This window comes from Suillus plorans, assembly GCF_016647745.1.
Source record: "Suillus plorans strain S12 chromosome Unknown HD556scaffold_1, whole genome shotgun sequence".
In the NCBI taxonomy this organism is placed as follows: Eukaryota; Fungi; Basidiomycota; class Agaricomycetes; order Boletales; family Suillaceae; genus Suillus; species Suillus plorans.
Window position 1 is genome coordinate 781804 of NW_024537385.1, and position 1024716 is coordinate 1806519.

General features: G+C 47.6%; 342 protein-coding genes and 4 non-coding genes across 346 annotated transcripts; 185 read left to right on the plus strand and 161 right to left on the minus strand.

Moving 5' to 3' along the window:
- Window positions 1-2213: 2213 nt before the first annotated feature.
- On the minus strand, window positions 2214-2468 carry HD556DRAFT_1435708 (uncharacterized protein; the record flags this gene model as incomplete). The annotated part of the gene is made up of 2 exons (XM_041305470.1): window positions 2214-2353; window positions 2408-2468. 2 exons carry the CDS (start codon window positions 2466-2468, stop codon window positions 2214-2216), a joined length of 201 nt encoding a protein of 66 aa, XP_041167645.1.
- Window positions 2469-3833: 1365 nt separating this feature from the next.
- Window positions 3834-6161, plus strand: HD556DRAFT_18687 (multi-copper oxidase laccase-like protein). Its single transcript, XM_041309835.1, has 7 exons — window positions 3834-4043; window positions 4100-4354; window positions 4409-4588; window positions 4636-4702; window positions 4760-4854; window positions 4908-5700; window positions 5758-6161. The coding sequence occupies exons 1-7, from the start codon at window positions 3947-3949 to the stop codon at window positions 6071-6073; spliced, it is 1803 nt and encodes a 600-aa protein (XP_041167646.1). The 5' UTR covers window positions 3834-3946; the 3' UTR covers window positions 6074-6161.
- A 107-nt stretch (window positions 6162-6268) lies between these two features.
- HD556DRAFT_1516096 (NAD(P)-binding protein) lies at window positions 6269-7339 on the minus strand (the record flags this gene model as incomplete). Its single annotated transcript, XM_041309073.1, has 5 exons — window positions 6269-6588; window positions 6640-6754; window positions 6810-6850; window positions 6905-7217; window positions 7274-7339. 5 exons carry the CDS (start codon window positions 7337-7339, stop codon window positions 6269-6271), a joined length of 855 nt encoding a protein of 284 aa, XP_041167647.1.
- Window positions 7340-9094: 1755 nt separating this feature from the next.
- Window positions 9095-11048, plus strand: HD556DRAFT_1317117 (uncharacterized protein). The gene is made up of 4 exons (XM_041301180.1): window positions 9095-9118; window positions 9186-9929; window positions 9978-10414; window positions 10482-11048. Exons 2-4 carry the CDS (start codon window positions 9259-9261, stop codon window positions 10724-10726), a joined length of 1353 nt encoding a protein of 450 aa, XP_041167648.1. The 5' UTR covers window positions 9095-9118; window positions 9186-9258; the 3' UTR covers window positions 10727-11048.
- HD556DRAFT_19150 (uncharacterized protein) lies at window positions 10834-12058 on the minus strand. Its single transcript, XM_041309852.1, has 3 exons — window positions 11907-12058; window positions 11608-11854; window positions 10834-11538 (listed from the first exon to the last, which is right to left on the minus strand). The coding sequence occupies exons 2-3, from the start codon at window positions 11836-11838 to the stop codon at window positions 11164-11166; spliced, it is 606 nt and encodes a 201-aa protein (XP_041167649.1). The 5' UTR covers window positions 11839-11854; window positions 11907-12058; the 3' UTR covers window positions 10834-11163.
- A 1361-nt stretch (window positions 12059-13419) lies between these two features.
- On the minus strand, window positions 13420-15298 carry HD556DRAFT_1522404 (uncharacterized protein). Its single transcript, XM_041309194.1, has 13 exons — window positions 15071-15298; window positions 14983-15015; window positions 14913-14932; window positions 14843-14857; window positions 14755-14793; window positions 14664-14692; window positions 14591-14604; window positions 14506-14541; window positions 14289-14348; window positions 14098-14235; window positions 13809-14046; window positions 13700-13751; window positions 13420-13644 (listed from the first exon to the last, which is right to left on the minus strand). The coding sequence occupies exons 1-13, from the start codon at window positions 15141-15143 to the stop codon at window positions 13441-13443; spliced, it is 951 nt and encodes a 316-aa protein (XP_041167650.1). The 5' UTR covers window positions 15144-15298; the 3' UTR covers window positions 13420-13440.
- A 1170-nt stretch (window positions 15299-16468) lies between these two features.
- HD556DRAFT_19063 (uncharacterized protein) lies at window positions 16469-18620 on the minus strand. The gene is made up of 13 exons (XM_041309849.1): window positions 18420-18620; window positions 18325-18357; window positions 18255-18274; window positions 18188-18202; window positions 18099-18137; window positions 18008-18036; window positions 17936-17949; window positions 17800-17886; window positions 17633-17692; window positions 17437-17574; window positions 17142-17385; window positions 17033-17084; window positions 16469-16977 (listed from the first exon to the last, which is right to left on the minus strand). The coding sequence occupies exons 1-13, from the start codon at window positions 18490-18492 to the stop codon at window positions 16774-16776; spliced, it is 1008 nt and encodes a 335-aa protein (XP_041167651.1). The 5' UTR covers window positions 18493-18620; the 3' UTR covers window positions 16469-16773.
- Window positions 18621-20030: 1410 nt separating this feature from the next.
- Window positions 20031-21893, plus strand: HD556DRAFT_1522406 (uncharacterized protein). Its single transcript, XM_041309195.1, has 6 exons — window positions 20031-20136; window positions 20201-20514; window positions 20571-20779; window positions 20828-21273; window positions 21335-21650; window positions 21705-21893. The coding sequence occupies exons 1-5, from the start codon at window positions 20100-20102 to the stop codon at window positions 21583-21585; spliced, it is 1257 nt and encodes a 418-aa protein (XP_041167652.1). The 5' UTR covers window positions 20031-20099; the 3' UTR covers window positions 21586-21650; window positions 21705-21893.
- Window positions 21894-22268: 375 nt separating this feature from the next.
- HD556DRAFT_19336 (uncharacterized protein) lies at window positions 22269-23908 on the minus strand. Its single transcript, XM_041309857.1, has 10 exons — window positions 23705-23908; window positions 23564-23653; window positions 23438-23515; window positions 23232-23381; window positions 23137-23181; window positions 23048-23080; window positions 22880-22988; window positions 22643-22825; window positions 22548-22593; window positions 22269-22497 (listed from the first exon to the last, which is right to left on the minus strand). The coding sequence occupies exons 1-10, from the start codon at window positions 23816-23818 to the stop codon at window positions 22353-22355; spliced, it is 993 nt and encodes a 330-aa protein (XP_041167653.1). The 5' UTR covers window positions 23819-23908; the 3' UTR covers window positions 22269-22352.
- A 3009-nt stretch (window positions 23909-26917) lies between these two features.
- Window positions 26918-28218, plus strand: HD556DRAFT_1223049 (uncharacterized protein; the record flags this gene model as incomplete). Its single annotated transcript, XM_041296853.1, has 2 exons — window positions 26918-27453; window positions 27504-28218. 2 exons carry the CDS (start codon window positions 26918-26920, stop codon window positions 28216-28218), a joined length of 1251 nt encoding a protein of 416 aa, XP_041167654.1.
- Window positions 28219-28297: 79 nt separating this feature from the next.
- Window positions 28298-30172, minus strand: HD556DRAFT_19352 (phosphoesterase family-domain-containing protein). Its single transcript, XM_041309858.1, has 7 exons — window positions 29891-30172; window positions 29335-29839; window positions 29228-29280; window positions 29055-29174; window positions 28888-28998; window positions 28767-28837; window positions 28298-28715 (listed from the first exon to the last, which is right to left on the minus strand). The coding sequence occupies exons 1-7, from the start codon at window positions 29977-29979 to the stop codon at window positions 28378-28380; spliced, it is 1287 nt and encodes a 428-aa protein (XP_041167655.1). The 5' UTR covers window positions 29980-30172; the 3' UTR covers window positions 28298-28377.
- Window positions 30173-32988: 2816 nt separating this feature from the next.
- HD556DRAFT_1452832 (uncharacterized protein) lies at window positions 32989-35780 on the minus strand (the record flags this gene model as incomplete). The annotated part of the gene is made up of 12 exons (XM_041308079.1): window positions 32989-33691; window positions 33741-33780; window positions 33838-33859; window positions 33920-34017; window positions 34425-34579; window positions 34626-34705; window positions 34769-34817; window positions 34866-35004; window positions 35052-35242; window positions 35290-35398; window positions 35447-35581; window positions 35629-35780. 12 exons carry the CDS (start codon window positions 35778-35780, stop codon window positions 33224-33226), a joined length of 1638 nt encoding a protein of 545 aa, XP_041167656.1. The 3' UTR covers window positions 32989-33223.
- Window positions 35781-37354: 1574 nt separating this feature from the next.
- On the minus strand, window positions 37355-38626 carry HD556DRAFT_1302393 (uncharacterized protein; the record flags this gene model as incomplete). Its single annotated transcript, XM_041299492.1, has 3 exons — window positions 37355-37954; window positions 38002-38294; window positions 38350-38626. 3 exons carry the CDS (start codon window positions 38624-38626, stop codon window positions 37355-37357), a joined length of 1170 nt encoding a protein of 389 aa, XP_041167657.1.
- A 521-nt stretch (window positions 38627-39147) lies between these two features.
- On the plus strand, window positions 39148-39747 carry HD556DRAFT_1302394 (uncharacterized protein; the record flags this gene model as incomplete). Its single annotated transcript, XM_041299493.1, has 3 exons — window positions 39148-39337; window positions 39443-39528; window positions 39652-39747. 3 exons carry the CDS (start codon window positions 39148-39150, stop codon window positions 39745-39747), a joined length of 372 nt encoding a protein of 123 aa, XP_041167658.1.
- Window positions 39748-41538: 1791 nt separating this feature from the next.
- On the plus strand, window positions 41539-43080 carry HD556DRAFT_1435720 (uncharacterized protein; the record flags this gene model as incomplete). Its single annotated transcript, XM_041305471.1, has 4 exons — window positions 41539-41688; window positions 41739-41861; window positions 41911-42714; window positions 42772-43080. 4 exons carry the CDS (start codon window positions 41539-41541, stop codon window positions 43078-43080), a joined length of 1386 nt encoding a protein of 461 aa, XP_041167659.1.
- A 330-nt stretch (window positions 43081-43410) lies between these two features.
- HD556DRAFT_1302396 (uncharacterized protein) lies at window positions 43411-44307 on the plus strand (the record flags this gene model as incomplete). Its single annotated transcript, XM_041299494.1, has 2 exons — window positions 43411-43806; window positions 43867-44307. 2 exons carry the CDS (start codon window positions 43411-43413, stop codon window positions 44305-44307), a joined length of 837 nt encoding a protein of 278 aa, XP_041167660.1.
- Window positions 44308-44911: 604 nt separating this feature from the next.
- HD556DRAFT_1223248 (uncharacterized protein) lies at window positions 44912-45524 on the minus strand (the record flags this gene model as incomplete). Its single annotated transcript, XM_041296870.1, has 2 exons — window positions 44912-45409; window positions 45459-45524. 2 exons carry the CDS (start codon window positions 45522-45524, stop codon window positions 44912-44914), a joined length of 564 nt encoding a protein of 187 aa, XP_041167661.1.
- Window positions 45525-50262: 4738 nt separating this feature from the next.
- HD556DRAFT_1435724 (coatomer WD associated region-domain-containing protein) lies at window positions 50263-51175 on the plus strand (the record flags this gene model as incomplete). Its single annotated transcript, XM_041305472.1, has 3 exons — window positions 50263-50446; window positions 50503-50917; window positions 50968-51175. 3 exons carry the CDS (start codon window positions 50263-50265, stop codon window positions 51173-51175), a joined length of 807 nt encoding a protein of 268 aa, XP_041167662.1.
- Window positions 51176-52656: 1481 nt separating this feature from the next.
- On the plus strand, window positions 52657-54946 carry HD556DRAFT_1435725 (uncharacterized protein; the record flags this gene model as incomplete). The annotated part of the gene is made up of 16 exons (XM_041305473.1): window positions 52657-52714; window positions 52766-52906; window positions 52955-53035; window positions 53107-53241; window positions 53295-53405; window positions 53456-53596; window positions 53649-53734; window positions 53791-53848; window positions 53906-54031; window positions 54081-54206; window positions 54255-54293; window positions 54350-54370; window positions 54422-54547; window positions 54598-54693; window positions 54751-54857; window positions 54911-54946. 16 exons carry the CDS (start codon window positions 52657-52659, stop codon window positions 54944-54946), a joined length of 1488 nt encoding a protein of 495 aa, XP_041167663.1.
- Window positions 54947-59790: 4844 nt separating this feature from the next.
- HD556DRAFT_1317247 (uncharacterized protein) lies at window positions 59791-60839 on the minus strand. The gene is made up of 3 exons (XM_041301181.1): window positions 60478-60839; window positions 60301-60420; window positions 59791-60252 (listed from the first exon to the last, which is right to left on the minus strand). Exons 1-3 carry the CDS (start codon window positions 60647-60649, stop codon window positions 59972-59974), a joined length of 573 nt encoding a protein of 190 aa, XP_041167664.1. The 5' UTR covers window positions 60650-60839; the 3' UTR covers window positions 59791-59971.
- Window positions 60840-62856: 2017 nt separating this feature from the next.
- HD556DRAFT_1317256 (copper fist DNA binding domain-containing protein) lies at window positions 62857-64732 on the plus strand. Its single transcript, XM_041301182.1, has 6 exons — window positions 62857-62994; window positions 63055-63083; window positions 63138-63346; window positions 63405-63503; window positions 63558-64433; window positions 64498-64732. The coding sequence occupies exons 1-5, from the start codon at window positions 62992-62994 to the stop codon at window positions 64397-64399; spliced, it is 1182 nt and encodes a 393-aa protein (XP_041167665.1). The 5' UTR covers window positions 62857-62991; the 3' UTR covers window positions 64400-64433; window positions 64498-64732.
- A 1872-nt stretch (window positions 64733-66604) lies between these two features.
- Window positions 66605-72266, minus strand: HD556DRAFT_1224172 (uncharacterized protein; the record flags this gene model as incomplete). Its single annotated transcript, XM_041296939.1, has 11 exons — window positions 66605-66956; window positions 67098-67308; window positions 67720-67862; window positions 67956-68276; window positions 68448-68747; window positions 68820-69048; window positions 69160-69575; window positions 69633-69759; window positions 70507-70559; window positions 70936-71012; window positions 71115-72266. The coding sequence occupies 11 exons, from the start codon at window positions 72264-72266 to the stop codon at window positions 66605-66607; spliced, it is 3381 nt and encodes a 1126-aa protein (XP_041167666.1).
- A 991-nt stretch (window positions 72267-73257) lies between these two features.
- On the plus strand, window positions 73258-75805 carry HD556DRAFT_19711 (peptidase S28). The gene is made up of 12 exons (XM_041309869.1): window positions 73258-73907; window positions 73969-74011; window positions 74058-74172; window positions 74225-74303; window positions 74358-74560; window positions 74616-74825; window positions 74877-74912; window positions 74962-75063; window positions 75127-75207; window positions 75261-75375; window positions 75434-75520; window positions 75578-75805. The coding sequence occupies exons 1-12, from the start codon at window positions 73457-73459 to the stop codon at window positions 75712-75714; spliced, it is 1659 nt and encodes a 552-aa protein (XP_041167667.1). The 5' UTR covers window positions 73258-73456; the 3' UTR covers window positions 75715-75805.
- A 516-nt stretch (window positions 75806-76321) lies between these two features.
- Window positions 76322-77048, minus strand: HD556DRAFT_19901 (uncharacterized protein). The gene is made up of 4 exons (XM_041309877.1): window positions 76986-77048; window positions 76711-76897; window positions 76599-76646; window positions 76322-76551 (listed from the first exon to the last, which is right to left on the minus strand). Exons 2-4 carry the CDS (start codon window positions 76830-76832, stop codon window positions 76356-76358), a joined length of 366 nt encoding a protein of 121 aa, XP_041167668.1. The 5' UTR covers window positions 76833-76897; window positions 76986-77048; the 3' UTR covers window positions 76322-76355.
- A 1328-nt stretch (window positions 77049-78376) lies between these two features.
- On the plus strand, window positions 78377-80999 carry HD556DRAFT_19766 (cytochrome P450). The gene is made up of 6 exons (XM_041309871.1): window positions 78377-78587; window positions 78652-79136; window positions 79187-79375; window positions 79430-80093; window positions 80146-80465; window positions 80516-80999. Exons 2-6 carry the CDS (start codon window positions 78811-78813, stop codon window positions 80580-80582), a joined length of 1566 nt encoding a protein of 521 aa, XP_041167669.1. The 5' UTR covers window positions 78377-78587; window positions 78652-78810; the 3' UTR covers window positions 80583-80999.
- A 2382-nt stretch (window positions 81000-83381) lies between these two features.
- HD556DRAFT_20055 (heterokaryon incompatibility protein-domain-containing protein) lies at window positions 83382-86175 on the minus strand. The gene is made up of 3 exons (XM_041309888.1): window positions 85926-86175; window positions 85684-85868; window positions 83382-85619 (listed from the first exon to the last, which is right to left on the minus strand). The coding sequence occupies exons 1-3, from the start codon at window positions 85957-85959 to the stop codon at window positions 83460-83462; spliced, it is 2379 nt and encodes a 792-aa protein (XP_041167670.1). The 5' UTR covers window positions 85960-86175; the 3' UTR covers window positions 83382-83459.
- A 100-nt stretch (window positions 86176-86275) lies between these two features.
- Window positions 86276-88348, minus strand: HD556DRAFT_20080 (uncharacterized protein). The gene is made up of 5 exons (XM_041309889.1): window positions 88057-88348; window positions 87592-88007; window positions 87298-87544; window positions 86498-87244; window positions 86276-86446 (listed from the first exon to the last, which is right to left on the minus strand). Exons 1-5 carry the CDS (start codon window positions 88162-88164, stop codon window positions 86393-86395), a joined length of 1572 nt encoding a protein of 523 aa, XP_041167671.1. The 5' UTR covers window positions 88165-88348; the 3' UTR covers window positions 86276-86392.
- A 133-nt stretch (window positions 88349-88481) lies between these two features.
- Window positions 88482-90602, plus strand: HD556DRAFT_1522416 (uncharacterized protein). Its single transcript, XM_041309196.1, has 14 exons — window positions 88482-88668; window positions 88715-88890; window positions 88946-88978; window positions 89030-89049; window positions 89102-89116; window positions 89166-89204; window positions 89267-89295; window positions 89354-89367; window positions 89417-89452; window positions 89612-89671; window positions 89730-89867; window positions 89919-90153; window positions 90211-90262; window positions 90318-90602. The coding sequence occupies exons 2-14, from the start codon at window positions 88818-88820 to the stop codon at window positions 90519-90521; spliced, it is 948 nt and encodes a 315-aa protein (XP_041167672.1). The 5' UTR covers window positions 88482-88668; window positions 88715-88817; the 3' UTR covers window positions 90522-90602.
- A 1099-nt stretch (window positions 90603-91701) lies between these two features.
- On the plus strand, window positions 91702-93863 carry HD556DRAFT_20695 (uncharacterized protein). Its single transcript, XM_041309901.1, has 13 exons — window positions 91702-92028; window positions 92097-92129; window positions 92180-92199; window positions 92261-92275; window positions 92325-92363; window positions 92426-92454; window positions 92514-92527; window positions 92577-92612; window positions 92791-92829; window positions 92888-93025; window positions 93077-93314; window positions 93372-93426; window positions 93482-93863. Exons 1-13 carry the CDS (start codon window positions 91956-91958, stop codon window positions 93683-93685), a joined length of 933 nt encoding a protein of 310 aa, XP_041167673.1. The 5' UTR covers window positions 91702-91955; the 3' UTR covers window positions 93686-93863.
- Window positions 93864-95074: 1211 nt separating this feature from the next.
- Window positions 95075-95586, minus strand: HD556DRAFT_1435734 (uncharacterized protein; the record flags this gene model as incomplete). The annotated part of the gene is made up of 3 exons (XM_041305474.1): window positions 95075-95104; window positions 95158-95384; window positions 95445-95586. The coding sequence occupies 3 exons, from the start codon at window positions 95584-95586 to the stop codon at window positions 95075-95077; spliced, it is 399 nt and encodes a 132-aa protein (XP_041167674.1).
- A 1386-nt stretch (window positions 95587-96972) lies between these two features.
- HD556DRAFT_1452872 (uncharacterized protein) lies at window positions 96973-98918 on the plus strand (the record flags this gene model as incomplete). Its single annotated transcript, XM_041308080.1, has 14 exons — window positions 96973-97045; window positions 97101-97133; window positions 97187-97206; window positions 97262-97276; window positions 97326-97364; window positions 97427-97455; window positions 97519-97532; window positions 97582-97613; window positions 97698-97719; window positions 97777-97836; window positions 97895-98032; window positions 98084-98321; window positions 98379-98430; window positions 98486-98918. 14 exons carry the CDS (start codon window positions 96973-96975, stop codon window positions 98687-98689), a joined length of 969 nt encoding a protein of 322 aa, XP_041167675.1. The 3' UTR covers window positions 98690-98918.
- A 1025-nt stretch (window positions 98919-99943) lies between these two features.
- On the minus strand, window positions 99944-100862 carry HD556DRAFT_1223805 (HSP20-like chaperone; the record flags this gene model as incomplete). Its single annotated transcript, XM_041296914.1, has 5 exons — window positions 99944-100060; window positions 100112-100462; window positions 100514-100568; window positions 100630-100730; window positions 100803-100862. 5 exons carry the CDS (start codon window positions 100860-100862, stop codon window positions 99944-99946), a joined length of 684 nt encoding a protein of 227 aa, XP_041167676.1.
- A 1533-nt stretch (window positions 100863-102395) lies between these two features.
- On the plus strand, window positions 102396-103420 carry HD556DRAFT_1317407 (uncharacterized protein). Its single transcript, XM_041301183.1, has 3 exons — window positions 102396-102434; window positions 102493-102597; window positions 102648-103420. Exons 1-3 carry the CDS (start codon window positions 102430-102432, stop codon window positions 103300-103302), a joined length of 765 nt encoding a protein of 254 aa, XP_041167677.1. The 5' UTR covers window positions 102396-102429; the 3' UTR covers window positions 103303-103420.
- A 28-nt stretch (window positions 103421-103448) lies between these two features.
- On the plus strand, window positions 103449-106375 carry HD556DRAFT_1280869 (WD40-repeat-containing domain protein). Its single transcript, XM_041299295.1, has 10 exons — window positions 103449-103732; window positions 103785-104362; window positions 104408-104531; window positions 104582-104689; window positions 104740-104795; window positions 104848-105297; window positions 105349-105643; window positions 105697-105806; window positions 105858-105974; window positions 106029-106375. The coding sequence occupies exons 1-10, from the start codon at window positions 103567-103569 to the stop codon at window positions 106164-106166; spliced, it is 2142 nt and encodes a 713-aa protein (XP_041167678.1). The 5' UTR covers window positions 103449-103566; the 3' UTR covers window positions 106167-106375.
- A 1796-nt stretch (window positions 106376-108171) lies between these two features.
- Window positions 108172-110225, minus strand: HD556DRAFT_20969 (uncharacterized protein). Its single transcript, XM_041309909.1, has 8 exons — window positions 109835-110225; window positions 109468-109568; window positions 109393-109411; window positions 109169-109338; window positions 109098-109118; window positions 108602-109051; window positions 108476-108553; window positions 108172-108425 (listed from the first exon to the last, which is right to left on the minus strand). Exons 1-8 carry the CDS (start codon window positions 110132-110134, stop codon window positions 108266-108268), a joined length of 1299 nt encoding a protein of 432 aa, XP_041167679.1. The 5' UTR covers window positions 110135-110225; the 3' UTR covers window positions 108172-108265.
- HD556DRAFT_1280871 (carbohydrate-binding module family 43 protein/Glycoside hydrolase family 72 protein) lies at window positions 110112-112413 on the minus strand. Its single transcript, XM_041299296.1, has 6 exons — window positions 112141-112413; window positions 111857-112058; window positions 111590-111805; window positions 111382-111531; window positions 110717-111327; window positions 110112-110661 (listed from the first exon to the last, which is right to left on the minus strand). The coding sequence occupies exons 1-6, from the start codon at window positions 112298-112300 to the stop codon at window positions 110318-110320; spliced, it is 1683 nt and encodes a 560-aa protein (XP_041167680.1). The 5' UTR covers window positions 112301-112413; the 3' UTR covers window positions 110112-110317.
- Window positions 112414-112517: 104 nt separating this feature from the next.
- HD556DRAFT_1522425 (uncharacterized protein) lies at window positions 112518-116133 on the minus strand. The gene is made up of 3 exons (XM_041309197.1): window positions 116001-116133; window positions 112985-115950; window positions 112518-112935 (listed from the first exon to the last, which is right to left on the minus strand). The coding sequence occupies exons 1-3, from the start codon at window positions 116011-116013 to the stop codon at window positions 112891-112893; spliced, it is 3024 nt and encodes a 1007-aa protein (XP_041167681.1). The 5' UTR covers window positions 116014-116133; the 3' UTR covers window positions 112518-112890.
- Window positions 116134-116135: 2 nt separating this feature from the next.
- Window positions 116136-117321, plus strand: HD556DRAFT_1452884 (uncharacterized protein; the record flags this gene model as incomplete). The annotated part of the gene is made up of 2 exons (XM_041308081.1): window positions 116136-117277; window positions 117307-117321. The coding sequence occupies exons 1-2, from the start codon at window positions 116408-116410 to the stop codon at window positions 117319-117321; spliced, it is 885 nt and encodes a 294-aa protein (XP_041167682.1). The 5' UTR covers window positions 116136-116407.
- Window positions 117322-121962: 4641 nt separating this feature from the next.
- On the minus strand, window positions 121963-124594 carry HD556DRAFT_1302416 (uncharacterized protein; the record flags this gene model as incomplete). Its single annotated transcript, XM_041299495.1, is given in 7 exon segments — window positions 121963-122170; window positions 122207-122294; window positions 122314-123057; window positions 123122-123362; window positions 123477-123803; window positions 123862-124208; window positions 124273-124594. The coding sequence occupies 7 exon segments, from the start codon at window positions 124592-124594 to the stop codon at window positions 121963-121965; spliced, it is 2277 nt and encodes a 758-aa protein (XP_041167683.1).
- Window positions 124595-125067: 473 nt separating this feature from the next.
- HD556DRAFT_1302417 (uncharacterized protein) lies at window positions 125068-126289 on the plus strand (the record flags this gene model as incomplete). The annotated part of the gene is made up of 6 exons (XM_041299496.1): window positions 125068-125135; window positions 125224-125269; window positions 125359-125409; window positions 125602-125670; window positions 125739-126081; window positions 126132-126289. The coding sequence occupies 6 exons, from the start codon at window positions 125068-125070 to the stop codon at window positions 126287-126289; spliced, it is 735 nt and encodes a 244-aa protein (XP_041167684.1).
- A 3820-nt stretch (window positions 126290-130109) lies between these two features.
- Window positions 130110-131812, minus strand: HD556DRAFT_1317439 (uncharacterized protein). The gene is made up of 4 exons (XM_041301184.1): window positions 131124-131812; window positions 130850-131075; window positions 130676-130798; window positions 130110-130612 (listed from the first exon to the last, which is right to left on the minus strand). The coding sequence occupies exons 1-4, from the start codon at window positions 131757-131759 to the stop codon at window positions 130518-130520; spliced, it is 1080 nt and encodes a 359-aa protein (XP_041167685.1). The 5' UTR covers window positions 131760-131812; the 3' UTR covers window positions 130110-130517.
- HD556DRAFT_1532188 (uncharacterized protein) lies at window positions 131813-132647 on the plus strand (the record flags this gene model as incomplete). Its single annotated transcript, XM_041309525.1, has 2 exons — window positions 131813-132388; window positions 132414-132647. Coding segments are annotated over exons 1-2 (375 nt in total), but the record flags the coding sequence as incomplete, so codon positions are not given.
- Window positions 132648-133933: 1286 nt separating this feature from the next.
- On the minus strand, window positions 133934-135433 carry HD556DRAFT_21273 (P-loop containing nucleoside triphosphate hydrolase protein). The gene is made up of 5 exons (XM_041309916.1): window positions 135317-135433; window positions 134993-135265; window positions 134877-134941; window positions 134063-134822; window positions 133934-134005 (listed from the first exon to the last, which is right to left on the minus strand). The coding sequence occupies exons 1-4, from the start codon at window positions 135336-135338 to the stop codon at window positions 134157-134159; spliced, it is 1026 nt and encodes a 341-aa protein (XP_041167687.1). The 5' UTR covers window positions 135339-135433; the 3' UTR covers window positions 133934-134005; window positions 134063-134156.
- An 820-nt stretch (window positions 135434-136253) lies between these two features.
- Window positions 136254-136346, minus strand: HD556DRAFT_t5. The gene has a single exon. It is a non-coding gene; the product is annotated as a tRNA-Lys (tRNA).
- A 396-nt stretch (window positions 136347-136742) lies between these two features.
- Window positions 136743-136832, minus strand: HD556DRAFT_t4. Its single transcript has one exon. It is a non-coding gene; the product is annotated as a tRNA-Lys (tRNA).
- HD556DRAFT_1317455 (ribosomal protein S14) lies at window positions 136813-137662 on the plus strand. Its single transcript, XM_041301185.1, has 5 exons — window positions 136813-136845; window positions 136903-137004; window positions 137055-137136; window positions 137200-137299; window positions 137352-137662. Exons 3-5 carry the CDS (start codon window positions 137075-137077, stop codon window positions 137358-137360), a joined length of 171 nt encoding a protein of 56 aa, XP_041167688.1. The 5' UTR covers window positions 136813-136845; window positions 136903-137004; window positions 137055-137074; the 3' UTR covers window positions 137361-137662.
- HD556DRAFT_1317465 (ARM repeat-containing protein) lies at window positions 137663-142037 on the minus strand. Its single transcript, XM_041301186.1, has 13 exons — window positions 141935-142037; window positions 141819-141876; window positions 141548-141755; window positions 141447-141485; window positions 140772-141384; window positions 140669-140727; window positions 139830-140619; window positions 139439-139776; window positions 139250-139363; window positions 139025-139195; window positions 138854-138973; window positions 138694-138804; window positions 137663-138643 (listed from the first exon to the last, which is right to left on the minus strand). The coding sequence occupies exons 3-13, from the start codon at window positions 141641-141643 to the stop codon at window positions 138086-138088; spliced, it is 3009 nt and encodes a 1002-aa protein (XP_041167689.1). The 5' UTR covers window positions 141644-141755; window positions 141819-141876; window positions 141935-142037; the 3' UTR covers window positions 137663-138085.
- Window positions 142038-142474: 437 nt separating this feature from the next.
- Window positions 142475-146193, minus strand: HD556DRAFT_1317469 (uncharacterized protein). The gene is made up of 10 exons (XM_041301187.1): window positions 146063-146193; window positions 144725-146011; window positions 144377-144675; window positions 144221-144323; window positions 144082-144163; window positions 143902-144031; window positions 143499-143849; window positions 143367-143445; window positions 143208-143311; window positions 142475-143156 (listed from the first exon to the last, which is right to left on the minus strand). The coding sequence occupies exons 1-10, from the start codon at window positions 146126-146128 to the stop codon at window positions 142589-142591; spliced, it is 3069 nt and encodes a 1022-aa protein (XP_041167690.1). The 5' UTR covers window positions 146129-146193; the 3' UTR covers window positions 142475-142588.
- A 46-nt stretch (window positions 146194-146239) lies between these two features.
- On the plus strand, window positions 146240-148231 carry HD556DRAFT_1317471 (uncharacterized protein). Its single transcript, XM_041301188.1, has 4 exons — window positions 146240-146459; window positions 146509-146564; window positions 146615-146720; window positions 146773-148231. Exons 1-4 carry the CDS (start codon window positions 146277-146279, stop codon window positions 147841-147843), a joined length of 1416 nt encoding a protein of 471 aa, XP_041167691.1. The 5' UTR covers window positions 146240-146276; the 3' UTR covers window positions 147844-148231.
- Window positions 148232-151589, plus strand: HD556DRAFT_1317476 (polysaccharide lyase family 8 protein). Its single transcript, XM_041301189.1, has 12 exons — window positions 148232-148498; window positions 148551-148826; window positions 148880-148992; window positions 149053-149255; window positions 149308-149586; window positions 149642-149709; window positions 149758-149890; window positions 149941-149958; window positions 150006-150049; window positions 150103-150268; window positions 150320-150403; window positions 150456-151589. The coding sequence occupies exons 1-12, from the start codon at window positions 148335-148337 to the stop codon at window positions 151470-151472; spliced, it is 2565 nt and encodes an 854-aa protein (XP_041167692.1). The 5' UTR covers window positions 148232-148334; the 3' UTR covers window positions 151473-151589.
- On the minus strand, window positions 151590-152777 carry HD556DRAFT_1317479 (uncharacterized protein). Its single transcript, XM_041301190.1, has one exon. It carries the CDS (start codon window positions 152650-152652, stop codon window positions 151657-151659), a length of 996 nt encoding a protein of 331 aa, XP_041167693.1. The 5' UTR covers window positions 152653-152777; the 3' UTR covers window positions 151590-151656.
- On the minus strand, window positions 152778-155966 carry HD556DRAFT_1317482 (poly polymerase catalytic domain-containing protein). The gene is made up of 21 exons (XM_041301191.1): window positions 155494-155966; window positions 155381-155435; window positions 155244-155325; window positions 155091-155193; window positions 154942-155044; window positions 154871-154888; window positions 154717-154817; window positions 154632-154660; window positions 154529-154584; window positions 154432-154478; window positions 154281-154378; window positions 154161-154227; window positions 154081-154113; window positions 153707-154028; window positions 153603-153653; window positions 153515-153549; window positions 153456-153467; window positions 153378-153400; window positions 153214-153327; window positions 153008-153155; window positions 152778-152959 (listed from the first exon to the last, which is right to left on the minus strand). Exons 1-21 carry the CDS (start codon window positions 155776-155778, stop codon window positions 152897-152899), a joined length of 1845 nt encoding a protein of 614 aa, XP_041167694.1. The 5' UTR covers window positions 155779-155966; the 3' UTR covers window positions 152778-152896.
- Window positions 155967-156826: 860 nt separating this feature from the next.
- Window positions 156827-157828, plus strand: HD556DRAFT_1302426 (uncharacterized protein; the record flags this gene model as incomplete). Its single annotated transcript, XM_041299497.1, has 2 exons — window positions 156827-157435; window positions 157487-157828. 2 exons carry the CDS (start codon window positions 156827-156829, stop codon window positions 157826-157828), a joined length of 951 nt encoding a protein of 316 aa, XP_041167695.1.
- Window positions 157829-158698: 870 nt separating this feature from the next.
- Window positions 158699-159682, minus strand: HD556DRAFT_1223565 (scaffold protein Nfu/NifU N terminal-domain-containing protein; the record flags this gene model as incomplete). Its single annotated transcript, XM_041296894.1, has 3 exons — window positions 158699-158791; window positions 158842-159413; window positions 159472-159682. 3 exons carry the CDS (start codon window positions 159680-159682, stop codon window positions 158699-158701), a joined length of 876 nt encoding a protein of 291 aa, XP_041167696.1.
- Window positions 159683-159881: 199 nt separating this feature from the next.
- HD556DRAFT_1224113 (glycosyltransferase family 33 protein) lies at window positions 159882-161891 on the plus strand (the record flags this gene model as incomplete). The annotated part of the gene is made up of 9 exons (XM_041296933.1): window positions 159882-160116; window positions 160167-160357; window positions 160409-160557; window positions 160607-160696; window positions 160747-160819; window positions 160869-161340; window positions 161389-161503; window positions 161555-161630; window positions 161682-161891. 9 exons carry the CDS (start codon window positions 159882-159884, stop codon window positions 161889-161891), a joined length of 1611 nt encoding a protein of 536 aa, XP_041167697.1.
- Window positions 161892-162381: 490 nt separating this feature from the next.
- On the minus strand, window positions 162382-163421 carry HD556DRAFT_1224135 (uncharacterized protein; the record flags this gene model as incomplete). The annotated part of the gene is made up of 2 exons (XM_041296934.1): window positions 162382-163191; window positions 163254-163421. The coding sequence occupies 2 exons, from the start codon at window positions 163419-163421 to the stop codon at window positions 162382-162384; spliced, it is 978 nt and encodes a 325-aa protein (XP_041167698.1).
- Window positions 163422-164138: 717 nt separating this feature from the next.
- HD556DRAFT_1428214 (NO signaling/Golgi transport ligand-binding domain-containing protein) lies at window positions 164139-165013 on the minus strand (the record flags this gene model as incomplete). The annotated part of the gene is made up of 4 exons (XM_041304692.1): window positions 164139-164249; window positions 164298-164422; window positions 164475-164671; window positions 164727-165013. The coding sequence occupies 4 exons, from the start codon at window positions 165011-165013 to the stop codon at window positions 164139-164141; spliced, it is 720 nt and encodes a 239-aa protein (XP_041167699.1).
- A 55-nt stretch (window positions 165014-165068) lies between these two features.
- On the plus strand, window positions 165069-168088 carry HD556DRAFT_1317505 (uncharacterized protein). Its single transcript, XM_041301192.1, has 5 exons — window positions 165069-165405; window positions 165464-165584; window positions 165633-165639; window positions 165688-166651; window positions 166702-168088. The coding sequence occupies exons 1-5, from the start codon at window positions 165121-165123 to the stop codon at window positions 167905-167907; spliced, it is 2583 nt and encodes an 860-aa protein (XP_041167700.1). The 5' UTR covers window positions 165069-165120; the 3' UTR covers window positions 167908-168088.
- A 209-nt stretch (window positions 168089-168297) lies between these two features.
- HD556DRAFT_1428216 (uncharacterized protein) lies at window positions 168298-169012 on the minus strand (the record flags this gene model as incomplete). The annotated part of the gene is made up of 6 exons (XM_041304693.1): window positions 168298-168413; window positions 168468-168471; window positions 168575-168665; window positions 168724-168808; window positions 168844-168912; window positions 168946-169012. 6 exons carry the CDS (start codon window positions 169010-169012, stop codon window positions 168298-168300), a joined length of 432 nt encoding a protein of 143 aa, XP_041167701.1.
- A 389-nt stretch (window positions 169013-169401) lies between these two features.
- HD556DRAFT_1435762 (microfibrillar-associated protein MFAP1, Zn finger, CCHC type protein) lies at window positions 169402-170972 on the plus strand (the record flags this gene model as incomplete). Its single annotated transcript, XM_041305475.1, has 5 exons — window positions 169402-169788; window positions 169835-169893; window positions 169944-170089; window positions 170138-170421; window positions 170478-170972. The coding sequence occupies 5 exons, from the start codon at window positions 169402-169404 to the stop codon at window positions 170970-170972; spliced, it is 1371 nt and encodes a 456-aa protein (XP_041167702.1).
- On the plus strand, window positions 170876-175294 carry HD556DRAFT_22418 (RdRP-domain-containing protein). The gene is made up of 7 exons (XM_041309944.1): window positions 170876-171218; window positions 171277-172848; window positions 172897-173867; window positions 173919-173991; window positions 174041-174154; window positions 174206-174805; window positions 174862-175294. The coding sequence occupies exons 2-7, from the start codon at window positions 171277-171279 to the stop codon at window positions 175153-175155; spliced, it is 3624 nt and encodes a 1207-aa protein (XP_041167703.1). The 5' UTR covers window positions 170876-171218; the 3' UTR covers window positions 175156-175294.
- A 176-nt stretch (window positions 175295-175470) lies between these two features.
- On the minus strand, window positions 175471-177888 carry HD556DRAFT_1223419 (uncharacterized protein; the record flags this gene model as incomplete). The annotated part of the gene is made up of 6 exons (XM_041296885.1): window positions 175471-175607; window positions 175657-176739; window positions 176788-176862; window positions 176916-177046; window positions 177170-177290; window positions 177342-177888. 6 exons carry the CDS (start codon window positions 177886-177888, stop codon window positions 175471-175473), a joined length of 2094 nt encoding a protein of 697 aa, XP_041167704.1.
- Window positions 177889-178449: 561 nt separating this feature from the next.
- HD556DRAFT_1428220 (proteasome maturation factor UMP1-domain-containing protein) lies at window positions 178450-179070 on the plus strand (the record flags this gene model as incomplete). Its single annotated transcript, XM_041304694.1, has 5 exons — window positions 178450-178452; window positions 178504-178659; window positions 178711-178812; window positions 178862-178955; window positions 179009-179070. 5 exons carry the CDS (start codon window positions 178450-178452, stop codon window positions 179068-179070), a joined length of 417 nt encoding a protein of 138 aa, XP_041167705.1.
- Window positions 179071-179322: 252 nt separating this feature from the next.
- HD556DRAFT_1223939 (uncharacterized protein) lies at window positions 179323-180062 on the minus strand (the record flags this gene model as incomplete). The annotated part of the gene is made up of 3 exons (XM_041296923.1): window positions 179323-179395; window positions 179458-179693; window positions 179751-180062. The coding sequence occupies 3 exons, from the start codon at window positions 180060-180062 to the stop codon at window positions 179323-179325; spliced, it is 621 nt and encodes a 206-aa protein (XP_041167706.1).
- A 557-nt stretch (window positions 180063-180619) lies between these two features.
- HD556DRAFT_22901 (uncharacterized protein) lies at window positions 180620-181551 on the plus strand. Its single transcript, XM_041309957.1, has 3 exons — window positions 180620-180857; window positions 180911-181195; window positions 181247-181551. Exons 1-3 carry the CDS (start codon window positions 180840-180842, stop codon window positions 181451-181453), a joined length of 510 nt encoding a protein of 169 aa, XP_041167707.1. The 5' UTR covers window positions 180620-180839; the 3' UTR covers window positions 181454-181551.
- Window positions 181551-181930, plus strand: HD556DRAFT_22737 (uncharacterized protein). Its single transcript, XM_041309953.1, has one exon. It carries the CDS (start codon window positions 181649-181651, stop codon window positions 181892-181894), a length of 246 nt encoding a protein of 81 aa, XP_041167708.1. The 5' UTR covers window positions 181551-181648; the 3' UTR covers window positions 181895-181930.
- Window positions 181931-182106: 176 nt separating this feature from the next.
- HD556DRAFT_1223202 (Shwachman-Bodian-diamond syndrome protein) lies at window positions 182107-183162 on the minus strand (the record flags this gene model as incomplete). Its single annotated transcript, XM_041296864.1, has 7 exons — window positions 182107-182220; window positions 182270-182440; window positions 182494-182694; window positions 182742-182871; window positions 182927-182970; window positions 183022-183073; window positions 183131-183162. 7 exons carry the CDS (start codon window positions 183160-183162, stop codon window positions 182107-182109), a joined length of 744 nt encoding a protein of 247 aa, XP_041167709.1.
- Window positions 183113-185213, plus strand: HD556DRAFT_1452968 (uncharacterized protein; the record flags this gene model as incomplete). The annotated part of the gene is made up of 7 exons (XM_041308082.1): window positions 183113-183503; window positions 183607-183647; window positions 183703-184220; window positions 184275-184408; window positions 184465-184634; window positions 184688-185028; window positions 185082-185213. The coding sequence occupies exons 1-7, from the start codon at window positions 183475-183477 to the stop codon at window positions 185211-185213; spliced, it is 1365 nt and encodes a 454-aa protein (XP_041167710.1). The 5' UTR covers window positions 183113-183474.
- Window positions 185214-185908: 695 nt separating this feature from the next.
- HD556DRAFT_22997 (uncharacterized protein) lies at window positions 185909-186924 on the plus strand. The gene is made up of 3 exons (XM_041309960.1): window positions 185909-186202; window positions 186258-186339; window positions 186397-186924. The coding sequence occupies exons 1-3, from the start codon at window positions 186083-186085 to the stop codon at window positions 186600-186602; spliced, it is 408 nt and encodes a 135-aa protein (XP_041167711.1). The 5' UTR covers window positions 185909-186082; the 3' UTR covers window positions 186603-186924.
- Window positions 186925-193315: 6391 nt separating this feature from the next.
- Window positions 193316-194503, plus strand: HD556DRAFT_1428224 (lipoyltransferase; the record flags this gene model as incomplete). The annotated part of the gene is made up of 2 exons (XM_041304695.1): window positions 193316-194077; window positions 194486-194503. The coding sequence occupies 2 exons, from the start codon at window positions 193316-193318 to the stop codon at window positions 194501-194503; spliced, it is 780 nt and encodes a 259-aa protein (XP_041167712.1).
- Window positions 194504-196400: 1897 nt separating this feature from the next.
- On the minus strand, window positions 196401-197773 carry HD556DRAFT_1302439 (uncharacterized protein; the record flags this gene model as incomplete). Its single annotated transcript, XM_041299498.1, has 7 exons — window positions 196401-196443; window positions 196477-196497; window positions 196550-196635; window positions 197053-197066; window positions 197205-197412; window positions 197539-197559; window positions 197612-197773. The coding sequence occupies 7 exons, from the start codon at window positions 197771-197773 to the stop codon at window positions 196401-196403; spliced, it is 555 nt and encodes a 184-aa protein (XP_041167713.1).
- A 946-nt stretch (window positions 197774-198719) lies between these two features.
- On the plus strand, window positions 198720-199382 carry HD556DRAFT_1223216 (NAD-P-binding protein; the record flags this gene model as incomplete). The annotated part of the gene is made up of 1 exon (XM_041296866.1): window positions 198720-199382. One exon carries the CDS (start codon window positions 198720-198722, stop codon window positions 199380-199382), a length of 663 nt encoding a protein of 220 aa, XP_041167714.1.
- Window positions 199383-199524: 142 nt separating this feature from the next.
- Window positions 199525-200835, minus strand: HD556DRAFT_1223496 (ATP11-domain-containing protein; the record flags this gene model as incomplete). The annotated part of the gene is made up of 3 exons (XM_041296889.1): window positions 199525-200274; window positions 200332-200521; window positions 200672-200835. 3 exons carry the CDS (start codon window positions 200833-200835, stop codon window positions 199525-199527), a joined length of 1104 nt encoding a protein of 367 aa, XP_041167715.1.
- A 342-nt stretch (window positions 200836-201177) lies between these two features.
- On the plus strand, window positions 201178-202554 carry HD556DRAFT_23162 (uncharacterized protein). Its single transcript, XM_041309961.1, has 4 exons — window positions 201178-201311; window positions 201368-202018; window positions 202066-202230; window positions 202280-202554. Exons 1-4 carry the CDS (start codon window positions 201309-201311, stop codon window positions 202325-202327), a joined length of 867 nt encoding a protein of 288 aa, XP_041167716.1. The 5' UTR covers window positions 201178-201308; the 3' UTR covers window positions 202328-202554.
- A 346-nt stretch (window positions 202555-202900) lies between these two features.
- HD556DRAFT_1317594 (HAD-like domain-containing protein) lies at window positions 202901-204841 on the plus strand. The gene is made up of 8 exons (XM_041301193.1): window positions 202901-203305; window positions 203356-203421; window positions 203483-203599; window positions 203653-203757; window positions 203806-203907; window positions 203983-204139; window positions 204196-204386; window positions 204443-204841. Exons 1-8 carry the CDS (start codon window positions 202976-202978, stop codon window positions 204713-204715), a joined length of 1341 nt encoding a protein of 446 aa, XP_041167717.1. The 5' UTR covers window positions 202901-202975; the 3' UTR covers window positions 204716-204841.
- A 3206-nt stretch (window positions 204842-208047) lies between these two features.
- On the plus strand, window positions 208048-210296 carry HD556DRAFT_23373 (ammonium transporter). Its single transcript, XM_041309967.1, has 7 exons — window positions 208048-208196; window positions 208266-208281; window positions 208344-208414; window positions 208470-208886; window positions 208945-209358; window positions 209408-209724; window positions 209777-210296. Exons 1-7 carry the CDS (start codon window positions 208148-208150, stop codon window positions 210044-210046), a joined length of 1554 nt encoding a protein of 517 aa, XP_041167718.1. The 5' UTR covers window positions 208048-208147; the 3' UTR covers window positions 210047-210296.
- A 243-nt stretch (window positions 210297-210539) lies between these two features.
- On the minus strand, window positions 210540-212670 carry HD556DRAFT_23261 (FAD/NAD(P)-binding domain-containing protein). Its single transcript, XM_041309963.1, has 8 exons — window positions 212367-212670; window positions 212119-212303; window positions 211975-212066; window positions 211719-211920; window positions 211524-211661; window positions 211009-211473; window positions 210868-210956; window positions 210540-210810 (listed from the first exon to the last, which is right to left on the minus strand). Exons 1-8 carry the CDS (start codon window positions 212614-212616, stop codon window positions 210645-210647), a joined length of 1587 nt encoding a protein of 528 aa, XP_041167719.1. The 5' UTR covers window positions 212617-212670; the 3' UTR covers window positions 210540-210644.
- Window positions 212671-212683: 13 nt separating this feature from the next.
- Window positions 212684-214970, plus strand: HD556DRAFT_1317615 (uncharacterized protein). Its single transcript, XM_041301194.1, has 8 exons — window positions 212684-213909; window positions 213969-213979; window positions 214030-214037; window positions 214085-214354; window positions 214419-214450; window positions 214504-214583; window positions 214640-214651; window positions 214710-214970. The coding sequence occupies exons 1-8, from the start codon at window positions 213047-213049 to the stop codon at window positions 214775-214777; spliced, it is 1344 nt and encodes a 447-aa protein (XP_041167720.1). The 5' UTR covers window positions 212684-213046; the 3' UTR covers window positions 214778-214970.
- An 807-nt stretch (window positions 214971-215777) lies between these two features.
- HD556DRAFT_24004 (uncharacterized protein) lies at window positions 215778-217319 on the minus strand. The gene is made up of 5 exons (XM_041309988.1): window positions 216936-217319; window positions 216744-216885; window positions 216450-216690; window positions 216047-216391; window positions 215778-215990 (listed from the first exon to the last, which is right to left on the minus strand). The coding sequence occupies exons 1-4, from the start codon at window positions 217066-217068 to the stop codon at window positions 216098-216100; spliced, it is 810 nt and encodes a 269-aa protein (XP_041167721.1). The 5' UTR covers window positions 217069-217319; the 3' UTR covers window positions 215778-215990; window positions 216047-216097.
- Window positions 217320-218065: 746 nt separating this feature from the next.
- HD556DRAFT_1317626 (Las1-like-domain-containing protein) lies at window positions 218066-219959 on the plus strand. Its single transcript, XM_041301195.1, has 6 exons — window positions 218066-218251; window positions 218303-218617; window positions 218687-219054; window positions 219103-219471; window positions 219526-219622; window positions 219671-219959. Exons 1-6 carry the CDS (start codon window positions 218138-218140, stop codon window positions 219896-219898), a joined length of 1491 nt encoding a protein of 496 aa, XP_041167722.1. The 5' UTR covers window positions 218066-218137; the 3' UTR covers window positions 219899-219959.
- HD556DRAFT_1317633 (uncharacterized protein) lies at window positions 219960-222118 on the plus strand. Its single transcript, XM_041301196.1, has 9 exons — window positions 219960-220137; window positions 220192-220232; window positions 220284-220407; window positions 220468-220568; window positions 220624-220629; window positions 220693-220814; window positions 220874-221720; window positions 221776-221846; window positions 221900-222118. Exons 1-9 carry the CDS (start codon window positions 220074-220076, stop codon window positions 221961-221963), a joined length of 1440 nt encoding a protein of 479 aa, XP_041167723.1. The 5' UTR covers window positions 219960-220073; the 3' UTR covers window positions 221964-222118.
- Window positions 222119-222708: 590 nt separating this feature from the next.
- On the minus strand, window positions 222709-222960 carry HD556DRAFT_1222863 (uncharacterized protein; the record flags this gene model as incomplete). Its single annotated transcript, XM_041296840.1, has 2 exons — window positions 222709-222749; window positions 222795-222960. Coding segments are annotated over 2 exons (207 nt in total), but the record flags the coding sequence as incomplete, so codon positions are not given.
- Window positions 222961-223306: 346 nt separating this feature from the next.
- Window positions 223307-224602, plus strand: HD556DRAFT_24170 (uncharacterized protein). The gene is made up of 5 exons (XM_041309993.1): window positions 223307-223484; window positions 223533-223650; window positions 223702-223885; window positions 223934-223960; window positions 224014-224602. Exons 2-5 carry the CDS (start codon window positions 223544-223546, stop codon window positions 224302-224304), a joined length of 609 nt encoding a protein of 202 aa, XP_041167725.1. The 5' UTR covers window positions 223307-223484; window positions 223533-223543; the 3' UTR covers window positions 224305-224602.
- An 828-nt stretch (window positions 224603-225430) lies between these two features.
- HD556DRAFT_24542 (PIF1-like helicase-domain-containing protein) lies at window positions 225431-226792 on the plus strand. Its single transcript, XM_041310000.1, has 6 exons — window positions 225431-225633; window positions 225693-225704; window positions 225760-225880; window positions 225942-226259; window positions 226313-226731; window positions 226790-226792. The coding sequence occupies exons 1-5, from the start codon at window positions 225565-225567 to the stop codon at window positions 226567-226569; spliced, it is 777 nt and encodes a 258-aa protein (XP_041167726.1). The 5' UTR covers window positions 225431-225564; the 3' UTR covers window positions 226570-226731; window positions 226790-226792.
- Window positions 226793-228424: 1632 nt separating this feature from the next.
- Window positions 228425-231346, minus strand: HD556DRAFT_1435784 (uncharacterized protein; the record flags this gene model as incomplete). Its single annotated transcript, XM_041305476.1, has 15 exons — window positions 228425-228868; window positions 228921-229139; window positions 229191-229280; window positions 229337-229423; window positions 229475-229504; window positions 229555-229858; window positions 229913-229986; window positions 230047-230126; window positions 230178-230306; window positions 230358-230601; window positions 230653-230784; window positions 230840-230910; window positions 230960-231081; window positions 231134-231154; window positions 231210-231346. The coding sequence occupies 15 exons, from the start codon at window positions 231344-231346 to the stop codon at window positions 228425-228427; spliced, it is 2184 nt and encodes a 727-aa protein (XP_041167727.1).
- A 987-nt stretch (window positions 231347-232333) lies between these two features.
- On the minus strand, window positions 232334-233194 carry HD556DRAFT_1317682 (uncharacterized protein). The gene has a single exon (XM_041301197.1). It carries the CDS (start codon window positions 233115-233117, stop codon window positions 232782-232784), a length of 336 nt encoding a protein of 111 aa, XP_041167728.1. The 5' UTR covers window positions 233118-233194; the 3' UTR covers window positions 232334-232781.
- Window positions 233195-233241: 47 nt separating this feature from the next.
- On the plus strand, window positions 233242-240576 carry HD556DRAFT_1317694 (uncharacterized protein). Its single transcript, XM_041301198.1, has 40 exons — window positions 233242-233499; window positions 233555-233987; window positions 234036-234299; window positions 234352-234528; window positions 234579-234683; window positions 234734-234780; window positions 234833-234947; window positions 234997-235393; window positions 235450-235513; window positions 235571-235667; window positions 235716-235746; window positions 235794-235929; window positions 235978-236023; window positions 236075-236102; window positions 236152-236178; window positions 236236-236298; window positions 236347-236646; window positions 236697-236806; window positions 236856-236904; window positions 236955-237042; window positions 237098-237110; window positions 237159-237218; window positions 237269-237361; window positions 237411-237669; window positions 237722-237890; window positions 237939-238082; window positions 238131-238192; window positions 238242-238481; window positions 238531-238633; window positions 238684-238805; window positions 238860-238919; window positions 238967-238973; window positions 239021-239150; window positions 239199-239262; window positions 239319-239341; window positions 239392-239517; window positions 239574-239835; window positions 239886-239995; window positions 240051-240074; window positions 240124-240576. The coding sequence occupies exons 1-40, from the start codon at window positions 233390-233392 to the stop codon at window positions 240259-240261; spliced, it is 4896 nt and encodes a 1631-aa protein (XP_041167729.1). The 5' UTR covers window positions 233242-233389; the 3' UTR covers window positions 240262-240576.
- Window positions 240577-241784: 1208 nt separating this feature from the next.
- On the plus strand, window positions 241785-243491 carry HD556DRAFT_1435786 (uncharacterized protein; the record flags this gene model as incomplete). The annotated part of the gene is made up of 13 exons (XM_041305477.1): window positions 241785-241857; window positions 241915-241947; window positions 241997-242016; window positions 242073-242087; window positions 242146-242184; window positions 242245-242273; window positions 242328-242425; window positions 242481-242534; window positions 242593-242652; window positions 242713-242847; window positions 242901-243126; window positions 243186-243240; window positions 243288-243491. The coding sequence occupies 13 exons, from the start codon at window positions 241785-241787 to the stop codon at window positions 243489-243491; spliced, it is 1041 nt and encodes a 346-aa protein (XP_041167730.1).
- A 772-nt stretch (window positions 243492-244263) lies between these two features.
- Window positions 244264-245894, minus strand: HD556DRAFT_1317706 (HAD-like domain-containing protein). Its single transcript, XM_041301199.1, has 8 exons — window positions 245794-245894; window positions 245699-245718; window positions 245476-245644; window positions 245346-245426; window positions 245237-245285; window positions 245030-245182; window positions 244830-244983; window positions 244264-244774 (listed from the first exon to the last, which is right to left on the minus strand). The coding sequence occupies exons 1-8, from the start codon at window positions 245827-245829 to the stop codon at window positions 244702-244704; spliced, it is 735 nt and encodes a 244-aa protein (XP_041167731.1). The 5' UTR covers window positions 245830-245894; the 3' UTR covers window positions 244264-244701.
- A 316-nt stretch (window positions 245895-246210) lies between these two features.
- On the minus strand, window positions 246211-246363 carry HD556DRAFT_1222787 (uncharacterized protein; the record flags this gene model as incomplete). The annotated part of the gene is made up of 1 exon (XM_041296837.1): window positions 246211-246363. A coding segment is annotated over one exon (153 nt), but the record flags the coding sequence as incomplete, so codon positions are not given.
- A 154-nt stretch (window positions 246364-246517) lies between these two features.
- HD556DRAFT_1207763 (P-loop containing nucleoside triphosphate hydrolase protein) lies at window positions 246518-248447 on the plus strand (the record flags this gene model as incomplete). Its single annotated transcript, XM_041296501.1, has 9 exons — window positions 246518-246625; window positions 246681-246991; window positions 247046-247257; window positions 247308-247814; window positions 247865-247907; window positions 247958-248005; window positions 248059-248181; window positions 248236-248363; window positions 248416-248447. Coding segments are annotated over 9 exons (1512 nt in total), but the record flags the coding sequence as incomplete, so codon positions are not given.
- A 471-nt stretch (window positions 248448-248918) lies between these two features.
- HD556DRAFT_24957 (uncharacterized protein) lies at window positions 248919-250945 on the plus strand. Its single transcript, XM_041310015.1, has 4 exons — window positions 248919-249211; window positions 249265-249387; window positions 249447-250296; window positions 250348-250945. The coding sequence occupies exons 1-4, from the start codon at window positions 249093-249095 to the stop codon at window positions 250492-250494; spliced, it is 1239 nt and encodes a 412-aa protein (XP_041167734.1). The 5' UTR covers window positions 248919-249092; the 3' UTR covers window positions 250495-250945.
- HD556DRAFT_25117 (ribosomal protein S5 domain 2-type protein) lies at window positions 250915-252518 on the plus strand. The gene is made up of 4 exons (XM_041310024.1): window positions 250915-251755; window positions 251809-251928; window positions 251979-252222; window positions 252277-252518. The coding sequence occupies exons 1-3, from the start codon at window positions 251051-251053 to the stop codon at window positions 252195-252197; spliced, it is 1044 nt and encodes a 347-aa protein (XP_041167735.1). The 5' UTR covers window positions 250915-251050; the 3' UTR covers window positions 252198-252222; window positions 252277-252518.
- HD556DRAFT_24959 (aspartic peptidase domain-containing protein) lies at window positions 252519-254687 on the plus strand. Its single transcript, XM_041310016.1, has 8 exons — window positions 252519-252856; window positions 252959-253162; window positions 253217-253247; window positions 253299-253336; window positions 253391-253526; window positions 253573-254116; window positions 254169-254339; window positions 254393-254687. Exons 1-8 carry the CDS (start codon window positions 252785-252787, stop codon window positions 254595-254597), a joined length of 1401 nt encoding a protein of 466 aa, XP_041167736.1. The 5' UTR covers window positions 252519-252784; the 3' UTR covers window positions 254598-254687.
- A 1744-nt stretch (window positions 254688-256431) lies between these two features.
- On the plus strand, window positions 256432-258471 carry HD556DRAFT_1522466 (uncharacterized protein). The gene is made up of 13 exons (XM_041309198.1): window positions 256432-256616; window positions 256672-256704; window positions 256755-256774; window positions 256830-256844; window positions 256894-256932; window positions 256989-257017; window positions 257077-257090; window positions 257140-257226; window positions 257333-257392; window positions 257442-257579; window positions 257631-257868; window positions 257926-257977; window positions 258035-258471. The coding sequence occupies exons 1-13, from the start codon at window positions 256544-256546 to the stop codon at window positions 258236-258238; spliced, it is 1002 nt and encodes a 333-aa protein (XP_041167737.1). The 5' UTR covers window positions 256432-256543; the 3' UTR covers window positions 258239-258471.
- A 688-nt stretch (window positions 258472-259159) lies between these two features.
- HD556DRAFT_25943 (dynein heavy chain and region D6 of dynein motor-domain-containing protein) lies at window positions 259160-270789 on the minus strand. Its single transcript, XM_041310051.1, has 20 exons — window positions 270689-270789; window positions 270389-270635; window positions 269764-270328; window positions 269625-269709; window positions 269480-269574; window positions 269349-269428; window positions 269242-269301; window positions 268078-269190; window positions 267742-268029; window positions 267614-267689; window positions 267209-267556; window positions 266707-267162; window positions 264768-266658; window positions 264013-264719; window positions 261556-263963; window positions 260457-261506; window positions 260245-260405; window positions 259999-260191; window positions 259664-259948; window positions 259160-259611 (listed from the first exon to the last, which is right to left on the minus strand). The coding sequence occupies exons 1-20, from the start codon at window positions 270692-270694 to the stop codon at window positions 259349-259351; spliced, it is 10377 nt and encodes a 3458-aa protein (XP_041167738.1). The 5' UTR covers window positions 270695-270789; the 3' UTR covers window positions 259160-259348.
- Window positions 270790-270860: 71 nt separating this feature from the next.
- Window positions 270861-271449, plus strand: HD556DRAFT_1428245 (Sm-like ribonucleoprotein; the record flags this gene model as incomplete). The annotated part of the gene is made up of 5 exons (XM_041304696.1): window positions 270861-270899; window positions 270956-270982; window positions 271032-271094; window positions 271262-271343; window positions 271397-271449. The coding sequence occupies 5 exons, from the start codon at window positions 270861-270863 to the stop codon at window positions 271447-271449; spliced, it is 264 nt and encodes an 87-aa protein (XP_041167739.1).
- Window positions 271450-271624: 175 nt separating this feature from the next.
- On the minus strand, window positions 271625-272798 carry HD556DRAFT_1223293 (Pex12 amino terminal region-domain-containing protein; the record flags this gene model as incomplete). The annotated part of the gene is made up of 5 exons (XM_041296877.1): window positions 271625-272092; window positions 272151-272434; window positions 272482-272562; window positions 272614-272691; window positions 272741-272798. The coding sequence occupies 5 exons, from the start codon at window positions 272796-272798 to the stop codon at window positions 271625-271627; spliced, it is 969 nt and encodes a 322-aa protein (XP_041167740.1).
- Window positions 272799-272819: 21 nt separating this feature from the next.
- HD556DRAFT_1317801 (reactive mitochondrial oxygen species modulator 1-domain-containing protein) lies at window positions 272820-273584 on the plus strand. Its single transcript, XM_041301200.1, has 4 exons — window positions 272820-272975; window positions 273032-273168; window positions 273218-273311; window positions 273383-273584. Exons 2-4 carry the CDS (start codon window positions 273098-273100, stop codon window positions 273527-273529), a joined length of 312 nt encoding a protein of 103 aa, XP_041167741.1. The 5' UTR covers window positions 272820-272975; window positions 273032-273097; the 3' UTR covers window positions 273530-273584.
- Window positions 273585-274202: 618 nt separating this feature from the next.
- On the minus strand, window positions 274203-275300 carry HD556DRAFT_25749 (uncharacterized protein). The gene is made up of 4 exons (XM_041310046.1): window positions 274906-275300; window positions 274756-274838; window positions 274655-274699; window positions 274203-274605 (listed from the first exon to the last, which is right to left on the minus strand). The coding sequence occupies exons 1-4, from the start codon at window positions 275177-275179 to the stop codon at window positions 274462-274464; spliced, it is 546 nt and encodes a 181-aa protein (XP_041167742.1). The 5' UTR covers window positions 275180-275300; the 3' UTR covers window positions 274203-274461.
- Window positions 275292-276571, minus strand: HD556DRAFT_26049 (trimeric LpxA-like protein). Its single transcript, XM_041310057.1, has 5 exons — window position 276571; window positions 276102-276519; window positions 275813-276045; window positions 275363-275763; window position 275292 (listed from the first exon to the last, which is right to left on the minus strand). Exons 2-4 carry the CDS (start codon window positions 276110-276112, stop codon window positions 275474-275476), a joined length of 534 nt encoding a protein of 177 aa, XP_041167743.1. The 5' UTR covers window positions 276113-276519; window position 276571; the 3' UTR covers window position 275292; window positions 275363-275473.
- Window positions 276513-277527, minus strand: HD556DRAFT_25911 (thioredoxin-like protein). Its single transcript, XM_041310048.1, has 4 exons — window positions 277225-277527; window positions 276969-277173; window positions 276571-276909; window positions 276513-276519 (listed from the first exon to the last, which is right to left on the minus strand). Exons 1-2 carry the CDS (start codon window positions 277460-277462, stop codon window positions 276980-276982), a joined length of 432 nt encoding a protein of 143 aa, XP_041167744.1. The 5' UTR covers window positions 277463-277527; the 3' UTR covers window positions 276513-276519; window positions 276571-276909; window positions 276969-276979.
- A 16-nt stretch (window positions 277528-277543) lies between these two features.
- HD556DRAFT_1317822 (uncharacterized protein) lies at window positions 277544-280448 on the plus strand. Its single transcript, XM_041301201.1, has 4 exons — window positions 277544-277972; window positions 278025-278172; window positions 278224-279208; window positions 279259-280448. The coding sequence occupies exons 1-4, from the start codon at window positions 277692-277694 to the stop codon at window positions 280161-280163; spliced, it is 2319 nt and encodes a 772-aa protein (XP_041167745.1). The 5' UTR covers window positions 277544-277691; the 3' UTR covers window positions 280164-280448.
- Window positions 280449-282569: 2121 nt separating this feature from the next.
- HD556DRAFT_1532226 (uncharacterized protein) lies at window positions 282570-284781 on the minus strand (the record flags this gene model as incomplete). The annotated part of the gene is made up of 8 exons (XM_041309526.1): window positions 282570-283049; window positions 283105-283280; window positions 283333-283485; window positions 283542-283703; window positions 283763-284184; window positions 284246-284369; window positions 284432-284595; window positions 284649-284781. 8 exons carry the CDS (start codon window positions 284779-284781, stop codon window positions 282920-282922), a joined length of 1464 nt encoding a protein of 487 aa, XP_041167746.1. The 3' UTR covers window positions 282570-282919.
- A 196-nt stretch (window positions 284782-284977) lies between these two features.
- Window positions 284978-285651, plus strand: HD556DRAFT_1302463 (uncharacterized protein; the record flags this gene model as incomplete). Its single annotated transcript, XM_041299499.1, has 5 exons — window positions 284978-284980; window positions 285009-285028; window positions 285052-285117; window positions 285165-285460; window positions 285530-285651. 5 exons carry the CDS (start codon window positions 284978-284980, stop codon window positions 285649-285651), a joined length of 507 nt encoding a protein of 168 aa, XP_041167747.1.
- An 812-nt stretch (window positions 285652-286463) lies between these two features.
- HD556DRAFT_1453102 (uncharacterized protein) lies at window positions 286464-290902 on the plus strand (the record flags this gene model as incomplete). The annotated part of the gene is made up of 8 exons (XM_041308083.1): window positions 286464-286837; window positions 286882-286968; window positions 287024-287341; window positions 287394-287718; window positions 288879-289343; window positions 289417-290082; window positions 290116-290292; window positions 290355-290902. Coding segments are annotated over 8 exons (2756 nt in total), but the record flags the coding sequence as incomplete, so codon positions are not given.
- Window positions 290903-292335: 1433 nt separating this feature from the next.
- On the minus strand, window positions 292336-292923 carry HD556DRAFT_1302466 (uncharacterized protein; the record flags this gene model as incomplete). The annotated part of the gene is made up of 1 exon (XM_041299500.1): window positions 292336-292923. One exon carries the CDS (start codon window positions 292921-292923, stop codon window positions 292336-292338), a length of 588 nt encoding a protein of 195 aa, XP_041167749.1.
- A 4482-nt stretch (window positions 292924-297405) lies between these two features.
- Window positions 297406-297744, minus strand: HD556DRAFT_1204116 (uncharacterized protein; the record flags this gene model as incomplete). The annotated part of the gene is made up of 1 exon (XM_041296431.1): window positions 297406-297744. A coding segment is annotated over one exon (339 nt), but the record flags the coding sequence as incomplete, so codon positions are not given.
- Window positions 297745-301598: 3854 nt separating this feature from the next.
- HD556DRAFT_26119 (uncharacterized protein) lies at window positions 301599-303498 on the minus strand. Its single transcript, XM_041310059.1, has 2 exons — window positions 302099-303498; window positions 301599-302050 (listed from the first exon to the last, which is right to left on the minus strand). Exons 1-2 carry the CDS (start codon window positions 303333-303335, stop codon window positions 301647-301649), a joined length of 1641 nt encoding a protein of 546 aa, XP_041167751.1. The 5' UTR covers window positions 303336-303498; the 3' UTR covers window positions 301599-301646.
- Window positions 303499-303504: 6 nt separating this feature from the next.
- HD556DRAFT_1317840 (major facilitator superfamily domain-containing protein) lies at window positions 303505-306050 on the minus strand. The gene is made up of 14 exons (XM_041301202.1): window positions 305857-306050; window positions 305788-305799; window positions 305623-305738; window positions 305557-305575; window positions 305317-305506; window positions 305234-305265; window positions 305145-305181; window positions 304648-305100; window positions 304484-304599; window positions 304289-304432; window positions 304162-304239; window positions 304062-304112; window positions 303993-304015; window positions 303505-303934 (listed from the first exon to the last, which is right to left on the minus strand). The coding sequence occupies exons 1-14, from the start codon at window positions 305936-305938 to the stop codon at window positions 303704-303706; spliced, it is 1584 nt and encodes a 527-aa protein (XP_041167752.1). The 5' UTR covers window positions 305939-306050; the 3' UTR covers window positions 303505-303703.
- Window positions 306051-309564: 3514 nt separating this feature from the next.
- On the minus strand, window positions 309565-312182 carry HD556DRAFT_1317847 (P-loop containing nucleoside triphosphate hydrolase protein). The gene is made up of 8 exons (XM_041301203.1): window positions 311846-312182; window positions 311702-311769; window positions 311235-311645; window positions 310782-310900; window positions 310599-310730; window positions 310443-310552; window positions 310096-310388; window positions 309565-310038 (listed from the first exon to the last, which is right to left on the minus strand). Exons 1-8 carry the CDS (start codon window positions 312013-312015, stop codon window positions 310028-310030), a joined length of 1314 nt encoding a protein of 437 aa, XP_041167753.1. The 5' UTR covers window positions 312016-312182; the 3' UTR covers window positions 309565-310027.
- Window positions 312183-313056: 874 nt separating this feature from the next.
- Window positions 313057-314704, plus strand: HD556DRAFT_1317866 (mitochondrial carrier domain-containing protein). The gene is made up of 9 exons (XM_041301204.1): window positions 313057-313096; window positions 313151-313419; window positions 313478-313620; window positions 313674-313694; window positions 313750-313766; window positions 313820-313938; window positions 313998-314044; window positions 314101-314235; window positions 314291-314704. Exons 2-9 carry the CDS (start codon window positions 313155-313157, stop codon window positions 314327-314329), a joined length of 786 nt encoding a protein of 261 aa, XP_041167754.1. The 5' UTR covers window positions 313057-313096; window positions 313151-313154; the 3' UTR covers window positions 314330-314704.
- Window positions 314705-314854: 150 nt separating this feature from the next.
- Window positions 314855-317004, plus strand: HD556DRAFT_1223098 (P-loop containing nucleoside triphosphate hydrolase protein; the record flags this gene model as incomplete). The annotated part of the gene is made up of 9 exons (XM_041296856.1): window positions 314855-314935; window positions 314984-315394; window positions 315454-315727; window positions 315780-315846; window positions 315900-316094; window positions 316147-316514; window positions 316564-316639; window positions 316694-316855; window positions 316908-317004. The coding sequence occupies 9 exons, from the start codon at window positions 314855-314857 to the stop codon at window positions 317002-317004; spliced, it is 1731 nt and encodes a 576-aa protein (XP_041167755.1).
- Window positions 317005-317835: 831 nt separating this feature from the next.
- On the plus strand, window positions 317836-319338 carry HD556DRAFT_26580 (uncharacterized protein). The gene is made up of 3 exons (XM_041310069.1): window positions 317836-317978; window positions 318051-318973; window positions 319036-319338. The coding sequence occupies exons 1-3, from the start codon at window positions 317915-317917 to the stop codon at window positions 319225-319227; spliced, it is 1179 nt and encodes a 392-aa protein (XP_041167756.1). The 5' UTR covers window positions 317836-317914; the 3' UTR covers window positions 319228-319338.
- A 345-nt stretch (window positions 319339-319683) lies between these two features.
- On the minus strand, window positions 319684-321852 carry HD556DRAFT_1317887 (uncharacterized protein). Its single transcript, XM_041301205.1, has 7 exons — window positions 321571-321852; window positions 321253-321507; window positions 321097-321198; window positions 320812-321040; window positions 320293-320754; window positions 320028-320233; window positions 319684-319977 (listed from the first exon to the last, which is right to left on the minus strand). The coding sequence occupies exons 1-7, from the start codon at window positions 321823-321825 to the stop codon at window positions 319738-319740; spliced, it is 1749 nt and encodes a 582-aa protein (XP_041167757.1). The 5' UTR covers window positions 321826-321852; the 3' UTR covers window positions 319684-319737.
- An 88-nt stretch (window positions 321853-321940) lies between these two features.
- On the plus strand, window positions 321941-323097 carry HD556DRAFT_1259487 (small GTPase superfamily). Its single transcript, XM_041299030.1, has 7 exons — window positions 321941-322044; window positions 322109-322131; window positions 322202-322282; window positions 322340-322385; window positions 322439-322663; window positions 322718-322863; window positions 322913-323097. Exons 1-7 carry the CDS (start codon window positions 322024-322026, stop codon window positions 322980-322982), a joined length of 612 nt encoding a protein of 203 aa, XP_041167758.1. The 5' UTR covers window positions 321941-322023; the 3' UTR covers window positions 322983-323097.
- HD556DRAFT_1317901 (uncharacterized protein) lies at window positions 323098-324098 on the minus strand. The gene is made up of 2 exons (XM_041301206.1): window positions 323873-324098; window positions 323098-323820 (listed from the first exon to the last, which is right to left on the minus strand). The coding sequence occupies exons 1-2, from the start codon at window positions 324082-324084 to the stop codon at window positions 323250-323252; spliced, it is 783 nt and encodes a 260-aa protein (XP_041167759.1). The 5' UTR covers window positions 324085-324098; the 3' UTR covers window positions 323098-323249.
- On the minus strand, window positions 324099-326027 carry HD556DRAFT_1317903 (PXA domain-containing protein). The gene is made up of 3 exons (XM_041301207.1): window positions 325257-326027; window positions 324729-325204; window positions 324099-324676 (listed from the first exon to the last, which is right to left on the minus strand). Exons 1-3 carry the CDS (start codon window positions 325971-325973, stop codon window positions 324229-324231), a joined length of 1641 nt encoding a protein of 546 aa, XP_041167760.1. The 5' UTR covers window positions 325974-326027; the 3' UTR covers window positions 324099-324228.
- Window positions 326028-326232: 205 nt separating this feature from the next.
- Window positions 326233-327573, plus strand: HD556DRAFT_1317909 (uncharacterized protein). The gene has a single exon (XM_041301208.1). It carries the CDS (start codon window positions 326297-326299, stop codon window positions 327341-327343), a length of 1047 nt encoding a protein of 348 aa, XP_041167761.1. The 5' UTR covers window positions 326233-326296; the 3' UTR covers window positions 327344-327573.
- Window positions 327574-328049: 476 nt separating this feature from the next.
- HD556DRAFT_26835 (uncharacterized protein) lies at window positions 328050-330400 on the plus strand. The gene is made up of 4 exons (XM_041310077.1): window positions 328050-328387; window positions 328444-328526; window positions 328586-329856; window positions 329906-330400. The coding sequence occupies exons 2-4, from the start codon at window positions 328496-328498 to the stop codon at window positions 330332-330334; spliced, it is 1731 nt and encodes a 576-aa protein (XP_041167762.1). The 5' UTR covers window positions 328050-328387; window positions 328444-328495; the 3' UTR covers window positions 330335-330400.
- Window positions 330401-330766: 366 nt separating this feature from the next.
- Window positions 330767-331542, minus strand: HD556DRAFT_1435816 (uncharacterized protein; the record flags this gene model as incomplete). Its single annotated transcript, XM_041305478.1, has 4 exons — window positions 330767-330883; window positions 330937-331247; window positions 331307-331362; window positions 331427-331542. The coding sequence occupies 4 exons, from the start codon at window positions 331540-331542 to the stop codon at window positions 330767-330769; spliced, it is 600 nt and encodes a 199-aa protein (XP_041167763.1).
- Window positions 331543-333598: 2056 nt separating this feature from the next.
- Window positions 333599-335232, plus strand: HD556DRAFT_1302478 (aminotransferase; the record flags this gene model as incomplete). Its single annotated transcript, XM_041299501.1, has 8 exons — window positions 333599-333745; window positions 333796-333876; window positions 333928-333994; window positions 334052-334215; window positions 334267-334375; window positions 334426-334572; window positions 334626-334793; window positions 334850-335232. 8 exons carry the CDS (start codon window positions 333599-333601, stop codon window positions 335230-335232), a joined length of 1266 nt encoding a protein of 421 aa, XP_041167764.1.
- A 1316-nt stretch (window positions 335233-336548) lies between these two features.
- On the plus strand, window positions 336549-339284 carry HD556DRAFT_1223021 (uncharacterized protein; the record flags this gene model as incomplete). The annotated part of the gene is made up of 6 exons (XM_041296851.1): window positions 336549-336613; window positions 336671-336789; window positions 336843-337301; window positions 337357-338840; window positions 338891-338974; window positions 339027-339284. 6 exons carry the CDS (start codon window positions 336549-336551, stop codon window positions 339282-339284), a joined length of 2469 nt encoding a protein of 822 aa, XP_041167765.1.
- A 335-nt stretch (window positions 339285-339619) lies between these two features.
- On the minus strand, window positions 339620-341534 carry HD556DRAFT_1302480 (uncharacterized protein; the record flags this gene model as incomplete). Its single annotated transcript, XM_041299502.1, has 2 exons — window positions 339620-341302; window positions 341358-341534. 2 exons carry the CDS (start codon window positions 341532-341534, stop codon window positions 339620-339622), a joined length of 1860 nt encoding a protein of 619 aa, XP_041167766.1.
- A 999-nt stretch (window positions 341535-342533) lies between these two features.
- On the plus strand, window positions 342534-343845 carry HD556DRAFT_26962 (uncharacterized protein). Its single transcript, XM_041310088.1, has 4 exons — window positions 342534-342996; window positions 343048-343299; window positions 343349-343462; window positions 343516-343845. Exons 1-4 carry the CDS (start codon window positions 342853-342855, stop codon window positions 343669-343671), a joined length of 666 nt encoding a protein of 221 aa, XP_041167767.1. The 5' UTR covers window positions 342534-342852; the 3' UTR covers window positions 343672-343845.
- Window positions 343846-344065: 220 nt separating this feature from the next.
- Window positions 344066-351313, minus strand: HD556DRAFT_1428263 (uncharacterized protein; the record flags this gene model as incomplete). Its single annotated transcript, XM_041304697.1, has 17 exons — window positions 344066-344272; window positions 344321-344590; window positions 344647-344990; window positions 345039-345111; window positions 345167-345326; window positions 345375-345556; window positions 345614-345863; window positions 345914-346270; window positions 346358-348324; window positions 348456-348802; window positions 349067-349703; window positions 349753-349844; window positions 349891-350125; window positions 350174-350486; window positions 350536-350690; window positions 350740-351110; window positions 351259-351313. The coding sequence occupies 17 exons, from the start codon at window positions 351311-351313 to the stop codon at window positions 344066-344068; spliced, it is 6015 nt and encodes a 2004-aa protein (XP_041167768.1).
- Window positions 351314-352075: 762 nt separating this feature from the next.
- Window positions 352076-356680, minus strand: HD556DRAFT_1453148 (uncharacterized protein; the record flags this gene model as incomplete). Its single annotated transcript, XM_041308084.1, has 10 exons — window positions 356058-356680; window positions 355701-355881; window positions 355497-355654; window positions 355345-355444; window positions 355084-355295; window positions 354947-355021; window positions 354715-354894; window positions 354252-354656; window positions 354071-354199; window positions 352076-354007 (listed from the first exon to the last, which is right to left on the minus strand). The coding sequence occupies exons 1-10, from the start codon at window positions 356631-356633 to the stop codon at window positions 352076-352078; spliced, it is 3948 nt and encodes a 1315-aa protein (XP_041167769.1). The 5' UTR covers window positions 356634-356680.
- A 5193-nt stretch (window positions 356681-361873) lies between these two features.
- Window positions 361874-363573, plus strand: HD556DRAFT_1317944 (uncharacterized protein). Its single transcript, XM_041301209.1, has 3 exons — window positions 361874-362148; window positions 362205-363308; window positions 363360-363573. Exons 1-3 carry the CDS (start codon window positions 362044-362046, stop codon window positions 363489-363491), a joined length of 1341 nt encoding a protein of 446 aa, XP_041167770.1. The 5' UTR covers window positions 361874-362043; the 3' UTR covers window positions 363492-363573.
- Window positions 363574-363583: 10 nt separating this feature from the next.
- HD556DRAFT_27689 (cytoplasmic protein) lies at window positions 363584-367296 on the plus strand. The gene is made up of 9 exons (XM_041310115.1): window positions 363584-364060; window positions 364116-364409; window positions 364469-364741; window positions 364787-364996; window positions 365042-365266; window positions 365312-365770; window positions 365877-366077; window positions 366124-366535; window positions 366593-367296. Exons 1-9 carry the CDS (start codon window positions 363800-363802, stop codon window positions 367213-367215), a joined length of 2958 nt encoding a protein of 985 aa, XP_041167771.1. The 5' UTR covers window positions 363584-363799; the 3' UTR covers window positions 367216-367296.
- Window positions 367297-367629: 333 nt separating this feature from the next.
- On the minus strand, window positions 367630-369206 carry HD556DRAFT_1428267 (ATPase V1 complex subunit C; the record flags this gene model as incomplete). The annotated part of the gene is made up of 9 exons (XM_041304698.1): window positions 367630-367818; window positions 367870-368007; window positions 368061-368154; window positions 368201-368293; window positions 368343-368411; window positions 368467-368565; window positions 368624-368715; window positions 368766-369017; window positions 369075-369206. The coding sequence occupies 9 exons, from the start codon at window positions 369204-369206 to the stop codon at window positions 367630-367632; spliced, it is 1158 nt and encodes a 385-aa protein (XP_041167772.1).
- Window positions 369207-369423: 217 nt separating this feature from the next.
- HD556DRAFT_1428268 (Rhodanese-like domain-containing protein) lies at window positions 369424-370656 on the plus strand (the record flags this gene model as incomplete). Its single annotated transcript, XM_041304699.1, has 6 exons — window positions 369424-369685; window positions 369749-369785; window positions 369842-370038; window positions 370098-370185; window positions 370243-370549; window positions 370600-370656. 6 exons carry the CDS (start codon window positions 369424-369426, stop codon window positions 370654-370656), a joined length of 948 nt encoding a protein of 315 aa, XP_041167773.1.
- Window positions 370657-370914: 258 nt separating this feature from the next.
- On the minus strand, window positions 370915-371499 carry HD556DRAFT_1223742 (uncharacterized protein; the record flags this gene model as incomplete). Its single annotated transcript, XM_041296909.1, has 3 exons — window positions 370915-371037; window positions 371089-371146; window positions 371198-371499. The coding sequence occupies 3 exons, from the start codon at window positions 371497-371499 to the stop codon at window positions 370915-370917; spliced, it is 483 nt and encodes a 160-aa protein (XP_041167774.1).
- A 486-nt stretch (window positions 371500-371985) lies between these two features.
- On the minus strand, window positions 371986-374399 carry HD556DRAFT_1428269 (uncharacterized protein; the record flags this gene model as incomplete). The annotated part of the gene is made up of 6 exons (XM_041304700.1): window positions 371986-372133; window positions 372193-372361; window positions 372422-372491; window positions 373479-373491; window positions 373901-373969; window positions 374368-374399. 6 exons carry the CDS (start codon window positions 374397-374399, stop codon window positions 371986-371988), a joined length of 501 nt encoding a protein of 166 aa, XP_041167775.1.
- Window positions 374400-374453: 54 nt separating this feature from the next.
- Window positions 374454-376304, minus strand: HD556DRAFT_28177 (uncharacterized protein). Its single transcript, XM_041310127.1, has 3 exons — window positions 375667-376304; window positions 375459-375615; window positions 374454-375403 (listed from the first exon to the last, which is right to left on the minus strand). Exons 1-3 carry the CDS (start codon window positions 376234-376236, stop codon window positions 374823-374825), a joined length of 1308 nt encoding a protein of 435 aa, XP_041167776.1. The 5' UTR covers window positions 376237-376304; the 3' UTR covers window positions 374454-374822.
- Window positions 376305-376322: 18 nt separating this feature from the next.
- HD556DRAFT_1318007 (uncharacterized protein) lies at window positions 376323-380179 on the minus strand. The gene is made up of 10 exons (XM_041301210.1): window positions 379914-380179; window positions 379765-379864; window positions 379462-379709; window positions 378405-379409; window positions 378256-378353; window positions 378013-378202; window positions 377572-377960; window positions 377100-377520; window positions 376882-377050; window positions 376323-376832 (listed from the first exon to the last, which is right to left on the minus strand). Exons 1-10 carry the CDS (start codon window positions 380130-380132, stop codon window positions 376444-376446), a joined length of 3228 nt encoding a protein of 1075 aa, XP_041167777.1. The 5' UTR covers window positions 380133-380179; the 3' UTR covers window positions 376323-376443.
- A 309-nt stretch (window positions 380180-380488) lies between these two features.
- Window positions 380489-381170, minus strand: HD556DRAFT_1219046 (uncharacterized protein; the record flags this gene model as incomplete). The annotated part of the gene is made up of 4 exons (XM_041296755.1): window positions 380489-380593; window positions 380658-380881; window positions 380937-381026; window positions 381083-381170. Coding segments are annotated over 4 exons (507 nt in total), but the record flags the coding sequence as incomplete, so codon positions are not given.
- Window positions 381171-382822: 1652 nt separating this feature from the next.
- Window positions 382823-383652, minus strand: HD556DRAFT_1453200 (Ctr copper transporter; the record flags this gene model as incomplete). The annotated part of the gene is made up of 3 exons (XM_041308085.1): window positions 382823-383127; window positions 383179-383427; window positions 383486-383652. 3 exons carry the CDS (start codon window positions 383650-383652, stop codon window positions 383028-383030), a joined length of 516 nt encoding a protein of 171 aa, XP_041167779.1. The 3' UTR covers window positions 382823-383027.
- A 1125-nt stretch (window positions 383653-384777) lies between these two features.
- HD556DRAFT_1318028 (Rhodanese-like domain-containing protein) lies at window positions 384778-385589 on the plus strand. The gene is made up of 3 exons (XM_041301211.1): window positions 384778-385046; window positions 385105-385340; window positions 385406-385589. The coding sequence occupies exons 1-3, from the start codon at window positions 384819-384821 to the stop codon at window positions 385479-385481; spliced, it is 540 nt and encodes a 179-aa protein (XP_041167780.1). The 5' UTR covers window positions 384778-384818; the 3' UTR covers window positions 385482-385589.
- On the plus strand, window positions 385590-386657 carry HD556DRAFT_1318030 (Frataxin). The gene is made up of 4 exons (XM_041301212.1): window positions 385590-385909; window positions 385984-386101; window positions 386177-386271; window positions 386379-386657. Exons 1-4 carry the CDS (start codon window positions 385725-385727, stop codon window positions 386536-386538), a joined length of 558 nt encoding a protein of 185 aa, XP_041167781.1. The 5' UTR covers window positions 385590-385724; the 3' UTR covers window positions 386539-386657.
- HD556DRAFT_1318034 (uncharacterized protein) lies at window positions 386658-387922 on the minus strand. Its single transcript, XM_041301213.1, has 2 exons — window positions 387146-387922; window positions 386658-387090 (listed from the first exon to the last, which is right to left on the minus strand). The coding sequence occupies exons 1-2, from the start codon at window positions 387811-387813 to the stop codon at window positions 386979-386981; spliced, it is 780 nt and encodes a 259-aa protein (XP_041167782.1). The 5' UTR covers window positions 387814-387922; the 3' UTR covers window positions 386658-386978.
- Window positions 387923-388006: 84 nt separating this feature from the next.
- On the plus strand, window positions 388007-393440 carry HD556DRAFT_1428276 (uncharacterized protein; the record flags this gene model as incomplete). Its single annotated transcript, XM_041304701.1, is given in 18 exon segments — window positions 388007-388120; window positions 388179-388604; window positions 388657-388751; window positions 388802-388852; window positions 388910-388996; window positions 389047-389171; window positions 389220-389384; window positions 389434-390032; window positions 390203-390263; window positions 390401-390426; window positions 390446-390515; window positions 390713-390784; window positions 391008-391387; window positions 391452-391928; window positions 391976-392315; window positions 392372-392674; window positions 392728-393062; window positions 393114-393440. The coding sequence occupies 18 exon segments, from the start codon at window positions 388007-388009 to the stop codon at window positions 393438-393440; spliced, it is 4053 nt and encodes a 1350-aa protein (XP_041167783.1).
- A 1092-nt stretch (window positions 393441-394532) lies between these two features.
- Window positions 394533-395781, plus strand: HD556DRAFT_1318075 (Alpha/Beta hydrolase protein). The gene is made up of 7 exons (XM_041301214.1): window positions 394533-394849; window positions 394899-394954; window positions 395021-395067; window positions 395114-395171; window positions 395225-395244; window positions 395302-395449; window positions 395507-395781. The coding sequence occupies exons 1-7, from the start codon at window positions 394622-394624 to the stop codon at window positions 395631-395633; spliced, it is 684 nt and encodes a 227-aa protein (XP_041167784.1). The 5' UTR covers window positions 394533-394621; the 3' UTR covers window positions 395634-395781.
- A 571-nt stretch (window positions 395782-396352) lies between these two features.
- Window positions 396353-397355, plus strand: HD556DRAFT_28707 (Alpha/Beta hydrolase protein). Its single transcript, XM_041310149.1, has 6 exons — window positions 396353-396559; window positions 396616-396681; window positions 396739-396758; window positions 396818-396833; window positions 396887-397014; window positions 397076-397355. Exons 1-6 carry the CDS (start codon window positions 396407-396409, stop codon window positions 397125-397127), a joined length of 435 nt encoding a protein of 144 aa, XP_041167785.1. The 5' UTR covers window positions 396353-396406; the 3' UTR covers window positions 397128-397355.
- Window positions 397356-398323: 968 nt separating this feature from the next.
- HD556DRAFT_1435835 (uncharacterized protein) lies at window positions 398324-402394 on the plus strand (the record flags this gene model as incomplete). The annotated part of the gene is made up of 9 exons (XM_041305479.1): window positions 398324-399173; window positions 399307-399476; window positions 399536-399691; window positions 399738-399845; window positions 399898-400038; window positions 400093-400264; window positions 400305-400501; window positions 400554-400698; window positions 400752-402394. The coding sequence occupies 9 exons, from the start codon at window positions 398324-398326 to the stop codon at window positions 402392-402394; spliced, it is 3582 nt and encodes a 1193-aa protein (XP_041167786.1).
- A 424-nt stretch (window positions 402395-402818) lies between these two features.
- HD556DRAFT_1318125 (uncharacterized protein) lies at window positions 402819-404865 on the minus strand. Its single transcript, XM_041301215.1, has 2 exons — window positions 404794-404865; window positions 402819-404739 (listed from the first exon to the last, which is right to left on the minus strand). The coding sequence occupies exon 2, from the start codon at window positions 404673-404675 to the stop codon at window positions 403101-403103; it is 1575 nt and encodes a 524-aa protein (XP_041167787.1). The 5' UTR covers window positions 404676-404739; window positions 404794-404865; the 3' UTR covers window positions 402819-403100.
- A 362-nt stretch (window positions 404866-405227) lies between these two features.
- Window positions 405228-406907, minus strand: HD556DRAFT_1223299 (uncharacterized protein; the record flags this gene model as incomplete). The annotated part of the gene is made up of 3 exons (XM_041296879.1): window positions 405228-406450; window positions 406503-406734; window positions 406800-406907. The coding sequence occupies 3 exons, from the start codon at window positions 406905-406907 to the stop codon at window positions 405228-405230; spliced, it is 1563 nt and encodes a 520-aa protein (XP_041167788.1).
- A 279-nt stretch (window positions 406908-407186) lies between these two features.
- Window positions 407187-412158, plus strand: HD556DRAFT_1318132 (Urb2/Npa2 family-domain-containing protein). The gene is made up of 14 exons (XM_041301216.1): window positions 407187-407428; window positions 407482-407878; window positions 407933-408556; window positions 408631-409380; window positions 409430-409587; window positions 409651-409811; window positions 409879-410207; window positions 410256-410353; window positions 410401-410562; window positions 410620-410771; window positions 410826-411008; window positions 411066-411242; window positions 411295-411428; window positions 411481-412158. The coding sequence occupies exons 1-14, from the start codon at window positions 407226-407228 to the stop codon at window positions 412135-412137; spliced, it is 4185 nt and encodes a 1394-aa protein (XP_041167789.1). The 5' UTR covers window positions 407187-407225; the 3' UTR covers window positions 412138-412158.
- On the minus strand, window positions 412159-413871 carry HD556DRAFT_1318137 (pyridoxal phosphate-dependent transferase). Its single transcript, XM_041301217.1, has 8 exons — window positions 413652-413871; window positions 413585-413599; window positions 413308-413533; window positions 413197-413261; window positions 413081-413141; window positions 412810-413027; window positions 412521-412756; window positions 412159-412461 (listed from the first exon to the last, which is right to left on the minus strand). Exons 1-8 carry the CDS (start codon window positions 413773-413775, stop codon window positions 412198-412200), a joined length of 1209 nt encoding a protein of 402 aa, XP_041167790.1. The 5' UTR covers window positions 413776-413871; the 3' UTR covers window positions 412159-412197.
- On the minus strand, window positions 413813-415988 carry HD556DRAFT_1318150 (pyridoxal phosphate-dependent transferase; the record flags this gene model as incomplete). The annotated part of the gene is made up of 8 exons (XM_041301218.1): window positions 415659-415988; window positions 415595-415609; window positions 415315-415540; window positions 415200-415264; window positions 415089-415149; window positions 414827-415044; window positions 414544-414779; window positions 413813-414482 (listed from the first exon to the last, which is right to left on the minus strand). Coding segments are annotated over exons 1-8 (1196 nt in total), but the record flags the coding sequence as incomplete, so codon positions are not given.
- Window positions 415989-416047: 59 nt separating this feature from the next.
- On the plus strand, window positions 416048-416756 carry HD556DRAFT_1318155 (At2g23090 like protein). Its single transcript, XM_041301219.1, has 4 exons — window positions 416048-416190; window positions 416249-416374; window positions 416432-416454; window positions 416531-416756. Exons 1-4 carry the CDS (start codon window positions 416182-416184, stop codon window positions 416598-416600), a joined length of 228 nt encoding a protein of 75 aa, XP_041167792.1. The 5' UTR covers window positions 416048-416181; the 3' UTR covers window positions 416601-416756.
- Window positions 416734-417294, minus strand: HD556DRAFT_1318157 (Tim10/DDP family zinc finger-domain-containing protein). Its single transcript, XM_041301220.1, has 3 exons — window positions 417101-417294; window positions 417009-417047; window positions 416734-416950 (listed from the first exon to the last, which is right to left on the minus strand). Exons 1-3 carry the CDS (start codon window positions 417175-417177, stop codon window positions 416770-416772), a joined length of 297 nt encoding a protein of 98 aa, XP_041167793.1. The 5' UTR covers window positions 417178-417294; the 3' UTR covers window positions 416734-416769.
- A 49-nt stretch (window positions 417295-417343) lies between these two features.
- On the plus strand, window positions 417344-420360 carry HD556DRAFT_1318159 (WD40 repeat-like protein). Its single transcript, XM_041301221.1, has 7 exons — window positions 417344-417624; window positions 417674-417841; window positions 417894-418309; window positions 418363-418486; window positions 418538-419212; window positions 419269-419688; window positions 419738-420360. The coding sequence occupies exons 1-7, from the start codon at window positions 417382-417384 to the stop codon at window positions 420290-420292; spliced, it is 2601 nt and encodes an 866-aa protein (XP_041167794.1). The 5' UTR covers window positions 417344-417381; the 3' UTR covers window positions 420293-420360.
- Window positions 420361-421595, minus strand: HD556DRAFT_1318163 (uncharacterized protein). Its single transcript, XM_041301222.1, has 7 exons — window positions 421343-421595; window positions 421212-421290; window positions 421036-421156; window positions 420972-420984; window positions 420792-420917; window positions 420639-420736; window positions 420361-420580 (listed from the first exon to the last, which is right to left on the minus strand). The coding sequence occupies exons 1-7, from the start codon at window positions 421469-421471 to the stop codon at window positions 420529-420531; spliced, it is 618 nt and encodes a 205-aa protein (XP_041167795.1). The 5' UTR covers window positions 421472-421595; the 3' UTR covers window positions 420361-420528.
- A 256-nt stretch (window positions 421596-421851) lies between these two features.
- On the plus strand, window positions 421852-422438 carry HD556DRAFT_1435845 (uncharacterized protein; the record flags this gene model as incomplete). The annotated part of the gene is made up of 3 exons (XM_041305480.1): window positions 421852-422086; window positions 422136-422330; window positions 422392-422438. 3 exons carry the CDS (start codon window positions 421852-421854, stop codon window positions 422436-422438), a joined length of 477 nt encoding a protein of 158 aa, XP_041167796.1.
- Window positions 422439-422633: 195 nt separating this feature from the next.
- On the minus strand, window positions 422634-423641 carry HD556DRAFT_1435846 (peptidyl-tRNA hydrolase PTH2-domain-containing protein; the record flags this gene model as incomplete). The annotated part of the gene is made up of 8 exons (XM_041305481.1): window positions 422634-422683; window positions 422731-422783; window positions 422844-422945; window positions 422999-423024; window positions 423075-423123; window positions 423236-423288; window positions 423341-423573; window positions 423629-423641. The coding sequence occupies 8 exons, from the start codon at window positions 423639-423641 to the stop codon at window positions 422634-422636; spliced, it is 579 nt and encodes a 192-aa protein (XP_041167797.1).
- A 25-nt stretch (window positions 423642-423666) lies between these two features.
- Window positions 423667-425866, plus strand: HD556DRAFT_1318188 (P-loop containing nucleoside triphosphate hydrolase protein). The gene is made up of 6 exons (XM_041301223.1): window positions 423667-424084; window positions 424140-424339; window positions 424394-424511; window positions 424565-424866; window positions 424922-425242; window positions 425296-425866. The coding sequence occupies exons 1-6, from the start codon at window positions 423811-423813 to the stop codon at window positions 425749-425751; spliced, it is 1671 nt and encodes a 556-aa protein (XP_041167798.1). The 5' UTR covers window positions 423667-423810; the 3' UTR covers window positions 425752-425866.
- Window positions 425867-426042: 176 nt separating this feature from the next.
- HD556DRAFT_1453294 (uncharacterized protein) lies at window positions 426043-427492 on the plus strand (the record flags this gene model as incomplete). Its single annotated transcript, XM_041308086.1, has 7 exons — window positions 426043-426057; window positions 426149-426251; window positions 426316-426350; window positions 426491-426538; window positions 426592-426646; window positions 426692-426850; window positions 426901-427492. The coding sequence occupies 7 exons, from the start codon at window positions 426043-426045 to the stop codon at window positions 427212-427214; spliced, it is 729 nt and encodes a 242-aa protein (XP_041167799.1). The 3' UTR covers window positions 427215-427492.
- HD556DRAFT_29755 (uncharacterized protein) lies at window positions 427176-427939 on the plus strand. Its single transcript, XM_041310177.1, has 2 exons — window positions 427176-427664; window positions 427729-427939. Exons 1-2 carry the CDS (start codon window positions 427463-427465, stop codon window positions 427824-427826), a joined length of 300 nt encoding a protein of 99 aa, XP_041167800.1. The 5' UTR covers window positions 427176-427462; the 3' UTR covers window positions 427827-427939.
- Window positions 427940-428573: 634 nt separating this feature from the next.
- On the plus strand, window positions 428574-431093 carry HD556DRAFT_29878 (CBS-domain-containing protein). Its single transcript, XM_041310184.1, has 6 exons — window positions 428574-429044; window positions 429095-429229; window positions 429282-429810; window positions 429858-429952; window positions 430000-430893; window positions 430946-431093. Exons 1-5 carry the CDS (start codon window positions 428658-428660, stop codon window positions 430888-430890), a joined length of 2037 nt encoding a protein of 678 aa, XP_041167801.1. The 5' UTR covers window positions 428574-428657; the 3' UTR covers window positions 430891-430893; window positions 430946-431093.
- A 27-nt stretch (window positions 431094-431120) lies between these two features.
- On the minus strand, window positions 431121-434628 carry HD556DRAFT_29898 (glycoside hydrolase family 92 protein). The gene is made up of 22 exons (XM_041310185.1): window positions 434556-434628; window positions 434422-434496; window positions 434251-434362; window positions 434143-434189; window positions 433925-434096; window positions 433711-433875; window positions 433405-433661; window positions 433326-433356; window positions 433213-433274; window positions 433061-433160; window positions 432957-433013; window positions 432873-432906; window positions 432692-432822; window positions 432575-432642; window positions 432458-432526; window positions 432318-432404; window positions 432132-432260; window positions 432066-432074; window positions 431927-432013; window positions 431725-431878; window positions 431481-431677; window positions 431121-431420 (listed from the first exon to the last, which is right to left on the minus strand). The coding sequence occupies exons 1-22, from the start codon at window positions 434592-434594 to the stop codon at window positions 431244-431246; spliced, it is 2259 nt and encodes a 752-aa protein (XP_041167802.1). The 5' UTR covers window positions 434595-434628; the 3' UTR covers window positions 431121-431243.
- A 794-nt stretch (window positions 434629-435422) lies between these two features.
- On the plus strand, window positions 435423-437267 carry HD556DRAFT_1318201 (uncharacterized protein). The gene is made up of 12 exons (XM_041301224.1): window positions 435423-435561; window positions 435625-435734; window positions 435785-435795; window positions 435861-436018; window positions 436071-436168; window positions 436219-436334; window positions 436391-436422; window positions 436476-436533; window positions 436586-436644; window positions 436694-437039; window positions 437099-437172; window positions 437222-437267. Exons 1-11 carry the CDS (start codon window positions 435523-435525, stop codon window positions 437143-437145), a joined length of 1074 nt encoding a protein of 357 aa, XP_041167803.1. The 5' UTR covers window positions 435423-435522; the 3' UTR covers window positions 437146-437172; window positions 437222-437267.
- A 1977-nt stretch (window positions 437268-439244) lies between these two features.
- Window positions 439245-441278, minus strand: HD556DRAFT_30025 (uncharacterized protein). The gene is made up of 15 exons (XM_041310190.1): window positions 441207-441278; window positions 440951-441157; window positions 440855-440887; window positions 440777-440796; window positions 440710-440724; window positions 440618-440656; window positions 440528-440556; window positions 440456-440469; window positions 440368-440403; window positions 440142-440201; window positions 440077-440092; window positions 439958-440028; window positions 439656-439896; window positions 439549-439603; window positions 439245-439493 (listed from the first exon to the last, which is right to left on the minus strand). The coding sequence occupies exons 2-15, from the start codon at window positions 441021-441023 to the stop codon at window positions 439290-439292; spliced, it is 906 nt and encodes a 301-aa protein (XP_041167804.1). The 5' UTR covers window positions 441024-441157; window positions 441207-441278; the 3' UTR covers window positions 439245-439289.
- Window positions 441279-442028: 750 nt separating this feature from the next.
- Window positions 442029-443682, plus strand: HD556DRAFT_1223522 (chaperonin 10-like protein; the record flags this gene model as incomplete). The annotated part of the gene is given in 12 exon segments (XM_041296891.1): window positions 442029-442101; window positions 442158-442196; window positions 442259-442275; window positions 442328-442381; window positions 442434-442470; window positions 442524-442633; window positions 442672-442797; window positions 442847-443245; window positions 443297-443375; window positions 443389-443396; window positions 443436-443509; window positions 443562-443682. The coding sequence occupies 12 exon segments, from the start codon at window positions 442029-442031 to the stop codon at window positions 443680-443682; spliced, it is 1137 nt and encodes a 378-aa protein (XP_041167805.1).
- A 224-nt stretch (window positions 443683-443906) lies between these two features.
- Window positions 443907-446428, minus strand: HD556DRAFT_1223006 (major facilitator superfamily domain-containing protein; the record flags this gene model as incomplete). Its single annotated transcript, XM_041296850.1, has 12 exons — window positions 443907-444055; window positions 444108-444133; window positions 444189-444357; window positions 444440-444510; window positions 444564-444655; window positions 444707-444733; window positions 444790-444881; window positions 444931-445227; window positions 445276-445334; window positions 445426-445737; window positions 445789-445869; window positions 445974-446428. The coding sequence occupies 12 exons, from the start codon at window positions 446426-446428 to the stop codon at window positions 443907-443909; spliced, it is 1830 nt and encodes a 609-aa protein (XP_041167806.1).
- Window positions 446429-448089: 1661 nt separating this feature from the next.
- Window positions 448090-450058, plus strand: HD556DRAFT_1453404 (uncharacterized protein; the record flags this gene model as incomplete). The annotated part of the gene is made up of 7 exons (XM_041308087.1): window positions 448090-448449; window positions 448502-448653; window positions 448708-448776; window positions 448835-449318; window positions 449374-449440; window positions 449490-449576; window positions 449630-450058. The coding sequence occupies 7 exons, from the start codon at window positions 448090-448092 to the stop codon at window positions 449722-449724; spliced, it is 1314 nt and encodes a 437-aa protein (XP_041167807.1). The 3' UTR covers window positions 449725-450058.
- On the plus strand, window positions 449940-450913 carry HD556DRAFT_30428 (uncharacterized protein). Its single transcript, XM_041310210.1, has 4 exons — window positions 449940-450279; window positions 450331-450523; window positions 450579-450635; window positions 450695-450913. The coding sequence occupies exons 1-4, from the start codon at window positions 450269-450271 to the stop codon at window positions 450848-450850; spliced, it is 417 nt and encodes a 138-aa protein (XP_041167808.1). The 5' UTR covers window positions 449940-450268; the 3' UTR covers window positions 450851-450913.
- A 94-nt stretch (window positions 450914-451007) lies between these two features.
- Window positions 451008-453148, minus strand: HD556DRAFT_1435858 (cysteine proteinase; the record flags this gene model as incomplete). The annotated part of the gene is made up of 10 exons (XM_041305482.1): window positions 451008-451265; window positions 451319-451459; window positions 451510-451912; window positions 451963-452021; window positions 452068-452141; window positions 452193-452246; window positions 452299-452328; window positions 452378-452459; window positions 452518-452921; window positions 452977-453148. 10 exons carry the CDS (start codon window positions 453146-453148, stop codon window positions 451008-451010), a joined length of 1677 nt encoding a protein of 558 aa, XP_041167809.1.
- Window positions 453149-453403: 255 nt separating this feature from the next.
- HD556DRAFT_t1 lies at window positions 453404-453506 on the plus strand. The gene has a single exon. It is a non-coding gene; the product is annotated as a tRNA-Met (tRNA).
- A 2310-nt stretch (window positions 453507-455816) lies between these two features.
- On the plus strand, window positions 455817-457696 carry HD556DRAFT_1453417 (uncharacterized protein; the record flags this gene model as incomplete). The annotated part of the gene is made up of 6 exons (XM_041308088.1): window positions 455817-456116; window positions 456178-456237; window positions 456289-456654; window positions 456711-456784; window positions 456836-457514; window positions 457586-457696. 6 exons carry the CDS (start codon window positions 455817-455819, stop codon window positions 457694-457696), a joined length of 1590 nt encoding a protein of 529 aa, XP_041167810.1.
- A 1602-nt stretch (window positions 457697-459298) lies between these two features.
- Window positions 459299-460970, minus strand: HD556DRAFT_1259592 (uncharacterized protein; the record flags this gene model as incomplete). Its single annotated transcript, XM_041299031.1, has 2 exons — window positions 459299-459927; window positions 460013-460970. The coding sequence occupies 2 exons, from the start codon at window positions 460968-460970 to the stop codon at window positions 459299-459301; spliced, it is 1587 nt and encodes a 528-aa protein (XP_041167811.1).
- A 261-nt stretch (window positions 460971-461231) lies between these two features.
- HD556DRAFT_1318306 (mitochondrial carrier domain-containing protein) lies at window positions 461232-463051 on the plus strand. The gene is made up of 3 exons (XM_041301225.1): window positions 461232-461737; window positions 461790-462024; window positions 462080-463051. The coding sequence occupies exons 1-3, from the start codon at window positions 461357-461359 to the stop codon at window positions 462928-462930; spliced, it is 1467 nt and encodes a 488-aa protein (XP_041167812.1). The 5' UTR covers window positions 461232-461356; the 3' UTR covers window positions 462931-463051.
- A 213-nt stretch (window positions 463052-463264) lies between these two features.
- On the plus strand, window positions 463265-464051 carry HD556DRAFT_1428297 (20S proteasome subunit beta 3; the record flags this gene model as incomplete). The annotated part of the gene is made up of 4 exons (XM_041304702.1): window positions 463265-463378; window positions 463437-463501; window positions 463556-463945; window positions 464003-464051. 4 exons carry the CDS (start codon window positions 463265-463267, stop codon window positions 464049-464051), a joined length of 618 nt encoding a protein of 205 aa, XP_041167813.1.
- A 297-nt stretch (window positions 464052-464348) lies between these two features.
- HD556DRAFT_1224142 (uncharacterized protein) lies at window positions 464349-466209 on the plus strand (the record flags this gene model as incomplete). The annotated part of the gene is made up of 6 exons (XM_041296937.1): window positions 464349-464720; window positions 464774-464896; window positions 464957-465340; window positions 465404-465743; window positions 465795-465949; window positions 466006-466209. The coding sequence occupies 6 exons, from the start codon at window positions 464349-464351 to the stop codon at window positions 466207-466209; spliced, it is 1578 nt and encodes a 525-aa protein (XP_041167814.1).
- A 190-nt stretch (window positions 466210-466399) lies between these two features.
- Window positions 466400-467935, plus strand: HD556DRAFT_1318341 (NIPSNAP-domain-containing protein). The gene is made up of 8 exons (XM_041301226.1): window positions 466400-466508; window positions 466565-466667; window positions 466721-466766; window positions 466827-466921; window positions 466980-467047; window positions 467099-467268; window positions 467318-467545; window positions 467600-467935. The coding sequence occupies exons 1-7, from the start codon at window positions 466440-466442 to the stop codon at window positions 467433-467435; spliced, it is 669 nt and encodes a 222-aa protein (XP_041167815.1). The 5' UTR covers window positions 466400-466439; the 3' UTR covers window positions 467436-467545; window positions 467600-467935.
- Window positions 467936-470053, minus strand: HD556DRAFT_1318351 (RNA polymerase Rpc34 subunit-domain-containing protein). The gene is made up of 8 exons (XM_041301227.1): window positions 469939-470053; window positions 469794-469874; window positions 469666-469739; window positions 469543-469607; window positions 469371-469483; window positions 469164-469307; window positions 468917-469108; window positions 467936-468853 (listed from the first exon to the last, which is right to left on the minus strand). The coding sequence occupies exons 1-8, from the start codon at window positions 470005-470007 to the stop codon at window positions 468062-468064; spliced, it is 1530 nt and encodes a 509-aa protein (XP_041167816.1). The 5' UTR covers window positions 470008-470053; the 3' UTR covers window positions 467936-468061.
- A 3336-nt stretch (window positions 470054-473389) lies between these two features.
- HD556DRAFT_1318369 (fungal-specific transcription factor domain-containing protein) lies at window positions 473390-477639 on the plus strand. Its single transcript, XM_041301228.1, has 26 exons — window positions 473390-473453; window positions 473518-473634; window positions 473683-473769; window positions 473826-473840; window positions 473891-474078; window positions 474139-474289; window positions 474344-474556; window positions 474609-474682; window positions 474737-474819; window positions 474872-475063; window positions 475115-475123; window positions 475175-475374; window positions 475422-475496; window positions 475549-475578; window positions 475634-475650; window positions 475698-475819; window positions 475870-475889; window positions 475939-475997; window positions 476051-476141; window positions 476191-476419; window positions 476469-476486; window positions 476545-476645; window positions 476695-476767; window positions 476829-476848; window positions 476904-476977; window positions 477025-477639. The coding sequence occupies exons 2-26, from the start codon at window positions 473547-473549 to the stop codon at window positions 477502-477504; spliced, it is 2709 nt and encodes a 902-aa protein (XP_041167817.1). The 5' UTR covers window positions 473390-473453; window positions 473518-473546; the 3' UTR covers window positions 477505-477639.
- HD556DRAFT_1318405 (uncharacterized protein) lies at window positions 477640-479340 on the plus strand. The gene is made up of 3 exons (XM_041301229.1): window positions 477640-477751; window positions 477832-478132; window positions 478188-479340. The coding sequence occupies exons 1-3, from the start codon at window positions 477696-477698 to the stop codon at window positions 478983-478985; spliced, it is 1155 nt and encodes a 384-aa protein (XP_041167818.1). The 5' UTR covers window positions 477640-477695; the 3' UTR covers window positions 478986-479340.
- Window positions 479330-482699, plus strand: HD556DRAFT_31102 (U3 small nucleolar RNA-associated protein). The gene is made up of 6 exons (XM_041310235.1): window positions 479330-479401; window positions 479456-479603; window positions 479665-480512; window positions 480565-481579; window positions 481628-481764; window positions 481814-482699. Exons 1-6 carry the CDS (start codon window positions 479364-479366, stop codon window positions 482394-482396), a joined length of 2769 nt encoding a protein of 922 aa, XP_041167819.1. The 5' UTR covers window positions 479330-479363; the 3' UTR covers window positions 482397-482699.
- Window positions 482419-483280, minus strand: HD556DRAFT_1223269 (aminotransferase; the record flags this gene model as incomplete). Its single annotated transcript, XM_041296874.1, has 2 exons — window positions 482419-482985; window positions 483038-483280. 2 exons carry the CDS (start codon window positions 483278-483280, stop codon window positions 482419-482421), a joined length of 810 nt encoding a protein of 269 aa, XP_041167820.1.
- A 4870-nt stretch (window positions 483281-488150) lies between these two features.
- On the minus strand, window positions 488151-489433 carry HD556DRAFT_1435872 (uncharacterized protein; the record flags this gene model as incomplete). Its single annotated transcript, XM_041305483.1, has 5 exons — window positions 488151-488664; window positions 488704-488934; window positions 488985-489053; window positions 489109-489203; window positions 489260-489433. The coding sequence occupies 5 exons, from the start codon at window positions 489431-489433 to the stop codon at window positions 488151-488153; spliced, it is 1083 nt and encodes a 360-aa protein (XP_041167821.1).
- A 182-nt stretch (window positions 489434-489615) lies between these two features.
- Window positions 489616-491801, plus strand: HD556DRAFT_1302521 (uncharacterized protein; the record flags this gene model as incomplete). The annotated part of the gene is made up of 8 exons (XM_041299503.1): window positions 489616-489683; window positions 489834-490034; window positions 490086-490209; window positions 490261-490475; window positions 490527-490671; window positions 490718-490849; window positions 490901-491046; window positions 491096-491801. The coding sequence occupies 8 exons, from the start codon at window positions 489616-489618 to the stop codon at window positions 491799-491801; spliced, it is 1737 nt and encodes a 578-aa protein (XP_041167822.1).
- Window positions 491802-492826: 1025 nt separating this feature from the next.
- Window positions 492827-493989, minus strand: HD556DRAFT_1224183 (mitochondrial carrier protein; the record flags this gene model as incomplete). Its single annotated transcript, XM_041296940.1, has 5 exons — window positions 492827-492894; window positions 492948-493254; window positions 493309-493716; window positions 493774-493897; window positions 493952-493989. The coding sequence occupies 5 exons, from the start codon at window positions 493987-493989 to the stop codon at window positions 492827-492829; spliced, it is 945 nt and encodes a 314-aa protein (XP_041167823.1).
- A 174-nt stretch (window positions 493990-494163) lies between these two features.
- HD556DRAFT_1318417 (uncharacterized protein) lies at window positions 494164-495231 on the plus strand. The gene is made up of 2 exons (XM_041301230.1): window positions 494164-494624; window positions 494672-495231. The coding sequence occupies exons 1-2, from the start codon at window positions 494505-494507 to the stop codon at window positions 494837-494839; spliced, it is 288 nt and encodes a 95-aa protein (XP_041167824.1). The 5' UTR covers window positions 494164-494504; the 3' UTR covers window positions 494840-495231.
- Window positions 495232-495974: 743 nt separating this feature from the next.
- On the plus strand, window positions 495975-499963 carry HD556DRAFT_1224046 (uncharacterized protein; the record flags this gene model as incomplete). Its single annotated transcript, XM_041296931.1, has 11 exons — window positions 495975-496070; window positions 496132-496989; window positions 497041-497302; window positions 497360-497681; window positions 497795-497888; window positions 497938-497986; window positions 498039-498073; window positions 498130-498603; window positions 498690-499442; window positions 499498-499583; window positions 499633-499963. 11 exons carry the CDS (start codon window positions 495975-495977, stop codon window positions 499961-499963), a joined length of 3360 nt encoding a protein of 1119 aa, XP_041167825.1.
- A 1020-nt stretch (window positions 499964-500983) lies between these two features.
- HD556DRAFT_31810 (uncharacterized protein) lies at window positions 500984-504299 on the plus strand. The gene is made up of 4 exons (XM_041310257.1): window positions 500984-502578; window positions 502632-503258; window positions 503315-503855; window positions 503908-504299. Exons 1-4 carry the CDS (start codon window positions 501376-501378, stop codon window positions 504033-504035), a joined length of 2499 nt encoding a protein of 832 aa, XP_041167826.1. The 5' UTR covers window positions 500984-501375; the 3' UTR covers window positions 504036-504299.
- On the minus strand, window positions 504224-505218 carry HD556DRAFT_1224139 (dihydrofolate reductase; the record flags this gene model as incomplete). Its single annotated transcript, XM_041296936.1, has 5 exons — window positions 504224-504295; window positions 504353-504585; window positions 504617-504841; window positions 504891-504961; window positions 505019-505218. The coding sequence occupies 5 exons, from the start codon at window positions 505216-505218 to the stop codon at window positions 504224-504226; spliced, it is 801 nt and encodes a 266-aa protein (XP_041167827.1).
- Window positions 505219-505332: 114 nt separating this feature from the next.
- HD556DRAFT_31906 (histone-fold-containing protein) lies at window positions 505333-506067 on the plus strand. Its single transcript, XM_041310264.1, has 4 exons — window positions 505333-505493; window positions 505556-505627; window positions 505682-505818; window positions 505880-506067. Exons 1-4 carry the CDS (start codon window positions 505467-505469, stop codon window positions 505953-505955), a joined length of 312 nt encoding a protein of 103 aa, XP_041167828.1. The 5' UTR covers window positions 505333-505466; the 3' UTR covers window positions 505956-506067.
- A 183-nt stretch (window positions 506068-506250) lies between these two features.
- Window positions 506251-507985, plus strand: HD556DRAFT_1223668 (methionine aminopeptidase 2-like protein; the record flags this gene model as incomplete). Its single annotated transcript, XM_041296904.1, has 9 exons — window positions 506251-506549; window positions 506604-506902; window positions 506950-507095; window positions 507151-507247; window positions 507296-507462; window positions 507515-507567; window positions 507623-507731; window positions 507788-507868; window positions 507923-507985. 9 exons carry the CDS (start codon window positions 506251-506253, stop codon window positions 507983-507985), a joined length of 1314 nt encoding a protein of 437 aa, XP_041167829.1.
- Window positions 507986-508172: 187 nt separating this feature from the next.
- HD556DRAFT_31899 (Alpha/Beta hydrolase protein) lies at window positions 508173-510749 on the plus strand. Its single transcript, XM_041310263.1, has 7 exons — window positions 508173-508697; window positions 508762-508892; window positions 508943-509252; window positions 509303-509383; window positions 509438-509659; window positions 509712-509998; window positions 510054-510749. Exons 1-7 carry the CDS (start codon window positions 508481-508483, stop codon window positions 510690-510692), a joined length of 1887 nt encoding a protein of 628 aa, XP_041167830.1. The 5' UTR covers window positions 508173-508480; the 3' UTR covers window positions 510693-510749.
- Window positions 510750-510805: 56 nt separating this feature from the next.
- Window positions 510806-512331, minus strand: HD556DRAFT_1223236 (Endonuclease/exonuclease/phosphatase; the record flags this gene model as incomplete). Its single annotated transcript, XM_041296867.1, has 5 exons — window positions 510806-511606; window positions 511655-511774; window positions 511827-512013; window positions 512063-512236; window positions 512294-512331. 5 exons carry the CDS (start codon window positions 512329-512331, stop codon window positions 510806-510808), a joined length of 1320 nt encoding a protein of 439 aa, XP_041167831.1.
- An 827-nt stretch (window positions 512332-513158) lies between these two features.
- HD556DRAFT_31841 (uncharacterized protein) lies at window positions 513159-514030 on the plus strand. Its single transcript, XM_041310259.1, has 4 exons — window positions 513159-513259; window positions 513313-513536; window positions 513599-513845; window positions 513899-514030. Exons 1-3 carry the CDS (start codon window positions 513228-513230, stop codon window positions 513820-513822), a joined length of 480 nt encoding a protein of 159 aa, XP_041167832.1. The 5' UTR covers window positions 513159-513227; the 3' UTR covers window positions 513823-513845; window positions 513899-514030.
- On the minus strand, window positions 513890-517973 carry HD556DRAFT_31844 (P-loop containing nucleoside triphosphate hydrolase protein). Its single transcript, XM_041310260.1, has 7 exons — window positions 517229-517973; window positions 516322-517178; window positions 515904-516270; window positions 514699-515854; window positions 514299-514647; window positions 514193-514246; window positions 513890-514141 (listed from the first exon to the last, which is right to left on the minus strand). The coding sequence occupies exons 1-7, from the start codon at window positions 517905-517907 to the stop codon at window positions 514124-514126; spliced, it is 3480 nt and encodes a 1159-aa protein (XP_041167833.1). The 5' UTR covers window positions 517908-517973; the 3' UTR covers window positions 513890-514123.
- Window positions 517974-518109: 136 nt separating this feature from the next.
- Window positions 518110-523145, plus strand: HD556DRAFT_1435884 (P-loop containing nucleoside triphosphate hydrolase protein; the record flags this gene model as incomplete). Its single annotated transcript, XM_041305484.1, has 18 exons — window positions 518110-518264; window positions 518406-518445; window positions 518495-518653; window positions 518714-519004; window positions 519055-520168; window positions 520221-520241; window positions 520299-520570; window positions 520624-520805; window positions 520880-521057; window positions 521110-521340; window positions 521387-521680; window positions 521731-521853; window positions 521918-521950; window positions 522004-522119; window positions 522170-522293; window positions 522345-522755; window positions 522815-522954; window positions 523022-523145. The coding sequence occupies 18 exons, from the start codon at window positions 518110-518112 to the stop codon at window positions 523143-523145; spliced, it is 4008 nt and encodes a 1335-aa protein (XP_041167834.1).
- A 314-nt stretch (window positions 523146-523459) lies between these two features.
- Window positions 523460-525435, minus strand: HD556DRAFT_1435885 (uncharacterized protein; the record flags this gene model as incomplete). Its single annotated transcript, XM_041305485.1, has 4 exons — window positions 523460-524043; window positions 524101-524217; window positions 524271-525159; window positions 525214-525435. 4 exons carry the CDS (start codon window positions 525433-525435, stop codon window positions 523460-523462), a joined length of 1812 nt encoding a protein of 603 aa, XP_041167835.1.
- A 1453-nt stretch (window positions 525436-526888) lies between these two features.
- On the minus strand, window positions 526889-528173 carry HD556DRAFT_32494 (uncharacterized protein). Its single transcript, XM_041310280.1, has 2 exons — window positions 527536-528173; window positions 526889-527477 (listed from the first exon to the last, which is right to left on the minus strand). Exons 1-2 carry the CDS (start codon window positions 528072-528074, stop codon window positions 527351-527353), a joined length of 666 nt encoding a protein of 221 aa, XP_041167836.1. The 5' UTR covers window positions 528075-528173; the 3' UTR covers window positions 526889-527350.
- A 480-nt stretch (window positions 528174-528653) lies between these two features.
- On the plus strand, window positions 528654-531087 carry HD556DRAFT_1435887 (exonuclease V a 5' deoxyribonuclease-domain-containing protein; the record flags this gene model as incomplete). Its single annotated transcript, XM_041305486.1, has 8 exons — window positions 528654-529072; window positions 529123-529273; window positions 529326-529411; window positions 529464-529515; window positions 529570-529623; window positions 529680-530670; window positions 530718-530946; window positions 530997-531087. The coding sequence occupies 8 exons, from the start codon at window positions 528654-528656 to the stop codon at window positions 531085-531087; spliced, it is 2073 nt and encodes a 690-aa protein (XP_041167837.1).
- Window positions 531088-532009: 922 nt separating this feature from the next.
- On the plus strand, window positions 532010-533148 carry HD556DRAFT_1318506 (uncharacterized protein). The gene is made up of 6 exons (XM_041301231.1): window positions 532010-532246; window positions 532300-532413; window positions 532473-532508; window positions 532566-532581; window positions 532634-532701; window positions 532759-533148. The coding sequence occupies exons 1-6, from the start codon at window positions 532041-532043 to the stop codon at window positions 533102-533104; spliced, it is 786 nt and encodes a 261-aa protein (XP_041167838.1). The 5' UTR covers window positions 532010-532040; the 3' UTR covers window positions 533105-533148.
- On the minus strand, window positions 533149-537594 carry HD556DRAFT_1318509 (uncharacterized protein). The gene is made up of 5 exons (XM_041301232.1): window positions 537354-537594; window positions 537168-537298; window positions 537012-537117; window positions 536471-536959; window positions 533149-536418 (listed from the first exon to the last, which is right to left on the minus strand). The coding sequence occupies exons 1-5, from the start codon at window positions 537469-537471 to the stop codon at window positions 533234-533236; spliced, it is 4029 nt and encodes a 1342-aa protein (XP_041167839.1). The 5' UTR covers window positions 537472-537594; the 3' UTR covers window positions 533149-533233.
- Window positions 537595-538450: 856 nt separating this feature from the next.
- HD556DRAFT_1318534 (NAD(P)-binding protein) lies at window positions 538451-540587 on the plus strand. Its single transcript, XM_041301233.1, has 12 exons — window positions 538451-538937; window positions 538993-539037; window positions 539086-539104; window positions 539158-539358; window positions 539414-539536; window positions 539597-539615; window positions 539663-539749; window positions 539807-539853; window positions 539904-540055; window positions 540111-540174; window positions 540238-540316; window positions 540363-540587. Exons 1-10 carry the CDS (start codon window positions 538590-538592, stop codon window positions 540138-540140), a joined length of 1071 nt encoding a protein of 356 aa, XP_041167840.1. The 5' UTR covers window positions 538451-538589; the 3' UTR covers window positions 540141-540174; window positions 540238-540316; window positions 540363-540587.
- Window positions 540588-541206: 619 nt separating this feature from the next.
- On the plus strand, window positions 541207-542818 carry HD556DRAFT_1453571 (NAD(P)-binding protein; the record flags this gene model as incomplete). Its single annotated transcript, XM_041308089.1, has 9 exons — window positions 541207-541617; window positions 541673-541717; window positions 541764-541782; window positions 541835-542035; window positions 542096-542294; window positions 542344-542430; window positions 542490-542536; window positions 542589-542740; window positions 542792-542818. Exons 1-9 carry the CDS (start codon window positions 541270-541272, stop codon window positions 542816-542818), a joined length of 1125 nt encoding a protein of 374 aa, XP_041167841.1. The 5' UTR covers window positions 541207-541269.
- A 2118-nt stretch (window positions 542819-544936) lies between these two features.
- Window positions 544937-546273, plus strand: HD556DRAFT_33219 (uncharacterized protein). The gene is made up of 3 exons (XM_041310301.1): window positions 544937-545142; window positions 545211-545248; window positions 545297-546273. The coding sequence occupies exons 1-3, from the start codon at window positions 545135-545137 to the stop codon at window positions 546238-546240; spliced, it is 990 nt and encodes a 329-aa protein (XP_041167842.1). The 5' UTR covers window positions 544937-545134; the 3' UTR covers window positions 546241-546273.
- A 32-nt stretch (window positions 546274-546305) lies between these two features.
- On the minus strand, window positions 546306-548855 carry HD556DRAFT_1223150 (ARM repeat-containing protein; the record flags this gene model as incomplete). Its single annotated transcript, XM_041296859.1, has 11 exons — window positions 546306-546608; window positions 546657-546788; window positions 546839-547272; window positions 547322-547538; window positions 547593-547747; window positions 547793-547960; window positions 548017-548129; window positions 548182-548294; window positions 548351-548438; window positions 548494-548669; window positions 548718-548855. The coding sequence occupies 11 exons, from the start codon at window positions 548853-548855 to the stop codon at window positions 546306-546308; spliced, it is 2037 nt and encodes a 678-aa protein (XP_041167843.1).
- A 238-nt stretch (window positions 548856-549093) lies between these two features.
- On the minus strand, window positions 549094-551225 carry HD556DRAFT_1318609 (uncharacterized protein). Its single transcript, XM_041301234.1, has 3 exons — window positions 551203-551225; window positions 550700-551153; window positions 549094-550647 (listed from the first exon to the last, which is right to left on the minus strand). Exons 2-3 carry the CDS (start codon window positions 551066-551068, stop codon window positions 549301-549303), a joined length of 1716 nt encoding a protein of 571 aa, XP_041167844.1. The 5' UTR covers window positions 551069-551153; window positions 551203-551225; the 3' UTR covers window positions 549094-549300.
- A 75-nt stretch (window positions 551226-551300) lies between these two features.
- HD556DRAFT_1318620 (uncharacterized protein) lies at window positions 551301-556155 on the minus strand. The gene is made up of 9 exons (XM_041301235.1): window positions 555613-556155; window positions 554827-555397; window positions 554507-554776; window positions 553956-554453; window positions 552643-553899; window positions 552303-552590; window positions 552199-552249; window positions 551965-552123; window positions 551301-551907 (listed from the first exon to the last, which is right to left on the minus strand). The coding sequence occupies exons 1-9, from the start codon at window positions 556083-556085 to the stop codon at window positions 551692-551694; spliced, it is 3783 nt and encodes a 1260-aa protein (XP_041167845.1). The 5' UTR covers window positions 556086-556155; the 3' UTR covers window positions 551301-551691.
- HD556DRAFT_1318628 (uncharacterized protein) lies at window positions 556156-557309 on the minus strand. The gene is made up of 3 exons (XM_041301236.1): window positions 556964-557309; window positions 556466-556901; window positions 556156-556407 (listed from the first exon to the last, which is right to left on the minus strand). The coding sequence occupies exons 1-3, from the start codon at window positions 557027-557029 to the stop codon at window positions 556235-556237; spliced, it is 675 nt and encodes a 224-aa protein (XP_041167846.1). The 5' UTR covers window positions 557030-557309; the 3' UTR covers window positions 556156-556234.
- On the plus strand, window positions 557310-559169 carry HD556DRAFT_1318637 (uncharacterized protein). Its single transcript, XM_041301237.1, has 5 exons — window positions 557310-557590; window positions 557647-557695; window positions 557750-558499; window positions 558550-558666; window positions 558726-559169. Exons 1-5 carry the CDS (start codon window positions 557507-557509, stop codon window positions 558755-558757), a joined length of 1032 nt encoding a protein of 343 aa, XP_041167847.1. The 5' UTR covers window positions 557310-557506; the 3' UTR covers window positions 558758-559169.
- Window positions 559170-559244: 75 nt separating this feature from the next.
- Window positions 559245-561243, plus strand: HD556DRAFT_1318639 (uncharacterized protein). Its single transcript, XM_041301238.1, has 2 exons — window positions 559245-560833; window positions 560884-561243. The coding sequence occupies exon 1, from the start codon at window positions 559626-559628 to the stop codon at window positions 560829-560831; it is 1206 nt and encodes a 401-aa protein (XP_041167848.1). The 5' UTR covers window positions 559245-559625; the 3' UTR covers window positions 560832-560833; window positions 560884-561243.
- A 421-nt stretch (window positions 561244-561664) lies between these two features.
- HD556DRAFT_1435899 (uncharacterized protein) lies at window positions 561665-562357 on the minus strand (the record flags this gene model as incomplete). The annotated part of the gene is made up of 4 exons (XM_041305487.1): window positions 561665-561748; window positions 561896-561923; window positions 561975-562207; window positions 562268-562357. 4 exons carry the CDS (start codon window positions 562355-562357, stop codon window positions 561665-561667), a joined length of 435 nt encoding a protein of 144 aa, XP_041167849.1.
- Window positions 562358-562561: 204 nt separating this feature from the next.
- On the plus strand, window positions 562562-564268 carry HD556DRAFT_1318644 (uncharacterized protein). Its single transcript, XM_041301239.1, has 2 exons — window positions 562562-562833; window positions 562981-564268. Exons 1-2 carry the CDS (start codon window positions 562600-562602, stop codon window positions 564145-564147), a joined length of 1401 nt encoding a protein of 466 aa, XP_041167850.1. The 5' UTR covers window positions 562562-562599; the 3' UTR covers window positions 564148-564268.
- On the minus strand, window positions 564242-566191 carry HD556DRAFT_1318647 (WW domain binding protein 11-domain-containing protein). Its single transcript, XM_041301240.1, has 7 exons — window positions 566052-566191; window positions 565965-565996; window positions 565839-565896; window positions 565459-565785; window positions 565359-565403; window positions 565183-565296; window positions 564242-565129 (listed from the first exon to the last, which is right to left on the minus strand). Exons 1-7 carry the CDS (start codon window positions 566089-566091, stop codon window positions 564372-564374), a joined length of 1374 nt encoding a protein of 457 aa, XP_041167851.1. The 5' UTR covers window positions 566092-566191; the 3' UTR covers window positions 564242-564371.
- On the plus strand, window positions 566192-568658 carry HD556DRAFT_1318651 (uncharacterized protein). The gene is made up of 4 exons (XM_041301241.1): window positions 566192-566485; window positions 566535-566610; window positions 566663-566828; window positions 566878-568658. The coding sequence occupies exons 1-4, from the start codon at window positions 566311-566313 to the stop codon at window positions 568423-568425; spliced, it is 1965 nt and encodes a 654-aa protein (XP_041167852.1). The 5' UTR covers window positions 566192-566310; the 3' UTR covers window positions 568426-568658.
- Window positions 568659-568758: 100 nt separating this feature from the next.
- Window positions 568759-571892, minus strand: HD556DRAFT_1428325 (uncharacterized protein; the record flags this gene model as incomplete). Its single annotated transcript, XM_041304703.1, has 8 exons — window positions 568759-568918; window positions 568952-569114; window positions 569171-569974; window positions 570023-570777; window positions 570815-570867; window positions 570917-571207; window positions 571259-571369; window positions 571593-571892. 8 exons carry the CDS (start codon window positions 571890-571892, stop codon window positions 568759-568761), a joined length of 2637 nt encoding a protein of 878 aa, XP_041167853.1.
- Window positions 571893-572608: 716 nt separating this feature from the next.
- Window positions 572609-575371, plus strand: HD556DRAFT_1302543 (uncharacterized protein; the record flags this gene model as incomplete). Its single annotated transcript, XM_041299504.1, has 12 exons — window positions 572609-572672; window positions 572728-572826; window positions 572982-573089; window positions 573147-573334; window positions 573389-573484; window positions 573539-573934; window positions 573994-574140; window positions 574274-574468; window positions 574518-574687; window positions 574746-574835; window positions 575033-575058; window positions 575304-575371. 12 exons carry the CDS (start codon window positions 572609-572611, stop codon window positions 575369-575371), a joined length of 1647 nt encoding a protein of 548 aa, XP_041167854.1.
- Window positions 575372-586561: 11190 nt separating this feature from the next.
- On the plus strand, window positions 586562-587981 carry HD556DRAFT_1302544 (uncharacterized protein; the record flags this gene model as incomplete). The annotated part of the gene is made up of 7 exons (XM_041299505.1): window positions 586562-586657; window positions 586701-586788; window positions 587060-587225; window positions 587272-587303; window positions 587570-587604; window positions 587685-587791; window positions 587867-587981. 7 exons carry the CDS (start codon window positions 586562-586564, stop codon window positions 587979-587981), a joined length of 639 nt encoding a protein of 212 aa, XP_041167855.1.
- A 2477-nt stretch (window positions 587982-590458) lies between these two features.
- Window positions 590459-591109, plus strand: HD556DRAFT_1302545 (uncharacterized protein; the record flags this gene model as incomplete). Its single annotated transcript, XM_041299506.1, has 6 exons — window positions 590459-590486; window positions 590630-590646; window positions 590697-590760; window positions 590844-590909; window positions 590953-590985; window positions 591012-591109. 6 exons carry the CDS (start codon window positions 590459-590461, stop codon window positions 591107-591109), a joined length of 306 nt encoding a protein of 101 aa, XP_041167856.1.
- A 2935-nt stretch (window positions 591110-594044) lies between these two features.
- Window positions 594045-594758, minus strand: HD556DRAFT_1302546 (uncharacterized protein; the record flags this gene model as incomplete). The annotated part of the gene is made up of 3 exons (XM_041299507.1): window positions 594045-594435; window positions 594488-594591; window positions 594729-594758. The coding sequence occupies 3 exons, from the start codon at window positions 594756-594758 to the stop codon at window positions 594045-594047; spliced, it is 525 nt and encodes a 174-aa protein (XP_041167857.1).
- Window positions 594759-596608: 1850 nt separating this feature from the next.
- Window positions 596609-596794, plus strand: HD556DRAFT_1210234 (uncharacterized protein; the record flags this gene model as incomplete). The annotated part of the gene is made up of 1 exon (XM_041296548.1): window positions 596609-596794. A coding segment is annotated over one exon (186 nt), but the record flags the coding sequence as incomplete, so codon positions are not given.
- Window positions 596795-601633: 4839 nt separating this feature from the next.
- Window positions 601634-601852, minus strand: HD556DRAFT_1223266 (uncharacterized protein; the record flags this gene model as incomplete). The annotated part of the gene is made up of 1 exon (XM_041296872.1): window positions 601634-601852. A coding segment is annotated over one exon (219 nt), but the record flags the coding sequence as incomplete, so codon positions are not given.
- Window positions 601853-603018: 1166 nt separating this feature from the next.
- Window positions 603019-607097, minus strand: HD556DRAFT_1223796 (uncharacterized protein; the record flags this gene model as incomplete). Its single annotated transcript, XM_041296912.1, has 10 exons — window positions 603019-603320; window positions 603371-603823; window positions 603876-604013; window positions 604065-604388; window positions 604445-604615; window positions 604671-605625; window positions 605679-605883; window positions 605940-606704; window positions 606752-606822; window positions 606879-607097. 10 exons carry the CDS (start codon window positions 607095-607097, stop codon window positions 603019-603021), a joined length of 3603 nt encoding a protein of 1200 aa, XP_041167860.1.
- A 1650-nt stretch (window positions 607098-608747) lies between these two features.
- Window positions 608748-611578, plus strand: HD556DRAFT_34155 (Sec1-like protein). Its single transcript, XM_041310322.1, has 9 exons — window positions 608748-608860; window positions 608918-609174; window positions 609225-609438; window positions 609493-609709; window positions 609767-609934; window positions 609984-610278; window positions 610328-610502; window positions 610555-610866; window positions 610919-611578. Exons 1-9 carry the CDS (start codon window positions 608837-608839, stop codon window positions 611354-611356), a joined length of 2100 nt encoding a protein of 699 aa, XP_041167861.1. The 5' UTR covers window positions 608748-608836; the 3' UTR covers window positions 611357-611578.
- On the minus strand, window positions 611420-613254 carry HD556DRAFT_34093 (Bax inhibitor family protein). Its single transcript, XM_041310319.1, has 8 exons — window positions 613224-613254; window positions 612544-613172; window positions 612287-612482; window positions 612134-612234; window positions 611957-612084; window positions 611739-611909; window positions 611585-611689; window positions 611420-611531 (listed from the first exon to the last, which is right to left on the minus strand). The coding sequence occupies exons 2-8, from the start codon at window positions 612802-612804 to the stop codon at window positions 611483-611485; spliced, it is 1011 nt and encodes a 336-aa protein (XP_041167862.1). The 5' UTR covers window positions 612805-613172; window positions 613224-613254; the 3' UTR covers window positions 611420-611482.
- HD556DRAFT_1259688 (WD40 repeat-like protein) lies at window positions 613011-615208 on the minus strand (the record flags this gene model as incomplete). Its single annotated transcript, XM_041299032.1, has 10 exons — window positions 615067-615208; window positions 614641-615012; window positions 614442-614593; window positions 614342-614391; window positions 614051-614285; window positions 613877-614003; window positions 613712-613826; window positions 613443-613661; window positions 613220-613389; window positions 613011-613180 (listed from the first exon to the last, which is right to left on the minus strand). The coding sequence occupies exons 1-10, from the start codon at window positions 615134-615136 to the stop codon at window positions 613011-613013; spliced, it is 1680 nt and encodes a 559-aa protein (XP_041167863.1). The 5' UTR covers window positions 615137-615208.
- Window positions 615209-615523: 315 nt separating this feature from the next.
- On the plus strand, window positions 615524-618314 carry HD556DRAFT_1318713 (WD40-repeat-containing domain protein). Its single transcript, XM_041301242.1, has 12 exons — window positions 615524-615843; window positions 615896-616269; window positions 616317-616392; window positions 616445-616474; window positions 616524-616725; window positions 616772-616790; window positions 616838-617033; window positions 617087-617222; window positions 617274-617492; window positions 617549-617717; window positions 617773-617916; window positions 617970-618314. Exons 1-12 carry the CDS (start codon window positions 615654-615656, stop codon window positions 618177-618179), a joined length of 1965 nt encoding a protein of 654 aa, XP_041167864.1. The 5' UTR covers window positions 615524-615653; the 3' UTR covers window positions 618180-618314.
- Window positions 618315-618919: 605 nt separating this feature from the next.
- Window positions 618920-619087, minus strand: HD556DRAFT_1223255 (uncharacterized protein; the record flags this gene model as incomplete). Its single annotated transcript, XM_041296871.1, has 1 exon — window positions 618920-619087. One exon carries the CDS (start codon window positions 619085-619087, stop codon window positions 618920-618922), a length of 168 nt encoding a protein of 55 aa, XP_041167865.1.
- A 1075-nt stretch (window positions 619088-620162) lies between these two features.
- HD556DRAFT_1435917 (uncharacterized protein) lies at window positions 620163-621113 on the plus strand (the record flags this gene model as incomplete). Its single annotated transcript, XM_041305488.1, has 4 exons — window positions 620163-620316; window positions 620366-620394; window positions 620458-620524; window positions 620575-621113. The coding sequence occupies 4 exons, from the start codon at window positions 620163-620165 to the stop codon at window positions 621111-621113; spliced, it is 789 nt and encodes a 262-aa protein (XP_041167866.1).
- A 497-nt stretch (window positions 621114-621610) lies between these two features.
- On the plus strand, window positions 621611-623213 carry HD556DRAFT_1428332 (arginase family-domain-containing protein; the record flags this gene model as incomplete). Its single annotated transcript, XM_041304704.1, has 9 exons — window positions 621611-621997; window positions 622051-622205; window positions 622255-622483; window positions 622538-622671; window positions 622720-622739; window positions 622790-622810; window positions 622863-622941; window positions 622999-623039; window positions 623095-623213. The coding sequence occupies 9 exons, from the start codon at window positions 621611-621613 to the stop codon at window positions 623211-623213; spliced, it is 1185 nt and encodes a 394-aa protein (XP_041167867.1).
- HD556DRAFT_34544 (arginase family-domain-containing protein) lies at window positions 623207-625145 on the plus strand. Its single transcript, XM_041310334.1, has 10 exons — window positions 623207-623769; window positions 623824-623977; window positions 624034-624050; window positions 624108-624311; window positions 624369-624502; window positions 624563-624582; window positions 624639-624659; window positions 624711-624789; window positions 624847-624887; window positions 624938-625145. The coding sequence occupies exons 1-10, from the start codon at window positions 623413-623415 to the stop codon at window positions 625057-625059; spliced, it is 1149 nt and encodes a 382-aa protein (XP_041167868.1). The 5' UTR covers window positions 623207-623412; the 3' UTR covers window positions 625060-625145.
- Window positions 625146-625249: 104 nt separating this feature from the next.
- Window positions 625250-626928, minus strand: HD556DRAFT_1435920 (pali-domain-containing protein; the record flags this gene model as incomplete). The annotated part of the gene is made up of 3 exons (XM_041305489.1): window positions 625250-625641; window positions 625689-626636; window positions 626700-626928. 3 exons carry the CDS (start codon window positions 626926-626928, stop codon window positions 625250-625252), a joined length of 1569 nt encoding a protein of 522 aa, XP_041167869.1.
- A 182-nt stretch (window positions 626929-627110) lies between these two features.
- Window positions 627111-630702, minus strand: HD556DRAFT_1259703 (tRNA synthetases class II (A)-domain-containing protein). Its single transcript, XM_041299033.1, has 10 exons — window positions 630435-630702; window positions 630281-630386; window positions 630145-630227; window positions 629904-630093; window positions 629259-629848; window positions 628800-629202; window positions 627861-628750; window positions 627689-627808; window positions 627553-627639; window positions 627111-627499 (listed from the first exon to the last, which is right to left on the minus strand). Exons 1-10 carry the CDS (start codon window positions 630669-630671, stop codon window positions 627218-627220), a joined length of 2988 nt encoding a protein of 995 aa, XP_041167870.1. The 5' UTR covers window positions 630672-630702; the 3' UTR covers window positions 627111-627217.
- A 684-nt stretch (window positions 630703-631386) lies between these two features.
- On the plus strand, window positions 631387-634236 carry HD556DRAFT_1435922 (P-loop containing nucleoside triphosphate hydrolase protein; the record flags this gene model as incomplete). The annotated part of the gene is made up of 8 exons (XM_041305490.1): window positions 631387-631432; window positions 631484-631684; window positions 631738-633083; window positions 633132-633578; window positions 633632-633746; window positions 633796-634023; window positions 634077-634144; window positions 634195-634236. The coding sequence occupies 8 exons, from the start codon at window positions 631387-631389 to the stop codon at window positions 634234-634236; spliced, it is 2493 nt and encodes an 830-aa protein (XP_041167871.1).
- A 1359-nt stretch (window positions 634237-635595) lies between these two features.
- Window positions 635596-636914, plus strand: HD556DRAFT_1302556 (uncharacterized protein; the record flags this gene model as incomplete). Its single annotated transcript, XM_041299508.1, has 6 exons — window positions 635596-635892; window positions 635921-636027; window positions 636082-636169; window positions 636222-636590; window positions 636644-636723; window positions 636779-636914. The coding sequence occupies 6 exons, from the start codon at window positions 635596-635598 to the stop codon at window positions 636912-636914; spliced, it is 1077 nt and encodes a 358-aa protein (XP_041167872.1).
- Window positions 636915-637464: 550 nt separating this feature from the next.
- HD556DRAFT_1223657 (kinase-like domain-containing protein) lies at window positions 637465-638640 on the plus strand (the record flags this gene model as incomplete). The annotated part of the gene is made up of 2 exons (XM_041296902.1): window positions 637465-637686; window positions 637744-638640. 2 exons carry the CDS (start codon window positions 637465-637467, stop codon window positions 638638-638640), a joined length of 1119 nt encoding a protein of 372 aa, XP_041167873.1.
- A 468-nt stretch (window positions 638641-639108) lies between these two features.
- On the plus strand, window positions 639109-640682 carry HD556DRAFT_1223563 (uncharacterized protein; the record flags this gene model as incomplete). Its single annotated transcript, XM_041296893.1, has 3 exons — window positions 639109-639515; window positions 639572-639605; window positions 639657-640682. 3 exons carry the CDS (start codon window positions 639109-639111, stop codon window positions 640680-640682), a joined length of 1467 nt encoding a protein of 488 aa, XP_041167874.1.
- Window positions 640683-640733: 51 nt separating this feature from the next.
- Window positions 640734-641919, minus strand: HD556DRAFT_35518 (HIT-like domain-containing protein). Its single transcript, XM_041310364.1, has 3 exons — window positions 641318-641919; window positions 641115-641260; window positions 640734-641061 (listed from the first exon to the last, which is right to left on the minus strand). The coding sequence occupies exons 1-3, from the start codon at window positions 641421-641423 to the stop codon at window positions 640786-640788; spliced, it is 528 nt and encodes a 175-aa protein (XP_041167875.1). The 5' UTR covers window positions 641424-641919; the 3' UTR covers window positions 640734-640785.
- On the plus strand, window positions 641579-644609 carry HD556DRAFT_1223930 (uncharacterized protein; the record flags this gene model as incomplete). The annotated part of the gene is made up of 10 exons (XM_041296921.1): window positions 641579-641919; window positions 641966-642442; window positions 642494-642651; window positions 642700-642816; window positions 642877-642987; window positions 643022-643353; window positions 643404-643517; window positions 643565-643741; window positions 643798-644204; window positions 644255-644609. The coding sequence occupies 10 exons, from the start codon at window positions 641579-641581 to the stop codon at window positions 644607-644609; spliced, it is 2589 nt and encodes an 862-aa protein (XP_041167876.1).
- A 783-nt stretch (window positions 644610-645392) lies between these two features.
- Window positions 645393-647293, plus strand: HD556DRAFT_1435928 (malate synthase; the record flags this gene model as incomplete). Its single annotated transcript, XM_041305491.1, has 6 exons — window positions 645393-645738; window positions 645790-645925; window positions 645979-646308; window positions 646371-646505; window positions 646554-646758; window positions 646823-647293. The coding sequence occupies 6 exons, from the start codon at window positions 645393-645395 to the stop codon at window positions 647291-647293; spliced, it is 1623 nt and encodes a 540-aa protein (XP_041167877.1).
- A 1241-nt stretch (window positions 647294-648534) lies between these two features.
- Window positions 648535-649263, minus strand: HD556DRAFT_1302560 (uncharacterized protein; the record flags this gene model as incomplete). Its single annotated transcript, XM_041299509.1, has 1 exon — window positions 648535-649263. One exon carries the CDS (start codon window positions 649261-649263, stop codon window positions 648535-648537), a length of 729 nt encoding a protein of 242 aa, XP_041167878.1.
- Window positions 649264-649422: 159 nt separating this feature from the next.
- On the plus strand, window positions 649423-650528 carry HD556DRAFT_1318832 (uncharacterized protein). Its single transcript, XM_041301243.1, has 4 exons — window positions 649423-649654; window positions 649713-649792; window positions 649857-649932; window positions 649992-650528. The coding sequence occupies exons 1-4, from the start codon at window positions 649486-649488 to the stop codon at window positions 650297-650299; spliced, it is 633 nt and encodes a 210-aa protein (XP_041167879.1). The 5' UTR covers window positions 649423-649485; the 3' UTR covers window positions 650300-650528.
- Window positions 650516-650619, minus strand: HD556DRAFT_t3. Its single transcript has one exon. It is a non-coding gene; the product is annotated as a tRNA-Leu (tRNA).
- A 41-nt stretch (window positions 650620-650660) lies between these two features.
- Window positions 650661-652583, plus strand: HD556DRAFT_1318838 (PLC-like phosphodiesterase). Its single transcript, XM_041301244.1, has 8 exons — window positions 650661-650977; window positions 651032-651055; window positions 651103-651191; window positions 651245-651287; window positions 651340-651372; window positions 651432-651653; window positions 651707-651969; window positions 652017-652583. Exons 1-8 carry the CDS (start codon window positions 650767-650769, stop codon window positions 652224-652226), a joined length of 1095 nt encoding a protein of 364 aa, XP_041167880.1. The 5' UTR covers window positions 650661-650766; the 3' UTR covers window positions 652227-652583.
- Window positions 652017-653587, minus strand: HD556DRAFT_1318851 (small-subunit processome). The gene is made up of 4 exons (XM_041301245.1): window positions 653148-653587; window positions 652898-653096; window positions 652646-652842; window positions 652017-652594 (listed from the first exon to the last, which is right to left on the minus strand). Exons 1-4 carry the CDS (start codon window positions 653526-653528, stop codon window positions 652328-652330), a joined length of 1044 nt encoding a protein of 347 aa, XP_041167881.1. The 5' UTR covers window positions 653529-653587; the 3' UTR covers window positions 652017-652327.
- HD556DRAFT_1318855 (uncharacterized protein) lies at window positions 653575-655016 on the plus strand. Its single transcript, XM_041301246.1, has 3 exons — window positions 653575-654044; window positions 654097-654169; window positions 654223-655016. Exons 1-3 carry the CDS (start codon window positions 653613-653615, stop codon window positions 654843-654845), a joined length of 1128 nt encoding a protein of 375 aa, XP_041167882.1. The 5' UTR covers window positions 653575-653612; the 3' UTR covers window positions 654846-655016.
- HD556DRAFT_1318864 (uncharacterized protein) lies at window positions 655017-657074 on the minus strand. Its single transcript, XM_041301247.1, has 9 exons — window positions 656916-657074; window positions 656799-656863; window positions 656704-656745; window positions 656551-656626; window positions 656459-656501; window positions 656017-656411; window positions 655787-655960; window positions 655654-655734; window positions 655017-655602 (listed from the first exon to the last, which is right to left on the minus strand). Exons 1-9 carry the CDS (start codon window positions 656964-656966, stop codon window positions 655147-655149), a joined length of 1383 nt encoding a protein of 460 aa, XP_041167883.1. The 5' UTR covers window positions 656967-657074; the 3' UTR covers window positions 655017-655146.
- HD556DRAFT_1318872 (uncharacterized protein) lies at window positions 657075-658767 on the plus strand. The gene is made up of 4 exons (XM_041301248.1): window positions 657075-657492; window positions 657544-657945; window positions 657993-658430; window positions 658480-658767. The coding sequence occupies exons 1-4, from the start codon at window positions 657285-657287 to the stop codon at window positions 658593-658595; spliced, it is 1164 nt and encodes a 387-aa protein (XP_041167884.1). The 5' UTR covers window positions 657075-657284; the 3' UTR covers window positions 658596-658767.
- HD556DRAFT_36009 (uncharacterized protein) lies at window positions 658597-659551 on the minus strand. The gene is made up of 4 exons (XM_041310373.1): window positions 659277-659551; window positions 658931-659226; window positions 658713-658874; window positions 658597-658646 (listed from the first exon to the last, which is right to left on the minus strand). Exons 1-3 carry the CDS (start codon window positions 659488-659490, stop codon window positions 658755-658757), a joined length of 630 nt encoding a protein of 209 aa, XP_041167885.1. The 5' UTR covers window positions 659491-659551; the 3' UTR covers window positions 658597-658646; window positions 658713-658754.
- A 2585-nt stretch (window positions 659552-662136) lies between these two features.
- HD556DRAFT_1318888 (uncharacterized protein) lies at window positions 662137-664808 on the plus strand. Its single transcript, XM_041301249.1, has 5 exons — window positions 662137-662596; window positions 662652-662683; window positions 662740-663007; window positions 663056-663283; window positions 663340-664808. Exons 1-5 carry the CDS (start codon window positions 662236-662238, stop codon window positions 664668-664670), a joined length of 2220 nt encoding a protein of 739 aa, XP_041167886.1. The 5' UTR covers window positions 662137-662235; the 3' UTR covers window positions 664671-664808.
- Window positions 664809-668846, minus strand: HD556DRAFT_1318893 (TAF1 transcription initiation factor TFIID subunit TAF1). Its single transcript, XM_041301250.1, has 14 exons — window positions 668672-668846; window positions 668186-668621; window positions 667990-668138; window positions 667665-667941; window positions 667418-667599; window positions 667134-667358; window positions 666982-667077; window positions 666765-666928; window positions 666061-666713; window positions 665652-666004; window positions 665448-665599; window positions 665254-665380; window positions 665163-665199; window positions 664809-665108 (listed from the first exon to the last, which is right to left on the minus strand). Exons 1-14 carry the CDS (start codon window positions 668681-668683, stop codon window positions 664834-664836), a joined length of 3138 nt encoding a protein of 1045 aa, XP_041167887.1. The 5' UTR covers window positions 668684-668846; the 3' UTR covers window positions 664809-664833.
- Window positions 668847-669205: 359 nt separating this feature from the next.
- HD556DRAFT_1318900 (proteasome activator pa28 REG alpha beta subunit) lies at window positions 669206-670290 on the plus strand. The gene is made up of 8 exons (XM_041301251.1): window positions 669206-669491; window positions 669542-669579; window positions 669629-669637; window positions 669691-669704; window positions 669764-669781; window positions 669832-669962; window positions 670017-670130; window positions 670181-670290. The coding sequence occupies exons 1-8, from the start codon at window positions 669231-669233 to the stop codon at window positions 670220-670222; spliced, it is 627 nt and encodes a 208-aa protein (XP_041167888.1). The 5' UTR covers window positions 669206-669230; the 3' UTR covers window positions 670223-670290.
- On the minus strand, window positions 670291-672192 carry HD556DRAFT_1318907 (WD40-repeat-containing domain protein). The gene is made up of 4 exons (XM_041301252.1): window positions 671941-672192; window positions 671558-671881; window positions 670809-671502; window positions 670291-670758 (listed from the first exon to the last, which is right to left on the minus strand). The coding sequence occupies exons 1-4, from the start codon at window positions 672122-672124 to the stop codon at window positions 670422-670424; spliced, it is 1539 nt and encodes a 512-aa protein (XP_041167889.1). The 5' UTR covers window positions 672125-672192; the 3' UTR covers window positions 670291-670421.
- Window positions 672193-672705: 513 nt separating this feature from the next.
- On the plus strand, window positions 672706-673469 carry HD556DRAFT_1302572 (uncharacterized protein; the record flags this gene model as incomplete). The annotated part of the gene is made up of 7 exons (XM_041299510.1): window positions 672706-672722; window positions 672780-672886; window positions 672942-673004; window positions 673059-673104; window positions 673160-673271; window positions 673327-673366; window positions 673417-673469. The coding sequence occupies 7 exons, from the start codon at window positions 672706-672708 to the stop codon at window positions 673467-673469; spliced, it is 438 nt and encodes a 145-aa protein (XP_041167890.1).
- A 523-nt stretch (window positions 673470-673992) lies between these two features.
- On the plus strand, window positions 673993-675488 carry HD556DRAFT_1223379 (uncharacterized protein; the record flags this gene model as incomplete). Its single annotated transcript, XM_041296883.1, has 4 exons — window positions 673993-674469; window positions 674526-674885; window positions 674934-675033; window positions 675085-675488. The coding sequence occupies 4 exons, from the start codon at window positions 673993-673995 to the stop codon at window positions 675486-675488; spliced, it is 1341 nt and encodes a 446-aa protein (XP_041167891.1).
- A 393-nt stretch (window positions 675489-675881) lies between these two features.
- On the plus strand, window positions 675882-677055 carry HD556DRAFT_1302574 (uncharacterized protein; the record flags this gene model as incomplete). The annotated part of the gene is made up of 2 exons (XM_041299511.1): window positions 675882-676440; window positions 676496-677055. 2 exons carry the CDS (start codon window positions 675882-675884, stop codon window positions 677053-677055), a joined length of 1119 nt encoding a protein of 372 aa, XP_041167892.1.
- A 110-nt stretch (window positions 677056-677165) lies between these two features.
- On the minus strand, window positions 677166-678479 carry HD556DRAFT_1428357 (t-SNARE; the record flags this gene model as incomplete). Its single annotated transcript, XM_041304705.1, has 7 exons — window positions 677166-677192; window positions 677249-677500; window positions 677552-677733; window positions 677786-677861; window positions 677911-678123; window positions 678174-678220; window positions 678269-678479. The coding sequence occupies 7 exons, from the start codon at window positions 678477-678479 to the stop codon at window positions 677166-677168; spliced, it is 1008 nt and encodes a 335-aa protein (XP_041167893.1).
- A 393-nt stretch (window positions 678480-678872) lies between these two features.
- On the plus strand, window positions 678873-680358 carry HD556DRAFT_1223168 (6-phosphogluconate dehydrogenase; the record flags this gene model as incomplete). The annotated part of the gene is made up of 8 exons (XM_041296860.1): window positions 678873-679165; window positions 679225-679381; window positions 679429-679453; window positions 679506-679602; window positions 679655-679767; window positions 679821-680098; window positions 680165-680186; window positions 680234-680358. The coding sequence occupies 8 exons, from the start codon at window positions 678873-678875 to the stop codon at window positions 680356-680358; spliced, it is 1110 nt and encodes a 369-aa protein (XP_041167894.1).
- Window positions 680359-680766: 408 nt separating this feature from the next.
- HD556DRAFT_36896 (uncharacterized protein) lies at window positions 680767-683540 on the plus strand. The gene is made up of 6 exons (XM_041310398.1): window positions 680767-681011; window positions 681101-681178; window positions 681231-682299; window positions 682354-682510; window positions 682565-682882; window positions 682932-683540. The coding sequence occupies exons 1-6, from the start codon at window positions 680915-680917 to the stop codon at window positions 683076-683078; spliced, it is 1866 nt and encodes a 621-aa protein (XP_041167895.1). The 5' UTR covers window positions 680767-680914; the 3' UTR covers window positions 683079-683540.
- On the minus strand, window positions 683254-686530 carry HD556DRAFT_1318947 (phosphoribosylglycinamide synthetase). Its single transcript, XM_041301253.1, has 10 exons — window positions 686276-686530; window positions 686162-686228; window positions 685821-686108; window positions 685524-685769; window positions 685325-685476; window positions 685130-685268; window positions 684895-685075; window positions 684576-684847; window positions 684320-684523; window positions 683254-684263 (listed from the first exon to the last, which is right to left on the minus strand). The coding sequence occupies exons 1-10, from the start codon at window positions 686474-686476 to the stop codon at window positions 683656-683658; spliced, it is 2358 nt and encodes a 785-aa protein (XP_041167896.1). The 5' UTR covers window positions 686477-686530; the 3' UTR covers window positions 683254-683655.
- A 234-nt stretch (window positions 686531-686764) lies between these two features.
- HD556DRAFT_1207920 (uncharacterized protein) lies at window positions 686765-687487 on the plus strand (the record flags this gene model as incomplete). Its single annotated transcript, XM_041296506.1, has 1 exon — window positions 686765-687487. A coding segment is annotated over one exon (723 nt), but the record flags the coding sequence as incomplete, so codon positions are not given.
- On the plus strand, window positions 687251-690018 carry HD556DRAFT_36977 (uncharacterized protein). The gene is made up of 2 exons (XM_041310403.1): window positions 687251-687481; window positions 687532-690018. Exon 2 carries the CDS (start codon window positions 687559-687561, stop codon window positions 689881-689883), a length of 2325 nt encoding a protein of 774 aa, XP_041167898.1. The 5' UTR covers window positions 687251-687481; window positions 687532-687558; the 3' UTR covers window positions 689884-690018.
- Window positions 690019-690388: 370 nt separating this feature from the next.
- HD556DRAFT_1223123 (uncharacterized protein) lies at window positions 690389-691002 on the minus strand (the record flags this gene model as incomplete). Its single annotated transcript, XM_041296857.1, has 3 exons — window positions 690389-690673; window positions 690726-690848; window positions 690904-691002. The coding sequence occupies 3 exons, from the start codon at window positions 691000-691002 to the stop codon at window positions 690389-690391; spliced, it is 507 nt and encodes a 168-aa protein (XP_041167899.1).
- A 3858-nt stretch (window positions 691003-694860) lies between these two features.
- Window positions 694861-697201, minus strand: HD556DRAFT_36917 (uncharacterized protein). Its single transcript, XM_041310401.1, has 2 exons — window positions 695661-697201; window positions 694861-695608 (listed from the first exon to the last, which is right to left on the minus strand). The coding sequence occupies exons 1-2, from the start codon at window positions 696766-696768 to the stop codon at window positions 694968-694970; spliced, it is 1749 nt and encodes a 582-aa protein (XP_041167900.1). The 5' UTR covers window positions 696769-697201; the 3' UTR covers window positions 694861-694967.
- Window positions 697202-697634: 433 nt separating this feature from the next.
- HD556DRAFT_1302581 (uncharacterized protein) lies at window positions 697635-699969 on the minus strand (the record flags this gene model as incomplete). Its single annotated transcript, XM_041299512.1, has 8 exons — window positions 697635-697895; window positions 697928-698112; window positions 698179-698285; window positions 698363-698377; window positions 698479-698511; window positions 698824-698851; window positions 699121-699640; window positions 699673-699969. The coding sequence occupies 8 exons, from the start codon at window positions 699967-699969 to the stop codon at window positions 697635-697637; spliced, it is 1446 nt and encodes a 481-aa protein (XP_041167901.1).
- A 1415-nt stretch (window positions 699970-701384) lies between these two features.
- Window positions 701385-702819, minus strand: HD556DRAFT_1318996 (uncharacterized protein). Its single transcript, XM_041301254.1, has 3 exons — window positions 702462-702819; window positions 701855-702406; window positions 701385-701800 (listed from the first exon to the last, which is right to left on the minus strand). Exons 1-2 carry the CDS (start codon window positions 702627-702629, stop codon window positions 701876-701878), a joined length of 699 nt encoding a protein of 232 aa, XP_041167902.1. The 5' UTR covers window positions 702630-702819; the 3' UTR covers window positions 701385-701800; window positions 701855-701875.
- A 988-nt stretch (window positions 702820-703807) lies between these two features.
- HD556DRAFT_37393 (MED7 protein-domain-containing protein) lies at window positions 703808-705109 on the minus strand. Its single transcript, XM_041310415.1, has 7 exons — window positions 704741-705109; window positions 704619-704688; window positions 704374-704564; window positions 704251-704324; window positions 704099-704201; window positions 703918-704047; window positions 703808-703868 (listed from the first exon to the last, which is right to left on the minus strand). The coding sequence occupies exons 1-6, from the start codon at window positions 705005-705007 to the stop codon at window positions 703988-703990; spliced, it is 765 nt and encodes a 254-aa protein (XP_041167903.1). The 5' UTR covers window positions 705008-705109; the 3' UTR covers window positions 703808-703868; window positions 703918-703987.
- Window positions 705101-706116, plus strand: HD556DRAFT_1319005 (mitochondrial ribosomal protein S25-domain-containing protein). The gene is made up of 2 exons (XM_041301255.1): window positions 705101-705552; window positions 705611-706116. Exons 1-2 carry the CDS (start codon window positions 705179-705181, stop codon window positions 706080-706082), a joined length of 846 nt encoding a protein of 281 aa, XP_041167904.1. The 5' UTR covers window positions 705101-705178; the 3' UTR covers window positions 706083-706116.
- On the minus strand, window positions 706117-708135 carry HD556DRAFT_1319008 (uncharacterized protein). Its single transcript, XM_041301256.1, has 8 exons — window positions 707892-708135; window positions 707772-707837; window positions 707475-707720; window positions 707068-707421; window positions 706879-707013; window positions 706710-706822; window positions 706522-706663; window positions 706117-706465 (listed from the first exon to the last, which is right to left on the minus strand). Exons 1-8 carry the CDS (start codon window positions 708114-708116, stop codon window positions 706172-706174), a joined length of 1575 nt encoding a protein of 524 aa, XP_041167905.1. The 5' UTR covers window positions 708117-708135; the 3' UTR covers window positions 706117-706171.
- Window positions 708136-708264: 129 nt separating this feature from the next.
- On the minus strand, window positions 708265-710608 carry HD556DRAFT_1223080 (uncharacterized protein; the record flags this gene model as incomplete). Its single annotated transcript, XM_041296854.1, has 2 exons — window positions 708265-710325; window positions 710381-710608. The coding sequence occupies 2 exons, from the start codon at window positions 710606-710608 to the stop codon at window positions 708265-708267; spliced, it is 2289 nt and encodes a 762-aa protein (XP_041167906.1).
- Window positions 710609-711248: 640 nt separating this feature from the next.
- On the minus strand, window positions 711249-712985 carry HD556DRAFT_1223754 (uncharacterized protein; the record flags this gene model as incomplete). The annotated part of the gene is made up of 2 exons (XM_041296910.1): window positions 711249-712822; window positions 712874-712985. The coding sequence occupies 2 exons, from the start codon at window positions 712983-712985 to the stop codon at window positions 711249-711251; spliced, it is 1686 nt and encodes a 561-aa protein (XP_041167907.1).
- Window positions 712986-713248: 263 nt separating this feature from the next.
- On the plus strand, window positions 713249-715408 carry HD556DRAFT_1302587 (uncharacterized protein; the record flags this gene model as incomplete). The annotated part of the gene is made up of 3 exons (XM_041299513.1): window positions 713249-714286; window positions 714355-714369; window positions 714425-715408. 3 exons carry the CDS (start codon window positions 713249-713251, stop codon window positions 715406-715408), a joined length of 2037 nt encoding a protein of 678 aa, XP_041167908.1.
- Window positions 715409-716508: 1100 nt separating this feature from the next.
- HD556DRAFT_1319020 (cytochrome P450) lies at window positions 716509-718791 on the plus strand. Its single transcript, XM_041301257.1, has 11 exons — window positions 716509-716761; window positions 716810-716917; window positions 716968-717096; window positions 717156-717318; window positions 717371-717454; window positions 717504-717600; window positions 717652-717769; window positions 717823-717936; window positions 717990-718164; window positions 718211-718454; window positions 718511-718791. The coding sequence occupies exons 1-11, from the start codon at window positions 716672-716674 to the stop codon at window positions 718680-718682; spliced, it is 1494 nt and encodes a 497-aa protein (XP_041167909.1). The 5' UTR covers window positions 716509-716671; the 3' UTR covers window positions 718683-718791.
- Window positions 718792-721797: 3006 nt separating this feature from the next.
- Window positions 721798-725952, minus strand: HD556DRAFT_37789 (RNA dependent RNA polymerase-domain-containing protein). The gene is made up of 12 exons (XM_041310428.1): window positions 725864-725952; window positions 725411-725806; window positions 725055-725362; window positions 724543-725005; window positions 724386-724485; window positions 723497-724333; window positions 723342-723448; window positions 723253-723294; window positions 723100-723199; window positions 723029-723040; window positions 722681-722969; window positions 721798-722629 (listed from the first exon to the last, which is right to left on the minus strand). The coding sequence occupies exons 2-12, from the start codon at window positions 725561-725563 to the stop codon at window positions 721882-721884; spliced, it is 3159 nt and encodes a 1052-aa protein (XP_041167910.1). The 5' UTR covers window positions 725564-725806; window positions 725864-725952; the 3' UTR covers window positions 721798-721881.
- A 7-nt stretch (window positions 725953-725959) lies between these two features.
- HD556DRAFT_1319035 (uncharacterized protein) lies at window positions 725960-728579 on the plus strand. Its single transcript, XM_041301258.1, has 8 exons — window positions 725960-726053; window positions 726107-726202; window positions 726248-726356; window positions 726406-726625; window positions 726678-726938; window positions 727003-727379; window positions 727437-727856; window positions 727907-728579. Exons 1-8 carry the CDS (start codon window positions 726051-726053, stop codon window positions 728443-728445), a joined length of 2025 nt encoding a protein of 674 aa, XP_041167911.1. The 5' UTR covers window positions 725960-726050; the 3' UTR covers window positions 728446-728579.
- A 14-nt stretch (window positions 728580-728593) lies between these two features.
- Window positions 728594-730272, plus strand: HD556DRAFT_1222894 (kinase-like protein; the record flags this gene model as incomplete). The annotated part of the gene is made up of 9 exons (XM_041296843.1): window positions 728594-728735; window positions 728797-728851; window positions 729015-729054; window positions 729106-729205; window positions 729260-729351; window positions 729402-729581; window positions 729638-729684; window positions 729738-729897; window positions 730000-730272. The coding sequence occupies 9 exons, from the start codon at window positions 728594-728596 to the stop codon at window positions 730270-730272; spliced, it is 1089 nt and encodes a 362-aa protein (XP_041167912.1).
- Window positions 730273-730959: 687 nt separating this feature from the next.
- On the minus strand, window positions 730960-731351 carry HD556DRAFT_1223667 (uncharacterized protein; the record flags this gene model as incomplete). Its single annotated transcript, XM_041296903.1, has 4 exons — window positions 730960-731060; window positions 731108-731136; window positions 731186-731243; window positions 731297-731351. The coding sequence occupies 4 exons, from the start codon at window positions 731349-731351 to the stop codon at window positions 730960-730962; spliced, it is 243 nt and encodes an 80-aa protein (XP_041167913.1).
- A 416-nt stretch (window positions 731352-731767) lies between these two features.
- HD556DRAFT_1224153 (alpha beta-hydrolase) lies at window positions 731768-733576 on the plus strand (the record flags this gene model as incomplete). The annotated part of the gene is made up of 4 exons (XM_041296938.1): window positions 731768-732272; window positions 732321-732577; window positions 732626-733012; window positions 733067-733576. 4 exons carry the CDS (start codon window positions 731768-731770, stop codon window positions 733574-733576), a joined length of 1659 nt encoding a protein of 552 aa, XP_041167914.1.
- A 379-nt stretch (window positions 733577-733955) lies between these two features.
- HD556DRAFT_1319103 (Alpha/Beta hydrolase protein) lies at window positions 733956-735536 on the plus strand. Its single transcript, XM_041301259.1, has 7 exons — window positions 733956-733978; window positions 734031-734339; window positions 734396-734508; window positions 734562-734825; window positions 734885-735013; window positions 735073-735103; window positions 735160-735536. The coding sequence occupies exons 2-7, from the start codon at window positions 734237-734239 to the stop codon at window positions 735183-735185; spliced, it is 666 nt and encodes a 221-aa protein (XP_041167915.1). The 5' UTR covers window positions 733956-733978; window positions 734031-734236; the 3' UTR covers window positions 735186-735536.
- Window positions 735507-740641, plus strand: HD556DRAFT_38374 (uncharacterized protein). The gene is made up of 9 exons (XM_041310444.1): window positions 735507-735817; window positions 735885-736408; window positions 736459-736614; window positions 736674-736776; window positions 736824-737035; window positions 737089-737247; window positions 737297-738183; window positions 738234-739705; window positions 739760-740641. Exons 1-9 carry the CDS (start codon window positions 735669-735671, stop codon window positions 740424-740426), a joined length of 4329 nt encoding a protein of 1442 aa, XP_041167916.1. The 5' UTR covers window positions 735507-735668; the 3' UTR covers window positions 740427-740641.
- HD556DRAFT_1302596 (uncharacterized protein) lies at window positions 740628-744449 on the minus strand (the record flags this gene model as incomplete). Its single annotated transcript, XM_041299514.1, has 12 exons — window positions 740628-740745; window positions 740796-740846; window positions 740896-741061; window positions 741112-741265; window positions 741316-742162; window positions 742216-742421; window positions 742471-742812; window positions 742860-743261; window positions 743316-743540; window positions 743592-744005; window positions 744059-744163; window positions 744219-744449. 12 exons carry the CDS (start codon window positions 744447-744449, stop codon window positions 740628-740630), a joined length of 3261 nt encoding a protein of 1086 aa, XP_041167917.1.
- Window positions 744450-744618: 169 nt separating this feature from the next.
- HD556DRAFT_37602 (uncharacterized protein) lies at window positions 744619-745688 on the plus strand. The gene is made up of 5 exons (XM_041310421.1): window positions 744619-744683; window positions 744736-744743; window positions 744793-744906; window positions 744958-745341; window positions 745389-745688. The coding sequence occupies exons 1-5, from the start codon at window positions 744680-744682 to the stop codon at window positions 745539-745541; spliced, it is 663 nt and encodes a 220-aa protein (XP_041167918.1). The 5' UTR covers window positions 744619-744679; the 3' UTR covers window positions 745542-745688.
- Window positions 745689-746560: 872 nt separating this feature from the next.
- HD556DRAFT_1302598 (uncharacterized protein) lies at window positions 746561-748969 on the plus strand (the record flags this gene model as incomplete). Its single annotated transcript, XM_041299515.1, has 22 exons — window positions 746561-746596; window positions 746651-746736; window positions 746814-746927; window positions 746977-747055; window positions 747103-747116; window positions 747166-747264; window positions 747319-747328; window positions 747384-747401; window positions 747439-747479; window positions 747528-747553; window positions 747609-747643; window positions 747699-747723; window positions 747779-747790; window positions 747857-747872; window positions 747926-747974; window positions 748029-748129; window positions 748177-748236; window positions 748349-748428; window positions 748471-748513; window positions 748573-748705; window positions 748767-748820; window positions 748877-748969. The coding sequence occupies 22 exons, from the start codon at window positions 746561-746563 to the stop codon at window positions 748967-748969; spliced, it is 1224 nt and encodes a 407-aa protein (XP_041167919.1).
- An 806-nt stretch (window positions 748970-749775) lies between these two features.
- On the minus strand, window positions 749776-751614 carry HD556DRAFT_1319148 (uncharacterized protein). The gene is made up of 5 exons (XM_041301260.1): window positions 751176-751614; window positions 750864-751126; window positions 750716-750811; window positions 750289-750661; window positions 749776-750233 (listed from the first exon to the last, which is right to left on the minus strand). The coding sequence occupies exons 1-5, from the start codon at window positions 751354-751356 to the stop codon at window positions 750172-750174; spliced, it is 975 nt and encodes a 324-aa protein (XP_041167920.1). The 5' UTR covers window positions 751357-751614; the 3' UTR covers window positions 749776-750171.
- A 29-nt stretch (window positions 751615-751643) lies between these two features.
- Window positions 751644-756459, plus strand: HD556DRAFT_1453832 (Sec8 exocyst complex component-specific domain-containing protein; the record flags this gene model as incomplete). Its single annotated transcript, XM_041308090.1, has 18 exons — window positions 751644-752280; window positions 752357-752406; window positions 752468-752585; window positions 752637-752838; window positions 752894-753062; window positions 753112-753214; window positions 753263-754011; window positions 754066-754149; window positions 754197-754319; window positions 754369-754765; window positions 754815-754876; window positions 754935-755186; window positions 755237-755383; window positions 755436-755627; window positions 755666-755788; window positions 755836-755954; window positions 756005-756215; window positions 756268-756459. The coding sequence occupies 18 exons, from the start codon at window positions 751644-751646 to the stop codon at window positions 756457-756459; spliced, it is 3930 nt and encodes a 1309-aa protein (XP_041167921.1).
- Window positions 756460-756673: 214 nt separating this feature from the next.
- Window positions 756674-757826, minus strand: HD556DRAFT_1259828 (uncharacterized protein; the record flags this gene model as incomplete). The annotated part of the gene is made up of 4 exons (XM_041299034.1): window positions 757692-757826; window positions 757529-757644; window positions 757392-757477; window positions 756674-757333 (listed from the first exon to the last, which is right to left on the minus strand). The coding sequence occupies exons 1-4, from the start codon at window positions 757769-757771 to the stop codon at window positions 756674-756676; spliced, it is 942 nt and encodes a 313-aa protein (XP_041167922.1). The 5' UTR covers window positions 757772-757826.
- A 70-nt stretch (window positions 757827-757896) lies between these two features.
- Window positions 757897-764899, plus strand: HD556DRAFT_1319164 (uncharacterized protein). The gene is made up of 21 exons (XM_041301261.1): window positions 757897-758302; window positions 758358-758409; window positions 758466-759312; window positions 759366-760636; window positions 760686-760909; window positions 760960-761034; window positions 761088-761433; window positions 761483-761556; window positions 761607-761801; window positions 761847-761910; window positions 761963-762071; window positions 762123-762288; window positions 762339-762404; window positions 762457-762624; window positions 762682-762690; window positions 762742-762820; window positions 762873-763052; window positions 763107-763384; window positions 763437-763838; window positions 763890-764389; window positions 764444-764899. The coding sequence occupies exons 1-21, from the start codon at window positions 757988-757990 to the stop codon at window positions 764595-764597; spliced, it is 5574 nt and encodes a 1857-aa protein (XP_041167923.1). The 5' UTR covers window positions 757897-757987; the 3' UTR covers window positions 764598-764899.
- Window positions 764900-764976: 77 nt separating this feature from the next.
- Window positions 764977-766750, plus strand: HD556DRAFT_1319169 (uncharacterized protein). The gene is made up of 6 exons (XM_041301262.1): window positions 764977-765399; window positions 765450-765566; window positions 765616-766204; window positions 766268-766366; window positions 766425-766608; window positions 766666-766750. The coding sequence occupies exons 1-5, from the start codon at window positions 765070-765072 to the stop codon at window positions 766430-766432; spliced, it is 1143 nt and encodes a 380-aa protein (XP_041167924.1). The 5' UTR covers window positions 764977-765069; the 3' UTR covers window positions 766433-766608; window positions 766666-766750.
- Window positions 766751-766864: 114 nt separating this feature from the next.
- On the plus strand, window positions 766865-771557 carry HD556DRAFT_1319175 (SNF2 family N-terminal domain-containing protein). Its single transcript, XM_041301263.1, has 9 exons — window positions 766865-767849; window positions 767908-768250; window positions 768307-768527; window positions 768593-769428; window positions 769482-770675; window positions 770729-770755; window positions 770806-771003; window positions 771058-771094; window positions 771142-771557. Exons 1-9 carry the CDS (start codon window positions 766938-766940, stop codon window positions 771328-771330), a joined length of 3957 nt encoding a protein of 1318 aa, XP_041167925.1. The 5' UTR covers window positions 766865-766937; the 3' UTR covers window positions 771331-771557.
- Window positions 771545-773945, minus strand: HD556DRAFT_1516273 (uncharacterized protein; the record flags this gene model as incomplete). Its single annotated transcript, XM_041309074.1, has 7 exons — window positions 773284-773945; window positions 772728-773232; window positions 772551-772675; window positions 772412-772497; window positions 772163-772355; window positions 771789-772111; window positions 771545-771736 (listed from the first exon to the last, which is right to left on the minus strand). The coding sequence occupies exons 1-7, from the start codon at window positions 773807-773809 to the stop codon at window positions 771545-771547; spliced, it is 1950 nt and encodes a 649-aa protein (XP_041167926.1). The 5' UTR covers window positions 773810-773945.
- HD556DRAFT_1319185 (uncharacterized protein) lies at window positions 773946-777748 on the minus strand. Its single transcript, XM_041301264.1, has 16 exons — window positions 777447-777748; window positions 777386-777393; window positions 777187-777323; window positions 776376-777132; window positions 776197-776323; window positions 776092-776143; window positions 775903-776036; window positions 775749-775853; window positions 775630-775701; window positions 775443-775575; window positions 775107-775387; window positions 774844-775050; window positions 774725-774791; window positions 774607-774674; window positions 774063-774552; window positions 773946-774007 (listed from the first exon to the last, which is right to left on the minus strand). The coding sequence occupies exons 1-15, from the start codon at window positions 777562-777564 to the stop codon at window positions 774143-774145; spliced, it is 2676 nt and encodes an 891-aa protein (XP_041167927.1). The 5' UTR covers window positions 777565-777748; the 3' UTR covers window positions 773946-774007; window positions 774063-774142.
- An 817-nt stretch (window positions 777749-778565) lies between these two features.
- Window positions 778566-779550, minus strand: HD556DRAFT_39290 (uncharacterized protein). The gene is made up of 2 exons (XM_041310477.1): window positions 779106-779550; window positions 778566-779048 (listed from the first exon to the last, which is right to left on the minus strand). Exons 1-2 carry the CDS (start codon window positions 779429-779431, stop codon window positions 778652-778654), a joined length of 723 nt encoding a protein of 240 aa, XP_041167928.1. The 5' UTR covers window positions 779432-779550; the 3' UTR covers window positions 778566-778651.
- A 116-nt stretch (window positions 779551-779666) lies between these two features.
- Window positions 779667-780772, plus strand: HD556DRAFT_1319193 (TB2/DP1, HVA22 family-domain-containing protein). Its single transcript, XM_041301265.1, has 4 exons — window positions 779667-779839; window positions 779898-780047; window positions 780099-780162; window positions 780213-780772. The coding sequence occupies exons 1-4, from the start codon at window positions 779808-779810 to the stop codon at window positions 780612-780614; spliced, it is 648 nt and encodes a 215-aa protein (XP_041167929.1). The 5' UTR covers window positions 779667-779807; the 3' UTR covers window positions 780615-780772.
- Window positions 780773-784987, minus strand: HD556DRAFT_1319201 (exocyst complex component Sec3-domain-containing protein). Its single transcript, XM_041301266.1, has 16 exons — window positions 784766-784987; window positions 784605-784717; window positions 784389-784554; window positions 783452-784338; window positions 783271-783396; window positions 783115-783216; window positions 782933-783065; window positions 782783-782883; window positions 782570-782731; window positions 782415-782520; window positions 782229-782365; window positions 781916-782181; window positions 781734-781863; window positions 781418-781682; window positions 781223-781368; window positions 780773-781166 (listed from the first exon to the last, which is right to left on the minus strand). Exons 1-16 carry the CDS (start codon window positions 784923-784925, stop codon window positions 780780-780782), a joined length of 3387 nt encoding a protein of 1128 aa, XP_041167930.1. The 5' UTR covers window positions 784926-784987; the 3' UTR covers window positions 780773-780779.
- A 72-nt stretch (window positions 784988-785059) lies between these two features.
- Window positions 785060-786479, plus strand: HD556DRAFT_1319202 (uncharacterized protein). The gene is made up of 3 exons (XM_041301267.1): window positions 785060-785293; window positions 785398-785953; window positions 786007-786479. The coding sequence occupies exons 2-3, from the start codon at window positions 785553-785555 to the stop codon at window positions 786314-786316; spliced, it is 711 nt and encodes a 236-aa protein (XP_041167931.1). The 5' UTR covers window positions 785060-785293; window positions 785398-785552; the 3' UTR covers window positions 786317-786479.
- On the minus strand, window positions 786480-788038 carry HD556DRAFT_1319205 (glycosyltransferase family 21 protein). Its single transcript, XM_041301268.1, has 3 exons — window positions 787882-788038; window positions 787573-787826; window positions 786480-787521 (listed from the first exon to the last, which is right to left on the minus strand). Exons 1-3 carry the CDS (start codon window positions 787998-788000, stop codon window positions 786503-786505), a joined length of 1392 nt encoding a protein of 463 aa, XP_041167932.1. The 5' UTR covers window positions 788001-788038; the 3' UTR covers window positions 786480-786502.
- Window positions 788039-789688, minus strand: HD556DRAFT_1319207 (uncharacterized protein). Its single transcript, XM_041301269.1, has 10 exons — window positions 789565-789688; window positions 789497-789505; window positions 789376-789432; window positions 789212-789325; window positions 788985-789140; window positions 788877-788927; window positions 788632-788801; window positions 788559-788581; window positions 788423-788505; window positions 788039-788366 (listed from the first exon to the last, which is right to left on the minus strand). Exons 1-10 carry the CDS (start codon window positions 789629-789631, stop codon window positions 788092-788094), a joined length of 1005 nt encoding a protein of 334 aa, XP_041167933.1. The 5' UTR covers window positions 789632-789688; the 3' UTR covers window positions 788039-788091.
- A 1104-nt stretch (window positions 789689-790792) lies between these two features.
- Window positions 790793-791514, plus strand: HD556DRAFT_1223733 (uncharacterized protein; the record flags this gene model as incomplete). The annotated part of the gene is made up of 2 exons (XM_041296907.1): window positions 790793-791108; window positions 791171-791514. Coding segments are annotated over 2 exons (660 nt in total), but the record flags the coding sequence as incomplete, so codon positions are not given.
- Window positions 791515-791798: 284 nt separating this feature from the next.
- Window positions 791799-794612, minus strand: HD556DRAFT_39611 (Sodium:solute symporter family-domain-containing protein). The gene is made up of 9 exons (XM_041310488.1): window positions 793937-794612; window positions 793703-793882; window positions 793588-793649; window positions 793401-793536; window positions 793241-793350; window positions 793083-793187; window positions 792738-793032; window positions 792325-792686; window positions 791799-792277 (listed from the first exon to the last, which is right to left on the minus strand). The coding sequence occupies exons 1-9, from the start codon at window positions 794520-794522 to the stop codon at window positions 792047-792049; spliced, it is 2067 nt and encodes a 688-aa protein (XP_041167935.1). The 5' UTR covers window positions 794523-794612; the 3' UTR covers window positions 791799-792046.
- A 1650-nt stretch (window positions 794613-796262) lies between these two features.
- HD556DRAFT_1302609 (uncharacterized protein) lies at window positions 796263-797919 on the plus strand (the record flags this gene model as incomplete). Its single annotated transcript, XM_041299516.1, has 4 exons — window positions 796263-796757; window positions 796819-796878; window positions 796940-797859; window positions 797895-797919. 4 exons carry the CDS (start codon window positions 796263-796265, stop codon window positions 797917-797919), a joined length of 1500 nt encoding a protein of 499 aa, XP_041167936.1.
- Window positions 797920-801227: 3308 nt separating this feature from the next.
- On the minus strand, window positions 801228-801858 carry HD556DRAFT_1192554 (uncharacterized protein; the record flags this gene model as incomplete). The annotated part of the gene is made up of 2 exons (XM_041296209.1): window positions 801228-801523; window positions 801576-801858. Coding segments are annotated over 2 exons (579 nt in total), but the record flags the coding sequence as incomplete, so codon positions are not given.
- A 2458-nt stretch (window positions 801859-804316) lies between these two features.
- HD556DRAFT_1435985 (uncharacterized protein) lies at window positions 804317-805961 on the plus strand (the record flags this gene model as incomplete). The annotated part of the gene is made up of 8 exons (XM_041305492.1): window positions 804317-804555; window positions 804613-804753; window positions 804833-804941; window positions 804990-805172; window positions 805196-805363; window positions 805401-805532; window positions 805597-805745; window positions 805793-805961. The coding sequence occupies 8 exons, from the start codon at window positions 804317-804319 to the stop codon at window positions 805959-805961; spliced, it is 1290 nt and encodes a 429-aa protein (XP_041167938.1).
- A 1186-nt stretch (window positions 805962-807147) lies between these two features.
- On the plus strand, window positions 807148-808218 carry HD556DRAFT_1223371 (uncharacterized protein; the record flags this gene model as incomplete). Its single annotated transcript, XM_041296882.1, has 5 exons — window positions 807148-807211; window positions 807268-807551; window positions 807604-807690; window positions 807711-808022; window positions 808075-808218. 5 exons carry the CDS (start codon window positions 807148-807150, stop codon window positions 808216-808218), a joined length of 891 nt encoding a protein of 296 aa, XP_041167939.1.
- A 1190-nt stretch (window positions 808219-809408) lies between these two features.
- HD556DRAFT_1453915 (uncharacterized protein) lies at window positions 809409-811922 on the plus strand (the record flags this gene model as incomplete). The annotated part of the gene is made up of 3 exons (XM_041308091.1): window positions 809409-810663; window positions 810727-811308; window positions 811432-811922. Coding segments are annotated over 3 exons (2328 nt in total), but the record flags the coding sequence as incomplete, so codon positions are not given.
- Window positions 811923-812836: 914 nt separating this feature from the next.
- HD556DRAFT_1435988 (amidohydrolase family-domain-containing protein) lies at window positions 812837-815565 on the minus strand (the record flags this gene model as incomplete). Its single annotated transcript, XM_041305493.1, has 15 exons — window positions 812837-813062; window positions 813127-813258; window positions 813415-813444; window positions 813500-813535; window positions 813591-813742; window positions 813813-813908; window positions 813967-814004; window positions 814058-814181; window positions 814232-814256; window positions 814305-814467; window positions 814541-814706; window positions 814756-814880; window positions 814937-815008; window positions 815063-815212; window positions 815274-815565. 15 exons carry the CDS (start codon window positions 815563-815565, stop codon window positions 812837-812839), a joined length of 1827 nt encoding a protein of 608 aa, XP_041167941.1.
- A 666-nt stretch (window positions 815566-816231) lies between these two features.
- HD556DRAFT_1319297 (uncharacterized protein) lies at window positions 816232-816642 on the plus strand. The gene has a single exon (XM_041301270.1). The coding sequence runs from the start codon at window positions 816352-816354 to the stop codon at window positions 816589-816591; it is 240 nt and encodes a 79-aa protein (XP_041167942.1). The 5' UTR covers window positions 816232-816351; the 3' UTR covers window positions 816592-816642.
- An 868-nt stretch (window positions 816643-817510) lies between these two features.
- Window positions 817511-819036, minus strand: HD556DRAFT_1319304 (uncharacterized protein). The gene is made up of 6 exons (XM_041301271.1): window positions 818897-819036; window positions 818349-818842; window positions 818277-818301; window positions 818105-818227; window positions 817885-818054; window positions 817511-817833 (listed from the first exon to the last, which is right to left on the minus strand). The coding sequence occupies exons 1-6, from the start codon at window positions 818995-818997 to the stop codon at window positions 817673-817675; spliced, it is 1074 nt and encodes a 357-aa protein (XP_041167943.1). The 5' UTR covers window positions 818998-819036; the 3' UTR covers window positions 817511-817672.
- A 165-nt stretch (window positions 819037-819201) lies between these two features.
- HD556DRAFT_1223002 (heat shock protein 70 family) lies at window positions 819202-821573 on the plus strand (the record flags this gene model as incomplete). The annotated part of the gene is made up of 8 exons (XM_041296849.1): window positions 819202-819346; window positions 819402-819522; window positions 819574-819766; window positions 819818-819920; window positions 819977-820527; window positions 820577-820848; window positions 820901-821104; window positions 821156-821573. The coding sequence occupies 8 exons, from the start codon at window positions 819202-819204 to the stop codon at window positions 821571-821573; spliced, it is 2007 nt and encodes a 668-aa protein (XP_041167944.1).
- A 368-nt stretch (window positions 821574-821941) lies between these two features.
- Window positions 821942-825737, minus strand: HD556DRAFT_1453936 (uncharacterized protein; the record flags this gene model as incomplete). Its single annotated transcript, XM_041308092.1, has 11 exons — window positions 821942-822172; window positions 822225-822792; window positions 822846-822961; window positions 823011-823495; window positions 823545-823744; window positions 823866-824263; window positions 824315-824570; window positions 824620-824957; window positions 825011-825292; window positions 825349-825651; window positions 825711-825737. 11 exons carry the CDS (start codon window positions 825735-825737, stop codon window positions 821942-821944), a joined length of 3204 nt encoding a protein of 1067 aa, XP_041167945.1.
- Window positions 825738-825915: 178 nt separating this feature from the next.
- On the minus strand, window positions 825916-829373 carry HD556DRAFT_1319309 (uncharacterized protein). Its single transcript, XM_041301272.1, has 7 exons — window positions 829200-829373; window positions 829083-829148; window positions 828496-829018; window positions 827888-828436; window positions 827074-827833; window positions 826043-827021; window positions 825916-825980 (listed from the first exon to the last, which is right to left on the minus strand). Exons 1-6 carry the CDS (start codon window positions 829315-829317, stop codon window positions 826344-826346), a joined length of 2694 nt encoding a protein of 897 aa, XP_041167946.1. The 5' UTR covers window positions 829318-829373; the 3' UTR covers window positions 825916-825980; window positions 826043-826343.
- A 1068-nt stretch (window positions 829374-830441) lies between these two features.
- Window positions 830442-832047, plus strand: HD556DRAFT_1435993 (uncharacterized protein; the record flags this gene model as incomplete). The annotated part of the gene is made up of 6 exons (XM_041305494.1): window positions 830442-830577; window positions 830652-830859; window positions 830910-831004; window positions 831064-831397; window positions 831429-831631; window positions 831671-832047. The coding sequence occupies 6 exons, from the start codon at window positions 830442-830444 to the stop codon at window positions 832045-832047; spliced, it is 1353 nt and encodes a 450-aa protein (XP_041167947.1).
- Window positions 832048-836053: 4006 nt separating this feature from the next.
- Window positions 836054-836362, minus strand: HD556DRAFT_1224041 (putative heat shock cognate protein; the record flags this gene model as incomplete). The annotated part of the gene is made up of 1 exon (XM_041296929.1): window positions 836054-836362. A coding segment is annotated over one exon (309 nt), but the record flags the coding sequence as incomplete, so codon positions are not given.
- Window positions 836363-839995: 3633 nt separating this feature from the next.
- On the minus strand, window positions 839996-841691 carry HD556DRAFT_1435996 (uncharacterized protein; the record flags this gene model as incomplete). The annotated part of the gene is made up of 4 exons (XM_041305495.1): window positions 839996-840875; window positions 840931-841015; window positions 841062-841156; window positions 841216-841691. 4 exons carry the CDS (start codon window positions 841689-841691, stop codon window positions 839996-839998), a joined length of 1536 nt encoding a protein of 511 aa, XP_041167949.1.
- Window positions 841692-847678: 5987 nt separating this feature from the next.
- On the minus strand, window positions 847679-848416 carry HD556DRAFT_1223174 (uncharacterized protein; the record flags this gene model as incomplete). The annotated part of the gene is made up of 1 exon (XM_041296861.1): window positions 847679-848416. The coding sequence occupies one exon, from the start codon at window positions 848414-848416 to the stop codon at window positions 847679-847681; it is 738 nt and encodes a 245-aa protein (XP_041167950.1).
- A 4163-nt stretch (window positions 848417-852579) lies between these two features.
- HD556DRAFT_1302623 (uncharacterized protein) lies at window positions 852580-853694 on the plus strand (the record flags this gene model as incomplete). The annotated part of the gene is made up of 8 exons (XM_041299517.1): window positions 852580-852650; window positions 852728-852780; window positions 852833-852867; window positions 853122-853179; window positions 853228-853231; window positions 853294-853380; window positions 853425-853552; window positions 853603-853694. The coding sequence occupies 8 exons, from the start codon at window positions 852580-852582 to the stop codon at window positions 853692-853694; spliced, it is 528 nt and encodes a 175-aa protein (XP_041167951.1).
- Window positions 853695-855140: 1446 nt separating this feature from the next.
- HD556DRAFT_1436001 (uncharacterized protein) lies at window positions 855141-855554 on the minus strand (the record flags this gene model as incomplete). Its single annotated transcript, XM_041305496.1, has 1 exon — window positions 855141-855554. The coding sequence occupies one exon, from the start codon at window positions 855552-855554 to the stop codon at window positions 855141-855143; it is 414 nt and encodes a 137-aa protein (XP_041167952.1).
- Window positions 855555-863855: 8301 nt separating this feature from the next.
- Window positions 863856-864484, plus strand: HD556DRAFT_1436004 (uncharacterized protein; the record flags this gene model as incomplete). Its single annotated transcript, XM_041305497.1, has 3 exons — window positions 863856-863927; window positions 863975-864253; window positions 864305-864484. 3 exons carry the CDS (start codon window positions 863856-863858, stop codon window positions 864482-864484), a joined length of 531 nt encoding a protein of 176 aa, XP_041167953.1.
- Window positions 864485-865139: 655 nt separating this feature from the next.
- Window positions 865140-866296, plus strand: HD556DRAFT_1302625 (uncharacterized protein; the record flags this gene model as incomplete). The annotated part of the gene is made up of 7 exons (XM_041299518.1): window positions 865140-865340; window positions 865395-865529; window positions 865564-865600; window positions 865715-865894; window positions 865949-866017; window positions 866068-866183; window positions 866255-866296. 7 exons carry the CDS (start codon window positions 865140-865142, stop codon window positions 866294-866296), a joined length of 780 nt encoding a protein of 259 aa, XP_041167954.1.
- Window positions 866297-876227: 9931 nt separating this feature from the next.
- Window positions 876228-876794, plus strand: HD556DRAFT_1210808 (uncharacterized protein; the record flags this gene model as incomplete). Its single annotated transcript, XM_041296566.1, has 2 exons — window positions 876228-876435; window positions 876499-876794. Coding segments are annotated over 2 exons (504 nt in total), but the record flags the coding sequence as incomplete, so codon positions are not given.
- Window positions 876795-878035: 1241 nt separating this feature from the next.
- Window positions 878036-879988, minus strand: HD556DRAFT_1436009 (uncharacterized protein; the record flags this gene model as incomplete). Its single annotated transcript, XM_041305498.1, has 3 exons — window positions 878036-878183; window positions 878233-878914; window positions 878971-879988. 3 exons carry the CDS (start codon window positions 879986-879988, stop codon window positions 878036-878038), a joined length of 1848 nt encoding a protein of 615 aa, XP_041167956.1.
- An 820-nt stretch (window positions 879989-880808) lies between these two features.
- On the plus strand, window positions 880809-882229 carry HD556DRAFT_1223274 (uncharacterized protein; the record flags this gene model as incomplete). Its single annotated transcript, XM_041296875.1, has 5 exons — window positions 880809-880911; window positions 880967-881061; window positions 881116-881229; window positions 881275-881592; window positions 881975-882229. Coding segments are annotated over 5 exons (885 nt in total), but the record flags the coding sequence as incomplete, so codon positions are not given.
- Window positions 882230-883154: 925 nt separating this feature from the next.
- On the minus strand, window positions 883155-885032 carry HD556DRAFT_1436011 (uncharacterized protein; the record flags this gene model as incomplete). The annotated part of the gene is made up of 7 exons (XM_041305499.1): window positions 883155-883535; window positions 883593-883802; window positions 883853-884041; window positions 884092-884325; window positions 884381-884548; window positions 884600-884875; window positions 884928-885032. 7 exons carry the CDS (start codon window positions 885030-885032, stop codon window positions 883155-883157), a joined length of 1563 nt encoding a protein of 520 aa, XP_041167958.1.
- A 13159-nt stretch (window positions 885033-898191) lies between these two features.
- On the minus strand, window positions 898192-899198 carry HD556DRAFT_1436017 (uncharacterized protein; the record flags this gene model as incomplete). The annotated part of the gene is made up of 3 exons (XM_041305500.1): window positions 898192-898259; window positions 898314-898857; window positions 898920-899198. The coding sequence occupies 3 exons, from the start codon at window positions 899196-899198 to the stop codon at window positions 898192-898194; spliced, it is 891 nt and encodes a 296-aa protein (XP_041167959.1).
- A 191-nt stretch (window positions 899199-899389) lies between these two features.
- Window positions 899390-901643, minus strand: HD556DRAFT_1436018 (uncharacterized protein; the record flags this gene model as incomplete). Its single annotated transcript, XM_041305501.1, has 5 exons — window positions 899390-899763; window positions 900659-900824; window positions 901106-901192; window positions 901245-901465; window positions 901520-901643. 5 exons carry the CDS (start codon window positions 901641-901643, stop codon window positions 899390-899392), a joined length of 972 nt encoding a protein of 323 aa, XP_041167960.1.
- Window positions 901644-902218: 575 nt separating this feature from the next.
- On the plus strand, window positions 902219-905276 carry HD556DRAFT_1428407 (uncharacterized protein; the record flags this gene model as incomplete). Its single annotated transcript, XM_041304706.1, has 9 exons — window positions 902219-902449; window positions 902511-902798; window positions 902855-902956; window positions 903002-903548; window positions 903871-903999; window positions 904067-904182; window positions 904222-904412; window positions 904512-904864; window positions 904921-905276. The coding sequence occupies 9 exons, from the start codon at window positions 902219-902221 to the stop codon at window positions 905274-905276; spliced, it is 2313 nt and encodes a 770-aa protein (XP_041167961.1).
- Window positions 905277-905450: 174 nt separating this feature from the next.
- On the minus strand, window positions 905451-908727 carry HD556DRAFT_1522633 (phosphoinositide polyphosphatase; the record flags this gene model as incomplete). Its single annotated transcript, XM_041309199.1, has 14 exons — window positions 908296-908727; window positions 908042-908249; window positions 907787-907983; window positions 907632-907732; window positions 907446-907583; window positions 907317-907386; window positions 907036-907267; window positions 906869-906985; window positions 906592-906815; window positions 906410-906541; window positions 906091-906358; window positions 905965-906033; window positions 905719-905916; window positions 905451-905670 (listed from the first exon to the last, which is right to left on the minus strand). The coding sequence occupies exons 1-14, from the start codon at window positions 908672-908674 to the stop codon at window positions 905451-905453; spliced, it is 2553 nt and encodes an 850-aa protein (XP_041167962.1). The 5' UTR covers window positions 908675-908727.
- On the plus strand, window positions 908620-910080 carry HD556DRAFT_1319318 (uncharacterized protein). Its single transcript, XM_041301273.1, has 6 exons — window positions 908620-908687; window positions 908741-908961; window positions 909020-909243; window positions 909307-909407; window positions 909465-909654; window positions 909707-910080. Exons 3-6 carry the CDS (start codon window positions 909095-909097, stop codon window positions 909951-909953), a joined length of 687 nt encoding a protein of 228 aa, XP_041167963.1. The 5' UTR covers window positions 908620-908687; window positions 908741-908961; window positions 909020-909094; the 3' UTR covers window positions 909954-910080.
- Window positions 910081-912861, plus strand: HD556DRAFT_1319328 (uncharacterized protein). The gene is made up of 16 exons (XM_041301274.1): window positions 910081-910249; window positions 910304-910343; window positions 910393-910438; window positions 910489-910508; window positions 910561-910692; window positions 910738-910852; window positions 910903-910977; window positions 911033-911312; window positions 911359-911475; window positions 911526-911763; window positions 911811-912048; window positions 912097-912164; window positions 912215-912313; window positions 912363-912501; window positions 912549-912655; window positions 912707-912861. The coding sequence occupies exons 1-16, from the start codon at window positions 910147-910149 to the stop codon at window positions 912729-912731; spliced, it is 1842 nt and encodes a 613-aa protein (XP_041167964.1). The 5' UTR covers window positions 910081-910146; the 3' UTR covers window positions 912732-912861.
- On the plus strand, window positions 912862-914610 carry HD556DRAFT_1319334 (uncharacterized protein). Its single transcript, XM_041301275.1, has 6 exons — window positions 912862-913488; window positions 913548-913637; window positions 913695-913762; window positions 913810-913930; window positions 913978-914229; window positions 914283-914610. The coding sequence occupies exons 1-6, from the start codon at window positions 912946-912948 to the stop codon at window positions 914427-914429; spliced, it is 1221 nt and encodes a 406-aa protein (XP_041167965.1). The 5' UTR covers window positions 912862-912945; the 3' UTR covers window positions 914430-914610.
- An 11-nt stretch (window positions 914611-914621) lies between these two features.
- Window positions 914622-917795, plus strand: HD556DRAFT_1319336 (uncharacterized protein). The gene is made up of 11 exons (XM_041301276.1): window positions 914622-915024; window positions 915077-915163; window positions 915214-915411; window positions 915468-915489; window positions 915543-915681; window positions 915731-915762; window positions 915817-915885; window positions 915941-916049; window positions 916101-916154; window positions 916209-916268; window positions 916318-917795. Exons 1-11 carry the CDS (start codon window positions 914766-914768, stop codon window positions 917689-917691), a joined length of 2403 nt encoding a protein of 800 aa, XP_041167966.1. The 5' UTR covers window positions 914622-914765; the 3' UTR covers window positions 917692-917795.
- HD556DRAFT_1319340 (U6 snRNA-associated Sm-like protein LSm7) lies at window positions 917796-918555 on the minus strand. Its single transcript, XM_041301277.1, has 5 exons — window positions 918442-918555; window positions 918319-918395; window positions 918181-918263; window positions 918050-918121; window positions 917796-917995 (listed from the first exon to the last, which is right to left on the minus strand). The coding sequence occupies exons 1-5, from the start codon at window positions 918451-918453 to the stop codon at window positions 917877-917879; spliced, it is 363 nt and encodes a 120-aa protein (XP_041167967.1). The 5' UTR covers window positions 918454-918555; the 3' UTR covers window positions 917796-917876.
- On the plus strand, window positions 918556-922404 carry HD556DRAFT_1319341 (karyopherin Kap95). Its single transcript, XM_041301278.1, has 15 exons — window positions 918556-918758; window positions 918818-918876; window positions 918933-919037; window positions 919092-919370; window positions 919422-919574; window positions 919622-919771; window positions 919823-919933; window positions 919982-920625; window positions 920684-920828; window positions 920880-920951; window positions 921000-921141; window positions 921193-921527; window positions 921578-921674; window positions 921724-921962; window positions 922020-922404. Exons 1-15 carry the CDS (start codon window positions 918719-918721, stop codon window positions 922041-922043), a joined length of 2595 nt encoding a protein of 864 aa, XP_041167968.1. The 5' UTR covers window positions 918556-918718; the 3' UTR covers window positions 922044-922404.
- Window positions 922405-925789, minus strand: HD556DRAFT_1319346 (Lon protease C-terminal proteolytic domain-containing protein). The gene is made up of 11 exons (XM_041301279.1): window positions 925169-925789; window positions 924713-925122; window positions 924575-924666; window positions 924329-924529; window positions 924163-924279; window positions 924024-924113; window positions 923872-923968; window positions 923686-923803; window positions 922930-923630; window positions 922812-922877; window positions 922405-922757 (listed from the first exon to the last, which is right to left on the minus strand). The coding sequence occupies exons 1-11, from the start codon at window positions 925740-925742 to the stop codon at window positions 922503-922505; spliced, it is 2721 nt and encodes a 906-aa protein (XP_041167969.1). The 5' UTR covers window positions 925743-925789; the 3' UTR covers window positions 922405-922502.
- Window positions 925790-925934: 145 nt separating this feature from the next.
- On the plus strand, window positions 925935-928946 carry HD556DRAFT_1302637 (uncharacterized protein; the record flags this gene model as incomplete). Its single annotated transcript, XM_041299519.1, has 4 exons — window positions 925935-926112; window positions 926160-927790; window positions 927837-928331; window positions 928380-928946. The coding sequence occupies 4 exons, from the start codon at window positions 925935-925937 to the stop codon at window positions 928944-928946; spliced, it is 2871 nt and encodes a 956-aa protein (XP_041167970.1).
- A 1641-nt stretch (window positions 928947-930587) lies between these two features.
- Window positions 930588-931974, plus strand: HD556DRAFT_1259893 (uncharacterized protein; the record flags this gene model as incomplete). The annotated part of the gene is made up of 6 exons (XM_041299035.1): window positions 930588-930869; window positions 930922-931028; window positions 931088-931175; window positions 931228-931611; window positions 931662-931741; window positions 931797-931974. 6 exons carry the CDS (start codon window positions 930588-930590, stop codon window positions 931930-931932), a joined length of 1077 nt encoding a protein of 358 aa, XP_041167971.1. The 3' UTR covers window positions 931933-931974.
- A 30626-nt stretch (window positions 931975-962600) lies between these two features.
- HD556DRAFT_1453977 (uncharacterized protein) lies at window positions 962601-963756 on the plus strand (the record flags this gene model as incomplete). The annotated part of the gene is made up of 2 exons (XM_041308093.1): window positions 962601-963330; window positions 963382-963756. Exons 1-2 carry the CDS (start codon window positions 962887-962889, stop codon window positions 963754-963756), a joined length of 819 nt encoding a protein of 272 aa, XP_041167972.1. The 5' UTR covers window positions 962601-962886.
- A 2317-nt stretch (window positions 963757-966073) lies between these two features.
- HD556DRAFT_1319362 (uncharacterized protein) lies at window positions 966074-966563 on the plus strand. The gene is made up of 2 exons (XM_041301280.1): window positions 966074-966384; window positions 966507-966563. The coding sequence occupies exons 1-2, from the start codon at window positions 966083-966085 to the stop codon at window positions 966523-966525; spliced, it is 321 nt and encodes a 106-aa protein (XP_041167973.1). The 5' UTR covers window positions 966074-966082; the 3' UTR covers window positions 966526-966563.
- Window positions 966564-975220: 8657 nt separating this feature from the next.
- HD556DRAFT_1436037 (uncharacterized protein) lies at window positions 975221-975697 on the plus strand (the record flags this gene model as incomplete). The annotated part of the gene is made up of 2 exons (XM_041305502.1): window positions 975221-975275; window positions 975360-975697. 2 exons carry the CDS (start codon window positions 975221-975223, stop codon window positions 975695-975697), a joined length of 393 nt encoding a protein of 130 aa, XP_041167974.1.
- Window positions 975698-980283: 4586 nt separating this feature from the next.
- HD556DRAFT_1453981 (uncharacterized protein) lies at window positions 980284-980969 on the minus strand (the record flags this gene model as incomplete). The annotated part of the gene is made up of 3 exons (XM_041308094.1): window positions 980284-980556; window positions 980598-980736; window positions 980827-980969. 3 exons carry the CDS (start codon window positions 980967-980969, stop codon window positions 980308-980310), a joined length of 531 nt encoding a protein of 176 aa, XP_041167975.1. The 3' UTR covers window positions 980284-980307.
- Window positions 980970-985189: 4220 nt separating this feature from the next.
- Window positions 985190-986918, plus strand: HD556DRAFT_1319374 (uncharacterized protein). Its single transcript, XM_041301281.1, has 6 exons — window positions 985190-985672; window positions 985725-985831; window positions 985886-985973; window positions 986026-986394; window positions 986448-986527; window positions 986583-986918. The coding sequence occupies exons 1-6, from the start codon at window positions 985397-985399 to the stop codon at window positions 986716-986718; spliced, it is 1056 nt and encodes a 351-aa protein (XP_041167976.1). The 5' UTR covers window positions 985190-985396; the 3' UTR covers window positions 986719-986918.
- A 503-nt stretch (window positions 986919-987421) lies between these two features.
- HD556DRAFT_1319381 (lactate/malate dehydrogenase) lies at window positions 987422-989139 on the minus strand. Its single transcript, XM_041301282.1, is given in 10 exon segments — window positions 987422-987554; window positions 987608-987709; window positions 987759-988076; window positions 988127-988250; window positions 988301-988449; window positions 988502-988518; window positions 988618-988620; window positions 988637-988808; window positions 988865-988920; window positions 988976-989139. 10 exon segments carry the CDS (start codon window positions 989001-989003, stop codon window positions 987522-987524), a joined length of 1002 nt encoding a protein of 333 aa, XP_041167977.1. The 5' UTR covers window positions 989004-989139; the 3' UTR covers window positions 987422-987521.
- A 66-nt stretch (window positions 989140-989205) lies between these two features.
- Window positions 989206-990537, minus strand: HD556DRAFT_1319387 (phosphoglycerate mutase-like protein). The gene is made up of 3 exons (XM_041301283.1): window positions 990117-990537; window positions 989988-990056; window positions 989206-989918 (listed from the first exon to the last, which is right to left on the minus strand). The coding sequence occupies exons 1-3, from the start codon at window positions 990306-990308 to the stop codon at window positions 989493-989495; spliced, it is 687 nt and encodes a 228-aa protein (XP_041167978.1). The 5' UTR covers window positions 990309-990537; the 3' UTR covers window positions 989206-989492.
- HD556DRAFT_1319390 (uncharacterized protein) lies at window positions 990536-992969 on the minus strand. Its single transcript, XM_041301284.1, has 6 exons — window positions 991791-992969; window positions 991528-991739; window positions 991334-991480; window positions 991158-991282; window positions 990987-991108; window positions 990536-990938 (listed from the first exon to the last, which is right to left on the minus strand). Exons 1-6 carry the CDS (start codon window positions 992553-992555, stop codon window positions 990684-990686), a joined length of 1626 nt encoding a protein of 541 aa, XP_041167979.1. The 5' UTR covers window positions 992556-992969; the 3' UTR covers window positions 990536-990683.
- Window positions 992970-993007: 38 nt separating this feature from the next.
- On the minus strand, window positions 993008-994483 carry HD556DRAFT_1319394 (uncharacterized protein). The gene is made up of 2 exons (XM_041301285.1): window positions 994368-994483; window positions 993008-994305 (listed from the first exon to the last, which is right to left on the minus strand). The coding sequence occupies exons 1-2, from the start codon at window positions 994389-994391 to the stop codon at window positions 993067-993069; spliced, it is 1263 nt and encodes a 420-aa protein (XP_041167980.1). The 5' UTR covers window positions 994392-994483; the 3' UTR covers window positions 993008-993066.
- Window positions 994484-995256: 773 nt separating this feature from the next.
- Window positions 995257-996957, plus strand: HD556DRAFT_1302646 (uncharacterized protein; the record flags this gene model as incomplete). The annotated part of the gene is made up of 9 exons (XM_041299520.1): window positions 995257-995337; window positions 995405-995430; window positions 995479-995560; window positions 995670-995740; window positions 995842-995967; window positions 996145-996217; window positions 996582-996610; window positions 996660-996810; window positions 996862-996957. 9 exons carry the CDS (start codon window positions 995257-995259, stop codon window positions 996955-996957), a joined length of 735 nt encoding a protein of 244 aa, XP_041167981.1.
- A 4625-nt stretch (window positions 996958-1001582) lies between these two features.
- On the plus strand, window positions 1001583-1003347 carry HD556DRAFT_1428420 (uncharacterized protein; the record flags this gene model as incomplete). Its single annotated transcript, XM_041304707.1, has 8 exons — window positions 1001583-1001613; window positions 1001671-1001785; window positions 1001845-1002021; window positions 1002078-1002349; window positions 1002408-1002566; window positions 1002594-1002660; window positions 1002718-1002886; window positions 1002958-1003347. The coding sequence occupies 8 exons, from the start codon at window positions 1001583-1001585 to the stop codon at window positions 1003345-1003347; spliced, it is 1380 nt and encodes a 459-aa protein (XP_041167982.1).
- A 2980-nt stretch (window positions 1003348-1006327) lies between these two features.
- On the plus strand, window positions 1006328-1006734 carry HD556DRAFT_1207050 (uncharacterized protein; the record flags this gene model as incomplete). Its single annotated transcript, XM_041296492.1, has 2 exons — window positions 1006328-1006381; window positions 1006438-1006734. Coding segments are annotated over 2 exons (351 nt in total), but the record flags the coding sequence as incomplete, so codon positions are not given.
- Window positions 1006735-1008331: 1597 nt separating this feature from the next.
- HD556DRAFT_1428421 (uncharacterized protein) lies at window positions 1008332-1009397 on the plus strand (the record flags this gene model as incomplete). The annotated part of the gene is made up of 4 exons (XM_041304708.1): window positions 1008332-1008950; window positions 1009000-1009042; window positions 1009090-1009214; window positions 1009357-1009397. 4 exons carry the CDS (start codon window positions 1008332-1008334, stop codon window positions 1009395-1009397), a joined length of 828 nt encoding a protein of 275 aa, XP_041167984.1.
- A 1102-nt stretch (window positions 1009398-1010499) lies between these two features.
- On the minus strand, window positions 1010500-1011312 carry HD556DRAFT_1302649 (uncharacterized protein; the record flags this gene model as incomplete). Its single annotated transcript, XM_041299521.1, has 4 exons — window positions 1010500-1010693; window positions 1010749-1010753; window positions 1010822-1011085; window positions 1011221-1011312. The coding sequence occupies 4 exons, from the start codon at window positions 1011310-1011312 to the stop codon at window positions 1010500-1010502; spliced, it is 555 nt and encodes a 184-aa protein (XP_041167985.1).
- Window positions 1011313-1015798: 4486 nt separating this feature from the next.
- Window positions 1015799-1016080, minus strand: HD556DRAFT_1222940 (uncharacterized protein; the record flags this gene model as incomplete). The annotated part of the gene is made up of 2 exons (XM_041296847.1): window positions 1015799-1015857; window positions 1015903-1016080. Coding segments are annotated over 2 exons (237 nt in total), but the record flags the coding sequence as incomplete, so codon positions are not given.
- Between the last annotated feature and the right edge of the window lie 8636 nt (window positions 1016081-1024716).

The following is a 1024716-nucleotide window of genomic DNA, read 5'->3' on the forward strand; positions in this document are numbered from 1 at the left end:
AGGATCGTTTCTCCGTTCTCCACGCCCCACTGCCTTGCAGTCCCATCATAGGATCCGCTCACCATTCTCCGACCATCTTGACTCCAGCACACAGACCACACCGCCTTTGTATGTCCCATCCATTTCGCGACGACTTTACCTGTGTCGATATCCCACAACTTCACTGCGCCATCTACACTCCCGCCGCTAACCACTCTCATCCCATCCGGAGACAACGCTATCGTTCGCACTTCACTATCTCCGTCCCGCCAGTCGTCTCCTATCTGTTTCCCACTCTTCAAGTTCCATACCCGCAGCGAGCCGTCGCTTGAACAAGTCAGCATCCGCTGTCCGTCTGGTAGATGTATGGCCCCAGTCACCCAACCCGTGTGTCCTTCGAATTTCTGGCTGGGCGTCATGTTCGATGCATCCTGTATCCTAATGATGGATGAAGACATGATCTTCAGTGTCAACTACCGAGTGCATCGCTATGTCAGCTTTCATTCTACAAAGTCCAAAATCACCACTTACTATGATATGTTTGGACACCAAGACACGATGGGAGTTTGGGTCAAGTCAGCTGGTACATTCACATGTGACATCCCTGTGATTATTTCACAGCTAGTATTATAGGCTGTGCGGCTGAAGCGCCCAAGCCCCATTTATGACCCTGACTCTTATTTAGGCTTTTCACTCAAACTCGGTTTTACCTTCACTAAGCGGTCCTGCGTAACGTCTTCCACTAATCTTCCTTGTACCTTTGCGACATCTCGCCCTTCGTACGACGCTAGACGATTTCACAGTCTCTGTTTACCGAGCTGATTGTAGTGTTCATATTTCACAACTGCTATATCTGTGTCCTCGATGAGTGGGTTTAACTTTCACAAAGCCTTCATCACTAAACCCTCGGTATTCTACATCACCACCGTCCTCCATAATCGCTAGACGGATACGAGTCTCAAGCAGCTCTTTGATCATTGCTACCGTCTCAGAGTCTATGTCAAGAATCCGAGTATGTCCTCAGGGCAGCAGCTTGTTTGTCCTCTTCCGACCGGAAAAGCGGCAAACTGACAGAGAAATGCTCCATAAGTATTGAAAAGATCTCTGGCTTGAGGATTGCCCATGGGTTTTCGCTGTCCTTCGACACAGTAACGAAATCTGGTCCATAAAAATAGCTTTGACACCTTCAATGCTCATAAGATGGATGGCAAGTAGAGATTTCGCTCGGACGCGCTGTAAGAGTCGGAGAGCACCTTCGCCAATCACATGAGGTGGCGATTCACGACGATATTTAACTCTGCGGGATCGAACGGCGAGTGATGGGTATGGAACAACAAACAGGATTTGGAGACCGCTTCGTTGGTGATCTCTTGCAGGCTCGCGGTTATGTAGACCAACATAGGCAGCTCGTAATCAGATTCATTCAGTATGGATGACGCAATGTAGGAAGAGTATATCCATTTCGGTTACCTTCGCCTTTGAAGGGCTTCCGTTCGAACTGTTCTAACAAGTAAAGATATAAGTTAGCCATCCGAGTCAGTAGTATATGACACGGATAAGTAGAATGAAAATTTGTGCGAAAGAGGAGTTGGTGGCTTGGTGCGTGAGCGCCGTTACGATTGTCGAGGAAAGACAAATCTACAACATCAACCTAAGTAGAACTAAGTTAATGACATATAAGGCCTAGTCTTGAATGAGTGCACGACATCACTTACCTTTCACGTATCATGTAAAACTGCTGTTTGGCGTTGCAATGTAATAGGTCAGGAAGTTTATTGTTTCATTCTTATCGTTCCTGATACAATTGTCCAACGGGAAGGTCGAATTGAACTATTCGCAGAGAACGCGCGGTGTTGTAAGTTTCAGGCTGATTGTTGAATATGACCAGTGACACCATACGACAGTGCATCTCGCGCGGGACATCACAGGCCACAACTAAATACATCGTAGAGTCGCAGTCATTGAAAGCCCCCCTCCAAACATAGCCAAGCTTGGCCGAAAGTTCTGAAGAGTCTGGAATTTAGATAGGAAGCGAAGCGCAAAGAAATTATTCTGTAAACAAAAGCTGTAGTCGGTAACCGACGGCGCTGTAACACCCCCTACGGTCCACCTTTATCGTACAGCTGAAAAGTGATAAATCACGTATCAGAAAAAGGTAGAAAGAAACAACGATACCTTTCTTCTACATTCCTCACACTTCTAGATTCAACGTGCTCACTGCTCATTGCCACTCATCAGTCGAAGTAATTAGGTTCGTCAGGGTCGTCAGGATCGTCAGGACCTTTGAACTTAGGAGGGTTACTAATGTCGTCAGGCGTCCTAGCGTTCAAATAGTGAGTGAGGTCAAAGTCAAGCCCCTCGCGTCTAGCCAAAGCTGCCAAGCATATCAGTATCACTCTCACTAACTAGATTGACGCATGAATCTCACAAGTACGTTTCGTGCCCAAGTTTGGTGTGGGATATGCTGCAACAATAGCGACAAAGGACATCAGTGTCGTGAAAATAAATGAGAGCTGCATGATCGTAATCGAGGGGGGTGACCACCTGTCGCTGTGTCAAATTCGCGAGGCTTTTTATACTTGCGCAGCCCTCGAACCATCTGATGAAATAATGGGGCCAGCGCAGTTTAATTGAGAATATAATACGGACATACCGTAAGAACTTTAGTAAGTCAGGGTATCTGAGGCCATAATCATGGCTCCTAACGGGTACAGCATGTCCCTTTCTTGTCATAATTTCGGATACATCTGACAACTGGTACGAAGTTGAAGTACCTTCTCATGCTGTAACAACTGCTTCTACTCACTAAATCCTCATGGGACAACTCGACCTAATCGGATCTCCCCAAAGATGTCTAGCAAGTAGACTGTGGCGGCATCCGCTACGAGTAACTGACATGCCCCAACACAGCTCGGTTGTAAGGCACCCCTACATAGTATTCTATTAGAATCTCAGGTCCATTGCAACGGAGTGATGTGCTAACAGAACGCATGATTACTCACCAACTTCCGGAAACCTTTGTTGAATAATTCAGCTTCTAGGTCGCAATTAGGTGGAGACAGCGACTCTCGTCATCGAAGGTGGTTTGTTTCCAGAACAAATATCAAATAATGGGGCGCTTGAAGTCAGAATCTTAGTGTTGGGCCATGTTTCATTCAACGCGAAAACACCTGTAACAATTCCAAGATGAGTCACACATGCGTCAAAAGCGTTGGAAAGATATAGACCTTGAAAGAGGTACTCTGGTATTACGAGAGGTGACGTGACCATGTGGATGACTCTGGGACGTGTTCGACGAGAGCACTAGTAGATAAACTGACCAGCAAGTGTCCGCCCGTTCCATGGGCCACTGTGCATGATAAAAACGCAGACCTGACGGGGGATTGAGAAGACACAAGGGGTGCCAGTGAGACACATGAGCGGACGTAATCAAACCTGCTCAGGTGTATCTCTGTGACCTCGCCAGTCGAAGATAATACTAGGTAAGAGGAACAGATAAATTGATGCTGGCACTGTGCAGTGATGTACATATATTTCAATTGAGGGTGCATTCGTATTAGAAACTAGTGGTAGAGTTGAAGCAAACTTGAAGTTGAAGCGAATCCGGTAATTTGCGCGATTTCACGTGTTTGCAGGTGCGTTGACTAGGAAGGGCAAACTTTCTATTATGCCACGAAAGCGAGCAGAAAGCATGCCGGCGGCCACCTTTCTCCAAGGTAATTCAAAGTCAAGCGGACACATTGGATTTTCCTACTTGCTTCCCACCGTGGCAGATGGACTATGCGCATGGACGTGCGAACGTTATAAATTGGGTCATCGGCCATCCTTCATAATCCCACAGATGGATATCTTTACCATCAATTCATGCCTGTCAAATTCATATCAATAATCCGTACGAACGTGCATCGATGAATCTCTAGCCCATATAGAGCGAATTAGCGCCTTAGGGACAACATCTTTTTTCACGATGTCTACCCTGTTGTCGCTCTCCAAGGAGGGTAGCTCGGGCGACCATGAGGGTCTGACTTTAAAAGAGACCCGTATCACACCCATCAGGCGAAGTGGTTCGTGGACTTGCGTCACACCTGTTTGATTTGAATTCAACTAGAGTTTTCAATAGGTCGTCGAAAGTTGTTCGTAATCACTGGCATAGCTGGCGCCATTGTGGTCGTGCTCGCTTTGGCTCTTGGTTTAGGGCTCGGATTGGGACTGAAGAAGACGTCGAATATGAGCTACGTCACGACAAACTCTTCATTTCTCCTGGATCAGAATTTTGTTGTCACGAATACAACGACAACCAGATACTACGAATTCGTCATATCTGAAGCAACAGGTTCACCCGATGGTTTCGAGAGAACTATGTTAGTGGTGAACAGTACGCCGCGTTACTCCATACATGATGATGATCCCACTGACTTCGGAATTTCAGACCAATTCCCTGGCCCTCTTGTTGAGGTGAATAGCGGTGATGAGCTTGTGGTTAACGTTTTCAATCAATTACCCAACGGCACCACTATTCATTGGCATGGTCAACTTCAAAACGGAACCAACTACATGGATGGCACCAACGGTATTACTCAGTGCCCTATTCCTCCGGGAATGAATTTCAGTAGGTTTGCTTCTTGTGACCACGTTCCATGAGTCTAACTTATTTAGCCTATCGTTTCACCATTAATCCGAGCCAGTACGGCACGTTCTGGTATCATGCTCATGCGTCTACACAGTAAGCATCTGCAGCACATGGCGATTTCTGTCTTGAGACTAACGCAAATAAAACAAGGTACACAGACGGCATTTACGGACCGCTTGTAATTCACTCTCCCAGTGAGCCTATTTTTGGCCAATATGATCGCGACGTGCTTGTCATACTTTCGGGTTCGTATCATTATTTTGTTTTTGTCTGTATTCTCAGGGAAGCTCTCTTTTAGATTGGTATGATGTAATGTCTTCCGGATTGCTCACTCAGTACTTGAGCTCCGCTGGGATTGATGGCTCTAACTATGGTGGAGTCAATCCTGGAGCAGAACCTCCTCCGGACAGCGGTCTTATCAACGGCAAGATGAACGGTTCCTCATTTGATCTTGAACCAAATTTGAGCTATCGGCTCCGTATCATCAATATGGGCACGCTGACAGAGTTCATGTTTAGCGTAGATTCGCACGTGCTGAGCGTTGTTGAAGCAGATGGGATATCTATTGAACCTGTGAACGTGCACCGCGTCCCTATACACGTCGCACAGCGCTACTCTGTTATCCTGACGACAAATCAAACGGCAGGATCGTACAATGTACGTGGAGAGATGCAGAGTTCTTGCTACAAACTCAGCAATCCCAACCTCAACACGATGGTGCTGGCTACGATGACATACGGTGCCTCGCCAACGACACCGAACACCCAGGATTGGTCGGACGCAATCCCCGCCCTTTGTCTCGACCTCAACAGCACAATGATCGTACCCCAAATTGCCATGGACCCACCCAACAGCACAGATGTTGTTCAAATCTTCATGTCTTTTCAGCAAACAACTCAATCTGGCGGGACGCAAACACTGGCATTCATGAACAGCACGAGTTGGCTGTCTGATACTACAAATCCTACCTTGCTGCAGATGTCAAAGGCCGGGATTCAGACTACCTTCGACTCAAACCAACTCGTCGTCGTCAACGATAATATCACTGTCTTTGACTTAATCCTGAACAACTACGATGATGCTAGCCACCCGTATGTGCCATTGGTTATGCACTAGTCCTAGTCTCTTTTGACTGACACCCTGTGTAGATTCCATCTTCATGGGCACGTATTTTGGATTCTCGGTGAAGGTGATGGCAGCTACACATCTGGGGTGTCACAACTCAATACAACCAACCCGCCGAGACGCGACACATTGACTCTTCCCGGCTACGGCTGGGTCGCCATCCGCTTCATCACTGACAACCCAGGGCTCTGGGCGTTCCACTGTCACATTGGCTGGCACATGGCTGCAGGGCTGCTGATGCAGTTTGCGGATCTGCCGAGCCAAATCCAGCAGTTACAGATACCATCTTATTTGAGTGACCAATGCGCACAGCAGGGTGGGGGTGTGGTGGCCAACTAGTCTTTAGGCATACTCATATCTTCTTGCAAGTCATGCGCACTGGATAATTATTATGTAGAGAGTGGATGTACGTCGAACGGTTGAACGTAAGGACGACTGAACGTAGAGACGGTTGAGCGCAACCTGGACTAGAGAGAGGACTCGTGATAGATACAACGACTTAGAATGCAGATGAACTACCAGCTGCTGTGAGGCCTACAACTCCAACACCTCCTTGACAGTCTTCCACTGGTGCCCAGGCCAGGCTGCATTACCGCTATTAGCGTTCTCCGGGACGTCCTTGTCGGCGTAGTTGTCCCAACCGGAGCTGCCCCGGCCCTGCTCAAATAAGCCTTGCAAAAGAGTCTGTTTGACGTATCCTTCGGGAAGAGAAGTGACATGCTCTACTGTAATGTTCTTGGATGCAGTATACAGGGCGCCAACTTTATTGAAGGATGTGCGTTCTCCCTCGACGCGGAACGAAGTATCATGGAGTTTGGCCGGCGGAAGTGTTGTAAGAACGTGAGCGGTAAAACCTAGATTGCCTCATATGTTACTATGATCACTAAAAAGGAGTATCACAATACCTGCAACGTCGTCCAAGGCAGTGGTAGAAAATGATGCATCACCCTTGCCCAGGACCAAGAACTTCCCAATGTCAACACCAGTGAACTGTGGAATGAACTCCATGAACATCCCGGTCTATGTCAAAAGGTGTTACTAGCTCTGCCAGATATATAGGATAACGAGCATTTACATATATTCGCAATGAAGGGATGCCCGATGACTTCAAATAGTCTACAATATCGTGAGCGTTCAACAACTGACAAACCAAGCACCAAAAAGTCTCACCAGCAAATTGTGATTTGGTGACCGTGTGAGCAGCCTTCCCTCCCTCTGTAGGCATACCGAATTCAGAGGGAACGAAAAGTTTGACACCGGCTTCCTTGGCAGCATCTGCGAGAGTAGACTGCGAAGACAACGCGCCATATGCCAATGCAGAAATGACGACCTGCGTTTTATTCTCGCGGAGAATGGAGGCGACTGCTTTGACGTCAGCATAGTCAGCCGTGGCAATCTTGGCGCCCTCGAGAAGTGGGCTCGATATCGATGCACTCGACGGTCGAAGAAGAGCAACTACTGAAGCGCCTTGCTCAACCAAAGCCTATCAAACAGTCAGATAAAACTGAGGAAGTATCAATCAATATGGTTGAATCTTGCCTTCACGATACGGCCACCGATTGTGGGGCCTGCGCCTGCGACTGCGAAGGAGGTGTAGGGAGACATGGATGGTGTAGGGAGGAACCAGTGGGAAATGGGCTAGTACGGACCTCATTGAGCTGCGGTGCCATGTTCCTGAGAGGATGAGAAAGCTGTAAGTTTATTTTTACTTCAAACGGTACTAGAATGCTGTCATGGTCCAGTCGCGTCGCGTCAACGTTTGAAAAAGCGATGAATGAACTGACGTAATACTATTATCATCGACGTCATTCTAAACTCAGCATCAATGTACACTCCACGGTACCACATCATAAAAAACACAACAACCGTACATCCCATGTGACAGCCAGTAACTGGCCAGTACAAGGTACACAATTGCTACCATCCCCACAAACACATGACAGATGTGTGTTGAGTTTGTCAGTCTCCATACAAGTCCGTGCCACTGCATGCAGCGAGGTTTTATACATACTATTACCAGCCTTGTTATATTTGTATCACTCGGTAGATCCTTGTTTAGGTGATGAAATTCGATACATGCCAGTGACTACAATTCTTGTGACAATTGTGCTTCCTGGCAGTCCCTTGTACAGGTAATGAACTTATACACATACTCCAACTAGTCTTGTCACTGTATTGTGCAATAATTATAGGCTCTGTTTGATCACAATAACGGCCACATCAAATTGCACTGCAGTAGCTACAGTACACTGGGCTATAGGCAATGAGCATGGAAGCAAAATAGTAAGTAGAGATACAAATATGCGAAGGGAAAGTACTGAATATGAAAGTGACGATGCGAAGGTAGTCAGGTGTATGATGTGAGCCAGCAGAGACAAGGGAAAAAGTGAAAGTGAAAGGCACACTATACAGAGACAACAATAATGCGCGACAGCGCTAGACAGTATGAGAGCACGCGAGAGGGATCAAGAACGTGCAAGAGCATGCAGGGATGGTGCGAGATGGTGCAAAAGGGTAGAGGAAGGTTTCAGAGGATGCGGGGGATGCTGAAGGCTACCAAAGTTAGAAGACAAAAAGAAAAGATAGAACTTACATGTGTATGAGCTTTGGTTAGCTTAGGGAGTGAACAAAAATTGAAAAAAAAAACTTACCGTAGAGTTGAGTGCGGGAGATGCTAGCTAGCAGGTAAATGTGGGAATTTCAATAAACTCACTCGAATAACGCAAGAGGGTGCAAGAGATGCAGTGAGGGGCGACAAAATGCAAGAGGTGGCAGCGGCAGGGCGTAGGCTGTCATAGTAGGGCGTGGTAGGCAGCACAATCCACCGTGTGCCGTGTGGGTGGTACTTATGTGAGAAAAATCTTAGAGACGGACGGATCTCGAAGTCGGAAAAGCTTCGAGTTCGGGGTCTTAGGTAAATGACTTAGCAAAAATTATAACATACGTGTCAAGTTGCTGTCGGCCGAATTCGAGCTGTGGCACGTCTTGGATCGGTACATGATGCATGCATATGCATGAGACCAATGTATATAAGACCTATAGCTAGTATATATACATGCAATCTTGATGATGCATACTTCTGCACTTCTGTTAATCACTGTACAAGCTTCGCACATTTATGTACAAGCTTTACATTTCGCCCATATCTGCTATGACTTGCATACATGCTGCGATCTCATGCATACCTCCGCACTTCTGTTAGTTACTTTACAAGCTTCGCACACTTCCGGTACAAGTTTTACATCTTACACGTGTCTGTTACTACTTGCATATGTACTACAATCTCATACAACCATCTACCAGGGTTTGTAAGCCATAAAAGGCATACTGTAACCAGCCATACACGCAAACTGTTCTTTTGTTGATGCAACTGCACAGCATATAGTAAGTACTAGTTTTGAATTCTGCTCGTAAGTTGCATTTAATATTTTTTTCACTAAATATTTAAAAGTCTCAAATAGAGCTACTGGTCATGGCCGAGGCTCTTCTCTCAATCCAGTGACAGTGTCAATGAAGATGGTACTATGTTCGGCAAACCCCTCGATTCAAGAGGTGTACAATCCCTTCTAAAGGCAGATATCGTCCACCCATTCTCCACTCTTCATAGCACCGAGCTACCTGAATCGACACGGGTTTGTGTAGTTTCGCATGAAAGCACAGGTAAAATCAAAGAAGCTGAATCTCCTATTCGACTGGATCAGGAGATAAGCCTATCCGGTCCTTCAAGCTCCAAACCACCACTGTTAAGCTCGCAGATAAACAGCATTGGCGTGGAACAGGCGTCAACAGTTTCTCAGAAAACTTCCCCATGCGTAGACAAGGACGATGCGAAGAGCTATGATAAGGTTAAGGAAAAGAGGGAGCCCCCCGGAACGACCGGCAACGATACTGATCAAGGACGTCCTCTCAAGCGGGCTAGATCTGAATGTGCTAGTCCCAAAAAACACGAGGATTTTTACATCTTGGATGCCAATACTGTCATCGAGGTTGATGGGGTGCTGTTCAAGCTTCATCGTTCGAGGCTAGTCACCAAGTCATCATTCTTCGCGCAGCTTCTTCAATATGACCTCAAAGATGATTTCCTCGACTATGGTGTGCGGGTGGAAAATGATGGCAAAGCGACGGTGTACCATCTCGGTAATATTACTACGGCGGACGACCTCGTGGCTCTCTTGAAATTTGATGATAACCCAACGTAACACCCATTATTGTCTTTTGCATGAATCAGTCTGACTATCTTTAGCGAGTATCACTTTCAACCTCCCCCATTCTCAGTTGTCGCCCCTATTCTCCGTGCTGCGACTGCCTTGCGCTTTGAAGCATATCGTGTCTGGGCAGCTCGAGTTCTTGGGCAAACATGTCCATCCTCCCTGGCGGATTTGACCCCCGAGCCGATGCAAAATGCTGTGGAAATTGTTGCCCTTCCACGCTCATGTGACGTAAATAGCGTTGTGAAGTGTGCTTTGTACGAACTTGCCAGGACTCGTCGGATTGGTCTGCCGGGGCTCGAACAGATTGGTCATGCAGACCAGAAATGTGTGGAGCTCATGAGAGAACTGTTGGTTACCACCTGGTCAGAGATCGCTGTGCGAATTGGCACGTCGTCTTGCCAGCACGATTGTGCGTCAAAGGCCGACATGTTTTCCCCCAAGAAAAAGAAGAAGTCTTTTGCACCGCAAGGTACTGCTGTATTCCTTCCCATTCAGTTAAAACTTCTGACTCGTATTCTTTTCTTGATCTGTATCAGAAACACATTCATGTTCCTTTAAATCCGGCAAGCAACAGGCTACTTGGGATAAATGTGTCCATAACTCTGGGCTGTACACAAAATTTCTGTTCGATTCAGTGTGCGGTGCCCAGGCATTGATCGACATTCCGTGGGGGGAGGAAGGCTGGTGCTCGGATTGCATCCAGTCAAAACGAGCTACGTGGAGAAAGATACAACAAAAAGTTTGGAGTGACATGGACAATTGGATCCCTGGTAATGTTTGATTCTGGAGTAAGATGGCTTTACACCATTCCCGAACAGACAAGACTGTCTGAGATGCGGTGTGCGTGAACACTTCCCAGTATACTACCTGCTAACTTTGGCTCTTCGCCATTATATACTCTTGTTTGATGTTCCGAACCTAGTCACATCTATTCTGACTCATCAGTAAAGGGTTTCACGAACAATTTTAGGCCTCCTCTGCAACGATCATTTGCACGATTTTACAGTAATATACTTCATTGTTCCAGTTTAGCCTTGGTTGCTCGCTTCCACGTACACAAATGTCACGATGTAGTAGTATAGGTCATGAGAAAATAGCAGTTAACTGGCAGAAAGTCAAGGCATAAGCTCGAGCTGTAAGTGGGGTCAGGTTAACCTGCTCCGCAGCGCCGGGGTGAATGTGGTTTCAAAACTGTGCATGTGTAGTAGGCCCCTTTTATTACACCGTGATCTCGTCTTCGCTTGGGAACTGATGATGATTGAGAGCCGGCCGACTGTAGAAACAAAAGGCGTTCTTGAATGTAAGCACCAATCTGGCATTACCAGTCTTAGTATGAGAATGAGAATGGACGACAGGATGACATTGGCCGCAGCCACTTGTGCTGGCAAACGTTTGATAATATGTCAATAGAAGAGCCACGCGGGCGGCGAACCAAGGCACGAAGACTAGGAGTTGACTACAGAATTTCGCTATCCATACATGGAAGAGGGACATAGGGCAGCCGAGCGAGCAGACGGAGGGCCACTTCAATATCACAAACGTCAGCAAGATGCGCACACAATAGCGACAACAGGCTACGCACACCGTGACAGTCTGGGGGCACACGAACATTAGCCAACTGTTTCAAAACAGCATCAACGGGTAAACCGCCAAACCGCCTACGTTCGAGAAAAATAACACCAACGTTAGGGTCTTTCGTGCGACGAACACTACTGCCAGAGAGGGAGCCAGAAGGGGAGCCCTCAAACTGCTCGAATGTTTTGCGATTATGGTAGGGCTGTGCCGGAAACGAGCAGGAAAGTGATCCATGAATGCAATAACAGATGACCGGCTGTTAGGCTTAGACCCCCCAGCAGATAACCACGTGAAGCGATGCATTGTCTTTGTGACCATCGATCATCCACTCGCCCTAAGGCCTAAGGTTGGTGTCAATGATGAATATATGTACGGTGCTCACGCACCAAGTCCCCGGCTCCGCTGAGTGTTTATCATTGGTAGATAAGTATCTCAGTACCGGACCCCGGTTCCAGGGTTCCTGCAGCCTGCGGAAGGAACCGGCACCTAGTTTGCACAGCCACAGCCATTTTCTTCTCTCGTTCCACACTCGTGTCTCTCCTAGAGCTAACGCTGTAGGCACAGCCCAACCTCTTCAGTCGCACCACATAAACTCGAGAGATGAAGCTAGACATAAAGATAAGAATCATTTCTTGCCAACCTTGCCGTTACAAAAAATGATTCTTATCTTCATGTATCATATGGAATGATAGTAGCCCAATGTCATTTACAAATCCGTTGTTGAGAACCGTATACTTGATTCTGATATTACGCGGCTGAATCCCTCCTCTATGGGAGCAAGTGGAGCGAATTCATAGAAGTTTGGCAGATACAGTGCGCCTGCTGTCTGGTGCAAAAGTTCATCTGGTATGTCACCAGCGTTGTACAGGTTCATTACTGTCCTAGAGTGGCCTTTTTCAGCTTCCAGTCATGCACCCCTGCCACCGATTTCAGTTTAGCCCAGTGTCTGTACAGAGTCCTTACCTTTCAACTCAGGCCCGGTAGATGACGTGCTCCCACCCTTCGTCGGTGCTGGTGAGAAGTGTTCCTAGTTTGGAGTGTTCAGAGGCGAAGTGATTGAAAATCGGAATCACGCTTCTTAAGGCCTGGTCTGCGGTTGCTGTATCATGAGCGCAATGTCAGTGTTCATTGCAAGATTCTCGCCCCCGCGTCTCTTATCTATTTGTTCAAACAGACGCTAGTTCAGGAGAAGGCAAGAGTCATTACGCCGCAGAGCCATTATGCTATCAGCTATCTGAGCTCAGACACGCTACTTCGACTTTCCATTCCGCCTTCCATTCGTCCGGTCGAGATGACTGATAATGCCATAGTTCTGAAGAAACGTTTTCCAACAAGGCCATGTTATCTGGCCTCGCACAACCACTCTCGTTTCTCCATATATTTCCCTGGACAGATGATTGCAAAGTATTTCGCAGGCTCGCAGACATTTTGGTCTATCAGCTGTCTAGGTTTAGACTCACGTACTTGGGTTAGCAGATAATCATACGAAGTGATACATGCTCTTTTTGATCATCCATCATCTGCTGGCCCTAAGGTCGGCGTTAATAATGAATGTATGTATGTATCTCGTTCGGTGCTTTACTCGTGCTTAGCCGTATGGGCTCCAACAGATCTTGCAAAAATGCAAATTCGACGCACGATTTGCAGTCGCATGCGCGCCACGTTGCGATGGTGCAACTAAGTGTGGTCGATGCCTCATTGATAGTTTGACAGATGTACTCGAGGCTTTCATCTTCATCTTCTTGCCATCTTGCTACTTGGTGCAAGTCTGGATTACCGACTTCCAGTAGCGATACAACAAGAAATGGGTTTGTCTACATCAATCTCATCTAAATATACTTTGAGACACCATAACTGAAATAAATACGACGGATCCTCGACCAAATATCTTCTCCATGCGGAGCACTCGACAACCATTTCCTACACAGTACTGCTAGTTGTTACATGCACACGCTCCTGGAAGACGATCGAATTCATGCTAGTTTCTGCGTCGGATTCGGCCACGAGTTTAGCGTGATATTGTCGAACACTAAGGATGAGGCGTGGTCCCAGCACAAACACCTGCACGGACAATAAGATTTCCGTAGCACCACCGAGTATCTCAACTGCTACAGAATTCAAATTCTACAGGAATGATGAGCGGTGGTCACATGTAGATGTCAGTGACATGTTGGCGCACCTCGACTTTTGGAGAGATGATAACAAGCTGGAGGCAAGAGACACCGGCAAAGCTAGCACATGCGGAACTTGAGCAGAAAACGATAAGCACATTCGCATCACAAGCTCACCTTGCAAAATAAAGCACGTGGGATTCCATCAGCACTCTGAAACAGTCCCCAATGGTCGATCCCGTCAATGGGCCGAGTCGTCGCAGGTCACGGAAGTGCTTCGCAGCAATCCAGACCGAAAGACACAGTGCGAGGACCTCCCAAACAGTGTTGAGCATCCAGATCATTGAGATCAGAAGCTGTGAATCCCCCTCAAATCCGTCAGAGCACATGTGGATCCCAGAGAGTATCAGTTCCTCTGGTATTTGTCCGATGAGCTGTGTTAATCCATTCAACAACTAAAACTTACTCGATACAACATCATACTTGAGTGCTATGGTCGCGATTACTCCGCAGGCGATGTTTACAGCTAGGAAGATAATAACAAGGAAAATAAGCATCTTCCTAGATCTCTGATACATGGCATGCAACCGAGCAATCATGATGACTTGGATCATATTTCAGTCAATATCACTGAGGTATCGCAGCTGCGCAACTCACCGCCCAACATGGCAGTTACGACCACACCTGTCCCATTTATTGCATAGATTATGATATTGCCTGAAACACCCGATTAGCGATCACCCTCGTACTAGTATCAAACGCTCCGACTCACACCTATTGACTCATTATGTCGAGCCAAATCCAATGGTCAAATCGCACTCACCCCTACAAATGAATGTATTCATTGGATAGGAATGAAATGATTGCGGAATACTCACTGCATCTGTCAACGAGACAATTGTCATATTTCCTGTGTGCCGCCGGTCAGAAGAATCGAACACGGTGAATATGAGACATACCCAGAATGCTGGCACTGATAATGAGAGATTGGCTATCAGTACAGCAACTACTTTTTGGCCTCGATTAACATACACAGAATATGGTATTCCAACATAGCGTATCTAGAACATTTTGGAATCAGCACGACCACCAACCAAGCTATGGTATAACACGAGGTACGAACGACTAGGTACAGCACGGTCATGAGAGACCAGCGTTGGGTCTGTCACAAATTCATTGTTTTTGCTCTGATATGGGACTCTGCAACTCACCCAAATGAGGTCAATCTATGACACCATTGTGAGCAAGTTGGGTGCTCCAGAGGCAATAGCATCAACGTACCTCTTGTGCGAGTGTTAATACTGGAAGTATCATGAGGATATCAGCAGTTTTAGAACACTTTGCTGCTCACCCCAATCGTATACCACCACGAGGCCTGCGGCAACTGCGAAGCCACAAGTGAATATCAGATCACGACATAACCAACTGATATGGCGAACCCATCCAATAGCTGTAAAAAATACTTGAATTGATGAGGGGCCACCAACTGGGATCGTTTGAGACTACGGTCATATTCGAGCATGGGGGATGTTGGGAGTTTATGACGATCTAGCATTCATGCTAGATATACCAGGATTCAGCGCTTGTATCGCCAAAATCGGCATGATGGTGATTCGGACATTTGTCTATGCATGCTCAAGGGAGGCCCTTGCAATTGGTTGGAGTAGTGACAATGAAGGTCACCGAATTTGATTTGCACTACCCGAATTGGAAATCGGCTTCTCACGCGACTCAACGGTCTAAGCTTGACTTGCATCATGATGTGCTGCACTCTTCCTCCGATTACTCTTATGGAACAAGGGCCATTCGAACTGCGGTGACAAGTTCATTAATTAACCTCCTCCATGCGGGTACATGTCAACGTTCACATCTTCCAATATCCAGAACGTTCTCTAATCGGTACCCGGTCTTGCCAAATATCAAGAATACCACTCATCCAAATTAATATAATTCTCTCTTTGCAACGACCCGGCCTCATCAGATTCAAATCTACATGTCAGTATCATACGTTCTGAACGTTAGAGGCTGGCATAGCTCCAACTCAATTTCCGATCTGATAGTCCATTGTAAGACCTGATTTAGACCTTTAGAGCGTCTTTTTTACAATGTCGACAGCAACGCTGCCGCCTTCACCTTGTAAATATTTGCTTACTTTCTGCACAATCAATCCTTGCGCGAAACGAGTTTACGTGGGACGATCATGATGGTCCCATAATGTCATCTTCATCGCGTTCTTCATTCACGCGTGCCTTGAGACTGGACAATGTTCATTGCAAGATTCTCGCCTCCACGTCTCTTATTCCTCCTTCATCTATGTGTTCAAACAGAAGACGAGATTCATTACGCTTCGGAGCCATTATGCGCGATTAGCTGCCTGAGCTCAGACACGCTACTTCTACTTTCTATTCCACTTGCTTTCCGTTCGTTCGGTCGAGATGACTGATAATTCCATGGTTCTGAATAAACGTGTTTTAACAAGGCCATGGCAGCATCACCAGTCATCTGGCCTCGCACAACCACTCGTTTCTCCATATATTTTCTTGGACAGATGATTGCAAAGTATTTCGCGGGCTCGCAGACATTCTGGTCTATCAGCTGCCAGTACCTGGGCTTAGACTCACGTACTTGGGCTAGCAGATGATCACATGAAGTGATACACTGTCTTTTTGATCACCCATCATCCGCTGGCCCTAAAATCGGTGTCGATGATGAATATATGGATGTATGTTTCTCGTTCGGTGCTTTACTCGTGCTTAGCAGGATGGACTCTGACAGATCCTGCAAGGACGCAAACCCGACGCACAATCTGCAGACTGTTACATGTGCGCAATGCAGGCTATGGCGCAACTCCGTGAAAATTGAGATGTAGTCAATGCCTCATTATAAAAGTAATAGTTTGACAGGCGTACTCGAGACCTTCTAGATTGAAGCTAGGATTCTCGAGTTCTCTGCTCCCCGCTCAGCTTGCCATTTGGTGCAAGGTTGGGCGGGTGGTTCACCGACTTCCAGTAGTGACACAGCAAGAAATGCCTACATAAACCTCTTAAATATACTTTGAAACATCATAAAATAAAGTAAATAAATACTACGACATATCCTCAACCAAATATCTCCTCCATGCGGAACACTCGGCAACTATCTCCTACACAGTACTGCTGGTTGGTACATGTACGCGCTCCTGGAAGACAATCGAATTCATGCTAGTTTCTGCGTCGGATTCGGCCACGAGTTTAGCGTGATATTGTCGAACGCTAAGGATGAGGCGTGGTCCTAGCACAAACATCTGCACGGACAATAAAATGTCAATAGTACCATTGAGTATCACGGCTCCAGCAGAACTCGGATTCTACAGAAATGATGAGCAGTGGTTACAAGCAGATGTCAGTGACAGGTCAGCGCACCTCGATCTCTGAAGAGAGAGCAACAAGCTGAAGAGAAGAGACACCGGCAAAGCTAGCACATGCGGAACTTGAGCAAAAAAATATAAACACATTCACATTACAAGCTCACCTAACAAAATAAAGCACATGAGATTCCATGAGCACTCTGAAACAGTCCCCGATGGTCGATCGGGATCCCGTCAATGGGCCGAGTCGTCGCAGATCATGGAAGTGCTTCACAGCGATCCAGACTGTAAGACACAGTGCGAGGGCCTCCCAAATAGTGTTGAGCATCCAAATCATTGATACCAGAAGTTGGGAGTCCCCTCCAAATTCAACATAGCATATATGAATGCCAGAGAGTACTACCTCCTCTGGTGTTTTTCCAATGAGCTGTGTTTTTCGATTCAACAAGAAAACTTTACCTGCTACACCATCATACTTAAGTACTATTATTGTGATTACTCCGCAGGCGACGTTTACAGCCAAGAAGATGATAACAAGGAAGATGAGCATCTTCCTAGATCTCTGATACATGGCATGCAATCGAGCAATCATGATGACTTGCATCGTGTTTCAGTCGAGTCAATGTCACTGAGATATTGCAGCTGGGTAACTCACCGCCCAACATGACAGTTACGACCACACTTGTCCCATTTATTGCGCAATATATAATGATACCTGAAACACCCGATTAGCGATTACCCTCGTACTAGGATCAAACACTCCGACTCACACCTATGGAGTTATTATGTCGAGCCAAGTTCAATGGCCTGAATTACACTCACCCCTGCATATGAATATATTCATTGGATGGGAATGAGATGATTGCGGAGTACTCACTTCATCTGTCAGCGAGACCAATGGCATAATTTCTGTGCACCACTGGTCAGAAGATTCGAACACGGTGCATACGAGACATACGCAGAACGTCGAAACTGATAATGACAAATGGGCTATTAGCACAGCACCAACTTGTTGGCTTCGATAACATACACACAATATGGTATTCCAATATAGCGTATCTAGAACATTTTGGATTCAGCACAACTACCAATTGCGGCATAGTATAACATAAGGTACGAACAATGAGGTACAGCATAGTCATGAGAGACCAGCGTTGCGCCTGTCACGAATTCATTGTTTTTTCTTCTGATATGGGACCCAATGACTCACCCAGATCAATTCAATCTATGACACCATTATTAGCAAATTGGCTGCTCTGGCAATATCACCGACCTACCTCTTCTCCGAGTGTCAGCACTGTAAATATCATGAGAATATTAGCAGTTTTCGAACAGTGTCCTGCTCACCCCAATCGTATACCACCACGATGCCTGCGGCAACTGCGAAACCGCAAGTCGATGTCAAATCAATACATTATAAGTTACTAACTTGTATGACAAACCTGTCCAATAGCTGTCAAAACGAGCCGAATTGATGTACGGCCACCAACTGGGCTCATTTGAGACTACGGTCATATTCGAGGGATGAGGGATGTTGAGAGTGTATAACGATTATTGTCCTAACGTTCATGCTAGATATACCAGCGGTCGACCGGTCAGCGCTTGTATCGCCAAAATCGGCATGATGGTGATTCGAATACCTGTTCTGCCCTTGAGCGAGTTGGCCCAGTTATTTCGAGTCACGTGACTATACTTGGATACCGGCGCGGTAATCTTCAGCTTGCAAAAATTGAGGAGTTCCTATGTAGTATGTATGCACTAGTCATTGATTTAACACAGCATTTGAACTACTCTTATGATGATAGGTACTAGGCTACTACACATGCTATTTATTACCCTCCGGGCATATCGCGTTACCCGGTCTTATGTAATATCAGCCATCCCCTAGCTATCTCTGCACCGACCCCGGTCTTGCAATACCTGCGGCCTGCATTTGATTCAAATCCGCATGTGAGTTACAGATCTGTTTCATTAGCTGTCATAGTTTCATCTCAATTTCCGATTTGATAGCGATCTCCATTTCTGCACAATCGATTTAGCGTGCTACCGTGCATATCATTTTCAGAGTCCACTGCCATACTTACTGTTGTATTTACCAAGAGCACACCAAATGTCCCGGTCACTACAAACATGCGGTGTTTGGCAGCGCTGAGTATACAATCTTCATATCCAATTGAGAGTTTTCAAATAACGGTTCTGCCGCTGTTTGCAGAGCCCCCTAGAGTCGGCCATTTCCCGGACGTTCTCAGGCAATCAGACCGCTCAAATGTCTTGCGATTACGGCGGGACTGTGCCGGAAACAAGCAGGGAAACGACCCATGGATGTAATAACAGATGTCACCACATCAGAACATATGATCAGAAGCCAACCAATGCAGCGCAGCGCAGCGAGTATAGTTGGATGCCCGAAAGACAAGAGACCATGACACAAACGCGTTGTTGTGATTCAGTGCACGAACGACAACGACCACGGTGCTCAACGAAAGATCACAAAAGCCATGAACATAAGTTTTCAAGGGGTTCGAAACACGACGGATGATAATCAAGTGCATCATAGTAAATGAGGTAATATGGGCAACCGCATGCAGTGGAAAATAACGCTCGTCAAGCACGCGTGTGATGCGGCACGGGACTTTGCAGGCGGACACTGCGGGAGGGGGTGGGCTAATGCAGACAGAAGAACAGAACAGAGAGCTTACGAGTAAGCAGTGTAAAATACAACAGCGACAATGGAGAAAGGCCCCGCAGTTTGATGATCATTGGCAACATCAAGCATCGAGGACTCGGAACGAATAACGGGAGGTTCAAAGGCAGACCGTACATAGTTGTTGAAAGGAATTGGCGTCACAGTCAGGTGCACGAGTGGAACCTTTTTACACAGTAGGAGATCTCTGTGCGATGAGTTAGCTCTAGTTAGGACAGCAGGTCATACTGAAAATCGAGCGCAAACGAGTGTTGAAATTAGCGTTGAAAAAGGAAAAGACCCGGGAACTAGCGCGCTTACGATGCATGAATTGAGCGGAGTTCATGTATAAATTATATAAGCTAAATTTCAACAAACCATTATTTCAGAACGTTCAGAATTTTGTTTTGAAAACCCCCTTCGAAGTTTAAATAATTATATGGCTCTATCGCTCGAGGCAGAAGGAACATCTCTTGGTCAGTTAGTCTTGCTTGGCAAGTGCTCACTGTCTGAAGTGTTGCACCAAAACAATTCCCGTAGCACCAGATGCAAGTGCAATTAAATTCGAAGCTGCTGAATCTCACATTCACCAGGATCAGGGGACAGACGTATTGGAACGCAGTCCTTCGAGGTCCCAGCCACCATCGTCAACCTCGCAGATCAACGTTGGTGAAATGGAACAGAACCTAACAGCTCTTCAGAAGGTCTCAGATGACTCCACAACGCCTGTATGCGCCAACAAGGATGATGCGAAGACACGTTGTAAGACCAAGGGAAAGAGGAAAGCCACCGATGGAACGATCGGCAAGGAGCCCGGCAAAGGACACTCTCGCAAGCGGGCTAAATCCAACTATGTTACCCTCGAAAACACGAAGATTTTTATATCTCGGATGCCAATACTGTTATTGAGGTTGATGGAGTACTGTTCAAGCTTCATCGCTCGAGGCTCGTTTCCAAGTCATTATTCTTCGCGCAGCTGCTTGAAAATCATGACAAAGATAACTTTCCGAACGACGACGTGCGGGTAGAAATCGATGACAAAGGGACGGTATACCACCTCGGCAACACTACTACGGCGGACGACTTTGCGGCTCTCTTGAAGTTTGATGATAACCCAACGTAATCCTCGTCATTTGTGTTTGCATGGATCGGTCTGATTATGTTTAGCGAATATTACTTCCAACCTCCCTCATTCTTAACTCTTGCCCCCATTATCTGCGCGGCGACTGCCTTGCGCTTCGAAACATATCGTACCTGGGCAGCTCGAGTTCTTGAACAGACATGGTCATCGTCCCTGGAGGATTTAACCCCTGAGCCCAAGGAAGACGCTGCGGGTGTCATTATTCTTGCACGTTCATGTGGTTTGAATGGTGTTGTGAAGCGTGCTTTGTACGAACTTGCTAGGACCCGGCGGATTAGTCTGTATGATTATAATGATGTTCCTGGGCAGTCAGTGCTCCCGCAGATTGGACGTGCAGACGAAAGGTGCGTGGGGCTCATGAAAGAGCTCTTGGTCACCACTTGGTCAGAGGTCGCTGTGCGAATCGATACGTTTCCTTGCCGTGACCAACCCTTCTCGAACAAAATTAGGAGGGTGTCACTTGTAGAACGAGGTACTGTCTCATTGCTTCGTGGTTATCCAATCCCTCTTAGCTTTTTTTTCATTTGCGTCAGACTGGGACTCTCCAGACAAGTGTCCACCTCAAACCACCCAACAGGTTACCTGGAACGAACGTGTACATGATTCTGGGCTGTACACAAAATACCTGTTCGACCCAGTGTGCGGTGCTCAGGAGTTGATCAACATCCCGTGGAAGGAGGAAAGCTGGTGCGCAGATTGTATCCGATCAAGACGAGCTGCTTGGAGAAAGATGCAACAAGACTTATGGACGGAAATGGACAAGTTGATCCCTGATATTGAGTAATTTTCGAGCAAGATGCCTCCGCTGCATATACCATCACAGATGGACGGATAAGTCTAAGACATGGTGTATGTGACTACTTCTCGTGTGTACCGGCTGCTGATTAGACTCCACCATTATAGATTTCTGTCTAATTTGTCGTCCTTACCTGGCTTACTTTACCGACTCGCCAATCAATTATTTCATGAACATTGTTAAGCCTCTACGTATACCTACCAGTTTGCTTCAGTTTAGCTTTGGTCGCATATAAATGTTATAATGATGAATCAGTACTAAGTAGCACAATGGTCATGTTCAAACTCATCCATAACGCTGTGAACCTGGGTGAGTATAAGTCGGGACTTGAGGTTTATTTTCATTCGTTGGATCTCTGTATCAAGATTAGTAATGAAGAAACCAATAGGCCATCGACGATTAATATTAATGTTGTTCGCAGATCCTGTTGATTGGTGATTCAGGTATTTTAGCTATTAGAGGCATACAAAATCGTGGTTGATGCAGATTCGGTGATATGACGAGAATTACTGATTACGATGATGCAGGGTTTAGTTTGGAGCTTATGTATGAGACCTAGTGCCCTCCCAAACCGTGTTGCATGCAAGAAGCAATAAGCTAACGATCACGAGCCTCAGGTCCTCCGTCTCTTTCGTGACATGGGTATTTCATATACATAATGATAAGTAAGTGACTGCCAGTGGAGTATCGTGAGCCATAAACACATATATAGAGTACAAAATAGCAAGCCAATCTTTCAAACAGGCACAACATCTTCACCGTGTTCTCAATAAACTGGGTTCCTCACGTAGATACATCTCACGAAGTGCTAAAAACCGCACTACCTTGCTCCGTGCAGAAAGGGGCACGTCCCACAATCTGAGACACTCCCTTACGTGCTGAGGGGTTGGATCTTGTTCCCTGTGCGGCAATGATTAATTGTTAGGAACAACTTATATCAACCAACTTACCCAGCCAATCTTCGTGCCATATTCATGAAGTCTTGGATGTCCGATCCTATTAGCGTCATCAGCACCGCCTCACGTTATCCAGACATGACAATTACCATCGAGTTCGTACCAAGAGATTTTCTCAATCTCTCGAAGGAAGGTACACACCTCCGTGTCCCTCACAGTAGGGACGGATGCGCGTTTGGTGCTAAAGATAGTTGCCACCAGGTCGTCTCGGCCAAAGAGTTCTAGCCAACGTTGGCGACGGGCTGCTAGATCGAGATCGGGGAATTCGATGGCTGTAACGGGCAAAAGTCAGTGATACACTTGGGTCAGTTAGCTAAGGCACGCACCAGCAGAGAACGGCCTGAGTAGTGCCTGCTGCTCGTCCGTCAACACCGAGGGCCACAGACAGATACATCCGGGTGACTCAAATGCTCGAATCATCAAGTTGATGCGTTCCTGACGGAAGAGTTAGCTATACTAGTACAGCATTCACGAGACAAAAGTCAAGGACATACTCGATTGTTTGCACATTCAGACCTCATGATATTCTGTGCGACGTGTGTTCAGAAGGAATATAATGGACGCTGTGAGAAACTATACTTACATCCCCGCGGTCTATGACTACCAAGGCATTCCACTTGATCGCAAGCTAAATCACATCACGTCAGAGATGCATCACGGCCTGCGGATGGTACATACCGATGCTAGTTTGGCGGCCCACAGTTCCACATCGGCAAGGTATGGGATGTCATTCACCCGAATGTCAAGCATCGGGCGCTTGAGCATATTGCAGACTGCATGAGCAACTGTCTTTTTGCCCGTCCCTAAGGCCCCTCTCAGGACGACATTCTGCAAATGGTAAAGGTAAACGAGAGTGATGCAGGAGCATCGCTTTCAAAACATACCATGCCTTCGAGAACTCTCTCTGACTGTGGAATATCAGGTGAACATCCAATGGTATCTAATAAGGATTGCATGCGTTCCTGCAACAAATACGTTAGTAAGGATCCCAGAGTTACTCCCGCCCATACCATAGTCTGTTGGTCCTTGACCAGCTTTCTCCACGCACGGTTATCGTAAGAAGATTCATCGCAATCTAGACCCTGGAATGTGACCCATTCCTGGACACCAAGGTTAGTTTGAAGATCAGTAAAAACGTGCAACGTGCCTACGTGTTTTTCGATGTCATATCCTGCAATCCAGGTCAGGCGATTGACTGCGTGTGCCTCCATGTTTTCCAAAGGCAGCTTTGGAAGGTCAGCTGTGAAGGGGGGAAGGAAGAACATTTTTGATTAAAGTAGATGGGGAAAGTTTGATTTCGGCAGATGGAAAAGGTCTGATGTCGGTATCAGGGAATCCATGAGGGTTATATATGAGAAACGGAAGTGTGGAGGTGTGGAAATGTGGAATGTGGAACTGTGGAACAAGGTCCGTGCAATAATGAGCAAAGCAAAAGTGGCTCGAGTATGAGCCAAGGGACAGACAGCGGACAACATATTGTGGGACGTCAGAAATTACCGATGGACAATGAAGATGGAATGCGAAAGCATACGATTGTTCCATGGACCAAGGAGTCGCATGCGAGTGGCAAAATGCCGAATGTGGTGTCAATGTGCTTGTTCGTACATCTAAATCATATTCAGCAGGCTTCGTATGACGTTGGGAATTCCAATGCATATGGCTTGAGCTTTGCATTCGATTTTATGTTTTCTCTGTAACTAGGTCTCTTGTGTTTGAGTCATAATCATGCGTATGGGCTAGACTGACAAACAACTTGTCTGTGGTAGTATACGTCAACCTGACCACGAACCCACACGTCATCTGTGATTTCATTTAAGTACATTTCAATGTGATGTAAATTAAAAGCACAGACGTTCAATGGCCCTTCAATATAGAAGATTCGACTCGTAATGGTGACCGTGCGATTGTAGGGCACAAGTATACTCTAGCACAAATACCTTGGTCAGAACGCCTGGTTTGCAGATTAGTACTCGGTTCTGAAACGGATGCAAGCACTGACAGATCCATCCGAAAGTACCCGTGGACATTACAGAGTCACTATCTCATTCCACCCTAGTGATATATTCGTAGATGACAGACTCTAGTAGCTGGCCTCCAGCGTTTCCTCGAGTCGAGACTGATGTATAGGCAACTGCTAGCGGACATGCGCCAGGAGGGGGCATTGGCAGGTATTTTTTTTGCGTTGCTCTGAGTCGAGCGCGAGGATCATGAAACGGATACGAGGATAATATGCAGACTCACAACTCAAGTCACCAAACATGCTGGTGTGGTGAAAAAACGAGGAGGATCGAGGATATGCTTAATGGTTGGAGTGAGTAGTAAGAAAAGACGGGGGAATGAGAAAAGGTTGATGATCCAGGCCTTGTTACACATGTATTTCCATGGTATTTGTTTGTTTGAACAATAAACGCTTGTGCGATTACACAAAGCGCTGAGAAATATAGCCGATACATAGTGTTAGCGGGAGTACCTGTGCATGCTAAAGAAATAGGTAATGTCAAGGTCAGAGACATCAGTGAGAGTGGCACGTTAAGGGTAGAAGGGACATGCGCATCCTGTGATACTTGCTACTCCTGGACTTTAATCACCGAGTCGTACCACTCACTTAGCACACAGTAAGGAAAAACGCCAAATCCAGTGTATTCATAGTAGAATCAATATAAATTGCTGAAAGGATGCGCTAAAAAGTGGAAGCACCAGGGAGGGTTTGCGAGAGCATTATAGATGGGATGGCTGACCGCAGTAGATCATATAATGAGTGAACAAGAGCGTGTTTTTAACCCGGAACAATAGTGAGTATGAGAAAGACTCGAGCTTGAAGTTGCCACACACCTACTGTACACATGCTGCTGTTGTTAACAATGCAGTTTTGTTACGCAAAACCAACATAGACAGGCTCAAAATCCCTCGCACAAGATTCAACCTCAAAAAAGAAGACATACCAAAAGTGCCCTTAGTAGCCACGGAATTCCACGAGGTGCAGCGCCCAGGAGCATGAAGGGGCGTACTAAATCTCGTTGACGAAGTTGAGTCGTTTACACTGGACAGTTGCATCACATGAGCAACACGGTCACGTGTCGGTTAAACACCAATTAAGGTTATTGGGCGATTAAGCTTTAAGAGGCTTTAAGCGCGCTCGCAATATTGAATTGCATCATTAAGAACGTTTTCGAACAATCACAGAAGCGTACTACCGCAGGATCAATGGCATTGTGATGGTTGATACAATATACCTCCTGCCCGATGCCACATAACTTGAAGGTCTTCCAGACTTATTAGGACGAGGTACGACTGCTTCTTGGTTATTTACTATGATGTCACGGTTGTAATTAAGATAAAATCACGTTTTTTTATTTTGGAATTCCGCGCAAAACAGGCTTGGTTCATCTTCTGACCAGCACACAAAAATGGCTACAGATGAATCGCTGTCGCTGTCTGGCCACATTGGCCATGCTTCATCCGCGTCAGTACTAGCTCATGTGCCGTCGCCATCCTATCAAAGCAAAAAATATGCAGGCGTTCACAACAGCGCTAAATTTCGAGAGCCACAGACATCCGACCTTTTAATGGGACCCGAAGATGATGGCGATGATGAAGACGATGAAGACGACGAAAATTATGAGCCTAAAGATGAAGACGACGACAAGACTTACACTGAAACAGACTACTCCGTACGCGAAGGCGACTTTGATCTTAGTGAAGACGAAGAAATGGAAGATGAGGAAGGTCGAGGTGAAGACGAAGAAGAAGGTGAAGATGAAGATGAAGATGAAGAAGAAGGTGAAGACGAAGATGAGGCCGAAGAAGGTGAAGACGAAGCTGAAGATGAAGACGAAGCTGAAAACAAAGCCGTCAAACTTGAAGGCAGCGACGAAAAGGTTGGAAACAACCGTGAAGGCCACGCTACAGTTCATACTTCTCTGAGAGACAACGTCGAAGCAGCAAACACTAATTCTGCAAGGTCGTTACCAGTGTCTCCTAGGCCTGGCTACAGCAGCAATGCGCCTCAAGCTAAGTCAAAAGGAAGGTTACCAACTAGCTCCACTAGGGGTACTCCATCTTCTTTACCACCTCCCTGCGCGCCTTCTCGGTCACAACCTTTTCCCCTACCATCGTATAACCCTATGACTCCTTTAGACCCGAGCATTGATCTTTCCTTGAAGGGCGATTTACCACCAAAGGCAGAACTAGAATCCTCTCCCGAGCCCGACTTTCCTTCCGTGTCACAAATGCTCGCAAAGACGCGTCCTTCAGCATCGCAGCCTACAAAATCCACTTTTGAAAGTGGTGGTGTGGAAGGTTCTGCTTATGTTTCTGCTATCCGTTCTCAGGACGTTATCTCTTCGAACATATCAAAGTCGCCGATGGCGATTGATAGTGTCGCAGCTTCTTCCTCACAGCCAGCACCAAAGCGTCCACGTCCTGTGGCTTGCAAGGCGAAGCCCCGGGCTCTCCCGATTGAGCCTCAGAGCTCTTCGACTCTATCCCATCCCGCTACTTCTGACGGTGAAGATAGGGAAAAGAACAAGAATAATGGCAAGGGGAAGAGAAGGGCTTCGATCGAATCTTCTCACAGCTGTAAAGAGGATATCTCAAGGAATAACCTCCGTCCCACAAAGCGCTCAAAGTTGGAACTAGCCGTACCTGTAGCGCATAAACACGAACAATTCTGGGTCCTTGATGGGAACACGGTCCTCGAGGTTGGAGGCGTGCTCTTCAAACTCCACCGTTCTAGGCTCATTGATCAGTCAACCTTTTTTGCTGGCCTCTTGGATGAACAAGATGTGTTTATGGACGACAGTGTCGTAGTCGAAAGCGACGAGCATGGCTTGGTATACCACCTGTCGAATACCACACCGACAGATCTCGAGGCATTACTACAGCTCGATAGGAACCCAATGTAAGTAATCCGTCTCTCCATTTTTGTTTGATACTTACTACTTTTTACAGGGCTTATTATTTCAGCCCTCCTACATTCCAGGTCTTGGCTGCTATCCTTCGCGCAGCAACTAGATTAGAGTTCGACACGTATCGAGCCTTTGCCGTGAAACTCTTAGAGAATGCTTGGTCCTCATCTCTCATGGATATCACTACGGAAACTAAAACTAATGCAGTAGAAGTCGTGATTCTTGCGCGGACCTGTGGCATCGAAAGCGTCTTAAAGAGGGCTTTCTATGAAATGGTTCGGGTAACAGGCTATGGTCTTGGTGACGGCGAGTTGAACGGCGACAACGGAGAAGAGTCTCAGGAAATCAGCCGCGCAGACGAAAGGCGTTTGGAACGCATGAGAGAGCATCTCATTTCGGCCTGGTCACAGGTTGCAGTGCGCGTGGATCGTTCCTTCAAATGCCCCAACCAGTCAAAAGAAACGACGACCGCCGGGAGAGCCCACATCCTTGGGTCGTCCTCTGCTTCACCGCGTCTCCCCGGATGTCCATCTCTGTCTTTGAAGCAAGACGCTTGGGAGAGGCGCGTGCACGACTCTGGGCTCTACGACGAGTATCAGTTTGACCCTTTGTGCGGACTTCAAGCCCTCATCGACATCAAATGGGACGAGGAAGAAGGCTGGTGCTCAGACTGTGTGCGGGCAAGAAGGGAAGCCTGGACGAGAATGCGTCAGAAAACTTGGGAACGCATTGGAGTGTGGATGGGTCTTGACAACTGAACGAAGGTTGGCATTCGGACCTCTGATGGTAACTGGCACATATCTTGTACAACGACACCTCAATTCTTGTTCGCACATTAGCAAATGTCATTGTCCGACGCAATAAAAATAATGTGGGATAAACTTTACTGCAATACTACATACTAGTAGCTACATCAACTAGAACAGCATTGCTGCGACTGCAACAACAGCGATTGCAGTAATCATGCTGCCTGCATTGTTTGTCAGACCAGCAGCAGAGCTGGTGGTTGTGGCAGCAGTTATATTGATTGGTGCGGGAGCATCGCTCGCGTTCAGGCTCATGTTGACGTTAGAAGCAAAGAAGGTCGGTCCACTACCACCACCAGTACCGTTTGTGGGTGCTAGATAGGGGACGTAGTAGTCAGGGTTCAACGGTCCTGGGATGGTCCCGGTGATGTTGAGCTGGGGAAGGGTAGAAGAAGCTGTGAGGTTGTTGTTCTTGTATGATGTGTGCGAAGCAACGATGTCGAAAACATCTGGATGACACAATCAGAATGCAATGCAAAAAATGCGCAAAGCGTACGCACTAGACACCGTCTTGTTAGTGTCCTGACGACCAAGGTTACCGAGGTCCCAGTTGTTCTGGACAGTTGTAAGTCTGTTCGTAGATCTGTTAGTCTGACACCTACATTAAATTTCAATACTTACGTCGAGTAATGTGTATAGAACGTTGCATCAGTGGTATTCTTTTGGGCCTGGGGAATGATTCCACCCAAGAGGAGACTGAATACATTGTTACCAATCGTATAGGTCTCGTTTCTTTGCAAACAAGGAATTAGAATTCAACGAGCATGATACAATGGGAAGAAACGCACTCGTCAAATGTAAGTAAGATGAGCGTACTCTCGGTGTTGAAGTTCGTATCGTTGAGCAAGGGCAGGAGCCAATAGGTAAGCCAGGAAGCAGCATATCCAACACTGGTATCGTGAGCGTCACTGCATGACCTTATTAAGATAATCCAAAGGTAGTGATTTGAAAATGCACGTACTCGCGCAGGTTCGGGGTGATAAAAATCCACTGAGAAAGCGAATTGTTGCCAACCTATTCCAGGGTGAATATATTAGCTTTGAGACCACAAGTTAAATGAGCGCATACATCGACAGCAAAGTCGTTGAAGTTTCTAATGCGTGCCGATCTGGTACTGATGTTCGCTACGGATTCGTAGATGACCAATGGGTTGTGCTTGCGCACGTAGTAGGTATAATTGTCAGAATTCGTATAGTTGTATCCTTCATAGCCATCAGTGGGCATATTTTCCTGATAAGTAGCCCAGCTGATGTTCTTCTGGTCGAGCAAGTCCGCAATAGTGGATATGTTGGTGGGAATGTACTCCAAGGCGTCAGCAGCCAGACCGAAGAAGTCACCACCAACCGCGGCGAGGTAGTTTGGTTCACTTGGGTGGGTTACACCGTAGTACCCGGACAAGGTAATACCCTGCTCAGCGAGGGCCCGGAAGACTGGGTCAGAGGCTGCAGAGGCGAAGTCCGTGTTCTCCAACCAGATCTGAATGAAGCGGTCAAACACCAGTCCGGGAACGATGGGCGAGTTGGTGATGGTGGTGTTTGCAGCACCGACATAGAATGATGATTCAGAAGTCGGTCTACATGACTGAAGTCAGAAGTGTCTCATGAACAAGGTTTACAACTCTTACGCAGGAGCTGGGGTAGTGAAGGTCGATGCGATTGCTGCTGATGCAGTCCTGGCAAGGACAGCAAGGGCGAAGATGGATGGCGCAATCATGCTTGAAACTTGTCACGTCGAGATGGAAGCACGGGAGGGCAAGTTCAATATTGCGGTCGCACCAGGATACTTATAGGCTGTCAAAATCCATGAAGTGATCATGATGCGCCTGTGAACGCTTTGATATTTGTTGCGTGGGAGCTTGGTTTGTCCGACTCTGAATCAAAAGCGCTCGAAGACTATACCAAAGGACCGAGGTCATAAGGAGGAATGAAGGTCAGAAACGAACGTGGTAATATCGATTATAGGCCACCATCACCGGCACCAATTGTAAACGGTCGCGGTATTACTACTTGTGCACCGCCCCAGTCATCCAGTCATGTGGTCCCTTTGCACGTTCCTTCGTCTCTCTCTATAGGACTAGCACTATAACACAAATCTCAGGCTCATGCCTGGTACTGTGTTACTTTGTGCGTGCGCCTAATCTCGAGTTTACCGTGCCTTGGCACGTGAAAGGGAGGTGCGACAAAGCCGTACAATCGACGAAAGGCCGCCTCGAACGTGCGTCTTAGTTCCTGTGCAGCAGTCCTCACGCCAACGCAGTTGTGAAACTCGAATAGGCGTTGATTTCCCTTACTGTTTCCAATTAGATCACCGTTTAGGTCACAATGTCGCGCTGGATCTTCCACGCGGGGATGCGCCATATGCTTCGCGGAATCACGGATGCCTTATCCCGCGCTTGGTTTTAGTCAATGACAGGTCCTCAATGCTGAAGACGATATGTAATTGTGCGTCTTACAATTTTTTATTGAAGCCATATATTTCTTGAGAGAAAAAAACTCTCCGGGCCGAACCATGTTGAAATTGTGACATGTCCCTAATGTTTTGTTGACATTCCATGACCCGCCATTTAGTTCATCGCCAGACTGTTGCGGACACTAATATTTAAGGTCTTTGAAGCCTGTAACTTCGAGATGGAGTCCAGGAAGTGCATGGGAGCAAGTCGTTATTTCATGTGCTTTCACTCAAAGATCCGACCTTTGACATCAGAGAACCGGTGAACAGATGAGAAAGTTATGTAAAGTGATATATAGTAAAGCATCGCAACAATCTTCGTATATCTGCTGACCGGTTTCACATAAGAATATTTGGCCTTATCGAGGAAAGACGGATGCACAAGCATGCCAGCCTAATAGCATTATCTACTTCGGAATCTTTTTGAGTTTGGATGGATGTAAGAAAAAAAGAGCGAGTACAGGTTCATAAACTTTAATACAGATTGATACTAACAGGGTCAAGGAAGGAGGTTGCAATGTGCTAAAGTGAAATACACTTTGGAAATGTCCCCAGCGGTGCGGATACACATGATTTGGCTTTCACTGAATGTTTTTTTACTAGCTCAGGGTGATGATACCATTGATGTAACTCCCTCGAGGGCAAATGATAGCAGTCTATGTTACGGTCAGACCGTAACAATAGTGTTGTACGTGTTGCACATGTATTGGTCGAATGTCACTCAAAGAAATATATTTCATGCAGCACGGATGCATGCTCTGGTATATTTTAGAGCAGAACGTACTCCTCTTGTATGTCGGAGTATGTATTACCTCTCAATGAAAATATCGCCAGTCTTGACTAGTTAATGATTGCCCGTCACTCGAAGCGGTACATTCCATGAAGGGCCAACAATGTTCCAATATGTGCCACAAGAGATATCACTACTCGAAGGAATCTGCTTTGCAAACAAAGAGTAATACCAGAGTGGTGCGTATCAAAATTTTCTTCAACACATTGCTTCATCCGATTATTTCTTCGTGCAAGATCAAAAGCATACAATTTTGATTAAGTTCAAAGTGTTCGCGGTCACGACAATATTCGTAAATGATTCGAAATTCGGTGTAGCGCTGTAAGCATACGTGGCGATAGTGCTAAATTGTAATCTCACGCCATCATTGTCATCTTTACAAGTTGAAGCCTTTTGGCCTTTCAAGACCGAAACATCTGAAGACCTTGTAGACTACTCAGTCACCCCACAGGTGCCTGTCATTCGGTTTTATTCAGAAACTAACTTACAGTAGAATTTAATGCACTGCTGCTTCATTGTCGCAATAAAAACCCGGTTGTTTTCGTCAAGAAAATCGGTTTCCTGGATCTCCGAGAGTAAGCTAAGTCTGGGTTCTCTGACCTCCCGTTTGAGCTCGGGAATATTTGTATTCGACGATTGATGCACTGCTACTTCATCGTCGCAATAAAGACATGGTTGTTTTCGCGAAGACGATCGTGCTCCTGGATCTCCGAGGGTGAGCTATGTCAGGGTTCTCTGACTTCCCATCTGAGCTTAGGAATATCTGTATTCGACAATTGACCCACTGCTTCTTTATTGTCGCAACAAAGACATAGTTGTTTCCGTGAAAACACTCATACTCTTGGATCTCTGAGAATAAGCTAAGTCGGGGTTTGCTAACCTCCCATTTGAGCTCGGGAATATTTGTATTCGACGATTGGCGCACTGCTACTTCATCGTCGCAATAAAGACATGATTTTTTTCGTGAAGAAGATCGAGCTCCTGGATCTCCGAGAATAAGCTAAGTCTGTGTTCTCTAACCTTCTACCTGAGGTCGGGGATACTTGTATTCGACGATTGGTACACTGCTACTTCGTCGTCACAATAAAGTCACGACTTTTTTCGTGAAGAAGATCGAGCTCCTGGATCTCCGAGAATAAGCTAAGTCTGCGTTCTCTAACCTTCTACCTGAGGTCGGGGATACTTGTATTCGACGATTGGTACACTGCTACTTCGTCGTCACAATAAAGTCACGACTTGTTTCGTGAAGAAGATCGAGCTCCTGGATCTCCGAGAATAAGCTTAGTCTGTGTTCTCTAACCTTCCACCTGAGGTCGGGAATATTTGTATTTGACAATTGACGCACTGCTGCTTCATCGATCCGCGAATCGGGTTATTTAGAGCAATATTTCATAGAGCATCACAGCAATCTTCGTATATCTGACTTCAGAAAGTGGGCATATTTTCATTCCATATACACATTTTAAGTATCTTAGTAACATATAGTTAGTGATGTTCCGGCCCGGCTTGGGCTCAAAGCCCCGGCTTAGGCTCGGCCTGGGGGGGGCTTAGGCTCACCAGATTTCAAGCCTGAGCCGTGAGCCCAAGCCGGCCCAAAGCCGGGGCTTAGGCCCATGCAAGCCGCGGCCCAAACCGATGTCCGAGCTCCACCATGCTGTTCCCAACACCACGAACACCATGCGCAAACGCCCAGCACACGTCAGCAACTGCTGACGTGGCTCAGACGAATACGGACGATGGACGAGAGCAGGTGAAGGGAAGAAGACAAGGAGGAGAACGTTCGGACAGGGATGGAAGGGTGTGTGGAGGAGTGGCGTAAGAAGTGATATAGGCCGGAAGACAGCTGTTGAACTCGGAAGGTTGTCCGACCCAGTCGAGGATGGTGATGTCTGTAGGTGGACATGGACACTGAAGATACCAAATAATGAATATGCGACGACTTCTTGCAATGTGGTGACGCGAGATGACGCCCATTGAAGTCTCCGTCGAGCGTCGCTCATCCCAGGACGAAAGGAGATCAGACGTGCGTATGTAGTTGAAGTTGAGAGGAATCGCTGTCGACGTCCAAACCCTCCGAGTCGAACGTTGCCGATGAGACCGAAGGCGAGGAACGACATGGTGAATAGATCGTCCGAGCGCAAGGGAAAAGAGGCGCAGGGACGAGAGATGTGACGTTGGGGCCAAAATCTTCCAAGTATCAATGTTTCGTTTCAATATAGATTAGAAAAGGACTTACCGTATAAAAGGCAGCATCCAGCCACCCGAGCGTCTCAGTTCTGACCAAGATACTGAGACGTGAGTTAGCTTTTACTTTACACTTCGAGTAGCCGTACTGATGCGACGTAGGAGACTTACCTGTTAGGTACATACGTCGTCAATAAAGAGTTCTGACCAAGATACTGAGATGAGACTTACCTGTTAGATCCTGCTGCACCTTTACAAGTTCTAGAATCGCGTCATAGTAAGAGTCAGTAATGAGAACATGCCAAACACATACTTGTGGGGCGTGACCACTGACGTGACAAGGTGTCATATACTCTATGTACCAAAGCCGCGGCTTGGGCCGCCGGCTTAGGCTTTTCTAAATTCAAGCCCAGGCCTAAGCCCTGCTCAGGCCGTGACTTAGGCCTGGGCTAGGCCCGGCCTATTTGGGCCCGGCTTGGGCCGGCCCAGGGCTTCAAGCCGGGCCTTGCACATCACTACATATAGTAATGTAGATGAGACGGGCAGGCAAAATTTACCAAACAACTAGTCCGAGTCGAATGCAGCGTCCTCCATCCGCAGTCTCTGGGCAGCGAGAGCGCTCACAGACATCTGGGTAATAACGTCCTGTGTCAAGTCTTGACGATGATTCCTTCCAAAAACTTTTCTGCGCAGGGAGTTGGGAATCAGGGCGAGTCACTAATGGTTGATGACTTACCTTGTCCACCACTCGAGTAGCTCATTCACCCTAGTTCGTGCAGCGGGACCCGGGGCGTCCTCAAAAAAATCAACGATGTTGTTCCAGAAGATTTGATAGTCAAAGTCACCGTCTACGGTGCGCCAGGAGTTGATACTGGAAAGTGCGAATCGAATCTATAGAATTTAATGCTAGCTTTGTAGTTAGAAGGAAGCTGCTTACCTGGCAAGCTGCATATGCGATCGCGCGAGGTGTTACTTTCCTCATGCCTATAATGGAGGCCACACATGTCTTGACTTTAGCTTGATCCGATCGCTTCCGGGCACGTCAGTTATTTTCAATGATATCAGCACCATTACCTTCACCGTCCACTTCATTAGCGGAAGAGGGCGAAGTAAAGATGGCCTTGAATCCCTGTTATGCGTTGAGCCACGAATCAGTTGAAATAACGGGGCTGTTCACCATGACCAACAACCGCGACTTCATAAGACCGCACTCTAGATTATTAGCATCAGCTTTGTAGTTTTCGTACATGAATGACGGCCAAGAATTTTCAGAGACAATGAAGGCGATTGTGCGGTCACGAATGCCGGTCCTGACGCTGAAAAAAATATCAGTAACATGTAAGCAACGATGATCACCACTTACGCCGGGTCCTCCCAACACCATTCGGCTGGGCAGAGCAGTCTGCCACACGGATCGCTCACAAAACCCCGATGATGCTTGTTGTTGGTCCTGATGAGTGTGGTCGGATGGCACTCGATATTCACCCATGAAGCAACAAGCTCCTTAAGGGTTCCCGTGTCGTCGCCACGAGCAGAGTCTGCACCTCGCTTGAGCTATATCAAGAATGAGCCAAAAGTGTGATAAAGACGTTGGGAAAAACCTTTCTGAGCATGTCCTCTGACTCCTCGTGATCAAGGCATGCTAGCTTATCGTGAAGCCACGGTAGTGCCTTGGCAAGCTCGATGTAACCGCGTTGGAGACGGTCTTGCCTGTTCGATTTTATAATTAAGCACGGTGATATAAACATGAATAGTTACTCCGTAGTGGGGCTGCTGCTAGGCTCGCAGTCTTCACACCGCCTGTCGTTTTCGGTGATCAAATCCTCTATAGGGGTGTAAAGGGCAACAATACGACGGATGGCCCGTCCCTGTGAAACGTAATAGGTTGTCTTCCTGTAGCAAGGTATTAATACTGCTGTGAGCGAGAACGTGCCTCGCACCTTTGCTTTATTGCCTTGTCCTGCTTCAAGATTTCAATTTCATCCGTCAGAGCAGCAATCTTTCGCTTCGCCCTAGCATGCGGAGAAGTTTGAACACACAGTGAGACGTCCGGAGTAGGGCTCTGTCCCGAGTTGATATCAGATGTCGGCATATCGGCCTAAAGATGAGGTAGAAGTGCAAAAAAGTGGAGGAGAGCACGAGGCTTACGAGGTCGTCTTATATATAATGTCTAACCCGAGTATGGCCGAAAGTTAGTTGTTGACGTGGTTCGGGTCAACATGGTTAACACCAGCACGCGAAACGAGCAGCTCCCGAGCCTTTTTGGCGCTTGTTCGCTAGTTGCAAACCGATCCCGGTGACCCTGAAGCGAGCATTTCCCGGTCGCTTTGAGTTGGGATTACTATTACAGTCCAAAGACTCGATAGCGAAGGGGTCGCACGCCAGCGCTTCAAGTTGTGACCCGAGTTATATGTGCTAGGTCCATTAGCGATCGAAATTCAGCCGAGTTCAAACTTAGTACTTACAACGTCGAAAGCCGCCGTGCATGTAATTTATTGCAGGCCCCTGGGCTCGATACTATCGGACAGAAATGCGGCGATGCATCAGACGATAAAACCATCCAGTTGATTTGCAAGCAGAGTCACCCAGTGGGATGAAGACTAACTCGAGACTAATGTATAAGTACTCCCGGGTCTTGACGAAGTCCTTGTAAGGCTTGACGATCATATTAGGGTGTTACGCATACGCTTCATAAAGGAAGGGTGACTGACGACAACGCTGATATACGAGTCATAGATAAATGCATCTGATAGCCGATGTGAGTGGCTTAACGCCTCAGAAAGAACAAGATATCTCACTTTAACTCCGAACGGGAGTCCGCGCCCAATCAACGCTCATATCATATACTCGTCTACTGTGCCATTGACTATCCATGGACTTAAGACATACCTGATCGAATGACATGGTAAGAGGAGTGAGCAATGCAAATAAAGCTATCGTAAAAGACATACAGATACGTCGAAACCAGAGGGAATGAGGAAATCAAAACTGAAGCATCGAAGATAGAATAAGATAAGTACTGCTCACACCAAATTATCAAAAGTGAAATCAAACAAGCTGAAACGTACTGTCAAGTGCAACCATCCCACTCTCGCCAGACTCGGACTAGATAGAACTCGTAGCCCTCAAACTCCCAAACGAGATCCTACATGTGGCACGGCGAAGCGTGGTTGGATGCGTCTGGGCTTAGCAGGTGTACTTTGGGATTGACTCGCCAGAGTAGGTTGGTTTTTAGTAGCGCGTGTCCAAGGCATGGTTAGTGGTAAGTAGGGGTTTATTTACGCGTTGTTTGCATATTGACAACAAGCCGATGTTTGGCTGTGTTAGGTATCACGTGAATTTGGTCTGTTCATCTTTCGATGACAAAGTCCCTGCCAATTCTCCTCCTTACGACTGTGCTGATCGACCGTCTCCAATGTAAGATGTGACCGTTTGTTATTCTCATTATTCTGATTCAAAAACCTTTGAATTCTACACGTGAATTCAACTCGTCCTCCTGTACTAGTTGTAAGTCAACGTGTGTGATGGAATGTTGCGCCTCCGCTGAATTCCTCAAGTTGGGGGCCTGCTGACGATTGGTGGTCAGATGTGTCCAGTGTCGATCGCTTGCCGTCCCCAGACATTGCTCACCGAATACTGGAAGATGCTTTAGCGAGTCCAGCCTCTTTACTCATCCTCTGAGCCGTCATCATGTGGCTGGGCTCGTGCCTTCTTTTTCCCTTTAGTCTTCCTTCTTCCCTTCGCACGTTCCGCCCTCATGTAAGCTCTGTAGACACAGCTATGAAAGGTAAGTGCAGTGCCCTCTGGCATACCGACCTTGTTCTGGTAGAATCCAATATCAAACCCAGCTGCGGTTGGCAAATACAATATACCACGATCCTTCAGTTTACCGGCGTAACGTAAGAAGTCCATTGCAGGATAGCGAGAATGGACACTGGTAAGGAAGTCCTCGATGATTTGCAGTGGTTCGTCGTCGCTAGAGTCTTCGTCACTTTCCATGTAAAGGGCATATGTCCTTTTGAGTGGCTGGGGCCTCATTATCGGGTGTTCTCCTTGTTGTCTTCCTTCAGAGGTCACCGTGTCGCTGATGGCGGGTGAAACGTGGATGTGATTGTGGATGATAGGAGAGATAATTTCGGTGGGGGCCCTCTGGAGCGGCAAGAGAGTTTGTCCCTGGACACGTGTCCGATCTGACGACAGGCTCTGCTCGTCTGCCACAAAAGATTCGGAGCTGCGTTTGACCGGCCTTTCTTTCAGTGCAGGCATCTACAAATTAATTCGTACAAATCACTTGCAAATATTACAACACATACGGTGTTGATAATTTCAAGCACAACTCTCTTCTTCCGCCTGCCAGAGCCCTGTTCTGTTCGCACCGCTTTGAACGCATCATCAATATCATATGATGTCAGGAGGCGATGGGGTGGGTCCTTGCGGCGGGCAACAGATAAGCGCCAGGCTAAGTGCTCATACGTAGTTGGAACATCCATCATAGCCTTGATGCGGTCGAAGATGTCTAGGCGACAATCCGATTCAGAGTATGACTGGTCCACACAGGTCACACTTTGGTTGATATCCATGGTGTGTAGTGGTATCCTGAACTTGACTAGCACGACATAAGTATCCTCACCGACCCAGTTGGAGACAAACTTTCAAATTACCTTTCTCGAGCTCCTGGAACCGCTGCGGTTGTGCGGAGAACCCTTCGATCGTCTGGGAGTCTGCCATGCCATCATAGAAACATTCAACCCCCCGCATGCCGTTCAACATCTCCAAGTCCTGGTCATCGACATCAGGGAGCTCCGAGCGCACTCCGAGTAGAAAGGCTGCATTTTGCACTCGCCGAGCCTGAGAGCGCTGCTTTGCACGAGTTCTTGAAGATATGTTCGGAGAGACATTTTCAAGAACTTGACTCCTAGGGGACCGTAGTTCGGACATGGCGGGAAATTTGATCAATGTTACAACGCACTCTGCTCACCTATTTAAGTCGTGAGTCGCGACAAACGCTGACCCACCGTGACTGCTAGTCACATGTTGATGATATTCCAAAAGTCAACTGATTCGTCCGGACATATCCCAGCAGAGAAAGAACTCACCGTGACTGTCTCGGAGGCGAATATACCAGGGCAAATGATGTTCGCATCCCCCGGCCATCGGGACCAACTCGGGTCAGCGTCCGACTTGACATAGTAAGGAACGATCAGGAATTCGAAGTTACAAGTGTAACTCTAATAGCATAACACCGCCAGAATTCCCTGAGAGATTTGGCCTGTCTGAGAAAACCTGAACGTCTGAGTCAAGTGCAGGCCAAAAAGTTTGGGACACGACACAACACTCCCAGTGGAGTTTAAATCCTGCTTGATCAGTTTCAACTTTCGAACGGCCATGCCAATCATCCTGCCAACGCACCCACCACCCAACATACTACCGTGACCATATGATTGGTTAATGCTCGCGGTATGTTCGAGCTCATGCTCTCCCTCAACTCCGAGTCCGAGTCTGCCCACCCATCAACCTTGCTCGCCCAGCACCTGGAATTCCTGCAGCATCCTGCAATTCCTGCCTCTCACCTTTCCCGCCACTGCTGGCAGCTGCCATTTTCTTTCGTGCCCGCCAGGAATCCTCTATCCTTTGCCCGCTACCTGCCTAGTAATAACAACCACTGTGATGTCTTCGTGCAATAAGCAGATGTTGCCTTTCTTACCAGCTTCTCTCTGTGTTCATCGCCAATTAGCATCGTTCTTGATTGTGCAGGCTGCGGCACTGCCATTCACCTTTTGAAACGATTCTGTCGCAGCGACCGTGACCTTAACGGGAACTCGGGCGAGCTGATGGCAAAGGTACTTGTTACGGTGGTTGTTTGATGTTTATTAGATCAATAGTCTATAAATCAAAAGGATAAATGCATCAAGTATAAATGAATCACAAATGTAACTCAACTAATTTTGTGTAATCGATCATAGATATACGATCGCGCGAGTAGGAAACAGGTGGAGAAGTACGGTACAGGGGTGCCCGGAGGGCCACGAATGGCCAAGATGCACTTCAAGTTCATATAAAAGGATGCAGACATAGACATACAGTTGCGTAACGCTTTTCATGTACGGATGAGTGACTCGGTTGGATGTAGGATACGGATAGATAGCATACCAGTTTTTGTTTGAAGGAAATTAATGAACTCGTGGTCTTTTCTTGGGGTTAGGCCTGGTTCGGTCTGTATCACGAACACGTGCCCATTCATTAGTCGAAGACCTGCGTTAGTCGAGATGAGCTCACTATATCGCTCTGCAATTAGCCAAAGTTACCACAGCTACCACCAAGCGATGATTTTTGTGCTCTGCTACAGACGATATACCCAGATGTGGCAGCAGCTCCAAATCTAATGGTAAACTTATATTCTCCCTTTCATGCAAATTGAATTAACCATCACCAATAGGTACAGCAATAGAAGCGCGGCCTCACATGCACGCGATTCTTCACTCTCGACCCGAGGGTTTCGATAGCGTTGGAGAAGCAATCAAATGGCAGTAAGTGTTTGACGCTGTCCTTCGTAAATGCTACATTCACGTTTGCTCATACAGCGTCTTATCCACAACCCCACTTCTACCCGTGTTTCGATCCCATCTATCGTCGATCCTGCAGATTCTCCTCTTACGCCCAGCACGCGTGCAAATATTGGATTCAAATAAATACAAGTGACATACACCACTCCGGTCGACGGCGCCATACTGGGACAGTAAACCTACGCTCGCTCCCTTGACTTGCACCACCTGCTCATATTCCAGGCTGGTTCCCGTCACTTTCGTCTCTATTCCTCGGATTTCGCTCCGCATGGCTCTTAGTGTTAGCAGGTGCAGAGCGCCTTGATACGACGCTCATGGTTGGTCAAATGAAGGGCAAATTCTGGCTCGAAGTCATGGCTGGTTCGGGTGTGGGACATCTCGTGCACGAGGTTCGTCACTTACTTGCGATAGTTTACTCATTTGTATTGACGTGATGCAACTTCGTATGCATTACTGACGGTGCCCTGCGTTAAATCAACTGGTCCAGGGCCAATAAGTCCATCCAGGCCTTCCATCCCCGATAATTGAGATGCCACGCCAATAGATTGGTTATCAATGACCAGGTCAGAGTTGAGCGTTACGGTGTTTGTATATTCCTCTCCATCGACGTAACTATTATTGCCATATGCAACATACTGAAAACGGTTTGACGAAATGTACGTGCTGCACGTAGAAACAAACACTCACAAATTTAATGTGCGACGTAGTACCATAGTGTGGCTGTGATTTATTTGGTTGTTTCCCACGGGGTCAATGTTTGGGCACGCTTCAGCGGGGTGAGAGTGTCTGATAATCGCCGATGGCTTGCCTCATAGACGGGCTGGTCACGAGTCTAATATTTTGATCCCTCAGCAGATATAAGATTGTTGCGGCGATGCCGCTCTCAGATAATATCATATTAATGTTGCTTTAAATAACTTCATCGTCTGTTCTAACCTGCTTACTGATGCTGACATATCATGTACTAGGAATCTGCGGCCTTGGAGGAGAGTCGGAGCGAGTCCGAGTCGAGGCTCTGAACTTCAAAAGCTGACTAGTCAAGTCAAATTTCGGACTTACTACGGCCCAAGTTAGCATCGACTCAATTGACTCGGAGTCAATCCTTATCGATTGCAAGAAGTTATATCAGATGCTTTCAGTTGAGTCTGGGCTCACGCCGAGTCAGCCTCAATGATCAATTGAAAGGTTGATCAGTGCGCGGCCACCTCACTGTAGGCTGCTCACTCTTAGGCTCACTTCAAAGCTGAGTACACGAACGGGCCGTTCCGAATTTCTCGATCAGGTACAATGTCACGCTTTCAACCGGACGACTCAGAACGCCATGGCAATCATGAAGCTGGTGTGATCTACCCTTTTCAACCACCTTCATTCGGATCTCATCCACAGACTCTGAATCGGGAGGTTGAGCAGGCCCGAAACACTCTCCAGGCGGTCACGGTGAGGCTCGTCTCAAATTTTCTCAGAGTCGCTTTAGTGATCCAACATAGCAGCAGCAGCTGCTCAACTCGGAGAGTGTTGACAATACTAATAACCTGGACTCCCTGATTCGTACCTTCTCCAACGATGTTGAGTCCTGTAGAGTGCATCAGAACGTCACGGTAGTCCACCCGGTAAGTCGTGATAATCGATCGTTGTACTACAATGTTCGAATATTTGCAGATCAAACGTGATTTAATGACCCACGGAATTTTCGCCTCCCTCGGACGATCCAGTCACAACGACTCGCAGCCTGCCCCGGCGGACCAGGAATCCCCTCTCTACGATATCAACCCTTGGCCCGGTCCGCACACAGGTGACCCCAATCCTAATCCACATGCTGATTCCTTCTACTCTGAACCACTACCACCCCTCCGATTTGATCAGGCCAACCTCCCTGCAAATTCAGTCCCAGCGGTCAACTGGGTAGAAGGTCTATTTGACCATCTCCCGTCCGAACCACAGGCCAGCTACCAGGAGGCGGGACCCTCCCGCAGCGTGCCGAATCCCAATATCCCACAACGACTCACATTCGATGATGAGATAGCACACACGCGCTTATTGATTACCCGCGCCTCCTCACGTCTCGTTCAACGTAATAAGCCTTACGAAAAAACTCGGCCTTTGATGGGTCCTCCACGCCGTAACCCCAACCACTGGGAAAGTGACGTATTGGAAGTCATGAAATACTCCATATTCAATGGGGTGTTTTTGCCCAAGCCGCACGAACTTGTTGAGATGGCGCGACAAAGTCTAGATTTGTCATCCGATAACGGCGTCCAATGGGCTATGACAGAAGAAGGGCATGCGGGGGTAATGAAGATTTCGGAGGTCCTTGGAAATATAAGAGATAGTATAAAGGAGCTCACGCGAGCTTGGGTGATACCGGGATACCAAATTCCCCTCTACACCCAGACTGCGCCGATGATTCAGCTGTTCGTCGAGGAGCTCGTCAAAGAGTATAAGTATCTTAAAGGAGCTATTAACGTGAGTCTTTAGACCCCCTTCATTTTATTTCCATATCTCACAGTGGTACATTACTAGGTGCAGGGAACGATGGTTATCCTACCATTCGGGCATCAAGCGATCATAAGTTTTATCAAGCATTTGTTGTTTCATGACCGCCAATACTGGCGATACATCAGCCCAACCAAAAATCTTGGGCCCCTTCTCGCGTACACGAGCACACTCCATACTTGGGCATTGGACGAAATATCTACTGGACGTTTCTTTCCCATCGAATTCGATGTCATTGCGAAGCAGTCTACCTACAACGCATTTGTCCAGCTCTTCGAAACATTAACTGACGAGGAACGTCATGCGCTCAACACATATATCATGGCACAGGCTTGACCAGCTAGTGAGTTAGTAGTACAGACATCGAAATGGATCAAGTTCACAATGTCACAACTAGTAGGAACGTATCTTCACTACTAACATTGCTCATTCAAAAGGGGCGATCGAAAGTCCATGTCTACTAGACCCGCGTCTACTTGGTCAGCGATGTACATGATAATAATAAGAGACACCCCCATGTAAATCTGCGAATTGTGAATCGTACAAATTCGTGCACCCGTTGGGTGCCATGGTACACCGGCCCAGACTTTGACCTGACTGAATTACTACGCGGTGTCAATTTTAGACTCCGATGGCCTATAGTTCATGATCCACGACCACTAAACAATGCAAACACATACTCCTCCAAGCTCTATCGGCCACGCCCGTCAGAGTAGTGATGAATCTTGTCGAAGTTCACAACAGCTCCAGGATTCATGCAGCTCACGCCTCGGACGGAAGCACAGCAGAGTCTCACCATCTGACTCGATGACATCCGACTCGTCATCCAAACATCGACGATTATCATCGTCCAAAGACATATCAGACATCATCACCGCAATACCCAAACCTCCTGCAATTACCAAGCAGCTATCTCGATATGTCCTTCGTGCACAACAGAAGTTCACGCCGTATGAGAAGCTGCATGGTCGCTTGCCCAGTGCACTAGAGCTTCGCTATGCTGATAGGTTTTGCGGGAGGTACCCTGGCGAGACCGATATGAGTCTAGCAGATGTCCAAGTGGTGTGTTAGCTTAATTTTAGTTAAATGCGCAGTACTTATTGACAAGCAATCATATGCCAGGGCAAAGACGTCCTCGAGCGCGGTATTGCGCTCCTATCTGAGGAGACTATTGCTCAAATCATCGTCGCCAAGCGGGCTGCTTGTGAATCTATGCGCTTGCGCGCTATGACAATGGCTTGGGAAATACAGGCCTCATCGGAACACTCCAAGCTTCTTGAATTGATTTTCAAGGACGAAGCCAAAAAGTTTGCCGATCGTGCTGCGGCAGTTTCCTTTATGGAAACACTTGTTCCACAGGACAAGCAAGAGCTTGAGTCTACTGTAGACTTCCACGTCGGTGCATACAGTCATGACCTCACGTCACTTGCTGTTGGTGACCTACAACTTGAACAAATTGAGGACCTTGCACGCAACTTGCCCGAGAACCACAAGTCGCGTCATCATCATGATGCGGGAAGGAAATTTTCGGAGTCTGAGTCAGAGTCCGAATGGGATGGTTGAGGTTAGGCAATTATCATCCTGTGTCTACGAATACTGATCACGATAAAGTAGAAGGTGTTCTGTAAATACTCGCACTACCTACACATGACTGCATGCACAATATCCCGAAGAAGATTATAGCCTTAGCCAATGAAGTTAGAAATGCATGTATCTTGTGACTGTAATGTGGCGACTTCACCGACTGAAAATGATTTGATTGGCTGCATCAAGATAAGAATCATACATACGGGAATTCTATGTACGCCTTTGGCTCGCATATTTCTCTAATCGATTACACACATCCTCCATCTCAATGTCTATTCCCATGGGGAGTGTCTACCTTCAGGATACGGGGCGCCTGCGGTGGAGCCTCCGCCTCACCAGGTGATTGTGGATTGAGTTCTGGGTCGAGTTGTCTACGGGATATCAATCAGTTTGATGATTGTTTGAATGGAGGGAACTCACCCAAGCCTCCGTTTCAGGTTGCGCATAAATATTTCATCCTGCATTACTTCATGGTCTTCTGTTTGATGTCCTTTCAGCTCAATCGTGTGGGGTTCAAGGAATATAACGCCTCTGTGAATCTGTACGTCCTTCAAGAGGATCTAACGGCCGGACCATGACTCTATTCAAACAACACGCAAAGTGACTGACCAACACGTACCTTGTACCCCAGCGGTGTGACGCCAAGTTCAAGCTGCGGTATAGCACGATATTCCACAGCCTCGACAGTTGTGAAACCATCGCTTAACTCGAGACGCAGCATGCCTCTCGGATACTTTGGGATTGGGTCCTCGTCCTCTTCTGCGTCCTCTTTATCTTCGCTAACAAGGCCAGCCATGTCCCCTCCATCCATGCGTTTTTGCCTCACAGTCATCAAGCTAAACGCACTAATGCCAATGTCGCTGATGGCACGAATTTCTACGAGACATGGAAGGCCTGTAAGACGACCGTTTTGGATGGTACGGATATTTTGTGGGAGACCAGTGTTCGGCAGGGTGGAGTCTGAAAGATCGGACTGCAAAAGTTGAGAAGTTACATGGGAACTAAACTGTGGAAAATGATCAGTTGGAGAAAGGGTGTAAGAGGACGCGATCCATGAGCAACATTCACGAAGCCAGACCTGGGGATGAATAAATATCAAAAATGCGAACCAACAATTGGAATTTTACTGGATCTAAAGCTGGACAGGGATATTGTTCGTTGACCCATTTAACGAGTGCAGCGGGTTCAGTCATCGCCAACATTCTAGCTTGACACGGGAAGTCCCGGCGGACAAAAGTATCCCCGACTCGAAGCCCACGTGATTACTTCCGTGGAAAATTGAATGTGCTTCGGCGCTCACAAGCGCGGCGGGCACTGGCACTATCTGGCAAGTCCGAGTCGAATGCGCATTGGCACAGCACGAGTCATATGGCTCGTTCTTTTTTTACTCTTCGTTTATTTAATGATATCCTGCAATGCCCCAGGTTGTTCATGGGAGAAAGCAACCAATGGGACTAGTACTAGTGGTCGAGGACTCAACAGGCATCGTGCAACGTGCAAGCTTTACCAGCGGTCTAGCCTTCTAGCTAGCCAGAAAAGACAAGAGAGGGCCAGAGAGGCAGCCGCCAGGCTCACTCTGACACAATCTACGACCGTCAAATCAGGCTCAACCAACTCTTTGGTAAGTCTTTTCTACATATTCGGAAGCACAAACATATCTGACCGGTCACGGCCTTTAGAAAGTATCTCCCATTCACCGGCCCCGTGCGCTGGCAGAGCGTGACCGCTCAAAGCCCATTATTCCATGCAAATCATCAAGCACTGGCAGGGACCGGACGAGCCAAGCTGGCATGTCTACCGGGATAGCGGCGGGTTTGGGTCATAGTATGACACAGCAGTTTGAATCTCATAGTTCTGACGACACAGCACTGTTTGAGGCTGATGCTTTGGGTATGTCTTCGTCGACGAATCACCTAGCAAGTCAACTGATACCCGAGTTACTGTTTTGCGCTTCACTTGTCAGGAGAACCTTCGCACACTTCGATGGGACGCATACCGAGACATTTTGAGGATCTTCCTCTTTCTGACGAGGACACAAACGACTTTGATATAGCTGGTGTTTTGCCCACTCGAAATCCAGCCCCGCCTCAATCTGGAATACGCAGAGTTATATTAACGTTACGAGACACACTGCAGACTACTTTCAATTCTCTTGGACTTTCCCGATTGTACCCTCGTCGCCCATCCTTTGAACCAGATAAATTTATCATGTCCTCGCTACTTTCGACCACGTGTCCGACAGTCACGCAAAACACCTATTCAGACATCCTCCCGCCTCCATACCCTTTTCCTAACATGACGGTCTATAGACTCATGTCTTGGATGAATTCTGGCAGCAACCAGAAATCCGAGACTGAGGTCGCCCGTCTCGTTAAGGAAGTGATCATGGCAGAGGATTTCGACATAAGTCACCTGGAGGACTTCTCGGTGAAGAGGAGTTTATGTTAATTAGATAACGATCCCAGTGGGAAGAACATAGAGTTTCCGGACGACTGGACCCAGGCCAGCGTCACCATCGAGATTCCGACGAAATCGAAGGAGGAGGATGCGAGACCATTTTCCGTTCCCGGATTCCATTTTCGTCCCCTTGTCGAAGTAATTCGGTCAGCTTTCGCGGATATCCAAGCAAATGCGTTTCACCTTTCACCATTCAAGCGTCTGTGGAAGGATCCGTTGGACAGCCACGAAGAGCGCATATTCGATGAGTTGTATACATCTGACTCGTGGCTGGATGCCCAAGACGAGGTGCAGAAGCTCCCGAGGGAACCCGGATGTACACTAGAACGGGTAGTTGCTTCTCTCATGTTTTTTTCGGATGCCACGCACCTTGCAAACTTCGGAACGGCAAAGGCGTGGCCCCTGTACATGTACTTCGGAAACCTGACCAAGTATGCACGTTCTGCACCAAAGTCTGGCGCGTGTCACCTTGTCGGATTTTTACCATCGGTGAGTTGCCATATGTGTACAGTTTAAACATTATTTCATATTCCGTGTTAGCTGCCTGATAAAATCAAGGACGTTCTGAACGACTTGCCTCGAATATCAAAAAGCGGCATGGCTGCCCTTCACACGCACTGTCGACACGAATTATTCCACGGATGCTGGGATATCTTACTAGACAAAGAATTTCTTCACGCATATCGCCATGGCATTATATTAAGATGTGCCGATGGTGTCTTACGCAGGATATACCCTCGTATATTCACATACTCAGCCGATTATCCCGAAAAGTGCGTTTAGTCGTTGAAATTTGAAGGATTACTCAAAGATTTTCAGGGCCTTGATTGCCACCATTAAGGACATGGGCTTATGCCCATGTCCCCGTTGTCTCATTCCGAAAAGTATGTTTTCTTCTCTAGGCCTTGTTAACGACATGAAGAACCGTATGAATCATCTTCGGGTCTACGTCGAAACCAACATTGTTAAAGCCCGAGGGTTCATCTATACGTGGGGAAACACTGTTGACGGTGCGAAGGTTGAAGAGACGCTTGGAGAAGGCTCGTGGGTACCTGTATTAGTAAGTACAAGCCGTCTGCCGCTTTGTTGTACTGGCTTAGAAAGTAACTCACAGAACAAATTCGTCGAGAGGCTGGGCACGCTGGGCCTTAACCCATTTCAGATGCTCGTTGTAGACTTTATGCATGAATGCGAGCTCGGTACTTGGAAGGCATTATTTACTCACCTCGTCAGGATTCTTTATGCACTTCCCGGGGGGAATCAGCTGGTTTCGACTTTAGACTCGAGGTAAGTGGCGTTTGCATACCACTTCTGTCGTGTAACAACTCTATCCCACCATAGATTTCGTCAGGTTCCGATGTTCGGTAATGGGGTAATTCGAACATTTACGAACGACACGTCCGAGATGAAGAGACTTGCGGCACGAGACTTTGAAGACATCTTGCAGGTTGTTCTCGCTTTACTTACTATTCTCTACTTAGCTGATGGCGGCCTCTCTAGTGTGCGATACCTGTATTCGAGGGGTTGTTTCCACCTCGCCATGATGTGATCGTGCAGTCTCTTTTATATAGATTTTGCCAGTGGCACGCACTTGCCAAGCTAAGGATCCATTCAGAGTCGACGCTGGGTCTTTTCGAGAACACATTCAAGATTCTCTCTAAACAGTTACGGAAGTTCCATAACTTTACTTGCGCTGCCTTTACCACTGTGGAATTACCGAAGGAGAAGGCAGCTCGCCAACGACGGCTTGCCCAGCATGCTCCCAATAATACTCCTTCAGAACCTGCCGGACCAAAGGTGAAAAGGTTCAATTTGAACACCTACAAGTTTCATGCAATGGGTGATTATGTGCGAACCATCAAACTCTTCGGTACGACAGATTCTTTTACCACTCAGATTGTAAGCATTGTCTCTTCTCTTCCAAGGGCGTTTCTGAAATCATGTTATTGGCTAGGGGGAGCTGGCGCACAGAGCCTTGAAAGCATTCTATCCGCTAACTAGCAAGTTAGACACTCCGGCACAGCTAGCGAAACACGAACGCAGGCGCCGTGTACTACGGCGAGTCGCGGAGGCAGCTGGTATCTCCTCCTCGAGCAACCAATCACCGACCGACTCTCCTGCCTCGTCATTGTCCAAAGACCATCATTTTATCGCAACAAGTCGAAACGCTCCAGTTTCTTTGTTCCATTTCCTCAAAGAACACGACGATGATCCAGCTACTGAGGTGAAATTATTTTTTCAGCCCATTTAACCACCAGTTCGCTTATGACTACTGCAGAACTTCATTCCCAAGCTAAAGGATCATATTTTGTATAGGCTGAGGAAGCTGGACGTTACTCATTGCGACCATACATTCACAGATGAGGAACGTAATTCGGTTATCATTCCCAACAATACGGTTTACTCGGTACAAACGATGAGGGTACACTATACTACCTACGACATGAGGCGCGAATACGATACCGTCAATCCCAGGACACATGCAGATATTATGGTACTTTCAGGAGAAACCTCACCTAGCCACCCATACTGGTACGCTCGTGTACTGGGCATTTATCATATGGACACGTGGCTTCAAGATGTCGCTGGTCGAACCGAGACACGGCACCTCGAGGTCCTCTATGTCAGGTGGCTTGCACCATTAGTATCGTCAGGCTACCAGTCAGGCATGCAACACGCTCGCCTTCCCAAGGTAGCATTTGTCGAAGAGTCGGACCGTGACGCGTTCGGATTTCTTGATCCGGGGCAAGTCATTCGAGGAGCCCATTTAATTCCCGCATTCGCTTCAAGGCGCGGTGTTAGTTCACTTCGCCACGGAAAATCGTTAGCACGTGCCGAGGAGGAGCTAGATGACTGGGAAGCATATTACGTTGGAATGTGAGTCCAGCGCGTCTTCTTCTGGCTTCAATAGCGACTCAAGCTATCTGTTGGACTTAGTTTTGTCGATCGTGATATGTTTCTGCGTTATACTCACTTAGGGGTAGGACACCCAGCAAGTCTGCGGAGGGTGGTGAGACACTGTTCTGGCTTCGATTCATCGGCACCGGTGGAAGCTATGGATGTTGATGAAGGCCAAATCAATGAGGGCCGAAACGAAAAAGATGACAATGAAGAGCAGATGGATGATGATCCGGCTGAGGAAGAGGAAGGTGAACGTGACGAGGAAGAGGAGGACGAGGACGAGGAAGCATCTGATCATGAGTGTGATGATACTGGAGAGGAAGTGGACAATGACCTCTCCTTTTGATGTAAATCCTGTACGCGTGCCACTCTCATAACTGTGACTTAAGGTTGACTTGACTGGCGTTAGTAGGGCTAATGATGCGTATGATAGTAATCTCCAAGTCACTCAAAATGTTTCGAAATTCGTCACCTGCAAGTCCACGGACCCGTCTACATCACGTGCGTATTTTACAAGTGTCACTTGTACTGAACGACGCCGACGCCATATTATTATTACAGTCTACATATCTCATGCCTCTCAAGCTTGGCTTGGATGAGTCTACATACAGCATGGACCTTGGGCATTCGTTGTCCTCTAGCGTTGTTGAATACCAGACAGCCGTCCTCCATGGTGACATGGACTCGGCGGCCGAAATTTTACCCACTTTGCCCGAGGAACAGCTAAACAAAGTTGCTCTGTTTCTGGAGGGTCGAGGTATGTATGGTTCTAATTACTTATTAGGGCCCAGGATTCAGTCTCTCTTTCCTTAGACCTCAAGGAGCTTGCTCTGCAGGTCACCACAGACCCCGATCACAAGTTCGACCTCTCACTGCAGCTCGATGACCTAGACACGGCGGTCAGGATCGCGCGCTCCGTCTCAGAGCCAGAATCGGAGACGAAGTGGAAAGCAATCGGCGATCGTGCCCTTATGGTATGGCGATTTGACCTGGCTCGGGAGGCGTTCGAAAAGGCGGGTGATTTGAGTACGCTGATGCTTCTTCTGCTTTCGATGGGCGATCGAGAGGGACTGCACAAGCTTGCAGCGACGGCTGAAGAGAAGGGTGCAGAAAATTTGGCGTTTGCGACGCTGTTTCAACTGGGCGAGGCCAAACCGTGTGTGGATCTACTTCTGAAAACGAATCGTGCACCAGAAGCTGCGCTCTTTGCACGAACATATGCACCAAGGTATGTGTGATTCAGCCGTGAATGTAATTTTAAAACTGATTTCGGCACAGCGAAGTACCTAACGTGGTCGACGTATGGCGAGACGAGCTGCGGACTAAAAATCAAGGCAAGATCGCAGGAAGCGTCGTGCACCCATCTGAGCATGCAGAACTATTTGAGGAAGGGTGGGAAGAGGCTCTTGCACGCGAGGCTGGTCTCTGTACAAATTCTCGTGACGTTGCCAAGCAAACGTCGTTTGCAGTTAACAGAACTACTTAAGCACAGAGTATATGTCGAAACCCTCGCTGATATAAAGCCGAAGTCGCCCGCAGTTGAATGATCCCAGTAAGAACTGGTTGAAACAGCCGAGGTGTGCCAGGATATGCTTATGATAGTAGTTGAGTCGATTAGCACATTTACAATTCAGACGGGGGAAGTAAAACACGCCTGTAGCACTAGCATAGCTCAAAAACACTACAGACAACGAAAACGCGAAACAAGGTGTTGATCGCAGCATCGAAAGTGTAGTACGGGGTGAGTATCGAAACAGTGTTAAAAGTGTCCGTAATGCGACAGGTAGGATGGAAAATGGCATTGAATGTGTAACGCGAAGGAGTGGAGATCTACTAGTACATCTTGCCTGTATTGACACTGGACAGTCTTGTCCTATTTGTTTCCAGTAGCCTAGAAACAATCCGTCAGAATAGATAGTGACGGCAACAATATCACTCACAAGCGTGTTCGGTTCATTGTCATATTCCGAGATTAAGATGAGTGGATATCTGTACACAGGGAATCAAGTCACATACCTTCCTCTGCTCTTCCGAATCGTTGAGACTGCCATAGTAGACACGTAAGGCGAGAATGGATGTAGCCGCTGATGTGCGTGTAGAGCCGTTTAGCGTCGCCGGCAGTGGATAAAGTCACGAGAGGATGGTCTGTCCCTTGAGTACCTTCGGGAACCTAGAAACAATTAGTTAGAACGGCAACAACAACTATTGTACTTACTAGTTTCCTTGCTTTAGCCGCGTCAAACATCCAGAATAAGTTAGTGAATATGTGCACACAAGGCAACCGAGACTAGTACTCGAAGCTTCAGATCATCGTACTGCGTGCTTGTAGAGAAACCGTGATTGCGGAGGAGCTGCAGGCGCGCCTCTGCAATTGTGGCGTCGAGAGCTTCCAAATGATACGGAGGAAAGTAAATATTCAAACTTCCGTTGGAATGAGTGTTGTGAGTAGCGAAAGAAAGATGATAACAAAATTAACTCAATAAAAGAATTGGAAGTGTGGGGAAAGAAATCAAAAGAACTCGTCAGATGAAGCAAATAAAACTATCGTAAAAGACATACAGATACGTCGAAACCAGAGGGAATGAGGAAATCAAAACTGAAGCATCGAAGATAGAATAAGATAAGTACTGCTCACACCAAATTATCAAAAGTGAAATCAAACAAGCTGAAACGTACTGTCAAGTGCAACCATCCCACTCTCGCCAGACTCGGACTAGATAGAACTCGTAGCCCTCAAACTCCCAAACGAGATCCTACATGCGGCACGGCGAAGCGTGGTTGGATGCGTCTGGGCTTAGCAGGTGTACTTTGGGATTGACTCGCCAGAGTAGGTTGGTTTTTAGTAGCGCGTGTCCGAGGCATGGTTAGTGGTAAGTAGGGGTTTATTTACGCGTTGTTTGCATATTGACAACAAGCCGATGTTTGGCTGTGTTAGGTATCACGTGAATTTGGTCTGTTCGTCTTTCGATGACAAAGTCCCTGCCAATTCTCCTCCTTACGACTGTGCTGATCGACCGTCTCCAATGTAAGATGTGACCGTTTGTTATTCTCATTAGATGCTCAGCCCGAACAATAGATCCTGCAGTTTACCCTCATTTTAACTTATATCCTTCGATTGCATGCTCAGTTATCACTTCTGCTGAAAAGACGGCCGCCTCTCAGCCAAAAAAATCTGTCATTGTGGAACTTGCTCCAGCTTACCCCCTATTTAATCTTTGTGAGTGGTCCTTGGCGTCACACTTTTTTCTGGGCTGATTGTTTTTAGACCCGCCGCTTTACCTGTATAACCTCAATTCGATTTATCCGGCACCGGCCATCGAATTATCTTCATCTGTAGTGCTCCCCAGTAGCTATCCGTGGTTGATTATATGTGAGTTATCTTGCGCCCTTTCTTGAACGAGGTCTAACGCGCGCTAGAATCTCCTGTTTACCCTCATGTGAACCTGTATCCACAAGCCAGTACTGAGGTGGCTGGACCCCGGAGAGCAAAAGACGAGATTGCGCAGCCCGTTCAAGTAAAACCTCGGCCACAATATCCTGTTTTCGATATCTGTATGTGGAACAAGCGCGCATTGATTACTGGTTTGTATCTCATTGTCTCCTAGATCCTGCAGGCTATCCGTGGAGCCTGAAAACAGTATATCCCCCAACCGAAGTCGAAGATGCCTCTGAAATCACTATCCGCTTGTCATCATGCTATCTATGGCTGGACATCTGTGAGTCACCCAGTATTTTTCATAACGAGTCACCCTGACTGGCGCGTTAGATCCCTCGGTTTACCCTTTTGTTGAGCCATACCCGACGTTAAATAAGACGTGCGAGAGCCCTATGAGCATATCTCAGACTCACTACAAGTCGGAATGTGTGAAAGTCACCTTAGCTAGGTATTACCCGTCATTCGATTTATGTAAGACCTCACCTTCACCCTCGAGTCTGATGTACTGAACCTTTCATTCTAGATCCTGCGGCATATCCACACTTTGGCCTGTATCCTACCTTACCAAAAATTGGGTCCGGAGGTTCGCAACAAGAGGCGTCTGCCAAGGTAAAGCAGGAGACTCAATTCGGTGAATAGTGATTCAGAATCTTTACTCCTTTCAGGACATTGTCGATAGCGTATCAGGTGACCTTGCGGGCACTTACCCATACATTTGCCCTTGTGAGTTGGCTCAAGTGAAAGTGAGCAATTGCCCGATACTTAATTTGCTTCATGTAGATCCTCCCGCTTATCCTCACTTTGACCTGTATCCACGTGTTCAGATACATGTGTCCAGTGATGACAAGGATCTGACGACCAGCAAGTTCATCGCTGCGAGTAGCACGTATCCCTTTTTGGTCATTTGTAAGCTCTACATTATGTCCTACTACTCGCTTTCTCACAAAGTACGCAGATCCTGCTGTGTATCCGCACTTCGATCTGTATCCCGCCCGTGCGGCAGAATTAGCAAGTCGGGAGGAGGACATTACCAACAATCAGCTTTTCATTTCGAGCAGCACGTACCCCTTATTGGTCATTTGTGAGTTTTACATTATGTCCTCTTACTTACTTCTCACGGAGTACCTAGATCCTGCTGTGTACCCCCACTTCGATCTGTATCCCGCCCGTGCAGCAGAATTGACGAGTCAGAGGATATGACCAATGGCAAGTTCTCTGTTCCAGTGTATCCCTTCCTTGTCGTTTGTGAGTTCCGCATTCAGTTTTTTCTTAGCCATCTTCTCATAGTGTATGTAGATCCTGCCGTGTATCCGCACTTCGATCTGTATCCTGCCCGCGCGGCAGAATTAGCGAGTGGGGAGGCGGACATAACTAACAGCAAGCCTTCCGTTTCGAGTAGCACATACCCCTTCTTGGTAATTTGTGAGTTCTACATCACATTTTTCTCCCTTTTCTTCTCACAGAGCATGTAGATCCTCATGTATATCCTCACTTCAATCTGTATCCCACTTGCGCTGCAGAGCTAGTGACCCGGGAAGAGTCCAACATTCTGTTAGAATGGACCACGGGTACCCAGTCTTGAATATCTGTGAGTATGCGTGCCCACTCTCTTCTTTCTCAAGTAGGCGCTGGGCCAACAGGTCTAGTAGCAGCGTTGACGACCTGCATCTCAGTTCGTATCATCGATAAAGACCCCAATCCTCGCATCGGACAGCGTAGTCCTGGCATAATGGTTCGTCATACAGACACTTGTCACATCACCCGTAGTCTGACTTATAGTCGCAGGCGTCGTACGCAAGTAGCTTCAGTTCACATTTTTAGGCGAGACTAGAGATGATGTCCGAATAATCACGGGATGTATGTGTTCAAAGGGCGTTGGTTTTGATACAGTGGTGCATCCGATTTCTGCTTACTAATGAAGGAGCGCTCCTAATACTGTCGTGAAAGTATCGGCACCAAATTGGAAACTTTAAAACGAGGGTATGTTCAGTCTCTGCTTTCGAGGCTTGGGAATGTATATATTGACTCTATGCAGCACCTCATTGCGTCCAACAGACAAAATTGGCGAGGATGGCTGGCAATTCATCATCATTTTGAGCTTCCTGACTTTGTGGAACCGTCTGGCTTGGCAGAACTGTCTAACGTTCTTTTCGACACGCAGGGCGAGGAAGGTCATGGTCTGCGCCCGGGTCTCCACTACAGGATTCGCCTGGCGGGTTCCACGAGGCATTGGAGTTGGTTCATTCAGAACTGAGCGATCAAGCGTTGCGATTGACTGCCCGCCTCGAGCAGACTTTTGGCGCCTTTTTGCTAGTACAGCAGCGCGGTGGAGAATACAAGAGAAATGCGTCAGATCATGATATTATTGCACAAGTCAAAGAACTTTCTTCTATTCCAGACCTAGAGATATCGTGGTGGCATGCATTTTCGTATTACTCAGTACATTCATAATCTAAGAGTGCCAAGCAATAACACTTCCATGCTCTCCAGTCATGAGCTACCCCATGGCTGACGGTTGCGAATTGGATGGACGAGGAATATAATCATCATGAGTTAAGTCATCGTCAGCATCATTGTGCTGTAAATGGATGTGAAGCTTGGACTAGTACAGCGAGTTAAACACTGCGGCCGCTGCCAGCTGTACTAGAGACGCTTTCGCATCGGAAACCTATATATCGTGTTACAGTGTGGTAGCAATATTACGCACATTATATAGCTATCTCTTGCCAGGTAAATCAAACCACAGAAGACGGAAAGCACGAATGCTCAACAGCCCAGACACAATTGCCTACCATCAATTTTTTAGGTTGTGATGGTACAATATCATTGCATCGTCATAGCCTGCAATATTAATATATATATGACAACTAGTGCTAGTGCTACTTTTCACGATAAAGGCATGAATAGCTTTGACATTGAAAAATTAAATTGCGACAAATAAACATGTTTAACAACTTGTACATGATTAGGGTACGATCCCTTGTTGGCCGCGATGTCGCAATGTCGCAATGTCGTCAGTAACTCCTCATTGTAATCAAAATTTGCATCCATCCATGGCTATGTACCAACAACTCGAATTTTTCGCGGTGTAGATAGCTATGTTTAGCCGGAGCAGAATTACATACTTCTATAGTTCTCACGACTACAATATCACGGACTCATGAATTTACTGATGGACAGGAGCTATGATCAACGGACGTTTTGGCCCTTTTTATTGCAAGGCACTACATACGGAGCTGTCTTGCAGATCAATATCCCGCAGTGCTCATGATACATTGTACAGCCATATGTCTTGTTTTAACTTCATAATCTGAGGTAAAGAAAATACACGTACTTCGTAACCAAAGGCTCTCTTTTACAGTAGGAATACACGAGGGCAGGCTGTAGTTACGGCCATTCAACCGAATGAAAGAATACCGAATTAGCGTCAGAATTCCTTGCGGTGCTCTAGGAGGACCATACACTCAACCCCAGTCTGAGCAGAGCAGACTGTCAAGAATGGAAAGGTACACCAAACTCTCCTTACGGTTTTTGTTTCATACCAAGAACGTTTAGCAGATATACAGGGTGAATCAATAGCATCATTAGAAACAAGCATCGGAAGCACGCAAATACTAAGGCTCGACTGTGACATTGACTACTTCAAAGCGTGTCTCGAAGACAACGACACGCGAGAACTTGGAGTGCGTTCGGACTTATGACAGTATGAAAGTCTGAATAATTGAGGATTAAAAACACACTGCGGTAACGATGCAGCCAGGTACTGTATCGAAGTCGGTAATCTTCAGGGGGATGCAGGAACAACGAGATGAAGGGGAAGGGACAGGTGCTGGGACATATGATACGAATATTGCAAGGATGCTGTAGAAAAACATCAGTTAATGAGTGTAGTTAGAGGTTGGACGAGAGAACGGAGAACGGATATGACAAAGGTTTATTGGATGGGGACTGTTCAATTCGACAGCATCACCGTTACATTGACCTTACGTAGGACGATGCAGGCTTCCCGATGTTCTAAGGCGTACATTTGTCTTACCCAGTGGAGCGGGGCGTCCCATCAGACCTAGGCAGGTCCGGGCGCGGTGGCAAATGTCCTGGCTCGTAGTCGGTAGTCCTCGCGCGTGTCGTAGACTCGTAGTCTGTCCTCAATAGATAGAGCCGTAGCCTCCTGCTATAGAGGTTTGGCCTTGGTCCCCTTTGCAGTCCGTCCCGTTGCACCAGGAGTCCAGGACAGGAAAATTCGGTTTCCAAGCAAATCTGCTGTTTCCTCTGATGTGTTGATGTGTGAGACTGAGACACCTCCCGAGTCCCGATTCTCTTCCAGATAATGATCCTGGTTTACTATAAGAAACCCTCAAGTCTGTTCTGGAGAGAAACATGGGAATGGAGAGGGAGTATGCATTTGTATACGTGCTTCACTGCTTCTGCAGCTGGTACGCGTAATGTCTGACTGCCAGGATAAACGAAGTTTTTATTGGATGACCAATGGGAGCCGCGGCGCCGGTGGCTGATCCGGCTGAGTCTAGTTACATAAGCTCCTCGTCGAACGACCTCGAAACGGATCGATACCTAGGTTTTCTCGACTTCTATCTATACACGTACATGTCCAATACATGTCTACCTCTTACTCGTCGATTTTCACTGGGAGCTTAAGTTAAACTTTAACTTTTACATCCCCTGCTTTTTGATTCTGATAATTACTACATTCTTAGGCTCCAGGAAATACAAACGCAATGGTATTTTCTACACAGCCCAGCGATCGTGCATGTGTAGTAACGACTCGGAGGGCACGTTCTGTCCGAATAAATACAAAGGTAAGGAGACAATACAAGGGTACCCCCTTTAGCGACTGGAACGTTCTTCAATCATACTGTGCCTCAACTTTTCATAAAAGTAAGGTTTACAACTAGTGTATGATATCTCGGGACAAAGATGATGGGCGTCCAGGCGATGCCCAACGATGTCAGAAATTTGCTCATACCAGGATGCAGGCGCAGTAGTTTCTTGGCAGTGACTCGGATGGAGCATCACGAACGCCGGATCCAACTGGATCTTTCCGCGGGGCCAAGTGGAATTCGTGAGTTTTTCCTTTTCATCAGAATGCCAGTATCACATAACGGATTCTTAGTACGTTCCTCCATGATAGTTGAACAAATTTTCAGTGCCATCAATCAATACCGGGTAATTAACAATGAAATCTGGATCAGAGCGAACGTTATCAGTAGATGAAAGGACGCCGTCAGGTGTGCCACGATGGGGAGTAGGTGCGGCGGCACCATCTCTTTACGTTTAGGCAAACATTCAAGACAGCGTGCTTGCATTCGCATCCTCGTCGCCAAAAAGCAATTTCACACCCGCAACCGATGAGATTGTTCTGTAGGTGCATTCACTCTGATTGCGACTCGGCAGGTTGTAAATCGAACAACGTTCAAGACTTTTGTGATGCTGAGGCAACAGTTACCCACACGATGCAAGTCCAAATCCGCGGTGACTCAATGTTGCTACTTACCCTAATTACAGAGCCGATCAATTCGCTATCCTATTCGATCTACATACAGCAAAACTGGAAGTTTAAGACTGCCACGATACAGCATTGAGCTGAGTAAACCTTGTTGCACTATTGTAACAGATTTATTCTGTAGTAATCAAAGAAATCTGGTATATTGTCAAATTAAGCCGCCCTTTGATGCTACTACTATTACTCAACAGCATCAGTGAAGCGCTTTCAACTTTTTCGCACCGGTTCTTTAAGCGCGCGCTTAATCCCCATTCTCTCCGGATCAGCTTCCAGTGCGCCGGCAGTCTGATCCACCGTTAGGCCACACTCCGACTCTTGAAAAAACCTTGTGCTTGATCGGCCCGCTGGAAATGGGTATGGCCGCCCAGCCTCTCGAAGGCATGCAAACCAACTTGTTGATGGTTTCCTAAGGCCAAATGAAGTCCCGTCATCGCAGATTTGATCACAAGTCGCCGTTCCCAGTATTACACTACCATCATGATAGGGCCCCGAGGTGACACCCATGTCAAAGTGGTCGATTGCTGCTCGATCCATCTCTGCCATTCTTCGTGTGGTTGACATATCTGCAGTTCGCGGCTCAACCACGCATCTTACGAAATGATCCTTGCGATGGGTTGACGGCAATAGGTATCGACGCATCTCACCCCAGCACAACCCGCAGTTTGCCGTGCACTGTGTTGCACTCATCTTACATTACCGCAACCTCGGATACCGTAGAGGCGTCTTATTTTACCAGTTGCAAATAAATTGTGCTCATTTGCCGCTATGTGTATCTTATGATCGCAACAGCAGCTGCGCGCTTGCATTTCAGGACGTATTCTTTGATGATCGTTGCAATTGCGTCAAGTACACCGCAGTGATTTCATTCCGTTCTTTGCGAATCAGAGTCAACTACAATCTTACCTATGTCATTTTTACCAGACTTCCTCCGGTAAGGACGTGCGTACAAACTCTCACATATCGTGCGCAGTTATTATTGCACATGCAGACTTTTTCGGGCTGCTCATACAAGGCTTTGTGCATTCCCCTATATTTTTTGTGCGCCCCGAAATGATATGGGCAAATATATCTGACACACTTGAAATACTATTATAGTATGAATTACTCTTGCTGCAGCCGGATATTGTGACTGACGCGAATATAGTGAACATAGAACACCCAGGATGTCGAACGGTATATAGGTCTGATAAATACGCTAAATGATACAACTAAAAGCTACAAGGTATGTGAATCCGAAAAAAAAGTAATAAGTTATAGATGCTACATGTATTTAGATATTCAGGGATACTCGAATTCCGACGTGTAATCTAATTTACTCCTACCCTTTCTCAGTAGTATGGAGCTTGATTTATGTTAGAGTGAAGAAATGACGGGTCATTCTGCTGCGCCAAAAAATTGGAGGTATGTTGAAATTGCGAAGGGGTTGGTTGAAGTAAATTCCAGCCCAAGTCGCCCCCACCACCGACAACATAGTGGATCTCTGTCTGAGGATGGCCTTGATACTCTAGCATCGAGCTCGTCACCGATGTATCTGACATTGGACTATTGTTCCTTGTCCCTGGTGCAATAGTGTTTGTCCATGTCTCGTTGTTGTGGATTAAAGGGGGTTCTATGAATGTCTATGAGAACCCGTCGCTGACGATCCCAAAGTGCGTACCATAAGACGTGTGAGACCCCTGGTTAACTTCATAGGTCGATGCCGACAATAACTCCGAGAGTGGCTCATGCCTAGAATTTTCCCCAAGTTCTCTCGATAACTGCCGCAACAATTCTGCAGCTGTGAAGGGGTGATTTATAAATGATCATGCAAGCACGTATTTCAGAATAAGCATACCTTTCTTCAAGGTATCGCTCCTGGTCTGGGGTAGTTTTCCTGTCACCGAGCGAATCACTGCTCTGAGTTCCTGAAACCCATCCCCCTCTTTGACTCGATACTGCCTCTGCGATGCAATTTTGCTTTGCCTCGGGGGATGCTGGTGGCTTTGCGTATCGCGGTAGAGCTGCATATTTGCAATCGTGCAGTAGTGAGTCTACAGGTGGAGTTAGATGCCTGCTTTTATAACATCCTCTGCCCCGCCACGCATATTTCGTAAACTTTGTTTTTTTTGGACTGCCTACTGAACGTTTAACGCCCCAACTCGGAACATTATCAACATTACAGCGCTATTTTCTTTATTCGGGCAGACTACCGATTTTACTGCCACTAACCTTATGTGATCAATGATTTGGTCAATACCATCAAATGTGAACTCCGACTGTTGTTCCACATGCAAAAGGTTTGGCTATGCGCATTCATTTTCATTTTCAAGATACGCAAAAGTTTTGCTTGCTCCAAATCGCTCCGAGTCATTCGGATTATGATAAATCTGTGATGCTATGCTCATGTCTTTCAACACGTAAATCTTTGATAATTGATCCCCAGCACATGGTCGAAAACAGAACGAAGCACACTGAAATACTAGTAGGCGGCACGTATGGATGGTTGACTGACGGCGCTACTGCTGAGTTGATGACGAGCGAAGCTTGTCCCACCAACCGAAGACATGGTGGTTGGTATTAGTTATTGCAAAAGTTCCGAAAAGTTTCCCGTGTAGTGAGAGACACGGTAAAATATACGCCTTGCGCACGACATGTGTCGAGCATTGACGACTTGGAGATGACCGTTGAGCGCGTTCGAGGAGTTGGCTGGGGAAATATGGATGTATGATCTGAGGCGTTATGATTATGACTGTCTAAGAGGTAGAACCGGGGATCAAGATTGTGAATGATGGAATGCGAATCATGATCACAAATGAGGCTTGCAAGTCTCCGCACAAAAAAACAAAAAAAACATAACCGCACGAAACACACAGTCATTAGCAGTTTCTCATATCTACCCAACCCCCAAGCGAGATGCGCGTCTAAAACGGCCTGCGGGAATGGCGGACTGATGAGGGTGCGCCTCACACCAGGGCATTCGCAATTTCTGGGAAAAAACGACACATGGTGGTCCAGTAGATTAACAAGTATTGTCCCACGTAGGATAACCTCCTCAATGGACAAAAGTCGAAAAAAGAAGCTGGGCGCTTCTGCCATACACAGCATATACCGTAAGCTGTGAAGTGAACACGAGGATAATGCTTGGAAAACGTACCAGCTCAGGCTTCCAGTGCACTCTTTAACTGTATGCCCATTGTGTCCTGGTGTCGAGGCATCGAGACCTGCTAAGAACCGTCATCATAAGTGATAGTTTGGACTTTGCTGGATAAAAGCTGTGAAGATTGTGTTATTTTTCATTTATGGTTTAGTGCTAATGGAGTTGTCGGATGACCTGGTTTTTTCATCTAGGACCCTAGGCACCTCACCGATACTTCACCACTTTCTTCTTGTTCGGAGACAACGCGATGGTCCACACTCCGCTGTCTCCATCTCGCCAGTCCTCTCCTATCTTTTTCCCACTCTTCAAGCTCAATCTTCAAGTTCCATACCTGTAGCGAGCCATCAATCGAACAAGTCATCATCCGCTGTCCGGCTGGCAGATGTATGGCCCCAGTGACCCAATCGGTATGTCCTTCAAATTTCTGGCGGGATGTTATCATCGTTGTCTCCTGCCTTCCAACGATGAGTGAAGACATCGCCAAGGTATTCTTGACTCTGAGGTGTGTTCAGGAGAAACACCAAACGTGATATAAATACTCAGTGGGGTGGATTGAGCAAATAACCATGATTTCCCTTTTCACAGAGCCTAACTATATCGTGGTCCACGATAGGTGTGACCAAGGCCTGATAGGGCTGGAGAATAGCGTGGTTATTGCCCACTTTGATGTCCCTGGAGTACTGATGTCACGAGTGACAAAGTAAGTCCACTTATGTCAAGTCTGGGAGAGTTGGGGCTAGGCACGAAATCAAAGAGAGGACTTGATCGATTTCAGGCTGGGCGGGAGCCTGGTAGTAGTCACTGGCCAGGACGGGTCAGTAGTGGAGTATGATGTGAAATTTTGAACGCCGCACATATGCTATGAATCGGACAGTTCTGCCACAGCGTGACGCGGCCATCATGAGCTGTCAGAAACTCCATAGTGGCGCCAGACGATACGTACCGAATGTATACATTTGCTTTGAATGAAGTGAACCACTATGCATCGTGCAAAAACAGCTCAAGCTAATTATCGCGTGGGGCCCGTTCAACCGATCCGGTATTCCCAGGGACACCAAACATTACGTAACTGTTTGACCATGATGGTCCTCTAATTTTATCGTACTACATATATCCTCGCACCGTCCCCCAGTGGCAATTCACTGAGTTACTGTGTCCACTCTCAGCTGTATGGAAGGGTTGTCCTAGCCGCAAATATTGGTATTGGTTGCGATGGTGAATACCCTATCATGATTTTCGAAAGCCTTTTGACCGACTCACAGCGCCTTTGTGTAGGTCCACATCAATGACAAGAAGTTTGCCTGGTACCCACATTCCTCTGGTCTGTACCTTCGTTCGTGTTGACTTTGACATCACAGCGAGTCCTGCATCAAAGGACATCGATCCTCTTCTTGTCATCACTCTGAACGACCGTTATTTGAAGTAAAGAAGAAAGGCCGCCCAGTATCCCAGTGTAAAACATGCCGCGAACTGCGGAACTCAAAGCGAGTCCACTCAAAGTGCACCTGTAACCCCAGGGAGGTAGTCGACAAAATCCCTATACCAGCAGCTCGCCCTGACAGGAAACGTATGTCACAATATTGATATACTACTACCACCATCATTTCTAAATCAGTGTCTCGCAGCGAAACGCTTCATGCCCACGGTACCTACACTGCCGAATGGAATATCAGATGCCTTGTCAGCCTCGTCTTCCTCGCAGCCTGCGAATACAAGACAGACAGGTAATGATAAACATCCTCAAACTTGCTCGCACGCGATGACTTACAGGGCTCTAGTTGATTCATTGCTCAACCCTTGCCATTGTGAGGATGTTCGGCAGTGCCTGGGACGCTGTCGATCTATACCTATTAGAGGTTTTCCAGCATCTGCAACTGAATCATCTCCAAACGGTTTAGCCATGCTCGCCAACGCGGCTGCACTAATCTGTGGGGATATCGTATCGTGTCCAACGACCCAACGCTCCGAGAAATCTTCTGTATCATCGAAGTCGTGCTGTACTAAAGACGCCCAAACAGCAGTCATTCCCTCAGTCCGTTCTGACCTCCCCCCCGTCCACATTCACACTCTCACGTCGTCGCCACCTTCGTCTTCGATGATAGTACCTGAGTTCCCCACAATCCCTCCATTCAGCGCTTTTAACTCAATCGCCGGGTCTGGGTGCACCTGCGGACTTCGGTGCGCTTGTCCAGGTTGCGTGGAGCATCGTGGGCCTATCCATGCTTTGAAGGAGCACAAAGATTGTACTGAAGGGTGTACCCACTGCGTCGACCACTCAGCAGGCATTGAGCTTCCAACTTTAGGGCAAGGTGCTAGTGGAAACAGCATGATCGACCAATTTTTCGCGCGGGCCGCGTCCCTACCCATTCCTCCTGTGAATCGTAAAGTCGGGGTTGAGATCGATCCAACGGACATTACAGTCTATCCTGCCGACCTTTTTTCAAAGTCAATCAAAGAATACGAGGACCGAGGTGCAGTATTCGGACTAGTGACCGTGCCGAAGCTTGCGTGTTGTGGAGGACGGTGTGGTTGTCCATCCGACGGCTGTGGATGTGGACAATCTTGTGATGGTTGTCTTGATGTCGAACAAGTTCACAACCGGTCAGAGTCTGTTAGCTAATGGGAATTTTTATGCATTGAATTTTGGGCGTATGGTAATAGTCAGGCTCATACTTTAAGTTTTGATCTCTTTCTTAGTGCTTAATTCCTTCGTACCAGGATCCCGGATAACGCTCATGGAAGCTTTTACAATGTCGTATCAAAATATATCAAATGATTCCAAGCTACGACGTATGGCAGGATGCTATTGGCATTCGGGAGGCATTTGTTTGGCCCATGATTTTTATTTCGTTCAGTATCGGGTTATTGATCCGGAAAGGAACAAACGGTGTGACAAAAAATTATACCACTCGAAGCCGTTCTCAATGTGCCCGACATGCGTTTCACAACAGACGTGAGTATTCATATTGTTCTTGGTGACTGACTGTCTCAAGTTGTTAATGTCTTCCTCCTTCTGGCACTTCTCCCCTTCCGATACCCTCCCCATCTGCCATCACTATTGACACGGAACACCGTTGTAATGCAAAATCAACTCACAGCGACCTCCCTCTTACCCCGTCGACAAGGCTAATACCGCCACGAAACAGGAAGGAGGTCATCATCACTGGCTAGGCAGGTGCATTATCCATTTCAACCAGTGAAAGGGTAACGGGGTGAAATATGGATGATGGCAACTGGTACCTTGTAAGCTCGTTACTACTTTGTAAGCAGCAGGCGATCCAGCTGGTGAACCTCGATTTCTCCATAGCGGATCCCAAGTCCATTCAATAAAGCTTCAGTTATCGAGATTCCAACTACAGTGACCTATTGCCATTCAACGGTCTTTTGAACCTAGACTAAATGCTTTCCCCTTTCCTTGCGGGAAAACGAAACAGATTCACAGTGTATTTTTGTGGTCTGTGGGATGCACTATCCTCAGCAGTAATATCAACACCGTCTGCAGGGTAAGCTAGCCGTGGGAAAAAAAGTACCCGCACCAGACAATTTTTTTTTGGCGACCTACATTGTGCATTAGTCGCAGCCGGATAAATTGCAAACGACCCTCTGAAAATTTAAATCGGCAAACCTACGCTTAGTACATCGCGACGGGCGTCCGCTGACACCTCTCGCCTCCGAATTGTATACAAATAACTTACTACTACATAGCATCCCCTCTGTCTCGTGTACCCGGTCAGGAGTGCGCGCCAGGAGGTCGGGTTTCTTCGAATTCCCAGTAAATTTATAACCTTAAGCTTGTTTGATGGGCCTGGGTTTTTCGAATTCGGTTACATTCCTTCAAAGTCCTTGCTTGTTCATGTCTACTCACCCCCGTTTCTTTGGCGGCTAGGATCCTTCAAATCTGAATTTGTAGGTCCTGCGCGGACGCTGCGGTTGTGCTTATAATCAAAGTTGACGCGCTCATGTTACGCCATTAATACTCCTGCCTGTCTACTGCCGCAATTAAAGTTCTTGGGGAGGGGGATCGCGGTATAACTCCCGGAGTTCTTGGATCAGAGCTCGTTGATGGTCGCTACAGCTTACGGATAATACCAGTGCCCAAGACCCACGGCGGTCCAAATTCAGGTGTAGAACTTCGGTTTTGAAAAAAAAAACACTTGCTATATTAATGCTACTAACTAGTGAGCTCCACCCTGCTCCACAATTGAATATACAAGGCAGGTGTTATGAATGAAGAAGAGTGGAGCTTGGTTGTGTCACGTCAGTGCTTGAGCTTAAAAGCGAGGTTTTATTGGGGATTCTCAGCACCTGCAACACACAAACTATGTAGTACGTCTAACACAACCGTTCGTTGACTATGAGGATTACATGGAAGACTGGTGGGGCATGGATACAAGGGGTGGATATTTAGATGGATATTAGCGGTGCATGATGGTGAGTGATGTACATCTATGTGATAGAGATGAGGTCGTATTAATTTATAACTACAAACAGAAAAAAAAACAGAGACAGGATGTCTGCCCGAGGGATCACATGGTGGGTAGCGTTGTGAGTGATGTTTTGTTCCTTCCTTCGTATCGTTTTTGCATCATAGAGATTTGGTGCAAGTTCAAGCTAGCCTGCTAGCCAGATGCAGATGACGTCAGAGGAGATAGGCATCACAGACATGGGATGGGTGGAGCACGATGGTTAGTGGGTAGCGGGAGTGGGAGCAGATAGGAAGGGTCATGGCCGTATCAAAATCAGAAAACTGAAGTCATTCATGAACAAATCACGGGTAAAGCAGTTATGCGAACTCACTTCTAGTGGCTCTCGGCAATCACGATCGTTACCTCGCGGTGGCAGATGGTCCACTCCACTCTGGTGTCATATGTCCCATACCTGTGCTCCCACTTTCAACTTTCGACACTCCACCAGTTCCACCTGGCAAAACTTGTGGAGCGCCAGCGGCTAACTCGAAACCGGTAAGGACTTTTTCATCGCTAAATGTCCTGGGTTTGATACTGGGGCGCTTCGCGAAGGATATGGTACCAGATTTATCTTCCCTAAGCAATTCGGTGGGGCTGGGGCCACGTTTCCACTTCGACGGCGACGAGGACGTGTGGTGCATCTGGCTGCCACTAGCCGAGCTCGGAATGTCCACCACAGGGAACGAGCGCGTCCGGGAACCTTGAGTGCGCCTTATGCTAAGGATCATGTTATCGGGGTTCCTGGAGGGCGTCTTGCAGATATGGTTATCATCCAATCTACCCTTTCCCTCGCTGATAATCGACACACTCACCGATTCTGGACTCCCCTCGCTTCCAGTACATTCCCCCCACAACCCTCTCTCCTCGTCCATAATCATAAGGGCACCCTCGATAACCGCTGCATGCACGAACACATACTGTCGCAAGCTCTGGCAAAGACTCATCCTCTGCTCGCGCATATCTTGAACGACCGTCCAGATAGGGTTGGTATGGGACATTAATGGTGCGGGTGACAAATCCTGATGCAGCTGTCGTGGAAGCTTATAGTCGATCACGGCGCAACCTGCCGTACGTTGGTCCAGCTCAGATGATGCCTGCTCGGCGTCAGGGATCTTCTCCTCGACGAACTGAGGTACAGGTGGCATTGACGACGGCGCAACAGCAACTGGCGCTGCAGTGGTCTTGTTGATAGGCTTATGTTGCATAGGCGTACTGGTAGGCTTGATCATTGTTTCCTGGTCTGGTGCAGCACTATTCGCAGAGGTCGTTTCGACCGCTTTTAAGCTGCTCTTCGTCTTCCTTGACGACACCACATCCTCCGACTCATCCGACGACAAAAGGCTGCTCTTACCGCTGGCAGCTTCCAAATCTCCGTTCCCCCTGCTTTCAAAACTTCTCGGGAGGCTCAACAGTTCGTCTGAGCTAGGGTTCGAGCTCGTGCGCGAAACAGGGTCCTCACCCTCGAGAAGAGGACCACTACCAATCTCACTCGTCGTAGGAAGTGCGGAAGTGGAGCAACTCGCCATAGGAGACGAACCGATGATCTGTCGTACCCAGGGACGTAAATTGGAATTGTCGGCCTGGGGGGCATCGGACTCGTTCGAAACAACACCACCACTGTTGACCAGTTGCAGCGGCGTAGATGAAGAACGCGGAGGCCTATCAACGTCCATGGCATCTTCCTCTTCGGTGCCAATATGCACTGCCGACGGCTGGGCCAGTGATCTTGAAAGTTTTTCGCTCGAAAAATCAGAACTCAAATTCGAAAGCGAGGTCACTGAGCTGTCTCTCAGACGAGCGCGCATGAGGCCCACTAACCCTGAATCTGCGCCAGTGCTACCCCAAAAGCCAGAGTTGGATGTGTTCGCCCCAGAGCCTGAGTTGGAGGCGGAGATCGAGTCAGGAACTGAATTGGATTGAGAACTGGAGTGAGAGATGGAGACACAGGAGGAGGGTGGGAAGGGCCCACCGCTACCACTTCCCGAGATGCTGCTACTACCACTGCTTCCAGAGCCGGAGCCGGACCGCCCGCTCCCTGCCTTGACGTCCACACCAATGCCGCTGCCACTATTACTCCCCACAGAATCGTCAGCGGAGTTCAGCGCAGACGGTTCACTACTATTCGACGCGCTCCCGGGCGAGCCTTGGCGACTAGGGGTGGGCAAGCTCAAAGACATCGAGAGGGGCAAAGGTGGAGGCAACTCGGTCTCCTGTTCTTCTTCGCCAGGGTGCGTTTGGTCCAGCACTTTCTCAGCCCATTCCCTCGTCGACGAGCTCGTGTTCTGCCATCTCGTATCTAGATCCGCAGTATCTCCTGTAAAAGGCACGTGCACGACAAGCGACTCTGAAGGGCTCGTCTCGCCTTCTTTGGCTGTAGCTTTGTGTGGGTAATGACGACGAGATTTCTTGCGGTCGCCCATGACGAGAGGGACAGTCCCGATAATCTTCTCCTTCGACATCTCCTTCTCTTTCACCTGATTCGCAACCACATCTATCCCACCGCTCTCCGTCCCACTTCCGCTCTCCACAACCACACTTTCGCCCTTTTGCCTATCAGCGCCAACAGCAACGCACACACGAGCCTGAGCTCGAGCCCTGAGTTCCCTCCTCTGCTTCAACTCCCTCTTAATCGCATCTAACACAGCATCCACAGCAATGAACCCACCTGTCCTGCCCACACCCGCCGAGCAATGCAACAGCACAGGCGGGGTGGACCCAAGCGCAAACGCAGCAATGCCAGTCTTCGAGTCAAGATCAGGATGCCGCCACCCCTTGCGTCCATGCTTCTTCCTAGAAAATGCATCTCCAAGCGGCGGGGACGAGAAAAAGTCCCCTCCTCGCGACATAAAGTCAAAGCTCCGCCCTGGGGACCCAGAGGATGGTGAGAGGGAGGAGCCGGAGTTTGATTGATAACCAGAAGGGGATGGACCTGGAGTGCTTTCTTGGACAGCTCGCTCGACGCGCTTCATGAGCTCTAGCACGCCGCGAGGATCGTCAGGTACATTCATGTCGGGCCAATCCAGATATTGCAGATGTGTCACTTTTCTAGGCGGAACGCCTGGATAACCGCGATGGCTGAGCGCAAAGGTCCTCACAATCATAGTTGGCTGCGTCGAGCCCTTATCACGCTCGCGCGGGGACATGAAGAACCCAATGTCAGCGGAGCTGTTGAAGGAAATAGAAGGTGAGATGGGCGGGGAGGTGTCGAGGAGCTGTAACTGAAGAGGTCCATAGGATGACTCTACCCAGTACGTCCCACATTTGACCATGGCATTCTCAATCTCGCGCGTGAGCATGACGATTACATGAACGTTCTGTTCCCAGACGAGACTAATGTTTCATTAGCATTCACGAAGACAAAGAAGGTTGATAGTAAATAGGACTCACGTCCAAAAATCAATGAATGTCGCAGGTAACGGGCCTTGCGTAGCTATGTAACGTTTACGCGTGCCCAAGGGCTGCACATATGACGCGTTGACGTAATCATCTACGGGTGAGGGGTCGCGTGGTGTATCTTTCGGAGAGACCACCGTCATGTTGAATTGTGGCAAAATCGTGCTCGTGGCAGAAGTCGGTCTTTGGCTGATAGGTCCACAGGGCAACGTCAAGTTGAACATCTCCCGTTGATACCCAAGGGGTGTGTAAGAGGGTATGACCAATGGTGAGACGGTTTTGGGCCCTGCACTCTGAGGCGATCTTGGCAGAGTACTCAAACTAGACGGTGACAGAAAACCTCCCGATCGTTGTTGCGCGCGCGCGTCCAGCCGAGGCGGAGATAGCAGTGCATCTTCTGGAATCGGAGGGATCTGCGAAGTTTCTGAAGAAGGGAAGGCTGGGAAGTAGGCGTCACGTCCGCCACCACTACTGCGTGGAAATGAATGGAAGGATGTCATAGATATACCCCCGCGCGTCAGAGTAGACGAGGGAGGGCCAAAAGGTGTCACAGGCATGGAGAGCGGTGTGTGGAAAGCGGATTGCGAATAGAACGGCGTCATCGGCACAAAAGACGGAGGCGGCATACCTGACGATGACGACGTACATGGGGGATTTATATCGATGCTCATAAGCATATTCCGGTCATCTTCCGGTACGTTTGGCGATGGAGCTGCTGAAAGTAAGGCGAATTGGGATTCTGGCGAAGATGGAAACGTGGTACTCGATTCGGAGCCGGTCGTCCCAATAGCTGCACGGACGGAAGCGACTTTTTTCTTGTCGTCCTTGTCTCGCTTGGGGCTATACCCTGGATGTGACCCTCGGTGACGGACATCATGAAGACGAACACGAGCATGCTCGAAGGGCCATATATGGTTGTACCTGAAGAAACGGAATGAGTTTGGGTTGGGGTTTTGATAGGACGTGCGGAGGAAAGACGTCGTGTTAATGTAAGTAAAATTTTAAATACAAAAAAAATGCACGATGACTACGATGACAGGCGCAAAATCACCAGTACCATCAAGAAAACCCATCCAGGATCGTCGGATCATAAATTAGCAGGAGCTTGGTGGGGCGGCTTTGACACACGAAAGAGTCGTTTAAGACATCAAGTGACGACGTGTGGAGCCCCATATTGGTCAGGTGTGCCATGTCACACCAGTGACGCAATGAGGGGTCAAAACATCGGGGGGTATACAATCATGAAGAAGCCAAACGACATCGAAACAAACATGACAATAAGAATAAAAAGGCTCACCTGTTCTTGGCTCCTTTCTCGACGCCTGCCGTAATACTAAATGGAAATGCACCTTGCACGGGGGTGGAAGGAAGGGTCTTTGCGCCTGCTGCAGTAGCAGAACGTGCACCGACACCGATGATACCCTGCCCGGCCTCACCCACTGTATAGGCTTGACCAGCAGCAGCATACGCGCTGACCTCGCTTTCCCGTGCATGGTGCTCCATGACGCTTCTCAGACGCCTTTGCTCTGCCAATTCTATGCGGTAAAACTGCATGGCAAGAGTCTCAGCGCCTTCCTCGACGTCAGGGTCATTCGAGTCTGGATCAGATTCATGTGGATCGTCAGAGCTCTCGCTGCCGCTCTCTACACTGGTTTCCCCTGGAAATGGAGAAGAGTGAGAGGGACGGATGGCAGAACGACCAGCGATATCTTGAAGCCAACGAAATGGGAGGTCTTTGATGCGTCTCCGCACACGCCTGGGAAGACGGAGGGGGATACGTTCCGTTATTCCCTGACTGAGTTCCAAGTTCTGGCGGATGGTATCGAAGAAAGGGTTAGCAGCATTTGCGATTGCCGGTGTACCCGACGCTGCGTTTGCAGCTGTTGTCGTTGAAAGCGAAAAGGCGGCTTTGGGGAGATGTTTTGTGCGCAATGCTCCAGAGGAAGGAGTGCCTTCTGGATCGTCCTCGTCCGGACTAGGGTGATCGGTTGTGGCGCAGTGACGTGCATCTCGCCACACAGCCTGAAAACCGCCTTTCACCCAGGCGAGTTCGCCTGTAAAACCCTCTGCGCGAAATTTTCTGAACAGACCAGCAATATTACTGGTGTCAGGAACGAGGACAGAATCAGCGTCATATACCAATATATGGTTTGCGGTTGGCCATGCTGCGAATCTTGCACGCGCAGATGAGGAAGGGAGCATTTGAATGAGTTTGGAGAGACCAAAGAGAGGGCGCTTGATGAGAGTACTTGGTATGCTAAGGGATAGGGCTCGGTGAATACGGGCGGCGGTATGAGCGGCATGTGGGCGGATATCGAGGATGAGAATGGAGGGGTCTGCGAGGTAAGCTGCGAGGTCGGAGGGGTTAACTGGTATGAAGGTGGATGATGACGACGACGACGATACAGGTTTCGAGGGGGGTGGAAGAATTGGTTTAGGTGGTAAAATGAAATTTTGTGGAGGTGATTGGTGTTCGTCGGGGAGAATACGTGCGGTGAGAAGATCAGCGGATCCGAAGCGTGCTGCGATAGCATGAGCAAATGAAGCGACATTCTCTTGATCTGTTGGATGTCCTCTTCCCTGTTGACCAGAGAACGGTACGCTGGTGAAGAAATCCTTGTTGCTCATCGCAGACAACAGTAACAAAGGGCCTGGCCTCAGTGACCGTGAGGCTGCAATTACGTTCTTACTTGAATTTTTGGCTCGGACTCGATACAGAATCAAGCTTATCCTTTGTCACGGGGTCTGATGTCATAAGGGCCAGATCATGCTCTAGACCATGACGCAATTCTTCCTGCTATCGCTTACTAATACTTATTAAATTTTAACTCTCAAGTACGCATTTCAAATTTTAAAGACTGCTGAGGAGCACAGTTAAACTCGATTAAATGACCTTTTAAATAGAAGAGTCGTCCACAGAAATGTGGGGCATATGGCAATTATTGCTGATATATTTATTAAAAAATTGTAAGAATATATACCTCCAATTTTAGACACACTTACTCCACATCTTGTTGGAACACCGCTTCTTGGCTTTATACCTCCCGTGCACTGAAACGGCCGTGTAAATGTGTACGCGTGCGTAATCAATTCTACCGTCTCCGAGCAACTGAATACTGATCGCACTTGCGGTCCGATGGCATCGATCCAAATCAGAGTCTGTTCGAAGTTTATGCACTGATACACAGTCAACACGAATTTTCGGGTCTATCACTGTCTGGCAAGTGAACGAAAGAAATCTGCCAGGGAAAAGCTGATAAATTGTTCGAGTAACGACATCATATGTGCAGCTAGTACGTCACAGTATGAGACCTAGCCTTTGTGATGAGCCAACCTTCTGGGCCTGGCACGCCAGATAGGCTGCGCGGGTATATTTATCCCCGAGTCGAACGGCTCTGCACTAGTACTGTGGTGACGATAGGTGACGCGGTGACAACTCTCTAAGTTAGTACGGGCTACGTGGGCGTCGATGTGTATTGGTAATTGAATTCGAGACCGCAGACTATCATTGTCCTTCAAATTTCATGTATGACTTTGACGCTGAGTCTGTTTACCTTTCGTTGATGTTGCCAGTGGCAATCTTTGCTAGCCGTTTGCAACGATGTTGAACGTTGATGAGTCTGTCGATCCCAAAGATAAAGTCGGGGGTTCCGCGCCCGCGGCGGCCCGTCCGCTAAGATGCGTCATTTCTCACCAACGCACTGTGTTGAACGTCGAACGTCGAACCGAATTTACTCACACAACTCAGCAGTCATCCACTCTAGTTATAACTTGGTAGTAACTAACCAACCAAGTTTTGTTCGACACCAAAGGCCACAATGAGGCTGGCCATCGCTCTGTTCTCCTCAACCCTCTTGCTCACAGCTAATGCAGCATCTGCAAGCGGAGCAGATTACATTCGTGCTTATGGTGCTCAAGGAGTCAACCTCTGGAGGCTCGCCAACCAAGGAAGAGAAAAGGATAGCCATGTCAGCCAAAGACCAGTTCTAGTCGTCCAAGATAACAGCAACATCGAAGAACCCAACGAGTTCCCGGACCAATGGTTCACGCAACCCATAGATCATTTTGCAAACTCGTCAGACACGTTCAAGCAGCGGTACTGGATCAATACCCGACATTATACCCCAGGTTCGGGTGGCCCAGTGATCGTTTTGGATGGCGGTGAGACCAGTGGCGAGGACCGTATTCCCTTCTTGGATACTGGTATCGTCGAAATATTAGCCAGGGCGACAGGAGGAATCGGAATTGTACTCGAGCACCGTTATTATGGTGAGCTCCCGAGGATCCTCAGATAACTTTACTCGCATTTGACGTATTCATGATCGCGCAGGAAAGTCTATACCTGTCTCAGACTTCTCCACTGACAACCTGAGGTGAACTACCTGCATGCACGTATCACACGCATTTGACAGTGTATAGATGGTTGAACAACGATCAAGCTGCCGCTGACTCGGCTCGTTTCATGGCGAAAGTGACGTTTCCTGGCATTGATGAGGATCTGACAGCTCCGAATACTCCGTGGATATACTATGGCGTAGGGCACTATAATCACTGAACAAAACAACGTTCCTCACCAGCACTAACAGGGTTCCTATGCCGGCGCTCGAGCAGCTCATATGAAAGTTCTATACCCCGATCTCGTCTACGGCGCAATTGCTTCCAGCGGTAAGTTATAAGAACGATACACACAAGTCCATCTGTGAATTGACTCGCCAACAGGCGTGACGCACGCCACACTATCAAACTGGGAATATTACGAGATCATTCGAAACGCTGCAGACCCCACATGCGCTAGGAAACTCGAGCACACCACCCTAGCAATCGATGCCCTCCTGGGCGTGCCTTTTGCGAAGCGCTTTATCAAGTCATTGTTTGGTCTCGAGGATCTCGCGCACGACGATGATTTCATTTCCGTTTTGGAGGTACGCCTCCAACCCGTTGTGAATCGTCCGCGCGTGCTGACGGTGCAAAAACCAGTCTCCTCTTGGTTATTGGCAAGCTAAAGTCTGGGACCCTGCTGTAGGGAGCACCAAATTTGACCAATTCTGTGCTTTCTTGGATAAGCCTATCCTTGGAAATGGTAGTGTTTCGTCGTTACCCGTCGGCCATGAAGATCGCCTCGTTCATCTTCCTGGTGACATCAAGCTCGACTTCTCAATCCTAAACTACGCCCAATACATCAAAGAGGTAAGGACCACTGAATCTGGCTAGTATGGCGCAATCTCTGAGCACCAGTAGAACTATGTCTCACAATGCAAAACGTCTGTCGAGGATGTGAGCCCCATCGTCGCATGTCGAACATTTTCTGACGAGAGAAAAACAGTGTTTCGGTACCTACAACGATAGCAGTTTTCTTGCCACTGGTTTGGACCAAGAATGGCGGTTGTGGTTATTCCAGGTCTGCACAGAATGGGGTTTCTTCTCGGTGAGTTGTCAAACACGCGCTTTCCTCGGGCGGTTCATGAATGCATGCATACCTTCATTGTAGACCGCCCCTCCCGACCCAGCCCACCCACGAATCGTCTCCAAGTTATTGACACTAGAATACTCGTCGAAGATCTGCAGACAGGTGCGTTGGAGTTGGTTCGCGCAAGCAGCGGGACTCACGTGGACATCGACTAGGCTTACCCAGCTGGGAAGTACTTTATTGTACCGCCCATGCCCAATATCACTGCTGTGAACGCACTGGGTGATTTCGCGATTTCTGCCGACAGGCTAGCCATCATCGATGGCGAGGGTGAGTTTTCTTCATCGTGCTGTTCACTTAGGCGCAACATGCTAATCCTCGTGTCAAGTCGACCCTTGGAGGCCTTGTACGCCCCACAGCGATTACGCAGCTGACCGCGAAGATACGATCCTCCAACCTTTTAAGCTCATTCCAAGTACGTATTGACAGTCTGACTGCTATATGTGTATGCATCTGACGGCGGTCGATTCAGACGGTGTTCATCATTATGATGAGTACGGATTGAAGAATATCAGCGATGAGCCTGTGGAAATTAGAAAGATTCATGGGGAGATGATTGTGTTCGTCATGGAGTGGTTGAAGGCGTTCAAAGCACCAGGTTCGCGATGATTTCTCGTTATCAGAGCGTACGCTCGAAGATATATGAGCAATCTTCCGTGTTCGACGGTTGTGGGTTCATTGAACAAGCGGGACAGGTTGCTTCCGATTGTCTGACTTTGTGACCGAAAAATGCAATGCGATGCGCGAAGGTCATTATGTCCCTGCAAGTCAGAACGCACGTTTGACAGGGTCACGACTGCGTGGGTTTGTTGAGTTCAGGGGAAAATATGTTATTATATTCCCATCCACCAACGACAGCCGACGTACGTCCATGCAGGATAGGAATCGACTTATTTTTCTCACTGCTTGCACCACAGCTACGGTCATTGTAATTGCCTATCGTAGTCGATTGGGCTATGATGCACTCCATTTCAGACTGAATCTAGAACGTGAACCAAATTTGTATGTTTGTAGATCTGGGATGCTCGTCATGACTCATCAATCATCTCTGAATGTTGGAGTTGCCACCCCAGTCCGGGCCGAACAAGAGGATCTGGAACTTCCGGAAGAGTGCACCGAACATGCGTCGAAGCTAGCTGTGGTGGCCCCCCCTTTGTTGTTTGTCATCAGGATCATTTGGTAGATGTAGAAAGACAAATCAAAAGCTTGTCGCCCATCATTCTCCTAGCCTCCTCATACACGCTCTCGTCCTATACATCATCGCCAGTTGACATACCTACATGCATCTGAAATTCAATAGTAGAACTCATCCCACCTTCATCGTAGTCATCCAAATGCTGAACATTAAGCTCTCTAACGCTAAGGATAAGGCGCGGTCCCAGCGCAAACAGTTGCACGAGCCCCAAAAATGCGAGAATAAACCTGATTTCCCACAGTGAACAATTCCTACGGAAATAATGAACAGGTGCCATATACGACGACAGACGGCTTACCTTTTTGGAGCGAAATTACCCAGGTGGAAGCAAGAACCAGCGACAAAGCTAACGCACCCAGAATGTCAGCCCAAAACTTATGATGAAAACCAAATTCAAATCATAAGTTCACCTTGCGAAATAAAGCATGTGAGTTTTCATCAACACCGCGAAACAGTCCCCCATGTTTGATCCTGTTGATAGAAATGTTTCAAAGCAACCCAGACTGCAAGACACAGTGTGATGGCCTCCCATACGGTACCGAGTATCTAAGTCTTAGGGCTCAGAAGTTGGTCATCTCCCTGAAAGTCAAAAGTGCACTGATAGTTGCCAGAGAAACCGAGTTCCTCTGGAATGCGCCTGATGAGTTTCATGCCCTTGAATCTTTCGACCATAGCTGAAGCTTACCTCTTGAAGTATTTTTATCTGATATTACGACCATCACTGCGCCGGCGATCGAGACGGCCGAGAAGATGACAACGGGGAAGATCAGCACCCTCTTAGATTACTGGTACATGGCATGTAACCGAGTGATCATGATGACTCCCATGATGACTCAGTTGAGTCGATATCACCGAGGTATCGAACTCACTGCCCAGCATGGTATACTATTTAGAAAACATGAAAAGCACGCATGATAAAACATACAGTATGTTAACGCTGATTGCGAGACGGTTTACCAGCGCAGCGCTGACTTGTAGGCTTGTACACATACACAACGTATGGTGCCACAATGTAGCCCACCTAGTAGAATATTTCGAACTTAGCACAACTTGCAAATCGTATCGATAACACGAGCTACTCACACTGAGATACTCATTTGACCAACGTTGGTTCTGCCTCAAAACAATTGTATCATGATGTCGTTCTTCTGATGTGGGACCCTGCTCACCCCGATCAAATTAATCTGTGAAACGATTCTGAGTGAAGTTCTTGTAATGATGTCAACTTGGCTCCTGTTCGAATGACAAGGCTGGAGATACGATGTGATGACGGAAATAGTTCTTCGATGTTATCTTGCTCACTCCAATCGTATATCATAGCGACAGAGGAGGCAACTGCGAAATGGGGCCGTGATCAAACTTAGATGAAAAATCACCACCATCATTCGAGTGAGTCCACGCACCCATTAAATAGTCGAAAAAACGATATGCATTAAGGTACGGCCACAGACTGGGGTCATATTTGAGGATGTGTGCCAGTGAGAGGTGAATGTGGTGGACGTACTGTAACGCTGGCATTATTCAAACTGATTCAGCGCTTCTCGTCAAAATAGGCGGCTTGAATAGCTGTTTAATGAAAAAAAGTAAAACGTGGAAATCTCGGGACACAAGGACTTCGTCAGCAGAAACTTGGCTTGCCATAACAGCAAGAAGGAACGACTTCCTTCTTGTATACGGTTGAGACCATCTTTGCAGCCCCCCGAAGGATGCAGCAATTCAAAAAGCTGTCTCTACCGTTTAACGGGGACGACCTTGGCGTAGCTCGCATAGTGGTATGCATTTTCGTTGCTCAGCTGTACATCTGAGATGTGTTTGTGTGTGGACGTGCACAGTAGTGATTCCTTTGGACAGACGTTTAGAAATGAAGGAAGAAGGATGATTTTCAGTAAGAGCAAAGCAGTTCACGCGCAGATAACTTGGAGATGACATTCGCGTTGGTTCCAGGAGCACCATTAATATGATGTCTAGTCACGCAGACCTCGTGCTGTGTCTCAATATGGAGAAGATATGCTCCACTTGTCTAGGCAGCGTAAGCTATAAGTAGCCACATCAACTATCAACAAAAGTGGGGCGCAGAAAACTCACCTTTCCTACCAACGTCCTCACATCATTCTATTGAATTCACCATGACGATTAAAGTCGCATCAATTTGGACAGCCAGGCGACTGGCCTGGTGAATGACATCCTGGCTCAAATGGAAATTCAGGAGATGTAGTATCGCAACGGGATACCTAGGGAGTTTGATGGCTTCCGTTGGCGACATTCTTACACAGGAAGAACATCTTTGGTACGTTGTCCATGCCTTGCGGCTATTTACGGACCGCACTCGTGACTCTGACGCCCATTCCCAGGCCCATCGACTGATTTTGTAGTCCAGCCAATCAAAATCATCCAATGTTTTGTTTTCCTTAAAGCCTTTGAGTTTGTTCTCGGCGACCCTCGTTACGCTTATTCCTTCTACAGTCAAAATTACGAACAGTACTTCTGGTCACCTCTTCGCTTGATTGGCTATGGCATCATTTATCCGCCAATTCACCTCTTCCGCGGTACTGCCTATAGCATCTTCCACCTCCAACTCATTCGTTGATATTCCCATCCCATCATTCATTATTTCTAATTCAAAGTCTGCAACCTGGTTGTATACAACCGTTGCCATCGTCGGTGCTCTCCTCTTGCTTGAACAGTCGGTTTACAGATCCAAGAAGAAGCACTTACCTGGCGACTCATGGACAATCCCAATTATTGGAAAGTTTGCAGACTCCATGAAACCAACCATGGAGGGCTACATGAAACAGTGGAACTCTGGCGCCTTGAGTGCTATAAGCGTGTTTAACATGTTGGTTCGACTTTAGTTATGATTGACTCCTCTTCTGAACGTGCTCTCAGTTTCATTGTCATGGCTTCATCTAATGAGTATTCGCGGAAAATCCTGAATTCTCCAGCTCACGCTGAGCCTTGCCTGGTGCACTCAGCAAAGCAAATTCTCATGCCTGACAATTGGGTATTCCTAAATGGGAAATCTCATGTCGAGTACCGCAAAGTCCTGAACACTTTGTTTACCCGTAAAGCTCTTAGGTCAGTACTTTTAATATTTCCCGTCACATCGTTTTTCCTAATTTCCCACTCTAGTATCTACATTGGTATTCAGGATGCGATTGCTCGCAAACACTTCAGTCAATGGCTTGCTGATGCGCAGAAAGATCCTTCACCACAGTCTATTATGATGACCGCGCGTCACCTCAATATGATCACTTCCCTTCGTGTTTTCTGCGGCAATCACATTCCCGAGCATGGCGCTATTGAGATAAGCGAGAAGTACTGGGACATCACGCAAGCCCTCGAACTCGTCAACTTCCCTTTGGCCGTCCCTGGTACAAAAGTATACAGAGCCATACAAGCCCGCAAGGTCGCCATCAAGTGGTTGGAACTTGCCGCATCCAAGGCCAAAACCTCCGTCGCCGATGGCTGCGAGCCTGAATGCATGTTGGACGAATGGGTCAAAGAATTGGAGGCCCCAGGATACAAGGGCCGTAAGGATTTCAGCGACCGCGAGATGGCTATGGTTGTGTTCTCATTCTTGTTTGCGTCGCAGGATGCTATGAGTAGTGGGTTGATTTACGGGTTCCAGCACTTGGCAGACAATCCCGACATTTTGGCCAAAATCAGGGAAGAACAGTACCGTGTTCGTGCCGGAGATGTCGACAAACCATTCACCCTTGAAATGCTCGAGCAAATGCCATACCTGAAGGCGTTTGTCAAGGAGAGCATGCGTGTCAAGCCTCCCGTAACCATGGTTTGTGCTTCGTGTGAACTTGACGGTGTCTTACTGAAACACCTTCACTTAGGTTCCTTACAGGACAACAAAGGCTTTCCCTATCTCTAACGATTATACTGTTCCCGCAAATAGCATGGTGATACCCTCATTCTACAACTCCCTGCATGATCCCTCTGTTTTCCCCGAGCACGATAAGCTCATCCCTGACCGTTGGCTCGATCCCAACAGCTCCGCTAACACGAACCCGAGGAACTACTTGGTCTTTGGTAGCGGACCCCACAAATGCGTTGGTATAGAGTACGCGACGATGAACATTGGACTAGTTCTTGCCACCGCGAGCGTGTTGATGGACTGGGAGCACCATGTTACACCCGAAAGCGATCAGGTCCAGTGAGTATCATGACGCGCCCGCGTTAATTGCACGCTAACAAGTTTTGCAGAATCATCGCAACTTTGTTCCCTAAAGACGGATGCCTCATGAAGTTTACCTCCCGTCCACGACCCTGATTTGTTTTAGCATATGGCTTTTGTTTATACCCCCCATTAGGATTTGCATTTAATTTTCTTAGATACATTCATCATCATTCTTGGGCTGGAATCATAGGTTCTACATATTTTTGGACAGACGCGGATCGTGGCAGCCAGCATATCGGGAGTGATTGCGACCCTATATTATGCATCGCGACGTGGCTTTCGCTGCGGCAGAGAGTACACTCCCCGGATTAAGCAAGAGGTTTTTCGCAAAACCTCCTTGATCATTTTTCCAAAGTTACGGGGCAGGCCGACATACGTTCACAAGTAAATACTAGTTTATCTACAGCACACATATTTACAAGCTTCAACAGCTGTTGTGAATCAATTCATCGTGTTTGAAAACTTTGACAAATACTCGGTACGGCGAGTCAACATCTTTAGTTACAGTTGGGAACAGCGAAGCCCCTACCCGGCGGCCGAGGCCTCGAGGTTTGGCACGTTCCCTGTATCCGCGGACCACCCCACACCATCGTTAAACGTTAATCCATTGAGACCTTCATCACTGAAAATCAAGATGTGCTATAAACCATTATATTTGCCTTATAATGGTCATAATACCCGCAATCTGGTAAAATATGGCAAGCGGTTAGATAATGTCATATATACCTTTAAACACCTAGCCTCCTTGATCAATTTAAATAATGATCATACATATTTGTCGGACTACCAAGTATGGCTTGTAAGTGAAGAGATTAACATCCTTTTTGCCCAATACACTACCTTATAAATGCACAACGGGGAGTCAGACGTTAAGCAACAGCAACTGAAATATGCAGAAGGTGATTATCTAGCTAATGCTAGCTAATATTGGTAATATATATAACGGAATGTTTGATTCTGCGGAACCAATTCGCGTCTACCCCACATGCATGCTCATCATATATAGCTTTAAATACATAGCATTTGTGGCCGTCAGCCGATCTACATAATTATTACATGTATATACCAGGACTCCGAGTATGGTACTCTACACATGTATCCCATAGCTCAATGGTATCTTGGCACTAGCCTCTATCCCGGTAGCTCATTTGCAATGCGACAGTAACAAATGGTTGGCCATGAAAAGTACTGCGAGCATCTTGAAGTTCGACACGAGCAAGATGCAGGTGTTATTTGGTACTACTGATTTCGTATGCAGGATTTGCAGGGCATAGACTCGTGCGCCAGCAGAGCATCGAGCGCAGTAGCAGAGCATGGTAGTAGAGCATCGAGAGCGGTAGTAGAGCATCGAGAGCAATACTAGAACATCGAGCACAGCAGTAGATGATCAAGTCCAATGATAGGATGCAGTTCGGCAATGGGAGTTAGCCATGGGATCAAGGGCTGGCCATCCAATCGAATTTCTACCGTCGAGCGCCCCGAGTTTCCTGTGGGGTTGTTCCTAGCCATAACCAAGTTTCCTAGACAGACAAACTTTACAAATCCGAGGGAAATGCGGACCAGGAGGGGATTTTCTGGAGCAGGACTTGTCGAGAAAGTAGTATTAATGAGTGAGTAAAGGTAAAGCAGGCGATTGTGTGGGTACAGAGCATCGCCGGGGCGCAAAGAAGGTCCGATAGAGTCTGATAACGAGTAACGAACTATTTCTTATAAATGACTAGAAAATATACTTGGTGAGCGGTGATTGAGGTCTTGACTTGCTCTGCCGACACATACCTCGTTTACTTTCAGATCCGGGAACCGAACTGTTTCAGAATAGGAAGAATTGCATTATTAAAGTTAGGAATGGAGCAGGGTTGCAGGGCTGCGAGCTTCGGTGTCAATAGCGGACAACAAAAACGAACGGAGAACCGAACCGCTTTGCTTTGCTTGAAGGGGAATTCGGTTCTCGAGTACTTACATACTTGAACATGAGACCAAACTTGCCTGCCAAACTAGTGTCTAGTAGTTCGACTCGGAACATCAAGACAAATGACTAAAATAACGAACCTTTACCATGGTAGAGAACTTGAACATCAACTCGGAAGGGAAAAGAGGCTGAAGAGCGGCTATATCGCAGTATGCATAATCAAACAGCGAGTCAGTGGTCTCTTGCGGGGAATTGACAGGACATGCACAGACTGGCAATGCGGTGAGGCCAGATGCTCGACCGCTTCCGTGTCCTTGATGGAACACCAGTACTAAAAGCGAGAAATCTGACATGAGGTGGTAATGGTTGAGTCATCACAAAGAAAATAAAAGAGAAAACAGACCGAAAACCAATAGTTTGATTTGTGTCTTAAATGTGCAATGTAGAGCACTCGGAACTTGATAAGCTGTTGCCAGTGGGATATAATGGCATGTCCAATGGGTTCCGATGAGACCGAGAGTTGCAAAAATCCTGGCATTCGTCTGTCGCCCGATATACCATTATATTGGCATATCAAGCGCTGCATGGATGGAGAATATGGTCCAAAAACGATATTCTCACGTGCACTTGATAATCCAATACACCGGTATGTCAGGGTATATCATGGCCAAACAAAATTAGCTGAAAGGGTAATATAACTCGACTCATATCAGGCTGAGTGAATTTCAGTGATGTTTCGGTATCTCTAAGATACACTTCGTTTGGCATGCAAGTATGCGACGAGGTAGGACCAAATCTGCTAGCTTGTAAAGAAGGTGAAGACGCTGATGAGGCAGTGAGTCCGACTTGGAAGAGAAGCGAGGGTATTGTTGACCCGTCCACAACATTGTCGTGTCTGGATTTCCTGCATCGTCAGACGGTATGGGGATCCTGTAACTCAGTTCCCTGCCTTGTCACGCATACCCTTCAGCTAACGTCGTGACTATACGACAAGCCGGGGCCTCCCGAAGAACAATGAATGTGAAATTTTTTCATTCAAACAACTATCATCACCGCCAACGTTATCGAAGAAACACTATCTTCTCTTCCGCTCCAGAAGCAATCCAGGCTGTTTCATGAATGACGCCCAATCCAACACGTTCCATCAAATTCCCATTCTGACTAACCGCCATCACATGTAGCAGGCATTCTTGGTAATACTCAATCCTCTCTTTGTCGTACGCGCCGAGTATACCGGTACGGGAAAGGACGATGAATTCGAGGGAAGTCGGCAGGGCAACGTCCAATGGGAGGACGGCAGTGCCTACCCAAGTGGGAGGGGAGGAGGCGGAGAGAATGTCGAAAAGACCGTGATGAATAGATGGATGGGATTCTTCACCACGTCGCCGCGCAATGGCAAAGTGGCTAGAAGTCGTGCGGAAAATGAGAGTGCCTGGGTCGAGCACTCGATGAATGTCTGGGGTTATCTCCGTTGGGTCTATAATCCCTCCCGGAGAAGAATATGTGGATCCCTCTCCCTCTGTCTCGCGAATCAAAACGACCCGTCGAGAACCCCTGCGTACATCAAGCTGCAGTATAATGCCACTATGGTCCACGATGTACCATGGATCAACAAACATTTCTACCACCGAAGGCTTGGCGAAGTAGTCCACGAGCCATGCATCCTCAGGATAGGTCAACAAATACCGATGCTCCGACATGTAGTCAACAGCACCACACCACGTAGCCCATGCCCAAGAAGGCCAGGGTAAACTGCATCCATCAGGAAGCGAACGACGAGTACGAGGTATGTGTGGATTGTGTTGCCAGAGAAGCGCGTGATGTAGGTCCGTCAACATCATTCCATAGCGAAAAGCTCTGTCTGGGTCACCGAGCCCAAAAGCTTTTGCTAAAGCATTTGTCACTCCCGTGAGAGCATCAACAATGTCCGATTCCACGGTTAGATTGCGCCGTGCACACTGTTTCACGGCCATCATGTAACTCGCGAAGGGGTCCAATGACTGAGGGAAGTTTTCTGCCCGTGAATACTTGAGAAAGTTGGTGGAGTCACACTTGCTTTCAGCAATGACATCTTCACACAAGACATCGAACTGGCACTCGAAGTAGACTTGGTGCTCAGTGAAGTAGATCCTTCGGCGGGAAAGCGCGCATTCTTGATAGGTCCAACAACGTGTATTCCATGCGGACAAAGCAAGAGCCTCCTTAAGTCTTGGAGGTGCCGCGTAGACATGAAGTCCTTGAACGACTTCGATATGCTGTTGCGTTCTAGTTTGTGGGCGGCACCCTGGGAGAGGGTCTCGAGCCGTAGTGCCACCGGCAGCGATTACTGTGAGATAAGAGAGACCGTAAACCAGATCCATATCGTGTATCTGAGCGAACTTGTCCTGCGAGTCGTCTTGAATAATGCACAAAGCATCAATCCATATGTAACGTTCACCAAGTTGTCGAACGAATAGAATCGAATCAGTGATGGTATCAGGGAGCTTTGCCGTGCTCAACCCGCCAGGCTTGCCGCGCTCTGCTATATTGTCCTTCGTCGTCCAATACTCTGCGCCGATGCCTCCCCATATGTAACTGAGGGCGACGTAACGACAACCAGAAGGCGCGGGAACCACGGCCATCAATACTACGTCCACCACTCTCACAAACCCCGGCAGTTTCCTTTTGTCGTGTTCGCCTATTCTTGAAAGACTTTTACATATATCTCCGTGGCTCGCATGGCACAGTTTGATCCACTTCTTCACCATGTTGATATCCACAGTGTTTTTCACCCTGCGACAATGAAGGTCGGTCGGTCTTCCAAACTTGAAAGCGTCTTCTTGCATAATGTGAATGTTGAGCGCACCTGCTATCCTGAAAGCTGGATATCTCTTCCAGATGTCCTCTAGACCTTCCATCGTGACGTAGAGGCGGTAGCAACGGAATTTGGATGGGGGATAAGAGGCCAATTGAAGACAACCACAACCTTTCGTGAACATCCTACATTCGATCCCTGAGATATCGACGTGAGGAAACTTGTCCAACATCCATGTTCGGCGAACATGAAAGGATACAAGGCGGCAGAAATTGCATTGATAGGATTTTCGTAAGATGGACGAGAGATTGTCGAGCGGGATGTCCTCCGTCTCTGGGATGCCATTGAGGAAGATCTGATAGAAATCGAGATTTGCACAGATGGAACAGAGTAATGCCTTGTTGTCTGACGTGGTGGCATGATCCCTCTGTTCACCCTCTTCGATCAGTCCTGCGACGCTGGGTAAACATGAATGGCAACAAATTCCTCACCTGGAGGTCAGTTCGTAGGAGAGGGGAAGATTCATCGAATGTGACGTTTGACTTGAGTTTGTACGTGCGGACCAACCAAAGAACCCAAACTCCAAGAGCAACCCCTCCAGTAATTCCAGCAAGGGCCAAACTATATGCGGAGACCGGACTGAGAATAAGACTTCTGGTTACACTGCCATGGTAACCTGGGCCGAGAGTCAGTTAAATGGTAAAAAAAAACATAAATGGTGAAGGACACCCACATGGTTGAGTTGCACTAAAGCTGGGATGAACCATACAAGTACTCTGAGAGCGCGAACAACTTCCGAAATGCACCACGAGAACTCTGGTTTAACTTGGCTCCTTGAAAGTGCAAGTAGGCAGTGTGAGGCAATGCATTTGGGACCAGATAACGTTACCATGAGCGGCCGCGGCGGTGCCAGATGACAAACATGCCGCAAGCCACCTTCCCTTGACTCCCCTTGGTACACTCCTCATCTGGACAAGTCCAAAGCTGTGACTCCTGCGTATAAGTACCAGTTGGAGTGACCAAAAACACGTACTTGTCAGGTCAAACCGTTCAATGTTGAGACGGTCTGCGAGGACCAGGATGATGAGAGAATGTTGATGTGATAGCAACACAATGCGCATCTCACAGTCCATTGAGTATGAATCAATCAAATATATTGAGATACTGAAGTATCTTGAACAGTTTCGGTGTAGTAAATGATTATTCGAAATCAAGCATTTCGATGCTCTGTGAAATATCATACATACTATTTCCCTGCGTTATTATAAGTGCCATGTCCACAATCAGTATTCGATGATGACTCACGACTTTGAGGGATAACAACGTTATCCTGTTTGCTTCCATGGTCATATCATTGGCAAGGAACTTTTCTTGAGAAATCGTCTCGATATACGGGAGACCAGGTCCTAGTGGATCCAAGAAAAGGGTCGAATTTGGTGATTCCCCTTCGACAAGTCGTTGATGAGATGTAGATATGTTGCCAGCCTTGAAGTCTGTCACCCTATGAGGGTTAAAGTCGCGGATGCGCAATGGTCGCGGCTGAAACACCCCATCACGAGAGAGAAGGTCGCCAATCAACTCCGCACTACGGAATCCGAAAATGCGGTGTGTGCAGGAGCTGTAGGAATTTTCGAAGAATCGAGTGTACTTTGGGCCCCAGGCGGACCAAGGCAGACTAGGAGAATCCTGGCTTGCTTCTCCATAACGGCTGATGTAGGTGGATTCGAGCTCCAAGAGGGTGTTCCGCTCGATATAGAAGGTGAAATACGGAGATTTGTCGGTCGTGGGCGCCGACATGCACATATTGATAGCGATGAGTTGATTATGAGCGCTGGCGTGGAATGGAATAGGACTGAAGGTGATGAAGTGAAAGATGAAGGGGTCCTTCAATGCAGGGAAGGAGAATCTGGCAACGAGCCGGATTGCATTGACCGAATTGATAGTGTCGAGGGAGAACAACTTTAGTTCCCTCGCGCTGGCGACGAGGAATCTATCGTTCGTCAGAAAGCTGAAATTCGTCGTTCCGCAATCCGTGTCAAAAATTTGGAGGCACTGAAAAGCCAAGTTGGTCGTAAGTCATAGCAAAACAGGGGACTTTGACTCACCTGAGAAACTTCCTTGGACTTCCAGTTCCAAATTTGCAAAAAATCGACCAGCTCATCGTCTGCTTTGTGAGCATATTTGCAGAACAAGCCATAATAGTCTCCGAAGATCATAGATTGCGTGTAGGGGGAGTCGAAGAGCTGTGGATGGATTTGATTGTCCAGTGCTTTCACGAGGGGGGATCCGGCATCAGGATGAGGTTTGTCCTCAGACAATGATCTGAAAGTGACGTCATATGCATGACTCTCTCTGTTGCCGTCAATATAGCCCATGGTCATACGCAAGAAGACACTCACCCACGGATTGTTTTGGAAAGGATAGCCACAAGATCCTGTGCGGGCGAAAAACTATAGCCCTCGAATGCTGTGCTGTCGATTTTGCAGATGCGTTGTTGCAGGTCGATGGTGTGGGTGTCGCCATCTGACAGTGAGGGCTGGACGAACTTGAGTTGTTGGAGAGATTTCGCTGGGATTCCAAGAATGCCGCACGACCAACGGTAGTTGTCGGGAGAGTAAGACATCGGAATGGAATTTCTTTGAGAGTATTCGGCTCTCTGCCACGCAGTTTCGCTTTTTTGAAGCAATTGGCGACGTGTTGCAACGGCGATGTCGCTGCCAGGCAACGAGGCTGGAATCGCATTGAAGTATCGGACATCAATCAAGTATTGAAGTTCCGAGGAAGAGTCGATGAGTTGTCGAATATCACTGCATACCTGGAGATTCTGCATTAGTAGCGATTTGGGCAAAAAAGACTCTGCGTACTTTGCGTGCTCGGACCAGATCGTATACGTCTAGGTGACCAAAAATATCCAACAGTAATTCGGCAGGGACATCCATAAATTTTATGGTGATGTTGTTAACTTGATTCATTGTTGACTTTGGAGGTGAGATTTGTAGAAGAAAGCTTGTTGCAAGGGTTGTAATGAAGATTTCGAGTGAGCAGTGATAACCAGCTTGCCAAGTTTCGTTTTATACGATGTTGATGCCAATATAATTGCGGATGTTGTGGAACGGAATGACTATGACGTCATTGTTGTTCCGACCCATAACGGAGGTCTCGGAGATAATATCATCCGAGAGCCCCTGTGGCGTTAGGGTCCTATTCCAATTATATCCAACTGTTGTTTACATAATCAACAACTTGGCCAAATAAACTATCCGTTGACTGATCATGGGTCTCTTGGACAGCATAAATTAATACAACCGCATCAGCCAAGTAAGCTGTTAAGCGTCCTTGCTCGAACCTGGAACCAGCTGTCTGCTGCTAGTGCCGAGGCGCCCAGGCAACCTGGTACACCAACCTCTAATCATAAGGGCTACGTGGGTGTACCGTGTCACAGTTGAAATGTAGAGTTGTTGTATCAAGGGCCTCAAGTAAGAACAAATGACCATCGTCATCGTACCGATTTTGATGATACAGCCTTTCACTTGAAGCGCTGAACGGTGGTATATCTAGCACGAACACTAGATTGTTATAACCCAAGGGCTAACATCCTCTACTCGTTCACGCTCAACTCTCAAACATGACTGTAGTCTCGAATGATCCTAGTTGGTGGCCGTTCATCAATTCGTATCTTTTTCTCAGCTACTGGATAGGTTCGTTATATCGTCTGGTGATGTCTCGATCTAACATCAACTTGTGGCTTTGCAGTTGCCGCAGGCCTCGTGGTGGTATACGATTGGGGTGAGCAAGGACACTGTTCGAAAATTGCTGATATTCTCATGATATTTACAGTACTAACACTCGGAGAAGAGGTAGGTCGGTGATATCGCCTGGGCAGCTAACTCGCTAACAATGGTGTCATAGATTGAACTGATCTGGGTGAGTCACAGAGTCCCATATCAGAACAAAAACAATGAATTCGCGACAGACGCAACGTTGGTCTCTTATGACTGTGCTGTACCTGGTTGTTCGTACCTCATGTTATACTTTAGCATGATTGGCAGTCGTGCTGACTCCAAAATAATCTAGATACGTTATGTTGGAATACCATATTCTGTGTATGTTCACGAGAGCAACAAGCTGGTGCTGTACTAATAGCTCGTCTCTCATCATCAGTGTCAACGTTCTGGGTATGTATCATATGCACCGTGTTCCATTCTTCTGATCGGCGGCACACAGCAAATATGACAATTGTCTCGCTGACAGATGCAGTGAGTATTCCGCAACCATTTCATTTCCATCCAATGAATGTACTCATTTGTAGGGGTGAGTAAGATTCTCAACTTCGAACTTAGTTCAACATAATGACTCAATAAGGTGTAAGTCGGAGCGTTTAATCCTAGTACGAGGGTGATCATTAATTGGGTGTTTCAGGCAATATCATGTACATCACAATAAATGTGATAAATTTGGTCGTAACCGCCATGTTGGGCGGTGAGTTACCCAGCTGCAATACCTCAGTGATGTTGACTCGACTGAAATACGATGCAAGTCATCATGATCGCTCGGTTGTATGCCATGTACCAGGGATCTGGGAAGATGCTTATCCTTCTTGTCATTGTTTTCCTGGCTGTGAACATCGCCTGCGGAGTAATCGCGATAATAGGACTCAAGTATGATTTCGTATCGGGTGAGCTTTACTTGTTGAATCGAATAACACAGCTCATTGTACAAACACCAGAGAAGCTAATACTCTCTGGCATTCAGATATGCGGTGGATATGATGGGGATGCTCAGCTTCTGGTGTCAATGGTCTGGATCCTCAACACTGTTTGGGAGGTCTTCGCACTGTGTCTTTCGGTCTGGATCGCTACTAAGCACTTCCGTGACCTGCGACGACTCGGCCCATTGACGGGATCTACCATCGGGGATTGTTTCAGAGTGCTCATAGGATCTCACGTGCTTTATTTTGCAAGGTGAGCTTGTGATGTGAATGTGCTTATCTTTTTCTGCTCAAGTTCCGCACGTGCTAGCTTTGCTGGTGTCTCTTGCTTCCAGCTTGTTATTCTCTCTCCAGAGCTTGAGGTGCGCTGACCTGTCGCTGACATCTGCCTGTAACCACTGCTCATCATTTTTGTAGAATTCAAATTCCATTGGAGTTGAGATACTCGGTGGTGCTATTCAAATTTTATTGTCCGTGCAGATGTTTGTGCTGGGACCACGCCTCATCCTTAGCGTTCGACAATATCACGCCAAACTCGTGGCCGTATCCGACGCAGAAACTAGCATGAATTCGATCGTCTTCCAGGAGCGTGTACATGTACCAACTAGCAGTACTGTGTAGGAAGTGGTTGCGGAGTGTTCCGCATGGAGGAGATATTTGGTCGAGGATCCATCGCAATATTTATTCTAGTTAGTTATGGTGTTTCAAAGTATATTTAGGATGAGGTTTATGTAGACAAACCCATTTCTTGTTGTACTACTACTTGAAGTCGGTGAACCGCGCGCCCACACTGGCACCAAATGGCAAGTTGAAAAGCATGGCAATGAACACTGCCATCGTGGTCATAATACAGCAACTGCCGGCTGCTGACGGTAGAAACAGTGTATCGATGTCCTGGACACCACCCACTAGTCAACTGATTGGCAGTCGATCATCTGACTAAACCAACCCATCGCTGACCACTGTCAGATAGGTCATGTCTTCGACAGCAACGAGCACGATTCAACGATATAGAGCATGATGGTTTTAGAAGGCTTACGGCTCGAGTATATTCACGGATGCGCATGGCAAGGGGATGTGATGAGCTGAGCGGAGAGTCAAGCACACCCAACAAAGTATCACTAATGCACCAGTTGTCTGAGAACAAAAAAAAAACGTGTGCAATCATTCATAAAAGATGATCAACCTTGCCAGTGCGTTGATGGTCTAGATCCAGTCTCGAGACACATGTGAATGATGAATGCAAAGTGGGGCAGTGACAGAAGACGATACTCAGGCTATGGGACCATTGTCCCAAGTAAGCTCATTTTGTGCAAGTATTGATTACGGCGGAGAATGGGCCCAAGTTTGATTGTGCAGATGTAAGTAAGATGATGAAGGCGCGAGCGGCGTTGCTATCGACGTTGTGCTCTGGAAGGCTCTAAATCAGTCTTATAATGGACTGTCAGATCGGAAATCGAGTCGAAGCAATGCCAGCTAACATAACGTATGATACTTACATGTGGATTGAGGCTGGGTCGGTCTGCAAAGGGTAAGTTGGATGAGTGGGTATTGTGATCTTGATATCAAGACCGGGTACCAGTTAGAAAATATTGGAAGATGTGAACATTAATAGACATGTACCCGCATGGAGGAGGGTAAATCAAGTAGTTGAACTGGTATCATGCTGTAGTTCTTGTTCCAACGGAGGAAGAGTGCACATGCTGTGAACCTGTGTCAGATTCATGAGTAATATAGTATGCATGGGAACAATTGCTGAAAATGGTGGAACTCGTGACCAGTCTGACGTATGTCGCGTCAGCGACTCAGTCCCGAGCCTGGTTGCCGACATCACCAACGAATAGAAACGTTTTCAATCTCCAATTCACCTGGGTAGTGGACTGACGGTTTGAAAATCTCAATCGAGGTACATACTTCAATCAATCAAGGGCCTCGAGCATGAACAAATGTCCCAATCACCATCATGCCGATTTTGGTGATACAAGCGTTGAGCGCTGAACGCTGGTATATGAACACTAGATCGTTATACACTCCCAACATTCCCCATCTTCAGATATGACCGTAATCTTAAATGATCCCAGTTGGTGGCCCTTCATCAATTCGAGTATTTTGTATAGCTATTGGATTGGTTCGTCATATTCTTCAATGGTGATGTCTCGATCTATCTAACATCCACTTGTCATGGTGGTTTTGCAGTTGCTGCAGGCTTCGTGGTGGTATATGATTGGGGTGAGCAGCAAAGTGTTCTGAAATTGCTGATATTCTCATGATATTTCTAGTGATAACACTCGGACAAGAGGTAGGTTGATCCTATTGCCGCCGGAGCAGTCAACTTGCTCACAACTTGAATGGTGTCATAGATTGACCTCATTTGGGTGAGTCACAGAGTCCCATATCAGAAGAAAAACAATGAATGTGCGACAGACACAACGCTGGTCTCTGATGACTGTGCTGTACCTAGTTGTTCGTACCTTGTGTTGTACCATAGCATGGTCGGTGGTTGTGCTGACTCCAACTTGTTCTAGATACGCTATGCTGGAATACCATATTCTGTGTATGTTAATCGAGGCCAAAATGTAGTTGCTGTACTGATGGCCCATCTCTCATTATCAGTGCTACCATTCTGGGTATGTCTTATATTCACCGTGTTCGATTCTTCTGACCGGTGGCACACAGAAAACATTGTGTTTCTCTCGTTGACAGATGCAGTGAGTATTCCGCAATCATTTCAGTCCTATTCAATGAATACATTCATTTGTAGGGGTGAGTGCGATTTGACCATTGGACTTGGCTCGACATAATGATTCAATAGGTGTGAGTCGGAGCGTTTGATCCTAGCACGAGGGTGACCGCTAATCGGGTGTTTTAGGCAATATCATAAACCATGCAGTAAGTGGGACAAATGTGGTCGTAACTGCCATGTTGGGCGGTGAGTTGCCCAGCTGCGATACCTCAGTGATATTGACTCGACTGAAATATGATCCAAGTCATCATGATTGCTCGGTTGCATGCCATGTATCAGGGATCTAGGAGGATGCTTATCTTCCTTGTTATCATCTTCCTGGCCGTAAACATCGCCTGCACAGTAATCGCGATCATAGTACTCAAGTATGATGTTGTATTGGGTAAGCTTTACTTGTTGAATTGAAGAAAACGGCTCATTTGACAAATACCAGCGGAACTCATACTCTCTGGTATTCATATGTGCAGTCAGGAATTCGAGGGGGATACCCAGCTTCTGATGTCAATGGTCTGGATCCTCAACACTGTTTGGGAGGTCTTCGCACTGTGTCTTTCAGTCTGGATCGCTGCGAAGCACTTCCGTGACCTGCGACGACTCGGCCCATTGACGGGATCGACCATCGGGGACTGTTTCAGAGTGCTCCTAGAATCTCACGTGCTTTATTTTGCGAGGTGAGCTTGTAATGCGAATGTGCTTATCGCTTTCTGCTCAAGTTCTGCATGTGCTAGCTTTGCTGGTGTCTCTTGCCTTGAGCTTGTCAATATCTCTCCTCCAGAAGTCCAGGTGCGCCAACATGTCACTGACATCTACATGTAGCCACTGCTCATCATTTCTGTAGCATTCGAATTCTGCAGCAGCAGAGATACTCAGTGGTGTTATGCAAATTTTATCGTCCGTGCAGATGTTTGTGCTGGGACCACGCCTCATCCTTAGCGTTCGACAATATCACGCTAAACTCGTGGCCAAATCCGACGCAGAAACTAGCATGAATTCAATTGTCTTCCAGGAGCGCGTACATGTATCGACTAGTAGTACTGTGTAGGAAACGGATGGTTGCCAAGCGTTCCGCATGGGGGAGATATTTGGTCGAGGATTCGTCGTATTTATTTCAGTTATGGTGTCTCAAAGTATATTGTAGACGAGGTTTATGTAGACAAACTCATTTCTTGTTGTATCGCTACTGGGAGTCGGTAATCCAGACTTGCACCAAGCAGCAAGCTAAAAAGCATGGCAAGAAGATGAAAGCATCGAGTACATCTTTCAAATTATTGTATCGACCACACTTAGTCGCACCATCGTGGTGTGGCGCGCCCGGTAGTACAATGGTAAGCTTTACCGTTGGGACAGATGGTTCACCGAGTCACTTGTCCACATTGGCGATGTTTAGCGTTCAAGATCTTAGGATCAGGTTGGTGTCGTGCCTCGTGATCCGATGATAGTCATGATGGAACCTTTCTTGTAGGCGGCTAGTTTTGCTGTCATCCTTTTGTCCAGTATCTTTACTATATGCAGTGATTATAATTCATATCAATTATCTACCAGTGCACGCCGCCGCTCTAATCCCAATTCTCCTCGCAAATCAATGGGTTATGTGACATGTCGCGTCATTAATGATGCGCGCATGCATTGAGATTAATCCAGTAGGGCTCTCCGGTTTACACCACATAAGATGCAGCATTTCTTGTAAGATGTCTGCACAGGAGTGATGGTTCTGGAAGCTGATGGCCTCATTGTACTTCCTCCAGCTTATCTACTTGCCATCTCAATCATGAGCGTTCGAACTTTGCAGGAGAAGGCAGCCCTAGTATCATCACAGGAACAGACTTGAGACGAGCGCTTAATGTTCTCGCAGCTCTCCCAGATTTCCAGCCATTCCACCATATACAATACCTGTTGGCCGTGACAAGTGCGATCGATTGTTGCGTATCATTGAAGCACCTGAAAAACTAGATACTCAACCGCTTGCAAGTCATAATTTATGGTCAAAATTCACATGGCACTACTCCAAAACAACCAAACTGCATCTCTATGTAGAGCGCTGTATTTGCTAAACAATAAGTACTCGGAACACCCAAAACTTAGATAAAAATAAACCCTCCCGCTTCCTGCAGAATAGCCCACGAGTACAAATCATATCGAGTATCTCCCGTGCTACACACCACCGCCAGTTGATATATGCGCGCGCTCCTCGAAAGACATTAGAATCATGCTGGGACCTGCATCCGAATGGGTCATGAGCCTAGTATGATATTCTCGAACACTAAGGATCAGGTGTGGTCCTAGCACAAACATCTGAGCGAGCGTGAAAATTTGAAGAAAACTCCGAGTTTCCGGTGAGTATTTTTCCTACAGAAATGATGAAACGTGGTCACATGCAGAGATCAGGGATAGATCGACATGCCGCTGAGATCATTGGACATATAACCGAGCTTCAAGCAAACAGCAGGAAGCATGCTAACACCTGCAGAACCTCAGCGGGAAAAGTTGATCACGTTCATATCATGATGAACTCACCTCGTAAAGTATCCCACGTGAGTTTTCAACAATACCGTAGTCCTTTATAATTTGGCCTGCCGAATGTCTTTGTAGTTCACGGATGTGCTTTACAGCGATCTGGACAGCGAGACACAGCGTGAGGACCTCCCATGTAGTGCCAAGTATCCAAGATATGGAACCCGGAAGGACCACATCTCCCTCGAATTTAATCGTGCACTGATAGGTCCCAGAGAGAACAAGCTCCTCTGGAATTCATCAATGAGCCGGATGCACTTTGAAAATCTGTCATCCATAAGTAAACTTACCCCCTGAAAAATGCTTCATCATCATTGCGGCTACCACTATATTGACAACAGCAACAGCCAGGAAGGCGATAAGGAGAATCATCAGCACCTTTCTGGAATGCTGATACATGGCATGCAACCGAGCAATCATGATGACTAGCATGATGTTCAGCCAAGTCAATATCACTGAGGAATTGCAGCGAACCTGGAAAAGTATTAGTAAGGCGCTGATTACGATGTTCTAATATACGGACTTTTGATCAGATCGCAGTGGCCCAATCATGCACCTGAGCGAATGGAAGAAGGAGTGATAGTGAGTCGTGAAACCTTAGATGGCTGATACTATGTCAGCTAAGCGAGAACGTCTGGCCACCTTCATGATCCATCTGGGCCGCAGAGAAGGAGTGCCAAATCGTGCATGTGCATGAATGGTAGAAGCAGGGTGTCAATGTCCTGGAGACCACTAGTCAATTGATCATCTGATTGAACCAACCAATCGCTGGCCACTGTCAGATATGTTACGTGTTCGACAACAATCATCTGGTTTCAAGCACGATTCAACGATATGGAGTATGATGGTTCTAATAAACTTACGGGTAGAGCATACAATTCGATCATGGATGTGCACGGCATTGGAATGTGATGTGATCCATTGAGCAGGGAGTAAAGCACGCCTGACAAGATATCATTAATGTTGCGTTGTCTGAGGACAAAAGACGTGTGCGATCATTCACAGAAGATGGTTACCTTGTATCTAGATACAGTTTCGAGGCATGTGCGAATGATGAATGCAAAGTAGGGCAGTGACAGAAGACGATACTATGGGAACATTGTCCCAAGCGAACTCGTTTTGTGCCGCAAGGATTGATTACGACGGAGAATAGGCCCAAGTTTGATTGTGCAGATGTAAGTAAATATTTACAAGATGATGAAGGCAGGAGCGGCGTTGTGCTCTGAAAGGCTCTAAATCAGTCTTATAATGGACCATCAGATCGGAAGCTATGCCAGCTAACAGAACGTATGAGATTGAGGCTGGGTCGGTCTGCAAAGGGTAAGTTGGATGAGTGGGTATTGTGATCTTGATATCAAGACCGGGTACCAGTTAGAAAATATTGGAAGATGTGAACATTAATAGACATGTACCCGCATGGAGGAGGGTAAATCAAGTAGTTGAGCTGGTATCATGCTGTAGTTCTTGTTCCATCGGAGGAAAAGTGCACATGCAAATCACCTTGAACCTGTGGTCAGATTCATGAGTCTATATATAGTACGGTCTGTGTCAGCGACTCGGTCCCGAGCCTAGTAGTTGCCGACATCACCAACGAATAGAAACGTTTTTAATTTCCAATTCACCTGGGTCGGTTTGAAAATCTATTTTCATTCAATCGAGGACTATGCCATACTTCAATCAATCAAGGGCCTCGAGAATGTCCAAATCACCATCCTGCCCATTTTGGTGATACAAGCGCTGAGCGCTGAACGTTGAACGCTGGTATATGTATATGAACACTAGACCGTTATACACTCCTAACATCTCCCATCCTCGAATATGACCGTAGTCTCAAATGATCCCAGTTGGTGGCCAACCATCAATTTCGATATTTTGATCAGCTATTGGCTTGGTTCGCCATATTAGTTGGTTACGTCTTTATCTGATATTGACTTGTGGCTTCGCAGTTGCCACAGCCTTCGTGGTGGTATACGATTGGAGTGAGCAGCACAGTGTCCTGAAATTGCTGATACTATTCTCATGATATTTCCAGTATTAACACTCCCACAAGAGGTAGGTTGATGCTATCGCCGCCGGAGCACCCAACTTGCTAACAATGCTGTCATAGATTGACCTCATTTGGGTGAGTCACAGAGTCCCATATCAGAACAAAAACAATGAATTTTCGACAGACTCAACGCTGGTCTCTCATGACTGTGCTGTACCTAGTCGTTCGTACTTCATGTTATACCATGGCATGGTTCGCAGTTGTGCTGACTCCAAAATCTTCTAGATACACTATGTTGGAATACCATTTTCTATGTATGTATGTTAATCGAGGCCAAAAAGTAGTTGCTGTACTGATCGCCCATCTCTCATTATCAGTGCTAGCATTCTGGGTATGTCTCATACGCACCGTGTTCGACTCTTCTGACCGGCGGCACACAGAAATCACTACGTTTGCCTCGTTGACAGATGCAGTGAGTATCCCGCAATCATTTCATTCTATCCAATGAATACATTCATTTGTAGGGGTGAGTGCGATTTGACCATCGGACTTCAAGGCTCCACATAATGACTCAATAGGTGTGAGTCGAAGCGTTTCATCCTAGTACGAGGGTGACCGCTAATCGGGTGTTTCAGGCAATATCATAATCTATGCAGTAAATGGGACAAATGTGATCGTAACTGCCATGTTGGGAGGTGAGTTGCCCAGCTGCGATACCTCAGTGGTGTTGACTTGACTGAAACATGATCCAAGTCATCATGATTGCTCGGTTGCATGCCATGTATCAGAGATCTAGGAGGATGCTTATCTTCCTTGTTATTATCTTCCTGGCCGTAAACATCACCTGCGGAGTAATCACGATCATAGGACTCAAGCATGATTCCGTATCGGGTGAGCTTAACTTGTTGAATTGAAGAACACAGCTCATTGGACTAATACCAGAAGAATTCATACTCTCTGGTATTCATATGTGCGGTGACGGATATGAGGGGGATACCCAGCTTCTGATATCAATGGTTTGGATGCTCAACACTGTTTGGGAGGTCCTTGCACTGTGTCTTTCGATATGGATCGCTGCGAAGCACTTCCGTGACCTGCGACGACTCGGCCCATTGACGGGATCGACCATCGGGGACTGTTTCAAAGTGCTCCTGGAATCTCACGTGCTTTATTTTGCAAGGTGAGCTTGTAATGCGAATGTGCTTATCGTTTTCTGCTCAAGTTCCGCATGTGCTAGCTTTGCCGGTGTCTCTTGCCTCCAGCTTGTGAATCTCTCTCCAGAAGTCCAGGTGCGCCAACATGTCACTGACATCTACATGTAGCCACTGCTCATCATTTCTGTAGAGTTCGAATTCTGCAGCAGCAGAGATACTCGATGGTGTGATGGAAATCTTATGGTCCGTGCAGATGTTTGTGGTGGGACCACGCCTCATCCTTAGCGTTCGACAATATCACGCTAAACTCGTGGCCGGATCCGACGCAGAAACTAGCATGAATTCGATTGTCTTCCAGGAGCGTGTGCATGTACAAACTAGCAGTACTGTCTAGGAAATGGTTGTCGAGTGTTCTGCATGGAGGAGATATTTGGTCGAGGATCCGTCGTATTTATTTTAGTTATGGTGGTCTCCAAGTATATTTTAGACGAGGTTTATGTAGACAAACCCATCTCTTGTTGTATCGCTACTGGAAGTCGGTGATCTGCCCGCCCACACTCGTACCGAGTGGCAAGCTGCAATTACCCGGTACATCTAGCAATGAATCCGGCCCTTGATGCCCAGACAGTTTATTCTACGTGTTTGCGGAATCCCTTTGTCTGAGATGACTGTAACAATTCATCGTTGCTCAGATGCGCTTTCATCCATCCGGGCCACTGAAGGAACAGGAATAAATTGCGCGGACTCGTGGTTCCTTTATCGCGAATGAACATAGCAAAAAGATGAGGTGTGCTGAGCAGGGACTCGGAGCAGAGAATTAAAGATTCGGAGCTGACTGTTAATGCTATGAACCACGACATTCTGATATTACATCCATACACACGTTGATCGGAGCCGCGCCATCGCCCATGTGAGTGCAAATCGTGCAACGGGTTTGCGTCCTGACTCCTTGCGATGATCTGTTTGAGCCCATCATGCGACGCACGGATAGCAGAGTAAAGTACCGATCGAGATACATACATACGTATATCCACCATCTGGACCGAGCGAACGGAAAGCGAGAGAACTGTAAAGTAGAAGTAGCGTGTTTGAGCTCAGACTGTAGACAACTGATAAGCCAAGGGTTCCGCAGCATGATTGGACTCTCGCCTTCAATCGCAGACTGTCCAGGAAGAGTGCCCTTTCTACTTCAAGGGTAATACGGAAGTACTTAGCTGTAAGCTTTCAAGTAGAACTCTTGAAGGGTTCGAGATGTGTTCTTTGAAAAGCCACAGAATCACGTGACGGTCGCGTTATTTGACCTGTCCCATCGCCACTAAGAAATACGGACGGTCTTGTGGGGTATATCAAGGGCTATGTCACTGAAACACCCATAGCACGAGTATAAGCCAGGCTGATCTCGAGCTTGATACGATAGTCGACAGTGTGCGGAAACGAATCCTTCACCCATCGTGCTCAGCCTAAAATTGACATTGCAAAGTGGGATGTGTCTGGTACACAACGTCCTTCCCGTGTACACGTTCACCTACTTATTCCTGCTGGATTTTGCGAGAATGATAGTGCAATAAGCAGATTCATTGGTAATGACAAACAACGGAATCGCATCTACAGCGTACAGTTTTTCCGATTTTAGGGGCTACTCCATCGGTCACGCACTGGGTTCAACATCCTCAAGAGGGGGTGGGCCGCCATCGGAATCAGAATCAGATTCAGCGGTCTCATCTGATGGGCCGGCACCACCAGCCCCGCCCATGGAAGCCATCATCTGGTTATTGTTGCGATCAGTACGATGTAGAGCTTTCCAGAAGTGACCTACCTTGCTGAAGTCCATGCCACCCATGCCTCCCATGCCGCCCATACCACCCATGCCCATGTCTCCCATACCACCCATGCCTCCCATACCTCCCATGCCACCCATGCCTCCCATACCGCCCATACCTCCCATACCGCCCATACCTCCCATACCGCCCATGTCTCCCATGCCGCCGAGATCGTCTTCTAAAGGGGCACCGTCTTGCTCGTCTTCATCAACCCATTTGCTGAAATCGGTCTTGACAAACGGCAGCTTCGTCTTTTCCTTCGTTAGTCGTGGCCAGTACTCAGCCTTGAGGGCCTTCTTTCGTAGTACCGCCGTGAAAGAGCGCGAGCTCAATTTGCTCAGAGACGCCTAAGAGATTATGAGTGGCGCATACTTGGACAATATGATAAAGAAACATACTTCTGTGTCTACTTCATCGAATAGCGGGAGCGAGAATGCATATGCTCTCTTGTCGCTGATGTCGGTAGATGATGTTGGAGCCACAAATTCAAAGGGTTGATAGAGCGCTGACTTACGTTTTTGACGCTGCTTTGAAAGAAATTTCGGTAGACGTCAATTCATATTGGAGACTTGTTTCGTCAATGTCTGGCACGTTCACAGTCAACCAAACGATGTTCTGGCGAGCAATCGCGGAGTGGATCATCAGCACAGGAATGATCAAAGATGGAATTTGAAAGTCAAGACATACCTTGTCAGCAACAGAATCACTGCTACGTTGAGCCCATAGAACTTCAGGATGTGTTGTCATCGCGTCTGGGGTGATTGTAAATTTGAGAAAGAGATTATAAACGTTTTCTTCGAATCACGCAGAAAGACGAAGAAACGTCCAGTTTTTCTGAAGCTAGATCGGCAAACGTAGCCACACAAGATCACGTGAAGTCGCCTTCCCCTAGTCCAGACTCCACAACATCATGATGAACGTCGAAGACGATGGGCATTTGAGGCCTGGGCAGGTTAACCAATGTCTTCATTAGATGGCGAAGAGAAGGCAGCGGAGGAAGTCATGATGACGATGGATGAAAGAAAAGCAAAATTGGAGCAGCTGAGAGCCAAGATGGTGCGTGGTCCTACCTACCTCGTACTTATCGTTCACTCTACGTACACAGCGTTCATCTACGAAAGCCAATCGTGCTTCCCTCATTGAGGAGTCTGCCAGAGCAAAGATAACACTGAGGGATGCTGCACGACTAGAACGTCAGTGAAAACTTGCGGAGGTGTTGCGCACGCAAGCTGAGGCCGAGGATCGGGGGGAGGACGTGGAACGGCAGAAGAATTGGGAATGGACAATAGAAGAGAACGATAATTGGGAAAAGAAGAAAGCACGAAGAGCAGACTACGAGTTTCATGGTGCGGCCTTCTTTGCATGATTTCACTCTTGCTCAAGTCTTGTGTAGTCTATAGACGATGCACATTGCACACGCGGCTCGACGACGCTATAAGAAGGATCTTGACCTAATTAAATCAGACATCACTGCATACAGCCGACAGAAAGAAGTTGTACTGGGGTTGGCGCCTGGTTTGCTTGCCAATTCTGGGAGCAGTTCATCTGCTCTCATAGCCTTTGATCCGTCAGGTGGACAAGTCAATTCTGCCGACCCCTTCGTTCTATCATATCACTGAATTGTATATTTTTAGATTGTCCCGTCTGCTGAACAACGGATGGCCGCAGAAAGCTTCTACCGAGATGCCAATACTTTATGCTGACAACAAGCCTACTGAAGATGCCATTGATAGAGTGGTTACTAAGATGAATAGAGAGTGAGTTCTTAGTACATTTCCTGGTCCTTGCGGTACTGACAATATCATCGCACCGTAGCATCGACAAGAAAGGCAAATTCTCCCGAAAGAGACTCGATGAGGATGAAGGGGACATTACTTATATCAATGAACGGAATCGGGTGTTCAACAAAAAGGTGCGTCATTGTATCTGTTTATGTCCTTGAAAATATGAGCTGACGAGTAACAGATTGCACGACACTACGATAAATATACCCCAGAGATTCGGGCCAGTTTCGAGCGGGGAACAGCATTATGATCCCCACATCTCGAGCCAGGTCTTGACAAGTAATGACTGACTTCCTTCTTTCAAGCTCTGACTACGGGAGAGTCTTGCACTTAGAGTACCCACATTTACTCACTGTAATCTAATTATTTTATGATTTTATATTTATGTCGATGCCCTGTACATTATTTTGAGATCTGGATTGAGACCAGTTGTGATAAGTTGTGACATCCTAAGATCCCGTCACCAGTCACACATTTGCATATTGCGGCGTTTGTACTTACATAAAGGACAAAGTCAGAAATCATCATTCATGTGGTGAGTGACTGAAGCAAAGGCAAAACGACTTATTAATTGTGATTTCTGTATCAACCAGGTGCACAAGGTGGTTCCTACCGCTGTTACTTTTGCCTCTCCCAACTGCTCAGCCATACTTTTTGGTGCTGTTCCTGTTTTCATTAGCTTTGCACGCGAAACCATGGTGAGGTACTGTGCTATGGGTGCGTTGAGGTGATACTGATATGTTCATAGCTTCTACTGCATTGTACTTCTCGGAGCTCTCTTTCTGTCATCATGTTATTGGCAGTCATTCCCATTGGAGACGCGTCTCTCGATTCCATGGTCCTCCACTATCACCACCTTTTATGACGCATTAAATGTAACCTTGCCACCCAATTTCGACCTGCGCGAACACACTCCACCCATAATTCGCGTCAATGACAGATGTTGGTGCGATTTTACTTCGGGGGTTTTCGAATCATATGATACGCAGAAATGGGAGAGGGAAAGTGTGGAGAGACTGGCTGCAGATATGGTGCAGCAGATGAAGGATCGTGCAGAGAAGCTCACCGCAGTGGAGGAGCTACCAAACGCCGAGGAAGAAACATCATCACCTGAGGAGACGCATTTTTCGGCAATTCATCATACCGTACACGTCATATCCACCCAGAAGTCCACGTTATCAGCGCTCCGTTCGATGTTCGGCCAAACAGAGGCCCAAGCCTCACCATCCATCACAGATACGGAACCATCCACGACAACGATACTGACACCGACACCGACAACAACGTTAGTTTCTAGCTCCAAGCCATCCCTGATGTCGTCGCCGCTACTCCCTCGTCGACCACTTGAATATGACCTCAATCCGTACGGTTTTGATCTCATTCTTGACTTTCATTGGTCTTGAGGTCGATAGGAAAATTAGTGTAGGACGCATACTGCTTGTATCAATATTTTAATTATAGATTACAAGCACTACTTTTGTAACCTGTTGTATACTTTTAAGTTCGTGTGCCTTCTGTGAATGCTCGAGCGTGTGAATTTCAGCCATGGTGTTCCGGCAGAGACATTCAGAACCAGAAAACTTGCGTTTACTCTCCTTCGCATAAGTATATCTTGCATCAGCCTACTCAGTTCCCCATTCTTTTGTGTTCGTGCGGAATGCGATCAGATGTCCTCAAAGTTTAAGGGAAAGTCAGCCAACCGGCCAGACATTACCCGTGCAGCGTTGGACCCGGAACAGTCCACAGTCCACAGTAAGATGGACTTGGTGTCCAAAACCCTATTTGCGCCCTTCAATAACAAGAAGAAAGACTCCTCGCGCATTCTTACAGACCGTGAGCAACATGCGGTACCATTCATCACAGTCATCTAATATACTCTTTCCAGTTGCTCCGGTAATAATGACTCCCCGTATGATTAACGCAGCGGCGACCGTGTCTTCACGTTCGCGAAGTTCTCTTGGTGCTTCAGCTCCCGGAGGATCCCGGCTGGACTTTGCAACCCTCGGACGCGCCCCAATGCGTCTAACCCTCGGTACGCGCCGCATCACGTCGCGAGATCTTCAGATCATCGAGGCAACGGATGAGCTCTTGGACGCTGAGATTCCAGAAGCGGGGGGTATTGCGTCTGACGTGAGCCTACTTCGCGGGTTTAATGCCACTGTTCCGAGTTCGGAGAAAAACCGGACACGTCGCAAACAGATGCGGAATGTCGAGACTCCGAGGATTGGACTAAAAAAGCTAGGGATGAGTGCGAGAGGGATGATGATTGAAGATGAAGAGGAGAGAAGCATTGCAAGTGAAGAAGATGTGGTGGTGGTTTCACGTCTTGATGAACGAGGGAAACGAAAGGGGAAGAGACGAGGCAGGGAGAGCCTTAGTTCAGCAAAGGCACTTGGCAAGGATGAACTTCGACGACAGACTCAGGAGATAATACTTGACAAGGAGAATCTTCATGTTCGACGGGTATGTTTCTCTGTCTCACATCCCGACTTTTCTAATGTGGTGCAGAGTCTAATTAACAGTGAAATTGCGGAAATCAACAATAAAATCAAAGCGTTGGACTCAATAAGAGGGAGTCTGGAACAAGACCTCTTGAAATTGCACGAGGATGAGCTGGAATTGGATGATGAGCGTAAGGGTCAATTGAATTGTGCATACGAAACTTCGCTGATCTGTGGACAGTTGAGGGTGTGCAGGAACGAATAGAATTCGAGGAAGCTGCCTTCCGCCAGAGTGGCAACACCAAAACCGCACCGGTACCTCATGTTGCCCCTTCACGGCGGCGGAGAGGTACGCCTGTTACGAATTTGTCTATTGCATATATTTATCATGGCTTGAAGGTCCCGTATTCTTACCGTCAGAACATGACGAGCTCCCACCAGGGGTCGCATTCATGGTGAGTTTAGCATCCAAACTCATCCTTCCAAATCCCATTCAATTGGTTGCAGACCCTAGAAAGTCACCTAACACCAATTGCCGCCCTCGACTTCTCCGAACCTTATGGAACGCTTGTGAGCGCATCGCAAGCAGACTCCCAACCACGGCTTTGGGACTTGATGACAGGCTCTGAAATCGGACGTCTACGTGGGCATCGCGGTCCCGTCAAGTGCATACAAGTTGAGGATAACCTTTGCTTGACTGGTGCAGAGGATGGCAGCGTGCGCCTTTGGGACCTTCGACTAGTAGACGAAGAAGAGTGGGAGAGAGATGGTCTTGCCGATGTTGCAGAAGAGGACGAGGGTACCGCTTATGATGGGGAACTGGTCGAAAAACCAAATGGAATTCGGTCAAATGAACCTAGTGAAGCAGGCACGGCTGACCAGGCTGGACCGTGCATCAGGTTGTTTGAAGGGCACAGTAAGGCTGTCACTGCACTTTACTTTGAAGATGAGTGTTTGGTAAATCTTTCATTTGTTCTCCAGCTCCATGTCGTCTCACCTCGCATGCAGGTCACTGGTGCTTCGGACAAGACACTTCGTCAATGGGACCTTGCGACTGGACAGTGTGTCATGACAATGGATATCCTATGGGCTATCTCCCATCCACAGCCCACTATAACAGGCACTGGCATACCAAATCACACCTTCCCAAGTGCCGCTGCCTCTGCGGGGCACTTCGCCGTTCCTACACCTCCTTCTGCAGACGGTAGTTGGGACATGTACGAAGATTTCGTGGGTGGGGTCCAGTTCTGGGGTTATGGACTCGTGAGCGGTAGCGGGGACGGGGCAGTACGAATGTGGGACAGTAAGTTGTTCTGTTCATTTCTGCCACATTTGACATGAAAGTTCTATCTCTAGTGCGGACGGGACAGGCCCACCGAACGTTAATGGGGCATACCGGCCCAGTGACCTGTCTACAGTTCGATGAGATGCATATCGTCAGCGGCAGTCTCGACAAGTCAATACGGGTATGCACGTTGATTTCTTTTACCAGTAATATTCTGAAATATGTTTTTAAGATATGGGACGTTAGGACAGGCGGCACATTCGAAACCCTCAAGTATGATCATGCTGTAACCGCGTTGCAGTTCGATACCCGCAAAGTTATTGCTGCTACTGGTGAAAATGGCGTGAAGGTGGACTTTTTGGCTGTGTGAGTATTACTGGATACTAATTCCCTATATCCACAGATCTATAATCGCACGAGTATGCAACACTCGTCTCTTTCCACGAACGGCCATACGCAACCCGTCGAGCGCCTACGATACATGGACCGGTACCTCGTGTCGGGCGGACGTGACGCTGCGGTAAAGATATGGACTCTATAATTCTCGACTGGAGAGGTCCTAAGGACCTTTACTGTCGAGAATGTTGGCGCATTAGAATCTATATATACCTCTACTTAGTGCAGACAGGTCCGGTTGGTTATAACTTAGCACCAACACACCGGATAGATGTAATAGCATACACGAAGATGCATACATCTGCAAGTTTTGTTCGCGGCTTGAATTCAGGTTTATCACATACAAGAAATGCCAACAGATTCTTGCTAGTTCTCAGTGTGTGCATCCCCGGACAAAAAGGCCGAAGGATCTACTTACGTGCCAAGTATCAGATATCAGATATCAGATTTGCAAGGACCGCACGATACTTTAATTGAGGGGACCTTGCACGGTGCACACGAAATGCATGAGCGTTGTGTCATCGTGCAAGATCTAATATGGGTGACGTTAGTGCTAGCCTACGCGATTTCAGTATTCGTTGTATGTACGCGACACTTCAGTACTTCTCGTTCACGAATGATCTTTGTGTGGAAGAGCAACTTGCAGAAAAGGAGCTGGAGGGCACGTGCAAATAGCACAGCATGAGATGGACCGCTGCTAGCAACTTGCTTGATTCCGGCGGCGCCCGTCCATCCTATGATTCAAGCAAGGCCTTTATAAATTACTGATATTCTGCAATCTTACAACGAGACGTAAAACAACGCGTCGTGAGTACGTCAGTCACATCTCATGCAGCTAACGGTGTTCGAGATGTTCCTTTAATTTACAACCTTCGATATTCAAGCAAGGTGAACTTATTTGTTCACCGCGACAACTTCGTGACCGCGCGCTCAGCAACGAAGTACTCGAGAACTACTTACGCGTCATGGCGTCGACCACACTACACTGATGTGAAAGCAGAAATACGAACCGCTGTCACGATTGCTCTGGCTTACACTCAAATACGACATCGCCCTACCAGGCCGGTGAGTCACATGGTTATGAAGATGAAAACAACTCATACTCGCTTCGCTGTCATATACTATTGGCACACAATCATAGCCAGAGCAGCAATGATTATGGACGTTGACGTTTGCCACTGCATTGCCAGCAGACCTCAGATTCGACTTCTTCTGTCTCCGACATTCTCTTGCCATTGAAACACTAGGAAATGCTGGCAATGTGTAATTCAAACCCGTTATTGCATCCGGCCCACGATAGATGACACGACGATCCCTGCTCAGAAGTCTCGTGGATACTAGAAGAAATTTCATCATGGGGAAACGCAAAACCGGATACCGGGATACCGGGAGATAAGTACTGATCCTTTTGCTCATGGTCAACTATATATACTACATTCATCGCGGACACGAGAATTTGACCAGACCCTAATCAGAGGAAAACAACATGCATAACACGACAGTAAACGGATCTGCCCTGCAACCAGACGCCAATCCGATGTGTGACAAGTCATAACACCACCCTCAAGGGTAAGTACAATAAGCAGAGTCTTTTCCGACTTATTAACTATCCTATCAATACCATCGCACATCCTCTGGAAAACACTCGCTCATCATTTTGGACGGACGAGTGTGATTCAGCAAGGAAAGCATTTTAGAAGTAGCTCTCATCGATGTCTACCTAGAGTATAACCAGACCTCCTTTTGTTTGAATCCTGACGGAAAACGGATGTGAGGATTCAGGAATTCCAACTTGATTCCGTATCAGATTTGGCACCGAGGGAACAAACCAGGCCCTTCGAAACTCATAGAAAGATTATGCAAATAGTGTTCAAATATCTGCTTTGGTAGTGGAATGATATGAGTGTGTCAATAAAAAGTAACGACTGGAGGTCACCACTTGTATATGTAACATCTTGGACCTTAGCGCTCGTCGACGGAAGTAGAGGCAGGGGTGCGCCTCTGGTCCTCCCACTGCAACGAGCAATGTCCAATAGCAGAGCAACGATGGGCCCATCACTATTAGAATCCAAGCCAATATGAGTTTGTATCTGCTAATGTGCAAACAAAGCAGGCGTAGTGGCGAATGGAAAGAGACAAACAAGAAAGAAAGCTACATGTAAGCATATAGAAGATATACAAAACAAGAAATGATATAGATAACTTTCAACGACAGACGAAGTTGCTGAGCAAGAAAAAAAAATGTTAGGCTCTCCTATAGGCAATTTCCGGGTCACGGCGAGGGGGGTAGTCTCTGACACGCTTGTCGTCCCTCGGAGGACCAGACCTGTCGCCAGAATATCCATTGCCGCCAGGGTAGGCATCGTAATGCGCAGAGCGGGGCGGAGGACTCAATGAGCGGCGACTTCCAGTTGCATGAGGAATCATGAAAGCATGATGTAATAAAGGACTCACCGATAGCGAGGCGGCTCAGGAGAACGAGGGTAGTCCGATTGGCGTAAGGGCGGTGTAAGTGGCCTAGGAATGTAATCCCTTGGAGATAATGAGACTTCAACCACAATACAAGAAGTCGCGCCATACCGGAGTGGTCTATCGTAGTCATCGCGGCGAGGAGGGGGACCAGGAGGTGTCCTAGGCCTGGAATTCGTGGGAGGGTACCTATCATCTGGTGGGGGACGCCTTTCATACCGATCAAAGTCCCTTGGTGGAGGATAGCCTCTCGGTGGTAAATCTCTGTCATATGGGCGATCATACCGGGCAGGAGGTGGCGGCGGAGGTCCCCTCATTCTATAATCATCATAATCGCGCGGACGTGGAGACGGCCCCGTAAGAAAATCTCTCTGATCCCTTATAGGCGAGACAGGACGTCGAAAATCTCTGCTAGGAGGTGGCGGCGGATAATCATAATACCTCGCATCCTGTGGAGGTGGATACCGCGCCGGGGGACCAAAATCTCTAGGAGGTAAGTAATCCCTAGGTGGTAATCGTTCAATCAACCCCACTTCGTGAGAAGAACCCCTAGGAGGACGCCTGGCAAAGAGTGAGTAGTCTTGACAGCAGTGTTAAGATAACTTACGATTGTAAACGAGGGCATTCCCTATTTGCAAAGCGGTCAGTAACAAATGACCGTGATCGTCAACTACGCACCTGGCCCAATGGCCAGTTTCACCGCATCTGAAGCAAGCGCCGGGATCATCAGAGCGCCTAGTAGCGCGCCCGCGACCGTGGGAAAGTTCCACTCGTATTTTGTTGCCCATAAAGTACCCTTCGTTGTACTTGGCAACACTTTCTTCGGCAGCCTCGCGGCTGTCGAATTCCTATAACGAACCTCCATGAGGTCACTCATGCGAATAGAGGCAGTGATAACTCACGACAAAACCATATCCGATTCTACATGACAGACGTTAAATAAAAACCAACTCCCCAAGCAAAATTAAAGAACGTACTTCAACTCGATGTGTGTGATCCTTCCGATCTTTCCAAAACAACTTTGGAGGTCCTCTTGGCGTGTATGGTCTGGTAAACCGCCAATGTATACTTTGTTCGGCTGTGCAGCACAATGTGTTCAACATGAGGCCAGACAATGAAGCGAATCAGAACAGCGAGAAGACAAGGGCAAGACCAGTGAACAGAGGAATTTGCACGCAAAATTTCGACGTGAGGGTTTAGCGACCAGGGACAGGTGTAGCAAATCGCTTAGTCGCAGAATCAACTAATCGCCCAGTATCATAGTCAGGATACAAGATCTTTGCGCAGGCGGTAGAGATCCAAGCTAGCGGAGGATTCAACAAGAATAAGAGGAGACCTAAGCACCTTGGATAACTTTTCGCGACCGGAGTCGGTTTTGCTGCCAGAAACGCCGTTGTCACCGCTGGAGGTACGTTTATGACCAGAGCCGCTGGCCATTTGCCCGGAAGTCGTTTCGTCTGCTGCCAGAGGCGCGTCGTCGACGAGGGGGTCGGCGCTGGACATAGGTCCCATGTTATCTGGGTCTTCACCGAAACCCCATTTGTCATTGGTGTCTTGCGCTGCTAGCGGTGATGCAGCCATCTTGGAGGTATTGGTGCAAAAATATTCTGAAAAAGATTTCAGGGGATCAACAGAGCATGTCATAAACAAACTTGCCACAACTTATAAACAAAACATGTTCAAACAGACTTGGGACGATAAGTCTACAAATATTAAAGATAGTATTGTGGCAGTAACAGTAAACCAATGGATATACGATACTCTGTAAAAAAAATCCATTTATACAAAAGTTCATCGCGTCAAATAATTTCGAGAAAGGTCCTTAAGCTATGCTATGGTCCAGAGTCCACTCGCGATACCAGCTGCAACAAGAACTCCCATGCCCATCAGGGTCCTAGCATCAGCGAAAACAATTGATGCGGCATTATGTGAACTACCACTTCCGCCACCCGAACTTGATGATGATCCAGAGGGACTCGGGGCTCCCGCAGGGAGAGTGGGGACGGACGTGCCCGAAGCACTCGCGAGACAAGACGATGCCGCGCTATCTGCAGCGGTGGCACTGGATGGTGCCTTGCTATTGACGGTCCCGTTCCCACCGAAGCTACATGATTGAGCGTTGGCCCCGGTGGCTATATAATAGTCGCTCATCACGTAGGACAACATTATAGCTATGAGAAATGATTAGGGCTTGCACTGTGCAACGTTCTTACATCATGAACTTACTAGGGTCGCACTCAGACACCGCGCCGTATTGTCCTGTTGTCCCGTTGGAAGAAATCGCGCTGCAAGATCCACCAGACTGTCCAATAAGGCTGCACGCGTAATCTAGTAACGATCCAACGATTGCTGTGTAGTTACTGGTCGAAGGCGTAAATTGGCAGCTGAGATTGTTTTCGAGGCACTGGCAAGCAGCCAAATTAGGTGTGGGAGGAAGAGTGTTGGAAGCAAGCCAAGTTGAGTTCTGTTGAGGGCACGATGGATAGCTGGCAGCACCAGCAGCGCTCTGCGAAGGCGTATTAGGCGGCGACGCAGCGGCGTACTGGCTCTGTAGGTTGGTGAAATCGCTGCTTGTAGTGACAGTACTTCCATCAGGTGAGATCGTAACCATACCGAACTGTCCCTGAGCGCTCGCAGCTGGGAAGTAAGAGAATGCGACACCACCAGACCAGACAGGAGACATCTCCGAACTCAAAAGCGCCCCGACTTCTGTCCACAGACGAGGGGGAGAAGTAATGCACCCGAATTCGCTGAAGTAGGCTGCAACATTGTAACCCGCAAATTGACCCTCTACACCAGCATAAGAAGTCTCAAAGGTTGAATTTCCGCACCATTCACTGCAACACGATGTCAATGATTAACAAATGAAAATATCAACAATTCGAACTGACTAGTTATTCAACCCGAATAGATCGATGGCAGCTGCACCGGAGTTTGATCCAGAGGGATCACAGGACAAGTAGTTAGCCAAAGGGTCAAGCCATGTAGCATCTGCATCGATGGACGCATAGCCAACGAGTGCGCCAGAATTGATAGAATTACTGGAAGAAAGACATTTAGCCTCATAGGAGCCGATCTAGAAATTCAAATTCAGCCTACAGGTATGCTTTCACATCACGAGCAGCTGCCTTGACAAAAGTAGCAGCAGCGGTGCCATTAGCTGCGATGACGACTTCATTTCCAACGTTGTAAGCCAAAACGTTATTGTACTTTGAGAAGACGTTGATGGTCTCGATGTACAAATCAAGTAGATTGGTGGTCCAGGATGGCGCGTCGCGGTCCATCGAACCATTCCCAGGCAGGGAAAGATCGATGCTAGACAATATCAATGGACTGGTGGGCTGGGAATGCTTCACGGATACTCACATAGTATAAATACCAGCATTACTGAACGTTTGCATGCAAGAGTCGTGGTTCAACGATGAGTTAACGCTATATGCACGGATGGCATTGACACCAAGCTGCTGCAGGTAGGGAAGATCACGGGTGCAGGCAGTGCCATTGGCCAAGGGATCAATGAAAGTGGATGGCTCGAGAAAGGTATTGCTTGCGCTCGCGACCACGGCACCTACATCCCATTGTGAGCAATGACGTGACATTTGACGGTAGCAAACATCAAGTCGACTTGATGTTTACCGATGTGTGCTTACCTTGTTCCTGGTAAGCTACACCTTTGATATAAAACCTATTCCCGTCCGCGGTATAGAGGTATCTTCCATTGCGAGTTACCGTCTGAATAGCAGCGTCAACGCCAGTCAGAAAAGCGCCTGCTAGAGCAAGGCCAGCTACAAAGCGTGAGCTCGCTCGCATGATATCTCGCTCGGAGATTTTGGGAACGGGATGGAGAAGTGATGTGGACGGCTGTGACCTTTTAAAGTAGGGAACGTGTGGTTGGTGGTATGTACTGCAGTGCAAGATAATTTTGACTGGCGGGGTTAAACCTTTTGACCTGGCCTATGGGAAGAGTCTAGCTTAGTCATGTCCATATATGACAGAGCCCCGGTGTCATGGCCGGCCTCACTGCTTGGAGCTGTTCGTCATGCATACGTCAGGACCTCGCCGCATCATATCAAGTCAACCGGGAAGACTGCATGATCATCAAGCATCTATTTGACAACCTTTGCGTGCGGGGTACGCGTATCTGATCTTACATGACGTCTTACGGTGGTTCAGTTGCAAGAATGACTTCGAGCTGCTCGTCCTGGCATGCTGCTCCTCTCAAGTTGGAGGAAATGATGAAAGCAACATCATCATTTTGTTTAGTCGTTAATCCGTAATCGCTGAATACTTGCGCTGGAACCAGAGGATTAAATACCTATGTGTATAAATGCTATAATAACTTCAGGAACAGAGATATCAAGTATAGGCGATGGCAAGAGACCGTGATCGAATCGACAGCTTTAGGCTCGTGGATGAGATGACCCTGGAGTTTGGAGGAGATGTTCCTGGAGCAGGGTCAGGTTTAAGTCGCGAAAATCGATGAAATATACATACCTTTGCAAGTCTCTGCCCTTCGGACAAAACAACGAGGTAAGACGGTAGATCCGTCAAGCACCACTGCCTTTCGAGCCAGGACAGGAGATGACGATTCCAGAAAGACTTGAACAGATGGTTGAGCATGTTGTCCCATGGATGAGGTGCCTGTGAGAGATGGAAAGCCCAGTTTTGACATGCGTACTTGAGAGCATTGGAAGCTAACCGACTTCTTCCCCGTGCTTCGTCTGCGAAACTGGCAAATGCCATCATAGCATGGATGATCTCTACGTCTGGTGTAAAATGAGCTGCAGATGTGGAGCAGTTTTGTTGTCTCAGCGCGAGAAACGCTGGAAACATCAAAAAATCTGGCAAGTTCTTGAAATGCTGGATGACTTGAAATGCTGGCAGCAAAGGCATCTCCGGGTCGATAATGTAATCGCTTATTGCTTTGAACATGCTCGAGAACTCTTCCATCGCTACCCAGACAGATGCTGCAGGAGTCGACCGCCATGCTTGACCATCGAGTGTCTGCAGCCAGTCTCGCCCACTACTAGTCTGAAGCCAGTCTCTCCCAGCTTGAATGTGCAGCCAGTTTTGCCCAGCCTCTGTCGGGAGCCAATATCGCCCTTTCCTGCTCTGCAGCCAGCATCTTCCACCCCTTGCCTGCAGCCAGTCACATCCATTCCTTGTCTGCAACCAGTCCTGGCCTCCCCTCATCTGCAGCCAGTCCCCTCCCCCTTCAGTCCGCAGCCAATCTTGTCCACCGCGTGACTGTAGCCAGCTTGCGCCGCGTGAAGTCTGCAGCCAGTGTCGTCCACTTTGAGTTTGCAGCCAATGTCGCCCACTATGGGTTTGCAGCCAGTCTGGGCGAGTCGGTGCCAGCAGCCAGTCTTGACCGCTGCTGGTCCGGAGCCAATTTCGGCCATTCTGGGTCTGGAGCCAGTCTCGTCCGCCTTGCTTTTGTAGCCATTCGCGCCCACTCTGAGTCTGCAACCAGGCACACCCGCCTCTTGTCTGCAACCAGCCCCTCCCACTTCTTGTTTGCAGCCAATTTTGTCCACTCCCTGTCAACCAGTCCCGCCCGTCCCTTGTCTGCAGCCAGCTTCGCACACGAGGGGTCTGCAGCCAGTCTCGCCCACCCTGAGTCTGCAACCAGCATCGCCCGCTCCTAGTCTTGATCCAATCTCGTCCACTCCTGGTCTGCAGCCAGTCTCGCCCGCTTCGGGTCTGCAGCCATTCTCGACCGGCACTGGCATTTAGCCAATCTCGCCCACCCGGGCTCCGTAACCAATCTCGTCCACTAACAGTCTGCAGCCACTCCCGCCCATTCGGGGTATGCAGCCAGTCTCGCCCACCTTGGGTATACAACCAGCCTTCCCTGCCATGGGTGTGCAGCCAGTCTCTCCCTCCTTGAGTTTGCAGCCAGGCCCGTCCATCCAGGGTCTCGAGCCAGGGCTGTAGGTCTGAACTGCGATATCCCCGAAGCCATAACATACCACTGAGAATGTGCAGTGGCTCCGGCGGTTCGACGATGAAGGCTAGCGAGTTTTTTAAGCTGCGTGGGTCATCAGATGACATCGCTCGGCTGTGCCTCTTCAATCCCGAGAGTGCATCGAGCAGGGCATTGCTTTCTGGAATATCTTGCATCATCAAGCGGAAAGAGGAATGAGCGAGCAGGGTATGGGGTGGGCTGATGGGTTGCACTTGAGGAAGGCTGCAGTTTGAGGGATCTGAAACATAGTCACGGATGGACGAGTGGTGTATATTTATGGGGAGGTTGCTGTCAGTCGGAATATCCATAACAGATCGTAGCTGTGCTAATGTTGTTTCGACATCCCTCCCCTGAGTAGGGCCAAGAAGTTTCGAGATCTGTGAAATTGGCAGAGGATCCACAAGGGTAGCGACAATAGATAAATGTATGTATGCCCGCTTGGGGTCAGCACATGTGGAGAGGATCTGGTCATATAACTTGTATACCTCCGTTCCTGGCAGCAGGTCACTCGTCAGCTCGAGCATAAGCTGCAGTCGGTCGCGGGGATCATAATCTTCATCATTGATGAATTTCATCATCGTATAGGCCACGATGAAACGTCTACCCGCTCGGCTTGCCAACCGCGCAAGTTGATGCCTTGGCGGCTGCGGGAAATCGGGATGGCGACCTTGCAGCTGCCTGAAGGAATGTTCCAGGTAGATATGGATGTCATTGTCAACATTCGCATCGCCCACCGAGATGGTGGCAGCCACACCAGTTCCAGAAGTGTTCACTGGTATCTCGCAGACCAGCACGTGCACGTCTTCATTCTGGATGGCTTTATGGATGTGCTCTTCCGAGCGACTCGTGAACAGAATGTGGATGACTGGCAGACCAGGTTCACGAAGAGCTTGGCCGAGCAGGGAGATAAGGTCGGCAACCTCAGTCGCAATGCATTCATCAAGGGCGTCAACAACAAACACCGAAGGCGAACACTGGCACAATCTGTAACGTAGCCTCCGGAGAGGTTGAAGAAAAAGCTCTTCCATCTGGTCACGAAGAGACTTGTCAGGGTCAAGAAGCGCAGGATTGTCGCGGATAGCTTTGTTCACATCCTCCCGAATATTAGGAAAATTGATTGCAAGCTGATAGGCGAGTGTCGCGAAAAAGTAACCCGTTGTGCAGCGCTTCCCATGCTTGCGGGAGAAAAAGAATGATCCTAGGAGCCGCTTTTCACTGGTCACTTGCTCTTGCACTCGCAGCGCTCTCATCCTTTCAGCTATACTGAATGCGATAGCCGACTTTCCAACGCCTGCCATGCCATGCAGCCAAATGAGCTGATTCTGCTCTCGGCTGTCTAGTAATCTGTGGATTTGATCAAGAAGGGTAACTCGAGTCCCTTGCAAACACTTCGGATGGGGCTGGCGTTCACGAGAGTCATACTCTGCACCCTTGACAGCAACCTGCGACAGCTTCTCCCAAGTTCCTTCATATGATCGGGGGCCACCAAGGGCTGTTGATGAGGTCAGAGTGCGATAGGGAATACTGGATGGACATACTGACAATTCTGACTCATTGAAGGTCAAAAATCAGATGGCAACAAAAATTGCGCTAGTTTGGTTTGACTGCGTAATTAGAAATCACAAGAACGATGGTTAGGACAGACGACATACGATGGTGTTTAACCGAAGAATTAAATCCTAAACTGTAACTGGATCGTTGTGAGATATTGCCACTCTATTACGTAGTGAGGCACGAACGTAGGATTAGAGTATAGTCTTTGGGCGAGCGGATAACGCCGGTACCGTCTCTTGTTTCCGCTCTCCCATATTGCTCGTAAGACTTGAGTCTCACCGAGCTCTTTCTTTTCTTCTCTTATTTTCGTACCTACCGCAATAATCTCTCGTTATAAGTTTCATCCCTCTGGTCACCCAACATCCACTATCATAAAAACACTTCTATTTCGAACCATGGCCCGCATCGCTTCGGACCCGGCATTCGACATTCAACCCGATTTTTCCTCACCCACCTTCGAAGGTCTCAGGGTTCGAATCATCGGAGGAACCCAGACAACCCACGAAGAAGTCGCTACGGAGTTAATCACTGCTTGGCAGTTAGACCGCGACCTCAGAGTAACAGCGTGGAAAAGGCAAGTAGACGAAGATGCAGAACTGGCAGCCGATGCAGCCAGAGTCGCACGAGAACAAGCAAACCAAGAACGTTTACGCCTAGAACACGAAGCAGAAATGGAGCTTCGCGAAGCTGAGAAAAAGAAGCCGAAAATCAACGACTTCCAGACAGGCACAGCTGTAGGTGACACGCTCACCCCTCGCCCATCTCAGTACGCCATCCATAAGCTGAAATCGTTCGAATACGTCGAGCTATGGTACTTCAGCCCAGATGGGTGTAAGACAACTGCAGACGACGCCAAAACTAGCGCCGAAGATACATTTGGTCTAGCCAAGGTCGACGACTTCGTAGCGCTCAAGCCAGTTGCATCCTTCAAAGCATCCCGCAAAGCGGTGCAGGACCACAACCTCGAGTGGCGCCAGTTCGACCTTGCCAAGAACAGCTTTCTCTTACATATCAACAAGCTGAAATGGCCGGAGAAACATCAGCGAGCCCTAACCATGTTCTTCATGAACATCGTAGCCCACCCGTATCGTTCAGAACACTTTGGCGAGCAAGCGCTGCTGCTCTATGCGGCCCGCGTCCGTCGTGACTGGCACGACACCCTAGTCCTCAATAATGCGTTCGACATTAGCATCTTCAACCTCACCCTACTGAAGAACATGAGCGAAGAAGTTTGGAACAGAGCGCGGCATGAATCTCTCACAGAGGTCAGTTCATCTAAGATTGTCGCTCTCAGCAATTCAGCATCTGACTGTACTCCCCATCACACTTCCACCTGCTTCCAATGACCCCATAATGCTACCGCTACAAATGCTTCCACAAAAATTCGCTTCCACTACAATCGCTCCCGTTCCCACTGCTTCCACCACTCCCGCTCCGCTTCCAAAATGCTCCTGCTCCCACTGTGAACTCCTCGATCCTTCGCGGGATTCCAACATGCCTCAGTTTCAGACGGCGCAACACCAGCGTGTCCCCAGCCGAGACAGTGCCCCCTCGCACCGCAACCAAACAAAAGAAGGGCATCGCAGGGCCAACTCCCGTTCACGCTCCCCACCTCGTAACCCAGCTCCTCGCCCTCCTCCCCGGGTCACATCTCCTAACCACCAGCGTCCTCGCCAGGAGCGGAAGCGTCCTGCCCAAGAAAAGCAGTCTTTTCAGAGCAGCGCGGCACCAAACGGCCTATTTGCCTGCGCTCTATGCCTCGGCCGCTTCGCCCACAATGTGCACAAATGCAAGAGCGAGTTCCTCTGGGACGGCAAGACTCCCACCTCCTGCCGGCGAAATGCAGAAGGTCGCCTTGTCAATGCCCAAGGCCTGCAGCTTTGCTACGACTGGCAACGCCCAAATGGCTGTTCGAATACCAGCAAGGAACACATTCATCAATGTTCCGGATGTGGGAGTGCGGATCATGGGGCTCAGAGCTGTTCTCGAGGGCAGGAAGCTTAAGGCGCTTACCCCCTACAACCCCAATGCTTGGCTACTCGCTCTCACTAAATCGCGACTCATACTTAATTACGCACATATACCACATTCATTACAACACGGCTTCCTCGGTAGTATTCCCACAATCAAAACTACTTATACCCCCCCTAATAACCCCTCCATCGATGAACATGCCGAGGCATTTGCTTCGATTCTCGCTCGTGAATACGAAACAGGCCGCTATCTCGGTCCGCTATCCACTGCTGACATGGAAACCCTCATCGGTCCCTTTCAGACAGCCCCCTTGTCGCTCATCCCAAAGCCCGGAAAGCCAGGAAAGTATCGCCTCATCCAGAACTTGTCACATAGATCGAACTCCCTCCCTCGTCCCATTGATTCCATCAATTCCGCTATCGACTCCAATCTCTACCCTTGTACCTATGGCACATTTGCCACCATTTGCACCTTGGTGTGGCGCCTCCCTCCTGGTTCAGAAGGAGCAACACGGGATGTCGCCGAAGCTTACAGGACCATTCCGCTACACCCCTCCCAATACCCAGGTGTTGTCGTCCGTACAGGAGAAGATAAGTTTGCCATTGATACTAGTTTTTGTTTTGGCTGCTCGTCCGCAGCCGGCACTTATGGGGGACTCGCTGACGCTGGTGCAGACTTGCTACGGAGCGAAGGTGTCGGCCCACTCTCGAAGTGGGTTGATGATCACCTTTTCTTTCGCGTTCTCCTACAGTACCTTGCCGAATACAACGTGCAAAGGGCAATTTGGGCCAAGAATATCCAAGATAATGGCGGCCTTCGCATCAATGGAGGTAGAAAATGGTACCGAGGCGCTACCCTGCTGGATGACACCTTTGAGGAATTCGACGAAGATTGTTGTTTCCCCATCCGTGATCTTTCCAAATGTTCCCCCCGTTCCAAACACGATGCATCCTTCTCGTACTGTATGGACGATATCAATTTCTTCTCCGCCGAAACAGGGACACCTTGGGAACTTTCAAAGGACACTCCCTTCTGCACTACTCCGCCGTTCACTGGCATCACCTGGGACCTCGGAGCTCGAACAGTGGAAATCCCGGCAGCCAAGAAACAGAAATACTTGGCGGCCATATCGACCTGGGAATCCCAACCGCGCCATACGCTCAGTGAGACCCAGAAACTCTTCGGCAAACTCCTGTATGCGTCGCTCATTGTTCCCGCTGGTCGAGCCTACCTCACAGAACTGGAGACCATGCTCTCTATCTTCAGTGACCGCCCTTACGTGCCACATACCCCTCCTCGAAACTGTGCTGCTGACCTCAGATGGTGGTCTGCAATCCTACAGCAACCGTCAGTCAGTAGGCTCATCCCAGGCCCTTGCGAAGTCTTCGACCCCAACGCCTTCTCAGATGCTAGCTCAGGCGTGGGCATTGCAATTTGGATCAATGGATGGTGGCGCGCATGGCGGCTCATTCCTGGCTGGAAAGCTGACGGACGCGACATTGGATGGGCGGAAGCCATCGGCTTCGAGTTCCTCGCCCTTACCATCACACAAACCTCCAGATCCAGCCCAGTACCTTGCATTAAGATTTTCGGAGACAACCGCGGAGTCGTTGAGGGTTGGTGGAAAGGTCGCAGCCGAAACCGCGCTACAAACGGAGTCTTCAAGCGGATACACAGCATCGCCGAAGCCATACCTTGTACCTTCCTCACTCGCTACATTCCCAGTGCGCTCAACCCAGCAGATGACCCCTCACGCGGAAAGTACCCTCCTCGCTCCCTACTTCTGCCCCCCATTCCTTTGCATTCCTCTCTCAGGAACTTCATCGTCGACTTCGACGCCCCTCTACTACCAAGCGAGACCCACCGTCACCTCAAGTGCATCCCGCTTCATGCTCCCACCAGAACCCATCAGCGGACAGATTATGCAGAACGAGCCCTTGCAAACCGGCAACTCGAGCAACAAGGAGAGGAACTCTACAAAGCGTCGCAAGCTTAGTAGGTCTCTTTCCTACTAAATACCCAGCTACCTTGCGCAACCACCATCTAACCTACCCCCCACCTAGCTTATAAAGTCGACTTGACCCCGGTTACCTCGGCCTTACGGCCCCACTGTGCGGCAAAAGATAGACTACGCTTGTGGATTCCGTTCGCCCCCAGACTCACTCCCAACACCCTTGGAGTGGGGGACATAGCCAGAATTCAAGACGTAATGCTACATGCATGGGCAGAGAGCACACGTGAATCATACGGCTCTGGACTGCTAGTATTTCACATTTTCTGCGACTCACGATCAATTCCTGAACGAGACCGCGCCCCAGCGGATTCTATCTTAATATCAACCTTCATAGCAGCAGCAGCAGGTTTATATTCCGGGAAAACAATAGCGAACTACGTCTTCAGAGTCCGCGCTTGGCACATCCTTCACGGCTTACGCTGGAGCCTCAACGACGAGGAAATCGACGCTCTCCTCAAAGCTTCCGAGAACTTAACACCCCCTTCCTCGAAACGTAAGAAGAGACGCCCTTATACGATCGAATTCATTTGCACACTCCAGAGTCATCTCAATCCTGAGTGCCCGTTAGACGTGGCCGTTTTCAGTTGCCTAATGTCCACATTTTATTGTACAGCAAGAGTCGGAGAATTTACCATCCCCACCCTCACATCCTTTAACCCAAATCGTCACGTCAAACCTTCAGACGTACGCATGGAGCAGGACCGAAACAACTTCTCAATGAGGGTCTTTCACTTACCTCAGACCAAGACCTCATTAGCAGACGGAGAAGATGTATTGTTCGCAAGGCAAAACGGCCCATCAGACCCAGAGAGAGCCTTTCTGCAGCATATAGCCATCAATAACCCTCCAGCTGGAGCCGCGCTCTTTGCATACCGCTACAAGAATGGTCATCGCCCTTTGACGAAACAAAAATTCATCACACGTCTAGCCAAAGCGGCCAGGGCTGCAGGTATGGACCCTCTGCAAGGTCATGGCATCCGCATAGGATCTACCCTCGAGTATTTACTCCGAAACGTTCCTTTCGAAGTCGTCAAAACAAAGGGTAGATGGGCTAGCGACGCATTCCAAACTTACCTTCGGAAACACGCCCAGATCCTAGCACCCTTCATGCAAGCCACGCCGGCTCTCCACGACGAATTCGTTCGTTTCTCAATGCCGAGAAACCGCTAAAAAAGATGAAAACCACATAGACGTGAGTAGTCTTTAACTCCTACCTCGTTGGGATATCTGCGGCCACGCTGCGACACGTCGTTTCAGACTCCTAACACCATGGGGATTCGCAGCTCACCTTCTTTCTCTTCAGACAGATCCCCGATCGGGGCCGGAAGCGCTTCGCGCCTTCGCCCACACACTTAGTAGCAGTTAGCCTTCACTCCCCACTCCTTCATAGCTCTCGCTTGAATAACATTGACCTTTGGACAATTCTCTCTATCTACGAGCGTCTTGAGTGACACCCCAAGAAGTTGTGGGAAGCTGATTCGGAAGTCACGCAACAATCATTTGGCGCCAGGCTCACATCATGCATCATGGGGTGCATTTGGACCGTATTGAATACCATGAGCCTGCAGCCGGTAGGTAAGTAATTAAACTGTAGAGGAGCTTTATATGTAGAGCTGATGGAATCAACATCGATGAGCACAGATTTCAGTATCTGTATACTGATAGTAGTGCAGTATACAATGTGATTGTTCATAATTGTTACTATATGTTAGACAGTTCCTCACATCATGTGTAGACTCGGCGTCGGGCGAGCCAGCTGCCGGAACAAATGGCGGAGAGAAGCAAAGACAAAGAAAGAAGCCGGCGGCTCCTTCCGAGCACTGATGTATGGAAAGCAGGACCACCGCGCTCTATTTGTCAGCCAAAATCGTACTATATAAGGCAGGAGCTTCTCGAGTACCCCGTACACCGTAAGAAGTTTGTTTTGTTGTACAGTCCAAGAAATACCGTTCAGATAATATTCTAAGAAGCAATTGGACCATCTTCCCTACATCCGACTTCTCCAGCTTCCGTCTCCTCTGTGCTTTCGTCTTCTGTTGTCGTGGCGAAGGGCACCAATCCAAACCCTGGCCACTCACAAAACTCATTGCATTTGTGCTGTTTCTCAAACATGCTAACCGTGCATTCCATATTCCCCTCGCCAAAAAGATCCTTCCCTTGGCCAACCGACCTAATCAAAAAATTATATAAGCAAGCATGGAATGACATATTGATGCATGGGTCTGTTAGGATCTGCGGGTCTGTCAGCAGCTCTGTGCTTCCTATCAGGATATCTGAGTCAGTAGTGTATCGAGCTGCAAAGCAATGAATTACCTTGATAGTCTGAGATGAAGGCCAAGCCACCCGTCTTTACATACTGCACATGTTGCGTGAAAGAAAAGAACAAAGCTACTTCATAGCCATAATCATCTTGATCGAGCAGAGGATTAGAGTCCATGTTGTGAATGAACTTCACAAAAATGTCTGGCCCGCCTTCAATAAGCTCCTCTACAAGATATCCCACACACGGTGAGCCTGTTTTTGAGCCTGCCTTCATAGGTTTGGAATCACGTTGAGAGTAAGAGATTGCCAAGCCAGCATCAACGAAGCGCACACAAGGGATGTTAAATGGTGGAGGTTCCTCAGAGGAGGCAATACAGTGATTGATGAAGGCGTATGTGAGCTGTAGGAGAGAATGAGCCCAATATAAAACATTTGCTTCCTTGCCAAGCTTGGCTATTTCGTCGATTGAAGAAAAACGACCTATTTTGTACATAAGGGTTGAGGCAGATGGAAACACCTTATGAAATGGTCGCTTTACTGCAACGTTTTGACCAGGAACCGATCCTAGCCCACTTTTAACAAGAGGAGTGAGAGAAAGCCAACCAGGATGAGCAGTCTTGAATCCACCAGCTCCCAGCATGCTGCGCATAGATGAATTGACTGTCAGCTGTCCGATTATCGCCTGCACCGGTTCTACCTTAAAAGAACGATAATTGAGATTCTTACTAAGGATATCTGCAAGCGGACGAGTGGGGATCCCATAGAAATGAATGTTCTCAGTGTATGTGCCAAGCACTGCAAGAAAAACAGTAGAAAAACAGTTAACAGTGCATCACTGTGAACAGGACGCCAAACTCACCTTGTGCAACATCAAAGTTTGTTGCACTGCCTCCACTCCACAGTGCTTCCTTTAGGTCGCTGCGATCAGGCGAGCTAAACAGCGCTTTGGGTGGTGCAACTGCAAGCTTTTTGTGAGGTGGTGATGAAGATGTGGTGGCGGTGCTCAGATTGTTCCTGTGGGACCGTTTGGTAGACTCAAAGGCACTTGACGATGTAAGATTTTGAGTGGATGCGGAGGCGCTTTGCAATACAGTAGAGACCTGTAGCATAGATATGAATCATCTGAACTGCTGCCAGGTGTAAAACAAACTTGCGTTCTCCATTGTTTCTACCCGATGTTGAACTTGAACTTGACGAGTGGTGACCTGTCTTACCTCCTCCGCTTTTTCTACCCATTCCTCATACTCATTCCATTGAGCCTCCAGAACGACGACCATCAGCGCAAATTGCTTGGTCTTGAATGTGGGTGCCTTCGATCCTTTCTTGCTTGGGACCATGCATTGTGAGATGAAATATGGGACTGAGGCCTTGTGCGTAAAGAGGTCAACCCATACTGCATCTCGGACAACAAACTCCTCAATACGCCATGGGAATCCTGCACCAAAAGTCAAAATCTTAGGAAGGATAGTGTCGAATGCAATATCCATGAGCCCAGGAGCATCAATGCGTGCGTCAACATCTTTTTTGCCTTCTTGGATATTCTATGATGATTGATGAGTGAGTGACATGCTGGTTGAACAAGTGATGCTGAAAACAAACCCCAATCACAACCCAATGTCCTTTCCTCCGTGCACCGACCTCATGGACTGCCGAAATGTCGAGTGTGATGGTTTCCATTGGTGGAAGTGCATATGAGAGTTTCGACCAACGCTCACGCTCGGTGCCATACTGCACATGATTTACCAAATAGCCTGAGCCTGAGGAGCGACTTGGCTGCCCACGCTCGGTGCCATACTGTGCATGATTTACCGAATAGCCTGAGCCTGAGGAGCGACCCGGCTGCCCCCATGATGATGGGATAGTGATGTCTGGCCCAGTGGAATGGGTCATTGATGGTGGACGAATGCCACGACCAAATGCAATAACAGGAGGGGGGTTAACTGTTGCTGTGTGTATGAGTCTCGGTCAGATCTAGTGCACTACACAAACAGTAATCAACGACAAATGTACATTTCCTCTGTGCAGCATTGACAGTTTGCCGGATCGTGCGTGGGTCAGGGAAGGTATGGGAGAGCTGCGGCTGCGGAACAGATCTACCAGTGGGTCTCACAGATGTGGCTGGCATGGTTAGATAGTGGGAATGGCATGGACCGCAGACATAGCGGCCAGGTTTGCCTGGGTTGACGGTACCAACATAGAAGCAAGGATCACCTTTTGCAATCCTTGCTCGACAAACAGGGTGTTCACAAACACGATCTTCTGCAGCAAATGCATCTTCTGTGAATTGAGAAATGAGCTCAAACTCAGGCATGGTAGAGACACAGTGAGACATGGTGAAGGAAAAGCAATGGTAGAGACACAGTGAGACACAGTGAAGGAAAAGCAGTTTGAAATTACTAGCCTAAGTAGACAGATTATATATCTGATGCCATGTGGCCAACACCATGCGGCCATTCAACCACATGACTGTGAACAACCAAGGGCCTCGTAGATAGAGCCTCCTCCGAGTCGGAGGGCGCTTGGGCTACAGTGCTAATTGATTAGTTGCGATTGACATCATTAGACCGCGGATCAAAGCTTTCCATTATGTAGGTGGCTCAAAGTAGCCGCCTAACTTCGCCTGTGCCTAACTCTGCCTAACCTAGGCATATGAGATAAGCAAGCAGTGGAAAGCTTTGATCCACGGTCCTTGGCAGCACGGATGATGGGTAAGGCGGCTGCAGCATCATCTACATTAGCTTCGCACCTTACCTCTCCTCATGCTCCCTTATCTTCATTCTGCTGATTCAAGCCAAAGATACCAGCATGTTCATGCAACTCTATTCTTGCCGTTGGGGTGCAGGTTCTGCCGATTCAAGGCATAGGAGCGGCGGGTAGGTTGTACACCGGTTGGAATCCTGTATGCAGGTCAGTGCTCTCCTGTTGTCATCATCATTCTTCCTGAAAATCTGTTCAATGCAGCAAGTCTTTAACCTCTTTGACTACCACGTCTCAATATGGTGTCACAGTGCGGTAGAACGTTCTGATTGTCCACCTGGCATGGTACTTGGTGAGCTCCATCCTGATTGCCATGTACTTACTGATGTAGTACCATAGCTTAAAGTGTCACTGAAGCAACTCATGGATTCGACCTCCACTGGGTTAGAGGTGTATATGTAGCTTGCGTCAAATTGCTTAATATTTCGATGGGTGTTTATTCCATGGCTGCAACGTGAGCTTGATGGGTACAAGGACCGTATAAACAACACTGCGAAGCGACATGATCGCAACAAGGTTGATAAAGTTCTCATACCAGTTTTCCCTCACTCTCGCTGACATGGCCTACTATCTACTTTCAAGGTGCTCCCTCATGGGGTCCCAAACCTCATTTATGATTCACCAGGTGACTTTGGCGCACTTGATTTCAAAGTGTGTGATACGTCTCCTGTTATTTTCATTTGCATGTGCTAAGTACAAGTATTCTGATTTCTATCTAGATCGTTCTCGAACCAGGCGCTATAGACCACGTTCATAATCTCTATGTTGATCTTAATCACGCTGTCTTTGAGCTTGTCCCTCGAGACTTTGGTGATTTCATACATCAGTGCTATAATGAGCTTGGCCGCCCCGTTGTCGATCGCCGCTCAGCATGGAACATCTATTTGGACTTACACCAGATCATCTCTTGGCTTTATGAGCAGTTGCCACCAGTGGTGCTCCCCAATGACAATCTGAACAATGATTTCTTACCGCTCTTGGAAAACCACGAGGACTTGCCATTTCACGACGGGAATGATGGGGCTTATTATATGGGTGGTGTAGGAGGGGGATTGGGCCTTCGTGTGTTTTCTCCGTGGATGCAACATTAAAAAGACCTGACTTCGTTGTAGATGAATCTCATTCACGACAATTGGACATACTTGCAGAGGATGATGAACCGGATGTATCTCTCCTTGAAGACACCAACATTGACGAGTCTGGTCACACTGGTCTAGTGGTCTGGGAGTTTTCCGATGACGAAGATGGACATGTGGTTGACGAATGGTAGTCGGATTGACAATAAGACTTATTATGTAGTGCGCTGTAGAGACTCATGCCTCTCATGGCATGATATGGCAGTATCCACTAGGGAGTACACAGCACGACTTGCAGCAATCACTCTGTATGCTACCTGCAGCTATTCCTATATGAGGCGCAGCTTTCCCGCACAACGCGCGCCATGCGCGCACCATTCCCGCGCTTTGCGATGTATACACGCGCGCGCTTTCCCGCGCTTGAGCGCCCTATAGCGCCAGCCATCCAGAAGCATCCATCCACTGTCCACCAAGCTCTCTAGTGCGTATATTCCCATTTCTCTTATTTACATATCGTTCCACCTCTATTTTTACCATGGACCCTTACTTACATATATCTTTACATACCTTACTCGGTAGCGAGTCGGCTCCGCATGACAGCGCTTAGGCGCCATATAAGCGCCAGCATCACGGACCACGAGGATACTTACTTTACCTCCCACTTACCCACTTACCACCTAGAGAATATAGTTGCAATCTATTCTTTGACACCTCGCGCTCGTATCTCTTGTTATTCATCTAATCACCACTTAAGCAAACTCACACTTACTCTCACTTGTCTCCGCTCATGCGTGCGCGCTTCCCGCGCCTCGCGCGTACCTTCGCTTTCCCGCGCCTCGCGTGTACCTGCGCGCTTTCTCGCGCTTCGCATTGGCCGACCAGTAGCGCCTTCAGCGCCTACTTCTAGAACCTTGCTGCACTCGCTTCCCCTTTAGGGTCGAACGCACTTGTCTTCTCAAGAATAGCAGACTAGGCAACGCGCGACCTCACAACATTATAGATACAGTTTGGAGCATTTGTTCGCTCCTCGCAGTATAGTTGTTTCTACAGCGCTCTTGATGTCCACTTGGTGGATCTGCCAGTCACGCTCCGTGGCCATGGCTAGGACGGTCCTGATGGTCGACATGTTGGAGGTAGGCGCGAACGTGTCGAAATAATCGACACCTTCTTGCTGACGTTGGCCGTTAGCCATGAGGTGAGCACGGAGTTTGAGTTTCTGTCCATCCGGACCGCGTTTGGTGGCAAGGACGAAATGGCATGGGATAATGTTGACATTTCCAAACAGGACTTGGCAGCCAGACTTACGCTCTCTCCCTCATGTAGGTAGCGGAGAGGATGGATGGGATACCTACCAACCCACCATAAAACCCACACCCACCATGTGGGTGTGGGTATACCTGTGGGTACGGGTGCGGGTGATACTGGCGACACCCGCGGGTATACCTGTGTCATTGCCTAGTCATCGGTGGTATCATGCCGAATGACATCAAGTTTTTCGTTGGGCATCGTGTTGAAAGTATGTCAAAGATCTCGCTGGCTGGCTGTGCAGTCATTGGGTTGATGTTGTTTCACCCAATAATTGACGGTATAGGTCATCCCGTGTTGGAAATCGTACGGGAAGGAAACAAGAAGCATGCGTTTGGGAGTCAGGGATCCCTTGTGCGCAACATTCCAATATCACACGCTGTAGAAACAACTATACTGCGAGGAGCAAACAAATGCTCCAAACTGTATCTATAATGTTGTGAGGTCGCGCGTTGCCTAGTCTGCTATTCTTGAGAAGACAAGTGCGTTCGACCCTAAAGGGGAAGCGAGTGCAGCAAGGTTCTAGAAGTAGGCGCTGAAGGCGCTACTGGTCGGCCAATGCGAAGCGCGAGAAAGCGCGCAGGTACACGCGAGGCGCGGGAAAGCGAAGGTACGCGCGAGGCGCGGGAAGCGCGCACGCATGAGCGGAGACAAGTGAGAGTAAGTGTGAGTTTGCTTAAGTGGTGATTAGATGAATAACAAGAGATACGAGCGCGAGGTGTCAAAGAATAGATTGCAACTATATTCTCTAGGTGGTAAGTGGGTAAGTGGGAGGTAAAGTAAGTATCCTCGTGGTCCGTGATGCTGGCGCTTATATGGCGCCTAAGCGCTGTCATGCGGAGCCGACTCGCTACCGAGTAAGGTATGTAAAGATATATGTAAGTAAGGGTCCATGGTAAAAATAGAGGTGGAACGATATGTAAATAAGAGAAATGGGAATATACGCACTAGAGAGCTTGGTGGACAGTGGATGGATGCTTCTGGATGGCTGGCGCTATAGGGCGCTCAAGCGCGGGAAAGCGCGCGCGTGTATACATCGCAAAGCGCGGGAATGGTGCGCGCATGGCGCGCGTTGTGCGGGAAAGCTGCGCCTCATATAGGAATAGCTGCAGGTAGCATACAGAGTGATTGCTGCAAGTCGTGCTGTGTACTCCCTAGTGGATACTGCCATATCATGCCATGAGAGGCATGAGTCTCTACAGCGCCTACTTGTACGCGGAGCTGAAGGAGGAGGTGTACATGCGTGCACCCCCAGGGTACCTAAAAGAAGGTGATGAGGGAAAGATTTTGAGGTTGAGGAGAAGTCTGCCGGGGCTGAAGCAAGCAGGGTACGAGTGGGCCGAAGAACTTGCTGGTGTGTTCCGAAAAATTGGCTTCATGCACTCACAGGTTGATCAAGCCGTCTTTTACAAATGGGACCACGACGAACACATGGTTGTCACCGTGTCCGTCGACGATATGGCAGTTACCTCAAAGCACCTCACTCATATCACACATTTCAAAGCTGACCTGCGCAAGTATTTCGAAATCATGGACTTAGGCGAACTCAACTGGCTACTCGGATTAAAGGTAGAACAGGACCGCATCGCACGCACCATCACCTTCTCCCAAAACACCTATGTCAACACTGTCCTCGAAAGATTCAACCTATCCAACTGCAAATTGTCCCAAACGCCCATGGATACCAGCGCCGTATTGACCATTGACCAATCTCCCTCGACCCCAGCCGAGCACCACACGATGCGCGATGTCCCGTACCAGCGCGCCATAGGTTCGCTTATGTATGCAGCGACTAGTACACAGCCAGACATCGCGTTTTCGGTAGCCACTCTCTCCCAATTTATGAGGAACCCCGGGCACGCGCATTGGGAAGCAACCAAGCGCGTGATGCGCTACTTGAAGGGGACAGCAGACTATACACTCACCCTAGGCACGACAGATGGAGGGTTAGAGGCGTACGTTGATGCAGACTGGGCGTCCCAGCTGCATCATCACTCAATTTCCAGGTACGTCATCTTGCTGAATGGTGGACCTATTGCGTGGAGTGCCCACAAGCAACCACTCATAGCACTGTCCACCGCCGAGGCAGAGTACATAGTGTTGACTATGGTCACGCGCGAATTGCTGTACCTGCAGCTTCTGATCGAGGAGCTCTACGACGTGCCCCGTACCCCTACTCCCATTTACTGCGACAATCAGGCTGCTATAGCCCTTGCTTCCAAGCCGAAGTTCCACGCCCGTACCAAACACATCGACATTCGTTTCCATTTCGTACGCCAGCACATCAAAAACGGCACGTTCTCGTTGCTCTATTGCCCAACAGAGAACAACGTAGCCGATGCCTTTACGAAACCCCTCCCGCGTCCTCGCCTCCAGAAGCTGAGAGCATCGATGGCGCTAGGTTCTGCTCGAGGGGGAGTGTTGGGATCCGAAACGGCCGATCAAGAAGAGGAATGAGTATAGGCGAGCGCAACGTACTAGCGAGTCGAGCGAGTGACGCATATGACGTCGGCCGATATCTTTTTCATTATATTCCACTATATTCCTATGATACTGAAATTTTCTGTTCCTATGCACACTAGTATAAAGGTTCGAGTACGAACGACACGACATCTCAGTTCTATCAAAGATACTGAGATGTACGTATATCTGATTCTATCTACCTTACGACGAACTCACAAAAGACTTAGTATCATCATTGTTTAGGTACTTGTCATGTAGCACACAGAGTTCTATCAAAGATACTGAGATTATCATCGTTGTTTAGCGTCCCGCGTGTCCCCCGCTCGTCTCAACTCTCTACAGTCATACATTCGTACATGGACATATGTAGCTGGTACTAAGTCATGAGGTTACATTTCAATGGCTGGTTGTGACAGCCACAGAGACAGTCGGGAAAACCAGGATTCGAAGCCGGGGAAAATAAGGACAGTTGAAAAACATCTATATTAGGTACGTAGCAGGACTTACTCTATTATATTTTAGCTCTGTCTCTGCGGTTTCCGGAGTCCTGCACCAGAAATGCTGACAAATAGAGCGCGGTGGTCCTGCTTTCCATACTGATGGATCCCGGCACACGCGTTGACATGCATCATGCTCATTTGTGTAGTGATCTGATCACTGGGTTTTTGCAGAGCATCCAAAGGAGGTTGTCTTTTGAATCGAAGTCACACCGTTTTGGAGTCTTGGACATGGGCATTTGAGTTTTGGTACTAGTAAGTGCACAAAACGAACGGTTGATAAGCATGTTTTAAATTTTTGCCTTTGACACTCACTCGCAGTATCAAAATAAACGGTGCCGATTGTCCTCTCCTTGATCTCCTTCGTGGTAGAGTAGCGGTACGCCCATGGCCTATCTCCCCTTTGCCAGCACTCATTATAAAATTGCTCGTTCAACGCTAGAGTTTGTGGTGAACAACAGTGTTTGCTCACATTGAGGACTAGCTTACTGCTGAAAGGAATATCCCGATCTCCCCAATCTCCCTCTTCCGGCAGCTCTTCGTCATCCGACAGTTCCATCTGTCTTGAGATGCTGCTTTCAACAGAACTCGCCACTCGCAAAATGCCGTCAGCCCACGGATTCTCTGTCTTGAATGAACTAGCAGCATCCGAGTACCGTTCCGCACTCCACGGGCAAACACCTTCTCTTGTGGCAGATTTGTCGAGTTTATCTTCCTGTAAAATTTAGGTTACTCACTTCATTCTTAGGAGAAATCAACTCACCTCGATCTTTTGGATTCCTCGACATTTCTCTCTGTGTTTGGTCCAAAGTCCAGGATAGTATCTGGAGCGCTTGTCCAAACTGATCTCCTTCTCGTATCCGCGGCACCTGACGGATGTAGGGCATACACTGTAGGTGTACTCGTCGTCTTCGAGCTCCTGTTTCCGCTGACCCTCGCTTTTCCTCTGCCGCTTGTGACAGCCCGCGATGAATCGATTATCGTGCTTGCTGTCATTTGGATCCATTTTCCCAACAAAGTTATGACTCGGCGTGTTCTGTGTGTCATATGTTTCGGAAGGGGGGTGAGATGGGGCGGGCCCATGGAAGTTGAGTTTGGCTGGACAGATGCCCAAGTGCTCGTTGACAAGGAGGCTGACCGTGGGCCAGTCAGTCTGAGTGTCATACTCGATAACAGTCTGACACCTGCCACACTGTATCATGTAGGCGTGGTTCACGACCGTTAGAGTATTGTCCTCGGACTGAGTGGTGGTACGGTTCGTGTCTGTCTGATGCATGGGGGTGAGGCACTGGGACTTGATTTTTCGCTTTTTTGTACTCGGAGACAACACCCTTTCAGATATGGATGTTACCATTTTATTTTCAGTGGCGCAAATTTTGGGCCTGCCTCGGAGTTGCATTGTTCACCCGAATACACATGGTTTTTTCATTCCAATATTTGTCCATTGGGGCAACGTGTGCGTATGTCGGACAACTTGTACTAACCAGTTAAAGGTGCTCCTGCTATACCTCTGCACTCGCGAATGCCATAGCCTTAGGGAATCCCCCGCTGGTCGTTTCATACGCAGTCCATCGAAGATGGGTAACTGGTTCCCCAGTAATGGGAGTGTAAGTGTCTATGTCATAAGGTACAATTGGTATTCCAAGGCGGACAATCAATGTATTAGATGTTGATGGTTTCAATGCGGCTTTCCAAGTTGTAGGGTGCATCTCTACAAAATTTTCTCCTCGTGAAAGCGAACCTTGTCTGACATGGTCATTCCAGAAAAATAAATCACCATAGAAGTCAAGAAAGTCCATGTGTATCCGCTCTGGCTCCCTCCTCAATTTTCCCACCTGTCAGGATCTTCTTCAGGCCTACAATAGGGATGGTGAGGACACTTAGTCATGATGGTACCTTTCTTGCAGGAGTTTGGTTCTGCTGTCGTCTTCTTCTCCAGTGTTATCTTATGCACAATGCAAGATTCCGCACACGGAGTTCCCCCAACTGGCGGGCAGGGCTCGAATTCAGGCGTACAATATGCAATCGGTATGTATTGAATTACCCTTTGCAGAGCGCGCGTTGTTCTCGGAGATCTCGCAGTTAACTCAGGAACATTCTGATCGAGAAGAACCCCCACCATTTTTTGAAGGAATACAAACAGATCTTTCCCCTCCTGTCTTTGTTCTCCGGTTAAGCTTCACCCTTCAAGTGGCATCGTCCGAGATGGGTTCGAAGAACAAAAGCCAGGTGCCACGTCTGCCAATTCTACCAACGGATCCTATTTCACGCCACCTTTCGTTGTTTGGTGAGCAAAAGAAGGTATCCAACTCCTCAATGGTTCTTCAGGTCATACCGGTTTTGCTGATGACTCCAACAGAGGAAAATTCAGTCAGCACTAGGGTTCTTAACTCTCCTTGTCTTTGAGACGTCCCGGTAACAAGCTGGTCCCACTCAACTGACAATCGGAAGGGCCCACCACCGTCTACTCTTCCGAACTTCATTTTTCCCCTGCATGTCAATTTACGCACCATTTTCACTCATGATGGTTCCAGTCTTACCATGTGGACTTTCCCCGCAACTATCCATTGACTCCAGTAAACCAACTCCTTCGCACTCCTTTGCAGCCTCCACAGATCACACGTCTCGAAAAACGACGAATCGTTCTGGAGAACATCGTCGGACGCTGGAACTGGGTCAATGCCCATATAGCTAGCTCACCTCTGGACTCAGACTCGTATGTGCTCCATGCGCACACTGCAAAACTTTTGTCATCACTTTCAGATAATCGTAGCGAGCCTTCCTTCAATATGAACTTCATGAGCAACTTTCACCGGAGCGCGAGGACCGGCGGCACCATGCTCGGAGGTTGTCCTACTCTCATGCCTACAATACTTTCTCCTCGCATGCTCAGGATTTTTTTTCACAAGGGTTTCTTCACGCTTGACCAAACTGTATTGGCGACCAAAATTGCGCACACGTGGTATATGCGAGTATTTGTTTTTCAGGACAAATCTGGGCAACTTACAAGTGTACTGTCGATCTAGCGATCGGAAAAGTTTAGCGTGTATTTGATCTACCTACACATCTTGATCCATGCTCATAGTTGTTGGTATGCCTTTCGTCTGCTCGATGAGCTGATGAGGTGTGTGGCACCTGAGCTGCGTGCTCAGCCAATGAAAACTATTTATCTTTTATTAGTGAAATCCAAAGTAAGTTGTTCTCAGTCGAGAAAGACGGAGATGGACTTGTACCAGCTGGACTTTCTTTAGTGAGCAGCATAGGAATAAAAAAAGAGATACTTCCCGAATCCAACAGGGACTTTTGGCTCCTTCAATGATGGCGTGATTGGCATCCAGAATGGCAGCATATAACATGATGATCATATTGACAGGAAGGTCCCCATTCCCGATTATGGTGACCTTCATGTCACTGTTTGCATACTCATAATAGTCTATCTATATACATACGTGTTCACTGCCGACAAGAACGTGATTAGGAGAGAACATGAATAAAAGGAGGGAGAACGAATATAAAACATAACAAGGAGGGGATTAATCATAAAAATGATGTGCACAGGGAAGACGTCAGAATAAAATAATAATAAAATTGACCGTTCACAACGAATACATTATATACCAAAGTCTTGCGAAGCTTAAGATCGCCCTTGTTTATTTTCAGTTAGAAAGGTGCGTCCCATAAGATCGTGCAAGTCCTGCTCACCTATCCAAGGTCTCCAGCAGGATCAAATAGGCGTCCCGTGCCAGCGTGAATAATATTTTGCTCGATACTGATGGACAGCGCTACCCACAACCATTCAGTTCATCGAGCACAACGGCAAGTAGCACCACGTTCCCACGGGCAAGTTGTCATCGACCATCGGAGCCGAGCATGTGTTCATGATAAGGTCGCGCAGAATCTCGCTCGACTGTGCAACTCGACGAGTAAGGTCTGCCGGAATGCCTAGATATTCCTGAGTGGTTGTGACACATGCATGGCCTGCGGGATGCATGCTATTGAATGTCTCCATGTGAGCATCCCACCAGCTCTCCGTGTGAGTCTCAGACTCAAATCCTGTGACGACAACGACGATTGGGACTTTCTTCTTCAGGCAGGTCCCAGAGTAAACAGTGTTGTAGGCGTCAAGGATGGTGGGAGGGGAAATCGTGTTGCGCCGCCGCACGCAGTACACTAGAAGGTCGATACCATCCGACTCTGGTGACTTGTGCCTCATGCGCTCTTTCAACAATCCCTTCAGCTGTTTCTTCGCCTGCTTGTCCGGCACCCTGCCTTCACTACCCTCGTTCAGACCCGCGGTATCAAACAGGGCGAATTTATGGCCGGAAATGTCTACTGTGTAGCGTTTAGGTTTGAAGGTACATCCCACTGCATCATTTGATGTTTCTGCGACCTGCTTTTGGGCGATGGTATTGATGATTGAGCTTTTCCCTGAGCCGGCTTCGCCGAATACGACGACATTTTTCTGGAAAGTGGACTAAATTAGCGGTGATCACAAGGCCTTGAATCATTTTTGTACCTCATTAGTACCGCCCGCTTTCAATTCGAGGGATACGCGCCTATCACCAACATCCGAATGTAATGCTTCGGAATCGCCATCAGCAGACAATGACATTGCTGAAATTGAGAACTCACTAGGCGGTCCGTCTTCTGCCAGCAATTGTTTGAAGGTTGTGTCAAACGCACACACTATCTCGTATTGATTGAGCGTTGGTTTAGGCTCATATGAGGCACAAATTTCGAAGCGGACTGCTTCAGATTTGAAGATGGACATGAGCCGCTTGAAAAGCGTCTGAGGGCGTTCATGTATGGTGAGGGTTTCGTGCCAAGAAACACTGCAGTCGTCCATTGCCGGCACCTCGAAGGTGTTATACTGGCCATAGGGAGTAGAGATATAGACATAATAGCCTGTGGGCATGCGATCAGGCTGCGGTATGGGAACTTTGGGAAGGCCCGTGCTAGCGACAAATGTAAGCCGCATGATTATTGATCCAATATCAATATATATGTGGGTTTTTAGAGAGTGACGAGTGCCAACCTGAGTTGGCGAAAGAAAGAAAGTGGGGTATTGAAGTATGTCACTTGTAGGGATTAGAATGGAGGTTTATAAAGCCAGGGTTGCGTCCATTCAAGTTCGGGTGTTTGTACGCGGCAGTGCGCGAAGCTGGCCGCTAAAGAACGGTAACGCTCGGTCGCCATGACCCGCGACGCCGGTATGTCGATACAACCGTGGTTTGAATTCTGAGCAGTGCTTGAAAGAGCGGCGCTAGCACTGCCCAAGTGTCATCGAGCGGAATTTGAATACCGCGACTTCTGGACTTGCTCTGGACTTTTACTACATTAGTATTAGAGTTCGATCAATTCAGTTATTTGCCCATGGACTCTCACCACCTTTCATCATCTCATTTGGCGTCACTTGCTCTTTTGCAAGCTGCAGGAGACGGTCGACGACGGTCAAATGCTTGGAAATACTGGCTAGGAAATACTTCAGCATCGAATATGGGCTCAAGATAACGTCCGTGACCCTGACTTCATTTTTCCTGTGCTACCCCATTTCGTCATTTGTGTACATATCGTTGGCAATCATTAATCGCCTCTCCCCATATAGTCGTTGCGGCGGTACCGTTGGTGTGATACACTTGTATGTATCACAGATAAGAATATTTTTTTTTCTATGTGGAAGGAGTGATCTTCGGCCGGGGCATCAGCGAATAGCAATTCATATGAGCAAGGACGAATCGTAACAGGTTATTTTGACGCTATGCGGTTCAAACTTTAGGCAGTCCAAAATAAATATGCTGTAGCCGTAATTTTATCGGCAGCGAGCTACATGAGACTGGGTACGGTGTCGAACGAGCCTCTGAGACCACCGTGCGGCGGCCTACACAAAAACCATAGCCCACCGCGAGGGTCGAACTCGCAGCCTTCAGATCACAATCGCCTAGCAGTAGTAAGAGTCTGACGCTCTATCCGATTGAGCTAGGCGGGCGGTATAGCGATTCCCATTTTGAACGTTTCCTGTGACCAACGTGTCGTAGAAAGCGATCTGGACGATGGGAGAGATGGTGGAGTCTAAGAATGAATGTGCATGTGAGGCACTTAGCTGCAAGTGGCAGAACGCTGTGATACGATACTAGCAATCATGGCGGCATGGACGCCTGTCTCCTCCATAGTTGCAGCTTGAGGATGCGGTTGCATAACACTGGTTGCACGAGGATAGTGTGGGCATCAGAATCACATTCTGACCATGATGACTACACTAACCTAGTGCTAGTGCTACTGGTATGTCTGTTACGATAGCTGCACCGAGTCTACACAATCAACATCGGCACACCGTGCGAACAGGAAATCGCATAGGGTAGTACAATGAAAAAGCAAAAATAGTAGCCCACCGCGAGGGTCGAACTCGCAGCCTTCAGATCACCGTAGCCTAGCAGTAAGAGTCTGACGCTCTATCCGATTGAGCTAGGCGGGCGATATCAAGGCGTCTATTCAAACCATTAAAAGCGCCACCTTAGCTAATACGCGAGCGTAGGAAACCGAACCTTATCTCAGCCACTGTACAGTTCTTCCAAACACGGCAACTGTGCTATGAGTGGGTGATTCCTGATCAGCAAAGCCTTCAACGCAAGCAACAGCCCGGCAAGGTAAGCCAAAGCCTACGTCTCCTCGCTACACAGTCCAACCTTCGTTTTAGCCTCAAGCAAAAAGTTCAAAATGACCCACGACGCCGTTTGGTTCTCTCGTCCTAGAAAGTACGGAAAGGGTGCCCGCCAGTGGTGAGTTGCGCAGCCATCGTTTGCCATTATGGGTCGTTAAAGTGATGGTCTGGGGGTATCTAGCCGCCTCTGTGCCCACCAGGCTGGTCTCATCCGCAAGTACGGCCTTGACTTGTGCCGTCAATGCTTCCGTGAAAAGTCAGCTGCCATCGGTTTCGTGAAGGTGGGTGTCGTAGCATTCCAGCGTGTTGCAGGAACTCATGTTCAACGAATAGAACCGGTGAAATGTACCCTGTCGCGCACCTGCATCTTATATCATCATTCTCTCGTCACACTTCTTTTTCTTGCCAGATCATTTGGTCGTCTTGTATGCCACTATGATAATATGTCAACAAGACTAGCATGAAATGCACATACTATCCAATGCGAAAACATCGCCTCATACCACTGAGGTGCAAATTCGATGCTTGTTGTACCACACAAGTCATCCTACTGGTTTGAACAAGCAACGCTGCATTGAGCGGTTCAATGCTTGACGAGAGGTATTATAAGAATCGTAATGCCTGAATATACTAGATTCAGACCATCAGCTTGAGCATAAGACCCGAGAAGCGACGTCATAGATTGGACAATAAGTACAGAAGGTAGTGCTGCGACGGTTTAACCATTAAACAGACATTGCTTTAGATGACGGGAAGATTAGGGCTATACAAATGGGGTGTGGCAGATAAGAAAGATGTATCAGAAAGCAACTAATAGCAATGGGGGGTTTGGAATATGCCGGTGCGGAAGTACAAATGCGCAGTGGTATGATAAAAGTCGGCCCTTGCTCATGATTGAAAAATCTCCTGGAAGATGGCGAGATCGAGCCGACGTGCTTGTGAGGTATCGAGCGTCGAACGCAAGAACATAGAATATACATTGAAACCATTAAAAGAGTGACTGCGCAGGTGCGCAAAGAACGAAAGTGTAGAAACGTCCAAAGCAGCATGTAATGTGCCCGTCCGCTCTACATGCCATAGCCATAGCTCTGGTAAGGATCATTCAACGACCCGGCAACACCGACCGTGCCAAAAGGGCTCACGTTAGCATATCCAGCAACACCCGTGTAGCCAGAGGCGTGGGTATGAGGGGGTGTCAGACTCGCGCTATGAGGAGAGGTGCCTTGTAGGACATATCCATCGATCGAACGCGCCTGGAGGCCATGCATTTGAGGGCCGAGATGAGAGTGGGCGTAGGAGCCTTGGCCTTGCATACCATACAAGCCTCCCTGGGCATAGACATCAGCCACGCTAGTAGGGTGCATTCCTTGAGGGATGTGCCGGCCTGCAGAGTGGTGACCGTGACCATGATGGCCGCCGGGGTTACCACCATGATGGCCTTGGTTACCCATGGGCATCATGCCTTGAGGAGCATGGTAGCCAAAGTTCTCAGCGTTGGCCTGTTCCCGCTGCAACTTGTTTTGGATCCGCTTGCCGTAAGGAGTGTTGCGAATTAAAGGAAGAACTGGGCGAATGCCTTCAACGAGGAGCATACGCTGTGCAGGCTCGGCATAGTCTAGCGCAGTCTACAAGAATGTCCAGTCCAAATCCCAAATGCTTGAAAGAAAAATAGTACCTGCACGCAATAGTTGCCATATGAGTCACGAAGAAGTTTCTCCAAGCGGGAGCGGTTGAGTAGCTCTTCAATCAAAATTTTCCTGGTGCTATGTTCGGCCACACGGATGCACTAGTCCCAGTCGGCATGAGAATGACCATCGAGATGTAAAGATACTCACTTTCTCGATGACATTGGAGCTAAACTTCTGGACAGAAAGTGCACAAACGTTCCCTGTGAATTGCCGAATGACAGCATCGCTAAAACGATTGTCGTTAAGATCCAAGATATATTGCACAACCTGGTAACGTAACTGTCAGATATTAAAATGAATGAGCAACGGGGTACCAACGTAGTTGCCGTAAGGGTCTTGAACGAGCGTCAACGCGTTGTAAGTGATTTCATTCACAAGTTGGACCCGCTGGTGATCCGAAGCATGATCAATACAACGCTGCAGCACGCAGCATCCGTGGCGGTGGGTAGCGACCTCTACGCAGTTGGCAGCGACTGCGTTGTATATGAACTGCCACAAAGTCAGTTTACCAACACCACGGTGCAACACCGCCACACTCCTCACCTGGTTATCTTCCGGTGCAAGCTTGTTGAGACATTTTTGAATAACGTGGTTTCCGTTGAGATCCTTGATGAGCACAACAACATGAAGGCTGAGCGCAAGAATAATAGAATGAATCTGAGTGTTGTATCTATGATCAGTCTGCGCTCTACTGTAAGTCTGCAAGATAAAAATCCGCTAAAAGCGACTTGCCTGGCGTCTGGTGGACAAGAAATCAATCATTTTCTGTACGGCGCGCGTACCGTGCATGTTCAACGAGATGTTAACGAGATCCTGAGCGACAGACTCGCAAATGACGTTTCGCTGATCATCTGTAGAGAACTCGAGAAGCTTTTGGCACAGGTAGTTGCCGAAGGGGTCGGTCATGAGGTCCGCAAAATGACCAAATGTTTCGCGGAATATCATGTCCCGATGTTCAGGAACACCTTCTTCTAGCTTCTTCTGCAGATAGCGGCAGCCGTGCTGGTCTTTGCAAAGTGTGGGTATTTCGCCCTGAAGGTCTTCAAGGCGTGTGCCAGCAAAACGGTTCACTACATAAAAGGTAAGTGAAAAAGAACTAGCTTGAGAACACAAATGGGCTCACTATCCATGTCACCCCTCTTGTGCTTTGGACCGTGTAAACCGTTCATCTTGCCATCAGCGCCATTGCCACGGCCAATATGCAGTCCGTATCGGGTGCCATTGTGGTGGTAAAGGGCGGTCGAACCGCTCGCGCCATTGACACTGTTACCTGACCGGGTGCTCGAGTCGAGGTCATACGAACTAAACCGACCGCTGTCCATCTGACCGTTCAACCCATAAACATCTTCGACGCCGTATTGTTCGAATCCCATTGAAACACTGTCGTACTGGCCGGATGACATGCGAGAGAGAGATGGTTGAATGTCACTCTTGCCAGAGTCCTCCATTATTGGGTAACTACCTTGCGAAGAAAGTCGTCCGCTTAAAGCCTGAGAGTCAGGAGTATGAGGAGTGCCAGGAGTCTGCAGAAGATGCGAGTTGCCACCGTTCGCCATAGACAAAGGCGTAGCTGGCACTGAACGCGTCGTGCTCATGGCAGGGGAGCCCCGCCTAGATCCAGGTACTTGCCCAGTTGAACCCAGAGACGCTTGGGCATGTTGCCCTGCATGTGGGGTCGCAGCGCCACCGCCAAGGGTAGTAGTAGCAGACAAATCAATAGGCGAAGACGTCAGCGTCAAAGTTGGGTTGGTGACAGTGCGGCGATCGTTACGGGAGCTCAAGCCATCAGGTACACGTGGGTTGTTAGAAAATTGAGGCCACTCAGAGTGCTTGTCACCTCTTGCAGAGAATGAGTTCCGTGGGGATGTCTGGGAGCGATGAGCGAGATCCAGAGCAGCAGACGAGGTAGTAATCTTGCGTTTGGATGTCAGTTTAGAACAGCACAAAACGCAGATCAAGTACCCTGTTGGCATAGGATGCAAATTTGTCCTCGTCGGAGGTTGGAAGATGTCTCATTGCGTCTAGGAAAGATGAGAAAAGCAAACCAGGTATAGACATCACTTACTGTGCATTTCCTGATCCAATTGCTCGTCGAGCATCATTCCCACATTATACTGCTGGCCGCGAGGGCGCTCCTCGTCATTGTATCTCCCGCGAGTCAAAAGCGAATGAGCCACGGCGCCAGGACTAGGTGTCGCTCGAGATGGACGCTCTCCAACTAAGGAGAGACCTTGCAAATGACTAGCAAGTTCATCATCATGACTGCTAGCTGAAGTGCGACGGCTGGCTGGCATGCTTTTGGCTCCAGCAGGTCGTCCATAGTGGCCATTCATTCCATGACTAGACCCAAGCTCTGGGGACCGATGAACGGAAGGAGCATAAGTGACCGACTTCCTTTTGTCCGCAACCGCAGAACCAACAGCCTTAGAAAGCGTCTCCGCATCCACAGAAGAGTGAGAGAGAGCCGCCCTAACGAGATTGTCACCATTCAAAACCGCGTTCACTCTTGGGGGGGTAGTGGGCGCCGAGACTGCGAGATGGGCCGAGGCAGTCGGATCATAAGGAATGCTAAGCAACTCCTGCGCCTGCTGTTGTTCGAGTGCGCGCATTTGATCCTCAAACATTTTCCGTTGCAATAACCTTTGACGCTCGTGCTCCAAGCGCTTCAGCTCGATGCGCTTCGGAACGGAATGTCAATTAAGAGGAAAAACCAAGAGTGGCGATTATGAATGAGACTCACAGCCGACATATCAGGCATGTTAGTACCCAGTCTCGCAGCCTAGAGAACACGATGACGTATTGTGAAAAGTGAGACAGCATAAGGAAGAAAAATGGACTTACCGAGTCTGCGAGATCGAGGAAAGCAGGAGGACTCTGCTTTCTCCCGTCTGAGGAACGATTATCGGTGGAAGCATTAGTGTTTTCAGCGGTAATCATTGCGAATAACAAAAAAGGTCGACAGCTTTTCTTCCAAAGGTGTGAACGACAGAAAACAGATCGAGGAAAGCGACGAAGGATTAAAAAATAAGCCTAATTGCACACAAAGATCCTGCATGAAGAAAATATAAGTCAGACAAACCTAGTCAAAGCAAAGCGCGTCGTAAACACCGACCTGCAAGCCAATTTTGAGCCTGTCTATTAGGATTGATGGTACAAAGCTGCTTAGTGGGCTGAATGATTCAAAAGTTAGAGAGCGAGTGGAACGTGGTGCGGGATGAAGACACACACCTTTTTTTCAATTCTCCAGTTTTTTAACGACTAAAACTCGAAAGGGAGAACGTTTGAATTTGAGTAGTTATGAGCAGCGTATTTAAGGCACTTCGCTAGCCGGCGTGGGTGAATTGACAGAGCAAAAATCCCGGAAGGACCCCGTTTTTTTTAAAGTCCGCTGGAACCGCGAGTTCAGGGAGACTTACGGTACTGGCACCCAATCTTGCGTAATCGCCGATCCTCCAAAAGTTATTCAAGAGTCCTTTCAAGCATGTCTTCTTCAAGTCTTCTTCTATTCATGTATGTATGAATTCATAGTAGTACAATCCACACGTAGTATACCACACATCCTTGCTTTTTCATTTTTTGTTTGACTTCTACTAGAAGCACGACTTCCATTCTATACTAGCCTAGACCCTTCACAACGATCGAAATTATTATACGCTTTTGCTACACCAAACGTAACTTTTTATCCCGGTTGCAGCTTATGCCGTTGCAGAAGCTCATAACCTTGCTTGCCGCCCGCGGTCGTTTTGCGGAACTCGGACCAGCGTCTGCTGTCAAACTTTTGAAAACAGCGCGCTTAACAAAACGAAATCAGCCCATTGCTCGCCTTCATTAAGATGCTGTCGCAATTTATATAACACGTCGCAGCATATCCGTAAGGTCCAATCATAAAGCCCGCGAATCAACAGTGCAAGGCCCATTGACAACAGCAGAAGCACCTTCCACAGTTTTCTCCATCGGCTCCTTTGCCCCTTCACCAACCTTCACTTCCCCTGGCTTACCCTCTTCGCAATCTACCACAACACCCCGAATAGTCCCTCGATCCTCATCCTCCCCAATCCTCAAATTCGGGGCCGGCAACCCTGATGTAGCACCCTGGACCCCATCTTCCGCCTCCCAGCCGGTCTCAGGGTCCAATTTCACCGACACCCGACCGACAGCAGAAGCGTGTCGCGAACGTAAAAATCCCGGCAGGGGCGGGAAGCCAATTGACAGTTTCGAATACCGAGAAAACGTACTAGTACCCTCAGTAAATGGTGTAGTTGCCGTAGGCGTAGTCGAGCCGCTCTCGGTTGGTGTAGTGTTCTCGGCCTCTACATCTGCAGGCAACTCGCTCGAACAATGGTTAGCTTTTGGACTGTCTGGCGTAAGCACCAGGGTAGGAGGTAGCGAGTGTGCCCGTAGGGGTGTTACAAGGCCAGAAGAAGCTGGCGAATCGAAAACTCGAGAGTTGCTTCAATACACAGATTAGGTAGTGTGAACAGGTTGCAAAGCCTTGACTCACTGAACACTAGCACATTCACCGTCAGTAAGTGTCAGGAGCAAGTTTTTCAAGTTAGGTAGCGTGTGTCGCATATCCAGCGCTCGTAAATCGCGATCTGCCATGAGCTGCCACCGTCGGCAGGGTCAGATGTTGACGGACATGGCCCACAACTGAGCTTACCATTTCGATATCCTTGTTAAGCAGGAACACACCATACTCGAATCGATATGTGTCAACGCCCTTTGAGAATAGAGGAAACCTAATTCATCTGGTCAGCTGATAAAAATGTAATGCACGAGGCATGAAGTTTACATTCTTGGACCAATCATGGCCGAGATGTCATCTCTAATCAGACTCCGACTCCCTATGCAGGTGATAGGATACGTCAGGCCTTTGCCCATATATATGGCAAGGAGCTGTACTAGCTGTGCAGCAAAACCTAGCGCGGTGGCCACTGCATCTTCAGTCACTTCCTTGTGGGAGGCCAGTGACAATGGTGGGGCAGGCTCTGTAGTGTTGAACGGAATAGGCAACGGAACGGTAAGGATCGTAAAGAGTAGCTCTGAGGAAGAAAACAGTTCAATAGGATATAACCATGACAGCGTTGAGATCAAGGACGTTCGTATAACCGCAAGACGCGCCCGAAGGACATCAAGACACCGCCTATACATTTGCCAATCAGCTTCTACTAACGTTAGTACGAAGGAGGACAAACTTCTGCTCAGCAACCTCCACGGCAGTCTGCCGGAGGTTGGCCTGGTCTTCAGCATACATTGACCCAGCAGTCGCAAGTATGTCTCTCCGATGTTTTAGCCTCTTTCGGCGAGAAGCAATATCTCCGCGTACTATAAAGTAATAAGCACGGGATACATATCGGCAAGCGTAAGGGTCTCACACAGACATGCCCGTTCCAAGATCTCTTTCGCTTCAGATTGTCGATCTTCGATACGCGCTTCACGTTCCGAAGCCTCCCGGTTCTATTGAATCTCATTTAGAACCGTTCGCGGGAAACAATTCGATCATAATGCACGTACCAATATCGCGACAACATCATTGTCCAATGTTGTATCTATTTGCCGGATTACGTCCGCAAGCGACTCCTCGTGGTCGATGATACATGACTGAAGCGTGACGAGCCTAAACGGCGATGTTAAAAGAAGCATAATATTTCCATCATAAGCCACACTGACTGAAGTAAATCTTGCGAACTTGCGGTTCTGGTATTTGTCTTGCGTGATCTGCGCGATTTGTTGGGCTGTTCAGAAGGCGTCTGGGTGAGATGAAAATGTGCTGGTGTAGTCGGGTTGGCGGAGTGTCCGAACTTCCGAATTCCTGTCTCTGGTTCAGAGTTGTACGCAGTCGGAGAAGGAGAGCGTGAATGCGAATGGACTCCTGAAACTGAACGAGTTGGCAAATAGAATGTTTCTGCACGAGTGGAGAATGATATGAAAAGGGTATTGGACGGGAGGCGTGACGGATGGGCCTCGAGCTGATAGAACATTTAGAATCTATGAGTGGACAGGTTCAATTACGCATACCTCAGGCTTCAATGGGACAAGGTCTGCAAGGGTGACATTCCATTGCTCTAGGACGGTCCACTCGGGTCCTTCTCTAGTAGGATCAGTCACCAACATCTCCTTTTGTTTTCCTTTGCTCTCGAGTGAAGCTCCGGCTCTACTAGTAAGATGCCGACAAGTCTTCGCCCATAATTCAATCTTCACCGTATCGGCACCTAAATCTGTCCAAGGTGCAAACTCGAATTCTGAACGTGCATCAATCACGAAAGAAGGGTTCGTCGAGGGCTGGTGGATAGGTGATATATAGTTCGGCACGGTGTGAAGCAGAGGTGGTTCTGGAGATGCTGGGGAAGCTGGAGGTGATGGTAGCTGGCTCGCTGTGAAGTTGCGTGGGACAGAAGTCGAGGACTTATGTGTTTTAGGGACGACTCGTGTCGTAAGGGACGCTCCTGTTGTCCTGACTGGCGGTGTACCTTTTCTGAGGGTGGTGGAAGAGCGAATTGAGGAAGGTTCCGGTCGGAATAAGGGTGCAGCCTTGGAGGACTCCGCGCTGTTCGGACGTGATGTTTTCGAAGCTTTGCGCACACTTGCCACCGAATTGGGAACAACAAAGTCATTGGAGGTGAAAGAACGTGCGCGTGGAGCACTTTCAGCACGAGTTCGTTGTGTGTTGGGTAATGAAGACGGGAGCGGAAAAACATCCGGAGTGTCTGGAACAGTGATTGAAATGAAAGTCTCCACGAGGCGGGATTGAATGACTTTCTCCAAGGTCCTCTGCGAGTAATCGAAGAATAACGAAGAAGATAAAACGGTAGACAAGGTCGAAGGCGCCTGCGTATTCGAGGTCGAGGAGTGCACATTAATATTAGCCGTAGATACGCTCATGGACGAGACCATGGAATTGGTGCGCGTCCGATTACTTGGTTTTATCGTAGGTGTGGTAGTACTGGTTGAAATGGTGCGGGAGATGGCGTTGCTCCTTTGCGTGGGCTCTGCGCTCCCTCCTCCTGAGAAACTTACTTTAGAGTGGGTTCTCCGACGACCTCTCCCATCACCATTGTCCAATATTGGAGCATGATCATCTACGCGAGCACTTTGAAGGGTATTGACAGAGTTTGTGGAGATCCGGCGTGAGCGTTTTCGTGAAAGCGTTATATCAAGGTCGTCAGAGAGGTTTCCCAGAGGCGTGAATTGGGAGTGCTCAGCTGGGCGAGCGAGAGCAGAAGCAAATGCATCTCGGACAGGAAAAGGTGTTAGATTGCGAACTTGGATGGAACTTATATGACGCAAACGTCTTTGGAAACATTCCTAGTTGTGCGGCGTTTAGGGAACAAGGGCAGGGAATATCTATAAACGTACCTCGTGCTCGAGGTTGACGCTGTCTAAGCTCGTCGTTGGGGTTATATCATGGACGCTGTGTGACATATCCCGTCGGTATATAAGGTCGATGAGAACGCTGTGATGAGTCGGGTGTCGGAGTACTTGCTACTAGGCAGACTTTCTAAATTGGGTGTGACATATCTTTGACCCGTTTCACTGTCCTCAGAATCAGAAATAGCACAGGGCGCTTCTCATGCCGCCGAAACCAAAACCACGTAAAGTCGTAAAGGCGCCAAAGAGCGTGTCTTCCCAGATCAAGTCCGCAGAGTCAAAAGACGCCCTATCACCAGACTCTATCATGCCTCCTCCACCCGTACCACCCAAAGCTATGGCTATACTAGAGCCTGAAATGAATGCGCTCATGGATTGCTTCAAGGTAAGTTATAATCCTGACCATCGAACACTATCTTGAGTCCTTTTGATAGAACGCGGTAGTAAAAACCGGTCAAATATATTCCTTTCATGCTGATTCCCGAAGACTGTCCGTGGCTTTATAGTAGTTCACTATCACAGTATACTAACTATCGGCAGTGGTATTAACAAATATGCTCCATATCCACCTCGTTTTTTGACAGATTCCCTCGGACGAGAGGTCGAAAAATTCGATCAACTTTACGATGCGATGGAATCGCGTTTGGTGAGCTATCACCTTCTTCAAATCGTGGTGCGTCTTCCAATAATGCCAAAAGCTTCGAGCTATCGCTGTGCTAGAACGAGACCTAGCTCGCGAGCAGCATCGTGCTCGCGAAGCCGAGAATGCCGCGATCGCTACCCGCACTCGTTCCAAATCCACATCGGAGTCTCCAACCACACGCAAAGTTCCTTTACCTCCACTGGAGGTCAACACAGATGTCGTCATGGGTCCACCAGCTCTTCCGTCTCAAGCATCTCCTCCCCAAGGTCTTGCGAATCCCACTCGCCGCGGATCAACCATTTCCCTATCATCCTTGCACCGCCCCCCATTCCCTCTCAAATTAGACCTCTCATCATCCTCCCTCCGAATGTCCGCAGAAGAAGCCGCTTTATTTTCCCAAAGTTTGCCTTCTCCGGTATCCCTTGCGCCCAAATCAGCTCGTCCCTCAGCTCAAACGGAGTTAGACCTTATGGCTGCATTTGCGTCTTCACAACACGTTGACATTGACTTAACTGTCGAAGATGATTCCCCCTTGCCTCCAATCGATGCGTCCTTAGGAAATTCGGCAGACAAGCCAATTGAGCTCGATCTTGACTCCATCGACATGGAAATGTCAACCATGACAGACCTTTTTGGAGATGGAACTGAAACAGGTTCGGGAGAGAACAGTGGGGTAGAAGGCATATTTTCCCCCATTGTTCCTGATTCTGGGGCTTCAAACCCCGCAAAAGAGTCCCAAGAAGGCGGTCTTGACATGGAAATGCTTGGCGCATTATCAGCAGTGGATAACAGCAACCACGGCAGTGACATTTTTGGACCACCAGAATCTGATGGACTGCAATCTGGACAGCATTCTACGCTTGGCGTCCAGAGTGCTCATCCTGGAAATGTGGCACCTTCCCCCAGTGCGATTCTCGCAAGTTTCGCTACTTCTCAATCAGATGGGACCGGTCACCAGCCTCCAAGTGGGGACAGCAATTTCGATTTGTCTACTCTTGATCTTGCCAACTTCGACCATACCTTCTTCCACCGGCCCTCAGATATGAACTTAATGGATATGGAGGCGTTGCTGGATTCCATGGGTCAGGGCGGGGGCAACTCTGATGGGTCAAAACCAGCATCATGAACTCACTTGCAGTTAACAGCTTACCCAAACCTTCCAAGTTAATGATGTGACATAAGACGGCAAGCTATCGAAATGGTCGAAGACGGGCTTCAATTTTTTTTCATATCGCTGGCCACCGCTTATCAATATCCTAATGAGTGACCTTATCAGTTAGCCGTACCTGTGACCTGCCATCTGCATCCTCCTATCAGTCTTGTCGGACATGTGGTGAACACAGTCCTCCCAAAAGCACCTAAACGGCGATTCGCATGCTGACTTCTGAGCTTCGTGATTGCAGCCATGAATCTGTACGTTGACGCTGAGTACTGAGCGCTCCGATTGGTGGAAATTGGCACGCACCCACGCCAACTTTATTCCAAAAGAAGTTATGCATCTAATACACACCCGCGCGTCGATTCACGCATCAGTGTGTCGCCGCGCTGTAGAACTCGTAAGTATAAAATACTCGATGTTACAGCAGCAGTAGAAGCAAAGCAAGTTTCTGCGCGCCTATGGTCATGGTGGTCCTTCGTCCATTCATTTACACTTCTCTACTGTGTGTAGCAAATCTCGCGGAGGCAGAATGGTTTCATGGCCTTCTTGGGTCCTCTCATCGACGCGTAGCTCGTCATCCAGGAAACCCAAGGCAATCCAGTCAGCCTCCAGAGGTAGTGAGGTCAGCCTAGTGCCGCGTCTTCTTTCAGTGGTGTTTAACGCTGGAAGCGAAGATATGCACCTGAATCTTCTGCTTCTCAAGCATCCAGTGGCAGCGGAACGTCGACGTCGGGATCTCAAACGGTTGAGACACCTTCGGCTTCTCTCGTCTCTACCTCAGGTGTTCAATTTACGACTTCTTTCACGTCCACTGGCACGAGTGCACATGCTAGTAATCCAACCCAAGCACTAAATTCAAGCGCCTTACAAGATATCAACACTATCCACTCTCGAAGATTGGACACGATCATAGACAGCATCACAGGTGACCCGAGTAATATATCAACTTGGTTCGTTGCTCTCGCTAAGCTACACGACTACGTTGAAGGCAACCGCGTTTCAGGCTCACAGATCTTCAGGGAGATGGTAAATGGCCCGACACTGATGTCGACTATACAGCTGGCTGTGATGGTCGAAAAGCAAGCTGGCCAGCTGCAGCTCATTGGGTTCGCATAAGTTAGTTGCCCAACGCTTAACTCCATGTGATTCACACTCAGTGTACGCGCTTCTCCACAGGCACGATGGCTGCTGCTTGGCATGGGGGACTCCAAGGCTACGATCAATACGTTAACAGTTCGACAATATTCACTGCCATAGGCAATGCTATGAACTACTGGTTTAATAACGACTTTACGAACGTCAGCTGTCTCGTTGAAGGAGGCACCGACAGCTGTCCTTGCGGCACACCTGGTTTCTGGAACACGAACTGGTATGCTAACGTACGTCTAAATGTTGGTGCCACTTTCCCGAAGCCTGACAATATTGCCACAGGTCATCTTCATCCCCGGTCTCGTTGCAGAGTCATGTCTGCTCCTCAACGACACCCTGACACATACACAATTAAGCAACTGCAGTAATATCTCCCTACGTGCGTATGGTGTGTTCGATCATGGATACAGCTTTGAGGCTGGAGCAAACATCCTGGACATGGCCAAAACCGGTCTAGATCAAAGTCTTCTTGTGTCCAATGTCTCTTTGCTCTCAGACGCGTACAGGAGAGTCCATGACACCATCGTCATACAGGAAAATATTAGCATAGCAGCTGATGGGGTGGGTATCCCTGAATTCCTGGTATACTCAATTTCTCAACGAGTCTCTTTGATAGATCCAGTCGGACGGCTCCTTCGGTCAGCACCTCGGGTTGCTTTATAATGGAAACTACGGGAAGGACTTGTACGCACGCATTTTTTTTCGTGTGCATGTTCTGAATTTGCTGGATAGCTTTAATGGTGTCCTCGTTTTCGAGACCGCAGCAGCCGGAACTTCATTCGCGGCTGACAGTAAGGCAAGGGCTGCTCTCGAGACGTTGGTCGACGGAAACCGATGGATGATAAATCTTAACGTCGAAACACAGGTTCGTGCGTGAATTTCCTGCCCCAGCAAAAGCTCAATGGTTATCTTAAGGTGTTGCACTGGGATCTTGTAAGTTTCAGCTACAATTACTGATCATCTCTTATGAATACATGTAGAGCCCAGTGGGTCGCTTCATAAGCTCACCGGTGGCCGCTGGCCAGTAGGTACTCATCTTTTGATGCAGTCCAACTGCAATGACCTACTTTGACATAGAGCAAGTTCTGGCATCCTAACAAACCTCTCAAAGGTGGAAGAACTTGGTGAGAATTGGAATTCGGACGTTCTCGTTGACTTCGCAAGAAGTCTTTCGTCCAATATAACCCATGCAAATGTGGGAGGAATACTTGGAAACCGTATGTTCTATAAGAATGATTATATGGTAGGCCGACCAGTACCTACGCACCCCAAATTCAAATTCAAAAACTCCCAGGTCACTCGGGGTCCTGGCTATGTTACGTCTCTCAAGATGTACTCAACAAGAACCCGGAATACAGAGTGTACGAACTCGCAAAACGTGGGTCCTTTTCCCCCTCCCCCATTAAAATCACTACACTTATCCCATACAGCTTCTTGGTTTCCATCTCGCGGACGGTGTTGTTTACACATACCTCCAAGGCAATGAGTATGAAGATATAGCCGCTGTTTGGGACTGGAACCTCGTCCCTGGTATCACCGTCGACTACAATGCCACGGTCCTCGACTGTAGACACACCAAATATATCGGAAAGGAAGCATTTGTCGGTGGCGTCAGCGACGGACATGTCGGCGTCGCAGCGATGCGTTATGCCAACCCCGTGACCGGGTCCTTGTCATGGCAAAAGACATGGTTCTTCCTCGAGCACGACGTTCAGTATGTGATGATCGCCAACATCTCCTCGAAGACGGATGCCCCTGTGTTTTCTGTTCTTGACCAACGACGTTTCAGCGGGCCTGACGTATTTGTCAATGATATGAGAGCTTTCGGAGGGAACTTCACAGATCCCCGCTCGTTATGGCACGGTGACGTCGGGTACGAGTTCCGGGGAGTCAATGGAACTTATGAACTGTCCCTCGAATGGAGCAACAAGACAGGTGACTGGTCCAGCACAGGTATATTTTCTGGTCAAGAAACAGTAGAATTATTCGCTGCTTGGTTGCACCACAAGGACCGCAGCGCCCCCATCTCCTATACTGTATACCCTGCAGTTGACTACGACACATTCGTTCTCAAACGCGCATATACTCACTTGACGGAGATACAGAACGACGCCTCTGTGAGCGCTCTTTTGGATGAAGACCACTACACTGTCTTCGGTGTCTTCTGGGACGCAGCGGGCGGTTCGTTCACATTCACCGACGAGGTTTACGGTTCTATGAAAATCGAATCAAGTGCTCATGCTGTTTTCATCTATTGCATAGACACGGGCAGCATCACTGTGACTGATCCGTCACAAAGTTCGTCGAATTTGACCCTCACAATTTCCGTGGAAGACGGACTGGAAGGACCTTGTGAATGGGGAGGAGAGAACAGTGTTACCGCGCATTTTGACATGACTAGCAGTGTTTTGGCAGGCAGTAGCGTCAGCCAGAACCTGAATTACTGATAAGAACTCTCTATATACATATTTGTATCATCAACATATGCTTACCCTCACGCACATTTATAGATATTTCTGGTCGTACAATCATTAGCGCACAGGCCTGGATACTCATCATGACATACTCCAATCATACCATGTTGTGTTTCGAGTCCAATTGTTCGAGATCAAACTACAGTGGATAATAAATCTATACAGTCCCCGTTGATAAATACTTATCCAGCCTCTTCCGTAGAGGATGTCCGTCGCGTACGCCAGTAACGCGCATTGCGTTTGCAAGTTCTGTAACTAGTCTCTTCCTCTCCTCCACATCCACATCTTGCTTTTCTAGCAACTCCCTGACAGCTCTCGCAAGGCGCCCTTTTGGTAAATTGGGAGCGTTCCCATTATGAGTCCCTGCCTTTCTCCTTTTATTCCCTTTCAATTTGGGAACAGCCAGCAAAGGTTCCAAAAGTTCCGTTCTAAACCGTCGAAGCGCCAGCGCAGACAGTGGTACGACACGGTCAACAGGACTTGCCGCCTCCGCGCACGACTCAGCGTGCGCAAGCTGCTCGCTCGTCCCCCCTTCATCCCACCCCCACTTCTTCAATTCCTCCGTCCGCCTCTCCTTCAACTTATTTGTAATTTTATCTTTTGTGTCCCCGTCCTGTATAGCCTTCGCAACAGCATCAAAGATATCGCTCAGAGTGAGCCAGCCTCTGTCTTCGTCGACAGCGCGTTTCACATAGTGTCGGTTCACATAATTGAGGAGACGGTTCACGGAGTGTGCGCCAGCGGCGTAGCGGTTGAAACACGGGACGATGTAATGGATCAAAGATGAATCATCCTCTGGAGCACCGAGTAACAGTTCCCGAGCGACTTCCGCATAGTACTTGTCGATATGCTCATACAAATCCGTTCCGCTTGGTGTAAGTCTTTCGCGCTCCTTGCTAGTGCTGACAGTCTCAACTTGCATAGTGAAATAGTTATAGGTTGCTGTGTGTATCCCCATGTGATATGAAATGTCGATAACGGGCGCCTTTTCAGTTGAGTTTGTGGGCGAGCGGACGATATGATTTAGTGCTGGGAGTAAATATCCCCAGAGGGAGGATAGAGATGCAGAGGGGTTGGCGCTGCCTGCAGACGGGTTAGGCATTGGCGGCAGGAGCACCATAGGCTCAACTTGCTTGCCTTTGCCTTTGGTCATGGTCGGAGTGATCTAAAAACTTGAGAGTTGACATCCAGCTGTCAGCCGGGAGCCGCCCTCGCCTCTGATGTCTGAAATCACGTGATATTCACTGAACATCAAATGAGTATCTTCCTTCGATAATAGCGCTGAACTCTTGTTAGGAGAGATCAATGAATTCATATCTAATGGAAGCCATCAAGTAGTATAGTAGTTCCCGACAGAAGAAAAGTGAGGCTACATATATTTCCCAACTCAATCATACTCAATCCATCTTTACCATGAGCAGGTACCGCAAGCGGATCTGGGATGGGTCATAGACGATGTACTAGCGGAATATGAGCTGACGCAGGAACGGTTTATCATGATCACGAACCTCGTTGTACATAAGAAAGGCACCAGGGGGGTTGACCTGCGATGCCTCTCCCTTGGGCATGTAAACGCCCTCAAGTTCTTTGTGGTCAAGCGCCATACCAGCATCTTGCCAATTGGTAGGTTGTACCATTCCTACCCCTTTCGTTGCCCTGGCAGTACGAGCAGCATGAGAAGCCTGCATGCGGAACAGGTAGAGATTGCACTTACAATGTCTCGCTTTTTTTGCAATCTTCATCGGCATTGTAATTTGCATTGTTCATCTCGAGGAACGGTTTTACAGCTACCTCACAGAGGAGTAACACGCCTATTTTGTTACTCAAGCTATCCATCAAGGTTAGTGAGGCGCCCTTCGAGAATGTTGCATTACTCACCTGGCGTAGCAGTAGCCTGCAGACTGGAATGAGACAGATATCAACCATCGATGCTCGCAAATGTCCTTCCGCACTTACTTTTGACATCATCTAAGGAACAGGTTAGTTGATGGTATGGGACAAGAACACAAACTCACATCTGCAAAGTAGACACCTTTGCCAAACATGTAGCCTGAATTGTACGTCAGTACGTTGTACGTGTATAAACAATCTTCAGTGACATACCCGTAACAGGCGCCTCCGGAGGGGCGATCCGAAGACCCTGTTTGAGGATACCTAAAGTAAAGCTATGAGTCTATGACCTTTGGTATATTTCGCACATTTCTTACCAGCGAAGTTGGTCGTCCTAGAACCGTGCCACAAGAGCATCCGATCACCAGCAGGAAGCTTATCGTAACCCTTCGCGAGCCATGCAGAAGTCTCTGCCCCTCTCTCCACCCTAAATGCATGTAGAACTGCCGACCTGAAGTGATGCGTCTGTCCATGCGTGTCGGAGATGTAACGTGTGAGAGCATTGAATTCCGAGCTGTCTCGAGCGACAGGATCCATCGAATTGAGACCCAGCGAGCGGAAGTGCGCGTCCAGCGGGTTAAGTGGCTTCCCGTCGTCATCAACATTGATGGTACTATTTATGAGTTTATGGGCGATTTCCTGAGATGACACGTGGTGAGCAGATGAATATGCACGAATACGGTTCCCATACCATGTCGCCCAGAGCGTCGACGAGATTCAGTTCCTGTGGAAATGTAAGCATGAGAATTGTGACGAAGCCCAGTGTATTACCCTTTTCAAAAGATCTTGGTCTCTGATTACAGTGGGTCTCGTGCGCCCGAATACATGAGGGATGATGCTGCCAAAAAGTCACATCAGAGCAATAAACAATTAAATTTCCACTTGACACACGAATAGTATTCCGAAGTAAGCGTTTCACAGGCAGTTTGGAAGCCACCTAGAGACTTCGCCATGTCGCCATCCGGATACTCGACCACTTCCGCGAGTTTCTGAAATCGTTAAATCGATATTTCAGACAAATATTTCGTGGTGATGAGCGAACCTTCAATGCCGCGAACCCATTGAGAATCGTTGACTTCGCGAGTTTGCCTGCAAGACTGTAAATCGTCGAACAACTCCCATCAAAGGATGTGATATACCAAGTGGAAGCTTATTGGCGTCATAATTCATCGACGACAAGTGAGCATCAATAAGTCTACATTGATCAGTTGACGCTATGAGAGTTCAGGCTACGACACGTACTTGGATGAGAAGATAAGGTTGCAGAATGCCTGCCGCGACCATTGATTGCATTAGCGCAGGCGAGGAAGTTGTTTTCTCTAATTACCTGCAACTCGGGTAGCAACTTGGATTCCGGAACAGGTTCATCTTCTTTGGAGTTGCTGCCACTGCTTTCCGCCTTTTTATCTTCATCCTCGAATACACGCTCTGGAGAAGATATCAGGTTACTCCTTCGCGTTTGAACCTAATAATGTGTTTACCTAACCATGTATATTTTCCTGATTATCTGGTGTTCATGTGAGGGTTGGACTTCCAGAAAATATCCACGTACCCTTCGCAGCCACCATGCCAAAGCGTTGGGGCCACGCAACGCCAGATTTCGACCTGAACTGCTTCTTAAACTCGCCAATGGCAGAAGCAGATGGCCATGGTCCCTAACATGATCAGTTTCTAGTGTAGAATTCAAATGGTGTGACCAACCTTGATTTGGCTTGCACCGTTCTCACCGACGCGGCCCCAACGCGTATAGAGGGAGCATTGGGCGTCATTTCCAATAGGATGCAGCAGTTGTATGACATAAAATCTATGTGCCTGGATGAGAATAAAAAATTATTCATGCGCGCGTGTGCTCACTTGTTCTTGTTAGAGCCAACCTCAGTTTGGTTGAGCATTGCATCCCAAACACTTTCAGCATTCGAGTAGACTTGATGTGTAACTAGACATGCACGCCGGTCATTTCCACGCTCTTAACGCATGATTACAACACTTACAAATGAGACCGGATGTTGGGTCTACCGGAGCAGCACCTCGTTTCACAACAGTAACCTGGAAGTTGAGAGGGTAAGCATCTGACTGTATGGCTTATGGGGCATCCAGTACTCACCATCTTCTTCGCTTCCGAGTCGTTGTCCGCCTTGTTGTCACTAGTGTCATCGTCCTTGTTCAGCTTGGCAATTTTAGAAGGGACGACATCTGCTTCATCATCGTCGCGGACGCGCTTCTTGGATGATTTTGGTTTTGAGACGGGTTTTGCAGGTTGGGATACGGGTTTTGCAGTGGAAGCAGGTGCGGTGTTTATCTGCCTCGTGGCAGCCCTGGTGGAACGCGATGACACTGGTATCGGAACGCCAGCGGCGTCAGTGGAGGAGACGGCTTTTTTGCGAGGCATGGAAAAGTTGAGAAGAGATGAGAGTAGAACGGAGGGGATTAAATAGTGTGCCCCTGTCACTGACTCGGTGATGTGTGGTGTCCATGACCACCACGCTCTGCACCGCCCTCCCGACACCCGCCCTATCACGTGAGATAGGGGAGTTCTTATTCTAGAAGCACGGTTCGGTTAAATTATTTCGGTAGCGAGGCCGAGGGTGTTGTATGTACGTGACTCCTTATCTTCCATCGAAACAAATCACACAAGTTCCCCCAGAGAAACGGCATTCTCCGGACCACACGGTTCAAACGTGCTACAATGGCTTTGCTAGAGAGAGTAAAGAGATCTGATCAACTTCACCGGCCCCATTCCCGAACTTCTTCAATGTGGAGCGGAAATTTTCACCAAATGTGATGACCCTTACACTCGATACGCAACGTGTCCCCGGCATTCAGCGGACACTGCCTTTACTCGATATCACATATTCCATATACAGACACTAATTGTGATCATAGCGAGGGATGCCAGTTTAAATGGAGACTCGGATATCACGATGTGACTTTGTGAAAGTGTAAGCATTAATTTTACCTCCAAGTTCCGCCACCTCCATATTATAGTCCTGATTATAAAGGGCAGATGTCGATAGTATGCTTTCAGAACTTCTTAGCACCCCACTTGCATTCCACCATCTCAGATGGCAGTTCCTGACGCCCATATCAATATTCAGTTCAATTTGAACTCTATCTCATCTTATGGTGCGTACAATAAACCCTCTCCTCGTTTTTCTCTCTCTCCAACCAACATTTTAGCATATGCATCAGATCTCCTGGATCATATCAGTGATCCACCCTATGATTTCTTATCGCCTCCCCAATTCGAGGCTCCTCTAGTCCCCCCTGATTTTCAATGGCACCACGTTGAGTCGGTATCAACGTGCATCCCTTCCCCTCAAGAATCAGTGTCTTCTTCATATGCTTCCACTTCCTCCACATCAAGTATAAATTCCCCAAAATCGAGTTCCGAACTTCCCTTTCCATCGTCCTTTCCTTCCTCCGCAGCTCTTGCAAGCATGCCTATACCATGCTCTCGTGGCTACTCGCGTAGCAAAGACCCAGATCACGTCCCACGTCCACGAAATGCTTTCATGCTCTTCCGCTCAGCCTTTGCAGCCGCACAGAAAATCGGAACGAATATTGAGCGTGACAATAGACACATCACCCGCATAATCGCGCACTGCTGGAATCGCCTCTCTGAGTCAGAGAAACAGGTTTGGCGTAACAAGGCTGCAACAGAGAAGGCCGTTCATGCCATAAAGTACCCAAATTACAGGTTTCATCCTGTCCTACGCGCCAAAAAGCCTACCAAACGAAAAGTTCAGAGGAACGGTACAGAAGACAAGAAACGCTGCGAGCAAGTCGCCGAACTGCTTCTTGCAGGCAAGCATGGCGAAGAACTCGAGGTCGCAGTCAAGGAAATCGATGACACTATGAAAGTAACGACTTTCATATCATCCCCTGGTTCAAGAAGTGGGTTAGCATCCAAGGGCATAGAACCTTGTGAAGGTGACTTTGACGGATGCGAGATACAACCATTCCGCAGTCCTCTTCTGCCACCTACTACCAAGTCTACTGGTCCTTCGATCTACGACATTGCAGGTGCCACTCAATTTTCTCCACCGGTGCGCATATTATCTCTCGACATTTGACATCCTCTCATCGTTTCTATCCAGCTTGCTACTATTAAGACCATACCAAAATCCTACGATTGTAGCGAGCAGCTTTACCAAGCGCCGTATGACACCAATCAACCAACATCGAGTACTTCGCCGGCACATCCATTGCTCCTTACCCAGCCTGATTTTCATCCTCTGCACCAAAGCTCCAGGCTCTCGCCACTGCCTGTGCCACTTTATAGCGAACCCTCAACCTTGTTCATAAACTATGACGACGATAATATCTCCGCATTCACACCCTCCCCTCCAGACTTCTCTGACTTCCCATGGGACACGTTTTCAACCTCGTGCTATAGTACTCATTCGTCTCACTCGTACGCAACTTTTCCATCCTACTGAACGATTTTTTCGATGCAATACTATCACTTCGCTTAACCCCGGGTCAGCAAACGCCTGAGACCCCTAATCACGCTCACATTCACATTCACCTGTAGCCTTTTAGCTTTACTCTGCGATCAGTGTATACATACTTATTAAACCACTGTTGAAGGACATAAGGACGTTGGAATGTAACCTTTGCCAGCAGCAAACCCATTCACAAATTTCCAGACAAGATCTCAAAGGTTCTGACGCCTTCTTTACCCAACAACGTTGCACAACCTACGATCTTCTCACCGGCACGATTTATCCGTCGAACAGCTTCTGGGGATGTCACGCCCCCAGCGCCAATGATGACATCTGACACCACAAGAAGTCGCGAAAAGGTGTACACATTCCATAAGGAGAGAGCATGAATGGCCTCGCCTGTGAGGCCACACACCTGGAGGCACGGCAAACGGGGATATGTCCGTCTTTGCATCTGGGGTGGCCCAGGGTCTGATCAGCAAAGACGAGGCTGTTCCCGAGGGTGTCTGTGCACGTGACGTAGGCGATTAGGTTTGTGGAGTTACCAGAATCGGTGCGGGTGTATGATGTACGCGGAGGGCTCGAGCCCGATCGTAAGCGTAGAGTCTTCCAATTGAGGGATGGAATGGAATCCTTCGTGGACGCTACCTGAGCTATCAACCTCGTCGGACATATAGAAGATTTGATATCCTCTTACTAAGGCCTGAAGGTAGACGTCGAGGGTTCTGCCACCATTCAGAGACAGCAAACAGTATGCAGTCATATTCAGTAGTGTAAAGTAAGGTAACAGGCTCTCATACGGACATATACGGCGCCATCCTGTGCGAGTAAACTCGTTAATCCACCACTGATATCATAAGCAACTCACTTGGAATCTTTATTCTTTCCATTCTTCGCCAGCCGTTCCTCGAGTTTAGCAAACTCATCCAATGCAATAACCTCATCTTCATCCAAGATCTGGTTCGTCGTCAACTAAAGGCAAACACCGCAGGAAGGTTTGAACATACCTGCTCTACACCCTTCACCTCCGGGATATAATGCATCAACATCCTCTCAATTCCGGACTTCAATGTTACAGCGCTAGATGAGCACCCTCTGCAGCTTCCCTTCAATTTAACTTTTACAAAGCCTTCATCATTAAATCCTCGGTATTCTATATCACCACCATCCTCCATAATCGCTGGACGGACACGAGTTTCGAGCAGCTCTTTGATCATTGCTACCGTCTCAGAATCTGTGTCAAGAATCCGCGTGTCCTGAGGGCCAGCAGCTTCTTTATCCTCTTCCGACCGGAAAAGGGGCAAACCGGCAGAAAAATGCTCCATAAGTATCGAGTATATCTCTGGCTTGAGGATTGCCCATGGGTTTTCGCTGTCCTTTGACACAGTAACGAAATCTGGTCCATAAAAAATAGCTTTCACACCCTCAATGCCCATAAGACGGATAGCAAGTGGAGATTTTAACGCTGATCGCGTGTCAAGAAACTCGGCTGTTCCTTCGCCCATGACACTTACACCAGGTATGAATTTAAGGGAATCGTCGTTTGGTGTGACCTCTGTCTGTATGAACATGGATCGACCTGGACGCACAACAATAGTTCACAGGAGCATGTCAGAGACAAAAAAAATGAGACATACATTGTGGGGGTGCTACGCCAAATGATGGTGCAGCTTTTGGGGCGTGAATGCCTGAGGCAGTTACAAGAGTGGGTCCGCGGTGTACTGCTGCACGTACAGGCGTGGATGAAATTGATCTTGTCCAGGACCGAACTGCAGACTCGATAGTGCGGTTCGAGGCAGAGCGTGCGCTTGACAGGGCTCTAATAGATCTGGAGGCAAGCCTAGACATGACGGTCGTAAGTACTAAGCACTAGTATATGCGTCAGTGTGCTCGCTGCTTATTCACCTGCATGCTGGTTCAAAATATGAACAAACACAAATGCGGCCGGCGACCGGCAATCAGAGCGTGCCGCACGCGGCTGATCGTGTATGGTGGTGGCTATGTTGTCCATACTTACCCTTCTGCCAACTCTGAGGTTTCCGATGCGATGATAGCAAATGAGAATCACGGTTTTCACGACTTCTTTATATTCGCAACATTATCTTTCTTTGCGCTCCTGCTGTTTATTGTTGTGAATGTCTCCCAGAAGGTGCAACAAACCCCGAAATTGCGCTCAGTCGCCATTCTCGTACTAGGCGATGTGGGACGCAGCCCGCGAATGATGTATCATGCAGAGAGCTTTGCGAAGCTGGGATTTGACACCTATCTCATTGGATACAAAGGTAAGAACTGCTCGTATCGCGTTTGTTCAGACTGACGTTCGACACGTCAGGCTCCAAGCCGATAGTTTCGCTAACCACCCTCTCCAATATCAGGTTGTCATACTTGTCAGAATCACCGCCACTCGTTACGCGGATTCCTTTTGTTCTAGCCGCTCCGATCAAAATTATGTACCAGATAGCCACCATTCTATACACGCTAGTCTATGACATACCCCGGCCGCCCGAGTTTATCATGGTGCAGGTATGGATGTCAATGTGGTTCTAGCCTTCAACACTCAAATAAATTTTGCAGAATCCTCCAAGTATTCCCACTCTCGCTTTAGTGTGGCTTGTCGGAGGGATAACGGGAAGTAAAGTAATCATCGACTGGCATAACCTCGGGTATAGCATTCTCGCATTGAAGTTGGGAAAAACACATCTGCTCGTCAACATTGCAAAACGGTATGTTCATCATCCTTTGTACCAAGCGTTCTTTACCATCCTCCTTTAGCTTTGAGATCAGGTTCGGCCGTTCTGCGTACGCTCACCTGTTCGTTACAAATGCTATGCGAAACAATCTGGAGCAGGAATGGGGCCTGATGTTTGTCTAATTGCCTACAGTATCGACTTGCGATTAATTACTGGTTCCAGAGGGCACAAGGTGGTCTTACATGATCGTCCACCCAGCCACTTTCACAAGTGTCCACCTCTAGAAGTCCATGAGGTACAAAAGTGACTTTTATATCCAATAATATCTGACGCCTTTGATGTAGTTATTCATACGACTGGGACGTTCGATATCGCCATCACTTGCAGATTTTCTCCCCAGTGCTTCGCTGCCTTACACGACCCAACTTACTGAAATACGTGGACTTCCACCGTATTCCGCTTCTCCCACATCCGCTTTTAGCTCTCTCAGTACGCCCACTCTTCGAAAAGATCGTCCAGCGCTGCTGGTGAGTAGTACATCATGGACACCAGACGAAGACTTTGGCATTCTCTTGGAGGCATTGAAACTCTACGAGTCTCGTGCTCGTGAAGCAAACCTTACAAATTGTGAGAACTCGCAATCAAAGCACAATTCAAAAGAACGACAAGTCTTGCCTCGCATATGGATGGTCATCACAGGCAAAGGGCCGCTTAAAGACCGATACATGACAGAAGTGGAGCTCTTGCAAAAAAACTGGCAGTATGTCAGGTGCACGAGTTTATGGCTTGAAGCAGAAGACTATCCCCTTTTGCTGGGTAAGTCGTTCGTGCATGGTCACAGGTTCATTCACTGACCTCATCTAGGCTCTGCTGACTTGGGCGTCTCATTGCACTCAAGTTCCTCCGCGCTCGATTTACCAATGAAAATTGTTGATATGTTCGGATGCGGACTCCCCGTTTGTGCCCTCGATTTTGCATGGTGAGGACTTGTGTGCTTGGACCTTTGCCATATTGATACCTGCGTTCATAGTCTTCCAGAGCTTGTCAAAGACGGTATTAATGGCTTGGTTTTCAAGAATGCGTCTCAGCTTGCAGAGCATCTGGAGGTGGGACTCGTCCTCCATATGATATTGATGGAGACTGACTATATATCATAGACCCTCCTCACTTCTTTTCCTTCCTCATCTGCACTTGATTCTTTACGGACAAATTTGCAGCGGGCATTACAGGTACCGCTCAGTGTCGAGCGTTATGTCCATAATCACCAACACCAAGAAGGTGCTGACTGGGAGTGGGGTTCTTGGTCAGAGAATTGGGACCGTGTTGTTAAACCTCTAGTGTTGAGAGATTCAGAACGATTTGGTTGAATCGTGGGTCTACTTTTAGGGCGTTGCATGGAGTTTTGATTATAACTGCTATTTATCTGGACCTAATACAATTATTTGCAAATAACACTATCGTATACAAGGCGCGATTATCGTAGGGAGTTAAAACGCCAATGTCGGTATGTACAGCCATTGAATATACGCTGGCTGTAACATGCAGGCTGTTCTGGTTCATAACTCTGTCGAAAGTTACTGCATCTCCTAGTCAAGAATTGTGAGTCATGTATTTTTGCACACATTATGTAATTTAGATATCATTTTCTGACGGGAACAAAATATGAAGACACATCTTGCACAACCTACAATCCTCGCAACGGCACGATTAATATTCATCCGAACAGCGAGCTCTGGGGATGTCACGCCCCCAGCGCCAATGATGACAATTTCCCAAATCGCCGGGTCATCTAACTCAAACCATCTTTGAAGGACATACGGACGTCAGAATGTAACCTTTTGCCAACAACAAACCCATTCACAAGTTTCCAGACAAGATCTCAAAGGCTCTAACGCCCTCTTTACCCAACAACGTTGCACAACCTACGATCTTTGCACCGGCACGATTCATCCGTCGAACAGCTTCTGGGGATGTCACGCCCCCAGCGCCAATGATGACAATTTCCCGCATCGCCGGGTCATCTGACTCCGCGAGAAGTCGCGAAAAGGTGTACACATTCCCTAAGGAGAGAGCATGAATAGCCTCGCCTGCAAGGCCACCCAAACCTGGAGGCACGGCAAACGGGGACATGTCCGTCTTTGCATCTAGGGTGGGGGTCTGATCAGCAAAGACAAGGCTGTTCCCGAGGGTGTTTATGCACGTGAAGTAGACGATTGGGTTTGTGGGGTTGCCAGAATCGGTGCGGGTGTAAGACGATATGCATTCGATAAGATCATGAAATTGGGTTGTTATGATGTACGGCGGGAGCTTGAGCCCGATCGTAAGCGTTGAGTCATCTTGGAAAGCCTTTGCGAAGACGTCGAGATATGGCTTGAGGGAAGGAAGGTGGTATGAGGGCGGAGGATGACCTTTGATATTTGGGCAGCTAGAGTTAAACTCGACAGCGATGCGAGAGCGCCATGTAGAATTTGACGCGCGGAACTGTTGTATCGTGACTAACATTTCGGAAAGCCTCTCGGCGCTAGACTCTGTGATGCTGATTATGAATGGTTTGGGAGACAATCCTTTTTCTAAGAACTCCTGAATCCATCCGAGATATGCATACAATGGATGGGGAGAATATCCGTACGAATTAAGAGACGAAAGGGAGTCCTTCATGAACGCTACCTGAGCGATCAACCTCGTCAGACATATAGAAGATTTTTGGAAACTGAACTTGTCTTGCGTACTGTATGGCTTTCATCTTCTTCAAAACCGTCCAAAGTAGCTGTTCTCGTGATCACAGCGCCTGTATGAGGGCAGTGGTACAGTCCACTGAGCTGTTGATAGTCTGATGCCCATGCACATGAGCAGTTCACCATGGAAGGTGACACATCAATGCTGCGAATTAAAACCATCGAGGATTTTATCAGGATCAGGAAACGTCTTATGGATCCTGTAGAATGAGCCGCTGAGCGTATTGATACGGGCCTTTCTTCCGTGTTATCAGTTGAGAAGACCGCGAGTGTGCCTATTATTACGGACGTGCCTCAAGCGGTCAACTTGGCTTGAGATAGCTCGATAAGACTTTACCGGTACCAATCGAACAGAGACATACCGCATGTGCAAGTACATAGCTATGAAAAGAAACAATCATTAATGAGCTGATCAGTCAGGAACACAGTCCATTTGGCTCCCCGAAAACACTGGTAGCCTCTTCTCCTCTCAGTGTGCCCGTTCACAACCGCCTCTTGCTCAGTCGTCTCTCGATTATCTCCCTCACCTTCTCCCACAACGGCTTGATAACTGTCCTAAAGCATCAAAGGGATGCCACCATGGATATTGCTCCATTGTCTATGAGTCAATTTCGAGGATACAAGACCATAATTGGGTCCAAGATTACCCCGAGCCAAGCCCGAAACGAAGCTGTCTACACCTGTACCTGACGCTCTACTTGTAATCAAACTCGATATGGTGCGTTTGGTGGACACGGACCATCGGAGCGATCCTGGAACGATGGTTCTGTTGATGATATGGTTCCTGTCACCTCCAGCGGACATGAATGTGGTACTGACCGAAAGGGAGTGAAATGCAGCCTCAAGACCATCCCTGAAGGGGCAGACTGTAGTACATGTTTACTTGAGGATTTCTTCCCTTTCTAGTACAGACTTGTCAAGTTTAATGAGTATGGTCGTACGCGATGGAAACTGTTGAGTAGGGGTATGATGAGCCGTCACTCGTGCAGGCTTTGCGCACATATCAGTACAGAATTTGTCCGAGAATGATATACTGACCAATCCTAGTCCATCCAGGACAGCTTCTACGATCCCAGCAGTGAAAGAAGAACAGCTGAGTTGGTTCATATCTTTTGGGACAGATATATGACGTTCGATAGGAGGATCATTGTCGATGATCATATCTTCAGATGGAAATCGCTCAGCGGTCAAATAACATGAATGGAGTGATCATACATTCATCTTCATTCTCAACACTCTTCTCTATTGCATCTGCAGGGCGTCCAAAGACTGCTCTCCACACTTGGGTGTGGATGGACATGAGAGCAGGTAGAAAACGAATTTCTCGTTTTGGAGCTTTGGACGACGACTCTGCCCGCCAGACCATGAGTTCGAGGACACGGGTTCCGGCGCGATAACCGAGGGTGTTCAATCTGAGTGACGCCACGTTAAGCGAACATAATAGAAGTGCATGCAGGGTAAACGCACCGCCGTTCGAGATCATTGATTCCGCTTACGCGTTTCTGGGTATATTGAACGACCTCAGAAAAAAGGAAGGCGAAAGCGGAAGCGGACACTTCTGATGTCCGTGTTTTATTAAGATTCCTGTCATAGATATTAGGTCGAAGGCCTGGTTTTGGCGTGCCGAGAGCAGTGTTTATGGATGTCGCAGAAGGTAAAGAGAAACGTGTCGAGCTTGCAGTTGGTGAAAGATGTTCTGTAGAAGAGAGCGAAGAACCGGATAGAACAGAAAAACGAGGATGAGGCTGTTGCATGGTGGAATGAGGTCAACTTACAGTTTTCGGCTGCAATTTAGTAATTTGTGGGTCTCTAAGCAGCTTGCCAGTGCACGACGGCGTGTGTCCTGATATACTTAATCATCATGACACTCCTAACCACTTCAGCAGCAGAGGCTAATTTTCCGTCTTCAGCTCGTGTATTGCACGTTTCTCCTTCTCTCCCAGACCTTTATTCATCCACCTATAACATCCATAGACTGAGACGCAGCAGCCCGCCTATGAACACTGCCGCAGCGCTCTCCTCTGTCGATTTACAGCAACACATCTATAACTCCTTGCTAGAGTCTCGCACTGCAGATGTCTCTTTGCATGTCTATGGCACATGGGAGGCAATCTACAAGTTGCACAGAGTAATCCTCATACAGTCGGTTCGTAAAGTTCTCGTTTCTCGGCTCCCTACCAAGTTACTTACTAGACTACTTGCAGGGGTTCTTCAGCTCGCTATTCACAGCGGGCTTCCTCGAGTCCTCACCCAAACTACGTAGCCATCTACAAGGACCTGAGGAAATTGACGTCATTTTCGATGACCGCAACATCACTCGTGCAGGTATGTTCTAGCCCCGATGACGATAGCTCCACGCTGATGACTTTTCAGCTTTTGAGTAGGTTGTTCAGGACTAACCTTGTGACCTTGGATTGACATTTTCCAGGATATGCATCGCACGACTATATGGTGGTGGTCCACCCCTATATGTCCCACCATCCATCATCCCAACCGCATCCCAACCACTTACTCCTTCCTTTTCTAGCCCCTCTTTATCTTTCGACACACCCAAGGGGCATCACACCGCCACTCCTCAGTTGTTGCTCTCACTTCTAGCCACAGCAGTCTACCTCTCCATACCCTCCATGGCATCGCAGGCTGTCAACTGCATCATGAACACAGTCGGACCGTACACCGTTATTCCTTACCTCAATTTTGCTATTGGTAAAGCTATCGAAGCTGATCCTGACCGCAAAGCTGAAGCAGCAGTGGGCTTGGAGAACATTGCACAGTTAGTTACCGAGAATTGCGCATCTAGTACATCGCGTTCTCCTTTGCGCACATCAAGCACCAAGCTGGATCCTGCCGATGATTTGTCCGATAAATTATTGGATCTAGATGTACAGAAAGAGGATCCTGCTGAATCGAATGAGGTAGAATCTGAGCCAGACGATGGGCCAATCCGCGAACCTTATTTCCATTATGGACTGTTATCAGACAAGATTGGCGAAGCCGCGGCGTGCTGGATCGCCCGATGGGGTGCGGATATGCTTATCCACGAAGAGAAAGCATCTCGTGGTCCAGAACTCCCCGTCACCCCAGTTCCTGTCCTTGCGCAAAACGTGTCGTCGCGCAAGAGAGCTGATACGATGCCTGTCAAACCCTCAACTTCTAGTGAGCCTATCATACCAGAGCCACATGTGACTCCTGTCATCTGGGCAAGGGGTGGCTTAAACTCGAAGTGGGTGCGACAGATTTTAGGCTCCAATTTGTTTTTTGTGAGAGGGGAGAAAGAACGATACGATATGGCCTGCACCATCGTCGAGCTTAGAAGACGGCAGGGTACTGATGAAGAAGAGGAGAAAGACTGGGCAATATTGTTCCGTGAAGGCATTTACTATGCCAATTTGGTAAGTAAAGATATCTCCTCTAAGAACTTTTTATTAATAACGGCTTAAAGCTTGTGGATGATATCATGACGATATCGCAGCATATCTCTCCTAGCACTGGTCGACCATTTGTTCCCCTTTCTGTGTTACAGGAAGCTCATTGGGACCAGTCGTTACTGCGATGTCAAATTACAAGCAAACCCAACCCAACCTCTTCTCCTTCATCCCCATCCTTGAGCCCTCCACCTTCGCGAGAGAAGGAACTTGGGTTGTCCATCACGACTGCCGAGATTCTTGCTCGATTGCCGACTTCGAACTCTTCACCAAACACAGTAGACGACAGAGATAAGCCATATTATCCCGTCGGACACGATTCATCTGTACGCATTGGTGATAGCGGGGGCATCGAAGGTGCTTCTATGGACCAACTCTTCGAGTCACCTCCATCATTGTCCAGTCCAACCACGGACAGCAAGGCGCCTGTTCGTGCAACAACTACTGAGGCTGATTTCTTTGGTCTGAAGCCAGAACGACAAACCGCGTCAGGTTGTATAGCATCTGACGCAACGGGTAAAGCGCGATGGTCACCCTACCCTCCGTTCAGATTTGCAGTGGAGTTCTGGGATATCGACGCACTGAAGGAGAAGTCCCGCCTGCACTCACAGACGATCTGGTACGCAGGAAGCTTGTTCAACGTATACGTGCAAGTTATCAGGAAGAAGGGCATTCAGCTTGGAGTCTATCTTCACCGACAATCGAACATTGATCCTATCCCTGCCCCTTCGGCGCCATTGTCACTCAATCGCACGGGACACGCACCCGCCAACAGAGTGCCGTCATTACCACAACTTTCTACGTCGCAGTCCTCACCCTCTGTAGCTACGCACTATTCCCCTTCCGTTCGCCCTCTATCACGAAGCACGACGCCCAATTCATCCCCACCGACATCATCCGGCCTTGCTACGTCCTTTACCTCTTTACCGAGCACCATTCCAGCCACATCGCCTGCCGTTGCTCCATCGCAGCCATATCGCGATCCCCGGCCTGCTATCGCAGCTTACTTTACTATCTCTTGTGCCAGCTCTACTGGTTCATCTATTACGCGATTCACGAGCGTTCCGGATGTGTTCTCAGTCAGTCAAAGTTGGGGTTGGAAGTCGAGCTCCTTGCGAACTGAGCACCTAGAGGTTGGCCCTGACGGGCAACCTGCCGAACCTACAATTCCAGCCCCAAGATTAAGCAGCCTTCGCGCTACCATTGTTCTGGGCATAGTCTAGGTTCAAGTCGTCCCTGGGTTTATGAACTGTTTTATGTACATCGCTATATTTGCTATCAATTCGTATATTCACTTCTGATATATCACACACCATTTATGTATTAAGTTAGAAGCACGTTCTATCATCGTTCCGGTATAGAATCGTGCATAGCAGTACATCCACTTATTCAATATTCATGCTAATCATCTCTGTTTCTGGTCACGGTAGTCCTCGCGCCCCCGTCAAGGTACAATGTCGCACTAAACAACACAAAACATGCACGTGATTTTATAGCACAGCATCCGAACATATAAGCAATGGATTCTTTCGACGATTAATGGATATCCGGATAAACATTCGTTTGCAACGTTTCCCTGGTAGATGGCATGAGGGAAAACATTATTCGATACACTAGTTTCGTACCTCTTCATTGACACCACGGGTCAAATATCGAGCTCCAGCATAATGGCGCGACCGACGGGCAATAACTTGCGTTACAAAGACTACACGCCCAAGTACAGTAAGTTCTGGTAGCGCACTGAGCATCATGATGCAGGAGCGCAAACTGCCGATGCACTTACTGGCCTGGTCCACATGTCCATGTATGAGTGGCAGTTAGCCATGGACGACGGACACCAGTGGCGGGGGAATCCTTAAGAGGTACAGCGATCATGTGAAAATTCTAAACGTATCGATCATTGAAGGGCCATCTGGTACCATTGAAACGTTTTGGCTTGGTGAGGTTATTTTGAAGCGTAGAGGTGATATCGCATGAGTAACTAGATTGAGGCATAGTGGAACCAATTAGGAGAGCTCACACACTTGAATATTGCCCACCTCAAGTAAAAGTTTTTCGACATGTCAACTTGATTGAACATATTCACAAGGCGCTGCTCCTCGGCGGGACGGTCAATCTTGTGATCTCCGTGTTCTCGCAATGGTATAAATAGTGGCCACCAAGAAGTGCCACAACAGAACGCTTTGATACAACGATCATGTACCACCCAGCGGTGAACTTCACGAATCCTTGGTCTGGTCAGTGACCTACGATAAACGTACCTGCAATACCAAAGATTATGTGTGCCTTACCAAGCCCGCCAGATCCCTTGTTACCATCCTCCAGCATCTTGAGCATGTTGCTCATTTGCTTGCCGCTATAGTCGGTGTTATCCTCTACAATGGCGGTGTCGGTTTGTGAGGTGCGGTCAATCTTGACAATCCGGTGCCGCGAGTCAAAGGCATTAGAGGTGACGATATAGAAGCGCAGTTTGTTCTCGTATAAAACATGTTGAACGCAGAGAACGTGTGTACCAAATTACAATTGGCAGGGGGCTGTATTGACTTGTCTGACGACTCCGCAGCTTTACCCTGAAACCAAGCAGCGGGTAAAGGAGGCGAAGAAAACAAACGACACGAGTCCGCCTTGATGCGCTTCCTCGATTAGTAAGCACTCGTTTGAGCACACTTGCGACTAACCGGCTCAACGCAGTGATTACCCGTGCCTATTTACGCATCATGTCAACGGTTCTCGCGACTCAAGTTCGCAAACACACATCAAAGCCAACGCGAGCGGCAGGCAGATATTGGAAGGGTAAAGCGCCGAAAGGAACTGAATATGCATCCGTTTCAGATGAAGACGACGAGGAGCAACTCGAGGTTCAGGAAGGAGATGTGCTTATTGGTGGGGAGCAAGACATCGTCGAGGAGGATGACGAGGAAACGTCGATTCCAGTGAAGACGATGAATCTCGCTTTGAAGGATGTCAATATCTCGAAGGACGGCAAGGTTATTGTTGCGGGACGAGAAGAGTCTGGACGGACCAAACTGGAGGAGGATGCTATAGATGTTGTGTCGGAAGAGGAGTCGGAGGAAGCACAGGATGAAGAAGAGGATGAGAGCGAGGTACGTTTAATTAACGCATGTACTATGTTTTTTAAATCATCTCTAGTCTAGCGAATCTGAGGAAGAAGCCTCAAAGACGTTATACCGACCTGTTTTTATTCCGAAGTACGTTCTAAACACACTTTTGTTGAGTCATTTATATACCGTTCCTACAGACGAGGTCGGGAGACGATTGCTGAACGCGACGCAATAACTCTAGAAGCCGAGGAAGCCGAGAAACGGAAACAAGAAATCGCTGAAGAACGGAAGAAGCAGAGTCATCACCTCGTCGCAGAAAGTATACGACGGGAACTATTAGAAAGTGCGTTCTCATGCGTCCGTCGTGATTGTTATACTCACGTACTTGAAGAGGAGAAGGAGGAGGTGATACCTGATGTAGATGATACAGACGGCGCAGATCCAGCTGGGGAATTTGAGGCTTGGCGGTTGCGAGAGCTGGGACGAATCAAAACGGAAAAGGAAGAAGAACTTAGACGCGACGAGGAAAGAGAAGAGATCGAGCGGAGACGTGCCCTTCCAGAAGAGCAACGTTTAAAGGAAGATCTCGAACGGGCTAACAAGTTACGGGAGGAGAAACCCAAAGGTCAGCAGAAGTTCCTTCAAAAGTATTGGCATAAGGGTGCTTTCCACCAGGTTAGTCACACTTATTTCATCTGTGTCGTTCGTTCTTCATTTTACACGGTATTCAGGACGAGGAAATCCTCAAACGACACGACTTCACGGAGGCTACCGAGTCTACGGTAGATATCTCGATGCTGCCCGAAGTCATGCGAGTCAAGAACTTCGGTAAACGCAGTAGAACGAAGTATACCCACCTTATGGATCAGGACACGACGCACGGGACCGGAGGTTTTGGAGGCGCCGGTTCAGTAAAAACAGGGGGTCGATCCACAGAAGGGGGTGGCTGCTTCTTATGTGGCGGTCCGCATCTCAAGAAGGGTGAGGACATGCGTCTTAAGGGACCCTCCTATCAAACTCAATTTTTTCTAGACTGTCCTCAAAATAATCAACTGCCTCCAGGAGCCCGCAGTTCCTTAGCGTCTGGCGCTAACGCAGCCACTGGCACATCACGCGCATGGGGTGAGCGATCATCATGGCGAGACCGGCCCGACCATGATAACAGACGGAGAGCGCCGGATAGAGACGATGATGGTTTTAGGGAGAAGAAGCGACGTCTGGACTAAGCGCACCTGATAGCTCCGCACATTACCCTTGCATTGCCTTGATCATACGTTATATATTGAGTGATTGGTAGGAAAGGGTCTGACAAGGTTCCACAGCATTTCACGTGTTTATATGATGTGATTTATTAATATCCTTGATCATTGAGTCACAGCACCAGTACTTATATACTAGTACTCGATGCGGATGGCCAGCTGATAGCAATCATCTTATCCCAATCATATCCCCCTTGATACCAATCGCACAAGGTGAGTGCTGGCCAGTGAGCTAGTAAATCGCACTCCGTATTAACTCGGATTATACTAGATGGAGATTTTTTTGAGAAATATCGCCTTTGCAGTTACCCAAGAAGATTTGACGCTCGAATTCGCCAAGATACTTCACAAGCCCCCGTTTCCAACCAGTCCTCCTCTTAATTTTGAATGCCAACTCTTCTACAAGTCACACCCGAATGGCAAGCGAGGCATCCTTGCTCTCCCCACAGAGGATTCCGGCATCACTCTCTTGCGTGCTTATGGTGACGTAGGGATTGCCGTCAAAGGCCGCCAAATCCTCCTCAGCAAGAGCACGCAATCGATCAATAATGCCCGTATCATGAGATTGAATACTGTTCCATGGGTCGACCCAGTGAAGCTGCGAGAGGAGAAGGAAAGGCTTCTCCAGCAATCGAGGCCTTTCCCGCTCCTTTGTTACTCATTTGGGCGCTTCAATCGGGATGGTTCATTTTCTTCGGAATTTGCCCTTCCTGGGGTTGCCAATGTCTCCTGTGATCTGGAGCGTCGGCAGGTACGCTTCACTGTGACGCCCCATGATGACAGTGACGACCTCTTTTGGACCTCGACGTCTATTGCGTCTTATGCGCAACTAAAGATTGCAGCGTTAGTGGGTAACCAAGACGATGATACCCACATTCTTTTCATTCGTGCCGATGCGCCCCCAGTGTTCTCCGTGGAGAATGACATCGGTGGACTTGGACTTTCAAATTCAAGCCCTCAACGTCTGGCGGGCTTGACACGTTATCATCCCATGCCTCCAGGCAGCTATAGCCTGATGCTGGCGTTCAGCAACCAGCCAGATGCGGAAACATTCATGTACGCATGTCGCAATCGCCTTCATCTGCGGTACTCCCCAGTGCCCCATGTTCGGATCCACGACCACACTTCTAATAGCAACCCTGTCGAGGAACTACACGAGTTTCTTTCCGAGATACCATACGAGCTTGCGTTCCAGGTGGAAAAGACCGTTACGACATTTGTTTTCACTCCGATGGAAATATTTTCGCTGAAAGAGGCAATTATCTCGTTGTACACTGAACATGGCCCTGATGCATCAGAAATTTTCCAATCCTTTGCATCCGAGCACGAAGGACACAACGCGAAGCGTAAACCACGCCGCAAACGCCGGGCGCAATGGCATGCTAGCCAGGAAGATTTAACTTCTCTTCTTGGCCAAGTAATCCATGAGTTCACAAGAGAGCATCAAAAGCCCCTCCGTCTTCTAGCTCCGCCACCACAGAGTGGTGTATACCAGTCTTACCATATGATCCTAACGCCGACACGGCACATCTTAGAGGGTCCTCTTCCAGATCAATCCAATAGTGTCTTGCGCAAATACAATAATCACGAATGCTTCCTACGCGTTACTTTTCAGGACGAGAATCGATCAAAGCTTCGTCGGGACTTCGAATCTTCCATTACCGACCTTCTGAAGGAGCGGTATCGCCCAATTCTGCTCAGAGGCTATCGCGTTGCTGGACGCCAATTCCAGTTCTTGGGATATTCGATGAGCGGCCTGCGAGATCATTCAGTGTGGTTTATGACACCATTCATGGATGACAGCGGGACACTGCTGGATGCAGAATCAATCCGGGGCAGCCTGGTGAGTCGCTAATGGTCCTGATTGATTTTGACCGAACGCAATTGCTAGGGCGATTTCTCTCAACTTGTGCACCAACCTGCTCGCTTGGCTGCAAGGTGGTCTCAAGCCTTTTCTGGCACCGATCCGTCGATAACACTTCTTCCCGAAGAAATCGATTATGACTATCCCGACAGAAAATCGCCCTCTGGCAACGTTATGACAGATGGGTGTAGCCCCATATCGGTGGGGCTTGCAAAGGACATATGGAGGTCTTTGCAGAAAGGCAAGAAGCGACCTGCCAAGCTACGCAATATTCCATCCGCTTTCCAATTTCGTCTCGGTGGTGCTAAAGGCATGGTCGTCCAGGATCCGACAATCGAAGGCAAACTTGTTCGCCTTCGTCCATCGCAGATTAAATTTGACGGACAGGAGAACCTCACTTTTGATGTCCAATCGACATCAGCGAAACCAAAAGCGATGTTCCTCAATCGTCCGCTCATTGTACTTATGGAGTTCTTGGGAGTGGACACCAGTCGAATCGTTGACTTGCAGGACGATGCAATCACTAAAGCTCAATCCGTCCGATCATCATCCCTCGATGCCTCGAAAGTTATCCAGCAACACGGACTGGGAGCATCGTTTCATCTACCATCTCTCTTCAGAAACTTGTCGTCCATTTTGCAGCTGGATGTTGGAAATACGGAGGAAGAAACGTCTCAGTCACGATGGACAAGCGAGCTCATAGAAAGTACCCTGCATTGCGTCGAAACGCACATCTTGCGGGAGTTGAAGTATCGCGCGCACATAGAAGTGCCGGGTTCGTATACCTTGCTTGGTGTGTCCGATGAATGGGGCTGCCTCAGGGAAGGAGAGGTGTACGCAGCTGTGTATGATGAAAGGACAGGATTGAACAAGCAAATCCTGGGCGAGGCCGCCATAACGCGCAGCCCGCAGATTCATCCAGGCGATCTGCAAGTCGTGACGGCTGTAGACCGCCCAGAGTTGGCGCACCTGAAGAATGTCGTTGTGTTCTCTTGCGAGTGAGTTCTGTTTGATGGCTTACGACAAATGCATGCTCATATTGTCGACAGGGGTCAGCGAGCACTTGCGTCGTGTCTGGGTGGGGGTGATCTTGATGGTGACGACTTCAACCTAATCCTTGACGTAAGCCCGAATTTCTTGATACATTCTGCATGTTCTGAACATTCTGCAGCGGAAGCTGCTGCCAACGCATTACGGCGAACCCGGAGAGTATCAGGCATTACCTATTAAAAGAACAGAAGCCCCATGCGACATCTCCGATGTCGTAGATTTCGTATTTGACTATGTGAAGCTCATTCAGACTTTTATTACATGCAAAATTAATTATGAAATGTAGATCGAGGCGGACCTTGTCGGTCTCATCGCCATAAACCATCTCAGGTTTTCTGACCTGGAGGATCCAGGTTGCGCGGAGTGCATGGAACTCGCGAAATTGGCCTCTCACGCAGTTGATTTCCCGAAGAGTGGCACTCCTGTCAACTTTACCCAACTTCCGAGGTTCAAGTCGAGGAATCAGCCAAGGCCTGATTTTCTTGCCAAAGAAGGCGCCGATCTTCACGGTGACCAGTACTACAACAGTGAAAAGCTGCTCGGACAACTCTACCGTCGGGTACCAGTGAAGAGGTGGATTCCTCAAGAATGGAACGAGGACCACTCTCCATCTGATGGAGCCTCTGTGGAAGACGCGCTCTCTCGCGTGGGCCTCCGTAACCTTGGTCTCTCGGGATTGACTCCTCCAACTCAAGAGTTAATCGAGGAGATGACATACCTACTCGAAGCATATTGTGAACAGCTGTTGGTGATCGGGCAATCGCATACCATTTTGAAAAACAAGGACAGCCACGTTTCTGAAGCAGAATTGCTGAGCGGGACTATCATGGCAAATTGGTCCGACCATCATCGTCGGCGAGACGCAGTCACTGCAATGAACTTGCAGGTAAGCTTAGTGCTCAAACGTGACATGTGCCACAAGTTCCTAAACGATAATTTCAGACGCGTGAGCTCGTCCGTGCGGTCAGGGCAGAGCTCCTGGTTAAAGATTTGGCGGTGTCGGAGGCAGAGATGTATGATGATGAAGAGGATGATTATGATGATTGGACCTTCCGCGAAGAATTTGATGATACGGAACAGCGAAGTATGGCGGAAACGTTCAAACGCTCTTGGGCAGCGTGGTGCGTCGCGGAAGATACGCTTAAGGAAGAATCGAGGATGTTTGGAGCTCAGAGCTTTGGTTTAATCGCTCTGGGCAGGATGCTCGAGATTGTGAAGGAGTCTCTTATGATGTAAAGGATCGAGCGCCAGAAGTTGGCCTTCATACTAGTGCACTGTAACGAAATTGTATACCATAGGAACTCAGAGGAACTCATGAAATGATAAAAGTTGTGTGAAATTGAAAGTGTCAGAGTGGGGGATTGTAACGAGATTCTGAGCGCGGTCGTGCGTGTTTGAATTCATGGTATACCAAAGAACGCAATTAGAAGGACTTCAATTTTCAAGGACACATTACAACTTGAGATATGCATGACCTGATTTCGAAATATGTAACCTACAATAGCAAGAAAAATTACTCGGCGAAGCGAAATAATGAGTGGCAAGATATGATCACGCGTCCAAGAGCTCCCTGGGCATGTCCACGAGAGCAGCAGCCCCATTTCCGATCAGTGCAAGCTGCGTGAGAGACGCTGCAGTATGGCGGTATATCCTCTCCAAGGCCGGATGAGCAGGACGCCCTTGCGACACTACGGGAAAAGTGAGAATATAATCGAATCAACTTGAGAACAAACTCACGCAAAATAGCCTGGTTCACTTCCGTTGCAAGACTGACTCTTGCTCCCTGCCCCGCCACGTCCGCTGCATCCCCGCCGGCCTCAAGCGGATCCTCGAAAGCCACGATCACGCTTGTACGCTTAAAGATGGCACGCATCTCCGGGCGGTCTTTGTACTCTGACTGCAACTCCTGTCCGTACGCAACCGCATGTTCGAGAGCGGTCCCGTACTTGGCAGCAATCACACCTAACAAACCTGAATGCGAATAATAGGCGAACGATGCCTTACGCTTGCCTTTGATGGGGATTGCGCTACTGCCGCCGCCGAAACCGTTCGTCACTCCAGTACTGGAGATATCCGCCTCATCGTCGACGTCCATCCCCATCCCTTCCGAAATCCCTTTGTCTTCTCCATCAGCCTCTACGTTCATCTCTGCATCCTCCGCGCACATCCGCTTCTTCAATTCTGCCGCTTCCAGTACAAGCTCCACAAATTTACGGCATCGTAGTTTAAAGAGCACCAGTCCTGCATCCGCATCAAGCGCTCGAGGGAAGTGTGTTCGTGTGTCGGACAGCGCAGTATCGACATCACCAGTGAGCACGGCATGCACGATACGGGTACGGATCTCAATATCATCCATAGGCGCAGGTGCGATCGTAGGTGTTTGGGGCACGTCGTCCATATCCATGATCTGATCATGGTCAGACACGCGACTCGTGGAAGATGAAGGGAACGTCTTCGACAATCTCAATGTTGACATTCCTCCTCGAGCGGAACACTGCGCCTCAAAAGCTCGTGCTGTACGTGCGTATCCGTGATGTGACAGGTACGAAAGAACGAGATCATTGATCTGGGACTTCGCGCGGGTTTCTGCGGTGGATGTCGATGCTGGAGTAAGATCTTTATCACCGTCAGCTACTGGCCACGTCCAAGGCGCAGTCTGAATGCGCGACCATGTGGTGTTTCGTTGTTGAAGTACGTGGTCCTCGATGTCAAACTTGAATGGGTCCTGGCCGAAGTTAGCCCGCACAGATTCTCCGAGATGGCAAAGCCCGACTGCTGGATAAATATCACAATCCTTGCCGATATTATCGAAAACAGAGCCTGTGAGAATTCAGAATAAAAGAAGTCCTCGGAGGGAAGAGTGCGCACCAAGTAAAGCACCGTTCTTTGTGTAGAACGCGCGGTTCTGGCTAAAATCGATACCACAGCCGATAACATCTCCAGCTAATTTATACAAAGTGAGTTAGGTATTCAAGTGTATCGTGAAATAGACGGACCTCCGAACTGGGGACCATATGGTGTGCCCGTCTTCTCCGTCGCGAACGACGACCCGTCATCACCGTGATATCCCCACGAGTTCTTCTCCCACCCCGGTAGGCGAGTCAATTTAAAATCGCGGCTCACAAGACTACAAAGGGATGTGAGCAAAATTAATTTTAGATTATCGAATTTTAATCGGACCCAACACTAATATGCCTGAATTTGCGTTTAAGTACATAGATATCACAGATTCCGTACACAAGGCACTCACCCCTTGTTGTTATTCGTCTTGCTGGTCACCTCGACCTCGTAGTAGTATATGCCGCAGGCAGGAGGAATAGGGAAGATCGTACGCGCAGCTGCGGCATCTTTATCAGAGTTGCTTGGAGAACCTGTTTTAATCAATGTATGTTTGGTAATTCTACTACTTCAGGATGACTGACCTTGATAGGTGAGATCCCTTCCATCTGCAGAAACGCTTAACATAGGACTTCGATATTCCTCACTCCACCTTGTTGGGAGGCGCAAGAGGGCGGATGACATTAAGGGATTGTTTTCTTGATGCCGGGAGGATATTTCGCCAGGAGTAATACTGTCTTCTTCGTCGCTATCAAAGCTGGGAGATCTCTGCACCCTCCTCCTTCCGCCAGCATACTCAGTGCGGACGACCGCAAGATCAGGCTTCGGTGACGAGGAAAGTTGAGAAGGAGTGTCTGTCTGCAAAAGGTGCCGCAGTGCAGAATGGTCAAGATACGCCGGGCGAGGAAAGGGTACTGAGTCGGCAGGGGACGGACCTGCACTCGTGTGTGCCATAGCTGGTCTCTGAGCGCTGGGCGCACCGGGCCGACGAGGAGGAGAAGGTAAAGAGGTTGGGCAAGTGGTGTCGACTCTAATTACGCGCGGTTCATAGTATATGTGCGCTGGTGTAGCTCCTGTGCCTGAAAGGAGTGCAGGGCTTGGCTGTGGGAATGATCGAGCTGTCGAACGCATTGGAGCGCTGGACGCCACAGCCATAGAGCTGGATCCACGGATACTACTAATACCTGTAGTAGGACTACGTTGCGGCCATCCCGGGTTCACAAGGCGAGGTCGGGACTGTGGGGAAGGTGCAAAGGGGATTGAGATGACTGACTCGATATTTCGAACGGGTGAAATGCCTCCCCGTGGTGGAACGGGAATACTAGATGACCTTGATGGTCTACTGCTCATCTTGGAGTGTAGATAACGTTCCTAACACAAATGCAGGAACTAAGTACGTGACCGGGCCTGGGCTATGCTAGAGTTTTGTATTTGATGACTGTATCAGCAACGCAGTAACAAGTGAATTGAAGAAACACACATATGGCGAGCGTTGAAAGCGTAATGATTCGTTCACAAGCTGGCCTACTTATAGGCACTCAAGACCATCGTCACCGACTCGTGCTACAGCGTCAAAGGTCACGTTGTGGGGAGCGTCACGAGGGCGTGACATGTGGTCACCCTCGTGACCACCTCCATGTCACATGTCTACGCGTCCTTGTACTGGTACCCGCTTGCTTTCAGACCACTACTATGGTGCGCATTCATATCGTTCGGTTGGTGGATCAAGCTAATCTAGTTATATAGGAACCTTCATACCGCATCGTTCCGCCTTCACAAATCAAAACTGCGTCCATAAGTGATACTGCAGGCAGCCTAGGCCTCCATGACACCCTCCATTATGGAATCCGTAGCATTGCAACTGAGATGAGAGGGGGCCAGTTCGAGAACCGTATCGCAAAGGTGTGCTCGCAGTCCATTATAAAATGCGTCTCTTTCTGACAACATTCATAGTGGGAAGAGACGCAGGACAACGCGAGGCTACACATGTTAGCCAATCTCTACGGCCCCAGTGCACCTATGAGGTTGCTTATGGAACGCCAGATTGTATCCGCCGTGAGTATGGACGCGTGTGCTAAATATATGCAAATTGAATTCCTTTCAGAGCCCTCATATGCCCGGCATGCCACAATCAAACATACATCTCGACATCCTGATGGGTCGAGATGAGACTCTAGACCCGACCGACTTCTTCCTCGGTACGTAATCGTCCAGATAGTCAAGTGATGCGATCTGACCGACTGTTCCATAGGCTTGGAGAGCGGTCCACCGTTGAGCATTCACAACGAGATGGAAAAGAAACTCCGACTGTGATCTTAAACTGTTGTAATACTTGCTATCCCGTAATGTCATAACTTCAATAACTTGCAAGGACAGCGCGCGGGTGATGTCATTATGAAAGGTGAGTGAGGAGCTTAGACGAATGCTGTCATCTATGCATTGAATATATGTGAGGTACGTATGATAGGGATACACTGAATGTGGTGTGTAAATAATAGTAATACTAACAAATGTAAAGCACAAAAGAGTACATCTGGTAGTGATAGATGTGCTCCGTATGCAGTACTATGCAACAGTGAATGACTCTCCGCATCCACATGCGTCCTTGATATTAGGATTGTTGAAAACGAATTTGGAGCTACAGGAATTGATCATGTAAGTTCCGCGGTGAAGCATCGCCTAAAACAGCGAATGACACACCTTAGCGCACTCTCCTTCCAGTCCATCTCACTGCCTATTATTGAAAAAAGTGCCTTGCTGTCTATGAGGACCTTAACCCCATCTTGTTGTACTACCTCGTCGAACTTTTCCGGCTTCTCCACATAGTCAAGGTGGTAAGACAGACCAGCACAACCCTTGTTTCGCACACTTATGCGAATTAATTGTGGTGTCGGACTATTAAGCAAGCCACGCAGCCGCTGTATCGCAGTCGGTGTCTGGAACGAGGGATGAGTCTTATTGATACAGATAGAATCCATCATATCAACACATACCATACTTAATACCGCCTTCGTGGACCGAATAGTTGGCCGCGGTCGCTCTGCCTTTGGTATAGGTGGTGGGCGAGCAGCTACTTGCGGAGAAGCTGGTTCGGATGATAGCGACTTTGCAGTTGGCACGACAACAGGCGGTGAATCTTTCAGAGGCTGCTTTGCATTAGAGCTGGAATGCGCTTCCGGTGGTCTCTGAGGTTGAGAGCTCAAGGTGGACATCATCGCACGACGATGAGTGGAGTAGATGGCGGATACACGTATTGAGTGGACGACATTGTGTGCTGAACACGAACGACCTAGTGAGAACAGCATCATGGACGGGTAGGAAGAAGGGCAGTCACCAAGATCTTCCACGAAACAAGATGTGCTTGGTCATCTTACATATGTCCAATCACCACAACCCGATTGTACTTTTGTCACGTGTCACTGGCACTTCAAGTTGCAAGTTATCCGACTGGTGGATCAAATTCAACGTTAACGCCGAATTCTCTGCCTCGTTCCCCCATCTTCCGTACCCTCACAATCACGCTTCTCGTCGCTATATGAAAAACTATCACACGTTTACTATGACTTGTGGTTAAATAATGTGTCATAGTTATCATCAAAGTACGGTCTGGGATGCTGCAGTTTTTTTCAAGATTGGCAGGTGCCACGGACGAGAAGCAGGACCGACTCGGCGCGGATGCAAGACTGACGCCTCAATATGAGGTGTGGTAGCATATTCCAACAAACAGGCAGACATTCAACGCCGGCTTAGTACGTCGCGCTTTAGACTGCTGTGAGCCACTTAACTTCCCCAGCAGCCCCCTGCGCGGAGAATAGAACTTTGTATGCGGACAACCAGTGTATTCGGGAGCATAGCCTACTAGGGAGGCAGTTCTGTTGATGAACTTGATGCGTTACGGACAGGCTAACAACACTGTTAACATGACGCAGTCGTGTCGTATATAACGGACTAAATGCATTGCGGTCTTCAAGTTGTGGGGTTGTGCTCATTACCATGCCTGCTCAAAACACACTGTTTGCGATGGCTTACGCTGCTCAACATAGCAACACCGAGCTTGTGGTTTATTCTCGTGACGCCGGCCGATGTGTCACGATTGCATAGTATGTGTTTTGTCTCTGTTTCTCTGTATGGATGCCCACTCGTAGTCGTCTAGTCCAGTCTCCAGAGGCTTCCGCATCGTACCAAGTGGAATCGCAACATACTTAATGCGGCGACGCTGTTTTTGGGAGTGTTTTTGTGGCCTCCTTCCCTAATTGAAGGAGGCGGGCCTAATCTTACTGCATTTCGAGCTATCATTGCCAGTTTACCATCTGGCCATGCTGAGATCGCGCCATACTTCGTCAATTATCTTGGCTCACACTCGTCGATACACCCGCGACCATCTGTCATAAATCACCTTCCTTCATCTGTGAAGTGGCGGGAAACCACCGTCGTTCTGGTACGAAACCTCTACGTGTTTTGAGTTTCACGCTCAAAGTAAAATATACAGTATTTATCCCAAGACCAAAAGATACCCTACTTGATCATGCCAGACACGACACCGATGCGCTGCCGGACATGTTTTTCTTCGTCTCGAGAATCGAGCAAGGACGTATGCATGCGCTCACAGCTGGCATGGGTATTAGTCGTTATGATGCGATGGAACTTATTGAAGAATGTGACAGTTGTGGTAGGTGGTTTATGGCGAGCGCTTTGAGAGGGCACATTGTGTGGGGGTGTGGCGAGAGGTATACCACAAAGTTTGGAACTGAGGGTTATGTTTATCGCGGTCCTTTGTGAAGTACGGGATTGTTCGAGGTTTGTGTTGGTGTCCGAACACCTCGGCTTTTCCAGCAGTTAAAGGAACCGAGCCAGCTCAGAGTCACAAAGGGGTGCTCGACACTCCCGCCTGATGTTGCGTGCGGGGCTGCTGGTGTTGACATTTTTACTGTATCAGTATGTATCATATCATTGGAATTTGGCTTTATCCATATTCATACCTTCGAAGAACACCGTTATAAATATACTATGTCGCTGTATTTGCCCAACGGAACCGATAAGCCTAACTTTAGTCTTGCGTACTTCCCTTACATACGTGTATGATGCCAACACACCCAATGGACATGGCGAACCAAGTAATAATTTTGGATACTATTAATGCCGGATGATTGTGCTCATACCTGTCCTCATGATGTTGCCTAGAACAGTAAAGACTTCATCGGTTGTTTTGAAATTAGAATCACCAATAAGTTCTGCTGAGGACAAATTCACCCATGGATGTGAGATAATAACACAATATTGACAACAACAACTTATTCCGGTCGGCATAATTGAACATCGGGAGGATACACCGATGAGTTAATTAATAATTCAATTGTCAGCGGTTGCGGCAAATGTAAGTGTCTCAACGCGCCCCTTTCCCTTGCACTCCTTCTGCAACAGTTCGTTGATCGTGCGGATTTGCGAGGGCTCAATAAGCATAACCTAAACAATCTCGTCAAAGTCTTTCGACGAGACAATGAAAAATGCATACAGTTTCCCAAGATTCCCCCTTGTCTTCCTTCTCGACCGTCTCGGCCAACGCGCGAAGTTGTTCCTGCAGACGCTCTCCTTCAGCAGCCGGGAGAACGACACGTACTCGCATCCTCGCACGTTGAATCGGTAGTGTTGAGTGACCCTGGATGAGTCGCAGTGTTTCCGCTACCTGTCACCCCTTGATGAGAACCTGGCGCGCGATGTCAACGAACGATCACCCACTTGACTCTTAGCATTCTTCCCCGCTTTCACGCTCACACCCGCTTCAGCCATAGCCTTTTCAATCATCCCGACAGGATAGGGACGTTGAGTGGCCGGATCGACACATTTCTCAGCGACTATTGTAGCAATCTCTTTACGGAGGGAAGCGAGATCATGATCACGTTCTTTCTCTGCCACTTGAACTTCTCCTTTTTTCAAAATCTACAGCACAGATAAGGAAGGGAGCGAGGATGCTGGAAAGGACAGACCTCCTTCACAACATCATCTACTGTCGATGTACCAAATGCTTTTTGGAGATCGTTAGACTTGGCAACCTCGCCTTTGGATACATTCATGAAGACATTCGAAATTTGGAGGACATCATCTAAACTCGTCTCACTGTGCAAGGATCTTGCGTTAGCCACGGAGCTAACATATGGATGTGATCACATACACTCCATTTCTCCATTCCTGCACCTTATTCTTGTAGCAGGCAATCTAAAGCTAGGCTGTTATATGATGTTATTATAGGGGATATCCACACTATACCTCAAACCGTTTGCCACCCTTCTTCAAGCGTACGATAGATACATTTGTGAGCCTGTGCTTCACCTTGCGTCAGCGCAAAACCTCAAGACATTGTCAGCTCAACACTGACTTGATTTGATTTGATGGTTGCTGGATAGGCATCTTGATTCAAGTAAACGCAGTTAATAGATCGATGATCAGTGTTTAAGTTGTTTAAGTGCTAGGAGGCAGACTCGTGAATTGAATGACACATTGTACTCGTTTGTTTGTTCGCGAGCCAGCTTAGGGTGTTGTGAGTCACGTTACAAGTGTCAGCTGCGGTGAGACAAGTTGTTGGGCGGTGCACCACACCACAACCAACCGCGTAGTACTTCAAACCGCTCTCGAAGATTCTTCGTTTATCCGAAAACTCGAACTTCTTAGCCGCATCAGGACAATTCACGAGCCTGATCATAGTGATATCATTACCACAAGATGAAAGGGTTCACCAAAGCAATCAAGCGGTGAGCTCGTCTTTTTTCAGTTTGATGCTAACAATTAGTGGCATTTGTCACATCTTTCTGCCTGAGCATTAGCGTGGAGGAGATTACTCACGATCGTCTACAGAACACCTCACCTTGTCACATCTAAAGTTGGCTTTGCGAAGAGTGAGATCTAATCTTTGCGATCAACCACTCACTCAAACTATCTGCTATTTGTTAGAGTCCTCTGACCCCGAATTCGACGACTACAATCGCCATTTCATCAGCCTCGAGCAAGCCACAGAAAAGTTGCTAAAAGATACCAGGATATTTTCCGAAGCTGTTTTAAGTGTGTCGATAACGTCCGTCTTATCTATTCCTGCATCCTTACACATACTCTCAGCCCTCTTCACTTCTTCCGTTGGTTTCGCCAACCATTTCAATTTTATATTCTCTCCGCTGGGTGGCGAGTATAACTTGCAAGGCAAGCATCCCTCCTGTGAGGCAACCGTCGCAAACACTCCTCCGTACTCAACTTCTCTCGACGAACTTCGTTCTGCGATCTCCCCTGAACTCGAGCTCATCGAATCACGAATTGTTGCACCCGTGAAAGAGTTCCAGGGAGTCCTCAAGCTGATCAGGAAGAGCATCACCAAACGCGATCATAAGCTGGTCGATTATGATCGATTCAATAATTCACTTACTAAATTGAGGGACAAGAAAGAGAAGAGTTTGAGTGATGAGAAGAATTTGTTCAAGGTAGGTGCCGGAGTGTCTTCCTGTCAGCGACACGTTTAACATTTGTATGATCAGCTTGAGCAAGACTTCGAGATTGCCACAAATGAGTATGATTACATTAACAACGCACTCAAGACAGATCTCCCGCACTTCATGCAGCTTTCGACTCATTTCATCGAGCCTCTTTTCCATTCATTCTATTACATGCAGTATGTCCTTGGTTGTTGGAACCACCATTCTTTGCAATCGTTTTACAATTCAACAGGCTCAACATTTATTATCTTTTCCTTGAGAAAATGAATTCATTCGCGGAGGGTCGATACGACGTTACCAACGCCCCTGGCGCTCAAATCCAGGCTGACTATGAAGAGAAGCGAACGGATGCATGGAGTCAAATTGAGGATCTTAACGTTACCAAGCGCTTCATATCGACTTGTACGCTCAACTCTCACCTGTCAGCTTCTTCACTTATGATTTTTCACTACCAGCGAAATTCGTGCAAGCTAATCGTGCCCCTGGCAGCAATTCGTTGACTGTCGGTCCTTCCATCGGTCGCTCACCCAGCGTTACAAGTGCTGGTAGTGGGAGCAGCCGCTCAATGCCACCATCCCGAGCAGCGCCTACATCTTCCTTTATCAAGAAGCCACCTCCAGCGCCGCCAGGTCAGACACCTGCTCCTCCTCCCCCGTACTCCGCCGCTTCAAATGATTCGGGAGCTGGAACTACAGCTGCAATAAAGAGGCCGCCTCCACCCCCACCGGTGAAACCCAAACCAAAGCCAGAGCCAGCCGTAGAGTATGTCACAGCCTTATATGATTTCGATGCTCAGGTATGTATCCATCTGATCTCTTGAATGGATGGTTACACGCCTCTTCATTTTAGGCTGAAGGAGATCTTTCTTTTAAAACCGGTGACCGCATCGAAATTGTAACCAAGACAGAGAGTCAGGAAGATTGGTGGACAGGTCGTCTTAACGGGGACCAGGGTGTATTCCCAGGCAACTATGTACAGTGATGTGACGACGGACAGTTGAGTATTAATTGAGTAGTAGCTTACATTTTTGGGACATTATATTTTCCTGCTAGGGATAGCCGCATCAGGCATCTTGCCTATCGTCGCACAGTCATCGGGAGCGTCACAGATTGCATCAGAACTTGATCAGACCTACTGTCTCCTTCACACTAAGTGGATAACAGTCTTTCCTGTTACCCCAGGTGGCCCTTCCCAGAACTTGTACTTCTAGCAGTCTTCTCCTTTAAGCAACCGCGCTCCGAGTCCAGCTAACTGTTGCTCAGATATTTCTGGCTGCTAGATGAGCTGTATTGCTAAGAATGCTTAAAAAAAACTATCGTTCCTTGTCCTGCGGATCCGACATGTCATTGCGGACGGAACTCGAACGTTACCACTGCATTGGGGAGATTCAGAGACTGCACATGCCAACGCTTGACCGGGCTGTGAACTGCGTTAATGAGGCCCATCACTGTCGCCGTGGCCGAGTATTGCCGGTACTTGCGACAAACGGAGGACGACGGTAGCCGTTCTACGTGTCGATTACTAGTGATGAATGAGAGTGAGGCAACGACGCAGTGATCCAGTTGGTGTCAGACTTGGATACAGGATTTAGAACAACGATATTATTAATCTGATCTGTCCCTCCGTCACGCGTCATGAGCCGCTCACCATGTGGACAGTGGCGCTGGCGATATTTTAGCAGTAGTGCCGTTGCATAATGTTGGGTGACCATACGCACAAGTACTGTCGGCGTGGAGCACTCGGAGAGCTGGCACGTGCGATGACATCAATGCCCTACCGACGTCATAACCTCGTTGGTGTGGTGTATAACAAAGCAAATACTGCACGGACGCTTCGTTCACCAGATCATCATGTTTCGCAACGCTATCACCTCCAACGCGCGCATTTGTACTGCATCATATACCCGTTCTATTCATGCCACGCCCGCTGCTAGCACGGTCACCGAGAAAGTGTCCGAGATGGCTGACAAGGTATACATCACCGCACGCCTCAGATTGGTTGTCCTTACAAGCTTGTTTGTTTAAGGTGAATAAGAAAGTTGGCCAAGGTCTGGCGTCGGCCATTGAGACAGGCGAGAAAGCGGCGGGGAAAACCAAGGAGACACTCGGTAAGCAAATGTTCAAGTTGGTTCAACGGCGCAGAATCATTGATGGTCATATACTAGGTTCAACAACGGCTTCGGCAAAGCAGAAAACAGAAGACGCAAAGCAAACTACCCAGGAAACCACGGAGCAGGCCAAACAAAAGGTTAATCAGGTGAATTATCCCTGGCGTGCAAACAGGTTGAGTTGTCAGTTGCTGATATCTGTTCAGGCTGCTGCTGGCGCGCGAGAAACTAAAGACGACGTGAAGGGTAGGATGTCGAAGTAACCACCTCGCCGCTGCCCATCGTTCTTCTGCATGCATGGTCAGCACGTAGTGGCCAAGTTAGGTTAAACTTTTTTCACACCTTAATCACATTCATCCACACCGAAGAGCACACGTCCACCAGAGTTGTCGTCCACCCCCACCTAGCATTAGTATAATTGAATATAATGAATTATGGATTAACGACTCGGGTCTGAAAACACAATAGAAGGGTTTCAAGCTTCAACGGCAGAAGAAACGTTAGTTCACATGCATCGTGAAAGCATTAACATTTGGGCACCCGCTGTTCTAGAATTCTAGTGTGACTAGTAGTCCTTCGCATCTGGCATCCATCAAATTGCAGCGGTCTTCTGAACAAACCCGAAGTTCGCCGCGGCTAGTCGGTCAATGTCAGCGATAGCCTCGGGAAGTGTTAAGTTTCAGATTCAAAAGCTTCAAGTGTGACGTGTCGCATAACTTGAGCAGAAGCGACCAGTTCAAGTTCACAGTATCATGCGAAAGCAACCGCAAGGCGCACTGCAATAGAGCCAGCCTGGAGGTGTAAGGAGTCGGTGACTAGGCCAGTCCGAGGGTGAAAAGATTGGAATGAACTTCGACTAAGGGATAAGCGTGACGGCTCGCCGACCCACGTTCTGACAAACGGTGTTTTAATGGTGTTCGCGCCTCTGACATGTCACCGCGACTCGGACGCGCAAGGATTCGAACTCCGACTTGTGCACCTTGTATGCTACGTGGCATAGACGTCGCCTAGTATTTTTTGTTGACCGGTCAACCGTGACGTTGCGGTCAATATCAAGTTCATTTTCCATTTGTTGATCAAGTCCATATTCGTCATAAACATTTTCAGCGGATTGACCTCTTCCAATCACACCACAGTGGGATTTACTGCATATTCCTCGCAAACTTGCCCAAAAATACCAGCAGCCCATTCCGGTTGGAAGTGAGTGCTTACATTCATCGTCACTTTCAAGGTTGGTTCTAAGAAAACTGCAGAACCCGAAGTTCGGCCGACAGAATTACGTTCGTTGTGTCGGTAAAACACCGGGGACAAGTGAATACCAGTCGCAGATGAGTACTACATGGTTCCCTCGGATTTAATCATTCCAAAGAAAAAGTCCATAATTTTCCTATGACTCTCAGGTACTTCAAGTTAATAGTATAATTAGCTCAAAGGCCGGTCGCACCCCAACTAAAAACCTTCGAACCTTGGACTTCACTTTAACCAAACACAGCTCGTCCTACTCACGGAAAATTGAACTAGCAAGGAGTTCCGCGAGCCGCGAGTGCAACCACTGAGGGTCAGAGAGATCTCATTCATAGCAAGAATCCCGTTCAATGCAGCAAGAATACAACAACCTGACTTCATGAAGAAAGGACTGTCTTTTTCTGTGGTCTCTGCGGCAATCTAGGATCCCTAAATCCATCGGTCATTAGAATCAAGAGAACTATTTAGATCGGTTCGCAAGAGCCAGACTCTCATTCCATCAGGAACAGTGCATGCCACACAATATGCTCACGGTCGCTTGCCCCCGCTGAGCTACATTGCTTTAGAACTCAGGCTGATACCGATATGATCTTCCTGTAGTGACACCTTGATCCTCCCGTGCTTTAATAACGAATCGTCAAATACCGGACATATATGTTCTCAACGGTGTTATTGCCCTGAAGATAGTACTGACTTCCTTTCAGCCTGTTTTGTCTGGTAAACAGAATCGCCTGTCGCATCACCAGTCGAGGGTCTGACCTAATACAGAGACATAGTCGATATGCTTCAGGGGCAGCTAACGGAGCAATCCTAGGTGCCAGTTGTCCAGGCAACCTCGAGAGATGAAAAGGGCCCAGGGCCTGCAAGGGCCCCGTCCGTAGGTGGCAAATCTATCCAGGTCCTCTGACGATACCGCCTTTTAGAGTCCAGAGCTCTGGTACGACACGCAAAAATAAACAAAGAGTCCGGGGAAGTGATATCTATCTTATTACGGTAAGCTATACTCAAGCCAACGGGGACAGACGATGTATGTATTTATTTCTCGGTGCCGATAGTGAGCTTGCTGATAACTGAATGCATAGTTTTGCGCACTTCAGTGAACCGGAAGTATGGGTTGCGGGGAAGCTTGAGAGAAGTATATCAAAAGCCGCCCTCCCTGGTAACCTTGGTTGATTCGGCTCGGCTCCTCCCTTGGTGATGGCTTGTGGTGGCTTGGCGGGAGCACTAAAGCGGTGGAAGCAACTCTGGTAATTCTTGGTCGTCGTGATGCCAAGGCTAGGCAGACAAAGAAGCACTTGTAAGAAGCATGGCATCCCGAAGCACAGTACACGCCGAAATACAATCCAATACACTGAACACCATTAACAGCTCCATGAGCCGAGTCGCGGGCCAATTGAACTTTGCTGAATTGCTCAATTTCTTACCCCACTATGATCTGCTGGGCAACGCTAACAAACAGCCCTCGCTCACCACGGTTTGGTATTGTCCTGTCGGTCCCGAATTCTAATCAGGTGGGTAGGCTTGACAGCGGTGAAAACACTCATGTCACACGCACAAATATATTATATTCACAGAGACAGCTGGGAGGTTCATCGGCAAAACCACGGCATTAATGTAGTGTGGGGAAATAGGGTTTGATATACCAATATTATGTAATGCAAATTCATTTTGAAGTTTTGCTGCGGCGGGATGGCGATATTGACACGCTGGGCCAGAAATTATTTGACTCTCGGGTCGGGTCAGCGCTGCGAACCGATTGCGGTAGCAATATCATATCCACTGCAACTTGGTCGCAGCTCTACTGGAGTCGTGGTATGGGTCCTGCGCCAGTTAGTACGTCTGAGTACGTACTTCGGTGAAATAAAAATTATAGTCGGGACGAAGTCAAAAACCGTGGCGAATAAGTGACCTAAAAGTATTTATGAGAGAGTATGGGAGGCGAAATTCTAATTGACACCATATTGGCGCTTGGCTGAACAAGTTGAGGCCCTGAGCCGCCTGACCATCGGCGACCCGGGTGTATATCATTAGACAGTGAATCATTCGAGTGCCTTGCAAATTGCCGTCACTGGGTCAGAGGACCCTCAGGATAATCCCTATTAAGGATTCCATGCCCTTGCCTCACGGTGAATTTCGTTCCTGTGGTGTTCATTAGGAGGCCCTCCCCCCTGACATACAGCAATGACGGCCGAGTGTAGTCTAGTAACTAGATAGTAATAATTATCGTAAAATATATCAGAATTAGCCCTGAATATGTATCTTGCATAAATTCAACTTTATATCAAAATTTGTTGTTGCCAAGTACAACTCGTTACCATTAGGTACCTCGGTTCACCATGGATCAAACTTCTCGAGCGCTCAATGATTGACATCACCCCTAGTAGTTAACCCTGCATCCCGCAGCTTCGTGGATTAATCGTGAAAGACCTTTTCAAGCGACCCACTACGTGTTTCTAACGAACGGATCAGCTTGTTCTTGAACCACCCTCGGAGGATATTGGAGCAGTCAAAGCCGTGAATGCTCGCCCGCGACAAAATAGAGCAACAGGGATGATGGAAGCCGACGAAGACGGGTAGCTACAGTACAATCAGTTGCTAGTGTGCATCGTCAGCTTCGCAGAGTGCGTGTAGTAAGAGGGTGATTGAAATTTTCCATTTTTTTTCGAGGCCTTCCTCTCCGGAGGGGTGTCACGGATGGCTATGTCTCCACATGTACCCACTGTGACGTCCGGACCACCCCGAACCTGTGCATCTAGATCTTCCGGTGCAGACTTTAGTACTAGTAGGAACCATCAGGGGTCCTGCGGTCAGGTGGTTGACGTCGACGAGAACAAAAAAAGTACATACCATTCTGATTGGGCAGGTGCTTGGCACCAGATATCAAAAAATAGTGTATGATGTCTTAGATATGGAGTACTGCTAATATTAATGCAGGTGTAAGCGGTGAGAAGGTGCTGGCAGCTAAACTTGAACACGAACGTGACTTGTTATTATGCTACGAATGGTAATTATATGCAAGTAGGACTAGTCAGCCTCCTCGGAATGTGTGATTCTGGACACGGTCTGTCCAATGTCCATCTAGGCCATGGAGATACGGTTATTCCCCGCGCTATGGGGATGGGATGGGCTTGACTACGATCGCCGCGCTCCGGGCTAATGCGGAGCATGAACCCAAATGTTACTACCTCGCCACTGCCAGATCTTTGCGAGGGCTCTTAGATCCGAACGAAGCATGACATGATGGGACTTAATGCGGAAGTGACTCCGTTCATTAACGTGGTGCCAGCTGCCAGTTTTCAGTATAAAAGCATGCTGCCAAATCCCTGTCAGTCTAACAAGCCTCATCCGCTAAACACTCCAATCACTCCAAACACTTCTCTGTTCTACATCTCCCCTCAAACATGTCGCCTTTCGAATCCTTGAAGAGACTGTCCATCAGCAGCAAGGTATGTGGTTTTAGCAAATCGACAAAGTACGGCCCGCCAATGACATTCCGCCCATTTGCCAGCTCTCTCGTCGTAGCTCCCACAGTTCCAAGTCCACTCGCGACTCAATTCAGGGACATCCATCACCCATGGACATCACATACGCTGTCGTACGTTTTGTAGTCGCTCTTCACTTTTCATTTCTGACGAGCGCATCAGGCGTTTTCTCCTTCGATGCCGCCTTCTTACCCAACTGCTGACAGAATCGCTGCTGAGGGCGGTTATGTAAGATCTATATCTAGCTCCTTCAAGAAAGTAACTCATCGATTTTGTCATTAGGCCGAAATGCTCGACGACGATAACATGTCATGGGGCACACGCTCGTCAGGGCGCCGGTCTCTTTTTTAAAGGGACACAGCATTTTGTTTGATGCATACCCAACCGAACCTAACTTAACGGTATCTTATGTACACTAATGACGGAAAAAAAATGTTGTACGATCAAACATGCAGTGGAAAACAATAAATTTTTTTATTGCTATACAATAGACAACTGTTGTGAGATACTTGGTGGAGAATGACGTTCCGTGAGGCAAGAATGGGGATAGCACCATTCCCGCTGACATACGCATCTGAGGGAAATCATGGGTCACACCTACAAAGATTAGGCTAGTCGAATTGCCGGTGTTGACCGGTCATGCATGTTCAAAATAAGAGGACCCAAGTTGAGAATGTTCAATTCTGAAAAAAAAACTCCAGGTCTATAATGACTTTGGAAATATCAATTTCGTTTGCAATTTCAGTTCCCAGATGATTCAAATGAGTGGGATCGTTTCCTAAAGAGTTTTACTCGATGAGACCGAAACTCCGTAAGCACACAAGACAGTCTAGCGGAGAATTGCACAGTAGTCCAGAAATACATACCATTTTGCGAGAATCCCCCGAAGCGGGCAAGCATATGGGATTCTGCCTCGCATATGTATGGTGTCCAAGAGATTGTTGTCAGCGTGGCTCGCGACTCTGAGACATGTGCACGAACTCGCATAACTGAGCTTGTGAGGGAAAGAGACCACCTTGCAAACTCGCTGCATGTCACATATCTGGCAGATTGCCACGAGGCACCGAGGAAGAATACAATGGGCCCATCAGCAGAACGCGATGGGAAAAAAGCGGGGACAATGCTGTAGCCCTGAGACAGCGCAGTTGCTTGCTGAATACTCACTCGTCTATTATGAGCCACAGACGCCTAAGGATTCCGGCATTCAGGTTTCTGATAGGATATAAGGTGACACCCCTTTGAGCCTAGATGGTACAGATCAAAATTCTCTTCACGAACCGAGTTGAGAGTGCAACTTACTTGCACTCACACTCCACGCCGTCAGCTTACGTCTAACTTACGCATCTGTTTGATCCATTGTCAAGTTTTACACTGCACCGACTCTCATGCAACGTAAAGATGTGCGCAGCAGCCTGAGCTTGCCGATAGTGGTGTGGCAGCTAATTATCGACAGAATAACGATTTCCATGCCAGCCTTGCTGAACATGGAGTGAAAACGAAAGAGCCCCGCCTCTTCAAAAAAATTACCCGAGCCTTCAAGTCTTGTTTTGGACAGGGCTTTGATAGCGCCTATGCTGTTTGTCCAAGCCCGTATTATACAGCTAGTGAGTTTACTGACATGGACCATGCTCCCAGCCTTCCAGAAAAGACTACGTCAGAAGTAAAGATGCTGCAACTGGATTTGAAGGCAATGACGTTTATGGCGTGCGCTGCATGTTATGATTGTATGACTTACCTCAACTGACTGTCCATTAGGTCGAAGCAGAATATCTTGACGAGGATGACATGGGTTGGGGAGGCACCAGCCGCAAAAAAACGCCCAAACAACAGAAGATAGGCTAGGCTAGGCAATTCTATGCGGACAATGTAAAAAAACTCGTTCCTTTCATGTTATGTTATGCAGCGATTTGAGGTGGGGCCTGGTCCGCCTGGACATTTGATGGACACGCCAATTAGCATTAATGATTGAATATTATACTCATGACCACCATAGTTTAGTACCAATACGTTACCAGTCATGGACGTTTGAACATCATGGCACCGAAGGGCTAGACACGCCTCCACGTAAACAGTAGTGTTGGATACCCGTTGGCAGGGTGGAAAATTTGAGACAACTTCTTCGTGGGTGATTGGGTGAGGCGCTTGTGCATGTGGCTCGAGTACGTGAGTATTTACCCATGTTTTGATCTGTCACGTGTGTGTTAACAACTTAGATCCAATAGAGTTGAGGTTCTATCGAATCGAATTCAATGCCCTTACCACCCGTCTTTTATCACTACTTCCGCACACCGCTACCATATACACGGACTCTCCTTCTCCAAGAAAAGATACATCAGCTTCAGCTTGCTGCTCGCCGTTCATCATCTCATCATGACATTCTGCTTCTACTCGAGCACCGCCCAGTGTACACATCTGGACGCCGGCAAACCGAACAAGAACTGCACGCGGAACGTGCACGTCTGACATCGATTGGCGCAGAATTTTCCATAGCAGCGCGCGGTGGACAATTGACATATCATGGACCCGGCCAGCTCGTTGGTTACCCACTTCTAGACCTTGCTCGCACCTCTCCGCCAATTGGCATCCGTGATTACATTTGCATAATGCAAAAGATGATTCAATCTTATTTGCTGCGGACCCACGAGATTACCCATGTACCCTCAGACAATACTGGCGTATTTTTGGACCCTGTGACAAAGATAGCAAGTATTGGCGTCCAAGTACGCCACCGACTCACGACGCACGGGTTTGCTATGAACGTCACAAAGGAGCCTTTGGAATGGTTTGCACAAGTTGTGGCGTGTGGGTTAGTTGACGTCAAGGCTGGGTGCATAGCGGAAGCGAAAGGAAAGAATGTACGGGTGGAGGATGTTGTGCCAGGTATCGTTGATGCGTTTGGTACCTCATACGGGAGAGATATGGTGAAATTATGCCCCCAGAACGCTGGTGAGCTTGGAGAGGCTATTCTTGCACTAGAGGAAGATGCACTAGCTGCTGGGGGATGGCTGAAGGCACCTTCCCCGACCTAATAGAAGCAGCAATTTTCATGCAGACAACCGGGGGCTCTGTTGATCGTTTCCATTCACTGTGCACTATGACATCTGCAGGTGTGATAAAGTCTACGTATGCTGCCAAGCAGCCTACAAGCTGAAAGTACATTGTGAGTATTGAATGCTAGAGCTCGCATACGTCAGTCAGGCTGGCAGGATACTTGGCACTTGTGGCGCACATTTGTACGTACCAGCTGCTTGCGAGTATCGACTCAGCACTGAGATCTCATATCTCGAGTCTCAGCAGTACTGTGCTCCACCCAATGACGGTGGATGAATTGGCTTCGAAATTCATCCAGCAAGCATTAATTAACTATATGACGGTATCATGAGGTGCATCTAAGCAGTATCAAATAGGTGCGGCCTCAGGAACCGTTGTTGAGATAGAAGTCGAATATTTATTTGCGAATTCCTGTATCCAATGCCAGGTAACAGCGCCTTGATAGCAATCTTCGTGCATCGTATCTTAGTCTAACATCCCTATATTTCACAATTTCACGCTAATTCCAATATGCGGATCAACTGTACAAATCACTAGTAACTCGCGCGTCAATGTCAACGGCCATACTACACCAATGTGAAAGCAAAATACGACTCACTATGCAGAAAAACAAAATGGTCTGCCATGTAGGTGAGTCGTGTTATCGAGTTCAGGAAAATGTTGATACTCACGCATTGATTATAAGAGCAGTCTGGACTGCGGCATTGTGAGTCAGAAACGCAAGGCTTGACACATTGGTTGGCGCCAGCTGCGTAACCTTCAGTGGGCATGGCAGAGATCGATGATGCTAAAGCAACAATGACGGTGAGGGCAATTGCAGAGGAGAAACGCATTGTTTGTGACTCGTGTGTATGGGATCAGGTAATTCTGAAGGCGATAGTAGGAAGACAGCTGACTTTTATATCGTTCTTTGGAATTCTTGTAGCGTGGATGTGTCTCCAAATGGATGCATATCTACAATTAATGCCAGCACCGCGTGAAACTGCATACATGTTGCCAGCACTTGAAGCTTGAAACTTTGCAGCACAAGCCAAATAGACAGAGATAATCACAGCTGGCTCCATTTGATCTATAGACTATCTCCGAGCTCAAGAGTGCGTCACAACGATAGGTGGTCATGGTATTATCGTTTGCTCAGTCACCTCCATTTTGTTGCGAACATACTTTTTTTTTCTAAAAAAATCCGTGGTTATTGTCCGTTGGGGCGAGGCCCTATGTTGGACAGTACGTACAGTATTTACTCTAATGTTTGATCTATGTGGGTGGCGAAGAGACTATGTTATTGGTCCTGGCGGGGCGAGGACGGAGTCGCCGACTGAAGGCGAGAATGAGGGTGGTTTGGGTGTCGAAGCTGTGCTGTGCTCGGTGGGATTATCCTATTCTTTGTCTTTGGGTGGCGGGGGCGTGACGTCCCTGAACGCTTGCTCTAGCCTCCTTGTTCGTGCAATGTAGCGTAACAGTGGTCTGATGTTGTTCACGTTGTTGAGGAGTTGTTGGAGCTGGTTCGCGCGTAGTGCTGCTCTTTGATGGGAGTACTTCGGGCATTCTAGTGCGAACATCTTTCAGAACTACAGTTGACGTCGGGATACATGTGACACAAAACCCAGAGACGCTTATGCATGTGGCTCGAGCACGTGAGTATTTACCCATGTTTTGATCTGTCACGTGTGTGTTAACAACTTAGATCTAATAGAAGTTGAGGTTCTATCGAATCGAATTCAATGCCCTTACCACCCGTCTTTTATCACTACTTCCGCACACCGCTACCATATACACGGACTCTCCTCCTCAAATAAAAGATACATCAGCTTCAGCTTGCTGCTCGCCGTTCATCATCTCATCATGACATCGGCCGCTGCTTCTACTCGAGCACCGCCCCTCTCATCTTGCCAAGGAATTAATAGTTGATTCAAGGTGCTCACGATGTGATTAGAAAATTTGGCTTGAAGTAGCTTTTCTGTTCAATGCCTATCTGGATCTTGTTGCAAGCGTTGGAGTTAGTTTTTTTTTCTTTTTTTTCGCTCTTTTTACGAAAAACAGAAAAAAAACAATGCTATGCAGGACCTAGGTGCGTTTTTGTTGGGTCTATCATACGCATACATACTTATATTTGATCTTCAACTTGAAGCCCGTCTATATGTTCCACCGTCAGTGTGAGGCTGTGCTGTGGACTGATCAGCACGCCCTTTCATAGCAATCTTCGCCCGTCTCATCTTAGTCTAACATTCCCTATATTTCACAATTTCACGCTAATTCCAATATGCGGGTGTGTATTGATCAACTCTACAAATCACTAGTTCCTCGCGCATCGATGTCAACGGCCATACTACATCAATATGAAAGCAAAAATACGACTCACTAGGCAGAAAAACATAATAGTCTGCCATGTAGGTGAGTCGTGTTATCGAGTTCAGGAAAATGTTGATACTCACGCATTCACTATAAATGCAGCCTTTATTGACGCATTGTGAGTTGTGAGCGCAAAACCTGACACATTGGTTGGCGCCAGTTGTGTAACCTTCAGTGGGCATGGCAGAGATCAATGATGCTAAAGTAACAAAGACGGTGAGGGCAATTGCAGAGGAGAAACGCATTGTTTGTGACTCGTGTGTGTGTGGGATCAGGTAATTCTGAAGCATTATAGGAAGACAGCTGGTGTTTATATCGTTCTTTGGCGTGGATGTGTCTCCAAATGGATGCATATTTACAATCAATGCCAGCACCGCGCGAAACTGCATACATGTTGCCAGCACTTGAAGCTTGAAGGTTTGCAGCACAAGCCAAATAGAGTTAATAGACAGACATAATCACAGCTGGCTCCATTTGATCTATAAGGGGGGGCGCTCCGAACCCAAGAGTGTGTCACAACGATAGGTCGATAGGTGGTCATGGTATTATTGTTTGCTCGGTCACCTCCATTTTGTTGCGAACATACTACATCTTTCAGAACTACAGTTGACGTCGGGATACATGTTACACAAAACCGTCAGCCATTTTGACGACAAGTGATACTCAGGGCTGGATACAACGATACTTGAGTTAAAGATAAAACTACCCTTTTCTTTTTAGTGTCGTCTTCATTCACACCTTGAAAGAACTTAGCACATGTGTTAGAAAACACCCTCGCCTGTGGTTCATCGGCCGAATCGAAAGCATTGAGGAGGAAACAGTAGCACATGCATCGGAGCAAGTGCCAGTGAAAGTCGGCAACGCCAAACCCTAGTAGCTCAGTAATATAGGATCCGGACTGATCAGCACGCCCCTTGATAGCAATCTTCGTGCGTCTTATCTTAGCCTAACATTCCAATTTCACGCTAATTCCAATATGCAGGTGTGTTGATCAACTCTACAAATCACTAGTAACTCGCGCATCAATGTCAACGGCCATACTACACCAATGTGAAAGCAAAATACGACTCACTATGCAGAAAAACAAAATGGTCTGCCATGTAGGTGAGTCGTGTTATCGAGTTCAGGAAAATGTCGATACTCACGCATTGATTATAAGAGCAGTCTTTGCTGCGACAATGTGAGTCATAAATGCAAGGCTTGACACAATGGTTGGCGTCAGCTGTGTAACCTTCAGTGGGCATGGCAGAGATCGATGATGCTAAAGCAACAATGACAGTGAGGGCAATTGCAGAGGAGAAACGCATTGTTTGTGACTCGTGTGTATGGGATCAGGTAATTCTGAAGGCGATAGTAGGAAGACAGCTGGCTTTTATATCGTTCTTTGGAATTCTTGTAGTAGCGTGGATGTGCCTCCAAATGGATGTATATCTACAATTAATACCAGCACCGCATAAAACTACATGCATATTGCCAGCACTGGAAGCTTGAAGGTATATTGGCGGGTGAGGAACTGCTGAATATTCGTATTTCCAACTTGCCAGTCGTTGTCAGTTGACTACTGCACGTTGTGATCAGAAAAATGGACATAATTGTTCCTTATGCAGAGTGAGCCCTGTCGGCTACTTCTTTCATCGAATTCCGGTGTAAACCGGTTTCCTTTCGACTGTCGATGTGTGCAGCCAGCTGTGTGCAAGCATGAAATCCGAGTCAAAATAGGTATTAGCGGAGAGTAGTGTATCATGATGCAAGTTACACAAGCCAAATAGACATAATCACAACTGGCTCCATTTGGTCCAAGGCGTCACAACGATAGGTCTAGAGGTGGTCATGTTATTATTATTTGCTCAGTCTTGTTGCGAACATACTGTGCACTAATAGCTCAGTAATATAGGATCCTGCGCTGAAGAGAACGGGTAGAATCGGCAGAGATTTTAGGAGATGAAACACGTTTGAGTTCGACAAGAGCCCTCTCCACTAACGTGGGAGTCGGGGATGGGTTAATTCTCGTCTTGAAAAGGAAGGCAGATGTCGATGATGAGATGAAGTTGCGGTGACGATACTCCCACTCCGCAGTGGTCTCCTAGGCAGACCTACGAAGAATCGTCGAAGATAGCCGTTCTTACCCACTTTTACAACTATCCCGACCAGTGAACCTTCCTGCCGAAAGGTACGTTAATTGGAGAACTGTGATGCTTGATAGTAACTTGAGCGCTCAGTTTACCCCAAATCAGATCATTGAAGTAGCCTATCATGCGCGTCTTAATTCTGGGAGCAACAGGTGCTGCAGGTGTGCTTCTTATCCAGGAAGCACTCGCAGCATCGCACACCGTGGTTGTATATGCGCGCTCGCCAAATAAACTCGCTGAGGAAATCAGACATGATCCCCGCGTCACAGTCCACAAGGGGGAGCTCGATGACAGAGAAGCGCTTTCATCCGCCATAATGGGCGTTGACGCCGTGCTTTCTGCTCTGGGGCCATCGGTCTCGCGCGGACCTATGCACCCGAAGGGCACACCTCTTGCACGGGCATATTCTCTGATCATTGAACTTATGATAGGCCACCGTGTGCGTCGGCTACTGGCCCTTGGGACACCAAGCATAACAGACCCGAACGACAAATTCAGTCTGCGGATGTCTATAATAGTTAACGGCGTAGCCACCCTGGCACGTACGGCATACGAAGATGTTGTAGCCATTGGCGAAACTATTCGGACCCAAGGAAATGACCTGGATTGGACGATTGTCCGTGTACCCCTGCTAAGCGGAGCAAATGACAAGAATCTTGTTGTAGGTTATGTGGGAGACGGGAAAACAGGGATATGGGTAACAAGGGCAGGGTTCGCATCATTCGTTGTGCAAGAATTGGAGAAAAACGAGTGGGTGAAGAAGGCACCGTTGATCACATTGCCTTGACCCTATGAATCTTCAATCTTTGCATAATCAACGTAGGACTATGCCAATGATAGCGTAACTTTGTAAATCCATTGTCCAGATGTAACATCGCACTATCATGATCCGAATCCCCGCGCGACAATGTTAGCAAAGACGAACATTTCTAGGAGGTAAGACGTGCATGTTCAAGCAGATCTGCCCAATTAAACTCCTCGGGCTGTTCGTGGAACTGCCTGAGTAGCTTTTCAGCCTTCTGATCCCCCTTCTGACTACTATCTTCACTCTCATTGCCCCACAAATAAAACTTTTGCACGCCCATTGCAAGCAGCTGAGCATCAATCTGACTCAAAAAGAAACGGGCGGCTGGCGTGCCTGGACTTGGACTAGCGGCCGCCGTAGCTGCTGATGGCGTGATCTCGCCGCGAAGTAGCACTATTCCGTGCGTCTGAGCAAAGTCGGGGTAGAATGTTAGAATGAGATACGGGGTCGCGAACGACTGCCGAAGCTTGTACTCCTGGAGCGGTGTAAACAAGACCGTCGCTGTCTGGGGCAGGGTAGTTGCGTTACTAGGAGGGGCGCGAGAGAATAGGTCGGGACCGGTGGCAGATGGAGGCAATGGGGGAGCGTGAAAATCCCATTGTAGAAAATAGAATTCGTGGGCGACCGCACTTTCTTGGCCTTCAGGTGATACGGCTGAAGAGCCCTCCCGAGGGACAGGCATGACAAACATGGGATATTGTTTTCCTATAGCAAGCATTTTGTTGTAGAGTTTGATCGGTACCGCTGCACAGATAAATCCCCTTCCCGTGCCTCCTGTGCGAGAGGCATGATAAGTAGTCCATAAGGCCGAAATTTGCTCCGCGGTATGAGGAGTTGACATCAGCATTTGAACGTTTATGATCGATTCTAGTGCCTGAAAGCAGCGATAAATCAGTCCCGCATAGGAAATTATGGCACAGGTAACACTTACTTTCACCGGAGAGCTATCTTTGCGGACGCTCGAAGTTCCTGATACCTTGCTTTGAACCAATTCTGAAGGTGACTTGTTCAACCTTTGCGGATGCGCCTGCGACAGTCGCGCTGACTTGACATTGGCCACTTCCTTACGACGAGCTGCTTCTTTTGCTCGCGTTCTCAGTTCAGATAATTCTAATCCCTGCCTGGTGATGCCAACGAGTGGTGACAATGACAATATTCCCAGAGTCAGAAGGTCATGTCCAGGTAGGCACAAGGGAAGAACAAGAAGGAACAGTCGGATAAGTTGTCAGTACATTGTCACGAAATTGGGCACAAAGGAGGACACATCTCACTCTTGTGCTTTTTGCTGAAGCCTCTCTGCATATTTAGATTCGTATAATGGAGTTGACGGTCCTGCATGAATCCATCTAGCCACAGCAAAATACCTGCTAGCTGATCGACGACAAACAATGGCGTGAAGGTGCAAGGTGGCCGGAGAACTCTGGAGCCATAGCATGGTGTATTGTAAACGGACCGTAAAGTTTTATGGTGAAAAGACGCCCACTAATACCGACGCAATTGCCAGATGGGGATCAGGCACAATAGGAATGCAACCACTACCTGCAACCACATATGGGACAAATAATTGCAATAGGCGTGCGCATTGTCTGGTAACTGGGCGTTACAACCAACTCCACATCTTTTGTTTTCTTACTATCATCATCTAACGATACCAGCTCATCCACAAGATACCCCACTCATTCAATCTACACTAACAGACCAGCACCATGAACACCTCTCCCGCACACATATGCAAAGGCAGCTTCCTCACTCAACTTTTTGCGCCGCGCCGCAGGAATCAAAACACACATGTCGAGCCCTATATTGCTCATGGTCACGCCGATGATGCACCACCGCCGCCACCTCCTCCCAAAGATTACAAGTGGGCATCAGCGTCTACGCGGCGCACTTTCCTAGGAGAAGAATACAATGGCAAGAAGTCCCTCCTGTTCGATGTCGATCTTGACGTCCAAGCGCGACCACCGCAGCCTGCTTCACAGCCAATCCACATCATCCAGCAAACGCCGCCACGAATCCCTGTCAAGGTGAATTCACCTCCTACCATGCCATTAACGCCCGAAGAGAAAGAGCGTCGTAGATGGGCTGCGCAACGCCAATCCCAACTGGAAAAAGCAGCCATGCTGAGGGAAGAACATGAACGCCAAGAGACGAAACGGCGTGAGAAAGTAGAGCAAGAACGCCTACAGCGTGAGGAGGAAGAGGAAAGGAAAGCAATACTGCAAGAGGAGTTGCGGTCTGCAGCGCTCAGAAAAGCGAGACTGGAGAGAGAGAGAAGAGAGGAAGAACAACAACAATTACAAGAGCTACGAGAAAGGAGACGGCTAGAGAAAGAGCGGAGGCTGCAACACACGAAGGAAATAGAGCGGTGGCGAGCAGAGCAGATGCAGCGCGCCGAGTCCCAGTACAGTGAGAAGGAAGAAGAGCGTAGAAGGTCAGAAGAAGGGAGGCGCATGAGAATTGCTCGCATGAACGAGGAATTATTCTCCACCAGCAGGACAGACAAGATGACAGGTTGGGTCACGGTACAACCGCCCAACGCGCTGGCGTGGAAGAGGCGATATTATACATTTGAACTGGGCCATGCAGAATCCAAGATGTTGCTATACGGAAATCCAGGGGTGAGCTTAATTCATTTCCATTTCATTCGAGTTTCATAAATGTTTAGGAGGTCGTCAAACCCCTCGACATCCTCCCTCTGTACGGACGGATCGATTCACTTGCAGAATGGTACGAGGGCTTCGAGGAACTAGAAGCGATCTCCCACTCGTTTGCTCTGCGCTTCGTCGACGGCGTCGAATGGCGGATGTTCGCAGATTCAGCAGAAGAGAAGGTACTAATCCATCCTATTCGAGCTCGATTTTGGCTTACATGATGGTTAGGATCGACTGCTGGTGCTGCTGAGTGAGGCGGCGGACATAACCTTGTGAATTATCTGTGAAGTTTTTATTTGTTAACTTACAAGACATGACAAGGGATGATATAAAATGTGTATTCCTAGTAGCAGAGTCCATATGTAGTTTTTCTAGTCCTTCAGCTGGATATGGAGGTCAAACGATACATTCAATATGAGCGCGAGCGAGCACTGACATACCGATTGCCGCTAGTAAATTGTACAAGTAATACTTACGGCGAGTTTGCAAGTGTATGCGGGGATTGATGCCTAGGTATTAAACCTTCTAGTCTTAACTTGCACGCAGAGCCTCGTCAATGGTATAGTACTGGTGTTCTTCGAGGCATTCTAGGCTCAGCGACAGACACAAGAGCTCTGGCGTTTAATCGTCAAAACATGACTTTGCTCAAAGGAACATACATACTGAAAAAAGCTTTCGTGAAAGTGACGCTTCACAGTCGACGCCAAGCCTCCAACGTGCAAAGATCATTCAGTCAATCACTTTCATGCTCTTGAAGCTGGACATGGTTGACACACAGTTCAATATTAATGATGGTAGGCTGCAATGTACTGAAACAAATAACGAGCGTCTACCAAACATAGCCAAACAGTGACATTCATTTCTTTCTACAGTTGTTCTACAATACTTGCCAGCTGAAAAGTACCTCACGTCCTCGTTAGTGGAATGTTTTCAGTGATCGTGCGCAGCGCAGCTCAACGACGCGCCCTTCCTGCACTCCGTCACTTTTCAACACCACCTCCATCACCTCCTCAAAACCCGCCCTCTTCACCTCCGACGTCACTCCCAAGCCTTGACTTCCAACCCGTGGAACCAGAACCAGAAAAGACTCAGCGCACCGGTGCAAAATCATCCAAGGACTCGCTCTCGAGTATAGAGCGAAAAAGACGATTTTTAGGACGTCTGTCTCTTGGTGTACTCGCAGTTGCTCTCGGTGTGCAAGTCGTGTATCTCGGTAGAGATTGGGAGACGGATGAGTTGAAGGAACGGAAACAGGTGCGTCTATAGTTGGAACGCTCGCTCCGCGCTTATTCATTTTCGAACAGACTGTGGAGGAGGCTCCGTCAGGAAGGTGGGAACGAACGAAGTCGAGGTTTTGGGAGCTGTTTGATGTACGTGACACCATTAATACCATGACACATAAGCTCATAAATTTATTGATCGCGTTGACAGTACCTCAACAAACCCCAATGGCCAGAACTACTCCCGCCACCTCTCCCAGCTCCTCATCAAAAACCGTACACCCTCCTGCTGTCCATGGATGATCTTATTATTACCTCAACTTGGGATGTAGGTTGGTTCGTCCAAGTTTAAAACGTCGCTGATGATATCTCTATCCTCAGCGACAGCAAGGATGGCGGACAGCCAAACGCCCTGGCGTTGATTATTTCCTTGCCTACCTGTCCCAGTTCTACGAAATTGTGATATTTACAACCCAGCACCATTATGTACGTATTATCCCCATTATCCCCGAAGTCGACGCTCAAAACCAACAGACCGCTATGCCCATAATTGAGAAACTTGACCCATATAATTTCTTTATCACCTATAAGCTTTTCCGCGAAGCCACACGATCAGTGGACGGCAAAATTGTCAAGGTAACTCTCATCATCTGTTAATCTTCCACTTTACTTTCTTCGTTGACTATGCGTTAAAACCTTGTTTTCTCCTAGGATCTTTCTTATCTCAATCGTGACCTGTCGAAAGTTATCCTCCTTGATACGCACCCGGAGCATGTAAGCTCACATCCCGAAAACGCCGTCATCATCCCCAAATGGACCGGTGCGCCCGGAGACAAGGGCTTGATTGCCATGATCCCCTTCTTGGAGTGTATGTTCACACCTTTGATCCTTCTCAGCTAACCTTAATCGAAATTTCTTGTATAGCCATCGCGATTTACAAGTCCCCTGATGTGCGCCCCATCCTCCAAGCGTATGCTGGAAAAGATGTTGCTATCGAATACGCGGAGAAGGAGGCAGAGGCAAAGCAAAAGCATATCGAGGAGTGGAAAAGTAAGGCGCGTGGATTATCCAAAGGCGGGTTTACGCTGAGCGGCATGTTCGGCGGCCCAACTGAAGTCAGTTTGTTCTTACCCCCTTCGCGTGCGACGACTGACTTTTTACCATTCTGCAGTCTTCGCGCTCGCCTATCCCTTTGACATACCTTGAGCAGAAACGCCTTGAGGCGCAGCGGCAGTATAAAGAGGAGCAGTCGTACATCGCGACGCACAAGGACGAGTTTGAACGGCTGTTGGAGGAAGATAGGAAGGCGATGGCGCGAGAGATGAGTGGGAGTTTGTGGAGCGTGTTGGATACGATGGCGGGGAAGAAGGCGGATACAGCGAAGGGTGACGAGGATACAGCAGTGAAGACGAATGCGGAGGGAACGAAAGTGCAGGTACAATAGACAGATTGTGATGCACGCGACTAGACTGGAGTTATTTACATCTAGGCATACATATTGTCATTATTGCTCTCCACTCTTGCACTGCCCTGGTCACCAGAGCACTATCTTCTCCAGCCAGTAAGTCTCATTGGTTTTTTTTCCATATTTTTCTTTCTTTCTGAGACTGTTACATACTGAAAAAATTACAAATGCACATTGCCATACAGCGACTTGGGGGTCCAGCCTACAGGGAAGCCACCCCATGTTGCCCCATGCACTGAGCTATATGGATGTGATGTGTCATGCTGTGCAGTTGGCCATTGGTTACTAAGTATGGTACAGCCAACACCCTTGGCATTGACTGTGATGCAAGACGCGATTCCTACAGGTCAAAGAACAGAGCTACATCTTAATGATGCTGCTGTGATCATGATGGGAGGCAGAGCCATTGCATTATAGGTGCAAGTTCAATATATTTCACTTATGACCGGAGCCTCTGATGGGTGTGACTTCGTGATGACACGGACACATTATTGTGAGTCACCACAATCGACTCGCCGTCAAACTACACACAAACAACTCAGTGCACGGTCAACAATGACCACGTTGCTCAACGAAAGATCACAAAAGCCAAGAATATCATGGTACATGGGGTATTCTGTGGTGGTATGGGCAACGGCATGCAGTACACAACGCTCGTCAAGTACGCATGCGATGCGGCACCAGACTTTGCAGACGATCATCGCACACTGCGGGAAAGTATAAGCCAATGCACAGAGAAAAACAAAACAGAGAGCCTAAGAGTAAGCTGTGTAAAGTACAACAGCGACAACACTCAACAGCGTGCAGAAAAGATAAAGACCCTGCAGCTTGATGATCGTTGGCAGCATCAAGCATCAAGGAACAAATAACGGGAGGTTCAAAAGGCGGATCGTACATAATTGGGGACAACTGGCGTCACGAACAACCTGAGAGAGAAGAAGTGGGACCTTTTCACAGAGCAGGAAATTGAATTCGGCGGACCATCACAGGAAGGGGAGAAATGCAAGTCCTCACTTTTTCCCCTGTGAAATATATCAATGAAAGTTACTCGATGTCAATGGTGTACATACCTATTCACCATAGCCTGTTTGTGTGCCAGCTCCTTGTCAGTAATAGCTTTGCTGTCTCCGTTAACCTCTCGGGCTAAACGTTTTCTACCGTCTTGCCACTCTTGTTTTTGCTGACGGTCAACACAGCATGAATACCCGCCCTTATGCGCTGCTTTTGTGTAAGCGCGGCGGGTCTCGCGACACTCTTTCCTGAGCGCTTCTGTTATATGCACTTGACAGCGGGGGAAGCAGTGATGAGAGCAATACAGAGGATAGGTAGCGGCGGTGTGCGGGTAAGAATGTGAATATAAAGGGGAACGGGAGATGATGCCCTCGACCGTTACACGTTTTCCATGATGAAGCAGCAAAGATGCGAGGAAATGAAGAAGTCGGATGGTGGCGGAATGAGCATTTGTGGAGCATCTGGAGTTGAATTCTTGGTTGAAGGCGTGGGAGGAGACAATATGTCTGATAGTGATGAAGTCTTCAAGTCGAGGCTTGATGAAGACCCCATTAGAATCAAGTAACGCTACACTCTGGTTGACTATTTGTTCATCGGTAGAACTGTTGGCACGGGAAGCAAGTACTGGAAGCGCGCGTGTTAGCCCAACAGAGAATGGAGGTATGCATTGAACATGATCGATACAAGTGCCTTAACGCGTTAAACGTTGCTAGGCACATTGCCAGTCACGAACAAGTCAACGGCCCTGACAAGCTTACTTGAGCATTCCCAAAAGCGGAGAGGGCGCGTCTGGCAGGCAAGGTGATCAAAGAGTCCAGTGCGGGGTAGGACGCAGACAGAAAATTCCTGGGAGGTCGGAGTAGATAGAGCAGTTGATGATATGGCTTTGTTGAGCTGCCGAAGCTTTCTGGGCGATGCGAGAATGCTGCAGAGAGCTCAGAGGACTTCTCGCTGCCATGCGGAGTGCTACTTGAGTGTTGCCGAGCCCTTAGGACGTCGGTTGTAGATGTATTTGTTGTTTGAACAAGCGAAGAAAAATAAACTGTCAGAGTTATTGAGTGGCAGTTTACGTTGTTGGCAGGATGTCAGAGAAAAATGTGTGCCTCCTGCAAATGGTCATTGGTCACCTATGTGACCACTGCGAGATCTGTCTCCTCGTGGGCTGTTCAATTGGGCCCCCACTGCAGCCAATGCGAGTGAAACTAGTAGCTTAATGAGCTGATCCCGAGAGTCTTTCGCCTTGACGAGGAGCGCAAGTGCGAGAGTTTCCAAGAGGTTTGTGTGACATTGTCGATGTATCGAATATTATACTGGGTCGAAGTAGTCTCTCGACAAGTCGGTCGGCTGCTCGTGTTTCACTCTATGTACGTTGATACTAGGAACACTTATTCCTTGACAGTTAACTTTATTTCGCCCTCCAAAAATAAATTGGCTTCAGTAGGGTTAACGTTCTCACATCACAGCAACTCGTCCTCGTCCTCATCCTCATCCTCATCCCCATCGTAGTATACTTCATCCTCCAGATCATCGTGCTGAATTTGTGATTCGTCCATGTATGTAGTCCGTATCGTGTTTCAAATGATGAATTTCTCTTCCTATTTCAGACTTAGCCGAAACTCCGCCAATATCACTCACCTCCTACGGAAAGTTGTCTACTATGTAGTTGGCTTTTACTATTAGACTGTCTTCTCCCGAGCTGCCACAGTTCAGATGTCCATCTCTGTTGCCGTGGTGCCAACGAATGGTAACAATGGCAACACTCCCAATTCATCCATGTCCACTGGCAGGTGGACTCATTAAACGACTAGTCGGTACATTCTACATTGCCGCGAAATCAGACACTAATATCACTTTTAAGTTTTCAGTTTTCCTGAAGCTTCTCTACATGCTTAAGCATTCATACGCCCTCTGCATAGCTCCGTCAGACTACAGCAAGAATGTACCAGGTGATAATAGCATAAAGGTATGAGCTGGCTGGAGAAGTCTGACAGCCCTGACACCACAATCATTTAACGGATAGATCTCACTTTTATGTATGCTGCCACATGCATGCCACGACACTGTTTCGTGTATTGCTACAAATCGCAATCACGTCGTGACACGTACCTTGATTGTCTCCGGCAGTGGCATGCCACAGTGTGGTGTGACCAGATGTGATCATAACTCATCAACTGCGACCTGCCACGTCGGATGTCAATAACCCATCCCCGCATTCCCTTGACTGGAGATCGTGACCACAGCTGTTCACACGCTGCGTCATCCATCATTTTTCTCGGCAATGAAATTCAGACTAGATATATACATACAAGATTACGCTCCGACTATAAATTGATTCTAGTTGTGGAAGAATTGGTGACCCACCCGTAGCTCTCCAGACAGCGTCTCCCATCATTCGGCGCGATGGTACTAACGAGCATAATCAATGCGTCAAATGCTATCCTGAAAAAGAGTGCGTCCACAACGGCAAATACTTAGCAGAGCCGCTGATACAGAACTCGACATCTCGCGCTACCTATAGGACAGGGTGACACACCGTGAGGCAATAGCGATTCTGCCAACAGGTCTTCGAACCCAATATTTCTCTCATATCTCACAGGTTCAACGGTGGAGACGTCTCTTTCATTATTGTGGCATCTGCCATGGTATTTTTCATGATACCTGGTCTCTGTTCGTATATTTTCTCTCTCTTATATCTGCTTACTTATGCTCACGTTATTTCCAGCTTTTCTATATTCTGGATTATCCAGAAGAAAGTCCGCATTGTCGCTTATCTGGGTAGTTTCTGCTAGCAATGCAGTCTGTATCTTTCAGTGGTACTTCTGGGGTTATTCCTTGGCATTTTCGCCAACCGCAAACAACGGGTTCATAGGAAACTTGGCGAACTTTGGCCTGATAAACGTCCTCAACGAACCTTCCCCAGGTTCCCCTCTAATTCCTGCGCTATTGTACGCATTATACCAAATGGAATTCGCATGCGTCACAGTAGGAATACTGGTGGGCGGGATCGCCGAGCGAGGTCGGGTACTCCCAGCGATGGTCATCACATTCTTTTGGTTGACCTTAGTTTATTGCCCCATTGCTTGTTGGGCGTGGAACATAAACGGCTGGGGTTTTAAATTTGGTGTTCTTGACTTTGCAGGTTAATTAATCCTGCTTCATTGCCGTCCACATTTTCTAATATTCTTTGATTTACAAAGGTGGAGGTCCCGTGGAAATCGGAAGCGGGGTAGGAGGTCTTGCCTATGCCTGGGTGCTTGGCCGCAGACAGGACAAGGAGCTCCAGAACTTCAGACCACACAATGTATCTATGGTCAACCTGGGCACCTTTATCCTCTGGTTTGGTTGGCTAGGTTTTAATGGTGGGAGCGCTTTTGGTGCAAACCTGCGTGCCGTCATGGCCATGTGGAACTCTATGATCGCTGCTACGTTTGGCGGTATCGTTTGGTGTCTCATCGACTACCGCATAGAACGGAAGTATAGTATGGTCGGATTCTGTTCAGGAACCATCGCTGGTCTCGTTGCGGCCACGCCTACTGCAGGATTCATCAAGCCCTGGGCAGCAGTCATTATGGGCATTTTCACCGGCGCTATATGTAACTACGCAACTAAATGTGAGACTTCTGAATCAGTCTGGAGTGCGGATGTTGACGCATCCCTTAGTGAAGTTCCTTCTCGCAATAGATGATTCACTTGATCTTTTTGCCGAGCACGCTATCGGCGGGGTCTTGGGTCTCATGACCAACGCATTTTTTGCTACTGAAACCGTTATTGGCCTAGATGGCGTCAACACGAATGTCATTGGCGGCTGGGTCGACCATAATTGGAAGCAGCTTTACATTCAGTTCGCCTATGTCATCGTGACATGTTTATATACATTCGTCGTCACTGCTCTGATTGTCCATTATGTCGACACAATCCCTGGTCTCAGTATACGCGTACCAGCTGGGAGCGAAGCACTCGGTCTTGACGAGGTCGAGGTAGGCGTGAATATACTCTTGAATGTTCCCCCAGCCTAACAAGATAATCCAGATCGGTGAATACGCGAATGACTATATCGAAGTATGGCGTGACGTTATGGAGCCGAACCTCACGACCACTGCCTTAGATCCACGTGAATCAACGCTCGACACGATCACCTGTGCTGTCGGACGCAGCCAACCAGTTTCGCAAGAACTTTCAGCGTGCAATTTCCAAGTTCACGACAATTTGCACGCTCGTGAATCGAATGCGGATGAGAAGCCCGTTGAGCTGGAAGTACTGCAAGGGCGGCGCGGGGCCAGAATATCCGTGATTGCATGATGGTATGGGCTTGTTCACTGAGTGAGCATATCCCTGGTTTCCCTTGGCCTATCGTTTTTATCACAAGCATTGTATGCACTCGCTTTGTCTCCTTTGCCATAGCCGGGGTCGGTGACCCTATGACGAATGTATCTCGTGCCTCACGTCACTCTAAAATAATTCTGTACACATCGTACACACTAGCAAAAACTTCAAATAGTATCTTTATCTTTATCATACGCGTCTGCGAGGTCGAATGTCCCGTTTTCTCAAGGTTCTTTGAAACCTCGAGGCTTAAAGTCACGCAGGCGACAGCCAAAGGGACGGCTTGTCAGGGCTAATAACCTGGCTCAATAAGATAGCCATCATCCCAAGCCTGATCCTATTGCATCCGTCACGCGGTGGTGGGGGATTTAGTTAAGATATTGCTAACTTCCCCTTCTGTACTCACTTGGCTATGGCACACCGTACCCACAAGGAGAGGGAGAGTAGTGTACAATTCCCTATAAATCTATTATGAAACAAGTTCTGTACATCGGCTAGCAGTTCACACAACACTGGTGGATAAAAATGTGGATATATCTCAACTTGGTAATATATTCATCAACGCTCGGACAGTCTAACAATCCCAGCCGAGCACAAAGTCAACTGGCGTTGTGGTTTGGGTTGTGTTCTCGGTTCCCGAGAGCAGAGCGCCACAAATACCACTCCCAAATTCTTCATGCAAGAGTAGATCGACAACGTTACGCGAGGCTATGGTCTCTGTTTCCATAGTCGAGATGAACCTAAGCCGAGGCTGACGTCAGTATGAAAGCAGAAAGAAACAGCGTCATGTAACGTACGGCTCAAAAGCATTCACATAATAAAAGCCTTGATCGAGCTTGACAGGAGGAAACTCTGTTGTAGGGAGCAACACAGGGTATGCCTGCCACTGATCACATCATTAGTATCCCAGCTTGCTCATATGGACGGTAATGATTTACCAATTTTCTATATACCCAACTGACATTGCCAAATACTGTCTCGAGCCATTCATCGGGGACACGCTCTTTAGAGAAGATTTTCACGGTCGACTCGGGGTCTGTTACTGCGTCTTCTGCTGCTCCGTCCACCTTACGAACCTTCCCGTGGTAAGAAATTGAGTTAAACTCGGGCTCCACTCCGCCCGCTCGAGCACCCTCGTAGGTGGTCAAAATTGTTGCTGGTACCTGAGCGTTGGAGGTGAGGCCAAAGTACTCGGGTCTGGAGTGTTCGGAACGTGTCGTTAATAACGTGACGTGCAAATCCACATATGGCTGCGGAGGGATGAGCTCGGCCAGATCAGACGGCATGGTAATATCAGTCTGGTGGAAAGGCGCGGCAAGGATAACTCCTTGGTATGTCTGGGAACCAGCCGATGTGTAGACCGTCCACAAAGAAGTGCCAGGTTTCCGTTGGATCTCCTTGACCTGGAATATTGTCAGTGGTCAAACACAATCTAAAAAAAAAAGACCCCAACATTCGTGTTCAAAAAGACGTTTGCTGTCGAGTTCTGGAGAAAATGCTCAAATATTAAGAAATTTCCTGCTACAACACCAGATGCACCAGTTGCTGCCATTGAAGCGGCACCTCCGAGGGCGTGGATCTCGTCCACGTTCTGATGCAGTATCAGTTGGATAATATTGCAGTAAACTGTTTGGAAAGGATGACACACCTGCCCGTAGTTGACGCGCGTCGCTGCCTCAACAAGCTCTCGTGCAAAGAGCGGAGAAACTTTATTGCCTTCCAAAAAATCCGAGGCGGTTTGGTTGGTCAGGGAAGCCCACTGGAACCTCTCTGTGAACACTGATAGATCATCCCAGCGAGGAGAGTCGGGGGTGTAGAAGCCGAGGAAACGGTCTATCACTGACTGAACACTGTAGTTCTTAATGAGTCCTGCGGTGAATATTGAACGAGTGAAAGAACCTTACATAGTTTTTGTTCTAGTAGGTGCAGTATAGCCATACCTCCATAACACCTTCAAGGTTGCCCACCAACTTTTCAGATAGCTACCGCTTTCTATCTTCGATGCCGTATAAATTTGTGTGGGCAAATTTGTATCAAAAGCAGCTCACCACAAGCACGAATTCCTGGCCATCCCAAATACCAGTGTTTGAATCATCATCTTCGAAGGCTGTCAGAGTCAAGTTGAATTCCTTGGAAGCTCTCATTAGATTCTTGTTTGCGTCGACAAATATAGAAGCCCCTAGTTCCAATGGAGCAAACGTAGGATCATCATAAGGGTATACTACGGTGCTGCCTACGGGTCGAATTGGTCAATAAGGATAAGCACTGCTCGACAGACAGAAAGCTAGAGACTTACGACCTCCGATATAATCTGAACGCTCATACACGTCGATTTCAACGTCAATTCCAAACCTTTCCTTCGCTTTAGATATCCAGAATGCAGCTGAGGAGCCCCCCGCGCCTGCACCGATGATGGCTATTCTTGGAGAAACGTGAGCCTGTTCTATGTGGGCAGAGTCTTTTGATTTGAAAATAGGAATACTGAAGGGGAATTGGAAAGCAAGGCTGGTGCAGACGAAAAGCGAGCATATGAGGAGACGGTGCATGACTTACGATCTGAGTAGAAGGTACAAACCAAGGAGGTATATACAAGAGGTCCTCGCAAATATGTACAAACACAGTTTCGTGTTTTCATATAAGAAGTTTCATCCGCGCGTATTTTCACTTAATTTACGATCGAGTAACTCTAGTAGTAGTACGCGACCAGGTACAAGGTGACCACTAGTACGTATACGACACGGAGGAGATAACAAAGAGTGTATGGACCCAGTTATTACTGCATACCTATTCGCAGAGTCGGAAGTTCTCCTGGTACTATGTATTATTATCATTGTAGTGTAACAGAGGAAGGTACGAGGCTACCGCAAGCTGGGCTTAGTACGGCCGAAACTATGCAATAAGTAAGCGTATATATAGACAAGTACATGTTCCCACTGGACCCTTCACCATCGTATCAGTAACCAATTCGTGTCGACAATGGCAGCGACGCCGACAACCCTAAGTTGCGTTTTCCAGATACCACCAGAGTTAACCGAACACACTCTCACCCTTTGCCACCCTCGCGATGTTGAGTCGTTCTCGCAGACCTGCCGGAAAGCACGCCGCCTGGTTTATGGCAGCCCAGATCAATATCTTTGGCGCCAATTATTCCTTCTGTTCCCCTTCGATGATCCTCGGCTGATCTCATCCCCATTTCAGGAAGACGGTCAATTCAACTGGAGGAAGGAGCTACATCGGCGAATGGAGGCGCAATTAATCGCCTGTCGCACAAGTTCAACCCTTGAAGACCTCTTGAAGGCCATCGAAACCTTTATTTCTGTGGTGCAAAGCGCAGCCCCCGTTACATGGGGACATGAACGCGTTCCATCCCCCAATTTATTGTGGGTTGTTGAAGTGTTGCAATCCACAAATATGCTTCGCTACTTGCCATTACTCTTCTCAGAAGAGGGCAACCAATCGTTGGCTCGCCTGCGAGCATACCTTGCACTGACATTGGACGAGTACGATGATGACGACGTCGAAGGAAAGGAAAGGTTGAAATCAATACGGACGAGGAGTCGCTGTCAGGTTTATGACCTACGGAATTACCATCAAGACAACGACTGGGGCCCATTCAACATCATAGCAGGAGAAGTGGATTGGACTCACATAGAATCGATTATCAACGTTGTATCTATGAACCTTTCTGACCGTCTAAATGATTGGCCGGATACAAGGCCGCGTTATGGGCTCGAAGCTACTCGAGCATATTCAGCACCTGGCACCACATCACTAGCAACAGGTGATTGGGCTGGTATTGAAGGTCACTGGAGGAGATATGTCTGTTTCATGGATTATCGGTATGACTTTTGTTTACCATCTATTCGTCCAACACTCAATTGTCTCGCCGTACCACCAGAGATTTATTTGGTGAGTATATTTGTAATCCGAGTCCTTACATTCGTTGACATGTTCATCAGCATTCAATGTAATTATTTTCTTTGAGGCTTACCCTGATATTCAAACATTCCGCAGTATGGCAACAGAGGCCACGGACAACGAGATGGCACCTATTTTGACACTCCACATTTTGAAGAGGCTATGCGCCTTATTGAGCTCAAGCTGACGCTCATAGACTCTCAGACAATACCTGAAGTCTACACACTCGACCGCTTCCCTGATTCCCCGTATACGCACTACCCCACCCTGTACTTCACTGGATCATCTTGGGGCATAAAGGGTAACGAGGCGACTGTTGTTGGCTCTGTAACCATGTCGGAAGGTGGCGTAGTACGATGGCGATTTGTGAGCCTTGTTATTATTACTGATTCCACAAGATACGAAACCGAAATGGCATGAGTTACTCCAGGCATCTATTGCCGATTCGCATATTCAATGGAGGTAAGTTGTACGGTGTTACAACGTCAAAAATGCTTATAATGCACAATATTCAGCTCCGAAGGGGTGCAAATTGGCGGCATCGCCAGTGCGTTTGGAGTAATAGGAACATGGACAGGGGTTCATCATGACCATGGTAAGTACCCATTAGTTAGCTTTTGATCTGGTTCTGCACAAGTTCTACTTTTGCAGGCGATCCTGTCGGTATGCAAGCATCTGTCCACCATGTACTCTTATACTCATAAGCTCTTTCGCATCATAGGTCCTTTTTGGCTTTACAAAGTAGAAGATGATCATCCCATTTATATGCGAACTCTCGTGAACAATTGAGTCGATACTGGAACCACTTCATAATTGTGACGTCGATCACATAGATACTATTTTCTTGAATATCGCTTTCGTTGTATGGGTAATCGGTCGGACTTTGTACATACCCCGTACCTAGGCATCATCCAATCACGATCGCTTATGTCATCAATACACGAGACATTAGCGAACGCGTTTTCTTTTTCTTCTTTTTCATACTTAACAACCTTCAGCTAGCTTTGCCCTGGCAAAGTAACTCTTAGCCAGCCAGCCTCGGCTCTGGGTATTCGGCTGGATGGGAGAAGAAAAGGCATACCAGGAGTTCAATTAAGCCGGAGCGCCTCCCAGACTCTGCCACTGCCTTTCGAGGCAGCATGGGAAGTGCTTGACTATGCAACTCTGACATCTTCGAGTGTAGCCACTAGAGTTTAGTAGTGACAGAATCGCTTCATTCAATCATTTCCAAGGACTGTACTTCTGGATGACTCAGATCGCTGGTCAAGGTATACTTATGTTGCGGAGGATCCAACGACCTGATCCGTTCGAGTTTCGTGTCGTGACCAGTTGTCGTCTGTCCGTCAGTAGCAAACATCTGAAACCGGTTCTCTTGATAGTTACAGCATTGTACACAATCGATTCGAACGACTGCATCGCAAGGCCTATCAATCCTCAGTGCCTCAAAATTCCGAAGATTTCCTACGACCATCAACGTGGCGTTGCGAGCAAGGCAACTCTTGCGTAGATGATGAGATCTAGACATTAATGTATCACCTTTGAACGCCTCGTCGTCCAGAAGTATAAGCCAATTTAGCTGGAGATGTATTCGAGAGAGAGACTATAGAGGTATATCCAACCTGGAACTTTGGAGATCAGACCTGGTAGATTCTACATAAGTACGAGAATGCATGGTATATCATGAACTGACGAGAATGAAAGGCGAATGAAGAGAAAATGACAATGGAATGTACTTTGAAAAGTATGAGACAAAGGCTGAAGTAATGACTGATAAGACGTGGTCTGCATGGGGCGAGATTATGTGAAAAAGTGAAGCATGGCGTCGTAAAGTCCAGAAATGAGTCCAAGTCGCTTCAGATGTGGAGTGATGGTTGCATTGACGAGACACGAGGGCGACCCGCGCCTTGTTCTAATACGTTAGTCATACTGATCCATAATCGTGAATGATATGTTTCTTTGTGATTTTGTACAATAAATAAACTCCTGATACACCTTGATTGCACTAAAAAATAGATGTTTCATCAGGATGGTACCATCATATTCATGAAACCAACTTACTGTTTCGCAATTGGACACGACCCTAATACGCCGGCGCTTCGATGGTCACCATTAAGGCCCATTCAAGGGAAACTCATCTTCAATAAAGTCTGGGGCTTTGAAATCTTGGTCGAGAGGCAATACGAAGGCCGAAATAGTGTAGAAGATCACAATCGCATACTCCGTGATCATGTCCATTACGAGGAAGATTTCCCAGTTGCCCGTGACCAAGTCGAATTCTGCCAGGCTGCTAGTATTGGATGAGGTTGTCGAACCGGTAAATGTATCCGTAGTGATTGTGGATAGTGCACCGTACACCGTCCGAACGGCCAGGAATGGAAGTGCGAAGGATATCACCTTCAGGAGCTGAAAATGAAGCGTAACAACATTAGTCAGATATATAATTGTGCTCTGGAAAGCTCACCCGCTTGCGGTATTTCATGATAAGGCGCACTTTGGTCCACAGAAAGATGCAGATGCCGACAAGGGCAATGTAGTGGATAGAGAAAAGGATGAAACCTGACTTGCGCAAGGTGCTCGCACCCGAGCTGGAACGTGATACAGTGAAGAAACCGATGAGGGTTAGGAGTACACCTGCTGCGTTGAAGGTTCGAAGAGAGTGGAAAATAGATTCATCTGTTGGTTCGCCATCAGGCCCATCAAATCTATGAGGGTATCAGCTCATCCTATCCAGAAAAATAGCAACGTGATGGCCCACATCAAGCGCAACAGACTAAGCGTGGAAAGCAACAGTGGAGCTAGGCCAACTACTTCTAGCACGTAACCCGCGGTGTACAGTCCATTGTTCGCAGGCGTAATCTTTTCTGCTGCGACAAGGAAAGCTCCGCCCAATACTCGTACTAAAGAAATGACAGAGTTGAAGCTATGACTAGAATATCAAACGACTTACTGATGCAGAATACAAGTAACGAGGTCCACCGGCCTTGCCATATGCCGCACTTGGACGCCACCTTAAACGAAGTAAACAGAAAGGGGATATACATCACAATCGTTATCGCCGCAAGAATTCCTTGGGTATTCATGTTTTCTCAAGAACTGGAGGGGGAAAGAAGTATCAAACTGAGGGAGGTCATACGAGGATTGCATGAATTTATATGAACCACAGTGGGGAAGAGGCAGTGAGGGCTGCTTCGCCATATCTATCATCCCCTCTGATCCGCTTTGACAACCGCAAGGTGCTGTGAGATGCTGTGATACTGTGAATGTAGAATTGATGGTACCGCACGGTTACACGAATCGCGGGTTTGTAGACGTGTTTCAGGTTGTACAATTGTATGACCAATGTGGGTCCTGATAGCATTACTGCACGGACCGCCGAACCTCCTTGAAACACGTCGGTAAAAACACCCATAGGACCCTGAGGCACACCCTACACAACTTACATGCGTTCCATATAGCACGGTCCTCGTCTATCGCCGACCACTATATATTATATACTATAGCCAAGTCAATACCACGTGCATTGTGCGAACAACAGGGTAGGGCGCGTGTTGGTACTTTCACACCTGCTCGGGGATGCTGGAAATGTGAATAATCTCCGCAGTCGAGCTTGAGCTGGAACCCGACGCAAGGGAGAGAGCAGCCATGCGGCCCATGCCGAGGAGTTGGAGAAAATGGAATATTGATGGAATAGGTTGTTATATATCACGATTGACCATCGGGCGTCTGGAATCTGTAGCAGTATTCAGCTCATCCCATGGCAACTTGATGGACGCTCACTGGGTGCAACAAACCCAGCGTGCAAATCAGCAGTGGGATATAGGCCAGATGCTTGTAGGGCGAAATCACTGGTGTATAATCCGGTGCTGCGACAAGGAAAGCGCCATCCAATACTCGGGCTAGAAGGTTCAAGCTATGACTGGTAGAATATAAAACTTACTGATGCAAAACACCAGCAACATCCACCCATCGCCTCGTGATACGCCGTACTTCTGAGACAGGAAACCCGATTATTATTGTGCAGATTCATTTACACTTGAAGAAATTTGATCGGCGCCAGCCCGCCAAATTCGCACCGCCACTTGGCCTCTTTCGGGCTGCTGCAGAAGACAAATCGTCCACAAGTTTTTATTTTTCGGGTCGGCACTACAAATGAAACTGCCACGACGTGTGCCATGGGCCCATATTAATGAGCTCGATCAGCTCTGTTCGTGGGTCTTCATGGACGAGGGCGATCTCGAGGCGAAACGGTTCGCAATCAACAGAGTGAGCTTCACTCGAATCAAATATTCTCGACGGTCGTCTGACAGAGTCTAGTTGTCGGCATGGAGAGCTGTGACTGCATTGCCTCATGCGCTGGAGTCCACTCTATCAATCCTAACGGCCCGCTTGATTGATACTTCTGAAACGCAACAGAGCCCCTCCTGGTTGAGTCTAAGGCAGAACTATGCTGCTGCGATCATCCGAATGGTAAATGGTCTCGTGGATCCTTTACAAGCGGGAGCATATGCGAGATCTATAGCGTCTATCGCCGCCCAACTAGGTTTACCTTCTTGGTTAGTGGAATTGAGGCATTCAGCCACGCACGAAGATCTTCCCAGCCTTGAAGTGCTCAGGGAAGCAGCACGGGAGGTGAGCTTCTCTGAGAAATGGACAAAATTCTTATTCTTATCGTGCTTCATATTTGGTGGGTGCGGTCAGTCACTGACATGGTTATTGCACAATTACTTTCTTCCCACTATAAATCCTTCAGCTCCTAGACCGAGTACGGCGCCACCTTTACGACCAGTCACTCCACTTTTAAAGCAATACAAGACACTGCTGAAGATCGTCACGCGTGATGCTTCCCTCCGCAAACAAAATCAACCTGATATCGATGCTATCATGCGAGATATAGAGCGATGGCTCGCGGAAGCCAAGCTGGCTGCAGATTTTGCGGCTGATGCATACGGGTGGGAAACCATTGATGGCAATGACGTCGAACAAGAGGATTCTAGAGAAAAGTGGGCTCTAGAAAGACTTTGTGATGCCTTGATTGAGAAAGGTGCTCTCGTATCTCTCTCACAAAAGTACGTGTTTTCGCAGATTCAGGGCTTCCCGTTGACTAGAATACTTAGGAGGAGAAACTTTCCGTCTGACGAATTTGTACCTCCTCACTCGTCGCTTGTGTTATGGACTCCGTTGTTGGCACACACACACACATATCATCCTACCTTCCCATCTGTTCTAACCACTCGGATTGTGGAAAATCTTCTTTATGAGCAGCCAAACTCAGGATTTGACATGGATATCGTTTCGTTAGATGCAGACGAATCGCAAAATGACCCATCGTATCATCTGGCTCTCGCGAAATGGGCTGTGTGGGTTATCAAGGCATATGACAATGGTCAAGAAAACGGGGAGTTGAGCCTCAGAAAGAATGTAATTGTTCAACTAGCTTCTACCCTTGCTCCGGGTAAGACAGAAGGGGCAAAGAAGATCGATGTGTGAGTACAAATTTGATATTCGGCTATTTCATTGATGCGAACAGTATGCAACAGGTTGGCTGCTCTCCTCGGGGCGGTGAGCTCGGGCTTCACGGAACTGCAGACAGCATCCGACATACTTCTCTCTGCCACGCATCCGTTACAACCGCAGGTGAGTAAATTGAAGGCCCATCTCACCTCCTTTCTTGATGGATTACAGCATTGGGATGCGGGTGATCTGACGGTGATGAATGAGCGGCTTCATTCTCTGATGTCTCTTGATGGTGAATGTCAAAAAAGCACAAATGATCCAGATTCAGCGCCCACTACATTATTACCGGTGCAAGGTGCAAATATAGGCGGGTGGAGATTGCTGGACCATCACAGCGGCTGGAAGTCGTGTCCTATAGGCATTTACTATTCAAATCATGCAATGTCAATAGTGTAGACAATTAAATGTTCCTTGCGTAACTATCGTCACATGGCCCGTCCGAGTCACAGTCACGCCACACTGCGTATTATCATTACTCAGTTTCCTCGTTCCCAGCATTGCATGATTGGAGTTGCACTGGAGCATAGGCGCTCCAAGTCCTTACCTCTCTCCTCTGTTTCAGTAGTGAACTATGAAGTTCAATACACCGCTACCACAGACGCTACCTAAAGAATGCACTAAGGCAGCAAAGATTTGTGGGCATTTGCCGGCTTCTTTGTGGGTCACGGTGGCGCTGATACTTTGCACAGTTTCTTCATTCGTGGATAACAAGAACAATGGCCTTGACGGTGTGAGTATAGCTGTTAGCAGCACAGGGGTGAAATCTCAATTGACATACCAGGTCATTCCTCGGAGCGTGTTAGAGAACGCCAAGGGATTCGCCATCTTCACTGTTTTCAAAGCAGGCTTCCTCTTCTCGGCAAGAGCGGGAACGGGGATTGTCATAGCGAAGCTTGATGACGGATGTGGGCACTTCGCATATTACGTATGCACCAGTACCGCTCACAGGACTTATTAATGCTTAGCATGGTCTGCTCCAAGTGCTATAGGCTCAGGTGGCATAGGCGTTGGTGGACAGCTTGGTGCGGAAATGACGGATTTCTTGATTATCCTTAATTCCACTTCGGTCGGTCTGCATGTTTCCTGAATCGCTGCATTTCTTCGCTGACATGTCATTCTAGGCTGTTGTATGTCGATATTTATTTCATTTCAGTACTCATTAAGCGCTTATTCTTGTTCTTATGGCTTAGAGATCCTTTATGTCTGCTGGTAACCTCACTTTGGGAGGCAACATGAGTGTCGCGGTGGGCCCTCTCGGGCGGAATGGTGAAGCGATCGGATCCCTGAATTCAAGCGGCAAGGTTGCTGCCATGTACGCCCGCCTCCTGCCATCCACTATACCAATCAATAACTCAGACTTGAATCATACAGGTACAGCTATTCTAAAACACGAGGCTTATTTGGTGGAGTTTCCATAGAGGGCTCCGTCATCGTTGAACGTCAAGATGCAAATACGTTGGCATACAAACAAGATGTTTCTGCGAAAATGCTTCTCAGCGGCGCAGTCCCTTGTCCGGAGTGGGCTTCGCCTCTTGTGAAGACACTCGAATCATGCACCGGATTGCCAGGAACTCGGAAGTGGGTCGACGAAGGAGCACGGGAACAGTCTGGTTACGCATTTGCGAGCCCAAAGAGTGAAGGCAGCACTCCTTCCTTCTTGAGCAGGAAGAAGAAAGGAGTCGATTTCCCCCCGGAGCACTGGGGAAAGAGAAGTGAATCTGGATCGTATTTTACTAGCGGGGGAGCGGACGTTGATGTTGGCCCTACTCCGTGGGATGACCGCGCCCCACAGTCAGGGTCTGATTTTCATACAAAGTTCGAATCTAACCCTGCGCCTCCTTCGCAAAGTCACCACCGGTCTTTTAACAGTGTCTCTGCGTTACCAGGTGTAAAGGACCAATATGACCCCGCATCACCATTCAACTCTCTGCCACCATTTAGCTCTGCACACTCGGGCTTGAGCGACAACAATAGTGCTCATTCGCGCTCAATGAGCATACCATCTGTCAAACAATCTCCTAATCAGCATTCCTTCGCGGCTTATACAGACCCTTTTGCGTCCAGCTCACCCCCGGGCGATAATTTCTTCGAATCAGACAATCGGTCGAGCTATCGCGCGCCGCCATACATAAAAACTAAAGCAGAATTGGCGTCGTCTGTTGCTCTTGGTGAAGGTGTCAGTCGTGCGATAGCACTCTACGATTTCAACGCGGTTGAAGTATGATTTTTTCTCTTTCATCATGATGAGCAACTGTTTACCGGACCATATGTAGGCTGGTGACCTTTCTTTCTCTAAAGGGGATGTAATTCTTGTAACAAAGAAGAGTGATAGTACTGATGATTGGTGAGTTTCTCTACTTCCACGTCGATATTAGATGATTTCATGACTTGAATCAGGTGGACCGGAAAGATCGGTGGCAAAGAGGGAATATTTCCGGCTAATTTTGTGGAAACTGTATAAGTACGATGGCAGCGCATCCCCATTGATCAAGCTATGTATTGAGTATCTCAAGAGCATCTCGTTGTACCCTTAGACCATAGTCAGCTGTATTTGTTGTATTAGCGATATGTACGTGTATTTGGGTCGACAAACATGGGCAACTACCTCTTCTCCTATCCACAAGTTCGAACTAAGGATCGCTCTCGAGACAATGAAAGATTCAATGCCAAAGGCAGCAAAAAAGTATTACGCTGTGAGAGTTGGTCGCGAAGGACCACGAATATACGACTCCTGGGCTGAGGTGAGTTTTCTCTTAGGTTCAGTCGAAACGCGTCCCCTTTCTTAATGTCTGTTTCAGTGCAATGCAAACGTGAGCGTAAAGTAGACCATGACTGATAGATGCAAACCTATAGTATGACAACAGGTTTCGCGTTGGCCTGGTGCCGTTCACAAGAGCTTCCGGTCTCACACTGAGGCTGAGGAGTGGCTTGCGTTAACTGGACCAAGTGAGTAATTCAACGACTAATGGCCCGTGATGCTACTAAGTCTTGGAAGTCATATTACCAGCTTCGAGTATGGAATCTATATCATCTAGTGGACCCAGCGTGTCGTGGACCTTTAAGCCGAGAGTGGCAAGATCCAATCAAGAAAAAGCAGAGAGGCAACCACCAACCCTTGAAGGACGCGATCAGACTCCCATCGAGACACATACACCTGGACCTTCATCAGAGAGTATCATTCTTTCAGAGGAGCAAAAAAATGTGCTTCAGAGGGTCGAGCGCGGCGAGAATGTGTTTTTTACCGGGTCTGCGGGTGCGTAATTCAAGCTGACCTACCTGCATTATTGATGACTCTGTCCAGGCACCGGTAAATCTGTTCTCTTACGGGAAATAATTCGAGTGCGTGGTGGGAGAGGCCACTCAGGTCTCGCTATAACGGCCTCAACGGGAATAGCATCAGTTAACATTGGCGGAACTACCGTACATTCATGGGCGGGTATCGGGCTTGGTCTAGAAGACGCAAAGAAGCTTGGGGGTAAATTTCTTGGTCAGCCTAAGTTTGAACGGGTCAAGCAACGGTGGCAATGCGTTCAAACTCTCATAATAGATGAAGGTTTGCGGCATACGATTTTTTATTATTGTCTTATGAGGAGGCTGATTGTATTATTACACAGTATCCATGATCGACGGAAAGCTCTTTGATAAACTGGTATGGTGCTACCGAAGCATTGTAATCTCATGCTGAAGTTGACACTACCTCTGAACAATAGGATGCCATTGCTCGCATTGTAAGGCGATCAGACAAACCTTTTGGTGGAATACAAGTACGATCCAAACCCTTTCTTCTTAACTTATGGTTTCTGATGTGTTTGCAACCTGTAGTTGATACTTTCGGGAGACTTCTGCCAACTTCCTCCAGTGCCGGAACGTGGTAAAGACGGAATTCAAATACCATCTACGTTCGCCTTTGAGGCGGAAAGTTGGAGTCGTTGCATCAAACAGCCTATAGTGCTAACGCGAGTTTTTCGGCAAAAAGAGCAAAGTGAGCGATACTTCGTGATTCCGCCTTCACTCGCCTACATAAATTTAGAATTTGTCGACATGCTCAACGCGATGCGTTTTGGAAAGTTGGACAAAGCTTCTGTTCAAGCTTTTTTCAGTCTTTCGCGCCCAGTCGTGTATGAGGATGGCATCGGGCCAACACAGCTGTACGGGATTCTCGTATGTTTGCGTTATTTTAGTTTCAAAACTTCCCATAGGTACCCCATTCGCTCAGAGGTTGATTCAGCAAATCAAAGAAAGCTTGCTTCACTGTCTGGCGATGGAATTAAATACCCGGCAACCGACTCACCTGGACGCGATTCGAATGACAATCTTGTTTCACTCGAACAGATGGGACGCTTGTTGGAAAGGCTTGTGGCACAACGAGTGATCCATCTAAAAGTGAGTCGTGCTCCTTTTGTTTGCATGTCTCGATCTCACACGCTGCAGGTCGGCGCACAAGTCATGCTTATCAAGGTAATGTCAGCTGCTTCCAATACGAGCTCTTGAGTCAACACACAACTCCATAGAACATGGTGCAGGGGCAGCTGGTAAACGGGTCTGTGGGGCAAGTGATCAGATTTAGTACTTCTGAGGAGGCTATGCAGACCGCTACTCCAATTGCCACGGAGGAGGGTCTCAAGGGTGGCCCCTCCACGAAGTCCGAGCTCCCTGTCAACTACGACAATTCCCAATGGCCCGTTGTCCGATTCACGTGTGGCAAAGAAATACTGTGTGTGCCAACCGACTTTACCGTCGATAATGCAGATGGTGGTGTAGAGGCGAGAAGACGACAAGTGAGCCCTCTGACTTTCGCTTAAATTCGGTGAATGAACAAGATTAGGTTCCCTTGATATTGGCTTGGGCACTGAGTGTCCATAAGTCTCAGGGGCAAACTCTTGAAAGGGTGAAAGTGGACCTTGGGCGAACTTTTGAGAAAGGCCAAGGTAATTCTTTCCTGAAGACTCATCACACGTGTTCATGACGCGTCCTCAGCATATGTTGCACTTTCTCGTGCTACTAGCATGAGCACCTTGGAAGTATTGAATTTTCATCCAAATAGGTAAGCTTCCCATTCAAAATCTGCTTTGCCATGTTTGAACTAACCACGCCTTGTTGTGGCTGCAAGAGTAATGGTGCACCCTCGCGTATTGGAGTGGCATAACAATATGGAATGTGAAATGCTGAGTGACCAGATGTGCGTGGATGACGAGTCCGAGGCCATGGACAGAGACGAATCCCGGGAAGCCTATTGGACTTGATATCTACGTCATTGATAATAGGATTGGTGTTTTTTCTAATAAGTGATCAATATCAGGCTGAACATGCACTTCAGAATGACAAGTAGTAAATGGATCGTCGTATTCTTTTGTGGAAGGAATCACATTTCCCCACAGCGCTGGCATCCTCTGCTTTGGACGTCGGCCTTGGTACACTGGCACTCTCGGTGGGCGCGTTTGCAAACATATCTTTCCCCAGCCTGCTCTTGAACATCTTTGGATAGCTGAATTACATTCTCCCACTATGACGGCTTGATACGTGACCAGGAAAAGGCATCAAAGGGAGCCGGCAGCCAATGTCCAATGTTGCTCCATTGTCTCTTGCCGTCCATGCATTTGGGGTGCCAATTTCGAGTGATCAACAGCATGAGGTCCAAGAATACTCCGACGCGTGAGAGGGCTTGATGCTGGCTGGTTCTAGATACTTAGTTTATAATGGAATGGATTGATACGGCTGTTCGAGGAACGAGTGCCAAAGAAGGGCGACTCGTGCGCGTGGGCCAATGGCGGTTCGCGAACCGCTATTGTGCCCAAAGCAGATCTGGGGCTTTGGATCCACGTTTTCTGAAAGAAGGTGACCCTCGGGAAAGCACCTCTTTGGGGAAATTGATCCGCTGATGCTTATACCACGTGACATAGAGTTGCGCGTAGCGCGTTCCGAACACGACTCGGACGCAACGTTGTAACCCAGCAGCCTACTTGAGTTTGATTTACGTATCCAATAATTTGTAACCTGCTTGGTTCAAATAGTGTTCGCAGTTAAAACGTTCTCCGAAACTCTCGAACAGTCTGTTGGTGGCCATGCCAGCGCGATACTATGCCGTGCGCATTGGCCGCGAAGGCCCAAAAATTTATTCAGATTTCAACGATGTAAGTCCCTTGAAGTTGTCGACGTGTAACTTAGGTCGAGTATTGACGTGTCACAATAGTTCCAGGCTGCAGTAAGTGTGCCCTTGCCGACTCAGCACAATCACCGTTGTTTGATTATTGTTTGAGACCTTTGGTCTTAGCGGTACTAGCGGCAAGGGGTTCGACACATTGGAGGAAGCGAAATCTTGGCTTTTGGCAGGCCTACCCACATCTGTCAGTGTATCTGTGACGCAAACAACTACCAGTAGTAGGTGTATATTCTTAGTTCTGGTCCTTTGGATGTGGTAACATGCTGTTCTGTTCAACAGCTACACTTACGTGGGATGTAAGATCTGAAGACCATCAATCAGCCCTGACATCCATGGGCACGGTTCCTTGTGAGTCCGCGAGACGGTATCCAGAACCTCAACCGGGCCGTCATTGGATAGAGTACGAAGTGCCCTCGAATACGCTACAGACGATACCAAATAGTAACAGACTTACGCCTCCTCCACCCTACATTCCTTTGCAAGAAGCCGAACTTCCCATTCTTCCCCCTCCACCAGTGATTGAGCTATCTGAAGAGCAGCGACGGGTCCTTCGACTCGTTGAAAGTGGCAAAAACATATTTTTCACAGGTCCAGCAGGTAAGCTTGCATGTCCGCTTTTTAAGATAAGGAATGAATGTATAACTTTCCAGGAACCGGAAAATCAGTTCTATTGAGAGCAATAATAAAATTGTTGCGACGTGAGGCTGGCGGGGTTGCCATCACCGCACCCACAGGCATAGCAGGCATGAACATCGGTGGTTCAACCATTCATTCCTGGGCAGGTATAGGTTTGGGCAAGGAATCTGTCAAGGAGTTGGTGGATGTTCTAAGTCCAAGGGCGATCAAACGATGGACACATACTCGTGCCCTCATAATCGATGAAAGTACGTTTGACCTAGAGTGTTAGACAACTGTGCTAACATCCGGTAGTTTCGATGCTGGACGGCCGTTTATTTGACAAGCTCGTATGATTTCATGCCAGTACCACATTTCATCTGCCTAACTTATTGGGTAGGAAGAGATTGGTCAGACTGTTCGGGGAAGCTGCCTCCCATTTGGAGGTATACAGGTGAATAGTTGCTATTCTGGCCCTTATATTACCCTCTGGTTTCTGACAGGTTAAATAGCTTATCCTGTCAGGTGATTTCTTCCAGCTTCCACCTGTTCCCGAGCAAGATTCCACAACAATAATACCACCTACTTTTACTTTTGATGCGCTATCTTGGTCTCGATGCGTCGACGAGCCAGTTCTGCTCACAAAAGTTTTCCGCCAGAAGGATAGTAGTAGGTACTTCGGATTCCATACAGCTCTCCGGACATCTTACAGAACTGTAGAGTTCATTGATATGCTCTCTGCGACGAGGTCAGGGCAATTGGAAGATTGGCACGTTCAAGAGTTCTTCAAGTTGAGCCGCGTGGTCGAATACTCCGATGGCATAAGTCCAACTCAATTGTACGTTTTTAGCATTCCTCGCTCCGTGTGGTGTATCATTAGTCACTGTCGTCCACAGGTTTCCACTGAAGAGCCAGGTGGAGTTGTGCAATAAAACACATCTCGACGTATTATCGGGGGGAATATTGACTTATACCGCCATGGAGTCTAGGGGTTTTAACATGTATGGAAAGCGAATATCAGCTGATGCTGCAGAGCGGCTATTAGAAAGACTAGTTGCTCCGCGGGAGATATCTCTAAAGGTTTGTTGCGACTTGCTGTATGTCTAAATATGTTACCTAATTCACTACACATTCAGGTTGACGCACAGGTAATGCTACTTAGAGTGAGTGTCCTGAAATGACTGTATTGGCTGAGCCTGAACATACCTTCAAAGAACCTTTTGGAAGGCAGGCTGGTCAATGGCTCACTCGGCAAAGTGGTTGACTTCATCACCACGCATGAGGCGATTAAGCGCCACATCGACATTGCCAAACTTGAGGCAGAACCTCTGCGTTCCCAAAATGGCGACTTTCTTCCTACCATTGATGCGGAGGCTGATGGCGAAAATACAGAAGCCCAGTACCAAGGCCTATTAGCTCTCAATAAACACGCATTTGGGAAGCACGACAAATTCCCGCTCGTCAAATTCACAAACGGGACACACCTTCTCTGTGCGCCCTTACCATTCGACGTCCAGGGCCTGAAAGGCAACTGCGAAGCACAACGAGTACAAGTGCCTCTCGTGCTTTCCTGGGCAATGTCCATTCACAAGGCTCAGGGCCAAACTATGAGTCGAGTAAAGGTTGATCTGAGGAGGATCTTTGAGAAGGGGCAAGGTGAACGATTGAACCTATGTCTTGTTGTCTATGGAAGCTGATTTGCCTTTGGGAAGCATATGTCGCGCTCTCGAGAGCCACAAGCTTGGAAGGACTGGAGATCGTCGGTTTTGACCCTTCAAGGTTTGGGATTAATTTGGATTTTTTGGGGCGTATTGACTGACGTGATAATGTCCTTTCAGAGTATTGGCTCACCCACGTGTCATAGAGTGGCAGTCCTCCTGGCAAGCCCAGCGAGCTCGAGAGGAGGAAATGGATATGGACTGGGTGATTGAGCAATATCACTCATCAACAGATATATCCTTGTAATATTTAGCTGCACAATGTGGATCATGGATATGTGGATCACAAGTAACAACATGTATGTTTCAATCTCAACACTTCGTCCTAATATAATGTAAACGTCAATTATCCAGAGAAACAATTACCCTGAGCCAAAGTGTTTGTTAAAAGTTCCATCTTAAAACTCGATGCACAACAAAGAGATAACCTTATTGTATTGGTTCGCTTGCCACTTCGCCCGCAGGAGAGATGGGAGGCGATGGGAACGGCGATATGTCTATCTCCGATTCCGTGCGCTTTGACGCAGAACCAGTAGGCGACGGCGATGACTCATCGTTTCCGCCCCGAGCAGTTCGTAATGACACCGAAGGAATCTCCATGGTGATACGTGTCGGCGAAGCCGGGTTTGCACGGAGCGAAGGATGTATGCTGCCTGTCGGTCGTATGGGGAGACGGGGAGTGAAGTCTTCTGGGCTTCTGGGGGATTGAGGCCTCGGAGAAACACTGCCAATCTTCGTGTGCGATGAACCATACGTGTACACAGGTATGGGTTCACCGAGTGGTGCAGCAGGCAAAGGAGGGGAGTTACCGGCAGGCGGAAGGTCCTCGAAAATATCTCTAGCATTGTTAATCATGTCCTCCATCAGCGTATCCTGAATTCCGAAAGATTAGCTCTGGCAATTCAAGTAATATAGAATGACTAACCTTCCATGACTGAACACTCAAAAGGTCACCGCCCTTTGGAATTTCATCTTCACCAAAGATGACGGCACCGAATACAATTGCAAGGTTTTTTGCGTCCATCTTGTTCTTATCTGCATTGGATGCTACCCGGGTTAGATGCTCAACCAGGGCACGCAGAGTCGCACGATGGACGGCAGGTAGCCGCCGTATCTTCGAACGCAGTAGGGCAAAGTGATTCGACTGGTGTTCGGCTTAACATAAAGTCAGATAATTTTCGGGATGGTTTATAACTCCCGAGTGCTTGCCTCGGTCTCCCGTATGCTCTATACGATCCTGCAGTGGAAATCTAAACAACGGTTCCGGAAGCTCGCGCAAATACAACTGGAAATGAGACATCAATGTCGTAACAGCACATAGTTGCCGGAAGAATACAATACCTTTAATAGTGAGGATACGGCATAAATATCCTCAGTAAGCGCGTTAAACTTGAAACTGGCTTCGTTTCGCTCTATCTTACGTTGTAGCTGCAGAATACTGATGAAAAGCATATGACCTGTAAAAGCTGGTAGACTTACATCCTGTACGATAGCATGCCTGCCAGATATCTTGTTATGACTATCAACATCTGAAGCCAGAAAATTGTATCGGAGCTTACCCTGTAAATGCCCTCGGCGTCTAGTCCCCTTTGATCTACTTCTTCTACACAGATACGCATAATTTTTGGAATATCATATTCCCCAAGGCCCTGAGCAGTGGCATAATCCACCAGGCTAAAGCCGAAGATGAGGTCGTTGCATTCGCCAACATTGTAGTTATAGTAAAGTATTGGCTTGGCTATTGCCGATGCCAGTGAACGAGGAATGAAGGTCGTTACAAGCGATACATCTTTTTCTGGGGAGATCTTGTCGACCACGGAACGTCCATGTGATGATAGCTGTGTCTGTGTTGTAGTAGTTGCACTAGTGACAAACTCAGAACTACGAATGCAAGTAATGCAATCAAAATACACGCACGTCATGTTATCGAGATATTTCTCCAACACATTCTTGACTGTATTCGAATATTCATACACAAAGGTCTCCAGACTCTGAACGGTGCTTACTGGTCAGCTGCCAGTGGATGATGCAGGCTGGTTAAAAAAAATTACCTTGTAACCACTTGCAAGAATCTTAGTGCGCCTGAGTCTAAGGGTCTCTAGCCAATGAACGCCTTTTCGGTATTCCCTATCTGTGCTGAAATTAGCTTCGCACAGCTTGCGCACACCAACGCATGACTTACCAGCATCATCAGCTTCTCGTTTCGCACGGACAGCACGGAGCGCGCTATTTTCGGAGCGTACGCCCAGACTCTCTTTCACGGTACCGCTCTTATCTAAGAATGTGATGAGTTGGTTAAGTTGTTTCTTTCCTAATTGGTTGAGTCAAGTCGGAATCAGTATGTGCCATATTTATATCATACCATGCTGAGCAAAATCAGAAAATGTGCCCGAAGTAGACGGTGAGCGATTACGTGGTCCAGGCGCGCTTCCAGAGGGCCGTCTATCAAGAGGACGTAAAGGCTGAGGGGCAGTAACAACAGGCCGGGATGGCAAACTGGGATTGGATCGCGAAGTACTCAAAGTAGTTCCGCTTTGTTCTGGATACGGCGTAGTACTAGTAGATATTGGATGCGGCGGCGCGGCGGCCGCGGCAGCTTTGTGATCCTTGAAAACACATAGTAGGCGACTGCAAAAAATTACTACCTCAGTACTGACCTCGACTTCTTGGCATTTTTTCAGGTATGTGCGCTTCAGCTTTGGTAATGTATTCTCAGCATAGTCAGTGTAGGCACTGCCAGATTCTTTCAAATCTTCTTTGATACGTTTGCGCGTACGCTCCTGCGTCTCCTAAAATTCAGCGATTAGAGATTCGACAAGACGCCGAGAAATGAGGTAAACGCACCTTGAGTGATGTCAAGGCATTAACAACATCTACCGTAAGCGTTGCGAGAAATGCTTGTCTGGTTTGTGCTTCTGTATCGCCTATAAGGGATCATAGGTCTGGGATTGAAGTAGAACCAACCTCTCTCAACGTTATCCCGAACCTCATTCCATGCTCTCCTGGAAGTGCTAATTTCTGTCCGATCGTCTAAATAGTTGTCGATGGATTTCACTTTGCGGTGAAGTTTGAGCAAGGATTCGATGCTGAATGAGTGTCAAAGCGTGTCCTGGAATACTATATGTAAATGCTACTCACTATACTTCTTCGATACGCTTTCTGCGGGAATCGTGCCACTGTTAGATGGTGTATTGGAATGACTGAGTGGACGAACCTTTCTTGGAAGAAGCTTAAATATGAGTCTGTCAAGACCTTGAGATGATGTTCAAACAGGGGAATTGGTCCATATTGCAAAAATGGTTCTGAATAGGATGGCCTAGGTGCAAAGGACTCCGCGATTGGAGCAGCCATGATAGTACTAGTCGAGCAAGTTGTTTATTAAACATGCTCCTGATTTCCCCACAACATCCAAACAGGGATACACAAGGACCCTCGATACTGCCAATACCTGGCGTGTATTGATAAATTGAAATACAACAGCCCTCCGGGTATCACAGGACCCTTCTGACGAAGGAATTCTTCCGTTGTCTTGCGCAAGTATATACATGACCAACCGAGCTGCAAGTCATTGCGTTGTGATAAGTGGTATTGTTCATTTGGACTGCCATTTTCGTTATGGGCATGTTCATCAGAGAACCGGTGAACAGATGAGAAAGTTATTTAAAGTAATATACAAAGTTCTGGAGTCTGCCAGCTGGCACCGCACTGCGCGTGAACTCACTGGACTAAACTTACTGGAATTTGGTCACACATGTGCACTGACGGTTGCATGCACACGCAAATAGTGGCGAGGGTGCAGCGCATATGTTAATGAGGCAACGAATTATACATAGGCAGTGATTTATTGCCAGGTCAGGGCCTTTGGGGTACATAGTAGCCTCGGCTTCAGTCATAGGGTATTATGTAGGAGACATATGTTTCGACAAGATAGTCATCGTGTTAGAGAGAAGAATCTTCCCAGTATTGTACTTCAACTCGTCGAGTTCATTCTTCAGGAATAGGCCAGTCCCGAGTTTCATCATCTATTCAAGTTTGCGGTGCACCTTCCAGACTCGCACATAGTAGAGACAGAAAATGTTAATTTGCTCGCAAAAAAAACCGCTGAGCAAGGTCCATGTCGGCAACACCGACCCCTAGTGGGGACTGCCGAAGCAGGACTTCAATTAACATTGCCCCGACCTCTGGAAGTTCAAGGAGAAGTCAGGCAGGGTACAGGGGACGAGGGATCGCGCGGTGATATAGTTCATCACCAATGCAGTGTGGAATTGGAGAATGGCGCAGGTCCAATGACTCATCTGTCTTTTTCTCGAACTTGAAGATTTTGGAGATTGCATTGCTGTCGTATCCTGTTTTGCGCATCATGTCCTGGATATAGAATAGCAATTCAAGACCATCAATCATAGCTAGAAGGCAATGCAAGCAATCATTAATCAACGCGCAGCAAATGCAAAGGAAACTTCCTTAGATCCACATGCTTGAGTTCGCTGGCACACACACTATCATAGGCACAATACTCGAGGCTTTGCGTTGAACATCCCGACTCATGTTGTGTTGGCATTCCTTAATAATTTCCAGCTCTTCAGACGTTCGAATGGTCTCTGGCTCTTCATGAACAACAGCATCAGGGGAGCGCTGATGATAATTCACAAAATGCTGTTTAGCATCGAGAGTCTGCCTTTACAAACGTTCAATGCCATCAGTATGAGAATGCTCGGCCCGCTGAGAGCGATATCAATTGCAAAAGGGACAGGCAAGATAAGACGAGACAAATCACACCTAGCAACCCTCAAATGCTTGAAAACGATGAGATTAGGTGCACAATCATGATTACAGACATGCACACACGACAAATCCATCCTTGCGACCCACCGACACGACACAGACGTTGTTCCTGAGTAAAAATCGAGGAATGGTCAATGATGTAGCCAAGACTAAGAACAGTGACTGGCAAAAGATAGCCCGACGGAAACTGGTTCACAAATTGCAAACGAACCCAAAATACTGGCGTAAGACGCACGTTGACACTTCCATCATCAGGAAGTTTTAGATCCGAAACTACCAGAGCGATAGGACAAGACAAAGCATCGCCAACAGAATGAGACGATGAAGAACTAGTAGCCATAACGCAAGGGACCAAAACTACAGACTGATAACTGAGCGAGTCAGACTAATTGTAAGCCACTTTAGCAAGCAGATATCAACAAACAACTATATATAAAAGGTCCGGGGTGATAATCGGTGTTACAGAAACTCAATTCACACACGCACCCATATGGACTCGATATCCGATATCTAATTACGTGCAATTACGTACCCTATTATAAAGTTGTTGATTTCAGAACCGCGCACTCTTTTCACTGCGCAACTTGATCAGACCAACTTGTCTCTCAGGAAATGTCGCTCTGGAGTCGGTATACCGATCCTATACCATGGCAGGTCGTCTTGAGGTCTGACGCTTTTCAGTCTCTCGAGCGGGAACTCATAAGCCATGGCAACTCGAATGCGTGAGTATTGTGCTCCAAGCTCATGCCTGAAGTTTCTAACACCCTCAATTCTCAGAGTCTGGTACAGCACACTCATGATTCCAGCATATTTTGCCGCTGCATCCGCCTTTCTTCTCTTGCTACATCTAATAATGCTATCTAAGCCGGTCAAAAAGCTTTGGTCGTATCTCCTGCCTCATAAGACCGAGGAAGAGCCCACCGTTTTTTTCGATGAACCTATCACAGCCGACGGATTTTTCTCCGAGGCTCGAGTATTTATCTCTCACCATGGTGGTTGGGTCATTTTTGCATACAAGTTTGCAAGATTTATCGGTTGTCTTACGTTTCTGGGACTGTCATTGGCTACTTTCATATTGGATGAACGTGGAGAGCACGTAACAGGAGCCAACAAACTGTCCAAAGGAAAGCATCGCAGGCCCCGTCCCTCTGATGGCTACATTCCGTTCTCTCCCGCTGAGTGGTTGCAATTCGCCATGTGCATGACTGCTGTTGGTGATTCGTGGTTATCCATCTCGATATTCGCTTATTCTTTCCAGGCTTATGCATCTATCCTCGGGCTCGTTTCGGTTACAACGAAACCCCGATGGAGCAGGCTGGTGTCCAATCACCTGGCTACTCTTCTCTTTGCAGTCTTTGCGGTATTTACGTATCGGGATCTGTGGCCCCTTGTTACATTCCATAAACAACCCAAGGATATTGAAGAAGGGGGTTTATTGTGGGCGAAAGTGACTATTCTTTTTTTGTCGAGCATCGTGTTTCCTCTCGTGAGCCCGAGACAATATGTTCCAGTCGACCCTGCGGTATGTCATAGTATTCAATAGATTTCTCATCACCAATGCTCACATTTTAAAGAACCCTGCTGACAGTCCTCACCCCGAGCAAACCTCTTCTTGGTTGTCTATGGTTCTATATATCTGGCTGGACCCCATCGTCTTCAAGGCGTATCGAGTTCCCCACCTGTCGCACGAAGAACTTCCCCCGCTGGCTGACCATGACTATTCCAGGAACCTCAAAAAGAAGAGTTTCCCTGTAAGTATATGACATTACTGTCATAGGGGGCGAACTGATAATTGTTGCAGCATCTTGACCCCTTCTTTGGGAGCCGGAGGCGACATATCTTCTTCGGCCTCATGAAGACTTTTTGTGTCGAGTATATAGTTTTGTCTATTATGATTGTTCTCCAGGTATGCAATTTCTCTTACCCGTACCTATGTCTGACAGTTCCCTATGACAGGTGCTGGCAAGACTCGCCGCTCCTGTTGGAATCAATCAACTTTTGCTGTAAGTACTCTGGTTATCACATCTCCTGACATCTCTCATGCGATTTTCTTAGTTATGTGGAAACAAAAGGCGAGCATGCTGTTGTCCGTCCATGGGTCTGGATATCCTGGCTGTTCTTAGGACCATTTGCGGGTGCCTTGGCATGGCAATGGTATATTTTCATCGCGGTGGGTGCGATCGTTCGATAACTAGTAAACACACTCATGAGGTTCCTAGACACGCGTACTCGTGCAGACGGAGGGTATTATCACACAACTGGTCTTCGAGCATGCACTCCGAATTCGAATGAAAGCTGAGCTCCCCGATGACGGCAAGAAGTCTGGGGAATCCACGCCATCATCTACGCCAGATAGTGCATCTGTAGCTGGATCTAGCACTGCTGCTGCAGACGAAAGTACGGATGGCAGTGGCGACGAGACACTGCAGGCCAATACCGAGACCACATCAACATCTTCCACGAAAAAGAACAAACAAAAGTCCCAGGATGTCAAAGAAGAAATGGACAAATCGCCGAAACAGCATTCGAGTGCTGACAACCTTGTTGGGAAGATTAATAATCTTGTCACAACTGACTTGAGCAATCTTACCGATGGACGAGATTTCATCATGATCGGCAAGTCACACTTTAGCTCTGATGGACGCGTGCTTTCTTATGTGTGTTTCGTTCAGTGTTGTATATGCCACTTCAAGTAGGCATGTGTATCTGGTTCTTGTACGAAATTCTTGGCTGGAGGTGGGTATCGTCAAACTGCTGTCTAACTTGACACTTGACTGATGACCGTTTACTAAGTGCCTTTGCCGGCTTAATTGTTATGTTCATCTTGTTCCCTCTCCCTGGGTACGTTGCCCAGAGGATTCAAAAAGTACAAGCAGAGAAAATGCGCAAGGTTGGACCTTTTGTTCATTGGTCAGTCGATACTTATTGAAAATCCCAGACGGATGCCCGGGTGCAAACCGTGACCGAAAGTAAGTCGAGCACAATAGGCGTAGAACTGGTGCTTATGGGTCGCTAGCCATGAATGTTCTGCGTATGATCAAGCTCTTCGGATGGGAAGAGAAATTGGACTCGAGGATCAGCGATAAAAGAGAAGTAGAACTTGTCTGGACATGGAAGACGAAGATCTTAGAACTGGCAAACAACAACTTGAAGTACGTCTTTCGTGTCACCTCTGATAACTAAAACTGACTCATGCATAGCTACGTAATTCCTCTGTTTACCATGATGGCTTCTTACATGACATTCGTACGTTGCATTCGATTACATACAAAACAAGTTTGTTAACTTCTCTCTTAGACTCTGATTATGGGACAAACCCTAACTGGTCAGTGTATAGGCTGTGTTGTGATTTGTTGACCTGAGAATTATTCCAGCTTCCAAGGTTTTTTCGTCGATGACAAGTAAGCTTCACAATATTATTCACTTGTTTAGAATAACTGGTGTTGCTCCTCTGACAGTTTTTGACATCCTGAGAGACCAGTTGAACATGGTGTTCTTCTCCATTCCAAGATTTACTCAAGGTAATTATTTTGTTTGCTCCGAAATCACTAACAAACGACGCTTTCCAGCCAAAGTATCACTGGACCGTGTCAACAGTTTCCTGAGCGATACAGAACTATTGGATGCCCACGCACAACAGGACGATGACAGAGTCCAGCTCTTTGTCCAGTCAGAAGGAGAATCTGACCTCATCGGCTTCAGAGATGCTGTCTTTGCATGGTCTAATGACTCCCGTGGGTCGTTGACACCATCGAAGCGCAAGTTCAGGCTTCGCATCGATGGTGAAATGTACTTCCAACGCGGTTGTATCAACCTTGTCGTCGGATCGACAGGTTCTGGGAAGACATCATTGCTTATGGCTTTGCTCGGTGGGTAATCGTCGAACCTTCTATTTAGATGCCTCTTATCTATTGGTCAGGCGAGATGCACTTCACGCCCTCTGGTCCAACATCTTGGTTCAACCTCCCTCGCAAAGGTGGTGTGGCCTATGCTGCGCAAGAATCCTGGGTCCAAAATGAAACCATTCGGGTACGTAGCATCGCAAAAGTAGTTATTCGTATGCTGAAGTAGTTCTCAGGCCAACATTCTTTTTGGCGCACCCTATGATGAGATTCGATACAAGAAAGGTGAATATTCAGTTGCCCCTGTGAACGTTTATTGAAATGTTTGAGTGCAGTCTTGTACCAGTGTGCTCTGGAGCGTGACCTGACTTTGTTCGAAGCGGGCGACCAAACGGAAGTTGGAGAAAAAGGTCTTACGCTAAGGTAAGCTCCATGGACTGAGCTTTCGTTTGTTATAAGTCTGACTTCGTATTCAAAGTGGCGGTCAGAAGGTAATAACATTCTTCATGAGTGGGCACGCGGCCGCTGAAACATGCTAGGCACGAATTACTCTTGCAAGAGCTATCTATTCTTCGGCGAACACACTGTTGCTTGATGATGTTGGTCATTCCATCTCTATTCTGAGCTATTAGTGAGTAGACACAAACAGGTTTTGGCCGCTCTGGATGTCCATACGTCCAAGTGGATTGTAGATAAGTGTTTCGCAGGAGATCTCGTCCAAGATCGAACAATTATCCTTGTGGTACGTGCAGTAGGTTAAATTTGACTACCCCTTTTCTAAGGCGGTGCAGACACATAATGTCGCTATGGCGAGTTCTATAGCGCAATTCGTTGTGTCTATGGGTTCCAACGGACGGATTGTCAGCCATGGATCGATATCGGAGGCCATTGCAAAGGACGACAAGCTTGCAGCGGAAATGGCTAAAGAACAGGAAATCCTCGCTAAAGATGCCCAGCTTGTAGACACTCCAGAAGAACCGAAGGCCAAGTCCGATGGCAAGTTAGTGATGTCTGAGGAAATTGCGGAGGGCCATGTCTCCTGGCCAGCTTGTTGGTTCCTCCCTCCATACATCCTTGGTACCTTGCTGATATCGCGCTACAGTCAAGCTCTACTTGACCGGCTTGGGGGGGAACTATCCTATAACGTTCTGGGTCCTGTTCATGGCTCTGGTGGGGTTGACGGACTTCGTCAACACTGTGCAAACCTGGTTCCTTGGGTACTGGGCATCTCAATATGAACGTCATCTACCGTCAGAGGTCGATGTCAAATTGTAAGAATACTTGTTGTTCGTGAATTAGTTGCTTACCTTTATTGTAAGCTATCTCTCTGTATATGCCTTACTCATGCTCTCTGGCTGTCTCATGTATTCGGTTGGGTATTACCTGTACTATCGGGGTTCAATGCGGGCGTCACGAACCATTCACAAGAAACTCGTCCAATCTGTACTTGGAACAACGCTAAGGTGTGTTCCCTGAATTTTACAGTCACGCATACATTCATTATTGGACAGATGGTTAGACACGACACCTACATCTCGAGTCATCACCCGGTGCACACAGGACATAAGAGCCAGTCAGTCGCTTGCTTCTAGATGGTCAACATTCGCTGATAGGTTATCTAGTTGATGGTCCGTTTGCGCAGGGAATTGGTTGGGTCGTCGAGCTTTCTTTGACTATGGTCGTGAAACTCGGAGCCGTTGTGGTCATGACTCCTGTCTTCTTGCTGCCCGGTCTCTTTATCGGCTTGCTAGGTGGATGGGTCGGCCGTATCTACATGAAAGCTCAGCTATCAGTCAAGCGAGAGATGAGCAACGCGAAAGCACCGGTCCTTGGTCACTTCGGAGCTGCTATTGCAGGACTTAGTAAGTGATTGCCGGGCTTCTATGATATGCGAGCTCATTCATTAAACAGCGTCGATCCGCGCGTATGGTGCAGAGGAGGCATTTAAAGATGAATCTCTTGATCGCATTGACCGCTACACTAAATCAGCGCGCATGTTCTATAACTTAAATCGGTTCGTTTGTGTTGGTTGCGGAGCGACTGATCGTTAACGGATGTTCTCAGTTGGGTTTGTATCCGCATTGATGTTATCGGCGGTGGATTCTCGGCTGCTCTTGCCGCTTATCTAGTGTACGGTCGCGGAGCCCACGAGGCATCAAATATTGGATTCTCTCTAAACATGGCAGGTAAATTTTATCTACAAGGTGTGCCCATTGCGGATTTTCGCTCACACCTTACAGTCGGTTTCAGTTCTATGATCCTTTGGTGGATTCGTATCCTCAACGAAGTGGAAGTTAACGGTGAGCTACTTTCTTGCATAACTCCTGTGTCTAACTGATTTTTGTAGGCAACAGGTGAGTACGGACACGCAATGTCTCCGACTGCGGCTTACGTGAAGTAGTCTGGAACGGATCGATAGTTATATCAAGATCGAACAGGAGGCTAAGCCTACCGAAGGCGGCCAGCCACCTGCGTACTGGCCTGCAAGCGGCGATCTCCGCGTAGAAAATCTGTCGGCCCGCTACTCATCGGTGAGTGTTAGATCATGTCTTCGCGTTCTACCTAACCATCGCTTGCAGGACGGACCTAAAGTTTTGCAGGACCTGTCTTTCCACATCAAATCAGGTGAACGCGTTGGTATCGGTATGTCACGAGCTTGCTTGTTTCCACTTCCAATTCGATCGTTAATCCGAATTTAGTGGGGCGAACCGGAAGCGGAAAGGTGATGTTTGTTTGCGTTATCTACCTTGACTTATATTGACTGTCCCGAAGAGTTCCTTGACCCTTTCGCTCCTTCGCTGCATTTTCACAGAAGGCGATGTTTATTATGACGGGATTCCGACAAGTGGGATCAATTTGAATGCCCTGCGGTCGAACGTGACCATCATACCTCAAATCGTACGCTCCTTGTGCCGTTGCTCGTTCACATTACTGACATGTTTCATCCCGTGTAGCCCGAGCTCCTGAGCGGAACGCTCCGTCAGAATTTGGATCTCTTCGATCAGCACGATGATGCGGTGCTTTACGATGCTTTACGCGCTGCCGGACTCTTTTCCGTCCAAGACGAGTCCGAGGAGGGGAGGTTAACATTGGACAGTGTGATCGCAAGCGGAGGAACGAATCTATCAGTTGGTCAACGCCAAATCTTAGCTCTAGCTAGAGCTATGGTTCGCGGAAGCAAATTGCTTATACTAGATGAGGCAACCTCCGCTATTGGTGTGTACCTCACGTGTTGTGAATTTTTACCACGTTATAATCCTTTGCAGATTATAAGACCGATTCTGCCATCCAATCTTCTCTTCGCAATGAGCTGAATAACGTGACCCAGATTATCGTTGCACATCGGCTGCAGACGATCATCGATGCTGACAAAATCGTGCGTGTTCGAAATTGGGTTATTGTGTACTGATGACTCATGATCCGTTCAATAGATGGTACTCGATGCCGGTAAACTTGTGAGTATCTCATCTTGTATTATGTTTCCGTACCAACCAAGTTGTACAGGTTGAATTTGGCAGCCCATGGGAGCTATTGCGAAATGAACACGGTATGTTGCGTGCTCTAGTGGACGAGTCTGGGGACAAAGAAGCATTATACGCGGCGGCTCACGGCAAGCTACTGGAAGAAGTAGAGAGACCGTAGTCGGTCGATCGTTTATGATCTATTACACTTGCTAAAGTGGAAATCACCAAAACCCCCGGCACCAGCAGAAGGTTCTGAATAAATTGTGTACAAAATAAATATCATGCCGTCTGTCATTTGATGCGTGCAAAACGCTTTCCGGTTGTCGATGATATACTATGAATCGGACTTTCTCGACTCTACCAGTAATATAATCTGTCTAGTCACACATATACATGACCTCGCCATGGAAGGCTGCAGGCTCGAGCTCAAATTCCAAGAGCATTGTATTGCAACGGATGTCTTGTGTAATTACCGTTATGCACAAACTCCTACAGAAGTTGTCCTGTTCCCGAGATGTAACTTGAAGGGGCACATAGCACCTTCTCGGTCACCTCTGTCGCTACCAGTGAGTCTTCACGTCACGTGACATGTCGGGGTGGGCACTGGGCGCCAAATATAAAAATTCAAAATTCAAAATCCAACTTAGTCACCTACCGTATAAGCTTCTAATCCATAATCCAGTGCACGGTACTACGCCGCATCACCCGTAAGTTGTGTCAGGGGTCAACCATTGTTCATCATGATGCTGCGCCAAGCCTCATTCATATGTGCTAACGAAGTCCACTGGTAGGGCCAAGCTCATGCCGCATCAACTTGGCCCTCAGGCTGCGCATCAGAGCACTGCAGCTGAACAACACTTACATTTTTTTCTGTCTTATCATTCCAAGCTAACAGGATACATGTGACAGTGATATGTGTCTAGATATCAGCTCCATGATGGGATTGGCGATGTTCGACAGAAAAACTTGACACTGTCCACAATCTAGCAAATACTTCATCGCACAGGTTATTCGAGGAAGAAAGTCAGTGTCTCATTACCAACAATCTCAATATGATGTTTAATTGCTGTGCTATGGACCGCTCGAGAAGCGAAAGAACGGAGCATCCACGTGAAAAACGTGAATTGACATGGAGGTTGTGAGGGTATAAATCTATTGTCCGCCATCATCATGCTAGTGCACTACCAACAGTAGGCACATCTATAAGTTTGATTGTGGCTGCGGCCCGTCAGACTCTTTGATGCGCTGGTCTTTAATCAAGAAGGAGCACATGGTGGTCTTCCACGTTCTCTCTATCTGGTCATGGAAAATTAAGTTTCTCCACCATCAGCCACTCATGAGATTCGGATTCAGGCAAACCAATGCCAACGCCATGATGATCATTATATCTGAATCGCTTCATGGATCCAGGAGATATTTCAAAGGTCTGATTTGATCACGAGCAACGGACCAGTGTTCAGCATCTTCCAGAGGTGTATCTGGTGTGTTTCACGTTACATTAATGGGTCATAACGACAGCGAATATCATCCCTTCATGCTCGTTTGGGCTTAGTCTTCCCCCGCTGCCACAGCCCTTTATGGACGAAGGAAGATAGTTGTTCCTGTTGGTTTAGGCCGTACAATCGGATGGTAGTACATAAACGCCATCGTCAAGCGTCTACCAAGTTCGCAAGCTCACTCATATCCATTCTCGAAAATACTATGACCCTAGTCTCATATGATCCCAGTTGGTGGCCGTCCATCTATTCGTATCGTATTTCCAGCTATTTTGTAGGTTCGTGGATGACCACTCGGATGATTTCCTGATCCAATATAAACTATGGTTTTGCAGTTGCCGGCTCCGCTGGGGTGATGTATGATTGGGGTGAGCAAGCTAGTAATAAAAAATGCTCATGTACTTATGGTATTTCTAGTCCTAACGTTCGGGCAAGAGGTACGTTCATGTCATGACCGGAGCAAGAATAAAAAACTAACCTACTGGTTCCATAGGTTGAACTGGTCTGGGTGAGCAGATTCCCGCACTAGTAGAAGAACAGCTTGAAATAGAATTGGTTCGCGCCAGAGACAACCCTGGTCCCTTTTCACCGTCTTGTATCTCAGTGTATGTAGCCTGTGTCATAAGTCTGGTCGGCAAGTTTTATTGACATGGAAAATATTCTAGGTGCGCTATCTTGGAATATCATATGCCGTGTATGTCTGAAATGCTGAGTTATTGGCACTGTGCTAATCATGTCTCACAATCAGCATAAATATGCTGAGTACTTGTGTCTCCTCATATACACTGCGTTTTTTTATATTAGCGATATGTAGTTTGGGTTCCAACGATCTCAATGACAGATGCAGTGAGTATTCCACACCGATGTTTATGGCCGTCTAATGAACTGCACTCCCATGTAGGGGTGAGTGGGATTCTCGGCCATATTGTTGGTCTAATTAATGACTGCCACAGCTGTGAGCTGGTTTTGAGTATGCGAGCCTCAGAGGCTGACCACTAACATTACTTTTTCAGGCTTTATTCTGAACTTCGCAGAAAATTGGATAGGTGTCGTTATATATGGAGCATTGGGTGGTGAGCTACGCAGCTGCGCAACACCTCCATGATATCGAGTTGACTAAAACATCATGCAAGTCATCCTGATTGCTCGATTACACGCTATGTATCAACGATCTAGAAAGGTGCTGATATTTCTCATCGTCATCCTCCTTGCTGTCAACATTTTCGACGGAGTGGTTGTTGCGATATCAGTGAGGAAGAATTCATGGGGTACGCTTAATCATGGTTCGAATATTCAAGCGTGTCAGGCTCATGACTACCAGAGGAACTGATTCTCTCCGGCACCTCTCAATGTACTGTTGGCTTCGATGATTTATTCCTGCATTCCATGACTTGGATATTCACCGCTATATGGGAGGTGCTCGCATTGATTTTCGCAGTGTGGGTCGCTGTAAAACACTTCTATGAATTGCGACAACATTCGGCGAGAGGACTTATCAAGGACACCTTCACGGTGTTGATGAAAACTCACATGGTTTACTTCACAAGGTGAGCTCATAAGTCATTGTGGGTCGCTTAGTCCGCTGATGAGGTTCCGCATACGCTAGCGTTGTTATTGTTTCGTGCTTCGATCTCGGTTATTTTTTTTCGACGATGTCAGCGGTATGCTGATTTGCCACGCATGCGACCACCATTCATCATTTCTACAGGATACGACTGCCCTGGGAACTCAAATTTACTTTGGTTTGCTTGACATCTTCCAACTTGTGCGGATGTTTGTACTAGGACCACGTTTGATTCTTGGCGTTCGAGAATATAAGGCTAAGCTCGTGGCCGGCTCCCATGTGGTAACCGGCATGACTTCAATTGCTTTCGAGGAGCGCGTGCATGTGTCGACTAGCAGTAGTGTGTAGCAGGCGATGTTTAATGTGGTTAACACTTATATAGAAAGGGCGAGAGAATTTACTTTTTGTTCGAAGTTTCGTCGTAGTATTCAGTCGGTGTTTTGAAGGAGATTCAAAAGTGGGGCAACTTATCATGAGTGACGTCCAGAACTCGCACAGCACCATTGAGATCAAGCAAATGATTCCATGTCGACAGTGATACTAGGATAAAATAACAGGTCTTCCGCATCGTCAAGCTCGCGCGAGGAGTCTTGGGACCACCCAAGACTACGGAATGGATGGGGAATGCCAGAAGGAGGGGCATCCCCGCAGGACGCATGTCTACAAAGAAATGTCAAAAAAGGCTAAATCCCAAAACAACCTATAGAGGCAGGCACACAAAAAGGAGGCGAAAGGAAAACAATGGAAGAGTTGAGTTGTATCGGGCAAGAGAAAACTGACTTCCCGCGCGCGCACGAGAACAAAAGCAGTAACGCACGGCAACAGAAAATGTCATAGCCCACACGCCTGTAAGGTGACCGGGATGGAAAAGAAGGACAGGTTTCTAAAGGTGGATAAACGTTAAAGTTGTACCATACAAAGCTGAGCCGAGGAGGTATAGAGATGAGTGCAAATATGACACAAGGAGGGCAGCAAGCCTGGCTGCACTTAGTAAACTGGCACGGATAAAGAACGCGATGGATATTCTCAGCTGCTGCTTATAACTCGAAGTTCAGGGTAGGGGTCTAAAACACTAATTCTCAAGATCATTCGGGCGCGGCGACGCAATATCAACAAGACCAAACAAAGAAGGTCGAGCCCAAGTCTCATGCTAGTGGCTTTGATCTTGCTTCATATACTCTCTGAAACGAGCTCATAGCTTAAATATTATTTCTTGCAGCCATACTCAAGCTAATTCGATATCTGTCAATTGCCGATTCCCCGTGCACCCGATATCGTCATAGGCTAGTGAGTACCTGGATTAATTATGAAGCATCAGCAGAAGAAGAGCCTGTAAGCTGTAAGTGCCATTGCAGCTTGAAGCGGTGGCAGCTTAAATATACCGGGTATTTCTTTTACCAGAGTCAACTCTGTGAAAGCCAACCGCTTGTTCGTTACGATGAGGCAGCTTTTGACATTGGTGAGTACCCTCCTGTTTTGAATTTTATCATGCCTCAGAGCCTAAGGAATCCTGAAACCACCACTGCGTGGGAGTTGTGGATTTCTGACTATAAAATTGTTAATCCGAATCAGGTCCTCTACGGGTATCGATCGTAAGCCGAATCTTGCTGTTCTCCCAATTCACGCGTACTCTACGAATAGTTTCTTTTGAGTGTGGTGAATGCTTCTGAGTGCATCGCGACTCACCTAGTCAGATCATCAATGATATACGTGGGGCGCTTGATTTCCTCCGAACAGTTCTCAAAGTCTTCACGTTTGTGGGAGGTACAAACTGCGAGCGTCTTTGCACCGGCACTATTTCCTGCTTGCACCCCGGACGGTGCATCCTCAATAACAAGACCTGGGCAAATAAGGCGCTACAAAGAAACAGGTATCGTCTGACTCACACTTAGTCACATCAATCCCAAGTTTCTTTGCTCCTTCAAGATACGGTGCGGGCTTTGGCTTTCCTTCGCTAACATCATCTGCCGTCACAAACCCTGACGCAGGCACCGGAATTTCGCACTTCGGTATGCACTGAGTTGCATAGTACCTCGAAGCTATGGTTCAGGGAGCTCCGGTGCACCATTAACAAGACAAGATTGCCACGCTACCTGATGTGACAATTGTCCACCTAGTGCGCATGTCATGGTGTGAGTCCAGCTTCGAGCGATGTAATAGTCAGCCTATTGTGCAATATGTATGTGACTTCGAAAGTTTTACCTGAGCCAAGAACTCGATAGCTCCTTCAAGAGCCACTGGGCTACCCTGGATCACCAAGTCCTCGAAGCGCACAATTTCGCTCTGCAGAATTAGCGGGGTCACTACAAGCATCGAACGAGGTCGCGCCCACATCCAAAAGTTTTGTGTCCTGGATATTGCATATAGTCTCGTCCCTCAGGGTATCAGCAAGTCTCCGTCCATGAGTTTTCTGTACGATAGGAAGATGCGATCCAAGTTTGTATTCATCCGCGAATGTTTTCCAGGCTGAAATGACGCCAGGAGTGGAATCTATGAGGGTCCTGGCGTACAGCGATCAGACATGGCAGATTAAGAAGACTAATAGTGACAACTACCCATCCAGATCGAAAAGGATCTAAGTACGAGGGTTTTAAATCCGCAGTAGTCATTGTCATTGCCCAACTTTTCCGTTGACGAAATAGACACGTACAGCATCGACAGTAACGATCTGCTCAGGCAACGCCATGGTAGTCTGAGTCGACAGCTGGGACGAGTATGGTAGATACTAGACACGAAGATAAGATAATTAGATAACCAGCAAAAAGTTTTTATAAATCATTTATGTAAATAAACATGCTCATCGTAGCCAATCAACTTCGTTGTATCACCTACATACTACTGCCGATCCGTCATCACTGCAAGCAAAGAATCAGATCCAAGAGCCAACCGCCGTCTCTAGCCTGCAACGATGGCTGATAAAATCACCCGTATCGCCATCGTGGACGCAAATCGCTGCAAGCCAAAGCGATGTGCCCAGGAATGCAAGAAGGTGATGCACCACTCCCTCTCGAGCAGTCACTGCGTCAGATCAGTCACTCATCAGTTTGCGAGCAGTCATGTCCTGTGGTCAAAATGGGTGCGCCTCCACCCGAAGCACTGGCGGAGTGCTCATGCTAATTGACCTTCCAGGCAAACTTTGCATAGAAGTAAAATCGACCGATAAGATAGCGTTCATCTCAGAGTTTTTATGCATCGGTTGTGGTATCTGCGTAAAGAAGTGAGTGGATCATTTTGCGAAGGTCGACTAAATGATTGAGCAAATTCTTAGATGCCCATTTGAAGCTATCGCCATCATTAACTTACCTACTAACTTGGAATCTCAAGTGACGCATCGTTATACCGCCAACGCCTTCAAGCTCCATCGACTACCCACCCCAAGACCTGGCCAGGTTCTCGGACTCGTTGGAACCAATGGAATTGGTAAAAGCACAGCACTAAAGATTCTTGCTGGAAAACAGAAGCCGAATCTTGGCCGCTATGATGTGAGTGGTATGCCAGTGGGACTGTTCAAGGACAGCATTGATTTTTACCTGGTAGGATCCTCCCGACTGGCAAGAAATATTGCGTTACTTCCGTGGATCCGAGCTGCAAAACTATTTCACCAAGGTCCTCGAGGACAATTTGAAAGCACTTATCAAGCCACAATATGTTGACCACATTCCTCGGGCGATTAAAGGCAACCTGACCGTCTCACAAATGTTGGACTCGAAACTCGAGCTTGACAACAAGCAAACAATGTGCGATGAGCTAGAGCTGAACAACGTTCTTGATCGTGAAGTTTCGGCACTCTCTGGTGGAGAACTGCAGAGATTCGCGATCGCCATGTCATGTATCCAGAAGGCCGATGTGTGCGTATGTTCCAATTCAGTTATAAACCACGCTTTAAACTCGGTCTTGTGTAGATATATGTTCGACGAGCCTTCGAGTTATCTCGATATAAAACAACGGTTGAAGGCTGCTGAGGTCATCCGGTCCCTACTCACCCCAGACTGCTATGTCATCGCTGTCGAGCACGATCTGTCAGTACTGGATTATCTTTCAGATTTTATCTGTTGTCTTTACGGAAAGCCATCGATGTATGGTGTTGTAACTATGCCTTATTCTGTCCGTGAAGGTGAAAGCTTACCCAATAACTCGCTGTGAAATGGCTCACTCTTTCACAAGGTATCAACATCTTCCTGGATGGTTTTATTCCCACCGAGAATTTGCGTTTCCGCGAGGAGTCTCTGAGCTTCAAGATGATGGAGACTGCTGAGGAGCTCATCATTGACAAGACCCGTCATTACTCTTATCCCTCTATGACGAAGACGATGGGCAACTTCAAGCTCACTGTTGAGTCCGGTAGTTTCACTGATTCGGAAATTATTGTCATGCTTGGCGAAAACGGGACAGGCAAGACAACCTTTGTCCGTCTGCTTGCTGGCGTGACGACGCCGGACGACGAGGCAGACAAAATGGAGTTAGCGGTGTCCTTGAAGCCGCAGACGATATCACCAAAGTTCCCAGGAACTGTCCGCATGCTTCTGCTGAAGCAAATTAAAGCAGCCTTCATGCACCCACAATTCCAAACGGACGTGGTCAAACCAATGACGTTGGATAATATTATGGATCAGGATGTGAAGACGCTCTCTGGAGGTGAGCTGCAACGTGTGGCTATTGTCCTTGCACTCGGTGAGTACTTTCTTTGATTTCGTTTCGTATTGGCTGACATCTGACTGAAGGCAAACCCAATGTCTCCGTGTATTTGCTTGACGAACCAAGCAGGTGCGCCAATATTGTTCTCCCTATATGAATATGCTAATACAGAATTAAAGTTTCCTCGACTCCGAGCAACGTATTATCGCAAGCAAGGTCATCAAGCGGTAAGCAACCGATCTAGTCGTCTACATTTCGATTTGATCGATACTTTCATCAGCTTTATCCTTCATGCCAAGAAGACCGCTTTTGTCATCGAACACGACTTCATCATGGCAACCTATCTGGCTGACCGCGTCGTCGTCTTTGAGGGGGAGCCTTCCCTTCGAGCAACTTCTACGCCGTAAGAAATTTGGGTTACACTATGCTCACACACATTAATTAATTCGCTTTGCAGACCACAGTCCCTCCTCACTGGAATGAACCACTTCTTGGCATCGCTTGAGGTTACATTCAGACGTGATCCCACGAACTTCAGGCCAAGAGTTAACAAGCTTAACAGTGTAAAGGACAAAGAGCAGAAGGGTATGTATTTGGTCTTTTGAGTCATTCAAAGTCTTTAATATTGTTTTGGCAGTCGCGGGTAACTACTTCTTCCTTGAGGAGTAATTGATATCCTTGTTCTGCCAAATGAGGGTCATTCTCAGAGCTGATTCAGATATTACGAACAGAATCATAGTACATCTTGTTTCGCGATCTCTATTAGCTTTGATCATCCTCTGCGCTGGCTGGCGATACTTGGGAAGATCAACCAGCCGGGAGTTTGCAAAACCGATCAAAATGCCTCGCGTGACGTGTGGCCAGCTGGTTGATAAGATGTTACAGAAGTCCAAGTTTGGTAGTCATTAGTGATGAACAATAAGAACTCTTCTTGTGGACAACAACCAAGTACCGTCGAATAACAACGAGTGTCCCAGCAAAACACAACACATGCTCGCGTTGGCAATGACCGAGGTGCTTCTTTATTGTGCAGGAGAGGCATGATCCCATTATATCTTGTTCCATTGTTCCTGATACTAATACTTTGCGTCAAGTATAAAGACCATGCCACGGCATGCATTTCGTACTCGCCCTGTTCATCATACCCTCGTCAGTGACGAAGTAGACTGTGTCTGCTACCTTCTTTTGCTTCACCTTCTTTGCTTCTAACTTACGACCCGGCATTGACTGCCATCTTCCACAAGCTGGTCTTAAACAAACCTTTGAAACACTTCTTCGCCGCTGAAGTCGACAACATACCATTGTATATACGCCATGAAGCTTTCCGTTTTTGTAACTCTCGTGCTCTCTTCCTTCGCCACTGCTCTTCCGAGCCTCAAGCGTCGTGGGGGAAGCTTTGTGCTGCAGAATGGTATCGACGCGATCAATTTGAAGTACGTCGCGTCGGCTCCATGCAGTCCTTTAACAATCTAACTCTTGCTTTCAGCAACCAATTCCAGTCACTGACTGCATCCTCACCTTGTACATCTGGCAATGCTTGTGTCAATGGGGAGTTTGCTCAGTGCGTCAACGGGCAATACGTCCTCACTTCATGTGGATCAGGTTTAACGTAAGTTTGTTTTGTCTGACTATGTTCCAATGTCAGTACTTAGTCGACCTTCAAATTAGATGTGCTGCACTTCCTCTTGTCAACTCTGCTGGAACTAGCATCACTTGCACCACTCAGGCAGACCTGAACTCTCGTATTGCTGCCACCGGTGCCACTGCCAACGGAACAAGTACGACAGGCAGCCCCTCCAATGCGACTACTACATCCAGCTCAGCTCTTGCAGCCACTTCCGCGACAGGCTCTGGGTCAAATTCCAACTCGAATGCCCAGACCTCCCTAACTCTACTGTCAAGCCTTGTCGCTCCTAATTTTGCTCAGAACGGTCAGAACACAAACACCTCCGAGGCTGGCCAAGTTCCTTCTTTAACATCCACCAACAACTTTATCAACTACTGTGCCACGTTGTCCAATCTCCCTATAACGAACGGCCAACAGATTCAAGGTGGTTCCTGCAACCCCGCTCCCATGGGTGCCATCCCTTCCACCTCGAACATGCCCAGTGCTAAGTTCGTCAGTCCTAACAACTTGGCTGTTCTTCCAGCGAAAACCACTTTCCAGGTGACGCTGGCGATTAGAGGAATCGAGACTGGGTTCTTTGTTAATCCAGATACCAACTACTTTTCTGCTCCCCAGCAAATTGATCCTGCATCTGGGCAAATCCAGGGTCACGCCCACATCGTTATCGAGGCGCTTCAGTCCCTTACGCAGACTACCCCAACCGACCCCAGCAAGTTCGCATTCTTCGTTGGTTTGAACAGCAAGGCAGATGCGAGTGGTCAACTTCATGCCAGCATCACTAATGGTTTGCCTGAGGGGACGTACAAGATGTCTACCATTGTCACCGCAATGAACCACCAACCAGTTCTTGTCGCTGTGGCGCAGCACGGATCATTAGATGATCAAATCTACGTGAGTTGCAAGTTGCAGCAATATTTATCTTGTCGCTGACAACTCTATCAGTTCACTGTCGTTGCCCCTGGCCAGAACGGCACAACCACGACAACCACCTCCATTGGTGACTCGCCGCTTCCCTCGACTACCTCGAGTTTCTCTTCCGTACCTACGGATTCTGGCACTCGACCCTCACAAGTGCGCTCGCAACCATGAGCGCTACAGCCACCACAGACTGCACATTATTAACAATTCCCGTGTTGTGATGGCGCATACAGTAAACTATCTCATAATGCGCAAATCTCGTAATACACAACCTTCAGGATGTCCCCACTGAGAAATTATGCTATAATGCATCATGAGACGGTACTTTTGGCTGGTTGGGACAGCCTCTCATCCAGAGTCGTGTGGGATTCAATAAAGATTTTGCTGTCCCTACATTTGTACTTTGGATATTGGATTTTCCGTAAAGGCTAAAGTAGGCGCTTATTTGGCAAAAGCCTTTAAGCTTTAAGAGGTCCGAACAGGGTGATCCTCTGATGTTGGTTCTCCTATCAGTGAGCGAGCGAAGGACTGAGAAGTCGTAGTGCAGATCTTATATACATTTGACGCGACGCGTCGCGTCATCAAACAATAATTTTAGTATTCGCGTTAAAATTGTTAGTTTTCTCATTGGCTAAAGATCGCGTCATTGCTCCAAAGCGCGCATTATCCAAATTTACCAGGCCGTCTCGCCTCATATCGGACAGACTGGTCAATCTGATTGTTGGACATGACCAACTCGTTTACAATACGAGTTCCAGCAACCTCGGCCAATATTGGTCCTGGCTTCGATGTCGTTGGCTTGTCACTTTCACTCTATCTTACTCTCACTGTCACCACCGGAGAGACCTCTACCTTACCAGTGATCACATATTCGGGTGAAGGAGCTGATGAAGTCCCGCTGGACCCGTACCGCAACCTCATGACTCGCGTAGCACTCTACGTGCTACGTTGCAATGGCCATAGGACATTCCCTCCCGCCCTTAGTATTCACTGCCACAACCAAATACCTTTTGGACGCGGACTCGGCTCGTCCGGCGCAGCGGTCATTGCAGGCGTTCTTCTCGGAGACAGTCTCGGGAAACTCAACCTCTCCCGAGAGCGAATGTTAGACTACGCGCTCATGGTCGAGCGCCACCCCGACAACGTGACAGCCGCGCTTGTTGGAGGATTTGTTGGATCATACCTTAGAGAGCTAGACCCACAAGCTACTGAGGCAGCACAAGTACCCCTCTCAGAAGTCCTCCCAGAATACCCCCCTGATGCTGGAGAAAATTGGGGTCTTTCCCCACCTGTTCCGCCATTGGGTATCGGTCACTACGTCCGATTCAAATGGAACAGTAGCATCAAAGCTGTTGCCATCATACCCCGATTTGAACTCAGTACTGCAAAAGCACGAGCTGTTCTGCCAGAGAGTTACTCAAGGAAGGATCTGGTATGTGCTCTCGTATACATATAAGTATAATGTCTTGAATAAAACCCTCACAGGTTTTTAATATGCAACGATTAGCCGTCCTCACCACAGCTCTCGGTCAGACACCACCAGACCCAGAATTAATTTTCGAGGCTATGAAAGATCGTGTGCATCAGCCGTATCGAAAAACTCTTGTAAGTAGTTTTCATTCTGTGTAGATCGCACTTCTTGACCACCATTTCAGATACCTGGCCTGCCAGCGGTCACTTCCTTGATCACCCCTGCTTCACATCCTGGCCTGCTTGGCATCTGCCTCTCTGGTGCAGGGCCGACCATCCTTGCGCTTGCAACTCATAATTTTGATAGCATCGCTGGGAAAATACAGGAAATATTTCAGCAGGAGCAGATCGAAGTAGATTGGAAGATACTGGAAGTGGCGGGAGGGAGTACTGTTGACTCTTAAGCTGTGTCTCGGCTCAGCCTCAATGGTATGTCATCTGCCCTTCTACCGATTGCACACCAGTTCTCACTGCGACGCAAAGAATGTTGTTTCTTCCAATGATTTTTGGCGATATCGAATAGACGTAGAGGATTGCTGATAAGACCCTTAGGAAAAAATAATCTTGTATGTGTGAATGGTCTTGCTGTGAAGGCGCTTGCTTTCATCACAGGGGATTTAATCGATGAAGTGGAATATTCAAACTCCTTCGTTCGCTTTCGTCGGCGTGGATATAAAGGGCAGATGGCATCAGTCTGCAGGGCGGATTATGCGTGAATTGTCCAATGCTTGCTCCTTAATATTATTCCGTAGACTCATATTTTGATTGTATAGAATGTTGCACAAACTATCAGGACTTTTGGTCTCGCCTTTTCTGTCACCTGTGATGCTCCAGTCCGAATTGTAATTCTCGCTAAACACCTTCTCTACCACTTGTATCGACTTTTTGGGCGTGCCATATTCCTCAGGCTGTCGTGGATTGAATAGTTCAATGCTTCTTGCGATCGCCAAGAAAGAAAACTCTCAAAGTGCCACTATCTCGCTCATTTTTGATGATTCCGCGGCTACACTCTCAATGTCTCAGAAGTTCTCAAATATCACGACGTCATGCGCCGTCATTGAAGGTTAGTTCATCTGAACTGAAATCAATTTAGTGGAATGTTTATAATCCGATAAATAAATATCTGTCATTCATCCACTTTTCAACATTAATTCTTTCAACACAGCCAACTATGTCCTCAACGCCATTCGCCACTTTCGCCTTCGCTCTCGTCGTCTGCGGCAAGCTTCTGGAAAGCAATGCCCTCGCCATCATCAGGGACGACCATTCGATTGGGTTTTATTTTAATGCTCATTATAAACCGACAAACGACGCTACGAACACAACTTTTGGGTCACTCGTTTCAGTCACTAGTGAATCAGACTTGGAGGTGAGTATACGCATTGCGAACTCGGTCGCAAACGTGTGTTTAATCTTCGTCTAGTACCTCGGGCAGGTCAACGTAGGAGGACATGGTAAGTAGTGCATCTTATTAGGGGCTACATCCACTGACCTTTCCGACCCAGATTTTAACCTAGTGCTCGATACCGGGTCCAGCGATTTGGTGAGCAGTGGTCTGTTTGCAGTTCATGTTAGAAACTAATTGTATCGACGCAAGTGGGTCACTGGTCAACAAATCAAGATCAACAGCGAGACATCCGACAATCTCAACCTCACATATGGAATTGGTTCCGCCTCGGGAAACATCGCTTACACCACTGTTCAACTTGGGACTTATCAAGTGCAAAATCAAGGTGACCCTTATCAAAGCTTCTTCCGACCTTTCCTTATGATTTTCAGCGTTTTTAAATGTTGACAAAACGTACCAGCAAGGGGCCGATGGAATTCTCGGTCTTGGCTTTATATCACTATCCATGATCGAGAAAAAAATCAAGAAAAAAGCCGCCCGCCCTATAATGGCAAACCTTTTTGAACAAAATCCGACAACACCGAATTTTATGGCTTTAGCGCTCGAGCGCACGACTGATAATGAAAATACGTCTGGAGGCGCTATCACGATTGGAGAATACGACCCACAATTCAAGGATGTCTCCGGGACACCTAAATACCCCCTTGCGCCTTCGACGTCGTCGCGCTGGACTATTGCGCTATCGGGCATGCAGGTCAATGGCCACGACGTGACACTCAAGTCGGTAGTCAAGGGAGCAAATAAAGGGACTGCTATTTCTCTCATCGACAGCGGAACCAGTTTGGCGTACATTCCCTCCAACGCTGTGGATGCGATATATGGTGCTATCAGCGGATCGATTCATATACAAACCAATGGGCAAAATTTCTGGATTGTGCCGTGTTTAAGCCAGGCAAATTTGTCTTTCTCATTCGGGTTCGTGATTCCAGTGCTTCTAATCTTGAATATCTACTGACCAAACTTTCAGCCACGATTATTTGCCCATTAACCCTCTCGAATTGACGAGGCTGGCAACTTTTACTGACGGCAACACTCAATACACTGTTTGCACTTCCGCATTCCGTCCGCAACTGTCGAGTACAGGCTCGGATATGGATTTTTTGCTTGGCGATATATTCATGCGCAACGTCTACTCTGTGTAAGTTTTTTTCTTTTGGCATATATCCACCCTGGCACTGACGACGAATTTAGCTTCAACTTTGGTAATTCCACATCTAATAACGACGACGACAAGGGTGCCTCGATTCAATTCCTTTCGAGGTCAAACAAGGATCAGGTTTACCAGGATTTTCAACAACAACGCACTCAGAACTTGAAGAACCTTCCGCCGTTGTATGATTTGTCCAAAATTCATTCCGACGGAACATCTTCGGATGGTGGACGTGTCAATTCTTAGTTAGCGTACGTATACACGACGAGGAGGATCTTGTTGACGAGTAAAAGTAAAAATATTATGTAGAGTTGCAATATAATGACAGCAAACATATCTTACACGCGCTCAAGTTGTGTGCACGAAATGTCCAGTCAACAACAAAAGAAATCCAAATTTATGTTTGCGTCGGACTATACCCCATCTTACATGTTGGCACACATAAGCCCATCGTGACGAGCGGTATCTCTTGAGTTACAATCGATTTGTGTCTCAACGTGTTGTCAGTCCGGGCCATACCAATTCACCGCCTGCATCCTCGACCAAGGCGCGACTCTGCATATGATTGCGTCCGCTCAGGATTTTCAGGGGAGTCGGATTTCCGTAGGGAGAGAGTCGAGCCCACAGTAGGACTGGGTGGTTGTTAGTCATTAGAGGATGAATATGTTTTGCTGCTCTAAATACTGTCATGACCGGTAATTGACCGGGGCTCAAGTTGTAGAATAAAACGAAGAACTGGTTCAACAAGATATGGCCTGCAGTAGACATTTCTCAAGTGACCCGGGAGAATGCCATAGCAGCGACAGCCTGAGGCTTCCAAATGGTGGCAGTTTGCCATTAGGCTATCGAGGAATGGCGGAGACCGTGACAAGGTTCCTTTCATCTAACGTCCATGCCAAGCCCATTGGGGTAAGCCGTGTCCGTACCAGGTCTACTATAGCTCTCCGATGTCGCTGTTGAACTTGAGAGCACGAGCTGTCAAGTTCCCGAGTCTAGGGTTCGGGGAATCAGGGTTCCCGCTCTAATTGACCAGCAAATTAGCATGACCCTCTACGAAGGCCAGGTGTAAATTACACCTAATTGACCCATGGCTTTTTGACACTGATTTGCGCTAATTTACGCCACCTATGTCCATTCCTCGTTGAGGATGAAGTTGTACCTTGTTCAGCCGCCACCTTTGCTGTCGACGGACCTGTCACCTCCGCGAGTAGCCATGGGTTGTATGGGGTGGTCTGACAGGATATCGAGGAGGTACGTGGATGATATGACAATATGTTTACCCGCATCAAACTCATTTCTTTTTGCGCCAACTAGATCCACATGGTCCGTGATATTACCATCATCAAGCCAAATCGCATCTTCATCATCCGAGTCTGGACATATACCTTGACATTCATCATTCGAGCTCGAAATAAGGTCTGCGGTTGTGGTAGGTGGTCGAGCAGGCAGCGGGACAACAGTTGGTGGCTCGTGTGATTGGGCGTCACACCAGATCATCGGATATCCAGGTCCATTCCGTTTTGGGTGCTACTGGCACAATATCGCTGATCGACGTCTATTCAAGCATGATTCGACGATATCGAGCGTGACAATTTAGAACAGACTTACGAGGTGAGTATATGCCTCTGTCAAGAAGAAATGCGCATGGCAAGGAGATGAAAATGAAGGCGCGGGAGGCGTTGCTATCGATGTTCGCTCTAAAAGGCTCTGAATCAGGTCTTGACTCTTGTGATGAACTATCAGATCGGAAATTGAGTTGGAGCTATGTCAGCTGACGTTTAGAACATATGATACTTACATGTAGATAAGGCCGGGTCGGTGCAAACTTGCGAAGGAAGATTAATTTCTTGACATTAAGACCGGGTACCGGTTAGAGAACGTTCTGGATATTGGAAGATGTGAACGTTGACATGCACCCGCATGGAGGAGGTCAATTAATGAACTTGTCGCCGCAGTTCGAATGGCCTTGTTCCATAAGAGTAATCGGAGGAAGAGTGCACATGCTTAGTCGCGTGAGAAGCCGATTTCCAATTCGGGTAGTGCAAATCAAATTCTACGTCCATGGCCAAGGGCCTCCCATAGACGAAACCATCATGTCGATTTTGGCGATACAAGCGCTGAGCGCTGAATGCTGGTATATATAGCATGAACGCTAGACCATCATACACTCCTAACATCTCCCATCCTCGAATATGACCGTAATCTCAAATGATCCCAGTTGGTGGCCTTCAATCAATTTGAGTATTTTTTACAGTTATTGGACGGGTTCGCCATATCAGTTAGTCATGTCTTGATTTGATATTGACTTGTTGCTTCGCAGTTGCCGCAGGCCTCGTGGTGGTATACGATTGGGGTGAGCAGCACAGTATTCTGAAGTTGCTGATATTCTCATCATATTTCTAGTATTAACACTCATACAAGAGGTAGGTTGATGCTATTGCCGCAGGAGCACCCAACTTGCTAACAATGGTATCATAGATTGATCTGATTTGGGTGAGTCACAGAGTCCCATATCAGGACAAAAACAATGAATTTGTGACAGACCCAACGCTGGTCTCTCATGACCGTACTGTACCTAGTCGTTCGTACCTCATGTTATACCAGGTTGGTGGTTGTGTTGACTCCAAAATGTTCTAGATACGCTACGTTGGAATACCATATTCTGTGTATGTTAATCGAGGCCAAAATGTAGTTGCTGTACTGATAGCCCATCTCTCATCATCAGTGCTAGCATTCTGGGTATGTCTCATATGCACCGTGTTCGATTCTTCTGACCGGTGGCACACAGGAATCATTACGTTTGTCTCGTTGACAGATGCAGTGAGTATTCCGCAATCATTTCATTCCTATCCAATGAATACATTCATTTGTAGGGGTGAGTGCGATTTGACCATTGGACTTGGCTCGACATAATGACTCAATAGGTGTGAGTCGGAGTGTTTGATCCTGGTACGAGGGTAACCACTAATCGGGTGTTTCAGGCAATATCGCAAACTATGGAGTAAATGGGACAAATGTGGTCGTAACTGCCATGTTGGGCGGTGAGTTATTCGACTGCGATACCTCAGTGATATTGACACGTGATCCAAGTCATCATGATTGCCCGGTTGCATGCCATGTACCAGAGATCTAGGAGGATGCTTATCTTCCTTGTTATCATCTGCCTGGCCGTAAACATCGCCTGCGGAGTAATCACGATAATAGTACTCAAGTATTATTTCGTATCGGGTAAGCTTTACTTGTTGAATCGAATAACACAGCTCATTGTACAAACACCAGAGGAGCTGATACTCTCTGGTATTCATATATGCAGTGAGGAATTCGAGGGGGATACCCAGCTTCTGTTCTCAATGGTCTGGATGCTCAACACTGTTTGGGAGGTCCTCGCACTGTGTCTTTCAGTCTGGATTGCTGCGAAGCACTTCCGTGACCTGCGACGACTCGGCCCATGGACGGGGTCGACCATCGGGGACTGTTTCAGAGTGCTCATGGAATCTCACGTGCTTTATTTTGCAAGGTGAGCTTGTAATGCGAATGTGCTGATTGTTTTCTGCTCAAGTTCCGCATGTGCTAGCTTTGCCGGTGTCTCTTGCCTCCAGCTTGTTAATCTCTCTCCAGAAGTCAAGGTGCGCCAATATGTCACTGACATCTACATGTAACCCCACTGCTCATCATTTCTGTAGAATTCGAATTCTGTAGCAGTTGTGATACTCAGTGGTGCTATGGAAATTTTATTGTCCGTGCAGATGTTTGTGCTGGGACCACGCCTCATTCTTAGCGTTCGACAATATCACGCTAAACTCGTGGCCGAATCCGACGCAGAAACTAGCATGAATTCGATCGTCTTCCAGGAGCGTGTGCATGTACCGACTAGCAGTACTGTGTAGGAAATGGTTGTCGAGGGTTCCGCATGGAGGAGATGTTTGGTTGAGGATCCGTCGTAGTATTTATTTTGGTTATAGTATGTTTAAGACGGAGTTTATGCAGACATTTGTTGTTGTATCACTACTATCCCTCCTGGCTGAGTCGTCACCCCCACAAATCGTCACGACCTAAATATCTCACTCAATTCTTACTTACACACATAATTTACAACTTCAATCAGTATCTCTAACATGTACTATTTATTGCGAGGTTGAACGACTGATTTTTGATTTTTACGAGGAAAAATGGTGAAGTTCTTCGAAAGCAGCCCAAGTCACGCAAGACTGACGCTGGTGACAGCCAGCCGAATGTTGCCGTGGCGGATACTACGACTGGCTGTGACGACTTGTCAGACTCAGAGATAGCCGCTCGAAAGGTAAATCACGAGCATGATTATCTGCATATGAGCAGTGATTCCAGGCAGCTTTGCAGGGTGTCACAAACAAGATCTGCAAGATCATTGAAGAAGCTGCGTTGGCTCACAATGCTTAAGCTAGTATTTTATTTCACCCTCACATAATTTTTCGCTCTAACTTAAGACGACTTGTGGGGGTGACGACTCAGCCGGGAGGGATAGTACTGGAAGTTGGTGATCCGCCCGCCCACACTCGTACCGAGTGACAAGCTGAAATTACTATCCGGCGTATCTAGCAACGAACCAGCCCTTGATACCCAGATAGCTGATTCTACTCAGACTGGTCACGAGTCTAACCAGGTCTACTACAGCTCTCGGATATATGTCGCCGTTGAACTTGACAGCTCGTGCTGTCAAGTTCAACGCTGACTCCGAGTCATGAATGTTTCCATCAAAGTTTCACTGGGCCCGTGCTGAGCAAGGCAGATCAATAGAAGCCTTTTATTGTAAAAGCCCTGCTCATACAAATCCCAAGATATTCCAAATCTTTATTCAGTTTATAGGGGAGCATGCGGTGAAGACGCAGCATACATCGCAAGAGATCATCATATGTTAGTCCATGATTGTTATAAAATACAGAAATGCAAACGAAGGAAGTGGTATCGCGATATAGGTATAGTATGTCAATAGTTAGAGATCTAGGTCACTGCTCAAACGCTCAGCCCCTTGCGGTGAGACAAACAGCTCTCATTGCTACTAGCGACGCTGAATGTTTATCGAATGGCAGATCCACCGTAAACATCACATCACTGCGGTCGTTGTTGAGGTAAACTGGCAGCGTGACTAGATCGGCAGGCTGTTCCTCGCTGGAGTCGTCTTGGACCCAGCGAATTTGAGAAGCATTGAGTCGGACAGCCTGCCCGTCATTGAGGACCAACTTTTCATTCTCGGCGTCCCAAGCAGCGCCCTCCAGAATAAGACCTACAGACGTTGTTTGAATTTGGCGAAAAGGGAAGGGAAAGAAACAACGTACCATCAACAATGAATGCACCAGGATCGTTCATCTGATCGATGTCGAGGCGCAGGTGAAGCGTCTCAAGACTCCATCGTTTGCGATGCGCCACAGCTTGACGAGTCGCTGTGATATATGCTTCGGGGAAGAACAGTCCACCAAGCCACACCTCCACGTTGGAAAGATTTTGTTGCACACTCGTTATGCCATCGAGCTGAGATAATCGACGAGCTAGATCTGGAATCCACTCTGACACAGACATGGCCTTTGGCACCTTGTATCTCCTCCAGTGGGAAGGAATAGTCCCTAAGATACATTAGTATTCGATGCGGAAGAGAAGGGCAGCGACAAAGAACCTTTTGTCAGGGAGCTCATCAAAGTTCGCAGGTGATTTGTCTGCTTCAGTTCCCCATCGCACACCTTCACCACATCCGCTAGGTCCTTGCAAACCTGATCGAGAAGTTTGCGTCCGATCAAGGCTTCCCGGAAGAACAAACGATAAAGAGGATCAGGATTGTCATTGGATTGCTTTGGCAGAGTATTTAGTGTCTGAAATAGAACGGTGAGCAACATGCGGACAATAAATCCATCAAGAGACTCACCGAAGGCAGTTGCGTAAGCCACTCACGGCATCGCTCGTGAAGGTTGCGCATCCATACAGGTTGCTGCGAGGTCTGGCTTTTCGAGGGACTAGCGGCACTCCCGAGCTCGTCATCATCTGCTAGAGTCCGCATCTTGCGCAATTTACTAAGCAGCTCATTACCTTCAGAACGAAGCAATCAGAGAGGTAGTGGTGTAGGTATATATTGTATACCTTGCGCTACAGCAATAACACGCTCTGCGGTTGGAGGAAGGCTTAGCCATGCAGGTGGTTCGCGATCAGGTAAGCGTTGAACCCAGGACAGGAAATGCTCTAGTTTGGTACCATCAGGAGCTTCAAGCGCATGGTTTCCACCGATGGTTGGAACGAGGTCGAAGTCGACGTTGTATGCAGCAGGCGTAAAGAGCTTGTCGACAAAGGCGTCCAAAATGCGCTGATCAAAATCACTGTCAACTCTTCCGCCATAGACGGATTGCTTGATCAGCGTTCTAAGAGCATCCCAAGGAATGTTCGCTGGGTCCACGTTTGCACGTCCTTTAGCAACTGCATTGAGCCAGGTGTCAATAGTTCCAAAAGCTGAGGCCATATCAGAGTCGTTAAAGTCATAAGCCTTGCTCCAGCCTAATGGGACATAGCGGAGACGCTCTTGGACAACAGCATGGAACCATGCTAATAGGAAGTACAAACGTATCTTCTCTGATGGACCTTGCGCCAGTCGCTGTGGCGTTATGGATCCAAGTGAGTCCAAGAGGTTCGCTTTGATTCCCGGCAGAGGCTCATTCATGATGATGCGTGACTGACGTAAGATGTTTACAGGAATGGAAGGATTCGCTTCTAAGGTCAGGAAAAGGCGGAAGTTTCGGTGAGGATTCAACGTCTGGAGCTTCTTCTCCAACTGTCCTAGCCACGTAGGAGCGAGATGCACGTTCTTCAACAGCACCCATGTCCCTTGACGGGATGCTGCTGCGATTGCTTGGTCTGCCAACGTGAAACCTTCTTGAGAGCCCATAGCTACTGAGGAGGATCGTGCACCGGTAGATTGTATGAGGTTCTCTACACGGTAACTGGCGTCATAACCCGTAACTGATACAAGGGCCAAAGGAGTCGCCGCCGGCACTTCATTCGCGACCATGACGCCCAGGTCTAAATCGGATGAGAGGTCGCTCTGGAACACATTTCGAACGAATAGGGCCGTGGACTGCAATAGTCTGTCGGGCCGAAGGCACTTGACAATCAGCATTGAACGTAGTGCTTCGACGGCAGCTGCAATCTGATCAGTGGTTGCCCACAATGAAAGTATGTGGTCACTCACGCGTATCGGGTTTCCAGGGTGTTGGAACGATAGATTCAGGACTACTCGATTGCAGGAAAGGAATCCAATCATCTGGATGCTCTAATATGTTGTTGAGAACTGGCTTGAATAGGGACTGTTTAGCATAGCTCTCCAAGTGCATCATCTGATCTGGCGTCAATATCGAAGGGGTAGGATGCTCTGTTGAGGGAGATGTAGAAACTGCAACGTCTTGCCCGCTCTCCAGTAGGAACTCTAGCCCATCGCTAATCTCTTCCATTCCGCGGAGCTTGACTTGAGCCAGAAGAACGGCAAGCATCACATGATCACGATGAAGAAGAGCTCTAGAAGTCCGCTTGTAGACGATTAAGAACAGGTCATTGAGGAGGATCTCGCGCCGGCGATGATGGTCGGATACGTTCTTGAGATTAGGATTGTGATGTAAAACGTAGTCGAATATGTCCAAGAAGAACCGCAGCGAGAATTGATAGAAGTGGTTGACCAGGTTAAGTTGCTCGAGAATGAAAAAGACGGAACTGCATGCCTGTGCCAGTGGCAGGTACTCCGCAGTCACTTGCTCAACCTCCTTCATAACGATATCCGTTTCTTCAACCTTGTGAGTAATGTCCGCAGCCTCTCGTTTGAGGGTCTCTAAGGTGCTGATGACTTTGTCATCGTCAAGAATGTTACCCGTTGATTCATTGAGAGCTTGTAGCAGTAACTTTTCCAGTGTGCGAAGGCGAAGACGAAACTCTCCTTGAGCCTTCATCAGATCAGTTCTCTTGCGTTCAGTGTCCGGACGTTCGACTTTGAGAACTTGGTCTAGTGACTGACTCTGGAGACTACTCCTCGTCATGGTGAAGTTGACAAACGTTACCCTGCTGCAAATATCTGGAGAGAACTCGACGGATGGGTCGCGAGTGGACAAAAACATGGTAAACGAAGGAGAAAAGTCGATGTCCTGGCTGCCGAGGCGGATGAGAACACGACCACCTGTTCTCCGTATTTCCCTGTTCAGCACAGCATTCAGAATAGGATCGAGATGTTCGACATCTTGAATAAGTAAAGGGTTGCCGAAACGAAGAGCGCTCTCAAGGACTTTGAGGAATGCCTCATCCAAGAAGCTGGTGACAGTGATCTTGCGGTCCTTGTATTCGTTGAGAAGGAATGTAGTGGCTTGTCCTGTGGGATCGATGATGAGAGGGTAACGGTTGAATCGTTTCAACATGATTGCGTTCTCCGTGGTCAGATTGTCCGATGGGAGTGACTTCGATTGCCAGCTCAGGCGATCATCAGCAGTCGATAGATACTCTGTGAGCGAAAGCTCTGGCTTGAACTTGATGTTTGCTTCGTGAAGATGGCTCGACCATTCTTGCCACATGACCTCGCGATAATGTTGATCGAAGAAGCCGCCATAAGCTAAAAAGGCAGCTGAAAGCAGGACATCACCAACGATGGTGCTCATCTCCGCGTCGAATGTGCGACTCCCCAACTCCCAACGGCCTTTCTCTGATGACAAACTTTCAAGAAGTTTCATACTCCTGTCCACTTTGCTTTGCACACGCTCCATCTCCGATTTAATAGCCTGAGTCTCGCTGATCAGCAATGCATACTCCTCTTTATAGGTTGCGATTTTCGACTCCAATTCGGCGACAATAGTGATGATCTGGGAGGCCTGTTTCTTTGTCATATCTGCCTGCGACTCCAGTGATTGGACCTCATTGCGCAAAGGTTCCACCTTGTCGAGAATCTCAGAGAAACGTACTTGTGCGAGAACCCATTTCACCAGGGGACCGCAAGCTTTACTTGCACGCTGCACTGTTTCGAAGTTGAACGAAGGTCGGCTCAAGAAGTCCCTTTTCATCAGCTCGCGAAGGGGCTTCGTCATTTGACTATTGGTGTCAAAATTGACGATCCTCTGAATGAAGTCATCCCGACGAATGATACCTTGAACAGTACGCCAGTTGTCAATTTTGTGTCCCAGCAGGGTACACACGGACTCCATGGCAAGCTTCACTGCTTCAGGAGGGTTCGCCATAGTTCTGACCTCTTGGAGATGCTGCCTCTTGATACTGCTAACGGCAGACTGGGCATCCAGAACAGCCGGTTCTGCGTCAGCCAAGTCCGCCATTACAACGGAGCGACGTTGCGCAATGTTTTTATCTTGTTCGACAAGGGCCGCTTGGATCTCTATTGAAGCAGTTTTCTTCTGTTCGGCTTCCTGTTGATCTGCAACCATGCGCCTGAGCTTCTCGTTGGCTTCAGCATCTTTCGCTTGTAGTTGAGATCGCTTGATGGCCAAACTCTTGCGCAGCTCCTCGACTTGAGTGACAGTATCCTTTAGCTTGTCGAGACCAACATGCAGATGGCGCTGTTGTTCCTCCAATTCATCACGTTTCTCATTGAAGAGACGAACATATTGATTAATGCTGCACAAAATGTTCAATACCATCCCAAAATGAGGATGATGAAACTCACAAGTCCAGATAGTGACGCGGTGTGACATAATTATAGCGACCCTGCCGGCGGCTCAGACGTTGGTTGATCTGGTGCAATGACGAGTGAATGTAAACCAGTGCGTTCACCACTGCTGTGCGATGAACTGGTGGCATGGACAACTCGCGGTATGCGATGGGGAAGAGCGCGGGAGGGGTGTAGGAAGGCAGATCAAGGTCAATCGTATGCGTGAACTCCATTCCGACTTGATAGAATGCCTGGTCAGACCAGTCACCGAACCAGTCAAGAACACAACGATTGAACAACGCAGGAGAAGTAGCAGCACGAGAAGCAAGGCCGTTCTCAGGCGGGTTCATAGTGAACACGACATGAAGATTTTTAGCAACCTGCTGAGTGAACCATCGATAAAGCTCCTCGTGAGAGTCAAGCATCACGCCATCTCTTTGAGAACCTTCTTTGCAAGCTGTCATGAGCGCAGCATGTTCATCTCCTTCAAAGAGACCAGGAACTTCAGCATTGGCGAGGAGCGTGTTCATCCGTTCCAAGAAACCAGAATCAAGGACATTGGACTCATCCATAATGAAGCAAATCTTCTCGCCCTTGCAACCAGATCGGCGCAATACTGTCCGTAAATCGTCGTCAAAGTCATCACCGGTGTACTTATTGGAGACCTTGATCTGGAAGATGCTGAGCCCATTAAGCCATGCAACAAAACGTGAGAGTGTGGTCTGTTTAGAAGTCAGATGTAGGTTGGCTCATGAGAACGTAGTACTTACCTTGCCGCTACCGCTGACACCAATAAGAAGTAGATGTCCTTGCACTTGGCGGAATACCCGGTCAATCCGAAGGACATGGTCGAGAACATCGTTGAAAAGAACAAGTGGCACGTCCAGTTCTTCCTCATAGAAGACTCGGAGGCGAGCTTTCGTGTACTCACGAAGCTCCTCACGTTCAACAGGAATATAGTACTTGGAGGTCCAGTTGGAAAAGAGGATCGGTCTGTGGAGGGCCTCATCCTGGTTGATCGTGGGGAAGTGCTCCATAGCTGCATTATCGATGTGTTCGTCTGTCCAATTTTTCTCATCCTCCGTGACAAGACGGTCTTGGAACAGGCGCAGGGCCTCATGCGCCCAGACACGTACAAGACCTTCGACAGACAACGTTTCCAAAGGCCGGATAGCCTCGTAGATACCACGAACCCATCTTGTCAGCTCACGAGGACTATAGACGTAATGCGCTTGGATATCGGTCGTGAAGCGTTTCTGAGATGAGAGGTAGAAAGCGACCATGGCATCCGTCAGTGGCTCTGCATATGCCCGAAGGGTCGGAACCACTTTCAACAGTGCTCTGTTGTACGTGCCATAGATCTGTTTCAAGGAAACCTCTCCAGGGTAATCCACCATGACGAGGGGAGCGTGACGAAGGAAACGATGGCTAAGAGGTACACGTCCAGGATCAGTGGGAGGATTGCAAGCACCCACAAACTGGATGCGCTCTAACTTGACCCAGGCCATGTCCTTCGCACGCCAGTAACCTCCGCATTCGACAAGCTGACGCAAGAAAGAGATGACTCGCTGGGTGCCGTATTTATCTTGAGCGGGTAGATTGATTTCGTCGCAAAAGACAACCAACCACCGACCTATCTGCACTGGGGCCAGAATGACGCCGTTAGGAGTCTTGCGATACTCGCAATATTGCTCAAAGGTCTTCAAGATGAGCTCTGGCGTGGTGGCGCTGGAGAAGTTCAGACCAACGACTTCCATATCGGGAAGCTTGCGCAATGCACTGAATAGGGTCATGGTCTTTCCAGAACCCGGAGGACCACAAAGCATCAAAGGCTTGTGCTCTGATAGCCATGAGTACAAAACTTCTTCGTGGCGCACAGTATCCATTGTAGGCACAACGGTGTCTGAAGATGTGATTTTATGGGCGTCGATCTCAATGGAGGGCACCTTGGACTGCCAAGCAATCCAGTCACCAGTGGCGATTTGGACGTCGAAGTCGATGAGGGAACTGTCGGAACCCATCGTTGGGAGGTCGATGCCGGTTTGCTTGCGCAAGAAGTAGCCCATCTCAGCCCGAAGGTCGAGTTTGGCATCACCGGAAAATGCCCAAATGATGCTCACAAGCAATCGTTTGGTGACATACTGCTCTACCTTTTCAGGTGCAAGAGGGAAATCGGAGTGTTGCAGGTTGTACTCGATGACGTTTCGCGCTGTCTTGTTCAGCAGCGAGAAAAGTGTGTGTAACGCACGTGTCGAGGTGAAGTCCATGATATGATCTATAGACTCGGCGAATGTCAGGGCAGAGTCAACAAGATCTCCGTCGCTGAAATAGCGCTCCAGAATGGACGCGATCTGTACTTGCGTGGCAAGATTGGCAGACTTAGATGCGTCTGTGGCCAGTGCATCAGTACGACGGCCAGGCATATCGACAGCATCTTCATCATCCGCATCCAAAGGCACGGTCGACAGAGCGTTGAGGTAGTGACGGTAGACCATCGATGGCTCGATGACGTCTTCACTGAACCAGATCATACCGCAACGACTAACGGTGGCCAAGGTGGCATAGCGAAGATGCTCGACCTCGAACATGATGCGAACATTAGACGGGAGGTTCAGACGTTCACCATTGGGCAGCGTGAGCAGTTTGTTATCATCCAGCACACTGCAATCACGTTAGACAGTTGCGAAACTATCCAGTCCTGATACGCACCTATTCAAGTTCTCGACCCACTCAGGATCGACATCACCATCAAAGATGATCCAGTGTCTCTTACTGCTTTCACCACGAACATCGTCAACAATCTTGCGCAAGATGTGAGTGAACAGCCCGTCGTTCCATTCACGTGTGGTAGGATCGAGTGTGCCGTACAGTGCATCCTTGTGCATTGCCTTAGGGTCAATGACATAGGGAATTCCTTCAATGCCATCGAGCCTCTCAAGCGCCGCAAGTAGAACCTGCCAAGCATTGGTCTTCCCAGTACCTGAAGGTCCCACCATCATGAGACCATGTTGAATCTTCTGAATCTGATAAAGCTGAAGAATCTTGGCAACCCATCGATCACCGTCGACAAGGCGGCGTTCCGCGCAAACCTTAAGAATTTGCTCGCGCAAAGCATCGAGGTCAACCGGAACGTAGTCGGTACCGGGGAAAACATCGGCAAGCAAGCTGTCCAGGGTAAGCCATTTGTCTTTATAGAACAAACAAAACTTACCTCGTAAGCAGAGGAACATCATCAGCAACCAACTTCGGCACAATTGTCTCCGTGACACTCTGGATGAGAATGATCTGCTCCGAAATGTTATCGGAAAGGACCACTACACCATCCGCATCTTCGGATCTCGCACTCTGCAGACGCTCACGCTTCAAGATACCAGCACTTGCTAGGACAGCCTTCAAAGCACGAAGACCGAAATCATAATGTGGCTGAGGGGAGAGTTGTTCGTCACAAAGATTGAAGAACGGTACAATCTTTGAAGCGAGTGATTCCGCTGTACGGAAACCCTGTGAGAAGAGCATGACCTGGGCAATCAGCTCGCGATCGGGTCTCGTCATGGCCATCCTGAATGAGCAACAATGGATTCAGAATGGGACGCATAAGTGTCAGGATAGAACATACGGCCTGAACAATTTCGTCAAGTTAGGCGGGAGCTGAGATCGACCAGCGTAGTTGGGGTTAGTCGTGATGAAAATTCCTTTTACATATATTAGCCAATATCACCGCGTATCGTATTATAAGATTGTTACCGATATTCTTACTGATCTTGAGGCTTTTGCCAACAAGCTCAATTTCGATGTTAGGGTTCTTCGCCAATGCAACAAGACCTTGCTGAATGCTTTGTACTTGCTGAGACACAGCACTGAGAATACGCTCCTCAAGTCGATTGAACTCGTCAAAACATCCCCATGCACCAACTTGACAAAGCCCGACGAAGATGCGACCCATGGCTTGAAAATCAAAAGTCTCGTCGCAACAGAAGACCAAAACGAAACGCCCCAGTTGAACACCAAGAGCTTTGACAGACTCCGTTTTGCCTGAATTTACGTTAGTTTGACATCGGAAGATAAAGACGACATTCTTACCTGTACCAGCAGGTCCGAAAGGTGAGCCTCCCAACTGGTTGTCGAGCGCTTGAGTCAATGTTAAGTACACTCGGTCTGTCAATGGTGTCTGGACAAGACGATCTGGGACACCGAGATACTCCCATCCGTAAGGGAACGATGCATCAGCGACGCAGATGGCAAGCCTGTCTAGTGGGTTGTCCACAGAGCGATCCAGATAGAAACGCATTTGTGCTAGCCACGTAAATGCCTTGGTGTCTGTGACACGCTGCTGGATGAGGGTACGCGTAACATCTCTTTGGTGGACCAGTTCGGTAATGAGGTGCTCGCACTTGCGGCGGGTGACGGGACTCAGTTCCTGTAACACAATGTCCGCAAGAAGGTCGAGTGCCTGACTGACTGTTTCAAGTGGTACTTCTGGGAGATTCCCAGACTCAAGAGTGGCATCAACTGCAGTAGTCCATGCAACTTGAACAGCTAGAGTGACCAATTGTGCAGGATATTTCTCCATCCATGTCATGAGCTGGTCCATTTCCAAGGGAGAACCAGTGCCATAGAAGGACTGTAGCTCGGTGACAGCATCGCATAAAAGATCCGCAAGGGACAATCGCATCGTGGATTCGAGCTTGGCGAGCCAGTCGTTGATCTTGGGGAAGTCCTTGAGTAAAATAGGCTCAGTGAATTTAACCTCCTCCCCCTCGCGTGAGGCCATGCCCTGGATCTGAGTGAGGTCCTCATCAAGCTTGATGGTTGAAATACCAGCAAACATCTTTTTGAGGTGCTTCATAATGCGCACGATATCCTTGCTGTTGCCGATGATCTCCAGCAGGTCTTCATCACCAACAAAGTAGAACCGAGGGAACGAAGACCGCTCGCGTTCGAGGTATTCACCCAGCGCCTTTTGGATCTTGTTCAAGAGGTCTGCCAAACGTTCCAAGCTCTTCTGGATGCCCTGAATGTTCATGACATCTATGACAAATGGCGACTTGTACACTTTTTTCATCACGGTAAGGAACTCTGCATTAATGTTTTGGAAGCGGGAGCTTTCCACCGGAAGGAGGTGCTTGATGTCCGCACTGCCTGAGAAGATGCCCTCTAGATATACCCATTGACGCTGTACGTCAACCCAGATATCTAGACCAACATTCAGTGGATTTCACAGAGGAGAATAACCAACAATCATACCAAAGAGTACATGAATCCTGTTGAGTTTATCTTCCCATGACCCTGCTTCTTCTTCGAAGACTGGAAAGCAAGTTAAAACGGCGTCGATGTAAAATCATGTCGCATACCCTTGTAATAAGGCGACAATTTCATTGCAGTCAAGGAGTTCAAGTTCTCACTGCACTTGTTAAAGAGGTCATCCCATCCTCTGGAAGTAGTATGGTGAGCATTCTACATGGCCTTGCTGAAGATAGCTTACTTGATCAGACGACACTTGTTCTGATAGTTGATAAGATCGAGCGTGTAGTTCGTCCATATCTCCTTCACTTGCTTGATATACTCTTCGAGGGCCATCTTCAAGAGAGCGTTAAGCATATTGAAAGAAAGATCACGATGCCACCTGCCTCCCCCTGCGCTTGGATGATAACCTCGCGTATGGGAGTATCATTCTTCTTCAGGTCCAAATCGTAAACATGGCCAAGAGTCATACTGTACTACAATCAGCACGTATAACCGATGAGTAATGGTATAGAACCAGCTCACAGGGTTAAACTGATCTGGGATGGCAGTCTCAAAACCTTGAAGAGCTGCTTCCAGTGTCTATCCTTTAGCGCCTCCGACTTCAAGTCCGAAATGAGTGAGTTCGACTTCAAAAGTCCACGCAGTACATCCTGGACGTATTCGAACGCTGCATATTGCCTCATACGTGTGGGCATGTCCCTTGTCGACGTCAAGAGGCCATCGAGCTGCTGCCTCAACTTCCTCGGTTGGACTACAGACCACGACATCTCCCTCAGGTCGCTGATCTGGCTCCATATACCAGAAAGCGCCGTCCACACTGCTTTGAGGTCACGTAGCTCCTCGAAGACTGGTTCAAGGCGCGTATGACGCGTTAGCTCGAGGTCTAGAGCCTCCTTCGCCCTGCAAACGAGGTCGTACTCTTCCTGCACGCGAGTGAGCTTCCCCTCGAACACGTTAATAGTGTTCATAGCCGTATCTGCACGAAGGCTGCCTTGTACGGGACGTGTCTGTTCCCATTCCGACAGGATATCGTTGATCTTGTTCTCTACGATCTTGTCTTCTGCAACTATTTTGAGTTGAAGGCCCGCTACACGAACAGATCATGAGTCACAGGTGATAACGCAAGTTCAAGAGAATAACCCCGTACCCAACTGCTCTTGAATGGAATCATTCTTTCTCTTGAGAATCTCGTTATATGCGCTCCACTCTCCTCTAAGTTGATCGCTGTATAGCCAGTCATCTGGGAATTGGTACCGAAAACGCTCTAGTGTCTTCTCGCCGTTGGCACATAGGTCTATCATAGGACCCCATGTCTTGGTCTTGCGCTTGAGGTCCTGTACGAATGTAATGAAGGTCACCGCTGCCGCGGTTGATGAGTTGGAGGGACTGAATGCCTAGAGAACTGTCAGGGCTACGATAACCTCAACGCTTAGCTTCTTGTGCTCACCTCCATGATTACTTCTGAAAGAAGCTTTGACGCGTCTGCGAAACTTCAATGTCAAAACACTCGTGGGAAAATATACCGTAAGCAGACCCCTGCAATTGTTTTGCCAACGACACGGCAAGCAAGCTAGCAATACGCCTCATCACATCATCGCTCGTGAAAATATCCGCTTATCATGTCTGGACGCCAACAAAGAGTGTTGGTGCAACCCATTGTATGTTCCATCATCCAAAGTCATTTTCTATTCACCGATGATCTTTATTTGCACAGAATGTGATCTTCAAAAACCTGCAGCAGGTCTGTTCCAGTATGAATGTTCTCCCTTGACACTGACATATGCGTATAGCGAACAAAAGTCGTCATATGGTTGTATGACAACATCGAGATGCGGATCGAAGGGCGTATCATTGTACGTGCACTTTCTCAGTTTCGAACATTTTTGGGCGTTGAAGCGCGTCTTTGGCAAGGCCATGGCACTCTGTGTTTGCGTGATGCGCGGCGATCTTTCTTATTTTTCTCCTTTTGCTTGAATTATCTTGAGGTCCGTTGAACTGACGCAATGCATCTGTTCTTCAGGGATTTGACGAATTCATGAATGTCGTGGTCGACGAGGCTGCAGAAGTGTACGTCAAAGACGCCAAACCACGACGAGAGCTTGGTGAGATCCCTTATCTGATGGATTCCATGCATGGATCGCTGATATAGCTCCAGGTCGTATACTACTAAAAGGCGATAACATTACCCTCATCCAACAGGTGGTATGATATATTGGCTCTGTTCATGTAAAACCTTGTCTTTCTGCACACACCGGTATATGATGTGCTCTTACAATGTATCATAATAATTTTGTGCTGCTACTGACGTACCTCAGCAAACGTTCGTGCTACGCATGAGGACAACCTGATAATACAACAGAACAAAACAAAATACGACATCAAACTATAGATTGTAAATCGGCAATAACCTCGTAAAACTAAGTGCTTGTCTACACAAAGGACACTCTGCCTTCTCCCGTCCCCATCCTACGATGCACCCCCAACAAAACAAGTGCCCACACTCGGTTGCACAGCTATCAGTTCGTTCTTCTAGACAGAGTGTGCACGTCCTCCCTGCCCGCTGACGCGAAGGTATCGATGCGATATCTAAGATTGTGTTCTCGTCCTCTTCCGCTGGTTTCACATCAGACTCGGAGGCAGAGACGCTGAGTAAGGTTGAAACAGGCCGATCGTCAATGAACATCTCATTTGTCGAGTCCAGCGAACGCTTCCCTGAGGACTTCTCCGAAGCAGCTTGAGATCTACTGCGCAAAAATGTAACAAGTCGGTGGAGAAGGCGTATCGCAATGAGTATTCCAAGCAATGAATATGACGGCGGGCGAGCATGAGGGTTCTCTGGGATGGAAGACACCTGTCACCAAATATCTAGATCGGTTTCTTGTGCATCGAAAGGAAGAGACACGACCTACATGTCGAATCCTTAACACCCTCTTCACTAGATCATAGTACGTGCCCCGCAGATAAAACAACGCTAGGTTGATTTCCGTCCCTACTTCCAAACACACCTGTAGCGCCTTGAGCAACTCGCCCATTCTCGGGCTCAGGGCACCAATGTGGGAACCCCAACGCGCCAGAGCATACGAAGGAAGCGTAGGGAGGAGGATAAGCGCAGCTCGGAGAGAACGCGATGGTGTTCTTCCATCAAAGGAGTATTCCCAGATATCTGTGTATTCCTCTCCGAGAGTCTGGACAGCTAACATGTGGTTAGCAAAGGGTTAACCCTCGCAGAAGACATAGTACCTCGACCAACGGATAGTCCGTAGTACATGAGTTTCACACCTAGCTCGACCTCCTTGTCCCATCGCGTGAGCCACCGTGTACCTTTCCATTCCCCATCAGCACCAGCGGTAAGGAAAGGATATGAGAACGCACCAAGCCACGATCGAAGTACTGACTCTGCTTGTTCCCTCAACGATGCAACATGGAATAAATCTCTCTGGTTCGCCCTTACTGCATAATTATCAGCATTCCTTGATGCAAGAAAAATGAGACAACGCACTAATTTGAGCCTGCTGAGCGTCGGGAAACGTAGGCAGGCGTGATGAAGATGCAGACATGTTTTCGGTAACCTCGGCCTCAATTGCGGCCGCTCTTTTCTGCTACACACGAGTACTTGGTACTTACTCACTTGGTACTCATTACATATTTCACTTTCACTCATCACCGCGAGTTTACTACAATGCCGCCCATGCCCGCAGCAAACAGAGCACAAGAACCTTCCACATGGCAAAAACGTACGTCCAACCATACATGTCACATCCAAGAATAATTTCTTATGACCGATTGACAGTGAAGTAGGTCCTAGCTATAGCTACCCCATAGCATAACCCTTTTCAAATATACCCTTTATTTCAGAATGGGCGCGATGATGGGCGGAGGCGTCGGTCTGACGATCGGTTTCATTTTTGGATCATACAGCATCCTTCGGTAAGAAGCCAACCCATCTTCGTTTTCACTCACCAAACATATTGCACAGAAATGGTTCCGGTCCTCGAGGGTTGCTAGCTACGCTTTCGCAGTACATGCTTAGCAGCGCCGCGACTTTCTCTTTCTTCCTTGCTATCGGTTCCGTAAGTATTTTTTCTCTCCGTGGAGTATGAGCTGTCCTCGAAGTGGGCCTCTGACATCATCATGTACGCAGGTCATCCGTAATGACGCGCTCCTACCACCACACATCGAAGCCGCCCGTCTCCAACTCCTTCCTCCACTCGTGCGCTCTAAGGCTGAAGGCGCTATGCTAGTGCGTGCACGCTGGGACGCAGAAAGGGCGCGAAGAACAACTGCGTAGTGCATGTATTAAGACCTATATGCGTTGATACATGGTTCAGATAAGAATATGAATGATCTAGCTAAGAGCATTGCGTGTGTCGGGTGGGCAGTGAGTGGGGGTATAACAAAACATGACATGCAAGCGCGCTCTGCGGCTCTTGTCCAGTATACGTATGGGTGGACATGGCTAATACCTTAAGCATCAAATTCATATCTTTTCTAATCATCCTCTTTAGAACCACAAGTCCGAGGCAGAAGTCCACTCCCGTATGAGGTGAGAAGTGATGGTGTCATGTAAGGCAAGAACCTGGAGGTACGCAGTCTGCAATCACCGCCATAACTCGATGGAAATTGACTTACGCGGTGTAGGCGGAGTTAGACGCTATCGAACCACGCTCGTTACACGTACCCAGAACCGCTTCAGTCTCCCGCATTGAGTTGGTTTGGAACGTTGGCTATACACATCAACCAGTGATGCGGTATGGGCTAGGCTATATGGGCCAGATATAGTTGGTCTTGGAGGTGGAGTGGGTTTCCACCACCGTGCGAACCATCGACTTGGTTTGCTTTTGCTCTGACCTGACGGAGTTGCCAAGGGGGAATGAGGAGGTGAAGGAATTGGTGAATAGGCATGATGGCTATGATACACCGTTGGTGCTTCAACAAACTTCACCGACGGAGCAGACCGCTTTTTCCTGCGAGATGTCTTTGTTGTCGTCGCAAGGGAGATTCCTGAGTCATGTCGAGTGAGGATAGATTTTACAGGAGCGGGAGCTGATTTTGTGTACACTGTCGAAGAAGAGGCGATGGATGAAACGCTCTGGCGTGCACGATGCATTGGAGGCCGGATGTACTCCGAGCGGTATCGCGAATAAGAGGGCATTCCTGGGTTTGCAGGCATGGAGGACTCGAATAGTATGCTTCTGCGTCTGCCTGAGGATTCATCGCACTCTAAAGGTGGGGTCTATATAAGAAGGGTGGGTTATGGGTTACAGTATCTTTCATGGAGATAAGACGCACCAGAACTCTTCGAAGGCTGTGGGGCATTGAAGAGTAATTACCCTCGAATTCCTCTTCTTCTTCAGGTATTATGTCCTGACTTTGTGTTAGGGATGCCACGTGTCGCGTTGATTTGACGACTCACCGCTAGATCACTCAAAGTGTTAACTGGAGAAAGATCAGTGATAGACTGCATGAACGGTCCATGAGAGACTGGTAGCACTACAGCAAGATGGATGAGCTCACGTTGACTATAGTATCGGTATCTAGCCAATCTCTCAGAATCTCGTCGTCGGGTGCGGAAAAGTAGGTGGGCTGCTCGAACTTTTCTGAATGCTTTCAGAGTTGCTATATGGTCAGTCTAAAATGACATAAGAGATCCGCAAGGGCGCTTACGCTGAACCTGTGAGTTTGAGTGACGGACATGGTAGTTGCAGAGAGTGAGAGAGCCAGCGTGCATTCTGAAAGGGCGATTCGAATATGTTCCGAGTGCACGTTGCAGGGCCGGGGCTATGAGAGTTAGGAAATGGATCAAGAACGCATGAAGATAACGCTCGGAATACCGGATGTGAGTCATCTTGCAAGGTGGCAAAGGCGTGTTCGGGTAATGATTACGGGTACCTAAGGCACATTCCAGCATGCATGCAATATAGATCATGATTAAGCCCATCGTGTGCAGCACACGAATATTGCTTCCACATAAAGGCCATCATGGGAAGCAAGTCATGCAAAATGACAGCGGGGATCTCTGTCGCTTACAGTCATTCTCCATGTACATGCCATCTTACATGTCATTCCAACGTAGGTTATTACCTTGGAGATGACAGGCGATTATGTGTATTGATCCACCCACCGATGTCGTTGATGCCCGTACAATAACGAATGTACCCGATGATACTCCAACATGCACAACTAGTGCTCCTGTCAATCCGAGGCAGAGGCAATAAGAACGTGCACAAAGACGTTAAGCGCCATCTCCCCTTCGTAGTCGATTGAACTTTGGTAGCATCTCACGAAGATACTCTGCATGTTTCAATCTCAAATCAGCCTCTTGAATCCGCCCCCTTCCACTCCAAATCCTTCTTTCTGCAGCGGGTCCGAATATGGACGTGTAGTCGTCGAGGGTCTCGTCGTCTGTAGGAACTACGAGGCATGCAGCACCAATGACGCAGTAATTTGATATTCGAACAGTATGGTGGACGCGTGCACGCGTAGATATAGTGTTGAAGTTACCAACGGATGGACATTCGACGCCTGTGGAAGAAGTTCGTGACTGAAGGTATGGATGGGGGAAAGGACATACGACAGCCAATCTCGAACAAATTGTTGTCACCAACTCTCATCACTTCTTTGCGGCGATTGACTATTATAGCGGCCTCTTCTATGATACAACCTGAACCAATTACGATGGGACCAGCTATTGCGAAGATGGTGGCTTTGGGGTGTACGACTGTGCCTGGCCCGATGGTGATGTCTCCCTTTAACTCCACATCTTGGCAGACCACCGCTCTTGAATGGATTGTGAACTTATCGCGGCTGCAAACCACAGCGTCACCACTGGACGCAGGTAATTATGAATACAGCTAACTTACATAGGTGGCATGAGTTCAAGAGCAGCAACCCTAACCCTATCAGAACGTGTCTAACATGGTTATTACTTTTAGATCTACTATGGGACCCTACGACTGTATTTTTCATCGTCTGCGTGTCTCATCTGTTCGTTATCTGGTCCGCTTGCCATTGGCAAAATTGAACTGTCAAAAAATAAAACCAAAGATACATCTATAGTGTCCTCCCTTTATCTGTTCTGGTTGCCTCACACGTTCCGTCCTCGGTGGCTGGTAGTTGACGATGTGTTCTGTGAGTTTCTCCGAGGCCGCTGTCAAAATATACGCGGGTCTGAGCTGGGGGTTCCGGCTTGCCCTAAACGCTGCCTGTCGCTTGTGCAAGTCGGTTCAATAATTTTAGCCCGTCATGCAAGAAGTGCCACTCCACCGACGACGGAATCTCCTTTGTACCGTTTTGATGAGCCACTCGCTCAGATATAAAGCGTGTGCTCACTTTCCGTACCATTAGTGAATCAATTCCACTTACTCATCTCTCGTGATCCATCATTCTACATCGAACTTATTGCTTACACCCCTGTGCTTGTCAACGTTCACTCATTGATGCAGCATATCGTGGAGTTTGGTGTCCCTCTCCTTGCGATCAACGAAGCGGAGATTGATGCCAAATTGATGCAGTTGCGGAACCATGCGGCAGCCCATGCCACATAGCGGGGAATGGTGAAATGAACCAAAATCCGCGGACTCACCAAAAAGATGTCTCATCCGGCCGAGCATCAGAACTTCAGTCTAGCTGAAACCAGGCAATTGACGAAATCCGGTTTTATCGCAAGAGCTGCAGAATTCCATTAGACGCGGAGTGAGAAAAGGTACGATATGGATATGATAACTAACTATAACCCCGTCTATATTTTGAACGGCGTGTCAACATGCAACCCACTCCAAATGCCTCTTGCAGCCTCTGTCGTACTCTCCACAATACGGCCTCTTTTCAGCTGCTTTATCTTCGCGCCCGAGGAGTCGAGGAGTAATTGAACTTTTTTCTCCACACCATTAACTTCGAACTCCTGCAGTGGAATGACCTTGTCACGACCGTTGACTACGATCAGGTCAGATGAGTGTTCGGTATCACAAAAAGAAGCCACACAACCATAAAATCCCCTTGCTATTGGTTCATGACCGTTACGCTGCTTGACCACGAATTCAACGTGTGGATTCTGCCATGCAACACGCTGCAGGTCATTTGAGATGAAAGTACGGGTATTGGTGGATGAAGGAAGATTCTGGCAAAATTCTAATACTATTTTCCTGGCCTGTGGGAGGTATGCAGAGTGCCCATTTGCAGGATACGAGCGTAGCTGAGCTCTAAGGATTTGTTTTGTGGCCATGGACTGGAGAAGGAGGGGTATCGGAGTATGAACTTGTTTGCGGGTGAGACTGATCGGAGTATGAAAAGAACGAGGAGAGAAGACTTGGTTTACATCGACTAAGTTGTCTGCGTGAGGATTAATATTCTAATTCGACCATCGACGCGTTGAGCCCTGAACGCGTTCATCCCCTAATCTTTCCTCGCCACATTCAAAATCTATAAGAACTACGAAATCGGACAATTCTATCATGGCTAGAGCCACTCGTTCAGCGACACAGCAGAATGAAAAAGATAAACAGCCAGACCCAGGAGTTTCACAGCGCGCAAAGCAATCCACAAAGAAACGCAAGCGCGTTTCACTCCCAGATGATGACCAGCCTGCACAAAAGCAGCACCGTGCAGAGAATGGCATAAAGGAGGAATCAACAGACGACAAGTTGTCCAAGGGAAAGATGCCCGAGCTCGACCATGTAGCCGATGTCCCTCTAGACACTCCAATCGCGCAAAAGGTCCTCGAAATCCTTGAAATGTGAGTCGAATACTGTTATTAATTCATCTTCATATTCTAATCACCCCTACAGGGTCGACTCTCAAGGTCTTCTCGACCGTGTCTTTCCTCTGCCTGCCATAAATCCATCCCAACCCTCCACTTCAAAATCGCAAACGGGAACGTGTTCTCTACGTACCCTCCTTAGCGATTCATCACAGCACCCGCTCAGGGTGCTGCATGTAAGTTTCCTGCATTCTCTGACATTGGATTGACTCATGAATGGCTTCTAGTCCGCAGTCCAGAATCTATTTCCAGAGGTGCATCACGCGAGGTCTCGTCCATCCTCTGCTGCTGCACTGCAACTGCGCTTTTGTAATCTTGCTATCTCCCTCCTCAACCAAGCATCCTTCCACTCCGTTCCGCTGCCGCTTGACATCGAATCCATAATTCCAGTCAATCCAGAGCCGTGTGTTGCAGATGCACCACCTCTCAACCTGAGCCTTCCTGATAAAATATCTCATACCGGACAGGGTAAGAAATATGCCCTTATGCAACGCCTCCCATCCGGCACCTGGTGGTCATCCCTTGGCTCAGACCTCTTAACCGACTCAAAAGAGTTCAAAGACCTCCAAACTGCCAACGCAGAACTTGTTGCCATCCTCCCATCACCTTCGTCTCTTGCACACTCTGATGCCACCTCCAAGTCGACCATCACTCTCACAGACACGCAGGCTCCAATGACGCTAGGTGCCTATGTACCGAAGAAGCCTCCAGGACATCGGTCGAAGCTTCTCGGCCCTCGGCACGTGAGCTGCGGGTCATTTTTGGACTATGGTCCCTATGCAAGCTTCGCTCCGACCTTTGATCAGGAAGGAGTGGAGATTGGAAGAGAGGCGCTTGGGGAGGTCTTGTGGAGATGGGAGGATAGGAAGAAGCGTTGGGCTACTGAGAAAGCGCGTGCTGCCGAGGAGGCTGCACAGTGTTCGCCTATGGCGGGGTTGGAGGAAGACAAGGAAGAGCAGAATAACGTCATCGACCCGTCACTTGAGGAGAGTCTTAATGATGACGAAGAGGCTTTGGAGGGCTTGCTTTCGAAAGAGCAGATTGCCTCACTGAAATCTGTCCTCAAGAGCTTAGAGTTAGAGAATGCCATTCAGGAGCTGTTAGATCGGAATACGAAAGCTCTTAGGCGGTTGGAAGAGCTTCAGAGACAACGGCTGATGAAAGATGGGGGATTTCATCCAGTCGAAGAAGGATCAGAAGAGTGGGATACTGGTAAGGGCATCCTGGAGAAATTCTGCTGCCAGACTTAGGTTTTCTTACAGCTCAAAGCATTCTCGAGTCACTCACCTTGCTGGCATCGCTACGACCTCGACAGTCGGGAAGTGCTGATGTACCACTCATTCCCTCCACAGCCACACTTCACAAACTACATCGCACGCTCCCTGTTGCACCCTCACAAGGCTGGCATGGTACCCTACCTACAGGTCGTACAACAGCTCTTCGCGACAACTCAACACTGTACATCAAGTCCACCGCCACCGCAGTGCCCTCTCTACCATCAGCCACGCCTACGCCTGTCCCTGCGACACCCGCTACTGCTACACCAGCTGCCACAACAGCTGCAGTTGCACAGAACTACCAGTACTCGTACAACTATGCAGCGGCAGGCTACCGCGGGAGTTATCAGTACAAGCCAGGGCAGACACCCTCCTACTACCCCGCTTCGTATGGCACACAAGGACAGACCCAAGCTGCCACGCAATATTATGCTAATCAGCAATACGCAACATCAGGGCAACAGCAATATGCCTACTCTTCCTGGTATCAGTATCAACCTCCAACCCAAGCTGCTGCCGCCAGCACTAGTACAACAACTGCTCCGGGAACACCTCAGGCGGGTGCAGTTGCAGCAGCAACTGCACCTGCAACCCCATCTGCAACGATTCCAACGAGTTATGCAGGGTTTTTCAGTAATACTGCACAGGCTGGACAGCGCGCAGTAGCGAATACTGTCACCGCAAAACCACTCCAGGCTGCTGCAGGCACAATTTGGGGCACAGGAACAGCCGGCGCGAGTGGTTACGTTCCTCCGACGCTCCCTCCACATATGCGAACCGCTGCTGCAGGCGGTACCGCACAGCAAGGGGGGTATACTTACCAGCCTAATTATTATGGGGCGTATCAGCCTCAACCCCAGGTTTCGACTGCTGCGTCTCCTGCCCAATGATAGCAGTGATGGGTGTTTTGATCTTTTGTTTTATGTCGTAGTTTCAAAATTATATTTCTTTCCGTTTGCTGTGTGCCCCGCTTGGTGTGATTTAAACTGGGTGGGGGATACAATATGAGCTATGCCATGGTAGTAGATTGTTGTGATAATTAATAATGATTAATTGGAGCTTGGAGGTTTGCAACAAGTGACTGGAAACTTGACCAGAACATCATAACATGCTCACTTCAAGCTCAAGCTTCAAGACTCTGTTCAGTTGGAAAACAGCCCCAAGGTGTGGTGCTCGTATGTACCTGCAGGCAGGCTGGCACTGCACAAAATTTTGACTTTTGAATTTTGAATTTTGAATTTTTATATTTGGCCACGACGACACGTGACCTCGCTGACGTGATGAGGAACTTGGTTCGCGCATCTGCAGCTCCCATTCCGTTGCCGAGTAAGTACTCAGTACTGAGTACTGAGTCTTCACACTGCAGGACACATCATGTACTATCCCATGTCCGAGATGTGATTATCATGATCTGATATCATACAGTATAGCACGTTCAAAATTCGCTGAGCAAGAGCCTTCAATACCGCGGCTACTAGTTCTTACTAAGCGATGCTAGTACTACAGTCGATTGGAAGTGAACACTGTGCTACAATCACTTTTGCTTGGCTGTGTGTTTTAATCCTGATGCGGCCTGCTACATTGATCAACTCCTGACACATACAACAAGGTCCTGATACAACACCGGTTATTTGTGTGGTTATATTCAGGATGCAAGCTACTTACGCATTTTGGTGTTTTACAGGTGGTGCAGTCACTATCATGTTTGCAACCGAAAGGACAGCCCTCAGCTTCAGCGTCACTGGCATATACTGATGCTGTTAAAGCAGCGACAAGAGCGAGGACAAGGGATAAACACATCATATGAGATGTGATACGGTATCAAATAAATCTGAAGAACTTCGACTTGGATATGCAGTAGGACTTGAAGATATTTTGCTTTTATATGCTGAATATTGTTCTTTATGACGGTAGTAGGAAGAACCGCTCTGCGATGCCAGCAGGCCTGAATTCTAAAGGGGATGTTAGACTCGGTGGCTTGCGGTCGGTTGACACCTTACCGTTGCCCTTGCATGAGTTGCCTATATGGACCTTGACTTTTACCTACTTGTGACTGCAGTGCCGTTGGCTTGGACCTTTGCAGGGGACCTACCTGTCATATCCCACATTCTGGACCAACATCTGACGACGTTCCCACGCCTCATCCGGACCTCCGGACCTCCTGTCCATGTCTCCAGACCCAATCCTCTATCCGTCCGGATCCCTGTACTCCTGCATCTGATATCTGGACGCCAGATCTGATATCCACATCTCCGGATCTCCGGATCCGACCTAGCTGTCATGTCCGAACTCAAACCTTAAATCAGCGCCCATCCCCTTATGGTAATCACCTGTCTCCGGACTTCCGAACATCCGGATCTGACCCACCTCTATCTTCCGGATCCGACCCGTGTCTATCTTCCGTGCCTTATCCCTTTGTATGTTCCTTCTTGAGTTAGACTTCCTCATTTTCTGTACCTCGTTTCATTTCCAGCTTTATTTTCCTATGTCTTCATCTCCGTCTTCATTTACTATTTTCCGATAGACTAGTGTTTGACTTTTCTACATCCTCCGTCCACAGCCTCGCATAGCTTCGGACTGCACTGACTGACTCTCCATTAAATCCTCTGTAGTATATAAACTCTGTAGAATCTTTGTACTTCCTCAGTCTGAATATCATACACATATTAGTCCTCGCACTAGTCTTCACACTAAGTCCTCGTAACAGTTCTAGTCCTCCGACTTAGTCATTATCCATCTCAGGCCTAGGGAGGAATTCCCTAGGCCGGAGCTCCGCTCCTCCGCTCCTCCGCTCCTCCGCTCCTCTGATCCACCATTCCTCCAAGTTTCCGGAAGTTCCTCCGGAACTTTCCCGCGGTCCTCCGGACCTATTCTGCTTCGGACTTTGTCCTTGCAGCCTTTCCTCTGTTTGCTTCTACTCAGGACAAGTCCTGAGTAGCCATTACACATATCCCCGTCAGGACGAAACTCCATCGTAATTTCCGGAAGTTCCTCCGGAACTTTCCCGCACTCATCCGGAAGTTTCTCGCACTCGTCCGGAAAGTCCTTCCGAAGTTTTCCACGCTCCTCCGGAAGTCCTTCAGACTTCACTGGACTTTCTCCGGACTTCATTCTGAAGTTAAGGGCACATACTTGGGTAAGGGGCGCAGCGCACGAGCTGAAGCCAAGCCCCTTGGAATCAGTCCTACCCTTTGTGCATGGTCTTAACACTACCATTGAACCTTGCGAACTCGTCGCAGCCTAGAGCAAGTATTATTAAATATCAAATATCCATTTGGCCCACCACTGGCACAGCAGTCATCAGGAAAAAACAAGGTGACTATATAGTACTATATAGCCAGGGTAGACCGTATAGCCAAATAGCTATCCCCCCTCTATATAGCATGTGAGGCAACTATGTAGTACTACGTAGTACTATATAGTGCTATGTAGAACCAGGTAGCGCTACTATGTACTACCATAGTTCCCTTAAGTTCTACTACAGGCAGCTACATAGCACTACATAGTTCATGTAGTGCTACTACTGCCGGCTTCAAGCAGCTATATAGTCACACATATCACATATTAGTAGTAGTAGTAGTAGTAGCACGCGGAATCGCGAAAACAATTGAATTTGAATGCCTAATAATGAACCAGTCAACCTATTTTACGACTCGCTAGCCTCCGCATCATCCTGCTCCTCAAGTCGGTACTCTCGGATGGCATCTTCGAATGCCGCGTCACTGATCCGGGATGCAGACGACGAGATAGTGAGGGTGTCAACACCTGCATGGAAACTTCAAAGCACAAAAGTAAGAATATCATTTTGAAAAAGAACACTGTTCAACGTACCAAGCCACGTCGTGCAGATTGACACGAATTTTGTCGAGGAGTTTGTAAGGCGCCATCCGCTCGTCGAAGCGCTGCAACGAGCAGAAATGTCCATGGTAGACAGTTCCATAAGTAGCTGACGTGAATTTTATATCTTCCTTCAGACCTTGTAACCATTCGTCGATACAACATTCGATCTACCAGTGATTCATCAGCGCCATCAAATTGAATATAGAATAAGAGACTCACAGTTGTAAGCACAAGAGCGATAACTTCGACGGGCATAGGATCAAAATATTTATGGTGGATGACGCCTTTGTCGTGTCGATTCGCGAACCACATGATGTTGATGCCCAGTTGCAGTAACTCCGTCTTGTAGATTCCCTTCTTCGACTCCCAATCCTATTAGTCCAAAGAGTTAGTACTTGAAATACCATGTAGATCATCAAAATATGTACCTTGAAAGCAAATACAGAACCGTCTTTCAAAGACTCTGCTAGATCCCTATTCTGTTGTATCACATTGTTGGAATTGCTCGACCGAAAACCGAAAAAAGATGCTGTCAGTGAACGCATTTTCGTTTTGAGTTCCCCGCGAACTTGTGATGTGCGGGTCAATAGCTTCGCAAAGTATGATATAGTAAATCAGTTGAAGAACACATGGAGATCAGACGACTCACCATTTTGACACCTGAAGGCGTCAATTTGACATTGATGCCTTTGATTTGACATGCCTCATGCCAGGCTGCTTTTGCCAACTGCGTCTCGACAGCAATGTTCTCGGGAAATGGCGCCTGGGAGACTATCAGACACCGGAAAATAGAGGCTGCTGTCCCCAAAATCTCTTTGGACACATCATCGAAGTCGCTGACTTTCATGCGATGGCGTGAACCATCTGAATTTTTCTTGATCTTCGGCAGTGCCATGCCATCGTCCAAAGTCTCTGAGTCGTCAAGTGGACGCTTGGACCCTCGAGCTATCGGCGACAGTTCTTCGGCGATGTAGTTGTTGTCCTCGTCGTCAATGCGGTCTTCAGGTTGGCGAGACTCACGGTCTGTTGACTCATCCGACTCAGAGTCATCGGATGGACTCGAAGTCGGAGCTGCTCGATAGTAGCAGAGGCGGATTGGTCTTAGTATACAATCAAAAGACTAGACACATACCTGTAGTAGTAGCCTTGCGCATGGCACTGGTGTTGCGCGACACTGGGGGTATTTTACCAGCACTGAATGTCAGTACCTTTGATTTGGACCGGGACAGCTTGGACACCATGTCGCAATCTGAGAACTAAATAAAAAATTTAATCAGTGATTATGCTGAGTTGCATCAAAGAAAACGGGTGAACGTACCATATTTTCTTCTTCCCTATCAATGTCACTACGCAGCTCAGACAGCTCTTCCTCGAAGCCGTTGGGATCAGCATTGTAAGCAGCCCTCAGTGCTTTTTTCTTCTGTTTTTCTATCTTCTTTTCCTTGGTTTCTTGGCGATAGGTGACGTGCTGAGACTCAGAGACTGTAGAGTCGCTAGTGAGTGAGACGTTCTCGCTCAATATTGTCAGGGCTTACCACGGTAGTTTTCTTTTTCAGTCAGGCGTCGCTGTCGACCACTTGCGGTGCGTGTAGGTGGTGGTACTCGTTGCGCTGGTTGCGCGTCCTTCGATTTTGCGTGCTTCGAGGCGACCTTGCGACTGGTAGCCATGGTTGTCTGCAAGGGAACATTAGCTCACGGTAAGCTGATTTTATAGCACTATGAAAGACATAAACAAAGACATCTAAACCTTGAATTTTTTGTTGATTTCAGGGCGTGTAAAGTTCAGAGCTAAAGCTGTGATCAACAGACGGAAAATGATAAAAGCAGCGAGCGTACCGTTACTGCAGTGCAACATTTCCCTACCATGGTTATCTCAGTCTACTAGCGGTATGTAGTCTGCATCAAATACTCACCGGTGTGCTCTGACAAATTGTATAGTCCAGTGTCCCCAGCCATAGGCGACAAAACCGCTACCAGTAAAAATGGAAATATTATTGTCAAAAGGTTAGTTGCATGTCTTCATCACAGCCCCAATGCTCACCGGCTTGCAGGCCAAAGCTCGATGAGCCTATGTATCCACTTCCTCCGCCGTTTTGCCAAACACCCAGCCCTGTCATGGTTAGTCAGTCCTACTTGCAAAAACTAATTATGGAGCGTTGGGAGGCGGAATTGAAGAATTGCGAGCATGCAAAAAAGTTGCAGCTCTTGGAAATGGTGCCGGGTCCAGCTCTTACCTTACTGCAAGCAAACTTGCGAAGACTCATTGTAGAGCGCTGGGAGGCAGAAGTGAGGCGCTGTGAGGAGGCCAAATGGGCACAACTGTTCGAGTTAGTGCTTGCCGCCCATGGTATATTGAGACTAGTGTAGTGTGGCGCAGTAACCAGGGCAGGGCCTGCATTTTAAAATCACTTATTAGTAATCAGTAGAGAAAGCAACCTCGGAAACACTCACCATAGAGCAATCTTCGCTGTTCTCGAGTCGTACGACCTCGATGTCATCCGTTGGATCCACCGTGACAGGCCTGAAGTGCGCAAATGAAAGTCGTCTCCAAGGGTAGTGTAGTGTGCTGGCAGGGCCTGCCTTTAAAAAAAACCATCAAAAAATGTTTTGAAGTTAGCAAGCAACCCACTCACCATGCCTCACTGCGATTTCTGTGCCAAGGAGATGGTGTCATATCCCGCGTTCTGGGTCCGGACCTATCACACTCATCACTTCCGGATTTCTGGATCCGGCCGACTTCTATGTATCGTCCGGATCCGACCCGTGTCTAACTTCCGTGCCTTATCCCTTTGGTATTTCCCTTATCAGTTAGTACACTTTATTTTCCATCCCTTATTCATTTCCGTCTTCATTTTACTAAGTTCTGATAGACTAGTGATAGTCGTCCCATATGTTTTCTCCATAGCTTTACATAGCCTCGCACTGCACTTACTGTTCTCTGTTATGTCCTCAGTAGTATATAAACCCTGTACAGTCTCTGTAGTTTCCTCAGTTCGAATATCATCTTAGACTCTGCTCATTCTCTCCTCCGTCCGACTTGAGTTTCTCTCTCGTCGACCTCCGCTCGTCTTAGGATCGATTCCTATAGACTTGTCACCTCCGCCTCTACCTCTGGTAGTCCTCTGCTGTTTCCTTTCTAGTTCGGACTTCGTCCGGATTAGTCTTATCTCTTGTTTCCGAACGTCTGCCGGAACTCCCGCGCATCGGACATCAGACTCCGGACATCGCCCGACGCCCTCCGGACATCGTTCGACAGCCCTCAGAAGTTAGGGGCACGTACTCGGGTAAGGGGCGCAGCGCACAAGCTGAAGCCAAGCCCTTCGGATCTGACCCTTGAGCACGTTCTTAACAGATGGGCTCAAAGGGAGGTGTCAGGAGACATATCAATAATCAACCTGACTGTAGAAGGCAGTGGGAGCTGCTGGTTGAAACTCAAAAAGACATCGGCGCACCTCAGGCTCGTTTTGACTCGTATTCCTCGTATTCCCCCCATCACTGCTCACGCTCTGAGTCTTCCAATCCCGATCATCCAGACAACCCAGCAGTGCCAAAACATCAGAGGGTGACCATTGAGGAGGTTGAAGACGAGGACCACGCGCGATATTTTGAACAATGTGTTGGCGCCAGCCAAACACTGCGTGAAGGAAAAACCGGCTTTGAGAGGTTTCAGGAGTATAAGGAGTGTATGGGCGAAGACAAATGGGCTCCCTTCGATGATGGGTACGTACCAATCATTGCCTGTCACATCTGCAAGGCAATTAACTTCAGGTCGCAAGGGAGGAATGGGGACTCGCCGAATGGCTTGTTAAAAACCTCGGCCAGACTCGAACAGATGAGTTTCTGAAATTACCGATAGTAAGTTCAAGTTTAGTGTTGAATTTTGAAGGATTTGTACTCACCATGGCGATAGACACAAAACCGAATGAAACCTTCTTTTCACAATAACAGATCTTTCCTCCAGAAAGTCGACGAGCTTCCACACGCGACAGCCTGGAGTTGCAAAAAGGTTAAGGTCCAGGGAAATAAAACAGATGAGAAGGGCCAGACGCTGCATGAAGAAGTCGAAGTCTGGATGCGAGATCCTGTCGAGTGCGTCAAAGACCTCATTGGAAATCCATTGTTCCGCGATCACATGGTGTACGCACCTGCGCGAGCATACAGAGACCCAGCAGGACTTCACCGAGTAATTGATGACATGTGGACAGCTGACTGGTGGTGCGACAAGCAAGTAAGTACACCCGGAAAAGCGAAAATGATAAGTACTTACCTATGGCATCTAGAAACTGTTGCCGAAAGGTGCAACAATCGCACCCATAACTCTTGCTTCTGACAAAACTTGTCTGTCGCAATTTCGAGGCGATAAATCGGTGTGGCCCGTGTACCTAACCATTGGAAACATTGCGAAAGAGAAGAGGCGGCAAACATCAGCGCGAGCAACGGTCCTTATAGGATACTTACCTGCTGGAAAACTTGATTGCTTTACTTCTGACGTGTGCTCCCTTGCTGGTTACAGGCTTTTCCACCACTGCATGTCCTTGCTCCTCGAACCCCTCATTGCTGCCGGTCGAAATGGTGTTGAGATGGTCTGCGCGGACTCGTTAATCTGTCAAGTCTTCCCCATTGTTAAGACCATGCACAAAGGGTAGGACTGATTCCAAGGGGCTTGGCTTCAGCTCGTGCGCTGCGCCCCTTACCCAAGTATGTGCCCTTAACTTCAGAATGAAGTCCGGAGAAAGTCCAGTGAAGTCCGAAGGACTTCCAGAGAAGCGTGGAAAACTTCGGAAGGACTTTCCGGACGAGTGCGAGAAACTTCCGGATGAGTGCGGGAAAGTTCCAGAGGAACTTCCGGAAATTACGATGGAGTTTTGTCCTGATGGGGATATGTGTAATGGCTACTCAGGACAAGTCCTGAGTGGAAGCAAACAGAGGAAAGGCTGCAAGGACAAAGTCCGAAGCAGAATAGGTCCGGAGGACCGCGGGAAAGTTCCGGAGGAACTTCCAGAAACTCGGAGGAATGGAGGATTGGATGAGTGGATGAGTGGATGAGCGGAGGAGCGGAGGAGTGGAGGAGCGGAGGAGTGGAGGAGCGGAGGAGCGGAGCTCCGGCCTAGGGAATTTCTCCCTAGGCCTGAGATGGATAATGACTAAGTCGGAGGACTAGAACTGTTACGAGGACTTAGGGTGAAGGCTAGTGTGAGGACTAATATGTGTAATATTCAGACTGAGGAAGTACAAAGATTCTACAGAGTTTATATACTACAGAGGACTTAACGGAGAGTCAGTCAGCGCAGTCCAAAGCTATGCGAGGCTGTGGACGGAGGATGTAGAAAAGTCAAACACTAGTCTATCGGAAAATAGTAAATGAAGACGGAGATGAAGACATAGGAAAATAAAGCTGGAAATGAAACGAGGTACAGAAAATGAGGAAGTCTAACTCAAGAAGGAACATACAAAGGGATAAGGCACAGAAGATAGACGTGGGTCAGATCCGGATGTTCGGAAGTCCGGAGACAGGTGATTACCATAAGGGGATGGGCGCTGATTTAAGGTTTGGGTTCGGACATGACAGATAGGTCGGATCCGGAGATCCGGAGATGTGGATATCAGATCTGGCGTCTGGATATCAGATGCAGGAGTACAGGGATCCGGACGGATAGAGGATTGGGTCTGGAGACATGGACAGGAGGTCCGCATGAGGCGTGGGAACGTCGTCGGATGTTGGTCCGGAATGCGGGATATGACACCCATCCTTGCTGCTTATGTAGCCGATTTCCCAGAACAATGTCTTGTTGCATGCTGTAAAGAAAATCGGTGTCCGAAGTGTTTGGTCACTGCCGATGAACGAGGGGATCCGTTAACTTCGCAGATGCAGGACCCTGAGGTGACAAAAGATATATTAGAGAAGCGGAAGAATGGTCAGCATCCAATTCAATTCAACGACAACGGGCTACACGCCGTCTTCAACCCATTCTGGGCAAATCTCCCTCACGCCAACATCTTTCTTGCCTTCACGCCTGACCTCCTCCACCAGGTCCATAAAGGTGTCTTCAAAGACCACCTAGTTAAATGGTGTCTTGAGATTGTCAGTGAAGATGAAATGGACTCACACTTCAAAGCAATGCCAGATTACCCTGGACTTCGGCACTTCAAGAAGGGTATCTCGACTGTGAAACAGTGGATGGGTACAGAGCATAAAGAAATGCAGCGTGTCTTTGTTGGTCTGCTCGCTGGTGCTGTCCCAAGGTAAGCATTAGTAAGCCGTGCTCAAAAAAGGCTGTACTGACACAATTAATGCTAGTTGAGTCTTAGTGGTTGCACGAGCCATTCTAGACTTTTCATATTACGCACAGCTTCGAATGCACACTGCTGAATCCCTCGATGGTCTGGAGAGTGCGCTTGCGGTGTTTCACGCCAACAAAGACATCCTGCAAGAGCTTGAAGTTCGCGAACACTTCAACATTCCTAAATTACATCGAATCTCACACTTTGTTAAGTCCATCACTCTATTTGGTTCCACCGACGGTTTCAACACTGAGCTTCCAGAACGACTACACATTGATTTCGCAAAAGAAGACGCCTATCGTGCCAGCAACAAACGCGACCACGAGGAGCAAATAGCCTTATGGCTTCAACGGCAGGAAGCCGTATTCCTACGTAGTTCTTACTTTGATTGGTTGTTGGAACGATCTCAGTCAGCCACAGCGTCCAGTCACACAGATCCCAACCGCAGAAATGACTTGGATTCAGACTCGGATGCCGAGATTGAAGAGTTTGCTGCCCCCACAAATGCCATTCCGTCATCCCCCACTGTGTCATCCCCCACTGATGTGGTCCGTATTCTCGCCAAGCATCCTCCACACCCTCGGCAGTCTGTTGATCGCCTCATCACTGCACATGGCGCCACCATGTTTCTCCCCGCCCTCAAATCTTTCATGCACAAGCACATGCCACACAATAACATCATCCCTGGTCCACATGACCGGTTTGATGTTTATTGACAAGTCATCATAGTTACCCCGCCTGATCCACACACCAGTGACTCACCAAAGCGGTGGCGCATTAGAGCGACACCTGAAGTGCAGCCTGGTCCTGCCAGCCAAAAACCTTGGTCCCCCGCTAGATTCGATATGGTGCTGATAAGTGATGGTGCTCAGACGACGAATTTGCGGACACTCGAAGGTAAGCATTGGTTACTATTCAACGCTTCAATGTCACACTGACTGAAATGGATACTGTACTAGGTGTGCGAGTTGCACAAGTTCATATCATCTTTATCCTCCCTCGTCAGTTTCTAGTTGGAACGAACTCCCGAGCGCTAGCTTACGTCGAGTGGTTCATGCCGCTTCAGGAGCCAGATCCCTCCTCTGGCCTGCATCAAGTGTCGCATTCGACTCGTCAGCTGCATCGGAATGCAGCCGTGATCCATCTTGACGAAATGGTTCGTCCGTGTCACCTCATTCCAAAAATGGGACCATCTGTTGACCCTGGGTGGACGAGCGCAAACGTCTATGAGACGGCACATGATTTTTATTTTAATACTTTTATTGACCTTGAAACATTTTGTATTTCCACTCGTAGTGACTAGAACTAGCTACTGCTGCTACTGTGCTACAATGACTACAGATTGCTACTACCGTCACCTGAAGCTCTACATAGTCCTGGTTTCGGCTACACCAGTTATGTAGTACTATATAGTAGCCTGGATGTCTACATAGTACTACACCACCTATGTAGCGCTATATAGCTGCCACTATGACTATGAGGATTTGGTGTTTTTCCTGATGTCTGCCTACTTTGATTAATTCTATGGAGATCCCGTAGCAACTTGAACTAGGCGGTTTGGCTCTGGATGTACAAACAAATTCCACAGAAACCTTCGACCCAGAAACCCCTACTGCAGACACTATCTGGCATTTCCATCCGCTTGTCGATGCCTTGGTGGCGTGTGCAAATGCACTCAACGCTGCCAGCACCCAGCGTCTGGCTGCACTGGCCCACACAAGCAACCCTCGGTTTTGGGACTCCAAATTCTGAAGCGAACAATCGATACACCTCACGAGGGATGTGAAGACAAGCGCGAGGTGATTCAATTCATGTGAAATAGCGGCAGCTCCAGTGCTGCAGTGCTGATCTACTGCATTTCGCGGTGCATAGTGAACCCCTGTTTCCCGAAGCAGCGGAGCCAAAACGGGGGATTGCCCCGGAGTTCTCCTTGGAGGATTTCGAAAATGAGCATTCAGTACATAGGCACGTTCTGGAAGGAGACAACGTCAGCCAGCGCCTCGACAGACAGAAAAGGCAAGTGCAACATCGGGACACGAGATTGAATGCTGATATTGAAAGCAGAGGTCCATGTAGTTCATTACTTATGTTTCATCTAACACTGTCAGATGTAGGCATGGATAAACAGCCCGCATCCACCCAACATTCAACTGCTTGAGATCTTTCTTTTTTGCCAGTATTCTAGTATGATCATGTCTGTCTATTTGGCCTGTGTAACTCACGGCGTCGAGAGTAAAGCTTCAGTACCCTGTCAAATTAATATCATAGGTATAGGATCAGTTCATTTATATGGTGTGAACCCTGGTGGTGCCATACCTATTATGTTCCCATTTGAAAGGACAGCAGCGTCGCCTGTCAAAGCAGCAAAGACGGCGAGGACAAGGGATAAGCGCATCATCTGTGATATGGTATCAAATAAATCTGAGAAGTTGAAGATGTCTTGCTTTATACGCTAAATATCGTTCTTTATGACGATGGTCGGAAGGACCGCTCTGCAATGCCAACAGACCTGAATTTCAAAGAGGGTGTTAGATTAGGTCAAGATTAGGTGGCTTATTGTGACGTTGACTGTTTAGCGTGTTAGGCTCGACGACAACGGCACAATAGAGAAGAGTGCGTTCAAACGAAATGACAGGATCAAAGTCTGAATTCTGGGGGTTCAAACGACACTAGTCTAACTCTACGACTATGGACAGTATTTAAGATAACGATACGTCCGATGTTGGGTGGCTTCGGAAGAGTAAAAGCTACTATGGGCTAGAGACTCAGCCGAAGCGTCTACGAACGACTGTATGAGTAAATAAGCGTAGTTAGGAAACTGACAGAGGCAAATGAAAGAGAAACAGGGCAAATTGGACGTGGGCCGTTTGGACGGCCCAACCGTTACATCTCCCCCTCCAGGGAGAACACCATCTCCCTTCACCCACACCTTCTTTCGTCCTACTCGTTCATGGCTTCTTCGGCAGGGGTATGAGGGGCGGAAGGCCCGGCGACAACGTTCGCCGGAGTCATGGTGGTTATCTTTCGGATCTTCCCCAACCCCTTCTTGGTGAGCTTCTGGTCCTGCTTGTGACCATAGTTCTTTTCCTTCCTCTGACTTGCGCGTCTAGCCTCCATCTTCTCGTGTTGGTAGGATGCGCTGAGGGCCGTGTGCCATACCATTTTATCGAGCTGCTCCATTCGCGACGACGTGACGGTAATCTCAATGTCATCTTCCTCTTCCATGATGTCAGTGAGGACCAGGGCAGCCCCGGTGCTGACTACAACTCCGTTCTCGTTGACATAGGATGCCGTGGAGGATAAACCTTCATTATTGAAGGCATGCACGAAGAACTCATACCCCAATGGACTAGGGGGGCAATCGTCGAGGGATTTGTTGCGCAGGGCATGGGAGTACGTGACGAACAGTTTTAGCTGGTCACGGGTGATCAGGTGAGAGTCCTCGGGGTTCTCAGGGTTTCCGACGAGCACGTCTTGCCCGTACGTGTCGAAGTAGAGGAGTTGGTGGTCGTTGGAGGAAGGAGTCATCGCGAACAAGTGGCAGTGGTTGACTGGTGATGGGGACTCAGGTGGGTCATGTAGTGAGTCGGTTGAGTGGGAGGAGGGAAGAGTGGTGATGGGATCAGACGGGGTACTTATACCATTGATTCCTCCTAGCGACACGAGTCCGAGGTAATATTCCGGGTCATCTCTGGGGGGCGTTCCTTGCCCTGCTGTTAACTCAGAAATGTTAGTGAAACCGAGTAAATCCAGGTACTCGCTTAGCGCATCAAGATGGGACACTTGCTCATATGAGAGCCAGGTGATGTCACCTGCTCGCCATTTCACCTCAAAGTAGGTGTTTTCGCGGGCGCCGTGGTGGGACAGTATCTGGTCGACCAGCCACTCCGAGTCTCGACCGTTGCCGAAGTCAACGATCTGGGTGTCCATCCTTCCTGGGAACAGCCTGTCGTCATTCGGGACGTGGATGCGGAGAAGGGATGAATGGAACACCAGGTGAACCCCTCGTTGACGTAGCCGACTGGGCAAGTCAACGAGGAACGAGTTATTACCGTAGTCCCTTAATAGTCGGTAGGGCCCCATGTACTTGGGGGTAAGCTTACGTGCCAATCCTTTGGGGAGAGATAGGTTCTTGGTCGACACGTAAGCCAGGTCGTTTTCCTTGAAGGGACAAGGCTGACGTCTTTTGTTTGCATGGTGTGTTTGTTTCACACGGGCCTGAAGTATTGAGTCATGTGCCATTATGGCCGCTTGCTTCATCTTCTGCAAGTACACCCGCACACTAGGGTACTCATCTTTCGTAGGATTATTCCATACCATGGCCCGAGGTTCCCGGCCATAGTTGGCCTTGAATGGCGACAACAGCGTGGATTCCGAACTCGCCGAGTTGATTGCAAACTCAATGGCAGGGAGCTTTGTTACCCAGTCCGTCTGACTGGGTCCGATGATGGACCTGAGCATTTGCCCTAACGTTCTGTTTGCACGCTCGGTGGCTCCATCCGACTCGGGGTGATAAGCACTCGACATCTGCTGGTTCACCCCTAGCAGTCTGTTAGAGTCAGTCCAAAACGCGCTAGTAAATAATACGTCTCGGTCGCTGATTATTGACTTAGGCAGTCCGTGCAACTTGTACACCTCCGCGAATATCAATTCTGCAACCTCCTGGGCCTTGTAATTCACTCGGCTGGGCACTAGGTGCACCATCGATGTGAGTCTGTCAATAATGACGGTTATTGCATCATACTCACCATCCCTATCCTTTGACATAGGCAATGGTCCTACGAAATCAATCCCAACGGATTCCCAAGGCCGTGAGGGGACTGGTAAGGGGTTCAGCAGCCCATAAGGCTTTTGATTCGAGGGTTTACTCCTTTTGCAGGTCATACACGAGGCGCAGTACACGTTCACATCCGCGACCATGGACTTCCACCAAACGTGGTCTCTCAGGTAAGTGAGCGTCTTCTGTGCTCCTAGGTGTGCTAACAGGGAATGAGCCTGCGATATCACGATCTCGCGGGCATTTCGGTCGTTTATCCTTACGTTCGGGACGCACAGGAGTGTTCTATCCTTGAGCCGGATTCGTAGCATCCCGTTGGATACCTCGAAGTTCCGGTATTCAGCAGGTGAGTCCAGGATTCCCTTGAAGAACGGGTCCTGATCATAATTATTCTGTATCCCTTTGATCAGCTCATCCTCCACAGGATACCAGGCTGGGATTGGAGTTGGTTCTGCCGTTGCTCCCTCCATTTGGAGGTCTGGAGCCGGCTCTACAGATGGCTGTGTGGTTATTCCGCCAGGGTCCTCCCCCTCCTTTCGCTCCCGTGGGCCACGAAGGACGAAATGACCTGCCACGCGCCTGGCAAATTCAGCTGTGGTCTCGGGTCGTCCGGACTCTGCCGGCACGACCGGTCCCCGGCGTCGACGCCCACTGGACTTCGCCACGTTGGCGTCTGTCCCGACCGGGGCAGACTGACTTGGTGGTGCCATAGGACCAGGGTCCTCAACTTCAGGTGGGGACATTCTACTCCCTGCGGTGCGCTGGCCCGCAACGACACGGCCAGCTAATCTTGTGCTACGCCTTGTCGCCAACAGGGCAGGTGAAGCCGCCAATGCTTCAGACCCTACCAGGACCGGCATCGATATGATGGCTCACAGGCCTGGCCTGCGAGCATCTCTGTCCACATCATCGTGCACCGTGAACTCGCTGTCCGCGCGCACGGTCCCAGGAGCATCAAATGAGTACATGCGAGATAGAGCGTCCGGTAAGACATTCTCTTCTCCTGGGATGTATCTGACTTCGAAGTCAAACTCCCCTAGTTTCTCGAACCAGCGCGCTTGTCGTCCAGAGACTTCGCGCTGGTTCATCAGATGCACCAATCCCTTGTGGTCCGTCAGCCACACGAATCGCGCGCCCTGCAGGATGTCCCAGTGCTGTAGCATCCCCTCTAACCCGGCCAGCATCTCTTGCTCGTGGACCGCATAATTCTGCTGTGCCGGATTAAGCTTGGCGCTGTACAGCGCCGCCACCCTGGACGACTTCCAGTCCGTACCCTGAGCCACGACAGCTGCGATGCCCTTGGCACTCGCGTCTGTCATTAGCCAAATCGTAGGTGCATCCTTACCATAGTCCAAAGGGACCCGATGATGATCTTTGCAATTAGCCACATACTGCTTGATCTCGTCGAAGGCCCGCTGGTGGGTGTATTCCCACCGGAATGGTACAGTGTCGCCAGTAACCTCTGACAACACGCCCATAGGCACGTGGACCTTGTGTATGTCGTCCGCCAGGAAACCTACAGCCCCCAGGAAGCTCCTGAGAGCATCTCTGTTCACTGGAGCCTTCCAGTGGAGGATTCGGTTGACTTTGTCGGGATCCATGCGGATCCCGTCATCATCGACTACTCGCCCAAGGATTTTCAGATCCCTACAGAGAAACTGCAACTTCCCTTCGCTCAGATACAACTTCTCACGTTCCAAGATCCGGAGCACAGTCTTGACATGGTCGACGTGTTCAGCCAGTGAGTCAGAATAGATTATAATATCGTCTAGATACACATCTAACCAATTCCCGATGTACTCACCAAATAGGTGGTTCATCAGAGCCTGATAGGTCGCTGGTGCGTTACAATCACCCTGCTGCAGAACCTCACTGACCATGTTCCCATCTGGCGTCGTCACAGTCGACCTGTCCACATGTTCCGGGACGATACGAATTTGTTCGTAGGCGTCCTGGCCATCAATAATCGACCGGTACCTCTTTCGAGCCACCCGTCTCAGGATGCCATCAATGTCCGGGAGGGGTGATGACAATTTCTTCGTGTTGGTGTTTCGCTCCCGCAGATCCACCACTGTCCGCAACTTCTCGGTTCCAGGTTTTCGGATGAAGAGCATCGGCACAGTATTGCCGGCGCTGGTCATTCGCCAGCGCCCGGATGCCAGGTAAGCCTGCCGTTTCTCTCCCCATTGAGGACGCAACAGCTCAGGGCATCTTGAAGGTCGCCACTTGTATACCTTGTTAGGGTCGATGAGGGGGATCGTATGGTTGATCGCCCGCAAGGGAGGCAACCCTGTTTCACTGGCCTTCGCACACAATGGTCGCGCCAGACGATGTAACTCTTCCCTGGTACGTTCCAAGTTCTCTTCGTAGGCCTCGGCCATTCGAGATTCTAACACTGACACTTGCTCACCCTTGATAGGTAATGCAGTCCCACTGCCCACCACAACGCGAGGTGGGTTAAGACCCACCATTACCTGGTGCTGGAACAAGAACGGTGTTCCCAGCACCAGGTCGTAGTTCTGGAGGTTGATGATGTCAAAGAACCTCTCCTCCTGGATCTTTTGATACGCGAACTGCACCTTGGTGCCAAAATTTACTTTGGATCTGGACCCCTGGACCGCTAACTGTATCGTAAGTGGCTTTTCCAGCTCGATCTTCTTCACCCGCAACTGATCTGCGAGAGATGAAGACATGAAATCTGCCAAGGACCCAGTGTCCACCAGAGCTCGAGCCGGTCGTCCGTTTACGTGTACCACTATGACCACCGGTTTAGGTATCAGTCGCTTAAAGTCTCGAGTCGTCGCCGAGTTACGTTGGATCGCTGGGTAAGCTCCCAGGGCAACCTGTTGCCCATTCAATTCTACTAAGTGATACTTATCCCTAGTTTCAGCGAACCAAATGTCCGGCATCGCGAATAGATGATGTGCCACATCTTCCAGTGCGCACGTCATAGGGCTTTGTGGTCCCGTCTCCTCCAGCAGCCTCAACGGGTCGATTTCCCCGTCAATCTCCTTTTCTAGCATGATACCATGCAACTTACGGTAAGCCTTCATCAACTGCTTGGCGTACCAACGTGTAACGTTTAACTTTGGGTTGTTCAGGCATCTGTCATCCATCCAAGTCCTAAACCGCAGGTCTCGGTCATGGACCTCAAACGTTTTTTCCTTACCAAATGCAGTTCTCATGCAGGTAAATCATTTTTGTGACTGTGCGCCAGGAAAGTGGGGCTCATCGTTCAGGATATCGCAGATTCGCCCAAGGGCTGGGTCGCCCATCGGTATCCTGGCGTGCATCAGCCATGCCATGGACTTGTTCATTCCGAAATGCTTGGCCAGGTGAGTGCAGTACCAGTCACTTAGACAGAACTTCTCATTCTGAATTAGGGTTATCGGTACCACAAGGTCCTCCTCCAGTCTGCGAGCTCCGTCCATGACAACATAGTGAGTGTCGGACGTCCTGTAGATCACGAAACGCTGACCAGAGAATGAGGTCTCATTCTCCAGATCATCCCCGGGGTAGGGTGCGTACAGGGCCAAGAGTTGCTCCGCCCTTTCAGCAATAGGATCCCCAAGTGGTACGTCTGTGATGTTCCATTCTTGGTCCGGATCACAAACTGTTTCGTCGCTGATGCTCATACTCCCAACAGATATTTCAGGGATGGTCTCTGTACTGTCTGCTAGGTTGCGGAGGTGTTCAACGTCATCGAACTCCACCGCCATAGAGTAGCTAGGGACGCCGGGTGGCCTGTCCCTTTTATTGGAGGCCACAGCACTCCGTTTAGGGCACTGACGGGACATGTGCCCCGTCTCTTTGCACACGAAACACCGTCCCTCTGACATCAGTTTGTCGTGCTCCTCCTTACTGAGCTTATTGTCCTTAGGTTGCTCGTCCCGACGGTTTTGGTGCCCCGAACGATCTGGTCGTCCCTGTCCCTTGGCGGGACGTTGATGGCTGTTCTGTCGCCGGTCTCCATTCCGATCCTTGGAGGGACCAGAGTGGCTATTTTGGTGCGTAGCACCTTCCGTTCCCTTGGGTTGTTTGTCTGATCTATCCCTTCCAGGTTTCTTGTTACTCTTAGGTCCCTCCTCGCGGGTTCAAGACCCAGAGGCCGAATTGGCCAACTCTATTATCTCCGCCGTTTTCTGTACCTTCGACAACGAAGATACTTCCGGGTTCAGACGCATCTTATATAGTTCATTCTGAATGCTTGGGTTCAGTCCGAACCAGAACTTTACGACCTTATCTTGATCCGGTACGTTTCCTATCATCATCCACAGCTCATTGAGCTCTGATAGGTAATCCCGGACGTGTTTGTCCCCTTGGTAGCACCTATAGAGCTTCTTTCATTGCTTAGTGCTATAGTCCAACGGAAAACAATAGTTGAATAGTTCGGTAAAGAATTCATCTAATCTCCAGTGACTTGGATTATCTGACACTTGTCTTAGGTAGAATTCGTGCGCCTTGCCTTTAAGGAATCGCGACAATGTGAACACTCGACGTCCTCGAGCCACGTTCCCATCCTCCAGATACGCTGTACCTTCGGTAATGAACCGATGGAACGCCCTGGAGTCCTCCACACCATCATACTCGGTGGGAGGGATTGGTTTCAAGGTACTTTTCCTAGATGACTTCTTCTTTTTGCGGCTCTTACGCTTCTTGGAACGTTTCTTCTGTTTTTTAGCTGTAGAGTCCGAACTCTCAGACGAGTCACTGGATTCGCTCGACGAGGAGCTTTCAGTTGCTTCACTGGACGACGAACTTGAACTCTCCGGCGGTTCGGATTCTGAAGAGCTCAATGACGAAGAGCTCGTTGACTCTTCACTCGGTGAGTCCTCAGTGTCTCGTTTGTTTCGTTTCTTACTGTTCTTCTTTTTAGGTTGTATGCGCGTAAATGTGCGCCCCAGATAGCTCTTGGGGGCAATCTGGGCTACTGCATCCATGGCAGGTGGGGTGGATCTCTCCCCATGTTTAGATGGCTTACTCCCCGTCTTCTCCATCATTTCTTTAACAGGATTGGTGCTTTGCGGCTCCCTTCCTGTCCTTTTCACCTTCTCCTTTCTGGGAGGCTTAATTTTAACCTTTTTGGTGGGTGGGTCTTCCCTCTTTTCGAGCTTCTGTTGCAACCATTGAATTTGTTTTTCAAACAGCTTCATCATTCGCTCTTCGGTGGCCCTCACGGCCTCCGTTATAGGATCACTAACATTAGTGTCATTCTCCTTATCGGAGTCCTCGACCGGTTCCTCCCGTGGAACTCCCTTAGCCCACTCATGGGTCTCAGCCCACGTCGAGAGGGCCTCCTCTCTTTGGGCCTCGATGTCTATTTCAGACTCCTCAAGGTTCGCGTTCCCCCAGTTCTGGGGATCAACGGATTTTCCCTTGAGGTTGGAAGGCCCTTCCTCGCGTGACGACATCGTCTGTTCGCGCGAGTCAGCATTCATTTCGGCATGTTTCCTTTCGAGGATACGTTGTTTCTCTTCTGTGGTAAGGAGCTTTTCGGCTTCCTTCACCAGGTCAACCTTAGACGGTTGTTTGTCTACAGCTGCTGGCTGAACTGCCTTCTTAGATCTTCTGTGGCTGCGTTCAACAGTCTTCCAAGGTGCGTCCACCTCGGACTCATCCGACGATTCACTCGAACTAACGAAGGGGTTATCCAAAACTTTCGTAGCTGAATTCGGAGCTAACGATGTTTTATAGCAACTAGGGGTATCCTCGGTGCTTAGAGCACCAGGAGACACAACCTCAGCACCAGGCTGAGGCGTGTCTGCTCTCGTCCGTACCACGTCGCTGAAGGAGCGGCTGGGTCTGAGGACGGATCCATCGACATGAGAGTCAAGTGACTTCTCCACTGTCGAGGTATGGTGATTAGTTGGTACTGTTGTTAACGAAGACTCACTACGGGTATCAGGGGCGTCTTCGACGCTGGCAGTTGGCGCGGAGCGCTGAGAACGCAATTGGTAACGAGGAGGCATGATGTCTAATTGTCGAGCGGTACGTTCGGTGGGCCTAACCGATTGTTGCCGGGGTCGATGATGAGATGGGGTTTAAAGGTTTAAATGATACATCAGGAAAACCTTAGCTTACTTAATCTTACTTAATCTTACTTATTTCAGCCTTTTTACTCCTTTTCCCACTTATTTCAAATGGACCTCCTTATTTTTTTAAAATCACCACCTTGTCAAAAGTTGACCAACAGGGTTTGTTGACAATCATCATATATGTGTGCTATCAAATTTTTGGATTTTTAATTTGCAAGATGGTGCCTCAAGAGAGCATTTAAGGAAGAAAATCATTAGTATTAATGTGCCATTCACACTTCATACTGGTAAACAAGTGTTGGTTTTATGCTATGAAATATATCTCTTAAGTACAATAAACATATTGGAATACTCAAATTTGGAGCAGTTGTTGATTTAAAAGAAATAAGTAGGTCCATTTGAGATAAGTAGGAAAAGGAGTAAAAAGGTCGAAATAAGTAAGATTAAGTAAGCTAACGTTTTCCTGATGTAGTAGACTTTAGGATGTCAAAAAAGATGTGACGTTGACTGTTTAGCGTGTTAGGCTCGACGACAACGGCACAATAGAGAAGAGTGCGTTCAAACGAAATGACAGGATCAAAGTCTGAATTCTGGGGGTTCAAACGACACTAGTCTAACTCTACGACTATGGACAGTATTTAAGATAACGATACGTCCGATGTCGGGTGGCTTCGGAAGAGTAAAAGCTACTATGGGCTAGAGACTCGGCCGAAGCGTCTACGAACGACTGTATGAGTAAATAAGCGTAGTTAGGAAACTGACAGAGGCAAATGAAAGAGAAACAGGGCAAATTGGACGTGGGCCGTTTGGAGAACTTTGGACGGCCCAACCGTTACACTTATTGTCGCCTGAAGTTATCGTTGCCCTTGCGTGAGTTACCTACGACTTTTGCCTATTAGTGCCGTTGCCTTAAACCTCTGCAGAGGACGTACTATTAAACTCGCGAGCTCGTTGCAAGCTATTATTTGTTATCAAACGTTCATTTGGCCCACCATAGCAGTGGAACAACCATGATTTCGGTGTTTCGGCACATGTAGTGCGCGATTATCCTGATAATTCAGAAGGACTCAGACATGTGGAAGATAACATCATGCGCTACTCCTCATCATTCCATTTTCAGCAGTCAGCCAGGTTGTTCACAAATTTCGAAAGGGGCTGAGGTTAATTATTTCAATCGCTGTTGGTACAATGATGTCCTAGAGAAAAATCAGCTGGAACGAAAGATGCCTCGTGAAAAGATTGGCTTGCCGGAATCACCCGGCACCATGCTTCATAATTGTACCGTCAGCCAGAATATCTTTTCCATCCCCATCTCGCAGCGTTTGTTTCGGATTATGGGGATGATATCCGTAATGACAGACCAAAATATGTATGTATGTTGTCATAAAAAGAGAGCATCGAGATATGGATAAAAAGAAGGGTAGAGTGGTAAAAATTTGTCACCGTCCGGCAAGACTCGCATGTTTAGACACTGGTATAAACTGCGGAACCTGTGCGGGAACAGTTGGATGACGAAGCATATCTGAGAGGGGCGCCGGTAAAGGGTCAACATGTTGTGAGTAAGTACGTGAAAAGAAATTATGAGAAAAAAGATCTTCTTTGGATTGCTGGTGGGAGTTGAGACGCACGCGTATAGCCTCTCCCGGATCATCGTCCAGGGAATGCATGATGGAGGCAGATGTGTATGGGAGGGAGTAGTCTTCCTCGGATCTAGGTGATGTAGATGAAATAGTAGCATCTGGTAGCGCATACATCAAACGCATCTGCGAGCGGTGATTGCGTTCCACTCCATCATCATCATCATCCGAAATGACCTCATCCCCATCCGCATCAAGAAGAGGCGCTGAAATTGAGTTTCAGAAAAGTACACCTAATAATTAGACCCACATACCCCATCCCCTGCGACGTCTGACAGGGCCTGAAGACGTCGAAGCCTCACCTGCAGCGTTTGCAGTTACTTCTCTAGGCCACGACCTAGCATTCATAAAATGAGGTAGTGGTCTCTCCGGCACGGTAGGGGGGGCTTGGCTCCGCTCATCTCTAAGTGGTGTTTGGTCGGCGTGATCACTAGTCCACCGCCTACTCGTACCACTCGATGGTTGAGAAGGACGCATTGATGAGTCGGGCACAGCCGCAACATCAAGCACCAAAGTCAAGAGTGGATCATCGTTTGATTGTGGTACGGTAGGTTCCCAGTCCATCTCAGTCCCCGAAGGAGTTGGAACTACTCCTCGTCCCTGCAAACTGGATCTACTGTTCAGGCTTGGTTGCTCAGATCCAGACTCCGCTTGCCGAGCAGCTTCCATGCGACGCATGACCAGCCGCTCAGTCAAGCTCGCTAGATCCCGCACAATGACAGAAGTCTGAATCAGATTATCTTGCCGTTGTTCGAGAGGGGGGGCAGCGTTGCTCTGGCGGTTTAAGGCAGTACGTGCTGCAACTTGTCGCCCGATCATAGTGTTAGGATCCTCGGGATTTATGATTCCAAGTTCGTTGCGGAGGGCAGAACGCTCTTCCAGACTGCCTGAAAGAGTTCTGTTGTTTGAAGGAAAAATCAGATCTGGTAGCGGAGGGGAACGGGGGCGAGGCGGGAGTATCCGAGAGGGTATATCAGCAGGTGTATCCCACCACTGGGACCTATGGCGAGACACTTCTGATGGACGCTCTGAAGTGGAGCCTCTCGTTTGTCTTGACATGCTTTCAAAATCTTCAAGGCGTTGCCTTGTCGAGGGATTGATAATGGTTCTCAACCGCTGAACGCGGGTATTGAAGTCCATATCGGACTCTGGAGCGTCGGACCCGGTCAGGACCAAGGCAGCGTGCTGGGGTGCGATACTGGACTCTGCAGTCCTGTCGCGTGTGGATGGGGGTCCTTCTGCGATTTCCGGTGGCATCCGGTTGAGCAAATTGTTGATGTTCTGTCTGAGTTGTGTGACACGCGCATATGCAGCATCTAGCGCTACAGAGGCTTGTCTCAGGCTGTTGTGAGTCTCCTGTCGGCGACTGATGCTGACGGAGTTGTCTACTGGAACAGATTGTGCATTGAGTTGGTCAGAACCCGGCATGAGGTTTGATTGGTTCGGGACGGGAGACGGAGGATGTGAGATATTATCTCGGAGAGGGTTCATCAGGTATCAACTTTTTGAAGCCCCCGCTAACGCCTAGACGCTAGTATAAAGATATAGATACAGTATAAAGGAGTGAATGATGACTGTGGGTCTTGGGAAGTCAAAGAATCAGACAAAGCGTTTCTAAGTTGATAGTCACTGTGACAAGCAGGTACAAATTGATTGCAACCACTAGTCTGGACTCTGAAACGAAGCAGGCCCGATAAGTCACAATTGCAATGTAAATATTTCGCTATGATTAGAATATGCAGTGCTCCCTATTGTCCACTGGCCCTATGCTACGGTATGGTGCTACTACACATGAACGTTTGAACTTCCAGGTGAATAGGGATATCTATAATGTAAAAAAATGTCCACGTGATGCAAAGTCAGGCAGATTCAGCTCTGCTGACAATATGAGTCCGGCTGGTGTTATGAGTGCTATTGGATTCTTCGTCTGAGTGCTTTCGTATCGAATCAATTGGGTAATAGTGACGCAGGACTTTGGCAAGTAAAGGATCATCACCAGTGTAGCAGAACGCTAGGGTAACGCAGACGAGGATAAGCGCCGAGGTGATGCAACAAAGCGCAGTCCACCCATGTCTCGCATGATCGTATATCTAGAAATCAACATCCAATCAAAAACGTAGCTTTGCATTTGTTAGCATGTATGCTGACCTGTCCTCCTATCACAGGCCCCACTGGGAAAAGTCAGAGGTGAAGGGAAAAGAAAATTATGGTTCTCACCTGCTGTACCAATCCCGAACGCAAGATTAAATGCGCCATAGATATGAGCATCTGTGTGATATTAGGAGATGAAACATTGCATTCCGTTTGGAATACTCACATCCGACACCTTGCATTTTTCGAGAGACAGACGCAAGTTCGGTCGTCACTGGCGCGACGACACCAGAGACGAAGAAACCTAAGCAAGAAAGGTCAACTCGACACATGTAGCCATGGTGTAAACATACATTGAGCGGCAAGAGCAAAAATGAATAGCGGTAAAGAGTGCCGTAGGGTCAAGATAATCCACCACGGTAGTGCAAGGAGCAGACATATAAATGTTATATAGTTGGGGCCCACTCGATCGACGTAAAAACCTGCTAACGGTGATGCTGCAACTCTCGTTAAGACGAGATGACGTTTTGTCAGACTATGAGACTTACAGATCAAGGCTGGGACGACTGCTGCCAGGTAGGCAAGACCCACCCGATCCGAATTAAATTCCCAGATAGATTGGAGATGAAGCGGAAGAGAAGGCTCCTGCATGCTTTGTACAAGTCTGCAGAAACGGTGAACACTCGCCTCGGCAACATTGAATGATACTTACCCATATACGAGCGACATGCTTAGAGCGACCAATGCGCGAGGTGACTGCGATAACTTGATAATCACTGAGAGTAATGGTATTGGCCTCCGAACGAGTGTCGGGTCCATGATTGGTTTGCGGGCTATGGACAATTTTCGTGCGTTGGGTAGTCTAGACTTGTCTGGAACCATCGGATCTTCTACTTCGTTAATTTCTGTAGTGCTTCCATGCACCTGAGCTGTTGGGATAGAGGAGAGTTGTATATCAGATGTAGAAGAAGCGTCCAGCGCCCCCTTCATTATTACGGCCGTGGGTTCCGAGGGGTCATGGCCCCATTTCAATGCAACGTCCCTTTCAATGATAAGAAGACGGAGGCCTAGATCAACAACTGCACAGATCTCTCCGAAGATGAATGGGGCGCGGAATCCGAAGCGAGTATACAAGGCACCGCCTGCGGGTGAGCCAACCAGAAGACTTCTGGGAGTGAGACAATGCAGACATGGTGACGAAGCACTCACCCGATGGATAGGCCGGTCATCGCAATGCCCAATTGTTCTGAAAAAAGTTCATCGGTGAGTGTCATATTAATGTTTTTAGAGTAACTCACTGCCGACATTTTTCTCCGGCGTGGTATCACACCTACAACAGGTATTAGTTTGCATGTGATGGTGCCCACAGATATATTCTCACAAAAGTGCCAGGCCTACGATCCACACCATAGAGGAACTGATTCCTTGCAAGACGCGAGCGACGGCCATGACTGCATAATTAGGGGCCTCCATGAACATGACCTGAGAGGCAATGAGCGCAATGAGACCGAGGATCAATGGCATTCGTCTCATTGAATATCGCTCCGAGTGCATGGCAATAGGGATCGTGGCTGTGGGAATTATAAACGCACTTGAAGTGATGTAGAAGGAGCCAACTTACAAAAGACCAGCCCGGCGGACTAGAGGATATGAGTGAGGTAGTTTACGAAATGATGATTCAGCTCACATATGCACATAACAGCCACCCTGCGAGTGACGAAACCTTACGGTATGACAAACGCTCCAACTGGAATGGCAAGACAGGGATGACGATGGAGTAAACCAACAGGTCTGTAGTTATGCCTGAAATACGCATGAATACGGATAGTATGTGACATGTAGGCTTACTGACCGAATCCAACAACTGGCGGGCGTGAAATGATTTGAGTTGATGAATTAAGTGATTGGAAGGAAAACGTACCTGTAGTGATGAACCAAACTGATGACCGCCAGCGAAGCCCCCATGGTTTTCGATTTGAAGAGAAGGGCATCCAACGACCCATATTGCAGCTTGTGCAAGGGGATTAACACTGACCGAAGAAGATGAGTTGTCTGTGCGCGGAGGGAGAGGAGTTCTTTTATTATATATATACTTTTGGCAATCAAAACTTGCTCAATGGGCGACTATTTAATATATATATTATCCGCTGAAATACTGCGGATTCCGGGATGACCAAAAAAGATTGGTTACGGAAGTAGAGCCGCAATGCCGTTGTTGATTTGAATTTGGATTTGTAAATCATTAATGTTGCCTTGACCCCTCCAGAGCTATAACCTCCAACTCACTTGGCTCTCCCAATACGTTAGTCTGCTCTAGTCAGACCATGTAGATGGAAGACAGCCGTCCTTAATATACACAGGAACAAGTGCCCTAGCCAAGCTACCAGCTGGTGAAATTAGACCAACTACTAGTTACGAACTGCGACCGGTCAGGGTACGAGTTACACAGTGCCAACCCCAATTTCTCTCTATATGATCTGCCAGGGTTCCGGGTCTCGATACGATCGAGTCGAGCTTGCTCTACTCCACCAACCAGCGTGACTGCTAACATTTTCGTGTCTTCTTCGTCATCATGCCTTCTCCGTGGTTCACTGTAGGTAGTAGACAAAATCCGGTTGCTTATCTTTTGCAAATATTTTCAATGTCCGTAATAATCTATTGTGCATTTTTTTCCCGTTAATATTCAATATCTATTAATATACCGGTTGTGCCCAGTGCTTAGACGCTTACCCGTGGCCCGGTGCATCGGGAAATTAGCTGGTTTATTCTAGGTGTACGTGAAGATTTGGACAGTGCGACCCCCTGTGCGTCCCCATACATACACGAAGCACAGGCATCCGCATGGTAGTAGTAGGATTGTATGAGCGTCCCGGCGCATCCCTGCGGTTGATCCATAGTACCAGATGAAGACTCGGAATCAAAGTGTCATACGGAAGCAAATTTTGTCCGTCTGCCAATTGCCGAACGAGTGAATGGGAAAATCAACAAAAGGACTTGCTCAAGTTACCCACTCGTCATATCGTTGCCGCCTGAGACTCTAGGTCTTTGTGAGCTGTCACGCAGTCATGCCTGTAGGTCCTTGCCAAGCTCGTGGCCTGAAGTAAGTATTAATAGCCCAAGTTATGCCCTGGTTCACTCACCCCGTTGCCGCATTAGCCTCATGCAGCAACCCTCCTCTGGTCAAAGGAAACATAACCATTTGGGTTGAAACCTCCGAGGACAACCACGTCTTCCAAGGCGATTGTCTCACGAGGACTTTGAGTGTCTTTCACGGGTTAGTAATAGTTCCGATGGGATGACTGAGGGTATACGTCTATTTCTTCCACTGTACTAGTACATAGGGAAATCACTGGTCGCGTTGTGAAAGATATTGGCACGCTTGGCAGAGCTACCGTGCTCTGAGCTCTTTTATAATAGCTACCGTCGGGACTCTTGGGAAGGAAGATATTTCTGCATCGAGCTCGATGCCCGAATGACTGGGATCCTAGACGTCGTCTTCCGTGCATGCTTCGATCATTTTTTTCAGGGTGAGAAGCCGGTCTACCCTCCGTGAGAGTCCTGAAGGCCTGACATATGGACAAGCACTTTTGCCAATGACTAATCCAGTTTTGCCAAAGCTATATCGGTGACCTTTGGGTCTGCTACTTGCCACTCAACTCCCAGCTTTGACAGTCCATCGACACCAGACACTGCAATTGCATTGGCTTTTTCCGGCGCACGTCGCCTGGGGCGCCGGTACATCTGTCCTGCCATCCAACCCCAGAGAAGAACCGCCTATATCTGAACTAGGCCTCGATTCAATTTTATCCACGTCTCCGCTGTGGGAATCCCAAGCCCTCGTCCTGAAAAGATCGTGGCCAATTAAGGCTTTACTATTAGACCAATCCTTCAATGCAGGCCCGTCGGGAAACTACCTTGGCTAGTGAGGGATCTTACTGTCTTAATGTTTCAGCCAATGGAATCTGTCATAATTATATCAAGCAAGGGTCCATCCTGTACAATCATGATGGTGAGGCACTCTGCAACAAGCTCAGGTCCAAACTTTGGCTGATGTTTATCGAATAGCTATACAAATCGACAAATACCCCATTGGATATTCAAATATCGCCCCACCTCCGTCAGATGATTTACTGATCACCAAAGCCTCAAAAAGGGGAAAGGTAAGAAAGCGAAGCAATATATGATGCTGGTATCTTTGTTTCCTCGGCTCTGCTTGCACAATCAGGCGTTTTGAGCCTTCGGGGGGAATCTGCAACTGTCAAGTGGATCACTATTGGCTGTCACCTCTGCTTTTGTGGCCGAAGTCTAATGCGTTTATAAGCAAAGAGCAGCGATGGCCGAGGTATATTTTCAGTTCTCCAACTTCATACTACGCTCACTCCCTTGAAACTTCGCAGACCACCAGCAGCGCAAACAAATTTTTGACACTCAATTGCATTGTCTATAGTGTTGAAGCACCAATAACCGCCGGGTTCAGGTACTATTGCGCCCATCAGTCATGCTTCTGTCTCCAAGTCCTATTTACGGTCTTTTCCTCACTACTATGGCGACCTTTGCTTCATTTCGCGGTGTTGTTGAGCCTTCAAATCGAAGCAGTCATCAAACTGACAAAAATATTTTTTGGTGTTACGATGGATTCATCGGATATTTGTGTAAATGGACAACTATTAATGGTCCTATCGATATCATCGACCTTCTCTTCGCCTTCGTATTTTTGCTCATGCATCTATCTATATATAACCTCTTCTCGACGACACTTGCGTCTTTTCAACATAGCAGGTACCGGTAATGTCTCGCCCAGTACCTAAAGGATTCCTCCGCGTTTCACCGTGGCCCGCTACTACTAATCACATCATCGTCCAGGGCACCATGCATAGCCGCATCACTGCGTAGTAAATGTGAAAGACATCGCTTTTGTGTTCCATCCAAACCGTTCGTCGTGGATGGTGGTGACTCGAGGATGGTTTCCTCTGCGACCCGCGCGCGTATGTAACTACATTTAATGGTTGTCAAGGATTGTTGCTAGCATGGACCGTGCTCTACTTTCCAACGGATCTCTTTCCTTACGGCCAATTGCACACAGCGTCGTCAAGGACGAGGAGATGCAATGTATCTATTTGCAGAGACGAAACCAAGGATGAGATTATACTAATATCATATCTCCTGCGTTGCTGCTGTAAACATAATATATTGTCCAATGGCCGACCGAAGGGGTGTTCACAGGTTAAATGATTTAAAATTCAAGACCATCAAAAGAAAGAGCACAGATTCAGGAGAGCTCGAGAAGCGCCCTCGCCTCAAAAGGCACTGATGTACACCTTCAGCTACAGTTTCACCCCATGTGTTCATAAACTCAATTGTCATCCTCTATTGTTTTGGATTACACAATACTCTTTCTCTCGCTTTGTGTGAAATGAGCTGCTGCATCGGGTCTCATGGCACCATACAGAAGTCTGTTGTGCCAGTAGTAGAAAGCACGTGCGCGGCAGGGTACTATAATCCCTGGGGAGCCGCTGAAGATTTGAAATGGTGACACTAACAACATTTCGTCGCTGATTACGGACAAATATCGATGGGCCCATCTACCCTTACGCAGCTGAGGTACCTATGATGATTTGAATGAGTGTCGGTCCGACTCCACGAAACACGTCATAGACATTCAGATGATCTACGCTGCTGGCAAGAAAAAGTTATTGGTCTAGTAACTCCAGTGTGAACCCGGTTGGCCGCAGGAGCTGATGGATATACGTGTCACGACTCGCAACTCAAATCAAACATGATGCATGACTGATGTCATCAACAAGTGGCATAGCAGATATCAACGCTCTTTTGCTCCTGCTCCTGAAATGTCAACGCTTCACTCGAACGCTCAAGCTCAAGTTTTGTTGAAACGTATAATCGATCTGCAGTACTTGCAACCTGAACGACATACTGAGAACTTACATCGAACTTGGATTTCATCAGGAGACAGAAAGCATGACGATGAATTCGGCGACCCACTAAAATAACATTACATATGCTCAAACAAGCGAGGAGTGTTTGGGAGGAAGACTACGAGAAAACAACAAATTCGAAAAGAGGTGTAAATGAAATTAAGATGTCACTAGATGAGAGACGAGAACATAAGTTCGAGGTCAAAGACACAACAGCAGACACTTACTGTAAGTAGCGGGATCAATGTGGTCGGGAAGCTCAGGTACAGCGACCTCAAATCGTTGTTGGATTGCAGACATGACTTGTTGGTCCGCCTCACTCGATTGGAACGTGATCGCTAGACCCTTCGTTCCGAAACGACCTGCACGACCGACGCGGTGAAGGTAACTGTCCGCATCTGGTGGACAGTCGTAGTTGATCACGATATTGACCCGTTCAACATCAATGCCGCGACCGAAAATGTCGGTTGCGACAAGGATGCGCTTTTCAAAGGCCTTGAACGCAGTGTACCGATTTATACTATTGGGCACTTAGTAAGAGTATTCAAGAGATCCACTGATGGTTGTTACTCACCGTTCCTCTTGAGCCAAGCCTGAATGGATGCTGATACTAGGGAAATTACAAGAGACTAAAAGCTTGTCCAGCTCCACAGCTCTTGCGACCGATTTGACAAAGATCACGACCTGGTAAATCATAAATAAATGTCTTGAGAACAAGGTGATGTGGTACCTGGTTGAATTCTAGGGTGTCTAGTAGCTCGTTCAACTTCCTGTTCTTCGCGTTCTCGTCGAGCTTCACGTAGTGTTGCTGTAAACCGTGTAGTGTCAACTTCGCCTCGTCATCAACAAAGATCTCCAAAGGCTGCAGCAACCGTATCAGCAGGATATCCATAAGCAAAAGTGCATCACATACATTTGCCATGAATTTCTTGCACGTGGCCCTAATTTCTTTCGCTAGCGTGGCGCTGAACATCATCACCTGCTTGTGGTGAGGTGTTGCACGGAAGATTTCTTGGACGTCTCGGCGCATGTCTGCGAATCAAACAAAAGAACAACGAGGAGATGCGGTTAGACTATTGTCGACATTTCGAGAGGGGAATGGACTCAAAAACCGTCAGAAGACGATATGACAAGTGTGGGGGATGTGCAGAAGAGATACGATGATATATCTTATGTATATAATCTCATCAACCCAACAAAGTTCCCAAGACCCTGCATCTACAGCGCGTTTCAGGGCGCACAAGGCGCCTGCGCCCTCGGCGGAGGGAGGGGACGTTGACGAGACAAGTGCCTCTTGCGGCGGCGGCAACCGGTACCAAGATACCGCACAATCGTAGCCGAAATCGAATCGCAGGATGAGACTAACCGAGCTGTTCTAGCATTTTATCGCACTCATCCAAAATAAAGTGCTTGACATTCTTTGCGTCCAAAACTTTGTCTCTTGTCAGGGCATTGAGTCGTCCGGGAGTAGCCACGACGATGTGGGGACAGCGCGTCTTGTCACGAAGAGTCTCCGCATCCTTTTGAACGGGGGTGCCGCCGTAGAACGTGCCAACCCGCACGTCTGGCATATACTTAGCGAAACGTGTGTACTCATTCTTTATCTGGAAAGCGAGCTCGCGGGTGTGACAGAGGACAATGACGGAAACTTCTCCATTGACTGGCTCCAGTTGCTGCAAAGTCGCGAGCACGAAGACTGCCGTCTTACCATGCCCAGACTTTGCTTGGCAAAGGACATCCATTCCCAGAACAGCCTGAGGAATGCATTCTTGTTGAACTGTTGAACGAGTGCCGTGAGTTGAGAATAACATTTTAACCATAACCGAAACATACCTTCTGAGGGGTGCTCAAAACCTAAATCACTGATGGCTCTCAGAAGCTCAGGTTTTAACAAGAAGTCTCTGTAAAAATAAAAATAAAAAAGGAGACAAATTGTCAAACGGTCGTTGTTTGTAACAATATAGAGGCAAAACCAACCTGAAGCCCGTCGAATGTATTCCAGAGAAGTTCTTCTTGTCTTTGTAGACCTCACCATCCACTGCTGACGCCGCCGTCCCATTGGCAGGAGCTGCGGAAGCTGTGCCGTTGGGGATAACGTCGTGCTCATCCTCGTAGTCGATAAGTTCTTCGTTGTCGTGGGAGCTCATTGTGCTGCAGAAAGAGAGTAGGTTGACGAAGGGGTTGTCGACAGAAAAGGAGAAAAAATAAGCAAGAAGAGGAGAAGGTTGAGATTAAAGAGCAACACAAAAATGCGTGCGCTGTTCAAAACGCGGCGCGCTTACTAAGTTGGAATCACGTGCGCACGGACCCTGCCTTAGTCCATTAGTGCCTACTGGTTGGCGAGCAACTTGAAGTAGTAGTAGAACTTGAAGTCATCGGACATGCACAGTGAATATTTGTGTCACTGCCGCATATTTTTAATCATTAAGGAATTGGCAGGTCAGGCTGCCCATCATTGCAATTGCAATAATAGTAACCCAATAGTATGACATGCAAACCTGCAGTGAGGTATTTCTCTACAAATACTACCTGGAGGGAAGCATATGCATCAGTGCCTACAGTTTAAATCTGTCTGACAGAAGATCCCATCGATATCGCATTGTATCCCAGATATTTCGCTTAGCCCTCCGAGTCAACTTTTGGCACTGGGAGCGTGACTAAACCGCCCCTTGCCCGGTCTTATCAATTGTCGAGGAGAGACATGCAGGTGTTCCAGTCTAATATATGGTCCGGCTAGTGCAGACCAAACGCAGACGATACGTGTAACAGATCGAGCGGCCTCCCGCATCCCGACACTTCTGATTTTTCTTTATTTGTCTGTGTATTTGATAAATTTGTAGCCTATACAACCCTAAATTTTCAGCATACCACGATATCACACGGCGCACATATGTCTCGGTTTTAATCGGTACAGCACTGACACAGGCGGGTACGCGTTTATAAGGGGAGGCGGGTGTCATGTATCTGAAGCAACGAAATAAGATGCCCAACTATCCGTTTTGGTGAGTCTCATGGCAGTTGAATAAATCCCCCCTCCACAATGTACTAAAGTACTCTGATTTCAAAGGCTCGGAGGTAAGATAAGTTATTACTCGTATTATCACGCACTGCTCATCATCATGACCAGGCGTCGCGGCATCCAGTAAGCAACTGTGTACATCTTCAATACTGAAATTGACGTCTTGCAGTGGCCGCATGCTTTACACATCCCCTTGACCTGGCCAAAGTGTAAGCGTGGTTCATGCAACCCTCGTGATGGGCTTGCTCATACTCGCTCAACAGGCGCATGCAGAGTCTTGGTCCTACTGTACCAAGTCCATCTATGCTCAAAATTCTGCGCCACTCGATATCCAACTATGGACTTCGTAGTGTTTATACCGGTCTCTCCGCCTCGCTTATGCGTCAAATGACCTACTCGCTCGTGCGTTTAGGCAGCTATGAAGAAATGAAAAGATTCATATCTGAGAATGGTCATCCCCCATCTACTGGGAAGCTTCTTCTGGCCGCTGGCGTGGCTGGTGGTTTAGGAGGAATAGCAGGAAATCCAGCAGGTCCGTCCATGTCAGGCTGTGATATCACTGTTATGCATAATAAATAAATTGTTTGCAGATGTTCTACTGGTTCGGATGACCAGTGACTCCATTCGTCCGCCAGAGAAGCGCTATAATTACCGTAACGCTATCACTGGACTTATCTCTTTGGTAAAAGAGGATGGCCAGAAGGGTCTTGCACGCGGCCTCGGGACAAATACAGTTTGTGCATTTGATATCACACCTAGCTTTCACTGACTATGAGCACCTCAAAGACCCGAGCAGTCTTGATGAATGTAAATTAATTTGCTATTTTCCATCAGTGTAATGCTCACACGACATACTATACAGACATCACAGGTTGGATCGTGAGTATGGCGTTGTTATCTCTTTGCCGTTTCAGTTTATCAGGTCTCGACAGCTATGACTTTTTCAAAACCACTCTCTTGCAATACCCTATACCCTTGGTCAACTATCAATTCCATGATGGCTTCTTCTTGCATGTAGTTGCAAGTCTTGCAGCCGGAACATGCGGCACGAGTTAGTTTATCCATTCCTATGAAGTTACCAGAATGCCACTGACTGTTGCACGATTCAAGCCGTGTGCTCTCCTGCTGATGTCATAAGAACAAGGATCATGGGCTCTGTACGTACTTCTTCAGATATCGAATGCCCGTGATGGAGTTTGACAGTCGCTTCCAGTCTGGAAATGCTAGTCCAATAGAGGTCCTAGTCCGTTCCCTGCGCGAGGAAGGTCCCGCATTCATGTTCAAAGGCTGGACGCCCGCTTGGATGCGTCTTGGTCCCAACACCGTCCTGATGTTCGTCTTTTTCGAGGTAAGTTCAGAAAACTTATCCCATGGCTGCACATCGACATATTCGTTCCCAACAGCAACTGAAACGTGGCTGGTCCTCCTTGGTCCCCTCATAATCTATATTCAATTCTGCTGCACATCGTCGGGCACACAATACCTCATGTCTTCAAGTTGTCGGATTGACGCTTGGACATTCACATGAATGCCATTAAGACGCTATATGATATATCCTAGACATATAACCTTGGATTCATATCACTTTCACACTCTATTCACTGATAAGTATATCATCTACTGAGGTGGATGCTTACTCGAACTCACAATAGCTAACCTGGCGGAAAGGTAGAATAGCTACATACTTGGGACAAGCTTAGGATTTGCGAATTTTCTCAACCAACAGCTACTTATTATAGTACTTGTCGCGCACGCAATTAAGAGACCTATGTATTAATTCTTTGCAGCGCCGTTATTTCGCGGTTAGCGTCCAGATTGCTCCAAGTTCATAAGTTCCAATCAAATCGGGAAGTGTGGTCTATTACTGTCACCCACGTGACTACTAACCATCTCGGCGTCCGGTCGTACTCTTCCACTAATTCAGCAGGTCCTCATCGACCGTTCGCTAGCTGCGCGCTACAGACATTATGGAAGCATTTCAGCTTCTTTCTCGAGGAGGTGCACGATTTAACAAACAAAGATTCAAGTCTGATGTCCAAATATTCAATGTAAGAAAATGTATCCGTCAGCTGTTTTGGTGGCTCATGTCTTTTCAGAAGGCTGCACCACCAAAAGATGTCAAAGGAAAGGGGGTCCTGACGCAGTTACCTCCAGAACTAGACTTTTTTAAATATGCCAAAGCTTCTTCCGGGAAGCGGAAAGCTGAGGACAAAGAGGGGGGTGTTCATGCCGAAGGCAAGCATGAAAAGGTGGAACGCAAGCGTCGGAAGATAGAGGACGAATCAGCGGACTCCGACGATAATCACATTGGCACAGAGGAAGAGGCACCGACCATGCAGAAACACCGCGTGACTGCCAAAGGATCAGATGTGCCTAAACCAATCGCGTCCTTCGAGGACCTGCGCGAACGATATAACGTCCCTCCACGTCTACTATCAAATCTTTCTGAAAACAGTTACAAACATCCTACTGGAATCCAGGCTCATGGAATTCCAATTCTACTCGAGGTGAGCCCGCCAAACGTTCTTTCTTATCGTTCTGAGGATGCTGATGACTCTTACTACAGCACCGTGACCTCGCTGCCATCTCGCCGACTGGTACGGGTAAAACTCTAGCATATCTGACGCCCATCATATCCGCCCTGGGTTCCCCGATATCTAGTATGAAGAACGACGGAGGTCGTGGGGTTAGAGCTGTGATTCTTGCACCGACTCGGGAATTAGCACACCAGATACACAATGAGTGCCTGAAACTCGCCGCTGGGCGTAAATGGCGCACGGTCCTGTTTAGCAAAGCTACAGCTAGTACCCTGAGCGACAAGAACGTGAGAGACAAAGTAGGTACGCTACATCCACACGTCACACACACTCTATCCAGACTAATGCTACACAGACATCATCATCAGCACGCCCCTTCGGCTAGTGGTCTCCATTCAGGAAGGAAACCTGGAATTGAATAAGTACGTCATGACCCGCTTGTCTTACTGTGCACGTGGCTGACTCTTATCACCAGCGTGCAGCATCTTGTATTAGATGAAGCCGACCGAATGCTTGACCCTGAATTCTTGTCTCAAGTTCAAGAAGTTATCGCAGCATGTACTCATCCGAACATACAAAAAGCGGTCTTTTCCGCTACTTTACCTGCTGGCTCAGAGAAACTTGCGATGGGTGTCCTCAGGAACCCTATACGAATTATTGTTGGTCTTAAGTACTGACCGATCACCCAATATTTGTGTACAGCCGCTAACTTCCTTCTTTAGAGACACACCGCTCCCTTTGATCGCACAAACTCTTACATATGTGGCCGATGATGCCTCTAAGCTCCCAAGTTTGTTAACGTATCTTTCTCAACCATACAATCCACCTCTCCTCATCTTCACATCTACTCAACCAAGAACAACGTCGCTTGCAGAAGAGTTGATAATGAACGGCATTTCAAATGTGGATTGTCTTCACGCCGGGATGACAAAAAAACAGCGTGATGACGCGGTGAGCAGGATGCGCCGTGGCGAAAGCTGGGTCATGGTGACCACAGAAGTCATGGCTCGTGGCATGGACTTCAAAGGCATCCGGGAGGTGATCAATTACGATTTTCCAACCAGTGTCCAGAGTTACGTCCATCGAATAGGTACGCCCCCCTTTTGTGATCAACTTGTCTCGGAACTTAATCTTCGTAGGCCGTACAGGTCGCGCCGGGCGGGAAGGGAAAGCCGTGACTTATTTCACAGATGAAGATGGACCCTTCTTGAAAGCGTACGTGAAACTCGGCCATCTTGACCGACATCTAACTGATGTCCCCTTACCTAGCATTGCCAACGTGCTGTTACAGTCCGGCTCTTCTGTCCCAGAATGGATTCTTAAACTTCCGAAACCGTCAAAAATGAAGCGAAGACAGATGGGCAAGGTGAAGCGAGCAAATACCGTGAACGCGGCCCGCAAAATAGGTCGCAATGATGCAATTAAGAAGAGGTTGGTTCATTTAAAGCTTCGGGCACTACTTCTAGCTCATGTCGATGTAAAGGGACATGATTGCGGGCTCGAAGAGGCGGAAGGAGAAAGAGCTTCGTGAGACCGATAAAAACAACGGCGTCGGGGAAGGGGATAGATCAGATAAATGATTCTTCTTTGGAAAATTTAAAAAGCACGTCGTTTTTACTGTCAGTGTTAGAAGGCTTCGAGTATTGATGAAAATGTCATGACGGCATTAGCAGCACTAGTGTTCTGAGATTCTTTAAGCTCTTGGAAGCTTGAAAATGCTATGTATTTCCTTGCAAGGAACTATCCCTGGTCAAGATAACGACTTATTCGATCGGAACGTACATAATGATAATCGATGGTGAGCTGACGAAGTCTGACGATGAGCAAATCCTTTAATGTGATAATGTGAAAGGTGAAGGGAGGGCGAGGGTGATGATGATGTGAAGATGTGACAAAGATGCGATCTATCATGGATTTCGGAGCCCTGAAGGTTTGCTTCCGAAGCGCATTGTGTCAAGGTAAAACGCCGTGCCGCTGGGATGAAGTCTCTCCACGAGGCTATTCCTGGGAATCTTTGTATAGGTGAGTCCCACTCAAATCAGGCTACAAAGTGAGTTCAAGCCTCAAGGTCGCTGTTTTCGGCTGACTTTGGGGCAGGAATTCCAGTGCCGCACGTTTTGCAGCACGTTTCACTGGTAGGTCGTAGACTTCGATACTGCCCTGCATTGAAGCCTATTGATTCTTGAAGCTTATTCGTATCTTGATTCCGCTCCTTTCACAGAACAACGGTCGCAAGGCGGAAATCTAGTAGACTCGACGGATATGGAAGGGCTCAAGGGCCTTGTGACCTCAAGGCAGCCTCGAGGTGACGGGGCAGAATGGTCGTACTAGCTCTCCCCCATACAAGGCTTTTGGCCTTAACACTCTTAAGCGCTCCATTATGTGGGTGAACCGGGATCCTTAATCGACTGTGATCTTCCTCTACGCCTCTGCGCCTCTCCCTCAGCTTTATCTCTGATACTACATATATCTTCAAAAAGCCTTGTTATCATGCCCAACGTTCGCAACGTCGTTCGTCGATCTCGTCGATTATCACATCAGTCACCGATTGCAGGTACGACGATCATTTCCTTGTTTGACCTTATGGGTCCACACGTTTTCGAATGATCGCTAAATTTTTCCGCAGCTGAAGATTATGTTTATGAAGAGCCATACTTCGCTCGCTCGGGCTATTCAAGCGTTAGGACCGTTGGCATCCCTTCCATTCATACCACTCCCCCATCTCCTGTTGGAACTACGATCTCTTCTCCCCAGATCTCTTCGTCGCTATCCCCTGTCCTATCCCACTTGTTATCGTTCCCCAATCGTTCATCGCACTCCCGTAAAAAAGAAGAAGGTCACATACCCCGCCCTCCCAACGCCTTCATCGTCTTCCGCTCTTGCCTCTGGAGTAATGAGGATTTCAGAAGCCTAGAATCTGATCATCGCAACGTTTCACGCATAGCCGGCGAGAGATGGCGTAACTTGTCTGACGACGAGAAGGAACCTTTTGTGCAGATGGCGAAAGAAGCCAAGGCACTGCACGCGAAGATGTATCCCAACTACAAATACTCTCCCTCTCATCGCACCAACGCGGGACCGAAGCGAAAGGGGAGACGCAACAGCGATGAGGAGAGAACCAAGTGCGACATGATCGCTACCCTCCTGCAGAAAGGAGTCGAGGGCTCTGCATTGGCGCACGCGATGGCACACGTCAAATCTGAAGATGAAGACGAGATCGTACCGACACCCATCATCCCTCCAAAAGCACCCATAGTCGCCCCCAGGGCTCTGCCTCCTGTCCAATTGCGCGAACATCGCAGAAAGAAGGTCGCTGCTCGTCCTCGAGTCTCGCGCTCAACCATCACTCAACATCGCACCGCAGGCCCTGACCTTGCCGCCACGAGTGCTTGTTCGTTCCCACTTAGTTCTACTTCCCGGGAGGCCGCACCTACTTCGGAGCAATTCAGCGGTACCCCTGAACTACTGTATCCAAGCGACATGTTGGACGAATTCGTTCCTACTGATGAAATACCGCCTCTAAGTCTCGATGCTCTATATGATATGAAGGTGTGCTATTTCCCATACACCATCGATTTAACGTCACTCATCATTGGTCGGGAAGGTTGCAGAACAGGAAACATCTGACATCTTCTACTCAGGCACCAAGCCAGCTGCAGGGCTTCCTTACTTCGGTGCTGAGCTCGAGGTCATGCCTTTCAATGACTACTTCCTTGACGCCGCCCTGCAGCTGCCCCCGACTCCTCCCCTTATCGAAAACAACGACTCTCCCCTGTCGAGTGACTACGCGTCTCCTCTTTTGACACCTCCTCGGTCTCCAATTGTCTTCACCAACCCTTGGACTGCTTTCCTCACGCCTTGTTCACCGGATAACGAGCTCGATGAGTTCTTCGTCCCGTCGATGGACTCCATGCCATCTTTTTTCCCGTCCCCACACAGCCCTTCCAAGGACGACGACATAGCCAGCTTCACGCCTGAAAAATTTGACTCTATTACCAAAGACATGCAACCCGAGGTCAACCTCGATGACTGGATCCACTTCAACTAAAAACCGCAGATACACTCGCTCTATGCTCATACACTTGCATCATTCAAGGAATATACCACTCACGCTCACGTCATTGACGATCTCTTTTCCACTTTACCCCCATCTCACATTTCTGCATACCCAGCAAGCACGGATTTCCAACACAACCCTTGTCGTGTACCATGTAAATTCCTCTGTATTCTTAGAAAACCCTGTTGTTACAACTAGCACATGTATGCCATTAGATGTCCATATATACCATCCGATTAGTACATATTTGAATCGCTCATCGTTTGACTTTCTTTGAAGACGCCACTTTACCTGGATTCGCTCTCTTGTTGCCCATGGTTGCAGCCTTTAGCTCTTCCAGGTCAATGCGTCCTGCACTTTTGTCTTCCTTCAACCATGCAAGGCAGTCATCTTGAGTACCTTCGGGATGTCCGAGCTGCCATTCAAGCACCCTGTTGACCATTGCCTTCATCCACGGACCAGGCTTTTCATCCATGGCGTGGGCAATTGCTTGGCCCTGTGATAATTCAACCCCAAGCCAAGCGTAGTAAAATCAAAAATTCTCACATCTAGTATCGGCTTAGCATCCACTGCTTTGTCCAACCCAAGCTCTTCGACCCGGCGCGTCAATGCGTTGTAACGCTGGACGCACTCTGCTGCTTCTTCACGGCCAGACGCTGAGACAAGCTCGCACACGAGAGAGAACACAAGGGAGCTAGCCCACTGAGAACCTGTGTTTATATTATGGACACTTTCTTGCCGTAGCAAAAGTCCTGGACGAAAGACAGACACCCATCATCAATCAAATAGATCGTACGATTATCAAGCATACCTATAGCACCTCTTTCCGAAGGCAGTTTTAGCCTGTCCTGTCCCAGTGAAACACCATTCAAGAGGTCGGAAGCGGAATACAGGGCAGGTATGCCATCCAGATAATGATTTTGTCTACCCAGTTTTAGCCCATCCTGGATTGCGCACTTGACGAGAGTTTGTTCCTTGCCTTTTGAATCCGGGTACGTGATTCCATGATACGAATAGAGACTGGCTGCAAGGAACAGGCGTGCCTTGCACCCGGGCTCTTGCAGAACGTAGGACCGGAGAGTGGGATGCAAAGACATCGAATCCTCGCTGGTGGACGAAAGGAGGCCATTCAAAATAGTAGCGGCACGCAAAGAAAGCTCGTGTGGTTTCGGAGTAGACGAGGCGATGTTGGTGATTTGTGGTGGGACGTGATATATACTTTTGTAGAGTTTGAGATCATTAATAATACGTATCGAGCGGAGAGGATCCTGCCCTGAACGTTACGAGAAATCTGTCAGAGATTCTTTCTCGCGGGATAGTTCACACTGACCTTTCATCATTTTATCAATTTCCTCCCCCACTCGTTCTCGGCTGATTTTTTGTGCAAGGCTATCTTGAATTATCTCAAGCTGGGCAGCTTGCTGCAGATCAGACTCTATTTCAAAACCGAAACGGCTTGCGAAGCGAACGCATCGTATCACGCGCAGGGGATCGTCCAGGAAAGTTTCACGTGGCGGCAATGGGGTCCGAATGATACCATTTTGTAGATCATCGAGACCCTATCCATATTGTGTCAGTACCATCAATGTCAGTGATATCTGTTTCATGAATTCACCTTTTCAGTGAAATCCTCAACTGAACGAGTATGAACGTTATAGAACAGTGCGTTAATAGTAAGGTCCCTCCGTAGAGCATCTTCCAGTGGTGTACCAAATTTCTGTATACGATCTGGTCAAGTACTGCATGTTCTTCAAAGAGACCTTGGACACACAATTTCAGTTGGTATGCGACTGTCTTCTGCATACTCCTCGCTTCTTAGATTTACGAAATCGAGGTCTATGTCAAAGAGAGTAGTCCGCGCAGTTTCCAAGTGTTTGGATTGATCAGGATTGCTCTCAATTTTCGAGATTTTGTGCACATGAAGATCTTTCTGCTCAGACAGAAACGCTATGAAACCTTCAGCAAAAGTCACACCCATCATATCGGCGAGACAGATGTCCATATCATTGCTCTGCATGCCCAGTAACTGTAACACATGAATGAAATAACATGAGAGCTTGCCCCAAACGATGACAGAGGCCGGATTGACCTTGTCCCTAACCCATCCCCCGTTGATCCTGCACGCTGTTATGATATTTTTGTCCTCCTGGAGATGGCGCGTAAATTCGTCAAGTAAAGTGCACAGATGATCCTCGGCGTCGGTCAGTTGGATCACTTTCCTGACAGCAGGCGCGATACGAGTTGTCATGTTTCTGCAGTGGATATGGCCCGATAAACGTCGCGAACGGTGATATCTGGTGAAAGAAGCAAGTTCTAGGATATTACAAGTGACTCGACGAAGCATGCAGCTGAGTCTTGCCGTCGATTGCCCGTTTCAATCGGAACAAGTAACACAGTTGAAGCGGAGATGAAACACCTTCCGTATGGGGCGGCGCTGGCATCCGGTGCCGGCGCTCCACCGACCATCGTCCATTTCGAGCCCTGTGCAGCACGACAACCTCCTCCCATTCCTCGCACATAACTTTCTTGTTAAATTTCATAAATGGGTCGTGTATTGCTCAAGGTCCGTTTTCTATACTGCTTGTGCAAATCTGTCTTATTACTGTGTAGCTGACTCGTTTGGTTAGGTTATTATCTTAGGCGACAGTGGGTACGTGCTGCAAAGTGTTTAGCCTTGACCCATAGAATTGAAACTTATCATTCTGTTCTCGTTTGTGTAGTGTCGGAAAGACGTCACTCATGAACCAATATGTGAACAAGCGGTTCAGCAACCAGTACAAGGCCACCATTGGTGCCGACTTGTAAGTGCCCTTTCACGTTCGTGGCTCCGTTCGAGGCTGAGACTCACCCATTCTCAGCCTTACAAAAGAAGTTATGGTGGATGACCGTCTTGTCACAATGCAGGTACGTATTATAGTAGGGTAAATGCGTCATCCCCTACTGATTAGGATACTCAGCTCTGGGATACCGCCGGACAGGAGCGCTTCCAATCTCTAGGTGTGGCCTACTACCGCGGTGCAGACTGCTGTGTGCTTGTATATGACGTGAACAGCGCTAAGTCGTTCGAGACGCTCGACAGCTGGCGTGATGAGTTCCTTATCCAGGCGAGCCCGCACGACCCGGAGAATTTTCCCTTTGTCGTGTTGGGGAATAAGATCGATGTGGAGGAGAACAAGCGACAGGTCCGTCGAAGGCAGCGTCATAACATATGTTTCCTTCGCTCACGTGCTTTCTAGGTAACGCAGAAGCGTGCTATGACGTGGTGTCAATCAAAGGGCAATATCCCTTACTTCGAGACTTCTGCTAAGGAGGCTATCAATGTGGAGCAGGCATTCCAGACCGTCTCGAAGAATGCGCTGCAACAAGAAGCAGAAGAACAACTGTACGTTTGTTCAATCATGCTTGGCCATCTTGCTTACAACAAGTGATAGGTATGTTGATTACCCGGATCCAATCCAGATTGACCGGGAGAGCACACAAAACTATGGGTGCAACTGTTAATGGATAATCTATGGACTGGGATTTTCTTCTGTTGGTCATGCTGTCTACGGCATATTTGCCGTTTGTTACCCCTTGCAATTACGTCGAGTAATACTTGTTCTCTATCGCGTACATCATGAACGCTGTTGATCTCATCTATTCACGACGCAGGCTATGGCGGATGTAATGGGCACAAGTGAGATAAAACCAAAGTGAAGATGCGGCATTGAAGGTTGGTACAAGTACAAGACACATTCTTTCCGCAATTCCTTCCTTCCTTCCAAAAACTTATAGCTTGAACTCCGACCTCTGATACTTGACCTTGGCTGAGGCAGCATTGTCAACATACCAATACACCTGGCCTGGGTGCGATGGTCTGACGCGAGAAGCAGGCAAGCCCGCTTCTGGGTTATCAATTATAGTGCTGAGAACATCAGCTTTTCCCTCGCCCGCTGCAACGAACACGACGCGTAGAGCATGGTTAAGAACCGGGAATGTCAAGGTGATGCGTTTTGGTGGAGGCTTCGGTGAGTCCTCGATGTACGCGACCCACCTGTCCTCTTCCGTCAACAGAGGATGTTCCGGGAAGAGGGAGCAGGTGTGTCCGTCTGGACCGATGCCGAGAAGGATGAGGTCGAAGACGGGAAAACGAGCAGAGTCTTTTTGAGCGAACTCGTTAATAAGCGCTTTCTCGTACGCGTCTGCGAGCTCTTCGAGATCGTCCAAGAGGGCGACATCCAGGTGGTGAATGTTTTTGGGTGGTATGGGTACTTTGCTGAATAGCTCTTTCCGGCAAAGATTGTAGTTAGAGTCTTCGTGATCCAGCGGAACGCAGCGCTCATCGGCGAAGAAGACCTGCCTTTAGTATCTCTGAGAAGGATGTTTATTGCGATCTTTGAATCGATCCTCACCATTTGTCCCATTTCACAGCTGGGTTATCAATGAGCTTATTCAGCTGCTTTGGCAGGGAGCCGCCTGAGAGAGCAACAGTGAACCTGCCCTTTTTATCGATAGCTTCTTTCTGTGCTTTAGCGATGAAGGCTGCGAGCTTCTCGCTCAACTCATTCGGGGACTCAAACGAATAGAGAACGGGAGGGCTTGGAGGTTGGTGAATGGAAGACATGATTAGGGGGACAAACGCTGGGAATACGCTGATTTCTTCCTTGACCATATATACCGTACCGTGTGACGTCAATAAATATAGACAAATACGCGATGTGGTTCCGAATCGGAAACTCAGGAAAATCGCACAGAAATTGTGACATCGCTATAGAGTCATCGCCGACGTTGAAGTTCGACTTAGCCTTGGCGCCCAGTCCTGAATTCCGTCGTCATCTAACCTTTCTGCTACATCCACGTCGGCATTCCCAGCACTCCCTTCAACTCCCATCTCTGGGAAAATGGACAATAATAACGCGTCCATGATAAAGACTGCAAGGTGTGCATTACACGCAGCGTCGCCAAGGGGCCTGATCATTTCCTCAACAGTGCGTTCTGGCGATGATCCAAGAAGGACAGGAGCCAGAAATGCTGGCACCTGTTCGCGCAGTCGCCGAACCAGCTGCTGGTGAATAATAATTTGTTCTTCTGGAGTGGGATCGATCGGAGGCGGGCCTGGGTATCCATTTGGGAATAAAGTATGCTTGGACAGTCGTAGTACAAATAATATAGAAGACGCGCACAGAATCCGAGTATACAGTAAGTGGGTTAAAAGTCTCGAGGAACAAGAATTAGAAAGCGCGTCGTTAGAGATAGTAACTGCCTTACCGGTCCATGAGTGGAGTCGTGGCCGCACAGATCATACACAACGTATGCATTGCTGCGCTTGTAGCAAAGCGCTCGTGCATTGTAAACAGCTCGGATATCATCGTGAGAGGCTCTCGAGCATAGTGACTGGATGAACGCTGAGGGTTGGGTTGAGGAATATCTGCATGCAGGGAAAGAGTAGACGATGCGGCTGAAGCATATGGTGACAAAGGTGGTGAGATTGATCTTGCATTTCTCATAGGCGATATAGGAGCTGGACGAGCTTTCCTCCATGGCTCACTTGCTCGTCGTTGATTAACTGTTGGGCGCGTGGAGTGATTAACGAGTTTGATGGTACTAAGCGTCTGCTTATATGTTTGAACAAGGGCTAGGCCTATCCCAGAGATGGACTGCACAGCAGAGAGGAAGAACACAAGGAGGGAATGAAAAGAAAAATGAGCGTGATGAGTATGTGACGGTGGCGATACGTTTGGAGGCTATAATGACATTTGTTCAGAGTTTGATACAACAACATATGAAGCAGCAAACCTTATCAGACTCTGCGTCAAGTGATGGACCGAGTAAGTCCAAGATTGTTCTCTGAATAAACCAAGGCTGGGTGACTCGCGAAATAACATCCTTGACTAGTACCTTGAGGATGATTTCACGCACAATGTATCGCTCAGCCTCTGGAGTATAATTTTGAGGAGGTAGACATGATCTAAGTACATGGTCGAATGCCTGGCGAAAGTATTCTTCGTCAATTTTACCCTCGGGAGAAATTGCCACGTGAGGCTGCAGTTGGTGAAAGAGGTGTGGAAGTGGAATAGCACCACCCATTGCATACGAAGTAGACGCCTTGGACGCGGCATGTCGGTAGTCACGATAGTGTTGCGTTATTAGAGCGGGGGCGACTGAAAACATGAATAATGAAAAGTCAGTGGATAGCAGGCGTGTTTCGAGTGTCCGAAGGACGGTCGTGAGGACAATCGTGATTTCTGGAAGTAATTCCTTGTCATAGCGAGTAATCTTGGTCCACCATGTATTGACGAAGGCGCGCAAAGCAAGCGCAAGAAAATCATAGGCCTCCGCGTTAAGTTCGGGTGAGCATGTTGGTGAAGCAAACAACGGCGGCAAGTCTGAGCCTGGTGACAAGTGCGGAAAGAGCAGGCGCTTAGCAAGTGTTGCTGGCTGCTGCTGCTGCTTTGTGGTGTTGGACGTGATACTGTTAGAATGCGTTGAACGAGTGCGGAGGTTGCCCGCCATAAGTTACAAGTGCGCAGCCGAAATTCTTATTGGTAAATCCATCATAATTACGTAAATGTTACCGCATCAATGAATTTCCCGTCCGTCCCTTGGACTCCTGTGGGATGCACGTTCACAAGTATCTCCTTCACCATCACCGACATCAAACAGGTAGACGGTTCAGTCCACTCGTGCTGTCCGTTTGACCTAGCATCCATCCGTGCGTTATAGATTCATATCCTTCTATTCCTATGAAGCTGACATACATACATGACAGCAGTGCCATCTACTAGTACCCACCCTGTCATTCGTTTATAATCCGACGCTCTTTACTGCCTTTCAACATGGAACAGAAATATGACTATAGTTCAGCACGTAGCACCTTCGCCATGAAGATATTTAGCGGCACCGATGTCAACCACACAACTACCGTCATTATCGTGGTTCTTTGTGTCGTCGCGGGCATGTTGACCTTGTTCGGTCTTTTTCGGTTCCTACGCCATCGATTGGCTCGACGTTCAACTCCCCTACCACCTGTGCAACCTATTGCTCACCATCGTAAGCAGCGGCTGACAGAGTTTGCTGAACGGCCCACCATGTCGTCAACATACTCCTTGTCCTCACGCCTTTCCCCGTCAATTGAATTATCGCCCGCCGCGAGCGATCCTTCCTTCACTTCAAAGTATGACCAGACTTTTCATTCGCAATCAAGTCTGTATCTTGCGGATAAAAGCTACGGCCAAGCCGCGCCGCCGTCTCCAGCGAATGACGAAGAAGTTCTACCAATGCCAAATCCCGCATTTAATCATGCCAGGCGTTTTAGTAGCAGCTCTTTGGGCTCTGCTTCTTCCACTCCCCCCTCAGCTTCTGTTTCATCACATTCGCCATCGCAGGCTACGCTTATCCATTCGTATTCTCGTCATATTGGTCCTGCGTTAGCAGCGTCCAGCACCTCCATCCGAAGTAGGAGTTCTGGAAGGAACACTATCGTAGGCGCTCCGCATGGACCCCTTAGCCAGGTCAGACTCGTACTACCTGCCCCTCTCGCTCCTTCTCTACATCCATATCTTTCTGGTTCAGACGCAAGTAGATTAGGCGTGAATGCTGAGACGTCAATGCGCCCAACCATGGTCGATATGTGGGCACCCCCGCTTCACAGGTCGGTGAGCTCTGAACATATCCGTAAGTTGCCACTATGCTTGTTTTCCGTGAGCTTATTGTGTGGTCAGGATCAAATTCGCCCGCAATCCCTGCTACATACCGGCACGGATCTTCACCCTCTAGACCTCGACAGAGGACCTCCTCCTGCCATACACCGTCTTTGTCATCTTATTCCTCTGCGGTTGGTTCCCCTCCTGTTCCCCCAATCCCTTCCCAGTATAGGCAACTGAATGGTGCATCTGACACCATCCAACATCAGCAAGACCTTTCTACGAGAAGCCCCATACTTGCACAATCCTCTTTCGAAGGGTCATATACCACACAGCACGAGGACCGAGAAGAGAATAGTCGCGAGTCCTCGACCGCATCCCGACCGAGTAATAGATGACAGGTTGCTGTGGTATTTTGACTCTGTGACGACCCTTGATGAGTTGATCGATATCATTATTATTTTTTATGTGTACGTGTTTCCGCACGCCAAGTCATCGCACTGCCGGATTCATTTGACGTGTACTTTTAAGACATCGCACTGCCAGATTCCTTTGACGTGTACTTTTAAATCACACGAGGAACTTGTCAGGACTACAGTCTACAGGAACTTTTTTACCCATTGTCAAATTGAGGGCCGAAATGCAGGCTTGATGGTTAGCTAGACCTGAAAGCACCGGCCCCGTTTCTTCTCCCGCATTTTGATCAGAATCAACATGCACGAGTTATGATGGACCACGGCGCTTCAAGATATTGAGCGCAGCGACTCGAATCATTGCACGAGATTGTGCATAGTTTGATGCCTTCCGTAATTCGTTTGTGACAGTGTCCCATGAGTTTTGTGTTATGGGCAGTCGATATTGATATATTAGACTAGGTGGTGGGCTCTGCAGTGGCACTGCAGCTAAGCGTTAGGGGACGATCTAGCAGTGCGGCGTTTAACCGTTTGACATATTTCCTCCGTTCCCACTTCGAGGCTCATATCTGCGCGTTCGTCTCACGATGTGGCGATTTATTACACTTTTCTGGGAGTGCGTCGAAGATGACATTTACAAAGTTGAATGCGAAAACTCTAATCACTTCTTATTGACGAGGAATCTTGCCAGGGCCAAGTCATCCACTACTTGCATTCAGGGTCGGTTCACGTCATGTTCCTGGGCAGACACAGGAGTTCATCGCAGGTAGCCATGATGAGCTGGACCTTAAGTCAGAGGCTCGCCACTTTGCAAACGTATATAAGACCCCTAGATGCCTTGACAGTGCCCGTTCCTTTTTACAGCAATCTGGTGAGAGGTTTTCTATATAATACTGGCGCCACTAATGGCTGTAGTCTGGTTTTTAGTACGCCAAAGACATTCATACGCTTTACATCTACCTTGCGTAGCTGATAACGAATGCGTTTTCACATAGTAAAGTCTCAGGAATGTAGGTGCAATGAGTTGCCTATGGTTCTCTGGTTTCTTACCCTTCCTTCTGCCTACTAGTATTTCTCCTACTACTGGCGCATTCTGTCAAAAAAGTCGCTGGACTCGACTGGACGCAGTGTTTGACCAACATCAAGGCGAATGCAAATGCCACCCAGAGTTTAGCTGGTCTCCTCAATAGTAACGGAGATCCTGTGTCGAATGTTGCTGATGCGACAACGATAAGCTACTCTCTGTGTACCTCCTCCTGCGAAACCTTGAAGGGGTGGGAATCCGGAAGTTTTGATGTGTCTATATTTGCACAAGATTTCAGCTCATGGCTACTGCCATACCTTGCGCTGATCTCGCAGCTCCCCTTTGGAGCACAGTATAGACTTGATAATCTCATGGCTGCTGTATTAACCGTCGGGTCACCGGCACTAGCTGGTTACTCTCTGTTCATCACCCTCCTCAATTCTCGATGGATCAACCGCCAATTTAGTCGATCGGTGGACTATTCAAATTCACGATCAGCAGTCTCTATCATCAGTAGCCTCCAGCAATCACCACTAAGACTGCATCCCGATCGCGCATGCTTCGCATCTCTCGTTGTGCTTCCGGAAAACGACTTATGGTGGCAATATTTCTCTGAATTAGTGGACTACACTCATACGTGGTCCATTGCATCTGCGACCTCCATCGCCTGGGTTGTCGTTGCCTATATTCTGTCTATCGTCAACTCACCATCAGATTCTTATGTAAACGCTCAAGCCGGCGCCGAATCCACCAGTTCAATGTGGTTGTGGTTGATTCCAATAGTCATGGGATGGTTGCAACTCTCCCCAAAATGCGATTTCAACCGCTTACAAGCAGCTTATGATCGTGCCGACCGACACGCGCGCGCAGCAATGACAGATAGACTTATTGTAACACCACCTGCATTCGCCCAAAGAGCTTTAACAATAACTGCTCAGGAGGAGGATGTCATGTCTCCAGACGAACTCCTCACACCTCCGGTGTTCAATTACTCGCGTTCGCTGGAATGGGCTCATACAGCACAGAATATTTTCCTGATGTACAAAGCGGCATCAGAGAAGGCCCGAGACCGTATTCCTGTCGTCGTCGAGAGTGGGTGGGTCGAGTCTGACGATCTTAAATCTATCCACCCTCGCAATCGATGTGGGTCCCCTCAGGAAATTGCCACGTACTGCGTGCAACCCGGCCATGCTCGGCGAAGCCACTGGGCACCTGGCATGTTTACAAGAATGGTTATCGCGTCATGTGCTTCGCTTGCATTGCAATGTGGAACAATCGGAGGAGCCTTTATGACCGAGTGGTTTATTCCAACAATAGTAGGTTTCTCCTGATATATATGATATCATGTCGGCTAACTTCAGACAGGGCTTGGGGTGTCGATCTCTGAGTTACCTCATTTACGGAGCCCTATCGATTGTCATTTGGATGATGCTCCTGACATCCAGTATTCTCGCTCACTATTCTGCAGCTTATTCTTGTCGAGCATCGCTGTCTGCACGTGTTGCTCTGGCGTTCTCACACTTGCTGCGAAGGATGGGAAAACTGTTGGCCATTGCAAATTCCCTCTGGGTGGTCTTGACGTGTATTTTCGCGTATTCCGACTTCTACGATACATGCTTCTGCAATTCCAATATCATCAGGGGAAATGTCGATGCATACGTTACTATCATTGAAACTACAACCCAGGCTACACTGGCCAAGGCGGCCTGGATCGGCGGCCTCTTCCTAGCGTGTACTTCGGCGTCGGCTTTCGTCGCCCTAGTGAGTCTTTTATTGGATACTCTCTCGACATAACCCTTGTCGCGAGTAAACATATTGTGCAGTTATTCTGACTACTATGTACTTGGAAGATATCCAGCTCACTTGATCGATATTCAAATTACATCCGAGTCACACATTAACTTCTTTCTGAAAATTAAAACATATTTACAACTTATTACATTTATTCATTTTATACCTTAGCTGGTTGTTTTGACAAGTCGAAAAGAAGCGCGTGACAAATTCAGGTGCCGAGGTCGACTGGGAAAAGCAGAAAAGTGATTTCATGTGATATCGATCCTGGTACTTCCTTCTGATCTGGATTTTCCCCCATACCCTACCTTGAGTCTGGGCATGCTTTCCAAGTCGTTGTTTTGCCTCACAGCATTCCGTCACATATGAATACCTTGTAGTACAAAAACTTTAACGTACAATTGCGTGCTTTGAATTCGACTTAACAGACAGCTGCTACTCCCCCATGAAAGGGGTCAAGGTGCTGTGAAATAGATGGTCTTTGTTAGCAAGAGTGTACAACCGTTCAAGCGCAGCTTTCGGCTCAGGATTAGCGACCATCTGCCAATGAGCCTAGCAATCAACAGTATCAGTACGTCCAAAATTGCGATAATCTCCACACATACCTCAACGCTCTGCCAACCACCAACAACAATAATCACAGTCTCATCTTCAAGCGTAGGACCAAACACGAGCATCTTCTCAGTCGAGTCCGAGATCTTGGTAAGGATGTCAAACACCTCTGTGCGATGATCGGGGTTCTCGATGGTGAGGAGGAGAACTTCCGTGACAGGCTGCTGGAATGCGATGGGATGGGCATTGAAAGTCGCATGGTACATCTTCGACCAGCCTCCATATGCGGGTTTCAGAGCTTCAAGCAGAGTCGCGTACGAGGGGGACTCCAGCATCGCCTGATGGTGCGCTAAGCTATCCCAGTCTGAAGCCAGAGAGTTGTTACCTGCCCCTTTGGAGACTAGCGAAATATGTAATACATACTCATGAAGACATAACCTCTAGCGGGATTCTCAATCTGCGTTCCAACGTAGGCAGGCCTGTTGCAATAATAATATGATTAGGGAGCCCTGTATTATATACTAGCAGGGGAACGATACGCACTTCTGGATACCATCAGACTTTGAAATTATCTCGAATGCAGGGCTCAAAATTGAGCAGTCATTACGAACCTCCTCCGTAGTGTCGAAAATGACGAGTTCAGTCGTTGGGATAGACATAAGTGTGGGCGAAGCTTTGGGAATAGATGCTCTTTACAGCAGCACCCACGTATAATATCATGGTCGACGAATTTCACCACCCGGTACTTTCGTTCCGGCCAGAGATCTGCTCGGCTGAAGTCATACAGATGTGAATCACACAAACCTGGCACCAGTCTGAAAAGCCGAAACATTTGTTGGTTCAACAGCATTATGCAAAGCTTCAAAACTTCATTGACTAGATGGAGATTCTGTGTGCGATCACCGGCATCCGTGACGGTTGACCTACAAGAGCGCTGTTAGTAAGTATATCAATAAGGATGTCCGCAGGTGACGAACTAACTAAGACCCGTAAGGGTAGCCGACAACCTTGGGGTCAGGCTCTGAGAATCGAATGTTGAGATTGTGGATCATCTCGTCGACCTGCGTGGCGACAAAAGCCAAGCCATGATTGATGCTTGCATCGACACCTCTTGTTGTTGCACTGGCATACAGTTCTTTCCATGATAGCAGCACGCCACTCTCGAAGAAGGACAATATTGGGGGTATCATGTCATGTTCTATAGAGTCAGACGTGTAAAACCCTATAAATGATAAATGATCAATAAAATAAGATCCGATGTTAACAGCATCAAGACTAGTGTACCTTTTGCCTGAAAGATGGTTGAATACATTCCTTGAAAGGAGTGAAGTGTCACAATTGATATCCGGTGGAACGGTCTTCCCAAGACCTATGCGAGACTTGTCTGTGCGCTATTGGACAGTTACGCTCCTGGCATATAAGGCGCACACAAGAGTATTTGTCATTGACGTCCTTACTCTTCTGCGGTGCGGTGTAAACAGCGCCAGGGGAAGCACCTATTGAAAATTTGTCTCCTTGAGTCTGCTGCATCTGCAGTGGCGCACAAACGCACGAATGGGAGAGATTCCACGAGTCTGCGTTTAACTGGTCGAGCCCATAAGGGTCCGCAATCAGTTGTGCGCTAATAAAGTCAGAGGAGAATCGGGGATGGCAGAGTAACTTATCATGCTCTGATGAGGAAGCCGTGGTACTTTGATGCATCAAGAGGGGTAGTGGTTGGATTGTATGGCCATGACACAGATATGAGCATTTCCAGATGTACAGCGCTGAATATAGATCCTTGATGTGTTGATTGTACTTATGGATGACGCCAATCTCGACGCCTCCCTGTGGAACCCGCTTCAATCTGCCACTCGTAAACGCCAACTTATGCATTCATCTGAACCAACGTCCAAAGCTTCGACATTACTACGTAAACCAGCGAGCTCGTCTACATCTGTTTGGTCGTCGTCATGTAACTTGCAAGCCACTGATAGCTCTGCCAGGACCAACACTAGCAGGAGGGCTTGTCTGTAGCAACGAGGAATGCTGATGCAGAAGTATTAATCAACGGAGATCAGAAAGAAAAGATACTAACCGAGAAATTACATCTATTAATTGCAGCTATTCTTACCCAGTTGTTCTTTCGTTGTGGCTGGAGCCCTTTGCCAGGCGGCGTCTTTGAATGCTTCGGCTGCAATTCTTTAGGTGTTCCTTCATTCGCAAGATACACGACATTATGGACAGGAAGAATGTCTGATTTGTGTATTTGAATAGGAGAATAGAGTCGGGTTGTGGCTTCTTGGTCGAATCAGATGTGCGACTAGATCTGATAATAGCTCGGTATGCAACTACGGAAGATGAGTTGGGAGCGGAAAGTGGGATGGCAGTTGGGTGGCAGTGAGAACTGCATCTGAATCATGCAAGAGTGATTAAATGGCGTCAGACTGGTGGGAAGCGTAATTCAAGCAGTGATAAGTAAAATTAATGGATGAGAACTGGAAGTTCCTGATCCTATCAATGCCGTCGTCGAGACAGTGACCGGTGCGCTTCAAAGTTTCAATTTTGTAACGGAGTGCGGAAGTAAGTTAGATCCGTGTTGAAGGCTGGTAGACCACGTGCCACGCTAGGCTGCCTGCAGGTCAAGCGTTCACGTTACTGTATAAAATTGACCTCGTTAGATATATCTCAGCATACCCTTAATCCGCAGTATTATTCATACCCACGAGCTCAGCAATGTCGTCCGTGCGGCTATCATTCCACCTTACTAGGCTTACGCAGTCTGCAACACGCTCATCATGGCGAGCTACTGCCATTGGGAGCCGGTACATGTCCCAAAATATCTCTACGACGGAGGAAGCTGCTGTTTCGCTCGATATCGAGGTATGGACAATGTTTCTGTTTTTTCTCTCTCGTTTTAACAATCTATGAAGCCCTCCCGGCTCACTGTCACCAAAACAATGAGCCCCAAGGAACTCCCTGCTTCTAAGAACCTTATGTTCGGGCGGACATTCGTGAGTCATTTTCTCAGGTTCTTCATGTGTCGTACCTCATTGTCAGTCCAGTCAGATCACATGCTGAAGATCCGCTGGACTGAAGCTACTGGCTGGGAAGCTCCCAGTATTGAACCTTGTAAGGCTTACCGTTTTCGTCATAGCTTTTATCGTTATCTTTGCTCTTATGTTCTAGTCGACACCATCAATCTATCCCCTGGTGCTACCGTGCTTCATTATGCCCAATCACTATTCGAGGGCATGAAAGCCTACAGACACGAAGATGGCACTGTGACGATGTTCCGACCTGACATGAATATGAAACGTATGAACAACAGCGCAGAGCGGCTAGCGCTTCCCGTACGCTCTATTATTTTATTCTGAGCAGATGTTCATGCCTATCTCCAACAGGCATTCGATGGAAATGCATTTCTCGAATGCATAAAGGAGTTGATTTCTCTTGACCGTCAATGGATACCTAAGGAGCCCGGACACAGTCTTTACATCCGACCTACATTAAGTGAGTAGTGCAACCCTCGGTTTTGACACTGATACTAAGAAACACTGCAGTTGGCACTAATGGCACGTTAGGTGTTGCACCCCCCACCGAAGCACTACTCTTCGTGATTACCAGCCCTGTGGGACCATACTACCCTCATGGGTTCAAGCCTGTACCTTTACACGGTACAACAGAGTATATTCGCGCCGCGCCTGGAGGTACGTCAAGTTCTTAGCTCACCTTTCAGATATTGTAATCACTACACCTAAAGGTACCGGTGCATATAAGCTTGCCGCGAACTATGCTCCAGGTGTTGTGGCACAAAAAAGTGCAGCAAAACAGGGTTACGCGCAGAACTTGTGGTTACATGGTCCCGAGCACTGGCTCACAGAGGTAGGCACCATGAACTTGTTCGCCGTTATTAAGGACAAGGACGGCAGTAAGCATTCATCTCAGCGGTGTCTCAAACCCATGTTGAATTCGTTGCCTTCGTAGTTACTGAACTCATTACTCCCCCTCTCGACGGAATGATTCTTCCAGGTGTCACACGCGACTCTGTGTTAGCCCTTGCCCGTAACCATGCCTCAGGGGTCAAGCGTCTCGGAGGTCTTCCTGATGTTATCAAGGTTTCCGAACGCCCAATTAACATGGGCGAGATTATCCAATCCTCAAAGGAGGGTCGACTTATCGAGTTATTTGGTACCGGCACGGCTGCTGTTGTCACACCCGTGGACAGAATTGGGTACAACGGTGGTGATGTCACGATTCCTACTGGTAAGGACGGTATGGGTCCCATCTCGGAACCTCTTTGGGCGGAGCTGGTGGGTATCCAGACGGGGGCTATCAAGAGCAACTGGAACTACGTGGTGGCGCAGTAGTGCAGCTACCATTCATCTACAACAGGAGATCTATTTGTGCATTTCAATAGAATCTAGAATTCTCTGGTGGCCGATCGTAAGATGGCAGTTTCAGTTAGTTGTAACGCCGAAGGTTTTATGACATCCTTACGTGCTAGCTAGCCCTCTGATTTTTCTTGTCCAGGTATCTGGTTCTTTTTTCTGTTACTGTATTAGTAAGCGCTGGCCCACCGACACACCATCTGTATCGGGACCGTGGTTCTCAGTTCTTCAGCCTTCATGCTCTACCAGTTTTGATGACCTGATTGACCATCACGCACGAATAATTATGCTCGCGGTGCCACGTTGACCGACCTGATCAGACAACGCGGTGAGTGCGCTGCTTACGTTCTTGATGGGCATCTCGGATATAGATACAATTGGGGCTAGCAGCGGTAATCAGGCGGGTATAGCTTGTGAAGCAGTGTTACTCCTAGTCATGCATGCCGTAACAGTCGGGGAGACTAAATTTTTGACACTCGGCACTGGATTTGTTGTTGACGACAATGACAGAACAGGAAGTTATTGGGACTGCACATGCTCTACCGGAGGTCTCTGCGCCTCAGTCGTAGGATTCGGCCAAACATGCCTGCAGCTCGTATCATCTGTGCTGAGCGGATCTCCTTCGGCTGTTGACGGATAACCTGAACTAGTATGGCAGGTGGCCTCCAGAAAGGGGAGCTCCTGCGGAGATGATACACGAGGTATACTAATTACACAGATTGTCAAGGCCAGAGTCCACTTATGTTCACTTCCAGCCGGGCTTTGACTGCGTGCGTGATTTGGGTTTGAAGACATCATCATGGGTATATCTCGCAGGACTGTGTGACAATACTGTCTTTTTGATGTCAATGCATATCCGTTCATTCCAGCCCATGGACACGAATGCTATTCGGATGCTCAGGCCGAGAAGCAATCGTTGGCACGCCATGTAGTGATTCGACGTGACTTGTTTGAGTGTCTTGATGAAAATCGTAGTACGAAGTGTAGCTATCGTATCGGCGACCAGCAGCGATCGATTAAGATCAAGCACACCACTTGCCAAAGAACGGTTATACTTGTCGTTAGTAGAGGGGCTGACTAAGAAGACATGCCCTTATAGCTTAGTCATCAAGGGCAAACTAATCATCATCCTTTGGCAGTTGCCTCAAGCAGAGCATCCACCTGAGCATTGACTTGCATCGGTCTGGCAGTCCATTATACTTCTTTACATCTGTATTTTTTTTTGCGTCCTCGATAACCCAAGATACACAGGCTAGTTGTATAACTCTTCTTTTCTCTCTTTTTCTCTGGCGAAAATGCTTTACGACCCGACCACTGTAACTCACCTGAAGCCGTGGTTGGTCCGAACTCTGGAGCCAATGTGCGTATCACCGGATGCTCTGTCTTCATCGCCTCTGACAATGATGGGAATATTCAGATGTGACGCGGAGCCTGGGGCACTTGCTGAATACGTTCTCGCTTTGCTGAAGCACAATGTCCCAGAAAATGAGATGAGAAAGGAGCTCAGCTCCCAGCTGGAAGAGTTTTTAGAGAAAGGTGCGCATGATCCTGGTGCAACATTTGCGTCTCATTCTCAATTCGGTTCCCAGAGGGACCCTCATTTATAGATACATTATTCACTGTTCTCAGAACTAAGACGTATCTCCCGTATACGGCTAGCGACCCAACAAGTTCTTTCCCGCTGGCCTCACATTCACAATCTGCAGATACTGGGATTCCTATACCTCTGGATGGTCTCCTATCTAATCACTCGCCGACGGAAAGAGGGCAGAAACGATCGCTGGAACACGATGAACGTGACGGGCGCCCACCCACCAAAGGTGCTCGGTTAAGTGCAGAAGGCCAATTTTCACGGTATCCCAACGGTCGTGATTCTCGTTCCACCGGTGCATGGAGTGGTAGCCAAAATAGGCCTGGTGGACAAGGGATGATAATGAATAGTCCAGTGGGTAGCGGCATGAATGGGAGCAATCAAAGTGTGGGCACCCGACGACCACAAAATTATCAGCCGCCAGACCAAAGAAAAGGAATATGTCGTGATTATCATAGTGCGCTTGCTCTTTCGTAATAATTTAAAGAAGCTGCTCACGTGTATCCCTACAGATAATGGATATTGTGCTCGTGGTGCATTATGCAAGTATAGTCATGGCGAAGATGCTTTCGTCCCATCGCAAATGTTTTCTATGAATGGTGCTGTACCATTTTTACCAATGTTTGGTGGAATGCCTTTCGGTATGGCTCAAGGTGCCCCCTATGATCCTCACGAGGCACGCATGGATATGCGTCCGAATGGGGTCGGCATCGGCTTGGGTCGTGGAACGCAACGTGCTCCTCTACTCTCCAGGGCTCAGCAAGATGACAGTAGTCAAGTCTCTCACATAGTGGACAGGTCTGGCGAACTTCCGGTCATACAGGACCTAACTCCCCAGCCGCCTCAAGAATCCGCACCGCCGGCATTACCAGCAGCGGATTCCATCCCGCAGAGTTCCACACCCATGCAGCAGCAACCAGTTCAACATATGGACGTGGAGATGGGTGTTCCGAGTGTACCAGGGCCATCGACGTACCACACACGTGGTGGGTTCGGAGCCGGGGTGAGGGGTGCGCCTCGTGGACGAGGCATATTTGGTGGTGACGCGCAGACCTTCCGTCCAGAACGACGGCAAGATAAAACACTTGTGGTGGAAAAGATTCCAGAGGACAAGCTCAGCCTTGACGCTGTCAATGGTTGGTTCAAGCGCTTCGGGACAGTCACCAACGTTGCGATCGATGCTCGCAGTGCCAAGGCCCTCGTGAGTTTCGCTGAACACACCGAGGCTCATGCTGCATGGAAGTCGGAAGATGCCGTGTTTGGGAATCGGTTTGTGAAGGTCTTTTGGCATCGGCCAATGGAAGGACATGGGCAAACAGGATCGCGAATGTTAGCGGCCTCTGCACCACTACTGGCCAACCTGGCTGCACGTGAGACCCCCATGCCTTCTGCACCAACCCAGCCTCCTGTACCGCCCGTCACGACTCCCGCCCGTAAACCGCCCCTTCATTCTCCCGCCGTATCAGAGCTTGCAGCGAAGCAGAAGCTGCTGGAGCAACAGATAGCGGAGCAGAAGTCTTTAATGACCTCATTAGAGACCTCTTCTCCCGAGGAGAAGAAAGGGATTCTAGCAAGATTACGGAAATTGGGAGAGGAGATGACAGTACCGTCACCATCGTCAACTATCCCCGCCAAGGTCCATTCCCCTGCCTTGACTACTCAGAATGATCACGAGAAAAAGGAGAAAGAACGGTTGGATAAGGAGCTTGAGTTGCATGCCGTTGGGGAGTCTACAGAGGAACTCAAGGCTAAACTCGCAAAATTAAGGGAGGAGGCAGCAAGTCTTGGAATACCGGAGACCACTCCTGAAGTCTCGTATGGTGCACCGTATCGTGGATACAGAGGCCGCGGTCGCGGGGCACGTGGAGCCTTTTACCGCGGAGCACCGCGAGGTGGTCCTCCTAGGGCAAGTATGAAGCTCGACAACCGCCCAAGGAAGTTGTTGGTGAAGGGTGTTCGTGAAGATAGCCTGCAAGCATTGCGGGACTGGTATGAAGTACGTCGAGATTCTTCATTTTTGGACGCATAGCTCATTGATAATCATAGACCACCGGTCAGCTCGACTCAACGGAGACCATCGGCGATGATGAAGTTCTCGTTAATTTCAAGACGAGAGCAGCTGCTGAGCAGGTTGGTCAAGAGATGATTTATCGTATCTGATTTGTACTCACAATTCGGTCAGGGTTTTGCCAAAGGATCAACCATCGCTGCAGTAGGTCCAGTGAAGATTTCATGGTACAGTGCCCAGCCATCGCAAGCAAAACCGCAAGGCATCGCCGCGCCCATATCGCAACCTGCTATCACAAAAGACATTCATCCAAATGATACGCGGAATACTTCACCATCTCCGGGACGCCGTCCCTCCCCCCGTCCACAAGACGAAGAAGTCATTGCCAGTGGGTGGGGCGATGGTGATGAGGATGGTATGGGCATGTTTTGATCGTACAGATTTTGCGATCCTTGGAATTGTCTTGATATTGTACTCGGTGCCGGTATATCTTAGTCCTGCTGGCGGCTCGAAAAATTTTCCTGCAGTCTCAACGTCTAAATCCCTAAGTTACACCCCGCTCGTCACTCGATTTTGTCTGTCAATCAGTCAATCATTAATTCGTGGTCTACGTCTATCGTATGGCGTAGAAGTGCGTTTGTGAAGTTCGTTAAGACTTGTGATTCGTAACGTTTAAATTTTACATCTGTGCGCAAGTACTATGAGTTCGTATAGATTCATGTATCATATCTTCGTCGACTATCTCCACCCGCGATGGGAGCTATAAACTATAATGATTTAGGGAGTCGAGGTATGACCACTCCGTTGGCATTGAAGGCATCCACAGTCCTGCGTCGGCGAAACGGGGGAGCAGCTAAGCTCACGACATCTCCCATGTATATATCGACTTCACTCTGAACCTGTGTGACTGCGCCAAGATCAGCAGTCCTACGAACGGGTGGCGATCTGCTTTGGTTCATGGGAGGCTCGTTGATTCTTGGGAGAGACAAGGAAAGATAGGGTACTTCGCCCGAAAGGAGCCCATCACTGGCATCCCCTCCCAATGCCGTTGGAGAATCGCACAGCGCAAGCTTCGTCCACGTTTGAGCGATATTGTCAATATCCTTCTCAATGGTCCGTAGTTGAGATCGGGATGTATCTGTGGTTTCCAGTGGGTCGTAACGCTCTAAAGACCTCAGGTAGTCCGGAACTCCTGAAAAAGGCTCCGAGTTGGTGTTCGTGCGTGCACCTTTATGCTTTCGATGGTCCTTATGATAAAGCACAATTTCCTCCTTGATTTCGTCTACAGCCCCACCGATGATAGCTTTGAATTTCCTGAACCTGGCTTTCAGCTGTGACTCGTGGGCCATTTCCAGTTGCTTCTCCATAGGCGGGAGCCAAGCCTCATTGATAGGGGAGAGCGGATGAGGCGATTGTGGAGACGTGTTGCATGTTGAATGAGAATCAATGAAGAGAAGGGCAATAGGCTGGCTATCTTGTCTGATACAACGACGCTTGTAACTGGCGTTGTCCCCTGAGGATGATCTCCGTGCACGAACACGACTCCTACTGGTAGGGTACTGACGCTGAACAGCATCTAGATTCGTGGGAGGCGATCTATTCCCCTCCCCTAAAACCAGAGTCCCGTGTTTTGTGGAGAATATTCCGGGAGGTGCAGCTGGTGAGAATTCTGAGCGACCCCAAGGGTGTGAAAGGGAGCTGGCGATCAGGCTAGGAGGCGGCGGTGATGTGCGTGGGCAAGGAGGGGATCTTGTTGGGGGAAGGACTTGACTTTCCTTGTCACGCCCATGTTGCATGGATAATGATCGCGACGGAGGCACCGACGCCGAATTCGCTTCTCCGTAAGGGGAGCCTCTACCGTGCGATAAAGATATATGTCGTGATGAAAAGGATGTGGGTGGCCAAACACTCGACGCGAGGGTATGTTCTCGTGGGGAATGTACCGAAGTATTGCGAGAACATGGCGAGACAGTCGGGCGAGCAATAAATGAGAGAGCACAGTGACTGTACACTTTCTGTGGGAGATTCTGTGTAGGATAGCGGTGCTGGATCTCGTCGATCACCATCCGGTCTGATGACCATTTGATCTGACAGGCAGAAGGAACATCAACCGACATACGGGATGAAGCCCTATGCTGGGCGCTTTGATCAACATTCGGAGAAAATGAATCAACCGATATCTGAGACGAAACGTTGCGATAGGTGCCTGTCAATGGGGAAGGTTCAAGAGACATTTTAGAGCTCCTTTTCCGAAACCGCGTAGAATATAGAGGGGCATCGTCAATGGACATGGGCTTTATATCGGACCCAGGGGAAGATCCCGAGATGGACACAGTCGCTAAGATTGCATATGCATGGTTGTTCCGTTCCTGTGTGACTGTATCTGGTGCAAAAGTCGTAGGTTGGCGAGTAGCAGGTACACGATCGATGAAGGAAGAGTCCGGCAGATGCTACACCGAAGATTCAATGAAATTGATTTTTTCCCTACAATCAAAGTCCCACTACCTGCTTGGCTTGAGGATGACGACCAGCGTGACCTGTTGTTCCCTTATAATTGTCTCCCAGAGGTCTGAGACGAGTCTCTTCTCTTTGTTTAAAATAGTGTGAATGAGGACGGTCATCGATACGAGCCCCTATTCGAGAGAGGATAGAAGGTTTTCGCAGGGGCTGTGAGTTTGGCATTGACGCGTGTGTCGGGAATTAGCTGTGAGGGATGCAATACTATCAGTCTGCTCAGTCTTATACCTTGCCCAATCCTTGTTCTCGACACGGTCGCCACACTGGCACGTGTTCGTGAAAATACAAAAACACGCGTCTCTTTGATACAGTGTGGGTCCAGAGAGGCGCTCATGGATAATCTTCTCAACCTAAAAGGTACTAGGTACAACCCAAGTCGAAGCGTGACCACGAAAGGTCCCGCCAGGCGAGAGCGAGTACAATAAATGAATATCCGGCCCCGAGGAAACCTCACTGGGCAAGTTATCGACCCTGCTTTAATTTGTTATCATACAAATTGTGGACAAAAGTAGGTCGGTTTCCATGGGTATTTGAGTCGTTGAAACGATCATGAAATGTTCCCAGTACCACGTCGTCAACAGGTCAGAGTTCGAGTCCAGCAAGCTACGGCGTCAACCGGACCGAGAGCACAAATTCAATTTCCGCAACTTTTTGTCAGCGTCCTTGCAAAATGCATATTATCATAAAGCTTTTTTTAATCTGTCTCAATTACGAGGTGTTCACATGGCAGATCTGAACTCAAGACTGCAACGTGCAGCATAGGTCCGAAAGATCCAGGTAGCTTCAAGTTGATGAGCGAGCGTGCTGGCCTTGGGACGCTACCTGAATACATGACGGGCGAGTCCTGACTCAGAGATTCCATGTGTCGGAAGTTCGAGCTGCTTGATTTTATTCGTAAGTATCTGTTCTTCAGTTTTGTTTCACCCGGTAATAAGATTGTCTTCCCAGTCAAGTCACGTCTTCAAGAGTATCTAGGTGAGCCTTTAGCTGCCAGTATTGTACTGGGAACTGGGTGCTTATATCTGCAAGTTCCCTCGATAACTAAAATCCCGTGTCTCGGAGTGAGACAGTTCTCTTGAGTGTTTGGATCTTGAGTGTTTGGACAAAGCCTGAGTCCATGTACAAGGTCAAGACACTTCATGACGTTCTTTGTGTATCAGTTGACGGGACCGGCTTTGTAGAGTCATCGAGCTCTAACAGGATTCCCACATGCCTGTGGTGGTCTAGCTTCCTGTTCAATGACATTCTGCCTTATCCGTCTCCGAGGAACAAGAAGTGGGCCTGGAGTACAATGGACCCTCATCCTCATTTTCAGCCTAAACGTCCTGGCTCGGAGCTGCATGGATTCAGTTCAGACCATTGGCGTTGGGGACTATGGGCAAGTAGCTTTCTGAGAGCTCTTTGACCTGTGTCTGTAAAGTTATAGGTAGCTCGTACGCTGGTAACTCACTCCCAGCTCGACGATCAATCCAGATCTACCAATATGTCCTACCCACAGCAGAATAGTGGCCATGAACGTTTTTCCTACGCCATGTATAACAACACGTTGGGTATACACGAAGTTGTGCATCCCCACCAAATAAGCAAACATCCGTCGTTTATTAATATGCCCATCTCTTCAGCATCGGTGAGTTTGATCTGCACAGTTAATTTTGTCACTATGATTAACGGGGACTAGAATCCCGCCATCCAGTATTCTGGTAGTACCTCTCACAGCGCAGGGAATTTTGTCCCAATGAACATTCCGCAGTATAACAAAGACGGCTCTTCGACTGTTATGTTCCAGGTGAATACAGAAAGGAACAGTCTGAGCATTCCTTTGGAGAAGTGTCTTCAGCCCAACGGTGGAGCGCACTTGAAAGACGCCCAAGAAATTATGTTCCCGACAGTCGACCGTACTCAGGTCCAGACTTTCAAGCTCGTCATCGCTGTAAGTGCTCGCACCCTCGATCGATTGCGAGACCTAAGTTCAGTGTTAGTGGCCCGGATACGACACAGTGGAGTTCCCTATCGACATCGGGACGAATGAAATGCCCATCACAAGGGCTGATCTCGCGCGTCAAATTGCGTATCACTTCTTTGGATTTTTCATCGTATGTGTGCACGTTCTTCTCTTGTAATTTGTCGTTAATACACTGTCAACCAGCAATGCGATAACGGTCATTTAACTCAGAGGTCGGATGTTCAGTGGAAAGTCGGAGGGCAAGACGGTTGTAAGTTTCATCAGATCCGCCTCTCAACATTCTGGAATATCGAAGGGACCTCTTGGGCTGCCTCTGTCAGAGTCCTGGGAAATGCATAGTGCCTGCTGTACATCTTAACTCCTCCCGGCAAATTCTATATACCCTCATTGCATCTAGATACCATGACATATGACCACTATTTAGTGTATATATATATTGTACTCCGAGCACTATACATGAGAGCCGAACTGAAACACTTTTACATGTCACTGCTGACTCTCCTCTCTGAAGGTCATGGTCGCCATTAATGTGAGAGCTCATAGCGAGTAGGAATAGTCCTCTGAGACTCCAGACCTTGGTCACGGATAACGAGACTGGTGCGTGGATGAGCTCTGTGACATGTATGCAGTAAAAAAACCCATCACGGTAGAATATCTTTGAACTACATTTCATAACACTTTCATCAGCATGGCATTATGGTTATCGCAGCGTCCGATGAACATGATTGTGGATTTAGACTTGATACCAATACTTGTTCTTGCCAATGAACCAGAAAACCTGCTGTTCCTCCCCATCATCTAATGTTGCCGGCCAGACAGTGCCAGGTGGACATGCTGTACCAACTTGTGCGTAAATGGCCTCTTCACGATACAAGAAGCATAGGATGTCTATGAATTCCTGTCGGTCACATACTGCCCTAAGCCTCCACCGCAGCTCGGTCTATCGGATTGAGATTAAGCACACGAACAAATTTGTCAAAACACTCACCTGAGAAATTCCTGGATGGAAAAAAACGATGCCCACCACAGCGTGTAAGATAGCGTTCCAGGTCTCTCGTATTGTACCACCACGGATATCTAGCCAACGTCGAGGTAAGGCAAGAGTTTTTGGTTCCTTCATAATCTCCACTGTCCAAGGACGAGCATGAAGGCAGGAAATGATGACTGGCGCAGAGTATCCAGCCCACAGAATTAGGGGTGGGGATGTTTGGGACATTCGTTGTAACAGGTCCATGACCACATCACCAGCACCAAAAGCCTCAAAGTATAAAATGATCAGCAAGTTGGCAAATGATGCCCGAATAGAAAACATACTAGGTAGTGCGACTTTGATGAACCTGATTCTGGTGACGCATTAGCTCGATCAAAAATGTTTCGAGCCAGTATTCGTTGTTCGCCATCCAGACCAGCGACAAACTTGGAAAATGTCGACTCAGTGCATAGCACGCAATCTACAATTCTTGATTGTGTCTTCTCAGCACAAGCAGCGTCAGCTCCGGTGACCGTTGTTCCGTGTTGCTTGATCTCGTCGAGTGGTGTGTTCGTAGGGCCCAAGCTTGACTCATATGAAGGTAATATTGCGTTTCCACTGCCTTCGTTATCGTCTCCATCGAGTGGATTCAAGCGGACTTGGATGCTAGTCTCGATATCATTATCATCTATTCTCTGTGAGAGGGAAGAAACTGTAACTGAGGCACCGCACATACCTGCTTTTTTGCTGTTCCAGTCAAGCTTTGTTCGAGCGTTTCGCGACTGTGCTGTATCTATGATGAAATTGACCTGTGTGTTCTTGTCCATGCGGCACTTCTACTATACAGCCTAGTCATCGACGTACCTGCTCCTCTGACACTAGCTGGAGTAGTGCTGCGATGTCACCATCAGAAGCCAACAAGGGCCATTCCAGGCTGTCAACTTGCTCTGCAAATACCTCATCCAGAGCGACAGCGTCTTGAAATAAGTCTCCATGTATCGAGCCTCCGATGGCGTTTAGGTTGCTACAATCGTGTTAATCAGCAGAATTGTCAATCAATGACTTTGCTCACACTTCTGATATTTTCAATGTACGTCCCGGCTTCATCTTTTTGGGATCACGAACCACCTTTGACAGGACTCCACGGCGCAAAAGGTTGGAGGTTGCGAGGGATACAGACTGATCACCTACACTGTGGAGCATTTCCGCTGCCAAATCAGCGTCGTAATGTTCGCTAGACATGCCAAAAACCATCTGTAGAACGGTGCAAAGGTAAGAAGCGAGTGGACAGGCCAAACGAACAACCGCCACCTTTAGCGCAGCTTCCGCGACTTGAACTACATCATCACTCGTGTTAGTGACATATGGAACATCGTCTGGTGCATGAGTGAAAGACTGTCGGAGAAACTGTTTTTCTCGACCTTCTTCGACGGCAGCTTGCCACACAAATTCCCAAGCAGGAGAAATAGGTGCGTTGCAAAGCACATCGAAATGTTGTATGATGTCATCCACTGATGCTGGTAGCTTCGTTCGCGTTGTATGCTCAACATAACCAACTCTCCTAATTGCGGTCAGCATCCATATGAATTAGACAGTCGAAAGTAAACTTACAGGGCATTCTTATCAACATGTTTCCGAAGAAACTCTATGTGATTTACTATGTCAAAGTTCGACGGGCTTTGAGGATCTTCGTCGGGAAGGTGCTCGGTACCCCTATGCTGAACCCAAAGGTCATGCCATCGGTCCTCGAGGCGCGCCATATACACTTCTTCACCAGTATTCTCTCGGAGATGTGAGAGGCGGAGGCGGACAGAATTACGCGGCACAGCAGGAAACACTTGGTCGAGAGCTGAAAGATCGATCTTGACCCCACTGCGACATCGAGCACGAATTACAGCAGATGCATCACGGGCGAGCTCATCGTATTCTCGAGTCCAGTGGAATCTAGAGCGCCTCTGGTGTGGCGTCCTATTCTCTGATTGGTCTACAAAAGGCGGTTACGTCTGAATGCGCAGAAAGGCAAATAAATAGAACTAGCCTTCCTTGGTCTTGGACTTTCCTCTCGACTTGTCTATTTGTTGCGCGAGAATAGGTGGTCCTTGCTGAGCTATGAGAAAATGCACTGATTTCTCAGGAGGATTGGCTGCAACAGGAGGTAAAGCCGCGAGACGCGTGGCCGCAAGTGCCTTCGGCCTTGCGATAACCTTGTTTGAAGCCAGTCGAGCCTCCCGGATGGCGTTTTCAATTTCACTTTGCCATCGATCTTTGTCTCTGATCGAGCTAGATTGTATGAAGCGACTGTGAACAGCTCGAATCCGGATACCAATGGTCCCCTTAAGAGGTCCAGGATGCACGCGCTGAAGCAGAGCTTCCCAGTCGCTTTCCCTTTGAAGCTTTGCTTCTTCGGCCTTCTTCTGAAGCATGGTTTTGGCTTCAACGTTTTGCATTGCACCATGCACTTCCCCGTCTCGTTTCTGCCTCGCTCGTGCTTTCTTCATTTCACGTAGAACCTTTTCAGTAGCTTCTTTGAGGTAGGCAACAACAGGCGCACGTGGAGCGCTAAGAACATGGCAAATCTGCTGCAGCTGTGAGTCAATATCCTCGTCGTCAAGTGGACTGCGGGCCGTGGTGCGGTCTACAGATTGGTCTAGATAACGCTTCTGGTGCCAGGTAAGGCGGTATTCCAAGTCCCAGGATGCTCTCCGGCGAAGGAACCGCAGAAGAGATGTGTTTGTTGGAGGTCCCGAAGTGCCGTGCGTTGGACAAACAGCGCTTCGTGCGTAAGCGACATCTCGACAAACTTTATGCAGCTCATCCCAAAAAGCTACACCATTACAACGAGATTTCACAGAGACATGCCTCCAGTAGGACGGAGAAGAATCTGAAAGAGCCCAGAGATGTAACGGTGCTGTTTCATTGAAGCGCCAATATTGGGGCGCGGCAGATGGTGCGGATACTCGCCACCCGTCAAAAGCGGCTGCCTTGAGTGGAACTGTCCGGCCATCAGAGAGTGTGCATGTGAAATCCGCATTGTCATCCGTGGATGGTTCGTAAGGAGTCACAAGTCCAAGAAGTCGAAGGGCATCTAAGAGTTCTAGAACGCGAGATTTGGAATGCAACTTTCCCACCTGCAGCTTTGCTGATATATGGTTCGGTAGGTCTCCGATTAGTGTTTCTTTACCCTCCACGGAGGCTATGAGCTTTGATAGCTCTTCCTCGTAACTGAGAACGGCAATGAACGAGCAATAAGTAGCAATGGGAACGTCGAACTGGTACAAGGAGATGTCGATCATGGAATGCTCGCGAGATGCAATACGGGGCGAAGAATGTTGTTCGAGCAACCCAAGGGTAAAGACGTGAAAGTCCCGCAACCGAGCCGCTTTGCCAACTCTGAAGCCATATAACTGCGCTACCGTAGTTCTCTCCGTAAGTAGTACGTCACGGATCGTTTCAGGGTCATATGAGAAAAGTTCCTCCGCCTTGGCAGTGTCAAGGACCTGATGTCCAGCATCATCTTGCCCGGATTTCTCCATCTGCAGTAGATGAAGCGGTAGAGTGGTGCTGTGCGAAACGCTGCTCGAAGCTCCAAAATCCACAGGCTCCTCAAATGTCTTGACAGGCCGAACACTGGGAACTGGGGTAGTGTGGCTCAGATGATGTAAAAACGCGTTGATTTTCTCTTGAGGCGTGTCTGGGAGATATACAAGGGAGGCAGGCCGAGTACTTCCGGTGACAGAGAATACAGTGGTTTTGAGGACTTTGACGCGGCCACGGCTTTCCATGTTCTTTATGGTAGCGTCTGCGGTTCTCTTGTCAATACGAGTTCCTGAGGGTGCACTCGCAGGTTCTCCGCGGTGAGCTATGTCATTGAGCAGAGCGATATGAGCATCAAAAAAATGTTTTGTGTGCAGATTTACAATGCCGCCAAAGTCTTGGATTACCCGAAAAAATTCGTTCTCGCGGCGTAAATGGGATATGTTCGTATTTGTTTTGAGCTTGTCACTAGGCTTAATCCGCGAGCGCTTGGGTTGGGACGGCGTTACTGAAAGTGGGGATCCCTTTCGTTTCTCTCCTATTGCAGCGGATATTACGTCCGCCTCCATCAACCGTCACATTAATCGAGTGATGTGAAATAAACATGAGGTTCACTTACAGAGGACGTCCTCAGCAGCGCAGGATCGATAATCATAGGTTCAGAAGGGCGCTTATCCATGACGAATAATCTATCGGTCCTTGAACCATCCACTACTTGCGGTGGGATACGAACGACCTCCGATTCATCGATTCGATCATTAGAACTTCCACCAGGTAGTCCTTCTACCACACTCGGGCTAGAGGAAGCACCGTTCTCGCGAATTGTGGGTTTGGGTTTTCTACAAGATTGCTGGGATTTTGGTCCCTCTGCCACAAGCCCGTCGTGATATTCCATCAGGTCACCAGTGTCGGTTGTAAGCGCAACGCCATCAGACAGACGCGATACCGCGGCTTGCACATTGGCGCCTACCACAGCTTGACGATTACGGTGTTGCTCGTCACCGGGACCCTCATGTACCGCCGATAAGGACAAGTCAAATGGTCCCTGAAACGAACGATTTCCTTCCTTTGGGCTTGATGTCGAAGGAACAACATGAGATGTGGCTGAAGTCATTCCTTGCCGAGAACTAGCTACGCCGGTCATACTCGCCCCCTCCAGAGTCTCTGATGGAGGCGCTGACGGGACTTGTGCGGCAAAAACAATGTCATTAACACCCTCCCTCGATTCACTCCTTGGAACTTCGGTATGGCAAACGGCTGGTTCAGCATCGGGCTTCTGTCGGGGTGGACGGCCTCGTCTTTTGGGAACCTTAGGTACCGTCGAAGTCCCATCACCCTCCTCAGCAATTGGATTTTTGCGAGGTTGAGCACGCTTTTTCGGAGGGATAGAGATGCCATCCTCCTCACCACGTGGCTTTTTCCGTGGGCGGCCCCTTTTGGGTTTTGGGACAGGTTCTGGCGTACCCTCAACCGCTTCGTCATCTCCTGGATCTTCTGTTTCTGGCCTTTTACGCTTCTTAGCTCCTGTCTTCACTCTGCCCTCCTTGCCTTTGAACATGTCTTCATAGTGGTGGAGAGTTTCATCGTCATCATAAAACATCGCCTCATGGAACATGGCAAAATCACCGGCTTTTGAGAGATCAATGTTAGCATATGATGTTGTCGTATCATCAAGCTTTTCGCTGGCCATGATAGTTGTATATGCCGCAACAGTGTAATATCGATGTCGTCTTTCCCGCCCAAACGACTCCATGAAGTCCGCTGTCCCGAGATCGCTGAGGTGAGCGGGAGGGCGACTCTTGACTGCTCTAGTTAGCAGAAGTTCGATAGTGCGTCTATCGAAATTTCCAAGAGCGCTGCAAATTTCCTGTGGACAGAGTCAAATTGTTGCCCTAGTGCGCCGTGTGGAGACTTACACGGAGAGTTCTACCGGAAGGTCCTGCTTCTTCAAGCACATCTGACACTTGTTTCTGGATTGTGCGGTTTGCCCTGACCTCAGTGTAACCAGCTGTGAGGCTAATTAGATTAGTCTACACATGAATGATGTGTCACACCAGATGTATCCTCAAGCACGATTTCCTTGTCATCCTCCTCGCCTTCCTGAGGGGCAAGAATAACACCACCCTCTGAGAGCTGACTGTCTGGAGCAACAAGCCGTATGCACTTGACATGCCTGTCTTTGACTTTGAAGCTCGGAACCAACACACGTTCTATCACTCCTTGCGCAATCAGCTCTCGCAGACGAGTTTCAAAGAAGCGACGGTCGGTTTTGGTTGGATCCATAAAGCCCTGCAGCGATTCAATAAAACCTCCACACCATAACTGAACATGACCTACGATGGTGATAATTAAGTTATTTGACGCATGAATATTGTTCGGCGACGCCTTCAGCAACTTGACGATTCGGTTTTTGATTAGTGGAAGACTAGACAGATGTCTGGCATCCACAGGCTCAAATTCGAGTTCTGATGCAGCAAAGGGAGTCCCATCTTCAACAGAAGTTGCGTCCTGCGGATGACACTCTCCAATAACAATAGGTTCGTCATCTTTGGCTTCCTCTTGCTGAATCTGTTGCCAGAACGCGCTACGCTCCACAAAATATCTGTGAATGCAGGAGTGATTGCCAACACCTCCTCGCCGTGCTTTGATACTATCCTTGCATCATTATGTGCTTTGTAGAGAGAAAGAACAAAACACACATTAAGCCAAGCTCCAGCAGTTGTTTGATGACATAAAAGCACGTTTTCTGGTCGTACTTTGTCTTACGTCCGAGCTCGACAGTTGATACACCTTCTTCGCGACCTCTTGTGATGAATTGCAAAGCACTGTAAACCATTGGACTGAGTTTCGAGGACTGCGAAATGATGAGCTCAGATTGAGTTAGATGACGGATTGCTACATACTCTGATATGAGATCCTGTGATTGCAGCAAAAGAAGTCTCTGGATCAACAGCAATCCTAAGATCCTCGCCATATTCTGCCTTTAAGTCCTCCAATGACCTATCGCGTGCATTCTCAACGAGGGTGAGTGACGGTGGGGCTTCTTCGACAAGCACCTCGCCCTTAGCTGCCGCCTTACGCTTTGCGCTCGTCTGAGGAGCGACGTGCACTTCAGATGATACGCCCGGAGGAACTGTACCAACGCGAACAGTGGGCTGCTGGACGACTATGGACCAGACAAACGCGCAAAAAGCATCGTCGACGACTTGTGGGTGGGTGGCGTCGTGACTATGGAATCCTACGATGAAATCTCGCAAGCGGGAAACATTACAACCTGCAGGAACGATGGGAAATAAGAAAAATCAGATGCTGTTCGAGAAAATCGATATTGAAGAGTTGTTATTATGGGGATTCGAACGATGCTCTTCGCGATTAGACTCCAAAAGAAGCCGACAGGATAAGAATACATAGTGCTGACGTACCAAGATCGCCGTCGAACGAAAGCTCTCGGAGACAATGATGCACGAGCTCATCCATGATCAGGAGGATTAAGAGTCCTAACAGGTCCTAACCAGTTAAAGCAGTAACACTCCCTTTCAATTGGAGTCTGGACGCCACCTGACTCCAGACGGTGTGGGATTACTCGATATCGGTGGCTGTCACTATATTTAGTGGGCTAGCGTCGATGAGGAAAGGCGTTAGTGTGTGTGACAATGCAATGTGACGGTGACAGTTGAACGCCTGAAATTTTTTATTCTGAGCTGGCCGTCTTGAAGTTATGATTTGCACAAAAGACTGAACGTTCCACTGGTACTGTAGCTGAGCGCTGACCGGTGACCCCTAGTATCTATGTATGCCATCACTCAGTTGCAGTTCCGAAACTTCCGAATCTAAGATCAGATTAACTCGGAGTAACCGGCCGACCGTGACTCATCGGCCGGCTATTCCATTCTCGTTACAATAATATCCCCTAACATACTCCATAGGGTACCGCGTCTGCTCTACTCCGTTTGCTTCTCTCTCTTTCTAAACGAACAACAGCGCTAGCTGACTGTCCAAAGGTTCTAGGATTCGAAACGTACGTTACTAATACTGATAGCCACTGCATTGTCTCTATATATTAAGCACGGATTACCGATGTAATGTATCAGACTCGAAGAATGAGAAATATTATAATTCGCTGGTTCTCCATCTATATGCTCCAAGTCAGTGCACGAAATACTAAAAGCTCGTCATACAAGACCATGCCTAGTCTCGACTGCAGAACCAACATAGGTTATTCCGGATGATATCCTTCAATTAGATGATGTCCTCATCATCATCTACGACAAAGCTGCCGATGGCATACTCGTCTGGCAAATCGTCCTCGCGTACGGGAGAGCTTGATACACCGGCGCGGCGCTTTGCGCTCTCACCTCGGGCGTATGCTTCTCTCCTCACCAGTTTGGTGGCAAACGCAGGACCTCCCGGCGGGACTTGTGTGAATAAACCCCGTCGATAAGCGAGTGATTGATCATAAGAAGGGGAGACCTGAGTGTTTGCGATGTCCTTGATGAATTGGCGATCGGAATCACTTTCAACATCATCTTCCGAGTGCGACGATCCCTCACTTGCTTCGTCACCAGAGTGGGCTGCTTCTCCATCTAGCCATGGGTTATGTCGCATAGATATTAAAGGCTTTCGCTTGCTACGCTTTGGAGGCGGACTTGATCCCCAAGAAATAATATCTGTATCCTTTCGTTTCAAACGCCGTTGGGAAAGAGGTGGCATATCCAATACCGGTGAGTCAAGCTCTGCGGCTGCTGCACGCGGCTTGAAAAAACGTCCAGCGGGTCGCACAGCGAATGAGGCATTGGGAATGTCGTGATCAGAAGAGTATGCGGGTGACTGGACAATACCTCGGCATGGTAGAGGAGGTGGTCGCATTAAAAGTGCCCCAGGCGAAAGATGTCTTGCGTCTGCAACACTTTCATCCTCAAACAGGCGATCCGCGCGAGGACTGCGCTCCTGCGGTGGTGTCATGGGCGGAGAAGACAGAATTTGAATGTCAGGCTCATCATCTGATCCTAGTAGCCATGCCATGCTTTGTGTATTACCCGCCACACCGTCTGAAGATGAGAGCAGTGATGGCAAACGATTCGGGGATCCTTCTCGACTTCTCCCAAGATCGGTTGGAGAATTTCTTGGACCACACGACATTGATGAAGATTCTGCGGCTTGATCAGGGTCAGTTTGGGGTGGCGGCGGGGAAGATGATAATTCTATCACGTCGTCCGCATCACAAATCATCGGCGACGAAGATAACATGCTTGGCGCTGAAGGATTCTCCGCCTCTGAGGAGCTTAAAAGTAGCACATCGTCTCCGGTAGGACGACAGGAAAGACTTTGGACTGCAGATGGTCTGGCAGGACTATTCGAACGATCTCGAGCCAAAACCGGAACCTCGTCAGGTGAAGACGAGTGATACCTGGTCAAAGCTGGCCGTTTTTTCTTGGGGGAAGGGGTTTTACGAACGATAGCCTCGCGAGCAGCTAGTGAGATGCCCTGCTCGATTTCAACATCATCGTCATCGTCATCACCTTTCCTGGAGAATTGGCTTGTGGTCAATGGCTCTTTCTCCTTCACCTTCCTGCGCGATGTTGCCGGCTGTCGTTTCTTGGATGGATCCATTGTACGTGCAGTGCGCAACTTGTCCTTCTTTGTACTGACACCAGCAGGCGTCGAAGCAGTACGGCGTATATCCATGAGATTAGCCTCTAATTCCATATCTGTCGAGTCATCTTCTGCAGCCGTGGGATCAAAGCCTTTCGTCTTTGCCTTCCTCCTCTTCTTCGTGACTGCTCCCTTGATAAGCAGGTCTTTGACACTGACAAAGCCCGTGCTTGCGCCTTGAGGTATATTCCTAGCAAAATCATCATTCCGCTTGCGTTTCTTGCCCTTCGGAGACAAATTCTCGTCATTGACAACTGCGCTCTTCTTTCGCGAGGCATGTTCTTGGCGTACGTACTCCTCAATCTCCATTTTCTTCTCGAGTACTTGGGGCTTTGCGTGTTCAGGGAGGAGTCGTGGGACGTCGCCATAAAGTTCTAGCTGATCACCGCGGACGATACATCTCTGCAACTCGCCGTATGTGTCCTTCGCTTTATCCCAATTTAACTCCTCGCGGATCTCGGAGAGGAGGACGTGGACATAGCCGTCCCGTTTACGGCCCGTGCGTCCAACGCGCTGAAGCTGCACATTACGACGGAAGAGCAGTTATATACATGCAATAGGGATGACTTAAACGATACATACCATGCGAATTGGTGTCTTCTGTGCGTCATAACACACAATCATGTCAACTTCCCCAATATCGAGACCCTCTTCGCCAATAGAAGTAGAGACAAGCACATTGAATTCGCCAGCTTTGAACTTTTTGATGATCTATTTCGACAACTCTATAAGCGCACATCCAGAAACGGAGCTCTAGACCCACCTCAAGTTGCTCCTTCTGCGCAAATCCCTTCCGGCCTTGTTTATCTGTGCCCTGCCCGATGAACCTCGTCACCTTCAGAAGGGGTTTCTCCTCATTGAGGATATGTACAATCTCATCTACACACTCCCGATATGTCACAAACACCATAGCTCTCGTCTCCTCCCCCTCACCCATCCGTGCCCCGAAGTGCTGCAACAGCAGCATCTTGAGCGTCTCCATCTTCGGGTGCATGCCGTACCCACCCGGACGGACTTTCTGCACCTCAAGCTCACTAAGAAGAGCCATAAAATTCTTGTCCTTGCGCAAGCCACTCGTTGCAGAACCTCTCTTTTTCCCTGAATCGTCCTCTTTTTCAGCTGAAATCTCCAGCAGGCAGTTGTGACACATGCCGATGCTGGCTTCCATCTAGCCGTGCGCACGACTTGTTAGGTAAGACCAGACGTACGTCGTAGGGAATACTCACCAGGTACCCCATAGCACGCGCTAATGCACCGAGCTTAGACAGCGAGGGAAATGCCCATTTGTGAGGACTGTTCCGCTGGGCTCCAATTTGTTGCATGGTAGCCTGGGCACGATAAGGGTGCATCTTGACCGGATCCACCACTTCTATAACACCTCTGTTAGAGAGTGGTTTAAGGATGGTCTATCAATAGGCCCTCGTCAAATAAGAGTGACTAAAAGGAAGGATAACTGACTATCATCACCTCCTTCAGGAGTTCCTGAACTTTTAGAACATCGTCAGTCATCCGGATGATGTGTTGTTTAATTTCCTAGATACAAGTCGATGTCCTCGCGTCAGACGTGTAACTCGAAGCTCGCGTTTAACCCTGACCTTCTTGTGCATATACTCACGGAGATCAATACTATTTTCATCACGAATCTCAATGCGACTAATGTGCAGTGAATCAACGATGCTCTGAATAGCTTCAGGCGTACTTCCGGGCGTTGCTGTTAGTGCCAGTACGCGATGATGGGGATTCTTAGCCATCAAGAAACGAATGACCTGTGCATAGGCATAGTCTCCTGTTCCCTTATGCGCCTCGTCTGTACGTTTCCCTTAGCAAGCCAACATAATTAACTGCAGATAACGGACCAATGACAATGAGGACGATATCCCGCGCATCGCAGTTTTCCGTACTCAGATCATTGATGAGGGTCTGTGGTGTCATGTAAAATATCCGTTTCTCCTCCCACTACAAAAATCCGAATCAGCTTAAACATCGGCCGAGTAGAACTAATACAGACCATCCTACACCTATAAGCTCGAGGGTTGTTTCCAGTAAGCTCGACTGCGTCACAACCAGGAATGCCGCACGTGCGGTGGCACGCGTCAATTTGTTGCGCGACGAGAGGTTTTGTTGGGGCAACAAATACAACTTTTCCCTTCGGAAACCAACGATAGTCTGGGAGATGTTAGATTTTTATTGACAAGATCCGCGAGAAATTCACAGTTAAGCATCACGACGCCTGCAATGAATGTTTTTCCCAATCCGGTAGGTAATGCGACGAGGGTGTTGTCAAATAAGCAGTGCCTAACGATGTTGAACTGATAGTCACGCTTTGGTTGATTTAGGGGATATATCCAATGTTTAGCTTCGAGCATGTCAACCTTGAGTTTCATAAGAGGTGGCTGTAGGAACGTCAGTAAATAGGGCACATGCCGTGGCAAAATACACACAGGTCTGAGGAAATAACGAAGCATTTGCGCGATATAAGAATTGTACGACAATGTTCAAGAAACACGCTTACCCAACTAATGACGCGTAGAGTCAGTGTCGTTCCATAAGTTGTAACAAACCAAAAGACCCCAGACATACCTGACACGAATGGAGCAGGGAATTGCTCAAACTCGACGTGCTCCTCCTCATCGTCTCCGTCATCTTTTCCCTTGCCTTTGGCAGTCTTTGGTTTTTTCCAGCCTGACTTTGCAAACACAGTATGGTCCCACTGTTTCGTCTGAGGCGCCTGTTGGCCAAAAGGTTTGCGGGGACTCGACTTTGTCCGCTGAAGCGAGGAACGTTTAGTGGGACTTTGCCTACTGGAAGACACAGTCGGTTGCGCAATATCTCCGAACAGGGTTCGTTGCACAGTATTCTTGGAAGGAGGCCGTGCATGATTGCTTGGGCCTGCCACTGGTTGTGCATTTCCCTTATACACCGCATCAATGAAAGTATCTATGCGCTGAAGCTCCGCATCATCTATTTCGAGAGAAAGATCGAGAAACGAATCCTCTTCGTCCAGAGGTTTGGGTGCTTTGGCTGCAGGCGGGGGTGGCTTAGGAGAGTTTCGAAGTGGAGGACGATGAGCTGCCTCGATGACGTCCAGTTCGTTCAGGATGGCTGAGTCAAATTCATCGTCAAATCCATAATCGGACGAGCTCATTGTGAGGATGGGAGGAAGAACAAGAAACGAACGACCACTAAAGCTCAAGGAAGGTTGAACGCGTGACAGTTTACTCCAATTTTGAATTTACGCGACGGTCACATGACCCAGCGAATCAAATTCTCGTGATAAATACATGCAAGTGCTTAGAAACCAAATTTGTAATAAGCACCTTTGTGATGCGACTACATTGTAGTAAGAAAAATAAGTACATTGCATTCTACGTATGAATCGAAAAATTCGGCTCCGAGGACAGTCTGTGGTGATGAATCGACCAGTATTCGTTCCTCGTTTTTGACGCGTCCTCGTCACCCACCAGCGAGTGCTCGCACAGTAGCCAGCTTGATTATGATTGACTCATTACTGTTTTGTAGATTAGCCTTAATTTTCGGAGATCATGCAGGTCGAGCATTCAGATACTCACAACCTCCAGATCCCACTATTTTTTGTGTATATTTCATCTTCCTTCTAACTTCAAGTTTTTTGATCTTCAATGTTATGTATATATACTTCGAAGTCGGCTAAACGCGTTAGTTTGATTTACTTTCATTCGAAATGTACGTAAGTCGAATCACACGAGGCCTGAGTCTTTTATCAACACTACAATAATTTAATCAAGAGCCTGATATCGATCGAGGCAGGAGGAAAGTTTGCACAGGAGTAAGCATATTGATCAACTCCGCAACGAACTGCATGTCGTACGATCAACCACTGTACCAACGCGAAAGAAACACCACTCACTGTCTTCATGCTTAGTCCATTGGAAGAGGGTTAATGGCAGTACGTGATCGTGCCATAAGCCTATTGGTACAAGGCGCAAAGGTGAGTCGCGGGGTGGATGTAAAGCAAACGACTCATACTCACACCCGTCGAACAAGCAAGGCCTTGACAGCATGTGTCGCCGGACGTGCTGCTCGAGCCACAAACTCCGTTTAAACTTGCACATGCGCTGACAGACATAGATGATGCTAAAGCCGCAACGACTGCGAGGAGAAATGAGAAACGCATAGCTCGTGCTAGGTTATATGGGATGTGTCAATAGGAACAGTAGCTCTGATTCTGCCAGTGACAGTCAGTATCAGGAAGACTTGCTTTTATAACTTAGTAGAAAGTGTTTTAAGAAAGTACTCGGCACTTGTATCAAAATGATTCAAGCGCTTGCCAGCAGACTTCATGAAGACTTCAGGTTGAACGTATAGGCAGATTTGAAGGTTGGCGGATAAGACAATTCAGACTCCAGAGCATGTGAACTGTAATTGGAGATGAACTTAACACAACCGCCAGTATTAGGCTACGTAGCGGGTTGGAGACGCACCTTATAGTAGGCACAAGTCCAAAATAGTGTCGAACTTGGTTACGGTCGACGTGTAAATCACAATTGAATGCATATAGGTGCACAAGCCACAGATGGAATCCGAGTCCTGCTAGCGCTTTAGTGGCATCTGGTCCAGGAAAGTCTTACATACCGATACAGAGTTCACCGTACGGCCAAGCAACGTGGGCCCTCCATAAAACCAGTAAGCGTTCGCTACTACTGACACACATAACGTAGATGCCAAGAACCTCACGTGTGGACCAGACCTGTCACTGGAATCACACGATCATCATCATACACAGCTGTGGAGTGATCTCAATATTTGCCCCAACCACGATAGGCTGAACTTTGAGTGCTGAATCCGACCGTACGGAGTGGTACCTACTACTTGATGGTTGTCCCACTGCGCTGGAGGCTAGTCACATAAGTTGAATTTAGAGAGTAGCCTGAGAGAGAGAGTAAAGGTCAGAAACGCACTTTCCGAAAGACGGGCTGATCCAAAGGGAGGTACTCATTCTGGTGAGCCCGTAAGCTTACGGTTGCAAATTTGTCAAGGCAGTTGTAGCGTGGTGGGCCCTGTGGACTACTAGCGTGGTGTTGCAGATTAAGTATCATTGTCCTCCCAATAGTCGATCGGATCGGGGTTTCAAATTATGATTTTAAGACGCAAGTTACTAATTGGTTGCCTTCGCATGAGGATACCTTGAGGTCTTCTATTGATCAATTGACCGCACGCACTATTACCTACTATTACTGTGCTGTGTTAGATCAGTCTAGGTTGAAAGGGACCAGATGAAAATGCCGCGGTCGTGAAGCGGTATCACAAACCTCATCCTCTACTGCCCACAAACAAATAATAATCACTACGGGTTTAAACTGTATGAACCTAACTTGTGCTATACCACTTGAACGAGCTGCCGTGACTGCGTTTCGCGTGAATATTCGTGCACCCGGACCAAACCCGGAACCCAGCTGAAGTTCACCCTCTACCTCCCATGATCTCGGGGACAATATCAGATCTCATAAATCACTCACAGAGTTACAACCCCTGGTGAGCTTAGGTTTAAGCAAGTGATTTCAGGGACTTGTGCGTGCTCGCCACGATATCAGCGCTTTCTTTTATTTTTGTCGTTTTGTTTCCTTCCATCGTGCTTTCGTTATGTTTCGTTGCAAAGGGTTTGATCTGCAACAGATCATAGATAGATTGTTCAATGCATGTTTACAACTAGACATGGAATTCGAATGCATACCTATCTCAAACTTAATACCGTCGTGTACATGAGGCTCATAAAGCCACCTTTCCCGCAGTTGTAAGATGAGGAGATCACCAGATTCGTGAACTCACTTCGATGTATATGAAGTAATATCATCAAGATGACCGCGACAATAAATGGCGCAGCAGACACAAAGATAGACTACAATACACAATACTTCATTAGCATTACAAACACGTGAGACGCGATCACAAGTACCCATTTGCCGTGACTGCTGATGTGCTACCACCGACCGGTGTTGTGGAAATCTTGATAAGAAAGCGCTTCACCTGTACCACGGTGAGGTGTTGGGAAGACCTCATATAACATTCCATACATCTAAAGAAGAAGAATCAGTGCATGATACTCAGCTCAATAAATCACCCGCACTGCATTCCTGTATGTATTGGGTCAGCATGTGCGTTTTGTGAGGTCAGAATCAAGTGCGCACTGTGTAAGACTGGAGGTATGGAATATCCGAGCACCGCAGATGTCGTTCTTTTCGTTGTGAACAAGAAGAGGAAGAGTCTAATCATCATAGTCGACACAGCCAATGCAAGTTTCCGTCTCCCTATGAGCTACCGACCAGTGCCACGGTGTAATTGACTACCGCACAGGCCCGGAGATCTCAAGGACGGATCCGATCGTGAAATTGCGATATGTCTTGCTCACGCTTGACTAACCAGATGCTGCACCTGTGCTGAAAGATAAAGGGCATTGAGGAGTGGGTGTGCAATGCCAATTAAACTGAACATCCGCAAGTCAACAAGCGCACCCTCTTTGGTGTAGATAAGGGTCACGTTAATTGCCAGGCGCATGCTGGAGAAGAGCGGACAGCCCATGCATGCCACAAGGGAAACTTTTTTGATGCACCTTCTGCTGCCAGTCCAAAAAGACCACTGAGGAAAGTTCAGCCACCTATCAAAACAATCTTTCGCGCAGCTTTGGATGCTGTGATATAGGACGGCGTGCTCGCCTCGGGCCAGATTAAACTCCTGGCCAATAAAAATTGACAAACCATACATTTAGAAATCAAGTGACTGATTAGATGAAACCCGTGTTAAATCATGCGCAAATGCTTATCTCACCATCTACAAGCCAGGCCAGTAATCACAAAGAGCTACCATTGATAGCGACCAAAGCGAAATCCTGCTCAGTGGGATAAACATGAGATATCTACCACAGGATCACAATCGTGCTCCACGCAGTCTTCTTGAAAATAACTATTTAACTGATTAAATGAGCAAAAGTCGCCAAATAGCCCATGAGAGAATGCTCCTTGCTTACTGAAATGACACTTGAGCTTGTAGTCCCTCCCGAGCCATCAGCACGACTGATTTGAGACAATATTGCTGAGAACGACTTGCTTCTTTTCTGTTGCATCGTCAGATTCCTCGTGAGCGACGGATATGATTCAAAGGATGGTGCTTAGCAACAAGAATGTTAGACGAGATTCAAATGCGAGAAATAGAAGCGAGGCCACTCTATGTCGGACCCAAGACATCATCGATTCCTCAATGTGCAGATAAGAATTCAGTTGTTTAGTTACTCAGCGCTCATCAGCAACATGATTCCACCGAAAAAAAACTGTTTGATGTCCTCGGCGTTTCAAAATGGATGAACGTGTCATCTTTTGCGACAAGTGAGTACCTGGAGCATGAAATCAAAGATCGCATGTAGTTACCAACTACCTCAAGTCAACGATGAGCTTCCAGTTCTGTTGGTGAAGTTGTGTTAACAGCAGCTAAAATGAAGATTAACACACCTTCTCGAATACCTTTCACCAAAAAAGGATCAAATAAGTGATGCTCTAGAAAAATAACAAGGCGAAAGTAGATACGCAGAAGCTGTTACAGACCAGCACTGCATACTGAGCGATCGTCTAGCTCCAATAAATGTATGTTTAATATGATCGCAAAAACGCCCGACTGCAAACAAGGTGCAACTATGCGGAATAATTGTTGTCGTACAGTGAGATGAAAGACCTTGTGGCATATACTCTTCGTGGAAACTAAAACGGAGGAGTTTCAGCACGAGTTCGCAGCAGCGGGAAAACACGCTGATCAAGTCGTTTCGTGAAAGTGTGGCGCGTTGTATGGCGTGACAAAAAGATCGTCAGGATCTTTTTACTTCCATATACGACGGGCCCGACTGTCCATCCCGAAGTCCGCAGCTATTAGATTCATGGCGTCGTTCTTCACGGGGTGCAAAAGACTAGTTTCAGCGCGGGTCCGTGGCAGAAAATAAAACGAGGCTGAAAAGACATTCCAAAAAGTGTGGCGCGTTATATCCATGAAACGACAAAAAGATCGCGTGAGTCTTTTCAGAACCATACGACATCGATGGACCCGTGCACTGCCCATATATAATGTAAACGAAATATTAAAATAGTGGGCAACTTACTTGAGCCCTTGGACCGGCCACCATCAATCATTCCGCATAGAAATTTCATGATGATGGTGATGAGTCATTGCCATTACCTTTGACCAACTTTAAGGTATCTGACCCTTGTAATTGCAAGGTGATCAAAGCCGAGTGGGATAGCCTGGAGGGGCAGCTAGTGAGGCAGACTTTCATGTGATAAAATTTAGAAAGAAGGAAGACAAGTTCGTTTTCAAATTCAAAAGGCAGCACAAAGGTTAAATGCTGACTAATATTAGTAGGCGGTCTGGTAGGAATTGTCTGCCAACTTATAACTATGTATGCTACAGGATTGCAATTTGCAGACTCCGAGGTGTCATGGCAAGGCGAGAAACGGATTGATACGGATGCACGTGACTCAGACCATCACTATTACACCCTTCGTGGAAAGTTCCTTAGGTTCCCTTGAACGTCCTCTTTGATGCTATCAGGCCCTTGGGAAAGTATCGCAAGTGATGATGATGAAGGGTGTATTGCCGATAAAGAGTGCATTATGATGCAAGAGGAGGAGTGGGAGGTGCTAAAGGTGCGTTCTGAGTCAGAGTTGAAGTACGGAATCAAGAATTGATTGGTAAAGAGCAGTCAATTTTTCCAGACGTATGTATATCTAACGATGCTGGGCCGTTTGGACGTGCGATCAAGCTAGAGATCCCGGTAGAACTGTCACCCGCACGGAGTGTAACCATCGTTCCTTCTACACCACCTCAAAGTCACTCTCACACTACGGGCCTGCTTACTGCGCTCCCGCCTTTCTTGCTCGCGTTGATTCTTCCTCCGGAATATCCGTTATGTGCATCACCCCGTATTACGTCGCTGACGTGCGCACATGGTTGGTATCCGAGCAGTGACCTGCAGACTCAGCTCGCTGGAATGTGGACGCATGATTCGCAAGGGGTTCTCTATACTTGGGTAGCATTCATCAGTGGAGGAGAGTTCCTGGAATCCGGTGACATCACAATAACCAACTCCTCCCCTTTGGCGCTCCTTCCGCTGCTTGAATCGTACGATACACGTGCCCAAGATACTGCATTTGCTGAAACAACGTTTCCCTGCGCGATCTGTCTGTCTTCACACAAAGGAAGGCATTGCGTGCGACTTGCGTGCGGTCATGTATTCTGCCGTTCGTGTCTAACAGATTTCTGGAGTTCGTGTATAAGGGAGGGCGATATTGGACGGGTCGGGTGTCCTGATGCTGTATGTGTGAAAGCAGGACAAGAAGCTGGTGAGGAAGATATAGTAAGAGTCGTTGAAGAAGAAGAGGTGGAGAGGTGGAAGTGGCTTAGAGAAAAGAGGGTGTTAGAGCGGGATCCTGGAATGGTGCATTGTCCTGCGTGCCAGACGGCTGTGCCGAGTCCAGAAGAGTCAAACGAAGAGAGTGGATGGGCACGGTTACGTACGTGTGCGAGGTGCGAGTTTGTGTTTTGTGCGTTCTGTAGACGAACGTGGCATGGGCCGATCAGCGAGTGTCCGTTGGCGGTGACGGAGTCGTTTGTGATGGAGTATATGGGGTTAGAAGAGGGCGATGCTAGACGCTATGAGATTGAGAGAAGGTGGGGTAAAAGGAATGTTTTGAGACTTGTTTTAAAGTATGAGGAAGAGAGAATGAACCGTGAGTGGATATCGAGATGTTGTACGAGTTGTCCTGGATGCGGGGTTCGAGTGGAGAAGAGTGCGGGGTGTAATCATGTGAGTGGATTCGAAAGTTCTTGTGAATCCCCCTTACCCCGCAATATGCAGATGACTTGCATCAAGTGTAAACAACATTTTTGTTATTTATGCGGTGAAAAGTTACCAGGTTCTGAGCCATACAAGCATTTTAATACCATAGGAAAGAATTGTTTTGAACAGTTATTTGATGTAGTGGTGTAGACTAGTCTAGTACCCTAGCTAGTCTTCCGTTGGTCTGTGCAGTCCAAGTGACTCTTTGTAATTTTATAAAATTGAAACCCAGCGTGCATTTTTGTCCTCAACGTCGTCAACGTCGTGCAAGCACTCGTCGTCGTCTTCCTCGTCTTCGTTAACGTCCTGTTTAGTTTCTTTTTCCTTTTCCTTCTTTATTTCAGTTCATACCAGTTTAAATCAATATAACAAACAAGTCAACTTGGTAATTCTTTACCCCTCCTATTAAATTTCAGAAACATACATACCCCTCTTACTCCTCTTCCTCTCCCTACACAATGGACATCTACTCAACTTCCTTCACTCATCCACGTCGCACACGCCATATTCACCCAGAGTTTCAAAATTCACTCCCACCAGACCCTGCACCTCCCGAAGATGTAGACAAACTCGCTATACACGCAATGTCAACCCACAACCTACACATTTCTTACCTACCAGCAGACCACGCTCACCGAGCTTCAAATTTTTACATCTCAGGACCCTACCAACAGGTCATGGCTGCTCGTGGTATGCTACTTAAAGACTGTCCAGTCCAAGTCAGTCCTCCTTTTTTATTATTTCTCTCTCATCCTCATCTTATCTTCCCAATAGCATCGCACAGCTATCAAAGTCGCTCGCGCTGACATCCTAGACGCTCCTTCCTCAAAACCAACCCTCAAACCAGACGTCCGTCGTAAACTGGACGACATCGCAGGCGCTACTCTAGCTCACATCGCAGTAGTAAACTCCCCTCTCACCCTAAGCAGTCGGACTCCCCCAGACGGCGTTAATAGTGCAGGTTGGAGCGGTCTCGAAACAGAACGCGTCTGCGAACTCGTCATCACTGGTCAGGGCGATGCTACGGAATTAGCAAGGGTCCGCTTATTGGTCATGCTAGACGAACTCGTCCGTTAATCCCATTTCTTCAACTTATTCACCTTTACCTGACCTATTAATGCACTTAGAGCGGTCTTCATTCCGAAATGTGCGAGATCGACCAGAAGCTCCACGCGATCGTCGCAGGTCGGAAGAGGCACGTTCTCCAGAGCATCCAGGAGGAGACCGCCACAAACATTTACTTCCCCTCGCCATTGCAGGCATTGGTCGGTCCTGATATCATTCCAAATACGACATCTACACCTGCAGCCCGTCATCCTCAGAACATCATATGGATCACAGGCGAGTTCTTTGGAGTACAAAGGGCGAGGGATATGTTGTATCAGTTGTCAGTCAACAAGGTCCGTCTCTCATCCAATCCTTGTATCTCTCTGACTTGTCTACAGAGGAAATCTGTCATCTCCCGTGACACCGTTATTGTCCCTCGTAAACTCGACTGGATGGTCCTCGACCGAGCCGAAGACCTCAAGTCTATCATGAGTGACAATGCCACATTTGTCCAATTCCCGTCTATTGGCAGTTCAGCCAGCCTCATCACCGTCTTCGGAGACCACCGTGTGAACGTACAGCGTACAATTCGATCTATAATGCAACTCGTGCGTCCTCTTCTCTTCTTATTTCATATCATTGAGTACCTCTAGGCCTGCCAATACTACGTCGCCTCCTTCTGGCTCCTACCAATCCAATTCAACGTCCTCCTCCCACCTACGACCCTCAACTCCTCCCAAGTGACCACGCTCCTGAAACAAATCTCACTTACAACTGGTGCGGAAGTTGTGTTCAAGAGCATGTGCTTCGAGATGCATGGCCTAGAGTATGAGGTACGCGCTGCGGTGAACATGATTCTAGAATTGGACATCGTCAAGGTACGCTTTATTTCCCTATTTTGTGCATGTACTCACACAGTGCAGGCATTCCATCACGAGATTCGTTTCCAAGTCGAGCTAGCCAATGAGCACCGAGAATTCATCTCAGGGAAGAAGAACGGCAAGATCAACAAAATCATGCAGACAACGAATGTCAAGATCAAATTTGAGACATTCAACGATCATAACTTCCTCATTGATGTTTCTGGCAACGATGCTTCCGTACTCACTGGTCTCACTCTCTTGCAAGAAGAGCTTCCGGCAGAGATATCCTTCCATGTACCCGAAGCGTATCACAAGCGCATCATCGGCATTGGCGGGCGGAATATCCAGCGGATAATGAAAAAGTATGGGGTGTATGTCAAGTTTAGCAACGCAGAAGAGTTTGCTGCTCTGGGAGGGTACAATGACAATGAGGATAATGTCGTGGCGAGGACGCCCTCGAAGAACGCTATTAACTTGGAGAACTTGAAGCAGTCGGTGATGGAGATCGTGAATCCAAAGGTGCGTCCGGCTTTATCCATCACCCGTTTGTCCCCTCTTTTCCTTCTTTATCTATTTTCCATCCCTTCTATATGGCATCTGGGAGGTGGGTGCTGACGAGGCGCAGGACAAGGACTATGTGAACGAGACGCTATCGATTCCCCGGCGATACCACCGCGCGCTACTTGGCGAGAAGGCGATATTCATACACGACATCGAGACCAAGACCAACTCGCGTGTACGATTCCCTGATAAGGAGACGGCTTCAGATGTAGTGACGATTTTTGGTCCCGAGAGTCAGGTGCAGATTGCTGCTGCGATGTTGCTCGTGCGTGTTCTTTGCTATGCTGAATTTGGTGCTGACGTCAAAGCAGGAACACGTCCCCTTCGAAGCAGACATGGCAGTCCCGCCCAACGCTGATCTTCCCAAAGTCTGCGCATCCGCCGACTTTATAACCTTTGTGGAGCGCATCAAGCGCGAGTTCCAAGTGGTCATCACCCCGAACGTCAAAGCACCTACGCCGAGCCCCACCAATGGCACCTCCGCATCGTCCTCCAGCGCGGTCGCGGTCGCGGACGTGGGCGAGTACTCGTTCAAGTTCCATTGTCAGAGGAGCAATTCGGATTTCTTGCTCGCGGCAAGGGAGCTGTTGGAGCAGTTCTTACTGAACCACAATGTACATGTGTACCCGTCGCCTACGGCACATACGCATAAACGGGGTGATTCGTTTGCGGAGGCGTTCCCGCACTTTGATAGCAAGGTGTTGTCGACTGCGAGGAGGCATGGTGAGCGTCTTTCGCCGTTGTTTTTATCATTATTTAGATCCTGACAATTATCTTTAGAATCCGTTGAACTTACCCGTTCGGAGATACTAGGTGATCGGAGGTTGAGGATGGCAAATTCATCGCCGGACGTAAAAGCATTGTTTAATGCTCCTGCATACATATACGATCTAGAGGAGCATGAGGACTCTCAATCAGCATATGGTCCGCCAGGAACGGGCCTTGACTACTGGACACCGCTACCCCCGATCGTAGGTCCCCTATCTCCGATCCCCACACCCTTAATGACACAGACCCAGGGCACGGGGATTGGTACACGACGAAATACCGAAGATGCGCTCAAGCGCGGGTCGGACTCGCTGCTCGAGTCAAAAATTAAGGAACAGATCAGCAAGCCCCGATCGTTGCAGAATCGGGCACAGTCGCTCGACCTCACATATTCGCTCTCGCGCATCACAGAGGCGAGTAATAGGCTGCCGCAGCCTGAGTCGCCTACGACGTCGACGGGTGGAGGCACGGGTGGGGATTCTAGTCCGACGAGTGCTACGGCGCCGTCGTTCCCGAGCGTGTATGGTCCGCGGTCGTCGGCTGTCATTGGCTCGTCGTCGCAGCGTGCTGCGATGAGGAGTGATGCTGATGTTGTTGATGAGGTTTCGAGGGTGATGTCGAACCTCGGGTTGTAACTGCTGCATCTGTATCGTTTCTTTCTTTCTTTTTTGTTTTCTTCTGCTCTCGCTCGCACGCGATCGCAAAATCAGCGTCGGTCTCTCAGGGACTATCCAGGATCTATTCAAAATGTACCAGGAGATCTTCTCTACGTTCCCTTCCCACATCTCGCACTCATCATGACTGATATCACACAACCGAACCCACATTCAATGATGTTGTTTTTTTTCCTTGTCCTTTCGTACCTACAATCATCGATCTACTTGTTTATCGGTTCCGCTGCTCTGTGTCATATACGTGGTTGCTGCTCGCTCGCTCCCGGTTCTTTGTACATTATATCGAATGATATTTCTACAGTAGTGGGCTGGTCATATTGTTATCCTTCCACTAATAGAACTATTTAACTTGGTTCTCGGGGGGAACATTGATTATTAGAGCACGATCCATGGTACCTCGTACAAGACGAAATCAAAGAATTCCTGTTCCATCAAGGACTGGTACTCTCCTGCGAACTCGTCGGCTGTGCCGTGTTTCTGGGCACGGCCCGAGGAGCGGGGACTGAGGTAGCTGAGGTGGTTCGTGAGTACTGAAAGGGTCTTCTTGGTGTACTTTGGTTCGGGCTGTGATTTATTGTAAATGGAAGTGAAGCGAGTCCGAGATACACAACGCACTCTGATAGCGAAGCCAACGTAATTCGCGGGTAGACCGTACCGAAGCACGCTCTCCACAAATAACCGAAGGATCTTTAGATGCAAGAAGATCTGGAAAGACTCAGAGAAATACGTCCGAGATAATCTTAAAAGTTCGGTCTGTGGAGGCGGTGAGAACAAGGGGGTTGCTGATGGTGATGGTGGGCTCTTACCCAGAGCTCTTTCTCCGTTGTGTCCGCTACCTCTAGGTCTTCTCCTTCTTTGGCTATTTGTTCTTCTGAGTAAATAAATTCGCGGACGATGAACCTGGTGGGATGTTATTGCGGGTGTGAGTGCGGTGGGGTAGACGTACTTGTTTTCACGACATTTCTGGACGAACTGGTCGTGTACGCGTTTGAAGATGACTACGCCGAAGAGGGTGTATTCGCTGTCTGATTCTATGAGTCTTTTAGAAGGTATGTGAGCCTTTGCGCAGAGGTATTGATGGTACATACGATGACGAACGGGGAACGACCATGTTAGTCAGTCGCTCGTACTTCAAGTTCCATTCCTTTACGAGGAGTCTGGGGTGAATATTTTATTGCTCAAGTCAACAAGCGTTCATGTAGGAGTACTCACTTTGGTACGGCAACTAGGCATGTTTCCAGGTATTCGGAGTCCTGGATGATGTCCTCTTTGGATACTAGGCCGACGAGGGATCGTATAGAGAGGTTCCCGCTGTGTTGAGGAGTGGTTAGCGCTGCTTGGAGGGCTATGTGTTAGAGTTCATGCTCACGTTTTCTTGCGCTGCATCTGAACTAGAGAGCCCTTCACGAGATTGTAGTTGTTTAGTTTGGCCTTCATCACATTGTCTATGGACGCCATTTCCTTGGGCGTAAATGAGTACCTCCCCTGCAGGAACGATGCACGGCAAGTACCTTGTTCAGGACATCAACCATCTCCCGCAGACTTCGTTGTACCCCGTATCGACTGTCGTTCCATTTCCAACCCCCAAGTACGTAGTAGTCGACGGTGCGCTCATTTACAAGGACATGTTGGGCAAGCTTGGCCGGGTCGTTGTTCAGCAAGTTGCGGAGTGTATCCACAATCTTTGCGACTGTGGCCGTAAAGAACGCGTCTTGTTTTGGCAGCTCCTCTGACAAGGCGATCAGGGAGTCTAATGTCCCTGTCTACACGACGATTCATGAGATGCCTGGTCCTTGCCCCGATGAGTACGAAATGAAGACCTTGAATGAGGGAATGCCAAGTTCTGCTACTCTCGTAGGCTGAGGGAGCTTGTTTGTGATTTCTGGTAGGAGACCCTCGGAATCGCCGTCCTGCGGTACTGCGATCAACCAAGTGCTTTGGTCGGATGGCATGTCGTGCTTTTGGTGAACCGACGGACAACAGTCAGCACCTAACGAGTACCGCCCAATATGGACTTACATGGTGAAATCAAGTGTGGAAATTCAAAAAATTATTCTTTAAATTTCAACTGCCATGTTGCTGGCCTTGCTGACACGGAATGGCGTGAATGCAGCTGGGAAACGCTTTCCGATAGCTTCCTTGACGGTGAAGAGGGCCTTTTCAAGATCAATGTCGACGCCATTGTTGTTATCACCATCGCAGCTGCAGCAACTGCTTCTTTCTGAATCTCCTACTGATAGTGCCACCAAACAGGTATCGATCCTGGACTCTAGCTGGTTCATGCCCAATTCGCCGCGGAAGGCCAACGAAGAATTTCAAGAGAAGCGCATCCCTGGTGCACAGTTTTTAGACCTGGATGAGGTGTCCTCTCCCCATGAACTCGGCCTTAAACATATGATTCCGAGTGAACGTCACTTTACCGATGCCTGCGGTATGACCAACTGCCTTGGAGACTGGAATGATATTGCCTAATCCTCTTTCTTTTCCACAACAGAGGAATTCGGAATCGACCCCACTTCTCATGTAATTTTGTGCGGTTTCACACTTCTCCCATCAAAGCATACTTTTGAACCATATTATTGCGCAGATACGATACGCATGGAGTATTTTCATCACCACGTGCACTCTTCATGTTTAGAGCGTTTGGCCACGAGAAATCTAGTGTCCTCGACGGAGGTCTGCCACGTTGGGAGGCAGAGGGTTTTCCAATTGAGGCTAAGCCGCCGGTTCGTGCAAGGAAATCCGTTTATCCCACTCCTGTCTTCGATAAGGGAATGATACGGTGTGAGTTGACTTCATGTTCGCTATCCTCCAATGTCGTCCAAGCTTGCGGCCTCCAACAGCCTACGATCAAATGGTGTCAAACTCATTTACGGATCTTCACTCGGACTCAGCCGTCGAGCTTGTTGTTGACGCTCGTTCCCGTGGTCGGTGAGCAGACTAATAGCGAACTTCACGGACGAAGCTTACGGCTCCTTACGCTCGTAGGTTTCTAGGCACAGAGTCAGAACCGCGGGCTGGCTTATCATCCGGTCACATTCCTCATTCGTTTTCCCTGCCATTCACTGCATTCCTGCAAACTCGTACTATCCCTAATTCTTCCGTGCAGTACTCCACCTTCCTATCCCTTCCCGAATTACGGAATGCATTAGTGAGCCACGTAGGCGATCACGCGGAAGCCGTCATCCAAGGTAAACGACCAATCACCACGTCTTGTGGAAGTGGTATGACTGCGGGGGTCCTCTGGTTGGGACTGAAGTTATTGGGTGTCCAAAATGTGGCATTGTATGATGAGGTGAGCCATGATCTACCCGAGATTTTTTGCAGGTTATTAATATTTGCCAGTCTTGGACCGGATATGCGAGCCGGGCATCTAGCAAGATCGAGAAGGCGGCAAACTGAATTTTTCCATTTTTGATCCATGCCACAAATATCGAAGACCTTGAAATGTGTTCGCATCGAAATCAAGTATATGCCATTGTGCTGGTACGTCATATACATGAACTACTAATGTGGTGCTACATAACTATCTTCTATCCCCATGTTTCCCTGCTATTAGTGTTGACCTAAGGTATACAGTAATTTGCCGAATCCTCTCGGCTAAGAATACATTATTCAATGATGACCCATGCTGTCCGTGGATTAACAACAAAAAATTTCTCAAAATTCCGGATGACGATCTATAACAGTCATTAATCCCTTGATACCTTTGGCTGCTTCAATTTCAACAGGTCTCTGTGCATCAGGCCAGCATGATCGAGCCACCGTGGCTGAATAATGAATCTATAGAAAGGATCGATCTTGTTACTAATTGACACGGAACGGAACACTCACTGTGACCTTGAATTGGTCGCGGCGCTGGTATCTAGGATGCCGAATCTCGCAGTCCCATCTAATGGCGTAGGTTAGCAGCGAATGGAACAAAGATAGAGGATGTGCTGACTTTTCTTCCAGGAGAACATTACCACCCATCTCCTTTGCTGTCGAATACAAACCCTTACGAGCTAGATTGACGAGTCTTCCAGCATCAACACCTCCTTTGCAGGTGAACTCGTCCTTGTGTTCTACCCTGGGACCAACGATTGTTGGTTTCAAATCTGCTAAACATGGGTGTGTGCGCGCTGGCCCGGACGAGCTCTCGACGCATTCTGTCTCCACTGCATGACTTTTGGGGCCGTGATGTATCTGTATACCAAAATGATTATGACAGAAGTCGGTTAAGGCGCGGTTGCAGACTCGGACCATGAGAGTTGGTGGAGAAAAGATGTTCTTGATAGTCATAAAGACTGAGAGAAGTAGGAGAGCAGTTATTTGAGTGTTGATAGTTACGGCGCCATTCTGTGACGCGGTTGGATTATATACGTGCCAGTGGCCGAACTGAATTATGGCTGGTTTGGGCCTTTCCGCTTTCCGAGGTGTCCCACTGATGGCAAGAACCCTACCACGAGGGGCCACCAAAATTAAGAGTTTACATTTGCAAATTGCTTGAGGTAATGCACGATGAATCTGCTGATACCCCTTAGTCCTCTGGGATCGTCACATCTTGCGAAGACCTTCATTTCTGGATATGGTGCGTCATGTTCCTTACGACCAGCAGGCGTGTAGAGCAAGGATGTACGAATTGGGATGTCAAAGATGTGGTAGGACAGCATGAGGCAGAAAAAAATACACGATGGGATAAATATATGATGGCCTGGACTCTCGGCGGCAGATACAGTTGTGGACAATAAATTACGAAAAAAGATGCTGCGACTCCAAGACGGCCATGAATGGTGGAGGGTGGAACGGTGGCGCTTTGCCTGACACGTATGCTGGTCGTCCTGCATATTGTACCTCTATACGATGCGACTTTCCCTTGCGATAAAGAGTTAGCGTCCAGCTATCATTGAAGGTGTAATCAGGCGACTTCTTAATGCCGTATACACTGGAATCACTCACCCTTCCAACAATAACATGTTGTAACCGTTCTTCACAATCTCTTGAAACAACTGTTGCCTGGCGAAAAGCACCGCCCTACAGTAATCAGAACCTTGGGGTGAACGCTTCCCGAGGTCAAAGATGTATGTGCCACACGTGTCCGTATCTGTGACACGCAAGATATCGAGCTCTGGGATGGGGAGTAGCTTGATGGGAAATGATTCACAGGCCCAGAACCAAACCAACGCACCATCGCCATCATCGATCATTGGCACAGGATCGATACACTCGCAACCGACAACCTCCCAAGATTGCTCGTTCTTTCGACAGAACCACTTCATGGCTGCGGCGAAGAAGGTCAACGTAACCCCGATGCCTTTGACAGACGGGCTAACATGAGGAAAACGCTGTTCGGATTGATATAAGACCTTGCTCGGCACTGCCACTCGGTCGGTAAGGGCGCTGACTGCGCGACAGACGGCTAAGCATGAATAAGTCTAGCTGATTTTGTCACGGCTCAGATAAGATCAAATGAGGCCGAGACAAGGCGCTCGAAGCATGATGTGGGCTGTCATCACGAGATAGGAACCTTCACTGCATCTAACGGCCCGTTTCTTGCGAGTAATTCTTCGAAAATGTCATGCTGATGAGTGATACTGATATCGGATCCCCGTGCACGAACGTTTGAAGCGTCATTCGAATTTGAATGCGTAGCCGAGGACGGGTGCCCAGTGAATATCCGACCATGCCGCAGGGTTGCGCAAGATCTTCTCGGGCAGTGCTCGGGCATGTGATTCTCATACGAATGAAGCCAGAATTATCCAGGGATTACTTTCGACGAGATTGCTTCGATATGAAAATTTTTCGCATACAGCCGGGAATGAGAGGCACGATAGGGTGATCATGATTATACACCCTGGACTGACACTGGTTTACAGAGAAGAGCACTGGATCCACTTGTCCAGATTGTAGAATCAAACCGCGGAGCTTGGATAAAGGGCTTTTATATAAAGCCTGAGAGTCTGCGAATCCCAAGTCATAGCAATGAGCTCGCCCGGGACGTTGTTTATATCTGTTAGGTTCGGAGGGTGCAGTGGGAGCTTCAAAATGACCGAGACTTTAAGTACCGCGGTGCTACAGGGTATTACGGTACTTACTTACTTACTATCCACCAACAGGGCCTCGTGCATTAAAAATTGCTTCAGAACAGACTCATCTACCTTATCTATTCTCCGATTCCTAGTACCGACTCATACATGAGGCACACCGACAGAGAAGGCGATCAGGGCACAGCGGCAATTTCGTGCTGTTTGACGTTTTCTTCGATAAAACTTATCAGAACCGACATGCTGCACCAGAACGCGGCGACAGGCAAGACATCCTCGTTCTACATTATGCATTTTTGCTGAGGTATTCTTACACGTTCTACGCACCTCGGCCTCACTTTTTACGCGGTAAAATCGAGGGAATGATACAGTCATTCGGTATCATGGGCCGGAAGTTCCTGGACCTGTAATCTCAGTGGTCAGTGCTTATATGTGTGATATTCCGATGGTACTAATCAACGGCAACTTCAATATCTATCGCTTGTCGGGAAAATGCAGGACATGCATGCTTATGATCTACAGTGACTTTACGCTAGTGAGCTCTTTGCCGCGGCTCCCGGAACGGGAAATGGCTCCACCATTTGTTTTTGTTCATGGCTCTGCAGCGGTTCAACGATTTACACTCTTTCGCGTAAGGCAAGTACGGCGGTATGCCATCCTGATTAAACGTGGCATATCGGTAATCCTCCATGCTCCACTTCGCCAATCATGCACGCCATCGTGTTGGCACAATCTGCAATACCCGAGGCACACAAAGTAGCCTTATCTTTGCCGAGGTCCACCTGGACATTTTTTTCCGGTCAGTCGATAAGCCCACAGATACACCACTTGCAACAGCCTTCCTGCAAATTTATGCTCCAATCCGTGTCTACTCGCAGCGGTTGGTGCGGTGCTGACCTCTCTGCCTGACCAACTTGATCGCTGTAAATTCCCCGACATCAAGTGTATTCACTCGCATTTGGTTATATTCACCGTGACATTTGAAATATCGTTCTAAGCTCCAGCTTTACATCATCGCCTTCAGCGTCGCATCCGCGCTGCAACTATGATCACTGTCACCGCATGCCAAGGCAGGCCCCTTATCGCTCACCTTGGTGTCAAGTAAAGTCGGCGGGATGACATGTGGATGATCGTTTACGTCCTTGAACTCGTACTATGATGTGTGCCACAACGTGGTCCGTTCATTGGAGTTCTGACTATTGGAGGAGAATACAGAACCATGAATATGTTAGCAAATCTAATCTTGCAGTTCAGAATGAATACTCCCCCTAATCAAGCAGACTGTTCTCGAGTGCCTCTGCCCAGCAATTTTCACGCGGTTCGAAAATTGAGTTGTCTCCAGATCGCGCACTGAATCGCTGAACCCCCTCTGAATCGCGCTGATTTGTCTCTGAATCGTGCACTCCAACTACCACTAATAGATGCGCAGTAAGTAAGTAATAGTGAAATGAACCGGATATTACGATTTAACGCAAATATGTGTACGAGAATCAAGCGAACGCACGCTCCTCACGACAAACTAACTGCCTTCTGAAATGCCGTCCCTCATCGTATCATCATCCCGATCCCAATTCCCAAACACAAACTGCCCACCATTGCTATCCTGACCTGGCTATCTGCCAACTTATCGACAAAGGTAGAAACGCTCCTGCTGAGCAATCTCGTCGCAGGATCAAGGAGGCACAGAGAAAACGAAATTAATGATGATAAGTGCAGTGGATCAAAGCACTGCTGCTCTGGAACCCTCACGGGGTCTTCGCGCTCGCAGGAGATAGCGACATCCTGGGACAATCGAGATTCCCATTCTGCTTCCCATTTCGCCTTGTTCCATAAAGGTGCGTTGGAAGACAGGGAAACCATTTCTCGATGGGAGGCGTTTATTCTCTCTACGGCGCACTCGACTTCACGCCAGCGAAGGAAGCGCTCTGCTGCCTCAAATCGTAGTGAAGAAAGCGTCTCTGGTGAGCGAAAAAGGCCGTTTCGAAGAGCAGCTGTTGAACGTGGCCTGAATGAAGACATGTGGGGGCGCGAAGGGAACTGTGTATGATCTGGACCACGACGCATGAGTATGACAGGGATATGTGGAGTAAGTAAGTCGATGGGGCCGTCCTCAGAAGTAGACGGGCCTGTATAATGCAAAAGTCAGAAGTAGCAACCACAGTGCATGGAACTGATATTCACCTGAGCTGGATAGGATAATGAGCGCGGTATGCAATGGCGACCACGGTGATGCAATTAAGTTAGCCAGAGCAGCGGATGCCTGACATCGGGGATCAATTAATTCAGATACTGAGTGAAATGGCGACTGGATAACAGGTAATATGGAAGATTTCGTTAACTGGGGGGGGAGGTTAACTTGAATCGAGTCACCGTGCATATTATGACGTACATTATCATCGAACTCGTGTCGTGCGATAGATATTATCTCAACATTCTTTGCAGGTTCGAACTTCTCAAGTCCGTGGGCATCTCGATGCTCGATCCAATCTGTGGATGCTCTTAAAATCGAACCGTATTCGAAATCTTCCCATCCACTAATATCCACAACATCTTCGTTGTCGTCCAAGAGTATATTGGATACCAGCTCACGGTCATCGGCACCATTCCCTACGACTAGCAACCTCAGGTCTCCAAGGGTTTTTCCAAAAGGAGTGGGACAACGCAATGGAGCTGGTAGGGTCAGAGACGGTATGATAAGCCCCTGTGTACTAGAATCCCGTGTATAGTGATTAGACTGAGGCTGGAAGCGCGGTGGACTGGCAGCTGCGGAAGAAAAGAAGAATGAAGAGCCGACGGAAGGTAATGAGGATACCGACTCAGAAGGGCTGTTTGGGGAAGTCGCCAGGGCGCTTGACCGTGGTGATGACGGCTGGGAATGTCCTGGGATATTCTCCAATACTTCTTGAGGAACGTGCAAAGTTCGTATTGTCGATATGCTAATTGATGGGTTGGATTCCATGGCTAGTGACTAGAGCCAGAGCTCAGGCTGTAGAAGTACTAGTAATGTTCTCAAGCACTGCTGCTGACGCCACTCCATTAGAGTACACGTGTTTGGTCTATTTATTACTAGATCACTCATTTTTATTGTCTGAGACAAAAATGGAATTATACAAGATGGAACCAGTGGAACAGCAAAACAGCTAGAGTGAAAACAACATATCCTCAATCAAACGTGGTAAAGTTTCACCAATAACTCCTCGTCAATTGAGAATGCCTCCGGGTCCTGGAACTGCGACACCTTCCAAACTCCATGTCCTGCACTTTCTCTTAAGACAACATGCTTGCCTTTGTGAATTCCGCGCAAAACGAGAGCATGATCTTCTACCTCCTCTGGCTGGACAGGTTGAAGGTAGATCGTCGGTACGTGAACCGGAGGGCCCCCTGGCGAATCCAGAGGGTGGAACAATGCTGTGATCTCAGACAATGAAGCAAAGGCTGAGGAGACATAACCCCTCTTGAGCTCCAAATCTCCGTCGAGCCATCCTGCATCTTCCGAGCCTCGGATCTCCACCACCACTTTTTTGTTCGCGATCAAAGGGTCACGTAACACCAAACCTATTCCTTGTGTAAATAGAAGGCATTCAATTGTTTTGATCATGCGTACCGAAGTCCGAGTCATGGTCATCTTCATTACCCGAAACACCTGGAGTAGGTGCAGACATTGAACCAGGGTCATTCATAATGCCTGCTGGTGTAGGTGCACCTGTGTAGGCAGCAGGGGTCGGTGCAGATAAGAACCCAGGGGTTGCCGCAGCAGCTGGCGTTGGTGCGTTCTGATTGCTCATAAGTCCGAAATCAGATTGAAGCTCAAGAGGAACTCACCCAAGACGACCAGCTCGAGTCTGCTGGACGTGCAGGTGATGCACTACCACCCCAGCCGCCTGATCCCCACGATGGCTCACTATAGGGATTCGGTGTCCGCGAGGACGCATTCCATGCCGGAGTTTTACCACCATCACCACCACCAGCGTATGGATTCGGCGTCCGTGACGAGGCATTCCATGCGGGGGTTTTGCCGCCATCAGTAACATATGGATTTGGCGTTCGTGACGCGGCGTTCCATGCAGGTGTCTTGCCATCCCCACTGGGAAATGGGTTTGGAGTCCGACCCCCCCAACCAGGGGTACGGCTAGCAGTATATGGATTCGGAGTCCGACTGGGCACTCCGGCTGGGGGACCCATATTTCGTTGTTGGCCTTGTTGATGGTAGGGCGCACTAAGTGGCTGAAGTTTGCCATCCGGACTGTAATTAGAGGTAAGCAGAAGAAACACCGACAGACAGCAAATGTCTCACAGTCTCCGATACAGCTTTTGTTTTTCGATGGTAATAACTTTATTGCCAGTATTTAGCTCTACGCGCGCCAGGGTACCGTTAATGTCTTTGATGATACCGTTGTAACCCTTGTGATTGCCTTTGACGACTGTTATGACTGCGCCAATGTCACGGTCTCGTGGCCCACGTCCCATTGCACCAGAGCCAACCATGCCGCCTTGAGCACCACCAGCAGCGGTGGGATTCATCTTGCCTAAGTCCATCCCTGGCTTGACGAGGTTACCCTTTGGAGCGAGCGATGATAGGGAGCGACACCGGGTTACGAATACGCCGCCATTTTCGATGATGTCCCTGTTGTGTAGGAAGGCGAAGAATGACTGGTGAATGTGCAACACTCGGCCTTTACGAGTCTGTAAAACATTAAAACCGCGGGATTGTTAGATGCTACGAGAAGGGACTGACCTCTCCTTCAATCTCCTTGACATTGTCTTGTACGCGAAGTTCGTGACCTTCAGAGTCCGTGGCAATGGCACGGTCAGAGTTCCGCCGCATCGAGATTTGGTGAGGTTGCACCAATCGTACTTGACCATTCTGGTCAAGAACACGGAAGGAGTCTCGCTCGGTTTTGAAAATGACACCGACAGTTTGCAAGCTGTACACCAATAATCAGATAAATACATACAGGAATGCCGGTGATCGGCTTACTCGAGCTGGACCAAGTCGTGCAATTCGTAGTTGCCAACAACGTTGGTTCCAGAACCGACTTCGGCGGCCTCACGCAGATCTTTGGAGAATACGGAAACCTGCGAGGATATTAATATCAATCAAATAAGAGTTAACGAAACCTCAATTACTTCTTGCATTGACATATCTGATAGGAAAGTCACCACGTTGTCTGTTACCGAGATGACAAGCCCCGTCTCGTCTGCGTTCTGACCAGTCATTACCTTGACATGGTCACCTGGTTTGAAGCGTTTCCGCACGCTGCGCGCAGGGACATCCACCTTCTGACCATCGATATCAACGCCAATAGCTGTGACGGTCACGACATCTTGATTGATCGAATCGACGACACCGTAGACACCAGATTGCTCGCCCTCGAACACCTCGACATGATCACCGGGCTGCAGCACGGCAATGGCAGCTTTCCGTGACGCCTCCGCAATGATCGACAGATCCACCGGATTTTCGTTATCGGCACCATCCTGCCCTCGGCTGAACTTCGTAATCTCGTCCAGTGTCGGGTTGACGTTATCTAGCTGCAGAGCATTAAGCTTGAAGTCCTTCTCGATGAACCCATCTTTGTATGTATCATTCTGGAAGACGTAAACCTGGTTCCGCTTTGAGACCTGTTTGCGCCCGTAAACCTTGACGACCTCCTCGTAGTTGAAGAACCGCTGTGGCGGTCGCATCGTCGTCAACCCAGTACTAGCCTTCTTGCGCTTCCGACCATCAACGTTGGCTTCGTCCCGTGGGTTCAGGTCGATACGCGGAATGAATTTGAGTCCAACATCCTCGCCGTTCTCTGTGATGTCCATGACCTGTGCAAGATCACCTTGGTACTTGCCACGCTTGATGCGCACCCAGCTTCCGGGAGTCACGGTAAGGTCTTGCTTCTTTATTTGCAGTAAGCTAGCCATTTCCTCGATGGGGACCAGCACAATGCCGCGACTCGGATACACGCCGACAAGACCCTTGCAAGCCTGGTTGACCTGCTGGGCACTCCGAGCTTCGACGTATACCATACCGGGAAGCGAGTCACGTTGGAATGCAGATAGGATCGAGAGAGGCTGAGCGGTGTACTCGAGATCAATTGCTTTCCTCATGAGACTAAAGACAATGTCGCGTTCGCGACCAGGCTGCCATGTAATTCAAGCCTCAGTAATCAGGAAGAATCCCCGAGAAACTCACCTTGACTCGAACTTGCCATAAGCTTGCATCATGCACGGATGGCATCAGCAGGCGCTGCGGTACTTCATTCATGTCTCCCGTGTACCGCACTGCTGCTCGACCATAGCGCTCGTGAAGATTCTGGGCAATTTTAGCCAGATCTTGATCATTCAGCTCCCTTTCTCGCCTGTCCAACCGCGCATTGACCGCTGCGCGTCTATTCACGTCATCTTCATCGCCCTCTGGCCCAATATCTGCAATAAACTCATCTAGGATAATGAGTTGTTTATGGGAGCATGAACGAGTTAGTAAAATGGCTCATACCTCCACCTGCCTCATCTTCCTCCTCCTCTTCCTCCTCCTCGGTATCGACTTCGGCCTCGACATCAAGGAAACGATTCACAGCACTACGTCTGTGCCGGTGCTGCGATAGATTAATACACACAGCGGCGCAGGTCAACAAGGGCACGGACCTTGGCGCGCTTTCGCCCACGGTCCCTTCCAGGTTCCTCATCTTCCTCATCCTCATCATCCTCGTCTTCCTCTTCTTCGTCCTCGTCATCTAATGCGTCATAAATGGATCCTCGAGACTTCTCATTCGCCCTCGGTTGTGACTGCTGCTCATTATCCTCCTCATCGTTTTCCTGTTGAATTGTATCCTGTATGTCGTAGTCATCATCCAGACCGGACATGATGTTGTGGTGAGACACAAGAGGGAAGTTGCTGGTCTAGGTTTGCTGGAGTTGCGCTCAAAACATATCTTTCAATGGACATGGATTAGTCATCCGATATAAATTACATAAGCACAAGCCGCCAGGATGTCAGAAGGTTGAGTTGAGTTTATGTAAACTTGAATTCAATTGAAATTACGTGGGCCATGCCATTGGGATCTGGCCAAGTTCGTCAGACGGATACATAAAAGCAGTGCTGAAGCATCCTGCTCGAGAAGATGCCGTTTACTACCCTTTCACAGAGCAGAAAGTATCATCATCGCCATGCTAAGCACTCCTGCAACGATGATTCCTGCTCCACCTTCTACCCCTTTACCAGCACTGCTCTTAGTAGAAGTCGTAGAAGATGATACGTTCGTGCAACCGGACGAGGCGTTAGCCGGCGGAACCGTCAAGTTAGCAGATAAAGTTAAGTCTGCACACTGTCACAATGTTCGTTTCAATAATCATATTCATAAAAAAAATAAGTGGAAAAAGACTGCCTACCTGGTAGAGATTACCGTCACCGCCATTGAAGAGAACCTGGATGGTAACATTCGCGCCATCTTGAATTCCGGACACATTCACTGCTGCAGCAGCGATATCGATAGGGAAACAGTACAATCCCTCCCCGCTTTGCTGGAAGAATGGAACTACAACCTGATAACCAGAGCTAGAATTGAAATAGCTAAAGTTATTAGGGTCTTGATATGTCGAGATGAGGACCTCCGCTGTATTTGTAAATGATCAACTTCTGCAAGGAAAGAGCAGCTTCCCTTTACCTACCTGTCCACAACGGATGTTCGCTGTTCATGTTGATGATCCCGTTACTAAAGGGGAATACGGTACGGTTATTTACAGCATCGTTGTAACCGTCTACGGAAAATCAGATGAAGCAATGTACACAGACGCCTAGACTATGTTACACTCACCGCAGAACGTTGGTTCTGAGTCTTCGACGAAAGGACCTCGTGGAATAGGATATTGCATCTGAAAGTGGGCTTGCACAGCTGTGGCAAGGACGGCGGCGGCAGCAATGAAGGGGAGAATCATTTTTACGATGATTGAAGAGACTAGACTCCCAAGAAAGAATTCAAAGCTTGCTTCCAGTTTATTCAGTCTGCTCCGCTTCTCGTATTTAAGGTTGAGGTACGAAAAAGTTTTTCACACTTATTTGCTCTTGTTTCCGAACCGGTTCCTATGCTTTTCGACCCGGTAGCCATGCATGGCAGCCCAACATTATGATAGCTGGTTCAGATTTAAATTTGCCGGGCATCCCAGGACCTTTCTGGTCTAAACAATGCTCCATTAGTGATGTCTCCCACTTGAGCTTGTGTTCACTCGCATTTCAGAGTTTACATTTCCAGCGACTTAATGTAGGCACTGATACTCAGGCTGCCAGCATTAATGTAAGCAGGGTTCCTTTCGCCTCCATTTTCCTCGCCGCGGGTCTTCTCCGAGACAGTACATGTCATCGTATGCCACCGTGGTCATGCACGCTGTCTTTAACAGGCTGAAATCCCAACGCAGGGTCTATCGTGTTCCTGGTCCAGGACAATAATATGCGCCCAGTCATCGGAACGGCTCTGCACAGGACCCCTGATAATCCATACTAAGTACTGTCCTCAATTCACCTCAGGAGAGGGCGAAATTCGTCGCTAGGGCCGCTCCCAGGCCACTTATAAATTGGGGGGTCTTGGAGGCTTGTCCCAGGTCCACCCCTCCGGCGTAGAATTTTTTCGTCACATGTTGGAAATATTGTCGGCCGAACGGAAATCTAGCAGAACATTTATTGTAGACTCGTTAAATCACATTCAAATTACATTGGCTTTCAATCTTTGACTTTGTCTCGATCGAAAGACAGGAAGTGACTATCATCATTGAATTTGTTGCTATCACCCGGATTTAAGCAACTCAATACTCAGTGGAATCCGACCATGAAGACTTTGAAAAGCTAGTAGTTCTTGATTCTACCGAAGAAAATTAACCTCCGGAGGCGGTCCTTAACAAGGATTATCGGGGGTCCTCTCTGCACTCACGCAAAATCCGCTATCACTGTGCAGATTGGTTGCGTCATCCAGATATGCATCAAATTCTCCTTCTCTCTTGTCCACTTGGGGGTAGAGACAAACGCGGGTACGTGCAATCACTGCGGTGATGTAGTTCACGACTGGTAACGAAGATCCCGCAGGATACTGTCTCGACGCTGATAACCGCACCCATGAAACCAAAATACTTGTGAACGACGCATGATGACACTGTAGAAGTCCTGTCGTCAGGCAGCTATTGATCCGATAATACTATAAGCCAGGCGGGAGGAACGTATGATAAGGGACCTGAAAAAGAGGTCTGTTTGTAGAACCCAGGCAGTGTCACAATGAGACCGGGTCTGTATGATTGAGCAGACAAAATAAATTTTGCTAAACCAGTACCTGCTTCTGAGATGCCATCCCACTGGAAGTCCGACTGCCTGTGGGCGACGAACACATGATCATATAGGATCATAAGTTGATGGATCGGGTTCCCACTGTAACAAATTAGGGAGAGTCAGAGTTGGCGATTTTGACACGATTCAGCGTTGGTTCCAAAAGACGATCCAGCATCAAGTTTTTTCACGGATGAATCGTGTGAAACATGAATCAGAGGTGAATCGCTGGAACACCTCCGGAGGTGTTCCACCTCTTGAATCACAGGTTTCGACCTTGATAAAAGATGTATTTTATTCGAGTAATAATTGCATAGTTGACTGTCCGATTACAAGACAGATATTGGGAGGTGTCCAAAATTAACATAAAACTAGCAACCATAAAGCTACCCTCACACGAAAGCGACTGATAGCAAAGACCCAGCAAGAAAATCATCAAAACAGTGTTTGCTTTAAACTCGACCTCCATTCAGGCGACCAATTCGCCCGAACAGAACTTCACCTATGGCAAGACCCACAACGATGGATATAATATATGAAGCATTGAACGTCCTGATATTGGCTAAGTTCAACTCTTTGGATGGCATACGTTGCGGGACTTACATGACGGCCAACATCAGGGCATACGAAAAGAGTGATTGAACAGCCTGGAATATCCCCCGCGTGATATCGTGCCTGGGAATGAAGGGAGGTACAAGCCTCTGGCGACTGCGGACTCTCGCTGGGGTGATTGGAAGAGAGGAAGATCCTTCCTCAATCGCATCTATCACATCAGAGGGGTCTTTGGCTTTATCGTCGACATGTTGAACATCAGTTGAAGTACGCTGCGTTTGCAAGATTAGCGCAAGGGCCCTAATCAAAGCGAATCAGCATTAATCATGCCGTGTATATGAGCATGGCTAACCTTGACCCCCATTGGATTTCCATTTGACGCCGGAATGCTGAAATCCAACGTTCAAGAATACAGAATGCGACTAGCGCAATGCAAGCACCGGCGATTGCACCTTTCGACTCAGGCATCCAAGTCTCAAAAATCAAGTAGTCACCGCCACTGAAATGTAACCAAGGCGTCATCATCATAGTCGTCGTAGTAGTAGTAGTAGAGTTCATATCCATGATGAATTCAAGAGTTTAAGGTGACTATACGAAGTGGGAAGCGAAGAGGTAAATGGTAAGAAGACCAGGTCCTCGGGGAAAACCGAGATTAGGTTCTCAGGCTCGGGGCCCGCTAAATTTGGAGAGCAACCCAACGCCAGATTCCATTTTTTTCGATGCCTGTCATGAATCCCGGAAGCTGAGAGGTTGGACGGACAATATAAGAGATCAAGCAATGACAGTGCCACGTCAACAGGTAGGTCGGATTCGGAGAACAACGCTCACACGTCACGGCCATGGCATTCATGTTACCGCGTGGAACGTACTCGGAGAAATGGATGAGCTGGCGCGAATTGGTCTGCGTATGGTTCGTCCGATCGGTACGACGTCGGCCGTACAGTCGTGCTCGGCATGTGCGGGGGAAATGATAACTAACCCGACTGGCGTTGTCCGTGACTACAAAGTGCTAACAACAATGAGCACTGAACGCTGAGAATGGAAACATATTCTCACAGTATCGGTACTATGTACAGAGTGACCAAGACCCAGGACCTCGAGAGCAATATCGAAAGAGATGACAACAGGCATATAGATCCTTTTCGCAGGTAACCTGAACCATAGAGACGCGGGGACAAGGATAACTGAGACAAATCCCCCAAAAAAACATTGAACCCGCAAGATAACAGATAGAACGAGTTGTAAGGCAATGGCACGTCACAGTACAAGCTTGTTGAGGATGACACTCCCACTTGTACTGCGACGTGTCAAGGAAAAAAACCACAACGCTGGTGGTTCCTTTGAGGTAGCTCGCTCCTGAGACCCTACAGGCTCCAAAACTGCTAAAACATAAATATTCATAGCATGGAGATGGAATTCTGAAGCCCACGGCGCACAGACAGGTATGAGCGATGAATGCAAGGTGGAGGATGAAGCTTAAGGAGCGAAGGAGTGAAGGATAAAGTGAAGTGCTGGCAAAGATTGAAAGAAGGGATACGGGAAGACTGCGGCATTTCTGCGACAACCAATAGCAAAAAGAGCGGATTGATCACGTGAATATTTTTCTATTCATAATAGCGCTTACGTAGGTTGGTATGATAGACTTTATGAGCTTAGCGCCTGGTATTACTCACACCATATAGGAATCAAGGATGCTGCGAACTGCACTTTTCAACACCACCCGCCGTGCAGCACGCCCTACGCTACTCGCGCGTCAGGCTGCGAGACCAACCTATCAGATCTTCGCGCGCTACGAGTCGAGCAAAGCTAATGACGCTCTGAAAGCTGCTCGCAAGGCCAAAGACAAGCTCCAGAAGGATTGGCAGGGGCCTGTGCTCACATACGAGCAAGTTAAACCTAGGACCCTCAGTCCCAGTGCAGTACGTCACACTCTCATATCGTGCTTGTGCCTACCCACTTTCCCACTATCTTTCATAGGACGCCTACCTGATTGACGTGCGTGAGCCCGATGAAGTTATGCAGGGCTCTATTCCGTCCTCTGTGAATCTACCACTCTCGGTACTTGCCAACTCGTTCCACCTCTCGCCTCAGGCTTTTAAGGCGCAGCATGGTTTCGAGAAGCCAGGAAAGCAACAAGAAGTCGTGTTCTACTGTCGTAGTGGAATGAGGAGTGCTAGTGCATGTGATATTGCGAAGAGGAATGGATATGAGAAGTGAGTGATCGCAGACCGGCCATCTTTACTGTGCTTTGATACAACGTGCACTCATGTTTCTTTAGCATTTTAAATTATGAAGGTTCATGGCTAGACTGGACGTCACGAGAAGGAGGCAAGGGGTCTACTACTTCAAGTTGATGTACTTCCCCACATTTTAATAATGCAACATGCACAATACAGCCCTCGAGAATATTTTTTCTTCCATAGCGAATGAAATGAATTTAAATTGACCTTCCAATTCTCAACCCTGGATGAATTTTGAGAGCGTGGTCGACGTTTCAAGAAGTTCGAACACTTCATTTTTTATTGCTCGTGGCTGTCTAGTGATCCGACCTTCTTGATCGAAGTTGTTCTCACGGTTAGTCCGACCCGTGCTGCTTCATGTTTCCCCGCAACCTGCTTCGACGCATTCCAAAAAGCACGAGCTTGCATTGGCAGAATGCAGCTGCGAATAGGATATCATTGCTAGTAAGACATGTCCCATTGACAACGCGGGTTCCGGTGGCGACGCACTTTTACGTGTGCAGACGGACATTGAGCACGCCTGCCCCCATGGTCAATGTCAGGTCCGCTCCCTCCTCCTGCCTCCGTTTCTCCATCCTGCTCAAGATGGTCAATCATTTTCCTATACTGCATGCAGTGACCTATCCATAGAGCGGTATCATGCACTTTCCGACGCGACCATGACAACCTTACTCGAGCGGCTCGAGGATTTGCTGGACACAGTAGGAAATGACGCCTATGAAGTAGATTATCATGTAAGTACGCTCTAAGATACCAGAATTCTGGTCCTGTGGTTGTGCCCTTGACTCACTATCTTTCTTCTGCTGCAGAGCGGCGTCCTGACACTCAACTTAGGTACCTATGGGACATACGTGATCAATAAGCAACCACCAAACAAGCAAATATGGCTGTCTTCCCCACGCAGGTGGGTCGAATCGTCTGATTGATGATGTTTCACACTGACGCACTTCTTGCTTGGCATGCCTGATTTCGCCGATTTGAACGTCCACTTATGAAACGCGAATTTGTTAGTGGTCCCAAGCGCTATGATTACGTACCGGAATCAGACGACTGGCGATATGCGCGAGATGGAATAGGGCTTGGCGAGCTGCTGGGTGAGGAGATAACGGATATGCTCCGAACTAAAGTCTCCCTGCATCTAGAGGATGTGTCTACGCAGATACGGGAGTAGACTTGTTACGGATATAGATTGTCATTACGATCTCTTAGTTGCCTACGCATAACGGGTAGGACTTCCTCCACTCATGCAGATACAAGATCTGGATGCTTCCATGGATTGACAATGTGATTCCATTGATACTTCATTGCCTACACATAACGGGTAGGAATTGCTCCATCTTTTAAAAGCTGCGGTTTAATTGCGATCTCGGATATCCTGTATTTGCGATGCACGATAGTACAGTATGTGATAGTGGTGTAAAAAAAATGCGCCCAAGAATGCTCATGTAGATGAAAGTATGTGAACATGCCAAATAAAATAGGATGTGAGGACGAGAGTGATGAAGACATCTATGATGACAGACTAAACGATGATGGGATCAAAGGTGCCGGTCACGACGGACGGGTGTATGATATGTCTTTGTCCACAGCACCTGATCTGAAGGCTCGATCTTATAGTAAGTTCCGGTGTTGGTTACTGTGGCCTCGCTCCGTGACAGGAGTACTGTAATTAGGGCCTTCTTGAAGTTCCCGTCTCCGCGAGAGGAATACTGATCCCAGTAATCTGTTCGGTATAGTTAGCAACGCCACATGAAAAGAAGAGAAGGCACGATTCGCACTTATTGGTATCCTCGTAGCGTTCTCTCACAGACTTGACTTCGTGAAAATCCAATGGGGTGTGCGCAGCCGATTCAGTATGAGCTTGGGCCGCATGTGGAAGATGGGAATAGAACTCAGGCAAAGGGCATTCCGGCAGCGTTGGTATAAATACTTTGCCGTTGGAGGAAATAGAAGGAGGATGGCGAAGTCCATGAGTAGATTGCCAAAGATTATGTGGATAGGTGGCCATAGGCGGTGGAGGGGCTGAGAAGCCTGCATGCGGAGGCAAATATAGATGTGACGGTGGTTGCGAGTTCGGTTGGATAAACATAAGCCTGTGCTGGTGAAGAGCATGCATCTCGTGTAGCATAGTATTGGCCTGCTTGTAGTCTGTATAGTCCGGTGATTCCGCGAAGTGACCAGGTTCCGCGTCATCCTCCCCATCTATCCAATCTTCTTCGCCATCGCTATCATCTGCGTGAGGCACTGACAAAGGTGGTTTACCCCAGCCTCTCTGTGCACCGTCTAGTACTGGAGGGAGTATTCTGCGTCTTTTAGCACGCGATTCATGTGAAAATATGTCTGGAGGAATTTCACGGTGTGGTATGGGTCTGATAGGTCGATCGGGAAACGATGGAATCTCGTCCAGCGATGGCGGAGGCGTTGCAGGACGTTGCCGTTTGAGCATACTAAGTTATTTTGGCTGCAGGTCAGAATATGGTTGGTTGAAGGACAAGTGTAGCGTTCTTAAAGCCTCAAGACAACAGTTAGGCGGGGTTTCCATTTCAGGCTGTTTGTGGGAGTAAGTAATTTAGGTTGTGGTTGCAAATCTTTGCTGACTCCACTTCCACAGATCAACACCAACAGCCAGCTCTGACACAATGGCCGACATGGACGTATTTTCTGCGATGGGCATTGTTGGTTTCGGCAAGGCTGCCAAAAAGCGAGAGCTTGATCCCAACAGGTTCGACAAAACGAAACGTGAGGAGCTCGTGGTCAGAGTCTCATCGTTTTTCGGTTGCCATTGTCCTCTAATACATTTTATCCGCTCAGCAGCCCAAAGTGGAGGCGAAATCCTTGATCCCTGTTTCAGGGCCTTCCACAGTATCTATCCGGGCACAATATCAATCTGACGAAGACTCGGACGACCCCGGGCCTTCCCTTCCGCAACCAAGCCTTTTCAAACAGGATACTGATGGCGTAGGCAATGAAGACAACGAAGATGATGATGCTGTCTCTACTGACGACGAGCCTGAATACGACCCCAGCGCTCCCTCGCTATCGGCCCCCGATTTTCCGATCACCCACGAGGCAACGCTCAAAGAGCACACCAAGGTGATTTCCGCGCTTACAGTGGATCCAAGCGGTGCACGTGTTTTGAGCGGCTCGCATGACTATGATTGTAAGTTGTGGGATTTTGGTGGAATGACGACGCAAACGAGGTCCTTCAAGACATGGGAGCCTGCAGGCAGTTACTATGTACGTGCGTTGGTTTTGCGACGGGAAGGATGTATTTGACATTCGAAGAAAGGTTAATGACCTCAAGTACTCTAACGATGGCCAGCAGTTCCTCGTAATTTCAGGGACAATTCAGGCTAAGCTGTTTGATCGGGAGGGCGAGGAGAAGTAAGTTTAATCTATCTTGTTGCAGAACAGAATAGCTTGAATGACCTCAGAGCAACGTTCGTCAAGGGTGATATGTATATCAGAGACATGAAGCACACTGCGTACGCCCCATCCCATATCACTCGTTAGCATGCCTACTTACGCTACATATTTTGTAGTGGACATGTCGGGGAACTTTCAAGCTGCATGTGGCATCCGAAGGACAAGCAGTATTTTATCACTAGTTCGGCAGACTCGACCATTAGGCAAGCTCTCACGCCGCTATCAACGAACAACTTCTGACATTACGGAATAGAATATGGGATGTCGAGAACAAACGAAAGCAGAAATCTGTTATTGTTGTCAAATCAAAAGAACGTGGTGCACGGACCAAAGTGACGACGTGCGCTTACTCTACCGACGGAACGATGATTGGAGGCGGTATGTCCGTTTTGATCGCGAAGTGAAGTAATCATTGATGGTTCTCAGCCTGTCTCGATGGCGCACTGCATATGTGGCAGGCATCATCAAATTTTGTGAGACCAAACATGACGATCGAAGGCGCACACACGAAAGGCACGGATGTTGGATCTCTGGTTTTTTCCGTTGATGGGAGAACAGTGCTGACGAGAGGAGGGGACGACACCGTCAAGCGTACGTACGAATGCAGGCTTGTTGACATGCTTGGCTGACGTGGGCACAGTGTGGGATTTACGAGCCTTTAAACGACCGCTCGCGTCACATTCGGGGGCTACTACATTGTATCCTGGCACTAATGCTACGTTCAGCCCTGATGAAAAGTATATCCTAACAGGCACTGGAGCCCCCTCAAAGGGAGGACGAGGTAAATTAACGTTACTCAGCCGAGAGAATCTCAGTGTCGTAAAGGAGATCGACATGGACACGACACCTGTCAAAGTGGTCTGGCACTCCAAGATAAATCAAATTATTACAGGTCTTGCGAATGGTACCATTTCAGTTCTGTATTCGCCGGAGACGTCGTTGAATGGTGCAAAACTGTTGCTGTCAAAGGGAGCCCCAAAAAGACCGACGATCGAGGACTTGTCGGACGCACTCGCTGCACCAACGATCTTGACGCCACATGCCTTGCCAATGTTCAAAGATGGGGAGGGATTGGTGAAGGGAATGAAGAGGAAGCGGGAAAAGGACCGGATGGACCCGAGGAAGAGCAGGAGGCCGGAGTTGCCGGTTACAGGACCGGGTCGGGGAGGACGGGTCGGTGCGAGTGCGACGCAGCACGTTGTGCAGAACTTGGTGCGGGATACAACACGCGACGAAGATGTGAGTGCTCTTAGTTTTCTTTATGTCGCTCCACAGCATGAAGTTCTCGCGGATTATTGTGCACTGCTGCGGTGTCATAATCACGTGCTTCCTATCTTCTTTTGTTTGATGGTTTCCAAGGTGGCTGACCATACGTTTCTTTCTTTCATACTTCTTTTTAACGACTGTAGCCACGGGAGGCATTACTCAAGTATGCGAAGATGGCAGACGAAGACCCTCAATGGACTTCAGGTAAGCAGCATGTTTCAATAGCCTGGGCTGCGGGGTTGCGGCAAGTGGGAGGGGCCGTAGCGGAGTGTGAAAATAATTGTTTTGGGTTATTTGTTTTGATCGGTCGGCTGACGTGGCGTTACTTTGGATTTAACCAGCATGGCGACAAAACCAGCCCAAACCCGTATTTGCGAACGTCTCAGAGGACGAGGAGGAAGAGGAGGAAGGATGAGCACCAGACTTATGAAGTTGTGGATATTAGAGCAGGAATTAGTTTCAATTTTATGCTCTATGTGAGATTTGAGGTGTGAGTAATTTTTAGTGGCCCCTGCGCAGGTCAAACCTTAATTCCGTTCGCCTATAAAGACCCAATGGCTGCCTTCCGATTCCCCCAAATCCAAAATCTCCTCTCCTCTGAAAACGTCACGCTGTGTGACGCATTAGTCACGCGCCACCCATGAACGCGACAGAGCACAGCGCGACCAACACCGAACAACGATCGATTCTTTCTATCGCCGTCAACGGTGACAATGTTGTCAATGGTGCACGCGATCCCTAACTTAATTACTTATCTCCAGCTAACTTGAAAATGTATAACAAATTCTGTAGACCTGAAACTTGACCAAATGACTTCAGACTCTAATAATCCTTCTCTAAAGTCTGAAATCATCGACACGCTCTCAACTTGTGTAGAAATTTCAACTCCACTTGATCCAGGTTAGTTCTTTTCCCTATTGTCTGTTTTCTTTGTTCTTATCAGAACAGCTTCCATCCCCATTCACCCTCCGAGCGGAACACCAAGACCAATGGAGGGCCAGTTGTTGGATGATGTAAAGATGGCAGAGGAGACAATAGTTGATGATTCGGATGAAGTCCCTACAACTAATGGCGTACACACCGCTGACGCCGATGGAGATGTCCACATGGACCAGTCTCCCCCTACCACCAACGGTCACTCCAATGGTACACCATCCCATTTCTCACCAGCTCCTGTGGACTCTGCTGGCCCACCGACATCGCGTGCTACTTCCAATTTCGATTCTCCTCAGCAGCGCTCGGACGCCGTCGATGATGATGAAGCCAAACCACCTCCAGCTAAGCGCGCGCGTAAATATTCAGACGCCGATCAGGCATCCATTGCCAATGTAAGCATTCTTTTGTTGTGCGCCGCACAGGCGTGCTAATCCCTTTCTTTTCCCGACCCTGAAGACCGGTTCTCCCCCTCCTATTACAGCATCCTCTGTACAAACAAATGGTGACACCGTTGTATCAAGTCCAATCCCAGCGTCTACGCCAACGGGAAACGGCATATCGACCCTCAGTCCCGTGCAACACAGATTTTGTCTGTCCACGATACGTTCGCTTAAGAAGCTCAAAGATGCTTCTGCATTTGTGCATCCCGTGGACTCCGTCGCCCTTAATATTCCCCATTACCCGACCATAATTAAGACCCCAATGGACCTGAGCACCATCGAGCGCAAGCTCATGTCATCTAATCCCGCTAAGCCAGAGACCAATCCCAACATTCCACGCTATTACAGCGCGGAGGAGTTCGTCTCTGACGTGCGGCTGGTGTTCAGCAATTGCATCACGTTTAATGGCCCGGACCATGTGATTGCTCAGGCAGGCAAACACGTCGAGGCTGTCTTTGATAAGCAGATCAAGCAGCTTCCACCTCCAGCCGAGGTATGTCATTTGTTGATGTATGCTGCGTGCGCGACTTATTGTTGCAGCCGAAGCCTCCTATTGTCAAGAAAGTTGCCACGCCTCCACCCCCGCCTCCACCAGCTCCCCCCAAGAAAGCCGCGGCAGCACCCGTTCGTCGTCCTTCAACCTCCGTTCCTGTCATTCGGCGCAACGAGGCCGAACAGGCATCTGCACGGCCGAAACGTGAAATCCATCCTCCTCCTCCCAAAGACCTACCATATGCCGATGTGCCAAAAAAGATGCGCAAGGTCAAGGTGCCTAAGGACGATGGCACAGGGGAACAGCTCAAATATTGTGGAAGGATCTTGAGTGACCTGCAACGAAAGCAGCATCAAACGATTGCCGCTCCGTTCTATGAGCCTGTTGGTATGTCCAAAGTCAGTTTCATACCTTGCGATGAGATCACTCATGAAATTGTACAGATGCTGTAAAGCTTGATATTCCGACATATTATAGAGTCATCAAGAAACCCATGGACATGTCAACCATGCGGAAGAAGCTAGAGGCCGGGGAGTATCCCAATGCCTCGAAGTTCTTTGATGACTTCAAACTCATGATCCGCAACTGTTTCTTGTTCAACCCCGCCGGAACACCTGTCAATCAAGCAGGGATCGAGTTGCAGCGGTTGTTTGACGAGAAGTGGAAGAATCTACCGCCCCTTCGGGATGCAAGTGATGATGAAGAGGAGGAGGAAGAAGATGAGGAGTCGGAGGAAGAACGTAATCGTGGGTGGACCTCACATGCAGCATGTTCATCCGCTAATGTACTCTATGCACAGGCAGGATCGCCAACATAGAGGCTCAAATTGAGTCGATGCGCGGTAATCTCATGGCTCTGAAGGCCAAGCCGGCTAAGGAGAAGAAGAAAAAGGAGAAGAAAGAGAAGGCTCCTGTCGCTTCTACCTCAAAGGCCGCTGCTTCGCGCGCACCCAAGGCAGCACCTGCGACCAACGGGAACAAGCGTAAGACCACGACAAAGAAACCTATGGCCGAGGACGATGCGCTGTCGTTTGAGCAGAAGAAGGACTTGAGTGAGGCTATTACCAGTCTCGATGGAGTCAAGCTTGAGAAGGTCATCCAAATCATTCATGAGGGTGTTCCCGAAATTCGTGATGTGAGTCAATCGGGAGATATGTACTATCATATTGATAAACAACTCAAGCAGAGTACCGAGGAGATCGAACTTGAAATCGATATACTACCACCACATGTTCTCACAAAGTTATACAACTTTGTGCTTCGACCTCTGCGGCAACCAACGCAGAAACGGAATCGAACTGGCAAGGGCACGGGTACTGGTGGCCTTAAACGGAAGAGCATGGACGAGACTGCTGAAGCTGAAAAGATTCGCAAGCTGGAGGAGCGGATGCGACTCTTCGACGATAACAACTTTGCCACACCCAACGCTACACCTGCGCTAGCTCATCAGAACGATAGCGATCATTCATCGGACTCTTCTTCAGACGACAGCTCGGGCAGCGAGTCGGAGTAACTCGTCTTCCCTACCTTGCGACGTCGTTCATCGTATGCGGTTGATATTTTTTGCGCGGCTTTGTCGGGTTGTTGGTAGAGTTTTCTTCTTCACCCCCCGCTTATTGTTCTCCTTTAATTGCGACTGTCGTCTTGATCTTTATAACATTCAGAATTTGTGCTACACTCCATCTCTTCGCTCTCTCGCAAGCAAACGTACATACATACACCACCAAAATTAAAGAACAGCAATGTAGTTAGTTAATTCTAGTCGTGACTGATGGTCGTCACAATTACAGACCGTGCCTGCTCGATGCCTTCACCTGGTTTGATTCCACGTACTCAAGATGACTCCAATGCCATTGGAGCATACATGCAGTCTTCCCATGGCGTAAAATAGATCTCGTTCAGTTCCGCACTCTGCGCTTCGCTGGCTAGGTTCGAAGTCCTCCTTGCCGGTGACCGAGGCTCATCACCGCAGCGAATAGCCGCCAATGTTGATTCCTCTTACCCACGCAGCCGCTCGGGCCCGCAGCTGCTGATAACAAACTAACTTGGCAATACTAAGCGGTCGCATGTCTCTTGCAGACCACTGAATTGAAGGTGCATCCTGGTGATTTCATTCCCGTCAAAGTTTCAAGTTAATCTCTTCCCGATGTCTCATATTTGAGAGTTGTGTCAGTGCTTGCAGTTGCACCGGCGCTTTCAGTACTTCAAACGTGACGCTCGCGAGCTCCAACTCATCCGCGTCACGTTGGAAATGCCAGTGCAACCTGCGATGAAACGGAGCGAGAATGATGTATCGATGTACGAGCAACAGGGACGCCATCATCTGGCCGATATGCCGCGGCCATCGCAGCAGGAGTCAGCATCCGACGTTCAAGGCTTGATCAATCGTCATCGAACAGTGTCTCAACTCGACTTAAACCAGCTACCAAGACCCTAGCTCATAGACTAGGGCTAGACTCCCAAGAAGTTCATCGTGGATCCAGAGTGGACATATTCTAAATGTTCTTTAACTTAAGTACTCAAAGCTCATGCTAAAGAGCGCTAACGTACGGCATCAGAACTTCAGCCATATATCGTTTTCCCGCCGCCATGTGGGCACCTGTTCTTGATCGCCGGATATCTTTGCTAGAGTATCTTTTACTCTATAAGTACCTTGAGTTGACAACTTTAGACCTCCCTACCAGCGCGCCTGCCATGTTTCTGAGAACGCTTATCCCAGTCGGAATTGCATTATTAGCTGGCGTATGCATTGCTCACACTGTGTCTGTTAATCTCGACACTACAGAAGCAGGGTTCATCGACACTCAGTCCAAGGCTAATCCATCTGTGATTCGCTATGTTAAAAACTCGGAAATCTGCGAAACAGTTCCAAACGTTACGCGGATTTCAGGGTACGTCGACGTTGGGACGAACATGTCCATGGTATGTTTTCGTGCACCGTGCTCTAGATGTAGACTGACTCAAAAAGCAGTGGTTCTGGTTCTTTGAGTCTAGAAACTCACTCGAAACAGCCCCATTTACTCTATGGTAGGTTGTCTGGAAGCTGGATTAAAAGTACCTGAGTTTAGGCGCACCATTAACCTGCATTCGCAGGTTGAATGGTGGTCCTGGATGTTCTTCTATGATCGGATTGTTTCAAGGTTGATTGCTTTGATTTCTTTTTAATCTGATTCCCATCTTCCATAGAGAACGGGCCATGTTTAGTGAATGCCGACCGCAATTCGACCACTCTAAACCCCTACAGGTACGTAGGGATTATAGACCTTTTCATATACTGCCTAACACGAGATCCTACAGTTGGAATAATCTCAGCAACAGTATGTAACACGTAGTAGCTCTCCGATTATGTCACAAGAACTGTCTTCCTCACCCAGTGATCTATATCGACCAGCCAATTGGGACCGGATTCTCCTATGGTAATACTGATACGGTGAATAGCACCGAAACCGCTGCATCCTATGTATGGACTGCATTCCAGGTTTTATTTGAGAGCCAGCTATTTTCGAAGTATGCCAGTCGAGAGTCAGTCGTTTAACTCATTAATTTGGTCGCATGGACGATTGCTTATGTCGTACTCAGATTCATCTTTGCCACAGAAAGCTACGGCGGTCACTATGGACCCAGTTTTGTGACCTACTTCGAAGAGCAAAATAGGTTAATCGCTAGTGGGGGATCGATGCCATTCCAATTGTGGTTAAAGCTCTGATGATTAACAAGTATGTTGCTCTCGTGATTTTTCGGGTGTTGAATGAACACTCGCAGTGGCTGGTTTGATCCGCTCATTCAGAACATCGCATGGCTGAACTTTGCGACCCATGCTCTGTTGGAGTCCGAGGCCGAAAGATCCGAGTCGAGGGAAGCCGAAGGATCCGAGATAGGTACGAGGGGGAGATGATAGGTACGAGCTCAAGCCGAAACGGACATAGGCGAGCGATGCATGACATCGGCTCGCGTCCTAGAATATTTTCAGTCTCTCTTTTATATATTCAAGTTCCTGACGCACTCACTATAAGACCAGTAGCAGTATCGTATACGCATCTCAGTTTCGTCCAAGACACTGAGATGTACGTTCTAAAAAGTCACCTAGAGTTTTATCATGTCTAACGTTAGCTGTAACTTTTGTCGTTCTAGGTAGACGCACCGTTAATAGAGTTTCGTCCAAGACACTGAGATCTTTTGTCGTTCTAGACTCCTCGTTGTTCCCGCGCTCGTTATAAACGCCTTTATGCTCCAGGTTATGGGCAACTCCAGCCAGATGAAGTACTCAAGGACATGTCAAATGCTCTTTATGGCTCTAACGGTTGCGTAGCACGAGAGAAAGCCTGCTACGCTGCTGGAAATTCCACCAGTTCAAACAGGATTTGTCAGGATGCTGATGATTACTGCGTGAGTGACATTTGAGTAGTATCTCTGGGGGCGTCGCCTAACTCATTCAGATTGATAATCTTTACTATCCTGCTGTGGAGGGTTACGACCAGCATGATTTGCGTCAAAATTTATCTATTTTATCCCCCCCCTGAATATCATGTGGATTATTTACGTGAGAAGCATGTCACGGAGAAGATTGGTGCTGAGGTTAAATATGAGGAATGCGCAAATGCACCTATGGAGCAGTTTGCAAAGACAGGCGATGCAAGTTTTTGTCCAACTTTTCCCCCTTGAATGTTGAATTTACTATCCTGTTAAAGGACGCTAGGACTTGGCTGCCCCAGCTGTCGGCTCTGGCCAACTCTGGGATGAAGATTTTGATTTGGGTGCGTACATCAGTGTCTACTTCATTGTTTGCTACCTAATTTACCTGGGAATCATAGGCTGGAGATGCTGATATTAAGTGCGATTTCCTGCTGTCGTGATATCTCGCGTGATCTTGACGCTTCTCAATGGCTTTAGCTGCAACTGGCTTGGGGTAGGTTGATGCATATTTTGTCTCTAACATTGCTGAATTCTGTCGTTTAAAAGAGTCACGCGTCAGTCCTAGCAATGGATTGGTATGGCAATGAGACGCTCCATAACACCCCATTCACCAATATGACAATCAACGGCATACCTGTTGCAGCCGTGCAGAATGTTGACAACTTCTCCTTTGCGTAAGTGTTTTTCTTTCAACTTGCTTTCAAGATATATGCATATCATTATTTTATCTTTTAGGCGGGTGTACGCTGCGGGACACCTAGTGGTTAGTCGACTCGCCCCAAGATGACAATACCTACTGATGCCACTTATGTGATTATCAGCCTGCTTTCCAGCCCCAAGTAGCATTGGAGATTTTCTCGCAGGTTATTCAAAAGGAACAACTTCACTCAGTCTAAAGAGTGAACTCAAGTAACAGCCTGAGACACCGGCATCGTGCTGATGTATCCTTGGCGTGTTGTAGGGGGGGATGCTCCTCCTCACTGGCAGGCCCTCGAACTTCCCGCCCGATCTACGTCAAGGATGCGGCATGCCCATCACAAGCAGCCGCTTCCTGAGACGCGCCGAAGTCGCCGAGACCATATGATACAATGATTGGTATGACTATTTTGACGTCGAGACAAAGTTATTTACTTTGTATCGTGTAATCACAATTCTAGTACTCTGCAGTCCCCGAGTAGTGTCAATGCAGTCATATCCATTTCACTTCTCGACGCAAGCATGTTGGATGAAATACTCTTCCAGCTTTGGCCATGTCGAGTTTTCACTTGGGAGCTTGGCTACTTACTTAAGAGGAGTCAGGACCTTCTAGCATTTGTGGTAGGGGACTGTTAAGCCTGAGACACGTGTGCAGACTGGATGTTCATGGTACCCACATTTGCTCGTGCCATGTAAGTGAAGACATGCTCTCCTACCAGCCTGGCGTCTTGTGGCATACGGTAGACCTTGTGAACCCATATATAAGATAGGCGCTGTTTTGTTCATGCTAAATTATTGGAGATGTTGATGAAGCTTATGTAAGACGCATGCGATTTCCAGTGACTTCCTTTTTGGTCTCACACCAAATCGCCAATGACATTAGTTTCTCAAACGGCTGTAATGCATGGTTCGGTAGCATCCGCGGTGAGAGCTCGTATAGGTTAGCGAACATGTTGCACCTGTACTTGTGGTACGGGATTCCAATGATGGTGGATTGGCAGATAAGAGGAGTTGGACCGGCAGTGAGTCTAAGGGAAGCTCAAAGTAGAGATGAACGTTAACCACGAGCCTAGAGCACTGGAGGTAGGGCGCTCCTCTTGTGACAAATTTGATGACAAGTTTGATACGTAGTAAGAACAGAGAACTTCGGCTGCATCCGCCGGTACCTGCAGCACTTGGCCCAAGGGAACAGCCTCGGGCGTCTACTACTCTGCAGCTCAGAGCAAGAGACCTACGATCCCTCCAAGCTCACCTCGACTACGTTCAACGCCATCAACCTCCAGTAAAATGTCGAAGCCCATTCCAATCACTACACCCCTGCGAGAGTTAAAAGGTCATGAACATTGTATAATGGCAGCCGCAGTGTTCCCCGATAAACGATTGGTTACGGGCTCACACGACAAGACGGTTCGTCTGTGGGACTTGGAGACTGGCGTTGCATTGAAGAAGATGGAGCTGCATCGCGGGGGGGTATCGAGATTAGCGGTCTCACAAGATGAGCAATTGATAGCAAGCGGTGATCTGAATGGGGAGGTCATGATCTGGCACGGAGAAACTGGAGAATTGCTCTCCCAGCCCATCAAAGCTCACACCGAGTGGGTCAGCTCGCTGGATTTTTCTCCTGATGGGACAGTGCTGGCCACTTGTTCAAACGACGGAATGACAAAATTATGGAGCACCAAAACCTGGTCGGAGCTGCAAGGAAGACCGATTAAATGTGGTGGTGGTACTGGTTGTGTTCGGTATTCGCCATCTGGAGAATTTATTGCCATCGCAACATCGAGCATCGACATTTATAATTCAGGCACGAGGGAACTTGTCGCATCCTTCAAGGGTCACAAATCGCACAACTTCTCACTCGTATGGACGGCCGACGGCACACGCCTTCTTACAGGCGGCGATGGGGTCGATCCTACCATACGCGAATGGGATACAACAACCTGGCAGCAGGTTGGCGATCCTTGGACGGGCCACTCCAATTATATCAATGTCATGGTCATTAATCCTGCTGGCACACTCGTCGCATCGGTATCTCCACATGAGGGTCATGTTCGTCTTTGGCGGGTCTCAGATCGACGAACCGTTGCCATCTTCAAGCACTCATCTGGGCCAGAATGGGTCGCTTTCTCCGTGGATGGTAAGCACATCCTCAGCGGAGGCAACGATAGGATGATTTCAGAGTGGGCAATACCGAACAACATCAATTCAAAGGCACGTTTCCTGCCTTGCCTCATAAATCAAAATTTGAGCATGTTTCGTGCAGATCCTAGGCATCATGACAGCTCGCATTGCATGCATAGATGGAGACTTGTCACTCGCCGAAGAACTACTCACACAAGATATCAGCACCGATGGGAACAACCATACTTCCTACGCTCATCGCTCATTTGTTATGGCGCGAAAACACGACTGGGACCACGCCGTTCAGGATGCAATCACGGTGAGATATACTCACTGATCATGGTTCTCTTATGAAAGACTAACTCGATGGTGACATAGTCCATTAGCATTCAGCCATCGTTGATAGGCTTTATCTCCAAGGGTATTGCCCTCTGCGGAAAAGGCCACATCCGCGATGCAAGGGCAGCATTTGATGTTGCATCCATGTACACAGACCAAGATTCAGAAATCGTTCATTTTCTGCTCTTGATCAAGGTATGTTACAGTTGCCTTGCATAGTCTGTCTCATTCCATATTTCAGGCCATCACACTGTTCAATGCAGGTAAACATGACGAAGCAAGCCTACTCCTCAAAGAACTCGCTGCGGGTTGTCCGAATGCCGATACTCGCGCATGTCGTATCGTGGAAGTAAGTAGCATGCAGCTACACTTGGTCATCAATCCCAACCTTTGCACATTAGGCATATCTGCGTGTTCAACTCGAAAAAGCCTTGGATGGCGCACGTCACGCCGAAGCCGCTGACCATTTCACTTCCGCTGTCAACTCCAGCAATTCATCACCAAAATTAAACATTCATGAGATATATGAGGACCTGGTGGTGGTGCGTTAAGACGATGTGTACATAGTGCTTCTCCTAACTATGTATTTTGTCCAGCTCTTCGGCTGGGATCTGAAATGTTTGTGGCTGACTACACACCAGAAACGGTGTAATGCACTCCTTCAGGCAGGTGAATTTCAAGATGCCGTGAAATTATACCGGTATATGGTGGATTCAAGTAACAAAAACACCATGGTCGACTACCTCGACTGGTCCAATGGCAAGTCTAGTTTGTAATGTCATGCAGGCTACAATCCTCACCTGCACAGCTTTCAGGGAAGAATGCAACACGCTTTGTATTGCCAACGGAGATGTTGCCCTCGCTGCAAGCGAGTATGACAGGGCTATCGACCTGTACTCGGCGGCGATCGCCCTGGGTTCTGCATCCGATGTCGTCTTTGCAAATCGCAGCAAGGCAATGTTGGGGAAAATGCTATGGGAGGATGCAGTTCTCGACGCGCAAAAGGTGCGCTGGCATCTATGTTTTTGTACCCCATGTTGACTTCGGCAATGCATAGGTCACCGAACTTAATCCTTCATCTCACGTTGGATACCAGTTAACACATACAGCGCTGCGTGGCGCGGAACGTTACGACGAAGCCATCGAGGCGTTCACAATCATGTTGTCCAAGTTGGACGATGCTCCCGAAGCGCAGATACGCAGTAAGCCATGGAACACTCCTGCATAATCTCGAAATGCCTATCTCATTCTACAGGTTTGCGTCAGCAGTATGTCTGTCCATCCCAAGCAGAAGACGCTATTCGAAGAGCAGTTTGGATCGAACTCGAAAATGCCCCCCTTCGTCTGCTCAACACCTCTACGGGTCTTTTGTGCGACCGAGCAGCACAGCTAAACTCCTTCAAAATGAGTCCGGTGTACAATGAGCTTATCGCGTTTCCAACGAAAGATTCAAACCTCCGAACGGAGCGCATCAAAGACGTAGTGGCAACGTACTTCCGTTGCGTCCTGCTATCACACAGGTGGGAAGAGACGGAGGTGTTGCTGCACGACATTCAGGACAAAGTCGTGTACGAGTTGAATGGACTTGGTGGCATTGCGAAACTGCAGTCGTTCTGCAAAATCGTTCGTGATGCTGGGTATAACTGGGCATGGATGGACACATGCTGTATCGACAAGAAGAGCAATATTACGGAGCTTCAAGAATCGATCAACTCCATGTTCGTCTGGTACCGCAACTCAGCGCTTACGATCGTCTACCTATCCGATGTCCCTCCTTCATCCCAGCCCGGTGCACTGGCGGGGAGTGTTTGGAACGAGCGAGGATGGACCTTCCAAGAATTAGTTGCTCCGCAAGTTGTTATATTTTATCAGAAAGATTGGTCGTTATATCTCGGCGACCGCTCTCCCAACCACAAAGAGTCCCCTGCAATCATGAAGGAGTTGGAGGATGCGACTGGCATAGATGCACGGGCCTTGGTGAACTTCAGTCCAGGTATGAGGGGTGCCCGAGAGAAACTGCAATGGGCGTCGAAGCGCGTCACCACTCTGCAGGAGGACGTTGCGTACTCATTATTTGGCATCTTCGGTATCACTCTACCTGTCATTTATGGCGAGAAGAAGCAGAACGCGCTCGGACGGCTCCTACAGGAGATCGTGGCTCGGTCGGGGGACATCACTGTCCTCGACTGGATTGGACAACCTTCCGAGTTCAATAGCTGTCTTCCAGCCCATATTACCTCTTACACCACTCCTCCATGTGCCCTTTCATCTTTGTCTGAAGATGATATTCACACACAGCTCTCTTCGCTGCGAAAAAATCTCGATGTGGAACTGGCTTTGGAACTTTACGACCGGCTTGATTACACAAGCGCTGCTCGTTTCGCGAACTGCAGGCTGCATCTGCCTTGCATAGCATTCCGTGTCACAGAAGTCAGTCTGAGCTACGGTCCATCCCAGGAGACTCGATATAAAGTCAAGGCAGACGGGCTTCGTGACCTGCTGATCACTACCAAAGAGCTGAATATTCACTCGCGGACAAGACCCATCAAGCAAACCTTCCTGCTTGTCCGTCCCTGGGATCGGTCTCTCCTCGAGCTACCAGACTTTGCAAATCTGCTAGACGATACGGAGAGCGAGGGGGATTATCGGACACCGCCTTTTTCTACGTCAGTCGACTCACCTAGCCATTCTCCTGTAAAACAGGATGGGGTTGATCTAGAATCGCGAGCATTGCGGTTACTCGTTCGCCTTGGGCAGCCTTTTGGCGCCTTTTTGCTAGCGCGGCAGCGCGGTGGAGAATACAAGAGGGTCGCGTCGGATCGTAATATCATTGCGCAGGTCAAAGATGTGTCTTCTGTTCAAGACTTGATGGACATTAAGACGGTAGAAATATTGTAGATGCATATTTTCCCCGGACATGAGGGATCTGAGCGGTGTTCATTGGTACTTTGTATATGTGATACCACATGTATGTGTATTGGACTATAGTTTCTCTTCGAAGAAGACCATGGAAACCTATCTGCGGCAAGCTGGCATCTGCCAGAAATGCGAGCGAACACACTATGGTGTCCGTGGCTATCAAGTAAATGCGAGGCGACGCAACCTACGACTAATCAGCAGAGAAGGACGTACAAGCATTCGATATCTTATTCCTCTCCAGGATCGACGTCCGACTCATCGATATTACTAAGGGAAGGATGAGTTGTGCTCGATTCAGAGTCTCGCTGCTCACTGGACAGTAATCAGACCGAGCCCCACATCATTCACGCAGCGTGGTCTACAGAGTAGACAAGTGGTACACGCACGCTACTGCAACGATCATCGGACGTGTCAACTAGTAGCCATACGGTAAACCTGGGTCTGCTAAGCGCACCAGTACTAGTGCAAGTCCCACGTTTTACGCAAATGGCACTTGCGAGCGCAGGACATAACAAAAAGAAATGACATTGCGAACTTGACTTCAAGTGATAAAAATTGTTGTTGGAATCTTGCTCGTCTAATTCGTAGTCGAGCCTATGATACATCAACTATACAAAAGTTAAGGAACCTACGTGCGCTCCCGGATTGAAGACATTAGGCGACAATATTGGGGTCCCTAGTCGTGTTAAACGCTACGAGGGATTTCGATATACTTCTCCAACGAACTTTTCAGCTGCGGGGAGTAGGAAGTAGCTGAAAAGAGCACCCAGAGAGATTCACCTCCAACATCGAGCGGAGTTATCAGTCTCGTTGGTGGCTTATTTTCAATCTGCAATCCAACTACCACAGTAGCAAGAATGCCAGCTCGCACAGCAGAAAAAGTTGCAGCACTCAGCGAGAGGGGTTCATCGATTATTCTCCCTCTGGGATCAGCGACTAGGCGATATCCACAGATGTGGGGATAGCGGAGTATCATCGAAGCTACTTCACGGAATAGTTTCGAGACTAATCCGAAGGGGATGAGGTCAGAAAAATCGAGATAAAGTGCGATCTCTTTCCAAAGCTCAAGAGGCAGTGGTGAACGTGTGATGTTGGGTGGCACATCATTACTGCCATCAACTCCCCGAGCGAGCGACTTCTCTGTTTTATTCCGTACATAGTAGCAAATATCCACAACACGCTCAAAGAGTGCGGGGTCGATGCGAAAGCCAAGACGAGCGAGAGCAGTGATGCCTGGTGTAGAAGGTGAATGTGCATAGAATGATGGTAAAAACTGGAGGGCGCTCGTATGGCTGAATTTCATCGTGTGCACATCTTTGACAACTTTGACGACTGCACAATGGTAGACGGAAAACGCGACTCCAAAGTATTCACCAGGATTATCCTTCTGCTCCATGATCGCGTTGATCAGGCGTGACACAGAAGCTTGTAGGCATCGCTCTTCATCTAGATGCGTTGCGATGCAAACAACAATGTCTTCGCGAACCCATGTAAACTCTTTTCTTTCCAGCCTGGGATGGAATGCATTCTTGATTTTGTCGAATATTTGAGGAACAAACGTGATGTTGGCCATGAAGCATGCAATTGACCACTGATCGTCCGTGAATTGATTGTGATCAGATACAAGCTCGATATTGTATATGCCCTTGCCAATGGTTTGGTTAACCATGCACTGCCCAATCATGACCTCTAGCAATAAGACTCGAATGTGCTCGTCTGGAGATAAGAAATCATTAATGGCGAGCAGATCGCTCAAAGCCACGTGAGATCCAGTGCACATGGAAGATTGGTACGTTGCGAGGTCAGAATTATTGACGGTCGGTGGTGCTGGCCTCTTGTACCTGTGCTCAGGGGGGCATCGCGATGCGCAAGCTAAGTTGCCGTAATGATCTTTGGAGATATATTGGATAAAAGCACCACTGTCTGGAAGGCATTCCAAGGAGAAAAAAGGCGTTCCATTTATGTGGAAGATATTGCGATCAAGATCTATCTCGTAGATCCATTCGATAAAGATGTCGTTTTCTGGCCGCCGCCAGGATGGGGGCGAGAAATCATCACCGCGTTCTATGAATATTTCAGATAGACTTCTCAGCCCATCTAGTATCTCTCCCAACATCTGTCGATAGGTCGCGATGGCATTGAGAAATTGCATAGATTGAAGCACCTTTACGCCAAGCCCATCTGGATAGCTGTCATAGCTGTGGTATTGAGCGAAATAAATGTTCCGATAGCGGAGCACGTAGTACCCGCGAGTTCCCATGCCTGTACGCAGAGCAAAGAGACCTGGATGAGTCTCCTGATCGATTGATAAGTGCACGTAGAACCTAAAAGACGAATCTCAGCGTTGGTGAAAGAATCGCTATGAACATTGACAGTACCTAAGAGACAGGTCTAGAGACAAATACAACCTGTAAGAGCCAGCGTGCAAACTGAAGAAAAAACATACCTCAGTCTTGCCAGTGAAAGGACCCCTGAGGTACAAATAGTGCAATACAACCAAAGGTCAGTATAATAAAGTTTACTGGCGATACTAGAAACCCTGATGACAAACGAAGAAAAGGAATACAGGTTGAACGTTGCAACGTTGAACATTTAACACAGTCGGTGTACGGGAATAAAATTGAAATCATTTGACTGTATCTGGCAAGAAGACTGAGTCATCGGCAAGATTAAGTTGGCAACGAAGTTCAAGTGATGGTCGAGCGTCACGTCGCGATCGCTAAACGAGTACCAGTACCTTCGCAGAACCAAAAGTTGAGCAACAGAACACATAATCAGCATTATAAACGACACAGAGATGCATGTATGTACTCTATCTCCGCTTCGACCCAGAGCCTTGCTTCCACTGCTGCCAGCCTGATCTTGCTTGAGGAGCAGCAGGCGGTGGAACCGCGGCCTTTAGACTGGTTGATGTAGGCGGGGCAGCTACTGCTGGAGGCGCCGGTTGGGAGAACGTCGGCGCAGGAGGAAAACTCTGGTCTCGTCTCTTAGAATCTGAGACGAGCGCAGTAGGTGCCCTGCTGCTTATCGTGGGAGGGAGGGGGGGTGGCCCACTGGTTGGGGGCATGCAGGGAGGGGGTGGTACGCTAGGTGGACGCATATTTTCTGGCGGGAATGGAGGCCGACAGCCTGGAGGGGGTGCATTTATAGGAGTGACTGGAGGAGGAGGCGGAGCTACATTGGGTGGCGGAGGTGGTGGCGCTGCAGTGTTGTCGGGAGGAGGTGGGTTGACCGGTTGAGAGCTGCCGGTGTCAAGAGATGTCCAGCCACCAGTGCGAAACATTGGTGTACCTGCACTGTAAGAAGCTGGAGGCAGGCTAACCACTGGCGGTGGCGGAAGTGGTGCGGAAGGCGCAGAGGAGGACGCATTGGAATCCAAAGATCCCCAACCCGACCGCTTGAAACCAGTCGCAGGCTCAACTGGTGCTGAAACGGTTGCCCAGCCAGCTTTCTTGAAGTTGCTTGATTGAGCTTCAGAGGGAAGCGACGCCTCTGCAGCAGCAGGTGCATGTGCAGGAGGTACAATAGCTGATGTAGCTGTAGGTTTGGCCATCTTTATCCCAGCAGCCTTTGCAATTTTGCGAAGCTCCTTTTCTTCTCGCTTGCGCTCTTTCTCCTTACGCTTATCGACATCTTCTTGGGTGGTGATGCGTGTGTTGGCTTGCATATCCCGGAGGCGTGCCTTGTGGTGATGCGCGTACGAGTTTGTATGTTCATCATACTGTGCGACATTCTGGAATTGCTTCTCACAAAGCGAACAGTAGAACGGTTTGAGGGTATCTGAAATTTCCGACTTGAGTGCAGCCCGACGGGCGGCATCGTCCTGAAACAAGATCAGTATGCTCTGTGATATTGTTAGTACTGTTGGGCTCGCCTCTCGTGCTTTTCGTTGATATTCGGTTTCTTTTCGTTGTCTCTCAGAGTCCAACTTGCGCCTTTCGGCAACTGTTGTCTCGATCATTCGAAAATCTTGAGTCGTTTTTCCTAGACCAGTCAAATCATTTTTCACATGAAATGGTATAGGATCGACGCGCGCTGCAGTAGAAGGATTAGTGATATAGTTCACGATAGGAATGATCAAACATACCGTCTGCCGATAGTCCCAATGGCTGACCCTCTGACCAACCAAGTTTTGCGAGTATTGCAAAGCCCTTGTTGGTGCTTTTGATCTTGGTCTCAACGGTGATGACCTCCCTTTCTGGACCGCGGACATATTCGTCATATTTTTCAATGTCCATTGCATCGGGTGTAGGTGATGGTGACCTTGAGACTAGCGAGACGCCGTCGTCATCGTCATCATCAACATCTTGGTGAGAACGCTGGGATGGATGCACGGAAGGGCAGTAGGGGTGTTTTATTCGTGCCAGAAAATATGGCAGAGTACCTTCATAGAATTAGTTTGGTTTTGTACAGATTGTGCTTGTTCTTGAGTGTCTGTATCAGGTCGAGACATGGGAATTGCATTCCAGCGAGCTATGCTCTGAGCAGACATGGTGAGAGAAGTAGCAGACAACAATGAACTCGGACCAAAAATAAAATGTGCCATCAACCGTGTTTCAACAAAATTTTGACCCCTCCATGGGGGGTACATGGAGTCCAAACCACGAGTGCGACACCTTGACACGCTTTCTATGTTAAATTCATGTTCGCGATCTAATTATCAATCTCTAAGTACTCTACTTGCAAGACGTGCATTTCGGAGCAATGAGTTGAATTCAAGAGTTGAACACTGAAAAGTCATATGAATGATGGCGTCACGTGAGAGCTATAACTTTTCATCATACCGGATGGCAGAGTTCATGGCCTTTCAATGACATTGGCAACACCCTTGTCCGCCCAGTCTTTCGTTAGGCTCCTCAAAGCCCCCACAGATCCACCTAATCCAGAGAGCCCACTAAAAATCCAAATCGCTTGGGCAGTATGGGATGATACTACTATTCACATTCCAAATAAGCACGAGCTCATCGCCGAGTTCATACTCACCCGACTACTCAAAGACAAGTCAAAAACTAGGTGCGTCAGCTTATGCGGAGTACATTCATTGCTCATGACAACTGATGAATCAGCGACAATCCGGTAATCGATGCGCGGTACTGGTCCCTTCTTCGCAAGGTTTTGGTTTTAGATGGCAGCGTAGGGGCAGGTGTACGTGGCCTCAAGGTCTGGCTTGGTTCTCTTCTCAATCGCACACCGCTCGCACCGATAATCATCTCGATCCTTACTCTCCTAAGGGATCTGCCAGTTACAAAAGCGAAAGAGCTCCTTGTGCCCGTACACCCGTGCTTCTCTGTCTTGTGGCCATTAAGTGTCCACAAAATTGGCGTGGAGACATTATTAGAGTGCCTTGGCGCTGTACTGAATGTCTCTACTGAGCTGTTTGACGATGTTATTTTGGATGGTATCTGTGAGACAATCGTATTTTCATATAGAGAAGCACTAGGAAATGCGGGGAACAAGAAGAAGGTGCGCAGTGCTATTGTTTTTACGTGGCAAGAGAAACCTAAGACGTTTGTGTAGCTACCTGTGACCTTCCTTCAATCTCACCTCTCACCCTGGATTCATGCAATCTCATCATCATCCCATTTGTCTCCACAGTTGAATAAAGCAGTATACGCCGCAGGAACAGAGACCTTGTTCTCTCTCGATACGCTTCGTGCATCCCCGTCGTCTGAGAGCTTATTCACCGCCCTATCTTCTTTGCCGAACTCACCAACCACAATAAATCTCGCGATCCCGCTCCTACCCCGCCTCTTCAGTACCCATACGCACTCCCTACGGCGATACCGCACCAGTTTGTTTCCCGCTTCCCAGAATAACATACAAAACCGTGAAAACGACATGAGAATGACATCCATGGCATTCTTCGCGTCGTGCCTCAAGTTATTGGCCGGGAACGATCTGAGCTGGGACGCAAGAGTGGGTTTGGTCAGCATCATTGAGAGCGAGCGCATTTACGCAAGTCAATGTGTGGGAGAGATGGAGGTGGAAACAATCAGAGAGGATGCGGTCCGGGTATTGGAGGAAGAAAAAGCGGAGCAAAAGGTGGTAGGTTTGGCTTTGGACGTGCTGGCTGCGCTCGCGACGGTGGACTATGATGTGATTGAACCTGTGGTAGGAAGAATACTTCCTCGGCTGATCTTGGTAAGCTTGACCTCTTCGTTCGTCTTTTTCTGTGAAATCAATGCGTCTGCCATTCTTGGTGTCTTTTCCTCTAGACTCGCCCATCTCCCTCCATACAAAAATCAGCCAACGTACTTCTTAACATCCTCCTCGACTTTCACTCCAAGACGCGCACGTTACACGCATACACTCATGCACTCTTTGATGCCTGCACCTCTCTTCCTTCCATCAGATCCCTTGCGTCACCACAAGAATTTTACGACCGCGGACGCACCTCTATTATCCTAGCGCACACCCATCTTTCCTCGCTCGCTCAAGCGTTCCGCACATTCCTCACACCCACTCAAGTAAAAGAGGCAGCTCAGATTACCCCGACTCTCAAAAATACTTTTAATACCTACCAAAACCTTTCCTTGCGGATAAAAACTAATGAGATGGAAGACAGACCGCGTAAAAAGCGACGGAAAAGTGAACCTGCTCCGCCATCTGCGAGTCCAGCGCCCATACAGGTCATGCAGGAAGTAGACGCTTATGCACTTTCACTTTCCCTCACTCTCAAGTTCGCGGCTCTATTCCTGTCGAACCTCCCATCTTCCTTCGTTACCCCCGGGGTTCGCGAGGCTGTGCTTGAGGCAAGCGTATGGGCCATCGAGGCCGCTCGCTCACTTCTTTGTAACAAGACTTCGAAAATATCCTGGGCAGACCAAGTGACAAGTGCTGCACTTCTTCGTTTTGCGTATCATCTACTGGCTTGGAAGTGCGGTGGAGAACTAGGAGACATGGGAGGACTATTGGAGGTTGCCAAAACAGAAGATGGTGCGGAGGGGGAGCTAGTGCTTGAAATTGTGCGTCTTCCTCCTCTCTTTGTTGGAAGGACCTGATTGATTTTTTTAGCTGCGATTTCTCTTTGCGTGGTCTTCTAGATCGGACACCGATGTAGCAGTGGAAACTGTATTGGACTTTGCCCTGGCGTATATCGAGGCGCAAGCGGAGAACACGGACGGATTGATGGTACTCTACCTAATCGTTGAGCGGTGGTTAGATCTTGTAGAGTATGTCATCTCTTTGATCCCTCCTTGTGGTTCTATTGATCGATGTACACCTCAACCGCGCAGTGCCCGAGGATCTAAATCTTCCCTTGATCGCCTGATCAAACTTATATTCTCTATTTCGCCCACGTCTACTCGTCGCGTAGACCTGCAGGGCTTGCAGCCAAAAGATGTTCTCTGGGGTGTTTTGCACAATGCGCAGTTCTGGGAGATGGGGAATATACGAAGTAAGATTATTCGTTTCTCTGATTCCTTCATTTTGTCATACTGATATTTACCACTTAATTACGACAGTCTCCGTTCTTGCATACCTCACGCCCCCGCCTAACTCTATGAAAGTTCCTGCGTTGGATCAGCTCAGCAACACTTACTACCTCCTCTTATATGTTCCCCCCGAGTACCTCACTAAACAGGCTCGCGCGGAGCTTGTGCACCGGGCAATGGAGGGGGATGTCACTCTTTCGTCGTTGCTGCATGTGACCACCGGAGAGAAGACGGCGAAGGGCAAACGTAAGCGTGACGAAGGAAGGGACCTAGAAGATGTGAGGCAAACGCTCATGCACATACGTGTATTCCTTCAACGGATGGGGAGACTCGGGCATCTGAACACATCTGATCGCGAAGTATGTTTACATGGGCTTTCTTTAGTTCTGGCTGATGTGCGCTTGTAGAGCACCAGGGACTACGTGAAGCACCTCATGAGCATGGAGGTTTCAGACAATGCGGTGTTGAGAGAGGCCACGATAAATATTGCGGAACTTTATATTGTGTATGTCTCCCCTCTGTTCTTCTGCAGGGTTACTGACCCCTGAGCAGTGCGCTCCTGCGAGCATCAGATCAAGACCCTTCTACCTCAGCCGCGTGTGCTTCTATTTTCTGCTCTCTCGCGCAGTCTGGTTCTCTTGATGAAGAGAGCGTTACCCAGTTGTGTGTCCTCCAGCTTGTTGAGCGTCTCAGACAGGATTTTTCTGTTTTCAGGTGCGTCCATTCTTCATTCCATATAAGCGTAAATTCCTCTTCTAATAATGTTGATAGTCTTCCTGGCTTGATAGTTGCATCAATAAAAGAAGTGCATGCTGCACTAACTCCAGTTTCACACCCCAACGTCATTGACACGCTCCCCGCGAGCGGGACTATTAAAGCATGGGCGCGCCACCTTTCATTTAGCCATTGGTTAGGCGTTGCCGGTGAGCATTCAAGCGTCCTTCATTTCGGTAGTGCTCACTCGTTTTTTTTCTCAGCTACTTCAACTTCTGAGTACGGCCAACATATCGCAGCCGCCCTTTTGCGAAACAGAGAAAAATGCAAGTCTTCTGCAGACACCTTGGGACTTCTCTTTGAGGAACTGCGTTGCTTGCCCAACGTCGACCGCAAGATGCATCTTGGTCTAGCAGTAGGGGTGTTTATATTTTCTACGGAAGCTGGTATGTTGTTTTTGTTACTTTGTGTCCATTGGTCGAATTAAGTTGAGGTGAACTTAGGAGACATCAAATCCTTGGATGAAGTCGTCTCAAGCGGATCCAAGCATCTTTCAGTCGATGACTTCTCACATCTACTAAACACAGTATATGAAGCACTTGAAAGCACGCGATTTCCTCCGGTTCAATGCGTGCGTCTAGTGCATGCGGCCACTGTTCTGTTGCGTGATGCACCTCAAGGTAGATGAGATGGCTTCAAATACTTCTGAACACCATCCTTATTCTGTCGTAGGGACTTTGAAGGTCGTTCAGTGTTTGTTCAGTCAGTGTCTGAATCTCTTTATCGGACACACACAGTTCTTTGCGGGTCCTGTGGACTTGAAGTTAGCTTGCCTCGAGTTTGTGGCTCGGCAATGTTCAGATAGGGTATGTCGTAAGTATATTCTATCATTAATACTAACTTGACGCTTCATCCCAGCCTGCAGCTCTTCGCCCTGTCGACCCGGGTCCCATCCATGTCCTGCTGTCTAAGATCCTTTCCGGGTCTCCAACACATGACAGTACCACCACGCCCGCGGTCTTCCACGCCTCTACCACAATCCTAAACGCACTCGTTCGACTGCGGCGCGATCTTGTCGTCCACGTTTTGCCACATCTGGGGATGGTTCTCCGCCAACTAGTCTCATGCACTCGCAGCCTACGGCCCCAGCTAGCCGCGAAGCAGAGCCGCATCGTCACCGACACCCTCCCATCGTGGATAGCACCATCTGAGCCACTAGGTGTGTCAGAAGCTCGTGCACTTGCACGGCTCTTCACCTCCTTGACGACAAAGAGTGTCCCCCGCGTGCACATGCAGCCCAGTGCAGAGCAGAAAGCGGAGAGCCTGTCCAAACCGTTCGCCAAGCATGCTGCTTATGTGCTTACTGCGCACATTGACGCTGTGAACGACCCGTTGTGTGTCACACGGGCAGATGTGAGGCGTGAGCTTGAGCCGGGTCTGTTCTCACTGTGCGAGATGATGGGTACGCACAGTCGTGATGCTGTTATGGTCAGTGCATTGGATGCAGGTGGGAAGAGCGTGATGAAGGCACTCTGGAAGGAGTATGAAAAACAGCGGTATATTGGGAAGGGGTAGAGCTCCACATGCATATATACATATTGTCGATCTATCTACTTGCATCGATTCTCTTCACATCTACGTTGGTCTAACGGCCTTGACGTACACATCTCTGAACAAGGTCTTCTTCTTGGGCGGTGCATTCTCGGGTCTCCATCCCGCAGCAGCCTTCTCTTCTTTGAGCGCGCGCAGGAGCTCTAGGAAGTCTTCTATCGCTTGAGGCGATGTCTGAATGTGCATCAGAAGGCGAGACCCATTCAGCTTAATGGGATCAGGAAGTTGTGCAGCCCGCTCGACTACTTCCCAGTATTCAACCCCGATAGGCGAAGGGTCATAGAACAACTGATAGAAGGTCACTATCGTTTTCATGTAGCATCTAACTTTGTCAGGGTACCACCCACCATGCAAGTTTCAGCGGGACTCAAGATACCAACGCCAAGCTCTTCTAAGCCCTGCTGCATCCGCTTTGCAAGGGCGTGCACGTGAGGGAGCATAGGGAAATTGTAAGTGAGTGCGTAGGCAGCGCAGCCAGCCATGTACCCGGTCTGGCGCATACCCCCACCAAAGAGCTTTCGGAACCATCGCGCCTTGGTTATGAATGGCGTTGAGCCAACTAGGATAGTTCCGATGGGAGCACCTATGCGATTGGTGAGCATCGTCAACGATAAATTGTTGTCGAGCGTGTCTTACCAAGTCCTTTGCTGAGACATAAGCTCACAGATTCAAATGGGTCACAGAGATCTTTCATGGATAATCCGGTCTCTGCTGCAACATGCCAGATGCGGGCACCGTCGAGGTGCATGATGATACCCCGACTACGTGCGTTCTTCGAAATTTCAATCACGTCGTCCTGTGGAATGATGGTCCCGTTCAAAGTATTCTCGAGTGCTATGATACGCGTTGGGGCACTTCAGGGGCGATGTCACTGGAGTAGTCAAGCAATATTTACTTTGGTACTTACACATGGACATCTGTACCAGAGACGATACGAGGTTCAATGTCCTCCCAGGTAAGATGATGTTCTAGTGATGAGCATAAAATAATTTAAAATGTAGGTTCTAATTGGAAAGAGCATACCATTGGCGGGAATGATTGGGATACTGTTGGCACCTGAGTGAAATGCGGCGCCGCCAGCTTCCATGCTAACAAGCGTTGGAAATATATTCCTCGAGCGACGAGCAAACTTACCGGTATATGTGGGCCCGTGCATCTGTGATGACTGAATATGGAGGCTGCTGTAAGTGAGTCCTGATGGCAACTTGATTCGACATCGTGCCCGTGGGTAGAAAGAGGCCTGCTTCTTTTCCGGTGATTTTTGCGACGTGAGTTTCAAGAAAGGCGGTGGATGGCTCGAAATATACATCGTCCCCGAGGGACGCACCGAGAGCATAGGCATTCATCTCCTTGGTCGGCACTAATGACGTGCCATTAGCGTGAATCCGTGCTCCATATCGAGATAGAATACCTGTGATAGTATCCGCTGTAGATACTCTGTGAGACTGATCTCCCATGCAATGGTGCAAACCACTCACACACAAATGTCCTCGAAATTTCCTGGACCTTGAGGATGTTGTCATCATCTTGAGTCTCGGAATGCACATCGCAAGCGATTTCCTGCGCGAGTTCAGCGAAACGGATGTTTGTCAGGGAAGACATGGGTCGATGAGATATTGGATGATTGTGCTGGCATATTTCTGGTACTTATCTACATATTGTAAGGACGGAGCGTTTGGTCCCGCGAAACCAATTCGTTGGAGTGGAGTAAGCACGTGGTGTCAACGCGAATTGGTTCCGCGGGATCAAACGCTCCGTAGAAATATATATAGATGGGCTCGGAGTAAAGATGAAACCATAATAGCCAGCAAATGAGGGACACCATAAGGAAAACGTCGAGAAGTGCCTTATTTACGAAAATATGAAACTAATTTGGGTGGACTTTAATCCAGCTTCGTCTATCACTTGAGCAGTGGGACCAAGCGTTAGCTCGGATCAAGCGCAGGCTTACATCACATATACTGCAATTGTACCTAGGCATTCAAATTGCTAGTATGCTGGTGATTGTCGAGGACAGTAGGTATCACAATAAATGCATTGAATCATCTAGTGGGTGTGGAGGACCTCGTGGCCCTGATGTACACGTTCCTCATCCCGTTTGAGTTCACTGCTAAAGGAACAATACCCGCCTGGACCTTCTCCTCCTTCAGGGTTTTGATCAATGACAAGAAGTCTTCCACTGCCTCGGGCGATGTTTGGATATGTACTACGAGACGAGAACCGGTAAGACCAATGGGGTTCGGCAATGCAGCCGCACGATCTATGATTTCCCAGTACTCGATACCGATTGTGGAGGGATCATAAAAAACCTATTTCGCGTCGTAAGTTCGTTGGCAATTTCGAGATCGAGAAACAACCTATGGGACTTACCATGCAAGTCTCTGCGGGACTCAATATGCCGACCTGAAGCTCTTCTAAACCAGCTTGCAGGCGTTTTGCTAGAGCGTGAACCCTAGGAAGGAGAGAGAAATTATGGGTGAGTGCGTAAGCGACCGACCCAGCAAGAACACCAGTCTGCCGCATCCCTCCGCCAAAAATCTTCCGGAACCAGCGCGCTTTCTGTATAAATTCCTTGGGACCGACGAGACAAGTCCCCACAGGGGCGCCTGCAGCGAGTCAGTTTCTACTCGTAGGTACTGATGGCGATACTGACCGAGACCCTTGCTGAAGCACAAACTGACTGAGTCAAATGGTGCGCAGAGTTCATCGATCGGTGTCTGAGTTTCAGCGGCGACGTGCCACAGACGTGCACCATCAAGATGCATCAGTATGCCATTCTTGAGGGCAAAATCAGCTATCTCAATTATGTCGCTCTGCGGCATGATCGTGCCATCCAGCGTGTTTTCCAGGCAAATGATTCGCGTCGGTGCGCTGATAAACATTAAAAGAATCCTTGACATGTGAAACCTCCATACCTGTGTATGTCAGTGCCGAACACTACATGAGGTTCGATATCTTTCAGAGTTAAATGGTGTCCTGTGTAGATGTTAATAATAGAGTGTGTGACCCCATAATCATGTGCATGCCATTTTTAGGTGTCAAAGCGTTCTGGAGAGCACCTGAGTGTATTGCTGCGCCACCAGCCTCGTACCTAGGGCAAGTCAGCCGCCAGGTTACGATGAATGGAGCAACAGCCTGAACTTATTGATGTGCGCCCGAATATCACAAATGATGGAATTGGGAGGCTGCTGGAGATGCGTGCGGATAGCAAGCTGGTTGCCCATAGTCCCGCTGCTTACAAAGAGAGCAGCCTCCTTCCCTGTGAGCTTAGCAATGTGTGCCTCGAGTGCAATAGTAGATGGCTCGTTGTAGACGTCATCGCCGAGTGAAGTCTGTACGGCGTACGCGAACATCTCCTTCGTGGGCACTGAACGATGTCCCATTCATCGGAAGCGATTTGCAATAAAAGTGGGGAACACACCTGTGATAGTATCGGCTACCATTTCTTCAGCCAAACAAAATCCTCACTGTCTATTCGAGCTCACATATAAAACTCCTGGAAACTTCTTCCAGTTGTCTCGCATTGTCGCGCTGTTGAGTAGGAGTGATGATGTCTACTTTCACCTGCTCGATGATCGACGCCAGTTTAGGATCCATGTTGAAGAGAGGAGATTGTGGTATGCGAAAAGAGAAGTGGCGGTTATGATTGTAAGAAAGCCGCACTGAGCTGGACAGTATTGTGATGCCAGGTTTGAGCAAGAATGACTCGAGTCTGGTTGCAATGACTCCGCTTGGTCAAAAACTTGTTATCTGCATATATATATGTCTGTCGGGACTCCGCTTACCAACACTGGTACGCCATGGCCAGTTGATGACTGTGATGATTCCAAATAAGGTACACGATAAACGAGATAACGAAATAAGACGGCTTACGTAAAACACGTGTTCGTCCTGTGCAACGTTGTCGAGCTCCACTCGCAAAGTTATACCAGTTCTATTTCGCTTTTCTTTCCTGACTTTCTGTACTAGCTCTCGGTCTCCGGTTTTTTTCAGTATTTTAGCTTAATCATGGGGAACGTGGGTTATCTTCAGTTCGCAGGAATGAGTGATCTTGGTTCACTAACAAGCCTTCCAGGGCGCTAAAGCTGCACAAAAGCGTGAACGCAATGCTGGAAAAAATGCAGACAAAGGGCCTACAAGTAAGACCAAGGTTAATGAAGCGGCGAAGAACATTGTTTGCCAGACTTGCAGACAGACCTTCGTGAGTCGTTAGTCATAGATTCTGTCTATATCACTCTAATCGATTCCATCATCTCAGCTGCTCACCACCCGTGCACCAGCGTAAGTGTCCTTTTTCATCAAATGAGAATATCGGGAAAAGCGCTTTGTACTGATGGTGTGCATGCATGCATTTCAGACTAGAGGAGCACGCCCAGAACAAGCACTCAAAAACACTGGCAGAATGTTTCCCGAACTTTACCAAGTAGGATGCGTCCGATACATGTTTGTCTAATGTGTGGGTGAATGGATGTGCACCAATGCATTACGTTGTAGAACAAGTCGAAACTCTGAAAAAAAGTAAGCGAGGTGAGAAAGAAGAAGTCAAGTGACTGACGCACATCATAACTATCCATAAATGACCTTGCACGGTAATTCTCATAGCGAGAAGCTCGTTGACCCCGTGGCCTGTGCACTCGCTCCCGCGCTCTGCATTTTTTCTCCGACCTTCTTGTTAACTTCGAAAAACTTTGCCACACATCTGTCAATGCAGACACTCTCGCCCTTGTTGAGGTCTCCTTCGGCATAGCGAGGACTGATGCACTTGGCATGACATGAACTACACCACAAGTGAAATAAGTCAAGGCCACCGGAATTGTAAAAAAACTGTCACGCACGAAACAATTCGGTTAAATACGTCTGAAACCATGTCAATTCTATGGCCTGAGAGTTAGCTGCAACGGTTTGGGTGAAATGGGAGCCAACGCACTCGTTTATGGCCATTTCAATGCGCTCATGGTTGACACCACCGGCTGGTGAAGGACCACCACGTCCAAGGAAAGACATATTAGCAAAGAACGAGAAAGCCAAGTGAAATCGAATGCAAGAAGTTTGGAGGCCTCAGAAGTTCAAGTAAGTCGCGAAGTTGTATAAGGAGCAAAATATGAAGCGTGACCACGTGGTTTTCGAAAGGATGCCATCCAAGAAAGGCAATGAAGAAAAATGTACGAGCCAAGAGCCAGACCTTGAAGGAAGACAGAGGCTTGCGCCATGTCAAGACCTCTCGCTGTCCACCGTTGTAGGTTTGTTGACTATGCACCATCACCGATCACGGCTCTTGCATTTCCTCCGCTACCGCTACCATCTCTCAAAGGTAAGAAACGGGAAAGAGATTTAAAAGATAATAAGTTCGGCACACTTGGTGTCGGCCATGCCAATGGCAACATCGACCTTCTTGAATGGACTGCAGAGGAGGGAGAAATACAAGCACCCCAAGCTTGGCAAGTGCGCAAGGTGAGCACTCTGCGTTGTTATTTAATACAGCAATTGAAGTCGCATTTAGACTCTTCCAGGTCCATGCCCATCAAAAGTAGATTCGCTAGCTTTTACTCTACGCTATCCAGACATATTTCCGTCAGAAGCCATACCTTCGTGCTCTGATCTTCGTCTCTTTAGCTCAGGTGGTGGGTCTGAATTGCTGGAATGGAACATATCTCACAGCTGCGTTCGCGTACGATGCTCTTACTCTGTATAGTCAGCATCAAACTCACATTGGACTATAGAGAACTATTAGCTCCCAAGGAGGTGCCATCTGGAGCATTGCAGCCAATCCTGCCTCGACACTACTTGCCCTGGGTTGCGAAGATGGGTCTGTTCGCTTGCTATCCCTAGCTGCGGATACTTTGCAGCATCACAGGCGATTCGATCGCATAAAAAGTCGCATATTGAGCATTGCTTGGGGCCCGCCAGCACCTCGACCGCCAAAACAGCGGACGGCGAAGAAGACTAACAGTGGAATGGATAGTGATGAAGACAGCGATGACGATGAAGACGAATGGACAGACACATGGCTCGTCACGGGTGGCTCAGATAGCAGCTTGCGGAAGTGGGATGTCGCTACTGGCAGATCGACTGACCGTATGGGGACAGACAAGATGAAAGGTGAACGGACACTTGTCTGGACAGTTGGCGTGCTTGCGTGAGTGCACGCGCAAAATACTTCAGTTTTTCAACCTAACCAATTTGACATAGCGATGGGACCATTGTTTCTGGGGATTCTTTAGGTACAGTGAAGTTCTGGGACTCCATGACTTGCACGCAAACCTGCAGTTATCTGGCGCACGGAGCTGACGTGCTTTGTCTTGCAATTGGTCCCGTAAGTCGTCCAATGTGATATTCTTCTGTGGCTGAACTTACCGTATTCCAGGAAGGCACATCCGTATTCAGCTCGGGTGTCGACCAAAAAATTGTGTTGTTCTCATATGTTCCCACTGCTCCAGAAAATTCTTCTTCTGTATTGTCCTCCTCCCCAGCACGATGGATTCAGTCTGGCTCACGTCGTGTGCACTCACACGACGTCCGGTGTCTTGCGGTCTGGCCACCTCACTCCCCCATACCCCCAACTTACAAGCGAAAGCCCACTGCAAATGCAACATACATCGCACCAGTCCTAGCTTCTGGAGGGCTGGACATGTCTATTGCCCTCACTCCTGCGCTGCCAGCCAGCACGACTTCATCTTCCATTGCCCCTCGCGTTGTCAACCCTCTCACAACAAGAGTCACCACGACTTTCGAGGATTCATACTATCGTCGCATCGCATACACCGCAGCAATGTGTGTTTCTCGCGGAGCACGCCTTGTGGCAAGCATCCATGAGACAGGCGTCAATATATGGCGAGTTCTATGCATTCCAGACTCGGATGTAATCGTGGATGGCGTCGATCCTTCGACTGATCCTGAAACGCGGACTTCTTGGGAAAAAGTACTCGAGATGGATCTCAACGTACGCACGAATCTTATCGCCAGTGCGTTGTCCGATGATGGGCGTTGGCTTGTCGTGTCCGACCTGTACGAGGCCAAGCTTTTCCAGCTCAGCTTCAATGTGAGTAGTGCAGAAATTAAACCTGTAGATGTTTTGCCTGATTTATCTTACTTCAGCCTGCTGGTGTCCTCAAATCGAGCCGGGTGCGGACATTTGCATCAATATTGGAGAATCGAATCACTGCCCAGAGCTCTCAGAATCCTGTCTCAACTGGTGGATCATCATTTACATTCACCCCAGACTCTTCAAAATTGATCATGGCCTCTGCAATAACGTCGCTCATTCTCGTTATCGATCTCAGCTCGGAAGCGCCCACCATACTTCGGACATTCAACCAACATTGCAACGCTGGGTCGATCACAAGCGGTAGAGTGGTGCGAGGAATTAACAGAGGGACCTCAGACGAGGACGAACAGTCGGTTGGTGGTATAGATTCCGTCGCTATCATGAAGATAGCAGTGAGTCCCGACGGCCAATGGTTGGCCACATCCGACGACCTTTGCCGAATATTCATCTTCAATCTCGATTCCATACAAGTGAGTTTGATTCATCACCAAGATGTAGTGCGGAGCTAATTTGTGCTAGTACCATACTACTTTGCCGTCACTTCCTCTCCCACCCAGCGTCCTAGTTTTCCTCCCCGACAATCCGCAAATTCTCCTTGCCGTTCTTCCCAACAACACAATCCACATCTTCCACGTAGAACACGGTGAAGTGCCAACATGGGGACGGGAGTTCAACTCTCGTCTTCCAAAGCAGTTCCTCAGCGCCCCAGATCCAGTCATTGGGGTCGCATTTGAACCCCTTCCTTTGTCGGATGGGGAGATGACGGGTATCGCACCTCCCTCAACCAAGCCAAAAGAGGCTATCTTTTGGGGGTCCTCGTGGCTTTGCAAGCTCGAATTAGATTGGGAAGGCAAGTACACTGGCCAGTCACGGAAACGCCGCAGGCAGACCGGCCCGGTGGCAGTAGGAGAGATGGCTAGTGAAAGGAAGTTGCGGATGGTGACGAATTATCGCCCCATCTTGGCACTCGATTTCCTTGGGCCTGGGGAACTGGTGTTGGTGGAACGGCCGCTGGCAGATGTGCTGTCAAAATTGCCCCCTGCATTCTTCAAGCCAAAATATGGGCAGACTTAAAATCCAGTACATCTGGCGATGCTTGTACCCTAAAATTTCCCCTAAGCGGGATATGATGCAATGGATAGCATTGGAACGTGTGCAACTACATGTAAAAGCATCTCTGAAATATAACAAGGAGCAGGTAAAGACAACACTGGGTTAGATATGAAGATGGTAAAGAGATCTATGAGCTACAACGTGAATGTGATATTACCCGGGGTTTACCGATAACCAGATAAAGAAAAATTGGTCGTCTAGCAGACTGTTGCTTGCAGTGCTGCCTCTCTATCTTGCCTTTCGTCTTCCCTGTGAAGTTGAAGTTACCAATCGAATCATCGGACGTGCATAGATGGTGGCTACTCACTTGGCATTCAACATGGACAAGTACAATGTCCAGAAAACACCGCAGGTGGACTGGAAAGGTATTCTATATGGCAGTGGCATGTATCGGAAATTAATCATCTATGAGAAACCAAGTTCAACATCAACGAACAGTTACTAGTGTCCTTGAACTTACTTGTGCTATAGGCCAAATCTTCCAGTTGGTTAGAAGAGCGGGAGCAAAGATGTCAGTATATTTTTGGTGTATTTGCCTGGGACTTCGACATTCCATTACACCCATAGAGCCTATAAACATCACGAGCTAGAACACGTATAAGCCCACGTTCGAGGTAGTGATCAAGAATCTGATTCTTACCCCAATCGGTGCCCTAGCGACCGAGGCATCAGTCTACGACAGTATTAAATAATGAAAGTCTCACATTATTAGTTGGTCGGCAGCTACACGTTTTGAAAGAGCTCTGAAACTGATGGGCTGAATTCTCCATGCTCGGAGAGGAAATCGTCTCTCTAGGAACAAATTCCACCTCCCGAGTAGAGGGCCTCGCAAGCAGATGATTCAAGGTTTACTCCGAAAATCAAGTTGCACATGACTTACTCATACCGCTTCCAAGACAAAAGAAACGCAGTGTACGTGCGGGATCCCAGCCGGGTCTGGGTTCATGATCTTTAACGAGCTAGGGGTTTATGAGTTGCGGGAAAATGAGGTAGAAAAATGAGTATACCCACAATATTTTGCGAAATCTGAGCAACGATGTCACCGAGAGCATTCAAGGTTCCACCGGTGACAGCGAGAGTGTAATTCGGGTAAGTGTGGTATGCATACTGATAGGCACGTGCGATAGTGAGAGTGGCCATACAAGAAAATAGAAGGGAGCGTGACTGGGAAGAACAAGAATTTGGATGGTAGTGGTTATGAGACAAGCTCTAAGTAAGGTCGACGATGGTGCTCTCTCCACTCATTTTCGTTCCACAACGGTGACGCAAATCAAATTGTGTTCCAGAAGTTTCCCTTTTCTTGACAGATGAGCGGGTGGCTGTGACACTTTTTAGCAGAAAATCAAATCACGTGACCTAGTCGCGTCTGTTATACACTTGTTTGTTTGGGTCAACCACCCGTCCAGACGCATAAATACCCGCCCGTATACATTCCATCTCGCCAATCCCCTCTTGACCGCCAACCTCCACCACCTTTTTCCGTTCATCGTCGTACATTCTACCCGCTTCCCCTAACCATCATGCATTTCTACATTACCATTATCGCTCTCACCGCTCTTGCTGCCAACGTCAGAGCCCTACCACCTCGCAGAGTCACGTCGCGCAATGCAATCGGTAACGTCATGACAGGTACAGGCGGACTAGCACCTGGCGGGTCGATCAACGGTGCAAGCAAAAACTGCACAGACCCCTTAAGCTTGTCGTTGGGGTTGGGGTGTTTACTAGGTGGTGGCAGTGTCGTAAACATCGGATCAAGTAAGGGAGGCGCTCACCATAGTATCCCGCCATCTGACCCACTATCTAGACAACGCCGGAGCAGGAGGGATAGGAAGTTCAGGTTCAGCAGCCATCCAAAGGGTTGGGTCAAAAAAATTTAGAACATCAAAGTTCAAGAGCATGAAGGGCGCCCCCACAGGGAACGTGTCCACCGGAAATGGTGGATTAGCACCAGGTGGATCAGTCAACGGTGTCCCCGACGGTCTCATCAACATTGGCTCAAGTAAGGTCCACTGCATCTTGGTCGGCGGCATTGAGATCTGACACGGTTTGTGCCTTTATAGATAATGCAGGAAATGGCGGGACGGGAACGAGCGGTGACGTACTGTGAGCGGTGAAAAGTGGGAAGGAAATCTCCACAACCTAGACTTACGAAGCATAGACAGCATGCACACGGACTACTCATTTGTACTATATCGCACTATACTATCCTCACATTGAAACGGACACCTGGTTGACTGGGCGATACAGGCGTACAATTTGCATGGGCGTCTTGTACAGCTTGTAAATAAGAAGCCCGCCGGAACTACAAGAGCTTCAGGTGGCCTGTCACCTGATTGATGAGATCTATGGGCGCTGTAAAGAATCTCAGTATGATTACCATGACCAGCAACTTATCCTACCAGGACCAATACCAAGAACAGTGCGGGAACCTGCCGCGATCTGTGTACGACCACTGTATAAAAAAAGGGTCAGCGAACACGCATGGTGATGTATATTTGAAAGCAATACTTACGCGTCCAGTATTGATCGAGCGCAGAGATTGAGACTCTTGGAAACTGCTTCGAGTTCAAGGAGCTCATCCTCCGACGAACACTTGAGAGCAATTTTAGCTTGACTGGGTTACAGTGTTCAACAAGTGAAAGGCAAGTGAGTTTTTCCAACACATACCCAGTCTTCTCCCAATGTTGTACGAGCTATAGATAACTCAATGACCAGGTTGAAAGAATAATCATTTGAAGCATACCGCAGTATTTGTCCTCGATAATGCCTTGTAGCATGCTAGTGTTGCGTGTCTGAAAGTCGTCGCGCCATCCAATATAGTCTGTCCCCCGTCAGATCATAAGCACTCACCCACACCTAAACAGTCTTTCTTAATTTATCCGAGGACAAACGTGTGGTACTTACTGTGCAGCTATTTTCCCAGTGGTCATTTTGAGATCCGTTCGCACGACTAAGACCTGCAGAGGTTGAAGTCAGCAAGTGAAGTCTCAATTGGATGCCAGCTCATACCAATTTGCAAGGTTGCATAAAGCCTGCTTTAACCGCACTAAGATCTCCGTCTGCAAGCGCATCATTCTCTTCTTCACTATCTACCTCCGGTTCGACCTTGGGTGGTTCCTTATCCTCTAGCTCCGACGGTGGTATAGGTTGAGCGGCAGGTGCGGAGTTTTGGGTGCCTATTCGTGACCCAAGATAGTAGCCCAACCCTAGGGCAGCTCCTGCGACCACCACATGTGATAGTGCTATAATGATGCGGTTACAGTATAAGTTTCTAATGTCTTATGTCCAATTACTTACCTGACGGAGACATTGATATCACAGAGAGATGTCGGAGTTTGCCGAGAATAGCTTTTTTGAAATCTTTGATCGACTACACATATCTCGCTTAGGTTTTAGGTCTCTTCCCGTTTTTATATCCAACAAAACTATCACACTCAAACTTTTGAACGTCTACTCATTGACATCAGTGAATTACAGATATGGCAGGGGACTCTACCGCACCATCTGCGGACCCTCAGCAAGATGTCTCTGGCCGCGAACCGTTCTCATCACTTGAGCTCTCAGAGCCAACAAACAAAGCCCTCGCAGATATGGGCTTTACCACAATGACTCCCGTACAAGCCAAAGCTATACCCCCACTCCTTGCAGGAAAAGATGTTCTAGGTGCTGCTCGTACAGGATCAGGAAAGACACTCGCATTCCTCATACCTGCGGTTGAGCTCCTGCATCGGATGAAGTTCAAACCTAGAAATGGTGCGCCCTGCTTTCACTTTATCCTATCAGGAAGCCGAATAATTATGTATGATAGGTACTGGAATTATCATCGTTTCTCCCACACGAGAACTGGCGCTGCAAATTTTCGGGGTTGCAAAAGATCTCATGGCACATCATTCGCAGACCTTTGGTATTGTTATCGGCGGTGCAAATAGGAGGGCCGAGGCGGAGAAGTTGGAGAAAGGTGTTAATTTGATTGTTGCAACCCCTGGTCGGCTGTTGGATCACCTCGAGGTACGTCTTCAAAAACTCGCAGACACCACTGATGTATTGACTTTGTTTCTGTAGAATACAAAAGGGTTCGTTTTCCGAAATCTTAAAGCCTTGGTGATAGATGAGGCGGATCGAATATTGGAGATCGGTTTCGAAGAGGAAATGAAGAAGATAATAAAGATTCTTCCAAATGGTTTGGTCATTTAACACCCTACCCCTTTGGCAAGGAACTGAATTGCAGTATAGACGACCGACAGTCCATGCTCTTCTCGGCCACTCAGACCACAAAAGTCCAAGACCTCGCACGAATATCTCTTCGACCCGGGCCTCTGCACGTCGATGTAGACAAAGAAGAGGCAACAAGCACTGTCTCAACACTTTCACAAGGATATGTTGTTTGTCCCTCTGACCGCCGCTTCCTCCTTCTCTTTACTTTCCTCAAAAAGAACCTGAAGAAGAAAGTCATTGTGTTCTTCTCGAGTTGCAATTCCGTCAAATATCACGGCGAGCTGCTAAATTACATTGATGTGCCTGTGCTCGATTTACATGTATACTCTAAGCCATCTATATTTTCCTGTCATAAGCTGACGCAGTACATCACAGGGCAAGCAAAAACAACAAAAACGGACAAACACATTCTTCGAGTTCATAAATGCTGAGTCTGGAATTTTACTATGCACGGACGTCGCAGCCCGCGGCCTCGATATTCCACGGGTAGACTGGATCGTCCAATTTGATCCCCCAGACGACCCGCGGGACTACATTCACCGTGTGGGCCGAACTGCGCGTGCTGGCAAGGTTGGGAAGAGCTTGATGTTCCTGCTAGAGAGTGAACTTGGTTTCCTGCGGTACCTCAAGGAAGCAAAGGTTCCGCTGAATGAATTTACGTTCCCCGCGGACCGGGTTGCGAACGTACAGAGTCAGGTGGGTGCTCATAGGCATTGCGATATGAATGAATTGATCATGTTTGTATATAGCTGGAGAAACTTCTGCAAAACAACTACTTTTTGCACCAATCGGCAAGGGACGGTTTCCGGTCGTATCTGCAAGCATATGCATCGTATTCACTGAAGAAGATATTTGACATTAATGCACTGGACCTTGCAAAAGTGGGGAAAGCGTTCGGGTTCGCTGTTCCACCACGCGTGAATGTCAATATTGGTGGGGGGAAACCTACTACTACTGGTAAAAAGCGGCAGAGAAATGAGGTGGATGCGGATGATGAGGAGTGGGAGGACATGCCATTGGGTGGTGGTGCAGAAAGCGCAGATGAGGTTATGGAAGAGGCGGAGTCCCAGCGAAACAAGGCGCGGAGAAAGGGGAAAGAATGGCGGGTGGAGACTTTAGGCAAGAAAGCAGTCGAAAAGGAGATGTATCGGAAAGGAAAGGAACGGAAGAGAGCAAAAGCGTCTGGACAACAGTGGAGCGGGTGATTTTTGAGAGGGTTCTTGACCGTCACGCTACTATATGTCTACTACTCCTGTTTATTTGTTTGTTGGCCCATCGGCGTGATATTCTAGCCATCGGGATGCTAACTTGAAGTACTGGACCGGAAACCGGAAGCACCATAAGCGCCTACATTGCGTAAAGAAGCATGTTTGCGCCTGCCCTAAATTGAACACCAGGCGTAAGCCTGACATCTCCAACCACACTCATCTGCTGCCAGCTCAAAATTTCTTCTTCAACCACTCCTTTCACTCACTCAGTGATCTACCTCAAGTATAATGGCAACTACGCAGGTCAGTCTTCTCATTTGACGAAAAACTGTTCTGACGACGTCGGCTTGTCGCACTCCGCTTCCGTCGTTTAACTCACATACAAACTCAATAGCACTATCTCTGGGCGGGTGGACACTTCTTGCTCCTTCTCTCAGGGTTTCGTTATCTTTTAGCATGGATCATGTTCAAGAGCGTCTCGTCCTGGTGGTACAAGGGTGCGCAGCTCATTCCTCAATTCTCAAAGGCTTATTCTTACCAACCCCTCTGTGATTCTTACAGCTAGCTTCCTTGGCGCCCTAATGTCCTATTTCATTGTTTGCCAGTGAGTGCTTTCCGCGTGCCAACCAACGTGATGATCGCGTGTTGATGTGGATGCTGCGTGTCCAGGAAGGCGCTTGGTGTGAGTTTATGACGTAACACATGTAAAGCGTGTTTTTCTGAGACATGTTTGTAGACTCCCCAGCCGAGCATGGCGTATGTCAGACGGGCCCTCGCGGATGAGGTAGGTTATCTGATGTCTCCTTTTGACCTCTTGAGAATAACCGGTGGACACAGAACGTGCAATACTTTTTGTTGGCTATCTTCTGGTGGACTTCCAGGCCGGTCACCTGTAGGTTTTATCGTTGGAGTCAGCACAGGTACTGATGTAACGCAGTCGCATTGTTACCTTACTTCGTGTTTTCCCTTTTCCATGCGCTGACGTTCACTCGTACGACCTTGATGCCTCAATTCTTGCCTCCTGGTCCACCGCTCGCTGCTGGAGGCCCACCTCAACCTCATCCCCTGGCGAAGAAGCTCCACCTTTGGGTCAAAGGTAAGATTCCAAGTTTATTCAGTCAACTTCGCGAGTGACACGTCATCCAGCCAACTATGACACTGCCATGCGCATCGTGGCCATTACCGAGCTCGTCATCTTTGCGCGTGTTGTCTTTGGCGCGCTTTTGTTCCGCAACTCGCTCATGATGCCACTGGTCTTTGCCAACTTCCTCCATCAACGTTACTTCCACTCGCAATTCACGCGCGATGCAGTTACGCTTACGGACAAACGTATCACGGATCTCTCGAATCACCCTTCGCTTCCACCAGTGGTGGGTCAAGTGTGGATGCGCGCGAGGGAGCTGGTTGCCAAGTGGGGCGGCAGTGCCGTCATTGAGCCTGCTGCTGCCAGGAGGGATTAGTGATGGGGACGTGAACGTGGATGAGTTTTTGGGAATGGACATGTGGAAGGTCGTCGAGGCATTTCCCATTTACTACACATATGCAATGGCTCTCTATCGTCTTTTTTGCACTAACGTATAATGATAGATTATTATTAGCAAGGCTTCTGAGCTCTTGGCAATGACGCTGATGACCACTACTCCACTGAATAAAAAGGGGTCCAGGGCGAGAATCAATCTAATTCTAACTTGTCCATCACGCGCTACTTATGGCGACGATTATTGCTGCGTTGACGAACTTTGGGCTGTCTTTGGCTGCTATTGGGCTGTCGTTGTTGTATTCTGTGCTAGCTGTGTTCCAAGCTGCCTTCGCGCTTGTTCAAAGCATGATTGAGAGTATACTGAAGCTGGGACAGAGCATCACTACTCTGGTGCTGGAGTTGTTTCAGGGAATGTTCGGGTTCGTTCTCGGTAGGTCATGCTCCTGGGCCTTTGCAGTGATGTTCTCAACATGTAACTGATACGCTTTTACTAGCAAACTTCGCTGCAATTTTCGTCATTGGTGCAGTGTACTACTTATACACGCTCAGACAGCAGGGAAAGGGACCCAAGGTGTTGCAGAAGAGGTTCTGACTTGACTGCGTCGGTAATCGAAGAGAATCCCGGGTTCTCAGGCTGTGCATCATTAGTATTACGACCACACATGCTGCCCCAAGCTGAATCGTTTTGACATGACTATGAGCTATGGCGACGATGACTGTCATGAAACTTGTGGCAATCCTGAACGGCACATCTTTACCCTTACGTTCGAAAGTGTATTGAAGCTGGGCACGGTGACCCTGGTACTGGAGCTATGTCAGGGACCTCGTTTGACTTTGCAAAACTGCCGCATGTCTAAACGTTGACAAGGGACTAGTGCCACCAGTGGTAGATGAGAAAATGGAGTCACTATCCAGTGATCTCACCAATATTCATATGTAGCACCGCCATCCAAGGGGCGGGCCTATGATATAACTGCACTGCCACTGTAACCAAACATGAGCAAAGTCCGAATATTGCTTTCTTGCCAGAAGATTGAGAAGGATCAAACACAGGCAGCGCGAGCAACGTCGACGACAACGGCAAGAGATTAAATCTGCAGTGACGGCGACTGTTGTCAACGGCGTTCAATTGTTTCTCAATACAATTCATGTCTCGCATTCCTGTCCCGTCATCTCACTCACCGTCCGCTAACAGAGCTCCCCGTCACGATTCTCCTTCTCCAGTCCCACCAGCACCCAAATACCCTTCATCAGCATCAATGTCCAATTTATCTGGTGTCTCACCGTCTGTCGCTGACACGCGAAGAAAGCAGTCCAAACGCGACGAGGTGAGCATTCTTTCCGCTTTTCGGCTTCCGGACGCGTGGTTTTGTTTACGGTACCCGTCGGTACACTTCTTCGTACACGTGTACACACTCCTTCGATGAGCTCCTTATCACCTCTTTACCAAGGGCGCGCCCACTCTGTTTCAAACACTATATCCCATCGCCGCACGTCCGTCCGTACTGTTTCAGTCGCTAACCCTCCTTCACAGGCCATCCGGAAGAAAATAGAATCAGAGCTTGCCCGAAAACGTACTATCTCTACAACGCATCATGCAGGTGGCCGCGGAAAACGTGCTACAAAACCTGCTATTGCGAAAGGCACGGTTGCTGCACTGAAGCCCAGCCCTGCACTCACCGTTCCCGATAATATTACTGTTGCAGAGGCCAGTCAGCTATGCGCAGCGAAACGGACAGATTGCGTCCTTGTTGTAGACGATGAAGAGGGACTGAGCGGTATTTTTACCGCTAAGGATCTGGCATACAGAGCATGTCGTTCACCGTTCTCCACTTGACAGTCAGCCCTGACAGTTCACAGGTTACTGCTGATGGTCTCGACCCTCATACCACGCCGGTCAGTCAGATCATGACCCGGAACCCAATGGTCACCCGGGATACCACCAGCGCGACCGAGGCTCTCCAGCTTATGGTTCAACGTCATTTCCGTCACCTGGTATGATTTTACCTGATTCTCCGAACACGAATGGTATTAATGCAAATGCTAGCCTGTTTGCAATGAAGAAGGCAATGTCGTTGGATTGCTTGATATTACCAAGGTCTTTCATGAAGCACTGAACAAGGTCGAGCGTTCCTCCTCTGCATCCGAGAAACTCTACACTGCTCTTGCGGGCGTGCAATCCGAACTTGGCCCAGGAATGGCTTCAAACCCACAGGCTGCTGCCATGCTTGCTTATGTCGACGCCCTCCGCGAGAAAACCGCATTGCCAGATCTCACGACTGTCATGGACTCGCGGACGCAACCTGCAACTGTCACTCCAAAAACAACTGTCCGTGAGGTGGCCAAGCTGATGAAGGAGCGTCGTGTCACTGCTGTTTGTGTCATGGAAAATACGCCAGGTGTCGGTGATTCCTATACCAAGATCGCCGGTATCTTCACAAGCAAGGACATTGTTCTGCGGGTCATCGCTGCGGGTTTGGATGCAGGCATATGTAGTGTTATCCGTGTAATGACTCCTCATCCTGACACCGCTCCTCCTACCACGAGCGTACACGACGCACTCAAGAAGATGCATAGTAGGTGTTCTGGTGTTTGGTGTTGCCTGTGCTGAACGTGCTGCCAGACGGTCACTATCTGAACTTGCCTGTTGTCGAGAGCGACGGACGGTTAGTCGCCATTGTTGATGTTCTGAAGCTCACATACGCCACCCTGGAGCAGGTAGGTAAAATCTATTCGTAGGTTTATCTGTGCTAATTCAATCTCAGATGAATGCCATGAGCACAGAGAATTCTGGTGAATCTGTGGAAGCCGAAGGTGGACCAATGTGGGGCCGTTTCTTCGACTCTATTGGTGGCCACGACGATACTGAGTCCGTCATCTCTGGTTCGCATGTCCCCACCGACGGCCCTTCTCTCTCTACGCATAACATCGCTCGCCTTCAGCAGTCCCCACACTCCGAAGTGCACCCGAACGACTCCGCCTCCGTGGTCGATGAGGAGCACGAGTCTGTTCTCGAGGGCTATTCGCGAAAGCGCAAGGGTACGATTCCAGCCATCACAGGCGCGACTTCCAGCGTGCCAATAGACGATGGAACGTACGTCTTCAAATTCCGCACGCCAAGTGGGCGCACCCACCGGTTCCAGGCGCGACATGACAGTGTTGAGATGCTGCGCGAGATCGTGCAAGGCAAGCTTGCGACGGACCCGTTCTTCACCGAGTTCGCAGGCTCACCCACTGAGCGGCCCGACCCTGAAGATTTCACGTTATCGTACACGGATGCGGACGAGGACACAGTGCTCATCACGAGCGACACGGATATCGCGGATGCAGTGAAGATCGCGCGGTCGGCGGGCTCGGATCGAGTTGTGCTATTCATTCAGGGCGGGAAGCACTGGATCGGAGCTGGCGCAGAGAAGAGCGAGGCAAAGGCTGCGGAGGTGAATGCAGCTGCGAAGGAGGAAGAGAGGGAAGTCGAGAAGGCAGAGGCTGTGGCAATCCCCGAACCTGTTGTAACTCCCCCTGCAAAGGCATACACACCACCGCAGGAGGAGCTGGTGATGGGCATCCCGAAGGATTTGTTACTCCCTGCCAGTATTGGTGCACTTGCTGTCGTCATCATTGCGGTGTTCACCATCTCAAGATTGGCACATGATTGAAGAGTTAGGTCTACCGTGTTCATCGATGCCTTTTTTACCCTAAGGAACTCATTAGACTGTTCGTGAATTATGTATACAGGGACAGAATTTGTCGTTAAACCTGTCATTCACTCTTTTGCGTATACGACTTGTTTATGAATTTATCACGAATTTTGCGAATGAAGTCACTTGCGTCTCAATATGCCTGCTTGTCCTTCTGTTTGCTGAAATAACTCATTTCACCTCGCTACAGACTATATACACGGACATACAACGAGTTGAAAGTACAGTCACAGTTGTTCAGATATCTCACAAGGAAATTGCAATGAACCAGGATATGAACGTAAGCTATCTAACTGGTCTCAATTTTATTTTTAGATCGATCCACTGTATCCACCAGTCGAAAGGGAAGGAGGCAGAGCATCAGATCCTTCTCCACAAGTGGTATTGATATCGCTTGTGAGCTCAAGCTCGACGGTGGAGCCTTTGACGAAGACATCCCAGTCTAGGTAACAATTTGAATGCCATGATTGGCCATCGACAGTCACGCTCTGCAGCAGTTCGCTTTCATTAAGAGAAGGTTAAAGATACGCGATTGAACTGTAACTGACCTTGACGAAGACAGTTCCGCCAATGCCATCCTGAGGATTGCCCGTGAAATTATTGGCAATGATCGTTGTCGTGGTATTGAAAAGCGGGTTATGAAATGTGACCTTCGGGAAATAGGGTGAAGCGAGAAGGAATTGGCGTGTTGCGGGAAGCGGGTACATGCCCAAGAGGTAGAAAACGGCAAAGCTGGCCATGGCACCTGAGAAAGCATTAGACAACGTCTACTGAAGCTTTTTCAAGACTTGCCAGAATCATCGTTACCCGGAAGACCGCTGACCGAGGTGTTGTAAGACTCAGCAATTATCATCCGGGAACGTTGGGTACTGAGGCCAGGCCGATTGGCGTAGTGGTACATGAAAGGAATTTGCTGAGATGGTTCATCTGTAACATCGAAGTAGTTCTGGATCTAATTCAATCTCCGAGCGTCATTTGCAGTTGGGGTATTTACCTGGTCGAAGATCAAGTTAAGTCGGTTTATGAACGACTCGTTGCCTCCCTGCAACAAAATCAACTTGGCTGTGTCTTGAGGAATATACTAGGGATAGTTTGTCAATGGACTTGGTAAGAGATATATTCGTGATACGCACTTGAGAATACTGAGAGCAAGAAACTGTTAGATGAAAATAACTACGGAGTCTAGTAAAGATACATACCACCATTGGAGATGACTCATAAAAGCCATCGTGGTTTGTAACATCGAGGTAACAGGTTGAGTCTAGAGGATCATTTACGCTGCAATGACGAGGGTCAGTGTAATTCCACTGCCCATCTGCGAAGCGAGGCTAGAAATCAGTGAGTCTTATACTGCGTTGACAATGTTACGGGCGAGAGTGACTTGCCTGCATCATGCCCTTGATCGAGGAATTCCCGGGAAGTGTAACCTTCTCATTCCAGACATTGATGAAGTTTCCCGCTCGAGCTTGGTACTACAATCGCAAAAACTAACGTTCTGGTTTCACACACATGGAGAATGGCAAACCTTGGCTACATCATCCGTTTTGTTGAGAATCTTTGCAACTTGCGAGATGGAAAAGTCACCGAATGAATACTAATCAAAGTAAGCAATAATGAAATCGCAGATTGAACACGCTTCTACCTCTAATGTGCGGGAGACTTGCTTGGTGGCGGTACCTCCCGAGTCATAAACGTCGGAAGGGATGAAGTCTGGAATGACGATCATGATAAGGCACATGATGAATATTGATTTGCTAACTGTATTGTTTCCAGACAGTCGTCTGCCTTCCTTGGAGATTCCAGTTGGGCGGTTGTTCTTCCGCATCAGCAAGAAGGGCAGTGTACAGATCATTAGCTGAGACATTCAGAGCACTAGCATGTTCATGAAATCTACGACAGCAGTCAGTGACCATACAACACTGGGTTTTACGCTCGCTGACTTGACAAGGAATTCTCCGAGAATAGGGTCACCGTCTGTGGCCATATTTTAGAGACGAACCATGCAAACTGGTTTGAGAACTTACTGCTTCCACCTTGGATCCACTGCTGAAGAGTGGCGCCGCGGCACTCAGGCAACCAACCTATTATGAATGAGTTGTATGCATTACTTCACAGTACAGTTGTCTACCTTCATGCTGTTGAATGTTGATCATTCCACGAACGATGCGGGCGAACACCTCGGGGTCATGAAGCGACATTAGAGGATACAGGGTACGGTAAGTATCCCACTGCACTCGAGGCGTTAATAATATGCTACCAATACCACCAAAAGATACCAACATTGCAGTAAAAGGAATCATAGTAAGGCTCGGTGGAACTCCAGTTAGGGTTTTCGCCAGTGTCTACCAATCAAAGTCAACGATCCTGTGCTCGCAAAATGGAACATGGCTTACAATCAGCGGGAGAAATGTGCGTCCTGTAAAGCTAAAGGCCCATGCAGCTCGGGCATATTGTGGCATTCCAAGTACTCACTGATGAGTAGAATAGTTCAGTGATTTCTTTGTCCACGCCCTGAGTATCGACTTGGATTCGGGATAGGAGTTCATTCCATGTTTCTCGTGCTGTTGTGACGGTTTCATCGAAATCGAAGTTCGGGATCTCTGACTCGGCGTTGTCGCAGGCCTGATCTGAGGAAATGAATGAAACACCGACGCGTGCAAGGATGGTCGTATGGATAGAATTCGGAGAGGGCGGAAAAGTCAGCAAAGCACCAATTTCGGACAAGAAGCCTACAACCCATGCGTTTTGAGATACCAAGAGGAAGGGTCAAGTAAATACCAGAGTATAATTGAATGACCTGCGTGCTATTCCGCACAGGAGTATTGCCCAGCCAGACCCCGTATTCAGTGGGAGCCTCGAAGTCATAACCGTCACCTTTGAAATCTACACAAGTGTAGGCGTTGTATCTTCCAGGACCGAACGATGAAGCAAACCTGGCTCCTCCTAGGAATGAAAATGAGGTGGGATATCAGGGAACATCAAGAGACGTTACCTGTGACGCGTCCAGTAGTGGTGTTGATATTAACAACAGGTTCTGTAGCGCTGTTCATGCCGTCGTTGGTGATGTCCACAACAATACGGGGTTCGCGTGAGGACGACGGGAATGTATAACGGTGAAGTGCAGCACGACGTGAAGCAGTCAACTCCACCTGCACTCCAGTAGACTGCGAAGGCTAAGTCGGCGGCATGGTGTAGTAATTTCGCACATACAAGATTCGTGGCGAAGTAACCAGGTGAACCAGCATCGTCGGGAGAACCTTTAATAAGTAGGATGTCATATATTTAGCATACAACCACGACGTGGGTGTAGTTGGTTACCATCAGGAAGGACTTTCCGTAACGTCTTTCTGAAAAACAAGGATGTGTTGCAGGACGCGAATGAGTTGCATTCAGCCAGAGGCCAGAGCTTAAAGTTGGATAGTGATGTGTCCTTCAGGAAATATTAGCTTGTAAGTATGTATAATATTTTGCAGCACCCAAGATGCGCACACCACCAGTCCCTGAATCATGCAGCTGCGAAAAGCCGATAGCGTTGAAAATTGGATTGGCATCATAACCCGCTTGCTGTACAATGGCCGAAACTTAAGGCCTCATGAAGAATGATAAAAATTGGATAACCTTACATTTCCTGGGGAATCAGTATCGAGTCCAACTTTCACCATTCCATGCGGAAGAGTGGCACCTACGCAAAAATCAACAGATGTCAAATATGCGCTGTAGGAGCAAACCGGGGAAAACATGTCCTCCATTGGTTGTGCCGATGAAAACATTGACGAGGCTTGCAGGGTCCGAGTCTGTGATAGTAGTGTTTCCTGGCGAAGATGACGCTTCGTCTGTCTGGGAGCGAACAGTTAATTTCGGACGCGAATGGGTGGCTAATCGCGTGTGTGAATGGGCACTTGAACCAGAGAGCAGAAAAAGTACAGAGAGCAGCACTAGCCAACGGGCCATATTGATGAAGATTCGGCACAAGTGAGAGCACTCTTATTAAAATCAACCGGCATTATAACAAGAGATATTCCCACATCTAGTATCATATTTCGCTGGTAACGAAGAAACCTTGTAATCCCAAGTTGGGTGATTTATGAGAACGATGATGTACGTACTCCATGTATAACAATTAAGCTGCAAATAGAACCCGAGTTCTAGCAAGGATAACGCATCCATTAAGCATACTGCGAGGACTGTCTCTTGCGCATCTGAGCAGACACTTAAAAGTCCGGCGTGAACGAAAGCATGGAGTCAATCGCAAATGAAAAAAAAAACTTGCGAGCTGCGCGCGAAATTGTCGCTCGCACAGTGGAGATGCGAAGGAAAAGAAATAAACCATCAGAAAATGCAGTGGAAGATCACAGGGCGAAAAGGTTGCTCCGAACTTGAGAGTTGAAGTATTAGTCCGACAAAGTCAGTTTGATTGAACAATGAGAGGGTGTAAGTTGGACTTTTGCCATTTAAGGCCAGCGACTCTAGTGGCACGGAGATAACGGGGTTTCCACAACATCGAAGTCTGCTAAGTACTTAACGGTGAACAACCCTGCGGCTTATTACAGTACGTCTCGAAGGCGTAGTAGTCTCTGACACGTATCAGTCATGTCAAAGACAGAACGCGAAGATGCTATATCAGCTATTGTAAGTTGTCCGACGGCTTGATAGTAGTCCGTTAGCGCTAACCGGGAATTCACTGTGCACCAGACATCCAAGATCTTCTCAGCCATGCTGGATGACCTAGCAATGGATGCGGCACTGCAGGCGCACCACCAGCTTCTGCGCAGTAGAGCAGTTTGTCGCATATGTCACACACGGTGCGTCATCAGTGCACTACCAGTGTGAAAACCCACTGACCTGTTGGCAGGTGTGGCTTGGGTATGTTGGCACTTTCGTCCGTCATTTACTATTCCTGACATATTATCCTTCCTCCATAAATCTAGTTCATCCAAATGGGGCCCAGACTATAACACCGCAATCGCAGTCTATCCTTCACGGCGATGTCGGAGGAAAGACGGCTTCAAGTACTGGAACCAACACTCCGAACGGAAGTAAATCCGACGGCAACATTTTTTTTGAATGCATGGTCTGCAAGCGTCAAGTAAGCACAGGGCTCAATGAACTTTATATGTTAAACTAAGTCGCCACTCTAGATCTCTTCTAATAGATTTGCCCCACACCTCAGCGCTTGTATGGGGACAGGGACCGGAAGCAGGCGTGCGGCTCCTCGCGGAACAAATCTTAAAGCAAAGTGAGCTACACGCCAATGTCACCGGTCAAACGTACTCAAAATGTCTTCAGAATTCCCATCGAACCTGGCCGGTCAGCGTCTCCATACCCAGGTTCAGAAAATGGCAATGTTTCAGATGATAACTCGAACGGTAAGGGCAAGGCAAAGAGCAAAGGAAAGCGAGCAGGTAACATACTTCTACTTTTTTGCCGATCAGGGAGTGTTTTGATAAACTTGTTGTAGATGACACGGACTTCCATCTGAAGCGAAAACGAGTAGGGACGACGCAACTCCTGTTTGGCCCCGATCTGAATTGCTGTTATTCTAGCCCATATCACCTCAGACATCACCAACGAAAAAGCCCACGAAGAAACTTAAAACAGCAGGTAAAACAGACTTGTTCTTTGCATCGTCTTCTCGTGATCTAAACTCTGACAGGGTCACCGGTGTCTCGCCTTAAAGCAGACCCTGACAGCAACGGCACGATTCCAAGCAACGTGCGAGTCCTTTTTATCATTTTATCCCTTCTTACCCGACTTTACCCAGACTCTTCAAGTCCCTTCATCGTCTTCCCAATCCAAAGTCCCGTCGAAACTTCGTTCCTCGTCTACTGCTTCTTTCCTTGAACGTGAACGTGACCGCTCTTCTACCCCAGGTTCTCAATCATCTGTTGGCACGCCCATTGCGTCAACGTCGTCCGCAATATCAGCGAGGAGCGTTGCAGGTACAGGTCCGCCGAAACGTGGGCGTCCCAAGGGTAGTAAGACAGGGACAGGCAGGGGTGCGTTGGCTGCCCAGCAGAAGCGCCCGAGTCCCCCAAGACCATTACTTCCCCCGCCACCGCCCCCGCCACCAGCGCCTGCTGTGAGAATTGAACAAGACTATCTTGTCGGTAAGTTTCAATGTTACATACATCATTGTCTCTACTTACTCATCAACCAATGGTGCCAGACGTCGAAGGAGACGAGACTGGGTCGTCGACCGATACAGACGGCTGATCGCCATTTTTTTCGGTCTTGTCATTTGTTGCGTGTGCGAACACTTCCTATCTATTTCTGCTCACACATGGACCAGTCCAGTCATGCTGTGTGCCATGTTTATGAAAGCAAGGTCATGATACCCTACTAATCTGTAATACTCTCCGCTGACAATGTTGTTGTTACATATGTTATGTGTTATATGTTATACAAGATGTGAAATTGATTGTTGAATTTATTAGACGCCTACACTTGTTGATATTGTTCATGCGCGGTACTTTCCATCAAAGGGTAAGTAGCCCAGGGAGCTCGAGAGTGAGTATCTTCACTGAGCGGATGTTGGTTGGGGTACAAGGGGCAGTTGACGAGGAAGAGGACTTGGAAGAGCGTTGGTTTATATTCACTAGTTTCGTCAACGCTGTTTCTTGTCTCCGAGGTAGTACAGGGTCAGAGTCGGGGTATGCCATGGACCAAGTTGATATCGTCATGATTGTCGGATGAAGACTAAAACTTTTAAAGGGCGCTGTGATAGTGAAACCTAGTCAAGACTGTCGTGCGCCTGTGTTTCAGTATTTCAGACAGTAATTGTGTAGATTAGGGCCAGGAGCTTTGGTATACTAGCCCAGTGCACTTGCAGATGGTTGTGACCATCAACAAGTATACATATAAGGGTGCAATGAATGTGTGAGAGAAAAATGACACGAGATATCGACTGAATATATCGGAATTATCGACGAGAATGATCATCAACTTCTCAACTTCGTCGCTGCGCAGGGTCACTGCTGGTTCAAATGATGAAGCGATGAGGGAGAGACCGGGATGAGAGACCGGGCATCCGAGCGAGCGTTTTGTAGAAGAAGAGTATCGTCGATGCCTGCCGGCCGGTCGGGTCATGATACAATGGTCGTAATCAATTGAATACGTTCCTGTAAATTCTGCCCATATTTTTGCCATCCGACAGTAATAACGATTCTGCCAAATCGATCAGAATTATGCCCATTAGTATACGCAAGATGTATAAAAGCTGGCCGTCGTCCTATAGTGTTGCCCCATCCTTGAAGACATCATTTGAGATCCCCCTCAGAAGAATCCATATCACCTCGCACAGAACATGCGTTTCTCCTTCCTCCCCGTTGTTGTTGCTTTGATAGCATCGATGACTGTCAGTGCATGTAGCCAAACACCTTGCACAACAAGTGCAGATTGTTGCACAAGCTATGTTTGTGGAATGGAAGTGAGTATGAGCTTGTCACCGTGCAACCAGACATTACTCACCTGCGCGCCTCAGAATGGTGGTTTGTTCTGCATGGCGGAGCCGGCAGTCCGAGCGTTACGTTACGACAGATCTGGAGCATAACCTGAAGCATAACCTATCGTCTACCAAAAGTGAGAGGTCAGGATGAGAGACCTGGAAAAAATGGAGGGCAAGGGTTGCTCGACATCGACACAATAGCTCAAAGGTTGTTTCGTCGCTGATAAGAAAAGATACGTAATGTTGTGGAGAAATACATTTGTACCGCCAAAACCGTGAAAGTCACCAGTTGCAGTTGATCATCGGTGATTAGCGATGTCGAGTTCGTCTCAAGTGGATATAATATAACACCTTGCAGTACGCTGCCTTCTGTGCTTGTCTCTGATCGCACTAACGGTAGTTCAGTGAACGTTAGCTATGTAGATGCTGTGACACGCATACCACCATTATTTCCGCGTCAAGTCTTGCCCATATCGTCCGCCCTATCCACACATATCGTTCCCCATCAAGCTTCACCGTATCGGTGTCATGTAAACCTTACCAAGGCCGCATCAGACGTGGCCTTTAGTCGCCTTAAGTCTCAATCGGAAACTAGTCAGAAGTGCAAACATCAATTTTCAGTGAAGCTAGTAGTGCAACAGCCGTGTCACGTCCGCGGCAGGCAAAAATGAGGCAGCGAACACAAGATCACAGAATGAAACAGCTCTTTCAATACTGGCAGCACGCAAATAGCACAAGTGGAGCAGTTTGGATTTCCGAATTGTGAAGAGTGGAGCACTGCGAAGAGATAGATTCAGAGACCGTTTAAATCAGTAATTCATGCGGGAGAACTCACGTATCATGAACTATACCCCTAACACAATACAGCCCGAGAGAACTCGGCACGTGGCAAACCCAGCAAACGTTTTCCATGCTACACACTGATGCCGGTCGACACATGCACACGCTCTTCAAAGGCAATTGAAGTCATGCCAGGACCCCTTTCGGAGTCAGCCACAAGCTTCGCGTGATATTCTCGAACGCCAAGGATCAGGCGTGGTCCCAGCACGCACATCACTGTGACTATGAAAGTTTGAGCCAAACCAAAATAAATCTGATGTTCCGTGACAACTGTGTCCTGTAGTAATGATCAACGACGTTCGCATGCAAAAGGCAGAGTCACATTCACATACCGCTATGGCCGTTAGAAGCGCATAAGGGAGGATAAAGCCAGAAACAACAACAAAACTGAAGGTGCAGAACTTCAGCGGAGAAAGGAGGATCATATTCGCATCCTCACCTCGCAAAGTAAATTACGTGAGTTTTTGTTAACACCGCGAAACAGTCTCTGACATCAAGCCATCCTGTCAACGGTCGCTGCAGCTCACGGAGGCGTTTGAAAGCAATCCGGATTGCGAGACATAATGCAAGGACCTCCCATACAGCGGGGAGAATCCAAGTCATCAAAGCCAGAAGTAGATTATCCGAGCCTTCTTGAAAGTCAGAAGCGCACTGAGCGATGCCAAAGAGGATGAACACTTCTGTGTTTGCAAATGAGCTTTACACATTCTAGTCCACCATTTCGCCAAAATGAAAGCTTACCCGACGAAACACGACTCGTAACCATTGCGGTGATCACTCCATCAGTAATGTTGACAGCCAGGAAAATGATGCTGAGAGATATCAGTACTTTTTTGGATTGCTGATGCAACGCATGTAACCGAGCGATCATGATGACTTGCACTATGCGTCAGTTCAGTCAAAATAATGCAGCTGCGTAGCTCACCACCCAACATTGCAGTCACCGCAACATTCAGCCAACATAGTGCGTCGAACATCGTACGGCCTAGAAAATCAAGTGATGTTGGTTAACAGCCTCAGATGATCACAGACTTTAGACAAACTCACAACTATGACAGTATTATGTTGAACCAAGAAGCTCGGTAACTCACTCACCCCTGCAGGGGAGTACAATTAATTGGATATGGATGGCAAGCAGCGGTGCAGAATACTCACTGAATCTGTCACTGAAGTTCTTGGAAGAGATACTGCATGCTGTCGATCAGAGGAAATATATGCAGTGTATGTGCATAGACATACACTGGATATTAATGCTGAGTATGAGAGTCAGCTGATTAACACAACACCGATTGCTTAGCCATCCAAACATACATAGCATGTGATATACCAGCACAACGGACCTAGAATATTGTCGAGTCGGTACAACGTCTTGACCACACTTCAACAACACGAAATACGTACACCGAGATACAGAACAGTCATGAATGACCAACGTTGCCTCTGCCGCGCGTTAATTGTATTTCCATGTGTTTTCTGAAGCGAGCTCTGCTCACCCAGACCAGTTCGACCTATAAATATGCGATCAGCGAGATGGTTGCTTCGGTAATGATACCGACCTACCTCTCGTCCGAACGTCAATGCTGGAACACACCATAAGTATACCAGTATACCGTGATACTTGAATACTATCTTGCTTACCCCAATCATACATCAGCCCAAAAGAGAAGGCAGCTGCAAAACCGCAGGGTTAGATTATCACATGGTCATGCTTCGTCCAACTGGTTCTCTACGAACCAACAACATAACTGGTCATTTGGGTCGAAAGCATGAACGGCCACCAGGCGGAATCATTTGATACTAGGGTCATGCTGTTAGAGGATGAATGTGCACCCAGTGATGGGCGGTCTTAGTCTGTGCTAAATATGAATCTCACCAGGCAGCGCATCACTGCCAAAACAAGAAGTTAACTATAGGAATGGTGTATATCCCTGCTTTGAATGCCTGAACGCCGATCAGCGCCAGCGCTCAGCTTCATCTCTACTTTGCTCACCCGGGCCGGGGAGCATAACAGGAGTCCAAGGTCACTCGACACGGTCACATTCTGTTGGCATGAAAGTAGAAAAGTCACAAGCGAAAAGTAGGGGAGATTCAAATAGAGCGAACGGATAAGTCACCTGTCCCACCCGGGCTGCTAACGACCCCTCAGATTATACCTCTCCATACCTACTAATTCTTGTGCTCCTCAGCACCTTCCGAGTCAAGTTTGTTGTGCTTTGCCGCAGCCATCGGACTATACTGTCACAAGTATAGTCAGCGCGGTGTGGCTCTGATGAAAACCAATGTAAAACACAGCATCAAATCAATCATGCACATGGTGATTATAGATGCACAGCCAGATACATTTCGAGGGATGTCAGCACTAGAACCATACGGTGATGGTGTCGGGCGTCAGTACATCAGTACCGTAGCGGCGTTACATATATAGTTTAAACTCCGCACGGGTCGGCCCCGCTGAGCCCCACCTCAAACATCTCACTTATTCTCGGCGAACTGCAAAAATATCAGATGCAAAATGTTAATTCTACCTTACTGGCACGGCAGCCACAGGCTGTTGTTGTGCTGCTGGAACTGGATAAACCACAAAGTTATCTCAGAGTTGTTCATCGATAGTTAACTCGTGCTTGACCCTTCTTGCGCTCTTCAACTTCGTACAGGTTTGTTCCGACTCGAACTTCAAAGCTTCAGTGACGGCCCGTTCATCCTCAGTGATTTGTTATCGGACTTTTCGCAGATCTAGGCACAGGTAGTAGGCCTGCGAACCAGTTATCTTCTTCAGCCTGCCCCCCAATCTCCACAGGCTGTTCTGTCCATCATGTCTGACAACCCATCATTCGTGCTCAAGGGCATCCTGGATACTGAGATCAAAAGCCAGTTCCAGAGAGTTAGTCTACTATCTTTGGCCAGTTCACGCTCGCTTACTTGATCGTTCTATCTTGTGAAGTTGGCGCCAATGAGATCCTCGTGGAAGTGAAGAAGACTGGTGCGTTCACAAAACCTCTTTGTCCCTCGTTATTCTCCCAAAGCTCATTCGTGGCGATGAAGGAATTTGCGGCACCGACGTATGCCCCTGTCAATTTTTTCTGTACCAGGACAACAAATCATCGCCTGCAGGTGCACTTTCTCGTCCATGGAAGTGTTGGCAATTTTATCGTAGAGAAGCCTATGGTCAGTTACTTTTTGTCGAAATTCATGACCAAGCCTCATCGTTAGCTATCAGGTGCTGGGTCATGAGTCAGCAGGCGTGGTGTCGAAAGGTAGGTCTATAGTTTATTTAGAATGATCATTTGTCGCAACCCTCGTTCTTTAGTTGGTCCCGGCGTGACCAATGTCAAGGTGGGTGACCGAGTGGCTATGGAACCTGCCGCAACATGCCGCAAGTGTGAAGCTTGCAAGGAAGGTCGCTACCAGGCGAGCATGGTTGTCCACCCCAATTTTAGTTTTTGACGCCCGAGAAGATCTGCCCCGATATCATATGTGCTGCTACTCCCCCCACAGACGGCACTCTCACTCGTTATTACCGCCTCCCGTCTGATCTCGCTTACCCACTTCCACCAAGTCCCAGTCTTGAGGATGGAGCACTGGTGAGCGATTGACCACAATGTATTTTATTTACTGTTGACCCTATTCTAGATGGAACCTCTTTCCGTGGCAGTCCATGCTGTCTCGAAACTCGGTGCTTTGCGGTCAAACCAGTCCGTTGCCGTCTTTGGTTGTGGACCAGTTGGACTTCTATGTATGGCCGTCGCGAAAGCTCTGGGTGCTTCCCGCGTTATTGCTGTGGATGTCATTCCTGACCGCCTCGAGTTTGCTAAAACATACGCTGCAACTGATACCTTCCTACCTCCTTCTATCGATAAGGGCGAGTCGGGGGTCGAGTTCTCAATACGCAATGCCCAGACAATGAAGGAGAAGCTTGGCATTGCTGAGAATGGATCTCGGGCGATTGACTTGGTTTTGGATGCTTCTGGCGTAGAGGTCGCTATCCAGACAGGTATCCGGATCGCCAAGAGTGGTGGTACCTTCGTTCAAGTAATTTGAAATCCACTGTAGTGAAAGATCTATCTGATTGGTTATGATTAGGTCGGCATAGGTAATCGCGATATCACCATTGACATGTTTGCTGTCCTTTGCAAGGAGCTCGTTCTCAAGGGTTCCTTACGTTACGGAGCAAGCACTCGCTGTTTTCTCCGTGGGATTACTTGATCTATCTCTAACAAAGCCTGGCGACTACTCTCTCGCCATTGCCCTTGTTGCATCAGGCAAGGTCGACGTCAAGTCCCTGGTATCGCACCGGTATGTCCACTATCGTAACTGCTATCCAATGTCGTGTTAACAGTCACAATAGTTTCTCATTCAGGCAGGCATGTGAGGCATTTGAAATCACTCGCAACGGCAAGAGTCCCGATGGAAAAGGGGTTATCAAGGTCATGATCTCCGGTCCTGACGTCGACATCAATGAGGTTTGAAAATCACAGCGTCTATCATGGACGCTACACCGAGGCGGATTTTTTGATGTTGTTCTGTTCTTGTGATCGCATTGAAAGTGGATCCAAGGGGGGTTGGTACATGACGTTGACACGAATGGCTTCCACAGGAACAAACACTCTATGTAAATATACACTACTCTATGGCCAAAAATTTGATGTCCGAATCGAGGTGTCTATAACATTCTTTGATGGCTTCTCTAGGTTCACACAGAACTTGAAACGCGCACAGGCAGAGACGAGGGGAAGAAGAGCCAAAGGACGAACATGGCCACATTTTGAGAGACTGTTACATAGCAGAAGACTCTCATGCCGTCCTTGTTTGAGATTATACCGGTGATGAAGGGGAGCACGGCTTAAACACTTCGGTTAGCCTGAAAGAGTATAACACAAGTCGAATAACGTACCACTTCCTGCGCTAGCAACAGCAGTGCTGATATAGAAGTCCCGGTCAGTTATGTCTGGAATGCTGTGACGAGGCCACTCACAGAATAGCCATTGAAACCATGTGCACGTCTCTCGGAAGGATATCGTTACAAAGGCCCAGTGTCCCGGGAAATATAGGCCCATACATCAAACCCACCACGGCGGATGAAAGGGCGTTCTCGATTGTCGAGTCAACAAACCAAATAAGGATGGTCATGAGGAAGGAAACGCCTGGATATTGTTATGAAGTCAGGGTGTCAGTCTGAGGAGCAGGCCCTCATCGACGAACCTCTGAAGGTTAGCAATCAGTAACTTTTCAGAGTCATAAATGGAGTGACGGACGTGCATGCATGAATAATGCGTTTGCGTTGGGTAAAGGTCAAGCTGCCGAACACATCAAAAATTAGACAAGGCCATGAGGATGCCCTGCGACCGACCTTGTGCAATAGTATCCCCATAAAATTCTGCCAGCGGCCATACCTCCCCAAAAGCCACTACTGACGTATCCGACAGTATTTGGACTAGAACCCTGGTGCATGTTCAAAATGGGACAGTAGTAACTAGATAAACAGAAACACACTCGATTGGTAAGGAGATAGGTAACGATCTGCGAGAACTCATTCAAGATTCTGTTCAGTGCTCAAGTCCGAATGGACAACTCACAAATCCTTGAAAAGTGGTTTCGCTACCGCTGTAAATAAACGCGAACAACGAAAAGGCCCATTGGTATGGCATCGACAAAGCCAGGAAGAGAGCTAGGAGAATATTAGTATTGCAGATTATGTTCAGCAACAGTGACCGCACTATTGGGTGGGGACTGAGTATCAACACGGCGGGTAGAGGAATCTCGGACTTTCTCTGCATGCGATGGTTGTATCGTCGTGTCAGTCCCAGGGCTGTTGGCACTCTGCGTAATTTTCATAGCGTCGAGTGCGACCTTGCAGTCTGCCAGAAACTCGTTGCGTGTCGGACGGAAAGAAAAGATGATCAAGCTTAAAGCAACTGCAGAAATAACTAAGGAGCCAAGATAAAAATGCTTCCAGGGAATTCCCTCTGCCATGAGTGTTTGGCACACAAGCGGCGCTGAAAATGACCCAATACCTGAAAGACATGAGCAGCATTATCATACAGACACACATCACTGCTTACACCAACATCCCAGTAAAACCCCAAGGGGCTTCTTGGGTGTAGACACAACGTAAAAATTCCTGCAACTTTTTAGCATCAGGAAGATACCATAGCGCAACGCTCACGATGATGCTAAAACAACCCGCATAAGTGAAACATTAAGATCAAAACAAGTGCTCACCGGTCCAGAAAGAGCGTGCAAACGCGGCAATAGCATATGCCAGAAATAACGCGGGATAATTACGAGCGGTACCCATGACAACAAAGAACAGAGGATGAAGGAGACCTCCAAGGACGAGCAAGGAAAATCGTGCTTTTGCGGGTGAATATCCGACACCGCAAGGGAGAGCTGCTGACACATTCCTGGTGAACAGGCGATCAAAAAACGGAACGGCGGGAAAATAGGTGTGTTGATCCAAAGTCGGGTAAAATTGACCAAGGAAGTCGACGATTCGTTCAAGCAGGATGGTGCCGATCACAGACCTAAGGGATAATTATCGGTATTTTATAGATATTTTGGCGAGAGAAGCTTACCCGACCGTACTGCCTGTAAACAATAAGGAGCACATCGTATAGCTCAAACCAAAGTCTTTCTCGAATGCTGGTAGAACAACGCTGAATAAGACATCAGGAGCAAACCGAAAACAAACATACAGGGAAGAACAGTAGCGGTGACTAAGAAGTTTGATGAGCGTGGTTTACAAACTTAAACCGTGGACTGACCTCCATCACCCCATCCGCAGACAAAATATATGAAGTAGGTAGTCAATAATCTTTGAGTCACATGCTCGAACTCAAGGCTAGGTGTCGACACCTCTACCTCCTTTTCGAATGAATTTTTGCGACTCCACGCATCAGTGGGGAAAACGTTTACATACGTAGCCGTCGAGGGGGTTCTTGCCAAGGACTCAGGAGAGAAAGCGTTTTCGTGATCGTCCAGACCAGGATGGGACAATTGCGTAATAGTTTTTTCGAAAGTTGCGCCGGTTTTCGAAGACTCTGTCAACAATCGAGTCTCGACTACAATATTCGCGCCAAGTGAATGCCCATGATGAGCATCATGTGATAAAAATGATGGGGCAACAGGCAGTTTATTGGGCGGATACCAACAGCGATCAGGAAGTGTGATTAATTCTGGGTGGGAGTCAGTGACTTGCGACTGCGGAGAATCCATGAGGATGTTCGGTGAAAGACGTCCACTCACAGAGAGCAATTTTATAGTAGCTTTGAGGTAGACATAGGGACATTCAAGCCCCGCCAAGTGGTGCTGAGATTCTACGTGTGAGAGAGATATATGAGCGTATGAAGCCTCTGGAATGTATGTGGAGTCGCAATCGGGCCGTGAAGCTCGATTCAAGTAGTCAGTTTTCCTTGAAATTCCCTGCTTGCATGCCTCTATCTATCCATATGATGTAGATTGATGTGTGGGCAACTAGTACGTACCCGTGATATGTGCAGCTGAGACTCTGACATGTTGCCGGCCGAAAAAGATACGCGCAAGTTAACCATAACTAGCAGAGGATATTCCTATTAAGAACGTATCAACAAACTGTTTGGGGCCTGTGGTTCCGAGCAGGAGTACTGGTTGTGGGTACAATTTGGAGGTCAGACCACCGTACAAGGTCGTATGCATCGTCATCTAGAAGCAGTGGTCACCTTCAGTAAGCAATTATGCTACCACATAGAGCGATTTTAGTATTTTAGATACAAGAACTTACCAGTTGGAGTTCTCGGATATTGAGTCTTCAGCGTTGTAAGCGTTGAAGTCAAAGAAGGGAATCCTAAAAAGGCAAACTACTTGGTTTGACGAAGTCCTGCTCGTGGTTCTCATACTGAGTTACTTGGCTGCATATTATATCACACTTGGAAATTTTTCACTTACCATATAGATAGTTCTAACCGACCGCTTCCCAGCATCCTCGATGAAAAAAAGTCTGCCTCACACTAGCGAGTCACGACATATTTGGTTGTCTTACCCATATCCAATTTGCTGGTTTTTGGCTTAGGCCAGCTCACTTGAAGTTGAGGTCGGCGGATCTACAATGAGCACGCGGAACACCGACTGATCCACTTAATTGACTCTAGTGAAGAATGGAAACTCGTGAGTCGGCGTCCACTGGCACACTTCAAGTTCAATATAACTTCTTTATCAGAAATAACTTGAACTGGTTAGTTCGTTGAAGACGTATACGTTGCACTCATTTGTATGCATAGGCAACTACATTCGTTCGGCGCTCCCACTGGTCCAAAAGAGTATGCAACTTTTGCATGTTTCTTTCCTGGATGAATCAGGTTACCACACTATTTTTCCGACACGGAGCATGATATATCAAGGTTCGAGGAATGCTGTTGCTCAAAAGTATCACATTTGCTTCATTTAAGGAGGGCTCCACCTCTGTGCACATGTTCGAGACACTTCCAAACAAGTATTGGACACCAATTGGCAGGGTGAACATCTGTTTGTGGAATCTATACGACGAACGGACTACTCCCAACCTATATCTTTGTGAATATTGCTGCGAGTTTCATGATTCCGGCATGCCATGCCATTGTTACTCCGATACTGATTATTCGAGAGCTTATTATCATCGTGGTCACACTTTTAATTATAGACCTTAGTCGGGCGCTTGAGGGAAATTATTCTCACGGTTAGAACAGTGCGGCAAACACAAAAGCTGTGGTGACCGCTGGTGGTGGCTATCTTACAATTAGTTGTGACAAGTACTGCCATCGCGCCCAAGCTGTGATCTCACACTCTTTTCTATCATTACACTCGCAGGACGATCCGAAACATTCACAAATTTCTTAAACTCACTCTCTTTTCATCTCCCAACAATGTCACGCCCGTTCACAACCTACGGGGATCACTCAACAGACTATCTATCCACACAACATCCCGATTCATCTTCTTCAGACTACTTCAAGTCTTCGTATAACGACGACGTCAGCGATCTCATTGACCAATATGCGGAGCCGTATTCAAGAACTTCACGGCATCAGACTTTTGCTGTATCGACTGACCCATTGGACGATTCATCTGATTCACGAGACCGCTCTTTCTCTATGGACCAGAAAGTATCATATCCGGTTGATAAAGTTGTAGAGGATGATGCCGAACTAGACCCTTCGAATCATGACTACCCTCCAACACCGAAGCAGGAGAAGCCGATCGACACCAGGAGTTGTTGGGCAAAAGTCAGCACTACTGTCTCGCAGATACCAGTTGTTTTTACTGAAATTCATCTAGATTCTTCCCGACTCCTGGGCATGTCGACTGTTTGTCCTAACTGTGGTGGTCGAGACCGCAGTGGATCTGGCCATCGAGAGTGACTTGTTTGTTCGATTGCAGGATGACTCGGGAAAACTGGCAGTATATCTCAGCGTATTCGCACTTGCCCAGTACGTGTTCGAACATCTTTCAACGTCTTAATTTGACGTCATTTTACAATTTAGTATCTTCCAACTTGTCATGGCGGTTGATGCAGTGTATGCGCGCAATACTCTGCAATTTTTGTCTCTCATGTAAGCACACATCTAACTTTTTCCTTACAATGGCATATTTCTGACACTTGGTTTACAGCATATTCAACCTTCTTTTCCTGCTATACGCCGTTATTGAAATCGGCGAAATCAAGAACTCGACAACAACTTCCGCCGGCTTTGTACATGTACCAGTGACTGTTCTCACTGACATCATACCTGCCGTCATATCCACCGCGGAGATAGCATACATCGGTCTTGGTTGGAAAATCTATAACGAGTTCGGCTGGAAGGTTTACAAGTTTCTGGGTGCCGACCGCCGCATCAAGAAAATGTATGCCACATATCAGATCTTCGAATGTCTTGTCAAGTTCGACGTTTTCTTTTGGGTCGGCTTCTCCGTGCAGTTCATATGGTTGGTCCTCCAGAAGAACGATTGGGAGTACTACGTTACCTGGGCAGCTCTCCCGTTATCAATTCTCCTCCTCATCGAAGGCCACCTTGCTGTGCGTCACGAGAATAAGTGGATGATGGGAACTTTTATATTTGGAAGTATAGGCGCTCTGGTCTATTTCTCATACAAAGTGAGTTCTTTTAACAAACTTGCTGCGCAGAGCTCGTTTGCTTATGACGTTTCAGCTTTTCCGGGTCCTTCAGTACAGGACCACGCAATATGCCTCGTACTGGAAACCACTCACCACGTTCTGTAAGTCCTTTGATATATAAATTTTACTGGCAGCTCACGATAATGGTAGCTGCAATCGCAATCGTCCTTCTCGTCATCACGATCATCTTTTCTGTCTTAGTGATGCGTAATTTCGGTCGAGGACTGAAGGCATCAAGTCAGTGATTTCTTTCCCTTCATGGTTTCTTTGACTGATGCGCTGTGTGACAGTTGCAAGAAGTAAAACTCACACACAAGGACATGGCTCTCAACACTTGAACCGAGGACCAATGAGCGCGAACCCAAACCGGATGAGCATCGAATAAAAGCGCACGGACGTAACAGCCACGGACTTGCTTGTATTCTATAGCGCTATTTGCCACTCTTTCGGTTTGACATACTACCCTAACCTTGCCCCGACCAAGATCACATTTGCATTGACGTGTCATCTTCGCATTGCCATGTTTCGCGTTCTTTAGTTTCTTGATTTATAGGTATAAATATTACGAATATATCTGCACGCATGCCAGTAGCATGCATCGCTCTCCGATCTGGATCTGGAGGCTTTGTGTTTCTTCTGGTATTCGTTTTTTTACCCTCCTTTGGAGTTACCTATGCTTTGTGGATATTTTCATGTATCGATGGTATTACAAGATTTACTAGTACATAGTATCACAAGCTAAACGAACTTGGGTAGAACGTGTGACGTGGAAGATGGTGTACTTCATTTTTGTCAATTGGACCCGCATACACATCGCCGTCTTCAGCCTCGGCTGTGTTGAGTCGAAGGGCTTTTAGTAATATTGTTGTTCTCTTTCGAATTCACCCGTTGGTCGGGAAGCGTGGAGCTGGTCTTATACACACCACTATATGTCCCAAAGGTGAGGCACTCCCAGGACCTCCTTTGCACTCTTCATTAATTAATGCTTCAGATACAGAGCAACAAGTGCAGCGCTACGAGACCGTTCAGCTCTCCTGGGTGTGACACCCCCAGCTTCGGGACGCTCCTCACCGTATAACAGCCCGAACCCAGGGCCATCTGGCCACCGCTACGTGGATGACTTGGAAGGTCAGAATGACGAGGCGTTGGAAGGCCTGGCAGCCAAGGTGAAGCTGCTCAAGGATGTAAGTGGTGCTTCCCGTCTCGCCCGTCCATCAAACTCATCGTTTTCACACGAAGATCACCGTTGGCATTGGAAACGAGGTCCGAGAATCGACTGTACAACTCAGTCAGATGGTACGTGCATACTGTTGTTCTACTCATCAGCGGCTCCCAACTTATCATGCGCTCTGTAGAATGACGCATTCGCGGAGACCTCGGGCATCCTAGCTGGCACATTCCGTCGTATGAACAACATGGCACAGCGGCAGGGTTGTCGATGGTTATGGTACATTCTATTTCTCGTGCTTGTATTCTGGTTCTTCATCGTTGTATGGTGGTTTCGGCGGTGACAATCACCCACTACGGGCGTTTATCAATATATCTGGATCAACAGCTTGCTCGGTGTGCCTCTCTTGTCATCCAAATCACCCCATTTCCGTATCCACAGTAAATGCTAATGCAGAGTATCATAAAATCATATAAAGAGTAATGCGTGGAAGCCCATTGTCATGGGCCGTCCAGGAACTTGGCATGGCCAATTTCCCAAATCATCCGCCGCCGCAAGTAGGTCATGTCCCGCTGCGAGAAACGGAATCCTTCCTCCCCTCTGGACAAGGATTCCAAGAACTGGCATGTAAATACGCCACAGTCATAACCATTCTCCTGTTGTGGTGTGTCCTCAGGATTGTGATTCTGCCACCCAGTGAAGTCAAAAGGTTTCTTTCGCTTGTTTCTGTGTTCCGAGTCCAGATAACTTCGCAAGGCCTTGAGGGACAGTATAAGGACCTTCCTGGGCACGCCAAGGCAAGTTAACGTACCTTGAAGACTTGATGTCGGTCAAGATTCATGCTGTCATATGACTCTATCCGCTTCTGACGGAAGTTTATGGCAGCCCCGGTCCAGTGAGAATTGTTGTGGTTGATAGGAATAAGGATGATATCTTTCGAAAAGATATCAATCTGTATGTGGAATGAGAAATCATCTTCAATTTCACTGGGCAGTAACGGACCTTCTTTGTCCATTTCGCTAGCCGCCCCTGCTCATACCCCTCATTTTTCAGCTTTGGCCAAAAGAAGGTGCTAAAATAGTGGACATCCAGCATCTTTCTCTTTGCGGTAGGGTCGCGGTTGGACTCCGAGCGCGTCAAGATCATTGCACCATAAAAGTTCATAATTTCGTCGTTCAACCACTGACTGGGCAGTAACCGAGATATATCTCGATCATTAACAGATTCTCGAGCAACCTTGGAAATTACTCCTTTCTTGCACAGGAGCGCGTTGACTTGGGTGTCAGCATCAGGAGGGAGAGCCTTGGGTAGCCTTGGCCGCAGACGTTTCTCAATAGCCTCATCTCTGTGACGTGCCGATAAACGGAGACGATCGTGTGAGGGAGAAAATGGTTTGGGTGGCGGACTATAGAAAATCGATTCAGCGAGGAAGACATGCAAGAGATACCCTCATACAGCTCAAATGACTTTTTGGCCTTTCTAAGTGCACGTTCCAGGAAGTCGGGATCAACATCCTGGCACAATTTAGCACAGCAGCAAACAAAGTATGCACACGCTCACATCTGAGAAGGAGTGCCTACGGGAGTGCCCAGGTAATGACTGCTTTGCGCGCAGATCTGTCAGTGATGGTGAAGCTACGCACGACGTCGTAAGTGTGCTAAACTGAAGTAATAAGAATCACGCACGCGAAAGTGCATGTCGTTCAAGAATTTCAAGTCGAGCTTGGTAATTAATCAAAGCTGAAATTCATGAAAATTAGATGTAGACATGAACAAGACAGAATGGACGCACATTTAAAAGAGTCAAAATCTGAGGTATATCCTAATCAGAGTGAGAGATAGAGCATCAAGAAAAGTACTAGCGTGCTGACCGGTAGAACGTTTGTAATGGAAGAGTTCTTGCACCAGCTCTTCGCGGTCCTTTTTCCTATCTTCTTGTACTTTGGCTCTGTGCTACGGCATCGGTGGATAGTGAGATATAGGAACCGGTTAGCATTGCTCATACACTCACAACACGAGCGTATATATGATCTCGACTCTGCCGAGGGCGAATGCCGCCCACCACACCTCGTCTGTGCACGGAATTTCCTATGAAGTCGTAAGACTGGCTGTGTTGAATGTGTTCCTTCGATGTCGAGGGAACCGGGGTGACGGAGGTGTGTCCGGTGAGGGTTGATGGAGGTGAGTTCCCGTTTCCATTGAGTGCATTCGAGGATTCTGAACACGATAGTAAAGAAGATGAAAGCCGCGAGAGACCTGCTACTGGTTGTGAATCTTTGGGTTTGTGGAACTCTTCTGGTATAGACTGACGAGGTGGCAAAGCCAGGTGGGTAGCTTGCGAGGGTAAAAAGCCAGTTTGATTAGGTTTTTCCGACTGTTGTGACGTGATTTGAGATCTACCTGGATTTTGAGAGGCTTTGAACACGTTGTTAGTGAACGATCGTGTCTGGCAATATAGAACTAATCTCACAGTTCATGAGGGACAGGTATCCGAGGCGGACCGTTTCGTAGCCAAGTGTGAATGCGTCAGTTCCGAGTTGACGCCAACGATTCCAAATGCCCTGGTTCTCTTCTGTGCGTTGGTATTTAGCAGAACGCACTGGGAGTAGAGAATCTGCGGCCTGTCTCTTCCGACTGGTCATCCGAGCAAACGCTAAGAATGGAAGGGAGATATTTTGAAAGACTTGTGGCACGGAGCCAGCTCGAGGCTGAGCTCAATGAATAGCCGCGAGGACAGACAGACTCGTCAAAGCAACGTGTTCTTGACGGTGGTTATGTGCAATCACGATCAAGACTAAGTTGTAAAGTCTTGTCAAGCTTTAACAGCGTCAAAGCACAGCACAACAACTTTCTCAAGAGCACTTGATTATATAATCAAATTCTAATTTTAGTCGTGGGCTCGCTTGGCTCAGTTGGTTAGAGCGCAGGTCTCATACATGTCGTATGACGAGCGTAGACTCGGTAATCCTGAGGTCGCAAGTTCGAACCTTGCAGCGAGCACTGTCTTTTTGATATTACATTCGGAAATTAGACTCTAATTTAGACTTAAACACATAAGGTTATTTCTCCACAAGTCACGATTCTTCTTGTTTTCTAACAATGATTTCTTCACAAAGCTGTGCGCGGTACAAGACAAATTATCAGCGTGTAGTGCCGCTGTCACGTTCCTCAGGCGCTCTGTTCTAGTACATCGAACAAGGCAGCCCATCTTGGCAGCCATATGCTGATAACTGAGAAGCCCTCTTGCTACCAGTAAAAACTGTGCGGCGGGATCTGGTGCAACATCGTGTTCCGGTCAAACAATTGGCAATTGCTGCGGTCAGACCTTTCTGGTTGAACCTTTTGAACAGTAGTGTTTAGATGCCAGGATGTGTGGTGGGATGAGAACAAGCAGACAAAGATGAGTGTTTTCACTGAAGAATCATTTGCATTGAAGGTTTGGCAAAGATATGACTATTCAAACATACCCTCCAAAACCATTCGAATTAAAGACTGGAACCCGGCGGAGGCACTTCGAGATGTCATGAGAATGAGAACATACAGCCCCCTCCCCTCTTGGATCTGGATTCCGAGCTTTATCCAATTTCTGACCCATCGCATCAGAAGTTCCGTCTCCTTTACAAAGTGGCTGGACCTGAAGTGCTCGCTTGTATAAAAATCAACATCACTGATCACCCACTCAAGGGTTTCCCCTCTGTATAACCTCGTGCAATGCCCTCCAGGACGAGATCGTTCGAGCTCACCAGCTTCCATTGGTTCCCTGTAGGGAGCGACTTATTTTTTGGCCCTTTGGTAAGATGCAAGGTGGTTGTACTTGTTCGTTGGTTGTGGATTCTAATACCTAGGCTGGCACTTCCTGTCGGCGGCCTATCACGTAGCGTTTCCCGTGGCATATTCTATGAACGAAGCTGTGAAATATTCTCTGTTCTACGCATTGCTGGGCACACTGGTACGCAGTACGGGATGTATCAGAAATGACATGCGACTTCGATCGCAAAGTGGGTACTCAGTTCAGTCCTGACTGTGTCTCCAAACACTGGGATGGAACATTCAAAGGGCCTACAATTGTGTCAGGAGCTATCTCTAGGTCGGAGGCTTCAGTTCTTCTGGCTTTCTCGTCGCTACTATCTTTTAAATGTTTTCGACTACTTTCTCCGCACGTGAGTAGTCAAGAATTGTTAGACTTCTCTCACAGACTATTGTTTTTAGTTTCACCTTTCATTCAATGTCGTTGGGTTCTCTGTGTGTGGTGGTAGTATCCGATGATGAAGCGCTAGATATAATGGCCTTCTTTGTTCTCTGTACGGCTTTTTATGCAGAAGTTTACTGTCTTACCTGGTTCTAAGGCTTTCCTTGCAGCTCGGCCGTGCCATCCACCTGAATTGCAACGACGGGCCAGGTCAATTGGGACGTCATCCTGACCATCTCAATTGCGTCGTGCTGGTAAGTATGGAGACGGCTGCTTATCATGAGTCACTGGCAGCGCCTCAGTAGCTGGACATCGTTTCGGACCAGAAGGCGTGCGCTGATTACATCGCCTCAGGGCAGGAAAGATAACGACATGGCGGGAGTCAAGTCCATAGCAGTCAGTCTGGGCACATGTATTCATCCAGCATCGAGTTTATTTGATTTGGCACTTTTGGGGTGCCTTTCGTGGGCTGGGTACTTGAACAGCAAGTGCCTGCCGGTCCATGCTATGTGACGTGTCATTGCGTCGTTCAAACGTTCATCCCCTGCCTCCGGCACATAGGTCCTTTGACAATCATGATCTCAAATACAGCCGGAAGACATTCATGGTGTACCCGACTGCTACTATAGCCACATGTGCTGAAGATCAGCCATGGTCTGCGTTGGATTGTGTGGACCATTGCTTCAAACTCGCGTCCCATGCCACTTGATCATTCGTATGAAGGCACTGTTATCATATACGTACCGGTATTGGCGCAGTAAAAATTGAAATGACCACTTTTTGTAATGAATGTATGAAGTGTGTACACGTGAACATGTGAGGGAAATAATCATCGCAGTGTCAAGTCTAGTACTATATTGCTTCCGATGGACCGGGTCTCGTAATTTCTTGCCATCGAAAATTGATGTTTCTTACCATTTTCAAGGCCTAATATACCTGTGAGACGGTCCTGAGCCCTGCTAAAGACTCGTTTATACTGAACCTGTATATTTCTGTCTCTTTTCCTCTAGCCCTCTTCCAGTTCGGCCTCTGTGTCATCACAGGCTCCTCGACTTCAAGTTAGATCTCGGAAACCTGCCAGTGGGTGTTTCGAGTTGGCCCATATATCAGCGACTACCAAAATGCAAAATGAGATAATCGAACTCAGTGATTCAGACAGTGATATCAATAGTAAAAGTATTCGCCCGCTGGTGAAGGAGGAGTCCACTGTGACAGAAATATCGCACCGCAATTCCGAAGTAGCTATCCTGAAGGTAAAGCTGACAGCCCAAAGCAAGCTCGTTGCGGACCAGGGCAAGGAGTTAAATAAACTCCGCAAGCAAAACAAGCAGTTCAAGAACGAACGAGATATTCAGACTGCCGAGATCACAGGCCTTCAAGACGAGTTGAAGAATATCTTGCGGCAGCTCGATGACGAGACGGTTCGTGTATGGTAGCAATCCACTCGCTCAAATACTAAATACTTTATCATATCCTCGACAGGTCAAAAATCTCAATTTCAATATGATTGAGCTAAATAGCTTGAAGTCGAATGTTGTCATGGTATGTGAGCATATTTTTCCCTTTGGTTTTGATATTGAATTTTATGGACAGCCAAATGGGACTGCTGCTGAAGTTATGTGGAATCAGGACGTTGATCAAGACATGTCCGACAGCTTCGCATCCAACCGTCCTATACCCAAAGATGAGCCCCAAAACGCAGTATCGACGCAGCCCCAAACACCCAACGCTTCTGGATCTAGTTTTACTGCCATAAAATCAGAGCCAGAAGGCCCGAAAATTGCCGTTGTTATTAAGTCCGAACTTGAACACGAACCTGATCTGAACGCCCATGTTACGTTTATCAAGAGCGAGGACGGGAAGTTCGACATCTGGAATCTTGAGCACCTTCATCTTGGACCTCCAGTTTCCGTAGAAAAGAGGTTTCATGTTGGATTCAGGCGTTCTGTAATCAGCAACGTGAGCTCGGAATTGCCCCGTCTATCAAATTAAGCTGACACCTGATATTACTTGAGGCTCTTGGGGGAAATTGGCAAAACACATTCGTCAACTGGCAAGGTCCGACTAGCAAATTGAATAGGACCCCCTAGTGCGTACCCCAAGTCTACCTGACCCACCGCTACTAAAGCGAGCATTACAGCATGGCCCTTAAACGATCCTGGAATCCGTATCTGCCGCTCGTTCCCGGAGAGCACGGTGTCGTATTTTGCGGGGTGAAGGAATTTGATGATGGCACGCTCATTACTGGATCAGTCGACATTGTGGTATCCAGCAAAGCAAATGAATGGGTGTACTTTGGTTCGTACGAGACCTCTCGGTCAGGTGAGATCACACCTCACCAACTTCACCTGCTCCCTCCCCTGGTCGTACGAACATGGGTGGAGGGAACTCTGAAGTCTGTGTGGGGAAGGAATTGGGTCGAAGCGACGAATGCTGAGCTCGTGGACAAAGGGGGTGAAATTCACCTCATCGAGCATACGACACAAGGTCTTCGGGAGGCACTCAGTGATGGAAGGCTCGTGATTGGCTTCACTGTCATGAAATGCGTTGGATATCGTGCAGAGTGGTTCGATCAGTTTTTGCATTACCAAGCACATCCAAAGCCCCCAACAACACAGAAAAGAAAGGAAGGAACCTTGGGAGCCAAAAAACCTTCTGCAAAAAGGGTGAAAGGGAGCACGCGCCAGAGAGAGGTGTCATCTGAAAGTGACGGTGACGAAGACGAGTTTTCTGAGGTAGAGGACAAGATGAAAGTACATTTGGGTTCAGCCTCGCCGGGCACGAGGAAGAGTAGTCGCCTTTCTGCAAAATTAGTTGGAGTACGCGCGAGAACGCCGAGCTGAGGGTGAAGAACACGAAGTACACGGGCGTCATACTCGACATGCCTCAGCACTCGCGGGCTCAGGAGGTCAAGTTGCTCTTGATGAGCAACAAGCTCTTTGCGACGTCACGCGACTGGGGTATGTTGGAGAAGGAGATTGGCGAAGTCGTCGAGGAGTAGATAGCGTAACTTCTGGTCAGCAGACCGTGGTTTGAGAAGTCTGCAACTCTTCGAAATCGATGAATACTTGACTCTTGGCAGACTCTTGGGATTGGCATATTCACTACATAGTCAAACACGTACCGTACAAAACTTATAAATATCCACACTCAGGGAGTTATTACAGTCAACTAGACCCACATTGGAAGAAAGATGGAGTGAAAGTAATGAAGTGCGAATTCTCCTGAGCGGGGGAACCTAGAACGTCTGGCTGGTCACGGCGTCATAATCATGCAACTCTCTGTTACAACAGATGAGTGGCAACATCGAATCCCTGGATAGTGATGTTCCGGCTTGGGCTCAAAGCCCCGGCTTAGGCTCGGCCTGGGGGGGCTTAGGCTCACCAGATTTCAAGCCTGAGCCGTGAGCCCAAGCCGGGGCTTGGGCCCATGCAAGCCGCGGCCCACATGCTGAATCACGTGTAATCGATGTCTGAGCTCCACCATGCTGTTCCCAACACCACGAACACCATGCGCAAACGCCCAGCATACATCAGCAACTGCTGACGTGGCTCAGACAAATACGGACGATGGACGAGAGCAGGAGAAGGGAAGAAGACAAGGAGGAGGACGAGAACGAGAGAGGAGATGGACGATCGGTAGCACTCGAGTGCTTCGATTCTGCACGCCTGGAAGAGTACAATGACCGGAGGTCCCACCCAAAGGTCTGAAAACAAGGCACTTGAGCACAGATATCATGTCGAGTCGGTTGTATTGTATTGACGTACCACGATGCGTAGAATATTGCAGCAGCCTGCAAACCATAATGAAGCACGGAGCATGGAAGAAAAATGCAACGGACCTTCATCAGAGAAATGAGGTGATGGGTTGCTGAATCTCCAGTCGCCATCTTCAACGCGAGATCAAATGCGCTACACGCTTCCTAAATCTGCCCTTTGACATAAAGCCTACCGACGAGCGCTGAATACTGATGGACTAACATGTCGCGACCCAAATTAGTATATCTTGAAGAGGCTCAGTATTAGTCGGTATAACTCACCTGGTTTGCATCTTCAGTACTGAGTGATGGCACCTGTTCTACTATGCTAATAAACCGCAAATACTCTCGCTTGGTGGCATTAAGCCTTGCGCTATCACCAAGTTGAGTTCGAAGAACAATGCGAGTGTGGTGACCAAGCTCATTATAACCTTGCTGTATGGTCTCGAGCGGTGGTGGAATTTGCTCTAGGACTTCAGGTTCGTCCATGCCCAACAATGGTTGAAGTTGTACATGCGTGCGCAGCGACTTTGTCTATGTATGGTCATCCGTTTCCCAATGCAGACAAGAGACTTCGTTGAAGTTCGAAATCAGAAAATCGACAACTAATTTTGTTCGATTTGTTATTTTTGAAACAAGAGAAACTCGGAATCTTTCTCACTGGGTTTTCAATTTTCGTATTTTTGTCCAGCGCGGCCATATAACACGCCATGGTGGGTTTTCACTAGACTGGTGACCAGCCCGTCTAATGCATAGGCAAGCCGTCGCGATAGTGGGTTTGAATTTGGATAGTGCTTTGAATTTGAATTTTTATATTTGGCCATCTACTAGTACGCTCACATAAGCTCAGGTAACTAGGTTCCTCGATGGCTCAACTACCAATGAAACAAAAACGTCCTGCCAATGCAGTCCAACGTCCGAAATTAAAGCAAAGCTACACGTCTGATATTGTGGCCAAAGCCCCGCGTCGTCAGAAAACAGGCGCTGAGCCGCTAGTTCCAAGACCTCTCGTACACGATCGGCAGCCTTGCCCTCGAGTAAGGAGGTCTCATCACAGAGCTGCATGTTATGCGCACGATGGATAGCCAAGAAGGCCGGGCAGCGAGCAAAAATATGGTGAACGCTCTCAAAGGGATTACAACCGAAATGACACCAGGGCAGCGTATCACGAAAACGCCGATGCCGCACCTCTGCGGTGTCAAGTTGTGATGATCGGGCATACAACTGTACGACGGCAGAGAAAGAGCTAGATGCTCGAGTGTATGGGAAGTCCGGCAGGCGATGACTGTCATACAGTGCAAGAGTCAGGGCTCGTGCTGGACGAAAGGAGTCGCTCAACGCATAAGAATCTTCAAGCCTAGAAATGAGGAAAGAGGACAGGTTGTTCTCAACAAAACCATAACCGGATGCAAACATAGCGTAGTCGTCCATTGAGAAAGTTGCGAGGGGCGCAGAGGGAATAACACCACGCCGTCCTTGCGCAAACGAGGCCAACCGATCAACATAATCGTTGGCTAGACATTCTGGCGTCAGGCCGTTGGTATGAGCAGCGGTCCAGACGAGTGAGGGCGCGGTTGTCGGAGAGTGCAGAAGTGAACAACCAGCGGTACAACAAACGCGCTGGCCGATTGTTCCATACGTGGGGTAGAGCACCGGGAAGTACTTCTTGTATCATGTGGACTGCATTTTTGTGATCTGTCAAAACGGAGTAGGGTTCTTGCGGGCTAGCGTGAATAGACAGTAAAACAGCGGCTATGATGCCCAGCAGCTCGCCATGCAGGATCCCTGCTGATGTTCCATACTTCGCAAGTGAGAATACCACCTGGCTATTAGGTGTCGCGGCTGCAGATGTAACCGAGCGACCCTGAAAGAGTGACGCTGGTGATGGGAGCATTGAAGCGTCCAAGGCAGCAAAAGGACGTTGTTGAGAGAAGGAGGTCGTGGGAGCAGTATGCAGGGATGACAATGCTATGATTTCTTCTTCTGCATGTAAGCGTCGCAGAGGACGAGCGATAGCCAGTGTTTCATCACATGATCCGTTCAGTAGTGTGCTGAGGCAGAGACGTTCGAGCCAAGATATCAACGAAGGGAGATGACGCCGTAGAGATGGCGCGGCGGTAGGCAGTTCAGCTGTCAAGCTATGCGAAGGCTCAAAATGGAATGGTGAGGCCGTATTTTGTGTAGACCATGATCCGAAGTGAAAGAGCTGCGTGAAACCATGTCGTGTCAGTGCTGGCAAGGCAGCGCTCGGGAAGGACGAAGCAAGCCGTGGTGAACTGTTTATGATATGGCGTATGCTGACGTGCCCCTCGAGCAAGTGAGATTGATCAGTCGGCACAAAGGAGCAATGGACATCAAGGAGGGTCTGTCGTGCCAAAATCCATGCCCAGGGGAGGCGCTGATGGGCACGAACAAAGGACTGGTGATGAGATGATGTCGCTAAGGGGTAGCGACAACCATTCAGCATGCACGACCAGTCTAGGTGAGTGTGATCTGTGCCATGGTATACGAAAGGCATTGATGCGCGCTTTGAAGTCGTCACATGACCTGTAGCCAATCCGAAAACTAAAATTTTGTCGAGAATATTTGAGATATTGAGATTAATGTTTGAATATTGACGCGAGGTAAACGCGGTCGCATCGCTAATGTATGTATTTACTCTACAATGGATGTGAACTCAATCATCCAAGCTGTGCGGGAATCATCACTGGAAGGACTAGATTCATTTGCTCGCTTGCTGATACAAAAATGGCTCCCTATTGACTACTGCATCGAAACCCTCACATAATAACTTAGCAGACTTATCTAAGCAGTGTCTAAGTCATTCAAACCCAGTCCGTCATTAGACGGGCTGGTCACCAGTCTATACCTTACGTACGGCAATATTAGTATTCAACACATTCCATGAGCTCAAATCCATCCCTTCGTGATCTCTACAACCCTCCCTCATCCGCATGGGCATTCATTCCTCCACCTCCTATGCAGAACGCAAGCGTACCCGCACCCGCACCCGCTCCTGCAGTGCCTAGCTATCAATGGACTACTCGTCCTGCGCATAACTCAATTTTTGATTTGTCTCCTTCACTAGACCTCAGCGAACCTTCTAGTCTTGATGTGTCCCTGCTACTGCGTTCTCTAGTCGCGTCAGCATTGCTTCAGTATACGAGTACAGCACTTGTGATGCCACTGGAAGTAGGCAAGCTACTTCTTCAAATTCAGTGGATTCCCAAGGACGCTCCAGCACCATCTAGCCAGATATACGAGGAGGAAGAAGAGGAAGAAACGGTAGGTGGGCATCTAATACGTGCAACCCATATAATTGTAAGTTTCATCTTAGCTTAGCGACTCTACAAACGAGGACGAGTCCTACTTCGCGGACCCCGCCGCTTCGCACACAAAGTACCCCGCACCAAAGCCCGTTGACGATCAGGGCTATGTAATCAGGACGTCTGTGCTGGAAGACGGAACGCGCCCCGAATATATCATTCCTGTGGGCAGTATGAATGGCACTTGGGATATGGTGAAACGTGTCGCTACCTTCCGTGGAGAAGGCTGGCTTTCACTATGGAAAGGTGAGTCCTTATCCTCTAATGGTGTCCTGTATCTGACCTCAGTTAATATGCGCAGGGCTACTCACATCTTGCATTCACGACGTGCTTTTCAGTAATGTGCAACCACTCGTCGACAATTTTATCCACTCTATATTCTTGTCGTCGGCCGCTGGGCTATATCGCCCACCACTTCTTTTGCCGGTAGCATCGCATGTCATCACTGGTTTTCTGCTATCGCCTTTGGATCTCGTTCGGACACGCTTAGTTGCCCAATCGGCGATGCAACGCTACCGGACGTACACTGGGCCATTTGATGCATTAAGGCAGATAATAGCCCAAGAGGGAGGTATTAGAAGCATCTATTTTCATCCCCAACTCCTTATCCCTACCATTCTGGACAATGGCCTTCGTCCTCTATTGCACATCCTCATGCCTACGCTGATCGCTCCTCGACTGGGTTTCGGTCCACACGTCGCTCCAGACACCAGGCCCATTGCATGGGCTTTCGCTCAAGTGTTAGGATCTGTGGCAAGCCTTCTCATCACGTTACCTATCGAGACTGTGCGCAGAAGGTTACAAGTACAAACACGGGGTACGGCGAAGGCGCTGCGTACGTGCGCCGAGACGCGTCCTGTACCATACAATGGTGTCGTAGACGCGCTGTGGCACATTGTGACTGAGGAGAGGTCAGACCTTCCTATCAAGCGAAGATCAAAACCGAGAAAACAGCAAACGGAGCACGCGGAAGAAAATGATTCTAACGACCTGATTGCGGAGGAGCAAGACGAATCCAGATGGCTCAGAAATACGGGTATCGGGCAACTATATCGGGGAATGAGAATGCGTGTTGGTGTTAGCGTTATTGTATTACTCTTGACTACCTTCGGAGGTCAACAAGAGGTAGACGGGGGTTGGGCAGAACTTTAGGCAGATTTTACTCTACATGATTCTCTCGTCCCTCAGTAGCAATTATAACTCTCCTCTGCAGCGCGTAGCTCTCTGTAATTAAATCATTAGTTCTAAGGTCAACAAATTAGGTATTCACTTTTGCTAAGACATGGGTGAACTATTACGCCAAATTAGGAAAGGCATAATATAACACCAAACGAGCGACGCGTCACTGGCCGCGCCAGTGAAAGTACTGTCTCTCTTATACTAAACCACAGAATCAACCAGAGCCAACAAACATGGTTAGCCCACTCTCCGACCTAACATATTCTACTGTGCTGATTTGCTGATTTTACACTGTCTACAGTCGATTATGGAATACAACGGTGGCTCCGTTATAGCCATGGTGGGGAAAGATTGTGTCGCCATTGCTTCAGATTTGCGGTTGGGAAGTCAAGCATTGGGAATATCCTCGAATTTTCAGAGAGTATGGTTTTTGTTCTCGTGTGATACCTCCCATCCTGCTAAGCGTCATTGCTCGTTAGATATTTCCTGTCACTGATCGGGTATATGTTGGTCTGCCTGGATTGGCCACTGACGTGACGACGCTGTGAGTTGACTGTTTTCAGTTTTACTACTCACTGGCTAACGTAGCAGCATCTAGTCGGGAGCGCTTCCGCTATCGGGTTAATATGTATACCATCAAGGAAGAGAGAGAAATAGAACCAGAGACATTTGCCCACCTGGTTTCCTCGACGCTCTATCAGCATCGGTTTGGCCCTTACTTCATCGAACCAGTAATGGCTGGTCTATCGAAAACACCTTCTGGAGGTTTCAAGCCCTTCATCGCAGCCACAGATCTCATAGGATGTCTAAACTTTGCAAAAGACTTTGTGGTAGCTGGTACGGCGAGCGCAAAATTATTTGGTGTAGCAGAGGGCCTTTGGGAACCAGATTTGGAAGCTGAAGATCTGTTCGAAACTATCTCACAAACGCTTTTGAATGCCGTCGATAGAGACGCGTACTCTGGTTGGGGAGCAATTGTCCATGTCATGTGAGTTTCTCCTGCTCCAGTCTACTTTCTGTCATTGATTTCATTTCTACTTCATAGTACCAAGGACAAGATCATTACGCGTACACTGAAAGGTAGAATGGACTAGATTGTAATATCACACCGCAATGCATACTTATAACCTGAGCCAAACGCATGTTCCGCCTGCAGAGCTAATTATCCTAGTGTATTGCTGCACTTGGTGACGTTCAGAGCTACATACTTTGGATTTTCATCTCTTGAGTTCGGGTCTCAAACAGATATGATTTGTGTGCAGACTCGCTTAGACCCGAGCCTCCAGTTAGTAACTGCAGCGGCAACAAGGTGGCAACCAAACTTACCAAACCTCGGCCATGTCGCTAATACAGTGCGTTTATAAACAACGTCTTCGTGGCAATTGGGGTCGATGGCTCGCAGGACGATCATCTTTCGTTGTCTCCTCACCGCTTGTGCTGTGCTGTTCGGTGTCCATCTGCTCTTGCGTCAACGCACTCATGTGCCAGCTGACTCAGATCAGACTCCCTGGGAGGGCCTCGCCAGCCCTAGTCGTCCCCTTGCGGCGAGCTTCTTGGTTGGAACAAATAGGTCTTCAAATGCTCAAAGAGCTAGCTCAGTTTCAGTGTCTCGATCCTATCCTGACGTGACAGCGGTCATTCTGAACTGGTCACGGCTCCCAAATGTTGTCCAGATTGTCAGTCTTCTTTGTGGTCCATGGTTGGAAGATGTCATAGCGGAGGTTGTGGTATGGAACAACAATCCGAAGGAAATCACATACCAGGTGAGTGAAGAATCTGCAGACCCCATCTTATACACACCGTTCTTTCTGGCCAGACCTTCGCGAAGACAGGTTGCCCTTCCGAAAAGTTGAAGATATACAACTCGCCTCATAACACCTACTTTCAAGCTCGATACGTTGCGTGTGAACAGGCTACCACTCGTTTCTGCTTCCTGCAGGTCGGTAGACAATGTTCTCTTTTGGGCTCATGTTCTGAGATAGGATATTTGAATTTACAGGATGACGACTACCTTATTATGCCTGAGGTTATTCGAACTCTGCATGCTCGGGTTTTCGGAACTCCTGACCACTCAATACACCTTCTGCCCCCACATGAGGTTCTATCCACTCAACTACGTACAACGGTTACGTCCGACGGTGTGCACACTTCGTCCGCGTGGCTTGGACACGGTACAATTCTGCCTCGGACTGGCGCTGCGGACTTCTTAGCGCTCTTACATCATCTGAATGCATCCGAGGATGAGATGAAGATGGCAGACAACTATTTTACGATCCTGAATAATCGGATTCCTGACGTTTGGTTCGATCAAGGTATTGAGCTAGGAGGTGGTCAACCATTCACGGTCGGAATGGAAGGTGATGAACGTAATAAAATTCATGTTGTTAGTGAAATTTCCTGACACCGCTACGCAAATTATGAAGTCACACTAACTATGGAAACACAGATTAATGCTTCTCGGTACCTGGCAACTCTCTTGAATGCGTTCAGAGCCTCAGATATATCTCATAAATCGAAATTACCGTTCATCGAAGTCGATGCGGTAACCCCTGCTGGTCATGAAGTATCTCAAGCGCCGTGCCTGGGCGATTCTTGTTTGCTGCAGACGAATATCCCTTTACTACCATCAAACTTGAAGGCTGAAAGTCATTCGGCCGATGATATAGTTATGCAAGAATTACGAAGTATCCAGTCTTTGGGTCAGGATGCCGTGGACCATTTCTTGCAATTCCCTCCTTCTCAGGCTGTCGACGGCCGCCCGGATACTGCATTCCGCAGCCCATTTCGTACGTTGATGGGTGATGAGTCGAAGTGTAGCGATTGACACCTTTTGTCAGCGGCACGACGGGGTGACTTCGTAAGCCTGGACATGCTGTCACGCATGGGCTCAGCAAGCGATTCCACAATTGAAATAACGCTACTAGTCACGAGGGAAACGGTGGACATTTTACGCCAAGTCCAGTTCGAATCCTCTCCAGATGCTGTCAACTGGGTAAATTCATGTGCTTTGGTCAGCTTAGCTTCATCGTGTTAACTTGGCGCATTAAGGTTGTCTCCACGCATGAATTGGTGTGCGAAGAAACCGAATTAACCGGACTTCGTGGTCGTAGGTCCCCGCCTCGCAAATTGCAAGAATGTAGCGTGCAGTCGCAGGAGACGGATCATCGGTTCTTCCGAGCGAGTTTACAGGTTGACATACCGTCTTCCCCTCACTGGATGATCTACGAATTTTGGATACGGTGGTTAGCATGATATATTAGTTCTGTATCTAACATCCCACTGAGTATATTCATTTTTAAAAATCAACTTGCTTGTCAAAGGCTGCAGTTCCACCTGAATTAGAACGAATTGTGGTTGGTTGAAAGTTGAAACTCAGGGGTCGCTTATATCAAGTGCTTATATTGTTACGTCACATGTACCGCTTCTTCAACGTCAACCCTACGACCATCTCCACTGCATTTTTTTATTCACTAGCTTTTATTATGTTGCCATCTCTCGCAAACAGATCTATTCATAAAGTCGCGCTCTCTGGAGCGCGCAGAACGATATCCGTCCAGGTAGCGCACATTCAACGTTGCGACAGTTGTCCTAATGGAGTGTTCTTTAGAGTCTCCTCCACGGATCACCAGAAGCGAAGAAAGCAGGAGATATCGAGATTCAACAGCACTCAAGGATAGTTGCTAGGGGAAAATATGTTCACGGCTTCGAGGGTGAGAAGCGAATACGAGCTTCTAGACTTTGTCTGACAATTTGCATCCTAAAGTTCATCGAGTTCAGCCAGGGGCGCTTGACGAGTACAAAGCCGCAGCGTAAGAAAATAATTCCCATCTTTTAAAGGGCACTTTTTGAGAAATGGTTGGCTTATTCAGGGAGAAGTACTACGCTGGAATAAAGGATGATCCACAGTTACACGTCAAGCTGACCGGAAGTTGGGAAACCGTGGTGGGACAACAGGACACTTTTGGTATGTTTTTCAAAGGACATCATACGCTAATTATTTTGATGTGGCGCGCGACGTCAAGTTCATATACTCGAATACGAGAATTACGCCGGCTTTGACAAGACCACTGCACTCATAAGAACGTCAGATGTATGAGTCTGCCCATCTCGAGTATGCATCGACTCATCGGGTATCTGTTAGCACGCCAAAGCGTACAAGGCGCTCCTACCTTACGTTACCTCACGGTCATCTCAGCTCACGCAAGAGTTTGCTTTCTTTCCCACTGCACCACCCCACGCCCAAGGCGGCATCTTCGAGCTTCGGAGCTACCAGTTAAAACCAGGAACACTACTTGAGTGGGAGAATGCATGGTTCGTTTCAACTTTTTTGGAAGTCTTGCTCTTACAGAAGCTTGTGCAGGCGGAGAGGGATCGAAGCTCGTCGCAAGTTCGTCGCTCCCATCGGAGCTTGGTTCTCGCAGGTTGGAAGATTACACCAGGTGAACCACATGTGGCAATACCCGTTCGTTCACCAATAGATACTTCACGTTGATATAACTGATGTCTTGCGAACAGGAGTCTCGAGGCAAGGAAAGAGTTACGTGAGAAAGCATGGCAGATTGACGGTTGGGCGGAGACTGTGTCTAAAGTATGTGGAACGACTTTTCCTTGAAATGCACTTACCGTAACACATCAAACTCAGACTTCCCAGCTTGCGACGCACATGGATTCATTCATTCTGCTCCCGCTCTCTTACAGCCCTTTGAAATGAGGACGCACATAGCCGTGCGAGTGATGTTCCAGGATGTTCCGCTCTGTCTATTGCGAGCATGCTCCTCATCGAATCCGAATGAAGCCTAAGGCGAGCCTCAGGCTCCTGATATCTTATCTTGCGTCGGCCATGTTCTATTTATATACTCCACCATGCTAAGGACTAAACGCCATTGCAACTGTATTACCCTCAATACCTCTTCATCCATTCCGCGTAGTCGTTTATGCATCCGCTGTCGCTTTGAAATGGAGAGCACAATGCTTTTTTTATTCGCAATATGAGACTTTTCAGCCATTAAGGACATGGGAGCCATCATTCTTAATCAAGAAAGTCTTAAGACCTATCAGATATGCAAGAATAGAGCTACCAGAGCGTCGCCGAAGCCATTTCTTGTCACACCTCCACCTTCACGACCCCTGGCCCCTTGAAATTCAACCACTCCTCGTAATACACGCACTCTTGTGGGTTCGTAGGCCCCTTGTCGCGACAGAAGTCGAATACTGGACATCTACCGCATGGAGCTTGGGACCATCCCAGCGCTACTCGCTCTTGGCGGATTGCTCGGTAGACAAAGGCTCCTCCGACGTTGATATTGTCATCCGCCTCCGGAGACTCGAATTTAACGCGTTTTGAACTCGAGGATGGCTTCTTTGTCTTCGCTTTCGTCTTCTTCGACTTTAATTTTGAACTCGATTTCGATTTCGATTTCGAACGACGATGGTCAGAGTCGGATTCAGATTCAGAGTCATCGTCAGAGGAATCATCAAGCTTCTTCCCTTTGCGCTTGCGCTTGCGTTTAGACGTCGAGGACTTACGATCATCATCATCGCTGTCTTCGCTCTCGCTCTCATCCTCTTTTTCCCGGCTCTTCCGTTTCTTATTCTTCTTACTTTTGTGATCCTCCTCCTCATCGCTCTCCTCCTTCTTACTTCGTTTCCTCTTCCGTTTCTGCTGTTCCTCTTCTTCAGACTCGTCATCATCGCTGTCGCTCTCACTGGAACTGCTTGATTCCTCCGTACGCCGCCGTTTTCGCGTTTTAGTTTTACGTTCTTTCTTCTTTTTTGATGAGCTGCGTTTACGCTTTTTGCGAGTGGCTGTGTCTGAGTCCGAGTCCGAGCTAGATCCAGGAACTGAATCGTCAGAGTCGACTGTAGCGTCCCAAGCAGATGCTGTGAACGCAGGTAACTATAAACCAATCAATCAGCATACATTTACAACGAGGGCAATGAAGTGAAGCAAGAAACTAGCCTTCTCAATCTCCCCATCCAACTCCAACACTCTTAAAAGCATCTCGACATGCTCAACGCCCAATTGGGTCTCTGTGATCTTGCTCTTGCTTAAAAAATGTTGAATGTGCTGGGCAGATGGGTAGGAAGGCGCAGCGCTTATAGAGTAGAGTCTGTATTCGTTTTGGGCTTTGGAGCTTTGTTTGGGGAAGGACTGCCGGAAAAGAATATTGTGAGTGTGAATTGTGGGGTGAAGGGAAGGGACGTACACGGTCACGGATGTAATGCAGACATGCAGTTGAAAGGAGCTTGATGAATTCCGTGTCGAGTTCGTTGTCAGTGTACCATGGCCCACCCGTAAGCTCGACTGAAGGTTCTAGGTGCGCGAGCATGTAGATCTTGCGGGTTGGGTGCTAGCGTAGCGTAGTACAAGTATATGAGGAAATGTACCAAGAACTTTGGATGGTGGAACACACCCTGACAGCTTTGATAGCCTTCACGAGCTGCTTCTGAACGAGTGATTTGAGGCATCTATCAATGACTGTTTGGTGCAATTCCGTTTTGGCTTTGAGGTGTTTCGTCCAGATGCCTGTGGGTTACATGAAATAAGATAAGTCTTACCGTTTGATTCGACACGTGGCAACTCACCTTCATTTGCTGAAGCTTGGATATGACCGAGCACCATGGCCTCTTCACCGCTCATATCTTTTTTCCTATGTCCTGCACGTCAGGGGGTTCTCACGGGAAACGCAATGGAGATATTATACACACACTTCTATCTCCTTTTTCATTACAGCTCGGAAGGAGATGACGCCTGCTGCATTCGACAGGACTTTGAGCATGCCCTTCGAATTTGCATGTCAGGATCGTAGAAACATGCATCGTGTGGAAGTGCTCACAGCTCCCAGAAGGAAATTGACTGCTGCAGTGCGTGCGGACACATCTGGGACAATTTTTTCAGCTTCTTTTGAGGTTAATACCTGCCAATGAATGATGAGTGTGACCAGTGTGGTATTTATGGGTGATCAAGAGAATTGAGCTCACCTTGTCTGTGCTGGAAAGCGCAGCTTGGTGGAGCTTTTGCTCTTCGGGGCTGAGTTTTCGCCCGCTCATGGTGTGGAGGCGATCAGATCGATCAAGTCAAGTGCAGAGTCGAGTCGGACAGCTGATTAGGCAGGTGCAATCAGCCACGTGGCACATACTATCCATTACGGTCTATTCGTGACGGGCCTCTATTTCGTGAGTCACACTCATGTCACGAATAGTAACGGACAGTCACATTGGCCGAATTTACAGTCCGCCCAGCAGACATTCGTGATTCGTGAACTTCGGCGCGATTGATTAGGACGTAGGACCCACTACTAGGATATCTGTGAGCTACAGTGTGTACAGAGAATTATATAGAGCTAAATTCAAATCATTGACGCTGTGTTGAGGGAATGTAGTATGTAGATATTGATTGTGAAGTCCGTGACTCGGGTGTGGGGGTTGAGCGAAAAAAATATGGTGGATGTGGTGCGGGAATACTGAAACCCTAGTGAGATGACGGATGCTTAGATGACACCAGCTTGCTTCAGTGACGCCCCATGGGCCATGGTATGGCCTGCTCAGCGCTCACAGACTGCAGCCTGCTGTTAAATTTAATGACCGACGTCGGCAGCCACGGCAGGTGTCACCAATTCGTGATTTTTGCTGCTGTCACACTGAAAACGCGATCTCTACCATTTCCCAACGGATTTGTTTTATTTCACTTGGAATATGTTAGTATAGTGTGTAGAACATACTCAGTAAAGTGGCTAAGCAATTACTTTAAAATTGATTGTTGTAGACAAAAATCACGAAATAGAGGCCCGTCACGAATAGACCGTAACGTTACGTAATGGATAGTATGTCGGACACCAAGCTTGAAGCTTGAATATTTGAATTTCCGACCTTCCTTGCTTCGCTGCATTCACTATCGCAACCATTAATTCAAGTCTGCTATTCAAGAGCAACAGGGCCGGGCTGGCGCTTCTCATGATATAAATTGGGTAGCAATCACACTCTTAGTTTCTTGTCTTCCTCAAATGTGTCCTTGACCTGCAAACCACAGTGCAAACAAAGTTACTTGAAGGACGCGCCACACCTGCTTTCTGGGGGAACACCTTGTCAGTCAACATTCGCATACCTACGGCCACAAGTGCCTTCGAAACCACTAAATAGGCATGGGATAGTCCGGAATGTGCGGCTTCTGCGAATCCTGGGGTGAGGTTCCCGCCATCTGGATAGCTTGAAAAGTTCATTTGGAACCTGCGTGACTTACAAAAAACCAAAATGAAGACCAGGTATCACTGACAGACAAGAACTTCATCAGTATGTAAATGTGCTTAGCCCCGGTCGCGACTCGCGGAAGTATGAAATGATCCCCTTTTGGTCTGAAGCATCAACTCCATCGCACTTTTTAGATGTGCGAAATATTCATGAAATCCGTAGAAGCACTCTTACAAACTTTCCAGAGGTATAAGCAGGCAACACAAATATCATGTGTCAAAAGAGAATCATAAGGTGGTGGGGATAAGCTAGCGAGCTTATCCCCGACTCCACTTTAGTGGAAGAGGGTTCTCTCGCAAGGAAATGACTATTTCTCTGCAAACGGACCCGTGGGTGTGGGAAAATATGGATGTGGGAAAATGTGGGTGTGGGAAGATGTGCGCTTGTAATTAGTCGGTGGTCGATGTTGTGGGTGGGAAAGCATCGCGCTGTCATTTTTCCTTTTTCTTTCTCCAACAAAATACTTGCAGATACACTGAAAAAGCACGCACTGCGGCAGGTACATGTTGAGTATAGTTCGTTTGTTTCATTCAATGCAGTATAGCTAATGCGTGTTCAGGGTTTTTATTACAAAGATGCCTTGTCATTTGGCTCGAGTCCTTGATGAAGGACACTGTCCTCCTTTCGACGAGCCCCACGATGTGAACAAATATCCCCGTTATTATAATGCACTCTATTATCCACGATATAATCTTGCGTTTTTTGAAACATCCGAACATTTTTGTACATGGTTGAAGTCTTCGCTTAAATCTCATCCTCTGTGTTGCTCGACGTGCCGCTGGTCAAATTTTCATGGTTGTGTTTCGTACGACGGCGTTAGTATCACTATATGCCATCAACAAAAATCATTGACCATGACGCCAGGTGAATTTGCAGACGCGAGTTACCGTCATTGTGTTGTCTTTCGCAAGCTTTCCTCTCGTGATGCCCTCTCTGTCGAGAAGTGCCTGCCTTCGAGGCTAGACGCCTACCCTACATGGTTCTATTACAGCGAAGAAATTCAAGAGCAACATTTATCGGTCCTTCTGGATGGTGTCTTGGTTGATTGTGTTTCTCGTCTCTCTGTTTCGCGAGGAAAAATGAAAAAGGATCGCATGCACGCGGTGCTACATCATTTTGCTGCCACCCGACTACGAGTGATGCGTTCGAGTAAGGATCAACTGCAAACATTACTTTCCCGCACCCCAGTCGTTGCAGAAGGTAGCCAACTCGTTCCTCGTTTGGCAAGGTACTTCGGCGATATGTATGGAAAACCCGTTTTTGAGGCTCTGTGTCGACCACCGCACCCACAGGTTTGTGTCTTCGATCCTGTCGACGTGCCGAAAATCAGTTGGTCTGCTCTCCCGATTACACATTTAGTCCAGAGGCTTCATAAACTGACTATCGAAGTGCTTTCAGATTGTATACATGGTCTACCTTCGAAGGGGCGTCCGTCGATAAACCACCGCTCACGTCAGAAGACTTGCAATGGTCTTGCTGTTCACATTCGCGATCGGGTGAATTTCTTGCAATATATCGGTCCAAGTACGGTGTGTGATATCTTGCTTTGTTACCTACCATTGTCTCAGCCTTGTCATCAGTTAGACGAGGAGTATATTCTGCAAATCCTGTTGTTTGAATATGGATCTGCTGTGGTGGAGCGTCTTGGACATCAAATACTTTCTCAGCCCAAACCGCGTAGAGACAACCCCCGCGATGTCAACGGTTCTCGTATACCAGATCATGCTGCAACATATGCAACTTCTGCCTTGCACTAAGTACACTCAGCCTGTTTTCGTGGACTCGCTCAAGGATAGGAAGAGGAAACGAAAGGCCGCGGACGAGACGATGGGGCAGTCGCCCACTAAAAAAGGTTCTTTTACCGGTGTGCCTGACGAGGACGAGTTGGAGTATACTATGGTCGAGTAGGTTCACGCGATTGTCTTTCTTGGTGGCCTTTTTTTTCTTGGGCTCGATTCTGCCGCTCGAACTGTATAAATGACCTATACTATCTTGTTGTTACGAATATCTGCGAATCGTATCTTGTATGTGTTTTCTTGCGGAGTCGGGGATTGGCGCCCGCGCCGCTACGATAAGATAGATTGGATGCCAGGTCAGGTGGCAGGGTGGCTGTGATTACGCTACCGTTGAAACTCCGCCTGAAACAACCCTGACCACCCCAGACTGGAGTCCTCCCGCCTTTAACTACAACTTTGACCCAGTATTTGTTCATTTCCTGGATCAAATTGACGGGTCCAGCCCATGCTTACGTAAGCCTTGCCAAAAACGGAAGAGGCGCGTCTTATTAATCCTTCTATAAACGCGACCTCTCAGACATCTTTCGAAACTCTCCTTTGATCGTCATGTCCGCTCATCAGTGGAACGAATCAGAGCCTTCCGATGAAGAAGTTAGCCAAGAAACATTCGCAATTAGGAAGCGCAGCAGTAGAGGTGCGCCCAGTCTGGGCATTTATTCGACTTGTAGTTGAATTATGTTAGCTTGTGATCAGTGCAGAAAGACAAAGAGCAAGTGCGAGCCATCCCCAGCTGCTGGTACCTGCAAGAGTTGTACGATAGCGGGAAACAGTGCGTAGCATAACTGAGGCATTCCATACATCTCAATTTACCCTATTTGATTGCAGCATGTACATTTCTGGGTAAGCGTTCTTTGCATGAGCGCCGGTGAGGAAACCAATATTATTGCCAGGTCCCAGTTATAAGCGCGGTCCCCCTAAGGGTTACATACAAGCGATCGAACAACGATGGCATCAAGTGGAGTCCCTTCTTGGCGCCGTTCTCTCTTGTCCAGATACCCGAGTACGACAAATCATAGCCGATATTAGGCAAGATGATCTTGCAAGGGAAATTCTCAATCGAGTAGACACGGGCCCATTTGTAAGTGCTGACGTACATTCAACAACTAAATGGAGCAAATTGTTTGATCCGAATCTGCAGGGACCTTCTGGCAAATTATCACAGCCAGCAGGGGCGACAAAAGAAGACTTCTTCGCATGTATATTCCGAAGCAACGAAGCTTCCGCTCGTGATTCTCCCCGTTCCCGAAGGCAGTCCAGGATCTCGAGAGAAATTGTATCATCGTCTAGAGGTAAGTAACTAGCCTTGGGGAATACCCGAACGTCATGCAAAGCGCCTTTTGTAGACAATACACTTTCAACCATACCAACTTCAGAGTGGCAGGATCGCCTGTCCGCGAGTCTGACGAGAGGACATGTCGGCCATCATGGTGTCCCGCCAGCCCATAACCTTAGCGGACCTCCTATGCAGCAGCGGCGGCGACTCGACGTGCCGTCAACTAGTAGTGGTCCACATCAGCTAAACTGGAATGATATGTACACGATGGATGCACTTTCAGGTGAGGGTCTTACTCCATACGTCTTTGATCTGATCAGCCAATACGATCATAGAATCAGAAGGTACAGATGAGTCTAATGGCCCGGATACTGCTTTTGGTCAACTCTCTCTGGATGAGAATCAAGAGGTCAACGAGCTTTGGAATTTGTGTCTGGAACCTATGCTCATATTCTTATATTAGGTTCGGTACCATGGCAAAGTTAGTGGTCTCCACCTTTTGGGGCGTAGCTCTCGTTTGGATAGCAGACATGAGGGGGGAATATGGTTCGTTTTTAACTCTGATTACTTCTATGCGTAGTCATGACTGTGATGACAGGAAATTGCCTATGGCACGTTTTTGGCCCTCCGCAAAGTCCAATGCAGTTCCTGTTCCACCAGCCGAAGGCGTTGTTGTCAACTTACCTTCCCTTGTGGTGCAAGATCATTTGGTTGATTTATATTTCACTTACGCCCACCCATTTTTCCCTGTAATTCACAAAGGGCGGTTCCTAAGAGAGTATAGCGAGTGGTGAGCCTGTCACTCTTGTGTCTATCTGTCATTCTTCTGACTTTGACATAGGAAACAAAAGTAAGCTGCTTAACAGGACTGTCATTGACTTGCTTACAACGTCAGCCAAAGTAGTAATCCAGCTACACCAGAGGCTGCGAGGGGCACTCCATACTACTCCAATCCAGAACCTTCACAAAACTTGACCAAGCTGCTTCTGTTGGCTATCTTTGCCATTGCCGCTCGTTATCTGGATGACAACCCTGCTACATCTATTGATGCGATGTGGGAGGCTGGCAATGACTACCTTGCGCAAGCGAGGGCAGCTCTTGGTAAATAATATTTTCAGTTTGACTACCTGTGCTTACCAATGGCATAGCGCAAGTCTATCACAGTTCTCGCGCAACTACTTGTCAAGCCTTACTTCTCCTGGGTCATCGTGAATTTGGGATAGGTTGGTGATTGAAGCAAATTGTTTGAACGACATGTTTATGAGTATCATCTAGGTTCTATGGAGCAAGGTTGGCTGTACATTGGTATGTATGCGTCGTTGATTTACGCTCGCCCTGTCTCATGGCTTTCCGGTCGCAGGTATGGCAATTAGAATGGTTAGTATGGTAAATCGTTTGAAGGCAGGGTACTTAGCTACGTGTAGGCCCAAGACCTTGGATTAAATCGTGCTGCGGATAACTGGCAACTTAATGGAAGAAAAATGTTCTCCCTTGAGGAGAACCAGGTCAGGAAACACATATGGTGGGGTTGTTGCATTGCAGACAAGTGCGAAATCCGTATCTCTTGGGGGGTGTTGCACTAATGACTGTTCATAGATACACTTCTATATATATGGGTATGTCTCATACATCTTCTTTGGCGCACTCAACCGTCCCCCTCGCTAGGTCGACCCGTGTCCATCGGTGAAGGCGACTTTGATACACTTCTTCCGGATCCCGCCGAAGTACGCTCAAACCCACGACGTGTTAGTTATTCACTCACTTTCTTCTTCTGCAGTACAATGAAGACACCTCCAGCGACCTAGTCACGTCGCACCACATTTCGACACCGCTGACAATGAGCTGCTTCAAGGCTGCTGCAACACTATGTTCGTATACCTTATCCGCAGACTATGTGCAAACCTGATGGAGATGCAGCCGTTTTGATTGGTTCCATTGTGACAATGATTTATCCAGTTCGCTCAACAGGAAGAGGCTCACGGCGGGCAGTCTTGAGTAATCTGGAGTCTAGACTGGACCAGTGGTACATCGACCTTCCTGATAATCTTCGGTACGACCCAGCTAGCAAGCGAAATACTCCGCCACTGGCGGTTCTATTTATCCATATCCAATATTGGTCCGCAGTACTATTGTTACACCGAGCGTTGTACGTCAAACGTCGGAATATTCAATTTGTGTCACTGATGCCTCTACAGTATCCCTGATTGGAAAGGGTGATTCATCTGTCACCTTGATACCTTGAAGAGTCCCAGTCTGATCTTCTTACTCTAGCTCGGAACAGATATTACAGAATCCTCCCAACGGATCTGACACAGCCTCCCTAAAAGCCTTTGATCTCTGTCAAAGTGCCGCCACTTATGTCAGCACAATAGGTATGTGCGCTCGACTAAATTTCTTTGATGCACGCTGATTTCAACCTAGTAACGACATATCACGAGAACTTCAATATTAAATGCAGTTCACCGTTCTTGTCATCGTATATTCTTAGTGCTGGGTTTGTTTTATCATTTGTATTAGTAATTTGTAACTTCTAATCCCTAATATCTATTCATCAGAATTATGCACATCGTGACATGCGAGTACTTTCCTTTGAAGGACGTGTACCTTTCTGAATCCTCTTCCCTTACCAGTGACCCTCCGGCCATCAAATGTCCAGGCCTATATTGGCTTGCGACAATGTCTTGCCGTTTTGAAAGAGATGCAGGTCAGCCCGAGCCACTATTATCCACATTTAATCTTACCTTAGCCAAGATTACATGGCCTAGCGCCGGAAGAGCCCGGGATCTTCTTAATGGTGTAAGAGTACAGGTTGACAGCAACATGCCACCTTTGGTGCATGGTCCTGATCGTCAAAAGAGAGCGGCAGATGATGCGTTTGGAGAAAGGAGCTCTGACGTACTGCAACGCGAGGCATTTGGTGATGTTCTTCAAAGGGAACGTGTTCCACAGAACAGCGGTATCCAGGAGATTAGCACCCGAATGATGGCGCATATGCTTGGTCTTGACATTCCTGGCATTGAGCCCTCGACGTCGTATTACCCAGGTTACGAGTGGTGGCCACGAGCCAACCAGCTTTCACCTCAGTCGTATCACGGATCATCGACAGGTGCATCTTCGCTGATCAATATGGATTATCCTTTACCAAACGACCAAGACTGGAGAGTTCAAAATCCCACCTCCGACTATTCTTACGAGTATCAGAATGCGCCACCTGATCGTTATCGCATGTAGTGGGCTAATCACCTTTGTCTCCTTAGCGTAGAACGCCACCAATAATAATCCATCGTCCCTCATCTCCTGCTCCTGTTACTCAATTAGAAGGTACAACATTGATTATGTAACTTATGTAATGGACCTACAAGAACCTCTAAATTGAACGATTGCAATTGTCTGCGAACCTATGTTTCGCCCTCAGAAATACTATGTCGAGTCTGAAAAATTTGTTGAACCCCGAAGATGACTCTACAACCATGTATCAGTATGTGCACCTGTTCTCGGATTTTTTTGGCGGCTTATTCTGACACCTCTGTTTGCTACCCCCTTTGTATTCGCCAACAGCTCAACAACCGGACAACCTATTTCCACGAGCTCCTCCTCTCCCACCTCGGACGGCAGCGCCAACGCAACAGTAGAATGTCCTCAATACGATCCACCATACAAAGAACATGCTCCTCATCCAAATTGTCCCGACACTTTAGCCTGTCTTCCAGATACGGATGGGCGGCCACAGCATACTCTTCCAGTAATCTTGCGATGTGCAATCCTTGGCAGTGCACGGAGACGTCTCACTATTCGCGAGATATATGCTGCAATGGAGGAAAAATATTTGTATTTCAGGACTGCGGGGCCGACATGGAAGGTCAGTGCACTAGGGTGTGATGGCTAAAACTTTTGCGTTCAAACTTGAATTACAGCAATCTGTCCGCCATCACCTGTCTTTGAATAGATTATTTGAAAAACAGCCTCGTCCCGTCACAGACCCTGGCTTTGGTTCTTACTGGACAGTAAATCTTTCTGCTCCCCCAGGCACCAAGCGACCACGGAAGCGGGGAAGACCTACAAAGGCTGCCGAGGAGCCATCTAACTCCACTCAGCAGAAGAAACGGGGACGACCTCGAAAATCCATTGATCCGTTATCTCCCCTGAACTCACTGGCTGTGGGCTCGGGACGTTCGATCCCGCCGTGCAACATTTCCGCCGTACGCACCGGGGGAAACGACCATGATGGTGGAAATGGCGAGGACGATATGGATCTAGGTGCAGACGTACATGAGATGAGTGAGGATGAATACGAGAGTGAGGAAGATATGGTTGTTCCCCCTCATCAGTCACCATTTGCCGGACTTGGCGCTTTTGGACTAAACGAGGCCCCTTCTCGTTTACTGAGCCCCTCAACATCCCGTGCACTGATTACCCATTCCGATGAAAATCTCGTGGACCGATTGCAGATCGAAATGGCGGGATTGCGGAGGCAGTCTGCGGATGCGATATCTGTTTCGGTAAAGATATCAGATCAGCTAGCGGAAGCTCAGGCTGAGGCAGCTAGAGCGAGGACTGCTCTCAGAACAGTCGAGGCAATGCTGGAGGAGGAGGTCATAAAGAGGAGGGAAGCTGAATCTTTAGCAGACCAGGAAGCTAAGTTGAGGCGAGTAGCAGAGGACACGATTACACGCATGCAAAGTCAGTGGCAGGCTGCCCATCGAGCTACATAAAGTATGTTTGTCCCTTCTTTTATTAATTTGATGTATGAATGTTGACACGTTCCTCGTACCAGTAGCACATTTTAGACCGAAGCTAGTAGCGCAACTTGAAACCCAAACGAGTCCTCGTCTGCTATCCTTCCTGGAGGTTCATATCCGACAACTAGTTTTCAGCTACTCACTGGGACTCATCAATGGACTCGACATATTCTACGAATCTTCTTTACTTTCTCAATTCATTGGTGTACAAGGGTACTCTAGAATGTCTGAACATGTATATTGCCGCGGCGGAATGGACGAGTAGTTTTGGAAAAGGAAATTAGAGGATACAAAACCAAATAGACTCGTGAATTTTGTATATGCCCCGAAGTCAACCCAAAGTCACATTAGATGGCATCCACAGGTGGCAAATCCAGATTGAAAACAGTGTGAGTTCCTTTGCGTGCCATCTCCACGCGCCAGCGTTCTGAGTTTCTGAGCAGCTACAAAAACAAGCGTTCTATTGGACCGCTTCATACGTGCGGATCTGTCGCGGTCACTGGTGATGGGAGCAGACTCGTTACTTGTGTCGCAGAGGAGGCTGTACTCACCAACATCTTGACGGGCGAAGAAATATGTCGGTTTGCAGGGGTGAGTTATTCCGCCCTCAAACCGTTAGGAAACGCCATAATTGATGACTGAAGCAATCTAGGACACTCAATCGATTACTTCGCTGTGTTTGACCCCATCGGCTTCGCAACTGATCGTATTCACTTCTACTCCTTCTTTGCGTGTGTACGAGATCCCCACTGCTACCGTGAAAAATAAAATTCATCCCGTCCGGGTGGTTGCTCGTGCACATGATGCCCCCGTACACGTCTGCACCATCGATCCATCCTCCACATATCTTGCTTCGGGCTCTGCGGACGGTGTTGTCAAGGTTTGGGACATAAAACGCGGCTACATCACTCACGTCTTCAAAGGGCACGGGGGCATTGTGAGCGCGTTGAAGTTTAACTTTCCCCGAGACCCTTCTGTCGTGGTCCCACAAAATATACACCAACTCATCACAGCCTCCGTGGATACTCGCATCCGGATATTTGATCTAACGGCGACCTCAAGCAAGGGAGATCAAGCTGCGCTACGTCCGATCGCTATTCTCGAAGGACACGTTTCTGTTCCCCGGGGTTTGGACGTGACTCCTGACGGAAAATGGCTTATAAGCGGGGGAAGAGACTCCGTTGTTTTGGTGTGGAACTTGCTCGCGAAGTCAACTGGAGCAAAATCTGCAGAAGCCACTAAGGGGAAAGGAAAAAGCAATTCACCTGTACTGACTCAAACTATTCCTGTCATGGAACGCGTCGAGGCAGTTGGGCTGTTGCAGGCCGAGGACTCGGTTCCTAGTAGTAGCGCTTCCAAACTGCGTTTCTACACTGCTGGGGAGAAAGGTATCATCCGGATATGGGACGTAAAGGATTCCTCCGTCTTATATTCCCTCAGCCAGGTGGCAGATCTACAGACTGAAGATCAAGAGGAACAGCGTCAGATTGTAGAAGCTATGTTAGTACGAGTTTCCTCGCGTGTACTTTTGTCACTAACAGCACGCTTTCAGCTACTTGCCGTTAATATCGACAATTGTCTCGGTACATGCAGACCAGAATATCCTGTTCTACGACCTGAACACTCGAAATCTCCACCGGCAACTCATTGGTTTCAACGACGAGATCGTTGATGCGGTTTTCTTGTCTCCAAATGCCCCAAAATCTGTCGATTCTCACATCGCATTCGCTACAAATTCATCCCTCATCCGAGTTTATTCAACTACAGGGCTTGATGCGCGGCTTTTGACTGGTCACACAGAAATCGTGTTATCACTTGACCATGGCGCGGGAGGCAAACTTTTTGCGAGCGGAAGCAAAGATCGCTCTGTTCGATTATGGGCGCCTACATCTCCGAACGACGACCTATCGACAGAATGGGGCTGCGTTGCTATCTGTGAAGGTCATGCAGAAAGCGTAGGCACTGTCGCAATGTCGCGAACTTCTGGCGAAGTTGGCACCACGAGTGTGCAATTTATGTTCAGCGGTAGTCAGGACCGCACGATTAAGATGTGGTATATTGGTGACGTGCCACTGGTTTTCGATGCCTCCCAGCATGGCCAAAGCCTCATGAAGTGCAAGAGTTTGACCACTCATAAAGCACACGAGAAAGACATTAATTCTCTCGATGTCGCACCCAACGACCGCCTCTTGGCATCTGGATCGCAAGACCGCACAACTAAGGTATATGAAATTAATTTTTCACGTGCAACTGGAGACCGCTCTGCACATGGAGAGATCAAGCTACTGGGAACCTGTAAAGGCCACAAGCGGGGTGTTTGGACAGTCAAGTTTGGTCGCTCGGAGCGCGTGCTAGCAACCGGAAGCGGCGATAAAACTGTAAAATTATGGAACTTGGAAGATTTCACTTGCGTGAAAACGTTCGAGGGACATACCAACTCGGTGTTGAGAGTTGATTTCATCAATCACGACATGCAGCTCGTTACATCTGCATCCGACGGCCTTGTCAAAATGTGGAATGTACGCGAAGAAGAATGTACGGCTACCATGGACAATCACGAAGACAAGGTGAGACTGCTCGCTCTCTCATTTTAGTTGAAGTTAATCTATTTGCAGGTTTGGGCACTCGCCGTTAGTACGGATGAGCGTGTGATTGTGTCTGCAGCAGCGGACTCTGTAGTGACATTCTGGCAAGATTGCACTGAGGAACAGGCACAGGAGAACGAGGCTAAACGTTCCGAGCTAGTCTTGAGGTTTGAAAGTCATCAACCATATCTTGTTCCAACTCATGTTTTTTGTCAGGGAGCAAGATTTCATGAACTATTTGTCCCTTCATGACTATCGCAAAGCTATACAACTTGCCCTCGCTATGCAGCAGCCCGGGAGATTGTTGTCCCTGTTTAAAGATATTCGTGCCACCTCATCGGAATTCGCAGCTGATGCATCATCGGTGACTGGCAACGATGCGGTTGATGAGGTGTTACGGACCCTTGGCGGATCTGATCTTGCCCGCCTCTTACGCTATGTTCGTGACTGGAATCCCAATGCTAAGACAAGCGGAGTGGCGCAAGGGGTGTTGTATGCAATCATGAAGCTGAGATCGGCGGACGATGTCATAGCGGCATTTACGGACGAAGCTCAGGAAGGTATATTGCAATCCTCTGGTCAAGAGAGCGTGAAAAGTACCGCGAGCGGCGACACTGCACTGAAGGAACTCATCGATGGTATGATTCCATACACTGAACGGCATCTCTCAAGAATGGACCGCCTTGTTCAGGATAGTTTCGTGGTGGACTATATCTTGAGCGAGATGGATGACGGAATGTTTGATGGTCAGGACATAGATACTAGTACTATGGAGGTAGATACAGAGGTCAGTTCATAATTGCATTTCCAGTAAAAGTAGTCTAGTCTTTGGCATAATCACCCGTCTCGGTTGAAGTATGCAATTTAATCCGTCCTAACCGGCAACCAATGACACCGTTAGAAACAAGCACCCACTCATCATCCTTGATGCTATCAAGTGTAAGCTCGTCCTCTACTGCTTCAAAAATACGGTGTTGTTCAATAAGCCACCGTCGCAAAATGCCAGATATGCAACCAACGGCCAAAGGGGGAGTGACCCAACGATCGTTGCGATAGAATGCAACATTACAAACAGACGACTCAGTGACAGCATTCCGGGTATTGTACAAGATGACATCATCAGGTGCATCATCAGCTGGTGGGTCTAACGAGCCTATAGGTTGGAGGCCAACTCGGATACGCGCGTCGTCATAGGCCCGCCTATCTGTTGTCTTCAATGATACGGTGTCTGATGTTGGCTGGCTATCAATATGAATGACGAGGACGGGCGTCGGGGGAACGTCTGTTAAGGGATTGAAGAGAGATGGCAGGGTTGGATCGCTCGTGAACGCTTTAGCCGGGGTTGCGGTGGCAGAAAGCTCTCCAGAAGGATTTAAAACGACGCGAACCTGGTAAGACGGTGAGTTAGTGTTTCACGAATCTTGTGTTAAATGTTGACACCTTCAACGCAGTTTCCCCCATAGAATCATTGTGCTCACGGACAACTTTGTCACATAATGCCTTGACATTGGACAAAGTGGTTCCATGACGGAAAGTCTTATCATCGAGTGCGGCAGACGCGATGAGACGGTCTGCTTGGTAATGAAGTAGAAGATAAGGTGATGGCCCGTCTACATCATTGTTCCAAACACATGATGTTAAAAAGGGGTCATATCGTGTGGACGCGAGAAGGGCGTATGACATCGTAGAAGCACTGCGGAGAGAAGATCCCCAGCTGGAAAACAACTTTAAACGTTATGACTACGCTACTGATATCATCACCAAAATTACCGAATCCAGAGATCACCTGATATGTTGAATTTTCTGACACCACCGACGACACCTGCCCGTTATATCCGACATTTGACATGTCACCCCGGCACGCTGACGTCAAGCGTGTTATCTGTCAGACATATTTCATTTCGTAGTGTAGCGGTATGCCATATGTCAGATACATTTAGATACATCCATGTATTGTATAGAGAAATATAAAACAAAAATGAATGAAAACCACACAAGTCAAATAGAAAGTACCTAAAGAGCGCCATAGCCTTCTTCAATGAGTATGTCGTCATCGAGCACCTCACCGTACTCAGCTATTTTCAATGAGTATGTCGTCATCGAGCACCTCACCGTACTCAGCTATTATCCTGTCCTCGTCATCATCATCGTCCTCGTCCTCGTCATCATCATCGTCCTCGTCCTCGTCATCATCATCGTCCTCGTCCTCATCCTCGTCCTCATTCTCATCACCCTCGTCACTCTCGTCACTCTCGTCACCCTCTTCGACATCCCCCTCATCCAGTTCCTCGTCACTACCGTCTTCGTCCTCCATTTCGATATCTTCGTCGGCTTCACTATTCAAGTCTTCGGCAATGTGTCCCTCACGCTGCAAAACATCGTCCCACTCTCGCATGCCCTTGTGACCAACGGCACCACCTCAAAATCGCATGAACATGTCTCTGTCCACGAACCTAGTAAGCATTATATACATCATTAGTAGTTGGTAGACAGTGAAATAAAAAATACGCCTACATATTCACATAATAACAGTACCAATCTGGGTCTTCCTCATGTCGTGCAATTGTTGGATCAAAAAGTTCTTTGGAACGGCCGTAAGCGAATCCCGGGATTATATGTACACCTCTAATGACGCACTCCGGATCAAGAAATCCGAATGCATCAGGGCTTTCATCCTCAAAGAATTCGAGGCGTTGGAGCCTCTTCGCGCTGAACCCGGAGGGAATATTGTCGCGCTTGAACCATCGAACGAAGAGGAAATCCATACGCTTTGGACGGGACCGTATTGCATCCGGGTTTTTGTAGTATTCTACATTCATGTGGAATATTTTGATGAGACGGGCATACCAGTAGGGATGAGTGCGATCATCCTCGTGTGACATGACCATGAGATCAGCACGAGTGCGGGGATTGATTGAGTCTTGCTCGCGTCGAAGATCGTAGGTAGTGTAGTTGATACGAAGGATGCTGTGTTCGAAGAGCTTGTTGTCCGTGATGAGAACTGAGTTCCGCTCTGCATCGGTAAAGTTGTACTCGTCGCCTTTGTATACAAGCCCTTGAAGACGTGCATATAAGTGGTCTTTGAGACGAGGAATAAAGTTCTATTTCATATCATGAGATATAAAATTTAATACGAATCAGAAGCACGTACCTTGACAGCCGGATCATCCCCAAGCTCACCCAACCATGCTGTGAGGTCGTAAGTTGAACGAGCAGACTTTGCAATGTGGTAATGGTCGGAAGGTGAGGTCCGTACACGACGAGGTCTATCGGTACCCCGTTGGGCGGAAAATTGTGCCCGAGCATTGATTACCTTTGTACAAAGTCGTTCGATGGCATTTTGATTTGCGATGCTTGTGTTTGTAGTTGCCTTTGTTTTCGAAGTGCGAGGGTAACGTCGCTTGAGACATCGATGCTGTAGTTCTCCCTGCACCAGAATTAGAGGAGTGTTGTGCATAAAAAAAAAGTCTCACTGGTTGCGTACTATAGCTATCCGTTGTTCCCCTCATCCGAATTGTATTTGGGTAGTCCCCAAGCGCGTGAAATTTATAAGTCTGGATATTTAATTTCTTTACCTTGCGATGCAAAGTACCTCCTTTCTCCTTAGCTAATACACCTTGCTTTGCGGCCAGTGCAGCTTGTCGGCGCCCTCGAGCCATGTGTTCGTGAGGTAATTCTGTCGTGTGGTAGTGTTCGCAAGTCGTCTGTTTGAACTTTCGAACACTGTTGCCGAGGACGGCCATAGCACCATCAAAAAAGTTCAGAGTGTCTTCAGTGTGGAGACGGAGCTTTGCGTAAGCTTGCCAAGTAGCAAGGTCAAACAGAAGGTCCAGGATGATGTTGTCGTGATGGTCGTCCAGGAGCAACCCTTCAAAGACTGGTATCGCACACTGAAATTAAAATCAGGTATGAAATCAGATCTGAAATCAGTTAAAACTCACCTGCAACAAGTCTTCAAAATCTCGAGCTGCAAGGCGCTTCATTGCAGAAGTGTTCTTGTGGAAACGACGGATAGTACCCCTCCCGAACAGTTGGAACATGACGGTACCTGTAGTAGATATGTAGTCAGTAATACGAAAAGCATACTATCAAATGACGTACCTCCAGTTCAACTCTTGTATCGCAACACCACCAGCAGCGTGCATGATGCGCAACAAGTGCGTGAAGATAGCCTTCCACACACCAAGCTCGAATTCATGCAGCATGTCCACCACGAGCATTAGAAAGAAATTGAATCCAAAGGCAAAAAAACGATCCGAAAAGGCGTTCTGTATCCCATTAGCAACAATTTGAATATAATGTGAAGTACTCACACGTGTAGGGACAAGGGACTCAGGATTAAGGATAGACTTGACTCGCTTGCCATCCACTGGCGCACCACGTTTGAAAATAAGTTTGCGTGCCTTTTCAATGTTGGCACGGCGAGCCTTGTCATCAACACGTTGGAGTGACATGCGATCGTGCATATCGTGTTCTGTACCCATCTCAGACACATCAGCCTTCTTGATAAGGCAGCGCGGGCATAGACATTGGCCAAGAAACTTGATACCAGCAAGGAGAATCCTGAAAAGACGTCAATCTAAGAAGCGCGTGACTAAAAAAACTTACTTCTCTGGATAATCAGCCGAGTAGGTGAAAAAACGCGGAAACACCCTGCGAGTGATTCCATCTCCACAACAGATCACAATCCCATGCTCGTAAGCCTGCATAAAGTCGTCATCGAGAAGGAGCTTCCAGATTGCTTGCATAAGCTCCCGCTTGCAGTGCGTGTGCACTTCCGCTGAAGATGCGTCCCCAAAGGCCTGAATGTATGAATCTTGAAAATCATCCGGAATCTAAATGTTGCGTCAATAAGGTGCAAGGGATGTGAGGGATTTGAGAAAGACTTACCGAAGGAATGTATGCAACATGATGGCATGCGGAAGCTGTCGGTTTTCCACGTGTATACTTAGATTCATTACCAAAAAATAGATAGAATGGCCAGAGTGATGCGTCCCCGAAGTTGGACAGGTGAGTCGAATCAGAATACATCATGAGTGATGCTACAACACGTTCGAGATCGTCGTCTGCTGCACGGGGAAGGGAGTTAATCTCAGCGTGGGCCTCCAGCATCGCAGGGGAAGAATAAGCCTCCGAAAAGACCTCGATACTTCGCTCGTCTGAGACTTTCCACATCTGACGAAATGGCGTCATATGGAACGTTGTGGCTGCACCGTCTTCAAAAACCTCTGTTATGATATTGACCAAAGATCGATGGTGCACACCTTGAATTTCGAGCTTGGGGGCGTCATCTTCAGGATGGCCATTTCATTTTTTCTTTCGGAAGGCGAACATAGACAGATGACTCCTTCCATCCGTTACTGGCACTGAAGGGGTTGGATTGGTCCTCAAGGTACTTTGCAACAAGCTTTTTCTCCCGAGTGACGCTGAAATGACGTATATTGTTTCGGTCGTAAGCATCATCATCAAGGAAAGTAGTAAGTCGCTGCAAAGCAGCATCCGAAATCGAGTTGGGGTTGGAATATTGCCAGCACAGAAGTAGACCAGCGGTTGGACTACTAAACGCGGAGTACAGGTTCTCAGGAGTGACAGACAATGGGAGGGGGGGACCAGTGAGTAGTTGAGATGAGTTGTACCTCGGATCTTCACCAGTCTGCAACATCGGAGAGTCGCATAGAGTATTAAGGGTGGTACCGGTCCGCGGAAATAGAGTAGGACGAGTAGGATACACTCGGTACAATCCCATTGTATCTGGCTCTGTCTCGAAAGAAATTAGCTCATCGCCGGTGTGATCTCCCTCTTCAGACATCACATCTTCAGGCTGAGGCACATCAGGTACCTCATCGCCGGGAACAAAGTTGTCGTATCGTTTGGGCATGCGAATGATGCGCCCGGAACGATTGGAGCGAATAGCTGCGCTAGGCTCAGGTAGTGGTGGGGAAGGGGATCGTTGCAAAGGTCCAGGAATGTCGTTGTCCTGTAATATATGTCAAATATTAGTTCTGTAGGATTAAAAAGACAAGACATACCTGATTATGCCAGTTTTCGGCATGCACGTCACCTATTTCTTGGGGGGCATCCTCCTCTCCACTGAAAGACTCCTGACGGTTGGTTTTTCTCTTCTTGATCTTGCAATTTCTTTCAGAGCGCCGGTATGATTTGCTGATCTGTGTGCTGAATTCATGGTGAGTCTCGCATAGCGTCTCATGTGCGCTCAAGCGCCTCTGGCTGTTGAAAGCCTTTCCACACCCAAGGCAGGTGAGGTCGTCCATGGAGTAGCGGGAGCGGGGGTTTCAGATGGGAGGACAGTGCTATTTATCTAGAATACAAGCACTACACTACCAAATATACTTGAGGATATGTCAATACCTAAATGCCTGGTATGAATCACATGGACGCACCTTATAATGGAAGTCCTTTAGTGATACTGGAAGGCCGCATCAAGTCTGCCGCATGGTATCATCCTGCAAATCCAAACCATGTAAGCATTTGAGTCACTGCAGCACCTTATGCAGTGTACCGGTGCGCGAGCCAGCGGTCTCCATCCCGTAGCTCATGGGGTTAGATAGGGTGGGGGTAGAGTAGAGGATATAAGAAACACCGTTCTGGTTGGATGCGGGGTCGGAAGAAGCATGGTTAGTGACAGAGGATCCGTCACCTCTCCTGCGCCTGCGACCTTCTCTGAACTCAACGCTAGGCTTGAGGTCTGGCTTGGTGGGGGTGGAGCCTTTGCCAGAGAAGGTGTAGGATAAAGATGAAGTTGCAGGGAATGAGCTGGGGGAGCGTCGATACTGAATGTAAACTGCATTCGCTTAATGGTACCGGGCTGGGCGTTCTGAGAAGCCTCTTGGGAACGTTCGCGTTCGACGGCTCGTTGATGGATGAGGTTGGTGGAGAGGCATATCTTGGAAGCCTTGGAAACATAGCGCGCTCGTGGGTGGACAAGAAATACAACTTGAATTCTGATATTAGTAGTACATGGGACAATGGGATAACTCGTGCAGAGCGTGTCGGTATCTGATGCAAAGTGAAATGAAAGTGTAACAAAATGAAAGCGGGACAAAGTGCTGCAAAGGATTGGCGAAAACGATGAGATGAAAACATACTATGTAATTTTGTCAATGGCTACTACGTCAGCAGGTGTAATCTTAAGGCTCTCAAAAGCTGAGATAGGTAAAGAAGAAACATTTCGGTAGCCACGAGGCCAGCGGGGGGGCCAAGCGGAATCTGCATCTCCAAAGAAGTGACCGTGACCGAGCTTGCGTTTTTTCGAGGAAAAGTCCTTCCTGATTGCGTCGAGCCTCACTGGAGTTGCGATGAAGAGATTGGGGTTATCGCTGAATCAAGATGTGAAAAAATTGAATTAAACACTGCCAAAAAAACATACTCGGTCTTGGAGGTTGTCTCTTTGGAGACAAATGTTGCATCCAGGTCGTCCTTCGTGCTAGACGAAGAGCTAAAAAGGTAGAATGTGAGTGTGTACACTAATGAGAAAAAAAACTGTATCATACATCTTGCAAGCCTTCGATTCTGATGTCTCCATGTCGCTGTCCTCGTCTTCGACATATTTGAATCTAGACGCGTCTTTTAAATGCAATATAAGTGTCTGTATGATTAATGTAAGTAAAACAATGCGACTCAGAATTTGAAGTGAATACTTACCACGGGTCCTGGGTGGGTCGGCGTGAACTTGATCGTATACGTTGGCCAGTCTACTGAGCAGGTTTCGACATCCATGAAGATGTGGTTGCCAGCGACACCGACTTTACCAGTGACATCGACTTTGTCACTGCAGTCGACAGGTCCGAAAGAGAGAGCAGTACTAGTGTTAGGCATTAGAATATAAATATTAGGTATAAGATTAAGAGGTCAAAGCAATACACAGCGTCAAAGCGTGTCAAACACTTATGAAAAATTCCAGCGGAGCCAAATCTAATAGGAGCCAAACAAGGACAAGCGCGTCAATAATATTCACGTGTCTTAAGTTATCACTGATTCTTATCTTTCCATCCTACACCATGGCGCGTCGCAAACGCGCTACCTCTGTTTCATCATCTTCATCATCCGACAGTTCTATCTCATCCCAGTCAGCAGTAGCTGTACCTCCGAAGAAGATCTCAAAGAAACTCACCAGGCCAAAAAAAAGGCGCCGTTCATCAGACGATGACGAGAAAACATAAGTAGATTCATCATCAGTTCGTTTGATGTTGTGATCACTAATAATGCTTTAATACAGGAATATGGAGCCTGAGACTGACCCTCACGAAGAATTTGTCGGTGCAGCGCGTTGCATAGCGCGCTGCATTGACGTGTTTTGCAAGACAAAACAACTTATCACGGTAGGTCTTTCTCTGCAGCAGCGTGACACTGCGGAGAATAATGATGTCTCGGAGGACGAAGATATCCGGGCTAGTCGCGACAAGCGACTCTCGAAAATGTGAGTCACTTATGAATCTTACCATTAACTGAATCTTTTCCTGGTCCGCAGGTCACCTAAGATCCAAGATCGATACAAGAGGAACTACACTCGTCTACTCCAGCTCGCGCCGAGCTTGAAGCTTCTACTTGGCGACCCTCGGAAAAGTTCGGAACTCAATGCCATCATCAAGAAGGTGAGTTTATGCGCATATATGCGCATATCATGTACTTAATTCATCCATCAGATGGATGCTACTATCTCCGCTACTCGTTCTGACGATACCTCGCGCCTGAAGAACCAAATCGGTCACTACGCGGCCTTCAACCTTCGTTCCCCGATAATGCCACCTATATACGACGGCACTGGTTCGCGTACCCACCTGGGTAGTAACCACCCCGTTCTCGCTCAATTTCTCTGTCCAGTCAGGGAACTCAAAGAATTTTCAAAGGACGCTGAGAAGTACGTTTTTTTTAATTCAAGTCCAACTCAAGTTAGTCTAACGCGATACAGGGCTCAGAAAAAACTTCAAAACGGCAAGATTAAGATGACTGCCTCCGCTCTTCCTGCCTTTCTGTGGGCTGGGGATCTACCAGGCAAGGACTACGACGACAATAACATGTTCGAAGGCATGTTCGAGGGTCATTTGTTGGAAAGAGTATGTGTTGTTTCTTCGTTGTTGCCTTACGCTGATGTTGCTTTAGACGATGCGCCACATCTTTACAAGTCCCTCGAGTGCGTATGGGGAGCAGACGCGGGCGACACGCACCTGTAACGCTGCCCTACACGACATGACCACAGTAGAAGCAGCGCATATTGCCTATGGCTGCTTGCAGGTTTGATTCCCCAACATCTATCTGTAGTCATGAGTTGCTCAATTTTCAAAGGTTCGTTTTGGTATTGGCGCCAAGAACGCTTGGTCAGAAGTCGACGGCAATTTCAACTATCGCGACTTCTACAACAACATTGTCGACCTCATCGAAGATTCACCCGATCCAGAATGGAAAGACGAGCTCCTCAGAGCTTGGAACATGTAAGTTTCTTTTATATTCCTCATGTCACGCTAACATGATTGATTCAAGGAAATTATTCAAGAACGAAGAAGGCCGTGAGGGCGACTCTATTAATAGTAGAGATAACGACATTTCTAGCACCTCTCGTGAAGGAAGAGACGACGATCTAGCACGAGTCCGTGCCCAAATGGCGGCTCGTCGTGCAGCCAAAGCAGCTCCAGCACATCCTCCTTCTCCCCCACCTTCCCTTTCACCACCTCCCCCTCCTCACGAGTCAACGCCAGCTCATCCTTCCGAACCAATGCCTTCTCGCGAAACAACTCCAGTGCCACCTCCTACTCCCAGGCCGGTTCCCACTCCCAGGCCAGTTGCTACTCCCAGGCCAGTTCCTACTCCCAGGCCGGTTCCCACTCCCAGGCCAGTTCCTGCTCGCAAGCCAGCTCCTACTCCCAGGCCAGTTCCTGCTCCATCTGCACCAGCACCTGCGCCTCCTCGCAAACCAACGCCAGCCCCTCACGAACCAACGCCAGCGCCTTCTGCTCCCAAACGAGTTTCTCCTCGCAAGCTTCCAGCTCCATCTGCACCAGCACCTGCGCGTGCTGAGTCGCCCGCCCCCAGTGATCTAACGGGGTCCGAGTCGGACGATGAGTCTGAACCCGTCCAGGTCAAAGGTAAACGCAAGGCCAAGAAGGGGAGCACCAAAGTCTCTAAGCCAAAGCGTGGCAAGGCTGCCCGATCTGCAGAAGCCAAGCCACGGAGAAGTTCAAGGAAGTAGCTGTCCCCTGCCTCATACATCATCGCACGTTCTCCTCTTATTCGCATTGCTCGCAGACCTCCATGTGTACTTTCATTTTCTCGCTGTCATTTGCTACTGTGCTGTACTACTGACCTACTCATAGATCACTCGTTTTCCCATTCTGTTGTCTGCTCTCGATTACCTGCATTCACATACATAGGCTCGGAACCGTTGTACCTCACTGCTTTGTACTACCATTAATTCAATGCATCACATTGTTATATCTGAACGCAATTGCAATGTCTGATGAATCTGAGCGAAATTCAAATGCATTATGTACATAGCAATGTTTGATATATCGGTACACTAGCCTAATGCCAGACTATAGTCATATGGCAGTCGCAATGTCAGAATTGAGTTTCCTAACATTGCCTTATATTGGGACCTTCCGCCAGATACATATGGCAGGTATGGTAGCTCCGACATGGCAATATATGGCCATCTCTGGATTCGGTAATTTTGGTGATGATATAAACAGTTATCACACATAGTCGCCAGCTCATCGACTCATCTTGATCCTGGGATATCCGACCGTCCGACCTCATCCGCGCCAGCAGAGTCATCGTTCCCACACATCACATGTATATACATTATTCTTGTGACTATCAGCATTGGTACGACAGGGTGGCCTGTTCCTCTGTCTGCAGAGCCTGTTGCAGGTTTGGACTGTATCCGAGGATGACCAATCCTGATACCAAAGCTTACCTAAGCAACTCAATAGCAGAGCTGGTTCATAAATTACCCTCAGGTGCAGACCTCTCAAAGAGGATGCAGTGGTATTGTCGTAAGGTGATCGTGATCTATTGCATGGCAAGCAGTATACGGACTGTACGGGGTAAATGGATAGCAATACGGATCACAAGGGAATGAATGTAAACTAACTGTATACTGCCAGAAACGATCTATCAAGTGTCCTCCTGCGTAATAAATTAGACGAGTGAATCAAGGAGGGGGATGTAGACACTGACTACCACATCCACTATCAATGCAAACAAGTAAGCAGTTTACTTGCCACCAGTGGTGCCGAGACCCATCGACGCCTTGAAGGAGTCGTAGATCCACCATTGGAAGCCTTAATTAACGTGTTGGTCAGCTATTTTAAAACAGAGTACGATGCACACGTACCGGTAAGAGTACCAATCATCAATACACGGGTGCCGAGACCCTTGGTTGCAAGTGCGACGAAACCAGTTTCTGATGCGATCGTGCCAATGCTCTTGCCCTTGTTTGCAGGCTTACCCATGAGAGAGACGACGGAGTCAGCCGGGTGGGAGACAATAGCGCAGACAACACCAGCGAGGTAACCAGAAGCAAAAGTGACTCCGAGTTGAGTGGTCTTAGCATAAGACTCCTTGGGTTCGGTGAAAACGCGAGTGTAGAAGACCTGGACAATCTTCTCAAAGAAGAAGAACTTGGCCATGGTGTAAGGGATCTGTAACAAAAAATTGTGAGCAATTCAATCGGAAAAGAAAACGCCTATTCTAACCTGACGGGACCAGAGGGGAACAAGGGAGCCGAAGGGGTAGCGGGTCTCAACCTTGGTCTTGCTCATCTCTTTGAGGGCAGCACCAAAGGCCGTGGGGAACGTGCCGCTGGGGCTAGTTTGGATCTTGACTTTGGTCATCTCGAGAGGGCAAAGGGCGATGTCAGCGAAGACCTCTGCCGATGCAGAACCAGCGAGCCAGATGGCGGGCTTGTATTTGTTAGAAAGCTCTTCGCCAGCCAAGTTCATGTACTGGTCCTTGAACACTTCATAAAGACCGTACTTGAACATGCCTTGTAGCGAGTAACCGAGAAAGGTGGGACCAAAGCCTTTCCAGATACCGGTCTGACCCTCCTCACGAAGTAGAGTCGCAAGACCAGACGTGAGACCCTTGTATTTTGCAGGATTTACCTGTTCGAAAAAGTTATGAGACACGACACGGAACCTGGAAGGACAGGATAGGCTGACCTGCATGTTACACTTAGCCACGTCAAGAGGAGTGATACCAGCATGAGTGATACCGCATGCAAGAACACCACCGAGCATGCACTTGGCATAGTATGAAGAGTCGTGAGGGACAGGGCCAAGGTATCTTCGAAAAGCACAAAATGAAAACAAACTCCACATGATACAAGATAATAAATACCTTGCGTCCCACTTGCCAGTTGGTGCTAGATGCGACATCGCTAATATTTTATGAGACTCTAAACAAATATCTATAGAGGTCCTTGATTGGAGGAGCCTTGCCAGCAAGCGCGGGCTTCGAGGTCGAAGTAGGAGAAAGACTTCAAGAAGTGCTTGCCGTGTTACGGCGAACCAAAATTTAACACTCTTTCCGCAAACAGCCGATCGGTGGGAAAGACTTGCAAGCGAACCCGGTGCTTACTAGTACTTGAAACATAACAATATTATATTTGTCGTTCTCTCTCCTCTTGCTTATGAGCGCTGCAGTGATCAAGAGCTTTACATAACTCCGCATTTGCCGGTCATTATGCATCTGCCGGACTCAACCGCCAACGCCAGACCGCCGGAAGTAAGTACAATGGTCACAGCAGCGGTTCAAGGCAAGCACCATGCACTTGCCAAAGTGAATGGAGTTTGCAGACTCCATCAACCCTACTTGGCTTCTCACTCAAGTAAAGGATGTCGCAGCTGAAAACCAATTTCTCCTTTGATGCAATCAATAGAGGAGTCGCTGGATGCATTCGCGTGGGGTGAAGCCATTGTTGTCACGGATGACGGGCGAAGGGCGATATCAATACTATTTCCGCAAGTCAATGCTCCGTCGAAGCAATGGCATCGATGATCAAGCGCACAAGGTATGAGTCCTTTGCACTCATATATTCTGTCTTCACGTCCATTCTAGCGGTACGTCTTGATATCTCTTCCTGAGGAGGGTCTTAAAATTCCCATGATGGACCCCGATAACCAGGAGCGACACAAAACCGCTTACACCATTACCGTAGACTATAAACACGGTCTGTCATGCCTTGATATAATCTCAAGGCACCACAACAGGGATTTCCGCCCATGACCGTGCACAAGTTAGTGGAGTCTGGACTCCACAGTGCACCCCGGGGGCGCCTGATTTCAGCCACCCATGACATATTGTTACCCTTGCGAGCACGGTAGGGCGGTGATTTGGAACGCAGAGGTTATACGGAAACTGGTGTCGATTTATGCGCCCTCACCAATTGGCAATCAACCTCTAGGTGTATTATGCGAGCTAGTGAATGACAATGTGTTGGAACCATGGCGCAGCGTAATGATTGCAGGGCGTTTGCCGATCGGTGAGGCCTAAAAATGACCAGTGTAGAAATGCTGGTGCAGTACAGAGACAACAGGGATGATACACTATGTATGATAGTATGTACATAGCACATAAATATTGAATTTGGGGATTCGTCTACATAGCCACAACTCGCTTCCGAACTTCCGCAGAAAGTCTGGGAATCCGAATTTCCGGCAGTCTCCGTCCGGCTGCGTGCGGGTCTGTCCGGATCCGTCTGTGCACAACTTGTCAGTTCTTAACGTCGCATCACACAATGAGCTCATTTTTACGACTCGTTACTGTCTCAAACACAATATTAAGTTAGCAATATACCAGCCTTGCCTTGTCGGGTTACAGCTTTGTGTAGTTATAGATATGGTTTGGGCATTTGCCTGTCCTCCTCGTGCACCGGGCTGGCCGGCTTTCTTCCGCTACACTTTTGTGCTCACCTACTACCAATAACTGGCTTTCTCATCCTCCATCAAAGGTGCTACATTTATGTGCTTGCCTGCCAATTGCAATGGACTCAACTGTGAACCTTGCAGATTTGTTGCAGATTCTAAACTGTTACATATTTGTACTCGTGACTCACGAGGGTATCTCTGAAATAGTTCGGACCACATCTGTGCACTGCGCTGCAGTTCGGATGTTCGTGTAATGTATATATTAGTGTCATACTCCTTTGTTGCTCCTTTGCATACAAATTATAGTGCCGGACAGATCCAGCCGGACTCGGCCGGACGGACCCGGAAATTCGAATTCCTAGATGCCCTCCACTTCCGAGTGTATTCGTGTCACAATACGTCACGTTTCCTTGGTCACACCACTGTCACGGCGCGATTAATATAAATCACTGCGTCAGCTGCGGGAACCCCACCAGCTCCTCTTAGACGCTACCATGTTCACAGTAAAGGCAACTTATCGAAACGAGACTCGCAAGTTTTCTTTCTCAGGGACTGTCTTGTTCCCCACATACGAGGAGCTTTACCAGCAGGTATGCTTACTCTTCGCTTATCTGTTCTCACTAGCGAAGCGCTGACGCTTCGCATTTGTAGCTGTATCGCATATTTCCTATAAGCCATAATTATTATCTTTCTAAACTCATTTTCTCTCCTGACGTGTCGAAGACGTCTCGTATTCTAATTGGAAAAGAAGTCCATAACGCAGAGGAGTATAACACTCGTATTGCCCCTTTACGCAGGCGCTGGCCCAACCCACTGCTCAGGTTCTCTATCTTCGACGAGACTCCCCACAAAGCACCCAGCGCAACGGTCGAAGATTCTCGGGAGGTTCCTAATCCTTTGTCCTTCATGGCGATTCCTCCGCCTCCTACACTTTTGTCGACTCCTGCACCACCCAATTCGTCATCCGCGTCATCTTTCGATACACGTTTCCAGGAGTTTCTATCATTCAAGGCGGCTCATCCACCGCCACCTTCTTCTAGACCACTTCCTACCCTTGAAGGTAGTTTTCTTGCGCCTCAAATCCCGCCTTCGTTCATTTCGCCGCCACCACCTATCATATTCTCAGAACCGCCTACTCTCTCTAGGCATCCCTCTCTTCCAAGTCTTCCTTCTCTCTCGTATCAAGCGGCCTCCCCTAAGTCATGTTGCTCAGTCGCCAAAGGGAAGTCGGAAATGGAAACCTTATTGACATCTTTCAGGAAAGATATTGATCGTATCATACTCGATACTTTTGGCGCGTGCAATGCTTCAGCACAAGTCGATACATCTCATCGGCAGACCCCTTTTGGAGCGGGAACATCCAACGAGGCTCCTCATGCTTCGTCAGAGGCGTCGTTCAACACAATGAACGTCTCAATGGAACCTCTTTCATCACATTGGTGTTTCGTCTGCAGGAACGAGTTTTCTGGAAGCTGGTATGGGTGTGTGAAATGCCCATGGCACTATGTTGTAAGAACTTTCATTTGCTAGTGATATTTGTTTCGCTGAGCCATCTGGTAGTGTCCAAGCTGTTTTTCCAAATCTGGTGCTATGCACACGTTCAGTTTGGGGCCAACTCACGTTGTCCAGCAGCATGAAACTGTACCGTCAATCGCCACCACACCGTCAGCCGCGGAAATATCTGTAGAGTCTCAGTCTACCGGAACTGAGCTTGCCGATGCTGAGCCTAGTCAAAACCCGCCTGTCATTCACCGAAATATTCTTTGTGACAACTGCAACGAAATAATTGTTGGTGTCAGACGTAAATGCCTGGATTGTCCTGGTAAGATTATATGATTTAATGTCACAACGCAGTCCTCTTATATATTCTCCGTCCTAGATTATGATCTATGCACGCCCTGTATTGAGTCAGGTGCTGCAGAGAGGCACAACCCGTTCCATGAGTTCTTCGACATTGAAATACCCGGACGAGTGCTCGTTCATACGGTCTTTAGTGGAAGCGGGGAGCGTGATGTTTCCCCAAATAGTGGTAGTGCCATAGCAGATAGTCCTCGCACTTCCGAGGTGACGCCAGTGAGCACCATAGAGACTATTCGTCATTGCGCGGCTTGCAACCTGTGTGACTCTCCCATTGTTGGTGATCGCTTCGTGAGTCAGCTTTCTGCATCCCACTTTCTTACCACTCATGGTTACCCAGAAATGTGTCAATTGTCCAGGTAAAAGCGCACTTCTGGATGATCTTAGAGTGCTGATGGTGTTTTGAAAGATTTTGATACTTGTGCCGACTGCTTCAAGTACGTGTTCTATTACAAAGTATGGTCAGCATTGACACTTTTGTGATCAGGATTACTGGAGAGCAACATCCTTATCACGGCTTTGTGCGGGTGAGCAAGCCGAGCGACCTCGTGGTAATAATGTTCTTTTTGTGAAGAAAAACCCATCTCACAAATATTCAAGATGCGCAATGCAGTGACCAACAGAACTACTCATTACGCGACGTGTGATGGTAAGTTCCGTTCTATTGATTGTGAGCACCAAATAATCAGCTGTGTCATTAGCTTGCCGCGAGACTATTCGTGGTGTCCGTTATAAGGTAATTGCCCGTCGGGCTTCATTGATGTTTATGTTTATGACGCTTGCATTTTGTAGTGCATGCACCCTAGTTGTCCGGATTTCGACCTGTGTCAGAATTGCGAAGCTCTCCCTATCCCGGTCCACCCTTCTCTTCATCCGTTATTGAAGATGAAGACTCCAGACACGGTCATTCCTACCGTGTACAGAGTCGGGATGACCAATCTCATCCATTCTCGAAGGACATCTCAGGGGAGCACTCCTCCCGAGACTTTTAAACCTCGTCCTCCGAAATCTCCGTCCGTTTCTGTATCACGCACATCCTCCGAGATTTCTGTGAAAAAAGAAGAGGAGCCCTCTCTTGTTCCCGAGTCTCTGAGTCCCCTTGCTATCTTAGCACAGTGCCCCGATTGCGTCAGTGAAAACTCTGTCGCCTCTTGGGGTTATGGTCTAACTCCTGCTAAATTACCGCAACCCCCACAGTCTGTCACTCCTAACTGCAAAGAACCTTCCTCGTCTCCCACCAGATTAAGTACCAGCTCCTGCTACCAGGTGATCAGACCTGTCGAGGTCAGTGTAACTCTTGCTGGCTTCTAGTGCCGTTTCTGATTGTGTCTAAATTGTCACAGTCCGAGAAGCCTTCCACTGTTGATCGCGAACAATCGACCTCGCCTTACAGCAACTTGGTCCAGACGATCGATCGCTCTTCCGTTGAGGTGAACTCGCCACCCCTCGACCTGAACCCTTCACTCGATATCTTTCGTGAAGTTTGGCCAAAAGTGAATCGAGAAATGAAACACCTCGCTGAAGCAAGACAAATAGACGTAAATTCGCCTAGTTCTGTGGCCGGCTCCGACAAAGCCATTGAAACCGATCTGGGAAAGCTGGCGGAATCCACGACTTCTCCTGTCAAAGCAATTTTCCCTACAGAATCTGTGGAGTCACTCCTCAAGGAAGAGTCGCCTGTTATCCCGACGCTGTCTTTTGATGTTCCACCGATGGATTTTGCTGGACTTCTACGTGGTTTCCGTACACCGTCCCCTGTCGCTTCTAAAGCACCTTCTCCATCCACTACAACTTTTTCTTCGCTCCCTGATAGCGTCACAGATGAACAAGCCACTACTACGCCCCAACAGGCGGGAATTACACCTTTCAGCTGTGCTTTTGTATCCGACACGACAGTTCCTAGCGGTCAGATTTTTCCACCTGGTGCTGAGTTCGTTAAGTCCTGGCGGATGTTAAACGATGGGGACAAGGCTTGGCCAGAGACGACTCAGATTCACTTCGTTGCGGGGGAGTCTTTCTCACCTGGAGCTGACTCTTCGATGGTTGTCAAAGTAGGACGTGTTGATCCTGGTGAAGCTCTTGATGTGTGGACCGGTGACCTGAAGGTTCGTTCGTCGGGTCTGGTACAATTTGTAATCGCTAAAGCACATTGCCTATCAGGCACCCGATGCTCCTGGTAGATATGTCAGTTACTGGAAGTTGACGGACGGTGCTGGGGAAATGTTTGGTCCTAGTGTTTGGATTGAGTACGTTCGGTTCTCTGTCTGGCTGCATTTGAATTAATGCCTTTCACAGCGTTACTGTCACCGAGCCTCGTCAGTCAGCTGATGAAGCTGACGATGATTCTTTGGCATCATCCTCTATGGTCATGCCAAAGTCATCATCTGACAATAGGTCTGCTCATTCTGTCGGACCCCTTGGTCACTTATTTGAACCGTCATATCCTTCAACGTCCAAACCTACGACGGACGGGACGGACGATGGGGCCTCTGATGGATCGTCAGTATCATTGGTCAGCGTTCCTTCGTCTGATGACTATGGATCCGACTGGCAGGATACGCATTCCCAGCCTGAGAATCTTGAGTACGTTGTGCTATATGACAGCAATGGCTCAGAGGATGAATAAAGATTCTCGATAACTTCTGTTTGACTTCTATTTACGATGTCTTTATATGCAGCGGCAGATCGATCCGCACCTTCTTGTTATCGTGTACTATTACAAGCTATCTGATTAGAATCCATATCGAAGAGAATCCGTACAGCATGACCAAGACGTGTATATACGAGAAGCGGTACTTCATTTACCGAATCGACTATTCTGTACCGCAGTATAGAAGCCAGGTGATCCGGATAAGCAGTCAAGGAGGATAACCGGAAATCTGACCCGAAACCACAGCACGGGATGACGAAAAGCCTGAGAAATGGGGGTGAGCGCGGGCGAGTAAAGAATGCGAACTTGAACGTTCAACAAGGGCAAGCCGGTGGCGTGGTTCATTGCAAGGTGGCCGATACCGTGACAGCCACGACCGCTTCAGAGCCTGTAGTGCTCTGGAAGTAGATCGGCTCCTTGAATTAAAGCAGGGTGGGTTAAGACCTCGACCACCCCTCGGTAAGCCTATTTCCTCGTACCTATTCTGTACTGTTCTGCCATGTTCGCCTCACTCCCATCGCCAAGCCGAATTCTGCGGCTGCCCCCTCTGCCCGTTTTCATTTACTACAGCCTATGGACATCGGTGCTCAGCACCGACGGATGGACCTCGATTGGAGTCACCCTGTGCATTCCTTGGGGAGCGCTTCCCTATACACCACTTCTTCATTCCGTCTCGTTGTAAGCTGGATGGTTACGGAATCAGATCACGACTACATCATACATCATTACGCTTTACCTTGTCATTTCTCGGACTCTGTTATTTCCCGCTTAGTGTTACCACGACTCGAACAAGACTCGGACGGGTTTTCAATGAATAGTGTAGCCATCTGCTTGACAATGTTTAATCGTGAACCAACTTGTCTTTGATATTAACATGTATGCAGACACTGATAGTGGGGGTGACGGGCAGGATGCAAAGAGATGTCGGCATTCACGGATGCTGTAGGCATGTATACCGACACAGTTTTCAGGGTCCGAACTTTAATTACTAATTAACGACGTTGACGTTAAATTGCAACATTGTTTTTAAAAGATAGACAGGCTATTTCGGTTAATGCTATCAGATCACAGCATCACTCCAAACCGTTGTACATATGCCGAGGTCCCCATTGTGACCATTCAGGACGAAACCGACCCTTCCTGCTATGAGCTCGACGTAGAAGGGCAACAGCCTATGAGCCAAGGACATCCAGAGGAAGGTACTCAGGCCACCAGTAGTAGTTTAAAGACTCGGAGGTGTCGAAACCTTTCTTCCGCCTTCCCCGCATCTGGCTCTGAGAGTCGAGGCTTGGATCTATTTAAATCCCGACGGGTGGACTCAACTGTCTAGGGGGAACCGAACCACTCTCAAGGGTAGCTCCTGTCATCGTTCGCTACCCTCGGCACTCATGCAGCATGCCAGACGAGAAGAAATCTGGTCGAAACTGCTATCTCCTTTCCGAAAAACTATCCCTCACGAAACCCCTGTAAAACACTCCGAGCCTGACTCTCCTGGTGACGGCAAAATCCCTAGTTCCCTCATTGTCCCTGTGTTCAAAGCTGAACTGCGTAAAACTTCCGGACATATCCCCCGTACCAACGGCGTGCAACCCTTTCCAACGGAAGAGTCTTGGGTGTCAGTGGCGAACCATGGAGACAGCCGTGACTCCGGCACGAGTGCTCAGACAGGTTGTACTACTCCAGGCGCTAATTTCGACTCTTTTTCTACTCAAGCAGTTCTGCCTCCCGCTTGCCCTGGAACATGTCACGACTCTCCTAGAATAAGTGGAGATTTAGAGGGAAGGCTAGGCAATGCATATCACCACATTCAAAACATGCCCCCCTCGCCGATATCACCCACTATTAACCAATTCATTAGCGATCCTCGCACGTATCATAAGCAATTGGGACTGCCTCAACATTCCGTCATCAACCAGCCAACGCTGAAGATGCCGAGCCTTCCGAATCCTCACGCGACGCATGCAAGATCACAGTCACAATCCCCTCCGTCATCGTTTCGCTTTGAATCTCTACCTGCGCCGCGGACTTGGGACAATGTACCTGGACCGAGTAGTGCTCCACAATCTCGTCATCCTCAGGAGTTCCAAAAATATCACCAACCATCATTGCATATTGATGTCGATGTTCATCCTAATGATCGCCGTCCGGCAACGGCTTCAGTCCATTCCTCCCAAACTTCGCCCGTCATGATCCTCGACCCTATAAAGCCCTATCCCGCCGGTGCCGGTGCGCCGTCGTTACCGCAGCCAGAGGATGGCCATATTACTAGATCAGAGCTTCCCCTTCAAAGCAAGGCAGAGTTGATCAAGCGACGGTCAGCAGCACTGTCGCATTTTTCAAGTCTATCCCAACCATCATGCCGCATTACCTCTGAGGAGACTCATACCACAGACGAGTCAATGTTCATCAAGCAATGCTTACCATCGGTTTCTCGTGTCTCAAGTACATCCCCCTCATCATCATGCCACTCTACGTCAGAGGAGGCCAGTACCCCTTCGTCATCCAACCAAGAATCAAACTTCAGTAAGGACGTCCGCAACCAAAGTTTTCTACCACTCGTTATACCCCCCTCACCACTACGGCTAGACATAGTGAGTCCCAGCACCAAGTGCACCTGGTCCATCGTTGACTTATTACCTTTTAGCCGTTACATCAGCCATGGCACGATCGGCGAACGAACTTTGAGTTGTCACCCACGCGGAGAAGCTACCATAGTGGTGCATCCATTACCCTACCAGCATCAAGCACTCAAAAGGCCAGTCCCAGCACTGAAGCACTTGCGTCTTTGGCATGGATTGGTACAGCTCCAATGAGCACTTCCGTCTCGACATTTTCTGGCAGTTCGCATTATACCCAGTTCAGCGCTGTTCCGACCGACGAGGAGATCAGTATATCCATGGCAATGGACGAAAATCTATCAGATGAAGCCGTGGTAGAACATCTCGAAATCATACGGAAACGGAGTTTCAAGGACAAATATCAGCCACTTCCTGTCCCGAGGGCCACTAGCCATGGCGTACCACTTTCTAAGCAAGGATCTAACCATTTGTTTCAACTCGGAGATCACCTTACCAGCCATTCAAGTTCGCCATGGCGATCGGAGGAGCCCGAATCTATGTCACCCTTACCTGTGATTTTGGATGATGCTGAGTTGGACATTGACGACGCTGCGCTCTGGAGTACTGCCAGAAAGGCTTTGCTTTGCATCCGAGAAATCGTCGGGACGGAGAAAAAATACCAAGGAGCCCTCAAGATGCTCCAGACGGGACAGGTTCGTCACCAATATGACGTCTCAAGGGAATGTCGTGACTGAGTTGATATATTTAGACAGCGAATCAACCACCTTCGCTGTTGTTGACATACCTTCCTGACCTCATACGAGCATCAGAGGCGTTGTTGAAGGCCTTCCTTGATGACCCCTCTGCTTGGGGTGTATCCACCGCCTTCATGGCTTGCGAAGATGATATTGAAGTTGCTATGGTTTCGTGGTGCAGCGTGGTAGGCACCTTCTTTACTAATAGTCCCAGCCACGAAAGCGAGTCTGCCATCACGGGAGGGAAATGGCGTTCGCGCAAGTCTCTGCTCTCCGCCACAAACAATCCTCTCGGTACTGTGGTGGAGAAGTCGAGTGGAAGATCTTCACCCGCTAGTTCCTCTCCTCCTCCTCTTCTCACTTTAATGAGTGAGGCAGGGAATAGAATCAGAGATAGACAACGGGTTGTTGAACACTATTGGAAGGTGTTTGATTACAGCGGCGCCGAATCTCACAGTCGATCCAAGGGAGAGCATCCGACTCGAAGGCAAAGTGTACGGGATCTTGCAATTCAACCAATACAGCGAGTCACGAGATATGTTTTGCTGTATCGAGGTATGTTCTATTCTCATTCCACAATTTATCGCTTTCAATCCTGCGGGGATAGATCTCTTGGAGAGTACTCCTGTCACCTCTCCTTCCCGCGCTCTTGTTGAGAGAGCGCTCGAAGCTGCGACCCGCATTGCTAATAAGTGCGACCGCGCACAAAACAATACTGCCTTTTTCCATGCATAGAATGGTTTCCACCACATACGTATTCTTCCGTTCAAAGTATCAACATCAAATAACTGCGCCGGTCTGTATCACACTGCCACTGTTATACCCTCATTGTATATACGTAACATACAAGTCATTCTGCCTTGCCTTGTTGTTCTTGCAATTTCCTGTTATCCCGTGGGAGCTAACGCTCACCCGAACAATATTCACTTTAATGCACTGACAATGACAACATCTCGCCCCATGACCTCAGTTTGGATGTGCTTCAAGGAGGGGATCTAATGTAACCTCAGGTGAAAACTCATGATTCTGCATGAACGTGTCCTTTTTCATACCTGCGTAGCCAATAATTTCTCGCCGTAACCGACACCATCGTCACCAATCAGCATCGGAGCAATTGTGATGATGAGTGTGTCAATAATGGTATTAGGCTTGGTGCGTGCACATTCCGCCAAGAAAGAGCCGATAACAGTTGCACCTCCTTCGACCATGAGACTCTTGATTCCAAAATTGTAAAGGACCTTCAAGAGGTCCGGGATAACGATGAAACCTGAAGATATCCATATGACTCGCGCAAGACAACATAGAACATGACCCACCGTCTACCGAGGGCACGCCTATCACTCTTGCCCCAGCGTCCTCGAGGATGGATTTTCTTCCATCACCGGAGGACAAATTAGCATCGCAAATTACCCATGGACGGCGACCTTTCCTTTCCCGATAATTTTTGAGCAGCTTGCAGTCCGGTCTAAGGCGTAGGTTTGTGTCGAGTATCACAGGACGAGGCAGATGGCTTGGCCGTTCATCCTCAGGGATATGGCGACCTTGTTGTACCTACATAAGTCACATGCGCAGATGAGATTTGAGACGTACTATTTAGCTGGGGATCGTCGTTTAGTGCAGTACCGATGCCAACTAGGATGGCATCGTGCTTGGTGCGCATCCTTCCTTAGGAATAGTAAGGGATGGATGTATATGTGAGTTTGAGATCGGTATCATACCAATGAGTCATGAGCATGCTTTCTCTGCCGCTAAGAATAAGCTGTTTGCCCCCCTTGCCTGCTATCTTCGCGTCAAGAGATTGAGCGAATGTGAGGGTCACCAAGGGTCGCTGAAACTCATCCTCCAAACGACTATCCCCAGGTACTGGTAATACAGACGAGAGGAACTCCGTTACACGTTGACCACCCACTGCCAACATTCTGTTCAGCAGTCAATTGATAAGTGACTTGGAGTCTGGTCCGAGTCAAGATCTGGTCGGAGATGAAAATTAAAATTAAAATGCCGGCACCTCTGTCACGTGATGCGTGGAGGCCATTAGTAAACAAACGCGAAACGCGTGCACAGAGACAAACAACCCTTTCTTCACCACTACCACAATCAATCTTCGCAAACGTCGAAGTGAAGCTCTTTATTTTCTTCAATCAACCCTTATAACACTCGTGAAGCATGTCTGGTCGCGGAAAAGGTGGCAAGGTGTGTAACTTTGAGTCAGGTCCTGATCCGCGGAGCTCACTATGTTTTGGAACGATCTGTAGGGTCTCGGCAAGGGCGGTGCTAAGCGTCACCGGAAGATCTTGCGTGACAACATTCAGGGTATCACCAAGCCCGTGCGTCCTCCCACTATGTTCATCGTGTCAATGGTACTCACTCTTTATCCGCAGGCTATCCGACGCCTGGCACGTCGTGGAGGTGTCAAGCGTATCTCCGGTCTTATCTACGAAGAGACTCGCGGTGTACTCAAGATCTTCCTTGAGAATGTTATTCGCGACTCTGTTACCTACACGGAGCATGCTAAACGGTGAGCCTTCCCTTGCCCCGTGACTGTATAACTTCTCGCTAAGCTGTTGACATGCACACAGGAAAACTGTCACCGCTCTCGATGTTGTCTACGCATTGAAGCGCTCAGGGCGCACACTTTACGGTTTCGGAGCATAATTATCCGTATTTGTATGGGAGCATATTTCTTTATTGGAGCAGAACTCCTTGTTGGTATCAATATTTTTGTATACTACATAGTCCTATTATCGGCTCCTCTTATCATTCCACAATTCCACTAACTCATGAGCAACCTTTCCACCGGGTTCCGAATATGCAATATTAATGTTTGTCCTTATGACAGTGGGGTGCGAAAATTCACGATTACCTAATGTAAATGCTGCGCTTGCAAACGCGCAAGCTTTGATTAGTTGTCCATAGAAATCGATATCGTTTCAGACTATTGAACATTTCAATGATATCCAAGGACGATAAACAAGTTGAGCCAAAAAGCATCGTGCCACAGGATCACGAAGAGGACGATGTGGAAGAGGATGACGTCGTAGACGAAACTCCAGGCACCGGAGGTGAGCCAATCGAAAGTGGTCTCGAAACTATCATCACATGTTATTCAGAAGAGACCAAGAAAAAGAAGAAGAAGAAGAAATCTAAAAAGAAAAAGGTGCAACAGTCAGATCCCCCACGAGTTGGCCTGTCGAAGATATTCACGAATGGTGTCTACCCAGAGGGGGAGATTCAGCCCTACAAGGACGAGTAAGTATTGCAACCACAATGAGTTATACGAGATTGACAACGTCTTGTTTACAGCAATACATGGAGGACGACGTCCGAAGAGAAGCGCTATGACGAAAGAATGGCAATGGAAGACCCAGAGATCACGTACCAGAGTATCCGTCGTGCCGCAGAAGTTCATCGGCAGGTTCGACAAAGCGCACGGAAACACATACGTCCGGGAATGACCATGACCGAAATCGCAAACTTGATCGAGGATGGCAGCCGTGCCCTGGTCGAGGAAACCGGACTGGAGTCGGGCATTGGTTTTCCGACTGGACTCAGTTTGAATCATTGTGCTGCTCATTACACACCAAACGCTGGGGATACTAATGGTGTGTATATGTTAAATGGATAGAATTCGCTGCTTATGCATGGTAAGTTCTTCAAAGTGGTGATGTTTTAAAGATCGATATAGGAGTGCACGTAAAAGGACGCATTGTCGATTCTGCTTTCACGCTCAATTTTGAGCCTACTTATGACAGGCTCATTGAAGCAGTAAAGGCTGCTACTGATACCGGCATTAGGGTAAGCCAAGTCTAGCTTTGGCATGTTCGACTGCAGTTTACAGGAGTGTGCGTAGGAATCCGGTATCGACGTGCGCTTGGGCGAAATTGGAGGTGCTATCCAAGAGACTATGGAGTCATACGAGGTTGAGGTCAACGGAAAAATATATCCAGGTAATCATCTTTCGTCCGGTGTTTCGGACTCCTCTGACATGTTTTCAGTCAAGTCGATAGAAAACCTTAGCGGGCATTCTATAGGACTTTACCAGATACACGGCGGAAAATCGGTTCAACTTGTGAAGAACGATGATCAGACGAAAATGGAGGAAGGCGAATATTTTGCTATTGAAACCTTCGGCTCGACAGGTCGTGGACGTGTAGTTGAAAGCGTAGGATTGGGTTGCGGATGCACTTGTCAGATCTGGCTGATTTCGTTGACAGGGCGAGTGCTCGCATTATGCAAAAATCATCGACGCTCCCCGCGTCCCCCTAAGGTTAGTCACCCCTATTGCTGCAATTTGACAACCATTGACGTCTATAAATTGGAAGACTGACTTCCGCCAAGTCGCTACTCAAGTCAATCAGCAGTAACTTCGGAACTCTTCCATTTTGCCGACGGTACTTGGATCGCGTGGGTGAAAGCAAATATCTACTGGCGGTTGGTCACACGACTTGCTAGGCATTCCATCGTTAATTAATTCGGCCCAACATTAGCTTAACCATCTAGTGCAACAAGGAATCGTTCAAGACTACCCACCGCTTTGCGATGCCAAGGGTTCCATGACCGCGCAATTTGTAAGCCTTTTTCAATTCCTGATCTCGAACTTGGTCTCTCAACGTGGCAAATAGGAGCATACGATCCTTCTTCGGCCCACCGTTAAGGAGGTTATCAGTCGAGGCGATGACTATTGAATATGTAAGATACTACTTATGCACACCAATTTTATTTTCGCGGTCGTCATCTATCAAGGTCTCCCTAGCCGGTTTTCAGTCCACAGGTGAAAACTCTAGATTGTTTGGTATGACACTCTTTGAACCGCTTGCGTGGGCGTTACCAGACATGTCAAATTTTTGTAGCGCTAAGTACAGATGCGGCCTTTTGTGCTGATGCGGCAATGGGCGCTTTCAACGGTCATCGACTGGTCATCGACATCATCAGCATTATTGTGTGATGGATTACTCAGTCACGTGATTTCCGATTCGGACATTCGTCATGGAGCTGCAACTTAATGTCGGAGCACTCGACAAGAGCAGCACCATAAAGTTACGTCGTCCTTATATATTCTAACCAGAACACGTCCAACACCTCCAGTACACGTCTACTCTCCCATTATCACATTAGCGGAATTTGACACCCCCTATTGACCTCCAACCACCTGTTTGAAGTTGCAGTGTTACACACCGAAGATGTTTCGGGATTCATTGCGACTTCTATATCATGGATCCAATGCTAGTTCCCCAGTAGTAACAAAAAAACCATCGGCAGTAGCTCTTCTACAGGAATTTGATTCCCCCGGCGTCTTCCCGGCGTCTGCACGCCTTGACCGGAGTCTCAGAACAACGAATGGCTTCACTATGAAAGTTTGGGACGCATGGAAATATCCTGCCTTCGCAGTCAATAAAGGTAAGCATCCGCAGTGCTCTATCAATGATGTAATGCATTCTGGACCCTGACATCATGCATCCAGCATCATCCCTTGCTCTCGATGTGATATCTCATCATGTTTGGGGCCCGCGTAGGAAATCATGGGGCATTGAGATGACCATACTCTCTAGTCTCATGCGGGATGTTTCGAGGCATTCTGCACTGGCTGATATCGTGAGTGTCGTTTGCGTCGTTCGCAACCCTAGCAATGACAATAACCCTAGGCTATGGTTCGCAAGGCAATGAGTATCGGAGGGCTAGTTCCCTTACCCTCAGATGCTTTAGTCACTCCAGTGACTTTCCGTGTGCGTAAACGCAACCTTCGTGGTATGCTGGAGGCTTGCGATGTGATGGAAGACGGAAAACGTGAACTTTCTGGGGAGTGGATAATCGGCAAGAGACTCTGGCAATCTTTGCAATCGGATTACAAGTCCACTCGCAGAACAGGGGAATGGGACAGCTTTGTCGACCAGACGAAAATTGATTACGATTCTCGAAAGGGGCAATCTCGAATCATCCTCTACATTCACGGCGGTGAGTTCGTGGCGCTCTCTGTACAAAGCAGCGTTTGATTTTGTTTTCAGGAGCATATTATTCATCCAGCGCTGCAGCACAAAGGACGCTGACCATACCACTATCCAAATATACCAACGCACGCGTATTTGGTGAGTTCCTTGATCACAGCTCGCACTACCATCCTTGCCTCACCTCAATCCAAGCCATCGATTACCGGCTTGCTCCGGAAACGATTTTTCCTGGTCAGCTGCACGACGTGGTTAGCACCTACTTCCGCCTGACGGATGACTTGCGGGTGCCGCCAGAAAATTTAGTTGTAGCGGGCGATAGTGCGGGCGGTGCACTAGGCCTTGCACTCCTGCTCTATCTACGAGACAATGGATACACTCTTCCGGGAGGTGCCATGTTATTCTCTCCCTGGGTTGGTATGTAGCGATTGATGCACTTTTTTGTGGGTAGTCTGACACATACTCACAGACTTAACCTTGAGCTGCGAATCGTGGGATACTAATGCTGCCTACGACATCATTCCTACTCCCGGTCCAACCGCTCACTTGCACCCCGTTATAATGTATCTAGGAGACACACTCGAACAGTCCATTACCCACCCATACGCCAGCCCATTGTTTGGCAAGTTTTATGGACTACCACCCATGCTTATTCAATGTGGCGAAGCGGAGGTTCTGCATGACGAAATCGTGCTTCTCTCACACAAAGCTTCACTGGCCGGTGTCCAGGTTCAGTTGGAGACCTACGAGGATGCTGTAAGTTCATCGATTTTTTCGTTTGTTGCACTGATCATCGGTTTTTTTTTTCAAGATTCATGTTTTTCAAGCATTTCCTTTCTTGAATGTTGCAACAACTGCCTTTGTCTCTTGTCGCGAATTTGTGCGACACAAGTTGCCTTGTATCCAAAGCCACTCGCCTCAGGTTTTAGATAGTGACACCGAAATTTGCCTCGAGAACGATACAGATAACGATAACGTCCGCGTCGTCCGCGGCGACGGTGTGGAGACTAACTTAGGATGGCAAGAGGTTCAGGAACAGATGGCTCGAGAAAATATCGACCGGAGTTACGAAGCGCAATTGAGCTCAGCAGTGCCTCCGAGCTGGGGTCGCACTTGGCTGGATTTGGAGACTCCTAATTCCAGCGGTAGTGAGGCAGAACCAACTACGCCTTGCGTGACCGTCACCGATCCATCCCGGGTTCTTCGGCGTGCGGCGTCCACCCCAGCTCTGCGCCGGATGCAGTCTGCTCTCTCCGTTCTCTCCGAGAGATCAGCCGCATCCCAATATCTGGAGGACTGGCCCGCTCGTCGCAAAAAATTCACATTATCACCTACACCAACTCGTCCTTCGTCTCCCTCCGAATCCTCGCATCCTCGCATCAATATTCCTGCTCTTGCAACATCTTGGGCCGCTATGACATCAGTTGCCTCCACTACCTACCTTGTATAGTACTGCCTTAAACACATCGGTGTTGCTATGTCATTCGCAGAATTCACGCCCAGATATATATATAACAAGTAACACATAGCAAATAGTCCACTCCATGGGATGTCCGATAATATCTACCAGTCGTGTGGTGCTTGTGATACCAGGATCTGCTTGTAAAGCTCAAGCTCTTCTATAACATTCTGTAAAGCTTTCCTCTCCCAGTTTCCGAATATGAAACCTTCGTAAAGGTTTGTCGTAGCCAGCCACGATAAGTAAATGACAAGAAGCACAAAGACTGGGTTGAGCCAGGGAACAACAACCCATGCGGATCCAATAATGAGACCAATCAGCGCCAAGATGCTCGTTGCAAAGATAGTCAATTCCTTGCGAGAACGATCTTGCGACATCCTGTAGGATGTGTTGAAGGCGCTCGTCACCTCGGTGACGACATTCGAGGAGAGTTCAGAGGGGGAGTTGAACCACACTGCTGAGGTATCCTTCAACGACGCCATATCATCTTGTTTACCCTCCGCCTGCATGTTAATGACTAGGGTCGCCTCGACACCAAAGTGATCAGAATAGGAGCACGAGTTTCCGGGAATGGAATCGGTGAAGACAACCTGACTATCTCGGCAGGTTAATCGGGGAAGGTGGTCATTGGACCCGTTGGGGCTGGGATGCCGGAATAAGATATAATCAAGGCGTTTCCCTTGGTATTTGCGAACAATTGGGTCGCCAGAGGGCTCTGAGTCACGATAAGAATTAAGAGGCGAGTCAGCAGTGACGCCATAGTTGACGACACCCTCTATGGGAGATATCATCCCAGAGGGCGGGGGTATGTGTGCATGTGAAGTCGCCCACGAGTCAACCAGTCCGGCATAGTTCAGGATGATATTCACCGGGAGACTTGTTGGAATGCTATTGAAATCACCCATCTATTTATGTATCAGCAACGTGCGAGGAACAGATAGCATCTAACTCACGGCGATCACATATCGCCCTAATTCAGCGGCTTGCCGTGTGACTTTCGCAAACTCCCAAGCATTCACGAGGCGGTATGTTCTGTTGTACTCAGGACCTGATTCCCCGCCCTTTGCACAGAACTTGGATGCATTGTCAATACCAAAAAAATAGTATGTGTGTTGGCGGGCTTACATGCGTGACCAAAAGTTGGACCGGTCCAAGAACCGGATGCATGATCGTTACGCTCCCAACGCCCTTGCCTACAAACCAGTCTCCTCCGAAGGCGTCTGCGGGTTCGCCAACAAGAGAGTATGGAGTCATGCTGGTAGCAATGATGGGCCATTTTGTAAGGATAGCAAGTCCGGCACCAAGAGCACCGCTATAAGTAATGGCATAAGTGTGTACCCACCACACAAGAAACGTACTACCTATGAAAAAGCTTCGTGTAGGGCAAGCGAGAGACGACACTTTGCCGAATTTCATTGTAGTCTGCCTCGACCCAGATTTCTTGGAGTGCAATGATATCGTAATCCGAGCGACCGAGCGCACTAGCTATTGCGGTAACTCGTTCGTGCCGGTCTTTAGAGACATATTTCAAGCCCCTACGTCGCTCTTAGCATCAACCTGACCATGTGCTTGGAGACTCGGAGATGACATACCAGCAATTGAGAGTAACAACTCGAATTTGTTCTGCCATGGTGGTGGTAGAAGGTAACCGCAACGAGTGAGTTGCTACCTCGGACTGGTGCGAATTTATAGAATGGCTATTGGATGGCATTAATGGATGCGGTACTACTTCCTACACGCCATGTTGGGCGTTACTCTTGGTCCCAAAGGTTAAGCCGCCCTTGGTTATTACGTGATAAAGTTTCACAGGAGCATATATCACGTGCCACTACTTTATCCATTCACCGTTCTTGTCGTCGTGTACCCGCTGTCAGCAACCAGCGAGAACGACTTCAACAACCGGCTGCGAATGCTTTTATTCCATTAATCTAATATTCTCTCTAATCCCCGTACAAAATTCCCAGTACAACTTGTCTCCGTGAATGGTCTGAATGATGCAATGACCGTTATTACCGACGACCGTGACCATCTGCTTCTCGCCTACAACCTCGCGGATGCATATTGTTGATCAGGCAAGCAAGCTGGGGTCTTTTAAACATACAGTGCTCAGCTGGCGTAAGTAACTGTCCTGTTTTGTTACAATGTGGTCTCTACTCTACGGCTGTGCTCGCACAATCACCATGAATAACTGACTTGATTCAGAAACATTTTCGCCACAATGCATCTACCATACTCCTTTCACCAGCCCACAAGTGCCTCCAACCCCCCAGACCACCCTCCTAAGTCACCTTCTCAAGCTCAAACACCATATGCATCTCAGGCGTCTAGCACTACTCCGTACCATCGCCCCCGTTAATCAGATTCTTTGTAGGTTGATTAGATTAATTCAGTTTCACTACCTAGGCCTAGATTTCTATGTAGCTGTTATTATATCAATGAGCCATTTTTGCTGTTCTGTTTGTGCCTCTTCAAGTTCTATCTTATCGATTTGGCGTAAGCATCGCTTATAATCCTTTGTCTTGAACCATGACCACCACTACAACTTTCACTCGAAATGAGTAGGTGTCGTAATCGCACTCTGTATTACTAAATTTCTAAAACTGTGATAAAGTATCGAGATCGCGACAAGGGCAGCAGACGCGTTTACGCGTTTGTACTACACCACATATGACTCCCCTACAAGGGTGGATGATCTCCCCAAACTTTATCGCTCCTCATCGACAGTGACTTGGAACGGAAATCCATGTCAGGGTGCTGAGGGCGTGAAAAAACTGATTCAAGATATGCCAAGTACCAGGCATGAAGTTCAGTCCTACGATTGCCATCCTATACCAGGTCTGTTTCTTGTGATGCCCCGCAGTGACATAAACGCTCACACATGTTTCATGTCATCACAGGCTCTCAACCCCCATCACTTCTTGTTACGGTGTCTGGCAATGTCACCCATGGACGCGGTCCTGCTGGCAATCCAGTATCGACACCGGTCAAATCAGTCGATGGACAGCCCAGAGTCTTCTTCCAATCATTCATGTTAGTACCCGATCCAACGGCACCAGTAGTCAAGGCGGGAGAGGTTGCAAAGTACTATGTGGATGCTGATTCTATGCGATTTGTGGGCTAAGGCTCGTCGACGCAGATATACCAGTATGTGTTTCCATCACTGAGCTGCTCTCAGTAATCCTAATCGTCGTTCTTAGGTTTCATTGTCTGTCGGGTATCATGGATCATCTGACCGAGTTATTGCGCAAGGTCTGGTGCCTTAGCAAGCAATAGCAGTATCAGAACCATGCCGCCACCATCAGTCATCTTTAAGCGATCTACTATGGACACCGAGCAGCAGATTGCAGCAGGCTGATCAACGGCGGCATTATACTTTACAACTACAGATAAATAGTAAAATAGTCCAACAATTATGCGAGGGTTTAACCAAATGTTTGACTCTATTGCCAGGATTAGCACATAATTGAGGCAGCATTTGGGTGACTACATACCGAGCGTGCACTTCGTTTGACCTTCGATAGTCGCCATTCGTCGGGTTTCTCGTACTAGGAAATGCGTGAGCCTCAGATGCATGTCTCGTACGGATGCGGTGCATACCTTGTTGTACAATGGTTCGATCTTTTCCTGCCTCTTCCGCTTACTGATCTTGTTGGCGTCGGCGACTTTGAAAAATTGAGGTGCAACCTCCACGAGCCATTTTGGCTCTATAGTAGTGACGTTGTGACAGTATTCGCGAGTGGTCAACACCAACTCGTTATAGATTAGCCATTCGGGCGCACGGTTGAAGAGAGCGGAAGAGGGATGGATATATACGGGTGTTCCTTCAACAAGTGTCTTGTAGCCTTCTTGAGGATCTTTCTTAGCTGCATTCCGGAAGAAACCAGAACATATCGCCTTCCGCACACGGTTGTAATCATTTCCTGCCGATAGAATATCATGCTTGTATCTGAAAAGATGGTTAGAATTACGAATTGACTCTTCGAGAATTTCCACGCACCTGTCCATGATGCCCACTAGCTGCTTGCGGATATCCTGTGCACGCCGCATGCTTCTTGCTTGGATGAAGTTCTCGTAGCACCAAGGATTTGAGAAGTTTGCACCTTTCCAGCCATTGTATACCGTCAGAAGGGTAAGGTGATCACCCTCCGGCTGATGGAACTTTGCTTTCTTAGAGTCGGCTTGACCTTGTTTCTCCTTTGGGCGGTAGAAGACAGATTGGACAGACAACATAGCCACAATGGAAAGGATCTCTTCAGAACAACCAAGCTCGACAGAGGCGATGAGCATCTTCGCAAGCGGCGGCTCCATGGGGAAGTCAGCCATCTTGCGGCCCAAGCGAGTCAAAAGACCTTCGTCATCCAACGCTGAAAGCGCATACAATGACTCCAACGCAGTTAGCATGGTCTGCGCTGGCGGTGGGTCCATAAAATCAAAACTAAGCAAGTCATTGATACCCATTGCCTTGAGCATCAGAATGGTATGGGAAAGATTCGTACGCTGAATATCGGGAATAGACGTGGGTAACATCTCGTTCCGGTAGGCAGCCTCCGTGAATAGACGGTAGCACTTTCCTGGACCTGTGCGACCAGCACGCCCAGAGCGCTGCCGTGCTTGTGCCTGGGATATGGGCATGACCACCAATGAATCCATTCCTAGTCTCGGGTCGTATGCGTTTTGCTTCGAGAACCCGGGATCAATGACATAGTAAATCCCAGGAATAGTCAAACTAGTTTCCGCAACGTTGGTAGCAATAACGACTTTGCGGGCGCCAGGAGGAGTGGGTTCGAAGACACGCGACTGTACTTCAGATGGAAGGGCGGAATAAATGGGGAGGATAATGAGGTCTGGCACTTTTGGACCCAACGCTTTCATACGCTCAAACAGGATTTCGCATGATGTATCAATCTCCTCCTGGCCCGTCAAGAAGAGGAGAATGTCGCCTGGGGGCTCGGACAGGTGGATTTGCATGACAGTGATTAGTGACGCGTCCAGGTAGTCGGATTCCGGCTCTTTGGTGTAAAGAATCTCTACGGGGTATGTGCGACCTGGAATGGTGAAAATTGGGCACCCGAAGAAGTACTTCGAGAATTTCTCAGCGTCCAAAGTTGCCGAGGTGACGATTAGCTTTAGATCGGGTCGCTTCTTGACGGCCTCTGCAAGGGCGTCAGAAAATGTCGACCAAATGAATGTGCACAAACTTACTTTTAAGAAGACCGAACAAAACGTCAGTTGCGATGGTCCGTTCATGAGCCTCGTCAAGCATGACCACAGAGTACTGGCTGCAGAGCGGGTCAATCACTGACTCACGCTGCAGCATACCATCCGTCATATATTTGATCTTTGTTTCCGGACTCGTACAATCTTCGAAACGGATAGTATAGCCAACTTCTTGGCCGAGACGACATCCTACTTCTTCCGAAACACGCTTTGCGACTGACATAGCAGCCACACGACGCGGTTGTGTACAGCCAATGCGTCCTCTATCAGCATAGCCAGCCTCAGCGAGATACTGAACCATTTGCGTCGTCTTGCCAGAGCCAGTGTCCCCAACAACGATGAGGACTTGATGCTATAAAGTGAGTCAGAAACCAATTGATTTGCAAAAAGACAATCCATTTACCTCGTCAATGGCCTTCAACAGAGCGTCTCTAAGCTTATAGATAGGTAGACTCTTCCGCTGTTCCTGTATACTGAGGCTTGTAATTTCACCATACGTTGTGGCCTTGTTGAATGTCGATTCCCTCCATTTGGGTACTTCGCCAGCTCTTCGATCCTTGAGATGACCTCTCATGTCTTGAGCAAACATTCTGTCTGACTCCTTCGCCATAGGATCGAGCCATGGTGCACTGAAGTCTCGAGCTTCAGAGTCAGCTTGCTCATTAGATTCTTGCTGACGAAGCTCGCGTCGCTCTTTAGCCAAAGCTGCACCACCTAGGGCGGCTCTATTGAGGGAGCCATCAGGAGCTTTGATGATTTTCACAGGACTGAGATCGAGAGTGCGTTTCGTCTGACCAGCCAAAAATGCCGGTTCCTCTTCCCTGATTTCGACGTCAAGCTCCTCTTCAACCTCTGCTCGAGCTACAGGATTCACGAAGTCTTCATCAAGGTCAGGATACTCGGAGGCATCGATGACACCAGATGAGATAAGCTGCTTAATCTCCCATCGTTCAGGTGAGGTCAGACGTTTGGCGGACCGAGTCGCTAATGGTTCGTCTTTCGAGCGCAATGGCACAGCATTGGCCCCAGAGGACGCGCGAGCCGCTCGTTGGCGCTCTTCCTCCATCTCGGCTTCCGATTTGATGCGCAAGTGAGGAGTGAGATCACGACCCGTAGCTTGGTCTACATCCTTCATAGATAGACCAATACGGCTGCCCGCAATGCTCATCACCTTAACCTTGACCTGTTGTCCACGGCTAAGAAGATCCGACGCAGAGTTTGCACGTGCACCCTGCTGAATATTTGAAACATGCACCATGCCTGGAAGTATGTTGACAAAACAATGCTGAGGACCACAATGCTTTACGCACCTTCTGCACGTCCCGCAACACCCTCTAGTTGCACAAAAGCGCCGAAATCTTTGAGACTTGATATTCGGCCACTGTAGATTTTAAACAATACTGGCCGCTCGTCTCCGTTTCTCCCCCTCCAATCATCCCTTTTTGAGTTGTAATTGCGACCCCTGTCAGGGCTTGGACTACGACGGCGTGGTGACCGTGACCGAGATGGGTCTCTTCGCTCCCGCTTTGCAGGCCTCTCTGAGTCATCCTCGTCTGTTGTTTTTGCCCTCTTTGCAACACCTTCAAACTGAGCCATCATATCATCCACCTCTTTCATGAGCACATCCTTCTTTATCTCCTTGTCTGGCACAGCAAGCCCAGGGAAAAGTCGCCTCTGCTTGTCCTTTTCACGATCAAGTGCGTCCCCGGCGTTTAAAGCGTCATGAGTAACTAAACTGGATTTCTTCTTGTGTTTCGGATGCAAGCTCAGTATTAGACGGTCCACATTCTCAACGAATGAGTCTGGGAATTCAGCACCTGCACTACTGAGCTGCGATTTGAAGTTGGGAAGTGATTTCGACTGGTCGTGAAGAGAAATGACAAATTCAGCGAGTGTTTTATCGTTAATGCCAGTATAATTGTCAATCTCCTGAGTAATTTTGGCGACTAGCGAGAGTACTTCAAGGTTGTAAAGGTCATTCTCTGCCATAGCAAGGTCGTGGTGAGAACTAGAGTTGTTGAGAGTAAGTAGATCGGGCTACGAGCACCAAGTAGTTAGAGCTTACATAATTATAAATCAAAAATTCTATTTGATTGGTATTTGTTGAAGTTTAACCATCCTATGATCCTCAGGCCTCAGGCTTTAACTTAATTAACCATCCTGGGCGCTCACTCGGCATTTAAAGAAGCTGATGCCTCCTCGCAAGGGCATCGTAAAAACTGGGAACGCAGGAAATTCATCAAAGACTAACAAAAACTCTGGCGCAGGTTTACCTTCGCAGTCAGCTGATGCAGAACGACTATTCCCACCGGGATCCAAGTATCCTCTCAGTCTACTTCAAGAAAGGTATGGTTTATGCATGCTTTTTCGTATTCGTTGTAGGAGTTCGTCGCACTCGAAAACGACGTCTGCCAGTCATTCGAGAGCATTAGCGTACCCTGCAATATAACGAGCCGCAGGTTTCAAGGCTAATTTCCCCATTCACAGGTGTCAGAAGAGTGGCTGGGACAAACCGACCGTCGAGACGGTAAGTGAATGTTTTATCAAGCCTTTTATTATAGCTCAAGATCCGCAAGCGTAAATATGGCAACGACTGGTCTTTCGTCATTCATATCGCCCGGTTCGATAAGAAAACATCACAGACGGAAAGTGTCCGACTTGAACCTCACCCACCTTATTTGAGGCCGACCGCGGTAGAAGCGCGTCATTGGGGTGCCACATACGCTCTGTACCGTGTCAGTGCCTTTTTGACATACTTCACATGACCAGTAGGATTGAGCAGAGTAACCCGGCAGTTTTGTAATGGACTTCAGCTTAATCGCGTATTGCCACCCGGACCTCGTGATTACTGGATTGAACTAGCAGCAGAACATAAAAATGTTCCAGAACACATGAAATGGATGTATGATGCTGATCCTTTTGCTGCACGTAAAGCAGTAGATGATAGACAAGCGAAGGCAGCGCAAAATCGACAAGAAGGAAATTCAAAGACCTCCACGATGCTGGGATCAAAGGAGTTCGCCAATTCCCCTGAGGTGAGAATGTCCACTGAATTGCGGGATTTGGTGGAAGATGTTGTTAAGAAGGTAATTAAACTTCAACGACGGATGCTGTTGTCATTAACAAAAAGTTCAAGGCAAATGCGCTGCACTTTGGTGACGACCCTGTGACTTCTGTATTGCCTGCAGAGGTCATACCAGCTGTTACCCAGCAGCTTGGTAACTTAGGTTTCAAGTCTGATCAAATACGCAATACGTTGGCCTTCCTATCCAAACCTTCGGCTCTCGGGGGTAATTTGTTGAATTCAATGAGCCCGCTGCAGGCGTGTATAGAACATCTAGTTCTTCATCTCCCAGAATGCGACCTTCCCGAGCGCTTCTTTCCGGGAAATAACTCCTCTGATCCATTTATTGTCTCTGGTCACTCTGGCTCTGATGACTTGGCAAAGCGATGGGTGGAGGAGAAAATTATCAAAGAGACTGGATTTCCTGCCCACACTGTCAAAGAGTGTACTACTGACAGACACTCAGTAACGAATGTGGATCTGCTAGTGGCCTCTTTAGACCATCGCCTCCTGGGTGAGAGTGCGGGTGCCCAAGCCAATCCAGATGACATAATTCTGGCTAATGTCGTGGACGGTCTACGAAGTAATACGGATGAAGTAGAGGCTCTCGGGGCCCATTTTGTCGACACGAATCATGTATCGATGCCTCTGTTCAGCGCTCCCGTGGAGCTACATGTCTTGCTGCCGTCCTGTTCTGACCACTCCTTTCACAGCTACCCTCCTGTGTATATCACATCAAAGTCTGTCCCGCCGTACATGCGACTTCATCTTCTTTCACAACTGTTGCAAGAAATGAAACAGGATGGGTTTATGGAGTCAGGAGAAGGCTTTCTTATGGCAGCAATGCGGGTCCTCGAGGAGCAATGGGCACACGTTCAGTCCAAAGGTTCGCCGGATGTATCGGAAGTACTAAAATTCTTGATACCTTCGCCCACTTCATCGCCCACTGTCCATGCAACTACTACCTTACCCACCGGTCTTAACGAAACAGCGCGTCACAAAATCCGGCGTCGTGGTGATAGTCGATCGAATTCGCAGGTTAAGCTAGATTTTGACAAATTGTGCCAATCTCAGGCATATGCAACGATGTTATCAGCTCGTAGACGCCTTCCTGCATTTGCTGCCAAGGACAAGTTTTTGTCCTTGCTCGAGCGCAACCGTGTAGTTGTTGTGGTTGGAGAAACAGGTAGGCCTTATTATCTGTCTCCAGTCCTTAAGTTGAAGAAGTACATCTACAGGGTGTGGCAAAACCACTCAGCGTAAGTCATAGTCAACCTCTGTCCATGCAATGTTTCCTGAGAGGCGTCAATTTGAAGTTCCACAATTCATCCTGGATTCTTTGATACTTTCGGGACACGGAGCTGAAGCTTCGATCATTATCACCCAGCCTCGCAGAATCTCTGCTATATCTGTTGCTGGGCGGGTTTCTGCAGAACGGGTGGATGACGGCTCTGTTGGATATGTCATTCGTGGAGAGACCAAGCATAGCCAAGCCACTAAGTTGCTCTTCTGTACGACTGGAGTTGTTTTACGAAGACTAGGCTCCGGTGACGGGCTAAAGGATGTCACACACATTGTTGTTGATGAGGTACATGACAACTCTTCCTAAAATCCAAACCATGACTGACTGACTGCATATAGGTTCACGAACGTTCCGTCGATGGTGATTTTCTTCTTCTAGAACTCAAGGAATTATTGGCACAACACCCTACGCTCAAGGTGGTGCTCATGTCGGCAACAATCAATCATGAGACATTCGTGAAATATTTCAACAACGCCCCGATGTTGACTATCCCAGGCTTTACACACCCAATCACAGATATGTACGTAGTCTCTTTGTCTCGACTACTCGATTACTTGACTATGACGGTCCTGACTCAAAAATGAATCATCACAGGTATCTAGAAGACTATATTCCGTCAATTTCCTATAAACCGGCATCAGTCAAACCAAACAGAAAAGAATCAGAAGAAGAGAAACATGCGTTCCGGGATTATTGCAGTTCCAAGGGTCTCAGCGAAGAGTCGACATCTGCAATCCAAAATATTACGCAGGCGGAAAGGATCGACTATCAGGTTGTGTTGATGTTGCAACACTAGAACAGCAAACTCATCGTTCTTGTCCTAGCTGATCGCTGCTGTTGTTCAGCACATCGTTGCAACGTCACAACGAGGCGGAATTTTGATTTTCCTTCCCGGAGTTCAAGAAATTCGTTCCTGTATCGATGTAATCCGTGGCGTGCTCGGTGAGAAGGCTGAGATATTACCTTTGCATGCAAACTTGTCAAATGACGAACAACTGGCTGTTTTTGCGAATACACAACGTTGGAAAATCATTGCTGCAACAAACGTTGCCGAGGTCAGTTCGCTGTATCAGTTAGTTCCTACAGCTAAACATTTCAAAGACGTCCATCACCATTGAAGATGTTGTCTATGTTGTGGACTCGGGAAGAGTCAAAGAAACAAGCTATGATCCAGAAAGTGGGCTATCTCTCTTGAAAGAACAATGGGTTACGCGTGCTGCAGCCCGCCAGCGCAGGGGTAGGGCTGGCAGAACGCAACCAGGGGTTTGCTACAGGCTTTATACTCGCAGACAGGAGGAGAAAATGGGTCGTTTTCCAATACCGGAAATCCTACGAACACCATTGGAGAGTATTTCGTTAACCGTAAAAGTGATGCGCGAGAGTGAGGATGTGAAGGTTAGTGATTCTATGTGATAAGTGCAGTGCATTGACCTAGCTTTTTTCAGCATTTCCTGAATAGGGCTATTGATCCTCCCGAAGTGTCTGCAATGGATAAAGCCTGGGATGTCCTTCAGGAGCTCGGAGCCATTGATGCAGATGGCTGCTTGACTGCTCTTGGGCGTCATATTGTGCGTGATTGCAGTTGTGTATCTTGCGTTCATTGTTTGACTAGCAGACACGCTCTTTGTATAGTCAATGCTACCCGTGGATTTACGACTTGGGAAGGTTAGTGGTGCATTAAATATGGGACGGAGTGACTGATTAACAATGTCTTTCAGATGCTGGTTCTCGGCACGGTTTTCCAGTGCCTAGACCCAATTCTTACGGTCGTAGCTTGCCTCTCGTCCAAACCTTTATTCCTCAATCCTATGAACAATAGGGATGAAGCCACTAAGTAAAATTTTCGTCCCAATGTCTCCGACCAGGACTCATTTGCATACGTAGGGCGAAATTACGTTTTGGCGAAGACAAAAGCGACCTACTCACAGATGTCAATGCGTACAGTGAATGCATGCGCCTTCAGTCTGGCGGTAAGAGTCACAAAGCATTGAGACATTTCTGTGAAGAGGTATGCTTTTTTTGCTGTAATGGAACTCCAGAAATGATCAGTCTTGCGCAGAACTTTATCTCAGCGACCACTATCAGGGAGATCACCTCCTTACGCCACGACTTCCTCTCCTCTCTTTCAGATCTCGGTTTCATCCCGCGTTCCGCAAGAGCGAGTTCGGAGGAATTGAATACAAACAGTGCAAATACAAACATCGTCAAAGCCGTCATTCTCGGCGGCCTATGGCCTCGCGTTGCTCAAGTGCATCTTCCGCGTTCAGCGATCAAATTCGATAAAGTCCAAGCGGGCACAGTCCAACGCGAAAATACTGCAAAAGAGTACAAGGTCCACGATCTGACAGGTGTGCGCGTCTTTTTGCATCCTTCGTCTACCCTCTTTGGAGAGTCGACGTGGAAGTCACCATTCCTGGCGTACTTCCAGAAACAGATGACTAGCAAGGTTTTCATCCGCGGTGCGACTCAGGTGTGTAATTATTTTTTGGCGTGATCGTGATCGTGTTCGGTGCGCTAAGTTGCGATCAGGTTCCGATGTATGCGTTACTTCTATTTGGTGGACCTGTGTCCGTCAATCACATTGGGGGCGGTCTCACTGTTGGAAAGGGTGGCAACATTGTCAAATTGAAGGCATGGCCACGCATCGGAATTTTGGTGAACCAGCTTAGGTAAGTTGTTGCTGTCATCCGTTGATCTCAAATACACTGATATTCGAACTTCATCACAATATTATAGGCGCCTCCTTGATGCGCAACTGCAGCAATGTATCGCAGACGGATCAATATTAAGCGCCAGTCAACATAGTGCAGTGGCCAATGCTATGAGCGCGCTGCTCGCCAACGATGGTCTGTCCGGATAATGCCTGCTAAAAATACGGCTCCCGAATTCAGTGGTCTCTGAATATAGAGTAAGTAGAATTGCATTGAAATGTGCAGAAGAAGTTCCATAGAGGTTGCTGCGAAATATGACTAGACAATGATTATGTGCTGCGATAATTGTCGTGACTCAAGTGTATGCTATATGCCAATATTTGATAGGGAATATATGCTAAGAACGTGGTATCGACCATATGCCCGTATGTACAATTGCGATGACGTATAAAAATTTGGACTAGGAAATCTCCGTCAATCAAGCAGTATATTAAAACCACCATGACTAACTGACAGGAGAAATTTAGTTGTGTTCATCCGATGGGACCCCAACAACTTGTTCAAGGCCTGCGATTGTCCACAAGGCACTGGACTCACGTCCCGCATGCTCACCGGTGGAAATCAAAGCCCTCAGAGGTGTTCTCTGAGCTACTTCGGCAGTAGCACCTGTAATGGCGTCCTGAGAGTGCGTCGACCCCGATGGAAGCTGACCCAGCTCATCCACAAGGTTGTCAGGCGGGTATTCGCTCTCGGATGCCTCTATCGGCGTCAAAGTATGTGAGTGTAACTTGAACCCCCGACGACCCTCAGCCTCTTTGTATCCGCGATGTGGTCTCTTGATAAGAACGTCATCTAGGCTACCATTCACTAGATCGTGACCTTGTCCTGGCATCACAGCATTCCAAGGAGGGCCGTATGGCTGCGTGCGAGGCACAGACCGCAATGAATACTTGCCCGTCAACTTCGGCACGTTCACCTGTAGCTGCGGTGAGGGCATGGGAGACGGGCACTCTAAGCTCGAAGGAGAACTGATAGGGGACTTGAAAAAAGGAGTGAAGTGACTCGTGAATGTCCTACGAAGTGCAGATGGTGAGTTCGAAAAAATGGCTGTACAGGAAACCATCATTACAATGTCGCCTGTAAACTTGGAAATCTGGTGCTTACAAGTTGACGATGTCGCGGAAGATGCTAAGTCAGGCGATAAACCTGCAGGTTTGGGACTTGACCATGGGCTAGATAATGAGAAGCTCGACCTACGACTGAATTTCGAAGCCTCAAGTTCTGCAAGTGTAGATTAGTTCGGTATCATATCATTTTGATAAGGTGGCACGTACTGGAGGTAATCTTTGATTTCTTTGTCCGGAAAGGATTCACGTATTCTGCACGATACATTTCACCGGACGTGGGCAAGAGAGTAGGTGAAGGCGACGTCCTCACGGGGTACTCTGGTGTAGGGCTTTGCTGTTGAAGCTGCTCCTTTGCGCTAATGTTGATCACAAGAGGTGTATGCGGTGGAACACTTGCCGGACGACGTTTTCTGGTGAAGGCCTTCCGAACAGATGGTAACCGTAAAGATAAGGCTCTCGACGAGCGCGTAGAAGTTGTTCCTTCGGAAAAAGAGTCCACTCCAAGTAGGTTCATCGTGCCATGTTCATCACAACCCAAGCTATTTCTACGACCACGACGGCATTCACGACGCCCTTCGGAATAATTGAGTGGAAGGTCATGTACACAGGTACTCTTTGACGTGGGTGACGATCTGTAGTTGCACGCGGTGGTATTACTTTCGTCTCGTACTGTGGGTGAGGATGGATCAGATTCCTCTTGCGTTGATCGACGCCTGGAGAATGGAGACATTGCAGGTGGCCAGCGACGCTGAATTGTCGATGGTGTCGGGGAGGGGTTCATGCTGACGGACCTCGCCAAACTTGGGTTGTAGGATTCTGGAGCTCCGATATTGAAAGAAACATGCCTTGAGGCCACGAGGGGTTGTCCCTCGGAAGAAGGTGTTTTATGCAGGTCAGGAAACGATACTGCTCGCCGAAGGGAAGGAGTCTTGGACCCGGGAAGTATCGGCGGTAGTGTCTGAAGTATAGGTTCTGGGGAGGAAGCCAATACAAGACCACGGAGATTCTTTGGACTGCGATTGATCGGTTCTTGGTAGGGAGGTGCCTGTATCCTCATCGCAGGCACAATCCAAACTACTCCGAGAGTAAATATGCTCTATTTCACAGTTCTATATTTAAAGCATCACCCTCAATCAAACTATAAACTCACAATAACAAATCCAAGGAGACCGAGTAGCAAGGCGAGGATGCCTGCGAGCACAGTTTTGACTCCAAGTTCATATGCGTAATTATCAAATACGATGAAGATCATGGGAACGAAAATATTCTTAAGGCTCCTGAAGCGAGGATAGCCCCGAGATGGAGAAAGTCGTAGAAAGAAATCAAAGCGGCGTCTGAGAGGCGTAGAGGGTGAAACGAAATTACAAGGCATCCATGTGGGGTACCTCAGATGAACCAAGGCACTTGAGGGATATTTGACGTGTGGGGGGCGACTATGCCACGGAGGCATGCAAAGCGATGGAATAAACAGTGGTATCAACGCAGCGCAGTGACAATGAGCCACAAAGACTGTTCGTAAATTCGTGAAAAAAAGAGAGAGATAAGGTAGTATGACCTTGATCGTTTGGTTGAGAACGATAGTTCGACGTGAAGACAGCTCAAACGCTCAACGGCGAGCGTCGAAGTGGTTGTACGCGAACAGCGCAAATCGGCATACGAGCTATACTAAGACTTAAAAAGTGGAACGACGTCCATTTTAAGTCCTACTACTACTACCTTCCCCCGAGCCCGAGCTGGTTCATTTCAATCTCAGCGGCGGTCTACTTATATACGTAATCCCATTTGAATCATTTTTCTCACAACATCAAATTAATTATATGCATTCATTTCATGTAATACATATGCACCTCCTCTTACACTCAATATTCAATGACAAAATCGCAAGCAAAGAATTAAAATTAGCTTATTTGAAATTTGTGAACCTACCCGATAATAATTTTATTTGTCATTTTATTTCGCACTCGATGAGTTCGGCCATGCTGCCCATGTACAATGGGACCTTCCCATGATTTCAGAGCGGCCGCCGTTCATTAATCATTAATCATTCTCCAGCCCCAGAGACTGGAACAGAACAATCAACGCATCTTGCATGCTACGAATGTAAATGGACATGTCGCGAATGTGGCAACTAGCAGAACAAATATAGCCAAACACCACATACAAATAGCTATGGTACTGTGGTCCGACGTCCAGCTTCGGCTAGTTCTATAAAGTCGATGACGCGATCTACAAGTGTTGGGCTGGGTGGGACGCAGGCAGGTGGAGCCGGGAAACCTGCTTACGAATTCGATCGCGCACGCAATGGAGTCAAAACTGTGACTAGATTAAACTTGAAATATTCTACGCTAGCGATGATCTTATAGACATTTCTGCATAACTTGATAAGGGAAGGGCGGGTGGGTGCAAAGAATGACGAGATAACGAGTGAGCTTAGTGCTTTGAATTCTGGTAGGTCGAAAAAACCTAACGTGCCGGGCAACTCCGACGAGCTAACGTCGTTACTCGGCACCTAAACGTTAAGGCTCTCCATTGATACTCCACACCAAGGGTAGTGATAACCCCATTGATAAAAAAACTAGAAGGAACTAAAAACAAAGGCACCTCGCCCCTCCTTATATCGGAGTCCGCACACTGTGCTTAGATGTGAATGCGTAATCAGCGGAACAAACTCACTCGGAAGACTCCGAGCCACTAGTACCAACCACAGCCCCTTGAAGTGACAGAATTAATAAATAATAAAATTGATAGACTTGACGTGGTCTACCAGGTCAACAACCCCCTAACACAACATCCCTAGCCCAGGTCCCCACAGCCCGGTGTCACCAGGTAGAACAGACTCCCACACTACACTGCTTAGTGTATCCGTTTTCCCTCGGACCGGTATTCTCTAGACACCGATAGCTATGTAGGGTTAGACAGCAGTTGCTTGGCCTTCGGTCTGTCCTAAAATAAGTTCCTGGGCCTTTGTGGCAGTCTGTAACACTGAACAAGCTAGGAATCAAAACAAAGCTCGTCAACTATATGGCAAAAGGTCCGAATAACTATCGAATGACGAATGTATAACTGGGAAGGAAGGAGTAGTACTGAGAGCACGAACACGTCGTTACTAATCTGCACAATCGTAAACACGTGGGGGACGTAAGATCAGAAAGTATATAGCACAACAACGTCAATGGTCCAGGAATAGAAAACGCCGAGCAATTGAAGTCCTGTAAGGAGGAAAAGGGATAAACGCCAGCATAGAAAGAACGAAAATTCCATGAGAAATGTCCAATAATTCTGCAGGCCTACTCGGCTGGCGAACATGCGTGACCATCGCTTTCTAGCGAATAACCCAATTGGCAAGATGAGATTTGGCATTCACCAGAGACGCAAGCGACGCCTTCAACATGTGGGATATTCATGCAGTCATGCCTTGATAAAAAATGTGGTGTTCAGCCAAGTAGAATCAAGTAGTCCATCGGATACTTACTCAATAGGGTCAAGACTGGAACAACCGCCGCAGGAGCGGAGATCTGCCGCAAAATCGACACACTCAAACCCTATCGCTTCCCATTCGACAAATGTGCGAGGGAACTGCCCAGGTGTGCTCAAGACGGGGCAGGCTACGAGCCCGTCGAGACAGAATTCATGAGATTCCGCTGCACTCCCTATCACATGCTGTTGGTCTACGCTGCGCTTTTGTAGGGCTGCGGAGTCCTCAGCACTGCGTTTAGACGGGACTGGCACAGCAGCCAACTGTCGACCTGACAACACCTTTGAAGGAGAGGCTTGACGAGCAGCGAGACGCTCTAATGGACCAACATCACGAGGAACATGAATCGCGGATGGCCCGGGAGCGGGAGCCCGTTTGACCAAGGATCGCTTATCGGGGGCTTTGGAAGGTTCTGGCTGCCTCTGAATAATGGGGAGTGCATATCTCTTTGAGGGCGTTGGGTTACGAGCCTGGAGTGAAGACGCCACAGCAACTGCAGATGAAAAGAGAAGAACGATGAGGAAGCAGTTCTTCATGATGTTGACCGACGTAAGGAAAAGATCTGAAGAATGGTCTCCGACGAACGAGGAGCTAAAGGACAGGTGAATGTAAGAGAAGCTACGTAGTGGGATTAATCTATGACGAAGACTCGGAGGGTAAAGAGGTTGTGAGGCAGAGCAGCTCTCACAACGCAGATATATGATGGTGGTGGTACAAGGAAGAGTTAATTAGTGGATGAAGTTGCGGCTAGACACTTTGTTTCTCACATTGGCTGTGTGGCTAGATTCAAATTATCTGCTCCACACCTTCCGCAACGCCCCTAGCAGGTCCATGCCGATCGGCAATGAGCGCTTGAGCGATCACAATCGCGTATTGATAAGAAGGATATAAAGACTAGTAGATAACTCACACGGGGGCCATTGGTTTTGATAGAAGTATCATGGCATCAATCGATAAAGGAGAAGACACCGAGTAAAGGTACTAGTCGACAACGTTCCCGGTGATTTTTTAATCTTAGTTCTATTATTGTTATTATGTCATATCCAGGATCACGTGATCGTTGTATATGCCAAGTCGCGTTTGTCCAACTCATCTTCTTCCAATCCACAAGTATCATGTCTCATGACGAATTTGATCATTACGACCTTTCAGAATTCACCGAGGAGGAGCTCGCCCGTTTTGATATGGATGCTACGAAAACTCCGCTGCCAACGGGGCTCAATGACAGTCCAACTTTGGAATCACAGCATCATATCTCGGCGGGACCCGGTAAAGCTGTTCTCAGTAGCTGTAGTGGTGGACCTGCGCTTGGTATTGCTATTGAGTCCCCGACTGACACAAATTCTGTTGAAGAAATCCCTAAACCTACTGTCAGCACGAGAGTGTCTCATCACTCGGCTAGCACAAAGCCCCTGCAGCTAACTAGTACGCCTGTTTCTGGAATGCGCCCACAAAATCACACGATAAATCTATACGAGAAGTTTTTATCTTGGAAGAAAGCATTTTCCGTGACAGACCTTGTCTCACCTGTTTGGTTTGTTCAGGATGTCGTTCATTAACACCCTTCTTACAATTGAACTACAGGTGTGAAGTACAATATGAGTATGGGTTGTATGGAGAACGCCACAAACCGCTCGAAAGGCGACCACCTTCTTTCAAGTCAAGAGACGGCAAACAAATTCAGGTCAAACAAAGTGTCGCACAACAGCACGACAAGACACTCAAGAGAGGGGCCGTATGTCTTATTATTTACTTATTTCTACAAAAAAAACAACCTTTTATTTTAGTCTATTCACAAAAATCTGGAGCTGGAAGTGCGGCCGAAAAAACTGTTCGTCCGTACATCAACTGACGAAGAGCGTTGGGCTTTACGGTATGAATGTTGCATCACCGTTGCTCAAACCGTTTCCTAAGCTGTTCAACAGTCTTTTCAATCTGACTGCAGGCCTAGAACAACTCACCTTCGAGGGGCTAACGGTAAATTTTTCTGACGGTGAGGCGATCACAATTAGTGCTAACGTCATTTTGCAGAGGGAACTCCCAGTTTTCGGGATTACGCATGGGCAAGTCGTTTTCGGAATTATCGTAAGTATCTTGGCACCCAGACCCAGAGAATGATTGACACATGCCTGATCTGACAGGACGAAGTGACTCGGCGTGTTCCATCAGAAGTAAATAAACTTCACAATCCTGCCAAACGTGGCCCGGTCTCCCCCGAATCATCTCCCGTCAAGAAAAAGCAGCGTCGGCCGCTGTCACCATCCCAAAACGATACATCTGTTTGTCTAGATCAGTCTACTCCTGAGGAGACTCGCACGGCGCATCAGTCCCCAACCGAGGAGGATATTTGTGACAATTCTATGGCAGAAAGTTCGATCCCAAGGCCCGTCTATCTCCGACCCACGTTTTACGATTTGACGCTTGTAGACTACAAGACTCGTCGCGTGTCATCACTACCCCCAGATGAGGATACGATATCATCACAGATGCAACTTATGCTTTACCATCGCCTGCTCTCGCCGCTCCTCTCACCGGAAACTTTTGATTTCAATGCACTATGGTCAAAGCAAGCCGTCAATCCGCATCAATCATTTTCCAGGAATTTTGTAGAAGACATCGGTTTGCTAACAAAAGATCAACAAGACCCTTTTCATGTAGATCTGAACTCCATGGTCGCCGCATGGGTTTCTGTCGTCCACTCGGCTCGGTGCAGCGGTGAACGACTGAGAGGCATCCATTCCGAGTTGCAAATTATCTACCGGAAAGCTGGGGTCAAGAAGGACTCGGTTCATTATCGGAAACAGAAGGCAAAAACCGATGAAAAGGCAGTCGATAATCCCCCGGGAAGGCTTGCCCTCCAAGAGAAATTGGATATGGATCGTGCCATTGCAGAGAGCTTGCGCCCACCTGATCAGGACGCCGGAGAGGCCAGCACTTCTCAGGCTGCGGACCACAGCATTAAGATTGCACATACTGCATCGAGCGAAGAACTTCTAACTGATGGGGTTATTGACATCACTAGCACTGTTGGTGAAAACCTTGAGCCGACATTGGTAGTGCCATGTTTGTTACCTGCAGGCACCAGCAACAATCCCGACTCCAATCCACAGTCGATCGCTACGAAAGATCTCGGTATGAAACCTCCTTGAGGATTCTACTATACTAACGCTTACGCACAGCTCCAGTGGCTGATGAGTTAACTAACTTGGAAGAAAACGGGACTCTTCCTGATCAAAATGATGACTCTCCAGTTGAGGAGGATACCTCTGGCCTTTCGACCATATTGGGTACCAGGAAGTTTTTCATGGACGAGGACCGGCTCGATGCACATCTTAGAGATATCCTCCAATGGTGGTTCGGCTTTCGTCTTCCCAGGGGCGTTGAACTCGCACAGTCCAGTCGGTGTGGGTGAGTTACCTCAGTAGGCAGTATCGTGAAAGCTGCTCACACCTCGACAGCACTTGCGAATATCAAGACAGTTGCGAATGGAGAAAGCGGAAGGCTTTCGAAGGTAGTAGCGTCGCTCTCGGAAAGCGTAAGGCGACTTAATCTTCAAGCGGTTAAATTCTTCGTTGGTTATGACCCCCCAAAAGGAAAACAAGCGAACATCAATTTGTGGGCGGAACAATGCAACTACAGATGTATTTAGTTTGTTGCATACAAAGCTACTTGGTTGAACAGCCGAACACACAGACCTATAGAGAATCAGTTCACACCTTATGTCGATATCTTGTTACACTCGTCGCCTCCCATCATGATGCTGTCTCTTCTCACTTTCTCTCGTTGTCATCTTAGTGTGGCGAAAGTTTACAGCCTTGTATGGACAAACTCTTGCTTTAACGTTCTTGACAGCATACTCCCTCGACCGATCTTCTTGCCGTACACTTCTATGTCTGTGACGTAGTCAGCCAATCAACGATCCCCGTTCCTGATCAACGTACCGACTTCGAACTGGCGAAGGCTCTTATGACATGTAGTGCCTGAGTTGCATCGGTAACGCAGCCAACCAATCAACTCCGTTCTTTGTTCCTGGGTATGGCGAGAAGGGGTGTCGATGACCAGTAGCACGGTCAGCTAATCAACGCAGGCCCTGTCCACCATGCGCCATAACTGGCTAGGTCAACCGGGGTGGTGATCACGAGGTTACAAGATGTCCATCACCATCATTCGCTTAAATGTATGACGTCGTCCAAGCGCTTATTGAAAGCTGAGTGAACCTGAACACCTCGGTATAGGGTGAACTTCAAGTTGAAGTAGATCATGGAAGTTTCCATCATTGTCATCGCAGTGGTTTACTGCCAGACGGTGTCACGGTAGGGCCGTGTTGTGGGCCATGCAACACCTAGTACTAGTCATTAGCCTAAGAGTACTGACGACGGCGCCCCGATTCTTCAGATATTTGAACGGTTGTGATGGAAATGGCATTCCAGTCCCGACGATTGGACCAAGCGAGGTCGTGGCAACCTTTCGGACTACAAGTTACGGTTCCGCATTGATGCGTAATGCATAACAGGCGAACCGCGTTATCACCAACCACAACATTTTTGCTGTACACTGGCAGTCACGACATCATGATGGATGGCTGGGTTGATTACGTTCATTTCTCATTCATCGGTGAACATATCCTCTTGAGTTCTCTGCGCCTAAACACCGTCTGGGAATTTTTCCTCGGCGTCCTCCTGACTTCTGTCATATGTCTGTCTGAGAGGTTCGTGTCACAAACTCCTCCTTTCACCCACTTCAAGTCATTGGAACCACAAGATTCTTGTCGTTTGCTATTAGCAGGCATTGGGGTCCTCATTTCATTGGTCGTTCGCGATTAGCAAAAGCAGTATGGAGAACAGTGTTATACGGTGTTGCAACAACACTTAGACTGTGAGTTGTGTCTTCATCAATCCACAGAAAAGCAATGTCGAACCGTGAAATATCACTAGAACTTACATGCTTATTGCCATGTCATACCAAGTGGGGTAAGTTGCGTTTTTTCAATGGAAGTCATCGAGTTGGTCTGACCGGCTTTGAGCCAGTCTCATCCTTGCCGTTGTGAGTGCCAATAATCATATGAGATCATCGCAGGAAATTTACTCTCCAAAAGGTCGTCATGTTGTCAGTCGGACAATTCTTCCTCGAGTACGTTGATGCTGCCCCAGGAAAGTCAGCCACGTAAGTGTCTTGTTTATCGCAAGCTAGCTTACTGTAGAGGCTGATCCCCCTTCTCAGCTATGATAAGCTTAGAGATCTTCCCCTGGACTCTGAGAGTGAGGACGACTCATACAATATGTCCACACGATCGTGGCAGCCCAGAACACGCCGAATGAAGTCAAAACCAGAGGCTATTCTCATCCACCCCGGTGACTCTAACCTCGCCCGCGCCGATGCTGCGGCGCAGGAGCTTGGCATAGCTGGTGACACCGAGCGAGTGAAAGCTAATCGCTATCCTGTTGACCAGGATGCTTGGGAGTATGGGAAGGGTAGAGACGTAGCTCGACAATTACTTGGAAGCACAGCACGACGTCCCCGGTCCCCGCAAGATCATCCCATGCCTCATATTTCCGATGGGTGTTGAGCGCTCGAGCCTCAAGAGTTCAGAACTTGTAGCACGTCAGATTGTTGTATAAATTATCTTACAAGCTATTGCAAGCCGTACGTGAACGAACGCGAGCGAATATATTATAGGTCAAGTAAATGCACGTGTCTAGCTGTCCTTGCTAACTTCTCCAGAGACGAGACCAGCTCGCTTTGGGGTATAACCACCTCTACGAGAGATAGGAACTCGAGGCGAATCAACCTCCGTTTTACGCTGCCATTGGTCAATGAGCTTCCCTACTCCTTGATAAGGTTTATCAGGCGATGACGAGCGCGGCTCTTCTAGAGGTGCGGAGGGTTTTTTCTGAGAAAATGGTAGCGATGCTGGGATCCCGTCAAGGGGACTGCTCCGTCCTACTGATGATCCAGGTGTGAATCGACTGGGTGTCACAGGAGGCAATCCTACAACAGGATTTCTTATATTCATGTCTGCCTTGCTCTGGTCCTGACTGGCAAGGGCCGCCCTGGCTAAATCAATCGCAGATGGTCGTGGCTTGCCTGAGTCAGCCCCAGGACCCGACTCTTCAGGAGCAGGTGTAATGACTCTGGAGGCCGTGAATCTCGACACCAACGGGGAGCTTGGGCTTGTACCCGTGACGTCCACAGCACGACCAATGCCAGTAGACGAGGTTGGCATTTTCAAACCTGTTGATTTGGGAACTATCACAGGCGAACCTGGATTTGAACCTCTGACTTTGCCCCCAATAGCTTCGAAGCGCTGAACCATGTCTGTTATTGAGGTCCGCCGAAGGCCGTGTTTACGAGGGTTGTCCTCTGGAACAGATAGACTCGTAGGGTTTGACGGCATGTCCGTCTTTCCATCCGAAGTAGACTTTGACATTGGAAAGGCAAGCATAGACTGCGGTCTTGCGCGAGAGGATAAGACGGGGGTATTGCCAGACGAAGGGGTGTTTGTACTAGATGCCTGCTTTGTATGGGGTAAGGGTCGCCTGGGAGACCGACTTGGTGAACGACGCTGGGAAGCATTGAGCTCTGGGGGCTGTGACTGCATTCGGGGTGATGTAGGCCTCGGCCTAGCCATTGAAGAAATGGCAATTGATCTGCTCTTTTGTAGTTTCACACCAAAGTCCCTGGTTGGATCACTGAATGCAGCAACGGCAGGACTGTGAACGGAATCCTTCGGTCGCTCTTTCGTCTGCACCACACCTCCTCCCCATAGATCAACGAGGTCGTGCACGGAACTTTGCCGGCCCCTTGTCTTTCGTCTTCGCGATGAACCCGCCTTCTCAACTAGTTTCCCCCACCCAGCAGCATCCTCTGGCTCCTGTTCCCCGTCACTTGACGAATCATGAATTTTGGTTGGCTTTGGCGACTCAGAGGTAGGGGCAACTCTCCACCTATCTAACTCATCTTGCGATGAATACTTCAATGGCTGCGATATTACCCCCTGGCGAGACTCCAGGTCTGGCTTCAGTGCAAGAGCCGCAATCACCGGCTTAGGCGCAACCACTGGCAACTCTCTAGGTTTCTTCGGTGTCATAGGGGCGCTTTGCTTCCGCTCTCTAACACTGGTACCTCGCGCATACATTTTGGACGGCGATGGAGGAGTTCTCACTCGATGGGGAGGCTGTTGAGTGGTGACAGCTTCCTGTGGTGATTGTATGGTTGTTGTGTTCTCCTCAATGAATGATGATCGCTTGTTCGTAAACTCGCGTAGAACGGGCGTCGTAGGGAGGTTTCTAGCTTGAGCCTGAGCGAAAGATTCGTCCTTGACTGGGGAGATGAGGGCATCGACGTCGCCTGTCAACCAGTCTTTGGGTTTGCGTGACACCGGAGTTGGGGTAGTAAAGTCCTGAGTACCAATGTCATCGATGAGCTGTGCCTGAGGTACGGCTTTGACAGCAATACTGCTGCGATGTCTCCTTGAAAGCGAAGGACGGGAGATAGGCCGATATGACAGGGGCTTCGGAGACGACGTGTTTTCATCAATGCCATTATCCAGCCCAACGGACCTCTGAAATCTGTCCTTCTCCAAATCACGCATCGCCACCCCGGTGACATGCTCTGAGCGCGAACCAAGGGTAGTGCTCGGAACGGCACGGTGAGAGATCGGCTGAAGCGACGAGGAAGGTGCAAAGAAAGGTTCGGACAAATCAGCTACTTTTTCGCGCTCCTTGTGACGCTCCGACGACTCGAACTGCCAGTTTGGATGGCTGACAGGAGGTGCCGACCTACCAAATGTTGCATCAAGCTCTTCTACTGATGGAAATCGTTCCTCGGCAGAAATTTCGCCCCTCTGTGGAAGCGTCGGAGGGGTGGATGCAGGGGGTTGCTTTGGTGGACTAGAACGCCATGAAGCATTTGTAGTTGTCAATTGTGCTGGAGGACGGTGCGAAGGCGTTGGTTTGATCGGGGTTAGTGATGGTTTCGCGGTGGTTAGAGATGGACTAGGAGTGATAGCAGCACGATTGTTTCCATTAACCGTAGCAAGGCCAGTCCTCAGCTTTCGTGCCTCTCCAAGAGTGGGTGTGGGTGCTGAAGATGGTGTTAAACCTAGACCGTCGAACGCGTCCTTACTCTTCGTGATCATAAGTCTTGTGTTACGCGATCCCTCAGGCGGGGGAGCAAGCTTCGAAATGCGCTCTTTTCCGGAACTTGAGGATGACCCCATTCCTGTCACAGCGGTAGTCTCTCCAGCCTTTGCACCCTCAAAGGCGCTCCACAGCTTTTCTCCGAAATTGTCACCAAATGCAGTAACCCCTGGTGTTGGTGGATCATCTGAGACCGTTTTTGATACACGCGTCTCAACACTCCATGCATCGTCCAAAGGAGGCGCGGATATCTTAGGCTTCCAAACACTCGCAGTTACACCGCCTGATTTATGAGCCCTGATGCTCCCAGCAGCGGGAACTGCAGGAGAGCTTTTCATGTCTTTCCGTGCCTTATCCTCCTCTGCGCCAAATGAAGCGTCAGGCCGAGAGGTCGATGAGGGAGTGGTGGTATCGTTCTGTTGCTGCGAATAATATGGCCTGCCACGGCGCATTGGTGCAATAGCCTCTAACACCCTATCACGCGCTTGAACGCCTGCACCTATGTCCTGGGGCTGAGCTGGCGGGGCTTGTTGCATGGCAGTATCTATACCTGGCGCTCGACGGTAAGAGACAAGGTCGTCAAGAGCATTCGTGGATGAAGACTGTAAAGCTCGAGGGGAGAGGGGCTGAGGGGGAGGAATATCGTAGGTGAAGCGCGATTTGGTACCTCGTATGGAGTGCACTTGAGCGAGAAGTTCAAATACTGTAGGTCGCTGTGTGCCGTGCTCGCGAAGCATAGAGGCTGCATGGCAACTCAGCATATTCGGACGCGATGGAAGTAAAGAATAACACACCGATCAGCGTGTTCATTTGCGATGAGTAAACGGGATATGGCGGAATGCGGTACTGTACGTTCAAAATTGCCAAGGGCCCATGTTCTTCGAAAGGAGTGGTGTAATAACACAGTTTGTACAATAGCACTCCGAGTGCCCAAACGTCAGATTTCTCGTCGACAGAACGGCGAAGGTATGGGTCAACCATCTCAGGCGCCCTGTACTGTAGTGTCGTGTGTCTGTTCAAGTCCGCCTCGAGAGCTCTAACCTCAGCTGTGGTAGATGGCGGTCGAGGCGCGACTGGTGTGGCAGAGCCGAAGTCACAGAGCTTAAAGACGTTATTGGAGGCCTGGAGAATGTTCTCCACCTTCAGATCACGATGAAGAAGGGCAGGGCGAAGATTATGCATGGCAGCAACACCCTCACAGACGTCTACAAAAATCTGGAGGATCTCTGCTTCTGTGAGACGTTCGCGAAGACGTCTGTTCATCATGTCAATAATTCCACCACCTATGTCTGAATAAGACGATATCAAATGTGTAAATCTTGCAGAAACACTTGCCTGGACAAAACTCCATAAGAATAAAGACTTCGTACATGCCAGTCGCCATTTTGTGCCAGGCAGCATCGATCAGATGCACTACATTTGGGTGCCCCTTTAGTATCCTCTACAGGCAGATTCAGTAAGCACCGAGTAAGCAGCTTGGGTGCTCCGAACCATGATATCGACTTCTTTCTTGACCTCCGCAAGCATAGCCTCATTAGGAACGCCAATGCGTTTGAGAACATGATGCGTCGTGTTATACACGGGAGTGGGAGTCCTGACAAGGTAAACATGGGAGAATCCGCCTTTGAACAAGATGTTAATAATGCTCGACGAGGCCGCCACTTGGACTCAACATACCTTGGCTGAGATACCGCTCAACTTGGACCGTGTACTTGTTTACGGAGATGGTTTGACCTGGGACAAGAGTGCCCTTGTTTTGCTGTGCATAAACTTGTAACGCCTGCTGCTGCTGCATGGTGATAATGGGCAGCGATGGAAATGTTAAACTGCTGCTGGTGCAGCTACAGCAGCTGCCAATTGTTAAGACTGTCACGTAGTACTACTAGTAGTACGTCCAAGTTTGTGGAATACTATTTTTGGCCATCTATGCTTATGCAAACAGTGCACAAATACAATTGAGCAGCTCACTCCGAGTCGTTTACTTGACATTTACCGTAACTCCGCAGTTGTGTCGCACAGTCGTGTAATGGCAGCTGTGCTCGCCTCTATTTGCCAAACTCCCATCTTATACTGACCATAAAGATGTATTGCATATCATTGACGATATATTGCCGTATGTATTGCCAAATGTTGAGAATCTTTGCCGGCTCACTCACTTTGTCGTTGACTATCTGATCTCTTGACATATTTTTCCATAACTCCTGCAGTGCATATCGAAGCTTTAAATTAGCAAACGCCCGCGCAGATGAAGTCACCACTGCTGCGCAACTGCCACCACTAATGAATCCAATTTCGACATTCCTCGTGCATGATTACTTCCACTCATTGATATATTGAGTCCATTCGTTGATCGTGCTTTGCAATGCACATGTTTTTACACCTGCATTTTCGCCCCGCACCGTAGACGCTAAAGCTAGCGTTCGTGCAACTCTATGCCCAATCATTCCTTTTGATATGGAAGGGCTGCGCAGTGCGGAGCGGTTATAAGTCTGGCTTTGGCCGCAATATTATACCCATTTTGATGTGCGTGTCTTACGCCTACTTAAACGCGCGCGCATTGGCAACGGCATTTTCGGGTATTGAATTTATCAGACAGGATGAGTGTATTACTTATCCCCGTGTTGTGACTGTGCTCCAGAATTGTGCAGGTATGGCATATGCACGGTATCTAATATCTGGTAGGATGCCCATCTGGAGACTGGGGCGGCCGCTGCGAAGCGCGTGTATCTGCTAGTGTAACCCGAAACTTGGTTTAGATCTGTTTGTGAGAGTAACACTTATAACCAATTACATCCACGTGCACAGTGGGAATCGACGTTCGCGATAACCCTCGATAACGGCCCGTAGAGCACAAGCTACTAATATATATACCAGTACTTACACTCTACCTCATAGACACCCAGTTTGAACGCAATGGCGAACAACCTTCTTCAAAGTCCACATGCAAGTGCCGTCCCTTTTTCTCGGCCCCCGACTCCCAGAGTACACCCTCTTCAAGTCGGCTTCTGTGGCCTTGGGTCTATGGGCTACTTCATGGCCCGAAATCTAGCTACCTCCTTTAAATCTCAACTACCGCCTCTCATCGTGTACAACAGGACTGTGGAAAAGTCTCAAAAGCTCCTCGCAGAACTTGGCGCATCCACCGTCAAAGTCGTTAACACTCTCGATCAGCTGGTTACAGAGTGCGATATTATTTTCACTAATCTCGCGAACGACGCCGTAGTAACGAGTATCTATAACGAGTTTGCGAAGGCTCTTGCCGTACGCCGTAATCATATCTTCTTGCAGGATAAGATAATCATGCTGCTATCATCAGCAATCACCTCCGGCCAAGGTCAAAATCTTTGTTGAGATGAGCACGGTAAGCCTGATATCCGCTTCTGATTTCCATGCTCACTGATGCTGTCAGATTTACCCATCGTTGGCCGGTGCGTAAAGCGCTTTTCCGCCACTAACGGAACCATGAACACGTCTGCTATAGGCGATCTTGACAGACTGCTGTCAAGCTATCCGCATACCCACTTTGTCACTTCACCTATCTTTGGACCTCCCCCAGGGGCAGATAAGGCCACACTTGTTATTGCCATGAGCGGAGACTACCGATCCAAGAAGGAAGTCGCCTTTCTCCTTGTCCCTGCAGTGGGCCGCAAGGTGATCGACCTCGGAGGAAATGTAGAAAAAGGTAAGAACGTGTAAGAGTGACAGCGAGAAAAGTCTTAAATGGGTGAGGTTTCTAGCTCCGACACTGAAGTTGATCGGTAATGGTATGATCCTGGGTATGAATGAGCTTCTCGCCGAAACTCTGACGCTCGGAGAAAAGTCTGGCATCGGACAGCAGACCGTATATGATCTGGTTAAGGGTAAATTTTGGAATGCATTCTACTCTATCTCGACGGAGAGCTGATAGTGATTGTATTCAGAAATCATGCCGGCACCAGGGTATGTATGCTGTCGATTACATTACTGAAGCTGATGCGTGTCAATAGTTTAGTGGCCTATGGTCACAAGATGGTCAACGATTTGTTTGACGGCTCCGTAGGTTTTGCCTTGGATGGTGGAATAAAAGATGCCAAGTTGGTGCCTCGAGGTGCTCGCAATAGATATTTCTTTCTAACATGATTTCAATCCAGTCACATCCGCCGCCTGTCTGCGGAGCTGAACTGCCCGATGCCTGCAGGTATGAACGATTTGACCTTCAGGCATTCAAAGATACTCATCATTTTATAGTTGATAACGCGCATCGTTCCCTGATCGGCGCCCGGGCGATGCACCAGGCACAAATAGTTGCAGGGACACAGCAGTGGGACGTCTTAGACTGGAGTTCATTGATTGCAAGCAGCCGAGTTGCTGCTGGGTTGAATCCATTCGACAGCAAGAAGGTTGGTGCTTGAGTTCTCGGCTCCTTTGATGATGATAGACTGAAATCGGAACTAGGGAACAGGAGTTACACGAGATGACGAATGAGCACCAAATCATCTCGGGCATTAAAAGTCGAGGTGTATGTATTCTTCTGACAGAACAACTATAAATTTGTATGAAGGCATGGATGTACCTTCAATAGAGAAATGTAACCCTAGAAGCATCGACGAAATGCAAAACCGCTCTTCATCAGTTGGTCATGGGACTAGAAATACCTGCAGGTGTGCAATTTATGTTCATTCGGGACTACACCTCCAGACCAGGCAGACGACAGAGCCATACATTCATCTTCACTCAGGGAAAGAGTATGTCTGCTGTGCCAGGGGTTCCGTCTATCATCGGTCAATTCATTCAAGTAAACCTGGACGAATGCAGCGGTTCGACTCGACCGATCAAGATGTCCACCTTATGAGCTGCAGGTAATATGATCATGCATGTTCTATGCAACAAGAAAATGATAGCCCGAATGAGTCGAATAGGGGTATCATCTTCGACAAGTCATTCAGTTATGTTTCAACTCAAATTGGTGTGATAGCCTATACTCTACTCATGCATATGAGTGGGGCAGTCTTGATATGTCGGATGTTGCAGCACACGCCAAATTAATGCTTCAAATGGCCTCTAAATTTGCACCCTTACGAGTCTTGGACTCTCATAGACCTTCATGCCACATGGACTTGGTGTAGGTAGTAAAATCGGTATATTTCGTCCTTCTAACATCCTTGCTTTGACCTCATTCGGAATTTAAGTATCTCAACACACCTATCCAACCTGACGTACTCTTGCTCTTTCTTGTAAGTCCCCTATATATCCGTGGTACCATAGCGAAGCTGATTGCTTTCGCCAGTCATATGATTGCCATCCTGAACGTCATCTTCGTACAAACTCGGGTTACCTACTTACCACCATTAATTTGCTCCGATGTATCAACGCTTGGAAATTCACGGTTATGTCCTATCATTCATCGCTCGATTCGTTTAGTGTTTCCCGCCGATATCCCAGCGGGTTTCCAATAGCCAGCCAATCAACTTCGTTCCTCATTCACGTGGGAATACAGCGTTTCCGATAACTCTCGAGTCCAAATGCTCTTGACGAGTACAACCTGACTTGCTAAAATATTGGTATTTACTTGCCTTTTCTCTCCTAGATACCCCCGGGCCCCAGCTCGAACGCAATGACGAGTAACCTTCAAACTCCAGCCCTGCATGCAGGCACCATTCCTTTTTCTCGGCCTCCGACTCCTGGAGTACACCCTCTCCAAATCGGCTTCTGTGGTCTTGGAGCCATGGGCTATCTCATGGCCCGAAATCTGGCCAATTCCTTTAACTCTCAACTGCCTCTCATCGTTTACAACAGGACTGCCGAAAAGTCTCAGAAGCTCCTTGCAGAACTTGGCGCATCCGCCATCAAAGTCGTTAACACTCTCGACCAGCTGGCTACGGAGTGCGATGTCATCTTCACCTGTCTCGCGAATGATGCTGTGGTAATCAGTGTCTATAATGAGTTTGCAAAGGCTCTTGCCGTACGCCGCAATCATATCTTCTTGTAGGGTAAGATAATCATGCTGTCATCATCAGCAATCACCCCCAACCAAGGTCAAGATCTTTGTTGAAATGGGCACGGTAAGCCTGATATCCGCTTCTGGGCTTCATGCTTACCGAATGTCAGAATTATCCTGCGCTAGCTGGTGCGTGAAAAGTTTCTTGTTACTAACGTAACTGTGAACACGTCTGCTATAGGCGATCTTGATAGGATGCTGTCGAGCTTTCCTCATACCCGCTTTATCACTTCACCTATCTTTGGGGCTCCCCCGGCGGCAGATAAGGCCACACTTGTTATTGCCATGAGCGGAGACTACCGGTCGAAGAAGGAAGTTGCCTTTCTCCTTGTTCCTGCAGTGGGCCGCAAGGTGATCGACCTCGGAGAGAATGTAGAAAAAGGTAAGAACGTATAAGAGCGTGATGAGCAAACCTAAGAGTCTGAAATTGTGTGGGCTTTAGCTTCGACGTTGAAGTTGATCGGTAATGGTAATCTCGCCGCTATCCTGGAGCTTCTTGGCGAAACCCTGACACTCGGAGAAAAATCTGGCATTGGGCAGGAGACTGTATACGATCTGATCACAGGTGAACCTTTGCCGGCTTCTGCCGTACTACAATGGGAAGCTGACGATTCGCGTTCAGAAATCATGCCAGCACCAGCGTATGCGTGCTGTCAATTATTTCATTTCGAATCACTGATGTCCAAACAGGATAATATCATATGGCAAGAAGATGATCAATGACTCGTTTGATGGTTCCGTAGGCTTTAATATGGATGGCGGAATTAAAGACTCTTCGTTAGTGCCTCGGGGGTGTTCACAATGAATAGTCCTTTCTGACATGGTTTTTCATCCAGTCACGTCCTTCGCCTGTCCGCGGAGCTGAATTGCCCGATGCCCGCAGGTATGTCGACGATCCGACCTTGGGTCGTTACGAGATACTCATTCATTTATAGTTAGTAACGCACATCGGAGCATGATTACTACTCGGGCCATACACCAAGCACAAGTCGTCTCGGGGACACAGAAGTGGGACATCGTAGACGAGAGCGCATTGATTGCGAGCAGCCGAGTTGCGGCTGGATTGGATCCATTTAACAGCAAGAAGGTTTGTGCTTGAGTTCTCGACTTCTTGATATTAGCCTGAAGCCAAGTTCAGGGAACAGCAGTTGTACGAGAAGAATAAGATCTAGAAGTGAGCAATGTCATAGCACTGTAGCGCCAAATCATTTTTATTCATTTGTGTCTCAAGTAAATGTACCTTCAAATAGAGACACCCTTGCATTTATTGTTGTTAAAGGATTGTACAACAGCTTATGTGGGCAACGCCAAGTCAATCTGTGCTTGCCAGACCGTTTCTCCGTGAATGTGACATCGTTACTCCCAAATGGAAAAAAGGTGAACCCAGGCAAGCACCCCTTTTAGAGAAGTTGACCTCTTGACAGTTTCACCGAGCCTGCGGCTCAGCGGACATGACCGGCCTTTGTCGTTGTTAGAGGTAGGCAAAGTCGAGTTTAGCTCGCTAGCTCGTTGACTCCTCATATTCTCTGCAGGAGATTCTTCTTCGATGCTGGCTGAGTCTGACGTTGATTTAACCGAACGCCGTTCTCTAGCGGCTTCTGTTGCTCTTCGGCCGACTTTATTCCGCTCTAACTCCCACTCGTCGAGCATGGCGAGGTAGATAGCCGCGATAGCAGAGGAATCTTCACCTGTGCTAAAGGGTGAGCGGCTTTCTTTGATGATGCCAGAGATGACATGGGAAGCTTCATATTTTGTGCATTTGGCGGCTTTAAAATCTTCGAAGACGTCAAAACATTTCTTCCCTAATAGTGTCTTGTTGGCGTGGATGCGCTCCATCAGAGTTGGTCTGCATTGCATGCATGCATTTGTGCCGTATTATTTTACTGGTATGTTGATGCTTGAGTTTCCAAGAAGTACGAGCAATACGAGAATTCAATTTTGTGAGGAAAAACAGAGATCACTGAGACGGTGCTCAAAGGACAAGACAAGACTTGGATGTTATTGAATAAGCATGTATACGTTTTGGGTGTACCGTAAGGTTAGGGTTAGAACCCATAAAAGTCGAAAAAAAAAGGATGGCCTGCTTAGCCAGAGTGGCCGTAGCAGGACTGGAAAATATTGAGACGGTGCATGAGCCGGAGCTCATACAAACCGTAGATACCCTCTGTATGGACAGGGTCGCCGTGCTATGAAGGGTCCCCACGGCCCACAAACCCAGGTAGATGAAGGAGCCTATGCCATCAAGGTAAGTATGAGTTGTTACAGTATCAACACACAGCTTATATACACCACAAGAACGCGCACGGACCACCCATTATTTCTTATGACTGCATTTGGAATACTACCTCCGGCGTGGTCTGTTCGGCACTACGGACGGGTATTAATCGTGAGGCTGTTCTAACGTGAAGGGAACTCCTTCGTTATTATCAGGCCAGTGTGATAAATGAAGCTGAAAGTGCGGCGACTATGCCAGCATATACATAACGGAGATTATACAAACGACGTTCTATAGAAAAACGCTGTCGGGCAAGTACTAGTACTCTCCGATGTACGGTCAAGTCAAGCGAATTAAATGAGCGCCCTAATCTCAATACGATCTCGGACGCTGAGCGCGGGCAGACTCAAACTCGGATAACCTATGGAATGACTATTTTGAAATTGGATCTACCTACAGGTATAGCAGGTAGACACAGTTGGATACGAGATGAGTGTTTAAAGACTCTAGCGCCAAGGTCGCGCTGTGATGATCCCCTCCATTGATGCCGTTCACCTCGAACTTTGTGGAGGTCCTTGTCTCAGGAAGACAGAGGCGACATACCACATCCAAGGCTCCTTCATCCTCTTCACCATCCACACTATATGTCCCTCGTTGCCTCTGTCCCATCCGAACACTGCTCAGAAGGTTACGACTTGACCATCCTACTAGTATGTGTTGCAGAAGAAAAGAATATCTCAATGGACGCTTCGTAGCCTGAGACAGGCCGGCACGAACCTAGTAGGCCTAGGCACCCGGGCACGAAGACTGTCACTACTTAGCTCACATGATCTTCAGATTTTCACTAATCCGGGTAGTCGAACGTTAGCATTGACTCAAGTACGTGCTAGGCTAGGCTAGCTGAGTGGTTAATTGTTCTACTCACTAATCTCACCATCTCACCTTTCGAGTATTGCCCTCGCGCCCCGCTAGGGCACCGCGCTCAGTCATATGTAAGTTTTTATTGGTACGGAAGTTGACCCTAGTAATCTTATCGACTCCCAGATCGAGTGCACTGAGGGACGAAATATTCTAGAAACAGTGGGTATCACTTCCAAAGCTTACCAGGTATCTCGTGACTTCTACACCATTCCTTGAAGCGCTGATCCTTTCCACGTAGAACTGTTGTGGATTTCGTATTTTCTGTCAACAATCCCCGAGGAATCGAAAAGACGTTTGGCGTCTCCAGAAAATGTTTTGACATTCCACGGTCATCATGTTGGCACCATGACGAGGCAAGTTGTTGTGCGATCGCGCTGAACGATATGACGATACTGACGTGTCGCTGCCGTGAATTGCCTAGATCACTGATACAACGATTTTGCCTACGTAAACGCACAGGTTGGCTTCTGCGTATTTGTTCTCTCAACAGTGTTTAACCTTTTCCAGAGCACCAGAAACTTCAAAAGTACAGGGGCGCTCTTCCTTACGAGCTCGTGGAGAAAATTCTTGTAAATGCGTGGTGTTCCATTGGCGATGCTCCTTCTAGATGGCGTTTCTTTCGCGTCATTGCGATCTTGTCCAAGGTATGGCGCGATGTGCTCCACGAAGTGGTATTACGCTATGCCTTCATCGAGACGATGGTCGATTTCACCGCATATGAGAGACTCCTCTCACGCTATGACCCATGCGCTCGATACGTCTCCATCGTGCTAAACGCTGTAGACCACACACGGTTTCGCGTTGATGAGATTGCAAAGTATGTTCCAGAGGCGCGATTCATGTGTCTTGCGATCACAATGGATAGGCGATACTATTTCGACGCGATCCTCCAAAATCTCCTCGCAAAAACAGAATCCCTCACGCACCTCCGTATTTGTTGGCCTCCCCTTCGTGATTCGTTTGCATGCCCCCTTTCTAGCGTCGTTATTAGCTCAGTGACGCATTTACATATTGCGCGTCATCCGCCAGCGTCACTTGGTTCTATCCTTGCGTCTTTCCCAAACGTGACTCACCTTCGTTTGGGCACACCGTGTTTCCTGAAGAACCTTGTCCCGTATATGTCCACAGTTCGAGTTCTTATCCTCGATGCTCCACCGCAGTACATCATGCATACAGTCTCTCAAGCTCCGGCTCTTGTATTTCCAAGTTCGGTCCCGCTTTGGAATATTTGCGATGCACTTGAGCATGGCTTGCTGAAATCTACCGCCAGCTACCCAGGCCGAATCATCATGAATGCCGGAAAGTCGGACGCAGATAAGTCCATGATTGCAGATATCGCTCTGAGCTGTCAGAAGCATGGGGTGGCCTTTGAATGTAGACGAAGATATCCGCCATTATGGCAGCCTAGTCATTCGGATCCCAGGCGTTGGGATCATGCCGCATGGAGTTAACTGCATATAGCTACTCAAGTAGCAACAGTGGTTTTGTGATGCTAGCTATGCTATAAAAGCTATCATCAACATCTCAAGGCCCTTCGGTATTTGATGAAGGCAATTAGATTGTCTCGCATCTCCTCTCCTCTCAGTTTCAAATCTCGCTCCTTCCGCCTGTCAATTGCCCGCACGGCTTTACGCACCCCCTCAACGCTATCTACAAGACGCTGCACGAAGTTGCCTTGCCGGAAATTGACATCGTATGGGAGATTCTCATCGGAATAGATGTCGATAAGAGCCGACAGTGTTTGGATCAGTGGCTCGGTGCCATACGTCGAAGATGCCGTGGACGTTGGGAGGATGGAAAGCAAGTGCATCGCAATAACCTAGTCCTGTATTTAGTTTCGAGAAGCGTCGGAGAACATGCGACTCACGCGATTAGCATCAATAGATTGTGGATGCTGCGCCAGGCACTCAAGCGTGCCGATGCATTTTACGCGGATAGCAGGATCAGTGCTCGAGTTGCAAAGCTGAATCAATAACTGGATCTGATCTTCGTTGGGCACCTGACGGCAACCTCTCAACACCAGAACTTTTTTCCGATGAGAAGACTTACCAAGCTTCCCTTCCAGATATTACCAACACCCCAGAGCACACCCACTCCGATCTCCCACATTTCCTGTTTACGTTCTTGGCCGCGTGTGATTTCCGTGCCTACACTCCCAAGTGCTGCCCAAACGCCGTCCCATATCTGTTTTCCACTCGTGGACGCTGCGGCTAATCCAGAACTTGGAGATGCACTCAACGACAGAAATATGTTATTCAAGCACTCAAGTGCGCTAACGTGAATCGCGCTCAGTACGGACGTTGTCGGTGGGTGCGAAGATTGTCCGGCTGCAGGAGGAAATGACAGCCTGACGGGTTGGATAAGAGTAATGAGAGGTTCTACGAGCGCAGGCAGATGACTTGCGGTTGTTATGCCATTGGTGATCGGTATATCGTCGAGGGCCATGCCATCGGTCACATCCTCTTCTATCACACCGTCATTGTCTATCTGAATGTCAAATAGTCACCTCCATTTATGTAAACAAGATCTTACCTTCATCTTCTTCTGCATCTGGTTCGCCTTCCTGCAACTCAGGGATGGGCTCAGGGTCAGGTAATGTTGCACACATGCCAGTCAAAATTTCTAGTGCGAGCTGGACAGTGCGTAATTTGTTCTCCAGACGGTCGAGTTCGACCTCAGTATCAGACCTATGATCTGACTTTGGAGCATTTTTGAGAGATAATTTTTCGATCTGAGGAGGTTCCAGTGCCTTCACACCGCATCAATAAACACCACCGATGAACTACTAAGATTAACAACTCACTAATTTTACTACGAGACTCTCAGCCAGCTCTGATGACTCAGTAAGAGATACAGAAGCCACCACTGGCTGAAGCAGTGGAAGGACAATCTCCTTGCCAACATCGACCCCTGACGCGGAACTAGGGGGAGGGAAGGGTGAAACGTTGCTCAAAATACCTAATTATAATCAGCTAATTTATTTCACAAAAGAAAGTTCCTTACCACTTGACAACACTTTCAACGTGGTTATTCTATCCCAAATTATCTTCTTATCCTTTACACCGTCTTCATCGTGTACAATTTCGAGTAAACACGTGCTGTACGCCGCATTTGACCGAAGCTCATCTATTGCTGGCTGATTGTCATCCGTTAGGACGTACAGGCATTGCGCTGAGAACCGCAGTAAGTCCTAAAAGTAGATGTTGAAAGCAGGAATATCTGCGAACCTGCGGCAGTAACAGTAGCTATGGGTAATTTTGCTCGAGCCGCCAGGAAGGACATCAAGAAAGGAACAAGGTTAATTTGGTTGATGGCATTTAGAGCCTTGTTGGATGTCTCCCTGGCCATACCCTCAGCGCTGATACGATACGATTAGAAATGGATGCACCTACGAAAGACACCAGAGTATAGTATTCACATTTTCGGTAAATTCATACACCACTTTTTGCGCGTTCTCTGGAGCCGTCTTGGGTGACTCTAGAAACTGTGAGAGTGCGCTCGATATCTGGGAAGAATATATCTCGGCCTCACATCATCCATTCACATGCATGTTAAACATACCTTCGGCACAAATGCTTTAAGGGGAGCCAGTATATTTTTATTGTACATTTCTGCGCATATATCGTACCCTCCATCAATGCACAGATTTCTGAGAGGCATGAAAATGTAAGATAAAGAAATTGATGGAGGCTGGAGATCCACACCTTAGTGCCCCAGCAGCTTCGATCCAGACTTCCTCTTCGCTATCAGATAGACGCGTGATAAGCGCTCCAACTACATTTTTTCCTTGTAACAACCGTCGCGTAGATGGATCGTTTTGTATGAGGTTGGATACCGCGACGCATGCCCACTTGCGTTCAGAAGCGTCCGGATTCTCTAACTACAGTGCCAATGAATTCCCGTACATGGATCTTGCCATACGGCGCACCTTTTGGATGATAGGCAATACAGCTTCATTTTTGGGGGAGGACGAGGCTGCTGATTCTAGACCTTTGGGAAGATGTGAATCTGGCACCCGCATGGGATTGTGCCGACGCATGGACCGTTTCTTCTGTGACTTCCCCATTTCCGAGTATACTGGAGATTGAGTATAGGCGACCGATGGTCCCGATCTGAAGCCTAAGAGCCAAGATAGTGAATCTAATGCAGAGCTCAGAGGGACGGTGATCGAGGGACCGACGTGAAATGTGACTGCTGTTTTTGGTCACTTTAGGACTACGCTACTCACACAAAATTCATTCATAACCACTGGAAACCGTTAGTATTACGAGATGATGCTCTGATAAAAAAATGTCGAACACCAACAAGGAACAGCGCGCGCGAAGCAGTGCAAACTCAAGCTTTAATTCGTTTGATAAGTATAAATTATAATGCAACAAGCACTTTACAACAACATTGTAATGCGCAGATCGGCCAATGTCCATGAAGACAGTGTGTCAATTAGGGATATAGTACAATACAGTAGACGAACGTTCCAAATGTCCGCAAAAATGTGGACCAAAAGCCCATGACTAGCGTTGGTATATCGGAAGTACGCTGTGCATGATAACATGCTCTTCAGGTGGAGCGGAAGCCTGAAAACTAAACGTAGACGACGAGGGCTGAGAAGGGTCGCAATCATCACTATAAATTTCTGATGCTTCGGGAGCACTGCCTTGCCAATCGTCAAACGATTTGTCATGCTCCGATATTGGAGGAGCCGAAGCCGTTAGGGTGTCCTCAAAGGGAATAGCGTTGGGCCGGGCCTCGTACGGGGGGATAGAAGGCAATGAGATAGGATCTAAGGCGGTGATATCTTGCACATAGCTATGCCCATCAAAGTATCTTGGAGACAAAACACTTTTCGAGGGCGGATTTGGGAAACCCGAGTCCCCGACCTCGAATAGAGAAGTTTCGGAGGGTGAGATAGTGACTGGTTGGTCTTCAAAATCATCATGCCATTCTGGGGCAGACTCATGAATCTGCGAGGGACTCCCGCGAGTGTTATCCTGAATTATGGGAGGCGCGCTAGCCAACTCCGACATACGGGCGAGATGAGTCTTATCATCAATGGCGACGTGCCCAGCACAGCTAGGCTGGTAAGGAATATCGTCATGGTCTGCGGGTGAAAAGTCATGACCGAAGAGCAGTGACCCTGGGCGTGATGCGGGATCACCCGAAGGCTCCTGAGAACAACCTTCGATCTCAGGACGCACATGCAGTGCAGGAAATATGTAAGCGGGGGGAGACGAAACGGTGCATGGACTAGATGGGTCGGATGATATAGAAGGTGGTTGTGCGGGATAGGAAGAATTCTCATCGGAAGCAGCGTGGTAATCCACATCTTCGGAGACAGATGCTATTGAATGTTGTCGTGATGAGACTGGGGAGGAGGCGTGGGTAGATGCTTCGTGAGGATCCAATAATGCGGGAGATGGTGGTCGACTTCTGGTAGACAAGCCCTGACGTCGCCTGCGTCGACGAGCAGAATGTCGTATGTTAGCCTTCCACCGAGCGCTTGCCCTCGCCCACAAACGATTCTTTCCGCGAGCCTCGATCTCCCTTTCACCATCCTCTGATAGGTCTTCCGGGTTCGCCTTATGTCGAGCTTTCAGTTCCAAGTCATTCTTTTTCTTTTCTCTATTCGATGCTTTCTTCCGTCTCTTTCTCCAAACGATGCAACTTATAATGAATATGCAAATTGAGACTGCCAAGACTATGGCTAGTGAGAGGATGATAATGGATGCGGTACGATTGGTTTGGGATGTTGTAGACCAACCCGCGGGAAGGACGGAGTCCATTTGGGTGGAAGCGGTTGGAACAAGAACCGAGGTAGACTGCGAAACATCAAGTGTAAGGTCCGAAGACAAATCATAGTACTAAATAAAAAAATATTTAGCGCATGGAAGATGACAAAGAGAGTGAACGAACTGTTGAGCCATACAAAGTCCAGGCAGATGCCTTGCGCCAGCGGCCGTCAAGCCCTTGAACGTATTTGTCTGCCACTTGTTGTGTGAATTTAGCTGTAGCCGTAGGGGACGATGTGGAAGAGCTGCTATAGGATGTTGTAGGGGTTGTATTACGGACGCAAGTATTGAAATGATCTATAGACGGACATAAGAAAGATGGGGGTGGAGTCGGTGATGGGAGAGGGCTTCCGTCTACTGTTCGCGAGCTAGCAGCGATAGTTGCAAGAATTGATAAGACGGATGATGAAGGACAAGCTATGGCGGCTGGTGAATGTCTACGTTGTTGATGATCTGGTCTTGAACCGGCCTGGCCATGAATTTGCTTGGCCATGATACGAGTGCCAAGAGAGTCTTGCCGCTTCAGCGTGGCAGGAACTCGGTAATTTGTCGTCAAAATCGTTATAGTCAATATTCGACTATAAAAATGAGTATAGTCAAAGCAAAAAAAAAAAAGAGGATCAAAACCTCTGAACAAGGCTCAAACTTTTGGAGGGAGAATAAATCTACAACAGACTTGGCAGGTTGGCTGAGGAGAAAAGCGGGGACTAACTCGTGGGCACCATATCCAGCTTAAGTAATAAATAAATAAATAAATACATAACTAAGAGTAGTCCAGTACTCGGTTGCTCAATAAGGAATTCTTTTCTTACATGTCTATAATATAACTCACATACCAAAAAATAACATTGCTATTTCTATATCGGTTATTTAAGCTCAACATTAACATTTGCTAACCATCGGCTTCGTTTCCGCTCTTCCTCTCGAACTTTTGCTCTTTCCCTAAGCTCCTTCTCCTCATCTCTGCTTCTCGGTCGCACGTACAAATCTTCAGCGCTCGATTCATAGAACATCTTGTACGTGCCTAGGCTCACCCGGATGCTCATAGAATCCCAACTTGATGTGCCTCGCGGTGATTCGTCGATCGTCATGTGCCTATTTGTACAATATTCAGCATCACAAATCACATTTACATAAGTCGATCATCCCTTCCACTAACCTTCGCAAAAATACCTTGCCTTCACGCCTTGATTGTGACAACCACTCCGTCGGCTGCCGTAGAACGTACGAGTCGAGATATTCTCGCCACCGACTAATCGCCGTTCCATCTCCATTCACACTAGGATCGTCCGGTTCGACCAGTTGAACGAACATTGTTTTCGAAGACCGATGCTGGAATTACTTCATGTCAGGGTCACAAATAATCCCAAAATTAAGTCTCTCACATACCCAATCGAACCTGTACAAATGCTCGTCGGTACCAACGTGACGTTCCGCCTCACGTCGATAGCGAATCATGTTCTGATTGGAAAGGGCATCCACCTTCCGCGTTTGTTGAAGTAGCACCCAAAGCTCCTGACACTTGTTATCCGACAACAGAATCTGCACCTGTTAAAGGAAAACCCCATTCAGCTAAACTTGAAAGCGCAGTCACGAAGCCTAACAGCACAGCGTTATATTTACCTGCTTGATCAATGAAGACAGTATCTTGTCTAACGTGAAAAGGTAATATGCCTGGAGCATGCGCCGGGTCAGGTAGCGACTCCGGAGATGAACGCACGACTTACCTTGTTGCCGAAAAACCATCGCATATGTTCCTCAAACGTCGCCTGATCAAGCTCATTATCAAATAGCTTTTCAAATGCCTCCAACATGTAAAGGTATACGACATCAGTCGCGTCACAGGTCTGACGGTTGGACACAGCCTCCATAGCCTGTACGAGTATAGCAGAGGGTCCATTCGGGTCATCCAGCCCTAACTCAATGGCGATAGGATTACAGTCCGCAGGATTTAGACCTTTCGCAGTCTGACGAGCGCCCTGTTCCTTACATACGAGCAGACGAGAATAGATCAACTGTGTGCGATAAAATTAGCTCACATCACGCGTATACACTGTGGGACCTGACCTGTAACAAACAGAACACTGTGTAGAACGTTGTGTTCCCGAAAAAAGGGTTTCGCCTAGAGGTGCCGTCTCCTGAAATAGGAGGGGTTTGATTGGCTGACGCATCACGGATCCACTGATCCGGGGATTTATTTTGGGCTGGAGTCAACCCTATGCTTGTGTTGTCCTCCAGGGTGGTATCAAATAATACACGCTCAGAATGGGGCGTGGTCCCTCTTGACTGGGATAACGAAAGTGTATCCAGGCCCTCAGATCCGATGGAATTTTCTTGGAAGGATTTCAGTAAACGCTTCCGAAGGTCACCCGCCGCCATTACGCTCCCCGAAAGGCCACGCCCATTCGATAACGGGACTCCGTTATCATTCCGCGCGCCATCCAAAGCTTGTTGGTCGGTCTCCTCGTCTCGTGGATCATCCAAAGGCGTAAACCCGGCATTGAACTCGGTAGCAGGGCACATACATAGGAGGGGAATGAATGATCGCAGCCAACCCTCGACTCCACGCCGTTCCTGTAGTGTATAGTGCGCATGGGAATGATCCAGGAATGAGTAAACCAACTTAAGCGAGTCTTGAAGGACAGTCATGTCCTTGAAAGAAAACTCCAGTTGGTAGCCTGGCACAGTAGTATCGAATGAGGGTGGACCCTGCTGCGTGCGCGCATCTGCTTGCTCAGCTTTGACTGACTCAATATTTCCAACAAAATGTTTGGCAGTGACGACCTTCTTATCATTCGACTTGAACGTGACCCCTTGATGATCGAGGGATTTATAGAAATTTTTGGCGTCAACCTCTCGCCATGTTTTGTTCCATTCTCGTTGCACGCGTCGCCATTCTTCATCTTTCTGCTTTAGCCGAGCGAGGACCACCGGCACAGCGACGCTAGGACACTCCTGAAGAGCTTGGATAACCTCGATTCCAGCATCTCTGCCGTAGACTTTCTTCAGCGTCCGGTGGTATATGTTCTTGCTCAAGCCACCAAAGTCAGGCTTGAGTCGGAAATTCGAGCGTTCATCATTGGTCATTTCTTCGATGCGGAAGTTGATGGGCTCTATAACAGCGATCGTGCGTGCAAGGGCTTCAAGCTGGACGTGATATTCGTGTCGTTCTTCTTCGCTCTTGTGCAGTGCTTCTTCAAACGAGTTCTTCTTGTGCGCGATAAAGCCTGCTTCTTCAGACGCCCATGTCGGATGTGAAACCCATTCGTCATTAAGTACAGAGCGACAGAGTTCGTCGCGACCGGAACATGCCAAATGAACTTCCTGCAAACAAGAGCGCTTCAGTCAGTTGGCTAGAAAAACAGTTATTCGATACGTACGCTCTCGGGTAATCGACGATAGCTTGGACCCTCACCATCCTCAGCTGGTAATGCAGACAAGGCTTCTGGCGGCCCGGTACGGATGCTCCCAGGCGGACCATGTTCGATACTGTCCTGCCGTTCATCGATCCCAACCACTTCCCGAAACTGCGATAGTAGATCACCATCGCCCAAATACACTTGAGCCATGTTCACAAGTGTCTTCGCATCAATAATGTCCTTGGAGTACATGTTCAAGAGCTTGAGAAACTCCTCATATGTATCCTTGCTCTCCAACGTGCGCTTCGCGCGCTCAAAAAAGATGAGTTCATCGGGTGCTGACTGAACGTTGGTAACTGGCTGGGGGCCTTGTATCACTAGATTATGCATTTGGGGTGGCGGTAGCATACTAGCATGCAATTGCGAGGGATGATGGGGCGGTGATTCCGGTAACCCATATGAATTGAACTGCGGAGAGTCAGGGTCGGCCCCTTTGTGCATGTGCTTGGGCTTCTTGGCCTACACAGGGAGAATGTTATTAACGAATGACGTAGAGTTAGCGAAGCACACACTCGACTTGGGACAGTCCGCACAGCCGGCGCAGGCGTAGTCTCTTTCTCTGGAGCTTTTCTCCTTTTTTTAGGCGGAAGCTGCGTCTTCTTTCCGTTCTTGTCCCCTGCATCTACCCAAGGTGTTGGCACACCTGGACCACTAGTTGGCTGGGGAAGAATGCTGACAGCCCCGCTCAAGGCCATCGACATATCAGGCAAAAAATCCTTGAATTCACTAAGTAGTTCTTGAGCATCCTTGAACAAGACTTGCACTTGCACGTATACTTGCGACTATGCTCAAGCGTCAATAACACATCAGAGCCAACACACATGGCACATACATCTTGGATTTGACGCTGCTCCTTCTGATACGTTTGCAAGATTTCTAGGAACTGCTTGTATGTATCGGGATCGTCGGAATAGTGTGCCTTGATTTTGTTTAGGTACTGTATTGCATGGTTGAATTCCCCTGAAGATTTATTTTCTACTGCGTTTCGGTTGGACAAATTGCCAAGAAAGGAAGCCGCAGCAGTTGTGGAGGGTACTTGAAGGCCTGGGGTGTACGTATCCATTGACTGTGGCATGTGCGGAACCTGATAAGGAGCTATCGATGGTGTCATCGAACGGGTCATTGGCTGGAAGGGAAACGCAGGGCCGGCGGTTGATGGAAGAGGAAGCGAAGACTTGGTTGTAGTGGGGTCACGAGTGACGCGGGAGATCTGCTCGAAGGTGCTTGTGCTTTGAGTGGTGGTCCCTAACGGCGTTGTAACGGTGATAATATTAGGGTCATGCGGGTCTGCAGACATCTCTATTCTGTAGCCAGGGGGAAGAAATGTGTTGAATCCCTGAATAAGATTTGGATTGCCATGGAATAACATCGACACGCGCTCGATCACTCCAGGTGTGTCGATTCTGTGCAAGAGAAGATCATTAGCAACACGAGGCTGAAAGGCAGAAGAATAGACGATATAAAAGGATGCTTCTCCAACGACAACCACAACAGGAAAGGCGCGTACGCCGGTGTAGTCCATGCCCTTAGGCGGTAAGATAACCGGACATCATAAAACATTTTCCGCCTCCCGAGTCGCACATCCATGTCTACGTCACTAGTATCTAAATTGACTCACGCTTCGCTCTTGAAGTCCTTCATGATGTCTAAAAAGTGGTTGTATACGTCTGGCTTGTCCTGAAATTGAACTTTGACCGCATCGAGGTAGCTGAGCGCATCGGTAACGTTAAGTGGTCTGTCTGGAGACCTCTGCGCTGCGGAACCATGGGATGTGCCGTCACTTTCACCAGCGGTGCGAGGACGCGGTGTTCCAGATTTTGGAGTGCGGAAACCCATGTTTGATGAAATGAGAAGTTGTGCGGTACTGGAAAGAGGTTCCAATGAAATATCTCTAGGCGTTGTAGAGGTTGGAAGTGGGGTGAGGTCGTCGGGATCGACTTGGAGGGATGGAGAAGGGATGGTAAGCTTTGGTGAAAGGTAGGAAGAGTGTGGTGGTGGTGGTATGGGAAGAAGAGGGACGGTTTGATTGAAGTTCTGTGACGGAGATTGTGGTCTCGAATTAGGTATGATGAAGGGTGTTTGGGTGTCCATCACTGTTGTTGCCCTTCACAGTAAGTCTGCAGTACGGCACACGGTGACCGAAGGTAAACTCAATACTGCACGTGGGAATCTCCGGAACGGCCAATTCAATTCATTATCTTATCTTATCAATACTTCTACTATCAACTAGTACTGCATCCTTAGGTTCTCTTATTCCTCGTGTTGGTTTGCATGAATTCAGAAGGCCGCAGAAGCTCTTCTCGCGTCTTCGCCACATAATCAATGGCTTCCAGTGTCCCAGGTGCTGGAAAAAAGTATGGCGCTGCGTAAGGCTGTGTCCGTAATGGTGGGTCTGGGATTTTCACAGAACTAGCTTCGGAAGCGAACACCGTTGATTTAATTTTAAGACCGGTGGAATAAACCCGACTTACAAAATGACCCCGTAGAATTTCTGCCTTTGAGGTGCGTCGATCTTTGCTTTAGCGAAGCTATTGTCCGACACGAATTAACAAACGGGGAGGCTGGAAGGGTATGTCTCTTGAAAATTCGGTGGGCTTCCGAGACTTCACCGTGACTAGATCGTTGAATGGGCAGTTTCGTTGCAGGCATCAGGGAGGCTGGTAAATCTACATGCGCATGGCTTTGCGGTACCGCCCCATCAACCATGCTGCTGCGTATGGTTTCATGTGACCTGGTCGATCGTAGAAAAGATGAAGTCGGCGAAGCAACTGGCCTGGGAACGGGTCGCTTGACGCGACGAGCTACTATTGTCCTTCGTGATTTTTCACCGGCGTATGGGGGTGGGTTCGACCAAGCCCATTGCCAATGTGATGGGAGTAGTGTTTGAATGAAGATAGCTAGCACACTCTAATGTCCGGTGAACATGAGTAAGCATGGTAGTGACCGACCTCGGAACAGCTGCCACGCACCAGGAGAATCCCGAAACTGGACAGCACCACGCTGACTGTCCTCAAGATGGTTTTCCGGAAATTCATCGAGGCATTGAGGGTTATAGCAACATCCTGGACTTGACTTGGAAATGACACTACATATAACTCTGAAAGTCAAATATATGAATATGTAACCGATCATCCGTGGTGGCTGATAGTGATTCGACTAAAGCTGCTGACTACACCGTGACTGATTTACCGGCTTCACGGAGACGTCACTACAGGGCTCGGGATGGCGGGAGTATGAGCATAAAACAAATGACAAAACGCCAACGGAATGCTGGCGTCGTCCGCCGGAAAGGTCCCTTGGTATAAAACAACCCCGAAACTTCACTAATTTTTCCCGCTACAGCTTTATCTAGGGTTGGTTAACATTTTGCACTGCCATGGTCGCGTGGGAATATTTGGGCACGTGTTGGTTTCGTAGTTGGTCTTGTCCTATGAACGTCAAAGCTCTTCGTTCAAGTCACTTCTAGTACTCATCTTCTTACCAAAATTCACTCTGACCTCGACAAACAAATCATGCCTCCCCGTGGCAGCGAAGGATTAGATTTCACCCCAATCTTAACACATTATCTTTTCTTGTTTACGACAATTCTTGCTGTGGTACGTATTAAAGTCTTCTATTTTTCAATTTTCAAACTGAGCGCGTCATAACATAGTTGGCATGGTTCATCGCATTTATCTCGCAATGTATCGTAACTGCTCAATGTTAGTACAGCACCTTGCTCTTTATAGTTCCACTCACTAATTTATTTCCTCTAGACCATGAACAATCCGTTGGCGTTGGGTGGTTTGGGATATTCCTCCAACTATTCCTAACCCTTGGCGTACTGCACACCCTAGCAAGCGATTCAATAGCCATGCATCGCTTCCAAATATCAGTTTTTGGTGCTATCGCAATCGTTATGGCTGTCATCACCGTCAGCAACAGTATTTTTACTGGATTGGCTGCACTGGACGCCATGGCTGCGGGATGGCTCATTATTGCAATCGTGGACATCCTTTGGGTGATCTATTTCACATCAGAAGAAGATTCTCTCGCATTCCACCTCTTCAACTCTATGGGCACCGGTGGCCTGACACCACCATCCCGCCGTCGTAGGACTCGGGGTGCGAGCAATATTGGCGCCAATGGCTATACAGCCAACTACTCTCCTGGCGGCGGTGTCGGTTCACATGATATGCCCTACGACAGCGCCAACAAAACAGGCGGTATTGGCGCAGGTCCTGGAGTTCGGAGTCAAAATAGTTTTGTCGGCGGTGCTAGTGTGGACGGTGCACCCCGCAGCCTTGGTCCCGCAGCTGGTGTAGGCAGTGTTCACAGCACACCAAATCCTGCTCCGGTTTCTCTAAGTGGCCCTGATAACAGTATGGGTCCAGGCTCACCATTGATAGGCCCTGGTGCAGCAGGTGTAGGCGCAGGTGGTGGTACTGGTGGTAGCCCAAATATACCTGAAGCCAACCCGGGCGGGCCAGAGGCATACGTCTACAAAGCAAAAGCATTGTATGCTTGTAAGCCAAGAGCTTTTTCACTTATCTTCTTTTGCTTATCACTTGCACAGACACGGCCTCTCCAGATGATCCAAACGAAATCTCATTCACTAAGGGTGAGGTTCTTGATATCATCGACAAGCAAGGCAAGTGGTGGCAAGCAAAGAAATCAGACGGTACATTAGGAAGTGCGTATCTTTATCTTGCCATGCTCGCTAGTCCCTTGACCCTAATCCTTGCGTCGCAGTTGCACCGTCGAATTACCTTCAGGTCATCTAATGGACTGAGTTGGGAATTTTGGTTTTTACCTTTTTATGCTACACCTGACGATGATGGTCATGATGCGTGCGTGATACGAGCGTTACGTTCCTTGTAATAGCACTGAAAGTGTGTTGATATCAGGCGGTTCGAGCTATATTATCCACTTCCTTGCTCCACAACCCTTGTGTTTTTTTTATTTGCTAGCTTCACTGTCTCAACGATACCACATTCCGACCAATGTTTTGCTCTGTCCTAGCGATGTATATGTTATCAGATTATGCACAATTGATGATATAAGATAGCCTACTTATTCTTGTCTCAGTTGATAACAATAATCAATTCCTGACGTCATCTGGATTACTACCTAGAATTTGAATATGCCAGCGTTATCGATCTCAGCGGAGTCTACCGGGAGAATCTCCATAGAGGTTCTCTAAAAGGAACTGTCTCAGTTGCACAGCGACCACTAGGTGGCTCATTCTTCCCTTCAGTAATGAGCGCTCACACGGCAACAGGACCAGTCAATCGTCTGGCGAACTTCTTACGACCGAGAAAGCAGGCAACTGCAACCGAGAATAAAAATATCGCCCAGCTCACAAGAGCGGAGAAATCGATCCAGGTACTGAGTGTCGAGAATGAGGTTTTGAAAAACGCAAACGAGGCTTTGAAGAAGAAATGTGGCGATTTACAAGATCGTCTGCAACAAGTCGAAAAGAGGCTTGAAGTCAAGGACAAAGATGGAGATCTAGGCGTTGACTCGGATGAACAGCAGGTGGACGTAGAAGGCACAGGCGCCCAGGGTGTTGATAAGCGCTGCACAGTCAGCAAAGAAGCGCAGGCGAAATTGGAACCGTCCTCTCCCTTATCTTTACACCATCAACCCGGGATGTCCAGACATGACCACCGATTGCTTCCTCCGGAGCTGTGGTTGAATATCATTCGCTGGGCGACCTATGCACCGCCGGGCCTTGACGTGCCAAACTTCGAGCCATTCCTTGGATCTCTTGATCATGACAATAAGGGAGAGGCGGATGCTAAGGCTGTCAAGTGCGCAGTGGTTCAAGTGTGTAGGCTTTGGCGAGACCTCGCCCTCAGCATTCTATATGAGGATGTCAAGGTCGGACGTGGGGTACAGTTCCTCGTGGAGGCATTGGGGAAGACATACAGGGGTGAACAGCTCGGAAGATGTGTCCGCCGCCTTGAACTTCCCTACCCTCACACTGGTACTATAACCAACACTAGCTCGGATCTCGCACTACAAATTCTGCAACATTGCCCGGAATTGGAAACCTTGGTGAGGCCCTTCATGCAGGGACTTCCAGACGCAGTACGCTATGAATTCCCAATTCGCAGCCACCCGTTCTTGAATCTCAAGAGGCTCGAGTGGTGGCACTACAATGATGCCACTCGCTCTGGGGGAATAAACTCGCTTCTAAACGTTTTGCGCCATTCCCCCAATCTCCAGTATCTCATTGTAGGAGGGGAGATGTGGACTTCCGCCCAAACTGGCAATGTGCTGGAGCTCCCCGCATTGAAGACACTTCGTTTGCGACGCATCAATCCTATCTTCGTCCACCAGATCTGCCAGTGGCGGTTACCTTCACTTGTCCATATCGTTGTAGATTTCCCACTAGAACAAAACGCGCTCGACACCATATGGCAGGTGTTTGGCGCTCGCCTCTGCACGGTCGAATTCGCAAGGCATGTCGGTTTCTTGCTTAGTGATCAGATCACCCGCTTCCTCCGTGGTTGTCCTCAAGTCAAGACATTCAATTACTTTCTTAACTTCACATCACCACCACCTATTTTCGAACAACAATGCGCGCTTCAATGCATATCTTTGCACGCATTCCCATGTGGCATGGTTACAGACATGATCACTGAAGCTCAAGAGCGCCTCAGGCTACACCTTGCCTTCCTCTCCAGATCATCCTTTCCAGCGCTGCGCCACATAATTCTTTATGGCGATTGGGAAGAATTGCTTCTTGATCCTCGTTTCGTGACATTTAAGCAAACCATGATTTCCAAAGGCTGCTCGATTGAACATGCCACTGGGGGCACGCATTCTTGCAATCAATCATTAAGCGCCTGATTGTAAGTGCCAGTCAACGGATTGATGTACAATTTCACTCACGTTTTGTCAGCTACAGAGGACTGCATCTCTAACGCCTGTATATTCATGGCTGAGGTTGCCCTTTTAAAATTCTTCAAAATTCGTTCATTTCCTTTCTCACCTATCTTCGAACTACGTAACACGCTGGTGACATTTTTCCTCGGTCGAAATCTGTTTTTGTCTCCTTCGTGTCTCCCATTATAGAGTGTACTGTTCCACCATGTGAAAAATTGCAGGGTCCTCAGCTGGATTCTCACAAGATTACGTCTTACTCCACAGTAAATTCGAGGGTCTTTGGAGGTGTGTGATCTCGCGTGCGCGGTATATCTATTCTGAGGAGGACTTAATGTCTGCCGTGTATCATCATATCTCATATGGTTATTTTCAGTCCAAATTTGGTTGGTGGCGTTGGGCTGCCAACGGCTGGGCCATGCAGTAGAGTTATGGCTCTGCTAACCAGTCAAAACACCTCAGACCTATCAGCACACCTGCGGCTTATCCACAATCTGAGACTAACCCTTTTGACCGAGTGACGTGTGCCCAACGCGTCATCACGGTCACGGTATCGACCGGCATCACTTTTCGTATGCAGGGTCTGGCTGATGCTGGTCTCTAGAGCAGCATTCCCCACGACCTCGATCTTGTCAATCTGTCAACAACTCAATCACCGAAAAGACCGAAACGACTGCATAGTAAGTATGGTTAGCTTCGGCATGCCGCCGGAGTGTTGGCATGTGGTATTGCACGCTCAAGGAGATGATAACGAGGCCTAGTAGGGAACTGTTGCAACTCTGAGCAAGTAATTACCAAACTTATGGGACCCGGTATGCGGCCCGGATCAAGATGTCGGAGGGGGCTGAGAGACCCAGGCTCATCCGTGCAAAGTGCGCAGCTTCCTTGAGTATTGATCAGTGTCTTTGCCCTTGCAGCAATATTGGAAGCTTCGATGCGGGGAAGATGTTCATGAATTTCCTTAGTATGGAAGGAACGATTGTCTTCATTTGTCTATGGTCTGTCTACTAAGCCCGGGAGAGGCTACGTACTCCCTGAAAGCTGCTGACTTCTCCCTCTCTAGAACGAATCGGATGAGCACCATGAGTTATGCAAAGATGAACGACTCACGTTCTCGGCTTCAGGTGGGCAATTTCATCTAGTGGCCCTTCTCCCTCGTCGGTATTACTGGAACTTTCATCATGGCCATCAAGTGCCCCGAGCCCCGATTCATCCAATATTGCTTCTAATGGATCGACCGCGACGGTGGCGGGATGAGAGAGAGTTCCAGGATTGAATGTATCAGAGCCCATCGGGGGGACATGTTCAGAGTAACGTCGCGCATTCGTAGGATTCAATGAGTTCTAGCGCAGTTGGCACGTGTTATTCATGGTATGATGGTACGAGTGATTCATGTGACGTACCTCTGAAACTGGGCGAGCAGAGATGCTCATTACTTTCAGGATAACCAAAACGATACCAGAGAAGACGGCACTTGGCAGAAGGAAGACCATAACGTTTGTTTTATGCTAGTTTGTAGGATAAACTTTAAGATGGGATGATTCTCGACCTGCGAGACACTATTAATGTGTGCTATAAAATATGCAGGAGCAGAGAGGTAGGCCTGGTTGAACGCGACTGGTACCGCGTCGAGGTCACGTGTCTCTTGATATTATTCAAATACATATTCACTACCGATCGGGAAATCGCTCAGACTTGCAGACAGCTTTCTCTGATCAGTGCTGAACCAGCCTTTATGTGCGAGGCCGTCCTACTTTACCCAAGACCACTTGCTCGTTACCCAGGACGCCTCCTGCTTCTCCCTCTTTTACCTCATCGACCTTCTCTAAAGCCTCTTCCTTCAGAAATATGGTCCCGCATTTTTGTGCAGGCCCTCTTCGAAGACGATCAAGATACCCAATCACACAACGCGCACAATAATATATGGCGTTCGTGTTTATCATTGATGCTAGTCTGCAAGGGTTTCAAGGCGAGTAGCTTGAGTTTTCAGAGGGCTTCTTACGTACAGGAAGCTGGCGAGGGACGCAGTCACGGGGTAGTCACATATGACTGTAAATGACTGCCTCCATCCATTTCACTCACTCCGTCTCACTATGCTGACATGTCTTCGCGGTAGGAAGTTGCAATGCCGATGTTATATTCTAACGTGTGCTTGCACTCTGTGAATTCCTTGCAAAAATTTACTGCACACCTTCACTCTGCAGACCGGATGTGGGATTCTATTCGCAGAATCCCTTACTCTACCCCCGGGCGTTGGGTGCAAGTGCTTGATCTTTCGGCACTTCTCGCAGGGCTGGATTCCTCGGCATACTATGCAGTTAACGCACTGTTGACGCAGCTTTTCCCACTGCTGCCGTTCCTTGCAAAGTTGACTTTGTACTCTGGATTTCTGCTGAGCTGTCGCGCACTTGCGTCTCTCACACACAGAGATGGAAGCTCCAATATTCGTGCGCTGGGCGGAATTTATTATGATCCCTTCATATATTCCGCAGTGGCAACTGGTGAAGACCATTTCGTTCAGTTGCTACGAGTATGCGTAAATCTGGAGCTACTTGAGGTCACTGGAATTGGTTTGGATGACACTGATCTCGAGTCACATTTCGATAACGCCGAGAGTCTCAAAACACCAAATATAACTGCCCCGCTCTATTTACCGCACCTGCGAAGCCTCACTTTATTATCCATGCCTTCCTCTTTGTTAATGTATGCTCTTTTGCACTCCCCCCTACCACGTTTACGGACACTGTCACTTACTCCGTACGATGACATCCCCTTTCCGACATCGCTCTCGTCGGTCTTTCTTGAGACGCACGGGCAGCATCTTCGTAACATCTTTCTCTTCACTCCAAAGTCTTGGCCTACACGCTATCATTCATCACCCAGTACTATACTCAACACATCCCCACATCTCAGGCACCTCTCTCTGGAATATCCGCTACCAGCACTTACACTTACATTTCAAACGCCATTGACTGGTGTATCATCACCTTGTATCTTTCCCCTCCAGATCTTGTCAATTCCCCGACCAAGCAGTGACTTCTGGGTCACTTTGGAGAGGCTCGTCCCCTTTCTTCCTTCCCTACAAACGATACGTATGCGCGACGTGCGGTGGCTAAGGCATGGAATGACTTCCCGTGCTCAGGAGGCTGGAATACAGGGTGAGATGATGGAATGGGACCGTCGCTTGACTCGTAGAGGCATCCGACTGTTGGACCGAAACTGGAAGGAGTCACAGGCGCGTGAATGTGGAATATCCAAACTCTCTGAACTAGCTGTCTTTTGATAATATCTTGTATGTTTTCGTGTTTTCTGCTCTCTGCTCCACGCTCTATCTAGCTCTCATCTCTCACCTCTCAATATAAACCTTGTCCTTGCGAGATAAAGAATATTTTATATGCCATTTTTTTATGAATATTTTTAAGACATTGAAAGAGACTACCAGTAAATCACCTGAGCAAACTGTTGTTCCTTACGAGTGGACGTCAAAATATGAAAGCAGCGAATGCCTCATAGCTTCGAAGTACCTAAAATGTCACCCATCTCCTCCACAAATTTCTGATAATCATCTTTCTTCCCAACATTGGGCTGCATGCCCTTCGAAGAACCTTTTTCATTCAGAGAGGCTGCTGCAACTACAGGTACCGGTCCAAATTTATCCATCAATGAGCTCACAAGATCCGGTCGCGAAGCTTGTGCTGGTTCCAAAGATTCTGACCCTGCGTCGAGAGAAGGAGCTGCGTTGACCTTAGATGACGCCATCCCAGTAGCAGGCTTTTTTCGCTTGAGGGATGTCGGAACGAACGCCGTAGCCTCCTTCTTGAAGTCCCGTAATTGAGGCGCGGCCGAAACCGTAGCTGTAGTTGTATTGTCACCAGCAATCCCTAAGAGAACAGCACCAGGGGCTGGCGGAGGTTTTTGGGGAAGTGACGGATGGGGCGTTAGGCGGTTGACACGATGCGCTTGGTACGTTTGATGAGGAATGGAAGAAAGCGGATCTTGCATGGACGAAGCAGACTGTACACGAGGGAAAAAACCAGGAGGTGGGGGAGGCATTTGGGGTTGCATGAACGCGGATATAGGAGGGTATGGTGAGACACCGGGCGGGAAGCTGGGAGGGGAAGTATGTCCAAATGCTGAATGTTGGTGGGGATAAGATGGCGGAAAAGGCGGGGGACCAGGGACAGAATTAACAAACGGAGGAGGAGGTAGGGGCGGCGGGAGATGCGGAGCGCCGCTGAAGGGAATGTTTGGCGGCAATGGTGGTTCTATGAGATTAACCTGAGAATTTAACGTACATTAAACGAAGGAAGGGACGAACCTTGAAGAGTGCTTGGTGGAGGTCCTTCTGGCATCGGAATGTCATCATCGCTATCAACTATGTCATCGTTGTTGCCAGTTGGAGGAGGACCTTCAGGCATAACGATGTCGTCATCTAGACAATGGAAAAGGTGATGTTAAGCAAAAGAACGATATGAAGTAAATTATTTTGCTAACCACCATCAACCTCGTCATCACTGGCTGTCTCGTCAGGCCTCAGAGCTACAATAAGAACATCAGAATTAGTTTACACCGTGTATTATTAGGGTTGACTTACGTCTCTCCATGTAAGGCATTCCTGGAGGGGGTACTCCATAGGGATTCATGATAGCATCATAGTAGATGCTTCGTTCAGGATGTCGAGGTAAGCCATGTTTATTGAAAACATTTCTTTTCTGCTCGGCAACCGGTTCCTCTTTGTTGACCTCATCCTTGTCTCTACGAACTCGGTAGACAAGTTTACGTTGTTCAGGATGCTCTTGGACGTATTCCTCTTTCTTAGCCATGATTTTGTTTAGCTCTGCCTTGAGTTCTGCCAGGCGATATTTCTCTGCGCCGGAGGGCTCTGCCAATCCCTCAAGCTTCTCGATTTCATCTTGTAGATCTTACAAAGTAACAGTGAGTCGAATGCTATAGTAGATGAGAGGGTGAACCAACCTCTTGTGTCCTTCTTGACTAGAGCAAAGTCGCGAGCTTTGGACCTCCCTGCCTTGTTCTACTGCAGTGACAACAATTCCAAAATGTGTTGAGTCCAGACATGATCATCGAAGGGTGCATGCTTGCCTTTTTAAGTTCTTTCTTTCGTTGAGCCTTTCCTGAGGGTAGTGCCATTCACTATGAGGCCTGCATGTAGTACATTAGGAGACTCACTGAATGCATCCGCTGGGTTCAGATTTTTTCCTTTTGCCATGGCGGCGTCGGTTCTGGACCCTGGTGACTGCAACAGCTTAGTCCTCGCTTGCAAACGGTACCGACACGTGACTCGGATAAGCAGTTTCGGGAGTCATACGGGTCTGACAGATTTCATTCATTGATCGTGGTGGTCTCTATCCCACTTGTAGGGAAGAACCCCACGAGATCCACCAATTCTACTCAGTAAACCGACGTTTGTTTCTGCCAGTTTTGTTCAATGACGTCGCAGCTGAGAGCACAGGCGACAGCCCCGAAGCGACCACCGAAGATGGCCTCAAATCAGTCCCTGAACCATCTCTTGAACTTCACACTTCCTCCTAGACAGATTCAACCTCAGATTGTGCCTAGGAGGAGTAAGAAAGCTGTTCATTCAGCCGTGTGGAACAAGGAAAGTGAGTATCGTCTTCTGTATTGGTCATGCTACTTCTTACAGTGTCACAGGGTTCGTGAATGCGCAGTACCGGTTTGTTATGAATCCAAGCGGGGACTATACAGTCCACTTTGCAGATCCAGACATGTAAGGTTTACAAAATGTACCTGGACCGCTCACACCTCACTGTTGAACTCAGCTTTTTCCAATGGCATGATATATTGCAGGTCATTATTCCACGGTCCTCGGCTTTAGCGTCCGCTACTGTTGTCGGTGGGGAGCGTGCTGTACAGGAGGAGGGGGTCAAGACATGTCCTATCTGTTTATCCCCTCCGACTGCTCCACGAATGACAAAATGCGGGCATGTCAGTAATGTCTTCTACTACATACCAACGACTGAAGATCATTTCCCAGGTGTATTGTTTTCCTTGCATCTTACATTACTTGAGCATGTCGGAAAAACTCAAATGGGCCCGATGTCCGGTCTGCTTCGACACACTCAACGAGAAACAGCTGAAAAGCGTCAAGTGGTATGATGGACCTCAGTTCCAAGAGGACGAGCCTGTTTTTGCCAGTGGCTCCTCGTGTGCCACAGAGCTTTTGGACCATTATGCGACTCCTCGAGCTGGATCCACAATGCGGATGCGACTGATGCAACGTCCTCAGATGACAACCCTTGCATTACCACGCTCATACACTTGGCCATCGGACCTAATTCCACCTCATCAGGCTCCTTTTCACTTTCTTCCCGATGTGTACGACTATGCCAAGTTCATGCTTGCCACTCCTGAATATCTGATCGCCGATCTCTCCAACGATTTGGATGTGCTCGCCGTAGAACGCCGGATGATGGCCAGCATGCAAGATGGACTCAGTATTTCGTTTATTGATGCAGCTGATCAGAAGATTCGTCATCAGATTGCCAAAGCTACTGCTTTAGAATCGCCACAGCTCAAGGAAGCCATCGACAGAACTCGCAAGGATTACGACGACATCACACGACGTCACAACCTTGAATGGGCGCGAAAGCTTGCTGGGGAGATGAAAGGAGCTGCACTCCCCGAGGCACCAGAAGAATTTCTCGCCACAGGTTCGAGCTCTGGGATTTTCGTATCTTCGCACACTCCTATGTTGATCCCTGCCACTCCCGAGTCGACACAAGCACGAGCATCCGTTCCAACTGCCCATGCCAATACTTCTAATAATCGTAGTCACAGACAGCGCCGTAACATTAACCCTCCTCCCCCATCTACGCAGACCTACTACTACTACCAGGCAGCGTCTGGCCTGCCCATCTATTTACATCCTCTCGACATCAAGATCCTCTTCTCGCACTTCAACAGCTATGCTTCATTCCCAGACACAATTACAGTCTGTGTAGAATCTGCTACTGAAGGTACTGTCAACGACGACCTGCGCAAGAGGTGCAAGTACCTTGCACATACACCAGAGGGTGCAGATGTTGTTTTCATCGAGGCAGACTTGGAGGGAGTTGTGGATCAGGAGGGCCTCAAGAATTTTGAAGGGGCGATTAAACTCCGTAGGTCAAGGAGGAAGGAGAAAGGTAGGAAGGACGACCGCGCACGCGCGCGAGCGGAGGAACGTGAAAGAGAGAAGGTTATTACGCCGTGGACGGAGTCTGTGTTTTCCGTGCCTCTCGATCCCGTTCTTCATGCTGTGGAAGTTGAGGGGATCGCAAATCATGAGTCCCCCACCCCCCAGATTAGCGGTGCTTGGGGTTCGAGGAGCTTTGCGTCTGCTGCCCACTCTGCATCAGGCGCAGATCTCAGACATCCGAACACAAACAATCGCAATACGAGTCAAGAGATTGGGGACGAGTGGGAATTAGACGCAGCTTGGCACGAACTTGAGCAGCGAAGCACAGGCGGACAAGGGAACAAGAAGAAGAAGGGAAATAAACTTGTCGTTATGGGCAGCGGAGTGGGGGGACGAAGGCGATAGAATTTCTACTGGAACGGTTAAGTCATGATCTATTATCTTCTTTGTAACAACAGCAGCGTCACTTATTTTAATTGTTAAAACGACCCAATGATTATTTACAGGGACCCTAGTCAGCCTTTGCGATGCTTCGTTGAGAATTTGCAAGGATGCACATGTATGGTAAGATTTGTATTCAATCCTATGTGTGTGCATCAGGAAAACCCTCCCGGGGAAAAAATGTTATAATTTTCGCTAAAAGTTCTAATTCAGATAATTCTATCTAATTACAAGAATTAGGAATAAAATTGCTAGAAGACGATAATGTGGGATGCAAATATCACAAAATGTCAAGAATTACTTGAATATACAAAAAGTGTATCTATCTAAATACGAATTCAACCAAAAATCGTTACAATCATCCAGAACCGTATCACTCGTCCATTCTTGTGGGACGACAGCACCAAAACTTGGTATCAGATGGACACTACGCACAATGTTTGCCAATGGCACAATACTTGCCAATTTTTCACCACCACAGAACGATCACGAGAGCTCATAAAGTCCATGGCGTCGATCGGGAGCTGAAGAGAATGGTGTAAACCACTCGATGTAAGCTAAGTGTTTGGGTACCTGGACTGTTGGCGGCAAAAGGAGTGGAAGTGACTTTGGTGGTAATGCAAAAATGACTCGTACTTGGCCAACGCGGAAACCTAGACTCAGTCGATGGTGAGTAATTCGTAATGTAAATAGTGGTGGTGAAACATACCTTGTATACCAGCGCTAACAATATCAGTATTCGGACCGAGACTCACAAGAGCTGTATCTGACCGACGAGCCAATGGAGAAGAACCTGAGCTCTGCTGTGGTCTGGCATGCACAGAGTCCAATGTGACTGTTGCGTCGCCATGATCACAAGTATCCACCGAGAGCCACTTAATCTTGTGGAAAACTGGAAGACTTCGGAATGGGAGATGGACATCGTGTGCCAACACATCCAGTGTTTGACTAGAGAGGCACGGATCATTAGTGTGGCTGAGTTGTGTGATATAGCGTGCAAGTGCTTCGTGGAAATAAGTAGTGCCGTAGTCTTCAATCAGCTTGTCTATATTGACGGCCTTTGCACTAGGGTGCTTTGTCATCGTCTGAAGCCGACGGAAAGTCATATCAGGAGGACGTGAGTGGTAGGGCTCGGACTCGTGATTGCCAGCAAGTCGCCAGTTGATGTACTTCTCATAGCGCAGAACCTTCTCCTTTCGTTCGAGCCAGCGTGTCATCTGCAAAAATTCATCTTTATGATTTGTAGCGCGGTAAGCGTCCTTTGCATAATCAATATGAAGTCGTTCGGTGTACTCTGTATTATAATTATCCGTCGTCCCCAACATCATTATCATGAGAGTGTAGTGGCGCGTTGCGTGCAGTTTTGGTAGATTGAAATTGTTTCGGATACCCAGCTCGACGAAAATGTCCTTATTGTCGTGAAAAAGATCGAGCACGTCGTCCAGCAGCTGCAGGGTCTCTGAGCTATGACAAGGATATTGTGCAAGATAGAGGAAATCGAGTAGACCCCGCACTGCTCATAGAAGTCGACCTGCATTTAGATTATTGGGCAATCGGATACCAATCACGATACCAAGGAGAAAGCGGCAGATTTGTGCATGTTCAGCACCGCTTATACGTGACAGGCTAGTGATGCCCTTCCTGAACAGATGGATATTATGGTTGGGAGGAAGACGCCGACAATGAGCATCTATTTCAGCAGCTCCACAAGCAGCCGACAACCATCCTAAGAGGTGCTTAATCAAGCCTTGATATAGTTGGTGTAATACGTCTGGTGTGATCGCACGGAAAATGTTGGTGAACGGGAGATCTTCCCAGAAAGGATGGACAATGGGCTTGATGCCTGCTACCGAGCAAGCGCGAACGAAAGATAAATTCCCTTCATTGAGAGTAGCAAGGGCATCTAGTACCTCGCTCAGTTTCTGTAAATGAAATGGTGCAGTATTGCTACCCATTTCAGCAGCATCGACATTGCATTTCGGACACTCTCCAAACTTGATTCCGGTAGCAAGGAGCTGCTCTGGGTAGTCACCAACAAAGCTAGCAAATAATAGATGGCAACGGCGGAGAGCGCCATCCCCACTAGCCATACAAAGTCCATCAAGACCAACTGACTTTAGCGGAGCGAGAACACGGCTCAAACACGCATGATATAGGTTTGCCAGAGTTTGGCGACGCGATGCTTTGTTGGTGATGTGTTCAAGTCGTGTACACGGCAAATATGCCAGGAGTATATGTGCGCCACGTGATGGTTTGCGTCGGATTTCTTTAGGGATGTTGCCAATGGTGAACCGTGAGATAGACGGGATAGACAGACTTGTTGCGGAACAAGGTCACTTGCGTTTTGTCGGACGAGATGATGATGGGAATGATGGTACCACCTGGACTGTGCTGATCCAGTTTTTTCTAAAGTATTGTAAGTAGATATCGCATAGTCATAATCAGCCCTCTGTACCTGTGTATCCCACCACCATTTTCCTGTGTGCATATCATGAAAGAGACGAACCGTTTTATCCTTGTCGGAATAATGCCGCTCGGGGGCAAATGCAAGATATCTTGCAAAATCAGGATCACCATACAGTGACCTGACACATTCGACCACATCGCGATAATATACGTCAAAGGCTTCACCAGCGACGACGATCTGCTCTCGCTTGAACTTTGGACGGCTACTCGGAAGCTCATGGTCGACAAGTGCGTTCAACTCATTCGCATTCTTGAAGGAGAGTGACAAGCGTTCGCTGACCTGTGATGTTCACTGTTAATTAAGACTTCATAAAACAAATAATAACCTTACCCCCTCGATTGCGAGCAAGTCTGAAAAAGCTGTCGAACTGACTCCGCGAAGTTTCGCCCATCTGGCGACCTCCCAATCCATCTTAGAAGTGAAAGGATGGTACAAATTTTCCTGCTCCGCATTGGCAAAATGAGCCCCGTAATCCACGTTTGCAGCATGATGGTTGGCTCGATTAGCTATTTGTTCACCAGCACGTGGATCTGGGTAAGGCATGACCACGCAGCCCTTGTGCACGTGCTTGAATATCCTGGTGAGTATTGTATTGATCTTCGGCCAGGTCTTCTTCGGCCAAGTCTTGACCGGGGTCGTCCATGCTACTGTCAACTGCTTCGACCGGAGGCTCCCATTCAGGTTCGGCATTCAACCCATCGTCTGACGCATCATCATCTGCATTGTCGTCACCACTAGTTTGCTCCCACACAAACTCCGGATCATCAGCCCGTGCAAACTCCAAGTCATCCTCACCATATCCTCCATCAGTATCAGGTTCATAGTAAGGATCATTGGCGTGTATTTGAGAGTGTGACTGACGGTACAGTGCTTGACAATGTGGGTTGCGGCTCTTTGCAAGATGCTGACTGAGACCCGTAACCGTAAGATTATCACGGGAACAAGCAGGGCATTGTGTGGACATGACTTCCTCCCGAATTCTGGTAGGAGTGAGCTGAGAGGACGAAAGGCGAAAACTTCCTCACGAATCGGTTGCTAACGCTGGAAACTTCCTCCCGAATTCTTGTGGAGGGAATGGGAGTGGCGAAAGGCGAAAACTTCCTCCCGAATTCTTGTGGAGGGAATGGCAGGTGGTTCCTAGCGCTGGAAAGCGAAAACTTCCTCCCGAATACTCGTGGCAGGTGGTTCCGTGACGACAGATGAAGAAAAATTCCTCCCGAATACTCGTGGCAGGTGGTTCCTAGGCGCCAAAAAGCGCAAACTTCCTCCCGAATTCTTGTGGAGGGAATGGGAGTGACGAAAGGCGCAAACTTCCTCCCGAATTGGTTGCTAACGCTGGAAACTTCCTCCCAAATTGTTGTGGAGGGAATGGGAGTGATGAAAGGCGCAAACTTCCTCCTGAATTCTCGTGGAGGGAATGGGAGTGACGAACTTGAAGCGCGAACTGCCTGGTCTGAGGTAAGTGTTAAATTAAACCCACGGCTTCACTCGGCGAAATACTCACCAAAGTTAAGGGCTCCATGTGGGCCCGTTACTAAGTTGGACTGCCTCTGATGCCCCCTGGAATGCAATAAAAATTCAGCAGCGCCCTCAAACTTTTCATTTTCCTCCCCACTCTTTCGTGTCACCATTCCCTCTAACATTATTTGTTAGCTTCCTGTCCTTTCAATCAAGTATACCATGTCCGCACCTGTTAATTCCCGCGAGCTGCGAAATGCGAAGAAAAAAGCTATAGAAAATGCTGGTAAGCAAGCGTCTTCAATTTGAATGAGAAAAATTTCACCTACAAGCGAGTTCAGTTTGGTTGCCTAAGCCAACAAAGAAAGCTCGCCAAGCACCTCAAGCACCCTCTGGTCTGGAATGCCCAGCGAAGAAGATCAGCAGCCTGAGTACCAACAGTGAATTTTTCAACGCCTACATAAACCAAATAGTACTCACCTTTGATCAGAGGATGTGCTGCGCACAAAAGCAAATGGACCGTGATCTGCGAAACTGAGTACATCAATGAATCTATAGTACGAAACATAGAAATTAGTACTGACTTGAATGACAGAACATCAGCGCTCATTGACCAACTCGGAGGAAGAGGAGGAGGATGGGGGTCACTTCAAGTCTAGTGGCAGTGAGACGGACTTGGAACCTGTAAAATCAAAGCCTCGAGGTTAGTTATAAGCTAAGTATCGCAAAAGGAAGTCTTACTCATGGCATAGGTGCACAGGCTTGTATCGACCTAACAAACTCCGTCGCACATATGCCATGCAAGATGTCTCCGTATTAGTTGATACTGACGAGCTCGACTCCGATGGTGATCAAGTGGACCATCCTGTCATGGCGAATGGTGGTGATACGGATGAGGAGAGTGAGCACGATGAACCAGAGACTACCGCCATGATGCTTGCTGATGAGGTAAGTGATAATAGTTTACTTAAGCAGTGACTCACGCTGTCACAATGACACAAGATCCCTTCGCTAGTCACTGACAGCATGAAGCCCAAGCGGGTTGTTCAAACGCACGGCAAATCACAGTCTGCCCGGGATCAAAAACACGCTGCGGAGGTGAGTCTGTTCTTATTCAAAAATGCACTGTCTAGACTTGACACAATCTACTAGATTCCTACCTGGCGCGATGTCGACAATGCTGTTTCAGAGTCCGAGGAAACTACTACTGCGGGCAGCGAACCCTCGGAACCTTACTCCAGTGAATTCGATGGTCCCAAAAAACTGACCTCTGCAACTCATTCAGCTCAGACAATGGCTGCTCTCATTCGAACAGAGAAGGGGAACATTAAATTACTCAACCAGAACCACCAGACTCAGCGAGTAGTCCGGAATGCGATTCTTGACGCCAAGTGTCACGTTATCTTTGTCAACGCTTACCCAGAACTTGTCGACAAAAACCAGATCTCGCTACAATCTTTACTAACTGTGGCCCAGAATCTTGATGTACCCGCCATCAAACAACATCTTCAGACAGATGCACAGTATGCCGCTCACCTCAGTAGCTTAGTAAGTCCTTTGCATGTCTCAAATATTCTGTTTTTTTCAACTATTTTTCATTACTCGAGGTTGAGCCGCGCATTCCGTTATTGCGCCGTGACTTGAAAATCACTGCATGTGCCAATATTGATGGCTACTTTCGTCTCGGCCAGAACATAGTCAAGGCCAGAAAGCTTATGGAGCAGCATGCATATGTGTATGCTTTGAAGTTCGATGTGAGTCCCATCCTTGTCCGTTCCACTGCTGCTCCTTCGCTTCGCACTCAGGAGCAGGTTTCTTTATCATATTCCCTTCTACATATCACCACCACTCCTTCGCTTCGGTCTAACCAACATCCCTCTTCCACAGACCGATGATGATGCTTCGCCCATCAGAAAAAAACCCTACCAGGGTGACCTACTCATTTTTCTACTATATGACGGAGTCTTTGATGGTGCGAAGTCCATCGGCGTCAAGTATGCGGGGCGCTTTGGTGAAATAGCGAGTAACAAGGGTAATCGCCCCAAAATACCAATTCCTTTGTTGGCACTCGTGGCGACAGCAGTAATGTTCTTCTTGCTAGGTCTTCGTGCTGCACTAACTCATTTTCAAGGTCTATGCAGCCCTTTTCTGGAAGACGCTTGGTTCCCCAGGGAAATTCAACTTTACAGGTAATCAATTCAGTGAAACTTATGTTTTTCACGTCAAGTTCCTCGAGAAGTTGAAGAAGGACGCTCCTGCGAAGTTTCACTGCATGATGGCTGATATTTACGAAGCCATACAGTACGTTTCGCTAGTGTACATGGTGTTGTTTTGACTCAGATACTGACACTACTGGAAGGGCCTTGAAACGCAAGGGCAACGATCATCTGGCCAGTGAACATCAAGATGCGCTCGCGCTACTCGACCTCGATGGGATGGCTGAAGATTAGTGGGTCGTTCATGATGGCGCTGATACATATCGCAGATTCGTTGTTCCTTGGTTCACTCTCCATACCCATAGATATTGCAGATTCATTGTTCACTCGTTCTCTCCATACCCATGAATATTGCAGATTCATTGTCCAGCTCCTTTTTGTGTACCGCAGTCGTGGTGATTTTCATACACATCATTTAATCAAATATTAGTCTTTTTTCTGGTAACATTGTCCGATGTGCGTGATTTGCGAACCAGAATTCAACAAATACTTTCTGCAATTCACAATGTTTTCGCGTGAAATATCATCAAATTTTTGATAATTATAATTCACGGAGAAGGAGGTAAAAAAGTCTGTCTAGCCTGCATAATTCTTCTAATTTTCCTAAAGCCCCTAATTTGAGGTAATAATCGAAAATTATCACAATTTAGTGAAATTATAACATTTTTTCCCCGGGAGGGTTTTCCTGATGTGCGCCGCAGTGTATCTGTACAAGTCTAAAATTTGGCAAGCCGCAGGCTCAGCGAATCTATCCAAGGGACTCTCCTAAAAGAGGTGCTTTCCTAGAGAATATAAATCATCAAACTCTGTTATGATGCTGTCCGGAAGCACATGATGCACAATTTTTTTTGTCATTGGCTCGAAAAATGCAGCTGCTGACAAGCTTTTGTCAGTAATGTGTAGGAAGAACCTCTTGTGAGTGGTTCTCTGAACCACTGGCAGTGTCACAACCCAATAAACGAATTAATGCTGGGCAGAGACTAGGACTCGAACAAAAGATAATCACAACAAGAGGAGGCAGCAGGTATGTCTTGGATTGCTCACTTGGAGATACAAGAGGTTTGAACTAAAGAACTATTGACTACAACTGTCTACCTATATACACATATTGAAAACTGAGATTGGAACTGAGTATGAACTAACTAACCAATCAGAATAATTAAAGGTATTGTACAATTCTATATATAGCTATGATATCATAACATGTGTTGCAGCCGCAGTAAGACTCTGGAACATTCCAAAAGGGTCACGTGGTGTGAGATCATCCTGTTCGGTATCTTCCGAAAGGTCACGTGACTTTGGTAACTCTATAATAGATGCAGCCGTGGGGATCTCTTCAACCATAAATACATTCTTAGGAACAGGCGCTGTGACTGGGCGCTTAAAGGACTTAGAATTTAGGAACATATAATGGTTTGTATTTGGAACTTGTGACATTACCCCCTCTCTAGGTTGAGCGTCATCGCGAAAGACATTTGGGCGGATAAATTTTCGACGCCACTCCAAGAATTCTTGTGTTTTAAACACCGATTTGTTAATTCTGCAGGGATTTAATGCCTTCAGATTTTGCCGGTGGAATTATTGAACTTTCAGCCATGCATTCTCTAGGTTTTCCTCAGGTTCCCATGTCGCTTCTTCTATTGGATATCCTTCCCACTCTACTAGGTATTGGAGTTTTGATCTGTGCAGTCTCGAGTCTAGGACTTTTCATACTGTCCATTCAGAATCGCCTTCTGATACAATCTCTGGTGGTGGACGATGATGTGGAGGTTTTTGGATTAAGGTCGAGGGGGAATGCGGAGTGAGTAATTCTACGTGAAATACTGGATGAATCTGATATTTTGCTGGAAGTTTCAGATGGTAATTTACATCACCCATCTTTTCCAATACTTCGAACGGACCAAGTCTTTGGTCAGAGAGTTTCTTATTTGGTCTTTTCTGATGGATGTTCTTGGCATTGAGCCAGACCATGTCTCCTTTCTTAAACTGTGGTGCGTCTTTTACTCCTTTATCGTAAAATCTCTTCATCCACTCATTAGCCATGCGTAGCATGCTTTCCGCATCTTCTTTTGCCTCTTTCATTACATCCACTTGTTCATCAGCTGCAGGTACTTTAGAATTGGAAATCAGTGAAAAAGTAAACTCGGGGTTGTATCTGTAGAGTACTTTGAATGGACTATGACCGGTTACAGTCACAGAGTTATTGTGAGCAAATTCTGCTATTGGAAGCCAGTCTACCCAATCATTTTGGCGGTAAGACATGAATATTCTCAGATATTGCTCTACTTCTTGATTTATTCTTTCTGTTTGTCTGTCTGTTTGAGGATGATAAGCCATTGACATGTTCCATTTTATGCCTAGGTGTTTCGACACTTGTCCCATAAACTTAGAGATGAATTGTGTCCCTCTGTCCGATATCACCTGTTTCAGAGTTCCATGGTGTTTCCATACATTATCTAAGAAAAGTTTCGCGATTCCTCGAGTGTCAACTTCCTTTTTTGTGGGTATGATGTGTGCTTGTTTCGTATATCAATCAACGACAACAAAAATAGAATTGAATCCTTCGCTTTTAGGCAAATCTACTATCAAGTCACAAGTGACTGATTGCCAAGGTCCTGCTGGTATTTCATTTGGTTTAAGCAGACCATGTGGTTGTGTTGGATGAATTTTCGTTGCTCTGCATCTATCACAGCCATTCACGTAATTGTGGACATACTTCGTCATTGAAGGCCACCAATAATTTCTGGAAATCAATTCTAAGGTTTTGGCTCGTCCTGGATGTCCAGCCGGTGGAGAGTCGTGAAACAACTCCAATATCTCTTGGTGGATCTCTTTGTCGTTTGGAACATAAACCACCAATCCATCCTCAGCATTTCATTCTTCAATCCCTCTGCGTAGTTGTACTAGTGCTGCTTTTAACGTTTCCAATGCTTTAGCGACTTCAGGTTCTTGTTCTGTGCATTGCCTTACCTTTCTCAGCAGTTGTTTTTCTCCTTGCACCAAAACTTGACCTCTTTTAGCAGCTTTTACAGTGAAAAACTCCGGTTTTAACAAAACACAATCAGAATTGTTGTTTGCTACCCCCTCTCTGTGGTCTTCTCTCCGAGATAGACAGTCTGCCTTATCGTTAACTACACCAGGCTTATGTTGGAGCGTAAATTCATACTCCACCAGGAACAAACTCCATCTGGCTTGCCTTCTTGTCAATTTTTGGCTCGTCATAAAGTACTCGAGATTCTTGTGATCCATCCAGATCTCCACATGATGAGGTTTTCCCTGCACATAGTGCCTCCATTCCTCCAATGCTCGAATGATTGCCAATAACTCTTTATTGTCAATGTCATAATTTCTTTCTGCATCATTCATCAATTTCGAGTAATAGGCTACGGGATGCCACATATCATCTTCCATCAGTTGAGATAGAACCGCTCCACTTGCGTAATTGGAAGCATCGGTTTCTATTTTCATTCTTTTCTCAACATCTGGCATAACTAGAATCGGAGCCGATGTGAACCTTGACTTCAGTTCATCGAAAGCACCTTGCTGTTTCTCCATCCAGTCCCATTTGACATCTTTCCATAATAGATCATTCATTGGTCTAGCAATGTCTCAGAACCCAAAGATAAATCTTCTGTAGAAGTTGGCGAAGCCCATAAACACTTGTATGTCTTTAATGCATTTGGGAACTGGCCAGTTCATTACTCCTTCTACTTTTACAGGGTCCATCCAAACACCGCCTTTTTCCACTATCAACCCGAGGAACTCGACTTCTGACTGTTTGAAGCTGCACTTTTCAGGCTTCAGATACAAGTCATTTTCTTTTAGTCATTTCAGTACTGTGCCTAAATAGGAAACGGGTCACTTAACCTTAATTTACGATTTCCAGTGCGAGCATGGAGTATTGTGATGGAAAAAGTATATGGAATGAAAGAAAACAATTCTGGCTATCATAGTTATGTGTTGTTAGAATTTTAGGAAAGTGTTATGAAGATCCATGAATATTTTGCCAGAGCATCTCAATTTTGGTCAAAACCAGTGTAACAGGTCAGCCGCCGGCAAACTCCGGTACCCGAAATGGCAACTGGTGCGCATCAAGGCTTTGCACATGCATGACGAGTGCTCTGCCGCACAGGCTGCTGTTTATCAACAATCGCAAAGTCTGCATTGACTGCAGCTGCAGCATGATTATCATCCTCACCATCAAGGACACTTATTTGAACATCCATTGGACTTTGGACCAGGACCACATTAGAGTGTAAATAAGCCAATGGGTTGTTCACCTGGCGCAGGATGGGTTGAGGACGAGGGTGGGGACACATATTTGAAGGCTGAAGAGGTTCAAGAATGTTATCATTGATGAGGTTGAGATTTTCTGAGCCATGATGAGGTGAGTCTTCATTTTCACTTTGCATAATTTGTTGACAGATGGTTTTTGATGCTCTCTCCAACTGCTCACGTTCTTTCTCTGCTTGCATGGCAATTTTGTGGTCGCATGCAACACATTTCTTCACCTCTGCATCTGCTCGTTTTGCTGCTGCTGCGGAACACTTTGCTTCGACTGCAGCTTTCTTTGCAGCTGCTTCTTTGGCCTTGCGAGCCAACACCAGCTCCCGCTTAGCTGCCTTTTGAGCATCTGCAATTTGCTTTGCAGCAAGTGTCACCACATTTTTGATGGCCTTTGCAGCCTCCTTTGCAGCTGCACGTTGGTGACGCTCCTCTCTCCATCATAAGTCTTCTTCAGCCTTTTCATGATCTCGTATTACCTGCTGAATTCCTCTGAACTTTCTCGCAGCCTCGGTGTGAACAACCTTGATGTTTGCAGTCCATTCAGCTTTTGCGAGGGCATTGAGCATCTCATCACAGGTCATGTGGCGAGAGCCCGAGCCACCTTCCCTCCGTAGGCCGTTCTGCTTCTGTCCAAACAACTGCTGTCGCAACCATCCATTTCAGCTTCCATCAACTTCTTCATGGCATAGTCGGCCTCCATCTGCTGTTTTTCCTTCTCTGCCCAATCACAGAGTGCATAATAGCCAACAATGTAAGCTTTACAGGATGTGTTCCGGGGCAAAAGGGGTGGAAAGTCAACAAGGCGATATGATACTGCTTTGCTGCTGTTGCTGGGTGGAACACTACTGACGAGAGTTTGTGTTGCACTGGTAGGTTCATTATGCAATGTTTCAGCTGTTGCTAATGATGTTGGAGCTTCACTTCCTGTTTTGTCGGAATCGGTAACATGATCTGAGTCAGTCTCGGCTGCAACCTCCAAGAGTGTAGGTAGTGTGGCTGGTACAGGTTGTGCTGGCTGTGTCGTAGTGTTAAGTGTGGGAGCATATGCAGCATCCTTGATGATCTTGGGGTCTAGTGGATGGATGCCTGTGTTGCGGAATGCTGCCTGAATGGTGGATGGAGTAAATGCTCGTTGGCGAGCTTTGTGGTAGAATTCAGGAAAATTGCCTTTTGTAATGCTAATGCCTGCTTCGCTTGCCCTGTTCACCTCTGACTTCCAGCTCAATGCCAACGGCCCAAAAACACCAACATCACAAGGTTGAAGATGATGTGTTGTGTGTGATGGCAAGCAAAGTAGGACGATATGGTGATCATGACAAAATTTCACAAACTTGAATGTGCAGTGCGAGTTATGGCCATCGAGGATGAGCAGCCTCCAACCGCTTGATAGATTATGGGCTGCACTGGCAGGATCGAAGTCGTTCTGCAACCACTTGAGTCCAAGCTCATTGCCGGTCCACCCGTTTGGAGAAACTGAAATACTGCTACCCAGTCAGAAATTGGCAAGAGACAAGCTCTATTTGACCATACCTTGCTTTGTCAGGATTTTTTCGTGACCGTGTGAGGTTACGACACAGTGCTTTGAATATGACTGATGGAGGCAGTGAACTGCCATCTGCACAGACTGTTTCAATGATGGTCACAAGTTCATGATCACCATTTTTGAGGTGCTGGATAGTTTTCTGATCACAATCAACAAGAACGAGGGTACATTTTCCAATTCCGAGTTGCACACCCTTCTCATCCATGTTATAGATGTTGCTGGGAATGATATTGTAGGTTTTTATGAGCTCGACGAGGATGTTGAAGTACTCTGTCACTTGTGTGCGGTTCAATGCCTTTGCACGACAACATTCAAGTCCACTTGCCCAACGTAACTGTAAGTCAGGGTGGCAAGTTTGGAAGTGATGTGCCCAATGCTCTGACAAAGGTTTTCCGCCAAGAATGACTGAAGCTTGCTCTGCCACTAAGTGAAGTGACATAGGCAGCCCTCGATGGCCTAATGCTTTGATCCATTCTTTCAAAGCATTTTCCTAGGATGGAGTAAGCTTCTGTTCCTTTGTGGGGGCCTCGAACCTCGTTTTTCAGCCATTGTACCGTGCTGTGAGTGTCATTTGTGAAACCCTATAATCCAGAGCTGCTGAGCATAAGCTGTAGTTTGGCAGACCTTTGTCATTTATACCTGCTGCAAGGACAGCTGTAAGAGCAGCCTGCAGTGTCTGTTCTGTATTCTGTGGAGACATGGTAGTGGGTTGAATGCAAAATTTGGGGTGCGAGTCGCTGCATTTATGCCACCCCAAATACTATATTATGGCATATGAGCTAACATTGTTGATTAAGATTCAGAGAACACAAGTTCAGTCGTAAGTTTTATTCAAGAAAAGAACTAATCAGTGAATTACAGGTACATAGCTCACAATCTATTGTCCTCCTGTACATCATTGCTTACATTCCTTGGAGCTTCGTAGTTATCAGTACTGGGTTGGTGTCTATGACATGCTTCGAAACGGCTACCAGCCTCATCCATGTTGTAGACTATGGTATGGTATGTATTGCTGTCTGCGCACCCATTGTGTGATGTTGAAGGCAATGCATGAGAATCCTCACGATGTGGGGAAGTTGGAGGGGTGAACACATCAACTAGAGGAGGCATAGTACTGTCCTCATCAGAGAGTTTGTCTATCAGACTGTCAAACATGTAATCAGCTACCAGTACATTGTCAACAACAGAAACTTACTTCAGTAACTCCGAGTCATCATAGGCCACCTGTTGAAGGTGCACATCATAAATCTCACCATGTCTCATAAAGTGAGGCAGAACACTGTGTGAAGTGTCTTGGGCATCGGAAACACAATTGGACATCTAAATACATGAATTGAGTGTGTCAGGAGATGCAGAATATTAAAGAGAAAAGTATACACACAATTAAAACACTTGAACAATGAGGTAATGTTGATGAAAGACAAATTACCATTGAAGAGCCTTTATATGCTGCCTAATGATCATACACGATTTTCGGATCATACACTGCCCAGACAAATCAGAAAAAAATACCAGCATGCACATATTACCACCTAGTCCATTTATGTGAAGTTGGAACAAATTTCACATTGTGGTGATATTTTTATGGCTAGAACGATTGCCCACCATAGGCAAGAGGTGCAAGATGGTCTGTGACAAGATCCAGAGTTCCTGAGATGACCCTGTATGCTCCATGCAATGGATTCTTTAAGAAGAGGTTACCAGACATGGTATAAACCCTTGTGAATAGCCTGTTTTTTGTGAATGAGAATGTGGAAGTGGAGGAAAAGTTGAAAGGTCATCGAGGGCTTAGCGATGATGACAAAATCATACATTTAGCTTGACTGGGAGCACTTATTTCATTTATATCTCTTCGGGTTCTCATTCATTCGGCACAATTTCGTGAGACAGTGATATTTCGACTATCCTCTATATGATAACAAAAAATGCAAGGCCATAGATGTTGTGATTGGCTAGATAAACACTGGGTGACCCATTACTAGGGTCTGACCTATTGCTTACTCAGCCACAGTACCTCTTGTACAACCTCTCAGTGTTGCTCCCTATTGCCATTTGTGAATACAAGGATATCATCAATATAGACAACTACGGTCTTTCCATCAATTAAATCTCTGAATATCTGGTTCATCATTGTTTGAAACATGGCAGGGGAGTTTGTCAACCTGAAGTACATAACAGTTGGTTCATGGTGACCAAACAGCATTTTGAAGGCCGCCTTCCACTCATCTCCTTCTTTCATGTGAATATTGTTGTACCCCCATCTTACATCCATCTTAGAGTACATCATGGCACCGGTTAAAGCATCAATTAAATCTTGAGATCTCGGTAGCGGATACACATTTTTCACCGTCTTCTCATTGAGCTTTCTATAGTCCATTACCGGCCTTAACTTGCCATCTTTCTTGGCCACAAAGAAGAAAGGTGCTGCCACTGGAGACTGTGAATCTCTAATATGTCCCAGTGCGGTCTCAGCTTTTAACCAATCTTTCAAGGTATCCATCTCCTTAGGTGACAAGGGGTAGGGTTTCGCATTTGGCAGAAGATCACCATCGTTCTTAAGATCTATTGCATGATCCCATTTCTTTCTTCAAGGGAAGCGCTTAGATTCTTCTTCTGAGAAAACTCCCAGGTAATCGTGAAGCCAATTGGGAACCATTTCTTCAACCAATTTCTTCACCTTCGTTGCTTCTTCTGCAACCTTCTGTTCTGTGGCGACCGAGGCTTTATACTTGATCCATTCTCCAGGATATTCTTTGTCTTCTATTTCCTCAACTGTTGCCCTTTCATTGCCATGTCTTCTTTGTCATCCTCTTCTGTGGGAATCAGATCTGGCACTTCTTCCATCTTTTTTTGTTCTTTTCTTTTTTCTCTATTTTTTTGTCTTTGTTCTTTTTTAGTAATACATTTAACCAGGCATTGAGAAAGTGCAAATTGTCCAGTGTTCCAATCTATTTCCGGGTTGTGATATCTTAGCCAATCTATGCCGATAATAACATCATCGCTTCCTAAGTCCGTAACCATGAAAGCTGCTTGATCCTCAACATGATGACTAATCTTTAGACCTAATTCTGTGAAGTGTGTCATTGATCCAGCAGCATTTAGCGAGCTGTTGATATTTTTAACTGGAATGGGTCTTAATAATTTACGACACTGGACCTCATTCTTTTTTACAGACTTTTCACTAATAAATAATGTTGATGCATCACAATCCACTAGTGCTTTCACATCTGCTTGTTGGTTCTTTCCTTTCAATGTAATCGGAATATAGAAATGCTCAGATTTTGATTTAATATATACTTCTGATACATCTGAAAATGTAGATAGAATGGAGAAATAATTGTTTGGGTCTAAGTTCGCAGACTTTAACTTCGACCCTTCTAAAAATCCTTGCCTTTCTCAGACTTAATCCAGTCCTTGAACCAACTCAGCATAGATTCCTCTTGTGGCACTGTAGTAGCCTTCACCTGCGCTTTTGGTGCGACTGCGTCTTTGCAGTTTCTAGCCATATGGCCTTCTCCTCCACAGTGGTAACATTTGAAAGAACCAGTCTTTCCTTGAGGTTTGGGAGTGCCTCGCTGTTTGCTGGAGTCAACGTCCATGGCATCGCTATCCTTACTAGGGCCAGCCTTGTATTCAGGGTTTTTGGGGCCTTGTTTAGGGGTCCACCAAGAGGTCTTCTTCTTGTCTGTGTCTAGCTCTTCAAAATTGTGTCCAATTTGGATTGCGTGTTCCACCAGTTTCTTCATGGTGTCTTTGTCCTTGTAAGGGACATGGGCGAGCTGCATTTTAACACAGTCTTGAAGTCCCATTCTGAACTTCTGGCATTGGTCGTAGTCGGAGAAATGTGTGTGTGCAGCTTTTTGTCTGAAAGCAGCTGCATACTCTGGAACTGAGGATGATCCTTGTCTTAAGGATTCCAGTTCTTGGACCACCTTTCCTTCTCGGTCTTCTTGTCCCCACATGGCTTCTAGATCCGCTTTGAAAGCTTCCATAGTGAGTTTGTCTTCTCCAGTGTTTGGGAGTCTTGCAATGTAAGGTTGCGCCCATTCGGCTGCAGTACCTTTCATAAACGATAGCATAATCCCTATCTTCTGGATTTCTTGGATTGTAGGCCATTGTGAGGCGTACAATGCTACTTGTGCTATCCAAGTCTGAAGTTCAACAGAGTCTTTTTCTCCTGTGAAGTCCATGGGTTTGGCATATTTGATGTTGGGGGTGGATGATAAAATGCTAGCTCCTACGGAGCCAAAGGATGGTTGTTGAGACTGTATCTTCATAGTCTTGTCTTCTTGCATTTCTAGGCGTAGCACAAGATCTTTGTTTGCTTTTTCTAAAATCACGTTCTTTGCTTCTAGTTCTACGACTTTAGACCTGAATTGATCCGCCTGGTTTGCAAGTGCTTGGTGTATGTATTGCACTACCTGTTCAGGGGTTGTAGGTAGCACAACTTGCGCAGTTGGTGATGGTAATTCAGACATAGTGCCAGTTGTGTTCTGGAACCTGATTCACTGATGTCTGTTTGAAGAGCTGCTCGTAAGGGTTCTTCCGGAAGGGAATGATGGTGAAAAGAAGAAAGTATTCGTAAATGGAAAACTGAAGCGGTCCCCAATATCTGATCGGATCTACCACATACTTCAGGGTCAAAGGGTTCTTTAGTCAACCCAACTGACACTTCCCTACTACTGACTAAAAAGGTTGGAAACTATACTTGATCAAGTAGGGACAATGCAATCTCCGTTTTGAGGGTACAAGCCTAGGACAAGTTATCACTCTTCCAGCTGAAGCTTACAAGTGCGAGTCTCACTAGGGTATGTCTCTAAATCCTCATAGGTCGAAAACACGGTTTGTCATCTAGACAGTTCTGCTATTGACTCGAAACGAGTGCCTATGTGCATAATGAAAAAAGGGTAGGTAAAAGGAAACTATAGTGACATTGAGCAGGCAGGGTCTTGGGCCAGCACTCAAAGTTGTAGTGAGACGCCTAATGTCATCAACACCTCTGTATACTGGCGGCTGCAATAAGACAGGGCCTGGTATAGGACTACTAACTACGAAAATAGATAGGTATGAAGAATGTGCTCAAATGAGCAAAGGATGAATCAAAAAGTCGCAGTGTTTAGACCAGGCAAAAAGAATAACAGCTTTGTCTTGGTTAACAATATGGATAGAATTCCAACATGGTCAAGCAAGAGAAAGAGATGTGCGAGAGTGTAACACGAGAGTCGGAGTCTCCTATAGTTTAAACCTAATGTCACAACCCAATAAACGAATTAACGCTGGGCAGAGACTAGGACTCGAACAAAAGATAATCACAACAAGAGGAGGCAAGAGGTTTGAACTAAAAAACTATTGACTACAACTGTCTACCTATATATACATATTGAAAACTGAGATTGGAACTGAGTATGAACTAACTAACCAATTAGAATAATTAAAGGTATTGTACAATTCTATATATAGCTATGATATCATAACATGTGTCGCAGCCACAGTAAGACTCTGGAACATTCCAAAAGGGTCACGTGGTGTGAGATCATCCTGTTCGGTATCTTCCGAAAGGTCACGTGACTTTGGTAACTCTATAATAGATGCAGTCATGGAGATCTCTTTAACCATAAATACATTCTTAGGAACAGGCGCTGTGACTGGGCGCTTAAAGGACTTAGAATTTAGGAACATATAATGGTTTGTATTTGGAACTCGTGGCAGGCAGGTGTGATTATGGACTCAGAGGATGTGACTATATGCTATCTTTGAAAGCATGATACTGGGGGCAGGAACCAATTTGCCTAAGGTAGCAGCTGTGCAGATTCTACCTTAACATACCTCATGTGACAAGTGTGACATCAGCAAATTCCCTATGAGATTGCATAAGATTACAATATTTACCTATATATGAGAACTTGTAGTTGTATTACAAATCAGTGCAATCAATTGTGGTGACTGTAAACTGATTGTGTGATGTTTACAATATCATGATTCCTGTCAGTGAATACAATCCCTTCATAAACCATCTGCAGAACTGCACACTTAGATTCTTGGATCAATTAGTGGAAATAATGGACTTGTAATTATTTTTGCATCATGGTACCAGTAAGGCTCATTCAACTACACTAATTTAGTTATTCCATGTGCAGCCAGTTGCACTTCCAACAAGTGCACCCTTCAGGCTTCCTCACAGTGCTTGATTTCTGCTTCCCAATGGTCCAACACAAGCCTATGCATGTATATCTGAGAGACCACTAGGGGTGCTGGAGCTTTATGGTAGGAAGGGATAGGCAGTGTCTCTGGCACCTTGGCTACTACTATGGCAATCATATACAGAGGGACAGATGAAGTGGCCAATGGCCTGCCAGGTTTGTTAATAAACTTTGATAGTAGTATCCTCCTAATCAGTTTGTGCCTGCATGTCTATTAGGAACAAGAACAAGACCTCCATAATAATCAAATGACAGGGAGGATAAGCAATATGACATCTATAAAACTATTTGCTTGTTGGCCCCTTGCATCATTGATGAAGTCCAGAGGGCAGGATGTTTAGTTATTGGCTCTATGGTAACATTATTGCATGCTTTCATGGCATAAGTTTATCTGAAATTTCGCAGCTTAATGATACATGCTGATGAGCTTGTGGGGATGACATCAATAGCATCAAAGAGAAGATTGTGCATTGGTGCCACTTTCTAAGTATTAATCCTTTGGTCCTTATCTCTATATGTCACATTCTTGGTTTCAATAACAAGCACATAGGAAAACTGTTGTGCTCTGAAAATTATGACTATTCTGATCCATTGTGAGTGTTCTTTTTCATGAAAATATTATGGTTGGACTCAAGACAGCCTTCAAGAGTTCAAAATGGCCTTTGTGACAGGTCAATGGTAGTTACATCTTCATAGTTCCCCTGTTTGCTTTGGCTTAACATGGTAGTTGACCCTAATGACTTTTTTAAAGGCTAGTTGGAGAATGAGTTGCTTGTTCAGGTGAGTAGTGTTACTCTGTACTAAGGTCAACCTGACAAGTTTTTCAAGGGCTACTTGCATATTTTAAAGTCTCCTAGTTTGGTGATTCATTTAGATGTTGTGTCAGACAGGCTTACCACATGACATGGAAATGCTGCACTTCATGACATTTAAACAGTTAGCATTCCATCAATTATATATGTTGTGACATTGGTAAGTGTATCAGGCTACTGGCTTCTTAAGTTTGTGTCTCACTAAGGTGTTTGTAGATTTGTTTTGTACTCTCTTCTTAGGGTAGCATGTCCTGTGGTCACAAGTCTCAATTCTCTTATAAAGCATTTTACAACAATATTGTTAGAACGACCTTTGAAGCACTTGATGATGGTAAACTGGCAGCATTGTGCATGTAGTGGAACAGGTATGAGAATTCTTTGTATTGTATTATTTTTTATCTCAATGATGTTCATCTTGGCAGGCATATATTCTCGGACATCATAGATTGTGACAAGGGGGATGAGGGTGAGGATAGTGTGATAACAATGATGAAGGCTCAGACAGCAGCAAGAAGGGCAGCTACTAGTACAGTATAATAGTTTCACATTTCCTATATCATTGTAGCTGGCATTGTTTGACAGTGAATTTATCTTTTAAATATATTTCATTTTGATTCTCATTGTAGGGCAATGGTAGCATGATTACCTGTCTTGACCACAGATTTATATTGTGTGTGTAATGATACTACAATGGATGCAATATTTTGAAAAGTTGCCAGTTGTTGCCAAAATTGTGTGAGCGCAATTTGATGACAATCAAACATAATTTCATAAAGAATTTTCTGATGGATGAAAAAGTGACTGAAGACAAAATTTGTAATATCAATTAATCAGGAGCCTTATGCATCAAACAGCTACTCAGTTACATTGGTAGTAATACTGCAGATATTTTCTGTTAATTTAGAACTAACAGAAATGGAGTAAAACATTTATTATTCGAAATATCCGAAACTGTTATTAGTGGAGTATAAAGTCAATGTGCTGTGTCATATTGCTGATACTATCCTTGCACCATGGGCAACAAAACATATGGACAGAAGTGCTCAAGAGACAACCTGGTATTAGTACGAGCATTAAAGAAAAGGTAAAAGACTTTAGTTCTGTGTTCTGTGTCAGAGAATAATAAAAATGTAAGTAATGCACCTCATAAATAGACTAGACAATCTACATTATTTTGCACATACTAACTAATACTTATATGTTTGACTAACTAATTATTTACACTAGCAGTATATATTTTATCTTTGAGCTCGATACATACAGTAGTACCTTATTTATTTATTCTTTATGCTTGCTTGTGCACATTCAGCATTACTTGGCATATGCTTACATACTTATCCTGCATAGCATCACAGTCAGTTACAACAATGTGAGGTAGGTAGAATCCATATGACTGCTACCTTATGGGTCAAATGTTGAACCCAGTGTAATCTCAGACAAACTCAGATCACTTTTGGTTTTGGTAGAAAATATTAAATTAAGTTTTTGCTTGCATTTTCCTTAGTTACTATTAATTTGAGTCATTCTTTCACATATACCTTCTACTCAGTGTATCTACACATTTTGATCTAACATTATATCTACCCTGTCATATGTTTTTGTTTTAATTTTTCCATGGGGCCACATGATGACCACATTTTCAACAAGTCATAAATTTATATTTTGAGTAAATTTCAACTGTAATGAATCTTTATTTAATCATTTTTCATTGAAATCAAGCTAATAAGTTTTTGTCTATAAATGCAAGCAACATATTACCTTGATTCTGATCACATTTTAAATAGTTTTTACCCTATGTTCCTTCTATTTCTATGCTTTTGTTCCTCTGATATATAATAAAGATACATTCTACCAATGTTAATTTTCACTACTTATATTTAGTTATATGGCAAGCCTTAGCAAGAGAAAATGCCAAGCAATTAGTTAAATAATATTACTAGAATAACATATCAGAGTAGATATAAAATTGAAACAGGTGATAACATACCTTTAGTTTTGTATATAGAAGATCAAGTGCTTAGAGACAGTGATGGTCTGCCTATGTGACACTTAGTTAGACCATATAATAGGCCTAGCTTATCTTGAGGCATTCTAATTAGTATGATCTGCAGGATATAATAGTACTTATGCTCCTACTTTTTTATCTTGTTTGACCTGACATATGATTGGAAAATTTTCAATTAAGCAGTTATGCCCCCCCTTCCATCAGCTTTTCTGAACCCTATCCTAGGAGTCTCCAAACATGTTTTGGTCAAAAGTCTAGTTAGACTTTACCCAAATACTATATCAATTGTTATTACTAAAATCTAATTATCAATCAACCTTTTATTTACTTTATAAAACAAACTAAACTTATCTAGAGCCTAAAACTAATTCAGCATGTACACTCTATACTTACTAATAACCAGACCTCATACTCTATTATAAATTTAATTCGTATGTCTCTCAATGTCTTCTTACTCTAGAAAATTTCCATTGTCTGGGCACAGAGACCATGAAGGATGGAAAATGGAGTTTAGCAGGATTTGAATAGTAGAGAAAAAGCCACAGGAACTTAGATATCTGGTGTCAGTAAAACAAATAAATAAGTGAAAAGGAAAGTTTAAGGTTTTTGGAATAAGTATAACTAGTATTAGAATTTTGAACCCTGAACTTTACAGAGTTATTTTTTCAAGCCAAAACATAGGTCAGTTTTGTACTGAATACAGGCAGGGATAGGGGGTTTGTCCAGGAAGTGTACAAAATCACTGTAGAAATGAGAAAATAACCAGACCCTATCTGGACATGGTTAAGCTGTTTGCCTAGACACAATCTATACCTAGTAGTCTATCTGTACTTGAAATAGATGTGAGGAATTCAGACATTGCAAAGGTCAGAATTTGGAGAAAAATGGACTCACAGTTAGAGACGACATGGTGTAAACTAGACTACACACACCTTCTCACCACCAAACCATATATATCCAAGTAGTGTTCTAAACCAGACACTAACCAGGATACAAGTACCCTCAAAAGATGTATCTAGATGTTGGGATAGCCCAAAGTATCAAATCACCACAAAAATTGACAAGTCTTTTCTTTACTACTCACTTCACATCCAAATCATGCTCATGTTCTAAGACCACACCATATGCCTCAAACTACCTCTCAAATACCCTAAAACAATATGTGTCACATTTATTCCAGACATATCTGGGCCCCTTGTATGTTTTGTTTTATTTATTGTTGAAAAATTAGTGTCTCGTGTTGCTAGATAATCAAAATTGTACTATCCACTTGCACAACCACAAGGTCTCCCAAGATACTCAAGGAACAAGGTATGTGCACATATTTTTTGCATCAGATGTTGCTGAGACATTTCTAGCACTTCCCCAACATCTGTGCATATTTATTGGCCCAGGAATAAATGATTCTTCTGTGAAACCGTCTATTTCTAAAAATCCACCCATCATGGACATAGTAGGAGGTATGAAATGGCCCCAAGATCCAAGGCCACTGTATGGTATTAGATGCAGATTATATCCAGTGGTTTGGTCAAATTGGTGAGCACATATTTGGTTTAATTCAGTGTACATTGATGATGACAAAGTCATCTCCAGGAGCGGGCTCAGGATTGTAGCACTTTTCTCCTGGATTGTGACCAAGCTGTACATGCAAGCCAAGTGACTGTGACTTCAATAAGATCCAAACAAAAAAGTTTCATGCCACTCCTAAGGTAAGATATCAATAAGTACTGGAGGATAGACAGATATACAAAATACACCTCAATTCTATGGAGCGGATTGTGTGTAAGCTTGTCAAGCACACACATACAACACATCATTTCAACTCCAAAGCAATCACAATGATGGTACAGCAATTTTCCTTCACCTTTGCAATTGCATTCATTTTGCAGAATGTCATTTCTATGGCCCTTCAAACAGATCGCCTCATCTAAGTAAGATGACTATTCTGGTATCCATTGACATAAGGGCCGATTCTGTTGAAGACTTAGGTGATGACCACACGCAGAAAATCAGAAACATATCCATTGTAGGTACAACAATTCTGATGGTGATTCAGAACAATATGTTGGGTCTTGCAGAACCTAGCTGCTATTCAACCCTAAAGAGTTTCTGGACCAGACTCAAGACTCAGAGAAGAGAAAATATGATAGAAACTTGCTGAAGACTCAGACTCATACTGGTAACTGGTGAAAAGATAACTTTCTTATGTAAGCTACAAAAGTGCAAACATAACAGTAAGGTAAAAACAGTCTCTACAAGCCTAGCCAGGAATCAGTCCCTACACCATATTCTTTTCTTCTTCATGGTCGATAGTGCATCATCCTCATTGCCAAATTCACCATTGTCGGGCTTACTTAGTGGCATCTTGTTCCAGGTGTCAAATGATGATCTGACAAGGTCCATCTGTGTCATCTCTCTGAAGTCCAATGGCTGAGACTGCAAGAATGTTGTTCTTAAGGAAAGCAAGCCATTGCGGACATCGAAAGAACAATGGCAAAAAGCCTCTGAGTTATCATCGTATGTAGGATCTACATACTGGCTTAAACAAGGTTTTTTTATTGGCCAATTGCACTTCATTTATAATCAGAAAGATGTAGGGGAGCTCTAAAAAATTGCAACAGAAAAAACTGTAATGAAGTATGCTTTCAAGGAGGCAGCGTTGACCTGCACCAAACTGGTTCGGTGCATGGATGACCGATACTCTCCTATGAGCCCCTATGCCCTAGAATCACTATGAAATCATTTTCCCTGTGACCTGAAGTCAGACTGAGGCTAAGGGAATATTTTTCGCTTTTTTTCACTTTTACGAGTTTGTATGCGAGCGGATTGAATATTTTTGTACATTTATTCCTGCGATGAGTTTTGCTTAGTCAGCCATGAGGGTGACTCAGACAGATTCTCACACATATCAGGTGACTGTGAAAAATATGTTTGCGTAAGGTTACCCTGTGGGAAAGCTTACAAATCACTAAACACGCGTCCTATGTCATTATGTTACCAGTCAATTCATCAGCCATAGATTTTATAAACATATGTACACAATATGTAATCATTTCTCACTCTTGTCTAGCTGAGTCATCAAGGGTCACCTGACCCATGAGCCATACGCAGCTCTTGCTGACTCATCATTATACCAACTAGAGTTATGAATATTTACTTTTGACTCAAAGATACCGTGTGACTTGGTGCTATCGAACTAAAGTTACAACTTTAAGTACGAGAAACTAGTAGTATAGCCACCAAATTTGTCTATATAAGGACCAGCTTTTTGCCCAATAAAACAAGCAGTTCCCCACTGTTTTTGACTCTCAGAATAAAATTGTGAGTGAAGTGTGAATCAGCAACCAGCAAGTGCAGTTCAAGGTTGGAGCTCACTGTGCTCAACAACCAGCAACACACTTTCGAGCTCATTGTGCTGAACAGCTAGCACATACCTTGAGCTCACTGTGTCTGACGACTAGCAAGACTAATTTTTCTTTTTCTGTTTTCTCCTGATTGTCTGTCTGAATTTCTCTGTTTCTTTTTGTGTCATTGTCTGTGTCTCTGTCTGTGAATCTCTCTGTGATTGTTTTTCTTTTTTTTCTCTCTCTGAGATCGTGTCTGAGATTCGTGACTGAAGCTCATGTTCTCTGTTTCTCTGTTTCTGTTTCTCTCTCTCTGTCTCAAGTGTGTGGTGTGTTGGTGACTGTCTATACTGACCATCTCTCTGATCGCTGTCTGTTTGCTTTGTGATCGTTGTTGCTAACAGTCTCCGTGATTGTGATTGTGATTGTGTTCGTGTTTTTGTTGTAGCGGTCTCGTGTTGTTGTTGTCTCAACCTATCAACTTTCTCTCAAGTACCAAAGTTTCAGTCTCATTCTTACCCAGAAGTTTGGTGTTGTCTCTTTTGTCCACGGAAGACTCTGATAGTCTAGTGGGGAGACTTTAGGTGTTGACAGTGAATCACCAACCTCAGACATCTGTGTGTTATACTGGGACAGTGTGGTCATTTGCGAGTTAGGCTTTAGCTATTGAAAAGGGGACTTGGTATTGAAGTCCAAGATCGCCCGTTCCTGAGTCTGTTTAATACTCATTGTGAGTTCCTTGGCAGCAGGTTCAATATTAGGCTAGAAGTGCTACGGTAGCTCTGACTAGGTCCGGCAGTAGTCTCACCTGTTTTTGTTCTTGAGGGGGATTATCATTGTAACTCCGCACAACTTGCTGCACTAAGTTTGTGTACGAATCCTTGTTGCTGTGTGAAGTGTTAGGAAGAGTGTCTGTTTGTTTTGTGTCATCTCTATATTGTTAGAGTGACTGTGTTTCCTGATTTGTTTTGTTGTTGTCTGGGTTGTTGTGATTGTTGTTGTTGTTGTTGATCACTGACTGACTGAGTTCTGTGTTTTTCTCTCATCGCTGTGTTTCATATCCATATTGGTGGATTGACTGTTGACTGCTGATCACTGACTACTGACTTTTTGTGCGAGCCATATTCTACTGACTGTATCTTAGGAGCTAGGCAAGCCACCCACGAACGACCACATTATCAGTCATTGGTATTTGTCTGAATCGCTGACCGTGGAGATATTTGGTTTTATAGGTGTTTATCTATAGATCATCTATCTAAGAAGACAGCGTGCTCCATGTTGTTGTGTTTGTGTTGCAGTGCCACTAAGTCCCTCCATTTTCAAAAAATACTGGACATTGTCTATGTAAGCAAGTGTAGTGCTTAAGAAACGGGAGACTGATTCAGTAACATGAGAGTTGGCTAAGATTCCACCGAAAAATGATGTTTGATCCTGGGTGTAAGTCGCACGACAGAGTAAGCATTCAACCTCAGTTTTTGCATTTTGGATGATTAAGGTGTCACCCTTGCCATACACATCATCGGGTAAGCTTTTGACATGCTGAAGGAGGAGACTCTCCATAAATGCACAGGGTTCTTTAATTAGCGCCAGCATCTCATCCCTGATGCTTTTCAAAGTGATTAGGCATGATGGGAGATCTGATCTGTAGATATTTTAATAATGTTTCATCTTCTCCATTTATAGACATGACATACAATGTGTCATTCTCATCATCATCTGTCTCGAGCTCAGATGTGCCAGTCTCATCCTCATCATGGCCTAGGGCTACAGCAAGTGACTTTTGGATCTCTTGTATTTCCTGTGATGGTTTGGTGAGTCGAAGCCGACACACTACCTCTGCAGAGGATACTCCCATTGACACTGCCCAACTTGAATGTCCTCTCAAGAGGCTGTTCCTCAGACACTCCGAATACTGACTCCATTCCTCAAACTGACCACAACACTGAGTCCCTGGCCGCCAGTCATGGGAAACATGTTCAACAGATTTCAAAGTGCAATGATGTTGCTAACTCAATTCAAGACTGGCATGCCAATTGTGCAGAAATGTGTTCATTTAAAAGCAAGAATCAGAAAAGCCAATTTTAATAAAATTGAACACAAGATGCACAAGTTAACACCACATCAGTGCATGTGAGGGACTTGCAGAGAGATGTGTACTCGTGTATGGGTCAGTCTATAATGAAATATAAGTGGGATACATTGATGGGATGCAGACACATTACCTGTAATGGGTTAGAGCACAGATACATTGAGACACAGATACATTACTGGTAAAGGACAGATACATCACTCAATACATCACCTACAGTAGCTTGATACATTGATGGGATGCAGAAGTGTTGAGGTATACGAGCTGTCCGTGTACCATCCTGAGGACACATCAGCTAAAGACTAGCGGAGAGGAAAGTCGGAGCTTAAGTAATGTGGCAGGTAGTTCAAGTATATATATAACCGCTGGAGTGTTCTGAAAAAAATTAGACCGCTCTGAACACCCTATCCGTGTAAAGCTCGTAATCCTGAAAAATTATGAGCCCTGCTTAATCGTATAACAAACCTCAAAAGAAAAGACAACCAATTTATGCTACGCAAATAAATACATATCTATAATCAAAATGACCGACCCAAATGCCAATCCTAATGTCCAGACATCTCAGTCTTCCCAGACTTCCCCATGTACGAACTTAGGATCAGTCTCATCCTATAAAATGGGAGAGCTTAAAGATGACAACTGGATGATGTGGAAGGAGAAGATCAAAATGGTTCTCCAAGTCCACAAAGTCCATGGTCATATAGATGGGACCTGTAAAAGGCCCACAGATCCTAACAAGAAGAAACAGTGAGAGAAAGACAACCAAATTGCTTGGACCATCATCCTCATTAATTTGAAGGATGAACAAGTAGTTCATGTGTCACGAGCGAAGACGGTCAAAGAAGCATGGGATAATCTGAAGACGATTCATGAGACAAGGAGTCAGTTGAGTGCGCTAATTGTGAAATGCACCTTCTATTCATTGCAAGCCAAAGAAGGCTGTGATATTAAGGTACATGTCACCAAGATGATGAACAAGCGCAATCAGCTCGACATCATGGGATGCGAGATACCTGATGCAGAGTTCAAAGCACTTCTCGTGATGTCATTGCCGAAGTCTTGGGAGTCATGGACTACATCCTATTTAGGTGCACACGCCGATAAGGGCAAGTCACAAAAAATCGCTGGCTATACATCACAAGAACTTATCTTGATCATCATTGATGAATACAACCGTCGCAAGAGCCAAGATACCCAAGAAAAGGGGTATTATGCCAAAGCCAAAAAAGGGGGCAAAAAGTGAAAGGTTGAAAAGAAAGATGAAGGTCCGAAGAACTGAGCGAAGTGTAACATCTGTGGACATAATAATCATCCTACAGATAGGTGCCGGTTCAAGAACGTGCCGAAATGTAGCTCCTGCAGGAAGTTCGGGCACGAAACCAAGGACTGCTGGGGAAAAGACAGTCCAGGTCCATCTTCGAAGAAGTATAAAGGAAAGGAGCGTGTGAACATGGCACACGACGAGCAGGATAACAAACCTATGGATGAGGACAAAGCATTTGTAGTCTCCAAAAATGTATCCATGAATGAAGGCTCTGACGAGTGTGTTTCCTTTTGCTTTGGCCAATGGATAGCCCACTCAGCAACCACGTCTCATATAATGAGCAGAAGAACTGCCTTCACTGAGTACACTCCGCTACAAAAAGAAATTAGCGGAATAGGAAAAGTACCAGTTGAAGCAATAGGATGTGGAACAGTCGAGATCACGACAAAAGTCAGAAACAAAGCTGTTCATATATTGTTGAGAGACGTTTTACACGTACCAACAGCAGGAAATAACCTACTCTCTATAAGTCGGCTCGACAAACAAGGTGGAAGAGCTATAATTGGAAAAGGGCAGATTAGTTTGCTCGATGAAAAACACTGTACAATAGCCACCAGTCGACGAGAGAATAGACTGTACTTCTTGGACATGTTTACCAAGAACTACGACGAACAGATAAATACGGCTAAAGACAAAATAATGTGGAAGCAATGGCACGTCAGATATGGCCATATAGGCATAACGGGACTCGAACGCTTACTCAAAGACGAGCTAGTTGATGGTCTTGAAGTTGATGAAAACTCACCAATACCAGAGTGCGAGGCTTGTATACAAGCAAAACATTTGAGACAACCATTCCCCAAAGAATCTGAAAATTGATCAGCAGTTCTGGGAGAGATAACACACACTGACATGTGGGGACCATCACAAACCACTGCAATAACAGAGGTCAGATATTATATCACATTCATTGATGACTGTACACGATGATGCACAGTCAAATTCATGAAAACAAAAGACGAGGCCAGCTCGAAGGTTCAGGAATATATTTCCTATATAGAAAGACAATGGGAAACAATCCCGAAATGAATCAGAGCAGACAACGGCAAGGAGTACGTCAATAATACTCTACTCAAGTGGTGCCACCAGAAAGGAACCATAGTCGAATTCATGGCACCATATTCTCCCAAACAAAATGGTGTAGCCGAGTGATTCAATAGAACACTTGTAGAACTAACACGTGCAATGCTGTTAGCACGAAATTTGCCAAAAACATTATGGCCTGAGGCAGTGACTCACTCTGTATATCTCTGAAATCGAGCACATATGCATGCTCCACAGGGAACTACCCCAGATGAAAAATGGTCGGGGAAACGTCCAAACATATCACATCTACAAGAATTTGGAATATCAGTATGGGTCCTTCGAGAGGGAGAAAACATCTCCAAACTCAAACCGAAATCAGAAGAACACATATTTGTGGGCTTTTTAGACAGGCCAAAGGCAATCAAATACTATGACAAAAACACGCACCGAATAAAAGTATCATGAAACTATCAATTCTTCACGCCTAATGCACAGCGTGAGGGGGAGAAGGATAGAGTAAAAGACCCACTGCACATTAACACAGCATCCGCAATGAAAGATGTAGACAATCTAACGTCAAAGAAAGAAATTAGCGGAAAAAGAAAGAGAGAAAATGACATACCTGATGAGCTGAGAAGAAGCAGCAGACAAAAAGTCAAACACGATTATCAGATATTAAACGATCCGACAATAGAGCTAGAAGATACACCAGCTGAATTAGCAGCCCTCACAGAAGAAGATCAAGACGAGGAAGAGCTGATATACTCACCAGCAGAAGTGGTGTATGCTGCATTTAATGAGACTGGTGTCACACCAGAATATCCCAAGTCCTTAAAAGAAGCAAAGGAATCTTCCGAGTGGCCAGAATGGGAGAAAGCCATACATGCCAAACTAGACCAATTAAAAGACAAAGGCATGTGGAAACTTGTCGATCCCCCAAAGGGACAAGTTCCAGTAGCCAACAAGTGGGTTCTAGTACGAAAATTTGACAAAGAAGGAAGATTAGTCAAATATAAGGTGCGACTCGTAGCAAAAGGATACTCCCAAATCCCTGGTATGGATTACATGGACACATTTTCTCTGGTGGTCCAACTCGAGACAATACGAGCAGTTTTAGCACTAGCTGTATCTCAGAACTGGGAGATTCAACAAATGGACGTAAAGGGTGCTTACCTCAATGGAATCCTTAAGGAAGAAGTGTACATGAAACAGCCTGAAGGGTTCGAAGATGAAATTGAAAGGCTGTGCTGTCTAATAAAGACACTATATGGGTTAAAACAGTCAGGACGCGAATGGAATACCGAGTTAAATAAGCAGCTCAAGGCAAAGGACTTCAAGCCGCTATACTCAGATCCATCTGCATACATTCGCAAAATGAAAGGGGGAACCGAGATCATAACTGTATGGGTGGACGACTTACTAATATTCACGAGCGACAAAAAATTGATGGACGAAGTGAAGTGAGAGCTTTAGAACATGTTCAAAATCACTGATCTATGGGAGCTGCACAAAATAGTTGGGATAGAGATCACGAGAGACCGTAAAAACGGCACACTCATGATTTCTCAGACCAAATATATCAAGTTGATCCTGGCAAAACATGGACTTCTAGATGCAAACTCAGTGGGAATGCTGCTCAATCCATCTATGAAACTCGAACCCACCATTAAATCAGCCGACAAAGGAGACCAAAGTAACAATTATGCTTCGCTCATAGGGTCGCTAATGTATGCAGCTGTTGTGACAAGACCGGACATTGCATATGCAGTGTACAGGCTCGCATCATATACGGCTAATCCTGACATGACACACTGGACTGCGGCGAAACAGATTTTGCGTTATCTCAAAGGGACAAAGGACCTAGGTATAACTTACAAGGCGAATGTCCCAAGAGATGACAAAGAACATTTTGTCAGATATTCTGATGCAAGCTTCGCCAATAACGATGATAAAACATCAGTTTTGGGATATGTCTTCTTGTTGAGTGGAGGTGCTATAACATGGGGATCCAAGAAGCAAAACACTGTGTCACTCTCCACGACAGAAGCAGAGTACATTTGCCTTTCAGATGCAGCGAGAGAGGCAACATGGCTCCGAAACTTGTATAAAGAACTGGGGTGTGAGCAAAATGGTCCCACATTGATCTATGGGGACAATATAAGTGCATTAGCTATTGCTCAGAATCCACAGTATCACAAATGGACGAAGCATTTCAACATAAAGCATCACTATATTCAGAGCCAAGTACACAAGAAACGAATCAGTGTAGTCTACAAGCCCACGGCACAAATGACAGCCGATATTATTTTCACCAAAGCACTACCTAAACCCAGCCATGAGAGACATAGAACTCAACTGGGTATGTGATCCTCAGTCTGAGGGGGAGTGTTGAGGTATACGAGCTGTCCATGTACCATCCTGAGGACATGTCAGCTAAAGACTAGCGGAGAGGAAAGTCAGAGCTTAAGTAATGTGGCGGGTAGTTCAAGTATATATATAACCGCCGGAGTGTTCTGAAAAAAATTAGACCACTCTGAACACCCTATCCATGTAAAGCTCGAAAGAAGTAAAGCTTTAAAGGGTCAGAACACAGATACATCACCCAGAATGAGATAGAGCGCAGATACATTACCAGTAAAGGGTTAGAATGCAGATACATCACCTACAGTAACTCAAAAGCCAATGGGTCAGAGTATGGATACATGACCTGGAATGGGATAGAGCACAGATACATCACCCAGAAAGGGCCAGAAGCATCCATGCTTGGAGGGAACAGTGGAGAATCAGATGTTGATACATCACCTACAGTAGCTCAAAAGCACATAGTGAATTAGAGCATTGATGTATCCCACTTGTACAGTGGTCACAATATATTTGATGTATCAATATGGTGTTATAGACTGGCTGCCAAGCATTGGCAACATTTGCCAGTTTGGTGAGAAATGGCAAGTAATTGCAGGCTGACTATCATGATTGTGCTTTTGGCAGTTTCCATCCAACTTACTCTGGGTATATAAAGCATTTTCTAGTGAACTACCATTTTGATAGATATTGTACAAATTTTAAGTCAGGTAAAGCTTGACAAAAGTTTACCATTTTCACATCACTTCCCTGATGACAAGTATCACAGGATTGATCTCCTGCCAGCCTCATATCTAATAAATTGAATCATTTCAAATGTGCTGTACCATGCCCAGTAAATGAGTGATTCAGAGGTAACAGTTAGACCAATCATTATCTAATAAGGTGAGAGGTTCGGAATACAGCGCTAGCGGGCCAGGGCTGCCATAACTGCACAGCACTATTGAAAAAATGGTTGGTTCACCGAGATAAGAAGGGAGGGGACTTTACAGAGTTATGCACTGCAACTATATACAGCAGCTTGTGAGTTCAACGTTCAACGTCATCAAAACGTGACGAGGCGTGACGTCGCAAGTGCCGTCATGCCCGCGAAGTTTGGCAATTCTAAAAGGAACGGCTAAATTTGGGAACAATCGTTTCGTTCCTGCATGATGTCAGGATCAGCAAGCGTACTTCGCACTATGCAGAGACGTACTATGTACGGTAGACTGCAGATGAGGCCATAACATTTGTTACTTGGCTCATTTTTGGGGTCGGGGACGATACGTGTGAAGGAATCCAACAAGTCAAATGCGCCTAATTCCGATTCGCAAGACGCCGAACGAATTGTTCCGGTGACAGACAGCCGTTATCACAATGTGGAGTAAATCAGATGCAATGAGGACAATTTACTGCCGATTCTGCTCGTAATTTCCACTACATCGAAGTTGATATAGATCAATTCCGATATCAATGATACCTTTGTTGAGAGTGCTCAAATGAAAGCCTTGCTCACATTGACCCTATTTCATTCTGGCGAAGAGCCGAACCTGAGTAACTCGCAATTGTTGCAGACCGTTAGAACCTCTGGATTCGGTATGCGGACATTGAACACACTAGTATTAACACGAGGATCGTGTAAAACGAAACAGGTAAAAGGTGGTGTTTATAAACGTGTCCAATTGAGCTCACAGGGTTGCGTCGTCAGAACGATGAAAATAAAATAACTAAAATCCATCAAAGTCTAGTAGAGAGGTCAGATGCTATCAAGCTACAAGAAAACAGACGAACATATATATTACATGTTCACTTGATCCGAGGTGGAGCACGAAGAGCGAACTGAAGCCGACTGGTGGGCTCTGGTGTGTGGTAATACAGAAGAATGCCGATGTACGGGGGATACGACGTCGCAGGGGAAGGTCATGAACATAATCGACGGCACTGGTTGGGCTATCTTGGAAGTAGTGAGACGTGTTCAGAGTGTATGCTAAGCACAACAAGTTTGGAATACGAACCGCCACTGATCTCCATCGCGAGTAAGAAAAAGGGTATGGTGTCCTTTCAAGGACCACGGGGTCGCTGAGTGGTGGGTGAGTTGCGAGATTGTTTTCGTGCCTCTTCCTCCGTTCGAGCCAGTTTGCGTCTTGCTTTCTCTTCTGCAACTCTCCTGGACTCCGTCCACAGTTCGAGAGTATAGTCATGCAGAGTCTTGGAGTATGATATCAGTGGATCCTGTTGAACACTAGAGATTGAACTGCACATAGACATAGACACTGATGGCAGGATCAGGAAGAACAGGGAAGTGGGCGAGTGAGAAACTGAAAAACGGACACTACGAGCCTACGGATAGGGAAATATATACGTTGAATGCCATGAGGGCGTTGCGAACCATTCGGATCACTTGGGCCGCCCCAACGCTCCACAACTGCTTGCACGCAATTGGTCACAGACCTTCAATGTCCCCGCGGTATTAGTGACACCTTGCAACCTCCATTTATTCTCCGTGTCGTTAAACTCACGTGGCAAAGCCAGGACACAATCACCTGCGACACTACCCCTTCAGGGCAATGGGGCTTAAAGAAAGGAAGATACTGTCTCAGATAAAGCATTCTTTGAATCTGCGATACCTGCAGTTACTCAATTTTAATAAAGGAGGGTCACTTCGAAAAATTAAGATCTCACACTATTTGTACCCCGGTTTTGCATCACGTCACGACGTTGGAGTACTTTACACATTGGTGCTCGTCTTATTTTCCTGTGTTCCTATTTCACTTGACTCATTTCGCAACAGAACACGGGTCACTCATCTTTTAGTATACATAGGACCGTTGTACCTCCGCGGCCCACGAGTATCAAAACATTCAATTTCATTTTTTCTGTACCAGTGCAAGGGAATTCTAGTGATGTAAAGGAACTCACAAGATTTAATTGGTCGCTCAAACTTAAAATCCGGATCTCCCTGAGACAGTTAAGCTGGTTGTGAAGTCAGGTTGAGTCAGCTGCCAAATCAGTCACTACCTCTGCAAGCGCAATCGCGGCTGCGATTACTGAGTACTCTCTAGATTCCCTACCCGGTGCTGAGCGGATATCACCAGGCACCATAGGGGTTCTATCAATTGTCCGGAAATTGAAGCTTTGAAGGTTGATTCAGGGTTAAACGTTCAATAAGACTCAAAAATGGTAGTGAAAACCCCTAGAAATGTTTTAGAGACCCGCACACTTTTCAGCTGTGTAGGCGGTTCGAGCGAAAACTCCGAGTACCGTCGTACTCCTCTCCCACGTCTGGAGAATAAGGTTCATGAAAGTCGCCTTGGATGTTTGATATACGGTAGTGGAGTAAGTACGATCTATAAAGTAACATGAGCCCCACCAATGCCACATCAAAAGGTTCGAGGATGGCGGAAATGTGAAACAGATGTTAGCCAAGAGAGAGCACGAGCAACGCGTCACGCGTGTGTTCGTGTGGATGTACTCCGTTTGGGCAGGATGACATCCCTAGCATGGACATCAAGGGTAACGTGTATATCGTGATATTTCCGCAAGTCAATTGCCTCCATTTTGGCCACCCCGGCTGTATCATTCGGAAGCCAGATGATCGGTGGTGGGGCAAGCAACTCGGGCGGATACATGATACCCGACATCTCTTCGGCATGGTCCCCAAAGGATAACGGAGGAAGGTGCGGAGGAGCATCAGGATGAGTTCTGGCAGCTCGCTCTGTAGCAATTAGATCATCCAGAGTTTCCGTTCCTACAAGACTATATCAGTACTTTGATGATGCTTCAAACAAGTGTGCGTACGAAGTGGTAGAGGACCACGATGATTTGAAGCTGATGGCATAACCGCTAACGTGAGAGACATCATCTCGAGGACAGAAGCCATCGACCCCCTTGTGCGGTTCCCTCTAGCGGTGATCATGCTGCGATTCTCGTCATCGGTATCAGTACGATTATCTGATTCCAACGCCCTGCGAAATAATCTAAGAGACTCTTGGGTGCTCTCAGGTAACGCTTGGAGGCTTGCAAGCCTCGTTTTGTGCATGGTGTACACTTCTACTATCCCCGCCACAACGAGAGCTATGCCCACAAGTATTCCTCCCTCTATCCAGAGCCGCCGACTGAGCAAAATTAAACCGAGGAGTAGAGGCTGTAGCGCAAGGAGTGTACCCAATCGCTTCAGCAACCAGATCTGGAGAAGCCCCCCAGTTTCCGAAAGAGTTCGGGCATAAACATACCCAATGAGATATCTATGAGCTATGGAGCGGTCATTTCACTCTGCGGAATGGTAAGGCACAAAATGACGCACCAACAAGAGCCAAAAACAGAAGAATCACAATAGCCGGCCCGATCAAAGGGAAAATGAGAGAAAATGCCGATGCAAAAACCATGGATAGTACACAAGCACTTGCAGCATAAGAAGCATCGTAAGTTGTCGGATATACAGCTAGTCAATGAGATAAGTTTAATGCAATCGAAATCGAGTCAGGAGCCGTACCTCGGAAACGCTGTCTTGGGGTGACGGCGTCTTGTTCCGAATGAAGAACAGACCACAATCGGAGGGGTTGTAACAACATTAACCCAGGGAACAGGACAGCAACGTTGATAATGAGAACGAAAGCGAAAGCGCTCATATAGACACAACCGGTTGCGACCGTTTTAGCAATGTCAACCCCATGACTAAATGCCTCTAACGCAAAAAGGAGAGCACCGGCAGTGATAGTAAATGCGGCAACCACGACTGTTATGGTGTAAAACACAAGTTTGACCGCGAGCATTCGAACTCCGGACACAGATACGACACCACTCCATCCAGCTGCCCCTACATCATACCCTGATGAGCATTGCATAGGGTGAGCATGGCGTGAATGTGCTTACGTTTTATGATCCTGAGTGCAATCGCAGTGAAGAGCGCAACACCAATTGCGGGAGCAAGAGAAGTTGCCAATCCGGAGACAACGTTCCCATGGCCTGACAGGGGGCGAAAGAAAGGTAAATAATGCTCCACACTCGAAGCAGCGCTGAGGGCAAGTCCCACAACAGCCGTGACTATACAGAGTTTAACACCGATATTCCCTCACTATATAGGAAAAATGCGACTCACGGCCAGCGGCAAGGAGTATATTGACCACTGCCATAACCAACCAAAATGCTGCAGAATCCAGCAGCGTCGTTTCATTCTGTAGGGTGTCCCAACGCACGTCTTCCTTTGCCCTACCCTCTATCAGCTCCACAGCATGCATATGGCGCAAACCACGCCCGATGATGATCCAACCCTTGACTGGCGCGCCATCGGCGATATCTGCGTAGGAATCTTGCTGAGCTTCGGCAATCTGCATGTTAATGAGCTTCAGCCGGGAACGCCACTGGTTTATTTCGGCATAGACAGCACCGAGATTATCGTAGTTAAGGTCAGAAGCAGGTCGAACAAACGGCTGTCTCGGCTGCAGGCGTAAATGAGGTGGTGGAACATCTTCAGCGGGAATGTTGCCCTTTGGTCGAATCCTTAGTGGAAAGGTCTCCCGGCGGTCGGATGACGTATCAAGATGTCTCTGAGGTTGCCTTCGGGGCGCAAGTTCTTCATGTGGTCTGGGTGCTGGGCAAGCAGCAGGTCCCTCGCTCGACGGTTTGCCAAAATCAACCTCGTGCCCGAGGACGACCCAGTCGTCATCAAGAGATTGCCGAATGTCCGATGACGACTCCACAGTTAGATATTCAGTGCCTGACCCAGTTCCACCACCACTTTCAAATGACCCTCTGCCATGGTTTGGCCCGTAGTACTTTGGGTCAGGAACTGAGATCGACGGCTCTCCGAGTTCCTCCGTTTTTACATGGCTCCCTGATGGCATGGCATTGTAGGATGCCGAACCTCTGTCGCTCTGTTGTTTGAATGAATCCGTCAGACTAATCGGCGTGTTGATGCTGTCGGAAAATCTCCCGCCATTGACATTTTTCAGGCCACGTAATTTGTAGTACTGTGATGGGGCCACAAACGAGGTAGGGGCGAAAGACGAGTTAGCCTGCGCCGGGTTGTGTCTGCGATGACGTGGACGGTTTCTCTGGAAACAATTGTTAGCCCAGGAGATATGGAATTGTACACTGAGGTTATCACCGATCCAACTAAAGCACGAGGCCTGCCTATGTGAGGTTTAGATGACGTTCTTTCAGATACACTAGGAGCGAGAATTTCAAGATCAGCAATCGAGGGGTCGGGCGTTGAAATTTTGAAAGATGATATGTATCTTGTTTCTGCAACTTCGAGATTGTCCAAAATTTCGTCCCGTTCTCTGATGAGAAGTGCCAAAGTATGCGTGTCACTGGAAAATGTTGCTATATCAGCACCCATGAATATTTATCTTAAACGCCTTCTTACCATACAGTGAACAGGCTTTGAACGTCAACCTCGAATACTGAATCCTGAGAGTTCTGATAGTAAGACTGAGTTCGGCGTGAGTGCTGCAACGGTCGGTTGTTGGACCGAGAAGAGCCTCCCAAGGAAGAACTAAGTCCAATTTTGACAAAATGATCCTTAATACGCTTCTCTCCCCATCCTGCAAAACCGGAGGCTTTCCTGGAACTCAGCCAACCCATTTCCTTCCCTTCGCATCGTACTTCTAACCATCGCCGGCGGAATGTAACAAGGTTGTTAATTTCTTTCAGTATTTTATATAGCGCCGGTAGCGTAACCGCAAATACCGCCAAAATGGCAAGAACAACGATGCGCAGTCGAGCCTTTGAAGCTTGATTATCGCCGTCAAGCACGCTTAGTACTGAGTATGTGGTGTTTGTAGAGGCTGAGTCGGCTTCTAGTAGCTGCAGGAGACGTAGCAAGCTGAGGTCCTGAATTGTGGAGTAAACTCCGGCAAAATCAGGGTCACCTGACAAGTGCGCAAGGCATGGCGTAGACACGAGGTATATCGGCAAGGCGCCGACAAGGCCCACTAAACTCCAGCCAAGCACGACTATGAGACATGTCCACAGAATTCGTTGGCTCAACTCCTCGTCGGATGGAAATAGGCGAGCGCGCGCTGGAACTGACCTTCCAGTGTCGGGGACATCTGAAGGTATAGGTGGAACAAGTGGTACAGAGGGAAAGAGGAACGCGCCGAGATTCGAGCTTAACCGATGCGGTCGCAGCCTGCAGATGAGTTAGTATATACTGCTTCATAGATACCAGCGTCCTACTCTTGTTGCACGAACCACTCTCTGAGCGCATATATTTGTCGGTAACGTGGACGTAGTACAGCAAACAGCAGCTGCCAGACCAATTGAGTCTACAGGCACAACAGAGGATTACCGGGTGATAACTTACCCAAACGGCAAGGCCGACACTTGTTGGAAGCACCACAGTCGCGATTACTCCGTCCGAAGTTGAATCTAGGCCATCTCCGATGCATATAGGCTGAATCTGGGCAGCACTTCGATACGAAAAGACATGAGATGAAGAGTCGGATCCCGAAACAACAGCAGTTGAATATGGCACAAATATTGAGGTTAATTGGGTTACAGTGGGGTATGAAGGGGTATACATCACGGGGTATGGGCTTGAAGAAAACATTGAATCACCAGGGTTTGGTGGTACAGACAGCAAATTCAATATGGGTGATAGTTCAGCAGAAGGAGTGAGTGAATGAGTAGTTCCAGAGGCAGTTTCGGACCACCCTTGGCTTTGACCATCCGCTTGAAGTCGTCTAGGTCGTAGCGCCAAACCGGCGTCTGCGTGAAAAGTCATAAGAGCCCTTGGCTGGGCGGGTATAGAACAAGTAGGTAATGAATGAGTAACTCAGTGGAGATTGACAATTTCGTTTCGGTGACCGCGGGTCGTAAGAAGGTTCAAAATTTCTAAATGATGAACCGACCAACACCATATTCGGTTAATAGTAACCGAGCAGAAGTCTGCCTCCTGTTTCATGCTCACACCAACCGACCTTGTTCATTCTTCTCAGTTTAAGAACGTTGCTACAAGGACTCAAAATAGAATGTTATTTACGCCTCGGGTGTCGCGGCATCCTGCGCACGGACTCCGACTCCTGCCAGGACCTTACTTACGGTTGACCTGCGGTGTGCAATATTGGGACTACTTTACTACATGTGCTCCTTCAGTGATACTGTAGTTTCCAGGACAATCAATTAATAAAAGTACAAATGCACCAGATATAAGTTATGAATAGAAACACAGACCAGTCTTAGCGAGAACAAAAACATCGCATGGTCATGTGAACGTCAGCCTTTTGGCGCGCCCTTGATTGCGACATACACAAATCATGAAATCAGAATATGAGTACATATAGCTGCGTTTTATCATCAAAATGACGTGTTTCCTGGACAGATACTAGAACTTACTCGTGAACACGAACGGGTGCTTAGCACGATGCATAAGACTTGTCGTGCATGGTCATAGCGCATCTCGATGAACAAACATCCCCTGCCCGTCCTCAAGGACTACAAAGACTTTATGACCTCCGACCCATGGAGCGGATTCTCTTTCAACTAGATTTGTCAATTCGTGTTTCGAATGGTTCCGTTTCTTCTTTTGTCTGCGTTTGAGCGACCAGGACTTAAACGCAGGCCGTGAAGAAGCAACGGCATGTTCCTTGTAATGGTGATTCCGCGGCCTGCTCTGTGATCCACCCATGGTATAAAGGATGTGACTAGCTGTTGAACAGTAGATGATGAGCATCAAATACCTCATATCCGAACTTAAATCTTACAGATTGCTTTGAAGGTACGTGAAAGCACGAAGACTAAGTCACTGGTGGGATCAACGAAAGACGGTGTATATAGATGCCACTGCACTCAGGGTTTTGAGACCTCAACAAATTCCCCCTCGCAACTGCGGTGCCGGTGTGAGATGCGTGATGCGCGGCGGTGCTTGGGAGGTTCGGCCAACATTGGGCCAGTAGCATCAATCAATGTGACATGGCAGTATTAGATCATGATGGGGGTCAGGTCAGGGCTCCAAAGTAAATTTATCTCAAGTCAAAAGCTGTGCATGGCAATGGGGCGAGCGAAATCACCATTTAAATTTTGGCGCTAGTATTTCCGAGCAGCGAATCCTGCTTAGTGGTATCAGTAGTTATACACCTAGTTGAGAAACTCCTTACTGATACAGAACGCGAATCAAATTTAGCTTGGAGCAGTCAGAGGGAAGTTGAACAATGAAATGATGGATTGCCTTTCTGGTCACCTAACAAAACATCCACGTGGCGGCGTGTTGAAAGCTACACTAAGTACTGGTCTTTCGCGTAGAATCAAGCAGGGCACATTCAAATGGCAAGTACTGCTCTGAAGCATGTAAGTTCTCAAAGATCAGTCTTTTGTGTTGCTGGTACTGACAGGTCGGCGGCCCAGGCAACCGCACCAACAACATTGCAGCAAGCACAAACAGCTGCATTGCTCGCGCTGCTTAACCTGAACGCTTCGTCCGATCCGAGTCCCGTTCAACGACCGGGAACACCGTCAGGAAAAGCTTCGACTGGGCTCAAGGTTCCAGCAGTCACTGGACCTCCCGTATGGAAGGTCTTGGTACTAGACCAACAAACGAAAGACGTATTGGCAACTGTTCTTCGAGTACAAGATCTTCGTGACGTCGGCGTCACGCTCCATGTGTAAGTACCAATCATTTTTGTGATATTGCTCGCATCTAAGTTCTGCATAGACAATTACATTCTTTACGGCCTCCACTACCAGACGTTCCGGCCATTTATTTTGTTGCCCCCACGCTCGACAATGTGAAACGGATAGCTGAAGACCTCGACAAATGCTTGTATGAGTCCTTCCACCTCAACTTTGTAGAACCCCTTCCCCGTGCTTTGCTAGAAGAGCTGGCAGGCTCTGTCGCGAGTGCCGGAACAGGTGACCTGGTTGAACAGGCGAGTATCTTGCGCATGTCATTCTGTTTTCAGTGTGTTGATGCATGTTTCCAGGTTCTCGACCAATATCTATCATTCATTGCACCCTCTCCCTCACTATTCTCATTGTTGTCACCGCTTCCTTCTACTACGCCATCTAGTCAAGCAGGGCCGTCCAAGGCACCTGTAACATCTTACACACTCCTGAACTCCCCATCATCCACCGAACAACAGATAGAAGGGGAGATTGAGCGCATATCCAATGGTCTCTTCAGTGCTGTTGTTACAATGGGTGAGTGCGGTATATTGATGTATCGTCGATGGGTGACTTGAATATCGCACGGATAAGGCCATGTTCCAATTATCCGCGCGCCCAAAGGCAATGCTGCGGAGATGATAGCAAAAAAACTCGATATCAAAATACGAGATGCGATTCTTTCGGCCTCCCGAACTCATGGGGCTACGTCATCATTATTCGCGCAAGATGCATCTGGCTTGTCGAATCTGCAACGACCACGTGTGTTCGTTCTATTCTTCGTGGTGTTAAACTACTGACGCCGTTCCAGTGCTGCTGATTCTTGACAGAAATATTGATCTCGTTTCGATGATCTGCCATGGATGGACGTATCAAGCCCTAGTGTCTGATTGTCTAGAGATCAAGCTCAATCGCGTAGTTGTTACTCAACCACAGAAGCGCTCATATGATCTCGATTCTAAGGACTTCTTCTGGGCAAAGAATGCACCAAACCCATTCCCTCAAGTCGCTGAAGAGATCGACACGGAACTGAACAAATACAAGCAAGATGCTGCCGAGATCACGCGATCTACGGGTGTCAGTGATGTTAATGACATCTCGCAAATGTACATGCTCTTCAAGCTTCGCCGTCGTGTTTATTGACATGAATTGTAGTGATGTATCTTCCAATGCTGCACACTTGAAAACTGCGATCACACAGCTACCAGAACTGACTGCGCGGAAGGCCGTTCTCGACACCCATATGAACATAGCCACCGCATTGCTGGAGCAGATCAAGAAGCGTGCGCTTGATGAACTTTTCAGCACCGAAGAGGCCATCAGCAAACAGGTGCGGCCTCATCCAGCTATCTCGATATTCCTCCATATTAATTGATATCTAGACCGTTGCTTCAGTTTTGGAGATGCTCCGCTCTCCTCGTTCAAGCGGCACCTTGACACCGGAGGATAAACTGCGCCTAGTTCTTGTCTTCTACTTGTCTTCACCAGATAACGCGATCTCGAAGGACGACATTGTCGAGTTGGAAAAGGAGTTAAAGAATGCAGGAGCTGATACCGAATCATTTGAATATGTCAGACGCACAAGGGAGATCTCGCGGATGACAGTGGCTACTGCTGTTGGAGGAACCTCGACGCCCGTACTCGGTGCAGGCCAAGGAGAACTCTTCAGGGGCTTCACAGCATTCGGAAATAGAGTCAGTATTATCCTTAGTTCTCCAGACAGATTGTAACATTTTTATTATCTAGCTCACTGACCGACTCAAAGAAGGAGGTCTCGACAATCTTATCTCGGGTGTCAAGAACTTCCTACCGGCGAACAAATTGCTTCCTGTTACCCGAATTACTGAGGCGATCATGGACTCGTCTGCAGCTTCGAACCAGTCGCTGCAAGAAACAGATGATTACATTTTCCTTGACCCCCGAGCCTCTCGACACACTGGCCTCGGTCTTTCAGGAGGTACAGGTGGTCCAGGAGGCGGCGCGTCTGGAACAGCTAGAGCGAAGCGGATGGCATTTGCAGAGGGCATGGTATTTATAGTTGGAGGGGCAGGTTATGTCGAGTATGGAAACTTGGAGGAATGGGCTGCGAAGACTGGAAAACGCGTCACCTATGGCGGCACAGAGATCATTGATCCAGGTGCATTTGTCAGTATTCTTCAGGATCTTGGGAGATCTACTGCATGATACAAAATCGTATTCCCCTAGCTAATAATACATTGGACTTTGAGATAGATTATAAACGTGGTGATACCAGGCATGAATGCTGAGCGGTGAACCATATCAATCGGGGACCGATTACCCGTCAGTCAATCACTTTCGGTTATTTTGGCGCATAGCCAGGATTTGAACAAGGCGAATACTGAGGGAAAAACTTGAGCCAGATGCCATGACGCAAAATTTGAAATCACTTACAAGATATTGATCATATCGAGCTCAAGGGCAACAGATTCCTTTATGGGATCCCTGGGAACGACTCCCATCTCCGCCATACGTGCGTGTTGTAAAATCTTTTGGGTGCTGAGGGAAATAAGTTAATGACCGGATATGAAATGAATCAGAGGCATACTCATAGAGTACGAGCCCACCAAAGACGGCAAGACCTCCATAAAGGGAGAGGCTTTCCGCAACAGCGAGGCCACGCATACCTAACGGGAGGGCAAGTGGAGCGAGTGAACTCAAAGCGACGACTGTGACACCAGCCAACAGCGGTCCACCCATGTACAGATATTTGTCATTCCTAAGTGCTATTTAATTTCAGTTACTCACAACAAGTACGAAACTTACTTGGCTGTGGCGCCCACGAATGAAAGAGAACCAACCACGCCACACGTGTAGAGGGCTGCGCGAGATAAAATGGCAGGGCTCAGGAAGAAGAGCGGGCTTAGGGTTGCAGCTTGACACGCATTAAATGCCTGTATCACAATCAGCTCAGATGCTAGAAGCCTGTGTGATCAAATATACCAGCCAAAAAACGTGCTTCTGGAAGGTCTGCTCCGGTGGCGTGTAGAAGACACCCATCATGGATCCGATGCTACCCGCAAGACTGACACCGAGTACCACCCCTGCAAATAGAGCTTCAGAATTGTTCCATGCTACTCTCATCTTCAAGCTCACAAGGGTTCGCGGACATGATTCTGAAGGCGACACCGGACCTAAACAAACTCCGGGCGGCAACTGCAGTCAATGTCAGGCCAGCCCCTGTGTACATGAAACTTTCATGTAAGTAGGATTGTTCAGCTGGGCTCAATCTATCGCGTGTGTCTCTGTTCAAGAAGCCTTCTGCTAGAATGACGGCGCCCGCAACAACAGCCTAATGAGCCGAAGCGTATCCGAGTCAGAGAGAGGAACATCATGATTTCAGGCCATATTACCGCTGTGATTCCGAAACGCTTCCAAGCATCTTGCGATGAAGAGGCTGTCACAGTTTGCGCATCCGTTGTGACAGAACGCGAGAACCGGGAGAGCAGAGTGGGTGACAAGACGGTCGGGCGGTTTTGCAACACACTCCGTATGTTCGCATTATTTGATTGTGTGCGCATCGAGAAGGGCTGCACATGGGGCCGTACGATTGCCTTTGCCACATTACTACGCAGAGAAGAGCGTAAAGTCGACGACAGACCAAGATACAACATTATAACGAAAACGAGACGAGGGGAACGTTAAAGAGACCATGCAAATACTGACACAGAATTATAACGGAACACTTGCCGACGGCGTGCGAACTACGTCACCGTGGTGGCACCAATCAGGAGCAGAGCAAACTGATTAGCAACAGCGGTACATAGCGCAATAATAATAATATAATGCAGTCCAGGTAGGTAGGAAAGACCATCGACGATCAAGAACTCTGAAGCGCTGGCACCTTGCCAGGATCAACAATAGCCACCATCTGACGTTCCAGAGCCAACGCAATCAAACTGGTATTCCCCCAACTCTGCCAGTCAATTTCGAATATGCCAGACTTCTCGCCAGTATACCATGACCATTTCTTCTCCTTCGACTGAATGGCTCGGTTTCAGCAAATGAAATTTGGGAGAGCGAAACGACTTGCCTTGACTTCGTATACAATCAACGAACCATCACCTCCGCCAGTGACGAGGTGACGCCCGTCTGGGCTGAAGGTAACGGCGTAGACATGTTTGGTGTGGTCCGCAAAGACCTTAGTACAAGCTCCAGTGACAGTATCCCATAGTCGGGCAGTGGCATCAAACGAGGCTCTAGTATATATGTTAGAAAGCGAATATTTATCAAGGCCACAGCCTAAACCTACGTTGCAACCAGTTCAGGCTCACCAGGTGCAGTGACAGGACACCACTCTATGGAGGTGAGACATTGTTGGTGGCCACTGAGTATTACAGGCGGTGGTAGAGCTTTCTCGGAATGTACGTTTTCGATGTTCCATATACGTGCGGTGCCATCGTCCGCACATGATGCTAGCCGTGTTCGAGAAGGATTGCACTTGACAGAGTTGATCTCTCCTGCATGGCCCCTTAAAGAACATCAAGTTTTTCAACGTGTTTTGTGTGCATGAAAACTTACTCGAGAGTATGCAATGGCCCGGTAGCTGTCAAGGATAGGATGTGAACGACTTTGTCTGCACCGCAACTTGCGAAAGTTGAATCGTCCAGCCACTCTACATCCAAGCAGCAAGCATCTTTCCCTCGAGTTCAACAGGACACCAACTGCCGTAGTCCAATGACATACCTCCGTGACTACGATACTGTCGATGTATTCGTTTTTGCTTGACATCCCAGACACATGAGGTGCAGTCTAAACTAGCTGTGGCGATCCATTGGCCAGAAGGTGAAAATTGCGCAGCGAATATGGGACCCTACCGAACATGTATAAGAAGAAAGAAGGATTTACGTTCTATCATACCTTATGGTGACTATCCTTGAAATATGTTTCGCCACTCGCTGTACAAATTCTGAGGATGGAATCATAGGATCCGATAGCTACGAGTGAGCCATCATGATTCCAGTTTAATGCTGTCAAATCAGCCTGTGAATCTAGAGTCAAGTCTGGTAGAGTTAGGGTGGGTTGTATGGGGGCTGTGTGATCATTATTTGGTCCACTGGGCACGGCCCAATAATTCACAACAGCATCACGCGACCTGGGTAGTAAGAGGTAAATTGCACAAACAGAAAATCAACACCATAAGAAGCACACCCAGAGACTAGCTGGCCTTTTGTAGCAGGATTCCACGCGACAACGAAAACCTAAGAGAAGATCGTGAACAGGGCGTCGAGAGTAATGTATTGATGCACACTTCAGTCTTGTGAGCCAGTAAGAACCGGACAGCACCAGGACGTGCTCCAACAACACTAGGTTTGTGTTTGAGCTTCTTGGTGGGAGGTTCTTGTAAGGCTTGCGGTGGGTCTGACTTAGCATCCTTCGGTTTTGGCTTTGGCGTGGGTGCACCTGTGATAATTGAGGACAGAGGGGAATTAACAACGGAATGAACGCACCGTCGACGTTCATTTGCGCATCTTTCTCGTCCTGCTCCTTCCTTGCTCTCTTCTCAGCGCGGGCATCTTCAGAAGGAGTCGTCGCCTTCCTTTTGCCGGCGGTATCACCATTTACTTTGGCAGCACTTGGCTCGCGAATATTGTTTGTGGAAGAATGAGGCTGGAGCGAACAAGCGTGAGGGTCTAAGAGTGAAAATGGAACTGAACAATTTGTAGACAACTCGTCTCCCTTCCAATGGGCCTCGACCTCGGAATAAAGGAGCGCTTTGCTGAGAAGTTCGATAAGTTCGCCGCGTGGAATATGCTTCTTGATGTGAGGTGACTGGTCGAGACGACCTTCCATTCGTATGGCAAAAGCAGAATGCTGGAAGCCTGGGCCAACAAGTCAGATGACACAGATAGCAAGAAGAATCGTCGGAACGGCACCAGAATCTAAAAAATAAGCATGTATGAGGCAATTGACCTGATCCGCTGTGATGAGAAGGGGCGCCGGCATGGCTGCTGCTCTCAGTGATATGTATGCGTTGAATCAAGCTAGCTTAGCAAGGTCAAGCAATTATGTGGCGGAGTTGCAAATCATACTAAGGAGACAAAGTCGCTTCTACGTAGCTTTCCACTCAAATTCAATGCTTGAACTTTCGAACTCATTTTTGTGTATTCATGGTAAAACGAATGTGCTTTCTGTAGCCCTCGTGAATGATATGCGGCAGCCTGCTGGGTCTACTAATGTTGCATTGCGGTGACTCCTCGTAGGGAGGTAGACACTTATTATGATCCGTCACTGTCTAGTACAAACCTCTCCGCGGAGGCAGATATCATGCTTTAAGGTCAAGACCCCGCGTCACGGTGCATTCAGTCCGACGGGCAATCTGACTCACCGGGTCCGTGGAGAGGTATTCACGTGGCTTGAGTCTATACGGCAGAGATAACCATTGGATAACCGCACTTACTAAGTTGCGCCCAGGCTGCCAAATCTTTCTCACTAACACTAACACAGTTCGATCTTGCGCATCATGTCTGAGTACGATCGAATCGATTTCGAGATGCTCGAAGAAAATGATGATGATTATGATGGTCCCGACGCATATGTCGATGAGGAAGATGATGATAGTCTCTTGGATTTAGAGGACCTACAGGACTTGATACAGGAGCGCACCGGAGTCGTGGTACAGGAATCACCTATGCTGCCCCAAATATTCCTATGTGAGTTCACTCGCTGCAGGATATGTCCCGCTCATCCGCCGCTAACCTGTAGCGTTATTTAACTCGCAAAATGTACACCGGACTGACACTGGTGGTGACGGTAACAGCAGTGAACCCCGACAGCTCAGGACCATCGGTATCCAGGACTTGCATCATTTGCTGAATCCACGTTCTCTGGACTCTCCCACTGATTATGAAGAAGACGACGAAGAAGAAGAAAGTGAAAACGTAGGAGAATGGCACCAGGTGTGGTTCCCTCCGCACAAGGAACCCCAGCAGCCAGGCGTTGAGCTCCTCATGGGAGGAGAATTTGGTTCTGTGAGTTCGAAGTTAAGGAGCAAGAGAAACCAGAGGAACATTTCGCAAATGATCCTCGGCCAGTCTTCGCGACCCCGAGGAGCAATTTCTAGAGAGAATATGACTAGTGTGCGTTACTCTCTGGTATTTCATGCATATACCTGAACTCATTACAGGAACTCATTCCGAATACGAACGGAGTTGCCGTTGCATCCTACACCGCAAATGTTTACTGCGGGCAATTCTCGAGAGGTGAACAACTACTTGTTCCATTTCTGGTTCACCACTTGATGTCACTCGATAGATTCTTCGTTTTACTACACCTGCTGTCAAGGTGTGTGGTATGCTGCTCTTGTGGGACAGCAATTCATACTCCTCTCGAGATTTTCGTCTTCACATCTATGACATGACTTCGCCTCCTTCGCCATACATGAAGCGACCAAGGAACCTACGTCGCAGCGCTACAGGTGTTTGGGATGATAGCGACTGCGACCATGACACAACCCTCAAGATATTGAAGACTATACAGGGGTCTGCTGGTCGTTGGACGATAACAGATTCTCATTTGAGTCCTAACAACGAAAGGCAAGTGATTGCATCTTTCTTTCAGGTCATGCTTACGTTCTCATAGAATGATTTATTCGTCGATTGTAAGTGGAATGGCTCAGTAGTTTCTATCAACTTCAACAGAAATTAGTCACCCACGGTGTATATGACAAGCACACTCGACTCATCAGTTACTCAGACTCCCATCAGCTTTCAGGAACCTAATCACCGTCAACGGGCTCGCACACACTGGGGCTGGGATGATGAAAACTCGTTTGGCATCTGGAGCTGCAGGTTCTCTGCAGATGGAAATGAGGTCGTGGCTGGTGGCAGCGGTCAAATATTTGGTAGACTTTATTTTATTTTTGAGCTTGGATGTCTCATAGACGCTCCACCTCAGTTTATGATCTCTTGGCTGACCGTAGGACAGTCAAGATTATTGCACACGAAGACGACGTAAATAGCTGTTGTTGGGCTGACACTGCATCGGGGAATGTGCTAATCAGTGCCTCTGATGACACATTTTTGAAAGTTTGGTGAGTTCTACGCAGGTTCGTCGACCTTTATTCTACTTATATGAGCAAAAGGGACCGGCGTTCATTAGGTGCATCACAAAAACCGTCAGGAGTCTTGGTGGGACATACAGAAGGTATCACCAACGTCTCGGCGAAAGGTGACGGTCGTTATATCATATCGAACGGAAAGGATCAGGCACTACGGTTGTGGGATTTGCGGAAGATGTGCAGCAGCGAGGACTTCGACAATGGTGCTAACCGCGACTACAGGTCACGTGGATTTGATTACCGGTGCGTTCACTCAGGTCTTAACTTGAGTGAGAATGAACCTCAACCGTCTTGCTAAGCTACGGTCATTACTCGAAACCAAAACATGCTGCACACCCGCGTGACTGTAGCGTCATGACCTACAGAGGTCATGCTGTCTTACGCACACTTATCCGATGTCACTTTAGTCCTGCTGAGACGACAGGTGGACAATATATTTACTCCGGTTCGGCAGACGGGAAAATACACGTCAGGGTCCAATTACAATCGACTTCCTTGTATATCTGACACACGTTACTTCTAGATATGGTCGCTCGACGGACGCATAGTCCAGGTTCTGGATCGCTCGAAGACGTCGGCCATGACACTTGATCCCTTCGCGGAGGAGTGCATACTCCCCAATACTCGCGGTACGGTTTGCGTGCGAGATGTCAGCTGGAACAGCAATGTCAGTCCATCTTTTAACCATTTGGCCGATTTCGCTGATAAGGATTGTTACAGGAACCAATGATGATGAGCGCTGGTTGGGACGGGGGTCGGTCACCGCCGAAGAGTGTTGTTGCGCGTCATGAATGGAGAGGTCTCTCTAAGATGTCGTACGGTCTGGAGGATTGGATAGAGAAGCAGAACATAGAGCGCAGCGAACGGGCTACGCGTACCAGACAGACATTACGAGTTCCTGGTGCGTTTGATGTCGAAGAGGATGACTAGAGGATGTCAAGAACAGGCGTGACGCCTGTGATATCATACCTTCACCTGGATATTTACATGTATTGTACAGTCAGTCATTGTATCGCGTTCACGGTACCAATTGTTTGACGCTTGGTTCGACCGCATTGTTGTGGACTGGTCAATTTCTTCTGCTTACAATGACAATGAGCTACATGTCACGGACATGCGCATTTATTCTACTGGAGCTCCAGTGATGGACTCGGTAGTTTAGCTGGCTGAAAAGGACAACTAGGCAAAAGACATTCGACGCCAGACCAGAGATGCCCTCCGATGTACATCTTGTTGCAACATGGGCTGTGCCTCTGGAGGGTGTGCCTTTGAATGAGAGGCTGGCTGCCGCCGATTGGACTGCAGATTCAGAGGGGTTTCTCGACCCATGTAGCGTTGCCACTGTCGAAAGCATCCATATTCCCTGCATCCTTGTCATGAATACATTGACAGTGTCAGTCATGGTGCGAGCCGTGGGATTGTGCGAAACGTCGGAAGAGTAGAATCGGCAAAATACAGCGACACATCTCGATGGACTCCCAAGGCGGCGTTCCCTCTTGAGCTTTCGGGTCTTGGAAGGCACTGCGAGGGATAAGTCTCGCAACACTACCATCTCGCACTGAGTCAAAGCTGAGACCTTTAGTGTGATGAAAAGTGCCACCGAGCTGATACGCTAACAATTTGAAAAGAAAAAAATTCGTCATTGTTCTCATAGTGCAAGTGAACAATCTCTACATCTGCATGCGATGCCAGAGGTTAACGATTTGGAAGTGACTGCGAAGAGGGGAGGGAACTTCTGTTGGTGGAGGATGCGAATGGAGGCCGGAAGTGGAGGCCGTCGTCGTCTGCATGTCGTGAGGGTCGTCAAACCAATTGCGAACCTGCCTTTCGCTATTCATATCGAGGTAAGGTCGACTCGAAGAGTCGTTAGGTGGAGAAAGGAGTAGTTGGAGGTAGCGGTTGTGTCAGAAGCCATGGCTAGTTCATTGGTGCTGGAATGTGCATTCCAAGGAATAGCAGAGTCCTTGGTGACGCGTTTATATATGCCTCCGAGGGTCGAGGAAGCTGTTTGGCTTACATATTGAATCTCCTAGTGTATGCGTTATCTGGGGGAAGAGAATGTCATATACCGATGGCGTCACTGAACGCTGTTGAACGTTGAACCACGGGATGAGCAATATGAATAGTCGTAGAAGTTGACTAACTTTTTGCCACAAAGTCTTGACGCCAATGATCTCCGCATTTTGATCCGGTGAATGAATGGCCAACTTTAGTCAAAAGGGCTTCCAACTTCATGATAACCTACCGTATGCAACAAACTTCCACAGAACTTTGAAGTCGCAGACAACAAGACAGGCTCTCTATCCGTATCCAGTAGCTGTCGATTTATAATTTTTCTTGCCCTTCGACAACCACGGCTACTATACCGCCTGGCGTGAGCAGGATATTTGTCCCAGACTCTGACGAGGATTGCACTTCTCGGAATTAGAGCTCCTTGATCATAATACTGACTCGACGAGTCGGAGCTCCCACAGTCTCATCGAGATGTTGAATTGCGGAGTAGGGTACGATTGAAAAACCTCAGATCGACTTTTCTAGTGCGGAGCTCAAAATTGTTTCATCAGTACCGTACTATCGATGTCTATCATACTAGTACTTACTCGACGTTGAAAGTAGATGGCGAATTACCCTGATTTACCCCAACAGAATGCAATGGCCGGGAAAACTACTAGAAAGATGCCCCGAAGGTTAAAGGAGACAGGATTTCTCCAAGACATAATTGGCTGCGCAGTGCTCAGGCTGAGAATGCAGCTGCAGCCTGCGAAGCAGCATAGAACAGAAAATCATGCACTATGTATCATGCAATGGAGAACGACAGGTGGTACCTTCCTAGTAGTAGGTGAAACCAGGAGCTTTCCCTTTCTGGCGCACTTGCTGTGTGTGATCGCCCCGCCCACCCTTGACCACACCACCATGTCTGCTAATGCTCAGCTCTATGGATTTCCTCCAGGATACTTCGTGATTCGTAACCTTGCGAATGGTAGGCTGTGGGACGTGTGTGGAGATGATGTAGAAGATGGCGCCGAGATTCTACTCTGGCCAGAGAAAGAGAAGTCTTTAGTTGAAAGTAAGTTTGCCTTCCCTGCGTGCACAAGTGAACTCTAACAAGACATCAGCCTTGAGAAATCCGGAAGCTAATAATCAGGTACGTATGTCACTTCTGTGCAAGTACTAGTATTGACCACTGAATAAAACTTGCGCCATCCAGGTATTCTTCATCGACACGTCGGGCGCTCTTTGTTCGAGATCATCAGGACATGCAATCGATATCGAAGGTGCGACGTCAGCATCATTCATCTGGTGTAGAATCTTACAGTAGATGTAGAGGACCGTTTGGTTATTCGGCATCGCCGACCCATCTCCCAGCCATATCCAAATGAATACTCGCATCCTTTACCGCGTTTCTCCTATTCCCGAGAAACTCAGCATATCGCTGCATCTTTCCAGTGTGATCCTGCATACCCTCCGCCAGCCGCGCAAACTTCCACCGCGTGGATGCGAAAGACATACGTCCTGTCATCAATTCCAATGCCCAAACCAAAGTCACTGTTAGATAACGCATCGGCTTTCTTAAGTTCCGCTGTCATAACACCAATTTCTTTTTTCTCTGGTGGCACAGCACAGAGGAAGGCAACTCCTGAGGATGTTTTCAGTGGGGATATAGACCTCACCGAAGATGAGACTCTAGAACAGGATCGAGGCGTAGAAGGCGACGCAGATGACTCCTCCGAGCACCTCAGAAAACTCAGAGTTTTGACGATCGGTCAGCGGGATGCTCCTGCTGAAGGTGAGAGTGCTAGAAAACGCCGTCAATGGCAGATTTTGCCTTTGCGTACGTCAGCTGCTCATCGGAGACTGCTGTAATCGATATTCGTATGGTGCTTATTTTTCATTTGGTTTGAGCGCACGTACTTTGTATTTGACTCGAGAAACTGTGTCGTGATGGGCATGGGTACTAGGTAGTTCTATGACTGGCAGAAACTTGTCTACTTACGCTTATTTAAGTACTAGCTAGTAAGTAAAGTACCCCGCAGCGAATCACGTGCATTTTGACTTTTGTTATCCTTGTGCACGGGACCCGCCGCATCCTCTAATTTTGCGCATGAATTGTTGGCCTCGCCTCGTGCAAGCCTCATGTACATCCTTCTTTGAGCAGCTGATCATATCAGATTGCTTTGCTTGATCTTCTTTGTCAAGAATAAGGTGTCTAGAGCTTTCCTGTCACATATCGGAGCACATATCGTTTGACTTCGTCTGTCCGACGGGCCGCCCACTCTGTCCCATTTTCCAGATAAGAATTCGCCAGCCTCTCAGGTCTCAAGTCAACATAGGTCTTCTTCCAAAGGAACAACGTTACCAGTATGGCTTTCAAAAAACTCCTTCAATTTGCAATCAGCGCGGTTTCTATCAAAGCCATATTCGCGCACCAGATCCCTTTGGGCGACACTATTGAACAGCCTGAGACGTGGTTGTCAAAATATGGTCCCCAGATTGACCAACCTTTCTCTGGACCATTGGCATTTTCTCATATGACTTATTCCCGTTGTCTGGAAGATGAATCCGCGCAGTTTGATATAGCAGTTCTCGGTATGCCTTTTGATACGGGCACATCCTATCGCCCTGGTGCTCGCTTCGGACCCTATGCGATTCGTTCAGGCAGCAGAAGACAGAGGGAGGCTCGCGGATATAGTTTGGCTTGGGGCAATAACCCATACGAGCAAGGATCAAAAATAATTGACTGTGGCGACGTGCGCCTTTTTCAGTGACAAGTAATTGACATGAGCAACTGACGAGGGCAAAGGTTCCGATCATTCCATTCGACAATGTTCTGGCCATGGACCAAATGGAAGTCGCGTATTCTACTTTGTTAAATCGTCCTATCGCCTCCAGCCAGTCTGTTTGGGCGAATGGTGCCCAACTTGCGAAGGACGGACGTGAGCGCCCAAGGATCGTCAGGTTTGTCCAATTTAAACATCTACAAGCAAGCACCTGACATCATTCGAAGCCTTGGAGGCGATCACACAATCGTGCTTCCAATTCTTCGTGCTCTTAACAAGGTATATGGACCGGTTTCTGTTATTCACTTCGATGCGCACCTCGACACCTGGAATGGATATCCGGGAACAGTGACTGAGCAGTCGCGTGTTACCCACGGAACCTTCTTTTATGTAGCTAATGAGGAAGGCTTGGTTTCGAACTCGAGCATTCATGCTGGTATCCGATGCAAATTAGTGGTAAATAAGGTTTTGATTATTATTATTATTTGCAATGAACACCTCTGAATTCAGGGACTGGGAGACATTGAAAATGATGAATCAGTTGGATTCCACTTCATCACGAGCGATGACATCGACGATCACGGGGTTCCCGCGATCATCAAACGCATACGGGAGCGTGTTGGTGACACACCTGTCTACTTGAGGCATGTCTGCTTTACATACTGCTTAGAATGTTACTGACGGGGCAATAGTCTTGACATTGATGTTATTGGTAAGTGATATCCGTGTTGGATTTGCCCACTTATGTTACATATCAAACAGATCCTGGTCTTGCACCTGCTAGTGCGTCTCACCATTAACTGACTGAAACAAAGCTTGAATTTCTGAAATCTAGCGGGTACTCCCGAGGCGGGAGGCTGGACGAGTAGAGAGGTCAAACGAATCATCCGTGGTCTGGCCGGATTGAACTTCGTGTAGGTATCCCGGCTATCATTGGCTCCCACAAGTCTCATACCTTGTTTGCAACACAGTGGCGCCGACATAGTGGAAGTCGCTCCTGTCTATGATCATGGCATGTTTGGTAGCAGTCGGCTGTTTGTGACCGGGACTGAGACATTCTTTTACAGCCGAAATCACAGGCACGGCGGCGGCCGATCTTGTCCACGATTTTCTATCGATGTTCATGTCTCAATCGCCTCCCACACCACACGCACTTCCTGGTTCTTGGCTTCGAGATGAACTTTGACGGTTCTTCTTACTTTCCAAGCTATCTTTGGCTGTTCCCTACATCACCACGTGCCAATCAGGTGCTAAGCAGAAATACTTTCAGAGTACGTAACAGTACGTAACATGCAATACAAAATGTTCTCGTCCCCAGAGATCTCTCGCGATTGCCCTCATAAGTTGACGCTGACGTCGAAGCAACATCGCAGGTACTACTGACAATGAGATACCTTCCTCTCGCGCTACTTCCCGTTGTTTATGCGCAGCAACATGCCTTCGAAACCAAGCAGCAGGAGCCATGGACAACCAAGTATGGCACACAGACAGACCTTAGTTTTACAGGACCTCTGAGCTACTCCCACCTACCCTACACACGTTGCTTGGATGATTTGTCGACAACCTTTGACGTCGCTGTTCTCGGCATGCCATTTGACACAGCTACTTCTTACAGACCAGGGGCACGTTTCGGACCAAATGCAATTAGATCTGGCTCCAGCCGTCAATCCCCCGCGAGGGGCTACGCATTGGAATGGATGACGAACCCGTACACCCGCGCAGAAGTGATTGACTGTGGAGACGTAAGTTTCGGCTCGTCATAGGCGTCTAAACATATTGACAGAGCGCTTTAACAGGTCCCTATCAGCCCCTATGACAACGCGTTAGCTGTTGATCAAATGGAAACTGCGTATACCACGCTTTTAGCACGACCCGTGAATGGAACTGCTAGTGCGCGCACCGCCAAACTTGCGCGTGATGGAGTGGAGCACCCTCGTATACTGACATTAGGTGAGCCCCGAACCATGATCTCGTTTGAGAACATGCAATTGATCATATGCTGGTAGGCGGAGACCATACCATCGTGAGATAGCATGATTCCTTTACATCCCCCGAATTTCACATGTCAATTTATACTTAGGTGCTTCCGATTCTTCGATCTCTTTATCAGGTTTATGGACCCATATCTGTCATTCACTTCGATGCACACATCGACACCTGGCCAAGCGGGGGAGGTTTTTCCACGCAGTCCAGGGTCAATCACGGGACATATTTCACATGGGCGTTTGAGGAGGGACTTATGTCCAACACCAGTATTCATGCTGGGATCCGAAACAAACTGGAGGTCAGGGCGTTCCTTGTATCTCAAGTTGGCTCGAGCTAACGTACTTTGAATCGACAGGGCCTTGAGTTGATCGAGCACGATGAAGAAATTGGCTTTGAGCTCATCATGGCTGATGATATCGACGACCTTGGAACAGATGAGATCATTAAGCATATCCGACAGCGCATCGGCAACTCCCCTGTTTACCTGAGGTGTGTCCCGAGAAATGCGTCGCTGATCATAATGTTGATGTTCATTGCCTCTCGCCTCAGCTTTGACATCGACACCATCGGTCTGCAGATGTTCTGATTGATCGCTAACAATTGTGTACTAACTGCTCTCTGATAGACCCTGGTCAGGCACCTGCAAGTGAGCGCAAATATCACTCGGGCAATTTTGAAGTTATTGATGTCTAGGTAGCTGGTACACCGGAACCTGCTGGATGGACCAGTCGAGAAACCAAGCGAATCCTTCGAGGTCTTGCTGGATTGAACTTTGTGTAAGATTCTCTTCATCATTCGGGGGCCTGTACAAACAGTTGATGATTCGTATGTAGTGGGGCTGACATTGTGGAGGTTGCTCCAGCATACGATGATGGTAAGATCCATCTCCCGAATTTAGGAACGAGGGCTCACCGTCCAATCCAGCCGGCGAGACCACTGGCATCCTTGCTGCTGGCCTTGCGGATGACTTCCTCACTCTGTTGATCGTCGATGAGCCGCCCAAACGGCAAGTAAAACGAAGGCGAACACTGGCCGATGAGCTCTAGAACCCATAGGATGGCTTGTTGTCAGTACTCATGCTAGGTTATTGTTTCAAGGCATGCCACTGTTTCACAATAGAATACAGAGGGTATCTAACTAGATAGTCCTACAGTGAAATCTGATACGGTCCATTGATAGAATATGCAGTATAGATATATCAACTCCATGAAATCCTCATGAAATTGCATATCATATTCAACTCTTCCACTGCACAGGCGTTCGCGATGGACCATCCTCGTACGTCGGTGGGTTGTCGTTGTACATCTGAGATGGAGGGGACATCACCACAGGGGACGGCGGCCCCCTCGGACCCTTTACACCACTGGTGTTGGCTGGTGGCGGAGAACTCGGCTTAGGAGTTGGGCCACGATAATTGGAAGCATAGTATGGGTCCGACAGCTGTGGAGCACCAGTAGTGCTGGTAGCATAGTTCTGCTCGGGTTGACGAGGAGGCTGGTTGTATGCATTAGCATATGAAGCCGCAGCTGTCACACCCGAAGCATTGTATGAATCTGGGTTAAAGGATGGCTGAGTTTGCTGCGGTTCCCAAGGGTTATACACCACATGTTGCTGCGGAGGGGTGCGCGCTATAATTATGTGAGAGATGAACAAGTGCTGCCGAGCCATTACTCACAAGAACCACCTTCCACATGACCATATGCCTGCGGGGAGTATGGGTCACTATAGTAAGCGCCGGAAGCATTTTGCACTGGGGCAGTGATTGCAGCACCGGGAACGGCATATGAATTGAGAGGCGACATTGAGTGAGTTGTAGATGTCGGTGGATAAGTGCTGGAGGACGTAGTCTGAGTGAGGGTGCTACTCTTCCGGCGTGGCGGCGCCGCATACGGAGAAGTGTTGTTATATTCATCAACAGCGCGTGTCCCGAGAGGAGCCTGCATATAACCTCCCCCAGCGTAGCCGTTTGCTGATGGACGACGACCATAGGATCCCGTACCGGCTCTTCCGGCGGTTGAGACGCTCTGGTTGTCTCGGTATAGCACACCATCCTCCTCGTCCAAAAATACACCATCCCCCGAGATTCTGGCCTTCAGCGGCTGGGATGGGTCATATTCCTGGAAAGGGGGTAAACCAATTTCGCCTCGCTGTTGTCTTGCTTTTCGATCTACTTCCGCTTTGACAGCGTCAAGGCGCATTTGATCTGCGTATCCATTTCCACCCATACGGTCGTTATCCCTTGGACGCCTTCTTATGCAACACCTTCCAACGCCGTAGAAACATCCGCTGAAGAACAGTAGAACCCAGGCGATAAGCGTAATCCATACTGCGTTGCCGATGGAAGCAGAGCCACCTGAAACACTGTTCATCCTGGACTTGGCGACAAAAAAGATGACGAGGTCAAAAATGAAAGCAGTAAGAGCGACAGTAGCGGCAAATCCTGATATGCAGCTACTGAAGCAAGTCATGGCCATTTCACGAATGTGAGCGAGTAGACCAAATATGGCGGCTACTCCTGCGAGGCCGAAAGCCACAATGTGCAGGACGAGGGCATACGTGAGCCATTTTACAACTACGGTGGGGATTTGGAGAGCCGTATTATCGCCCACCAAGGCATTGATGTCTACACACGCCAGGGAAGGAAAATGTCAATATGAATGCTACAAGGGTTTAGAAGTTGACCTACTGAGCTCATACCCCACTGTTGCACTAGAACATGAAACTGTCCCTGAGATATCCGAACAATACCCCAAGGTTCCAAATGTGATGTAACCATTGGAGCCTTCGACGGCAAGGCTTGCCTTGAGGAAGTATATAGACTTTATGAGGGGTACAGAGAAGGATACAACACCCAACAAAATGGTGGCTATGAGGGTTATCAGGAAGCCAGGAGTAGCTGGCCGAATGAAACTCATAAGGAAAAGAAGGGCGTCAGAAAGATGATATTGCCAAGTTCGTGAGGCGCTAATCAGTCAAAGGACAGCGCAAAATGTGGGTAGACAAGAAAGGCGGTTACACCGTTTAGACGGATACATAAATGGGAAACTTCCGTTGTTATGTGGCTGTGGACCCCTATTTAGCTGTGCTTGCTCGAGGCTGTACCATAAAAAAATATTTTGAAGCAGAGCCCATTGTACAATGCATTGTCTGAATTACAACAAGGATAGACGTAAATAGCTGGGTGTTCATTGCATAGAGAAATCGCTAGTTATACTTGCTTGAAAACGTCACCCGCGCGACCTTCAGAGCCTCTTCAACCTGGGCGACGTTGACCCCAACACCTTGAGCACCATCCTCCTTCCCACCAGCCTTTCCGCCGAGGATATCGCTTACTTTGGATGCCCATGTTCGAGCATCGAGACCTCTTGACCGTGCAGACTCAGAAACATAGTTTGCATGTGCGACCTTGCCACCCTCTGCGTCGACACTGAAAACGTAGACCGTCTTACCAAGCTTCTTGCCTTGCATGACGACGTTTTGCAAAATCTGGACATCATGTTGAGCATAATCACCTTTTGTGGACTATTGTTACAACATACCTTTGCATTACCATCAACCTCAAGAATGGCAAAGTAGACCTCTGAATCAGGCTTCTCCTCGAAGAAGGTGACCAGAGCGTTCACGGCCTGCCAATACATCAATCGACATACAATAACAACAAATAGAAGGGCATACCGCCTTGTTTATCGCATTCTCCTTCTCTTTGATTTGCTTGTCAAGCGACTTGCGAAGAGTCGCTAGACGGTCTTTGAGCTCTGCTTTCAGAAGGACCGATATATCTGCCTGGCCAAGTTCCTACAAAAACATCAGTCGACAGACAGTGGAAGAAAAACATCTTATGACTTGCCACACTAAGAACCTTGAGCCCGGTATCTTTTTCCTTGCCTTCCGTCGACTCGAGCTGCTCAAGGCGGACCTTCAGAGAATTGGCGACACGGGACGCCTCATGCGCCTCTTGGCCAGTCACAGCGACTATCCTCCGGATTCCCTTCGCAATCCCGGACTCCTCAGTGATGACAAAGTCTTTGATATCACCCGTCTTCGCGACATGAGTGCCACCACAAAACTCAACACTCGTGCTCCGCCACTTCGGGTTGTCAATATCCTTCGCGACCTCATCTACATCGTACCCGAGCACGACAACACGCACAGGATCTGGGTATGCCTCGCCGAAGACCGCGCGCAGCCCGGATATCTTATGCGCAGTCTTGAGATCTAGATCCTTGCCATATACCTTTACATTCTTCCTGATCCAGTCAATGCTCATAGACTCAATCTTTGCAAGTTCGGGAAGGGATATCTGTGCTTTATGCGAAAAGTCGAAGCGGAGCTTTGTCGGTGCCACAAGCGAGCCCTTCTGGTCAATGTGATCGCCGAGCACCTCGCGGAGACAGAAATTGAGGATATGCGTTGCGGTGTGGTTGCTGCGCAGTGGCCAGCGGCGGAGCTCATCGTAGGAGGAGATGACTTCATCATCAACAGAGAGTTGGCCGTATTTGAGAGAACCAGTGTGGAGGACGTAGCCATTGTATGCCTGAACGTTTGTCACCTCGAAATCGGTGGTGCCGTCGATGACGATGTTGCCAGTGTCATACTCCTGGCCACCAGCTTCTGCGTAGAAGCTTGTGCGGTCGAGGAGCACACCAAAGTTTGCATCCGCCGGTATACCAGATGATGATGAGATGAATTCCTTGTGATAGTAAATGCCCTTCACTGTAGCAGTGACATTTCCGAGTTCTGCAAAGGTGGTTGAGTAAGGGTGAATTGTGGATAGGAATTCACGCACGAAATTTGAACGAATCGTCTGTTTTGGGTATCGCATCATTCTTCTCCAATGCAGCGAGATCGTGGACATCAAGTTTCACAAGATCCGCTTTATCCTTTTTGAATGATCCCTTGCTCGCGAGCTTTGAATGTTCTTGGGCATCCTCGAACTCCTTTTCATTGATTCCAAGCCTAAGCTCCGCCGCCATGAGCCGTGTGAGGTCGACGGGGAATCCGTACGTGTCATACAGCCGCCATACGTCTGCACCATTGAGCTCGTTGACCCCCAGATCTTTCGTACGTGTCGCGTATTGGTCAAACAGCTTCTCGCCCCGATCGAGGGTACGTGAGAAGGACTCTTCCTCTTCGTCAAGGATCTCTTTGATGTCGCCTTGCTTCTTTGTAAGCTCAGGGAAGGCATCACCCTAGTGTACAAGGTATAAATTAGGTCGAGTGGATGCGATAGATGTGCTTCACTAACCATGGTCTCCACAACCACGGGCATCAAAGAGGAGAAAAATGAGCCGATGGGTGCACCAAGCTTCTTCCTGACATAGCGTGAACCACGACGAAGGATCCGACGAAGGACATAACCACGGCCAACGTTGTTGGGCACACCACCATCACTCAACGCAAACGAAAGCGTGCGTACGTGATCAGCAACGACACGGTATGCAGTATCAATACCATCCACGTCATCGTTGCCAAATTTCCCACTATATGGTCTTGCTCCAGTTAATTCCTGTATACGTGTGAAGATCGGGGAGAACACATCAGTGTCGTAGTTTGAAAGCTTGTTCTGGAGGACTGAGACAAGTCGTTCGAAACCCATGCCGGTGTCGACATGCCTGCTTGGGAGCGGTTTAAGTGAGCCGTCATCGTCGCGGTTGAACTGTATGAAGACGTTGTTCCATATCTCAAGGACGTTTGGGTCGTCACCATCGACAAGGTGTGCAGCATTACGTCCACCAATGCGGTCGAAGTGTATTTCACTGAGGAAGATCAACGGAGGGAGATAAGAAATGGGAGATACGCACCTACAAGGCCCACATGGTCCGGTCGCGCCCATCTCTGTTGTAGACGCGAATGGGTCACATTGTTCATTGAGTGATAAAACACGCCTTACCCCAGAAATTTCCTTTTGATGCGATAACGTGATCTGGTGAGATACCCTGGCTTAGCCAATGTTGTTTTGCTTCCTCGTCGGTGGGTATTCCATTTTGTGGGTCTCCAGCATAGTAGGTAACATATAATCGGTCTTTGGGCAGCCCGTATACGTTAGTTAATAGATCCCATGAAAATTCAATAGCTTCTTTCTGTAAAATAAATGTCGGCTAGGCCGAGCTATCGGAAAACAAGCACTAAACCTTGAAGTAGTCACCAAATGACCAATTTCCGAGCATCTCGAAGAATGTGTGGTGGTAGGAGTCTTTCCCAACGTCCTCCAGGTCTATATTTGCAATGTCAAAGTGAACGCTGCCTTTTACATAGACTTGCACGTACCATTATGCTTACCACCTGCGCGGATGCACTTTTGGCTGTTGAAAGCACGCTTCAGCTTGCCTCGCTCGGAATTGGGATCGACAGTACCCAGGAATATGGATTTGTACTGATAGGATGTGAGTTCTGATGCATAAGCCTACAGAATTGAAATGACCTGGTTCATCCCAGCATTTGCGAACAGGAGAGTGGGATCATCGTAGGGTACGGTTGAAGAAGATGGAACAAAAGTGTGTTCTTTGGAGCGGAAGTAGTTGAAGAATTCTTCGCGCACTTTGCGTGCAGTCCATGGGCCATCATAAGAGGAAGACATTCTTAGAGGCAAAGGGAGGGTAATATGATGAGATGGACGTCTTGATCGAAGGAGAGATGAGTGCAGAAACACACGTCTCATCTAGATTTTGGTTTCCGCAATTAGAATCATGATTCATATCGCATCTTGACTCGAAACTCATCACGTGACTGAAATAAGTCACGTATCTACTTCCGTACCATTTTCCACACTAAATTTGAAGGGAAACCAAGGAAATATTACGACTCATCAGCTCGGCGGTGTTGGCTGACTCGGACCTGCGGGTTACTAATAGGGTGCTGTGCGGACTGACTCAGGAAATAACAACGAGTGTAAGATTCACTGAGACCTCCGTACTAACTGCCAGAATGAACAGGCCATGGGTATCTATGAACAGGAAAAGTGGATATGATTACACGAGTGCCCAGTACCATATACCACAAGTACTATTAGTAGGTGCGCTTTTAATATCACAGTCACACAGCATGGTGACGTGACCTGCCCTGAAGTCGATCGATAAGCCAAAGACCAAAAACTTTACTTTTAAGATCAACGAGCCTCAGAGTACGGCCCCGGTGTGCATTTGACTCACCATCCAACTCGTTCAAAAGGATCCCGTTTCTTTCTTTTTTTCTCATTGCATCCTTGTAAAATCTAGACACGATGGTGTACGTATTCGCTTAGATCTACGTTTCCGATGCACTAATCATTGTGTATGATCATAGTAACTTCACAGTCGGTGAGCACATAGATCGTGCAAGAAAACTCGATCTTTCTCTTAACGATTCTTTGAATCATAGACCAGATTCGTGGGCTCATGGACAAGCCCACGAACATCCGTAACATGTCCGTCATTGCCCATGGTGAGCAAGATCCTGCTGATGATCGCATATTGATCTAATCGACTTACGCAGTCGATCACGGAAAGTCTACCCTCACCGACTCCCTCGTCTCAAAAGCTGGTATCATTGCTGCAGCAAAAGCTGGTGACATGCGATTTACGGACACACGAGACGATGAAAAGGAGCGTGGTATCACAATTAAATCGACAGCCATCTCTATGTACTTCGAAATGGAGAAGGAAGATGTTGAACTTATCCAGCAGAAGACTGAAGGTAAGTCTTTTATTTTAATATCGCAAAATCTTGCTAATGAAATACTGCTTCAGGCAACGAGTTCTTGATCAACTTGATCGACTCACCAGGTCACGTCGACTTCTCATCAGAAGTCACAGCTGCTCTTCGTGTCACTGACGGTGCTCTCGTCGTCGTCGACTGTATCGAAGGTGTCTGCGTGCAGACAGAGACAGTGCTTCGTCAAGCACTCACGGAGCGTATTAAACCCGTCGTTATCATCAACAAGGTCGACCGTGCTTTACTTGAGCTTCAAGTTTCAAAAGAGGACTTGTATCAGTCGTTCCAGCGTACCATCGAGACGGTCAATGTCATCGTTTCGACTTACCATGATGCTGCCCTTGGTGACGTCCAGGTCTACCCAGACAAGGGTACCGTTGCGTTCGGTTCAGGTCTCCATGGGTGGGCTTTCGGCCTCCGCCAGTTCGCTGGTCGCTACTCCAAAAAGTTTGGTGTGCCTAAAGACAAGCTTTTGGCTAAGCTTTGGGGTGATAACTACTTCAACCCTGCCACTCGCAAGTGGGGTACGAAGAACTCCGATGCCGACGGCAAACCCCTTGAACGGTCTTTCAACATGTTCGTCCTTGAGCCCATCTTCAAGATTTTCGACGCCGTCATGAATTTCAAGAAGGACCAAATCGGTCCCATTTGCGAGAAGCTCGATGTCAAGCTGACATCTGAGGAGCATGATCTCGAGGGCAAGGCTCTCCTCAAGGTCGTCATGCGCAAGTTCTTGCCCGCTGGTGATTCCCTCTTGGAGATGATCATCATCAACCTTCCTTCCCCCGCAACTGCTCAACGCTACCGTGTTGAGACTCTCTACGAAGGTCCGATGGATGACGAGTCTGCCATTGGTATCAGGGACTGTGACCCCAAGGCCCCCCTTGTGCTTTACGTCTCGAAGATGGTGCCCACTTCAGATAAGGGACGCTTCTACGCTTTCGGTCGTGTGTTCTCCGGTACCGTTCGTTCTGGCCCCAAGGTCCGGATCCAGGGCCCCAACTTCGTGCCTGGAAAGAAGGAGGACATGTTCCTCAAGTCAGTTCAGCGCACGGTGCTCATGATGGGTCGTTACATCGAACCAATTGAAGATTGTCCTGCCGGTAACATCTGTGGTCTCGTCGGTATTGACCAGTTCTTGCTCAAGAGCGGAACTCTCACCACCTCTGAGACTGCACACAACATGAGGGTCATGAAGTTCTCCGTGTCCCCTGTCGTGCGGGTCGCTGTTGAGGTCAAGAACGCTGCAGATTTGCCCAAGCTTGTCGAAGGTCTCAAGCGTCTGTCGAAGTCTGACCCCTGTGTCCAGGCTTGGATCGATGAGACCGGTGAGCACATTGTCGCTGGTGCTGGTGAGCTGCACTTGGAAATCTGCTTGAAGGTAAATGGCTATCTACTTGCTAAATTTCGTTATCCTGACACATCGTAGGATCTCCAAGAAGACCACGCTGGCGTTCCTCTCAAGATATCTGACCCTGTCGTGGGCTACCGTGAGACTGTTAAGGCTGAGTCCTCGATTGTGGCCTTGTCCAAGTCGCAGAATAAGCACAACCGTCTCTATGCCAAGGCAATGCCTCTCGATGAGGATCTCACCAAAGCTATTGAGGCTGGTACCGTTAACTCCCGTGACGATTACAAAGCCCGTGCTCGTATCCTCGCTGATGACTTCTCTTGGGATGTCACCGATGCAAGGAAGATCTGGTGTTTCGGTCCCGATACCACTGGCCCCAACTTGCTCGTCGATGTCACCAAGGGTGTGCAGTACCTCAACGAAATCAAGGACTCTTGCGTCGCTGCCTTCCAGTGGGCAACAAAGGAGGGTGTCTGCGCTGAGGAGAACATGCGTGGTATCCGCTTCAACATTCTTGATGTCACTGTAAGTACACTTCATACCTACTTGTATTGCATCTTCTTATGCGATAATAACAGCTGCACGCTGATGCTATCCATCGTGGCGGTGGACAACTCATTCCTACGTGCCGTCGCGTCTGCTACGCAGCATGTTTGCTTGCTACCCCTGGTCTCCAGGAGCCGGTGTACCTCGGTACGTCCCGCTCGCATCGTATTTTTCTGGGTATTGATGTTATTCTCAGTCGAGATCCAGTGTCCTGAGAACGCCATCGGTGGTATTTACAGCGTGTTGAACAGGCGTCGTGGCCAGGTCTTCAGCGAAGAGCAGAGGCCAGGAACTCCCATGTTCACCGTCAAGGCGTACCTCCCCGTCATGGAGTCCTTCGGCTTCAACAGTGACCTCCGCTCACAAACTGCTGGCCAAGCCTTCCCCCAGAGTGTGTTCGACCACTGGGAAATCATGAATGGATGTGCGTAATTGCATGTGCGACGTGTTAAGACTGATGTTAATAAAATTTATTAGCTCCTCTCGACAAGGGTAGCAAGCTCGAAGAGCTTGTCAGGGGCATTCGTGTGCGCAAGGGTCTCAAGGTAATGGGTGACTGCACACGATTCTGCAATATGACTAACACGATATTTAGCCCGAAATTCCAGCTGTTGACCACTACTACGACAAGCTGTAAAGTTATTGTACGAACGTGCTCACGATCAAACTTCTGGATGTTGTCATTCATATTTCACTAAATCCAATTGTTGTACTCTATGCTTCATGATTCGGATGGGCCCATCTATCTACATATCGGAGCGATTTCCAATATGGTGTCGACGTCATGTGCGCGCTCCACTTGAGCCCCTTTGAGGCTCCACTGAGCACCACCATCGAGCGCTCGACATATGTTAGATGTCTGCGTCCTTCTACTCTTTCTTTGACCATTCGATTCGATCTTTGCTAATGTGTGTCACGGTCGTCCAAGAGCTTCACTTGCACTTACCGTATCATTCGAGTGCTCCTGCACTCCAGTGGATGCGAGGCAGGCAATGTCACTATCTCCTGTGAGGAATCTGAACCCTCGACGAATCTGCGATGAAGAGTGCTGATGCAGACCGGACTTTCGAGAGCGTGATGTCGCTGAGACACTCGAAGCGCTGTTTGCAACAGAGAACGAAGAGAAAAACACAACGGAGAACGTTGCGTACAGGCCCAGTGACCGTCTCTTATCGTAATTCACGGTAGAATTCAAAACGTCCGAAGGTAAACGGACCGATCGGGCCTTGTACTGATCAGTGACTCTTGGTTTCTTGGCGTGGGCTGTTGCTATCGCTTTGCTCGTAACGCTGAAAAGAACAACGGTGACTATCTTTTTGAATTCGATATGTCGGGCCAAAATTAATTTCGTTCCGTTACACCGTCACGTAACAGCGTGTAGTAACTGAGTTCAATTTGAAGCTTTCATTTGAACTACATACACTTGTCTCAGGCTCAAGTTCAAAGACTCAAAGTCGTACTCGCTCCATATGCCAATGAACGTCGAACGTTCGACGAACTTCACATAACTCGATGGACTTGAGAGGCAAGAGTTTCTACTTCAACCCCATTTGCTCTAACCGACTTGTCATTCCTCGCTGCCAGCGCTGAATCTCTTCACGAGATCGAGTCATGCGGACTTTGCGCTATGCAAACTAGGACACAGGTCGTGATGTGCCACGCATCTCTCAAGACCGTCCACCACGCCTGACTTTCACAGGAGTCAGGATGTTGCATCGCAACGCAAACTTGCGGGTGTCCTGCAGTCGCGTCTGACGTGGTTACATGACCATCGTGTGTTTAGTGACTTTAGTCATTCCCGCTTCCGCAGGTTTCCGTTCTTGATGACATCTGAATGCGGGTAATCGGGTCAACAACCCACCCTAAGCACAGAGATATGTGATATGAACTTCATTTCAGCCGATCTCTTACCTATAAGTATTTTGAGGTTCGCCGGTTTGTCTGGTATCTTTGTGATCCTGTCTGTCCTTCCTCTTAGTGTCTCTGCCTAGTAAACATGAACACACTAATATCCATTCTTTACCTTGCTCTCATAGGCCTCGTTACTGCCATTCCCTCGTCACTCATTCCAAGGCAGGATATCAGTGGACTAGTTTCCGCCTTCAAGTCATGTGTCTCGCTCCAAAACAGCTGTAATGCGACCACAGTTGATCTCAGCAACTTTTATAACTACACGTCGTGTTTCCTCCTAACTGCATGTATGGAGAGCCCTGCACAAGTCCTCAACGCATCCGCAGCGCCTGCGACTCAACCCCGTCTGACTGAATCTGTCCGAATAAAGCTTGATATTTGTGTTCTTTGCTGATCTGGTGGTACTATAGGTTTTCTATGCCATAACAAATGGGAATTCGTACATGACACAACAAAACTACATCGATGCGTATTACCATCAGATTTCCATCACTCCTGGCGGCTCCTACCCTGACAAGTAAGTCTTCCTACAATATATCGGGGTTCGAATTCTTGACGATTTTATTTGCAGCGGTACTTACATTACTGGTCAATGGTCGACCATCGCTGCTTGGACCGGGTTCTGCGCCACTGAAAACATTCCTCATGCAAACCTCGCTGTGCGTACTCGGTGTTTTTGGACAATAATATGTGTCCTTACATGTTTTCCAGGACTGGCTTGAGTATTCATCTGTCCCTGGAGTGTGTCCCGCAGTGGCATCGTGCAACACAGCGGTGCCAAACATCCCATGCGCCCCTCAGCCGATAACAGACAATGGTTCATGCACCGAAATGGCTACCCAGTGTCAATTTTGGGTGACCCAGGGCCTCTTCCAGAATGAATACTGCGTTCTCGCGAGCTTCTGCCATGCGTGGAGCAACACTGATGTCCTACTGCAACACTTATACCCGTTAGATACCTCTCCAATGCCCACTACTGCTCAAGAGGCGAAGCTTTCTGAAGCAGTGTTCTATAATATGACAGGTGGAGCAGCATCAATGACTCAACAAAACGTGATCGATGCATATTACGAGGGCTTGGTAGGTTATCACTTGAACTGTGTTGATAACTTGACGAGCTTTCATATCAACAGACAGGCACATGGACGTCCCTCGGTGGAACTTTGGGAGGGATGCCCGAGAAAACCGATAATGATGGACCGTATCCAACCTCGTGAGTTATCACGAGATCTCTGAAGAATGACTATGAATATGTTTTCGTTTTCAAGCACTGACTATGTCATTGAGTTCTGGGGTATTATCAGCGCATGGACCGGTTTCTGTGATACACGCACTATCCCGTATGACAACCTAGCGGATTATCTCTCCTTTGCCGCCACCAGTGGATATCATCCCACTTGTTAGGGGAAATTGAGTTCTCGGTATCTGATCCGGACTCTGACCTGTTTATTTCGAATATTTCGATATCCTGTCTTTCCAAATGACATTTGTTAATACCTGACCTTCGTTGATTTTGAATGATAAACATCCACTCGCTCTCTAAGCCATCCCTGACTCCCACATTAGTGGAGGAGCCTGAGGAACCCACTGTATTTTTTCTCTGCACCCAACTTGATTTGATTCACCGGATCTCCCTGATACACCCTGGACTTGGAAATCTTCATGCATCAGTGAACTCACACAATTCTGTGAAATTTCTTGTACTGTACTGTGGTTTGGCCGAGTTAGATGCTGTTTGCTCGTACCTAATAGTCACATGGCAATTGCTGACATATGTTGGTAAGGCGACACTGCATAACATCCTCGGATCCGCACCGTGTTCTACTTCTATCGGTAGCGAGCGTCTTGAGTCAAACATGGGTGCTTAACGTTATGACTTGGACAGGTGCTTAAAAGGCAGGCTGTATGTAGATGTCGCAGTGACGATAACCCAGCGATACTCATCTAATCGGACATGAGAGACGTTGACCTCACCACCATCGCTGGCGTACGAAGATATTTGTCTAATACCCCTTTCGCATCAGATACAATAAACGCGCTGACAGGAGGCTTCACCAACTTCACATACAGAATATACCTCAACGACTCATTCAAGGGCAGGGCAACATTGGTGTTGAAGTATGCAGCACCGTACGTCGCTGCACTCGGTGCGATGGCTCTTTCTACAGAGCGCCAAGTGAGGCTTCTTTTGAAGTGGCGTTACACAGGAACTGGACTGATAACGACCTGGCAGAAATTCGATGTGGAAGCCTTACGGCTCGTCCGCAAGATGCACGCTGATGACGATGTCATCACCGTTCCTAACGTCCATCTCTTCGACGAAGAAGCCCACGTCATGATCATTGACGATTGCGGGACGGACGCTCGTACGCTGAAACAGTTGGTGATTGACGAGGCGCTACCACAGACAGTCGCCGAAGAAATTGGTGCCACGATCGGCCGTTTCCTTGGGCGCGTCCATACCTGGAACAAAGACGCGTCTTTCGATATGGGTATTTTCGGTAACAATGAGATGGGCAAGACGATCTCGGCTTTGGTTACATATGGTCGCCTCATATCTACGCTTAGCGGTAGAGATAATATCGCGGCTTTGGCAGATCCCGGTTTCGATATCCCTGAGGGGAAACTGACCGTTATCTCGAAGCTAGCGGAGACCCGCAGCCAGGAAATTGGTAGCGCGACGGAGGTGTTCACACATGGAGACTTCTGGCCTGGGAATATAATGGTAACCCTTCGGAGCGACTCAGAGGGGAACACGCTTGGGTTAGAGAAGCTTTATGTGTTGGACTGGGAGGTGGCGAAGGCGGGTCTTCGGGGGCTAGACGTTGGTCAGTTCTGCGCAGAGATGCGGCTGCTTCAGCGGTTCTATGCAAGCCGCCAGGAGGAGACGTCCGAGATTATTAGATCCTTCCTCTTGGCTTATAGAGGAGGAAGTGGGCCTGATGAAGCGCTCGCGAGGGTTGCGATTGCACATGTTGGAGCACATCTGGTTACTTGGACGCCACGGGTGCATTGGGGAGACAAGGAAGACACTAGAAAGGCGGTTGCCGAAGGAGTTGAGTTGTTAATTGAAGGTGCTGAAGGGACATCAGCCTGGCTGGAGGGTAGTCTCGTTGGAAAGTTGATGTGAAGGCAAGATTCGTTACAATCACAAATATTAGTGGTACTCAATTCAACTTTTCAAATATTGTGAAAGTCACATTAGCTCATTTAATTAGTACTACTCGGCTATTACTACACCGTGTTTATCGTCGCAAAGGGTCTTTATTCGACGCGCTACTTGGCTAGCTCATCCTTTTAATTTTGGCGCCATCCAGATACTTTCAAGGTTACGACGCCTTTGTGATCCGAGTCGTTATGCGTTAACTGCACAGTATAAAGTAGTTCTGGAACACTTCGTTCGGCAGTTGAATCACTAGTGGCCGCATCACATTCCTATACGACATCTCGACTTGGCACATCTTGACTTTAACTCTATTACATAGCACTGAGCACAGTGAGCAGTGCAGTAATGTCCCACGAAATCTCCGAGTCACACTCGGTGGCAGCCGTTACCACTACTAGCGCCGCTAGCTCACCTTCTCCAACGTCTATGCTAATGCGGCAGCTGGATAGACTTCCTGCAGAGCTGTATAGTGCAATTATCAGTCACCTACCAGCAGACACGTTCCAACAAGATGTCCTTGCCCTGACAAGAGCGATACCCAAATCGCCTGTGCCTATCTATCATTTATTCGAACGCATACACCTCAAGCATGCCCAGCAGATCGTACAATTGTATAGTCGCTTGCGCAATGCCAATAACGAGAGAAACTGGGTCAAGGACTTTGGTATCGTGACTTGGACTGTCGATGCCGATGTCCTCGTCAATTTACTGGGAATCCTCCCTCGAATATCTTCTCTCCTTCTCTTCGTGGGACCCAACTTTGCTCCAGAGCATCTTGAGGAGATGTTTCATAAGCCAAGGGAAGACCTGCGCTTCCTCTCTTTACGTTTCCGCCCCTAGTGAGTATCAATTTGTCAATTCCTTTCGTTTATCCCTCCTGAAGTGTGTGATGAAGCGTCCAGAAAGCCACATATTTTCAATTTCTCAAGGTAATATCTCGCGTTGAATCTTATACTTTTCGCCTAACTTGTACTTGTCAGGGAGCTTATTTCGATACTACCTTGACTGCACTTTCCCGTTGGCCTTCCTACAAGTTACCAGCCCTATCTATCGTCCAGGATCCTCCCGAACCATTGATATCGCATTTCGCACAACCGCTCGTCTTCTTTCGACTCGAGCCAATATCTGTCCTATTGTGCTCAAAATATGTCAGCTCATTGATCCACCTGCGTCTCCGTATACCATCTCGTCAAGTATCCCGATTTATCAGCAGCATCCCGTCCTCTGTCCCTGCATTACGCCTTCTTGACCTGTCCACATGTAATATTCTTGCCTCGGATATGGAGGGGATACTGATTCGATTTCATGGTCTGCAACATCTGATTCTTGATGGATGCAGCGTTGCGCGAGACCAATCGCAGGCGACGGAATGGAATAACATTGGAAAGATATGTGCGACTGCAACTGTCAGGCGAGCAAAAGCACGGGAAAAGGTGTTGAAAACTTGGTTACAGCACAATGCAGCCACTACTACTACACTAGCAGGCATGCCACAGCCCGCAGCAAGACGTATTAGACCAGGTCGGCGTGGTCTCGCCACGGCTACTATCTCGCTCAGGGAAGAACCTACCGCGTCAGAGCCAGACATTATCCACATACCTGCTGGAATAGTTATTCCTAAGGTACGCATCGTTCCATCACCACCGGTGCTACTCTCCCTGTGCACGTCAGCATCCTTTATCACCGATATTCAACATCAGACCATTCGCGAGGAGTTTGAGAAGGGCTGGGATGAAGGGCTGGTACAACTCACAGCCGTTAAGTCTAGGCTTTACGGATCTTGGAAAAATGGCATACAGATGATGCGCATTACCGCCGATGCCAGCGGTGGCGGATATGATGGTCTGGAATTTATAGAGGGCGATAACGCATTCTACTCCGAACAGGATGGCAACGCGAGTCTGGCCCCGCCTGTATTGTGCCTTGCAGGATCAGGCACTTCAGGAAAGCACGTAGAGGGTTGCGGTCATAATATTGCTTGGAATGTCTGGAATGATACAATCTAGGCCAGGATAGACACACCTTCCTCTAGACGCTTAGATTTATCCTATGTATTTAAACCTTCCAGATTGCAGCAGAATGGGCACGTAGCATTGCACAGCGTTGGCATCATGTAAAGAAACCTCTCAGCCATGTCGCCTCCTGTTCCATGTCTTCCAGCGTCCGCGGTAATCTGTCCTCATCTGCATCGACTTTGAGCTGGTGATGTTGCACCGTGGTGCTAGACACTTTGATATTTTGCAAGTCGCGGGGCAAGTCCGCTTCCGACTGCTCTAATGCAGGATATATATCATCCATTCTCTGCGAAAAGTAGTCTCCGTGGTATTTCCGAGGCATGATATGGAAGTGGACGTGAGGTATAGACTGTCCTGCAGCCTTTCCATCCTAGACCGTATAGGTGAATATCGAGTCATATGTTCGTCTGCCAGTAGTTATACCTGGCATGCCACGGTCAACGCGTCACCGCCGTACGCTCGCTCGACCACTCGACCGACATTTTGGACAGAAGCGATGAGGGATGTTAATTCTGCTGTAGTGAGATCCGTCAAGCGCGGTACAGGTCGATTGGGGATTACAAGCACGTCTAAAAGTCCGGCTTATAAGCCTGAGATTGAAATATGGTACGAAGGGCTAGGCTCACGTCCTGGCACGATTGGCTTGAGATTGACGATGGCGTACGATAGCGCTGTCCTGTAAAACGCTTGTCTTGTAACTTCAATTGTGGAGAACAAAAGCGGAGGCGACATCTTTGAACCAAGTGTCGTTTTAAGTTATTTAGCGGAAGGGTCAAAGTTACTCAATACGGTCGAGTAAACAAAGTCATCCAGTCTCGTGCATCATCGAGGTCATCGCTCAAGTCTACACTCGACATCAACTTTGCACTTGGCTCTCTGATAGCCAAATGTCGAGTCCGACAGATATATTTTTGCCACCGACGCTACCGTATCCTATAAAAATCACATCTCTCGATGTCCAGCTAGGTGCTACTGTGCAGCGCGGGACCCGGCTATTGACGTACTCCTTCCTGTATTCATCTCCTGCAACAGTCTCGAAGCCAGAAACTCGGTTTGGCACATGGGACTGTTCAATTGAAGGAACTGTCGAATCCTGGAGGGTCAAGTCTGGCGACTGCATCTCTACCCAGAAGGCGAAACAGAGACCTATCATATGCATCACGGAGCCATGCAAGCATGGTGTTCAGATTGGGGGACTATGCGGGCTGTGCGGGAAGGATATGACAGAGTGCGTGTATCACTAGGTCGCACGAGCTCTATTGACGCATGTTCAGATTTGATTATACGGGATTCTCTGATGCGTCGCGCGCATCTATCCAGATGACACATTCTGCCTTCGGTCCAACGGTTTCCTTGGAGGAAGCCCGGAGGTTAGAGAAGGAAACAGCAGAGCACTTACTCAAGTCGAGGAAACTTTCTCTCATCGTCGATCTTGACCAAACCATAGTGCATGCGACGGTCGACCCGACTGTGGGTGAGTGGATTGCAGAAGGCGAGGCATGGGAGGCCAAACAAACCAAGAAGAGATCGACTACTCCAAACGACGGACCTTCTGATGACGACTCTGACGGGACAGCGTCCGATGCTGAAGACGAATGCAATCCAAACTGGGAAGCTTTGCAGGACGTACGAAAGTTTCGTCTGGGTCCAGAATCGTTTGGAATTCTTACAGTTCCAAGAGGCGGGCACAAAGGAAAGGGAAAGCAGAAACTAATCGAGAATGAAGGATGCATGTATTACATCAAACCTCGGTGCGTCGGGCCTTTACTTCATCGTCAGAGTGGCTAGCTCATTTCTACAAGACCTGGAACCCAGGAATTCTTTCAGAATATATCGGCAAAGTATGAGATGCATGTATACACCATGGGTACTCGAGCCTATGCAGAAGAGGTTTGTGCTGCCATTGACCCTGATGGTAAAATATTTGGAGGAAGGATTCTCAGTAGAGATGAAAGCGGGAGTGAGTGACTTCATCTGATAGTGATCTTGCAGCTCAACATCATTCAAGGTCTCACGCAGAAAAGTCTACAACGTCTATTTCCCTGTGATACATCCATGGTAGTTATCATCGATGATCGTGCAGACGTTTGGGAGTGGAGTCCGAACCTTATCAAAGTCATTCCGTGTTAGTGCCGTTGTTGTCATATCGTGCCTTAAAACCCCCACACTGATTTTCTTTTTCAAGATGACTTTTTCGTTGGCATAGGAGACATTAACTCTGCCTTCCTGCCCAAAATCGAACCTCTCGCACCCACAGTCCCATCTCCCTCTCTTGGCGAGTCTTTTTTTAGAAAGGGTCTTCATTAATTCGTGCTAACTGGATTAACTAGCCAAGCCGCCCTCACCTCCTGTTTCTGAATCCGAAACCACGTCATTACCAACATCAACACCCGAAGAATGCGACAAAGCAGAGATGGAATCGAAGGCGATGCTAACACGAAATTCCATGGCGCTCGAAGCCCAAGTCGAAGAGCGTCCGTTAGCCAAGAAGCAAGAAGCTCTGCTGGAGTCTGACGATACCGGATCGACTGCACTACCTGGAGATCCATCATCCCATCATCCCAAAAGCGATACGAAGGCAGCAGCAAGCCCCAAGGCAGAGAAAGTTCCACGCAAGGCGTTATTGAAAAACGACGATACCGAGCTTCAACGGGTTGGCTATGTGTGTATCTTTCACATTGTAGAGTGTAGCATTAATTAAATTTATTACAGCTACTTGGGGAAGTCCATCGTCGCTTCTTTACCTCATATGACAACAGATCGCCAGAAGACCGAGGTAAGAAACGACGGCCCACCCTTACACGCTCTAAAGCCCATGACGTGACAGTAAGTGGTTTATATCTCTCATGTAACGTCAATCAATTGCGCCGCAGAAAATTATTCCGCAAATGCGCATGGATACTCTGCAAGGGGTGCATATATTATTTTCCAGTGTGATACCTCTTGATACAAAGCCCGAAACAACTGAGATCTGGAAAATAGCTCACATGTTTGGGGCACAATGCTATACTGAGCTATCCAGTCGAATTACCCACGTGGTTGCCGCCAAGGTCGCTCGCTCTCTATCTTTCATACGACTCTAGCTCATAGATCTTCTATTGTATAGCATGGCACAGTCAAGGTAGATGCCGCACGGAAGCGAGGGGGAATCAAGATTGTGTGGTTATCTTGGTTCACGGACTCGATAGCACTGTGGGGTCGACAAGATGAGACTCCATATTTACTGGATGACCCGTCAGCCGCAGCTCCCAATTCTAGTCCGATCCTCGACCCACACCAGATTTCTTCAGATCCGGAGCCCGATGCAGACGACTGGGACGTAGAGCCTGCCCCAGCAGGGAGCGCGTCCTTGGAGCTTCAGGACATCGATTGGAACGACATCAATGATGAAGTCGAAGCTGCTATGAACGAGAGCGACGATGAAGATGATGCCATGAGTGAAAGGAGTAGTGCGAGAAGTGTGTTATCTGATAACGACGATGCCATGCTTGATGAAACTCGAAGTCAACTAAGGTTCGAATCCCGCCCTTCAAATTGCCGGTTTAATTCCATCCTTCCTACAGTAGTCCAAATACTACTCCTCGACTGAAACGCAAAAGGCTACGAAGCGTCACACCTTCTGACAGTGGGACTAATGGGGTTGGTGACAAGCTGGGCGATGCTCTTCGTTCTCCCCTTGCCAAGCGCAAGAAACTAGCCGCAAGTCGAAGTGGAACATCCAAACTGAAAGAGGCTGTCACTGCTGATGAATTGGTAGATACCGAGTCGCTCTCGGATCACAGCCGTAAACCTTCGCCCTTGCTATCTGAACCTCTCGAGAATTTTGAGGAAAGTGTGGAGGACGAAGATTATGCTGACGATGGAGACGATGAAGACGACGACTGGCTAGCTCACGAATTGGAAGTTGACTGGGGATAATTTCTGTCCATTTTGTTCACTCAATTTTTTTGTTTTCGCGTTTTAGTGTATTTCCCTGTAGCCTATTCTACGGAAGTAATATTGCATTGCATGCTACGATATCATACCAAGATCCTGCCAGTGGGTTCCTATCTCACCACCGTCCCTTCGTTCCAACGTATCATTATGGTTCGAGCCTAGATTTTAGTTATGATCACGATTTTCGGATAATCGAGCCATTGCAACAGCGCTTCTCGATCCAATCCCATCAGTACTAGTGTCTCCTTGGTGTCCATTGTGGCGTCACACCTCGAAACAGCTCTCGCCCCTGAGCCTGGGTTTGTGGTACGGGTCTCACAGAACCGCTAGTAGGCAAAAGTCAAGGTGGTAATTGTGTAAGACCTGCAAGTACGCGTGAACCAGGCATTTGAAGTTGATCTAGGCTTACGTACATGTGTGCCATACGCGAGGTCACGTCCCTTGGACAGTCACTAGTCTTCTCTGTGCTCACCTATGTATATGTTTATCCAGAAACGCGAGACCAGCCTGCGAGAGTATGTTACATATGTGGTGACTGTCAGGAGCGCGGCCAAAATCGAAAAACGGGAACGGGGAGGGGTGACTCGAACAATGACGTATGTTCCGAAATGCGGACATGCGATGGACACCCGAAAAACGACAGGTACAATATTGGGTCAAAAACACATGCTCGCGGAAACACTAGCGCGGTGTGTCGGAGTCCCGAGACCTAGTACTACTTAATACGCACTCGTCTTACTCCTACTCCCTATTCATTCCCAAATCATGGTTGCAGGTGTTCAGATTCACACAAAGGTCGCACAGGACGCCCAGTCTGAAATCCTTACCGATGGTGCAGTTGCATTTCTCGCTGCACTTCATAGAACCTTCGAGTCTACAAGACAGAGCCTCCTAGCCGCGCGCGATGATGCACAGCGCAGGTTTGACTCAGGAGTACCTCTTGACTTTCCTCCTGAAACAGCTCACATCCGTGCTGAACCTTCATGGCACTGCGCACCCCCTGGACCCGGTCTTGAAGACAGACGCGTTGAGATCACTGGTCCTACTGACCGGAAAATGGTCATCAATGCTCTAAACAGTGGTGCAAAGACCTTCATGGCAGACTTCGAAGGTACGCGGATCATTTACGATGCTAATGATCGTGTTAATATAATGTATCCAGACTCTAGTGCTCCTACATTCGCAAACATGATTGTTGGTCAAGTCAATTTGCGGGATGCAATTAACCGACAGATCGACTTCTCATCCAGCGGCAAGCAATATAAGTTATCTGAGAACCCCGCTGTGCTTCTTGTCCGGTACGTTTGATATTTTTGATACTGGCGCATTCAGATGTTTATATCTTGTGTAGACCTAGGGGCTGGCACTTGGACGAGACACGTGTCACGGTCGACAATACCCCTATCTCGGGGTCTCTCTTCGACTTTGGGCTCTACTTCTACACCAATGCTCATGAGCTCATAAAGCGTGGCTCGGGCCCCTTCTTCTATCTTCCAAAGATGGAGCACTATCTCGAGGCCCGTCTGTGGAATGACGTCTTCCTCTTTTCCCAGTCCTACATTGGAATACCTCACAACACAATCAGGGCAACCGTCCTCATCGAAACGCTTCCCGCAGCATTCCAGATGGAAGAAATTCTATTTGAGTTGAGAAACCACTCTGCCGGACTCAATTGCGGAAGGTGAGGGAATATAGATGGTCTGTTGCGAATAGTCAATTTGCTCACTCACGTGGTATGGTCAGATGGGATTATATATTTAGTGCAATCAAGAAGCGCAGGGCCGATAGAAGTGCCGTATTACCAGACAGGAAGGATGTTACTATGACTGTGCCTTTCATGGATGCGTATGTGCGTCTTCTGATCCAAACTTGCCACAGGTAAGGCTATTTTCTGCGTGTTATCATAGTGCTTACACGTGTTTTTAGGAGGAAGGTTGCTGCTATGGGCGGCATGTCTGCACAAATTCCCATTAAAGATGACCCTAAAGCCAACGAGGTGGCAATGGAGAAGGTCCGAGCAGACAAGCTTCGCGAGGTCACGGCTGGCCATGATGGAACGTGGATCGCGCACCCCTTGATCAACCAGATCGCTCGCAAGGTGTTTGACGAAAATATGCTGGGTCCTAATCAGGTTCGCATCTGCGACATTTTTATCTCTGTCATAATTCATAATGCTTATCATCCATACGTTGTAGTATCACATCCGACGTGAGGATGTGAAAGTCGCTGCGGCGGACTTGCTGAGCTCCAATGTTCCCGGAAAGATTACCGAGGACGGCATTCGCTCCAATGTCTCTGTGGCTCTCGCCTACTGCGGAGCTTGGATCGGTGGCAATGGCTGCATCCCTGTCAGCTACTTGATGGAGGATGCCGCTACTGCTGAGATCGCACGGGTGCAGCTCTGGCAGTGGGTGAAGTACAGCTCACGTCTTGATACTGGCGAGCAGATCACCGCGCCGTATGTCGACCGCATTATCGCAGAGCAAGCATCCGGCGTCCAGAAGATCGCCCCAAGTGTCAAGGATGATCACTTGAAAATTGCTACGAAGTATCTCATGGATCAAGTCAGGCAACAATGGCCAAGCGAGTTTTTGACGAGTGACTTGATGCCATACTTGACGATGGCTGATGGTGTTGAGGACAAGTGGCACAGGAGTGTTCTGTAATATGTGACTGTTTGTTCTATTGGATTTGTCAATGCCTTCGTAGGTCTATGCGCTCATAAGCCTGAAATATTCTTCCCAGTGTATTTGTAGTATCATACGGACTTGTTAATGGGCTAACAAATATTGTATGTTAAGCCCAATATTTGCGTACGAGAAATACGACACATGCAATTTTTGAGACAGCCCTTGGAGCTTGAGATGTACCGTTGCTACTGTGCGAACGCCGTGAAGGAGTAAACATGGTTGAGAGGAGCACCGCCGTAGACAGATTACAAATATATGGAGCCACATGTGAGTAGGATGCACCTCGTGACCGACCTTGAGCCTAATAAATTCTTCATCCTGTATCCTCGCCCTCAACCTTTGCGGATCCAGGAACCAAATCTATTTGGTTCTTCCGGCTCTCCGAGATGCACGCTTGTGTAGACAGCGGCGTCCCTCATGGCGTCCTTCTTTCTACTCTTGGCTGCCATACATATGGAGGCTCACACTTAGTAGATGCATGATGCATACGTTCCGAGTCAGCGCTGAAGATTACGCGATACCGCATGATACGTACCCGCCTAAATACACAGCCCAAGGCGAATAGTTGTTGAGAGTTCTGTCCGTGATATCGCCCTTCAATATTCAACCGATCGACGAATCGGTCGCAAGAGGGCAAGTGCTGGGGCCAAACAATATTAGTCGGTCAGACAATATCCCGAAGAAAATGTTGTCCCGCTTCAGAAAATTGACGCACCACTTGTAGACACTAGCTGGCATCAAGGCGGATCTTGGCACACACGCCGCTGGTATTGTACTCTGAAACCACAGGATTTTGAAAGGCAAGTTTGTGTTTGATTTATGTCGACCTGTAGGTGGGAAGCGGACAAGACAGTAGCCGGACAGAAAATCATAGCCTTGCAATTCAATATGCGGTCCCTAAAGAAAGAGAAACTGTGTGTATTTATGTGGCAGTACGTCGAAAGGCATGATAAGAATTATGGAAAGGTACAATACAATTCACGTCGAGAAATTCGACCAAGTATACAATATAAACAGCTGCAGCCGCAAGCAAAAAATGGGAATTTGTGGACATGTTTTACAAGGAGCCGCCAGGGTTCTGTAACCCTGAACTGGCAGTGGATAAGGGGAATGCATTTCCTATATTCTAGAAGACTGATGAGCTCCGGACGCATAAAGACCGAACTACTCACTACGGTTTCGGAAAATTGTCTTAATAAAACTGGTGCATACCGTTACTACGGAGACGGGTAGACAATGCCTGCGGCTGCTTCCAGACGAAGTACTTCATCTATCAAAGCATCCCTCCCTTCCTCGAGCCACCGGCAATATTCAACTGTTCGAAAGAGGACCCCGCTCTTGCCTTTGCTGTGACCCTTCCCCCTGCTACCGCTGCCCTTTGGTCTGCCCCTAGTAGGCATATCAATAGCCTGTGCACCAGCTGGGGCGAGAAGGGAGATCAACTGGGCGTATCCCTCACGAATGGCGTTACGACGCTTTTGCTCTGACATGATATGATTGAGTCTTTTCTGAGGGGTCGATAGAAGGACTTTGGCTCTCCCCGTCTGACACGGGGCTGCAGAAGCTCTCTTGCGCTTTGTGCCTGTTGAATCTTGTTTCGAGGGAGAAGACGAAGTTGCGGATGATGAAGATGAAGGTCTGGCGTTTGAAGTATCTGATGGTATCTCAGATCGCTCTGGAAGTATCGGCGACATAATTTCTCCCGAATTATCTAGATCGCGCGCGCTTTGCTGCACAGGATAGGGCGCAGTGAGAGCGGGATCTGATTCGAAATCCCAATTAAAGTTGTCCAAGAATCCTAGCAGATCAGTTGTTTCGGACGGAGAGAAGAGGTCTGCAGATGATGGGATGGGAAGTAGAGGAGGGGATAAACTTGCGAGAGCAGGATCAAATACATACTCGAAATCGGAGAAGGGAGGTGGCTGAGACGGAGATTGGGATGACATGGTGGTGCAGGCAAGAACTGTTACCGACCCGGAATGAATCGATTACCGGTACGGTAATTACGGCACAGAACCATGCCTTGGCCGGTGTGGCGGAAGCTACCGGATGTACAAATACGCATAAATGGAGATAAATATCAATTAAATAGGTATATTCGCTCCGATGAATTACTTATATTCCCGCTTTACCGAACAGCGTCGGAACCTCACCGCTCCGCAACACCCATGTCGGCTCTTAGTGAGGCATCTACACCGGCGCATGACGCGGCGTCGGCCATGGACGCACAACAACTACATCAACTTCATCAACATGCTGCCGACGCTCAGCAGCAGCAGCAGCAACATCCCTCCAATGGCCCATCGCCAGTCAACGATTCAACAGCAACTCGTAAAGGTGAGCTTTGGCACCATAATCGTCAACGATGACACATATATGTATATATAATGTCCAGCAAAAGCCCCTTCAGTAAGGCGAGCATGTACTGCATGTCATACCGGTAAAACTCGTTGTAGTGAGGTATTACCATGCCAGGTTGGTACAGATCTCGAACAAACATATTCGTTCTCCAATAAATTGACCGCGTACCTCCCATTAGAGCTGCTTAAAACGAGGTATCGGTGCAACATGCGCATATCCAGATCCTGAAAGCGACCAAAATCAGTCGCATCAAAGTAATTATTTGACTTCGCTGAAACGTAGTCTACTTATTCACGATCTTGTAATCTCTCAGCTCCTGGTGTGTCTACATTTGCTCAGGCACCCCTGGGATATGTCCATGGAGCACCTACTCTCAGCCAGCATCAATATTATGATTACAATGGTGCATTTACTGGCGCATCTTCATCTACCTTTCGGCCCAACAAACGGCCCCGTAATCTCACAGAGGAAGAGGCAGCCGCCATCACTAGGAATTTTAGTCGTGGAGACTTTTTTGTTGGCTCAAGCGCTCCTGTGCGCATTGATCCCCGTCTGCCAGTCAGGCTTACCCTAGGCGAGGGGGACCATGTGCATTTCAGTATCACAGAAACTTTGACGTGATTGAGCTATCTATTACTGGAAAATTAATCGACTACTTCTTGCGTTCGTTTCCGAATCGCACTGTGTATCATTACGATCGTCACAACCGCCTTCTGAGGATTACTTTCGCGGTACCTCTCGCAAATCTCATGTACATAATATAATATTGTCGAAGAGGGCAGCGGGAATTATATTTAACGCACTTGAAAAATTCATGGCGAAACGCAGCAAAAGTATTGATGAGAGTGGGATTCGAACCCACGCCCCGGAGGACCAGATAACTTGCTCATCTAATGAGCTGATCCTTAGTCTGGCGCCTTAGACCGCTCGGCCATCTCACCATGTGTGGTAATCCAATTGTACCTTATTTTACATCATGCAGCGGTGGCGCAGTTACAGTGGCGTGGTTTCTATATAGGCTATGCAACCTGAAACTAGTCCCCTTCTATAATTTTTGTCGTCTCTCACTTGCTTCGAACGTATTGATCATGCCATCGTTTTCTTTCACCTGGGCGCAGGTCGCTCTGTCCACTTTTGCAATGATATCACTCGTTTCTAACTTGGTTTATGCTTCGCCCACCGAATCGCCGCTTCGCCGTGCCACGATTTGCAATGGAAGTCCTGATCTGTGTACCCGTAGTTTCGGAAACGTCACATTTGTCGGTGCCCATGATTCTTATGCTGTTGGTACCAACAACAGTGAGTTTCAATGTCCTTGTACATGCAGATACTTACTCGATTATTCTCCTGAAGTTTTCGCAACCCAGGACTACAACAGTGAGCACAAACTTATTTCAAAATTTATTTAAAATGACTCCTGTCAGTTACACAACAGCTGAATGACGGGATTCGAATGCTACAAATGCAGGCTCATAACTCGAGTGGAGTCATTCATCTTTGCCACACGAGTTGTGTATGTGACGTACTTGTTGTGCCAATTGACATGCCGTACTCACTGTATTGTAGTCGCTCTTGGATGGCGGAACCCTTCAGGCTTACCTCACAACTGGTGAGAATCCAAATTCACCTTCAGGTTGCTTTCCTCATATATTGGTATATAGTCAAAGCCTGGCTAGACGCCAATCCAAATGAAGGTCAGTACTCTTCATGATAGAAGGCAGAACTCCGGCATTTCTCAAGATATCTTTTCCAGTACTTTCATTGCTCATTGTCAACTCTGATACTCTTCCACCGAGTAGTTACGACACTGTCTTCAAAGCGGTTGGGCTTGACACAATGTCTTACTCGCCGCCCTCCTCTTCGCTACTTGAAAGTAATTGGCCGACCCTTGGCAGCCTCATCGATTCGGGAACGCGATTGATAACTTTCATGGACTCCAACGCCAACTTCAACTCCGTTCCTTACATCATTGACGGTGTGTTACACAGTTGAGCCCGCGGAGACTGTGCTTAATACTTTTATCCCCAGAATTTACCAACATCTGGGAAACTGCGTATGACGTCACCACGTCGTTTGATTGCAATGTGAACCGGTCAAACGCCAATACCCCCACTGCTACATCTATGTACCTTATTAATCACTTCTTGGATACGTTGGTCCTTGGCCAACCTGCTCCGGACCCAAGTCAAGCTAATCAAACCAATGCTGTCACCGGTTCAAATTCCCTGGGTGAGCAGTTCAGTCTCTGCACCGGCCAACAGGGCAGAAACCCAAACTTCATGCTTGTTGACGTACGTACATCCAACTATTTCATGGATTTCTTTCTGATGGTTCCAAGTTCTATGAGTACGGTGGTGGATCTGTGTTCGAAGTCGCTGCCACCGCTAATGGCGTTACTTATTCACCTGCCACGCCCATTGCGACTCCGGGAGGAACAGGTTCAACCTCACCGAGTGCGACATCATCCTCGTTGAACTTAAGCTTCAGTCGGTGGAGCTCAGTTTGGGTGGTTATAGGCAGCATAGCGTTCGGCGCCTTCTACATTTAGCAATCTATCATTTGATCCGGATCTGGGACTGAATTCGTATAATATACACTCGCATTATACTCGTCGAGCTACACAATGGATTGTCATGGACTTCGATAATACTATCGCTTTCTTTCTATACGCCACTTGTATACCCGAGGTTTGTAATTCTTCTCATCCACTTTGCTTGCCTTAGAAGCTGCCGCGTCGTCCATTTCGTCCTCATCTTCATCGTTCTCAGCCCCTACTTCTTCGACGCCACGCAACTTCCGCCGACCTCCCTTACCCGCCAAAAGTCTTTGCATCTCTAGTTCACGTTGTGTATACCGCAATTGGGTATCACGTTTTAGTCGCGCAGCGAGTTCTTTTAGGAGTCGCTTCCGGTTTTGCTGAGTGAAAATTCTCAGGAAGCGGATGACAACAAGAAAATATGGACATACCACATTAAGTTGCCGTGTTTCTTCAGCATCATCGACAATATCCGTTGATACAACGGCTGAGCATTTGTTTTTCCGTCTCCGTCGAGACGATGCACTTTCCACGGTCTTCCAGCCGAGATCAACTTCAGTCAGTTCGACATCCACTTCAATCGTAGTTTTGGCCTGGTTTGAATATTGCTGCTGAGATAATTGTTTTGCTGCGGTGTATATGTCATTATGACATAAACGATACGGCGTCACAAATACACTCGCCTTCCACCTCATTCTCAGCAAAGATAATGTGACGTGGGGGTGGACGCCGTTTTGTTCCTGGCGGTATGATACATGCCTCTCGAAGTGTTTCCAGGTCAGTTTCGTCCAACGCGTCCTCGCCGTCATCCTCTATGTTATCATCCTGCGGGGCAATAAGGTTAGCCAAGGCAGTAAGTTGGCTTTTGATCCTCTCGATTTTCTGTCAAGGAATAAGTCGAATAATCAATACAAGCACGCATAAAATGTATGCCTTGATTCCGTTGGCTCTCATTGTCCGAACATAGCCCTCATCTTGTGTCTTGAGGAGCTTAACCATATCCATAGGCATAGAAACATTTCCTCTATCCTTGACATGCACCCCCTGCACCGTCCTCTCCTTGTTCATCCCAAAGTAGAACTCATCCTTATTCCTATCCGCTGCCTTCTGCCTAAGGCGCGTTATACGATCCTGCTTGGAGTGATAATCCCGTGCACGTTGAACATAGTCCTTGTGCTTTTCTAAAATTCCAAATTTTGCGCGATGAGAGAGCTGCGAGCGCTCTTTATGATTTCGCCTATGCAACGAATTTCTGAGGGAGGAGGTCATAATGTTGAAGAAAGGAAAGCGTGTGACAAAAATGTTACGTGACATTGTATAAAGTTGTCACACGCGGGACCAGTTTTCCACCTTTTTGCTTTCATCCCAACCATTTTTTGTTCGGAATCCTTGTCAAAAATGAGTTTCCAGCATTTCAGGCTCGGGCAACTGGCTCTGTCCCAGCCTTTGCCTCCACATTTGCAACAGAATCAGCAGCAAACTTATTCACAAAATCCCCCATCATCCACATCGACACCCGCAGCACCTTCTAGCCTTGCTATACCTGCGCCCCCAAAGTCGACAACTGCAAGGTCACCTTACGGTTGTGGCGATAGTGACGATGGATACACTCTTATATTCCCAAATCTCGCTGCATTTCAGGAATGGAGGGCTCACGAGGAAGAAACACAGATGGTCGAATTCGTGAAGGGCGACACTCATGGCAGCAAGGCAGTTCCTCCCCGTTTCAAGGACCACACTAAACTAGTTTGTGCCCGGCATTCAAGGAGCGGTCGTAAGAAGTATGTAAAGAAACATCCAGAGCGCGTTCGCAAGGTACCCAGTAGGAAGGTTCGTATCAGTAGTACGATCTACAGTATAGCCTGTTCACGCATTCCCTCAGCTTGATGGGCAGGGGTGTCTGGCGTCCATCAGCTACAAGACTTATTATGACACTGATGAAGTTCGAGTCTGTTGTGAGTATTCATGCAAGTGTCGGGGGTATCGCCTTGCCTGAACGATCTCATAGACATTGCTGAGCATTCGCATCCAATCGGGCTGGCAAACCTGCCATTTACCCGTCGCGGTAGGCGGCAAACAGTTCTAGCCGAGAAGGAAGAATCGAAGCGCGCCATACAAGCAGCTTCTACGGCCCCCGCTGCCACGCAGCAGGAGAGCTCATCTACTTCATCTCAAACACAGGTCCAAAACTATCCTTCAAACCCTCCACTCGCCCATCTGCCCCATCCGTTCTCTGCTTTCCCTGGACCTCCGGCAATCGGCTATCCTCACATCGGTCCTCCTCAGGGTTCACCATCTCAGCAAGAATTGTGGGACCGCATGAGCATTCTATTTAACTCCATTCGTGAACATGCTCGAGCATTTGATTACCCCGGGCCTACTGTCGTTGCTCTTGAAAGCGTTCTCATCCGATTATATTTGGAAAGCCCGATGGGCGTTGTAGGGGGCCCAGGCTTTGGAGTCCTTGGCCCGAATATGCACGGAGGCACGATGGCCCCTCATCAGCATCAGCAGCCCCAGCAGTCCCATCAAGATGTTCGTCAACACCAACAACAAATGAACGGCGCATCTCCTCAAAACGGTGAACAAGTAGTGAACAATGAAATGGATAGCGGTATAGAAAGTGGTTGACAACCCAGATTTTGGTTTATTCGTCGCCATCATTTTGAAGCTTCATCCTTGCAAGCTGTACTGTAAGATAGGTTGATGTCTAGTGGATTTTGCATGCGTTTGTTCCTCGGGAGTCGGGACTTCAGCAGGAGTACCGCACAATGTACCAAACACTTCTTCTAATGCAGTATAATTCATTCTAGTATCATCATATAATTCCAGCAAGAACCTGTTATTACAAGAGATGACGAAAGATTGACTACATGTGCATAAAATATATTGCCTATCCCACGGCGGTCATCCCTCTGGGTATACTTCGATATCAATCCGCAAACGGATCGGCGAATGGATCCTCGTCATCCACGATTCTTTCTGAGCGTCGCAAGCTTGAAGACGCTGCAGGTTGGTGTGCGACGTTTCTCAGTTGTTCCTCTCCATCGCTCTCGTAGTCACTGAAATCAGAGAGACTTCCCCTACCCTGATCCCACTCCGAATCCGGTGAAATGTTACGATGTGCGGTTGGTCTCATGGGTGGGGGCAATTTCCCCTCTTCATTACCCAGAGAACCAAATGATAGATCTCGAAGATCTTCGTGGATATGATTCCTACTTCTTTCTTGCTCCTCATAATCGTGTAGTTGCTGTTTGTATTGTTCTACAGCTGCTCGTTGCTGAACCGACAGCTCGCCTGTACTATTTGGGCTGAGGTGTGTCGTCGCCATTGCGGCTTGTATATTCGCTGTAGGATCTGACGCCGTCGTCTGATCGGTAGCTGAAAGCTGAACGCAGATCACTGAACAGCGAATTTATGCTAGAAAGCGGCCACCTACATTGACATACATTTGCAGGGCGGTGATAATGTGCTCGTTCGTCTCGATTAACGCTCCGATTATTTCCTCGTTCTCCACGAGCTGGTTTAAGTCATGAGAAACTAAATCAACAGCAAAAGAAAGAAACACAGACTTGGATATAGCGCACTATGGGCTTACGGATAGCACGTGCCTTCCCGAGACACTCCTGCACGCGTTCATTCGAGACCACGCTTTCTTTCTCGCTATTCACCAGCTTTATGGCATTTACCAGGTTACTGGACGCTTGACTTGCGTTAGCGATGGTTGTCAGTATTTGCGGCTTCTCCTGTTATCGTGTTAGTTTGGTGGCAGATCACGAGCCTGGCAATGGGGGTCACGCACAGCTTCAAAGTCGAAGGGGGGTCGGCGGGACCGGGCCTTCTTCTTCCTTGCGTCTTCCTCAGCTTTACGTGCCCTTTTCTTCGCTTCTTGCTTCTCCAGCTTAGCTTGTTGTTTCGCCAGTTCCTTTTCGTCCCTCTCTTTCATTTTCCTTTCGTAGTCAGATGATGGCCCGTGACTTAGTGGATCTGCATTATTTGAGTATCCTTGGCTGCGACGATCTGCAGGACGACATTGTCTGAAGAGACCTGCAACAACGGACATCGATGGATCATCCTTGAACTGGGAGTGCCATGATGCAAGAACGACCATGAGCTTCTTCTTAACTTTCTGATCCGTCGTTGGATCAGTTGAGAGTTGCTTTATGGCGTCAACCAGCTGGCCGTCGGCAAACGTGGCTGTTGTCATAAGCCAAAGCCAGTCGCATATTTGCATGTAAACTCACTTTGAAATTTCTGGGGACCATTGTCGACAAGTGCGTTCAGTATCTAGTCCTATCAGTCAATCTGCTTCCGCCGATAAGGAATTTAAACGTACGACAAGTGCACGGTACTGATGATGTGCGTCTCCATGCTTGAGCTTCTTTCGTATTGCTCTGGATGCTTCGGGAGTTCTAGTGTAAGGGGTGGACGCCCAACGCATCAACGGTTACTACCATTAAACAATGTTAGGTCCGGATTTCAAGCGCACCCTGTTGGTTGTAGCGCAATTGATTCTACTAGTTCCGGTATTCTTAAAAACATTGAATGAGCTTCGCATCCATTTCAAGATACTATTGTCCCTACCCATCATACGCCTCATCATTATATGAAGGTGAGGTGAGAATGTCTACCCAATCGGTAATAGATGACTGCAGCGGATCGTAATTGTCTGAGCGAGCAAGAGCGATATCCTGAACTTACATGAGGTTTCTCGCGGTTGAGCGCAGAAACTGCAAACTTGAGAGCAGACATGAAGAGCTGCTTAAGCTTGTGACTGCAGCCGCCAAGTTAAGGAAAAGCGCCTAAATAGCCGGTCTTACCCAGGGGTGCGTGACTCATCACGACCTTGTCACAGATATACATATTATTTCTTGGTGCGCAGCCAGCTGTGCGCTGTCGAGGAACAGGATGAAACAGGAGGTCGATAGGCTTTATAGCGGGCCCGTCTCCGCGAGCATCGCCATCAATGGGGATAAAGATCAACAAAGCAGCACGGTCAGGGCGACCCCATACAGCGACTATGACGTCAACGGGGCTGTCCCAATGTAATCCTCATCACACCATCACAACATGCCAGTTGAGACATACAACGCCCATAGTATGAGCTCTAGTGGGAGTCCCCGAAGACAAAGGCGAATAAAGAATGAGGACAACTCTGCACAAGTGAAGATAGAACAGGAGGTCGGTGAGAAGCGCGAAGCTGAAACAGGAGAAGAGACGGAGGCGAAGAGGCTGAAGACAGAAGAAGCTGATACAACTGAATATGCATTCACCCCAGGTTAGTGTATTCTTCCGAGTGCTTCATTATCATCGAACCTATTTTATTCAGGGGTAATCGAGCGTGGTCATATATACTTCTTCTACCGCCCAAAAGTCCAACGTGAAGAAGTTCATTCTATGGACGATGTCGGCAAGCTCCATATGCTCCTTGTCCCTAGTTCATCCGAGTCCTTAACCGTGCAAGGCGAAATTAAGCAGAGTAAAGATGTCTCCGGTGCAGATGCGGAGCAGATGAACCTTGTGGCGCAAGGCGCAGACGCTGCACCCCCACCTGAATCAACGACAAAGGATAAAAAACATTTCCGCTTGATCATTGTGGGGAAGAAGAAACTCCCTGACCCTGAAAGCGAAAGGCACGTCCCAATTTGGGCGACAGTAATATTCCTCGGCGACAATTTACATGACCTGGAGAAGAAGTTGGGGGAAAAGACTTATGAGACAAAAACTCGGGGTATGATTTTACCCCTAGTGACGATTCCATTTTGAAACCGTCGTCAGGTACACGTCACACACCACCCGTTCGCCTCGCAGGCCGTGGTGTGTATGCGATTGTCAACTCTCAAGGGAATGTCCCATCAAGAAATGCCACTCATCTCGGATACCACCTTTCACACCCGACCGAGTTGGGAGATGTCCAGAAAGCACTTGGGATTCATATTGCATCCTCTTTCGTAATCCAAGTCAAAAATCCCAAAGCAGAAGCTCAGGCTGGTCAACGTGTAGGATTGCCCGAGAGTCGACGTGCAATGTATTCAGAAGGCATCATGAAACACGTATTTGGAAGAGGTGAAAAAGGACGCTCGTCGATTGGGCTCCGATTCACCAATTGTAACTGTATTGAACTTCTGGAGCACGAAGGTGCCGAATTACTTCTCATTCCCGCTCGTACGGGAACGGAAGGAAATGATCAGAGCCTCGGAAATGGGCGGGGAGAAGGTGACGTCTGGTCCTATCATCCCGAAGCTAAATATTTACTGGAGTTTAGCTTTGGAAGAAGTCAGCCGCTATGAATCGGAGGAACGAGTCGAACAAATCTTTAAGGAACTGGCCTTTAATAAGGACCAATTCCCAGGAGAGCCTCTCAAAGGGGAGTGGGCATAACACGGTTAATATGAAAGGCTACGTGGCCATATCACGAGTTTTCTTGCGGACCTGCGAGGAATGCAATTGCGGTAATGATACTATGCTAGTCAATGGGTAAAATACAAATGTTCGCACAAGTTTTCTCGTCTTGTCCATGTCATGTCATGTCATGTCATGTCATGTCATGTCAGGTCCTGCTTCATCACCATCATCATTCACTCGTATCACTTTAATCCATTCGCGGTAATTGAAATTTCCTTGACGATCAGTGAATGAACTCTTAAGGAACTTGTCAATCTGGACACGAAATCAGCCACTCGGACGGTGAGAACAGGTGCAAAGTTCAAACGAACTTCCTGCTGATCCATTCTTTCTCCTACTTCTCCCATCCATTTCTGCATCTCATCAGATTTAACCGTACCCGTGTCGCCCTCGTCGAAACATTCAAAAGCCTCCCTCAACTCAGCTTCTGGATCGAACTCGAAAAGTCGTTCGCTCATCATGGTGAGGAACATGGTGAAATTGATACCTCTGTCTGATGAAACTGACGAGTCGCGCGAAGGAGTCACAGGAGGCGACTTGCTGTGCCCAGGGCCACCAGGGCGCGCGCTGAGCAGGCCATCTAGCGTACTCTTCGATGGTGAAATGCCTGAAACCTGAATGAGCGCTCGACTTGTTAATCAACGAGTGCAACCTCACCAAGACTTGAGAATATTTCTCGCAAATCAGATTCCGTCACCCAGCCATCCTTGTCGTGGTCGATAAGTTGAAATGCCTCCTTGAACAGCTGGATCTGAGGTGCCTGAAACAAGGAGAAAACACCGGATGGCTCGCGTCTTGCTCTTGACTTTTGCGAGTTGGATGGTTTAGAAGGGGTTGCGTTCGGTGAAAGATAGTCTGGGTATCGCGACATGGTGTTTGAGTAAACTGTATTCAGAATCAAAAGCAACTTAATGGACCAGTTTGCACGTGACAACGCGTTATGTCGTTACCGTGTTTGCATCGGGACAAAAACATACGCTGGACTTTGAGTCCAACGTAGAATGGTGATGGCCATCCAAGTTGTGATTCGCTTGCGGCCCAGTGAGGGAGAGATTGAAACAAGAGATTTGATCCTATCCCCATGTCCACGTTGTGCACTTCCTCATATTTGCCGAATATCTAACCAACCACCACTTCCGTGATGATCAAACCTTCCGTCCAACTCGACTTCAACAATCTCTTGGTGCCCACCGATTTAGCACCTCGCATGACTGTACCAACGACACCAACACAGCACCCCGAGAGACCCGATCAGTGGGCTGTCTTGCGTGGGTTAAGACCTCTTTATTGTTAGCCCGTGATCATGGCGGCGCAGTGATGGTGTGAACAGTCTACTATTAGGTGTGTTGCTTCAAATGACTTTTGACAAGTGCTGACTCGGATTTCCTCTCGGCGGGCCTTCGCTTGCAGTGACAGTATCCGAGTCGGGGGTTTTCGGGTACGGACGTTGACGCTGCCGTCGTCGTGAGCAGCCGCTTGGTATGCATATAGCCATCTGTTCTCGTTCCGTCGTACCTATTAACTTTAATGTGCAGCCTGATACCCACAGAGCTCATATAAGCGGGCGGTAACCAACAGGATGTGAAACTGGTTTCAGGTGTCGCATTTCCACCGAGTTACATAAATTATTTGTATCTCTTTTAGATGCACCTCGGTAAGTACATTCAATATACTCTGCAGTAGCCGGCGTAATACCTCCTAATACACTCACATGATAGTCGATAAATTGGCATGTCCGAATACACGATAAGTGATAGTAGCTGATTCGCGCTAGTCTGCTATGCCGTGAATGGAGTTTGTTCCCACCTCGTGCCAAACGTGATATCACGGGTTGTGTTCTGCTGTAGGTCTTCTTCGAGATAGGTTAACCTCTTAGAGGTATATCTACTGAAACGGTTGCTTCTGATTAGGTACAGGTGTTTGGGGCGCACTCGGCATGGACAATGGTACCCTAAAATATTTGTGCGTATGTATCTTTTTAATAAATACTCCCTCAGTGTATATCGTTTGTTGGCAGCGTGGACGGTAATGAAAATCATTGCTGACATGTGTACCTGGATGGGACGCTCGCTTTGCGCTCGCTCACAGGTCGCCTTTTATGTTTCCATGTAGGGTTTTTTTTTCACCTCCTTGGCATATATTTCTCGCCAAGTTTTAGCTTTGCCTACTTGAAAGGATCGCACTAGTGTCATTTATGCAAGCGGGGTGTCCACTCCATTTTTGCAAAGAGCAATCTCGATATAAGAGCGGCTTCAATAATATTTAAATAAGAGGTTCAGTGTTCATTTATCGCTGGTATCCCTTCCGAGGAGATTATGCATGACTCATTGCCCTGATTCAGACTATGGTGTAAGGTCGTGCAATCTCACGAAGCCTCGGTTGCCTATAGCCGCACAGCGATACGGTCGCCCGGGCCAACGTCATTCTTCAAAAGGATTTACTTGTATCTTAGGGTTTGGAACGCAAGGTACCAAACTTTGTATCGACTCATTCGAGTTCTTGATTACAGTCCACCTTACAGCCCGCCTTAATGAATGCGATTTGCTGCCCATGTCGTTAGTTTGAGATTCGTGGTAATGCTCGAAGTTGCATAACAGGTGCTCGAGGGGTCATGAAAGAAATTTACCGCGTGACCTTTATCAGTATGAAGACCTTCTTTTCCAGTTGACTACCGCTGAGGGCAAGGCTGCTCTAGGCCACTGGATCTGCGGTTATACTGCGAAGGGACCGGTTATTATGGAAAGGCCGTCCACAAGAAAAGTATCATTCTCACTAGTGCCACTCATCCTTCGGACCCGTCAGTCGGTTCGATAAACACGCGGAGTAGACGCCGCTTGTTGTGCGCAGTAGAAAGCTTTGTACACCTGGTTCAGAATTGAAAGGCGGTCCAAGGACTGCAAAGGGACAGCCTTGAGTTGTCAGGAGTACACCAAAGCTTGGCACTAAATGTTCTTGGCGGTGCTCTGGCTTGGCAAATGAAGTCAGAGTCTGTCAAACTGAAATGAAATTCATTCCCAATTAGGAATTGTGTGCTTGGCATGCTCGAGGAATAAGTATTTTACTAATAAATTACCGATAATTCTGCGAAGAAACGGAAGAGCCAGCGCATAAGAGCATTAGCAGTTTGAGTTTTATCAGTTCTCAGAGGACAGTTTGTTCACATGTCGGCTTCGTCGCGGTTGCGTAGTCCGTACCTGGCATCCCGTTAGAGTGCTGGCAGAGCTGGTATATGAGAATTCGGTAGCATCCGGGTCACGGCACAGTCGGCACCACCCCACAGTGAAAGTCCGGTGGTCCATGTTGACTCTGACACCGTTCCGTTCCTTGTGTGAGTAGAATACAAAAAAACTGATCTAGAACACACGGTGGACTTCTAGGGGAAAGCTAGATGGAGATTGACGGAGGCGAGAGTGGTCAAAACTTGCTTTAACGTTGTATTCCGAATTCAACCGGAAGGTAACCCAATTGGGGTTAAAATCGAACACGGTGATCTCCGACACTAGTGATCGGTCTTGGTGCCAAGGAAGCAATTTCTTGGCACGCTGGCATTCTTATACGCCAAGACTCTGTCTTGTCTTGGCATACAAAGGAGAACCAGCCTTCTTATAAAATCAAAATGACTTCCTTACACTCCGCGACCGTTCTTGTCCCAGACTTCATCCCACTTGGCTACCTCATGCAACCTCCATCAGATTCTCCTCCTCCTCCTCCCTCTACTGCTTCATCCTTGAAAGCTCTTTCACAATCACCACCACCACCAGACTCTTCAGTCTCCATTCCATCACACTCAGAATCATCATACAATTGTCAATGGGTAGATTGCTCAGCGACTTTCACAGATCCAGAGGTTCTCTACAATCATCTCTGCAACGACCATATCGGTCGAAAGAGTACAAATAACTTATGTCTCACTTGCAAATGGAAGGATTGTGGCACCTCCTGTGCTAAACGCGATCATATCACAAGTCACCTCAGAGGTATCCCCTTCCTATCGCTTATTATATTTCATTATTAATATAAACTACCTCCTAGTTCACACTCCCTTGAAGCCGCATGTCTGTGAGGTTCGATATATTTTGCGGTTTTTTCTCCCCGTTCAGTTTTACTCACTCCTCCCCAGATATGCAAAAAGTCATTCAAGCGTCCCCAAGATCTCAAAAAACACGAGAAAATTCACACAGAGGAGCACCATGCGCAGCACAAGCACTCCAAGGCAATTACCGTAAATGATCCCGCTTACGCCTCCCGTGTTCGCGGAGAGGCTGTCCCATCAAAAGGCGCTCTCAATAGGTCGCTTTCTGGTAAACTCCAAGGCCCAGCCCCGGGCGCGTTGCCTTCCAAAGTCCCTTTCGCTCGCGCACGCCCACGTTCCGCTATAGGTGCAGACGGTTAGTCGCTCGATCTCCACCATGACATCCGCTAACGTCGGACCTTAGGTGGCCACTACAGTGCCTTGCCCACTCCCTCTCCGGAACTTGATAATCATCCTCGTCATGTGCCTCATCCGTCATACGACCCCTTTCTCCACAATCAGGTACCTTCATGGGACAGCACTAAATCCGACTCACGCGTCTCAAATCGCAACAAGAGGTCGCTTGACTACACCGTCGACGATTTCTTCACCGAAATGAAGAAGAGGAAAGTTAATCCTGCTTACGACAACCGTATGTATACACTCTCATTTGATCCGCAAAAAGTATCTGATCGAACAAATTCACAGACATGGTGGAGCGTCTCAATAATCTAACATATGTACAAGACAGTGCACATTATGACGAGTTTAATCCTCGCTCAGTGTCTTTCGACGTCCGCACACCAGAGGAGCTTGCGGCGGTTAATGAATTTCTTGTGACCCTTGGCCGGGACGTGACTGGAAACAATCGCGCACCCCAGGACCTATCCGGACGGTTCTCACCAACGTCGTATTTTGATGCTGACAGCCTCAGTCAACTTGGGCTCACCGGAATGCCTGGACTGCTGGGTCCAGGGACAGCGTACGCTCACGATACCGCATATACACAGACTGCGCACCAATATGCCACCGCCGCCTACCCTTCACCATCACTTGGGAGATCTTCTCATCCATCCGTGCAGCAGACTCAATACAGTCCTGTTTATCCGCCTATGCATGTTTCCAGCCCTGGTGGCTACTCAGATCAGTACACGTCTTCCCATCAGAACCGTGCTTCGGTGTCCGCCTCCCATGATTATGGTCTCAATACGCCAACCTCGACATATGCCTATCACTCAACATCCACTCCCCAAGGGCACTTCCACCCTACACCCCCGCTCGACCCGACATCACCGCATTCTTCTAGCTCCACCCCTTCCAATGCTACGCCACCACATCACTCGTCGATACAAGAGTCTTTTGCTGAATTCAGCTCGCTTCGTAGGCCTCGTGGCGCTCCTCCACCTGTGCAAATGGCTGCACCGGAGTACCATCAGAAGGCTATGCGGGCCATGATCCCATTGAAAACAGCTCCTGCTAATGCACCCGAACCGGTACCGGTAGCACCTGCCTTCCCTGTACACCGCGTATCAATCAATGCATTGTTGTCACCGCCCTCATCATCTGTGCCTTCTTCCAGTAAATTGTACCCCTTACTGCTTCCCGAAGACTCTCATTTGAAGTTACCATCACTCAAGCCTGATGCAGGTCCGCTCAGACTCCCACCCATTAAGGAGATGTACCGCTCGCCCTCACCTCATACGTCTGCATCACGATCTCCGGATACATCTCGTGGGACGACCCCTAGCTCCACACGTTCGTCACCTGTGTCCGCTCACACATCCATCACTGGTCTGCGCTCAATCACCGAGACATCAGAGAGTGATGAACTAGTCAAGAAAGTTGACAAGATCCAGCTAGATCACCTGACAAAGGAAGTCACACCGGAAGACCGGCAGAAGCATGCAGAGCTTATACGTAACCTGCTTGTGAAGATTAACGAGGATTATCGGAAACGCTTCGGCAGTCCCCAGATGGGATCCTCAAGGGTTTCGCGAACCCGGCTGCCTTCGGTAGATGTGGAGATGGCCGTTGCATAGGCGACAGACATTTAATTAGTTATTACAAACTCACCATCACTGTTTTCTGCTTTTTGCACTCTTTACTTGTACACGAGTTTATTGCGAGACATACGTTACATATATTAGGATTGATTGCACTCAAAATAAGATAGACAAAAAAGTCGGCAGGACGCGAGACGCGTTATGATCTCTTGAGCGTTAGTTTTATCTTTGGAGCGGAAGGTGCACCGGGTGCCGCCAGATCTACGTCCTCCATTGCAGATACTGGGGGACTAGTTGCCAACGGAGAAGGAACCGGTGCACCAAAACCAAGGGTCCCGCTAGCTCTGTTAAACCCACTTAAACTAGACATCCCAGCGGAGTTGGGTGGCGGACTTGTTACGGATGTAGGAGTGGCAGGTGCAGGTGCCGTTCCACTATTGAACTCTGCCCAACGAGGACATTTACGGTTAGTTTCTATCAGATAAAGAGTCACCAGGTACAGCTCGTGAATTAAAGGAAATGACGTACTCATGTGGCCCATCTGACCACAATGACCGCAGCGTCTCTGAACAGGACGTAAGTTCTAAACCTCGTGCTGTCTATCATGCTGAGAACTCACGGTTGTATCTGGTTTGAGCGGCCGGCTAAGTTGCATCGGGGTGCCACCTTCCTTGACAATCTTGGCGTTTTTACGATGCAGACGCCGCTCTTGATTCTTCTTCATTCGTGCTATCTGTTCTTCTAACCTACGGGGAGATCGGGTTTCAGCTTCACGTTACTCGCACAGCTAGCCATGTATGAACGACCACATACCGTTTTTTGTACCTCTTATCCTTGTCCGCATCACCCGTAGGTGCGAGATTGTCGGCAAGTGTGGCTTCTTCCTCTAATAGTTGCCTGGCACGCACATAAGCACGTATGACGGCAGGATCGCGGATGATTTCTGTCTGCCATTCGTCATCGACCTGAATTCGGGAATGAATAAAGTTTCGAGCTTGAAAGAGATAGACAACAAACCAGTCGCTTAATCCGGAGAACTTTACGACTGTCATTCGGTCCTAAACTCATCTCTCGGTCCCGTTCCAACGAAGAGCCGCGGCTGAAAGCGGGCGATGCAGGGCCAGGACCAATCGGTACTGGTGACATTGCAGGAGAGAAGGGTGTCTCATTCCTGTGTGAAGCTTGCCGCTGTAGTTTCTTGACCTCAACAGGGGCAGGCACTTCATCTTCTTCCGAAAATTGTGGTTCGTCCTTTCTGCTCAATGAATCGAACTGAGCTTTCCATATTCGCTCGATCTCGGATTTATAAATTTGCTGCTGTTCGGCAACATTGTAACGGTGCGCGGACTTTGGCCTGTTATCTGCCTCGGCTGATAAAGAAAAACATGGTTAGTTGAATTTATGGCACAAAAATAATCAAACTCGCCAAGCTTCTGTTCATAATCTTCGCCCGCTTTCACAAAAATATCCTTCATGGAAATGCGGATGAAGCTGAACGCTTCTCCGCGCCCAGTAGGGTCACCTTCCCCATGCAACCGAAGCATAGCTTTAGCCTGGGTGGCGAATAGAAAATTCTTTGTCGTGATCCAAGGCGCCAGTTGTTGTTCAACGGAAAGCTTTGTCTCGCCTTCGTCATCCTCCGCGGTTTCAGCGGTTTGAGTATAGCCAGAGTCTTGGAGATGGCGCTGCCCGACTTGCATACTCTCCATCAACACGACTTGCTCGGGACCGACCATCTTCAGCATATCCACATCACTAGGAATGGTCACGGTAGATTTAAGACGCCAAAACCCTTGATGAGGACCGCGCCTGTGATATTCCATGAACTCCTTTAGCCTCTGCCGCATCTGGAGTTCATTTTGATCGGGAAAGTACTTCATCAATCTTGATATTTTTAGTCGCTCCTCACTGCTCTTTTTCAGGAGTTTGAAAGCGATTATTTGTAAGCGATACTTGATGGTGTTGGTGATCTTCCGAGAGTGTGGCCCTGGTACCTCGGTAACAGGGTACGTCTGGCCGATAACGAACAGGTTCTTGATCTCACGCAAGTAGTACCGTGTCTCGCCTTTCGTGGTGCTCCTAATATCCAATTAATAAATTTGCCTGACTGGTGAAATTGGAGGACCGTACCTAACGGCCAGGAAGTCTGTAGGATAGGATTTGTGGCGGAAAAGTGGTGCCCGCACGAGATTGTTGTATAGTGCCGGGAATGTTTGGCCAGGATAGACGTAGCCAAACTTCATGAAAGGCGACTCATCTTGCGGCTCGAGGACAAACGGTACCCCAAGGTCAAGCTTAATGAGTCAATTGAATTAAGTGTCGTCCTGACTCATCGTTTGATCCGTACCTTCGGCATGTAGTCGTCCTTCTCGTCTTTCTTACGATAGTAGTTCACCAGCGCGCTACCCATACCGAAGTTCGGCACAATTGGCGGATGTTCTTCCTAAAGGATACCTCGCTATATCCGATTCCATCAGGTAAGAGACGAAAAAGACTCACGGAATACTCCCATAGGACAAAGTTACTGGTGTCCTTGAGGCTCAAGTCGGACGTACGATGTAACCCCTCACCGATATTGCCACCCTTACCAACCTTACGGCCCGCTTTGTCCTTTTTCTTCTTTGCCGTGCGCACCTTGCTAAAGCGGATATCAATATTGGTTGGGAACTGCAAGGCGGGCCGGTGGAAGGAGCGGGCTTCCTGCTTTGAAAGCCTTGTCTTGTACTGATAGAGAAGATAGATAAGAAAATAATTACAGTCGATGCTGAAATCAATTTACGCACAAATGGAAGTTGGAGCTTCTGAGCGGGATAGGCATGCTCGACGACAAGTTGTCCAAACGTCTGACGCACGCGGTGACGGCCACCTTCTTTCGACACCTCGTAAAAGTGGTCGTTAGACAGGTTAAATTTATCACGAATTTGAGCATCATGTGCTCTGATACGCTTTTTTGGTCTGACGGTCTCTACAATTCAATGTCACCTCATATTAGCAAAAGTACCCGTGACAACAGTGAGATAGAAGAATTACCTTGAGGATGCTCTTCTGTGATATCTTCTTCGTTAAGTTCTAGTTGAATGAAATCGCGGAAAGGGGCATCTTGGCTCCAGATAATGCTCTGCGTCCAAGCACCCGACTCTAGAGCTTTATTGACAGGAGTGGTGAGATTATTGTCTTCCAGAATGGATGGCGTAGTTGTGTGGCTCGGCTCGTACACAATCTCGTCCTCCCAATTAGATAGTAGCACCAAATCAAAACTTCTGTCGTGCAAAGGAAGAGTTACGGGCACATCTGATTTTTCTCGCTCCTACACATGATGAGGGAATGAAAAGGAGCACCCGGAATTGGCACTCACCTCAAGAGCACGCAGCAAGTCATGTTCGATGCTACCCGCGGACATGACTTCCTCCACGCGTTTGTTTTCGACCTGCCGCTTGGTATCACCGACTACGGTATCAAGGAAACCCTTTGGAATATCACGTTTCCGGGGGTATATACTCTCAGCTATATAATGGTTAGCATTCTTGAAAATTCTGTGGTACAATTCGTACCCTGTAAAGGCCTCTTTGTTATCCTCGATTTCTTGACCGTGTACCCTTTGAATAACTCTGAGAAGTCAAGGACCTTGTCCTTCTCGAAGGCTGGAAAGCGTTCATAAACAGTCTTTGGCCTCTCCACTAGCCGCTTCACTATCCTAACGCGCTTCTCCGTAGGACGCATGCCAACAGGAGATTGAACCTCCATCTTTACAAAGTCTTCCGGCATTTCGTTTTCGAACTCCTTGTTCACTTCATCCTCGAAATCCTCTCCCTGATCCGCACCGACCGCATCGTCGTCCCACTTGTCATTGTAAATCTGTTTGGCGTCCAAGGAAGACAATCCTGAAATACCAAGGCTGTTGGGAAGATCGCCTGTAGAGAGGGATAGGCCTGACAAAACACTATTCAGAGAGAATCCTGTCAGTGTTGAAATCACTGAATCTTCATCCTGTATTCGCTGTGAAAAGCCACTTGCTAAGGCATAGACACGAGACTCACTTGGTTTGCCATGTCCTTCAGCTTCAATAACTGCTTGTGCAGATACTAGTATACAGATTTTTACGATAATATCCTTTCTTTACGGATAAATGAACGAACCCCGTGAGTATTTTGACAAAGGTAGCACACTTGGGGCGTACAGACGTCGTACAAAGTCCGGTGGATGCGAGAGTACAACTTAAGTAACCGGGTGCGATTGACTTAAAGCTGCTTACAAATACTGGCTCACTAACATGAAAGGCAATTCCGTGCCAGCGCCTGTCATGATTCTGACCACCATGTCCATGACTAAAGAGGTTGCCAAAAGCATTGAAGTAAGTACTGCCAGCCGCAACTGTGACGCGTTTCAAATGCAAAAACAATGTATAGGACTTCCGTGCAAAGGTCGCGGAGACTGCAGAAGGCATCGTCTTCCGCGTGTTCCCAAACAAGGCGAGCTACTTGCTGTGTCTCCGACTTGTTGCTCATGTTCATTGCAGATAATGAATGTTATAATTTATTTTGCCTTTTCCTCATTCGCTAACCTATATACAGTGAACTTACGAGCCTGATTGAGTCTATGAATGCCGAAGATTCACCCTACCAATTATCTCAAGCGGGTACATCCACAGACACTACTGTCCACCCTCCACCGTCATCAACAGAGACTAATGGTTCGTCATCTAACAAGCGTAAGCGCAATGAAGACGGAAGTGCCGCCCCCTCCCATCTGGACGAGACCGTCAACGCAAGATATTCAGAACGTGTACATGCCAACAAACTCATCTCGAAGCTGCATGAGACGGTCAAACTAGAGTGTGCACAGCTATCTGACTCTTGTGTACGTATCTGTCCATTGTGACTTCCTATGGGTATTTTATAATCAAACAGGACAAAGTCAAATTATGGGTGAACCTGACCATGCCCAAGTACGTGGTATTCGACATTTCTTATTATCTGCATTGACATGAGATTCAGGATTGAAGAGTGAGCCCTTTTTCTTTCCAGTGGGTCGCTTTTTGACGTCTTCCCTCAAACAGTGGTGACAACTTCGGTGAGTTAAATTATAGGTCTTATTTGTGGTGGCTAAACTGAAATCGTCTGCCACCTAAGGTGTTCAAATCCAAGAGGGTAAGTAATCATGGAGTGGCCGTGGCATCATTGGTCTGATACTCTTTCAGAGGTTCTTAGCGAACTTCTCCGTTCGCAGGAGAGCGCGTATAACATACGCGATACTGCGCGCCAACATCATCTGGCAAGAGCAAAGATTTGCTCCAAACTCATCAAGTACCCCCACATAGAAGATTACACAGTACGCGCCTCTTGTGTGATATACTCTTAAACCGCTGATGGGATTATTATTCAGCTGGGTTTGAAAGAACACGATGAGAAGCAGTTTTTCTTTTCTCGCCAAAACCTCATAGACATGCGCAATGTTTACGCTGTTCTCACTGATATCCTGCATAAAAATATTGCCAAGGTAAGTTTTCCGTATCACTCCGTCGTTCTCTCTGCTCATGTTGTGTGTAGATTCGGGCACCCAAGGGAAACAATGGTGTCGGGCTGTACTGATGCATAGATATTCTGGGTCCAGTAATCTTACCGTATCCATACTGATAATTACAACAACGAGTCGATGACGTTTCGGTTAATGCGTTCCTCTGTTGGTCAATGATATCTATTATGTCAATTCCAGGTATGTAACTTCTCAAGGTTCTACTTTTCCATCGGCTCGGTGGCAACAATGGCTTGTGCAGCCTCTGGCGCACAACTACACTGATATCGTTTTGAAGATGTTGAATCCATCAAGTGCAGTGCTCAAAACTGCGCCTGGAATCTGTGAATGCCAGTGAACTTCTTTGACATCCTTTTGACCTTGATGGACAAAGAGGAGTTGTGGCGGGACGTCTCGTGCACCATCAGGTGTGTCATTCATGGATGTGCCCATTTCATCATCGTCCGGTTCGACTCCAAGATCCCAAAGGGTCACCTGGTCGTCTGCGCCAGACGCAGCGAATATCGAGTCTTCAGTCGGGTGCCACTCGATAGAGGTTATGGGGGCGGTGTGCCATTTAAAAGAGGCAACGGGGCTAGGCAACACTGTTGTCCTTGACGATCTGTGAGCATGAGCGTGACATACAATTTGACCTGAACATACCCTTTCTTTTGCACATTGCGTAGGTCCCAGACCTTGATTCCACCTTCATCACCACCACTAAGAAGGAGGTAACCAGTACTTCTATTCCAGCTAATGACATTCACGTCACTCTCATGCGCTGGCTCGATTCCGGCCACACTTCGCCGTCCTTTACTCCGCACGTCCCAAATCTGCACGCTGCGGTCCGCAGAGCATGATGCAAATACGGTGGGTTCAGATGGGCTCCACTGCAGATCTTCGACGCTGGAGGTATGTGATGTGAACGGTTGAGAAAGGGCGTTGAATCCTGATGGCGTGGTTGTCGTTAGGTATATCTTCGAGTGCACGTCTCCAGTGAGTAGACGTAGCGATGATGGATTTGCATTTCCTGATGAAGCCCAGTCCATTGCAAACCCTTCGGCACGACCATGCGAGTTAATAGTGAAAGCTGGCTTATTAGTTCTCGACTTGTCCCACGAGTATCCCGGAACGTCCAGAGACTCGATTAGCGGTCTGATGTCCCATATATGAACTTTGCCATTATCGGCCCACGTTGCGGTAAAGTAGGGCTGTGATGCAGGAGGTAGAGGTGATGCAGGAGGTAAGGGTTGGGCACGAACACGATTTACACCACCGTGATGAGGTACTGAACGGAATTCCAGTATAGCATCTTCATCGAGCGTATCATCATCGTCCTCGTCTGAATCTGAATCATCTGCGCATGACAATTTATGAGCATCGATTGACAAAAACATGAAGTCGTACATTACCTCCATCTTTTTGCGTTCGATGTAGTGAGCTCATTTTGAAGACTGAGAGCTCATTTTTGCTTGCTTGATCTGCTTGTGTTCCAGCGACAAGGTATGCAGTTACTGGATAACGCTGCCGCTCGTCCCCCAAACTGTCCCTGAGGACGTCGAATGACAAACAAGGCCATGTCACATTCATCGAATGGCGCATGATATACACTGAGTCGTCAGGCTCCAATATCTCGTCCTTTCCAAGGACATGCGTCCCGGGGATAAATGCCTCTGGAGCAGGAGGTAGTTCTTCGGATTCTTCGATAGCGGGCATGACTTCATCAACATCCATCCCTAAACGACATCACCTGTGAGTTACACTCCGAAGCCACACGAACAACAATTTCACGTACCATCTTCGCCGTCCCCGGTCTCTCCATCAATCACCTCCTCTTCGGATTCGATTTCATCCTCCCAAGCATCCTCGAACTCACCGATATCATTTACTTCATTCTCATCACGTTTAGCCCCACTTCCAGATGCCTTCGCAAATGCTTGGCCGTCTGTTTCCCTGTCGGATGCACTTCGTTTGGACATCTCGGATTGAGGTTGCTTGTCTTGCAGATCATAGCTCAGATCTCAAAATTATTGAGCACGTGGTTAGACTGTTGATTACATAAGTAATTTTTGATGACACAACACCAACCTGAAGCTTGGAAGTACTGGGGGTGTACTTACAACTTACAAGACCTCACAGGTATTCTAGTACACACGATCTGTGCAGTTGCACACTACTAGTCCCATTATTCTCTGTATTACGATTCCTTTAAAACTGTGCCTGGCCGGCATGCACTTTGCGCGTCATCCCGGGACGCCTAACACCTGACGGCCTTGCAAATGATTCCTCCATGTCATTATGCCGAGCGCTGACGCGGCCTGGCATCACGGGCATTAGACTTTGTGCCTTGGGAATTATGAATCTACTTTTACCAAGCCAAGAGACACGTAAGTATCCGATGGGATGACGCGTATCTGAGTAAGTACGCGTACCATGACTCGGAGTACCTCTGAAGGCCTGAAGCACTATGGTGGCTTACTATAAATGCAGACCACGGTTCAGCATGATAATATCTCCATAAACTGCACTCCAAGTTACTTCTCCCAAATTTCAAGCAATAATGGCTCTACCTGAGGGGTACGTTGGCTGACTGACCAATGACCATACTCTTTTTGACGATTTCATTTCGTATAGTTATGGGTATGTTCCGAGTTCATTGATCACCATTGGGTGGGTCCTTGTCTGGCAGGGTATTATGGTTGGGAGGTACCGCAAGAGGGCAGGGGTCGAGTTTCCTCAACGTGCGTTTAAGTGACTTCTTACTAATTCTAGACTCTCTGATACCTTCCATCACAGTGTATGCTGAACAAGCTGAGGTCAAAAATTCCGCTGCAGCCCTTCGTTTCAACTGCATGCAGCGTATGTTTTCTCTAAATTCGTAGTTGCGTGGCCTTTGATTCACCCTTGACCTAGGTGCACACCAAAATACGCTTGAAACGGCACCCGTGGTATTCGTTTCGTAAGTCTGCATTGGATTTGAGGAGAAAGTGACACATAACAGGGGTTGCCGTCAGAACTGTCATGGCGGGTCTGAAGTACCCTGCTCTAGCTGCTGCCATATGTGTTGCATATTCCTTCGCGCGCATCGCTTATACCATTGGATACAAGTCGGGCCAACCAAAGAGGGTTCGTTGTTGCGCCTTGTTATAATGCTCGACATCGTCTCATTTATTTTTTTCAGCGGGTGTTTGGAAGTATTGTCAGCAATTTCTCAGTGCTTGGTAAGTAGTATGATCTGTATCTTGCCTTCCCTCTCCTAACGTCTCTCTAGGACTCTTGTCGACTGCTACATACGTTGCCTACCAGCTCCTTCCTTCGTGTTAATGTCAATGACACCAATCACATTGTGAATAATTTATCTCAGAGAGACTCAATTCATGCACTTTGCCTCACGAAAAACGATCAAATACCAGCACGTTCTTTTGTCATCATCCTTCCTGGCAAGCTAAACGATCTAACGCACATTTTATAACAACTTACGCGTCTGTGACGATATGATGGCTTCGCGGCAAATGGATGGTCTTACGATTCACGTGCTTGCAGCCTGCTACTAGTGTCGCGCTGACAACTCGTGCTACAGGTTGCTGCGCGAGTCAGCCACAATATTTTGTTGAAGTTCATTGTTGTTCTGAGTGATTTGCCTCCGCTTATTGGCCTAGATGCCATTTTGTCCTCCCGGGTGATACACATATGTTTTTATCCACAAAAGCCGGGTTTTTGCCCTTATCAAAGCGACTAAGAATGTAACATAATGGGAATGCCCCTGTGGATTTGGTAACTGTCCGGGAAGGCCACAACGTTGTCTGTCATTCATCTACGGTGCTCATTAGCTTTTCCTTCCTCAACCATGTCTGAATCATATAATCGTCTGCCCTTTCCAACCTCGTCCGAAGAGTTTGCACTCCCATCAACGTCGAGCGTGGTATCTTCTACATCAGCCGACGATGGACTGCCGAATCCACTGTTTTTGAGACTGCGACGACCGACATTACTCAACAAGTCATCGTACTATTCAGACAAAAGGATACAAAGTCCGTTGGCAATTTCGTTCACCGTGGCCTCCAGAAGACGAGGGAGTAATGGCGAAGAATCGGAAAGTGACCGAGAGAGAATGTGGTCTGAAAGCTCTCCATCAAGCAGCTCAGGAAATCCAACACCCCCAATTACTCTTCCACTAGAAGGAGATGACGAAAGCAACGCTAGCACACGCAGTGGTGGGCCCAGTCCCTCAACACCGCCGCCAAGTCGCAATCTGAGCACAAATGCACTACCAGCCAATGCTGGAGACACGCCTATCCCAATATTGCGCCGTCCTACTTATCCAGTGAGTGCTATGCTGCGTAGTCGTTATTCGTATGCTAATATTAATATCTCATGTAGCTGAAGCCTGCGCGCATATTGAATCTGCTAGCAGAACCACGTCCAGAAGAGGACGAACTTCAGTCTGAGGCAGCTTTCCAACGCCTGTTGGCATCGCACTCCGACCTCCCCTCGCAACCCCGTACACCTCGTGCACCCTCAGACCGTGGTCGCTATCCTGAAGAAGTGGGCCACGAGGATTCGCACGAGGATCCTTTGAGTGACGATGACGACGACGATGTCCAGGGCCTTTTTGCCTTTGATATACAGAACGAAACAAACAACGTCAAGCCCTGTACCCCTGCTCAGAGTGTAAATGGGGATGATTTGAACATGTCCCTGGCAGAAAGCCCGATGGGAGTGGCTATGGATGTAGATCCCGTATGTTTCCACTATCTCATTCGTTATCTCTTGTTAACCGCCGGGCAGCCTATGGTATCTCCCTCCATCATTTCCACGCCCATGTCTATTCAATGGCGATACACGCCACCACCAACCACAAGCGCGGTGCGCTCGAACAAACGTAAATGTAAGGTAGTCGCACATCACTCGAAGGTATCACATTAACAACTCGTGGCAGTGGACGACAGATATGATCCATATCCTACATCTGCGAAACGCCGTGCTGTATCGCCTTCCATATCATACTTGCGAGAAACACACCCCTCACTCGTGTCGTACCCTCGGACACCTAGTTCCAGGCCTCCAGTCCCGATTCCTCTTTCTATCCCTCCATCCAATTCTAGTACTTCAGCCACCTCATCACCCACCGTCACGTCCGGTTACCCTTTCCAAACTTATCCGAGTTCACGGCAGGTAAACCTGGGAACCATGAGCTTATCTTCTAGCCCTGTACTTCGGCCTTCTTTAGGGCTTGTGAGTCCGATTTTACGGCCGATTCTGCGGACGCGGAGAGGAGCTGATGGCGAGGAAAGGGAGATCGAAGGCGCAGGCGAAGCCGTGAATGGATTATCACTGGGCTGAGTGACCGTAAAAGGGCACCTTGAGTGACATACAGAATAGTAATTCTGGTCGCTTTATCTGCGTTCACTGATCTGGTTCGAGAAGTTGCGCAAAGTGTACGGGCATTTGCTTCCACGCACGCTTGAATCGGACTGCTTTCCAAGGTGTTTGAAGCCCTTCGTTCTATAGCAATGGGCTAATACATCTCGCTGCGAAGCTGTCCCGTATTGCACAGTTGCCTTGGCAAGCTGGTTCAAGGCTCTCCCGCACTGCACGCACATTATGTACAACATCACGTGATGTAATTGCTTTCCGCTACAATACATACTTTTTATATCCAATCTGCCGTCTATTCGCTGCAAGCGAACCCGGCAGGAACTCAAAAGACGCGCCCAGGGTCCTATATAAATATCAATGTCTTCAACTCCCAAGCTCACCAAACGCCAAAAGAAGGGCATAGCTTTCCGCGAGGGCAAAGGCAAATCAAAAAACCAAGGAGACCTGGAGCACGATGTCCCTATTCTCGAACTTCAGGACCTTATTGACAGTCGGGCTAGCGGTGAGGAGGGTGGGGAGGTCATTCAAGGCGCTCAAAGGAGTGTTGGGGGGGAAAGCAAAGGAAGGAAAGAGGCCCTGGTTCAGAAGGACGGAGAGAAAGAAGGGCTGGTGGTGGCAACGAAAAAGAGAAAGAGGGAAGTTGCGGAAGATGCACAAGGAGCCGGAGATCTAGAGGGAGAGGATGGGCCGTCGGGGAAGCGGGGAGTTAAGAGAACCAAAGGAGATGCTGGGGATGTTGCAGAGGATGCTGAGCAGGGAGAGTCAAAAATTGAAAAATCAAAACAACGTTTTATTCTGTTTCTTGGTATGATCGAGCATCCTGGGGAGTCCCTCTGCTTAACTGACACCTTGACCTCAGGAAATCTTAAATATACCACCACTTTAGAATCAATAGAGGCTCACTTCGCAGCATGCGGTAAGTTATTACAGTAATCTGCATCACACAAGGAGGTTTTGACATCGGCGCTCAGATCCACCACCTACTGTCCGTTTACTTGCACCTAAACCAGCTGCTAATAAACCACCTTCAAGACCCGTGATGAAATCCAAGGGATGCGCTTTCCTTGAATTCAGGCATCGCAATGCTCTTCAGCAGGGCCTCAAACTGCACCACTCCAATTTGGATGGTCGTCAGATCAACGTTGAACTTACTGCTGGTGGTGGCGGCAAAGGCGAAGCGAGGCTGTCGAAGTTGAAGGAACGGAACAAGGAGTTGGAGAGTCAGCGAGTGAGCCATGTTCCCAGCGTAGTCTACTTGGTGCTAAGTAACTTAATTGCACAGCAAAAACAACTCCAGAAGAAAGCCAATTCAAAAGGTGAAGAGCCAACGTCTAGGATGGATGCGGCAAAGAGATTCTCTACAACATCAGGCGCCGATCAGGAGGTGCAGAAAAAGCGGACGTGGACGGTCGGTGACGCGGAAGACTCCACGACACATCGCGGGGGAAAGAAGCACGCGAAGGCTGATAAAGCACGGCGGACCAAAAGCAAAGATTGGGGTACTGGTGTTAATGCTATCCCTGTTGGCTGAAGTTTCATTTTGTGGAGTATTCTGTGATTCCTTCCTATGATGTTAGATATTAAATTATGATATGAATATCGTGCTAGTAAATATGCGACAAAACGGCGCTTAGCGTCCACTCATGAGACAAGAATGAAGATAAGGAACTGGTGAAGGGGTTTAGAACTCGCATGCCTGTATTTCTCGAGAAGGACAAACTCACGAAGACGATCAACACGCCAAAGACCTTGAGCATCAGCCAGCGATTGCTCGAGATGCTCGCGTAATACTTGAGCAACTCTCTCTGCGCACCACTCACATTCGACGCGATATCCACGGTGTCTGCGTCAATGCGTTGTACTGTTTCTCGTTGCTCGGCAACCATATTGGCCAGCTGAGTGAATATTTGTCCTAGTTCTGCAATTGTCGATTCGATGGATTCTATCGCTGTCGATCTTGATTGGATATACGAGTCCTGGAAGTCTCTCAGTATAAAGTATAATTGAGCAGCATTCAACTGAATGACCTGTTGTTCGATTTGCTGCATCTGCATGAATGCATTGCCTCCGTGCTTTGTTGAGCCCTCCTCGGCTGAATCAAGGTCCAATGCGAGAACGTCTTCGTTTTGAAAGGCTCGGCCTTTGCCTTTGGAGTTAGGTCGGCTTCCGTCACCCATAGGGTCTTGTCTCCCGTTTAGAAGTAGCGAACCTGATAGGCGAATTGGTCGCGAGAGCTCGTTTATGCACCAATGATGACTTACTCGGTGGAGCGTGGTGGGTTGCGGCTGCCGTAGAGAACATGAACTGCTCTGTACGGTCTTTGCTTTCTTTCATGTTCTGGAACTCCATTTAGCCTGAGTTGCTGACATGCGGTTTGGCGGCTCACTTGTGTCCTAACTTCCAGAACATCCTTGAAGCTCATGCTTGTATTTGCCAACTTGCTCTGCAGCATCATGACGACATTGTGATTGTGTTCCTCAATCTGTTTCCCCTCTGAAGATTTTGATGCTTGTGCATTCCTTTGCTTAACATAGGATTGCAGAGCGGCTATTTGCCTGTTTATGTTCGCAATGTCTTGTTTAATGATAAATGTCAATTCCTGAAGAATTCATGTTAGCGTACTGCGGACACGTCGGCGAAGAAGCATACACTAATCTCCACTGGTCTGTCGTCAAACAGTGTCTTCCGTTTCGCGACTGGAAGCTGGTCAATAAACGCAGTGAACAATAAGACGTTGTACTTACGCTGCGCAAGTTTTCCTAGTTTTATGGCAGTACTACTGATATCTTTCCCAATAGCAGAGGCCATACGCGAGAATTCGCTCTTTGCTCCTCCATTGCTGTGGGATTGAAGTAACTTCTGTTTCGCCTCAGCGGCTCGGGGTGGTACAGCGGACCTGTTTCGTATGGACTCGACGCATGAACGAAACTCGTGTGTTCTATCTTGTATTGCCATGGCGGGTTGCGTCTATAAGGAAAGAATAAGGTATTAAATATAGATGATGAGTATGCGTTGGACGAAGGGCGAGTTGTAACACCGGCTGCGGCCGGCCACCGTGTCATCCGGCCGGCCATCAACATTGAATTTATGGTCTAAACCCGGCAATAACGCCGTGAGCTTTTGCTGGATATGATACTTCCTCAAGTACTCCTTGCTACTTTATGCTACTTGACTAATCAGAGCATTCTTGGCCAGTTGTGCATGCTGCGTTATATTGCTATTCGACGTAGTAATATCGTCAAGAGCAAGCTACATCCACGGGCCAGTGTTATCCTCTGCTCTCATCATAACCATTTCTCCAGGCGTAGCATTCACTCCACCGCCTCTCTCTCTACTGCGAAATTCACTATGCTGTCATTACCCTCAACCCCGCCCCCAAAATCAAAAATTCTGGTCCTTGGAGCAGGCAATTTTGGAAGCTGTTTGGCGGACCATCTCGGAAACTCAGACCATGAAGTATTCATGTGGTCTCGAGAAGCTCGCTTTGTGGAATACTTTAACAAGCATCACCGGAATCCAGACTACCTGAAAGATCACGAATTTTCAACGAATATTCGCGTTGTCGGCCCGGAGATACCCAGCAGGGCGATGATGAAACAGATGGATGTTTTACTTTTTGCAATACCAACGCAAGGCGTCAGGTGAATATCTCATGGACCTGTCTCAGATTCCGTAGTTTATTTGAGATCGGAACCAACAGAGAAACACTCATCAAACTACAACACAGCTTCGACCGCGCAAACTTACCTTTGATGATTTTTGTCAACAAAGGTATTGAAACAGGCACACATGCACTAACGCTCGAGATCATTGCTGATACCTGCGGAAGTGAAATTGCGCGCGCGGCAACTTTTATTGTAAGCGTTGTCTTGTCTGCTAATCTCCGTAGTCGTGACTCTGGTAGTCCGGACCATCATTTGCAACGGAAAGTACGTTCAGAATTGGAAAAGAATCATGCCTTCTCCTGAAAAGAACCCCAAGTTGTTCGCAGGCAACCGACGTCTGTTTCTGTCGCATCTCTAACAGAATCGCAAGCAAGGAAAGCGTCAGAAATATTTCATCAGCCGTGGTTCCGGTGGTAGGACTTACCCTATTCCAATATTGGCGTTTTGGTTCAAGGTGCCATACAGTTACACTGGATCTGATCCGATAGGGTTAGAACTTGCAGGTGCCCTTAAGAATGTTTACGCTATCGCCACAGGCCTTGCCGATGGACTCGGATTCGAGAATAACACGAGAGCCGGTAGGTTTGTTACATTCTTCAAATCAGAATTGTAATTATAGCTGAACGGCAAGGTCTTATTACTCGCGGCCTCGCCGAAATGACGCGAATCGGAACTGCGTACGGAGCATCACCATTGACGTTCTTAGGATTGGCTGGTGTGGGAGACTTGTTTCTTACGTGTAGTTCGCCGACCAGTCGTAATTACACCGTGGGTTATCGACTAGGTAAAGGAGAGCCGCTGGAAGATATTATCAAGACACTTGGTAGTGTAGCTGAGGGAGTGACAACAGTGAAGGGATTGAAGAAGATTATCGATGAGATGCAAGTGTCTGCGCCTCTTGCCAACGGGGTGCGTAATGCGATCTGCCTCTATGTTTCAGCTAAAACAATTTCGCTTGCCCGATTGCAAACCCAGATATATGCACTTCTCTATGAAGGTGGGTGCAGTGGAGCCTGATTTGCCTAATCTGAATGTCTCGTGTAGGGAAAGACCTGCATGAAGGTATACAAGAATTAATGTGTCGTCCACCGTCACGCGAACTGGACCTACCGGAGAAAGCAGGGGAACCTGCCAAGAGGTTGATGCAGAAGCTTGGATTGGACACATGAACCTTTTCGTATACATAGTTCAAGTCGAGTCTCGAACCAAGGCTCCCGTTTCCGCGTAACATGTGATCGTAACTTGATAACACGTCTTCCTGAAAAGGAATATGACATCCGGTGCCTAAATCAATGACCCACACGTCGACGTATACATGCATACGTAAGCAATGCGAGAGACAACTCACTATTGTCCACGTCCAATAATTTATTGATTTATTGATTGTAGTCACATCTTCCGCTGTCTCTGCAAACCTGGCCACTGTGAGGTGGTCTATATAGATTGGGAGAACCAGATGAGATTTCCTCTAATAATAATATATTACTTTTAAATTACATAAGCGTATCCAAGTAAATACTTTCTCACGCATTTTTTTTACTTTTTTTTTTTTTGTAGGGGCGTGCCACACTCCGAAAGCCGATTCAAGCCAAAGTTGAGGTCGACGTGTCTAGGTCACATCTTTTCTTCCTTTCGCTCAGTTTCTCAGATCTGCCCTCGGTTCATTCTGCGTAGCCCTATTTGTTCTTTTTCTTCATCCATTAGATTCACTATAGGATTTGCGACATGGTCTCACAGCTCTGGACCGCTTGCTCTGAGGGAAACCTCGAAACAGTCCTTAGCATACTCAATGATGCATCTTCGGTCGATATCGAGATCAGAGGTGTGTTGCTCGCATTTTTAATTTCACACTTCCACGCTCGCAGAAACTTAATATCATTTTCTTTGTCTCCACCTGCAATTCTGTTACAGATCACACAGGGTCCACTCCCCTCATCGAAGCAGTCAAGAACGGACATGTTGATGTGGTGAAGGTGCTACTCGACCGAGGTAATATAATTCACGCGTCAAATTGCGATTATCTCATCGATTGTATGATCAGGTGCCGATCCTTCTTTTGCATCTGTGCATGGCCGGCCAGAAATGTACACATCTGATGCTGCGATCTTGGAGCTGTTCAATAATGCCCAAAACAAGCCTGCACCCAATGGTGTACCTGCACAAGAGCAAGGCTACACCCAGGATTCGATGGTTAATCCTGCAAAACCCTACTATTCTGTCCCCGCTGGACCTTATGCTTATTACCCAGGCGTACCCCCTATGCCGACATTGCCCGATGGCTCTCCTGCGTATTATGCGCAGCCCCCCATGCAAATGGGTGAAAACGGAGGTTTTGGAAACCTCCCTCCGCCGGAAGTGGCACGTTTCATTCCTTGCAGATACTTTCCTGCTTGTCGTTACGGTTCCTCTTGTCTCTTTGCGCATCCTCAAGCTGGCCCGTATTATTCTGCCCCGCCGCCGCCCCCTGCACAGTATCCCGCTCCTTATGATGCAATGACTCAACAACCTTATGCCCCTAATTATTACGCTGTACCTCCACCTACATATCACCCTCCAAGTTCGGTTCCTCCTCACATCAACCCCGCATCGCCTACCGCAGGTCCCGTTCATACTCCTCCACACCCACCGATGGTTCACACCAGATCTGGTTCAGAAGCGATATCGCCTGTCCAGGTTCCTTTCAGCCCTTCCGCTGCACCTGCACCTGTACCATATGGTGCTGTATCACCTGTATCACCATCGTACCCACCACCATCTCATGTACCTCTTCCACTTTCTATCCCTTCGCTTCCACCTCCCCATCAACCACCTAGTGCCCCGGGTCCGCAATCGCCGCAGACAGTATATCCGAATGGCCCAATTTCTGCCCCTCCATTCGCTGTTCGTCAAGATCCTGTACCATATCAATCTCACGGCCCGCACCACCACCATGGATTCAATGAAGCCAATAGTGGGCCAAAGCCACCTCCTCATACTGAGGGCTTTGGCCACGGTCCAGTGTTCCGCCAGGGCGTGAATCAAAATCGCCGGGGTAGTATGAGGCGTGGATCGTTTGGCGGAAGTCGTAAACCGGCTTGCCTCTTTTATCCTGCAGGCAGGTGCAGGAATGGGTGAGTCATCATGATTCCACTATTCATTGCTATATATTCAATAGAAACACTTAGCGATGAATGCCGTTTCCCTCATGTTCTTCCTGACGTTACGAACACTCATCCCCCTCATTTTAATGGGCGGGGTCCACGTCCAAAGGATAACGCGCGGAACGGACCGAACGGTATCCCTACGATTGAGGAAAAAATGGCTCACTTGAACGTCCGAGAAGTATGATTATAATTCTAATCCTGGGATTTGCCCTGATTTGTTTATGGTTTACAGGATGCCCAGCCTCGCGTGAACGGCACCGCAGCTTCTAGCCGATCTCAATCGACAGACGGCAGCCGCTCGAGGGGAACAAAGTCCAATGGTCCGTCTCGAGCGGAGAAAAAATTTGCCCCAAAGCAGAGGGTTCCCAATGCAGATGAGTTTCCTGTACTTGGCGGTTCGACAAATTCGTCGAGAAGCTCTGTCAATGGGTCATGCGGTCCGACGGCAGCACAAGTACTTCAAGCGCCTGCGCCTGCACGCAAAGAAACCGCGAAAGACCCAGTGACTCGTGCTGCATCTCCAGAACAGAATTCTGTAAAAAACCAGGCTGTAAGTTTTATTAGTAGTAGTCTTGTGTACTGGACTGATTGGTTCGTAGGAATCGAAGCCTGCTGGGGTCAATGGCGTACAACCTAATGTCACGCCTGCTATTGTCCCACCCCCCGCCAAGTTGCCCCTCTCTTTTGCAGCTGCGGCGACGGGGACCGCGCCTGAAGTTGTAAAGGAAGTGTCTGTCTCTGCGTAAAACGGACCTATCTTTACATTTATGTCATCATCGGGTTTCTCGCTTTACTTTAATCTGATATTTCTTGGTTCATTCATCCGACTCCATTTATTTATCTTGCTGCCATATTTTTCTCCTGTTTCTGGATCATTTTCCGCATATACTAACTATCCATTACCATGATTTCACACTTGTCTTTTTTTTTGTCTGGTCAATACAGCATTACAGTTTTTTTCACTCAGTACCCTTGATATCTAGAAGAGTCCGATTTTTTTCTCTCATTGCGCTCGTCTCATTTATCTACTGGTGTTGATCTGTCTGCTGGGGTACACATACTATTTACATCTACTTTCGACACTGACTCCCTCTCCCATCTCATATCATGTCTTACTCACATTCAGTATCAATATCGCAATGTTTTCATGCATACTGTACCTATGATCGAGACACCGTCCCGCGAAAGTAAATACAAGGCGCTCTCGCGTCTCGTTATCGAGCAAATGTAGTGTGAATGCATCCTGATACTTGTACTAATGCGGACGAATTGACTGTATTTGTTTCTGCTACGTTTCAGCGGTGCATACAATCAAGCATTTTGCTATCGAGGACTCCAACACTCCAAATTCCTCATCTCAACCCCACTCTTATCCGTCACCTCACCAATTCGATAAACAGCAGCATCGGCAGTCTCTCGCAGGACCTGCACAGCCCTATCCACATCCTCCCGGCCCACAATAAGCACCAACCCAATACCATTATTGAACGTACGAGCCATTTCCAAAGGCGCGATCCCCCCACGTTGCATCAAGAACCGGAACACAGGGGGGAGCTGCCAAGTCGACACATCGATGAATGCGCCCGTTCCTTTTGGTAGTACCCGCGGGATGTTCTCGATAAAGCCACCCCCTGTGATGTGAGACATGCCTTTTAAAAGTCCTTGGTGTACAGCTGGGAGGACTTGCTTGATGTATATCCTAGTCGGCTCCAGAAGACTGAGCGCGAGTGTTTTTCCATCGTCCCACGGACACGTCGAGGAGTATGACAGGTCTGTCATCTCGATGACTTTTCGAACAAGCGAGAACCCATTCGAGTGGATTCCAGAAGAAGCGACTCCGAGGAGGACGTCTCCTGGCATGATATCCGCACGAGGGAGGATCGAACTACGCTCGACTGCGCCGACTGCGAAACCTGCGAGATCGTAATCGCCTGTGTTTGTTTTGTTATGATAAGGGGTGGATTCCCTGGGTGGAGGACACTCTCACCATCTTGATACATCCCTGGCATCTCTGCCGTTTCTCCACCGATCAAGGCACAGCCGGCTTGTTGGCAGCCCTGTGCGATACCCTTGATGACGTCCGCGGCAGTTGCGACGTCCAGTTTGCTGCATCCGTAATAGTCGAGAAAATAAAGCGGCTCAGCGCCCTGCACAAGCAGGTCGTTGACTGACATAGCAACGAGGTCGATTCCTGGGAATAGAGTTGTCATACTTGATTAGCGACTCAGATGTGACCCACTTACCGACCAGATGGTGGATACCGGCATCGACAGCGATACGAAGTTTCGTACCCACGCCGTCGGTCCCGCTGACCAGCACGGGATCTTTGTAGCCGGTCGCTTTGAGGTCAAAGATACCTCCAAAACCCCCTATTTCCACATCAGCGCCGGAGCGCTTAGTAGCACGCACATATGGCTTGATGGCTTCCACAAGCTCGTTTCCGGCATCTACTGAGACTCCGGCCTGCGCATATGTCAGGCCGTTTGATGGAACTTGAATTAATGATGTCAGCGCTCTACAATGTGTCAGCTTTGGTTATGATCCGATGGATGAGATGCATGCCTGTGTGCGATGTCTCGCCTGTAAAACTTGCCCTCGAATGAGATTTTGTCGACAGTCGCATAAACTTGCGCAAGAGCCTGTTCCAGGGTTGGTGCAGAGCATGTTACTGCCATAACACGGCCACCAGATGTGATCAGATCATTTCCGCTCATCGATGTTCCGCAATGGAACACCACGACATCTAACATAAAAGGTTAATCGATCACCCAAGATCAATAAATAGAAAAGGCTATACCAGATGGGACCTCGCCAATTTGGATTAGCTTCCCCTTGGCATAGCTCTCGGGATATCCTCCCGAAACGAGGATAACAGAGACTGAGAAGCCTGGACGCGTGTTGATCTGGACAGAATCTAGGTGGCGTTCTGCGCACGCCTATTGGATAGGAGAATCAACAGCCTTTCGGAAAAGCTGATGATGGATGGACGCACGAGAAGGACTGCAGCGAGATCGACGTCGTCGCTCAGGAGCATCATGAGTGCTTCGGTTTCGGGGTCCCCAAAACGCACGTTGTATTCCAAGACCTTGGGCCCGTCGGTAGTGAGCATGAAGCCTGTGAAGAGGAGGCCAACGAAAGGGAATCCTGAGGAAGGTGAGCGGGAGATGGGCTAGAAAAGAGATAGGATATACCTTCTTTGCGCATGCCGTCGATAGTGGGACGTAGAGACTCGGTCATGATACGATCCATGATTGCAGGTGTTGCCACAGGGGCAGGGGCATAGGCGCCCATGCCTCCAGTATTGAGGCCGGTGTCCCCCTCGCCGATACGTTTGTGGTCCTGTGCGGCAGGTAGGGGTACGATAGTGTACCCATCAGAAAACGCGAGCACAGAGATCTCAGGGCCTTGAAGAAGTTCCTCGATCACAACCTCATCGCCTACGAAATGGTATCATTGTATTTATAGGTAAAGAAACGGTAGGGACAAACCTGCCGATCCAAAAGCATTGTCTAGCATGATAGATCGCAAACCTTGGATAGCCTCATCAGTAGAGGAGGGAATAAGGACGCCTTTTCCGCCTGCAAGGCCACTGGCTTTTAAAACGACAGGGTGGCCACATGTTTGAACGTAGTCGGTGGCGTCCTGAAGTTGAGAAGAAGAGAAAGTTCTAAATTTAGCGGTGGGTATAGCATGACGGTGCATGAATGCCTTGGAGAAGGCTTTGGATCCTTCCATCCTGGCTGCCAGCTTTGTGGGACCGAATACGGGTATGCCAACTGGATAAAAGATGAGTAGATACAAGGTGATGAGCGGGGAGGGGAATAATAACCGTCACGAAAGCATTTTTCTACGCCAAGAACGAGAGGATCTTCTGGACCGGGTACTACGAGATCGATCTAGTCGGATAAGAATTGATATCAGATGGAGTTGATAGAGAAAATACCTTGTTTTTTACGGCGAAATCGACGAGATCGTTGTAAGGGTGGATAAGAGGAAAATGAAGATTTGAAGTTTTTTGATTTTTAGCAGATCCTGGATTACCGGGACATACAAATATATGTTTTACGGTAGAGGACTGGGCAAGTTTCCATGCGAGAGCATGTTCTCTGCCTCCGCTGCCAAGAATTAAGATCTGCGTGCTCATCGCAAAAGATGAGTGTGATGGATGATAAATAGTGAGACGGAGCTAGTAATTGACGCCTGACACAAGATTCGGGTTTATCATGTCGAATTACAGAAATCCAGTATTCTCAAACGTTCTTGAACCATTTGAAGAGGTAACAATTGATGGACCAAGTCAACCGACCGGCTCACGGTTCTCTTTGTTCTCCCGCGTTACGCGATCGCTAATTTCTTTTTTCCCTTGTATTAGATTCAAGGCGCCGGCGTGTTTGACCGTCGTCTGGTTGCAACAAACCCCCATGAAGAACTCATGGAAGAACAATCTGAATTACAGCGTAAACTTTCAAGAAGGTCCTCAAAAAATACACCAGGAAGGTCTTTATGGAAAAGAAAATCCACAAAGAAGACCGCCGCAGCATCACTGGTACCAGCCGCTGGACCTGCACTTAAACACCTGGACCACCAATCTTCTCAATCTCTAGTCTCTATGGACTCAAAACTCGCAAACGACACTTCAGACGAAGACCACGATTTTTCTGCTTTCATCTCTCGTTCAATAATACCAGATCCTCTAGGTGAACTACCAGCTTGGTTCAAGAAAGAGAACGGCATGGCTGCTGCAAACACTTCATCTTATAGGATAAAATATCCTCTGCATAATCCAACAGGTCCCAAGTGGTACAAGAACTACCACCTTATTCCCCCTGCTCAGCTCAATCCTAGTAATCGTCCTCCGTCCGTCTTCTCTCCTTCATTTCCACCAATGGCTTCCACTCTCAACGACCGTTCAGAGGACTCTATCCGCTTGCCTGGCCCGAGCCGCACTCCCTCTGGCACTTCCCTTCAAACTCCCTCTTCCTCTCAGATTCGCATCCCAGAATCAGGTGGCAAACCTCGCAGCAGAAAAACTTCACAGGATAATGCCGATTTGCTCGACGCCTCTGACCCCTGGGGTACTCACTGGCATCACCAGTCCCCGTACGATACAGGCACAAATATAAGTCCCGTCTCAGTCGACCCTCCCGAGGCAAGTGGCTTCTATTCTACTCTCATATCTTTACTCATCTTCCTCTTCAGGGTCGCTCTCGTTCTCGTTTATCAAGCATGAATGGCACACCGACTCGTCGTAAGACAGTCACCCCATCTCCATTATCTCAATCTACATCCGCACTGCACACTCAACCATCTGAACCGAACATCACCCGTAAACTCAGTAAACGCCGAAAACCCGTGTTGGGCAACCTGTTCAGTGGACAGGACTCGTTACAAGTGCCGGATACATCTGCGCGTCGTCACTCCACTATTTTGCCCACCTCCGTGCCTAATACATCCACTGTAGCTCTATCAACGCATTCTTCAAAGAAGGAGCGACGAACAAGTGTCTTAGGTCGACTGGTGAGGAAGTTCAGCATGTTGACCAAGTCTACTCAAGACGTGGGACCTACCATCAGCGAACGAGCAGAGGATGAAGTTGCTGCACCTTCTGAGCCTCGCCGCTCTTTTTTCTCCCAACGACAGCCTTCTCCAGAGAAGGAGAAGAAGCACTCGGATCCATCCAAGCGTGTACCGCCGCCACAGATAGAAATTGACTTACAGACAACGGAAGGGTTGGGTCCTTCGCCAGAATTGGAGCGCGAGATACCCGACTATCGGTCCTCTATCTCGTTGGAGGTGCCATTTTCACCTGGACGGTTGACGATAGCAAACCCAGATGCGCCGAGTACGGGAGGGAGTACGCCGATCAGGCTAAGCCTTGCGTTGCCGCCTGAGGACTCCCCTCACATAAGTGTTTTACCGCTACTGCAGCCCGTGCAGCACCGTCACGATAGGAACCCCAGCAGGGAGTCGGTGGCTCATCCCACTAGCAAGACATCGCCTGTCAAACGCAAAAGCCCTGCGCCTGCACCTTCACTCTCTGTTCCTGATGCGGTTCGCTCTCCCGCGAGTGTTCAGTCACTACCACCGTTATCCACCCATCGCCGCGCCCCGTCTATTCCCTCTTTGTCGATGGGCGCGCCTTCCTTGTTGACCTCGCCCGTGGCAGCCCCGGAGGTCAAAACATTTCATGCTTACTCCTTCGCCACCGCCGCCATTGTATCAACGTCGGATGACTCGCCCTTGTCTAGGGCATCAATCCTTGTCAACCCACCTACACCACATAACCCTGACGAGTTACACCCAGACCTTCCATTTGAATTGCCTGAAATCGAAAGGATACCGAGCAGGGCACCCTCACGGGAGACATCTCCCGTCAAGAAGGGCGATGGTGAAGTACGCATGGCCAAGTCAAACTCCACAACGAGCCGGAAGACGGAGACGTTCAAGTTGGTGAGGAACCCGTCTGATAAGGTTTCATCGTTTGATAATACTATCACTGCTGAGGGTGAGCAATGGACTGTCGTCAATTCTTCTGACGCTCCTCGCCGGAGGCGGACAAGGGAGAAGCCTGTAGAAAAGAGCGAAAGGGTGGAAAGGGTAGAAAAGCCATCGTCGCGGTCTTCAACGAATTACTATGAGAGCGAGAGGGTCGAAAAGCCGTCGTCGCGGTCATCGACGAAGGATCGCGAGAGCAGTAGGAGGGATCAACGAAGGCAGGATAGAGCTGCTCATGAAGCTGTTGAGAACCAGAGACGTGCGGGTAGTAGTAGTCAAGGTCAAACGAAACGGGCGAAACCAGAAACAGCCGACTCCGGTACCCTCTTGGAACGTCCTTCGCGAGCGCGTAGTTTCGATACCACCTCCCGTACGAGCGTTAATCAGCCGATGGTGTTTATGCTTCAAGGCGAGCCACCTCGTCAGCGCAAGAGCGATGACCGGCCACGCGACTCCCACAACCCAAAGCCCATCCGACCTGCTCCGAGTCCTATTTCTGGTATCGCACATGTCGAACGCATGCCTTCAAACACAACCCGTCCAATTTCGGAACTCCCATCTGCTGCAGATATGAATGCCCTTCGCGCACGCGAGGCATGGGAAATGGATCGCTTATGGAAGGGCAGAAGCATGAATCACCAGGAGTCCAACATGATTGCCTCGCCGTCCAGTCGCGATTCACCGCAGGTCAACGGAGAGTTCAGAGTAGATGCCTCTGGGCACGGTTCGAGTCACACGTCGTACCTCGTTCAGCCGCTCCAAGCACATCCTATGCCCGCGAGCGTGTTTTATGCCAACATGCCTTCTGCGCCTCCCCCAATTATCTACACTGCATCGTCCCCGTATGGACAGGTGCTTCATCAGGCCTCCCACCAGTCTGTTTACCGATCCCTCCACAACTCTTTCACGTTCCCTTCTACAGAGCCCCCAGCAGACTCTCCTCGCCAGAACCCTTTACCACATCCCCCTCGTGAATCATCCTATCAACCCGCATACTTGTCAACGCTTGCAGATCGAGGCAGTGGAACTTCCTTGGATTATTGGACGAACAAGTAACTTACCCACTCGTACCCCTCACCTTGATATACCACACTGCGCATGCTCAACATCACGCATTTCAGCGTTCAGATACAAGTACTAATTTAGATCATACTGCAATCTGTTTTTCTTCATTTCTTCAATGCCCTTGGGGCTTTGTAGTTAGGCGGATGTTCTTTTTTCATTCACTTTGTCTTACTACTCACTTGTTATTGATTTGGACTGGAAACATTTTATGTACCAGCTCGATTAATTGAGCGCAATGCTTCGACTATTATGTATTTACAATCATGATTTCCTCACTCTTTGTAAAGTATGAAAACGATCGAATTTCGTTATAAGTACAATTCGCTTTGATACAGGAGATATGCAAAATGCAATTATGAGAGAGTTTGATGTGGACGTTATGCACATGAGCCGGACCAACAAACGAGATTTGCCGCAATCCAAACATTGGAAAAACGAGCAAAAGTAAACAAGAGTAAGTAAAACGAAAGAAAAGTGTACAAAGTTCACAATTTCATTATGAGGGACCAAACTGCCGATAGTCCAACGGCAACGGAAACTTGGGCGCGGGGTAATCGTCCCACTGGCGTTCTCCATCGAGGAAGCGACGCAATCGTGCGACTTGTGATGAAAGGTACATTAAGATGATCTGCATCTCGATGTCGAGTTTGAGTTTGAGGATTTCTTCGCAGGTACGCAGAGCCTGCGTGCGTGTTGTGACGAACATGTTGCCTCGGAACCCTAGCTCTTTCAAGCTGTCGATCAGTTCTCCGAATTCAGAACACCATGCTAGCACGCCTAGCTGTTCTTGTGCATGAGTACTGGGTTGGGATTTGGAGAAGAGGGAAACTTACTTGGCCGTATTGCTTGTAACGACCGTAGAGAACGTTAGGTGCTGCCCCCAGTGCAAAGCCGAATGCTTCATTTTGCATGATGACGCTTTGTTCTGGGATGTATGGTTCGACCACAGGCTGAGGCTGCACGAGGCGTTAGCGTCTGACTTGGTTGGTAGTAGTGGTAGTAGGAACCTACCTCTGGCCTTGGAGGCGGCTCCTGGAACCACTGGTGTCCAGAGTAGTCCACTTCTCCACCAAAATCTACGTGCTCAGCGTTCTTCGCTGTAAAATCCATTATTTGACGATTAGGAGGAGGGCTTGTTTCAAGACGTAAAGTTTCGAGTAGTGTCGTGAGATCCTTTGGTAAAGGTATCGAATCAAGTGGGGCAGAACCTTGTGTTTGAGGGGTGAAGATAGCGTGTAAATTGGAAGAGTGTTCGCTTTATCAGAACGAAGGTCAGCCAAATGTTTCAGGTGGCGTATGATGTGGACTTACGATGGAAGTGGGGAAAGTGAAGTGGGGACGCTGAGATTGAGAGTGTTGGATGAGGGTGAGAAATGTTTTCGAGAAGACGACGAAGGAGATAACTCCTGTGAATCCAGGTGATCAGGATGCCTGAGAGTAAATAAGAAATATCTCTTGCCTTAAAAAGAGGATTAAGAGACTGTCTATTCTCCTTGGATGATAAACGTCTAGAACCAGAACTACTGAGACGAGTCTTCCGAGCAGCGATTGATTGGCGATGGCGCTCTGCACTGATACGGCTGACCGTTGATAATCGATGGTAGAATATCGGGGAAGGTGAGGGTTGCGCCGATACGAAAGCAGAACTTGATATTATGCTCGAAGTGCAGGAATCACCGGAAGAGGATTCTGCAATGGAACGCGGAGTTGCAAGTGAATCCCGATCTACTTCAGGTGTCTCCAAATAAATATCGGTGACTACTCGCTGGAGAACGGGCTTGCAAGGTGATTCAGGAGCGTAAAGAGGTTGTGGTGGGGGAACTGGAAGGAGAGATATTGGAACGGGTAAGGGTCTAGGGGAGTCGGGAGCAAAAAGTGCAGAAGTGAAATATGTGCTGATCTCCGGAATTTTTAAGTGCTCCGAATCTGTCAGGAGAGATATCCTTGAAGGCGGAAAGATGGCACGATAGTCAAATAGATCACGGTTCTGTACGTTTCGACTGAGCCAAGAAGGGGATGGTGGAATAAATGATGTGCGGGATGACGGGCTGAGAAGTGAGCTGGTGGTGAATGGTGATGGTGATGCAGTAAACTCCGATGGGTCAACACACGCGTGTTTGGTAACGGAAGGAAATGGTTTCGCGACCTGCTCTGGATGTAAGGCGTCACTGGCAGGTGGTGGAATCGGAAGGGGTGCTGGTGATGACGATTCACCTGTTATAGCTGCCTTGCGAGCTAAAACGACAAGTGCGGCCTCAGAAGGGTTTGAAGAGTTCTCAACTGCAGGCTCGATGACAGGATTCGAAGGGCAAGAATGGAGGGGTTCTGTGAATGCAGATTGAACAGAGAGGGAGAGTGAGGTTGCTTTGCTTGATACTCTCCTCCTGCTTCTAATGGTATTACCGGATGAAACGTCTGAAATGCGAGAGTCGAGTGGACTGTGTAATAACCTTGATAAAGACCTGAAGCGCTTCAATGAGCCAGTATATCTACGACTACTTCTGACGTCAAAGTCAAGCGTAGTAGGAGAGGTAAATGGCGCAGATATCTGAGTGGGAGTGCTAGAAAGTTCTGGATTTGCGTCGAAGTCGAAAGGTGAATCAACGAGAGGAGGACTGCGAAGAATGAACTCGTTTGTAAATGGAGGGGAGACACGGAGGGTAGAACAAGTCTCGTCGAGTTCTTGATTGGCAGTGATGAGTGTCGAGCTCGCAAGTGAGGATGTTGCGTAGGCCGAAGCGATCGGAGTGGGTATGTGAGTTGGGGGTCTTGGGAATGCAAGATATATGTCGGATACTTCCGCTGCCCGATTGGACTGGACTGTTTGCCGACCGGAATTGAAACCCGACAAGTGAAGAGACGCCTTGGATAAGTTCTTGAGGCGATATAAAGCGGATTTGGTACGAGAAGGTGCTGGTCGTTTAGGAGGGGTGGAGGGATCAGAGGAGGGCTTATTGCACGTTTCGCCGGTTGACGGTTCTGGATCAGGACGAGCTAGAGACTCGTCGTCGAGACTGACTGGAAGATCTTCTCGATTTACAAGTTCAAACTCCTCAAGTTCTTCACCTTGTCGTTGTTGCTCCTGCTCTAAGGTAGTCTCTGTGTGCTTTTTTGAAAAGAGACCTTGGTTGCCTCGCCCTTTGAAAGTGCGGGAGAGCAAACGAGTTGGATCAAGAGTATGAGCCGAGCTGCGCAAAGAGCCTCGAAGGCCGCGAGGTAGTCTCGACTGGAAGTAAGTTGATGGCGACGTTGTATCTGCTCCAAGTCCTTGTGACTTGTGAGGAGAAGAGAATTAGAGCTGGGAGGAGTGACCTTTGAAGAAAATCAGGCGCTGTGTCAGCGTGATTGTAACGTGGATTCCTGACGACGTAGGAGAAGCTACATCTGGTTGAATTACTTACCAGTCCTTATCCTCGTGTTTTCTGTTAAACCTGTTAGTTTTCCGCTGACCTGCCTCGAGGCGCGATCGGCACACTGTTACATAAGCTTTGACTGTAATCGCATTGTCTAGATTATTAAGTACGTTCAGTCACTGCAACTAACTAGCTATGGACTCATCAGAAGTGCAGTACTGCCTCTTGACAAGCTACTCATCATTCTCCATTTCTACAGAGCGCTCATTTCGACTCAAAATAGGTTTGATACACTCACATACAGATTAATCAAAGCATTGCCCACGATGACACCTTTTCTTTCTTGATCAGGAAAAACACGCCCCCCAAAGTCGTTCTCTTCCTAGACAACCTTTGGAGTTGAGCTGCGCACGATGATAGAAGCATTACAACCGCTTACCTTGCATGTATTGTTATCACTGGGTATCAGCACCATGATGGTTTCTCATACTGATAACGCACTCGCGCTGATAACGTTTTCTCGCAGTATCACAAGGCAAACGGTCGGGTTTCATGCACCATACCGCAGTAGATCGTGGTATAAATTACTTAGTACGTGATATCATGAATGACATCCGTATTAAGCAAGAAACGATGATTCAATAATCCAATGCATTGGATGATACTGGACTCGAAGCGGTACTAAGTCCGCCATGACACAAAAAGTACCCGTCTTCTTATATGTTCTGATCAGATACGCAGTACCTTGCCGGTTTCAATTGTCAAAACTGCTTCCATCAATCTAGCTCTACCACCGTGACACTCGGGCTTGTCGATCGGAGCAAAGCAGTGTTTTCAACTTCTGATATCATATATTCTTCATAGAGATCTCCATCTAAACCCCAAGTCGACTGGTTCAATGTCCGAGCAACTCCAACATGGCATATATTCATCGGAGATGAGCTCACATTTCAGCTTGAGCGGACATTATTTTCACGTAGGCCTTCTTCACCAGCCCCTCTACTCCTCCCAAGCATCTACAACAATAGCACTGCGTACTGCAAACCGCGGACAGTTCCATGTCGTCAGGACCTCGCGTGACGATTGCAGCGGCTTCGTGATCGTGCGCTATACTCGCTCGTGGTAAGCTCAGGGTTTTCTACAAATCGTAATATTCGAACCCGGCATCGCCCCTACACATGCTTGGGCGCAATGAGACGTCCGGATCATATCTGCTTATAGGAACGATATCAGAAACCCTTCTTACAAAAGAAGCGCGCGACTTTCTCGTATTGGATGGCCCCTGTAGATGCTTTGCAGACACGTCTTTACAGCAGCTGCGCAACGTGCGGCTCTAAGGCGAGCCTGAGGTCCAGCCGGAGAATGAAGCAAGGCCCCAAACATCCAATTCAAATTGAAGGTACCCAGGCCAGCAGGGACCTTGGTGATGTGTGCTGCGATGATCGGATGCAAGCGAGAGACGTATGTGAGAAGTCATTAGGACGAGAACGGGGGAAAATAGTATCATGATCGTTCCTGCTGTGGGCGTCTCCTGATTCAGCTATCAAATATCAATCATTTTCATTGTTTTGATCTGAGGAAAACAACCAGCTGATATAAAGAATTGTGTTCGTGCTAAGCAGAGTAACTTGGACTTGGAATCGGTAGCTATAAGTACACAGGGCAAGCAGAACAAAAAAACAAACAAAAAACGAGTTCTCATTCACAATACTGCAGGGGAGATTAGCGCAGTAGGCTCTGCCTCTCCCCCGGCACTTCAGCATCAATCAGGTTCTCTTGATCCCTTCGTCTACCAGGGAAGAGACGCCGTAAGAGCGGCACTGCTTGCAGGACCGAACGGCTGCCGGAGAGTGCCGGCAGATGCCAAGCAACTGAGCCTCCGCCCATGATCACCACCAACAAAACGAGCACACCAAAGTCTCCAACCACGGCATAGACAGTCCTTCTTTGGTCGAAGGGGAACTGCAAGCTGATTGTGCGAGTCCACGATCCGGAGCCAAGTTGCATAATCTCCGAAATGCCCCCACCTCCAACGCCACTGACTCCCATTGCCCCTCCATCACACCATAGCACCATGCTCCCGATTTCATTTGCACGTGACTTTGCTTGCTCCCACATTGCGAGACTGACGGTGGAGTCCCACGTGCGAGCCGGTGCCAGGATCAAAGCCGGCCTGGAGCTAAGCGAACTGAATGCAGAGGAGAACGCGAAATCAAGACATATGGATGATGTGATAGGAACCGGGCGGGTATAGTTGGGTGGCGAGGACCATTCAGGTTTCGTCGCCCATTTTGGAGGGCCAAGCTCGAAGTCGTATATCGCAGGAGGCTCGGTGGAAGGAATTGCTGAAAAGGATTCTGTAACTATCTGGCTGTCAAACGCTCTGCAAGGTCAGGTTTACATAGAAGGACGTACATGGTACCAGGTTACGTTTGTAATATTGTATAACTTCTTCGCCCTTCTTCTGTCCTTCATGGACAAGGGCAAGTCCGTTGCGCCGCATGCGAGATCCACCGGGGTTTGACGGATCTCGGGGGACGGACTCCTCGAAAGCGACTCCAATAACAGATTTCTGGATATTCTTCCGCAACTCTTCGAATGCGACTTCCCTCTCCCCTTGATTATTGAATACTACCGCGCTTTCGGGCCACAGAACTACTTTGGCCTGCGAAGTTAATTTTTTGGTCTCGGTGATGAAGTCGCCAAGAGTTGGATGTTGACCTTTGTGAACGGGTGGGAGGGCACAGGCAACACCCAGTGGTGAAGTATCAAAGATCGTATCAGTTCTAGCGGGTGTGATGACATGTAGAGAGGGGAGGGCAAGTGCAACAAGGAGTGTTCCTAAAGCGAGAAGACTCCGCGAGCGCTTATTGGATTGCGGGGCTTCAGTGGACGAAGTAAATAGTTGAACGGGCTGCTCATCGTTGCTAGTACCCATTAGCCAAGCAGCAGCAACTTCCGAAAACAGAGCCGCACAGGCACCGACGGCCCAGTCGATACCCATCGGCCCTGTATACGGTAGTAGCCATCCGAAAGGGTGGGAGGTAGAGACTGGACTCCAATTTAGGAGTCTCCCCACAGGGGAGATGTGGGATACAATGGCCCACGTCGTCGCCCATACAACAGGTAAAAAAGTCACTTGAGCCCAGAAAGTTGGGAGCCTACGATGCAGGCGGATATCTGCATAAAACGGCAGGATTGCCAATACGTATGTAATTGCAGACATGACTGCGACCGCAGCAAATGACTGTGTCGAACTCGACAGTGCATCGGATGCGGAAGAGTAATGCGCCAAGGAAGCCCCGACCGTCACAGCTACCCAAGAGCACATTAGCTCTAATATTCGCGTACTTCGGCACGCGATGCGCAGCCCATGGATGCGCAGAACGGTAAGGAGTAGTACCAATGGTACAAATGTAGGCGTGGGGCCTAGTGACAGGAATGCTAGCAGAAACTCGCTAGCCCCAAAGATCAAGGTGGGGTTTCTCGCGAGGACGATGGATCGTAGGGTGTCCGATCCCATGATATACTGTGAGCGATGATAATGGTTGTTGAGTGAGTCCTTCGACGACCACGTAATTACTGCGGCCAAGTTTTATGCGATGAGAATAAGAAGCTTGACTTGGAATGGTATGTACTAATAGTACTAAGGCTCGGACTCTGAAAGTAGGTCCGGCAACGTTCGAGTCAACATCAAATCTTCATACCGGACGACATCAACACCTGTTCGACGGTACGGAGGAATGACTGACACAAGTGTTCCTGATCAGTGCGTATGCCAGCGTTCGGCATTCTACTGAGCCCCAAGACTTATCAGCATTTAATCCAATTCGCAGTACTAGTATGACCACACTGGTGCCGTCAATGGTCATTCTAATGAAATTTTGAATAATTTTATTAAAAGCCAAACACAATTGACTGTCACCCTAGCTGTAGAACTTTTTGGCGTCGAGGACCTCGATGGCCCATCCGTTAATAGACTCGCACACACTTCTTTCTTTTGGGAGATTTGAACAACACAGCGAACATTCACTCGACCAGTGTCCTGCGTAACTCGCCACCGCCTCCCTCAGCGCCGAAACGCATCCTGCTATCTACATCTGAAGACTGTGTCATAGTAGGGTGTCATCCGTGATGTCTCTGCGAAACTCCTCAAGTTCTGTTTCCGTCCTTCATTACTGTCTTTCTCTGCCATTCTATTGAATTTTACCTGCACTTGTCAACATCGAGTTTCGCAACGCATTGCAACCAACTGATATATCGCGTATGCACAAGCGTTACTGACAAGCAAGATTTCTGCGGACGCAGTCGACGTCAGGGCTTCCCTACAGGTCATTGACAAATACGTATAGTGAGTGGTGTATCCCATTGCGTGGAACCATACGTCGTTTACAATTGAAGCTGGCATTGCTTTCCATTACAATGTCTCCGGTTGCCAGCTTCGTCTTGTATTCCTCCAGGCGGATGACGACTCCGTGACTGTCCCAGGTCGCTGGGGGACTCCACCTTCGTCTGCTGCAGGTTATACTGGATTACGAGTCCCGCATACCGCCCCGAGGGGTCCGTGTTTCGAGGAAATAAGCACGCAGTTGTGGATTTCACAGAAGCAGACATTCCATACATCACCAACATCATCAAAAGGTGAATTATCTGCGATCCAAGTGAAACACAGCTGACCATACATTAGAGGTAACGGTCGCGACGAGTTCTGGACTTATTACTGGCCTCATAGGTTGAATGATCAAGACTGATGGTTTACCGAGCGTCAAATCTGTGCTTAATCTCTCTTCTTTTCTTTGCAAGTCCGTGATGTCTACATCTATCAAGCACGAGATACCGTCAATTGCGTCCACGTCATGCTGTGTTGCTGCGCCCTGATATATGTATCAATTTTGAACGGAAAGCCAAAGTCCAGTTTGCCTCGCCAAGCAACCTCGTTCGTAGTTGCTGTACAGAGGCCCCGGGGGCCTCGTGACATGTCTGTTCGGAATAGCAGAATCATTTGAGACCCAAGATGCAGTCACCAGACATATGGGGCACCTGCAGGGGTTTCGTACAGTTCCCAGTTAATAGAGAAAATATCCAGAACAAGGTCATAAGTTCGAGCAAACACCTACCCAGTATGCAGATGGCTGGTCAGCCAATTATATATCGTTTATCGTTTATCAGCAGTGACTGGGGTCCACTCGTAGCGGTTCTCCGATTCTGATAGCGCAACCATTTGTTCGCTCACTCTCGATTCAATTTTATATCTACAACTCCAGAACTATGAATAACCAAGCCGATGCTAACGAAGGAGTCGGAAACCAAAATGAAAATGTAAACCAAAATCACCAGGCGTGTCGAGAATCTTCTAACATCTACTCACCTATATTAATATTCTACAGATCCCTCAACACCTTCTCCAACAAGCACCAAGGCCTCGGGATGTGACATTCACAATGACCAGAGGGCAGCTGGTGAGTAACGCACACTCATTTGCGAGCCATAACCCTGACGTTGTCGAAGGAGTTGATGTACGTTACCTGGGCCGCCGCGCGAATGCGCATGCGCCAACAACTTTATGAACCCAACTTACCGCTTCATCCCTATCCGCTGCCTCCAGTCTGGCAAGACGAGGTGCGCGCGATGATGGTGTTATGGATTGCAAGGGAACGCCGGATGTTTGAAATGGAGATGCAGGAACTCGAGCGTCTCTTGGGACTCAGAGGTGCGCACGAGCGCTTCTAGGTAAGCCATTTAGAAATTGCCAAATTCTGAATGGACTTATCAGTATCATCAGACAGTACGGATGAAGAAGGACGAAGGCACTGAGAGGCAGAGCCAAGAATGAGACTAAGCAACTGCATGCACTGTATACACACAATGTACTTACACCGAATATCCCATATGCAAATTCTGTTCCACAGCGTGGCGTTGATAGCTTCGAGTTGGTTTTGCCTGAAGGATGTCAGCCGAAACACGGCCTTCGAGACCGAAACTCCCTCGGCATAGAAAGAGGTCGACGTGTTCTTACGATGGCCAGTAAGTGCATAGGGAGTGCATGGTGCATCCGCAAGGTCGAGCGTCGGAGTGGTCGAGGTACCCAGTTGCAATGTCGAGGGCTCATCAAGGTCCTCACGAAGGTCATCGTTGTCAAGCCAAACAAAAGTCTCCGCCGATACGTCAGCATCAATCAGGTCGTCGACATCGACATCTTCCGGTTCGAGAACACCCCAAAAATCAGTAGGCACAGATGACGCAGGAGTATGGATGAATGGCACTGAAGTCTGCTCGCCGATGGAGGTGGAACAAGCCAGGAGTTCGCAGGTGTCCAACCACCATGTGTCGCCAGGTATTATGATCTCCCCCAATCTTGATGGCGGAATGAGGAAAACCTCTCGCGCCCTCGATGTCTCCACCAATCAACCATCCAAATCAGTCTAACGAAATCGCAATGCCTGTAGTGCTGATTTGTCCACTCTTGGCTTTTTCCAGATCCACGACCTTCGACGTCCGTTCCTTCAAGCCTCGTCAAGCTGTGAGCTGGATCCAGATACTTGTGCTGAAGACGCATCACGTCTAGGTCAGTAACGAGCTTGCTTTCCTTGTCGAGAGCGTGTTCACGTAGAACACCGAGTTCCATGTGTAACTGAGAAGACGGAGGGCAGAGCTCGGCAAGTTCTTCCTCTTTGCTTTCCTCGACTTCGAGCCGGTGGGGGTCTTCGGAGGACTTGGTCTCCATGATTGCGCGGAGCTCGCCCAGCACGCCTTGAAGTTTTATTCTGACGGAAACTACAATCGGCCCTTGATGTATGGATCTCCGTTAGTTGTCTGTCATATGTAGCGTGGAATTCGACGATCTCCTTTTGCAGGCGAGAGAGCTCGTCGGCAGATGCGGTGATGGTAGAAAGCAGGTGCGAATTTTGGTCTTCTTTGTCCTGCCTGGATCATAGCAGCATACTCAGCAGCAGATGTACGAGGTGACTAGAGCCTCTTTCTAGTTGGTCGACCTTGGTGCCGAGCGACTCTGCGCGGAGCATGAGACAGACAAATCACGGCAAGCTTGACCTGCAAGTCGCTTACTAAAGGCCATTCCGCTACTCCTCGAGGTCGGCGAGGACTCCGGCCTTGAAGAATATCTTGAACGTTCCCATACGGAAGAACTCGGTACAAAGATCGCCTGGAGTCATGGTCTTGTAGCGCTGGTGAAACCGAAGCCAATTAGGATGACCAAGATGCGCTATACGAAAAAATACCGTTGTGACGCAATTGATCGAGGACGAGAGGCACCTCCACTCTTCGAGTTTCTTGTTGACGGTGGGCACGATACAACGTACGAGATATGGTTGTGTCGCACAACTTGAGCTCTCTGTCGAGTAGCTACTAGTGATTGCGCACTCTCCTCACGCACATGACTTGGTTCGAGTGTGACGAATGACTGAACTTCTCAGTATCGGCATGACTCCATACGGTTAGACAGACACCATGGTAGGAAACGGTTGCACCATCACCTCCTCATGGAAGATACTGGGGGATGACGCTCGGTGGACCAAGGTAATATGCTGATGAGGGACAGACATTGAGGGAGGTCATGAGTGTAAGGGAAGGAGAATGTGGGGGCCGCAGGAATGGTTCATGTGCCATCAGTTTGGTCACTCATGCTTTTGCCAAATATATGGTCAGAATAATTGGCCACTTTTTCGCTCAAGTTCTTGCTGGCGAAATATTATGCAGACTGCGGCTCAGTGGATATGGTGCTCACTTTTTGTGGTGAATTTCGTCGGATTTCCGAATTCTCACTCATTCTCGCTGGGAAATATTCTTCTAGCAGCTCGAAGTGTCTTGTCGTTTCATATACAATCATGAGCAAGTTCGTTTTTCGAGAGTTGCCAATATCCCTAATAAGGCTATTTCCAAAGCCTGGCTGTCTGGCAGCTTGTCGCATATCTTGGTGGTGTAGCATTGCAGAAAAAATTCAAGATTTTTGTGAGTAAATCTTTAAGCTTCTAGCTACAATTTGCACTAATTTTCAAGGCTCTATGTGTTGTGGTTGAGTCGTGAAACAATTGTGCAAATCAATTTGCATTACTGGGCCATCGATAGTAATAAGGGTCTTGTGGCCCAACTCTAGGAAAATGCCCTTATTAGGACGCGTTGGCCAGAGTAGATATCGTCCTTCTATTCTTCTATTTCAAATTATGAATTCCCATTCACACGGCTGAAGCCATCGGTGTCGGAGAAAACCTGCCGAGAATAAGACCCTTATTATGGTGAGCATCAGAATTCGAACTTAGTTCGAGGATAAAGATAATCGTCTACGAAGGTCAGAGAGCACGATAGAGCACACTCGACCGCTTCGAACACCGACGTCCATAGTACAACCTCCTAAGAATGAGAAGAATATAAACCTCGACTGCTCTTGTATGAGCAACAGTACAGGACCGGATACTACGTTAATATCGGGAGTGGAAATACGCTTCTAGGGTCTTCGGCGTGGAGAACAACAGACTACGTCTCCTATTGTTGCAGCTAGTAGTCTGTACACGAGCAGCAACAACTGATGAAGCAGTGAACTATATAATGAATCAGTCTACAGGTAGATGATGTATCACTGCATGGAGTTATACCTGGTACAATCAGAGTGAGGGTCATGGAGCTGCTCCCTCAACAGATTCATCGTTATCCAGGTTTACGGCGAATGGATCAACTGTGTGATCCATGAGAGGCCCACCCAATAATGCGTCGCCGCTTTCCATTTGACTGAGATCATGGACGCCTTCAAACGCAGTTCCATCAGGTCCGAGCACTGTCATATCCAGGTCTCCGACGTCTTCAGGATTGACATTCTCGTGTGGACCGATTTCGATATCCACGTTGCCATCGAGAGCTTTGAGCGATTCGTCCAACATGTCTGCAACTTCCTCTGCGACCAATATAGGTTCAGCAGCTTGGAGCGAAAGTGCAGGAGGTGTCGGCGAGGATGGTTTGGTTTGAGGTTCTGACGGAATTTCCTGATTAACTGAGTTTGTCTCCGTGTCCACCACAGGCGCTAATGCATCGGGAGCTACAGAGGCAACTGGCTCGTCCTGGTCCATCTCTTCGTCTCCTTCTACTATCTCAGGTTCGTCAGGAAGGGGCGCCAGTGGTTCGTCCACTTCTCCTTCATCGTCACTAAATTGCTTCAAGGTTGACTAGAATTTCGAAGTCACTCTATCAATTGCTCAGACTACTTACTTGTTTTTTGTCTGTCTTCACCCACTTGTAGATCTTCACAGAAGAATTTGGAGCAGCATTTTCTGGAACGGTCCACACTTTCTCCCAGCAAACGACTGGCTGCATGAGTTGGCGTCTTGCAGCCTCCGTCGTTGCGATGCTGACGCCGATTCTTCGCCTAGTGGACATGATACAGATTTGAAGAAAAGACTATTGATTGTGTTCATGGATTCTGTTTCTGAATAAGCTATGAACGCAGTGGGCGAGCTTTCGCCCCCCATTTGGGGGTCGCCGCTCAGATCTCAGACGCGATCAGACCCACTACACAATATTGCAAGGAATTTCGCCAACATCGTTCACAGGAAATATCAATATCAATCATGATTTCGTTTGCCATGTTGTTTCAGAAAACCTGTGTCATTGGGTAAACATCTAGAAGAAGCTTTGGCAATATTCTTGTATACCACAGTACAACTTCATACAGACGAATTGAAGGGTAGAGTTAGTCTCCTACAGAGATAGCGTGATCGTTACCTTAATCCTGGCGGACGCTACGCCGTTGTGAAATTCTGCGCCTTGCCACATAGCATCAATGGGTAGATTTAATTCTCGTCATATCAGCGAGGTACACCTCGGGGAACCCGTACTATGGACCGGTTCTGGCTGACACCTGGACCGTGGACCGAACCACAGGGGAACCGGTCCAAAAGTCCGGTTCGAACCATGGTCCGACGTCCAGGGACGGACCACGGCAGCACTAAGAGTCCCCGCCGAGATATTAAATGATATCGAGCTGAGAGCAGCGAGGCAATAAAGTTTTAACGAAATGTACTTGCGCCAGACGCCTTGTAAACATCCCCTAAACTTCACAATATTTTCAGATAAGGCACCAGAAGAGATAACGCCTTTTCCCCACTCCACAATCCAGGATGAAATCGACGTGGTGCGGCATTAGAGTCGCCACTGAAGGAAGCATAATATTTGGAAAGGGTCGATGTTGTAATTCAATGTAGAGCTGCGCAACGAGTCTTGGGTTGTGCAAATTGTTTCCAAGTGCCGTACTAAAAAATGGTCGACGGTTTGTACCCCTTGTGATGACAGTGTATTGGGAGCATTCAACTGGTAGGTGTTCAGCATAGTATACACATACGTCAAATATAATGTATGAATAACCAGACAGACTTTGCAAAAAATGAGCTGCAACGTAGCAAATAGAACCGCCACCAAGATACACATGGACTTGGAAGGTTCGAATGAAGCGGACGAAGTCCTTCACTGCACTGGCGAGTGACACAACGAGGGCTCATTGCATGGTCTAGTGGATGTAGCGCAGAAGTGGAATTGTATACGACCTGTATCACAACTTGTAATGGTGAACAAGGGACAAAGTAATGGACGATATGACCACCACCCAACACATTCGCTACCCTAGCGTACGTCAGCAAGTTTGCAAATCCTGACAGTGGGCCATACACACAGCAGATTATTGAACACTACATCCAACATGAGCAGGTGTCACGACCACTCCAGAAGAGAACCTGAGAATCTTATGGGACCTCTTCTGCCCAACGCAACATGTCTTCAAGGGACACGTTAGCCGTAGATGTCTGTACCTACATGAAGTCAGGTTTGCGTTGACGTGCACAAGATAAAGTTACCTGAGAACTGCTAGGTTTCGCAATCAGCCTCTGATCTGAACCCGCCATTTCCTGAGCTGAAGAACGTAGCTCCAACAGTCGAGCTTCGAGAGTATCGCATTGCCTAGCTTATCGTGTTCAATAACATTTATATCATAGTATGGGGCACGCACGAGTGAATGTTCTTTGTTTCCTCACGCCTCAGCTCCAGCTGTCGTTGCATCATGAGTTCAAGATTTCCTCTAGCCTATCCAAACATCAGCCAACCGTACGAGTCAGAGTGTGAGAATAAAGACCTGGACGGGCCGTAGATCATTTGCAGCTGCCATCAGATTCTGGGCAAGTATCGTTATCCACTCGAGCTGGCGTTGCCATTCTGGTTGTGCCGAGGATGAAGGTGGTGGTGGTGGTGCAACAATTGCGTTTGTCAAATTGGAGTACGTGACCAGCATGGACCTCAGGACAGCAAGAAGCGCAGGCCGCCGATCTCAGGGAAGAACTTCAGGACAACGAACATATCGAGACTCGAGGACTGTCTCACCTACACTCGGGTCAGGAGGGTAGAGCTGATGTCCACCCAGTTCAGCTAGAGACGGGATGGTCTCTTTCACCTGGTTGGGAAAAAATCAAACACTGTGTCTGAACGTAAAGCAGCATGCATACAAACCACGTATCGCCGAAGACGCTATAGTGGCCTTCCTCAAGGACCCAGTCTACTCGTGGTTTCTCGAGCTGGGCCAGCGACCATGTGGGTACATCGGTTTGATCTGAGAGTAATTCGTGCTGGTTCACTATCCCGAGATCAGCATTTTGATCCCCGACTCGTTCCTTGAGCAGAGTAAGTAACTTTAGGTTATGTGATGTATAGTTGTTGTAGTGAGATGGAGGTGAGGGAAAGGGACTACGAAGTTCAGCTTCCTCTTCGTCCATTTGCGGTGTAGAGTTTACAGAGAGTCAGTAACGCCAAATCTATGCGAAGGATTAATGTATCAATGTGCCGTTGAGTCTGTGACAGTTGTTTGGCAAAGGCCTGTGATCCAAACAAACTTGACGGTCATTTCTTTAATTTGTTCTTGTCGTACTGTCGCTGCCTTCGTCAAAATGGTGCGCCGAATTGCTTCACAGGTGCACAAGCAGGCCGCACGGCTCATGCGCGCGAATTACATCAAGAATGAGCCCGTGTGGTTTCAAGCAGTTCTCGAACATCCTCCCCTTCCTCTCCCTCCAAGAGCTCCCCCAGTCCGCGAAGACTGTCGGTTACCATCCAGTAGGAAAATGCGAAAACCAAAGACTGAGCCGTTACCTATATTCTACTTGGAGGACAAAGTTCGTCGGCAATTTTTTCGCGACCATCCTTTTGAGGCATTCAGGCCTGTCAGCATTGTAGAAGGTCGCGAAGTAGAGGATGAGCATCCAGTACGAGGAACAGGTTGGACACGGCTGGCTCAAAGAGGACTCAATCCTTCTCCGGAGGAGTAAGTACTCCCTCTTTCATTCAATCATCGAATAACATGACAACTCCCGTTTTGTCAGCGCTGTCCACTTTGCTGTTAACCTGCACAACCACCACAAAATGGCTCTTAGCATTGCATACACACGTGCTGTTGCAGAGTTCAGATCACTACGAGCTGGGCACGAATTTGCCAACACCTTTGCCCGAATGGAGGCTGAAGCTTATGGCACTGTCTTCCCATCCGAAATTGACCGGACGTTCGAGAAGGAAAATGCAGTCTACCAATCGGCAGACCGCAAGGTTGAGCTTGACAGGGGTGCTCTTCTCGCTCGCAAGAGGTGGAAGGCCATCTTGGATGTGAACAATGGGATGGGAGACTTTGACAGAGGACAACAATATACCAGGAATTGGAAGCAAGGTGTCCGTCCGACCTACCTTCCAGTAGATGAACTGGCAGCTGCGTCAGAAGCTGGGAAGCCTGTGCAGTCCATAGAGCAGGATCATGCCGCCGCGAGCCTAGCGTTTGCTAAAATACTGGCTTCAACCCCATAGACATCATTACCTTGCAATTCTCGGCCACCGACTTGTTAATGTTTTAAAGTATTATATCAAGAGCATAAGCCGCCAGTAATAATACACAACTATGCCTTGATGCGAGATTGAGCGGCCTGTGCCGCGTTCATCCCTATCCAAGTCTTCTCTACAAGTCCAAGTAACTTTTGCATGTCCGAACTCCAATCATTCATCACGTCCTCTGCGCTGCGCTTATTCCTGAAGTTGACGATACCTGCTGGTCGGTCTACGCGTGCCCAGATGGTATGTGAAACAACTAGCCGAGCAAGCGTCTCTTCCGTTTGTTGTGGTGTAAGGTCGAGAAGAACCGTGAGACGGGAGAGGGTGATTCGAGTGTAATACTGTGCGACCACGCGTACGTTCTGGATAATATCGTGAATCAGTAGTGCACTCACTTAGACGTATGAATTGAACTAACATGTTCAACAACACGGGTATGGAGGTCCTCCCATTGCTTGGAAACCGAGAACACCGGCGTTGTTCGTAAGAAAGGTCCATACAAGGATTCAATTCCGGGCCACCTCATCAACTCACGGGTCACGAATGACTTGACAAGGTTACTACCCAAAAGTCAGTATTGACGTTAACAAAGGACAATAGTCTCACTAATGGAGTTCAAGCTTCTCGAGTGCGGGGTTAGCGAATAGATGGTGCAGCATGTCTGATTGTTCGTTGTCATGAGGCGCAAGTACCACGTAATAAACGATGTGTTCGAGGGCCTGAAGACCGTAACCTGTCAGTCATTATAGGCCTGATGGGAATAAGAAGTACGCACGGCACGGCTTTTGCTCTCGTCCTCCTTTATCGACGGCGTATCCCAAACCTTCTCATAATGCTTCGCTACTTCCAGATAAGCACTTTGATGGAGAGCTTGTTGGATCATTAGATCATAATATTTGAGTTTGAGATCCTAGATCCAGTCAGTCATAAACGTCTTGCCCGTCAGGTCCATGAACGGACAAACCTCATTTGCTTTCTCCTTGAGGAACGATTCGTTGACTTTGCGGCCCCCAACTTTGGCCTTGACCCATTCCGGCTCACCACTTCCAAGTGCGTTCTTCCCCTGTTTCGCGGGAGCTTCCGCATCTTTCAATCGAGCGACAGCAATCAATAGCCTCATCTGCTCTAGAATAAACTCCGTTTTCTCTCTCCGCTCCATCGACGAGTAAGTTTCCACTTGCAGGTCGCTAAGGAGATCCGAAGCTGTTTGTAGTGTTTCTTTGATTGTAGCTGCCAGGGCGTTTGGAGCCTTGGAAAGTGTTTCATGGTAATGGGAGAGAGCGAGAGTCACGCGCGCACGGGGCGTCTCGAGAAAAATCTGCGAGGTATATCATGAGCATATATTTATAGTCCATGACATGATCAACTTGCCTTTCCCTCAGTCACAGATCGCAGGGTTTCAACTAACTCTAACCACTTCTCAACACCTTGCTCTTGTCGGATTCCAGGCAGCCACGATATTGCCTGTTCGACTATGGCCTGGACAACGACTTTCAGTTGGCCGTGCTTCTTGCTCAGTAAGCTGATGGTGCTATTGAGTTGTGTGTAGTCTCGGGATTCGTAGCAGAGTTCAAGTGCCGCTTTAGCTAGCCGCGTCGTGGAAGGCAGATCATTGGCCTATTCATGGCAAGTTCAGTATGAAGAAGTCGTCAAAGTAACAAGACGTGCATTTCGTGTTTGCTTCTCCAGCGCAAGCAATCTCTCCAAGGCATCTGACAGCTGAACAGACTCTGACTAAGTCAAGGTACCCCGTCAGTTCGAACAGTAAGTATACAACTCTGCACACACCTTGACGAGAGCGGAAGTCTCTTGTAGGAGCTCGTCAACTTCCTTTGTGAAGTCTTTCTCCTGTTTTCTAACCTCAGCCATTGCAATTGAGTAGTGAGACTTAGAATATGGCTTGTCATGTTTTGGCGTGCAGTGACGCGTCGCAAAAATGTTTGGCATTATTTGCTTTTCTGCACTGACTTTCCATTTCTGGGATGACCCCTGAGTGATACTCGCCTCCCCCATTTTCTTAATGTCTTGTTGAGCACCCACAGCATTCGTGAATTTCATGCCATTCCAGTCTGCGTTAGAATAATATGCGTGATAGTAACCCTAATGATAAGCGCCAGCACCGTGTACCAAATGAGTAAAGCGTCCTGTCGCGATAAGGAATTCATAGACAAACAGGAGGAATATCATGATCCAGGAGCTCCGACGTCGATGATGAAACCGAGTGTGCAGGAGAAGGCCTGAGTTCATGTTTTTCTGAGGACGAATCGTCCCCTTCTTTTGGTTGTGCATGGAGTATGGAGAGAGATTTGTCGAGCATATGCATAGGGATCGTGAGAGGGTAAGATGTGAGAATACGACATGCGAAGGTAAGCAGTCCAGCAAGGACTGCAGGGATGACGGAAGGGAAGGCATAGACGGGGTCGGCGTATTTAGCTGAGCTGGATTCTTCAAAGGGTAGCGCTTGGATGGCACTGATAGCTTTGGTTTCCGTGTGAACCGATGCATCGACTTCGGTGGAGACCATGTTAGGCCGAACGGAGACGGCCTGATGTAAGACCGCCGGAGTAGCATCGACGCCTGTATCCATGATTGACGGTGTGGCATCAATGGACATTGAGACCAACTCTGGCTTAGCCTCAGTTGATCTATCAACCAGTTTGGGCGACACCTGGACATGGCGCTGAACCAAACGAGGCTTGGCCTGCAAAGACTTGTCTGCAGTAATGCGCGTCACAGTGGCGTCAATACTCTGTTCCCGGGTCTCGGGCTTCTGCGTGGAAAGATGCACAGCCCTAGCCCTCTCCATCAAGCGCATGCCTTGCATGTGTGGCAGCCAGTCCGAAACCTTCTGCCAGCCTGATGCGTTTGCCTCGACATATCCGGGACGGTTCTTCTCATGGAACCACTTTATTGTCTCCAAATAGGGCGCAAGGTGACTGAGAAGAATGGTTGTCTGAAGAGGGTCGTTGACAACGGAGTGACCCACGTGTAGGCGGAGAAGTGACCGCGAGGATACATCGAGGGAGTTAAATGTCTCCTCGGACTCCGTGTGGGCATCTAGCACGAGTGCAAGCGTCTGTAGTCGCTTGCAGCCCTGAGTCAGAACCGCAACACCTTCTAACGTAAGGCTGGGCCCAGACGAGGCGGGGAAACGTGCCATAGGGCAGAGCCGGAGGGTCTCGATGTTGGGACATGCCTGGGCTACAGCCTGCAGATCTGAGTTATGGAAGAGGACTGATTCTGGCAGGTCTATTTCTAGACGGAGCAGAGATGGAAGCGAGGTGAAGTGCTGGAGGGGAAGGTGACGGGAAGGTGGGTCTCCGCCTCGAGACGTTGATCTCACAAGCTCATTGAAACGGGATGAGCCTGTTGCATTAATACGCAACGAGAGGAGCGACTTGCTGAAGCGCTCGCAGATCAGACCAGAGAGGTCCTGCCAGTCGGCCATATCCGGGGGGTCCTCGATAACGAGCTCCAGGTGCGTAAGATTGCTCGTCAGATGCTTTAGGAACACTGCGATGTTTGCAACCTCTCCAGTCAACGATAGCTGATGGAGATCTGTAAATACGCCACCCGAGCGCAGGTCACCGGTCAAGCGCAAGGATGACTTGCGGATTTCCGTGAAGTCTATCTCATCCCCAGAGAAGACACCACTGTCTGACGACGCATCACTGGGAGTGGAAGCTCCCGAAGCGACAATGTCGTCAAAGAAGCCTTCAACTGCGATGACAGACCGGCCAGTAAGATCAAGTTCGAGGACACGCAACATAGGCAAAGATGCAGCCCATTGCCCGACGCTCGATGAAAGCGCGCCAGGTGCAACTAGAACCAACTTTTCCAATGTGTTGTGGGACCTCAAAATATCAGTGAATGTGTCGGGAAGGCTCGTGGGCGAAGTGAAGGAGAAGGATGACAGTTGAGTGGTACTGCATACCTCCGCAAGGAAAGTGGCAAGCTGTGGGATCCTCGTGCTGACCTCCAAAACCAGACTTTGAAGCTCTGGGTTCAGGAAAATAGTGCAGCGTTGCAGACCAGCAGCAGTATCCACACGCCAGATGAGCTGCTGCAAGTGAGGAAGGATGTATTGTACGGGTCGGTTCTCCGCGATGATTGCGAAGATAGATGGAGAGACGCTTGGAGAGGACTCGATATACGCAATGCGGCGTACACGTTCACCATAGGCGAGAACTCGGCTCCAGTCCTCGGCATTGGGTGCCTTGGCCTACGGGAGGTATCTAGTTGAGTAATCGGAAGGCTTTCTGTCAAGGAAAACTCACCAAACCGAGCCCAGGTCGGCGGGCTCTCTTCATCAGGGTGTTGGGAAACAGCGAAATAATTGGAAGTAAGGAGTCCAGTTCCCTCCATAGTACATTCAAAGCGGGCTCGCACATAGCTCTACAGGTCCGCGCAAGGCGTGACATGGAGCGGCGGCCATTAGGAGAGTCGATGATAGTCTCAAACAGCTTTTTGGCTGCATCAGGGTCCCGGAGGATAGTGGGAAACATTGTCTGCTGATGGACAGAATAAGGGCGGTAGGAAGTTCGATTGTTGTGTTTGCTTTGACTATCAGGATCGCGGGAGCGGCGAAGGCGAAGAGATACAGAAGCTAAAGCGTCGGAAAACAAGGAGGTGGAAGACATAGATGCCTGGCTTAAACACCTGGTTTTAAACCACTTACTGCGCTCACACGCCGTAACATCCGGACTATGTGAGGAGTCACCAGCAGGATGAGGGCTGGTTCAAATAACAAATTGAACGTGCGCAATGACTTCAGCAGCCGAGCCATGCTCCCCTTTCGAACACGGAGGTGAAACACGCGTCAAGGGTTTGCCCTTACGCAATAGAAGCGAATGGTTAGTGTCTACTGAGGCGTGTCAAGTCCCACCTTTCCGCTATCGCGGAGTGATTATACGTTAGTACACTGCTGCCTCGCTTTGTGCAGTGCGTGGCTTGGGGCGGCGGGCACCACACGCTCTGCGTCAGACGCCAGCATCAGACACGTGTTTTACATGTGTTCCTCATTCTGTACTTGATCCTGCAAGTGATAGCAAGTATAATTGCACGAAGCGTCTCGATATGAAGCACTGAAAACGTCCTGTGAAAGCACTGAAATAATAAAACACGACCACATACGGCTAGTAAATCCTACAACTCTCCGACTTCCCATGGTATAGGCTCGCCTTCCCAATCATCTTCCCCCTCGGTACTATCTCGGGTGACATCTTCCGCTTCACCGATATCCCATATATCCCCACCTCTCGACGCGTCATAATGGCCAACACGATCACCGTAAAGTAAACCGCGGAAGACACGCTCCTCCTTGCTGTTGCGGGTTCTTGATGGTGAAATGGCCAACATGAGGCGGAGCTCTTCAGGTAAATCAACATGAAACGTTCCCTTTTCGTCACGGCTCGTGTCGCCAGCCGCGGCATATTGATCGCGGTCACGGGCACCGCCATGTAATATTGGATCCCAGTCAAGCTCTTCCGCATTTTCCAACACTTGCTGTGCTGCCTGGGTCCGATTGATGACTTTAACAGCAAGCTCGTCTAAACCGTCTTCGTCATCCTCCTCATCCTCCTCATCTGCAACCCTGGCCTTTTTTCGGCTCGTTCCGGCTTTTCCTTGTCCGTTTGCTGCAACACGTCGATTTGAAGAGGCCGCTTCAGAAGTGGGAGATGGCGGAAGTAAGGGGAACTGTGGAGAAGAAGTTGATGTCAGTCCATCAATCACTGACACGACCTCCAAAACACGCTTGAGCGACAACTTTGGTTCCTGGGACTTGATGTGCATTCGTTTCTCTGCAGTAATTGTACGCGATCTCGACTGGTTGACCCGGCCTTCAGCACTGGGAAACTCATCTTTCTTGATGAATTTTGACATCAAAGTAGGTTTTGTATCTGCCTTTGATTTCTGATTATCTTGGCGGCTTTTCGAGCGTCTAGAATCTTTATGGGCATTGGCCGGAGATGCTTCGAGGCTCGTGGCATCATTCGAATCGACACCGTGTGAGATTACAGCATCGTCCGAACCTCGTGAATGTGACTTGGACATGTTTGCAGGCCTCTTAGGTACACTTGCAGTTGGTAGTGTGTCTTCGAAGAGGAGCCTAAATGACTTGCCGCCTGCCGGTAGTTTTACGGGAGAATCATCCACAAAAGAGTTGTTGACATCCGGGCCACCCATTACCCTATCACTTTCATCATCGCTAGACAAATGTGATAATCGGAAGGGTAAAGCCGAATGAGAACCGATACGTTGACGTTTCTGCTTATTGGGCGAGGGCGAGACGGGTTCACCGCGAAGTCTCTTTCGTGCGCGCGAGACTGCCGTGTTTCGCGCAGGAGGTAATTGGGAGTTGAGAGGTGTACCAATTGACAAATCTGGCTGTCCTTCTGGAAAATTATCTGAGGATTCGCGCCGGGAGGAACGGTTTGGTATATTCTTGGACGGAGTCGCGAAAGAATTTGGTAAAGGTGCCTTTCGAGTTGAAAATGAGGATGCAGGAGGGGAATACCTCTGCTTGCCTTTATTCTTCACTGGTGAGAACGGATTGAAGCCTGGAAGAGGAGCTACGACTTCGACTTCGCGCGGCTTAGAAATAATACGGGAGCGACTTGGGTGAGCAGTAGATTTCGGTGGAGTGGTGGGGGTCTGAGAGAGGCAGGCAGCTGCTGCTACTGCTTTGGATAGTTTCTTATATAACTTGTACTTGTCAGCTGCAAAGATATTGAGTACAAGCGCGACGTGAAAGTACCGATTAGACGCACCTATAGCAGGTTGATCTTTAATATCCTGAACAGAAGGATCTCTGGAGAACTTTGACTTGAAATCACGTTCCCAAGCTTTAATTTCTGTTCGAAGAGATACGACGTCTGCCATTCAGTTGTGTTCAAGTTGTGTTGAACGTCAACCCCCGTCTTAATGGTTTACCACAAAGTTGCCACAAAGCCAGGCCAAACAGAGAAGTGCAGTCTAATTTTATTGATCATTGATGGACAGTCACCTCATGTGCACATGTGGGCAGCACAAGCTCTGCATGTCCCATTTTAAGTCTTTCTTCTGTTGATAACATTCGTTAATACTGACAACGATTCTTTGTCTGGTTAGCTCTTCTTTAAGGCTTGCACCGCATCTGTCTATCTATGCCTTTTAACTGGGGTGCAGGTCGTCATAAACACCAAATCAGCCATCATTTGCAGGATGCGTCAAACGTAGTCCGCGATGAGCGTGTTCCAGGTTTCTTTCAGTCTCCCACTTCTGCTGCTTATCAGCACCATGCCAATCCTAATCCATATGCCATTGTATCTCCAGCATCTCTCACTCCTGACTTCGATCAATCTCCGTCTTCATATTATCACCGTGACAGCCCTCCCAGGTTTTCAAGACCTTTGTCAATGACCATCTTAAATGACCCTGCATTCTCCTCCGATCCTCGTGTTCATCCGCATTTCCCACTCATTAGTCCTACATTCTACAAGGAACTCCCGTCTAAATCTCCTCTTGTCAACAATCCCTCCCAGACCACTCCCAGTGACGCCTCCCCTCATCAGGAAGTGCTCTGTCCTGTGAAGGATCCAGACCTTGTTTCACACTCACCCGGTTCGGAAGAAGCTCACATGTCGCCGACTGCCTCTCCTTCTGTATCTTTAGATTCTGACTCCCACACCGGTCTCTCTGCCTTCACGTCGCCTACTGTACCATCTGCTACATCTCATTCCCACTCGCTGGATGATCCCACGATACCTCGTATTGTTGTGCCTTTGCAGCTTTCGTCTTCATGTCCTACTTCGTCTTCGTCAGGTCATGACCCAGGGTCTTCGCCAGCCGTGTCCCCTACTTATAATCGTCCTACCCCAACACGTATTGTTACAGCTCCAGAGCAGCGAGAAAAAGTGGTGAAACCTGCCCCGATGCGCTCTGACTCGACTCCAGTTCATGCAGATGGTAGCAACAGGCCTACGGGAAAACATCATATGAAGAATTTCATCCGACGTTTCACAATCTCCCGCGCCCTCGATCGAATCGACGAAATGGATGAGACAGATCCTTTTGGAGCAGGATGGCAACATGCCGGTCCTTACGATGCTATTGGTAGCAATCTTGCGCAACTTGGGCCAGCTCACATGTATAATGACATTGATGTCCTGCGAGGCGATTTCCATACTAAATCTAAGCGTGAGGTGAGTTAGACATGCAAGCTTTTCCAACTTATGTTTACATTCTCTTTGCAAAGAATGCCCCTCGTCAGGTGCGGACCCAGAAAGTATGTTTGGTAGCTGAGAACCATGAAGCTTTTATCTTTACATGTTTTGCTGCAGCTCCCCAGATTGCCTCCGATTGGTCCAGGAGTCAGTCGACCGTCTCTAAGTTTCGTTCCTGGGCAAATTATTCCATCTGGTATTACATCGCCGCCTATGCATACCACTCAGGCCAAAACCGTAATTCCGAACCCAGATCTTCGTAATCTAAACTCGAACCAGTTAGAACCCAGTCACGCCAGAGACCACTCTCCTCTTTACCACCATCCGCCCGAAGCGCCGCCTTCTCATTCATTGTCACGTGCACCCGCCAGCAAGTCTGCTTCTCGGATCCATCGCTTTGGTGACGATATACCTCACATACTACAACGGCCAGCTCATGATGAGCTCGCACCTTATTCCCTCTATCAAATACATTCTGCCCCCGGTTTACCGCCGGGTCATAATGAACGATATCTTGAAACTCGGTCACAAGCTCGCGGAGATGCAAATCAGGCAACGCCTTTTTCATCACCGCTCATTGTTGAACCACCTGATGGTCAAGCGATCGACCCGGCGAACTCCCTTCCTCGTCATCATAGAACTCACTCATTGGACAGCTCGCTCACGCGCACCACCACACCTACGCAATCTATATCTCGCACTCAAAATAGCTTACAGCCACCGCGCAAACATCACCTTCCAAAACGCCTCGTCATGCCTGCTCTGCTTCAGTCTGCGCAAGCACTACCCCAACAACAACCCCTGGATATATATTATCCCCGAACTGACCCCTACGATCTCCACCCTGAGCCTGACCCCTTCCCACTAACCAAAGACCACAGTCACGAATCGGCAGCAATGTATCGCCAAGGCCGAAACCTACTCCGGAAGAAAGCGGCCGTCTTCCCTGGAAATCTACCTTTGCCAACGCATGTGCCTGGAGCGCATGGTCACTCAAACCCTCCACTGACAAAACATCTGTCCTTGTCAGCAACCGATACTGGGAAGGTCAAGGAAGTAGTTCATCGGCGAAGGCTGAGTAAACGGAAACATGATATCTGATTCATGTTGTAACCCTTTTTCTGGACTTTGACAGGTTCTGATATGGAGATGGGTTGGTGTTCTTATTTGAGCTGTCTTCTATCTGGTTGATTTGATTTACCTCATAGAGGACGATCCGACCACTTATCGAGGTGCCTTGGCTATGGACCTTGGTACACCAATCGCATTAACTGATAATCCACGCAGTATTCCTAGATGTTCTTGATTCTTCTGTATGTGTTTTTAGCACGACTGTGGAATTGATGCACTTTTCTTCCAGTAGGTAGATGGACGTGTTGCGAGGTTGCGGTGCTGAAAGCTGTTAAACTTTGTTTCCCGGTGACGCAGGGTCAGGCTGCTGGCAAGGATATCGTTCCGAGCCTATCCAATAAAAAAAAGTTGTATCTATGGCCCCTGATTGAATGGGGATGTCAGGGTAAAACCTTGACTATCCGATGATCGCTTCTGTTCGCTAGATAGTTATTTGACTAACAATGCAGTACTGGCGTTGAATAGACAATAGCTGGGATACTGTGGCCTTATTCTTAGATCGCACATATAGATCATCATTTAACACAAAACCCCTTCATCTTATTTTGACCTCCATTCTGTTTCATGGACATGTTACGCTTCCACGATTAGTAACTTACCCCTTCCGCAGTTGTAGCCCATAGTGCTAAGTTCCGCTCTAATTACGACAGCAATAACCAATGATGGCGGCCTTGAGGTGCTTCAACGTTGCATCTTTAGCCAAAACAATGACAATGCTGCTGATCGACCTGCATACTCGATTGGACACGCGGGAAATTTCCGTTCGATTCCGTTTCATTTCTGGCGGAGGTGAGACGCCCTACATAGTAACTTTAGCAGTCTGAGCGGAGATGTGTTGGCTCTGCAACGTCAGAAGCTCAGGATAAGTTCGCAAAAGTTGCAAGGGCTGTCCCTGCATGCTGTCCTTGTTACTAAAAATTTAAAATTTATTACTGATGCGGGCCATGGATCATGGCTTCGTTGACATGACGAAATTGAGGTTGGCTCGTCTCTCGACCTTCTCATGCGCGTCGAGGATAGGGCTTACTACTGTGAAAACTTGGCCTTGAGAACGAAAAAATTATATGTTCAATACTCCGCGCCACTGCTCGTATCTAATCTAGTAAGCCAGCTGGCGAGCTCGATTGTGCTTAACTCTAATTTCCATTACACTAATAACATAAATACCCTTGGTCTGCATGGGAGTGGTGTCCGAAATGCCCTCCACCTCTTTTTGCCTCCGACGCTCATTCTATGGACAGCGCTGGTCTATTTGTCTATGGCTGGGCTCTTATAGTAACCCTTCTCCTCGTCCTTATTTACGATCGTCGCAGGTTTTCAGAGGCAAGCACTTTTATCCAGTTACAGTAGACTGACTAACGTCGAGTCTAGCTTAGTGTTATTCCTGCAATCGGCCCATCAGGAGCAGTCTCCTCATGGCTTGGCGCCGTCCGCTTCATAAGGGATGCTCCAGCCATGGTGCAAGAAGGCTATGAGAAGGTTGGTGACAATGCTATTATTAGGTAATTATGTTTTGAACGTCGATGAAGCACAAAGGCGGGATGTTCAGAGTCCCATTGTTTGACAAATGGGTCGTAGTTCTGACTGGACCACGGCTAATAGAGGAGCTGAGGAAAGTGCCGGAAGACGAGCTCTCCTTTGATCACGCTATGCGAGATGTATGTTGCAAGTTTCTTTTTTGTTCCGTAACATTCAGATTTAATACACGATTTCACAGCTTCTTCAAGTCAAATATACATTTGGCATCGACGCGCAAGAATATCCCTATCACATCCAAGTCACTCGCAACCATCTCTCCCGAAACCTTCAAGCGCTCTTTCCTGATGTTTACAACGAGATCATTGACACATTCAGCACCATCATACCATCAGCCCAAAATGGCAAGTTTTACCACCTTCTCCGTGAGGTTATTTTTACGTTCTCTTTGCGCAGGTTGGGCCAAGGTTCGCATATACCCGGAGATCATGAAGGCTATGTGTCGCGTAAGCAATCGCCTCTTTGTTGGCCTTCCGCTATGTAAGTGGTTCGCTTAGATCAAGGGTGCATCCGCTCAGCCCGCTTACAGGCCGATCCCCTGAATTTGAAGCCCTGCAACAGCAATTCGCTTTACAAGTGGTATTGCGTGCAACTCTCGTGAATTTTTTCCCAAAATTTGCACATCCGTAAGCAGTGTTGCTGAATTGATGGTGCGAAGACCCAACTTTGACTTTTAGGATCATTGGTCGATTATTGACGAACACGCCCAGTAGTATTAGGGCATGCATGGCACTTCTGGAACCTATCGTGCGAGAACGACTGCAGACTCTAGAACAAGGCGGGGATGCTCAACCTGTATGTTATCTTCCTATGACACGATTCGCCACTTGACTATGTTTCTCTATAAGAATGACATGATTAGTTGGCTCATTGACGTATCCGACGATGAACACAGGAATCTTCGGAGTATATGTTTGCGGATTTTGGTCCTCAATTTCGCTGCATTACATACATCAGCTCAGGTATGACGTTATGCTCCAGAACAAATCGATCATTGACTCCTTGTCTCACAAAGAGCCTCACCCACGCTCTATTAAACCTTGCTACATACCCTCAGTATTGCACACCTCTTCGAGAGGAAGCTTCAGCTGTCATTAATCAAGATGGATGGTCGAAGACTGCGATGACGAAACTCGTCAAGATGGACAGCTTTCTCAAGGAATCCCAACGATTCAATAGCACCACTCTCTGTAGGTTGTTATTCATTTTTGGTGATACTAAGCTGATTTCTGGTAGTCCCTATGATGCGCAAAGCAATGCGGCAATTCGTATTCTCGGATGGTACTGTGATACCCAGCGGAACTCACGTCGTTGTCGCTTCATTACCTATGCATCTCGACGAGGAATACTTCGAAAGCGCATCTGAGTTTCAACCTTTCCGGTTTTCACAACGGCGCGAGGACAATGGAGAAGACCCACAAAGCCTGCTAGCTTCCACAAGTGCAAGCTATATTCCTTTTGGGTACGGACATCATGCTTGGTACGCTAAAATTGCCCGATCTATGGTTTTAAGTTCTCACTCACTGGTTTTGTCAGCCCCGGTCGCTTCTTTGCTTCTAGTGTGATGAAGGCCATGATGGCTTATCTTGTGCTAAACTATGATATTAAATTGGAAAAAGAAGGCGAGCGTCCCCCAGATGAATGGTTTCTGATGAATTGCTCTCCCAACCGGAAGGCAGAGGTTATGTTTAGACGGCGACGGCCCTGAATGTATCGATTTCACACATACACACTAGACACCCAAATAATGCCCACATTGTTTACTACTTCATTATTTCCAGCAATAACACACCGAATGAATTGCGTGAAGAACTCCATTCTTGACCTCGGTTGAATACTAAGTCAACTCTAATGACGTATAATCAAGTGTTGTATCACCACCGATGGTCCCATGAATAGAGTCCGATCTCGTTACTGATGGTGTTTCAAGTGTGTTGTCACAACGCCGTTTATATTTCATAGCTCTCCTGAAAATCTCCGTTGTCGAGGTCTTATCACTGGTCAAAGTTGTACCGAAGACTCGGGGGCCATCGTAATAGAAACCAGTTTCTGGTGTATATGAAGTCATCTTGTGCGAATTATCAGGCGTGATGGTGGTGACAATGAAAGAGTCGCGCTTAATACATCAATTACGGGGTGCAAACTTCAAGGCCGTGACTCACTTGGTTCACTGATGTGTATATAACCAACTTAGATCATCATACTTCTTGCCCTAAGAAGTTCCAGGAGTAAATCTGGAGCAAGGGGAAGTTTACACGATGGTAAATTTGGTGCTGACAGGTCATTTACCGTCCAAAATATGAATAGAAGTTTCTTGGATCAGAATAATATCACGAGAAATCATACGGCATACACCTCTGAAGACGGCATGAGATGAAAGCTAAATTTATCAGGATGAAGTTGATCCAAACAATTCGGGACGGCGAAGAATAAAAGCATAACAAGAAAAGGCGGTTAGTACGCAACACCAGTAAGTCAAACGGAACAACTGGAAGCTATACTGTTTCGTATGAGGATCCCAATATGACCAGTTCCAATATCCGCCATCGTTAGCTTCGTCTTCTAGCTCGCGCGCAGGGGAAAGCAATTATCTCATACGATTCAGCAGTCGCCTAGCATCTAATAAGCAACGTGTGGCTTGGGGAAGCAATCGCACCAACAAGTATACTGCGTTGTTCAGGCTCCCGCTTTTGTTCCCAAACTTTCATAAATCGTCGTCGAGGGATGTCATCTGGATTCTGCTCGGATCTGGGGAAGGTGAACCTGGACCACCTTACGTTCTTTGCTTGTATCTTTGTCCCGCACATTTTCACTCGGTAGTCCTATTTTGAGGGACACTTCGCGTTGTACATTACTGTGAGTCAGAGTAATCGTCAACTGCGTGTCCTTAGCGTCGTTAGCCGATACTTTATGGATCCTGTACAACACATTAAAATTAACATTGGAGGGCAGGTCAAACACTAGGAACTTACTTTGGCAAGCACAAGTTTGCGCAAACATTCAAACCTGTTCATGTTGGTCTCCAAAACCCCAGCAACACCACCTCCTCCTCCACCGAACCTAGAACCGACACGAATCTACAAACAAGGTGGAACTGTATTCCCAGAGGAACTAGAAGCTATGACTCGCTTGATAATGCATCAGGAATGCTAACATCACCTTGCTTGCGAAGTCATAGACAAAGCCTGTACTAGTAGAGTAGCTCACCCCACGGTTTGGAAAGAGCTGACATAATCGGTTCAGTAGTAGTTTTTGCCAACACACAGTACTAGTGCCTTGATTACAATTCCCGCGGGCCGTCGCCCAGATGATCAGACCTGCGAGATGTGCATGCATGCACACTCGTCAGAGTCTCCCGTGGGTGACTTCGGTCAGTCAGTGAGGAATGATGCAAAAGCCAGCCAGCAGCTCGTCGCATTGTCTCGTTGGGGCTCGTCACTAGACTCTACTACTAGTAGCGCCGTACTACCCAACAGTACCCAGTCAAGGCGGTGAGTTCTAGAGCTCTTTAAAACAAATCTGTCGAATGTCTGAGGGATATATCTCAATCCGGTTATAGTACTCACTTGAATTCACTACGGTGAAGCTTCACATATTTTCGGCGGCCGTTTGAAGTCGTCAAAAGATCATGGGTACACCATTCCTTGACATAGCCTGGTTTCCTATACTCGCAATAGGTGGTTTTGGTAACTTAAAGCCCGATCACGCTTGATGTCGCAGTTGCGAAGATGTCCGGTGATGTAGCCTACCTACTAACTTGAGATATGGGTCATCTTCGGTCAGTCCCGAACCTCGTAATGTGTGATGAAGTTCCTCATTGTTTCCGATTCCCAGGTCACGGAAGTCGGCCACGCCACCAAATGGACCGTATACGTACGCCAGCGTGATACTAGCGGGTTCTTCGACGCAACAGTTGAGGATTTTCACGTGTCCGCTCAACTAACGCATCCAATGCAAATTATACAGAGCAGAACGTAAAGGTCCGGATATTCCCAGACACTTACTCCCGAGGTTTTGCGTTTCGCACTCGGGTCCCATTGCAAGCTTGGAAGAGAAGCTTTCCCTTCATGGTATCATGGATGAATGCCCTCACTTGGCACGTTCCATTGGCACAATTCTGAATGTCGTTAAGGTGAAGCGCGGGCCGGAACGAGGGCTTGTTATTGCAGCATAACCCTTCATTCATGTAAAATTTTACATTAATCGTCTATCCCAGACCAACTACACTAGTACGTTCTTTTGTCGGATGGCGGCCATCTTCCAACGCTTTCTTCCTCGGGACCATGGAGATTGAACGTTTGAACGCCATCGCATGTGATAGGCTATCATCCGTCGGATCTTCAGGCAGGCGATACACAGACCGATCAGAGGGGGCGCTGAAATGCCAATGCCTTAGTTCTATTCATGTCGATCTCTTGTAACGTGGACAGCATTATATGGCCAAAGCACTAGCTACGCTGATATACTAATTGATATCTATCACGAGGCCTGACGCAGCAGAAATGCAGTACACAATGATATTTCAGATGCATGATGCATGCGAAAAAACCACAGGTTCTTGCTACGTCAAATGCGCGGCAACTTCAAGTGGGCCGGCTATAGGAAATACGTTGATCAAATAGTCCTAACCTTCGCATGGATCCGAGGAGGTAGATCAAGATGATCACAGATGCAGTAGTACCGGGTTGTGCTTGGTTGTCCGATTTTACAATCGCGAAGCAAGGCTCGCCCCATTGCATTATTGGCTTTACTCCTTGATTGACAACGAAGGTGCATCAGCTGTCAGACGAGTTCATTGGCGCCACGTATCACCAGGATAGATGTAGCACGTATTGAAGTACTTATGAGATGTAAACAAGACAACTAGTTCAATCAAATACGCCGATGTCATGAAAAACATGAAAACCTCAATTATCTGTGTCATCCTGTGCCTGCGAAAGAGCTCGTAAAACATTGTTAGGTATGTTCATAACCTGTGCAAATTTATCCTCGAAGGGGACTCCGCCTTGTACTCGCGCTTTGATGGCGCAAAGCTCTCTGAAGGCAACAGAGAACCCGAACGACTGGTTGCGAGTGTAAGCATAAGATGCCATAATAGTCTTGATTTCTTCCTCGGAAAAAAAGAGTACGTCTTCGAACAACGGCCGCTGCGCAAAGTATCGCGCAACTTTTAGGATCTGTTGTTCCTTAGGATCAGAAGAACGCCTAGGGCTTGAAACACTTTTTTGCATTGCAATAGCGCATAGCCAGTCTTGGTATGCTTTTTCGACATGCGTTTTGGCAACAGTCAGGTTGACTTGCAATCCTTGGAAACCAACAAGCACCGCTTGTGTTGCCCTGTAAGATGCAGATGTGTAAGGAGAGGTGAGATGGGTATCATGGTCCAAAGCACGGGGCGAGAGACTGCGGAGGCTTGAGTACTTCTTGACAAACTCGTCACGGAGGCGATTTCCCTCGTCCACGAGGTCATCGAGGATGAAAGGTGATGATGAAATTCGCTTCATTAGCGGTAGGTCTTCTCTGGGAGAGTCGTTCTTTTTTAGAGCCGCCACTTTGTAATATGGTTTGCGGCTCCCGTAAAATTTGCGGTGTGCCTCGAAAACATCGTGTTTGACTCGTAGCCCAGTCTTCTTTGCATCCAGGCATGTTGTAAACCTTCACATATTATAAAGCGAGCATGGTAACGACACAGCTTAAAGTACTTACATGTATGCAAGTCGAACGGCTGTTGTACTGCCATAGCCATCTTGATACACAGCTGCATCATGAAAGCCAGAATACAATTTGTACTTCGTCTCCACCAGCCCGAGTAGTAAAACCTTTTGAAAAGCTATTTGAGCCTCTTTGTCTGAGAGCTTGGATACTCGTTGGTCAAAATCGAGAAGGTGTTCGATATCTTCTTCAAAATCGTTCCTCAGATCCACGGGTGTCTCACATAGCGGAGCGCTATTAAAGTTTTCAACGAGATCTTTAGACCAGACCAACACGGCAGTATCTTCGAAAAAACAATCGCTCAACGAGAGAAAAAATAAGTAAGAAGCAAAAGAAGCTCACCTCCGTCATAATCTACAAAGTGGACTTGTGAGCAAATGCTTCGAGAATAAGCATGAGGAGAAAGTGCCGACCTCCACCACCCAGGTAGCTCGCCAGTGATCGCTCGCCTTGCACCGGAAATATAATGACATCGAAGTAACTTGACAACTTAGGGTGACTGACGGCAGTGGCCTGACCCAAGTGTGATGACTCGGAGGCAATCTTACGAAAAACACTTTTCTTACCTTCTGGATGTCCGAGGGCAGTCTCGTGGGATTCCTCCACACCTAATCACAAATCTCAGGACAAACTTTGACAAAATTAAAGTGCTTACTAGAACGGGTCCTGTGATGGTATCCATATGGGTTCCACTTTCAGGATCGGTGACGAGTTGGGACGACCGAAAATGTATCTGGCCCTCTTCAAGTACACCATACGGATCTGTGGTCCGATTAACGAGTAACAGTGGTCATTAAAGGCGCTACTTGCCTGGTATGATGTAGGCCTCGAGGGACTCCTTGACTGGAATGTGACAATTTTTTGCATAATCGTCCAGAACGAGCATCACCACGCTCTTGAGCTTGCTAAAGAGCGGGTCAAACTTTAAGGGGTGAAATCCTGCCTGGAGAAGCTCGAGGACAGATTCATGTAGGGAAGTTGGTTGGCCGCTATGGGGATTGCGACTTCGGGGATCCGAGGTAGCCGGTGGCTGGTCCAATACGACATTACCATCATCATCAATCTCGTCACCCAGCTCCTCGTTGGGCCGAAGTTCGCCAAGGCCGAGTGCACGGACCTGGCCAGCAATGCGCCGCCGCAGCCTGCAAATCACAACACGGCCAGCACGCTCAACAGCTCGCCAAACTACGAGCATTGAATCGGGGCCATCCCATTCAGTGAGCTGGCGCACTTCATTGTGCAGTCCATCAGCCATGAGTTCCTTCAAAATACCGGTAGGGACGTCATTGTGCGCTAAATTTACCAAAGTGTCTCTGGATAAGCGGCTCGGTCCCGTTACACGAGACGGCGCGACGAGATCAAAAATTCTGTGGGCAGCGTCAACCTTGTGCAGCGGTCCGCAATCGATTTTGTTTTGCGAGTTACGTATCCAAATTTTTGGTGGTCCATCGGCGACTTGATACTCAGGATCTGGGTGCAGAACCCACATTCCCTTGGCACCAGCAATACGTCCCTGCACAGCTGTCGGTCGACTCGGATATTGAATTACTCGCATGATGGCAGTCAATGCTGCACCGCTGATGAACCCGCACCCATCGGTCATGATGTTTCCAACTGGATGCTCTCCCTCGCCGCAGTCCCCAGCGTCTGTAAGATTTAAGTCAATGCAACATAGTTTCTAAGCTAGAGGAAATGCTACATTGATCGTCAATGAAGAATATATCCTCAGAGGCGAATTTGATTGTTGGTACCGAAGTTGATAGGCCGAGAGTCCATCGGGTAGACCATTTGCTGATGGGCTAGTCGAGGTGCACGTCAGAGCTGCATCACGCGGACTCAAACGAAAAGGCAATCACCTGTTTTGAATTCAGCCTCAGTGGATTATGCCACTGTACAAATTCGTGGAGTGTTAGTCGGTGACTGTCACCATCGTCAGGGTTAGTCTGCCGATCTATGTTTTCGTTGGTTTCAAAGAGGTAGACACTCCCCTCCTTCGCATGAAATGGTACGAAGACGCGGCCACACAACACGAATTTGCTGGACCCTAGAAACTTGGGCACTTCTGTGTCGTATATCAGGTTGTCCGGGACACGGATTTGGAGTATGTGTCGAGACCCCAAAAACCGACCAAATCGATGCGACCGCCGAATCTCGGGTTTTTCGAGCTCAAGTTTAAACGAACTTCCAGCTCTTACAATACGTGCAACTTGCTGAATCTTGCCTCCGTACCAATGTTCTTTTCCCTCCCAGTCGCCCATGGTTCCCAGGCCGCGGCCTTTGTTTTCGACAATCGCAAGTTGCTCTCGATCGTACTCGAGCCTTTCAGTCATATTTAGCTTGGAATTCGTGAGAGAATTGAACTTTATACCAAACTTCTGATGATACTCTCGTTGCAAATGATGGCTCCATTTCGTCTTTGATAACGGCAGCCACTTTCCATGCAGCTTGCACATTTGAACCCTTGAGTTTACACAAACAGTGTTCTGTCATATCTTCGAACGTCCACATGCCACGAGTGACACCTCGTGCCAGTTCATAAATTGTTCCCCACGCGAGATGTTGCTGATCGAGGACTATTTGAGCTCTCTTACAATGAGCTATGTGTACAATATTCAACTGAACGCCAAACTCGGGAGGACGATGTTTTGTCCTTATCCCTATTTGTGGCGCATTCACCTGCAGGGCTGCGGTAAGCGTACGTTAAGAACGAATGTGAAAACCTACAGCTGGCGTGGTGGGAGCAGTCATTTGCGACGACCAGCCAGGCTCTGGGGAACGCTTCTGACCCATGGATCCAACGGACAACATCGATTCGAGCCTTGTTGTGTGACTGTACGAATGAACAAAGAAGAATGCTGTGTTGACGTCGCTGTCCATCTCTATCAGTGATCACATGGATGAACCAGCATCTGAGTTTTGAACCCGTTCTAATGGCGAGGTAGAAGTTTGATCCCTGCCAACTCAAGGCAGACAAATCTAGTTGGGTAAGTTTAGAAGCGCATTAAAGGCATTATCATGATAAATGCATTGGTTCGCCAAGTCACAGCTGATCAGCAGGCTTCCGAGTCACGTTTCACTTCAATTGCATGGTGAATGTTTTGTACGCTAGGCTAGGCCTTGCTACAATTTACTTCAGCATTAATGATGCTCCTTCCACGTCAAAGGAAGAATGGGTACTTAGTCTGATCAAGTTGGTACAGGACTAAGTTGATTTAGGACTAAAGCTCGAAGGGTGAACGTTTGAACGTTTGAAGGGAGAAATTAGGTCTTACGAACTCATGACCAAATATAGCAATTGATAATCAGTGCAGGTCGCTCGGGGCCATCTTCCTTCAGACTGTAATCCGATCAGAACTTTGGTATTATGGTAAGTTAAAAAGCAAGAGTGGGATGCTGGCTGCTTACGGTGTACAATGATAGCCACCAAGACAAAAGAACCAGAATCCCTCGGGACTTGGTCGAGCCATAATCAATAAAAAGTTCAAGGATGCCAAGGAAAGACAAGAGTCCGGCCTTGTATGTGATATTTTATGTTCTGCATGCGTTTATTCATGTTCTTAGTATACAACCGAAGTTGACTCGACAACCCGCCTTAAATCTGTCACGCAGGAGAGAGATCTAGATGAATTCCTGAACACAGCACAGTTGGCGGGCACAGAGTTTACGGCGGGTGCGTGAATGTGATTTCCTTTTGTTTATAGCCTCATGCGGAAAGGTAGAACGACGAAATGTGAAGATTATCCAGTCGCCTGCAGGATCAACACACAATCCACATCTTCTCACCGATCAGGAAGAGGAGTCGACTTTGAAGAAGCACCAGCTGAATAAGGAGCGACTCAGGGTGCCCAGAAGACCTCCATGGACGAAAGCAATTACAACATTACAATTAGACAGACAAGAGAAAGACGCCTTCCTCGAGTGGCGAAGAGGGCTTGCTCAGTATGTGGGAAAACTCATGATCTTTTGCAGCCACTAACCAATACCAATAAAGACTTCAGGAGGAGGACAAATTTCTGTTAACGCCATTCGAACGCAATCTCGAAGTTTGGAGGCAATTGTGGCGTGTCTTGGAGCGATCACATCTAGTCGTGCAAATCGTAGATGCTCGCAATCCGCTAAGATTTAGGTGCGAGGATCTCGAGTCGTATGTCAAAGACGTGGAAGGTGCAGAAGGCGAGGCGGGTACAGGAAGAGATAAGCGCAGAACTCTCCTGTTGATCAACAAGGCCGATCTACTCACTGCGACACAAAGGTGAGCGTGGTCGTGGTTTCACTTCTAATGGAATGTCTATCTTCATTCGAACCTTCACCCAAAGGCGCATATGGGCAGATTATTTTGATGGTCAAGGGATACAATACGCATTTTTCTCCGCTGCGAATGCTGCTGCATTACAGCAAGCCCGCCGGGATGCTATCGCTCAGGCCGAAGAGGAACAGCTGCATGAGGATAATCAAGACGAAGCTTCACTGTCCGATTCAGATGGTCCGGATACGCCCAGCGATGTCAGTGATGATGACTTCGCAAAAGAGTCGGTGCCGGAATCGTCGCCTCACTCAGACAGCGACACGGACGACGAACATCAGTACGTTCACACAGAGGAAGATAGTCCCGACGGAAAAGATCCTCGTACCAAAGTTCTCTCAGTGTTGGAGCTCGAAGATCTCTTCGTCACAGCTGCTCCAGATCTATCAAGTGAAGCTCGATTGTTTTTCTAATTCAAGTAAAGGCTTACAGCTCGCTAATCGGTAGTATTTGCTGGCCCGTCTGGGGAACCTCCAACAAAACTAGTGGTTGGGCTTGTCGGCTATCCCAATGTTGGTAAATCCAGCACAATCAACGCCCTTCTTGGAGAGAAAAAAGTCTCCGTCTCCTCTACACCTGGAAAGACAAAGCACTTTCAAACTATCCATCTCTCCCCAGCGATAGTACTTTGCGACTGTCCTGGGTTGGTATTCCCTCAATTTGCGACGACCAAGGCCGCACTGGTTTGTGACGGTGTGTTACCAATCGACCAAATGAGGGAATATTCTGGTCCGGTAGCTCTGGTAGCCAAGCGAATACCAAAGGAGGTGCTTGAAGCGACTTACGGTTTGACTGTTAAATTCAAGGGCGTAGAAGAGGGGGGTGACGGAAAGATCACTGCGGAGGACTTCTTGATCGCTTATGCGAGTGGGTACTCTTCATTTGGTGAAAACAACTGTTTTTTCATCAGTAAACAGTTGCTCGAGGGTTCATGCGGTCTGGCCAAGGTAATCCAGACGAAGCACGAGCAGCACGGTATGTCCTAAAGGACTATGTCAACGGGAAGCTACTTTTCTGCCACCCACCGCCGGGCACGCCTGAGGAGACTTTCAACCAAACAACCCACGAACTATCGCTGCTGCGAGTGACGGGAAAGAAACGTGCACCTGTCACAAGAGTTGGAAAAGGCGCGGATACATTCGTGCCTGCCAATCCGTCTCCCATACTTGTTGCTCAAGGGCAGGGGTTGAAATCTCAAGCTCTTGACCAAGACTTCTTTGCTCATAATTCGAATCTATCAGCACGGGCATTTTTGCAAGGTACCTCTCGTAACGGGCAAGAGTTCTCGAGGGGAAGAATATATCCTCATCAAAATATGGTGGCTGATGATGGTACTCCATTGGGACATGGGAGCGCGAAACAGGCCGCTGTGTCGGCGAGTGCTAGTAATATTGGGAAGAAGCATAACAAAAAGAACAAGCGAGTGAAGCAGAGGAGTGGCAAGGGATATGATTGATGCTTAACACGCTGGTGGAACACTATTAAGAGGACTGTTGAGAGTGGTCGGGTCAAATTCCAAAAGTAGCAATGACCCCTCTGCAGTTCGATAAATGTCTCGAGCCGCATCTACGTTGCTTCTTGTTTCTTCTCTAAATCTACCAAGCATGGAAACACAGACACGCTCGCTAGGGCCGACTCAGCCTGTACCTTCGTTTGTCTCTTCAAAGTCAGCACGTTCGCAGACCTTATCAAGATCGGATGTATGCGCCAAATTCGTTACAACGACCGCGGATGGACGCACGGAAGGTATGAATTCTATCTTCTTTCTTTAATCGGCGGTGATGATTAACAACGATCTGCTGCGCAGCAATCACTTTGAGTATCGGGAAGCCGATAACCATTGGAAGGAACCCTTCTCTTTGGTCGCTTAACGCATCTTCTGCCCTAGGTTATCTTGTTTACTCATTTGCTCATATGCAGCTCGTACGTGATATCAGATATCGTGGTGTCTAGCCTACATTGCAAGATACACGCGTCAGTTCATATTTTTACGAATTCATACGTCTCCTAACACGCGTTGAACAGGGTCCAGTCTAGCACCGGAGGAATCATTGTATCATGCCAGGTAGTCACTTGTCTCGTGCTATCTTACTGACCCAACTTAACTGCTGCAAAGGACTTGTCGACAAATGGACTTATTTTGAATGGGCACAAAATCCGCAAAACATCTGTCATTGTCATGAATGGCGATACATTCAGAATACCAGCCTCGCAGAGTATATCTCAACTATGTGCCGCTTTCACCTTGTGCCTTGCTGACCTTTTACCAGCGTTTCAATGCATACTCAAATGGAGGCACCTTCATGAAAAACACGAAAAACACGCGTCACAGCCTTCTCAGTCACAAACGCAGTCATACAAAGTTACTACCATTAACCAAAGCAACATATTAATTCTAAAGACTTCATGCAGGACCTCGGTCGATTCCTAATCACATCTCACTGCCTTGGAAGTGGGAGTTATGCCACCGTACAGCTTGCGCTTGATACCACAGGTCACCAACAAGCCGCCTGCAAGATTATCAGGCGCAAGGAAGGTAGTGACCTCAGAAAAGAGATGAAGGAGGCAACACTGCTCATGAACCTGCACCACGTTCGTGCACAATTTAATCTCTTTATCCTGAAATGTCATGATCTTGATTTAAGCAGCCCAACATCAATAGGGTATATGCTGTCGATTTGGATCCGGAATTCCTGTATGTCGCTTGATTTTTGGTTCACCGCCGAAGCGACAAATTGTGTGCATCAGATACATTATTCTTGAACTCTGTACCGGTGGCGACCTTTTCACGTACATCACCACGCACTCCAAACACCGATTATGCGAAGGGGAGGCAAAATACATCATGTATCAACTCCTCAAGGGCTTGAAGTACCTGCACGATCGTATGATCTCCCACAGAGGTAAGGTTCTATACCTCTTCAGCGACGGCCTAGCTGAGCTTAAGGCAGATCTTAAGGTGACACCCTGTGCGTATTTGAAATTGCTGACTTCATTCTGTCATCAACAGCCAGAAAACATTCTACTTTTTTCACCTGGACCTTATCCACGCATCCAGATTGCCGACTTCGGTCTTGCACGTCCAAAAGCTTACCAAGAAACCTTGCATGTTTGTGGCACCATATCTTATCTCCCGCCAGAAGGTATCCTGGCGCTCGAGCACAAACATCTTGGCTACGTTGGTATGCCAGCTGACTGCTGGAGCGCAGGCGTGACGCTTTTTGCGATGTTGACGTGCGTGTTCTGCTATGTTTGTTGTCACAGAACTCACGTTCAGAGTTAATGCTCGGATTACTGAAGCGGAAGTCACCCATTCGATTTTGTCAGTTCTTCTCAATCTCGCATCTCTCTTGAAGACATCGTGGACTCTCAGGGCTTCGTCCAATCCCAACATGCGACGGCTCAAGATGAAAGAACAAAACAACGTATCCTTGATGGGCAGATTTGTTTCCATGAGCCGATCTGGGGTCCACTTCGCGACGGTGCGTGCTCAAGATTACTTGTTGTTTCAGTCCTCTACAACCCATATCTTTTCGATTTGATAACCAATCCCCTGACTGTTTGCGGATGTGTAGCCAAGATCCTCGTCTCGCACCTTCTCGTCCCGGACCCGCAGGACCGTGCAACTGTGTACGCCGCACTCAAGAGTTGGTGGATCTGTATGGACCTCGAAGAGTTGGATCAAGCATACCGAGAGCGAATCCGAGCGCACTTCACGTAATTCAGTTTGCGATACTCTCTGTTCTTATTGCTTCTGTTGTGTGTTTTTGTGACACTAGATTTGTAGTGTTTTCGTGGTATTTGATTGCAAACGGTTCATATCCGATTCTGGTCAAAAACCGAGATAAATGTATCTGTCGTCAGTGTGGTAGTGAAAAAAAAACTGCTGAGTTATAAACTTTAAGAATCACAGGGTGAAGGGCCTCGAAACTTGAGCACGAATATATGATGTCCTGAACATGCTGAGCTGCTATTCGTTCCAAGTAATGATGTCTCTATCTTCTTCTGAGTTGTGGTCACGTTTACGGTGCAGCATGACACGTTCGCGTGAAGGAAACAGTCTGTTACAATCTACGGGCGCTAGTGAACAGACAGATAACAAACGGCATAACGCGTACCTTGGAATGCACAAATGTATATCGGTGTCCTACAACAATGAGTGAATCAGAACACGCCTGTGATGTAGTATGACTTACTCTTGAGGAGAGGTGACGCGAGCGAGACCAGCTATTAGCTGATCATGAGTTGTCGTTGCTGTCAGACAAGTCACTCAGTTCGCATAACATCATGAAAATGTCCTTGCTTACTGTCATGGGTCGCAGGCTTCGACTTGAGGACGGACGGTAACGACGGACCATGCATTATTACAGGATGAAGAAATGTAGCACAGCCACTTCTAATTACCAAAAGTTGACCCCTGCAATTGAAAGCAGTCTACTGCTTACTCTCGGGAGGGTATGTATGACTTATCTTCATCACCGTCAACCATAGTGAGCTCCACTCTCAAGACGCTAACTTCCCGCTTCCAACATCCAGAAAACAGTCGAAACGACGAAGAAATACCTGCAAGTTGGTCTGGGATGTGGGGTACCCGGTTAACGTCCACTACGGCCATCAATGGCAGGGTTGCACGTGGGGTTCACGGCAGGTCGTTCAGCGCTTCTTCAGTGTCTGCCCCTTCTTCATGGGCACTCCAGCACGGGCCGGTATCTATGTCTATTAGCACTAATCAGAAACCACCTGTTGTGTGGTGGCCATTATCGTCGTCTGCCAGAGACATGCCGCTATCCAGTTCAGTGTCAACAGATGGCTCACCATCACCGTCGCGTCCGCCATCTCCGGGGATGTCGCTACTAAACGAGGCGTTGAGTGACAGCATCCTTCCGACATTTCCTCCACGCGCACGACTGCCTCAATCCTTTTCGCCTGCTCGCCTGCTCAGTCGTCCACCTCCATTACTCAGTAATCTGCTATCAACTCTCCCGTCAGTATCTGTGACTTCCATTCCTCCACACATTCAAAATGGACTCCCTTTATCCTCTGCAGATTCTGCAGCTCACAGCGACGAGCCACGTATATCGCTGAACCACTCCCTACCCACCCATTCGTCCATCGATACACTGCGTTCGATCCATGCATCTACCGCACCACAGATTGTGCCCCCTCCTATTCCAAGTAAATGGTGGTTTCAAAGTGATTCAGACTCGGGGATTAAGGACAACGTGGGCAAGCTCCTCAATGAGGAAGATCAGGCTTCATCGTTGAATAAAATCCATCAGAAGTGTATGTTTATAGTTTATTCCTCAAGCTTGGCTAACCGCTTGTGTGTAGATCGTTCACCGAAAGCCCCTGTTGTATTCTGCCATGGACTTCTTGGTTTTGATACCGTAACCGTTGGACCTTCCCTTGCACCCTTACAGGTTGCACATTGGCGTGGTATCAAGGAAGCATTGGAGGCAAATGGCTGTGAAGTTCTTATCACGCGAGTACCTGCAACAAGTTCTCCTGTAGAGCGCGCAAAAGTTCTCGAGAAAAAGATCTCAGAAGTTTATCCTGGCCGTGCTATCCATCTAATAGGACACAGCATGGTAAGCTGAGCACTGAGGTAGACAATCACCCTTACTGACACATTGCAGGGTGGCCTCGATTGTCGTTACCTCACAACACACCTCACCCAGCGCAAGTTCTCTGTGATAAGCATCACTACAATTGCTACTCCACATCGTGGCTCTTCCTTCGCGGACCACTTCATGTCGCTCGCCTCGCAGCATCTCCCATCCGTTCTCGCGCTTCTCGAGCTACTACCAAACGGCGGCGGCGATGGGAAGGCATTTGAATGTCTTACTGTAGAAAGCATGCGTCGGTTCAACGAAGAGACACCTGATGCTGACGGTGTGCGCTACTTTAGTTGGGGAGCATGCTATGAACCAGGGCTTATTGATACATGGAAATGGCCACATAGTGTTATCTTAGAGAAGGAGGGTCCGAATGATGGGCTAGTTAGTGTCGAATCAGCCAAGTGGGTGAGTGCGCAGGATGACTCTTTGGTGTGTGTGCCTTGCTGAATACGCATGCAGGGCACATATCTCGGTACCCTTTCACCCGTGAACCACCTCGACCTTGTTGGATGGACGAATGCTGCGCGATATACGTGGGCCTCGATGTGGGGAAAGGAAATTCTTTTCAAGCCTGCTTCATTCTACCTTGGTATCGCAGACCTGCTGGCCGGAGTAGAGGAGAGCGAGGACGATGATGCTACGCTAGAGAACGGCATGGTTGAAGGTCACCGGGAGAGAATGCAGCAGAACCTCTTGGGTAGTAGTCCGTCTCCCAGATCGACGCCAAGCTCGTTGCTGAGGATGCACCCTGCACTTGGAGAGATGGTATCAAAAGCGCAAGAAGAATCAATGTCACTACCCCAGCGTACTTCCCAACCAGTGGAAGGATCGAGATCTGCGACATCCCCAGAAGCACCTCCATCAACGAAGCAGAGATCTCTACCTCCTACACCTCCTCATGATGAGACACCACCTACACCACCTACAAAATTGTCAACCCCGCCTGCACATGTGGAAGAACGAGACTAGACCACTCTTCACGCATTGTGTCATACCCGTAATTACAAGATTAAGTATCTGCTAGTCGTATCGTATTCTAATTGCTTACTACTGAGATTCAGCATTGATTAGTATCTCTCACGGAAAAAAAACACATTTCATCCAATATGAGTTGGAGTAGGCCAAATTAATACCATGACCGGGGGGTGGACCGGATAAGCGGGGAATCATGATCATGAGACGAGTGTCCAAGCCATCTCACCCACTGACAAGCGCGTATTATTCTTGTCTGTTTCGCCAACTCGCACATTTGATAGTTTTGATCTTCCTATCGTGAACCTCAACATTGACGTATAGCCCGCCGACATGTCACTCGAAAAACTTTCATCGAACAAGCATTACGAGGGGACGCTCGCAAAGTACAAGTTTAGAGTACGTCGTTTTGGCAGCGGCGGCAATGCCACGCTGATAATGAGGCTAATAGTCTGCTGCTCTGGGCGATACTTATACTCAATTCAATCTCTTCCTCCCCGCCAATGCGGCTCAGGGGAAGGTCCCTGTACTTGTCTATCTTGCAGGACTCACCTGCACGGAGGATAATGGGTGCGTGTTAAACGCCCTTCCGTTGACTCCACAAACTCACATGATGAAACACGGCCCACACTGCACAGGGCCCAAAAAGGCGGTTTCATGCGCGATGCAGCAGCTCAGGGTATCGCACTGCTCTTCCCTGACACCTCCCCGCGTGGTGCAGGTATCGATGGTGAAGATGTAGATTGGGATTTTGGCAGTGGTGGGTAATCTCTATCCTGGTGCTCATCCTTATTTAACAGCGGACGCGGTGGATAGGCGCTGGGTTTTACCTGAACGCAACGAATCCCAAGTGGTCCAAGCATTATAATATGTTCAGCCATGTCACTCAAGAGCTCCCTCAGGTGCTTGAAAAAGCAGGCTTGCCTCTCGTCTGTCTCAACGCGTCTTATCTTTCCTCCTTCCCTGACAACAATATTCACAGGACTTCACACGCCAGTCAATTTTCGGACACTCGATGGGCGGACACGGGGCGCTGACTGTGTACCTTGCGTCACTGTTATCGGGGATGAAGCAATATCGTAGTGCATCTGCGTTCTCACCCATCTGCGAGCCATCCGAGGTGCCATGGGGCACGAAGGCATTCTCGGGGTACCTTGCGGGCGGTGTTGCGGAGGGGAAAGACCGATATGATGCAACAGCGATGATCGGGAAGGTGAAGGGAGCGGTGAATATACTTGTGGATTATGTGCGTCATGTTTTTGTCTATTCATTGGCCCTTATTAGATGGGGCTGATGTAGTAACAGGGTACCGCGGATAATTTCCTGTACCAACTGCATCCGGACAAGTTCCTCGAGGCTGCGCGTGTGGCTGGGCATGATGAGGTACAGGTACGAGTAAGGAAACAGGAAGGGTATGATCATAGCTACTACTTCGTGGGTCTCTACTTTTGGATGATGGGGTGATGTACTGACAACGGAATCATGATGTACAGATATCGACATTTGCATCAGACCATATTCATTGTGAGTTTCTATCTGGTTTCTAGAATGTGTCAACACTGATGCCGAAGAGTTGTTAGTCCATGCTAACTTCCTGAAAGCGTAGGATGAATAAAGTAAGAAGCTGACCTTTTTGTATGAATGGAGATACGTTAGCTGGGCGTTAAGTCTTGCAATGGACTATGCAGTGAGAATTGGATTGACCTATCTGCCGAAGACGGCTGAGTGTGGGGAAAAAGTGAGACGGGTTTCCTGTTTGATTACCAAAGGAGAGGTTACTTTGAGAGCCGCCGCATAACTAGACAGCGTTCGTTGCGAGGGAGACCGGAGATTGTTGAATGATGTTCATGATGTTCAGATTTTATTAGCTGTTGGTTAAGAGACTAGCTGAGTACTTGGATGAAAAGCAAATAGTTGTAAACCTAATACAGAAACTGAGTACTGTGCTTATACCATCAGACAAGCCTGTTCTCTACAACGACAACAAATTGTCATAGCATTTCGTCCTTTTCACATACTCACTCTTAATTCTTCAAACAAAATTTATTAGCCAACCATACCGTCCATCCTAGTAAACAGAGCACGAAGAATGTCATTCTTCTCAAGGAAGAAGCAGCCTAGTGCAAGTCAGCTCGCTGCTTCATCCGTAACAGTAGCTCAGACTCCAAGCCAAGCTCTCGCGCAGCTGGCTGCAAAGGACAATGCCGTTCAGCTTCAACACCTACGTGACAATGATTCGTGAGTCCTTCATATTCAACTTTTCTTCTCCCACAGCCGTTCATCATTTTCTTCATCCCAGCTCCAGTTCAAATACCGCAAATGGCCTTGTAGCAGCCCCCGCTCAACGTCAACAAGCTCGTGGAACCAGCCCCATCATACCGCAACAGCCGTCCCAGTCACAGCAGCAACCACCTCAAGCATCCCAGCAACCTCAACAACGGCCAGCTTATCCCTGGTCTGCACGGCGCTTACTCCTCCCGCCCCCACTTGTAATCCCGAAACCTGGCGTGCCCGCACCAAATTCACCTTCACCTTCACCATTCCCTCGCTATGGTCATGCACTTCCGGCGACAGCCACTGCTTCGGGAGAGCTGTACCTTTTTGGTGGTCTCGTTCGCGAAACCGCCCGCAATGATTTATATCTTTTCTCTACTCGCGATCTTTCTGCGACTCTCGTGCAGACAGCCGGAGAAGTACCCTCGCCGCGAGTTGGTCATGCTAGTGCAATCGTTAGCAGCGTTCTCATTATATGGGGAGGCGACACAAAAACAGACCCCTCGTCCGATCAGTCAGAAAAACAAGATGATGGCTTGTATCTTCTGAATCTCGGTGCGTTCACACTAGTTTTTCAGAGAAACTATACTTCACGTACACCCTAGTTTCACGAGAGTGGACCCGGGTAGCTATGCACGGACCTGCACCTGCTGGACGGTATGGTCATGCCGTTACTATGGTTGGCACCAAATTTTTCGTTTTCGGAGGTCAGGTAGATGGCGAGTTCCTGAATGACCTCTGGTCATTTGATCTCAATACCCGTAAGTCCCATCCAATTTAAGCTTATTTTCCTAAACCTTATGTTATGTTATGCTCTGAGTACGGACAACAACAGCTTGGGAGCTGTGTCAACCCGTCGGAGCCGCCCGTCCTGCTCAACGCACAGGACATGCCTGTGTAACATACCAGGATCGCATCATCGTGTATGTCCGTCATTCATTCAATACTGGCTCGTACTCACGTTTCACAGGTTCGGAGGAACAGATGGCCAATACCATTACAATGATACATGGTCTTATGATACTAATACCAGGACCTGGTCGGAACTGCAATGCATTGGGTTTATTCCCTCACCTCGAGAAGGTCATGCAGCCGCTGTAGTTGACGATGTCATTTATATATTCGGTGGCCGGGGTGTAGACGGCAAGGACCTTGGCGACTTGGCAGCATTCAAGATGTCAAGTACGTGATTTGATGAATGATAGGTGTCCGCGTTCTAAGCTTATCATGTACAGACCAGCGGTGGTACATGTTCCAAAATATGGGACCAGCGCCTAGTGGCCGTTCGGGTCATGCTATGGCGTCCATGGGAACCAGAGTTTTTGTTCTTGGCGGGGAGTCTTTCACGCCAACCAAGGGTGATGACCATGGAATTATTAACGTTCTTGACACTAGTACGTGACCCCTCGACTGCACAAATGTCACTGCTGACGGATTGCTCAGAGCACATCAAATACCCTGATTCAAGCAAAGGACCACCAGGCAACAAGTCTGATCGAAAATCATCTGCAACACCTACCCCTCCGCCAGGACCACCTGCGCCAGGAAACAATGTGCCTAATGGTACCCGTGCCATGTCACCGACAGGCGCTCCACAAGACGTAGACGACCTCCGCCGGGCTATATCTCCACCAGGAATCCGGCCTGGAACTCGTACACCGAATGGTGCCCCTGTACACTCATCTCCCATTACCAAAGGTAAAGCACCGACACGCCCTCGAAGAGATGACGGGGATGTGTTGGGAACGGATGACGGGAACGGGACAGACACCGGTGCTACCACCGAGTCCGTCACTACTTCTCGAGATCACGCACCATCTCCAGATCAGACCCGAGCACGGAGTCCCAATTCTTTCAGTGTCACCCGTGCGATGTCCCCAACATCTCAGAGTGGATCCGATCTCTATGGCAACGTACAGCCACCCAACGTGGCGAGCGTGGCGATGAGCGGTCTGGCTGCCCGAAGTCCATCACCAGTTGTGGATCGTAGTAGGCCTCCACTTGATGCTTTCTATCAACCATCAGGTGGTTCTCCCGGCGTGAACGGGAACGGAAATGGCCACGCCCAGGGGAAGTTCGGTTCAACGGGCAATGTGACGGCTGACCTGATTCGGGATTATAAGGTTAAAGAGATGGAGGTTGAGACGTTGCGGAGGCGAGAGGCCTGGATGAAGACAGCGCTTTTGAAGGCATCCCGGTCAGGTTTTGTTCAACTTGACGAAGAAACATTGGAAGCTGAGGATATAGACTTCCAAGATGATGCCAGTGAGGAGCAAAGGAAACTTGCTGACATGGTCATGAATTTCAGGCACTTCAAAACCCAGATGCAGGTGTGTTTTATCCTTTCAAGAACAAATGAGACGTTCCAACGAAGACGCAGACTACCCTGGTCAATCAAGCCCGCCAGGCCTCTGAGCGCATTGCGGATGCTGAGCGCATGAAGTCCGCTGCAATCCAGGAAGCTGCATACTACCGCGCGAAGCTCACTGCCCACGAAGCATCTACACCTGGCGAGGTCTCGCAAATAGAGCGAGAGCGTATTGCTGAGCTCGAACGCCATCTTGCCACTCTATTGACGGAACACACTGCGCAGAAGAAGACAGCAGACGAACTGAGTGACTCGCTTGCCTTGCAGACTACGCTTCTTGAGCAGGCGGAGGCACGGTCCTCTGACGCCAACAACCGTGCTGATGCCCTGGAGGAGACACACCATCGTGTTGTTCGTGAACACTCTGAAATCCGAGACCGTTACGTAGAAGCCGAGGCCGCTCTTCGAGATCACGCCGATCGACTTCTTGGACAGACGTCTCTGCTTGAGCAAAAAGACGCCGAGGCTTCCCAGGTCAAGAGACAGGTTGAAGAGTTAAGTCAACTCCGGGATCAGCATATCCGCGCTCTCGATCAAGCCCGTACGGCACTACAAGCCGTAGCCTCACGCTCAGAAGAGGATCAACGTGCTCGTGATCAGATAACTCAGCTTGAGGCCGACATTGCAGAATTACGCGGTGACCTGGAGACTCGCACATTCGAAGTGGAACAAGCGAGGATAAGGCTTGCAGAAGTTGAGAACGCGTGGGCCAAGTCTCGTGAAGAAGCTGATGCGTTCCGTGCACTCACCACTGGCAGTCTCGGCGAACTTCTCGACTCGCATCGTGAACTTAGGGTAGACGAAGACCGGTTAACGAGAGGACACGTGGAGAAAGTGGAGGCTATGGAGGTGGAAGCTACTTCTCTACGGAAGATGTTGAAAGAGGTCACGCAGCAGCTGGAGGAAGTGCAAAGGGACCTCTCAGAGGAACGGCGCAGGGTACGACAGACGGAATCCGAGCAAACATTCCTACGATCGCAAATTGTGGGCCTCCGAGCGCAATTGTCCAACTCTGTCCTGGAGCAAGGTCGTCTGCGCAAAGATCTTGCAGAAAAGGATAATGATCTGCGGGGAGCATTGAAAGAGACGGCCGATACCAATATCCGCCTGGTAATGCTTCGGAACTATCTTTCAGAAAATGGCATCATCCCAGATTCGGATGAACCTTCATCAAATTCGGCAAGTGCTTCACGATTGGCAGACCTGGAGAAACAGCTAGAAGAACGCTCCTTGATGTACGAACGCTCAGAGCGGGAACTCAACGGAGCCCTTCGGAGGAAGCGCGAACTCGAGGCGCAGTTAAGTGCGATGTCACAACAACAAGATCGATCGAAGTCCATGCAGAGCCCTGACAATCAAGGTGACTCAGATGCTGACGCACGCGCTCTTGAAGCTGAACGGAAACTCGAGGAGACGGAACGGAGCTATAAGGCGCGAATGCGCCAGATGGAAGAAGACTACCAGCTTGCTGTGCATTATGTAAAGTGAGCTTTTCCCCAAGTACCTATGCATGTACTGGGTCTAATTGTCCATCGCAGAGGAACTGAAAAAATGATGCGAAGGATGAAAGATGAGGTTACGAAGACGAAGACGGCCTATGCTAGTCTGCAAGCGGAACTGGACACTGTTCGAGGACGATCCAGTACTGAACCGCGACGTGGTGTCAACGGTCGCAGCACTCCTTCAGACGACAATCACGAGCACCTTCGCGGCCAGTTGATTGATGCACAGAAACAAAGCCAGCGTTTAATCAATGACAACAAAGATCTCCGTCAAAGAATGGAGACGCTGGAGAAGGATCTCGACATCATGAAGGATAACTTCGTCATCTCTCAACGAGAGTTTGACGAACGCCAAACTCGTGTGGAGGAGCTTGAGTTGGAGATTGAAAGAATGAACGCTACTCTTGCTGTATATCGCGAAGGAAGTGGCGCCAGTTTATTGGAACAGCTCACCGTCGAAAACACCAACCTGAAAAGGGAAAACGAACAACTTTCGCACAAAATTCACCTTCTCCTGGAAGTCGATCAACCTCTCAAACGACCATCCAGCATGACGAGCTCAGAGAATTTCGAGCACCTGTCGAATGAACTGGACGATTGGCAGCGACAAATGGCTAGCTCGTTTGGTGCCCGGCGACCGCTTAGCGACTTCGAATCCCCCTCTCATTTAGTAGGACATGAGCGAATCCGGTCGCGATCGTAACATTTGTTTTTTGTGTCATTTGTTTTTTGCTTTGCACATATAGTTATACCCTTATTGCCTTGATTGCTGACCGCCGCTCATGCTCACACTCGTTTCGTTTCGTACTTCTACGCTACTCCATTACTTCCTCGTTGTTCGACATCGAATATTCTCCATATATATTGTGACATGCATCGACATTTGCGACATCCCGAGTTTGACTCATTGTGAATTAGATGCAGCTTTTTGTGTCCACTCGACTGCCTTCTGCTTGACAGCCGATGCACCTTCCTCATCCCCGATCCTCCGCTCCAGTTCAAGCCACTTCTTGAAAAATGACCTTTATGCGACATTAGCACATGCAATTCCACTAAGTGGTAGAACACGTACTTCGCCTTATGGCTAGTCATCTTAATGACAAATATACGATTGAAGATGTTTCTGCGTACTGTTATGATAGTGAGGGCACTTTGGGAGGCAGAGTGCTTACCTTAATGATTGAATATCCCCTTGCCCTGCTTCCATATCCATATAAATCGACCACAAGTCCCAGCGCTTTGGATGAGAGTCTACGATCCCCTCGAATATAGTCTTGCCTCGTTCCGCATCGCCGAGTTTGTATTCGAGCTGAGCGAATTTTGATATTGTTTTCAAGTCTGTACATCTCGTTCAAGTCTGAACACAAGAATGTCATCAAACAACTCACGCTTGCGCTTTTCCAAGCTTTGCAGTGAACGCGGTAGTAGTTTGCGTGCTTGCTCCAAGTTTCGGCGGCGCATATAATGCTCGCAAAATAAAGTCCACACTTTTGAACTGTGGCCGAACTTCTTACACGTCCGCTTGTACTGATCCTCTGCTTTCTGCGTGCCTCGTCATTAGTACAGTAGTGAAGCCGAGGTAACAAACCTACCTCATGCTTCTCGCTCTGATCTAGGATGGCCGCAAGACGGAGATAGACAGTTTTGGAGTCATTATGTCGAGCAGCATCCTTGAAGACGGCTTCCAGTGACTCATCTGTGCCATAAACATTTTCGACATTCAGTAAAGCAATCCAAACGTTGAGCCGCTCTTCCTCCTCCCTGAAACTGATGGTCTGAATTGCTCGTCGGCCAGTCTCCCTTGCTTTATCGATTTCGGATAGTTGGAGGAGGAAAGACATGTACTGCACCCACAGATAGGATGAATTTGGGGAGCCCAGGAGGAGCCGTTCAAAGTCGGCATTTGATTCTGGAAGCTTTGAGTGCATGTCAGCCGTGAGATCTTGCTCGATCTCTTTCTTCTTGCGTCTTTTCTTTTTGCTTGACTCGTCCTCTTCGCTGCCTTCGTCGGAAGAAGAAGCTTCATCAAACTCCGCATCAGACCTGGTGTCACCAGGGAACCAAGAAAACCCTTCAACTTTCAAAGGCGCAGCTTGTTCGGGAGTCTGAGATCTCGGCATCGACTGCGACTGGGTAGGCACAGCTTTTACTTGTGGCAATGGACTGCTACGTTTGCTAGCCAGTGCCTTTGAAGGGATGGACTCGTGAGCATGAGATGAACGTAGTGACGGAACGCGCGGTGTTTTGTGGACCGCCACTACACTCTCTGCGACAGGACTTGATGTAATGTGGCTGGTATCGGCCACCTTGACAGCTTTTGATAATGACGCTTGACGAATGCTTGCGACAACTCGTGGTGGATTCAGGTCAACGGTTAAAATTCGTACTTTGACGACTCTTCCCGCGATAAACATGTCCTTCAATTTGCTTGAATAGTCACTGCGAAGCAAAGCGTCAATCAAAAGCAAAACCAACGACGAAATTGAACAAACCTTGCTTCTCGAGACGGCACAAACGCCTTGAGATCGTTGTAGAATCGGACAATCAAGCCTTTGTCCACAACTCGGTACACTACTGCATCTGTGATTATCCCGACTTTTGCCTCCTCAATAGAGGTCAGGACCGGTAGAGTAGATTCAATCAACGTCTTTTTAGCCGTCAACTCAACTCTCATGCGTTCGGGGTCGACGGCAAGAACCTGTGGATTTCCTTAGCATGCATCACATCTAATGATTACAATTGCGTACCCGGCATTTTATGCTGCCTCCAGCCTTGAACCTTTTTGATGGATGCTTGAGCGGTATATCTGCGTAGTGATTTGGCCATATGATTCCATCCGCATTACAAGAGATCGACACAAATAGGGCGGAATCCGTAAGGCGTTTGACAGTGCCTTTCAGGACCTCTCCGACTTGTACATCACCTGCCTGAAGGAACCTTTGATCTAAAATTGAGGGTCGGAGGGACAGCTGCAGTAATCCGTCCAACGGATGGTAGCCTATGACACGCGCTCTATGAATGGTATTCAATCTCCATGGGCCCGAGGAGGAAGAGAGTATTGGAACATGTCCATCAGATGTGTGAGATATCTACCAAGGAATTAGTTTTTGGATACTAGAATGATGTGAAACCTTACATGAATGAATCCATCAAGGTGAGGCTGCACTTCAACGACGAGTCCACGTTCCGGCTCTACGCGTTTCACAGTAATAGCATCCAAGATCGTGCCATTGGGATACGCCAAATGAATGGCAGTATCATCAGTGGAAAGTTTTTCTTTCAAGTTGACAATGTGATCCAAGAGCGACACAGAAAACTTCGGCGGTGAACTTCCGGCAATTTCGTACAGTATTCGGGCCTTCACTTTCTGCCCTATCTTGAATACTTTGGCAGGGTTAGTGGGTACGTTGAACTCGTCAGCTGTGGCATTGAAAAAGCCAAGTATCTGTAAATTGATACCACTTGGTGAAATTCCCGTGATCAATGCTTGACCTAGTATTCCTGGCAATATGGAGGTGACATTATTGACTTCTGTGATCTGTGAATTGGATTATGGTGAGGAAAATCGCAAATCGTGATCAGCAAGACTGACTGAAGATGACTGTATCACTTGAGGATCGACCGAAACTGTACATATTTTCTCGTTGCTGGACATCTTCACGACAGCGATATCGAGCAGTTGGCCAACAGGAAGCTTCGAACAGTCGGAAGCACCTTTTTTGGCCTCTTTAAAGGATAGGAAACCAGAGGAGCCCTGTACACCGATGTCAAGAATGTACCCATGGTCTTCTACACTTTGCACAGCCGCTGAGAGTGTCTACGCGAGGCTTAATCATGATAAAATGATGTGATCTAAGATATTGCTCACAAAGCCAGGTTTGAGATCTGTTTTAAGGACTCCAGAGTTTACTGTCTTGGGTACAAGACTCAACTCGATGCGACGACTAGCTTTCGCGGCTTCATCCCTTAATTTTCCGATTGCAGAAACGTCCGTAGATCCTGATGCGTGCACATTGGTCACAATTGCACGGACGTATTGTCCCGCATGGAAGAGTTGAAACAAATCCGGCACCTCCGTCTGAGAATCGGATTCCCCATCATCAACGGATTCGGTATCTGAAGGCTCTTCTTGTTCATGCATTGATTCGAGACGATTAGTCAATTGAGATGTAACTTGTGTGATAGGAACGTGACCCATGAGCTGGTTCGGTAGGGATATAATGAGAGCCAGCGGTTGTATTGATGCGATTTGACCAAGCAATTTCATACCCGGAACAATGCGCTGCAAATGCGTGATTGAGTCCCTGCTCTCCAGCTTCATGATGTGAAAGCTACCTTGTAATTGAGATGCTCGATGCGAACTACATCTCTCTTCGACGTAACACTCGCCTTGCTTTTGGCATCAGATCTACTCTTCTTTTTTTGAGTCTTCCCAGACGCCTACAACAAATCCTGCTCTGTCAAGCTCATTTGCAGTAAGACGAGCAGAACTCACAGCAAATAACTCCTCGTTTGCTTCTTGTGTAGCTTCAGCTCGGATGGTCTTAACCTCTGCAGCTGTTAAGCTAGTTCCACCTCCTCGTGGAAAATCAACCTCTTCGTCCATGAGATTGGATACGAGTTGGACAGGTTTTTCCGATACATCTGTTAACCTGTCTTTCACAAATTTACTCTTTTTGACATTGCGGGGCGAGTTATCCTCTGGGGCACGTTTCTGGCCAGCCATGCTCTTGATAAATGCCCGGATCGGGGAGTGTCAACACTGCAGCGCGTAGTATCCGACCGTTCGACACGTAATGGAGTGGAAGCTTGAAGATATCTTCCCTACGGCTGCGAGTTCGGGTGTGGACTGCAACTTGCCCGTTACTTTTGAGCGACTCCGAGAAATTACAAGCAGCTGATTATGTCAGCACTAGTCATCTCTTCCAACCACCTCATCATACTCGCAAACTTACTATGGGTGAGTCGCCTCTTTGTCCTTAATGACATCCCTCGATTACCAATCTTTCTAGATTTTCAAGTAAGTCATGTCTTGTGTGATTTAAGAATTTAAATTCACCTTGCTCTAGAACCGTGTCGGCTCCAAGTTCGGTGGAGGTGGTGTCGCTGGGGCTTCGGAGACCAACGTGGACAGGCGCGAACGTTTACGCAAACTTGCGCTTGAGACGATTGATCTTGCCAAAGTACGCTCTTGTTTTTCTTGCACTCCAACGATAACTTGATGTGTCATTTAGGATCCTTATATCTTAAGAAATCACTTGGGTGGCCTCGAATGTCGTCTCTGTCTGACGCTTCATACCAATGAAGGTTCATACCTGGCTCATACTCAAGGAAAGAAGCATCAGACCAATCTCGCTCGTCGTGCGGCTCGTGATGCTAAGGACACGCAGTTGATGATTGCCCCGACTCAAAGCAATGTACAACGCAAGGTGTTCCTCAAAATAGGACGCCCAGGCTACCGAGTAACAAAAGTGCGGGACAAAGATACAGGCAAAGAAGGCATGATGGTTCAGGTCCACCTTCCTCAGATCAAAGCGGACGTAATCCCTCGCCGACGATTTATGAGCGCTTGGGAGCAAAAGAGGGAGCCCCCGAACAAGGCATACCAGTATCTGATCGTAGGTGCGATTACTTCCAAAGTCACACGTTGCTTATTGGATGTTAGGTGGCTGCTGAACCGTATGAGACAATTGCTTTTCGCATTCCTGCGCGCGAGATAGAAGACGAAGCTGATGATGCCGGATATTGGAACTGGTCATATTGGGATCCTGATACGAAACAGTACAGCTTCCAGTTCATGTTCCGTTTGACTTATTGACGCTACCTGCTGCTCACACAATGTTCCCTCCACGTCGTATCTGTACTCATTCCCGCCCTGAATTATGGGATCATTTTTGCCGTGCTTGGTGTGGTTTATGTCGAATATCACATGCATCACCTCCGATATCGGATGTCTCGATTCGATACCATATCATCAACAACGCGGTGAGCCCCAGGGTTACCACACGTGTAGCAGACTTCTCTGTACTGTGGAAGGCGCTTGTGGGATTGACCCAGCAGACCTGTCCTCTTTGGGCGTTTCCACGGACACCGAAACTCTCGGTGTCAAAGTTCTTCCTGGAGGCAGTAAATTGATTGGCACGTCGTTAAAGAGTCCATTGCGCTCAATATGGTAAGGGCGATTTGGTGGCAGCTGTGCTCGTCCAGGCACTTAATGGACCAACTAATTCTTTGATCAAGAATGCGCTGTTCATGGATGTTGAGATCGTTCCTGGCCCACGTTACGTCGCGGGAGCACGAAGGACTGAACCCTGCATTACCCTGTATCAGTGAAACCGGTACTAACTAGAAGCGCGAACTTTGAGCGATAGCACCTCTAACTAAAGGGGTTATGTGGGGGTTGCGTCCCTATGGTCGGAGCGGAACTGACTCTTTCTACTCAGTCATGCAGTGCTTTGGGGTAACCCCTGGGCCTGGGGAATAAAGCCATGATCTATAGCATTACAGAATGACAGATGGATATGGTGCTATGCAGATACCCATCTTGATTAACTCGGCCATGCATCATGCGCTCTTCGGACAGTGAGCGCTTTTCCCTCAATGGAGGTGCGGGTATTGATCGCTGCTCAGGTGCTTATAACTATGGTTACTAGCAGTCTTGGCACGGCGTTATTCGTTTCACCGTACAGTTATCGCATAGCTGCCTCAAGGCCAGACCTTATGGCGCCCACCGAGAATGAAATTGCATCATGATTGAGGAAGGATTAACGGTATAGCAGAATCAATATGTTGATTCAAGTTATATAAGGCTCTCATCAAAACTTCACCGGTTCACTGATGGCCATCAATCTGCGGCGTGATGAAAGTATGTATGTACATCCAGTGGCCCTTATTCAAGCTTGACACCGTAGGAAGCCTATAATATAGCTTTTCCGGAATCCGAAGCAAGAACTCGAAGCACGAATCGGAAGCTGGGCACAGGATAGTGACGTATTGGTGACCATGATCCTCATGTACATGTTTACTTTAAATCAACTCCTTCCTTCTCGCCGCCTCACCACCGCGAACTACTTATACCCTGAGGTCACAGTGTCCTAGACCCTTTCTTCGGTTACCCCACTGCTCCGCTTGTCGTATTTGCAATGTCTAGTAACGTTGTTCAGGATTGTGGACCCATCCTCCTCGGTGGCTTACTAGCCTTCGGGTGCGTGATTAGTCTCGATATACAACCTGCCTGACACGAGTCTTCATAGCTTATCGGGTTGTGTAAACATGCAATTCTTCGTGTATTGGCGGCTGTACTCTTACGAGTCTTTGCGTGCCAAGTCTCTGGTATGGAAATTATTCTATGAGCTTCCACTTTTTAATTGCCTACACAGGTCATTGCAACTTGGTACGTTCAAGCGACTTTTTGCACAAGTTCGGCGACAATATAATTTCAGGCTGCTTGACTTGTGTCATTCTGCATTTGTGGCAATCGCCCTGTGGGATTCCATCATTATGCCCTACAGTAATATGAATGAATCTGACGATATCTCTTGGTACGCATGGTCTCGTTATTCACCATCAACTGGAAATTTAATGTGCTACTTTAGGAGTGTTGGTGTGAGTATTAGTAATCTAGACCTATTGGACTAAGGATTATAACAGGCCCTTCTAGCCTACAGTCGGGCTTACTGTGTGTTTTCATACGTGTGAAACTGTTTGATCCTAAGCAAAATATTCGCCAGGCTATGATCACCTTCCTCGTCCAAAGGTCAGTTATGTTAGACAGCTAATACATTATCCTCACTCGTCGTCTCAGTTTTTTTGCGTACCGAATCTACAGACGTTCGTACCTTTCTTCAATAATGTTTCCCCAATACTAAAGTTGGTCGATGTGAAGTGCAAAAGAAGAGACTTGCTGTAGCGGTCCCAATTGTGAGTTCATGTTCAAGTGTCTTTTACTTGATGATGTACTAATCTTCACTGTCAGGTTACACTTGCTTTCTTTCGTTTATGTCAGTGCTTAGCGAATCAACTACTACGTGTGCTAATGCTGACATTCTGCTTCAGTTGCGGCTAATGGTAAGTTATTAAACACCATCATTTGTAGCTCTTCTGATTACACGCATCTCTCAAAAAATCAAATAGTTTCGATGGGCATGATGTGAGCAGTGTTTAAACATGCCATTGATGGCCACCGAAGCATGTTCCCCTCAGGATCCGCTTACAATCATATGCCGCATTCGTTCAACAACCTTTGTCGCGTGTAAGTGGTGGGCAACTTTGTATTATCAAATATATCGATTGGATATTTCTGCAGTGGATCTTCACCGTGGGCCTTTCACTTTCAGTGTTGGTGGATATCATGATCGCAGCATTCATGTGCTACTTCCTTCGCAAAAATCGTACAGTGGTTACAAGGTAAATTATTTTAAACCATGCAGAACTGGTGTTTACTTGTTTGATAGCACCATACGTATCATCGACACCCTGACACTCTGGACGATTCGCAATGGATCAATGACAAGGTACAATCTGGATGCAATTGAGCCACGATCCTATCCTGACGCCGCCTTCCTTACAGTGCTGCTGCCATCGCATCATTGATCTGCGTGGGCGTCTTGTAATTTTTCTGCTCAGTTCAGTTACTGAAATATTACAGTGGTTGGTTATGCCTGGCAACCGCATATTCCTGGGTCTTCACTTCGTTGTAGCGAAATGTAAGACATCTTAAATCCTTACGAATGCATCTCACCTACCAGGGGATATTATCGGAGCAGTATATGCAAACTCGCTTTTAGCCACGTGAGTAACTGTCATGTCTGATGCGGCATCCATTAGTTAGGTCTAAATTGCTGCTGCAGCCTTAATGCCAGGCAGCATATAAGAAACGGAAAGCAATATGATCCTTCGAGCGATCATCCTTTGCCGATCGTTTTTTCGGAGGACTGGGAAAATACAACTGAAACTTTGCGCTCGCAACACGGATTTCCCGTAGTAAGTGCCGTGGTCATCGTCACAGTCGAACTTGACATATATATATATCACAAAATCGCAGATGCAGCTTAATTCTTACATTCCGAGGGCTCAAAATGAAAAACGGGGGAAAACAGTTCGTAGACTTGCCATGAAGTATTATGACCGTTTTTGACCGTCGACTTCAAGCAGATCCAAGTAAATGTTGAACGGGTCGTGGAGTCCAAGCTCGAAAATGTTGCACTGGAACCGACGGAAAGCTGCACAGAAGGAAGTACAGTCTAATACGTTAATATTGTGCAGTTTGAGATTTGGCTATGCTGATGATATCACTTTCGAGTGCGAACATGTTATTGTTGATATGTTCAAAACTCTACTCTTTTTTACCATTTTGCGGCTCTTGTGAATCCTTGGTATTTATGGTCCCTATGTACTTACTTAGCCTCTTGATGCCAGCGAATTTGAACGAAATGTACTGAAGGTCGGTGGTTCATGAAAAATTAAATAAATCAAATCCCAGGGAGGAGGAGAGGGATGTTGATCAAATACCAAGTGGACTTAATGCACAGTGCCCCCCTCTACCAAATTGATTCACCAGCCGTATTTCATTATATTGCAATATCATGTATGTAATTGGCACACAATCCTGTCATGATACTGCTCAAATGTTTTCGCCATGTCTTTGGCGTACTCAATTGATAACTATTGCTTAAAGGTAAGTTATATACCAAATGACATGTACTATGATGTCCTCTTGTCATTTGATTGATTGAAAATACCAAAAGACAGTCAAAATAAAAGTGCTGCCAGTGAAGTGCTGCCATAGAGATCGACCTCACCCTGAGCTTCTGGTATCAGGCTTGGGAATCTAGTTCGTCACAAAACATCCAAACCAGTGTCCATAGAAACAAGGCAAATATGCGAAAGTATACTACGAGGGATCCGTGAAGTGCAGGAGTGGTAGGATCGGACGGTGCTACGTGGCGGAGCCTGCGGCCACGGCCCGCGATACTGCTTGGTAGGATTACGTCAGCGGGTACCGCTGGTGTGAGTGGTGCAAAGCTCCGACTTTTCAACAACGTCCGGTTTGGCTCGGCTCGGCCTAATCAGGCCCGGCTTCAAATCGGGCCGTGCACATACTCCCCTCAATTGTACAAATGGTCACCGGTCACCCTCGTACTCAAGTAGACATGTCTATGCTGACTGAACTTGCGCTCTTGCTTGACTGTTGAGCTTACTTTGACTTACAGCGATATTTACATGACTGCCAACTTCTGTGAGGTGCCAATTGCACCGGAAGGGATAAGTAGTACAAGTTATAACCCAGGTTAATAACAACATTGTTAATAGTACTGCAACTTTGCTGCAACTGTAGCTCAATATGTATTTATCAATGAAAGCCAAATGGAAAAGAACTGCAGAACGGCGAGATAAACAGCATAATATATCATTGGTGGTTAAGGGTAAAAGTGGCAGGGCGTCTAATGTCATACAAATCCCCCAGAAACGAGCCACTCATAGCACTCCGCTGCTAGTTCTTCACTATGGTCTATCGATCACAATCAGTATCAAAATAGTACAGAAAATTGAATACAAGGACACACTGATGCAGAACGCATGCGGGATCTCGTAGTGTCCGTGCACGACTTTCACAGTGCCAGGGTCTGCCTTGAAGACCTGGAGAATCGTTTCTCTTCCTTGGTCAACCCAGTCATCGGTCTCTGCGAAGTAAAACCAAATCTGATGTCGATATGTGTCCAAGGTGGCAACGTCCAGTTCTCTGATGCTGAGCATTTCATCGTGTGCCATCGTCATTGCCACAAATATCGACGAAGGAGATAGCAGAAATGATTGAAGGACGCGAGCTTGGGAGATCGGGTATTGTGGAAACAACCGACAAAGGATTGTTAGTGGCATAAGACGCAATAACCGAGCAACCTGTGATACAATGCGCGGAAACGGAGGCCGAAACAATCGCTGAGAGAAGGCAGGAATCGTGAGTATGACTACTACCAAAATTCAACTACCAACCGACAAGAGTCGACCATTCGGTGTACAAGCAATGTCTGTGAGAGTCGGGAAAAGGAAGAAAACCCCTGCAACGGCAGTGGATCGCAGTTTCAAGACCTTTCAAAGAACATTGGAGAGGCAGCACAGTAGGACACTTCGGAAACGGTACCTGCAGAGCTACCCATGAACCAACGCTGTGGCCAGCGATCACGGTACGTGTATTGGCACCAAAAGAGATGCTCATAACATCAAAAATTCGAAGGGAATTTTGTATCTGAAACGGCAACGCATGATTAAATGGAGTGTGGCTTGCCGGCGCAGCAGGGTCATGTCCGATATGTGAATGCGACAGTATCGCCAGTGTCCCAGACCTGTCCTGGTTGTGTATTGCAGTGAGAAATGGATGATAGAAGTCAATCATTCCAGGATTTCCTGTAGTCGTCCAAAATAAGCTCGGGCAAAAGTACTATATTGAACCTACCTGGTATAAAGAGCAGAATTGTGGAGGGTGACACACCTACTCGTTTGCAAGGCCACCAGTGCACATGTACAGGTGGTATATCATCGCTGGCAGGAAAAAGAGCATTTATATATGGAACGCTGGAATCTGGTGCTAGGGGTTCTAGAAATGGGGGTAAACTGGTTTTGGTGTCGCGGGTCATGCTGCATGCACCCAGTGAGTTAACTCCGAGTCAGGGTTCACCGTGACTGCAAGTGGGATGATTTGCTGTGAAGGTTTGTAACGTTTCAGTACATATTCTAAGTCAAAGGCCGCATCACCTTATTGGCAGCCAGAATTGGTGGTAGGCACTATACTAGCTAGAACTAGTAGACCGTCGTCAGTGTTTATAGGAAGTACTAAACTGAAATGATGGTGAGTAATAGTTTTCAGTGAGCCGTATTTGGTTATGTAAAACAAGCGTTTCTGGTTCGCGGTCATACAACTCAGATGTCTCGAATACCGACCTTTCCTGTCGAACCGACAGGCGTTCCCTCACTGAACAACTCAAACGGTTCTTATCCGACCACTAGACCGTTGCAGATCGCCCGCCCGCCATCACGTCAGGCAGCCCCCAGTAATAACACGTTTGCCTCCTCATCACCCAAGGGCTCAGGTTTTTCATCACCCAAGGGTCCTCTCCGCCCACAAAGATCAGAGCTGAGACCGCGTCAGGTATCTGAATATTCGGAGCGGGCTTCCACTTCATCTCGAGCAACCCAACTTGAAGATCACGCGGCAAGAGACCGTAGAGATAGTTCCAGCACAACGCGCTCGGATTCGTCAGCTGCGCCGCAATACCATAACGGAAGTATAGGCACTGCAGACAATAGGCCCCGGGTGGACATTTCACGATCTAGCGCTCATGATGAGACTTCCCCGACAACCCCTGCACTAGCTTCCGTCATGGCTGCCTTCAGGGAAGCTGGAGCTCGTAAACGTGCGATAACAAATGGTAACGAAGATATAGCATATGAACAAGAAAAGCAGAGGGAGAAGGAGTTGGAGATGAGGAGGCAAGAGCGCATCCGCGAGCGAATGCCATACCGGAAAGCAACCGGGAAGGCTAAAGCAGGAGACATCGACGGTGAGGAATCTAATCGTCGCAACCTGCCTAACTTTATGTCTTAGTTGTTTAATCGTATGCTGACATCGCGTTGCAGCTGTGCTTGACCAGATCAAGGACGAATGGGAGTTTGTCATTGACCCTGATGTAAGGCGTGGATTCTACTGTCAACCAGTAGCTGAGCGATATGACCTTGCAATCGTTGCAGTTTAACAACGTCGACTTGGCTTTGTCACTAGTCGATGACTCTTCGACAGGCAAAGGCATCGAGTCTTTTCGACAAACCAAGGTAATGCTTTCCCATGCATTAAAAGGATCGGTAGACAGTAAGCCCCGAGCTCTGCACTCGTGTCCTTATCAATAATGTTTGTACTTAGAGCATCACAAGGCGTTTGCGGATGCACTTCCGCATCACGCCGCTCTTCTCAATCACCTTGGACTTACCCAGACACAAATAAAGCAGTCGAAGACAGCTCTTATGGAAGCGAAGGAGGCGTTGGGAAATAAGCGCGCTGATCTTGTTCAACTGTGGTCAAGGGGACAGGTGTTAGAAGAGATGATGCGCTTGTTGGATCAGATGTCAGTTTCTTTTAATATGCCAATTGATTCACCTATTAACTATCCATCTATAAAGCGAGCATCTGAAATCGGTGCCCGACGCACTTGAGACTCTCATGTCGGAGAAAAGGTTGCTTCAAGCATCAGTTCTCCTTGTGCGGAGCCTCAAGTTGATCAACAAACCCGACATGCAAGAGATTGGAGCAGTTTCAGATCTGCGAAGTTATCTCATTGGTCAGGAAAATGTGCGTTTGTCAATTACTTAGCGACACGCAACATCTTATCACTTAGCAGGCTCTACGAGAAATATTGATCGACGAACTTCACAACCATCTTTATCTCAAATCCTTCTGGTGTGAGTCGCGGTGGGCTGCCTTTAAGCCGAATCAGACGGCCTGTAAGTCATCCCAATTTGTGCAACTCTCGCCTTGACTTGTCTTCGAAGTTCCCAAGGTTGAATTTGAGAACGAATCGAGTGGACAACCGTCTCCGAATGGCATTGCATATCCTTCCCCTGAATCGTCTTCACTGAAACTTGCATCTTCCCGATTATCTCGCTTTCTCAACTCTCTTGCACTCCGACCAAACGACCCTCCCCATGATCTCAGCGAATCGAACTTTCGCAGCAATGCATCTGTTCAGGATTTGTCTTCCTCATCTCTTCCATCCGCTCCGTCTTTTTCATCGAATCTTAATCTTGTTGCGCTTGCAACTCAGGCACCTCAGCTTGATGCAAACCCAGAAGGTGACTCCTTCACCTACATCGAAACTCTACTGGAGTCTCTCGCAGTCTTGGGAAAGCTTGGGAGTGCGCTCGATATTGTCGCACAGCGTTTGCAAGGCGAGATATACTCATTGGTCGAGTGTACTTTGGACGAAGTTGAGGAAAGAACAGAAGAGTCCAAGAGAGTTTCTCTGTTCGGCACAGCTAGCCTAGGAAGACGGTCAGAGGGTGGATATATTTTCGTTGCTAATGATTCCGTCGGCATCACTCCAGATGGTGTTGTTCCTTCGATGCCAGCAAAGGGTGTTCTCCTCCGGACCTTTTCCCTACGTCTTGCAGCACTGGAGTCTTCCACGAAACAAGTCGATCAGGAAACATTGAAGGACTTCTTTTGGACTGTTTATTCCAAGCTTGATGCAGTAACCCAGGGATTAAGGGTAGTTTATGAGGTTGCTAATCGTATAGGATCGGTATGTTATATTTTATCTTGCAAAAGAGATTCATACTGAACTGTATTCCCTCAGCGAAAAGACTTCAAGGACTCGTCCGGTGCCAAACCGGGAGCTTTGTTTCCACTTGCTGATGTATGGTTACCAGTACAAGCTGAGGTATGTAGCGCAATCATTTTATGATTAACATATCAAGTAGGTTACAGGTTCGGGCGCTCTTGCATGACTATTTAACCGACGAGGAACAAGGATCGGTGGCGGGGCGAAATCCAATATCGTCCATCAATGAGGTTCTACGAGAAGGTCGGTTTACGAGGGACAAACAAAAGGTCCGTGCAGAATACTGTTGCATTTCTCACACTGATGATTTATTTACAGCCCGTATTCCGATTTGCCGATACTGACATGAAGTCCACTGGCAAAGTCCTTCGACGTCACGAGGACGAGCTCACTCGGGTCCTTCGAGATACCATGCCCGGTCTTGTGCAAAATTCTTCCGATAGTGCTGTCCAGGCAACACTGTCGACAGTTGGTACAGACGACCGTCTATTAGGTGTTGGCCAGCATCATCGTTTGCTGATCAAGCCGGATGCATTCCATGTTAGCGTACTTTTCCAGCCCACTCTTGCTTTCTTGAACCGTGTGGCCGAAATTCTCCCCGATGGTGTGGAAAGCGCTCGCTCTGCAAGTGGTGTACTAGATGACTTTGTCCTCAAAGTTTATCTGCCACAGTTGGAAGAGCGCATCTCTGAACTTTTCCATCACGCAGTGACAAGTTAGTCAATTTACCTCACGTCACCTTATCTTACTCACAGTCCCACTAGGTCCTGACGCTTTCCAGTATGACCAGATGTCATCCCGATTTAGTCCAAAACCAATATTCAGAGTTCGTGCTTTCGTGGATGCTATGCTATAACATTGATCATTGATGCACGGTTATCCAGGCAACTACACAGCTAATGGCACTGATAAATTCGTTATGCGCGATGCTCCGCACAACCCCGTTCCATCGAGAGAGTTATTCTCGTCTGATTGTTGGCGTAATCATTCAATTTTATCAGCGCTGCAGTGACAAGTTCCAAGACCTGGTTTCTTCAACAACTAACATCCCTGACACATCACATCTCGTATTGGCAGCTCAGTGGGCACAAAAATCGGAATTAATTCCATGTTTAACAGAGCTCTTCGCAATACCCGTGCGTATCGCACAGTTTAGATGCTGGTGAAACTGACAGTTGTGTTGCAGCATTCAAATAATGTGATCAGGCGACAGCTTAGTCGACAGGAAACACATTTGGAACTGAATTACCTCGGTCAAGCTCAGATAGCCAAGCATGACTTGGTTTCCTCAACTCGCAACTTGGCGGGTCTGTGTGGTCTTTACCGTAGTGTGGTCAGTTGCACAGGATGTATGAATTTCTTACATCAATTCAATTGATCTGTAGGCATGGTTCACAGAAGAGCTGAATGCACTGAAGTCAACTCCAGACGGCACACTCTCGCCGACTACACCTGTGGCGCTGGGGTCCGCTAATGTTGTGATGCTGTTCACCCCTTCGGAAATCTCTACCTTTTTGTCGCAGGGCACTTATGATGAACAGCTTAGCCTTCCCCTGTCACGAGAAATGGCAATGTGGGTGTGCTGATCATGACGTTGACCATCGTGCTCATATAGAGATCTAGGCGGTTCAGTGCCTTGCTTAAGACGTACTCCCAACTGGCCGAGATTATTCTGCATACCATTAGGATCGACATTCGCTGCCGAACAATGCACTATTTGGATGCAGCCATGCGTCTTGTTGGTATTAAATTGCATATACTTATCATCCTACTAATTGATTGCAGGGTAATTACAATATCGACCATGAAGCTGGCGAGCCTGACCCGTACATCGTGGACCTCAACACCGAAATTAGCAATTGTAACGAGTTTGTGTCGGCAGCGATGCTGAAGGAGGAGCACCGGTAAATATCTGTCCCTCACCTCACATAAGTAACCCTCTCACCTCACGCAGATTTGTCTTTGCTGGACTCGAACATTTAATGGAACAACTACTTATTTCTAATGCTCGACATGTGCGCATGGCGAATGGTTTTGGTATCAGGAAAATCATACGAAACACTCTCGCACTGCAGCAGAGCGTACGGACTATCGGCGACGACCAGCAGCATGCCGAGTTTGAGCGTGCGAAGAGTTATTATTCACTCTTCTTCCTGACACCTCAGGTACACTTCCATCTTTGCATGTTCAGGACAAACTGCTTATGAGTTGAACCAGGGTTTACTCGACAGTATTCGTCAACACCAAAATTTCACCTTCGACGAGTATAAGACCATGCTCAATATTCAGTGTGGGGTGGATCAGTCAATTGGCGAAGCTGGAGCAGCTAAAGCTGCAGACCACAATTATAGCAGGTATCTTATTGACCTACACGGCTTGGAACTGGAGAGTTCCGCAGACATCAGTTGAGGTTCATTCAGACTTCAAGCATCTAGTTATGTTTGTATATTTATAACTAGCTTGTGGGTAATATATCCCCTCCATGCTTGCAAAATTGCCACATGGAGTAGATCGCGCTGGAGACCCGTTGCACCAAGTTACTGAAAGTTCCCCGACCATTTGTTAACGACGTCACTCTGCGATTGCTCGTGGATTGTGATTTCCTGATGATCACAGCTTCCGACTAGTGCCTTACATGCTCGCCGGATGCTTTTTGATTCCATGCTACATCTTCGTCCGTTGCGCACGGTAATGATCTCCCTTGACTACGTGCCTTCAGCGCATTCGATGCCAATGACACCGAGAAGCCGCCAGGCTTCTTGGTTTGCGCTGGGATGAATGTAAGGATGGGTAGCCTTCCCAACAATTCCTGGTATCTCCTACGCAACCATCGCCTTTGAAGGAAAGCACCAGATGTATTCTTCGGCTTTGTTAATTGAACCAGCTCCTCGAGGACAGTGGTACCGTCAAAGCCTATTTTCCGGACAGCAATCGGAGTGCGCAAGTCGCTGCCTTGGTCGCCGACTTTTCGAGAAGGTAAAACGGAGATCTGGAGAGGTGGGAGCACTTTCTTCCACTCTTGTCCGAAGTACTTCCAGCGAGCGTTTACTTCCCGGCGCTTACTAAAAGGACCAAGTATCTGGGCATCAGATGAATTAGGGTCTGCACGTTCGGGAAGTATTGGCGGGAAGCTGAGGTCGCCAGGTACCAAAGGTCTCTTCCTGCGGGATAGACCCGAAGTGAGAAGTGCGGTAAGCTCTTGGGAGTATACGGGAGGACGCGAGGATTCTTTGCTGGGGATGATTGGTGGAGGAAGTGGTGCGTTTGGGTCAGATAGTAAGGGCTATCGGAACGTTATCAGGCGATCACGAGCAATGCAAACGGACACTCGAACTCATCACCTCCATCAATTCCCACCTCAGCCTACCTACTCGTCCGTAGGCAAGGTCCAGGATACGGTTAAAGGCCTGGTGGTTGCCACTATTTGCTGCACGGAGTTGTTGTATGGTCTAACCAGAAATAAGATAAAAATTGGTACTCGACGAAAATAGCCTCGCCTTTGAAACTCTCTTCAGCTTCCCCGTCCTGCGTTCATCACATTTGGTCAGCAGCGCAGCGCGACAGCCATCCTCTGCCTTCAGACGGAAAACTCGACTACGGCCTATTAACAGTGCTCATACTGATCCGGGGATGGGCCTCACCGAAGGTAAGTATGGGGCAATCGTCTAATCTCACGAATATAGCTTCTGTATACTGATGCAATTGCCTGCTGATGTTTCATGAGAAGACGCAAGTAGTAGCGGTCCAGTCACGTCGTGACGAATTGTGACCGAGTGGGTTGCCCAATTAGTAAGCCTCTTCATCTGGGAGAAAACGCGAAGACGCGAGCTGACAAATCACACGCGTCTTGCTGTAAACTCATTCATTTCTGTGACAGAGCGTGTCTACGCACTCGGGTTCAAAGTGGAAACGGTACTTTTTGAGAGACATTCCCAACATGTCTTCTCCAAGCTCTGATCCCCTTTTACTTTTTACTCCACCAAAATCCAGTTCTCCTGGTGCACCACCTACTAGTGATAGCGTCGCGTCCACCAACGTTCCGATGGCTCCCAAGACGCGCCCCAAAGCGTCCTTTTTCATAGAACCTCCTGTCTTGTCTGAGTCGCAGAGGAAACTGTACAAACCTGTTCCTGAAGAGTTCAAAGAAGGCGTTACCTTCGACAGGGATGATATTGACGCTGTAGTAGGCGAACACCACGAAGGCACCCACTTGTCCTACTTCGTACGTTTCAAGGATGGGCTAGCATATATAGTACGCATTGCTTTGCCTAAAACCTTTTTGCAGTTTTAACGCGTGACTTATATAGCTTCCTGCTAGTGACTTCCAGGCCGAATATGCCGACTTGGTTGAGGAATACGGTCAGTTTCCACTTTAGTGGCGTGTATAACGCGTGTCTCATGACTTGTATTTGCAGATCAAAAGAAAGATAATGGAGAGCTCGAAGAGTTTGACCCATCCTCTAGCGCGGTGCACGAGGATTCTCGCATCAGGACTATCATCACCATAGACATGGTCAATGGTGTTGCCCGGAGCACAAGGGCGCGGGAATATACGTCGTCTTTGGCCTCCCTGTCTGATCTTACGGAACCTTCTGAATCTGATCAGCAAGAGGATGACCAGAGCGAAGACGAATACCGCCAGGAACAGAGCATGGCCACCCGCAAAGCCAATTCTAGGCCTGTCCGAGCTGCGGCTGTTAAGGGCAAAGGCATGTCACGTGCTACAACTCAAACAAAGCTTCCTTTCAGTCCCAAAAAGTTACGTAGCAGGCGTGTCCACCGGTATATGAGCGAATCGGAGGATGAATTGGCAGGATACGAGCAGGAGGACGTCATAGATGTCATTCCCGCTCGCAGGTCCACTCGTGAGCGCAAGAACGCAAGAACTAACCTCGCAGAGGATTACGTTGAAGAGGCTAGTGACAGTGAAAGCAATGACGAATCGTACATGGCAACTTACAAGAGGGCTGGAAAGTTCAAGTCCGCCGCGAAAACTCAAAGGCGACTCAAACGGGGTCCTGTTTCCCGACCTGCTTATGGCATCTTTCGTTCTGTTGCGGATCTTGACTTTGATGTCTACGAGGAGGATACGGAATTGCTACGCGCTCATCGGGACATTTGCGAGAAGTGTCACAAAGCTCCTGCTCATGTGCAGTTGGAAAAGCCGAAGAAAGGCAGGAAAAAGATTCATAAGGAAGATGACTATGGGTTCGAGGAGAACGAGGATGATCTCATCCAGTCCTTGGGTGGTTGGGTTCGATGGTATGTATGATCCTGACTCAACTCTCACTTGAATACTGATGTCCAAAACACAGCCTAAAGTGTCCTGTTGCAGTTCATTGGCGGTGTCTCGCAAAGACCCAGAAAGATGAGATTACCCGTGCAGCACGTGCGCGCGATAAAGATGAATGGAAGAGTCAACAGCCAGATGGTTACGATGGTCACAACCCTCCAGACTCCGAGCTTCCAAATCGTAAGGAGCTCGGCATTATGCAGACTACGGAGTTTATATGTGCCAACTGCATGAAGGGCGGAATCTGTATGGGCTGCAAAGAGATTGCTCTAGAAGCCGATTCAACCATCACGAGACAGCCTGCCGCACCGCCCGCCGTTTCGGAACCTAAACCTGCGGGGCTGACTCAGGATGTCGAAATGGTTGACGTTGTGCAGACTTCCTCGAATGTCCCTGACAATGGATCAAGCCCTGCAAGAGAGCTTGTTTACCGATGCTTCACCTGCAAACGTCTCGCCCATTATCGCCATCTTCCTATCCCAGATACCTTCGAACCTGATGACCCAGCTTCTCTTGACGAGATCAAACTTGCATCCTTCTATCAACTCGAGACTGGATGGCGTTGTGCGGATTGCTTCTCATATGAGTACACCGTAGACAAGATTCTTGCATGGCGTCCATATCCTGCCAACGCTGTTGAACCTCAATACTCACCCGCAAACTCTCCAGATCCGAAGAGCATGCTGCCTCGGGAGTACCTTGTGAAATGGAATGAACGAAGTTATAGGCGCACTCAATGGGTTCCACATATGTGGTTGGCATCTACAACATATATGAAACTCAAAAATTTCATTGCGACAGGGCCCAAAGTAGAATTGTTGGATAACCCTGCTCCGGAACAGAATACCATACTGGTCGACTCTTCCGCGAATGAGATACCAGTTCAGCCGGTGTCATTGGAGGCCAATGCCAGTCAGACTCCTGAGGTCGAGGCCAAGTCCAAGTCGGTATCGTCTCTACGACCTTTGCCAGATGCAGAACGTCATATTCCCCCTGCATGGAAAACCGCGGATCGTGTGCTGGACGTACTTTTCTGGACAATCAACTGGTCAGGGCGTGGAAAGAAAGGTAAAAAGAACTCGGTTGTGGAGAGCGATGAGGAATTGAATTTGCCGCTGGAGCTCCAGGATCAGCTGGTGAAAACGCAGTCGAAAGGCGAACAACCTGATGATGACTGTATGGAGAATGTAGATGATTTCCTGCGTACTGTCGATAAGTCGGAGCTGGACATCAAAGACATCAAGTATATCGCATGGGCATTTATCAAATGGGACGATCTGGGTTATAATGAAGGTGAATATTTCTTCCCGCTTGTCGCTGTGGGACTCAATTAGCGAAATAGCAACCTGGGATTCTCCCCCCCGTCCTGACGAGCCTGGTTACTTAGCATTCGAGGCAGCTTTCCAAAGCTTTATAGACTCGCAAAAAGTTTTCGTTCGAAAATCGGACAAAGATGTCAAGAAGTTGGAGGACAGAGCGAAGGATGGATACGCACAGCACGCCCTTCGTCAGAAACGTCAACCTAAGCTTGGTCAGAGCAGTCAACTACAACTCATGCCATTCCAGGTTTGCTCTTCAGCGTTCTCGGTCCGACTGGCATGCTAATGATCTTCCAGATGGATGGCTTTGATTGGCTCTGTGATAATTGGTGGAACTTGCAACCTTGCATCCTTGCCGATGAGATGGGACTGGTACGCCCACAAATAAACATCATTCCTCCTTACTCATGTTCAACTTGACACAGGGTAAGACAGTCCAGATCGTGACTTTCCTCGGGGCTATCATCAATAAATGGCAAGGAGCCCCTGCCCTTGTCGTCGTTCCCAACTCTACCATCACAAACTGGGTTCGGGAATTTACTCGTTGGGCACCAAAGTTACGAGTAGTACCGTTCTACGGGGAAGCGAAGGCTCGGGACATCATCATTCAATATGAGTTGTTCCATCCCTCTGATCGAAAGGGTGGTCCGGAACCCAAGTACCATGTGATGGTGACCACTTATGAAACCCTCGTCAACCCCAGGGATTTCAACTCGGTGTTCAAGAGCATTCCACGTTGGGAAGTCCTTGTTGTGGATGAAGGACAACGCTGTAAGTTACTCAGCATTAATAATGAACAACGTCGCTGACTCCGGTTCAGTGAAGAGCGATCATAGTCTATTGTTCAAAAAACTTAACGAGCTGAATTCAATTCATCGCGTGATCATGACTGGAGTAAGATACCTCCGCGATTGCATGTCAATCAGCATCTAACTTCGTCGTAGACACCTCTGAACAACAACATCCGCGAGCTCTTCAATCTCATGAACTTCCTCGATCCCGAAGAATGGAGTGACCTTGAGGCCTTGGAGAAAGAGCATGAAGAATTGAATGAGGAATTGGTGCGACAGCTGCATATTAGACTCAAGCCTTATTTCTTGCGGCGCATCAAGAGCGAGGTTTTACAACTTCCCCCTAAGGTTTGTTTGGCCTAATAAGTTCGGTTGTATCCTTACATTCTCTAGAACGAGGTCATTGTTCCCCTCTCCATGGCTCCTCTGCAGAAGGAAATCTATAGGTCTATCCTCAGTACGTTTCCATGGTGGCTTTACCTTGTCATACGCTGACTATCGTTCTGTAGGTCAAAACTTGGACATTCTCCGAAGTCTAACCCAGGCTGCGACTACCAAAGCAGGAAAACCCTTGGTTGGCAAGGCTAATTTGAATAATGTGTTGATGCAACTTCGCAAGTCAGCTTACCGCTGCCTAGCCGTTGATATTTGGTACTCATCCCTATGTAGATGCCTGCAACATCCATATCTTAATTCTGAGGATATCGAGCCTCGCAACCTTACCGTTGCAGAGGCTCACGAGAGGCTGATAGGTGCTAGCACTAAATTGCGGTTTTTGAAGATGCTTTTGCCTAAACTTCAGGCCAGAGGTCATCGTATACTATTGTTTAGTCAGGTGAGTGGAACACTGTCCGGTAGGTTAATCTGATGGCCTATGTTCCATAGTTTGTTATGGCGCTTGATATCATCGAGGACTTCCTGAGAGGTGAAGGCTACAAGTACTTGCGCCTGGTAATTATTCATGCCCGTGTTGAATGCAAATGACGATCTTGACCCTTTCTAGGACGGAAACACCAAACAGGCCGATCGCCAAAAGGGCATGGACGAGTTTAACAAACCTAACTCGGATGTTTTTATCTACATGCTCAGTACTCGAGCGGGCGGCGTCGGAATCAACTTGTATACCGCAGATACGGTCATCATATTTGATCCTGATTTCAACCCTCACCAGGTGTGTATGACCAGATCTATTTAGATTGGCTGCCCTAACTTAGATCTGGCATTCTAGGACTTGCAGGTACGGCATGATTCACGTTGGGCTTTTAACTTTCGTAATGTCATATTTCAGGCCATAGCTCGCTCTCACCGGTATGGACAGACGAAGACATGCCTGGTGTTTAAGTTGATGGTCAAAAATTCGGCTGAAGGCATGAATCACCACGCGTATTGTTGTCTGTTGGCACTCACAGAGCATTCTAGAACGAATCATGCTAATGGGGAAGAAGAAGCTTGTTCTCGATCATTTAATTGTTCAGAAGATGGATGACGACGACGGTGCTGGCGAAGATCTTCAGTCGATTCTCACGTTTGGAGCTAAAGCCCTGTTTGAAGAAGAAGAAGAAGAAGAAGAAGGAGATCAGTCTTCGAAGGACATAACTTGTGCGTACAGCATTGCCGCCGTTAGACGAATGTTGGGCTCAAATTTCATGTTAGACGTCGACAATGACGTTGAGAAACTCATCGAGAAGACTGAAGTAGAAGGTGATCAACAGGCAGCTACCAAGGAGGCTGGGCTCTCATTCGAGTTTGCCAAGGTATGGGCGGCCGACAAGGACACCATGGAGGAGATCCAAGAGGATGTTCAGGATACAGAACAGGGCGATTCTTGGGCCCTAGCACTTGAGCGGATAGCCGCTGCGAAAGGTGCGGAGCAGGTAACCGAAGTCACAGGCAGAGGCGCTCGCAGGAAGGCGGCTGCTATATTCCCTCAGGTGATTCCAATGACGTCTGCCTGCTAATGTGCAAGGCTCATTGTTTCCATAGCAAAAGCTTGATCACATTGAAGGTCTGGAGGACACGCCCGACATGAGCAGGAAAAAGAAAAAATATCGATCTTCGAAGTCAGACACATCCAGCGATTCCGACGCTTATCCGGGTACGCCTGGTGCGCAAGCAACTGATTCGGGTGCTAGCTCAATGGACATGGACATGGACATGGTTGACGAACTCTTAACGACCTCTCACAAGGCGAAGATGAAAGTCAAGGCCAGGGCCAAGTATCGAGAACAGGCCTTGGTAAAAGAAGATGAGGATAACCTGGCTTGCGGTCTTTGTGACACGCGCCATGGAAAGGGGATCTGCTACATGACCGAAGACTCCACCAATCTGGTGGAGTACAGGGAAATACTGATGAACCATGAGTCGGATGAGCCATGGGCAGTCAGGGTATGAATGTCGCTTCACATGGTCTCATCAAGATACTTACGCCTATTTTAGATAGCTGCCATCGATGCCATAGAGAAGACGCTTGTTAAAAGGGGGCATGGCCATCTTCTTGCTGGTCAGCCGCTCAAACTTGTCGCAAACGGCAACAGCAACCAGGCTTATGTCAAGCAAAAAAAGAAACATGCTCGTGATTCATTAGGTGTTCAGCAACCGAAGACAGTCGCATCATCCAAGTCATCCACCTCTTCTTCTATTGCCCCGCTCGAGTCTTCGTCCACCAAGCCTTCCGTAGCATCGTCTTCCAGACCTGCAGGCCAGGTCAAGAAATCTGGACGACAGATGACACTGTTTTCCGTCACGGATAAAGACAGTGAGAGGAAGAGTAGAACGGCTGAGCCACCCACTCTGCCATCAAAACGAAGGCCGTCACCTGTGCCTGTGGCTGAGTCATCCTCTTCCAAGAAGCATAGATCAAACTCGCAATGCTCAGTCTGTGAAGGTCCGTATCACCATTTGGAATATTGTCCCGTCGTCGCACTAGGCCCTCGCAGGTGATGTATCCTGCCTTGTAGTATATGTAACTTCCTGACAAGTTCACCCTACAGTATTACAACACATATCCTACGGTTGGAGCAGGACCCTTCTCAACAGGCCACGGTGCTTAGTCTTAAGAAACAGCTTAGACGCCAGCGGCGGAAGCGAGATGCTGAAGAAGCAACTCGTTACAGTGGGTTCGATGGCCCTTCGATGTTGGGCTAGTGAAGAATTCAGATTTTCCCCATACTTTACATGCTGTCATATAACCACCGAAATACGCGAGCTGGCGAGACGATTCCCACTTATATAGGCCACCAGAGGCTGGTGCTGGCTAACGCCTGCGGGCTCCTGCGAGTAGGGGGCATAATCCTCCTAGACTTAGACTAGTATAGTAGACTTACTCTTAGGTACATTTTTCGTTGGACTCGTCCACGAATGTATTTCGTGTGTTCATTATTGGAAGTGCTTGAGGGGGCCATTTGGAATAAGCATGCAAAGGTGAATTTGAAAGCAAGGAGCAGGAGCAGCACTAGTACACCCCCCTACGGCTCTCAACATTCAATCAGCTGACTACCGGAGCTAACTAAATATAGGTTGTGGACCCACTCTGACCACGCAACACAACCACCATCTTGAGCCACGAAGATCTTTTTCGATTCACCTCGGACAAACATTGCACATCTTATAATTATTAATGTCTCTGCCTCCTCGTCTTCGTGGCCACAGTGTTGCACTTTTCGCCATGGAATCAACGCCTGAACCTGGCCTCGGAATGCCACATAATACCCTCAAACGAAATCGTTCACAGACCATCGATGCAATGCCAGAGGAGCTACCTGACCTTCCAAAGCTTACAGGGCATATTATTCTTGAAGTCTTCACTCACAGATCTCTCCGACTGGCGTGCAATGCCCAGTTTCGTGACAACGAGCGATTGGCAGTCCTTGGCCACAATCTTTTAGAGATGATGACAACACAACTACTTTTCTTCCGAAAACCCAAGCTTACAGTGCATCAAATTGAGGTGAGTCGTATGTTTTCTGAATGTTCATGATAGCTTCTACTTTGGAGTAGGTACAACGAGCACAACTCTTGACTGACGAAACGATTGATATCTGGTCAAAACTGTACCGGCTGCGAGAGGAGCTTCGTTGTGACCCCAGGTGTCTACAATCACTCCAGACTCCCGAGGTACTCACTTATTTCTCATGCACATCATTCAATTCTGATCCAGGTCCAGGAAGGGCGCCTAATATTCAATGCCTATCTGGGAGCCGTGTTCCTCGAGCACGGGCTCCAGACAGTGCACGAGTGGATAGGCGGCCTCCTTCGACTGTCCACTACGATACTGAACGACAATCGCGATATGGATGTTGATATTGCCTCGATAACTTCGAAACCCTCGTCACCTGCTCCCACCTCAAAACGAATTAAAGTAGAAGAGCCTTCTGCTCCTCCACCACCGTTACCATCATTTCCTCCTCCACCAGTTTACCAACTGCCATCACGTTTTTCGCCTCACCAGCCGCCCCCACAAACACGATTCTCGGTACAACCACTGCCACCACCACTTATACACCCGCGGACCAATTTTTCGCAATTACCTCAACCTACTCATTATAATCCGTATTCAAGTTTGCGGCCACCTCTGGCTCGGCCCCCGTCTCCCCCAAGGATCTCACCTCCAAATCCGCTGGCCCCGGCTCAACCTCACCTTGCATTCCTACCACTGTTCAATCAAACAGCTCATCAACGTGGTGTGAGCGTCAGTTACCCAGCGTCACTAGTGGGTCCTCCCCATGCCGGAAAATGGAACGTGACTTGCGTTGGTGAGCACGTGTAACGTCATCTTATATATTGAAATAGCGTTTAATAATTGATTGCGGGACTAGTTGATGGGATCGAGAAGGGTAAAGGATGCAGCGACACTAAGCAGCAAGCTAAAGAACAAGCTGCAAGACAGGCTTACTACGAAATGGGATGGGCACCTCGTAAGTGTGATTATCCTTGTTTGGTTGACGTTCGACCTTAGTTGCCATCTTTTTACAGGAGGTTAGCGCCATCAGATGCAGGGGTACTAGGCGTTTCTCATAGCAGTGCTATTCGGGCAAGTTCCAACCACGGACTCTTACCGGAGCATATGGCTGTGTGCCCGAACAGCACTATTATAAGATATATGACTTGTCTGACGTCCTGTGTTCCGGCAGTTTTGTAGGAACGGAGTGGCGAACAGGTATTGATTCTTCTCCATAGTTTTTGCTGTGGACGGACTACGCTAAATCAAGTACAGAGGAGTTATCTGTATGAGCATTACATAGTAGGGACCAACGTGACCATGGTGGATGGAGTCTAATTATTATCTTGTTCGCGTCAGGAAGTACGGAAGATACCGGCGGCTGACTGATAGCCCGAGGCATGGTGAGCGTGAGAAAGGATAACTGAATCAATCATGGTCACGTGTTCTTGCGACATGATCTTTAAACTGGACAGCTTCTTTCGCGCTTACTGTTTTACTCGTCGTCCGTGACGTCCGGAACGCTCTCTTCCTCATTGTCATGCACAATGGCGACGCATGCACCATCGGGATCATCGCCTAACATTCAGACTTTATCACTTGACTCATATAGCCAGTCAAATCATATTGACCTTACCCTAGATGACGATGAACCCAATTCTTCTGAGAGCGTTTTCAATTCTGGCAGCTTGAAGCGCCCAACAACCGATTATCATTCCCCTCCGCCCAGGCCGAGTATGTTCTATGATCCAGTGCATTCAGCTGAACACCAGCAATCTTATGCTAAATACTCTCTTCCAAATCAACTGCCGCTTGCGTATCATTCTCCTCCAATGAAGCCCAGCATATTTTCACCACTTGACCAGACATCCTTTAATTCGTCGCCGCCACCGCTTCACCTACAATCTTCCAGCTATCGTCCCGTTTTTGTTGGTCCATCGCAAGCACCACGGAATACGTCTACTCAACTGCCAATTACAGGCAGTGCTCGCACCTTACCTCCTCTTGTTCCAACTCGACCATCTTCATCTGTTCCGCCTTCAAATCATCAGGTCATTGATCTCACCGACTCTCCATCACCTCCTCCTAGTCCTCGGCCTCGCCAACAGCCCATGTCTTCTGCGTTGCCCGATGATCTACATCCCAAGACTCCAGTCTGCATAGGACAACTCACAGTCACCGCACTCGTTCTATACCCCGTGTCCTATCTGCAAGGCCAAGACTTACCTAATGAAATCGAGTGGGCAAACGTCCGCTTGCAGTATGAACACAATCCTCAGAGGGCAGGTGCAACTGAGACGATACATATCAAGACGCCTAGTAGCAAAACATCGTCGGGCGAACCTTCTCAAGGGGAGGCTTTTGGTGTGGTCGAACAAAAGGTCGCTACAGATCTCGGCCCCATGCTAGGTAAGGGCTTGATCCGCTTAGATGCAAAGGTGCGGCGTGGTTCGCCAAACGTAAGCAACATTCCTTTCTTCCTGACGAACCTCGCATTCGCTCATTCGCTCTGCCAAGCTTCCTATACTACCTCTCCAGATGCTGGTTTATACGCCGAAAGGCAATATCGCTGTGGTTGGCAATTATCTGCAATCATGTGGTCTGATGCTTGACCACCCCTCTGGCCCATATGATATCTCGCGCCTCATGAACTATCACTATTGTAACCCGCATGCTCCACCGCCAGGGGGGCATCGTTCTATGCTTCCTTCAAGATCTGGATATGCTGGTCCAGGAGGAAATAGCCCTCGTTGGAATGCCCCCATGGTTTCTGGCAAAACATTAGAAGTACAACGAAGCCAAATTGATGAGCTTTTCAAGAGTCTAAAAAGTGGAGACGAATTAGCAGAGACAGAGCCTAGTTAGTGTTGTGTTTGTTTTCGGTGGTCCTCGTCTTTATCTGACTGGCTTCGAAAGCTAATGACATAGGAACCACGTTGTATCCTCATCAAAAGAAGGCGGTCACTTTTTTACTCGAGCGGGAGCGGGAGAAACGCTGCGCAGACGGTCGTTACTCGTCATTGTGGCAGCCACGGAACGATCTTCATACCGGTCAATCATCATGGTTTCATATCGTTACGCAGAAAGAGGTCTTTCAAGAACCTCAGGAAGCCAAAGGTGCTATTCTCGCTGATGATGTCAGTTTGCCCTACGCCCTTTATCTCTACCCTATCTGACGAATCATGCCTTGTCTCCCGATTAGATGGGTCTTGGCAAGACGATTACTTGCGTTTCCCTTATTGCAGCGACACTCGATTCGGCACACGCATTTGCTGCTACGCCTTTACCGCCTCCACCCGCGCCTCCTCCGGAGCGGAGTATGTTGGAGGATCCCTTGACTGCTGCTCACTTCGCAGGGAGTGTGTGGGGAATACCGGAGGTTGATTCGCCATCATTTTCCGCCAAGGGCAAAGGGAAGGCAGCAAAGGCCCAGGATAAGGCTGAAGCTGAATACGCTAGAGCGTGTCGTATCAAAGCGAAAAGTAGGGCGACATTGATTATTTGCCCTCTTTCCACCGTGTCGAATTGGGAAGATCAGTTTCGCGAGCATTGGCGAGGAGAAGTTACCGTGGTCGGTGGCGGTGGGATGAGTTGTTCGGCCGCCACGTTGTCTTCCTTACAGAATAATTCCCCTCCATCTTCTCAGGCCGAGACCAAAGTGGAGACGAAGCCACCTCGTCGAAAACGCGAAGGTCGTCCTCTTCGTGTCTACGTATATCATGGAAATTCCCGACGACCAGACGCAGCATTCCTTGCAGACTTTGATGCTGTCATTACTACGTATGCGACCTTAGCATCAGAATACTCCAAACAAAATCGGAAGATGGCGAATGTAGAAGCCGAGGATGACGACGATGGTAGCAGTGACGGGTACGGTGGGGTCGACGTTGACGAACGCGGTAATCAAGTACTCAAATTGCCGAAACAAAAACGAGCAGGAATGAAGAGGAAAAAATCTTGTTCGAGCTTTGGTGCGTCTGAGGCGTCTAGTGCTCTGCAGACTATACATTGGTTCCGTGTCGTGCTTGATGAAGCTCAGTACGTTCTTGCATAATTTCCTCGTGTATCACGATTAACACTGTTATATTCAGTTCGATTAAGGAAACCCAGACCGTTGGCAGTCGTGCCTCTTGCGATTTAATGGCAGACCGCCGATTATGCCTCACGGGGACTCCCGTTCAGAACAAGCTCGATGATGTGTATGCACTCATCAAGTTCCTGCGCTTGGAGCCTTTTGATGACAAGAACATCTGGACGGAGTTCATTGGCACTCCAGTCAAGTATGGGCAGTCGTTGGGTGTTGCACGTCTTCAGACGATCATGAAGTGCATTACCTTGAGGCGAACAAAGGAGTCAAAGGCTTCTGATGGCCGTCGAATACTCCATCTCCCTCCACGTCGCGATGAACTCCGGTATTTGAAATTTGATCCGCATGAGCAGACCATCTACGACCAATTCTTCTCGGAGTCTAAAGCCGAGTTCAACGAGCTTTCCAACAAAAATGAAGTCATGAAGAACTACGTTGGCATCCTCCAGAAAATTTTACGTCTCCGACAGATTTGCGACCACTTCGAGCTCGTGGAGGGTAAAGGACCACTAGGAGATATGCAGAACATGGACCTCACCAGCTACGAAGATATTGCCGCTGCCATTGGGAAGGAAGGTCTCAATCCTAGCCGTGCAGCTGCGATCGTTGCCTTGCTACGGGAGGCAGCTACAACTCAATGCGTTGAATGTGGAGAAGAGCTGTGTATGTCTTCTGATCAGCAGGGGCAGATGGACGTTGGTGCCATGGATATGGATGGTCCGTCGGCACCGAAGCGAGGAAGGAAGACTAAAGGTTCCGGTTCCCGTGCCCCTACGCGAGCTAGTAGTCCATCAGCACCGTCACTCGTCCTCACCCGCTGTCAGCATCTGTTTTGCCTGGGATGCTACCGTCAGTGTGTATGCCCAGGTTGGCCAGATGTTCCTACCGATATCCGTCGTTCTTGCTCGGCTTGCCAGACTGGTCTTTTACCACAAGATGCAGTTCGAGTCCGACCTGATTGCTCGCCAGTTGACTTTAGCGTCAAGAAAAAGCCGGCCAAGCGAGAAAAGCGAACCAAAGGTGTTGCACTTGAGAACTTCCATCCGTCCACCAAAGTCAAGGCCTTACTCGGGGACCTTATGCAATTCTCCCGGGCAAATCCACATTCTGTCAATTACGACCCCGATTCGATTGAGGTGGAGATGGTGGATAATGAAGGCAATAAACTCGATGATGGCGTAATCAAGACTGTTGTCTTGTATGTGTCTAATTCTCATTTGATGGATCTGACAGTTTATCTCTGTATTCTAGTTCCCAATGGACAACAATGCTAGATAAGTGCGTCATTACAATTTCGCAAAGTGGTGTGTTGGCTTACCCGAGTTTAGGATCGAAGACGCGTTGGAGACTGCTGGCATTCGCTATGATCGTCTCGATGGTACAATGAAACGTGATGACCGTACCCGTGCCATGGAAGCATTAAAACATGACCCTGGATGTGAAGTCCTTCTAGTCAGTTTGAAGGCCGGAGGAGTGGGTTTAAACTTGACTGCCGCCCAACGTGTGTACTTGATGGACCCATATTGGTAACTTCATCCTTATAATTCCTGTGATTCAAGTGTTGCTCAAGCTTTTCGCAGGAATCCCGCAGTCGAGAATCAAGCAGTGGACAGGATTGTGAGTCCTTTCACGTCTTTTGTTGCAGTCCACTTATTTCGTCATAGCATCGCTTAGGGCAGACACGCCCTGTAACAACGGTCAAGCTCATCATCGAGAATTCCATCGAAGATCGCCTTCTGGAAGTACAGCGCAAGAAGACCGAGCTGGCCAACATGACTCTGGGTCAGAACTTCAGCAAAGCCGACATGCTACAACGACGCATGGAAGAGCTGAATCAGCTTTTCGCAGCGTAACTTATCTAAACCTTTGATGTTTCTTCGTTTTTTTGGAACACTCTTGGAATACCTGTACTAATTCCCTACTCGTAACAAACTTCATGTAATCCCTAGAACACCTTGATTCACGAATCTCACTTCTCCGTTTTGGCCTGCCATCGATTCAAATTACTGCGATAGTGTTTACAACATGATATGTGTACATAGATAGATGGCGTTTAATTGGAAGATATCAGAAAGCAAAGTGTGCAGCGTTCTTTCTTCTTCCCAGGGCATATACGAAGATCTGACTCACAAATAGACCAACTGTTATTCCAATCGCCACTTCTATTATCCGTATGGCAAGCTGAAGTCCAGCTGAGTATTGCTGAGTAGACGATGTCTCATCAGAGGAGAGCAGGCCACCACCTTGACCGATACCAGACTGTTCGATATTAGTTGAATGCACAAACAAAGCATATTTCAGGACGACCTACAGGGACAAGGAACAAGACACCGGTGACCATGGCCGTAAAAGCGGTTCCACGCATGACTCGCGAGTACACGTTGCCCAAGATCCCAATGACCAAAGCCCCACAAGCTGAAATGATGTCGCTTTTGCCAGGAAGATAGTTATTTGAGAGTCGATTCGCGACGAAAGCACAGCACGCAAATAGGACCATAACCAGAAGCTGCCAGCTGCGCAATTTCTGCAAGTTAGACAACGACGAACAAAGAGAATACGCTGGGACGAGGAAGAAGAGCGTCCACCAGGGAAGTTCCTTTCTCCACCATGGCCAACTGGGCTCCCTGTAACACCCTTTCGAGTCGGGTCAGTGTGAGTTGAAATCTAAACGATCAAATCTGATACCATTAACGATATGAGGGTCATTGGTTTGAGCAAAACCGAAGATGGCACCTCCTGGGACGGGAGACGTGCCGTTCTGTGCGTGAAAAGTCCCGTGATATATTGTATATCTCTCTGCTTCGGTCTTATCTAAATTATGTCGGGCATGTTTGTTGAGTACAAGATAAAGATCGGAGCCTATCGTCAGGCCGAACCCCTGGTTGTGGATTTGAGAAGTGAAGTTACAAAAAAACAATTGCGAATAGGGCGTACCAGGAACAAAGTGTAAATGATCGCATAGACCATTCTTACGGATCCACATAGAACATTTCTAGAAGTGAGCTCTAGTGCACTGATGACTAATACCTGAATCGTCGCAGTGAGTGGTGGATAGCACAAGTCAGCCACTTACGGATAGTAAATCCTGGGAGGATTAACACCACCCCAGCAGATGCTATGGCGTTGTAGCAGAACAACCTGCCTGGTATGGTGCCGAGTGCTCGAGCCACGAAAGACACGATGATGGCGATTGATATCCTAATTAAACTGTCAAACTAAGCGATTCAATACAAAGGGAAAGATCGCTTACTCGTAGACATTTGCGTACGTCGCGCTCTTTGTCGCGGTGCTAAGGCCTAGATATTGCAAGACGAAGGCACACACTCCGCTGATCCCCATATCAATGACCGATCCCCCGAATGCAAGGACGCATATAGTAGAACCGCATACGAAGGCTAAAAAGCAGCGTACCAATAACGAATATATCGGGGGAGCGGAGAGTATGGAAGCCAATCGCCTGGTGCCTTCTTCGACGGTCATCTTGTCATGAAGAACCTTGCGATAGACGATATGGACTCCTTGCAACGCCGTAAGCGCAATTCGTCCATTCGCTTTCACGAAATGAGTCTCCACGGATGTCATGTCTTCATCACCAAATGTAACGATGATGATATTCGGTATATGGACGAATGAAGCTCTCGCATCAAGGATCTGGGAAGCAGTAGCCAACTGCGACTCGATCCGATGGGATGGAGCACCAAAAGCGAGCAAGCACTTGGCCAGCTTGAGCATGAAAGCACGACGCTTATCAATATCTACACGAGATCGTCATTGGTTGGCAGGTATAATACTCTTCCGAGGCTTACCTTGAACGTGTTTTGTTATCGCGGAAGGCCGCTTGCTCTTGATCACGCTGGCACGAAGCTTGGCTCCCTGATAGAAGCTGTTTGGACCTCCCCCTCCCAAAGGCCGCTTGGGTTGCTTGGCTTCAGTGCTGGTATCCCCGCTGATCGAGGACCCCCTCGTTTTCCGGCTCGCCGGATTAGAGGTCTTCATATCACTGAAAATCTCTTCATCAAGCGCTTCTTGCGGACGTCGACTGAAAGGGACTAGCTTGTCCATGACGGAGCGCCTTCGCTTAGGTGGAGTTCTTCCGTCTTCCAATGCGCTGAAGGTACGGCTGATTTCGGCAGCAGCAACTTCCTCCCTGGCCTTGGTGTGCTGAGATGAGAAAACTGACATCGTCTCATCAGTGGGCTGCCAGGTTGAGCTAGCAGTCGACTGCTGTGAGGATCGAGGCGAATCTCTCGCAAGGCCAATGCCGGCAAGATGGGGGAGTCGTTCATGACATACGGGTCGCCTGCGCGCTTCTGGAGTAACAGTGGGGTACATTATATGAAAAGTGGTTGTGAAGACCGTGCATCAGGGACTTCTGCACTTATACCCTTCAAATATTCTGATCCAGTCCGATGGTCGTGAACGCACCCCACTCGAATTTCCATGTCCCACATCTTACTTTCAATTCAGTCCAGCCTGAGCCGGGGATAGTCGTCCAAAAGCACACTGATCGATTGAGTAGCAATGAAAGAGCTATACAACAATACTGGAAATATATATAACCACGCGAAAACAGATAGGAACTTACAATCGTACAACATATAGACAAAAACCTATAAAGAATCACGACAACCATAAAAACAGCACGTCGGTAGATCGTGAGAACCACTACCAGATCTGAGGGGCAGGAGGTAGGTAGTCAGCAGGCAGCAAAAATGCATCCATGCCTTGCTGGGAGAATGAGTTACCACCCAGGCTCTGATCAGAGATCCACACTGGAAGTTGTTCGTTCGATGTCATTTCAAAGCCACGCCAGATGTTGTCGACCTCGGCGGTTTGCTGCGGCATCATGCCCATTTGCATCTGCTGCACGGCTTCAGGACTTGAATATGCGATTTCATACTTTTGAGAAAAATTCTCAGGGCTCATGTGCACATTCTGCTGCATGTCAATCACCATAGACATGTTTCGAGGGGGTTCCCTAGGTATCTTGGGGGAGCGAGAGCTTGATGCCGCCTTACGCCTCTTCGCTCTTTTCAGCATCAGCTGAAGCGTGATGGCATAGCGCTTGCCAGGGACTGCCAAAGAAGCAGTTGATGTGTGTTTTAACAGTAAGGTACGACAGGACTCACTTTGAGACATTAAGCCAGCGAGACGTTCGACCTGCGACCGTATTTCTTGCATATCACAATCAGTCGGGCTGAGATGGCGTGAGTGCATTATTCACCGCTTGCATCGCGCGCAACTTACAAAAGACGTGCTAATCGTAGCAAGAACGATGCTGCAAATGTTGCAGTTGCATGTGTATAGTGAACGGCTATTTCATGTGAGCTTAGGGATGCTGACAAGATAAAATAACAAGAGCCAACCATATTTCATGCCTTCGCTATACGACGGCGAGTTGACGGTGATTTCAAGGCCCTGGCGAGCAGTGCGTATTGAACGTATTGCCAATTCTCTTTGGGCAGCTGGCATCTTCTGAACATCCTCTGGACCATTAATACCACGTAAGGCAGTCGCATTGTGGAACAGCTCTGCATGCAGTTGTTGGATCTGCAAACTTTGGCGGTAAAACGCTTGACGAAGAGTCAGGAGGGCAAGTGAGAGGTGGTTCCTGACAGTTAGATCGCACCTGCATCTTCATACTTCTGCGAAAAAGCATGGTCCCAAGTTTTATACCAATTTCGGAACTCAGAGTCAGCCTGTTGAATGACTCCAAAAGTGCCTTCATCGACAGGCCGTTCAAAAGGTGACAGCTTGTTGTGGACTCTTTCGCGGATAGCCATAAGCTCAACGGTCGAAACCAAGCGCATATCATCCTCAATTGCTAAAGGGTGCTGTAGAAGCAAACGACATTGCCATATGCTTTCATCGTCCTTTAAAATTGCTGGACGTCCTGTACCATAGGATAATCTTTGATATGCAATCAGCGAGCGGGAAATGTGCTTAAAACCATCCGTAAACGCACTGATGCTCGAAGAGATACAGACAAAACCAAGTTCGGGATGCAACAACGAGGTCGCGGTCTTCCGAACCATCGATGGTAGTTTTAGTTTTGTTTTGCATGCGCCTCAAAAGTTTTGGCCAAGCTTTGTGAAGTGCTAAAAAGAACACAACGCTCAGATATTCGTTTTTGCAGTGAATGTTTTTCTTACAAAGTTCCATGGCCATGCGAACTGCGTGACCGCCACTGAGCCAACCGTTATCCGACCACCCGGACACAAGAACTTTCATACAATTAATTCAATTTGGATGTCACAGAAAGCGCACTTACTCATCGCTTGCACAGCTTCTACGCGGCTTACCGGAGCAAACAACGTGGCACACGAAATATTTTGGACTGCTTCCAAGCATCGGGTGTAAGTCTCGCTTGCGTTTCCTGATAGATAATAAGATAAGCTAATAATAAAATAATGTCAGCAAGTTACCTCCACCATCCCTCACGCGGGCAGCAACTGTGCAAATGGCGTCGACAGCGAACGGTGACCGCTCATGGAGCTGTTCGAATGTGTCCACCTGGCAATCGAATACTGGGAGAAAAGTGGAACATCCGGCATAAAATCTGTATAACGGCATTAGTACGTAGCATGAAGGAAAGAGGCTAGAAATAAAACCACATTCTGAACAGTTCACGGGCTTCTTGTTCTGAGATGATGTTCGTTGTGACAACTGCCCATTTAAATGTTGAGAATCAGTTGTACAAGTGGATAAGAAAACATTACCATCTGGGAAAGTCAAACCACGGAAGGACCGATGACGGATCTTTCTCCTCTTCATTGGCCTAGATTTTCGCTCAGGAGACGGCGTTCTGGTTCTGCTCTGTGGTTCACTGCTTCCTTCGCCATTTTCCTATGTGATAGGAGTTCACGCACAGTGGGTGTGCAACGGTAAAATCACTGACCTTGGCAGCTCGCTCAATAGCCACGTCGGCTAGACCTCTTAGAACTTCCCATGGTGCTACTAGGCCAGAAGCTGGTAGTTCTCCATTGTCATCATCAATATCTGTCGAGTCCGCGCTGGTGGGATTGGACGAGGATGGGGCAGTGCGTTTAGATCCTGAAGGTGAATGCACATTGTGGCCACGCTGCATTTGCCTTTGGTGATGTGATTCATGACGACCAGGTATAGATACTTGTGAGGTTGTACGACCGATCTCTTGCAACGTGGAAAATGGGGGTAAAACTTGTCCAGAAGGGGAATAACCATATGATTGGGTCGGTGAGGTTGTATTTGTATTTGAGGGCGGAAGTTGTGGTGGGTGGTACTCTCCATGACCAGAAGGTTGCCCAACCGATACCAATGCACCATGGGATACAGAGTTCCTCGAATGACGCGGTGGGGCGTTTAACATCGGTGGAAGAGATCCATGGTTGAGGTTAGGATGATAGACTGTAGGGGTGGTAGGCCCTGCCTGTACGCTGTGAATGCTTGGTTCACCCACATGGGACCCGTTTGGGCCAGAAGACATTGGAGAAGATCCCATGGATTGCATTGTTGGCGACTGTGTATTGTAGGGCGCCTGTGAGAACGTCGAGGGAGAGCGGTTATTATACGGCGTAGCGCCTCGAAGGTGGCCGACGATCTCGAGAAGAGTAGTCTGTATCGACGATTGAGTGAAACGTATCTCAGCAACATGAGCTTCTAGACTTCGTATACGCCTACAATGCTATGAGTAAAAAATCATGACAAGTCATAGAGCGAAGTTGACTGACTCAAGTCCTGCCTCGCCCGTGAGAGTTGCTTCTCTGGTAGGTTTTTCGAATAGACACTCGAGTCCTGCATGACGACAACGTCTACATGGTGGATTATCTGCACCCTCGCAGCGCATCTTCTGCTTCCGACAAGCATTCTGTTCATTTAATGGCATAAGTCAGCATGCATCGGGAACTTGGAAAGCCGGAGCGTGCTCACACAGGCGCCTGTATCGAGTCAGTAGGGAGATCTAATGCATGAAGAACTTAATTGAACATACGGGGAACACGATTAAGGGTCTTCACGACTGGCTTGACATCCCGCTTGTCATTAGCCTTGTCAGAATCGTCATCATGCTTCTTGTGAAGCACAGAGTTAGCACTTGAGGCAGGATCCATGATTGATGTGTGCACTGGTGGAGTATTGTATAGGCTGATTTAATACCAGGACAGATAGAAAAAGCTTCCAGGTAAGAAACGATACCGAACCGAACACGTACGTTCAGCGAAGACTGCCTTGCCACATGCGACGTTGTTCAACTTCATCTACTGGTACGATATCGGCGCTGACAGCAAATAAAAATAAATAGCAAAAATCTAAATATAAAAGATAATTTTCGATACAAAATCAATTCTGTAAATGGACAAACCGTCCTTCGAAGAGGTTACTCCCCACGACCATGGCAGCCACATCTGATATCATCCCCATGCCACCCTACTAATTCCCTTTACTATCATCGTTCCAATAACAATTGACTCATTGACCGTGCATCCTGCATCCATCATATCATTGAAATATCACTTTTCAGGTCAATCAGCTTAGTTTTCAAACGAACATGTCCGACTGCGGACACCAGGCTATAATTGGCCGCTTCTGATATCGTCGGAAATTCCCCCTCACGTATCTATGCAGTCAAGGCTGCGCCCTGCTCAACTTCGTTGAGTGGAGTGACCCTACTTGTGCTCCTCCCGAATTTGATACCCCTGGAATGCGGTGGTACCTAGCTTCTATCGGCTCCTACAGTGTCCAGCTAGATGTTCCGTAGCACTAGGCTGTTGTGGTGAAATCATACTCATTTCTGTGGTTCTTACCGCGGACGGTTTTCTCGCAACTTGTGAGAACTTTGACTCAATTTCAGAGGGCTTTTTCAAGTTCTGCCAGCAGTCGGTGAGTCCGAGGTTTTACCACAGGACCTTCTAGTTCGGAGCCAGTAATCGTTGGTTCATTTCCGATGTCAAGACTTCCATAAACCAAGCAGCGGATAATCGGGGCACCGCTAGAATCTTTCAAATGATAATTTTTATCGCTGACCCTATGGTGAGCCCTAGAAGATGGAGAACTTCCTCACAGTGCATGATGGGGCCAATATTATTTATGTTGGGTATCAATAATAAGGTAAGTAATCAGTCGTTATATGGCAGCTACATAGCGCCGATCGAGTACCAATGTAGGGGCCAGTCATACGTTCGAAAACACGTTGCTTTGTCATTTTTTGGGAGGATGAACAATGATTCGTCGCTGGAGGTTGCTCAGAATGAACGCTGCATCGACTTCTTGTGGTGTCATCTTGGCCATGGCCAAGACACAGGCGCGGGCAGCTTCTTGCTCGATGAACTGCGTATCGAGTTCCTCAGGTGACATTTCTGCCATCGTCGCAACATAGGCGTGGGCTTCTTGGTAATCGGTTTCTTTGTCGAGACCCTTTTGGTCTAAGGTACCTTGGACATCACTCGACTCGTGCTCGTCATCGTCGTGATCCGAATCGGTCGTATCAGCGGTACCATCGACGTTCATGTTCCAGAGGCATTGCGATGGATTCCGTTGTAGTCTAGCTTCTTTGGCGCGCCGATTATTGAACCAGTTGTAAACTTTCACAGCTGGACTATGCAGCCATTTGGTCAGTTCGCGTGGTCGCACTCTGTGAAAGAATCCAACTCACACATTGATCTCCTCAGCTAGTAATTTGATATCATGCTGCGTAGGGCGATTATTTTTGGCATAGTAAGGTTCCAGGATGTTAAGCTGTTCATGTGTCATATATTTCTTCTTGGGAGCGTTTTCGACCTTATAGGGAGAAGTACGATGAGATCTTTTGCTTTGAGAATTCATAGTGGTGACTCGAGTTTGTTGGAAGAATTTGCCTGGCTGAAGATAATGATACCAACCAGTTTCGGTATATATACTATTGATCAAGCCTCCTGTGGATTGTGGCCCACCGCTTTGAAGATGTGGATATTGGACAGTCCATTGCTTAGTCCTTGCCATTCTGGGCAGAACAATGACCCACTGCTTTGTGGACTCTTTGGCTGCAATTAAAAGGTCCAAGGGTGGATTACTATGACATAAAATTTGGCTTCGTATGCATGCGAGGACCTCGAGGCATGCTTGAGACGGTTGAACTACTGCGACTAAAAGGGGCGATATTACATAAAGCCACGTATGCGATTCAACTCCGTGGCATTTGAGGATGTACGTGGCCGCAGTAGTGGTAGTGCTTCTGATCCTGATCAATCCATCTGGACTTGTTTCTGATATCAAGTATCATCTCTTCTGTCCAGTGCTTATAAGTCATTCCAATAACAGTTTGTGATCAAGATCATCGTCGACTGCCTGGCATCTGAAGTTTGGAGAGGAATTCATAATGCTGATGTCTATGGTGTCCCATCTGCTTTGGTGATGATATCTGCGACTCATCATGACCATAAATACACTGACTTTGCTTCCATTTCAGCGCGTGGTTCGCGTTCTTACTGCCATGCTATTCTACCTACAAGGCGCTCTCCTCTCCTTTGTCCGGTGACTTCCGGGGCCTTTCAATGTATTGGGCTGTAGTTGGAGCCTTTATTGCGATCGAGTCGACCATAGGCACATTCGTATCATGGTTAGTTTTCACTTTTTCAACATTATTCACTCCTACTATCTGGCGTTTAAGGTTGCCATTCTATTGGGAAACACGAACCCTTTTTTTGCTCTATCTATCTCTCCCGCAAATCCAGGTCCGTAGTCATCTCCCGTTGTCCTTATCTAGGTTTTCACGGGTAGACAGGGCTCGACCTACATTTACCAAACCTACCTTGAACCCTTCTGCTCCAAGAATGAGGCGGAGTTGGATTCCAGCATTGCTTCTGCTCAGAACAATGTCCTTGGTTTCCTTCAGTCGCGCATTTCTATGCTCGTTGACCTCTTGTGGACCATCTTGAATCAAACTCTAACTAAACAACCTCAAGCTGCGAGGGAGGGTCAACCTGAACAACAGCCTTACTCCTTCGAATCAGTGAAGGGGCTTTGGACGTCTTATGGTCCTGCCGTTATGGGAGGATTATCAAAGTCTTTCACGAAACCTAGTTCCTCTTCCGATGCTACTGCGAAGCAGGCTACGTACGCCAGTGGTGCTGGCGTCAATCATGACGATGGACAGGCCCCTGAGGCACTCTCAGAGTCCACTTAAAAGTTGATTTTGTTGAGGTATTTCTAGTCTATCAAACACGGATCCTTTTTTATCTCTTATCTTATCATTCCAACAAGAATGGGTGGTATGCGTATAAGGTAGACAGTGCGTACTATACAATGTGCATCCAAAATGTCAGGTTCGTGATTAGTACTGCAAAATAAGTTATGATCCAAGTCTGTGGCGCCTAAAGGACGTCTCAACGTCGGCACTAGTATATTCCAGTGAGACGCCACTATCCGCATAACATTGCGAGATCCGCCTGTTGAAGTTCTCTGTCATTCTTTGCAATTCCTCTTCACAAGTTTTCCACACGCCGACCATGACCGTGCCAGGAGCAATGCCACTGCTTTCTTCCTTTGTCGCCTTCTCTTCAGCTTCAGTAAAATGTTTCTCAACGCGCTTGAATAGGGCATCAATATGCTTGCGGATGTCTTTGCCATCGAACTCCTTGACAATTTTCTTTAGCGAGGATCTGTTGTAATTGCTGTTCTTTGAGACTTCTGTCGGGGCAGTAGTCGTGAGCAACCGTTCGATGCCATCGAAATAGTCCTGTGTAGAAAGCAAAAATCAGGAAAGTGGTGATGAATGAGGAAGTAACTGCGTACGATGATCTTTGCGAAAGGTCGTCTCAGGACAATCTTGACATAGGCGTTCAGATTCTCATTGTAAATCGCCTCCGCTTGTTTCGGGAAGCCAGAAACCGAGCCTACATCCAGCTGAGACATTTCCGCAACAAAGTAGTGCATATTCTCTGCAAGCCGACGTTTAACAAACGATCGGAGGTGTATCAGCTCACTTACCAACGAGCAGCACATGATAATTCAGCTGGCCCTTGTCTTCATCATCACCGTCTAGGGTAGCCATGTGCTTAAGACATTCAAACATGCTGTGCACGATCTTTTCATAAGCTAGATCAATATTGGCTCTGATCTCCAAACCATCCGCGCCAATTAGTTGCTGTTCAATACGACTGACATAGATCGGGAAGTATTTCACGAAATGAGCAACCCCTTTTCGCTTCTTGCTTGTGAGTTTAGTTTCCTCGATCATCTTGATTTGTTGATTCTGCAAACTTGTCGTGAGCAGCAGCGATTAATAACAGAAATAACGGCTTACGATATGACGATCAAAGGATCCCTTGAGCCTAGTGTGCTGCTTTTCCAACATTTGCAGAAAGAACGCATTATCACGCTCATCCGCATCTGCTACAAAGCGCTCCAAGCAAACTAGGACTCCGACCACCTGACTACCGGCGGAGTGAGCAAAACTTCTCCATGGGAAAATTATGCAATACGTACAGCGTATCTTTGGCAATAGCGGAGTCAATCCATTGCTTCAACTCGGCAGGTAAAAAGCCGAAAATTAAGTCCATGGCACCACGTGCGAGCTTCATGGTTGTTTGGCTCAAGCCTGCGCTTCGCGCAGCTTGTCGCCTGAAGTAATTGTCCAGCCCAGCATGATCAGCAAACGTAAGACCAGCATCATTGATTTGCAGGAACTCTGCAATGAAGTCTCCTTCCCGGTAGATTTGAGGGGCAATTTGCTCCAAAATAAGACCCAGAGCCTGATACAATTGTGAGTCAAGACTAGCTGGATCAGATATAAGCGCACCTCTGGTGCACGATACTCGTCCGTCTGCCTCTCCCTGTCTTTATTTCGATCTTTTCGTCCCTCGATAGGCGAACGGACAATGGTTCCAGCACGACGAATTGATGCCTTTTGACTGTTTTCATTAGCCGATCCAAAGTCTATCTCAATATGAGCCAAAAAAATGCTTAAAAAGGGTCGATCACAAACTCTGGTCAGCATCTTCGTCTGGTGTCCTTTTCAGCAGTCCTGCGTAAATCGAGAGTAAATGCCCCATCTGTTTTTTGTGAAGTTCACTGGTGGCCGAGAAGTATGCCTTGAGATAAATCCGTCAATAGGAGTTGCAGGTACTGGAATCCCCTTACCCCACAGAATCTTGAATATACACTCTCATCCATCTCCTTCAGGTAGAGAAGCAGTCCTGCGTAACGAACGAGGTATGTCTCCATGCCTTCGTGACTCTTGATAACCGGGCGTCCTCGGCCAGGCTTGGTAATCCCATTGTTTCCATCCAGGATAATTTCCGCCTACATACGGAATATAAGTATCATATTCATGACCACAGATAAACAGTTAACCTGTGCGACAGACATGATTGATAGATAGTCATAGATACGTTTACAGAACTGTGCATTGTGGGTCCTGTATTCGTCTAATCGCTCCATGGTAGCAGCCATATCTGCGAACAATGAAACCTTGGGAAGAAACGCCAAAAGATACAAACATACCAGTGTCTTGACCAGCTTGGAGAGCTTTATAGAGTTCTGTGGCCGCTGTCTCTAATTTATGTATCCCGGATGCCTTTTCAAGGGATTCCTGAGTGAGTGTCACCAGTACTTCACGGTCTACTTGGACAGTTTGCTGTCCTGGCATCAGTATAATGTGTGGTGGCAGATTCGGAAGAACGTACAAGGAGATTTTCGAGCTCGCTCAACAAAGCGCGTTGATTCTGTGTCTGAACCTGTAAGCCGCGCCTCTGAGATTGTATGAACGAGATATCGTCCCCGACGGCCTGCGGTCATATATTTTAGTGTGTGATGCAGCCGGTTTGATGAGAAGGTCTAACGTTCAAATGAATTTTGTATGATGAAATCAAGCTGTCCATTGCGTCGACTTCGGTGATAGCTTCATCCAGGAAATTCATGACTAAAGCCACACGATCATCGGACTCCACGAAGGAGTGTACATTGGCCTAGAATATGAGTTAGTAATCAAGAAACATGAGGCTTCTCGGAAGCCTGGTTCACCTTCTCAAGGGCTATTAACTCGTCTAGCAGACGGGCCTCGACCAAGTCTGCTGCCCCCTTTGCGTTCTTTTTCCCAAATAAATCATCGCTGGCCCACTCAAATCCCTCTAACATCTCCTCTACACTCGCCATTGTAGCCTGTGAGGTCTCCTCTTCACCCACACTCCCATTATCTGGGTAATCTCCTGCTACAAGCCTATCCAAAGCGGTTTGATTAAGAGGGTCAAAGAATGATACCCGATTGTTATGCTCCCGGCGAGGTTGCGGAGGTTCTGGAATAGGTATGGATTTGCTTGAAGGCAGCTTTTGAGATCTTTGAGATCGAACAGAAATCGGGGACTCTGATCGAGGAAGCTGGGCAACTGCTGGGGTGGCTGAAAGCGGACTCGGCGCGTGGACAAATTCAGCAGAAGGGCGAGATGCAGCGAAAGGGTAATTCTCTTTGGGAGTACGTAGAGGCGACGCAGAGAGAGGTGCACGAGTTGGTACAAGGTTTGCTGGCACACCATTCGACGAAGTGTTTTGTGGTGGCGTTGCATTGGATAGACGGCGAATAACTCGTGGTCTAAGTGAACTTGGTAGACCGGATGGAGCGGTCTGCGGTTGTCCTTGTAGCTGAGAGGCTGGTGATGGGGAAGGGGGTCGGATTGCGCCTAAACTGGAAATATTCTGAGGTGGATTACTAATATTGGAACCAGCAGGAGAAGGAGCACGGGATGGAGGTCTTGCAACTTGAGTGCGAGTAGGGAGCTCCGTACGCATACCTGGCTGTGGTGTTCCCGCTCGCGAAGTTGCAGCTTGTCGTCTCGCTGGCCCAGGAGTTACGTTCAAGTCAGTTTGCGGTGCTTGAGTGACCTGAGTCTCCGAGGATTCAGATGCTCCATTGGCTGGTAATAAGGGTCAATAGCAAGCGTGGGTGAGGACCCAGTCATCTTACCAGGACCTGGCTCGTTTTGTCGCACTCCGACCAGATGTAGTGTACCAGTGCCATTTGTGACGATGTAAAACAGTTTCACTGCCGCGGAAATGAAGTTTGCTTGATCAAGATGGTTTTCCGTCTGCCATTTATATGTACGAGCCAGTGTGATATTGAAGGATGCTGGCTGCGTAATTGTCAGGTGTGTGATTATGCTTATTCTATACTTATACGTACATTCGAAACCTCTATACCACGCAACTCGGAGAGTTTCCATGTCTTCCCTACGGAGAATGAGCCATTTGTGTTCAGCTTCGACTTGTGAAGGAAACCAGTTCCATCGCTACCCTCTGAATAATTGTTGAAGCAATCCCAGAAGACAGATGATAATGACATACGTGACAGCAAGATATAGCGCGGCTTTTTCCCCGAATCTTCTCCTGCATCCTCCCATATCTTTATGTGACCAACATATGTCTCTTTAATCGCGGCACCTGAGTTGCGCTTATCGAATACTGAAGCGATTATGCGTTGTTTTGTGTGATCATGATCGGACATTGCTGCCAGAGTCCCCTCGTCTCTCTAAATTATTAATTGATTCGGGGAAGTGGTTGTTTGGTTTTATTGACTAAAGGCTTCAATAATCCAAAAAAGGACCACACATAAGAGAGTCAAGAAGGCGAGTTCCGGCTACCGACCACCCTTTACTATCGACTTCAGCCAAGAGTAAGGACGTCTGGTCCCCATAGACTTAGCCATAGCGGCATCTGTCATACAAGCAGTAGTCATTCCTTTCTCAAACATCAACGATCTGCCCTCCGAAACAATATCTGGTTTGGACCACTCCTCACAGCGGCACTACAATAAAGAAGGTTTGTCTTACCTGCACCGAACACCAGTGGATCAAGCGTCGGTATTTATTTCAGGCAGGTATCTATTCATCTCTCTCTCGTAAATAACCGAGACAAGTTCATCCCTTATATCCCGTACACCATTGCAAACAGATCACTGATGAACACATCACACACAGGCTCGTCTACAACAGCACTCTCAAATTCACCCACTCTGTCTTTCCGTGACAATCTTTCCTCCTTTGATGGTCAGGAAGATGGATCTGCAGTCGATAGTCCCGTCTCGTCATCCTCGTCGCGGGAACCGTCTCTAGATGTCTCAGTAGATGATGGCATGGATGTGGAGTCTGCGAACCCACCCATGGAGGCCGTCGTACTTTCAGAGGAGTCCGTTCCGCGACGTACTTTAAGGAAACGAGTCACGACGAGCAAGGGATCACCGCTGCGATTCAAGCCCGCTTCCGTTTCTGCTATCACAGCACGTCATGGGACTACTTCCGAAGACAATCTCAAGAAGAAAGCATATAAACAAGCATTTTTACAATCTGCCGCCCGTGCTCAAAGCGAGAGAGAAATTAGAGTGCGGGAACTGAAGAAACGCGCGTTGGCAATCACATCTACCGGAAAGACTCCCGCAACCTCACGCCAACGCCTCGTAATGCAGATGGTTTATGATGAGATCACCCCATACCCTGACGAAGCTTGGGTATCCCAGCTGGGGGTCATCATAAACAGGTTCGTTGTCAGTGTCTCATTGTTGCCGTATTGCCTAATCTTGCCATTCATAGGGAATATCACCAAGTTAAGAACTGGTTTTCCAATCAACGGCAGAAAGATGCTAGAGATTCGCGGCAACACACACCTCAGCCCGCTGCTCCTGCCAGTCTCGAGGCATCTTTATGCAAGATCACATGCGACGGACGTGATTTGCGCTTGCGCACTGCTGCACTGAACTCATGCAGGGCAGAAGATTGGTCCGATACTTTCTTTGATGAAGTGGTCATGATTTACAATTTCCGTCTTCTTGCAAAGCACAGTCAAGAAGAAGCAATGGCAGCTCTCGTTGAATCTGAGCCTGATGTGGCTATACCCTCATAGCCTACCACTGTCTATTACCTTTCATCACATATCATCCCTCACTCTTACTGTATGCAGCTGTAGTACTCAGACGCTTTCTGTACATTCTAATCGTGGGTATACGTACCTGTTATCGTATGGTCGCCGTTAATGATAAACAATAACCAATCATGATCTAGCTACAAACGCCCAAAACAAGCATATGCGTCAAGTATCTGAATGATTGTTTGGCAAAGACTGATAGTGAGAATCCTGCTGCTTCCACCGGGTAAATAATCCCCTGTGATTACCATCGCCCGACGTCCCCTTGACTTCTCCCGCTCGTAATACCTCGTATTTCTTCCCTCTCCAAATCACCTCGTTACTAAGCATAGCCAAGAACCAGATTGGCAACGCTAGAAGTTCGCGCAGGCACCATGCAGTGATGAACGACCATCGTCTATCTGCTGGAAGAGGATGACCAGCGAGTGACTCGTAAACGTCTAAATCTACCCAGAGCCAAGCTGCATGGTGAACCACGAGAAAAAGCCATATTGGAACGCCGAACAGATACCGCAAACTTGCAGCAGCGATGGAACTGGCGACAAGATTTTCGGTAAAGGGCTCCATGATTGTTGCCGCCAGAATCATGTGCTTGCGCACACGAATCCAGCGCACTCGCCTCCACACGTAGTCCGATAAGGACATTATCCCAATTGCATTATGCGCCACGTCACACGATAAATCATGGCGGAGATCCAGCTCGTGCCATAAAGCACTGGCAATCATGTTATCTTCGGCTAAGAATTTCCCAAACGCAGCAAGGCCGCGAGTGCAATCTTGGTCGTCGTCTGATTCCGTGTGCGCTCGAGGCTTCCGTGAACCGTTTACGCGCTCTAGATCAGACCGCCGGTAGAGGTTTGATTTTCCAACAACGCAAGATTCGATAGACACAGTGTTGATTGCGAGATACATCTTCGCGTGATTGGTATTGAGAAATGCCTCCTCAATTCTTGAACCGAGAAACCCCTCTGGAGCAGATACAAATGGGACGTGATGCACGAGCGCAACGCGCTTTTTGGGAGGTCTTGCGTGCGTGGATGACTCGAGTAAGTCAACGGAGCGCGCAAGTGTGCCAGGTGCAACCGAGATACCTGAATCGATGACCCAGAGAATGTCGTGGGTAGCTTCACGATATGAACGAATGAGGTTGTTTACTTTCGGGTTAACCCCCACTACCTCTTCTCCTGAATTGCTTTCTTCAGCTGAGCTGTCAATATTGCTCACTGTAGACTGACCTATTATTATCCTGGCAGTAACCCTGGGGTATTTAGAAATAAGATCTCTCGCAACTGGAAGAGCTTGGTCTTGCTCATCAGCGACGGACAACATGATTTCGAAATTAGGGTATTCTTGCGTGAACGTAGATTCGAGATTCTCATATAAGTTGGCATCCAGGCCTTTCAGTGGTCGCAGGATAGATACACCAGGAACAGAATCTGGCGGCGCCGTTGCAAGTGGAGACCGCGGTCGAATGCGGTACCTTCTTCGGCTGTTGGCAAAGTCCTTCAGTGACGACTGTCGTACTAGGCAACACAATTGCTCACCCTGTTCTACATCCAAGGAGACCGATACTCCATAAAACTACATACCACACGAGCCCGATGATAGCAAAGATGATAGCAAATAACGAGGAATTATGGTCAGGCCCCGACTGAGTTTCCATCGGTACTGTGTTACAGTGTGTAGTCTGTAGAGCAGAGTGTATGACATAATTACTACGGAACCAAAAATTAGGGTAATTTTGTCTCTTCGGATTATACCCGAAGCTCATCTAGGCTAAATAGCTCGATGGTATTCTTGTACACCTTCTCTGTCACCTTCTCGAACGGGACTCCTTCATTGAGCCTGTGTATGACCCATGCAACGCCTCCAATCGCACTGGGCTCGTTTCTACCTTTCACTGGCTTGCCCATCATGAACGACGGTAATTTAGTGCTGGAAGGGAAATACTTTGACTTTAATGACATCGGAAGCGTCTCTAGCAAGGCATTTGATGCATGTGTTGAAGTCATGGAGCACCAAGGAGCATCTAACATCAAACCATTTTTAGCACCCTCCACAACCGCAATGTCATCGAAATTTGACCTGTTTCGAGTAAAAGCTTGTCCGGTCGAATTGCCTTTGCAGCTAGCAGGTTTTTCTCTGTTTTGAGGGAGCACCCGTTGACACTGATGTGATATAATCAGTGTCAAAATCCAATGCTAACCGTCTAAAACCACACCTTATGTGGAAGCCCATGTCCATCTGTGCATCAGAGTCAGCGCAATTTGAAGGATGATGGACTGCGAACCCACGAGCTCGATGACCTCTTCAACCGAACCTGTGAAACTGTGAACAACTCCCTTTCTCTCTCCATCCTCTCCGAAACCTTCCTCACGAAGGATATTCACAAAGTCTTCGTGGGCTGCACGAGAGTGAAGGAACAGCGGTAACTTGTACTTTTTGGCAAGAAATAGCTGTGAGCCTGTACCGATACAAGGTATCACCCAGCACACAACAGTTAGCTTGAAACAAAAGGGATCCGATGTTCCACACATACGGAAGTGTCTTCGCTGTACGTCTTCCGGTGCAAAATGCGTGCGATCGTAATCTGATGACCTCGATAGCAATGATTTGCATGCATATATCGTGTAACATTTAGACATACCCAAGCCACACTCGCCAATAGCAACAACTCTGCCTTTACCGTGGAGATTTGCACTTATTAGGCTGTCCAGCGCCTGAAGGTAGGCCTCTGGACCGCCTGGGTACTCGTCAAATTCTTTTGAACGGGTTGGATGACATCCCACTGTTGCAAAAAAGCCTTGTAAAAGTAAGGCAGCACGCGATAACATCAGGGTGCATATAAATCTGGTTTTATGAGATGGTGCGAACCAAGTTGAGCAGCAAGAGACAGCGCAGTTTCTGATTCTCGAAGGCTTCCGCCTGTGATTACCATAGATTGAACACCAGCTAGCTGTGACCTATCCAGCATTGCTTCAAAGTCGTCTGCAAATGACTATTAGCACGGTGCAGAAACATTAAAGTTCACGATGAACCTTCGTGTTTTTTTTTGCCATGGTGAATGCCATGAAATACAGCATCCGTCAGATTGACTGTTAGACGAGAACATCAAAATCGTCTTATAATTGAGTACTGCCCTAGTCGATGGTTCCTCACCTCCGATGTCTATGATGATTAGCCATATCAATACGACCAGCAGATGCCAGACTTAATTCTGAACTCACCTATGAATCTGAAAGTCCCCGATAATTCGGCGGGCACTGGTTTTGATGGTATAACGGTAACAGACATGTCTACAGGCGCAGGGAACCCGATATCTAGAGATTTTAGTAGATATATACGGTATTTTGTAAGCCTAATGCTTCTTTAGTCAAAAGGGACTCCTCTGTCCCAACTCGCCCCTCAAGCCCTGGTCATCAGGAAAAAACAAGGTGACTATATAGTACTATATAGCCAGGGTAGACCGTATAGCCAAATAGCTATCCCCCCTCTATATAGCATGTGAGGCAACTATGTAGTACTACATAGTACTATATAGTGCTATGTAGAACCAGGTAGCGCTACTATGTACTACCATAGTTCCCTTAAGTTCTACTACAGGCAGCTACATAGCACTACATAGTTCATGTAGCGCTACTACTGCCGGCTTCAAGCAGCTATATAGTCACACATATCACATATTAGTAGTAGTAGTAGCACGCGGAATCGCGAAAACAATTGAATTTGAATGCCTAATAATGAACCAGTCAACCTATTTTACGACTCGCTAGCCTCCGCATCATCCTGCTCCTCAAGTCGGTACTCTCGGATGGCATCTTCGAATGCCGCGTCACTGATCCGGGATGCAGACGACGAGATAGTGAGGGTGTCAACACCTGCATGGAAACTTCAAAGCACGAAAGTAAGAATATCATTTTGAAAAAGAACACTGTTCAACGCACCGAGCCACGTCATGCAGATTGACACGAATTTTGTCGAGGAGTTTGTAAGGCGCCGTCCGCTCATCGAAGCGCTGCAACGAGCAGAAATGTCCATGGTAGACAGTTCTGCATTTTAAAATCACTTATTAGTAATCAGTAGAGAAAGCAACCTCGGAAACACTCACCATAGAGCAATCTTCGCTGTTCTCGAGTCGTACGACCTCGATGTCATCCGTTGGATCCACCGTGACAGGCCTGAAGCGCGCAAACGAAAGTCGTCTCCAAGGGTAGTGTAGTGTGCCGGCAGGGCCTGCCTTTAAAAAAAACCATCAAAAAATGTTTTGAAGTTAGCAAGCAACCCACTCACCATGCCTCACTGCGATTTCTGTGCCAAGGAGATGGGCTCAAAGGGAGGTGTCAGGAGACATATCAATAATCAACCTGACTGTAGAAGGCAGTGGGAGCTGCTGGTTGAAACTCAAAAAGACATCGGCGCACCTCAGGCTCGTTTTGACTCGTATTCCCACACCCTCGGCAGTCTGTTGATCGCCTCATCACTGCACATGGCGCCACCATGTTTCTCCCCACCCTCAAATCTTTCATGCGCGAGCACATGCCACACAATAACATCATCCCCGGTCCACATGACCGGTTTGATGTTTATCGACAAGTCATCATAGTTACCCCGCCTGATCCACGCACCAGTGACTCACCAAAGCGGTGGCGCATTAGAGCGACACCTGAAGTGCAGCCTGGTCCTGCCAGCCGAAAACCTTGGTCCCCCGCTAGATTCGATATGGCGCTGATAAGTGATGGTGCTCGGACGACGAATTTGCAGACACTCGAAGGTAAGCATTGGTTACTATTCAACGTTTCAATGTCACACTGACTGAAATGGATACTGTACTAGGTGTGCGAGTTGCACAAGTTCGTATCATCTTTACCCTCCCTCGTCAGTTTCTAGTTGGAACGAACTCCCGAGCGCTAGCTTACGTCGAGTGGTTCACGCCGCTTCGGGAGCCAGATCCCTCCTCTGGCCTGCGTCAAGTGTCGCGTTCGACTCGTCAGCTGCATCGGAATGCAGCCGTGATCCATCTTGACGAAATGGTTCGTCCATGTCACCTCATTCCAAAAATGGGACCATCTGTTGACCCTGGGTGGACGAGCGCAAACGTCTATGAGACGGCACATGATTTTTATTTTAATACTTTTATTGACCTTGAAACATTTTGTATTTCCACTCGTAGTGACTAGAACTAACTACTGCTGCTACTGTGCTACAATGACTACAGATTGCTACTACCGTCACCTGAAGCTCTACATAGTCCTGGTTTCGGCTACACCAGCTATGTAGTACTATATAGTAGCCTGGATGTCTACATAGTACTACACCGCCTATGTAGCGCTATATAGCTGCCACTATGACTATGAGGATTTGGTGTTTTTCCTGATGGTGTGAGGCTTGCCCCTATCAGTTCCGCTGCTCCCGTCCATTTTAGACATGTTCTTACATCGAAGACGAGATGATTTGTATACTATAGTCGCGCGATGAATAGAGGATATCTATCGTTTACAACACTAAACGCGGAATAAGTAGAGTGCCTGAAGCGCTGATAACGACAGAGAAAAATAAACGGGTGAACCAAGATTAGCAAGTCTCTCATATATTCATGTTTGTCGCTCCTCTTGACGCATGGTCGACGATCACATGCAGTTGGCTTCATCAAAACTCAACGCGTGCTACGAAACAATAAACTCCGACTTCTTGCAAAATAACCAAACACAACTATGCATCGGTGTTGCTACTTCCAATTGCCCTCTTTCGCGCTCCACCGCCAAATATGTCCCGAGCCATCCCCAAAAAGATGTCCTTTATCGCTGCACGACTCTCCCAGAGAGGTAGGATTGATGTAATACTAGCAGCCACGAAGAGCCACACGACACAGATGATAATCCAACCTTTGAAAAAGTTCAGAGAAAACACGTAGTGTGATAGGAACATGGGTATCGGTATAAGCTGCGTTCAAGTTAATCACCGAGCATCGACACATCATTTGCACTCACGAAAAGTACGATGAATGTCAGTATCAATGATGCCCAGGTAGCAACCTTGAGTGACTTCTGAAGCTCGGCGGATTCTTCAGCTGGGACATCAATATCAATCGTTGTGTCGTCTTTCGCCGATGCCACATCTACCGTGGCATCTTCTTGTTTCTCTTTCTCGACAGGTGAGTTGGAGCCAGGGCCAGACGCAGAGTCCGATAGGGTTGCTCGCTTTCGATCCATCTCTCTTGCTCTGGGATTGATTCTTTTAGTAGCAGACCAATCGAACTCGTTGTCAGGTTTAATGAGAGTGACGACAGCGGAAATGATAGCACCCGAGCAGCAAGCGCCCAGGTTTCCAGCGAGGTTGGGATACATTAGTCCTCGTTCTTCGTCAGCATAGAACACAGTGTTTGCAGTGAACAAGAGCTTACCTGTGGTTGCGATAGTCAATTCACCGTAATATGTTTTTGCAACTGACAGCCATGCAATTATGCCAACCACTACTCCTCCCAATGCACCACTGATCGCAGCCTCCTTGGTTTGCTGGCGCCATACCACACTAAAGATGACTGGGCCAACAGCACCAGTGAATAGAGTTCCCGAGAATAAGAATAGCCAGTTCAAAGACACTCCTATCCCAATCCACAATGAGGCAACACACGACATCACCAGAGCCCATACTGCGACCATTATGTGAGATACACGTATAAGAGACTCTGGTGATGCCTGGGTATCATCATCAATATTCGTTCTTGGTAGCAATCAGTTTCACGTACATCAGGCCTAAAGTGGATCTGATACAGATCAAATGTAAGAATGGACGATGTCGCAATCATCTCGGAAGATGCAGCTGAGGTCACTGCCATGAAAAGCAGTATCAACTAAATTACCAGCTGTTATTCAATTGTGAGTGAATGGGAAATATGTAGCTCACCATAGCTGCTGCACCACCGCTACCCAATAGTGTCACTACACCAGCGGGGGCAGCCAGGCCAGCATTAATCTCCGCCTCTGTAAGTCCACCAGGGTACGGGAAGCTGGGACCTAGAACGTCATCAGATAGCTACGATTTTGAATATATGCATTAACCTCACTTTTGGCAAGCGCGACAGCAGCAAGACCCATGATAGAGGAGAAAGTGAGAGGTACAGCAAACCAGGCAATACCGCCCATCAGATAGGCTTGGACAGCAGTCTTTGCCTCTGATGCGATTGCTCGTTGCCAGTAGCCCTGTTTATGATATTAGCAAGTGTCTACTTTTTACGGTACCAAATAACGAGCCTGATCCAGCATGACAGTACCAAATCCACCAGTGATCTGAATGATCATAAATGTAAGTCCATCTCAAAAAAAACGTCAAGTCAATGTCTGTAAAAGGGTGAGAGGGACAGCTTACAGTTGGACTTCAAGGTTAAGTATGAGCCATCTTGGTTTCCGGCTACAGGTCGTTCAATGCTCGCTTGTTGTAACAAGTTGTACATTCCCTCAAAACCGCCGACGAGGTCTGCCTTTGTGTATGTCCAGAAGAAGAAGTAAAATATGAGGATCATCAAGATGAGTGTATGTGAGTAGTCGCCTGCAATAAACCCAAATCAGTGAGTTAACTCAGGAAGAATTTTCGATCACCGACATAGGAACGTGGCGCGAAGACCCCCAAGGATGACATAGATACAGACTCCAAGCGGAATGAGGAAGTTGGCGGCATAAATGTTCATCCCAGTGAAGGCATTGACAACTGCACTTCCACCAAGCAGTAACATACTCGAGACAATAAGATTGACGACCAGTCCAAAAGTCGCGAACATGAAATGTGCTGTATTACCGTAACGAGCGTGAACGATCTCGAGGAAGGTGTGGCAGTATGGCGCGATCTGTTTAACCCGCACGGCGAGAATTGCCATAACGAATATTTGAATCGTAGCACCTGCTGCATAATAATAGCCAGCACATATACCATACTCGTAGGTCACTGTGGAGCTTTGTAAGAGTGTTGCCGCCCAGGTCCATGCCGACACGATGCCAGAAGCAATAAGACCGGGTTTGACGCTGCGTGATGCTGTATTGAACTCCTCGGAAGTAGAGATTTTGTAGGTCGTATAGCGATTTTGAAGGGTTGACAAACCCATCATGATGATAGCAAAAACGAAACCGATACCGAGTACGACGCCATACCCTGTGCCTTGTGTCAGGACTTCAGCACCTGTAGTTGAAGACATTGCAACGACAGAGGGACAGGAGTGATGTATAAAGAAATTCAGACTTTAATAGGTACCTAGGGACAACCCAGTAAAGGCGCAGTCAAAATTTGCTATCAAGTTTGCAGAGATAAGCATGAGAGATCCAAGCAGGCACTCGGACAGCCTCCTTACGACATGTAACGCAAGCCGCGGATATCTTTAGAGCTCAACAAGCGCTGAGATAATTGCAAGATGTTGCACATGAAGAAGACGATTATGGATAAACTCGATGAGGTTATCGTATGCGGAGACAGGTTCGTTCGCAAGGTCTTGGTGTTTTTCATTAGTACCATGGAAAACTTCAATCGGACGTACTACATATCCCAAGCCAGCATTTAGTGTCTTGTCTATCATGTGGTGGGAAGAATGCAACAGTAATGATGGCTTGGCGATGCTTTGCTCCACCCTCTGTATCTTTGCGTAGAGGTCTAAAGCCGATGGTTGTCGTGCGGCAGACTCCCGAGTGCATAATCTTGATTAAGATTTGTGAAAAGGCTGAGAATGAATGTAAAGTGAAGTGATAAGACAAGTAGGGACGCTCACACCTGGGACTCCCTTAGCTTATGTTACACCTCCCCAAATACTATCCAATCTGCACGTGGTGTAAACGAACCAAAATACGTTACATGCGTAGTCGAAGTGCTGTTGAGCGCCGAGGGCCTCTGTCAATGAATTATTGGAGTTTCGTTAATGCCATAAGAAAGAAGGATCTGCTGCCCACCTCCCATTCCACTTGTCCGTGGATATGACATAGACCTTGCTGTCAGAGGTCGAGAAAGACGAGAACAGGCTTGTTTTAAGGAGGCAGGATAAGGAGGTCAGCCTGAGTACTATTCACCTTCAGATCTGCATTCGTTTTCTGAGCATGCCATAGAATACACCCAGTGATAGCAAGATTACCGTGTTTCAACGTATTGGATCTGTCGTGCTGCGAGACAGCTACAAGCCCAACCCAATAGCAACGGGACTGCTTTCTTCTCAGTGTTATCATCGAGTCGCTACCTCTCTTTCCTCTAAACTCCCATGTGAGATGAAGACTTGCCAGCTTTTGAAACAGGCGCTCGTCCATGTAGAATCTTCAAGTTAGTGTGTTTGTTGAATTAAATAAATTGAGGAGCATAACAACTTCATTGGGGAATAGTTCTGGATTATGGTCAACAACCATCAGGAAAAGCCCCGGACAATTTCCATCGGTTGCTATCTTTAGATAATCAGGTACATGTTGCAACACTATCACCAGTAGTTACCATGTCTTAACTTTATGTCACTACCACGTAGTGACCTTGCAACATTTTCGAATCACGCAACCATATTGTCTGACGATTGTGAGCCGCTTGTGTCATTTACAATCATCTTGCAATACAGACTTAGCTCTGAGCCGCTGCTGCTTAGTAATACTGCCAGCCAGCTGCTGGCAGCAGGCTGCCGGAGTCCGAACACAGGCTGAGTCCGAGTCAGTCACTGCTCTTCTGCTACTCATTTCAACTCACTGGCCGCACTGGGTTCAAAACCGTCAACTTTCAACGGCAAGTGACTTCAGCCCGACTTCAAGTTCAGTCGTCACTTTTTTTTACTGTCCGAGTCCGACTCAGTCCGCCGAGTCATTGGACTCCATCTCACCCGCTGGCGGGCTACAGTACAGTTGGAGCCCACTGGCAAGCCCCGCTGCTGTGAAGTCACGCTTCCCAGTGTATGGCAGCTCCGAGTCGTTCAACTACCATGACTAGTAGTACAGTCAGCCTCCGAGTCCGAGTCGCGGCCGCTATCATTACTATAATCGCATTCTGCTTACTACTAGTTGCTGTCACGGAAACCACTGGGCCGAGTCCGAGTCTCAATTTGAATCTGTCCGAGCCCGAGTCACTGCCAGGGTCTCCCTCAATATCCACAGTGACTTCTGGCATCATGCCTCCTCAGCGCCGCCTACCAATTGAATATGACTGTGATGCATGTGGAGCTCACAACGTTGATGCTATTCGTTTGACAAGACATCGAAACCAGTGCAAAGCAGTGCGCACCAGAGCCCGCCGTGCCTACGAGAAGAGTCTAAAGCTTGACAAAAAGCGTCTGGCGGCAAAAGCGCGTGCAAAGGCGGAGAAATTAGCCTATGTCACTGCGGCATCACATCCAATGCCAAACGCCACTCAAACACTCACAAGCCGTACTGCCATTGGCAATAGCAGCCAGGCCTCAGCCTATTTGGGCGAAGGTTCTGTGAGTACCGTTTATTTGGAGTGTAGGGCTCGGCGTACTGATTTTATTTATTTCCTATCAGTCGAGGGACCCCCAGGCTTTAATTCATCCGGCTCCTGAGGTAGATTTGGGTGAAGGCTCTGTGAGTACCGTGCACTTGGAGTGTCGGTCTCGGCATACTGATTTTATTTATTTCCTATCAGTCGAAGAGCCCCTTAACTCATTCTGCCCTTGAGGCCCTACCAAGATTGACACCTCCACCACCTCCTGCCTCATCATCTTCACTCGAACATCATATGGACACCAGCACCTGTGTTCAGGAAGACATATGTGACTTCGACATGTACTATGCCTCGCACTCACCCCCTCCACAAAGCCCCTCCGAGTCAGTGGCTCAAAGTCCCCTGATCCCTCCGTCGCAAGTCAAACGGATACGAAAACCGGCTAGAGTCAGAGCCGCTGGATTTGACGACCCACTTCCTGAGGGTCCTGGCCCACTCGAGGCTGACGGTTCGGGCTGTGTTGAGCCCGAGGTCGTAGCTCCTCCCGAACCCATCGAAAACGTTGACCCTCAGACTCCTGCGTTTTGTCTCCGGCGTTTTCTCATCCGAATTCCGGAAATCGTGCGCACATTACCCAATGCCTTCGGCCTGACACGTCTGTATCGCGGTCGCCCCACTCGCATCCCTGACCTCGATAGTGATCTGAACGACCTCACCGCCACAAATTTACAAACTCTACCCGCTATCACTGATAAATCCATATCCGACATCATCTCACCATATCCCAACGAGAACGCATTCAATTTCGGCCGTTGGTATTGGAACACGACTCGTCAATCCAAATCTACTAGACAAGAATTACTGGACAATGTCATCTTGCGTCCAGGTTTCGATCCCGAAGATCTTCGCGGCGTCAACTTTGACAAAATCGACAAGCAACTCGCCCAGGATTTGAGTTCTCCTTTGGAAGGCAACGGTTGGCGAAATGATCCAATCACTGTCAATATACCGACATCTCAGAAGGCCACGAAAGCGTCCAAGAAGAAGGACCGGAATACTGAGCGAGCAGCGCGTGTTCACGACGAGGTTGATGAAGAGGCGGGTACTGTGGGGACACGTAAGTTTTGCATTGGCAATTTCCATCACCGGAGCTTAGTGCATATCTTGCGTACCGCTATTGAGAGCAACACTCCGCACGCTCAACAATACCACTGGCACCCATACGAGCAATTTCACCAGTCCCCTGATCCCAATACACCTCCGGTTCGCGTGTTTGATGAAGTTTACACGGGTGATGCGTTCTTAAAAGCAGATCGTGATTTGCAAAACTCTCCAGGGGAACCTGACTGTGATTTACCACGCGTCATTGCGGGGATCATGGTGTGGTCTGACGCGACTCATGTTGCACAGTTTGGGCAGGCACGGCTTTGGCCCATCTATATCTACTTGGCCAATCTATCCAAATATTCCCGTTGCAAACCAACTTCAACTGCTTCTCATCAAGCTGCGTATTTACCGAAGGTGGGCCATTTCTCTCGTGTAGCATATATTCTCGTCTCAACTCTTCCTCGCAGCTTCCTGATACTGTGCAGGATTTTCTACGGTCATTTGACCATGGCGCATTAGACCCACTGTTAGCACATTTGCGTCGCGAGGTTTTCCATGAAGCCTGGCGACTTCTTCTCGATGACGAGTTTGTGCAGGCGTACGAGCATGGCATTGTTCTTGATTGTGCAGACGGCGTTCGTCGACGTGTCTACCCTCGCATATTCACTTACTCTGCTGATTACCCTGAGAAGTAAGACTTTACATCCCTTTCACAGGATTCTGATACTGATGTCATTTGTTCTCATAGAGTTTTGATCGCAACAATTCGTGACATGGGGGGCTGTCCATGTCCACGCTGTACGATACCCAAGGACATGATACCTGGACTTGGCACTCGAGAAGATTCTTATATTCGAACCCACCAAACTCGCCTCGATAACGACGAACGGAGGGACAATATCAAGCAGGCTCGTGGGTTCATCTACGACAAACATTATGTTGTCACCAGCAAACCGGTGGAGGAAATATTAAAACCGGAGTCGCAGGTTCCGACAGAGGTATGAGCCTTATCATTTTTTTTTCATTTGAAGCATTGATATCAACGCGAATTACTACAGAATGCCTTCTCATCTCGCTTGTCCCATTTTGGCTTCGACTTTTTTATGATGCTCGTGGTTGATTTAATGCACGAATTCGAGCTAGGTGTTTGGAAGGCCTTACTCACCCATCTGATCCGCATTCTACACATGCAAGGTCCTACAATTGTCGCTGAATTCAACGCTCGGTAAGTGACGTCAGAACTTGAATTATGGAATGCTCAACAGTTGCAACAGGTTTCGGCTCATACAACCATTTGGCCAGTCGACCATCAGAAGGTTCCCTCACAATGTTTCCGAGTTGAAAAAGTTGGCTGCGCATAATTTTGAGGACATCCTGCAGGTTAGTATATGCTCTTGTTTCATCGGGATAGTGAAGATTGATGACCAAAATTAGTGCTCAATCCCATGTTTCGAAGGTTTGATACCCTCTCCGCACAATGAGTCAATCATGGACCTTCTATTCCTGACCTGCTACTGGCACTCGTTGGCGAAGTTGCGCATGCATACAGAAACATCACTCGAGGTCCTCGACACTGTCACGACTGCTTTCGGGCAAAAGATCCGGCACTTCGCTGAGGAAACGTGCCGTCAATTTAATACCGTTGAAACTGATTCAGAATACATGGCACGAAAGCGGGCTGAAGGAAGACGAGAAGCTCGTGGCGACAACCTTAGAAAGAAGGATGCTAACCTTGCCATGTCTGGCAAACGTACCCGGGGGTTTAACCTTATGACGTCGAAACTTCATGCTCTTGGTGATTATGTGGCTCAAATTCGAATGTTTGGCACCACTGATTCATTTACTTCACAAATTGTGAGTCAGGCACCGTCTTTCTAAGAGTGTCACTGACAAACCACACAGGGGGAGCTCCAGCATCGAGTTCTCAAGGCTTGGAATGATCGGACAAGCAAGAATAACCCAGTGCCGCAGATCATTGCAATGGATGTTCGAGAGAATGCGCATAGCCGGATGTCAGAAGACCTGAAACGCTTAGCCGCAATACAAGCTGACGCTGGTTCAATGGCTGACTCCGAATCATTACCATTCGCTGCTCCGGCCGTGCCTGAGGAACATCACCGTATCGCGCAAGACCAACGAACATATGTGTGGTTAGGTGACTGGCTCAATGATAATCGGGGGGATCCAGCATTCAAGGTAATTACTTACTTCTGGTATTGGCTCGACACTAACAAACAATTAGAATTTCTTGCCGCAACTCAAGACACATCTTCTTGGGCGTCTCAAAGGAAATGTTTATGTTGGCGAGGAACCGACATTCACACCGCATGAGATCGACGAGATCGGGTTCCAATACAACCGTGTTTACAATCATGCCACCGCCAGTATCAACTACACAACATATGATGTTCGACGTGATCAAGACACGATTCACATACACTCAAACAATTCACTCGACCGATCTGCAATCATGGTTGCTTCTCATGAGACCGCAGATGATGGCGTGTCTCCCCATCCATACTGGTATGCACGGGTGCTTGGCATCCATCATGTCATGGTCGAACATCCATCCATACGCAAAGCTACTCGAATGGAGTTTTTGCGCGTGAGGTGGTTTGGTCGTGATCCTGACTGGGCGAGTGGGCCAGGCGCTCTTCGCCTTGATCGCATTGGCTATGTCCCAGACTCAGATGATGAGGCATTCGGATTTCTTGAGCCTAGTCATGTCTTACGTGCGTGCCATCTCATTCCTGCTTTTGCACTAGGGAAAACGACGGATTTGCTTGGACCATCGAAGCATCGCGACTCAGACGAAGGGGATTGGGTCAATTACTATGTCATGAGATATGTCGACAGAGACATGATGATGCGCTATCTGGGGACCGGCATTGGACACATGCATCCTCCCGGGTTTCCGAACGAGACTCAGTCACTCCAAGTTGTTCCCGAAGATCGTTATATGCCTCCTGCAACAAGACCTGACAAGCGGACAATCGGTGATGTCTCCAAAGAAGACTCAGACTCGGACTCGGACTCGGACGTGTGGAGCGAAGATGGTTCAGAGAAAGACTTTGACGAAAATGTATATGAACTCTGATACATGGTGTTACAACATAGTCAAAATGGTATTTATTGATTCCATAGGCTTCTTTAGCCACGTTTCGAAAATGTTCTCTTGTGCGACGACATCAACACGAGCATAATATGAAGCAACAGGCGTCAGTAAAGCCTGTGCAAGTACCCAGTTGTCCAGGTGTGATCGCGACGGTCGTGTCCTAGATTCATGACGTACCATTAGCAAAAAGTGGCTCTTGAGCGCGCAGCATGTAGGCGCATCTGCTTTGAGCCACTGGTCGAGGCGGCCTCTGGGCTTACGGCGGAGTTTGCCATCCTTATACCGAAGACAGACCCAGACAAAAACCCAGATGAATGATTCAGCATCGTGCCGGTACACGTGCTCAACTGCGCCGTCGATGGCCGATACTGTGAGCAGCTTGATCGCCATGAAAGGTACCGTTCCTGTGCGCTCATTGCCTCTGGCACAATCATCTTGAATGGATGATAAATCATAGTCGTTGAGGACGCCTATCACACGACCGCATAAGAGCCGATAGTACATGAGATTGCTGGGGCTGATATCACGGTGATAGACACCACCTTCCCAGAGTATACGATGACCTAGAGTCACAGTTAATAGACAATAGCTAGAACAAAATCAACGAACACCTACAATTAATGATTTGCCACCATGCATCGCGAAACTCAGGCCCACTTAGGTCTGTGATCGGCTGAAGCTTCCTGAATACGATGATGTAAAAGACTCGGCTGCCCTGCGTATTGTGATCCATTCCTAATGCCTTTCTGATGCGGGCCGTGGATGTCTCATCAAACCTATGGAACCAGACCATGTCTGGGACATGGCCCTTCACCCACGAGTCACGTTCAGCGATCGCCTGCACTTTCGCGAGTATCTCAGGCTCGCTCAAGCGTGCCTCTTCTGGCCAAAAGAGTTTGGCGACCATTTCGGTCGTTGTGTTATGAGGAGGACCAGGCGGGTGTGTATCAGGAGGAGGATCAGCACCGGATGGAGTAGGGTCGACGGCAGATGGTTCATTGGGACGCTCACGTGCCCGAAGCAATTGCGAGAGTGCCTGGCTCTTCACTGGTAAGACGGTGGTTGCACGTCCACGCAGCCCAAAATGAGATGAATACGCATTGGAGACATCTAATGTGAGGTCAACCCGGCCAAGTGTCGGATCGTCGATATAGACAGGGCCAGAAAATCCAGGCTGAGGCTCGAATAGAGGGTGAAAGCCCCACTGCGTATATTGCATTCGCTGCATAGTGAGGAGCAAGACGAGAAAGCGGGGAAGATCCTGAAGGAAGTTGATGCCAGCAAATTGAATTGTATCTTCCCGATCAAAACGCCACATGTAGATCATGTCGTCTGGCAAGAGTCATTAATTGGATAATAAGTCTGAAAAGTAAAGCCCAGACTCACCAACCACTACGTAGGAGACGACGTAAGGCCGTGCGACATGAGCCGCAAACATCTCAGCGACATACAAACCATTCTGGACAATCGCGTCGAGCGCTTTCGCTTCGGACTTGACATCATCCTTCGTGGTAGTATCATCATTGTCCTTCTCATTGTCCTTCTTGGTACGCTTGTTGCTGGACCCGGCCTGGATGAAATGATCAGAACTTCGTTTCAATTCCCCCTTCCCTTGACTTCGAATTCGGTCGGACACACGTCTCGCTGCAGTGTGCATGTGAGCAAGGAAGCCAAAATGCACATACAAGGTGACTTACGCTCTTTTAACGTCCACTCGCCTTTGCCTTGACTTTTAATGCGCTCAGACGCACGTCTCGCTGCAGTACGCTCGGATGCACGTCTCGCTACATTATGCATGTCAGCGAGAAAGTCAGATGCAACAAACAAGGTGGACTTACGCTCATTCAACACGATCTCTTCTTCCCTTTGACTTTTGTTTCGTTCAGACGCATGTCTCACTGCATTGAACATGTCAGTGAGGAAGAACGAAATACAACGAAGTGACCTACGCTCTGAACCAGCATCATGTCTTGGAGGGTGTTCGATAGGCGATTCGTCTTCTGACTCGGAGTCACTATCAGGCGGCGGCTGTCGTTTTGCGATTGGATACTCCATGTAATGTAGATTCTGAGGCGCAGGAATGACATTGTAAGCCGAAGGTGGAGGAGGACCGTGACCTGGACGACGTTTGGTGTATTTGAATTCTACTGTCGATAGAACGTTCTTCCATTGGAAGTTCCCATGGGGCTTGTTGCACGCCAGCTTAGTGTACATATCTTTCTTACAATAGCAATCTCCATCTTGCTGCACTTTCTGGGCGGTGTCCCAAGAGACAATGACCACGTCAGGCTTGCGGGAGGACTCGACGCCCTGGTGCATTTGGCGTATGGGCTTGTCGTTGTGATGAAACAGTATGTTATCGTGGTCTTCGGAATCCTTGGAACCCACTAGTCCAGGCACATTCAAAGCGCTCAGTTGAAGGAGCGCACAATTGGCAGCTCCAACAAATGGCTCGTATGAAGGAACTTCTCCAGGTGAATTAATACTTTAGAATTGTGGTGAAGCTCGTTTCGTAGCCACAGTTACTTGAGCAACTCACTATTCTGATAGGAGGTCCTTGATATCCTTGGCGGCGCGGGTCTCGTTGCAGAGGGGTAAGACGGCCTCGAGGCAAGTTTGAAGTAGGGCAGACTCCTCGCATTGACCGAGGGATGCCGAGTCAGAGGTACCAAGTTTGCAGTCACTAAGGATGTTCTGCAACATACAGTCAACATCGCACTTCTTGAAGTTCTGGATATCCCGCGCGATCCATGGGCGGACATCATCTACGCTGCATAGATAGCAAACAATTCAAAATTAGTATCTCTGGAACTTCAAAATATACGCACCCGACGCCTAGAGTAGCAATATGTTCGCTTATAACAGCTGACCCGAGTGCAATTGGGGTGGCCTTGAGTTGGGACAATTTATTGAGTGGGGGGGCGGGGGTCCTTAGCCCGTCCAGAGTGGCAAGAGGGGCTGAAGTGTGACTAACAGGCCTGGGATCTCTGGTGACAGTCGAGCCAGGCGTACACAATGTGGACACAAGCTCGGGGGACTGTATAATCATGGGGGGGGGCGTCCCAGTGGCGCGATCAGTAGTACTGCCACCTGGCATGAATCGGATTCAATGATGGTGGTAAGTAAGTAAGAATGAATGTATGCCGCGGACTTTCAATTGAGTAGTAAGGAGTTATATTTAGGTCGCTGAATGGTAAACCGATACAAACAAAAAAAATTACAATGTAACCTTAACTTAGTTGTTATATAAACATACCCAAGTGCCTACAAGCGTCTGCATCTTACGTTGGTAACTATTAGCCAACATTACGAGACTTACGGTATTTCACAGAGCTTCCATTTAGTCATAATCTCCCATGACCCGGGGGCATTTGTCTCGTGGTCATGGCAGTCGTCAGCCGCATCATGCTTCCCAGAAGTCCAAAGGTAGAGGTCGAAGTCAATCTACTAGGGCCCAAAGCTCGTTGTCCCCATCATTATCTCCAAGTCCGCCACCCGCTCCAGAGCGAGTTCGTTCGCGCAAGCGCCGTCATGAGGAGTCCGAGTCTCCGACGGATGACTCGGAAGATGACCATAACCATCTCACGAAATCATCGTGCGTGTATCCTTTCGTGAGCAATACTGGTTGTGACGTACTACTGATTGTCTACAGCATTAAAAAAGACACAGATCCTATCAAGTCAAAAGGCCGAATCTTTGGCCGCATGGGTGAGATGTGGCGACCATTCGCCAGTGTCCTAGACGATGGTGTCGGCCGAGACGCCGATGACGATCCCCAGGCTTACACCACTATGTACGTTGACCTTTTTTTTTCTTTCATTTCCTTACGTTTTGCATGGTTGCTTTCCATCATTTACGTTTTTTTTTTCCAGCCAAAACATCCACCATGAGATTTACCAGGAGCTAGTCAAAATAGCTCCCGGTATTCCCGACGAAATTAAGCGTCTTGGAGCTCAAGGCTCTGTGATCATCAGCGCTAAGGTACGTGAATTCTTGAGCGATCAACATCTTGCTGACCAGTTGACATAGTTGGAAGTTGGTCGGCGTGGCTCCCGCAGTGAGGACATAAATTCCATGAAGGACAAGATTGGCCGGTGGCGCACCTTTGCACCACCTTACAATCCAGACCATCGATCCATGCTCGGTTTCAAGTATCCTGACTGCGGAAAGCTTTTGTGCCCTGCAAGTTTGGACTGGAATGATTCAAGGCATGTAGCTTACTGTCACACTTCTAGCATACTGAAACTACCGGCAGTGTTCGATCGAATTTGCGCGACGGCATTACGAAAGCGAGGCCCGACGATTTCCCGCTATTCCTTTACTCAGACGAGCAAGTCGATACTGAGGATCTTTTCCATGGCTTCCTACGGAATATGATTCTTGTTAAGGCTGGTGACGCTCACGTTTGTTTCAATTCAAAGCTGAGCGTGTTTCGTATAGGGATATCTTCACGTCTTTCGCGGCCCAAGTACCGCGACGAATTCAGTACGATCAGGCACACGCAAAGGCAATGCAGCCACTCACTCGATTAATAAGGTTTCTGTTCCTTCCATAGCTTATATTGCCACACTGGTGAGTCGCAACTTGGACAACTTTTGACTCTGTACGCTGATATGAATTTATCAATCCTGTTTAGATCCGTTTCGTCCTTTCCGATCAACCGACGTTCAGCGCTGGAGGGACTTCTGGTCACTGGCCATATCGCACATTCTATCGCACACTTCTGGAGGTTGTCAGTATCATGGATTCTCACGAGCGAGAGGATCTGTTAAATTGGTGGAACGAGTGCGTCATTTTGCTCCCGTTTTCACACCATCCTAATATTTATGTAGCAAAATCTATGCTGACTTTGCGGACCTTGAGGAGGAAAACGATGGCATGTTGAGTATGGCTGCTCGGATGAAAGCCCAAGCTACTTCAGCGTCATGGCCAAGGCCCAGGCCAATGGCTGTCAACCGTGAAAATCGTGACAATGTGCTGGAATCAGTTGGTACGAGCTAGAGCCAGCGAGATGGTTGTCAGTTTGTACTATCATATGCTCAATAATATGTGTTTTATTTGGTTTACATCTTATGTGTATTGTAAGCCTCGAGTGACATTCCAATTTCGCGACATTATGGTAGGTTGATTTTATGGGTGTTGTAAGCCTTGAGTGATATTCCAATTTCGCGACACTATGGTAGGTTGATTGCAAGTGAATTGCAAGAACGACACAATATGTACCAGGATTCCGTTGATGATTACATATCTGTATAACTATTGCACGTATTGCAGCTACATTGCAATGGGGTTATAACATAGGTTGACAAATGGTGGGTGCTCGTAGGCGATTGCAACGATGGCGAGTAGTTTCATCAGTTGGAACTTGATTACGAGCGCTTGGCAAAATGCGGAGTTTTCCCTGATGTAGGTTTGACCACGTTACCGTACCTGTCAGAGCCCTGGCCTAACTTAAAACTATGTATATCAAATATTGTTATCATAGGGCCTTTACGGTGCATGGGACGACGAAAGTCTGCCACGACTTCGCCCAATGTATTGGTGTATGTTCACAAAACATAAGCACGGATAAGCATAAACCGTAAGCTCCCAGGTGTGAGGATCCCTAAATATCTGAGCCTCACCGGTTTACTGATGGGCCACTACTAGTACTTAGTGCTTATAGTACTCATTAATTATTAATAAAGATTTACTAACCAGCGTTTCTACATACTACTTGCGCATCATTGTCGTCGCGCATCCTAGGCCTACTACTTATACCTTCCCTCTCCCGAATTCCAAACTTCTAACAAAGAGATGTCAATGGTAATCATACTCAAGGTGCTTCAGTTGTCTTTCCCTCGTTGCCCATACACAATATGATGTTGAACTTGCCCACTTTTTTGTCTTTGTGTGGCACCCCGGGCGTGTGTTCGCAAATATTTGGTAAGTGCTTGTGTAAGTCACGGCACAAGTGAAAATAAATCTCCATTTTTGTATTTAGCAATGTGCCATGTCTCCGCGACAGCCCTGCCTGCTCTAGGATCTGTATACATTGGCCACCGTGGCATCGGATTCACTGCCTTCGAATTATCTACGTCAGGGCTTCGAGATATTTATTTATGAGACGCACTCTCATGAGGATACGCATGCTAACCAGTAGTAACCACTGAGTTTTCATCTTAGGAGCTCTGAGGCTGCTGCAGTCATGTCCGACACAATATTGCAAAACTCATTCTACTTTAGCAATGTTTCCAACTCCATCCTATACGGTAAGCACTCTGTCTGACCATGCAGATGTTGTTATTCCTGACTTGATAGTCTACAGGTGTGGTCTTGATGCTGTATCTCAGCACCATGCAAGCATACCTCGAAAAACGATTAGACCGCAGGCCCTCCGACAAGTTCTACATGATCTTCAGCACTATATTAGTCTTCCTTATCACGATCTTCGTGATCACACGATTAGTTTCGGGACAGGAGATGTGGATTAATCATCCAGGCTATCCCGGTGGAGCGTCCGCATACTTCAATGCTAACATGTCAGCGTGGTATCTGACGATGAGTGCGGTTGCGTCCACCATGCTGCAGTTGATGGCTGATGGTCTACTCGTGAGTGTACTCTCTAGTTCGTCCCGGAAAGAGTGCACTGATACTAAATCAGATTCTGCGATGTTTCACGGTCTGGCATAGAAGTTACAGCGTGGTTTTCGTCCCCTGTTGCCTCTGGTTATCGTCTCTCGGTTCGTTAGTCCTCTTCTTCTCTTGCAGCTACTCACTAGTGCTTCCCCGAATCACGATTTCTATGAGGGGCTGAAGGCACATGTTGGATTGGTGTATATCTGCTTGACCATTGGCCTCAACGTCCTTGCTACCTGTCTCATCTGTGGCCGCATAATATTTTGTGCAAGGCGCATGCGACATCATTTTGGTGGCGAAGCTTCGAGGGATTACTTCACTGTAGTGGCCATTGTTGTCGAGTCTGCCATACCATACACATTATTTGGGATCGCGTTTCTTGTGTCATTCGGCCTTGTCAGCTATTCCTCAATTATCTTCCTCTCTTTGTACGGAATGTTTACTGTGAGTGGTGACAGCTTCCATGTCCAAAGTTCTGTTGCTAATTCGGTTTTAGTGTATTTCCCCTCAAATGCTGATTCTTCGCGTTGTGAGGCGAAGGGCGTGGACTGCCGAGGTAGCAGAGTCAACGGCTCTGGCTTTCGCTACTCAGTCGACTACAGCCCATTCTACCACATCCACTAGTAGCTCAATGGTTTAATTCCAAGAATTTTTTGTGCTGAAGTCCTGCAAGGCAGTCCATGACCTGTCGTTTATTCTTATCTTCGCCAAGATAAGATTGCCCCCAAACTGTGCCAACGGGAATCTTCGATCTCAAAAGATGAGAGAACCTATAATATATTATAGAGAAGACGGACATTATTACTGAGGGAAAAAAAGACTCGTTGCCTGAGGCCTCACTGCTCGGTGCTGATCAATCCCCTAGCTCGATCAAATATTGACCAAATCCACGGGACAGCGATGAGGATACATGTGGACAAGGAATCGTTCTGATGCTCGCGGATACTTCTTGTTGTGACCCCCTGGATCAGTATTTATACAGACCTTGACACATATATCTTGATGGTGATGCATAATTATACACATACTATGCGCCTCCTTGCGGTAGCATGCCTGATGATCTTAATGACCGCCACATCAATCGGCCAAACAGGTAGGCCGGCAGAGCCTCTGATCTGCAGAGGAGAGCACAATTGGTCACGATCAGCGCTTAAATGTTCAGATTGGTGGTTGCCAGAAGTGTTCGATCTCCAGGGGTAAGCACGGAGAAACGGGTGTCATACGACCACGTGAATCAGCAGGTCAGGCAGCACTGCGACAGGATCCTCCAGTGGAGTGTGAATCTCACACTTGAAACCTGTAATGCTCAACAGGATTGTCCGGATCTGCTTGGTTGGTGACAATGGATTCAATTTATAATAAATATCCTGTGTGAAATGTTATGTTGTAATACACATTATTCAGTGCAGCGAGCACGGTATGCGATATGCAATATGAGGGATGCACCTAGAAAAATATGCCTTGGAGCTTTAAGCTGGCCATGGACGTCCAGTCACAACTCACGATGTGGTCAACTTCTTCTAGCCACTTACAACGTAATGAATTCATTAATTATGAGCCATATATAGAGCAACTTCGGCCGGCCGGGGTCTCGGCCCTCGCGGGGTCAGGAGGTATTCCGAATCCGAGTAACCAAGTAGTGTAAGTAACCAAGACAGGTGAGAGCGCTCTTTTTTATTGTTCTGAGTTCATATCTCTGTTGCTGGTTTTTTTAACTGATTTTCTGCTCGCAGGAGAGCCTGTGCAAACCTAGAACTGCTGGTGACTTTGAAGTCGCTATAAAACGTTGGTGGAGTGACGCTCCTTCAAGCTGTAATGACATCCGGGAACATGACGAGACTACGCCCACCAAATTTAACGATCCAGTCAAGATCACACTCATTCGAGTCCGAGTCGAACGCATTTCTCGATACGTCTTCTGAATCAATATCAGAATCTCCGCTTGCATCGGATGATGAGCTCTTGCAACTATCTTCACCTTCTTCCTCGTCCTCAAGCCCCATAGCCTTAAACATTCCTGATGCAGAAGAGTTATCACGAGACTTGGCAGCACTTGCTCAGCTACGCCAATCTGTACAGAAAAATCTTCGTCTTCGACCAATCCGTTCGTTTAGCAGATTACCAAAGACTGCTGTTCCAAGCGTTGCCGCTATTCCATGGCGCCAAGATCAACACCACCGCCAGCGGCAAGTTGACTCAGATTCTTCTTCTCCAAAAAGTGCAAGCAGCACGTATCTTACCCCCGTTGACATCCACTTCCCCAGTCCTCCTGCCTCATCTCCCCCCGAACCTCCAAGCTGTGCCCGGAAGCCTCAGCAACGCTCCGTGTCTATGCCATCCCCCCGCGTTCCCACTTCTGCTATGGATCCTACTGAATTACTTATTCGCCTCGCCTCTCCCACTCGTCCACTCCTCATCGACACCCGCACTCACGTTGCCTATGCCGCGACTCACCTTTTAGGAAGTATTAATATCGCCATGCCGTCCCTAATTCTTAAGCGCTCAAAACGCACATTACCGACTTTCGCATCATTTCGCCAGTTCATCACCAATGATGAGGGAAAAGAAGTTTTCGATTCCTGGGACATTGGCGGGGATGTCGTCATTGTTCATGGGGAAGAGACTGATGAACGGGAGAGAGATAATCCGGGCGTCATAGCATGGGCCCTGCTTTCAGTTCTTGCACGGTTCCTGAACCCGGACAAGGTATGGTATCTTCGCGGAGGAATTGTAGGTGCTCAACTTCATGCACGGCTCCGAAAGTACATCATCAATGCTCCCCATTCTCCTCCATCTCCCTCCCAAGCCTCTTTGCAACTGCCAAAACCACCCAAGAGTGCAAAGGGAAGGGCATTCCTTCAACTCGACACACACAGCGCTGCTGGGCTCAGTAGCAGTGTGCAGATCGAGCAGGAAGATCAAGACCATGGGGGCGAAATGGAAAGACTAGGACACTCACCATTACCAATCATGCCTGGGCTCTCGCTCAGTCTTGATAGCCCTATAGATTCTGACCCTCCGCCCTCCAAACTTGCCTTTCGCCGTCCACCTCCCCCACGGAGATCAAATACTCTCAACGTTGACAGTGTCAAGACAAACGGAATCAGCGATGCAGCGAATGATAGTGCGGTGTGCGGGCAGACTCTAGCGAAACCCATCAAACATGCTGTGACAACTCTCCCGCGGCTTCATATTCACACAGCTCCAGCGCGCAGCTCAACACTCCCTATTACACCTTCGCAACAGGTTGTGTTCCTTCACCCGCCACCCGCATCCCCGTCACATCTCACGCTTCTCCATTCCAATCACACACCTCCAGCGAGCGCATTTAACTCGAGCTTTAATTTCAATCTCACCAATGGTAGTTGCCTTGGGAACGCGGGTCCATATCCACAAATGCCCATGACACCATCTACTGCCAAGCCGACGCCCACAACATCTACACCCAGTGGCACTTCCTCCGATGCTGAAAACGAGCGCGAAGAGTTCGTCATCTCTACGATCCTCCCTAACTTCCTCTTCCTCGGCCCTGAACTCATTTCACCTTCACATGTCTCCGAATTACAATCCCTAGGTGTGAAGCGAATCATTAACATTGCGGCTGAATGCACAGACGATCGCGGGCTAATGCTTCGGGAACGGTTCGAGCGGTATGTGCATATTCCGATGAGGGATTGTGTCGAGGAGGAAGGAGTACGCAAGGGGCTGAGTGAGGCCTGTAATGTGCTTGGTAAGTACTTCGCTTTTGTCACAATTCGATGCTTCTATCGGTGGAGAATTGGGTTTTCGATTCAAAACTTTTCTTGTTTCCATCATACGTTCCTCGATGTACATGAACTAATTCCTGGCGCAGACGAGGCCGCTCTCTACAACGCACCCACATATGTGCACTGTAAAGCCGGTAAATCACGTAGTGTCACCGCAGTGATGGCGTACCTTATCCACAGCCACCACTGGCCGCTGGCACGCGCATACCAGTTCGTGCTAGAGCGCCGCAAAGGTATCAGCCCGAATATCGGGTTTGTAAGCGAACTCATGGCATTTGAGGAAGCAGAGCTCGGGCGTATGACGAAGCCTAAGCCATCTACTGCAGTGAGTGAAAGTAGTGTTGGCGACGTCGGTGTTGGCACAGGCAGGCGACCAGCGCATGTCAGAGAGAGCTTGCCTCCAATGCCTTCATGGGACCGCGAGGAGGAAGAAGCAGGAGAGGAAACGGGCCAAGATATGGAGATAAGGGACCGGGAGGGACGGTATCGACATGCCAGGCGGGCTCCCGTGGATGAGAACACTTTGCAGCCAATGAGACGAGTGAGCAAGGCAGGTCTTGAGAGCGCTGGATCGATACATGGCGATGATAGGGACGAAACGTGAGAACTAGGTCATACCCTGCTGTTTTGGTACCTTGTCAATGGACCATTCTCTGAGCTCTATATATACTCAACGAATTACCTTAAACCCAATGACTTGACTTACTTCAACAGTCGACTTTGAAATTGTAACGTCGCTGTTGCCTTCAATTTGACAACCCAACCAATTGCGTGAAGCTTTGCGGAAAGCAGTTGCATTAGCAGGCTCAGTACTAGTGGTACAGAGGTTCGTCATCGAAGAATCATGTACATAAGTACAAAAAACCAGCCATCCAACAACCAGCCCATCAGACCCAAACTCACTCGATATCTAATCGACGCTGAGCCTTGGCCCTCTGCATTCAAGTTACCCGCTGCAAGACATTTCCAATGCCCTTAAAGTGTAGCGAGTCAGGACATTATCTAAGAACATGTCAGTAATGACACCAACCTTTATTGCCACCAATGCTACACTGGTTAGTTAGAGGCAAAATGATGATGATTGTGCATACACAATTGACGCCTTGATCTTAAGACTGATGACTCTACTTGCTGAGCCATCATTCCAACCTTAATGCTGCTTCCGCTGCTATGTATTTGTCAACATTGGTGGTTGTGACCAGCTGCTGTAAAGGGAAAACTAAAACGCGACATGTGCCTGCGAGCGTATTTGAAAAAAATTCACTGAAATGATTTCACCAAGCAGCTGCATTAGGTATACCAACCCGTCTTCATTGACGCCAACAACACCCACGCACAGCACCAATTCGGGAAATGAGCACGAAGGGTATATTGTACCTAACTATTCTTCCCAAACTAAACCACATGTACCAGTCCTAATCCAAGTATTCATGCAGAGTCTAACAAGAGCTTGTTGAATTTGGTAAAACTCACATTAGATACAGCCGCTCGTCATAGATTTCCGTACACGACCTCCCCATCGATGACAGTTGCTGTCACTTTGGCACTCAAGATATCCTCGATAGGCACCGTCATGATATCACGGTCCAAAACGACGAAATCAGCTTTCTTCCCGATTGAAAGCGAACCGAGAATATCCTCAGAGAAAGACGCGTATGCAGCATCGAGCGTCATGCCTTTGAGCGTTTCAGCGCGCGTGAGGCGCTCGGATGGGTACCTAGAAAAAGGGGGTAGTCAATGACTTTTGAATCAGCACGTTTGAAAGTATGCCAGAGTCTCACCATCCTCCAGGACCATGAGGCGAGTCGCCTGTTACAGAGAGGCGTGAAACAGCAGCATAGAAACCAAGAAGGGGGTTGATGCCCGCGACAGGGAAGTCAGAGCCAAGGGGTAAGACTCTGGTTGGAGACGCGCTGTGGGGTATCGGTACCAACTCAATACAAGGCAAGAACATAAAGTAACTTACTCGAGTAGAGCTCGATATGCAAACGCGCCTTTAATTCTCTTTGGACCCTATAGGCACCCAGTTTGATGTATTCTAGATAGATGAAAAAAAGGAACTTGCCAACCGATCCTCGGCATACCACATGTCGCTGGTCCTGTAAGACGAGATATGTCAGTCAGACGGTTGGCAAGGCCTATCGACTGACTCACGCATGGGTCGGTTGCACACTAGGTATCACTGGAATCCTATACCATCTACAACGTGAACGCGAAGTAAGAATCGGGCCTCTTACCACCTAACTTTCCAATTCGCTTGATATCATCTGGTGTCAAGATTTGCGCATGCTCAATACGAGGTCGCAAGGCGTCTATGGAAAACGAAGCGTTGGCAAGCATATCATCATAAATGTCAAGTACGACATGATTTGCCCGGTCCCCAATACAGTGGATATTCTGGTGGCAAGGGGTCAAATAGTTGAGCTAGTGCAAGGATGAAAAAAGATCACGAATATCGGGCACTTACAACTTGCCAACCATCGGTCGAAAACTCCTTTACCAGCTTTGCAAGCGCTTCCGGGTGCAAACGCATGGTACCGCTTGTTGATGGATTATCACTATACTAAAATCTTTGATATAAGCACGTTCATGCTTGAACGGTAACGTGAGCAGGTGCTCACAGGCTCAAACAGTGCAGCGCCGAATGAACCAAGCGCACCTATTTATTGAAGATGAATATAAGCACCAAACATCAATTCGAACAGAACCAACCATCTGCGAAAAGTTTGACGCTGCGTACTGTCAATCGTCCACCAAATCCGTGCTGGATCAGCCTTGGAATCTGACCTCCCCAGTAATCATCAGAGTTCACACCGCCCATGAGATAAAGCCGGAGCTGCTGCGTGTGTCAGTAAATTGCTACGCTCAAGTAAACAAAAAATTGACAGGTAGCTGCTGAGTCTCTGAGAGTCTGGAAAACAATTAATTCAATTTTTTTGGGAAAGCATGGGCCGCGTACTTCTTGTAAAAGTGTATTGCTTCTGGAGCAGAAAATGCGTCGTGCACGCTAGTCAGACCCACCGCGAGTGCGTCACTAGTAGCACGGGTGAAGTCCTCCATCGCGCGGGTCTCGTTGAAGGGTTGCGAGGGAATGAGAGCCATAGCATTATCAACGAATATTCCTGTGATTCCACATAGGTTTCAGACAAAGAGGTACCACCTCGAGAAAAAAACTCCTGAGGAAGAGAAACAAACCGGTGGGTTTTCCGTGCTCGTCGCGAATAATCACCCCGCCATCGATATCCTCAGGGAGGGGCGCCATGAGCTGCAGCACACGGTTGGATACCCAGGAGGCGTGAGCATCAATACGGGCCAGAGATATCCGTCGACCGCGAAGAAGTGGTTCCCTGTCAAAGTCGTTCTTTGGTGTTGTGAGGGGATGTGAAGAGAAAGCAAATAAAGATACATACAGCATGAGGATATTGGGCTCCACGCCATTTATTCTGGTCCCATCCCATGCCCTCTATCCATCGAGTGGGATCGCCCAGAATGTCAGGATGTGCTATAACATAAGCTTTCAAGTGGCTCAAGACGTCTTTCATGTCGCATCAGTAAATTGATGATAGACTACAGAAGTGAGTCGAAGCAAACCATCTACAGAGGTACAGTCTTCCAAGTTGAGATTCATCTTAAAACCATAATACAACACATGAGCATGTGCATCTTCATGGGTCAGGAGTGAGGACTCGAAATTTGATTCAAATTGGTGATTCGTACCAGTCAGGCCAGGAACTACAATACTGTCGGGTGGGATGTTTATCACTCTCGGAGATGGCTCGAGAAAATTGAATGGCCAAGGTAAGTGAATGACCCTTGCCAGTGGAATCTCTGACCACCATCGATCCCGCCAGCGTAAAGTTATGTCCTCTGTCACAAGCGCAGCGTGTGAGTTGAATGCATAAACAAGGCGACGTTGATTCGCGCGTACCTAGATCACCTGTGTCTGAAATGAGGGTATCATGCACGAAGATGCATTGAACATTGGGAAGATCTGAGTCGACTGTGTAGATTGTGCGATTGGCAGAACAGACTGCATAATCTAAAGAATGGGGCTCATGTTTGAGCCAAGTCAAAGTCCCTCCTGCAGCTCCCAGCGCAACCGACAGTGCGAGGGGCCACGATCTAGCCCACCAGCTTCGATTCTGAGGTGAATTGGTACTACTACTAGTAGTCTGCCCACTGGCGCTCGCCGGCTTGACCAGGGGTGAAGAAGAACCCATGTCGTACGAGAAAAAGCGAGTTGGGATTCATGAGGGTATACACGTCTAACATATATATAGGGCCAGGTGAAATTGACGCGGCCTGCCGCCGCCGTGACGCGCCGTGACGGGGCATGTGTGACGCGGCACTGTAACAAATTCATCATGTGCACACAACTTCATATCGCATTCCAAACACTTTGAATCATCATTAAAATATTAATGATCAACATATGAGTGTCTACAGTCTGCCTGCGTACAGGCTCTATAGTGCTGTATTCACCTCTCACCAAATTTACAGTACTTGTCCTCTGCGTTCATACTACTAGTATGCATCTTGCGCGTCAGTCCTATATTGTTGCATTACCTCTAATTCGTTCATCTATGTTGATTTTCATCAGACGCAGTGTGACATGCCAAGTGTTGTCTCACTGCGTCAAGCCTCGACCTCACCCTGCCAAGTTCGATCCACTCTCTATACCCTGCATCACCACGTCAAGCCCCAACCATGCATGTCAGACTTCTAGCCTCATTTAGGCTGGGTCGAGCACCACTCACACCACGACAAGTTCTCCCAAATATCTTCGCAGTCTCTGTACTAATATCAACATTCACACTCTATGCCGCGTCAATGCCACGTCAAACCTCCTCCATGCCGCGTCAGTGCCACGTCACATGCGCGTCACGCCGCATCAAACCTCACCACCTCAACTGTCACACTGTCTTGATTCTGCTACCAGCATCTGCCGCACCTTCGTTGCTGTGTTATCTGCCTATCTTCGATCTCCCTCGCTGTCTGCTCTCGACATGTTCATATTTTCGATGCGCTCTGCTGTCTACTTCCTTTCTGCTTGGCTCTCGATGTTCGTGATGCGCTCAGCTGTCTATTTCCTTTCTGCTCGGCTCTCGATGTGTTTTCAAGGTATACCCATCGATTTCCCTGTATTTCCAGCTGTTTTCGTACCAATTGTATTCCACCACCAAGCAATCAAAGCATATTTGATACCTTTTGAGCATATTCTGGGAGGACAGCGCGAGTGTGCGTGAATATGCCTAGATGTGCGCAATGTCAAAGAAGCACAAGAGAGCACATGGGGCACTGCCCCGTCTTATAGAAAATATGCTGTCAGTCCGGATCTTGACTCGGAGCGAAATGCGTGAGTATGTGCGCTGTCTCTTCAACGTGCATCTCAACATATTCAGCCCTATTCGGGCATAGCCAATTCTCACTGGAGGTGAAGAAGAACCCATGTCGTATGAGAAAAAGCGAGTTGGGATTCAAATATTTATGTTTCACTCTTTTATGGCAACCTAAAGCACTGCGCTTATTATTTGCGCTGATACATATACTGCAAATTGCCTGTAATGCCACTTTGGACGGAATTCAAGTACTCTATTCACGTTGGCACGGTGAGCATCAGTGGCTGCAAATTATTGACGACCACCTTTTACTGTGCAAGCAGCTAGGAGACCATATGCCCACTGCACTACGACAGTAAATCCTAACACTAGAAGCAGTGTTTCTTTGTAGAAGGTCGCCCAGGATGAGGAAAAACCATTTTTATTCACAGCCTTATCCGTTGCGTTACGTGCGTACTGCGTAGGGCAAATTGTGCTGATCGTCGGGTCACCAGTCTACTACGTGCAACGACTGGAGGACCTTGGCGTGAATGCGCACACAGAGGACGAAACAGTTGGTTCTGCGGAGGCATTTCCGTGACTCCCATGTGCGCGCTCCACCTGCACTCCACTGCTCCTGTCAGTCTGCGCGCCGTCCGTGTTTGAGTCCCACCCTTTGCGATGCGGAAAATGGAACCGCTTCAAGTTACTGGGACGATCCGGTGACGGAATAACGTTGGTGGTGGATGAATCTGTTTATCATATCCTTGGTCTGAGTTTGAGCAAACTTGCCCTTCAAGATATGCTACTCGTTGTTTCCATCTTTACATACATCCGAAGGCGAACGAATTGCTTGCTTATGTACTTGGAAGTAGTATGACACATAGGTGAAGCGCCGGAATGTACATTATATTATGGTGTTGAAAGTCTGTGTATATAGGCTGAACTCAAGGAAGCTTGCCATTCAGACTCATCTGGCTGGCCTTGCCTGCGCACTATGTGGCATCGGCTAGCGCTTGTCATCGAAGTTCGACCCCTCAGCTTTGAGTTCAGCATGGCCTATCTTTTCTAACTTCCCATCGAAATCGCGCTTCCGATATCCTGACACAATACGTTCGAGCAGTTCCGAAGTAGACACGCCGGGTGTACGTCGGGTAGGAATAAATTTACCTGAATATGTCAAACTTTCGAAGAAGTAGGGGGAAAAGAAAGGGAACAGACCTAGTGCCTTTACAAATGCGTAGACATCATCGTGACCGCCCGACACGTACGGGAGTTCGTCATGAGCAACGTAGTCGATATTCCACTTATCGATGAAAGCTTGGTCCAGAACCCATGGGCAGTCGGGAATGACCTCATCGACCCAGCGACAGTGTCGCACAGCCTCACAGCTATATCAGTGTGATTGAGTATTCAGTTGTGGAGAACTAGCGCATCATACCGTTCAGCATGTGTCATCACACAGCGTGCTTTATGGGCGATGACGTCCTCATCGGAATTAACACCAACGAGTAAATGTACAGATGGAAAAGACAACTTGGCTTGCCGTAATTGCAGGGCATGACTGGCTCAAAGATCAATATCCTTACACAAAAAGGGAGGGACGAATATACCCAAAGTGAAAGAGATCATATACTCCTAATACGAATTAGCACAAAGTCTGTTAAAATTGAATTGACACTTACCATCTGCAAAAACTCTAACAGGCCGATTTAGTGGTGGTTGGTTAATCTTGTAAGATCTAGAGGATTGACCCTCGGTCGCCTCGCGTATGAAGGCCTGGATATGTTCGGGAGTGAGGGCAGCAGGGTTAAACGTAGATGTTGCTTCAGCGGTAGGCATTGGTTCATCGGGTGCAAGGGCAGCAGGTTTCACAGACGGTAGCACATCATCGATTTGAGAGGTCAATGTTGATGCGGATGAAGAATGCTGAAGAGTAGGATGTAGCGCCTTGCTGAAGGGATGTGAACCGGCTGCTGCAGTAACACTGCTCTCTACATCGCCATCATATGTTTGGGAATCAGTGCCATCATCTGAGAGCATGCTGGAGGCTAGCTGATGACGAGCACGAGATACTGCCTTTAATTGAAAGGGGGTTTTAGCTAAACGAGAGACGGTTGGAATGGACATGGAAGAGCCTCCATCATCAGTACTGAGAGGGTCATTATCTTCTTCTGACCTGAAAACGGGGTAAACCATATGGTCAAGGAAATAAAAAAGAAGTAGTACTTGCGCGTCATAAGTAGGAGATTCTGTTGAATGATGCTTTGCGAACGAACGCTTCGAATGCAAAGTCTTTTTATGATGATGAAACGATTCAGTAGACGAATCCATGATCGTACGTTGGTACTGAGTCGGAGATGATATATATTTGGCCAACTGCGATATCAATGTAGAGCACGTGATTATTTATTTATTTCACTTATGTAATTACAGGCGTGGGAATGTATACGTGTCATTTGCGTGTCCTTTGAAAGACATAAATACATCGGAGCTGGTTCAACAATTGAGTACCAACTTACTTCTCTTGTGACAACAATGTCTGGCCGCCCGTCTCGCGCCAAGTCATGGCGTATGGCGTCTTCTCTCTCTCTCTTTTTCCTTGCTTTCCTCGCTCTATTTTGTTTCTCTCCCGCTGTCACAGCGAGTTCGAACAGTGAATACGGTACGGTGATAGGTATAGGTAAGCGTAATGCACCGCGTCATTCGTTTCACATTACTAACTTCCTTATTCGCAGACTTGGGAACAACTTATTCGTGTGTCGGCGTTCAACGCGGTGGTCGTGTCGAAATTATCGCCAATGACCAGGGTCATCGTATAACACCCTCATGGGTCAGCTTTACTGATGATGAGCGGCTGTAAGTTTTCGTTTCGCAACCCAGGAAACCATGACTGACTTATTCCTATAGAGTTGGTGATAGTGCCAAGAACGCGTTCCATTCAAATCCAACAAACACCGTTTTCGACGCTAAACGTCTCATCGGCCGGAAGATGGACGACTTGGAATTAAAGCGTGACATGAAGCACTTTCCCTTCAACATCGTTGACAAGGGCGGCAAACCAGCCATTTCAATCGGTTACAAGGGTGACACACGCCAATTTGTGAGTCATTGAAATCAGACTTCTGAATATCTCGCTGATTAGGTTCTTTAGACTCCGGAAGAGATTAGTGCCATGATTCTAACAAAGATGAAGGAGACCGCGGAGGCTTATCTCGGCGAGAAGGTCACCCACGCAGTAGTAACTGTCCCCGCATGTAAGCCAGCAATGCTGACCTGACCTTCATTCGCTTATGAACGTTTTGTTGTCAAGATTTCAATGACGCTCAGCGTCAAGCCACGAAGGATGCTGGTACAATTGCTGGGTTAAATATTCTTCGTATCATCAACGAGCCCACTGCTGCCGCTATCGCATATGGTCTTAACAAGAAGGGTGGCGAGTCTCAAATTATCGTCTACGATCTTGGAGGAGGAACTTTCGATGTTTCTTTGCTATCGATCGACGACGGTGTCTTCGAGGTCTTGGCAACTGCCGGTGATACACACCTTGGTGGTGAGGATTTCGACAACCGTGTCATCGACTATCTTGTCAAACAATACAAGAAGAAGACCGGTACTGACGTCACTAGCAACCTTCGCGCCATGGGCAAGCTGAAGCGTGAGGTCGAGAAGGCTAAGCGTACTTTGTCGAGCCAGCAGTCAACCCGCATCGAAATCGAGTCTTTCGAAGATGGCAACGACTTCTCAGAGACACTCACTCGCGCTAAATTTGAAGAGCTTAACATGGATCTGTTCCGCAAGACTATGAAGCCTGTCGAACAGGTCCTCAAGGATGCGAAGATCAACAAAGAGGACGTTGACGAGGTGAGACGTCTGACGGCAACCATATTGATACCGTCTAACACGGTTGCAGGTTGTCCTTGTTGGTGGTTCAACCCGCATTCCCAAGGTTCAACAACTCCTGAAGGAATATTTTGGCAAAGAGGCATCAAAGGGTATCAATCCCGATGAGGCTGTTGCTTACGGTGCTGCTGTCCAGGGTGGTATCCTTTCCGGTGAAGAGGGTACCGAGGACGTCGTCTTGGTGGATGTCTGTCCTTTGACACTTGGTATTGAGACCACTGGTGGCGTCTTCACCAAACTCATTCCTCGTAACACTGTCATCCCCACTCGCAAGTCGCAGATGTAAGTCCTTCTGTTCTTGCGAGTGAATACAACATACTGATAATCTGTCAAGCTTCTCAACGGCTGCTGACAACCAGCCTACTGTTCTCATCCAGGTCTTCGAGGGTGAGCGATCTTTAACTAAGGACAACAACCTTCTCGGCAAGTTCGAACTTTCGAGCATTCCCCCTGCTCCTCGTGGTGTTCCTCAGATCGAGGTCACATTCGAGATCGACGCCAACGGTATTATGAAGGTCGGTGCCGCTGACAAGGGAACGTAAGTCAATGGTTCTTCGTCAGTGCTATAAGACATTGACCGGGCTCTTAGTGGTAAATCCGAGTCAATCACGATTACGAACGAGAAGGGTCGTCTCTCTAAGGAGGACATTGAGCGCATGGTCCGCGAGGCTGAAGATTTCGCCTCAGAAGATGAAGCTAATCGCAAGCGCATTGAGTCCCTCAACGCCCTGTCCTCGTTTGTCTACGGACTCAAGTCACAACTTGGTGACCAGACAGGCCTTGGCGGCAAGATCGACGACGATGACAAGAAGACTATCCTCGCCACCATCAAGGAGGCTACGGAGTGGATTGATGACAATGGTCAGAGTGCTACCACTGAGGAGCTCGAGGAGAAGCTATTGGAGATTCAGAACGTTGTCAATCCCATCACAAGCAAGCTCTACAGTGGAGGAAGTGCAAGCGAGCCCGAGGATGATGAACCATATTATGACCATGACGAGCTGTGAGGCGGTCGTAGTGGGGATTTAATCCCGATAAAAGTTGTATGTCAGTATCAGTAACATAGAGTCACTTATTTCAATGGACGCACCCCATCCTCCTGTATCGTCTAGCCGCAAATGTGTGACGAACTGGTTGCGAAGCATATGGTGCATCTCTTGATAAATAATGTCTATGTTTTCAATGTGCGCGTTATATTTTAGTGATAGCGTGCATAATCTCGACAACGTCGTACGATACCAAGGGTACCGGTAAATGACCTCCTTGATTACTACATTGTTAGAACCGTGGTGAAAGTACAATTGGCCAGTAAGTGCATTGCGATGATGGTATTACGAGAACGAGTCGAGGAGCTCTATACAACTTTATATTGACTCTATACGTTCCGATACTCGAAGGCAGGGCTTCCAGGCTCGGACGACTCTATGATGGTGCGCGTGAAACCAGGACCTTCTCTCTGCAATGCCTCCTCAACGGAGAAGACTTCCACATCTTCCAGACTCAAAGACTTTTTCAGATATGGCAGCAATTCCTTCAGAATCTCAGACTCAGAAAACAACAATGTTCTCCGGAACGCAGCATCGACACCGATTTCTGACATTCGTTTCTGCGTTTCGAGATGAGATGAGCCAATAAAGACGGTGATAATATATCCTTACCTTGAACGCCTGGATGAACGGCATAGCGCGCTTGTCCTTGATCAACCCTTTCTCTATCAGGATATCGCGCACTTTCGCATCGTCCACCTTATCGTCCGGGCTCGAGTACGAATCCTTGACAGCCTGCACGCACGTGTCCTGCCACTCAGGGAACTTGGTCGCAACATAAATCCGAACGGCCTTGGGTTTCTTGGGGTTGAACAACGCATTTTCGACGCCCTTGCCTTTCTTGCCCTTCTGCAACCTCTTCAACAACGTTATCTCAGCATCACGGATCGTCTTCAGTGTTCCACGCATGTACACGCCTGTCTCAACGATTGACCTGTCCACGGTGCGCTCTGGGTCTGGCCACAGCGCCAGCTGTATGGACCGAGGCTCCTTTAACAGCTCTGTCCAAATATGCTCTGCGAAGTGAGGAGCAAAAGGCGTGATCATCAAGGTGGCAACACGAATCCAGTATTTGACCAAGTCTGCGTGCATCCCGATATCGGCGGTAACTTCTCGGTACCAGTCACGGGCACTCTGCAACTCGTAGAAGCCAAACTTCAGAGCATCCTTGAAAGCAGTTCTAACGCAGAAAACTGAGACCACGACAAAGAGCTAAAGTTGGATAGAACTCACGCGTCGTAATGACCCTTTGTAATGTTGATCAGGTCGACAATCTCCTCCTCGAACACGTGATCATGATAAGAGCTCTTGGGACCAGTGCGGAGGTTGGACTCATCCTTAAACATTTCCTAAAGAAATTGTTAGTAGATCGTCTCGCAGAGAGCGAAATTCATATACCTCACACCATGTCATCAACGTATGCAAACGCAGGATGTTTGCATTGGCAGTCTTTTCATCGAAGTTGGCATCTTCTACGCCATCACCAGCATCCGCCAACGACAAACGCATCGCATCAGCACCAAATTTCAGCACGCCTTCCCTCAGCGTCAGTGAGTTGCCTGTGCTCTTCGACATCTTCTTGCCATTCAGCATCAGATGACCATTCGTGCGGATGCCCTTGGGCCACTTTTCCTCTGGAAAGATTGCGGCGTGGTTATAAAGTAAGAACGTCAGATTGTTCTGGACCAAGTCCTTGCCGGAGGAACGCATATCGAAGGGGTAGAAGTAATTGAATTCGTGCTTCAATGCGTCGGCTTTGTCCTTGGGGAATGGCTCTGAGTCTGGCCATGGTCCGTTGCAGAAGACGTATTCCCAGGCCTCATCCGTCATCTGCTCGGCGCTGACGCCCAGAGGCCCAGGTGTCCGACCAAAGATATCACCACCTGAGTGAATGTGATCAGTGAGATGATAGAAGTTAGTTCTAATACCTACCGTGCAACAAATGTGCAACTGTGTAGTATGCCATGTAGATAGTCGAGTCACTCAAACTTTCAACCATAAATTGGGGATCCCAAGGTAACTTGGACCCCAGGCCGTATGTCCGGGCACACGCCCACTGATTCAGCCATGCCAAGGTGGCCTCGAACAAGTTCCGAGTCTCGACCGTCCATGTCTCCATCTTTGCCAGTAACCTGAAGTCCAATTGTAAGCAGAAGAAAAGAAAAGATACGAAATACGAGCCTCTCGGCCTGTGATCTCCAAACAGGTTCGCCGTAATCCATATACCACTGGTCCATCAAGGCGACGACGCACTCATCTGCGCTGCGCGAGATGACCAGGTTCTCTGGTTCGGCGTATGCGAAAGCCAATCCTTGTTCGATCATGCTTGCGCGCACTTTGGGCTTCGCTTCTTGAACGGTCAGACCCTTGAACTCGCCGACCAACATCACTCCACTGTAGAAACCCTCCTTGTACGCGATTTCCTTCGCCTCTGCCAGCTGCTTGACATCTTTCTGCGACTGAATTTTCAGCTTCTCTACTAAGCGGGGCGCAGTCAGCTCGCCATAGGTCGGAGTCGTTAGCACGGGAATCGGATCAATGGATACCCATTCGCGATCGATCTTGTAAAATTCAGGCTTCTTGCGAAGATCGCTGACAGTTGCGAAATCATCGGGTGAATCTGATGGTACAGAAGTGACGACACCGGTACCCTAAGACAATGTCAAAAGGGTCTACGGTGCTATGACAACTGAACGACTGACCTTCGTAGCCAAAACATTATCCATAGGCAGTACAAACACCTCAGGAGCCAATCCAAATGGTGCTTTGATCTTGGTACCGACCAAGGCCGCACCATCTATCTCCAACAGCTGTTGAGTCTGGCCGCGCTCAGGCGACAGACCTTGGAAAGTCATGTTACGGGCTGCACGATATGTGCATACAAATGCTTCTGTATCGTTGATCGCGAAGACGCCATATTTTATAGAGGTGCCAACGAAGCAATTGGTTTGGCCATACCTGTGGATGTACTAAGAAACAATATTAAGATGGATATGAGAATACAGACATGGTCTCGGGACGCAACGTAGCAGCCACCAAAAATACTTTCCGACCATCGACTTTGCTTTCAATGGCCTTCGCAGTTGGACTCCATTCTACGACCTCCATCTTGACGCCAGTGTACTCTTGGGGGTTAACACCTTCACCGTCGGATCGATCATGATCCATACAAGGCTGTCCGTCTTTGGGGCTGTAGATCGTGTATCGCTCCCCGAACTTGACTTTTCCCAATGCGTGTAATTTATTCATTTGCCATCGAACGAACGAATCGTAGTAAGGGTTCAGGTCGGTTGTGACAAATGAACGTCTCCAATCGATACGATTTCCCATTGCGTTGTTATCCTCCTGTAGTACAGAAATGAAGAAATGGCAAAATGACCGAGGATCTGTTTGCACACCTTGCAAATTGGAGGAAAGTGTTTCAGCCAGTGATGGGGATCTGCGAACTTTTTGATTTCCGTGCGCGGGACGCCGATTGACAACATGATTTGGAACTGGTAAGTCAGTCCCGTGGATTTTGCAGCAATCTTGCCCTTCGTGGCTTTCCCTACTGCTGCTGAAGGCGCGGCTGGGCCGTTTGGAGCTGTTTTTATTGGTTTGTTGTCTTGCGCCTCTTCATCAAATCGTTCAAATTCTGGGCCGAACATCTCCATCTCACGAATTATCTTGTCAGCAGCAGCCTGTCCGAGAAATCAGAAATCAGATCAACAATCTCCAAAAGCCTGGCATCACTCACTTTGATCGGCATACCCGTTGCATGCAAACCATGAGGAAATAAAACACGCTTGCCCAATAATCTCTGGTATCCGGCAGCGAATTCGATTTTCGAGATGGTAAACGCGTGTCCCAGATGTAAAGAGCCATTCATGTATGGGTAAGGGAAATTGCCAAACCACTTGGGGTATTTATCCTGAATTTCGGCAGATGACAAGCCCTTCAGCTCGTCGGGTGAAGGGGCATTAACTTCGAATATACCCTCCTCCTGCCATTTCGTTTGATATTTCTTTTCAAGTTCTATGAGACGATCGCGTTTGCCCGTCTGTTATGCATCCGCCTTGTCAACGGGGGGAGTTCAACATGGAACGATAGGGAACAAACCTGGACCAACTCCATAGTGTTCGCCATGATGTATGAATTTCCTCGCGTATAGCGCCGGAGTGGGCGACTCGCAAGTCGCAGAATTGTTGTAATAGATATGATGATCAGTAACTATATAAGTAGCTCACTCAAGTTTTTTGATTAGCCAGTCACAGCTTCCGGAATCCGGAAGGAGTGAGTCAAGATCTTAGTATGTAGTTTCGGACCAAAATGCGGGAAAACGCTACTTTCACTACAAAACCATGCAAACGGTCAGCTGACAGTACTCAGTAAGTAGTTAGACTCGTGACCAGTCCGTCTAGTGTTTCAATGAACCTTTTCTCTTGACAAGGGACAAAGCTTCGTCGCATAAGCGCAGTCGTTTACTCAAAACGTCACAGTAGCGCATCACTCGGGGAGCTTCTCGATATCGATGAGCTCCCCCAGTCTTATTCACAATATGAGAAAGTGGTGCTAGAACGGTACTGCAATGCAACACGTAATGCAGACTATAGAAACGTGATATCAAGAGAAAAAAGAAGAAACAGTATAAGCGTGAACACGAACAGAACGCGTATATGGACACTGGTTAGTATCAATAACACATACGTACAAAAATAGAGACTAGGCAGAAAGCACCCTTTACGCGTTCACCTACTGCCAGTATTGGCGACCTGGCTGGTATGGGTAGAAATTGCCTTCTGAATTAGCCTGCACCTGCGGGTACTGTCCTCGCACGCCGCGGCCTGCAGGTTGCTGTTGCACACCAACCCCTTGCCCTGAATCTTTGCGGTAAGATGCCTCAGGCGACCCGCTCTGTGCAGCTACTCCCCGACCCAAAAACCCCTGTCCATGTCCGTACAATTGCCTCTCACTGGATGTATGGTGATTGTTTTGCGTCTGCTGCTGCTGCGGGGGCTGGTGGTACCCAATATCATCGGTATACCCGCCAAATCCGCGCTGCACGCCCGCACCCATACTCAACCCGTCACTCTGTTTTGCGGGCTGGTGTTGATGCTGAAACATTGCTGGCGGAGTAGGAGCAGGGTACTTAACAAAGGGTGTAGGGTAACCTTGGTTGTAGGGACTGCCATAATACTGGTTTTGAGGATACGGATAAAAGTAGGGCATCGGCGGGGCGTAGGGTTGCTGTGTGCTTGCGGCAGCAGGTTGCGACGACTGAGATGTAGAGGGAGGGATAACCGACGAGGGGGGTTGTGAATGTTGGTGCTGGTGTTGTGAGGTAGGAAGACCCTTGACATCATCATGACCTAGGACATTACGATTGCCGCCAAACCCTGGAGATTGCGCATAGGAGTCATAAAAACCTTGCTGCACTTATAATCAGAACACAAGATACAACAAGCCGGAACAGTGTACTGACACGTTGATTGTCACCATAGTATTCACTACCTCCAAAGCCGCTCAAGTGGCTACCTTGCGATTGGTGCTGCTGATGCTGCGTCCCAATCTGCCCAAAGGGACCCATACCACCACTCATGGATGCACTGTAGTCCTGCTGTTGAGGAGGCGTTGGTGCATTGAAGTATGGTGCATCTTGCCGGAAGTACGCCGCGGACTGGGCCTGCACCTGCTGGGCAGGGCTGTATTGTTGAGACTGCGTTTGCGGGCTGTCTAAGTGCAAGTGGGCAGCATACGGCTGAAGTTGTGGTAATTGCTGAGGTTGGTGCTGGGGTTGATGCTGAGGCTGGTGTTGAGGCTGGTGTTGAGGTTGATGCTGCGGCTGCGGCTGCGGCTGGTGTGGCGGCTGGTGCTGATGTTGATGCTGAGGCTGGTGCTGCGGCTGCGAGGGAGGCTGCTGGGTGAAGCTGGTGCTCGACGGCGGAAGTGTAGGAAGGGACATCGAAGGTGCAAGAGCATGTTGAGGTACCTGTGGGATTGGTGCTGTAGGTTGGGGAGGTACAAATTGAGTTGTTTGCGAAGGTGGAAGAACAGGCTGCACTGGAGGCGGGAGAACAGGCTGCGAGGGAGAAGTAGCGATAGAGGTGGCGACAGACGGTGCAGGCGCGGGAGTGATCTGTTGAGGTTCTTGTTGCTGAACAGGTGCAGGAGGCGCAAGAGGCGAGAGTGGCTGTGTGGCCTGCTGTGGGGATGGCTGCTGTTCAACTACGGAAGGTTCGACGCTGACCAAAGATATCAGTTGATGATCCTCATATCAGTTCTAAATTTTGACTCACGGCGTGGGCTCGATGACGTCTCCACCAAGACTCAAACTTCCAAACTGCATGCCTACTTTGTCCAGGCCAGGAGTGAAACTAGTCGACAAAGGCATGACAACAGCTTGATCGATGCCCTTGTACTTGCTACGAACCGCGGGCCGCGAAGAAAGAGATACAGGTGATTTGGACCGAGTAGGTGCATCCTGCTTTTGAATTTGGGTCGGAAGAGCTGACACGACAGCCACAGGCTCGGGTGCGAGAGCAGCGGGTTCCTCCTGTACTGCAGTAGGGGGCTCTGGTACGGGTTCTGGCTCCGACATCGATAGAGGTTGAGAAGCAACCCAAGCGTCCACAGGGGGTTGGTGTTGGGTTTGGTGTTGAGGCTCATCATCCCATTCAGGAGGCTGGACGGTTGTAGGATCCTCCCAACCTTCAGATACTGGTTCTACATTGCCATTGAGAGCTGGTGGAAGAGGAGCGTGTTCAAAGGCTGATTCGGGTGCAGGGGCGATAACTGATGGTAAAGGAGGTGCAGGGGGTGACGCTGCGACGAGTTTCTCTTGTGGTCTGCGCACAAGTAATGATTAGCTGTGGAAGATCAAACTAAATTCTTAATCGATGCGCACTTTGCAATCTGAGCCCAGGAAAGTTTGGAAGTTGCCGGCAGTTTAGCAGATGATATAGGAGGTTTGGACACAGTAGCCACATTACCCCAGCCAGTATTAGCACCCCACGGAGCAGAAATTGTGGGCTGCGATTGAGCAGGAGCCGATTCAGCAATGGTAGGCTCTGAAGGCCAGGTCGTAGCTGTAGTCAATTCATTTGCATCCTGCGCAACACTCCAACCTCCATTCAACTCTGGCTTATCAACAGCATGTTCAGTGAGATCCTCAACCTGCGCTGGCTTGTCTTCGGGAGCGGGGGCAGAAGATTTGGCACGAGAAGAAGTATGACCATTGACTGCAGGTGCACCCCGTGCGCCACCTCGACCACGACCGCCTCTACCAGAACCACCGCGTCCCCCGCGTCCACCTCGACCGCCGCGCGAGTCACTACGTGAGATGTTTGGGTCCTTTGACGGTGCGTGCTGAGCTACAGGAGTCTTCTTGTCCTTTTTGCGCGTAACTGAACCCCATTGTTCTGCGTGCCCTATGGGTTGTTACGGAATTAACAAAACCATGACAAGAAAAATGCAAAAACGAATACGACATACCTTCACTGATTCGAGTGACTGCAAGCTCAAGATCACCGCCGACCTCATTGAGGAGAGACTGGAGATCTGAAAGTATGGATAATTAACGAAACGTCATGTTGTAAAATAAGGACGCACCTTCATTTGACCAGGCAGGGAATAGTTCTTGGAGTGTTGGAACTTGAGGGTGAAATTTTGATTCCGAGGGATCAGAGGGCAGTTTGTTTCTGAACGCGGCTGATTTATATGAAGACATATTCAACAAGGACGGACAACGACGACGAGACTGACGAGCAAAAGGTAAGAAGGACTGGTGGAGTTTGAAAATTCTAAAATACTAAATTATCCGGTCATAACATCCAGTAGGACACCACCTATAAGGGGGTCGATGCGGAAGCACATTTAGGATGATAGTCATGTACCTAGTAGTTTATCTGTCACAGATGTCAGACTTGGGAGAAAACTAGATGAACAGATAGAGTTACGGTAAGGTCCCCTCCATTATATAAATCTGTAACAGGCTGTATAGATATACTTGTACACTTCTAGTTGTTGGTACACTCTTGTACAAATATTACTTTTTATACAATAATTGAAATTTACACAGATTTCTACAGGAAGTATACTCTTTAAGGTTCACTTTGATGTGATTTGGAGGAAACAATAACATTATCAGAAATGTTAGCTATGAGAAGTGAACTGGGATGACAGGATTGGTGATGGGTTTTTGGGTAAAGGCATGCAGTGCTTTCTGGCCTTAGGGAAAGACCTAGATAGACTAAGAGAGTTGAGCTTTAATTCTCAAGTACTAATGGGAGTCCTAGTGATGTTCCAGCTCAGCTTAGGCTCAAAGCCCCAGCTTAAGCTCGGCCTGGGGGGACTTAGGCTCACCAGATTTCAAGCCTGAGCCATGAGCCCAAGCCAGCCCAAAGCTGGGGCTTAGGCCCATATAAGCCGCAGCCCATATGCTAAATGGCTTGTAATCAATGTCCGAGCTCCATCATGCCATTCCCAATACCACGAACACCATGTGTAAACGCCTAGCACACATCAGCAACTGCTGATGTGGCTCAGACAAATATGGATGGATGAGAGCAGGAGAAGGGAAGAAGACAAGGAGGAGAACAAGAACAAGAGAGAGGAGATGGACGGGACGAGGACATTGGTAGTGTCTCCTGGATCAGGCTGCATTCCAATGATAAAGGTGGAGTTGACCACTGAGAACAGACCAGCCTAATACAACTGTGAGACTTGGATTGAGATACATAGAAATGGGACTTAAAGTAAAATTCTAGATTCACTAAAGCACTCAGTACAAGATGGGCTAAACATTCTAACAAGATGGAGACAGCTGGCATTAGTATCGGAGCTTGAATACCAATGCCTGCTGTTCGCCAACATGTCTGCCATTCTGCAAGACTGAAAGTGGACACTCAAACTCACCTAAAGGCAATGAACTTACCCCCACCCCCCATCCATCTGGATCCTGTGGAAGAGGGAAATCTTGAGGACATGGGTCCAATCCCCCTCATAATCAGACTCCTAGGACTGCTGGACTGAAGATTATCGTCCATTGGACGAGACCTGCAGATCTCCACCGCACAGACGCTCGCACACTATTCTATGAGGGGAAAAAATTGGCCCCTTCCAGCAATGAGGAGCATCCTTCTGGAAAGGACAAAGGGGAGATCCATCGTATCTTGGCGAAACTGATCTTCAAGACCGACTCAGACTATTCAGCAGCATATGCTGAGGATCCAAAGAAGTTTGACATAGTGGTGGGCAATCACATCGTTTTGTAAGTAGTCTACTGCTCAGACTTGTAGCTACTAATTTAATTCTTAAAAGTCTTAAAAAGTCTTTCAAAGAGCAACTCGACAAATTCAACAAGACCAGTGCTGGTGTCACCCCGCTTGATGAAAATATAGCCATCAATCTACATAGTGAGTGTTTTTTTTTGCTGTTTGTTTTTTTGGCTTTAATTGATTTAATTTATTTTAAGAACAAGTCTTACTTGAGTTCCTGTGGTACGACCAACTTCACCCCTTTCTGTTCTCTAACCCAACAGTCAGCGCCAAAATATTCACCTCCCAGCTGGGAGTCAACTATGCTACTGATTTCTACAACCTCATTCATCCATATGGGGGGGCTGGTCCCTCTATGAACCAAGAACCTCAGCACCCTCCCACGCATCCTCAGTTCTCTCCTATGCAGTCTCAATTCCCTCCAAACTCTCAGCTCCTGCCTCCAGACCCTCAACTCCCTCCCGCACAGCCTCAGTTCCCTCCTGCACAGCCTCAGCTCCCTCTCCCAAGCCCACATAACATTAGCAATCAGTACACTCCCCCATATGTCCCCTCTTCACAGCCCTCCTCATTACACTGGTGCTGAAGGCAATCTAATTGACGATCCGGATGGTGACCTCTATGGTGACCCTTATGCTGATGAGGACGAGCTCGGCCCTTTCTCTGCCCTCCTCAGCAATGCACTTGATACATTGGATGGGGACGTCAATATGCATGACGATGACAGGGAGTTCAACTCCCATCATGACTTCATCATCCTCAACAGTCCCTCAAAAGTAGTGAGACATAAATGACAGTATACAGCTTCTCCTTCTCCCCCTCCTGCCAAATCAAATTCTTTTATTCTCTCATGGAAGTCTCAGACACCTGCATACCACAGTTGCATGACATTTGGTTCTGCTTCGCCTTGCAGCCAAGCACCAGGCAGACTATCCTCATTCATTTCACCAGTGGCCATGTTGCGCAGCCACTCCAGTCCCGCATCCACAATATCCTTGTTGCCCTACATGTCATCTGACTATTATGTATTACCAATGGCATCCCAAACATCATTGTCTACAAAGCCATGGAGCTCCACAAGCTCAAAGAAGAAGAAGACCTCAATGATGGACGTGGAGGACCACCTTGGCATGCTCAACAATAAGATCTCAAACATCCAGAGTGACATGTCCGAGCACTGAGGATTGAGAAATGAGCACTATGCCATCAAGATGCATTACCAATCCCAGAAGAAGAAATTCCAGTGGCACCACAAGTCTCATTTGCAAGAAGTCCTCCTTTTAGCCACTGTACATCAATGTGAGCAGGAGGCCAAGGACAAGGAGATCCTCTGCCTTCAGGCTGCAGCTGCCTTGCAGGAAAAGGAGGCTGAGACTTGGTGCCTCAAGATCCAATATCAAAGCATGATGATACATGCTGCAGGTAAAGATGTTGATCCCTCGTCGTTATCGCCATCAGTTTGAATGTGTGTTGTCATTGTCATGTTTTTTTGTCTTTGTTGTCACTTGATTTTGCTACATACATTTTACATACATTTATTGAGTCTCTTGTAGTAGTACATGTATCTTCTGATTGCTAATGTGAGGTTGTTTTAAGTTATCCATCCCTGTGTTCAGCTCTTGAGTGAGGACTGTCAAACAGTTGATCCATCATCCTCAAACGAGAAGCTTGCCCTGGAGTACCCTCATATAACTTGTCACCCACAACTTCATCTCCATCAGGATCTTTAATCTCTTGGGTTGCAAATTCTCTGGCCTCCCGTTCAGCCCACCTTTGAGAATGACAGAATTTTGGATTCTCCTGGCAATAGTGAGCTTCAAATCAGATGATCATGTTATGCAAGATGATGCAACACATAATCCAGTGGACAGCAATCTGAAGCTCTCAGAGGGACTGGAACCACCCCTTAAGAGCAGCAAAGGCATGCTCAACACAGACACGAACTTAAATAAAACAAAAATCAATAACAAAACCATCACAAAAATCACAAAAATATGAGCACACCATGGAAAAATTATAATTAAATGTCTTCTGGTCCTTGGTCAACCTTCCATTGCAGGGCTTTTTGAAAGGGACTATGCACCACTTTTCAAGTGGGTATGCACTCTCAGCCCAAATCCAGTGGTTATCTGGAAGAAGGGCTTCATGCTGTTGATAGAGATGAGTTGATCAGAAAGCATAAGCATCATGGACACTTCCAGGATGACCAAGAGCATAATCAACAATGACAAGGTTGTGAGGCATAACAACTGCCTAAAAATATTTAATTGTCAATCATAAAGGGAGAGAAAAAAATACCTGACAGCCAAGAGAATAGTTAGATTTCCTATCATAAAATGTCTCACAAAAATGGGCAGGTTTGGCATAAAGGTCAACTATAGTGCCATCAATAGCTAGAATGCCATTGCGCCACTCAGAACAAGTTTTGACTCAGCATATTGCTAAGCAAGCTCAGCATCCTCTGAGTCAGTATGTGGGAAACCAACAAAATTGTCATGCTGGTCAAGCAGTGCAATCATTACACAATTAGTACAATTCACAACCAATCCAACACTTATACCTGCCCATTGGGCAACATCCTCAAGAGAAATTGCATTGCCATAGTAGCCAGCACGATTGAGGAAGATAGCGAGTTGAATGGAGACAGAAAGTTGGGTATTATTGGATTGGTTGGAAAAGATATGATGATCAGAGATCTGATTGAGGATGTCATCAAAAATAAAAATAATAGGGTCAACACGTAGCTTCTGCCGAAATAAATGAGGGCAGTGTTTCTCATGATGAATAAGGATGTGCAGTTGGGGGGCTCATGGAGGTGTCAGGCTTATGAAGCATGTGGGCCCTTGTAACCTCATCATGGAGAGCTGCAATTTGATGCTGAAGCTGATTGTAACGTGCAGTGATCTCATCAGAATCAGTAGATCCGCCAGACAATTCACCAAAGATGTTGGAGGAAAGAGTGGGTAAAGAGGTGATGTCCATGCTTGAATCAGAGTTGGAATTGGAGCTGGAATCAGAGCTTGACTCCGAGTCCTGAGCTTCTAATACCTGCTGATATTGGAGTTGGGCTAATAACAGTGCAGCTTTATCAACTGCATGAAGGAGATCTTTGTGGCTGGATGTGTGAGGCATGATGGTAGCTCGAGATTGAGATATGTGTTACCTTATTATCCCCCTGACTGATATGCGACTGATATGCGGAGTTTTAATCTGAGTTTCAATTTTACCATGGTCAGTGTGCAAAGTCTCACTTGTAACGCTCGTTGTGGATAACAGCGAGCAACCCTAACCCTCCATCAATTCTGGTACCAACTGTGCTGTCCATTGCCCTGGATATGAGGATGGTGGATGTGGATGAAGTTATGGGAGGGAGTGAGTTGATGGGTGTGCTGAGAGATACCTACACAATGTATAACCCCTTTCCTGGGCACTGCCAACAGGTTCCAACGCATCTTCATCTGTCGCCTCGCCAAAAGCCAACTAACCTAATAACACCACCAATACTACCACAAACACAAACACCTTTCACTCCTCCACTCATAAACCTGCTGCCAGCACTCAGCGCCCATTCCCCCAAGCATTCAGCCCACTTCCAAGCTGATATGCTGCCAGTGCTCAGCACTCATTCCTCCAAGCATTTAGCCCACTTCCCTGAGCCGATATGCTGCCAGCACTCAGTGCTCATTCCTCCAAGCGCTCAGCCCATCCCCCTCCAGCATTCAGCACACTCCTCTGACCAAATATACTGCTGGTGCTTCACCCAAGCGCATGTATCGTCAGCACTCAACCCACTCCCCCTCTCCCGACAGCACTTTTGTTCACTCATGTGCTTGTGAGATAGGTCCGGTTCCCAATACTCATTCATTGTTCCCCTCCTCGTGCAGTAGATATACCATGCTGGGATTCTCAGGTGGAGGCTGACAGATTAGTTACAATATCTCTACATCCTTTATTGTGTACACTACTCCCATTATCCCTTCCAAATGCACAAGTATGGTTTTGAAGTCCGATCTGTGCCGGCCATCTATGGCACAAGTTTCTTCAAACTTGAACGATTTCTGAGCGAGTCTTAGTGATGTTTTAGCAAGTCTTGAATTTTACTTTGAGTCCCGCTAGAAAGAAATGCACAAAAGTAAGAATAATGCCCATATTGTCATTGACCCAATAAAGGAAGTCGTTGTTGTGCTCAGTCAAAACTTTCTTGTACATCACTGAGCATTGTCCTTTGTACTCATGGGAAACCAATTGCTAATTCAAATTGAAGACCACTGTTAAAGATAGCACCAACTGTGCCTGCCATGGACAAAGGTATGGCTTGGAATATAGCAATGCTATAATTACAGCGATTAGAATGTGTTAATAAAACCACAACAATTGGACTTACTTTGTGTGTGTTGTTGTCATCCAAATCCTCCAAGTCAAAGGACACTGATGAAACTGAGGGCAAGGCATGATGTGATGAGTAGCTGGTCTGAGCGCAAGGGCAGAGTGTCAGGCACAAGGAAGATGTGATGTCAGCCCCAAAAACTGCAGAGTATCAATGTTTCATTTTAATATATGTTAGAAAAAGACCTACAGTATAAAGTGCAGCATATCTGCAAACAACTGTCTCAGTACTAATTCAGACACTGAAACATGAGTCAGTTTAGCTTTACCTTTTTGATTAAACAAGTACTGATGCCATGTAGTAGACTTACTTGATAGGTACATTGTCAATACAGAGTTCTGATCCAGACACTGAGACACCTACTTGATAGGTCCTCTTTATGCATTTATAATAGTATTCAAAGTAAAAATATTAAGGCTCTGAAATGATTCTGAAACACTTTGAAACATTCTGTAACATTCTGAATGATGTTCTGAAAATCGCTTGAAAAGTGGATTTTAAACTCCGCTCAAAACACTTAGTGCCTCAATCACTTCAAATCTGAAAAGTCCCCATGCAGGGTTAGGGTTAGATGTGCACACATACAAAAAAAAGCATGTGTTTCATAGCTAGCAAACAATGGTAAAAACATAGGTTGTATACAAGAGAGAAACCATGCAAGAAGTAGAGGGTCTTGCCTTTGGTGATCAGAGGTGCAATGGTAGCCACATCTGTGATTGTGCAGCATCAGAGAGAAGGTTCATGATAATTGTGCCCTGGTCGATAGCTTCCTCAATGGGGAAAAGTGTTTCTCCAGGAACCTAATGATACATCTCATCCATCCACTCGATCTCCTCTGCAGACAAGTGGCCCTTGTCATTGGTGATTATGATGTGATTTGACTTACCGGTAGTTTTGTTAGATGCAGAGACATTCAGGATACCATTGGCACCAATGTTGAAGGTGACCTCAATCTGAGAAACACCACGAGGTGCCGGGGGAATACCAGATAGCTCAAACTTGCCAAGCAAGTTGTTGTCCTTCATGTGTGCATGTGCATCCTCGTACACCTGGATCAAGACACTAGGTTGATTGTCCAAAAATGTCAAGAATGTCTCAGACTTCTTGGTGGTGTTGCACTTGGTAGAGACAGTTGTGTTGCACTTGGTAGGGATGGTGGTGTTACACTTGGTGGGAACAGTGGTATGCGCTTGGTGGGGAGGGTGGTGTTGTGCTTGGTGGAGATAGTGGTGTGCGCTTGGCAGAGACAGTGGTGTTGCACTTGGTAGAGATGGTGGTGTTGCACTTGGTAAAGACAGTGGTGTTGCGCTTGATGAGGGCAGCTACCTTGAGACATTGAGGTGGCTATGTGGCACAGTGAGGATGATAGCAGCACATGTCACATCAAATTTAAACTCCACTTAAATCTCGCATTGACCTGCACCAAACTGGTCTGGTGCATGGATGACCAATGCTCTCCCATGAGCTTAATGCCCTAGTAACCATTATGAAAACCATCTCCTCTCAACTTAGAAGTCAGAATGCAGTTCAGACAGTATTTTCGTTTCATTTCTCGGCACAACTCAGATAGGCTGAATATTTTTGTATATTTAATTCCATGATGAATTTTGCTTAGTCATTCACAACAATGACTCAGACTAAATCCCACGCATGTTAGGTGACTGTGAAAAATAGTTCTCGCATGAGCTACCCTGTGGGAACTTCCTAAATACAAGGCTCGCGTCATTTCTACGGTCAACAAAGTGACATCAGAACAGAACACCACCAAATTATGAATACTTCTTTTGCATGGCATAATCAGCTAGTCACATGACCCTTGGTCACAAGATACCAAGTCATGTGACTTTAACAGTCAGGTGATCTATGATCTCAACCAAGTCATGACAAAGCAACATCTTGAGATGACTAAAGATTGATGACACAAATTATAATACAGAGGACTCATGTAAATAGTTAATGACTAAGCCCATTTCTCTTAGAATGTGGGAAATAGTAGCACAGCCACCATATTTTGTCTATATAAGACTCCATTTTTTGCCATAATAAAAAAAACAGAGAGGGAGAAGCCCCACTTTTAAAGAATAAGACTGAGTGTGAAGTGTGATCAGTGTCAACAACAGTGACAAGAGCTGTTAAGCAACTAACTGAGAGGTCATTGTGAGCAACATCCAGCAATACTTTTTACTCATTACCAACAACTGTGAAATACCTTGAGCTCACTGTGCTCAACAGCGAGCAAACTCTTCTTGTTATTTTCTACTGGTGAACCTCTAGTTTTCTTTCTTTTCTTTTCTCTCTTTCTTTTTCTTTTTTTTCTTTTGTCTCTTCAGTTCATTCACATCTTAGTGTTATTGTTCTGAATTTGTTCCAGGATCTTCGTGTTGTCTTTACGTCTATCTAGGCAAAGGCTTAGTGGGAAGACTTCAGGAGTTGATAGTGACACTTGACCTCACTCATCTGAGTAGTGATACTGAGCCAGGGTTTTCTTTGTCTGCTAGACTTTAGTTGTTGAATAGGGGACTTGGTACTGAAAGCCAAGGACGTCCATTCCTGATTCTGTTTAATACTCATCGTGAGTTCCTTGGCAGCAGGTTCAATAGTGAGCTAAGAGTTCTACTGAGCATTGATTAGTCCTGACCTTTGATTCTATCTGTTTGTGCTGAGGGGGTGATTGTTATAACTTTGCACGACTTTCTGTAGTAAGTTTGTTGCAAAAATATTAGTACTGAAGGAAGGATTTCTCTTATCATTCTTTTTCTTTTTTTTGTCATCATCATACTGTTAGATTGACCACGTTCTGTTTATTGTGTCTATACTGTTGGAGCACCTGGTATTGTTACTGATCTCATCAGGAGTACTTTCATCTGAACATAGCTTGGGGAAGTGTAAACAGCCACCCACAAACAACCACATTATCAGTCATTGGTATTTGTCTGAATCGCTGACCGTGGAGATATTTGATTTTGTAGTAGTTTATCTATAGATCATCTATCTAAGAAGACAGTGTAGATCAATTTGAGTCGTTGATTAGAGATGATAATAAGATACCAGCCCCAATGCCTCGCCAGTCATAATGTCAAGCACTCCTCTAACAGATAGATGCTGCTAGCCTAGATGTGGCTATGGCATGTGTTAAACATGCCACACAAAATAATGGTAGTTCAGACTCAGCTATGTCTGATATTAGGACCCCATCCACCATGTCCCCCATGTCCATGTCTAATGCTTCAGAACATTCTGGCAACTCAAGTGTCAATTCAATTGCGATCCATGAGCAATTTGCTCAACTTATTGGCTTACTTACTGCCCTTCGGAATGAGTAGAGATGACCCGTGTCCTTCACCAATCCGATAAGCCCCCTATGCGAGCTCCACAGATCCAGCTACTTGATCACTTCACTATTCACTGCCTCCTCCTATTCCAAAAGAAGTTATGTGTTTCTCCAGAAATATTTGATGATATCCTTGATGAGATCAGTGACGATCCTATTTTCCATAATCAATCCAACAATCCCCAACTTCCTGTTGTCATCAAACTTGCAATATTTCTTAACCATACTGGCCACTATGGCAATGCAATCTCAAATGAGGATGTCTGCTAGTGGGCAGGTGTTAGCATTAGGTCAGTCACGAACTGCACTAATTGTGTCATGATTTCCCTGCTTGCCAAGCATGACAAATTCATATTCTTCCCCACTCTTGACTCTGATGATGCTGGCCATTTCCAGAAGTATGTTTAGGACAATACTTGCCCAGAATGGCAGAATGGTATCCTAGCTGCTGATGGATCATTGATAACTCTTTGTGACAAGCCAGATCTCTATGGCGAGACTTTTCATAGTAGGAAGTCTCAGTACTCCCTCAACTGCCAGGTATTTTATTTTATTTTATTTTACAGCCCTTTCTCTGATTTAAATTCTTTTAGGCAGTTGTTATGATCCATAATCTTGCTATAGCAGATTATGCTATTGGTCACACTGGCAGTGCACATGATACATATGCATTCTGATCTACTCATATTTACCATCATCATGCAACACTTCTTGGAAATAATCATTGGATCTGGACAGATAGTGCCTATCCATTAGAGCCATAGTGCATCTCCCCTTTCAAGAAGCCTGTTAATGGGGCCTTAACCTATGACAAGAAGACATTTAACACTGCCCTTTCCAGAGTATGTGTGTTATTTTATTTTTCCTTGTGTTCATTTATTTTTGGTGATTTAGATTTGTGTCCGGGTAGAGCATGCATTTGCTGCTCTTAAAAATCGCTTTCAGTCTCTTCGAGAACTTTGGCACCCATTGCAGCATGACAGACACCTTGCATATATTTCTTACTAGGTCCAGTACTGCCTTATCCTTCACAACATGGTGATTTGGTTTGAAGAGCACTATGGGATCAAGAATACAACTGAAGAGTCAGCCCTCCAGGCCTATATGCCTGTAGTGAACATAGATCATGATGTAGATGAAGGGGGTCCTGGAGATACCTCATATCAAGGTACTTCTGAACACCAAGTTTGTACAAAGTTGATGGAATATTTGTTGAACTAACAAGATAAATGTATTAGCAATATATATATATAACATAGGAGTAAGCATGTAACAACATATATGGGCTCAGAAAGTATGGAAACATATGTATGATAAGTCAGAGAACATATAACAAGAATGATATGCAAGACATGAGATGCGAGAGATACTGGTACAACAGAAGCGAATGATGATGATAATAAAGCCTACACTAATCAGCCACACCTCCCTTCAATTTGAGAAGCTCAATTTTGAGCTGAAGGGCGGCTTTTCGCTCAGCATGAACCTTGGCTTGAGCTTCGAGAACTTGAAGGTCAAAAGTCTTGGACTCTTGACAGCACTGATGTACAATGACAGCCTTGTTGTATTTGAGCTGAGCTTTCTTACATTGGAAGTCGAGGTCATATTTCTGACAGAGAGCATTGACCTTGGTGATCTTGTACTCAAAGGTCGCCGCCTTTACAGTGTAGATGTACAACATGTTGTTGGTTAGCGTCTTGACTTTCTCACAGACACTCCTGACCTTCGACCCAATATTCTTCCCAAGGTGAGATTTTTTTGCACCACTATTGTTGAGTATGGTCTGTTGGTGTGAGGAGGAAGATGGTGTTGAAAGTCCCAAGGATGTAGAGCATATCATTGTCTTCATAGATGACAATGCAACAGATGATGGTGGTTTTGGTGAGCGCATGAGTCCATGGCCCATCACACAATCAGCATGAGTTTTGAATGTTCCAAGAGATGAGTGGTTGCAGGTATGCATATGGGGTGGGGAGGGGGAGGAGAGCAGGCATTTGTTAGAGAGGGACTGCTGGATTGTGAGTGCTTCTTCACACTCTACTTTCCCCTGATCCTCCTGCATGGTGATGTCTTGCTCATCATAATTGAGCTCCTCACCCATGGTGAAGCTGTCAATAACAGGGTCCATGGTATCATGGGGTAGGTAATCATTGACAGCAGGAGGATGGTCTTCAGCACTATCAATGTGCTTGTCTTCAACATCATGAGTGTTGGGAGCATTGTCAATGATAATCATTGGATCATCAGGATCATTGATCGGGAGAGGGAGAGGCTTTTCTTTTTCCTTTGCTCTTTGGTTGCATCAGGGCTTTAAAGTCCCCTGTATGATCTGTACCAGGAGTGGACAAGAAGGTTTTGGCAGCATATGCAGAGTTATCTCTCCAGATATCATCGAGATCTTCGTACCATGGGAAGTCACTTAAAACTTGCACTATGACCAATTTAGTTTCACTTGATTATTATTTAAAAAAATGTACCTAGTAGATTCACTGCGGCACCAGGTTCCTCCGGATTGACTCCAGTGCCTGTCTGCTTGAAGCGTGCACAATGGGTCTTATATTTACCCTTGAGACTAAGTGTAGCATTTAGTGTATACATGAAAAGGGAGGAGGAAATATATGAAAAACTTACTAAGTGAGGCAGTTGCCCACAGCCTGTGTGAACTTCGTCTGATCCTCAGCATACATCAACTGATACATCTCATCCTTCTTAAATATATGTTTGGCAATTACTGCATGTATTTTGCCCTTATCACTCCCAGAAGGAAGGCTGTCATCAGAAGGGTGAAATTTCTTGCCTTTGTAAAATAATATTTGATGGTTGGCAGGATGGGTGCTGAGGTACGTCACAAAGGCAGACATTTGATTGCAGTTTGGTGTCTCCCACCGGATCTTGCTGATACCACTAGTAGGAGCATCACCATAAGATGTGGCAGCACTGGCTGAGGTAGCAGCTACCCCATGTCCCCTTGTACCATGAGTAATTGTGCCCCTTTCCCTAGTACCATGGGCAGGTTGCATTTGGATAGCCATTGGTGTATTAGTGAGTCTTTGAAGTAGCATCTTGAGTTGCTCTGAACATTGTACTCGAGGGCGTACAGGAGGCATAGTGTACGTATGGACCAATATTCGATTTCAGACACCATCGGTAGTCTGCTGATGTTCCATAGAGTTCTGAAAGAATTTGTTACCATTTCAGAACCTTAATATTTTTACTTTGAATACCATTTATGATCTCCAGAGGTTATGAGCCCTGACATGACCATCTATAATATGCTCCCCAGCACTACATCCTCATTGTTCAACATCCCCAAACTTGCTGAAGATAGCATGAATTGGATTTACCTACAAGGAGATAATGTTGACAGTGATAAGTGCCTGAGGTTTGATGTGATATGCAGATGGTCATGCTGTTGAGCCATTACCCTACCTCATAGGCAAGGTATCAGGTGTACTGAAGAAATTGGATGGCTTGATTCCCTCTCAGAAGGAGATCAATGAGTGTGATAATAAAATGGATGAGTATGACCAAAAGAACTCACTCGTTAAGCAAAAAATCTTCAGTATGATTACCAACCGACTGTTGCTGCATGTCCAGAAGTTCAAATCTGCCTCAAAGGTCTGGGAGGAAATATGCCAGATCCATGAAGACAAGACTGAGCTCGTCCAGATCAATTTATGGCGGCACCTACAGAAGATAAGGTGCGAGGAGGGAGCAGATATTAAAGCCCACTTCACCAAGATGCTGCGCTTGCGTGAGATACTCGCAGGCATGGGTACGGGAATCCTCAATATGGACTTCTATGCCATCATTCTCGGCTCACTCCCTGAATCCTATCGCCCTCTCCTGTCCTCCATTAATATGGCCGCCAAGATCACTAAGACCCCTTTGTTCTCCTACGAACTGATCAGTATTATCACAGAGGAATATAAGCACTATCAGCTCGCTGAGAAGCACTCCAGTAAGAAGGGTAGTCCAGGCAGTGCATTGAATGTGTGTGGATCTAAAGAAAAGGGAAAGAGGTCAGCTATGTCAAGCAAGGCTAATGCAGACATCACCTGCTATAACTGTGACCATAAAGGTCGCTATAAAACAGACTGCTGGAAACCTGGAGGGGGAAAAGAGAGGGCCAAGGCCCGAATTAGCAATGGAGAAAGGATGAAAAAGGCCAAAATGAGACTGTAGATTCAACTGCAGAGTCCGCATCCCAGGAGTACACATTCATGTCGTCCGACTTGGCGAGCATTACCAAGGACCTCAAGGTGCCTGCAGATAGATGCAGTGCCATTGTTGATTCCAGAGCCATGTTACACTTCTGCCCTGACCAAGCAAAGTTCATCAACTTCACTACCATACCCTCCCAGGAGATCCAAACTGCTGATGGCTCAAGTTTGAGTGCTGTTGGATGAGGAGACATCAAACTAGAGTTGCCTCTCATTGAGAAACACACCAAAGTCACGCTAAGAAGTATACTGTATGCACCTGCTATGGCCTTTACCCCAATATTCATCAATCACATTGCAGCTGCTGGAATGGCTATCCTCTTCAAAGGACAGATGTGCAAGGTTCTCTCGCAAGGACCCAAGCACCACATCATAGCAGAAATACTGCAGGTGGAAGGCCTATACAGCATGGCAGCAGGGAACGCACATCAGCACCACACCAACATTGCTCAAGGCAAGCTTACTGTTAGTGAGCTGCATAAGGTCCTGGGACATGTGTTCCAAAGCGCAGCAGCAGAAGCTGTCAAAAAGGGCTTAGTTACGGGCCTTGACCTAGATCAAAGCTCCAAGCCTGAGTTCTGTGATGCATGCACAAAGGCCAAGTCAGTGCACCAGCCTTTTTCCGACGAGAGCAAATACTGGACACTCACCTATTACTGCAGGCATTTTCCCATTTTCCTCCACCAAATATCCAAAAAACATTGATTGAGAAGATAGAAATTAGCCCTCATTTTTCCTCTCAAAACATTGAAAAAAAGTAATTTATGTTTCAATGATGTTCTATATATGGGACATGATGTGAAAATTGGTCATGTTCCTTCAAGGATAATGCTGTATTTTTCATGTATTGTCTTTGAAATAACAGCTTAAAATAATGTTAATTTTCTTCTGTGTCTTTCAAATATACTATGTTTTTTAAATGTTCTGTGTATATGTCATATTCCGCATTCCGGACCTACATCCGACAATGTTCACATGCCTCATCCGGACATCTGGACCCCTGTATCTCTGTATATTGGACCTCCATACCTCTGCAGCTAGCCTGCATCATTCATCCTTTGTCTCATCACCCTAAGCATGTCCAGTCTAATTTCCGGATCCGATATCCGGACACCTGATCTGATATCCACCTCTCAGGATCTTTGGATCCGACCTATGTTTCATATCTGAATGCAAACCTTAAATCAGTGCCTATCCCTTTATGGTAATCACCTGTTTCTGGTCTTCAGTTATCTCTGTTTCTGTTTTGCTTACTGATTCTTGTACAAGTTTCATCTCTGAGTTCATTTCCTATGATCTGTTTCACTTACTAATACATTTCCACATGCTTGTACATAGCCTTACCCCTCTGCTTACTGATCTGCACAGACTTACCTCCAGTATATAAACTCCTGTAGATGTATTTCCTTAGCCTGAATATCATATTAGTCCTCGCACTAGATCTCACACTAAGTTCTCATATCAGTTCTAGTCCTCTGACTTAGTTAATATCCATCTCAGGCTTGGGGAGAAATTCCCTAGGCCGCTCCTCTGCTCCTCTGCTCCTCTGCTCCTCTGCTCCTCTGCTCCTCTGCTCCTCTGCTCCTCTGCTCCTCTGCTCCTCTGCTCCTCTGCTCCTCTGCTCCTCTGCTCCTCTGCTCCTCTGCTCCTCTGCTCCTCTGCTCCTCTGTTCCTCTGCTCCTCTGCTCCTCTGTTCCTCTGCTCCTCTGCTCCTCTGCTCCTCTGCTCCTCTGATCCTCTATTCCTCCAAGTTTCCAGAAGTTCCTCCAGAACTTTCTCGCACTCATCCAGAAAGTCCTTCCGAAGTTTCCCGTGCTCCTCTGGAAGTCCTTCAGACTTCACTGGACTTTCACTGGACTTCATTCTGAAGTTAAGGGCACATACTCGGGTAAGAGGTGCAGCACATGAGCTAAAGCCAAGCTCCTCGGAATCAGTCCTACCCTTTGTGTATGGTCTTAACAGTATATTTGAAAAACACAGAGAAGAAAATTAACATTATTTTAAGCTGTTATTTCAAAGACAATACATGGAAAATACAGCATTATCCTTGAAGGAACATGACCAATTTTCACATCATGTCCCATACACAGAACATCATTGAAACATAAATTACTTTTTTTCAATGTTTAGACAGGAAAAATGAGGGCTAATTTCTATCTTCTTAATCAATGTTTTTTGGATATTTGGTGGAGGAAAATGGGAAAATGCCTGCAGTGTATGGAGAGCTGGTCCACACAGACTTGTGGGGACTAGCCCAGACTGCCTGGGCTTGGATTTAGAAAAGCCTAAGCCAGTGACCCAAGTTGTGGCTTTGGTACATGGAAAGCAGGACAGCCATGCTCATTTTGTCACTGTCACATTATCCATAATAAGTAAGTGACACCATGCACCGTAAGTTGAATATATCTGCTGCTACAATATTTTGTTTTGTCCTCATCCTCTCCATCAGAAAACAAGACAACCAACCCCTTCTCTTTAGTAACATCAGAGAGTAAAGATATGTCCAGTTCATCCTTCTCTACAGACTATGAGTGCATCCAGTGGTTAGTGATCTTTTTGCATGGTCGTAACTCATGACTGTATTGCTGGTGCTTGGCGGGGGAAAACCTGAAGACTATTGGCCATACATATTCCTAGCTTTTCTCTAAGGAGTGCAGGGGTCATGCTGACATATATGCATCTGGAGATCATAAATGCATCAAGAGGACCTATCAAGTAAGTGTCTCAGTGTCTTAATCAAAACTCTGTATTGATGATGTACCTATCAAGTAAGTCTACTACATGGTGTCAGTACTTGTTTAACTGAAAAGGTAAAGCTAAACCAACTCATGTCTCAGTGTCTGGATCAGAACTGAGATGGTCGTTTGCAGATATGCTGCACTTTATACTGTAAGTTTTGATTTGAACAAGCAGGTCTATTATATAGCAACTGACACTGTCTAGTATGATATAAATGCTTATAGTAGTATCTAAAGTACCGGTGCAAGGAAAAATGCTCTTATGCACTCCCCGCAGTTTGCAGGAGTGTGTGGGACTCCATGAACCCTAGGTTGCCTTGGTCTGTGGGGGCCTAGGGAGTGTTATACCCACTAAAACCTCAAGTGATGTGGCCCAATTTTAGGGGAGGGGGTCCCCTCTTGAGACTACTTCCGACCATGTGGCCTTGATTAGGCTGGTGAAAGCTGGGGTCTGTTTTAGTTTACTAGTAGATACTCTATCTAGTTGTAGTTGGTGCTCTATGGCCTTAAGCCATCTTTTCGTCACATGATTTTCATTGTGGGATAAACCTTAGATGACACATTCACATTGTAGGACCCAAATCAGGTATATGGATTCAGACATGAGGATTCGTAGAAGCCTTGATGCCCCTTGATTATATTTAATAGTCTGTCATTCAGCTTGATCATTTCTGTCTGGTCTTTGATATATGCTTAGTGCCCCACATCCGAGGATGGTCCCTAGTGAGGTGTCAGGCCATGGCATGTCATTATGGGGTGTCATATCCCATATATCCACGCTTCTCTTCCGGACTTCGGACCCTTAGATCCGGTCCGGTCCGATGCATAGATCCGCGTCCGGTCCGATATCCAATAAGCTTCTTAATTCATTTCCTGTTCATATAACGTTAAACACAGCCTATTCGGTATTTCCTCTTCCCGGTGTCTCGGTTATACTTATTACCGGTATGATTACTGATCCGTTATCCTATGCTTCATTTCCGACTCGCGTTTGATAAGCTTTGCATATGCTTCGTACATAGCCTCGGACCTTTGCTTATTGATCCTTCCGTTATCCTCTTAGTATATAAACCCGTGTATATTTCCTGTAGTACCTCAGTTCGAATATCATCTTAGTTTGTCCTCTTTCTGTCCTCCGGACTTGAGTCTAAACAACTCTTGTCGATCTCTGAGACTTCGGATCGATTCCGATAGTCTACGTCTCCGCCTCTATCTTCGGATAGTCTATACTCTGTTTGTTTCTAGTCCGGATCCGTCCGGATTAGTCTTATACGTGTTTCCGATATCCGGAAGTCATCCGGATATAACTACGAGACCCGTCCGGACCTTCGGACGCGTTATTGTTAGTCTCTGAAATAAGGGACAGTACTTGGGAAAGGGGCACAGCGTACGAGCTGAGGCCGAAGTCCTTCAGATCCGATCCTACGAGAGTACGACCTTAACATGGGGCCACAAATGCTTCACCAGGCGCCAGATAAGTTTTCTGGCTGGGTGGTCGTACTCTACGAGGATGTGTTCTATGAATTCTGTGGCCTCTCTGCAGTGGAGGCATCGGGCTCTCTGTTCATAATTTGGTATGTTTACCCAGAAATCTCCTACCTTCAGGGAGTTATGCAGTACTCTGAATATAAAGTTCTGAAACTTTATGGAAAGGTCTTTATTACATCGGCTTAGCCAGATAATTTGGTCTATCTCCTGTGTTTTTGAGACTACTCCCACTGTGTGTCTCATCATTTCCAGGAGGCCGCTTGTCGATTGTTTTTGTTCTAGCTTTAGGGACAACATGATTCCCTGGTATGCAGTGGCTTGCGATATTTGGCTGAGTTTTGCGCCCTGCAGGTCAAAGTTTTTAGGGACGTTGATGTCAAGATGGTCACACAGGTTCTTTTGTCCGCCAAACTCAGTGAGTTTATCTGCCTCTTCATTGCCCTGATTTCCACTGTGACCTTTAATCCAATGGAAGACAGTCATTGCTGATCTTTTTCGTAGGTGGTAGGCTGTAGCTTTGAAGAGCTCGCTATTCGCAATTCCTATCCATCTCCAATCCTCCCACTTTTGGAGGTGGTTGGTGAGGCTGTCTATTGTGTACCATGAGTCTGTTATAAATGTGACTGGGGTTGAAGGGCTGACACTCTATAGACCGATCAGTATTGCAGCCACTTCTCCTGCTTGGTTGGATTGTGTTTTACCAGTGATCCTTATGGCCTTGTTCAAGGGGTTGTTTTCCCCAAACCATATGCCACTTCCACATTGTGCATTGTTTTTTCCATTGTTGATGCATGAGCTGTCAGTGTATATCTCAATAGGTGGCTCTTGTTGTCCCTGTCCTTGGTTGGGCCTTTGGAGCCGGTGAGCTGGGGCTTGGGCAGTCCTTGTGTCTCCTGCAAAGATTCTAAAACATTCTGCTAGTTGCAATGTTTCTGAGACTGATGGATCAAAGATGATGTCCCCTCTGTGTTGAGTTCTTGCTCTTGTATTCTTTTCCAGGCGGCAGTGTGTGAGTGTGAGTCCATCATTGATTGGACAGTAGAATGGGTTGAATTTTGGAGTTAGGTTGTTGATGATCACTGCCACCGTGGATATACATTTATGCGGGTTTTTACACCCTGCCAGTCTGTCCGATACGCATAGGCCACATATGCAGTCATGACTTTCCCAGTGGTGTGGAACTGTAGTTGGTCTATTGCTTACTTTTAGAAGGTCTTTGATTGACTTTACTTCATGGATTTGTTTTAGGCATGCGTCTTTTAACTTATGATAGGTTCGCAGTAGTGCGCCACAGTGAAGCCAGGCTGGGAGCTGTTGTTTATGGGTTTGTGAAAGTTTAATCAGGGCGAAGCACATGTTGTGCTTTTTTGCCATTTTTAACATTGAGATTATTTCTCTAGGTATTCGGTTTGTGTGTAGTCCCCTTGTTGGGGGAGCCCAGGAGGTGAGGAAGGTTTGGATATTATTTGGGTTGTTGTCATATCCCGCATTCCGGACCAACATCTGACGACGTTCCCACGCCTCATCCGGACCTCCGGACCTCCTGTCCATGTCTCCAGACCCAATCCTCTATCTGTCCGGATCCCTGTACTCCTGCATCTGATATCCAGATGCCAGATCTGATATCCACATCTCCGGATCTCTGGATCCAACCTATCTGTCATGTCCGAACCCAAACCTTAAATCAGCGCCCATCCCCTTATGGTAATCACCTGTCTCCGGACTTCCGAACATCCGGATCCGACCCACGTCTATCTTCCGGATCCGACCCGCGTCTATCTTCCGTGCCTTATCCCTTTGTATGTTCCTTCTTGAGTTAGACTTCCTCATTTTCCGTACCTTGTTTCATTTCCAACTTTATTTTCCTATGTCTTCATCTCCGTCTTCATTTACTATTTTCCGATAGACTAGTGTTTGACTTTTCTACATCCTCTGTCCACAGCCTCGCATAGCTTCGGACTGTGCTGACTGACTCTCCATTAAGTCCTTTGTAGCATATAAACTCTGTAGAATCTTTGTACTTCCTCAGTCTAAATATCATACACATATTAGTCCTCGCACAAGTCTTCACACTAAGTCCTCGTAACAGTTCTATTCCTCCGACTTAGTAATCATCCATCTCAGGCCTAGGGAGGAATTCCCTAGGCCGGAGCTCCGCTCCTCCACTCCTCCACTTCTCCTCCCCTCCGATCCACCATTCCTCTGATCCTCCAAGTTTCCGGAAGTTCCTCCGGAACTTTCCCGCGGTCCTCCGGACCTATCCTGCTTCGGACTTTGTCCTTGCAGCCTTTCCTCTGTTTCCTTCTACTCAGGACTCGTCCTGAGTAGCCATTACACATATCCCCGTCAGGACGAAACTCCATCGTAATTTCCGGAAGTTCCTCCGGAACTTTCCCGCACTCATCCAGAAGTTTCTCGCACTCGTCCGGAAAGTCCTTCCAAAGTTTTCCACACTCCTCCAGAAGTCCTTCGGACTTCACTGGACTTTCTCCGGACTTCATTCTGAAGTTAAGGGCACATACTCGGGTAAGGGGCGCAGCGCACGAGCTGAAGCCAAGCCCCTTGGAATCAGTCCTACCCTTTGTGCATGGTCTTAACAGTTGTTGACACCATCCAGTTTCAGGGTGTTTAGCAGAGTGTCTACTACAAATGCCTATGCCGGGCAGGTGGGAATGCATTGACATAGGCGCTTAGCCATGTTATGCTTATGGCCTCATTTCTTGTTGCAATGTCCAGGAGCCTGATGCCTCCTTCTTCTTTTGGCTTTTGTAGGTGTTTTAGGCTGATTGGTGATGATTTCGTGTTATTTCATATGAATTTTCTTATCATCTTTTCAATAGCTGTCTCAATCATTTTTGGCATCCCTTGTGCCTTGGTAAGAAATTGTGTCATACCGCCTATGAACATTTGGATGATCAGGCATTTACCGTCTAGTGTTGGGTTTCCTTTGTTCCATTGTTGAAGTGTAGACTCAATTTTATCTAGGACAGGTTCCCAGGGAGTCTTGCTATCTAGGTCATTCCCTATCCACGCTCCTAGAGATCTTACAGATGTTGCGTCTTGGGCAATCTTCACAGATGCATCCCATGGGTTATCTTCTATGTTTAACTTCCTGGAGGTCACAACTTCCAGCCTGTGTGTTTTAGAGCCAATCAGTAGGATTTCTGTCTTTTCTAAGTTGAATTTTGTGCCTGAAGCCTTGCACCAGGCCTCCAATATGTTGTGCAGGTCATTATATTTGTCACCTTTTCTCAGGTACACAGTTGTGTTATCCGCATACATGTTAACTATTATTTTGTGTGTGAAACCAGGTACATCATATCCCTTCAGTTTCGTTGAGTTTCTTAGGGAGCATGCTGATGGCTCTATTGCAAGGTCAAATAACAGGCAGGATAGCGGGTCCCCTTGTCGGACTCCTCTCGTTACTTTGAAGGGTTCACTCATGAATCCGTTTATCATTACTCTGGTATGTGCTTGTTCATACAGTGATTGGACGGTTTTAATGAATCTTACTGGTAGGTTAAAGGCTTCTAGGGTCTTAATCAGATAGTCATGGTGAACCTTATCATACACTTTCTCTTGGTCGAGCACTATGATAGCACCATCTTCTTCCATGACATCCGCATAGGCTGTCATCATTTGAGTAAGTCGCATTGAATCAAAGATGGATCTTTTCGGGATAAATCTGCACTAATCTGGATGTATCAGTCTATGTATTTCTTTTGCGAGTTGCATGGCTAAAGTCTTTGTGAGTAGTTTGTAGTCCGTGTTTAGTAGGGTGATCGGGCAGTAGTTTGCTATATCTGATTGGTCTTTCTTTTTGTACAGAGGACACATCCAACCTAGGGCAAAGTTTGACTCTTCTGTCACACTGTGCATTTGTCCATTGTTGAAAACAATGGTGAGGGTTTTGATTACATTGAAGCTGGGTTTGTTCTTTATGCATTTCTTTTTGTGAAGTTCGTGTAGGGTTTTCCATGCTTCGTAAGGGATTCCATCTATCCCTGCAGCACTGCCGGTGTAGAGACTCATGCCTCTCATGGTGTGATATGGCACTTTTTACTAGGGAGTTCATTGCACGAACTTGCAGCACCATTCTGTGTGCTATCTGCAGCTATCCCTATATGAGGCGCAGCTTTCCCGCGCAACGCGCACCATGCGCGCACCATTCCTGCGCTTTACGATGTATATGCGCGCGCACTTTCCCGCGCTTGGTCGCCCTATAGCGCCAGCCTTCCGGAAGCATCCATCCACTGTCCACCAAGCTCTCTAGTGCGTGTATTTCCATTTCCCTTATTTACATATCATTCCACCTTTATTTATATCATGGACCCTTACTTACATACATATATCTTTACATACCTTACTCGGTAGCGATTCGGCTCCGTGTGACAGTGCTTAGGTGCCGTATATAAGCGCCAGCATTACATACTTTCCAAGAATTACTTGACCTCCCACTTACCACCCACCTACTACCTAGGAGAACATAGTAGAAATCTATTCTTTGACACCTCGCGCTCGTATCTCTTGTCTAGTATCTAATCACCACTTAAGAAAACTCACTCTTACTCTCTCTCATTACCGCTCACACGCGTGCGCGCGCTTCCCGCACCTCGCGCGTACCTTCACTTTCCCGTGCCTCGCGCGCATCTGCGCGCTTTCTCGCGCTTCGCGTCAGCCAACCAGTAGCGCCTTCGGCGCGCACTACTAGATCCTTGCTGCACTCGCTTCCCCTCTAGGGTCGAACGCACTTGTCGTCTCAAGTATAGCAGACTAGGCAACGCGCGACCTTACAACATTTACAGATACAGTCAGGAGCTTTGTTTGTTCCTCTCTGTATTGTTGTTTCTACACCGGCTTTAGATGAGTAAGTGCCTCTCTCACATCAGAATCTTGTATTGGGTTACTTAGTGGGCACATAGGTGGGTTTAATAGTTTCTGTTCATTTGGTATTTCATTTAGAGCTTTTCGCATCATTGTGAGTCTCAGTGTTTCATCTGGGCCCTGGGTGCCTTCTCATTGGAGGTTGTCATGGTATATTTTTGCAACTTCTGCCATGTCTTTGGACTTGGTGGCAATTCTATTTGTGTTGGGGACCTTTAGTTGGTGTATAATGTCTCTAGGTTTTCTGGAGGTGTTTACTCCAGACCAATATTTACTAACTGTCTCTCCTTTCAGGGACCACTTTGCCTGGGCTTTTAGGTGGGCGTCCCTATATCTTTTTCATTTGAGATGTTTGAGTTCTTTCTCTAGAACTACTTTGTTTTACCATCTGTCAGTGGATGAATCTATGTCTGGTGCATTGGTCATTCTGTTGATGTCTCTTTGTAACTGCCTTATCTTTTGATTGATCTTTGCCAGGTGAAACTTGGCTATATATTGTGCTTCTGAGGTGATCTTGGTTTTGAATGTCTCCCACAGTGTCTGTGGGTTCCTGGCATTGATGCAGGTATTGACTGCAATGTTTTCTATTTCGGTCTGAAGTGATCAGTGTAATCTTTCTATTTTCTCTAATAGAGTTTCATCAGATAGTGTGCCTAGTGGCCATGTCCACCTGCCTTTCCCAATGTGTGGGGCTTCTGGCGGGGCGAAATGAGCGTGGACAATGCTGTGGTCTGTGGGTATAGGGCAAAGATATGTTTTCCAGTCTGTGACACTGTTGCTGTGTGAGATTGATGTATATATTCTGTCCAGGCACGACAGGGTGTTTGTCTTACTATTGAACGTGAAAAGCTGTGTTGTTGGATGTGAGTTTCTCCATGTGTCATGTATGTTGAAGTCATTTCTAAAGTTTCATAGGGCCTCTACTGCTTGTTCATTGTTGGGTCTGGATGGTGCTCTGTCGAGGGGATCTTCAGTGATGTTGAAGTCCTCCATCGTAAAGTCGAGGGTGCTAAGCCCCTTCTGTAGCCATTTCATTCTAATGGTGTCCCAGAAACACTGATGTTCTGAGTGGTTATTAGGTGCGTAGATGTTGAGTAGGTTTATTGTCCTATTATTGTGCCATTTGATTGATTGTGCTGCAGCTCTACCGGGGACTAGTACTGACTATTTAATATCAGATACATTGACCATTTCTTTGTTCTAGACAAAGGCTACTCCTGCAGAGTTGCCAGAGTGCGAGGGGTCTTGGGAGTTGAGGACTAGTAGGTGTCTCGAGAATAGTGACTCAATTTGTCATTCATTATCATCAGATAGGTGCGTTTCTTACAAGCATAGTATTCCAATTTTCTCTTCTCTGACTGTTTTATTTATTATAGGCCATTTCAAGATTGTACTGGTGCCTTGCCTTTCACATTTAGTGTGGCCAGTGTTATATTTGCATGGGTGTATTTCTGTGCATTGGTGTATGTTTGATGCTGGTGTGTGGGTGCCCTGTGGGGCACTAGAGGTACTACACCACTGATCTCTCCTGGTGTCTTATTGGGAGGCTCCTTGGCAATGGAAGGCTGCTCCCCTCTGCTCCTGGGGAGGCTGGAACTAAGGCTAAAATCAGAACCAGGGAAAAGAGGAGGGTTTGTATGTTGGTTGGTAGTTGGTAGATACTTTACTTATCGTTACGACTATAGATAAGTCAGGGATAGCATTGCCCAGCTACCTGAGAGACTATGTCATCATTTTAGAGGAGCATCAATGCCCTAACATTAATGTCGACTACTAATGAGGACTTCAGCCTCTCCGCACAGCTCGTCCAGACCTAAATAGGTCTCCATGTTCTGGTGTGCACCATGCTTGGTGAGAAGGTCTCTGCTTTCCTGTCTCATTAGAACGATCAGTAAATGTGGGTAGGAACCTGCAGGTGATAGCTTGTGTCTCCTTCGAGCTTTACTATGCAATTCAATGACTCATTTTCACAATAGGTTGAGGGCCTAAAGTCATAGCCATTGCTGCGGGTGTTTAGGTTCATAAAGGTCAATTCTCAGAAAGGACTGCAATTGGTATGAAAGTATATGGTTGAAGTATGTGCGCATCAAGGAGTGAGATAGGTTCGTGTTACAAGGTGGGATAAGGGGCATAATCATGTTGGTGATGGCTGAGGGGGGCTTCTGTTTTATAGTACTAGGGTTCAGTTATGTTAGGTAGTGATGGAGAATGTAGCAGGTGCAGTGGTACTAGGTGTTCCTTCCAGGCTTTCTGTTTCTCATCCTTCTGGATTGGCGGGATGAGTTGATTGCCATCCTAAATCCCACTGTAGGGCCATTCCATTTTGGAACACTAGGGAACGGGCATAGGCCACACAGATAGGCGAGGGAATGGCAAATTGAGCAGGGGGATAAGGCAATTGTGGCGCCACAGCTATCTAGATCTTCTGGATAGTCCAGGAGGTGGAGAAAACCTCTCAGGTCAGTCCAGGCTTTGGCGTTGTTGGTTGGGCTGATAGCAAAAATATGGAAGTGGGGTATGGAAAGTCTGCCTGTGACTTTGAAGTCAAGGTGCTCTATGCGGATCGATCTGATTAGGTCTTGTGTAGCTTTGTATACCATCTCCTCCTCGCATATCTCACTCATGGAAAAAATATCATTGATGTGGCATCTGTTCTCATCTTAGGCCCAAACATCTGCGATCATTTTGCGGATAGTATTGGCATTGGAAGTGGTGAAGCTGGAAAGGCAAAATAAGAGCTCAGGTGTTTGCGAGCAGTTGAAGGGGAGTGCCTTGTAGGTGACATTGGTGGTGGACCATATCTACTGTCCCAGTATGAGCACTTTCGTCTCTTCAGAGACGTTGTGGACTAGGTAGCTGACAGGGAAATCTCTGGAGTTTCTTCCTTCTTGAGGTTGAGGGGGTGAGACACACACAGGAGGGGCACCCTGGTGCACAAAATTTGCCACTGTGTTAATGCTTGCTCAGACACGCTCAGTGATTACAGCGGCCCTTTCAAAGATGTCTTTTCTGGTGTGGTTGAAGACTCTGATCATGAACTTTGGGTGCTCCACCTGGAACCAAGCAAGCAGTACCTTGTTGTCAAGGTGGTCGAAAATCTGAGCAGAGTGAGACATATGGTCTCTCGGGAAGCCTCCAATTGGAGTTGGGGTGAATTGTAGGAGGACAGTACTATGGTTTAGGCCGTCATGGCTTAGGATTGCTCTGTTTTTACCTACCAGGGCTAGATGTGCGAGGAGGTGGGGCTGGACAGGATTGTTATTGTCTGGTTCGCAGAGCTAGATGGAGCATGGATGGATTCTGCCAGTCCGTTTTGAGTGATGCCTGCAGCAGGGCTCTCCATAGAGGAGGTTACACAAAATTCCTGCATGATAAGGAGGTCATCAGGTGGGGAAGGCACAGGGATTTTGTGAGAGGCTGGGGTAGGGGTGTCGGGAGGAGATTGGAGTGATTCTGGGGAGGGTGTATCAGGTAGGGTTGTCATGAGGAGGTCCATATTATTGTCATCTGGGAGGATGTTGGAGGAGAAGTACTTTGACCCGATACAGCAGGATTGTGATGCAAGATGGGGGGTGCTGGGGTAAGGGTGGATTGTTTGGGAGAGGGTTTTAATGGATGTGAGATCCTTGTCTTTCATCTTCCAGTGGGCAAGGATTTCATATGGGGCTGGTGGGGTTTTTGTAGTGAGTATTGGAGTGCAGTTATAGTCAGAGGGGGTAGCTTGCCAGAGGTCGGTGATGTTGTCATGGCTAAGTTCATTTCTTAACTGCTATTGGGCTGTGGTTCAATGATACTTAGAATGGGTGTGATGTCTCAAGGGTATCGTTTGGCGGTGAAGGAGGATTATGTGATATTGTTTGCGAGCTATCATCTTATGTGGGGTGTAGGTTATGTCTCATTGTGGTATAGATCTTGAGAGGGTGTACTTACTCATGGAGCAACATGTGATTCTTGCATGTGGTGGGTATAGGTTTTGGTGTGATTAGTCGGTGCTGTTTTTACGTAGTAGATGTTTTCCTGGTTTAAGAGTAGTTTTTAACACATGTGACATTGTGAGGTTGTAGATTGGCCAGGTTATAACCTGAGAGCTTTAATAGCATCACCTTGCCCGCTGTTTTATAGCGTGGGAATTCTGTCCATGGTTGTGGTACAGAAACAAGGGCCTCCCCATAAGTCTTTTTCTAACATATATCAAAATGAAACATTGATACTCTGCAGTTTTCAGGGCCAACATCACATCTTCCTCATGCCTACCACTCTGTCCTTGCACTCAGACCAGCTACTTGTCACATCGTGCCTTGCCCTCAGTTTCATTAGTATTCTTCGACTTGGAGGATTTGGACAACAACACTCCGCCTTGAGCGCAAGCCAGTCCCATCAGGGTCCTGAGCTTTTGCAAATGGGGGTGTGATACTGCTTTGGTAAAGGTGTCGGCTATGTTCTCCTCCATAGAACAATAGTGGAGCTTGAAGGTCCCATTCTTGACATGTGAACAGACAAAGTGGTAGTAGAGGTCTATGTGATTACAATGTGACTGAAATTTTCCACTCAATGCAAGTGCTATAGCAGCTTTGTTGTTGCATAGAATAGGGATGAGCTATGTGGGGGCTTCATAGAGTTCTTTAATGAGAAGCCGGAGGTAGAGGAGCTCACAAATAACACTGGTGAGTGCGATGTATTTAGCTTCTGCTGTCGACAAGGCAATTATGGATTGGTTATGTGCACTCCAGGCTATGGCTCCCCCATGCAGGAGCACAATATAGCCTGACATAGAGTGTCTATGGGCCTGTGAGGCCTAGTACACATCAACAAAGGCTTCCATTCCTCCTTCTGTCTGGCTCAAAGTGAGTTCAAGGTCATTTGTACCTTTGAGATAATGTGGGGTGCACTTCACTGCCTCCCAATGGGCTCTGCCTGAACTACATATAAATTGTGACAGGCATGATATGACAAAGGCGATATTTGGCCTCATACTAGTTGGGGCATACATCAATAACCCTATGGCCCTTTGATAAGGTATGTCTTACATGTCCTGCAGTTCTGAGTGCGTTATGGAGGATTGGTCTGATAAGAGACTAATTCTAGGTTCCATTGGAGTTGGGACATTCTTCATGTCAGCTAGATAAAAACGCTCAACGAGAGTCACCACATACACCTTCTGTGACAAGGTTATTGTATGTGCAATCCTATCCCTCATTACCTTCAATCCTAACAATCAGTTTAGCTCTCCAAAGTCCATAATTTTGAAGAACTGGCACAGCTGGGACTTGAATTGGATGATGTGGGAGATATGGTTCACCGTGATGGCCATGTCATCCACAGACACTATGATCATGATATGCTCCTTCCAGGTATGTTTAAAGTACATGGCTTGGTTGACCTTTGAATAACTAAAACTGAGGTCAACGAATACTCCCACTAGCTCCTCTGCCCACTCAAAATTGGCCTGCTTCAGTCCAGGGAGGCTTTTCTTAAGCTTAAACATCTTCCCCTCCTGCCTAGTCTTCAAATATCCAGGTGGCAGCCTCATATAGATCTCCTCTTGGATGTTGGCATAGAGATATGCACTTTTTATATCAACTTGATGAATTACCAGTCCTTCTGAGCTGCCATTGTCAGCATTATCTGTATGGTGGTCATATTTGTAGTGGATGTAAATGTCTCAAAGTAATCAACTCTGTAGCATTGACATTGACCATTGGTAACTAGGCAGGCTCGCAACTTGAGCTTCTCTCAGTCTGGTCTGTACTTCATGGCCAAAATGAAGTGACAGGGAATTATGTTGGTGCCTTGAGGTGGGTCCATGACTTCTCAAGTACCTAACTTCTTAAGCTGACTTATTTCATAATCCAGCACTTCTTGCTACTCAACTCCATCTGGACTATTTAGGTGCCGTTCGGACGACAAATTCTAGGTTCGAAATTTTTGGTTTGAATTGCACGTGATGGCTGCACGTGATATATGCTGATAGATAATCGTAGGATCAAATGTACGTCCTGTTCTTATGCCCATCATGATTCCAGATCTTGAAGCACAAACGCAGCATCAACACCACCAAATCGTGATCATCATAACCATTGCCATTGCACAGATTACCTACTCATACAACCTCCTGTTCTTGTCTCACACTGAACGAATTCCATACCATACATCGATCCTCACTGGCCAAGCTTGGGTCTACGAGCTTATCAGCGGTCATCCAGACCAAATTCAACATAACTTCAGCATCAACCTTGAGACGTTCGAGCAATTGTTAGACACTCTCCACCAACATGGATTCGTTCAATCGCGCAACGGCGTCACCGTCACCGAGCAACTTGGTATATTTCTGTACACATGCATTACCGGACTATCATCTCGTCACGTCAGAGAAAGATTCCAATGTTCTCCCGACATGATCACTAGGTAAGTACATTAATTATTTGAGACTAATACTGTGCTAACTTTTGCAGATATTTCAAACGGATGCTTGTGTTCTTCTCGTCACATCCCTTCTACACCTCCAATGTCCAACTCCCAAACAGTGATACTCCCATTTCCGCGGCAGTACATGCAGACCCGCGATTCAGATTCTTCGACGAGTGTATTGGTGCCGTCGAAGGCACTCACATCCGGGCCTTCGCGCCACTTGAAGACCACATTATCCTGCGTAACCGGAAGGGGTTTTTATCACAAAACTGCCTGTTTATATGCGACCTGGACTTTTATTTTACGTACTCGCTCACGGTGTAGAGACTCGCGCCTCTCAATGCCGGACATATGGCCCCACGAACCACATATTCCTTACATATTCCAGCTCTTATCTGAAGGATCAGTCATACGCGCTCCCGCGTGCGCGCCATACGTTCGCGCCTCGTTTGCGCGCCTCATATGCACTCGCGCGCTTCCGCGCGCGTCCGTGCGCCTCCCCTTAGGTCTTCTCGCGCCTACCCGTCCGTCCGTCCGTCCTATGTCCTCACTGATTTGCTGGTGCGTTATTCTTATCTCTTTCATTGAATTGATGTGCACTCGGTCTGATCCCCGCGCTTACATACAGAAAGTCTATCTTAGACTTTAGATTATATTTAGAGTTGATATGGTTACTCGGTTCGGTACCGCGCTCGGAAGCGCCGCATAGCGCTATCTCCCTTCTTAAATAGAGGGAAGTTCTTTTACTTCGGGTACTACTTTTCCCCCCATTTATCACAGTATACTGCAAGTTGTATAGTGCACCTTAGTACTAGAAATCTGATTATACTTCTCCATCTGCTACAGCTCGCGCCTCTATTATACTTGAAACCATATCCCTTATCACTCATAAGTGTGCTCCCGCATACGCGCGCGCCTCTCGCATCTCGTGCGCCCTCGCATCGCTCACGCACGCCTCACGCGCGCCTTCATATCGCTTACACGCGCCTTCGTGCGTGTTACCTTCTCGCGCCTACCAGCGCCCGTCTAGTTGACAGAGTTTCCCTCCACCTTATTCGCGAGGAACTTCTCTCAGTAGCTGTCCTTTGGGTCGAGTTGTATTCTCGTATCCAGGTCTTGCTGTAGAGCCCCCTTACCTTTAGTGTTTTCACCCACAGTCAAGATTCCTCACCTTCAACGGGCTGGGACGGCTCAGTCGCTGACGCGACGCTCTGGAATGACGCGTGCTCTCATGATTTGCGCATACCTCAACACAGGTACCTTCTTGCTGATGCGGGCTTCGGTACCTGTGATGCGCTTCTAGTACCTTATTGGGGAGTGCGCTATCACTTGAAAGAATGGCGCCAAGCAAACATTGCGTGAGTTTATTTATCGTACATATCTGATTTGCTATTAATTTTGTTATAGGCCATGCAACTCTAAGGAATTATTTAATCTTCGACACGCGGCACTATGAAACATCGTCGAACAGATATTCGGTGTTCTGAAAAGGCAATGGCGCATTTTGACGATCGCACCTGAATACAGCCTGCATATCCAGGCCCAGATCCCAGCCGCGCTATGCGCGATTCATAACTTTACATGAAGGTACAATCCTGACAGTTTTGATCTCACTCTAGACCACGAGTATGATCTCACGGAGGACGACACTGTAGCACATGGGACGCTGTCCGAAGGACCGGCGGATACTTCTGAGCGGAGACGAGCGGATGCTCATCGAGAGGCGATTGCACTCGCAATGTGGACTGATTATCTCGAGGAGCGCAAACGAAGGGGTCTCCCATTGCCGTAGTTACAGATACTATACAAATTTTGTACTAGAAAACAATCAAGCATGCTACAACATAGTCATATGGTTCTGTGAGGCTCGCGGCGCACCACCACAAAGGACTTGTTTCTCTTCCAACCACTCGAGCCTCATCACCTCGTCCAACAAATAAAAAATAATGGCCTGGTTTTTGTGTTCAGCTAAAAAGTTCGCGATGGCTAACCACTCTTTACTGGTAAGGTCCGTGTACATATTAAGTAAAGAAATAGCCCTCCCAACGTGCGTGGAGGGCTGTGGTTGCACCAGTGGTTGCGGTGGAGCTAATACGAGGTTTTTCTGCATCTCACGCACGACCTCAACGAGGTTCTTCATCGTTTCGGTACCCTCCTGCTGCACTAACAGTGTGGCAGATGGCGGCCAACTCCGTTTCTGGGAACTCACAGCAGATCCAGGAGCAATAGCGCTGAATTTGCGCTTTCTGCGGCTAATGCTGGTCCATACCGAGTTGGTAGAACCTTTGGTGGATGGACAGAGGAAGGTAGAGGGAGGAGGTACTTCGAGGGAGTCGGGATCTACTGATGATGGTGGCCCCCGAGTGGCATTATCAATCGCGGTGGGGATCAAAGGTGGTGTAGAGGCGGTGGGGATCAAAGGTGGTGTGGAGGCAGTAGAATCCCGAGGCACATTGCTGGTGGCGGTGGGTCAGAATACATGCGAGCCTTTGGCTTTGCTTGGAATCAGTTGTTCCATGATTTCGAAGTGCTCAAAGCCCTTCATCATGAAGGGCTTCGCATGAGGGTGTGTCTGAAAACAACGTCATGAAGGGGTGGCGGCGTGCAATCTATCATAATGTGTACCTTGACAAAGCGTGCCCAAACATCGTCTTTTCTATCCGTGATACCCGCTCCGTGCTCGTGACTCCACGTAAAGCCCGACGTACACTTGATTTTGATAACGCTGTGGTATGCTTTTTTTAGCTATAAAAACACGTAAGGACATTGCTGGCGGCTGAAAGGGTTTAATAGAAACATACCGCTTGCCATTTGGTCTTGCAAACTAGACCACTCTTTTCCGTGCCGGACTTACATCCGACAATATTCCCACGCCTCATCCGGACCTTCGGACGCCCTATCCATGTCTCCAGTCCTCTATCCATCCAGATCCCTGCACCTCTGCACATTCACATCCACATCCACATCCCTTTACCTCCATACCTCAGCTAGCCTGCATCAGTCATCCTTTGTCCCATCACCCTAATGTCATATCCCATAGATCCACACGTCTCATCCGGACGTCCGGTCCGGTCCGATATACGATAAGCTTCCTAATTCAATTCCTGTGCATATAACGTTGACACAGCCTATTCCTCTATTCGGTATTCCTTGTCCTCGATATCTTGGTTATACTTACTACCGGTACGCTTACTGATCCGTTAACCTATGCTTCATTTCCGACTCGCGCTTAATAACTTTGCTTATGCTTCATACATAGCCTCGGACGCTTGCTTACTGATCTTTCCGTTATTTCCTTAGTATATAAACTCTTGTATATGTCCTGTAGTTCCTCAGTCTGAATATCATATTAGTCCTCGCACTAGATCTCACTCTAAGTCCTCACATCAGTTCTAGTCTATCGACTTAGTCAATATCCATCTCGGGCCTAGGGAGAAATTCCCTAGGCCAGAGCTCTGCTTATCCGCTCATCTGATCCTCCGAAGTTTCCGGACGTTCGTCCGAAACTTTCCCGTGGTCCTCCGGACCTATTCTGCTTCGGACTTTGTCCTTGCAGCCTTTCCTCTGTTTGCTTCTACTGAGGACTTGTCCTAAGTAACCATTACACATATCCGTATCAGGACGAAACCTCATCGTAATTTCCGGAAGTTCCTCCGGAACTTTCCCGCACTCGTCCGGAAGTTACTTGCACTCGTCCGGAAAGTCCTTCCGAACTTTCCCGCGCTTCGGACGTCCTTCGGACGTCCTTGGACTTTCTTCGGACATCATTCTGAAATTAAGGGCACATACTCGGGTAAGGGGTGCAGCGCACGAGCTGAAGCCAAGCCCCTCGGAATCAGTCCTACCCTTTGTGCACGGTCTTAACAACAACTGGTCATGCACCAAAGTCCTACAGGGTAGTGTTAGTTATATGATCATTCACCTCTACAGTACACATTTCTATGTCTTTTATGTGTCTTATTGTGCCTTCATACTCATAGCATTATTCCTGACACTTTACTTACTATTTACATGACTTCCTGACCTCCTTAGGACGTCCCTAGGTCAAGTTATTACTTACTCTTTGATTGTGGCTTGTCTGTTTACATTTGTTTACCATATGTCGCCCATATCCCAGAGTCCAGTGCTCCCTGCCTCTTTGGCAACTTACTCTGGACTCTAGGTACTGTACAACTTTACTACACTATTCAATAGATTGGCAACTTACTCTGGACTCTAGTCTGATCTCTTCTGGCCTCTCAGTAGCCTCTAGAAGCGGCCCACTTCACTCCCATCTTAACAGGTAGGAGGATAGCACTACCATAAGAGTTTCACATTGGCTAAGAATTTACCCTGTTCATTACCTTTAGGACCAATTCAGTTCTCCAAGGCATCAAAATAGTGTGGCAAATTTTACTCCTGCATACCAGTACAATGTCAAGCTGGCTTTCAAAAGCACAGCTCCATATCTCTGTGCTGAAGTCACTATAGCCGACATCTCTGGCCACCACATCATATCCGCGTGCCGGGGTAAATCACAGAGCAGCTAAATTAGGAGAGACACTGATCCACGGGACTGGCACTGTCAGATAGGTGTCTTGTGTACCTGAAACGAGGAAAGTCAACTGGTTAACACAGCATCGACAGCTGTTACTGTCCCTGTCTTCAGATCAAAATTGCCTGCTTGTGTACTACAACATTTGTTAAGATGGGAGTGAAGTGGGCCGCTTCTAGAGGCTACTGAGAGGCCAGAAGAGATCAGACTAGAGTCCAGAGTAAGTTGTCAATCTATTGAATAGTGTAGTAAAGTTGTACAGTACCTAGAGTCCAGAGTAAGTTGCCAAAGAGGCAGGAAGCACTGGACTCTGGGATATGGGCGACGTATGGTAAACAAATGTAAACAGACAAGCCACAATCAAAGAATAAGTAATAACTCGACCTAGGGACGTCCTAAGGAGGTCAGGAAGTCATGTAAATAGTAAGTAAAGTGTCAGGAATAATGCTATGAGTATGAAGGCACAATAAGATACATAAAAGACATAGAAATGCGTATTGTAGAGGTGAATGATCATATAACTAACAGGTAGATACATAAAAAAACAGTGGGAGTACTAAGTATTGAATGGGTGAGCACCAAATTGACGAGAGAACCATGTGATACAGTTTTTTTCCATGCACTGTCTGGTGTCAGGTTCCAAACTTGCAGGTGACCGTCACCAACACTTGCTAGTCTGCGATGATTATGGCCTTAGTATGACGAGTCAGCGTAAAATTGTTGATAAACTAGGCGGTGTCAGCGAGCATAGCACCCCGAAAGAATTGGATACATACTTCCATAGTCAAGGATCTGAGCATTGTCAGAGTGGTTGTTGGCATATATAAGTATATTTGAATATACCGTTCAACAATAAGTCGAGACGATTGTTTAAAGGATTTGCCATGGAAACAGCGAAGGCATCCCATACATTTAAAATAGGGCTTGATTGGAGAAATTGCGTAAAGCTCAATCACAATAAGTACAATGAATTAGGAGATACGAATGGGATCAGCTATGAAGCTCGACCTGCCCATCACTTCTAGTGGGACATATGGATGTGTGGATACCATTATGGCAGATGACGAGGTTAGCACAACTATTACTGATAGATCTACAGCTTATGTGAGTGTCAGACCGGACCCCTCGCTGTTGTCCCAGCCGGAAACCAGACGCATATTGAGAGCGGGGATAATAACTCCCCTAAAAGAGCCAAACTTGTCCGCGGCCTGCAGAAAACTGCGGATAAGTACTTACAACGTCACTTTGAAGCAAATGACCCACATACTGAAGAGCTACACGAGCGCGTGCATATAGCACTCCGAGCTGCCATGCTGGGGGTTAATATTGATGGCATGGAACCGCGCCCAAAGACCGCACATCACACTCAGTCCACAGAGGGCGAGCCAACAATAGTGAGCGGAATAATGATCTCGTAGCGAACTGTACATCTGATACATCAGTAGGTTCAAATGACAAACAAGTACATCATACCTCCCGCAATGGCACGAGCCATCGTGAACTGTTTGGCCAAGGGACTACAGTCACTCAGAAATACACTGAGCGCAAAATCGAAGGTATTAGATTTGGGCGAACTTTATCCTGGCACAATGCCAGGAGGATTAGATGTCCGCGTCATTCTCTGATTCATCATTGCATTGAGTTACTAAATATATATATTACTTTGTTGTTGCAAACTCAGTAAAGACAAGTTGAGTGAAAGAAAGAAACTCAGGAAATAGAGTTGAGAGGCTTATATAGTGAATGAAACTCAGCCTGGGGATTGCTGTTATCCGGTCAGCAAGTGGCTGAGTGGCTGCTGGATAATACCATCAGAGATTTAACTGGGTTTGATTCACTACTTAGGGAGCGAAACTCTGTTAGATCAGTTTCCTTTCTCAACATTTTTTGCAACTATTTGCCATGATTAGGAGACTCATATGATCTAAGCGCAGTCTTAAAATTGCGGCCAAAATAAGGCTCCTCAACATATTCATGGACATATTCAGCATATTGTTTAACACTTCTCGCCTAACATAGTCAATGTCTATTCTCTTGTCAAATGTAGACCAGAGTTAAAATATAGTACATATTTGATCATCCAACATATCCAAAATTTACTATTGTATATGCGTGTGAATCACAGACGTAACATTTCCTTTATCTGGTCAAGGATCTAACAATATATCAGCCCATGCCCGCATATTAAACATTTTTCATCCATACATATCTAACATTTGATCATGAATATTAGATCACAACTAATGGTGAACATTTTCGGACTCTGGTCTTAGATCTTTAATGCAAACACATGTTGTGGAGCCATATTTGGCCGTGTCTCAGGCAGGTATCACGGTCCGATGTTACTTACCTGTGGATGCGGGGTACCAAGACCCCTTTCTGATACGAGTTGTAAGGGGGGCAGCATGGAACCTGTCAGGTCCTGTCCTTGATGTTGACTTAGGCAACAACACCTTGACATTTCAAGGTTCCTATGCAAAGGTACAGACAGCATCAGTCACATTCTTCGTTCTCATTTGACTGTGTCCATCTCAGATCACGATGCCTATAACTCATGCCACCAGAACCAGCTCAGTAGCGGAGCACAACCCCATGAAACACTTCATTGGCAAGCAAGTAGTTGTTATCCATGGCCGTATGAAATTGCTGCGTGGAACACTGCGCTCTCTCGTACGTGATACCTGTCAAATCGACCTCTTCCAAGGCCAAAGGCAACAACTTCCACGAAGCCATGTCGTCAGGTCAGTTCCATACTTGCTGGTCTCTTTCATTAACACTCACAAGCAGACAGTGAATCAGGAGAACTTCTTAACAGAGGTAGATTGTCAGCTGAACAGTTGAAGATATTCGTTCAGATGTTGCATCAATCGTACATCCAGAGGTCTCTGAGAGCCCGCACCCCACATCCAACCCACCTCCAAGCCCGCCTCCTCCACCACAGTCCACCTCCATACCTCACCCTAATCCATGGTCACTTGACCCCAGCATCGAGCCAGAGACTTTTGTATCTGAAGAAGCGCCATCCACAGTCCCTGGTAAGATTTTCGTAATATAACTGTTCCGCATGCAAGTAATACATGTTACCTCAGCATATGATCCTTGGCGAGTGAATCCTGATGACGTTGGGGAGAACGATTCTGATATCCCAGATTCATCTCGTGGGTTGTTTAAATTACTGTTGCTTTCCACCATCTAACTTCTCAATCAGCCACACGATTCCTGTGCAACAGCAGATTAAGCTCATTACTAGCTCGGTGCCAGTTAGTTTTAAGGGTGCTACCAGCGCCAAGTGGCACATGGTATCAGAATTATCATGATCACCAGGTTTGTACACTGGTTCTGGATCCATTCCTTCTGCTGAGTGGACCCGTTGCATATGGAAACATTGCGGTCAGATACATTTCAAGAACAAGGAACACTGGCCTGAAAGAGGATGAAATTCCAATGTGCTACGTTATCGCAGAGCCCCCAAGAACTCAACTTCGATTTCATATTCTCTTGGTAGTCTAAATTGCCTTCTCATGTGAAGCAATTGGTATCTGACCAGGGTTGTTGCGTTTTCAGCACCCTCAAGTAACAGAGCTTGCCACAAAGCTCGCAAACGATAACCTTGCTGATATTGTACTATGTGAATGGAGAGCCCTGGGTTCAATCACAGCCAGACAATGATTGTATGTCAATCATGAATGAAAATTGATTTGTAATACAACAGAGAACATAAGTGGATATTCGAAAAGTATTGCAAGGCTTCAACACAACATGAAGTAATCGAGCCACCGAGCCAAACCCCATATGGCTAGTTATCCTCTAACCTACGTCTCTTGCTGGATGTCATGAGTTCCACCCGTGAATGGCATTGTGACTTCGTGAAGACGTGCCATTTTATGTGGTGCTTGCCGTAGGAAGTGATAGTTTGCTCCACAGGAAGGTCTTGAGGCCAGCCGTCTAATCTAAGGTGAAGATCGTAAATTTCTATGATCTTGTCGTGCGACTTCAATATCTCCATGTGTTAAGATGGGAGTGAAGTGGGCCGCTTCTAGAGGCTACTGAGAGACCAGAAGAGATCAGACTAGAGTCCAGAGTGAGTTGCCAAAGAGGCAGGAAGCACTGGACTCTGGGATATGGGCGACGTATGGTAAACAAATGTAAACAAACAAGCCACAATCAAAGGGTAAGTAATAACTCGACCTAGGGACGTCCTAGGGAAGTCAGGAAGTCATGTAAATGGTAAGTAAAGTGTCAGGAATAATGCTATGAGTATGAAGGCACAATAAGACACATAAAAGACATAGAAATGTGTACTGTAGAGGTGAATGATCATATAACTAACACTCCCCCCTGATTGTGCGTGCACCTCTCACAATCAAGAGCTCCCCCCTAATCGGACAAGTCCCATCATTTGACAGAACAAGTCCACCTTGACTCGAGGTAGGGCCTTGGTCAGAATATCTGCAGGTTGCTCTGCAGTAGGGACAAAGGCGGGGGAGATTACCTGTTTGTCCACCTGATTGCGCAGCCAGTAAAAGCACAAGTCCAGCTGCTTCATGCGTCCATGATGCTCTGGGTGCTTGGCCACAGAGATAGCGGACTGGTTGTCTATCCTGAGGACAGACGAAGTGCCCGCTGGGAAACCCAATTCCAACAGCAGTTTGCACATCCACTTGATCTCCTTACCTGCCTCGACTGCAGCGATGTACTCTGCCTCAGTAGTGGACAGAGCAATGACTCATTGAAGCTTGGAGCTCCAGGAGACCGCACCAGTGCCTATCTTGACAAGATAACCGCCAGTAGAGCGCCCAGTGTCTTTGCAACCGCCATGATCAGCATCAGAGAATTTGGAGAACAACTCAGTGGAGTGGGGGTCAGGCTTGTAGACAAGCGCTTGGTCTATGGAGCCTTTGATATAGCGAAGGAGGTGCTTGACAGCCTGCCAATGGGCGATGCCTGGGTTTGAGTTGAATCTGGCAAGGACACCTACAGTGTAGGCAATGTCAGGTCGAGTGGTGGTGCATCAGAGCGCCAACAGCAGCAAGATAGCGCACACCACGCATGAATGACACCTCCTCAGCAGTTTGAGGCGATTGGGAATGAGAGAGGCGGAGGTTGGGCTCCATAGGAGTGGTGACAGGCTTGCAATCAGCCATGCCAAAGCGTTCGAGGATGTCCAGTGAGTACTGACGCTGGGAGAGTGATATGGTGCGACTGGGACGGTCTCTGTCTATCTTGATACCAAGAAGCTGAGTGGTGGGACCAAGGTCGCGAAGTTTGAAGTGTTGGGAGAGCTGAGAAATGATTTGGTCGATGGCACAGAGGGATTTGGATGCAAAGGTCATGTCGTCCACAAAGACAGGCAGGATGATGCAGTCTTCACCTCGAGAATAGACATAGATTGCTGCATCTGAATACGTCTGGCTGAATCCAAGAGACTCGAGCACAGCTCTCATCTTCTTGTTCCAGTGATTGCCTCCTTGCTTGGTGCCATAGATAGACTTGTCCAGAAGACATACGAGCCTCTTAGGATCGCCCTCAGCAAAGCCTTCGGGTTGCTCCATGTAGACTTCGCAGTCCATCTCTCCATTGAGATGTATCTGCCGAGCAACCTCCATCATCCATGAAGAGTTCCATAGTATAGCTCACCAAGAAGTCATAGAGTCTCATAGCAAGTACTTCACAAAATATTGTCGGTGCACCTGTTATCCCCATCAGCATCTGTTTGTACCAAAAGTATCCTCTATCTTCTACATAAAAGGCTAGATATGGTTGCCACTTGGCTGAAACTTGAATGGTATAGAACCCTGATGCAAAGTCGAACATTGATATGTACCTATGGCCACTGAGTCATTGCTGCTTTCCTAGAAGGTCTCCTTGATGCATTGGCATTATTTCAGTAACCTTGTTGAGTTGTCCAAAATTTTGACAGATGCACCACTTTCTCAGGCCTTTGGTTGGCTCGACTAATTGCAGTGAGTCAACCTGAGCTTGAATGCTGGTGGTTCTCCTGCCGTACGGCATTGATCATTGATGTGTTGTTGAAGCACTTCACATGTTAGTCCTGTCAACTTGTAGGTTTTCTGGACAATAACTGTCATTGCCGCACATTTGATAAGTTCCGCTGGGGCTCTCTCTACAATCCCAGCTGCTAGCATGTTGTCGACTCTAGCACTTAAGAACTATGATTGATCTGGGATCAATGGCCATTGGTGGATACATGTGCTAAATTTTGCTGCTTCTGGGACATTTAGGTTGAGGTACTTATCTGGGATGGGCTTAACTTCTTTCAACAATAATGTGAAGACTTCCGCATTGCATCAGATGAAATCTTACAACTGCATTCTCTTGTCTGCTGTGATATCATCGCCAATTATGATTTCTGATAGGATCTTCACTAACTCTGGCTAGGTTGTCAGGCCAAGTGTGCCTTGTGAATATGTCTGACATGTCCTGTTGTGGCTCTGGGAGTTCTCCAAGCAGCTCTTCAAAGTCTTCTGTGGGTTCTGAGTCTAGTAGAATCTGGATCAGTGCTGGCAGTACTAGAGGATTAGGGTTGTTAACTATGGTGTTTTGCAGTGAGTTTGGTTCGATTTGATTTCCCTTGAGGGGAGCTTCTTGCTCTCCACTACTTCACTGCGTGTTATTATCTCTTCAGCTCTCCTGACTCATTTCCACATCTGCCTCATTTCCCATTGTTCTTGCTGCTACATAGTGAGCATTGGTGGTTTCCATTGGCCTATGGGTGCCATCTCCAGTGGTTGGCTTCTCTTGTCTTCAAGCTTATTGTCATGTTGCTTGATGTCTTGTGTTAGGTTGGCTCCTTGTTTAGTGTATTGCAGTGCTACTGGGTGGGCTATCTGATTGTACAATATTGCGGACTGGGAGCTGTCTGAGATGGTGATTGAGTCTGATTTGTAGTTATGATTGGCTTCAAATAACTGTAGTAGGGGTTTTCTAAATAGAAATGCCTATCCCCCGCCACTATCAAAGACCTCGAAGTCTCCAGTAGCTTGTATTCTGTTGATCTCAATCATGCCTGACTATTTTGCCTCTGTGTTAATAATATTTCCATTGGCCATCCATAACTTTCCGCTCAATGGACCCCAGTTGTGCAAGTAGTGTTTGACTTTCTTGAAGACTGATGTACACATCGTGGCTACCATAGCACCATCATCAAATAGTGCTCGCATTCTTACTGCTTCTCCTTGCAGACCTTTGAGTATGATATGGTGAATAAATGGCACCACTTCTTTTGTTTCTAGTTGCTCCTTAGTTGTTGATATATGTTCCACTGAATACAAGTCAGTGACATTGATTGCATCGGATGGCATTGCTACAGCTGTAACCATTAGATTGGGGAGAAGCTTGGGGTGTGCTGTTGATTCCTTGTCCTCATATGATGCCTCTGTATGTGCAAGGACCACTCATCTGGCTTGGGTCTCTGTAATGCTTCAGGTCAACATAGTAGCTCTTTCTATGTTGACCCTTCCACTTTTCCCTTGTTTTGCTCAATAAGTTCCTCGAGCCATGCTATAGGTTGTTGTGGCACATAGTTGATGACTAGCAAATTGATATGACTCTGTTCTAGTTGAATGCTCCTAATACTCTGCTAATAATTGCCCTCCACACTGCTTCCTTACATGTTAATCTCTTTGTATGATCAAATGGTAATTGGCAGTCATACCCATTATGTCCGTGAGTTCCACATGTGAAACACTTGCTTGAGCCAACAGCTGCCATGCCTAGCTTGAGGGGGTATCCCGCCTCATGAGTGACTTGTGTCATTACACCTCACTTTGCATTCCACTGTGTTAATTGGGATGTTGGTTTAAGCTGCTAGCCATCAGTTTCCAATGGGAATATACGTAAACAATTGAGGTGAAACACAGTCCCTTTTTGTAGTATGTGCAGGTTTTTTGAGAACACCTGTCATCTAGCTTGGCCTTTTGGGTGTAACACAACATAATAAAACTGCTCTTGCTTGTAATAAGGCTACTGTTGTTTCCGAATTGAAGGTTCTGCATTTTCTGATTGGACGATTAAGGACAATGACTGCGACTAGAACTGCGGCTGAATGCTAATGCTATGATGAATTGGTTGCGTCAAATTTCTCTCTGTTCACCACAATGAATTGGGCTGATGTGCTCAAATACAGATGAACAGAACATGATGTGATGATGTGCTATGAATTGATGTGCTATGAATATGTGTGCATATAGAACCTCAACCTTGCTGACTCAGCTCTCGGAACCTCCTGTGGCTCTGCTCTTACTTGTCCCCTTACCTAGAACCCCCTACTCCAACATGCCAACAGGACTTTAGGACTGGGTGCTGCTGGCATATTAGCAAATAATGTGATGTATTCCCAGCATCAGCTAAAAATATCCAAAACTTCAAGCATCTCACTAACTATTACATAACTCAGTTATATTAAGTCCCAACACCAGCATTAAAACCTGCCTCAAATTATCTTTTTATCTTTTATCTTTTATCTTTTATCTTTTATCTTTTATCTTTTACCTTATACCTCATAAGTTATTATCAGAATTAGCCAACAGTATCAACTAACATATTATCAATAACATACAGCCAAGCTATCTAAACTATTTAAACTATTCCTATTACTTCATCTCCTCAACATTGAGCTTGCTGAAACTGTCCTCCTCATTCTGTCCTCCATGCCTCTGCTCAATGCCAACATTGAGCTTCCTCTCAATGCAAATATTCAGCTCCTGCTGTCTGTTCCTCTCAATGTCAACATTGGGCCTCTGCTGCCTGTCCTTCTTAGTATTAATGTTGAGCCTCTGCCTCTTATCCTTCTCAACATCAATATTAAGCTCCTCCTGCATGCCACTCTGTGTCAACACTGTGGCTAAGGTTCTCCACTACACCTGTCATATTAAGCCAATTCTTAGGCTGCCCATTCTGTGCCTACGCCATCCTCCTGCACCTTCCTCTTATCAGCATGGAGTTTTCTCTGCCTGCCCTGCTCATTTCTTCACTCATACTACTACTGTTCTCAGACCTTGTTATAAGTAGCATCAGTTGCATGACCCCCTATCTTCTGTGTAAGTCTTTTTGTGGCATCTTAGGGGAAGGTTCTTGTCATTCTCATTAGGAAAGCAAGTGCAAGTGCACTTCTTGCCCTGATCTGAGTGAGGCCAACAACAACATTTAATAATCTTACCACTGTCAAGTTTCTTGTTTTGCTTATGATAAAGTTCCTCAAACTCCTCATTATCTATCTGTCTCCAGTAGATATATCCAGACTTTCATTTATATAGAAGCATTTCCAGATTTGTGAATGAGCTAGACACTTTGCTGAGGTTTTCAAAGGGCATGTCATCAGGCCATTCTTCACAAATGACAAAATATCACTGGTTAATGTTAAGCCAATAGTGAGCCCACTTCATTTTTGTATCTGGGTCACCAATAACCTCCCCTGAAATATATAAATGAGACTAGAATGGTTAATGAGTGAACAGAAGACTCATGAAGCTTCTGATTAATTTCATGTTAGATTAAGCTGTGAATCTTAGAGCAACATTATTGATGATTTTTAGCTGCACCTAAATTGATTTAGCAGCATATTCATAAAATACAGTGGAAAATGTTACCACATATCCCACTTATGGCAAAACCTTTTATCTTACCAACAAAGTCTTACTTAGTTACTGATGTTCAGAACAGACTTCATGAAATCTTGAATGCCTTCGGTTGCATAGGCAATTCCATAGAGTGGCAGGTTAGTGAAGCCATGAGTTGTATATATTATTGTCTCTGCATCCATCTGGCACCTTAAGCTATTCAACTATACAATTGTTGTTAGCTAATATTATTTAGATAAAATAAAATAGATCATATATTTCATTCTCAATGGCTTTAAGGGTCTGTATTAATGTTATTGATCTTTGTGACATTATGCTCTTAATACTCCTCCAAGAGGTCAGCTTTCACATTATCAGAGTTCATGATACTCAGTGCAATTCTCCTGAATAAGGTCTGGTAAGACTGCCTTCCCTGATGAACCTGTAGTGTAAAACAAGTCAGTGTAGAAGAACTAGAAATGAAAAAGTACTGTTTTCTTATTTGTAGTCTGATTTTTCTTCCAGCTGAATGTATTCCATGCATTCAATTTAGAGTGTTTTGACTATAAGAGCCATTGACCCATGTATAAGTCATATTGGACATGACAAATAGTCTTGCAATTAGAAGATGCAATTGTCTTAACAGATTCATCAATGTAGGCCTATGTGTCATCAATGTAGGCCTATGTGTCATCAAGTGCAGTCTTTGGATGACAATAAGGTAAGGGCTAGATGTGGTATAGAAAGTCTGGAAGCTCATAACCTGTCATTCCATCTGTATCAGCACCATAGATTTATAAGTTTCAAAGAACAAACATATGTCATATGTGTCATATCCTGTGTTCTGGACCCGGACCAATCATGCAATCATCTCTGGACTTCCAGACTTCTAGATCCGGTTAGCTCCTATCTTCTGTGCCTTTTCCCTTTGGTATTTCCCTTATCAGTTAGTATGCTTTATTTTCCATCCCTTATTTATTTCCGTCTTCATTTTACTAAGTTCCGATAGACTAGTGATAGTCGTCCCACATGCTCTGTCCATAGCCTCACATAGCCTCGCACTGCACTGACTGTTTTTCTGTTATGTCCTCAGTAGTATATAAACCCTGTACAGTCTCTGTAGTTCCTCAGTTTGAATGTTATCTTAGACTCTGCTCATTCCCTCCTCCGTCTGACTTGAGTCTCTCCTCTTGTCGACCTCCGATAGTCTTAGGATCGACTCCTATAGACTCGACACCTCCATCTCTACCTTTGGTAGTCCTCCGCTGTTTCCTTTCTAGTTCGGACATCATCCAGATTAGTCTTATCACTTGTTCCCAAATGTCCACTGGAATTCCCATGCATCGGACTCCGGACTCTGGATGTCGTCCGTTAGCCCTCGGAAGTTAGGGCCACATACTTGGGTAAGGGGCGCAGCACATGAGCTGAAGCCAAGCCCTTTGGATTCAACCCTTGAGCACATTCTTAACAGTATATTGGAACTCATACCTTACCGAGTATACTTACATCTGTTTTCATGGCACCTACACGCACTCAGAACAATCTCCATGTGGCGGGCTTAGTAACCGCCCGACATGACTCTACCCCCATAGTTGATGCATTCACTAGTTTCTCACAGCACTGCGCCAGTGCGCAAGGCCCTGTCTCCAGCATCTCACAACTTGTAAATCACCCACATCCGACTACTTCCACACCCACACCCGCCGGACATCTGCTGAACAACGAATCTGATGACGAGGGTGCTCTAGGCGGAAAGCCGCCCAGAGATGGTGGAGGTGACCCAGATGATGAGCCTCTGGAAAACACGACTGACAATGAAAATGAAGGTCTAGGTCCACAAGACTTGGTTTTCCTCCGTCTATCCCAAGCTATCAATAATCTGGCATGTAACAACCACCAAACCTCCACCTCCAATGACTCCAAAGTCAAAGTCTGAGAACCCGATACCTTTGATGGCACTGAGCCCCAGAAGCTCCAGGCGTTCTTTGTTCAATGTGAGCTTAACTTCCAAGCTAAGCCAAAGTCTTTCTGAACCGGCCGAACCAAGGTCAACTTCGCGCAATCATACCTCAAGGGCATGGCCCTTGAATGGTTTGAACTGGACCTCCTTTCGGATGATCTCGTTGATCGTCCGGACTGGATGGACAATTACTCCAAGTTCATGTTAGAACTCCAAACTAACTTCGGACCTCATGATCCGGTTGGAGATGCGGAAATGCAGCTGGAACAACTCTACATGCGCGATGGACAGCGCATCAACAAGTATGTTGTAGAGTTCCAACGGCTGGCTTCCCAAGTCCGAGGTTGTGGTGACGGAGCTTTGCACCATCAGTTCTACAATGGACTTCCGGCTTGCATCAAGGACAAAATCAGTCGTCAAGGAAAACCCACTACTCTGTCCCAATACAAAACTCTCGCCCAGACTGTTGACGCTTGATACTGGGAATGCAAGGGAGAAGTCTCCTGCGAAAACAAACCCTCCGCATCCACCCCTCCTGCCAAGCAGTCAGCTCCGACCTTCAACCGAAAAGATTATTCTGGCGGAAAATCCGGAACTGCTTCAGCTTCCTCCTCTGCCAAACTTCCGGACTTAACATCCAAGCTCGGAAAAGACAGCAAACTCGCCTCGGATGAACACCAGAGGCGCATGGAGAACCTGCCTCTTCTGTGGCGGACCCGGTCATACTGCCCGGGACTGTCTCAAGTCCACTTCCTGTGCGGCCAAAGGTCATGCTAGCACAGTGACTCCTGAAGCCAAACAGGAGGTCTCGGAAGAGACAAAAAATTAGTCTGCAACTTTCCTGACTCTGCGTGGGGTGAGGGTTGCATTGACTCAACCCGTGCAATGGAGCTATGTCTCAATCACTGTGGAAATGACTTTTTAGTCGGACACTAAACGGAGGAAGAAACCAGGTCTAAACAGACTCAAAATGTACTTAGACACTAACTGAACGCAAAGCAGATGTGTCGATGATTTTGGTGAAGCAACAAATGTAAATAGAGTCTTTTCAGACTTCGCGAACACATCTTTCCCGACCGTCGTTTATTCTCTTCAAACACCCGTTATCCCACCACTAACCAGATCCATAAATCCATCCTTTCAACCTCTTTTTACAGTAGACTTGGGTGAAGGTGAGTATTTTTGAAAATTCCTCTAAGTCCTTGTTTCATGCTATCCGTCAATTATTTCTAGCACAAGCTGCCAAGGCAGTTGCCCAGGTGGTGAATGACAGTGAAATGGAGCCAGAGTCGGTACCCGATACTAAAGATCTCATGCATCAGGGGCAGCTGGTTGATGACAGTGAGACTGAACCGGAGTCAGACCCAGGATGCTGTATGTTTTTCATTCTTTTGTACACCGTCACTGCAACTTATAGCTATATCTTCAGAAGGCCGGCGAAACTCGAACTTTATTAGATGTAACTATAGCATAAGGCCTCATTTTCTTCAAAAGCATCGCAGGTTCTTTGCTTCGGTAGTCCTTGTTCATTAATTTGTATAGTAGGGTGTATCATGCTCATGTGACTTCTTGATATTGCCTTGATGTGTCTGTCCTCTTAGATCATACTACATATCTAAGGTGCCCATCATCATGCCCACTCGTTGTTTCTGCAAGACCTCCAAATGCAATGGCCAGCTCATGTCATATGCGCAGAAGCGGAGTCATGAATGAGCAGACTTCTGCAAAGAGACAACTATGGCACAAGCTCAACACAGGAGAATCGGCACACCACCCATGCAAGCAGGACCTGTTCCACGCAGATTCTCGGTCCCCCTTCACGAACCATCTGCACCACTCTCTCCAGATGTGGAGTTTCATGATCCTGTTCGGACCTCTGACTGCGCTGTTGAGCAAGAGATGCTTGACCACGGTATCTTAACAAGGGAGGACTTGGATCTCATGGTCCATGGCAGTGAATTGCCCAACCTTGGACCGAATTTCCACAGTCCCGAGGCACTTCTTGCAGCGGTGGATCATTTTTCCGAATATAATGCTGGTACAGAGGCCGGTGCACATCCCTTGACAGCATATACTGCCCATCACCTACCCCCTGATCCAGAGCAGCGCGCTGCGGCGCGTCAACTCAAAAAGATGCTAGAGGAAATTCATAATCAGCAGGAACGGGCTGATGACGAGGTCATCGAAGAGGAGCTGCTTGATGCGGATGGAGAATTTGACGACCTACAGGGTTATCAAGATCCTGGCAATGCTGAACTTGAAGATGTGCTCGTAACGACTGGACAAACAGGTGAAGATGACCCGGATCCTTTCATCACCGACGACGTCTTTGCGGGCTCTCTCGACACTAACCTCTCCCATGTCCCACCACACTTACTCACCATATACGCACTTGTCACTTGGCTGCATCTCCAATTTCACCTGCCGAGAGCTGCTTGCAATGCGTTGCTTGCTGTTTTGGCTTGCTTTACTCCTTGCTATATCGCCAGGCATCAAAACTCCGTTTATTACTCTTCAGTCGTTGAATCGTGTTCTTGGGGTCGATGCTCCTATCCTCACACTACCTGTGTGTCCTGTATGCCGCAATGTCTATCCACCAGCATCCTCCCGTCTTTCACACGATGAATGCACTGACTGCAACGTTCCTCTTTTTCTTCCCAGCCAAACGAAGCGTGGCAACGACCGCTCAATGAAAACACCGATTGTCAAATATCCATACCTTCCCCTTTCTGAACAGATCAAGTCTATGTTGAAGATACCAGGCCTCGAGGCCATTCTTGATGGCTGGTGTTCGAAACCCCAATCAGTTGGCACATATACGGACATCTTTGATGGCAATATGTGTTGCAAAAAGCTCAAAGATCCTGATGGGCATCTTTTCTTCTCAAACAGGCCTGGCGACAAAACTGGACCGGACAGCGAGCTTCATATTGGCGTGAATCTTGGCGTTGACTGGCAATTATTTCGCAGTAGCTCAACAGTTGAACGACTAATGACTTAATGCCAGGTTCTTGTATATCCGGAGTAACATCGCCCCATCTCATTCATCGTGTCCGACTTCATTTTCAATATGTAATCTCCCCCCCAGAGTACCGGTGAGTTTTTTCTCTATCCTTTTCTGACACATTTTTACACTAACAGATACCGGACTGCAAATCTTTTATGCACGAGTATCTTGCCTGGACCAAAGGAACAAAATCTGGACCAAATTCAACATTTCTTATGTCCTGTCGTCAGCGACCTTCTGCGCTTATGGAAACATAGTATCAAGGTCCCAACAGAGTCGTGTCCCGATGGTACGTATCGCACTTCATAAACATGACACTATCTAATTATGGTATCAGGGCGTCTATTCATGTGATCCTTGTCGCAGTTGTATGCGACAAACCTGCAGCTCATAAGATTGGAGGTTTTGTGTCTCACTCGCACACCTGTTTCTGTAAGGTAGGGCTACTACAAAATCAACTAACCGTGACATGGTGTGACAGCTGACGAGATGCAAGGCACGGGCGGGGCCACCGGCCATGCAAGGAGATTAGATCTATTAGATATGGATGTACTACTATGTACTAAGTAGCAAAGTGTCGAGTGTATGTACTATTTAACTATTAACTATATTATTCTGAGTCAAGTCGAGTCTATGTGATCTGGTTGTCATCAAGTTCTTGTAAAATACTGTCCGGAAGAGTGCGGTGACCTCGATATTTCCTGTTTGCCCATGCTGCTTGCTTTCCATTTAGACCTTTCCGATACGCGTCTAGGAACCGTAAGGACCGGTTTGAAAACCTGTAACTGTGTGAGTTTGACTCTTTTGAAGACCAGTAGCAATACTTACCGACGCATGCATTCAATGGGAACGGAGTTCAATGCCTTATGAACATTGGTTTCCATCTCTTCGTCCTTCTTGGTGGGTGGATATAATTGGTAAAGTCTTTTAGCATATCCCCAACATTGTTCGATGAAGTTGAGTTCATAGTGAAACTTTGGCAAGATGATTAGCTTGAAGTGCCGTGCAAGGCAGTGTTCTTCCAGGAGACTTGGGACACCAACGAAATCTGGCTCATTGAAGAGTATTCTTCGACAACAACATTGAGTGGCCCCCTCTGGGCACTTGAACTTCGTGCACTGGGCCTTCAGCTTCGAAACATTGTACCCTCTCTCCCGCAGAATCTCCGCCATGCCCTTGAACTTTCCCGCATGCTTATGGCCAGGTGGGAAATAAAACGGCTGTCTTTGTCCATCAGTGAATTGCCCGTCTTGCATCGGCACCTTTGTTTTTAGAATCTTCCCATCCCGCCCATGGACTGGTCTTCCATTTTCTCCCAACAACATTGTCTCAACTCCCCATTCCTGGATTCCCTTGGGTGTCTTCCTTGCAGATAGGGCATTATCTGCTCGTTTCAGGTGTGTGGATGCGTTATCAAACACAAGGACATGATCTGACTCTGGATAATTCTTTTCCAGGATGTCCATGACCTTTGTCACCTGTTTCAACGTGACTTCGTCCTGCAACCAAACTTCAACAGGATGTTTGTGTGGTTCCAAATTGATCTCTGACGTGAGTCCGAATCACTCATCCACCGTCTCATTCGAGCTTGTAATGCCATCATTTCTGGAATGAAAATGTTCTGACAATAATCAACCACATCTCCTCGTTCGTGTCCATCAACATACTGACCACGATGGTCAGTGCGCCAGCGATACCCAAGTGTATGCATCCATTTCTTTGCTGTTGCAAGGGAAATGGTTGATTTGAGTCCAAAGCGGCTCTGGGCTTCTTTGTCCGAAAGGTATGTGACGAGATCCCCTGCCTTGACATATCTCCCAACCGATTGTAGGTGCAGGTGAAGCTCATTTGTGAGCTCTTCATTATCAAGCTTTGATACTTTCGATCGGCCATATTTGTCGAAAGGGAGATCATCACGGTCCATGATGAATGCCTTGGCCCATGCACGTAGTTGACATGCATAATATGTGCCTTTCTGATGCGCATTAGCTGTTGCTAACGATGCCGCCATCCACTGAGGTGAGGAGCCCTTTCCGAGCATATCTGCCTTCTTTGATTTGCTGATAAACATTCCTAAAAATGTTTTGATCTGCTCTAGACGCTCCCGGAGCAAGAAAGGCAAGTCTACCCATATGTGTCCCACTCCGTTCTTCTGCAACGGCTTCAAGACGAGCTTTAGATCATTGAGTGCTTTTTCCACAACAGGAAGAGTGGGGGCCGCATGGATCAGAGCTCGGTATTGATGTGCAGGGCTGGTGGTGTATTCAACATCTTTTTCGCCTGCCTCCAGACCCTGCCAACTAGATTCAGCTGATTCATCATGTTGATCGCTGTCACCGAAACTGCCATCTACGCAATTGAGATCATCAGCAAGAGATCCAACGGACTCATGATCTAGGTAAGTATCATCATTGTCAGGGCAATCTGACATGAATGCTGAGTAGCGGTTGGGAAGATGCGGTGGATTGGACTCGTTGTGAGCTGCCAGCATGTCTCTGGTGATACATGTTGGAAGTGATGTCCTCTCTGAGTTGTCGTTGATGATCATATTCACTGATTCGAAGTTGGTAGGAGCAAGCGGCATCTTTCAATGTTCGAGCAAATTTCCATATCAGCGAGGATACAAGACACAGGTGATGTGCGAGTTGGCAAGCTAGTGGTAGCATCTCTGATATCTGTTCCAGCTCCAGCTCCAGCACATATGTCCGTCGAGGCCCGCATAATGACAAGGGGAGTCTAGACAAAAGCCATCAATCAGCACTCCGAAGCATGTCGCAAAAAGGTAACACAAAACTCATGTTCAAGCTCCGGTTCTCTTTGTTCACCTCGCGTAGACCCGGCTCTTGATGTCTGCGTTGAAGATTCGCGATGCTCGCGCGGTTCCTTTTGCTGCGTGGAGCCATCTTGGTGAGGGTAATGGAACCGGATAAGGTTGATCGTGAAATGTAATCGCTGGCCAGCGGTGGTGCAAAGTTCTTGGCAATCTTACTTTGATAAACGTCACAATCCCATCTAATGTCCATAAGTTACACTACATGCACTTTTTAATGAATCGGGTCCCTGTGAACTGTACTATACAGTATGCTTCATCATCCACAGGTTTCCGATTCTCTCTCCTTCATCTTATCCTAGAGCCTTCACCAGTTTTGCAATTCTGTCACGCTTTCAATACATTCATCACGTGAGGTTGGTTGATTTTGTAGTAGCCCTACCTTACCACATGTTGGATCACAAGCTCCGACAAAGACAAACCTAGCGCATTCCAACCAGGGGGTAGGTGCTCGAACTACTAACATCAATTGACAATTAAATTTCTTCTAGTATTTCGGCCTCGCACTAACAGTGAGCAACGCAAGCTTGGTGAACGATACTGTCACCTTGTCGCACCAGCTGCGTGGAGGAATTTTGTCAAAGAACATGCGACCCGCTACACTCAACTTGCGCACTTACCATATTTTGATCTCGTCGAACAGATTGTCATCGATCCAATGCACAATCTTTTCTTAGGTAAGTTAATGTCACCCTTGCCGTCTGAATACTTTATTCATGCAGCACTTTGTAGGTCTCGTCAAGACTCACTTTTACAACATCTGGGTCCAAAACAAGATACTTCGACCCAACCATGAGCTTGCGAAGTTTCACGACATGATTGCTGATGTGAGTGCAATAACTCTCATTACATTAAACCATCTTTCCTAACTACCTCTGAAGTTCATCATCCCTAGCTCCTGTGGCAAGCTACCCACTGACATTGGCATGCCGTCTGGAGGTTCACTTACGGCGGACCAATGGCTACTCCTCTCTACTGTATATGGGCCAATTATCGTGAGTTGAATAGTTCAGATGTGCGTTTGCTGACTTGCACCTCAGATTCCTCAACTCTGGAGCGCTTGCCTTCTGACTGATGCCAGCGGCAAGGTTCTAAACCAGCACCTCGATGTTATTCAGAGGCTGGAAACACAGAAACAGGTAGCGGCATCACATAAGGCTGACAACAGGAAATCTCTTGCCGAAGCGAAGAAACAAGGCATGGATGCCTACGCCCTTGAGAAAGCTCGAATTGCCCAGGAAAAGCTCGCGCTGGCTGAAGCAAAGAAGACAGCCAAACTCAAGGCAGCTGCAGCCAAGGAAGCAGAGAAGCTCAGGTTAGCGACTGAAAAGAAAGCACGCGCTGCTCAAAAGGTATCAGTTTTAGCGCTCAGAACTGTTGACATATGGTAATGAACGTATCACAGAAGGTGCTTGGGAAGCGCAAGGCAACATCTCAGACGGTTGAAGACTTACCACCGGAGGGTGAAATGCACCAATCACCCCACCCCCTCCCCCCCAGCTCAATCAACAAGACACTGGTGACGACTCAGAAAACTTTGATGACCTGAAGTTCTCTCTTCACCCAGATGATCCAGGCAACTTCTTGAAGTTGTGCTATGCTCTTCGCATCCTTGTACGACGTGTTATCTGCGACACGGATATTAACGAAGCCGATTGATTACTTAGAGAGTACACCACTGAACTCATCAAGGTACATCATTTATTACTCAGTGTGACCTTCGTTCTTATCTCAGCGCAGCTATATGGCTCAGCCACTATAAAACCAAACCACCACTATGCCACACATGTTGCTGATTGTGTTCGAAATTTCGGGCCTCTTCACGACTTCTGGACCTTCCTTTTTGAACGTTTAAACAAGGTTCTGAAGTCTTTCAAGACTAATAATCATGCAGATGGCGAACTCGAGACAACTTTCTTTCACGAATTCCAGAAGACATGTCAAACAAGTCGCTTGGTAAGCTTTCGAGCATATTTTCCTAAAAATTCTGACTGACAATTCCTATAGACGTTCTCTCTCCTGGCCTATCCTAAGGATTCCCTCCCATGTGAAGCTGCGGAGATTATGCTTAAGGCATCAAGGGAGAAGCGCGGAACAGTCACTGGACTTGCAGCCTTATCTAAGGACTTGGACAACACTCAGACAGATGGTACTCTTTCCTTCTCTGTTCTTTCATTTCGTTCATGCGTCTGATTTCAAACTAGGGATGCAAATGTTTTCCTTGAGCCCGCACCGTAAAATGCAAGTGATGTCTACTGAGACATATCACTTGCTCGCATGCACCCTTTGCTTTTGTTTCCCATATACTCCAGTCCATTGTCGTGGAGATGAGCCATTGGTTCAAAACAGCACACCTCTCAATTGCGAAGCAACATTCTATGAGTACGTCATTGTCAATGGGAGGCGCTTTCATGCCTCAAGAACAGTTCGGTCAAATTTTTCGTCTCTTGTTCATGTTACCATCCCAGGAACGGTCCCTGGTACAGCTTACTATGGCGAGTTGTTGGAAATATTCCAATTTGAGCTTAGATCGGGAGATTCTGTTTGGTTTGGGCGCATGCGCTGGTTTAAACCTTGGCATGGTACGTGCAGCAAAGTATGGGAAGATTTGTGAGTACTTTGTATGATTAGAAAATTTGCGGTTCACTGTATTATATGACAGTGCATCTGTCGATATACGCCTGTGGGAGCTTGGAGAGTACATTGATCAAGACACCCAGCTTCCAGCTCTCGTTGACCTTGACTGGATCACTGGGCGGCTCGCAATGACAACTGTCTCAATTGGCGACACACGGACAAAGGTCTGGGCGACTATTCTTATCCCAAACTAATTATGGGCCGCCTTAGCATCTATCTGGTTGCCCCAAAGGCCAATTACAACCTATCAAGATAAGTATGAAAAGTCGACACAGTTCAGCAGCTACAAATGCCAGTCTTCGAGTTCCTCTAAATAGGTAAGATCTTTGGCGAATAATTCTTTGGAGTCCTTCATGCGCTCATAAAACCCTTTTAACCACGGTACTCCCTCCAGAAGCTTCATATCAGGATGGCTTTCCTTCCACTTGGCGCTGACCATATTCGCAAACAGTACGGAATTCTTGCTGGAAGATGGCACACGATCGAACAAGTGGTCAGGCGACACATCAAAAACCTTCTTGTACACCTTTTTGGGGTTTAGTACTGTTTTTCGGCGCTTTGTAGGATGTTCACTGGTTGGTGGGTCCTCTACTGCTTCCTCATCATCTGAACCGCCATCATCCTGCATGCTTTTCAGGGTCAGAAATCGGAAGAACGCAACCAACTTTAATATGCAAGAGCATGTGAGTGTTTATCTCACTGCAACGGCATGAAAGCTTACATCAGGATGTCGCCATTGAAACCTGATAACCTTCTTTGCTGCCTTGCCCACTCCTGCCTCCTGCTGCCGCATTTTTGAATCATCCGACAGAGTTGCTTCATCACATGTATGGGTTTCGGAGGCATAGTCAGTATCGATCATGGCGATGGCATCTTTATTGCCAGTCTCCTTCTCATACTGCAAGGCAGCTTTGCGCCTGATCTTAGTCACCTAAGTCAAGTAAGTCGTTTTCAAAGAATCTAGTGTAACCTTATCCTCACATATTGATGACGGCCACATCGACATAGAGTTATCTTGCGTTTTTCGGCCTTGTCAACTTTCTCTGTGGTGCTCTTATCATCAACCTGCTTATGGATATTTCTCCAGTACCCTTTCGCACACTCCGTGATAATAGGCCTGCTAAAATCATCATCTGGTATCTCACCTTTGGAAGAAGTAGAGCAAAGGTTCTATCAATATGGTGAGTAACTTTGAATTAACATCATATATGTGCTCATACCATTTCGTTGTTCCACACACGGTCTACTACTTCTTGAACAAATTTTGCATTGACAGCAGAATCAAATTTTCCTAGCCAGTTTGGACGCCATACTTTAGGGCCCCCCTCGATCAAGATCTCAAACAGTTCTCCGTTCAGTAATGGTTTGATACCTATCAACGCTTCTACTCGCTTCACCTTGCTGAGCGACGGATCTACATCACACAACTCGAAGAAAATTGGATGAATGAGAGGCTATTTGATATTATTTGGTGAGTCCTTATTGATGTTCGAACGATCGCTGATTTACCTTTAAGATTGGATGATCGTTTGAAATGTTCTTGGTTGCAGCCTTCTTGGAAGGCTTGCCCTTGTCTGCACCTTCGTTTTCGAGCTTCTCAATCTTCTTTTCTGCTGCGTCAAGACACTCTAAGACATTTTGAAGGCAGGCATTCATTAATGCATCTTGATTAGTATGCTGACCCAAGGACTCAGTCAGTCAGTGCATTTGAGATACGACTTGTGCAACCGTGGAATGTAGATTTGCAGATGGATCAGGTGAGGGTTGATTCATGTAAGAACCTCCAGCAACGCTAAACAAAGGCTGATAATCAGGTGTTGGACCCCTCTGATGAGGCTGGGGTGCGAGCGAGGGTGATTCGCTGTATGGAAACATGTGAGTCCCACTGTTGTATGGCATCCCTTGTGCTGATGATGTCCCTTGATATGGTGTTCCTTGGCCAGATGACGACGACGCTGACCCCACATGTGCCTGACACCCGAACAAATATAGGCCGTTGTTGTTCTATCTAGGTGAGTATTTGGTGTTCCCTACTAGAGCATCCAAATGGACTTACCATGACTTGTGGTTCATGACTTGCACCCTGTTGTCCTGCACTAAAGAACGGATCCATCCGTGGCAGCCCACCACTATTTTTGAGAGGGGAGAGCTGGGGTTGCATACTGGGTGGTAGGTAGTACAAGTGGCCCCATAAATGGTTCGTGTCGTTGCTGCCTTTGAGTTTCCTGACCTAACTGGCTGCCAGGATCGCTGGGCCTTCTCTGCACGTTCTGGGGCACACCAGACATCGCTATGGGAGAGGAGGAGAGCAGGCAGAAGAGCGAGAAGGAGGACCTACTAGTAGCATGTGGGGGATGTATGGCGGATCCATAGAAGCATGTAATCCTAACCTAAACAGAGGGGATTTTCACCATTTTCAATATTCTAAATGGACGTGATAACATATATAATCAGCTTCAAACCCGACTAAGTAATAGCATGTCTGTAGCCTAATCACACTCCGTATCACACTGAAATCTGTATGCTCGTTTGGTGCGGATTGGGAGACCTTTCTATACTTTGTCTGATACATTTTGAGTCTATTTCTAGAGTACAGTTTGCGTCCGTGTACATGCCCTAATCCTACTCTTTCTGTATACGACTAAAAAGTTGTTTCCGCAGTGAATGCTGTTTCCCTTTCCGATCCGAACTCTCTTATGCCAAATGTTTCCATCTCTACCTTCCTCGATATCTCTCCATTTCCGGCCCTTGTAGATTGTGGTTCCTCTCACTGTTTTGTAGAAACCAAACTAATCCGAGAAAATAACATTCCTACTTATGCAATCTCTCTGCTTCCACTCCATCTGTTTGATGGTACTTCCAATGCCACTATTACTGAGGCAGTAGATTTACCGATCCGTTTTCCAACCGGCGTGGTTACCTCCAAAACATTTTATGTTACTCCATTGGACTCATCCTGTTCCATCGTTCTAGGATATAGCTGGCCCCGACACAATCCGTTGTTGACTGGGTAAAGGGCAGCATTGATTTCCATCTGATTCCTCATGGAGTGCCTCCGACCCCTCTGACCTCACTTCCACCGCTTCTGGTGGAAATCCCTTCCATAACTCTGCCGAGTCCCTCCGCTGATAATGCAGTTCCAAACATTTCCCTAATCAATGCAGTTGCCTTTTGCCAGGCCTGTAAATGAGAGGGATCGGTCCAGTTCAGCATTTTCGTTCGTCCCTCTGGTGTCAATCTCCGCTTCGCTACACTCTCCTCCAAACCTCCGAACCTATCCAGAATTCCTTCAGAATATCACGAGTACGCGGATGTGTTTGATAAAGGCAAGGCCGGACAGCTCCCTCCTCATCGTCCCTATGATCTCAAGATCAATTTGGAAGAAGGAGCAGCTCCGCCCCTTGGCACCATTTATTCCCTTTCCTCAGTCGAGCTTGCAGCTCTTTGCAAATTCCTTGATGAGAATATTGTAACCGGACTTCTTCATTCCTCATCCTCTTCACATGGAGCCCCTGTCCTTTTCGTCAAAAAGAAAGACGGCTCCCTACATCTCTGCATAGATTTACGAGGCCTCAATAAAATTACAAAGAAAGACCACTACCCACTTCCCCTCATTTCCAACCTTTTCGATTCTCCGAGCCGTGCCAAAGTTTACACAAAAATTGACCTCCGGTCCACTTATCACCTAGTCCAGATAGCGGAAGGAGATGAGTGGAAGACTGCTTTCTGAATGCACTATGGCTCGTATGAATGGTTGGTTATGCCCAAGGGTCTCACCAATGCTCCAGCGGCTTTCCAGCACTTTGTCAATACCATCTTTGCTGATATGCTTGATATATGTGTTATTGTGTACCTCGACAACATCCTCATTTATTCCCAAGACCTTGCATCTCATAAACAACACATCCTTGAAGTCCTCCAACGCCTCCGGAAGCATCAGCTATATGCTAAACCAGAAAAGTGTGAAATCTATTCCGACTCGGTTGAATACCTCGGTTACCTCCTATCTCTGGCCGGCCTTACCATGTCCTCTGACAAAGTCCAGACTATCTGTGACTGGCTGGAACCCTGGAAAGTTAAGGATATTCAATCATTCCTCGGATTTGCCAATTTTTCTTGTCGCTTCATCTTTAACTACTCGAACATTGTAGTTCCACTTACACGGCTCACTCGCAAGGATGCTCCCTGGAATTTCTCCGAGGATTGCCAGAAATCCTTTGAAACTCTCAAGAAAGCATTCACTACCGCTCTGGTGCTTATGCACTGGATGCCAGATGTTCCTATCGTTGTTGAGACGAACACTTCTGATTATGCTATTGCCGGAATACTTTCTATAGTATGTCCAGACCAGGAGCTCCGCCCCATTGCATTTTACTCCCGGACCCTTTCAGCTCCGGAACTCAACTACGACACTCATGATAAGGAACTCCTAGCCATCCATGAAGCTTTCCAGACGTGGTGACATTACCTTGAAGGCTCTGCTGAGCCGATAGACGTTGTCACGGACCACAAGAACCTTGAGTACTTTGCTATGACAAAACTCCTCACTCATCGACAAGCCCGTTGGTTGGAATACCTTCATCAGTTCAATCTCATTATCCGTTTCTGACCCGGAAAACTGCAGCAAAGCCTGACTCCTTAACTAGATGTTGGGATGTCTACCCCAAAGAGGGGGATAAGGACTACCGTCAAATTGAATCCATTCTCCCTACCTTTATCGCTAGTTCAATGCAAGACTCTCGTATATCCCTTATCAAAGCTTCTATGGACTCTTACGAGCGCAGATACAAGTAGATTATCAGTCCCGCAATCCAATGTGTTTTCCATTAACTCACAAGTCTTCATAAGTTGGGGTTCGGCGTTTTCTGCACGACTCAGGTGTAAGCACTTGCTCGTTTTGTGCTTGTTTTGGGTTGTGTCATGTTTCAGAAAACTTCCCAAATACCTCTGCTTCACACTTGAGGGTCATTGAGGAATGGTGGAAGGGATCCAGCAAGAGCCAAGCCTGCAATGAAGTGTTCAAGTGAATTCATTGGATCGCTGCCGATACTGAATACCAGATTCTTACTAGGTATATCCCAAGCAAAGAGAACCCCACAGATGGCCCATCACACGGAATATACCTCCGGCATCTGAACAGCTCCCTCTCATCCAAATCCCACCAGAACTCATGACTTTCCTCATAGAAGCCCCTGAGCATCAAGTTCATCACTCGAACAACCCACCCACACATCCTATCACATGTGCCATCACCCCAGACTTCACTTCCAATGAACTGCTTCACCCAGTGGGCTCAAAATATGGAGAAGAGGAGTTTGAGCGATGCACCTACATCAACCAGGAATTCGAGATCAGAGGCTCAAGCATCTTTGAAGCGGCAGAAAGCTAGTAAGTACCACAGTGTCCAGCTCAGACAGACAACCTCACGACAGAACACAGCATATAGCACCAATATAACCCCCATCCCATCTCACCTGCACCCAGACTGACAGGAAAAAGACAGGCTCTACCTATGGCCATCCAGTAACAATGCAATCCACGAAAGATGCCCAAGGCAAACCCCTCCCATTGACACCCACAGACATCCAACACATCCGGGATGTAATGGTTCACACGTACTCAGAATGCACGTGTGAAATGTATGGGTCAGGTTTGCTCATATTCCACATTTTCTGTGACAGCAAGGCTGTCCCCACAGACCAAAGAGCACCAGCAAGCAATGTCCTCATTGAATCTTTCATATCCTGCATATCCAGTAATTACTCAGGGAAAACAATATCTAACTACGTCAATGGAGTATGTACATGGCACATAGTCCACGGCGCAGCATGGTCGCTCAATAACATTGAGATAGAAGCCATGCTTAAAGCCGCTATGTCACTCACACCCCCCTCCACGAAACACAACAAATGGGATCCCTACACCATCGACCTCATTGTTGCCATCTGTGAGAAGCTCAATCTCAAAGAACCTTTAAATGCAGCAGTCTTTGCATGTCTAACAACCACCTTCTATGCGACAGCTAGAGTAGAAGAATACCTAGATTGAATATCACAAAAAACTCTCTTGTCAAGTCTTGCAGAGCCTCATTCATTTAAATTGGACTTAGACTCTCTAAACTTAAACACAGTACTTGCCTTTTAAAGCTTAAGTGGCCTACATCCTTGCAAAAGTTCCAACATATTCTCATCAAATAGTTGCCAAAATTGTGACAGTGCACCTCTCCAAACTTTCCTTCTGAAGAATCTCCCATACACCACCATCATATCTGGCCTTCATAATCATTTTGACATTTATTATCAAATGGTCATTATAGTGCTACCTAATTAATAAGTTAGTGATAGACTAAAGTAGTGTTCTCCTATAGGTGTACAAGTAGATCAGGTTCATATTATATTCTCACTCCTTTGTCAGTTTAGTACTTACAACAAAGCCCTTATATATATAAGTGGTTCACACCATTACCAAGTCACATGAACTCTATAATAATGAGACACTACTTCACAGCTTCTGTAATATTTCTCTTTGTATTTTCAACCACTATAATCACTTGGGACAAATATTTGTTAACTCTTCTTTGATCCTGTTATATGTTCATGTCCTATGTGTTAGAATCCAATAGAGCCAAGGATGAAAAGGACAAGAAAGCTAAAGAATAAGGCAAGTACATCCAAAATGGGCACAGCGAGTGATGTGTTGACGTCAGCTCGCACCCTCTAATGTGTCAGTGCATTTCATTCTATATCACAGTACCTGATGCATGCATCTTATAAGCTAGCCTCCCAGCATCATGACATCTCAGTTTCAATCTGAATACTAAGATGTGAGTTAGTATCATTAGATTCATATCATATCAGACCCTTTCAGTTGCCTAGGCACTGATCCATAAACATCAGCTGTTAGCTTGTGTCCTCTAGGTGTTAAGAATGTGCTCAAAGATTCGGATCCGAAGGGCTCAGCTTCAGCTCGTGCGCTACGCCCCTTACCCAAGTACATGCCCTTAACTTCAAAGGGCTATAGGATGAAGTCCGATGTACGGGAATTCCGGCAGACATTCAGAAACAGAGGAAAGACTAATCCGGATGAAGTCCGAACTAGAAACAAACAGTGTAGGACTACCGGAGGTAGAGGCAGATATGTGAAGTCAATAGGGATTTATCCTAAGACCAGCGGAGAACGACGAGAGAAGAAACTCAAGTCGGATGGAGACAGGAATGAGCAGAATCTAATATGATATCCCAACTGAGGTACTACAGGACATATACAAGGGTTTATATACTAAGGGACTAACAGAAGGATCAATAAGCAAGGGTCCGAGGCTATGTATGAAGCATAAGCAAAGTTTGTCAAATGCAAGTCGGAAATGAAGCATAGGTTAACGGATCAGTAAGCATAACCGAGATATTGTGGACAAGGAATACCAAATAGAGGAATAGGCTGTGTTAACGTTATATGAACAGGAAATGAATTAAGAAGCTTATTGTACCGGCTTCACCGCCATTCTGGTAGTCATAGATTGACTATCCAAGCAAGCCATATTCATCCCCACATACGACACTATCACCTCTCCGGACCTCGCCCGGTTATTCCTCCTTCACATGTTTTCCAAGCATGGAGTTCCGTCTCATGTCACTTCTGATCGTGGTACAGAATTTGTTTCCCACTTCTTCCGGTTGCTCGGAAAAGCACTTGACATGATCCTCCACCTCACTTCCAGATATCATCTGGAAGGCAATGGACAAACCGAGTGAGCTAACCAAACCCTAGAACAATACCTCTGGATCTACTGCAACTATTAGCAGGATAATTGGTTGGAACTGTTACCCTTGGCTGAATTCGCATACAACAATGCTCCAAGTGCTACCACCAGAGTCTCACCATTCTTCACCAATAAGGGTTATCACCCGAACATTTCTGTACATCCAGAGCGTGATCTCTCCTCCGCCCGTGCCCAGGATTATGCTATAGATCTAGACGAGCTTCATCAATTCCTCCGAGAAGAAATGTCCTATGCCCAAGAATGATATCAAGGACCCGTGGATGCTAGATGAAAACCCACTCCGGACTTCAAAGTCGGAGATCAGGTCTTTGTCAAAGCAAAATATTTCCGCTCGACCCGACCATCGAAAAAGCTTTTGGAAAAGAATCTCGGTCCATTCAACATCATCACTTGTCCCGGCACCCACTCCTTCACCATTCATCTTCCAGACGCTATGTGATCCGTGTACCCCATCTTCCATGTCTCTCAATTAGAACCCGCAACTCCGAACACCATTCCCAATCGCATCCAGCCTCCTCCACCTCCGGTATTAGTTGACGGAGAACCAGAATACGAAATCTCCGAAATCCTGGACTCGAAGATCGACCGCTGGAGACGTCACTGCCAACTACTATACTTAGTACGTTGGGCCAGATATGAGGGAACTGACGAAGAAACTTCCTGGGTACTTGCAACCAAACTTGGAAATGCGCCGGAACTTCTATTGGATTTCCACTCAGCATATCTGGATAAGCCGGGTCCGAATTCTAACAAAGAGTAAAAGATGACATGCATATATGTACATTATTTTAGGTGTCCAACATCTGGACTTCAGATCCGACTACCTAAGAGTGCATTTCCATATCTCCGCTGGATCCACCGGCTTCCTTTTCCGCCCCCTCAGCATTTTCCTCCTCTGGAGTTCCCTCCACATGCATCCAGAATCCACCCCTCAGACCCTCTAAGAAGAGGTTCTGGAACTCCCTCTGCTCCTTCATGAACCAGAGCATGGTTTCACTCACCCGGTTCATAGCAGCTCTGCTTCCCTCCACTGCCACAACACCTCTTTCCAAAAGCCCATTGGTCCAGGTCAGTTCTGCCACAATATTGTTGGCAGCTGCAACCCAGGCCTGATCATCATACTCCGTCCATTCCTGGTCTTCTCTGATAACCATCCAGGGATTGGAGACTATTTCCACGTCATCTTTGATGTCCTCCGGACTCCGCTGATGTCTCTTATCCTTCCCCTTGGGGGATGGAGATCCTTCCAGATGCGCACATTTCTTGCCTTTGCCTTTGCCGGCCAGCACTTTGACAGGCAGGTTTCTGCCGACACACTTTTCCTTGGATGTGTGGCCCTGATCATGGGTCTGGATCTTTCGGAAAAATCAACAAACATCCAGATCCAGACAAAGCAGAAACTCACTCTAGGTGTCTTAGACGCTACTGCCCAGGTGCAAGTCTTGCGCCTAAGGACACACATCTTGCACCCGACCTCTGGATCCGCCGGACCGGAGGACTAACATTATCAACCTCTGGAAATCACAACACTGTATGGAACTTACCTCTGGCACAGCATCCGCCATAGCCTTCACCATATGCTTACGCTCGTGTTCTGCCAACCTCTTGCGTGTCTCCTCAATATCCTTCCGCTTCTGTTCCTCCATACATTTCTGCTCCTCTTCTGCCTCCTTGTGCTTACGTTCCTCTTCCTCTGCCTCTCTCTGAGTGTCCGCCTCGAGTCGCGCCATTTCCACCACTATTTCCGCCTGTCTCTCTTGAAGGAGCTGCTGGGCGGACTTCTTGTTGCTGGAAGTGGAGTTAGACATAATGAAGCAGTAATAGGAATTAGAGGGAAAGTTTTAGACGTCTCATGGGCGCCCAGCCTTCTTATAGGTCCTGTTCTATTTTTACGAGCTCCGCCCATCATCTCGCATTCATCAAAGTCTGGACTGGACTTCCAAATCAGAAGCCTCGTGGGCTCAGCCCTAAAGGGGTGATACTGTCATATCCCATGTTCCGGACCCGGACCAATCATGCAATCATCTCTGGACTTCCAGACTTCTAGATCCGGTTAGCTCCTATCTTCTGTGCCTTTTCCCTTTGGTATTTCCCTTATCAGTTAGTATGCTTTATTTTCCATCCCTTATTTATTTCCGTCTTCATTTTACTAAGTTCCGATAGACTAGTGATAGTCGTCCCACATGCTCTGTCCATAGCCTCACATAGCCTCGCACTGCACTGACTGTTTTTCTGTTATGTCCTCAGTAGTATATAAACCCTGTACAGTCTCTGTAGTTCCTCAGTTTGAATGTTATCTTAGACTCTGCTCATTCCCTCCTCCGTCTGACTTGAGTCTCTCCTCTTGTCGACCTCCGATAGTCTTAGGATCGACTCCTATAGACTCGACACCTCCATCTCTACCTTTGGTAGTCCTCCGCTGTTTCCTTTCTAGTTTGGACATCGCCCAGATTAGTCTTATCACTCGTTTCTGAATGTCCACCTGAATTCCCGCACATCGGGCTCCGGACTCTGGATGTCGTCCGTTAGCCCTCAGAAGTTAGGGGCGCAACGCATGAGCTGAAGCCAAGCCTTTTGGATTCGATCCTTGAGCATGTTCTTAACAATATGGTATATTAATGGCAATCTACATTTTATTACATGAATAAAAGTCCAAAAAAGCATAGTGCATACAAGCAAACAATGATTCTGAGCATCTGAAAGGTCTTAGTTAAGATTAATTTTAACTGCAGCAATTGTTAGCAGCATTATCAGACTAGTAAAATGCTAAGTTCATACCTTCAAGGATTGTGTTCAATTTAGGCTCCTGCAAGTCAGCATTAAGTGTATTTGTCAGATGCACTGCATGCTCAAATATAAAACCTCACTTTGGAGACCTGAGGATTAGCCTCCCAACAGTTGCATATAGTTGTTATTAGCTCATGGAACTTAGGAATCACTTTATCACTCATTTTGAAGCAATGAAGCACTGCATCAGTATTTGGTCTAATGCTAATAATTGGTGGCTGAATCTATGGATAGCATTAGAACAATTAATTTTTCTGAAAAACAATAATAGGGACTTACAGCAATGAGGAGGTTAAATGTCCTCATTACAGCACTACTCTATAAAGCATTGAAGGTGGTGTTTGATCATCTGCCCACAAAATGCTTATATAAAGAGTAAGACATCCCCTTTGGGAACTTGTGAAGTTTATGGGGAGTGATGTAGACATTGATAGCAATATGTTCAGCCATCAGACCATCTATTGCCCAAGACCTAGGGCAATGAATAAGAAGTGAGATTCTGCTATCCAGATAGTTGTGCATACAAAGCTGCAACATATACAACATTGAAAATCATATAGACTATGTTAAAAAACAAACTTGCTATCTACATCAAAAATGTCCTCAAGTGTAGCTTCTACAACCTCCTCATAGGTTATCATCTTCTGATCCTGGGATGTTAAAACCTTGTTGAACTTAATAAATGAGAGGTAAAGACCATTAGGGGTCTTTGTGTTGGAGTGGGCTATGCCCGAAGACTCTGCTATCGAATGACAACTAAGACCTGAGGCCTCCTATTGCCTCCGGCTGCTCTAACAATGCTCCCTCAGCTAAACCCGACCAAAACACCGCCAAACCTCTCTCTACTCTCACCCTCCTCCTAGGGGTCCCCTACTCTATATGCCCCCTTTTAAAAACAGCGACACCCTTGTCGCATCCACTCTCTGCTTTGCTATCTTCACTCTCTTCATCATCATCATCGTTGTGGTTCTCTTCTTCCTCCTCATAGTCTTCTTCTGCTGTTTTTGTGTCTTCTTCATCTCATTCTTCATCTGCCAAATTGGAGTTGTCTTCTTCATCTTCCTGATTTGGGTGATTTCCTTCAGTCATTCCATCCATGCTTCCCTCTGCTGTTGCTCTTCTGCTAACTTTGTACCCTCTCTTGGAGAAAATGCTCTCAAGCACTGGGCATGGAATTTGCCGGCTAGCAGCTCACCTTGGGTTGTTTCTAGGCGATACAAGTTGCATAGTCTTTCCACTATGCAATGCAGGGGAGACCATTTTGGCAAAAGCTTGTGTCTTGCTTCGAGTGTATTGTGCAGGCTACTGTGAACGAATTGAACCAGTTGTCCTTCTGAGAATATTACTTCTCTTGGTGAGCGTGCTAGTACTCTCTTGTTGAATGTGGCTTTTCTTTTGATGGTGTGCTATACTGTGGCTTCATAGCTGTCTAGATGCTGCTGTATGATGTATGCCATATGAATGTTGGCATCTGATAATCTAATTGTTGAGGTACTGTTAGCAAGGTCTGTTCACAGAGTATTAATTACTTGGCCTAGGAGCAGTTCTTTTGGCAAGAACTTCAATGCTGGTAATATCCGGTAGTTCAGTGCTGTAACCACTGCTTCCAAGTGTTTCGGCCACGTGCTTGGTAGCTTGTCCCAAGATATCACCTCATAGTCATCTTCACCAAGATTTGGTGCACATAACCTTTTGAGGACATGCAACAAAATCTTATTTGTACCTTCTACTAGACTGTTAATCCATGGTGAGTATGCTGCCACAATGTGAGTTTTGCAAGACCACTTAGCGCAATAATCTTTGACCTCTGTATTGTTGAAGTGTCTTCCTCCTTCACTCATGAAGGTCTCTGATGGTGTGAAGTTGTGGAATATTTGTGATAGGCTATTGATTGTTGTGCGTGCTGTTTCTGCCAACTTGTACTTGAATACCCAAATGTGCTGAGAGAATGTGTCTAGATAAACACCTAGGGTATGGTACCCCTGTGCTTTTGGGAGTGTCAAATAGTCGCCGACTAACAGTTCAAATGGATGCCTGCGTGTGATTGGCTCTAGAAGTGAGTGTAAGTGCTGTGATCCGAAGTTTTTGCACTTAGCACAATTTCCTATTGCTTCTAGAATCGATGCATTGAGTTTGGCACTATAGATTTGATTAATTAGTGCGATTTTGATGGTGTCCCTATCCCAGTGCCCTTTATTCTCGTGCTGTTCCTGTGCCATTTGCTTTGCTTCTTCTTTTGTGATGCACTCTACCTTGCTGCGGGCTCGTACTGTCGTTTCTCCTTGCAGTCGCCACAGTTTCTCTTCCTCAATCAGGTATTGTGATGCTCCATGCATTGCACGCTTGCAGTTGCATAGAGATTCTCACATCCACAATATGATGGGCTAGAATCCCGTCCTTCCACCTTGCATGTGTCACATTGAGTTGGTCATTGATCAGGACATCTTGTAGGGCCTGACAGTCCGTTTCTATCTCTACAGGGTATCCCCATATCATATCCGAGAATTTGTCGAGACCAAACTTTAGGGCTGCAAACTCAAGGATGAAGGGTTTATACTTCTGCTCTGTTCTCAATGTCTGCTTGGATGTAATGGGTAGTAGGTGTTCTACCCATTTGCCTGATGGTTTTTGCTGATGTACTTGTTGACTTAGTACAGCTGTGAACCCGTCTTGACATCTGTCTGATGTGACTACAAAGTTGTATCCATCATATCTTGGCGCTTAGAGAATAGGTCTTGACACTAATGCTGCTTTTAGATCTAAAAATGCTATTGTGTGTGCTTCTGTCTAATATTCTTCGAGCTTGAAGTCTCTCAAGATGCAACGGTATGTGGTCTTCATATACAGAGTTTTGAGTGGTGCCGCATTGACGAGGTCTCTTAGTGGTCCTTCTTGTTTTGTGTAGCTCTGTACTAGATCACGGAAGTGGCTTGTTAGCCCAAGGAAAGATTCTAGGTTAAGTGTGTCAGTGGGCTGTTTCCAGTTTACAATGGCTGTGAGCTTCTTTAGGTCTGGTTGGACGCCTTGTGACCCTACTGTCACCCCTGCGAATGTGGTTTCTGTCATGAACAGACGACACTTCATTGGTGATAGTGATAGTTTACGTTCTCTGCATTGCTGAAAGATTCTTTCTAGCTTTTCAAACATCTTCCTGAATGAGTCAGCCGTGCATCCTCCATTCTCATATCTGCAAGTGAGTAGCCATCATCTCACAAAAGGTCAATGGCACTCCAGTGAGGCCCATTGGCATTCTCTTGTACCAAAAGTACCCCTGTCCTTCTACATAGAAGGCAGTGTATGTCCTTGCTTCCTGTGGGATCTCTACAGCATAGAATCCAGACATGAAGTCAAATACCAAGACGTACTTGTATCTACTTAACCGTTGTTGCTTGGCTCTAATATCTCCCTATGGCATAGGTGTGATCACCATGTGCCGGTTAACCTCATTAAAGTTCTGGCATATGCACCACTTTTGCAGGCCTGGTGGTACGCTCTGCGATGTTTCTGCTGGAACTTCTCTCTCTGGCAGTACAAACACTGATGGTTTTATTCTGTGTACATTGTTCGTTGACCTTATACCATAGCTCCTCTAAGGTGAGTCCTCCATGTTTGTGCACTTTCTGGGCTAAGACCGTGGTGGCGCAACATTTGACAGTCTCTGGGTGTGCTTTCTTGATAATGCCTGCAGCTAGCATCTCATCAATTTTCCCGTGTAAGAACTGTGTTTGCAGAGGTGTAAGGGCTCATTGATGGACTCGTAGTTTGAACATGGTCCCTTCTGGAATATTCAAGCAATGTACCGCTCCTGGAACTGGTATAATCTCTAACAGCGAGCATGCGAAGATATCTGTGTATCTTGAGATGAGTTCTTTGACTTCCTCTCATTCCTCCAGGCTGAGGTCGTTACCAATCTGTACTGCCTTCACTATGTATGGTACCCTCTTAGGGTTCCTTGGGTCTGCGGTCCTTGTGCAGACCTCCGCGTCGTTGTCTAGGAAGTTTGCTGGTATCGCTTTGCACATTGTTTTGACCATGTCTTCTGATATCTGTCTGTCATCTGACAGAATGCATATTGGGACAGTATGCTCTTTGGGACTTCCTTCCTCCTGGGTCTTATCTTTGGACATTTCTGTCTCTGCTGGCATTTCCTGGTTCTGGTTGTAGATGGTCGTCGATGCTTCCTTCTCTGTTATGTGGACCATCGTCTTGTACTCGTGTATAGCCTTGAACACTTGCAGCATTGGCTTTTCTAACAGGAATTTCCACCCTCTGCCGCTGTTGAAGACCTCAAATTCTCCTTGTGCTTTGACCTCTGCTATCGCTATCGTAACTTCGCCTTTCCATGTTCCTTTTGATGAGACTAATGTCCCATTGGCCATTCTTAACTGCTTTGTTGATGCCTTCCAGTCTCCCAAACGATATTTTATCTTGTCGAATACTGTTGCACACATTGCACTGACCATTGCGCCTTCGTCGAAGAGCACTTTGACCTGTACAACCTCTCCTTGTGGTCCTGTGAATGTGATGTGTTGCCAGAATGGTTGGCAGTCTTGTCGAGTTTCTCCTTCGTCCGTCGAATACAAATTAACAATGTTGTATTGCATGTCAGATGGTTGTATAACAACATGATTTGTAGACTGAACATGTTCGATGGGGAAGGTATGTTGGTCCTTGTTCATCTTTTCCTTGCACACCAGGACTGACTGTCCAGACAGTTGAGGTACTAAGTATTCTTGGGTCATTCAGCTATCCTCTATGCCAACAACTCATTCTCTTTTCCCTGATCTATGATCTCATCTATAATGAAGTTGATCTGTGGAGCTGAAGTCCTGTTGAACATGCCGAGGATCCGTGTGCAAGCACTGCACCACATACTCTCGTTCTTTGGCAATTGCACATTTTCTGGGAGGGGACACATTGGTCCAATATGCCCATGTGTACCATATCCGAAACATTCACCTGAACAGATTTGCACTGTTCCAGGTGTCAATGGGAAGGGTGTTCTCTCCGTGCATCTAGCTCCTTCTCTCCATTTCACTGCCCAGCATCTCAGCTGTTCCCTATATGCTGCTTGTCCGTCATTTGAATCTGCGTGGTGCTGCAGTTCATTGATACAGGTGTGTAATGTGTCTTGCTCCTCTTGCATTGGCGGTTGTCCTCTAGGATGCTGATTGGTTTGCCCTTGATTAGCTGTGACATATCTCACTGGCCTTCTTGTTATTGCTGCATCTACAGGTGCGTTTCCCATAGTTCTTTGGGGTGTTTTTACTTCTGTGTTCTGGGTGTTAGCTCCAATTGACATTTGCTGCATCTGCAAGCATAGAACTTCAATGGGATCTTGTTGGCTCTCCAATCGTGTGATGCGCGCGTTCTCAGCTTTCTCTGCCTCCTTCCTCTCTTTCAACCTCTTCACTTTCTCCTGCAAGGTATCGATGTTGATGTTTTGATCTCGTTTAGGAACATGTTCCAGTCTGTGGGCACCGCTGATGTCAGGTCTCTAAGAGCTTGTGGGAGTGCTTCACGGACTGGTTGGATTAGAATGGGTACATTTTCTACTCCTGCGTCCTTCACAAGTGTTTTTAACTTGTTGTGGAATTGAATGTGCGCCCATGTTGCAATCCCTGCTACCGTGACCAATTCTCCGACTTCCTCCTCTTTGAATCGCAGTTCCAGTAGGTCTTTCTGGTACTCCCTCTGTGTCTTTCCCGCGACAATTATCACTGGCCACTTTGTCAAGAATAGTGCTTGGCTTGCACCCATGTAGCTTTCTGTGATGCTCCTAGGCCCATACACATACATCTGCATCTGAGCCTGCTGAAATGAACATACTGAGCAGCAGAATCATTATCGCTTTGTCTGAGATATGATTGATAGCGATGTTAGCTGAGTTTTCATCATTGCATCCATGAAACAAGGGTGGGGAGTAAGCTAACGTCATTGACATTGTAGCTTTAGTTGCGTGTGCTTGTTGGTGGTTGCACTGATGGAACAATTTGAGTGCTTGATTCTCTAGGGATAGTCTGTGAAACACCTGTGTCCCACTGAAAGGCTGGGAGAAGTATTGTATTTGGTCTTGGTGCATCAGGTAATGACTCTTTGTCGTCTTCTCTTAAATCCTTGTTAACTTCGCGATCTGAGACTTCACGATCTTCCGGTTCTTCTTTGTCTGGTGTAAGTTGCTGTTCATTCATCTCCGGTGTATCAAGAGGTAACGAAGCTGATGAGGTGAACGCACTACTGGAGTTTTTGGGGTCCAAGTGAGACTTGGGTAGGAACTTGCCTCCTGGTCCCCTAGGTGGTAATTTCTTTGTCTTAGACAGTTTGGCTAAAGAGACTTATTCATCGTCAGTATCATTTCTCGGTTCATGAATAAAAATGCTATGCTTTGCAACATGTTCTCCTCGTGTTTCTTAACTCTCTTGTACTTGACTGGTTGGGTCATCTGCTCATGTATTCCACAAGGCTTCCGACTTCTCCATTTGGACTCTGGGCTTTAAACTTTGTGCTCTGAACTCTGGACTATAAACTCTGGGCTTAAAGGGGGAAAACCAATTGTGAAGCTTGGTCGAGACGAACTTGCTCTGTTCACCAGTTGGAGTGGGCTATGCCTGCAGACTTTGCTATTGAATGACAACTAAGACCTAAGGCCTCCTACTGCCTCCAGCTGCTCTAACAAACAACACTCCCTCGGCTAAACCTGACCCAAACACTGCCAAACCTCTCTCTACTCTCACCCTCCTCCTAGGGGTCCCCTACTCCAGTGTGATAGTGGATGCCATCTTAATGTGATTTATGTCTGAGCTGCAGCATGACACTCTGCATTGCTGAAACCTGGCACAAAGGAATATAAATACAGAGCTGCAACACTGGCAAGCATAAAGTGCGGCTTTCTAAAGCTCTCTGGACTTGGCATAGTAGAATTCTTAGCCCCATCTTGTTGCAGTAGTGGTTATTTGAGATGTTGAGATGTTGATATGTTGGTAGGCATTGAATTCTAGAAGGGTCACTGAAGGTGAAGAATGAAAGTAGTGTGTAAGATTGTATAAAGTGAGAGTGCCTTACAGTATATGAGAAAAAAAGATTGAATGTAGGACAAGAAGTGTGATCTGAGTGATAAAAGGGAGCCTGCAACTTGTGAGGAGTTGAATGCTTATGAATTGAGGATTTCCCGTACTGCTGGAAGGGCAATTATCAGCCAGCTGACTTTTCAGAGCCCGCACCTTGGCATGAATCTTCGGAGCCATGGTCCGAGTCTTCTGGTAACTCGTCTGGATGAGATTCATCAGACAAGTCTGGGTCTGAGGGTTCAGAGGGTTCCCTAGTGCCAATGCAGGGAAGTCCACTGCTAGGGTGAGGAGGAAATGCTGCAGCAGGCTTCAAAAATGCCTGCTTGACGTGTGAATTGAGGAGTTTTGCAATCTGGTCAGTTTGGGTACTGCTGACATGGAGGATCTCACATTCGTCCTCGTAGACGGCTTGAAGATATCACTTATCATTTTCAAGTTCTGCCTGGCCACACTGTGAAAAAATCTTTCTGAAGCCTGCAATTCCCCTTCTGCCATCTTGAATCATCGTTCATTTTTGCCATAGATGCTAATGAGGAATGCTTCATATTGCGCAACCTCATCAATTTCCTATATTGCCAACATCATGTGTTAGCGTGCAACCTCGCGACTTGCAAGCTTGGCCTTGTATCCTTTGTACAAGGTTGGAGTCGACATTTGGGAGAGGCCGCTCTCCAATTGTTCTTGAAGCTTTCAGACCATATCAATGAGTTATTGGTGTCTGGAAGTAAATATACCATACCTTCTGTGTTTCTTCCAATGAGAATTCCAGTTGGAATTTTGACTTCATCTCCTGAGCTGCATAATGAAGCTCTAATGGAGCTGGATTGGGAGGGTATGAAAGATACTTCCTTGACAATCGAGAATTAGATGTTTTGTCACTCTTAAAGAAAAGGCTCTCATCTGCTTGAGAAGGTGCAGGTTTGCTTTGCTGTGAAACGCTCAGATGTAAGGCATTTAACACTGTGTTTATTGTGTTTAAAGAGCCTGAGGAGATTGATCTTTGGCCTGGATTACAGAGAGTCATTCCAGATGGACTTGAGGAGTCAGGTGAAGACAGAATTGTGGGACTGCTCATTTGAGCAGAGGATGAATGTGGACTGCTTGACTGAACAGGAGATGAGGATGATGAGCTGTCCATCTTATTGCATGTGAATCTGACCTCCAGACTTGTCGGACAATATACCATTGATATATGATAGCAGAGCCTGAAAAATGACGTCAACAGCAGATGGGCTAGTATCTGGTAGTGGTGTACAATTCCCTGCTATCACTATGGTCCAATGCACCAGATGTTACACGACTTTTTAGGCCATGGGTTTAAGCCAACATTTAGCTAAAACCAGGAATCAACGCTGCATGGCTGTGCTTGCTGCATCACACTCAAATGTCCACTCTCTAACTCCAACTCTTTCAGATGATCCTATGGAAACCGAAGTAGAAGTTGATGATCAATGACCTGAGTTTAAAGGTGACTTTTTTGGTACTTACGAGGAAGATGAAATTCAATGGCCTAATGACATGAGACAGTATGCCAACAGCAGTGAAAGTAGTGATGGCGCAGATTCCGAGAATGATATACCTGGCCTTGACAATACTGAATGGGAACCCCTCATAACTGGAAGGGATTTAGAGGACCAACTTGGAGCTGCTGAAGAAGACAGCACAGAGATGAATAGCCAGGATCATGGGTTGCATCAGCAGATCGAGAAACACATGCTTCAGGAAGATAGAATCACTATTGTGCGATACCCTGATGCTCGAGCAGGGCAGCCCATCCCACAAGATGACATCTGCAATGCTAACACTGCATATGCTACCGTTATCAACGACACTATGAATCCCTATGCCCCCTTTGACTCTCGGGTGGACTGGAAAGTTACACAATGGGCTAAATTATGCGGTCCAACTTCAACCACATTTTTGGACTTACTCGGTATCAATGGAGTGAGTGATTGTATATTAATCTCACATGAGTTGTAGGTAATCTGTCTATTTTTGTCGCCAGGTCCATGAAAAGCTTGGTCTTTCTTACAAAAACTCAAGGGAATTGAACAAGATCATCGACAAGCAGCTTCCTGGTCACCCAAAGTTCAGGTGTGAACAAATTGTCATTTCAGGCGAGGCCTTCAACATTTTCTATAGGGATGTTATCAAGTGTGTCAAGGCTCTGTATGGAGACCCAGATTTTGCAGATTTTCTGGTCTTCACACCAGAACACCACTATGCAGACAAGGAACAAACTATCCAATTGTTCCATGATATGCATACTGGTAAATTGTGGTGGGATACCCAGGTAAGTTTGTATTTTGAAGACTTCTGCTCATTAAACATAACTGACATATTAAATAGAAAAAGCTTGATCAGCACAAACTGGGTGCTACTATCATTCTGATTATCATTTTGAGTGACAAGACTCAAGTAACGATGTTCCAAAATAAAACAGCCTACCCAGTCTACCTTACTATCAGCAATATTCCTAAGGAAATTTGCTGAAAGCCCTCTCGTTGTGCCCATATTCTTCTCGCTTATCTTCCTACCACTCGTCTCAAGCACATCACCAACAAGGCTTCACGACTCCGAACCATTGCAAATCTGTATCACGTGTGCATGGGCCGTATCTTAGCACCACTGGAGGAAGCTGGCTTAGATGGTATTGTTATGAAAAGTGGCAATGGTATCCTGCATCGCAGTCATCCCTTATTTTCTTGTTTTGTTGGTGACTACCCCAAGCAAGTCTTGGCTACAGGAGTCAAAGTCACAGAATGTCCCAAATGTGACATACCACCAGACGAACTTGGAAGCAATGCCACACCTTTCGAGATGCACAACCTTGACATTGTCCTCGATGCATTGGCTGCAATTGACCATGGAGATATCAAATTTGTGCGTGCATGCCGTGAAGCTGGAATTAAGCCCATTATACATCCGTTCTGGGAGCCCCTACCCTATACCAACATCTTCCAAGCCGTCACACCAGATGTACTCCACCAATTATATCAGGGTTTAATCAAGCATCTCCTTGGTTGGCTGGCCGAGGCATTTTGTGACATTGGCTATTTAGCAGATAAGGCTCAAAGGCAACGGCACAAAGAGAGGAGAGAGTTCGAACGTAAGTGACAGGATCAAAGTCTCCAATTCGGGGGTTCAAACAACTCTGCCCTAATACTACGACTATGTGCGATACTTAAGGTCTACTGAACAGCCGATGTCATGCAGTATCTAAACGGGAAGGATAGGAAACAATGCGGGTAATGCAGGGCTCGGCCGACACAAGCCAGATAACTATGAAACCGGTAAGTAGAAGGGAGAATGGAGTCAGACAGAAACAATATCAACTAGGAACAGATAACCGGGAGCTGAAGTAGGGTGTAACCGTTACACATTTGGAGCAGCCGAAATAGATGCCAGATGTCAGAGGCTCCCCCCAAATCACCATATTTGTCTATTTATGAAAGGCATCACTAGCCTCTCACGAATTAGTAGTACAGAGCATAGTCAGATATGCTGTTTTCTACTTGGCATTATTGTTGACATCTGACTCTCCAATCAACTTGCACTGAGCCATCAGAGGTTTACTTGACTTCTTGTACCTCGCGCAATATCCTTGCCATAGTTCCAAAGTGTTGACTCTTCTCATGGAAGCCCTCAATTTTTTTCATGACAACAAGCAGATCATTGTCAACCTTGGAATCTGAAACAATTTCAATCTCCCAAAGCTCCATGCAGCCTGGCACTATATGTTGATGATCCAGACTTTTGGCATGACTGACAATTATAATACAGAATATACTGAGCACCTCCACATTGACTTGGCCAAAGATGTGTATCGCACGACAAACCACAAAGATGAGTTTGTCCAAATGACTCAGTGGCTCAAACACAAAGAGAAGATCATTCGACATGAGAGGTATGTCATGTGGCGCCTCCACAGCAATCTCATTTGATACCAACCATGTCCACCAAACCTGTCTTTCAACTGTGTTCAAACATTAACGAAGCATCCGAGTGTGAAAGGTGTCCCAATTCAGAAATTAGTCATGGGGTATGGGGCCATGTACTTTTGTGAGGCACTTGTGAGATATGTTGCACAGCTGCATCATCCACATGAAGCCACCACTCATCGCCACCTCAAAGACCTTGCTGCCACTATTCACCTTCCATTCCATACACTTCCTGTATATCATGTAGTCAAATGGCAATCTGTTGATGCACAGGGACACAGTGATCTGTGTGTCACAGTGGATAGCGCGCACATCAAGCCTCGCCATGCAGCCACCAGTCAAACAGGCACTGACGTCCCAGCACGATTTGATACTGTGCTTATTAATGATGGGACTGGCCGTTCTGTAGGTATTGAAGGTCAGTTTGTGATTCTCAAGGATGATAGACAGTCACAAATGATATATTTTCAACAGGCTACCATGTAGGTCAGATTCGTGTCATATTCTTGATCCCACAGAATTCTATTACAACGATGTTCCCTACCACAATCCAGCCTCCCAAACATCTCACCTATGTAGAGTGGTTCACTCGGTTTCCTCTTACACCTGATTCAAACCATGGAATGTTCAAAGTTAGCTGTGTTGTGCAATCAGGTAAGAGAGTTGCAAGCATTATACCTGTCGCAAATATCCACCAAAGTGTTCATCTTATTCCAAAGTTCGGACCTGTTGCACCTCGTCAATGGACAAGTAGCGAAGTCCTCGAACAATGTAACACTTTTTTTATTAATTCTTATATTAATAGGCATATGTTTGTAACAATTAGATAGCATATTATAACTTCATTATAGAATGTTGAAGTTTAGCAAGAAATTATTGATCTTATCCATAGTTTGTAATATTCTTGTCTTTTTATTGAAGTTCACATAATTTTGACTATCTTTGTCTAGTTTTGTGCAGGAGGGTTTTCCTGATGAGCATTATACTCTGAGCTCTTCTATTGTTTATCCCAGCCATTGTTCATAAGTAGCTACTAAGTCCTCTCCATATGTATCTACATCCTCTGCTTGCATGGTTCTAACATAGGTGACATAAATGTCACAGGAATTACCCTCCTCCACAACACCCTTTGACTTTCTGACAAACCTTTCATATATTTCTTTGTCTTCAGGTTCTGCTTCATCATTGCATGCCTCTAGCAAAGCAAAACACTGATCAACATATCTGAAAAAAGCTTAGCTACTGTCTCTATTATAACCCAGACAAACTCACTTCAAATACTCTGTTTGCTCCTCGACTGGCACGTCTGGATGCAACAACCTCTTGGCAAGCGCAGCTGATGAGCGAGGATCATCAGTGGAAGGCAGATCTGATTTCAACACTTCTTGTTTGGAGGTTAATGCCTTCTTGGAAAACTCATGCTGAGACGAAGGATATGTGCCGATCCAACGACGAACTCCAGCCATGAGCCTGGGAAACAGTCTGCATTAAATATCATGGACTAAATCGGATACATACCGTGGATGGTGTGTTGGATGAGTGCTGTGAGGGAGAAATGGACTGTAAGCAATGTCCTTCAGAGTCTTCCTGTGGATGATGACGGACAAATTAGCAATGATCTCGCTCCTGTACAGTACTGCTTACCCTGGTAGCTTCAATGTGCTATTCATGGAGTACGCAAAATGCTTTCCCAGCGATGTGAATAAAAGTGGTCGGTAGTACTCCGCCCAAAATTCTCCGCCTACGTTGACAAAGTTGCACAATGCTGACGAGCACTCCATCACGTCGTACAACACCTGGAGATGTCGCTTCTGGAACCATTTCTGGTACTGACCACGTTTCGGAGGAAGCGCCAAGCTGCGTTCAGCTGCCACGCCGAGAAATAGATTTATTGCTGCTTGTTTGTCTGCGTCTAGATGGACTTGTCAGTTATGGGGTGGGTGAGTACAAGACAAGTAGGTACCGAGAAGGGAGTTGGCATAAAAACGGCGGATGTTTTCGATGATGTCCCTCGAGTGACTGTTCCAGTGAGGCATCCTGCGATATGTTTCTACCCGATTCACAAGTGCACTACCGGTATACTGCAGCGCGATGGCTAAACAAAATATCAGCGATAGCTAACATAAGTTATATGACAAACTCAACTATCTCCATGGTCATGATACATTTCAGTCAACATGTTTACCGCATCTGAATCGAATGGGAGATTCGGACTAGCAACAACACCGAGGGCATATAACTGGTGGCCCAGAGCACGCTTCCCGAAAACAAATTGTGCTGCATTCGTACGATCTAGGCAGTCGACACAATTTGTGCGGCATACACCATTCTGCAGCAAGATGGAACGACGGAAATGTTCGTTCTCTTCACTAGGAAGGACAAAGTTAACATGACATTTGAAAAAGACGAGTGCAATACACACAAATTGCCATTATGGAGACCATGAGCGAGTGGTTCCGCGCCAGAATGAAAGAATCCAGTCATTTGAATGGATACCTCTGCTATGTCCTCAAGGTAGCTTATAACATCTTGTGTTTTCCTACAGTCATATTGAGACAGCGAAGCGCCAATATTGCATGAAGTTCATACTCTTTGTATGCCCGTGACATATCCCAAGCCCGATAAACCATCTTGTACTCATCCGGCAGAAATTGGTTCAAATATTTGACGCATTGAGTGTACTCATCCAACAACTTCGATTCGCGTGGCTGCGGCTCCCGCCGTTTGATGAGGTTAAGAATTGTGATTGGTGCGCCGTATCGTGCAAAAAGGTCATCGAAGTGACGAGAAGCAGCAACATAGAAGGGATCTACAACATTGACTTGGGATGTGTCAAAATAAAGGTAAGTTGATGGTCTCAACGGACGTACTTTCAATAGGTGGTCGGGGAGTCATACTAGTAGTTTCCTGTGTCCAGTATATGGGAATGCTTCCCCTGTACTAAGAAGGTTCGACTGATGTAAGACTATGATAGATCGCATGATTGCATTGGTCCGTACCTGGACGTAACTGGTGTACTGAGGGCTCGGCCGACGTTGACATTCGCCTGTTGAGGGACCGGTGGGAGGAAAGTAAAATGGTGTCGTTAGTGCTTCTGATACAATTTGCTCGGTCTCAACCTCGTTTGCAACGTTTCCCTGGTAAATGCTTGAGGAAAAGGATTATTTGATACACTAGTTCCGTACCTCTTCATTGACACCGCGGGTCAAATATCGAGCTCCGGCATAATGGCGCGACCGACGGGCAATAAGCGTTACAAAGACTACACGCCCGAGTACAGTAAGTTCTGGTAGCGCACTAAGCATTATGATGCAGGAGCGCAAACGGCCGATGCACTTACTGGCCTGGTCCACATGACCATGTATGAGTGGCAGTAGCCATGGACGACGGACGCCAGTGGCAGGGGAATCCTTGAGAGGTGCAGCGATCATGTGAAAATTCCAAACGTATCGATCATTGAAGGGCCATCTGGTACCATTGAAACGTTTTGGCTTGGTGAGGTTATTTTGAAGCGTAGAGGTGATATCGTATGAGTAACTGGATTGAGGCATAGTGGAACCAATTAGGAGAGCTCACGCACTTGAATATTGCCCACCTGAAGTAAAAGTTTTTCGATATGTCAACTTGCTTGAACATATTCGCAAGGCGCTGCTCCTCGGCAGGACGGTCAATCTTGTGATTGGATGCAACAGCTATCATCTCCGTGTTCTCACAATGGTATAAATAGTGGCCACCAAGAAGTGCCACAACAGAACGCTTTGATATGACGATCATGTACCACCCAGCGGTGAACTTCACAAATCCTTGGTCTGGTCAGCGACTTACGATAAACGTACTGGTGCGGCATACCTGCAATACCAAAGATTATGCGTGCCTTACCAAGCCCGCCAGATCCCTTGTTACCATCCTCCAGCATCTTGAGCATGTTGCTCATTTGCTTGCCGCTATAGTCGGTGTCGTCCTCGACAATGGCGATGTCGGTTTGTGAGGTGCGGTCAATCTTGACAATCCGGTGCCGCGAGTCAGAGGCATTAGAGGCGACGATATAGAAGCGCAGTTTGTTCTCGTATAAAATGAACTTGTTGAACGCAGAGAACTTGGGTACCAAATTACAATTGGCAGGGGGTTGTATGGACTTGTCTGACGACTCCGCAGCTTTACCCTGAAACCCAGCGGCGGGTAATGTCGATGAGCTCAGCGGATCTGACTGTGACACTAGTCGATCCATGGCAGCCTGGCAGGTAAGTACTACTAGTAGTAGTGGGATGTAGTACTTAATTCTTACTTACCTAAGGTACGGCAAGCGCCGATCGTGAAGTCTGCTTCAGCTGCCGACCAAGCCCACCCCCTAAGTTTTCCTCTAACCATGTGTGGACGATATGCCCTAGGTCTACAGGTCAGTTTCTATCACAACTTGCTTCAGCTATTTAACGTAACTAGCGTGCCGAAATACGCGCTTTACCTGGATACCCCAATCTCGAAATTGGTGAATGGGTAAACGAAGACAATTTCGTGGTGAGTTCTGTTCTCCACACCCATGAAAGCAAACCATGAGATACTTCCTGAATTATAGCCCCGCTATAACATTGCACCAAACTCTCAGGCGCCTGTCATTCGCAGGCGTAATGCTTCTTCACCCGACCTTCAAATGCAGACCATGCGGTGGGGCATCCCTTATGGTAAGATTCATGCAAAAGGTCAACAAGCTATCAATGCACGCTCGGAAAACATCATGGAAAGTGCAGGGATGTGGAACAAATACAGAAGCAGTAATCGCTGTGTCGTTGTTAGCCAGGGGTGCGCACTTATTCGAGTTTTCAATTCAAGATCATGATGTTTCTGGAACTAATCCTCTATCAGGTACTACGAGTGGCAGACAAAAGGCAAGGCCAAGCTTCCACACTTTACGAAAAATGCCGATGAGAAGGTGATGCTCATGGCTGGACTTTATCACGTTTCAGGTGCGCATCATCGCTGACCAGCGGACACTACTCGCCCACAATACTGACGGCTTGAAGAGGAAACAATTCCAAACTACGTTTTTGCTATAATTACAACGAGCGCCAGCAAATCACTTAGTTGGCTGCACGACCGCCAACCTGTCATTCTTACATCCGACGCCGATGTCACTAAGTGGCTTGATACCAGCTCGAATGCTTGGTCCGCCGAACTTGGTAAACTGTTACGACCGTCTGAAGGTCTAATATGGTGTGCCCTTTTCTTCCTTGATCGTATCTCGAGCACTGATGATTGTATGCAGCTATCAAGTTCCAAAGGAAGTTGGCAAAGTTGGTGCCGAATCTCCCGCCTTTGTCCAGCCCGTTGCAACACGCAAAGACGGTATCGAGGCCATGTTTGCAAAGCAACGCGCCAAACAGGAGGGAAATAAGGAAGGCATCAAGCGCAAACGTAGTCCATCTCCAGTCATACCATCAATGCAATCTGAGCCAGTCGGGAAGGTGAATAAGAGTCCTAAGATAGAGTGCAAAAAGTTTAAAATTGAATAACTTGTTGCGAGTATACCACGACCTACGTATCATCACATCCTATTTGTGGCTCGTATGCAGCGCAGATTTGTAGTCGTACATATGTCATAACCCTAACCCCGCAGAATTGTTGCTTGGCACTGCTTGTAGCTCAGCGCTCTCAGATCCCGTTGATTGACAAACATCACCTGGCGGCAGCAATCTGGAGGTTCCTATGGCCTATTTCTCAAGCCAAAGGCCACAGTCCTCAAGTTCTGCCATCAAGATTGTCAATCCGGCAGAACATGATGACAAGGCTAAATTGCAGGCCAAGAGAGGTAGTACCTTCGATTGACGCAAATATCCATGCATAACTTAACCCGGTTCATCAGATTCTCCTCAGCGTCAATGTAGGAATATATTGATTTATGGGTAAAATCAACTCTTCAGCGGCGAGGTAGTATTTTAATGCGTCACGCAGATCTTGTCGTTATCAGGACAAAGGTTGTATCTATTATCATCCACCAGTATGTGCAGTGCAAACTTGTTGATAGTATACCCTCTCAATGTTCTTCAGGTTGAAGGTTCAAACAACCTGTACGGAAGGTTTTCGATCCTTGACTGCCTCAAGCGCTTATGATCTCTCTAGGCCATGTCCAGAATCACCTCTTTCTGCTTCACTTTCTGCGCAGGCCGTCAATGCTCCCATCTTTGTGCCAAAAGCACCTTTTCATGCCATTACATCTCCTTCTCCGACTTCGGCATCGCCATTCACTCCTTCGTAAGACCTCTATGCATTACCATACAACTACTGAGATTTGTGTAGCCCCTCGCCTTCAACCTTTTATCCGAATCATACCGAATACGAGGATTATGGAGATTCTGTCTCCAATCAGACACCTCAGACATTGGAGCATCAATTAGTCAATCAGTATCAGCAGGTGCGAATATGTCCTTATATATGTTTTCACTAGGCTTATATCTACTTCAGGTGGATTATGACGACCATGCCTCACCAATGAGTAATTTCTATCAATCTCAACAGGCTACGTTTGTAAGGCAACCTGTAAGCTTCTCTTGCCAATCTGCATGGAAGGATGTGTTACCTTTATTGTGTGTAGTTGGATTATCATCTCTACTCGCACCCTACTCCGGATGCCTTTCCCTCGACGCATTTTGTCTCTGATACAATTCGCGAGGAGCTGCACAGACGCTCGGAAGCCTCACAACTTGTCCCACTACCTGGACATAACCTACCTGATGAACTTCAGGGATATCATTCCCTAGCTCTTCTTGAACCTTCTGTCACCGAGCGACGCAAGTTCTTCAGTTGGTACTCTACCGTCTATCGCGCAACTAGTTCCAACGATGGTATATCATATGCTCTTCGTCGCATCGAAAGTTAGTTATACCCATAGCATTTACCCCATATTGTTGACTTGTGCAGATTTCAGGTTGATGCATCAAGCTGCATTTGGAGCTATCGAAACGTGGTCGCGTGTTGAGCATCCAAGTATCGTTCGTGTCCGCGAAGCATTCACTACTCGTGCATTCAACGACAATTGTACGTTGGACCCTTATGCAACTTCGCTTGCTCTGACAAACGTAAATCAGCTTTGGTGGTCGCGTATGAATACTATCCGGATGCTCAGACTCTCTTTGAGATGCACATTAAACAGAGGCCGCCTGTATTTCAGCATGGCCGTCTTTCAACTTTCTCAGCGGCATTACCCGAGGCGACTTTATGGTCGTACATCATCCAAATTGCCAGTGCCACCAAAGTAGTGCATGAAGCGGGCCTCGCAGTACGCATGGTTGACGCAACCAAAATCATGGTCACGGGCAAGAACAGGTGTGTTCTGTCATCTCGTATCTGATTCATCTTATGTCTGCGAGCAGAATTCATATTGGCTCGTGCGGTATTGCAGACGTTCTGATGTACGATCCCCGCCAAGATTCTGCGATCGCCCAACAAGAGGACCTCGCAATGTTTGGCCGTCTTGTGTTTGCTCTCTGTTGTAATAATCTTGCAGCCATGAACACACTCCCTAAAGCACTTGACATGATAGGTCGCCAGTACTCCGCTGATGTGAAGGCTCTTGCTCTTTATTTGATCTCTAAACCAGGTCCACACAAGGTTGGCCTTTCTCATTATCGGTATAGCCTGCGTCTAACAAACTTTCAGAGTATCACACAAGTAATAGACATGATCGGAACGAATCGATTGCTCCACGAAATGGACGATATGCACAGGTAAACGAAAGTAGATGTATGCTAGCGCTTGTGCTCATGCTACAACTTAGTTCCGTCAACAGGCTTGAAGCTGAATTCATGAGTGAGCTCGAAAACGGGCGCCTGGTTCGCCTTCTTTGCAAATTTGGTTTTATCAACGAGCGACCCGTGTGCGTCTACCGCTGCTCAATTTGAACAGCATCTCAACCTTGATTTTAGGTTCGCCCGTGAGCCTCGCTGGTCCGAAACAGGCGATAGATACATCATCAAGCTCTTCCGAGACTACGTCTTTCATCAAGTGGACGAGAACGGTAACCCAGTCATCAATCTTTCGCATGTCTTAGCTTGTTTGAATAAGGTACTCCCTGTTTATTTGCTTGGAAACATTTCTCATGCTCTTGCTAGCTCGACGCTGGCACAGACGAGCGTATTATGCTCGTTTCCCGTGATGAACAGAGCTGTCTCGTTGTGAGCTACAAAGATGTGAAAGCCTGCATCGATGTTGCCTTTGGGTAGGACTCCATTGTCTTGTCTCGTTCTCATTGTGCCTAACACCCATTCAGTGATCTAGCTCGGGCATCGCGATGATCATCGATTTCTAACATGCAAAAATAGGTAGAATCTGAAAAAGACGCGAAAAATATAAAAATTATGATTTCAATTTGGTTACATCGTAGTACTTTACTGCGTTGATAGTTTCATCTGTCCGATCTCGACGATGATGAGCATAGTTTGCCGTGTTGTCATCATACCACAACTCCGAACTCCAACTGACTGAGGGAAAATTGTGGTTGCAGCTACGATGACTCGGAGTTTAGTTCACCCATGTGCCAGAGTACTTGCACGCTGGCAGCGACCTTGTCAGTTGCAACACGCATGGCGACTACAAAGTAACGTGTCAAGCAATACTTTCTCAACGTCATCGGTGTTGGCAGGTAATCGAGCTATCGTCTACAATACCAATGGTGACCCAGCTCGTGTCCTAACTGCATTCTCCTTCCCCGAACTGCCACCTCCGCCTCCAAACACCGTGAACATAAGGTTTCTGCTTGCGCCCATCAATCCTGCAGACATCAACGTTATTGAGGGCATTTACCCCGCGAAACCAGAGCCTGATGTTTCCCTCTCCCAGGCCAAGGATTACCCACTATTCGTGGGGGGGAATGAGGGCCTTGGCAAAGTGATAGATGTGGGCGATGGCATTGTCGGCCTGCGGAAGGATGATTGGGTCGTTATGACCAAACCTCAGAGTGGAACATGGTCGTCGGCGAAGAACGTTGCCATGTCGGATGTCCTAAAGGTTCCCAAGCAGGGTCTGTCTGAAGCACAGGCTGCTACGATTACCGTACGTCTCTTCATTGTCACTTGGATATTTTGATTACTTCAGTTCCGACGTTGGTGAAGGTCAACCCCCCAACAGCTTACAACATGTTGCACGACTTCGCCCAACTTGTAGAAGGAGACTGGATTGTGCAAAACGGTGCGAACAGTGCTGTATGTATGGTCTTATTCGTGCGCTGGTGGCAACCCTTACCTCAGTCTGCTTCTCAGGTTGGTCAAGCCGTGATTCAAATCGCAGCTGCCAAGGGATACAAGACCATCAACTTCATTCGTGACCGGTATGTCATATTTACCACATTTACGGGCCTGTCTCATTCAACCAAAGAGATGATGTTGGACTGCTGAAACAACATTTGAAATCACTGGGTGCAACACACGTTGTGACATATGACGAACTCGCCGAGAAGTCCTTGAGAGCGAAGGTCAAAACGTGGACTGGAGGCAAGGTATTGACTTCTCCATCTTTTCTTTCGATAAACTTAGTATTTTGTAGGATATCCGCCTTGGTCTCAACTGCGTAAGCGGCAAAACGACCACCCTTATGGCTCGACTACTTGGGAACAACGCGCATCTTGTTTCATACGGGGCGATGTCCAAGGAACCTCTTTCACTTCCAACATCGCTCTTTATTTTCAAGAACCTTACTTGTCACGGTTTTTGGCAAACACGTTGGTATAGCGATAAATCCTCGGAACAACGTCAGGAACTGCTTGAAACATTGACCGCCCTCATGCGAGATGACAAGGTATGTACGGAACTTCAATGATGCTCGTATTTCATCTCATCTAGGCTATCCAGTTGCAGGACCCTAACTATGAAGTTTTGACGATTGGCGGGACGGAGAGTGATGTCAGTGCATCTGTAAAGATTCGTGACCTCGTAGCGCGTTTAGGTCAAGGAATGTATGGGAAGAAGGTACTCTTGAAGGTTGAAGAAACTGTATGACATGAAGATAATGCCCCTGTCGACTTCAGCCGTGCCCGGTTGATCATTGCCATCCATCATAATTCCACTTACCTTGTTCCATAAATATTGAGGTCCATAGCTAGTGTCATAGCCATTGTGATAATTTTGGTGTATAAAAGTTCCAAGCGGCAAGCCCGGATGCTGAAGAATTGAAGTTGGCTTCCTCATTTGGGCAGACCCTTTGGAAAGTTGCTGACCATCACGTTCCTCAAGGCCAATTATTGTGGAAGCAATTCCCATCTCCCTAGGCACCAAGGGCTTGTCTCTGTTGCCCACCAGAGCGGTCCCCCAAGCTTTTAGATTTCTGTTTCTAGCATGGCGCAGAGTTCATCCAGTGTCCAGTCTAGTCCCTATAGTTCACAGCGGAGACATGCTTCCAAACACCGTTTCTTCGTGGTTGAACTATCACAAGCTCTTTTCGACTTCGTAATTCGCCTTCTTCCATCCCAAGAAGAGATGGCTGTGAAGGAAGACGTCAGGAAACTCCTTGAGAGGTTGATTCGCACAATCGAACCTGACAGCCGACTACTATCATTCGGAAGCACCGCAAACGGCTTTAGCCTTCGTAACTCAGGTGAGCTTGGAATAGCTTGTCTCTTGCTCGTATAGGCTACAGTTTGCTATAGATATGGATCTATGCTGCCTCATCGATTCTGCCGAGCGTCTGTCTGCATCCGACATGGTTACGATGCTCGGCGACCTCCTTGAACGCGGTTAGTTGGCATTGGAATTACGTGTCGACATTCATTTATCGTGCTACCAGAAACCAAGTTTCACGTCAAGCCTCTACCTCATGCACGTATACCAATCGTCAAGCTCTCCTTAGATCCATCTCCTGGACTACCACATGGTATCGCTTGCGATATCGGATTTGAGAATAGACTCGCCCTGGAGAATACAAGGCTGCTCATGTGCTACGCTATGATCGATCCCACCCGTGTACGGACACTAGTTCTCTTCCGTGAGTCCAATTTCTGATTATCAGCTTTCTTCGATGATTCATTGGCTCTGTGATAGTCAAAGTATGGAGCAAGCGGAGGTAGGAATATCTAGATATATGATGCTTTTGCATATTCTTATCATCTCGAGCAGAAACATCAATTCTCCGTACCAGGGGACGCTATCATCTTACGGCTACGTTTTACTTGTCATATATTTCCTTATACATGTGAAGAATCCGCCTGTGCTACCAAATTTACAACAAATGCCTCCCCTACGGCCAATTTCTCAGGTGTGCAGATTCATTCTTATATATTCCACCTGATATCGAGCGGTTTCAGGAGGACACCCATATTGGGGGGCATAATACTTGGTCGGTCTTTTTGGCTATCATCACCAACGAGGTGTCCCTAACTCCACGCCGCAGGTTTTTTGACGATATAGAACTTCTACGCCAGCGATGGCAATCATCTAATACCGATAGCGTGGCTGATTTGTAAGTCACTACTCGGTCGCTTCCTGGTTTAGAGTTTGAATTTATTTATAAACAGGTTGATTGATTTCTTCCGATATTATTCTCGTGATTTTACCTACAATACAGGCGTTGCTTCCATTCGGGGAGGCCTATTGAAGAAGGACAGCAAGGGATGGCAAAACGAGGCAAGTAGCTTAGCATCCTTGCGTCTTTTTACGTGTTAATGGGCCATGCAGCTGGCAGCCGGCCGATATAATGACTCCAGAGAGCGAAATCGGTTTTGTATAGAGGTACGCGAACAGTAACTTTTCCCCTATGATCGGCTCAAGTTCTCCGAATCATAGGATCCGTTTGAGATCGATTTCAATGTTGCCCGATGCGTAACAAAAGAAGGGCTTTACCAGGTATGTTAGCCTTTCAGTCTATTGTAACCTTACTTATCGTCTGCGTTAGATTCGTGGAGAATTCATGCGTGCATCTAGGATCCTTGCGATGCGCCCTCGGGCTTCTGTCGCACTTGCTCAACTGTGTGAAGAAAAAGGTGAAGACCCACAAACATCGTCACCTCCATCCGTCTTCGTCCCGCCTCGCCTCTCCATCCCCCCCCAGACACCATACACTGTTGGCAGTAATTCCATGAGGCCCAAGGGAGCATCCGCTGAGCGACTTTCACCCCAACCTGAGTTCTTTGAGCCTGAAAATAGACATTCGGGCGATAATTGTGTTCCATCTCGTACCCCACCCGAGCACATGGCACCAAAAAGGACCCAGTGGACTAGCCCGCCCCCACCTGAGGCTCCGCCTGCCCACCACGCCATATTTGAAGATCAGCTTGACCAAGGCCTGGCGTTGGCAACGTCTTCGACAATGGCGCGGGAGGCTGGGAAGCCAGCGTCATCTCCTGAACATTTTGATCTCCTCAGCGATGAAGAGCGTCGATCAGATGCTACTGAGTCCGATGAAGTCCAATCTGTTCAGTCCTTTACTGAAGGATCCCGTGCAACTCCCTTAGCATCCACATCCTTTACCGAACCCGTAACGTCTGTTGTTGGACCTAGCATTCGAGGCAGAGTGCCCTCGAGATCCTCGCGTCCCAGTGACAAAAATTCGGTTCCGCCGAACGAGGCTACCCTAATTGCTTACAAAGCTGAGCTCATTCGTCGTTCACACTCTGGCCCTCCAAATGGCAAGTCTAATCGTTTTTCCTGGCCTTCCGCCACATCCATTGCATATACTCCTACATTCGGACCATCGATATCTACGTCACAATCCTCTCGCTTGCATGTTCCAGACACGTCTGCTTCGACCAACACTGTATTTTATGAAACCACGGGCACGCAGCCGCGTTTTCCCACTTACCCCGCACCCGCACCATCTCACTTGTCATCTAATGTGCCATTTTACATGCGAAACTATCTTGATCAAACCGTTAACAATACCGCTACAATTGATATCTCCAGAGAGGTTCCACCCTCGTCGATCTCCCAGGCGCCGTTCACCCATTCACATTCACATACACCCTCCACTGCTACGATCACCTCCCGTGTTCAACTCATACCACGACATCTTCCGGGCTCGCCACCTCATTCTCCGCTGCGCAATAGCATGCACGGACGCATAGGCATGGTATGCGGGCCTGGAAGTGACTCATCTTCGCCGACATCCGGAAGTTGCTCGCCATCTCCTTCACCGACTCTGCTGCACCAACAACATGCGGTCGATGATTTTTCACGTTACAACACGTTCAAGATGGTTGCTCCTCGCCTGAGACGCATTCGTGCGGATCCAGCAACGGTGGATCTGACACCTGATGTTGCTTTGCGATAGCGCTAGGCTCGCATCGATCGGTAATGGGGAGACATTACATACACGTGCTTACTCGGACCTCGGTTTGACCTTACCATAGTTCAGGATTATTTACTCTCGAAATGTAGTCAGGCAACAAGCGGTCACATTTGGGTGTACAAACAGTAGATGGAGATACATGGACTACTGAAGAGGAATGGTGCTGTCTACTCCTGAGCTACGAAAGGGTTTGCAATCTCCTCTGAGCCGTCGACAGGACTGAGGAGGGTAATGGTCGGTCCCCGAAGGACTACGAGGTTCAGCAAGCGGGTTTGAGGTTCTGGCTCTGGGGATCAACTGTCAGCGGTGTACTCTGAAAGGGGAGTTATAATGGCAGCACCATTAATTTGTTCCTCGACCCCGTCAAGAACGAGATTGAGCAGTTGATCGTAACCCTTCAGGATACCTGTCACTGAATTTTTTTTTAAAAACTGATCAGAAGATGATCGATTGTGTTAGTCGATTGGCTACCTTCTCTACCGCCAGTGAATTTGACCCTTATTCTCTCGTTGACGTACTTGGACAGGTCGAGGATAGCCTCCCGCTTGCCTTTACTTGAGTCTTTCCAACATGAGGAGCCACTCAGATAAGGGTTCTGGGGTGACTCACTTGACATCAGATGAAGCTGGCATCGGTCTACCTCGCGGCGGAGGACCTCCACGACCACCTCTAGCTGGAGCACGACCCTGTGATTGAATTAGTAGATGAAATGATTAAGACATTGAATCGTACGCGATCTGCCATTAATTGAGTGACTTGTGCACAGGTTACTTGCTTGCAAGGCTGTTGCAGGCTGCTGTTGGCAGCAAGACAAGAAAACACAAAAATTGAAAAGCCGCTTGTTTGTTGAGTTGAAGGGTTTCTTCATCGTTTCGACTCTACTCTTGATCCAAATCATTGCTACTTCTCCTAGCACCAACGACGCTTTAACTGATCTCTCCTCTTGCAAAATCGCAAACTATCTCTCTTTAAATATCAACGACTGTCACGCTGCAACGATTCTTCAATCATGAACGCCAGCGCACTCCTTGCTAATACCCTATCTCCAGGTAGGTTACTTTTCAATTTTCATGACCGTTCATTCTAAGCTAATATCTGCCCTTGAAAGATGCTACAACGCGTCAGACTGCCACTCAGCAACTTGAGAGCGCTTCTAGGGAGAACTATGTATGTTCAATAACCCTTTTGTTCATTAGCCTTTAGTATGCTCAGACTTTTCACAGCCGGTGTATATGTTGATGTTATCAGATGAGCTCCGCAACGAGAATTCTCAAATCCATACCCGCAATGCTGCTGGTCTTGCACTCAAAAATGCTCTCTCTGCCCGTGTACGTAAAACGCGTTCTTCGTGACCTGTCATGATCTTTAAACATCGTGTATAGGATTCAACAAGGCAAGACGAGTACTCTGCAAGATGGATGGCCCTCGATGTCGATGCTAGACAAAAGATCAAAGAGGCATCCCTTTTAACTCTTGCATCACCTCAACCAAGAGCAGGTGCTGTGGCTGCCCAAGTCGTTTCTGCGATCGCAGCCGTAGAGTTACCCGTCGGCCAATGGCCAGATCTCGTTGAAATTCTTCTCGGTTTTATCAACACGTCTGATGACACAAACTTGAAGATCGCCACTTTGCAAGCTATTGGTTACATCTGTGAAACTATAGTACGTTTACCTTGTGCCACTCAACCACTTTGTCCTCATCTCGCGCCACAGAAACCGGAAGTCTTGGCATTGAGGTCGAATGAGATTTTGACGGCTGTAATTCATGGCGCTCGCAAGGAGGAGCCATCGTCGGAAGTACAGCTTGCTGCGGTCCATGCGCTATTCAATTCCCTGGAGTTCGTACGGGACAATTTCGACCGAGAAGTACTTTTTTTTCAATCTCTGGCGTTTGCTTTACTGACGCGCATCAGGGAGAGCGAAACTACATCATGCAGGTCGTCTGCGAAGCTACCCAGAACCCGTCAGTATCAGTGCAAGTCGGCGCTTTCGAATGTTTAGTCAAGATTATGGCACTGTACTACGACAAGATGGCATTTTATATGGAACAGGCTTTGTTTGGCGTACGACCGCTTGTTTATCCTGCCCTGAGTCCTCCTGACAGAACTTTCCAGCTTACTGTGATGGGCATGAAACATTCTGATGAACGGGTCGCACTGCAAGCCGTAGAGTTCTGGACTACTGTATGTGAGGAAGAGATTGAACTCGCCCATGAGGCACGAGAGGTACGCGGCATGCACAAATACTATTCAAACCAATCACGTATTCTGCAGGCTGCCGAATACGATGAGCCGCCCGAACTAGAGTCCAAGCATTTTGCCAAGGTTGCCCTGCCGGAAGTAATTCCGGTTCTTCTTAATCTCCTCACGCAACAAGAAGAAGACGCCGACGAAGGCGAATGGAACCTTGCCATGAGCGCCGGTACTTGTCTCAACTACATGGCTCAAGCCGTAGCAGATGCAATTGTTCCCGCTGTCATCCCCTTCATCGAGGCACACATCAAGGCTCAAGACTGGCACCAGCGCGAAGCAGCCGTAATGACGTTTGGCTCTATTTTGGACGGTCCTGATCCCCAGGTTCTCACCCCTCTCGTCAACCAGGCGCTTCCCCTTCTGATCGGCATGATGAACGATGAGAATCTGCATGTGAAAGATACAACAGCATGGACACTCGGACGAATCTGCGATCTTCTAATTATAACGATCAAGCCCGACGTGCATCTTCATCCTCTAATTTCGGCGCTCGTCAACGGTCTTTCGGATCGCCCGCGCATCGTGACCAACTGCTGTTGGGCACTCATGAACCTCGCTGATCAGATCGGAATATACCTCGACGAATATATCACCTCTGCCTCCGAGAGCCCGCTCTCACCATATTTTGAGGGGATAGTAAGCGCCCTTTTGCGGGTTACCGAGACGTCCGTACTTTTTATTTTTTTTTGTTCACGTGACCTTCAGTCTGATCTTGTTTCATAGGACCGCAAACGAATCCAACTTCCGAACCTCTGCATATGAAGCCATCACATCCTATGTATCCCATTCAACTACAGATTGTATTCCTGTGGTGCAAAACACCGTCATTGCTATTTTGCAGAGAATGGAGCAACTTCTGAACATGCAGGTGCGTTTCCTCACTGCATGATTTTACTTGTATCTTTACGTCCATTTCAAGAACCAAATCGTCGGCGTTGACGACCGCAATAACTGGAATGAGCTACAGAGCAATCTCTGCAGTGTTGTCATCGTAAGCCATCATGTTCGTTATTTCGCGTTGTAGCTCATACATCCACAGAGCGTTATTCGGAGGCTCAGCGGAGGCATTCAACCAATGGCAGATCGAATCATGACCCTCGTTCTCCAGCTTATCCAAGGAGCAGGAAAGACATCAACAGTGCTCGAAGATGCTTTCCTGGTTGTTGGATCGCTAGCTGCCGGTACGTTTCCCTCTCGATCACGCCCACCCCAATGTTGAGTTTCTTCGCCAGCATTGGAAGCTGGATTCGCACCATACATTCAAGCTTTCTTGCCATTCCTGTATCCCGCCCTCAAAGCACATGAAGATACCCAGCTGTGCATGGTTGCTGTTGGCATCATCGGAGATATCTCACGTGCACTTGGCGATCAGAGCGCCCAGTACGCAGGCGCGTTCATGAACGTTTTACTAGAGAACCTGCAGAGCAACGTTCTTAACCGCAATGTCAAGATATCAATACTATCTTGCTTTGGCGATATCGCGCTCGCTATTGGACCTGCTTTTGATCCTTATTTGAATACAACCATGGACGTGCTGAGACAAGCGGGCTCAGTGCAACCTAACCCTGTGAGCTGGTTTATTTCTGAATGTGTTCAGTGCTAACTGGTGCTCATTAGCTTGACTTTGATCTCATGGACTATGTCGCTCAACTACGGGAAGGAATTCTAGAGGCATACACTGGGGTTGTCACTGGATTCAAGAATACCGAGAAAAGTTTGCGTTTTTCTTGTAGACTCATTTTGCCACTTACAATCGTCCCTAGCACCCGCACTACTCCCTCACGTACCCAGCATCCTCGAGCTCGTCCACCAATGTCTAGCAGACGAGGAGAGATCCGACTCCATTGTGAAACTCTCCTTTGGCCTCATCGGTGACCTCGCAGACTGTTTCCCCAACGGCCAGATCAAAGAACACCTGCTAGAAGAATGGATCGCACATGAATTCCGTAGTAAGCGCGGTATGCAGCAAGAGACGAAGAAGACGCTGCGGTGGGCACGTGAAGTGAGTATTTTCCTCTTGTTTCTTCGTCTCCAAGAACACTAATCTTCCACCACCCAGATGATCAAACGTGCGACCGCATAGACACCCCTTCCACGCTAATATACATCTCATCCCTTGCACGTGATCTATCTCTCATTCTCTCATTCTGTCACTTTGTTTTTCCTCATCCGTCAGTTCAATCGCCATCTGAAGGAGGCACATGGATATCATTTTTTTTGCATCTGCATGTAATAGAAGACGGTCTTACTACTGTTTTTGTTCTTTTTTTCTCCAACGAACTCGAAAGCTGGAGGTGTTGCAAGTAGGAGTCTCTCTACATAAGCGGTTTTGCGCCCTGTCCTTTGTATCCCTTATCGAATCCTCTTCCTATTCCACAATTAGTTAGTTATCATTCCTTCGAGTAATCAGAATCAGAGGCATCGTTCAGGAATCTTTGTGTAATACAAGATTGAATACAGGGAGTACATACATAGCGATAAGATCGAAAGAAAGCAACGACCAAGATGAATGGTACACAAAGCGATCCGAAGAGAAATTACATTACAGTCTGCTCTCCAACAGAACAGTCTCTTTCCTCCATCCCAACGCACCACGCCCAAACGCAGCTTCAAGAGCCTCGTCGATAGTCCTGACAAAGAAAAATTGCATTTCCCGACGGACTTCCAAAGCCACGTCGTGTTCCACATCTTTACGGTTCGCCCACGGTAAGATCACCTTGCGGATCTGTGCACGGTGCGCACCGAGCACTTTCATTCGAATTCCACCTACGGGCGTCACGCGCCCGCGAAGTGTGATCTAGACAGAAATCCGAATCAGAACGCGCTTTATTCTATATCACTGGGCACGCACCTCTCCTGTCATAGCAATATCTTTTGGAACACACGCCCCGCTCAAAAGAGACACAAATGCGCATATCTAGTCACCCATCAATCCATTCCCTCCAAAAAACACCACACAGAAAACGCACCATAGCAATGCCCGCACTGGGCCCATCCTTCTTCTGCGCCCCAGCAGGCAAATGCAAGTGCACATCAATCACATCCGGAACCTTGAGCGGATCAACCCCCCTCCCAGCCGTGATCCCCAGCTCAAAAGCATGCGTCTTCACCCAACTCAATGCGATCTCCCCACTTTCCTTAATCACGTCCCCCAAGCTCCCCGTAAGCTTCAACCTTCCCGTCCCCGGAAGAGCGGTACTTTCGACGGGTAAGATACCCCCCTCACCCATACCGGTGACTACGAGCCCGTATACGACGCCCCGTTTTTCCTCCCGATCGCGTTCTTCGCCGTCCCACCGGGGTATACCAAGGATCTTTTCGAGTTCATGGGGTTCTACTGTTGCTCGCCATTCATTCCCAACCCCGTTCTCATTCGTGTTCCCGTCCTGTTTCTCGTTGCCGTTCTCGTTCCTCATCGCGTTCCCCTCCCCTCCCGCGGCATCGTTCCCCTTATCAAGCCACTCGGCCCATTCCACAGCCTTGAACCTAACAACAGCCCCGATTGCCCGCTCCAAACTCCTAACACCCGCTTCCCGTGTATACATCGTAGCCACATGCAACAGTGCATCATCGGTCAGCGTTAACTGAGAATCCGAAAGCCCGTTGGCGTTGATTTGCTTTGGGAGGAGAAAACGTTTCGCGATGTGCAATTTCTCGTCGTAGGTGTATCCTTGGGGTGTGTTAATTCGAGATGATGCTGATGATTGTGGGGTAGGGAAACTCACCTGATAATTCAACCACCTCGCATCGATCCAGCAAAGGCGCAGATATCGTGTCTAGGGTATTCGATGTACATATGAAAAGCACCTGACTGAGGTCAACGGGTACATTAATATAATGATCCTGCATCATCACCATCCCCACAATCAGTCAAATCCATCACGGACAATACCAATGCGAAGGAAACGTACATTAAATGAATGATTCTGTTCAGGATCAAGAACTTCGAGGAGAGCAGCAGCCGGATCACCATGGAAATTACTATGTCCTACTTTATCCACTTCGTCCCTGTTCATTCAATTTCAACGTTACAACCATCCCTGGCTGAAATTCCGGACCTTACAATAATATAACGGGATCGTTTCTGCCGGCTTTCCGGAGAGCCTGAACGATGGAGCCTGGACCAGATGCTACGTAGGTTCTCCGGTGTCCCCTGTTACTAAACTCAATTGTTGAGTAAGGTGAGAAAAGGGGATACAGACCGGATCTCTGCTTCATCCCGAACGCCGCCTAGTGATATCCGCTGAAATGGCCTTCCCAAAGCCTTTGCGATAGATTGTCCGAGAGATGTCTTTCCTGTCCCAGGGGGACCGACGAACCTGCATAACTATTCGACGGTTATGCCCATGATATGCAAGATGCACGCACAAGAGTATTGGTCCCTTTACGCCCTTGCTCTTCTTCGGCGGGGTGGGGGTAACACCTAGGGAAGCATCCGTCGAGGGGGTGTCCCCCTGAGCTTGGGTCTGAGCTGTATCCGCAATGGCGCGCAAACGCACGACTGCGAGGTATTCCATAAGTCTGCGTTTTATCTGGTCGAGGCCGTAATGATCAGCGTCGAGTTGCGCGCTAACAGGGAGTGAGTGGAGAACAGACGGTAAGGGAGCAACTTACCGTGCCCTGGTGAGGAAACTGGGGTCCTTTAGAACGTCAAGAGGGGTAGTGGTTGAGTTTGATGGCCATGGCATAGATGTAAGCCATTCGAGCTGTACGGTACTGAGTATAGACCTTTGATATGTGGATTGTACTCACGTATGAGCGAATAACGCCATTCTCGACGCTTCCCTGAGGAATCCTCTTCAATCTGCGCCACTCGCGAACGCCGACTTTGCGTTCCTCTGAATTAACGTTTAAAGCTTCAATCTTGCGGCGTAAATCGGCAAGGTCATCTGCATCTGCCTGGTCGTCATCGTCCAACTCGCTTGTAGCTCCTCCTGTACCGAACCCAGGACCAACACTAGCAGGAGAGCTTTGTAAACTATGAAGTTCGCGTTGAATCGCAGCTAATTGCTGACGAAGGAAGTATTCCTTCTGCTGGCGGGAAAATGACTCGTCTACGGCTGATGCGATCTTCTTTGACACTTCCTGAATGGAAGACTGTTTGACGAAGAGTTCTGTAGCGCGACGGAGACGGTCTTCTACCTCAGTAGCAGCGAGGAATGCTGCAGAAAGATTAATGAATAGACATGAGAAATGAAAAATACTGACCAAGTCTGTCCGGGTATTGAGATGATACAGCAGCTACGAGGACATCTGCCATCCAGGCAGCGCGTTGCTCCGAGATATCCTCTACTATTGCAGCTACTCTTAGCCAGTCGTCTTTGCGTTGTGGTTGCGGAGAGTCCTTTGCGAGACGGTCGAGGAGTACGAGAGCAGCATGCTTGAATGCTTCGACTGTGTCTCTTGAGGGGATTCCATCAGAAGAAGAATAGACGACATTATGAACAGGAAGAGTGTCTAATTGGTCTATCTGAATTGGAGAGGGGAAACGAATTCTTTCTACACCGTGGAGGGAAAGTAGATAGGGCTGAGTGGGAGAAGATTGATTTCTTGGTCTTACAAGACGCGCTATTCTTGCAGCAGTTCCGTATGTAACCTCTGAGGGCGAGTCAGGAGCTGGAAGTGGAATGGCAGCGAGAACTGCATCTGAATCATCCAAGAGCGAGAGAATAGCGTCAGCGAGTGAACGACTGATAGGAAGCGTGAGTCGAGCAGTTGGTAGTAGAATTAATGGATGAGGGAGCAACAAGACTGGAAGTTTAGATGAACCCATAACTGTCATCGTCGTCGGGCTCAATGTCAGTTGTTATCGAGCTCGTCGTCGTTGCCGGACCCCGGTGGACCCGGTAAGTCCACAATTCACGTGATGTTTTACGCGGAAGTCATGTGATCACGCGTTCAAAATGAACCAAGTATTGTTCTTCTTGAACCAATCTTGAACCATTGCAAGAACCTCTCGTCATCGTCATCGACGATGTGGTTGAAATTAAGCAACGCTCTGAAACCAACCAAGGACGCCGACCAAGATCAACCAACAGACGTTCTGTCAAGAGTCTATGAGCAACATCCAAATTTATCCGTATTTCACGAGACTACCAAGAAGCTCAGTCTACCCAAGAAAGTCAGGTCACATCTTCACTTAAGATCAGATAGTCAGTGTTTTCTATTCCATTGGTTTGTATTCTGACCATTTAAACAGGTTCACAAGTGTCTCTTACTCGAGGTTCATCTGACACAGTTCGAGATTCATCTCGACCCTCACTCGAAGGCAGCGTCAGGTCAATTCTCCGTGATCCAAAGACACCAGGAACTGGCCAAAACGTCCGTTTCTTCTCTCGAGGTGCCCACAAAGCCATCAGCCCAGATGCTTCAGCTTCCACCTCCGAGCCATCTCCAATCTCATTCGCAGATCGTCTAGCACGAGTCGCTCGTCCTTCTGCAATGGACGTATTCGGAGAAGCAGACTCTTCAAATTTATTCAACTTGAGTCCTGGAATTGAAATACCACAAGGGTTCAAAACACCGATGCTAGATACGGCCATCGAAATCCCAGAAGGCCCCCCTCTAGAAACTTCAACTCCCTTCAGAGGCCTCCCAGAAATTCCCGCAGACCCTTCCTTCGCCTTGTCTCCCACAAGCTCTACATTTTCAGGCGACATAAGCATCCCACCCACTTCCCCTCCACCACGAACCCGTCGCTCCCGCGCACTCAGCGACACAGTATTCCAAATAATGCTCAGAAAACACGCACCAGAAGCTGACATCAATGACACTTCAAACGCTTCACTCGTACTCGTTTCGGAGCCACCAGACCCATTCCGCGCAAATGCAACGACCTACTACACACCAGGAACAATGATTCCTCCTACCCCTCCACAACCAACACACTCCCGCACAGCTTCCAAAGAGGAAGACATTATCTGGAACCTACGTACCCAACTAGCGCTCTCACAGGAACTCTGTGCGCAGTACGAGATCGACCTCGGGGCTAGAGATGAACTTGTTCAAGCTCTTACCCAACGCACAGAAGTCGCCGAAAAGGAAAAAGAAAAGAGCAGAAACGTCTTGCGTAATTGGAAGAAGAAAGCAGGTGAGCTCGAGCGCATGTGTCGTACCCTCGAAGAAGAAGTCGACACTTCCCGACAAGAAAATCTCGAGCGCAGCGTCATGGACGAGGCGAGCGGTGAAGCCCTTCGCATGCTCCATCGCCAAATATCACAGCTCGAACGCGAAAAGGAAGCATTGCAAGACCATGCGGATACAGCTCACTTGCGCGAACAGCTCCATGAAAAGGAAGCGGAGCTGAACAAACTGCATGAGGAGTTGAAGGGTCGAGATGACGCGGAACGTGTCTTGCGCGAAGGGATTCAGGAAGCCAGAGAACAGATGGATTACCTCACAACTAATTCTGTGCGGTCTTCGATGGCGGAGGAAGCTCTCATCGTAGCAAGCAGGGAGGAACGAGAGAGGCATCAGGTCATTGAACTGGCATGGGCAGAAGAACGAATGCGAATGGTCAATGCTCACGAGGCTCTCCAGACGGACAAGAACGCCCTCGCTGATGCTGTTCAGCGTATTTCTTCAGAGTTGGAGCGTATCAACTCAGAACACGCCACCGCCATCGAAATTGCGCACGGGGACCTCGACGCAGCCCACCGAGAATCTGCAGAACTCCACGACAACATTGAAGACCTCCAGAACGACAACGAAGTTCTCAAATCCGACCTTGAATCTCTCGAAACCAAGTTCCTGAACATGGAAGAAGAATGGAGTGAAGGCGAGAACCAGCGCATCGAACTCGAATCAGAACTCCAGCGAACCACTGAAGAGGTGCGGCGTCACCTTCTTTCCAATTGATCTCACTAACATATCACAGCACGAATCCCACATTACATCCCTAACCGCCGAACTCGCCTTTGCGAACGAAAATGTCTCCCGCCTCGAATCCAACATCAAAGAACGCGACGCCTCCATCTCAACCCTGACCACCACCCTCCTCACACACAGAGATGAAGCTGAATCCCTTCGGGAAGAACTAGCCACTCTCAAAGTTGAGCATTCACGCGCTTTCTCCTCCCAAACCCGTACTTTCCAAGATCTCCAAACCCAAGAAAAAGACCTGCGCATGCAGCTTGAAGTCGCAGTACGGGAAAAGGCAGAGAGCGATATTATGTTGAGCATGAGTAAAGAGCGCGTGGGGTCGTTAATGGATGAAGTTGCAAAGCTAAGGAGAACAGTGCACGAGATGCAGCAGACGAGTGCTGCGCGTGAAGTGACTATCGTGCAGTTGCGCAAGGAACGAGAGAGAGATCGGGAGGATGTCAACGGGCTTAATATCGCTTTGGATTCGAAACAACAAGAACTTGAACTCGTGAGTCCTCCTTCAATATCTTTAGTTTTGTGTCTCACGTGATATTAGATCAAGAGAAAGATTTCGCTGAAGAGTGTTGCGGCATCAAATACCCCAGTCCCAAGCAGGGCTATAAGGCGTGAATCGATGATTGGAACCCCTTCTTCATCCCGACCTCCCTCGTCTATGTCAGACGCATCGAAAGACGGGAAATCGGAAACGCCTTCTACATCTTTAGCGCCTCGCGCGAGCCTGAGCAGTCTCAGTCGCAACGTGCGTATCAATGCCACCGCCAACCCCCCTGGCAAAATGGGGCCTCCAGCTCTTAAATCCCGTTCATCACTTGCTACAACTACACCCCCCACCCGAACATCCCTAGCTTCATCTACATCCCACGCACCTTCGTCCCTCGGCAAATCAAACACGACTCCAAGACCCAGTGGTCTTGGGATGGGTGCGACGCGGCGGGTGTCGACGAGCTCTGTAGAGAGTAATTTGAAGACGCCTGTTGCCTCTGGTACGAGGAGGGTCAGTGTTAGTTCGAGCGTGCCGAGTGAGGTTGATGAGAAGGAGAATGTGATGGTGGCTGTGAACGCTAGAGGGGTGAAGGCAACGAGAAGGGTTGTGCCTGCTTAGATTTGCTGTGCAACGACGCAGCATCAATTGTTCCGCTTCAAGTTTCGACGACCCCACAGAGGGTTATACTAATTTAGACCTCACCCGCCCTGTCCCGGCGCATCACTAATCCCCGCCCGCATATAGTCATCCCCCTCAATTACTCGCTCGCTCTCGGACACGCCTGCTCTACGCATATTTTCTCTTGATACACGGTACTGATCCGACATATAACGTCGCAGTCATATTTCAAATCTCAAAGTCGAAGTCGATACCCCTCATCTGCACTGTTTTATGGCCATGGTACCGAAGCATTATTGCATCGAATCTTTGTATGTCTGCCATCTCATATCTTTATCTATTTTCCTCATACCATTATTTCTCTGTTACTTTTCTTTCTCTCATACCTTTATTTTCTATTTTGTTCTCTGATTTATGGCATGCCATTCGTGGCGTCCTTTAGTGATCTGTTTGCTGTATGTTGTGCCTGTCATTGCCTGGTTGATTGGCTGTGTGTATGCTTTGTAGTTGATATATCTATTGTAATTATGATGCATTGATGATTTTGTAGACTAGCAAATTCAGATATTTTGCAATGTCTGAATGCTAGAAGCGGCAATCATCACACGCCGCAAAGCGGGGTGCGCACTCCTCCTGCCTCATGGTCTTTGAAGTTCGCAACTGTAGAAAATATATAAACAGTTTCATATCTGATGTCTCTCAGGCATGTTCATTGTTGAAAGTCTCAAAGTTGCATGCTAAGAACACTACGACTACTAGCTACATCGACAGGAAGTGGCTGTAGGCCTGTAGACTGTAGCTGTAGCACTACCGTGTAAGTTGTCAAGGAACGTGGTCAAGTACTATAACGATTTTCATAAATCCATGCATTACAAATGATAAATGGGCATGTACATACTGATGACTCTTCGTTTCTTGGCGTGGGTTGTTGCTATCGCTTTGCTCGTAACGCTGAAAAGAACCGTTAACGGTGACTATCTTTTTGAATTCGATATGTTGGGCCAAAATTAATTTCGTTCCGTTACACTGTGTAACAGCGTAACTGAGTTCAATTTGAAGCTTTCATTTGAACTACATTTGTCTCAGACTCAAGTTCAAAGACTCAAAATCGTACTTGCTCCATATGCCAATGAACGTCGAACGTTCAACGAACTTCACATAACTCGATGGACTTGAGAGGCAAGAGTTCCTACTTCAACCCCATTTGCTCTAACCGACTTGTCATTCCTCGCTGCCAGCGCTGAATCTCTTCACGAGATCGAGTCATGCGGACTTTGTGCTATGCAAACTAGGACACAGGTCGTGATGTGCCACGCATCCCTCAAGACCGTCCACCACGCCTGACTTTCACAGGAGTCAGGATGTTGCATCGCAACGCAAACTTGCGGGTGTCCTGCAGTCGCGTTCGACGTGGTTACATGACCATCGTGTGTTTAGTCATTCCCGCTTCCGCAGGTTTCCGTTCTTGATGACATTTGAATGCGGGTAATCGGGTCAACAACCCACCCCAAGCACAGAGATATGTGGTATGAACTTCATTTCAGCCGATCTCTTACCTATAAGTATTTTGAGGTTCGCCGGTTTGTCTGGTATCTTTGTGATCCTGTCTGTCCTTCCTCTTAGTGTCTCTGCCTAGTAAAAATGAACACACTAATATCCATTCTCTACCTTGCTCTCATAGGCCTCGTTACTGCCCTTCCCTCGTCACTCATTCCAAGGCAGGATATCAGTGGACTAGCCTCCGCCTTCAAGTCATGTGTCTCGCTCCAAAACAGCTGTAATGCGACCATGGTTGATCTCAGCAACTTTTATAACTACACGTCGTGTTTCCTCCTAACTGCATGTTTGTCTGGCATGGAGAGCCCTGCACAAGTCCTCAACGTATCCAAAGCGCCTGCGACTCAACCCCGGCTGACTGAATCTGTCCGAATAAAGCTTGATATTTGTGTTCTTTGCTGATCTGGTGGTACTATAGGTTTTCTATGCTATAACAAATGGGAATTCGTACATGACCCAACAAAACTACATCAATGCGTATTATCATCAGATTTCCATCACTCCTGGCGGCTCCTACCCTGACGAGTAAGTCTTCCTACAATATATCGGGGTTCGGACTCTTGACGATTTAAATTTATTTGCAGCGTCACTTACATTACTGATCAATGGTCGACCATCGCTGCTTGGACCGGGTTCTGCGCTACTGGAAACATTCCTTATGCAAACCTTGTTGTGTGTATTCGTTGTTTTTGGACAATAATATTTCTCCTTACATGTTTTCCAGGACTGGCTTGAGTATTCATCTGTCCCCGGAGTGTGTCCCGCAGTGGCATCGTGCAACACTAGCACAACGGTGCCAACCATCCAAATGATCCCATGTGTCCCCCAACCGATAACAGACAATGGTTCATGCACCGAAATGGCTACTCAGTGTGAATTTTGGGTGACCCAGGGTCTCTTCCAAAATGAATACTGCGTTCTCGCGAGCTTCTGCTATGCGTGGAGCAACACTGATGTCCTACTGCAACAAGTATACCCGTTAAATGCCTCTCCAGTGCCCACTACTGCTCAAGAGGCGAAGCTTTCTGAAGCAGTGTTCTATAATATGACGGGTGGAGCAGCGTCAATGACTCAACAAAACGTGATCGATGCATACTACGGGGGCTTGGTAAGTTGTCACTTGAGCTATGGTGATAACTTGACGAGCTTTACCAACAGACAGGCACATGGACATCCCTCGGTGGAACTTTGGGAGGGATGCCCGAGAAAACCGACAATGATGGGCCGTATCCAACCTCGTGAGTTATCACGAGATCTCTGAAGAATGACTATGAATATGTTTTCGTTTTCAAGCACTGACTATGTCGTTGAGTTCTGGGGTATTATCAGCGCATGGACCGGTTTCTGCGATACACGCACTATCCCGTATGACAACCTAGCAGATTATCTCTCCTTTGCCGCCACCAGTGGATATCATCCAACTTGTTAGGGGAAATCGAGTTCTCGGTATCTGATCTGGACTCTGACCTGTTTATTTTGAATATTTCGATATCCTGTCTTTCCCAGGCTATACTGTGATATTGATACATCATTTATTCTACAGCAGTAGTGAAAATATAATACATTAATTGCTCTGCTACATAGTATTCCATACAGCAGTAGCGGCTAATGTGTTAGTGATATATCACTGGTGAATCCAAAAGTGATGCTTTCGTTTAGCCTGTTCTCACGATCATTTTTTGCTTCTTTTAATCACGTCGTCCATTCTTTTGATTGTACCCCTTGGGCCTTGGTTCTTTATATTTGTCAGCTGGTTATATTTTCAGCATTTGCAATATTTCGATGGATCCTTGCTTCTCTATGTTTGTCAGCCTACAGCCTCCTTTATATTTGTCAGCATCCTCTGTACAGTTCTTCAGCAATTCGCAAGTCTCACTTCTCGCTATTTCGGGTCTTTGAGGTTTACTCAGATGTGTTCTGAAGGAAAGGATGGTTTGTTATATGGTAATCTAATGAGGGACAAGGCAATGAATGAGTTCTAAACGAATTACTTCTGAGATGATCAATGAGAGTTTTTGGGCGAGTATTAGAATCGGAAGTGTGTCCGCAGCTGAGAGGTGCTTGATTGTCTCGTATGTTCTCCGTTATTGTTTTACTTTATTCTCTTGTGCGCTCTTATGAACTTACCTATCATTGTACCTATGAAACCTTTCTTTGCTTTGGCCAGTGCCAGATATACCATTGTCATGGTTTCAGACTCGTTTGTCATAACAAGATCTTTCATTCTATTTAGACAGCTACAGAATCAGACTGTCACCTCAGACGTTTGCCTTTGCGCGCAAGACTGAGGTGAGATACTTACATTTCCACATATATTCACCTTTACTTACTTTGAGCAGAGTGTCCGTATCTTACAGACCCGCGTGATTCTATTAATCTTACAGCGAGGACATGCAGCGTCTTCTGGCCCCAAGGGACTAACCTGAAAGAGAGAGGTGAGCTGCGAGGGTGGGTGGGTGTTACAAGTAACATCGGTCACTTGGCCCCCTATCATTTTCCCTTCATCCTTGCCCTCACCATTAGGGATGTGCACGGGTAAACCCCGGGGTATCACAGGTGCCACCCATACCCTTACCCGGAGATGTACCCATACCCGCGCTGAGGGTATGGGTGTAGTGATGGGTACGAGGATATAACACCCAGGGTACCACCCATGGTGGGTATACCCTGAGGGTATAGCATACTATATAATGAAATACTACAAAAAAAGACTATGTAGCTACTCAATGCGGTCCCAACCATCCTCGAGCTCTTGCTCGTTAGCATCCTCAACATCAGGTAGGGAACTAATCTTGACAACATCTTCCATCTTGACGAGGTTGAGGTGGCTCCAATAACCGAGGCATAGGAGTGCTCGAGTAGACTGAGCCGTCAGACGTGAACGCACGTGAGTGTTAAAACCATGCACAAAGGGTAGGACTGATTCCAAGGGGCTTGGCTTCAGCTTGTGCAGTGCGCCCCTTACCCAAGTATGTGCCCTTAACTTCAGAATGAAGTCCGGAGAAAGTCCAGTGAAGTCCGAAGGACTTCCGGAGAAGTGTGGGAAACTTCGGAAGGACTTTCCGGACGAGTGCGAGAAACTTCCGGATGAGTGCGGGAAAGTTCCGGAAATTATGATGGAGTTTCGTCCTGATGGGGATATGTGTAATGGCTACTCAGGACAAGTCCTGAGTAGAAGCAAACAGAGGAAAGGCTGCAAGGACAAAGTCCGAAGCAGAATAGGTCCGGAGGACCGCGGGAAAGTTCCGGAGGAACTTCCGGAAACTTGGAGGATTAGAGGAATGGTGGATCGGAGAAGCGGAGGAGCGGAGCTCCGGCCTAGGCAATTCCTCCCTAGGCCTGAGATGGATGATTACTAAGTCGGAGGAATAGAACTGTTACGAGGACTTAGTGTGAAGACTAGTGCGAGGACTAATATGTGTAATATTCAGACTGAGGAAGTACAAAGATTCTACAGAGTTTATATACTACAGAGGACTTAACGGAGAGTCAGTCAGCGCAGTCCGAAGCTATGCGAGGCTGTGGACGGAGGATGTAGAAAAGTCAAACACTAGTCTATCGGAAAATAGTAAATGAAGACGGAGATGAAGACATAGGAAAATAAAGCCGGAAATGAAACGAGGTATGGAAAATGAGGAAGTCTAACTCAAGAAGGAACATACAAAGGGATAAGGCACGGAAGATAGACGCGGGTCGGATCCGGATGTCCGGAGATGAATGCGTGATAGGTCCAGGTCCGGAACGTGGGATATGACACTAACTTGAGAAGGAACATACAAAGGGAAAAGGCAAGGAAGATAGATGTGGGTCGGATCCAGATGTTCGGAAGTCCAGAGACAGGTGACTACCATAAGGGGATGGGCGCTGATTTAAGGTTTGGGTTTGGACATGACAGATAGGTCGGATCCGGAGATCCGGAGATGTGGATATCAGATCTGGCATCCGGATATCAGATGCAGGAGTACAGGGATCCAGACGGATAGAGGATTGGGTCTGGAGACATGGACAGGAGGTCCGGAGGTCTGGATGAGGTGTGGGAACATCGTCGGATGTTGGTCCGGAATGCGGGATATGACAGTGAGACAGAAGGAGTCCCTTGCTGAACAGGCGTTTGACATCGACTGATGTAGCTGTAAGTGTGATAAAAAACATGTCAGAACGAACCCATAAAGGAGGGCAGGCATGGACTCACCAGGTATTGTTAAGTAGTCTAAGGCCATACGAGAAAGGTGGGGATATACTGCACAGCGCTCGTGCCACCAGGCAATAGGATCGGGGACATCCTCAATATCGGCGTTGAGGTAGCGCTCGAGTTCATCCCCCAGGTCAGTTGACTTGGGTGGTGCCAGAGCTGGCATATTGTCAAATAAATTCTAAAAGGTCAAGTTGTAGTTAATGAGCCATGCAAAAATAAAGAAAAACACATACCTCATGAGCCATAGTATTCGACACCTCGATATCATCACCGTTCTCTTGAATCCCCACCTCAAGGTATGACCGTTCAAACTCGTTGCGGACAAGTGTGGCCGCAGTCTCAATCCAGGCGTCCTCCCACCGTGCGTTCTTGAAATAGGCCAATTTATGGTGTGGATGCAGTACTGTAGTAATAAATAAACAAAGGTCAGTATCATAATATTATTTAAATCAAAAAAAGACTCACCCATAGCAATCCGGTATACCTCAGACTTGTCCGTCAACTGGTAGTACCGGTTGAGGGTTCGTTTTGCAAGGCGAACAGCCACACGGATAGAACGGGAATATTTCCGGTTGTGTGAGTAGGTGGTGAGTCGCTCGTCAATCAAATCCATTGCGGGAATAACCTTTGCAAGGTTAGGCGTCCCCCGCAAGAAAAATAAAGTCACGTCCTTGAGAATCTTGAATGTCATGTTTAGTAAGCAATTTCCAGTGCAGTAAGTGACCCACGCCTACCTTCAATACATCCTGCAACTGGCTGACAATCTCCCAATCACTGTCAACAAGCTCAAACTTGCGCAATCCTAGGTCACGCCGCTGAGTGACTGTGTCAATCGCTTCCCGATGGACAACAGCATAGTCCAGCATATCGAAGGTCGAGTTCCAGCGGGTGCAAACGTCCTGTGGCATATTCATTGGAGTCATTTGCAGGTTGAGGAGGATTTTGCGCCAGGCAGGAAGCAAGATGGTTGTGGAATTGATCAGTTTGTAAGAAAGCTTGCACAACTAGAGGGAGCCATCAATATTGAGGTACACTTGAGTATTTTTTGTCTTACCTTCAAAAGCACTAACTTTACCGGTCGGATATCTCTTTGCAGTTCAATTCGTTCATCCTGGTTCAACAGCGCTGAAGGTGAGGAATCTTGACTGTGGGTGAAAACACTAAAAGAAGGGGGCTCTACAGCAAGACCTGGATATGAGAATACGACTTGACCCAAAGGACAGCTACTGAGAGAAGTTCCTCGCAAATAAGGTGGAGGGAAACTCTGTCAACTAGACGGGCGCTGGTAGGTGCGAGAAGATAACGCGCACGAAGGCGCACGAGATGCGAGGGGCGCGCGCGTATGTGGAAGTGCACTTATGAGCGATAAGGGAAGTGTTTTCAAGTATAGTGGAGGTGCAAGCTGTAGCAGATAGAGAGTATAATCTGATTTCAAGTACTAAGGTGCACTATACAACTTGCAGTATACTGAGATAAATGGGGGGAAAAGTAGTAACCGAAGTAAAAAGAACTTCCCTCTATTTAAGAAGGGAGATAGCGCTATGCGGCGCTTCCGAGCGCGGTACCGAACTGAGTAACCATATCAACTCTAAATATATTCTGAGTCTAAGATAGACTTTCTGTATGTAAGCGTGGGGATCGGACCGAGTGTACGTCAATTCAGTGAAAGGGATAAAAATAATGCACCAGTAAATCAGTGAGGACATAGGACAGACGGATGGATGGGTAGGCGCGCGAGGACCTAAGGGGAGGTGCACGGATGCGTATAAGGCGTGCGAACGAGGCGCGTACGTAGGGCACACGCACGGGAGCGCGTATGACTGATCCTTCAGATAAGAGCTGGAACATGTAAGGAATATGTGGTTCATAGGGCCGTATGTCAGGCATTGAGAGGCGCAAGTCTCTACAGCGCTACCTTGTCCACCCAACCATCCTCATTATCTGGCAACTCCTCATCAACATTGGCACTGGCATCCTCATGCTCAACCTCATTGCTCAGATCAGCAAACTCCGTATCACTCGTATCACTCGCCACATCATCATCTGTTTCTCTTGCAGCCTCGGCCTTCTTCGTTACGTCGAACTCACGAAGCAGGGACTTGGCAATCAGATTCACAGTGTGCAAGAAGCACGTGTGTGACTCGCTGCCCCCCCAGAGTCAGGAAGCAAGTCCTCGAGCCCGTCAACCATGACGTTGTTGTTCGAGGCATTATCACATGTTACACTAAGTATCTGTAGAACAAGTTAGCAAGTAAGTTTTTTCTATTAAACACCTTGTACCTTGTCTGATATTCCAAACTCTTCTAGCATCTTTGCAAATACTGCAGCAAGTTCCGCACTGGTATGGGACTGGTCAAGTCATCATGTCATTGTGTGTGGGCACCTCATAAGTCTTTCAACATACCTTCACCACTTCAACGATGTCTAACGGCAGACTCAGTGGGACTCCATTGTGCTCGAGATGGACCAATACCGCTGTAGGAATACAACTCAGAGTGGGGCTATACAAAGATGGCTCCAAACTGATATCTTTATGTTGTGGTCTTGCACTGCCTAGTCTGCTATACTTGGTGAGACAAGTGCGTTCGACCCAGGGGTCTGTGGTCTGGGAATAGTTTTGGGGGTAAGTGAGTGATGTGGGGTCAATAGTCCGAGCGCGGGAAACAATGTCCGAAGGTATAATTACGATGTCCAATGCAAAAGCGTCGGGTCCGATGTTTTCGGGGTTTCAGGTTATCGGGTTCGGGTTCGGGGTATCGGAAACTAATAGTAACGCTATAGCGAGTGTCGGGAAAGTGAGAGGTGTGCGCAATAATAACGATGACGGATATGGGTGGTGAAGGAATGATGATATTCGCAATGTCAACTAAGAACTACGAAATATCGGGTTTGACCCCTAAGCGTCGGAGAACGGCTCTCCTCTACTTGGATGATGGTAATGCTATGGGGAGTCCAATATTTATGTAGATACGTAGAAGTCCGGAACCATGTAGGCGAAAGTAGTAGCGCAATATTTTCGGGTCCGATGTCCTATGTAATAAGACACGAGGTGTTGCGGACATGTAATAATGTGGTCTACAATGTTAGCGATGTGAAAACAAGTAACTACGCACCTAGTGGGGCTAGCGAAATGACACAGGACATAGGTAGGACGAGTGCACACGATATCCGATAGTCCGATGCGATGTCCGATAGTGTGATGTCCGATGTCTGATGTCCGAAGTGCGATGTCCGATGATTTTCGGGTTCGGTGTGTATTGAGTCGGATATGATAGGGAATGATTCGGGTAATGATTAGCATTCAACATGCATCGGAAATTAGACCTCTACGAGGCCACGGAGATGTCAGTCTCTACACCGCCACGAAGGCTCTATGGTTGGTGGAAGTCCAAGCATCCGTAGTAAAACTGATCTTGCCCTTGTATTCCTGGTAAGTCAAGTCAGTTTCATGCATATTGAGCATTAAGTCACTAACTCTCAACATTTTAGCAATGCATTGTCAAGTGCACGCAAAAACGAGCCGTACATCACGCGAGATGGTGGTTGGGGAAGGTAAGTAGTATTCTGGTCGGCCTGTTTTCATTAATGATTGAAACCCTCAGTCTTTGACTATCTCGAACGGTCGCAGGCTTTCAGAGACCCAGCGCACAAGCTCAGCTCAGCGTTGTGTTAAATTTGTCTGGCTGCATAGTGTCAAAGACTTACTTGGTCTCAGCGCAGGTGTGTTGACGGTTGGAGTATGTCACCTTCCCCTTCCCCTTGCGTTCAAAGGATGCTGTTATTGATCTGTCTCGCAGGATTCCCGGAACGATTTTTGTGCGGACCTCGCTGGCATCCTTCGCGTCATCAGCAGCTTGCAGTACCACATCACCCCAACACGATTTGACATGTTTCCGCATATTTCTAGTGGACCGGGCATCTTTTTTGTCCAAATACCTTCAGATGGTGGTCTTGCATCCTTGCGCACTACACTTGAACTCATGGGCCCGCCGACCATCCTTCTCGATGATGCGCGGTGTTGGGTCAAAGAACGCATAAACAGGTGAAGTCCATTCTTTCATTAACCATTCTATTTTTTTTATTAACGAGAATGTTTGCTTGAACAAGGGTGCTTATACTTAGCTCGTCAGCAGCACTCTCAACATCTGGGCTGGACGATCGGCACTCAGCATCGTTGTCATCGCCGACATCGTCATACAAAGCAGCCTCTTCTTCCTCAGTTCGAACAATGGCCCTGTGTACTACCGGTACTGGTGCCAGCTGCGGTGGAGGTGTTATTTCTTCCAAGTCTTCCGAGGATGGTCCGTCGCCAGAACCATCTGGCGGGGTAGCTTTTGCCTTTTTGGATTTGATGGCCGCCATGCTTTCTCCGCTTGTGCGGTTCTTCCTTTTCTTTGTCAAGGCACCATCAAGCTTCTCCTTGATAGCGGCTCTGGCCTTGTCAGTCAATTTGGTGACTCGTTTAGCCGTTTTTGAAAGCAAGTTGAGCTGCATGGTGTGTAGGCTGTAGGGAGCACTAACTATCATTCATAAATCTACAGTGGCTCAAAAAAGTGTCCAAATGTTTATGCATTTTCAAGTAATTGGACAATAGCAAGCCAGAACCAAATAATAACAAAATGGTATAGGGACGAGTCTAAACGCCCTATATCCTGGCTCGGATTCGAGATATTTACCGTGGGAATCTAACCATATATGGGCAAGATATGGTAATTTCAAATACATGACTCATTCGGACACTTTTTTGACTTTATATTTAACCAAGACTATTCTACAATTCTAGTACTTGGTGTTACCCCCCTTAGCTTTAATAACTGCTGTAATCCTCCTAGGCATACTTTCTATCAATTTCTGACACTCCTCTTTAGCAATCTTTTCCCACTCTGTTGCAACTCTCTCCCATAGTTCAAATAGCCACTTTGGAGGATCTTGATAGGCAGCAAGTAGTCTTTTGAGTAATTCCCAAAGATGTTCAATGGGATTAAGATCTGGAGACTGTGCTGGCCATGATAGAACATTGATATCATGGTCTTCAAACCATTTTGTGGCCAGTTTTGAGGTGTGCTTAGGGTCATTATCTTGTTGAAAGATGATGTCTTCTTCATCAATACCTGACTCCTGCATGCTTTTGAGTAAACACTCCTCTAGAATGGAGATGTACTACTCTGCATTCATCCTTCCTTCTAATGTTTCCTCCTCCAAACTTTAGTGTATCCTTGACTTCTCTTTCTCCTAATGGTTCTCCTGCCTTTTTCCACACATATTCCTGGCCATCTGACCCCATTCTATTGATTTTTGTTTCATCTGACCAAATAACCTTCTTCCAGTCTTCCACAGTCCAATGTTGGTGCTTTAAAGCAAAGGCTAGGCTGCCTTCTCTTCCTATGAGCTACAGAGAGAAGAGGTTTTTTCTTCTTGGTTACAGCCTTGAAATTGGCTGCCTTGAGGGTGTTTCTGACAGTTTGGGTTGAGACAGGAGTGGAGATGATGGAATTGATGAACTTGGTAGCTTGAGTAGCATTTGAAGCCTTGCCAGATAGAATTTGGTGAACAATAGCTCTTTTGTTCTGTGGAGTAAGCTTAGGGGGACATCCCATTTTATGATCTTCCTTCTCTGGCATGTGTTCCTTTATGACTGTAGCAATAGTAGACTTGCCAAGACCAGTTTTGGAGGCAATTTGCCTAGTAGATAAACCAGAAGTGCAGAGAACAAGGATATTATCCTTTTGAGCAGAGAAGATGGGTTTCATGATGATTATGTTGAATTTCATAATCTTATATGGGTTTATATATTCAAATAATATTAAAATCAGACCATATCAGTATTATAACACCACTTTAATTAAGAATATAATGTATGAATGGTCTGATTTTGTAATTTTAATAAAATGTCAAAAAAGTGTCCGAATGAGTCATGTATTTGAAATTACCATATCTTGCCCATATATGGTTAGATTCCCACGATAAATATCTCAAATTCGAGCCGGGATATAGGGCTTTCAGACTTGTCCCTATACTATTTTGTTATTATTTGGTCCTGGCTTGCTATTGTCCAATTACTTGAAAATGCATAAACATTCGGACACTTTTTTGAGCCACTGTACGTAGTGAGTATCATTAGAGTTTGACAGCTATACAGTAGTGGAGTTTTGGTTTTTATAAAGTCTACATTCGTTTTCATGTGTCAACCCGAGGCAAGGGTATGGGTAGGGGTATGGGTAGGCTAGGACCAGACCCCCACCCATACCCTGGGTGTACCCACACCCATGACCTGCACGGGTTTCGAAAACCCGTGCATATCCCTACTCACCATCTACCGGCTCATGCTCCTTTCCTGAATATCTGTTGACTGGATCCTCATGACTGTTCCCTTCCCTCGTCTCCACCCTCTCCTCAACCTTATCTCTGATAACACACCAACATGCGCACGTGCCCTGGCACTATGACTCATCGTGACTCATGCCACCAATGTGGCTTTACTTTTCTATCTTCCTTGACTCGTGCCTGCTGTGCATTGTATCTTTACCGTTGGCTTGTTCCGATGTTTCTTAGTCTCATTCAGCATTCGACCTCCCATCACTAATCAGGCTGTGTTGCCAGTGTACCTATACCCTAACCATTTCCCCTTTACCCTTACCTACAGTACAGTAACCCAGCTTTCAACCCTTTCCCTTTAGTATAAGTAGTTGGTCATCCTGTATTAGATTCTCTAACTTGAATCTACTCAATCTTCCCTCAAAACTACTTTCTTCAAGAGCTCCCTCAGCTCTTGTCTCTAGTACAACTTTCTTAGGTGCTCGTTGCACTTAAGTCTACCTTGATTGATGGTCATCGTTTAGACAAGACAGTCTTTACTTTGACTTCAGTGACTTCAAGGACATCCATCTTAGAAGTCACATGACACACGTGCCTGTGATATCTGCTGACTTGATATCGCCAGTCTCACTTGCTATATTGGATCCTTCTGGTTATGTCATGAACATTAGCAGATGATGCCCCTCTCAGGGCTCCGCATAACAGACCTATTTGAGTGCGTAACAGTGGGATTCCTCACTGTGATTGATGTTTCAGGTGTCCTCCATGCCCTGCTGTGGACTTTTGAGGAGAGCAAGGATCTTGAATCATGAATGATGAAAGAAAAAAGAGAGGAGGGAGGGGAAATAAAATGAGAATGACGAGAAAAGTTCTGAGTGCAAACAGTCATTGTAGCATGGAAACAAGAGGTGCCATGCCACGTTAGCCATTCACTCAAAGACACAACTCCATTCCTCCGCTTGTGCCTCATTACCTAATAGACTAACAATCTTTGAGGGTCAGGTGTTGTAGGAATTTGGTTTTCGTTGTACCAGTTGTTGTGACGATAAGCAAATAGGGTGTTATTGCGGGGGGGGGGTTTCATTGATGGGTAGGTGATTGTAAAAAGCTTCTTCTGGGTCAGAAGGTCCTGTCTGCTTGGCCCAGGACACCTCCTCACCTTCTAAGGCACTCTTTGTTTGGGGAAAAAGAAATGTTTTCATGTGAAGGTTTTGGTGGTTGTGGGTGTCGCTAACATTAGATGGTTTCACATGTATTGCAGGATTGAAAGTGTCGAGGTGTGGAACTGTGAATTCGCCAGTGCGTGCTGTGGTCAGGCAGGCAAAAACTGCTGCATCTAGAGGGTTGGAGAGGTTGAGCTGTTCACAGATAGTGGTTGTCATATCAATGGTGTACGGTTTGTGTTTGCTTTGCTTTGCAGAAGTGGGAGCAAGCAATGTGGAAGCTTTCAAGAGGGCCTCTATTCCATATCATTTATGGACCAGGTTAGGCCATGTAGAACTTGCCAGGTGTGCTGTAGCACTTGGGTTGGTGTTGGGCATGTATCTTGCCAATTTCACAGATAACTCATGTTGCATCCCTCGACACTCCTATCATCTTCCAAAAGTTCCGCACGCTCATCTGAGTCGTCCATCCCTTTCCGAGGCCTGTTTACACTTCTGATCCTCCATACCATGTCCCGTCCATGTCTGTTTGACTTCGCTGGTGTATTTTCACTCTGTTTATCTGTTATTGATTATGTCTTAGGGGCACATACACCGTCAGACTGTCGAAAGCCTGATTAATATGTATAGCTGCGCGCCTCATGCACTATTACATGCATATCTTGTAGCGGCTCGCCTCAAGTCTTATTACATTTCAGATAGCTTATCTCGCTACTGTTCTCGCCTACACAGTTTCTGGACTTTCACACTGTAGGATATAATCTGGCTCACTAGCTACTCGCACTTCACTTCACTTTCCTTGCTATGAGTTATAGTTTATAGAGTCACTTTTGGATAGTGGTACTTCACGCAATTGATCTTTGTTCATTCAGAATGATTGTTTGGCCTGACCACTGCCATTTTCGCACTTCGCTGTCTTAGAGTTCTTTCGATAGGCTTTGCATAGTCGTACTTCAGTACCCTCACAAATCTTACACTTCGACATACTTTGACATACCTGCCATATTCCACTCTCGGAACCTCGAACGCACCTTGGGTGACTTTTCCTTCTCTCACTCTAGATCTTAACAGACCTCCCTTGCACTTATATTTTAAGAGGTAGTTCTATAGGCAGTCTCTTTGGGATGACTTATACTCGCACTCTGAGTTCTGAGGTGATCACTTTCTAAGTGCGCACACAGGATCTACTCTTTACAGTGCACTCCAGAAACATAGTTGACTCTTGTTTTGGCAGAGTAGTGACTGGCCATTGAGGTGATGAAGAATGATATGAGGATGTTGCTAACCAGTGCACGCTGGTGTTTGGGGATCATTTTGCTATCGCAGTATATGTGGAAGGTTAGTAGTCCTGAGCCATATGTCTCCCGAGTTGCTTCAGCATAAGCGTGAACCAGGGTGTCTCAGATGCGTTGAAGGTCTGATGGGAGTAGGGGAACAATATTGCCTTCTTTGTCTCGAGCATCTTGGGAAGACGTGGGGAACCAGAGGTGTAATCTCTCCCTTGCTAGGCATTGGGGATGGTGTGGGGATGGGAGAGGTGTGAGGCTCATATTATATGCTTTGTTAGAAATAAACTGGTAAGGATGACTCAAGTGAGTGGGTCTTACAGGGCTTACTAGTTTTGCGACACTTTGAATTGCTCTTCCCCATGGCGTTCAAACTCATGGTTGATGAAGGCTCTTTGGTGGGTCTCAGATTTGGTGACACCTCAGCCCAGCGAGTGAAACGATTTGTGGGTCATTGGAGGCTGATTAGGTCTGGAATTAATAGTGGCTTCAGATATGTCCCTGATGAAAGGCTGCAGCTCAATTTGGATATTAATTGGGGGCAATAGGAACTTGGCGGGGGGTATACTCCCTGGAAAGAACCATCAGCTGGGTTGTCCCTGCTTGGGACGTATCGAGTAAGAACTGTATATTTGGCACTAGTGAGGACTCAATGAATACATTTGAAGACTTTGTTTGATGCACAGTTCCTACTTTGACCCGCTGTAGAAACAACAATACTGAGAGGAACAAATGAATGCTCCAAACTGTATCTATAATGTTGTGAGATCGTGCGTTGCCTAGTCTGCTATTCTTGAGAAGACAAGTGCGTTCGACCCTAAAGGGGAAGCGAGTACAGCAAGGATCTGGTAGTGTGCGCTGAAGCGAAGCGCGAGAAAGCGCAGGTGCGCGCAAGGCGCGGGAACACGCGCGCGTGCTGCGCGAAGCGCGGGAAAGTGCGCGTGTGTATGCGGAAGACAATAGAGAGTAAGAGTGAGTTTGCTTAGTGCCAAAGAGTAGATTTCTACTATATTCTGATAGGTGGTAGGTGGTAGGTGGTAAATAAAGTGAGAGGTAAAGTCTAGTAAAGTGGAAACTAAAGTGGGAAGTAAAAAGTCCCTCATAGTATGTACTGCTGGCGCTTATATGGCGCCTAAGCGCTGTCATGCGGAGCCGAAGCGCTACCGAGTAGGTATGTAAAGATATATGTAAGTAAGGGTCCATGGTAAAAATAGAGGTGGAACGATATGTAAATAAGAGAAATGGGAATATACGCACTAGAGAGCTTGGTGGACAGTGGATGGATGCTTCTGGATGGCTGGCGCTATAGGGCGCTCAAGCGCGGGAAAGCGCGCGCGTGTATACATCGTAAAGCGCGGGAATGGTGCGCGCATTGTGCGGGAAAGCTGTGCCTCATATAGGAATAGCTGCAGGTAGCATACAGAGTGATGCTGCAAGTCGTGCTGTGTACTCCCTAGAGAAAAGTGCCATATCACACCATGCGAGGCACGAGTCTCTACATCTCCCAGGGACTTTAAATTCTGAGTGTCCCCACTCAGCGCGTGTGTGGTGAGGATCTCGAGTGGTGGTATGCGAGTGCGATGCATGTGCAGTGCTTGGGTTGTTGGGCGATGAATGCGCGAGTGCAGGGATTTATCACATGGTATGCGTGAAGCGTGGGAAGTTGCACGTGGATGAGCGCGCGCTAGGCACGAAGGCGCGGGAATGTGCGCGCATTTAGGCGCAGGGGTGCGGGAATATAGCATAGCATGGCAAGTTGCGAGGGTGACTCTGATGTGAACAATGCACCATGGGCATGAGGCGATGGTGCGAGAGTGATATGGATGTGGCGCGCGAAGCATGGGAGAGTGCGCGCGCACAAGGCGCGAGAACGCGCTGAAGGTGAGGAATCTTGACTGTGGGTGAAAACACTTAAAGAAAGGGGGCTCTACAGCAAGACCTGGATACGAGAATACAACTCGACCCAAAGGACAGCTACTGAGAGAAGTTCCTCGCGAATAAGGTGGAGGGAAACTATGTCAACTAGACGGGCGCTGGTAGACGCGGGAAAGTAACGCGCGCGAAGGCGCGCATAGGCGATGCGAAGGCGCGCGAGATGCGCGCGTGAGCGAGAGATGCGGAGGGTACGCGCGTAAGCGGGCGCGCGCTTGAACGATGAAGGAGAGGAGTCCTTAAGAGAGTAGCAAGGGCACAGGTGTCACCAGTGGAGGAGTATAATCAGATTTCTAGTATTGGAGGGAGAACTCTACACTTTGCAGTATATCAAGATAAGGGGAAAGTAAGTACCAGAACCGAAGGAATCCTCTCTCTATTTAAGAAGGGAGATTACGCTATGCGGCGCGCTTCCGAGCACGCTCCCGAACCGAGTAACCATATCAACTTCTAAATATATTCTAAGTTTAAATAGACTCTCTGTATGTAAGCGCGGAGGTCGGACCGAAGGTTCGTTAATTCAATGAGAGAGATAAAAATAACGCACCAGTGAATCAGCAAGGACAAAGGACAGAGGGACGGACGGTAGGAGCGCGAAGGCCTATGGAGCGCGCACGCGAAGGGCGCGCGTGCGTGTGCGATGTGCGAGTGAGGCGCGTACGTAGGGCGCGCGCGCGAGAGCGCGAATGACTGGTCCTTAGGATCTGAGCTGATACAGATAGGGAATTAAATGGGTAAGAAGGCCGCATATCCGGCATCGAGAGGCGCGAGTCTCTACATCTCCTGGGAACTTACATTCTGAGTGTCCCCACTCAGAGCTATAGCGCGGGATTTTGGACTTGGAGAAATGGTGATAGACAGGGGTCATGTGATCGCGAGAGTAGGGCCGCTCCTTTGATGATCGCGAGCATCGCTGATCTAATCGATGGGGTTGTTGATAAGAGATGGATGTGTTCTCGCGATCTCTTGTCTTCCTTCTTATCATTACCATCATGCCTCCTTTCACTGCCGCTATGCTGAACTCCACTCCCTCTCCAGAACCTGAGCCTGTGGCGCCAATTCACCCTGAGGATGCGCCTATGGCTGACGCTAGCGCGGAGTCCGATACCGACCGCCTTGTCAGCGCTTGGGCGGCTTCCCTGGTCGCATTGGAGGCGTGCGTCATGGTGACGCCAGACCTCAAGCCGGAGCTCCTCGAGGATCAAGAGATGTGGATGCGCGAGTGGCTCTCTGTACTGGTGAGTGCGCTTACATGGCTTGCCTGTTGTGATCTAACATTCCTAGGCAACCATGAACGGCTGTTCCGAGCGCGCGGGTGCGTTGAGCGTGGAGCTGGATATGGACAATAAGAGCGCGGAGCTCCTGAAGCAGGGGCGCAAGGGTTACAAGGAGATTGAGGTGCTGGTGAAGGGATGGAAAGCAAAGGCGATCGAGACTGTTCCAGTGGCGCCTCCCAAGCGCGTTGTTCGCGCCACTGAAGCGCCGGGTACCGAGGCTCGCGCCACCGACGTGTCTGGTACTGATGCTTCCATGCAGGTGCGTTTCTCTATGTCGTGTGGGTGTGCTACTCTACTGAATGTTCGTCCGCATTAGCGCAAGGTTGGACGTATGTCTGTTCCTTCGGTGCCTCGCTGCACCAACTGCGCCAGCAAGAATCAGGTTTGCGGAGGCACGCCTGGCAGGCGCTGCCCTCCTTGTGACGTTTCTAAGCGCGCTTGCTCCTTTTGTAAGTTGCGTCTTGTCGGATTCTGTTGGCGCGCTACTGACGCCTTTGGGATTAGCTAAGCGCAACAATACAGACGGACCCAAGGCGCGTCCGCGCAAGCCTATGCCCAAGCGCCCCACGGTTACTGAGTCTGCCAAGGAGACTGCCTCCTCTATTGCCGTTGAAGAAGATGGTTCTGACGGGTCTGGTTTAGATGTGATGATTATTGATGAGCGCACTGTGGAGGATAAGGTTGTGCGCGCCTCGCGCATTATCCCTGTGCGCGCCGAGGGTCCGTTGGCATCTGGCTCTGCGCCTAAGGGAAAAGGCAAGTACAAGGGACCAGAGGAGGAGTTGAGAGAGGTGCAAGCTGAGACGGTGCGCTTGAGGGAGGAAAATGCGCTTATGCGCGCGTCCGCTTTGAAGACTCGCCAGTATGCGCGCGCCCAGCAGGCGGATCTCTTGGCGCTTTCCAACAAACTTTTCGCCATGTCCCAGGAGTGGTCTGACCTGGAGGAGCGTGCCAATGCTTCTCTGAACTAGATACAACCTGTTTTTCTCCTAAGCGCCAATGCGCCTTTGCAATAGATCCTGATTTTGTTGTCCCATGTCCATGTCCATGTCCTCGTCTGATTCACTGGGCTATGAAATTAAGATTATAAGTATGTAAGTAAGGCTCGAGCGCGAGACGAGATAAAGGTACTGCGATGGACTTTACTAGGTTTTCTGCGGGGTGCGCGCCCGTCTTGTCTTCTTCGCGCGCCTTCCTTCATCTATCCCTGCCTTGTTGCGCCGCGCGCGCCGAGGCGATGACGCGCGCGTTTGAATGAAAATTAGAAAAAAGGAAAAAAGGTGCGCGGCGCCGCACGCGCGTTAGAAAGTGAACGTCTATGGGGGTGATTATGCGCGCGCTATACAAATATGGTAGTTAGTAGTATGTACTTGCGGAATATGAGCGTTTCGGTGGTGCGTTGATGTATTCTAGAGTCTGTGGGGTTTATGTGCAGGCAATGCGTGTTATATGGACGAATGATAGAAAAAGATATCACCGGACGAAACCCGGGGTAAAACTGAGAGTATGTACTTCATGGAATATTTTTGTGTTTTTCGTATTATCTTGTGTTTTTGTTTTATGTTTTTGAGGAGTGTGTGGATGTGCGAATTGATTGGGTGATGTGCGGGTGAGAATTGGTTGCGCGCGCTAATCGTCTTGCGCGCGCTCAGGCTCGTCTTCTTCAGGTTCTACGGTTTCGTACGCTTCTAGTTCGTCGATGCTCTCGTCGTCCACTCCAGTCATTTGGGTTACCGATACGCGCTCCCCGCTACGTGGGTAGTAAGGAATGACGCGGAACGCGGCGAACCGGAGTTTTGAGATTGCGCCATCCAACTCGGCCAGCATATACGAGCCTCCCTTCGTGCGGCGCACTACGATCATAGGTCCCAAATAGCGCGGCTTCGTCTTCTTGCTCAATTCGTATTCGACCCTCGAGTTGCGTACCAACACTAAGGCGCCGGGTTCGAAATCGTGCGATTTGATAGTCGCGCGGAAGCGCTTCTCAAAATCGCGTATCGACTTGAAGCGCGCCGCGACTACTCTGTCTCTGATCGCGTTAATATCTTCTATGCGCTTCTGTAATTGACGCGCGCGCCATGCTATAAGGTCAGTAGTGGTGAACGCGCCTCGGCTTGGTAAGGGCGCGAGAAACGTCGCTTCAGCGAGATCAAAGGGAAATATTGGCTCTACACCGTGCATCATGAAATAAGGCGATAAGCCCGTCGCTTTGTGAATGGTAACGCGCTCTGCCCAGAACACTGAATGAACCACCTGATACCAGCGGGAATCGTCTCCGTCGCAGGTTTTAATGATGGCCTCCCGGACATCGCGGTGTCGTCTTTCGACTATACCGTTTGCCTGAGAATTATATGGCGAGATGCGGATCGGGTGGATCCCATATTTGCGCGCGAGTTCGTCTACTGCGAGCCTATATGCGGGCGCGTTGTCCGTCACTATTTCTGTGATCGGGCCCCACCTACAGAAGAGCTCTTCGAAAATAAAAGCGGTTAGCGCGTTAGTATTCTCTTTGCGCAGCATGCGCCATTCAGGATACGATGTTAGCGCGCATCGCGCTTGCACAAGGTATTCAAATCCACCTGCTCTGGGCATCTTCATAGTGTCGATGTGCGCTTTGCGGAATAGACCACCCGGTATGGGTACGATTGGAGGAATATGCAACCTCCGCGTTTGGCGCACTTGGCATTCGTGACACGTTTGCGCGTACCATTTGATATCTTCAATGATGTGTGGCCACCAAAAGCGCAGGCGTAGGCGCGCGCTGACCGTATAGATACCCTTGTGCCCTAGATCGTCGTGCGCCTCCTTCAGAACGCGGTAGCGCTTGTTTGGAGGCAACACGAGCTGATGTTTGCCATGCGTTGCTCTGCGCCATAGGTTGCTTTCCAGGACGAAGTAGCGCGCTGCGTTGTTGACGAACTTTTCGAATTCTTGATCTGAAACATCAGTGGGTCTTTCGCGCGAGGTAAGGAACTGTTCTATTGTGGTCATCAGCGCGTCTTGCGCGCGCGCTGTGTCCGAGCGCGGAATATCAGGCTCCGATTCTTCCGTCTGCGCGACATCGAAATATACGCGCAACGCTGGCACGCGCGCGCTCTGCGAAATGAAACATGTGCGATGCGCTTCATGGCGTATGTCTGCCGAGACGCCTGCTACGTGGCGCGCGCGATCGTTCAGCAGTGCAATAGCGAATGAGTATGCGCGATCAATCCAATCTTCATGATCGTCGTCCTCAATGGGATCTTCCTCAGCGGGTGGTCTCCTTGAGAGGCCATCCACGCCTTTGTGCTTTTGCGCGGGTACATGAACGAGTTTGAACGAAAATAAGAGGATACCCGCAATCCATCGATTGATGGTCGCGTTAGGTTGCAAGTCCGGGTTATTGATCATACCTTTGATATACTTCGCATCTACCTCCACCGTCAGATTCTTTACCCCGAATATGTATACGTGCACCGCGCGTAGCGCGCGGAAGAGTCCAAAGAGTTCTAGCTTCGCTTGAGAGTAGCGCCTCTCCACGTCATTTAGCGCGATGGAGCCAAATCGATTTGGATAGCGCTTCCCGTTTTCACCTACTTGCAGCAAGATGAATCCGACAGCGATATTTGAAGTATCGACTGCCAGAATGACTTCGCGTTCACTATCATAATCGATGCGCCTTAGCGCGGGCGATTCTAGGATTGCATCCTTGAGGATCTGCATGGCTTCGCGCTGTTCAGGTCCAAATATAAACGGCGCGTCCTTTCTAGTAAGATTGATTAGCGGGCGCGCGATGCGCGAGAAGTCGCGAATGAATATGCGCAAGACTCCGCAAGTCCCTAAGAATCCGCGCACTTGCGATTGATTCGTTGGTTCGGGCCAGTCGCGTATCTTCTGGACTTTAGATTCTTCTGGTACGCGCCCTTCAAACGTGCATTTGTGCCCGACGATAATAGCCGTGGGCGCAGCTAGAATGAATTTCGTCGCGGAGACGGTTGCACCTACGTTCTCTAAGCGCTGGAGAATGCGATTGACGACGATGCAATGTTCCCATATGAAGCGCCGGATTCCTGGGTTTTCGGGTATTGTCTCATATGAACCGTCCTCGCGCTGATAGCGCGTTCGTACTGATTTGATTGGGACATCATCCACGAACGGCGACGTGAACTCTGGAATCTTGTGTTGCAGGATGAACACGGTATCGCCTTGGTAAACCTGTACAGCGTTAGCATGCCCTTGAGGAAGGGTGGTCAGCCGGTGAGGGCCCAAAGGCGTTCCAAAGGTTGTCAGGTCACGCGAGTCTACATGAAGCGCGCGCTGGTCATAACCTGAATATAAATCCAATATTGCATACACTGCGTAACCGGCGAATGCTTCTGCGAGAAGTTCGACAAAGGGAGGAAGCGAGGCGTCACGAATTGTTACCGCGTTAAGCGGCTGCAGGTCGTGAACTAGGCGCAAGGATTTTCCGTCCTTCTTGACGACACAAAACCAGCGCGAGCGATACGCGGCCGTTGATGGCTCATATACTCCTGATGAGATCTTTTCCTTGATGATGCGCACTACTTCATCTAAGGTGGCTGGTGGAATCGGAATATTGCGCTGAGACCACGGGGTGTGCGGAATGGTCGGAATCTTGTACGGCGGAAAATAGGTCTCGTTGAGACGCCCGCGCTCTGAGGCGCCCCACGCAAAGGCGAGTTCGTGAACGCGAACCAGCCAGCGCACTAACTTGAGTTCCTCTGGCCACAGCCAATTTGCTGGGTCGAGGTCTAGCTTGTCTGCGCGCGCCTGGAGAGAAATCTGGGGGATGGGTGGGTAAGTCTGGTAACCCTGCTAATGGGTCTTCTGGCAACTGGCGCACTACCCTATACTCTGCTGGCATAGTGGTAGGCACGGTCCGCACCTTCTTCGCGACTGGTTTGTAGACCAGCGTGTGAAGGGCGGGATCATAATAATAACATGAATTGAAGGCGTCAATAGTCGCCTTCTCTATAGTGGTCTGTGTGGATGTTAGATGCGCGTAACGCGCTGAATACTGCGGAATACTACCAGCGGAAAGATGATGCGTAGAAACAAAAGACGATGCGTTGTTGCTCCTTAAGAGCATAGAATGAGAAACGCCTTCAGCGCGCGCGATGCGCGGTGCGTTAGGCGCAATACGAGAAGACGAGACATGATGCGATAATGAAAATGGTTGGGGAAACGAATGCGAATAGGCGTCTCCCCGCGAATGCTGCAGATCATCGATACTTAAAAACCCTGTTCCTCCTCCTTGAGCGCGTGCGAGTGCGCGTTGTTAACGCACTTCGCGTCTCTTGCGAGCGAACACTTGACCCAAGGTAGGGTTGGAATGCGCAATTCCTTGCGCGCATTAGGGTCTGTCAGTATAAGATCCTGCTCCCCGTCAGGGAGATCAAATGTGCGACACGAAGTAAGCTTAAAAAACGGGCGCCCTAGCAAAACCTCGAAGGTCGCGCGCTCGATGACCTGGACTTGAAAATACATGGGTCCTGCGCCAAAATCAAGCGAAACATTCTCCACGACTCCAAGCGTCGCGTCGCGTGATGTGTTCACTGATTCCATGTTGAGGCTGTGGTCCGATCTGAGCGGTACTCCGAGCGCCTTCCACACATCTCTTGGCATGACTACTACCTCTGCGCCTTGGTCTAGGACACACGTGAGAGTGCGCCCCTCTGATGTCTTCGCGCGGATACAGCGCAGGGGCGCGAAGTGATCCGCGACGATCCTGCCGTCCTCGCTTCGCATGCGCGCGTCTTCGTATTGCCTTAACCATTGATCGGTCGCGGGGTGTCCTGATAATTTGTGTACTGATACTGCGCCTACCGTGACACGCTTCTTGGTCGTAAGTTCGCGGAAATGTTGGCGAACATCAGGAGATACAGCTAATAATTCCCTTACGGGAATGTTGAGATTGGAATCGAGAAGACGCTCGACAACGCGTTTGTCGGCCTCTTTGTCCTCGAGCGCGAATGCATAACGATACGATGATGATTGTGATGGTGCTGGTGACGATGATGACGATGATGGTGATACCGATGCTGATACTGATGACGATGCGGTCGCAGATGGCGATGATGATGATGGAGAAGGCGCGGACGACGATGGCGCCGCTCCTTTGGGGGGCGCCTTTGCGCCTACTGGCGCGCTTGACGGCGCAACTTTCACTAGCTCCTTTCCTTTACCTTTGTCAGACGAGGCTTGTATTTCGGGGGAGATTATCTCCTCTTCTACCGTGGCTTGTCTAGATGCGGGCCTCGGGTGCGCGCGGGTTTCGCTGGGTACTTCGACACCGTCAAAGCGGACGTTTTTACCTTTGGTGTTGCGCTTCTGCTCGCGCTTCGCGGCTACGTAGGCTAGCGCCTCGGTCATGAGGTCCACCGTGTCATCGTCTCCATCAAGTTCTGTTCGCGCGACTGTGTGCACAAATGCGGATGACCCTACTTCAATTACCGCGTCGATCTCCTCAGACGCGCGATAGAACAGCCCTGCTGTGGTGCTTGCGCTAGCGGTCGTATCTGAGGTAGCGCGGCTCGTGTGGTGTCGGTCTAGTCGTTCCTTGAGTAGTCCTCGACCTGGAATCCACTCGCCATTTGGCAAAACAAGCTTGCGCGTCTCTTCGTTAACCTTACATTTGCCTGCGTCGATGTACCTTTGTCTCTCCGTGCAACGAGCATAATAATGTTCAAGACTGCCACAAAAGGAGCAGTCGTTGAATGCAGACGCCTCGCGCTTATATTCGTGCTTGGTTACCGTTCCTTGCGCGGGCGATTCCATTGACGTGTTAGCTGTGACCAGGTTAGTGAATGATGCCGCCTTAGGCGCGCTAGCCGTTGCGCTTGGTGCGGGTGCGTTCGCTGGTAGTACAAACTGTCCAGCTGCGAAAACGTTCATGAACGGATATGGATCTTGCGGGTAGTGGTCCGGGAACTTGATCATGAGGCGCGTGCGGATTTGTGCCTGAGTGTCCTTAGGAATACCTTCCATGAATGTGCGGTCGCGCTCGGCTTTCCCGATTCTGTCCTCCGCCAAAAGCGGTTGCATGATCTTCTTGAATGCGCGCAGGTAACTGCTCAGTTCCTGGTAAGAAGGCATCGGTTTGTTAGCATACTCGTGCGCGATGGCTTGTAGGTCCGCAAGCGCGTAGCGCCTTTTGCCATCCCATCCGGGATACATTACTTTGACCTCATCTAAAAAGGCATCGTAATCGCTTACTTGCGCCTCAGGCATTCCGCCCCATAATTCGCGATCATCGCGCTCAAGGTAGCGGATGATGCCTTTGATGCGGTGTAGAGACTCATGCCTCTCATGGCATGATATGGCAGTATCCACTAGGGAGTACACAGCACGACTTGCAGCAATCACTCTGTATGCTACCTGCAGCTATTCCTATATGAGGCGCAGCTTTCCCACACAACGCGCGCCATGCGCGCACCATTCCCGCGCTTTGCGATGTATACACGCGCGCGCTTTCCCGCGCTTGAGCGCCCTATAGCGCCAGCCATCCAGAAGCATCCATCCACTGTCCACCAAGCTCTCTAGTGCGTATATTCCCATTTCTCTTATTTACATATCGTTCCACCTCTATTTTTACCATGGACCCTTACTTACATATATCTTTACATACCTTACTCGGTAGCGAGTCGGCTCCGCATGACAGCGCTTAGGCGCCATATAAGCGCCAGCATCACGGACCACGAGGATACTTACTTTACCTCCCACTTACCACCCACATACTACCTAGGAGAACATAGTAGAAATCTATTCTTTGACACCTCGCGCTCGTATCTCTTGTCTAGTATCTAATCACCCCTTAAGCAAACTCACTCTTACTCTCTCTCATTACCGCTCACGCGCGCGCGCTTCCCGCGCCTCGCGCGTACCTTCGCTTTCCCGTGCCTTGTGCGCACCTGCGCACTTTCTCGCGCTTCGCATCAGCCGACCAGTAGCGCCTTCGGCGCGCACTACTAGATCCTTGCTGCACTCGCTTCCCCTTTAGGGTCGAACGCACTTGTCGTCTCAAGCATAGCAGACTAGGCAACGCGCGACCTCACAACATTTACAGATACAGTCTGGAGCATCATTTGTTCCTCACAGTATTGTTGTTTCTACAGCGGTCGAGTCCATTTAGACCTACTTCATCAGCGAGCTGCTCGTATAGGTCTATAAAGTCAGCGAGGTCGTCCGCGGTGCCATCAAATTTAGGCGCGTCTGTTGTCCCACGGACGGGCATTCTGGTTCTTGTGGTGGACATAATAGGCGTTTGGGATGTTGTAGGCGCGGAGGTCTTCTGACTGATTGGCACTTGGCGCGCGTATGCGAAGGGAAGGTTTGCTATAACGATACCGCCTGGAATTGAAGGCGGCGCGCGCGGGGTTTCGAACACTTCTTGCTTGATTTTCGGAATTCCCACTGTAGGAGGCGCGTTCTCGCGCACGGGGAATGCTAATGCGTTAAGCGGGGTTTTGCTAGAATTGGTCAGTTCGGTCAGCGCGCTTAGCGCTGATAGGTCAGAAGAAATAAAAGGAGGTTGGTTGGGCGTATGGAGGAACGCTCCGGGAACTTGGCTTCTTGGGTTATCTATTGCTTCAAAGTCGTCGGACGACTCTTCTTTGACAGATTCTTCCGGTGATGGCGTGACTGGCGATATCGGCTGTCTAGGCGCGCGCGCTAAGAGCGCTAGATCTGGTCGTGGCGGTTCTGAGATGTTGCGCGAGCGACCGCGCGCAGGTTGAAAGAATAAGGGTCCTGGTAGAATTGATTCAATTGCTCTGTCGAATGCGGCGATGGCTTCTTCTCTAGCTCTGCGACGACTGTTGGGTCTGAGTACCCGACCGGTTGTCTCAGAAGTGTCCCTCGCGGTGGGCTCCAGTTGAAGGTGAGAAATCTTGACTGTGGGTGAAAACACTTAAAGAAAGGGGGCTCTACAGCAAGACCTGGATACGAGAATACAACTCGACCCAAAGGACAGCTACTGAGAGAAGTTCCTCGCGAATAAGGTGGAGGGAAACTATGTCAACTAGACGGGCGCTGGTAGACGCGGGAAAGTAACGCGCGCGAAGGCGCGCATAGGCGATGCGAAGGCGCGCGAGATGCGCGCGTGAGCGAGAGATGCGGAGGGTACGCGCGTAAGCGGGCGCGCGCTTGAACGATGAAGGAGAGGAGTCCTTAAGAGAGTAGCAAGGGCACAGGTGTCACCAGTGGAGGAGTATAATCAGATTTCTAGTATTGGAGGGAGAACTCTACACTTTGCAGTATATCAAGATAAGGGGAAAGTAAGTACCAGAACCGAAGGAATCCTCTCTCTATTTAAGAAGGGAGATTACGCTATGCGGCGCGCTTCCGAGCACGCTCCCGAACCGAGTAACCATATCAACTTCTAAATATATTCTAAGTTTAAATAGACTCTCTGTATGTAAGCGCGGAGGTCGGACCGAAGGTTCGTTAATTCAATGAGAGAGATAAAAATAACGCACCAGTGAATCAGCAAGGACAAAGGACAGAGGGACGGACGGTAGGAGCGCGAAGGCCTATGGAGCGCGCACGCGAAGGGCGCGCGTGCGTGTGCGATGTGCGAGTGAGGCGCGTACGTAGGGCGCGCGCGCGAGAGCGCGAATGACTGGTCCTTAGGATCTGAGCTGATACAGATAGGGAATTAAATGGGTAAGAAGGCCGCATATCCGGCATCGAGAGGCGCGAGTCTCTACAGCGCGTGAGTGTCGCATGTGTTGTATTCTGTGGGGACACCATGAGCTGTTGCGCAATGATCTTTGAGTCCAATATGCGTGCGTGGGCATGATGTGAAGTGGTGCAGTCCAAGAGCGATCCAATCCATGTCCAAACCAAGTCCTGCTAGGCGCGCTAAATATTAGGTGTTAAGGGTTTGAACAGTGTGAGTAAAACTATATGTGAAAATGCGAAGGAAAAACAGTAAACCTTGCGGATGTCCTATCCGACTTGTCTTCTTCGTGCGGCTGTCGACATCTACACCCTCCTATGAGCAAGGCGCGGGAAGCGCGTGCACACGCGCATGAGGCGCATGGGCGCGGGAAGATTGCGCGCATATGGGCGCGTTCTAAGGTAAAAAGAGCATGGTGCCACGTCATGCGTAAGAAGGGAAATAATATCCTATTGAGCTAGGTGGGCACAATCTAAGGTTGTTTTGTTGTTTTTCTTCTATGTTCTTCTAGGCGATTCCTATATGCATATATATCAGTGTTATTAGTCCTTTGGACAGCGTTATAATGAGAGAAAATAAAAATGAAAGAGCGCTGGACGAAACCCAGGGTAAAACGAACAATATCCTATGAAACAGTGTTGGTATATGTTTTTCTTTAGTGTGCCGCTGAAGCGCTCGATCCTCCTCCTTGAGCGCGTGCGAGTGCGCGTGACTAGCGCACTACGCGTCTCTTGCGAGCTGACGCTTTACCCAAGGTAGGGTTGGAATGCGCTTGGGGGGGCTTGTAACCGGCAGGATGAATTCCTGCACAACGCGCTGCAGGTTAAAGGCGCGCCAGTGGGAGGCGCTGCGAGGGGTGTAGAGGTGCTCTACAAGCTGATAGGATGCGCGCGATGTGCGCGCCTTGGGGCGATTTCGCGCAAATTTGATTATATTGGCCGAACACGCGAGGAACGGCCATTTCTCTGCAAATGTGTTAGTGAGAGACATATATAGCGTGGAATTAGGCGCAAATGTTGCGCAAATGGGCTGTAAGGGTGGTTTATCAAGGCGCAATAGGCGCACAGGTGAAAAGGAATAGTGCACGTCAGGGTGTGCAGTAACAAAATTGACATGGTAAGCAAAAATGTGAAGAATGCGAATAAACGTGGAAAGTGCGAAGTTAAAGATGATGATAGGGGAGTTAGGCGCATATGTATGCATCAGGCGCGCGCCTAAGTCGCGCCTGGATGACTGATTGGAATATATTTCGCGTGGAATGACAGAAACATGATTTAAAAGGGGAGGAACAATAGAAATGCGATAGTGCGAAAACTCTGCTAAAATAATGAATGCGCGAGGCGCGGGAATTATCGCGCGATGCGCGCGATCATGGCGCGTGAACAAGGGGTGGTGCGAAGATGAAGTTAATGTGTTTGGAATTGTCATATGGCTCCTTAAGAGCTTTAAACATGAAAAAGACAAGAAACGCGAAATGAGACGAGGGTAAATATACAATGCCTCTAGGCGCGCGCATTGCGCGTCCTCAGGCGCAATATGGTGCGCCTGAGTTACCCCAGGGTCGCCTGAGACATGCTCTGCTTGGTGGTTGGGCAGCGCGATGCACGGATGCTTCAATGGCAAGCGATAGTCACTAGAAGCAAAAAGCGCGACATGCGCGTGATCATTAGTGACAGATTGAATTACCAGAGACAAACTCTGGTCGACGCGAGGTGTAACTTGAGCCTCTGATGCGGTAGAAGGCTCCTCTATAGGCGCGCTAAGGCGCAATAGATGTTTAGGGTCATCCCTGACCTCTGATGATGCGAGCGGTGATAGCGGTGATGGTGATGGCGTGATTGGCGAGATTTCTTCCTTAAGCGATGCAATAGCGATAGGCGAGCGTGTTTCTGGTGGCGTGTTACTAACTTCCGCAATGGGCGCGTTATTGTGCAATAGATGTTTAGAGTCATCCCTGACTCCTGGTGATGCGTTGGTGATGGGTGAGCGTGTTTCAAGCGGCACGTTAGTGTGCAATAGAAGTTTAGAGTCATCCCTGACTAGCGATGCGATTGATGATGATGATGGCGAAGAGGCTGGTGCTGATGATGAAGATGATGATGGGTGCAAAGAGGCGCCTGCGGTGCGCTTCTGGTTGCGCTTTGTGAGCGCGCGCTTGAGTTCGTGATCTAAAGCGGTGGAGTCTGGTATGGCTTTGCATGCTGGTGCAGTTGATGGTTCAGGGGCGCATGAATCGCGCGAAGGCGCGGGAAAGGCGCGTGCGCGAGGCGCGGGAATAGGAACTGGTGGCTTTTTGTCAAGTACAACATCTGAGGATGCGCGATAGAAGAGTCCGGTTGTCACACTAGCGCTAGTGGTCGTATCCTGCATTGCGTGGCTCGCGTGGTATTGATCTTTGTACTTAGTCACCATGGCTTGTACTGGCGCAGTTGCTGTGACTAAGTTCGCAATTGGTGCTACTATGGGCGCACTAACAGGCGCGCTTGGCGCGGGAAAAGCGCGCGCAGTTAATAGGAACTGCGCAGCTGCGAAGACGTCCATAAATGGGTATGGGTCGTATGGATGGTGGTCAGGGAACTTGATCATAAGGCGCAAGCGAATTTGCGCCTGAGCGTCGCTAGGGATTCCTTCCATGAATAAGCGGTCGCGTTCAGCCTTCCCAATGCGGTCTTCATCCATAAGTGGCTGCATGATCTTCCTGAATGCGCGCAGGTAATTGCTTAGTTCTGTGCAAGAGGGCATCGGTTTGTTAGCGTATTCGCGCGCGATGGCGCATAAGTCCGTGAGCGCGTAGCGTCGTTTACCATCCCATCCGGGATACATTACCTTGACCTCGTCTAAGAAGGCGTCGTAATCGCTTACTTGCGCCTCGGGCATTCCTCCCCATAGTTCTCGGTCATCGCGCTCAAGGTAGCGAATAATACCTTTGATGCGGTCGAGTCCTTGGAGTCCTGCTTCATCAGCGAGCTGCTCATAGGTGTCAATAAACTCGGCGAGGTTGTCTGTAGTGCCGTTGAACTTGGGCGCGTTTGATGTGCCGCGGATGGGCATTCTAAAGGGCATTGAAGCGCGGGAAAGGCGCGCGCGCGAGGCGCGAGAATGCGCAACTAGAAATGGTTAGCTTGTGACAATGTAAAGAGATTGACCTATATATATGCGCTAAATGGCGCTAAGTGCGAAAGTGCATAGAAGTAGATCTTGCTGACTGTTCCCCTCGCGGTGGGCTCCAGTTGTAGAAACAACAATACTGTGAGGAGCAAACAAACACTCCAAACTGTATTTATAATGTTGTGAGGTCGCGCGTTGCCTAGTCTGCTATTCTTGAGAAGACAAGTGTGTTCGACCCTAAAGGGGAAGCGAGTGCAGCAAGGTTCTAGAAGTAGGCGCTGAAGGCGCTACTGGTCGGCCAATGCGAAGCGCGAGAAAGCGCGCAGGTACACGCGAGGCACGGGAAAGCAAAGGTACACGCGAGGCGTGGGAAGCGCGCGCGCGTGAGCGGAGACAAGTGAGAGTAAGTGTGAGTTTGCTTAAGTGGTGATTAGATGAATAACAAGAGATACGAGCGCGAGGTGTCAAAGAATAGATTGCAACTATATTCTCTAGGTGGTAAGTGGGTAAGTGGGAGCTAAAGTAAGTATCCTCGTGGTCCGTGATGCTGGCGCTTATATGGCGCCTAAGCGCTGTCATGCGGAGCCGACTCGCTACCGAGTAAGGTATGTAAAGATATATGTATGTAAGTAAGGGTCCATGATAAAAATAGAGGTGGAACGATATGTAAATAAGAGAAATGGGAATATACGCACTAGAGAGCTTGGTGGACAGTGGATGGATGCTTCTGGATGGCTGGCGCTATAGGGCGCTCAAGCGCGGGAAAGCGCGGGCGCGTATACATCGCAAAGCGCGGGAATGGTGCGCGCATGGCTCGCATTGTGCGGGAAAGCTGCGCCTCATATAGGAATAGCTGCAGGTAGCATACAGAGTGATGCTGCAAGTCGTGCTGTGTACTCACTAGTGGAAAGTGCCATATCACACCATGCGAGGCATGAGTCTCTACACCGCCCACCAGCCCTCAACGATGCCTCTATTATCCCCATAAACCTTGAATGGACTCTGGCGGCCTGAGAACTGACAATTGTGTGGACGAGAAACTCGAAGCCAACACCCTCAGCCCATCCAATGTCTCTACCGTCCTTCTTCCACCCTGGGATGAGGTCCCATGCTCTCCAGAAACCATTGATGATGATGCCAATTCTATGGCCAGAGCTAGCATCCGAATAGGCATGGAAGTTGAGGATGATGCATGGTTTGGGTATTGGTCGGGATATGTATACATTGTTGACAGAGTTCTTCCACCAGTTGATGTTGTTGGGCATGTTTTGTGGGGAAGTCCGTTGGAGAAAAGGCCGGTTACTGAACATGGCCAACATAGCCTCAAGATGGGTGAGGTAAGCTTGGCCCACAGGAATAATGTGGGCTGCATGCAGGAGCTTTCCATAGATCTTTTGGACCTCATGTAACATATGTGTATGTTGTTATTCCCAGTCTGCGATAGTGTGGAGGTATTTGATCCTTTTCTCAGCTGACAGGTCCACTGTCTAACTGTCCAAGTTCCAGATGAAACCTATGAATGGAGGCATTGGGCCAAATGGTATGTCTTTGGCCGGTTCCCATGGGGTGTCCATCTCTGAGGAGAATGTGTCAATGTTGGCAGTGCAGTAAGAGAACAGTGCATCTTCCTTGGATCACAGGGATCATTGGGATAAGTCTTGGATTGGGAACCATGTGTCTTCATCAAATTCTTTGGCTGAACCGTTAGGCATGGTGGTACCCTTGTACACCTGTTCATGGCAGGGTGATACTTAACCGTGTCTAACTATACACAGTACATTTTGTAAGTTTGTCTCGGAGCCACCAACATGAAGCTTCACGAAGCTTAACAGGCACGATGCCTCACTGGTTCTAAAGATCGGGATCTCTCTTGTGATCTCGATGCTACTGGAAATGTTTTTCTTGGGCTTCCAAGAATAGCACTACCATCGGAAAAATCACCAAATTAGGATATTCCAATAATCTCACTATTCCCACATACCTCCCTGGCTCTACTGCTGCACCAGAGCTTTCCCCTTGCTCACTCATGTATATAAGTAGTAGAATGGCATGTACATACATAAAATGATACAATAGACCGCTTTTTTCATTGTCTGAGAGCTTGTACAGCAGTCTACAGTGCTGACTACAATATGTGCACCCCAGGACTAAAACATATTCGCTTTTTTGCCCCTTTAGCAGGGAAGAAATTCTGGCTGTATATATCATATATTAGAGTGTTAATGAATATATTACACCGCTTGTTTGAGCCTCTGTAGTGTCCTACATCAGTAGATATGTTAAATTCATGAATACCTCTCCAAAAACATAAACCAGTTCGCATTTTTTAGTGTTTAGGTATATAGACTGGTGAATATTATTTCTAACATCTCTTTACTAGTATATACATCATATCAAGAGTATAGGTCAGTAGGATCAGTCCCTAGGGTGATATGTATTGTCATCTTCCTGGTGGTTCACTCCCTGAGAAATTTTTTCCTGCAGCTCCGGCCCTCTAAGATGGTAGGTAGTCTTTTACTATGAACATATGGAATATATTTATCACTTAGGTATACCAGAACAATACCAGGATCCTTGTCTACAATCCAAAGTCACTTCCTGCCTCCAATGTATCATATTTTCGCATTTTTGAGGTTTTTCACTACATTCTCACTACATAGACTATACCAGCTGTTCATATATCACTTATAGTACATATATGAAGCCCTACCAAGGCCAGGATCAGGTAGAAATATGTCAGAGTAATGATATCAAGCACATATCTCCTATTCTCACTGATAAGAATTCTCAGACATGAATATAGTAAAATATTATAATCAGACTGTCTTGGAGTACACTATATATACCAAGTAATACAGTCCTCGACTACCAGAAGGATCCATGAATAATTGACAGCAGGGGAATCCAATAGATAAGAAATAGGTTGTGGGAAAGTCAAAAAGTCCAAACATCGAAAAAGTACTATGCACCAACAGTCTATGCAAAGGTGGTCTGACCATAATAATGCAACAAATTGAGACCACAACACTTCCACATCACCTTTACCTTCACAACATATATTAGTATAGTATATAAGGTAGACGACATCCAAATCCAGCCACATTTTGTATCACCTCTGTGTACAGGTTATTTCACAAACATACTGCACATTAGAGCCTATTAGCATGCAAGAATGCATTCCAGATACCTTTGGCTACAATATGATGGAAAAAAAATCAAAGAATATTTATTTCCTGTGATGTTATTTTGACTTTTATGAAAAGTGTCCAAAACACCTTGAATAGTCTTCAGACACAGACTGATGAGAGAACATAAATTTGACGTCGAGAATTTGGCCATGTCACGTGATATATAATCTTACATAATCCACTAAAAATGCGAAGCAAAGTCTACCAGGAGATTGGCTCACAAATCTCAATAAGCCAGCTATGGGTCGCAGAAAGACCTGCATTAAAAATAGGCTCAAGAACCTGCATAAAAATCCCCCTAAAGTCAAGTCCCAAGCACCAGAACTCGTCAAGTCAAGCACATCAGAGCCTGGAATAGACTGTGACTCCGAGTCAGAAGCATACACTTCTGATCTTGAGTTGGAGGACAGTGAAGATAAGGTCATGCAGGAAATTCAAATAGATTCAGACCTTCTTGCCTTTGCTGCCAAACTCCAGGCAGCACATGACAGTATGGTTAGAAAGGAGAGGGAAAGACGAGAAGCCACAAAGAGAAAACCAGTCTACATGGGAAATTCAGACCGGACAAAATGGAGGCAGAGACTCGAGGGAAAGAAAATGGAGGCTGCTGGATTCCCATCCATAGTGTCATTCTTCCAAAAAAATGCAGAACCTGAGAGCAGCAAACAGGAAGACAGAATACAGGTGCGAAATAACGGATGTGAAATTGGAATATGCTGAATGATTTTCCGTCAGATTACCAATGGCAACCAGGTGCAAGGAACGAGATATGTCACAGCAGATCCAGAGATTGTTGAGATCCAACAGCCATCTCAGTCCGAACGAGTCACAGATCCACAAGCTGATGTTGCAGCTGATTCAGATGCAGAATCCGAGTTCCCAACCACATTTGACCTTCCGGATCATCAAGATCTCCCAGCTTTGCGAAGAGCCAAGGCTGAATTGATAGTGAGGCACAAGAAAGATAATCTCAAAATGTTTATCTGTGCTCGTGTCACCAGTATGATTGCTCTTATCAGTCTGTATATTGATCTAGAGCTTGGATTTGGGTGGATGAAATGCTCTAAGCTTGCAGCAGAAGCAACTGGAAGAAGGGTCAATCATGCCTGAAATTTATGCAGATGGGTTGTGGACTACATGCGATTCAGGACACTGCCCCTCCATAGATATAGCCGAATGGGAACCTCTATCCTTCAAGACGAGGACCTTGCACAACATATACATCTCCACCTCCAAGGCATTGCAAAGGACGGCTACATGAAAGCACAAGACATTGTGGATATTATGGCAACTGCAGAGATGAAACAGTACCTAGGCTCGAAGACTGGTATCACTGTTCAGACAGGTCAGCGTTGGCTGCATAAGATGGATTGGAGATACAGGAAGGCAACAAAAGGAATGTACATTGATGGCCACGAGCGGGCTGATGTTGTCGAATATCGGAAAGGATTTTTGAGCCGCATGAACGAGTATTCAAAACGGATGACAACTTACGATCACAATGGAAATGTCCTATCCCTGCCCACTGGAATTGATCTTGCTGCTGGAATCTACCCACTCGTCAAAGTGACCCAGGATGAATCTACATTCACAATGCATGATAGACGACAGACGAAATGGGACCACAAAGACACAAAGCAACCAGAGGCGAAGGGTGAAGGGCCCTCATTGATGGTTTCAGGCATGTTGACCGAAGAATGGGGAGAGTTGAGGCATGGCAACAGGTGCGTTGAAGATTTACCATCATTCCCAATTGTAACTTGGCCTCCGCAGTGAATCCCGAGTGCTGTTTAAGCCGGGTAAAAATCGAGACAGATACTTCACCAACGATGACCTTGTGAAACAAGTTGATAATGCAATTGATATCTTCGAGGAGAAGACTCACAGTTTCAAACGAGCCCTGTTCTTGTTTGACAATGCAATGTCGCATCAGAAACGGGCACCTGATGCCCCGAGTGCAAGAAAGATGGTGAAAAACCCAAAGCTTGGGTGGACGTGTCACCCAAATGGACCAAAAATGCGGAATACAACCTTGCAAGATGGAACACAACAAAACCTTTACTTTCCAGATGATCACCCCACAATGCCTGGGTGGTTCAAAGGCATGCAAGTCATTCTGGATGAGCGTGGACTCTGGCGAGCAGGGCTTCGTGCAGAATGCAAAGACTTCAAATGCGCCGATGGTGCCATTGATTGTTGCTGTCGTTGCACATTGTTCAATCAACCTGACTTTCAGAATGTCAAATCACATCTCGAAGAACTCATCACTGCCTGTGGACATCTGTGTGACTTCTATCCCAAGTTCCACTGCGAGCTCAATTTTATTGAGCAATATTGGGGTGCTGTCAAGCTTCTGTATCGCTCGGGTCCTCGGGTCCTCGGGTCCACAAGATGGAAGATATGGAAAAGCATGTCAGTGCATGTCTTGATGATATTCCGTTATTGCAGATCCGAAGGTAAGCTTGAAACAATCTTCAGCCAAACAACCACATCTAACGGCGCTGTCTCCAGGTATGCAAATCATTCCGCAAGGTTCATGGATGCATATACCAAGGGTCTTACAGGGCCACAAGCAGTTTGGGCGATGAGGAAATATCACGGACATCGAGTCGTTCCAAATTCTATTTTGGAGGCTTTAGACACAGCGGGAAAGATATGATTGACTACAGCATATATGATTTTGACAAGGCAACGGCAAAAGAAAAGATCGCAACTGGCAGATTTGGCCGTGGGAAACATGACATAAGCAATGCGGCGCAGTGGTTGAATCAAAATGTCGTCTACCTTATAAGTAGTTTACAATGTATTCTATACATTTTTAATGAAATCTTTGCCCTAGACAGGGTTGAAATATAACATTTGCATGATTGTGGGGTTTGCCCCTATATCATTGATATCATTACTCTGACATATTTCTACCTGATCCTGGCCTTGGGAGGGCTTCATATATGTACTATAAGTGATATATGAACAGCTGGTATAGTCTATGTAGTGAGAATGTAGTGAAAAACCTCAAAAATGCGAAAATATGATACATTGGAGGCAGGAAGTGACTTTGGATTGTAGACAAGGATCCTGGTATTGTTCTGGTATACCTAAGTGATAAATATATTCCATATGTTCATAGTAAAAGACTACCTACCATCTTAGAGGGCCGGAGCTGCAGGAAAAAATTTCTCAGGGAGTGAACCACCAGGAAGATGACAATACATATCACCCTAGGGACTGATCCTACTGACCTATACTCTTGATATGATGTATATACTAGTAAAGAGATGTTAGAAATAATATTCACCAGTCTATATACCTAAACACTAAAAAATGCGAACTGGTTTATGTTTTTGGAGAGGTATTCATGAATTTAACATATCTACTGATGTAGGACACTACAGAGGCTCAAACAAGCGGTGTAATATATTCATTAACACTCTAATATATGATATATACAGCCAGAATTTCTTCCCTGCTAAAGGGGCAAAAAAGCGAATATGTTTTAGTCCTGGGGTGCACATATTGTAGTCAGCACTGTAGACTGCTGTACAAGCTCTCAGACAATGAAAAAAGCGGTCTATTGTATCATTTTATGTATGTACATGCCATTCTACTACTTATATACATGAGTGAGCAAGGGGAAAGCTCTGGTGCAGCAGTAGAGCCAGGGAGGTATGTGGGAATAGTGAGATTATTGGAATATCCTAATTTGGTGATTTTTCCGGTGGTAGTGCTATTCTTGGAAGCCTGAGAATCACCAAAGGATTCAGAAGCTGTTAAGGGGATTGATAGAAGCCTGAGAATCACCAAAGGAATCAGAAGCCATTGAGCTTAATTGTAGGGGATTGATAGTTTACAAACAAACTTACAAAACCATACTGTTTCTAGTCAGTGAGTATTATGCTTAATTTTAACAGTATAGCCTGCCTTGTACCATTTGCGTCCTCCACTAATGACGAAATTTCTATTCTCGGAAATCTCTTCAGCCCATTGGGCACATCTGGCATTGTATTTGGCCAAAAATACAAGTTTGATCCAGAAGAAGAGGTGGTGGTCGACCCACTTGAAGGCAGGGCCAATACCTTTTGCCCTGAGTATATCTAGCCCTGCATCACTGATGTTACCATATATGCCCGCTGAGGGTCCAAAACAGAAACAGAAAGCAGTGTCGATGTCAAAGGTATCATTGCTGGGGAGCTTAATGGCCAAGGCTGCCCATTGTGAATGGTGGAGAGGGACAGTGTGGTAAGCTTCTGCCACATTGTGGACTGCGCCTTGCAACCCTGGAAGCAAGTGCCAGACAGATAAGCAAGTGTTGAGAATGTTCTGTAAGTACAGGGAAACAGGTCTGAATCAACCTGTGAATTAATGGATGAAATAAGGATTATGGAGAAAGGACAGGTTTTGAATGAGGCAAAATTCACCGGGCTTTCCTGGTTTGGGTACCGGGGAAAGCGGAGCTGTCTGAAAATAACCAACATAAAATTTAAGGTCTTTGGCTGTGAACAGGCCAATGAAACATCCTTTTGAAAACTCAAGATTAATGATTTTCCAGAAGGCTTCAAGATGCTCTTCAATGGATGGGCTATTAGGCAGTTTGTATGTACATTCGATTGGGGGAATACCCCCAGAAAGACCAGACAAAAGACAACCAGGTATATGTGGGTATCTACTAAGAAGGCCTGTTTCTTCAAGGAGATGGGCCCAACCCTGGGGGTTATATGGGGTAAGCACACTACTCTTTCTCACCTTAAGGACATCCTTGAGTGCCATGCTCTTTGCTCCCACATCCTGAGCACTCGTGGTGCAGTTTGTGGTTCCCATCAAAGCACCCATTTAGGCATTGCCATTTGAAACAGAGTGGGCTTCCTTGGGGGTTGACCAGACAGTTGTCTGGGGTCTTCTTGCAGTAGGCGAAGGTTCCATCCCATAGCTTTGTGGACTCACAGCGTTGGATGTCATGGGCAAAGCAGCTGAGGCAAATGGTGCAGGCTGACTGACTGCGGGTGCCTGCACTCTGGAAAAAACCCTGTTTGTATTGCTGGTTGTTCCGTAAGTTGTCTGGTGAATACTTTTGATTCTTGTTGCCTCCTCGACGAGGGGAACGAGACCTTGAGTTTTGGCGAGCATACTCTTGATTGTTGCGACACAAGTCTTGAGGATGGTCTTGGTAGCTTGTCTTCCAATTTTGGGGTTGTACTGCAGATAATTCGCCAGTTCTGGGCTGAAGTATGAGTATTTTCGCAGGGAGCGAGCATCCGTGTAAGCAGTGGTATGGGCATCCATGTAAGCAAAAGGGTATGGGCATCTGTGTGAGCAAAGGTATGGGCATCCACATAAGCAAGTGTGCGGGCATCCACATTAATATTGTGGGCAACCATGTTAGCAAATGTGTGGACATCCGCTGTGGGTACAACATTTCAGATGGTGAATACTGAACTATGTGTTGGGTCTTGCAGAACCTAGCTGCTATTCGACCCTAAAGGGTTTCTGGACCAGGCTCAAGGCTCAGAGAAGAGGAAATATGATAGAAACTTGCTGAATACTCAGACTCATAGTAGAACTGGTGAAAAGGTAACTTGATTATGTAAGCTAAGGTGCAAACATAGTACTAGGTAAAACAGTCTCTGCAAGGCTAGCCAGAAATCATTCCCTACACCGTGTGAGCAAGAGTGCGGGGAATGATTGGCATAGGCATTCGAAAAGGGAGAATTTTGGGGTGGGTATAAGAAAATATGTGTAATGTTTGTCAGAGAGGAGTTTATGGATCATATTTTAGAAAAAACATATCGTGGTTAAGGTTTGCGAATGGACTTTGTCCCAAAGTTCCTTGTTAATTGAATGAAGAAGAATTTCATTGATGATAGCGATGTTGAAAGCTTCATCCCATTTGAGACGGTTGTGCCAGTCCTGGCGAACTTGCAAAGTGCAGTGCAGTATCACTTGCATCTGCTAGCTCTTGTTCTCTATTTTGGTTCCACCTATCAATCCTTTGATTGTGACCTACTGTCCAAGACTGAGTCAGATGTTGGATGATGGCTTCTCGGGTTTCTCTGGTTGCTTGGTGGATATCATCGCAGATGTTTGCATATGTGTCCCCATTGAAATTGGGACACACTTTGTTTGATGGATCAGCCATGTGGATTTATTATGAGAGGTATAAAGAATGTTTATTGTTGACTAGATGTGAAGAAGAAATAAAACGAGAATGACAAGAAAATTTCTGAGTGTGAATGGTTGTAGCACAGAGCCAAGAGGCACCATGCCACATTAGCCATTCACTCGAAGACACAACTCTATTCCTCCATGCATGCCTTGTTACATAATAGACTAATGATTTCTAATATCTCCTTTATATTTGTCAACATCTTATTTTCAGCTCTGTACGTAATTCACAAGTCTCACTTCACAATGTACAGAGCTACAAACATGTTGGATGATATCCTCTTTGATCCTGAGGTGGCCACTGCTCTAGTACATACTCTGTTTACAGAAGCTGAATGGCAACTGATATCCAGACATGCATTTGTCTATTGGTGCCAACTATCACACTCTACAATATATTTTCTCATCAAAAAACCTGCAATGTGCTCATCAGCCATGTCAGGCAACCTGTGTTACACCTATTTCATGCTGGAGTGAGTATTTGGGTGATTTTTATATTGCATATTTTCTGTTTTTGAGCTGTTACTGGCTGTTTCATTTCAAATTCTTGCTTATGAGTTTGGTGTCATTGTTGCTGAATGTCTGTCACAGAAAATTGTGTCTCACTCTGTCAAGGACCTATCAGTCTGTTTAGAACCTGATAGTTGTGATGCTCACAGGCTCAGTGTTGCATCTTCTGTGAAGTGCCTGATTAGTGTACATACTTAAATGATTATTGTGTAAAATTACACCATTTGCAACCAATCCAACATTATTTCTTGCAAGTCACGGACTAGCACCACTAAGATCAAGACAAATCAAAATTAAATTTCACAATATGTACTATATATGCATGCTCATGCATTATTCAAGATCTATGATATATTAACATATTGAGAATATGAGATATTCAACCAATGGTGTTGGTGGTAGCTGCTTGTGTTGACTGAAATCATTGACATTTACTATAGCCCACAGTGAGAGTCTCTGGCTTAACTACATTTACACTTGCATGCACTTTTTCTAATGCTCAGCGGGAGGTTCGTCATCTGTGTTGCTGGTATTCAGAGGAGCAAAAGGATCAGCCATCATCTCAGAACTCTGCTTGGAAGTTGGTGAAACTGGTGGTAGCACATAAGCTTGCGAGAACATCTGACTGGGAGTGAGGACAACATTAGTTCCAGCAGAGGTAGAGATACATGTGCGAGGAAACAGAAATTTCTAGTAGTTAGTAAGTGAATGGCCCTGAAGGACTATAGCAAGCATTTAATATCCAACACTCCCCCTCAAACCGAGCATAGTCTGAGGGCAGAGGCAAAGTGCTTGACTTTGAGACTAGGAAGAGATTTTGTGAGGATGTCTGCAGTCATAATGTCTGTAGGGGAGTAAACTAATAAAATTGAGCCTTTTTCAACAGAGAACTGAATGAAATGATACCTAATGTCTATGTGTTTCATCCAGGTGTGAAATGCCCTGGACTTGGCGAGTGCAATAGCTGATTGGTTGTCACAATGGAGAACAATACATTTTACAGCATCCCAATGCGCCATTTCTGGATTTGCACTGAATTGTGTGATGGTCAATACAGCAAACATGATGTCAGGTTGTGTACCCATGGCTAAGTACATCAGCAAGCCTACAGCTTTGTGATACAGGATGTTCTTCATGAGGCCAGCTTTGGCTGGCATTTTTGGAGATTGCGAGAGGGATAATGATACATTTTGATTCATGGGAATGGAGCAGGCTTAATGTCAGCAAAATTGTACTTAGCCAAAATGGCTTTGATGTAGGTCTCATGCAAGAATGAAATGGTCCACGCGACACGATCGGGCATGACCTTCATTCTCAGGAGGGATGCGACTGGCCCTAGGTCCATGAGCTTGTAGCATGCAGCTACTTGCTGCTTGAACTCAGCAATTAGAGTGTGATTGCTGCCGGTGATGGTGCCGTTATTGACATGGGCAGTGAGTATGAGAATATTGGGGCTGATGTATTTGTAGAATATGCCCCAGTCCGATTCTGCACACATTAGTCCTAAGTCTTTGACATAGCTGTTGGTACCATTTGAGAGCTCCCTGCTTGGAGCCGTAAAGTGCCATGTTTAGGCGCACGACTGGGTGCTTAAACTGTGAGTCAACATTGAGTCTGGGTGGAAGTTGCATGAATATGACTTCATTAGAGTCAAGTTTTCCATTGAGGAAAGCACTGTGAAAATCGAAGATGTCAATGTCCCAGTCATTGCAGGTGGCAATTGCCATGATCGCCCAGAGAGAAGTGAGGTGTGTGACCAGCACATACATATCGTAATAGTCAACACTGTGCACCTGTGAGTAGCCTTTTGCGACTAGTTGAGCTTTATACTTATCAATTTCCCTGTCTGTATTTCTCTTAATGTGGAAGACCCATTTACATCTAAGGTAGCTCTCAAGTGCGTTCATCAGACCTCACATGACAAATCATGACAATAGTGTTACAAGTAGATAAAATATACATCACAATTCAACTACAACACATATAAAAAATATCGCATCGCACAACGATGCAGAAAAATGATAAAAAATTATGAGCGCTTTCTGTTTTCCAAGATAACAACAGGAAGAGTTGTTATGTTGAAATTTTGAGTTGGAGAGTACTTATTTGCTGAAAAGTACTGTGTATGTGTTGTGGCAGAGCTTGTAAGTAATTCTACCTTGAGCATGGCTGGGCGCAAGCGCAAAGTGATGGCCTGGATGGCCAACTTACCATGGAAGGAGAGGAGAGTCGGTACTGATTCATGCAACAAGGAAAATGAGGACCCTAGTTGTTACTATCACTCATGTTTCAGACAAACAACTCCACCTTTGAAAGTTTCGGCTTGTCCAGCATCAATTATCCTTGCAGTCGTCACAGACCTGTCACATCACGTGAGGTCTGATGAACGCGCTTGAGAACTACCTTAACTATATTTGCTCCTCCTGGCTTCTCTACAATCAACCAGGTGTTTGCATCATTGAGCATGGTAAGTTCCTTTTTCACTATATTGTCCTATTTTGGCCAGTCTGTTCTAATGCAGGCATCTTCCAGTGTTGTGGGATCCATTCCCTCTACTTCTTCCACTCCAGCCACCATCATGAAAACCTCTTCGTCATTGTCATCAAGCTCGCCTTTTTCACTGCCCACTCCTATCTCAATAGCTAGATGACTATACTCCCCCACAGGTTGCATGCCTTGAGGTAAGTCTGAGCTTTTGCTGTCAGTGGTGCTGGCACCTTCTCTTAGGCTCTTGATGTAGGCTGATTCTACTCTTACTCTTCCAGAGCAACACAGCTGTGTATTGCCTTCAAATTGGGCACCTAGGTGGTCAGTGGGAGGTGGGTTGTTCATTGCGGGTGATGGTTGACCGGTGAGTTTTAAACTGACATCATTGATTTGTACCATGTTGCTAACTGGTACTTTTCTGGATGAACTGACATCATTGATTCATACTGTGCAGTCTGCTGGTATGTTACCTCCTTCTATAGGCACTACCACCTCCATTGTGTCAAATATAACACTCCTCTCCACAGCAACCCTTCTAGATTCCAGCAGGTAGATGTGGTGACCATTGCTAGCATGGTCAAATCCCACCCATCTGCCTTCTACGGCTCGCATGTCGAGCTTGGAACCATTTGGCAAATGGACCTTCATGTGGTTGCCCCACTCCGGTGTAGGGATTTATTTCTGGCTGGGCTTGTAGAGACTGTTTTTACCTTAACTTATGTTGGCACTTTTGTAGCTTACATAAGGAAGTTATTGTTATCTTTTCACCAGTTACCAGTATGAGTCAGAGTACTCAGCAAGTTTTCATGATATTTCCTCTCCTCTGAGCCTTGAGCCTGGTCCAGAAACCCTTTAGGGTCGAATAGTAGCTAGGTTCTGCAAGACCCAACATTGTTCAGACTCACCATCTGAATTGTTGTACCTTCACCGGTAAGTTTTCCAGATTGGGTTTCTTCTTGTATAACACCTCATAGGGTGTCATCCCATTCAGCGCCCAGGTGGTGGTTCTATTTTTCAGCTAAGTTATGTGCATTATGGCCTCACCCCACAGGAACTTGGGCAATCCACTCACATGGAGGAGTGCATGCATGCGCTCAACAAGTGTACTATTCTGACATTCGGCTAGACCGTTGTGTTCTGGGGTGTCATGGATGGTGAGTTTTCTCTCGGTTCCTTTGCTTTGAAGATGATGTGAGAACTGTTCTCCAGTGTATTCTCCCCCTCAATCCGAACACAGCCTCTTTACCTTGGCATCGAACTGTGTGTTCACCTGGGATTCAAACACTTTGTATGTGTCGAATGTCTCATCTTTCATGTGTAAGAGGTACAGGTGCATGAATTGAGTACAGTCATCCATAAATGATACAAAGTACTCTTTATGCCCAGGAGTTTGCACTGGGGAGGGTCTCCAAAGGTCTGTGTGGACTTTGTCATTGAAGTTCTCTTGGCATGGATGATCGCGATGAAGGTGAGGAATCTTGACTATAGGTGAAAACACCAAAAACCAATGGGGACTCTACAGCAAGACCTGGACACGAGAATACAACTTGACCCAAAGGACAGCTACTGAGAGAAGTTCCTCGCTAATAAAATGGAGGGAAACTCTGTCAACTAGACGGGCACTTAGTAGGTGCGAGAAGATAATGTGCGCGAAGGCGCATGTAAGCGGAGGCGCACTTTGAGCGATAAGGGAAAGAGTCTTCAAAGAATAGTGGAAGCACAGGTGATAGTCGATAGAGAAGTATAATCTGATTTCTAGCACTGAGGTGGAATATACACTTTGCAGTATACTGAGATAAGGGAAAAGTGGGAACCCTAGTCCTAAAAAACCCTCCATTGCGCCCGAGAATTACGCTATGTGGTGCATCCGAGCACGGTACCGAACCAAGTAACTATATCAACACTAAATATATATTAAAGCCTAAGATAGGTGTTCTGTATGTAAGCGCAGAGATTGGACTGAGAATACGTCAATTCAATAAGATCGATAAGAATAATGCACCAGTAAATCAGCGAGGACGTAGGACAGACAGATAGACAGGAGCGCAAAGACCTAGGGTGAGGCACATGAAGCACGAGTGCCAGTAAGGCGCACGCAAGACTGATCCTATGCATAAGAGCTGGAATGTATAGGGGATTATGTGGGTAAAGGGCTGCATATTTAGCATAGAGACGTGCAAGTCTCTACAACGAACTTTGCTGATAGGCTTTCGGGTGGCCTTTGCATACTTGCATGAGTTGCATTTCTCCAACATAGAGTCTGAGGGGTCTATGGTGAGTTCAGTAATGGTGCCTTCCTTTAGCATTCATTTGATGCTGTCTGGAGTGATATGACCTAGTATAGCATAAGCATCTCCCATGATGAGTACTTTGTTTGTCTTTGCTGCTCCTGTGAATGGTCTTTTAGGACCTCTTATACAGTATAGGCCTTTGTTAACCAGAATTTCCCCCAACAGCTTCCTTTTGTCATCGAAGATCTTACAGACACTCTCCTGGAACAATGTGACACATCCCACTGCAGCTAGGCGGCTGATAGAAATGAGAGTTACACCCATTTTTGGCGCATATAGGACATCCTTGAGTAGTACATGTGTGCTCAAGCTGCCATTCGGCAATGAGATCATGATGTTGCCTTTCCCGGTTGCTTCAAAGGTATGTTTGTCTGCAGTTGTTATCAGTTTTGGAGCTATATTGACGAACTCTTGGAACAGGTCGCAGTACAACGACACATGTCATGACGCACCTGAGTCAAACAATTTGATTCATTGTTCTCGATGTTGGCTTGAGCTCGTCAGTATCAAGTAAGTGTATGTGGTCTGCTTGTTTGTTCCAGCGGCTTTGTGTGCTAACCAGACACCCTCAGGTTCTTCATCTTTGTCCTTTTCTTTGGCGCTAGCTGCAGTCTCAGGCTTCTTATCTTTGCCCTTTGCCTCCTGCTCCTCCACCTCCAGAACCTCTGCAGTCTTTTTGCATGTGCCCATATTTGCTGCAATTATGGCAATTTCCTTTGATTCGTCGAGTACACTGACCTGGGTTTGTATTGTAAGCAGCATCCTCATTGGAGGATCTGGTCTTTCTCGACTTGGATGCTCAATGATTGTACTTGTCGATGATAGTCAACATCAATGTGTCAGAGGTGAGTTTAGCGCTGGAGACTTTGGCAGACACTGTTAGCGCCAATAGATGGGGGTTGTAACTGCTTGGCAACAAGCTCATGATCATTGCAGCAAAGCTCTTGTCAGTAGGTGTGTGTCCTAGCGAGGCTAATTGTTCTTTTATTGTTCACATTCTGTTGAAATGCTCTCTGATGTTCCCCTTTTCAGTACATTTCTGGTCTTGGAGCTTTTGCAATAGCTCCACAGACACTATGTACAAGCACTGCTCAAACAGGTTCAAAAGGTGCATAAAGATCTCCTTTGCCATGTCTAAGTTTTTGATTTGGATGAACAGAGAGTCAGGGATTGTCCCCGCTATCTGTTGCTTCATTATGGCCTAGCCTGTGCACCATTCTTTCAGCTTAGTCTTATATGTGCTGACTTCTTTCACTTTGTCTGGTGTAGCAGGTACCCACAATGTTCCTCTGTTAGGCAGTGTCCCACGTCATTGTTCTGCCCGCTCTTGGGTCCACACTGTGGGCGGCCAAGCGTATGCTGATGAGATTGTGTCCTCGAAGATGTGTCTTGAGAGCCTGCGAAACATGTGTGCAGAACGTGTGGCACAGACCAAGGGGGTGTCGCCTCCTTTCGGTGAGGGGGTGACTAGTCCAACTCCTGGCGGTGATGGTGGTCAAGACCTCGTAGATGTCGAGCCAAATGTTGATGTGCCAGAAGTCATGGCCAATGCCTGCATCGAGGAACAAGTCAATGTCGCTGTAGAAGAGGAATGGGAAGTGTGGTAATATGAGTGGTGTGAGATATACTCGAGTAGTCCTCGATGAGCAAGATATACGTCGGCCCAAGGGGATTGCTACTGAGAAGGTTCCTCTAAGTGTATATGTGGAGGGAAACACTGGACCGGTGTAGGGATTCATTTCTGGCTGGGTTTGTAGAGACTGTTTTTACCTTACCTTATGTTGGCACTTTTGTAGCTTACATAAGCAAGTTATCTTTTCACCAGTTACCAGTAGGAGTCAGAGTACTAAGCAGTTTTTCATGATATTTCCTCTCCTCTGAGCCTTGAGCCTGGTCCAGAAACCCTTTAGGGTCAAATAGCAGCTAGGTTCTGCAAGACCCGACATTGTTCAGACTCACTCTCTGAATTGTTGTACCTTCACCGGGCGCTTGGTCAAGCCTGGTAAGGCGCGCGAGCGAGCGGAAGTGACGTAAAGCGCCGATGAGTGACGACGGCCGACAATAAGCGACGACGCGCAACTTATAATGGAAGCACACGCTAAGCGGAAGCGGTGCGTGCGTGCAGGTGGTGGAGCGCAGCGACTCTTAATGAGTCAGAAAACTAATTGGCAGAGTTTCTAGTAATGTACGGCGGCGGGCGCTCCTATTGTACTTCAGATATTTAAGAGATGTGAGGGAAACTTAGACTTAGAGTCCAACGATATGCGGGCAGAAAGATAATCATTACACAGTTTAGGCGCGTATATATATACTAAGTAGTACTAAGCGCTGTCAAGCGCTAAAGCGAACCGAGAAGTGAAGTGGATACGAGATATGGCCATAAGCGCCGGAGATATGTCAGGATAATTGGAAATAGAAGGGTAATACGCACCAACGAACCGAACGGACATGGAATGGATGGACGGAGGACGAGCGATGGAACCGAGGATGCGCGACTGAAGCGCTTGTGCGCGCAAGCGGCCGATGGAGTGCTCAAGTGCGCATGATGAGATATGAGTCACGCTATATTAGGAAGTGATAGAGACGATGGGAATTTAGATCCCTGCAAGCCCACAGAGATATCAGTCTCTACATCGCGCTGTGCAGCAATTGTAAATGAGACCCACTCAATCCAGACTACGACATGTCAATCCCCCCTGCAACCTACGAAGAAGCAATGAAACAGTCAGATCACGTGCACTGGCTTGCGGCCATGAAGGCCGAGCTTACCCAGGCTATGCTGTCATATTTATGCATAACCATGGCTAACTACAGGTATTTTGGTTATGCATGGCTGTTGCTAATTCCCAGACCCATGTATTTTATGCATAATGGTGCCTGCACCTCATTGATCCTTCCCACAATATTTCCACACCTCATAGCTTCGCATTTTTGGCCACCTGCCGTGGGAATTACCCCACAACACCCAAAACATTACCCAATATGTTATACCCCACAATTTCAATTATTCCCACACCCTCCCCACTTCACTGCAGCTTCACCACCACACTACAACAGGTCCCCCTTTATATACAAGTAGTTTAGTATATATGTGTACAATATAATATAATAGACTGCTTTCTTTGTTTGTTTGTGTCACTGCTCCTCCTCCAGGAGCAATTCAACATAGGGTAGGGTACAGAACACTTTCGCATTTTTGCCCCTTTGGTGGGGAAGTGTTCTATTATATTCAGAACATGTTTAGGAGTATATATAAAGATATTCCCATCTTTATTTGACCCCCTGAAGCACCCTACATCAATAGATATAGCACATATGCAAGAAAACACAAAATATGTTCCCATTTAATTGTTTCTGGGTGGACAGACTTGAAAAAATGATTCCCAGAATCTATTAAACAATAGTAACAATGTATCAGAAGTCCAGGACCATAGGACAAGACCTTGTTGTGTGGTGCATCCCCCCTCTCCTGGTGGTTCACCCCCTGTGAAATTTTTTCCTGAAGGACCGGACCTCAATTGAGGTGAGGGCTCTATTTCTATGTACACTTGGAGTAGATACATCATATAGCTGGCCCAGGACACACATAGGATCTTGCTACAGGAACAAAAACATAGAAAATCCCACTTTTGATACTTTTGATGTTTTTGAGTGCCTTACTCTTACATAAATGACCAGTTCTGCTCATATATAATCAGTAGTACATTCCCACATATGTTATATGCCAAGGATCAGCCCCACATATGGTGCAAATATGATATCTGATGTACAGGGGGTATTTCTACTGATAAGAATCCTACATAGTAATCAAGCCTGTGATAAATAATCAGAGACCTGTAATACCTCTCTTATATGTCCCTGATAATGAATCTGAAGTTTTAGAAAGATCTATGAAGGACTGACTGAATGACAAGTAAAATGACATATGTGTGAAAGTGACAATTGACATCTTTGTACACAAAATCACATTTATATATGGTACAGGTCAGATATTTCATTGAAAATATGTAGGATACATGGTAGACTACTAAAGAACCTATATCACATACTGCCCTGAGGTTGGAGGGTGGTGGAAGAGATGTGGTGTATATCTGAGTTGACTCAGTATTAAAGTCCTACTACTCCATTTTCGATGTTTTGGGTCTTTGAACTTTCCCACACTCAATTTCTTATCTATTTCACTTCCTCAGCACTCAATTCTTGATAGATTGTTTTGTAAATGTAGACATATGATACTGAATATATTTGAAATCTACTCCAGGTGTCTGATTATTAAATTTTGATGTTTTGAAAGTATAGGCTCCTTATCAGTAGAAATAGCAAGCATCCACACTAGCCAAATCTTCAGCCTATTTTGAGCTGATCTGTGTCATATAGAGCAAGTATATATGCTATGCTAATGATATATGATCAGGCTGGATTATTTATGCAAGAGTAAGGCACTCAAAAACATCAAAAGTATCAAAAGTGGGATTTTCTATGTTTTTGTTCCTGTAGCAAGATCCTATGTGTGTCCTGGGCCAGCTATATGATGTATCTACTCCAAGTGTACATAGAAATAGAGCCCTCACCTCAATTGAGGTCCGGTCCTTCAGGAAAAAATTTCACAGGGGGTGAACCACCAGGAGAGGGGGGATGCACCACACAACAAGGTCTTGTCCTATGGTCCTGGACTTCTGATACATTGTTACTATTGTTTAATAGATTCTGGGAATCATTTTTTCAAGTCTGTCCACCCAGAAACAATTAAATGGGAACATATTTTGTGTTTTCTTGCATATGTGCTATATCTATTGATGTAGGGTGCTTCAGGGGGTCAAATAAAGATGGGAATATCTTTATATATACTCCTAAACATGTTCTGAATATAATAGAACACTTCCCCACCAAAGGGGCAAAAATGCGAAAGTGTTCTGTACCCTACCCTATGTTGAATTGCTCCTGGAGGAGGAGCAGTGACACAAACAAACAAAGAAAGCAGTCTATTATATTATATTGTACACATATATACTAAACTACTTGTATATAAAGGGGGACCTGTTGTAGTGTGGTGGTGAAGCTGCAGTGAAGTGGGGAGGGTGTGGGAATAATTGAAATTGTGGGGTATAACATATTGGGTAATGTTTTGGGTGTTGTGGGGTAATTCCCACGGCAGGTGGCCAAAAATGCGAAGCTATGAGGTGTGGAAATATTGTGGGAAGGATCAATGAGGTGCAGGCACCATTATACATAAAATATGTGGGTCTGGGAATTAGCAACAGCCATGCATAACCAAAATACCTGTAGTTAGCCATGGTTATGCATCACCCTGCCATGAACAGGTGGCTTGCCACCATGAAGGAAATGGGTGTTTACAAGATGACGAAGTTACCTGAGGGGCGCAAAGCGATAGGAAATCACTGGGTCTTAGAGTTTAAAGAGGACAATAAAGGAGGTCCTATCCAGAAGGCTCGACTGGTCACTCAAGGATTTTCCCAAGTTCCCGGTGTCAACTACAGTGCAACCTTCGCTCCAGTGATCAAGACGGCTTCAGTTCGCCTCATTGCAGCACTCGCATGCCGCCATGACTGGGAGCTCGACACGTTTGATGCATGGCGTGCATTCTTATGGGAAATCCTGAAGGAGGAAATTTACATGTAGTGATGTGCACGGCCCGGCTTCAGGCCGTGGGCCAGGCCAAGCCGGGCCTGAATAGGCCAAGCCAAGCCGGGCCAAAGTCACGGCCTGGTGGCGGCTTTGGCCTGGCCTGACATTATGAAAAGCCGAAGCCGCCGGCTTGGGCTGCGGCTTTTGGAACTGTGCCTGAGGCTTGCAGCGCCCCAAGAATCTGGCTTCTATCTCGTCTTGTTTTAGCTTTTCAATCACTTCCATTAATATTGTGCTTCATGTCTCTTAACTATACCAACTAGCTGATCATATGCATCAGATGACTGGTGAGCCATAGATATTGTCATATATGCTGATATTATGATCATATATAGAAAAGGTTTTCGTATTGCTGATACAGATTACGAGTACCTCGATCCCATCATTGGCGTGAGTATCTTTTTGAGTTATGCTCATGTTCATTATGACCCCTCACAGACACCTAGTACTTTTCGGACGTTGTGATCTAGCCTGGACATTATAATGTTCTCCACGGACAGCGGCAGCGCGGACACTAGACCTTACGGACCTGAAACTCACATTACCCCACGAATCTAAACATTCCTCATTTTCATTCCCTGTCACGCCGAATCGTAATTATTACTCTAGTTGATTGGACCGTTGTTCCATATCCCGAAAGTGCGGATTCTTTGTCTTCGAGTGCACGGTGTTCGCGTCGGAGCTCAGACTCATGCATCTTCTCGACATCGTTGAAGGAGCGCTCAAGACTCTCCCAAGCTTCCTGTTCATGTTTCACTTGAGTTACTAAGTCTTTGATGTGCCCTGCTAGTTCTTCCTGATGGGCTCGGTTTTTGCACATCTGTGTTCATTTTGCGCGAGCTCAAGATGACACTGATATACTTCAAAAAGGCAACTGTCCTCCTCGCTACAAGTGGTGTTTTCGTCAGTACGGGCGATGTATATTCGCGCATGTAGACTCGACTCTGGATGGGGGGCTGGAAGCAGAAACATGACTCGCTGTCGTGACGTGCCGCTCAGGCTGCCGCATGCAGGACAAAACTACATTCTAAGATGTGCAGGTATGTCATATGGTTGAATCCCGGTTGAACAGCAACCTGCTCATACTCACTTTGTCAGGACCATGAATTCACTACTCGAGCCGCGGCTCAGGCCAGAGCCGGGCCAAAGCCAGCCGTCATTGGCGGCTTTGGCCCGGCCTGGATTTTTTGCAGGCCAAAGCCACGGCTTTTGGGCCAAGCCGGGCCGGAACATCACTATTTACATGTGTCAGCCTAAGGGCTTCGAGGAAGGAGACTGGGCTCTAATGGTATGGCTCATGCTTCGGACGATCTACGGACTAAAGCAGTCCACTATGGAGTGGTACGAGCAAGGACGCGCAGTGATGACAGAACTCGGTGAAGGTTCAACGATACTGAGAGGAACAAATGATGCTCCTGACTGTATCTATAAATGTTGTAAGGTCGCGCGTTGCCTAGTCTGCTATACTTGAGATGACAAGTGCGTTCGACCCTAAAGGGGAAGCGAGTGCAGCAAGGATCTAGAAGTAGGCGCTGAAGGCGCTACTGGTTGGCTGATGCAAAGCGCGGGAAAGCGCAGGCGCGCGCGAGGCGCGGGAAAGTGCACGCATGTATATAGAGAAATGAGATGATAGTGCTACTTTCTAGGGAGTGATTCCAACTAAGCTCAGTTGTGTAGTGTGAACATGGGGGTTGCTAAACTCCTCTCTGGTATGTACTACTGGCGCTTATGTATGGCGCCTAAGTGCTGTCATGCGGAGCCGAAGCGCTAGCGAGTAAGGTATGTAAAGATATATGTAAGTAAGGGTCCATGATAAAAATAAAGGTGGAATGATATGCAAATAAGAGAAATGGAAATATACGCACTAGAGAGCTTGGTGGACAGTGGATGGATGCTTCTGGATGGCTGGCACTATAGGGCGCTCAAGCGCGGGAAAGCGTGCGCGCATATACATCGTGAAGCGCGGGAGTGTGCGCGCATGTTGCGCGTTGCGCGGGAAAGCTGCACCTCATATAGGAATAGCTGCGGATAGCATGCAGAGTGATGCTACAAGTTCATGCCATGTACTCCCTAGTGAAAACTGCCATATCACACAATGTGAGGCATGAGTCTCTACATCGGCTTCACTCGTTGTGCAGTTGATCATGCCATCTTCATTTACGACAAAACTTCCAGCTCTACCAGTCACATCTTCTGCATCGTCGGTTGGCACATTGACGACGGAATGGGGACCTCAAACTCCAAGCCTTTCCTCACCTACGTCAATGGACACATAGCTCAATGCTTTGGGATCAAAGACTTAGGTCCCATTCAAAAATTCCTAGGAATCCAGTTCAAACGCCATCATGCCTCCCGTGACTTATGGATGCATCAAGGAGAGTATATTACATACCTCCTTGATGAATATGATCTCCTCGACTGCCACCCTGTACAACTTCCTCTAGACCCAAAGAACCCCTTCGGACGCGACATGGACACTTATGACAAGATCCCCAATCTTCTCACTTGCTTTCGTAAGATAGTAGGTGAACTGCTCTACCTAGCTGTTTGTACATGCGCAGACATCGCATTCGCCGTCAACGCACTAGCCCAACACTGCACTCAGCCTTCACCTCGCTTTTATGCCGCCGCTAAGCGACTCCTCTGCTACATCAGTGGAACTGTAAACTTACGTTCTCATTATGGGGGTGCACATGCTGATGAAGGGCTGCATGGCTATTGTGATGCTGATTTGGCAGGTTCACCCAATGACCATCTCTCCATCTCCGGATACGTGTGGTTCTTGTTGGAAGAAGAGAAGGAGATACACGCAGTCCAGAAGTATGGATGCATGCTACCAGCTCCGGAGGATTAACCTCCGAGCTTCTTTTCCTTTTCCGTGTCGTTATCATACTTATCGTTCTTATCACCTTCCACACCACACTGTTTCCCTACCAGCAATGTTGTCACTGGTAGTTATCTTGCCTTCTTGCACTTCTCGTGGACTCTTGGTACTTATATGCAGTCCCCATCGTACTTTCACCTCAGCGCTGTTTCTAACTGTCCGCTGAGGTATGTATTGACTAGTTACTTGTACTCATCCTTGATAACTTGTACCCTAGACTCCATTCTAGGTATATATAATATTAGCGCTGTTTCTAACTGTCCGCTGAGACTCTGTTCTAGCCTTTAGTTCTTTGCAGGAGGCCTTATTGCACATGTGTCGAAAAAGCAAATGACACATTCTCTCTCCTCCACCGAAGTGGAATATATGGCGGTCACTCACACCTTGCAGGAAGGTATCTGGCTCAAGTCGCTGTTCACCGAACTTCAAGTACCATTTATCCTCCCAATCATCCTTTACATGGATAACACCAGTGCCATCTCGCTATCAAAGGAAGCTAAGAATCATATTCGCTCAAAACATATCGACATTTGCTGTCACTTTATTCACGAGTACATTGAAAAGGGCCTTTTCTTTGCTCTCTGGTTAGCTTCCCATAGGAACATCGCCAACATCCTGACCAAACCCCTCCCACATCCATTGTTCCTCAAGCAGTCCACCGAGTTGCAGCTGGTACCTCGGTGAGGGGGTGTGTTAGCATCGAGAGCTTGATATGTTGAGTCACTTACTTCTCTTGCTTTATCTTGTTATCTTGCACCATCATACCATGCATTATTTAGTGCTTCTCATCTTCTCTTCTCCGCACATTAATCCTCTGGACTCATTACCTAAGCATCCTCGCAGATATTTGTATCGTGCTCGTCTTTTGATTGCACCTCAGTATTTTGTTCCCGCAACTATACTGAGGCATGCATCGCACTCGTCGTATCTACATCTTGTACTGACTTGTACACTAGCCTTCGCTAGGTACTGACAATTTAGTATTTTGTTCCTGCAACTATACTGAGCCTTCGCTAGTATTATCAAATAACATTGCAACCGGCGGCTAAAGTTGAGGATGTCCTCAGGTTCAAACTACATTTCCCGTGGGACAAACACCACGATAAACCAAACTTGAGTGTCACAACAAACGTCGCACTTCAGATTCAATAGTACGGAGGCGCACGGGTCCTTTTTGCACTGTGGTTGAGTCTGAAATTATCCTATTTACAACTACAGTTGCAGACAGACAAACTTGACAATTTTCATAGCCGCTCAAGGTAATTTTTTGGAACCAAACCAAGGCCAGATTTGAACTAAGGGAGCCAATATGTCCAAAAACACTGCTCCAGAAGTTTTCCCATGAGGTTTTGGTTGGCCAAATTTTTGAGCGATTTGAGCAATGTTGTATACCCCTTTGGGGGATTGAGGACATCCAAGAGTGGGCCCAAGGTGCCCTCTGCACCAGGATTTGGTCAGAATCATCTGTGTACAGCTTTATTTCACCTCTTTGCAGTTGAAAGTAAATTATAGAAAGGGAAAAATAACATTTTGGGGCATACCGGAGGCAATTGCATTAATACTTGATGTTCTCTAGCGCTGAAATGACTCTTTGTTTTTTTAAAGATTCTGTTGATATTTTAACAGAAACATGTTCAGGACATCAAAAGGAAGGGATTGGCATATTTTTCATGAATTTTAGGGTCGGCCAAATTTTTAGCCTCCGAAACCCTTATATGGTGGTTTCTTGAGGTTTTATTAAAAATCTGCTCGCGCAAACCAGGTGCTTGGTTTCCGATTATTTGTGGCAGCAGGAAAAATCATTCTTTGAGCATGTCCAGAATTGTCGAGTTTGTCTGTCCGCAACTGTATTGTAGGCTAACCCCAGGTGCATCCAACTGTCTTGCTGTGTAAGATACGACGCAAAAACGATACGAGCCTGAGTAACACAACAAACAACACAAAGCAATGTGACTACAATTTGCTTTTCATTATTTCACCCCATCAGCGACGTTACAAACAGAAAATAAACAGATCCCATCGTAGCATGCCATAGTGGGTTTTCACTGGGCATGATTCTTGGTTTCTTGGCGTGTGCTTTTGCCAAGCTATATATTGCCTTGCTCGTAACGCTGAAAAGAACAACGGTGACTATCTTTTTGAATTCGATGTGTCGGGCAAAATTAATTTCGTTCCGTTACACCGTGTTAACAGCGTGTAGTGACCGAGTTCAATTTGAAGCTTTCATTTGAACTACATTTGTCTGAAGTTCTTGCTCCATATATGCCAACGAACGTCGAACGTTTGACGAACTTCACATAACTCGATGGACTTGAGAGGCAAGAGTTATTCAAAACATCTGCTCTAACCGACTTGTCATTCCTCGCTGCAAGCGCTGAATCTCTTCACGAGATCGAGTCATGCGGACTTTGTGCTATGCAAACTAGGACACAGATCGTGATGTGCCACGCATCCCTCAAGACCGTCCACCACGACTGACTTTTCACAGGAGTCAGGATGTTGCATCGCAACGCAAAATTGCGGGTGTCCTGCAGTCGCGTCCGACGTGGTTACATGACCATCGTGTGTCTAGTCATTCCCGCTTCCGCAGGTTTCCGTCCGTGATGACATTTGAATGCGGGTAATCGGGTCAACAACTCACCCCAAGCACAGAGATATGTGGTATGAACTTCATTTCAGCCGATCTCTTACCTATAAGTATTTTGAGGTTCGCCGGTTTGTCTGGTATCTTTGTGATCCTGTCTGTCCTTCCTCTTAGTGTCTCTGCCTAGTAAACATGAACACATTAATATCCATTCTTTACCTTGCTCTCATAGGCCTCGTTACTGCCGCTCCCTCGTCACTCATTCCAAGGCAGGGTATCAGCAGTGGACTAGCCTCCGCCTTGAAATCATGCTTCTCGCTCGAAAACAGCTGTAATGCGACCACAGTTGATCTCAGCAACTTTTATAACTACACGTCGTGTTTCCTCCTAACTGCATGTACGGAGAGCCCTGCACAAATCCTCAGCGCATCCGGGGCGCCTGCGACTCAACCCCGGCTGACTGAATCTGTCCGAATAAAGCTTGATATTTGTGTTCTTTGCTGATCTGGTGGTACTATAGGTTTTCTATGCCATAACAAATGGGAATTCGTACATGACCCAACAAAACTACATCAATGCGTATTATCATCAGATTTCCATCACTCCTGGCGGCTCCTACCCTGACGAGTAAATCTTCCTACAATATATCGGGGTTCGAATTCTTAACAATTTTATTTGCAGCATCGCTTACATTACTGGTCAATGGTCGACCATCGCTGCTTGGACCGGGTTCTGCGCCACTGAAAACATTCCTTATGCAAACCTCGCTGTGCGTACTCGTTGTTTTTGGACAATAATATGTCTCCTTACATGTTTTCCAGGACTGGCTTGAGTATGCATCTGTCCCTGGAGTGTGTCCCGCAGTGGCATCGTGTAACGCAACAGCGCCAACCATCCCATGCGCCCCTCAACCAATAACAGACAATGGTTCATGCACCGAAATGGCTACTCAGTGTCAACTTTGGGTGAACCAGGGTCTCTTCCAGAATGAATACTGCGTTCTCGCGAGCTTCTGCTATGCGTGGAGCAACACTGATGTCCTACTGCAACATGTATACCCGTATTATACCTCTCCAATGCCCACTACTGCTCAAGAGGCGAAGCTTTCTGAAGCAGTGTTCTATAATATGACGGGTGGAGCAGCATCAATGACTCAACAAAACGTGATCGATGCATATTACGAGGGCTTGGTAAGTTATCATTTGAGCTGTGTTGATAACTTGACGAGCTTTCATATCAACAGACAGGCACATGGAAATCCCTCGATGGAACTTTGACAGGGACGCCCGAGAAAACCGATAATGATGGGCCGTATCCAACCTCGTGAGTTATCACGAGATCTCTGAAGAATGACTATGAATATGTTTTCGTTTTCAAGCACTGACTATGTCATTGAGTTCTGGGGTATTATCAGCGCATGGACCGGTTTCTGCGATACACGCACTATCCCGTATGACAACCTAGCGGATTATCTCTCCTTTGCCGCCACTAGTGGATATCATCCAACTTGTTAGGGGAAATCGAGTTCTCAGTATCTGATCCGGACTCTGACCTATTTATTTCGAATATTTCGATATCCTGTCTTTCCAGATGACATTTTGTCATATTAATACCTTACCTTCGTTGATTTTGAATGATAAACATCCACTCGCTCTCCAAGCCATCCCCGACTCCCACATTAGTGGAGGAGCCTGAGGAACACACTGTATTTTTTCCTCTGCACCCAACTTGATCTGATTCGCCTGATTTCCCACCTGGATCTCTGACCCACCCTGGACCCAGAAATCTTCATGTAATAGTGAACTCACACGATTCTGTGAAATTTATTGTACTGTGCTGTTGCTTACGTCGGGCCGAGTTGGATGCCGCACCTGATGAGGCGTTGAGGTGTTGTTTGCTCGTTGCCTCCTTTTTGTCAAACGTTTCTCACCCTCTGTATTTGCTCTGTATCTTGTTTGTGCATTGTCTCGGGTTATATCGAGATGTTGTTGCAGCTGCTCTGCCTCGTCCGTATAATAAGTTGAATCGTGCGACTGGTGGTCGCACTCCGACAGGCCGTTCAAAAAGAGGCTGATATGCCCTTGGACCAGTCATGCATGTCGGGCCATGGCCTATTGTTCCCCCAGACAGACTGTAGACAAATTGATGAATTGTCGACTATAGTGACTTGACTTAGAACTTGTTTGGTCTGGCCGATAGTTTCAGTCCACGATCACATGCGAGTAATTCCTATGTTTCATTCTATACCTTCTACAAATCCTGTTATTTGTACAATATTTTATACAAGTTAACTTCTCAAGCGTCACTGCAGTATAAGTTAGAGTTTGGGAGCCTCGACGAAGGCGACACCCTGGAATTTCGATATCGTTAGGTGAGGTTGAATCGGACAAGAAAAAAACAGACCTTCGCGATGTTAGCAGAGAGCTCAGGAAGAGCAGCATCGACAAGCGCTTTCTCAGCAGGGGTGATCTTACCGAGACCATGGATCTTGGTGACACCATCAACCTGGGACATCATCAGCGTCAAGACATATAGCGCGATTGTGTTAACCTACACCGAGTTCGACTGGAGCAGAGAAATAATCTAGGTCCTCTCCAATTTCCTTCCTGAGGGCTTCACCACCCGTCTTGTCTGAAGCAAGGTTGACAAATGTCGGGGTGACGATTCCCTTTTCGCCATTTACGGCACGGATCACTTTCCCGGCAAACTCAGCACCGGCGTAAGCCATGGAAAGAGTTGCTGAGCCAGCACCGTCCTTCGCCTTGACAACCTCGTCTCCACCAAATTGGATGCGGTTGATGAGGACATCAACGGCGGCGGCGTCAAGGGATGCTGGCAGAGGGTGGGAAGATTGAGAGAGCAGGGGAACAATCTGATGTCATGTTAGTCACTTCTGAATGAGTATTCGAGAGCATAACTGACAGTAACGCCACTGTGACCACCGACCACGGGAACTGATACTGACAACGATAACGAACGATCACCAAGAACTTCAGAGACAAAAGTCGAAGCGCGAACGACATCCAGCGTTGTTACACCGAAAATCCTGATTACGTCCTATTAATGCCGGTCATACTGTTGATATCACGGTCTTACCTCTTAGGATCAAAGACACCATGCTTCTTGAAGACCTCCGCAACGATAGGGACTGTGGAGTTAACTGGGTTGGAGATAACAAGGACAAAGGCCTTCGGGGCCGTAGTAGCAATGCCAGTGGCGAGGTCGCGGACGATGCCAGCATTGATCTATGAGTGCATAAGTGGGGTTAGACTACCGAATGTAGCCGAGTAAGCTAACCTTGAACAAATCATCACTACATGGCGCCATAAAAATCAGTAACTTTAATACATAATAGCCCGAATAGCAACACCGACCGAGTCATCTAAGAAATCTCGTGAGCTATTGTTTGATTTGAGGTTTGTGCACCAGAACTCACACCAGGCTTTCTGGGAATACCAGCAGGGATCACGACGACATTAGCACCAGTCAGTGCTTTCTTGAGACCATCATCGGGAGGTAGGAATCCTTCGACTTTGGCAGGGGTAGCAATATGAGAAAGGTCCACGGCTACTCCAGGAGAGTTCACAATATCATAAAGAGCAAGCTGCATAAGATATATAAGTCATCATCTGAGCTGGATGCGTGTCTCGAACACTTTACCTCTGTCACAGCAGGGTTGGCCTTTAGGAGAAGCGATAACGGCTGGCCGATACCACCTATAGATAATTAAGGGATCTAAGCGATCGCGTAGATAGGGAGGCACTACGATACCTGCAGCACCGAGAACGACAGCTTTCATGATGTTTGAGGGTGTGGAAGAGTGAACTGTGAAAGAGTTCAAGCGCCGCCAGAGGTCCGTAGAGATATCGAAAGAGAGGTAACTAAGAATTATCCATGTAATATAGCAATTTCATGCAGGACCTAGCTCGAAAAGGATATGCTTATGATCAATTTGAAATAGACAAGGTAAATCTCAGCATGCGATTGGATACTGCAGTGTACTGCAAGCAAAGCACTAGGAACATATAAAAGACTGAAGTTAATGCTATTTCTCGCCTCCAAGTCCTCCGAGACTCCTCCCAGCATCACTACATTTTCCCTCTTATGTAGTAGCTGTAGCAAAAGACGTTCTCATAGGACGTGCGCAGATGTTGAACCACCACAAAGTAGGACATCCTGGATACCGTGGACACCACCTTCGCGAACATTAACAGTCTCGAGGTCAAGCTGAAAAACGAAAAGAACGATACATCATCTAGGTTGGTATGTGTAACAAAGCTATGGTAAATCACGATTTAAGTGCATCCATATCTGCATTGTCCTGCAGAATTTGGGTCCCGGTTAGATGTGAGGCATCTCCGTACCGGACAACAGTAGACCCAATCCTCTGTTCTGATCCAGATCCAATCGTGCTATATTCCACCACCGATAAACTAGCATTAGGTATTCTCGGTGAAGCTTCTAACAGATCTTCGGTGCACTCCAACACCCCAGTCGCTATCATGAACTTGAAAAATGATTTTATAAGCCATCCATGCGATGTAACCAGAATGTTTCGACATCTTCCGTCAGGATTATCGGCAAGTGATGAGATGTATGGAACAATCTCGCGATTATACCACCCGGCGGATCGCTCGACCATGGCTTCGATGGGTTCAAGAGAAGGTTCACTTGGTTTCGTTGGTCCCTTGGTTCCTTGTAACTTCCCCATGAACTTTGAGGCGACCCCACATAATGGTGAGTCTCAGGATCACTGCCAGGGAGTTACAAACGCATAACTTACCCTCTCTCTCAGATCTTGATCTTTCACCAAAATGACATCGGAATGATGCTGCAGAATTATCTCAGCCGTCTGCAATCAACATAGTACATTTTAGATTTGATCAATTTTAGTGCCTCTCAAGAAACGTACCTTGGAAGCTCTTGAAAGATCGCTCGTGAAAGCTTTGTCGAAATGGATCGCCTTCAACGCTTCTCCAGTCATAGCGGCCTGAGTTTCTCCTAGATCATTGAGCTGGGAATCAGCTTGACCTTGGATAATTCTTGCACGGTTCCACTCGGTCTCCCCGTGTCGGATCACATATAAACGAGCGATTACCGTCATGATTGGCCTAGTGGGGGTGAAAGAGGGCAAGGTTGGCAAACAACGCAGGGGCACAGATACGAACGTAATATGGTCTCACCGGCACCGGAAACATCCTATCAACGCATCACCCCAACATATTCCTACGATTTGCGACAAGTTGAAAGTCAAAAATAATCATGCTGAGTGAATTTCTTATCTCACCAAATAGCATCAAACATCTGCTTATTCCTGATATGTATAGCACCCCTATCTGGTGAAAGCCACGACAGCGGGAGACTGGAGATTCATTTAGAAAAATACAACACTATATACAATGTTACAGAATTATTACATAGGTACTGTCTTGAATGCATATGTGGAAAAGGATTTTGACAGTTAACGTACTTCGCTTGTCTAGAGCTCATCGCCGGCGCTTTTCGTCTTCTCCCCGCCCCATTTAATGCTTTCGGCAGCGCCTTTCACCTTCTCATCAAATCCTTGTTCCTGTACCTTCCTCTTTGCACACTCAGCATAATCGCCATCCTTGCCTTTCGCATCATGATCGCCCTTCTGAGAGCACCAATGCCACGCGCTATCTTTCTTATCCTCCGCGTAAGCACGGGCATCACTAGTCTTCTCGGAGGCGTAGTGCAAATGGCCACTTAGGAGCTAATGAAGAGTCAGTTCGAACGAGGAAACAGTCGCACGTAAACCAACCTCGAGAATTCTGGCCAATCTATCCTCCACCGCGCCAACGCCACTGTTAATGATCTCATTCAGCTTTGTGAAGATTGTCTCAGCACGGTTAGATGTCTGGACCCAGCGGATGCGAGTCTCCTCTGCAATATATGAATACCAAATAGAGCAGATGAAAATCTAGACACGTACGCAATAACCCGGGTCTATTCGTGGGGAGTGCAGCTTCGCTGACACCACGCTCGCGAAGGTAAGCACGTAACCGAGCATCCGGCCACACGAGATATGCAGCAGTGCGCGCAGAAACGTCGTTATATCTAAATAGGATGTCAACACATATCAAAGCGCGTCGGAGGAATGGTACGCACTGCTTATCGATCAAGCTCACCAACTCATCACGCTTTTTTTGCGCAAAGTTTCTATCATCAGTGTATCCGTGTTGAGAAAGCCATCGACGAATGTCTGAATCGTTCCAAGCATCCCATACACTATCGGAGGCAGAAGCGTAGTTGTCCCTGTAAAGTGATTAGGATCTGGCAAAAGATGAAGGCGCACTACTGACTCGACCATATTTACCAGTTCATCACGTTTCTTTTGTGCGTCACTATCGAGGAGACCATGCTTGACGAGCCAAGACTTCAGTTCACTGTCAGACCAAACACTCCAAACCTTGTCGGGTGAGGAGTAATAATACTTCTTCATCTCCCCAAGTAAGGTGGAGCGTGATGCAGTATCGGAAGGTGAAAGAAGGTTATGCGAAACCAGCCATTCGCGCTTCAAAACATGTCAAGAGAATCCACAACTCTGAAGCAGGTATATACATACCACATACGAGTCGCTCCAGACGTTCCATACTGGCTCTACAGCTGTACGACAATAGTCGTTGGCGAGTTTGGTGAGCTCAGCATGGGTGCTAGCCTTTCTAGCTTCAACTACTCCGTGATCTTCGAGCCAAGATCTGAGATGGCTATCATCCCAAGCTGAGTATACATAGTCCCTGCTGTCGTCGAAAGCACGACCAACATCATGGGTAGCCTGAGCTACGATGCTGCTCGCGCTTTGAGACGCGTGGTATAATGTATCTGTAGCATCGGAGTATGCAGAAGTGGCGGTTTCAGATGCAAGGGAAGAGTAGTATGATGCGGCGTTGACATAGGAGCGATGCTTCTGTTTAGCAAGCAAAAGAAGCTGTTCGCGGGGTCCAGAAGGTGCTACCACACCATGCTCGAGCAGAAATGCTCTCAATTTGCTCTCGTCCCAGGTGTCGAAGGAATTCTCCTGCAAGTCCTGGAATGCGTGCTGAGCACGAGTATATCTATCGTAGCTCCATTGCCTGCTTGCGTCAGCGTATGCACGAGACTGTTCAGCAAACGACGGGGGTGGAGGAGGGGGAGAAGCCCAGTTCGCCGCTACGAGGTCGTGAAGCTGAGACTGATCAAAATGAGAGGGGACCTTAATGTGGTGGTCTTCAAGCCAGGAGTGCAAATCAGAATGAGACCATTTGTCATATTCAGGGTCAGAGCCAAACCAGCTCGATGCGTATGCTGAACCGATGAGGAGAATAACATAGACAGAACGTCTGAAGTACATGTTTGTGTTGAAGGAGGAGCAGAAAGGATAATGGGGGAGCACGTACTTATAGGAGCTCTGATTGAGATGACGTCAGTAACACCAAGTTCATGACACATTGGGCTCCAAATAAAACGGAACCAACCTTTACTAGTGCAATTTCGATCAAATTCTTCACAGCCATTCTCTTCGCAGACTTGAACCAGAGCGATGACATGTGACAAGCCGCCGCATCAAGGGATCACATCGATCACAAGTTTACTTTTCACTAGAGTTCGTTCGGCCCTGCCGACCTTCACCTTGCTCCGTGGCATGCGATTTTTCTCGGTAGCTTGTTCTTCGGGGGAGTAGACACCATATAGACTCATTCGATGCAGCAAGCGCTACGAGAAAACCACATCGAATATTGAATGTCAGAGGGTGTGTACAAACAACAGCTAGGCGGTTCAATGATAGTACAACCCTAGTTTGGGATGAGAAATAATCACGTGATCACATGTGCGGAGCAAAATGATGCCTCATAGTACAGAGTTTAGTTGGTATCGATATCGAGCCTACATTCTATTTTAAGGGTAGGAATGATGGCAATAAAATCGCCCTGCTGCTCCGGCGGTGGTACCACTACAGCGTCGAAAATCAGGATCTCCAGGGGACATTTCGACCGTTTTAGAAACGTCAGCAACTCTTCATGAGGGGACGACAACAATCCATAGCGAATTTCGAGGGTGCGCAACTTAGGGAGTGTGAGTGCTTTGAACAGTATAGGGAGTGGGTTAGATTCGACGCGCCCGGGACAAATAATGCACAAGGATCGAAGATTCGCATGCGTAAACCTCATGCACTGAACACGAGTATCCATGGACACTGGTTGACTTAAGATAAGCTCGCACGAGGAGAGGTTGGGACATAGAAAGAGGAAATGGAACACATTTCGCGGACGAATGGCGATCTCGACGTGTGTTAGGTGGGTCCATGCAGGATCGAGAGAATGTAAACAGTCCGGGCCAAATATCCGGTCTATGATCTTGAGACTATGCACAGTGGATGGTAGCTGCGAGAGAGATTGTGCAATGGCTGAAGCATCGAACCAGTCGCCAAAGCATACGGTAAGCTCCTGGAGTCCTGCAGGGAGGTCTTCTAGCAAATGTTCTGGTTCAACGTCGTCCCAGAATACGATATCAAGAGATGAGACTCGGCTCATGTAAGGTTGAACAAGCTGTCGTAATTTGGCCGTCCCACCTTCGGCGTATCCAGGGCGGAGTTGTAACGAGAGTGGATAATCTTGTGATCGCTTGAGCCATGAATCATAGTAGAAAACTGACCGCTTCCACTCGGTGCGGTCATCGTCGACGTCAAAAGAGAGTTTGCACCACAAGTTGGCCATGCCCTCAGTAACGTCCCTCCATCGGCGGCATACTCTAGCTAACTGCATGGGAGACGGGTTTGATCTGCGGCTCAGATGATCGCTGTCCATAAGATAGTAGTCAAAAATCTTGGACAAAACTTTAGTTGGAGAGCGCTCGAGAGCCGATCGAAGTCCCTTGTCCAGGTTCGCCGACTCAATGATTTTGTCCTGCTTTTTCGCAAGCTGCTGGCCAAGGTCTTTTGTTTTATCCATGACAGGATGCGCGAGGTCCAAGGTCTCGTGCGAGACCACGTCCAACTCTTGATGTCGTTCAGTAATAATGGCATTGATATCCTGGTCTTTGAGCTCCAGGGCAGAGCGACTAAACTTTCGTGACCTGCAATACGGGGTACCAAGGCCTGGGATCTTATCATCATCAATATGGCATCAGTTCTGATACATCTGAAATAGAGAATGAATAAACAGACTGGTATGACCACTCGTGAATGCATCAGCTAAAACGAAACGATTGACGATTGTCATGACACCAGTACTGGTAATTTGCGGAATTGATCACTCACTATATTTCGTGGTGCATCTGGGACGTCGACTCCCCAGTTTGCTGTCATCTTCTGGACTTTCTGCATGCTGTTTGCTAGAGCCGAGTGGAGAGAAAAGGTTGACTTAAGTATGTTCGAGGGGGACAAAGATCTTAGACGGTGAAATGCACAAAGCCATCCTTGCCGATCTTTAATGTTCTATGTTTTAGACAACACAACACATGGAGAATAAGCAACAAAGACCCGGACCATAATGATGCATGACGTTGCGTTGGAAGTTCGAACTTGGAAACTGAGTGGATTAGTATTACTCCCGACTCCCACGATAAATGGTAACTGTACCAACGACATTAATCCTTCCTCTCTTGACACACCGGCGGTTTTGGAGTTTTGCACTATGCAAGATTTGTTTTGAAATGTTAATGATAAAGTTAGCATTCTTACTATACATTTTGACACAGTAAAAATGAAAAAATTGGATGAGTGGATAAATCTTGGGCGAAATTCTACATTTTATGAGTCATTTTGACATTGTAAAAGAAAGACATTTAACCGACAGCAAGATCTGAAGAAAAATGATCGAACATTTTGATTCAAATCTTATATCGGGGTAAAATTCCTTTCCAACAGGTAAAATGTGTTTTATTCAAATTTTCCTCAAATCTCACCCCATGTAAAATTTGAATCAAAATGTTCGATCATTTTTCTTCAGATCTTGCTGTCGGTTAAATGTCTTTCTTTTACAATGTCAAAATGATTCATAAAATGTAGAATTTCGCCCCCACTCATCCAATTTTTCCATTTTTACTGTGTCAAAATGTATAGTAAAAATGCCAACTTTATCATTAACATTTCAAAACAAATCTTGCATAGTGCGAAACTCCAAAACCGCCGGTGTGTGAGTACGTTCATCGTTAATCGTATCTTTTGCCTGATAGTTTGACTTTGATTCCTCATGTGCTTAGTTCGAAGTTAAGCGAGCTACATCGAGGTACTCAGGTACATGTGCTTGACCTAGAATTCATATTGATATGTATAGGCCCCTCATTCATTCCGCCATGATTCTGCCTCGAATCACTTTACGAGAGCGAGGACGATGGGACGACCTTGTGCTGGTAAACGTTCGTAGCCTTGTCAATAGAAAGGCCACGCAGGTGGTGGACCCGGCCGCATCAGAATGGAGCTCCTGATAGACATATTGGAAATTGAGCAATTTGAAAGATGGCACAGCTGCTTGCTATAGGCCAGTACCAGAACACTGCAGCTGCCGGTATATCGCACCGAGTAAACATGGTGTCTTTGTAGGCATGGTGGTCGGTCGTACTTAACAGCTACATCTCGGCCAAAGACGATTTCGGACCAGACGCTGACGTCGCTGAGAACAAAATCAAGCGCCAACCAGCTTTCGTCGAGGGTTACTAGCGGCACAAGAGGACATGCCATCACAAAAATTGCTCAACTCAGACAAGGCCATGTATGGTCATGCCTACGGTATCAGGGCTGCCAGGTATATCAGCTGCCGGCCCAGGTATGTCTTGTCATCCTAGGGAATGTTAACTTCGATCAACATGTGCATCTACGTCGTACTTCAGCTTGTGACATTGTTCACCGTGTAGATAATTCAGACATAGTAAATCATTCAGATATATCCATGTAATCCATTGTATTTTGTATCTATACGATGCAACAAGAACATAAAATACAGTGTAATGTATGAAAACGCGAGTCGATGTAGTGTAGAGTCCCTAAAAAGCATGCATCAGGAAGACGACGAGAATGTGAGTCGCGAGGTATGAGTCCATGACGAACGCGCAAAAACATGAAAGCGCGGGAACTGAGTGAAAACGAGTCCTGCAATCGAAGATATGAGTACTAGACCAACAAGTCAACAGAGAGCAGACCATGCATCCAAAGTTGGCGGGTGGAATGAGAGCGTTCGAACTGAATGCCAAGAAACTTCATGATAGGCCCCAAGTTCTTGATCCCGAAGCGGTGAGCGATTCGGCCTTTGACGTACATGAGGAAAGGTTTCGTGCTTCGAATAGCAACATGCGCGTGCTCCTCAATGCACGCATTCGCCATGACCTCCGACATGTCAGTGTTCGGCTCGATGTCAGTGATATCCTCTGGAAGTCCCTCTAGGTTTTCAACTGCAACCACCCCCTCACGAAGTGAGTTCTCAGCGGCACGGTCTGCTCGGTTGTGACGGAGAGCCATCAGGCGGGCCTTTGAAGCTGCAAGCTCATCCGCATATGACTGCCCTGCTGGTGTGGGGATGCGTGCGCAAGAGGAACGACGAGGCGCAGTGGATGAAGAGGTTGGAACTGGCACTGAGGGAGGTGGGACAGCCGGAGGAGTCGAGACTGGGACAGTAAGTTCACACACACCTACTGAGAGTGAGACATGGCCGCAATACCATCAGCATTGGGTCAGCAGGCCAAAATATGAGGTCACACACCCACTGAGTGAGACATGGCTACAGCACCATCAGCGTCGAAACATTCTGGCCAGCTATTGAGATACTGCGATGGGAGCTTCTTCCGCAAAAGCTACATCAAGGATAGCATTTGATACGGCGTGGGGAGGGATCTAAGACATGAACTGAAACACACATGTGACAAATAGATACCCTTGGTAGTGATGGACTTACTTCTTTAGCTTCCGGAAGTGCGCCTAGACTTACACTTTATTTAACAATGATTGGTAGCCAGTTTGTCGTGGACCGAGCTCCTCGCGGGGGTCCTCCTGATACTTGTCTGATTCTGAATGATGATGCCGGTAACTTGTTGTTGACGAGAACCTTGATGGAAACAGTATTTGTAGAATCCACACCCCCCAAAGTAGCTTGTGACTTACCCTTTCTGAAACATATTTGCTCGTGCCATAGCCAAGACCTACTGCGACCCCTGCCGTGTCATACCATAGACTGTCGAAAATATGAGTATCGGTTCGACGGTGTGGGCTGGGATTGCGGATAGAGGGTCGATGCAGCGAACTTGAAAGTTAGGGAAGGGATGGAAGCCCATTTGCCATGAGGGTAAGACATCACTGAGGCCACAGTGAGGCGTTGGAATGGAAGTAGTGCGCATATACTCACCTAATGAATGCGGATACGCTATGTGGAGAGTCTAGAGATAGTAAGTACACTGTATGAGAAGGGGTGGACTGAGCTACTAAGTGTTACCTTGAACAGAAATACTATGACCAATAGCCGCAAGGGTGGTGGTGGTGGTGGTGGTGGTGGTGGGAAGAGCAGTGGGTAAGTACCGGTTGAAGAGTTGCTCGAGTTCAACTTGTTGGGGGCAAGCGGCGGCCGCAAGCCCAACCCCAATGTTCGCGCAAAAGTGGCAAAGTGGCAAAGGGTACCAAACAAAGGACTTAGAGAAAATCGAGCGTGCGTAGATCTCGTCGACAATGTATTGCATATATCATGTAGATACAGACACATCGCAGACGCACGTCATTATGAGGTATCTATATCAGGTCGGGATGTCGCCGACATGACCTGACAGTGACTTGTCAAGCGCTGTGGCGCACAACAGTCTCAATCGGGTAACATCTTAGTTAAGCAATTTTTGTGATGGCAGGAAACCACTGAGCTGAACAAAGACAAGTTTGTATTCGAGGGCATTCGAGGGCCGCTGGCGCCGTTACAATAATGCTGCCGTATCGGCACCCTTTCTAGAGACGCAAGGTTCTAATGCTTCCACCTGGCTTGCGGCTGTCTTCTTGCCATCATGCAAGGTCTGATTTCGGAAGACGAGGCCTACTATGTACTTTCATACGGTGTATAAACCTGGAGCAAGTCTTTTAAAACAATTCCGAATCTTTGTACCAGCCACTACAAGCTTTATTTGAGTCAACAGTAACTCCTGCACTGGCACCTACTGGCACTATCCAATATGATACATCTCCACTCCTGGAAAATCAATCATCGCTTACTTGCGCTCACTTCTGGTGATCAAATATCAACTTATGCGGTGTAGAAACAACAATATTGAGAGGAACTAATGAAGCTCCTGACTGTATCTGTAAATGTTGTAAGGTCGCGCGTTGCCTAGTCTGCTATACTTGAGACGACAAGTGCGTTCGACCCTAAAGGGGAAGCGAGTGCTAGTGCTGCCGCAGTCCAGTCCCGAACCAAGGTTCGAACCCGAACCTTTGTGGACTGGACCGATGGTTCAGTCACGGGTCCGTTATTTCTCCTGGACCGAACCCCCTGATAGGTTCTAGGTTCGGCATTATCCTAGTCCACGTGAACCGGTCCAGACGCGTCTAGACCGGTTCGAACCTAACGCTGTGCTACTTCGGCGAAGCCTCACGTTTTGGGTGAGGCATTCTATTCAAGTATCGTGCTTGCCCATCTTTACTGTCTTCTGCCTTCTCCCGTGTTCTTCTCTCTTCTCGGCGTCTTCAGCAATGCGACTCACTAACGTGCTGGTAAGTTTACAACTAGTTTGTTGTCCATCACAATTGGTTGCTACTAGTTGCTAACTTCTCATGTCATTTATCGCAGAATGTACTGTCCGTGCTTGCGATTCACCATAATTATTTTCTGCCATGCTTTGGCACCTCTGAGTTGGCAATCTTGCCACTGGTTCGAACTTCGGTGTTTTATGATGCGGAATGTTCACGTCTCGGCGTTTTAAGGTGCGCAACGGTTTTGAATTTAGTTAAAATACACTAATGTGTTGCACAAGTTCGGCAACCATGTCGTCCGCACGTCGCGCTGACGGCTCACTGAAAGATGCCACTGAGATAGTTTGGTACAACGACGCTGATGATGACTCCCCAATACCCCCTCCCCCTCTCCCTCCCCCCCCTGCGCACAACGGCACTCTTAACTCTTTCATACGCCGTTCGGGTCGAGCCACCAAACCTACGAAGAAGATCCGGGAGACTGCTAGCAGTGTCCCGGCCAAACGGTCAGCTGCAGGACCTCCTCAAGGTGCCCCTGCACCCAAACGTAATATTACATAGTTCAATATGTATGATAACACTAGTACTTCCTCGCAGACTCCTGTAGGGCCGTCTGTTACTGCACCTCCCTCACTTGCTCGCCAAGGCTCGTATGGCCATAACTGGATGCGCAACTCTGTGAAATCACGTATTGTGAATGATACAGCCACGCGAAGGCCTCGTCAAGAACTCGAGGACTATCTGGACGCACCGCTTGAGGATGTTGACAATGTAGTGGCCTGGTGGGGGGTATGTCTCATTGTTTTATTCGTGTTGCTTGCATACTAACAAACTTTCAAGCACCATTCTGTGCAATACCCGACTGTCTCCCGCATCGCGAAGGACTACCTGGCCATTCAGGGCTCGGCTGTTGCGTCCGAGCGAGCGTTTTCAAGCGGCGGCATTACTGGGACCGCACGTCGCGGCAGCTTGCAACCAACAACATTCGAGGCTCTTCAATTGCTCAAGAGTGCATACCGTCAAGGGCATATCTCTGCGACAGCCCAGGCTGAGTTTGTCGCTCCGTATGATAACCGCATTGTGAAGGAAGGGTCCTAGTAGCTATTGACACTGTACACATTGTTTTTTTTTGCAAATTGAAGCAACGGTTCGAGGGTTCGAACGCGTCCTGAACCCGAACCGAACTCTTGCGAATGCGTTCGAAGGGGTCCAGTCCTAGGTTCAGCCATCTGGCCTGAACCTGACCAATGGTCGAGTTCGGGGTTCGCAGATATAGGGCAATGAACCCGACCGAACCGAACTTCGGCACCACTAGCGAGTGCAGCAAGGATCTAGTAGTGCGCGCCGAAGGCGCTACTGGTTGGCTGACGCGAAGCGCGAGAAAGCGCGCAGGTGCGCGCGAGGCGCGGGAAAGCGAAGGTACGCGCGAGGCGCGGGAAGCGCGCGCGCGCGTGAGTGGAAACAAGTGAGAGTAAGAGTGAGTTTGCTTAAGTGGTGATTAGATACTAGACAAGAGATACGAGCGCGAGGTGTCAAAGAATAGATTTCTACTATGTCCTCCTAGGTAGTATGTGGGTGGTAAGTGTGAGGTAGAGTTCAAAGTTCGAAAGTTCCTTTCAGTATGTAATGCTGGTGCTTATATGGCGCGCCTAAGCGCTGTCATGCAGAGCCGAATCACTACCGAGTAAGGTATGTAAAGATATATGTATGTAAGTAAGGGTCCATGATATAAATAAAGGTGGAATGATATGTAAATAAGGGAAATGGAAATACACGCACTAGAGAGCTTGGTGGACAGTGGATGGATGCTTCCAGAAGGCTGGTGCTATAGGGCGACCAAGCGCGGGAAAGCGCGCGCGCGTATACATCGTAAAGCGCGGGAATGGTGCGCGGGAAAGCTGCGCCTCATATAGGGATAGCTGCAGATAGCACACAGAATGGTGCTGCAAGTTCGTGCAATGAACTCCCTAGTGAAAAGTGCCATATCACACCATGAGAGGCATGAGTCTCTACAGCGGTACTCGTCACCTCAGCGCTAACAACCAATCGTTGCGGAATTCCAGCATGTATCCTGGACCAGCCTCGGCCAGCATTCACAGGCGGAAGTCTAATGGCATATTTCGCCCGTTTTTGGGGGTCAGGAGTCAGAAGCGTGTTTCCTGAACCAACTGCTGCATGGGTGAGCTATGTGTGCATGTCCATTCCTTCCTCATGATCATGGGGAACTTAATATCTATGAGCCCCAACAGATCCATTAGAGAAGTAGAAGTAGCTTCCAAGATTGCAGAGTAGTAAGTATTGTTGACGATTCAAAATAATGCATATACCCTGACGAATATGGTGGATCTTTGGTGACGGTTCGATTTGTCATCATGCCGCATACATTTTTCATAGTCCGCTGTTCATATTGTTGTATATCCAGAGTATTAATTGCAATCTGTCACAGTCGAGTGACGCACAAATGTACCGCAACTGTAGTCCCGATCGACTGATTGCACTTCCTTAACTGGGCTGCCAGTGGATCCTCATTGATGCATCCGTGGTGCGTTGTTCACGGAACATACTATGGAGTTGAGGTGAGTGCATTGCCTGCCAAAGGGACACTGGTCTTGGCCGAGGACTCATTCAAACCCTCGGACAGAGTCTCGCGTGCTTTCAAAAGGTGGATAAAACTCTTCTCTTATCATATTCAAGTTGCTTTCACGCTTCAGACAGATGCCGAATATGTTTGGACACAATGGTCGAGTTCCTGCTCGTGAGTAGCACATATGTGCTAGTACTTCATGTGAAACTGATATATCTCATTCAACAGCTCCTGATGCTCTCATCAGACTGATAATTGAGGATTTTGTTGCAAAAGGGTACAATAACCCCGAGATTGTAACTCGGCTTCGTAGGTATTATGATACTGATGCATATAATGTTTCGTGAGTTGTTTATTTTCTTCCAGTCAAAAGCACACCTTACATATCTTCTCCGTTTATAGGATTGACCTCCTGAAAAAGCGGTGCTCTCAGTGGGGACTGAAATCTGCGCGTGGACAAGCCCACACCATTACAAGCATAGGTCCGGCTATTGAGCGTGTACGAGCACGCTTCCCAAAGCAAGGTTCGCATGACATGAGACAGACTCTCATACATGAAGAGAAGATCATTGTTTCGAGGTGCACAGTCTTTTTGGTCATATTTCTGCATTATGATGTGGAGGTTTTGCCAACAGAAAGTTAATTCTTCGCTACATGAATCTTTATCATCCGGAAGATATTCAAGCTCGCAAGAGTCGGCGCCTGAAGAGAAGTATATACTGGACAGCGGGTGTCAACGATATTTGGGTATTCAATCAGCATGACAAGTGGCGACGCTTTCAGCTATATCTTCACATTGCAATCGAGCCGTTTTCAGGACGTGTACTCTGGCTCAAGATTTGGTGGACAAACCGTAACCCCCGCCTTATTTGTGGGTGGTATTGTGATACTGTAGAAACTCTTGGCGGTGAGCATGGCCCTCTCACTGTATATATGACTTGTAAACTGTGACCTGGTTTCTCTAGCTATGCCCCTTGTAACGCAGAGCGACCCTGGAAGCGAAAACAACAGCATTGCCAATGGTCATACCTTACTTTGTCACATGCAAGATCCAACACTGGCCCATACGTTGCAGCACAAATTCAAGGGTCAACATCGCAACATCAAGCCCAAGATATTTTGGAGTCAGCTCCGATGACACTGGACCCCAGGATTTGAAGATATTCTTGATTATGGTATTAATAATGGAATCTATAATCCCGATGATGCCTTGGAAAGGTAGCAGTACCCCATTGACTACTTCTCTTCTCGCTGAGTGCTGAACACATCTGAAAGGCTTGTTTTTCATTATGTCTTCATTCCGTGGCTACAGCATGAACTTGACCTCTTTGCTGAAAAGTCTAATAATGTCAAACCTCGTCACAATATTCACAAGATCCTCCCACATGGCCGTCCAAACGACATCTTCTATCACGCCGAAGATTTTGAGTCTTGTGACTTCTCGGTGAGTATTGGCTATTGTGGATCTCATCAATTTGTAATACTCAAAGACATCATCCTTCTACTAGGTGAAAGTTGACCGCACTATGCTTGATGCTGTATGACAGACATATGCTGTCCCTGACCATCCTGTCTTTTGTTTGGTACCGCACGACTTTTCTCAGCAGGCTTCTGCTTTCATGGCGGAGCTGGGCACACGTCTGGAACATCTATGCTGATCTACTGATGTGTTTCCGTTTGATCGAGGAGGAGGAACAGATTTGCGAGCTTCTCGCTGCGCAACCTCCACTTCCTTGTGATGGTGATAAGATGCTCGGGAGCGAGGACTTGCCTATTGTAGATTTGCCACCATTTGTCGAAGGCAACGGCCCTGGTGGCGAGAATAACTCAGATGCTGAGGAGGAGCAGTCAGATGATGCGTCGTCTGATTTCTATGAGTTTGACTGGACAGACGATGAACCTTGATATAATTTTGTATGTTACTATGACTATATGTGTATAAACTATCATAGCCAGCGGTTGCAAATACTATTTGTGTCATGAAGGACTTTTCACCATGACTTTGAACGCTGTGATTGATGATTGACTCTGGGTCCAATGATTTGATGTGCACTTCGATGGAACATTGCAATCCTTCAATTCATTGGCTGATCTGCAAGTGCCAACTGGCAGTATATAGAGCCAGAAAAATGATGTTCCATCATCACCGAGTCCAAGGCTCTGCTGCTCCAAAGTCTTTTCCACTGCTCCAAAGTCTTTTCTGCTGCTCCGAAGTCTTAACATGGACTTCACCCCAGTCAACGAATATGGTCCAAGGTTGTGTCAACATTGTAATGTCCAATTTGATGTGTCAGTGACTTTTGAATATATTCGTGGCAAGGACGGTGTAGAAACAACTATACTGAGAGGAACTATACGAAGACGGCTCCAAACTGATATATTTGTGTTGTGGTCTTTGCACTGCCTAGTCTGCTATACTTGCCTGACAAGTGCGTTCGACCCAGGGGTCTGCGGTCTGCGAATAGTCTTGGGGGTAAGTGAGTGATGTGGGGTCAATAGTCCGAGCGCGGGAAACAATGTCCGAAGGTATAATTACGATGTCCGATGCAAAAGCGTCGGGTCCGATGTTTTCGGGGTTTCGGGTTATCGGGTTCGGGTTCGGGTCTTTCGGAAACTAATAGTAATGCTATAGCGAGCGTCGGAAGAGTGAGCGGTGTGCGCAATGATAACAATGACTGATACGGATAATGAAAGAGCGATGATATTCGTAATATCAACTAAGAACTACGAAATATCGGGTTTGACCACTAAGCGTCGGGGAACTGCTCCCCTCTACTTGGATAATGAATAATGCTCGAGGTCAGTCCAATATATATGTAAGTACGTAGAAATGCGGAACCCGTAGGCGAAAGTAGCGGCGGAGTATTTCGGATCCGAAGTACATGTAAATAAACATGAGGCGCTGCGGACTATGGGAAAACATGTAATAGCGCTGGCTACGACGTGAGTAATGTGCGAAATAATGAACTACACACCTAGTGGGGCTAGCAAGACAGGACGGGACACAGATAGGACAAGTGCGCGGGAAAACATCGGGTCCGATGCGGCCTAAACGTCGGGTTGGCAGGTTAGCGTCGGATAACATTGGAAAGTGATTAGCATGTGACGGGTATTTGACGTGCACTGTAAAATAGCTCGATACGAGCCCAGCGCCAGCTCGTGTCCTACAACGGTTCAGGTCGAGCATGCTGTCCTCCCTGTGCAAAACATTATATTGATCGCAAAGCTGCGGAGCTGGCGCAAAACAATGCTGTGCATGGTATGGGTAATAACCAGCACTCAGGCATAGGTAAGAATTTCAACTTCGCTTCCTAGTATTGGCAGCCCTTATCAGCTTCACCATTTATCTCAGATTTTACAAGTATGGGAGCATCGAGGGAGGCCCTTGTTAAAGCTACATCAGCAGCACAACGGGGCGGTGAGTAGCATTGATAGTCTCTGTTTGTTAAATCTGCACTGACATGATGATTGCAGAACGATTGTTCCCAAGCCAGTGCTTCAGTTCTGAGTCACCACAAATGCTCGGCAATCCAGGACAAATGCTTCCACCTCCTGCTCCGGTTTCGTCCTGTAAGTGTACTTATGACTCCAAATTGATTGTTGCATGTCTGACGTGTACCAAGATAACTCACTAGGGCATTCAAATGGCTATTGTTAAGACCATGCACAAAGGGTAGGACTGATTCCAAGGGGCTTGGCTTCAGCTCGTGCGCTGCGCCCCTTACCCGAGTATGTGCCCTTAACTTCAGAATGAAGTCCGGAGAAAGTCCAGTGAAGTCCGAAGGACTTCCGGAGGAGCGTGGGAAACTTCGGAAGGACTTTCCGGACGAGTGCGAGAAACTTCCGGATGAGTGCGGGAAAGTTCCGGAGGAACTTCCGGAAATTACGATGGAGTTTCGTCCTGACGGGGATATGTGTAATGGCTACTCAGGACAAGTCCTGAGTAGAAGGAAACAGAGGAAAGGCTGCAAGGACAAAGTCCGAAGCAGAATAGGTCCGGAGGACCGCGGGAAAGTTCCGGAGGAACTTCCGGAAACTTGGAGGATTGGAGGAATGGTGGATTGGAGGGTCGGAGGAGCAGAGGAGCAGAGGAGCAGAGGAGCGGAGCTCCGGCCTAGGGAATTTCTCCCTAGGCCTGAGATGGATGATTACTAAGTTTGGAGGAATAGAACTGTTACGAGGACTTAGTGTGAAGACTAGTGCGAGGACTAATATGTGTATGATATTCAGACTGAGGAAATACAGGAGTATCTACTGGGGTTTATATACTAGAGGCAAGTCTGTGCAGATCAGTAAGCAGAGGGGTAAGGCTATGTATGAGCATGTGGAAATGTATTAGAAAATAAGACGGATCATAGGAAATGAACTCGGAGATGAAATGAGGTACGGAAAATGAGGAAGTCTAACTCAAGAAGGAACATACAAAGGGATAAGGCACGGAAGATAGACGCGGGTCGGATCCGGATGTCCGGAGATGAATGCGCGATAGGTCTGGGTCCGGAACGCAAGGAAGATAGACGTGGGTCGGGTCCGGATGTTCGGAAGTCCGGAGACAGGTGATTACCATAAGGGGATGGGCGCTGATTTAAGGTTTGGGTTCGGACATGACAGATAGGTCGGATCCGGAGATCCAGAGATGTGGATATCAGATCTGGCGTCTGGATATTAGATGCAGGAGTACAGGGATCCGGACGGATAGAGGATTGGGTCTGGAGACATGGACAGGAGGTTTGGAGGTCCGGATGAGGCATGGGAACGTCGTCGGATGTTGGTCCGGAATGCGGGATATGACAGCTATACAGCCAACCATCAATTCCACCACCAACACCATAGCAAGATGCTTCGTGCAGCATCATCCAGTCGTGTCCAAATCGTCACAATCTGAGCTGCCCTTCATCACTTAAAGCCGGAAGGCAAGTCAGGCACTTTGCTCGTTGGGGTAGGTCTTGGCTTGTAATATGATGCACTTGTTGCTTTTACTGATTCAACGTGAAGAACATCGAACGAGACATGCGTGTATCGTTGTCTACCACACGAACAGAACTTCGCTTGGATATAATCCGGCATCTCCAGTCACCATGGACAGAATGGTCACGCAAACATTCTCTCACCCTTGAGAGTCTCGAGATGCATAAATCACCCATGATGCTTCTCTTTGACCCGAGGCAGCCATTGTATGATCCTGACGCAGTGGTACTTCATGATTTCTTCCTTCGCTCTACGACCAAAGATTTGGTCCTGAAATTCTATGCCAGCACAAAGGTTGCTATTCTTCTCATTATGACGCACGCTGTAGGACACGAGCTGGCGCTGGGCTCGTATCGAGCTATTTCACAGTACACGTCAAATACCCGTCACATGCTAATCACTTCCCGATGTTATCCGACGCTAACCCGCCAACCTGGTGTTTAGGCCGCATCGGCCGATGCAAATTCCCACGCACTTGTCCTTCCCATGTCTTGTCCTGTCTTGCTAGCCCCACTAGGTGCGTAGTTCATTATTTCACACATTACTCACGTCGTAGCAAGCACTATTACATGTTTTCCCATAGTCCGCAGCGCCTCATGTTTATTTACATGTACTTCGGATCCGAAATCATCGGTCACTACCTTCACCTATGGGTTCCGCATTTTTACGTACTTACATATATATTGGACTGACCTCGAGCATTATTCATTATCCAAGTAGAGGGGAGCAGTTCCCCGACGCTTAGTGGTCAAACCCGATATTTCGTAGTTCTTAGTTGATATTGCGAATATCATCGCTCTTTCATTATTTGTATCAATCATCGTTGTCATCACGCATACCGCTCGCTTTTCTGACGCTCGCATAACACGTCACTATTAGTTTCCGCATACCCGACCCGACAAACCCGACGCTTTTGCATTGGACATCGTAAATATACCTTTGGACATTGTTTCCCGCGCTCAAACTATTGATCTCACATCACTCACTTACCCCCAAGACTATTCCCAGACCGCAGACCCCTGGGTCGAACGCACTTGTCAGGCAAGTATAGCAGACTAGGCAGTGCAAAGACCACAACACAAATATATCAGTCAGGAGCTTTCATTTGTTCCTCTCGGTATTGTTGTTTCTACAACGCACAGTATGAAAGTGTCCAACTCTGGAGGGAGCAAATTGATGAGTTGGTGGGTCTTCGTCATTAATACTTACGTCTTGCTAAATGCAGTGATTTTAGCGCCGTGATGATGCCACTGAGATGAAGGACGTACAGACAAATTTGCACACATCACCACCCAGGCCTGTCTATGCAACTGATGAGGCAAGCAACACTACGCACTCTGAGTTACCAGTCCGTCCATTCCTACTATGATGTTGCACCAAATTAACTAACAAGGATTGAAGAGTCAACACTTGAAGAAGCCACGCAGCCCCAGTCACACTACTAGTAGCCCAACTAGCAGCCGAGCCCATAAACGTGTTAAGGAGGTATGTTCACCGTACTCCTGCATTGAACACGTATTTATTTTGTTAATTTGAAAAGAATGATCATAGTACTACTTACCAAATGCAGGGCATTGAGATTAATGACTCGGAGCAGGATCCAGAACAGTCTACCACCTCTCGATCTCTGTTGTCGATGTCGATGTCGGCGGTAGAGACACATCTCCCCAGTCACATCAGTAGCCTGTTACCTGCAACTCCACGGCTTTTCCTACCCAGTCAACGACAACTTGAGGCTGCCATGAAAGCTCAGGGAAGCATCCGAAAACAAGCTTCAGCTGTTTGTACGGTTTTGCAGCATTTCAACGTGGTATTTCACTAATACATGATTTATTCAGGCAAGTACAACTCGAACATGTTCCGAGTGTACCAAATTCGCTCCGTCAAGTTTCAAGACATTATCACAACTCCACTCGACGTCATGTCCTCCCCTTTCGACCTTGTCTCAATCTCCATAGACTCCGATGCAAAGTCAATGATAGGTACTGCCGGAAGCTTCAAAACATGCCATCCGGCTCTTTTGCATACTACTACTTCATTGAGCGCTACACCTGGGCCATCAACTTCACAATCTTCCATTTTCACAGCAACACATGTCGTAGCCAAGCGTGTCTTTTTCCGAAAACGTGACGGGAACTCCAAGCGTCAAAGGTTTTCCAAAGAAGATGAACTTGGGAGGACGCTTGATGAGGCCAACTGCCTATACTGGGCTACCTGTTTGATGTCCCTCGTCTATATTTTTGTTGACGAAATGCTTCAGACACAGACTGTAAAGCAGACCATTGCAAACGAGGTCCCTCGCCTCCGACTCGTCTATGCTGCAGTTGCTATCCCTGAAGACGTTTCGGACTGCGCTGGAGCAGCATACCTATTAGAAGAAAGAATCGAGGGCAAGTTTATCAAGTATATTAACAACAATTCTGCAGCTCCTGCTCATCATCTACAGGGCGAAGAGGAAAAAATAGGGTTGTTTCTATGCTTCGCCCAGCATGTACAATATCAGCTCACAAATGAAGTCGTGTATCTGTCTGATTTCCAAGGTAATCTTCCTGCACACTCGCATTCATTGTATTCTAACCAACTATTCAGGTTCTGGAGACCTCCTTACTGACTGCCAAGTTATGACAGGACCGTTCGTTGTATTTCCTTCGTCTTTGAGTAATGCTAAGTTGGTTGCAGTGACTACATGAGTAACTTCGGTGAAAGAAATTGCACTGAGGCATTTCGCGCATTCAAAATGACTCATAAATGCAATGTCTTTTGTCAAGCATTTGGTTTGCAGCCCTTCATCATAGCCAAGCAAGGTTCGTACAATTTCCTATTTATTCATCGGTTACTGATATCTCACTGCAGACTAGGCTCAAGGCAGCATGATATTTGTATATATACCACTAGTTTGCACGTGTACTATCCTTGAAGTAAATATGTCTTGTTCACTCCAATAAGTTGGTGCTGCCTCGGACAACAACAATAATGCGTACTGGTAGGGCACAGGAAGGAGCATGGGCTTGTCAGTTTAGGCAGGAAGTGGGCGAGAATGGCAGTGAATCACGATTGGTCACTAAGTTCCAACCATGTTGTCTATGAAAAATAAACGAGTCACGCAGAAGCTGGAGTAAGGACTTACGAATAGGAATAAGAACTGGACAGTCACGGTAGACTCAATCTGCATTTGCCACAAGATGACACTGAAGTGTGTGGGCGACATCGAAGTGCAATCAGTAGATAGCAGTAGATCAACGTCTCAACACGTACCCATGACAGAGAATTGTGTTTGTGCACGTGATTCGACTGTGACACACTGCAATTGATACTCTGGATATAAGAAGATTGCGAGACGATGAGCTCGACCTATTTGTAAACAAATAAACAGGACGTAAGTATCATAGAACATTGAAAAAACAACGAGACCAATTGGTCAAATACCGCAGTAGTCAAGCTCCCTGTTGCTCACAGCGAGCACGAAGGTTTCGGCAACATGTGTGATCAACTCGGACAAACCTGGACACCCACTGTGACACATGATTCATATTATTGTTGTGTGCGGTCTGGTATATACAACGATAAATACAGTGGACTATGAAAAATGTATGCGGCATGATGGCAAATCGAACCGTCACCAAAGATCCACCATAGACGAATGACCCGGGCATTTGTTCATAAGTTCGCCCTAAACAGATGTTGAGATAATCCATGGCGAATCTGTGGCACCAAATGTTCTCAGTTTGGGACGATTCATGTCTTGCTACTAGTGAGTCACTACCCAAACAGAAACTCTTTGGAGTTTTATTTGTTCCTGGCTCATGTGTTCTTCAGATACAAATACTTACCTATCATGACTTTTGAATGAGTGGCGAGACTGCGGAGGAGGTGAATTATATTGTATCATCTCAATCACAAAAGAGTACTAATTTATGCATAGATTAACACATTTCTGTCGGAATATTCAACGTTACACAATGATGCATTAGGAGACGGCTGACTTACCACCATACCACCCTTTCCACTGCTTCCTGTATGACAACCACTTTACTGAGCTATGGCGTCATCGTTATATTCGCCTGCTCATTCAATTTAGGTTGACTGCAATCATTGCCCACTGTTCTCGCCTCTGGTGCCCTTCTTCGTTGACACCCTTCCTACATAGGCGAATTGGATTGACCAGGCAGCACAAAGGAGGAAAACCACACTCATCACAAGCTTGCGCACGCTGAACCCGGGTTCTTTCCAGAAGCAGAAGCTATGATAAAGGCCACTGAATGCGTTAATTACGCCCGTCGTAGCTGGAATGATAAGAACATCACCAGCCGCTCTTTCGGTTTAGCATGAACGGCTCACCAAAACTGTAAGTCGCAAACGGAACTGATCAGTCTGAAAAGCGTTAAAGTATCCAATGCAGAAAAATGCGTACTATATTCTCCCCACTCTGCCTAATTTTCCATTGCTTGGACTCAAGGCTTCGAGAAACTGTGCTTGCGCTTTCGGACCCCACTCGGAAATACTGCTTCCGGCCTGCTTCGGTGCCACTAGTGGAAGACAGCACCAATAGCATCCGACAAAAAACATGCATGCGAGAAATATGGTCCTTGCCCCAAGCATGTACATGGCAACATAGTCGGCATATGATGTCAGTACTGGAATGGTTGAGCCAAGATAGATAAAAACGACTGCAATGCTGGCTTGCAAATTCTAGATCATCATAGTCAAGAAGAAATTCACAATTCACCAGAAACCATTAATGATATTAGAACTGTCGAGGAGTAGTGGTCAGTTTCATATTACAGATCCTTTCTACAAACTGATTGCTTACAGGAGAACGATACCAGTACCGATGACTCGCAACACTTTCTTGATAGTCAACTTCTCAGTCGACGGTGGAGGAGGCTCGGGTAAGTTTGACATGATACTGTTCAACTGCACTAATGAAGGTGAAAAATGATGCTAGTATCGGGACTGAGCGGTATACTTATACACACCGCCAGCTGCTGAGGCATTGGACAGTAGCCTCACTGAGCCGATGTGAATGCTATTCTGGCCATCAAAGCTGCGGACTCACGATGTCACATGTTCAGGTACAACACATAATTTGTAATGGCAGTGTTTCGTCTTGTCTGACATGAAACAAAAATATGTATCCTCTACTTGTTGCATCTCATGCCCAAGATGCAACTTGAAGTCGCGAATCCAATTGTCGCTACTATACTTCACCTGTACGTCCACTATGCTCAATAAGATACCTCTGAGTGAGCTAATTTTTGATGCATGTAGCTTCCGCACTGCGGCAATACTTTGGTGAGTATCTTCCATGAAGAACTGCAAAGATGACTTGCTTGTAACTTCTGACTTTGCAAGCTTGCTGTAGCACGGGGATTATTTTCCTGCACCTCGCTCATACGGAGCCTGAAATTAAGTACTATGTGTTCTATACCAGAGCACATGCAATTGTGATGGACCCTCTTGGGCTGTTTGCCTCAAGAAGCGCTTATCGAAGTGTTCTTGTGAATAAGAATATCAACGAAGCAGCAGTCAAGTGCAGAAACCATGCAAATGGAGGGCATCTGGGAAAATGAGAAGCCTCAAGGAGTTTCTGAGAATGTAGATTTGTTGGTCTGATTGATGTGCTGAGTCTTTGCAGAAGCTGGTCTGTCTACTGGTGAGTGTTGCTTCAAGGGCAAGTTCTGCAACTTCCAAGTCTATCCTAGTTCAGAAAGGGCACCAGGACTACACTTATATTCCTCAAAACAATAAACTTGCATAGGCTGCTGACTACTGGAATGCATCAGGAAAACCCTACAATGCTTAATTTGCCCTTGAACAGACTTCTTTATACTTGAGTATTATTAAAATTTTCAACTGGAATGTATTCAGAAAAATGTGAAGGTATATGAATATATATGTTCCATTATATTTCACACCAAAAAGATATAAGATGTGCCAGGTTAATGATGTGGGAGAGAGCAAACCAGTATCAAGCTAAGTGAGTTAAGTTGATGTTGATTCAGGAGATTCCTGACACCCACATTAGTGAGAGAGGGCTTTGTTGACCTCAAATATTTTCCCATCTGTCTGAAAATATTATCACTCTGCAAGCTCAGTGGATGTGCTTCCAATACTCACCTCTTTTGGACACAGAAATCTGTGCACATAAATTGCACTTCAAGAGTGAGAGCAGCTGTTTGAAAATTGAAAGTTAGGGAACAGGTGAAGATTCAGACTAGTAACCACTATATTCTATTTATGCATGAGTGTTAGAGTCTGAGCATCTGATGGCATCAGGACGTGGAGGAACAGGTACGAGCACAGAGTAATGTTGGCTGAGCTTCCTCCCAAATGTTTTGTTTCAAAGTCATATTTTCTGTCCTACTCTACCCATATGATAAAATTTACAGTACCAACATCAAAACATCTCAGTCCTTTACCTCAAGACTGAGATGTGAGTACCTATACCATTGTTTATGTTATGAGCTGACAAGATCATTTAGAATAATATTCTATCTAGGTACATACAGGAGTTCCTTACCTTGAGACTAAGATAATAATAATATATTCAGCTCTGTCTAATGTCTGCCTTAAGCCTCTCATCATGAAAGGTTATTGTTATGACTGGGATAAGTTGAGCCATCTGTGTCCGAATGGACGTTCTGCTAGCAGCAAGATGGACATAGTTCTTCTCTTGAATAAGAGGTCGAGGTGTCTGGCTAAGGTGAGTGTAGGCGACTTCCTTAGAATAGCAGTTCTTTAGACAGTAAGGTTGGAAACCTTACTGAAGGACAAGTTCTAGGTAAAACCCAGTAGATTAAAGTAAAGAATACAATCAATGTATCTGCTGTCTATATAGTGAATGTTCAAGTGGAGCTTGTAAATGGTGTTTATTGAGATAAGAGAACATGAGGTGGACAGCCCACTTGATGAGAGATAGCAAACATAGTGTGGACAGCCTGCTTGGTAAGTGATAAGGGAAAATGAATAGGGCTAAATGTTATTGTAACATTACCCCGTTACTATGGTTGAAGTCACCAACTATGACTTCAATTGTCCTGGTTGGCGTAGTAGATAGGGTTGGCATCAGTGTTATGGAAGATGATGTTGTCTTCGGATTGTACCATATACTCCCGGTTAGCTCGCTCTATCTCTTCCTCAAGCTCTTTATCCTTCCTGGCTTCCCATTCCGCCAGGGCATTGTAAAATCCCTTGTCGGTGTAGACCAACAGAAATTGCTCCTTCTTTGGAGTGTAAGGACAGTAGATGGAGAAATGGCCCAGCACATGGGTTTGGCACACTCTACAATAGTAATGGGGGCAGCTCTTATGATGGTGGCTGAGCTGCTTGCATATATGGCAGACAAAGTTGTCCACGGAGAGGTCGGGCCATTTTATGGTGATAGTGGATGTAGATGGTTCAGTGGTGAGGTCAATTACCTTGTGCTTCTTTCCTTTGGAGGACTTGACTTTTGTTATCCCACGAACGACTGTTCCTCTGCAGGTCTTTCTCTCATAGGCCATAGTGGGCAGGGGAATGGGTAGCGGCTGAGAATCTTCTCTAACCTCAGCTGGAAGAGGTACACTAGTGGGGGTAACACTAGCAGTAGTGCTTGGTGAGCGATCAACTTGGGTCTTGTTTTGCTCTGCAACAGTTCATATAACTGTTTTGCAGATGTCGCTAAAAGAACCAGGAAGAAGCTGCAGCATAAGTATGTGAATGCATCTCTGGAAGTATTGGTAGGATAATCTAAGGGTGTCGTTGGTAATTTCTTGAAGTCTGAGTTCAAGCGAGTGGGTGGTGCGTATGACATGAATTTGGGACAGAATTGGTGCAGCTAAGTGGGCAGGCTGTTTTGCTAACTGCCTCTCAAGTTCTTCAGCATGGGCTAAGGAGAGTAGGGTTATTTCAACGATGACGTCATCTTTAACGTTGACGATATTTTGTTTGTAGAATGTGTCATGCAGAGAGAGGTGGGAGACATTGGATTCAGTGGGTGAGGGTGTCTGGGGAGGAGTCATGACTAGTTGGTTTCGGGAGATGAGGGGCTTCAGTCCAACTTGTGCCTTTCATTATAGGCAGTCAGAAGGGTTTTGGAACTCAGCAAGTTCTTTTTGGGGATCCATTTGTTGCTTCTGGAAGAGTATCCGACCCATGATACCAGATAGTGTCTTTGTTTACCTGTGCCCTTGTGACCAAGGATAGCTTCTACTTTGTATTCTTCTTCACTATTGACTATATTAGGCGGTGGTTCAGTGTAGTTCGGTCTGTGTATCTCTGTTTTGTAATAGGAAGATAGCTCAGAAGCATGGAACATGGGGTGAACCTTCCATTGCTCAGGAAGCTTCAAGGAGAAGATGATGGGAGATAAGACTGCTGTCACGGGAAACAGTCCATATCGCTTGGGCGCAAGCTTCTTGGATGGGAGAGAGGTCAGGAGATTGGTAGCCATAAGCCACACCTTATCTCCTATCTTCCAAGGAGAGTACTTCTTCCTTTGCGATCTTTCTGTCATTTTCTGCATGACGATGTTGTGGCATAAGATAGCTTCTTCGTATATCTTCTGCAGCGACCTGAGCCGCTCTTTGGCTGCAGGGGCATCAGAGGAAGATAAGATATGGGGAATCCCTCATGGTTCATAACCCATCATCAAGAAGAAAGGGGAGGTGTTTCTGGCTTCATGCTTATCATGATGGTGGACAAATTCCATGAGGGGAAGATAGTCAGACTATTCTAGGGGGTTGGTCCTGCAATAGATTCACAGATAGGTTTCCAGTTCCTGGTTAAGTCACTTGGTCTGTCCATCTGTTTGGGAGTGATAGGCAGTGGAAGCTGTAATCTGATAGCCTAGGAGGTGAGCTAGTATTTTGAGATAAACTGTGGGCCACGGTCAGAGATTACTTTGTTGTGAAGCCCAAAGTGCTTGAAGACATTCTTGAGGAAGAGTTTGGCCACTCCTTCAGAAGTATTATTCTTGTTACAGGGAGAAATAATTACCTCCTTCGTAAGGCCATGGTCTACCACAACCATGACAGAGTCAAACCCATGAGAGGGAGGGAGATCAGTGATTAGGTCCACTGACACCTGGGAGAAGGGCTGGGTGGCAGACGAGGGGATTGGGCGCAGGGGGGGTGGTAGGATGAGTGTCAACTTTCATCTGCTGGCACAAGGCGCAGCCATCAATATACATGTGGATAAAGGTGCCCATAGCAGGCCACCAATAGTTGTGCTTGACCAACTCCTCAGTCTTGAACCAGCCAGGATGGCCTGCAGTAGAGTAATCATGGTGTTTCATCAGGATATCAGAGCGCTGTGAGGCAGAAGTTGTAATGTGAGACTTTGGACCATTCAAGTGCCGGTCGTGGGGTTGTAGTTCTGAAGCAGCGTTATTGTACTTCTGAACCGCATTTTAAATGGCACGGCAGCGTGCTTGAAGAGACTTGGCGATATGTGTGCACATTTTGTATGCTATGTGAATTGAGTTACACATCAACAAAGAAAAAAGGAACATACCTGTTTGTGAGACATTAAGTCTCTGCAACTCAAACAGATGCTGAACAACAAGACATTGAAGATCATCCAACGCCTTGTGATACTTGCAAACGCACATATATTTGAGGGTTTCTTGGTACTCTGGGGATGACGGCTGCCAACAATGCATAATTCCTAGCTTCACCTCCATGGTTACAATGTCATGACGTATAGCATCGAGTCTTTCAGCCGCACACCGTCACTGAGTCTCCAGCTTGCGCGTTTGCGACAGATTCGCAGCATAGAAGTTAGATTCTCCATCAGACGGTGCTCTGAACTGATCATTCTCGGGGGTGGTACAAACAAAGGAAGTAAAGCCTGCTGATGTTACAGTTCTTAGGCTTACCCTTCACCTCTTCACCCTTTCACATCTTCACATAGTCACTTATCACCTTTTCACTTATTCACAGAACTTCACAGAACATTCTACCTAATTCCCACGCCACATTATCGTACGACTCTTACTACGATTATTCCCATTGGACAATCACCATTCAGGCTCCTATTCTATATTGGAGCTCTGCTTCAACATCATGCTTATATACCTGTAGATACCATGTATGTTTCTCTAACTTGACCTTAGCAATCTACCTTGTAAACCTATGGCTAGTAGTAAAGGGGGTTCTTGATGCAAACTAGGAACGATAAGCGCAAGAACAATGTAATTCTCTCCAAAGGTCTTGTCTTGGTTGAATAAAAAGAGCAGATTACACATCAAACTTTCAAGTTTGATTCTAATGACCTGGGGAAGTTCTGAGATGAAGCAGAAGTATTTAGACAATAGTGCAATGTTCTGCGCTTAGGTGCAAAATATGCAAGATGGTGGTGGAAAGTTGTTCACAGTCAAAAGATACACGGTGCTATGTAAGTAATTCTAAGTGTGTTCTCAGCGCGCGGAAGCAAGTCGGAAGCACAGCAAATAGGCAAAAGTGTGTAAGTCGCTTCTGAATGGGTTCATTGCAGTCAATACAACCGAATCTAAATCTGCCTGCGTGGGTTCAAAACCCACTAAAGATGAATTTGCCAAGTGATCAATATTAGAGTCAAAATCTGTTTCTCTTGGACTGTGCAGGTTTGAAACCTGCCAGTGATAAAATTTATTTTCTATGAAAACACACCTTGAAATTTGCTCATGGTTGATTTGCTTGCAAGCTGATCACAGTTGTGCTTGGCTAAGTGGCTGTCATAACAGAATCAAAATCTGTTTCCATCAGAGTGCAACAAGTTTGAAACTTATCAAATGTTGCATTTTTTCTCTAAGAATGTGTCTTGAATATTTGCCCATAGACAGCATCTCAGACATTGATCTTCATTGGTCTTGGTCAAGTTGTCACCAGATTTAAAATCTGTTTCTCTTCAACTGTGCAGGTTTAAAACCCGCCAATACCAACATTTTTATTCTATGAAATCCAAAATGGTGGAATGTGATGAATCACAAGTTAATGAAAAAGACACATCATTATACAAATTACAAACCTGCTTAGTTCAAGAGAAATGTATTTTGACTCTGACAATCACTTGAATAAGCACAATAAAGAATCTCAGCCTTAATAGATTTGTATTTTTCCTAATTCCCCAGGTTATTAGGATCAAACTTGAAAGTTTGATGTGTAATCTGCTCTTTTTCTTCTTCAACCAAGTCAAGACCTTTGGAAAGAATTATATTGTTATTGTACTTATCCTTCCAAGTTTGCATCGAGATTTTGGTCATATATTGAACTCTGCGTCAAAAATAAAAATACACTGTATGATCCTTTCATTGTCAGTTTTCACTCATGGACCCACCGTGGTGGTCTTCCATCAGCACTTTTTCAGGGAAATCATTAGAGCCAAGAGCCCCAGCAGGAAGTCTGTGTCTTTTGCAACAAGAGTAGGATAAAAAAAAATCAACAGTGACCATGCTATTGAAAGAGCTGACAAAATGCAGATAAATGTATCTTGAGGACTCGCTTCTGAATGGGTTCATTGGAAGTGAATCTAACTGGTCTTAGCCAAGCAGCTGATATGACAGAATCTAAATCTGTCTGTGTGGGTTCAAAACCTGCTAAAGATGAAATTGTCGAGTGATCACCAGAGTCAAAATCTGTTTCTCTTGGACTGCGCAGGTTTGAAACCTGCTGATGATAATATTTTTATTCTATGAAATCACACCCTGACATTTATTTCTTCATGAATCACTTTCTCAAAAAAAGTCTTAGCCATGTTATTGCCGCAATAGATTTAAAATCTGATTATCCTAGACTGAGCAGGTTTGAATTTGATTGGGCACAAGGAGGATGTTAGAAATTATTGTTAGAACTGACAAAATGCAGACAAATGCACATTGAGGATTCACTTCTGAATGGATTCATTGGTAGCACATTTGACTGGTCTTAGCCAAGCAGTTGATATGACAGAATCCAAATCTGTCTGCATGGGTTCAAAGCCTGCTAAAGATGAAATTGTCCAGTGATCATCAGAGTCAAAATCTGTTTCTCTTGACTGCGCAGGTTTGAAACCTGCCAATGATAACATTTTTATTTCATGAAAATGCACCTTGACAGTCTCTTGGACACTGATCTTCATCAGTCTTAGTTGAGTTGTAATAAGACAAGAGGTGCTGCAGACTATGGGAAAACATGTAATAACACCGTGTATGATGTGAGTAATGTGAGAAATAATGAACTGCGTACCTAGCAGGACTAGCAGGATGGGATGAGACATAGGTAGCATGAGTGTGTTTGATATCTGATTGGCCGATGTGAAACCTAATGTCTGATGTTTGATATTTTCAGGTTTGATGCATATCGAGTTGGATATGATAGAGAGTGACTCGGACAATGTTCGACAGTTGACATGGATCATAAAACAAGCCGCTGCAAGGCTAGCAGTGGAACGTGGTTCCATATGCCAGCTTTGAATTTTTTTTGGTTTCTCTTCCAGGAAAGTCATGATGCCGCCAGAAAATTGAGGCCTTCCAATTCATTTTAAGATTCATGTGGAAGTGCGAAGGTGTGATTTCATAGAATAAAAATGAAAATGTTATTGTTGGTAGGTTTCAAACCTGCACAGTTCAAGAGAAACAGATTTTGACTCTGGTGATAACTTGACTAAGACCAATGAAGATCAACATTTGAAATGCTGTCTATGAGCAGATATCTGAGACATGTTCTAATACAAAAAATGTGTCACTCAATAGGTTTCAAACCTGCAGACTTCAATGGAAATAGATTTTGAATCTATTTTAGCAATGACATGGCTAACATCAGTTGAGATGAGTTTTTGAGAAAATGATTCATGAGACGATATCAAGATGTGTTTGCATAGAAAATAATTTCATTATTGGCCAGTTTCAAACCCGCACATTCCAAGAGAAACAGATTTTGACTCTGGTGATCACTTGATAATTTCATCTTAGCAGGTTTTGAACCCACGCAGACAGATTTAGATTCTGTCATATCAACTGCTTGACTAACACCAGTGAGATGCACTTCCAATGGACCTGTTCACAAGTGAATCCTAAAGGCAGTTCTTTCAATAGCATGGAGGATTCACATATGATTTGACTCAAGGAGGATATTAGAAATTATTGTTAGAACTGACAAAATGCAGACAAATGCACATTGAGGATTCACTTCTGAATGGATTCATTGGTAGCACATCTGACTGGTCTTAGCCAAGCAGTTGATACGACAGAATCCAAATCTGTCTGTGTGGGTTCAAAACTTGCTAAAGCTGAAATTAACAACTGATCATCAGAGTCAAAATCTGTTTCTCTTGGACTGCGCAGGTTTGAAGCCTGCCAGTGATAACATTTTTATTTTACGAATTCACACCTCGACATTTCCTCATGAATGATGTATGTTTTTCTTCTTCTTTCTGTTAGAACACACCTTGACATTGACTCATGTGTACTTTTATGCCGTAGCTCGCGCTCTCAAACATCTGCTTTATATGGTGTTTGTGGATGCACTTTTCTGTGTCCAAGAACATCTCTGGGCTCCATGTGATGTGGCTCTGCATCCTAAGCACAAATGCCTCAAATTATGCTTTGGGGTTGTATAGAGTCAGGAAAGTGATGTCAGTGGTGTGATTGTAGTGCTGACCAAAACTGAATATACATCTGAACACAGTCCTTGGGCCAATCATAAACACAGACAGATTTCTTCAAAGGTCTTGACTTGGTTGAAGAAGAAGAGCAGATTACACATCAAACTTTCAAGTTTGATCCTAATGACCTGGGGAATGAAGAAGAATACACATGTGTCAAGGCTGGGATTCAAGGCAAAGATTCAAAAGAACCATCTGGCCACCATTCACTTATGTATAAGGTTGAAGTATACTGTATTCAAGACCTTTCATCATCATGTTGCTCTTCTCTCGCTTTTTGAAAATGTTGTATTGCACTCTGTACTCAATTCATCTGTTCAGCTGAGGGAAAACATTGCGAGTGACAGAGAACGGTACACCTGCCTTGCAGATTCACTTTTGAATGTTTTCTTTAAACATGCATCTAACTGGTGTTAGTCAAACAGTTGCTACAACAGAATCCAAATCTGTTTCAAATCTGTCTGTGTGGGTTCAAAACCTGCTAAAGATGAAATTGCTAGTGATTATCAGAGTCAAAATCGTTTCTCTTGGACTGTGCAGGTTTGAAACCCGTCAATAATAAAATTCTTTTTTTTTATAAAACTACACCTTGACATATGCTCATGGTCGGTTTGCTTACAAGCTCATCAGAGTTGTGTTCAGCCAAGTGGTCGTTTTTTGAACTTCAATGTCTGAGATGCTGTCAATTGGAAATAAGATCATAGCTTCATATTCCATGTTATAGGGTTGTACTTGCTGAACCATGCATGATTACATGGTTGGGCCTAAGTGTGATGTCAGAAATTGATTTACTTGCCTAGTGCAATGAGGTAGACTCTCATGGCTGAGCCAAAGGTGGTGATGTACAAATGCAAGGATCAGGCCTAGTTGGCTGAGTTAGAATTTGATGTCTGGGCCTGATACTTACATTTGTACATCACCATCTTTAGCCTAGCCATGAAATTCCACTTAGGCTGATCCATATGATCCTTCCACTGTTAATTGTCACTCATGCGCCCAGTCATTAATACCAAGGCATCACAAACATCATAGGCTCAATGCCACTCCCTTCTGCATCTGTTGCATCCTAATCGTTTCAGTGAAACTAACCGAGGACCTTTGCCATTGCGCACTGATATACAGCTCATGTACTTTTGTATTAGCAGCAAATCATATACCCAGAACCCCGCTCCAAGAATGCCAGACAGTCTCAAATGTATCAGTCTCAAAATGGCTCATCCTTGTCGTAATATTTGCGCTCATTTTTTTTATCCAAAAACTCATCTTTGTTCACTTTCCCCTTCAAACTCAAACATCAGCCTTACAAGAATATGTCTTGAACATTTGCTCATAGACAGCATCTCAGACATTGAAGTTCATAAAATGACCACTTGGCTAAACACATACGTCGTCGGCCCATTGAAAAGCTTGATTAATATGTATAGCTGCGCGCCTCATGCACTATTACATGCATATCTCTGCAGCAGCTTACCTTGAGTCTTATTATATTTTGGATAGCTTATCTCGCTACTACTTTTGCCTACACAGGTTCCAGACTTTTACGCTGTAGGATATAATCTGGCTCGCTAGCTACTCGCACTTCACTTCACTTCCCTTGCTACGAGTCATAGTTAGTAGAGTCACTTCAGATAGTCATACTTTGCGCGATCAATCTTTTGTTCATTCGGAACAATTGTTTGGCTTGACCACTGCCATTTCGCATCTTGCTATTTCTTAGTTCTTTCGATAGGCTTTGCTTAGTTGTACTTCAGTACTTCTGCAAGTCTTATAATACTTTGACATACTTCGACACACCCACCGTATTCTCTCTTGGAAACCTTGCTGTTTCATTAGAAGCTCTTTGGACACTTCACGCAACCTTGGACCTTTGTTTCTTGACTTTGGACCACCTTCGCTCGCATCGGACAAGTGCTTTGTTACTTCAGACACATCTTGGGAACTTTGAATGCACCTTGGGTGACTTTTCCTTCTTTCATCTTCGATCTTAACAAGATATCCCTTGCATTTTATATCAAGAGATAATTCTATAGGCAGTCTATTTGGGACAAACATTACACTTGCACATTGAGTTCTAAGGTAACAACATTTGTAGTGCCTACACAGAATCAACTCTTTACACCAACCATGAGCATATGTCAAGGTGTGGTTTCATAAAAAAAAGAATTTTATCATTGGTGGGTTTCAAACCTGCACAGTCCAAGAGAAACAGATTTTGACTCTGATAATCACTTGCAATTTCATCTTCAGCAGGTTTTGAACCCACGCAGACAGATTTGGATTCTGTCGTATCAACTACTTGGCTAAGACCAGTTAGATGCACTCCAAATGTGCCCATTCAGAAGTGAATATTCAAGGTACATTTATCTGCATTTTGTCAGTTCTGATATTAATTTCCAACATCCTCCTTAAGTCCAATCATATGTGATCCTTCCATTGTTGGTTGTCACTCATGACCCAGTTGTAAAGAATGAGTTTATTGGAAGTGAATCTCACTGGTATTAGCCAAGCAGTCGATACAACAGAATCTAAATCTGTCTGTGTGGGTTCAAAACCTGCTAAAGATCAAATTGTCAAGTGATCACCAGAGTCAAAAACTGTTTCTCTTGGAATGGGCAGGTTTGAAACCTGCCGACAATGAATTTTATTTTCCATAAAAACACACCTTGACAATAACATTTTTATTTTTATTGTATGAATAATGAAATCACACCTTCACATTTCCACATGAATGTATAGCAAGCAAACACTGATGATCTTAAGCTTGATTGACATTGCTGTTGGTTTCATGCATCCTTTTTTGCTAGGTGAATGTGAGTATTTTTGACACAGAGTTCAATATATGACCAAAATCTCGATGCAAACTCAGAAGGATAAGCATAAGAACAATTTAATTCTTTCTAAAGGTCTTGACTCTGTTAAAGAAGAAGAAGAAGAGCAGATTACACATCAAACTTGCAAGTTTCATCCTAATGACCTAGGGAATGAGGAAAAATACAAATATATCAAGGCTGAGATTGTGCCTTGAGGATTCACTTTTGAATGAGTTCATTGGAAGTGCATTCAACTAGTCTTAGCCGAGCAGTTAATACAACAGAATCTAAATCTGTCTGTGTGGGTTCAAAACCTGCTAAAGATTAAATTGTCAAGTGATCACCAGAGCCAAAATCTGTTTCTCTTAGACTGCGCAGGTTTGAAACCTGCCAATGATCGTCCTTTGTCCATCCATTCCATGTCCATTCGGTTCATCGGTGCATATTTCTATTCTATTTCTGTGAATTCTGACAGTATTGCTGGTGCCATGCGCACACAATCCATGATGCTATGTCATGGACACTTATATTACATATTATCACGCACTTGCTTTGCTTCTCAGTTTGCTTGAGCACTTAACATTACTTACATAGTTCATGTATGTTTTTCTCTCTTGACAAATTAACCACCATCATCTTGCTGTGACGCTCAGAACCGTGCTGGGCAGGAATGAGCCTATTTTTATATATGCATCAAGGAGTATGGAGCACTATCAGTTTCCCTATCCTTGTTCATCATTTGTCCAACAATTAACTCCTGTGCAAACCTGAATCTGCACTTTCCTGCACACTAGACAGTATGAGTTGACTATACTTGGGACTACTACTACATTACTTCCCTCATACTGTATGCCTCTCCCTATAGGTTTACCTTTGAAGTAGTCCCTTGTGGTACACACTTTTTAGCCCCTATTAGGTCCCCCTTCAACTCATCTAGAGTCGCTGTGCTCCAACCACCTGCATGCACGCCTCACATCTGCTTAGCACGCGCCAACGCATAGTGGCACTTCCACTTAACTGCGCTCCGCACATCATCGTGCGCCTAACCAGGCTTGACTAAGCATCTGGTTCAGTCACTCGCAATGTTTTCCCTCAGCTGAACAGATGAATTGAAAACAGACTGCAATACAACACTTTCAAAAAGCGAGAGAAGAGCAGGTCTCAAATACAGTGCACCTCAACCTTACACATAAGCAAATAGTGGCCAGATGGCTCTTTTGAATCTTTGCCTTGAATCTCAGCCTTGACAGATATGTATTCTTCCTCATTCCCCAGGTCATTAGGATCAAACTTGAAAGTTTGATGTGTAATCTGCTCTTCTTCTTCAACAAAGTCAAGACCTTTGGAGAGAATTAAATTGCTCTTGTACTCATCATTCCGAGTTTGCATCAAGACTTTGGTCATATATTGAACTTTGCGTCAAGGATATCCCAGGTGTGACTGCTTTGTACTAGTTTGCAGCAGAATGTAGCAAGAATGCTTCTGTTGCATCTATACATTGTGGTCTGTGGCTGGGAGTATCCTTCAGCATGACATAAAAATAAAATGATGAAAATATACCAGCAGTGTTGGATTGGACAATAGATGGACATGTAATGTAGGGCGCGCACAGAAATGCAGTGCTTGGTATGTGACAGGTTGTGATTTCATAAAATAAAAATGTCATCATTGGCAGGTTTCAAACCTGTGCAGTCCAAGAGAAACAGATTTTGACTCTGATGATCACTTGCAATTTCATCTTTGACAGGTTTTGAACCTGTCACAGACAGATTTGGATTCTGTCGTATTAACTGCTTGGCTAAGACCAGTTAGATGCACTCTCATTGAATACATTCAGAAGTGAATCCTCAAGGTACATTTATCCTGCATTTTGTCAGTTATAACATTAATTTCTAAC

Bases quoted from the DNA above. Each gene is read 5' to 3' on its own strand.
- HD556DRAFT_18687 (XM_041309835.1), top strand. From the start codon at position 3,947: ATGTCTACCCTGTTGTCGCTCTCCAAGGAGGGTAGCTCGGGCGACCAT. The intron at 4,589-4,635 runs GTAGGTTTGCTT...TAACTTATTTAG, and splicing joins TCCTCCGGGAATGAATTTCA to CCTATCGTTTCACCATTAAT. The intron at 5,701-5,757 runs GTATGTGCCATT...CACCCTGTGTAG, and splicing joins TACGATGATGCTAGCCACCC to ATTCCATCTTCATGGGCACG.
- HD556DRAFT_1317117 (XM_041301180.1), top strand. From the start codon at position 9,259: ATGTTCGGCAAACCCCTCGATTCAAGAGGTGTACAATCCCTTCTAAAG. The intron at 9,930-9,977 runs GTAACACCCATT...GACTATCTTTAG, and splicing joins AAATTTGATGATAACCCAAC to CGAGTATCACTTTCAACCTC. The intron at 10,415-10,481 runs GTACTGCTGTAT...GATCTGTATCAG, and splicing joins GAAGTCTTTTGCACCGCAAG to AAACACATTCATGTTCCTTT.
- HD556DRAFT_19150 (XM_041309852.1), bottom strand. From the start codon at position 11,838: ATGGTCACAAAGACAATGCATCGCTTCACGTGGTTATCTGCTGGGGGG. The intron at 11,539-11,607 runs GTAGGCGGTTTG...GTGTGCCCCCAG, and splicing joins TGGTGTTATTTTTCTCGAAC to ACTGTCACGGTGTGCGTAGC.
- HD556DRAFT_1522404 (XM_041309194.1), bottom strand. From the start codon at position 15,143: ATGACCGTAGTCTCAAACGATCCCAGTTGGTGGCCCCTCATCAATTCA. The intron at 14,236-14,288 runs GTGAGTTGCGCA...ATATGATCCAAG, and splicing joins CGTAACTGCCATGTTGGGCG to TCATCATGATTGCTCGGTTG. The intron at 13,645-13,699 runs GTGCGCCAACAT...TCATTCCTGTAG, and splicing joins TCATCTCTCCAAAAGTCGAG to AATTTGAATTCTGTAGCAGT.
- HD556DRAFT_19063 (XM_041309849.1), bottom strand. From the start codon at position 18,492: ATGACCGTAGTCTCAAATGAGCCCAGTTGGTGGCCGTACATCAATTCG. The intron at 17,575-17,632 runs GTGAGTTACCCA...ACACGATGCAAG, and splicing joins CGTAACTGTCATGTTGGGCG to TCATCATGATTGCTCGATTG. The intron at 16,978-17,032 runs GTGCGCTGACCT...TCATTTCTGTAG, and splicing joins CTCTCTCTTCAGAGATCGAG to AATCCGAGTTCTGCTGGAGC.
- HD556DRAFT_1522406 (XM_041309195.1), top strand. From the start codon at position 20,100: ATGGCTCTATCGCTCGAGGCAGAAGGAACATCTCTTG. The intron at 20,137-20,200 runs GTCAGTTAGTCT...CAATTCCCGTAG, and splicing joins GGCAGAAGGAACATCTCTTG to CACCAGATGCAAGTGCAATT. The intron at 21,274-21,334 runs GTACTGTCTCAT...CATTTGCGTCAG, and splicing joins GGTGTCACTTGTAGAACGAG to ACTGGGACTCTCCAGACAAG.
- HD556DRAFT_19336 (XM_041309857.1), bottom strand. From the start codon at position 23,818: ATGTTCTTCCTTCCCCCCTTCACAGCTGACCTTCCAAAGCTGCCTTTG. The intron at 22,989-23,047 runs GTATGTCCTTGA...CTCTTCCGTCAG, and splicing joins CTGAATGTGCAAACAATCGA to GAACGCATCAACTTGATGAT. The intron at 22,594-22,642 runs GTAATTGTCATG...TGACGCTAATAG, and splicing joins CTCTTGGTACGAACTCGATG to GATCGGACATCCAAGACTTC.
- HD556DRAFT_19352 (XM_041309858.1), bottom strand. From the start codon at position 29,979: ATGATTGCGCCATCCATCTTCGCCCTTGCTGTCCTTGCCAGGACTGCA. The intron at 29,840-29,890 runs GTAAGAGTTGTA...TCAGTCATGTAG, and splicing joins TTCACTACCCCAGCTCCTGC to ACCGACTTCTGAATCATCAT. The intron at 28,999-29,054 runs GTGCGTTTCTTC...TTGTTTGCAAAG, and splicing joins ATCTTACTTACATTTGACGA to AAACGAGACCTATACGATTG.
- HD556DRAFT_1317247 (XM_041301181.1), bottom strand. From the start codon at position 60,649: ATGCAGCTCTACCGCGATACGCAAAGCCACCAGCATCCCCCGAGGCAA. The intron at 60,421-60,477 runs GTATGCTTATTC...ACCCCTTCACAG, and splicing joins GAGCGATACCTTGAAGAAAG to CTGCAGAATTGTTGCGGCAG. The intron at 60,253-60,300 runs GTACGCACTTTG...AGACATTCATAG, and splicing joins GGGGTCTCACACGTCTTATG to AACCCCCTTTAATCCACAAC.
- HD556DRAFT_1317256 (XM_041301182.1), top strand. The intron at 63,347-63,404 runs GTATGTCACAAT...AGTGTCTCGCAG, and splicing joins AGCTCGCCCTGACAGGAAAC to CGAAACGCTTCATGCCCACG. The intron at 63,504-63,557 runs GTAATGATAAAC...ACAGGGCTCTAG, and splicing joins TGCGAATACAAGACAGACAG to TTGATTCATTGCTCAACCCT.
- HD556DRAFT_19711 (XM_041309869.1), top strand. From the start codon at position 73,457: ATGAGGCTGGCCATCGCTCTGTTCTCCTCAACCCTCTTGCTCACAGCT. The intron at 74,913-74,961 runs GTGAGCCCCATC...AGAGAAAAACAG, and splicing joins GCAAAACGTCTGTCGAGGAT to TGTTTCGGTACCTACAACGA. The intron at 75,521-75,577 runs GTACGTATTGAC...CGGTCGATTCAG, and splicing joins ACCTTTTAAGCTCATTCCAA to ACGGTGTTCATCATTATGAT.
- HD556DRAFT_19901 (XM_041309877.1), bottom strand. From the start codon at position 76,832: ATGGGAGGCCATCACACTGTGTCTTGCAGTCTGGGTTGCTTTGAAACA. The intron at 76,647-76,710 runs GTGAACTTATGA...TGGGTGCGTTAG, and splicing joins CACATGCTTTATTTCGCAAG to CTTTGTCGCTGGTTCTTGCT. The intron at 76,552-76,598 runs GTAAGCCGTCTG...TTATTTCCGTAG, and splicing joins GGTAATTTCGCTCCAAAAAG to GAATTGTTCACTGTGGGAAA.
- HD556DRAFT_19766 (XM_041309871.1), top strand. From the start codon at position 78,811: ATGGCATCATTTATCCGCCAATTCACCTCTTCCGCGGTACTGCCTATA. The intron at 79,137-79,186 runs GTTGGTTCGACT...ACGTGCTCTCAG, and splicing joins GCTATAAGCGTGTTTAACAT to TTTCATTGTCATGGCTTCAT. The intron at 80,094-80,145 runs GTTTGTGCTTCG...ACCTTCACTTAG, and splicing joins TCAAGCCTCCCGTAACCATG to GTTCCTTACAGGACAACAAA.
- HD556DRAFT_20055 (XM_041309888.1), bottom strand. From the start codon at position 85,959: ATGGTTCATCCCAGCTTTAGTGCAACTCAACCAT. The intron at 85,869-85,925 runs GTGGGTGTCCTT...CTCTCGGCCCAG, and splicing joins CTTTAGTGCAACTCAACCAT to GTTACCATGGCAGTGTAACC. The intron at 85,620-85,683 runs GTGAGGAATTTG...GAGGGTGAACAG, and splicing joins TCCTACGAACTGACCTCCAG to AGGGATCATGCCACCACGTC.
- HD556DRAFT_20080 (XM_041309889.1), bottom strand. From the start codon at position 88,164: ATGAATCAAGTTAACAACATCACCATAAAATTTATGGATGTCCCTGCC. The intron at 88,008-88,056 runs GTACGCAGAGTC...CAGAATCTCCAG, and splicing joins ATCTGGTCCGAGCACGCAAA to GTATGCAGTGATATTCGACA. The intron at 86,447-86,497 runs GTGAGTCATCAT...ATAATAACGCAG, and splicing joins CGTTGTTATCCCTCAAAGTC to GGAAATAGTATGTATGATAT.
- HD556DRAFT_1522416 (XM_041309196.1), top strand. From the start codon at position 88,818: ATGACTGTAGTCTCGAATGATCCTAGTTGGTGGCCGTTCATCAATTCG. The intron at 88,979-89,029 runs GTGAGCAAGGAC...TGATATTTACAG, and splicing joins CGTGGTGGTATACGATTGGG to TACTAACACTCGGAGAAGAG. The intron at 89,868-89,918 runs GTGAGCTTTACT...TACAAACACCAG, and splicing joins CAAGTATGATTTCGTATCGG to AGAAGCTAATACTCTCTGGC.
- HD556DRAFT_20695 (XM_041309901.1), top strand. From the start codon at position 91,956: ATGACCGTAATCTTAAATGATCCCAGTTGGTGGCCCTTCATCAATTCG. The intron at 92,130-92,179 runs GTGAGCAGCAAA...TGATATTTCTAG, and splicing joins CGTGGTGGTATATGATTGGG to TGATAACACTCGGACAAGAG. The intron at 93,427-93,481 runs GTGCGCCAACAT...TCATTTCTGTAG, and splicing joins TCTCTCCTCCAGAAGTCCAG to CATTCGAATTCTGCAGCAGC.
- HD556DRAFT_1317407 (XM_041301183.1), top strand. The intron at 102,598-102,647 runs GTGAGGTACTGT...ATATGTTCATAG, and splicing joins GCTTTGCACGCGAAACCATG to CTTCTACTGCATTGTACTTC.
- HD556DRAFT_1280869 (XM_041299295.1), top strand. From the start codon at position 103,567: ATGTCCTCAAAGTTTAAGGGAAAGTCAGCCAACCGGCCAGACATTACC. The intron at 105,298-105,348 runs GTAAATCTTTCA...CCTCGCATGCAG, and splicing joins ACTTTGAAGATGAGTGTTTG to GTCACTGGTGCTTCGGACAA. The intron at 105,975-106,028 runs GTGGACTTTTTG...CTATATCCACAG, and splicing joins CTGGTGAAAATGGCGTGAAG to ATCTATAATCGCACGAGTAT.
- HD556DRAFT_20969 (XM_041309909.1), bottom strand. From the start codon at position 110,134: ATGACATGCTCTGTTGATCCCCTGAAATCTTTTTCAGAATATTTTTGC. The intron at 109,052-109,097 runs GTAAGTTATCTT...ACTCTTTGCCAG, and splicing joins GAATGCCCTCGTTTACAATC to GCGTCCTCCTAGGGGTTCTT. The intron at 108,426-108,475 runs GTGAGTCCTTTA...TGCAACTGGAAG, and splicing joins CCTGAGCCGCCTCGCTATCG to TCGCCGCTCATTGAGTCCTC.
- HD556DRAFT_1280871 (XM_041299296.1), bottom strand. From the start codon at position 112,300: ATGCGAGCGAGCTCACGCTTTGTAGCTGGCCTTGCTCTAGCAGGCGCT. The intron at 112,059-112,140 runs GTAAGCACACAT...AATGGGATGTAG, and splicing joins TGTAGCTTACCAGGAACAAG to GTGCCGTGGTCGCGAGCGCA. The intron at 110,662-110,716 runs GTAAGTTCATGA...CATTTCTCATAG, and splicing joins GGTGTCTGAGTGCGACCCTA to CTATAATGTTGTCCTACGTG.
- HD556DRAFT_1522425 (XM_041309197.1), bottom strand. The intron at 112,936-112,984 runs GTATGTATATTT...ACCCTGCTCCAG, and splicing joins AAGGGCAGAGACTTGCAAAG to GAACATCTCCTCCAAACTCC.
- HD556DRAFT_1317439 (XM_041301184.1), bottom strand. From the start codon at position 131,759: ATGCAACTCCGAGGCAGGCCCAAAATTTGCGCCACTGAAAATAAAATG. The intron at 130,799-130,849 runs GTAAGCTAGTCC...CACAAACTCTAG, and splicing joins TCGGGATATTCCTTTCAGCA to CGTTGAACGAGCAATTTTAT. The intron at 130,613-130,675 runs GTGAGTGTCAAA...TGCACTTACTAG, and splicing joins CGTTTATTTTGATACTGCGA to TACCAAAACTCAAATGCCCA.
- HD556DRAFT_21273 (XM_041309916.1), bottom strand. From the start codon at position 135,338: ATGCGGCTTACATTTGTCGCTA. The intron at 135,266-135,316 runs GCACGGGCCTTC...GCATGCCCACAG, and splicing joins GCGGCTTACATTTGTCGCTA to GCTATTATGTCTATATCTCT. The intron at 134,823-134,876 runs GTACAAAAATGA...TCCACTTTCCAG, and splicing joins AAGCGGGCGGTACTAATGAG to AAAAATGTCGTCGTATTCGG.
- HD556DRAFT_1317455 (XM_041301185.1), top strand. From the start codon at position 137,075: ATGACCCACGACGCCGTTTGGTTCTCTCGTCCTAGAAAGTACGGAAAG. The intron at 137,137-137,199 runs GTGAGTTGCGCA...GGGGGTATCTAG, and splicing joins GGAAAGGGTGCCCGCCAGTG to CCGCCTCTGTGCCCACCAGG.
- HD556DRAFT_1317465 (XM_041301186.1), bottom strand. From the start codon at position 141,643: ATGATTACCGCTGAAAACACTAATGCTTCCACCGATAATCGTTCCTCA. The intron at 138,974-139,024 runs GTTGGTACCCCG...TTACGTTACCAG, and splicing joins AAGACCCTTACGGCAACTAC to GTTGTGCAATATATCTTGGA. The intron at 138,805-138,853 runs GTGAGTATCTTT...GACTGGGACTAG, and splicing joins GCTCCAATGTCATCGAGAAA to TGCATCCGTGTGGCCGAACA.
- HD556DRAFT_1317469 (XM_041301187.1), bottom strand. From the start codon at position 146,128: ATGTCACACAGCGTCCATGATATAACCCCAACGACGAGCTTAGACAGC. The intron at 146,012-146,062 runs GTACGTTTATAG...CCGCACAACTAG, and splicing joins GCGTCAACCTCGAGCACGAG to GAATGTTTCCAAAGACGTTT. The intron at 143,850-143,901 runs GTTTGTCCTCCT...GCAAATGTATAG, and splicing joins GTGGAGGTTGCTGAGCAGAA to GCGGTGTCTTGATGTCCTTC.
- HD556DRAFT_1317471 (XM_041301188.1), top strand. From the start codon at position 146,277: ATGCCGCCGAAACCAAAACCACGTAAAGTCGTAAAGGCGCCAAAGAGC. The intron at 146,460-146,508 runs GTAAGTTATAAT...TCCTTTTGATAG, and splicing joins CGCTCATGGATTGCTTCAAG to AACGCGGTAGTAAAAACCGG. The intron at 146,565-146,614 runs GTCCGTGGCTTT...AACTATCGGCAG, and splicing joins CATGCTGATTCCCGAAGACT to TGGTATTAACAAATATGCTC.
- HD556DRAFT_1317476 (XM_041301189.1), top strand. From the start codon at position 148,335: ATGGTCATGGTGGTCCTTCGTCCATTCATTTACACTTCTCTACTGTGT. The intron at 148,993-149,052 runs GTTAGTTGCCCA...GCTTCTCCACAG, and splicing joins AGCTCATTGGGTTCGCATAA to GCACGATGGCTGCTGCTTGG. The intron at 150,404-150,455 runs GTGGGTCCTTTT...TATCCCATACAG, and splicing joins AGTGTACGAACTCGCAAAAC to CTTCTTGGTTTCCATCTCGC.
- HD556DRAFT_1317479 (XM_041301190.1), bottom strand. From the start codon at position 152,652: ATGACCAAAGGCAAAGGCAAGCAAGTTGAGCCTATGGTGCTCCTGCCG.
- HD556DRAFT_1317482 (XM_041301191.1), bottom strand. From the start codon at position 155,778: ATGCCTCGCAAAAAAGCCGTCTCCTCCACTGACGCCGCTGGCGTTCCG. The intron at 154,379-154,431 runs GTTCGCTCATCA...TAACGATTTCAG, and splicing joins ATGGGTTCGCGGCATTGAAG to AAACTCGCGGAAGTGGTCGA. The intron at 153,156-153,213 runs GTAAGTGCAATC...TCGTACTGCCAG, and splicing joins TGCAAAAAAAGCGAGACATT to GGCAACGAAAGGGGTAGGAA.
- HD556DRAFT_1317505 (XM_041301192.1), top strand. From the start codon at position 165,121: ATGACACTCCTAACCACTTCAGCAGCAGAGGCTAATTTTCCGTCTTCA. The intron at 165,406-165,463 runs GTTCGTAAAGTT...GACTACTTGCAG, and splicing joins GAGTAATCCTCATACAGTCG to GGGTTCTTCAGCTCGCTATT. The intron at 166,652-166,701 runs GTAAGTAAAGAT...AACGGCTTAAAG, and splicing joins GCATTTACTATGCCAATTTG to CTTGTGGATGATATCATGAC.
- HD556DRAFT_22418 (XM_041309944.1), top strand. From the start codon at position 171,277: ATGGAGATTTTTTTGAGAAATATCGCCTTTGCAGTTACCCAAGAAGAT. The intron at 172,849-172,896 runs GTGAGTCGCTAA...CGCAATTGCTAG, and splicing joins AATCAATCCGGGGCAGCCTG to GGCGATTTCTCTCAACTTGT. The intron at 174,155-174,205 runs GTGAAGCTCATT...TATGAAATGTAG, and splicing joins TAGATTTCGTATTTGACTAT to ATCGAGGCGGACCTTGTCGG.
- HD556DRAFT_22901 (XM_041309957.1), top strand. The intron at 181,196-181,246 runs GTACGAAACCTC...TAAAATATACAG, and splicing joins GGGAAACCACCGTCGTTCTG to TATTTATCCCAAGACCAAAA.
- HD556DRAFT_22737 (XM_041309953.1), top strand. From the start codon at position 181,649: ATGTTGCGTGCGGGGCTGCTGGTGTTGACATTTTTACTGTATCAGTAT.
- HD556DRAFT_22997 (XM_041309960.1), top strand. From the start codon at position 186,083: ATGTTTCGCAACGCTATCACCTCCAACGCGCGCATTTGTACTGCATCA. The intron at 186,203-186,257 runs GTATACATCACC...TGTTTGTTTAAG, and splicing joins TGTCCGAGATGGCTGACAAG to GTGAATAAGAAAGTTGGCCA. The intron at 186,340-186,396 runs GTAAGCAAATGT...GTCATATACTAG, and splicing joins GAAAACCAAGGAGACACTCG to GTTCAACAACGGCTTCGGCA.
- HD556DRAFT_23162 (XM_041309961.1), top strand. The intron at 202,019-202,065 runs GTGAGCTTAATT...ATAAATGTTTAG, and splicing joins TGCTATACGGAAATCCAGGG to GAGGTCGTCAAACCCCTCGA. The intron at 202,231-202,279 runs GTACTAATCCAT...CATGATGGTTAG, and splicing joins CAGATTCAGCAGAAGAGAAG to GATCGACTGCTGGTGCTGCT.
- HD556DRAFT_1317594 (XM_041301193.1), top strand. From the start codon at position 202,976: ATGTTTTCAGTGATCGTGCGCAGCGCAGCTCAACGACGCGCCCTTCCT. The intron at 203,306-203,355 runs GTGCGTCTATAG...ATTTTCGAACAG, and splicing joins AGTTGAAGGAACGGAAACAG to ACTGTGGAGGAGGCTCCGTC. The intron at 203,600-203,652 runs GTAGGTTGGTTC...CTCTATCCTCAG, and splicing joins TTATTACCTCAACTTGGGAT to CGACAGCAAGGATGGCGGAC.
- HD556DRAFT_23373 (XM_041309967.1), top strand. From the start codon at position 208,148: ATGGTACTAACGAGCATAATCAATGCGTCAAATGCTATCCTGAAAAAG. The intron at 208,415-208,469 runs GTTCGTATATTT...CGTTATTTCCAG, and splicing joins TTTCATGATACCTGGTCTCT to CTTTTCTATATTCTGGATTA. The intron at 208,887-208,944 runs GTTAATTAATCC...TGATTTACAAAG, and splicing joins TGGTGTTCTTGACTTTGCAG to GTGGAGGTCCCGTGGAAATC.
- HD556DRAFT_23261 (XM_041309963.1), bottom strand. From the start codon at position 212,616: ATGCACCGTCTCCTCATATGCTCGCTTTTCGTCTGCACCAGCCTTGCT. The intron at 211,474-211,523 runs GTTGGGGTCTTT...ACAATATTCCAG, and splicing joins ACGTCTTTTTGAACACGAAT to GTCAAGGAGATCCAACGGAA. The intron at 210,957-211,008 runs GTAAATCATTAC...TGATGTGATCAG, and splicing joins GTTGGGTATATAGAAAATTG to TGGCAGGCATACCCTGTGTT.
- HD556DRAFT_1317615 (XM_041301194.1), top strand. From the start codon at position 213,047: ATGGCAGCGACGCCGACAACCCTAAGTTGCGTTTTCCAGATACCACCA. The intron at 214,355-214,418 runs GTGAGCCTTGTT...GAGTTACTCCAG, and splicing joins GCGTAGTACGATGGCGATTT to GCATCTATTGCCGATTCGCA. The intron at 214,451-214,503 runs GTAAGTTGTACG...CACAATATTCAG, and splicing joins GATTCGCATATTCAATGGAG to CTCCGAAGGGGTGCAAATTG.
- HD556DRAFT_24004 (XM_041309988.1), bottom strand. From the start codon at position 217,068: ATGAATACCCAAGGAATTCTTGCGGCGATAACGATTGTGATGTATATC. The intron at 216,691-216,743 runs GTGGGCCATCAC...ATACCCTCATAG, and splicing joins CTTAGTCTGTTGCGCTTGAT to ATTTGATGGGCCTGATGGCG. The intron at 216,392-216,449 runs GTGAGCTTTCCA...CTTCATTTTCAG, and splicing joins TCATGAAATACCGCAAGCGG to CTCCTGAAGGTGATATCCTT.
- HD556DRAFT_1317626 (XM_041301195.1), top strand. From the start codon at position 218,138: ATGAAACTGCCACGACGTGTGCCATGGGCCCATATTAATGAGCTCGAT. The intron at 219,055-219,102 runs GTACGTGTTTTC...TAGAATACTTAG, and splicing joins CTCGTATCTCTCTCACAAAA to GAGGAGAAACTTTCCGTCTG. The intron at 219,472-219,525 runs GTGAGTACAAAT...AGTATGCAACAG, and splicing joins GGGGCAAAGAAGATCGATGT to GTTGGCTGCTCTCCTCGGGG.
- HD556DRAFT_1317633 (XM_041301196.1), top strand. From the start codon at position 220,074: ATGAAGTTCAATACACCGCTACCACAGACGCTACCTAAAGAATGCACT. The intron at 220,408-220,467 runs GTGGGCACTTCG...ATTAATGCTTAG, and splicing joins AGCGAAGCTTGATGACGGAT to CATGGTCTGCTCCAAGTGCT. The intron at 221,847-221,899 runs GTGAGTTTCTCT...GACTTGAATCAG, and splicing joins AGTGATAGTACTGATGATTG to GTGGACCGGAAAGATCGGTG.
- HD556DRAFT_24170 (XM_041309993.1), top strand. From the start codon at position 223,544: ATGCTCAACGCGATGCGTTTTGGAAAGTTGGACAAAGCTTCTGTTCAA. The intron at 223,651-223,701 runs GTACGGGATTCT...AACTTCCCATAG, and splicing joins GGCATCGGGCCAACACAGCT to GTACCCCATTCGCTCAGAGG. The intron at 223,886-223,933 runs GTGAGTCGTGCT...CACACGCTGCAG, and splicing joins AACGAGTGATCCATCTAAAA to GTCGGCGCACAAGTCATGCT.
- HD556DRAFT_24542 (XM_041310000.1), top strand. From the start codon at position 225,565: ATGCCAGCGCGATACTATGCCGTGCGCATTGGCCGCGAAGGCCCAAAA. The intron at 225,881-225,941 runs GTAGGTGTATAT...TCTGTTCAACAG, and splicing joins GACGCAAACAACTACCAGTA to CTACACTTACGTGGGATGTA. The intron at 226,260-226,312 runs GTAAGCTTGCAT...ATAACTTTCCAG, and splicing joins ATTTTTCACAGGTCCAGCAG to GAACCGGAAAATCAGTTCTA.
- HD556DRAFT_1317682 (XM_041301197.1), bottom strand. From the start codon at position 233,117: ATGGCTACTAGTTCTTCATCGTCTCATTCTGTTGGCGATGCTTTGTCT.
- HD556DRAFT_1317694 (XM_041301198.1), top strand. From the start codon at position 233,390: ATGTCGCTCTGGAGTCGGTATACCGATCCTATACCATGGCAGGTCGTC. The intron at 233,988-234,035 runs GTTGGTGATTCG...TATTCTTTCCAG, and splicing joins TCGCCATGTGCATGACTGCT to GCTTATGCATCTATCCTCGG. The intron at 239,836-239,885 runs GTGTGTACCTCA...AATCCTTTGCAG, and splicing joins TGAGGCAACCTCCGCTATTG to ATTATAAGACCGATTCTGCC.
- HD556DRAFT_1317706 (XM_041301199.1), bottom strand. From the start codon at position 245,829: ATGGCGTTGCCTGAGCAGATCGTTACTGTCGATGCT. The intron at 245,645-245,698 runs GTAGTTGTCACT...GCTGTACGCCAG, and splicing joins ATCCTTTTCGATCTGGATGG to GACCCTCATAGATTCCACTC. The intron at 244,775-244,829 runs GTGAGTCGCGAT...AACTATTCGTAG, and splicing joins ATCATTGATGATCTGACTAG to AGTACGCGTGAATTGGGAGA.
- HD556DRAFT_24957 (XM_041310015.1), top strand. From the start codon at position 249,093: ATGAAGCTTTCCGTTTTTGTAACTCTCGTGCTCTCTTCCTTCGCCACT. The intron at 249,212-249,264 runs GTACGTCGCGTC...TCTTGCTTTCAG, and splicing joins ATCGACGCGATCAATTTGAA to CAACCAATTCCAGTCACTGA. The intron at 250,297-250,347 runs GTGAGTTGCAAG...CAACTCTATCAG, and splicing joins CATTAGATGATCAAATCTAC to TTCACTGTCGTTGCCCCTGG.
- HD556DRAFT_25117 (XM_041310024.1), top strand. From the start codon at position 251,051: ATGACCAACTCGTTTACAATACGAGTTCCAGCAACCTCGGCCAATATT. The intron at 251,756-251,808 runs GTATGTGCTCTC...AAACCCTCACAG, and splicing joins GTTACTCAAGGAAGGATCTG to GTTTTTAATATGCAACGATT. The intron at 251,929-251,978 runs GTAAGTAGTTTT...CCACCATTTCAG, and splicing joins AGCCGTATCGAAAAACTCTT to ATACCTGGCCTGCCAGCGGT.
- HD556DRAFT_24959 (XM_041310016.1), top strand. From the start codon at position 252,785: ATGATTCCGCGGCTACACTCTCAATGTCTCAGAAGTTCTCAAATATCA. The intron at 253,248-253,298 runs GTAAGTAGTGCA...TTTCCGACCCAG, and splicing joins GGTCAACGTAGGAGGACATG to ATTTTAACCTAGTGCTCGAT. The intron at 253,337-253,390 runs GTGAGCAGTGGT...TATCGACGCAAG, and splicing joins ATACCGGGTCCAGCGATTTG to TGGGTCACTGGTCAACAAAT.
- HD556DRAFT_1522466 (XM_041309198.1), top strand. From the start codon at position 256,544: ATGACCGTAATCTCAAATGATCCCAGTTGGTGGCCTTCAATCAATTTG. The intron at 256,933-256,988 runs GTTCGTACCTCA...AAAATGTTCTAG, and splicing joins TGACCGTACTGTACCTAGTC to ATACGCTACGTTGGAATACC. The intron at 257,580-257,630 runs GTAAGCTTTACT...TACAAACACCAG, and splicing joins CAAGTATTATTTCGTATCGG to AGGAGCTGATACTCTCTGGT.
- HD556DRAFT_25943 (XM_041310051.1), bottom strand. The intron at 267,557-267,613 runs GTATGTTCTATC...TTGCTCATTCAG, and splicing joins TTGACGAAATTGTTCAGGCC to GATGGCCATGACGAGACCCG. The intron at 259,612-259,663 runs GTACGTTGTTTC...CAACGTCTGTAG, and splicing joins TGGTGCATTCATTGTTGATG to GTCTTATTCTGGAGGGCGCT.
- HD556DRAFT_1317801 (XM_041301200.1), top strand. From the start codon at position 273,098: ATGGGCGCGATGATGGGCGGAGGCGTCGGTCTGACGATCGGTTTCATT. The intron at 273,169-273,217 runs GTAAGAAGCCAA...CATATTGCACAG, and splicing joins GGATCATACAGCATCCTTCG to AAATGGTTCCGGTCCTCGAG. The intron at 273,312-273,382 runs GTAAGTATTTTT...TCATGTACGCAG, and splicing joins TCTTCCTTGCTATCGGTTCC to GTCATCCGTAATGACGCGCT.
- HD556DRAFT_25749 (XM_041310046.1), bottom strand. From the start codon at position 275,179: ATGGGCTTAATCATGATCTATATTGCATGCATGCTGGAATGTGCCTTA. The intron at 274,700-274,755 runs GTGAGCTCATCC...CCGTTCATGCAG, and splicing joins ATACCGATACTATAGTCAAC to TCTATCACTGATCTTTCTCC. The intron at 274,606-274,654 runs GTGAGTCGTCAA...ACACAAAGTCAG, and splicing joins ACACTTTGAGTGATCTAGCG to GACATAATACCTGAAGAAGA.
- HD556DRAFT_26049 (XM_041310057.1), bottom strand. The intron at 275,764-275,812 runs GTATGTCCTTTC...CTTCTTCCACAG, and splicing joins TTTGTTCGAGATTGGCTGTC to GCGTCGAATGTCCATCCGTT.
- HD556DRAFT_25911 (XM_041310048.1), bottom strand. From the start codon at position 277,462: ATGGCCACAAAACAAATCCTTAGAGCTCAGCTACGCTCGTATCCTGCA. The intron at 277,174-277,224 runs GTTGTGTGGCTT...ACCTGATCGTAG, and splicing joins AATAGCAAGGGGATTTTATG to TCAACGGTCGTGACAAGGTC.
- HD556DRAFT_1317822 (XM_041301201.1), top strand. From the start codon at position 277,692: ATGGCTAGAGCCACTCGTTCAGCGACACAGCAGAATGAAAAAGATAAA. The intron at 277,973-278,024 runs GTGAGTCGAATA...TCACCCCTACAG, and splicing joins GTCCTCGAAATCCTTGAAAT to GGTCGACTCTCAAGGTCTTC. The intron at 279,209-279,258 runs GTAAGGGCATCC...GTTTTCTTACAG, and splicing joins ATCAGAAGAGTGGGATACTG to CTCAAAGCATTCTCGAGTCA.
- HD556DRAFT_26119 (XM_041310059.1), bottom strand. From the start codon at position 303,335: ATGAACCCTCTCCGAGATAATATCTCACATCCTCCGTCTCCCGTCCCG. The intron at 302,051-302,098 runs GTATGTGGGTCT...ACTCAATTTCAG, and splicing joins CAGACGTCGCAGGGGATGGG to CGCCTCTTCTTGATGCGGAT.
- HD556DRAFT_1317840 (XM_041301202.1), bottom strand. From the start codon at position 305,938: ATGGGTCGTTGGATGCCCTTCTCTTCAAATCGAAAACCATGGGGGCTT. The intron at 304,240-304,288 runs GTATGTTTACAC...TTTCTTGCTTAG, and splicing joins TTTTGCTCTTGCCGCTCAAT to GTTTCTTCGTCTCTGGTGTC. The intron at 303,935-303,992 runs GTCAGCATACAT...GTTGATTTCTAG, and splicing joins GGCCTGTGATAGGAGGACAG to ATATACGATCATGCGAGACA.
- HD556DRAFT_1317847 (XM_041301203.1), bottom strand. From the start codon at position 312,015: ATGAGCTCCCACGACAACGAAGAACTTATCGACTACGAGGATGAGCAC. The intron at 311,646-311,701 runs GTATGTTTCGGT...CTCGTTCAACAG, and splicing joins TTTTGAGCACCCCTCAGAAG to TTCAACAAGAATGCATTCCT. The intron at 310,553-310,598 runs GTACCACATCAC...ATGATTTACCAG, and splicing joins ACACCCTAGAATTCAACCAG to GTCGTGATCTTTGTCAAATC.
- HD556DRAFT_1317866 (XM_041301204.1), top strand. From the start codon at position 313,155: ATGCAGAGTCTTGGTCCTACTGTACCAAGTCCATCTATGCTCAAAATT. The intron at 313,621-313,673 runs GTTTGTGCATTT...AGCACCTCAAAG, and splicing joins GCGGCCTCGGGACAAATACA to ACCCGAGCAGTCTTGATGAA. The intron at 314,236-314,290 runs GTAAGTTCAGAA...CGTTCCCAACAG, and splicing joins TGATGTTCGTCTTTTTCGAG to CAACTGAAACGTGGCTGGTC.
- HD556DRAFT_26580 (XM_041310069.1), top strand. From the start codon at position 317,915: ATGCCCAACGTTCGCAACGTCGTTCGTCGATCTCGTCGATTATCACAT. The intron at 317,979-318,050 runs GTACGACGATCA...ATTTTTCCGCAG, and splicing joins ACATCAGTCACCGATTGCAG to CTGAAGATTATGTTTATGAA. The intron at 318,974-319,035 runs GTGTGCTATTTC...GGAAGGTTGCAG, and splicing joins ATGCTCTATATGATATGAAG to AACAGGAAACATCTGACATC.
- HD556DRAFT_1317887 (XM_041301205.1), bottom strand. From the start codon at position 321,825: ATGCTTCGTCGAGTCACTTGTAATATCCTAGAACTTGCTTCTTTCACC. The intron at 321,041-321,096 runs GTGAATTCATGA...CAATATGGATAG, and splicing joins TTGAGGATTTCACTGAAAAG to GGTCTCGATGATCTACAAAA. The intron at 320,234-320,292 runs GTATGCTTGATA...TCTTTCGTCCAG, and splicing joins TTCGGAAAGAGGTGCTATAG to GACTTTTGCTACGGCAAGAA.
- HD556DRAFT_1259487 (XM_041299030.1), top strand. From the start codon at position 322,024: ATGGGTCGTGTATTGCTCAAG. The intron at 322,283-322,339 runs GTAAGTGCCCTT...ACCCATTCTCAG, and splicing joins GCCACCATTGGTGCCGACTT to CCTTACAAAAGAAGTTATGG. The intron at 322,386-322,438 runs GTACGTATTATA...TAGGATACTCAG, and splicing joins ACCGTCTTGTCACAATGCAG to CTCTGGGATACCGCCGGACA.
- HD556DRAFT_1317901 (XM_041301206.1), bottom strand. From the start codon at position 324,084: ATGTCTTCCATTCACCAACCTCCAAGCCCTCCCGTTCTCTATTCGTTT. The intron at 323,821-323,872 runs GTGAGGATCGAT...GAGATACTAAAG, and splicing joins GCTGTGAAATGGGACAAATG to GCAGGTCTTCTTCGCCGATG.
- HD556DRAFT_1317903 (XM_041301207.1), bottom strand. From the start codon at position 325,973: ATGGCGGGCAACCTCCGCACTCGTTCAACGCATTCTAACAGTATCACG. The intron at 325,205-325,256 runs GTTTGCTGCTTC...ATGTCATTATAG, and splicing joins TTGACGCAGAGTCTGATAAG to CCTCCAAACGTATCGCCACC. The intron at 324,677-324,728 runs GTAAGGCAGTTA...TTGTTCCTCGAG, and splicing joins ACGACTCCACTCATGGACCG to ACTTTTAACCCACTTACTGT.
- HD556DRAFT_1317909 (XM_041301208.1), top strand. From the start codon at position 326,297: ATGGAACAGAAATATGACTATAGTTCAGCACGTAGCACCTTCGCCATG.
- HD556DRAFT_26835 (XM_041310077.1), top strand. From the start codon at position 328,496: ATGCGTTTTCACATAGTAAAGTCTCAGGAAT. The intron at 328,527-328,585 runs GTAGGTGCAATG...TCTGCCTACTAG, and splicing joins CATAGTAAAGTCTCAGGAAT to TATTTCTCCTACTACTGGCG. The intron at 329,857-329,905 runs GTAGGTTTCTCC...AACTTCAGACAG, and splicing joins AGTGGTTTATTCCAACAATA to GGCTTGGGGTGTCGATCTCT.
- HD556DRAFT_26962 (XM_041310088.1), top strand. From the start codon at position 342,853: ATGTCCTACCCACAGCAGAATAGTGGCCATGAACGTTTTTCCTACGCC. The intron at 342,997-343,047 runs GTGAGTTTGATC...AACGGGGACTAG, and splicing joins TGCCCATCTCTTCAGCATCG to AATCCCGCCATCCAGTATTC. The intron at 343,300-343,348 runs GTAAGTGCTCGC...GTTCAGTGTTAG, and splicing joins CTTTCAAGCTCGTCATCGCT to TGGCCCGGATACGACACAGT.
- HD556DRAFT_1317944 (XM_041301209.1), top strand. From the start codon at position 362,044: ATGCTATCAGGCCCTTGGGAAAGTATCGCAAGTGATGATGATGAAGGG. The intron at 362,149-362,204 runs GTGCGTTCTGAG...GGTAAAGAGCAG, and splicing joins AGGAGTGGGAGGTGCTAAAG to TCAATTTTTCCAGACGTATG. The intron at 363,309-363,359 runs GTGAGTGGATTC...CGCAATATGCAG, and splicing joins AGAGTGCGGGGTGTAATCAT to ATGACTTGCATCAAGTGTAA.
- HD556DRAFT_27689 (XM_041310115.1), top strand. From the start codon at position 363,800: ATGGACATCTACTCAACTTCCTTCACTCATCCACGTCGCACACGCCAT. The intron at 365,771-365,876 runs GTGCGTCCGGCT...GACGAGGCGCAG, and splicing joins TGGAGATCGTGAATCCAAAG to GACAAGGACTATGTGAACGA. The intron at 366,078-366,123 runs GTGCGTGTTCTT...ACGTCAAAGCAG, and splicing joins TTGCTGCTGCGATGTTGCTC to GAACACGTCCCCTTCGAAGC.
- HD556DRAFT_28177 (XM_041310127.1), bottom strand. From the start codon at position 376,236: ATGGAATCCAACCCATCAATTAGCATATCGACAATACGAACTTTGCAC. The intron at 375,616-375,666 runs GTACGTCATAAT...CTCCCCCCCCAG, and splicing joins GACACGAGTTCGATGATAAT to TTAACGAAATCTTCCATATT. The intron at 375,404-375,458 runs GTGAATATCAGT...TGCATTATACAG, and splicing joins CATTATCCTATCCAGCTCAG to GCCCGTCTACTTCTGAGGAC.
- HD556DRAFT_1318007 (XM_041301210.1), bottom strand. From the start codon at position 380,132: ATGTCCGGTCTGGATGATGACTACGACATACAGGATACAATTCAACAG. The intron at 379,410-379,461 runs GTGAGTTTCTCG...ATTACATGGCAG, and splicing joins TATGGCAAGTTCGAGTCAAG to CCTGGTCGCGAACGCGACAT. The intron at 378,354-378,404 runs GTAATTGAGGTT...ATATCCTCGCAG, and splicing joins CAGATATGTCAATGCAAGAA to GTTTCCGTATTCTCCAAAGA.
- HD556DRAFT_1318028 (XM_041301211.1), top strand. From the start codon at position 384,819: ATGCTGCGAACTGCACTTTTCAACACCACCCGCCGTGCAGCACGCCCT. The intron at 385,047-385,104 runs GTACGTCACACT...TATCTTTCATAG, and splicing joins GGACCCTCAGTCCCAGTGCA to GACGCCTACCTGATTGACGT. The intron at 385,341-385,405 runs GTGAGTGATCGC...ATGTTTCTTTAG, and splicing joins AAGAGGAATGGATATGAGAA to CATTTTAAATTATGAAGGTT.
- HD556DRAFT_1318030 (XM_041301212.1), top strand. From the start codon at position 385,725: ATGTTTCCCCGCAACCTGCTTCGACGCATTCCAAAAAGCACGAGCTTG. The intron at 386,102-386,176 runs GTAAGTACGCTC...CTTCTGCTGCAG, and splicing joins CCTATGAAGTAGATTATCAT to AGCGGCGTCCTGACACTCAA. The intron at 386,272-386,378 runs GTGGGTCGAATC...CGAATTTGTTAG, and splicing joins TGGCTGTCTTCCCCACGCAG to TGGTCCCAAGCGCTATGATT.
- HD556DRAFT_1318034 (XM_041301213.1), bottom strand. From the start codon at position 387,813: ATGCTCAAACGGCAACGTCCTGCAACGCCTCCGCCATCGCTGGACGAG. The intron at 387,091-387,145 runs GTGCGAATCGTG...TATACCGAACAG, and splicing joins CGCTACGAGGATACCAATAA to ATTACTGGGATCAGTATTCC.
- HD556DRAFT_1318075 (XM_041301214.1), top strand. From the start codon at position 394,622: ATGTTTCTGAGAACGCTTATCCCAGTCGGAATTGCATTATTAGCTGGC. The intron at 395,172-395,224 runs GTACGTAGGGAT...GAGATCCTACAG, and splicing joins ACCACTCTAAACCCCTACAG to TTGGAATAATCTCAGCAACA. The intron at 395,450-395,506 runs GTCAGTCGTTTA...TGTCGTACTCAG, and splicing joins TCGAAGTATGCCAGTCGAGA to ATTCATCTTTGCCACAGAAA.
- HD556DRAFT_28707 (XM_041310149.1), top strand. From the start codon at position 396,407: ATGATTTGCGTCAAAATTTATCTATTTTATCCCCCCCCTGAATATCAT. The intron at 396,560-396,615 runs GCAAGTTTTTGT...ATCCTGTTAAAG, and splicing joins AGTTTGCAAAGACAGGCGAT to GACGCTAGGACTTGGCTGCC. The intron at 396,682-396,738 runs GTGCGTACATCA...TGGGAATCATAG, and splicing joins GGATGAAGATTTTGATTTGG to GCTGGAGATGCTGATATTAA.
- HD556DRAFT_1318125 (XM_041301215.1), bottom strand. From the start codon at position 404,675: ATGGGAACTCGCGGGTACTACGTGCTCCGCTATCGGAACATTTATTTC.
- HD556DRAFT_1318132 (XM_041301216.1), top strand. From the start codon at position 407,226: ATGACATTGGCAACACCCTTGTCCGCCCAGTCTTTCGTTAGGCTCCTC. The intron at 407,879-407,932 runs GTGCGCAGTGCT...ACGTTTGTGTAG, and splicing joins ATGCGGGGAACAAGAAGAAG to CTACCTGTGACCTTCCTTCA. The intron at 409,588-409,650 runs GTATGTCATCTC...TCAACCGCGCAG, and splicing joins CGGTGGTTAGATCTTGTAGA to TGCCCGAGGATCTAAATCTT.
- HD556DRAFT_1318137 (XM_041301217.1), bottom strand. From the start codon at position 413,775: ATGTCTTCCCTGACAAACATCCGTTTCGCTGAACTCGCGCAGGAAATC. The intron at 413,262-413,307 runs GTAAGTTTGCTC...AACGCTTGTTAG, and splicing joins GCACGGGCCCACATATACCG to CATGGAAGCTGGCGGCGCCG. The intron at 413,142-413,196 runs GTATGCTCTTTC...GCTCATCACTAG, and splicing joins CCCAATCATTCCCGCCAATG to AACATCATCTTACCTGGGAG.
- HD556DRAFT_1318155 (XM_041301219.1), top strand. The intron at 416,375-416,431 runs GTGAGTCGTTAG...CCATCATCTCAG, and splicing joins AGACTTGCAGACAGACCTTC to CTGCTCACCACCCGTGCACC. The intron at 416,455-416,530 runs GTAAGTGTCCTT...CATGCATTTCAG, and splicing joins CTCACCACCCGTGCACCAGC to ACTAGAGGAGCACGCCCAGA.
- HD556DRAFT_1318157 (XM_041301220.1), bottom strand. From the start codon at position 417,177: ATGTCTTTCCTTGGACGTGGTGGTCCTTCACCAGCCGGTGGTGTCAAC. The intron at 417,048-417,100 runs GTGCGTTGGCTC...CTCAGGCCATAG, and splicing joins ATTGAAATGGCCATAAACGA to AATTGACATGGTTTCAGACG. The intron at 416,951-417,008 runs GTGCGTGACAGT...CTTGTGGTGTAG, and splicing joins GTATTTAACCGAATTGTTTC to TTCATGTCATGCCAAGTGCA.
- HD556DRAFT_1318159 (XM_041301221.1), top strand. From the start codon at position 417,382: ATGTCAAGACCTCTCGCTGTCCACCGTTGTAGGTTTGTTGACTATGCA. The intron at 418,310-418,362 runs GTGAGTGCACGC...AATTTGACATAG, and splicing joins TGGACAGTTGGCGTGCTTGC to CGATGGGACCATTGTTTCTG. The intron at 418,487-418,537 runs GTAAGTCGTCCA...ACCGTATTCCAG, and splicing joins TTTGTCTTGCAATTGGTCCC to GAAGGCACATCCGTATTCAG.
- HD556DRAFT_1318163 (XM_041301222.1), bottom strand. From the start codon at position 421,471: ATGGCCACTCTCACTATCGCACGTGCCTATCAGTATGCATACCACACT. The intron at 421,291-421,342 runs GTGGGTATACTC...ATAAACCCCTAG, and splicing joins CTCAGATTTCGCAAAATATT to CTCGTTAAAGATCATGAACC. The intron at 420,737-420,791 runs GTAAGTTCAAGG...GGTTTCTCATAG, and splicing joins AGATTTGGCCTATAGCACAA to ATGATTAATTTCCGATACAT.
- HD556DRAFT_1318188 (XM_041301223.1), top strand. From the start codon at position 423,811: ATGGCAGGGGACTCTACCGCACCATCTGCGGACCCTCAGCAAGATGTC. The intron at 424,340-424,393 runs GTACGTCTTCAA...TTGTTTCTGTAG, and splicing joins GGCTGTTGGATCACCTCGAG to AATACAAAAGGGTTCGTTTT. The intron at 425,243-425,295 runs GTGGGTGCTCAT...GTTTGTATATAG, and splicing joins TTGCGAACGTACAGAGTCAG to CTGGAGAAACTTCTGCAAAA.
- HD556DRAFT_29755 (XM_041310177.1), top strand. From the start codon at position 427,463: ATGGCGACGATTATTGCTGCGTTGACGAACTTTGGGCTGTCTTTGGCT. The intron at 427,665-427,728 runs GTAGGTCATGCT...CGCTTTTACTAG, and splicing joins AATGTTCGGGTTCGTTCTCG to CAAACTTCGCTGCAATTTTC.
- HD556DRAFT_29878 (XM_041310184.1), top strand. From the start codon at position 428,658: ATGAGCTCCTTATCACCTCTTTACCAAGGGCGCGCCCACTCTGTTTCA. The intron at 429,045-429,094 runs GCATGTCGTTCA...GACAGTTCACAG, and splicing joins CTAAGGATCTGGCATACAGA to GTTACTGCTGATGGTCTCGA. The intron at 429,953-429,999 runs GTAGGTAAAATC...ATTCAATCTCAG, and splicing joins CATACGCCACCCTGGAGCAG to ATGAATGCCATGAGCACAGA.
- HD556DRAFT_29898 (XM_041310185.1), bottom strand. From the start codon at position 434,594: ATGGTGAAAGTTGGACTCGATACTGATTCCCCAGGAAAT. The intron at 433,014-433,060 runs GTAGACAACTGT...CATTCATAATAG, and splicing joins CAACATTCAACAGCATGAAG to GTTGGTTGCCTGAGTGCCGC. The intron at 431,421-431,480 runs GTCAGTTACAGT...GAACTGCTGCAG, and splicing joins GCGGAACTGTCTTCGTCAAG to AGCGTGACTGTCGATGGCCA.
- HD556DRAFT_1318201 (XM_041301224.1), top strand. From the start codon at position 435,523: ATGTCAAAGACAGAACGCGAAGATGCTATATCAGCTATT. The intron at 436,019-436,070 runs GTAAGCACAGGG...TCGCCACTCTAG, and splicing joins GCATGGTCTGCAAGCGTCAA to ATCTCTTCTAATAGATTTGC. The intron at 437,040-437,098 runs GTAAGTTTCAAT...CAATGGTGCCAG, and splicing joins TGAACAAGACTATCTTGTCG to ACGTCGAAGGAGACGAGACT.
- HD556DRAFT_30025 (XM_041310190.1), bottom strand. From the start codon at position 441,023: ATGACCCTAGTATCAAATGATTCCGCCTGGTGGCCGTTCATGCTTTCG. The intron at 440,888-440,950 runs GTTCGTAGAGAA...GCGGTTTTGCAG, and splicing joins AATGACCAGTTATGTTGTTG to CTGCCTTCTCTTTTGGGCTG. The intron at 439,897-439,957 runs GTAAGCTTTCAT...TTGCAAACACAG, and splicing joins TACGAGTCGTGTTTCGTCGG to AAGTGTTCATCCTCTTTGGC.
- HD556DRAFT_30428 (XM_041310210.1), top strand. The intron at 450,524-450,578 runs GTAAGTGGTGCT...TTTCACACGAAG, and splicing joins AGGTGAAGCTGCTCAAGGAT to ATCACCGTTGGCATTGGAAA. The intron at 450,636-450,694 runs GTACGTGCATAC...TGCGCTCTGTAG, and splicing joins CTGTACAACTCAGTCAGATG to AATGACGCATTCGCGGAGAC.
- HD556DRAFT_1318306 (XM_041301225.1), top strand. From the start codon at position 461,357: ATGAGCTCAAATCCATCCCTTCGTGATCTCTACAACCCTCCCTCATCC. The intron at 461,738-461,789 runs GTAGGTGGGCAT...GTTTCATCTTAG, and splicing joins AGGAAGAAGAGGAAGAAACG to CTTAGCGACTCTACAAACGA. The intron at 462,025-462,079 runs GTGAGTCCTTAT...TAATATGCGCAG, and splicing joins CTGGCTTTCACTATGGAAAG to GGCTACTCACATCTTGCATT.
- HD556DRAFT_1318341 (XM_041301226.1), top strand. From the start codon at position 466,440: ATGTTGCCATCTCTCGCAAACAGATCTATTCATAAAGTCGCGCTCTCT. The intron at 466,767-466,826 runs GTAAGAAAATAA...TGGCTTATTCAG, and splicing joins GACGAGTACAAAGCCGCAGC to GGAGAAGTACTACGCTGGAA. The intron at 466,922-466,979 runs GTATGTTTTTCA...CGCGACGTCAAG, and splicing joins GGGACAACAGGACACTTTTG to TTCATATACTCGAATACGAG.
- HD556DRAFT_1318351 (XM_041301227.1), bottom strand. From the start codon at position 470,007: ATGAGCGGGCGAAAACTCAGCCCCGAAGAGCAAAAGCTCCACCAAGCT. The intron at 469,608-469,665 runs GTGTGTATAATA...TGCAGGACATAG, and splicing joins ATGAAAAAGGAGATAGAAGT to GAAAAAAGATATGAGCGGTG. The intron at 468,854-468,916 runs GCTAGTTTCTTG...ATTGGTTTATAG, and splicing joins TGGATGGGGAGATTGAGAAG to TTACCTGCGTTCACAGCATC.
- HD556DRAFT_1318369 (XM_041301228.1), top strand. From the start codon at position 473,547: ATGTCCGCTCATCAGTGGAACGAATCAGAGCCTTCCGATGAAGAAGTT. The intron at 474,683-474,736 runs GTCAACGAGCTT...TTCTTATATTAG, and splicing joins CTCTGGATGAGAATCAAGAG to GTTCGGTACCATGGCAAAGT. The intron at 476,849-476,903 runs GCGAGTACTTTC...TTCCCTTACCAG, and splicing joins AATTATGCACATCGTGACAT to TGACCCTCCGGCCATCAAAT.
- HD556DRAFT_1318405 (XM_041301229.1), top strand. From the start codon at position 477,696: ATGTCGAGTCTGAAAAATTTGTTGAACCCCGAAGATGACTCTACAACC. The intron at 477,752-477,831 runs GTATGTGCACCT...ATTCGCCAACAG, and splicing joins GACTCTACAACCATGTATCA to CTCAACAACCGGACAACCTA. The intron at 478,133-478,187 runs GTCAGTGCACTA...CTTGAATTACAG, and splicing joins CTGCGGGGCCGACATGGAAG to CAATCTGTCCGCCATCACCT.
- HD556DRAFT_31102 (XM_041310235.1), top strand. From the start codon at position 479,364: ATGGCATCCACAGGTGGCAAATCCAGATTGAAAACAGT. The intron at 479,604-479,664 runs GTGAGTTATTCC...GAAGCAATCTAG, and splicing joins AAATATGTCGGTTTGCAGGG to GACACTCAATCGATTACTTC. The intron at 481,765-481,813 runs GTTTGAAAGTCA...GTTTTTTGTCAG, and splicing joins CGTTCCGAGCTAGTCTTGAG to GGAGCAAGATTTCATGAACT.
- HD556DRAFT_1318417 (XM_041301230.1), top strand. From the start codon at position 494,505: ATGCATTCGCGTGGGGTGAAGCCATTGTTGTCACGGATGACGGGCGAA. The intron at 494,625-494,671 runs GTATGAGTCCTT...CGTCCATTCTAG, and splicing joins TCGATGATCAAGCGCACAAG to CGGTACGTCTTGATATCTCT.
- HD556DRAFT_31810 (XM_041310257.1), top strand. From the start codon at position 501,376: ATGCAGCATGCCAGACGAGAAGAAATCTGGTCGAAACTGCTATCTCCT. The intron at 502,579-502,631 runs GTGAGTCCCAGC...ATTACCTTTTAG, and splicing joins CACCACTACGGCTAGACATA to CCGTTACATCAGCCATGGCA. The intron at 503,259-503,314 runs GTTCGTCACCAA...TGATATATTTAG, and splicing joins AGATGCTCCAGACGGGACAG to ACAGCGAATCAACCACCTTC.
- HD556DRAFT_31906 (XM_041310264.1), top strand. From the start codon at position 505,467: ATGTCTGGTCGCGGAAAAGGTGGCAAG. The intron at 505,494-505,555 runs GTGTGTAACTTT...AACGATCTGTAG, and splicing joins GTCGCGGAAAAGGTGGCAAG to GGTCTCGGCAAGGGCGGTGC. The intron at 505,819-505,879 runs GTGAGCCTTCCC...ACATGCACACAG, and splicing joins TACACGGAGCATGCTAAACG to GAAAACTGTCACCGCTCTCG.
- HD556DRAFT_31899 (XM_041310263.1), top strand. From the start codon at position 508,481: ATGTTTCGGGATTCATTGCGACTTCTATATCATGGATCCAATGCTAGT. The intron at 509,384-509,437 runs GTGAGTTCCTTG...CCTCAATCCAAG, and splicing joins TACCAACGCACGCGTATTTG to CCATCGATTACCGGCTTGCT. The intron at 509,999-510,053 runs GTAAGTTCATCG...TTTTTTTTCAAG, and splicing joins TGGAGACCTACGAGGATGCT to ATTCATGTTTTTCAAGCATT.
- HD556DRAFT_31841 (XM_041310259.1), top strand. From the start codon at position 513,228: ATGACCACCACTACAACTTTCACTCGAAATGA. The intron at 513,260-513,312 runs GTAGGTGTCGTA...ACTGTGATAAAG, and splicing joins ACAACTTTCACTCGAAATGA to TATCGAGATCGCGACAAGGG. The intron at 513,537-513,598 runs GTCTGTTTCTTG...ATGTCATCACAG, and splicing joins CGATTGCCATCCTATACCAG to GCTCTCAACCCCCATCACTT.
- HD556DRAFT_31844 (XM_041310260.1), bottom strand. From the start codon at position 517,907: ATGGCAGAGAATGACCTTTACAACCTTGAAGTACTCTCGCTAGTCGCC. The intron at 515,855-515,903 runs GTAAGTTTGTGC...ACGCCCTTGCAG, and splicing joins TTTGTTCGGTCTTCTTAAAA to AGGCCGTCAAGAAGCGACCC. The intron at 514,648-514,698 runs GTGCGTGGAAAT...CCATCTTTTCAG, and splicing joins CTAGTGGGCATCATGGACAG to ATACAAGCATGATATTCTAT.
- HD556DRAFT_32494 (XM_041310280.1), bottom strand. From the start codon at position 528,074: ATGAAGAACTGCTTCCTCATCGTTCTTCTCTTTTCATCTGCAGTTGCT. The intron at 527,478-527,535 runs GTAAGTATCCGA...TTTTTTATCAAG, and splicing joins TCCAGTCTTGACCCTATTGA to GCATGACTGCATGAATATCC.
- HD556DRAFT_1318506 (XM_041301231.1), top strand. From the start codon at position 532,041: ATGCATAACAGGCGAACCGCGTTATCACCAACCACAACATTTTTGCTG. The intron at 532,247-532,299 runs GTTCGTGTCACA...TGGAACCACAAG, and splicing joins GTCATATGTCTGTCTGAGAG to ATTCTTGTCGTTTGCTATTA. The intron at 532,702-532,758 runs GTAAGTGTCTTG...CCCCCTTCTCAG, and splicing joins GCCCCAGGAAAGTCAGCCAC to CTATGATAAGCTTAGAGATC.
- HD556DRAFT_1318509 (XM_041301232.1), bottom strand. From the start codon at position 537,471: ATGCAGCAGCAGCAGGCGTTACAAGTTTATGCACAGCAAAACAAGGGC. The intron at 536,960-537,011 runs GCAAGTGTTTCT...ATTCAGACATAG, and splicing joins TCTTATGGAGTTTTGTCCAG to GTGGTGGAATTATTGACATG. The intron at 536,419-536,470 runs GTGTGTTATTCT...GTTGCCATGCAG, and splicing joins GCAAATGAACACGCTGATCG to CCTCTATGCTTCGCGAGCAC.
- HD556DRAFT_1318534 (XM_041301233.1), top strand. From the start codon at position 538,590: ATGGCGAACAACCTTCTTCAAAGTCCACATGCAAGTGCCGTCCCTTTT. The intron at 538,938-538,992 runs GTACGCCGTAAT...TGCTATCATCAG, and splicing joins AGTTTGCGAAGGCTCTTGCC to CAATCACCTCCGGCCAAGGT. The intron at 540,056-540,110 runs GTTGGTGCTTGA...AATCGGAACTAG, and splicing joins ATCCATTCGACAGCAAGAAG to GGAACAGGAGTTACACGAGA.
- HD556DRAFT_33219 (XM_041310301.1), top strand. The intron at 545,249-545,296 runs GTTGGCTTCTGC...AACCTTTTCCAG, and splicing joins TTGCCTACGTAAACGCACAG to AGCACCAGAAACTTCAAAAG.
- HD556DRAFT_1318609 (XM_041301234.1), bottom strand. From the start codon at position 551,068: ATGGCCAAGCAAATTCATGGCCAGGCCGGTTCAAGACCAGATCATCAA. The intron at 550,648-550,699 runs GTTCGTTCACTC...TTTTTTATTTAG, and splicing joins GGACTTTGTATGGCTCAACA to TACTATGATTTGTCTTCGGA.
- HD556DRAFT_1318620 (XM_041301235.1), bottom strand. From the start codon at position 556,085: ATGGACACCCAAACACCCTTCATCATACCTAATTCGAGACCACAATCT. The intron at 552,591-552,642 runs GTCAGGTCCCAC...TATCGCACACAG, and splicing joins CAGTGTTCTGTTTGTTACAG to TTGATCTATTCTCGTCTGCT. The intron at 551,908-551,964 runs GTATGTGAGAGA...AAGTAATTCCAG, and splicing joins ATTTGTACAGGTTCGATTGG to CATCGGTCTTCGAAAACAAT.
- HD556DRAFT_1318628 (XM_041301236.1), bottom strand. From the start codon at position 557,029: ATGAATTTCCGGAAAACCATCTTGAGGACAGTCAGCGTGGTGCTGTCC. The intron at 556,902-556,963 runs GTGCGTGGCAGC...ACCGGACATTAG, and splicing joins CCAGTTTCGGGATTCTCCTG to AGTGTGCTAGCTATCTTCAT. The intron at 556,408-556,465 runs GTAAGTCGGGTT...TCGCTTCCGAAG, and splicing joins AAATTCTACGGGGTCATTTT to CTAGTTCTGTGAAAATCCCA.
- HD556DRAFT_1318637 (XM_041301237.1), top strand. From the start codon at position 557,507: ATGCCTCCCCGTGGCAGCGAAGGATTAGATTTCACCCCAATCTTAACA. The intron at 557,591-557,646 runs GTACGTATTAAA...GTCATAACATAG, and splicing joins TTACGACAATTCTTGCTGTG to TTGGCATGGTTCATCGCATT. The intron at 557,696-557,749 runs GTTAGTACAGCA...TATTTCCTCTAG, and splicing joins ATGTATCGTAACTGCTCAAT to ACCATGAACAATCCGTTGGC.
- HD556DRAFT_1318639 (XM_041301238.1), top strand. From the start codon at position 559,626: ATGTCCAGACATGACCACCGATTGCTTCCTCCGGAGCTGTGGTTGAAT.
- HD556DRAFT_1318644 (XM_041301239.1), top strand. From the start codon at position 562,600: ATGTGCGAGGCCGTCCTACTTTACCCAAGACCACTTGCTCGTTACCCA. The intron at 562,834-562,980 runs GCGAGTAGCTTG...TCTTCGCGGTAG, and splicing joins TAGTCTGCAAGGGTTTCAAG to GAAGTTGCAATGCCGATGTT.
- HD556DRAFT_1318647 (XM_041301240.1), bottom strand. From the start codon at position 566,091: ATGGCAAAAGGAAAAAATCTGAACCCAGCGGATGCATTCA. The intron at 565,897-565,964 runs GCAAGCATGCAC...TCACTGCAGTAG, and splicing joins GAAAGAAAGAACTTAAAAAG to AACAAGGCAGGGAGGTCCAA. The intron at 565,130-565,182 runs GTTCGTCCCTTC...TTAATCTCATAG, and splicing joins TCCACCAAGCACTCTTCAAG to AACCACCATTGCCGCCAAAC.
- HD556DRAFT_1318651 (XM_041301241.1), top strand. From the start codon at position 566,311: ATGACGTCGCAGCTGAGAGCACAGGCGACAGCCCCGAAGCGACCACCG. The intron at 566,486-566,534 runs GTGAGTATCGTC...ACAGTGTCACAG, and splicing joins AGCCGTGTGGAACAAGGAAA to GGTTCGTGAATGCGCAGTAC. The intron at 566,611-566,662 runs GTAAGGTTTACA...TGTTGAACTCAG, and splicing joins CACTTTGCAGATCCAGACAT to CTTTTTCCAATGGCATGATA.
- HD556DRAFT_34155 (XM_041310322.1), top strand. From the start codon at position 608,837: ATGGCAAGTACTGCTCTGAAGCAT. The intron at 608,861-608,917 runs GTAAGTTCTCAA...TCGGCGGCCCAG, and splicing joins CAAGTACTGCTCTGAAGCAT to GCAACCGCACCAACAACATT. The intron at 610,503-610,554 runs GTGCGGCCTCAT...ATTGATATCTAG, and splicing joins AAGAGGCCATCAGCAAACAG to ACCGTTGCTTCAGTTTTGGA.
- HD556DRAFT_34093 (XM_041310319.1), bottom strand. From the start codon at position 612,804: ATGTTGTATCTTGGTCTGTCGTCGACTTTACGCTCTTCTCTGCGTAGT. The intron at 612,235-612,286 runs GTGAGCTTGAAG...CTCTATTTGCAG, and splicing joins AATCATGTCCGCGAACCCTT to GGGTGGTACTCGGTGTCAGT. The intron at 612,085-612,133 runs GTATATTTGATC...ATTGTGATACAG, and splicing joins AGAAGCACGTTTTTTGGCTG to GCATTTAATGCGTGTCAAGC.
- HD556DRAFT_1318713 (XM_041301242.1), top strand. From the start codon at position 615,654: ATGTCTGAGTACGATCGAATCGATTTCGAGATGCTCGAAGAAAATGAT. The intron at 616,393-616,444 runs GTGAACAACTAC...GTCACTCGATAG, and splicing joins CTGCGGGCAATTCTCGAGAG to ATTCTTCGTTTTACTACACC. The intron at 617,223-617,273 runs GTGAGTTCTACG...TATGAGCAAAAG, and splicing joins GACACATTTTTGAAAGTTTG to GGACCGGCGTTCATTAGGTG.
- HD556DRAFT_34544 (XM_041310334.1), top strand. From the start codon at position 623,413: ATGAGATACCTTCCTCTCGCGCTACTTCCCGTTGTTTATGCGCAGCAA. The intron at 623,770-623,823 runs GTAAGTTTCGGC...GCGCTTTAACAG, and splicing joins AAGTGATTGACTGTGGAGAC to GTCCCTATCAGCCCCTATGA. The intron at 624,503-624,562 runs GTGTGTCCCGAG...CTCTCGCCTCAG, and splicing joins AACTCCCCTGTTTACCTGAG to CTTTGACATCGACACCATCG.
- HD556DRAFT_1259703 (XM_041299033.1), bottom strand. From the start codon at position 630,671: ATGAGACGTGTGTTTCTGCACTCATCTCTCCTTCGATCAAGACGTCCA. The intron at 629,203-629,258 runs GTTAGTGAAGCA...CTTGTACACTAG, and splicing joins CCGTGGTTGTGGAGACCATG to GGTGATGCCTTCCCTGAGCT. The intron at 627,640-627,688 runs GTATGCCCTTCT...ATGTATTGGCAG, and splicing joins AGAATGCGATAAACAAGGCG to GCCGTGAACGCTCTGGTCAC.
- HD556DRAFT_35518 (XM_041310364.1), bottom strand. From the start codon at position 641,423: ATGTCGCCTCCGCTTTTGTTCTCCACAATTGAAGTTACAAGACAAGCG. The intron at 641,261-641,317 runs GTGAGCCTAGCC...CCGGACTTTTAG, and splicing joins CAAGCCAATCGTGCCAGGAC to ACGTGCTTGTAATCCCCAAT. The intron at 641,062-641,114 runs GTATAACTACTG...TATACGGTCTAG, and splicing joins CGTTGACCGTGGCATGCCAG to GATGGAAAGGCTGCAGGACA.
- HD556DRAFT_1318832 (XM_041301243.1), top strand. From the start codon at position 649,486: ATGTCGGCTCTTAGTGAGGCATCTACACCGGCGCATGACGCGGCGTCG. The intron at 649,655-649,712 runs GTGAGCTTTGGC...TATAATGTCCAG, and splicing joins TTCAACAGCAACTCGTAAAG to CAAAAGCCCCTTCAGTAAGG. The intron at 649,793-649,856 runs GTTGGTACAGAT...ACCTCCCATTAG, and splicing joins GTGAGGTATTACCATGCCAG to AGCTGCTTAAAACGAGGTAT.
- HD556DRAFT_1318838 (XM_041301244.1), top strand. From the start codon at position 650,767: ATGCCATCGTTTTCTTTCACCTGGGCGCAGGTCGCTCTGTCCACTTTT. The intron at 651,288-651,339 runs GTGAGAATCCAA...ATTGGTATATAG, and splicing joins TCAGGCTTACCTCACAACTG to TCAAAGCCTGGCTAGACGCC. The intron at 651,970-652,016 runs GTACGTACATCC...GATGGTTCCAAG, and splicing joins CAAACTTCATGCTTGTTGAC to TTCTATGAGTACGGTGGTGG.
- HD556DRAFT_1318851 (XM_041301245.1), bottom strand. From the start codon at position 653,528: ATGTCACGTAACATTTTTGTCACACGCTTTCCTTTCTTCAACATTATG. The intron at 653,097-653,147 runs GCATACATTTTA...ATTCCTTGACAG, and splicing joins TGAGAGCCAACGGAATCAAG to AAAATCGAGAGGATCAAAAG. The intron at 652,595-652,645 runs GTATGTCCATAT...ATTTTCACTCAG, and splicing joins AAACACGGCAACTTAATGTG to CAAAACCGGAAGCGACTCCT.
- HD556DRAFT_1318855 (XM_041301246.1), top strand. From the start codon at position 653,613: ATGAGTTTCCAGCATTTCAGGCTCGGGCAACTGGCTCTGTCCCAGCCT. The intron at 654,045-654,096 runs GTTCGTATCAGT...GCATTCCCTCAG, and splicing joins GCAAGGTACCCAGTAGGAAG to CTTGATGGGCAGGGGTGTCT. The intron at 654,170-654,222 runs GTGAGTATTCAT...ACGATCTCATAG, and splicing joins TGATGAAGTTCGAGTCTGTT to ACATTGCTGAGCATTCGCAT.
- HD556DRAFT_1318864 (XM_041301247.1), bottom strand. From the start codon at position 656,966: ATGTCTGCTCTCAAGTTTGCAGTTTCTGCGCTCAACCGCGAGAAACCT. The intron at 655,961-656,016 runs GTGCGTGACCCC...ACACGATAACAG, and splicing joins CCCCCTTCGACTTTGAAGCT to GAGAAGCCGCAAATACTGAC. The intron at 655,735-655,786 runs GTCTGTGTTTCT...GACTTAAACCAG, and splicing joins CCATAGTGCGCTATATCCAA to CTCGTGGAGAACGAGGAAAT.
- HD556DRAFT_1318872 (XM_041301248.1), top strand. From the start codon at position 657,285: ATGCCAGTTGAGACATACAACGCCCATAGTATGAGCTCTAGTGGGAGT. The intron at 657,946-657,992 runs GTATGATTTTAC...AACCGTCGTCAG, and splicing joins TTATGAGACAAAAACTCGGG to GTACACGTCACACACCACCC. The intron at 658,431-658,479 runs GTGACGTCTGGT...ACTGGAGTTTAG, and splicing joins CGGAAATGGGCGGGGAGAAG to CTTTGGAAGAAGTCAGCCGC.
- HD556DRAFT_36009 (XM_041310373.1), bottom strand. From the start codon at position 659,490: ATGTCGCGATACCCAGACTATCTTTCACCGAACGCAACCCCTTCTAAA. The intron at 659,227-659,276 runs GTGAGGTTGCAC...TTCAGGTTTCAG, and splicing joins AGAAATATTCTCAAGTCTTG to GCATTTCACCATCGAAGAGT. The intron at 658,875-658,930 runs GTTCGTTTGAAC...TTTCGTGTCCAG, and splicing joins AAAGAATGGATCAGCAGGAA to ATTGACAAGTTCCTTAAGAG.
- HD556DRAFT_1318888 (XM_041301249.1), top strand. From the start codon at position 662,236: ATGACTTCCTTACACTCCGCGACCGTTCTTGTCCCAGACTTCATCCCA. The intron at 662,597-662,651 runs GTATCCCCTTCC...ACTACCTCCTAG, and splicing joins TATCACAAGTCACCTCAGAG to TTCACACTCCCTTGAAGCCG. The intron at 663,284-663,339 runs GTATGTATACAC...ACAAATTCACAG, and splicing joins TAATCCTGCTTACGACAACC to ACATGGTGGAGCGTCTCAAT.
- HD556DRAFT_1318893 (XM_041301250.1), bottom strand. The intron at 667,078-667,133 runs GTGAGTCTTTTT...GGTATCCTTTAG, and splicing joins TTGTCCTATGGGAGTATTCC to GAAGAACATCCGCCAATTGT. The intron at 665,381-665,447 runs GTATGTGGTCGT...ATCTCCCCGTAG, and splicing joins GATAAGAGGTACAAAAAACG to GTTAGAAGAACAGATAGCAC.
- HD556DRAFT_1318900 (XM_041301251.1), top strand. From the start codon at position 669,231: ATGAATGCCGAAGATTCACCCTACCAATTATCTCAAGCGGGTACATCC. The intron at 669,492-669,541 runs GTACGTATCTGT...ATAATCAAACAG, and splicing joins CACAGCTATCTGACTCTTGT to GACAAAGTCAAATTATGGGT. The intron at 670,131-670,180 runs GTAAGTTTTCCG...TGTTGTGTGTAG, and splicing joins TGCATAAAAATATTGCCAAG to ATTCGGGCACCCAAGGGAAA.
- HD556DRAFT_1318907 (XM_041301252.1), bottom strand. From the start codon at position 672,124: ATGTCCAAACGAAGTGCATCCGACAGGGAAACAGACGGCCAAGCATTT. The intron at 671,503-671,557 runs GTAATGTACGAC...TGTCATGCGCAG, and splicing joins TCGAACGCAAAAAGATGGAG to ATGATTCAGATTCAGACGAG. The intron at 670,759-670,808 runs GTATGTTCAGGT...CAGATCGTCAAG, and splicing joins CGCAATGTGCAAAAGAAAGG to GACAACAGTGTTGCCTAGCC.
- HD556DRAFT_36896 (XM_041310398.1), top strand. From the start codon at position 680,915: ATGGTCTCACAGCTCTGGACCGCTTGCTCTGAGGGAAACCTCGAAACA. The intron at 681,179-681,230 runs GTAATATAATTC...TTGTATGATCAG, and splicing joins GAAGGTGCTACTCGACCGAG to GTGCCGATCCTTCTTTTGCA. The intron at 682,300-682,353 runs GTGAGTCATCAT...AGAAACACTTAG, and splicing joins GCAGGCAGGTGCAGGAATGG to CGATGAATGCCGTTTCCCTC.
- HD556DRAFT_1318947 (XM_041301253.1), bottom strand. From the start codon at position 686,476: ATGAGCACGCAGATCTTAATTCTTGGCAGCGGAGGCAGAGAACATGCT. The intron at 686,229-686,275 runs GTATTTTCTCTA...TTATCCGACTAG, and splicing joins ATTTCGCCGTAAAAAACAAG to ATCGATCTCGTAGTACCCGG. The intron at 684,264-684,319 runs GTGAGAGTGTCC...AAACAAACACAG, and splicing joins GCCAGGGATGTATCAAGATG to GCGATTACGATCTCGCAGGT.
- HD556DRAFT_36977 (XM_041310403.1), top strand. From the start codon at position 687,559: ATGAATGGCACACCGACTCGTCGTAAGACAGTCACCCCATCTCCATTA.
- HD556DRAFT_36917 (XM_041310401.1), bottom strand. From the start codon at position 696,768: ATGGGATCGGACACCCTACGATCCATCGTCCTCGCGAGAAACCCCACC. The intron at 695,609-695,660 runs GTACGTCCTTCT...ACAGCCAGATAG, and splicing joins CAAACGTAACCTGGTACCAT to TTACAGAATCCTTTTCAGCA.
- HD556DRAFT_1318996 (XM_041301254.1), bottom strand. From the start codon at position 702,629: ATGTCCACTAGGCGAAGAATCGGCGTCAGCATCGCAACGACGGAGGCT. The intron at 702,407-702,461 runs GTAAGTAGTCTG...TCAACCTTGAAG, and splicing joins TGAAGACAGACAAAAAACAA to CAATTTAGTGACGATGAAGG.
- HD556DRAFT_37393 (XM_041310415.1), bottom strand. From the start codon at position 705,007: ATGGACGAAGAGGAAGCTGAACTTCGTAGTCCCTTTCCCTCACCTCCA. The intron at 704,565-704,618 runs GTGAGACAGTCC...TTCTTCCCTGAG, and splicing joins CCCTCCTGACCCGAGTGTAG to ATCGGCGGCCTGCGCTTCTT. The intron at 704,202-704,250 runs GTGCGTGCCCCA...ACGATAAGCTAG, and splicing joins GAAACAAAGAACATTCACTC to GCAATGCGATACTCTCGAAG.
- HD556DRAFT_1319005 (XM_041301255.1), top strand. From the start codon at position 705,179: ATGGTGCGCCGAATTGCTTCACAGGTGCACAAGCAGGCCGCACGGCTC. The intron at 705,553-705,610 runs GTAAGTACTCCC...CCGTTTTGTCAG, and splicing joins CTCAATCCTTCTCCGGAGGA to CGCTGTCCACTTTGCTGTTA.
- HD556DRAFT_1319008 (XM_041301256.1), bottom strand. From the start codon at position 708,116: ATGGGGGAGGCGAGTATCACTCAGGGGTCATCCCAGAAATGGAAAGTC. The intron at 707,721-707,771 runs GCACGTCTTGTT...TGCCATGAATAG, and splicing joins TGGAGAAGCAAACACGAAAT to GCCAATGATCTGCCTTCCAC. The intron at 707,422-707,474 runs GCAAGTTGATCA...TATACCTCGCAG, and splicing joins GATCTGTGACTGAGGGAAAG to ATTTTTCTCGAGACGCCCCG.
- HD556DRAFT_1319020 (XM_041301257.1), top strand. From the start codon at position 716,672: ATGGACAGCGCTGGTCTATTTGTCTATGGCTGGGCTCTTATAGTAACC. The intron at 717,097-717,155 runs GTATGTTGCAAG...ACGATTTCACAG, and splicing joins TTGATCACGCTATGCGAGAT to CTTCTTCAAGTCAAATATAC. The intron at 718,455-718,510 runs GTACGCTAAAAT...TGGTTTTGTCAG, and splicing joins GGGTACGGACATCATGCTTG to CCCCGGTCGCTTCTTTGCTT.
- HD556DRAFT_37789 (XM_041310428.1), bottom strand. From the start codon at position 725,563: ATGGACAGCGACGTCAACACAGCATTCTTCTTTGTTCATTCGTACAGT. The intron at 723,449-723,496 runs GCAAGTAGCGCC...ATCGGACCACAG, and splicing joins CGAGGCCTACATCATACCAG to ATCCGTATGGTGTACTTGAA. The intron at 723,200-723,252 runs GTAAGAAAAGTG...CACTTGGGTCAG, and splicing joins TGCCCTCGGACATCCAGAAG to GCCACTGCCGTCAGTCACCC.
- HD556DRAFT_1319035 (XM_041301258.1), top strand. The intron at 726,939-727,002 runs GTGAGCGTGGTC...CTTCACCCAAAG, and splicing joins CTACTCACTGCGACACAAAG to GCGCATATGGGCAGATTATT. The intron at 727,857-727,906 runs GTGGGTACTCTT...ATCAGTAAACAG, and splicing joins CTTCTTGATCGCTTATGCGA to TTGCTCGAGGGTTCATGCGG.
- HD556DRAFT_1319103 (XM_041301259.1), top strand. From the start codon at position 734,237: ATGCGCGATGCAGCAGCTCAGGGTATCGCACTGCTCTTCCCTGACACC. The intron at 734,340-734,395 runs GTGGGTAATCTC...CGCGGTGGATAG, and splicing joins AGATTGGGATTTTGGCAGTG to GCGCTGGGTTTTACCTGAAC. The intron at 734,509-734,561 runs GTCTGTCTCAAC...CAATATTCACAG, and splicing joins AAAAAGCAGGCTTGCCTCTC to GACTTCACACGCCAGTCAAT.
- HD556DRAFT_38374 (XM_041310444.1), top strand. From the start codon at position 735,669: ATGTCATTCTTCTCAAGGAAGAAGCAGCCTAGTGCAAGTCAGCTCGCT. The intron at 736,409-736,458 runs GTGCGTTCACAC...CGTACACCCTAG, and splicing joins CTTGTATCTTCTGAATCTCG to TTTCACGAGAGTGGACCCGG. The intron at 736,777-736,823 runs GTATGTCCGTCA...CACGTTTCACAG, and splicing joins TACCAGGATCGCATCATCGT to GTTCGGAGGAACAGATGGCC.
- HD556DRAFT_37602 (XM_041310421.1), top strand. The intron at 744,907-744,957 runs GTACGCTCTTGT...TGTGTCATTTAG, and splicing joins AGACGATTGATCTTGCCAAA to GATCCTTATATCTTAAGAAA. The intron at 745,342-745,388 runs GTAGGTGCGATT...ATTGGATGTTAG, and splicing joins AGGCATACCAGTATCTGATC to GTGGCTGCTGAACCGTATGA.
- HD556DRAFT_1319148 (XM_041301260.1), bottom strand. From the start codon at position 751,356: ATGACCCGCGACACCAAAACCAGTTTACCCCCATTTCTAGAACCCCTA. The intron at 751,127-751,175 runs GTAGGTTCAATA...GGACGACTACAG, and splicing joins AATTCTGCTCTTTATACCAG to GAAATCCTGGAATGATTGAC. The intron at 750,812-750,863 runs GTACCGTTTCCG...GTTCTTTGAAAG, and splicing joins GTTCATGGGTAGCTCTGCAG to GTCTTGAAACTGCGATCCAC.
- HD556DRAFT_1319164 (XM_041301261.1), top strand. From the start codon at position 757,988: ATGTCTTCTCCAAGCTCTGATCCCCTTTTACTTTTTACTCCACCAAAA. The intron at 761,802-761,846 runs GTTTGTTTGGCC...TACATTCTCTAG, and splicing joins TTTTACAACTTCCCCCTAAG to AACGAGGTCATTGTTCCCCT. The intron at 762,289-762,338 runs GTGAGTGGAACA...TATGTTCCATAG, and splicing joins GTATACTATTGTTTAGTCAG to TTTGTTATGGCGCTTGATAT.
- HD556DRAFT_1319169 (XM_041301262.1), top strand. From the start codon at position 765,070: ATGTCTCTGCCTCCTCGTCTTCGTGGCCACAGTGTTGCACTTTTCGCC. The intron at 765,567-765,615 runs GTACTCACTTAT...ATCCAGGTCCAG, and splicing joins AATCACTCCAGACTCCCGAG to GAAGGGCGCCTAATATTCAA. The intron at 766,205-766,267 runs GTGAGCACGTGT...TTGCGGGACTAG, and splicing joins ATGGAACGTGACTTGCGTTG to TTGATGGGATCGAGAAGGGT.
- HD556DRAFT_1319175 (XM_041301263.1), top strand. From the start codon at position 766,938: ATGGCGACGCATGCACCATCGGGATCATCGCCTAACATTCAGACTTTA. The intron at 769,429-769,481 runs GTACGTTCTTGC...TGTTATATTCAG, and splicing joins GTCGTGCTTGATGAAGCTCA to TTCGATTAAGGAAACCCAGA. The intron at 771,004-771,057 runs GTAACTTCATCC...AGCTTTTCGCAG, and splicing joins TACTTGATGGACCCATATTG to GAATCCCGCAGTCGAGAATC.
- HD556DRAFT_1319185 (XM_041301264.1), bottom strand. From the start codon at position 777,564: ATGGATCCTGCCTCAAGTGCTAACTCTGTGCTTCACAAGAAGCATGAT. The intron at 776,144-776,196 runs GTAATGTTTTCT...TTAAATGGGCAG, and splicing joins TGGTTTGACTTTCCCAGATG to TTGTCACAACGAACATCATC. The intron at 775,854-775,902 runs GTAACTTGCTGA...ATTATCTATCAG, and splicing joins CCGCGTGAGGGATGGTGGAG to GAAACGCAAGCGAGACTTAC.
- HD556DRAFT_39290 (XM_041310477.1), bottom strand. From the start codon at position 779,431: ATGGCAAGGACTAAGCAATGGACTGTCCAATATCCACATCTTCAAAGC. The intron at 779,049-779,105 runs GTGAGTTGGATT...ATGGCTGCATAG, and splicing joins CTAGCTGAGGAGATCAATGT to TCCAGCTGTGAAAGTTTACA.
- HD556DRAFT_1319193 (XM_041301265.1), top strand. From the start codon at position 779,808: ATGCTGATGTCTATGGTGTCCCATCTGCTTTG. The intron at 779,840-779,897 runs GTGATGATATCT...CTTCCATTTCAG, and splicing joins ATGGTGTCCCATCTGCTTTG to CGCGTGGTTCGCGTTCTTAC. The intron at 780,048-780,098 runs GTTAGTTTTCAC...CTGGCGTTTAAG, and splicing joins ATAGGCACATTCGTATCATG to GTTGCCATTCTATTGGGAAA.
- HD556DRAFT_1319201 (XM_041301266.1), bottom strand. From the start codon at position 784,925: ATGTCCGATCATGATCACACAAAACAACGCATAATCGCTTCAGTATTC. The intron at 784,555-784,604 runs GTACGTATAAGT...ACAATTACGCAG, and splicing joins GTGGTATAGAGGTTTCGAAT to CCAGCATCCTTCAATATCAC. The intron at 782,732-782,782 runs GTTAACTGTTTA...TTCCGTATGTAG, and splicing joins CAATCATGTCTGTCGCACAG to GCGGAAATTATCCTGGATGG.
- HD556DRAFT_1319202 (XM_041301267.1), top strand. From the start codon at position 785,553: ATGGATGTGGAGTCTGCGAACCCACCCATGGAGGCCGTCGTACTTTCA. The intron at 785,954-786,006 runs GTTCGTTGTCAG...TGCCATTCATAG, and splicing joins CTGGGGGTCATCATAAACAG to GGAATATCACCAAGTTAAGA.
- HD556DRAFT_1319205 (XM_041301268.1), bottom strand. From the start codon at position 788,000: ATGGAAACTCAGTCGGGGCCTGACCATAATTCCTCGTTATTTGCTATC. The intron at 787,827-787,881 runs GTGAGCAATTGT...CTTTGCCAACAG, and splicing joins CTCCTTGGATGTAGAACAGG to CCGAAGAAGGTACCGCATTC. The intron at 787,522-787,572 runs GTCAGTCTACAG...AAAGCAATTCAG, and splicing joins TACTGCCAGGATAATAATAG to GAGAAGAGGTAGTGGGGGTT.
- HD556DRAFT_1319207 (XM_041301269.1), bottom strand. From the start codon at position 789,631: ATGTCTGTTACCGTTATACCATCAAAACCAGTGCCCGCCGAATTATCG. The intron at 789,141-789,211 runs GTTCGCACCATC...TACTTTTACAAG, and splicing joins GTCTCTTGCTGCTCAACTTG to GCTTTTTTGCAACAGTGGGA. The intron at 788,506-788,558 runs GTGTGGTTTTAG...ATATCACATCAG, and splicing joins GACATGGGCTTCCACATAAG to TGTCAACGGGTGCTCCCTCA.
- HD556DRAFT_39611 (XM_041310488.1), bottom strand. From the start codon at position 794,522: ATGTCTTCAACTACAGGTGCTGAAGTCCTGACACAAGGCACAGGGTAT. The intron at 793,188-793,240 runs GTGAGCTACATA...CTGGTAATTTAG, and splicing joins GCGGTGGTGCAGCAGCTATG to TTGATACTGCTTTTCATGGC. The intron at 793,033-793,082 runs GTACGTGAAACT...GATGATACCCAG, and splicing joins AGATCCACTTTAGGCCTGAT to GCATCACCAGAGTCTCTTAT.
- HD556DRAFT_1319297 (XM_041301270.1), top strand. From the start codon at position 816,352: ATGTTCATATTTTCGATGCGCTCTGCTGTCTACTTCCTTTCTGCTTGG.
- HD556DRAFT_1319304 (XM_041301271.1), bottom strand. From the start codon at position 818,997: ATGGATTCGTCTACTGAATCGTTTCATCATCATAAAAAGACTTTGCAT. The intron at 818,228-818,276 runs GTATATTCGTCC...TCTTTGAGCCAG, and splicing joins TATGATCTCTTTCACTTTGG to TCATGCCCTGCAATTACGGC. The intron at 818,055-818,104 runs GTATGATGCGCT...ACACTGATATAG, and splicing joins GTGATGACACATGCTGAACG to CTGTGAGGCTGTGCGACACT.
- HD556DRAFT_1319309 (XM_041301272.1), bottom strand. From the start codon at position 829,317: ATGTCTTCATATAAATCAGCCGCGTTCAGAAACAAACTGCCCTCTGAT. The intron at 829,149-829,199 runs GTGCGTCCTTAT...CCATACTTTCAG, and splicing joins CCCTGCCTGGTCAAATGAAG to ATCTCCAGTCTCTCCTCAAT. The intron at 827,022-827,073 runs GTCAGTACACTG...TTATAAGTGCAG, and splicing joins ACTATGGTGACAATCAACGT to CAAGGTTTTTATGACTCCTA.
- HD556DRAFT_1319318 (XM_041301273.1), top strand. From the start codon at position 909,095: ATGCAGACCATGCGGTGGGGCATCCCTTATGGTAAGATTCATGCAAAA. The intron at 909,244-909,306 runs GTGCGCACTTAT...ATCCTCTATCAG, and splicing joins TGTGTCGTTGTTAGCCAGGG to GTACTACGAGTGGCAGACAA. The intron at 909,408-909,464 runs GTGCGCATCATC...GACGGCTTGAAG, and splicing joins TGGACTTTATCACGTTTCAG to AGGAAACAATTCCAAACTAC.
- HD556DRAFT_1319328 (XM_041301274.1), top strand. From the start codon at position 910,147: ATGGCCTATTTCTCAAGCCAAAGGCCACAGTCCTCAAGTTCTGCCATC. The intron at 912,165-912,214 runs GTAAACGAAAGT...GCTACAACTTAG, and splicing joins GAAATGGACGATATGCACAG to TTCCGTCAACAGGCTTGAAG. The intron at 912,502-912,548 runs GTACTCCCTGTT...TGCTCTTGCTAG, and splicing joins TCTTAGCTTGTTTGAATAAG to CTCGACGCTGGCACAGACGA.
- HD556DRAFT_1319334 (XM_041301275.1), top strand. From the start codon at position 912,946: ATGACTCGGAGTTTAGTTCACCCATGTGCCAGAGTACTTGCACGCTGG. The intron at 913,489-913,547 runs GTACGTCTCTTC...ACGTTGGTGAAG, and splicing joins CACAGGCTGCTACGATTACC to GTCAACCCCCCAACAGCTTA. The intron at 914,230-914,282 runs GTATGTACGGAA...TAGGCTATCCAG, and splicing joins CCCTCATGCGAGATGACAAG to TTGCAGGACCCTAACTATGA.
- HD556DRAFT_1319336 (XM_041301276.1), top strand. From the start codon at position 914,766: ATGGCGCAGAGTTCATCCAGTGTCCAGTCTAGTCCCTATAGTTCACAG. The intron at 915,490-915,542 runs GTAGGAATATCT...CATCTCGAGCAG, and splicing joins AAAGTATGGAGCAAGCGGAG to AAACATCAATTCTCCGTACC. The intron at 915,886-915,940 runs GTAAGTCACTAC...ATTTATAAACAG, and splicing joins ACCGATAGCGTGGCTGATTT to GTTGATTGATTTCTTCCGAT.
- HD556DRAFT_1319340 (XM_041301277.1), bottom strand. The intron at 918,264-918,318 runs GTGAGTCACCCC...GAAAGACTCAAG, and splicing joins CCAGCTTCATCTGATGTCAA to TAAAGGCAAGCGGGAGGCTA. The intron at 917,996-918,049 runs GTGCTGCCATTA...GTTGATCCCCAG, and splicing joins GGTCGAGGAACAAATTAATG to AGCCAGAACCTCAAACCCGC.
- HD556DRAFT_1319341 (XM_041301278.1), top strand. From the start codon at position 918,719: ATGAACGCCAGCGCACTCCTTGCTAATACCCTATCTCCAG. The intron at 919,038-919,091 runs GTACGTAAAACG...CATCGTGTATAG, and splicing joins AAAATGCTCTCTCTGCCCGT to GATTCAACAAGGCAAGACGA. The intron at 921,963-922,019 runs GTGAGTATTTTC...TCCACCACCCAG, and splicing joins CGCTGCGGTGGGCACGTGAA to ATGATCAAACGTGCGACCGC.
- HD556DRAFT_1319346 (XM_041301279.1), bottom strand. From the start codon at position 925,742: ATGACAGTTATGGGTTCATCTAAACTTCCAGTCTTGTTGCTCCCTCAT. The intron at 924,667-924,712 runs GTGAGTACAATC...AGTACCGTACAG, and splicing joins ATGGCGTTATTCGCTCATAC to CTCGAATGGCTTACATCTAT. The intron at 924,530-924,574 runs GTAAGTTGCTCC...ACTCCCTGTTAG, and splicing joins AGTTTCCTCACCAGGGCACG to CGCGCAACTCGACGCTGATC.
- HD556DRAFT_1319362 (XM_041301280.1), top strand. From the start codon at position 966,083: ATGATATATACAGCCAGAATTTCTTCCCTGCTAAAGGGGCAAAAAAGC.
- HD556DRAFT_1319374 (XM_041301281.1), top strand. From the start codon at position 985,397: ATGAACACATTAATATCCATTCTTTACCTTGCTCTCATAGGCCTCGTT. The intron at 985,832-985,885 runs GTAAATCTTCCT...TTTTATTTGCAG, and splicing joins GGCGGCTCCTACCCTGACGA to CATCGCTTACATTACTGGTC. The intron at 986,528-986,582 runs GTGAGTTATCAC...TTCGTTTTCAAG, and splicing joins GATGGGCCGTATCCAACCTC to CACTGACTATGTCATTGAGT.
- HD556DRAFT_1319381 (XM_041301282.1), bottom strand. From the start codon at position 989,003: ATGAAAGCTGTCGTTCTCGGTGCTGCAG. The intron at 988,809-988,864 runs GTAAAGTGTTCG...TATCTTATGCAG, and splicing joins CCAACCCTGCTGTGACAGAG to CTTGCTCTTTATGATATTGT. The intron at 988,251-988,300 runs GTAAGACCGTGA...GGACGTAATCAG, and splicing joins GGTGTCTTTGATCCTAAGAG to GATTTTCGGTGTAACAACGC.
- HD556DRAFT_1319387 (XM_041301283.1), bottom strand. From the start codon at position 990,308: ATGACGGTAATCGCTCGTTTATATGTGATCCGACACGGGGAGACCGAG. The intron at 990,057-990,116 runs GTACGTTTCTTG...TGTTGATTGCAG, and splicing joins ATCTTTCAAGAGCTTCCAAG to ACGGCTGAGATAATTCTGCA. The intron at 989,919-989,987 runs GTAAGTTATGCG...GTCGCCTCAAAG, and splicing joins ATCAAGATCTGAGAGAGAGG to TTCATGGGGAAGTTACAAGG.
- HD556DRAFT_1319390 (XM_041301284.1), bottom strand. From the start codon at position 992,555: ATGTACTTCAGACGTTCTGTCTATGTTATTCTCCTCATCGGTTCAGCA. The intron at 991,481-991,527 runs GTCAGTAGTGCG...ATCACTTTACAG, and splicing joins GAACTGGTAAATATGGTCGA to GGACAACTACGCTTCTGCCT. The intron at 991,283-991,333 runs GTGCGTACCATT...CATCCTATTTAG, and splicing joins GTGAGCTTGATCGATAAGCA to ATATAACGACGTTTCTGCGC.
- HD556DRAFT_1319394 (XM_041301285.1), bottom strand. From the start codon at position 994,391: ATGCATTCACGAGTGGTCATACCA. The intron at 994,306-994,367 runs GTCTGTTTATTC...GATGATGATAAG, and splicing joins ATTCACGAGTGGTCATACCA to ATCCCAGGCCTTGGTACCCC.